The sequence below is a fragment of the Harpia harpyja genome, chromosome 4 (assembly GCF_026419915.1).
Source record: "Harpia harpyja isolate bHarHar1 chromosome 4, bHarHar1 primary haplotype, whole genome shotgun sequence".
Lineage (NCBI taxonomy): Eukaryota > Metazoa > Chordata > Aves > Accipitriformes > Accipitridae > Harpia > Harpia harpyja.
In genome coordinates this window covers 7,977,234-9,130,666 of record NC_068943.1, presented here as the reverse complement: position 1 = coordinate 9,130,666, position 1,153,433 = coordinate 7,977,234, and the positions used below count along the sequence as shown (strand labels likewise).

General features: G+C 37.9%; 1 protein-coding gene across 1 annotated transcript; it reads left to right on the top strand.

Annotated features, from left to right (window-relative positions):
- Positions 1-386,190: 386,190 nt before the first annotated feature.
- On the top strand, positions 386,191-1,118,776 carry GPC5 (glypican 5). Its single transcript, XM_052785786.1, is given in 10 exon segments — positions 386,191-386,346; positions 494,338-494,595; positions 494,598-494,782; positions 494,784-495,008; positions 519,249-519,382; positions 523,532-523,657; positions 623,851-623,971; positions 788,958-789,118; positions 885,997-886,004; positions 1,118,616-1,118,776. Coding segments are annotated over 10 exon segments (1,488 nt in total). The 5' UTR covers positions 386,191-386,237.
- The last annotated feature ends 34,657 nt before the right edge of the window (positions 1,118,777-1,153,433 follow it).

The window sequence follows — 1,153,433 nt, the reverse complement described above, 5'->3', positions numbered from 1 at the left end:
GGAACATGCAGACTTGTGAAAACAAAACAAAACCTTTCCATTTTAGCTACCCAAACTGCATAGAGCTTTTCTGACAAAGGAGTTTCAGCCAGTATCTCTCTAAACAGGGTCGGTGGAAACCTCCAACTTCTGGCCTTCTCTCTTGCCATAATTCCTATGGTTTAGCAAGCGCTGTTTACATCTGTTTCCTCTTTGCAGAGATTATTTCTAGAATTTTGCCTAGACCATAGTGTAAATTGTGAGGAACAAACAACATATGGATCAGCGGTGTACAGTTCAGATATGCCGAGTTCTTTGTGCCTTGAGTTTTTTTCTTGCCAGAAAACCTTGAGTCTTCCCAGCTTGCTAAAATAAATCATCTCCGTCTGTGCTATTGTGACTTGCCTCCCATTCCTCCTAAATAAAAAGCAGATTATAACATCAGGGACACTTCAGCTTCAAAAGCCAGGGAGATTAATGTCTGCACTGAAGAGTCTTGGCTAAGCAAAGGTGAGTGCTGAAAAAAGGGGATGTATGTGGCTGTTTGCAAATGGAAGGAGACTGAAATGGAATGTGGAAGCAGAAGTGGAAGTACAAATTAAACATGGTATTTGGAATTCTATTGACACTAATTTTCCTTTCGGTTATTGACACTGAACCAGCACAAAAAATCCATAAATCCAATTCAGTACCTGTAAGGAAGCCACATTCTGTGGGTTGTCAGTCCACAGTAATTAGGTGCAAAGTGGTGACATCAGCTACACTCCTTCTCTTGTAATTTAAGGGGAAAAAACCTATGAAATTCCATCCCATAGGTCATCAGTAGAGCTCTTTATATAAACAACTGAGACTTGCTCAATACTAACTCAAGTATTCATCTTTTTTTCTCATTTAATAAAGAGCTGCAAAATTATTCTCATTTCTCCATGTGTTGGAGAATTATTTTTCAAAATTATTTGCTAAATAGTATGGGTAAAGCAAATTAATCTCTGGAATTCTTCACAAATTATGCACGTTAAGTATTTGCAGTCAGTGGTACATGTTCTTGGTATCTGATGACCAATTACATTTAATTGTTTCTGCTTCTGGCACTTTGTCTTATTTAGGTGAAAAGTAAATACTAAACTGCATGAAAAATGGTATGTCCACATTAGAAAACAATTTTGTGCCATAGGAGAAGCTCTCTAGATCAAAATACCAAAGGTAAAGCAACAACATTGACAATATATGCAATGTTTTATATGCAATATGGCTTTTTCTTCCTCCAGATTAGATTTAGTCTGTTCCCCTGGATAAATGTCCCCACCATCTTTATGATTTGAAGATGTCCAAAAGGACAAATCATTGGTTCAAACATTTAGATCTGCCCCAGCAGTCTGAGTGCACCTGATGCATATCTGAGAGCACAGCTGCTGTTGTGGTTACCTCCGAAAATGATCAAGTTCTTGTGAATGAATATCACTTTCAAACTGAATCAATGTTCGGGGACGGCCAGAGGATTCACTTTGAAACCTCACTACTGCTCTTACCAAGCATGCTAATGTGGACACAGACAAATAACAGATGCTCTTCCTTTTATGTTAACAACTTTTGCCTATAAACGTAAGCTGTTACATTTAGAAATGTAATAACAAACCATATTAACAAATGTTAACAAAACATAACCGTTCCTTGGAACGCACTTTATTTATAGGAATCTTATTCTTAGGGACCGAAAGGGGTGTGGTCCAGGTTGAAGAGAAAAACCATGTGCAATTCAAACAAATATTCACAAATAATCTATTTTTGCAAGTTTCCATCAGTTTGTTGTTATTTTTTGGTTTGGTTTCTGGTTTTTTATATATAAATGTAATGTTTATATAAATGTAAAGGTAAGGCATACTAATACCTAATGTAACTTCTGCTAATTTAATGCAACTTCACATCTTGACAGACTTCTTATATTTTAAAATTCATAATTCCACTTGGTTTCTTTTAACCTGGAAATAATTGGGGCTGTCTTAAGAGTGTTGCTTAACTTTGTCTAAATAATACCTTAACCTATTATGATTACTACACCTAGCAGTCATCTAGTCAAAAATTGTAACTATGCCCTGAAAGATTAAATGAATTACCATCATAGAATACATTTCTTTTCAACTAGAGCCATGATTTATTGAGCTAGAGACACAGATGCATGCTTCTTTATGAGCTTCTCAACACTACTAATGAAATGACATTAGGAAAGCATCAATTACTTAATATAGCACAGAACATACAGAGTACATTAATTTTGTACCTCCTAAATTGCTTTTTATATCTAAATTAGCTTCTTCTATAAGTAGCACTCTAGTACCATTGTTCCAGTGATAATCTATAAATTAATGTATCACGCTGCAGCACTGAAGAAGTCCATAAATGCAAAATTTTCATCAATAAAAGTAGGATAAAAGATTGTTTGCATGACTTTCTAAAAAACAATATAAAATATAATGTGTTTTATTGTGACAGGGATAATGTAACTATTAAAGATATAGATGCACTTGAAAAACTAGTCAATAGGGAAGCTTCCTGAAAGTGTGTGTAAAATGCTTTACTGTATGAAGTTACATTCTTTTCTTTTTTTCACTTGTGTTTATGGGCTTGACCCTTTTATGATTGTTTTTCATTTTCTAGCCAGAAGTTTTGTATTAATGGAATGATCTTCTGATAAATAATGTTACATTTATGAGATGTTTCAGCTTAAGGTGAGAAACAATTGAGTTGTTAGTGATTTTAATGGCTGTGAAAATAATGTTGATTTAATTTAAAAACATGTATATTTAGAAGCAAGAAATACCTTGGACTTTAGAAATACTTATACCTAGGCTTCCTCCTATGCTGAACTGTGTTATGGCTCAAACCTTCCCACTGTCCTTTCCAAGTGCTGCCACCACTAACTTGCTGCCTCTAGAAGCAAGGGGGAAAGTGTTGTTAACGTGTATCTACCAAATTGTTTCACTCAGGATTTGGGTGTAAAATACATGACCTCAAAGGGAAGAAGCTGTTTCATGGGAAAGCATGGTATTTCCTCTGGAACAAAATGAGATTAAATAAATGCACTCTTACATCTTCCTCTGTGCAGTGCAGGGCTGTTTACAGATTACCAAAATTAACATATAGCCATAATTCTGTAATAAATCCACCAAAGACTTTTTTTATATATATATATATATATATTTTATTTTTATCAGCTCTCCTGCAAGTGATGTGGAGGAATCATTCTTCCATTGTTTTTGCCAGCTTCATGCTAGGTTTAACCTTGTTTAGCCTTAGTTCTGTGTCATATTTTGTTGCATCATCCCAGGTGCTCCTGCCTGCCAGGCTCTACTGCTGTAGGTGTAAAGCCTTGATGCTGTTAGGGAAGTGCATCCCTCCTAACTGAAGCCATGTAGAAGTCTGACAGTCAGTTTAAACTGTCATCATAGTCATTTCAGAAAGAGAGAGAGAGAGAGAACAAAGCAATTCTAATTCATCCTGTTTAACAGTAAGTGTCTCTGAGAGAAGACATGAATCAGCCTTTGGAAGAGCCCACTCCATAGACTTATTAAGGAAACCTAGATGATTTCATTAGATTAAATTCCTAGCTTTTACAAGGTTAAAATAAATGAGTTGGAACTCACTCTTTATACCAAAGCTATCATAACTTTCTCTATTCTTTATTCTAAATCCTTCCATGCCTCTTCATTATTTATTGGTTTCATTCTTAAAACTCTGTCTGCCTGTTAAGATATCTCAGTCTCTCTCCTTCATCAACTTTCTCCATTGTCCCCTCTCACCATTCAAACAGGTGATTAACAAATGCTGATTTTTGTTTCTAACAAAATGTCTTCCTCCTCTGTCCCTGGAAAAGTTTTCCAAATGCTGTAACAGCTAGTGTAGTTCTTCCTTGCAATTTCACGATCCGAAATAACTTTTACAATCTATTTATTGCAATTCCATAACTCTTCCTTCTGTAATTCATTTAATTCTTCATTAAACTGCTATTGGAACTGGAAAACATTGTGTCTTTCTGGTTTCAGGAGCTCTTCAATTTGACTCAGTGACCTGAATACCATTTTAATGTATTGTAGATAAGCGTGCAAAAACTATGTGTTTATTGAATAGCATTTTCCCTACAACATATTTAGAATAAATGGTGGCATAAATGCATTGAGAGCAGCTAATCTCAGAGGATGAAGTATGCATCCCTAATAAGCTCTTTACTCATGTTAAAGGAGAGTGAATGACAGGGAGTGCAAGATCTTATCTAAAGGGCAAAATACATTACAGTGCGTAATAATGCACATAACAGGTCTGCTCAGATATGAGCTATGGAAAAATGCAAGAAATCACTACAATAATATGCCTGAAGACAGAGCACTTATTCTAGTTATGGGTGAGTGTGCTGTTGAGATCAATTAGATCACATAACTCCTGCAGACAGTGAAAACAGCAGTAATAAAACCTAAAGCAAAGAACACATTGCACAGTGTGCTGACAAGGTCAAATTGATAGTAATGATGTTTGATGGCAGCACTGCAATAAGGTTGTCTAATACTGTATGCATCTGATATTGGTTTTCATTACCCATACCCTGGAGTACAGTCAGAAGCTCACTAAAATGATAGTGGTAACCCAAAGGGCAAAGGCAAATAAGACAGGCAGTTCAGTACTTTTGCATCCTGCAAACTACATGAAGCCAGACAAAATTGTACCTGATGCTAGATCGGCAAGGCTTACTACCACTGGGATCAAGTTGAGTTTATACTGCCTTTTATTCATTTTTAAACTGATGTAGTACTTTAAAGTGTATGCTTAGTGAGTTTATTAAGACAGTCCATCAGAGATGGTGATAGCTCTCTTCAGAACAAGTCTACAATCTACATTATAAGTATGTACTCTAAATCAGCCTGTAATGCATATCAGACACAAGATGTACTGTTGTTCTGGAAGCTCATGCTTCAAGTTAATACTGGGTGGACACTTAAAAGCTTGGGGTTGTTCCTAGTTTGAATAAACCCCAAATGTTTGGATGAGTGTCTAGTACTTTTGTAATACAGCTTCTTTGTCATTCTTTAAAAACAAAACCAAAACAAACAAAAAATTCCTGTGCCTTACATCTAATAACATACCTTCCACCACTCCCTGAAAGTCTTCAGTATCTTTTCTTCACTTCTTTCTTACAAAAGAAGTAATTTAAATGTAAGTAGCTTTAGTCTCTACTGAATAAGACACGCTCATAGACAGAAAGGTTAATGAAAACTAAAGGCTGTCCTTTGGAAGGGTATATCAAACATTGCAAAGAAATGCATCTGGGAAGTTACTTCTGGTCTTATCTGATGTCCTCGCAGCTGATGCAAAATGTGAATAGTTGAATAAAATTAAGCAGAGAAATTTTCCATGGGGTAGTTCTCTGGTTTATTTAGGTATTTAGAAAAATAGTGGATTTTGTAATGTGATCATGTACAATGCTTCCCCCCCCCAAAACAAACCCAACAACAAAGAAAACACTTGTCTGAAAATTTTGGGGTGACATTCAAAGCAGAGGTGAACATTTAGAAAATGGGAACTTGTGAACTTGGCTGCTCTTGACTTTCCTCCTCATTCCAACATTGACATGAACGCCGGCTCTTTCCCTAACTACGTGACATTTCCTGGGTGTTGTGATTCTTCTCTTTTGCAGTGTTAACTATTCAAGGAATCAAGCTGGCATAAAAGGATGTCAATAAACTTTGTCAATCAGCTATGTGCACGTACTCTGAATCTTCCTGCCTGTGCACATGACACTGCTTTGAATTTTTGCCTGGCTTCTCTGCCTGCCTGGCTTCTCTGACGCAGTTTAGAGGATTTTTTGTGGCTGTGGCTTCTTGTGCAGCTCTGAAGAGGCAGGAGAACAGGGGTGTCAGGTTGGGGGAAAGCCTCCTGTGAGGGAGGGGCTGGGTGCTGACCCCGATTCACACGTGGTGGAGGTGGGCAGGGACAACAGGGAAATGGTGCCCATGGCATTTGGATCACCCAGATGAGCCACCTCAGGTATTCAGTTGTTGCAGAAGGAAAATACAGCAGTCTGGCTCCTGCATGTTTCAAACCCTAATTGCATGTTTTAAATAAAGGCTTCTCTGTATCAGATGCATGATGCATATACACTGCAGGCTTCTGGAGAGTTGGGCTTTAAACCATGGCAAGCATATGCCACTTCTCTACTCAACAATGGCCTCATTTCTGCCCCTCAATGATCTCTTACTATGCAGCACTACCATGGCTGCAGCTGTAATGCCATCTTCTACCATCATATTCATAACTCTATTCCCATGAATCTCCTGTCGCTTGCCTCCTTCAAAAACTTACTTTAAAAAGTGTGTGGGCTCTCTCTCTTCAGTCATTACCTAATTGGGCAATTATATTCTGTTTGGAGAATCATTACTGGGTATACACATTCAGGAAGGCCAGTCTCATTGACGTTATGTTGCATGTTCTGGCTTAAACATGCTTGATGTGCTCTCTGAATACTGAGTAAGTTTGTATTTTGCCTGTTTATACCCTTTTTCATCCCAAAGGCCTGGGTTTCTTACAGAACTTGTTAGCAAGCAACAACAAAATCTTAGAAAATTCCATACTAACTTGTCCCTGTAAATAAGTGCCTAAGAATTCACTTTCACATCTGCAAACGTTCAGAAAAATTGATGTAAGTTAATAACCTTTCTTAAAAAGCATCCAAACTCATCAGTGCATAAAAAATCTTTAAAAAAAACTTAGCCCAATTTGTCAATATTATTTTTAACCTATGCATGATTTCTGTAGAAAATTATACATACTGCACTTTTTTATTACTAAGCATAACTTTTTTTCCCCTAGGTTTTATTTCTAAAAGGAGAAAAGCCACTTTTGTAATATGTGCCTTTCATTATTTTACTCCTTTTCAGCTTAACTGTAAATAGCCAGTCATTACCTACACAGATACATTTTGGAAGTTTGCTAATACCAGTTTATTATTGACAGAGTACTATCTTAACACCTTCTTGTACATACATTATGCACCTTCGATCAAACAAAAAGCCTAAAGAAGATTTGTCAGTACCTCAATTATTCTATACACTCTCCTTGTAACAGCAGGTATGATTATGACTAATGTAGCCTGCATCAAGACTTCCCTAAAATGCTGAGATTAAAAAGGAGAAACAAAACCACATTAATTATGTTGCAGCTCTGAGGTTTTGTGCTGAATAAGAAAACATATACATGTAAGCAGTATTACAATGGTTGTAATTAGTTCTGCAGTAAGAAATGTATTAAAATTTACTGTTCTTTATTAAAATCTACTTTTCTTTATCAGCTGGGAAACCCTTCTTTCTGGAGCATTGTATGTGCTTCTGTGAAGAACAGAACAAGAGAGACTCCTGCTGGCTCCAACTCTACAAAAATTAACAGTTTTTTACTAACTTTCATTTTTCCATTCTTTATGTATTTAGAATTACTCATTTGTTCTATAATACCCAAAGGCTCTGAAAATGAGTGAATGCACTAGACACTCTCCTGCAGCTAAGAAGAGCTGACTATTAGAATTCTTTTAAATTTCTGAGACAAAGAAGTAGAAGGAAGAAGGGCAGAACTTGAGGATACATATATACAGTAACATAAACTACCGCCTAGTAGCTTATGTGGTCCTAAAATGTCTGTAGTGAACTATGAGGCTACTTACTCAGTACATGCTGCTGTTAGTGTAGAAAGTGATTATTTGGTGCAAATATTTATATATGTGTATATATCCTATGCCAAAGTAAACCAAATCATCAAGAAGTGCACCATTCACAAAATTATTTTGTTAATTCTAGTCTCAGGCTAAATTCTAACTTATTGTGACAAAGTATTAGGTGTAACAGTGACATTATCACATACTGTTGTTTTCCTTACAGGATGTTTGCTTTATTCTGTGCACAGGATGATGGCCACTGCTCAGAGAATGAAGCAACAGCAGCTCAATATTCCCTTGTCCTCCTCCCGTAATATGTTCCTACGTACTATGCAAACCTGCACTGAATAAGGAAATATTCATTTCCTCTTGGGCTTTTTTATAGTGCTCACCTCTGTATCTGAGGGCTAGATCCTTAAAAGGATTTAAGGGATGGATAGACAAAGGTATTTAATATCCAAGTCCCAGTTAACGTTGTGGGAACTACACACTGCACAGAAATACTGCTGTGTCTTTGAGGCCTAGAGTTCAAGAGTGTGAATGTCCACTAGCACAGCCTGTACTGCACCACAGAGGCAGTGCAAAGACACCTATTCAAGCCCCAAATCCAGGCTGATATTTCTAAATAAAGGAGCTGTCCTGGTTTCAGCTGGGACACAGTTCATTTTCTTCCTAGTAGCTGGTACAGTGCTACGTTTTGGGTTCAGTATGAGAAGAATGTTGATAACACACTGATGGTTTCAGTTGTTGCTCAGTGTTTAGACTAAGTCAAGGATTTTTCAGCTTCTCATGCCCAGCCAGCAAGAAGGCTGGAGGGGCACAACAGTTCAGGAGGGGGCACAGCCAGGACAGCTGACCCAAACTGGCCAAAGGGGTATTCCATACCGTGGGATGTCATGCCCAGTGTATCAACTGGGAGCAAAGCCAGCCAGGGACTGCTGCTAGGGAACTGACTGGGCATCAGCCAGCAGGTGGTGAGCAATTGCATTGTGCATCACTTGTATATTCTAATTATTATTATTATTACCCCACTGGGTGGGGGGGAGAGAGCAAGTGGCTGTGTGGTCCTTAGTTGCAGCCTGAGGTTAAAAAACAACAGAAGCAGACTGCCATGCAAAGATGGTAGCTGCACTCTACAAAACACTGAAAATGGCAGTTCACCTGAGCTGCTAATTCCTGGTTCTCAGAAGGACAAGTGATCTCAGTAACTATTTCTTTTGGAGGTACTAAGTGTTCCTGCCCCTTGCTGGTTTTTGTACACTACAAGGAGATACTCCAATTCCAAAATTGAGATTTCCAAACCATTTGCTCAGCTGCCATTCAACCCTAGAGGTGCCTAACCTTCACTGCTACCATTTTTTGGGGGTGTCTAAGTATCTGCATCAAATTACTGTGTTTTGTCAACAGTGAACACACCTTGCCCGCTTCTCAGCCAATGCTGAAATTTAACATCAAGGATTTTACTGATTATGTCACCTAGGGTGAAAAACAGGGTTTCTCAGAGATGCTTAACCTCACAGAAAACATAGTTGGGAGAACAATAACATTTTCTTTTATTGAATAAATTAGTAGTTAGGAATTCTTCTGGGAAATGGAACATTGTCATTAAAAATGCTTCTCTTTAAGGGGACTTGAATGCACATTTTCAGAGCCATCCTGGCTCTCACTGATTGTCATGGTTTAACCCCAGCCAGCAACTAAGCCCCGCGCAGCCACTCACTCACTCCCCTCACAGTGGGATGAGGGAGAAAATTGGAAGAGTAAAAGTGAGAAAACTCATGGGCTGAGATAAAGACAGTTTAACAGGTAAAGCAGAAGCTGTGTGCAGAAGCAAAGCAAAACAAGGAATTCATTCACCACTTCGCATTGACAGGCAGGTGTTCAGCCATCTCCAGGAAAGCAAGGTCCATCACACGTAATGGTTACTGGGGGAGACAAATGCCATCACTCCGAACGTCCCCCCTTCCTCCTTCTTCCCCCAGCTTTATATGCTGAGCACACTGTCATATGGTGTGGGATATCCCTTGGGTCAGTTGGGGTCAGCTGTCCCAGCTGTGTCCCCTCCCAACTCCTTGTGCCCCCCCAGCCTGCTCGCTGGTGGGGTGAGAAGCAGAAAGGCCCTTGGCTCTGTGTAAGCCCTGCTCAGCAATAACTAAAACATCCCTGTGTTATCAATGCTGTCTTCAGCACAAATCCAAAACAGAGCACCATACCAGATACTATGAAGAAAATTAACTGTATCCCAGCCAAAACCAACACACTGATTTAAGATTACAGTTGTGAAGATGAAACATTTCTGAAAATAAATTTTATGTACTTCATCTTGAAAAATGCACCTCTACTACATTAAAGCAAAGGGAGAACCGTGAGTTGCTCAGTATCACATCAGATATTTATAAAAGGTTTTACCGCATAATCCATTTTGCAGAATATTTAAAGAACTTCCTCAAGTTCTGAGTCATCCTCTCTCTCTCCCTTCTTCCCTCCCTCTCTCCTTCATCTTTGATGCCTTTCCCATCTTATTCTAGGAACAGGACAGTGACCACACTATCACATACAAGCTACAGCCAAGAAGGCAGCAGTCAAAAAGGGAAGATGATATAACACCATGCAATTAATTAAATAAAGTTGGCATTAACACGCACAAGAGCACACGACTGCAAATGGCATGGTGCAAGAGGCACACCGCAAGACACGCTGTCAGGTGAGGAAAGGCTCAGCCAGTCTCCATGGTCACACACGTTAGCTCAGCATGGGACATCCCCGCCGGGCGACCCGAGAGCACCTCCAGGCTCCTCCAGGCTCCTCCGGCGGGGGCTGCCTGCACACGGGGACGGACCCAACCCCGCCGGGCTCTCGCTGGGGTGGAAACTGCGAGCCGCAAGGCAACAGGGAGCCTCCAGGCCGGTGGTCCAGCTCCCCAGGGTGACAGCAGTCCCCAGCACTGCCACCACATAGAGCCCAGCTGCCGCTAACGTCATCTGCTCTGCCAGCACCGGGGCTTGCCCGATGCAGGGAGGATGAATAGAAGAGAGCCCAGAGCAAGGCGAGTGTAGCGGGATACTCTGCACCAGGAGAAGAGATTTTGTCTCGCCTGTAGCTCATTGATCTGAACTGACGGTGAAGACAGGAGGCTGATTTTGTTTCAGGGTGCTGCTGCTGATGGGGTTTTTTTCCAGTTGTGTGAACCTGGTTAGTAATTTTGCTTTGTGGGTACAGCTGCATGTCACTTTACTACAATATATGCTTTCTGAATAATTATTGGCTGTTCTATTATTTAATATCGCCAGCTTTTTTAGCAATCAGTTAAGGTGTTAACTCACACTGCATCCATGGGCTAGGCTAATTTTCAGCTACTCGATAACAGTAAATTATTTAAAGCACTACAGAGGACCTGTGTTTTCTTACCACTTGACAACTTGCGAAACAGGAGCTGAGGACTTAGTAAGGCCGGGAACTTCCATAGCAAAAGCAGGAGATCACAAACATTTTCCTCTGAAGTCTGAAACAGCCAAGAATAAGGGTACTTGTGACAGACAGCTGTCACCTGCTTGAATACATTTATGTTGCCTTGCCCTTGGTGACACTGGAAGTGCAAATGGGCTCAGAGAACTCAAGTCTGTATTTAGGTTTTTAATGGTGTGCTATTTAGAACTTCAGCGTAGCCTTCAAAGCAGAGCTGAAGCTAAAAGTATGTTGCCACCTAAAAAGTTAGGTGGGACCTTGAGGTAAGAAGTTGAAAACACAGATTCAGGCTGGAAGAGGAATTCATCCTGCTCGAGGGAGGCAGGGACAGGACAGTGGCAGGGGAGAAATCCTCTCTTGCTCCTCTCTCATCATCAAAAGAGGAGATGAAGAGAGGTTCTAGGTTTTCCCTCAGTCATTTCACTCCTCATTTCCCAGAGGAAGGGCAGATTAATCTACTCAACACTATGAAGAAAAGGTTTTAGTGATATCAATATTACCATGAATACTTAAGAATTTGCAGCAGGAAACTCATACTCCATGAGCAGGTAGCAAGGAGCATGCTTGACTTTGCTAAGCCAGGTGTTAATAAAGAGCTAAGCAGAATTTACCTGTACACAAAAAATCATTAAAGCTTCAAAAGCACTGCTTACCTTTTCTCAGTCTATGAAATTTTCTGCAGTTGAGCAATGTAGACAGGTCCATTAAAGAAAGAAACAATTGATTTTTTATTTCATAAAAGATTTACAAAGCTCATTAATGTTGTATTATTTACAAATATATCACCACAGTTACAAACAGATGCTCTTGTAATGCTTTTTTACTTTTGCATGAGTGCAGGTAACAGCAAAAACTATTGTCAGTTGCTAAAGCTGTCTAAATGTAAAAATAAACCAGCACTAGGTCTCTTATATAAATGGGAACTATCATCTCCCATCTGAAAATTTCTAAAAAATTACAAAGAATGTAAACATTTTTCTATTGCAACTGCTGGCCCTGATCCTGAGGCTGTTAATCAGAACAAAAAGATTTTGAGATACTTTTTCTCAATTCAGCCTGGATGTAGCCAATAGCAGCTTTACTGTAATATGATGCTGCATGTGTTTATTAAACTTTGCCTTGCTCTGCATTAGAACTTTGCACTCATTAAAAGTAACAGTATGGCTTTTAAGTAGAGCTGTGAAAGCTAGGTAATAAATGTTATTGCTAAAGAAAACACAATGATGTATTTATTTCTGTGTTTGACCCAGAGGGATTGGCACAAGTTTTCAAATTAATGTTTTTAAAATAAATTCTAGCACCCCTTAGGTCACCATAAATTTAGCACTCCCTTGTTTCTGCTGAGAATATGCTAATTGCAGATTTCTTGCCGATGAGCTTCATATTGTATAATAAATATGTGAAAATTTCAGTGAAGCATCCTTTCTTTTCAGTAACTTGCATGCAGAGGACATTCCCTAAATATACAGGTTCAACTTTGTTATGAAAGAAAAAAATACACACTGGTTACAACTAAAAAGATATTATTTTGATTTACAATTTCTGGACAAAAAGGCATTCCAAACATTATTTTTAATGTGGTTGAAAAATATATAATTAGCAAAAGAATTAGATTCTCCTGCCTCAACTAACAGTGTGTTTGTCCACAAATAGTACGACTGACATTGTTAGGACAACTTGCAGGGAACAGTACTGCTGAAGATGACTAAGTGACACGATCTAGTCCAAACGTATTGTACTTCAATGATGATCCTCAAGTATTTTTATGCTGAAGCAAACTTTCCAAGTATATTAAGATAAGAATTTATTTTTAATAATTTTTTCTCATCCTAATTGCCAAGATGCTGCAAGTTCCATTCATGCATGGAAATCTTGGTAATACTGACGTGTTTTATTTTTAGAAGAGACTGTACTTCCTTCTGCATCTGCACATTCATGGCTCATCTTTTCAAATAAATAGGAAAACAAAAGATCTGTAGTGATCTTTTCCATTACATTTGAAACACAGCATTAGGGATTCTGGTCTGGAAGCAGTAACAGAAGATGAAATATGTGACAAAAAGATGTTGATAAAACTCAGACTTCACAAAAGCCGAAATATGCTTTGTGTCACATTTGAAAAATCAGCACAGATTAAATACAGGTTTTCAGTATGTGAGCATAAGTGCACACAAATCAAGACCAATAGTTCTGGTTTCATACAAATTGTTTCCCACCATAAACCTTCAAGTTTTGGTTGCAGTATGGGGAAAAAAAAACCCACCAAAAACAAAACCACAAAACCAAAAACCAGATTCCATTATCATTTGCACTATTTGTACAGTGCAACCTTTAAAACCAGGATATTAAAAAACCCGAACAAAACAACAACAAAAAAACCCAAAAGAGGACAGAATTATACCTTCTTGCTACTTATTTCACGGTATTGGTGTATACAGTTTTTTAAAAAGGCTGCTTGCATCCTGCTTCAGGTAAAGTGCTGTTTGATAAATGAGTTTAATACACAGATGTCTGCCTAGGAGAAAATTCTCCCTAAATTTCAGAGAGGCATTTGTGCTTAAAATCTGTTTATAACATTGTCTAAGCCAGGATGTGATCAGCTCTTGTACCATGGAAAAAGCAAACAGACTTCAGATTAGTCTTTACAACAAATTATTCATGAATTATAGAAACTAAATAAATGTAACTAAAGATGTTGATGCACTGAGAAACATCATGATACTTTTTTTTATAGGTTGTTTCAGGAAACAGATATACATACATATGTATGCAGAAGACAGTGTCTTCGTGGCAACCAACATACTAATCCAGCTCAATTCACAGGAGACAGTTTGTTTGGGGTGTTTTTAGTTTGGTTTGTTGTGAGCTTTTTTAATAGCGCAAGGCCCACTTCCTTCAAAGTAAAAACTTCTTCGTAGATAGAAACTACTCTTTTTCTCTTGTGTGTGCTATCATTTCAAGGGACAATCTGATGTCACGGTCATCTGAGAGTGATTGAATGAATGAGGATACTTGGAATTTGCCCAGATCTTGTTTTTCCAGAATTACCTATCACCTCCAGTAACAGTGCCATCCATTACTCTCTACATTTTTGCATCTTCATATCACAATTCGCATTAGAGACAGGTTCCACAAAACTTGCATTCTGTGATTTTTCCTTGTTAAAGACATTATTGTTTCATATAGCTCCTGCTCATATATTCTTACTGTAACTACCTACATCCAAAAATCAATCAAGATTTCACGTTTTTCAGGTCTTCTGCTGTACTTCAGCCATGACTATGAAGAAAAGGAAGCTATTTTAGCAGTAGTTCTTATACAAAAAAGCATATTGCTACAAAATCAGAATATCACATGCCTCTACTATTGCAAGCTAATAGGTGACAGGCATTGTTTGCAAAACAAACAGTAAGGGGAGTACAGAATCAGAGACTGTAAAAAGAACTGGACATTACATCTCTTGATATACCTAAAATAAAACTCTACAAAATATTAAAAAATACATTTGTAAACCATACATGAACTAGTGGACTTATTTTTAGGAACTCTGTAATTTAATATTTTAATGGCTGTTGACTTCCATGCATGTCAAACAAGTCCATGTTCGATATTTTCTCAATAATGACAATTTGTCTTTAACTGCCAGTAATTTTAAAATTTGGTTGATGTAAGGCTGACTGCAGTCTAAACAAAGTTATAAAGTAAAGCTTTACTGAGGCAGTACGAAAGACGAGCCACAACGTGCCTTCACGGCAACTCACCCAATCACCAACAGCAAACAGAGGATCACGAGTGATGCCATGGCTCAGGGCGACTGCCAGGGACCCTAGTAGGTGTCTGGGTCATCCGGCAGCAAGAGCCCGCCACACAAACGGCTTGCGAAGGTGAGAGTCCCACCACCCCTCGGCTCCACCGACGGCAGCGTGATCTGACAGAAGCGTACCTTACACGGATAACGTGGGCGGCATCCTGCCTTCGGGGTCGACGTCGGCCAAAGGGCAGGGTATCAGGAGGCAGGGTGTTGGCGGTCTGCCTACGCCGATGATGTCAGCCAAGGGGCAGGGTGTCACTTCCACCCCTTGATTCGCTCAAATCGTCACTTGACATGAACTTATAGGCGAGGGTTAGCTCTATCATACCCTAGATGAGGTTGGTGTTCTGAAACCTGCGGGGTACACGTTACAGAAGTGAAAGCTGGTGCCTCACAAGATGGGTACCAGCGGTGTCACATACCAAGGAACTCAAAAGTCTAGGTCTGGCATAACTGTAAATCCCAATGAAATATCCCTGAAAATGCATCTTCTGTGACTTTTTGTGGTTCTTAATGCCACTCTTTGGAAACGGAAACTTTTGAAAAACTTTGTAGCATGTCTTACCCGTCTCAATACACAGCTATGTAACGTGATCTGATTGAAAGACAACTGAAGTTAATTGATAAAATCCTGCTCGCTTCAGTGAATTTTGTATTGGTTCATATGATCATACATCCCTTTGATGAGCAGGAGAAAAATGCATCCAGTGTAAGTTATAGACATTTAAGATATTTAACTCTGACCTTCACAAAAAACAGGCAATTCATAATTTTAACTCTAAAATCTCAAATGTGGTAAACTCTTCAGTTTTTCATGACAAAAATAATAAAAATTTCTGTGCACAAAAAGAAATAAAGGATGTGAATCTCTTTAACTGACTTAATCAGTTGGTTTTTTACTGGAAACTGGTAATCACAGTTTCAAAATATTTTTCACTACAATCTTACATGAAATTCTCGGTATAAACACCTTTTTAGCTCCTACTTTAACTTAGCACTGCCTAACTTTTTAGTGATGCAGACAAAATAGACTTTGAATATGAATAGTTTGTGAGTTACTGCTGAAAATACCTATTAGAAATGAAAACTTTCTGTCTGCTGTTGTCATCTTAGTTATGTACATGCTACTTATATCCACCTTTCTTCAGAACTCTTAGGGATTTGGAAAAAAAAAAGTCTTTCTGCTTTTTTTTGCTACATTCTTTAAAGAATTCTTCAATGGGCTTCATCTTGCCTTACAGTCTTATCAATTGCTAGATGTCTTAATTACTTCAGCTCTCCTGATGTGATTACCCTCGGCATTTCTCCTTTTTCCCTGTGAAATTTATGTCTATTACTTAGAGCTATCCTCCATCACCCTTTTCAAACACTGAAGCAAATCCATTTTCTTTTAAGTGATATCTGACTCTTTTGACAATAAATTAGCTTTGCCATCTTTCATAGGGTGTGCTGTTTCTCCTGCTGACCCTTTGTTCCTCATATACTTGAAAATTTTCTTCTTAATCGTAGCCTGTTTTGTGATCTTCCTTCTACCTCCCCACCTTTGGTTTTCTCAACTTCTTTTACACTCAACTTCATTCTGTGGTCCTTTCTCTTCATTTTTGTACTTTGTGTTTTATACCACTTACATAGGTCTGTTTTACCCTTAATAATGTTTGTCTATATTAATCCTCCTTCATTACTGGTGTGGTTTCAGGTTTGTTGTTTGTTTGGTGTTGTTTTTAATTCTAGATAAATTGCACCTACATTGTCTATGTCGATATTCACATTTTCAAATCTTTCTTTTTCCTCATGATTTTAAACGGTTCTCCTTCCATGCTTAATTTGAAGACTGGACACCCAACCTAAGTTTTAGAGAGGGTATTCTTGCCTTTCATGTCTAATCAGAATCATTATTTTAGCAAAGGAGTAGCTTCATAGTTTAAGGTGCAATTGAGTTTCCTTCTTTCAAATTATTAGTTTATAACTGTGTTGAAAAAAAAGTTTAATGAATTTGATTAGTTTTCTTAAGATAGACAGGAACAGTGTAGCTACTGATACACAATTCCTCTGCATTCTGCTAAAGTTTTCCACTAAAGACAAAACCAATACAGGCACCATTTCAGAAAGTCCTTAAAATAAAAACAGCCATAGAAATACTAATACAACTGCTTTTACAAAATAAGCCTCTCTAACTTCAGGTATGTTACTAAGTTGAAATACTTCACTGAGGTAAGAATGGAGGTTAGTATGGAAAGTTCTGCCACTTTGTCACAAAATGTGGGCATTTGTGGGAGCCCTAGCTTCCCAGTGTTCTTTGTTTTGGTCTCATATGGCTAAATAGCAGGATGCTTTCTATGTCAGTCTTGAAGAGTAAAGGTGCCAATAAAAGAAGCATGCAGCCTTCAGTGGAATTAAAATGCCACCACTCGAAATATGGTTATGTAAGTATCAATTTATCTTTTAAAATTAACAGCACCTACAAGGTGCTACAGTTTCTGTGTACTTATTAGACATTAAATAATGACCGAGGCTGGAGAAAGCATATCACTAAAAGAATTAAAGAACATTAACTCTATCACTTCTGGATGGATTAAGTTTTTGTTCTGCTTAAAGCAAAAAGGCGTAACAAAAAGTTATTGTAATGCCAGAAATAGAAAACTGACAACTCTTCTTATCACTGCTATCTATGGGGTTTTTTCCCCCTTTTACACAGGAACATAAATGGGAATTAAATACATGCATTAACTTAGAGAATATATAATATTCTGATATATTCTATAGAATATCTTTAATTTAAACTATAATAAATCTTTTAATTAGAATAAAGATATTCAGTGTCTATTTCATTCACTTTGGAAATGAAGTAAACTAAATGGCATGGTTCTGAATAAGATTATAATTTAATGCAATTTAAATAGCCTGCTTTATAAAAAATTATAGTAAATTTCTTTAAGTTTCCCACTGTATAAAAGTTCTTAATAGTGATTTGATAATATGAGAAATGAGATTAGGTAAGAGATTTACGATTTGAGAGAGTTAGAGTGACTTTAGGGAATTATTCTTTTTTAGTATACCTTACATGACTTGTGACTATAGATGGAAAAATAGAGACAAGAGAAGAGTATCTAGATTTTTCTAATCCATAATGATAACCAGAAACTTAGAGTTATGTTAACATTTGGACAATGACTGTTGACCAGGCTTTCTGCAATAGTATTCTTGCTGTTGGTCTCTCGAGATTTGAAATCTTGTTCATAGAATCACAGAATCATAGAATCATTTAGGTTGGAAAAGACCTTCAAGATCATCAAGTCCAACCATCATCCATGCCCAACTAAACCATGTTCTAGAGTAAAGGAAAAAAAGTTCAAAGGAAAAGCAAACAAAAGCAAGTATGTTTCCACAGATCCCACAGGCTCATACTCTGAGATTTCACCAAAAAAAAGCAGCCTTATTTACATTATGCAGCTTTATGCATAATGCATAAAAGACCTTATCAGAGTGGAAATTCAGAAATAATAGCAGAAAAAAGGAAGCAGAAAATTTTCCCTCTCACCTAAGCACACCAACGACAAGGCTAAGAACTATTATACTTTTCCTTCATTATGCTGTCCCTGAAATTCTTGCATTTCTGACTCTGAAGTAGTTTGGAATCAAGAAAAAGCAGGCTTTACAATTTTGGCGGAAGTGGAGGAGGTAGGTTTAAATCAAGGAGCCCTACTGAAGCCAAGCTAAACCAAAAGGCCGTTTGGTCTGATATTTTATTCCAGAGACAGTAACAGTATGTTACCTCCTCAGCTGCAGGCAGAGACAGTTATTAATGGACTGTGCTGTGAGATGGGCTGAGGAAATGTGATCAACAAAAACTACTTATGCAGTTAGTGAAAGTACTGAAACTGAAATCATACTGGAGTTTTTGCCGAACACAAGCCAGAATGAAACTAGAAAAAAATATATGATTATGATTTCAGAATAATGTAAGAGCGTTCCTGTCGTACCTTCACTAAATACAGGAATATCTATTTTTTCAGTCACTTTGGCTCCTGATACCATTCAATACCACATTTCAGTAATAGTTGTGCCTGCTTACAGCTGAGGAACTAGCACTATCCAAGCAAGGCGGCAATACATGGCTGGGACAGAAATGCCTACCATATAATGAAACCATAGCCTTAAATGTTCAGACGTGCTTCTCTTCCTGGAGCTTCCTGTTGGCTGGCTGAAGTTACCCACTCACATATCCAGGTGGGCAGTCTGAGTCCCATTCCCCAAAGGTTCTTGCTTATTCCTCTTCATTACAGGGAGGGTTTCAGTGCTGAGCTTGGCACAGATCCTTACAGAGCCTTACAGCTCAGATGTGATGGTGCTGAACGCCTACCTCCTTGTTTTTGATAGGGAACACACTCTCTTATGTGTATTCAGAGAAAAAAAAAAAAAAAGAAAAACTTGTTATTATTTAAATCAGTATTTTTTATTATTTTGAATAGTGGACTGCCTAAGGGGACAGAAAGCAACTACTGACCTAAAGCTTATGTTCTAGTAGGTAATAAAGACTAAAGTAAGAAAATATGGTTTTCACCTCAGCTTTAAATACAATAAAAAACAGACAGAAGAAGAATAAAGCAAGCAGTATTATCTTTGGGTTATAGGTCTTACCCTGAAGTCCAGAATTGTCAGTATTGCTTTTGAATATAAACACGAAGAACATGTTACCACAAAGGTGACTTCAGTTTCTTTGCCACTGAGTCCTCAATTGCATTATCACAGCAAATGCAACGTGACTAAAACTGAAATTTATGATTTCTGATCTTTTCTCCAAAATAGAGTGACAAGTCAGTAATACAACACTTTCATCATACATACAAATACTTTCATCATTTGAGCATTGCTTACAGTATTTTGGCCAAAGATACTTTATGTCCGCCATGACCTGGATGCATGATTGAGTGATAAAATTGCAAGACAATCGTGTCCTTTAAACAAAGGGATTGAACAAGTTAAGAGATGAAAACTTCTATTTCATATGTCCTCCCTCTAGCTGTGGACTCTAATACGTTCCACAGTTAAATCTTAGCCCCACATAAGAAAATGAAAATAGTTTTATTGATGACATCAGGAGTAAGTCTGTCTCCAAATACGTGTTTCTTATTACAAATACATGGTCAAATAAAATCAGATTAAATGGAATATTGATATTCTTCAAATATTTACTTCATTTTACTCTTAGGGTCATTCCAATTATTTTAGGAAGATTTATTCTACTGTTTTGTTTTCTGTATACATAACTGCAATCACCTTTGTTTTCTAACCCACTGCAACACCTAGGGTGTCATCCAAAGTCCATGGAAACCATGAGGAGTCTTTCCAAGGAAATCTCCAGTTGAAGTTCTCTTAAGCTAATTCTTCAGAGTATGGCAACAATTCCCAAGAAGTTAAGATGTGAGGTATGGTAGTTATTCTATTTAGATCTTATGCACATTTGGAACTGCTACAATTTCTACTCCCACAAAACATCATAGTGTCTTCCTTTGTGTACAGATTAAAATGAACAAATCATCAATTCAATAACCTTGTTGCATATGTACAAGTCCTTGATTTTGATTTTGTAGAGATGTTTAACAGCTAATAATTGCCAGTTGATTATGTAAGAAAAACTTCAAGGAAGAAAAAATAGCCGATCCTCAACACTGGAAACTTAATCTAACTAATTTTCTGATAACTGAAAGATCATGCTGTGCTCAATTCAGAAACACTGAATCCACAATACTGTAGTAAATTATTGATATAATTGCATTTAAAAATTCTTCTGTTTAGAATTAGAATTGCAAGCTGTTTTCCTGTGTTACATTTAATAGCTTGATCCTGAAAATGCAGAATTCAGTAGTTCCACTGAATGTAATGAGAATGCAAATGTAAGTGAAGTTACTTGCCTGAATACATTTGCTGAATTGGTTCCTAACATCTCAATTTTCAGGGTAGAGTGTGTTCACTTAGATATGTGATATATTCTAATGGAAGTCATGCTACTAAATCTCTGTGAATCTCCTTGAAAATTAAGACATGGAAGAAAAGGTATTTGAAGCTTTTATTCATAATAGTACCATAGTTATTATGATGGATAAATGGCTTAAGCTATTTGACCTTTTTTATGAATAGACCTAAAGCTACTTTGTCCCTTTGCAATACAAGCAAAATGACTTTTTTTTTTTTGCAAAGAATGGGTTCTAAGTTTACCAGGAATATGTCTTTGTGTAGTGCAAATAATGTTCATATTATGTAATTCTACACTAAATTTTTTTTATGTGTTTGGGATTCATAAAGGTATATAATAAAGTCTGTAATTTATACAGGGCTCAGAATCTGGCATCTTGTTTAAATCAGTCCAATGTTTTTCATTATAAATCTAACAAATCTGAAGACAAAGCTTAAGGTAATGGCAAACCAATAGTCTTGCAAAGATACAGGAAAGCATTGCTTTGTCTAGACTTCCCTCTGGACTGCTCCTCTTTAAATAGTATTAGTCTGTGACTCCTGCTAAATAAATAATTAGTATTGAGGAAAAGTGGAGGGTTTTATGTCTTTTTTATGTTTGGAGTGGACTCGTACAATTCTTTGGCCTTCGAGGTTTGCCTGCCAAATAGATCAGCTCAACTCAGCAAAGAATCTGTTGGACATTATTTTATCATATTGTATCAAAATCCTTTTCCTGGTACCAACCTCATTTACTCTGAATAGTCTCAATGATGTTGAATCTATGGCAGCTGATGTATTTCTCTGGCATCAAACCCACCTGTTATTGAGTACATTTGGTGACTTGGATGTTTTGGATATTGAGACACAGACCTCAATAGCAATGAGGCTAATGACTTTTTTCAGTGTAGGTCTGGTAAACTGCATATTACTTCAGCAATATTGTCCATTTTTGCCATTTCCTTAACTACAACTCACTTGATATTATCAATCTTCTTATACCTACAACAACTCTTTGGCATTTATTTACACCACCATCCATACAAAAGCAAATTACAACTATCCTCAAAGGCATAGAAAATGTAAGTGCAGTAGTCACATTTTCAAATATATTGACCATATTTCAACTTTTACTCCTTTTTCTATTTTTATTATTTCCCTTTGGCTAACACAGTCCTACTGCTGTTGCTGCAGAAATCTCCTTTGTAGTTTTCACTGTCTCAACCAGATTACTTTTATTTCTCATTCATTTATGTGTCCTTATTCCCTTCTCATTTGAAATCTCCTATATGTTTTTATCTTTTCCTAGAACAACATAGGTCAAATTAAACTTACTCTAGAAGTATTTATTTTCCTCCAATAGCAATAAATTAGGCCTTGGGTGAGTCACTGAGGTATGGGTTCCCAGACTGTAGTTCTATTAATTATGTAAAATTAACCTTACCCTAGGTGTCTTTTCCTTACTATGATCAAAATTCTGCTATCTGTGCCATACCCATTCCATCGAGAAGGGGGTGGAACAACATTGATAGTCCAACTGAAATAAAAATACTTTCTTTGAAAAGAGCTATTCTGAATTCTTATAGTAAAATATAAATCTTTAAGTATTTTAAAATAACCAAATAATTACTTAATATACAGTGTTCTTTCACATAACCTATATATTACTTCACCCCCCAAAATTACCTAAAATATAGCCTGTATTACTGCAACTTTTCAAAAAACTTATTTAATTTAATGTTCATTACCTTTAATGTTTTTGCTTCTAAAATCCTGAGCTACTTGATTCAGCATACAATAAATCCTTGAAGCACAGTGAGGAAACAAAGTAGGAAAGCATTTTATTTAACAGTAGATAATTTTTTTTAAAAAAGTTTTATCTTGCTTGTTAAAGTATGATGAGAAGTTTTCTATTAACTAGGCTGGGAAGCCTTAGGGGCCACTGAAAGCTTTTTAATTGCATATTTAATTAGAAATGTGCTAGAGAGCTGGTGTTCAGCTTTTCTGAAGCTCATGGCTCCTGACAAAATGTCTGCTTTTAAGCCATTTTGTCTCTTGAAATGTTTTCTAAAAAGTGGGTTAAACAGAAGAAGCTTTAATTTTGGCTATTTTCACTTCAAAGGGATTTTACTGTTTTATCAATCTTACTGTAAAACCAAGGTGAAATGACACCTTCAAAAGTAAGCATTTTCAGTTAAAATAAGACCTCTAAAAGAACAAACTTTAAAGATTCTTACAATTTGTTGTTCTGCCTACCTCACCAGCAACAGTGGAAGATGAAAGAAGTAAAGAAGAGGGAGATTATGTCTGGCTACTACAGGTACAGAATTTGCAGAAGCAAACCGTCAGCCAGTTTATCCAGCAGCCAGTGGCTAGAGCTGAAGGGAAATAAATTCCTAAATATTTTCTTTATATTCTGGGTAGAACAATGTTGACAGGACTGCCTGCAACTGTCAGGGTTCCCAGCATTTGCTCTACACCTGGACAAAACATGACAAGCCCAGTATGTCTTCTGCCCAGTGCTCAGTCACACCGCTTTTACCAAAAAAGTTGTCTGACAGAAGTTTCCTTGAAATTTAGGTTGCCTCAGAAGTCTTAGCTTCCCCTGAGATAATTTAATGGATAAAGGAGGGCAGCCACAACAAAAGCTGACAGCACTCAACTCCTAGCATTGCAGGTATGAATACACATTAGCTATGGCTAGATAAAAATGCCTCTGAAACATAGGCTAAACCAGTAAAGTAAGCTGCTGATTTTTTAATGAAACACAATATTTGAATAAGTGCAGTCTTTTAGAGGAAGAATGGAAAGCTTTTTTGTTGTTTTACATGACAAGCCCTGTTTTCAAGGTAGCTTGCATTAAATAAAATATTAGAAATACATGGAAATTAGTTAATTAAAAGTGTGATTTTGTACACTGAAAAATAAATATACGCTGAAAGATAACTAAATAATTAAATTACATGTTATATTAGACAGTTCAGCTAAATGAAGAGAATGTGCAAATGTCTTTTGATACACACAAAAGAGAAAACCACCAAACTTGACATATTAGTGGTCACAAAGCTTTATAAGAACATGAAAGTGCTAATGCATTGCTGTCCTTATTTCACCTTCACTCAGTAACACAGCCAGAGACTTGAGATTCCCTGGACTATGTCTACTCAGATAACTTAAACTATGCCTTTCATGACTAGTAAAATCCAGCGAGTAGCACCCAGACCTTTTATTAACATGAGAACTGGAATTTTTCTTTTTCCTGAGTGAACCACAACTGTACTTTATTACAGTCCGTGTGTTTGATGATACAACACGGCAAATATATTTGAAGGGTTGGTAATAAAGTTTGTTAGAAATAACTCGATTTAAGGAAATAGGCTTGAATATCACCCAATCCAAACTTTCACGAGGCATTCTCATTTCATTTCTGTCATCCACTATTAATTATCAAACTTACCCAAAATGCAATCCTGTTAAAAATATTTCAACTTTACATTTAAATGCTCAAAGACTGGTCTTTGAGAGTAATAATACTTCTAATTATCTCCTGCTCTGCAACTTTACTACTTACTTATTTATTTATTTATTAATTTATAAGGGGGGAAGGTCTTTAATATGTGTTTACACACCAACTCCAACAGCAGAGACTAAGCAAATGCTGCAGACTTGGCTATGGAAAGGCGGTAACTCTGGTTGGTAGATGTATTTGCACAATAGCCAGAAGTGACATCTCTACTAATATTAGGTGCAAGAACGGCATTCATGTTTTTAATTATGACTTATACAAAATGAAGCTACAGATTTGACAGGGTTTTATGGAATTAGAGTAGGGTGATTTTGTTCATACCTTTTCTTATGGAATCAGAGTTGTATACATTCATTCATTGTTCCTCCATTCTTAAGATTAATACAAGTAGTATTGTGTAGAGTTCAGTCTTGTCACTTGCTACACAAAGCTGCAAAACACAGGTGTGAGGTGCGATGAGCTCCATTGTCATCAGTACTCCAGTGATGTGCAGTCCTGTGTTTCCACATCAAAACCAGAGCTGATTCTCTAGTAACTCTGTGTCTGGCATAGACAGAGTCCTGAAAGAAAGCTGGCTAGCTTAGCCTAAATCCTATTAAAAGACATGATGCAGCCTGGCAAGAAAAATTCTTTGAAGTAGTGGCTGATGGCTATGACTGCACCTTCTGCTGAAAGCATCTGCCAATGGAGTTCCAATGTTACGGACAGTCCTAAACTCTTACTAGGTTATTGTTGATCTTGGACACACAAATAGCCACAATGGCTGAAAAAACATGAACACCAAGTGGCCAAGAGTGACTCAATTTTTGCTGTAATGTCTTTCCTTTCTTTGTCATGTTCCCAGGCAAAGTTAAGCTTCTCTAATACTGTCTGAGTAGGATGACCCTTTTAATAACATGTTTGCATCTGTAGGGATCATTATATACTAGATATTACACAAAGAGAAATTTAAAGAAGGCCCAGGTGATTATATTTGGCTTAGAGTTAACTGAGAGAGAGCAAAAGAAATTGTCTTAGTGGCCCTTCAACCTAGGGACATCCAGTGCATCTACTGCAAACCCATTTGCAAAAATCCCCAAAGACTAGTGCAGTATCCACTGAAAAGGCACGTGCAATAAAGTTGAAGCTATCATCTGTCCTTATCCTTTTCATTAAAAGCTATAGCAAATGAGTTATCCCACAAGTGAAAAATCCACTGGGTATTTTGTTGCACCACAACAGCAGATTTAAGAATCAGACTCACTGTCTTTATCTCAAATATTTTTAATTTAGACTGACATTTTAGAGATGAACAATGGAGAATGAGATACAGTTGAAAGCACTACGAATAAATGATAATGTTTTACTCATTTCATATTAGTTCCATATTTTTAAGCTTTTTAGTAACCAAATTTGTTAACACATCTCTGCAGATATGCTTAGTTCATAAAACTTAAAATAAGAAATGTCTTAAATGGAGCACGATTGAAAAGCAGGCTGGCTGCTTGCCATACTGGTTTGGACTACTGACATATTTTACCCAGTGCTACAACATTCAGTTTTGCCAGTTACAGATGGACAAAACACTGTCCTTACTAAAAACCACTCTGCTTTCAAATAAGGCCTTGTTTATTTCCAAGATAAAAACTCACAAGTGGGGAAAAAATCAGCTTAAAGTATTGAATACAGATCTTTTAAGGCTTCCCAGATTAAGTCCTTCTCTTTAATTTAGAAAGAAATATTGTCTTAACATTGGGTGAGATCCTCAGACAAAATCTCTGCAATATCTTCCATGGCTTGTTCATCAAATTTAAGAGCACCCTATTTACATGTGTTGCTTTTATAGTAGGAAAGGCACAACCCTTTCAACCTATTAAACAGGCTGAGGACAATGTTTTCTGTTTTCATTTCTTCCCAACTGTTCTGGATAAAAGCAGGTGATGATATTTCCGTTTTGTGGGGTTTTTTCCCCTGCTGCCTCTGAAAAGAGATGAAGTCTTGCAATAATTTTTTTTTTTTCGGGGGGGGGCGGGGTGGAGCCATAAGGTTGCTTCAGAGCTTGTGGAGCATGCTTCTAGTTTTAAGAGGCTTCAGGGGAAAGATAGATGCCTTTGAATGCCTGCTCATTTTTCAAGGAATGACATCCTAACATTAGCAAATAAAAGACACTAAAGACATAGCTCACTTGTAGCTGGATGGAATCTACAGAGGCTTAGAGGACATAAAAAATATGTTAAGAGACAAGTGAAGAAGGATACTGCTATATGATATTTAGACATATGGAAAGAGATCTGAAATTAGATATGGAAGCCAAGAAAAATCTGAAAGGATTCAGCATAGGAGTTGAAGCAGAGTGGTATGTCACTCCACTGCATTTTCAAACAAAGATTTGGATTCTCGATGACAATTTCTATATTTTTCCTTTATTTTATTTTCTGACAGCACCCAGCTTTTGCCTCACAAAAAGAAAGGCAGTCTGCTTCACAGAATCTGCAAGAACTCAGCAAGAGTGGGAAGCCTTTTCTTTTCCAAGAACAGATGATTGTCTACACCTAACAAGGCACCTGCTCCTATCTCATGGTTTCTATAGAGTTCCCATTTTGCACAGACTGACAGCTTGTGGTATAAAAGGCAGCAGTATTCTCACAGTCAAGAGCTCAGCAGGAGTCTGGCAAGGTAACATACTATTGATTAGTTGATCGCAAGTCAGTAAGTGCCAGGGATGCTGCTTCACACAAAATGCCCAGCATTATCTTTTTGCAAAACAGCAGATCTTGAGTCAACAGGAGCTCACTTCCCCCACTACCGAATTCATCAGAATTGCTAGAGAAATGATAGCAAGCTGAACACATATGTTTATGTAAGTTGTGTGCATATCTTTGTATGTATGTGCATGTGTAGGTATCTCTATACATAGACCTATGCTTCAGGATATGTTGTACCTGGGGTTTTTTTTTCAAAGTCACTCCATTGATATCAAAGAGGCTGCTTGTAACCTAAGTGATCTTGTTGTCGAACCATGTCCTCTATGTCCCAAAATCACATCTGAATTCAGCAGATATTTGCAAGGAGGAATTCAGAGGAGCCAGCGATTTGCTTTTCTTCATCAGTGTGGAGTTTTGTTAGTGCTGGATTCCTAGCATCTTTGAGACAGTGAAGTGCAATACTTGAGTTTTAACTCATTTTGCATCTTCCCTATTTAATTAAAAGAGAAGCTACCTGATGCACCACAACAGACAATTTACAAAATGTAAATACTTTAATAAACTTAGTTGCAACTTTTGCAGTTGGAATGAAGGATTTCTGTTTTGCAGCGCCACGTTCATTTCTTCCTTCCATCCCTCTGGAGGTCTCAGATTTTGTCATTACAGCGCTGAATTTCAAATTTAGCAACCTTTTTCAGCTGTACAATCCCATCTTGATGATCCAATCTCATGAAAAAGTAGTAATATTTTCCTTTACACTCAGCAATTTTACTCTTTCCTTAGTGGATATTATGTACCAATAGATTGCTTTAAGTTATTACATATGTTTGTTGGTAGGAGATATGACTTTGTAATAGATCTTTTTTTTCTGGTGTGTTATTATTTAAAAACAGGAAAATTAATTTTAAACCTTAGGAAAGTGTTGGGTTAATAGACAGAAACTGATACTTGTGGTAGCATTCTAATGACTGTAATTTGACCACTATGGGCCTAAAATGTATTATATATAATTGCAATTATATATAATATGAAAGATAACTGTCATATGCATTGATTACTTTAATCCAAACCTGAATCATTTAAGATGAGAATCATTTAAGATTATTTTATTCATCTTTCACTTGCTAATTCTTTCTCCTTGCTTCTCATATCACGCCATTCCAAAGAATTAAATCAAAATTATGTATGTATACAAATTTCCCCAAACAGTATATACAAAGTATTTATTTGAGGGCAAAGAGTTTCTGGAGGGTTTCTTCATGAAGAACCAGCTGCTCAATATGAAAAATAAATACTGTCTATTTTTGTAGGAAATTCCAAACTAGCATCTAAAGCCTTGGGACACCTGTTTTTTTCCTGAACAGCCAAAAACTGCTGCAGATAATTCATGACCCCTAGATGGGCCTCAATAAGCAAGAAGACTACACAAAGAAACTGTCACCCTCAAACATATTAGCTGTGTAAGTATTTGACCTCTGAAATGTAGTTGAAAGGGAAACACCTTCCCCCTTTCCTGCTGTGACTGAAATTTCCAGAGCAAATGTTGCCCAAGTAGCTTAGCAGGACTAATTAAGGACAGTATAAAAGAACACAGCAAATTAATAATCTGAATTCTAGTAGCACTATGCAGGGTGCTGAATTGTGCTATGAAACGCTACACTTCAGGACTTTGATCCTGCCCGAGACTTCATACAGAGAGTAAAAAAAAAAAATATAATCGCACTTTGAAAAGGAATAAGAATGATTGCTTATGCAAAACAAGCCTATAAAATTTGCTACTGTGATAACTCTAGAAGCTGTGGTATATTCAGTAGCAAATTAATAGTGATATGGTCTTCAGACTCCTCTGAATGCACAGTGGGAAGCAACATCAATCACTTTTCCTGCTTTTTTCCACTCTCTCAGTTGACTCCAAAACATGAGTCTAATCCATTTATATCACAATTAATACTGGCCTTGCCTTAACTGTTACTCTTTTCTACTTGACATCCTCTGACTCCCACAAGCATATATTAAGATGCGTAAGAGAACAATAATTTGATTGCAAAAGAGACCACACAAATCTTCATATGGTCTATATATGAACAAGTCTACGGGAAACCGTATTTGTGATACATTGTTTATCTTAGATAAATCATAGAATAACAGAATGATAGAATGGTTTGGGTTGGAAGGTACCTTTAAAGATCATCTAGTCCAACCCCCCTGCCATGGGCAGGGACACCTTCTACTACACCAGGTTGCTCAAAGGCCCATCCAACCTGGCCTTGAACACTACCAGGGATGCGGCATCACAACTTCTCTGGGCAACCTGTTCCAGTACCTCACCACCCTCATAGATCAGAATTTCTTCCTTGCATCCAATCTGAATCTAGCTTTATTCAGTTTAAAACCGCTGCCTCTTGTCCTGTTACTATAGGCCTTGGTAAAAAGTCTCTCTCTGTCTTTCTTAAAAGGCCCCTATAGATATTGAAAGGCTACAGCAGAGGTCTGCCTGGGGCCTTCTCTTCTCCAGGCTAAACAACCTCAGCTATCTCAGCCTTTTCTCATAGGAGAGGTGCTCCAGCCCTCTGATCATTTTTGTAGCCCTCCTCTGTACCCGACCCAACAGGTCCATGTCTTCCCTGTGCTGAGGACCCCAGTGCTGGATGCAGTACTCCAGGTGGGGTCTCATGAGAGCAGAGGGGCAGAATCACCCCAGTCTGTGTTGATACCCAGGGCTGCCCTGACCCAGGTACAGGACCTTGCACTTGGCCTTGTTGAACTTCATGAGGTTCTCAGGGGTCTAATCCTCAAGCCTCTCAAGGTCCCTCTGGTTGGCATCCCTTCCCTCAAGTGTATCAACTGCACCAGTCAGCTTGGTGTCATCTGCAAACTTGCTGAAGGTGCACTCAATCCCATTACGTATGTCATTGATGAAGATATTGAAAAGTACTGGTCCCAGTACAGACCCTCAAGAAATACCACTCATTACTGGTTCCACTTGGACACTGAGGCATTGACTGTAACCCTTTGGACACGGCCATTCAGCCAATTCCTTATCAATCTAACAGTCCATCCATCAAAGCCATATGCCTCCAATTTAGAGGTAAGAATGTTGTGCGGAACCACATCATGGGCCTTTGAGAAGTCCAGGTAGATGACATCCAACATTGACAGATGCTGTCTGATTCAGCAGACAAGGGAAAATGAAAGGGAACATCATTTTATTCCTAAAACTATTTCTATGTCAGGTGGCAGATCTATAAATTAGAATTGGGTCATACCTGACAGCCAAGCAAAGAACTTATACCCAATTAAAAGAGATGGTGAAACAATTGTGCAGGGATTTTTTTTTTTTTTTAACACATCAGCAAATGGATCAGAGAAGAAGCACAGAATGGGAATCTAAGCTTGCCCATCAAGGTCTTTTGGATACCCTCTACACTGTCATGGTTTTCCTCAATTATTATTTTGGAGCAACAGGTCTTTTGCATTCCTGGCGTCATAGCAGTCCCCTTCTAACAAAAGGACTGGAGTCTCATCGTATATTACCTGTTGATGAGAAGACTTCTTAGGGAATGAAAATGTGTAGATTTTAATCCTATCAAGACTATTAGGAAAACCAGAGTTACTATCAACTGCTGTACTTCTGAATGGTATTTCAGAGCACAACCATACTTCAAAGACCTGGAAGGAGGACCTCTACTTTGTGGATCCCAAACACCCTCAGACAGAAGATATTTGTCCAGATATCCACCTATGTCTCAAAGTTTTCAACAGAAGTCTTCTCAGATGTAAAAAATGCTGCAGATGTGGGGGTTTTTTGACTCATCTAGAATCTTTCAGAATTTAAATCTAGGTGTTCAAAAACTATTTGGATTTTATCATATCTATCTATATATCTGTAATCTGTATTTGAAATCTTATTTTTATATTTTCTGTACTCTTTTTTAAGATATAGAAAATGAAAGGATTTCTATTTACTGTATCATCCACAGGTTACAGACTCCTGTAATGTGGATCCTGTGAGTAAAAAGTTATTGGTTTTATTGCCTCATTTTCTTTTGATTTAAGACTTAACACATACACTGATAATGATTTCATAATATCATGAGCAACGTCTAAGCATTTTCGAAGCTGAAATGTGAATGTTATGCAAAGGCCATATTAGCTCCTGTTAAAATTCAGCTATATTAACAGCAGTATTTAGACACTCGCTAAGAATTTTATTTCTAATCAAGCCTTAATTAATCCAGAAAGACTAGTCTGCAATGCATGCCTTCAGGACATTACACTATGAATTCAATCATGTTTTGTATGTCCAGAAGGGAAGAAACAAAATGTAGTATAACAGGGTACTACTTCACTAATCTAGAACTGGTTGCCATATAAAAAGAGAAGGCTGATTAAAATGCATATTTAAACTCCACAAATGCCACAAATATTTTAAATGTAAATAAAAGATTTTTTTTCCCTGCAAATATAAGGTTATTGGAGTGCACTCAATTTTGAAAGATGCTGGCTGTTTGCAGCAGGAGTCTGAGAAACCTCACTCCCTCTCGTGAAGTTCAGCGTGAACTGAAAGGTGTCAGAACCTCAAAGGAGCAAGCCAAAAGCAATTACTTAATATGAAATTTGTCCAGGTGCCTACCAGGGATGATGATGAGCGGGAAGATTTATTTTTACACTGTGGAAAGTGTGCTTTATGCTTTGCAGGCAGAATCAAGAAAAACTGTTTGCCCTGAAGATCTCACAGGTTACTTATAAAAAGCTTTCAGTATTGCACCTTCTGTGTAAGCCCTGAGGAGCAAAGGACTTTGAACATTAGGGAAGAGTCAGAAAATATATAAACCATGTCATCAAAAAGGGCAAGAACAGGAGTTTATATTGTAAATGCTAGAAACCCCTCCTATTCCAGGCTGGTAACAGAAATTGAACATAGGAGGCAAGAAATATAGAACCTGATATAAATCACAGAAAGATAAATAAAAAACTCTCATTTCTTTCCCTGAGCTTTGCACAAAGGCTACAGTTACCTGTTTAATCAGTGCGTTATTCCTTCTGTTAGACCCTCTGGAGAACTGGGAGCAGCTCCACATCTATCAATAGACAACTTCAAGTTCTCTTGATTGCTCACTATTTTTCTCAGTGCTCTGGAAATAAAAATGAATATGTCTGTCATCTTTCTTTACAAAATAACGTTTGGTACCTTTCCGATCGTTCCAGAATAAAAAACGAAGGACTTGGAGAGATAAGAATATATGAGCTTTCACACAAATTATATTAACCTGCATTACTAATGAGTAGAAAGACAACTTCAACATTCCTGAACTCATATGAAAATAGATTCACATTTTGGCTATATTAAGAAAGGTTAGTGCCTGTGAAGCTAGTTGAAGATTTTACTTTGCTCTAGAAAACTCTATTAAAAAAACCCAGACCTCCTTCTGAATTTTAAAGTCTTAAATGTTCTTTCTTTTCCACAGTTATACCATAATTTAAAAAAAATAATACATACATATTTTACTATATTTTTAAAATACTGTGGTATCTATAAGCATCTTCAATTTTTGGATTGAGTAAAAGGCATCCAACATTTTGCAAGGTATGTCTACTTGCAGTTTACTTTAGTCACAATTTGAATAAAAAGTTGAGATAACAGACATTATTTCAATCTGGATACAATTTTCATCAAAATAGTCTGAATAGTTAGACAGAGGATGACTCTTTTTTTTCTTCTGAATCTGAAATGAGGACATTTTAAAAGTTTTCTAGTTTTCCCCTAAATAAAACCTTGACAGCTGATTTCTGTACAAAGATAATGTCTTTGTAACTACCTCATATGATCAGTACTTTTTTGGTTCAGTGAGGGAATTGAAAAATAGTGTGAAACTTAAAACTAAAATTAAAGGACAAATACTTTACATCTAGATTTATATTGTCCCTCCACTAATTAGTGTTCTGAACAAAGAGGAAGACTAGTGTTTAATTTCTGTTTTAAGGCATTTTATAATATCAGCCCACTAAGCTTATGGCATTGTCTTGGTATCTCTTTTTTGCTTGTTTAAACTTTTCAAAGTTGAAGAACTGACATTCATCAACTTTATGTTTTAGATCAGAAGGAAAGTAACAGAAAACTGTTGATTCCAAAAGCCTTGAATATTTTATCCTGCTACCAGACAATGCCCGTGTGTTCATAATGATGGTAAGGAATTACCAATCAGTTAAGTAGAAGGAAAGAATTTTCAAACCATGAGACCTTTCCTACAGGAGAGATTTAACATCATTATTTTTGAAATATGACCTTCCCGGCAGCATTTGTAATTATACTTCCAAATTAGAACTAATACACTCTCAAAACCAGTCTCTCAGTTACTAAGCATATCAATTCCATTCCACAGAAAAAGTGAGCTTTCAATATAATGTTGGAAACTTTATACTACAGAGAAATACAGATATTCTTGATTCCTAAATAATAATAAGTATCATCTACTTTGTGAGGCACTGGAAATGAATATTAAATGCAGATTCATCTTGCTGTCAGACTTGAAAATAAGATGTAAAATGAAATAAACCAAAATTTACTAGTATTAGGAACATTTTTTACTCTTCTGCCTACATTAGTATAAGAAATAGTGAAATAAAATATCTATACTGTTCATAAGCTAGCATATACAGTTATTTGTTGCCAGACTTCTTTTTGCAGATAATTTAACTTATATTGTATTATACTTATGGTGTACAGCTGAATTCTGAATGATAAGTTAATTGAGACCTTATGCTAACAAAAGGATGGACAACACAGTGGGAAGGCAGTGGGATATTCTAGAGGTTGTTACTGAACCTCCTATCTCCTGTGGTAGTGGACCTTCAGAGTAGAGGAAGAACGGTTCAGGTTAATGAAAAAAAATCTGCTTTGAGACACTCAAGTGATGGATTACTCCAGAGTGAGAGAGTAAACATTTCTGAGGTGTGTGCAAACCACTTTCCAACTTCTTTATTTTTATTTCATATCATAAGATTTGGTTTGGTTCTAAACTTCTAGGAAAAGAACATCTCTCTAAGTTTTCTCAAACATTAACGCAATTCAGTTAGAGATTAGAGGTAAGAGATTTCATCTTCTATCTCTGAGGATGACCTGATGTTCAGCTTGCAAAAAGGTATTCATCTGAGTACCATGTACAGATTTTACACTCCTAATGGCACTCATCTAGCTTCCAAAGCATTTACCCCTCACACAAAGTCATGTGCACTCTAAACAATTGTATTCTGAACAAATGCATGTACAGCTTTCACATGTGGCCCCCAGAGCCATAGTCTGTGACTGAAAAAGAGAGATACACCTGGAAGGAGGACTCAAAACCTTTCCCACTAGCTGAGCCTTAATGGCTGGGACTATAGATCAGTATATCTGACCTCCTGCTCTCATTTTGATCCTATTATTCTTGTATTTGTATTTCTACAGTTACTCACCACAGAAAAAAGGCAGGAGACTATTTTGTAGCACACAAGACTAGTCTTTTAACTGCCAAGGGGCTTTCTTGGAGGACGGCAACAAATGATGTGGGGGTAGAATCAAGCTGTTACTCTTCCCAGGAAAACATTTTTACCAAGAGCCACACAGCAGTATTTCATCTGTCTTTGTATTGCATTGACAGCCAATGCAGCTGCTTTGCACTGAACTCACTGCTGCCCGCTGTGCATACATCTACATTTGAGTTTCAGTTTCCGTCAGGATTACTTTGAAGCAAATCTCCCAATTTCCTCCAGTTACTATACTTTGTTTCATATCACAGAAATGAGATCTTTTTGGAAATGAGACAAGAAAACACACTCCAGAAGGATACCTAATGTGGTATAGTTGCTAACAGACATTCAGTTCATGGGACCAGACAAGAGCTACTCCAAAATGAAATACCTGAACTGTGCAGTGGGGACATCAGGTCTTCAGCATCAACTGTTTTACTCCGCAGATCTACACCTATTCCACCACACTGCTTGCTAATGCAGACATAGCCTATGTGCATTAACCAGTCAGAGCAAGACTAATTAGTACTGCCATTTCAGAGACCTAGAAAAAACAGAGGTACTATTTTAGAGACTTGAGTCATGACAGAGTTTAAGCAGGACCCTAGGAGCTTGGCTAGGCAAACTGGTTAACTTTTGCACACGCTCAAATTCTTGGGTGATTAAGAAATTTTGAGTGGTTAGCATTTAGTGCTTAGCCTGGTTACATCTGTACTAGCAAATACAACAGAACAAGGATGTGGGTGCAGACACAGGTACAAAGTCACCTGTACTATTTCATCATTAGCATACTCACAACTTTTTGTCTGTGCAGGTTAAAACATCTCTTAGACAATGGGCATACATAGAAAAAGGGAAAATGAAGCCCAAAGACTCTTCCCAAAATTGTTGATGCCGTGTTCTGAGGGAAAAGTTCGCCTCTCTATAAAAGGTTTTGAAGAGACACGGTATCTTTCTCATGTAATACTGTTGTGATACACACCAATTCCTGTCCACATCAGCTGGGCTACTCCAGGATAATAGGCTGTGAGAGAAGTGGGAGAACTCTGCAAGCAGGGACCTATAAGAAAAGAGTTCATACAGACTGTGAATTCTTTACTAAATTCCAATATTTTATTCCTTATATCTGGAAGTAAATTATCTGATATCTATTGAGAAACTTCTATGATATTAAATACTTAGCAATGAGAAGAGTGAAAACCAAATCAACCTCCCAATACTGGTCAACTTAGCACTCTTAGCACAGAGTTAATATCTATCCAAAAGTTAGCTTTAAAGAATCAACCCAAGAAAATACTCAAAAGTGTTCTGGTGTCAAAAGTTTCACAAAGAAAATGATACTTGTATAAATGAGAATAAAAAAGAAGACAGAAAAGGGAAGTTTCCAGTTAGACAAAGATAAAAAGACAGTAGGAAACCTGAAAAAACATGAATGAATGTGAAAAAGAGCATTCTAGAAAAACATATGAAGCAATATAATAAATTCAGTTTCCAGAGCACGGCATTTATTTGGAATTCATGAGACATTAATAAGATCATTATTATCTAGTGCATACAATTTTCAAGTGCTTGTCTTATTTAGGACAAAGAATTCAAGCATGTTTTGGAAATAGGTTCTGTCCTCCATAATATTTCTTTTTTTAAAAATGGTCTCACAATGTCTACAGCCAATAAATGTAGAATTAGTGCATATAGTAATATGATACCAGAAGTATAGCCCTGAATGGAGACTTCTAAGCACTGTTTACTGTTGCTTATAGCTTTCAAAACAGACCACAAACCCTTTGAGCTAAATTTTTCCATGCTCATTTTCAACTTAAAGTTGATTTTTTTCAAAGTGAGGAAAATATGAGTTAGCTACTTTGGAGATACCTGAGCATGAAAATGTGTTTCTCATGCCTAAATATGACTTTCTTTGCACTCTGATGATTCAAAAATAGTTTCATTTTCAAACTTGGCATATAGCATGTACTGTCACCTACAGGAAGCATATGCTTTGAGAAACAGAATAGAAATTTAAAAAAAAATACATATAGAGAGAAAAAAATAATTTTTCTATGAACCATAGCCAGTTCCTGATTTTTTTACTGTTGTTCTCCTTCTGCATGGTGGGAACGATCCTGCTAAAATGTTTCTAACTATAAAATCCTATATTGGTGCAATTTTACTGTTTACCATGCACATATTTGGAAGTGAAGGAAGCAAAACAACCGCATCTGTAATTTCATATGTGCCAAAATGCAATAATGTTAACATATAAACCAAGAGAAAACAGTACATATACGCCAATAAACTAAGCTGTAACTTTCAGTGCGTTGCCTTATGTATACCATATTACACTGAAGTATTTTATTTTGTTGTGGGTATGTTAGACTTTATAAATCATTTTAATTATGAAACATCTCACAACAAGCAAACCTTTATTTTGAAGAATGGACTCATTATATAAATTATACAACTGATGTAACACTTGGACTTGATTACAATCAATAAGTCAAATTTTCATAAGGGGAACAGTCAGCTTCGAAAGTCACTGTGAAAATATTCTGATCAACCTAAGGATAAATCCGTACTATACAATAAAGTATGCTGAGGCATGCTGAACCAGGCTGGGGTGTGTCTCTGGCATCAGGTGGCACAACCAGATCTTGGCAGAGATTTTGGAAGCTGAATTAGCTTCATCACCTATGCTTGAGTCTCGGCCAAGAACAGGACTGCACTTGGCAGCAACATCATGCTCCCAGATGTTATGGTGACTGCTGTGTCATTGCTACTAGCTGAGAATGAAGGCTGTGGTCAAATGGAGCATGTACCACCACTCCATTACATAAACTGTTGGTTGAAAGACAAGAAAACAGAGAATATAAGTAAAAAGTTAGTTGTCACAGTGTAGGGAAGTCACCTAGACAGCTTCAAGGCTATTTTAATATATAGTTATAGATGCATACATATATTAAAATAGCTGTGTATATATAAATAAATTAAATTAGCTGTATTCTATATATGTGTTTGTATGTATAAAAACATCTGGAAAGGTGAGTAAAGAGTGGAAAGTTGGCTGATTTTATAAAGTTATTCAAGAGGTTAAGGACACCGCAGATTATGAAGGACGTCATGAGATGTTCTAAGGCAATAAAAAGGAAGATGAAGTTGACGGTAGATTAATGTAAAATGTAGCACATATGGAGAAACTATTCCAGTTTCATATATTTAAAGCTGGGCTTGGTGATCACCATTACTATTCAGAAGCAAAGCAGGGAGTTTCATAAAAACATGAGCTTAATGCTTGGTAGAATTCAAAAGAAAACAACTGAAGTATAAAGAATTATTAGGAGAGAAATAAGGAATATAACCAGAATATTATGCTACTGTGCAAACTCAGGGTCTGCCCACAGTTGTACAGTTCTTGTCCCCTCAACTCTGAAAAGGATACAGCAGAACTTGAAGAGTTTCAAAGGGCCACAAGAGCTAACTTAACCTAAGGGTATATTATAAAAAATTGTAAAATGAGTGTTTTTAAGAACATGGACTAGAACCAACTGTTCTCTGTCTTTTCCCATGTGAATTTTAGAACCATGAAATGAAGGGTGTGAACACTATATAAAACATAAAATTGGCTAGATGGAACCTTGATAAGTTAGTCTTTATTATATTTTGGTGTTCTTTGTGAACAGACACTTTAAACCTTCCTAGACTGACCCTCATTAACCTAGACAAAGCAGGTAGTTTACTTATAAAAAAGCAAATTGAGATTCTTTTTATCAAATGAATGCACTAGAATAAAAACAACAACAACAAAAAAGAATTGTTTATATTGCAGGTTTCTTTGGCAACGATCAAAGTTTAGTATGGTGATGGCTAGGGTTCCTGAGTATTGAAGGCAATATATTATTTAAGTCCACAAACTGCAAGGCTCTGAAAGGAGCTGCATTGCCATCATGTCACTCAAATGAACAAGGATATCAGTGCACATAGTCCTGAAATGGTGCAGAAGGTTTGGTAGTCATCACTAGGTACTATTTTCACTTGCCAATTTGTTTCCCATTTAATATTAATCATTTTGTGTGTATATTATACTGTAGAAGAATACTGTTCCTTTAATAGCATCCACAATATTCTCCACATTCATGTAGCAAAGGGAAAAAAAAAAGTTTTTAAAAGAAAGAAAAAGTGGCAGTATCTTTTTCCTAGATAAGAAGGCCTCAGATCCAGCCACACAGATACTCAAAAATATTTAGCCATACCTGGGCTTAACATTTCAATGCTCAAGTGATCTGAAAAACAATGTACAGAGCCAAATATAGGTGGAATATGGGTAACTAAATCTGTATTGTGACCCTCAAGTCCTCTTAAGAATATGAATCCTTGGGATGCTCAAATTCCTCAGGTACCCAAAATTCTGCTTATCTTTTTGCCTAAAGGCACTTTGAACTTAACAGTAATGATTTACTGCCTTCTAGATCAAGCCTATCTTCCACAAGAATCCACAAAAGCTTTTTTTTTTACTTTTTTCACTTTCAAGGGCAGAGGATTGAGAAGAGCACAGGCAAGAGGGTGTTCACTGATTACATTTATTGAATGAGCACCATAAAAAAAGCAGATTTAACTACCACTTTCGTGAGGAAGGAGGCCAGAAGAGTCGTCAACGTCCTTTAGATAAGGATTTAGTGCTTAGGACATTCATCCAGGACATGAGATATTCTTGTTTTAATTTCTCCTCTGTGTGAGGAGACTTAAAACCAGAGTTTCTATTTATGCACTTTACACTTCAAATACTCAATCAGCCCTCGGAGCTGAATCCAAACTCCAGATGTCCCAGAGGAAAGTCGTAAGCACTAAATTACAGCCCTTCTTTGCTCACTTCTTCTTTATCTCATCTCCTCTTCTCCAACAGTTAGTCCAGAATTGCTTCAGACCAAGTGGAAAAACTTCAGACAATACAGATGGGACTCCTCACACACTCACTCCTCATTCCTCAGCCTAACGCACTGTTACTTGGCTCTACATGTCCAGCCCACTGCTCTAGATGTAAAAAACCTGCAGCCCACAGGCTGGGCACTCACCAGGCAGTGCCGTGCTTCAGGACTTGCCTGACTTGTCTTGGGCTGAGAGAATTTTAGTTTATGCCCATTGCCTAAACTGTTTTAGCTTAAACTGTGTCTTAGATATGGTAAAAGCCCAGCAGTCACTGTATAGCAAACAAGAGCCCGGTTGTGCCAGGGGAGAGTGGGGGAGGCTGTTCTGCAGCTTTCACAGTTTAGCCAGCAGTTAACGAGAAGGAAACAGGCTATTTTAAGAAAATATATAAAAAGTCATCCAGGCAGACCCAAGATCGCAGTAGAATGGGCCCTCAGGCCCAGTACTGGACTCCTCCAGGCAAATACCTTTGGACACCGATGACTGGCTATGTTGGCCCACCTGTCTTCCTGAGGCAGTCTGGAAGACCACTGACCTTAGGATCCAGGGGGGCTTTGGAAGGGTGACCCTAATGCCAGAGAGAAAAGAAGATACAGTAGATTGTTCTCTCTAACAGTTTTAACTATATGAAGCTCTTATGTATTAATTTAGACTATGACTTGTTAGTATTACTCTGCCTGGACTACTATAACTGTTGACTTTTTTATTAGACTGCTAAAACATTAATAAGATTTACAATAAATTCTTGGCTGCCTATACATGGGGTGCTCGCTTTTTTCCATAATAAGATTTTGTTTATAACAAAAAGAATGATTAGTGTCCAATTTTTTAAAGAAAAAGTTTAAGCTTTTGCTTTGGAAGAAGGTCACAAGCTATAATGACAAGCAGAAGGAGATGCTAAATATCCAGTGCGAAAAACACCTAATCCAAAAAGAAGGACAGGATTTAAGACACACCCCGTCCTTATTACTTTGTCTTTGGATTCCCACATGAAGTTCTTGTTCAATTTCTGGCCTTTTGTCAGTCTAGCATTTCTTGTTCTTGTCAGAAACCTGTTCCAGCAGTCAGGCAACTAACACTTAACATTGTGATGCTCAGTATTACACTATTGACGTTGCTCTGGGGTTTGGACCTTTCTTTCACTTTCAAAAGTCACCTAAAGCTTACAAACCCATTCAAGTTGAAGAGAGTTTTAAGTTAGACATTTCAAAAGAATTTTAATGCATGAACATTCACATAGATTAAGTGCACCTGCAACAAAAATACTACATATTGAAGTTGTTCTGAAATTGGTAAGAATTAGACACTTAAATACCCAAATGGCACAAAATGGTCTTTTATTACCTAAGCAGTGGAAGCATCTAAACTACAGTGAAAATACTAAAGTATCTAAATCATGTAAACAAATTTGAATATTCCATTTGGTATATATTGTCATATATTATGCACTTAACAGTCCTCCATAAATTTGGAACAATCATTCAAAAACATTATTGCACAGATTGGTATACTATGTTAAATATAATTTCCTTTGTGAATCAATAGCTCTTACCCAGCTTGGAAAAATCAGGAAAGTATTTTGTGAATCCTCCTAGTTCCAGAGTCTAGACCCAAAAGAATTGTGTTTATTGACAAGTCATTGTTATTAATTACTTTTTTCTTTCTAATATTCTAGTTACTTAATCAGGATGCACAAAAAATACACAAGTGATTAAACATCATGCAAAATCTAAGTGGTGGCAAATCTAAATTATTAGGTTGCAGTCCATCTGTATGTTAGAAATTATTTACCTAGCCTAGACAATGAATATTGAACAGTGGCTTCAGAAAAAAAAATCGAAAGAATTTGCTAGAGATTTGTTGAGAAAATGGGCTAAGTTTGCTGTAAATATTAAAAACTGTTCAAACAGCCTTTGTTATGATCTCCTTTTTTACGGAATGTAAAAGAACTACTGAAAAGTAGTTCTGGTTTGGGGTTTTTTTTATTGACTTTTCAATACCCCAAAATTACACTTGGGAACATGTGTGGTCTGAAAAACAAACATGGTTCCAGAATTCTCATCAGGTCCTCTGCTACACAAACAAATGCAATTTAATTACCTCATTTTGTGATCTAAGATTAAAAGTTGCTGTTAATAAATGTCAATATAAAAAGAACATTCAGATACTTAACAAACATGTAAGTTAATTAACTATTAGTTCCCTTCTTAAGAAATTGCTTCTCAAAATCTGTTAGTAGCAGTTAATCCTGTTTTGCCAAAGTGAACAACTACAGCTTTTCAGCCAGAATGTCCCATTTTGTTTTGCGTATTTTATTCTACAAGGTTGAAACAAATAGCCAGTGATCACTAGAAACTTTATGCCAGTTTTATAATATGGTTGCATTAATTTTGTTTTCTCCAATAAACTTATTAGAGTTACTGCAACCAAGGGATTGGCAATTTGTTTTCATGAACATTTGGATTTTCCTTGCAAAAAAATAAAAAGACAGCAAAATCTGTTACACTGTCTAATAAACCACTTGATCTGTAGATTTTTGGCTCATACCCCTGTATAGCTTAGGTAAGAATCCCCAAATAGTTATTCATGTGAATATGAGGTTTGCATTATATAGCACTTAATTTTATTTATTCATTGCAAGTCTGACTATGGAATGACAAAATGATGTTTAACTTCCAGCAGAATTCTAAATGGTTTACAGCTATAGCTCTCCAAAATATTTTTAAAAGGCAAGCACCATAATCATTAATAATATTTAGAATCAATAGTGTTAAACCAGGCTATAGAAACTTAAATTCCTAAATTCAAATAAAGGTAATAGGTAGAATGCTGGGTCAAAGACAGTTTCAGACTAGATTACACAAGAATTCCTCAACAAAGCAAAGAATGCAAAAATTTCCATCACTTAATTTTTGTTTCCAAGACAATTTTCAAAGCCACTTTTACCTTTCTTTTGCAACATGTCCTGAAATACAAGACAGATTTTCAATATGGGTTGCATCATATTTTGATAGGGTACCTCCATAACCACATATGCTGCTGTTTCAACAGTGTGTAAAAAAAAAAAAGCATGAAAACATTGAATTAGTGTGATATTGAGAGAAGGTCTAAGCAAGTCATCTCACTACAGATTTCACAACTCATTTCTTTCCAGGTCCCGCCTCTGGCTCACTCCTTGACATGAGCAAATCACTAAAGGATGCTTTAAAAATGAAAGTCCAGATACATTGATTATTTCTAGAAATAAATACACAATGTAAGATGCTTAAAATTAAATCTGACAGCAATGAATTAAGTATTTCACCCTGTTATTCATATCTGAACACATCTGAAAGTAGCAAAAATTGTGATAAATGCTGGCATTGACCTTCCTATCTTTATATCCTCACCTGTGTAATGAAAAATATATGACCTACACAGCACAAAACAGATAGAAGAAATAATCAGTATAATTCTATATTGTACTTTGATCTTCCTTTGCATCTTTAAGGAGTCCTGCTAGCAGTTATGGAGATCATCTGTCATTCTGGCATAGAGCATGTCCCACTCTTAGAACAGAAAAATGTCACTAGGATAAATAGTGGAATATTCTAGTTTGCCACAACCTTGCAGAGAAGGTTGTTCTTCTGTTTCAGTCTCCATCATTTGCTCCCTTATAACACCAGTTGTCTACATGAACATCCAAGTAGACCTATTATTGAACAGACGGGATATTGCCATCTGTGGACGTTCATTTATGCAACCACATATTGAGTCACTTTTCTGTATTACTTCAGCAAGTCATAACTTTTGCCCAATGTATTGGTAAAAAATAAGATATACTTCCCCAATCCTTTTATCAATGATTATGTGAGAAACTGTAAGACTTGTTTAAAGTTAGTATCCTTTACTTCACTTGTTAGTTACAGTTAATAGTCTGGGAACGATTAAAAATGGAGAATTTGTTCCTGTGAAGATTTGGTCTAATTTCTTTCATAAGTTCATGTTCAAATATGAATTCATTGTTGTTTGAGTGAAAAATATATATTCAGGCATCCTAAAATCAAGTTCTGGTGAGCAGAGATATATCAATATAGTTGTAAGTTCAATGTTCAAAAAAGGCATATAAAATTCATCCTTGAAAACACTCACGTACTAAACTGAGCTTTCCTTAAGAACCTTATGTCTTCAGAAAAAAATTTAAGCATAATCAGTCAAAACATTTAACAACATTTACATAACTCTCATGTACGTGAACTGAATTTCAAGTTCTAAAAACAATGGCTGAGATTCGGTTCAAGATGAGACTCTTACATTTAAGCCTGTACGTGACAGTTATTATAGTCGTTGGAGATGATATCAACATAAACTGGTTACTGAAGCCTGAAGAGCACTTTAGTTCACCAAGCTGACTTGACTAACATTCAATTCCGTTGCCTAAATGGGCATGTAGTGCAGTCTGAGAGAGGGGCATTTGGGTTCCCAGGATGTCCACATGGGTCTGGAAGCTTAAACTGCCAGAAAAAAAGGAAACCCTTTTTTCTTCTGGAGCAGCAGCTGGAGTTCAGACGGGATACCCCATAGCACCTAAAATGAGATTAGGCTATGTCTTCATTAACAATTAGCGTGAATTAGTAAGAATGGATCTGTAGAGCAAAAATTCAGTGCTGAGGATCTGATGTCCCCATTATACACATTTCATGGGAAGATTTTTTCATTTGTGTGTTTGTAGACTGTCCACACTTCAAAAGGGACAGTTGAGAGGTTCACTTTAAATCCTGATCCTAACTAAAACTTTGGTATAGAAACACACTGTTTATCTACATGCGTGCAACTGAATTAAGCCCAAGGTGTCTACTTTAAGCGGAGGTGAATGACTCTCTAGAATCCACTACCTGTGTTGAATTTGGGCTTGGTTCTGTCGTCTATAGCTGGGTTTACAACGCTTCCAATGAACTTACAGCAGACCTACTAGATATTCTCCAGCCTTTTGAAACAGCAGCTGGAGACCAAATGGAATAACCTTGTGCGTATCACTTAGTCATAGACACCTGTGTTTAAGTGCCTGAAATGAGCTCTAGATCTTCACAAAGTACAAAAAGAATTCGAAGACCATATATACATGTAGACACTTCATTTTGATGTCTACCTTTGACACAAATATCATCTCTCTTTTCAGATGTTTAGATACATCATTCTTGTAATCTTTTAAGGATCTTTCAATATCAAAATGCTGTGAAATCTCATGTCCCATTGACACTAATATTTAATGCAAAATTATTTGCAGCATCAAGATATATTACCTGCCTGTGCATCTGTAGCTACATAAATTCTAAAAAATAGACAGAAATCTGAAAAAAGCACATGTAGTAGATTTTATTCAAGATTCTGAAATAACACTATAAATTTTGCTCTTTTTTTCACATTATCATAACCTATCTTAACGTCATAGTATCAGGTTGGATGAGGCTTTGAGCAACATGATCTAGTGAAAGTTGTCCCTCCTTATGGCAGGGGGGTTGGACTAGATGATCTTTAAAGGTCCCTTCCAACCCAAACCATTCTACAATTCCATGATTCTATGATCTTTTTTTGTATCATTTACAATATATGTAAATTACTTTTCAAAAGACTAGAGGGAATTGCATTATACCTTCTCAGACAGGATTTACTGTTAATATCATGTAGCAATATCCTTTAATTCCAATGTTAATTCCTATTATGCAAACATCTACCAAAGTGAGATGGAATAAATAATGTTTTGTGCACATTTTTTCTAACTGAATTACATTTCTCTATCATATTCATTCTACCTGGAGAGTAGACAAAGTAGACTGTCTACCTTTAGACAAATTGGCACACAGGAGATGTAAAGACTATAGAAAATATAACAGACATGAGTTTGATATATGATTACCCCTTGTTCTTCCCTTTCTTATCATGGACCCCCCTCTGTCTCACAGGTACTAAATACCCATGTTTTCATGTCATATATTAGACTGTTTGCATCTTATATTTAATAGAAAATACTTTATTTTTCAGACTTAGTGAAAAGACTCAGCTGAAATACATAACTGTTTTTTCCAGCTAAATCAATCATTTCTCCAAACTTTTATTCTCCTATACCTTTAGACTATCATGGCTACAAAGTTCTGCTAGTAACACATGAAGACCAGCAACTTGCCTCTAGTAGATCTTAATATGAGTAAGATAACACTAGGTTACTCCTTTACTGATGACTTGATTCTGGCAAGTTCATGATTAAAGTAAGGCCTTGGTAGTTCTTCTGCTGGACTTATTCACAAATACTGAATAACCCACCGCAGATGTAAAGGTCAAGGGCAGCCTTGGCTGCAGTGACTGTGACATTATGGAGCTAAAATCCAGAGAGAAGTGAGCAAATCAATTAGTAGAATCACAGTTATGGACTTCAGGAGAGTAGATTTCAGCTTGTCCAGCCAATCTGCTCATCAGGATACCCTGGGAGACCACCTTGGAAATCAATGAGGCCCAGGAAACTCATTTCACCTTCTCAAAGCATAAGAACAGCCCATTCCTATTGTAAGAAGACCAGCATGGACGGACAGGGAAGGCCTGCCTGAGCCCAAATGCAAAAGGAAGAGGTGAAAGCAGAGATGGACTACCCAGGAGGGATAGAGAGGCACTGTCCAGCCATGCAGGGAGAGCAACTCACTAGAAAGGACCTTTGCAGAGAAGGACTCGGGGGTCCTGTTGCATAACGAGTTAAACATTTTCCAGCAATGTGCCCTTACTGGAAAAGAAAGCCAACTGCCTCCTGGGCTGCATCAGGGAGAGTGCAACCTGCAGGCTGAGGAAAGTCATTTTTGCCATGTGCTGGTTTTGCCTGGGAAAGAGTTAATTTTTGTCATAGTAGCTGGTATGGGGCTATAGTTTGGATTTGTGCTGCAAACAGTGTTGATAAATATATTGGGTTTGTGTGGCAAGGATTTGGTACCTGGCGGGGGTTACGGGGGTGGCTTCAGTGAGAAAATGCTGGAAGCTTCCCATATGTCTGACAGAGCCAATGCCAGCTGGCTCCAAGACGGACCTGCTGCTGGCCAAGGCCGAGCCCATCAGCAATAGTGGTAGCGCCTCTGGGAGAACAAATTTAAGAAGGAAAAAAAAGTTGCGGGGCACACAAAAATGGCAGCCGGAGAGAGGAGTGAGAAAATGTGAGAGAAATGACTCTGCAGACCCCCAGGTTAGTGCAGAAGGAGGGGGAGGAGGTGCTCCAGGCACCGAAGCAGAGATTCCCCTGCAGCCCGTGGAGAAGACCATGGTGAGGCAGGCTGTCCCCCTGCAGCCCAGGGAGGTCCACGGGGGAGCACACATCCACCTGCAGCCCGGGGAGGACCCCACGCTGGAGCAGGGGGATGCGCCCTGAAGGAAACTGCAGCCTGTGAAGAGCCAATGCCGGAGCAGGCTCCTGGCAGGACCTGCGGATCTGTGGAGAGAGGAGCCCACGCTGGAGCAGGTTTTCTGGCAGGACTTGTGACCCTGTGGGGGACCCACGCTGGAGCAGTCTGTGCCTGAAGGACTGTACACCGTGGAAAGGACCCACGCTGGAGCAGTTCATGAAGAACTGCACCCCATGGGAAGGACCCACATTGGAGAAGTTTGTGGAGAACTGTCTCCCATGGGAGGGACCCCACGCTGGAGTAGGGGAAGAGTGTGATGAGTCCTGCCCCTGAAGAGGATGAAACTGCAGAGATAAAGTGTGATGAACTGATCATAACCCCCATCCCTGTCCCCCTGCACACCCTGGGGTTAGGTAGAGAATCCGGGAGTGAAGCTGTGCCTGGGAAGAAGAGAGGGGTGGAGGGAAGGTGTTTTGTGATTTGGTTTTATATCTTATTACACTACTCTGGTTGATTTGCAATAAATTAATTTTCCCCAAGTCGAGTCTGTTTTGCCCATGACGGTAACTGGTTGAGTGATCTCTCCCTGTCCTCATCTCAACCTATGGAGCCCTTTGTTATATTTTCTCTCCCCTGTCCAACTGAGGAGGGAGTGATAGAGCGGCTTTGGTGAGCACCTGGTGTCCAGCCAGGGTCAACCCATCACAATAATACAGAGATGGTTTAGTTATTGCTGAGCAGGGCTTACCCAGAGCCAAGGCCTTTTCTGCTTCTCACCCCAGCCCACCAGTGAGCAGGCTGGGGGGCACAAGGAGTTGAGAGGGGACACAGCTGGGACAGCTGACCCCAACTGACCAAGGGATATCCCACACCATAGGACGTCATGCTCAGCATATAAAGCTGGGGGAAGAAGGAGGATGGGGATGACATTCAGAGTGATGGCATTTGTCTTCCCCAGTAACCATTATGCGTGATGGACCTTGCTTTCCTGGGGATGCCTGAACACCTGCCTGTCAATGGGAAGTAGTGAATGAATTCCTTGTTTTGCTTTGCTTCTGCACACAGCTTCAGCTTTACCTATTAAAATGTCTTTATCTCAGCCCATGAGTTTTCTCACTTTTAAGCTTCTGATTTTCTCCCCCATCCTTCTGGGGGGGAGTGAACAAGCAGCTGCATGGGGCTTAGCTGCATACTGGGGTTAAACCATGACATTCCCTCTCTTTGGTTCTTGTGAGACCACACCTGGAGTGCTGTGTTCAGTTTTGAGCTGCCCAGAACCAGAGGCACAGACAAACTAGAGCACAGGGCCACCAAGATGGCCCTTGGGCTGGGGCACAGGATGTTGGAGAAGGGTCTGAGGGGTTGGTTTTTTCATCCTAGAGATGAAAATGGGAACTCTTACCGCTATCTACAATTACCTAACAAGAGATTAATGCAGAAGATTGAGTTAGACTATTACAGGTGCAAAATGGTAGGATAAAAGGCAACAGATGCAAGTTGTAACAAGGAAAATTTCAACTAGATAAAAGGAAAATGTTTTTCTCCATGAACACAGTCAAATAGTGCTACAGGTTGCCCAGAGAGGCTGCGGAATCTCCATCATTGAAGAGACTCAAAACTCCCCTTAAGACCATCGTGAGCAAACTGTTACAGTTGGGCTTCCTTTGATCAGGTATCTCCAGCGTTCCCTTCCAACATAAATAATTCTATACCTCTGCAGTAATTTTCCTCTGTGTTAACTTTTCTCAGGATATATGTAGATCACCCACATTTCACTGTGTTAAGACCAGCAAAAGTTGCCTTTTCATTACTTTATCAGACCAAGCTATACATTGGATGAATTACAAGAAAGTAAATTCAAACTATGTTTCTAATATGTGGCATTATTAGCCATTTTAAGTGAATGAGGAGGTAGATAAACTTGTCATCATTCTTGTGGAAATTGTTCTCATCATGTTTGTGGACAAATGGTGTACTTAACATGTCACTGTCTATGAGAAGAATGAAAGTATCAGAACTCAATATTTCTCAGAACCCATTATGATGCTAAGCAGAAATCAGAGGAGAAAATTTTTCTTGCAAAGAAATTCTTTTGCTGGCACAAACCTGATGGACGTGGCTTCTTAAGAATGCTAGAGGCAGCAGAGGTATTTTACACCACCATAATTTCCCAAGGCCACTTCAGCTATTCCTGAACTCTTGCTGGTATGTATACGGGAGTGACTATTAACTATCTGACAGTTTTATCCACTCTGTACTTGCAGACTTAAGCACATATACCTAATTAGCTCATATTGGGTGTTGGCCTACTTTAGTCACCCAAACTGTGACGTGCAACTTCTTGAATAATTTCAAGAACTGGTTTCCTTCATTTTAATTTGCATTTTACCCCGACTGCATTTTTTCATAATTACATAAACACATACACTCACACCAATCTCATCTGGGGCCAGGAACACAAGCAAAATTGAAAATTATGGTAAATATACTAACCAAAAGGGGAATTAGAACTTCTGAATGTTAATATAGAGCATCTGTGTTAAGAGTAATAGTACAGATAGGACAAGAGTCAATGCTTTTTTTTTTTTTTTTTTTTTTTTAATTTACAGCATGCTAACATCTCCTGTGTTTGGAAGTGGACTATGGATTTCATTTTTCAATATCATCTAAATAAGGTGTTCATTCCTTAGTACAGCTGAAATCAAGGTCCTACTATTTTACTTCAGTATATCCTTACCGTATATCCTTCAGTATATCCCCAGCTCCTAATGTCCCTAAGTATTAAAAAATATCCTGAAGATATGTATGAATAGGAAAACTGTTCAGAAAATTCTGAAGCACATAGTACAATATGTATTTCTTACATTGTCCAGTAGTCCTTTAAACTTTCTTACTTTAACAGTATTAACAATTAAACCAAAAACTTCCCAAAAATCAAAGTACTCAGCACATACGAATATGAGCAAAGGTCTATTTTTGCATAATGTACTTCGTTGCTCTAAGTCCAAGGCTTTTCATTATTCGGCATGTGATGTGTTATTTTATGCTAAAATAATATACAACAGCAGAATAAACTCTCAGCATCTTTGGGACAGTGAAGGAGTGTGAGGTACTTGTGGGGATTATTTTCTTTCAAATTGATTTAGACAAAACAGCCAAAGGATGAATGCAACATTAATAGATATGCATGATACAAATGCAAATTATTCTTAGGAAAAAGGGATTTGTTACTGTAGAAAGCATACCAAGTTACCAATTCCTCTACTATTCAGTGATGAAAAATTTGGAGAAACAATCCCAAGATTAGTATTCCATAAACAACACCATTGACAATTTAACAGAGAGTGCTGTGACTCCTCCTAGCTCCATTGACTGTTAGAACAAATTTCTGATTTCCCTTCATAGATAATTAAGAAGATACATAGATTCTACTGAAATTAAATTGGAGACCATAAATAAGTTTATGGAGAATAAATAAGTTTAGTTTCTTGGTTTTATCTTTGAAATGGAAAGTTTTAATCTGCTCTCACTCAATAGTAAAATAATGAACTTGGATCAATTGTTACCATCTTGGAACCTTGTACTATAGAAAAAAAAAGGATCTGTGTATATACGTTCATCTATTTGTGCAGAGAAAAAAGATACGGATAAATGCTATTTTTCCAAGAATGGCAAATTAGGAGTTTGAACTCCAGATGGTAATCTTCACTGGGCTAGATGTTGATTTCTCTACAAGATGATCTTATGGGTGATAATAATACAATGTAGTCCTATTTTCTGTGAATTTTCTTATTTTCTTCTTGGGTATCTTCACCAGTTTTGACAACAAAAATTACAGTAATTAGTTGGGACCAAATAAATACCCTTTGCACCTATTAAATCAGCTTTTTTTGATTTGTATTCAAATTACTGGAAGTGCGGAGATTTTCCCAAGGAGTATTTTGAGTATATAATTTGAATTTAGAATTTTGAACAGATAATTTCAGTCATAGAGCGGAACTACTTAATACAAATTAATGGCTTTTGCAATGTTTGCTTTTCTTTAGCTGGGAGTACTCCACTCCAGCATTGAATACAATGCCTTGTTTTATTCATAGGATTTTTTTTTTTTTAACTTCTACATTTCCATTCTCCATCTTCCCTGGTTTGCCTGAATGAATGCAATATACCTGTGGGTTAAATCTTAGGTCTTTCAAACATTCCAGATAGCAAAACATACCTCCACCTTAACGCAGATTAAAATTATATCAATCTCATCCTTCACCCTTATTCTGCTTTCTCTTTATATTCAAGTCTCTCATACTAATTTCCACAGATCTGTCCATAGTAAGAGTAACACCTAGGTGGGCAGGAGACATGACTTCCCCTTGTGCTGGCACAAGTTTGTAGGGCCAGCTCCATCAGCAGCCAAGGACTGTCTCAAGCCCCACCATTTTTTATTCTGTGACAGGCATATGTTTTCACTCTTGCTTTATGTAACAAAAAGATAAAGCAAGCATAGCTGTAAACAACTCTTGTCATCAAACCAAGATCACATCTGAAAAACATGAACAAACACAACTTTCTGGGAGGGAGTTATAATAACTATATGAATACAGTGGGATTCTCTTAGATTTTACCAGTTTTCCAAAATCAGTGGAGTCTGGGCAACTGGTATCTCCCTACAATAACAATGCTAGTTTTTTCTAATGATCATAGAATCATAAAAACATTTAGGGTGGATCATTTAGGATTTAGATCATCCAATCCAACCGTAAACCTAAGACTGCTAAGTCCACCACTAAACCATGTCCCTAAGTGCCACATCTTTTAAATACCTCCAGGGATGGTGACTCAACCACTTCCCTGGGCAGCCTGTTCCAATGCCTGATAACCCTTTCAGTGAAGAAGTTTTTCCTAATATCCAATCTAAACCTCCCCTAGTGCAACTTGAGGCCATTTCCTCTTGTCCTATCTCCAGCCCCCTGACAGAATAGACCAACACCCACCTCACTACAACCTCCTTTCAGGTAGTTGTAGAGCAATAAGGTCTCCCCTCAGCCTCCTTTTCTCCAGGCTAAACAGCCCCAGTTCCCTCAGCCGCTCCTCATAAGACTTGTGCTCTAGACCCTTCACCAGCTTCGTTGCCCTTCTCTGGACACGTTCCAGCACCTCAATGTCTTTCTTGTAGTGAGGAGGCCAAAACTGAACACAGTATTCAAGGTGCCTCTCTTAATGTGGACTCTTACAACATTATGTATCTATGCATAGCTTTACTCTTGTCTTTGGTAGAAGTGTGAAAGAGATCCTGATCACTATTTCTCATTAAAGACTTCACATTTTCACTTTCTGAAGCAGAAAGCGAATTAACTTTCCTGTATGCCTATAAATTCCAACTGGATCACTTCTATTTACAACCTATTGTCCAACTTCAGAGCTGTTATTACATCTATAATATGTAATACCAACATTATCCTTGAATGAGCAATATTCATCTTAGCCTATGTTAATGCAGATCATGACACAGCTGCTTAGTTCTACACCATGCTGAGTAAAAAGACCCCACTGTATGACTCACTTATCTCACAGGATGGGTATAATTAATTCCTACGTAGAAAGGATTTTGTGATTTTCAAAAAAATTACAGATTTCCAACTGTTTTAACAATAGTCAAAGTTCTTGAAATGTAATACAGAAGAGTAATTCACAAGGCTGAAAAATATATAATTTGAAAAAAGTGTTTGCATGATGACATGAATAAATCATAGGATTAACTGGGGAAAAAGAAAAGATTGGTAAGGTTCTACAAATTTACTTTTCAGTTTGCTCATATTTGATATTGATGAATGAATTACCTGAGATTTGAGCTTCCAGATGAATTTTTAACCAGACATTTAGGTACCAGCAAATACAATGGTGCCTGTGTGTATCAAGACCTGTTTTCCTTTTCTTTCAAATGAAAGTATTAGAGATATCATATTTATATATAATATTAGAGAAAGTATATTTATCCTAAAGAATGCAAAAATCTTGTCTGAAGTAATTTGTCAGGTTCTGCAGCTATTTAAAAACTCTACTGTGTAAATAAGTATATATGTAGTTTAATTCAGATGTTTTCAGCTATGTAAGCAAATAAGTTTGTGTATCTCTTTTCTCAGAGATTCTGTAATTTTTTCTTCAAACACATTAGCCATGACTCATATAAAAAAAAGATGCTTTTAGTCCTGTCTTGTCACTAATATAAATAGAAACAATTGATTTAATGTGAGCAAATGATAAGGCTAATGCTCAGCTCACTAAGTCTCCTGTTGTGGAACTGAGCCAAAATTAACATTTCTTTCTAAGGTTGCTGTGCCAGTTTTAAACATACAGTAAATACATGCTCTTCTCCTGAACAGAAAAGAGTTACAGTTGCTGCTATAGGATGACATTATCACCTCCTTCTGGCAGAATTTTGGCCCAACTCCAGCTACTAGGTATGTTCATATCTGTGTTTGGAGACTCAGAGAAGAAACAGTCTGAGGTTATCATACCTTGGTCATTTCCTTGAGTTTCTTCGAGATCCACTAGGTATCTCTCTCCAGAGATTACTGGGCAAAATATGGTGAACCACTGGATGTGAAGTTGGAAGATACTTTTTTCTCTGACCAGATGAATTGATATAAACAGAGAGTTTTCAGGACAATGATATAAATGTTTTCAGTTCTAATAACATTCTAGCTACATGAAAATAATTATTGAATTATTCAAAAGCTAAAGTTACCTTTTGGTTTAGTATTGTTCTTGGTATCATTTGCTCTTCCTTCAAGAACACAGACAAAAATATGGCAGGCCTGAAAACTGAAGAAAAATAAAAAGGTAACCACATATGAAATCAAAATATTGAGAACTGCAAATAATTCCAAAGATAACAAGTCCAAATAAACCTAGTCTCCAGATACTCCCAATTCTTTTTTTGTCATGATATAAGGGATTCAATTAATATCCCAGTAAAATCAACACACTTAATTGCAATCGTACCATACTCAGACTGAAAAAAGGAAGAAATGTTCATAGTTCTCAAACTTACGACTATCAGTTTTCAGTCTTTTTTTTTAATAACTTTTTAGTATATTTCTTCTTTATTGTCATTCACGGTAAGATTTATTTGGGTAGCATATGTTTCCAGATGAAAAGATAGTCTCAGATTTTTAGTATTAATTAAATTAGCCTTATGTGGTTCAGTGCTACCTAGTCTGACATCTTAAAACTGAGGCCAGACTTTGGGAACACCCTTTGGCATCATGATAACCAGGTCTGCAAGGCCTAGAAGTTGGACCATTAGGTACAAGGTACTTACATTTCACAAGTTTGAGTTGGACTATAACTTCTCTAAACGTGAAAGAGGACGTGGTCTACTGATTTGGGATTTGCCATATCCACTGGGTGAGAACTGTAACAAAATCACAGAATCACAGAATGGTTAAGGTTGGAAGGGACTTCTGGAAGTCATCTCGTCCAACCCCCACTGCTCAAGCAGGGCTACCTACAGCAAGTTTACCAGGACCATGTCCAGACAGCTTTTAAATATCGCCAAAGGTGGAGGCTCCACAACCTCTCTGGGTAGCCTGTGCCAGTGCTCAGTCACCCTCACAGTAGAAAAGTATTTCCTGATGTTCAGACAGAACCTCCTGTGTTTCAGATTATGCCCATTGCCTCTGGTCCTGTCATTGGACACCACTGAAAAGAGCCTGGCTGTATCTTCTTTATAACCTTCCTTCAGATATTTGTACTCATTGATGAGATTGCCCTTGAGCCCTCTCTTCTTCAGGCTAACAAGTCCCAGCTCTCTCAGCCTTTCCTAATAAGAGAGATCCTCCAGTCCCTTAGCCATCCTTGTGGCCCTTTGCTGGAATCTCTCCAGTATGTCCGTGTCTCTCTTGTACTGAGGAGCCTCAAACTGGACTCAGTACTTCAGGTATGGCCTCACCAGTGCGGAGGGGGGGTCAGAAATCACCTCTCTCATCCTGCTGGCAATATTTTGTCTAATGCAGTCAAAGACACCATTTGGCGCCTTTACAGCAAGGGCACATTGCTGGTTCATATTCAACTTGGTGTCCACCAGGACACCCAGGTCCTTTTCTGCAAAGCTGTTTTCTGTCTGGGCTTCCCTCAGAATACACTGGTGCATGGGGTTGTTCCTCCCCAGGTGCAGGACTTTGCATTTCCCTGTGTCAAACTTCATGAGTTTCCTGTCAGCCCATTACTGCAGCCTGTCAGGGTCCCTCTGGATGGCAGCACAACCATTTGGTGTATCAGCCACTCCTCCCCATTTTGTATCATCAACAAACTTGCTGAGGATAGACTCTGCCCCATCATCCAAATCTTTAATGAAGATGTCGAACAGGACCGGACACAGTATTGACCCCTGGGGTACAACACTAGTTACTGGCCGCCAGCTAGACTTTGTGCCACTGGTCACAACCCGCTGGGCCCAGTTGTTCAGTCAGTTTTCAGTACACCTCACTTTCTGCTCATCCAGCCCATACATCATCAGCTTCTCTATGAAGATGTTATGGGAGAGAGTGTTGAAAACATTAATGAAGTAAAGGTTCCTAAACCAGGTAAAAGTAGATACTAACAGATGTTGCAAAGATGTCTTTCATGGGCTTAGGTGCTTGTCTCAGAAATACATACAGGTATCTCTGCAAATGGGGATGTAACACCTGAAACTCAAATATAACGCCCAACCGTTTTGCACAGAATTTCAGCATTGCAATAGGTTCAACATTTTCCATACTAAACATAGTATCATCCTGAGAGACTTTGAAGGTACTCTTTAAGCAATGGAGCACCTTGAGTAAAAAATCTGTCCCTTCCCTCTTCCGTGCTACTCTGAAGCTGAAAAAAACCAAAACATGGAGGTCCAGTTGAAAAGTATGCATTTGTCAGGATATGAAAAAAACACTCATTCCTGAATTAGATGCTCTGGACTTTTTTTTTTTTTTTTTTTTAATGGAGAAGCCATTGTTCTACCATGTCATGTCTAGGGCATTCATCAGACTAATTCAGAGATGTGATTTCATCCTCTGTGGGCAGAAAAGAGACTTGAACTCTGACTCTCCTATTTCTTGGTTTGTAAGGAAAAAATGATATGGTATTATTCTCAGCATTTCCTCAGGCTTAGCTTTTAGGAAGGTTATATATAATTTGACCATGTCTATGAGCCTGTATCTCAGTGACAAATATAAGGAGAATACCTTCTGTCTTAAGTATGAATGGGCACAAGGTCAATCACATCACTGCTGGCAGGACTTTGCAGTTTTGCCCTTTACCAGTACTGTGTAGGATTGTACAAATGGTATTATTTTTGCAATACAGAAACTATTCAAGTATTTCAATGCATAGCAAAATATGTAACTTTTCATTTATTTAACTTGTTGAATATATAACTTATGTTTACATTTTATCTTCTCCAATTCATAATAGAAGAGAAATTGTGATAGAATAAGAAGCATAACGGAAAACACTGACTCATAAATATTACTTTTTTATTCTTCTCACTGCTGTAAAAAGAAAGTTGCAAAGTTATTTCATGACATAGAAATACAGAAATGATAAAAAAATCAGTCTGATGGTTCTGAAGTTAACAAAGTCATTTTAAACTGCCACAAAGTAACATTTTGTTTATTCATCAGCAGCAATCAAGTATTGAACATCAACTGCAGTATACCGATATGAGACTACAATAATAAATTGGTGAATAACACTATTTTAATAGAATATTATTAAGACTGTGTTTTATGAATGCACTAAAGACTCTGAAAAATAGAAGTTTATAAAGATGCCTAAATAAATATATACTGATACACAAAACACAGAATCAGTTAGCAAAATAGCATGCCATTTGTTTCAGAAAAGGTTATAAGATTGACAAAATAAGATAATAGAAATTTTGATACAGAATTCCAAAATAATATTATTGAGGAAAATTGTTAGGACTTCACATCTGAGATATGGAGATAGAGGGGTTAAGCATGCTTTAAAAAGCTGTCTATCATTTCAGTTCTGCTGTTGTTTCAGAAGTCATCAAAGCACTGATTGTTCTTCTAGCATTTTCTATCCTTCCTGTTCTTTTGCTTCAACTAAAACATAACTTTTAGTGCCTAAGTCTGGTTTTGGTCTGTATTTTTTTTATTACACTAATTTACCTTCCTTTTAGTTCTGAGAGCAGTCATGCCAGTTTTTACCACGAGAATGAACGTATGAGTAAGAATCCTGAACTAGACTCTCTAAATGCATTGAACTCCATTATTAGTTACTTTTAAAGTTAGTACTGCTATGGAATTTTATTTATGTTGTTATAAATATATATTGGCTAAGGGTGATCCTTTTCCTACTAAAATGAGTGGATGTTTCAGTAGATACAATATCAATCTCTGAAGGAATCCAACAGGCTGGATAGCCAGCCATAGCAAGCTGTAAGTCATGTATAAGATAATATGGTTTAGTGTTTTTTGAAAATTCCTAATTTGGTATTAATCCATATAATATGAATCACATAGTTAACACTGTTCCAGCTTACTCCACATCTGGCCCATCAAAATTTTAAATCCTGCCAAACCTTCTAAGTCTAACAACATCACTGAAGTGCTATGTAACTAGATTTGAAGTCCAAAATCATGCCCTCTCACTAACAAAATAGTACACATGCATCTACAGTGAAAGCTTTCTCACAGTGCTCTCCCTGCTAAATAAAGCCTTGGTCTCACTTATCCACACATATAATTAATTTTGTACACTCCAAGTAGTTCTACTGATGTCAATGATCCTATTTAAAGTTTGCATGCTTAAGGACATGAACAAGTCTTTGACTACGTCTATACAAGGTTTTAAACAGCACCCTCTACAATGATATCTGAGCCTTTCCCCCTTCCCTTAAGTATAAATATTTATACTCGGTGTCAGTGGTGGCATGTATACCTGCTTTCTAAACACCAGGCTGTGATCACAAGTCCATTTTGTATCTGCCCAGGGGGAGCAGCTGGCCCATGAAGCACCCTCACAGATACAACTGCTGTGACCTGTCCCTCTCTCAGGACTGGTGCGTGTTAAGAGGATAGCTCAAGTTCTTTTTAATTCAAGTAATGAAGGCTTGGCTGGTTGGTTCATCTTCCTCTGCCAAAAATCAATGTAGCTAAAAATAATTCAAAATTCATGGGTTTGCCTTGACTTTGAATCTCTGTTACTTTTCCTTTTGACAATTACAAACCCAGATTTGGCTATTTCTTGCCTTCTATTCTTTAACTTCTAAAACTGTGTGGGGCAGGCTAATCTTTCTCATCATATAAGCCAAAACCCAAAACCTGCATAGGACTGACAAGTGCAAGACCTATATTTTGGCTCTCTGTTGAAAAGTATGGAGGCTGAGAGAGGCTGGGCTATGTGTCCTGTTTGATCCCATCATAACTCCTTAGGTTAGGTTTTTGGTTATACCACAATAATTTGGAAAAAAGTTTTATTCTTTTAGCGAAAACCTTATACTTTCAGTTTTATATATTCCCTTCAGATACATTTTTGTTGTTATAATTGTAAAAATGAAAACATGCAGTGTGGTCTGTTTCTCTTAACCTTCCTAACACAATGCAAAACATGGTCCTTACATCAGTGAATAACCTGAAGCACTGTCAAATGTCTTTGTTATTATTTTAGCACACACAAATGAAACGTATTAGCTGGGAGTAAAAAGTCAAATGCTGGAGGATGAAAGCTGTTGCAGGGGTATGTTTTACCATGGTGTTAAATGAGAAGCAGGTGGAGAAAAACAGGCATCACAAGTGGCATGCAGAAGGCTGTTCTGGATAAAAGAGCAGTGTAAATGTGGTATTTGGGCCTGCTGAAAATTGAGGTCACTTAAATTTTTCTTCTCTGTTCAAAAAAATTTATATGCAAAAACAGAGTTGCTATTCTTGAAGTAATTCAGGTTTTGTTTGTGTGTATATATATCAGTTTTAAATTTTTTGCTTTATTTCACACAAAGTAATTTAAGGAGGGATCCCTTTTTGTCCTCTTTTTGCATTATAAATTGGTACTTACAAACAGTGAGAAAATCTCACTTCATATATTCTATGGACTGAATACAAACATGCTGTTTCTAAGAGGTATTTAATAATTGATGTTCTACAAGAGGCAAGAAACAATTCCTCTAATGATAGAAAGGTAATAGCAAAATAATTAACGCAAACCAAAGGATATCTACAGGTGTAGAGTTACTGCTTAAAAGCAGCGGACACCTTCTTTCAGCATCTTCTGATGCTACGTGCAATATTATGAGATCAAAGTGTCATGTTTCTTCCCTTGCTTTTCCGGTCAAGATGAGGCTCTGCAAATCCCTGTTCTAGGCAATATTTTGCCTCTGTCCTGAGCCGTGATCTTTGCCAGCTTGCTGCATTTCTGATTCCCTTATCATTCTTTTGAGTATTTTAATTTTTTTAATTAATGTAAAATCTTCAAAGAAAATAAGTGTCTCGTGTCTTTCCATAGTTCTTAGCAGTAATGCAACTGTTGTGCAATATTAAGTGAAATGCAGTGGAGACTCAGATAAGAGGAAGAAAATTAAGATTTAAGATGTCCATCTGCTTTTTACGTTAGTTTATTAGAGGTTTTAAAATAACATAGTAAAACCAAAACAGCAGTTCAGGGATCTTAGTCTCAGTTCCTTAGATTAGTTGCATCCAGGATCATTTATGTCTTTTCTCCCTAAACTGTTTTTTGGCTCCACAAGCTTCAACAGAAACGATGGATAAAGTTCCCCTGAAAATAATGTAAAGCCTAGTCATTACGGCACTTAAGTGGGTAAAGATTTCCCTTTTCTTCTGTGAGTTATGTAACTGCTAGCCAATTTATACCTCTACTTTTTTATGTTTTCAGTGGAACTTAGCTGACCTTCAGGTGGTCTGTCTACTTAAATTTGTTTCATAACAGAGCTAGAGGCAGGAAGCTAAAAGCACCTATCCACCTATCTCCTTAGAATACTTCCAAATACATGTGGAAGACAACAGTAAATCATGTAGTCAGAAGCCAAAAGAAATATTTATAACATTTTTGTATTACATTCAGTAACAACATCACTGGGGCTAAAAAAACTACTACAACTTGTAATTCTCACACGTATCTTGTTTTTATTGTATTACTTGCTCATAAATCTGAGTTGGTAGAGTTGGCAAGAATCCATTTTATAAGAAAAGGAAGAAGAAATTAGTCATGTGAAACACTGCTATTAAGCTCTGTAAAGACTATGAAACTCACACATCCTCCTGCGTGGAGATTCACACAAGTAGCCTAATTGTTGCATCATAAACTTGCACATGTTGAAATGTTAAAGGCAGCCTAATCTGAGAAGTCCTAGTTTTATAGAACTAGGAAGTATATGGAAAAGGCAGTAGAAGAGCTTAGAATAATTGTACAGGTCTTATTTTGTAGTTAATTTTTTCTATTTTGCTTATTTCTTTGTTTGGTTTTTAACAGAAGGCATATGTAAACCACTGTTTTTATTACATTGTTAATTATCATTTTGCTGCCTTTCTGCATCTTGTAAGCCTTCTCCCAAACTTCATTTTTGACACTAAGGAGAGCTCTGAAACCTGGATGCATATTTTCTTTGGGAACTCTTACGTAAGAACCAATATGAGATAACAATTTTAGAAGAGGTCCTTAGTGTCTGCCGAATGATGTTATTCTAGAAATAACATGCAAGGTAAAAGCACTTGACATACATACTTAATCAAGAATTAGAGCCTTGACAGAGTTTTACTATGCTCCTATAAAATTATTCTAATTCACAATGTAGAATGATCATCCTACAGTGGCTTAAAACATTTGTATTCAGTTAAGAGTGACTTCCAGCAATTCCCTGGTTTTTGCTCCCTCCATCCCTTAGCAGAAACTATTCGTTTTACATATTGAATATTACAAAATATTTCAGAAGATACATGTCACAAAACTGTTGTAAATGCTCAAAGTGTTAGGTTCTAGCCTTTTCCTTGCACATACATTTTACAGATTTCCTAAAAGGTCAGTTAACTACATTTGTGCTTCAAGTCTAGCCTACTCTTCACAGGGACCTGGCTGACCATATATGTCTCAGACTTTCCCTTCTCATTGAACTAGGTTTGACACATAGAAAAACACATACATATTTCCTAATATACATATATCTATACATAAACATTTAATTTAACTCTTCAATTTTAACTATGTCTTAACTATGTACCTATTTTTCTAATATACTTTTCCATATACCACATATACCATTGTTGCACTGGCAGTTTCATGTAAATGTAAACAGAAGTCTCCAAGTCAATATTTTTCACAAAATGCAGTTCATACTACAAAAAATAGCACTGAGTGCACAGCTATGATTTTAATACATTTTAATACATATACTTGATCTTCTTTCTGTTTTTCATTAAGCTTTAAAAAGAGTTTAAGTTCCTTGTGCAGCCCTGTTGGCCTAATGAACTTTAAAGCACAGACTGTGGATTCAAATCTTCTTTGGAATATACAGTTCCTTTTTTTTTTTTTAATATGGAATATTTTCCTTGTTCAATCATGCAAGAGGCAGCATGCTTAGGTGAGTAAACCAAGTGTCTATTGTGGCCCCAGTGACTACTCTTCTGTTAAACGGATGTCTGATGTTAAAGTTATCTATATCTGTGTCTTCGGGCAAGTGTTCGGACATCCTACAGGTTCCTAACATGGGACTAGCTATTATTTTCACTGATGTTGTCACTGATAGTACAAATTTGGGTAGGAGATGCTCTCAAGTATTCACTTTGAATTTTGACAGCATTCTAGTTACAGTGCTCAGGTTAGGAACCTTCTTAATTTTCAAGATTGGCTGAAACCTGAACATATCCTATACTTTGGCATTTCTCTTTCTGTTTGTACTTTCAATTGTTTTATTTTGGGGATAGGATTGTCCCTCATTATGTGTATATAAAACCAAGGCATAGTGGGACACCAAGTCTTGGTATAAATATTTTTAATTATAACAAGAAGATTTCAGATTAGCTGACATTAGGGGATCACTTCAGATGAATAATTGTTGGTATCTAGTGCCATTGAAGAGCTCTAAGATATAGTTTCACATCCAGGAGTCTGTTTGGAAAGATGCATGGTTCCTTTGGGTACTTTGTTATAACTGCCAGACTGCGCAGATGCTACCACAGTTGGCAGAACTGGCAAATACAACACAAGACTAGCCATCCATAGCACTAGACAACTATTCTTAAGCAACTGAATAAAAGCCCTTAGGTTCTCCCCTAAGTCAGACATAGGCACCTCCATCCCAAGATAGCTGTCTGTATAGGTCAATTTATTGACTTTTTAAGGATGGTAGTCTCTCTCTACATATTATTTAAAGAAGACCAAACAAATATTTTTTTTTTTCCTGAACTGCTAAAGAAAGTGAGATGAACTAACTGTAACAGATTTTCTACTAATGAAAATTAAAAAGCAAACCTATAAGGAAGGTTAGGAAAATTAATTTATGCCTACCACCCAGCTCCCAAACTAGATGTGAAGACTAAAGAAACATACGGCTAAGATGCCACTTTAAATTGCAGTTCTCTCTAGCAGTGACATTTTCTCCCCATCTACATAAATATTCAGATTTCACCTCTCAATGCATTCTGGCATATAAGGCCTATTTGGTCACTGAACTACTAAAGCAGTTAGAGGTTTCCAGAGAAGTGAAAGTCACAACAGTCACTCATGTTCACAACAAGCACTCGACTACCATGCTGAATCTGTTTTGATCTGTTTTGAGGCTGAAGGTAATGCAAAGAAGGAAAGTCTGTACTATAGCAACAGCCACATGTATCCTGACATGTACATGCGTGCCTTCTAAAACTTATATACTGTGCAAACTCTACTATATAAGAAGAGCTATTAGATGGCCTTTCAATGCTGGAGTCTACCTTTCTCATCTCTTAGTGCATTATTTCCCAAGGAAATTATTACTTAGAAGATATACTTTTATAAGGTTCTAAATCAATTTATCAAAATTTTAATGTGAGCAAAATCTAGTAAATTTCACATAATGCCAAATTACTTTTTAAAGCAAACTTTATGTGACTGCTTTATAACAATGTATAACTTTTTAATTGCTAATAAGAGTGTCTTAAGGAGTTGTAAAATACAAGGACGTAAATTGGTTGGCTCAATAAAATCAGCTGCAGACATTTTTCTACATTTTCTCATTAACAAATCAGGAAATATATTTAAATCAAGGTTCCAATAAAACTAGCAAATCCTCCTTCTCAGCTGAGGAAACTTATTATTGTCAGCAAAGAAACAGATCACCCAATCTGATATTGTTTTAGAAAGCATATTTTATTGATATTGTTTATTGATTTATGTAGACAAACACCACACATCAGATTAGGTCCTTATAGTAATACACCTATGTTACTCTTTGCAAATGGCAAAGACTGACTAAAGAAAAAGGCAATCAGTAATCCAGGCACAGAAACCAATACTAAGCAGTAATTGAAAATGATGTGTTTGCTTGGAAACTGCTGAGAACTCTGCTTTGTTTCAAATGAAGAGAAAAATAAAGTAGGCATTAAAATGGTAAAACATTTTCCTTCCTAGGTGCAACTGATCTTAGTTTTAAGAAACAACAGAGAACACTGAGTATGGTTCTGCAGCCTCAAAAATCTCTCAAGACAACCCACAAATATTAGAAGACTTATCCCAAGATTAGCTAGATAACATTAGACAATTCAGATGGAGTTATTAGGTTATGGATGCATAGACTTAGACTCAGATTAACAGTAATGAAATATGCCTACTAACAATAATGGCCCTTTCAGAAAAGAGTACATCTAATCAAGTATGTCACACACCATTGAGTTTTTGTTCAAGAGGCTTGCTGTTTAATAGCTGTTTGGTGGCATTTTGGAACTGGATGCAGTTATTAAACAATGTAAAAAGCTGATTTGTTTCCTGGCAGGAGGAGTTAGCCTTTTTACTCTCACTCAGATTCAAATAAAGTGACCCTCAAGTTAAATAACTACAGAGAAGGTAAAGCATACGCATGTGATAATGAAAAAAATGACAGCCTATTATTCACAATCTTGCAATCTTCTCTTGGAAGATTTTATTTTAAAAAATGCAGATATATTTCAAAGTACTCTAAATAAAATAAGGAGGATGGGGACAGAATCAAGAATATTGTCTGTAAAGAAAGTTTTGGTTTGGTTATTTTTCTTTTGTCTAATGAGAATATACTACAGCATAGCTCATAATAGTACATCGTAAGATATCATAATATGATAAAAGCTGTAAGATGGCAAGATGTCCCTGGCCTGGCACCTTTATTCAAGCAAAATCCCTCTGAAATCAGTTTACAGTGATATAGGAACAGCATTCATAAGAAGTATACAACTGTTTCATTACTGAATGCTTTCAGCAATTGTAAGATTTAATTTGATTTTTATTTAGCTTAACGATACCAGACTGGAGCCCAAAATCTAGATGCAATGAAGTCACTAAAACAATTAGCTTTTGCCAGAGATTCAGAAATAATGGAATCATTCCCAGTAGCTCTTTTATAAAATAATAATAAAAAATACCACAGATGTCTATGAAAATCTCATCACTTTTACTCAAGATAGTCTACAAAAGCAACTTATAAAGTTAGAGAGGGCATTCCTTAACTGCCACACAGCAGTCATTTATCACATTAATTTTTGTGAAACTTGGGATTCATCTGACCAAACAGGTACAGCTAAACAAATCATTGCAAACACATATCATTCTAATATGGATTTGAATCCAATGGCTAATTTAACATTCTAATCTAAATAGATGAGATTAATTTTGTGCAGGAAGGTCACATTCAGTTGCCTAACCTTAGGTATCTACTGCCACCTGAAATATACTAAGATGTTCCATCTCATCACCATCGGCTAATTCTAAAGGTTACAGCTTGTAAAGGACTTCTTTTGATATATGCCAGCCCTATGCAGAGACACATCCTAAAATGGCCCAAGACATCTATGTTTAGACAGCTGAGGTGAGCCCACAGCTCCTATTCATCAATACTGTTCACAAAACCTTTAAAATGCCTAGCTCAGGTTTTGCTGTCCACATTTGGTTAGATGACTTCCAGTCGCAGTGACTGAGTACATCTGATCCTGCTAAGGGCCAGGTCAAAAATGGACAGTTTGAATTGCCTCTGAAAACTCGCATATTTGATTTTGCCCTGAAATAGGCTAAGAAAATTCACAGAAGCCTAGATTCATTCTATCTAACTGTGTACACTTAACTAAAGTAGGTCCACCTGATCTTCCTGTGTATGCCAGGCTGTCTAAAGCCTAAACTGACAGGGATCAGTCTGGCCTCACCATAGATGGCTTGAAAGTACCTGACTGAAATTGTGTGGGAGGGTTTAGCACTCACTCCTGTGTAAATGTGGATGCTTATACAAGCTGCAGCTCAACTCAGAACAAGTTAATCATCCAACCATTAAAGTTTACCCCTGGTTTCTATGGATATACTTGTAAACTAAACAGGGACAGACCACTGCTTTTAGCACTGGTATGTAATTTCCATACTGTTAAATTCTTAGCATTGTCCTTCATCCAGTTTTAGCCTGTCCTAACTTGTGGTCTTGAACCAGTGCTCAGGCAAGACAAAGTGTGCATGCAACAGAGGTTATTCTCAATAGCTAGCCTGGTTATGGCCACCCTGTTTGGTCAACATAGACACAAGTTGTGCCCTACAACTTATTTTTAAGGTCAGAGGACTGTCTCTGGTCTGTTTTATTTACTAGTATAGGCATATTCTGCATGAATAGCACAGTTCCTGGCTCATTTCAGACCTTTATGACTACTTCTCTCAACAGGCAGTATGGACGAGACTATCAATTTATACTCCCTCCATCCTCTGTAGTCCTCTAACTATTCCGGCAGGTGTTGGGCTAAGGTACAGCTTCCCCTTACTGCAGACGCTCCCAAGTAACATGCAAGCACGATTGCGCTTATGCCTTAGGGTGTCCTGGGGGAAACCCATAGCCAAGTACCACAAAGACATTCAGACTTGGCCTTAGAGTTAGAGAACAGTGACAGGCTCTGTTCTACATAGCTGTCCATCCAAGTTTAGTTATCATTCATCTACACTGAATTATGTTGTTTCAAAGGTGTAGACTGCCACCTCAGTATGCTCATAAATCATTGTTATAAGCACCATAAAGAACTTGAGTCAGTGATTTTTTTTTCCATATTTCAAAACTAATATTTTGACACTAGTTTTCCTCCAGAATTTAAATGAGAAATCAAAATATCAAGATTATACAAAATTAGAGGTTTCAGAAAAATTCTATTGAACAATGTCATTCAATTCCATTTGATTTTTTGAATTTAAAAAAGCAAATTAATTTGAAATTAGGGAATGCTTCAGTCTTGAAGGAGTTGCACTGAGATATTTCATACATCCATTCTCTTTCATGTGTCAAACACTTTAGTTACGCTATGTCTATGATTACTGTAGCATTATGCATCTGTTCTCATTTGCATAAATCCTTATGCACCCATATGGAGAAAAATACAGTATGATAACCTACTACTGCTATTAGCCTCGTCGATAGCATTTACAGCATGGTATTTTTTTCCAAAGTGTTTTAATGGATGCCTCCAAATAAAATTCTGAGATAGTTGTGGCACAAAGGAGGCGATTCCACACAATGGCTTCTAGCAATCACCCCTTAAGTCCTGGTAACAAAAAATGCCAAGACTGCAGACTCAGAAGGCTCTGAATTAATTGCCATCAAAGCCTCAGATGTTTTTTGACAAAAAAACTGACACTGAAGAAGCCTGTTGAAGAGTAAGTGCTTATGGGATTTACAAGCATTCGTTTAGGGGAAGAAATCACAAAGGATAGGCTAGTTTGAAAGGACATTTAGAGCAACCCATGTGTGTTAGAAGAAACCAAGCGTACCATAACATCCCCTCTACGGCACAGTAACATTTCACATATAGGCTATTCTTAATTTTCTCAGTCCTTTCCCGGTTTGTATAATGCTTTTGGAAAATGTTTGGAATATTGTAATAGTAAAGGGGTAGAATCCTAAATGGTTTAGAGGTTTTATTTGTACTATCTTATGGGGAATATCATTTCGGTCCTTGTAAAGTATTTACATCATGAGGTATGCATCCAAGATTTCCCATGCAAGAAAGCAAGGTATTTCTAAACTTAACACCTCCATTTCAAAACATAAAGGAATAAAATTTAGTCAACCCACGAAATACATTTCTCACATTTTCAGCAAACTTTTACTGAAATATATTTTATGATTTACTCAAGAATTCCCATGTGACTTTCTACACTTTCCGAAATGCCAGCAGTGAATAAGCAATTTTAGCCACTTCAAATTCTATGCAATATGGAATTAGATATCAATTTACATAGAAAATCTGTTCCTTTTTAAAACATAAACCCGTTTGAAAAATAGTTTCTAGTTCTTGAGGGAAACAGTATCAATATGAAATCATCTGAATGGTTCAGAATACTTACAATATTGAATTCCTTTTATAATTATTTCAAAATAACAAGGGACACTTTCACAGTGAAATATATTGTTTGTCAAACTGCTATTTATCACAACAAAGGAAGTCACATTTGGAGAAAATCAAACATAACCTTATTAGTCTCATCAACCTGTCATTTTCTGTGGTACATACCTCAATTGTATATAAACACTGTTCTGTGAATCCACATAATGTGTAAATTAAAATGTTAAGTGGGTTAGCCAGTTTTAGGGTTTTGATATGTTTAGTAGGAATTCAACGTCAGCAAAATGTGAAATAATTTATAATAATTTTTAACTGTCAATTCTAATATTTTTATGTTTCCATTTAGGGATGTTACTGCCAAACTACAATTTCAAATGCAAGAGAATATATTATCTGATAAAAGTCACATTCGTTTAACAGATTACTTTAAGAAGCAATTTGGCACCAAATATTAATGCTGAATACTGGGTGAGCTCAGCAGTCACACTCTTAGGGATTTGATCCAATGTTCATCCCCATAAATGAAATATATAAATGAGCTTTTGAAGAACTTAATTAGAATACACCTGGGAAGAAGGAGATTTTTTTCCTATAAAACATAATATTCCAGGCTTTCTTATATCAAGTGGCAGCTAATAACACTCCCAGTTAGAAATACCAGTCTTGACTCTGCTTCAGTCTGAATTATATTTTTGTACCAAGCACAGTCCAGTAGCAATCCTATTATAACTCTATTCTTCTTTTCTAGGTCATGCCCAAAATTAACCACAGACACAGCTTCTTAGGATGCCTACACTGAATCCCTTACACATAGTGTTTAACTGTCAGCTCACTGTTGGAATCATTTTGGACTATCCTAAAGAGCTCTCTTCAAAACAAATACACCACAGAACAGCCCACTCCTCAGCAGTGTGGGTGCAAACCAGCATGTTGTCCTTTGGGTTTGGACCAAGGACCAGACCCCAGCCCTCCTTTATTTAGCAATATCATCATAACCATAGGATTCTGCTGTCTGAGACATACGCAGTGTCATGGTGTTTCAGCACATATCACCCACACCCTTAAGGAAGACTCAAGAATATTTATTTCTCTTGGCTTCATATCAGTGATTTTCATTTTTTATATAGAAAGTTGAAAATGGGATTTTCTGGTGGTGAGTTATAGCCAGAATCCAGACTGAAGAATACAAAGATGTTGGAACACAGTGCAAAGTCTAGGTGAATTATGTCAAGAAGCTTAGATTTTTTTTTCATCAGGCTTTCAATCATTTCCTGCCTCTTTGTGAATACAGTGTCTTTTTTCGAAATTGATAATTATTGATGTTTTCTGTTTGCTTTTCAAGATAAGTCTGGTTATCTTGTTAATGGCTGAATTCCACAAGTATTCTCTTCTTCAATTTCTGCTGAAATAAGGTGAAACTGTTAGGAAAGTAAAAGACTGTCAGCTTTTTTAAAAGTGATTGAAACTTCAATCTGACAGTCTTGGCAGTCCTAGCATTTTTTGTTATCAGGACTTAAGTGGTGATTGCTAGAAGCCAAACTACTTGATTTAGAATAATGGAGAATAAGTACTAATAGAAGTCAGGCATACATAGAATGATGTTTTAAATGAGTCAGCAGACTTCAAGGGCACCTAAAAAGTTGTTACTGCTAGATCTTTTTTTTCATACTGAAAACTACTTCATACCTATCCACCCCTCTTGTGATGAGATGTCATATTTTGCTACTGTTCTTTTCCAAATGAATCTTGCCTTCATGTCTGTTGCCCTTTTATTCCAATGAAATCATGTTGGATATTGATTAATACAAACCACCATGGAATTTAAAGTCTAAACAAAGACGACATTTGTGGGAGGTTTTGCCAAGACAAAATGTTAAACCATTTTGAATTTTTCAAACCCAAATGATAAGACCACACGTTGTGCTCCATTTTAAGTGACTCCGGTCATGTGATAAATGCCCTTTCACTGTAACGAAACATTTTTAAATTGTAGATAGAAACAATCTACTCAGGGATTTCGCTTATGGTCTGTGTTCATGGTGCTGTAAATGTTTAAAATGTAACAGACTAAGCAGCATGCAGGAATAAGGATAATCTTTGCTCAGGAATGCTGTAGAACAGCAAAAACTGCGTGAACAATTAACCAGAACAGGCATATAGGATTAAGGGTTTTCATTGCTATTGCATATATATACGCTTTCTATTACATCTATTCTACATTTAAAAAGATCCCTGTGAAACTCACTGCTCCTGGAAGAGCCTCTTAACAGGAAAAATACTAATGACTAGTACAATCAGCATTTGCTTCTGTGCATTCCTATCCATCAGCCTCCTTTGCAATAGTGAAAATAAGTAAACGGGAGATTTTGCAAGGGTTTTTTGCTCTTTAAGGCAGTCTTCCAGAAAGGTGTTTCAGGGAACTGTCAGTCTGACAGTGTTCTACTTTTTCTCATACTAAGCAGAAAAGCTTTATCCACAGAAGGAAAAGATACTAATAATATAAGCAAAAGAACTGAGAGGGACCATGGGCAAAATTCTCACAGATTATTAAGATAACTGTGACTGTGTTACTAAAAAGTGTATTAAATGTTTCCAGTTGTTTTTCTTTGTTGTTCCTACTTCACGTGTACCCGTGAGCAAGTGCACTGATACAGACACATGTAACAGAGGATGTTATTTTAGTTAAAAGTATTTTTTTTCTTTAGTAAAACTCCTATGTCCCAGCAGTATAGTATCATATTATATTCATTTCACCTGAACTGACATTTTTAATGAAAATTTGTTTGAGGTTTCCTTAACATATTACCTCCTTTTGTGATTTTATTGAAGAGGGAGTATTTCCTGCTTTTCTATTTAAAAACAAAGTATTATTAGGAGGAACAGGCAACACAGAATTTTCTTATGCCTACAGAAAAAGAAAAAATATAATGTTTTAATCTATCATGATATTTCTTTCTAGACCCCTTCTTCCTACATGCAATTGCACATTCTAAGCAAAACCACCTCCATGCGGCATAGATGTCCTACAGGAACACAGATGGGGATGAGAGGATTTTTGCCCTTATTCATACACTGCAGTTCAAATTAATTAATTAAGAATTAATTTAGGGTTGTCCTATGACCTGATCACAGTGCTCCCCTCCGATTTGTTAGTTTAGGAGTACACAAATGTAGAGCAGCATAACAGATGTCCTAGCTTTGTATAAAAGAACCTACCTACCATATATTGCTAACAGCATCAAGAGAATCTGTAGGGAAACGTCTGGACCATATGCTTGATGTTGCATATTAGGCAAGAACTGACCTTCTAGATAGAAAGATTCAAGCCAAAAGCCTGAGCAGTGTCCTTTTCATTTGCTTTAGTTACTTCACATTCAGTATACAATAAGCACACTAGAGGATTTAGAGCTGATGGCTGTCACATCTGAGAGGCAGTAATAGCTCTCATTACATCTGCCACTGCAACTAAAAATGCAGATTCATCTGACAAACCATCTAAATTTGGCTGAAGGATGGAAAGCAACTTGGCAGATCAGAAATTAAAAATACTGATTCTTCATTTTGTTACTCCAACTTTACACAAGTATCAGACTGAATTCAGCAAATGTACGCTTGCAGAAAATCATAAAACAGCAAGTCAGGCCTATATATTTTATTATGGTAAAAGAACTGAATCTCTTGAAATATACCCACGACCAAATACAAACAGGTCTTTTGCAGAAATGTCAACTGTTTTTTTAAACACTACCTTCTCCATTGTAATGTCACATAATCTGTAAAAGCAGTCTGCAGAAGTGTGGTTAAAAAGGCCTATACATTCCAAGTTGTCGTAATCTTAAGGATCCTACTGGGAAGAGTCAGGCTGATGGACAGTGATTGTAAAGACCCTTATTTCAGCTTGGTAAAGAGGTAATCACATGCTTTCCAAATGCTTCCAAAGAAACAAAATGGACTCAGGTGAATTAAAACCACCTTCTTTTAGAACATAAATAGAGCAAATAGAGACTAGTGATTTATCTCACTGAAAAATGTGCAGTCTATAGACTTTCAACTATGCATCTACAATCTGTCCATCTCATATTCAGTAATTTGTTGTCATGAATGAATGCTGCTTGATGGGTTGGGGGATGACAAAGGTACTTCTCCGTCTCTGGGTGAAGTATTTCTTAATGCACATGTAGAACATTAAGTTGCCTTTTACTTCCATCAGCCACTCTTTACACCTAGCAAAGGGAACACATTAACTGCAGAGCATTCCAATTTACAGATTTTATCTCAAACCACTGGAAGCACCAACTACATGTAAACCTCACGAATGAGGTTTAAAATGTATGCAAAACCCTCCCATCCTCCAACCTGATTTCAGAGAACTCCAGAGAAGAGGGCAACCCCGAAAAGGGAGTAGCTTGAGTGACAGGTGGGGTTGTGGAAACAAAATTAATGGAAAGGCCAACAGGTAGACCTTAGACATGGTTGCTTTGATTGTATTGCATCACTATGTTTGAATGGCATTCCTGTTAAAAAACCAGCTATAGCATCAGTGTTTGCAGTGTTAGCAGTGCACAGAAATCTAAGCCACATATCTCTACCTGAGTGTAGTAAGGTGAGTTGTCATCGAGCCTAAAGAAATATCTTATGGTATTGGCATGCAAAAGTCCAAGCAGCAAAGAAATCAGCAGCTTTTCTGTAAGTCTCCTTTAAACTAGGACAAAATGGAAGAAGTTGTGCTTGCGTGATGGGAGTTGTCACTTATTTTCCAAATTATTTTCCAATTCTGTGCATATTCTTTTAGATATAATATAAGAACACTTTTTAACTACATAAAAAATGTTAGTCCATATTTTTGAGTTTTCTAAGGGGGCTGAAAGTGTAGAGTTGATAGAGCCATGGCTAGAAGACATAGGAGCAGTATAAGGGATGGGCAGTGGCAGCTGCTAGTAGAACAAGGGTCTTCTGGTAGAAGATGTGTGCATGGGTACAGCTAACGAGCAATTTCCAGTAGAAGGTTTTCAAAACCTTAAAATGTAAATGATGGTTACTGCAGAAAGGGCAGGTCAACTAGATGGTCTATTGCTTGCCTTCACAGAGGAAAGACTATAAAACCATTATGATTATATACTAAGAATTAGTTATTATTACCCTGCTTTATTTATACCTCTGTTAGTGTTTTGTATATCCCTTGAATAAAAATATTATTTATTAAACTTTAAATCATGTCTGCACATGGGAGACTTAGTTATTTGAGTACCAAAAGCTTAATGCAATTATCCCAGGTTTGCTGATAGATGCTTGAGCTGGTGTTTTAGAAGCAAGCCCTTAAAATTTTATTCTAGCCCTTGTTGCTATCTGTCAAATCTTGGCAGGAGGGTTATACAATCCCTTTTTTAGAAAAAGGATTATATCAAATTACAAAATTAATCCAATTATCAGATTGATAATATCCTTTCTAAATTAATCCCTTAAGCTCCATAGAACAAATCTCGATTGCAGTAGTTCTGGTTAGCTTTCAGTCCTCAGAATAACAAAGTATTATCAATTCAGTGACATTTGATACAGGAAAGTTCCAGCCATGCAGCTGATGCAGGATGAATAAAGTCACCCCCATACTAAAGTGAATGTTGAGACTATGGCTTAAAGGTAGCCAGCCTGAACTATATTTTGATTAGGGTCAGAGGATAACCCGATTCCCAGCACTGAACTTTCCTACGTAGGACTTAGTATAGGTAATATTTAACTGACTGTCCTGGGTTCAGCTGGGATAGAGTTAATTTTCACAGGAACCTGGGAGATGGCACAGCCAGGACAGCTGACCTGAACTAGCCAAGGGGATATTCCATACCATGTGACATCATGCTCAGTATATAACTGAGGACCAGGCTGGGGGGAGCTCTCGGCTTTCGGTGGGGGAAGTGGCAGAGCATCGGGTTCCAGGTGGTGAGCAGTTGCACCATGCATCACTCATTCTGTACATTCTTTTATTACTACCGTTGCTGTTGCTGTTGTTGTAACTTCTCTTTTTGTGTTGTCCCAGTAAATTGTCCTTATCTCAACCCACGAGGTTCCGGTTTTTTTTTCTTTTCTCCTTTCTGATTCTCCTCCCCATCCCACTGGAGGGGGGCAGGGAGGAGTGAGCAAGTGACTGTGTTTCATGTCCCATCCGGGTTGCCAAAAAGGACTGTTGTGGTTTCAGCCCAGCCCATAACAAAGGACCACACAGCCGCTCTGTTGAAGGAGGCTCTCTTCTCACCTTACTAATTTCCCAGAAGAATACCTCATTATTAAAAAAGGTCTTCCCATTTCAGTCATTTGGGGTAAGAAACTGTATATATACATACAAAAATAGACTCAATGGGTAAATCAGCTGTCAGAGATGTCAGAAATTGGAAAGGTTATGGCATTATTTTTGTTTCCTTGAAAGCCTTAATTCAAAATCCAAAATTCAAGACTCAAAATTCAAAATTATTTTTAAAATGCAAGTTAGCAAAAAAAAAAAACGCAACCAGAGAAATACACCAGTTATGCATAAATTCTGCTACAAATAAAGACAGTCAGTCTTTTCACATATATATCTGTAATGTGCTTTTAATTCTCCTTCATTTTTGGAACCCAGCTTTTCAACTTTTAACAGTATGCTTGACATACAAAACCCAACAGAAATGTTATATACCAAGTAAGTCAGTGTGAAAAGCTTTTTTCCCCTAAAATTATATTTTCACAGCTTATGATTTATATACTTACATGCCTCAAAGGGACAAGATTCATGTCTGCTACATCTCTTGTAAAAATTTAATTGCAGTCTTCACATGATGGCTCTGGTGAAGTTTTTTCATGTCTCAAAACTTTACTTAAAAATAAATCTTCAGATTTCTCTTTCAGTATGTTTTATCAAAAATCTTTATGACTGTGATCCATGAAGCATAATAAACTTTCAATATTCCCAAAAGGGGAAATGCAAAATATGAATCTAAATTGCTAGCTTGATGAATATCTATTAATATAAAAACATTTAAAACCACAATGATGTTATACAGAAAAAGATATTTCCCTAGTGTATATGCTCAAATAAGGAAGACCGGACAAAAAAGTTATCTCACAAAGATGAGAATTGTGCACGGCTTTTGAATTAAATACAGTTTCCCTAATCTGCAGCAACCTAATAAAGTCTCTTGATGAAGCCTATTGCCAAGACAATCTCTTCTGTGCAAAGTCTGTAGGAAATAAGTTTAGGCTGGAAATAAGTGAAAGGATCTTCCTTCCTTTAGGAAGAAGCTTTGCCCTTTCCATTCTGCTATCCTTCTGTGCACATTTTAGTGGGCAGCTTTTGTCTTATCATTTTCTCCAGACCTCCATGACTTTAGAGGTCAAGCTGAAACACTTGTTAAATTAATTAGTACCACATAAAGAAGTTGCAGTCAGACTGAGAAGTAGCATAACAGTCAGTATGTAACCTAGTATCTGGGAAGAAAAGGAAGGAGCAGCCTTCCCTTTCTACCCCATCTCTGCTTCCAGCAATTTGTTTTCATCCTTCTGTGCAGCAGAAACGTAGTTCTGGCTGTAAGGATTTTGTGCATATTTACCCCTCTTTATAGATTCCTTTCACCCTATTTTTATCACCACATCTCTGTCTGAAGCTACCTGGCATACTTATTTTGTAATACATCTAAGTACAGAACAGGCTGGGTTTCTATCACTACACCAAGTCCAAGATGATTTCTTATAAATCTGGGAAATGTGCTTTCAGAATTTTTCTTATGTTCCTCAAAGGCATGCTTGGTCCCACTTTAATGAAATGAAAAAAAAAAAAGTAAAACCTTTATTTTAAACTGCTATGATTTGGACACTAGATAGATTTTAAGACACATTGTCAGAAATTATTTGCTTCACTGAATTTTACAAATCATGACTACCGTAGTTGTACCTTAAAATACATTTACCGACTTGAAAAATTTTGCTGGTTCAACAAATATTTCCTACTGCTAGTTAATTTAGTCTTTAAGAAGTTTTTAACTGTCTCCCCCTTTGCTACTACCTGCCACTGTATTATGCAGATACCTCTTGTGGTGATTAAATCATACATAGTTTCAAAGTGAAATACAAACAGAAATAGTTAAATGCAAGAACAAAAAAGGTAGCTGACATGTCAAAACTGCTACAAACTCTACCCATTAAAATGCAAGTCAGCAAACATTTAGAGGCAATCTAATAATTTTATATTATTAAATTGTTTTTCATAATTATACATATGTATAATTTGTATGCAAGCTGAATGTGGAGTAATATACATATAGCTGAGGCATAGTTACTGGCACAGAGTGGGAATTGGTGAAGAGTGCTGTAGAGTTCCCTTTCCACTGTTACCTCTTCCCTGAAGGATGCCACACACTTCATTCCACATGACAGAAAACGCTGTGACACTGCGTGATCCCCACAAATGCCAGGCCTGTCTACCTCTGGCCCTGGCCAATTCATCACTGAAATTCTTCATGAGGCTACCAAGAAATACTCTTTTAGATTTGATAACTAAGAAGATTTTTTAATTTTCCTTTTGTCAAAGATTAAAAACTTAACAGAAACTTCTCCAATTCCTGTACTAGAATTACGACTAGTTTCAATGGATTTATAAAGAGAAAAATGGAAGAAAATTTGAAAAAAACATGAAGTTATAAATAAAGATCCTTATACAGGATATATTTGGCACATCAATAATAACAGATAATAAATACTGACAATTGTCATTGAAATTATGTAAGACTGATTTTTGATCATCAATTTGCTTCTCAGATGCCTGTAAATGTAACTGTAAAATTCTCAGTCTAATTGGTTGGTCAATTTGAATTTGAGCTTTTCTTTCAGATGAATAGAAGTCCATACAATTTACAGTGGAAGAAACCAGAACTTTTTTTTTTTCCTCTTAGACCAAATATAATTAATACATTATTCAATCAAGTAATATATTTGGAAGATTTATGAAACGTAATAATTTTAAAAGCTTTAAAACAGTTATGAAAACTGTCAAAAATTATTGAACTGAACTGTGTGAAGTTAATGAGCCTTGATATGCTTTAAAATATGAAAAGCATATATTGCATAGTTATCCAAGAATAACTTGTATCTGCCATCATAGAAGACAACTGCATATATAAAGTTATGCATATAATGTCAAACCTATCTGAGAATAATTACAGCAGGAGCTTCTAGCACTAAAGACCTCCTAACATCATTTTTATCTCTGTAGGTTACAGTCATCATATTTTTCTCATTGATTTGTATATAGATGAGAAGACCAGTAATTATTAATTGTTAAGTATAGTGAGTCATATTCAGGCCTCTGTTTCGTTACATCTCTAGACACTCATTCAGGGCAGAGGATAGTCGTGTATGTCTGGAGTTAAGTCTACAGTGATACTTCACACTTTGGATAATTGTGTTAATAAAAACATAAAAAAAGGTAGATTAATAGGGGGTTTTATGAGTTTCATATTGTGTAGTGGAGCAACACTGATTTTACTAGGCTTAATAATTGCTCTATTTAGGACTCTTTTAACCATAAAGCCCTTTTTCTTCAATAAGCTGTGAGGTTCCCAGTCATTTTTAACTAAAAGGGTGTGTCTCCTATCATTTTTATCAATTCTGTCATTACTTTTTCAGTCAAGCATAAACAGTCCTGCATAAATTACATTTTAAATTATTAGAAGTTTTCTTTAGAGCAGTTCTATACACACTTCTATGTAATTTAAGGGCAACTAATTTTATTGAACTACAAATTCTTCACAGAAATATGAGGATTTTTTTTAATATTCTTTCTAAAGAACCTCTGTAGGTTTTTTGCTGGGTTTTTTGTTGTTTTTTTGGTTTTTGTTCTTTGTTTTTTTCAAAAGAACAGGACTCTCTTATTGTAGAAGACACCAAATAAGCACCTGCCTATTACATCAGGTATTGCTTCTACCTGGCAACGACAATTATGTTTGCTCAGGAGAGATGGAGAGAATTGCTGGACTATTGACTATTATGAACAGTCATGTAACAGTTACCATAGTCAGGACAAAACAACCTGTTATTGTCTTTAATTCAATTATGGTTTTTAATACCAGCTATTTGTCAGGACCAACAGACTGGGCCTTAAGGCTATTATTTTCACCCATGCTATTTTTATTTCAGGTGATTTGTAGCAATCATTTAAACTGACATCTCTTACATCTGAAGGCATGTAAAAACCAAGCTCTTCGTTGTTTTCAGATTGGAATAGTTGCACTTTCTCTTGATAATATTCAGGCACTTTTCTCAGAAAACCTACATCCATGTTCACAATCTTTCACAAGCAGAGCAGGGCTCTGAATATCAGCTTTCCTTGGTCCAGCTGAATAACTAGAAACATTACCTATAATAATTTTCAACTGCCACTAATATATGGGCCATAACTAGCTTTGGTTCCTTAAGGCATTCATATAGGAGAGATTCCTCTGATAACATGAAAAATAAACTCCTTAGCTTGAGAATGCTACTTTGGGCTCTGGGATTTACACTAAAGTGAAATTTCAGACAGTAGTCTCAAAAGCCAGGTGACTTGCACATGCTCACTGGCAGGTAACCAAGGGACTGGGATTTGGATAAATGAGGTGGGATTTGTTTCACCTAAATTTAAATATATTCAATATACATACCTACATGTGAGCTAGGCATCTAGATCTCCACTATAATTAGTAGAGATCACCAATACAGTCAGTGTAGTCTAGTCTAATGATAAAGTAGACCCCTCTCTAGACTCCATTACAGCCTCATAAGTAGACACATTTTAGATATTGTAAGGCAGGACTCACTTCTCTAAAAACTGATTCCTACTACATTTTCTGTACCTTATTACATCCTGTCTGGTCTCCAGCTGCCACCAAGAAAGCCACAGGTCTTCCTTAAGTTCTGTGTTCTATCTTTCAAACATCTGCAGGTGCCTCAGAAACTATTAGGGCATCAATAATGATACTAGACAGATAAGCTCAGGCAGGTGAATCCCTCATGAGGCTCTCTCGATATAAACTCTATTATTGTGGCTGAAAATCTCATTTCCATTCTCATGCTGTTTTAAATCATATATTAGAGCATGAGGAGTTCAGCCATACTCTTCCAGAGCAGAGGCTGACAACACCTACGTTCTGATGACAGATAGCAATGAAGGCTTATAAAAAGCTGCAGGAAGAAAACTATATGATGGAAAGGGTACTGAAGTAATGGTAGAGCCGATCTCAGTCTTCTTTGCAAGACATTTTGAAGGGACAGATTAGTCAAATGTCTCTGACAGTTACTGTAGGGGTGCAGAATTACTGCCTGGGCTTACATTAGATCAATTCTTGAAGTACATTCCTGTCTTTCAGCTGTATGTTGCTCAAATGGTAGTTGAGTAGACAGCAGAAATTAAGATTATGGATTTGGCTTTGTTTAGGTTTTTTTCTTTTTCTTTAGGCCAAAATGGAAAAGGCTTCATCAGATAGGATAGTTGACACTCCTGAATAACAAAACAAATATTCTAATGCTCTGAACATTTATAAAAAGGTGAATAAAATTTGATAAATTTTAAAAATATAAGTATACATATAAAACTTTACCATGATTCATTTATAAAATTATGGTAAGATCTACTATAAATCCTTACAATTTTTGAGAATCAACAGGGGCTGGTCTTAAAAAAAAAAAGAAAAACTCAGCAACAACAGATCTGTTGATAATGGTTATTTATACTCATCACTCCTGGAAAAGGACAAGATATTCACCGAATACTGATAGGTGAATTTTTGTTTCTTTATTTCAAACAGGTATTTGGGGCATATTTAGGGCATTATTTATTTGCCCATGCAAAAGAATTTAAGAAGACTACAGATAAGCCCTTCTTTTCTTAAATGTATTTTTAATTCAGGCTGGTATCAAGACTTCACAAATGATGTAAAACTTACTTGGCCTCTTAGAGGCTATATCAGCTAAATAAATTGCTTTCTTGTCCTTGCCTCAGGGTGCCCAGCCTCGTTTTGAACACCATTACAGTAAGCAAACACCAGCTACAAAACACAATGTTCTATTTTTAAATACGCATAAAATCAGCTTCCTTTTTTTGTTTCTGGTCTGGCCAGTAGAATAAAATTACTCTTTTCATCTAGAAAACCATTTATGGCTAAACATGCAAAATGCTTATAAAGGACTACTGATTTTATGATTTGAACATGGTTTCACCATACAAAAAGAAAAGGATGAATTTTCATTTTAAGTGCTCACATACATATGGAATCAATTAAGTAATGTTGAGCATCATTTTAGTCACAGGCCAATCTGAACTCCTGATCCAGTAATTGTGTCTGGGTTTCAAACTCTCAGTTGTAAGCTCTTCAGTGACCTCCTTCTTCTAGTATAGCCATCAAGCCACCCTCATCACAGCTGCTTAAAGAATTAGAAAGTAAACTATTAGGAGTGTGCAGGTCAAGATTCCTGTAAGGTTCTCACTACCACTACTGATTTTCTATAGCTGGAAAACAGCCAGCATAGTTTCCTTCTCTCATGTAGTTCCTCTCCTTTTTATGAAGAAAAATAGCTAAGTGCTTCAGTCTATCCTTGAAAAAAATGTGTTTCTATGTAGTCCCCTAATTTTCACTCAGATACTGAATGAACTCAATCCTGTCTTCACCACTGTAAACTGGGGAGAGGGGTGTCATGTTCTGTAATCACTTCTAGCTTAAGGTGCTTGATAGAGATCCTCTTTATCTTTACAGTCAGGCAGTATTAAATACTGTAACAGAACACGTACTTCTGCAGTATCCTTTCATCAGTGCCTTCTCTCTGATAGGAAGCTCTACCAGTTAAAAGTGTAATTCCCAGTAACATAGATACCACCAAATACCAGATAGCTGTATATATTGTTAAATGAATTCAAGCTCCAACAGATGCTTTGCCTTCATTTTGGCATTGGTTTTGTAAGAGGCATCTATCTGGCCTGAAAGTGAGTAAAGCAAACTTTTAAATAATTACAGAAATACCATTGAGTTTGCCTCCTCTTATGAGTCTATATGCTGATTTCATGCCTGTCAATAAACAGAAAGAAACTAGTTTTACAGAATTAGAAAACAAAGAATGTTACCTTCAGGAATTATATTTTTCACAAAATCTAGGTGAAGCAGTAGCCCTTTCTGATATTATATATATGCAAATTTGCATGGTTTCACATTTAGGTCTAGCTAGTGGATCTGATATTCCTCTCTCTGAATCAAAGAGATGGAGGCTGCCTTTACAGCTGCGACCGTAAAGTCTTTACTTTAAAAATCAGAGTTGGGAACACGTGAAATTTCTTTTCTGTTCTGTCTTCCAGTAGTGCATCCAAGAACCACTTTGGACAAAAAGCACTGTTTGTTTTTCAGTGAGAAACAGCAGAATTCACTGCCTGGATGTGAGAAGTTAACACATTGAACTTCTGATTAACACTGTAACCTTCTCTCCTTGTTACCCGTTCTGTAAATTCCCCCAACTTCCATCCTCCCTGGGAGTTCAGTTGCCTGTGTCCCAAAGATCCAAGGCTGAGCGCTAAACCAGCACAACTTTACCTTGACTCAGACTTCTGCAGAAATTGCTAAATTGTGTGGAGGAAGAGGTGTTAGAAAGTCTGTAGAAAGGTAAGAAAGGTAAAATCACCAACAGAAGTAGGACGGTTGAGATAGGAATCATTTCTATCTCAAGGATTCAAGAGGAAAAACATCAACATGGAAAGATACATAATTCTAAAGAAAAGAGAAAAAAAAACACAAACAGAACAACAAAACAACAGAGCACTGGTTAGCCATTCATCAGTGTCATCAGTTTTATCAGTGCCAAAAGATTTAGTGGAAGATGGCAAATCAGCAATGCTAAGCATCCATCTAGGGACAGTGGAACTGCTCTGGACTGATGCCTGCCTTGCCAGCAAAGTTTCCTGGCTGCCTTATCAGCAGTGATGAGCACAGAAATGCCTTAAATCCTATCTGGTTTTCTGTGTGCTAATGAATAAATAATTGATTTACATTTTTAAGCTGTCTGCACCCTCTTGCAGTGCACAGACAAAGATGCACTCAGCAATAAAGAAGAGAGCTGGCAGCTCTTTAAGGACATTTTTCTTAGAGTGCAAGAGCTCTTGATTCCCCTGTGTAAGAAGGCAGGCAAGGAAGGCAGGAGACCAGCAGGGCTCAGTAGGCACTTACTGGTCAGACTGAAGTGTAAGAAGGCAATGCACAGGCAGTGGAACCAGGGACATGTATCCTGGGAAGAATGTAGGAATGCTGCCCAGATGTGTAGGGTTGAGATCAGGAAAGCTAAAGCACACTTGGAACTGAATTTGGCAAGGGATACAAAGAATAAAAAGGGCTTCTACAAGTGCGTTGGCCAGAAAAGGAAGATTAAAGAAAATATACTCCCCCGATAAATAAGACAGCAGAACTAGTGACAACCAACATGGAGAAGACTGAGGTACTCAACAATTTCTTGGCCTCAGTTTTCACTGGTAATCACTCTTCCCATATCTCTCAAGTTCTTCAGTGCTGAAGGCAGGGACTGGGGGAACAAATACCCTACTATATTAATTGGAGATCAAGTTCGAGACCACCTGAGGAAACGGAACATACACAAGTCCATGGGACCCGAGAAGAAGCATCCAAGCATCCTGAGGGAATTGGCTGATGTAGTTGCTGAGTCACTCTCCATCGTATTTGAAAAGTCATGGCAATCAAAGACCCCAGTGACTGGAAAAAGGGAAACATCACACCCATTTTTAAAAAGAGTAAAATGAGGACCATGGGAACTACCAACCAGCCAGCCTCACCTCTCTGCCGAGTAAGATCATGGAGCAGATCCTCCTGGAAGACATGTCGAAACACATGGAATACAAGGAGGTCACTAGAGATGGCCAACACAACTTCGCCAAGGCCAAATCTAGTGGCCCTCTGCGATGGGGTGACTGCGTCAGTGGACAAGGGAAGAGCTACAGAAGTCACCTGCCTGGACTTCTGAAAGGCCTTTGATATGGTCACCCACAACATTCTTGCTGGTAAATTGAAGAGATATGGCTTAAATGGATGGATTGTTAGAATGGTAAGGAATAGGCTGGATGGCCATCTCTAAAGAGTTAAGAGTCAATGGCTTACTGTCCAAGTGGAAACTGGTAACGATGGGTGTCCCTCAAGGGTTCATACTGGGAGCAATACTATTTAATATCTTCATCGATGGCTTATGTAGTGGGATTGAGTGCACCCTCAGCAAGCTTGCAGATGACACCAAGCTGAGTGGTGCAGTTGATACACTTGAGGGAAGGGATGCCAACCAGAGGGACTTTGAGAGGCTTGAGGAATAGGGCCATGATAATCTCATGAAATACAATGTCACCAAGTGCAAGGTCCTGCACCTGGGTCAGAGCAATCCCCAGTATCAATACAGACTGGGGGATGAATGGATTGAGAGCCACCCTGCAGAGAAGGACTCAGGGATAATGGTGGATGAAAAGCTGGACATGAGCCAGCAATGTGCACTTGAAGCCCAGAAAGCCAATGTATCCTGGGCTGCATAAAAAGAAGCATGGCCAGCAAACCACTCTCCCTCCATCCCCCTTTACTCCACTCTGGCAAGACCCCACCTGGAGTACTGCATCCAGCTCTGGGGCCCTCAGTACAAGACAGACATGGACCTGTTGGAGTGGGTCCAGAAGAGGTCCACAAAAATGATCAGAGGGCTGAGAGAATTGGGGGGTTTGAGCCTGGAGAAGGCTCTGGGGACACTTTATTGTGGCCTTTTAATATCTAAAAGGGGCTTATAAGACAGACAGAAAGATACTTTTTACCAAGGCCTGCAGTGACAGGACAAGGGGCAATGGTTTTAAACTGAAAGAGGGTAGATTTAGATTGGATATAAGGAAGAAATTTTTTACGAGGGTGGTGAGACACTGGAACATGCTGCCCAGAGAAGCTGTGGATGCCCCATCACTGGAAGTGTTCAAGCTCAGTTTGGATGGGGCTTTGAGCAACCTGATCTCGTGAAAGATGTCCCTGCCCATTGGCAGGGGGTGTTCTTTTAAGGTCCTTGTCAACCCAAAGCATTCTATGATTTTATGCCCAAAAAGAATGACCTAAAAAGAGGTGATGACAACATTAACCCTTTTTCTCTTATTGTCTAAGCTAAATTCCTATAAAGCACTATGTTATCATAGCATGGAAACAACAGAGAAATATTATCAGAAAGAGAAACAACTTCTTACACACTTGTTACGCAGGCTCTGCTTTCTTACAGAGCTTCTGTCTGGACTCTTGTTCACTGACATTCTCCTTTCCAGCTACCATTTAAAAAAGAGCATCTCAAACTTTTGACCTCTCATCCCACCCTATTTCTGAGAAGCAGTTTACAATAAAACTACTTTTTTTCAGTCATCTTTTCTTGTTCTTTTGAAAAGGAGACAATGTCTCAAAATTCTCCTTCTGAAGAAAAATTAATTCTTTTTTCTTCTCTAGTTAAGTGACCTAAAGGCTCTGCAATTTTTTGACAAAAAGGAGGCTATAGGATGCTTTCTGGCTAGAGGAAGGAACTGTAGGTCTTGTAAACAGAAAAGTAAACCATCAATCAAAGAAAAAACTTTTTTTAAAAATGATTTCTTAATTTGTTATCGGATCAAAATTGGCTAGTAACTAAATCTGAAAAATTGTCATCTCTAAGGACAAACTGAAAGCAGAAAACAAAGTTAAGTGTAAAAACTTCAACCAAAATATCTATGAAGAAGCATTTCCAAGAATGTCCTTTATGGTTTGGGTTTTTCTCAGGGAAACTTGCATCCTCCCTGTAGCAAAAATGTTTTGGGAAAAAGACAAAAATGCAGCCCTGATTGCTGGATTGCTTACTGAAATGCCCATTGCTGTATGCTGTAGCCATGTTACAGCTCAGAGAACTAGTCTGTTGATAGGTAGTATCACCCTTACACCAGGCAATAATGTAAATTTTAGTTTCATATGCAGTACTATCCAGACACTCATGTAAAATGTGTTTCCTAAAATAATACTGTTGGTCATTTCTTCATTAAACTTCTTAACCCTTAGTGTAATGAGGATAATTATACTTCAGCTTAGTGAAGAAAAGAGAAAATGGAGCAGAAATATGAGAACAGGTAGAAACCAAACCCTTGGCAATAATAAGAAAGAAAGAAAGAAAAAAAAAAGCCTGTGGTATTCATTACGTGATATTGCTTGCAGTGTGGCAAACAGTACAAAGGTGGGAAAAAGATTCTACTGAGCCAAGCAGTGACCTCCAGTCCTAGTGGAAATAACTGATCTTCCTGCAGGTAATACCAGAAGTAACTCACTAAAAGCACATCCTTAGAGGAAGAGTATTTGCCAAAAAGAACAGTGAGGAAACATGGCTCTTAAACAGCATACCTTTCAATGTGACAAACTCAGCTGCCTTTCACGGAGCTAGGGAAGAGGGTCTCTGGGCACTGCAAATATTCCTTTCCTTCTCATGGCTTCCTCATTATAAACTTCCTAGGAGAACCACCAATATCTTATGAGCAAGGCCTTTTATCCTTTCCTTTATTCCATTTTATTCTCCATGTATTTCTCCAGGGAACCTGTAGAAGAACTAGTAAACTATACAAAAAAATTTGTGCTGCTTCTGACATTAGTGAGAAGAGTAGTGCCAGAGAAGACTGTAAGAACTTCACAGTACTTAGATTGAGGGATACTAATCAATTTCTTTAGACTTACATCTGGGAAGATCCAATATAATTAGGAAGCAAACATTCTGCTTTGTCATAGGGAAATTAATATATTGTTCACATGTAAAAACACACAGAGGAAAGACTTGCAAAAGGAAAAGACTATGTTGCAAAAGACAACATAGTTTTATATGGCTGACATTTTTGGACAGAAATTCTTCTTGTAGAGTTGGACATACAGTTTGAAACAAGAAAAAAACCTGTCCTTTTGCAGTTTTCTAAAAAAACCTCCCACAAGCCCACTCTTCCAGCAGTTGTTTATATAAGTAACTCTATAGCTATCTTCACCGTTGGCAGTTTGCTAAGATAATAAAGTGTCACCACAAACTCTTTGTTAAAAGGTACTCTGTATATTAAAACTAAAGTAATTATTTCACTGCCTTAGAAGTTTACTATTTCATTCATAGAATTAAGCACTTTTTTAAGCAGAGGACGTGCTTCATCTGTCTTTAGGCGGTAAAAGGCAACATAAGATTCAAACAGAATATTTCAATCTAATGGAACATCTGACACTGCATTACACTGGAATTCCTACGTAAATGTATACTTGTACTATCTGCTTTTGCATCGAACGCATTTTTCATGATCCACATCTCTAGCAAATACCAATAAAAAGATCTACAGTAGCAGTAATAATCTGATGTCCAAAGTCATTAGTCATTAGCCAACTGAGAGAAAGGAATGTAAAGTTCAATCATTACCTGGTTTATTCAATAGCATGTAAGTCACCAAGTAAAATATCTTTGTTCCAACTGCCCAAGTAACACTTGCAAAGCTGCAAGTTATCTACACTCTCCACAGCTTTTTGTCCACTCGAGAACAAATCTCTAGTTACAGTGTATGACATACCAGGAGATGAAACAGTGGACATGGAAGGGGGCTTATTGTTAGTACGGGGCTAGGGGGAAGGATTAGAAGATAAACTAGGAACCCAAGGAACATGATCATGGATCAACTGGACCAGATGTCATAAAGGTAGACTGAAGGAGTAGGCAGGAAGAAGACAAGGTTAAAGACAAGAGAATAATTATAGACATTGTAAGGGCCTGAAGATGCTAATATGTTTGTTTCTAGGGAACAAAGAACAGGAATCTGTAGGAAACTAGGTACAGTGGATTTTACTGACAATGAAACAATTCGCTTTCTGTTTAACACTACACTGCCTTACCATTTCTGAGATGTTATGGCAATTATTTCCTGATCTTTCTATGACAATGCACTGGCCACTCCTGGTAACTAGTAGTTTTATCAAATCAAATTCTTTTTATTGTTGCTTTTTATTGTTTAAATTATAACAGAATGCATACATCTGGATATTTACTGTACCAATTTATTCTATCCTGTATCTATGATGAATCATGTCTAATACTGAAGAGTATTTTGGAAAACATTTTACTGTAAACAGAAAATCACAATCATCAGAAAGATAAAACATCCACTATATCACCTAATGCATTGCACTGTTAATGTACCACTGATCTCTGCAAGATCTGACAGCATTTTGTTCAGAGCAGTACTAATAGTCCTGAGCAAATCAGTTTCTGTAACTGCCATAGAAAGTTAGCCAGAGGTTAAGATTTCTCTCTGTCACGAAATTTTATACTCTAATTTTTGCTGCCTTTTGTTTCGGTCCGTTATTCCTAATTAACCTTCATTTATCACCCTAAATCATTCCACTTTCTTCTTGGAGTTCAGTCTCCTGAATATTTGTAGTTGCTATGAAATCTAACTCTTTTCTTAAATATAACTCCTCAGAAGTCATTGTTTCTACTCCTCTGATAGTGATTGTTTTCTTGTACTCTGAACTCCAAATTGTCCTCTGTCCAATTGTCCAATTGGAAAGTGGTCCTAATGACCAAAAAGAAAAGAATATTTCAGCTGGAGAAGATAATCTTAGTTCTGTGTTAGAAATAGTCCAGCAAAGAGCCACCAGGATGACTAAGGGGCTGGCCTGTCTCTCATATGAAGAAATGCTGAGAGAGCTGAGTTTGCTTGAGAAGGGGGTTGAACCAGATGACCTCCAGAGATCCCTTCCAACCTCAACCATTCTGTGATTCTACATCTTTATAGAAGACCCAAAGCATGCTGTCCTTTTCCTAATACAAATATGCACATTACTTGTACAGACATTGAAGATTTTTTCATGTTTCTTTATTCCAAATTTTTCATTCTTATTTTCATACTGAATATCAGTGTTTTAGAACAGATAATTATGTCCTAATGTCTTGTTTTCTGGAAAAATCTTATGTTACTTTCATTTCTAATCTTCTGCATTTCTTTTAATTGTATTGCTGTTTCACTGACATTTGCAATGCTTCTTAAATTGTCATGAACAAGCTTTCATGAGCATGTTCTATTTCCTGTTTAAAATCCGAACTCTATTTCTCAGCAGTGAATCAGGGGAGATCTTAAAACATTCCTCCAAGAACTACCAACTGAGACTAAAGAAAGGGCAGGAGGCAATGAATTCCATGTCATCTTTTGCACATTCCTGATCTTTGGTTGTTCCAGGAACTGAATGCCAGTGTGCACACAAAGCAGCATTTAAACAATTTCTTTGGCAGCTACAAGAAATATCATCTTAATAGGAGATCCACAGCATGAGAGAAGAAGATGCTTCTCATCAGAGACATTTGCTACTTTCTTATTCTGTAAAATGTATATAGCTAGTTGACAGATCTGCCAGTTCTTTGTCTTCTCTCTCTAACCATTTTCTTGACATTTAGAATAGGGAAAATATCACACACTCTGTTTACCATGTATATATTTGAAAAATCCATAACTACTTGACATACAATGTTTTGCAAAGAGGCATTCATTCTTTGTGATTTGGATCTAGCTTCTATTTATTTTTATTTCTGTATTAATCTTCTCCACTAGCATATTGTTTAATTTTTTAAGAGTCTGCAGCTTGATATTACTTTTTATGTTCCTACTGATCTAAATTGGCCTCTGTTGTCCTTTTATCTCTTCAGACTTCTGAGATACATTTCAGTTAAGGCCTTTCCAGCTATTTCTAGAATCAAAGCTGAAGCCTCCTGGAAAATTTTGTAATGCATTCTATCTAAAATCAATTAAAATATTAATGTTTGGAGACTCCTACTTTGTTAAAAGTGTTTGGATAAAAATGATTTCTTTTCTTTCTAGTATTTTACTTGTTGTTCTTTCCCATATGTATTTGTCTGCTCTTTCTCTAGCTTGTAGAAATAAACATCTGTACCACCAGAAATAGGGGTGCTTTTTACTCCTTCATTCAGCTACTAACTCCACAACAGGAAAAGGCACAGATCCTTGCAGGCTCTTTCTGGACCCTAGTTACTACAAAAAGAAACTTGGACACATTTTCCAGAGGGTAACCATAATATGTTCCAAAAGACCCTTCATCTTCTTTTCAAGTCCATCTGTAAGTTGCCTGATACACACCACAATACATTTACTTGACACTGTGCCCATGTCTTCTTCCTGGACAGTATTTTACCCTTTCCTCTCCAGCTGACCATAAAAGATACCAACTTAGCTTTCAGCCATAGTTTTTTTCAGATCCAGCCTATCTTAACTGCCAGTTATTATTCTGTCTCACTCTCCCCTTTCCAATGATTTCACTCTCATCTCTTATCATTTTTAGTATACAGTTTTAGAGGGCTTCCCTTGACATTGCCTTCTTCAGAAGCATCAAAAGCAGCTCACAAACACAGGTATACTTAAGCTTTTTAAGGCATTGATAAAGCTTATTAGAAGAGATTTATAGTTATTTAAGAACTCTCTCAAAATAAAAACACAGTATTTATTATGTAAGACAGATTTGAGAACTGACTGCTATCTCCCAAATAGTCACCAGTGAGAAATCATCATCAATGGGTGGTTTCCCTGGGTTTTGAAGCAGTAAATACATTTTCGGTGTTGTCCAGGAAGAAAATACAGTAACAAAGAACTTTCTGATGCCAAAAGACTGATAGAAAGTTAAAGAGCAAAGAGAATGGAAAAGTCAGACTGAATGAATTTGAACAAATTTAGCTATTCAAACGAAATTCATTCTAGAAGATCACGTACAAGGCAATGTATTTAGGAACAACTAATGCAAAGTAATGGAGTATGTATTCTGGAAATCCCTAATTAGCTATGCAATTGAACATGAATTTCTAGGGCAATGCCATAGCCATGTGACTAAATGTAATTTATTTTAAAGCAGTGAGAAAGAGTACCAATTTTATCACTATACACATCACTGATGAGAGTACAGAAAAAATGTTCTGGAGTTGCCATTTTCAAAAATATGCTGAGAAACAGGAGAAGGTAGAAGAAGAATGGGAGGAAAGCTTTTTCTTGATAAATATAAGTCATTCTGTCTAGCATATTAAAAGGAAATCGGTAAGAAGTTTCCTTGCATTGTCCAAATGCATCCATGATCAGAAAACTAATACTAAAAAGTTTTTGCTCAAAATGCAAAAGGTAATAGTGAGTACAACAAACCAAAAGGGAAGCACAAGTAATCACTTTGATGATAATAATGAACATGAGAAGCCCTTTTTTTTCTATCTGCAAAATCATCATCAAGCTTTGTGTGCATATATATATTGTAAAGGAGAGTTTAATGGTTCCATGTTTCTCTTGGGAAAGCAGTGAGGTGTCTCTCTGGATGTTCACAATCAGCTGCTCTCATACTGAATGTGATGTATGAGGTTTAGCCTGAAGAATTAACAAAAGGGCAAAGCAGACAACAAACAAAGTAATCTGACAGCTCTTCACATCTGAGAGTATGGAATTAGACCATGCAGTTCTGAGTCACATCTTGATAGTAGTGTTTACTGCAAGTGAGGATTCGATTGTGCTTTGCCTATGTTGAGCTTGGACTGCCAAGTGGAGGGAATGATAAATACACAGGTATTTCAGTTCTGCTTTATTCTACACGTTCCATGATGAGTCTTCCATCTTCCCTCTATATTCACCTCCCATTATCTCTGACTGCAACACTATATGCTCTACATGCTTCTATATTTGAAGGCTCATATTGCTTTGATATTATTTTGATTTTTATCTTTCTCATTTACAGATTTCACTAAAATTTTTACTCTGTTTTCCATATCTTTTTGAAAATCTAGTCTATCAGCCTGGATGACTTACATACTGGCTCCCATTCTTGCAACCTCCCATCTCTCGCTGTATCTTTCTCCATCTGTCTTACATGATAACTCTTGTTCCATACAAAACAAAATAAAACAGAGATTGTGTTATGTGCCCAGAAAGCATATTAAGATACTTTTTTCTCTAAGTAATTTTGCACGGAACTTCAGTTTTTCTTCCAAACAGAAGAAACTACCATATTTCTAACACAGGCAACATATGATCACATGAAAAGATTTTTTTTTTAAAGAATACTAGCCCTAAAGATAGATTTATTCGTCTGCAGCCATGCTTATGGGTGGAGAATGGAACATGAAGAATGCACTTATTTCTGTTCTTTATTGCTATAACATAACAAGCAGTTGGAGGGCCTGCAAGTCAGACAACATTACTGGACATAGCTGTCTGGCGTATGTGAAAAAAATGGAAATCAGCAGCCAGAAGCAGTAACTAGCAGCTTAGTGCAAAAATGGCATTGTAAAGAGAATAACAGTGATGAACAAACACATTCATAACGCTCATCTACCAGTCACCTACATACAAAGTTGAACTACCATCCTTGTTAACATCCCAATTCAGAAGTTGAGGCATTTGTTTTTCCTTTTGTGTCAGGCATGTGCTCAATCCCTCGTGAAATCAGCAGCACTTAGAATTTGGTTATTGTGTTTTGCTAAATAAAGATGAAATTAAGAATATACTTAAAAAGATATGATTGAACTGAGGTCTAAGACTTAATTCACAAGATTATCCTAGTGTCTGAAGAGTCTCACTGAGTATGAAAAATGGTAGGCATTACTCTGATAATGGTAGAGTGTGTGCATGTCTCAATCGTCTCCATGTGTAAGTCAAACAGAAAAATTCATCTGAATGCTCTGAAGTGAAGAACTGCCAAAGAAGAAGAGATTGGATAAAGGGAAGACAAGAATTTTTCATGACAGAAGAAAAAGGGACACTGTAAAAGCAAAGCTGCCACTACATAAGTCAGCGGGGACTGACTTCGAGATCTGGGTCACAACCACATGTACAAAAAATATGGAATGGAATGCTCTCTTTCCTTAAGACTAATTTTTTTTTTTTTTAACTAGAGTATTTCATGTTAATCTCTTAGAGTGGGAAGTTTGGCTTACTCTCTGCCAAGACTATAAAAAAAAAAAAGGAAAGCTTTCATAATTTTCCATCTGAAAACATGTGAGGTCTTCAGTAAGTTTGAACAAAATGCAAAAGATGGATTCCCAAGTTAAGCACGTTTGGAAAGGCACTGAAGTGTTGTTCATGAATCCTAATGTGACTTGCCACATGTGTCCCAGTATTCTTGAGTTTAAATGTGATACCCTAGTTAAGTAGAATTCCCAGTTTTGCATGTCTCAGATGAGTACGCTATGCTTTATTATTACTGTTGCTTCCAAAAAGCAGTAATAATTGTTAGATTCTTCAAACTGTTGTCTTGCTGTAAATTAGAATTGGACAAGTAAAGGGGGAAGGAAAACTTCCTTCCAAACAAAACAAAACCCATGATTTTTCTCCTCCACTCCTATAGGTTTGATTTCAGAAAATACTCTAATGACAAAATTTCACTTGTAAAAATGTTTAGAAACAATGAATTCTTATGGGAAGCTTTTTGCAGGAATTGCATTTTAAATTAACATGAACATTATATGTGTCAGAAATGGTTTATGCTTAACCAGCCATTGCGCAAAACTATTTATCTGCTCAATCATAGCTATGAAATAGAAATTAAGCTTTGAAATATCACAATCAATGCAAAAAAGGTAAAACACAAAGAGGGGAGCGAGTCCCCAAAGTCATGCTCTGGCCTTAGATATGTTACATACGGAGAAAGAATCTGAAAACTAATTTCATCTATTATTTTTTGTGAATCCTTAGTGCAGCTCTATGCCTTTCTGCAGATGCAGCTCCATCTTGCTATGTTTTTTGTTGTTTGGGTTTTTTTCTAGTAAGGGAGCTAACAAATATATCAGCTACTAAGTTCTATGCTGAATCTGTCAGCTAATTAGAAATGCATGAAAATATAACCTAAATAAAGACAATGTGCACTGTGGGGCAAAGATGCCTGTTTTTACTGCCCTTCCAACTGTATGTTTTATATATTCGCAAAACTAGCTTTCAACTGCATCAGTATAGAACTCATGGTAATAAAAACTTTAGGGCTTACAAAATGTCATAAAAAACTCATGGACTACTTCTAGAAAAATCATGAATTATTTATGAAGCAACTTTCACAATTAGGTTTTCTGTCCTGCTTCCATTTGTATCATATGTCTCAGGGTCATCAATTTCAGTTTATTTTAACTTATGAATTATAATCTTTCACTTTTGCACTAGAAAGTAATAAACTTTGGGCACAGTGCCAAATAAAAGGAAGCCAACCATTTATGGCATATATGTAAGATAGGCTTATTAATTAAACATAGACATTTAAAAAGAGGAAAATTTTAAGTGTCCACAGCTTCAAGGCAGCATAAAATTTATGAGAGCTTTACTAAATTATTTATTCCAGTTTCATCTGATAATTAAAGTTGAATAAACAATTTGCAGCTAATCATATTTTTCCTAGCAAAATCATCATCTTGTATTTGAAAACTGAGTAACAATATGTGGGTTCACCTTGGATGCATGCCAGGTGCCCACCAAGCTGCTCTATCACTCCCCCTCCTCAGCAGGACAGAGGGAATAAAATAAGATAAAAAAAAAACTTGTGGGTTGAGATAACGGTAGTTTAACAAAGAAAAGCGAAGGCCATGTATGGAAGCAAAGGAAAACAAAAAGATTTATTCCCTACTTCCCATCAGCAGGCAATATCCAGTCACTTCCTCGGAAGCAGGGCCTCGGTATGAGTAGCAGTTGCTCCAGAAGACAAACACCTTAATAACAAATGCCCCCTCCTTTCCTCCTTTCTCTTAGCTTTTTTTGCTGAGCACCACGTCATATTGTATGGAGTATCTCTTTGGTCAGCTTGGGTCAACTGTTCTGCCTATGTCCCCTCCCAACCTCTTGCTCACCCCCTTTGGAGGGCAGGTTTAGAGAGACAGCCTTGATGGTGTGTGAGCACTGCTCAGCAGTAGCCAAAAGACTGGTGTGTTACCAACACCATTCTAACTACAAATATAAAGCACAGCACTATTAGGGCTGCTATGGGAAAAGTTAGCTCCATCCCTGCCAGACCCAGTACAGTTCCCTAATAAGAAAATATAAAAGGTTGTGTGCAAGCAACTTCCATCACATCAGCACATGAATAGAAATGGAAGAGTTTCTGTGGACTAAAATGCTAGTACCTCACATACTTTTGGACACATCAACCACAGTCCATCCTTATAGCCTAAACACACACTTCAAAAACTGTTGTTCTCTAGCAGAGCTGTAGCACCCACAAGTGCAGGAATATCCCCATCACACACAGGCCAAAGACTAAAAACAGATCTAGAAGGCACGTTCATCACTGAGATGTTAGCATCTCCATGTATGAGTGAGTTTTCAAGTTGTGGTTTTGAACCATCTGACAAAGGTTAGTGAAAGACTGGGGCATGACGGAAGCCTGAACTGGAGGAGAGACAGTGCTGCTCAGTGCTTGTGACCTGAAAGAACTCATCCACTCTGCAGTGGGAGAGGAAGGAGGGTTTCTGTTTGCGTTTTAGTATAGATGTGTATCTCAGATCATCTGCCTAGACTCCCCTTACGGAAAATAGGGAGCAATTACAAGTCCTATGGTACAACTCATCTCATTCTAAGGGGGACAACTGCATTTAGTCAGATGAACTATGTAACAGACACACATATTTCTCTCAGCTGAACAGAAACAGAGCTTAGGGCAGCCATCTCAACTGTAGATGTTTAAAGCCAAGCGAGATGAATCCTGCCTGGGGTCTTCACCTTCAGAATACACATGAACTCCTAAATTGTCCTTCAGGATCTGATCAAAATTCTTTTCTAATAATCCCCAGCAATTATGCAAACTGTAGCATATGGTAATGAATCATCAATTGCTGACTTCAGTTGAGTCACTGCGCATACAAACAACACACTGTTTTGCACTTCTGGAAAAAATCAATGCCTAAGATCTATTCAAACAATAAAACATTTTGGTAACAAAACAATGAAAATAAATTACTGAATAATGTGAATTTTACAGGATTTATATAAAACATTCCTGGTATGAGTTGGCTAAGGACAAACCCAGCTTGTCAGAATTCCATATAGGTTATCTAATATCATTGGCCAAAATATTTTTTGGACTCAAAACATTCTGACCTATCTGTCTCAGTGAGAAAATACCAGATTATACAGCACTGAAGAGAATGCAGAAGGAAGCTGAATTGTCTGGCTCAAACACTGAATTCTCTGACTTCTAGTTAATGTTGCAGTAATTTACCTAAATCAAGCTAGACACTGTAAAGCCATTATCAGAAATGGAAGAGAGGGAAAAGAAAAAAGCAGCCAGCAGTTAAAAACCTGTTACTAAGCTTAACGTAAGTCACCTTTCCTGCTGAACACAGGATTGAATTTCTCAAAGTAATAATGTATTCTTTAACAAGAAAAGCAAGCTAGACCTGGGAGGAATCACAGAATCATAGAATATCTCAAGTTGGAAGGGATCCATAAGGATCATCGAGTCCAACTCCCCGCTCCTCACAGGACTACCTAAAACTAAACCATATGGCTAAGAGCATCATCCAGATGCTCCTTGAACTCTGACAGGCTTGGTGCTGTGACCACTTCCCTGGGGAGCCTGTTCCAGTGGCCGACCACCCTCTCAGTGAAGAACCTTTTCCTAACGTCCAATCTGAACTTCCCCTGATGCAGCTTCATTCCATTTCCTCGTGTCCTATCACTGGTCACCAGAGAGAGGAGATCAGCACCTCCTCCTCCACTGCTGCGCCCCTTGAGGAAGTTGGAGACAGCAATGAGGTCACCCCTCAGCCTTCTCTTCTCCAAGATGAACAAGCCAAGTGACCTCAGCCGCTCCTCCTAAGTCTTGCCCTCAAGGCCTTTCACCATCTTGGTCACTCTCCTCTGGACACACTCTAATAGTTCAATGTCCCTCTTACACTGAGGTGCCCAAAACTGCACACAGTACTCAAGGTGGGGCTGCATCAGTGCAGTGTGGAGTGGGACAATCACCTCCCTCGACCCGCTAGCTAGGCTGTGCTTGGTGCACCCCAGCACACGGTTGGCGCTTTTGGCTGCCAGGGCACACTGTTGACTCGTATTCAACTTGCCATCAACCCAGACCCCCAGATCTCTTTCTGTGGGGCTGCTCTCCAGCCTCTCTTCCCCAGTTTGTACATATAACCAGGATCACCCCATCCCAGGTGCAGAATCTGGCACTTGCTCATGTTAAATTTCATATGGTTGGTGATTGCCCAGCTCTCTAGTCTATCCAGATCTCTCTGTAAGGCCTCTCTACCCCTGAGGGAGTCAACAGCTCCTACTAATTTAGTATCATTGGCAAACATACTTAATGTACATTCAATTCCTGCGTCCAGATCATTTATAAAGGAAAGGGAAATAAAAGGAATGGAAATAAAACTTCTTGCTTGACAAATATTATTTTTAAATGCCATGAAAAGTGAAACTTTTGGTCCTTTGGTTAGAGAAAACAAAAGAATGCAGTTAATTTTTAAATATAATTACCGGTGATGTTAATTGCCTTTAAAATAACATTAACTAGTTCATTTCTTTGGTTATTTCAGAATACATTTGCATGCACATACTATTTCAAATCAAAAGAGTTTACTATGACATTTTTTTAGTACTATGAAGGATGGAACAATCAATGCCAAAAGTTCTGTTTCAAACTAAGGTTACCTTCATATATTTACATGTTTACTGCTGTAATGAGAGAACCAAATACGATATAGAGTAGGCAAGCCACTCCTCCAGGGAACTCAGGCCAACACGAATATTCAGTTCCCAAGAAAAAAAATCTCAAAAATTGACTTGAACCAGACAGTAAAACTTCTTTCTTCTACTGTCTTAAATTAGTTTTTCACTTGGAAGCTTTTAGGCAACCAAAAAACTTTCCAGGAATAACATTGTTCCAAGCTTAATAACTTACTCATACACCCACTAAAACAGTTAACTATAATAGTGCTAAATGATGATGCCTGTTAGAACCATGTATTCTGACTACAGCTTGTCAAAGAACATTTTGAATAGTGTTAAACTGCAACGTCCTTTCAGTCTGAAGCATAAAAAGGGTTGCCTAGTCATAAAAATGGAGTAGTACATGTACATACTATGGTATTCCAGGGATCCGCATTAAAGTATAGATCCATCTCCATTATAAAAACCAGGTAGAAATATTTCCTAAATTTTACATGGAGATACAAACACTACAATCATGAACAAAGTTATCTTTTCTTTTTATATCTCCCCTCAGAATTACAAACTGTTTTTATCCTTCCACATTGATGAATCACTAGAACATACTACATCAAGTACAACCAGAAAATTCTTACAATTTGATCTGATTTTTTTTTTTTTTTTAAAGTTTGAGTTTCCTTCCACCCTGAATATTTCAGAGTGTGGAGCCCAGAAAATCAGGTGAGAAGTCTACACCATTTTGAAGTTTGTGAGAAGGTAGGGTCTGTCAACTTTACTTTGCTCTAACACTCTATTTGTTATCCACTGCAACTATGGAATCTGAAATCTACAAACTGCACAAATTTACTCTGCAATATTGTAACACCCTGTAATTACTTTAGACTATGTCATCAATGACTGCAGATCAGCTCTCCAAAATATTTTTTTTAAATCCTGGCAGGCACATGGAAGTTTGTTTGCAGTATAGCAGCTTAGGCTTTAGACAGGGTTTTCCAAAATCTGCATATTCAATCACTATTTCTTCACTCTCTTGATATACTGCCAAAATGTCTCTAAGACATCACTGAAGAATTCTAATGACACTGTCAACCTGTTCCATATAACTGACAGTTTTAACCTTTATGTTCTGAGAAACATTCAATGCTTCTTCCCATACCACTTCCCAGTAATATCTATTTCTGTGTTTCTGGATGATGTGTTTCAGCCAGCCTCCCGCATGCCAGGTTATTCAAAGCTGCAATATAACCCACCGTTAAAGAGAGAATTATATGACATAGATTTCACCATCTGGCATAGGAGCTTGATCTTTTTTAGATGTTCTAAAATTATTTGTCAACCAAGAATATTTCATTAGACAGCTGTTATGCAGTCATGATACTCTTCATTAAATGAAAGTATATAAAAATAGCACTAAAGTTCACGCTATACACACTTTAAGCACATCTGTACAATTGGGTACAAAGACATTTGCAATGACTCCAAAATACCCAATGCACGTGGCAACTTAGTCCTGTAAACACTACATTTGAATGGCAACGTGCTAAAGCCTGTAAGTCCAGTCTAGAGGGAAAGCTTACAAGAGTACAGCAAAATTTCATATTCACAACAACGATAAGTATGTTGATTTCAGGTAGGGGTTGATCCAGACATTACTGTACAATGCCATTAATACATACCAGCTTTTCACTCAGAAATTTTTCTACCATACTTCACTGTGTAGACATGTCTCCTGACATAATTCTGAGTTGACAGCAGAAAGTAAAGAGATAGTATGGTCTGAAACGCTTGTTAAGGTGAGGTCCTCGGGTCACATAAATAAAATAACCCCTTGGATTTCAACAGAGCTGTATCAGTTGAGTTCTGTCATTCACTGACTTAAAGAGCATATCTATTTGAGGGTTTATTTTAATTTGCATTACCATAAACGAGGGATGTTTTGCTTAGGAATCCAAAATTAGAAACATGTCATTGGTGCTTTTCAGTAGCACTACATGCTTTACTACAATACATTTTGGGGAATCACAGACTCCAAAAGTGGAATATGATAAATTGCTGAAAAGGTTTTTTGTGTGTTTTTAGAGATTTAAAAATAGATTGATATACAAGAAAAACAATGGCCTCTGGTAGCAAAGAATCCAGGGCCAGTTTTCAAAAAAATACAAATGCCTAAAGTCACAGAGAGATACCTGTTAGGATTGTTCAAGACAAACCTTGTAACTCCCAAAGACTGTACCAAAAACCTCAGTGAGTGTTCATCTGCTCTTGTAGGTACCTTAATTTCTTTACATCTGGCTAACAGTTCTTAAAAACTCCTCTGATGATGCCTATGCACATCATTCACAGACAAACTGTGACAGACAAAAAGTAGATTTTTTAAAAAGTATATCTAGATCTATTCTCTTAATTCATGAGAACTTAAGCTCCACAATAAAGAAAGTCAACAGATAGTCAAGTACCCTGCTGCTCCAGTGTCCTGACACTGCCAGACTGGTAGCTCTTCTCAGTAACTATGCAACAGTGACTCCTAGTTCTGAGTAATCAGAGAGGAGGATAAAAAAAAAAAAATTAAATGAACTGTTTAATGGGGGAAGGAGGGGAAGCTTCAGGCAAAAAAACTTGAGTGGGAAGTTGCTTTTGTTCCAGGAACCTGGCATTCTGATGAGCCACTGGTGCTTGAACAGCTCATGACTGATTGTGCACAGAAGCAGCCAACGCATTTGAACGATGAGCTGGCCATCTAGGAAGAAAATCTGAACAGATACACTCGGCTGCTTGACTGCAGTGCAAGGGCTCCTTCAGCTCACCAACTACGTACACTGTAAACGAATGGTACTAGATGCAAACAAATACGTGACAGGTTCTTATTACCACCTCTAACCTAGGCAATTTCTTCAGCTGGCAGATGGATTAATCCAATCAGTATATTTTATCTGAGCCTAAGATTGTGGAGACAAGAGCACGCTAACTGAATACATAAAATCAATCCTCACTGCAAATGTTAAATTATCAGGACAATTACCTACACTGTCATCTCGGTGTCAAATTATGTAATAAGTAAGTAGCCAGGAAAAGTGAAGGCAGGAATCGTTCAATTTTATCCTTCTTCTACCAGCATGCCTATCTTATTTCTACTAAATCATTTATATAATACTTTCTGGTTGTCTACAGAACGCTCAAGATATTTTTATGTATCGTTAAAGAATCTGATGACCTATATCCACATGTGATGGGGAAGTCCCATGGGCTCAGTTAAAACTCATGTCATTACTTTTTTTAACTCTACAAGGTACTTGAACTGAATCTGTTATGCTATTGCTTTTTTTACCATCGGGCATTTGACACGCTCAAGTGTATGAACGCAATCAGCTAAACGCTGCTTATTTTTTGACAGTCATTCTCTGACAGGACATAAATAGTATTTGCTGAACCAAAGAAACTAGTTACAAGTCATAGACTGTGCTTTAAAAACAGAGTAAGTATGGTTTCAGCTACACAGTTTTAGTGTAGACTAATTGTCTTTCTATAATCTGGAACCTTTAAAAAGAAAATTCTCAATGTCCATGCTGAGGTAATTAACGTGAGTAAGGGTTTCAGCATTTGGTCCTCAATCCAGATCATATTTCAAACTGTAAATTTTTGCTAATGGACTTCTCAGAATCCATTTGATGCAGAAAAGAAAAGAAAACATTGTGCAGGAGTCTGAACTCCTCCTTCTGGCAAAACGCCTTATGAACCTAATGAAAATACTGAGAAAAAAATGCAGTGATGGACCTTTTTAGCTACATACAGCAGAAAACAAAAACAATTCCTTTGAAAAATCTTATTGATATGGAAAAAATAATTCACAAAGCTAGTGTTCATAGCATGTCTACTTTCTATTGATAGAACTAATCTCATTTGTGCAGGAGGGTGGGGCAGGGATGGGTAATGCAATAGCCTACTTTTATTTTTGTAAACAAGCCACACTTTGTTCAGAGCTTGTTTTCCTTGGCTGAAACATGGCTTAGCCTAGTAACTAGTGTCATTAGACTATGTTTCTTTTCTCACTTTCAAATATTTTATCCAGCTCACCACAAGTTTTAAGACCCCAGAGAGACCTAAAACTTCTCAGAGCTTTTGCAAAAATAGATGCCTCAAACCAAACAGCACCTCAACAGGTAAGTTATTTGAAGTTGGTTTCTCTCAAAGAGAAGTTCATCTTTCAAGGTGAGCCAACATTTTAGAAACATGTCGAGTTCATCATCAAACTCAAATTCATAAATTCTCTAACATCTCTGTTAAACCAGGATAAATTCACTCGATTTTGATCTGAGACTTGCAAATATTTTTCTTGATATTTATTTCATCTTTTTTTCCATTTTGCAAAAATATGTTCTTTTTTCTGCTTACCTAATATACCTAAAATAGATATGATTGTTTTCATTGCATAAGTTTCAGAACTTCACTCTAACTGTACATCCTTGCTTTCCCTCAGCGTCATTGAAAATGTCAGAATTTATCTGGGATAATATTAGTCAACTAATACTTCAAGACCATAAAAGGGAAAACAAATTATTTTTTGTTGATGACTTTTCTTCCTCCTGAGGAAGAAATTAAGTTGAAACATTTAAGGAGGAAATTTATTCTTTTTCATGGCAATATAAGGGTACAAAGTAACATGACTAAAAATAAGTGATCTATTCTGCCCTAAATACAAGCACAGGGGAATCTGAACTAGAAGGTGGCATTGAAGAACAATTCTTTTCCGCATAAGAGGTCGAAGAGACAAAGGGACTGCATGCTTAAAACATATCCATGCAAGAAAAACCCTCAGCTGATCATCCTATGAAGAAGTCATCATCTTCAGTGTATATACAGGCAATCATATGAAATACAGTAAGTGGCTGGCTTTTTTTCTCTGGCAAAGCAACTGTGTCATACAAGAGCAATGGTTTTATTCCTCTAAAATAAGAGAGGAGTCAGTCTTGCTCAAGTAATCATGAAATCCTTCATTTAACCCACTCTGTTTCAGTGAAAGCTGTTAGCATTTCCCAGATGTGGAAGCCTTCATAGTAGGTCAAAGAAGGTCCATATATCCAAGACAACATGTTTGCAAAGATTGGAGTAACCCCATCCATCTGGTTAAACAATATTTGTGAAATGAATGTCTTCATACATATGAGATTTAGTATGTATTAGTTAACAGGATTTCATTTTTGTAATCATTTTGTGGCAAGCTGAATTCAAGAAAAATTATTTATTTTGAACAAAAGAAATAAATGATGACATTTCTCTCCTTCAGAGTAGAATAACCTACCCTTCAATCAGCATTATAGATTTTTAAAAAATGTCCTGAATAAATTCCAAGGAAAACCATGTTTTGTAACAGATCAGTCATGTACAAGAAAATACAGAAAAGTAAAGCAAGGGAGACCCCGTGTGGCCTGATTCTTGTCTAATAAAAACACCATTGAGAAGTTCTAATATTGATTATAATACACCATGGAAATAATTATATTTTCTATAAGAAAGTATGATAAATAGCACTCAATCCTAAATGCTTCATAAGATCAATATATAGATTTTTGGCATAAATCAGCATATATTGTTTTTACTCATGGAGTATATATAAATACATACTTCTCTTCAGTCTTTAAAAATTATAGTGCTCTCTCTCAGATAATTCATGTTCTAAAAATACTCATTGATGTTAACTGAAAATGAAACATCTCATTGCACTTCTAGGTTATGTTGATGACAAAATCAGTCATTTTTAGGTGGATTTTTAAATCAAACTGTCTTCTTAAGGCTGTAAGTTAAAATATTGCTCATTAAAAAAATCCAAATAAAACTTTATGCCTTTTCTAGACAAAGTTGTGTGTGAAATTTTGCTCTGATCCCATAATAAACATGGTTGTTGACAAAACTTCTCTTCACAAAATACTTATTAAGTGGGGGGGGGGGGGGAGTCATTCACCCATTCGCCTGACAACTTGGCTGGTAAAGCAGACTACCTACCAAAATTGCTTTTTTTTTTTTAATGTAACTTAAGAGAGTTTGCTGTAGAGAAGCAGATAACCCATAAGCATTTAGACAACCTCAGGCAGAAAGCAAGACCTCTGGAAGAGAATGAAGGGAAAGAGAAAGCAAAAAGATTAGAAAAAGACTGCCAGGCCCTCAAGATGAATTCATAAGCAATGGTGAAAGGGAATTCATGACTTTACAAGACGAGGAAGTATCTTATAGATAAAGGGTAATTATCATCCTATCTCAGTTAGGAGAAAAATTATAAAAGCCTCATGGCAGCGATAAATGCCTTAGCAGTGCTAGTTAAAGCTACAGCTGCTCTAGATTTCTGAGCAATGTGATCTTCTCATGGGGGAACGGGGGCACCAGAGGAATAAGCCACTCTGCTCTTTAGCTAAAATGGTCAGTCTCCCCATGTCTTTCCTCTGTGGTTTCATTGTAGTTAACTCAATACAGACACAGGAACAGCAAGTCAAAGGTGAGAGAGACCTTTTGCAAAGCACAAATCTCTTCTGACCAAGGTGCCACTCACTGCATTAACATTCCCCTCAACATAACTTGAAGCATTTGGGGTATTTTCAAAAGTAAAACACTTTAATAATTCATGGGGTGTCACATCCCAATTTCTCAGGACGACAACGACTCAGGTTTGCCGATTCCCAGGTCAGGATTAAGGTGAAACCACACCAGTGGTCCTTTAACTCACAAAACTCAACTTTTATTCACTCACAACAAAAATTAGCATGAAACTATGTCAGTAAACTGTGTAACATGTGCTAACCCTCCCTGCACAAACACACACTACAGGCCTTGCTTATCCGGGGATCCGTTCAGGGAGGAGCACGAGGCGAGCCCTCCCGTCGGGTCGGGAGGTTCAGAGCGGACCCCCTCGCTTTCCAGACTCCCTCTCGGAGAGGAGCCCGGCGGCGGCTGGATCCGCTCCCAGTCCCAGACCCGGTCAGCGGTTTGTGTCGAAAGGGATGAGGTGGGGGTTACGGGAGAGGAGAGAGAAGGAGGAAAAGCAACGAGAACGCTCTCACCGGCCCTGGCTCCAGCGCTGCTCCCCTCAGCCGATGCGGCCCGGCCCGGAGGGCGCGCACGCGGGGCTTCAGTTCGCGCCCTTTTATCCTCTCCTGGCCCCTCCTTCGGGCGGGCACTCGAGCTCATTAGGCTAATTAGGTGTGACGGGCGGTTTGGGCTTCCAGAACCTTCGGGAAAGGGGTCGGCGGGCCGTTTGGGGGGCGACGCCCCCTTCCAGGCAGACCTGAGGGCGGTTCGGTCTCTGGCCGCGGCCGGTGAGCTGCCCTGCTCGGCACGTCAGAGCAGCGGGTGCGGAGAGGGAGCTGTGCACCCTCCGGCACCGCACAGCACGGGCTGGTGATGGGGGCCGGTCGGGGCTGCTTTTCACCTGCGGTTCCTTGCTAGGCCGGGTTCATTGTTACGCAGAGTTCGTTCGTCCTTAGGCAGAACTTGCTCCACCACGATGTTTGAGGCATTAACTCTTCCAGTCTCTCACATGGGGCACTAGTAAAACAAACAAGCAAGCACCCCATGACTTGGTTTCTAAGGCAATTGTGCTAACTCTTGGACTCTTTCTTTGCTTTATGTAAGTATTGTGATGAGAAACTTGTTGCCACATAGGCCTGCAAAAGAAACACGTATATTTTAAACAGGCAGATCATCTGCTGTATTGTCATCACCAAAGTACTCGTTGTGCCCATAATCGTGCTATGACTCAGTCGCAAGGGGACTAGACTGGCTTGGAAGCGTAAGGCTAGATGGAAATGGAAAGATTGCCTGCTGGATTAATACATAAATTACTACGCTGTGAGAACCGGGTCTTTTGTTCAAGACTGTCTGTGTGAGACTTTTCTTCCCTCATCGTTAATGCCAGGGAGCTGCTCCGCTGCCACGCTCCAGCCCCCGTGAGCAGGCTGGCTGAGCCCAGCCCTAGGCCCTGTGGCACCCGGCCCGGGGCAGGTCTGCAGCTCTCGCAATGCTCAGAGCCTCGTTACAGGCAGCCGGGAACACACCACACATATGAGCTGGGAATTTATCGCTAGCCCAATTAATATTTTAACAATCTAACAGTCCACATTATCTAATTATTCCAGAAAGGCCCATTAATCATCCCCAAAAATCTGTTACAGAGAAAATCCTCCTTACATTCTACGCTCCTTTTTTTCTGGAGTTACGCTGCCCCATCCAGCGATTCTCTGGAGCATTTTCTGTTGACCATTTCAGCCTTCCTCAGGAAGGCCGGGGCCTGGGGACTTGGTCGTGTCACTGGTGCCCTGTGGTCGCTGCTGGGATGAGTGGGGCACCCGCAGCTGGTATGGCCCCCTTGACCAGGGCCCTGCTTGGGTCTCTGGGAATACGTTTATTCTCCATCCCTGCCATTTCCTTCTGGGGGCTGCTTGGGGGAGAGTGGCAAGTGCCCCTCCACCCCGTGACACAAAGGGCTGTTGCTCCACCCTGTTTGTCTGCTAGCAAGAGATAATTAGTCTGTCCTCCGTAAACTTCAGACTTTTTTTATGGCTGAGAATGCATATCTTTCTCCATAAGAGTCATGTCTTGCTTGTTTTCATGTAACTTACCTGGTTAGGACTGTAATTGCATTCACATAGGCATGTCGGTACTGGATCAGCCCAATAACCTACCTCCAGAAGTGACCCCTCATGGACTCCTATGAAGAGTAACAACTAGATAAACATGTGATGTGGTTCCCAGTACTCTGCCAGTCTCAGACTGTTTTCAGCTCTCAAACACCATCCATAGACTGAGCGTTGTCTGAGGCCTGTTAAAGCTTCTTCACAGTAACCCACATTTGATCAGTCCTTGAATACTTGTCCAGGCTTCTTGAATCTTGCAAACTTGAATCTGCAATACCCCTTGGCAGAATTCCACAGGCTACGGGCAGGTGCCATCCTTTAATACTTCTCTAGTTCTTGTCCTGGAAAAGACAAATTATCTTTTATCTACCCTCTTCATGCTACTCATTTCATAGTCCTTTGCCACATGCTTCCAAAACTGGGCCAGATTTTAAAATATTTAAGTAGATGGAAACTTTCTGGTTATTTAGAAACTGTTGTGCATGTAAGTCATGACACAGAAATGCCGCTAGATGACTTGCTGTATCTTGATATGTCTAAACACTTATAAAAATCTGCTCAAAAGGTGTAGAATGATGAAAAGCAAAAATGTATCTTACTACTATTATCAGTTCAGATTACTTTAAGCTATTATATAGAAAAAGGGTTTACATCAGCCTGGCTGAATTTACAATGTGGCCAAATGGTTGCTAGAATCAGAAAGAATTCTTCTCAGGAGAATGCTGATAGATACTACTTCCGAGCTTCGTTTCACTGTGGAAGCATGTTGGCTCCATATATAATTTATAAATTACATTGATTTGAAAATGAAACAGAATTGTGACCACTAGGTTCTGCCATGTCTTGGTTCTCATTGTCCCTGGCCCTTCCAATTTACCATGTTGTGTTTCAGACTTTATAAAGCGGACAAAAAGTACTAACGATATGAGGATAAATAAACATATAGGACAGAACTAATGCAAGCCACTCCTGAGACACAGACATATCCAAGTATATATATAATCTAAAGTTTTACAAGCAAAATAAAAAATGTATATGTGTTCCTGTATTTTCTAGTCAATATTTCTTCATCCTATTTATGCTTTTCTTCAATATGGGATCAACTCAATATGTTATGGAAAAACAACTTTTTACTTTCTGCATTTTCAGATCATCTGTGAAAAGGAGGTACCACCTTGAAATTTTAAGAAATTGCAAGGCAGAAGCTCTGTTTGTGCACAAAACATAATTCCAAAAGGAGCAAGACACAATTGTATTTCATAATGTAGCATACTGAGAAAGCTGAAAAATTGTTCTGTAGGAGAACAATATTACAGACCAACAAAACTAGTTATTGTAAGCTGCCTAGGAATTCTGATGACTGTGGTGCCATTATAAAATATAACTGATAGTATTGTTTTGGAGAGTAAGTGTTGTTTTCTTTTTTGAATTTAGTCTGGACAGATATTTAGATCTACACATTGCCAATGCTGAGCCAAGGCACTGAATTTAATATACCTTTCTTTTCAAGAGTTTTAATGGCTCTGTAGCCAGCATGTAACTCTCCCTGGGACTTCACATCTCTAGAATCTGTCTTTCGTGCTTGTATGGCCCTTCGTATGGCCTTTTTTATGGCCCTAAATTAAGAATGATCTCATATGACTATTCTTTGTTTTCTTGAGAGAAAAAAGGTAGTCCCAGGTACTACATTTTAAAGCTCCATGCACATTACCTGTGTAAGTCTCATTAACCTTTTTTCCCAGTAATTTTTTTTGTTGTTGTTGTTCACTGCTGTTAAGCCTTTAATACCATGCCAAAATACTAACATCATTTGCAGTAACAGACTTTAGTAATTACCACAAAATTCCACATTACTTAGCTAATTACACACTACGGTAGCCCATCCAGAAAACATTATTTTCTGAATGATATATGTAGATAAAACAATTTTTTAAAGTCTCTTTCAAGGAAACAATATGTAGATAGTGCCACTGTTTCTTATCCTTAATTCATTTTATAATCTTAATGGCGCTACAGTTTGAAAAAAATATACATACAAACTGTTAACACGTGAGTCACTTAGAGTGTTTATAACCAAGTATATAGAACAACTCCAGTGATATTTTCTTTTATCAGAAAGTACATAGACTTTTTTTTAAAAAGAAGTCACTAATTAAGCATTGATAATGTTTCACTTCCCTCTTTTTAGTTATCCTCATAAGGAAAGCAGAGTTTACTGCCCAAGGCATTTGATCTTCATACACTATGTCCTGTCCTATATATACAAAGCAACAGAATATAAAACAGAAGCTGAAGAAATCTGCAATGGCTGAATGAATTGATGGATGGTTAGCTATGCAGAAAACCTGTTGGACCCCCATGTGCAAAGAATGTGATGAATAGTGTAATGACCAGATGACAGCCAGTGACAAGCAGAGTATCCAGGGATCAATACTGGGGTCTGTTTTTTCAACATCTTTATCAGTGGACTGGACAATGTTATGGAGTGCAATATCAGGAAAGCTTTTAATGGCACTAAACTTGGTGGTCTGGCTGACACAACAAGTGGCAAAGTGTCACTTCAGAGGGACCTCAGAAAGTGGAGGACTGGGCCAACAGAAACCTCATGAGGTTCAAGAATCACACAATCATTTAAGTTGGAAGGGACCTCTTGAAATTATCTAGTCCAACTCCCCCATTCAGGCAGAGTCAGCTAGAGTACATCCTCTGCTGAGAAGAGTCTGGCTCCCTCATCTTCATTCCCTTCTGTCAGGTATTTATACTTATTGATAAGATCTCCCCCTGAGCCTTCCCTTCTCCAGGCTGAACAGTCCCAGCCTTCAGGCTCTCCTCATATGAAAGATGTTCTAGTCCCTTACCCATCTTTGTGACCTTGTGCTGGACTTGCTTCAGTAAGTCTGTATCTTTCTCCTACTAAGGCGTCCAGAACTGGACACAGTACTCCAGATGCAGTCTCACCAGTGCTGAGTAGAAAAGAAGGATTGCCTCCCCTGAACTGGTGGCAACACTCTTCTTAATGCAGTCCAGGACACTTCTGGCCTTCTTTGCTGTGAGAAAGGATTGCTGGCTCGTGTTCAGCTGCTGTCCACCAGAACCCCAAAGTTCTTCGCAGAGCTGCTTTCCAGACACTTGGCACTCAGTGGGTCCTGGTGCCTGCGGTTATTCACACCAGGTACAGAACTTTGCAATTCCCTTTGTTGAACTTCTTGAGATTCCTCTCATCCCATTTCTCCAGGCTGTCTAAGTCCCTCTGAATGGCAGCACAACCATCTGTCAGCGACTCCTCCCAGTTTTGTATCATCTGTGAGAACTTGCTGAGGGTGCACTCTGTCCCAGCATCCTGGTTGTTAATGAAGCTGTTAAACAGTATTGGCCCCAGTATCAGCCCCTGGGTTATATACACCACTAGTGACTTGCCTCCAGCTGGACTGTACGCTGCTGATCAAAATCAAGTCGCTCTGGTCATTCAGCCAGTTTTCAACCCACCTCACTGTGTACATATGTAACACAGTTTTTCAGCTTGTATTTGAGGACGTTGTGGCAGACAGTGCCACATGCTTTACCAAAGTCGAGGTAAACATCATCCGCTGCTGAATTTGATCCATATTCAAGAGGCATTTGAGAAACCTTTGAACAAAGCATTCTTTCATGGGTAAAAGTCTATCACAATTTGAATCTTAATATTATAATAACAGAAAAGTATAAGCAGCACATTTAAAGAAAAAAAAATAGACCGTTGCTGTATATATGTGAATTTATCATCAATTCGGGGTGTTTACAATGCCACCTATATTCAGAAACAGAACAAGTATATTTCTTTCTCTTCTTGTACATTGTTTATCCAGGTGTAGGTAACTTGTCAAAGGTCCAGCTCACTAAATTTCAGCAAAGACCACCAAAGTCTGTCCCCAATTCAGTAACATACTGTCGTGGTTTAACCCCAGCCAGCAACTAAACACCACGCAGCCGCTCACTCACTCCCCCCTACTCAGTGGGATGGGGGAGAAAATCGGGAAAAGAAGCAAAACCTGTGGGTTGAGATAAGAACGGTTTAATAGAACAGAAAAGAAGAAACTAATAATGATAATGATAACACTAATAAAATGACAGCAGCAATAATGAAAGGATTGGAATGTACAAATGATGCACAGTGCAATTGCTCACCACCCGCCGACCGACACCCAGCCAGTCCCTGAGCGGTGAATCCCTGCCCCCCCCCACTTCCCCTTTCCTAAACTGGATGGGACGTCACATGGTATGGAATACACCGTTGGCCAGTTTGGGTCAGGTGCCCTGGCTGTGTCCTGTGCCAACTTCTTGTGCCCCTCCAGCTTTCTCACTGGCTGGGCATGAGAAGCTGAAAAATCCTTGACATTAGTCTAAACACTACTGAGCAACAACTGAAAACATCAGTGTTATCAACATTCTTCACATACTGAACTCAAAACATAGCACTGTACCAGCTACTAGGAAGACAGTTAACTCTATCCCAGCTGAAACCAGGACACATACATGGGATAAGATTTCTGTGCAGACAGAAGCAGCTAAACACTGATTCCCACTGAAGCTGCAAACAGTGTGTAATTCATATAAAATTCACAGTTGCAGGAGGTTGTGAACTCTAAAAGCATATATGAATTCAAGTAAGGAATAAGTAGAAAAATTCATGAAAGAAAAATGCAAGTGGCTATTAGAAACAGTGGGCAAAATGCAAAATCTTGCTCAGGAAAACAAGAAACCTCTGACTTCCACAAGCTGGAAAGATATATGATGTGCAGGGTCAGTCTGTACATCTTCTGTTGGTTACAATATTTTTTTAATCATCCGCTACCATCTCCAGTAACGCCACTAATAGGTTGAATTTTAATCTTACTAGCATTCTGATTTTATGTTCTTATGCTTAATAGAAGAAAAAAAAAGCTTTGAATGATAGGAAAATGAATAGTCCTGCTGAATTCAGTAGGACTACTCAAATATTACAAGTTAAGAATGTGCGTAAATATTGTATTGGGTATGAGCTTTTTCTTGTGTTTGAAGTACAAGTATTTATTTGTTCAAAAGCTAGTATAAGGCAAAATTTTTGTAACATCAAAACTCTGTATCATAGAGACAGTGCTTCCTCTTACTTTTTTCACAGGGAAGTACTTCATTTGACTTTAAATGAATATGGTTGTAACTGCAGCTCAAATCACAAATTGACTATATCGTGTCTCTTGACAGTAAAAGAGTTTTTCAAGGACTGGTACTACAGATGGCTGAACTCTGAGTGGTTTGTGCTGCTGTGTTGTAGGAATTTTGGAAACAGTCATTACTTCCTGTTAACATTCTGTGACAACATTTCAGGCTGCCTTGAAGGTAAAGATTTCAGTTCTCAGGAGGTGATTTGGTTTCATTTACCAATTCATCTCCACATAATATTCCAGTTGAAGAGTCTGTTGTGAAAACAAGTCTCCATTTTATTACTGTAATGTGCAAGATTATATGCTAGTTAAGGTCAAATATTCTGTTGTTTAAAGAGAAAATTAAGAACAGTCAATGTCTTCTGTTCTATCAGCCATTAATAGATACCTGAAATCACCGTAGAGCTATATGGATTGATAAAAGAAGTGAAATCATTAAGTTGCAAGCAATGCAAGATTGCTTATAATCAGATTGAGAAATCAATGAAAAATAAAACTTTAGTGTGAAAACATAAGGAAAAAAATACTATACTTTCATTATAACTGTTCATTACTAAGGAAAAGAAAAAAGTAATTCTTACACATACTCCAGAAATTCTTAAGCTTTCTAATCCAATATGAGGAACTCCTTATCTAAACTTGCATATTAATGAACAGGACATAAATTAGACTTATCTTGCATATGAAACATGACTGGTCCAAGCTAGTGTCTGGGCCATACTAAGCCATTTTCCTCCTGAAATCAGGTGCAGTTTGGATTTTTTTTTTGTGATACATCTAAACAGGCTCTAATCTGTCATTTTCTACAGTTCCAGAATAGCTGGAATGGTACGTAAAGGAATGTTTTAAGATTTGGCAGAAATAAAATAGTTCAAAAATCCTAAAAAAGTATGTTATTTTGCAACTGTTTACAGGGTAAGGAACATTCCTCACCCTAGTTACTTTTTGTCCTAATATGGGGAAAAATCAAATCATAGATGAGAAAACCTACCCTTCACAGGTATTGCATATGTATATTTCTTTATTAACTCTTACAAACAGGTTCGTTCTTATTTTTTTCTATCTGCAATGCTCAGATGTATTCCAGCTGTATTGTTTTTCAAAATTATGCTAATATCTTCTAAGCAGTTCTGAGTTACAGGAACCTTCTGTAAGATTTGGCATACAGCTTATTAGCCTGTGCAGGACTGAGTGTTGTTTCTCAGTACAACCTTAAAAACAAAATTCTGTTAGAGATATGCAAGAAATATGCAAGTGTTTATTTACATCTTTAAATGGCTTTGCACCTTAATTGCCTTCTGCATACCTGCTTGTGCCTCTAACACATAGCTGTAAATATTTGCCTATTGTTTTTGAACAGGATTAATTATTAACAGAAAATCAGATTGCTACTTTACACTCTTCATGATAGGCACAGCTGGTACACAGTCCTACACTGTTTACAATTCTTCCTCTCTCTAGCCTCTCCAGGTCTAAATTAAGTTTTTGCTTGAAAGTGAATGTATTTGGGCTCCTCTCTCCTAGATTTATTTTTTACTGTATCACCTCAAAAAAAAAAGAAAAAATCCCAAAACAAAGCCTGCCAGAACTTTTAAGTTACTTCTCTAGCCAATAATTATATGCTAGGATGTTGTTTACTGTCATACAATTATAACTTCTATGGTTTTCCTTGACCTAGTAGGTCCCCTTTGTTTTTCCAGAAGAGTCAAAACATGAGAAAAAATTTTCAAAGGCATTATGAAATGGAATGTTACATGGGATTTTCATTTTAAGTATTTTTGGTTTGATCTCAGTGAGAGACACAAACTGCATTTCTTATTATATAGATACTAAATTAAAAATAAAAAAGAAAACTCATTGTAGCAAATATAAGAACACCTGTTTCTCGGCTGAATTCCTTACCTACTAGGTTATGCACAGGATTTTTCTTGTGTTCTCTCTTGGTCCCATCAATTTTGTATGCTCATCTACGAAAGGAGAAGTATAAACAGTCCTCAGTCTATTCTTGATGATCTTCTCAGCCTAAACAAGGAGGCTACAGGCATAACCTTGAATTCCCCTTTTTCCAATACGCAGGAGAAAGGAGCATTTTAACCAGACCTTGTATTTCATGCTCATATTGATACTACGGAATGAAAAGAATGGAGGCATGCACTGCCTTTTCTGAAAATGGAGAGAAAACTGTTCCTTTCTCTGCAAGAACAGTTGTTAAGTGTTCATCATCATAAAATGATTCCAGGTAGATTGTCCCAAATAACTTAAATGCCTATATCGCTCAGGAGAGGTATGATTTCAAACAAACCTGCATGCTTAGCATTTCTTCTTGGCTACCTCTAATCCATCTAATGTCTAGTATGTAATTTGGACAAGTCTGAGACAGAAAATCCTCCTCATGCACTGAATAAGGCACATAGGCAGCAGCATTTAGATCCTGGATTGTATTTTTGAGGTGTAGAAAGTGAAGCACTGATTTGCTGACTTGGTGGCATCAACTTTCTGTTTTGAATGGAACCCATGGTCTGTTATAACTTTTTAGCCAAATTTATTTGAATATGTTAAAGAAAAGAAAGACTACAATAGCAGTTTGCATTTTGATCAAATCATTGAATGAGATTGGAAAGAAATAAACAAAATGACATTTTAAGTTAATTTCAATGATTTTTCACTTCCAGCTATATAACCATTTAGCGGCAGTGCATTATGTAAATAATTTCCTCTGAAACTGAATTGCTGGTCTTCAATTTATATGACATAGAGCAAATCAGGATTAGATTATTCCAAATCCTGCTTTTACTTTTTTCTTATTTATTTGGGTTAAGTCATGTTAGCTAAAAAATTACAGTGGCCTCCATCTCACCATTTTTTATTTTGCTTTTGAGCATTTCTAGTTCCTTGCAGTTAATTAAGCAAAGCCATAATTATTTATGTTTGTGAGTCTCGTGCAGTTATTCTATAATACTTAGTAAACTGTTTTACAAATACAGAAATGTCTGCACTGTTAATAGCGTGGGTCAGGGAGCAAGTTTGATCACTAGAGCCCTTGTCATACACATAGCTGTTAGTCCTTGGCTGATTTAGGTCAGCTCTTTTGCCCCCCACGCAATAACTGAACATGCCTTGTGGAACTGTTCACCAAAGGAACTGCTCCAGACAAGCAACAGGGATAAGACTTCACCAGGGCTGCTCCTAAACTGTCCTCTCACACGGACTCAGCAGGCTTTCTGCCCTCAAACACTCTTACATGCTTTTATGTGCCACCCTACCCCCAGGATACGTAGCACATATTCTTTGTTTCACACTGCAGTGAGTTACAGTAAAGTCCTCATATTTTTTTCAATACTTGTAACTGAAAAAATACTGATAAATAATAATTAGGCCATTGGGCCATTTGGCACCTAGAAAAGACCTAGGGCTAACCGCTATGAAGTGTGAATGAAACTCATCTGCTGCATAGGGACCTAGAATTCAGTCTGGACCTTTTTGACTTTGAGGTCAGTAATTGATCCCTCTTTTATTTACCAGTGTAGATGTAGCCTTCTGTGTAATATGGTACATTGAGGTTAGAACAAAGTTTTCAAGCTGAATACCAACCTGGTTTTTGTGCTTGGGAGCAAACTTGAAAAAAACATCTTCCTGACAATTCTGTTGAGTAATTATTTGGATTACCTGCTCATCATAATCAAACACCGTAGCATAGAAGAATGCTTAATGGAATTGATGGTTACACACGCGCAGAAGGAACAGAACATCCAATAGCTCAGGACCAACAGCAAGTAGAGCTTCAAATCTTCTTCTGAATTTGGCATTAGCCACTTGGGAATCAGTAACATTTTCAGTTCAAATGAAACCAACATGATCCAGTGAAATTCAGTATGAAAGCTGAAGCCTAAATCTTACAAGTTATGCAGGCAGTTTCAAACAGATTTTTAAGATGTCCTATTCTACTTCTGGAAGTTTCCCAATTCTAACCAACTGTGTCTGATTGATTTGTTCTTGTGTTTTCCTTTTCCCTCTTTGACAACTTATGGTAGCCACTAGCCAAGGCATTCTCACCAGGGCCCAGTGATTTTTTTTTTTTTTTCCTACTGTAACCGTCTAGATAACTTTATTATGATTCCTGAAAAGTACTCATATGTACAACAAGAGCTCCATCAGTTTTCCGGCATACTGTTAGAGTAGTTGCACAATTCAAATTATATATTTGTATTTCTAAAATAAAAAAAAAATACACATCTTCATTTCAAATTGACCTAGTTCTTGAGGGGAACAAGGTAAGAGAAAGAAAAACCAAAACAAATTAAAACAAACAAACAAACCTTTCTGCTGGGTTAATTCCATGGAGTAATTCAAAGGGATTTGCCTTTTTCTTTAGTTGGTTCTGTATCTCTCCTTTTCAAAAAAGAAATATTTTCTTCCCCCTCTTCTTAGTTGAGTGAATTCAATCTGTTGAGTGAATAGCCAAAGTTTTTTTCAAGTTTTACAGTAACTTAGACAGTCTTGGAATAAGGCTTTGATTCTTTGTTTGATTCTATGATGTCGGTTGTTTTCTGCACTGCTTAATGCTACTAGGAAAAGAGAGGAAACTTTAATCACCAACTGAGATAGGTTTCTATCCAGCTGGATCTCAGATTGACCAGGGACACTGCCTATCAAAGACAAGACACAAAAATTTGTCCTGGAACTGTCAAAAATCTTCACATTTACAATCAGTCCTTGAGGGAGAAACCTTTTTTCTCTTTCTTTTTAAAATGTTTTCCTCTGGCCTTTCTTGTTAATATGTGTTCTCTGATCATAGCTGACTTTGGAAACTGATTTGTAAAAAAAGGAAAACATTCCTTTTTGAGTAGGCTAGGAACAGTTTGCTGTAACCTAACCCAGTTAACACTTCTACTATTGAAGAAATGACTAAGAGAAAAATATAAGTTTGTAACCTGGATATTTTGCTCTTATGGTAAGATTATATAGAAAGGAAGTTCATGGGGAGGGGTAATACTAATACCAGCTGATACAGAACAAATAGAAAATTCTTGTTGGGCAGATATTATATGATGTGATGGAGATAAAACAGACTACAGCACTGTCTTGACTCAGCACTGGTGAGGCTACACCTGAAGTACTGTGTTCTGTTCTGGGCTCCCCAGTACAAGAGAAGCATGGAGCTCCTGGGCACAGTCCAGTGAAGGGCCACAAAGATGATGAAGGGATTGGAGCATCTCTCCTATGAGGAAAGGCTGAGAGGGCTGGGACTCTTCAGCCTGGAGAAGAGAAGGCTCAGAGAGGATCTTGTCAGTGTATATAAACACCTGAAGGGAGAGTGCAAAGAGGACGGAACCAGGCTCTTTTTAGTGGTGGCAAGTGTCAGGACAAGAGGCGATGGGCACAAACTGAAACACAGGAGGTTCCCTTTGAACATCGGGAAACATTCTTTTACTGTGAGGGTGATTGAGCACCGGAATAAGTTGCCCAGAGAGGTTGTGGAGCCTCCATCCTTGGAGATACTCAAAAGCTGTCTAGACATGGTCCTGGGCAACTGGCCCTAGGTGGCCCTGCTTGAGCAGAGGGATTGGACCAGATGACCTCCAGAGGTCCCTTCCAACCTCAACCATTCTATGATTCTGTGATTCTGTTTACCTTTGATTTTTGCTATATTTTTAGCATTTATTTTACCTTTCCAGCAGTTCAGACATACAGACTGAGTTGAAAGTCTCTTTAAACCAGAGCTGACCAACTGTAGTAGTTCAGAAGTTAGATACAGCCATGGAAGAAAATTTATCTGGCCTCAAGGAATATGTGCTTCTCAGTTAGTAAATGTACTGCACACAGTTATAGCTCCCAAAAATGGGAATATAGAATTTCAGTGTATTATTAGCTATACCTTTTATTTCAAATGATTATGCCAAGAGATGCCAAAGAACTTAAAACCTCCAAAGTTAGGAGATATATAAAATAATATATATTTTCATTTACAATAAATTTATATAAAATTATGTGTTTATGATATAGTTATAAAATAATTCTGTTATTGAACAGAAGTTGGAACAAGGTGCTGCAGCTGAATATATGTGTGTATATACATACACCAGTTAAGGAATTGGAGATCATTCTCATGAGAGTGTTTAGAAGACAATGAATCAGGCAAGTTTTAAACTTTAAAACAAAACTTTACTAAATTCACTGATTAACAACACACTTCATGCTATTGGTTTGTTCTTACACATTATTAATCATCATCTCTACACAAGCAAAACTGTTAGTCTTTAACAATCCTATCCCAAATTACCTGTGAGTATGCAATACCATGGAGCTGATGTCATATAGTTAGTATTGATGGCTGTGGTCCATGGTTGGTCTTAGTAGCAGGAGTCAAGGTAATCAGACCTGAGAACTCTTTAATGAGATAATTTCAAATTGAAACAGGCTTGTCTTTTTTAATTTCCATCTTCCTCGAATCATGGTTAGTGTTTTACACTTCTCACCCTCGCTCCCTAAAAGGAGCATCTCAACTGCTTGTTGTACTGCTTGTCTTGCTTTCAGTTTTGCTGCTCATCCTTCTTGTGTTTTCAGCACGATGTCCTGAGTATTTACAGTCACCTGTGTTTATGCCATCTTCTGTATTGCAACTTTTGTAACTTGGATATCTCCCACATACAACTACACACTTCATTGTTTGCCTCTTTTGTGGTCACATTGCTCACATACTTATGTCAAATGCCTATGGAATTTGTTTGGGTATGGCAATATAGTGTTACAAAATGCGTAGCATTGGTGGCTGCACTATTTTAGTTTGGATGTATTTGTATTCAACACGAGCTAAATTATATACTGATTAACGGATTTGTAATTTATAGTTGTCAGATGTATCTGTTTTGGCTACAAAGGAACTCGTTAAAATTGAGACAACTTTATCTTCTAGATGAGACAAAACAATAGGTTGGACAGCAAAGCAATTCCTCCTGCCCACTGTGTCTTCTCAGGGTGGGTTCTTCTCATCAATACTCTCCTCAGTCCAGCAGTTTTTCATGGTTTCTTTAAGGCTGCCTAAACTCCACATACTCTTTTCCAGGTCACTGGATCTTTTTTTCATTGTTATGTTCAAGACACATTTCTTAGCTCTGGGTTTACTTCCTAATGCAAGCAGGCAAGTGGGCACTTTCAAGAGATGGCTGATCGCTGCTTCTGTTGCAGTCTTCTTCCCTGCTATCTTATTCATTACCTTTCAGCCTGTCCTGAATCCCTGGAGGTTCCCCAAGCCTAACATACACAATTGCTTTCAGCTGAACCAGAAGGGGGGTCAGTTAGCCAAAAATGGAGTTTCATAATCAAGCCAAGCAAAGTCTGTTCTTCTGTACTTTGCTATCTACCTCCCTTACGCTGTCACCAGCACTTACACAGTCATGAAATCCAGGAACTGACCCAGCTGAAACAGAGCCCTCCAAAAAGGAAAAAAAATTTAAAAAGATTTCTTTTCAGACATATCTGATTCAGGCTTGCAGGCACAGAAACATTAGTGCCCAAAGAAAGAGATCAGGAGCTAAAGAAGGAGAAGAGGAAAGAACCACTTCTTAGCAACATGGGTGCTAACCAGCCATGAAACAACACAGCTAGTGTTATTGTAGCCACAGTGGGACAAAACAGGCAGCCCTATTCTCTACCACCCAGTTAGTCCTGTTGTAAGAAAATGTGCTCTACAATGAGCATGTAATAAGCCACGAGCAGAGAATAAACCCATCCATCACCATACAAAAGACAATTTTATTACATTCCCAGACTCAAAAGAACTGTAGAGTCAGGTGTAGCGACATCCCAATACATACAGTCAGCTTCATTTTAGCAAGGTTTATTAGTTCTGCCTCAGTCCCAGATTTGTAGAGCTCAGACAGCTTCTTGCAGAGCAACTCAGCTGTTTCTCCTAAGCTCCACAGAGTCGGAAGTGCTCATTACATGGGACACTGGAAAAATACACAGAGCCAGCTCTTGCCTAGGACTGTGACTGACCTAATAAGCTTGCTCAGAACTTGGTGCTCTGGAGACCGTGGACAAGCACAGCTAACATTGAATCAGAGCTAATAAGCTGTGCAACTTTGAAACTGATGGTGTGTTTGGATCCGTTTCTGCCATTCTCCTTCATGCTATTCATTCTAGGAACACAGTGGAGTCATATCAGTGGCTTTTAGACCTGAGCTATCTCTGGAACTAATAAACTAATAAGGCATAATAAATGCGTAATGTGTTGCAGCTCCTTTATTAAACAGGGTAAGCACTCATTCCTGCCATTCCCAAATGCATACACATACAGTCCAAAATGCTACGAGCTTGTTTGGTTTGTACTCTTAACTGCTTCTGTGCCCCTCCATCGTACTCAGCAGTGCTTACAGCTGCAATAGCACAGTGCAAGGATACTGGAGATGATTCTTCATTGTAAAGTTTAGGTAAAGGAGGAATTATAGGCTCAGTGTCATGGTATATACAATTTCCAGTAACTACCATTTCTACTGTCTTCCTTTCCCTTTTCCTTACCTACAAGAGAGTGTTTCTTTCCATGTTTCCTCCCACGTTACCATTAGGTCTCCCACAGAGGAGGACAGAGAGGCAGATGGATTAATTGTCAAAGGAAGAAATATAAGTTTCAAGAAATGAAAAGGGGGAATAAATGTAACAAAAGAGGAGGCTGAGCTGCCAAATAATTGTATGCAGAGTGATAAACTCTGAAATTGGCATCTGACACAAGCATGAATATGCTAAAAAGACAGTATTGGATGAAAGTAACGGGGAAGTTAATCCCATATAATACCTAAATTTCAACTAACGCAAAAAGTCCTGATTAAGGTGATAATGCAATTAACAGCTATTATTAATTGCATGGCTTTTTTTTATTTTTGTCTGAATAGAAGTTTTTTAGAAGTTGCACTTACTGGTTGGACATAATCCTCTTTTCTTGGTTCTCAGAGATTATTTTTTTACTTTGATTTTCCCTAATCTTTCTTATTCCTTTTCAACCATCCTTGTTTTTATTTTAGAAATGCTTGGCTATGGCCTTTTTAACTTTGTCTTTTTTATTTTTTGTTCCATGTTTTCCTATACCAATTTCTTTCTTCCCTTCTTTCCAGTCACGTCTTCAGTTCATCTGTCACATCCCTTGTCCTAGTCTTCCTTCAATCTGTTGCTTAGAACTTCTTTTCCCCTACTCCTTTTCATACTGAAAAAGGTTTAGGAATGAACTAGAATGCCTGGAGACAAGGGCTTAGCATTACAGGTTAAAGAACAAGGTGTTGAAACTGATACAGACATCTAAAGTTACAGGCAGTTTGCCCTAAATTTCCAACCTAAACAATTCTATGATTCTGTCACTTCAGGACATGGTTTAGTGGGCATGGTTGACAGTTGGACTCGATGATCTTAAAGGTCTTTTCCAACCTAAAGGATTCTATGATTCTATGATTCTAAAACCAGGAGCCAAAAGTATGATATCTCAGCATTCAGTATGCTATGTGAAAAATCCCACATCTGGATCCTTAGGAACTGAGAGCAGCAACCTCCCTGAACTAGCCAGTAGGGGAGTATAAATGGAAAGAAGTTCTGTGAAAATGGCTGTATCACTGTTGTCTTTGCTGCCACTCCTGAGCCAGAGGAAGATCCAGACTCCTTATAGTATGTAAATATTCTGAGGACATATCATCTTCTCTTCTGCACTCATGGTTTGTCACCACAGAAGCCGGCTGACATGCACTTAGCATGTAGCCGGTGTAACTAACCGGTCAGGTAAGTTTCAAGGGTGAAATTCAGAAAACTGTGACTTAATGTAAACATACATACTCTAAATTAGCTGGAAAGTCTGTGCATAAGAACTAAGGTCGATGGGAGTGAACTTTACATTCAAACATGTCAGTGGCATTGTTTGGGACCTAGCAGCCCTGTCAAAAACATTCCCACTGCTTTCTGTGGGTTTTAAGTCAGGCCATATAAGAGTCAGTCTACCAAATCTACAGAAAAAGGCTAGAAGGAAAATGTTTATTCTCTATAAATGCATGTGTAGGAAAAAGAAATCTGGTATTTCAGAGTTCTTTGATTTAGAAGACAAAAGCAGAGCCAAATCCTCTGGCCAGCTGTCACTACTGAACTTGTTTGTCCCTGACATGAGTAATTTCCATCTTAATCAAACTTTGGAGTTGGTTCCAGCAGCAGGGTGGAAGTTGTTGGCGGGGGATGTGCTCACAGAACCACTTACTGAGAAAGGATATGAAGACTTAATGTAACAGGAAGACTAAGTACGTGACCATGCACTAGATTACACTATGTGAGCTCTGACTTCTGGGGTGGCAGAAAATATCACTGAATGGGAACACACCTGGGTCCAGAACTCAACGGATCCCTGGAGAACCACTAAATGCCAAGAAGGTGCTTTTCTTTTGGAAATAACTCATAGATAACATCAAATAATTCCCTGCAGTGTTCCCAATAGGATATATTGTATCCCTTTAGGTTATTGTATACTTCTCATTACAGATATCAAACAAAGAAGCAAGCCTAACTGAAAATTGCTAAATAGAAAATTGTATGCTATTTATAAACACCTGATTATGCTAAGTTTGTTATATAATTTTCCATTTTCAAAGACAGTACGGTAGAACATTTAAGTTTAAGAAGAATCAACATTAAGTTCAGAAAACAAGTGTTTCTCATTTAGCATAGTATTAACCATAACAAAAATATGAGGAAGTAGGAATATATAGGTAACAAAAATTATAGTACACAGTCTAGATCACTGAAGCAATCAAAAACAAGCTCAGGGAAAGAAAAAAAAAAAGATACCTATAGTAATTAATTTACACTGTTATGGTCAAGTTAGATAAAGATATCAGCCAGGCTAAAACACTGCCAGTGAGACTTACAAGGTGCTTAAGATGATGTAAAATGATGCCAGGGTCAATGGTATCTGGAGAAGATGTTAAATTGAGTAAAATGAGCCATGAAAGGACATTGTTAACAGCCTGAAGATGAAGAACGTTGCAAAGGTTTTCAAGGGCAATGTTGGCAGAGCACTCCCATTTTAAATTAGTGCTATTATCAGGAGATAGTAGGTATGGAAGTGAATCCCTAACTGTGTTGTAAAAACTTTTTTTCAGCACCTCTGTAGGAAAATTAATCAGTTCTGCTTAGTGATAAGTCTTGAAAATATTAAATAGATTATAACACTTAAATTTCAAAGGTTAATGTAACTGTAACTATAAATCTACAAGCTATTACCCCCACTAACAGGAAAACAAAAATTAGCACATTACAAAGTAAAGATAAGACATAATAGAGAGCAAATGATAACATCACATAGTAGAAATACAGGACAAACTTTATCCATCCATAAAATGGCTTGAAATAAATATTATAGAGTGCTGTTGCAAGGGAAAAAAATAGATTTACATTAGAAATGTAAAAAATGTCATAGTAAATGAATGTTTTAGCATTGCTAACAGCTTTTTGTGGATGATAAAAAATTTATATGGGATACAATCTATTTCCTAACAGTGATTGAAAACATAAAATCTGGTGTGTACGTTTTAGTTGTCACAGCAACATGAATGATGTTTCCACAAAAGCCACAATAACTACCAATATTCTTGCACAGTAGTTTAAAAGAAGATCAAGTAGCTCCATGCTAAGGACATAATCTGAGACATATCTTGATTCAAACGGGTTAAATTCTACCTGTGTTGTCTCTGTGAGTGTTTACAATTAGGAGCTTCCATTGGCTTAGAGCCCTCCCAGTGGAAAGATGAGGAACCAGGGATTTTATCACAATTTAAGCCACTTGAGCGGACTACACAGGGAACACGGTACTTGTACACAATCTAGGCACTTCAGTCAGGTGCTAGTATCTGGTGTCATAAGCCTTATCTCAGCTCTTCAGGACAGCATTACAATCTGAAAACATTATTTTTTACAGTGAGGACAATCATTTACTGGAACAACCTCGCCAAGGACATGGTAGGGTCCCCATCACTGGACATTTTCAAGATGCATTTGGAGATGGTGCTAGATAATCTCATCTAGGCTCTGTTTCCCACAAAAGGTTGGACCAGATAATCTTTTGAGGTCCCTTCCAACCAGGTACTGTATCTGAATTTTTTAAAAAACTTTAATGAAAGGTTGATATCTGGCTATCAGAAATCAGTTCTCCCAGTGTTAATTGATTCAGAAACTAAAACTCACTAGTGATTTTGAAAATCTTACTTCTTATGCTTATTTGGAAAACAATTGAACATAAATGTCTAGAAGAAAAGTCATCCAGAACTTTATCTACACACATAAGTCTGAAAAGACCTCAGTCTTTTCTTAGTTACATATTTTCACCTAGTGTTTTGAAGAAAATATGGGGTTTGATTGTTTTTTTTTCCTGAAACAAAGCTAATTACAGTTCGTAGAAAGAATTATTTAATATAAGTGTCATAGTGACCAAATCATAGTCAAAACTCTAGAAAACTTAGAAAATGTTATATGAGACAGTCAATACTAGCAGAGCAAAAGTTAGTATTTTAAGCATTTATAAACAGTAATCTGAAAAGAATATTAAATATAGCGTATTGTGGATTGACCTTGTCTGGCTGCCAGATCCCCACCCAGCTGCTCTCTCACTCTCCCTCCTCAACATGACAGGGAGAAAATAAGATGGAAATCTTGAGCATCGAGATTAAGACAGGGGGATCACTTACCTATTACCGTCATGGGCAAAACAGGGCAAAAATAATTTAATTTATTGCTAATTAAAATAGATTCGGATCATGAGAAACAAAGACAAATTAAAACATCACCTTCCCCCGATCCACCCCCTTCTTCCCAGGTTCAACTTCACTCTTTCATTCCTGACTGCTCTACCTCCTCCCCACAAATGGCGCAGGGGGTTGGGGAACGAGGGAGTTATGGTCAGTTCGTAGCAGTTTTTCGCCACCCTTCCTTCCCCCTCATGCTTTTCCCCTGCTCCAGCTTGGGCTCTCCACAGGCCACAGTTCCTTCAGGGTATATCCGCCTGCTCCAGCCCAGGGTCCTTCACAGGCTGCGGTGTGAATATCTGCTCCGCTGTGTTCCTGCAGAAGCATACCTCCTCCACAGGACTCTCACCACAGGCGACAGCGAAATAGCTGCTTCTCCATGGTCTTCTCCACCGACTGCAGGGGAATCTCTGCTCGGGCACCTGCAGCACCTCCTCTCCCTCCTTCTTCTCTGACCTGGGTGTTCGCGGGGCTGTTTCACATTTTTTTCCTCAACCCTCACTGCCTGCACAGAATTTTGCCCTTTGTTAAGTGCGTTTTCCCAGAGATGCCACCATCCTGGCTGATGGGCTCAGCTGTGCCCCTCAGTGGGTCTGTTTTGGAGCTGGCTGGAACTGTCTGTCCCCGGTACAGGGTAGCTGCTGGCCTCTTCTCACAGCGGCCACCCCTGCAGCCCCCTGTGACCAGCCCCTTGGCACGTTCACCCAATACAAGTGTCCAAATGGAACTAAGTATACCATGCGTTGCTGCTTTTTTTGTGTGGTACATTTGCATATGGATATGGATACAATCATAGTATTTGTATTCTTTCTTTATATTCTTATTTCACACCCATATGCAACTATTGAGTCTTTTTTTTATAGTCCACTTATTGGGTATAAAGATCCCATGCATGTAAGCCCAAAGCAAGAAATGTTGACGTTCAGATGTAAAATCTTCTCTTTATGACTGTGTTAACTGATATGAGGGGAAGACCCTGAGGAAGTGATGACCTTCAGTTCCTGCTCCTGCAGTCTCTACAGACAATGGGAATAAAAACAGTAATCTTGGAAGTTTTGTGTAAATAATTATTTACCATAATAATACATTTACATTATACACTTCCACACATAAGTGCTTTATATAACTCATACCTTGAGACATGATAAATCTGCTTTTACCAGATAAACATCAGCAGTGTTGGCTTTTCTTAGTGATGACTGGGTTTACAGGACATACCCACTTTGTTTAGACAGAAACAGCATTTAATATAGCTATCTATCACTGAATTCTCAGTCTTGCAAACTTTTATTCAGGTACCTAATTTTACTAGTGAAAAGAACGTTGTTAGATAATAAAGGTAAGTGCACATTAAAGTGGCTGCAAGACCAGGCCTGCCATACAGATTTTAACTTACAGTAGGTAGAAGTAAATACAGAATACATATGGTAAGTTTCTGGACTTTCTCAGAATCCATAATGTTTTACTTATGCTAGTTACAATAACAAGGAACTGTGAGATTAGAACAAGTGTTATGTTTCATCTCCACTGGCATTGTCCTTTGTGAGAAAACTTAATAGTGTTTTTGGTGAGTAAAGATTTAGTAATACTCATTTTATAATTTTGTTATCTCTGACTCTTTAATGTCGGAATCAATTTACCATTTGTCATGCTTTTTGTTCTGTCTTAATAAACTACATCTCAGTGAATATCCTCAGTTCCTTGTATCAAGCCAACAGAACAAGAAAAACATCAAATACGGGCCTTATAATAGAAATGCTGACAAACCATTAAATACAGCAATGCTGTTGGGCATCTCTCTTTTTCTTTTAGAGTTTCTCAGTAATAACTTGTCCTGTGCCAAACAGTATTACAATAGAAAATAAATCTATTCAATCTGAAATGTGTCCCTTTTGATTTCAAAAGAGAATTTGATATCAAGACTGCAAAGGAAGCAAATTAAACCAAAAGATAAAATCACGTCAAGGCAACTGGTTTGCTGTCCTTTCTACTTTTATACTATTTGATGTTACAGATAAGCCCAAAGCAATATTATAAATTGGAACAAACTAAGAGCTTTGCAGGTGTTTAGACTCTGGAGTAAGTGCGTCTCAACTGTCTCCAGTTATTTTATTTCACACTTTGAGATCTGAAAGACCTTTGGAGGTAGAAATTCATTATCCAAACCTTCCCTGAATCAGGCCGAGCCAGTAAAGATATCTGGTAGTAGAACAGAATGAATAGAAGTCAGAAAGGTCTGAACAATTTTGTTATTTCCTACTGGTCGTAGTCTCTTCAGCTGTCACTTCCTAACTGATAGATTTTGTGTATAACTTTGAACTCCTGTCCATAAAGTAATGATGTGCTGCACTTTGTGCTGTGTTCCACTTACGCTATGCCAGCCCCATTAGTCTGTCATCACTCCAGGTCTTCCTTGCCCTTTCCTATTCCCTACTATTGTTTCCAGATACAGCTCAAGCTGGAGTCCCTCCAGTCTGTGCATGCTAAGAAGTGCACAAAGCACAAAATTCTCCTGGGCACCCGTACAGAAGTACCAGGAGACCAAAAGACAAAGAAACAAACAAAACCTTTTTTTTTTCCTCTCTCTCATGAAGCCATGTAAAGAGTTAGTGTCAGGTTTTCATCTCTTAAACATGAAACACTAACGACAGAAACACCTAAAATAGTATGCAAACATTGTACCAAGTTTAATTAATTCTAGTGCACGTATAAAGGGAAACCTTGAAAACTGTGTTAGCGTGTGATTTGAAGGCATTATTCCTATTTCTGGAACACAGTTTATTATGATTTTTTTGACTGAGCCAGCAGAACTTCACTGACCTGAGCGACCTTCATTTCACTAATCTGAAGAATGATTTGAAAGAACCATTTATTTACCAAATGAATTTCTTTTCCTTCATAATGGTGACAAAAAGATAATAATTTTACACATGCAGGAGCAGTATTACAGCTTATACCTTTCTTGTGAACATGCATGTCCTCCTGTCCTTATCATGAACCATCCTACATTTAATATTTTTTTAAAGTCCAAGCTCCAGGAATTTTAAGGAAATTAAAGCTCTTCTGCATTCATTCACTTATTTATTTATTTATAATGGAATAGGTGCAAAGGAAATGCTGGGGCAGGGGAGAGCCCTCATGCATCTCAAATATTAGCAATTAAAAAAAAAATTGAAATCTCAGAAACTGGACACTTCTTAATACTCCTACTATTTGATACTTTCAATCATATAGTTAAATGCATCTCAAGTGTAAAATCAAAATTTGGGAGTATGTCTGGAAAGCAAAAACTATGGGCATGGGTTATCCAAATATTTAAAAATTATTTTTTGTATTTAGTGTAGCTTGACATGTGCAGTGTAAAGTTTCATATAAGTTTCATATGTATTACTGCCCATTGTTAGGATTATTCTTGAAACAATCTTGGTTGCTTCCTTAAGATACTTCAGAAATTAAAGATTACCTGTGACTCTTTAATGAAGGTTTGATTTTAATCATATTCACATACTATGTAAATTAGTTCTAAATTACTTAGTTTATTAATAACATATCTGGAGTTGCAAAATAAATGCCATTTAAATTTCATTAAACATGCTTACAGTTTTGAGCTTTTACAGAATATGCATATTTAATTATGTCACAGATTAACAGGTTGTTTTACTGGTTAAAACAATGTTTCTTGTTAGCTGATTTAAAGATTTGCAAATGTGGTACAGATGTAGGCACTTTTCTTCTCTCCAAGCTAATAGGAAAAAAAATCTATAAAGTTCATTTTTGTTTCAAAATGCAAATTAAGCTACACTAATTTCCCCCCTGAATTTCAATCTGTAATCATATGAAATTAATACTATGTTCCTTCATGCTTTTCTGAACTACATTTTCTGATGCAAACTTCTTTCTAGTGTGTGAATCAGCAGTTTCTATGTTGCATATTCTTTTGACTTTTAAGAATAAAATATTTAGTATTTAATTTTTTCAGACCCTCAGAATGTTTGAGTTGCATTTCAAGATTTGAAAATGAGGACAAATTATATGTCAATGATGTAATACATATAATTCAAAATGAAAAGTTAATTAATGTAATCTTCTGTTTACTTATTGTAATAATGGAAGGAGGTGATAACAGTAATTCTTCCTATTTCTATTGTAGTTTCTTTTTAAAACCTGAAAGTGATTGACAAATACTAAGGAAACCTTTTGATTATATTCCCATTTTCAAAAGCCAGAAAAGATGTAGAGAGAAGTTAAGAAATTTGTTTAATGCTTCACAGCCAACTAGTAGCAGAACTGGCAATAAAATGTCCAAGCACTTTAATCATTAGGTCATACAAATATTCCCCCCCCAAACAGGACAATTTCCCTCTGGTATATGCAGACAAAGCTGCACTTTACATATTTGAATCTGTTCCAGTAATAAACCTAAATATTTTTTATATTTTCCCTTAACCCTTATTCTGTCTGTAATGTGGAAGGTCTTAACCCTGCAAAGATTTTCACAAGGTTCTGCACAGCATGAACTACTGAGGGAAGTTACTGGAGCAGCTCACAAAGAATAAAGCTCAGCATATGCAAATCTTTTATAAACAAAGCCATCGTTTCAGTACCCCTATCTTCTTCTATGTGGTGCAAATGTCTTATTTGCTGCTTTTTATAAACAGGTCTTCAGAAAGTAGCTATATTATATTGAAATGGTAATTAAAATTTAATTAATTTCATTTAACTGGGAATTAAAGTGAAGAGTTTATTATACATATCTGCATTAAATCAAACGAGTTTGTCTTGATAAGTACTATTACAACACATGACTAATGAAGGCAGAATTAGAAGACAGAATGAAATGCTGGTTAAGTTTTATTTCCACTTCCAAAGCAAATGGAAGAGGCCTTATGAAGCTTTTGTATCTCCACTACTAATATTAGTGCAGAACTGATAAGTAGTATTCAGTTATTATTCTGGAGCAGGAAGGTGACAGAGTAAAGCAGCTTTTCTCCTATCTCACAAAATATGTCCCAGGCCCCAAATCCTCCTGTTTCTAAAAACTCTCCAGTCCCCTGATGTATACGTGATTCTGTACAGATGAAGGAAAGTTCAGTAAGGGCATGTCTGCCTAAAGCTCACTTAGTGTCAAACAGCTATTCAGTCTGCCTGCTTTTCCAGGTTAGCTAATCCTGTTAATTCCCCCTTTTTAGCTAAAAGTTAATTGTGTCACTCAGGCATGATCGGACCTGCTTGTGCTGAGGAGATGGATGCCTTCCTCTTGAAGACAAAAGCACTGAAATTCAGGGTTAGGAAAGCAGACATCTATTTTGCGGACTGTGTTTTGGAAAAATAGTCTCATGGTAAAAATGTTGTTCCACAATGTGCGAAAACCTGAGTTTTCCCCCTAAGTTTGAGAGTGTTTGCAGAATAGTGACCTGGAGCTCCCAACAGCACTCCTCTGAGTGCAATTTACATTAGATGAATATTGAATAAAGAGCAAAAACATTCTCAGGAGTGAAACAGAGACTTAGACCTCTTTGACCACCCAAATGACTGACCTATGTGCTACATAATAACTGTGCTCTTCCTTGCTGGTTTTGCCTTTTTTGTTTGTTTGTTTGTTTGGGGTTTTTTGATTCCATGATATCTGATTACAGCTGTCCTGGTTTCAGCTGAGATAGAGTTAATTTTCTTTCTAGTAGCCGGTATAGTGCTATGTTTTGGGTTCAGTATGAGAAGAATGTTGATAACACTGATGCTTTCAGTTGTTGCTCAGTAGTGTTTAGACTAAAGTCAAGGATTTTTCAGCTTCTGATGCCCAGCCAGCAAGAAGGCTGGAGGGGCACGAGAAGTTGGCACAGGACACAGCCAGGGCAGCTGACCCAAACTGGCCAAAGGGGTATTCCATACCATGTGATGACGTGTCTAGTATATAAACGGGGGGGAGTTGGCCTGGGAGGGATTGCTGCTCGGGAGCTAACTGGGCATTGGTCAGTGAGTGGTGAGCAATGGCATTGTGCATCACTTGTTTTGTATATTCCAATCCTTTTATTAATATTGTCATTTTATTATTGTTATTATTATCATTATTAGTTTCTTCCTTCCCCTTCTATTAAACTGTTCTTATCTCAACCCATGAGTTTTACCTTTTTCCTTCTGATTCTCTCCCCCATCCCACTGGGTGGGGGGGAAGTGAGTGAGCAGCTGTGTGGTGCTTAGTTGCTGGCTGGGGTTAAACCACGACAACAGCAAAGGCTTTGATTCAGTGTTGGGTTAAAAACAGCACAGAATTGATTTTTTCTGCTTTCAGGAGGAATGCTTCAATTAACTAGATTATTATGTGAAAGGTGGGCAGTGCTGCCACTATGCTGCTTTATTATATTGCCCTGTTTGAGATCCCTCTTCAGAAGACGACTCATCCTGTACGTGCCTACAGGACCATTCTGACATATCTATGTTCCCAGTAGTCAATGGAGACTGGATGTCTAAGGAACAATTACTCTGCTTTTAGAGGTACCTTCTTCCTTCCTTGGATGTTACAGGGAATTTAGGTGTTTATTTTAGGTAGAATGGATCACTCCCATTTGGGAACACCTCTGACATTTTAGTTAGGCAATGCGCAATGATTACTTCAAATAGTCACCTAAAACTGGATTCCAAGATTTCTTCAAGTTACAGCAGTATAGATCTTCTTATTCTGTGTTTACACCGAGAGATATACATGTTTAAAACTGCATTTTAACTAGAATCTCACTGTAATTATTGCTGCAAAATTACTGCTGCAAGATTTCAATGAGAACAGAGAGAAAGTACTTAAGCAAGCTAAAGAGTAATTGGGAGATCTATATCCAGACAGAATAGAATCAGTAGAAGAACTATTGAGCTGACTTTGGAAAATCTTTAGTTTTCATATTATTTAATGAAGTAAAACTAAAACTAAAATTCAAAGTGTTGCCCAATTAATTCGTGTTTAAAATGAATGTCATTTTAGAATTATTATTTTTTAAAAACATTTAATTTCTCCTCTTCCTTGGTAGTTTTGGCTATTGTTTTAGCTATTGATCACACCACACTAAAAATTCTTGGTGTGAAACTCCTATGTGAAACTAACCTAAATGTCAATAACCTGTATTTCTATCTTTGTACCTGTTTTGTGTGGTTGATATTGTTATGCATATTTTAGCTGCAAGGTGACAACATGCTCAGAAACAGCTGCTGTCCTTTTCAAAATGGAAGTTTTCTTTGCTAAACGGCTTTCTCTTTCAACTTTGTTCTTGTCAGTTCTATTTTCATTAGGGCAAGGTCAGTTAAAAAACCCCAAATGTATCCATCTAAACAGTTGCGAAATTCTTTCATAAAAAGATTCTGGAAAAAATTTTGAAAGGAAATCAGGGTTTTCTATTTAGATTTAACAGATTTAATTATTTCATATTTAACAAACTCATCAAGCCACTTAAGAAATTAGAGCCATGACTGTTAATATTAGTACAGCTTTAGATTCTATGCCTAAAAGTACTTTTCAAGCCACCAATAGAAAAAAGGGGTGCAATACAGCACATTATAAAGCAGTCTTTCAGTTCCTAATACTGCTAGTTTGCTGCAGATGCTACTTTTGAAATAAGTAATGTTAGAGCTGATTTTTTTATTATTACTATTTAAAAATGTGCAGCTAGTGTTCCTGTGAATTTTACAGCATTAGTAACTTTCTGTTTGTATTTTGTGTAGGGTATGCTGTTTTGCTTATTACTTAAATGTAAAAAGAAAACAGAAGTATTTTACATCAGTATGGATTAATTAATCTAATTACGTACATGCAAATACCAACAAAAACTATTTGCAACCAAACATTTCTTTTTCAAACTACTATTCAACAGCCATCATAAATGGACTTTCAAACTTACATAATTACAGGTATATCATTAGAATACTATATTCAACAAGTGCCAGGCCACAGAATTTTATATGCCTTAGACTTCATTTCTTGGACAGGCTATCAAACTAGTTATATTCCATTGGGAACTGATGATCAGAGTCAACACAAGTAAAATGGCCCTATAGAGTCAAAGACAGTTACTGTTTTCACTTCTGGAATTAATCTTGCTCAGCATTAAAATGCTTATGGCATGTGCCCTTAACCACTGACACAGAACCTTTGTGCAGGCTTATCACTTGGAAGTGTTAGATGAGAAGCAGGATGAGAATAGATTTCCTTGAAGGTAAGACATAGTGGTGTTTACTGAATATAAGCATATCAATTCTGAAAGGACAAAGCTGTGATCTAAAAATGGCATTAGAAGGAATCAGGGAAGAAAACTCATTTATAATATCTTTCTCAAAATGGGCAACCCTAAAGGGAAAGCTACAGAACGTGCATCTTCTTTGGCTTCTGTCACTTCATTCATTCAAAATAACCATAACAATCACACAATAAGGCACAGGAGAAATCCCTGCACCTGTGAATCTCTAGATGACGTAGTTGCTCTTATATTAGTCCTGCAAATTATGGTATAAGAGACAAAGCCAGAGTCTGGGCCAGGAGTTGGATGCAGTTGACCTCAATTTGTCTACAATGAGTGGGATATAAAATGATCCTTAACTGATCCCTGAAAATCATAAAGATAATATAAAATGTACATTTAGGTTGGGGGGGGGGGGGCTGTTTGTTTGCTTGTTTGTTTGTAAATCCAATTCTGTCCTAGTTACTGTATAGGCTCTAGCACTTTGACTACATTTGTTGTAACTAGTTTGGTACAAAGATTAAGATGTTATTTTTCATTTACACACATAGCTTCACAGCTTATTGGAAGTAGTCACTCGTTACTTCTCCAGCACAGATGCAGGTTTTACAATCACACCTGGGATACCATTCTCCAATATTACAGGGTATCCAGGCTGTGTCCTTCATATCCTTTTAAACATTTCTTTCCGCTCCTTGGTTTTCTCTCTTCATTCTAACACAAAATCTCAGTTAGCTCAAGGGACTGGTCCTGGAATATAGAATCATTTGTTTTCAAATGGCCTTCTTGCTGTTCAGTGATCTGTGTGAAACAAACCAGTGGCTGAAATTCAATTCCTGCAGCACAATTGCTCCACAAAAAGTAAAACTACCATCCATGTCGTCAGAGGGATTAGGCATACCCTTACAGCAAGTGTTAGCACTGAGATTATCTTTCCGTTAAGCAACTTGCAATACTATTTCCTCTTTGTATTACTCTCTAAATACACGGAGCACTATGGCCATCAATATTGCCAATCTGTCAACCTACAAAAGCACTATATTAGCTTTTTAATTATTATATGTTTGCTATGAATTATCAGATAGCCCCTGATCAACATTTGTATGCATGAAACCGAGGGAGAGCATAAAGAATGCCACCAGGCTCATTTCTATGTTTTTATTACCAAAATTACTTTTAGCATTATCCCTTGGGACACAAACTATTCTAAAGACAGAACCCAGGTCCCTCCTTCAGAGCCAGTTATAAGACTTCAGGAGCAGTGTAACTGCTGCAGCCCTTGTTGGAGTTTCAATAGGCTGTTCCTCTAGCACAGCCAAGTTTTCCAGTCTCCATCATGACACTGTGCCCTACGGACACTACCGGAGTGGTTCAGTCATCTAACCAGGGTTTTCTGATATTGCCCTCCAAAGGTCTTCATGCATTTGGCTGCTTAGCTAGCTGCTACTCTGGAAGGTTGTGGGGTCTCCTGTAGGTCCATGCCCTATCTGTCAGCTCCATGTGGATTCCTCGGATAACCTAGACATTTAGGATAGCATTCAAAATAACCATTTTTAAGTAGTAGAATCTCATCTCATCTGACTTTTCTTTTTCATTTGAAGTTTTTTTAAAGGTTTTGCAAAAGATTTTTATTTGGTGCTTCCTTTGCTATTGCTCTGCTTTTATGTTAATCTTGAAATGAGTTTTTTGCTGTGGGGTTCAGCTTGGTTTTCGTTTCTAAACAGCAAACAAAACCTTTTGAAAGTTAGGATAAAAAGGGACGAATACTGTGCTGGCATTATAATGTCAGAATTCCAGACATAATAATTGTCTTTAAATTTTTCTTTCTGCTTAGTTTTATATTAGCTGGTCTGCACACTTCCTGAAGGCTTGTATTACTTAATCTAGAAATGTATTAACAGTTCAAAGTTTATTTGTCTTCAGTGATGAAGTATATATTTTGAAGGCAATTTATCATATATGGGCTTAAAGATTTCTAGATTTTTTTGTTGATAGGCTACAGAGCATAAAACATGGAATGAAAAATTACTTCACTGTGACTTTTGAACTATTCTGTCAAAACACTTTATCACTCAGCTATTGGGACTAGCTTTGCTGCTGTGAATTAGCCCCTCCTTTCTCTCTTCTCCATCTTAAATTCTCATGATGTGAAAGGGTGAATGTTGCCACATTAGTCATCATCAAAGAAAGGATCAAAAGCTTAATGTAATATACAATGTGAGATACTTCAGGGTGCCAAGTGCTATTTTAGCAATGTTAAAAGGAAATAATTTTCTGTTGCTTAAGTACAGGATAGAAGCAATCCAGTAACTAGATAGCACGAGATAGCCTGAAAGCACATGTGTTTGACTTGTGTTCTTGCCAATTTCTGAACTTAGTTGTTGTGTTTGATAGCCACAAAATCATTTATATATCACTCATTAATTATATATCTATGTAACATGAGTTGGCTTTGGTTTTCTTTTCTTTTTTCTGATGATTCGCAATGCCATTAATGTAAGGAACACAGACACATTATTTTTCATACTCCTGTGAATATAACTGAAAGTCAGATATTGGAAGCTATATTGTCCATGGCCCAATTGTTTTAAATTACTTTCTCAGTTATGTTACTGCAAACTAAATACTGATACCCTATTGAATATGAAATCTTTTGGTTTTTACTAGCAGAATTACAAAAAAATACATGAGTTAATATGTTTGGAGAAATACAGCAGGAGTGTAACAAGCCTTCTGAGAAAACTGTCTACATTCTTTGATTCCAATTTTTAAGAAGTTTGAAGAATGCAGGGAGAATGTAATAACTTCTCTGTGTGTAGAAGTATTGGAGATCCAAATCTATAATAATTTTCCTTGTAGAATGCTTATTGAAGTCAATGTAGTTTTGAACCCTTATCAAAGCAAGATTAAGCCTCATTTCCTCTTTATGTTTTCTACTCTAGAATAATTTCCTTTTTCCTTATTTAGCACAAGTACTGAATTTAGCCATTTTAAAGGAAGACAAGTTAAAAGGTTTGGTTCCTGCAAAGGTTTGGTAAATGCAAATATAATTATATCTAAGTATCAGGATCCTTGTTTAGAAGTCTAGAAACAATCAGAGGAGTTATTCAGAACACTTCCTACAAATTGAAGCATTATGACTGCTGTGGGATAACAGCTTAATGGAGCACACATTCACACCACTTGCTAACAAGGACTGCCTGTCCCTAGGACTTAAGCCAGTCAATGAAGAGCAGCACTCCCAATGTCAGTGTCCTGGTTTCAGCTGGGATAGAGTTAATTTTCTTCCTAGTAGCTGGTATAGTGCTATGTTTCTGAGCTAGGTATGAGAAGAATGTTGATAAAACACTGATGTTTTCAGTCGTTGCTAAGTAATGTTTAGTCTAAAGTCAAGGAATTTTCAGCTTCTCATGCCCAGCCAGCGAGAAGGCTGGAGGGGCACGAGAAGTTGGCACAGGACACAGCCAGGACAGCTGACCCAAACTGGCCAACGGGGTATTCCATACCATGTGACGTCCCATCTAGTGTATAAACTGGAGGGGAGTGGGGGTGGGGTGGTCGCCGCCTGGGGACTAACAGGGCGTCGATCAGCGGGTGGTAAGCAATTGCACTGCGCATCATTTGTATATTCCAATCCTTTCATTATTACTGTTGTAATTTTATTAGTGTTATCATTATCATTATTAGTTTCTTCTTTTCTGTTCTATTATACTGTTCTTATCTCAACCCAGGAGTTTTACTTCTTCTCCCGATTTTCTCCCCCATCCCACTGGGTGGGGGGAGTGAGTGAGCGGCTGCGTGGTGCTTAGTTGCTGGCTGGGGTTAAACCACGACAGTCAGCAAAGCAGATTTTTCTAACAAACATAGTTGCTTTTAGTTAAAACAAATATTTCAAACCTTTAACATGATCAAAATGGTGGGGATGCTACACAACTCCAGTATAACTGTTTTCTCAAACAGAAGGCAGTGTCTTAGAAACCTGCTGCCTCCAGTGCTGTTGCATACTATCAGGTGACATCAACAGGACATGTGTTGATAACTTGTGCAGTAACCTGGAAAAGACAGGATATTGAGCCTTTTTGTGGAGGGTCTATAACTAAAATGCTCAATGAATTGGATAATATTACTTTCTATCATCCGATAAACTAATTTGGCTAAAGTATTAGTTCCTTGCTTACTGTGGGATACTGTGCAACCTTCTTGTATTTAGGATTTGTCATCTTTTCCTCTCCCTCTTCTGGGAGGAGGGATTTTTTTACTGATTTTTTTAAAGCTTCTCAGGAAGGCTGGGTGTACACCAGTAAAATAAAAAAGACTCAGACGTGGGCCTTAGCAATGACATACAATTGTCCACACTTTTGACTATTAGCACTGGCCATGGCATATTTTTAACCCACGCAGACTGACATTTTCCAGATTAAAACATGGGCAGGTTTGGGGTTATCTGTTAGAACTAATCCTGACAGGCAATCTGAATGCCCTCCCTATTTGGGGAGGGAAAGAAAATGTGAGCATGATGTATGTACGTGAGCTGAATGGGTATGGGTGCACCATGTCAGTTGGCCCCAGAATCAAAGAACGCTTCCTAGACCATATTAATAACTAGAATAAATTTAAATTTTGAGTACCACGTTACACATTATAAAGTATTATTTGTATTAATTTGAAAAGTAAAAGCAGTTGTTGCATAATCTATGATAAATTTCCATGTCACATTTTATCAATATTTGCATGCTAATTCTTTAAACTATTTAAAATCAGTTATAATGAAAGATAATGAATAAAAAGAACTACAGCTGCACCAGTGGTATTATTCCTGCAAATAAACTATTCAATCATTTCATCTCTTTGTTCTCTTAGGAATTTGTTTGCAAACAGATGCTGATTTCTATGAATGTATTCACAATACATTTACTGAAGAACTGAAATACACAATACATTTAATGCACACAATATATTTACTGAACAAGTGAAACAAAGTACAATTTATGTCTTGACTAGTGTGGTGTGCATTAGCACACAAAAATATGACTAGTGGTTTGTATTAAAACTAATCAAGGATATACTACAATGAAAAGAATCTCTGCATTAAAGAGGAGTGTCATTGTAGCAATGGTTTACTGCCCTTATGTTGTTTAACAGTATGCCGATACAAATGCAAATGCACTGATGTGTGTTATGAAAGCCATGTCCTTCTGCCCTTCAGTTAAACCTGTGATCCTGTTTCCAGTTTCTAACGATGAACTTGAGGTATCATTCATTTCAGAGTCTATGGGTGGAATTTAAAATCTTATTGTAGAAGGAATAAACTGAACAAAGTTTTCTGCATGTATCCTTTTGTGATAGTCTCTTTATTCTCTAATTGTCATGAAGCTTAAACTTGAATTTATAATGTGCAGGGTTGAACTCAAAAGCAGAAATTGAACATGAAAGGATGAAGGTTTCTCTTTTTTACTTGATAGAACTGATATTTGATGCCTCATTCTCTAAGGAACTAATGTGATACTCTGCTTGTACATCTTCAGTTAAAGTATTGCTGACCATTGAAAAAATTATTTTCTGATTCAGCTCTCCTAATTTCAATCCACTAATTGGGATAAATCAATAGAGAGAGATGGGCTTTTTCACAGGACAGCTCAGCCAAAGGGCATTCTTAATAAACCTATTTATGTTGGATTTCCCCATTATGAAAATGTTGCAGAAAATGGGATAGAAACCAATAGAATTCTGTATGATTTGGTAGTAAGAATATCCTTCTTTCACAAATTCTATGGATGCATTTAGAAAGCCATGCAAAAATAAAATGTCTATTACATTGTCTAATAGAGGAATCCTTCCAGCAAGTTCTAAATAGCATGCTATTTCACAAACCACTGTTTGCATGGCAAATAAAATTATGCCTGTATTACTTTCTCAACACTTCAAATCATCTTCTAGGAGGGTTTTATTAAGTTGGAAAGTTTACAGTAAGGAGTTCCTCCCGTCAGTATATCTAGCAAGAGAATCACTGTTTTCAGTGCCTGGATTTCCACAAATCGTTTGCACTTAAGCTGATGAGCAACTTCAGGAGGGACTTAGGACCTAGGGGATTAACTGTGACTGGAAACATGCATCTTCTCGCTTAAGTTTTTGTTTACTTTTCTGCAAGGCTTGTTAAGTAGCCCGAGTCTGCACTAATCCTTCAGTATCTACTTTTGACAATTCCTGTCAGGGAAAGGATAAGGATGAACTTAATCAGTGGTGTCACTGGCACCCCCCATGAATAACAATCTGTTGCTCCTCTGCTACTCTGTAGGGGAAATTGCTGAAAAACTTAACTGAGTCTGTACTAAGGAAGTTAAATGCTTTATAACCTGCATCAATTTTCCCATTTTAGGCACCAAGTTGTCCCTGTTGTTTTTCTGGCTTGATGAGATTCATAAATTCATGTACTTTTAATGAGACTGCAAACAAATTTTAGAAGCATTGGAGATTTTGACTAAAAAAAAAAAAATCATTTAGCCAGTCTTTGCTGACCAGAAGTTATTGTATAATCTTGCATTTAGGAAGAATTTTTACCTTACTTATATCTTATGTTTTCAAAGCAAATTCTACCATTTGTTTTCCCACATAGCATTTTCTTCACATATAAAAATGTACGCGGAGAAGCAAAACACATCTTTTCTTGAATCTAAAAATATATACCTCTTCAACAGTTGTGAGACTTTTTTACAAAAAAAAAATTCTGCAAGTAAATATTACACAATAGGAGTGAGGCAGTAGATAAAACAAGGACTCTTCAAAAAGAGATGATGGGGCAGCATACAGTAAAGAATGTTCATGTTCCACAGAAAACAGGGGTAGTAACAGTTTTGCAATCTATTCTATTTTACACTGAACTATGAAACAGAAACTATCACTCTGCTGAAGGAAAACCCACAGAGATCCAAGCAAGTGCCGAGGCTGAATAAAGTGTGAAGCTAGAATGAGGCTTAGTGCTGTAGTTCCATAAAACCTACATATATCTCCCCAGGATAGGCAATCTGTCAAACAGGCACTATCATGGAGACTGCATAAATATTACTAAGTTATATATAAATGAAAATAAACTATGGGTCCAGAATATCTGCATATCAGTTTGCATGGGGAGGACATAAGAATCTCTATAAGGATCTGAATTCTTGATGAGGTATTTCTTGATGAGTCTTTATAAAACTACATCAAACAACAGAATGTAGAATTAAAAGGAATTTACAGAATTCTCAGTTCAGAATTATTTTCCTGCAGAGGGGAGGCCAATTCCATAACGCAACCTACTTCTTATTTATAGCTGTTAATTTTCCCATTCTTTGTATTTCCACCATTGCGTTTGGAAGGGTGCTTTAAACTCGTGCTCTTCTCTCCATTACAGATCTCTTTTTACTCTTGCTCTTACTTTAACATTTGTCATGATGTTTAACTGACTGGGTTAATTCAAATACAAATCCCTTGGAAACAAAGCAGCAATAGAAAAAATGTTATATAATTGTTACTGATTTCACAGCCGATGTAACACATTTGAGGTAGGAGACCAAGGGGGTAACAGGAAGTATGGTGAAAACTGCTAATTGGCCTTAGATGTGGAGAACTCCCAAGAGCTTGGCCTGAAGCTACATGATTATTTATGCCACTGATGCCTTAAGCTGAAAATCTAATTTAGAAAACAATAAATATTCAAAAGAAAAGGTACAGGAAGGAAGCGGCTCCGCACATGGACACCTGACATCATTGTGTCCATGGCTCAGTCTGAGGCAGATCCCTTACACCTAGGGGACAAGCCACCAGGCAAATCTGGGACAGGCTCTTTGCTTCTCTGGTCTTCCTATTCCCTGTTCTACTCTCAATTACTTTGTTGTAGACATGTGTTATCAGACCTGCAATGAACCTGTCTGAAGGGCTGATAGTGGTTGTTAGACAAAGTGGTGCAGAGCGGCTTATGTCCACATTTCTCAGGCCCAGCCCTATTTAGAGCTGTCGTAAAGGTCCACAATGCATAGCACGTGATTGCATACATCAAGTAGGTTTTCAAACCAGTGTTCAAATAATGTAAGGGTTATGGCACAGCCCATCAGAGTGATGGTTTTACAACACATCACCACACATAGGTTCTGTTTTAGAGGGAACTTCATTTTTTTTGCCAAGAACAAGGCCAGAATTGAGGTGACATTTATGCAATGTGGATAATAAGGGGACAAGGGTCCAGAACAAACTGGGCAGCTGTGATTTCACTGTGAAGAGGTGTACTCAAATGGCTGAGGAGTTCGGACCTCTTAGTGGATCCTCTGCAACTTTCAGGAAAGTGACAAAGAAGGGAGAGATGATAGCGAGATGGTGCCAGGTACATAGCAATTCCACAATCACATGGAAAGGAGGATAAAAGTATTATGGCCAAATTTTCTGGAAGGTAAGGCATTATACTGTGCATTTGCTATATTTTCATTACTTCAAGACTACTTTCCTACTCTTCAGTAAAAATGTTTGTGTTCATACACAATTTCAATTTGCTTGTACCTGGAAGAAGTTTAGCCTGATAAGGATGCTTTTCCAGTTACGTATAATTTTCTTCAGCTTCTAAATAGGGGTCAAGATAGTATAGCTATTTGTCAAGAGGACCATAAAGCATATTGAGCCAGAGGAGCTTGCTGGTTGGCAACAAATGTATCCTTGGTTTTCAGTCTGATGGTAATCTTACACATGGTTAAAACTGGTATTTGCTTTTGTAGACACACACAGCCTGGCAACACACTGACAAACCGCTTGGAATATTCTGAGGCAAAGTGCTGTGGAACTACTTGACCTGGCACGATCAAACATTGTGAGGGCAGAAAAGGTGAGGTTCTCATGTAACTAATTCACTTCACATGGGACTCACAGATAGCATCTGGCCAGTTGGAAAGACTCCGTTAAATGGTAAGAAAGGGACAAGCTACTACAGTCCTAGTTTGAGAAAGGTAATAACAAAGTGTCTGGACAGTTCTGGCTGAGCACTTAAAAAAAAAAAGAAATTGAATAGAACTGGAAATCTCAACTGAGTGAAAAACTCAAATGGTGACATCTTCATAGGGAGGAAGATCTAAACTGAGTCAAGCAATATGCAGCACAGATAAATAAATCTGAAAGGTCAGCAGAACAGTGGCTTCCTCTTGTCACAAGATGTTCCAAGGAATGGATACTGCATGGACCTAACTTGCAGACAGTTGGACTGTGCAATATGGGCAATATAGCAGAAACAGCTAATTCTCAAGTGGTTTAATTGGATAGTGGAAGATCTCTTATATGATAATAACTGAATGAGAGATGCAACTGAACTGTTCTTGTGATAAAAACAGAGAGATTCAATTGAACTGTTCTCGTTTCCTTCAGCACTAAGAACTCTCCTGATTTGGGTGGACCTACTAACATTTTTGCTTCAAAAATTAAATCAAGTCTGAAAACAGGGTTTAAAAATCAAACTTCTGGACACCATTTTGCCAGACAGAAGAAAAAGCCATCAACTGGTAACAGCATGAAATAAATGAGTGAGAAGATCATGACAGAAAACCAAAACACATCACTTATTTCTAGAGCTGAGCAGTTGTGGGCACATTCATGGCAAAAAATTCTGCTAGCTAGTTTTTTCCACCCTGGTTATCTGGCAAAGACTTACTATGAAAAGATACACTGTCACTTAATCATAGAAATATGTCTTTCAGAATCAAAAATTAAGTATGCCCTTCCTTGCGCTATGTAGTGCACTATAGGAAAGATTTACGAATATATACTTGACTTGAAGAAATTTGTTTTGTACAGAAACAGTTTTAGGGTCCTAGTAATCCAGAAACTGCACAAATTGCATGATAGAACTACAGAGAAATTGCCTTTAACTCTAGTCTTGTTTTGTTGAAACTATGGCTGCTACAGTTTCATTGAAAATGTAACACCATATATAACAGCAATATGCCACACTTCAATAAGTGCTCTCTGTATAAAATTGAGAAACAGAAGGTGTATGACCTATCAAGTAAATACAGAAGAAACACATACATTATGCAGGAGTCACAAAGTATGTATAAAAAGATGCACCTGTGCCTCACAAGTTACTCAGCAACTCGTAAGGCTGTTGACAAATGTACGTAATCTACTAGAGTATCAAAAAATGCAATATTCATCCATTTGTGCATCCCAAGAGCAGTTGACAGTTGTCCTCGTTTGAGTGACACTTCTTCCACTTCTTTCTGAGAGAACTGAAAGAAAGTTCATGGCTAATCACATATTTTATCCATAGGTCTCTCTTCCAGAATAAATTTCTTGGTTGTTTAAGGAATTCACATAGGTGTGTCTGTGATGCTGCTCATACTCATCTTTTTTTTCTAGTCCGAGTCAAATATTAAAGCAAATGTTTCAATATTTACAATGACTTGAGGCCTTAGTAAGATACTATTAGGAACGTTAAGATTATGGTGATAGGAGGTGAGAGCCAGTCCAAAGACCTGCAAACGGTATGTACCTATGCTTTATATCAAGGGTTCATTTCCCTTTTTTCTGTTGATTTTTATATTTTATTCTTTAATTTCTGGCATGTGTACCTCCAACTAAATCTTATTGCTTTGGATAATTAACAGTGGAGTACATCTTTGGAAAGATAGTCAAGAGCTAGCCAATCCTTACATCACTTTTATTTAGTCACCTTATATAAACATTTCACCTTGTAGTGGAAATCTACCTTCCCCAGCAAATAAAAGTACTACATACTTTCCCTACGTTCTTTACTACCATTCCCACATTCTGCGGTAAGCATGGAAAATACATCATCAGTATCTCTGCCGTGTTCTCAGCAACTCAACAAATCTTTTTGCATAAGCCTCCCCATTATCTGTGCATTACACTTATGAAAAATGAACAGATAAACAGGTGTCTGCACTTTCAGGGGAAAAAAAAACCAGCAGAAACAGTGTTCTCTAATGAGGAATTAAGTTCTCATTTTTAATAGGACAAATGATGCATACTAACCTGAAATGTGTGATAACCAGGTGGCAACTAACCCTGTCAATCTGAGAGAAATACATGATGCATTTTAAAGCACAGCAAAAAATCTTATACATCATCCGTCAAAACTTACTTTTAATTTATTCAGTAGGAAGCCATGGTTAATAAAAACCAAATTATTTTTTAATATCCTACAGCTTTGAGATGTGCCTAAAGCCTCAGCAGAGGTATTCGCCTGATGATATAAAGTTCATGGTTTATTCAACCACAGCAGCTGTTGTAAACCCTAGGTTGTCATTTATTTTCCAGCTCTTGAAAAAGATTTATAATCTGATTTTAAATGCAACACATATTTAGCCCTCAGATCTGTAGCAAAACCAGTCACAGTGATACTTTACTAGACCCAGAAAAAGAAGGGGGAAAATATCTTCACGGTAATAAAGAAACACAGTGAAAGTAACTGTATTTTACTTTTTTTTCTTTTTAAACAACTCTTCTAAAATCTTCAGTAAAAAGAGAAAAGAAATCCTCATGTCTTCCTCTTTCCCTAGTTAGAATTACTTTTTTTGGCAACCTGGGGCAGGCAAATAAAATCAGAAAGTTCTAGACCATGCGATGATGTGATTATGCTTCTCATCATTTGATTGGATTGAATAAGGATATTGTTTTCTCCAAATAGCATGGGTCTAAATTTTTAAATTTTAGAAATTGGCACCAGATAGTGCCTTTTGTCTAAAAGATCCACACCCCAATTACTTATACCTACCAAAATGTCTCATGTTTCCTGAGAATTATATGCTATTTCCAGATGTTTTCCCAGCTGCTACAATTCCACAAATATATTAGAGGCAAATCCATGTCCATACTGCATGGGCCTCTAACTCCATACCTAAGCCACTTTCTGAACTATTTCTGGAGGTTTCCTGCCACTGTAACTGTTTCCTTGCTGTTAACAAGCCAGGTGTATGTTAATATTGTTATATATCTGACTCCAAACTAAACCCATCCTGTTCCGGCACGTACATGAGAGTTCTCCTTCTGCTATAGAATCAGTTTCATAGTGGCTTCTCCAGGAATTAGAACATATTGAGATATTATCAGAATGGTTTATTTTACTTATTGCTGTAAAGTACTGAAGAATATGTTTAACAAGGATTTTCTCTGTCCCTCTAAGCAATGGAGAGATGCCTTCAAAATCACAGTGATTCGGAATGCATATTGGCATTCATTAGAAAAATTGAAAAGGATTTCCATAATTTAAATAGATTTTTTCTCTTTTTAAGTAAGAATTAAACCTCCACCATCTTCTCTGATGCTTTTGGAAAATTTTAAAGGTATTTTAAGGAGTAAAGAATCATTCTCTAAGACCATTTTAAGAGGGCAGCCTTTCTCAAAACCAGAAGGAAAGATTTAGTTGGAGAAAAAAGGTGCCTTGTCTGAAATAAGAAATGTTTGTGCATGACTAATGTTATGGGTCAAAGTTTGGAAAAAGCAAAACAAGTAGCATACTGTAAGCAGTCATTACGGTACTTATGCGTATCCATCACTGTGTACTGCATGATGCATAATTTACCATTTTTGAAGTCTTGGCACTATGGTTTCAAAAGACAAGACACGCCAACTTAAAAATAATAGACTTTTATATATTTATTGACTGATTTATCGCATTAAGACATTCTGTTGAGTCTAAGTACATGAAAATGATAACAGGCACAAATAAGCTCCTTTTCACAGGAGGCGGTCTGTCCTCCTGAAACACTAGCCAACGTGCGGAAACAGCAGTGCTCTTACAGGTCGCTCTTCGCCTGGAAGCCCCTGCCCCGGTGACACCACAGCAGGGCCGGTCTCCAGCTCGCCAAAGCCCTGCCCTGCCTGGCCGCCCATGGCCCATGGCCCAGCCTGGCCCCGTCCCTGGGGAGGCAACCAAAACCCGGGGCCGGGGCTGCCCCGGTGCCCGTGGCTGCCCTGCTCCGGGCTGGGGTGGTGGGACGGGCCCTGGCTGCCAAGCCCCCGCCTGACGGAGCCGTGGGGACCCCCCACTGCTCCCAGCACCCCAGCAAGCAGCCGGCACACAAGGTACCTGACAGAATAATAATTATCCTGACAGAAGGTAATCTGTGTTTTAGACTACGGATTTTAACTACAAGATTCATAAGCCTGCAAAACAGAGCTAAATACGTGCAGAATTTTTGTGTTTGTATTTAAAAAGGATAAATGCCTAGAAAGGCATCATATCACAACTTCCCCGGAACATGCTTTTTGCTAATATAACTAGATATGCTACTATAGAAAAGCCGCATGAATACTGACAGTAACTGTCAAATTTAGTTTGGGTTCAGTAGCAAAAGACATGCATAAAATAAAAGTATTTTCACGCAAAGAATAAGAACATGCCATGTTTACCACAAGCTACAAATGTATAGTTTTCATCTATATCCCTAATCCCTTAACTCACTCTAAGCCAAACCTCAGATCCATCCATGCAAGTGACTAACCTTCCCGAGGCCAACAGAAAGTTGATACACAGCAAAACTTACTCTTCGGATATGCGCAGTCACACTTCTGCATCTTCCTGTGCACCCCTAGAAGTGCTGTGATTTAATTAATGCTCATTAATTGAGCATTTTTGGCTTCTGTGGAGCAGTAGCTCAATAAACAAATAAGTTACTGAGTTTTGTATTCATTTTCAAGAGGTAGAGGTTCAATAGGTTGAAAGAGTAATACACAGCATACATAATAATTTCTCACTATGATTCTAAATTGGATGATTGCATTTAAGCTTTTAAAAAGTTATTTAGGGCCTCTAGGTAAACTGCCCACTTTCCAAAGTCACTAGAGGTTCTAGTTATGTTGCAGCACTATGAAAATCAGATCACTAACTTAGGAGTTTGGATATGAATATACAAGCCAAAATAACAGAATGCACTCATGAAAAACTAGAATGTCACCTTCCTTTACCAGTTTAAAATAAGAAATATTTTCAGAAAGTTATTGAACTATTTTATCAACCATGAATGAGTTAGACAATCTGATGCTGTCTCCCCAGGTCATTCAATGAAGGAAGTTATGACCATTTTGGTTACACTATTTTCTTCAGCCTGTTAACAAATGTATATAAAATTTGCTGATTCAAATAAGTATGTAACACCATAGATTGTCTTTTGCTCTTTGGCTTTGGCTGCTTCACAAGTATTTGTCATCAAATTACTTTTTTATCCTCATTTGGATAAATTAAGCAGATTGTTTTACTGTCTGTCTGTACAAAGCAGGTTCTCTGGTGTCTAGAACTTCTTATAGCTTTTTCTGAATCCATATGTATTTTCAGTATTTTTCACATGTGTCGCCAGAATACATTCACCAGGGCTAGAAATAGTGTTAATGACACCTTCCTAGTGTTTTTTCTCCAATATTATCTGTTTGTACATTTATATGTTACTTAGAGCACCTGAATAAGGACCCTTTTTGAAATGTTTATTGACAATGTTAGCAATCCAACAGACAGGTTTCTATTTTGCAAATGTGATCATCATCATTCTTAGTCTGGATCTTAGAAATGTAGGTCAATTTCTGTGTTAAATCTCATCTTTAGAAGGTTGGATTAGGTAAACATAATGCTTCCAGCTTTCCTCTAAACCTCTGAGTGAAGACAACAGAGGAGACACAGGGACTTAGGATATGCTATGATGGAAGTACAAGTATCCCTCTAAGTATATAGCAAGAAGTAGTACATTTCCTGCTGTATGAAATAATTCAAATATGATACGGGGCTTCTACAGGGGATATTAATAAATCCTGTTCCAAAGATCACTTTGGCAAAGATGTCAGTATTGAAGTTATAAAACCGGGATTATCATCTATGTGTAATGCAGGATTAAACTTCTGATAACCTCAGTCCTTCAATTGACCACATGTGGAAGCCTACTACCTTCAGTAGATTTCAGTATATGCCCAGTATCAGAACCTAAAAGGTTAAAGTTAGCAGGAGCCATAATCAGTTGATGCTTTAGAGATGCAGCTAGTCCCCAGGTCCCTAAAGAGTCAAAGAAGTCTGTGTTTCATAGGTTTCCTATTCTCTTTCCTTCTGTACAGAATAATGAGGGAAGCAACAATCAAATCAGCCGCACTCTTCAGTAAAAAAGTAAGGTGTACTTTCTGATTGATTCTACTCTTATCACCTCCCAAAACAATTGTGGCCTTAAATGTTCTCCAAGTTTGAAATCAATATCAAAGCTTAGTGCACATAAGTATTAGTTCTTCTGTCTTGCTTGTCCAGTTTTGATTATATGACAGTAATGTACAAGACATCTTTTCTAGTGTCATAATCAGTACATGCATATAGCTGATTTTAGTGCTAACTTTTGCCTTTTTTTTTCCTCAGGAGGGCTATTCTGCTCTTTTCACACTTTTTTTCTAAAGCATTCTGCATTACCCTCTTATTGTAAACATTATCTCCCTCATTTTCTGATGAGTATTTTTTACACGTATTTTATGTCACTTTTCCCTGCAAACTTTTTTTTCTTTTTTTATTACCAAGTAACATGTTTACTTTCAAGATCCTATCTTTTTTTTCCTTCCTCTGAAGCTATAGATTCACTTTTTTGGGGGGGGGGTGGGGGGGGTGGAATTTCAGAATTACCATTTCCTGGCTGGAAGTGATTAGTAAATGCAAAAGAAAAAATAAAAACTTAAGTTAGCCTTTACATATCCACTCTGTTTTTTCCATTGATAGACAGATGTATTTTTGGTGTATTGATTTAAAATGAGTCTCCCTGTCGTGATCCATGTTAATCAGTATATAATTCCATTGTTTGTCTTCACTAAATTCTCACTGTCGTTTTTTTAGGATTGCTCTGCTTCATGAATACCACAAGATGATTCTTCCTATTTTTAAATTCTTTATTGTTATCAGTAGGCTTTCTTACTATTCAGCTTTTGATCCGTATGAATCCCACAAAACTTCAGGGACCTAGGGGGGTCCCTAGATTAAGGCTGTAAAGTTACTGAGTTTAGGGCTGCCTTTATAGCCAGTGGGGGGGCAGACAGGGAAGGAGAACTAAGATCAGTCCTGTTCATTTAAATCTGAATAGCCTATGTGTGTCTATGTCTCTTTCTGCTGACTGTGTGCACTGAGTTGACCTTGGCTGGATGCCAGGTGCCCACCAAAGCCACTCTATCACTCCCCTCCTCAACTGGACAGGGGGAGAAAAATACGACAAAAGGCTTGTGAGTTGAGATAAGGACAGGGAGATCGCTCACCAGTTACCATCACAGGCAAAACAGACTCAACTGAGGGAAATTAATTTAATTTATTGCCAATCAAATCAGAGTAGGCTAATGAGAAATAAAATAAAATCTTAAAACAACCCCACCCCTCCCTCCTTCCCAGCTCAACTCCACTCCCGGTTTTCTCTCCCTCCTCCCCCTCAGCAGCGCAGGGGGACGGGGAACGGGGGTTGGGGTCAGTTCATCACACGTTGTCTCTGCCGCTCCTTCCTCCTCAGGGAGAGGACTCCTCACTCTTCCTCTGCTCTGGCGTGGGGTCCCTCCCATGGGAGGCAGTCCTCCATGAACTTCTCCAGCGTGGGTCCTTCGCATGGGCTGCAGTCCTTCAGGCACAGACTGCTCCAGCGTGGGTCCCCCACAGGGTCACAAGTCCTGCCAGCAAACCTGCTCCAGTGTGGGTTTTCCCATGGAGTCATGGCCATCTTCGGGGGCATCCCCCTGCTCCGGCATGGGGTCCTTCCCGGGCTGCAGGTGGATATCTGCTCCACCATGGACCTCCTTGGGCTATAGGGGGACAGCCTGCCTCACCATGGTCTTCCCCACAGGCTGCAGGGGAATCTCTGCTCCGGCCCCTGGAGCACCTCCTCCCCCTCCTTCTGCACTGACCTGGGGGTCTGCAGGGCTGTTCCTCTCACATCTTCTCACTCCTATCTCTCTTCCAACTGCTGTTGTGCAGCAGTTTTTACCCTTTCTTAAATCTGTTCTCCCAGAGGCACTACCACCATCGCTGATGGGCTCAGCCTTGGCCAGTGGCAGGTCCGTCTTGGAGCCAGCTGGCACAGACATGGGGGAAGCTTCTAGCAGCTTCTCACAGAAGCCACCCCTGTAGCCCCCCCCCCCCCCCCCCCCAAACCTTGTCATGCAAACCCAATACACTAGGTAGGAAAAACATACAGTTTAACTAGAATGTTAATTTAGGTACATCATTTAAATGCTTGAGTTTAGATCGGCTAAAGGTTGGTCAACACAATTACTTTTAAGTGAAAATTGCGCTGATACTAGAATTGTTAGTGGCAAAACCAAAGAATGTTGGTATTTACTCCTAAATTGCATGGAAGACGAAAGTTATTGTCCTTGCATAGAAATTCACTTTTCAATCATTTTTACCAAAATATTCTGTTAGAATCATGATTCTCATTACCTGAAAGAAGTGATACTTAACATTCATCTAACTTATCATTAAAATCTTCTTTGATCTTCTGGAATAAAAAATTCTTAAATGCCATTAGGTATAGTATTTATAGTGAAATGTACACATATTACATTACTATGCCCAGGTATTGTTCCAGACATTATAGACCATGTAGAGAGGATTTATCCACAGTTACAATTGTAAATGTAAGAGAGAGCACCAGTCAGCTTTATTGCCACAGGCAAGATCTCTCTCTTTTTTTTTTTTTTCCTTCGTAATCAGTGCAAAGTAGCCAACTTACTTTCTTTCTTTTTAGATTGGTTACTGTCTTCCCATATCCGGTATCTGATACCTTTATGCTATACAAACTTCCATAACGTCGGTGAGGTTAAGGCTGGTTAACACCTGTAGAAATGAGAACAGAAACAAGACATGAAGACATAAAAGCCTTTCTAATTCATAGGATATTGGGGTGGGGAAGATATGTCCTTTTTTTTTTTATTTAATTAATCATTGACTCCTTAAAGCCAATGGTGATTTCAATATTTAATTATCATTATATTTCACAAATAGACAAACACTGATCTCAGCAAGAAAGATCCCACCTTTTCATCCCAACTTTTTTTTTTTTTTAAAATCACTCCTATGCATAAAACAAAGATTCTCTTCCATCATGTCTAGACTATCAAATAACTTCACTTTCTGGTTAATTTAAAATTCTGCTTCCTTGGATCGTCCCACTATTTTCTATGCTAAGGAGTGACTCACTGTCACCATCTCTTCCAGAGTGACATAAGTAGTTCCTTTTAGGGTGAAACAAAGCACAGTTCAAAGGACAACATACTCCAGAGACCATTCTCAAGAATAGGAATGGATGTGGACAGAAACTACAGCAGATCTGTATCCCTTCATCTCACAGCATCCTACAAGAGTGTAACAGATTTTGTATTCTGAAATGTCCATATCTATCCCTCGTGCCACACTTCTGTAGATACAATGCATACCTTCATATTATAGTTTCATATTATACAAACACAATTCTGTATAGGCCAAAAGATAATTTTACATTATTTCAAGCACTTTTAATAGAGGAAAATCATGAACACACACACACACACACACACATATTAATAATTATGACCTAAGGCCAGAAGGGCACAACACAGGGCCTAAGCAAGACCCAGGACCAAACACTGTGTAACACACATATGATGAATCTCTTCCAGACTGTGTTAGCCCTGTAGAGCAACTGGGTGGGACACACTGAACCAGTCAGTTTCCGGTAGTTAGAGTCGCCTCAGGTCATATCCAAGTTCCTTCTTCCCTTAGGAAATCCAATTAATTTAAGACTAAACGACTAACAAGGTAACCAAGTATTCCCTTCTGTTATTATTACATTGAATGGGGCAACAATGACTTTCACAAAAGTTAAAAAATACTTATAAAGAGTAATGAGTAGGAGAGAAGATATGCACTCTTCCAGATGAGATGCAAAAGCAAAACTCTTGATATTAGTATATTTATTTCCTTCAGACTTTGTGGATACAATTCAGCTCCAGATTGTAGACACCTAAAATTGAGTACCCATATATAGTCAGCTAAATACATCTTTAGATTTCATTCACTAGGTTGAGTAGGGACTTGATTTATTTCCATTCATGTGGGCATTTAGTGCCTGTTCATGTACTCTGGGGAATGAAAGACACAAGCATACGGCTGGCAGATGGCACACAGGACCAACAGAAGACCTGTGCTGTTCTGAAGGTATGGTTAGAGAATATTTAGGAGGATATCCTGGGGTACCTCAAAGGATATTGGATGCCTATGTTTGGGCAAGTGAATTAAGCCCGTGACTTCCAATGACTATAAGACCTTAGACACGTAACTGCGATATAAATGTTTGTGTACAGTCCTCTTAATTTGGTATCCTAATTTGGAGCTGAATGCCACTCTGGGCATCTACAGTCTGAATTTGATCTGAAACCCTTAGTGCTTGTTCCATTTGCATGAACATAGGCATCTAGATTAATTTCAGGCATCTAATGTATCCAAGACATCCACACAAGACTGGCAGGTATAGCGCCTGACCTAAGGGAGCGCAAAGCCTTTCTGGGCAAGCAGATAAACAAGGATGAGCAAAATGGCACCAGACACATGATTACCTCCATTGGCAGAATGAGATCTTATAAAAAGTGCCATAAGAACATTACTAATAACACCTGTCAGGATTCACCTAAGTTTTAGGCAGCTTAAGTTCAGTAAATGAATATTATACCAGGTGACTGTCATAGATTCTGTAACGTTTTTTACAGCAATGGCATTGTGCTAATTGAATTCTAATTCACTAAATTGCAACTTATATGCCTAAAACCCCTCTGGGCATTCTATTCAATACAACTGTTTTTCAGTTCCTTCCCTGAATTATTAAATAATTATCTTGCATACCTTATATAGTCAGCTGCAGATATCACATTACTCTAGGTTGAATTTCAGTAATCAACTACATTATTTCTACATAGTCTTTATGTATCTCAAAGGGATGCTGTGAAACATAATTAATGTGTTTGAAATATTTGGAAAAAATTCAAATGGGAACCAATGGAGAAAACTAGAAAAATTTAAAACTGGTTTTAAAACCATCTACAAGAAACCAGTGTAAATTCCATTTGCAACAAAGGTCCATGGTATACCACTTCTGAATTAAAGTGTTATGCTCTTTCCCAGCTTCTCCCATAACTTCCAATAATAACAAGTAGCAAAACTTTTCAATAATAGCAAAGAATCATTTTTAAAATTCAAATTTAATTTAAGTTATAAAATTTGAAGTTCAGCAATATTTAATACAAATGGAAGAGTGGTGATGACATTATCCAGGCAAAAATAAGATGTCAAAATAAATAGAAAATAATGAGGGTGAGGGGTAAATGTGCGTAATTAGAAATCCTTACCTTCTTGTGAGGTTTCAGAATATGTAAGGCTGTAAGAGTAAGGACAAAGTGAGATAGAAGCATTACTGTAAGAAATTGAAGTATTCCCTGACTACTCAAATGACAGTAAGAAATTCTTTCTCTTGTAATCCCTTGGATTTCAGAAGCCTACAGAATACTGTGGAGAAGTTAATACAGAGCACCAAAACCACACAAATAAATATACCACAGCACAGTGAAAACCAACAAGGGGTAAAAAGAGGTGAACTCTTAACTTGATGGTGGTCGACATCCATCCCTTTTCCACCGTTGCATTCCTTCTCTGCAGATTTGACTGTCCTTTGTTAGTCTGTTTACTTCCATTTTTTTCCTCTCTAATGTTTATACAAGTTGTTTCTCCTCTCTTAGGTTTTGTTCTGCACTCATTCTGCCCAGGCTTTCTGTCCAGTCCATACCACACAGTCTCTTAAGGGTTTTGCTCCAATATCCAGATTTATTTCCATGGATTTCTTCTCCTTTTGTTGATCTCTGTAGAGATAATATTGTCATGCAGAACAAGCAGTAATAATAGGAGGAAGCAATAGGAAATTTCACATTAAAAAAATGAAACTGTCTCATGTAACTTGATCTAGTCCTCCTCTCTGTGGCCTCAGTCTATACAGAAAGAAAAAAAAATCTCACCGCTGCAAAATGTCTGAGGGAAAATTAAGCACAACTAATACTTGATTATGTAACTCCTTTCATTAAGAATCTCATGTACATTATGTATTCTAATTTAAGCATATATATTTGCAAATAAATTAATCAGTACAGAAGAAAGTTTTAAGGAGTAGAAAATAAAACTTGCACTGCCATGGAGCCGTGAATAATACCAAGTATTCCCCAAAAAACTTCATATCTCTGTGTTTAAAACACACTGACAAGTTTTAGGCTTATTTATTATTTAAAACGACATTGATTTGAACTTACTGATGCTCTCAAAAGGAAATTTACTTTTCAGTAATCATCTTGGAAGTATTTTACTGTAACTGACAAAGTTATTGCTAGAATGTTGTATCTTGCTCTAAGACAACTTCTTTAACAGTCATCTTAAAAGCAGGTTTCCATGGCTTCCATTTTGCAAAAATAAAAGCAGCTAGTCAAATAGGATTCAAAGAACACTCTCTCTGAAAAATAATTGCTAACATGGAAAATTACTTTCAATAGTTCTAAGCTTCATACTGTCAATAAATTCACAAGTTTTCTCACATTTAAGTTTATATTTATTTGTTTTTTCTGTAGGCTAAAACCAAATGTCAAGAAAAATTAATGGGAAAAAATCAACTGGAAGATACAGATGGACAATGTCCATTGCAGTAAAAAGAAGTCATGTATGCATATCTGAGAGCAGATTTGGCTCACTGAAAAAAACCTGCCAACATTATGAATTTGCATGGACAATAAAAAGTAAAGCAGAAGCTCTCATTCCTTTTCCATATTCCACTCATTAAGGTAATATTCTAAGTAAGAGTGCAGAAGTGTGATGAAATTAGCATTTCACAGTAAATACCGTATTGTCATACGCTTCCCTAAACATCTGTTGCTGGTCAGTGCTAGAGAACTAGACAACCTAAACATTTGGTCTGAAACAGTAAAGTAATTCTATTGTTCTTATGGCTAAGTACTCAGAAGTCAAGAAGTGCAGTCTGTTTGTTGTGCCACCAACTTCATATGAGAGCGGTTGAAATGGAAGAGTACATTGGCAGATGTTATTATACAGGATTGATGAGGGAATTCAGGAGGAAAGTAAGGACCATTCAATTGCATTTAGAAGGCAAAGAGCATAGAACATTGTCTGTGAAGCTGGCCAGAATGGCTCAGATGAAAAAGTTGTCTGCTGTGTATTGCTTCTGCTGAAAATAGATGAATTCTGCTATGGCATGGAATTCTATTATGCCCAGACACAGACTATACAAACCAGATAGGATTATTTTAAAATGTGCTTTAATTTCTGTATGACTCTGACATTTCATCTACCTGTTCCTTACATTTTGCAATATTTAAGTACGGATCTGTTTACAGAGCTTTGGTGTACTTTTCCACAACATTATTCTCCTGCTCTATAGTTAACCTTTTGTTTAGTAATAGCAATTATAATTAAATTAGCATGCTGAACTATATAATATTTCATGCTAAGCCTGCAGCTGTTGACTTCATTTCAGTTTGAATATAGCCAAGGTACTGAAATAGATTCTCCCCCATATCATCTTATTAAAATAATTATAGGCATCTTTTAAAAAGTACAATCTTAATGAACTTAAATTAACTTTTAATTTGAACAACTGATTTTGTCATTAATATATTATAGTTGTTGTGGCTCACCATGAAACATCAAACATTTAAGGAATTAAATGTAATACAATTTTAATTAAAATTCCTACATAACAAAATGATATTCAATTGATTCTCCTTTAAAACGTTTGTTAAATACACTGGGTTTTGTCTAATCCTTTATAATTTCTTATTGTTCTTTCTTTTTCCCTTGTAGCCTTCTTGACACTTACCTTTTTCACAGAATTTTTCAAATGTCTGTTATTAAGACTGCGTCCCATAACTGTCCAGCAAGTTTATCTGCTGAGTATTCTGTTCTGCTGCATTAGGTAACAGTTCTTACTTCTTACAGGAGTCTTTAGTTCCAATCTGTTTTATTTTATATCATCTCAGCTGTCATTCACAGCTCCCGTCCTTCAGAGTCATCTGCCTCTACGTATATGTTTTTTCCCATTCTAGTTTTGTGAATGCTGGTTTGAATGAGCCCATTAATTCATTCTCAACTTTTTTAAATATAATTTTATGTACCACCTACAGGGGGATACTATAATCCCTTCAAGCATCGGTCTGGCTGTCACATAGCAGGAAACTAAGAATTGTGTAGGCTTACTGCTAATTACTAAATATGTATTCCCAAAATGGAACCTTCTTCTGGTGTGTAATAATGTTGTCAGCTTTCCAGTTCTCCAAGCCAATCCAAGTCATCCCACAGTTACCTACTTTGTTCTTCTTGCCATGACAAATTTCTTATATTTAAGCTTCTTGCTTAGCTGAACCTGCACTGAAACCAGTCCTCACTTACTGACATGAAGCATGGAATTCATCTGACTAAATAGCAAGAAACACATTTTGAGAGGGTGATTAATCTCATATTAGTATAGAAATCTGGAACAGGTTAGATGACTCATATTCTATTTCTCCCATTCAATACAAAGGGACAATACATGCTACTTGAATTACTTGAAAGTATTCCACTTTTTGGCTAATTCTACAATGGTATTTATCTGCTGGAAACTTTTCCACTGTGTGATAGGTTGACCACAGCCAGCAGCTAAGCACCCACACAGCTGCTCGCTCACTCCCCCCACACCTCCAGTGGGATGGGAGAGGGATAAGAGCCTACCTGTTCAGCAACAGCCAAAACACTGATGTGTTATAACACTGTTTTAGTCAGAAATCCAAAACACAGCACCACACTGGCTGCTCCAATGAAAGTTAACTTCATCCCAGCCAGACCCAGTACACACAGCCATCTCCAAAAAACCCCTACCTTTGGCCCTTTATCCAGTCACAGTAGTTTGAACTGTAGGGAAGGTGAAGGGAAATATTATCCTACAAATTAAATTTCTGTGTCTATAGAGAAAGCAGGGAACAGCTTTTGCCCTGTCTATTTCATGTTGTATGCCCTCTCCCATGGAGAATATCTTTGCTTGTGCCCTTCCCTCTACTAAGAAAAACTGCTTTTAAGCAAAGTAACTACTATTCTTATCTCCTCTACCCTTCCCTGCATCAAACATATCAAAGGCAGTAATGACCAGCCAGTTTTCATACCGAATACCAAAGCAAGCCTTTAGCCTTCAAACATAAACAGTCATTACAGAGTTCTTTTTAACCGGGCATGTTTTCCATATAAACTCGGCTATAAACCAGGTACAATTTTATAATTCAGTTATAAATCTTAGAAATTAAAAGCAGACCTAACAGCTGCCTATACATGAAACTTTTCAGACTTGTGCTTCCTCTCTCTGTCTACTAAGCACTCTTCTATGAAGGTGCTTACTAAAGCATCTCTGCTCCAGAAACAAATCCACAGCACTCCAAAATGATATTGCGCTCTACAGTATTTTTTCAGTACAAATGTATCCTACTTTGGGCATAGCAGTGCTAATTGCCTAAAACCAAACTGAGCTCTGTAATTCCCTTTTCTAGTGCTTCAAATCTTCAGTGGACTTGATGACCAGCCTAAAATCAACAAACCAAAAATGCCTTTCCAGTAGGTTTTCTATCTTTCTGCAAAAGTTTTCCCATTCTACCTTCTTTGGATGTAACTTATGCCCTTCTTTTTAAGATTTCTTTGGCTGTATTACTACATGCCTTACTTTTAGACATCTAGTTGTCTAGTGGAGTTTATTTGGTACATTCAGGCTAAACATTCAGGTTCCATATCCAGTACAGAAAAAGAGCTAATTAGTTAAGAAAGCAGCAAGACCCTGCATGCTGAGAGACTCACCTAGATGGGACGGTAGGGATGGAATTTATCTGCCTTATGCCCGAGCTATCCACCCATTATAATCACTGGACAGAAATAGATATGTTCAGAGACTAATTCACTTGTCCTGTCTCAGTTTTTTGTCTTATGAGGAGATTAATCACTCCCTAAAGATGACAATTTCTCTCTTTTGAATATAAAGGTTGACTAGAATGAGCAGCTAACTTTTAGACAGTGAATCAGAACAGAGGACTCTTGGGCTTAAGAATGCATCTTTCAGTATGCTCTGTCTATAACCAGAATTCTCAGCTTTAAGAGCAGGACAGTAATTGATATCTCAATCCTTTCTTCTAAAAGGTGACTTATTTCTTCCAAAATATTGCAGGAGCAGCTAGAAGTAAGATTTTAATTCCATTCCTTATTCTTGTCTTTTCATTTTTGTACACACACAAGCACACGTATATAGTGATCTTTGATTAAATATATAATCTACCATAAAAACAAGGACTTGAACCTGGAAATCACCCTCTAATTGCTTCATGAAAAGTAAAATAACCTTGCCAAGATGAATCACAATAGATTTATAAAAGAATATATTATGACTTAACAGGGTGTTCTACTGGATAAAGTAAGTTCAACCAACCATAGCCCAAACAGGAAACTGGACTCGAGGCTCTGCAATTTTAGGTCCAAGTATTCCTTTAGCTGTGGCACATTTTGTACCAAACAGACCAGTGGCCCAGAACAAAGCACAAATCTGAATGTGAAAAAGACTGTGTTGGATGCTTCTGTAGTTGTTCCTATTACTAGAGTCTCCACTTGTCTCTTTTCACTCTCTCTCTTTCATCAAAAGCCTGTTTTATTAGCATCTGAGAACACAGGACAGATCTGACTTGGCAGACAAGATATGCAAAGGAGCAGGCTGTAGATATTACAGTAGAGGCAGACCTATTCTGCAGTACTAGAAGTAAAATGTTCCTGGCACACGGAGATTCTGATATTGAAGATCTCTGTGGTCTGTGACAATAAACATTTTCAGAGTCAGTCAGCAGCTAATTGGGGTTGGGATGCAGAGTTAGCAGTTTTGGATTAGGAAAACATGTAGAGATAGATACTTAAATCTCATTCAAGTCCCCGTGTGGATCTAGCCAGTAGGCATTTTTTAGTATTTAACACATAGAGGCAATTGGCTTTGGTCTGTATTGACTAGCAGTTTATCCATTTCCATCTAAAATACTCCACAGAAGGACTAAATCCTTTTGAAGACAAGCACAGTAACCATTCTGCCAAATGTTGCCTGACAGCCAGGCTAGCCAGGGTCAGTTTCTGAGCACTCTTTCTAAAAACATTTAAACAACTCAAGCCTCCACCTAGACACCCAGGAAATCACCAACATGAGTACAAAGTCGTGTTAGCACGGAAAAGTTGATTGGGAATTACAGCTCACATAGCAAACACTTAAAGGAACTGGTTGAGTTTCTGGTTCAGTGCCATACTCTGCTTCAGCCCAAAAGGGGTTTTTGGAGCAGCTCCACATTCTCCCTGCCTTGATCCTTTCCCTCCTCTCTCAAGGGAGTCATTGCACCTGGACTATAAGGAGGGACTGGTGTTCACCTTTGCATTCAAAGACATCACTGGCAACCCTGCCCCTGCCCCAGCCAGGCCCATACAGTCTAGACACCGTATCACAGGACTTACATGTATCTCACTGAAAAATATGAACACACACTTTGAAATGCTTCGTCCTACCACTTTTGGTTAATCTATTCATTAATACATATTAAATATCAAAGAGATTCCTCCAGGTATACTATTAAATATTATTTAGAATTGTACAGTGGTCCTGTAGCTGCAGTGACTTGATGCAATTATTCTTGATTTACATCAGAATGACTGAAATTAAAGTCAGTCTAGGATACCAGAGGTTTTAAAAAGCCAGGAGGACAAAACCCTGTTATTGGCAAGTTCTTAAAAAATTAAATGAGCAACACTGTTTAGGGGAAATTCCCTTACAAGCTACTTTTAAGAATAATTATATAATACAGATAATTAGGACTGCTGTTTGTATAAATACTTGAGTTTGAAATAGCATTTCACACTAATTATCTGCAGTTCAAGCTAAGCACCATTATGGAAAAGAAACTTAGCTTTTTAGCCAGTATAAGTCATCATGGTCCATTAACCTCAGTACAGATAACTCTGTATAGATTGTCGGATTTATACCAGCTAAGAATTTTAATTTGTTTTTTCTTCCTTCCCTGGAATGGATTGGTCGTTACCTAGCATTGCCTTGTTTTCTCTCTGAAGATGAGTTGCACTCTACAATGAAATTATGCTGATAAAAAAGTGACATCAGATAGCCCTTGGGGAAATTGCTTTGTCATGTCACCCAGATTTAATTAGGAAAACTAGAAGAGGGGGAAAAAAAAAGCTTAGCTGACATTGAGTGCCATTCATGTATTTTGAAGATTAGAATTCCCTGTGACTTGGTTCTGAAAAATTAGGAAGTCGTCTTATAATTGATTATGATTGAGCTTTAAGAAAACATTTTATTTTTTCAATATAATTAACTGAATAATGAAAAAGATATGAATCAATTCCATGGTGAAAGTGTTTTTGCATCTCTCAGACTCTTTTTGTTTTGCAGTATGTTACCATTTCTGGGTTTTGGTTGTTTTGTCTCCCCCCTCCCCCCCCTTTTTTTTTTTATGATTTAGATAGTTCGTACTGCATCTACAGAAATAAGTCTTTAGTGTTCTTTTTTGCTCTTATGGAAACAGGATGCCACTGAGAACTTTGTTCCAGTTCATTTGCATATTTGCTTCATTTTCATTTCACGTAACAGCCTGATTGAAATCACATATTAGCACTGAAATTCAGTGTAGATAATTTTTTAGTGATGATAGCTATACACCAAAAAAAAAACCAACCAAAAACTTATACAATGATGGGCTCTGAACTGACTACTGCTATTCAGGGACAAGATCCCAAAAGTACAATGCATGGTTCCCTGGAAAGATCAGTCTAGTGTTCAGTAGCAATCAGAAATTCAACTGAATTTTAGGAGTTTCTATGAAAGATGACAAATAAATGACAAAGAAAAAAAATGCCCCTGCAAACTCGTGCTGCATGGCTCTTTAATGCTTTGTATAGCTCTTGTCTGTCCATTTAAAAAGGATGTAATAAAATAGAGAAATGTTCTGAGAGGAGCAAAGGGAACATCAAAGAAGAATTTGGGGGAACTTGGAACTAAGAATCTTTAGAATGGAAAAGTGAAAATCAGAGAGAGATGATGATGATGATGGTGGTGATGATAGTGATGATGGTGATGAAATCTGTGAAGTCATGAATGGCACAAAGAAGGTGAACAATGAGTGTCTGTTCATTGTTTTTACTTTTCAAGAGCTAGAGGCACCATTGACCTGACTGTGCTATGTTATGGTCTCGTGCAAAATCTGGAACCTTTCCACATACAAAAAAAAAGAAGAACACAGGAAGAAAAATTCAAAGAAAGTGGTCTTAATTTCTAACTTGTGTACTCTAGGCAGAAGTAATTTTCACAGCAGAGCCACTGTCCTAGTAAATAATGAAATTTGACATATTTGAGAGCTATACTTCTTGAGTTTGTTCAAACACCTGTGAAAGTCTGATTTTTCATAGGAGCCTATGGAATCCAGATCAGAGATTTCAGATGCTGCAGGGAATATGAAGATCTCCTACATTAGAATTAAATTTTGGTAGAAATTATTTGCAAGATCTTTCTTCTCTACAATCTGTTCCTCCATTTCTGAAGGAAATCATGTTGTTCTCTTTCAGTCAAACCTTGTGAACATAACAAATTTTCATATTACATGATTTGGCATAAGGTGCCAGAAGTTAGGACATACTAGAGAAACAGTAAGGGAAGGACATCCTGGAAGGGTAAATTCTGGAAAATAGATAATAGGATTGTAAGCATTTTGCCTACAAAAACTGCTTTTTCTTTTACTATTCCTTTACAAGCAGTACTCAGTGTCATGATTATGGTTCCCAGCTCAGTATTCCATGCTACTAGGCCAGATGCTGAGAAAATTCAGGTTTACTTAAATCACAATAATGTAGCAGTTTCATTTTCCAATACTAAAATAGTTTTTCAAGAATATATGTTTAATGTTATATGACTGCTATATGAACTGTGAGGCCTTTTAAGAAATACTTTTTTTTTTCATTTAAGTATTTTCAACGTGGAAAATTTAATGAAATAAGACTTACTAATCCAAGTCATTAAAGTGAACAGTTTCTGCCATAAACCACAGTAGCTGCTAGATGGGTAATGCAGTAACAGCCATTCTCTTGGCTTCAAAACTGCAAGCTGAACATTTTGCGGAGGGGCTTTATTACAGGAACTTTCTCATCATGTTCAAACACTGGCGTTTTTTTGTTTGTCAGAGTAAGTTGTCTGTGCTGGGTACCTCACAGACTTCACATAAATAAAGTTCCTAAAAAGCCAAATGGACATTTAATATAATATTATTTAAGAATATACCCTTCTAGTTTTTCAACATAAAATTTTTTAAATTCTGATGGGAATCAATTCTTTTAGCTAAGCTAAATATGACCATTTTACTTAGCTATTTCCTTTATTATCTTACAACTTTTTCTAGAGAAAAGACAATGAATTATCATGGATTGTATGTAAACAATGTGTATATAACCATTTATAAAATGTGGTGCATCAACTTTTTTAAAAACAGCACCCATATGCTTACAGGAGTTAGCCCCTTTTTTGTCACTACCAACGTTATGTAGCGAATAATTTCTGTTAGTTTTAAAACCTATGTGAATTTAGTAGCTTTGCAGTAGGATAATACTGCCTTGAGATTTGCTAAGGTAGGTGGCTGTTTTGTAAGCTTTTTGTAAGCTTGAAAATTTTGCTGATACTAGTCCATTCAGTGTGGCAGCCCCAGAGGCTTGTTTATGTGCTCAGATTCCAGGCTGTCCTCTCTATTTAAAAATGAAAGCAAATCAGAGATTTAGACATGTGCATAGCAAAGAGTCCTGTTCATTTGATGTACTTTTTGAAGCTAAATGCATAATTGGGAGGAATGAGCCATGGGTCAGTTTAACTAAATTTTATTAATCAGTCTTACAGGCTAAGCTGTGTTACGCAGTTTTGAAGAAGATAAGTTCTGCAAGTGTGTAAAGTTTCTTTGTGACTGAATGGAGGCATGCTGGTTTTCTGCTCTTCCCACATCCTTCATAGGTTTAAACGGTTTAGGCTGGTAACTTCAGTTTTGGGTAATCCAAGGGTCTGTCTCTTCTGCCAAATAAAATATGCTCAAGCCTGGAATGCTGATCCATACAGCATTTACAAACTGGATCAGTCGCTTGCTCTGTTGTGAGGTGCTCCAGTGACTCTCCAGCCTCCAGGTAGAGCACATTCAGGAGAACATTCATTCAAGGTGCTTCGAAAAGGGCACCTTGGAGAAGACTGGTCCAGTTCTGATTCCCTCTACCCTCAATAGCTCTCCAACGCTACTCCAAAAAGTTTTGTGCCTGCAGACAGCCTGTGTGCCTTAATGCCCTACCAGATAGAGATGTTTAGTAATTGAATCCAGCCCTTCTTAAGTTCAGGAGTGGATTTCAGCTCACTTAAATGTAGGTGGCTGTGTTTCTATTATACTCAGTGGAAATCTATTAAGTACCGTAGGTGGAATTCAGTGATATTTATCATACCCTAAGATAGACTTTCGTTATCTGAATTTTTCATTACCTGAATATCCCTCTGGACTCATGACTGTATTGATTAGGGGCTTATTACCATTTCCTAAATATGGGAGTCTAACACTGTATGAAATACTTGAAGATATCCAAAACATCTGCCTCGGGCTGACAGACATAAGATGGAACTTACAGGGAACCTATGCCTGCAGGTGGGCCCAGCTCAGTAGGGCCCATGGTTGGGCACGGGAGGGCTGTGGGGAGCTGGAGACCGGCCCTGCTACGGCATCACCACCCAGGAGGGGGTGATATGGGCTCCTGGGCCATGGGCAGGGTGGGAGAGCCCCAGTAGAAGCTGGGCTGGAACAGTGAGGACTGGTGGTGCCCTCAAATTCCTGACAAACTGAATCTTAATCATCAAGTGATGATGAATTGAATACCATGTTTCCAGTTAGGTAACAGTCATTGATGAGAACTTCCTAAATGTAAATTTTGGATGTGACAGTTACACACATTTGAATTTAGTTATTTACATTTTGCCCAAATGTAAATAAGAAATCAGTTTAAAAGCAGATCTCATGGAAAAAACTACAGAGTGAAAAGAGATAATAGTTCAAGTTTCTAATAGTACGAGATTCCCACCAAAAACAAGAGAAAGGAATCAGAACATGTTATTCAAGAAAGACTGACATGGCTAAGGAAGACAAACCAGGGGAACAAGACTTCAGACAGCTAAGTCTGAACAAAAATGCCAAAGCACAGAAGTCCTGATATTTGACCACATATAAATAACTGAAGTCTCAGTCTAAATTAGCTGTAAGGTGTATGCATTTCAGTCAGTAGAATTAAGGATATTAAAAAATAATCTAGAAAACAGTTATGTGATCCCCATATTAATATAATAGATTTTCACATAGACTGTTCAATGGAAAGTCAAAGAGATTTGCACGTGCCTAGACTCAGATGATAAAATTTTAAGATGCGTGTAGCCAAGATTTCCTACACATTTATTTTTCAAAAACATTACAATCACTAAAAATTTCAGAGGGACCAAAAAAGTAAGTTTCAGACAAATCTACCTGGAAGCTCCCTTATACGAATAAGTATCTTACTCAATGACAGACCCACAGTGTTAGTAGTTTTGCATTAACACATTATTCAAATTCTAAACACATTCTTGAGGTGTTGAACGAGTTATTCTGTGACAGCCAAAAAAATAAAGCTTATTCAGGCACCCACAGACATGACAGAGTTAAGCAAGAGGCAATGAATTGCAAATTTTACAGAAATACCCACTGTACATATCTGGAGATAATTTATGGTTTAGAGAATACATCAGATGAATTTGAAAGGATCTGGAAGCAATTTCTAAAACACACTTGAAGGGATTCACTTAATTCTAGATCCAACACTTAACTGCTAGCATATGGCTTAACAATTTGTGTAACATATACAGGTGCTGACTGTCAGAGATAAAGCAATTTTTTTATTCTTCATCCATTTATGACTTACCATTTCTTTTCAATGTGTACATGTAGAAGTGTTTAGCACAATCCAAAAAAGATACCAGTAAAAATTATGGCTCTTACCATGCCAAGACTTATTCATGGCAGTATTGGGTTAGTTGCTAGCTAGACAAAATGAATACTGAGAAACCTTACTTTATAAATTGGAAGTTTAAAAATATTGACTTCCATATGAACTGTTATGGCAGCTGTGATTATTCTAGCTTATTTCTAGCTACAACATCATGACTTTTATAAGGACCCTTTATTTCTGGAAATATTAGTGTAAATGTTAAAATTGAACATTTTCTGTGCCTCTTTCTGGTTGGGTTCATAGAGTGTCTATTTAATTTCATAATGCATGTTTTCCACTAATTCTGGTACACCTGAAGTGGATGTAAGATTGTATGTGTTATACATATTTGCTTTTCATTCAGTAATACTCTTTCATGTTACCTGAAGTCATTCTGACCTCTCAAAAACTCAGACAACAGACCTGGAAGAACTTATTTTCTTATTATAAGTAATGCTGTCAACTTGGAAAAAAAAAACCCAAAACTAATTTTAGCAGAATCATATTCAGGTACACTGTGTGCACAAAAGCACTGTGTATTTCTGTTATTGTGTCAGCAAGGACACAGTCTCTTCTCAGGGCTAGCAGGGGAGGGGAACTGCAGTTTGCCTTAGTATTGCTTGCTCTTCTGTCCATCTTTTCTGTTAAAACTGCACAGGTTCTTAAATATGTAAGATTACTTGTGCTTGCAGGAACGAACCTTTGTAAAATTCAGCTATAGTGCTTTCTTCAAGCCTTATTCAGTGAGTTGGAAGTTGTTTCAATGAATTACTCTAACTAAAATCCAGCTCTTGTCCAGGTGAGGACAAATGAAGTGTGGGAGGTCTCAACTACTTGGTTATTAGTCTCTATCAGAATCTGCCCTTTCATGTATTAACTCTTTTAATTTTAATGAAATTCATCAAACATAACCTATATTTTTCCTATAATTAATGTTAAACTATTAAATCTCACGTTCATTTTAAAAAGGCAAAATAAAGGAAGTAACAACTTAGTTTTCAGACCTTGGCTGTACCATGGAGATTTCATATTGTCAGTATTTTTACTTACCTTTCTCCTGTCTCTTTCATCAACCTGAGTATAGTCTCTTCTAATTTTATCAGATTACCAAGTGATAGATTTTTATACTGCAGAAAATTTCTTCTCAGAAACAGCATGAAGTTTAGCTGGGAGCAGAAGTTCAGGGTCTGTTATCTCTTTGATAAAGCCTTCCTTGATCTACTTAAAGTCACTCCTCCAAGTCTCTGTCCTGAGGTTAATATCTGCAAACCAAAAAACCCATTTCACTGAAATGATTTCTCTCTCAGTTCTGACTGCCTATAAATCCTCTTGTGGTACTAGTATTGATTAGCATGTCAATAAGTATTTTACCTGACTATCATTTACAGTCTAATTGCTGGTAATGGCATGTGAAAAGATATTACAGAACAGAATGGAATTTCTTTTATATTTAGACTTAGTTATGAGTATGAGATTTCTCATCAACTTGAGCCCCAAAGATTTCATGGGTGAAACCTTACACTGAAATCATTCAGCTAGCCAGTACAGTATGTCATTTCTAGTAGCATTTTCAGTCAGGACAGATGAATAATTGTGAGTGGGGTAGGTGGGTTGGGGTGTAGATACAGGATGCTAGCACAGAAACAAATAAATCTGAAATTCTTCAAGATGTAAAAACATGTAACCCCACCCCCACCCCCCCCAGGAATATGGATAGATATTACAGTGGTATCTCAAATCTGACCTCTGGAATTGATTTTCAAAATCTGAGTGGAGTTTAACACAGGTCTTGCTATGATTTGGCTTCTCTTTAGTAAGCTAATAGGAATAATTAATACATTCGGGTTTTTTCCCAGGTTTTACAGGATTTAAAGTATATTTCTTTCAGCACTTTTTCAAATTCCATGTTTACCATGTATCATATTTCCAGATGAGATTTTTCTTCACTGGTGACATTTTAAGAATTTGAAGGTCTCACAAGCTAGACTAGAGTTGTAGACCTGAAACTCACTGTCACAGAAATTGTTTGGTGATTGTCTCTAATGTTGATCAACAGTTAATAAAGACATTTAAACTAATATCTTTTATATCTTGTAACTACATAGTACAATTCATATACAGATTTCTGTAGATAAAGTGTACAAACATGATAAACTGGCAAACAAGTCTTCTCTTCCCCACCTTGATAACACATAGTATTCACAATGTATTAGAAATTTGTTGTAGCCCAGTCAATTACCAGGACTATTATCAACAATTTTTATCTGTAATCAGGATGGGAGATAGATCTACTTACTTATGCCTAACTAACTGACATTTACAGTGGAGTGATAATGTCACTTTTGAAAGATAAGAAGTAGTAGTGAATAATCTTTCATGAAAGCTGCCAGAGCTAATATTCATGTTTAATTACAAGAATCTGTAGGAAGAAGTTTTTAATCTGTGCATACCATGACACATGAATTTTCAAATCCAGATCTTATTCAGTGAAATAGTACATAAGACAAATACTTCTTTTTTTTTAAAAAATAGGGATGAGGTACCAGCCTCAAGAATTCTTTGTCATTGTTCTGACTACTTGCTAGTTGGATGAAACCAAAAAAGAAACTTGAAGCTGATGTTAGGTACAGTTTGATTCTAAACTCCTGGTGCATAAAGTGTAGAATAAAGTACTGCTTTATTTCTACTCAAGTTTGTCTGGTGCAAAGAGTAATTTCAGTACAAAATAGCAAAAAGTGATACCCTCCATTCCTTAATGTAGAAAAAAAATCTTAAAAAAAACCAGGTTGCAAACCATCTTTTCAGTGTACAGTACCCCATAGCAATCATTGAGCATCACTGCTTTCTTCTTTTAATAATCACCATGGACCATTTTGTGCGGAAGCAATGGAGCACACTGCTCTTAGAGATGTTTCCCAGTGCCTGATCTTAAACACAGGTTTTTAAATGTGTAGCTGGACACTGCAGAGTATGTCTAAACATCAAGATTTCCCAGGGAATTTGTAATCCAAATTAAAGGCAACCAGATTTTTTACTGTTTTCTTAAAGAAAAAAGAATATTTCTGGGGATTTCTTTCTTTCCTTTTAAACTGTCAGCTCTGGCAATTTATTCTAGTATATGAAGTTAAGATGGGTTAATTGTCTTATACATAACACTACCATTCTTTTTTACTTAATTTTTCCTCTTCTTGTAGCAGTAAACCCTCTGACCAAACTACATTCTAACATAACTATCTTGGGTTTACCACCACAGAACTGTGAGTGTATAGTGTTGACAAAAATCGCTGAGCACAATAAATGTTTCAAATTTTGCCAGCACCTTCAACATTTCCCTTCAGTTTCTTTTTTGACTCATAACCCAACTTCCTAGTCAGCAGCAAAATCCTAGCTTAATACCAAATTGCTTAGTTCAGTTGCGAATTAAACTGTGCTAACAGGTTCCTTTTTATGCAACACAATAAATATGGCTGACAATATTTTCAGGTTCAGCAAGTTCTCTTTGAAGGTGCTCCATGATCTTCTGCCTCCACTAGGTTTTAGTGTTTTCAGAAACATCATCACCACTGCAGGGTTATGCATGTTGTAGTCAGCCTTTTTTCTGCATCCATAAAAATAATTTTCCCATCCATTTATATCCACATGCCATAATATTCATTATATTTTGTGTAGTCTTGCAAGCAAAACTTCTTGAATAGCTCATGTAGTTAGAACTTGAAATGCTGCCTCTGCAACTGAAGTTAAGCCACTGAGAGTACGGTGGCTGTAAGTTTTTCAGCTTAGTAATATGTATAATGATAGAGATAGTGGCTTTGAAGTCCCCTCTTTGAACATTTGTGGATAGACATGCCACAACATAAACATATGCCTTAAAACATGAAAAAGCTCAAGTTGAAGGAAACACAATAATTTTACAAAAAGATGTTTGTTAGAAGCTATGTGATTTTTTTTTTACATTATCATTACTTAATGTGCTATTGCACATATGTATACATTCATAACAGTCTGCAGGCTCTTTGTTTAATTAAATTATTTTGGTGTACCTAATGGATCAGATAGATAGGCAATGCTTTATGATTTTATAGATTTTAAGTACAAAACACTCTTTGTGCAAAGGGAGAAAACCTTAGCCAATTGGCTAAAGATATGCTGATAAATCATCATCATCAGTGAAATGGATTATTCAGCCATCTGTGGGAGGTAATCTTAGAGTATTGCTCTGTGTTATAGCAAACATTTTTCAAATAGAGGGTTTTGCAAAGCCTTCAACGACAGCAATACCCCATTAAAGTTCTCTATGTTAGGTAATTTTTTTTCTTTAATGAAGCCCATCCAATCAATTGGCGCATTTTTAAAAGGTTTGAAGGAAAAGAAATTAAGGTTTCGAGGCAGATGTAGTACTTGCACTAAGCAAGCAACTATTAATGTCTATACTACAGTGCCACTAGCTTCACACTAGACTTAAAAGCAAATCTTTTAGATCTACCAGGAACTTATCTCTGAACTTCTTTTCTGTGAAACCTGAAGAAAACATGCTTTTCATGGCAAGCTCCAACTCCTTCTTTTATAAATGCTAAAGCACAGATGATTTGCAAAAAAAAAATTCATACAGAATAGATTAAATAAATTACTTGTGTACAGGACAGAAAAAATAAAGGGCTTAAAAAAAGCTCTCACAAATGTTCCATAACAATCAGAAAACCAGGAAAATAAGAAAAACATATTGATGATTTTTAATTTTACTCAAAGCAGATGATTAGTGGATAATTTTTAAATAAAAAATAATAGAAAGATATTGTTAGACAGCTATAACACTGACAAATGGTAAAATCTAAATGAAAAAATATCATCATTGATATCAAAATAGGACCATGAACATAGGTGCAAATTTTAGGTTTTTAATCTCTGTCAGAAACTAGAGTCTGGGATGCATTTCAACTCCAGACCGAGAGTGCCACAGTCAGGTTTTTAAAGGATGTAGCTGAACCCCACACTGGGAGTCTTCACTCAAGCACAGCTTTTGGGGGGGGGGGGTGTGTTTAGATTATAGGTGTACAATTTTGATTTGTACCCTTCTATACAGCTTTTCATAGGGTATGGCTACAGATCTGATTTAGTAAATGATTTGGTCTGTATCACAGAAACCCGTACTACTGCCTCTAGAAGTCTCCAGCTCAAATCCCCAGTGTCTGCCAAGATAAGGGCTGATATGTACAAAATTGTGCAATGAGCACATATATAAGCTTACATTTATGCTTTGGCTTTGCAAATTTATGTAAATTTTTGCAAATCTATTCTCTCAGCAAACTAAAGGTGAAACTGAAGGGAAACAATCTAATCTGGTACCTTTAACATCTGGAAAAGCATTCAAAAGGTTTTTCATCAACATACAGAATTTACAACATAGTTTTAATCCAGCAAAGTAATTTAAGAAGATAGTATTATTAGAGCAGAACCAGAATACTTACAGAAATGCTACCCATCCACACCTACAACTTCTTTGCACTGCTGAAACATAAGATTCCATGCAGCTTTACTACATCACACCAATATCCTACCTCACCGTCCTAAAACATTATTAAAAATACCTGCCAGCAACAATATCTCTTTCAGAATGGAGCATCCTCAGCTTGAATAAGGCCACTGATTTATTATGGTAATCTGTTACAGGCTGAGAGCAGTTAGTACATCTCAAGTCATTACATTTTATTTACTATGTGGTTTGAATTTTATTTTTGCATTTCTTACTAGCCATAAATTCATTCTGGAAGTTCACCAGAAGTAAAAAAATAGAGCATGGGTTAAAAGACATCTGTAGTTTATCTATATGGAATACATGAAAGGAAACATATACATAGTGTAATAGTAGTTGCAGTATTCTTGGCTAAGCATTCATCAAATTCAAGGAACATCAAGCTTTTAGCCACCCAAAAGATTACATAGAAAAAGTGGGACATACAGACTGCAAATTAATCTTACAATTTATTAAACATACTGAAGTATAATGGTCCTCTTACAAGACATACATATGACGCCAGATTTGGGTACCCTCATTTTCGTTACATAAATCTTCACTCCACAAAAGTCACTTAGTAGTGGTGTGTCGACCTATCAGACAATTATTCAGAATGTACCTACTCAGCATTAGCGAACCCTTGATAGATGCACATGTGCAGCAATGCAAACCCAAATTTCATAGATGTAGGAAACATGGAGTGGAGACACCATGCAATAGTATCAAACTTAATTTGATCCCTTGTAGCTGTGCTACCTGGGTAACAAAAGATTATCAGCATCACTCTGCAGGCTCTTCGCTCCATGTTGCACTTGTAACACGCATCCTGAGTACGTCCCAATATAATTATTCCAGGACGAGGTTTAGTGTTTGCAGTTGCAATGCTGGCAAAGCCTGATCATAATGTGACTTCATAGTATTAGCAAATAATAATAAAGAGAAACACACAGTTCACACAGGAGTTTGCCTTTTTTTCTCTCTACGTTTTGCATTATTTATATTAGATAAAATATGTTTCATTTCAGCAATATTCCCTTAGCCTAGGATAGACTACCTTCTCCTTAATATGCCAACTATTTTAGGTTATTGTTTCTTCACATGTGTGTAGAACTCAGGTGGAATGTGCTTGAGATTAAGACACCTAAATGTAAATACCCAGATAGGAATATCTACCTATAGGCACTCACAGCAATCAGTGGAGATCCGTGGTTCAATTCAGTTGTTCGGACAGGGACCCTTAGTCCCGCCTGGGATGCATTGGGGTGTCCGAGATGCCTGCACAAACCTGGCAGGTAAAGCAGATAGTTTACAGGGGTTCCCAGTCTTCTGGGTGGCAGCTGGAGGCCAGGTGAGGTACTTCATGCATCTCAAATGGCACCAAGTGCCATGCATAAGCAACTGAATCCCACCCTAAAAGCAGTAAAATGGAAACTGATAGAGGTGACCATCTTGAGAGAAAGGGTCCAAGGGAGCTGCATAAGCACAGGCCGTTAGCATCATCTAGAGTGCCCTCGGTTACCCTTCCTGACTCCTGGCTACTGCTGCAGATGAACACAAGCCGCCCATAGAAACTGTCGCACGAAATCCCCGTGCATATGTTTCAGATGTTGAGAAACCACGTGCATCCGCCTTGCTTTCACCGGGAGGAAACCTGTGTGGGCGGGCCAGAGAGGACCCTGGTACCATCCTAACGCTGGGGTGCCAGGGACAGTGAGGGGTCTGGGAGCCCTTAACTCACCCCGGCTGGCATGTGCAGCCTGGGTGCTAGTGGGGGAGCGCACAGAACCCCCACTGTCATCAGACGCATCCTCTGCAGCCTTTACCACGGTATGTACTGATAAACATAATATGTTATCTAGATTATGGATACAGCTTTTAGGGACTATTGCTATGAGAACATTCACAACACAATTCTAAAATGATCTCCACGCATTTATTTGGGAGAAAAAAATGTATATTTATTGGCAATCAGAATAAGACCTAAAGGATGATGCTGATCTCCTCTAAACACTTATATAACATGTATCATCTTTTTTTTTGTAAATTCACAGGGTGGACTACCTGAAGGGGGGTTGTAGTGAGGTGGGTGCTGGTCTGTTCTGTCAGGTGGCTGGAGATAGGATGAGAGGAAATGGCCTTAAGTTGCGGCAAGGGAGATTTAGGTTAGATATTAGGAAAAATTTTTTTACTGAGAGGGTTGTCAGGCATTGGAATAGGCTGCCCAGGGAAGTGGTTGAGTCACCATCCCTGGAGGTATTCAAAAAGCGAGTAGACGGAGTACTTCAGGACATGGTTTAGTGGGAGGGTTGATGGTTGGACTCGATGATCTTGAAGGTCTTTTCCAACCTAAATGATTCTATGATTCTATGACATTAAGGAATGACTGCAGTCCTCAATGATGCAGATAGCAGACTAAGCAACAGTTAAATTCCAGCTATGAAATGAAAGCATATGTGTAAGGAATCAAGCAGAATATAAGTAGCATGGTGTTCAAAGTTGTTAAGATTTTTATATACATGCAGGAACATGCTGACAATATGCTCAGAAACAATGAATTTTCTGTCTGACATAGATATTGTACAAGGTATATGTAATGGAAATATTGTTTAAAAAAATCACTTAGGAGTCTAAACATATAGACTGTGTAACAACAGAAGAGAGAAGACATGAAATAACAGATCACAAAAGGGATTCAATAGATTTTAGTAAACATATTTTTTTATTTAAATCTTGTTTTGAGCCCTTTACGAATAATACAAGATTAACTGAGAGTAACATAAACAACTGGAACAACTGACAAAATTGCAATTTTCCTTAACTGCCTCTCAGCAAAACAGAATTTTTCTTCAGTATTTTTTTTTTCCTGGAATAGAGTACATAAATCATAACATTCTATATTGCCATTAAGAATAAATGGCATAAAACCATAGTTTGGGGGAAAAAAAAAAAATGTGGTGTTTAAGCCCTATATATTTATTCTCTGTAAGATAGTGTCTTATTTTATGATAAAGACAAAATCTATTTCATCATTTCTAAGTTCCCAACATATGCTTTAAAAACAACAGAAAAACCTACCCTGTTCTTTCCGTGCAATCTAGAGAGAAACTTTTCACAGGCACAATTCAAAATCTGATTTACTGTGCTAAAAATTTTTTTTCTTTTTTTTTTGTAAATTTTAATTTGGTCTTGTGAATAAGAAAAATTTTCAGGGTTTTTTTCCTTGGTAGCTTTGAAAAATTGGTCAAAGGGCATTTGTTCTGCCTTGTAGCATTGGACTAAAGATTTTTTTTCCTAGCATTTGTCCAAAGAGAGGTGATCCTATGAAACTGTATGAAGTTTTGCAATACCATTTAAATCTCCAGTGATTTTCAGACACCGTCTAATATTCAAAATTTTGGAGGTCTATATTAGATTGTCTGCTGGGGAATTGATCTCCAAAGAACAATGTAGAATTATGCAGTTCTCCTTGAATTTTGTCATTGGTTCACACACAATGTTACACTTTACAAACCTCGGTCAAATAGATCTGCAAGCAAGCTGTAGTAAATGGAAATCACTGTGAATCTAACAGATAACGCACTGACACAAGAGAAAGAGGAGAGCATTTTTTTGCCTTTTTGTGCATTTTTTTGCCTCCTTATTTGGGGACTTAATCCAGCTCTTACTGAAACCTGTGGGAATTTTTCCATAGTCTTCTGAGACTTCGGAAGAAAGTTTATTATGCCTGCCTTTGGTATTATAGTATTCATAGCATGCTGGTATCCAGGACTCATATTTTCATAATTGCATGAAATCTAATTTCCCTCACTCCCTTTTGAAATCAGGGGAAATACCCACAAAATTAAATGTAGTTTCTTATGAGTAAGGACGTCAGAATCTTGTCCTTGATATTCTACAAGTTAAAAGCTCTAGTGGTTTTGTTGTTGTTGTTTTTTTCTATTATTGTTCTGTAAGTAAAATAGAAGATCATGTGATGGTCTTGTAAGTACACAGACAAGGATAAATAACCTATTCAAAATCTAAGAACAAGAAAATAAAGTGTAAAATTATAATCTATCTAGACTAGCTATTACCTACAGCCAATGTGAGCTTCACGAGAACAAATCTCTATTTAGTTCAGATTTATGAATTAAAAGATAATAGTTATTAACTTTTTTGTCCTCTGGTGCATCTCCTATTACGCTATAGAAATATTATTCTGCTAGAAATGCTATTTACCATTCAAGATTTGGGTAACTCAAATAATGAATTCTCAGAAGAAAATTATACAGTTCTTTTATGTGTATTAACTTTCTAAGATATGTTTAATCTCTCCTATTAGCACTACCTCTACTGAAGTTACAAAACAATGATTAGGAGTGGAGCATTTACCAATAACACAGACATGAGAAAGGAGCTAAAGCCAAGAAGGAAACCACTTTGGCATTTAAATTTCCCACAGTGATTGGATGTATGGCTCAGAAAAGCTAGGCCACTAATTTGTTCATCCATGCACTTTTATTTCCTTGTTAACTAATTGCCCTGAACAACTTTGCTACTGGTAAATGTTAATTACATAGTGATGGCTCCATAACTTACTTCTAGCAGTACACACAAATTTAAAATCCCTGCTCCCTCATGAATAGCTCCTGAATTCTTTTTTTTTTTTTTTCTTTTCATGAAAATGCATTGCCAGTCTAGTTCATTCTTCTTTACCTATAAATAAGACTGTAGTCCTGGGAGTTCAGTGTGCATTACTGAATTTTAGCCTAAACCAAATGCTCCACAAATATTATCTGGTTAATTTTCATAGTCTTTGCATTCTTCAGTGTGAAACAACAATAGAGGTTATCTTTGCCTTTATCTTTGAATACCCTTTCAGCCTGTCATGTTATTGTTCATGCTTATAAAGGAACTTAGGTATCTAAATGTTTTCTTAGGTTTAGCCCCTTAACCAGAATTTAAGCAAGGTTATAATGTGATCGTAGTGCGATTTAAATCCTCAGACCCCTAGCTAAACCTTCAGGTACCTAATTCTATATTAAAGATGCCCAAAACCCAGTCTTTTTTTCTCTGCAAGCCTGCAGTCTTCACATATATTTCTTTTGTAAGATCTGTTGTTCTCCACAAATTGAGTCTACTTCTAAGTTCCCCAAGAAGCTCAATCTGGAAGGTATTTTATGGAATCCAGCATGCTGTAGACAGTGTTTAAATTGCTTTACCGCTTCAGAAGACTGATGCTTCTGCCTCCCATTTCCTAGGAGCTTGCCCCAGCTATCAGGCATTCAGATTTAGTGGGATAGCTGATTCACTGTTCTGGTTTTGGCAGGGATAGAGTTAATTTTGTTCATAGTAGCTAGTACTGGGCTATGTTTTGGATTTGTGCTGGAAACAGTGTTGATAGCACAGGGATGTTTTTGTTACTGCTGAGCAGGGCTTACACGGAGCCAAGGGCTTTTCTGCTTCTCACCCCACCAGCGAGCAGGCTGGGGGGGCACAAGGAGTTGGGAAGGGACACAGCCGGGACAGCTGACCCCAACTGACCAGAAAGATATCCCATACTATATGACATCATGCTCAGCAATAAAAGCTGGGTAGGAAGAAGGAGAAAGGGGGAATCTGTCTTCCCAGCTGACTGTTACACATGATGGAGCCCTGCTTTCCTGGAGATGGCTGAACACCTGCCTGCTGATGGGAAGTGGTGAATGAATTCCTTGTTTTGTTTTGCTTGCTTGTGCAGCTTTTGCTTTCCCTGTTAAACTGTCTTTATCTCAACCCACGTGTGTTGTGTGTTTGCACTTTTAGCCTTCCAGTTCTCTTCCCCATCCCACTGGGGGAGAGTGAGTGAACAGCTCTGTGGGGCTTAGTTATCAGCTGGGGTTAAACCACAACATTGACTTTGTGTACAGGTGATGATTTATTGAGCTAAAAGGTGACTGAAATGAAATACAAGACTGCTACTTTCACCAATAATATGGGCTATGCATCTGTGTGGAAAACTGCATCTAGATTTCTGTCCCCTCCTCCAAGACTGTTGATGAAGCCTGTGAAGTGTTTAGGACTGGAGAGTTCAATCTGGTGCTTCTTGCTAAATGGGTAGCAGAGTAGTAACCGAAGGCCTTAGAGCCTCCAGAAAAGATGGAGCCCTCCATGAGGACAGTTGATTGCATGTGTCAGACTGTGTACCTGTTCTGTTATAGTTTATCTTAAACTTTTTTAAACTGAAAACACCAATTATTTATGGTTGATAGTAAATGACATCAGGAGGGAAGGTAGGGGGGGTGGCAGGAAAGATTATCCTACACAGTGCCAGAAACTGCAGTGGTGTCTTATAGGTGCCAGAAAGGAAAATCAGAAAGGGACAACACAAAATGCATCTGTTTTGCAGTAAGAAGTTACCTGGGATCTTGCTGAACACTTTTTTTCCACTTCAGAGAGCTGGCACACAACAAATGCTCATTTAGGTGCCCAGCAGACATTGGCACATCGATATTAGTAAACTAAGCAGAACAAGGAACCATTGTCTGGCCCTGAGGCCAAGTGGCGTGGCACAGCCACCTCTGCACAGCATAGCACTTGGCTACACATCTTTTCTAGGCCCTATGTTGTGCATTGCTGGCAAGGAGACCCGGTTGTTACTTATTATCTCTTTTTATCAGTTCAAAATCTCTGGAAAAAATTCTACAGCTGACTCTAGGATTACATGATGCATACATTGAAGATCTGTAGCGTAACATAAAAATATACGGGGGAGTTTGAGGATTCAAAGCCTGCTGAGATAGTGCTAGAGAACTAAACAGAGCAGAGGACCCAAACATGGAGCAGTGTTGTCCATAATGCCTTTTGGGAGTGTTCCTTGGCATCTACTCTCTTCGATTTGTGCTCAGACAAAATTTGAGAGAACCCTGTTTGGCACAGCCAAAACTGTACCAGTGATGACACTAAGAATTAAGTAGTCAAAACAATCACAGGTTAGTGCTGAAGACCATCTTCTGGCCCTGTTTTATTTTTTAACATAGACATAGTCAGCAAAGGTTTGGTTGAAGTCACAAAAAGAAGCTGGTAAGAGCTGCCCTATTCCAACTAGGAAAGACAATAAAGTTCTTATGCCAAAGCTAATACAATTCTTGCTGATCTAGTAAAGTTTTCAGGCTAAACCAAAGGCTTGGTACTATTCATGGGACATAACCAGACGGACAGATTGGATACAGACTCAGACCCACCCTCTATAAGCGTGGTAAACTGAGCCCATATAAATCCATGCAGCAGTGAAACAAAAGTAAGGTGCAAAAAGTTTTTCAGGGAGACTGTAAGGTCCATCTGGATTTAAAGTTACTGTGGGGATTGGCTGGATGTTCCCTTCACTACAAACCAAATGGACAGAAATTAATATATCTTCTATACAGGTTCTAACATGCAGTGTTTGAAAAGACAATAGATCTTTTGAGCTTTCAAAGCTATTAGGACCGACACAACAAATTCCAAAAGAGCTGATCTACAGATCTAATATATGTTGATTCATCACATGCTAGGCTGACAGCTGCGGTAGAAATGGCCTTTGAGTTTAGTTGCTCTGTTAGGTTTTTTAGGAGATGGGATATCTGATGACACATAGTATCATTACTAGATTTTACCCCTCTTAAAAGTGCATCCTTATTTTTCAAATGTTAATGTACAGATTCTGCATACTCTAAAAGCATTCTTTATCACTATTCAGGCCTTTATCACCAAATGCTTTTCCTTCTGCAGTAATTGTCCTTGAGATTTGAAAAAATTAAGTCTTTGCATTAGCCCAGCTTAAAGTAGTATGCAACGTTTTTTCCTCTTTATTTAGTGTTCCCAGAAGACTTCTCATTATTAACTTCTTACCTCAGACTTCTCTAGAATGTCTTCCTCTAACATCTCTCTGCTTTATCTCAGCTTGCTTTCCAACATTAGCAAGTAGCACATATGTCAATAACAGTTTGGCCATATTGACTAGAATGGCTTCCTTTCCAGCTGAGGAACACCACGGCTCTTTTGATTTATTCTTTATGTTTCTTTTATCCGCTTTCACAAATTACAACATTTGCTTTCTTTTGTCTATATTCATACACAGTTCCTCTAGACTGAATGTCGTCTTTGTATTTTTTCCTCCTCTGACAAGGAACTACCCATTTCGTTTTCATTTTCATCTACTTCATTAAGCACAACTAGTGTTGGCATTTAAAGTGCTAGCATACAGCAACAATTAATTATAAACAGTCAAGCTGCTTTGCCAAAGGACAGGAATTGCTCGGTTAAACCAGAGCAATAGCCTATGAGGGCAACCAGTACTGCACAAGCAGGTCACCTGCACTATTGCTTGAGATGGCTTGTATTAAATCAAAATGCTAGCATTTTGGAGCAATTTATTTGGCCTTCCACCTATTCTGCTATAACCTCAAAGAAGATGAAAACCATCCTATGGTAGGATATCCTACTATGCCTACCAATAACCAAGTGCTTAGAAGTACATCACATCCCCCAAAAATCAAAAAAGTCACTTCTATTTAATAAATACTGATATAAGCTGTAGCTTTTCACAGAAGCCATACATACTGTCTTTCAAAACATCCCTCCACCTCACCTTCTTCACTCTTTTATCATTCCAGATTCCTCATGAAGATGTTGAAGCCTGATCTGGTCCCATTTCTTCTAACCATCTTTCCTGTCCATTGACAGCAGTGCCTTCTTAAGATGGCATGGGGAAACTAAATTCCTCCCAAGAAAAGCAGTTTCCATTTGGCAGTAAGAGTGTGAAAACCTTCCCTCTATCTAGGAATAATCTTTTGTTGTTTCTTGCGTCTTATGAACTGCCACTGTTTTGTTCCATTGTTTTCCAAGGTTTAGAACTTAGGATCAATTCAGAACCTCTCCTGATCCAAAGGACACCTAAATGCAAAGTAATGAAGCACAATATAGAGAGCTAAACACAGGATCTGAAAGGCAGTGACTGTATTGGACCAAGGTCCAACAAAGTTCCTTATTTCCACACATTTCATCCAAAAGTTGAAATCCAAGTATATGGATTTGTGGCCCTGCTTGAGCAGGAGGGTTGGACCAAATTACCTCCAGAGGCCCCTTCCAACTTCAACCATACTGTGATTCTGTGATATACCTGGTTTTTGACTCTGGGTTTATGTGGCTTGACTATAAAAAAAGCTGTCTTAAACAAGAATCAGTGAAAGACAATGCTCTAGATGACACTGGATGACAAGAAATTGGGGGGTCTGGACTTTCAAAGCAAACAATACTTCAGAATAAATTTCTGGAACAGAGATGGATTTTCGCCTTGTCTTCCTTCTGTTGACAATAAATAACTGGTGAGACAGAATTTTACTGGAGTTTTTGAGTGGGCTTTCTGGCCAGCACATAAGATGCCTATTACAAGTGTCCTCTGTATTGGAAAGCTTTCTGAAAGTGACTGGATTCTTTAAAAATCCATTGTTAAGCTTTATGGGAATTTGAACTTGTATCCATCCAGTTCAATCAGTACCAGTGGGATGTCCCACAAAGCTTCCAAAGTATGTCATTCAACTGTGGTACGTTCTAAGAAGAAAACTGCAGCAGAAGGCATTTAAATCAATGCTGGTGTGGAAAAGGAGCAAGAGTTCAAATTATACTCAATATAATATGGCTAACATGGACTTGTTAAAGCATTTGTATGAGAGGTGGTTCCTCCACCTGGTTCCTCTTCTATCTCTCCAATCAAATTTTACCTAAACTAGAAATAAAGTGTAAGTTAGATTCATTGCTAGCAAAAAATAATCTGGGATACATGTAAATGCTGATAATTTCTGTGCCATTCCTACAAAGTCTGTAAAATAAAACAGTAAAAACTGCAGAACTTTAAATGTCTTAGTAATGGGTCTTCTCATTTTGAGTCCAACAAAATGTAAGAGTTTCAGGTTAAAATATCAGAATTGTGATTTTATTTTTTTCAGAATATTTTAACCATGCTGTTTCTCCTACACATAGAGATAGACTGTTTTTCTTTCCTTCCTTTTTTAACCAGATTATTTCTTTTCATTGTTTCTTCAGAGTATAAGGAAGATATAACTGTTAGAGCACGTATTGTGTTCAGACAAAATACATTCAGACTTTTCAGATAAGTGGCTTGCTTATATGTAGGGAAAAAAAGCAAGATTAAAAAAACCCAAGGGCAAGGAAAAGGAATGCATACCAAGTGGCCTTGCATCACACTGGAGAAAGAAGAAATCTCCAAAGCCTGCAGAGTGATATTTCAGAGGAGTAATAAAGCAAACAAGACTAGAGTGCACAATAGTAGAGTGCACAAATGGCACGAGTAGATACAAATAAAGAGAAATTAATGAAATGTTCTTCTAAAAGAGGCTGAATTGTAAGTACTATTCATATATCTACTTATCTCTGAAGAGAGCTTACTGGAAAGGAAAAGTAACAGTAGGGAATAAAGAGGGTAATATAAGAGCTGAGGCTGCTATAATAACTGTTCAGACAGTTAAGAGAAAAGGCTGTATAGGAAAAAAATGTGGGATTGGCCTGTTCTAGTGGTGGCAAAATTCTGAAAACAGTTGAAATTACTCTGAACCTTAGTCAGGGCTATTATGTACTAACACCAGAACATTACAGAGAAGACTTCTTAAATATTACAAAATGTTTTCAAAGTATTTACACTCATTTTTGAACAAACATGTATGCACTGACTATTACAAAGGAATGAACCAAGATTATAGTGTATAGATACATGCAACATAAATGCTCCTTCCTTCAGATGCGCTACGTTTCTAGGAGTCCACTTTTAAGAGGTACAGCTGCCATTTTGTGGGTAACAGGGATATAACATCTTAAAGAGAGTGTCGTGGTTTAACCCCAGCCAGCAACTAAACACCACGCAGCCGCTCACTCACTCCCCCCCACCCAGTGGGATGGGGGAGAAAATCAGGAAAAGAAGCAAAACCTGTGGGTTGAGATAAGAACGGTTTAATAGAACAGAAAAAGAAGAAACTAATAATGATAATGATAACACTAATAAAATGACAACAGAAATAATGAAAGGATTGGAATGTACAAATGATGCGCAGTGCAATTGCTCACCACCCGCCGACCGACACCCCGCCAGTCCCTGAGCGGCGAATCCCTGCCCCCACTTCCCCGTTCCTATACTGGATGGGACGTCACATGGTATGGAATACACCGTTGGCCAGTTTGGGTCAGGTGCCCTGGCTGTGTCCTGTGCCAACTTCTTGTGCCCCTCCAGCTTTCTCACTGGCTGGGCATGAGAAGCTGAAAAATCCTTGACATTAGTCTAAACACTACTGAGCAACAACTGAAAACATCAGTGTTATCAACTTTCTTCACATACTGAACTCAAAACATAGCACTGTACCAGCTACTAGGAAGACAGTTAACTCTATCCCAGCTGAAACCAGGACAGAGAGGATACAGAGAATAGGTCCATACAATATTACATGCATTTGCAGACTTGTTTGATCTCAGGCCTCGAGCATGCAATAAGGAAGAGGGTGGATGACTGAATACTTGCCCTCACCCCTTGTACCCGAGACCTTACCATTTGGAGAAGACAGACTTAGGTATGTCCATGCTTCCCAGTGGAGCCCTCTGCTTACGAGTGTCTACTGGTCTGTCCTTGTATCATCCCATCAGTGCTGGGATGTCTGCAAGTCACACAAGTTTTCATCTGGAAGAGCCTCCAGCACTATCAGATTTGTACAAAGGGGCATTTCATGCATGTGAGGACATACTACCTACAGTGATAAGTAGTAAAAGAGCAAGGGATGATCCTAAGCAAAGTGGCATCAACAGATTTGTATCCACGTTGTTTAGCTTTAGATCCCTGTAGACAAGTTTTATCTTGGATGGAGCCAGCCCAGCCTAGAGCCAGGGAGCAAGCTAATATTTAAGCAGCAAGGGCAGTCATGGGTCCTCTCCCTGACCACTCTTTAGTAACACACACATACTCTGTGGAGGGCAGATCAGAAAGGTAACTATTTGCCTTATTAACAGTTTATGGAGCTGAAGAACACTTGTAAACAATCTCTTTAATGTTTCAGCTGTGCTGTATCACAGTGCCTTTCTTTCCTTTTAAAACCACTGTCCCACAACAGCTGTTCTTTCTAGGATTAAGCCATGTGTTTTTCCTTCCTTTCAGTGTACACCAGTTTACAAGTCCAGTTTTTTCAGACCTGTATCATTTCAGTGATTTTGTAACTAGTAGAAAAGGAGACCACAGGATCTGTATTTGAAGATACTGAAAAATAAGTTGATTCAAACTAGAGGAAGCTGAAGAACTGGATCCCTACACTACCCCCATCAGAGCTGGGTAGTAACTCGCTACGGTATAGAATTACAGTGGCTTTGAAAATTTAAAGTGTCAATGAATAGCTGAAATATAAAACTCTTCACTATTTGATAGAAGGAAAGAAAGTGTAGAAACTGGCTTTGTTTTTATGAGCTTCATCCAGAATTTTAAATGGACAGAAAAGTTTTAACATAGGACAGCACTGAAGTAATCTACAAGCAGAGCATCGTTACCTGAAGGAATAAAGTTAACTATACTGTCAAGAGAGTGTCAGGCTTAATAAGTCAATAAGATCAGTATTTAAAGAGACAGTTTGCTTTAGTTATTCCTTGAAAAAGGCTTTTTAAATTTTACCTGCAATTCATCAATATCCTAGGCAAAACTACAGTTTGATCTCAAGTATTTTACCCAACAAAATATTGTCTCTGAACCAATACATTTTGTGTATGCAGTGCAAAGGGCAATTGTCTCCACTCTTTTCAGTTCCAGTTCTCTATAACACATGATTAATGATCTAAAGTACTGACCAAGATTCAGAATCTTGCTTTATAAATTCAACTTGAATATTTTAACATAATACTGTTTATATTCCAAGCACTCAATAAAAAAAGATTATTACCCATTATTACAAAGATAAGAGCTTACAAAATTATTTATTTTTCATGAGATATAACTGAAACTGTAGCCACAGTTCATCATTTCGCTGTAGATTGTAAGCAAAGCTTCCATTTTATTTACAACAATGATCCCATGAACTTCAAAGAGATTATTCTTTAATATAAAAGTATGCATAAGTGTAAGTATTTTTAGGATTGAGGACTGAGCCTGTGGGGTTTTTACAATGATTTTCCTTTTGTTTTTGTTTTATTCTTTGGTTAGTTGTGGCTACTAATCTGATGTTTTAGCAGGTATCTTTGCTAATCTTTTTTTTATATTTGCTAGCAGCAAATACATATATATAAAAAAGCAAGGTTCTATCTTGACAAGAAAGTAGAATTTCACAGTGTCCTAAAAATATCACGGATTTTACTAACTGTCTATGGAAAATATGAAAGAAAAAGAATTCAATTACATCTCTATCCCAAATGAAAGTTGGGGGAGGGGAAAAGAATGTCATACGCGTTATTAAACAGATTTCATCACTGCAGATTTAATGAAAGATGCACTACACTGAACCCTAGCATTTCATTACTTACAAAAACCCCCATATGCTTACATGAGGAAAATCAATGAGACTGAGACAGCCAATAATGCTGAAGCTTTAAAAGGTCTAGAGGAATAAAATTATTTTTGTTCATTTCAGTCATATATACATAATAATGACTTTTTGCCAATATTTTATTAATCTATGCTTAAAAAGAATTAATTTCCCAAAGTGATAAGGACAGTCATTTTTTTCTATCAAGAGTGAAAACGTAATAAAATGAGAAATACATAGACCAAAAAAGCAACAGAAACCTCAGCTAGTACTCAGAGAACACATTGCTGAAAAAAATATATCATTTTGTTGGCTGCAAAGCAGCTTGCTTGAACACAAAACTCAGTTAAGGATATCTGTGAGATTGGGGCTGGATGTGTTATATCTGTTGTGACACATCTCTGTCCTTTTTTTCCAAGACAGTATGTAGAACACACAGGTAGAAACTGTCTGTGTTGTTCCACACTCTTAAATTAATATTTGGTAAAATTCTTCGTATTTTAAATAAAACAAATCACTCTCCAGCTGAGGACTTGAAATTGCTCTTGTGCTCTATGCTTTAGCTGGCTGCTTCTGTAGTCGATAAGAAGTCCATAGCAAGTCCATAGAAGACAAATTTTTAGGATGTTAGAAAAAACTGTTGAAAATTATACCAGATAAAGGTCATGCCATGGAAACAATGTACAACTAAAATGTTGATGCTTAACAAAGACAAAATGCATTTATCAAGAGCAAGTAAATAACAGATGTTCAGAGAGATAACGGCAAGGTTATCATTAACATATAACAGTAATAGAGAGACATTTAATCTCTTTGCCTCTGTGCATAAGATATCTAGTCTGAATATTCTATATCAAACTTACTGAATGTACAACACTAATAAAAAAATAAAACCAACTAAGAAATCTGAAATGGTGACAAGACAAAAACAAGAGAGGTAAAATGTTTCAATTTAGTGACTTTCCAAACAGCAACATATGGAACAATGGTATAACGTTAGATTATGCTGGATTACATTTGATTGTGATTAAAAATTAAAAATCAAACATTTATACAGGAATGGTAAATGCATCACAATTTTATGTAGTTAGGGTAGAATATTAATATTTTAAAATTATTGAATTTGTGATTTTTGTGAAAGCACCTGGAAAATTGGGATGTAGAAATCAAATATTCAGGGTAGTTCCTGTAATGGCCATTATGCAGTGTAATGTAATCTATGTAATGGCATTTCATATCTAGAGAAATACATCCTCACAAAACATTTGTTCAATAACTTGAGAATAATACAGTATAAGAAAATGAAATCCAGACAATTGGAAGCTAGACTTCCTTTTGAATAAACTGATGATATTGGCAAAGAGTTTTAGCACTTCTAAATCTTATCTTGCCATGAGTTAATCAATACCATCAGGATTATTCTCACTAAAGCTTTATAAGCACCCTAGATCACTGAAAGTCTTAACCTACAGTGCTGGCTCCGGTACAACTTGTGTCAGAACAAGTGTGTAAGATTGCATTCTTCTTCAGCAACTTTGTTAAGCAGCTGTGGTTTTCTCACTCTTCTGATTCAAATCCAAGACACATTAAAAAACTAATGATATTAAAGTTGTTTTGATAAAGCATGCTTATGTCTTGATTGTTCAATCACTCTGTAGTTGTAGTGTTCCTTGGATTTCTCTAGCTATTCATTCTTGCACTTTCTCTTGATCCTATAATAGCTTTCCTTTACGTTTATGGAAGATTTTGCAATGATTTGATAACTATCATGACTGTCCACCCATTATGAAAAATAAATAATGGAAATAATCAATTGCTAATTGTATGGAAAATTTGGGTCCTTAATCTTTGACACCTCACCTGGAACAGGCAGTTAATACATAGACAATCTTTCCACCTACCAGTAAAGTCTTTCAGTTTACCTGCTACTTCATACATTAGACTGGCAATTTTTCTGCTTTTCTGTACTTAGGAATTAATAGTCACTTTCATTTTATATGATCTTGTTCCTTGACTAAAGGTTTATGTCTGTAAATATTATCCCTATTTTCAGACCCTCTGGATTCTTTGTTACACTTGATAACATCTGACTTCATAATCTGAAGAAAACTGCAGAAAGTTGTCAGGCAGGACATTCCTTCCTCCTTTGGGAACGTGGGAGAACAACCATGCTCCATTGAACTGATTCTATCAAAATTACACAGGGTTGTTTCCAGAGAGTAAATCAGTTGTAAGCTCCTCAACAATCCTAAAGCTTCCTCCAAGAGAAACCAGTATAGCAATTTGCCCCCATTTGATCTGCAGTTTCTGTAGCCAGACAATCCACTACCTTCCTGTTTCTGTATTTTATTCAATGAACTTGTGACTTTTTCCTCATTCTCACTTGCTTTGTCCTCTCATCTTCTGCCTTTGGGGCCTTACCAGTCTTGAATTCTGTTTTGCACAATGTTTCAGCTCAACTGAAGAGGTGGTTATTTCCATACTAATTTATAATCTGGTACTGAACACACTATCAGGGAAGATGTGTCTTCAAATACTTTCGCACTGAGGAGACCACTGAATTCAACTCTCCAGTTCTCACCTTCTCCAAATTTCTGACTAAATTAAGTAATCTGGATTATTATTAAAAAGCTAAGTAAGAACACTATCAGAAACCTGTCTTAAAAGAGGAGTCTGAAGTTATTACTCAGATTAGAAGAAATACGTTCTTGAGCACAACAAACGGTTCCAGACCTGAATCCAGTCTCACATGGCCCTTAACTCAGTGGTAGTTAGGTATCTAAGAGAGGAAGATGATTTCAAACATGCCTTTATCTTCACATTTTTATTGGCTGACATAGCAATCTGCTTTTTCTAACACTTGTACCAAAAGGTTGGGAAGGGTGCATCTGAATATCTATGTTCTTTACCGGCTCTGGGTCTTGAACTTTCTCTTTAAGATGAAGAGATCTATTCGTCCACTTTTTATTTTTTCTCATTATATCAAAAAGTTCTTTGAGGCATAAGCAGTTTCCTTAAAAAACACAAAGCCCAGTGAGAACCACAACATCTGTCAGTGCTTATACATGCTGTTATACACCATTTACTTAACATTAATTGTAACCAGTCCATGAGGCACAGTCGCTGACTGATGAAATTAATGGACAGTTGCTGGCTGATGCTAAGTGAAGCAGTATGATTCAGATATATCCATCCAACTACAACACTAATGAATCACAGGTCACAGCTGCATTGCTTCTACATGCTTAACAAAAATGTATTGTTAACAGGGCAACCAGGGAATGTAAGGGTTGGCTGCTTCTACTACCCACCTCTACATGAGGAACAGCCAGGGTACCTGAAGAGCAGTGAATTGGTCTCTTTCCTCCTTCCAAAAAAATCTCTTTTTAGCAATGGTACTTGAAGATAGACCGCTGAACTAATTTTCTGAGTCTGCATCTTCTCTCATCTCCTCCACTGGTCTCCGTTTGCACAGAGGACTGGCCATAATTTTGCTGGGGACAGTTCTCCACTTCTGCAGAGACGGGCTATGGCAGTGCAGCTAACTAAAACACTTTCTTTTGCTTCAGTATTTTTAACACTCAAGTCTGTTTCTTATGAAACAAATAACATCAAGACATGCCTATAGAGATTCTGACCAGTGGGCTAGAGGGCTTCACTTGCTTATTTTCAAGAGTAAGTGGCAGTCCTTTTTGCTTCTTTCCCCCATTAGCTTCCTTATGAGAGATTTCATGCTTGCCATCTTTAATAGGAAAATATTATTGCCATGTTTCATATTGTCCATTTCTTTTTTACCAATCTTAACTTTATTCAAAAGCAGGCGCTTTTCTACCACTTTTACCCTTCAAGCCAGCCTTGAAGGAAGTGACTTCCTGTGCTCTTGGTATTGAAATCACATAATCCAATTGCTACTTTACCAAGATCCTCTTAAAAGTAGTCAAGCTGCTGGCTCCTAGTACTTTTAGTGGAAGGCTGTTCTCTTTTCATAATTAGAATCTTCCTAATCTCCACTCTAAACATATTAAATGGAAATTTTCAACCCTGTTTCTGAGCCATTGTTTAAGTAGGTTTTCCTGCTCACCAGTATGTCTCATATATTTAGATAGCAGTCAGTCTTCTTTTCAATCTCTGCTAAACAAGATATGTTCTTTGAATGACTACTTCTTAGATGGACTTTCCATTCTCTTAGACTATTCTAGCAATCCTGCCCTACATCTTTTCCAGTAATTCTTCTTTCCTAAGGACTTGTGATGGCCTCGTACAGATACAGTTACATCCTGTGTTCTACACTTCCTCAAAAATATCAGTAATACAACAATTCCATTGGTAGTATTTTGCCCGACTATATCTGTCTCTCCTACAAATGTTACCTCATTCACATCTGGACTGACTACTTCTAGATTGTAGTAGAGGTGAGCTCTGTGTGCCCTGCAGTCTTGGGTTCCCAACTACAGGGATTGAAGAATAATTTGGCCCTAATCTGAACTTTGCAAGTAAACCAGTTCACAGTTGTGGAGTCAGTCTGATAATAAATCAGAATACATTTCAGCATATACCTATTTGAAGGTTATGGTAAATAATCTTGGGAGCGATAACAAATATCAAATGGTAAACCTATTTTTTCTTTTTTTCTGTTGAAAGTTGTGATCAAAAGATAAACCCGAAGCAAAAGTCTAAGTACATATCTTTCTTGCGTAGGACAACCCCCACTTCCTGAAAAGATCATATGGGATCACAGCATTATCTAGTCAAGTTCAATCAATCTTAACAATTGATACAGAAAGAGTTACCAGCATTACCTGTTTAATTTTTATCAGATATTTTTTGGAATTTCTATATGGAAGTTAAACCATTTCAGGAGAAAGTGTCATTAAATATAAACAAGTTTCAAATACATTTTAGGGTTTTGTTTTCAAAATCCAGTGAACACAGTTAAGGAAGTAATTATTTCTGCCTAACTATCTGTCTCCTGAGGATGAACAGTTGGTGGCATCGATTATTCAGTGAATTTCACATTTTTTTACCTGCAAAAAGATTCCTGGTCTTTCTGGAAGCAGTCTTGATGAATTGAGCAAGAAGCATGTACACTATAATTTTTCACTACATTATAATAAAGCGAATGTTTTCTAAATGTCACAGTTTAAATTTCATGGGGCATGAAATCTACTTTTGAAATGAAATTTAAAGCCCTTTTCCAAATAAGAAGTCTAATCTTACAGTCAAAAACACTTTATATTTCCTGACATTATTAACCTTGGAGGGCTGCCTGTAAGATGATAACACTATCTGACATATTAAAACTGAATTTGCTTTTATATAATTATGTTACAGAATATTTAAAATACATAAGGTTCCAAGAAAAATATTAATGTGCATTTAGCAGTATTTTAATTTACTAATAATAAATCTAACTGCCCTTCACTTTAACATGTTAATGTTAACACAAATACTAACAGATTACTTCTAAAGAAAACTATTTTTGGACTAATCATGGTGCTTAATGTCAAAAAAGATAACACTTTGCTTTAATCTCAAGGAAGCTCAATATTAAATATACTCACTATAGAACCTATAATACATGTTGCATCTTCTGTTTGCAAAGAAGAGAACAAAGATTTTTATCACATTCCAAATAGTTGTGATGGCTCTCACATTTATATAGCAATCCACAATTAATTTATTCATTATTGTGACATCTAAACCCAGGCTTTTTTAACAGTAATTTTAAAGGAAACATATAAACAGAACTGAAGATTTTCACAGGCTTCAACTCTTGAGTTTCTAAAACTCAAACTAGGAAAAAAATAATGAGAAACCCGTAAAACACACAAAAAAGCAGTATCTCTTTGGAGGCTATCAGGTCTTGATAAGAATAAAAAAATATTTTGCTTTTTCTTTATTTTTGCTTTTGAACATTAGACTTGGTGCTATTTCCATTTCAACAGTCTGTTGTATAAGCAGAACAGTAAGATAGACAGATGTATAAAAATAAAGATTACTTTTTATGTCAGCATAGCATTCTCCCTTGATGCAGAACAAATAGTGAAGACTTTGATCCCATGTTATTTAATATCTTACTTTACCATAAAGCAGCCATATATTCAAGGATAAAACAACTTGAGAAAATAAGCATGAAACATCAATTGTGTTCACAGATATTTTTTTTAGTGGAAAAGTATTGGAAAGTTACCAACTTTTCTCATAGGTATCAATAAAATGTACTTTCAGTTGCAGAAACCAGTTTTTTTAGTTGGAAAGGAGGAATAAGTCTGATGGTTTAGACACTAGGCTGAAATTTAGAAACCCTGGATTTATTTTCTGAATTCAGCACTCCTCTCTCTCTACTCATATACTTGTTAATTTGATCATAATCTGGTCTCCAGTGGATTCTTCCCAAGTGTCCCAGGAATTAGCCCTGGATCAGGTCCTTCATATTCCAGCTGAGAGAACTGTGCTTCCCTTGTCCCTTTAGACTTGCAAATCTTCTGTTTGCCATTTTTCACAGGTAATGCATATTCCACAGTTTTGTCCAGAATAAAGCTGCACTTAAACCAGTCCATTGGAAACAGGTGCAGCACCCAAAAAAGCTGCTATCACCGAATGGTTTGCACCTCAGGTGTATCTCTTACCTTGGGTGTTGTGGGATCCATCCCCATCAGAAATTGATAGCCCTCAGTAAAATCTTGTTGAGTTTCATTTCCCTCTCGAGCTAAGGGCAGAGGGCACATGCTAGCACCACGACACATCATGAGACTAAGTACACAGCAGCACAGGGAGCCTACACCTCACCTGGGATTCCCCTCGTGACCCCCAAAGTCACAGAGTTGTGTATGCAACGACATGAAAAACAATGAGATGCTTGGTCCTGCTACCCCATTTATCCTGTGATTTCATGCATGAGGCGATTTTTGAGATTTTATTCTGTAGCTGTGTGCTTTGACCCTCCTTTTTATGATGAAATTGAACGACAGATGTTTGGTGTTGAAGAAACAAATTCAGTGCCAGCACTATGGAGTTGCCGTGCTTTCGTGCAGCTGTGCCGTAGACCTCAGTGCAGCTGAGTGCTGGCTGTCCCCAAGTTCATAGAAAAGGGCATGGGGCAGTATGGGCAAACAGGAGAAAGCAGCAATGTCCTTTAACCTTGATCAAGGTCATTTTGGGGGGTTCCAACATATAACCATGAAATAGCTTCCTTGAGTTAGTATTGTCATGACAACTTATGTAATTTATACTGTTCTTGTTTTCTATGGCATTGCTCTCTTAAACTTCCAGTGTCTTATATGTAAGCATGCACGCACACAAACACACCTACCACAAAATATTCTTTTGAGATCGCCATTAAATGACAAGCACTTGAGCCACTGCCACTTGCAGGCACCCATTTGCAGTTACCAGCCCCACAAGAGCAGTGGTGAGAGCTCTCTGTGACAGCTCCTTATCCCCCTTCAGAAAAAAAAAAAAATTAACCACAGCATAAAGTCACCTTTATCAGCTGTTTAAACTCCACTGTATTTGACATGAAGTAGGCAAGGAGTGTTCACATGACCCCTTGTACCATCTGAAGTTTCTGGTGTCTTCAGATATCTAAGTCTAGCAGCATTCAAGGACAGGTTCAGCAGAACTAACTTCAGACTTGAAAAAGTTGCATTCACGTCTGATGCCAGAGGCATCCAGGCAATTCAAGGGATCTACCTTAAACACTCCTTCAGAATAAATCACGCTTAGGAGGTACATATTTTTCTTACTTGGCTGACAGGGGAGTCAGGCTGACTAGCTCATATTTAAGCATCTGACTTTCAGATGCTTAAATGAGGACAGATGAAGCCGATCCCATTCCTCTATGGCTTTAATTGGCACTATGAATTGCTACAACAGAAAACACCTAAGAAGTGTGTTTCTAAGAAACGTTACTTTCCTGCCATTAAGAATCATAGAGACAAGGCTGATAACATCCATTAAAGAAAAACATTTTATCCAATATCCTCCAAGATTTTTTATGTGAATCTGAGATTCAAAGCCTGTTATATGTGCAGACATAGGACATCCTTTTTAACTGCCAGATAAGGTAATAAAAGACAGCAAGGCATAGGGTAATGCATATCTGCCTGAATGCTGTAAAACCTGCAGGAAATGTGAAGTTGTTGAGACTGTGATACATGCCAAAAAAATGCATGTGGCATGCCACAGGATATCTGTAAAGTACAGTAGCCAAAAGTGTTTTGAAGGTGTCAGATCAAAGAAAGTACATTCCCATTTTATTGGAAGCATTTTCAAATTACAGTGCTGTCTCACTGTCATGAATATGAAGCTGTGACTTCCTTTGGTTTTCTATCTCACTTCATGCAGATTTTCTACAAAATGCTTGTGAGACATAAATGTTTTCTGAGTCTAGCCTATCACAGAAGCTCCTACTGAGCTTTCATGCAGAGTAAAAACAAGTATTCATTTGAGCAGCACTGACTTTTATCACATTTATTATCTGTTGTCTTTTCTGCTGCAATCAATAAGGCAAATGTCTATGCAAATGAAACATTTTCAGTGCTGAGCTGAGACATATATCTTGCAGGAGGTCACTGTACAAGCTTTATCCATCTGATATAGATTGCAGCATTATGCAGTTGCAAAGTAAGGTGTCTGTCAAACTCTCTTTCCCAGACCATGCTGTTGAATAAAGAAGTAAAATTAAAGCAACCCATACTTTGCCATAGTCCAGAAAATGATTTTAATTTAATCTCAGGAATAATAGATTACTTCTAACCTGGTGTAAAAATAATCACTATAAACTGCATTTGCTCATTTTCAGGGGCCTGGTGGAAATGAAAAGGGAAACAAAGGGAGATGAGTATTGCAAAGGAAGCAAATAAGCAGATCAACTTGAGGTTCCTTTAAATCTTCAGAGAGGACTTTCTGAGGAACAGAGAAAGGAAACATTTCTTGATTTATGTTTAATAGGATGTGGTTCCATTTCTCCTCTTATATTATGAGGAGTCAGAAAAAAAATGTACTTATATCTTCTATGATCAGTCTGTGATGAGGGATCTTGCTTTCATTAGACACAGTTTATATCTAAAATCCTAAGTTAGTACTGTTTCGTACTGTGCTTCTGAATATAAGTTACCCTATAGGTATTAGTATTACAGATTAAATCATTTTTTCCAGGTTCTTTGCAAACACAAAAGATCCAACAAAAGTCACTAATGTGCCAAATAACCAGACTAGGCTAGATCTTCCGCAGGGTCACTCAGTTCCAATTAATTCGTACCGTATCACTTGAGGATACGATCAGAATGTTTCATGGTGGGTTTTTTCCCAATATTTCTTGTTTCTCTCTATCATCTGATCAATAGTTTGACTGCTGAAAACTGTTAGATCTGGTACCAGTGGACTTTTATAAATAGTCAAACTAAAGTCATGTTACTGAATTACTGTATTTTAAAGTGAGTAAAATAGAAAACAAGCTAATAATTTTCCCCTATATTCCAGAACAATGCAGAAAAGACAGAACTAAAGCTCTACTAAAGCCTGACTTGCATTTTTGAAATCATGGCCTCAGTCAACTAAAATAATTAATTTTGTACTACCTAAAAGTCTCCCTCTCCTAATCAGGGCAGGCCTGCAGCTTTATACATTTTATGTCTGTTTATACTGAAAGGGAGGCATAGTCTGTTGCTGTGTGGTTTTGTAGAGCCTGGCAAAATGAGACTGTGAGCTCAGCTGGGGACTCCAAATGTTCTTGAAATGTTTTTCAACATATCGTTGATCGTAATCATTGATGACAATAATAACAGACAATAATTGATGCCAGTGGGATCTCTATACATATAAGAACTCAGCAAAGCATTACAACCCATTCTTGTAATTTGTAACTATAACAATGATAATGGTAATTAATAATAATATTAACAACAACATCTAACAGTAATAGTAACCAAAATGGTATCTCTAGGTGCCACACTTAAAGAAATTCTTTTTTCCGAGATGAATTCTTGTTTGCTGAGACTTAAAATAAAACTCTTTTTAAACTCCAAATAGTTGGACTTGATGCCTAAGAAGACTTGTGTGCCCTAAAGTCTGCAGCAGCTGCTTAAAATTTAATGGATGCAAATATCAAGAATTTAAGGGTCCCCTAACCGCTATTATCATAATTCACATGGCAGTTGAGGGAAATAAGCTGTCACCTGAAAACCCTTATAGAGCACCATTACAGCTTCCAAACTGAAGAATACTCTGCAGGCATGTATATGTAGCTCTTCTGACTTGTATTTTGCAACCAATTACATCTTGTGCCAAAAGAAAGTGAAGGCAGCTTCTCTCCAATATTGGGATTTCACTTAAGTGTGTTCCTTCCTTCTTGAATAAAGCCCAGAATTTAGAATGAATACATTTAAATTCTAGCTTTATATACCTGCCAAAAGCCCAGAAAGACTATCAGTTCCTAAGAGAGACTGCTGCTTCTCATAGTGATGATAAGCTTGGTATGAATGCATCAGCTAAAAGCACTATGTAAAAAAATTGGCTTCCCTTCTTCCCCTTCTCAGACTTTTCTTAGTGGATTGAACACCTGAAACCAGGGCTGAGTATTGTTTAACAATAGCCTTGATTAAAAAAAAAAGGTATTAATACATTTGGCTCAGATCCCTTCCACCTAACTTCAGGCTCCTAAATGTGAGTGGGTAATTGTTCCATGTTTCTTCTGTTGTCAGCAGAGAGGAATTTCCATAGGCCAATTCAGATTTTACTTGGGCTGAGTTGTCCTCTGGAAGTGTCTTTCTCTATTGACCATAGAGAGGTCATGCACCCCTGACACCCAAAAGTTAGTTGTCTAAATTCAGGCAGGCCAAATCTGGGTCTTAGTGAACATAGTTTATTGAATTGAAGCTTTAGTATGCCTACTTTTAAAAAAATAGGTATTTAGAATAACAAATTCACATACAGACAAGTAAAACCAAAAATTTTTTTAAAAATATCCCCCTGAATCCTTTGTGAATCTTAAGCATCATTTTGATAATTAAGGCCTGATTTCTGAAGAGAGTGAAAACAATCAGAAACCCAGGCCAGTCAATGGCAACTGGTGACATATCCTCTTTCTAGCCCAGACTGTGCACTTCTGTTTCTGTTCCTGCACTGTATCCGCTAACTCTTTAATTCAAAACATACAGAATGTTCCCAGAGCAATACCAGGGCTGGAGCCTTGTCTCACCTTTCCCAGCAGAAAGGTCTGACTACAAGACCACAGCGCTTCTTGTTTTATCTCTCAGTGGTCCATGGCCCATATTTTATTTCTGTCACTGGAATAGCTTCCATCAGGACAGGGAAAAAAATATCCCCATCTCATCCTTGCAGTACCTTATGTTTTCTACGACAGACTGAAGAATGCAAGAAGCTTACCAGTCTCTGCATCCACTACTCAATTTGTAGAACAGCACTTTTCTCTTGATGATTCTGAAAGTCTTCCCCGTCCTATCCCCATCTTTCCCCACCTCCTACACACACACACACAGGGTGAAGCAGTTTTATTGGTCACACAGCATTGGAAAGAGTTCTCTTTGAAGTCGATCCTTTTTTTCCTTCTTGTTAGTGTAACTTCTTCCATTTTTTCAAACAACTTTTGGATGAGCATATTTTGGTTTTCTTCATGATTTAAAAAAATAACACGTCTTTCTGAAAATACACAAGCAACAAGTATTATTCAGGCTCATGGTGAGGTCCTGGGACTTGGATTATATGTGACTTTCAGGTCGTGTCTAATATTGAATTCATTTCAATATGTAAGGGCAAGCCCACAGTCCACTGTGAACTGCAGAGGAAGCAAGGAGTTGGGCAGCTTGGGTTCACCTTGCCCTTAAATGTAAGTCAAAGACTATTTCTAGCTGCAATTTAGACACATACACAGAGTCTGCTGAATTGACTATACTAACTAGACATCACTCAGTGTAACTGTCCTGCCCAGCAGAACAGCAATGCATAATATGTCTGAAAAAAAACCAAAACAAAGTAAAACAAAAACAAAACCAAAAACCCTATGTAAACATCTGAAGCACTTTCCAAGACCTAATTCAGAATAATAGTCTAGGATGTTTTCAGCTTCACCAGATAATTATCTTCTTGCTTGAGGGATGACCATGAACGAAAATACGTTCAAGAATTTCAATACAGTGAGCAGAATTAAATTAGCATGACTGTGCAGAGTCAAAGCAGATGGACTAGATCTACAGGAATCTCAGTGTTTAATTTGAAATAAATTGCATAATTCCAATTTATTTTCACAATCTCAAATTAGTGCTGGCAGTAGCATTTTAATATATGAATACAAATGGAGACACAGTTAAACATAGGGCCTAAATGGCATCAGGCAAATAAAAAATGAGAAACAATTGCACAGTAATCCAAAGCAAAAGCAGCACAATGCAGATTTAAATAATGCACCACAATATTAATATGTATTTAAACAAGAAAAAATGCAGTCCAAGGACTAGATCAAATCCTTTCTCTTTGGGGGCAAGCGTTAATGCATTTGCTTTTGATCTGGTTGATTGCCAGAAATTTTCCCTGTCTGGGAGGCAACTAAAATCAGCAGACATTTTTTAAAATGTCATTAAATTTTTTGGCCTATACTGTGATTCATCATTACTGAAAAGTGCTAATGGCTGAAGACTACATTCTGTTAGCTTAGTAAGAGACTGGATTATATTTGAGTTTTAATGAAACCTAGAAATCATAATTCTAAAAGAAATAAGGTGTTACTCCTACCCTTTCTTAAGACAAATCTAAGGCCAGCTTCTTACAAGTCTCATAAAAGATGCTGAGATGGAAATCTAGACTACAATTATTATTTTATTTTCTTCTCAAGGCCATTTTATGGTTTACAAGAAAGGATCCAGCTATTCCACTATTGTTCATGGAAAAGTTTAAACTGTGAAAGTCCCATCACCCCAGTAAATAGTCGGCAGAGGTGCCAAGAAACAGAGATGAGAGGCAACTTCTCAGCCCAAGTGGCTCATGAAGGAAGGTTTAGCATTATTATAGACATCATTTCCACTGTGTGTTTTTTGATGGTTTTTTTTTTCCATTCTGTGGATGAATGAAAAGCCAGGATTGCAATGCCTTCTTGTAATTAAATTTAAAATATGCTTTAGAAGCTATAAATCCCTAATTCAGCCTTTACAGGACATAAAGACAATTTGACTTTCAAAATGTAACCCTTATTTTTCTTTATAGAAATTCACTTCTTGTTCCTTATTTTATATACTGATTGTAGACTATGAGAATGATTTTTGTTTTGTCTTTACAGTACCATGCATAATGGGAATACTGGGACTGTGATTCTTAGATTCTATGATAATACAAATAATTAGCTGTAAGAAAAACAGAAAACAAAAAACCAGATTCAGTTATTCCATTTTTCTTATGAGGGACAAACAAGAGATTTGTTGGTTTGTTCATTAGCTGAAGGAACATAATTAGATTGAGATTCCAGACTCCAAATGACCCTCTAATGGGAATAAGGCATACAAATCACAGATTGTATGATCACAGAATTTGCTATTCCTCTCTACCTGACATTGCAAAACATTGGTAATTGATGGACAAATGCATTCAACTAATATTAACTGTTATCAAGAATCAGACCAAATGGAATCATCTGTAATTTGGATAGAAAGAAGGTATGGTGAAGAGGAAAATCTATAAAAAGAGGGATAATATGCTCTTTTTAATTTATTTTTTAATGTAATTAGAGTAAAATACAAACCAGGTTTGGATAAGATCCAGCATCACTACTTTAACAGATTTTGTCCTCGGCTGCAAGAGAAGAATTCTCATCTATTCCATTCACAGTGGCAATTGTTACATAAAGTGGTCAGGCTGTTTCCTAAACAAGAGGAATTCATCATGCATACGTATTCCAGTATGTACCCTTGATTCCCAGCAACAGCAATCATACAAATGTGTATCACCCTTGGCTAATGTGACAATACAACCATCTGATCATCAAGGACAGAAGGAGTGATGAAAAAACAAAAAAAGAAAACAGGATGCATTTTCAAGATAACATACTTGCTTCCTGCAGTAGAATTTCAAGTAAGCCTTTGAAGAATATTGGCACAGCAAGACTGCAACAATTAATGCAATATAAATTGTATAGAGAACGGTATAGAAGTTCCTTCCAGTTCCCATTGTAATTCTACTGATTCCATTGCAAGCCTTATTAAATAAGATTCCACCATTTCTGTATTCACACACATGAGTTAAAATTTCTATAAATATGCTCTCATGAGACAATGGTGCTTTACCCTTTCGCAAAAGATGCAAATGTACAGAAAACACAGCTAATAAAAAAATAGAAGTCCTACCACAGGAAATAAAGAACCATCAGATCACTCTAATTACAAGACGTATTTCTTGGAGTGTGCCCTCTCTAGCACATATCACTATGTGTCTGTGCATCGCTTTAATTGCCAAAAGAAACTCTCTCTCACACACACTTGTCTCCTTGGGAGAAGCTGACAGTACAAATATGCAGTGGATGTTAATTATTCAATGCACTTCCATAAGGCACTCAGGTATTATGATGATAAGCACAGTGTAAGAGCACATATAAAAAATAATAGAACAACCTACACTGCAAGAGTCTGACAAACCTGGAATAAATTAAAAGCTGAAGCAGCAAGCAAACATTAATCTCTCTACTAGAAAAATGTTCTTTAACAGATTTCAAAAACCTAATGTCCATGCCTCTTTCCTGTCACTCATATTAACATTAACCCTTATTGTTTTTCAGGCTGATTCACTTTTTCTTGGTCTTTCAGAGTACATAAAAATTACGTGCCTTTGTGAAGTCATCTATGGCTCAACAAGACAGGTACAGTGTCTGCCATGTCTCCATAGCTGCCACTGAAAATACATGTGTAATACTTTAATTTGTTCTTTAAAATTCTGCAGCTGCGACTCTATTCTAAACAAGAGGTTCTGTATTGTTGCATAAAGCTACCAGAAGAAATTAAAGCAGGTTCAGACAGCATGCTAGATCTAGCATACTGCTTGTTGTATATGAAAGCAATGGTTCTTTTACAAAAACATTTTTGCTCTTACTTAACTCCAGGAAAATGAAAACATAAGAAACAAACAAGTTTGACTTCAAGGTTAATGCAGCAGGAATCATTTAATTCCAATCCATTCTCTTTCTAACCAGTGATTTATTTTTTATTATTATTTTTCAGCATTGTAACAGTTTAGTGGTGCTTAAAACAGAATTGTTTAGGAAGAAATAAGATTTTTAACATGCAGGTGCTCCTAAACACCGATACAGATTTTTAGAAAATAGGATAACCCTCCTGTTTAGATATCGACAAAATTATATTGCAAAGGAATACGTAGTCCACATCCGCCATCTACTGCAAGAAGAAAATACTGCAGGTCTTCTACTTGAACAAAATTTAAATTAAAAATGGTTACTAGATTGTCTTTACCATATAGACCTACTTCCAAAATCAAATCACAATTTATTCAAATACACATCAATAAAAATGGGATGACAGCATAGAGGTACTATAAAAAGATATGTAAGTCCATTGTTTAAAAAAACAGACCACATTTTCAATTTGTTGTAAATGTAAAAATGGGGATTCAAACAGCACAAAGAAAATGAGCTTATAATTTTAGAGTTTTTTGGCACTGCTGAGAGACAGTATGTGAGTAACCGCTATAAGCATCATAGTGAAAGTATGAACTATGAGACTTTTTCTTCGACGCTTGCATACTTCTCTTCATATATAAATATAATTCCAGCTTTAAACCTCATTAATATATCCAGCTTCCGGAAATAGTGGGCAAAGGTAACTTTAAGTTGTGGTGCGGTTTGGTTATTGGGCAGCCCCTATAGATATGTCCACACTCCAAGGAGAGGTTTCAAGCACTGATTTCCCTATCATCTATACCATAGTTTAGCTTTCTCCCTGGACCTGTGCTGGATCAGTCCAGCTACATATCTGCAGGTCTATAGGCTTTGAGGTCATGGATCTTTCTCTGACCATCCTATTTAGCAGCAGAGACCCAGTTTGTGTGAACTGAATGCAGTGGCACAGTCGTCAGCTTCTTTTACCGGGTTAGGCCAGTAATAACATCACCTGGGAAAGGAGAGGGTGTCAAAGAGGTGTTCGTGCTGTATTAGCAGAGCTTTCTTTAGAGCACAGGCAACATTTTAGTGCCTACCTAGGCAGATTTGGGCATGTGCCCTGTTGCATAACCATCAAGGGACCCAGATCCTGATCAGTGAAGAAGCTGCTGCAGTGGTCAGCTCCTCCTAAGGACCTCACTGTCAACTTTGGAGAAAACCAAGATGACTTTCTTAGGCTTCAAAAACCATTCTTTAGAATCCAATCTGAAGAAGAGCATTAAAATAAAATCAAGTCAACCTGGAATAATACTGTGACAAACCTTCACAGAGATATTACTTCAGTGCCTCTTCTCTGCAGCATTCAAAGGTAGACATCATCATCTTAGCACACAACAGAAATTTGAAAGCTACCCTTTGACAGACTAATGCCTGAAAAAAAAATCTGCTAGCTGAATTAAACTTATGCCACATTAGAGATATAAGATTTTTTTTTTAAATCACAGAAAATTCTTCTGTTTCTACCTGAGAATATAATATTTTGTATTTTCAAGGTATATATCTATCTATCTAAATGTATAAGACATTTCTTATGCACATAATAATTATAAGAGTTTTATATCATTCTTTTGTATGTGGACGTCTCATAAATGAGCCCTCTACCTTGAAAAAGACAATGTTTTTGAAAAAGAGCAACTTTTACAGAATGTGTTTCATTTGAAAAGTGTCAACTGCTTCAGGAACATATATAGAATATATATTTTTTTTTATATAAGCATCTAAGTTTTATGCTCCTTTTTTTCTTTTTTTAAAATATTGCTCAGAAGTGCTTTTAAATTGTGAACATACAATGTGCCAGTTGGGGGTATTACATCAAGCAAAATTTAGCCTGTTCTTTTCCTCTTCTGCTCTTGGTTAAAATTCATTTCCCACCCTCCAAGTCCAACTATCATGCTGGTCTCTTTTCAGGAGGCAATAAGACTTTCACTAAAATACCAGAATGAAAAAAAGTTACTTTCATTATTTACTTCAGTTCTCCTGGGAAGAAAAGAGACACCGAGGATTTTGCTTTTGCTAACACTATTGACAACAAGACAGATCAACGTGACAGGCTGCTTCCAGAGTTATCTGATGGGCGCTTCATCCTCCGAGGCACTTGTTTTTCACTCTTTCGGATCAGGGAGATGCTGCCACTCATTCCTAGCTCAGATACCCATCTTTTTCTCTTCCATGGAGACTGGAGAGCAGAGGGTGATGTGCACCACACATCACACTTTCATACAAAATCAGGACATGGCAGAAGCAGTCACCTGGACTCAAAAAGTAGTCTCAGGCCTGGCAGCTCATTGCTGTCCCACTTGCTGCTTCTTTTCAGGTACTCAGTGAGAATCCCAACCCCTCATACATACCACTGCACTCATTTCTGCTGAAAAAAAAGAGGTGAAGAAAAAAAAAGATCATACTAATGTAAAAAGGCCTATCTTTTGCTCAAAGACCCGATATGAGCAGAGTGTCTGAATTAATTCTGCATGACGAGAATCCCTCCCAAACATGACAGGAAGCTACATTACCCGAATAATGAGGATTCCAGCTGAGAGAAGTCAGGGCAACGCATGGACTAGTTAGTATATGCAAATACAATGCCTCATTTAATGTCTAGAACATACAGACAAGTCCAAGAAGGCTCAGTGTTAATCAAAGCACATTAGAAGATTTTGAGAATATTCGAAATCCAATCACATTTTACAACAAACAAACCCGTCCTAGAAATTCAGTTAAGTCTCTAGGGGTTTTATTGTATATTTCTGAGCAGCAGAACAAGTACAGCATGGTTTACAAAGATTTGCTACCCTTAAAATACAGAAGGCAGTGACCTGTATAACCACATATAAGGCTGCTATCCAACCTTTGCATTAAGAGGAATTCCCTTCTCTCTCCCTCTGGGGAAGGCGATTTGAATTGCAGATAGCATCACTCATCATAATGCAACACTGCTAACCACCTGTGTATTTCAGGTACTAGACACTAATTTCAACAGAAAACTACTCTACCAGAAGATGTAACATCTAAGAAACACCCCCTCAGTTTTCCTTAGCAGGAGTTTGTTTCTACCTGCTCTTTCAATTTTGGAAGAGCCCTTCCTTAACCGCCGTGCTACACCAAGAGGCATTGGGAACTTCAATACTTGTGGAGAGCGTTGCTTTGAAAACCACAGATGAATGGAGCCAAAACGCCCAGTCTCATGGGGTGGGGGCAGGGGGGGAGTGCCTTACTCTTCACAATTCAAGTGAAGAGTACATATGGGAGGAATTACCTATGCCCAAACTTTTGCCTGCCTTCACATACACAGAAACCAAAGACATTTGCCAGTTTAAAGTAAGTTTTTCACTGCCAGTGTACTGAGAAAATTAGACATCTGGTTTTTTTCCCCAAAAAATTATTCCCCCTAAAATAGTTAAAATTGTAAGACTACATACAGTAACTGTTTTATTTTTATTTACCACTATGAAGGACTCTTTGGTCTGAATACCACCTACCATTTCATTTTCTTATTTGCCAGTCTGCATGGTGAGTATACAAACACCTTTTCTCACATACAGTTGCAGTATCCCCCTAAGGCAGCCAACTAGCTGCATTAACTTTCTTAATTGAAGGAGTTAAACATGAAAAGGAAGAACAAGTTGATGTATTTCTCATTAAAAGAAGTGTGGTTTGCAGTTATTGCTACAATTGCCGAAGGGTTCAAAAGTATATAGTTATTTTTAAAAATATTACAAAACGCTATCTGATATATATTTAAGAAACATTCATGATGTCATAGAAACATAACCCTCATTGTAACTGTGGTAGGAGGTAGAGAGCAAAGTTGCTTCCATTGTTTATCTTCCAAATATTGATCCAAGGCTTGACTTCTCTATTTCTGACACAGAACTCAAGTTCGTATCTTATGTGCATGTATAAACCTTGTTACTAGTTTTGGCCCAGAGATCTATTCTTTATCACAAGAGGGCTAAATTTGGCCCAGTACTTTGCCGCAAATCATGGCAAATAACTTTTAGTATAACTAGTGAGCTTTTAGGCATCTCTTTCTTCAAAAAGATGGGGCTTTTTCTTCAAAATTGAACATAAAACAAGTTAGCAATGGAAGACAAAAATATATTACAAATAAATGATACTTTAAAAAAATTAATCAGGCTTCTGAAGCTTCCATCCCAGACTGACTTGTGGTTTTAATATGCCACTTAAATTAACCTACAATTGAGGAAACCGTAAGAAGTAGATCAACCCGCTGAGCGTTGTGGCCTCACAAAGACAGGACTATGTTATAAAAGGACTCTTTGCTAACAAATTACCAGGTCTCAGGGTTACCACTACAGAATGCAACAAAGACACAGATCCTTTGCAAATAAAAATGTCCATTGTTACAATCACAAAGAATGGACTAATTCCCTCCGCTCTCTTTTCTCTAATCCTTGGTCAGTGAAACATTCTTGCTCCTGGTTACAAGGGCAATATAGCAGAATCATTCACCTTATGTTGTACTATGAGGCTGTAAAAAAAGAAAGTAAAAAGCTAGATGCTTTACTCTATTTTCCACATCTATTGACAAAGCAAGCCACACAACCTTCTCACCTAGAATCCCTATGTGTATTTTATCATTCAGATTAAATGGATTATCCCAAGCAAAACACAGACACACATATGAATCATGGTTTCCCTCCTGCAAAAAAATAAAGCTGCTTTTTGCTGCTCCTGTGGAGCAAAATAGTGATTGAGTCAGTTAATCCATCCCCTTTAGGATGCCCTCTTCCCCAGGGACCGCATGGATGGCACACATCTACTGCAATTACTCCTATACTGCAAAACCATTCTCTTTTCCAGCAAGGATGGCACTACAGGGAGTACCCAGCTGATTATACACCCTCATTTCAGAACATGAAGACTCTCAAGGAGAAAGCGAGTCTTTGAAAGACTGCTAGACTCATCATCTGTGGTTTAGTAGCTCTGTTACAAAAGTCTGCATTGCTTTTAAATGAGAAATTTACCTAGAAAATTCACAGTACAGGAAAAACAAAATGCATTTTAAATACCATAGGACAGGTTTTCCTGAATTCCCCTGAATTTCATAGCACTCTCATCCATAAAACACGGACTTCAGACGCTACCCTCTGGGAGCCAGGGCCCTGTAAAACGGTCCTGCACTTACCAACCAGCAGAGGGGGCAGGACGAGAAAGGGACATTCAAATAGAGTGAAGGCAATTTGTCTGCACTTTCATTTTAGCGACAGCCCTGAAAAAGTTATTAAAAGAAGTTTTGAAAAGTAATTAGTCCCTACAACTAGTGGTTTCTTCTCTGTATACAGTTCTGATAAGTGTACAACTTCATATCAGTAGCATATACACTTCTTTCAATGGAAATGGAGACTAGAGGTGATGGATTCCACAGTAGATCCATAAATCTGCCACATAAATGAACCAACTTCGTAGTGGCACATTGAAAACAGGTAGGTAGTCATACACAGTCCTTTACATGCATTAAAACCTTTGAAGAATTATATTTCACTTGAAGTGATCTTTTTCAGGTGTTTCTACTTTAAAGATAAGAATTATGGCATGAAAAGTTATTAGTACTAAAATGAACAGAAAGATGATGTTGCTTGACAAGAAATACTGCATAAATGCTTCTGTCTTGGAATTAGTATTTCTAAAAGCTAACTTTTTGTCATTACTGATTAAATGTCAATGATGCAACACCTACGTGTTTTAGTCTGCCACAAAGACTATGGCCAGTGAACACAGCTGTAAAATGCTACACAAAAAGTTGGGGGGGGGGGGGGTTCTTTTATTTTACTGTGCAAATGCTTACACACAGAGCAAATGAGCAAGCGTAAAAAAACCACATGCAGCCTACAGCAATGGCTAGATACCACAAAAGAAATCATATTTATTACTATTACATACAGCACTACTACAGGGTGACCCCCGGCCTTGAGAACTGGTCCTTGTGTGCATTATGCTCTGCAGTTCCAACGCAGGACAGGGTTTGTCTCACCTAACCTGAGATGCCAACAGCAGGAGCTGTTCACTGCAGGCTCTGTGTATAGTCCAGGGAGACAAATTGGCAATTCTAGAGCACAATCCATCTGACTTATTTTAGACCTACAAATTAGGATAAAAGGAACTGCATCCTAGAAAGGGGCCTAGAGGGATTAGATCAGATGTAGAAGTCTGCCTTCGGTAAGTGAACCCCACCCACGCTGTCTGCTCCGGAGGGCCCGTCGTCTCGACAGACCAGGCAGGCAAAGGGCAAAAGCTGAAGCACTGGCAAACTATAGCAGTGCTCTTGTGGCTCACTGCTTTATACTCTGAACATGCTGGCTTTGGGGGGATTTTCTGTCCATAGTGTCCTTCTTATTTTTAATTAAAGGATTCCAACTTCGATGAGTGAATTTGTCCCAAATCCAAAAGTAAAGAAATAAAAAAACCCTAATAAACCAGTATTACCTCCCAAACTGACCTACTCTCTAAAGCTGTCTTCATGCTTCATCTAAGAGCCTCTGCCTAGAATTTTGCTCCAAGCTGGCTCATTTCCTGATCCAGCTGTACAGAAAGATTACAAATATGGTCACAATTTGTACTGTCATTACCCCTCCACAACCAGCACATTAAGGTTGCAATTTACCTGCTATTGTGAGACTCAGAACATTTCAGCCACTATTTTAGCAAACTGCCTTAATCATGAAAGTGATGGAGTGATAACAAATGAAAAAAGTCTTGGATTTGGGGATTCTGATGGTCATTTTGAACTCAGACTGAATTGCAGTATGATAGGCAGGGTTAGAGTGGGTGGAAGAATGATATCTATTCCTGTGATTGCAAAATATAAGAGCTGTTACCTATATTAAAGGGTTTTCTGAGGATCAGAAGTTATATTTGATGCTAACATTGAGCTAATAGTTTTGTTGGTTAAAACTCCCTGAGGCATCCAGACATACCCGGTTTTTAACAGGTATTCTCTGAAGGGAATAGAATAGCAGGGAGCATCCTGTGTAGTTTGCTGACTGCTTCATTTTTTTTTTTTTCCTACTGGTTTTAGAGGTTTATTTCATTTCAGACACTTTATTCCTTTCTAATAAGGCTATTTCAAAAGCAGTAGCTAATGTACTTATTAGAAGTAGGTGCTATTGCTGTAGGACTGCTTTTTTATGATAATACTAAGTAAAACAACATTCATCTGAGAGTAAAGCTGTTGCTTTCTATACAATCTCTAGCAGTGAAATCATTACTAGTATTTTTAACTACACAGAAAATATGTCTCTCTGCATACAGCATTTCACATTTAGTGTTCCTATGTTCATCACTTTGACTATGCAGAGGATAGAGAAGCTTTGGTCCAGTACTGAGAAAACAGATCATGTTAGAGTTCTTGCTGACATGGCACATACCTTATGGCAATCAGATTATTTTCTCGGGCTTCATGATTCTAGTACTGCGTTTCAATAGTATTCTAAAGCTGTACAATGGCATAAAACAGGTTAATTAAATATCAAGTCTCTGCGAAAGCAGCTCATGTGCTAAGATTCTGATTCACCAGTGAATTTTAACAGGTAGCTAACTTCAGGCACACACTCTTTAATTTTAGTGGGACTATTTGAGCATATTTGAAGTAATGTACCTCCTTTGGTACCGTAGTGAACTGGGACTTAAATTAATAAAAGGCTGTTATGCAACTGAATATACCAAGGTTATTATGTGTTCTTATAGAATTGGTAGGGGTTTTGAAGAAGGCAAATATTCTGCTCTCCCTAAGATCAGTTTGGTGGATGTTGCATCCACAGAGTGTAAGTGGACTATTATAGCTCTTCTAAAAAATCTGGAATTGGAGTTTTGCTCTAAGGATAGCAAAATCCTTCCATTGAATTTTCATGAGGAAAATTAAATTTTCAACAAGCTATATTCTTAAGGTGGCATGTAAGGAGATTTTAGCTTTAATGTACAGCACAGTCATATCTGTATGCATATCAGACAGATTTAACTTTACCAGAAACAGTTACTCATTTAAATTAGGGCAGTTACAATTTAGACATACATCTACAGACACATGCCACTAGGGCTTTCCTCAGACAATGCACCACGCACACTGATACAGTATACTCATACGGTCCAGTAGTTCACATATAAGCTCTTTTTTTTGTGATACTAATCATCCCACCGTTAACATGAATTATTTTGGTGCTGGTTTAGTATCAGAAAATCCTCACTGTAAGCATCAAAGAGTTAAGTTAGGTATTCATGGCTTCAAAAACCTGTAATCTTACTGTTTGAACTCCTTAGCAGGTCCTACAAAAGCATGTCAGGCTGACCCGTAGTAGTCAATTCTTATTGCCCTTAACTAAAAGGATTCCCTGCTGCAGAACAGTCCTGTGCTGCAATGGGAATGGCAGGAAACTGAAAACAGACTCTTTTATAACAACAGGAGCTTCGTTTCTAGTGCACGCATACTGTAAGAGCAGTCCTGGGTTTCCTACCAGCATGCCTGAGCCTAATTACACCTGCTGTAGTCCTGAATCACCAGCCAAAGGCCTGGAGTAGTACTTCAGTGCCTTGCTGAATTCAAAGAATAGCTGAGGTGGAGCCCGCAGACAGCTAATGTGCTCTAAGAACAACGCGGCAGTCGTTTCGTGGGGCGAACTGAGGGATTTCGAGGGACCTGCTGCAGAGACTACACATTGTTGAGGAGCAATAGGTACTGTTTTGTGTACTGCACTTCACTCTTGCACTTGCACTTGAAAACTAGGCTATTCAAACCCAAATAAAACACCAAGCCTCCTGGACTAAATTTTAACATTAGGGGGTTGGTTTGTTTATTTTTACTAGCTGCTGCATTTTTTTTCTGTATATACATCCATCATTTTTCTACTTTGGAAATAACAGAGTCTCTTTCCAGTTTTCCTTCTTTCTCCAGTTTCCTAGGTTTTCTTCATCTTTTGTGTGTTTGTTATGATTCCTAACACACTCACTGCTCTCAGCCTAGTTGCTGCTGCATGGCACAAGTGAAAATTGAGGGCAGCGTTCTGGTTTGCCCTCCAGAGCTATTTCTGTAGTCTGAAGCATCTGCTTCTTTTGCATTTCACCTTTCTTGTAATGCAAGGGTGGAAAGTCTCTGGCTCCTGGGCAACTTCTGACTCTTGAGACATTCTAGTCACAAGACTTGCTGCTGGCACAAGCAACTTATCTTGCTTGTGGAGGCCAGCACCCTCTGTGAGGCCAGGATCCCCATCTGGCCTGGCTTTAGAGGGGAGAGGGTCCCTTTCTTCATGTAGTCCTCGTCATCGCCGGTGTCCCCGCAGCTGCATTCAGCATCTGGTATGTGTTTTAAGGCTCTCAGTCAAATAAAAATATTTATCTAATTGTCAGGAAAGCTGCAAAATCCTACTCTACTGTGTCTTTTTTATAACTGCCTCTTGACCATATTCTAACATAGGTATTTTTTGTGCTAGATCAGATAAATGATTCATTTTGTCCACAGCTTCATTTACATGCTCTGTTAAACTTCTCAGTTCTTTGTTCTGGTAGAACCTTAGTTCTGCATAAAACACAACTGTAACTGTTGACTGAAATCTCTCTTCCACTGAATAAAATAACTGTTGAAAATGCAACAAAATAGAAATGCAGACCATAGTGAAAGTAACTGACAAGCTACGCATAATTCCTATTTTCGTATGATATTATAGACAAGTCGTAAGGTACTCCAGCCAGTACAGGACATTTTATGTCTCCAAGGCACAGAAAATGGATCAAATAGCATATTACATAAATTTTCAAGGGTTTTGCTGGGATGGCAGACTAATAAAATTAAACCTATATATTCTACAGAAAAAACAATGAAGGATTAAGGGGATCCTCATACAAGGACTTAAAAAATTGAGGGAAAAGGAATACTCTGGTTAGCTCACCCTAACCTGAAACAACTTCAAAATATAAACCTGCCTTTATGAACAATAGAACACTCAGCCATGCTTGACCACACTTTAAAAACTTATGCCGGGGTTTCTCTTTGGATAAAAAGTAAATGCATCACATTTTTAAGTTACCTTCCCCAGAAACTCAAACAGAAACCATGTTATAACCTCAGTGAGAAAGCAAGGTTCCCATTTTGTCTGTGCCTGTGAAATACTGCTCAATAAAAACACTTAAGACGAGAAGCTTGAGCAGTGGTGGTCTCATCACCTGAACTGCTTAACTGTTAGCTGCAGAGGTTGGGTTTAGACTGTGCCAGTCTAAACTGGGGCAGTGCCTGGGCATAGTACAGGAGACAGCACATGCCGTCTGCCATTCCCAATATGTAGTCTGAACTAGGCTGCACCAGCTTTGGCTCCCTTCACACTCCGTATCTTAGCAGGATTTGCCGAGCCTCAAGCATCCCTGCTGGCCCTCGTGCCACATTCCAGAGCTTGCAAAATATATTTTCAGATTTATGGTATGAAAATACCAACCCAGTGGGCTGCCCTCATATTGTTTCAAACTGGAAAAAAACCCCGATAAACAACAACAACAAAAACCCCACAAAATGATAACTATGTCCTAGGGACAAAAAAGCATGGCATGAAGCCCAGAAGAGACTCAGAGCCAAGCGAAGTTTGATTGCAGCCAAGATGTAACACTTGGCCTCAAAGCCAGAGAAAGGTCCCTTACCATGTTTTATTTAGCAATAGAGATGCAGTCATTGCATCTGTCTAGCCTATCGTCTTCTCCTCAACAGTAGCTAGTAGCAGATGTTAAGGGGAAATGTGTATGAAAAACTTCCACAGGCACATCTTTCCAAATTCTAGCAATCCTCTGGTTTAGGATTTCCAGGTTCAGATGTTGAATCCAGACCACTGTGCTTGACAGCTGAATTTGTTCAATGCTGGTTTTTGGACTAACACACACTTTTGGCTTCCAGAATGACCTGTCACAGATGAGCCCTACAATTTAATTTTTCTTTCTGTAGAAAAAAAAGTCTTTCTGCTTTTTTAAAATCCACTGTGCAATTATTTCAGTGGGAGACACCTTGGATTTTCTTTTCACTAAAGAGACTTTATCTACAAAGCTTCTTCTCTCTGAAACTCTTCCATGCCTTGGTCCATACTTCCTAATGTTTCTTATCTTCCCTGATTCTGTTGTGGGCCTTTTGTGTCTTTTTTAAAATCCTGTGGACTTTAACGGTATGCATTAATCAAGATGTGGGTGCATCGTGCGTGGATGCACCATAGCACAATGATGGTCTTTCCCAGTAAGTCTAATAATTCCTAACATTGCACTGTGATTTGATTGCTATCGAGCATTGTGTTGATGTTGTCAGAGAACTATCACAAAGTCTCCAAGATTTCTGCTGAGACGTAGTAAATAGATTACAGCTCAATTGTGTACCTATAGAAGGTGTATCAACAGACTATCACCTGCTTTTACGGTCCATTTTTAATAACCTGTGAAGCACATACCCAGGAAATTAATTATTAGGTTAAATATAGTATGAAGGTACAAGAAAATTATACACTTATCTGAAAAATATTTTCATCATGCTACTAACTTCATTGAACAAACAATACTTACCTACAAGAATAAAATGTACACTTTAGTTCATTAAATAGTTATACTTCTAACTCTTCCAAGTATATGATCCTGTGTTATGCTGATGTCTTAAAGCTGATTTTGCACTACTTGCAAGTTATGTAAATCAAGAGCAGAATAACTTAGGTAATATGACTGGTCAACACAATATACAAGCTTCTACTTACACAATACAACAGTGGCTATGGAGAAACACAATTCCCTATCATTAATAGCACAGCTGCAGCTGCACCTATTTATTTCTCTATATTACTCATAACAAAACAGTAGCATTTTCTGTCCCCTTTGCACTCATGCAAATGACTTCATAAGCAACAAGACAATGATGAAGCACTCCTTGTTCGACTCACTCTTGCTGTATGCCCCCAGGACTGTAAAAGACAAGCCTTTTGTCCCACATAACTTACTTTTAGATGGAAAAACCAACAATATATTAAAAAAATAAATATTAAATATTAAAGGAGATTGTGTGAAGCGAAGATTTTAATTTTAAACAGGTAGGAACAAAGAACTTTCCTGCCATGTAATCAGCATCCCCTGGCTACTACTTGTTTTTCTTTGACTTAGACATTTACATAAAAACACTAGTTCAAGAGCAAAAAAAATAACAAAGACATTCCATGTGGCAATGGTTTCCCAAATAGAGGACCAAAGAGGTCCCTATGGACCTATAGGGTGCATTCCTGACAGACAACAAACAGTACTATAAAGTGTATTTAAAGCAACAGAACAGAGAGAGCATCCAACTTTCATTCAAATCAAATTCATAATGTATTTAATTATTCATTAAATCTTTTCCTTATCAAACTCTATAACTCCCTGTTCTGAAACTGTAATTCAGATGTAAAATAAAAGGAAACTTTTTTTAAAAAAATCATAATTGAACTATAATTTTATTTCTCTTCTACTGAATTACATTCCATCGAGCAATAACTGTCTTTATCTGTACTTAATAACTCATTTTTCATATTATACAAGTGCTTTTAGGGCTTTTGTATTGTGTTTCTGGGGTTTGATTTCATTCATTTCTAATATAACCATTTTATAGAGTCTCCAAAGAATAATGCAGACAGGGAGTTGGCACAATAAAGTGCCTCACATTGAAAAGAGCTGATTTTTGGAGGGAGGGCCACTCTGTGAGATGTGAAAGTTATCATTATCCTTATAGGGTCAATTCAATTTAAAACTTCTAAAGTTAGTTATGCACTTTAAAAGGCATTCCAAAGAACAGAGGAAAGATTGTTTGGACCTTTCAGAAAATGTTGGTGTCATTGATATGAAAAAATACCCACACATTTTCATAGATTTGCTTCAGCACGTTACCCTTGTGTAAATAAAACTAATAACTTCTATTTAAGAGTAGGTAAATACTGAATAAGATCAGAAATCAGAGAAACAGCTTTCTATGATTTTCTAGTCAGCTTTACTGGAACTCAAGATATATAAAGGATCTAGGTAAAAAGAGTTGGTTTTAGCTCAGTCTTTCCCCACTCTTGCTTGTGTTATACAAATGGGCTTATTGTCAATTGGGACCACTACTTGCTCTTGCAATACAGTACATAGACTCATGAAGTATTTCTTAATATTTAAAAGAATGTTAAAAAAAGGGATCAAAGCATAGTGGAATTCAAGTCCTGAGGTCAACCCAGATGTGTCCAATAAATGCTAGGCTTTATTCTAGTTCACAGCCTAAGGAGAAACGCACTGCTTGTCCTCTTCTGAAGAGGCAGTCCCTGCATGCCTGAGTACACCAGTCACAGTCCTGCAGGTGGAGCAGAGCCTGGGCTGCTCCCAGGCTACGGACCGCAGGGGGAGAGTTGCAGGATCCTCGCTTTCATCTGTGCATCAGAAGCTGTATGTCATTTGGTATATAACATTTTTAGGTACACACCATTTGGATGAGGAGAATAGTTGCAATGTATTAAAATCCCATTTTTTTTTACTGACTTTAAGACATACTTTTTCTTGCTGTTTTAAACACTATGAATCTAATTAAAGCAGAATCATGACAATGATTTTAAGCTATGCAAAGCTTATAAGGTACATAAGAGGATATTTTCAGCCCAATGATGCTTAAAACTATGGCAGTGTAACACACTCCCCTGTTTTTATTGCCCACAACAAATGACAGGGTTTGGTTGGAAAACAAAAAATAAAATACTTCACAGAAGTGGTCTCTATGTATTTGGTGGATAGAGACCTAATCAGTGTGAAGCTTCCTGTTCTGCTATCGGCTGTGCCAGGGTTAATTTTCCTCCCAGTAGCTGGTATAGCGCTGTGTTTTGCATTTAGTATGAGAGTAATGTTGATAGCACATGGATGCTTTAGCTGTTGCTAAGTAGCGCTTATCCTAAGTCAAGGATTTTTCAGTTTCCCATCCCTGCCAGCGAGGAGGTGTACAAGAAGCTGGAAGGGAGCATGGCCAGGACAGCTGACCCGAACTAGCCAAAGGGATATTCCAAACCATAGAATGTCATGCTCAGGATATAAAGCTGGGGGAACAAGAAGGAAGGGGGGATGTTTGGAGTTACGGTGTTTGTCTTCCCAAGTCACCATTACGCATGCTGGAGCCCTGCTTTCCTGGAGATGGCTGAACACCTGCCTGCCAATGGGAAGTGGTGAATGAATTCTTTGTTTTGCTTTGCTTGTGCACGTGGCTTTTGCTTTATCTATTAAACTGTCTTTATCTCAACCCATGAGTTTTTTCACTTTTCCTCTTCTGATTCTCTCCCCCATCCCACTTGGGGGAGTGATCGAGTGGCTATGTGGTGCTTAGTTGCCAGCTGGGGTTAAACCACAACATTCCCCTATTACATTCAGCATGCCTGGAGCTTTTCAATCAGTCGAAAGTTAACAGTGAGTTTGTCACAATCTTGTGCCATGTAGTTAAGAATTAATACAAACCTTTAGCTTTGCTGTCAGGCTAAATTAAAGACCCTGCACCAATGCACGTTTAAACTTTTCATACAAAAAACATTTATACAATTTCTTCATAAAAGAAGAGAGACTGCCACCAGCATTCACCTTCCTCTTCCTTCTAAACATACGTATGCACAACCTTTGGGGATGGTAAATTATGTGCAGTCTGAGAGACGCAGGCTCAAACCTAAGACCAGGAAGAAATCGACTTTAGTTAGCTACTACCTGGTTATGTAAAAACAGACACCATATTCTTCCTATCTGCTGAATCAAGTACTAACTTTAACAGTTTTTCCCCAGGTGAAATGGTTAAATTATCTGACCCCCAGTTTGAAAATTTAATATTTACATACTGGCATCAGGCTTTTCAAGACATAGATTAATAGCAGAAAAAAACCTGCCCAGGCATAATTACTATATTAAAAGACAGCAGGTAGCAAGTTTTTGGAAGCATTTTTACTTAGAACACAGCAGAGGGTAAAATTAATTTCTCAATTATCTTAAGCCAACCTGTTATTATAGCACACTTCTGAGTCATGGGTACACTTATCAACCACATCAATTTTTCGCTAGATTTCTCCATGTTTTCAGTCCTAAAAATGTTAGCTAGACCTACTGGTGAGCATTAATCACAGTTAACATTGTGCACTTTTTCAAAGTATACTTTTTCAAAGCCAAACTGTATTACTCAGTAGTAGGAGTGCGAAAATGTATCAAAAGGGGGTTTTTGTTATTCCTTTTTCTCACCTCCTCCTTGTCTCTCCTCCCACTTCCCTCGCTCACCCTTCCCCTCCTTTCTCCAGGAAAGAATCACATGCAAAATTCCACAAGTTCTTAATTAAATGGAACTGTGGTTGATAGAAATGATTTAAAAATTTAATATTACCAAAAACTGACAGATAACTAAATACACCTACTTATGTATTTAGACATTTCTAAAGCTGATCAATTAATTTTTTCAGAACAAAACCCCACATCCCACAAGGCAAGATGGCTGACATAGTACTCAGTATGTTGGTGACTTATTCAGCACTTTGTTCATGGTAGCAGACCAATTTAGTATTCTGTACAAGTTCACGAGTATACTCAAAGCAGTAAACACTTGGCAAACTTACGTGTTGAACCACCCAGGAATCACCTTGCAATATCTAAAAAAGTAAAACATCTGAATTTGTCACTTTCTGTTTTAGACAAGCAGAGTCATGAAGATAATAGTTAAAGTAATCTGGCTCTGGCAATCTTTATCTATGGGAAACTCTCATTCAGTTCATTAGCAGCTATGTGACCAGTAAAAGCCACAAAAAGAGAGGGAAATAAACAAATCAGAGTATTTTCAGTCAGCCGCAGGCTACAGCGTTGTGACTTTGCCTAGGATTAAGATTTGCCAATGTTAGCTATGATAAAAACTCAACTTGCCTTTCATAACTATAACATTAAAGACTTTGCAATTTCCTAGTTATTAATAATGAAACTACCATTAACATCTTAAACAGAAAGACAGCAGAAGAGGAACAAATGCACCTCTGGAAGGAATTAACCACTTCGGAAGATGATTAAAGAAGTGGATGTGAAGCTTTTTATTAAAAACACTGAGACTGAACTTTCAATTAATGAAATACAGCTCATGGGTTTTGGCTTGGTTAATAAAGTCTGTAACTGAACAAATATGGTAGCAGTAAAGACAAAGCAGAGCTCAAAACCAGATTGCCAGTAGTAGAAATGGGACAAACACTCTGTATATTCATTTGGAAGTTTAGGGAAGTAAGACACCAGTAAAAGCCCTGAAAACAATTAGTACTTTCCATATTTTTCTTTTCCCTGATAATGTGTGAATGCCATCATCTTAGTGGCATATATTGATGAGAGGTAAAAGTAATTAAGATATTAAATCAGTTGTGTTATTGAACTTAAGTGGGTGAACTGAGTTCACCGTAATTCTGTGGCTGCTCCTGAACAGCTTGTGTGCTGCAGGCCCACGGGCAGGGTCCTGTACGATCTATGGCTCGTGTGCCTTACAACTACGGATGCAGCTCTACAGTCTCCGTTGTGGGGTGGCACAGATGTGTGTCCAGGTAGCCTGGCACAGGCTTGGCCAGGCCATGCCCAGAAATTTGCTGCTCTCAGCCAGTGCTTTCTATGTCTATGCCTAGAGCTGGCACTGGAAGACTCATAATTGCAATGAGGACTGCAAATGATTCAGCTTAGAGGGGAAATTCTGCTGCTGGTTTTTCCACTTGTCTTAGAGCAAAAATGTTAGCATTTCTTTAGCTTACCTTTAGCATGTATAATACAAAAGTTATTGCCATCCTTTAATAAAACACTTTGAGATCTACTAATGCAAGCAACTATAGAAGTGCATAATGATATTATGCAGGTTGTTTACCTGCACGTATTTCAGAGGCATCAATGAGGAGATAAAAGGCGCACAGCACTGAAAACAGTGTGCCAAAATTGTAGCCAAAGAGCCTTTGTTATTGCATGGCTTAGATTTCAACAGTCATGAAAATGATAATGGGAGGTCCAACAGTCTTTCAGCTGAACAGAGATATTAATATTTAACTTTTTTTACCTTGTGAAATTTTAGGCTTGAATACAGTATTTTTCTTCAGACTGTTGATGTGTGAATCTTCACAGTTAATCATTGTATGGTTACTTATACAAAGAAAAATCCCTGCTACTTCTGTTTCCGTAGAGTTCTTCCATACATAAACATGTGGATGCACACACACACCCCACAGAGAAAATCTTGTTACGGTACCAAACTCCATAAAAAAAAAAAAAAAACAAACAAACAAACAGGAGCTTTAAAATGGATATTAATTTTCATTCTTCAGGGCATATAATAATAACGAGGTTAGAGGAAAAACTTTTTCCCTTAGGCACACTGTATCTGATGACTGAAAGATTTCCTGCATCAAGTAACTGAGATGGGCCAGATTTAACAGCAGAATAATGACTATGGCACAGGTACAATTAAATATGACACTTCCTGTGATCCTGATCCCCCCATATGAGTAAGGAAGATCTAAATTTTGGTAGTTATGGGAAATAACTTTTCAGCTTTTTTTTTTTTTTGCACATCCCAAAGGGCAATTACGGACAGTAGAGCAGTAGTCTTGTCAAATAACCTCATTTGGAATACCAAAATTGTGTCCTGTGTTATGGATTTTGATACAAAACCCCCAAATCGCTTCATGGTCAGCATGTGACAGAAAGTGGCAATAAGATGTTATGAGCAAGTGAGAATAAGATGTTATGGATTCTATTTCACTGTTGCTCTTTATTGAAAGAAATGGTCACCTTAGCTCAATGTTATTTCTTACTTGTATTTGTAACACTCAGACATTCAACAAGCTCAACAATGACATGCTGCAGTGACAGTAGTTTGAGGAACAAGACTGTATCTTCATACTAATCTATGATTATCACTGAGAAGAAACTCTTAATTCTCAGAACACCTTTTTCTTTTCTTTTTTATACTTACTGGAGAGCAGGTATGTGGTTTAGACTACAACGGAGAAGTATTACTTCACTACACAACTGATCCCATAATTATTTTTAGGGTTCTTAAGATTAAATAAAGGAATTAAGGTAATAAACCATGTAAATGGGCATTAGAGAAATAAAACATTTTAAAAATCAGAAAAGAGACTGGAAACTAAATGAAATTAAGAATTGCTATCAAATATAACAAAAGACAGGTGTTCAGCAATTAAAAGGGATGATTGCTGTAACTGTGGCAGCTGAAAATGGTAAGAGAACAGCTGTTCCTTAATATTACTGCTATATTAGTTCTATATTAACAAAGAATACCTGTTTTTCATTTGCTTTCCTGAAAATATGACATTACACCTAACTCATAAAAGAAATTGGAAGCTAGCGATAATACTTTAATTAGCAGCTTCATAATACTATAAAACTGCAGAAGAAAAATAATTTCTGAACATTTGTGCACTGGTCTTAAGCATCAGTTGGGTGGCTACTGCATAGTTATTTATTAGACTGACTGAACATTAAACAATGCTTCTCAACTACAATTTCTAAAGAAATCATCATATTGTGGAGTAAACAAAAAAAAAAGTCTAAAAGTCTCCTAAAGAATCATCTGTTGACTTAATGAATGTGCTTTCTTCCCTCATTCTTTCTGGTCCAAGTAAGCCCTAATGATACAATATCTCACTTAGTATTAGTCTCTCTTTCCAGAAGACATTTTAATGACTGGCTATTTTACATTATTTATTTTCCAACTGGTGAAACACTTAGAAGAATTATATTGCCGCTCCAGCATTTCATAGTGCTAAACTTATAAGGATGATGCACATTTTATCAGGGTAGTTTGAGAGAGGTTGTCTAATGACCAATGCTGACATTATATACATCCAAACATACAACAGATACAGGGTTAGATTTTTTAGCCTTAGCTTATTTTTGCAAATGCCGCTTTGCACACACAGCTTGATTGAAAAGGCATTTTTATACTCTTGATTGACTACCCTACCACCAAATAACCTGACAGCAAGCTGAAGAGAAAGATTTCCCACTTCTGTAGAAAGGAGGCCTGATTTATGTCTACATCCAGAAGTCATATTGTAGATAATGTAGATATAGATCACACAGATTATGTCAAAACCCTCTTTAAAAAATAAGTGAAATGTAATGATGAAAAATACACACAAAATAAAATATTTACCTCAAACTTACCTGTACCTTATAAGAATTTTTTTTTTTCTTTTCTTAATCTAATTCTTCTCTGCCTTTGGTGTGTCTGCCCAGTCTGCTTTTAAAAAGTGTGTGAACTATACTGGCAGGATTGAACAGACTGAGAAAAGGCCGGTACAGTTCTGTGATAACATGATCTAACACCCAAACATTAAGTGAGAAAGTACGGACATCAACTGTTGATTGTATCAGTTGCTCCAAAGAGGCTTCAGGTGGGACCACGATGACCATCTATTGACTCTCCTCTGAGCTGGCTTTGCCAAAAGTACACCCCTAATCAGGACAGAGCTCCCTACCAAACCCTTGACAACCATTTACCCCCACACACTGGTACACAGTCACTATGTGTTCATGTCTTCACCACTGTTAAGCAGTGTTAGCATTATAAACTTTATTCCTTATACCAGTTCTGAACTCCCTTGACATGCCCTAACACTTATTATAGCAACTGGACCAGTTTTATGTTGTTTTTTTCAGTCTTGAGTCAGGATGCATTTTGAAGTTACCTTAGTTATCTACATAGTTATTTCATGCCATTTTGTGTATGATTGTTCACAAATTTAAGAGAATTATCAGAAAACTATGTCTGAATGTGTTTGTTTATTTTTATGCGATTGGAGTTTATCATATATGAACTAATTTGAGGAAAAAAATACCAAACTTTTTACAAAATATATTAAACATAAACGTTCAGAAGTAAAATATCCATATCTAGTCTTAGCCTGCTGAAGTGTATTTTAGCTAAACTGAGATTTCTGTCTTCGGTGTCATTTGTTAGATCTAGTACAGCACGTATGTGCCTAAAAATCAGAGATTACAACGCATAGCTTTTAGATGCCTCGGGGGTGATTTAAGCTTATATACCACGTGAAGAAAATATTGGGACACAGGAAATCACTCTTGTGTCAATGTTGAAGTGTTTTATTTTTTAATTTCCTGAAATGAAAGTTTCATTCTGAAAAAAATTGAACTGATGTTCAGTCAACAAATGGTACCAAACCATCAGCCTCTAATTTCACGTTTTGGATGGGAGATAAAAGACAATGATAAGATAATGGAAGACAAGGGAAATGCCAAAGACAGGTGTGAATAATCTAAGGCAGCAGATAAATTTGTCTAATGATTGAGGCAAAACTGTAAAGTGACGTGGCGCTCTCAGTCTGCTTAGATGAATGTGGTCAAACAAAACGCATAATAAAATTAAGAGGTCTTTTTGCTTTCAACAATTGATTTCACTAATTATTTAGAAATAACTGTTTAAAGCAAAGCAACAGTATATTGTTTATATCATAATTAGCAATGTAAATTGGGACATAATTTAAAAATTTAGAGATGCACAAGTTGTTCCAATAGAGTAAAAAGACTTTTGGTATGAAAAGTAACTTGGCACCGAGATTAAATAATTGTATTGTCTAAGACTTCTATCTTAATAGTGCAATTTGAAAAGAGAGATTAATATATTTCAGTGGTTCTAAACAAAGCATAAATGACAAAAATAGTATATTTACATGACCATGTCTGATGTGTTTGGCATTCTGTTCATGTAATTAATAACATATTGAGCTTAAAAGGCCTTTCATGCAGTGACTCCAGTGTACTTTGCAGTTATTAATAAAAACAGATTTCATGACACCATATGAACCAACAAGTATTCTGAGATGAGCTGTCCTTTCTACTGAATATGGATTTTGCTGGTTTTGTACCACTGACCTAAAAGGGGAGAAAATTTTACACTTTTGATTATCCATACCTGAGAAAACACAATTTATTCCTATTCAAACTGAGTGTCTATCACAGAATCAGGAATTAGTGTGAGTCCTTCCCAAACTATTTTTAAGACACTTCACAGTCTGAATGCAATGTGAACAAGGCTTTTTAGCAACTGTATTTCAGCATGGTGAGTTAAATGTTTTAATGATTTCATACTGTTACTTTCTCACAGTGTACACAATAAAAGTGAGTCTATGCCAGAATAATATTTATTTTGATTCACCAAGAGCCATTCACTTAACAGCAGGAGAGATGCCTATATGAGGTATTTGGAACAAAACTTACCTCTAGGGTTATGCTTTGTACGGGGAATATCTTAATTAATTTCCATTGCAATATTGAAATTTGAGAATGAGGTCATAGCCTGCTGTAGCAGGAAAGCCTTTAATTTGCACACTTCTGTTCTATTGAATAATCAAGGAAAGTTTAATTGAGCACTCTAGAGCCCTGGGTGTTCAGAGTTTCTATATACTTATATTGTGTTCTCTGTGCTGTGGTTTAACTCCACATAGTTATTTAGGAGCTTATTTAAGGCAATTAAAAACTACAGCTGGGGTTTTGTTGGACTGGCTGTGCTCAACCTGGTTGGGTAATTAGACTCAAATGGATACCATGCACCCACTTCAGCCTCAGACTAGCAATGCTTTATGTTTGAAACAGAAAAGCTTTTTTTTTTCCACTTAGAGTTTTTATTCTTACAAAGACCAAACAAATATAATGTGTGCTTTACACTAGAGTCATAAAAATTATTTCTTCACTGCTGATAGCAATTCACACTAAGGTGCCATTTTAAAAAGAACCCAAGGTAGCATACATTCAAAATATTTTGGCACCTCTTGGGATTTCTTAGTATTGGCCTAAATCCCATTTTAGATTCTTTGAAAAGCTTACTAGCTTCAGACCTCAATAACTTGAAATGTTAGCTGGGGCTCATAAAACCACAAAAGTGCCATTTACCTGTCAGCAGTTGCCTAGGTCTAAAAAGTAGGTCCTCAGGAGCCTGTCTCAGCTGCTGGGCATCCTCGGGGCTCTTGCATTACTTATGCAAACAGCTTCTGCAAAGCAGGTAGGCTGGCAGCTGAGCCTCTGCTTCCAGACATGCCCATAAATCCCCAGGCAACATCCTGTTCACGGCCATCAAGATTGGTTCACAACTATGCCCTGCAGGGATTTACGGACAATGTATTGTCCTACCTCAAGCAGCTGGGAGGCATAAAGAGTGAGGCACTCCAGGGACATCTGCGCTACTAGGTAGACAAGGGCCAGGGAGCCAGCTCAAGCGCCGGGCCCTTGAGCATCGAAACTACCCCTTCCTTTACTCCCCAGCCATGTTTTGTACCATCCCAACCAACTCCCTGAAGGATAAATCTGCAACATAGGGGTCTAGCCCTCACTAGCCTGGAGGCGATCGGGGCCACCCATCTTGTAAGGCCAGGGTCAATTTTTGACTCAACAGTGACTTGCCGTAGCCAGCGAGACCCTACCCGTTACACTGAGCTTCCTCATAGACACAGACAGGGAAAGCAGCGGGGTCCATGTCATCCTGTGACAACATTCAGAGGTTTAATTCCCACCTCTACCTGAGGACATGTAGAACATCCTCAGCCAACAAATACAGGATATTTTAAGGCAGAAATCCCTTCCTGAAATTCCTTCCTGAAATTGCTTAGTAGTGGAAGAAAAAATCATCCAGTAAGAAAAATGAAAAGGGAACACAAAACTGATTTGACCATCTTGTAGTCTGTCCTTGAGTTGACAAGCTTCAGCTGGAACACAGGAGACACCAGGTTTAAATCATGTCCCCCAGATACTGCATATTTTGTGTGAGGTGGAATAAATTCATCCAAGGAGATGCACTAAGAATAAGCTACCGCAAAACACCCTATAGCTTGGCAAATAGGGAGCAGTTTCGGAAGGCTGGAGTTAGGATTCAAGAACCTACCCCAAATCAGTCAAAATAAAGGCTGAAAAACAATTTTCTCATCTTCAGAACTGACCTTCTTAAATCCTGTTGTGCTGCTTCATTGAGGAAAAGCCTGAGGGACCTATCCTCCTCTTTAATATTTTCTGTTGATTAACTTACACATCCTCCTTCGCAGTATAAGGACTGCTGCTAAACTCATCCTCAGAGTCTGACTTTCCCCAGGCATACTCAGACACGTGTGTCTCGGAGATGTCAAATGGCAGAAAACCTGCTTGCAGCAATTCAACGCACTGCCATGCCTAACTATGCTGAGTACTGGAAGTAGTATAGGTATTTTTTTCCCCATTTGGATTCACACAGTAGACTTCACAGGGTTGGTTAGCCTGCACTAACTGCTGCAGCAATGTCACTATACTGCTTCATGATCTGAGCTCCTTTGCATCTTTCCGTAGTATTGTCATAAGATACGTAGAAATTTCTAAAAATAAATCACCACAATGTCTATATCAAATTTGGGCTTCTATCTTTAGTTTTTGGAAGAACATATATTTAGATCTATAAAAGATGTAGATACCTATGTATAGCTAAGCAAAGAGCCAAATATTCAAAGAGATGAGGAGGAGAAATATAGTAAGAGCAATAACAACAAAAAAAATCTACTCCTAATTGCAGATTTGATGTGTTCTGAAGAGAAATAAATATTGGGGGACTAGAAGAAAGAACAAGATAGTTGTAATAGTAGGACAGAAAGAATGAACCTCCTTGAAGAATACAGGAGAGAATGCATGGGAGTTCCCATAATTTTTTTTCCTGTGAAGTACTGTGGTTACAACTTGCATCAGAAAGAGAATTGGATATTACAGCTTATTTGCTTTATTGAAGAGGTTTAGGCTTTCTGCTTCATTTAGTTATTATTCATGATGCCAAACTCTGAAAGAAGAGAGCTCAAACTGATAATCCTATTATGCAAGAAAATATATGAGTAGTAAATGTCTCCAGTAAGGAAACTAGAAAGGAAAAACATTTTTTTTTAAATCTTTTTCAATGATTTCAAAGAAATATAAAGAATTTGTTTTCTTTCAAAGGCATAGAATTAGTCCAAGTTTATAGTGGTATAACTACAAATGTAATATTGCTTAATCCTTCTGCTTGATACTTTTTCTATCTTTACTTTAAGATGCATGTAAATTGCACCAGTTTTGCATTGTTTTTTTCCTCACAGGAAATCTAAGAAAATTCTGCTTATAGCCTTCATTTTCATGTTAACAAGTCAAAATTAAAAGAATTCTGAAGGGGGATTAAAAAGGATATGTATATATCTGCATGCACATTCATCGTGACTGACTTAGTTATGTTAATAGGGCAGAAGGTTGCAATAAAACTGAGGCAGCCCTAAAATCCTCCCAAACTGTTATCAGTAACAAAGTCATAGATCACTCAATTTCTTTATTAATTTCATGCTTCAGTAGCATCAGTTGTTTAAGAATTTACTGGACACAGTTGTGGAAGTGTAACTAGAAGTACACAGCCTCTTGGATTTAGAGATAACCAAAGAGAAGCCAATAAGAAACAAAAGAAAGTTTTCACAAAAGGAAATTTGACCTTCAGGCCAGCATATTTGTCATTCAGCAGTATAATAGAACAATGTGCATTTTTTAATTGGCTTGTGATTCCTTTCCAATTTCCTGAAATTACATTGATTGAGACAGTTAAGAATATAATCAAGTTTGCAATAGTAGCTGATAAATGACCTGTATTATTAATATATAACATTAGGATTAAAATCTTAATTAAATAGACACAATTAAAAGACAGTTCATGTATGCCCCAGCGTTCCACCAATAAAAAAGGAATTTATCAAATGTGCTCAATGAAGGAGAACTTGTTTTGAGAAAAGAAGATTAGTTCAAAACTTGATTGATACTCTGTACAGTTTAAATGTTAAGGTCTTGAAAGTGGATAGTGCAAAACCTTAGCAGATTCAAAGTCACTTTAACTACCATTCAGTTTACTTCTCATTCGTGCCTTTCCCCTACATGGTTTAATACCTTCATATTTTATTCCTGCTCAGCTTTGGCCTGTACTCAGAAATGAACTGCCCATTAAATAAACTTGGATTTTTTTTCATACTTAAGAAAAGCAAGCACTCTATGTATTCACACTCTTACATTGGTTCGGAATTCATTGATATGTATTATTTAGTACCTGATGGGGCAACTGGATTGATATGCTAAAAACTAAAGAGAAAGAAAGTGTAAGCCTTTCAATTTTGTAAAATAAAGTATTTAAGAATACTACTTCACAACAAAGCAGCTGACCTGTTCAGAACAGCAGTCAAAAATTCTTAAATGCCATATAATGACTGCTAGGTAGAAACCAAAGGAACAATGCAAAAGACAATGCCAGCATAATAACATCCTTCTGGTTTGCTACTCTTCACGTTGTGCTACAGTGAAGTTAGTCCCCACTCCTACCTCAGGCCTACTGCAACCATGGGTCTGAGTTCACATCCTATCCTTCCCTGTCAGTAGTGCTAACTTCAGCTGGAAAATACATAAGTGTGACAGTGAATTCAAAAGATTTAGTCTTTCACATTGGAGTTCAGCAACAACATAATTTTATGGTTTTTGAAGAAGCCGCAGAATTAAATCTTATCACCTGCTCTGTGCAAGTGGTCAGGCTAGCTGGATTGTTCTTATCAGGGTACATTTGCGACATCATTCATGGTGCAGAGGTCAGATTTTTTTTTATCACAGCTTTTCTTTCATTGGGTAAGAAGAATACTCTCAGCTGTCATGAGTCAAGTCCTGTACAAGTACAAGGTATTTCCAGACATGTTCACCAGAAAGCCAAACCAGCAAAAAGTCGCTAGCGTATCTTGAAGAGCTGTTACTTTACAGACTCGAGGGAGCAGAGGGCCAGGGAACAGTCACATCACAAAGTCATCAGCATATCCACTGCGGTGGGAGGTAACCTGTCCACACACAGCACTGCGTGCACTGTGTAGAAAGCAGTGCTGCCTGAGCTCTGAGCAGATCTGTGGTTATTCTCCCCAGTTTCCAAACACACAGGAGGTGGGTCAGGTCTGGTCCAGAAGACTATATTAACAGTAACTGTATATGCTCTGCCTCCTTGGTGTGATGGCAGCGTTGCTGATGTCAGGTTTTTGGTCATCTCAGAATAACCCTGCACTCTCACTAAACTCAGATCTGCCTTATACCTGCCCCCTATAAACTACGTCACTCTGCAGAATAACAAGGATGTCCTAAAAGGCTGTATCCTCATCGCTTATTTATAACTACTTTTTTTGGCTACCTAGGGAATACTTTAATGAACACTAGCTAATAAGGAGAATAACTCTGATGCATCTTCCCTCATCAACTGCTAATGTAAGAAATGCCACAATTAAAACCTACTGAATTAGATCAGTACTTATAAGAAGTTAGAATGATTTAACTGGAAGAAAGGTATATAACCAGGGGCCACATTTAAGAAAAAAATAAAGCTCTGGGTTGAATATATAGAACTCCTAGTTATGAAACTTGGATAACTGTGGAAAAGTGAATGAGGCAAAGCCCATGAATATTGGGAGCAATCCATATTTCTGCAGAGGTAATACAATCTCACAGTAGCAGACTTACTTTTGCTAAGATAGAAGAATTCTGCAAGCCATGAGGGAAAAATAATGGGCCCAAATATGTCAAAAATATGAAGAAAATAGATGCAAATGTCTTAGAAGTGTCTGAAACTCACTAGTTGAATAGTAGTTAAAAGTAATAAAATTAGAAAAGAAACTTCTGCATAAATGTGCTATAGCTAAGGGCTGTGCAAGAGTAGGAGACTATACTGCAATCTTCACATTTTGAAATATACATGATGACAAATTTACATTTTAAAAATATTCCCCAATCATGGGCTATAATTCCTGTTCTGTGCTTTGGTATAACATTAATGATTGCTAAGAAAGTCATAACCCAAGAGAGAGAGAGCATTTAATAAGCACATATTTCAGTTAGTATTGTCTCCTGAAAATGAGCAAGAAGAAGACCAGTCTTTAGGGAATGGCAAAATACAGTGCTCCCTGTGTTTTCTTGTGATGAGCAGTCATCAAAATTTAGATCTGTAATTGCACACATGTGACTGTGGGTGAATATACTGAATATATTCTTTGACAAAACTAGAAAATGTAATAAGGTTGCAATGTCAGAAACAGTTGCTAAGACAAAATGCAAACCTAAAATTTTAAGTACAAACATGGAAGTCCTAAAGGAAGTCTAGGAAGTATGATTAGAGTGATACCAAAGCATTTAAATCCCTTTATTCTAATAATTTCTTAGGGTGTTTCTTTCTGCTTCATCTGGGCAACTCAATATTTTATCTGACAAAATTTCCTGACATTTTCACACTACCTTTAGAGGACTTTGAAAAGGGGTAGCTCATCTAGATATGTCAGCACCTGGTCTTCTCAGGCAGTTTACACCAGATGAACCACAGAAACGCCAAACCATCAAGGTTTAAATGGCTTTGCTTTTTTTCCCCAAACACAAACAACTTCTTGGTGCTCCTGGGAAACGACTGATTTCCCCATTCCAATCTGTAGGTTCCTACACTTTTCAATTTATTTTGTAATGTCTGGGATTATTTGCCTATGCCAAATGCCTGTCTGATCAAATGTTGCCACAGGGCGAAGATGAGAAATTAGAGACCAGGATGCTGGAGTATATTGAGTTTGCATGACAAGGTTTTGGTAGCTGGGGGACTACAGCAGTGGCTTCTGTGAGAAGCTGCTAGAAGTTTCCCCCATGTGCGACAGAGCCAGTGCCAGCCAGCTCCAAGTCGGACCCGCCGCTGGCCACGGCCCAGCCCATCAGCAACAGTGGTAGCTCCTCTGAGATAACATAGTTATGAAGTGGGGAAAAACCTGCTGTGCAAGAGGAGCCAGAAGAGAGGCGTGAGAATACGTGAGAGAAACAGCCCTGCAGACCCCCAGGTCAGTGCAGAAGGAGGGGCAGGAGGTGCTCCAGGCGCCGGAGCAGAGATTCCCCTGCAGCCCGTGGGGAAGACCATGGTGAGGCAGGCTGTCCCCCTGCAGCCCAGACTGGTCCACGGGGGAGCAGATATCCACCTGCAGCCCAGGGAGGACCCCACGCCGGAGGATGCACCCAAAGGAGGCTGTGACCCTGTGGGAATCCCATGCTGGAGCAAGCTCCTGGCAGGACCTGTGGCCCTGTGGAGAGGAGACCACGCTGGAGCAGGTTTGCTGGCAGGACTTGTGACCCCACGGGGGACCCATGCTGGAGCAGTCTGTGCCTGAAGGACTGCAGCCCGTGGAAGGCACCCACACCAGAGCAGTTTGTGGAGGACTGTCTCCCGTGGGAGGGACTGCACACGGTAGCAGGGGAGCAGTGCGGAGTCCTCCCCCTGAGGAGGAAGAAGTGCCAGAGACAAGTATGACGGACTGACACCAACCCATATTTCCCGTCCCCCTGCGCTGCTTGGAGGGAGGAGGGAGAGAAATCAGCAGAGAAGTTGAGCCCAGGAAGGAGGGAGGGGTGGCTGGAAGGTGTTTTAAGATTTGGTTTTTATTTCTCATTACCCTACTCTGATTTGATTGGTAATAAATTAATTTCCCCAAGTCGAGTCTGTTTTGCCAGTGATGGTAGTTGGTGAATGATCTCTCCCTGTCCTTATCTCAACCCACGAGCCCTTCATTATATTTTCTCTTCCCTGTCCAGCTGAGGAGGGGAGTGATAGAGTGGCTTTGGTGGGCACCAGGCGTCCAGCTTCTGTATGGAAGAACAGAAGAGGAACAGTTAAGGGCCAGTCTCTGCAGCCTGCAGCCATGCGGTGTGGTACCTCTGTGATGGGTGCAAGGTGACTGGTTTCCAAGGGGCATAGTATGAAAGACTCACTTGACTTGTTCTATTGATCCACATGTGACTTTTTTGCCTATTAAAGAAATTCTCAAAATGAGTAAAACCTTAGTAAGCTGCTCTCTACAGTCCAGCCCTAAATTATGGTGATCCTCTGAATCTTTCAGTGCTTCCTACCCTCTCTGTGCAGTTTCAGTTGTGTTCTGCTCAGCAGGAGACCCATATTGGACTGGGCTTAAGGATGCACTTTGACTAGAAATACCAGAAAAGAAATCTAATAACAATCCCAGATCATGTCTGTAACAAAACTCAGAACAGATTTTTATTTAAAAATATTATAGCCAGGATCATCTGATTTCTACCTCTTCTCCTTAATTTCGAGGCATTTGCAAGATTTTTACTACAAGCAAAAAGAAAAGGCAGTGCATATGTGGTTGTTTTATGTGAGGTGTCAAGGTTTTGGCAACAGGGGGCTGCAGGCATGGCCTCTGTGAGAAGAGTTAGGGACTGGTCCGTGCCAGACACAGCTAGCTCTGTAACACACTCACTGCAGGACACAGCTAAGACCATCAGCCAGGCTTGTGGTGCCTCTATGATAACATATTTAAGAAAGGGCAAAAATGCTGCAAAGGCAGAGGAGGAGGGAAAAAAAACAAAAAGCGTGAAAAACATCAGAGGGAACACCAAGGTAGAGAAGAAGGAGCAGAGAAGAAGGAGGGGGAGGAGATGCTCCAGGCACCAGAGCAGAGATTCCCCTGCAGCCCACGCTGGAACAGGTATTTCTCCCATTGAGGAGCCCATGCTGGAGCAGTTGGATATTCCCTGCAGTCCATGTGAAGAGCCCACGCAGGAACAGTGGAAAAGTGTGATGAGGAAGGAGCAACACTACAATCCCCATTCACCACCCCCCCGCTCTGCTGTGGAGGAGGTAGAGAAGTTGGGAATGAAGTTGAGCTTGGGAAGAAGGAGGAAGGAAAATTGTTGGTTTAATGCTTGTCTTTTTGTTTCTCACTACCTAAATCTATTCTAATTGGCAATAAATTAAATTACTTTTTCCCAAGTCCAGTCTGTTTTGCCCACAACAGTAACTGGCAAATGATCCCCCTGTCTTTATCTTGACCCATGAGCTTTCTTGTCCTATTTTCTGCCCCTGCCCCACTGAAGAGAATGAGTGAGCAAGTGTCTGGGTGGGAGTGTGGCCTTTAGCCAAGGTCAGCCTACATGGTTGTTCAACATGGTAGGCATGACTCTCTGACTTTTCTACCCCAGTCTCCATCGTGCATAACAGTGAGACTGCAGAGAGAGATTGTTTGCCAGTGACTGACTCTGGAAGCAACCAGTCACTCTGCTGTCTTCTCCGCTGCTCCACCTGCCATGCTTGTTTTTAGAGCAGCCTTAGGACTCCTCCTTACTATATTCTCAGTGAGGTTGCCCACTAGCTACAAGTCTCCATAGAGAATCGAGTCAAGTTGACTGCTAATATTAAGCATAATTTTTAAAAGGCACTGCTTAGATGAGGTTTGCATCCCAGGTTTCACTTACAGAGAAGGTAGATTTTCTCTGGATTGCTTAAAATGGGGTAGAACACACTTACTATAATAGTGCAAAGGGAAGATAGCTGTATAAGCGTAAATAAGGTTTAGTGAGGAAATCTTCCATCTGGAAGAGGAGCTGCATGCTTGCACAACATTAATATACTTCTGTGATTCACGGAGTATAAAATTTTTAGCTTTTATGTTGTAATACGTAGTTTACTTATTTTAAAATGTTTAAGAAAGCAAAGATGATAAAGACTATCTTGTATAATATTGTATAGAAGAATGTATTTTTGCCACCACAAATACACCTAAACATCACAAAAACAATACAACATAATTCCTTTGATTTAGAGTGTCAAAAACCTGATTCATTAAGTGCATCTAATGTATGTCTCCTCTCAATTATTACTGCAATTATTTAAAGATTAAGGCTCCCTAAAGGTACACAATATGATAAACTACAATAATTTCTCTAAAATGTATGGTCTGAAGATATCCCACTGAACTACAGATAATGATTTACGGCTTGTTGGTAAGAGATGCAATTTAATTGCACTTTGAAACATTCCTAAAGCAGCAATCATCATGTCATAGAGTACCTGCAAAATGTCAAACTCTAATTATTTCCATGATGATGTTTTTCAGATTTGACTCCAGTAATCCTTCACTCTGAAGGGTTATCCACAAAAAATTAAACATCAAATAAATTATGCTCAGCTGTCATCTTTAGCATGTGCCATTTTGTCTAAGTTTTGCCAGAGTGTGAAAACAGGGAGGTGATCTGATCTGTTATGGAGCTAATCCTAATTACCTTCATACTTATGCAGCTTCAGTTAGTTTACAACACTATGCTTGGGAATTGATAGGTAGATACATAGATAGAAACTATATTTATTTCTGGAAAACAATAAACTAATTTTTAGCCCTGTGGTCAGATTCCAACCGGCTTTCCTGTATTTTGACACTTATGGGACTACACTGCTTTTAGTGGAATTAAAGTATACACTAGTGTATATCCAGTCAGAATGAAGTCTACCCTTCTCAATTTAATCAGGAAAAAAAATAAAAACCACCAAATCAGCTACTCTATGAAATTCCCATCCCCTTATGTCAAAGTCTAAGTTTGCAAATAAATGAATTCAGTCTATCCTCTTCAAGAAGATTCACTGGCTCTCTCCCAGTGCTTCTCTAACTGTTGTGGTGAAGCCTCTGATGCTTTTTTTCCCATTTGGAAGTGCCCCAGAGATTTCCCCTGTATCTCATAGTTACACTTTGATCTTTCCCTCACAAGAGGAGCTCTTCAGCCGGTGCTGCAGGTCCATGCTGTGATTATCTCTAGATACACTCCCCACTGCTGGTATCCACATAGAGATTGTTCTTGGCTGTCCTAGAGGCATGTTAGTCACACCAGTGCAATTCAAACAGGAGCCTGAGGGCAGATCTCTAGTTTGAAATTCAGTAACTGTGAGCCTGCATGAAGTTATTATTTGTTGCTATATTTATGTCACATACCTCCAAAAAATCTCTACTCATGGGCACATACCATAAAGTTAGAACACAAGAATAACAGCCCTGAAAGGCCTACAGTCAGAAGAAATGGGGGAAGACAGGAAATATTATCCGAAGGTCATCAATAAAAAACTGTGGAAGAAAAGTGCTAGGATTTCAGTAAAAGTAAGGGTATTTTGTGTCTCAGTAGTGCAGAGCAGTGCACATGGCTCTCAGATGAGTCACTGCCCCTGTACATACACTTTACCCAGGAGTGACTTAATCACAGATCTCAAAGGAACAGAGAATTAGTCCCCTTCTTTAAAACTAATGACAACTATGTGTAATTTGATTTTTAAACTATCTGAATATTACATGAAGAACTGGTGAAAATGCAGAGGTCTTTACTGTAGAGACGTAGGCTTATAACAGTTTATGCAAGCAGATCTCGAAAAAAATCCAGAGACAATTTACATTGTATTTCTCATTGCATGTAATACAGCTCGGTTGCAAAGGCTTTAAAGTTATTTTATGTGTAAAGATTTTGTAATCAAAGAAAGATAAGCAAATTAATTTCTTTGCAGGGCTTAATGCTTACATGCAACCTAAGGATTTTGAATGCATCTTTTGCATCATTTGTTAGTGCTCTACCACTGGGAAACTGTGAGGACACAAGGGAGGAGAAAGCATTTAACTAAGAGGTGGGATGACTCACCTGGGCCTTGCAGGTGAGAAGAGTAGAGAAAGTGTCCTGTTTCTGTATTCCACAGTGGTTTAGGCACTACACTGGTCCATAGTGAACTGCACAGCAATAGAAATGAAAAAGCACAGAGAATTTTACTGCTGGGTGCATATTGGGTATTCAAGGTGGTACGGATGTTAAACAGGAATTTGGAGAACCTACGTTTTGCACATAAATTGCCTAATTTTGTTTGTGATTCTTCCCCTTATTTCTTACTTATGGCACTGTACAAAGACCTGGTCTTACTTCATGTATGTTGATGTATAGGGAAAGAGAAAGCAAGTCCACATTCTCAGCTGTATTAAACAAATGGCTTCCTTATTACCCTTTTATTGATGAGCTACCATTGTAACCCTTAAAAGAAACAATTAAAAACAGTTTGAGGCAACAGAGGTATGTTTCAAGATAAGAGGATATGTCACTGAAAAGTGTCCTGTAATGTAAAATTAAGCTCTAGAATTTATGGCTGTTTTCTTCCTTGTGGTGTTTTTCAATACACTTTTATTACTGGCTCTAAATTATACTTTCACAGAAAAGGTCTCTCTTTAAACCTTTAGGTCAGAATTGTTCAGATCTTTTCACACTGAATCAGTCAGTTTTAAAGCTGGCAAAATCCTTGGCAGGCTTGTAAATCTTTCAAAAGATCTTATCCAATTACCCTTCATGGTCCACAGGCTTCTACGGCACGGCTCTTTCCTTCTCTGTGAGGAATTAAGTGCTCATGAAAGGTTAGGAACCAATGGACTTGAAAAGTAAGCCAGCACATTTTTCTACAGTTCAGATACTATGGCTATATCTATAGAGACAGTGTAGAGATCTATAAAGAAATTCAGTGATGGTGAAGAACATTGATGGTCCTTTGAGACCAGAAGAAGAGTAAGGCCAGAAATTTTTAGTTTATTTGTTTATAAAAGACAATCAGTTATGTTAAAACTGGAAACTTCTGCATATATATATCTAAGGTCTTAAATCTTGCCTAGGACCACAAAATGTATTATTTCATCTGTACCTATCATAAACCTTTGTCTTTGTTATATGTAATATATATACTTCTTCAGGAAAACTGGCAAGAGGTCATAGACATCCTAGGTTTTTTAATATGAAAAAGAATATAGTAAAGAATGATCTCCGAAGAAAGTACTTTTTTTAAATTATCATTTTATATACTTATTTAACACCTTTATTAACTAAGGGAATACAAAAGATAAATATTTACTAAGATGTTTGTTAATATCAGAAAGAATTTTAGATCTCAGCAGTTTTTAAACTGCAGTATTTATTCCAGTGACATATAAACTGCAATTACCAGGCTATAGCAGAAAGGGAAGATCACTAAATCAATTTCACACGTAGCATAAAAATATTATTTCATTTCACTCTGTTGGTCAGGATTACTAGAAAAATGCCCCTTCAAAAACATTACATGAGTAATAAAATCACAGTTGAGAACAAACGAGAAAATGCATGCTGTCTCTTTGAGGGACAACTTAAAAAAATTCTTTTCTTTGTAATGCAAAAAAATGAGGTTGCAGTGAGAGAAATCCAGCTGCATCTTGAACCTGTGTTAGTGACCTGTAACTAAACTTTGACATGCTGTGATTTCCCAAATTTATATGTATATACATATTAAAATATACATACTCATTTTGTTGCTGCATATATATATAATGTTCGTTTTTTTTCTGCTTCACAGTAAGAAGGACTTTTGTTTCTCAGTTGAAGATCTGAAGAATTACATAGCAATCAACTGCTACTCCAAGCCCTTTCTATGTCTGATTTTCAATGGTATCTTTTGTAATTATTCATTTATGTTGGTGCAAGACAGAAGGATCTTGAAAAGTGAAACTTCACCCAGTGGAACTAACTGAAAAGCAATCAAGACAAGCAGAATTTTGTCCTTGTTAGTTCGGTTGTTTCTAATACAATTCAGTTCTGAATAGGGAAATTAAGTTAAAAGGAATTTTCATATGCAGCTTTTAAAAAGCTGTCAATTTTACAGCTTGTGTGTTTCATTGTATTGTTACCTCAACAGAACTTGTACTTATTTCAAACAACAATGTGAAATGGAGGAAATAAAATAAAAGCTTAATATGACTCCAAAGTCTATAATTAGAGGGTTTATGTATATAAGGAAAACGCTGTTAGTTATTAAAAAAAAAATTATTGAGTTGGTGTGGGTTACTGCAGAGTTCAACCTTTCTGTGACTTTCATGTTTATAGATAAAAAAAAGTATTCCATTTAGTGAAATTTTGTCCAGTTCAGATTCCAGAGAGCTTGTCAATGTCATGTCTCCCAAGACTAAATTGTATTTATAAACTCATCTGTCAAATAAATAAAAGGTCACTGCTTGGTTTCCAGCAAGAAATTGCTTATTATTTAATAGGAAGTTTCCAGATCTAGTGGGAGAATAGTGCTTCATTCTGAAGAGACGAAAGTGCATTACTAATTCTGCTGCTCGTGGTTATTTCACAAAATTACAAATTATGACACAGAGCTAGAATGAAGCAGGCAAGTTCTTTTCTGCATGTTTTATTTACCAGTGCTGTACTTTACATTTTGAGTAGCCACCATAAGTTGCTGACAATGGCACGGAAGTTTTTTTGTATATGGTGTTTAACCATAACCTTAGAACTTTTCACCCTGACCAAACCAGGACGAGCACAAAATGGAATAAAGAAATCTGCATGGGAACACTAGACACAGATTATAAATTTGGTGCTCATCAGCTAGATGAGGTATCTGAAACTTCTGAATACAACTGCACTTCATTGAAATCACTTGCATAAAGATTTCACTTCAACTAGTGATGTATGTTACAGCAGGATCAAGAATTATGTGTATGATAAATGTAATCAAAGTCTGGTAGAATTTGGGGTGTGTTAAAGAAAAAGAAAATGAAGAAAAGTATTTTACTTTATCAGTTCAGAAAGGAACATAATTTTAAAGAAGGAACAAAAAAAGAAAAACTTCTCTAAAAATAATATATTGATGCTTTTACTCCTCCTTTATTTCCATCTTTTTTTTTATTAAAAAAGAAGAAAATCAGTACTAAGTGTGTTCTGTAAACATTTTCCCAACATTATTCATGGGTTTGATTTTTGACAGGTTATTTGAATGATGATTATTTAAGAGTAATGACTGAAGACCAAATAATCAGTTTGATCTTGACATTATTGCAATGTATAAAATTCATCCCATGTCCTTCATTTTGAAGGCCAGATATAACCACTTTTACCTCTCCTCTGACCAGAGCTCCTCAGTAATCAGTCAAACAACCTTGCCAGATACTCTCTATAACAGAAAGAAATACTTCCATGAATCTGAGATTGGGCCTCTTGATCTAGTAACCCATTTTACTGTCTTCCATCCTATTGACTCTCTTACTGCTTCTCCAGGTTTAAAATTTTAGCAGAACTTTACACCCTGAGGACTGGCTTGCTGAAATCAGATGTATTCAGTGGACATTTTTATCAGTGTTCTTTTCCCTACTAAGGTATCATGAAAGACAGTAGAAAAAGATGGCTATATGAAAAAAACTTTGCTGACTTCCTTAAATGTCTTTTCTTCCTCTTTTTTAAGTTTGGACTTGGTTCTCATGACAATGCGTCAGCTCAGTTTATTTGAAAAAAATCCTTAATTTATTCAGAAAATGAGGTAATATTTTGAAATATTTTCAGAAATATTCTTAAATTTATTTCTGTTATCTGAGGCTATGAATATTATAGTTGAAATCTAAAACATTATCACAGAGAAAATTATCAGAATGAAGTGAGCAACTGAATATTCTAGCCTATCTTTTTTTGTTTTCCATACTCTCAGACCCTGACTCAACAGATTTAAGTAAATACGGAAGTCTCAAGTGTAAAGAAAACTTTTGTTTACATCTTGTGTGTACAGTCATTCTAGTCTCCTTAAAAACTACCTATGTTAAGACATCTACAATGCTCAGTTATCTGACCTTGGCTATACAGATGGCAAGATTAAGTTATCATTTGCTAGATATGGTTTTGTGTAACAACAGCTTTTATTGTTATTTCATCTTTCCCTTGCCTCGATTGGTCATTGCATGAACATTTATTATACTACTTTTCTGGAATGGAAAAGGTCACACATCCTCAAATCACTAATGCTTGATGTAAAATCATAATGCTATTCCAAAGATTATATAGCCATGTCAGTCACAAAGATGGAAAGTGTCTGCTCTTACTGTTACCTTTTGCTAACACCACTTCCAAACATTTAGAGCCTCTTTTTTTATTCCACTGTGGGCTGACCATCATTGTTGATGAAAACATACAAACTGCCATGTCAAGCTACATGCAGGTATCTGTATGTCATGGGAAATGCTCCACATCTTGAAGGATTAGTCATTATGAAGAGGGCATGCACAAAACAAGCAGAAGCACACCTGGCCCAGCAAATGAGAGTTATTGCAGTTCCCAGTATAATTCAGAATGTTTTCTGAGCTAGTCCAACTTGTGAGTGGCTACTTGCAGCTCTAGAGGCGTTCAGTGATGGCTGGGTTTTTGGAAAACCTGTTTACATGATCCCTGGCCCAATGAAACAGCAGAGTGTCATTCCTGAATTATTTCTGCAGTGTGAACATTCACTGTGAAACTGAACTGAGATAATCAGGTTATTCACCAGAGACTGTTTAAGAGGTACAAAACTTTTTATTCACACCTTCTACAATTTCAAACTGAGCTTCTGTCATTTTTTATTGTCAAGTTTGAATTAAATTTAAGATTAAAGAACATTCCATGTTTTGCAAAAGTTATGACTGACTTCAGTAATTACTCTGTTGGTTTATATTGTTTCATTTCATCTGTCTTTTTGATTTATTAAACTGTGACTAGTACTAAATAGAGTAAAATTTATAAAATGTCAAACAGCTTTTAAATAATATCATCCAGGTAAGTTCAAGATCATTCATTTATTTAATTCTTAGTATTTCAGAAAAGCTGAGGTAATATACTTTTAATTTAAAAGTGTTAATTTCTTGTGAAATCCTGATTCTCTTCCTCATGCTTGTCAACATACACCATTTAGATTTCCCAGGATTCATTTGAGTAAAGACTAATACTCACTTCTATCTCACAGAATCACTCAATGGTTGAGGTTGGAAGGGACCTCTGGAGGTCATGCAATCTAATCCTCCTGCTCAAAGCAGGGTCAGCTAGAGCAAGTTGCCCAGGACTATGTCCAGTTGAGTTTTGAATATCTTCAAGGATGGAGGCTCCACGGACTCTCTGAGCAACCTGCTCCAGGGTTTCATGGTCCTCACAATGAAAGATTTTTCTTATGCTTAAATGAAATGTCATGTATTTCAATAACGGTGCATGGGGTTATTCTTCCCCAGGTGCAAAACTGCACATGCACTTCCCTTTGTTGGACTTCATGAGGTCCATGCCTGCCCATTTCTCCAGCCTGTCGAGTTTCCCTCTTAATGGCAGCACAACCATCTGGCGTACAAACCACTCCCCCTAGCTTTGTATCATCTGTGAGAACTTGCTGAGAGTATACTTGGTCCCATCATCCAGGTCATGAATGAAGATGTTAAACAGCATTGTCCCCAGTGTCAACCCCTAGGTTACGCCAATAGGAACTAGCCTCCAGCTGGACTTTGTGCCACTGATCATAACTCTCTGAGCCCAACAGTTCAGCCAGTTTTCAGTCCACTGTCCACTTATCTAGCCCATGCTTCATCAGTTTGTCAATGAAGAGGTTATGGGAGGCAGTGTTGAAATCCTTGCTAGAAGATAAAGATAAAAAACTTCTACTGCTCTCCCCTTACCCACCAAGACAATCAACACATCACAGAAGGCTACCAGGTTCATCAGGCATGGTTTTCTCTTCATAAATCCATGCTGGCTACTCCCAGTCACCTTCTTGTTCTTCACAAGTTTGGAAATGGTCTCCAGGATTAGTTGCTCCATCACCTTCCCAGGGATCAAGGTAAGGCTGATTGGCCTGTAGTTTCCCACATCCTTCCTCTCAGCCTTCTTGAAGAAAGAAGTGACATTTGCTCTCTCCCAGTCCTCAGGAAGCTCCCCGGCTTGCTGTGACCTTTCAAAGATAATTGAGAATGGCCTTGCAGTGACATCAGCCAGCTCCCTGATGGGCATATCCCATCAAGCCCCACAGACCTAAGTATGTACAGGTTGTATATATGTTCCCTAGCTTGATTCTTCTCCACCAAGGGTCAGTATTCCTTGCTCCAGACTCTCCCACATGTCTCGGGACTGGGATTGCTGAAGGCAAATCTCACCAGTAAAGACTGAGGCAAAGAAGGCAATGAATACTTTGGCCTTTTCCATGTCCTTTGTCACAAGATCCCTTGCTCCATGCAGCAGGAGGCCCACATTTTCCCTTAGTCTTCCTTTTGTTATTTATGTATCAATAGAAGCCTTTCTTGCTGCCATTCACATATCTCAGGAGATTTAACTCTAGATGGTCTTTGACTTCTCTTAGCCCTTCCCTGCATGCTTGGACAGCGTCTCAATATTCCTCCTGGGTCATCTGTCCTTATTTCCATCTCTTGTATGCTTCCTTCCTGCATTTGAGTTTTGTTCATCTGTGCAGACCTCCTGCTGCTTTTGCATGATTTCCTGCTTGGGGCATGGACTATTCTTGAGCTTAAAGGAGCTGATCCTTTGAGAAACAACCAGCTCTCCTGGACCCCTATTCTCTCCAGGGCCATTGTCCTGTGATTCTTTCAAGTAGATCCCTGAATAGGCTAAAGCTCTGCCCTTCTGAAGTCCCGGACTGTGATACTGCTATTTGCCTTTTTCCAACCTCTCATGGGGAACTCATAAGAACTCTTCTATTTCATGGTCACTGCCAAGGCTGCCCTTGACCTTCACCAGCCAGCTCTTGCTTGTTTGTTAGTATCAGGTCTGGCAAAGCACCTGCCCTCATCAGCTCCTTGATCATCTGTGTCAAGGAAGTCGTTGTCAATCCACTCCAGAAATCTCCTGCATTGCTTTTGCCCTGCTGTGTTTTCCTTCCAGCAGATATCAGTGAAATTCAAGTCCTCCATAAGGACCATGGCCTACAAACAGGAGACTTCCTCCAGTTGTCTGAAAAAGTCTTCAGCTACTTTTTCCTGATCAGGTGGTCGGTAGCAGACACCCACCACATCACCTGCAATGGTCTGCCCATTAATCCTCACCCCACTTTTTCAGGTTGATCCTTGTCTCTTACAAGCAGTCCCCAATCCTCAAAGAGGCTTCCATGGTCACAAAAAAAACCCAAATCCCTGTTGTTGACACCAGCTGCACAACCAGGTGAATGTGCAGGATCCATCCACTCCTCCACAAGCCTTCCCCCCTCACCAGAAAGACTGAGAAGAATACCAAACTTTCAATTAACAAATAAAGCACTACTAAAATGAAGGAAGCAGAGATTCTAATCTGAGTTGCAAAGCTGCAAATCTCATTTAAATAGAAATGCTTTTGAATTATGCTGTTGTAGATCAGAATCTGACCCCTGAGCTGTTAAATAAAACAAACCAAATAGAATTGCTATTTTCCTCTATTCTCAGTCCTTTGTTGTGAATTTTCTTCTTGGACTGTGAACTTGTTATTGATTTTTGTCTATCTGCACTACTCATTCAATAAGCTTATCACCAAGCTTGGACCTAAAAGATGCTCAAAGCAAATGAGAAAGTGCAGTATCTATTCTCCTTCAGTAATGACTGAATTCTCCTTTGTTTCAGAGGAGTCCTTGTAGAAAAAATTGGACTCTAGCAAAAAGTTGTAAGAAAGATAAACTCAAGCATTACATTCACCAGTATGAGCACATAGGAAGATCTGGTCAAAGGACAAAGGAAACAATTAGCATGGATATATCCTTGAAAACAATAGTTTGACAGTTAAGGTTTACTGGTTCTCCCAAAGGTTAAAAAGCTGGAAATGCAGGATTCTGTCTCAACATAAATAGGTAGATTCTTTATGTTATGAGATACATTTGAACCATCCCCTTACAACCTAAACCAGAAAAATCAAGGAAACACCAAGATCTCCTTACAGGCATCCTCTAGGATCACATGGTAGGGGAGATGATGTACTGTCTCCTACGAAAACAAAAACAAAAACAAAAAAAACCAAACCAACACATGGACAGTCCCTTAATTTTAGAAACTCCCCAAAACCTGCATGCATCCATGGGTCTTTTGCCTCCACACAGGCACTCATAAAACCCCCTGTGGTATTCTATGATTTAGACTTTTTTGGTTTTATGTAGAGTATTCCTAGGCGCTAGGTTTTCAATGTGTCACTGTATATTTCAAACAACATTAAAAGATACCCTTCCAAAATCCGTAATATCTTTAAAGATTTTGATAAATGTAAAATAGTATCAAAAGTATCAAGATGCTAAAATCTGTCTCTATGATCACTTTCAGATATTCGACAGCACCACAGAGAGTGAGGGATCTGTGTTACTTAAAAGGAAAATTATCTACGACTCAGTTTATCTATTTGAAAAAATGTGATTTGACTGAAAGGAGTTATAAAAAAAGAAACAAGCCAGAAATAAACCATGTCAGAGAGAAAAACCCAGAAGCCCGAGAAAGCCTAAAAGATGGAAAGGGTAAAAAATCCTTATTTGAGTTTTACTAGTAGGGCAATCAACTGATGTCTCCAAAGCCAGACATTAATGTTAGAAAGCAAGCAAGCAAGTAAACAAACAAAACCCCTACTAAGCAGTTAAAATTTCCAGCCCACAGGCAGGGAGAGGAGAAAATTTTGAGAGAGAGGTACTGATAAATATGGAGCAAGGAGCAGAGGGGTGGGAGCTACAAGCCACCTGAGACAGTGGGATTCACTTTGGCTTGGAGAGAGCTGAGGAGGTACAGATGAGATGCAAACATCTCTGAGATGGGTACACAGTGGGCATAACCCCATCTTGTCAGCTGTATTCCTTTGGGTGAATAAACAGTACATCCATTTAGAATGAAGTAATCTGAATCACTTTTAAGCAGCTCACAGGCTTCAGGAAAGAGGTGTCTTAAAGATTATAATTACTGTTAGGAGGCAGATATGGCCATTATGTGAGAAGATGGAGGAGGGCAATGATATTTTACGTTCTTTCTATGTAGTTCTGACAGGAGAGCAAAATTAGTGGGTTTGCAGAGATATGCTCCAGATTCAATTCACCTAGAAAAAGGTACACAATGAGATCTGAAACTTGGAGGAAGTGTTTGGTGGGACTAGGGAGAGGTCATACACTAAGTTTTCCTTACTAGTTACATTACCTGAACTAAAAAAATGTCTTATTTGTCTCTATTTCTAAAAAGTTTTAGAACTCTAAGAATCAGCTATTTGGTATGCTTGTGTTTTGGGTTTGTGTGGTGGGGTTTTTGGTAGCAAGGGAGGGTCCGCAGGGCCGGCTCCTGCTGGAAGCTGCTGGAAGCTTCCCCGGCTGGGAGCCGGACCCGCCTCTGGGAGAACAGATTCCAGAGGGGAAACCTGCCGGGAGTCGGGGGATCGGGATGGGAGAGGAACCCCTGTGCAGATCCCGAGGGCAGGGAGGAAGGAGGGGATGCCCCTGCAGCCCCTGGGGAGACCAGGCGGCAGGCTGTCCCCCCCCAGCCCACGGAGGGGAGCGGGGGAGCAGATGCCCACCTGCAGCCCGGGGAGAGAGGAGCCCACGCCGGAGCAGGGGGTGGAGGCCCCCCAAGATGGCCGCCGCTCCCTGGGGAAGCCCGCGCTGGGGCAGCCTGGGACTGAAGGACTGCGGCCTGCCGGAGGGACCCGCGCCAGGGAAGTTTGTGAGGAACTGCAGCCTGTGGGAAGGACTCACGGTGGAGAAGTTGGTGAAAAACTTCTGTAAGAATTTAGCTAGGATACTTTTGTGCTGGTCGATGACTTCCTTATGTGTAGACTGGAAATCTAAAGAGTTACAGATACACAACCCTTTCATTTCAGTACTGAACCTAATTTGCCAAGTCTATTGCCAAAAAAAGTGACTCAGGTAAACAGCTCTAGCAGGTACTGGTAGCACAGAAGGTTTAGGGTCTGATATTAACACTTTTTGAGGCCCAGAAACTCCAGATGAATAACATGGAAGATTAATGTTCAACATCTTTGGAAAAAAATGCTTTTATTGTAGCTAGCAAGGAAAATGCTGGTCTGCTTATTAGGAATTTGCAGCTTTCTCCTTGTCCAGGGATGCTCACACATGAATACAGATTTGTGCAGGATCCTTTAAACCCTCCAGAAAAAAACAGGGAAATGAAGCAGAGTCAGTATTTTTGTGATCCTACAAGCTTTCTGATGGCTATGCTTCTGAGTATATAATTAATTATTTGTAGTACTGTAGTGTCTAAAATCTCTTGAAGGGGTTATGAAAAAAGGAGTCTATTGTGTCAGGAACAGTCAAATTCAAAATAAAATACAGCTGCCACTCCAGAGACTTTTCTGCTATGACGATTAGATCAATAACCTTTAATCTACTTCTCTTACCTTTATAATTCTGTTCAAAACATAGGAAGAGGAATTATGTACTTACAGTACCAGAATTAAACCAGCTGAGCTAAAGTATCCTATGGCATGCCAATCATTTTCTCCCAACAAAGAAATAACCCTGGAGTGTCACCTGTGATCCAGGAAACTACTATCACAAAATGAGGCACTGAATATAATACATCACAGAGGACAGAAGGAGTCATCCAGAAAAGGGTACTTGAGATGATGACCTCACCAGAGGTCATCACCCTCACCTGTTCTGATGAACTTTCCTCCTCAACCCATTTTACCCTTGGATAACTTGTTTTATTCCCCACCGGACTTAAAAGAGATCCAGCTGGTGTTAAAAGAGAAACGTGAATTGTTCAGTTACTTGAAAATCCTGAAATGGCAATGGTCACGTTGGGTGTAAGGAGAATGAAAACTTTTTTTTACACTGACTACTTCAGTAGGACAAATTTTCACATTAAATCTTTTAAAATTCATCAACCAACAAAATACTAACACTATGAGTTACTTCTTTATATGATCTTTTCCAGATCACCTGAGATCTTCCCTGAACAGTACAATAAAATAGTCAACACAGTTGTCCTGGTTTCAGCTGGGATAGTTAATTTTCTTCTTAGTAGCTGGTACAGTGTGTTTTGGATTTAATGTGAGAATAATGTTGATAGCACATGGATGCTTTAGTTGTTGCTAAGTAGCGCTTATCCTAAGCTAAGGATTTTTCAGTTTCCCGTGCTCTGCTAGCAAGCAGGTGTACAAGAAGCTAGGAGAGAGCATGGCCAGGACTGCTGATCCCAACTGACCAAAAAGATAACCCATACCATATGATGTCATGCTCAGCATATAAAGCTGGGGGAAGAAGAAGGAAGGGGGGGACATTTGGAGTGATGGCATTTGTCTTCCCAAGTAACTGTTAGGCATGATGGAGCCCTGCTTTCCTGAAGATGGCTGAACACCTGCCTGCCAATGGGAAGAGGTGAACGAATTCTTTGTTTTGCTTTGCATGGGTACGCGGCTTTTGCTTTACCTATTAAACTGTCTTTATCCCAATCCATGAGTTGTCTCACTTTTACTCTTCTGATTCTCTCCCCCATCCCACCAGGGGGGGAGTGATCGAGTGGCTGTGTGGGGCTTAGTTGCTGGCTGGGGTTAAACCATGACAATAGTATATCCTCTTTCTCAGGACAAAACACAATTACATCTCAGATTATTTAATATTAATTATCTCTCCTAGCTATCTGTACATAATGAAGATAGTGGCATAGAACATGGTAATAGCATTTTACTTCTCCTGGATTTTTTACTTAGTCAGCTCTAAGGTTTTTCTTAGGTGAGCTGGAACCCTTTCAGAATCACAGGAATAAATAAATCCCATGATTTTCAAGAAGGCTATAAAAGTCATATGAACATTTCATTAAGATTGACAGGAGTCTTTTCACTGAGCTTAATGGAAAACAGATTAAGCAGAGGAGCAGGTTATGCAGATTTGCAAGATGGACCACACCCTTTCCACACACATAAAATATCACCGTGTTGAAGAAATTCGTCAAAACCAGAGGACATATGGTCTGGGAATGCATTTGACTTTCCAGAGGCAAGTGGGGGCAAAGACAGTTCATACGTGGCCAATTACAATCGTGACTTAAATCCATGGTTATCCCTTGCAGCATGATTTTGCTTGCCCATTATTCCTCTGATAATCTACCCTTAATTCCATTTATCTGAATACTTCAATGGTCCTTAAACATTTTGAATGATCAGAACTGGGCACTGGGAGATTCATGGATTTTAAGTCCATAAGTGATGACTGCCTACACCTTTGATCTTTCCTTAACTGTAGACCACTAATTTTCACCTACTTATTACTGATCTTAATAACCTGCCTTCATTGTATCACTTCCTTGGAAGTTCATTCTAGTATTCATTCACTCTTGCTATGAAAATCTTCTGCTTATCCTTTCCTTTGGATTTTCCTGATCATTTCCAATACGAAATCGCGGAGTATAGGCTATCTTCCTTCATGTGCCTGGGTGACCAGTGGCAATCACAGTATCCATGGCCAGCACTGCTGCACGTCTACTATCACCAATAATAAAAAGTAAAGTTCCATCTGAGTGTGTGGGCTGCTTCCAATACCAGCACTGCAGTCTTTTGGAGGGTTAACTGAAGCCAAAGGTAACTAATTTAACTCAATGAAATTGTATGTGTGCTCATTTCCTAGTGCTGAGCATCCTCACTAAGGCTATTTCACTGAACACAAGGCTACATTCAGGGTTTCTTGTGATCAGACCGGTTCTGGAGAGGTCAAACACTCTGCTGCAGTGTCAGCCTTTGAAATTGAAAGTGCAAGGGAAGCTGCAGGGAGTCCGGCCTCTCCTGCAGTGAAGAAGGCAAAACGGCCTTTGCTCTGTATGCGCTATCGTTTGATTATTGTTTCTTTTGTTCTCATGTTAGTGGGCCTGGTCCTACCCACCTTCCCAGAGACAAGTAGCTTGAAGTCAAAGAATTTTTTGCCTTTCAGGACCAAGAAGTTTGGGCATAGGCTTTCTTAGTGGAGTGAAAAACATGATCTTTCTTTGCAACAGTGATCAGTTTTCTGTATCAAAATGTAGTTTTATTTTATTTTCCTTGAGGATATCTTAAGACAGTATTTAAGGAAGAGGTAGAATGAGCAAAAAGGAACCAAAATTGTTTGGGTAATGTGTAGATTCATTACTTTCAGGAAAGCTATATGTTGCATAAAATGGAATGCATCTAAACATCATAAGTATACTGACATGTTAGGAAAGCTTTTTATTAAGCGTAATGACCCATGTGTGACAGTATTTGAACTCAGATCTATTTGTCATTAACTGGAGTTAAATTTCCTGTTACCTGTGTAACAACCAACAATAAACACTCATGAAGTGACAAGCCATTACACCACCTCTAACCTGATATTTTAGAAAGGGTAGCCCTACATGAAACTAGTAAAGTAAAAAATGGTAAAACATAGTAGTATGGATTATTAAAAGACAGTGATTCAAAAAACTTGTTGCAAAATTCCTGTTGATTTGCTGGAAATCCTGAAGAGTTTTACTACTTATGCTGAATTTCTAAAGAAGTCTATATTCCTCAGGAAAAAAAATGCACAGAGGGAAGGGAAGGTTATCTTAAAGTAGATTTGAAACTGTTTTATCTACAAAATGCAAAGTTTGCTTTGTGCCTGGAAACTAAGCACCAGTATGGTAGTTTTTGTGTTCCTAAATGTAGTGCAAAGAGATTGATACTAACATTAATGTAATTCAGAAGAGTCAACATGAATAAAAATGAGAATTAAAAAATGGAAATATATTCTCCCTAAACTCCCTAATAATATGTTTTTGCTTTTAAAATTCTGCTTTAGAAAAGATTAAGAGCATAATTCACCTCTGTATCTGAGCAGAACTCTGCAGAAAACAAGGCAGAAGGAAAAACAGAAATTTATAGCTCATCTATGGAGGGAGAGCCAGAGGCTAAAGACTATATTTTGGGACTCTCTTGGCCCTGGGACCTCTCTGGCACGCAGAAATAAGCAGAAGATGGGACACGCAAGGAAATAAACAAGGTAGAATCCCAGCCTCTTCTGTCTTTGCTCCCCCAAATGGGAAAGTTTCAAAGGTGGCCACAATCGCAAACCCTGTTTCCAAAATCAATGTGAGAGGATCACGCCACAGGGACCCCAAAAGTAATAGATTTTAATCTGAGTCAGATGTGAGCCAACAGCACATATTTGGAAACAGATAATTGCACCTGAAAAACACATTTGTTACATTTTTTTCAGCTGCCAAACCCTTAAAAAAATGACATTGCTTCTGACCTGAAGTAAAAGCATCTTGAAAGTGAGCTTGACCTTAGAATAACACAGAAGACCCAATTAGCAAGGTATAAGCAACCTGTTCTTACATGAAAATTTTAAAGTAAAATTTCTGTGCGTCAGTTCATCACCACATGTGCCCCTTTTACCAAATGAGAGAAGTAAGCATTTTCAGGAGGCGATACATCTAATTTTAAGACAGATATGTGAGATAGATGTACTGCCTTTTGGAGGTGATATTTTTTCTCTCCATTGATCACTAAGGTGACCTAGGATGAAGTAGATCATGTTTTGATGTCTGCTTTGTAGAAAAGTTAAGAAATGTTTCTCAAGTTAGGGTTTTGCCATTTCTTTCTGAAATAAAATGTTCCAGTCCCTCCAATCACAGAAGAGTCATGAGAAATATTTTTATTTAAGACTTATATTTCTCTTTCTTGGTGATATTTTTAAATGTCCATTTGCCCTTCAGGAATCAAATCACATAAATTACAAAAAATATAATGAAAATGCTTAAAAATAATTGAAAAAAAAAATCTTTCACCCAAAGACCACAATTTTCTCAGAAATATTAAAAAGCCTCTCCCCATAATTTTTTCCTCAAGCATATTAACAGTTGCAGAAAACTAACTGTGACAGAGTCCTAAGATATTGCATTTTTTTCCCTCTTTCGTTTGAGAAAACATAAAGGATTCTTATCATGATGCTGTGTCTTCATTTTCCAAAAAAAACTATGTAAAAAATAGCAAGTCCCTTTGAATAGATCATTCATTTACAACTATCATGGACTCACTAAAAAATCCATTTTTATCAAAAAGTATGAGTTCCAAAATAAGGAAATGTACAATATATACTACATGTATACATTTTTTTCCTTTAATTTATTTGCTAAAATGGTGGTGAAAAAGAGCCAAGGGATTTTTTTTTTTTTTTAATTCCATAAATTGCTGAATGAGCAACTGTGGAAACTAAGTTAATAACCTCAGCTGAGTTTCGCTTGTTAGTGTAATGTGGTTGTGTGGCCCTGTGTGGAATACAGTGGCTTTGACCATGTTTTAGTTTTTCCCCCTCTTGAGTCCATCATCTTATTCCACTCTGGGGTGAAATGAATATGAGGTTCAAAACACAATTTGTGATTTATTTTTGTTGTTGAAAATGACACTTTCAAATTCATCCTACTCCTTGTCTGAGACTGTTTCTTTTGAAACCCTAGAATCCGGTGCCAGAGCAAGTTACAGCAAATGGAAGCATCTGTCAGGAAGTTGGAGGAATTTTAGACCATCTTTTTCAAAACTAGTTTCTAGTGGTTGAATCTCACAGGCACTTCAAAGTCAGGTGAACTAAAAAGACACTTCCGGTAAACATAGTATAAACTTACCACAAACTGGGATCATGAAGACCTTTTCTGATACAGCTTTACACTTGAGATAGAAGTGTACTAAAACAAAACAAAACAAAAAACAAAACAAAACAAAAGCTATTTCCTGCCATTCGTTATATGAAGAACTTGAGGGCTTCATAGCAGAGGCAGACTACCAGACCTTACCCATTTCCTCTGTGGTGGTCACTTTTGTCCATGCTTGATGTCTCCATGTCAAAATGCCAGTGATGACAATGGGAAATCTTCATAAACAACATTTGAAATTTATGGTGTAAATGGTCCACTGATGTAAAGTCACAGCTATAGAGTAAGCAAAAAAGATGATGAGCATTTATAACAGCAGAAGAGCTGCTTCAAGTGAATATGCTGTCTTTCTTTAAAATGGCTTGATAACATGACTGAACCCTGTATTTCCTTAAATTTCTGAATGGATAGGTTTTCCTCTCATATAAGCAATCTATACAGGCCTTAAGGAAGAGAACTGGATCCTATCCAGACTCAAGTCTATATGGTAGGTCTTCGACATGGTTTGGGAGGCTTTAACTACTGAATAAATTTTTCTGATGAAATTATTTAGTTAATTTAGAAAACTAAAGAATGTAGCTAGTTGCTTTTATTTCTTGATTTAGAAGGCTCATTTCACTGTATTTAGTGCAGAAAAGAAGAGTACTTGCTATTCCTATAGGTGAAATATCCTGAGGAGAGAAAAATGTTAAATGCTTCTTTTTCCCTAAGAGAATGCAAAAAAGAAAAAAAAAGAAAAAAGATAAAAAGAAAGAAAAAAAGAAGTGTATGAGTTTGAAGAATTTTGTGCAGTTCTTGGGAGCTAATGTTTATATTCAAATACATTCAAATGACTGGAAATTTTCTTGGCATGACAAGAAAAATTTTCCTGGCATGCAAATATTGACAAAATGTGAAAAGAAAGACTATATTTAACGGAAGTCTGCCTTAGTTCTGCATACGCTACTGCAACTGTCCTTTACAATGATGCATTATTTATTGATATACTTTTCCTCTGAGAAACTTTGGTTTGGCACGTTCAATATAGTAGTCCAAAACTTTAAAATTTTTTTAGTTTGAAGATTTGTGTTCTCCATTCACTAGACACTTTTTTATGGAATTATGACAGACAGCATATGCAGCAGAGCTCTTAGCCTGACTAAGAGAAGGGAAGAAAAATATTATAAAATAGGGGAGTCAGGAGCAGGAAGGAAGGACCTTAATTCTTACTTTTTTCTTTCACCATGCATTCTACCTTTTTCTTAGCCAGAGACTAAATAGGGGCACATGGTGCAAACAATGAAATAGGTTGTCTTCCTCTTCCTAGAGTAATCAAAATTGAATGAAAATGTTAATACTAAATTTTAAATTTTAGCATTTAGACATAAAAGGTGTGATTTGTAAAAGGAAAATGACTTTGCAGGTTCAATTCATCCTAAAGTAGCCATTTAAAATGGGTCAGCTAAACAGAACCCAAAAAGTGTCAAAAGAATCATGGAATCACAGAATGGCTGAGATTGGCAGGCACTTCTGCAGGTCAGCTGGTCCAAACCCCATGCTCAAGCAGGGCCACCTAGATTCAGTTGCCCAGGACCAAGTCCAGATGTTTTTTTAATGTCTCCAAGGAGGGAGACTCCACAACCTTCCTAGGCAACCTGTGACAATGCTCGATCATCCTCACAGTAAAAAAGTGCTTCCTGACATTCAGAAGGAACCTCCTGTGTTTGAGTTTGTGCCCATTGCCTCTGGTCCTCACCACTGAGCAGAGCCTGGCCCCCTCCTCTTTGCACCCTCCCTTTAGGTATTTACATACATTGATGAGATCCCCCCGAGCCTTCTCTTCTCTAGGCTGAACAGTCCCAGCTCTCTCAGCCTTTCCTCATATGTGAGGTGCTCCAGTCACTTAATCATAAGCCTACTTTCTCTATTTCTCTACACTTATTCTTTAAGGATTCTAAGATTATTAACTCAGACATATACAATGGGGGCATGCACATTTAGTCAAACTCAAGAGCTGAAATGACCATACTTCTTAAGACAACATTGACTTGTTTATATAGTGCAACTATTCATTTCTGCTATATTCTTCAGACCTATTATATCATGTTTAACAGTGAAAGCTTTACTGGAGCCTTTGGCATATATAATGTACGGCTGTTCTAGCAGTTTATGTTTTGAAATGTGCTACCTTATTTCCTGGCTCTAGAGGATTTGCTTTCTCAATGTTACAAAAATGCTGTCTTTTTATATGATTCTTTTCTGATCACCACAAAGAATACTCAAATACTTTCTTCCAAAATACTAGTCTGTTCTGCATCAGTGGATGATCTACTCTCTCTGAAACTCACAGGCTGAGCCACAGACAAAAACCAACCAAGTAGCTTAACGTGACCACCGACCTTTCCAGAAGTTCCACTGTAATAACCTGGTAGTGAAGACAGTGTGAATCCTGATGTCAGCATTATAACATCTTTGGACTTCACAGTCTGTATAAAGCAGAAAGAAGCAACATACCAGTCTAATATAGAACCTCTCAGATTTAACTTTTTTTTTTTAAAAAAAGATAGATTAATAATATGAACATATTAGAAGAAAATAAATTGTGATCAAAGAACTTCAGAGATACAGGGAAATTAGGTTACGAGCAATTTGATATTAAATTTTAAAAATAAAAAAATCTAAGAATATTAAAGCTCAATCACACTGAGATCTAAACATTAATATTGTACCTTTTATTTTTTTGAATGGTTATTGTGTTTACATTATGAAAAATCAGATGAGTTGTGATGTGCTTTTGCCTCATGCCTCATTACACAGCTAAGATGTACACAAATCTGCACTACCTGATGCTCTGCCTGGTCTTGCCCTGATTACTTAAATGAAGATTTATTGAGGTAACTATGGTAAAAAAGACTAAGCTGCACTTCTGAAGCAGTCTTGCAATATATGACATTACAGGAGAAGGATCTCAGGGGTTTTTTTATGTGTGGTTTCTTTTAGTCCTGTAAAAAAAAGGGGGGGGGTAGAAAAGTGATAAAACAGTAATGTTTAAAATAAGAAATAAACGAATGTATAGAAATACACAATGCCTTAAAGTTTCCAGCAGCGCTGCAAAGGTACTGTCATGTAAGCAGTGCCATCTAATGGTTTTTTGGAGATCAGTTGGCGCAAGTAGCCACGAAAGTGACTTGAGCAGCATTCTCATGTTGCAGCAGAGCAGCTATCTGAATATTATTCGGAACATTAACAATACTTTTATAGGTAGAATCCTGCATTGTCATAATTTAGAGAAATAACATTTTCGATATAATCTTATCATTTCAGGCACTGTTCTTATTTTAATATGTAACATTTAAACTTGATTTCAACATGAAACAATCACACACCTATTTATTTGTTTTAAAACTAAACTGCAACCATTTCAATACTGAAACCATAAAATAAAAATACTTTTTAAAGCATCAAATAAAAATATTTTTTGATCTAGAAATAGAGAAATAGAAGGTCAGAATGGAAAATAGAGGAGGTATTGATAAAGCAGGGAGAAACCTCTGAATTATAGTGTTTTATCCCATTCTTAGCTAAATGTAAAAATTGAAACACAATAACTGAAGAACTCTTACTTCTTCCCTACTCCTCTCAATTTCTAGCTTCTTATTCTATCTTCCTTTAACCCTGAAATACATATAGGGGTGTTTTTACTTCAAGATTTTATTTCAAGTTGATTTTGGCTATGCAGCAATATTTTCAGTGTAGTGATCTTCACAGAATTTAATATTGAAAAATAACCTTTATATACAGCAAGAATTTCACAGCAGGAATATGTCTCTGTTGCACTAAGATGGCCTAGAATAAATAGAACAAGAAGCTTCCTATGGAGCTTTAAGCCACCCTATAGAACCTAGTATTCCTGCCACCTAATTCTCTAAAAATCTATAGGGATGATAACATACTCTTAAAGCATATTTTTTCCACAGGGGGAAAAAAACCCCAGAACTGTAGTCACAAAGAAAACCAAGGATGAGCACTGTAATAAAACTACAGGCCATGTTTTATGAAGCTATACACAAGATTCAGCCACAAAATAAGCTGGCTGTCTTTAGCCTACTCAACAAACATACCTTTTCAGACCCTGTAAAATATCTGTGAGCTTCTAATTAATAAAATTCCAAGCTATAACCTGTACAGTTCAGGTAATTCAGTGAATGTCTAATAACGATGTGTCTTCAATGCTACTGATACCTATGTTGCAATATCTAGAGGAACTTTCACGGCACTTAATAAATTGTAATTATGGATGACCTTGCTCTTGAGGGCTTGAGCTGTGCATGCATTGTGCATGCACTGTAAGACAAAATTCCATGATAGCATTTCTATTAAAGGAGGAGCGCCAGTGCTCTGCTCTCCTTACAATGCAGAACTGCCGCTAATGTTAGAGGAATATGAAAAAATATACACGTATTAAAAAAAAAAAAAAATTCAAAGGTAGTTCATATCTGCCATACCATAGAAATGAAGGTCTGGAAGATATTTCAAGAGACCAGAAAGTATAGAGGCAGACTCGTCTCTAAACTTATAGTATGAAAATTCAGTGAAGTACATTCCACAGTCTTACAGTGTTGCACCATTCTCAAACTTAGAATACTATTTCTTATACTAAATATAATGCTGTTTTTTCCTTCAAATTAAACTAGTGTCATACTCTTCTTCTCTATACTTACCTGTTAGATACAGGGAACAACTGCTCATTCCCTAATAATTACAGTCTTAAACACCTGAAAGATCAAATGGTGCAAATCAGGCTTTCCCCCGCCAAGTTCATGCTTTCCAAACATTTTAGTATTTTTTTATTTCTCTCCTCTGCATTCTGTCTAAACTGTCTATGTCTTCTTTAATATAGGGTGCCCGAAGCGGAAAGAGTACTCTGCCTGAGGCCTCTCCCATTCTGGGTAAAGTGTGGTAATGAATTCCTCCCCACGGTTCATGTGCAATGTTGCTGCTAATGCACCTCAGAGTGAGAACCGACTGTTTTGCAGCACGCGGTATGGACGACTCATTTTTAATTTGTGTTCAAGGAGGATTTCAAAATTATTTTCTCCAGTACTGCTGCCGATCCAGGTTTTCCTCAGGCTGGGCGCTCCCCCCAGGGCAGCGGCCTGGCCACCCAGGGGCCATCCCATCGCCCCAGCCAGGAGCAGGGCAGGCCGGGGGGGCAGCCGGGGCAGCCCCAGCCCCAGGCATCGGGCACCTCCCTGGGGACGGGGACGGGCCAAGGCCGGGCCGGGACGTCAAGTCCATCAAGGCTGGGTCAGGCTCGGGATCAGCAGGCGTAAGGTCAGGCGGAGGCACGGCAGCTCAGGCCCAGACCAAGGGCCTTGGCTCCAGCGCCGCTCCCGAGGGCGGGAAGGGGGAGCACCCCACCTCCCCCCAGCCTCACCCTGAGACAAGGGGAGTCAAAAGAATCTCAGTAGACATAATAAGGGGGGATGAAGGACGATGTTTAGCGCTTACATTGTTGAAATTAGCTGAGGCAAAGACAGTCTTTGATAAGAAGAGCTGGTCCCAAGGACCAGCCAATGAGGTAAAGACAGTTCCTGATAAGAAGCAGGAGCAGGCCCCAAGAGCCAGCTAAGACTGGTCTTGCGGCTTGGGTGAATACCAAGAAATCACTGAGCCTGCGCAAGAAAAAAGGTTACTAGCAGTGACGAAGAGGAGTCATCTATCTTCATCTCTGCGACCACCAGACGACCACCATAAAGAGGCAGTGCACAAGCGCAGTTGAGAGGAGACTATGGAAATGACCTCTCAGAGCTAATTTTAATATGGAGCGGGGATAGGTCATGCATATGTATAGGCGTATTGTGAATATGTAACACTTGACTGTATAAACTTGAGACAAACTGCCGAGTGCGGCGCGCACGACTTTGGTGGGACTACCCCCCGTGCGGCCCAGCACTGAATGAACATACCTACTTTACAATCTCACTGATTGTGGAGTCTGTTTTCCGCACGTCACCCAGCTCCTTCTCCTCCCGCCCTTCACCAGCAGTCTGGTTAAAGGCCATGGACCCATGTCGTGTCAGAGCTGGCCTCCTGCGCAGGCTGCCAAACCCCTTTCTGGGGGGGCAGGGAGCGCAGCCAGCCCCAGTGGCGGTGCTGATCAGAACTGGGGCCCAGGACGTGGTCGCCTGCAATCCCACCCAAAACTAACTCCCCCTCTGACCAGAAGTGACCAAAACCGCCTCTTTCTCTATGGTTTTGTGATCATGTTGTGCACTAACTCCATGGTAATTTCATCGCCATAATGAAATTCTGATTCATCACCATGACTCTGTTGTTTTTGTTGAGAAGAAACAAGATGACGAGCCTTGCTAGGTCGAGACAGGGCATTTCTTGTTTGCCCTCTATTGAGCAAGCAGGTTGTAGTCACAAAGAAAGAGGTTACCTTAGTTTGCAGTTAGAAATTCACAGAGTTTTGACCAGTTTATTAGGCTTCAGCCGCTCAGAGGTTGATGGCTCAGCAGACTGCTCTAGCATCTTGCTGGGAATTAAAATTTGACCAGCAGTTCTGTGACGAGTATACAGTCAGATGGACCTCAAGATAAAAAGTTCTCCCGAAGTAAGTGTTGCTAAGATTTGGGAGTGACTCAGCTGGGTGAGTCGTTTTGCCATCAGGCATCAGCTTCTCATGAGTCAAGCAAATAAATTGTAATGACGCATTTTGAAAACCCAGGCACTGGGCAACTACTGCATAGCTTATGATTTCATCATTGTCAATTATGGAAACAATATGAAGCACGAATTCAAAGAGACTAAATAGTAGTAAGTCAGTTAAGGTGAGTCAGTTAAATGACCAATACATCACTAATTCAGATACCTAAGAAGTGAAATCTGTTGTTTTGATGCCCAGATTCTTTACTCAAAACCCTGTAATTCTCCATCTCTCCACTGTTTTTTCTGGCATTCACCGTGACCTCTCCAACTTTTACTCCTCATTTTAAAATTTGTATCTCCTTTAGTCCTTCCACCTATATCAGTCCTATATCAAGACTTTGTTCCTTTTCCCTCTCTTTATTCTCATGGATTTTTATTCATCTCTGTTGTGGAAGCACTATTTGCCCTTGCCTGTACCACTTACACAAACAGAGATTATTTTATGAAGTCATATTCCCTGGAACCTCCATACACTTGCAATAAATATTTAATCTGAATTCTCCTTCAAAATAGGAAAATAAAACCTATAAATAAATGTTTCACACGATTTTCTGAGGGTCTTTTTCCCTTGGTAAAATGCTGTCCTGTAAGGCAGTCTTAAATATCCTGATTAATGCTGCCATCTAGCGTCCTTTGGAGAAATTAAAAACCACTTCATTCAAATATATGCAGGCTTCCAGCTCCCTGACCTATTTAAGACCTATTTAGCTTTTTCCTAGACTCAATTACTTCAGAGCAGACATCCAGTGAAGTGTGTAAGGAGCTAGCTCCAAAACTGTCATTTAACATTATATTCTGGTTTCATGGGATGAATTTAGGTTTTGTGCCAAATAGTGCACTTACTAGAAATATTTTGGGGGTTTTCTCCCATAAAGGAATATATAGAGACAAAATGAAAATAAAAGAAATCAACAATTTGCTATTTAACGAGTATATGAATATGTTTATCCTAACGTTTTGTATATTCTTCATTTTCTTGAATATCTATCTTTTCCACCATCAGTTTATACGAGAAAGGATATTTTCTTATAATCTGTGAAAAGAAATAAGATTGCAGCCAACTAAACACAATTGATTTCTGGGGTTTGAGACCAGACCTATTTCAAAAGCTATAAAATTATCGCAAGCATAAATTTTTATTTTAGAATAAATCTATGGCATGAGTGTTCCAACTTTTTCATGGTAAGAAATCTGTCTTAACAATTCATGAATCATATCCTTTTTCTCCCAGGATAACTTCATTCGTGTCTACAGCAAGTTAGAATACTGAACAAATATCTCTCTGGAGTCTTTCAGTGACATCTGCTTTTCTCCATTGATTTTTATAGGTAGTTAAACATTAGCTTTAAGAGGACTGGGTCCTAAAACTTGAAATGCCTTACTTCAACAGAATCCCTGTTAGACTGTTTTTACCACTGAGAGGCTCTGGCACAGATTAAGAGCATTTGCCTACCAACGAGTGCTGCACTGCTTGCAAATCTTTTATGTCAGTGCATGGGTTGGCAGGGAGATAATTTGGTGGACTGAAGAAAGATGGAAGTGCTGAACCTCTTCTTGGGCACAAACTGGCTGAGAGATCATAAAAAAAAATTACATCTCTGAATGAATATGAAAAGCCTGAGCAGAATCTACTCATTATCCTCCTAAAGAGGTTATAATTTGTGCATCCCAAAACTTTCTCGTCACTAAGAACATTATTGGTCTTCTGTCTATATTTCTGTGATGAGTTCCCTAGAAATCCAATCTTTACTCCAATTGCTGTATTAGTAAACAACATAGATATTACCAGTGCATCTGCTTGTCATCAAAAAGTCATCTTCCCTAATTCATACAGGTCTGGAATGGAAAGGGGATCTATTTTCTAAAAGCCTTGTTTCCATATACTTCTGTAATGTAAATTGAACAGTTCTATAGAATTATACTATGGGTTAACTTAGCTATAAGCCTAACTATTTTAGATGCTTTTAGACATAGACATAATACTGTGAATCATTATCACTGTGCTGAACAGCTCCTAGAAAATAAGGAGGTTAAAATAGTTCAGTGAATTTAATAACTAGGCTTTCATTCAGATATGTTGTTTTATTTCTTCCTTCCTGACAACCATCAAAATAAAACTAGCATTAGGAGCAATTCATAGAAAAGGCAGTGAGGAAATGGCTGTTCTATACCTAATTCCACCATTTTATCTACAGTGATGAGAATCAGCTGCCAAATGAGAAAATTGTGACGGGCTCAGACAGGGAACTGGATGAAAGTGGTGAAAAAGATCTCAACTATATAAAATCTAGAAAAACCTTTGATGTGATTACCACATTGAAAAGTTGTTCATTTAACCGAGGACACAGAGCTTAGTAGATGAATTAGGAAATTAGTGGAACTCGTTAAATAAATTCATAAATTAACTAAGGGGCCAAAGTGTAGGGGGCAAAAGGTTATGCAGAAAGGGAAGTTTCACCAGCCAGGTTGAAAATAGGTGAAAAATAGATTCTTCCAGAACATTCTTGAAATCGATTTTATTTAACATTTTGATTGTAGGAGCCTCACACTGGAAGTTGGGAGCTGTAAATGGAATCTGAACATGATGTAAAGTCTGGAGATATTCAATACTGGTATCAATAACAAAGGCTGGACTAGTGAAATGGAAAGAAGTACAGAAGACAGAAATGATAGATCATGCATTTAGAGACCCATACAGGAAAACTGATATTGCGAACTGAAAATTTAGCAGCCTAAAATGGCAGAGGAAGAAAAACAATTACAGTTCCCTGGATCCTATGAGTTGCCAGTGTAGTATAGCCAAAGCAAATTTAATCCTTTTTGGCTAAGAAACTATTAGTACTGCTGTCTTGCTGAGAATCTGAGTTACTGCACATAATTCTGATGAACCTGTTGAAGAAAGATGAACAACATTTCGAACAGATATAGAGGACACCGCATGGGCTTAAGAAGACAAAGAAAGAAGCCCAAAAGACCAGGCTTGCCTAGTTTAGTGAAACAAAGGCTGGGAAAGGATATAATTCATGGCCCTTTTCTTCCAGTGGGAAAGAAAGTGAACAATGAGAACTTAGGTAAGTGTCATTCCTTGTGATTAAAACCAGATATATACTGTCTATTCTGCTTTGTTATCTTCTACTGAAGAGAGAATTCAAGGGGCGAAGAAGAAGTAAAAGGCTAGTGATTTTGGCCTGACAGAATGATCCCTGAGCGATCATTCCACCCAGCATCACTTTAAAACTAATTGTAGCTTTTTTATAAAGCTATTTTTTGCACTGTACTACTAGGATCTTGGGGCTTTCACTCTTCAGCTGTGCCTACCATGAGCTGAATCACAATGTAAATGTCTAATTATATCAACTAATGTCACGCATTCAGATTGCAGATCTCTCAGCTAGTCACCTAAGGCTCCCTTTACAGTCAACAGAAAGAAGTGGGACTTACAGGCACAATTTATCTGCCTTTTCTTAAATTTGTGCTGCAACATTAGATAAACAGCATCCCAGAAGTGCATACTGAATGATTAGCTGAGAAATGGACTTCTAAAATATAGTAAGTGAGATGAATCTCACCCTATGTTTCTAACATACACACGTTAAAACAGAGGGTCTGTGGGGTACTGCACTCCCCAGGTATCACAGACTCAGGAGAAAATGAAAGCCCTTCTGTGATAGAGATGCAGCAAGAACTCAGAACAGCTGTGGTTTGAGCCATTTATTTAGTACATATTATAGTAAGAACTGCACATGCTATCTGCAGTTCTCACAGGATAAAAAAATAGCTCCAGAATGAATGCAAGGACTGAAATTATTTAGGGAGTCCTTTTATCATCATAAGCTATCATCATGAGAATACAACTGAAATGAGTTTATATGAATCAGCACATCCAAAGCAATGAATGTAGCTATGCATGCACTTTGGGACCGTATTATGCCTTTTATAATTTTTGTTTACAGCTTGGCATTCTGAAGCATCATATAAAATCAATGGCCTTCACCATTCGCTGTACAGGGCTCTGAAATGCCATGAAACACTATGATGAGCGAGAACGAATACTGCCCAATTAACTTCATTTATAGACACATTCTGTCCTTGCAAGCCCGTTACATACAGACCATGCTTTTGATATTTTCCTTCTTTTATGCACAGACTGCAAAGGGATGAACATTTTTCTGTGTTTGTAGCTGCGATCACAAATTATTTTAACCTCCTTTTGTTAGCTGTATGTAAACAACAATGCTAATGACTGTGGGTTGACAGACGAGCAAATAAATGAAAACTTTTCTCCGCTGTTTACAGTTGTTTAATCTACTCTAAGATGAATAAAAAAAAGACACTGAAAAATATAGTCAGTTAATAATCTAAGAACTATCCATAACTTGTAATTGTTCCTTTGTATATGCATATAGAATGTAGGTCACTGGAACTCTCATTTCACATTGTTTGTTGTGAAGTCAATAGAAAACAAAATAATCACAATTATCACTGTGAAATCAGCACATCCAACTACATACACCTGTAGATAAAAGTGATTAAGTCGATATCTCCCCATTATCTGTTTCAAGAATTTTGGGGGGTTGTAAAGCCAGATTTTCTGACACTTTGTTTTCTATTTTGAGTAGCACATGAATTTGCCATAGACAATTTATTTTTCTGAGTTAATTACTTGTAATGTCCAATGAACCTCAGAAAGAAAAGTCATGGTTTTGTGAACACAGTGACCACCCAAGTCACCTATGATACATTTAATTGAATAAAATCCCATAGCCTAATACATAAGGCAGCTATTATTAAAATGATACTTCTTGAATTTCAAATATCTTATTGCCTTTTATTGAATGAAGCACATCAAGATATACTACTTTATGCAGTTACAAAATATGATATGCCTTAGAGTGGTACATGACATCTGAAACTGAAAAAAGATCTTCAGCATCAAGTTTTTTATAATTTTTCAAAAAATGTGTTTCTGATAGACTAACAAAGTACCTTAGTGTTCAGCCATCAAAATAAAATATGTCCATGTGAGATACTACTGTACCGTTGTAGAGCAGTATATCTCCATATGCAATATGACCCAGGCATTTAATTCCTCTGAGATCAACAACAAGGTGCTTGTTTATGTCGGCTGAGGAGTTGATCTAATATATGGAAGTCATAAATGAAAATATTCAATTGTCTTATCTCTCTTACATTGTCTAGTTAACAATTACCTCTTATATTTAAAAAATAACAATTTTATTCCTTGCATTTCAGGAGATGAATGCTGTGAGGTTTTTTAAAAGAACATTTGTGGGAGAGCTGAATGGATCATACAGGGCTAGTAATGCCCTTTTTAAGTTCCCTAAAATCACCAGCTCGCTGGCTTCAAAAAACTTAAAGACCGGCTGTGCTTCTGATAGCAACCCAAATGGATTTACATGCACTTTTCTCCAGATTTCATGTTGATCTAAGATGTTGAATGACTGGTTTTGGTAGGGGTTTTGAGATTTTAAAGAGAAATAACATTCACCATAAAGTATTTGCTGATTACTGGGAAGAAATTTAGGAAAAATAATCCTTTACCTTGTAATTAAATTATTAAGGAGTAAATGATTCAAGATTCCGCTCATCACAGAAAATAAAAAAATGCAAAACTTACATTTTGATGTCCTGAACTGACTGTACTAAAGCTACTGATATACCTTAAATCCAGGAATTTTTCCCACATGTACTTTAAGTTTCGGTGTTATGATAATTAATAAACTGTAATTGATGTAAAATGTAATGTATTATCTAACTTTGATCACTACTCTGTTGCTTTTGTATGATTGCCCCAAGTTTTAATGGTAGGTCAATGTTAAAAAAACAAAAAAGAGAGAAAGGGAAGAAAACGAAATAAACCATGGATCAAGTCAGTTGCACTCATATTTCATATGAGATCAGAGCTGAATTCTAAGCAATTTCCTCTTTGATCTCCTCCTTTGCCCAGGTTACCCTGTCTAGAAACTACACAGCCAGGAACAAATACAGATCAGTGATGTGGCTGATCAAAGAGTATGGGCCATGAGTTTACACGATTATAAGAACTTGTGTGGACTTTTTTGGTACTTGGTTTGGAAAAGAGGAAAGACTTCCTTTTCTCAGCTTCTTTTCAGTTCTTATTTACATCTTGGAACAGTTGGAAATTATGTTTAACACAATCAACTACAACTATCCAATTCAAGCATTAAATTATTATGCTAGCCTTTCACACCTGGAAATGTGATTTTAAAGTCCTCTGAGATAAAACATGAAAATGAATTGGTAGATGGATCCAATGACTATTTTTAGCCACAATGCAAAAATGTCTATCTTTTTGGCATAACTGGGAGTTTTGTTATAGTAAGAGGAGCAGTAAATTGGTCTCCAAAACATGCTTTCAAATTTCTATTACACTTAGTATCTGTATAGAATTATGATAACATAAAATATTTACTCCATAGAAGCCAGGACCAGCTTTTCAGCAGCTCTCAATAGTGTAATTTTCCTGGTCTGCAGTTTAAAAAGGACAACTTAAAAAGAAAATGTGTTTCTTCTAATTCTCCCAGGACTTTAAACCAACTGCGGGGACTTTGCTCTTGGTACAGACACCAAGCATGAAACACTTCAGCTCCGAAGGGAAATGTTTCAGAAAGTTGTGAGAACACTGGGATACCATGGAAATTGTTCTATGACCTTCACAACAGTGGAGGCAAGTAACAGGTGCTGCAATTAAGGAGTCCAGTGGAAGCAGAGTGACAAAAATCAAACTGTGTATCCTTTTTGATCTCTGTACAGTCCTGATGCAGAGATAATAAGCATGTGGACCAAATGCTACCACTGTGATGTTGAGTTTCAGAAGAAACACCCATTATACATATTTGCAAGATAATTAACACTTTGGGTCACACTGCCACTATCAGCTCTGACTTTTAGATAACTATTTGGTCCTTTATCTTGTGTGTGATGCATTTTGTCCACTTCCATGAAAATGGATTTGTACATTGACAAATCTCTGCACATCAAAATCACACTTCTGTTTGTTTGTTGTTTTAGTTGTACTCTAAACAACATTAAGAGTTTAATTTTGCTTTTTAAAAGAATATATAAATTAGTTTCTGTTAAAAAACTGTGAGTCAGAAAAACTCTGACAAGTCAGAAAAAAATGAAAAAGAGTATGGAAAAGATGCAAATTCTAAGCAGCTGTTTCAACATCTACCTAAGAAATTATTAACATCCTTTACCTTCAAGTACCTCTTGTTCTGATGATTTTCATTAATTTTGATAATTAAGTGGTTTTTGATTGCTGAAAAATTTAAAATTGAACTCTATTTTTTTTTTTTAAATTCCATTTAAACTGAATCCTGGAATCACTCTGTCTCATGGTATTTTCTTTAACCAAATTTTTCATATTTTCTCTACTCCACTTCCTGGATTTTTTGGCACATGCAAAACAATAAAATCTATCCAGAGCTATTAGGCATATTTATTCTCCACATGATAACTGGGAAGTTAGTATCTCTCTTAATCACTTGATTCTGAGTACTGTTCAGCTATCTATCAAAACTAATACCTCTATTACTATCTAAACCTGACCCTGAGATCCCATAGCTGAGACTCTGTGCAGGCAGTGCCTGAACTGTAGTTTTACTAACAAGGATGATTTCAGATGTGATGAATACATGTGCCTTCATGCACAACTCAACAATTCTAGAAAATATGATCTCTTACTGGCATTTGTAAATATAAAAAAAAAAAAAAAGCATTTGCAAATACTTCTAAAACCATCTAGAGTCTTGATCTGACAAACAGATTTTTCACCAGCGATAATCCAGAATCTATTCCTAAATTTAATGTCAGGAAGACGAATCTACCTAAACTGATTTGAAATATGTAAACTTATGAAGTTACACCACTGATGTGATCGATTGCCCCGTTGTATGATTCAGTGTGTTTTCCCTCTGTCTCACTAGGTGGCATACTCAAGTGGCTCTGGTTTGAAAGGATCACCCTTTCAAAGGGTTAGAAGTGAGTTTCATGGTTACATAAAATATTGTTCAAATACCCAAATGTAAATGATTTTTTAAGACATCCACTTAAGCTGAACCAATTCATGAATACTCAGCCTCAGGTTACTGTGAATTATTTAACAGAGTAACTTCCCAAGACAGTTTATTACATCTGGTGGATTTTTGGCATGTGTCCACTTCACAAAATCCTGTGCAAAAGACACACTCTGTACTACATCTTACACAAACTAGTCAGTCTTACCCTTAAAATAAATAATCATACTTTCAGCATTTCATTAAGGGCTTTCAATCTCATATGCAGAAAGACTGGCCTTAATTACACTGAAAGAATAAAAATAACTGTGGCTACTCTCTTAGCTGGAGAAAAAAAAACAGCAAAACTTTTTTTTTTCCTATTACTATGTCAATTTTTAAAATCTTATTCAGGATTAAAAAACCTTGAACAGAAAACACATTCTGGACTTAAAACAAAGGAGGACTAATAAATTAGTTCCTTGCAAAGACTGTGGGTCTGAAGAGATGTTATTTTAGTGCTCCCATGCTCCCACTGCAGGCCTGCAACCATTATCTGATAAACAGGTTTTAAACTGAGGATTTTGTAAGTTGCAAATGTGCCCAAACTCCCATTATTGCTAATGGAAGCTACCTACACACTCTCTGGCTTTTTTTTTTTTAATTTCCTTGAAAAGTACATTATCTAAAGCACTTAGCACTGTGGTAGCTAATAGCAAACACGATTTAAACAGAGAAGCACTAATAATGTGTAAAAGGGATCTCAGTTTGTCTGCTCTACATGATTCCGTGCTTCCGCCGTCTTGTCTCATCTTTTTCTGTGATGCGAAACATTTTAATTTACACTGAATATATAAATGACCCAAAAAAGCAAAGTTACCATGAGAAATAGTTTATTGCTTGGTTGGGGAAAGTACTAAGATTTATGGCCATGGCTTGGATGTTTCCTGTTGCCGATTTTAAAATTGTGTAGCTCCACTGACAGCAGAAATTTATAGCATTATCAGTGAGATGGGAGCTTGACTCTGTTTGTTTAAGCAGAAAAGAATTGTCCTACCAGCCCCAGCCAGTGTGACCCAAGGAGCTCTATGCACATGGGGAATCTCCTGCTAGTAATACAGGGTGTTACCCAAAAATCTTCGTACACCTCGTGCAACTCTTTCTTCAGCCAAGCTGCATGACTAGAAGCGGATGAAAACCCTGTATCATTAACAGAAGAACATGGCAAAGTTTTCCTTGATCTTTTTATTTTATCCCAGAGAGAACAGGTTGGTGTGATATCTACATACCTCTAGACATACCAGCAGAGGAGACAGACTACTACATGACCTACAAGTAGCCATGCCTTCAAGGAACCACGTTTTTTCCAAAAAATTTAGGTGAATATACTTAGTTTACATGTTTGTATGTATCCTTCCTTCTAGTACACAATTTTACCTCTGATGTTCCCATTTTCTAAGGGCAGGTAGGGGTCAGCAATCCCTCCTCCCAAGGCCATGACTAATATCCCTCACATGGCTCAGCGGAGATGGTAGTTTTTATTGTATGGCATCTTTCCATGTAAATCTTTATAAGACCATCACACAAGCTGGTCTGGCAGGCTTATTTCCCCCCAAAGAACAATGCATATCTCTTTAAAGAAGCATGATGTATAAGAGTGGAAAAGAAAGAGGTACAGAGAAAAAAAGTTGTTTACTCAAAGGAATAGTGTATTCTTTTATAACATGCAAGCATGTGCTTTGATTCAAAGTGCAATGATTAAGCATGTATTGTTTAGTATAAATTATTTTCAAGTCATATTCCTGAAAAGTGCTCCTTTGCATCTTAACCCAAATGTAAGTGGATAATCTCAAGATATGCTAAGCTATTTACAAAGATAACTTCTCAGATGAGATGTTGTTGCTGCTGAAAATGAACCAGTATTAATTGCCTTGCCAGACTGTTCCCAACAAAACAAAACAAGCAAACAAAAAAAGGAGAAACTAAAAATCTTCTTTCAGGCATCTTTTTAGTACATCTCTGCTTGTTTGCAAAGAAAGATTACAGAGTCTCCTTTCTTCAAAGAGAGTAAACAATAGGAGGCCCTCTCTTTATTCAGAAACCCAAGTCTGGGTTTGCAGTGAGTTCTGTGCCTAAAAGAAGCGCTCTCTGTCTCTCTCTCAGCTTCCTCCTGGAGTGACACTCACACTGCTTCCCTCACTGTTGAGTTGTTTTCAGACCCACGTAAATATGCCCTGGCTTCATATTTGCTTACACATGGATATGGATGTGTGAGCACATGCATTGCTTTGCTCATTATAATTTAAATATTGCAGCTATCATCTCCATTTATGCAAAAGAAAATATCTTCAGCTACTTGGGCCAGCTTCTGTTCACAACTTGAGATGCTGACCTATGTCTGGGCACAAGAGTCCTAACATTTCACGCGCCAATAAAAAAAGCACTTAACTGCACCCTCAAGTAGCTTGAATAAAACAGAGATTAACAAGTTGTTCTATGCATGAGACTTGCTGCAACACCTTTTAACACCAAGATTTCCATCTTTATGTCTCTTCACAATATCTGTCTGAAGACATGTATTTAAAAAGTGTTTTTTTATTTTGCAACACGTATGAAATATACCTGTACATAATTCAGCCAGCATACAACAAAACAGCTGATCTAATTTTTGTTTAATTATAACATTAAAAGGAAAGGTGGTTTACTGGAAATGACAAAGATGTATTTTCTTAGGAAAAATCTGTTTTACTTTCCTTTGTATTCTTTATTACTTTTGTGGAATACCAGTAGAAAGAGGAAAGGTCACAAGGAGTTTTTTTATTATATTGTTTAGCTCTCACTTAATGTCTTAGTCTTTGCCAATGTTCTAGCTCTAGTCCTCTATTTTGATATTGATTTTGATTCAATATCAAAGGGTCTGAAAACATTTGAGTTTTCATATGATCTTCTATATCCCTTAGCTCAAATATAACTCACCTTCCAAAAAAATCTCTCTTCTAAATACTAAAACTCCTGTAGTGAAAAAAAAAGAAAGAAAGAAAGAAAAAAATATTTATGACAAGTAATTTTTTAAAAGTCATTTTTTAAAAAAGTTAAAAATTAGTCCGAACTATTCTGTTAAGAATACTTAGAATGGGAATGAGAGAGCAGGAGACATATTTACTTTTTGTTACATTCACCTTCACATGCTCAGGTCTCCTCTTCAGCATGTCCATGAAAGCCAGACACTTTCATGACCTCATTTCAGATCTTAGTACCTCTTCTTCTATTGCTCTACAGCTGAGAACTGTGGAAAATGGCTTAGAAGACACGGATGAGAATTGCTCTGTGACTAGAAGCAGCAATCTGGCAGTGAAAGAAAAAAGAAACACATAATTAGCAAGTAATGAAGAAGGAGATGGTAATCAGCAAGTTGTTTTTATCCCTTTGAGTCTTGCTGTGATGCGTGTATCTTGCATGTGATGCTGTATTGATTTTCCATTCTCAGCAAGCAAACTGCAATACAACACACATTTGTAATCTACCTACAGGTAATACTATACTTCCGGTGACACCCTGGGCTTCAGAAATTCTGGAAAGGTAAGTTCTCCATCTTGTCAGTGATGGAATCAGCCAAAATGCCTATGCTATATCAAGTGACAAGAGCCTTTCCTTACTGGAAGGCAAATTCATAGCAATCATCCCTTAAAATAAGGTGTCTGGCAAGGACTGAAATAACCACCTTTATTTCTATGACTACCACTGATGGTTTTGTATATCTATCGTACCCCTCTGTTAGGAAAATCTGACAGAGGACGAGCACAACTTTTATCCTTCAAACAAGTGTTGTCATTCAATTCTGAGAACTTAAAATAAGTAGCTGTCCTGCCTGTTGTTTGAAAATGCCATTAGTTGGCTTTAATTGCCTTTTTTGTTGTTCCTTCTCTGTTCTTAAAGATCAGTTAAGCCAAAAAAGTCAGTCTTACAGTTCATTCCGTTTCCAAGGTCCAGTAATTACCAGATATCTGGGCATGGTCCCCAGATTTGTGCCTGTACTATGTAGAATTACTCAGTGGTGCTAGGGAGAAGTCCATCTGGGCCTCAAACTGTTTAGATGCCAGTGCACCAAAGACTTTGCCTATATAGGCATATACATATGTTTTCACATGCTGCGGTCCCCTGTTAAACCAGAGCAGCCTTGGGGCTGGAGTCAGTGTGCCAGCTCACACTGAGATCATGCAGATCACACATGCTCTTAGAAGTTCAGCCTGCTATGGACATAGTCGTTCTTCTAAGAGTTTCCTAATGAAATATTAACAGAGTTAATAGATTATTACGAGAGTCAATGAAACCCTTCATGTTAAGCTATCAACCTGCTTCTCAAATACACTTTTCCCCATGGATTTCCTCTGACGTGTGCGTTTCTTTGGCTGTTCCTATCTAAAAGTTCTCATTATGCTATTTAATTTTTCAGTAGTACGTTTTGTTTATTTTATTTCTTATTGCTACTTAAAATACATTTTTCCTCTCTTTCACAACCTGGCACTGTTATTGGAGGACAAGGAAGTTCACAGAAAATGGGACAAAGTCAGTCAGATTAAAAAATATAAATAGATATTTAACAGAACATCTAGCAGTCAATACTGAATATATAAGTATAGTATTCAAGTCACTAAAGATTGTTGCATCAGTACAGGTAATTTTAGCATGTGAACATACAATCATTTAATCTAACTTTCAATGAAAATTTAAATTCTTCCCTTAACTTATCTGAGAATTGGAATTGGCCTATGGATAAAATTGTGATTAAGACTACCCTGTGTCTCTTGTCCTGTCAATTATTTCCTGTATCTTTGCATACATCATTACGTGTATACACAGAGAAACTTTCTTTTTTCTGTCTGTAAAATGGGAGAATTAATACCTTCTCATTTCATGTAGTACTGGGAATTTAGAACTACTTCTGTATTTTAAATTTGATTCAAGAATCACGGATTCTAGTAAAGTAAATTAAATTACTGTGAGTAGCCCATGTCAATGAGGTTCTTGAATTGCTGTCATCAGGCCTCTACTGATGACATACTTAGTTATATATACATAAAATGTGTCTCTCTATAAATAACAGGATGTACACAGATGACACAAAAGTAGTTAAAAAATCCAGCATCATATGCTGACTTCTCAGTGTTTTTACAATGTACTATTGTACTTGTTTTCTATAAATTTAGCTTAATTTTGTGAACTAACACCAGTAAGTTATAGTATTTTTTATATGCTGTTGAAAAACAACCATTAATTTAGTTACTGTAAGTAACTGTTGGATGTTCTATTCATCAAGAATGCCCATTATCCAAGATGCATTAGTTAATTTTACATAGACTAAATATGCTGTTGCTTCCTTTCCTATTAGCTAAATATACAGGATGTATGAGTTACTGGTTATTTAAAGGAATGAGCAATGCTGGAGAAGCTTGTGCAGTCTGGCTTCATTTTATGCACAGTTAATAAAACACGCAGTTCTTTAAAGTTGCTAGTTAGTTAAGTGTGGAGAGTCCAACTTCACTCTTATTGAGACAAGTACAAATAGCGGTTCTTTTGAATTGTTGTGAATGCACCGGTCTATGGTCCATTCAGGACGGTATGGAAAAAAATTAAAAATAATTTCTAAATTTTACTTGTTAGATTTTTTTTTTCTTTGGCAAAATTATACTGAAATCTTTCGTTATTAAGGTATTTTTAAAATAAAGTATTTTTTCTTAAATTTTGAAGATTTAAAGAAAAATATTATTTCAACAGAAGAAAAAACCAAAGTGCTTATTTAAAGAATGTCAATACATAACTTTTTTGTCTCTTTTTTTTTAATAGGAGCTCATGATTTCTTTTTACTTAATGTATCTCTAGAAAGCCCATACTTATTCATCATTGTCTAATTCTGAACATACAACATGGGATGCAACAACAGTGCAGTACCGGATACCATCCAGAATCCTCATTTCATTATTGTTACCTATTTTAATTAGCAAAAAACCTCCTAAACTTCTTTCTCTCCCTTTTTTTTTTTTTTAAATTACAGACTTATAATATTCTCCTATCTTTCAAGACTTTGACATATAAATTAATTTTGCTTTGTCTATAGAACATATATATGTAGATGACTAGCCTGCAGCTAATATAATGTATTCATTTACTGTAGAGCAGTCAAAGGTCCACATACATACACCAGCAGTGGTTTGGAGCATTACAGTAGTAAATTTAAATCTTCATAGAACAGGAAAAGAAAAGCATGATTCTTTAATATCCATGCAGCTTCTTTGAGAACATCTCTGGAAATTCCCTTCTCTGTGTCCAGGTCATTGTCCATGCCTCAGTTCCTTCAGCATTAAAAATAAAAAAATAGTTGCTGCCGTGCTACACTCAGCTGGAAGTTAAAAAGCCCAGTTTCTCATTTTCATCTCTACTACTGTATTATAATTTTATTCAATGCCTAAATATCTATCCAGAGGTTGTAAAGGTTTCCTTCTGAGTCAATGAGATGTGACTTCTATGTAATATAGCTGAACTGAAACCCCTTGTCCTCCTGGAGACAACGGCCAGCAGTAATCAGTTCCGGTGGTAACAGTGGTCTTCTGGTTGTGATTGACATGCCTCTCACCACATCCTTTAAAGTTTCCAGGTTATAAAATTACTTGGTTTTGAGGGTTCAGTTATGAAATTAAAGCAACAGTCTTCTTTTGTGTTTACTTAGTTTAGTTGGAGATGCTAACTAAGCTAGTTAGCTAACCAGCTAACTAAGGCTAAGACTGTTGTTAACATCTTCAGGATTAAGAGAATCCAACACTTTGCATATACATAAATATATAAGTATAGATATATAAAGTTAAAAAGCAATCTAAAGATTGTTGCAGTACCAATTGGGAGGACAGGCTTAACAAGACCAATTAAGTGTACTTACCTCTAATTTATTAAGGACAATGGAGAACAATGAATTACTGTTTTTTCAACTAATTCTAATTACAATAACTAGGGAAGGGGGCAGGGAGGAAAGAGATAAAGCTCTTCAAGGACAGAAAGGGGAGTATACGCAGATCTTATTGGCAAGTAAACATGTCAGAAACTAACTACAATAAAAAATCTGAAGCTCTAATTCTTTAATGAATAGGAACTTTTCAGCTGTAAAAAAATGATGGAAAACAATACCAAATTGGAAATGAGCTGATTTGTTCCATTACAGTCAGTAAACATAACAGCTAACAGTTTCCATAGAGCCATTAACTCATCAAATGCACAAACTATTCATCGAAGTACACAGTAGTCCAGTCAACAGTTGCAAACACTTCAGATCCACAATACTGGTAAACTACTATTGCTATGGAAACCTTAATTTGCATTCTCCATTTATTTTTATTTTAGGTTTACAATGTAAATAGCCTACAATATCATTTTCTATTGCACTTTCTCTCCACCACCCCCCAATTAACTTAAAAGGAAAACAAAAATATTGCCAAAAGGTGGTTTACCACAGCAAACTATGCAAGTTTCCATACACTTTTCTTTGACCTCTGCCCACAAAATATTAGTTTTTCTCTTCTTTATGGATTCAAGTCTCCCTCTTAAAATGCATGTATTTCTTCTACCTAAAATCAAAAAGGTAAGATTTAGAAAAAGGAGAGAATTGGGAGGTATTTCTTTAAATATAGAAGAATCACAGGCTCATGCACACAGAAGAAATTGCCAGCTGGATTACTAGCAGAGGCCAGAAAAAAACTGAAAAAGCTATTCCACCTAAAAGGTAGAAAGATGGGCATACTGGGAGTCCACAATCAGTGAAGAATGAAAATTTCTGAGTTTAGATTACCATAGATTTTGCCTATAATTTTGTTCAGGAATATTTTTGACGATTTTTTGTATTTCAACAGGATTTCAGATAAATTACCAGTAAAGCATAGTAGCTCCACCAGTATATGGCAGACCCAAATGTTCATACTAGATAAGTAAGTGTTTCCACTGTAAGATCCTCAAAGGAAAAACCTTGCTGTGCAGGTGGATAGAGTTAGAGACTGATGCTCCCAGGAAATGGTGGGTTTGGGTAGCGCACAGGTTGCCTGCACATACACTGGAAGTTCAGTGCTTCCAAGTGTGGATTTACCAGTCATGAAGAAAAGCACCTGTGCACTGCGTTCACGGTACCATACGCTGAACTAATGCCATCCGTAACTTCCAGATTTATTGCACATGATTTTATAAAGCATTCAGCACTGTTTCCATCTGGGAATTCTCACAGGAAACATTCTAGCCTTAGCCTGTGCCAAGCACTCTGTTGCACACATGCAAACCAAAATGTATCCAATTATGCTAATGTAGGGACAAACCCCAGCAGCTCTTCATGCTTCCTATTTCATTAATTAGGGCACGTTTCTGATGCCCTCTAAAATCCAAGCATAACGTAAGATGGTAAATCCTGATCACACAATTCGCTATAGCACAGTATCTTGCCCCTTACAGACAGCTTGAACCCAAAGCAAAACAAGAAAAAAAAAAAAAATCAGGTGTGTCTGGTCCGTGTTCCCAGCACTTTTGGTTTTGGCCTGAGGATAGACAAAGCTTGCTTTGGTGTCTCTGGCTTGGTCAGTGATACCTTTTGATTCAGAGTGAACTGGTTTCATTGCTTTCATGTTAACTAATCATTAATAAATGAAGAACAAGTAAATCTACCACCATTATAGAGCACTTAAATAAAATAATGGAATTAAATCTGAAAGTCTTATGTAAATCTTGCAGTCTTCTTACACTTGTAAGAAAAGGCTTATTTGTTCAGTTAAATCAGAGATATCACAACTGTGAAACTCTCATTTTATTGTGACATTTCGTTTTCCAGCCAAACCCAAGAAATTTACAACTTGTGAAAGAGAAATTAAAATATTTTCCAGATCTTCAGTATTTTTGCTTTCTTTATTCTCGTTAAAATTCACAGCCCAGTAAGAATTCAGTTCCACCTAACTGCCTGCTACTTCTTCTAATCATTTCACAAGTTTCCTTAACCTGGAATATCATAAACAGGAAATGCCTTGCCACTCTCAACTAAATCTGTTATCGTATCTGGAGGCAATGATGTTAGCTGATAATACATCAGAGCAGATGGCAGTTGGTGTTCAATGCAAACCACAGGTCAATGTGGTATACTGTTAGTAGCCATAATAAATCATTAAGAGGAACTACCTACGACACTTCCAGGATGTGTGTTAGCCCTACATGGAATTTTTGAATCACAATCCATAAATATCTTCTTAATTACATGCAAAGTGACATAATCATGTGCAATAATCTGTAGCTGTTTGGGTTTTAAGTAGAAATTACTGAAGGAACAGAAAAGAAGAGCCTTTCTGGTTTTTGCCGTTTTAACATTTCAGGCTGAAATGCTTGACTTGGGCAATTCATTTTAACTATTAAAATGAGTTCTTGACCTATGTGTGAAATGTACAGTCCATCTCTTAATTTCTGCATGAAAACTAATTAAATGCAAATTGATAAGCAAATTGCCAGTAATTCATATAAAAATCTTGTGTATAAGTTCTTCCAAAGCTGCCATCCCATTTCTGTTGGAATTAAAAGGGTCTTTTAACACCAGGAAAAGGCATTTCTAGGTCTAATATTGTAAGGCATGATGTTATTATAAAATAAAGCTTTATCTGAGGAATAGCAAACACTCGGTAGGTTCCTAGACTCTAAACATCTCAACTTTATAATAAACACAATGCAAAACCACCACTCTTCACCTAAATTAAAGGGCTTTCCAGACACATATCCTTGTGCTGTCTATTTAGCATTTGGTCTGTGTGATCCCACATGCGTACTGTAATCCAGTCTGGGTAGACTCCCTTTGCTCAGTGAGGGACATCCTGAATCTGCTTGACTCAAGGGGGCCAACAACCCTGTAACCACTTTGATAGATTTTGGCATGAGCTAAATATTGACTAAATACTTCTTATAGCCATTTTTTTAACGGATAGAGAAGTTTCATCACTTTGGATTAGTCAAAAAACTTTTGGCATACTACTTAGATAGTAGTTAATTATTATAGACACTTGTACTTCAGTTATATTCTGAGGTGCAGCCTCTGCTCACGGGGCAAGTAATCCACTCCCAACCATCCTGGTGGCCATCCTCTAGGTTTGCCCCAGTCTGACGATGCCTTTCTTGCTCTGAGTGAGGAACTGTATTCAGTAGTCTATTGTGGCCTGAAAAATGGAAGACAAAGGGGAATATTCAGTCTCCTGGCTACAGTCACTCCAGTACATTGTTAGCCTTCACTGCTGCCGGGGCACACTGCTTACATCTGTTTAGACACCTATCACTTCCAGAGCTCCATGATTTTCCCAAAGACCAAAGGAATGTCCTTCTGTCCCTCTAGTTCACCAGGTATTGTCCTTTTTTCTCTTCTGGAAGATGGGTGCAACATTTTCCATTCATCGGGCACCTTCCTCAGTCTCCACAACCTTTCAATTACCATTCAGTAAAAACATCCCAGATGTTGCAAAGCCACAAAACTCCCATGAAAGCATGTCTGGCTGACAGATGGGTGCTCCATCTCCTGCAGGAGGGAGTCTCTGACCTCTGTCACTCACCACTTCCTTCTGGAGCTTGTGCTCACAGAGTACTTTGAAAATCCTAGTCAGCATGTTAAAATTTCTAAGTAGAATTTTTTTTTTTTAAAGCATTGAGCTGTGGCTTCTATCTGTTGCTTTTGAAACTGAATTACAAAACCTACACTGACCATGAGAAAATGAGTTAGGTCAAAACTAAGAGCCCTTTGCAAATTCAAGTCTGTGTGCCAGCCTCTTTTACCACTTGAGTAAAATAGTTAGCAACTACTTCACAGAAATCACTACTATAATTTTGGTTTAAAAGTTTTAACTAATTCTCACTTCAATGATTTCACAGTAAAAAAGGAAAAATCTCATTTCCCTGCTGTTTGCCAAAGCCTATGTGCTGTGGCTAACTAATGTTTCTCCATGTGTTTCACTTTCAGGTCACATTGAGTCCACAATGACTAGCTATTCAGACTTCTCTCCTATCAGATTATTGTTACCTATGATGTGTTTTACTAAAAAGGCTCATAACTTCAATGTACCACAAATTTTTACTTTACGTTCTCTACAACTAGTGTTGAATGGCTTGACTTCAATGGTCTGTAGAATCAGCTCGATTTCTCTTTTGGAGAACATTGTATCAATCAAACACAAACACTTCATCTGCACAGGTTGTCCTAGTAAGATCTATGAGACTGTTCATATTATTAAAGGAATTTATCCACAGATCCTGGTATAAAATGAAAAACATCTATTTGATTGTATGCATTGAACTCAGTCACATTCTACAAATGCATAATCTAATATAAATGGGGCCTATTAATTACTTGGTTTTATTTATCTTTTTCCCTCAATTTTTTTTTATAGCTATCCATGACTATAAAATCTCTTAACAGATGCAATTCTGGTTTCCCCACTCAATGAATATGTATTCAGTCACACTATCTAAACCTTTCTAAACATCTAGGGTTATTCTTTATTTAAATTGTAGGATTTTCAAAATATAAAGTTCCTTCACTGTGTGCATACATAGGCCCTCACAAATGACTGCCTTAAAAATAGTCATTTTTTTCCTCTGCTCAGACAAATCTCTCTGAAAGTGAATTCATCCCACAGATAATGACAGGATATATTTTGTCTTCAGTTTTTACATTTATTGCTCTCTCTCAAAAATAGCATGATACAAATATATTTAAATTGGGAGCAAAGAGAATGTTCCTAAGAGAAACTAATCTTCTTGGCTCCATAAGGAAGCAATTGCACTGGGAAACAAAGTAAGAAAAAGAAGGAAAAAAAAACCCAAACAAAAAAACCCCACAAATTTCAGAACATTGAAGGTATAACATATAATACATTTCTTCTTGGTGACAGTGTCTCAAAAATATTAAAGCCATATATAACCAAAGAAGTAGACAGACTAAGAAGTATTCTGAAAAAAGAAACTTTGCTAGTTACAATTTTGCTACTTCTTAGCCTTCTCAAGACACCTAGAGGTATATCATCTGGAATACCTTGTAATCAATATATAGTGAGTTCAACTGTTTTTCCAAATTGAGATTGTTCCCATGACTCCTGGGATTTCCAGAGGTAGTCATAGTTCTAAGGTCACACTATAATACATAACTAGAGCTTATATGGTCTAGTTTCTTATTATTTTTCTTCATTTCATATTCTATTTAATGCTCGACCTTCAGATTGAGAATATAGTTCTAGGACTTACTCCATTCCTGCAGAGATCATCTCCTGCAAAATAAGAGAAAGCTTCAGAAAGGAAATGTATATTGGGTTAAATATTACCTAAAAGATTGTATATCCCATTAAACTGTTTATCAGCAAAATAGGTAAATTTCACCTGCTAAGAAATGGACTTCCAATTTTAAAACTTTCCCATTGGTCTTCATAACTCTCACAGCTACTGATAATTTCTTGTTACATGTACCAGTTTATCCAGATATTTATATTGCACTCTAAATTGATTGTGCATACACCATAAACAGTATGCTCCTTAGGCACTTTCCTGGAAATCATTATTACTTTTTTGCATCTCATTATTTTGTTATTCTGAACCCATACATTTGACCAAGATTTGCTTTAGCTTAATTTTCTTCAGATCTGAAGTACAGATTTGAAAAGGATAATGATGTAAAAACTACAGTTCTTCCATAACTGTATGGAATAAGGCTGAGCCTTGCCTTCAGTGATTTTGGTCTTATGTGACTCACAGAGACAAAAGACTCGCACAATGACTACAGCTAGTGACTGATCGAAGTCCCCTCGCAAAGACATAAATATGTTCTGTGTTCCTGCTTGCTCTAAAGATAATAAGTACAATAGGACTACTCATGTAGGTTAATGCAAGCATTTGCAGAGTTTCTTAGTGCTCTCTCATTGCATTAACCCTAACAGCATATTCCCTTCTTTTACGGCACTTATTTTCCTGCTCATTATTGTAACATTCAAATTGAATCTATGGAGCTTTTGAATTTGTTTGTATATAATTCAGCAAGCCTCTAAATTCTGTTGAACTATGTTGATGGGCTTTGCATCCCATCTTTTGCTCCCAGTCCCAACTAAATTTGGTATCATACAGAGTATATGGTTTTCCTAAAACATCCCTGTCCAATCAGTAAAAGCGAGATACAATGTCAGAAAAAAAGTACATTTTTAACTGCAGGGGTTTTGTTCCTTAGTCTGTAAGATGGGCTTAAACAAATAAATAGAAAGAACTTGTGCTGAAGAGCCTTTTCAATTTGCTTCAGTTTAGCTAAAGTGGCAGATGGCAGCTATCTCTGTTCTTCTCCCAGTCCTGCTCTCTGTATGGCTTCTCTCTGCTGTTCAAAGGAACTCCACACTCTATACAAATTATTTCAGAAAAAGGAATATTAAGGTGCTAGCTGAAAGAAGTGCTTTCATGAAGAGCAGGAAGCTGCTTTGAGGAGAAAAAACAAGCTCTTTGTTGATGGAACAGGACGGGGCAGGGGGCAGAGCAGCACGGGTTTGAGTGGCAACAGAATGCACCAGAATTTTAGTATCACCCTGAAGCACTTACTAGTATTTCTGACAAACTGCAATAATATTGAAATAAAAATTGATGCAAACATTTCTGAGTCTTTTGCTACATTAAGAACAATTGCTCACCTCACAAGATATTTTGGTGAAAAGAAAATTCAGCTTGTTCATTTCTTAGGACCAAATGTATATTAATTCTTTGTGAACGTTCATTTGATTAAAAAAAAAAAATCCATTCTGTGTGCTTCTTTAGTTCTCTTTAATTAGCATCATAAATCCAAATTTATGGCATGTCTTTCAAAGCAAATGTAAAATTCTGATATGAGTATGTAGTGGGTTGAAATACTAACTCCTCAGAATTTCTTTTAAGTAAAAACAGGTATTTCTGTAACTATAGTTTTTTTCAAGTATTACAGAACTTTTTACATAGATAGTTACATAAATTTTTCAATAGATAGCTTCTACATTATTATTTCTACCTATTTTTGGCCACTACAAAATAATTAAAGATTATATTTCCTACTGTTTCTTCACTTACTTACTGACAGTTTACTTCTGGCATATCTAAGGTTTTGAACATCATCCAGATTCCACTGGGCTGGGTGCTGTACATGCGCAATAATAAGAAATCCTGAACTACCATGCTTACACTAAATACAGGAAAAAGCTAAGAGGAGAATGGGAAAAGATTATTTTTAAGTTACAAAATAATATGGCTAAATACAAATTATGCAAAATGAATTGATGAAAGATTATGATTTTGAATTATTTTGAATTTTTCTAATTTTGAAACATAATACTTTGAAGGTTTTTTCCTTCCATGTTCGCTTCCACTTTTCCATTAGAAAGCTATGAGACAAGTTTAATAAAAATGAAATTACAGAACAAACCCAAAACACTTACTCTTTCCCTTTTTCCTCACTGAAAAATAAAAAGAAAATTATAACGTTCAAAGAAAACTGAAGGAGAAGATAAGAATGAGAAGTGGAAGGTAGAAGTGGGGTTTGAAAGAAATATTTTTAATCAATGTTCCAGAAGATAGAAAAGGGAGGTAAAAGCATGGAAAGAACATTTAAAATCTTCAGTTTGTCTCTGGTTACTTTTTCCCACAAATATAGCTTCTTCTCTAAGATGAAGAAAAATAACCATGAGACACAAGGAATCAAGAGAAAGACAAAGAAGCCCTGAAATTCTAAAAGGAAGTTATGATTTTAAAAATAAGTACATTTCTCTGTTTCAAAAATATTTTTTATTTTATCATTTAAAGCAAAAAACAATTCAAGATCAAAGTGCTGACTGCAATATTTTAATGTGATTTACCTTTCTTATTAAGTTTATACAACTACACTCATTCAATATCATTTATCTTTGCAACTGATCAGGACCTACGTACCTGAAGGAACAAACAGAACTGCTTTATTACTCAATTAGAAGAGTCAGAGGAAAAAAAAAAAGAAAAAAACCACCACGTTTATATCTCCTTTTATGTGCTTGTCTCCATATGAAATTTCTGAAGATGTAATTTTCAGGAATCACCTGATGAGAGGGATCAGATAAACAAATTCTGAAATATCAAAGCATCTTTTTTTTTTTTTTTAAAGAAGTTGTTTAAGGAAAATAAGCATGTGTTACCAGTATTTTAGTCCACAGCTTTGTCCATAGTGAAAATTCATCCTTGTTTTAACCTCAGCAATTAGCTAAACCTAAGGTTTTATAAGGGGTTTTTTCTATTAGGTAAACATAGTATTTTTGTGATACAGTATTCTTTATTTCTAAATTATCTAAATAATATCTTTTTTCTCTAAATATCAACAAATTAAAACAAACACTACCGCTTAGAATCCCAAATCTCATTTTTGCTGGCAGTCTAGTCTCCAATAGCTAAGCAGGGGGTTGGAGGTAAGGGCTTATGTGTCTGTCTCTGGGTCTTCCTTGATGTTTTCCATATGTAGGTAATTTTTCTAGTTTGCCATACATATAGCACCAGCAAATATTGGCACAGTGCCTCATTTGAATTTCTATCTTAAGGAAAACCCTTCCGACAACAGAATTTACTTCCACGTCTGGCAGCTGGTCTGTGTTTTGAATGCTGGTTCCTATTTTTACAGTTACCTGTTCCACGAACCAAGGTATTTACCTCTCACATTTATCCTGAATATATGGCAAAAGTTATGTCCATAAGCTTCAGAAACATTTCTATTGACCCTGGGGGCAAACATCCAGTTGTTGAAACATACATTTCAGGGTATGGTTTCGCAGCATGGCCTGAACTGAACAGCTTTCTCTTTCTCAAGGGAGAAACTTTTGCTTTTTGCTTCCATCTGCACTATCCCCCCCTCCTACTTACACCTTACTTAGAACAAGTGCTAGTGTTAATCTGATGACAAGATAAACTGAATCACCTCATTACAATGGAAAAAACCCCTAACTTTGCAGAAAAGAAAAAATAATGGGGGCTGCAGGGCAGGGGTTGGCCAGGTTAAAGAATTGAATCTGCAGCAATCACACAAAAGCTAAAGCCAGCACAAGGCAGGAGTAAATAATGCAGCTGATAGCAGAGACAAGTAGAAGAAGGAACCAAACAAAAGATGAACCAAACGAGCTGTTAAAAAGGGAAAGTTGGGGGTTTTTTTCATTTCTGTTTTCTTTTTCTGCTACTGCTAGACAGTAATTTGGCACAAATGTGAAGAGAAGTCCATACAAATTAAACTGAGCAGGTGTTGTCAACTCATATTTAGCTTTGAAGTCCATTGCTTCTACACCAGACTCAAGAAGGGCTTGTACGTTCTTCTTCCAACTATACAGGCTATTCTAAGAAAAGATATTACCTTTACCTACAAGCTGTCTTTTCTCAGTATAATGGACTACTTGGATTAGTGACTATGACAGGACTTTTAAGGCTGCCTGTAATATGCCAATGTATGGACAAGAGTTTAAAATTGTTAATTTTTGTTGATGCTGTCAGAGTTTCAGCTGAAGGCATTAAGTAAGACAGTGGCAGCTATGTCCTCCTTACCAGAGACAAAGCCTAGGAGTCAGATTTTTTAGGATTAGGGACCGTGGCAGTTTGTAGAGGCTAACCAGGTACTGCTTAGAACTTCCCTGAAATGATGCATGTTGCATTTCCAGTGTGTAAGAGAACTCCTGGCTGATTGCAGATTGTTAAAACTTCTGTAAGCAAGCTTCAATCCTACCTGAATTGTAGGAGAAGACATCTGGGGGTGACTAAGAAACAGGTGTAAAAAGGTTGAAGATGCAACTGAGGTATGGGGTATGTTACAGATGGGGAGCTAGCTGGGGAACTACAATTAAAAAAAAAGTGTGTCAAACAATTGCAGAAATCTTGGTTAGCTGACAAGACCTGCCAGTTGAGCTCACCACAAGGAAACTGTTGATACTTTTCATGGGAGTGTGTGAAAAAAACTGGCTCTTGGTGTCAGGCAAAAGAAACCGAGGGCTCTGCTCTCATTGACAGGGACATAAACCTCACTGCAAAGAAACACTGACAGTCTCAAGTCACCCCTGAAATTAACTATTTTAACAAACTATTCAACTTACCTATGTTGCCAAATTCATTTGATACATATTCTGTTCAGGAAAGTCCATGGAGAAGAGTGTGCCAGTGATGAATCCCATTGCTCTCCCTCTACGGTGTAAGGCCAAAAAAGTTCCAAGGTCCTGACTACAGGAATGCCAAAGGTCATTCTCGGAAATGCATGTTTGAGAAATGTTTCATAAATGGATTCTCAAAGCATCACAGAGACAAACTCAGGAGAACAGAAGGAAACCTCCAGGTTGTTGATCTGGGAGAACAAATAAAACAAGCCTTCTGTGACCCAGAGGGAGTGAAAGAAACAAAATGTTGCCAGATTCTGCACGTTTTTTTCACACGTGTAAAAAAGTTCTTTGCTCCATTTGATTCGGTCAATTCTATCCATGCTATTTCAAAACTGCAAAACTCATCACTATAGTCTCAGAATTGCATTATTTGCTCTTAGTTGAGCAAAAGATATATGCTGGGGCCAGTGTTAACAGAAACTGAACTCCTCAAGCTTACGAGAGAGCATTTTGGGTGACAGTTATATAGTCTTTCTGCTTGCCAAAGCAGTATTGTTTGCTATTAAATATCTACTACGTATTTGCCAAACCTACTTTTTAAAATACCAAGTATTTGAGTTTTTACTGCTTCCCTTGAAAGATTGTCCCACAGTCTGATACATTTAGCTGTCAAGAAGTAAAAGACTAATTCTGAGTATCTTCAGTTTCAGGCTGAATCTTTTGTACAATCTTTTCTGCCTACATTCATATTCAAGCCTACATTAGCTACTTTTTATCCTGAAAATTTGTTTCAGAGTTTTGCTATACTAGCATTGCAAGTCTTAAATAATACATGAGTAACCCACATCAGGGACCAACTGGAAGTAGTAAAGCTGGAACTGCTGACTGTTTCTAAATATTGTATAATCTTGAGAGAATGAGAGGAAACACATTTTCTTTCAAAGGCCTCTGCAGAGGGAGACCTCTTAGTATGTGTCAGATTACATCTCTGACATCCCTCTGAGTGAGCCTCAACACTGCTTAACTTCCTTCCAGAGCAGTATGTAGTTTGAAGTAGATGTTTACTTTTTTTGTCAAACTGTGTGCAGGGTTTTTTCATAAATTTCACTATAGTGTCTTTTTCAGTGTATTATATGTAATATATGTTGAGAGTTCGTTGGAAATGAAGTCCAGCCATCTTGAATGAATTGCTATTTCATATTTTATTTCTCTCAGTCTAAAAATACTAACCAAAATTTTATACATATATTCAACACGATCTTCTCTAAGTCATCCTTTCAATCATCCTTTAGACAGGTGAAATACACAGAACAATTTTTCTTTTTAGTTTTTGATCTATTTTAAATAACTCTTTTCATTCACTCTGTGCTTAGCTGTTTTGCCTTTTACAACTTGGCATCACCATTACTGCCTACTCGTAATCTGGTATTATGTCTTAAAACTTCACTGTTTTAATGGAATTTTTTTTTTTAGTACACGTATTTAAAAAGTAAACAAATTATTCTGTCATATGATCCTTTCAACAAGTCAGAAGAAGATCATCAGAAAGTAAAGGGATTGACCTGTACAATCTAATTTCTGTTTTGCCTTCACAGTTCATGGTTATGACAATCTGAAAAGATAATAAAAATAGAAGGCTACCTGAAACAGTACTGATAAAGTGCTCTGTCACGGCCAGCTCTTTGGAGACTTAGTGGCAAATTTCCGATTTGATAACGGCTAATATCTACAAATGAACACATTCCAATTGATCAGACCCCAAGTTTTGGTTCATTCAATTTTAGAAATAAGGGTCTGCCATGAAGTTCAGTTTTGGATTATCCAGAAGGAGCCGATCCAACCTCAGAGGATGCAAGGAGGTCTATCAGCTGATTAGCAGCTGACTCTGGTCATTGTTGGTTCAATAAAGTCAGTAAGTGAGGTTTTCGGTCCCTTTCTCAAAAGGTTCACCATTAAACTGCTCCTTGTTTAAAAACAATTATATCTTTTCTGTGGGTAGTGAGATATTTGTTCTCATACTTTAATTCAGCAACTTAAAGTTATTAAATTCATTTTGAAATACTTGAAATACTAACATTACATTAATCTTTTCAAGGATTTCTATCTTGTTCTAAATGCAGAGAAGATCATCTTATTACTCTTTTGTGACTAAGCTGAACTTGTACCTTCCGAAATCTGTGGGTTTGGACCTATATCTCAGTATTAAGTTTAACTGGAGGAAGCCTGAAGTATTCCTATAAAATAATCTGTCCTAGTACCCTGTGAACAATGGTAATTTAAATTCTTGCCAGTAACTGATATTAAGGTTAACCACCTCCTCAGGAATTGCATTAAGCCTGAGGTTGATAGATATAACCAAAACCAATTTGAGTAAAGTAATTTAACAGGCAGCAGATGATATGCACAGATGGGATTTCCCAATTGTATCACTTTGGGCATAGAGCTAGTGTTATGAAAAAAATAAATCATACCATTTCATAGATGCTTTCCATAGGAACTCCCCTAAAGAACACTGGAACTGACAAGATTTTTGTTTCAATACATTCAATCAATGCTTTTTAACCTGGAGGGGAGAGAAAGGTAGAGAACCCTTCCAAACAAATCAGCATTTAATCCAACTTAATTTATACCTTACTTTTGGACAGTAGTATGTCCAAACTACAGATAAGCAGAGAAAACATATTGATTTAGTTGCCGCCTTTGATTACTTTTTTCAATCAACTTGTTCACCCTTGCCTCACACACTAATGAGCAACTGTTCCACTTGAACTCCTAGAATATCATCTGTAAGTAAAATTATCATCTCAAATTACATAGTTTAGATATAACAATAGAAAAATTATGTTCAAAATACAAACCCATATTCTATTCTAGGTGTATAAGTACATATACAGAAAAGTATACAATTCTCATTGATTTTCAGTGTTCTTGTTATGTAAGGGTGTGAATGTAAATATGAACTGGGAATCTGTATCATCACAACCAAAATATAAAGGACATAAATAATTATGGTCCTTATTTAAATAAATACAATTGCTTACATGAGGTAGCAACAGAAGATCAGGGTCCCAATGTACATAGTATTCAGTAAATACAGAAGAAAACACACAGCATATCCCCATTCCCCAGAAGCAAAGATAAGAACCCTCCTCATAATTTCCCAATTTTGAGTATTTACAGTTTTGTCAGCAACAGTGTTTGTTTGTTTGTTTGTTTTTAAAATCACACATATAAGACAAGGATATTGACTATAATATTACAATATATCCTAACAGAAAGACACACACACATCCCTCCTCGTCTTGCTAGTTGAAACCTGCACGCTCCCAAAAACTTACAATCTGGGGCTTGTTCATACTGTAGGTTGTGCTTGACCCCACTCCAAGCCATAGTTGAAATTTACCTTCAAAACAGACTAATGTTTAGTCAGCAACAGGGGTTTTTTGTTTTTAAATCATTAACACACTCCAGTTTGCAATAATAATATTGAAAGATCATACCAAACCATGGGAAAACTAGTTTACCATTACCACCAGCCATCTATGGGCAGAAGTAGATTATTTATAACTTATTGACTGACTCGGATAAGGTTACATTACTGTACCTGATTGGACCTTAAAATTCTTCTGCAGAGTTGTATTTTCCCTCTATTTGAAGTAGACTCAAATATTGAGGTTGCCTTACATTATAAGTTATGCAATCACTCTTTAAGCATTCTAAAAACTTTACTATACTACCCTATGAGTTTGCTTTTCCACATCTTTCCCTACTATGTACAGCAGGACAAGTCTTTGAATTTTTCAGTGACAGAATATATTGAGCCTGATTTGCAACTGAATTTCCCAGTTTTATGACAACTGGGGCTTCACTGAAATCAATGAGATCCAATTGCAACTCAAAATTGTTCTTTGCTGGCACAGTGCCATTTGGAACAGGCAGGTATAGGCAGTAAATGACCTCTTTCTAGCTACGCTCACCTATGAGGGGAAACAATATGGGTAAATAACCCCCCCCCAGGGTACATAATTGTGAATTTGAACTGAAAATGATATGTGTTATGTTTTACACACTTGATTGTAAACTGCACCTGCTCAGGAACAAATGCAGTTCTGTTTAGTACAATGCCATGAGAATGGCAGGCTCTGGGAAAAACAAGTGGGTTAGACCCAACCTGGCTAAATCCACCCACATATTTGAGTCACTGTCTTAGCAGTTACAGCTAACTCTCTAGAACTCAAATTAAATCTCTCCCATTCTGATTCTCTTGCACGGAGCCAGAGGCTTCTTTTTTTAAAAGCCATAATATGCAGATTACCATTCAGTTTAATGACTAAAACAGAAATCTATCAAGTTAAACGTTGGTGTGTGGAGTGTGTAATTGGAATGTAATGTCTATAAACACTTCATTTTATCACATTGAACCTTATTATGTTTCAGGTATAAAATGGAGGGGAAATAGAAAAAGAGTTAAGTACAAAAGAAAAAAGGGATGAAAGTGATAATTGAACACAACAGAAGGACAATGAATTAGCAAATGCTCTCACTGTACTGTCTTCAAAACAAGAAAAGAAGACATGTTCATTTGAGTGAGGGGTTCATTTTGCACACCAAATGATGTTAGGGATATTCAGTAACCTTTTTGCGCAATGGCGTTGAAACTGGCACTAGTAATAGACAGTACTGCACTGTGCCATTGCAGCTGGGTATGAACCCGAGTGCTAGCTTTTTGAAAACCTAACAAAGCTTCTTTTGGACTCTTTACATTTCAGTTTAACTGAATTGAAGTACTGACACATTCCAGTTTATCTGCCATCCTTTCTGCCAATGCGTGAGCTTTAAAAATAATGGTTATTGCATTTTCCCTAGGTAGTCACTTAGAAAACATTAACATTTTCACTAATTTTAGTCTTTAATAACTACTGTATCAACCAAATACATTAAAATCAAGAACTGCTTTAAAAAAACACCCAAACAAAACCCACAGTGAAATTCTGTGTGTACCAAACTTGTAAAGAAACAAGGATGCTAGAAAATTTCCCTTCTCCTTTAGCTATATCATAAAGAATTTAATATACACAATTGAAAAATTGTTCTTCTGATCATTTTTCCCAAGGTAGTAATAAAAAAAATAACAAGATCTTTTTTTAAATAAGCTGTGGAAAAGATACACATTAAGGACAAGATTGCAAAACCCTTACTCACTCTGAATAGTAATGTTTGTCATAACTGGTTCCACTGTAGCCAAAGGGATTGCCTACGAAAAAAAAAGGCAGTTTTTATCTGAGGAAGAACAATCTAGATCTAGGAAAGTAATAAGATTATGTGACTGAAAAAAAATACACAGGTAAATACCATGGTAACATTTCTTGTTTTCTACAAACTGAATCATGAAAAGCTCTTTCTATAGACAACCAAAAAACATGGTGACCAAAACACACATTTAGAGAAAAACTTATATCCCATATACTTATCAAAGACAGCACAAACACTTTGTTTTGTTTTGTTGCATCACAACAGGAGCACCAAAGTGTAACTACTGGGGGGAGAGAGCAACCCAAACCACAGACACATGCTCTTAATCTTTTAGTCACAGCAGCCTCCACATGACATGTCTTACAAGCCAACTTATCTTCATTTTTAAAATGATGATGTCTAAGGCATTGCTCAAACACGACTCCCTCTTGGACTACTCTGTGTTTGGTGCATTCCTGTCAGTAAGATGCAATAACCAGAAGTCTGATGCTGAGTAGTGCCAACTCATTTCTTGCGTGGCAGACAGCTGTAATTCCTGGCTGCAGGTGTAAATGCAGAGTTCCCTGAAGTAGCTACATGGCTGGTAGTGACTTGAGGTAGTTGAACTATACCTGGCCCAGTAGATGCTTCTTACTTCCTCACTTTTTTTTCTTTTTATAATTTTTATAATTATTCTTGACTTTTTAAATGAGGTTTTCTAACACTTTGTGACTTGTTAGCATCTTCCTGTAACACCCTGCAGTTGAGAAATGCAGCCCTTGCTGATCTATGCTACAAACAGAAAAAGAAGAACCAGCCTAATAAATTCTAGCTGCTCACACAACTGTGTTGTCTTTCTGTCAGGATATCTTACACCATTTGTTCATAACAATCTCATAACATAGAAATTTTCATCGAGTTCCCTCTGGTTCCCTAATAACAGACTGAAACACCCCACCTTGCAGCAAGCCCAAATGATATGTGTATCAATGCCCAAAGATCTATTGATAGGGCAAGATTATTTTTTAGAAAGCGATCTCTGTTTTATTAGCTAATCACAGTTCCTGTAGCTTTCTTCTCAGCCATGCTGATTGTCAATCATTCACACAGTTCTTATAGACCCACGGGGTAGGCTCAGGATCCAATCAGTTCTTGTAAAGTCATGTTATATACTCAGATCAGTAGTGTTTATAGTCCTTTCCAGTGTTTGTGCAACTAATGGCAGCGCTACCACTGCTCTTAAATGTTCCCATTACGTCTCTTTACTAGATCACTGGCAATCCTTGAAAAAACATGAACTCTTCCAACTGTAAGAGAAGGTTGTTTGAAAGTCCAAATTTCTTTGGCCCCTTCAGTACCTCACACGGAGGAGTTGTTGGGTTTCTTTGCTCAAACTCATGGATTAGGAGTAGAGTGGCACACAGGGTATTCTTCTTGACTATATACTGGAAACTCAGTACTGGAAAGAAATGCAGCGTACCAGCCCTACCAACTTATGCCCTCTCCAAGAGAAGGGGCCAGCTCAACCATTCAAATCCTGCGGAGCCTTTTTAAGCACCATGACAGTGTAATGTCCATGTGATTGAAAAAAACCTAAACCCTAGTGATTTCTAGGTGACTATATGCCAAATCATCTTCCAAACAATTTTGTTTGCATGATCCTGTCTTTGGTAAGTTTTGATTTCTCTGAACACCATTCCTGCAGCCTGCAAGACAAAGCAGGAAAATTTGCAGTTCTGAAATTATAAGACAAGAATGGGTCTTTTCTGTACCTGAGTAAACACCTCTTTCAGCACTTTCTCCCTTTCTTGCTCAGAGCATTATAATTAGTGTCCCAACAAAGCTAACCTTATACTAGGTCTTTATGTATTTTTTAATCAGCAAACTATAGGTTTTTTCCAGTCTCTTCACGAGTTGCCCTTCTCATTATTTCTGTATTTAAAGATCTGTACTGAGATGCAGGTTTTCCCTGACCACAAACTTCCTCTCATGCAAACAATGAAAACAATGTTCCCCAGCTTTCAGAAGTGCTGAGAACTCTCTTTCATAGCATAATAAATTATATTAGGACAATTTAGAATTGTCTTATAAAAATCCATCATTCTTGCAACTGCTCTCAAACTATAAGTAATAATATTTGTTTCCAATACAAAAGGCTTCCTGAAACAGTCACAAAGAGTACTAGTAACAGTTAAATCCAAAACTGTTACCTTCATCTTTTAAAGGCATTGTCTTGCACCCACCTATGCAGTGGTTTTGCAACATGGACAAATGCACACAGTCCATTTCTGTAACAAGTTCTATGAACTTCTTCATATCTAGTGTGTCTGAGAGTCCTCTTGTGCTGCCCAACCTCAGTCTTCTGTTTTTTACTTTTTTTAATATGTATTAATGAAAAAGACCTTCTCATAGATGGTTCCTTTTCCTGAAGCAGTTTACACTTTGAGGATTAATTCCAGGTTAGAAAACTGTCTGTAATCAACAGTATGGTACTATACTGGGCCACTATTAGCAGTCCTTTTCCAAAAAGTGTAAAAATGCCATGATCCACTGGTTGCAACCAATGCTTGGGGTTTTTTCTTTTCTTTTCCTTTTTTTTTTTTTTTAAATAACTGCAGCTTGTAAAAACAGTCAGAAAGCCAACGAGTTTAACTTGTTCCCCATTTTAGACCTGTTAAGGCTTTGGCAATTTGGATTCCCAGAGATTCCTGACCAGAATTTCATTATTCCATGTATGGAACATATAATAGTTTCTGCTCTCCTGGACTCATTAGAGAAAGGTAGGGGAGTATATACTTCACCTTTTCAACAAAGAGGTGGTTTACTAAACTGTTAAGTTTAGGAGATAAGGAGGGAAAAGAAGGAAAGGAAGAAAGGCAGAATGAAAAAAGGAAGAAGGTAAGAAGGAAAAAAGAAAGAAGAAGAAGGAAAACAAGGAAGAAAAAGAAAGTAAAAGTGAAAGCATGAAAAAGAAGGAAAGAGAGAAAGAGGAGAGAGAAAAACAAAGAAGGAGAGACAGAGAGAAAGAAAGAAAGAGGGAAGGAGAAGAAAGAGAGAGAAAAAGAGAGAAAGAAGGAGAGAAAGAAAGAAAGAAAGAAAAAAGATATTTCCATATCTCTGAAAGGGAAACGAACCCTAGTTAAGAGGAGGGTCAGGCTGTCATTAATTGCACCCATGAAAATACTTTGAGGAGGAGATTGCCTGTAAGAGCTGGAATACTTGACCATGAGGAATACCATGAGGAAGGCAGTCATGCAAGAGGCCTGAAAGTAAGGAGGTAAGTCAAGTTACTGAAGCAGAGACTTTACATAACTTTAGTGTAACTAGATTAAATTAATATTTTGTTTAATTTCTTCCTTTATGTCTTTTATAAAGAAATGCTCTTTTTTTTTTTTTTTTTTTCTTATTTCCTTAGCCTGGTTTGGTTTAATCTAATTGGGTAATAACAAAACATTCTCCACTGAAAGGTGCAACAGAGGTATGAGTAAAAGTTCAGAGTGCACTGGCTCCCCAGCATGTCTTGCACTGTAGCCAAAGGATAAGAGTGGCATCTCAATTGAATAATATGGGCTGGGAGAACAGCAGGTACCATGGGCATTACAGGGGGCACAAGTATCTTCCAGTGACTGTGGCAGGGACTGGAGAATCTCCAGCACACAGTAAGATACTCAGACATCCCACTGAACCTTGAAGATCCCAGGGAAGACTGGAATACCGTTTATCATATCTGCTCAAATTTCCTTTCAAATATGAATTTTCAGGCAGACCATGCTCTATCTTTGCTCTTTCCACTTATGACCAATTGAATGGTTTTCTTTCATAGCTATTATTGACTAGCTCATTAATAAAGCAGGACCTAAAACCTCCAGTTTCTGCACTTGCCCAATATTTTTTAAGCTTTCCAAGATGTCATTACATATTCCTATCATTATCATTCAGCTATGAGAACCTAAATAAACAAATAATGACAGAAGGAATTTTCTGGGCCAGCCTCTGCTTCTCCAGTTTTTGCTGCTGTAGGATTTCTTAAAAACTGATAAAGTTCAGGTCTGGCTGACTCTATATTTTTAACAACCCTTTTTGTGGATATATTTTCATCACTTACCAACTCTCAACTATTATGTTTCCATTATCGCTACACTCCCTTGTTCCACAAATTGAATTTAACATGATTTGTCTACTCACTCAAAAAGCCAAAATCATTTTCTGTCACAGAGCTGTACTTTTAAGGTTTGAAGCTTAGCAAATTTCACAACTCAGAGTGACCTAATCTTATTTTTGATCAATTGCAAGTGCAAGTCCAGTTCTACCTAAATATTTAAAATTGATTCACTGCAAATTAAACCTGCTCCAGCAAGGTCTCAGTTTGCAAAAAATAGACAACAGTTGCAAAAAGCCCAATCCTATGCAAATTCTTTGGGTGGTCCAAAAGTAAAACCAAGCAGCAATTTTTCCACGAAGATCTATGAGTGTTTGATTTTTCAACTCTGACAGTCTTTCCTGCAGCTCATCTTTGTTAGCAATTTATCCAAAGTTTTTGTTGGAGGAAACCTTTCTAAATGGCAGTTAGGTTGGTGGCCACCTATTCTATCTGCCTGTTTCGCTCTGGAAGTTTTTCAGTTGTGCTTCCCTGGCCAGCTAGAGAAAATGCTTACAGTGAGCCAGAACTTTCAAGAGATTTTTCTCTTAAAGAAAATACATCTCCAATCTCACTGGGACACCAAGTTGAACAAGATACCTCATGAAGATGGGGAATCCATCCAATAGGACAGATGAAGCAAAGTGTAGAAAAGAGTTTTGCCTACAACATCTTTCCAGTCTTGCTCTCAATCTAGCAACTTTCAGTGGTTTTCATTGGTTGCAAAAAAACATACACACTTCATCTGAGGTCTTCATCCCTAGGAAAAGCCTCTTGACCACTGTCTTGACTTTGGCAACTCATCTGTTCCCTCCTTAGGGATCACCCTATGTGTTTTCTTTCATTCCTTCTTCCATAATACTGTACAGTAAAAGCTTCCCACCCAAGCCTACCCTGCCCTGTTGAGTGGCTCTTTGGGATGGTGCTCCCTGGCACACTACCCTGGGATTTGCCTTGACCCATTTTGCTCCAGCCTGGACAAGACAAACAGGGAAACTAGCCTTTCTGGCCACTCAGAGAAATTTCTTTGACAAAGCATGAAAAACATATCAGTAAACAAATAAAGTGGACGCTATTCATCATGCTGTTCCAGCAAAGACTTTATTGCATCTCTTTTTTTTTTTTTTGTCAGGGAGGGGAAGCAGAACTATCAGATTACCTTTAATTCCATTTGGTCTTTTTGCCCATTTTAGATTTCCCCAGGCATTTTTCCTGAAGCATTTATCCATTTTGGTTCAGCAGAACTTGCTTCCACATCTATTTTTTTAAAAGAATTCCAATCGGTGACACTTTTGTTATCCCTTCTGTGAGCTAAATAGGTAGAAAAAATTCACAAAACATAAACTGTTTCCATTCAGAAAAGAAACCAATGATAGAATCAGTCAATTCTTTGGTATAATCCTATTTTTTTCTAATAAAGGATGTACAAAGTCTTCCTCCCTTGAGTTGGAAAGTTGGAACTATTAGCATTCAACATAAACACTCTCTTTCTTTAGCTTTTCCTCAATGGCAGATACATTGTCAGGGGTTTTATGTTATGCTTTGTTACTTCCTTCTTTTATGCTTTTAGGGATTTTCTCTCTCTAAAGGTGCAATTCAGTGACACACATGAGCCAGTTGCTGCTACAGGAGATGGCTGTGGACACCCAGCCCTTCTCCTTGGCTTCTGCCTGCATACCCAACTGCGCAGCTCTTGTCCCTCTTCTGCCATGTCTCTGACTCTTCCTGGAAGTGCCCTCTTGGCTGATTTCAGCCTCTAAAAGAGCTGAAAACTCCCTCTTCTTCTTTATCGTGTTAATCTTCTGTTAATTTATCAAACAATCCGCTCAGCATGTCTGATGAGTGCTAGAGTGGATGCAGAGGGGGACCACAGGGATGGGGGTAGGGGGAGTAGAACCATCCCACTTTGGTGGCAGTTGGATATTACATTAGCCGTTTTGTTGATCTATATCTGTACACGTGCAGCTTTTCACTAGAACAATATTCACAATCTCTATACCTACTTACGTATATTTCTGTGAGATAACCTCACATTTGTGTCCGTTCTGGGTGCTGACATGCAGATATGTTTGAGCCGTGGGCTCTTTCTGTTTTATTATGGGGAGGTAATTATGAGGGATTTTAAAAGTCCCTTAAAATTAAGTCTTTCAAATGAAGGGCAAAGGCTTCACTCACACACCTCATTCAGTGCACATTATCATAAACAAAATTTGCTGTGCTCCAATTGATGAGGCCAATAGTAGGCATACATTATAAATCTTTGTTGATAACAACCCACCACCACCACCACCACCAAAGGCATTAAAAACATTAAAGCAGTACCCCAAAAAAAACATGGAAATAAATATACAATGCCAAAAAATGAATAACAGTGAAGACACAAAGTGGTATTTAGTGGCAATATAAAGGATGATTTGCAGAATTCTCTACTTGGCCACAATATGAGTTATAGTGCCTCTCCCATTTACTTCCATGGGGAATATTTTATCTCTGACCATGTTTTACAACCTATTCTGGTTTTGGATGTGGTCCCTTGTCTTTTATTCATTTTTGGACCATATTACTCCCTCCTTGTTGTTGTTATTTTCTTTGAATGCTATTGTTTTTCTTCTTCTGCCAGCTTTAGCTCTTGCTGGATGCTAAAATTTTACTGTTTGGTTCTTTCTAAAATACAGCATTTAGCTAATGTGTTTGTGCCAGACATAGGTGGGGAAAGCTAGCTGCAGGCTGCTTTTTTGTTCCCTGAACTCCTGACAAACCAAGGGCTCATCTGTGTGCTTTTGAGCTGTGTGGTGTTATGCCATTATTTATAAAAGCGATACACAAATAGAATTTTGGCACAGCATTTCATCCATTGCTTATACTGTTTCTGGTTCTTTTAATATTTTTACTGATTTACCTTGTCATGAACAGGATAACAGTGTAAAAATAAAGTAGATCTCAATAACTAGAAAGCCAACATTTATCTTGGGTTTTTGTTGCTGCTGTTGTTTTAAATTCTGTATTTTGTTTTCCTCATTTTTTGTCTCTTAAAAGCAGGTAGAATAGCTGGACTTGTTGCTAGCACTGCTTTCTTCTCCTTTAATAGGTGATATCTTTCATGACATAGATTTAGCAACTGAAGCACTGTGTCAGGAATACAGTCAAACATAGGAGGAATACAAGTTCCCTGTACACAAAGTAGAGAACAACAGGCAGATTTAAAGGGTGATTCAACCCATTCACAATTACTCTTGTCCTGAGAGATCTTTAATTCTCTTAATTGGATATTCAGGGAGATTTGAACAATTACACTCTCAATTAGGCACTTCTTTTAAAGTTAGCTGGGTCAATCTGTGTTTAAGCACTGTTAGAAACAAAATGCATCTTTGCCTGTTCCTTTGCTAATCAAAGTAAAACACTTCTTTTACAATTATGTGTTCAAATCTTGTCCAATGTTGGTCTGTTCTTCTTTACTGTCTCCTAAAAGAAAAATCCATTCCCAACATATGGAAGATGAAGTTTTCTTCATAATAGTCACATGCCAGGTAGTTTCTGTTCCATATTAGGAGCATGCTATTCCATTTTCTGTTAATTTAATTAGTTTCCATGATGTATAGAGTTTTAGCAATTCTGAATTTGTTTTCACTTTTACAGATTGATTGATAGTTACATATTTGGCAGAATATTTTGGCAGAACATTATCTGAGTAACACACTCGGTGCTTTGGAACACTATTCATGTAGCACTAACTTCAAAAAATTTCCATCTGTGGATTACAGAGTATTTCCTAAATATTAGTTAATTATGTCTCTTTATACCTCTGTAAAAAATTATTCCCATTTTACAGCTGAGGAAACTCAGGCCCAGATCATTACAAAAAACGTACAGAAACATATTCAAGTATTCTGACTTTTAAAATATGTGACTTTTAGAAATAACCGAGGTTTTTTTTTTTCCCTCCACTAAGCAAGAAGGCACCAATTGATAGCAACTCAATGAAAATAAATTGAACTATTCCAATGCATTTTATTTACTGTCTTTGTATGATGTTAGAATAATTTGTATCTTATTATCTGGCTCTTACTACTGGAAACAGAACCCCTTGGCAAATGATGTCTTAAAAAATATCTGAAGTTATAACATTTTCCATCACTCCTTCTAGGCAGTCCTAATGATCTGTCATATATAATTACCCTAGAAAAGTAAGAGTTGAGTATTAATCAATATCAGTAGAGAGACAGAAGCCCAAATGGGAAAACAGAGGAAGAGGTTGCTGTCTGACCCACTGGGTTTGTTCTTTTCTTTAAATTAGAAGTATATTGTCAGAATGTTTGACTGATTTATCTTCCTTTTAAATGTGCAAAAGGACATTATTCTGAAAGTTTTAACAGGTTTTTTCCACAGGGAGTTTTAGTAATATGATGAGAAGAACATACTGGCTGTGTGAAACTTTGAACTATGCCAGTGCAGACTAAAGACACAGTTACTTTAATCTAAACTAAATTGACTTTGCTGATGAGAAGGTCATCCTTCCCTCAGTCCGACTGTCTTCCTTGTGTATACACAAGGATTCAGGCATTGAGACAGCTCTGGGAACTGACAGCACTGGGGCCAACAACAAGCTCTTTCTGCGTGGTGCTAGGTCTCTGCCAGAACAGCTCCCTGATGTGGCAATGGTCTTGCAAACACCAGTACCAGCAAAAGCAAAGTGGTGGAAATTGCGGTGCAGGCAGGGGAGGACAGACACCACTTCTGGACGAGAAAGGCTAACTGCCATTTTCTCATTAAATATGTTAAAAAAAGGAATCATTCACAATTCAGTTTAATACTTGCACAAAGCAAACTTCAGATTTAAGCATCCAGAGTACACATACTTAGCATAAACTGGGCCATACTGCACCCTATGTACTTCTCTGGGTGGGGATAACCGTGTGTAATCCTCTGGCTCAGAAGCTGGTATCATCTGAAACAGTTCAGCTGTGAACAGTGTTGCCCTAGACTCTGGATTTCATGAAGACTCTGGTCAAATGCCAAAGACAAGTTAGTCCCCTTTTAAGTTCAGTGACTAGGTCGAATGAGCCTATACATAAAGTATAGAAAGACAGACCCTTTCCAAGCTGGTATTGCAGAAAGCTGTCTAGGATTTTAAGCACTGCTTTGAATCCATGGCTGAATATTGGTACAGGTCACAATCCTAACAGCAGCCACCTTCCATAGCATGTGCTCCTCAAAAGCTATGTGGAATTTTGCCAATTCCTGTGATTTCACCCATATGCTAGTATTGCACATAATGCTCCGGCATCCATTGTACTTTCTTTTTAAATGAGTCAGAGATGTTCCATACTTTCTACAAACTGCAACAGGTCCCTAAATATGTATAGATACTACATGAGATCTTTAAAAATATAGATAAGACTTTGTGAATTTCAAGAATGATACATTCCCTGTTATGTCAGAGGTGACACAAGAAAAAACAGTTCTTCAAAGGGAATCAACGGGATGAAATGATCAGAAAGGATTTTTTCAAGGGGAAAAAAGATAAGTTTCTCAGTGAATAACTGTATGGTAACTATTCTAGCACTAACATAAGATTTCTTAAGGAATAGTTCATAGAAGTAGTTTCTCTTCTGAATATGGAGTAAAGAACCAATTCTTTAATGAATTAATTCACTTTTGTACAACCTTTTGCAGCAAGGTAATACCACCGTTGTTATTTTCCTTGCCCTTTATCACATTTACTATCCCTCTTCAAGACAAGTGCTAAGTGAGTAGATACTGCTGTTTTAAAGCATTTTACATTCAAACTTGGCACAGATGGAAATGAGTTTAAAAGCTTCAAGGCAGTGGAGTATTATTTTCACAGCATCTAAGGGTCTGTCTTCATTAGAGAATTTTGCATATGAAAATATCTAACAAATTCAGTTGCCTTTTAGTGCAAACTCCAATTTATAAGAGGTTAGCAAGCATATATTATGAACTAGTACTATTCCAAGTAAAATAGTGTGACTTTATTTAATGTGGCAGGCATTATAACAACATTGCGAGACAGCTCTTCCTCAATTAAACTGCTGTAACTCTGCTGTAGCTTCATTACAGTCATAATAAAAAAGTCCTCATATGTATAGATCTTAGAGCAGTTACAGTTTTTTTTGACAACACATAGCAAGTCAGAGTAGGGCTGTTCAGAGCAGACATTGAGTGAGATTCACTTCACCTAAACTTAGTGTCTAAAACTAGTCAATAGAGAGAAATGGTCACTTTCTGGACAAATCTGTCCCAAATGTTTAATTTAGTATGAAATTACTTTTTGGATCTTCCTGGTTTTTCACAGTAACAATCAAAGAAGCCTGAGGTAGGCAGTTCTGACAATGGATGACTACCTCTTAGAAATCTAGTTTAGCCAGACAAATCCCGGCCATTCCTCCTATGTAGCCACCTCTGATTCATAGTTATATTTTAAATAATATATATTTTTATAATTACTGATTAACACTTTGGCATAATAATTCCCTGATCTAATCTTTCTAAGCAATATAAATGCCAACGATGGTGGTGGCAAAGACAGTTTGATGCTTCTGTTACACAGCTCACTAATTCCAGAGACAGAGAAAGGTGACAAGGTCTCAGTACTGATAGGAGAAGCCTGAGACTTGCAAGTTATCCTACAGGGCTGATCTAGCGGCTGGAGATCACCAAAGTGCAGCAGGTTTCCAAATACATTTCCCTTAGGCTATGAACAAAGAAAAGCTGTATCGTAAGAGCTGCACCACACCTGGGTATTTGTACCAGCCTAAATCCTGAAGAAAGCAGTCTCTTGAGTCACTGCAGGAAGAAATGGGACAGTGGGAAGAACAGGCATCTGGTAGTTATATGTCTCTATTCTAGACCAGGGGTTGGGCATTTCATTTATCCTAGTCCTTTTTACTCTCAAACTTGCTCTCCAATAACCTTACATCATGAGAAATATCTTCCAAATGTACCCTATGGCACAGAGGCCATGTATATGACATACCTGTACTACTACAGCCTTGTAGGTTCATACAAAGGGCTTCGCTACTCTGCCTTAAATGTGCATCTTTCTACACCATCAAGGGCAAGATTTTATTAAGGGCTACTTCGATGTTTACTTCCTACTAGCAGCAGCAAGAGAGAGCATAGCATTAACTCCTAATGGCAAGTATGGCATTGCTAATACATTACACTAGTTTTAAGGAGTTTAGAAAGGACAAGTATTGCATGAAGCATATTCAGACTGCTGACCAAACACCAACACCTTCTGCAGAAGATGCACCACTGCAGCAATGTCATACCCTGTCTCTTTCCATAACACATCAAGGATTTCACCACACAGCTCAGCTCCCGGGTTGCCTGCACTTGCAGTACTTTGTTGCTGGGCACCACAAACAGGCTCCAGAAGTCTGAGTACACCACAGTAACTCGTTATATTCAACATTTTCCGAAATTGCCACCATTCAAAGGAGGGGGTTTGCATTCTAACTAGCGAAGAGGGACCCTGGAGTTCTGCCTTTTTCCCTTCTTCCTGCACTAATGTCCCTGCTTCACCAGTGTTTTGTCCACAGAAGGATGTATAGATCCCCCTGTGCTATTTATGCTTTACCTGAAAAACTCAGCCTCTCCACTAGTCTTTTAACCTTCACGTTTTTATCTCAAAGAAACCAGCTAGCAAACTCCTCTACTGCACTCTTGACTCTCAGATATCTGCAGCTTTTATCTGTTTGCTACAGTGAAATCAGCTAGCGTTTTTTCTACTCTTTTCCTTGCTTGAGTCACCTTAAAATCTGTAGAGTCAACAGTCATGCCCTTTTCATCCTTTTGCCATCTCAAAGGAAATGCCCACAGCTTCTCCACTGTCAGTACCCACCAATGCCCAGCTGTCTTGATCTGTGCCTTCCCTTTCCGTATTTATTAGCCTCAGGTACCACCCATTCCTCCTAATCAGATCCAAAAGGCAAACAATACCAGTTCAACACAAGGGTTTTTTTAGACACATCCTTTTCAAGACGGCAAATATACAGTGATGAGAAATCTAGCCCTAAACCCATACGATTTTCCTGAGGCAAAGTATATGACTAACTTACATAAATTTGCAGACATGTTGCCATAAAACTGCCATTTCAGACACCTCTCCCTGCTCCCTCCCATTCTTTCTTATGGCCATACTTCACAGCTGGTTGACCTCCCCAGCTGCAGAGCTTATCGTCAGTGTCCTCATGATCATGCCACCAGATCACCTCTTCACTTAACAGAAGTAAGGGAAAAACGTTTCTTTAGAGTAATTCCTCAGAAATCCATACCAGAAGTTTCAGAGGAAGATAAATGGTGAATAAACCTTTTGGGCTGATTTACTGCTCTGTCAGATTCTGCTGAAAAGAGTGAAGGTGAAAATCCTCCAATAAAGTATCGGTATTTATCTTTCTTTTTATAGAGAAAAAAATCAAATGAACTCATGTATGGAAAAAAAGGGTATCTCAAGTGGGTTAGTATAGTTGAATTCAAGTAGTGTCTCAATTCATTTATTTTTCAGTAGGTTCACACAGTATTTTCTAAAAGCATACATATACATATATAAGCTCCAGATTTCTACATGCTGGTGCATTGCTATCATGAAACCCCTGAGTTTCAATTTAATGTTTTCAAGATAATACAGTCTATCTTTTTATTATAGTATGCTAGAACAGAAGAATAGCCAGGATTAAAATGCATGGACAAGGGGAAAATACAGTATTACTATTTTTCACTAAGATGCTTGGAAACATGTCTATTTTAATGCCCTGCTTATATCAACTGGTGTAAGAAAGATACTACCTCTCCTGATAGATTAGTTCTTGCTATATTCTTTAATCATCACATCTACAACAACATTGCTACCTCTAATCTATTGTACATCATTTTCCATATCAGTATTAATCACAGTTTTGGAATATTATTTTGGTTATATTGTATTTTAATTAGTGATCAAACCAGCAAATTTAGTGAGTCAATATGGAATTTTGAAGTCTTGATATGGAAATGTAAAAGCCCCATTTCTTACAGTAATATGGGTGAAAAATACTGATATACTTGGGAAATACTTATACAGGTTACCTAGATACAGAAGTCCATGTGACCATTGGTTATAGGTAAGTATTAAGTATTACATGTACTATAACGATGATTTTATTTAACTCATTTACTTCTTCCAATTTTATACCTATTTTCTTCATTATTTATTGTGTTACACCTATCAACCCTCAAAAAAAATTGAAGTGGAAAGAAAGGGTAATTTCACTTTAAATACCTTCTGGAGACTGTCAAATTCAATGTTTAAAAGTACTGCAAACAGATTGACAATATTTCTTGCAATATATTGCCATCTAGAGGAAAAAAATGTATGTTGCTACAAAATAAATATGAGGGTTTAGGTGTTATTTATAATTCCTGTGTTTTACTGTGAAAAACCTACATTGTGTTTTCCAGGCAAAGTGGTATGCCATATTCACAAAATCAGCTGGGCATAAATGCATAAGCACAAAACATGCAATAAAACATATGCATGCATATGTTGAATATAGTATGTGACCCAATCATATATATATATCAGCCAAACCAATGTTACTGGAATTTTCAGTCTGTTGCAACAAATAAAAAGGTTTCTAAATAATTCACTTTGTGCATCCAAAACCTGTAACTGAGTTTCTAATTAAGGCTAAGTACCACTCTTTTCAGACAGTGGCACCAAAAATATTAAACTTACTGATTAGATGAATGGAAATAAGTGAGATGCACTACAGGATAGCTGTGTAGCTACCTAGTTGATTGTACCTAGAAATAAATGGGATTTACAAGTCTAATACAAATAACTGAAGGTATTAGATATGAGTTCTGACTCTCATGTAACATATAATAGAAATATAAAGTATATAGTACTGAAGCCGTTTAGACACTGAATTCATTTGGACTGTCAAGGCCCCAAAACTAAATTATGTATTTAAGTACTTTGCTGAATCGGGACCTCTATTTTCAGCTGTTATTCTTGATCATAAATGTGGCTACCCTAAGTATATTTAGATATGAATTACTGGTAAAAGAATTATTCAGTTTCATTTACAATTCTTTTGTATTAAAGGTTTCTAGTTATTGTTTTAAAAGATTGAAAAATACTTTCAAGTATAACAGAACATGCTAGGAAAATAGCAAATTAGGTATAAAAGCCTCTAAACCATATGAGGTCAATTAGTGCAACCTCACTCACTTGTAGCAAACTCCATTGCCAGTACTCTTTATCTCAGATTCCTAAAGTGCAGTTAAATACAGGCTGATCTGTACATGTGAAGCACTGATCTTACTTTTTCAAAAAATGTGGCAAAAAATACCAGTACTAGCTATCTCAAAGAAGCAAGAATGTGAATTGCTTCTATATAAATAAAAATAAAATGCAGACACTAGCATTTAACCTCATGAGGCCCCACAAGGAGAAGTGCCAAGTCCAGCACCTGGGGAGGAACAACCCCAGGCACCAGTACAGGCTGGGGGCAACCAGCTGGAAAGCAGCTTGGCAGAAAAGGACCTGGGGGTCCTGCTGGACACCAAGTTGAACATGAGCCAGTGATGTGCCCTTGTTGCAGAGAGCGTTAATGGTATCCTGGGCTGCATTAGCAGGAGTGTTGCCAGCAATTGAGGGAGGTGATCCTTCCCCTCTATTCAGCACTGGTGAGGCCACACCTGGAGTACTGGGTCCAGTTCTGGGCTCCCCAGTACAAGAGAGATATGGACATACTGGAGAAAGACCAGCAAAGGTCCACAAGGATGACAAACGGACTGGAGCATCTCCCCTATGAGGAAAAGCTGAGAGAATTGGGACTGTTTATCCTGGAGAAGAGAAGGTTCAGGGGGATCTCACCAATGTGTACAAACACCTGAAGGGAGGGTGCAAAGAAGACGGAGCCAGGCTCTGCTCAGTGGAGCCCAGTGACAGGACCAGAGGCGATGGGCACAAACTGAAACACAGGAGGTTCCCTCTGAACATCAGGAAGCACTTTTCCACTGTGAAGGTGACCAAGCACTGGCACAGGTTGTCCAGAGAGGTTGTGGAGTCTCCGTCCTTGGAGATATTAAAAAAACCACCTGGACACAGTCCTGACAAACCTGCTGTAGGTGGCCCTGCTTGAGCAAGGGGTTTGGATGAGCTGACCTCCAGAGGTGCCTTCCAACCTCAGCCGTTCTGTGATTCTGTGATATGAACATGCATAGTTGGTATTCCACCACTTCAAGAAGGGAGAAATATATCTATTGACAACCAGTGCAGACAGTGAGGGAAACCTCAGCCTCCACTGCTTTTTATTATTGTCTTAGCATCTCTTTCAGAGGAGATGGAGAACTCACTAATTCTCACTTCTGGTTTCCTTCTGAGACATACCTTATAAATTTATTAAATTCTTTTTCACTGAGGCAAAGGAATACAAGCATATAATTTTATATTTTGTCAGGAAATAAAGAAAATCATGCATTCACAGCAAGGATTTTGGTTGGAGGTCATTTTGCTCCTGAAAAAGACAAAGTAATAAGAACTGATGTCTTTTATGTATTGCTTCCTTGCTTTTGAAGCTATTCAACTTCCAAAATTAAAAACCAGTCCTCAAAGAAGTGTGGATCTGGGTAGTTTAGCAGGAGACTAATTGAATGATTTGTGGATTAAAACACTCAGACTTTTTCAAAATAAAGGAAAACAAAAACTTTCCTTTGTTGACATGACTGCTGCATTTGGACTTTGGATGGCCTCTGGAAACTAAATTATTCCAGTTATGTTTTGTTAACTTTTCTTAAAGCTGTTATATTTATAAGATAGTCAGTAGTAACTTAGGTAATAATATAATAATAATGTCTGTAACAGAGACTTCATGAAATTTGTCAGTATGTGTTTGTATTAAATATTAATGTTAGTAATACAATAGAATTTAATCATAAGCATCTAATTGTATTCTGTTTTCACTTTTAATTAAAAGTCAGGTAAAATTAAACCTTACATTTAGTTGTCTAAAAATATCTCAAAAAATGACATTTAATGGGAGTTTTCAGTGAACAAAAATTGTAGCTAGTAGTATAGCTAGCTGAAAAAGGTGGGGAGGGAAATTAAAGCAAATAGAAAGTCTAAATTTTTATTGATCTCTTGTATTATTACTAAATCAAGTAAGTAATAAAGTAATTAAGTTTAAGACAGAAGACAGTAAATTATACACCTCAAGAAAACATCATCAGGAAGAAGACAAACAAAACTGGAAAACTTTTTTTTAAACAATATGCAGAGGCTTACTGGCTGGTGTTTAGTATGTATTTTAATACAAACCAGCAGCCTATGAGACTAACAAAAGGCACAATTTATCTGAAATAGTTTATTCTAATTGTTAGATTTTGTGTATATTTAGATATATTACATACAGCTTCTGTTACAGTTCTGTGGACATGAACGAACACAGTTCCCACCTAAACAAGAGGACAAAAAAAGGCACTTTTATAAACGGTTGATACTGGTTTGTTGTCTTGCCTACATGTGCTTTGGCATTGCTAGGAGCTAGCTTAAACATGCCCTGACAGCAGTTTTGAAAATACTGGAATGGCCACATTTTGAGATTCTTTCTAATTTTCCATAATGTTGTCACCTTGTTTAGAAAATACATATCATACACACATTTTATTTATTCCTGCGTTGTTATTACCATATAGAACTTACAGTTGTATCTAAACTGAAGCGCACTCGCGATGTGCTCTGCAGTCCTATCCTGCACCCTCCAGACCAGGATGCCTACTGGAAATCACTTCCAACCATGCGATTTTTTTCAGGGGCATCCAGAAGGATGTTAGGAAGTTAGGGGTGATGTACAAACAGTTCTTACTGTACGTGCCATCAATCCACTGAGACTTGTTAAACACAACACAGGATTTGTTTTGATTGCTGTAATTTGTTTGCATGAAGAGAAACATGAAGAAAATAAATGGTTTACATTCCAATACTGAGTGAATCTGAGATCAAAGATTGGCTAGTCTTGGCAATACCCATGAATTAATACCACTGCTGTTTCATAAAAACCAAACCACAGCCATTAAAAGCATCACCTTGCCAAGTTTAAGCAAACATTGTTTACAGAGCATATTCTGATGGTCAAAAACAAGTTTTTCAGAAGTTACTTTTGGCTGTAGTGATGTGGCTGTTCAGTCCTGAAACTAAGATGCTGTAACAGGATCTAACTAGGATAGATAGAGAATTAATTCTGAAAATCAGGGTCCTGCCTGCAGGCAAGCAACCAAACATATGGAAATAGATGAGGATAAGCAAAGGGTTTGAAAAACTGGTGCGTAGACAACTTGTACGTTCCTGAAAGCAAAGATGTATATAGCATGGGACTGAAGCACACTGAGAATAAGTGCAATGTAAGTTCCTTTACCTTGTACAGACCTCATCTCTAAACCTGTGTCATTTCACAAGGTCTCCAAAGGCACTTCTTATTTCCTCATCAGTTATTTTAGTGATTTGAAAGAATAAGACAGGTAGCATGCTTTATATATAAAAATAAGCAAACTCATTATATTCCATATATTTCTTCTTTTGTCATAAAAAAATCTGGATTAGCGTGGAGGTAATGATTTCTTTTTTTAAAAACTCAATGCAAAATAGAATAGTAATTAGCCATTTGATAATGAATAACTGGCTATCATATAGGGTGCCAGTGAAAGAAGTGACAGCCAAGCACTTCGAATATTTTTCTAACAGAAACTTTCTTTCCAAGAGTCTCAAGTAACTCACGAGGTATTATTCTCTCATAGTCCTACATGTCACTACAAGCAATCTTCCCCTTCTTGCTGTCCCTGCATAATTTTCTTCAAAGTGCTTCATTGCAACCTGTATTTTGATTCTTGGCTCCTTTTCTGTATCTTTCTCATATTTCCTGTGCCACCTTCTCTTTGCACTGTCACTCTTCCTCTGGGACTCTATTTGCTGTAAAATTCCACCTGCACTGCTGCCCTCACTGTGCACCTGTAATTAGGGACAGCCTGCTTCAAACTTACTGGAAACAATTGACTGTAGTAGCCATTTTTCCTAGTAGGAAACCAATTTCCTTCTCCTTTGAACTGGGGAAAAATGTGTCAGTTTTATGTGAAATCTCGTTTCAGTTCAATTGAAGACACTGCAAAGGTATTTGCTCTATTAAAGGCACACAGGAGAGACCCTGCCACTTCTTCTGATACTGCAATCAAGTTTAAAACAAAACAAAACCAAACCCCAAAGCCTACATAAAATCATGTCACTCATGGTAACACTGAAGCATTGCCCATTTTCCAGCTATATTTTACTATTTTGCCACCTGTTATCATTGTAAGTATAAGTATTGATTGCTTCAGAAAAAATCTTCCAAATTTCATAGTCAACATGAAAGGGCAAAGTAGAAATATCTTCTAGATAGACAAATACATTTAAAATTGCTGCTTATATTTTATTGGTGTTTTATTTAGTACTATGTTATTTTAACTGCAGTTTTTAAATTAACAGTGAAAAGTTGGTTTCAATACTAGAATTGAGCTCATCCTTATTGTTGCTTCCAAGTTAACCGACATTTTTGTGCACCATGAGAAGAAATGCAGGTGACAGAGGTCATCTTGAGTGAAAGAGAACATGGGAATAAATTGCCTGTCTTTAATAATCACATACAAAAAAACCCCATGTCCATGGCAGAGGTGAAAGAAAAAAAAAAACCAAACCAAAAAACCCCCAACAGATTAAAGGAGACCATACCAGAAATATCAGTTACCACCTTACTTTCAATGAAGTTTTAACACTTCATGGAAGCTCTTGAGCCCTTAAGGAAAATCTAATTTGCCACTTGTAACAGTTCAATCTAATCAGGCCTTCTTTGCCCATAGCTACAGTATCTGAGCATCTGGCCCTATTTTCAAGGAAAATTCAGTAAATAGTATGACAAATTAAAGAATTAATATTCCTTTTAGTGATAAGATAGCCAAAACCACTGAAGAATACTAACCTGTAAATTTTGTAGAAACATAACCTTAGTACAAAAGGTATCTCAGATTGTTATCCAGCACCCAGATTCCCTTTGCTGGGCAAGTGGTAGTGACTAGCCTTCAGCTTCTGTCCTTATTCCTTTTTGGTCAAAGTTGAAGCTGGGACATGCCAGAATGAACTCCTCATGTTGCATACTGCAGGTGTGGAGATTACGGTTCTGGGTGTCTCAGCAATTTATACAAACATATGGGAGGAAATGAAGAAGTGCTCTCGCATCTGGGTTTTTTTAGTTTGTTCGTTTGTTTGTTTGTTTCGGGCAGATCTCAGAATATATGCTTCTTTATGCCAAAATCCTGAAGTTTTAAGAGTATTAATATTTTACACATTCCTACATAATGCATAGCATGCACAGCTCAGAGAGAGCATGCAATCTAAAAAAGTTTGAATGCACCCATAATAGGGGGGAGGATATAGATCTTTCTTGTTCTGTACACTTCCTGCATATTCTTCAAAAACATTTTTTGCCTGAGAGAAATAAGCAAAATCAAAATCAACCTTTAAACTTATGGAGTGCTATAGTTTGAACATAGCTGCCATCCTGTAAGACAGCTGCAGTAGCAGTTACACTTCCTAATAGAATTGGAAAACTTCAGGGAAATTATAAAGGTCCCAATCTTAAATAACACATATTTCCTGGTTTGGAAAATAATCTACTTTTCTAATATTTTATTTCATTCCTAAGATGACTGACACCAAACTTTTCCAAATACTGAAAATCTGGGAGAGAAGAAGCAGGAGCAGAGCTGTTTCCAAAGTGAAACACTAATGCCCATGGCTCCTGGAGAGTCAGCATGGTTCTGCCATCATGGGGCCATAGGACAACTGGGATTGCACCAAAAAGGTCATTAAGTAGCGCTCCTTAACTGCTGTTTCTAGAATTCTGAGTCAAACTTAAAAGTCCTCTTATTCAGGATCCCAGATCAGTCCAGGTCTAAATAGTTGAGAGGCTACTTCAAAATCGCCAAAAAGCTAAAGAAGTCAAGTTTTACCTGTTAGATACCCTGGAGAAAAAACCCAAAAGTTCCAAATGGCAGGACATCTGTTATGCAACTATTTATCAAAGCAAAGTCAAATTTACTTTTATCTTGAGTATATTCAGATCAAGAGGTAGAACCCACCCCCTTTTTTCTTTTGGTTTCCTGTTATTGTTGCTGCAGCTGTATATTTCTTCTTCCATTTCACTTTGTGCTTTCAATAAAGAGCTAAGTTGTGACTCTTGGCTTAAAATTGTGTTAAAATTGTGAATGTTGGTTTTGAATTACTTTACTACCCGAAGATCGTTCTCAAAGTGACTCTTTCTTCTATAGAAAGGAGGTAAGAATATATATCTCTTCTACCTACATCATGTTCAGATTCTTGAAGTTCCAGGAATCTCTCTTGGATTTGAGAAATTGAATTTGAAGTGATTGATGAAAAAATAAGCTGATGATAAAATACTTGCGTCTCCTCAAAATATTTAAAACATCTTTCCTCGAAGTTTTCAGTTTATTACTAGAGCAAGTTAAAGCTTCCTTCTCGTGAGGATTTTTTCTGATCTTGCTGTAGAACCATGAAAATGTGGGTAGGTTGCTAATATCCATAGGAGATTGCTCTCATTTCCACTGCACTTTCCTGACAATTTTTCTGGAAGATAAAAAAGTTAGTTCTAAAGCAAAAAACCATGCATGTGTAATCTTCCTTGCTACACAGTTTTTCAAGGAAAATGGTTACATTTCCTTCTAGACTGTTCTTTTCTAACACAATGTAGATAATTTCACATTCTTCAGTATATAACAGACGACTAAAATGGCAAACAACTGAGAAACATTATTTTCTTCTTTCATAGAATAATTGAAAATACATCTCAGTTGTCACAGTTATAGCATACATCTGCAAGCACACACCCATGCACAAATACACATGTACATTATACAAAGGAGAACAGTTTTCACATTAAAAGTTTAATGACTGTAGAAAAAGATTTCTTTGTTATACTTTTTCCTGAGTTTTGTTTGTTTGTTTGTTTGTTTTGATTTGGTTTGGGTTTGGTTGGGGTTTTGGTTTTGGTTTTTTTTTTTGGGGGGGGGTGCTTTAATATCTTCTTTGAATATCATCATACCTGGAGTTTTTGTTTACTGTTCTCAAATTAAGTAGAAGTCATTTGCTGTTGAATGCTGTGGAATAAAGTATTCCAGGTTCATGACTGGTTGAAAATAATTTCAAAAGGAAATTAGTAGTACTTCTTAGGGGAAAAGTATTACTGTGTATTTCCTCAGTGATCAGGAACGTGGGATTTGGAAAAGCAGTAACATTTGGAGTCTAGCATAAAAAACATACCATCTCCTGTTTGGTTACAGCTGAGCACTCAAAATTTTTTTTTTTTTTTCATTCCTTCAACATCTGTGACTTTGTTTCCCTTCCAGATTATTCATCCAAGGGGAAAAATACAACTCTTTTAAAGTGTAATTACAGCTTGGTCTCCTACTTCAAATGCTATCAGGCATAATATGACTTCCCTTAAGGAGACAAACCCATTGAAGTCACCATCCCTCCTGTCACTTAACATTAGTCTGGGTCCACATTAGCAAGCATACTGTGAGAAGGAATCCTTTTCTATCTTAATATTTATTAAAATATTCTGAAATTCAAATTCCATGCATGTGAACCTCAAGTGCAATTCATATGATGAGGCTGTTCTGTATACTACCTGTGCAGCTAGGTGCATTTGTTAGGTGCATAAGTGGTACCTATAGCTGATATGGGTAAAGCTGACAGAGTTAAAAATACTGAGCCATGAGAGGGTCTAAGCAGGTTGTTCTCTGACAGGCAGCTGCCTCTGGATCATGTTCAAATTGCCTAGCCTAGGCTCTTAATTTTCCATTTGCAGGATATGAAGGGCAGCCATCTAAACCCAGCAACCTGATTCTTAGCAAACAAATTAGAAGCCTGTATTTTGAATATAATCAGTAGCAAAACCCCAACATAACTGGTTCTTGAAGAGGCTTTGGTTGAAATTTACCACCCACTATAACAAACTACATGTTTTCTGTTAACGTCAGAAGCTGGGATGACTGAGACATCTTTCTCCTTCCCTCACAAGCCATGTCTCCTGAATGTTTTTCTCCTACCTGTTGTTATACAAAACACTCATCAGTGTTAAAAAACATTAATTCAAACTCTTTACTAGTCTGCCAGTAAAGAAAACTCTACAGCCTCCTCCTAAGGCACCTCTGATGAGAGTAACTCAGTGTCTAAGTTAGGAGGTGGTCTCTCTCTGCTTACTGCAAGCCTCGGTGTCTCTGCAGAGGGACGGAGTGCTGCCACGCCGCACACCAAGTTTCCCAAAGCAGGGCAGCAGGAGATGTTAGGAGCAGAAGTGCAACCAAAAGAGGTCCCGACCCCAGGCTTCGCAGCACTTCTCTTTATTCGGGAGGCAAAAATCCTCCTCCCGGGGCGCGGTGTAGGAAAAGCAGGAGCATTGAGGGGGGAGATGCTCGTGGTTAGAGCAGCCACCTGGGAAACGGGGGACTTGCGATGCTGGCCAGCCTCTTTCAGAGGGGATGTCAACCAGTAACTTTGTTTTCCTGGAAGGTGCAAGTATGGAACGGCTGCTGGGTCACCCCCCCGGGAAACAGTACCATAAGCTCGAGAGAGCAAGCCAGCAAGAAACAGCCTCATTCTCCGGTCTCTGTGAGAAAGCGGAAGCCCTGGTGTCCGTTCACAATAACTGAAAAGAGCGAGTAGCTTGGTAAGAAAAACGTGATAGCTGGCAGCGATGGTAGCTGGTGTGAGAAACGTAAGCCAGGGTTATTGGGGGGCAGAGGGCAGATGGCGGTTGTGATTACAGAGCTCCAGGAGCTGGAGTAGAGGGTGAGTTTTGGGTTCTCGAGTGGTGATGGGGTACTGCTTTGCACAGAAAAAAAGGTGTTAAAAGAAGCTGTGCCCCCACGGACAGTGAGAGCTGTGTTTCCTCCCCCATTCTGAAGCTTGAGAAAGGTCTATAAGCTCTTTCACACCACACCAGCAGCTTGCATGGGAAGACAAGAAATGATGATGAGCCTTTACTCCAGTCATTCGCAAGGGTTTACGAAAAAGGGGGGAAGCATAACCCTAAATCAGTAAGTATACACAAACTAGATCCCGACCAAAATTACAAATTTTGCTTACTTTCTCAAAAACTACCTTTTCCCTAAATTGTATACATAGATTTCTGGATTAAAAAGAGATTTAAATAAGTGTAGGCAGTAGGGCAAATCTGTGGCTTCCCTATTACAGAGGAATAAGGTATCACAAAACACCTCCTACTTGCCTGCTGGGAGAATGAGAATATGTGAGGCAATCTTCCCCTTTCCCATGCATGTGGGCAGAGGGTGGGTTGGCAAGGGGAAAAAAAAATAGGAGAAAGACTGATTGGTACGCTACTGAAAAGGCAAGGTAGACTAAACAGGACCAAAAAACCAATTAGACCAAAGGTAAAGATAGACCACTCTGCCCAGTGTATAATAGGAAGAACCGAAATAATCCGTTGGACGATTCTTATCAGACAGTTACCAGAAGCTTTATTTAAAACCTGAGTTTGTTAAATAAAACAAAAAAGTTCCATTTATCTAAGAATGATAAATGAGTTAAAAATTGTTTATCCAGCCACTCCAAAAATAAAAATTTGTAATAAGCAATACACCACATGGACAAAATTACTGCAACGAACTTCCTTAAAAATCATGTTGGTGTCCAAAATTAATGTTAATTTGGGTAAAGTACTACAGCGTAACACCAACGTTAGGCAGGATTTGTGTTGACTGATTTATGCCATCTGTTCACGACTCATATGTCACTCGCTCTAGCTTTCAAGTAGGGAAAACAAAAACAAAACTTGCTCTTCCCAATCTCAATTAAGGTATTTAGTGAGCTTTAGTTGAATTTCCAACATTTACTGGACTGTTTCTTTGAAAAACAGCACTGATACCGTAATGTTCAGTTACACTTAAGCAAAAAGCACACTCTGCAAGATACCAATCTTTTATAGAGAACCAAGGGGTAAGTATTGTAATTAGCAAATGTTTTGCTAACAGCTAGAAATGTACATCCACTCGTAGACTTGTTGGCACATAAACTGCTTTTTTCCCCTACATCTGGTATCCATAAAAAAAGGGACCTAGCAACCAAACTTTACATATAGCACGTTAAAGAGGCAGTACCCAATAAATTACTGCCCTCTTTAAATAATGAGGGAGCTTTTTCCTGAGACAAATAGACAGAAGAATCGATAGACCGGTGCTTGTTCGAAGTTAGATACCAATCCGCTCTTAGATTTTCATTTTGCTGGCGGCAGTTTGGGTCCGGGACTATCGACAATCACGATCTGCAGACAAAAGTCCCTTCTGGCTCAATTCCTCTCATACCATTTAACTCCCCCGATTCCCTTCGCGCCCTTTCTTCTGAGAACGGCCCGGCTCCCCCTCAGCCAGTCGCCCACCGGGGCCGGGGGGGGGGGGGGGAACCAGCCGTTACCGCGTCCCGTAAAGGGCACTTCCACCCTCACCCCCCCCACCAGCACCCCCCCAAGGGCCGAGCCGAGCCCACCGGCCGCCCCGGCCTCTCCCCCGGCACTCCCGAGGCCGCCGCCCGCCGCCGGCTCGGCGGGGCCCGCCGGCGGCGGCGGCGGCGGCGGCGGCGATTCGGGGCCCGTCCCGCCCGCGCTCCCGCCGCGGCCGCTAGGGGGCAGCAAGGGGCGCGGCGGCGGGCGGGGCGGGGCGGGAGGCGGGCGGGAACGCCGCTTGGGCGGCGCGGAGCCGAGGCACCGTCGCCCGCCGTCGGTGCTGGCGTCCGCCCGTCAGGGCCGAGGAAGGGGTGTCCCGGGAGGGGGAGAGCTGGGGGGAGCTGTGGCGAGCGGAAAGCGGCGGCGAGGCGGGCGGCGGGCGGCGGGCAGCGCTTCCCAGCCGCGCTTTCCCGGCGGGGGAGAGCCCTGGGAAGCCAAAAGCCAGTCAGCCGTCGGCTGCGCCAGGAAGAGCCCGTGCAGTCTGTGGCTGCGCTGCTGGCTGATGCGCGCCCGGTCCCCGTGTCACGCTACTTTCTGTTTCGAGAACAAAGAACTCTTACTTTCGAAGAGCGATCGCTTAAATGTTTCCCGTCTGGAAATGCTGCCCGAGTAATTAGTCGTTCCTTGTTAGGTCACGGGCCAGAAAGCTGCCAAGAATGGTGGGGCCGACAGAGACCTCCTGGGGCTCTCTCTGGGGAAGGACCCAAGATGGCGTCGCCCCATGGCCCCCACCGGTCTGTCAGCAACCGGCCTGGGCCGGGCCTGCAGGAGAGTGCCGGGCTTACGGCAGGTGCCATGGCCAACGACAGCCCAGAGCGTGTTTTCATGGGCCAGCTATGTACCGGGCTCCATTATGAGGCGGATGGCCGGCGGTTTGAGGGAAGTTACCGTTCCCCTCTGCTCGACACTGGTAGGCAAGAGCTGGCATAGGACAGGCAGTGTTGGGGGGCCCCCCAGTTACAGGAGAAACTGGTCCAGTGACGGGTGACCGAGATGGCCGGGGCCTAAAACATACCCTACAAAAAAGGGATTGAGGGACTGGGCTTTTGTGGTCCTGGGAAGAGGAGGCTATGGAGGGACCTAGTCATTGCTTGTAACTACTCGAAGGGCCATTACGAAGATGGCAATAGTGCCAGATGATGTAAAGAGTGGGCAAATACTACACGTTTAATCTTGGGAGGTTCAGTTTGGACATTAGGGGAAAAAAAGTCAGGAGGGTTGTTCAAGACTAGAAGAAGTTGCCAGCAACATCAAGGAATCTGTCCTTGGAGGGTTTCAGACATCAAAGCTGACCTGGGCGTGGGGTAACAATCCCGTTTCAAGTAATGGTGTTTAGCAGTGGCAGTTAACAAAGTAGGGTGTTTTTATCAAATCATTACTGATTGATAAGTAATGGTCAATACATGAAAAGAGCATCCAGGTTTGCTGCATTTTAGCCAAGAAAATAGGTGCTTTTTTGTAAGATCCAAAAGTGCCGGAGTTCATTATTGGAGTAACAAAGATTTCATCTGAAATCTCTTCACTAGTCATGGACTAAATATACACTTCAAGGTATTAATAAAAAAACCCAAACCCAAAAAACCTTATAAATTAAAACTACAACTCAATATCTTTTTTCTCATTCTTCAGAAAACTCATCTACATAAGTGACTTAACACAGCTTATGATATGTTTCTTCAACATCAAGATACCTCCTGAAATTTTTTCAGGATCAGTGTCTCTGTGTCAATTGGAATGACTGGAAGTAACTCATCCTACATTGGCTCTGGTGCTACATAACTTTTATTATTGCATTCTACATCACCTCTGTGCTCTGAGCCCTCAGCTGGCTTCCATCAGGAGTGCCATGGCTTAGACTGTTAACTTCACCCACGGAAGATCATGAATATCAAGTTTTCCTTAGGAAGTCGATACTACCTACACAACCTCTTTTTCAATATGTAAGATAACTAAGCGAGAAACATGTACTAACACGCTTCTAAGAGGTGAAGAAGAATGGCCTAAAGGAATTCCTTACCCATGGATGTGATGCCCATTCTCAAGCCTCTCTGAAAGCAAAGTGGTAATAGAAAAAAGTAGTATGTCTGAATGACATTTTTCTTCACCTTAATGACCTTAATACTGTTCTACAGCCCGTACCAAAGCACCAAAAAAATGCATGCAGATTTTATTCAAGCACTACTAGTGGTGGTAAGTATTTTTGAGGGAAGACAAAACCTTTCATGCCACCAACATAAATGGAGATATATGGGGAATATCTGAGAGCACAGAGTAGCATCAGAGAACGGCAGAGGGTTGGAAGAGTTGTAGTTCCATCCACACAGCCTCTGCAGTGAGCCAGGGTGAGGTTCTTCCCTTGCGGGTGGTCAGGTCCATCCCCCTCAAACCTTTAGAAGCCTTGGTAAAAACTATCAGTCTTACTTCCCTCTTGTGCTAAGTGTAGACAGTGCACTTGCTAGCAACAAGCCTGGCACAGCAACACACAGGAGTGAGATGTGAACACCAGAGCAGGTGTGTACTGTCCTCCACGGGTATTTCACCATCTGTTGCCAACGTCACAGAGACAGGCATACAGCAGCTCAAGCTAAACACGAAAAAGCGAGCACAGGAAAAAGTTATCAAGCCCTTTACAGGATAAAGGCCATTTTTCATGTTTTCCAACATAAAACAACTGAATGTTCTCATTTTGTTAGTGTTGTGATAGCGAATAACCAGTACTGCTTGTGCTTTGTACAGGTTTGTTTTATCCACACCTCTGGTGTGAATATGCATTTGCATGTGCATGTGCATGCGTGCACAAGTAGGCTACAAAGTTTTCTGCTAACAGCTGTATAGTGTTACACCTAAGAAACATTAGAGTCACCAGTAGAGTGAACTGTCCCCCAAACTGTTTCTGGCTTTGTTTCAGAAGAAACCGGGCATTTTTCTTCCAGAAGAAAGCCCATAAATGAGCTAACGTTTACATTGTGTGAATGATAAGGAGATGAGTGCTCAGGAGTGAACTAGGGAGGCATGCCTTTTGATACTGTGGACGTGCCTTTTGAGATTTAGATTTACACAAGCATCCAAAAGCAAATTTAAATAAGGATTAATGGTTTATATGGATTTTTTTTTTCAGCTTTTCAGAATGGTAAGGAAATACCAACACGTGAATGATCAAGTCAACACATAACTTTTATAACGGAGAATAGAGTTGAATGCTTCTGGAATTAAACACAGCTGACCTGTAAGTAGCTTCAGACGGGTGCTTTTGATGACATTTGGGTAGAGATCACTTTGCCAGTTACACCAAATGGCAATTTTTGCTATTAATAATGTTGGATTTACTTTTTTTAGATGAGAGTGTGTTTTTGAAGCAAGTCTATAAACAGAGTGGTTTTATTTTAGAAATGTTTCAGTGGTTACTTAATAATTGCAACATTCAGTCATACATTAAACTTTGAACAGCTTTCTGATAATCAAAGGGTTATTCTTCATATTTCAGAATGTGCCAAAGGCCTCATGTTTAAAGTTTAAGAAATTAAACAAATACCACCTTACGGGTTTACTAAGAGACAATATATACATATAAAGATGGAATAAAATAGCTTTAATGAGAAGTGTAATGCTGGATCTCTTCAGAATATAAAGAGAATATAAATAATTTTTAAATGGTAGAAATAATTTTACAGACTGTACTATGTATTAAGACAGGAAAGTGATGCTTGGGAAAATTAACCAAAGAGTCCTTATTCAGTATGTGGACAAAGTGGTAATTAAGGAAGGAATTTTAGAAAAAGACGTATTTGGAGAAATTGTTTCAGCTAAATTTAACATTGCATTGTTAATTGTGCAAATAAAACAAAGCTAAACCCCCCACTTTATCCTAGCCGCATAGAGAGCATGATTAGACTCCATACATTACATGCATTACTTTCAAAACAGCTGGAAATAGTACCAGCTCCCATTGCTTTTAAAAATTAAAACTGGAAGACAAACTATTCTTTCCATGAATAGGTTACTTTGCATGTTAAATTAATCTCTGAATTAATAAATTCAGGTTTCATTTGAAACCTTTATAAAGGTTTCAAATTTTTTACACTTAAAACTTTCTGGTATACACAACCAATGAAGCTTCGTTCCGTAGTGATTTTTAGGGTAAAATTCCTCTCAGCAGATTTTAGGCATCAGTCATGTAAACAACTGCATCTGAGCTAGTCATCCTAGGCTCTCCTTGTAATCAAGGGAGAGAAGAACTTTTGGGGTACAATTCATCTGGCCAGCTTTAGGTTTCTTTATTAATGTGTGATATATTACACATTCTATTGTTTCTTTCCACTGATTGCAAAAGAAATGACTGGCACACATCTACCCTTTGTCAGCCAGCCATCCTTTAGAGATTTGCCTTGTATTTAAATATAATCAGTAGAGTAGATTTTGCATGCATTACTAGAAAGCTAGATTTATTGGATTATGTATTTTGACATGTAACAGTTTCACCATCATTTGAGTTAAGTCTACCAGAGCCTAAATTACTGTGAAAATACACCAGCATTAATTTTATCTACAGTACGTTGGATTACTGAATATTAGCCTTTTTTTTTTTTTTTTAATTTGGCTTGGGTTGGGTTTTTTTCCTCTGTAATTTTCAATAGTTGTTCTGAAATATTTACAGATACTATAAAGTCATTTCTATGGGTGTCTGTATGTCTCAAATGGAAATCTTCATCACTTCAAGAAAATGAATGCATGAATGAAAACCAAAATTAATTCATACAGAAATAGCTGAACAGGAAGATCTGTGTATGTAATTGGAACTGTGCTATATGAACTAGCATTTGAGTGTGTGTTGTACTAAATATTGAGTTTGGGAAGGACATAGTGTATGTAACAGGAGCATTTTCCAAAGCTGCTTTTACCTGGGGCTCCTCTGTGCTTGGAAGATGTCGTCACTACCTCAAAAACATACGTATAAAAACAGTACAGGACTCAGTCTGTAATTTTAAGGTATATCTGATCAGTATAACTGACAGACATATCAGTTTACAGAATTTTACCTCATAACTTTATCTTGTAGGCAAAGCTAGAAAATACAAGCAAAGTTACCGCAGGCTGTTGAGGTAAAGAAGGGTTATATTTATTTATTACAGCTTTTGTGAGGAGTCAGCATCAACTTGTACATCAGTGAAATACAATTCCCTGTAGAAAAAGAAGCCTGAAAATTAAAAATGTAACAGAAGATTTCATTTTGTGTAAATGTGAAGTTGTATTAAGGCATCTACTTCACCAAAACATAAAACCCCCCCCAAATCCTAGTAAAATGCTCACTGACTTAAAAAAAAAAAAAGCAGTGGTTAATGTCACCTGACTTTCTAACACAACTAATTTTAAACAGATCGTATAGACCTATTTCCGTTTCTACAGCAGTATGGAGGGAAGAGAGAAATCTTCAGTAAAGTGAATCTAACTTTACAAATTAAACATCCATCGGCCTGATGACCAGGGAAACTCTCAGAGGCAGTTGGACTCGATGCTCATTGTAGGTCCCTTCCAGCTGAAATATTCTATGCTATTCTCACATTATTCCCTTTTCTGCTGTCTCCTCACTGCTATTTCCATGTCTGAGGTTCTGACTGCATTGTCTTGCTCTGCTCTTCCGTTTTATCCATTTTTACATCAGGATTATTTCAACAAAATCTCAGGCCCAGGCTTCCAGGCACAAAAGGTTCAGGTGAGCATTCATCTTCTGAATGATTTTTTCTGGACCTTCAAATTTTTAGGAGACTCACTAATCATGTTCAGGTATCTGCTAGTTGGCATGAGAAGCTGTTTCAGTCTTTGTTTTACAATACATCCATTCTGTTAATATTTCCCCTGGTGGAAAAACCTGCAATATTGGGTGATAATAGACTGAAATCTACTATAAAGATAGTCATAGCAGGCGTGGAGTGATCCATCAGATGTCAATCTGAAACAATGGTTAATACATTATTAATATTTTCATAGATAAATAAATATATCTTCTCAAGGCTGAACCTTTAATTTCCCACCCTTGCAGCTCTAAAATTTTCACTAGCACTGTCATCTTCAAGTGACATCTTTATCAAAATATTGCCAATAGAAACTTTCAAAAAACTATTATTTAACTTACTAGCTTTCCTATTTTTAGAAAGTAAAATTATAGAACTGACAAAGTATGTGCAGTGACTGTTGCTATGTCTGTTTGGAAAAGTCATTTCATTTTGGCTGGCTTTGCACCCACTTACTTCACTTACTCTAAAATTTCTGTCTTTCTTAAACAAATGGTTGTCCAGAAACCAAAACCCACATGGATCAGTTTTACTCCACTTCAGACTGCTTGAAATTTACACAGTGGCACTAGTAAATAGTTTTGGCTGAGGAACTGACAGCCTAATAGCATATGTATCTGTTAAGGATGCTTGAACTCATTAGAGAAAGTATTGTGTATATGACATTACAGACAAAACTTTCCCAACCAAAACCGAATACTGGTTGAATTATTTGTTAGCTGCTCCTTTCCAATGGGTAAAAGAGAGATCCCAGATATTAAAGATTGAAAAAGCTACTGAATCCTTATATAAACGTTGAGTAAGATGAAATCCTGCTTTGTGAGTTAGAATCTCAGCCTTCAAACAGTGTTGACAGTGGCAACTCATCTGAACCAGATTCTTTAGAAACCCGTGATGAGCTAAAACTCTTAATTCTTGGTTTCCAGCCCAAAACTGCACAACTGAAATCACAGTGTAGAAAACATAGATTCACTTCCGAACAAGTGTGTTGTTCTGTGTATTTCATTACTTCTTTCCTAAAGTATAGAATTTGATGAATGCAGCCACTTGTGAATACTTCAAAATATTTTAGGTATTGTGACATACAATAGCTAAGATACATAATATGTTGTACATCATTAACCAAAGTAATTGATTATTCTGAATATCTTAAGAATATAGCTATCTATAATGTAATATAGTTTAATATGTGGGTTTTTTCATCAATACCACTAATTAACAAAGCTGGTCTTTTTTATATGTTTTAAGTGGGACTTTCTACATAACTCCACTGCTGCTCTTTTTTGAGGTTGGTTTTGGGTTTATGTTGGAAATAGTGACTCTGTGTTAAAGGTTGCTGTTTCCCTCTATTTTTTTCTAGTATGCCTTTAGAGGAAGGAGATGGAGGTAAAAACAGGCTTGGAAGGAACCCTAAAATATTCAGGGGGGGAAGTGGATGGTATTGACATTTTTCTTTTAGCTCTACTTCTCAGCTCCTAGTATGGAGAAGTTCTATTACACAACAGATACAAATGCTGTAATAACTTAAGGAAATTAAGGAGCCAGAATTGTTAAAAATGCTATCCCCTGAATCATGCCTGGACCCTGCTGCTATGTCTATAGTACTAATGAACAGGGTGAGGGCATAGAGCAGATGCTCAAGTGCTACCAGCATATGATCTTTTGTACAATATGTGATTTGCTAGCACATAAGTGCCTGTGCTTTTGGTCCTTGCTAACTAACGCTCTGTTGGACAATGTTTAGGTGCTGTCTAGGAAATACCACTGGACAGACACTGTTCTCTGCTAGGCAGCAAGCAAGAGACCATCCTGTGTGGGAATGAGAAATTCTTTTAGCTTTATGGGCGTGTTTGCCAGTGCCATCAGGGCCAGCAGACCAGCCCTTGTCCTTTTTATTTGTTCATATAGATGTAGCCTCAGGGTTTGCCCTAGATGATTGGTAGCCAGAGGATAACCAAATAAAAGAGCATCGCTTTAATGGGAGTGCTTGTGACCTGTTTGTTATCTGAGATTCTGCTTAAGGTTGCAGACAAGCCTAAAGGAGGAAGTTTGTCCTAGCAAAGGAGAAGGATAAACTGTTCCCTGAAAGAATTGGAAACAAAGTTACAAAAGCCATAAAAAAAAAAGTAAAGGCAAATTTAGAGTATGCCTTAAAATAACTCTTTAAAGTCTGCTTATGGCTGTCCATAAGGATTTCCTAATGTGTATGTTAGCCATAAAAACTGAGGAAACAATTCAGCTACAGCCCATCCCAGATTATTGCCTTTTGGAATCAGTTCAAAGCTTCCCCAGGGACGGGAAAACACTACCATTTCTCCCAAGCCTCCACAGTGCTGCAGCCTTGAGCAATTTTATTTCCCTTTGGTACAAATGTATCCTCTCTTTCTTTTCTTTTTTTCATCTGCTATTATTCTCAGTCTGACTTATCCTGCTGTTCAGAGCAAATTCATCAAGTAGACCTCATCCTACTTTCAGGGAGGTTGTTTAATTTCTACTGTATTATTTATTTGGACGATGCTTCTAACTTAAATGATCTTCTAGTTAACAAGATGTTTTCAAAACTCCTATAATGTTTTGTGAATGTATAGCTAAAGAAGTATTTTTTTATATATGTATGTGTGTGTATGTATATATATACACACCCCAAACTGACATTCTTAAACTTTCATTTAAATCTTCATAGCCTAAACTATGAAGGTGTGCAAAGCAAGGGCCCTTCTTGAATATACCACAGCTTCTTCCCTACTCATCCAAACGGCTCTAATTTCTGTCATCCAATGAGGAAGCTGCTGGATTACACATCTGAATCCACTAGCTGGGAAATGTTCCTAGGTTCCTCAATTTAGACAAGTTCTTAATGTTAATAATACAAATTATGTTATTAATATGGGTGAAAAATTGGATGTTTTAGAACGTTTTGTCTCCTCCTGGATACCTTTTGTCATTTTTTGATCTTCTGCCTTTGTGGGAACAGATGGTAAAAAAATGACAGTATAAACATTAATTTTAATACTAAATATTAAACTTTAATAGCTCTAATGATGTTAATGTTCTTCACTGAGCACCAGAACTAATGAAATCTGAAAGAGAAATCAGTTCACTTTTATTAGACACCTGAGTTTGTCGAAGCAATCTTTCTAACACAAGTGCTTAAGTTTCCTGGATAGTCAATAGTAAGAGTGTTTCACGTAAAGGCCTCAGGGGGGTGATTCTGCCTGCTTCAGTTTAACAAGCAAAGTTAAGCTAATTGGATTTCCTTATGGCATCTTCAACAAAAACCCTAGCCTTTCTCATTGACTGTACAAGGAATTCAGGTGCCCTGAGAGTAGTTCAGTAGTTTACAGGATGGGATTAATCATACCTAATTTAAACTGTTTAAAAGCTGATTGTCTAGTCTAAGCTTATTGCTTACATTTCAACTATGATCAACAGCAGAGGCAAGTCTTTCTGAGGATAATTCATCTCATCCTCTGGAGATGCCCGTTCGCTCCACCGACTAGAGATATCCTACTCTCCAATAAAAGATTGTCAGGGAATGAGCTCAGATACTGGATACCTACTTACTCACACTACTTAATTGCTTACCGTCTCCCTGGAAGTGCCTTGGATTGTTACAACTTGTTTTCTCCCAGCCAAATCCACTGTATAAGATGCAGATGCAATTAATGATATTAAAGTTGTTCAGTGAGCACCGGAATCAACTAAAATCTGAAGCAGAACTCTGTCCATCTTTATCAGACACTTTACACCTCATAAGTTTCATGTGTTTGTAGAAGGAGTCCTTCTCAGACAAGTACCTCAGTTTCCTGGAGAGCCAACAGTGCTATTAGTCCCTGCTATTCAGTGCTACTCACTTTCAGGGCTGGGAGCTTGTCCCTAGCCCTGTATCTTTGGGCACTACAGACATAGCCTATATGACTAGTTTGGGGTAAATAACTAACTTTCAAATAGCTAGTGCTGGTGAGGTAACTTATCTAAGCTGTAGGTGGAAATAAGATGTCTAAGTCAGGTAAATTGAATTCTCTTACTGACAAGTTTGTACCTGGCAGTGAATTGGGAGCCCTTAGCAAAGTTGTTTGTTTTGTCTAGCTTGTTTTTTTCCCAGTGGTACATACATCTCCAGTCAGACACCTCTTTCCCCTCTGCATTCGCTGGCATTTATGATGGGCTGAGCTCATGCTGAATCCTTTCTTTTATTTAGATTAATATGGTCTTCTCTTCCCAAGTACCTGTTTTTATGAAAACTGTAAGAACTTACATATTTTTGATGCTTCCAGCTCTCTGTCAGAAGTGACTGACATTAAGCAGTAAGTGACTGGAATTAAGTTAGTAGCATATACACTACCATACCCACACAGTGAGTGTTGCCACAGGAGTCTTGTTTCATTAGGGGATCATGTGAAAACTTTTTACTAATAACCAGAAAAGGCAATGGCAATGTAATGTCCTGCTAAGTATTGCAACTCTTTTATTGTGGTGGTATAAATATCGTTGTTCGTTTGGGAATTTTTAAAAAATGTTATAGATGTAACTATTAAGTGACAATAGTCAAGAACCTATGGCCTTCTGTTGGGAACGATGACCTTTTTTCTGGCATTATCTCTTTATTGATAGCTGGTTTCAGATATTTGTGAAGAAATAAGTGTTCTTTCAGGATGCGTCCAGCTTTTATGAGAATGGATGCACAGCTGGCCTGATAAAAATTTATTATCTTGTATTGTGCTTGCTTACTAATACCGGTACTTTTATAAACTGGTTTATTAGGAAAGAATTGAAGAAGAAAATTTATTGGAATAATAAAGCATGTTAAACATACAGAAAGGTATCAGACATTATATAATAGAGTTTTCCAATAGCTATCATCATCCACCTCCACCCTTAGAGTCACAGGACTGGTCATTCTGAAGGTTTTCTACATATATTCGTTTAGATTGAGTGTTCACAAACTATTACAAGCGAGAGCCCAACAGGGTGATAATAGACTCAAACAGCAGTAAATTTTTTCCAAGAGTTACAGCAAAATGAAAGCTTCATAAGTATAGTTGTTTCACAAAACACACAAAAGCCCTGAAATGTGCTTTTCTCCCAGCTTATCATGCTGTGAGCTTACTTGACTCTCTCTGAGACCTTTCAACTTCAACTAGTGTCATTTTTACCATTTCATAAGACCAAAGGCCAAAAATATTGTAACCGGCTGGAAGAAGCAATATCCTAACATAAACAAAATGGAAAAGAATTTTTTTTGTTTCCATTCCTTCCCATAAAACTTCTGTCTAAAACAATTCATTTTAAATTCTCTTACCTTCAGTTTCATGGTTTCTTCTATGCTGTCCTTTATGTCTGGAAGAATGAATATATATCACTGAAATGTTTCTTTCAAACAAACTTTTATGCTTATCAGCAGAAATCTGTGTTATAATCAAATTTAAAATAAGATGCACACCAATTTTAAACTTGGTCTTTAAACTGGACAGCTGGGAAATTTTCTGTTTGGACTGCGTTATCTGTCTAATTGAACTGCTTTCTGAGCAATGCAGATTGTGGTGAAAGGTGCCCTCTAGCAAGATGGCATTTCTAATTGACTCATCTGAACTGTAGCATTATTGCCGTCTTTCATTTGATTGGGTCATGGTGAGTACATCATGATGCTTATGATCTTTAGGGAGGGTGGATCACCTTCCTAAATTTAGGATGTTATGAATTATGGGCTACAAAAGCGTCATTTACATACAACCAACCAACTGAATTTCTTCCTGACATGGTCTGTTACTACAAAGACATTAGAGATGCTATCTTAAGTCACATGTGCAAATTGCCTGGAGACTATAATCAGGTTGAATAATCAGGTGGCATGGCAAATTTGGACTGTTGTAGGGTACATTGAGTCCACCGTCTTTGTTTTCAACTCTAATATTTTTTATTTACTAAGAAAATAAAATCTCCTTTCTCTTCACTTGCATTTAAATTCAGTTCATCTAGAAAAGTGGGTATACAGTTGCACTGAACCCTTGTCAGTTATGTGCAAGCATCAGATATAGGATAAAACCTTGTAATTGGGGCTCTTACAAGCATTATTATACTGCATCTGCTCTTATTTCAGAGCCTTGAATAAAGATAGAATGAAGTCTGTGTTGCTAATGGTTTGTGGCTCATTTGCTACTTCTCCCTTTCCAAAATATTGCTTGCATATTTTGTAGTCCATGATTATGCAGAAACAAAACCACAGATGTTTATATTACTGAGGTTTCCCTCTTCTAACTGCATACTCTCTTAAGCACGTCCTGTGAAAAATCCATGTCTTATCCATTCATTTCATAATCATGTCCAAGATCTTCTGGAAGCAGCATTTTGTGGTCTTTTTGTGATTCTTCTCAATCTCTTTGCCTTCCATTCTTCATTTCTTTCTTTCCTTCATGTCTCCTTCTCTCTCATTGGCATGTCGGACTGCTGGCAGCACTGTCAAGGCATCCATCCTGTTCTGTTGCTGTGCTTCAGATTCATTATACAATCACTGGAGTGATTATCCAGTGGCGTAACCTTGGCTTGATATTCCTCACAATGTCAAACTAGTCCCCAGTGGCACAGTCATACTAATGGTAGATACTTTGGAACAAAAAGTTTTATTGTCATTCTCCAAAAACACAATATGAAGACATATGAAATTTGTTTTTGCCTTCCATCTAACCAACATATTTCTGGAGGGAAAGGGGTTTGGGAAGGGTAACTAACGGGAGTCTAATTCCTGAGGATGGAATTAACATGGTCCAATGGTAGCAGTCTAAATCTGTAGCTGGCCTATACTAGTCATCCAGGCTTGTCAGTGTAGAGAAACAAGAACATCTAAGGGTGCTGCATGCCAGTTATCCTAAACAGCTATCTTAGAAGACAAGAGTCTCCATTTGAAAGACCATGCATCACTGACTATAAAGGGAACTAGCTTATAATTCTAGTTGCATCTGCAACCTTAAAACAATGTTCTGCTTCAAGAATCAGTGGAGGAAAGGCTAATTACTCCAGATAAGGTCTATGAGTCTTGGGGGAAAAAAAAATAACAGGAAGGGATTTCAAGTTACAATGACAGTAAAAGGAAGCTTGCTTTATCAAATAATTTCGGAACTCATGGATCTCTTAGTGAGTTAAGAAAGCATATTTTATCACTGTCTAGAAACTGCCTAGAGTGAGAATAATGATAGAGCAACTGCTATGCTGACAAGAGGCTGTTGCATTATTCAAAGGGCTTGAGAGAATACTGAGTGTATTTAACCACACTTTTCTTGTAATTTATTGTTTGCTAAGGACGTAGCCATATACTCTTAAACATTTATATAAATATTGTTGTTCTGTATAAATATTGTTGTTCTTTCTTTTAAAGTGCTATTGTTCTCTTCAGTTACAGAATAGTCTTGAAATACATTTTTCTTTCTCTAGCCTGAGCAGCATAGCTGAAAGACAGAAATGAAAGGAAGTAGAAGTGGGGGTGAGAGGACAAGCTTGTTGGTACCACAGCTATCTTCATCTGATGTTAAGATTGCAGGTGCGCAACATGCCTAATTTTTTGTAATACTGCCCATGATAATTATAAAGAAAATATCTTCTTTTTATGAGAATGAGGTTCCAAGCCCTTGCCATTTTTTTCAGTCTGAACAATTTCTACCCAGAATCATTCAAGTTACAAAGCTACATATTTCCTTGCTTTAAGCTGCTCACATCAACGTTCTCCACAACTGACCATAAAACTAACAATGGTAGGGAACCAGAAGATAATTATTTCTGCCTCTGTTCCTTTCTGGTAACATACCTTGAGCATCTTTATCTCCTTTCTACAGAAACATCCTGTCTGTGTAGTCCTAGACTGAAAGTGCAGAGGTATACTTTGACACGATTCAATATTCCTCTTCGAACTTTTAAAGCTGTAGTTTTCTCACTGCAGTTTGAGCCTCTTCAAAATTCTTCTACATCCAGACAGTAAGTACACTGATGTTGAAGTAATAATCCCATTGTTTCAAACTTCAGAGACACAAAACCTGAAGAAAGATTCAGATCACATATAGTATACTATAGGCCAAAGCATAAAAGCGTGTTGTTCAACAGGTGTGTAGGAGTTTGAGGATCCATGATGTATCAGTTATTGTGAGTGCTGACATACAGCATTAACCTTTTGGGAACAAAGTGTGATCAAAGGTACTTGTGGTTTGCAGGGCTGAAAGCTACTTTTGTTAGATTAGATCTTGGTGGCTGATACACAGATATATGAACATATGCTATTTTGAGTGGAAAACAGAACAAAACATCTTGCCAGTATGTCGTAAATACATCTCATGTAGCTTTATGTATCTACAATATCTAAACTTGAGCTAGTCAGGGTAGACTTTCTTTATAGTTAAGGGAAAGGAAAAGCCACTTTTAGGAATTTTTATTGACTTTAAAAAGTCCACTCAAGAAGAAACTGTTCTTCTCTACTGTGTAAAAACACTGCCTAGATGACTAGATCAGGTGTAGACACCTACAGTTTACATATATGTATTTAAGGTGAATTCCAGCAACAGTGTTGGAGCTGACTTCACCTGTGGCCAACAAAGGTCTCGACTTATCTTATATTGGCTGACCACCTGATAGTAACTAAACACTGGAATTGTTTCTTAGTTAGTGACTGATGAGGAAATGGGTTGGATTTCACATTAACTCTTTGGTTATTTTTTGGTGCAGGAAACATTTAACAGTTCTTTTCTTTTTTTGTCTAGTTTGCAGTATGAACATGAGAAGACAGTCCTTGTTAAAAAACAACAAACCCAGCATGTATACAGCAAATTAACTTCCCAAGAATATTAGAAGTTAGAGATAAACTGAAAACTTAAGATGAATTCTGCACAGGGTGGAAACATATCAGGACAAAAAATGTTGGAATTCACCAAAAATTCAGTATGTATTAATGGCCACAAAAGGGACCATTCTGTAAAAACCCCAGACTATAGTACTTCTAAATTTGTGCAGTAGGATAAAAATACAAGCAGTATAGCATTCATTCAGTATTCAAGATCCACATCCAAAAAGTAACTTTACGTGGCAAAACTTAACACCTTCTTATCTAACTATTAAATGTGTGAAATGGAATTGAATGCACTAAGCTACGCTCCCTTGGTGTTGATCAGCATGACATAGACTCCTATGCATGAGCTAAACTATCTCGTACACTGAGGGGACATTCTGATTACAGAAGTGGAAGTATTTCATGCCAGCACTATTCAGTTACATGATGGTTCCTTTCTTTTTTTTTTTTCTCTCTAGAAAGCTGAGGATTAGATTCTTACTAGACTTAAGGACACAAGTCTCTCACTCTGTAGTCACTGGTATAATCACTTAGCATTAGCAAAAGGCAGGAACCAGCAACCGCACTGAATGATAGAAATCACGCTTGCAATGATTTCTGTTAAATGTAGTGTCAACCATGTAAGTATTCTTCTGGGATGTAGGTGTGGAGACACTTTGTTTATGAGTCTTAAATGTCTGTAGACAAGATAGGTGACTAAATTATTTGCTCTGAACTTCAGTATTTTCAGGCTTCAGAACTTCAGCTACAGGAGCACATCTGGCAGCAAAATGAAGATGCACTTTTGGACCTCACCTTTATCTCTGACAGTGCTTGCAAGAACTCTGTTTTATTATGTCTTATTCCAAGCTGATAAAGATAGGATCTTCGTGTTGGACATCCAGATTCCTTTCTGTGAAGCTTGGCCCCAAGAGGCCCCACATTGCCTTTTGTACCAAACAAAAATGTAACATGCCAAAAACTAACATTAACATAATACATGATACGGATACTTATAACCAAGTCGACACTAACCATGCTAACACTGTGGGAAAGTAGTCATTCTTAAGAGCCCTCCAGAATTCCAGCCTTGCTGTAGCCTGGAGATGTTAAGCTGTGGTGTACTGAGGCTGTGCAGTCCCACATGCTCTGAAGCTTTAAGGGTTAATTTATTTCATTTGTCCACTTATTTATCCACAAGTGGAGATGACTCTGGCATTCTTATTTTCAGTTTATGTTGAACAAATGTCAAGAGAAGACAATACATGCTTTGTAAGTGCCATTCCACAACTTATATGCTAAATATGGACTACAATCTGTTTTGCCATCAGTTTTTAGCAAGCACTTTAGTAATGATCACATCGTATTAGATAAGGTAAATGTGGACTCATACTTGCATATCTAAACTCATATTTCAAATCAAAGAAAGAAAATTCACAATCATTAAATCACAATCAGTGTCAAGCATCTATAAAAACAGATCAGATGTGCAATCACCTATTTAGTTTCTAGCTGAGCTACTGCTTGAAAACGAGTCTAGAACAAGTCTAGAACAAGTAAAATAGCCAGGTTTCTATTCTATTTTTAAAAAATGTAGAAATATATATATGCTTTGAGAGCATTTTTCCTCTGTCATCCACATGGATTCTTTCACCTCATTTCACTTGTATGTGGCCTTTACATTCTGTATTTATAACTATGAATAAACAATGTTCATATTCTCAGGGTACAGCAAAGCATTTGCTAGCTCTTCTTTGGCAATAGTGGTAATTGTTTTCTGGTTAATGTCAGTTAATAGCACATGCCCCTCCATAAATAAAGAAATAGAAAGAGTTACATGCATAAAATAAAAACAAAATTTCCTCTCTATTTGAGCTTGCTCAGGTATTAATATTGATGCATAAGCCATGCATTCTATTTCATCCATACAAAAAGGAGAAGGTTTCTAAACATTCCTGGAGTCATCCAACAGCAACTTAGAAAACTTCACACATTTTCATATTATATCAGCATTTGGGCATCTAAATTATGCCTTCAGTTTCTCAGCTTTTCCTAGCTGAAGATGTGAATCTTGCTATTTGCCTTTTCTTGTCATTGGATATCTTTGCACAGAAACAAGATCTGGTTGCCAGTCAGGATACCTATATCAATATAACTAATTTTGCTGCATAGGTTAACATGGTAAGTATTTATATGTAGCAGCCAGTATCTGATGGCATACAATGCTTGAAGTGCTTGAGAGTTATTTTTTTTATTCTCTGTCCATTTCCAGCTAGGTATGTGTAAGGACAGAGTGTTCAAGCAGGCTATCCAGCATGTCTGGGAAGCTCAGTCCTTAATGGCAGTCTCCAGTATCATAATCAGCAGCCTTCTCCTGTTTTTCCTTTTTCAGGCTTTATAAGTTTTGATCTATTATCAAACTAGATATGCATATCTATCTGTCAATTAAATCATCATTTATAAGAGATGAGAGATCAATACCAAATAAAAGATACACTCACAAAGATGAAACATCAATCAAAACCTGAAATCATACTGAAAGCCCAAATTGTTAAAAAATCAAAATACAGAATCAAAATACAGCCCCACCAAACCAAACAAAAACAGTGATGCAAAGTAATAAGAAGTAATATTATTTTCTTATTTACATTCAGTTTTACAGCATATAGGGCTTCAAGTTTTATTCTGCATCCAGGAAGATGAAAAGTTTTAAAAAAGGAAGTTGAATTATCATATGATTGAAGAGGCACCTAAAAAAACTCCCACAAAAATTGTCTGTATTTGGTGAGACATGGAATTAAATAATGAGGTAGCACACTATACAAATGTCAAATTCAGCTCTACTTAGCAGCAATTCATAATTGGAGAACAGCTAATTCTCAAAACCACAGACTGAGAGCATGGTGAATTCAGAGAAAAGACATAAGTAAGCTCATACAGCCACTTCCACACATTTCAAGGAAGTAAGTAAACCAGAGATTATTATGTAAATGAAGATGCAAGAACAAGGAAGGTAAATCTTAAAATTCCCTTAAAAATGTGGGAAATTAAAAAATATATTTGAAAATTTAATGTTGAAAACCCTGAAAAGTACAGAATTGTTCATACTAAAAAATTGCAGGATTTCAAAATAAACAAGATGAACATACCAGGAAGGTAGTGGCATCAACAAAAAGGGCTAAAGGTGTTGAGACAGTAGATGCTTTTTGTAGATGTAAGGAAAGATGACAAAAATAACAGGACTGTAATAGATAATTCTGTTTACCGACTTTTAAGGTCAGGAGCTTGTTTTTAACCTCCAAGCTTGCAATGAATGTAGCACTTATTTGTTCTGCAGAAGATTTGTTATAAAACAATGGGGAAGCAGATGCGGGTTTTGAACTCAAGCAGAATATCAAGGCAGAATGTCAGGAAAATAGGCTGTTTGTAAAGGTCAAAACATTTGAATTAACAAGACAAAAATATGTTTAACTATTTGAATATTAATATCATTTATAGAAATTTATATGTATTTATAAATTTGGAAGGAAAAAACCCACCATTAGTACTTTCTAGAGTATAATGACATTAAAGCCAACCCTATCATAATGTAATGTCTGGTGTCTTTAAATCTAAACATATACACGCATATGCACATAGATAATTTCCTGAACAGACTATACTTTGGGATTTGGTTTCCATAAAGCTACAGCATGGCCATTTGAAAAAATTCCATCCATGTATCATCTTTGTTCCAGAGAAGAACAGTAGAGATTAATGTCCTAGTGTATGTAAAAGACTACGTTTGTTGTTAATTTTAATTGTATATATTTGTGTTAGAGACCTGTAAATGCTGCCATTCTGGATCATTTGGCACATCTAGCCCAGTCTATTTGCCTTCAATAGCTGACAACAGATGTTGTTACATCTTGTAACAGATGTTGTATTTCCTGTACATTAAAGTACAAGTGGTGCTGAAGAAATCATCGAAACAGAAAGAGAAGGTGGAATCCACCATTCCCACAGATCATTTCTGGAGATCCACAGGTCTGGATAACAGCACATGCCAAGAAAACTAGTTAGCTTTCTGTTGTGGATCTCTTTACAACAGACTCTGTAGCTCAGTTCTGGCCTGACATTCTCATCTTGGTGTCCTATCTGATCACCTCTGCTGTTTTCGTTTTGTTGTCCCATAGTGCGGGATTTTTGATAGGATCATCCTATCTCATTGTTTTACCATATTCTAACCAGAAGCAAGGATTTACAAATGTAATGAAACTCATCGGACAATCCGGGTTAATTAATTTATTGACCTACTGCTGAGGTTGGAAGTTTTGGGCTGGGTTTTTTGGTGTTTCGGTTTTTGTTGGGTTTTTTTTTGCTTTCATACGTATAAAGACAAATAATTAAATGCTGGTTTTTTTAAAAAAGAATCTGTAATTAAGTGGGAAATTTCTAGAAGACAGATTTCAACGGAGTTTTCCAAAGAGCTGTCTCCTTATTCCTCCTCTCTCCCCAGATCAGCATATTGGAAGTATACATTTGTTCTGTAGTAATGAGAAGTTAATTTACAGTTTCTTCACTCCTTATTTGGAGAAATCCGTATGAAGAGAGGAAACTATTTTTGGTCTAGGAACATATGGAAAGAAATGGGAGAACTCACATCTCACATTAACCATGGTCTTCTAAATCAGAATAAAGACAAAGATATTAAAGATGAACTAACTGAACATCTTTGTATCTTTTGAAAGTATAGTTAAGTATCATCATGTTTCTCCCATTGTTCTCTGTAGTTCTCCTTATTATTGTGATTACATCTACAATGTTCTTATTCTCTTCTATTGCCTACAGAAGTTGATTCCTCAGTTTGGTAGAGCATAAGGACTTGGGTTGTAATTCACTTTATATTGTCAATATCAGTTTGACTACACCCTTTTCTGCATTCTGCAAGGAATTTGTTTTTATCTTCAGTCTTGCATTTGTTGGATCAAGTTGCTAGCTACCATAAGGTGTCAAAAGTCTACTAAATTTATGCTATTGATAAATCTGTCCCATGGTTACTGGCCAGAAAAAGCTATTGAGAAGAGTCAGTGTTATATTAAATATTTTGCTTAGTACTGGGCTGTGGAAAAAGATAGAGTAGTGCAACTTTTTTTGGTAAAGCAGTATCTTAAAATGGTTTAGATTACAAAATGGAAAAAAAAAATCAATCATTTGTACATATTGTACAAACTCATTATTTCACACTGCTTATGCTTCTTATTCACGAGAGTTTGAGCCTGCAGTTCTCAGTTCAGAGGTCCTAAAAAACTTCTTCCTCACAGTAATAAAAAGTAAACCTTTTTGCAGTTGCCACAATGGCATAGGTACATTTCAAAACCCAAATATATTCAGTTCATCCTACACAAAACACAAGAGTTTAAGTTCAGATTACTTTTAGCTGTTAATATTGCTTGTCTGCTCACCGGATAAACTTACTGGAGGAAGTTGAATGGTGTAACTGACCAAAGCTGAAATCGTTTTGTTAAAATAAAGGGTATGGATAATTTTCCATGCTGCATTCATCAGAGAAAAATGAGACAATCTCTAAAGAAATATTCAGCTTTCTAACCACAATTATCACTGCAGATTTCTTGTAATCAATATCATTTTATCAATAGCATATGCATATGGGCATTGTGAAAATAAATTTGTATATTTTTCATTATGCCATTGCATCAAAACATCATTTTCAGTCTTCGAGACTGAAAGACACAATAAGATATGCTGATCATATCAGTGTGCAAATACAGCTATATGATAAATATTCTAATGACATTTCTGAACTTTGTAATAACAAAGTAAGATGCTGTGGTCAAAATGTTGTGCTTGGATTTCTGATTTATTTTTATTTGGGCACACAGGGAGGCAATGAGTGCATTTACACCCCAGCGTGAGCAATCAGGAGCAGGATGCTTACCATCTTGCAAGTTACTGGTGCTCAGCACTTCTGAAAAAAAAAAAAAAAAGAAAAAATGCTTTGCAAGTCTGTCCACAGGGTACTACAATGCAGCGTGATGCTACGATACCTAAAGTAGCTGTTAGTGAGCTTAGTTTGTGTGCCAGAAACAGTATTACCGTGTTCATTATGCTTGGGATAATTATAGGGCTGAAAAGTCTTTTTAAGGGAAAAACCTAGAGAGTATGATGCAGATGGAAGGAGAAAAGATGAAGGAATAAAATAAAATGAGAAAATATTTTGAGGATAAGTAGAGAAAGTTTATATTTGAGACTTTTCTTGAAAATGTTTTCACTGAAACACTTTTTATCTTACAAGGTGGAAGAAGTTTTGCTCATTTTGATTCATGGTTTTTTAAAAAAAAAGAGGAGGAGGCCGGGATATTTTTTGACAATTAGCATTTGATCAGAGCTGAAAATATAGAATATAATATCATTTGCTCATGTAGGGAAATAGTGCAGCTGAGGTCAAATATAGCTTTACCATTGCTCCAAAAGGAACATGACTAAGCTTAATTAATACGTAATTCTACAAAACGTTTTTTTAAAGGTATATCTAACAGTCATAACCGTTATGTGTCTTAATGACTACAGTAATTTCGTAGAGAAGGATGAGAAATTTCTTTCTCTTCTTAAAAATTCTATTTTTACCTCTGCATTTGTCTTGTACTTGTTCCATTTAAATCACAATATTAGGTTAAAGTATTTAAAATTGTTTGGCACATCAGCCAAATTATTTAGCACATTTTTAATTTTCAGTGTATCACTCCATGACAAAAACAAAAATGCCAGATTTCTTCCCTGTCTAATGTGTACAGTTTTTTTCATTTTAATAATTCTGAGTGATCATAGTCTACTTACTGAACTTAACACTATTGTCAGATTTTTTTTCATTGTAAAAATGACCAAACAACTAAGTGAAACTGCAACAGCTCATTCATTTTCTTTCTACATGCACACATGTATAATTATTGATTATTATTGGCTTCAATTTTTAACTTGCCAGTTAAGATTAACAGTTATAACACATTGTTGTGCAAGTCTCTAACTTTATTCATGTGCTTTCTTTCGTTTAAGGAAATTCATCACTTGAAATATATGTAGTTAAATTTTCCTAAATAAAAAGATGAGGATAGCAAATGTAATTGGTTGCATAAAAGTTTGGGGTTTTTTTTAATCTTAAGGTAGTGGCTTCTGACTGTTGAACTATATGAAACTATGCTGTTGGTTTATGTCTCTGAAGAAGTAAGCAGCTTTTACAAATCAAACTCAGCTCTGTCCCTTTTAACAGCTCTGTTGATGATGAAAATAAAATTGGGAAAAATATACCACAACCTCTCACAGACACTCTTTTTTTTCTTCAGATTTCACGAATAAGGATTATATCAAACAGATCTTGTTAATCAATAGAGTAGATATGGCACAGATTATATGCAAGGAGCAGATCCACTGAATAAGCAGTCTGTTTCTACAGTCATACTTCACACTATAAAATAGGTTGGCCAAATTCAATCCTACTGTGAGAAGAAGAACTCCCTAAGTGTCAGTGGAGTTTTGCTTTCTTCCACTAAAACAAACTTTGAGGTCCCTCATTGTCTTTGAAGGCACGCATAACATATTAAAAAGCAAAATTTTAAGCCTATGTTAAAAAGATACGATTTGCCATAGAATTTGAAGGAGTCTCTTAAAGCAAACCAGTTAACAGTATGTTTGAATAAATCAAATTATCTTTTAAATTTATTAAGTCCTATTAGAGCATTTAATAAAAAGATCTCTGTCCTCTGAATATGGAAGTTGTGATTTCTGAATTTTTAATTTTCAAATAATATTTGTTGGATCTTTCAACACAGCATTTGTTCATGGCATTATTATATCTGTATTTTCATTCACTCAGTACATTCATATTTATAATTGTTCCTATACTTTCCTTTTTTCAGATAAATTATGAGATTAAAAAAATGTGGGTTTATTTTGTTCTGAAAAACCAATAAGATCCAGATTCAACTTTTTTCATATTTACTCTGCTAATAAACACCATATGTAAAGGGCGTGAAAGTGACTTGTAGTATCTGAAAGCTCGCGGAACGTGACGTTTGTTTTGCTGTAGTTCAATATTTTAAGTTCCACGTTACAACTTGGCACAGCTCTTGAGCACACATACTATATTCAGTTAAGATGAATCTCTGTTCATGAAGGAATCTGGACTAGCTTCAGAGCAGCTGACTGCAGACTGTACTTGCAAAAATGTAACTGAGCTACAACAGTGATGTGCACAACTGGAGAAGGGTTTGTTGACAAAAAGGTGATAGAATTTGCCTAAATGTAGTTGAAAACACATCTTTATTTGCTTCTGATACATACGCATCTATCCGCACAAGTAGAGCGCGTGTCTAAATTACCTGTCACAAACGGTGGTCAAACTCATTAATCAAAGGTGCTGACACAGAACCATTTTTTCTTCTTTTTCCCCACTCTGCTACTGGAACGTTAGCTGACCAGATAGCTCTTGTCCAAGCCTCCATCTCTGGCAGACATTGAATTATCTTTTCTACTGAAGCAATATGAATCAGAGAAAAGGAGACATGGGGAATGGCGAGGTGTGCGTTGTCAGCACAGTGACAGCATCTAGTCCTGTATCTCACTTCTAAACCTCTCAGTGGTTTCCCTACCACTTTGAGTAGGAGGAAAGAAGAGGAGGCAAGGAACAGTCATAGAATTAGGCAAAAAGGTGTCTACTCTATGCTTACTGAGGGCTGTGGGCTAGTCAAGAATACCTGCCAAGGAGCAGAGCACTCCTCAAGTCAGGTGAACTGACCGATATTGACAACTTGCTGTTAGTAACATCTAGTGAAAATCACCATTAGAAAAATGAAAAAAATGTTTAGTTTAATGCCTGAAGCCATCTAAAATGGGAGTTAAGCAATTCAGACGAATTTCCTCTTATGAAAGGCCCTATCATCCTTCTCTTCTAGAACCAGTGTATTCAACCGAGCTCGTAACAGTCATAAATTCTCACAACTGCTGACCTGACAAAGGATATTCAGCTACGTGCACACTGATGTCACCAAGAACCATTAGTCTCACTGACACAAAGCTACTGAGAAATCTAAAATTTTGGCCAAATATTCTACAGTAGACTAGGGCAAGCTGAATGCTTATGGCATCGCTACCATTTTTCACTGGTGTGTACATGCATCCACACATATGTTTATTTTAGTATAGTATTTTAAGCACAGTCCCACAGTGAAGGGTAGAGCCACTGTGGTCTTCAATATACACGTATGAACAACCATCCACTTGAATTTACTGAGCAACTTTTCTCACTACCAAGAGAGAGTGCTGTTTAAGAGTCTGCATGCGGCTAGCCCAGCTGCGCAGGTGATGTTGAAAAGAATGAAATTACTATATTTTGCTGTGATAAATAAAGGTGGTTGAGCTAAAGCTCCATTAAAAGGAGAGGAAATAAATACCTGAAGTTTGTTCCTACCTTGACCAATGTCTTAAAATCATTTAAAATGAGAATACAGCTGTATGTATATCCTTTTCATCTATATCCTTCTCGCAGTTCCTCACCTCAGAAGAAGGGACGGTTGCATCACAGGGCTTTGTAGGACCTGAGGATGGCACTGGAGAGGACAAGAAGGACTGAGTGTTTGCAGAAGTGCAAAATAAGGGCAGGGGGTGACAGGATGGAGATCACACAGCTCACAGAGGCTGGAGACGGCTTCATTCTCCCCTGGGATGAGGACACCCTGGGTCCACCCAGCTCCAGATGCATCCCTGAGCAGGGGTTGTCAAAGGATGTCTCAGATGTGTAACAGTCATTGCCTGTAGAGAGGCAGACAATAAGTGGAAGTGTAACGTTTATTACTGCACATCGTCCGTGAACAGATGTTTCTCAAGTCATCTCAGTCCATTGTGCAGCCCAAATATTCAGGCCTCTGGCTGGACAGCAGGGTTTTGTTTGGTCAACAAAGTTACCAAACGCTTCCAAAAACATTAGCATCGGCTCCTCTGAGGCATGACTTTGGTCCTGGTGCCACGGTGGTGCCTTACTCATTGACTAATTTCAGGGTCAAAGGCCACCAACGGAGCAGGGGTCTCAGAAGAAGACCTGAAGTACAATTTAACATTAGGCCTGCAGATTCAGGGGACAGCCAGAGGTGTAAAATTCTTAAATACAAATATCAAGAGTTTATAGATATTATTCTGAAGAATATCTATAATAATATCTACAGGTGTTATTGTAACATTCAAAAGGTCCCACTGTGCCTTGGTATTCAGCTGTTGCCCTCACATGAACGTATAAAGTCTCAAATGCCCAGGTTTTTCACCACTCATAATTTTCTCTTCATTACACAATAATTCCCTCTTCCATACTAATTCTCTCTCTCCCATAGTCTATTAATCATCATATTCCCACATCCCTACAGTACCTACGTTGTCCCAGTCCTTCCATCTACCATTTTCATCCGTTTCCACTCCTTCATTGTTCATCTTCACTCTCTAATTAATTCAGGAGATGGGTAGCTGTAAGAAGCATTTGCGTTAGCTAACCCAGGTACAGGAATCCCTAAAAGATAACCATGTCTCTATAACCACATGTATTTCAGTAATTGTTCTTGGACATCTGTGAAGGTATATTACATAATTTTATGCATTAATGCACCAGGATTCATTCCTATACAACAGTAGAAAAACTATCCCACGGAGTGTGGAGAGGGGATTTTGGGGAAGGGTACAACAGCCATTTTGCTGTCTCTTTCCTGGCATGTTCTTTTATTCAGCCTCAATAAAGCACTGCAAGGCTTGAAACCATGCTCTTAGTCATTTTGAATGTTCGCAAAGCAGAAAAAAAAGTACATGCTTGTTGCATGGATGCAAAGGGAACAGAAGGCAAGAATTACATCTACTGGTACCTAGAAAGGCTAAAGTATGTAGGGATTTATTGGACATTTGTAAAAACGGTGTTGGAGCACAACTTCATCCTGGGGAGATCCTGTCCCTATCGCTCTCAAGTTTTTCTTCCCCCTTTTTCCAGAGCCTCTTCTTTAGCATCATTTTCTTACTTTCCAAATCCCTTCTTTTTAAAGACCACTCTTACGCCTGTGCTTTCCCCCCCCCCCCATGTTTTTCATATCTGATTTGCTCAGAAGTAAATCCTGTGGCTTCTCCTGTTTTCCAGCTGTTCAGTGCTTTTCATGCTACCTCCCTCTAGACTGCATTTAAGAGAGCACAGGGAAGATACTTAGGAACTGAGAAAAGGAAAGGCAGTGAACGGCTTGAAACAGTAAGCAGTGAGAGTTTCAACAGCCAAGAAAGTAAAACTGTGAGAGGGAGGACAGAATAGTTGAAGATGAAGCAGCTTATCTTCAGCCCTTCTTCTCCCAGCAACACATTCGCTTCCTATAGCTGAGTCTGGATGGCGCGAACAGCAACACCTCTCCAGATTATTTCGGAGTAGCCCAACATCCTAAACGAGAAGGAGTATTTCCAGTTTCTTATTAGCATTCTCAAGAAACCTAAGGCACACCTTGCAGCAAAACCTGGCTCCATAAAAATCACAGAAGTAAACGCTTTTGGCCAGCTTAGAGGGAGGGGGGTAAGAGTCCTCCCCCCTGTACCCAGCCACTCCAGCACTCCAGAGCGTGCAAATCTTGAGCCGCAGAGGAGGACAGAGGTAAGGGAAACACTGCTGCAAATGGAACACTCTCCCATTATAAACGTTCCTTCTCTCCATGCTGCTTCAGCTGTTAAATTTTCATCTCTCCGCAGATGCTGAAAAATACCCACGAATTAGAGACTTCCATACCTCAAATGAAACTAACATATAAAGGGGAGCATTTTCACAAGTGAAATGAATAGGTAGAGTCTGCGCAAACACTGATCTCCAGATAGGATAACATCATAAACACTGGGAAATAAAATTAATGGTTGAATGGTAACAGTACTGAACTCCCAAGAATAATAATCAGATATAGATGTTTAACTGCCTGTGACTGAGGACTCCTGTATCTTGTTATAACTCACCTCCCTACAGAGTACATGCCTCCTTCTAAATATAAATATTTGAAATTATGATTCATGTGTACTTGAGTATGAAAAAATGTGCAGGAATTAAAGGCTTGATTCTAAAAAAATGGTATGACTGGAAAGTGTATTTTAATCCTAAAAACAGAGAAGGCTCTTTACACCATTTTTGTTTGCCGTTTTGTCAATTTTATTTAGTGTTCTTGAAACTATAACTGGAATAGTAAGAATTAGCTCTGAAAAATCAGTAATTCCAAAATGTTTTTACTTTAGACAAGTTATTTTTTTAATTTTAATTTTAACTGGCTCCTGCATTAGCAGTGATAGGTAAATATAAAAAGGTATTTGGGGGATTTTTCATCCTGTTTTCTTCCTTGGCTGAAATCTACTAAATCTGTCGCCTCTGCTACAGACAAACAGTTTGTAAAGTTTTGAAATAATAATGCAAATTAAAAAAAAAGGAGAATTTTTAAAGTTGGGAGTAAAATACCAAACCAGAGCACCTCCTGTTGGTCTGTCACTATTCAGTTATTTTTTGAGAGACAAATGACCCTAAAATCACCAAAAAGAATGCTGCAAACTGTTGGTTTGTTTTTTTTTTTTTAAATAACCCTCAGTCTCTTTAGGAACTGCAAATGGACAAGGAGCTGGCATTGCTACTGTACGTCTCATTAGATAATGACGTTTGTTTAACAAACTTATAAAAGTTTTAGTTTTACTTCAGATAATGTTTTTTTTTTCCTTTTCTTTTTAGGGGCAGCTTGCTAAATTAGCTATTTCCTAAGATTTCTTAGTAGTGTGTATTATGTAACATACACATTAGCTGTGACCTTGAGTCATGTATAAAAGATACCGATTTATTCCATATTCTTTATACGGATTAAAACAGAGAAAACTGGACTAAGTTAAAAGCGTCAGCCTTGGCTTTGAAAGAGCTAACTTCTGGTCATTATTATGTCAGATTCTTCATCTGTTACATGGGAACAGTAATAGCCATGTCACACTGTGTTGTGAAGGTAAGCATTATGATAAATGTGATGTACTCAGCTACTGTAGTAAAGGAAAATAAGCACTCCATAAAGGACAGACAGATGAGTTAGTGCATGTTAAAGGAGAGTGACCTTAGGGCCTTCATTTCTGAGTATTTTCTGCAAGATATGGAACCGTATTTACTGTTTAACACACTTCCACTTTAAGGGAATTCACAGTTGTGTCAGTTTTCCTTTTAGGAAACCTGTTTGCATTCAGCAGATTCTACTCCAAAGCTACATTCAAAGAAAGCGATCTGTAGAACCCACTGGAGCTATGAAACACAAAATACAGTGAGCTGCGTGCTCGTGGACGATGCCCAGGGGCTTTACGAAGACCATTCCACTGGTTTCAGTGGGAGCCAGATTGGATCCTATGGGCATAACCATTTGGATCAGTGAAACAATGCGTTTCATTTGCTTCATCAATGGCACGTTTCTTCTAGATGTGGTGAGAGGAACACAGACATCTAGGTCCTGAATCCAGTATTTCCCCTCTGTTGCAAATGAATAAAATCACTGAAAAAAATTCTGTCTTGTATTCTTTCTCGCTTAGGCTTTTGTTGGCCTTTTTCAGCCAATGGACAGTTTGGTATAATGTGACGTTACTTTCCCTATCACTTCATTTACTCTAGGTTCTGAGGAGATTAGATACTTGCCCAGCTTTGCAAAAGCGATTTAGAATCTTTGGACATAGGAGAAGGATTGAAATCTTACCTGTTCCATCAGCAGGACTATTGCCACCAACTTTGGTAAGGCCTGGAGTTCATCCAAAGCAGTATAAACAAAAATATGCTTATATTTGGATCTTATTAATTATCTTTTGTTGGCCTTTTTGCCAGAAGGTACAGGAGAACAGAAAAAAAAAAAAAAGGCAGAAAGAAAAAAAGGAAAAATAAAAAAATGAAGGGGTTGGGAGGGGTCAATAGGGTTAAGGAGAGGGAAAGGAGCCTCAGCTGCAAGGAAGAACAATTTCAATATTACTAAAGCACAATACAACTACGTTTTGCATTACTGTGGTTTTAAAAAGCAGCTATGGTTTATCAGTTGAAATGGTCCTTTATCGAAGATCATATTGTAAAACAAATTTTTGCGTGTATCAGTAAATATATACCTAAAAGCCAAAAAAAAGCCCCCAAAATAAAGGGTGTGGATAAAAACAACTCAACAGTCAACTTCTGTGACATTTGGCATCACATATAAGTGCTAAAAAAAAAAAAAAAAAAATTAAAAAAAATACTCTCTGGTTTATTCCTTTCTGAAGGCTCAAATACAGCAAAGCTGCCTAAAAGATAATGTTGTAGCTTTAATGGAATTATGAACTTAGGAACAACTAGTGTCCTATTCCAAAACACTACAAAACAAGACAAACTGAGAACTGGCATACTTTTTCTGCTATATACCGAAGGTAACTAGAATAACTGATAAAAACAAAACCCCTGTTGCCCGCAGAAATCATTGGAATGATACGACAACAAACAAAACCTCAAAGTGCTTTGGAAGTGGCAAATTCAGGCTACAATTTTACCGGTCTCTTTATTTGGAAGACAAAGCGATTTCTCCTTTTATAACAACATGAGGAACTGTAGAAACGTCGATCTGTAAAATATCACTGTTGTGCAAAATACACATAACTAAAGGCACTTTCACACTTTAAAATACATACTAAATTAAGTCTTTGTAAAAGAAGCATCTATCTCATGGAAAAGTATGTTGACCTCCAACTATATCATTTTTCTCTCTGTTCCAAGTCCAGAAAACTGCGGCGAAAGTGATGATGACACAGGGCCACTGGAAAACCTAGTCATTTTTTTCGCCCACGTCCCTTAAACACTTCTTCCCCCTCCCCGCCCCATCTACGCAGCTTCGCTACAAAGAGCATCCCGCGGGTCCACGGCTCCTGCCACTTTTTGCTCCCGCAGCCCCACGCCGCCCAGCTTCTGCCCTCCCCGGCCTCGGGTCCCCGCCCGCGCCCGCGGAAGCCGCACCTCACGGTGCCTCCGGGACGGGCACATCTGCTCGGGGAAAACCGCCCGGCGGCACCGGCCAGACCCCGCTGCAGACCCCGCCTGGGAACCGCCGGCCGCGGGTGGGACTGCCGGCCAGAAGCGGCGGCCCGGGATGCGGCCGCTCAGCTTCCCGCCCGCACCCCGGCGACCCGCGTTTCCCCTCCCCGGCTCTCGGCCGGGCGCAAGTGCGGGAGTTTTCCCTCGGACAAGTGCAGCCGCCCGCGGGACCACCCCTTCCACTCCGCCGCTCCGCGTGGGGCCGGGGACGCGGGTGGGTGGGACGGGCGCGGCGGCAACTCGGCGGGGCGGCAGCGGCCCGGCTCGGTCCCGCCCGCCCGCGGCCAGGCCTGCCCCCAGCCCCAGCCCCAGCCCCCGCCCCGGCCCTCCCGGGGCCACCATGTGCATCCCCCACCCCGCTCCTGCCCTCCCCTCCCCTTCCCCACCGCCCTGCGCAGGCAGGATGCGCGCGGCACCGCCATCCCCCAGCGGGAGCCCCGGCGCGGCGCGGCAGGGCACCGCGCTCCCCCGCCCCCCCCCCCCCCCCCCCGCCGCGGCCCGGGCCCGGGCCCCGGCGGAACGGCGGAGACAAAGTTGGCGGCGGAGGTGCCCGGGCGGCTCGGCTCGGCGCGGCGCGGCGCAGGCCGGGCGGCTGGCTCGGTGCATGCCTGGTGTGTGGATGAATCGCAGCAGGCGGCGGGCGGGGGCGGGGGGCCGCGGCCGGCGATTGGGCGGCGCGGCGCTCGGAAGCACTTTGTTTTCTATTCTAATGAGGGCGGAGCGGGGCTTGTGGATATTTACGTTGAGGCGGGAGCCGCCGCCCTTCATTCACCCACATGGTCCCCGAGCCCGGCCGCCGCTGCCGCCGGGACCTGCCTTCGCGCCACTTCCCTCCCCCCCCCTCCCCCCCCCCCGCCTCCATCCGCCCCGCCGGGGAGCGGCGCGGCTCCCCTCGGCCGAGCTCGCCTCGCCCCGCCGCGCCGGGGGCCGCGGGAAGGAGGAGAAGGAGGAGGAGGAGGGAAGATGGTGGCGGCGGCGGCCGCCGCTGGCTGGTGAGTGTCGCTGCCGCGCGCGTGTCGCTGACAGGAAACCTGTTGTGAGGCGCCGGCGGCCGCCGGGCCCGGGGAGGCGGCGGCGGGGGGGGGGGGGGGGGGGCGGCGGAGAGCGGAGCGGAGGCAGCGGTAGCGGCGCGGGGGGTGCTGGCGGGCGGCTGTGAGTGGCCGGGGCGGCGGGAAGGGGGGTGTGGGTGGGCGGCGGGCGAGGCGGAGGGGGGGGGGGAGAGAGCGGGAGCAGGGCGCATGGCAGCGGCCGCCGCGGCGGCGGCGCCTCCCGAGCTCGCAGACGGGGCGGGAGGGGCCGGAATGAGGGAGATTTGAAAAAGCGTGCGCGCCGCTCGCTGCTGCAGTGAGTCCCGCCGCCCCCCTTCTCGCCCCCACCCCACCCCACTCCACCCCACGCACACACCCCCCCGCCCAACGCGGTCCGGGCCCGGGGAGCGCCCGGCGGCGGCGGCCGAGCTGGCGGGGCGGGCAGGGCGGCGCGCGCGGCACAATGGCAGCGGCCGGGGGCCGGGAGCGGGCGGGTCTGCCTGCCCCCGCGGCCCGCGGGGGAAGAAGGCCCGTCCGGGAAAGTTTGCGGCGTGCCCGGCGCGGCTGCGGGGGGGGTGGGTGGTGGTGTGGTGTGGGGGGGGGGGAGTTGGCGGCACCAGAACAAAGCCGCACGTGGGGCAGAGGCCGCGGCAGCGCGGGGGCTCCGCTCGCCGCCCACGCCCAGCTCGGGGAACGGCAGCGGCGGTAAAAGAGGCGGCGGCGGGCGGGGAGGGAGGGAGGGAGGGCGGGCGCGGGGTGGTTGGGGGGGGGGGGGGGGCTCTCGGGGAGTTCCCGGCGGAGGCGCTTTGTGTTCCGCCGCCCCCCGGGGGAGGGGGCGCGGGGCCCCGGGGGGGGGGGGGGCAGCGCCGCGGGTTGCGAGCGCGTCCCGGGGCCCTCCGCGTGGGCTTTTGTTCGCAGGAGGGGCGGGGGCGGCGGGCCCTCCTCTCCCTCCCCACACCTCCCCCCCCCACCCTTTCCCCGGCCGGGGCGCGGGCTCTCCGCCTCTCCCGGGCAAGGGGGGCGGCGGGCGGGCCCCGCGCCGCCGCCCGGGAGCCGCGGGCTTCATTACGAAATCGTGCGCGGCGGCAGCTGCGGGGGCCTCGGCGGCGCCATGTTGCTGGGGGGGGGGGGGGGGAAGGAGGCGGGGGACATGGCGGCGGCTGCGTGCTGGGGCCGATTGTTCCCTGTTAGGCCCGGAGCCGCGTGTGGGCAGCGGCGGCCCGGAGAGCCGCTTCCCCTCCCCTTCCCGGCCCGGGCGGCCCCCGGGAGCGGGCGGGCCCGGCCCTTGCCCCTCCGCCCGGGCTGCGGGGCTCGGCGGGCCCGGCCGGGCGGTTGGGGGCGGCGGGCGCGGGGCGGAGGGGGGGGGGGGGGGGGGGCGTCACGCCGTAGCCGGGCTGTGACCTCCGCGCTGCCGGCGGTGGCGCCCCCTGGCGGGCGCGGGGCGCGCGGCCGCCCCTGTGTTCTCGCAGGAGCACGTGCTGCGCGGTGAGGGGAGCGGGCCCGGCCCGGGCAGGGGCCTGCGGGCCCGGCGGCGGCCGAGCGGGCCAGGCCGAGGTGCCGAAGCGGGAGAGCCCGGGGAGGGGTGGTGTTTCTCGGGGAAGGGGCGAGCCCGCGCGTGGGGTGCCGCACGGGGCGGTTTCTCGCCGCCTGAGGTAGGTGTGGGGGGGGGGGGTACCACCGGAGCGTTTCGCGCCCTCCCCGGGGGTGGAGTGGGGATGGGGAGCCCTGGCGTTCGGGAACTTGCTCGGTGACTTTGTTCGCTCTCCTCAGCAACAAAAAGCAAATAACTTGGTGGGTGGTTTTTTTCTTCTTTTTTTTTTTTTTTTTTTTTTTTTCAGTATCGACACGTGCAGCAGGAAATAATGAAGCTTTCTGTGGATGTTGCAGTAGTGTGTTTGTGGAGGAAGTTACTTTTTACGGAAAACGGTAAGTTGGTTTTTTATAGTGATTTGTTTTTAAAAATGTAGAGGCAGAACCAGTGCTTTTGAGGCTGAGCCTGAGACTTCGGTTAGGAGCACTAAATTCCAAAGAGTTCCTTGGGATTGGAGGCACGTGTAGCAGTCCACAATTTCACGCATTTAGAGGAGAATAATGCGAGTTTTTCAAGCGCTCGTTTGTCCAACTAAAGCAGCTGGATAGGGAGAGTGTCTTAAAAATGTTTAAATTTGATATCTGGGATTTTTTTTTTTCTTCCTTTGAGACAAGCCTCTTTTTTAGTCTAACAAAAGTTACAGTTTTCTTGTAGTTTTGAAGTATTACATTAAGCTTGCTATAAACGCCAGGCGAGAGAGACTTAACGTGATCCTTCAAGTCCGTATTCCTGTTAAAGGAGGAATAAAATGTACTTTCAAATTTTGAACATAGCGCTGTCCTGCTTTACTAAACCTTGGGCCTGTAATAAGTACCCGTAATTTGGTTGTGGTAGTATATTTTACAGCCGTCATTGGAACCTGCTTTTTGTTGCTAGGTAGGCCAATCTAAATGCAATTGTAGGAATTGTATTTTGAGGCAGCGTGTCTGTGGCAGTAGCAGCAAACGTTCTGACCTGCCAGCAAAGCGAGTAACTGGAAAACTTAAGAGAGCACCTGGCATGTCATAAGGTGCTTTCTGGACTTTAGAAAGCTGATGGTATCTGTTCAGTATAACTTTTAAATTCCTAATCACGTAGAATTGGGCATAAACTTTGTTTAAATACTTAATTGGCCCTTATCCTTTTTTCTACTGAGGAGAGGCGGTGGGAGTTCTTACCCTATTTCAGATTGGTCTTTGAAAACTGTCAGTTATTTTTGTCTCCACAAGTTGTGATGGTGTTCTGAGAATGGCAGTTGACTCACTCTCACAATTGGGCTTTTCTACTGTCAATCAGCATTGATTTTGATGCTCTTAGTATTGCGTGTGAGAGTCCTGGATTGGGCTAATGCACTGCTTCAGCTTACTCTGAAGGAGGTCTTTAGCCCAGAAACACAGTGTGAATGTTTGTTCCAAAGCTTGGTTGTCAAAGGTGTGCAATTCAAAACCTGATCAAATACTCACTTTGTTCTTTTCTTTCAGCAGGTACAAGGTAGACAACATATCTTGAATTACTAAAAACGCTGGTTGCGTCAGAGTAATGTCAAAGTGCTTACAGTGCAGGTAGTGATATATAGAACCTACTGCAGTGAAGGCACTTGTAGCATTATGTTGACAACTGCCTCAGGAGATCTTGCAGGACTTCACAGACTGGCAAGGTACAGTGTGGTGGTGTCAAGTGCTTTTTGTACTAAGGTGCATCTAGTGCAGATAGTGAAGTAGATTAGCATCTACTGCCCTAAGTGCTCCTTCTGGCATAAGAAGTTAATGTCTTCATCCAGTCGCTCAGGTTAAGACTGTAGATGTTCCAGTAGTTTTCTGCTTTGCAGTCTTCTGTTAGTTTTGCATAGTTGCACTACAAGAAGAGTGTAGTTGTGCAAATCTATGCAAAACTGATGGTGGCCTGTTATAATCTACATCAAGGAGTTTGAATGCTTTCTGCTGGTTATGGGATATTTTGTGGCCTTCCTTGTTGTAACAGCAGTCTAGTGAATGACAGCTCCTGTAGCACTAAAGTGCTTATAGTGCAGGTAGTGTTTACTAATCTACTGCATTATAAGCACTTAAAGTACTGCTAGCTGTAGAACTACATATTCAACATGCCTTACAATTTATTTGTTGTTTAATTGAACACTGTTCTCTGGTTAGTTTTGCAGGTTTGCATCCAGCTGTATGATACTCTGCTGTGCAAATCCATGCAAAACTGACTGTGGCAGTGACAAGTCAGTCAGTGAGTGTGGAAAAATTGTACCCCTTTCTACACAGGTTGGGATCAGTTGCAATGCTGTGTGTGTCTGTGGTATTGCACTTGTCCCGGCCTGTTGAGGTTGGTGGGGATAGAGGCTGAAACACCTTCGTAGCTTTAAGGAATTTCTCCTTCACTGATCCAGAAAACTTAAGATTTTTTTTTTTTTTAAAGTTTCTTCTTGAAAAAATGTCATGTAATTTTCTATGTAACCAGACTTTTCATTTTCTGTATCTGGCTTATTGTTTGTATGTACTGGATTTGTTGCTGACTACATGTATTTACTGAAATCCTTGAGTGTGGATTTTTTTTTTTTTTTAAGGCTATTATTAGCTTTCTATTAAACTGAGGTGGATACTTGTTTACAGTTTCTTCATGAATTTGTTGGGAAGAAGTGGATCTTAGGTATCAGAAAATCTGGATGAAAGTTCTAACCTGTTCAATGTAAACTTGCTTCTCAAATTCAAATTACATGAAGGAGTCGGCAGCTTTCTTCTGTAATGGTTTTCATTATATTGAAACTCTGTATGTTCTAATTGGTAATAGAGTGTATTTTTAGCCTTAGTTCTTCCATCCAGAATTTGTCAAATTCAGGAGTAATAATTGCGGTTGCAGGCAGGGCTTTAATCATTCCTCAGCTATGGAATCTTAATACTAGTTAGGCGTCCACTTGTGGAGTATCTGCATTCATGGTGAGTGTAACAGCGGTCAACTCGTAACCTTTGGAGTGAATCACTTAGCATGTGATGCATAGCAATGACGTAAAGCATCTCTTGAGCTACCTGAAGAACTTATCTGGGGGAAAACTCATCCATATAACTGCTTCAAAAAAGCTGAGATTTGTTGGGGAAGATGTGGTAACTGGCTCCGCAAGGAAGTGTCAGTGTAAAAATCTGTAAGTGGAGCGTTCAGCACATCTCGTTTTTTGAATGAGCTGCGTGTTAGTAAACTACACTTGTAGCTCAACCGTTAATGGTTTTATTTCTGAAAACGGGCTTCCGGAGGACTAATGCTGTAAATTCAAAGTACTCAATTTGTCATTTATAGCTGCCAGACTCTATATAGTAATAATCTAAAGTTCCTTTGTGGTAGGAAAATTAAGACTATTTGGGTCAATGCTGCCCTTGCTGTTCTTACTTCAAATTAAAATGGAATACTAAGCTAAATGGGTCGTTGTTCCTAAGAGCGTTGGGACACTGTTTTCCAGAGTCAGTGTATATTGCATTGCTGCCTCAGAACATTGCTCTGTCCTCTGGCAAGAGGTTGAAAATTCTTAGATGGCTTTGGCATCTCTTAAGTTTCACTTTTCTGAAGTAGACAAGCCAACTTAGGCTTTTACTATGTGCTACTCGATTTCTGCCCCCTTTCGTATCCCTATTTCTTCAGAACGTGTTGCTCAGATAAGTTTCTTATCCAAGATACTCTTTTCCCAAGCTTAAAATTTTCTCTTTAGTCTTGCTGATTAGAGGAAACTTGTGTCAGTGAAGTCAGCAGATGAAGACGCATGTCTCGTCCCGATTTCTGTACGATAAGTTTCTGCAGTAATCTGCTGGTGATGGCAGGTTTAACTCCTTTTTGAGCGTAAAAGCAATATTCTTAAAAGTTGAAATGCAGGAGGCATTTTAATATGTGATCATGTTTATACTGCCATGTAAGCATCACATTTTGAAATGCCTGAAGATGTATATTGCAGTTAGACAGTGAAGCTTGTTAAAACTGAGTGCTTGCAGAAGCAGTTTTTATGCCCATGGACCCTTAAATTGTCCATCAGGTATGTTGAAGTGTACCTAGTTCTAATACTTTTGTCACATACTTTGTTTCCACACATTTGTTAGTGTTTCCATCATTTAATCTTTTAATTTTCCCGGACTCCAAAAAATACTTCTCCGTGGTGCAAGTCTGTGAGGAATATTTTTGGAACTGTCATACAGCATTTCAAGCGATGTGGTAAGCTATGCTTTAGTCAAGGGGCAATTACAACAATGCCTGCGTAAACTGTAATATCAGTCTTATTTGCATGCTTTCAATACAACTTTCGCTTATTAATTATATAACTTGAGTTACCAAAAGTTTCGAGTTAATTACGCACGCTCTTTTTTGAAAGTATCTGTAATACTTCTATGCTGTTTCAACTCGTTCTAATGTATCAGTAGCTTTCTCACGAGTATGTAATAAGTGAATATAGTCTTGCTTTGTACATCAAGTTCTGTGTAAATGACTTTTAATAGTCACTTCGGTATCTCCTAAGAAATGATTGTTAATCCTGTGTATGTTAGTTTCAGTGTAGCTGACACATTGAATTCTAGGTCATGGAAGACGGTAGGGAGAGAAGTAATGCTGCTAAGTTCAGCTGGTTTTACTGAAATAAGCTGAGCCTTGTCGCTGTTTCTGTAGAAGGTTGAGTGGAGTGGTTAGGTAGCTGAAACAAGTGCCAGTTTAAAAATACTGCAGAAATACCAAGAAGTGTTTTCTGCAGGTGTGTTCAGCTGAGTCTATTAAAACACTGTCATGTGGATGAGAAGCTTATTTCTTTCTACTGGCTTTGATACAGGTAATTTTCAAGTGAACTGCTATGAATTCGTCTGAGCCACATGAACTTCTGTGAGCCTAGCACTTACGAAGATAAGCCTGCATGGATTTTTAGGAATTGTCTAAAATTAATTTTTTTTTTCCATGTGTATTATGCAGGAAGAGCATAACTTAGTCTTGTCTTTCTAAACAAAAAGCAAGAAATTCCAAGCAGTATTAATACTTGCCTGAAGTTCTAGTATAGCACAGTTGGCCTTATAAGGAAAACCTTGTCTTGTTAACCATAGAAAACTTCTCTCTCTACCCTCTTAGTATCTGAAAGCATGCTGGGAAATTAAGCAGTTGTTTTTCACTAATTTGTCACTGGATGATACTGAAAAACCAGCTCAGTTCTTTAGAATTGACATTTGTGTGTTGACTTAGAATATCAAAGCAACTAGTGAGATGACTGTCAGGAGCAGACATTTTGAGTAATAGCTGGTTTATAGGTATTAAATGAACATAGGACTAGAAGGGGACATCCCCTGCTGTGGCGGCACAGAGTTGTATCTCTCCTGCATAGCTGACATACTATCATGAGAAAATGAATGTAACACTCCATGTTCTGCTTTTCACTAATTCTCATCTTTAAAATACATTATACAAAGTCTTACTTGCAAAGACCCACAGGTTTCTTCAGATCTGGGACTTGGCTTACAGGGTTTGTTTCCACACCACCTTTCTCCTCCCCATCCACCCCCCATGACTAGTCTAGAATTCATTCCCCGAAGCCGCCTTCTCTCTAAATGTTTGGGTTTAGTAGCTTCAGATGAATAGGCAAATGGCAGTCAGTATATAAAACACAGAAATGTCATGGATACCGGAGATAAAGCAACTGATCATGAAGCAGTGGACTGCATTGTGTTGTGACTCTTCATCATATCCTTGCTATTAAGTCTACAGTTTTTTTCCTCAAAGAGTCTGAATTTCTGGTCATTCGTTTTCCTATTCGCCTTTTTGGATGATGTCTAAATGAGAAGATGCTGGGGCAGGGGGGGATTCTTCTCTACAGCATTTACTACATCCTATTCATCTTGATGGATTATCTGCTGCACTTGTGTCTCTTATATCTGTGTAGTGGTGTTAACCTGCATCTGTCTTCCCTCGTTTGGTATGGTCAGCAGGAGAAGAATTGAGGCTGGTACCTGTTAACATGGTGCATGAGAATTGTCAGTCTGGAATTGGTGAGGCTAGACATGCGTTCCCACCCTGGCATTGTTGTGTGCTACCAGTTCTGAAGCTTCTCGTTTTGGAAGGTAGTTTGAAACAGGGCAAACAAAGTGTTGCATACATTGAGTGAAGTTGGGTTTTTAACAGAGGATTTAATACAAGGCTGTTAATGGCTACAGCCAGTAGGATTTGTGGCTGGAGGGGGACTGACTAGTGGCCCCATGAGTGGAGGCTGAGAGTTGTAATACAGATGTCTTGGTTATTTTAGATTTTCCACCTTTCTAAGAAAAAAAAAAACCCCACAGCATTCATTCCTACTGTTAAATAAAACTTAATTTTGCGTAGTTTCCCCAAAATGATTTAATGGATGAACAATTCTGTGAATTCGGTGTCATTTTGGGCTCACTTGTTGGTTTTGGGGGCTTTTTTTGTTTGTTTGGTTGGGGTTTTTTTTGTTTCTTGGGGTGGGTTTTTTTCATTACACTTAACTCACTAGGGTGACATGACATGAGTAATTCAAGTTTGTGTCCAAATACAGAATGCTTGGTTACAAGCTGACTTCAGGCTCCTTAGGAACTGGATTGGGTTCTTTAAATCGATAATAAACCATACAGACAAAGCTGTAAATGCAAGTAGCTGTAATTTGGGTAGCCTTAGATGTCTTTTTGTGACTTGGAAGAGATTAGCACTGCTGTTCATCACTAGAAGGACTGATTCCTTCAAGCATCACAGACTGTACCAGGTTTAGGCACACACTGCGGCCAAGAGAAGGAATCTCCCTAGTTAAACAAAAAAAAAAAAAATTCTTAATGGCTCTTGCGTGTGGCCAGCATGCTTTGTATGGAACAGGATTTTTACACGTTTGGTGAACAGAGCTAGCTGAGACTATTAACAGAAGAAATGCTTATTTTGGTAATGGGCGTTATGTGCGTATCTGGGATTCAGACTGGTTTGGATTACTGTCAGCTGGGCTAGCTGAGTAATGCTACCTATTAATGTATAGTCTGAAGTCCTAATGGAGTAATGTTTGAAAAGACAAAAAGTAGTCTTTGACAAATGCTTGAGTGCTAGCCTTTGTATATTGTAGTCACTGGAAAATATGTCTGCTCTTGTGAGTTTGGTTGAAGAGGTGCATGTTGGGGAATCTGACCTGCAGATAAGTGGTGGCTGGTCGTGTCTCACTTGCGGTAGAAATATTTGGGCCTGTTTCCTGCTGTAAAAAGTGTGATATTCCCTGGGAGATGGGAGGCGATCAAGGATGCAATTAAAGGTAGGGAAGATGAAAACAAGAATGGATGGGAAAAAGAGTAGAAAGCTCAGTTAAGGCAGGAGGCTAGCATAACTATGGTTACTTAATCTGTATTTTCTATGCCTTGTACACTGCTGTGACTGACAAGAATGTTAGAACAACTGTCCTGCTGTGGGGCATGTCAGCAGTTTGGATAGAAATGGTCTGGATTTTAACAATGGATAAGGCATTGTACAACAATAAGAAATCCTTTGGGTGACATGTGGGTATCTGGAATCTTTTAGATTCTATAACATCTTTTAAGTGCGTTTATGGCAGTGCTTTTTTCCTGCTATAGAACAAATTAACTAGTTCCTGCTTAGTGTACTTGATGCAGAAGGAAAGCTGCTTCTACTGTTGTACAGGATGGCACTTTCTAGTCACTTCTCTAGTTCTTTAACTGTCCTTGCTGCAGAGATGTAAAATATGAGCACTTAGGAAGTATTGAGTCACTAGTTGTTTTGAGATGTGTGTATCTTTCTTTCTTTTTCTCTTCCCCCCCCCCCCCCATGCTACTTTGGCAAAGGCCCATGTTCTATGTGGGAAATCAGCCTTAACTCCATAGTTTCTGAATATTACAGTAATACTTGGAAAGCTTGTACATACTTTGAAATAGAAAATCTTTATGTCTTAAACCCTGTAAACCTCTGTGGGCTTAATTTTGGGGGTTTTGTTTTGTTTTGTTGGGTTTTTTTTACTTTCCCAGTTGTTTTCCGAAGACCAAAGAAAGCTGTGTCTTAAAGAGAGGCTTCTTTTAAGTATCTCATTTTCTACAGTCAGATTCTAGAAATTGGCACTATTAGGTGGCCAATCAGATTTTTCTTATTATTCAGTAAAAACATTGAAATGAAAGGTTTCATAATGAAACAAGAATGGCTTAAGGACAACTTTAACTGCATAAGAGAGTATCTATGTGTGTGATAAGCTCTGCTAATGCATTTTTAATTTAGGTAAAATCTTAATTCTCACCTAGCAAAAGCTTTTAAAAAACATGCTGATTGAACAGTAATTGATACCTAGATTTTATGATTGGAAGTTACTATATGTGGGGTGGAGCTGTGTGATTGCGTTATGTAAATAGTTCTTGGTACAATGTAGTATGAGTGAGTTACTACAGTTCTGAGATGTAGTTTTTTTCATTTGCATCAATATCAGACGCATAAAAGCAAGTCATGAGTATATATCCGTGTGTCTATCAAAACAACTCTTGCGCTGCAAGTCATGAATGTCTTAAAATTACATTATGCTTATGTTCTCAAGGTCTGTGGCAGGAAATAGCATTTTGTAAGAAGTGCCCCCTTTCAGCCATCACATAGAAATTCTGCAAACCCCTGTTGCAGTATGATAATGCACAGGGTGATTAACTTTCAGGAGCAAGTTGGGCCCTTTGAACTGCTCAGTTCATAATCTGGTTCCAGTCTGAAGGTCATACAGCTGTTTTTTAACATTATTCTGTGCGTCACCAAATACATGCTCCTTGTATTTGTTAGCATCTTCTAGTAGAGATGTAGCCCTGATCTTGCAATAACAGCTAGCTGGTGTTTCTCAAAGTGTTGGACTGGATTTCTGTGCGAGTGTGCTGTAAGAACTGGTTAGGTGTTAGAAAGCCCGAATGTGCTTACTGACATAATTGCAAGAGTGAGTGTACAGAGTATTTTGGAGCTGTCATGATTAAGAAACATACTAGAGGTCCTTGGAGTATTTTCAACAGTCAGCCGGTAGGCTTGGAACACCTCTGACTTTGTGGGAAAATAGGACTGGAGATGCTGGAAAAAATGTGGCTCTTAATTCTGCTTTGGTCTCTGTGCTTTAGTATCTGGGTGCCTGGAGAAGTAGTCAGGGAAGTAGTTCTTTCCTGTTCTCCCCATTCACATGTCTCTGTTTGCAGAAACTCAGTGATCCCAGGTGAAATCAAATGGTTGAATTAGGAGTAGATCCTAGCTGGCAGCATTTGAGAGGCTGCTTTAGCAGGATAGTGAAAGCAGGTTTTGCTCAGGGAGACTGCGTGAGCCATCTGTAATACGGGTTATCCACGGAGATCAGTGCTAACAAAAGTGAGCATGTTCTTTGTCTGGCCAGGTCTGAGTCAGCTCCTGTTTGAAACTGTATTCTGAATTAGGATGTTTCTTTTTACCTTTATTTCCTAGCAACTTAAGTCTAAGGATTGTACCAGTCACTTTGACAACAGATGTTCACTTGTTGGTATCTACTATTTAAGTTATTTTTGTCCCTTTTAAAGGTTTGTTTATTAAATTCAGCCAATAATTAAACACCCAGTTGGTAGAAAGATGCAGTTGTACATGGATTCAAATATGTACTGAAAGATGCAGTTGTACATGGATTCAAATAGGTATTGCACTTGGAATTTGGAGGAGAAAAATACATTTATTCATATCGTATTTGTCTGACTAAAGCATTTCTAAACATGAGAGGAGGTTGGGATGGATGGAGGTTAAAACTTAGGGCTAGAGTAGGGGAGGAAAGGCGAGAAAAATAATTACTAGAAGAAAACCCTGTATGTTGGGGAGGCTAGAACTACACTTTCTCCAAGAAAGTGTCGAGGTAGACTCTGCTTGGAGTGATAAGCACAGCAACAGTTGTATATATTGCTTTGTTTGTTTTGTAGTTTTTGGGGTTTTTTCCAGACCAGTGAGAGAGGTGAAAAAAGCCTGTAGAGCTTTGTCTGCTGGACTAATGGACTGTTCTCAGTTCTTACTTGTATCCTAACATGGCTATCGAGTATGCCCAAAAGTATTTTGACTTTTTCTAATTTGACTTTTCCATTCTGCTCTGGTGATGTATTATACATAGGGAGGCTTAGTGGTTTGGGGGGGTCATCTGGTTTTGGGGGAGGGGGTTGGCAGGTTGGCACTTGGAGGGAGTGTTATGGTTTTGAACTATTCCATGAAGAGGGTAAGCGAAGAGTTCCCCTTCCTTGTGACATGAGTGGGTTGTAGTTTCTTGGATACTGAGAATCCTTATAGGTCACTACTTCAAATTGGTGGGTTTCAAAATTTTTTCACAGAAGTAAAAAACTTTTGATTTCACAATTTTTCACTCTGAGAATGGAGAGTAGTGGTTAAAAAGGAAACAAAGCCTTGGAGAACATTCTGTGGTATTTTGTGATGGTGTGTTGTAAGACTGTTCTGGATTCCAGCTGAAGATGCCTGTACTCTTGTATTAACACTACTTTCTCTTTCTCCCCAAATCGTAAAGTTGTTTCCTGGCAGCATAACCTAGTATATCAAAAAGTAAGGCTTCTCACACTGATTAGATGCTTCTCTGGCTTACTTTCATGTAGCAGTTGTCAAAATAGCATGTCTGGACACAGCCTGGAATCTGAGCTCTACCCTTCATCTACTGGTATAATTCCCACCCAGACTTGAGCAGCATCGCTGGCCTTGACAGACATACTTCATGCTCTGACATGTGAGTGGTTACCTGGGGAAATAGTTTGTGGGAGCTGTGAACAGCACTGTATATACTGAGGCATTCGGTATTGGCAGCTGGGTAAATGGTGTCCGTATCTTGGAGCCACATTCAGGTATCTGCAACCATGTGGAGTTGGACTTGAAAATTATTTGCTCCATCTATGCATATGTGTAGTTCCATGTGGTAAGTGCTTCTCTAGTACTAAATTAGAATTCGGTCTAAAATGTGTATTGATTTGTAGGCCTGTTCCCCTTTGGGGATAGGGAAGGTATAGTACATTGGGGATCACCTACTTCTAGAAATCTGCAAATTTCTAGGACGTTTAAATTAGGTTACATTCCACCTTATAGTCTTTTATAAGAAGCATGGGGAGCCAGCAAGAACGTAAGCATATTCTTAACAGACATTGCAGAAACAAAAGAACTGTCTAGCATTCAAGAAAAATTTGAGGGACGTGCTTTATTCATAAAACATATGGACTATGTATTTCTGAGTTCTGCTAGTGATAAGCTGAGTCTTCCCTCCACAGCCTGAAGGAGCTTGGACATCTTCCCCTTCCCTCTCCTTTATAAAGAAGTTAACTGCAAGGGAGCCTTTGCCAAAGAATCTAAACAACAAATGGGTAAAAAGGCTGTTTGCTAGTGATCATCTAGAGAGTTGTGATAAAGCACAGTGGAACAAAACCTAGATCGAAGTTGTATGAAAATGTGTATCTATTTCTTCCCTGTCTGCTGAGAGATAGGGAGCAAAGGAAATGACTGAGAGGTAGATGCTGTAGGGGGGCTACCAAAGTAGTGTTAAGGCTACTTGAGCAGTCTCTCAGCCAGAGACTCCATGCAGAGCCACATTTTTGGGGGGTGGGGAGGGGGAAGAGGAAGCAGGGGGGATAGTAAAGGTCCCTCCTTGGTAAAGACTAGGTTTTGTTTGGTTATAGCAAGTCACCTTAACATGCTGAAAGAAGAAAAGCTATAAACGTTAAGTGAAATTAAGCTGGGAATTAAAATAACTGTCCCTTTGTCCCTATTCAGGTTTGTGGTTTTGGTTTTGTTTTGTGTTTGGGGTTTGTTTTTTTTGTTTTTTTTTTTTTATATTGGCCTCAGGCAACGAGCAACAGTGAGAAACCTGTTAAGTTTTCCTTTGTGCCCAAACCAGAAAATTCCAGATCAATCACCCTTATAACCATTGTTGTAATACCTTTTGTTATGACCTCCACCAGATGGTACTCCCACACCATGATTCTGGATTGGGTCAAGGTACTGCTGTGGCAGAAGCATTCCTTGGGATTAAGTGATCCTTGCCATTGTGATGAGACCAGCCCCGTGCTTGGAAGCGTGGCCTTTCAAAGTTTCCTGCTCACCCAGGTTGCCTTGAATTTCTTGTTTGTGGGTATCTGTTTTTAACCTTATGTCCAAGTTCACTGGTATTCAGAGAAATAAAGGCAGCACTTTGATATGCTGGGACTTGAGCTGGTGTGCAGTGTGCTCAAGATCCCGGAGTGCCACTTCATAGGGCAGCAACACCACCTTGTGTTTGACTGGCAAGGCAGGGCATGTGTGGTGTTCTTTCATGTGGTAGCTGTAACCTGTAGAACTGGTGCATTAATCAGTAGTTGAATCTCCCGTATGATTTGAACACCCTGTCAGGGCCGCAGCTAGCTGCTTCACTCTTCTGTTTGCTAGTGAGAGATCTGTCTCTCTTTTTACTCACTGGGAGCATCCTCATCTATTGGCTTCTTATGGCCCCAATAAAATCAGAACTTCCCTGGTGTCTGGGTCTCCGGTGTGCTCCTGATTTATAGTTGGGAAGTTTGTGTGTGCCTTATTCTGAGAGTCTCATGAATGGTAAGGACATAGGCATTGATAATCCTGATTGACCTGGTTGGTCTGTTGCAGTATCGGGGTTATGTTTGCCTTTTGCTAAGAGTTCTCAGATTCCTCAGATCTTCCAACAACTCCGAAAGTGCAGCATTTGTACCAGTCTTCCTTGACTTTGTTATGTTTAAAAGTTTTCTAGTCCACCGTGATGCTAGTATAAAAGGACACTTTGTGCCTAAAATACCAGAATAATAAGCATACTTCTTGGGCAAATGTGGAGGAAATCTAAGGACCAGTACTTTTTTTGTGTGCAAGTGCGATGGAATGTTGTAGCACCGTCTTAACAATAAAAGTGAGTTACAAGGGAAGGAAAAAAAAAAGGGAACTTGGAGGGAATGTGTTAAGCAGGGGATTGTTGATAAAGAGGAGTACCTGTCACATTTCTTACTTTGCTGAACAAGACCTAGCAAAATGTACATAAGGTCTTCAGACCTAGAAGTGATGCTCAGATTCCTTCATTTATGCAGCCTAATATGCAGGTAAAATCACAATTGACTGGTGTCTATCTAACATGTTGCTTCCAACCTGAGTACCGTTGGAGCTTCCAGTCTTCCCAACTAATATGTCCAGGGATACCAGAAACGAACTCAGAGATACTTAGCTGTGATCTGACACATTAAACACTCAGAATTTGGTAAAACAGGTGCTTTTTTGATACCTAGTTCCAAAACCACACTCTGATTCATGAAGATGAACCTAAAAAGATGCGAACAGCATTCGTTGCAATAGACCTACTTTTATGTAATGAAACTCAATCACTTCTAAGCTGATGAATCCTTTTGATTAAATGTTTGATGGATAGCTTTTACTTTACAGCTGCCAAATTGTCACATTCCAGTCACAGGTTGTCCAGGACTTTGAGCAGGTGGTTTTGTGTTCATGTATAGAAGTTGCACAACAATATGACTAACGGGAGTCAAGTTTGTAGATTGGAAGGTCCTTTATCCATTTTGTGGAGGTATGGACTGTTTAATTTTTTTTGGTAAAGGGATATATCTCTTTAGGATTCTAGGATTGCAGTTGAAGGGTGTATGTAGAGAATCTTCTTTCTGACTCGCTGCTGTGTTTGGTTTTTTGTTTTGTTTGTTTTTAAGATGCTGGGTATCTCATTTTTAAATTCAAAGACAACTTTGGAAGTTCACCTCCAGTTAAGTTCAAGTGAGGTAAATTATTGGACCTAGGCACTGCAAATATTTCATACTGTATTTTTGTTCTTATACCACAACCATGCTTCTCCAGAGTCAGAATTTAGCATTGCAAGAAGTGCTAATGTTGTTCCCCTTAAGTATAGTTATTCATCCCACTGTTCATGTATAGATAATTAAGAACCTTTTGTAGCATTTTTTAGTAATATTAAAATGTTAGTTTAAACTTGCTGTATGATAGAGTTTTTATAACTATTGTGGATTCCAGAGAACATTTTGGGGAGGCATTTAATAAAGCTACAGATATTTGCAATTTCTCTGATTTTTTTTTTTAAATTTCTCTGATTTCCCCTGACTTTTTTCAGGGCTAGCCTTTCCCTGAGCACACAAGGTCAAAAAAGTAACTGTGCTCACAAATGACGTTACACCTTTGTCCTTGAGGGGGCTTAGAAATGTTATAAACAAACTGGGAGTTTTCCTACTTTATTCAAACTTCAGGAAATGTTCTTTCTTCACAGCTGCTTCTTGTTTCCCTAGTCTACACTTCTTCTCTCTTACAATATGTATATATGTCTCTGTATAGGTACATATATTTGTCATGTGTAAATATATGTGTATGGGAATGCTACTAATATGCAAAAGCTAGTATATATTTATGTCCACACAATGTGATGTAAGGCAAAGAAGAGGTTGGTTAGTAAAATGACTTCCTGCGTAATATCTGCTACAAATGATTGGGAAACAGAAGGAATCACTGTGGCTTGACAAAACACGAGCATTTTATGTGTATTCCCTCATTCTCATTGGTGGTGTCTATGAAACTAAATTCTTCCAAAGAAAACCTGTTTGGGGGGGGGAAGAAACTGGTTTTTTGCTTGAATGCATTTTCTGATGACTGAAGTCAGCTGTGGACAGTGCAGGTGCTGAACCTGGAAGCACATAAGGTTTTCTCCTCTTTTTGAAATCCTGAAATTCTGGCTTTTTTGCCTTAGCTGGATTGCAAACATGGAAAGATGTCCAAGTGTGTTGGGAGTGGTGGGGTGTGCAATTGGACAAAACTGGGGGGGGGTGGGGGTGTGTGTGACATGGAATCCATTAAGGGATGTTTAAAGAAAGTGTGAGCAGTAATTGAAGTAGTTCTGAAGTCACAGATAGTTGGAAGGATATGGAGGAGAAATGTTCTTTTCTTCCCTAGGGATCTGCTATTGCAGTTGGGATACAGAGTGAACAGAGCTGTAGTATGACCTTGCCACAGCCCTTCTGATATGCTCATGGGGGAGTCTTGTTTCTCCATCAAGGAATTAGGTGGTCATGCGATAGTAACAGAGCTAGGATGGCTTAAATATCAAAAGAAAGGTTTGTGTCATGAAGCTTCTCATAGCTGATCTAATAAGGTGTTTCTTCTCGCTGTGGAGTCTGCCTCAGTTGTATTTATAATAATTTTCTTAGATGCTTGAGCTATTACTTCATAGTGCTGAGTGCAGCATTGTGTTAAGATGAAGTAAAACTGATCTGGTTTGTAAGAAGTTCTGGGTTTCTCCTAGTTGAGCTGTATGGTTGACTTACCTAGTAGCTTGCTTCTGCAGTTTATTCATTGTCATGTCTGCTACCCTAAGACTGCAGTGCTGCAATATAAACTCAGCTTGTTCCAAGATGCTTTGCAAACTCAATTTAGCAGTAGATACTGTTGTACACTGGTTAAAATTCTCAATAAACTTCAAAGATCACATTGTCCAGGTGTTCCTTCACTTGTGCTGATTGAATTCAGGTGAAAACAGAATAGTTCAGTTGGAAGGGACCTACAGTGATCATCTAGTCCAACTGCCTGACCACTTCAAAAAATCAAAGCATGTTGGTAAGGGCATTGTCCAGATGCCTCTTGAACACTGACAGGCTTGGGGCATGGACCACCTATCTCGGAAGCCTGTTCCAGTGTTTGACCACCCTCTTGGTAAAGAAGTGCTTCCTCATGTCCAGTATAAACTTCCCCTGGTGCAGCTTTGAACTGTTCCCAGGCGTCCTGTCACTGGGTACCAGGGAGAAGAGCTCAGCACCTCCCTCTCCACGTCCCCTCCTCAGGAAGCTGTAGAGAGCAACGAGGTCGCCCCTCAGCCTCCTCTTCTCCAAACGAGACAAGCCCACAGTCCTTAGCCGCTCCTCACAGGACATTCCTTCCAGCCCTGTCACCAGCTTGGTTGCCCTCCTCTGGACGCATTCAAGGACCTCAACATTCTTCTTAAATTGTGGGGCCCAGAACTGCACACAGTACTCGGTGAGGCTGCACCAACACTGAATACAGCGGGATAATCACCTCTTCTGACCGGCTGGTTATGTTGTGTTTGATGCACCCCCAGGATGGGGTTTGCCCTCTTGGCTGCCAGGGCACACTGCTGACTCACGCTGAGCCTGCTGTCCCCCAGCACCCCCAGATCCCTTTCTGCAGGGCTGCTCACCAGCCACTCCTCTCCCAATTTATAGTGGATGCAGAATCTGTTATTTGGACTTGTTAAATTTCATGCCATTGACGATTGCCCAGTGCTCCAATCTATCTAGATCCCTCTGCAAGGCACCTTGTCCCTCGAAAGAGTCAGCAGCACTTCCCAGTTTGGTATCATCAGCAAACTTGCTAGTGGTCCATTCAACTCCACTCTACAGAATGGCAGAGCCTGGAACAGCTGAGACATTCAGCTGCCTCAACTGAGTTGGTACAGCTCAGTAACAGAAATACATGGTTAAAGTAGGCACTGTGAGGAACTGAAATAAGGGGTATGAATACATATCTGGATTTGAAGATAAAAGTTCAATATAAACTTAACAATTGCCAACAATTTTCTTGATTTTTAGAGGTATACTTTGAGCAGAACATGTAGGTTTTTTTACCAGTGTGCTCTGAAGTGACTGTTTCCATTTTGCTGATTAATTTATTAATTAACTGCCATTAAGTATTTGAGACATATGGCTATAATTGTTTGCAGTGATAAATGTGTAAAATTCTTTATAAAAGGCTTGTATAAACTTGTTTTTATGAACTGGTGCACAAGAAACTGCATCTGCTGTATACCTCTGTCAATAACTGTCTTTAATTTGAGCATCTAATTGAAAGGATAACTGGAAGAGCTTCTAGAGTTTTAAGTTCATGTCATCTTTAGAGGTATCAATATAATTCTGAGATAAATTTACATAGTTTTAATCAAATACGAATTTTTCAGAATTTTAATAGGATAAATGTGATAATACTATGTCTTGAGTAATGAAGGAAACTCAGTGGTGACAGAACTTACTTTGCACATTGTGTTTTGTATAAACTACTCTGAAATAGAAGTTAGGTAGCTGTTGCCATGTTTGAACAGTTGGTGGCTCCAATGCTTTGCAGCTGTCACTATACATAATGCCAAAACAAGTTAATTCTGACTAGTTCAATACAGCTAAAACTGAAACTTAAAATCAGAATCGGGAACTTAGTAAATAGCCAAACACTTCCAACTTGCATCTTAAGCCACTATGTAAATACCCTTCTTAGTTCTTAAATAAGTGTAAACTCCACTATTTGTGTCTGGCTTAAGGTAAAATGTAAGGGGCTTCTTTGCAAAGTGCCAGCTCAGAATCAGTAGCAATATTCTTAAAACCAGCATAGCTGACAGAGCATTCCTGCTCCATATTGCAGGATTATACAGGCAACACTGGTGACAGCTCTCCTGACCAAAAAAAGGCCGGGGGGAGGAATAGTGAAAGAATCCATTTCTGGAAAAGAGGCAGAGGTGAGTGAATACCCTGTAGACAATCTTTAAACTGAGACAAAACTGCTTACGTACTTAAAAAGGAAGTGCTTTTGTTTAGACTTGGAAATAAAGGATTTAGTGGGCAGTGGAGTTTGATAGAGCGAGATTATAACTTCTTAACAGAAGAGCAGGTGCTGATTAGCTGTCTCATCAGTCATTGCAGGAATATTAAATAAACACAAGACTTGAATAGGATGGACAACTCTGTAGAAAGTTTCAGTCCTAGAAGTCTGGAGAAAGCCTTGGATAAATGTGTAGAAATGAGACTAGAAACTTCTAGCGATGACCTCTTCCAACTTTTTGGCCTCAGAAAATATGGAGAGATGGAACATTCCTCCCTGAGTTTTCCATTTTCTAGGGAAAAGGAAAATGCACTTTTTTTTTTTCATTATTGGAAAACTACAGTTTGTTTGTTTTAAGTGAAATATGTATATTACGCCATCCTGAACTACAATAGGTACCCTATGCTCCTGTTTTCCTTCGTGCCTTGTTTCTCATCTGGATTGTATTGCTATGCTTCATTCTTGAAACTTCTGTAGCTTATGGTGGGAGCAGTGCTGCAGGACAAAATCATTGGGAACACAGCCTTGCAGGTACAGCTTAGCCCTCCAAATTAGAGTGACGTAGAGAGCAGCTTGAGAAGCCACAGGCCAATGAAATCATGTAGTGACCCAAAGTTACATGTGAGTGCAGTCTGTGTGTAGCATTTTGTTTCTGTAGAGTTGAATCTTATGTGCTGATGAAGTTCTGTTTGGGAGTGAAAAAAGGGGAGAGAGGGTGTGAGGAGCCTTTGCAATGTGCAAACAAAATTCCTTACCAAAACCCTTCATTTTTGTTTCCTTCTGTCTCTTGGAGGAGACGAGCAAAAATAGCCCTGCTGATCAGAATTTGTATGTCAGTTTTGATTACTATATAGCATTGTACTATTTTAGCAATGTTTCAGTAAACAATATATTCTACCAAAGTGAAGCCAAAAAAATGTATCGTTCCAATACCTACCCTCACGTGCTGCTTTTTCTTTTAAAATTAAGATTTTTTTTTTTTTTTAACATTTTATACTAAAGTCATCTAAGAGTTGCATTTGAAGACAAGGCTGGAATGTAGTTAGAGGTACAGTATTTACTGGAGAACTGCCTTAGCTTGTCTTCTAAGCCTATAAAATACTTTCAAAATATGTTTTGATCATTTTTTGCCTAGTTATTCTTTATATTATTTTAAGGTATTAAGTGTTCATAAATTCTACTGAAACAATGTAGTACTAAGTGCTAAGATTAAACTTACATGCTTGTGTTGTCCTTACAGTGCTCTGGAACAGTCAGTGGATAACAGCAGGCTAACCTCTTGAAGTATTTACATGCTGCAATGTCCAATTCTTGTTCCTACAGTGGACTTCTAAGTCCCTCACATGTAATATGTAGTTTCCATGAAATGCATGTTAATGCTATTGGCAAGACAGGAAAAACGTACAATTTGGAGATCCTCATCCAGGATATGTCTTGAGCTAAGACTAGTCAGCTCACTAATGGCAAGCAGTTTGGTTCCAGTTTGTAAAAGACTTTGTTCCTATCTTAAGAATAAACGTGGTTTCTTTGGGTGGCAGTAAGATGTGGTATGAAAACTGGTGGTGTCCAAGTATCTTCTTGAGCACCCTCCCTTTTTTAAGTGAGGACCTGGGCCTAACTGTTTCCATACATTAGTTTCATTTATCTCTTTAATACAAAGTGGGAAGTAAACTTGAAGTACAGCGTCACGAGTAGTTCAGGGGCAGCAGAATTAATGAAATGTTGTTGTGTGGTGATTGGCTTTGGTATCCAAAGTAATGCAATTTCCATTTGAAGCCTTTTCTGTAACTGAGACATTTCTGATATCTCATACCTATAACACCAGAGAAATGCCCATTAACAAGTTATTATGGGCAGATAGGCATTAACATCATTACACAGTGTGATTTTTTAATTATTTTTTTAAAATGAAACGTGAAGTTGGAAATTGACTTTTTGTATTGTGAATTTCATTACCAAGTTCATAAAGGTTTTGTGTGCTGATGGAAATTGCATCTTGCTAAATATAGAATGATCTATAAAAAAAGCATGTGATGCAGTTAGGGAGGAGGTTCAACAGCCTTTCAATAGAAAGGTATGGCTGTATTTTTTGTATTTTTAATGCAGAAAGAGATCAGTGCTAGCACTTTAAGATGAAATACTTAGTTATATGTAGAGAGAGATTGGAGCCCAGTACTCCTTCCTTCCAGTACCCCAACTTGGTAGGCTGAGGTTCTGCTCTCCCCCAGAACAGTTGCTGCAGCTACTACAACGCATGTTGGGATAACCTCAGAGGCTTTATTGCGTAGCCCTATCACTTTAAAAATGCATTAATATCTCACATGTTCACCTGGGAGAGGTGTGGAAAGTTTGAATCTGTGTCAAGCAGAGACAGCCAGTCACTTGCATCTTGAATGTGTGAATGGTATTAAAGAAAATTAAGGTGTCTGCAGTCATTTTCTTTGATACTCATTTACATAAGATGTGACCAAATTACTGCCTTTTGGTCTGAATTCAAGATTTGGTAGGCATTCTTCCACTTAAGCTTGTTGACTCAGGTGGGACCTAATGGTGAGGTAGGTCACCTCCTCAGCACTGGCAGCATGTAGCTACTAATGATCTAAAAATAAGTGCCTGGGAGTCATTACTGATGGAAACTTAAGCCCTTACTGACTTTTAGGAGTGCCTAGGTTTGCCCTGATTCTTAAATTACTAAATTCTGGATTTAGTGCCAGTGAAGCATGCACCTATAACTGCCTGGATTACATTGCATGGATTGGGAACTAGGACTCAGTGGAGAGAAGTTAGGAAGAAATAAAGAGTTGATCCCTAAGGGCAAAACTCAGAGCAGAATTAGATTTGAGAGCTGTGGCAGGATCATTTTCAGTTCTGTTCTATGGACAATAAACCACACTTCGAAAAATAGGAGGGCTGAAGGAAAAAACACCAACAAGGGTTGTACCTCTCTGGGTAAGGTTTTTCTGTGAGGACCAAAATAATACCATGGGCAAACACAGTGTCTTCAGACTTCACTGTTTGGGGTAGCTGTATGTGAAGAGCTGCAGGAACGCAAAGGAAGAAAGAACATAGACACCTTTTATCTTTGAATATCAGTTTGTAATACTGTATATGACTAGAATTGGCATGCTACTGTAAGATAGGGTCTGGAGTTCTGAAGGATGCTGCAACTTGGGTTTTATTGTCTTATGGGAATGTCCCGAGAGGCCCATTTTTGCACTTTTTTACTGTTGTTCTAAGTGGAATGAATGTAACTCCAGCTTGTTACCTTGGAGCTTGTATAGGTAAGATTGACACATATAATTGCAAGGCAAAACTGAGATATTTCTGAAATTTACAGTTGTTCAGAACTTAGTGAATCAATAAAGATTACTTGGGGGGGGGGGGGCACGCTGCATCCTTTTGGATGTCTTGGTGTCCCCCTACCTGCTTGGGGAAAAAAGACAGAAAGCTAAAATCTGGTACACTATAAACACTTTGTTAGTCCAGCTGCAGGAAACTGAAGCATCAAGTATGTTCTGTTTAGGTGCAAGTCATGTAGTTTATACCTCTTAGGAATAGTTTTTAATGTGTCTTACCCACCAACAAAAGCTGAGAAACTGGGCATCAACTACAGAGTTAGAGTAAATGCTTGCCAAGTTGCAAGGGCATGAGGAATAGTAAGAGAAGCTGCAAGTGATACCATTTACAGTAGGAGTGTCTATACATGTGCATATTGACTTACCTGCTAACTTGCTAAGGTGGTGCCTGGTGGTCTTGTTGAACAAATAGTTTCTGATTGCAGGTTCTCTTGGGGAATTGTTCTGATAAAGTAAAAAATATTGTGAACATCAGATGTGGGCTAACGGAAATCAGTTCACATCTCTAGGCATGATGAAACTTGAATTTGAGTTTATAAAACGTGAAGAACTGTCCCTTTGTGGCATGTAGGGAAAAGATGTGCCCCCCTGTGTATTCTGTGTTTAGAGATGACCAAAATTGCGTTCACCTTTGTTGATGCTTCAAAGAAGAATATTTAAATATTGGCAGGAGTCTGGCTTTTTTTAATACTGATGATGCTAAACTGAAACTGATGTTGAGCATAGATTTCTTTCATATTAGGATCAGGTTGCAAAACCATACTTCTGATTACAGAACAGATTCTTTCTCTGTGTTACATGCTAGTATTTTGTAGAAGTTGCTACTTTGCTGCAGTCTTCTCTACTTGGCATTCCCTCTTCAGTGTTCTTTCTGATAATGCCTTAATTGTAGAGGCCCGAGTTAACTATCCTGAAAGGAAGACAAGTGATATTAATGAAAAGAAAACAAGAGATTAAGAATGTTCACCCTGGAATATCTGAGGAAGTCTCCATGGAAACAGTGTACCTAGCAGTGAGTATAAGTACTTTTCAAAGAAAATTGCAGAATCATAGAATGATTTGGGTTGGAAGGGACCTTAAAGATCATCTTGTTCCAACCCCCCTGCCATGGGCAGGGACACCTTCCACCAGACCAGGTTGCTCAAAGCCCCATCCAGCCTGGCCTTGAACACTGCCAGGGATGGGGCAGCCACAACCCCTCTAGGCAGCCTATTCCAGTGCCTCACCACCCTCACAGGGAAGAAATGGCTGACCGCTGAGCTATGCTTGAAGTATAAATTACTTTCATAAAGGTTTTATTTAGTATATGTGCAGTTACATTCAGGGTACAGTACTCCGAAGTGAATGCTTGAATTTAGAACTACTGTAAAGAACTGAAGCTCTTTCTCTGCAGGCAGGATGCAATGTCTGCATTTTTAAAACCTTTTCCCTTTCACTTTTTAAGGGAAAAGGCAGTAATGCAGAGCCTTGAGCAACGGAACTCGGGGTGGGGGGACGGGACACGACACCCTTCCCCTGCATGGCGGGGGGGCGGCTCTCCCCCGGTCTGTCCCCAAGCCGCGGGAACACTGCCGGAGCCGGTGGCGGAGCCTGGCCCCGCGTTTCCCGCGGGCGACTCGGGGCGGGGCAGGGGGCGGGGCACAGGCAGGGGGCGGGGCGGGTCCTGCCCATAACCCCCGGGCGCAGTCCCTGTTGGGCGGCGTAGCAGGCAGGGGTGGCGGGCGGTAACAGTTCTTTCGGGTCTGGCAGCGGTTTGCTGACTTCACCGGGAAGGTGAAGAACGTGTGAGGAGTTACCGAGAGGCAGGGAATGGGGGCGCAAGGGATGCTAGGGCCATAATGCACTGGGGGAAGCAGCAACTGAAGTTTCGTTTGGAATGTACAACAGTAGTAGAGTAGCACTTGTTATGCACTTGGGGGCGGGAGTAGGCAGTGCTGATGGTCTCTGATACTCTGGCCTGCCACTACTCCCCCAGCGTTCTCTCTCTCGTGTGTCCCTACCTGAGGTCTTGGCTGACAATTCTTTGTAATTGCAAGCACGAAACAAAATACTATTTTTTCATTAAGATTTCATAAAGATTTCCAGTTAAAATTCATAATTCATTTTTTTTAAAGTGGAAAAAAAAAAAAGCTGTGAGAATTTATCTCCAAACCAGGTCAAACTTTTGTAATGCTAGTATCAACTCTTTCAGTGCTGCAGTTAATAGACCCTCAGGTGAGTTAAACTTAAGAGTTGTGTGTGAAGTTTTACTGGCCTCACTGTAAGTTTACAGGGTCATTGATAACAGAGTGTGACAGCGTTATGAATCCAAATGCTGCGTAGCTTTTAGTCCTAGTTTACTAGCTTAATTATCTCAGCCTAAAATAAGAGGACACTTTTTTTTTTACTTACCATAGTAACTATGGAATAGTTCTGTATAACTGAAGAAAAAGTTGGTGGGTTGTTTTTTTTGGGGGGGGGGGTAGTTTGTTTATTTGGTTTGTTTTGTTTTCCCTGTGTTGTTGCTGTAACTTCAAGGACCTCCATTTGAGTGCTAGGATCCCCACTCTGTTCAAAGTTGTATAAAAAGCAAAAGGATAGTATCAGAACCAAGAGCTTACAGAGAGCATCTATTGGACCAGAAGTAGATGGGTAGAATTTGCCACTGGGACATGATGTAAACATACTAATCAACACAATAGTCCATGTTCTTAATGAAAAACTTCCTTAATTGCTGTGATACATAAAAAAAAAATTATAAAATATAAAAGTAATTGTTAAAAGACTCACAGTAAAGAAAGCTTTGAAGAATGACTTAGAAGAATGAGGCAGCTTAATGGATGTTTGAACTACTTTCAGATATATGAGACAAAATAAGAGATAGTGTGGAAGTATTTGATCATTTCAGAAGTTGGAGATGGAGACAGGTGCTGTAGTCCTCTGGAAATGGAAACCCCACTTTGCATCCTGGGAAGGGAACATTAAAAGGATATGCAATCAAAGCCAAGTGGCTTGTGTTTGACATGATAAAGAATGTGAGAAAAGTGGATGTGGTCAAAGCGACAGGTCAGAAAGGATTATTTTTGTGGTAGCTCTCTGAAAGGGTACAGACAGGGAGGGTGGCACAGCCATATAAAGCATTTTCAGTAGTTAAAACATGACAGTCCAAAGGAGAACGTCATCTATGTAGATGAGCAAGAAACTTAGTGCTGTGTGCCAAAAATAATAGAAAGTTTCATTTCAGCTTGATGTGATTCAGAGGGATAAGTTGAAGGTGTAACCTCCTCCGGCATTGTGCCAGTGTTTCAGGTTATATAGCGGTATTGTTCATGATTAAGAAAAGGAAGCAAAGGGAGAATTTGTAGAAGTGTAGTCATCTTGAGCTGACAGCTAGATATCCATGAGGAGCCACCAAGGGCACACGTTAAGGCTTTGGTCAAGAACAGAGACAGGTCTGTAGCCAATGTTAATGTTCTCTCATCAAGTTCATATATATATTTTCTCATGTTAAAATGAGAGAAGTCCCTTTCTTCTGCATATGGTTGCAAATATGCAGAAACTTTTTCCAGAATATTTGATTTGTGAAACCTGTTATCTAAAATATACATTTCAACATTAAAATCAGGGAAGCTTTGAAGCATGAAACCTGCAAGAAAATTAAATTCAGTCTTGTAATTAAGCCAAGGTTAATGATTTCCTTCACAGTCCCTATGCTAAAGTTATTAAACCCCCTGCCCCAAACCAACCCTCTAAGTCCCCCAACAAACAAACCACCAAACAAACAAAACCCCACCCCACCTTTTGGACTAAACTAGAACCTTCCTCATCTTGAAAGAGCTAGTTAAAACATATATATTCAATTTCTTAACAAGAAGCTTCCTTTTCCCTTAGCCTGTAGAATTGGAAGGTAGAGGATTCTCTGAATTGCTACTAGTGGAAGATAGGAGGAAGTACGGATTCAAATTAAAGCCGTGGGGTTCTAGAGTTTTTTCCAACATCATTTGTTGCTGTTGGCAAACTTCAGTATAGTTGTGAGGTAAACAAGAAACTTTGTTGTTTTTTTTTTTAAAGTAGGGATACTTGTCTGTATTTTTTAGCCTGCAAGAATTTTTCCCTGTCTCCTAATACTTGATTTTCCTATCTTTATTGTGAGCGCTGCACGTCTTGTCCTAGGTGTTGAGGTTGGCATTTCATGATTCCCAGAACCTCCTCTATCATCTTCCACTTGCTGAGTAAGATCCTGTGTTCTCTGGCTCCTGTATTCGGGTTGTTTTCCCCAGCGATATTTTTCAATATTTAAAAATAAGCATTCTGTTTAAGAAAGAGTGTTTTACTGACTGACAAGGGGTTCACTGCCTACTACCAGCTTCCACACAAGGTATTGCATTTTTTATTATTTCTATTTTTATTTTTTATCTAAACCAAATCTTTTTATTTGTGGTGGGACTCCCTGTTCTGTTTTCCTCTCTTATTCCTCATGAAGGGCCTAAAATGGCTTTTGCTGTAGTTGGCTTTATCAAGAAGGTTGTAACCTGTCATCTGTGTTCACTCTTCATACATCAACAATGTAAGAACAGTAGAACAAAGGACATTTCATATACTGTGTGTTGGAACTTTCTGATGGGAGGAAGTTGCCAAGTCCATGAGTATAGATGATTCAAAAAAAGGAAATACTAGTCCTCCCTGCTGCTTATGAACTGTCACTTAGTAGACTGCATAATGTTAATGTAATGCCATTCTTTTATTGCTTTGCTCAGCAGTGAAAGGGTTGATCTCTAGTGCAAGTTTTAATAACTTTTGTGTCAATTTGTTACCTGTATTTGAATGGATGCATAGAATAATTCACACTTAGAACTGTTTTTGCAATCTTGTGTTGAAATTGCTCCACAGATTTATTTTAAAGTGAAAGTTGGGATAGACTAATACTGTACAGTGCTGAATGATCACTGGCAGCTTCAAAACGGACTAAGAACAATTTCCAGGTATAAGGGGTAAGGTGTGACATTTAAATTTGTCCATGGAGGGGATTCTTAACTCTGGCATCAAGGAAGCTATTCAAGAGATTACCTGATGAGTCCCAGCTGCCTCCTTGGCTGCTCTGACAGATACCGTTGGACTTTGGCTTGTAGACATGAGAGGGTTTTGTAAACTGGTCCTCTGTCACTTTTGCCTAAGAAAACCGAAACTTTTGAAGACACCTTGAAGACAGCTGAATTCTTGGAGACTTTTGTCAGAAAAGCCAAAGTTTGGCATTTGAATTGCGCATGTCGGTGCCAGTTTGTAAGCCTAGTGCGAATAGTTCCTAAAAGCACTACAAATTGTTTTAAGCCTCTCCTTTTTTCCCCTGCTTTTTGGGGGGTTATTGCTTGCACACCAACGCGTTGCTTCCTTTCCCTGCAGGTTTCTCCCCCACCACCCCGGCTGTACGTGGGGTCTCCTCCCCTCCCCAAACGGGCCGTGCCCACTCCCCGAGCCCCGACGGGGCGGCGTGAAGGCACGGCCACGCCGGCGGTGGGCAGCGCCCTCCCGCTGCCGCCCCCGGCGGCGGGGGGGGCCCCCTCCTCGTCACGGGGGGAGCCGCCGGGGGAGGGTCCCGGCGGGGGGCGGCGGGCGGCGCTGGCCGCCTCCCCCCGCGGCGGCGGCGGCTCGGGGGGGGGGGGACGCCGGGGCCGCGCTCCCCGCGGCTGCTGGCGGCGGCCGGCGGGCCGTGGCGGGGAAGAGCCTCGGCGTCCTCAGCCTCGGCGTCCTGCTCCTGCCCGCCGGCTCGGGGGGTGCGGAGCCGCCGCCGAGCTGCGAGGCCGTCCGGAAAGTTTGGTGTGGTTTTTGTTTTTTTTTTTTTTCCAGCTGAGGCAGCTCGGCCCCCTCAGAGGCATCCCGGGGGCCCCGCGGGCAGGTAGGGGATAACGGGCGGGGGCCGGGGGACCGGGGGCCGGGGGCCGCCCTGCCTGGGTGCGGGGACGGCGGGTGTGAATCCGGTGCCGTGGCGGCGGGGCTGCACCGCCGCCGGGCGCCCGGCGTCAGCCCCGGCCCCCGTCCTTGCGGCCGGGCGGCCCCGGCTCCGTCGCGACATCGGGGGTCGGGGGGTCCTTCTCGTGGCGGGGGGGGGGGGGCAGGCCTGGCTCCTTACTCAAGGGCGAAAATGCTCTTCTCGGGGCGCGGGCTCTGCCGAGAGCGGAGCCCCCCGACACCTGCCTGAAATCCCCTCGTGGCCGCTGCCGCGCCGCCTCGCCTGCGGCTTGAGCTGGGGGGTCGGTCAGGCGGCTCCGCGCCGTCCGTGGGCAGGCGGGGGTACGTCGGTGCCAGAGCACAGAGCCGCCGAACTGCGTCCTGCACCGGCGGAGTTGCTCTAGTGTGAAATGAGAACGATGGACACCACTGCGAGTGGTGGATCTGCACGTTTTCTCTACTGGATGTCTGCCTGTGGCTGTAACGGAGTAAAATTCCCGAGAAAGTAGTGTCTTCATGGCAATCTGAGTACCTCCTAGCATTGATATCAACAATGAAACTTTTTTTTAAGCGGATACCAAATGACATTGCAAAGCATGTCTGTAATAAGACGTACCTGCTTAGATTTGGCGTCTGTTTCCAGCCTCCTGAGAATCTCAGTTGATTTCAGTGGTGCTAATCACAAAATTAAAATGCAGGTATTTTCATGGTCAGGGATATAGGGTTGGAAAATACTTTCCCCCCCCCCCCATATCTGTAAAGTGTGTTCATGTTTAGATGATGAGTTAACTAGTAAATGGGAGTCAATGCTTTCCTGACAGAAAATGACTTCTCAGTGCAACAAAAGCTGAATTAACATCCCCCCTCACTTGAAAATATCAATAGCCTCTTCCTTTTTTTAAGATAATCTGTGTAGTTTTTATTAACTCTGCAAGTTGAGATAAGGCATACTATGTTTATTCTGAAAGGAATCACTTCAAAATACAGCTTTTTAATGACTCAGTTTAAGCATAAAATATAATCCTAAACTTAACACAAAACTGCAGTGTGCAGTTTACAAATCAGAGTACTATATTTAGGTTACCGGTACATTTGACAACTTGCATTGTCTTCTTACATTGTCCTTAGCTAAATATTTTATTATTGTCTTCATTATAAAGAAAATAAACACTTTAATTGGAAAGCCTGATTAGATAGGTACTGTGCAAATGAAGATGTCTGGAAAGTGAAATCTGAGTCAAAGCCCTGTCAGTGATTTAATATTTTTGTGCTGATTATTTGTGTGAATAACACATAATATGTATGAATGATATGTAATCAGTTTATCTATGTTCTCATTCTATAGTGTAGCATAACTACTATGCTTTCTCTGCCATTATCATTTATGTTGATACCATACATTCACTTGTATACTAGGGATAGGAAGGAAACATGTTGCCTCAAGAGGAAAGAACTAGGTCCCTCATGTATGTTTCTTCTGCCCTGCTCGCTGATTTCCTTTCTTCCCTTGTAATATTTTTGTAACACCACTCTCTTTTTTTTCTTTTGACTTTTCTGTATTTCCTGTTCCTGAAGAAAAAGCCGGTTTTTAATTCTAAGAGTAATAAAAGAATTCCTTTCTCTGCTGCTGCCCTGCAAGCAGCAGTCAGCTGGAGGTGTGATACAGCTGTGTGGTCAGCAGCCTTTCACTCTTTGAAAGAATTGCATTGCTGTGGGCAGCCTGGAAAACACCAGCCCTCAAGGAGCCGAGCACAAGGGTCAGAGTTACTGCTCTGAGTAGCTTTGATCTCAGAGGTACGCGAAACAAATAATTGCGAACAGTAAAATCTATTCAGAATTGGAGATGACAAGAAAATGGGGATTAAATGAGTATTTTCGAAGATTTAGGTGTGATTAAAGGTATTCGTAGGCTGAGAACATAATGTGAAAAGGAAAGAAATGTCACTTTTGCTACTGATCTTCTATATTAAGCCTTCTTTTGAGGCAAGAAGCGAAAAATATTTTAAAACCTTTTCTGATGGCACTTAGAAATGTGTTTGTGTGTAGTACACACACACACACACACACACATAAACACTTTCTCTAGGTGTCCGCTTGTGAAAATAGGTGTCAAACCTGCCTTTATAAGTCTTAATTTGATTGCTTAAATGTAGGTATCTGGCACCATTGAGTTTCCCTAGAGTCTCTGGAATATCCCCATGGGGCGAACAGATGCGAGGCCTCTGAGAGACTTGCATCCTCCTGGAGCAGCAGCGGGCAGCGGGCGGGATGGGATGCCTTTGGCATCTCAGATGCTCCCTGTGAGCAACTGCACTGCACAGTCAGCGCAGCCAGTGGCATCTAGGAGCTACTCAGCTATCAAATGTTAGGTGTCGACTTCAGAGCCAGCTATGTAGGTTCTTTGCCTCTGTTGTGTTGCCTATGTTTCTCTGTTTTACTGGTACCTTAGACCTAGCTTGGATAAGGACACCTTCATTTAAATGTCTCAAGCTGAACCACACCTTTTATGTGGAGAAGGATTACTAACTGAAAAAGAGTGGGAATGTTAGTTGGTGTATGGATTGTATACAGTAGAAGGCTACCTCTACAGTCAACAAAATTATAGGGGAGAAGTTGGCTTATATTGGCCTTGTTTTCATTGCATATATTAAAATAAAAGACTGTAGTATTCACAGTTTTATTTTTTCCTTTTCTTAGTGGTAATAAAAACTAAGCAGCCTTGTATCAGTAAATCATGCAAATTGTAATTCTGTTTCATTTGGGGGCTGCCATGTATCTATATTTTGAATATATGTTAGCTCAAAAAACTGTTCATTATTTTATATAACTAGTTTTGCAGCGATTGTATGTAGTTCATGTATCTTTAAAGGAGCAAAAATATCTCTATCATATGCAAAAATGCCAGATATATGCATGAAGGTGATCTCGAGGGATATGGGAGGCACAAATTTGTGTTATCATTCACATAACACAGGACATCATGGTGTTGAAATTGGCAACTAATACTAAAGATAAATGAATATCTTTAGCAAAACCAAGATTTTTATTCCTATCCCCCCAGCAATGAAGAAACTTGACTAACTGTGCTCAATCTTTTGTAGCAGTGATTTGCAAACTATAGTACAGACTTATGCTCAGCCGCATCACATGCTACATTGAAACATCACTTTCCTACTGATTTTAAATGTTAGTTGCAAAAATACTTTGGTTTTTCCTGTCTGGTTCTGTGTGACAGGTGTGGTGGTGTTGGGACTGTACAGAAGAACCTCAATATTTAAAAATCCTAGATGACCCTTTTCATTGTATGGAGAATCAAACAATATGCAAAGCATGAATTAAGTATAAAAAGGCTTCAAAGGTTTGGTTTTTTTTAATTTTATTTTTGTGTATAGCTATGACTTGGATTATTTAAAAAAATAATTGTTGTCTGCAAAATACTTTTTTTTACATATTTATATTTCCTATGCTCAATTTCTGGTATTGTAACCTAAACAACTTCCTTGAAGAATTCCACTCTTTTACCCCATATATGCTAGTAAAGCTAGAGCTTTTAGCGGATTTCAGTTGCTCATTTTTCAGATGGATTAAATGGGAGCTCTCAACTCTCCTTTTTCTCTTGGTTGCAAATAAGATTTCTTCTGTGATTTCCTTCTCTCAGAATCTGTAGAACAGCACAATAGGATGGACAGTAAACCAGTCACCCTTGCCTTCTTGACAAAGGGCTTCCAGTAGTACGTCAGTGAACAAACTGTCAGGCTTCTGTTTGCACCAAAAAGCTGAATTCCACGGCTTACTGAAAAATGTTATGTTCGCTGGAACTGTAGAATCAAACAGTTCCTGATGAAGTGGGGAAAAAAATTGCTAGAGATATTTTTCGAAACTCAGTCAGTTTGGGATTTTTTGTGTGTGTGTGGCCCCCCCCCCCCCCCCCCCCCCCCCGAATCAATCAATCTAGGCTTCTTTTCAGCAACCTTTGGGAGGTCATGTATGCAGTTGTGAGACCAAGAAGCATAATAAAGAGTGAAGACCCTGTGATTAGTATACATTTTATTGCAAAGGCTTTTTGATAGAGAATCGTTATGCATATGAAATTGAATAAATGAGGCAAGCTATGCTTGAAGGATGAGATAATCTCAGAAAAAGTTGGTGTGTAATACTCTTTTGTTAGTCCAAGTTAAAAATATTCTTGCTATTCAGCTTAAAGTAACAAAAGAAGTCAGTTTAAAATCCAGATCAGATTACTTTGATGCAACTCCGAGGTCATCTTTGAATTTTAATTTGGGTTTCTAGTATGAGTTACATTCAGGTAATTTGGATTTTGGTTCTATTTGAAGTCAAATCAAGAATTTTTTTTCTTTTTGGTGTGTGCAGGCAGGGGCACTTCTAGTTACGTTATTTGTCTAACTGACATTCAGATCTCTGGACAAGGATTTAGGCAGAGATGGAAAGTGAGTTGCTCTGTCATATCAGTTACTGATGTTCATTATATCACATCTGTTTTTGTAAAGACTGTTGTCTACAACATAATTTTTTGTGTGTGTGAACATCCACTGTTGGTTCCTGAATGCAAGGAGTATTTCACCTCTGGATCCACAAAATGATCACTGTGAAACAATTCTTAGAACATTTTGAGATTAAAACCAACAAAAAACGGGCTCAACTATGTAGCAGCTTCTCCATCTCTACCTCCTGTATTTCAGCTTCTCTAGTAAGTCAGCAGTGCTCAGTCACCTTAGGCTGGGATGACCTGAAAGGCGGTGGCCGTACTGCTAAATAGAGGACAGGGGACCAACTCCTGGTTCTTCTGCGGAGTGGAATAGATTGGCTCATGTCTACGTTGCTTAAGGTTGGTATGCTGTAGAAGGGACTGACTGTCCTCACTAGATGGGGTTTGCCCTTGAGTCTTCTCTAGATCCAATATGATGCTCTTGTAATGCCAAGGCACTGTGGATTTTTAGGGTTCTCTTCCCCCGCAATTCAAGCAGTCTTAAAAATAGGAAGGCTTTTTGCAGGCAGTGAGCGTAGTGTAACATGAATGCACATTTTGTGCGTTTTTCAGACTCTGGATTTGATCTCATGAAAGTATTTGTCTAAGTAGACAGGCAGAAATTTACCACACATCTGGTATTTTCTCTTCCTGGCAATTAACATCCTCATCCTGTCAGCACTTGTTTATCTGAAGGTACTGAAAATATGGATTTGTATGGCTGAGACCATGAATGAAAGTTTGAAATCAGTTCCAGATCTTCTAGAAATAGGTAAACCTATACCTCAAAATAAGTACATTTTATTCTTGCTGAACTGTCTTTTCTACGCCTTCCTGTAGATTGTTTTCAGTTGTAAAACCTTTCCTATACTATAACTGTTTATGTTAATATATATTCATTACAGGCTAAGTTATTTCACTTCTTGCTGTCTTGTGATCTCGTCTAAAAATAGATTGCAGTGTAGAGCCTCCAGGATTTGGTACTGAAAAGAGCCAATATTCCTTATTGGAGCAGAAAATGTTTTCTCACTATATTTCAAAATAATTGGTTATTGGCAAAACAATTCTTGTGGAAGGTAGGAAGATTTTTAGATGTGAAAATACAGAAAATAAGTGTGTGGTTTTTTAACATTGGTTGTACTGAAATGGAACAACCTGTTTCACTTGCTGGTTTACATACCCTCTTCTGAAACATTATCTGTAAGCTGTTGCTTGTTCTGTAGCAATATAAACAGCTACAAAGCCACTCTGTGGATTTTGAGCAACCACTCCATTTTTAGTTAGTTGGGTTCTTTTGCATGTTGTATTTGGTTACTTTTTCCTGACCATTGAAAGCAGCTGTGCTTAATGAGCTGGAACAGAAGTAGGTCAATAAAATGTACTTTATATGTATGTGATTAGCAGTCTTAAAGTATAAAACAAAGTTCCCTTAGGGTTGGGAATGATGTCAGTGTTAAAAAGATGCTGCTTAAAAAAAAATATTTACCATAAAATCAAGGGAATAAAAGAATATTGGAGTCAGCTGAAACCATAAACAAATATTCATTATTATTTTAGAGTTTTGCTAAAAGTCTAAATATCTTCTTGAAGCTATTCTAAAGCCCATAATAAGCCTAGATAAAATTTCATATCAGCTCCTGCTTTACAAGAGGGAAAGTGCAGAAGGTTTGAAAGCTAAGTAGTGCCTAACATTTGTTTAAAATATTAAGCAGAGTTTGGGTAATAGAGCTAATCTTTAGGTTATTTAATTTTAATACTAAACAAGTATTATGCATGTCTGTGCCTATATACGTATGGAACTGCATGCGAGCAGATGCTGTGTATATTATTTGTTAATAACTAAAATGTAGTAGTTGAAAGGTCATACATATTGGAAAAATGACACAGGTTTTGTGCAAGATCTGCTTTTCTGAATCTCGTAGGAAAAAGGAGGTCATTGCTTGTAAGAAATAAAGCTAGTTTACTTGTGAAAGAGACACATATCAAGCCAGTAGTAGAATGAGGAATAGTACTCAAGTTCTAATTTTTGCTTGGCTTGACAGCTCAGCTACACACTTCTGATTGTGGAATTATGGTTTATTATACAACAATGCCATTACCTAAAATGATGCTATATGCAAAACAATGTTATTTGCATTTGAGGCAACTTGATAATAACATTTTGCAAAGTTTTCTCTCTTAAATCTTCAGTTCCAAGCAGACAGAGGACATTTATATGTAGTTACTGTCTGCTAAGATTTGGAGGGTAAGGTAGGTCATCTTATATACATGCTAGTGAGGTGGTTTTTCACTGTTTTTAAATACTTCACAAAACAAAACAAACCCCTCCCCAAACTGAACATAGCTATATTCTTCACTGGGAATAGTTGAAAGTCTCCTGCTGGCATTTGGGCCCATATACAAGCTGTGTTGAAGTTTGAAGATTGAGCAGTTGTATTAGGGAGACTTCTGTAAGGCACAAAATTGTATAATGTCTTTCTAATAAGTCACTTATTAGAAAACTGTAAGATTCTAGTGATGTAAAGAAGCAAAATATATCTAGCTGGGAGTTTTCCTTTTTTAGCCTTTTCAGAGTTATTTTTATTTCTTAAATTATTTGGTATCTAGACCGTGTAATAAGTTTACTGAAGAGCTTAGTAGTCATCCACTGTAGTAATGTCTGGAGTAGTGTGAATTGTAAAGATTATGTCATGTTGTAGAAGGCAAGCTTTCCAAACCTCATTTCCAAACCTAGAAATAATTCTGGACATGTAGAAGTCTAACACTGAATTATCAGACCTGCTATACAGGTAACAAAGTAAGACCAACTGGCCTGCAATTCCCTCAATTACATGCTTGCTTTTTTGAAGATAGGTGCAACGTTTACTTTTTCTCAATCACTGGGGACTTGCACTGGGTCAACAGCCTTTAAAAAATAATACGGAGTAGTCTCACAATGACTTCAAACAGCTCTATCAGCACCTTTGGATACATCTCACCTGGTCCCATTGGCTTGTATGGGCCAAGATTTCACAAGAGATCCCACACTCAATCCTCTTCCACTACTGCTGGTTCCTCTCCTACTTAACCCTTGTCTCTAGGCACAGAGGCCTGGGCTTGTTGGTGAATACTGAGGTAAGGAAGGGAGTGAGTACCTCAGCCTTATCTACATCCATGGGCACTACATCACCCACCCCTTACAGTAGCAGGCCCACTGTTCCTGGTTTAATCTTCTGTTGTTCACATAGTGGTAAAAGCTCTTGCTCTTGATATGTCTTGCCATTTTCAACTTCAGTCGAGCTTTGGCTTTCCTAACACCATTCCTCCACACCTGGGTAACATTTCTATATTGTCCCTTATAACCTGCCCATGTCTCCACCTCCCATTTACATCCTTTTTGCAGTGAAGCTTAGTAATGAGTTCCCTGTTTACCCTAGCCTGTCCCTTTATATGTCTACCCACTGGAGTGTCAGGATGGACTGTCTGCTTGGACAAAGGATGGTCCTTAAAGACCTGCCAACTCTCCTGAGCAACCTTACTCTTCAGTGCTGGATCCCAGAGGATCCCATTTGCCAGTTCCCTGAATAAGCAGGTCTGCTCACCTGAAGTCCAGGATCTGTACTCTGCTGCTCTCCTTCTTCACACCCCTTGGGATCTTGTTCTGCACTATTTCATGGGCACTACAGCGAAGGCTGCTGTTGATTACCCTCCCCACGACTAGGTCATCCTTTTCTGTTAGTGTCAATCCAGAAGAGTGCTATACCTGTTTGGCCCATCTAGCTTCTGTGATAAGAACTTGTCCCCACTCCCCTCCAGAAATCTCCAGGTTTGCTTGCATCCCCCTGTGTTCTACTTCCAGCAATTGTGAGGTTTAAAGTTTCTCATAAGAACGAGGATCTTGCTTTAAAGCAGACTCAATCCACTTCCTTATCCTGACCTTCCACTGTATCAAATTCATACCACAATGTCATCCTCACTGGGCTCTTCTTTGGTCCTGGGTCGCCACACGCCATCAACCAGCCTGTCTGCTCCATACCTTCAACCTGCTCCTCTACATGAAGAGCAACCTCCCTTCTTCCCTCCTCATCTTTCCTGGCAAGCCTGTATCCATCTGTTGCTGCACAGTGGCCACTGAAGTTCCTTCATGATATCTCAGTTATTCCAGCTGTGTCTGGTTCTTTTGGGCATGTGCAGAGCTCCAGCTTTGCCTGTTTGTTTCCTAGTGTTAAGGATGTTATAGGAACTGCAAAATCCAGCAGATGCTGGTGCTGGAAATTCCTCCTGGCGCCTGAAGCCCATCTGGGTGCACGCTGAGAGTTCTCTAGTGAAATTCACTGATGAAAACACCCCCTACCTCTCCAAATCACAAGTACACCCACGTTCATGGATCCCTTGAATGTCAGCATTGTGGCCTCCCAGTCTAATATCCATGACTGAGTCCCCTTAACTGCTGTGCCAATCTCCTCCTCCTCTCCTCTCCATCAAGTTAGTCCAGCTTGACGTTTGCTAGCAAACAGATGTGTGCACTCACACATTTGTCTCACAAGCTCCTCCACAGCTGCAGATCCCTTGAATATTAGCATGGGCTCTCCATTTCCCTAGTACCTGTGCCTGGACTCTGGGCCTGCTTACCCACCACTGGCTTAGACACTGAGTCTTTGCAGAGGCAGGCCTCCTCCTACTCAATGGCTATTCCATTTTGAAATTTGTTAGTGAATTACACATAAACACACAGAGGATTAAATTCACCAGGGAAATACAAACACATCGAGGTCTTTGCTGTTTCTGGCATTTAGACCTCTCACACCTAAGCATGCACATAGTCCCTGGTCTCTCCAGTTGCTGGTATGTAGATCTTGCAGCACTTGCGAAAAGGACAGAGAGTGAAATTATACATAAAGTTAGTTAAGAGAAAAGGGTTTATTAAGAAGATAGGATAGACTGCGGTGCTCAGGTGCAGCACTTATTGAAGCAAGTGTACTAACTGGCCTCGCTTACGTGTGACCAACCCCTGTTATCTCCCCTTTCCCTCTATTTTTGCATGCCTGTTTCTCCTCTCATTCTACTTTCTCCCCACCTTTGGCTCTTACTCTGAACATCCCTTAAGAAGTTTTGTACAGTCCCACAAGCCTCTTATGCTACCGCATAATAAATTTCCCACAGTCCCAAGTATCCAACAATACTCGTGTGAGTCTTGTTTTCCCCTTCCTCATCAGTTACAATGTTCAGGCAGACCCTCTCTTAAAGGCTTTGAGTTCCTTTGCAGCCCATCAGTCAGTGGCTGACAAGTTCTGGTCTTTGTTACTGTTCCTGTTATCACCTGCTTCTTAGTGTTTGTGTTTAATTCGTCATTTTTCTTGTTGCTTGCCATTTCTTTTATACTGAATAGTCCGTAACCAGGCAACTTAATGGGCCAGATGCCATTACATTCAGTGAAGCCTCACGTGTGGGCTGTGTACATTTGTGTACCTGCGCTGGAGGAGGGCCCCCTTTCAACCTGCTTTATCCTTCCTGCTCTCTCACACCCGTATCTGAGCCACATGCACTTACCACTGCTGATCTCCCTTCCCATGCTTACTTGCAAACTGTTACCAACACCCCCTGGCATGCTGATTTCAAAGCCCTCCTTGCCAGGTGGGCCAGCCTCTTGGTGAAGGTGCTCTTACTCCACTTTGTCAAACAGATCCCGCCTTTCACAACCAATCCACCTTCCTTAAAGAGGGACCCATGGTCATAAAAGCCAAAGCGCTGTGTGTGATACTTAAAGGGAAAAACTGCTCAGTACAAATAGTCTAAGACAAATCAGGATGGAAGTGGTTTACTGGTTTGTTGAAGACACCTGACAATCAGTTAATTATACATTCAGGGTCAAGATCAGTAATACAAGAGATAAACACAGTACTAGACACAAAATGTTAATAAACACCTGCAAACTTCTAAGCACTTTTCTTTAACTAAATCCAAAACTTTCCAGTCCTCTCTCCCTACCATGGTTATATGCGACCCCCCCACTGGCTGTGCAGGCTCTGAGGTTTTGGTGCACCATCCTGGTACTAACAGCTGCTGCTGTCACAGATGACAGAATGGCTGAGGTGGGAAGGTGCCTCTGGAGATCCTCTAAGAGAGCCCCCTGCTCAAAGCAGAGTCAGCTCCATCAGCTTGCTCAGGACCACGTCCAGTTGGGTTTGGAGCATCTCTGGGGATGGAGACTCTGTGACCTCTCAGGGCACCCTGTTCTAGCGTTAGACCATCCTCATGGTAAATTTTTTTTTTTCTGAAGTGGCTGCTTTGCCGTGGGTGGTGAATGGTTTATCGCATATTTAAATTAATAAATAGGTTACAGGAAAAGCAATAAACAAAATTAGTATTAAATAATCATAAACTGCACTAACTTAAATTACAACACATCACATATTGCCTAAATTGTGCTTTGCTTGTTCTCTTTTAGGTAAAATTTGAGAAAAATTGTAGTTTCAAGAAATCTGTACCTTTTAATTAAAAGAAAAAAACCCAACTCTAAAAGTTTATTAACTAATCTGATTCAGCCCTGTAAAATGTGAATGCTTTTATGTTGTCAGTAAAACAAAATGGTGTGTGTTACAAGTGAGGGTAGCATAAGGAAAACATGGTATTCTTGGTTTTCTCGTCTTACTCTGCACTAGGAACAGAATTGAGTTAAACGTAATTAGCTTACTGTGATAAATGTTTTCTCAAATGAAGGTCAAAAAGAAGAAAAATCAGTTTTGATCAGGAAATCTAGAGCCTAAACCCAATCAGGAGGAACGGTTTAACATTTTATGTTTTCAGGGAAGTGGTTCAGGGCAAAAGCCTGGTATCTCTGTGTGTATTTAATATCACTGACTTTAAATCAATGCTAGAAGCTAAACAACTATAGCACTTTCCCCTGTTTAACATCAGTGAATTAATCTTCACTACAATAACAACTAAACCAAAGCATATAGTAGTCCTGAAACTACACAAGGAGAGAGGGGAAGTAGAGAGGCTGTGTGAAAATTGCATGGCAGGACGCTGTAGTTCTGTTCATCCACTGGCTGGTGTCTGCCCCAGCTTCCTCGTAGCCTGACTGGGTAAATCGACCTACCCCTGTGCTGGAGGGGGACTTCCAAGTGCCTGGAGCTTGGTATGGAGCTGAAACATGGCCAGCATGCATGCGAGGACTCTGTAGCTGGGAAGTGCTGTTGCATCCCACAGCTAAGATGTGCCCAAGCCCAGAGAGAACCCAGACCAATAATTACCTAACAGAATTTGTACTTCCTGAAGGAATCACAAATGAAATTATCATGAGATAATAATGGTGGTGCTGACAAGGTTAAAATTCAAGAGCCCCTTTTCTCTACTGATGTGTTCTGATTACTGCGCATTGTCCTTCTGCACACAACTCAAAGCAGAACAAAAAAAGCAGGGGAAGATCACAAGTTATGAATTAACAGCTTCAAGTGAGCACTTTGCATACTTTGAAGGGTTGCTTCATTAGTTGGGTTTTGTGTTGTCTGTCTTGACTTGTGGCTGCTGCCATCCTTTTCCCTAAGGGGCAGCAAGCCAAAAATTTTACTCTGGCTCTTCAGTAATAGTTGAAGCAATTTAGCTAGCTGCCAATCTCGTATAGCTGATTCCCCCCACACATACACACACGCACACACACAAAAAAACCCCACTGAAGAGAAAAAAATCAGACGATGTTTACAGATGTCATGAACAACAACAAAAAAAGGCATTGTCCATGCTGCATTTGAATCAAACTTATTCCAGCTACTTAAAATCTTGCTTCTTCATTTAATAAACCAATGGCATATGTCATAGAGAAAGTCAGAATAGTTGTTTGTAATACTTTGTATACCATGGAAACACTTCTGTCATGCTCTAAAAAACATACACTTGATATTTCAGACCGGTATTTAAGATCATAGACCTAGTATAGTCAATAAAGACCATGATCAATCTCTGTGTATGTGCCCCTAGAGAACAGCTGGAAAATGTAAGTTCTTGTTGATGACACCAATACAAAAGTGTCTGTTTTGGGTTTGTGTGGCGGGGTTTTGGTAGCGGGGTAGGGGCCGCAGGGCCGGCTCCTGCTGGAAGCTGCTGGAAGCTTCCCCGGCTGGGAGCCAGACCCGTCTCTGGGAGAACAGATTCCAGAGGGGAAACCTGCCGGGAGTCGGGGGATCGGGATGGGAGAGGAACCCCTGTGCAGATCCCGAGGGCAGGGAGGAAGGAGGGGATGCCCCTGCAGCCCGTGGGGAGACCAGGCGGCAGGCTGTCCCCCCCCAGCCCACGGAGGGGAGCGGGGGAGCAGATGCCCACCTGCAGCCCGGGGAGAGAGGAGCCCACGCCGGAGCAGGGGGTGGATGCCCCCCAAGATGGCCGCCGCTCCCTGGGGAAGCCCGCGCTGGGGCAGCCTGGGACTGAAGGACTGCGGCCTGCCGGAGGGACCCGCGCCGGGGCAGTTTGTGAGGAACTGCAGCCCGCGGGAAGGACTCACGCTGGAGAAGTCCGTGGAGGACTGTCTCCTGTGCGAAGGAGTCACGTTGGAGAAGTTCGTGGAGGACTGTCTCCTGTGGGAAGGACTCACGCTGGAGAAGTTTGTGGAGGGCTGTCTCCCGCGGGAGGGACCCCCCGGCGGAGCAGGGGAGGAGTGCGGAGTCCTCCTCCCCCTGAGGAGGAAGGAGCGGCAGAGACAAGGTATGACGGACTGACCCCAACCCCCATTCCCCGTCCCCCTGCGCCGCCGGGGGGAGGAGGGAGAGAGAACCGGGAGTGGGGCTGAGCCGGGACGGAGGGAGGGCTGGGGGAAGGTGTGCTAAGGTGTGGGTTTACTTCTCATCATCCTCATTTTGGTTTGTTTGGTAGTAAATTGATTTTGTTTCTTTCCCAATTTGAGTCTGTCTTTTGCCCGTGACCATAAGTGGTGAGTGATCCCTCCCTGTCCTTGTCTCGACCCACGAGCGTTTCTTTGTATTTTCTCCTCATCCCACTGGGGCCGGGGGGGGTGGGAAGTGAGCAAGCGGCTTTGTGTTGCCAGCTGGGCTTAATCCACAACAGTGTCTAATTTTAATTTTTTTAATTATCTTTCTGATTCTTAATGCTTTTCACTTAAGCTATACTAAAATAGCTAATGTAGCCCTGAAAAAGAGACTTTAGTGTACTCATTATGTTCCACCTGCAAATTAACAGTCGAACCTTGAAAGTTTTTTCTGCTTTTAAGGCTTTCTATGCTTTATTAATTCATTAATTCTGTTTGTGGCCTTAAAAATGTATTCCATATTGATGTGATAACTTTTTTGTCTTAGTTAATCTCTGGAAAATATGTATATTGAACATTCCATCACTGCAGAGAAGCAAGTTGTGAAAAGTGTAGTGGAGTGTGTGAGTCTTCAGTGTGACATTGCATAGTTCTGTTTTCTTCATAATCATGCTTTCAGCTCATGAAGAACACAAGTCCTAATGTAGACAATGCTTAGTAAAATTAATCTGGATTAATTTATCCTCCTCTTTGTCACTTAATTCTAGTTCAAACTACTGCTGTGTTTCTTATTCTGACAGATTCGTTGGGCTCTTATTATTGTAATTAAAATTTTCTGAGGTTAAGAAGAAAATAAGGATGGTTATGCATATTAAAAAGTATGAAATCAAGAAATATGAAAAATATTGAGAATTGTGCTAGAAGATGAGTATTTGTATTTTTATATAAATATATAGTTATATTAAATATTAATGAAAGAGAGGTCTTCAAATGAGTGGATTGGGGTTCTCAGGCTGCTTTGTGAGATTGGAAGTGAGAAGAGCATGTTGAGAATGATTGCTTCCAGCATCTGGTAGGATAAAAGGGTTTGGAAGCCAAAGTCATGAAGCATCTCAGCGCTAATGGTAAACTGAAGGAGTACACTTCAAGAAGAGTAGAGAGGCTTTTTTTAGAACAGTGCAGGAGCGAGGGGTTATCTTCTGGATATGTAGAAATGGAATTTGTTTAGCGTTTTTGTCCCCGTAAAACTGATGCAGCTTTGAGGGAAAGACAAGCTCGGGGTTGTTCTGAGTTAGCTTGTGTGTCAGTCTCTTAAGTAAGTGCTGAGTTTGTTTCTTGACAAAGATGGGCTTTGGGCAAGGTCAGACATGAATTTAACATGTATCATATAGTAAAATTTCTAATAGCCCTAGAGGTTTCAGCAACATAGGAGTTCATAATTTAATCCAGATGTTAGTGTGATTAGATGAATTGATGAAATGATGAATTTGTGCCTACCTGTTCAGCTTCTATTTCTTGAGGCCATATTATATGACAAAAATATTCTCTTAATAGGATATTTCCATTATAGAGTTCCAATTTACCTGTACTTAAATTAATGGATATATTAGTTACCAAATGTAAGTTTGACCAGCAGCGTTAATAATGATGTACCAGACACTTCAAAATTCATGCATGTGGGTTAAAAAAATGTCTTAGATTTGTAATATCACAAGTGACCTCCACGCCCCCTGCACTCTTTCTTCGTAAGTCATTCTAGCTAGAGATGTCTTTATGAAGATAAAAGACTTTCCTGGAACAGCAGAATTGCAGTTTTAAGAAAAAAGTACCGCAAAGAATTGTAAAATTGCTTGGTTTGTCAACGTGAGACCAATAGATAAACACTAATAGATCGGGTTATATGACTAATTCTTTCTTTCTGAACTCTCTGCTGATTTGTTTGAAGGTTAGTAAAGAGAAATCATATGCACAAATAATTAAAAAAAATAACCAGAGAATCTATTTTTTAAATAAGCAAACATAAATAAAACCTTCCCTTTTCAGAAAAGAACCTAAAGAACATATATAGGGGAATAAAGAATAAAGTAAGTCTGAAATTCGTATGGCATTGAAATGTGTCCAAACAACTTAATAACATGGTTCCTGTCTTTTACAGTGTCTGCTACATGACTAGATAGCTGCCTGCCATTTTGCAACAGTAGTGGGTTGTTTTTTGTTACAAGCGGAAGATAATATTCAGTAATCAAAAAGGAGAAAAGGCTCTTGTAATGCAATATTGTGAATATTGCTATCAGTATAAACATTTTTTCTCTTGATGTTTGTGAGGTGTATTGCTGCTGGCATGCTACAGACTATAACTTGGCTTGTCTCGTACTGTGATATTCTTTGTGTGATAAACTCTTTGAGAATAAAAAAAAATAAAATGGGAGAGAGAGAACTGCGCATCATACCTGTGGGTAGACCCTTCTGGTACGATGAGTAAATATTGCTGCAGGCTTATTTGTCATTCCTTTAATTTGTTTGTAGGTGGGTGGTATATTAGTCCAGTTTGTTGCTTGCTGTTTTAACAGTATGTTATTTTAAAATTCTCATTTACTGTCATTAATATTTAAATTAATTAGTATTCAGTATGAGAGCAAATGTATCTAATAACGAGCAAGAGAATTTAAAAGAATTTATAGAAACTTGCAGTGTCTTATTTCCTTAAACAACATCAACTTAGACATGTTTTGCATTAGAGTTACTATACCCGAAGTTGCATGTGTTTCATAAACATGCAGCATAACTCACTCCTGAAACAGATAGTATTAACATAGCTTTAATCCTTACATTTCTTGATTTGAGTCATGCAACACTAATCTGTTCTCTTGACCCATTCCCTTGAATAACCTGCTGTCTCTTTCCAGAACCAAAGTTTCCTGAAGCCATCACCACTGCCCTGATAAAGAGATTTAACTTTTAAACAAGTGTCGTGAGAGCTACAGCTATAGGTTGCAGAAAAACAAACTTTCATGTAGTTCAAGTTCCAGCTTTGCCTGTTTTAAATCCTAGATGTGGCCAGCCTTAAGCACAAGCATGTGAAGTGGTTGCTTGGGGTCCCACGGCTTGGTCCATTCCTGCTGCTGCTGCTCCTTGCCCACTTTTTACTGAGTTTTAGTTGCAGGGAGGCCTGTGCCCAGAGCAGCTAATCTGAATTATATTGCTCTTGTGTGATGTAGCAATTTCTATGTCTGCTTTGTTTTATCCTGGGCTGCGATTTGGACTATTGCAAGGCATGCCATTATTTTGTGAGGAAAAGTGGGATGAGAGGAGAGGAGTCTTCAGTATTTTGCGGGTGGGGTTGTGGTGTCTAGGACTGGGAATGTGGGAATGCTGTAGGAAGGTAGGGATTGTCAGCAGTGCAGTGGCTCAGTTTGGAGAGCTGGTATGGACTGGGAGGTTGGTGTCAGTGGGGTCAAAGGATTGAAATCTGGCTTGGGGAAGCATGGGGCGTGCAGTGGGGATGGAGGAGAGGGAGGCTGTATATAGATAGTTACATGGATTCTGAGGTTATAGAGCACTGGTGAACTGTGTTTTTAATAAAAATTATTTTAAGATGCTCATTAGTGTTGCTTGCAGGCAAGCAACTTTGTTAAAGGCTGGCTCTGACACTAAGCACTTTCTTTGGCATGCATAACATAAATACTAGAGTAGCTAATAAATAGGTAATTTAATAGACCACCTTATTTTTGCAGCTTTTCTTCATTCTTTGGCTGAATTGGAATGTTGGAGGATGGAATATTAAAGTTTTCACATGGCAAGAGATTTGTAAAGGCAGCCTGCCAGGAGACATTACTTTGTAAACTGTAAAAATGTGCATACTGAAGAACATGGAAATTCTATTTTTAAATAAATGATGAGGATAAATAGCCTTCAAAAACATCAGGCTGTATGAGGAAAAAGATATCTTGTAGCAATAGTATAACACTTAAATAAAATTTCTTAATACTCACAGAAGTTCAGTGATTCATACCTGCATTAGAATAGAGTTTGAACTTTCTGTTGTGATAGTGAAGGTGTTCAGCTTCCTGGACTGTGGCTTGTAGGTGTACTAATTGCTGTGTGTTAAACTGCTACTGGAAACCACTTCAAAGAGGTTTGTTTACAGGGATGTCACTTGCCTTAGTTCATTTTCACATCGAGAGGTTACGTTCCTACTTTTGCATGCTACCATGAAGGCAATCTTAGATTTGTGAATTCTGTATGGTAGTAGGACTTCTTAAAGTATTTACTGTTTAACATAATGATATTTACTGCTGCTTATGGCTGTGAAATGGACTTACTTCAAGGCACACATTTTTACCATGGGCAGTAAACCGTTCTTGTGTATACGGAGTCAAACTTTTGTCTTTGTAAATATAGAATTATATCAATTTCTGAGCAGCACTCCTCACTAAAATGAATTAGTTTTGCCTGAAAACTTACATCATATGACTTAAAGCATGAAGCAGAAAAAGATCCCTTAAAAATTAAGAGAAATTCTGTAGTATTTAATACTGAAGGTTCAAGTGTATCCTCCTTCTGCACCTGCTTTTGGATGGAGGGACCAGGAATTGTGATCATAGAAACCACTGATGCCAGAACAAAATGTTCAGCAAATCTGAGACCATATTATCTGCAATTAGCAAGGGAAATTTGTTTATTTGTCATGGGAATCAAATTACTTCTGGGTAGTATTGTAGAGACGAGTGTTCATTCAGGGCTTGGGATAACTCCCTTTTTTTATGGTCCATATCATTTACCAATTTCATTCTGGTCTCGTGCTTTTCTAAACGTAATTTGTAAGGAATCTTCTGGATCTTTTCTACCTAAGTATGACACAGCGGGTTCCTGCTTCAGGACTGGGATTACCCTATGTAAATAATAACATTTTTTCCCACTGTGTAGCCAAAGTGAAGTTCCAGGGCCGGGAATCGCTTCGTTAAGATGGCTTCAACCAACACATGGATAAAGGGACATGAGTTTGATATAATGAATTCAAACATTTTGTCATTCTTCCAGAATGCTTCGATCCAGCCCCCAGTAGCTTAACTTTTCTTTCTTAGCTTTCTGGAATATATTATTTAACTCTCCTAATTTACATAAGATAACTAATGGAGTATTTAGGGTGCAAAATGTGTAAGGCCTGCCTTTCCCCATAACTATATTCATACTATCTTAGAATGATTTATAAGAGAAAAATAGTGGGGCAAAAAAAAAGATTTAAAATGAATGTTCAATCTTGTAGGTTTAGTGATAGGGAAATAAAAGGTTAAGTACAAAGAGGTGGTGTAAGAGCTGAAAGTGAGTATAGAGACAAGGGCAATGTGGATTTAAGTTTTGACTTTTTAATTTCTTACTGTTTTTCTTCTGATCATGTTCTTCCCTTTTTACCTGTTATGAAGAAAGAGTGATGCATATACACACAACCACAGAATTAGAATTTAGTCCACAGAGCAGATAAAAAAAGTTTTTCACTATGTTTGCTAGAAATCTTGTGATATCTGTCAGTGAAACAGCATATCTGAGAACAGAATTTGGATTGGACCGTTAAATTTTGTTTTAATATAATTTAAATTCTCATATCTTTCATGAAGTGTTTGTTTCCTCATTTTAGAAAGCATTGTTTAGATACAGTGTAAAAAAGATTTTAAATACCACATGATAACAGAGAAGGTGAATAAGGTATTTTCATGCTTGATTATGCTCCAGTTATAAAAAAAATATGAAACAGGCAGCTGTTATAACAGTACTGAATTGCCCCTCTTGAATTTCAGCATGCCTAAAATTTGAAAAGGTACTCCTTTCTAGGAACATTTCCTGACTTGTTAGTGAAGTAGTGAATTGGCATGACAGATACATGGGAATGTTAGACATTAGAGAAGGACACAGTAAGAGAGATGAGACTAGAACTTAGGACTGCTCCATATAAAAGTTAGCATGAGAGTATTCATTATAAACCTATCAGGAATGGGCTTTCCACTGGTGTGTTTGTAATATTTAGCAGTAGTTAGCGCTTTCCAGTCCAGGATTTACAGAAGAGCAAGAGTGCTGGCCCAGCAGTTCAGTATGCTAGATAATCATAGAATCATAGCATGGTGTGGGTTGGAATGGACCTTTAAAGGTCATCTGGTCCACCCCCCCTGCAATAAGCAGGGACATCTTCAACTAGGTCAGGTTGCTCCAAGCCCCCTCCAACCTGACCTTGAGTGTTTCCAGGGATGGGGTATATACCATCTGTACAATGCATAGTCAGTGTATTCTACCAACATTAGTTAGCAATATTCACAGCTGGAATAAGATTACAGTGTCAGGGTAATTACATGACATTAATTAACTGTAATAACAGAACTTTAGATAGCAACCCCTTCTATTTTTTGTTTAACAAGACCAGATGTCTTTAAAGCCTTGGGTATTTCTTTTCTGTGTTTATACCTGTGGGGAAAAAAAAAAAAAAAGAAATGTTTTCTATGTATTTGTGTGTTGTGTACTTCTGTTTTGTAGTAATCAATAATCAGTGTAATTGTCTCTTTATCTAGGGGTTGATATCCAGGTTTATACTTCTAAAAATCCAACATGGTGTACCAAAAAGATGGAAGAAAGATACCAGACTGCAACAAAGCAAGATCTACAGCAAGTGCTTCAAACATCAAGTGCTACATTAAAATTTTTAATAACTCATAATGCAGCTGCTTTTCAAGGTAAGGCTTTCTGCTTTTTCTTTCCAAACTTGTTCATACTTTTCTTGATTTTCATCTTTGATTAGTTTATGCATGTAATAAAAGTTATCTGTTAATTTTTCGTTTCTTCCTATGCTTTTATGCTTTCAAAGAAGGATTATTAAATCATGCAGGTGATTAGAAACTGCACTGCTTTTGGAATTTGTGACTTTTAAAAAATGATATTTGAGAAAAGTAAAAAACTGTTCTAGTAAGATGCTTTGATTTGAATTGTAAACGTGTAACTTGGCGTTCCTCTTGAACTTCTTTAATTTGGATGATACTAACATGCAAAATTATTGCCTGGAGTGCTACAAAAGAGAGATTTTGTTATTCCAGTATTTCTGCCCACCGTGTTCTTTGTCTTGTTCTAATAGAAATACGTGGGTAGTTTGTTTTCGAGGTTCATTTTTGGGATCTAGTTTTGTAAGCTTTTGATTCTCAAAAAAAAATTTCTGAGCTTCTAAAAATACTTTAAAAAAAAAATTGGAGGTTGAGTGACAGTTGCTCCAATGCACAATAGGAAGCTATCTGATAAATTAGTAGTTATTTGGGCTGGTGGTGGGATTGCCTTTTAGCAATTACCCTGCATGCTATTCAGTTTTCTCTGAATTAATAAGGCATAAGTTAATGTTGAAATTGGCTAGGAGCTGGGAAGATGTGAGAAATAGCGGCAGTATGAGGTTGTATGTGATAGAAGGGGATAGAGCGTTTACCTGTGTTGAGGACAAAGCCCTACAGTCTTGTCATTTGTCTATTAATGTGTACTTGTGGCCTTAACGACCGCTTGATTGGACAGGGTAAGATGGTAACTTTGTGCAGGCTTAGGAAGTTGTGCTTCTGGTGACTCTCTTGTTTTTAACCTGTGAAGCTAAAATGATTAGTAGAACAAAAACAACTGCCTGGGGCCATAAAATGGGCAGCAAAGTCGACTCTGGGGTCCTAAAGCCTTCCCTTTTTGAAATTTAGGCACTGGCGCAAAGAAAGGAGCCTGCCCCTGTAGCCTAGTGATGATATGTCCTCCCTATAGAGGGATGGTTTCAGGACTGCTTGAGAATTACAGTTTTTCGTTTTTTTGGTGAAATATGTGTGAGCAGTTCTTGTTGCAGGAATGCAAGCCATCCTTCCCAAATATGTAGCCTAACACTAATTACTTCTCCCACTGGCTTTCTTTCATCATTTGCTTTTACACAAATATTTGTCAAAGCATATACTTTAAAGTATAGATATATTATATACCTTATACACTTAATGTATTTTTGAAGTACATGCTTTCGTACTCTTTAATTTCCTTTTATGTAAAGAAGTATAATTGAGAGAGAATATTCTGTGGATTATGGTATTATTTAGATTTAAAGCCTTGCTTAACCTTGAAGTATTTATTTGTGGAAAAACATGCTGTTGAACATGCCACTCATTTTTGAAGAATTGCTACTGTTGCTAACTAAAATTCAAGCTAGATGATTTCAGGTTCAGAGAGCATGATAAGATGCTGCTGCTATTTTTGGGGTTTTGAACTCTAGGAACATAGTAAGACATTATACCTGATCTGAATTCAGTTTTGACCCTGCTTTGAGCAAGAGTTTGGACTGGAGACCTCCTGAAAGTCCTTTCCAATCTGAATTACTGTATGACAGGGTGTCCATCTCAGTGTTCACCAAATCTGTAGGCATTCCCTTTATGTTTAGCTGAGGTTGGGCTGTGCAGCTAGGAGTGCGATTACCTCTTCTGCTACTTTGGCAACTGGACAGACATCTCAGCAGTTAAGGCAGAAAGCGTGAAGGGGATTGTTGGGGTGTGTGCAGAGGGGAGCAGGTGTCATGGACTTTGCCATTGTTGTCACTTGCCTCTTTTCAAAGTCTGTTGAGGTTGGATGCCTTGGCCTAAAAGAGGTGGACTGGATCCAAACAGAACAAATAGCTAATGTTTTCTTTCAGTTTCTTACATACTCAGTAGAAAGAGGTAGGCAGTTAAAGTAAGTAATCTGTATCTGCCTCTGGAGGTATTCGGAGGTGTGTTTTCTCTCTGTATTAAATACAGTCTAGAGATCCTGAGTACTTTAGGATGAATGTGTTAGTGAAATGAGGCATCTGTCTGCCTGTCTACCTATTAACTGTATGTATCTATAAACTGTATCTTTATATGAGAGTAAATGTACATATCTTTGTCGCCTTCTAATGTTTGTTAAAATCCTGTGGTTCTGTATTGTGGTAAGTGCTGCCTGCTGATAGTAACTCTATTGACAATTTTCAAATGTTGCAAAAATCCCACATCCCTTAGGACATGTCAAGCTACATAGGGCAAATTGTACCACTTGTGTACTGCTTCCTAGCAAGTACTGTTACAGTTTTTTTGCTTATATTTTCCTTACATTTCAGGGTGTTTCAGAGTGTGTATTTTCTTTTTCACTGTGAATCTTGTTTCTTTTTAATACCTATGAGGAGTGGTGAGGGAACAGAAGGATAGGTGAGAGTGAAGTTAAGTAAGATACTAATCTGGTAAGTGGGAGAGATATTACGGAGAGCAAGAAATCATTCTTTCTTTGGGAGAGGTGACTAGAGAACTTAAGCTGTATAATTGTGTTTCAAGACAGTTATTTTGATAAGATAACGTTCTTGCACATATCTGCATTTTTAGCATTTATTATGTTAACTGAGAAAAAGATTATGAATGCTGTACAGGGATTGCTGTAACATGTCCATTCTAGTGGTAAGATAAAACCATGCTTTTTAAACCTTTATTTTATATACTGTAGACCTATATATATGCACACATGCACACACACGCTCCTTTTCCACAGTTCTTGGATGTTACTCAAAGTTCACACTGACCCTTGTCTATACCTCCAAACAAAAGAGGAACAAGTGCCACCAGGGTCAGCCCTTGTATAGTCACAATGCAGTGCCAGTTTTTGTGTAGGGAAAAAAAAAATTCCCTACGGTTTCTAACAACTGGGAGAGGAATTAAATAGTCATCTAAGAATCTGGTGATTTGGAGTGGGATGGAGCTCTGTGCAACAGAATAGCAGATCATATGTTGCTTCACCGTTTTTCCATGCAGAGAGCTCATAACCCTTTAAAAAGTGGCAATGCATGACATAGAACAAGACAGCAGCTTGTCTGATTGAATGGGAAATTCAGAGATAATAATTAGGTTGTAGAGTCTGAAAGTAAATGGACTTTTCTTTGTGCTGCTATATTTGGCAACTCTAGTACTGTACAGTTGATTTAACTATTGAATCATTTATGAATGTGGCAATCTGTCACCAAAACAGTGGACTTGGCAAGTGTGTCTCTGTAAGAAAGAGGTAATAAACCACGTTCTTCAATACAGCATTTCCTGACATTTTTCCTACTGTGTAGGAAAATTCTAATGCCTTTGTGATCAAAGTTCTGGAGTAAATTGAATCAGGTTTTTCTGATGCAGTTTCATGTTCTTCTGTGAAATTATCACTACACAATAGATATATGTCCACTTTATCCTAGACCAGAATTAAGTGATGTCAAACTCAATATTGTTTGAGGTCACAGTAAAATTACTACATTTAAATATGATAACGTTCTAGTCAGTAGCTAAAATAAATTGTGTGAACTAGACAACGTGTTGAAATCTGAGCTGCTTTCTCTGGTAGCATGGTAAGCCATAAGAAATAATGGAATATCTGCTCATCTTTGTAAAACTAAGTCTGCCCTGGCACTGATTCAATTGTTTTCCATTTGTGAAGTTTTCTGAAGAATGATTTGAAGATTAGAAAACTTCCAGCAAGAGCTGCTGTATCTCATGGTTTCAAATGATATATTGCCCTCTAGATCATTTGCAATGCGAAGAACTACTTTGAAGTTCCAACATTTTCTTCTTTCTCGGCTCCATAATCCTTTATTTTTTAAGTGTGATACAAATAAGCTAAAATCCAAATACCTGTGAATCCCAACTTCTATTAATTAAATGAAACTGAACGATTCTATTGAAAGTCAAAAAAGTGGACTGGCTAAGAGACCTGATTGTCACTCTGTTGTTATATTGAGGGATGAAGGTCTCAAAAATATCTCTGGTTCACCAGAGTTATGCTCTTCATTCTCTGTTGCTCTGCAGACCTTACCCACAGCTACAATTGTGTTCCCTGATGGACTGAGGAAGTAGGGAATTTTAGTAATACAGGGAGTTGATTATACCCACTGGTTGGTGGAAGGAGCAAAGCTGTTACACAAACTTTATTAACTTCAGAAATTATCTATTCAGATGGTATTTTGATTCCCTATATTTATAACTTAGAATTCCTTGTATATATAACTTAGAATTGGACCCAGTATGTCTATATATAAATAAAACACAGCATTAAGGGGCTGTTGTAAGTGCAGAAATCTGGAGTTTTAGATTAATACTTAAAATTTCATTATTAATCCTGAGTTTTATTTCTGTATTGCAGGCAAGTCTTTTATCATTCTAGAGGGATTTACTTCTATTGTATTTCATTCTTATCTTTTAGATACTTATTTACATACATGTATGCTGTGCTACAGGCATTCCTGGGGTATACATACACAGGGATTTAATGGGCTTCTGTAATAACAGTTTTCACCACATCAGTCTTTTCTTAAGTTGTACTTCTTCAGCATGCGCTTGTGCTCATGGATTCTTGCCTCAGCCTATGTTTGTTTACCATCACTTAATTATTTCTTCTAGTTGCAGTAATACCTGAGTTACAATTAAGCTGATGTAGGCACACTGTTCAGACTTACACACTTGGTGAATACTAAGATTTTTTCATAATCATATTTTTGTTAGTACCCAGCTAACTAGTATTTTGGTTTACGTCTGTATAACACAGTAATCAGTGTAGACATATGCTAATTTAGAATTTTTATACTTTATGTAGTGCTCATACATTAGAAAAAATCTGAGAGATACAAATTTAAAGCATCATTCCCTTGGGAGCAGTGGCTATAGAAAGTTTGCATTTTCACAGAACTGCGGATGCCTGCTTCCTGCTTATTCTGAGAATTTTGGGAAGCTAATTGCTGGCAAAATGTAGGAGTTTGAAAGAAAAGTGAACTCCAACAGAAGGCGGCAGTATAAAGTTGGTGGTTTCAAACAAATGTTTAGTGTTGTTTCAAAGACAGCATTTTCTGTAGCCTTTCAAATTTCCAAGATTTCCAAGTACATGTGGAAAAGTGTTCACTTAGAATTTTTATTCTGTTAAGAAAATGTAAAAAAAAAAAACCAAACAAAAAACAACCTCAGCAAGTCAAGCCTTGTTGAAAGACAGAACTCAAAATAATCTTGACAAGTTGGAGACAAAGTCTGAAAAACATGTTCAGTAGGAACAAATGCAAGATGCTAGGTTTAATTGGGGAGAAACAGTGGAAGACATAACAAGATGGGCGATAACTTGCAATGGATCTGTTCTGTAGGAAAGATTCTGGGAGTAATGATGGATCAAAAGCTGACAAAAGTTAGCAGTTTCATGCTGTTGTAAGACAGGCAACTGTCGTAGGATTCTTAAACGGAAAGACAGCAGAGATTTGTGAACTCAAACTTTTCTGTTTTGCACTGCTGAAGTGGAGAACTGTGTTCAGTTTTGGGTAGTTTACTTGAAGACAGACATGGAACAACTGGAAAAAAGAGAAAAAATATACTCTGAAATCTAAACATGTAACTTAAAAAAATGGATAACCCTAGTTCCTTTAAAATGAGAAACCTAGGGAAGAATTATGCTATTTCTTCAAAAAAATAGGTGACAACTACGTAGAAGAAGGTAGTTATCTGTTCTCTGTCACATAGTAGATAACCAATGGTTTCATACTATAGCAAAGAAAATGTAGGCTCAATGTGAGGAAATATTTTCCAGTGACAACATTAAAATGCTTTTGATTAAACTTTTGGGGGGTTTCCATGTCCACTGGTCTTAGAAACAAGCTGGACAAGACAACAGCTGCCAAGAATTATGTTGTAGATATGACTGATTCTGCTTTGGGGGCCAGGGTTTAGACTAGACGGCTCAACAGACTTTTCTCAGCCTCACGACAGGTTTAAAATGTGATTTACAAAGAATGGTTAAAGGAACTGAATGTTTTAACTAGTTTTAAGCTTTATCTGTGGGTACTATGCTCTAACAAAAAAAGGGTTTATTCATTAATTTCTCTCCAAGAAGATAACACAGTTCTCTACTATAACATAATGGGATGGACTGCTTCAGTCATAAAGATGCTTGCAGAATGGGTTTAAATTTAGAATACTATATTTCAGTATTAAAAGAACATGAATTTGTTCAAAACTTTGTACACAATTTTTTTTTAATTATTTATTATTCTTAGAATGGAACTTTTGTGTATAGAGCTATTAAATCTATACACTGCCACTTGACTAGATACTTAGTAATTTTGCTATTATGAACTGCATATTCCATGTTGGAAATTCAAGGAATTTTGCCATTTTGACAATATAGACAGTCTTATTTTTACCTCAGTATTTTTTTTTTCAAATTGCATCTCAGTGAACCTGGCATACTGCTTAGGAAAAATCGAATCATGTACTGCATTTTCGAAGGCTTTGTGAGAGGTAAAACCAATTTTCTTTCCCAGCAAAAATAGACTAAAATTGTCTGGTTTTAGGTGGAATTTTTGAAGATAGATAAGTTACATCTAAAGCAGGGAAATCCAATTGCATTTTAAGTGACTTTTTAAATTAGAAAACCATCCTGTCAAAACAGCAAAAAGGAAGAGTGAGGGAGGGTAGAATTGCATCAAATTAGAATTAATCAAATACACATTAAAATACATTATTACAAAATTTAACAAACCAAATACTGACTTTTCCTGTGAACAACTACACCTGTACTTGAAAAAGTACATGATATGTAATAAAGAGAGAATTAAACTAGGAAATCTGCAAAAAAGAACTGTACAGTAAACATAAACCTGGGTGGAGAATTTTGCTCCTGTGTGAGAAAATCTGAATTTACTGCTAGACACCTTAGGGCCTGTCAGATGTCACTAGAAACCTATGGTTAGACAACTGAACTGAGCCCAATACCACCCTTGACTGTAATGAAAGCTTGGACACTTAGTTAAATTTCAAATATTTAGATACCTACACTGAGGTGTCTGAAGCTGTGCCCCAATATGTATATTGTATACACCAAAGTAACAGCACTCAGAAGTTCTCTACTCTCCCAAACCTTACAGCCACCCTAATGTAGCTCAAGGGTGAGTGAGGTCTGGGAGCACAAGCAGGTTATTGAGCAATAAGCTAATATTTGAGTTTCCAGCCTGTCAACTACTTGGAGGTGATTGCTTTTTTCCTGAAGTAAATGAAAGCTGGCTTACTGCTCGGAGAGAACCGTTTCCCTCCTGCCAGAGAGGTAGAAACGTGCAAGTAGATTCTGTGCACGTAATGTGAAATCTATTGTTCACCCCTTTGCTCATCAAGTGGCACTTTGCTTACATGCAAAATAGGAAGCGATTATCTACTTTTCTTTCTGTTCTTCTGGAATGAAGCAGAAAGGTATGTCTGTGTCATGTAATGAAGTAGATGGCATAGTGAGTGAAAAGCTTTTACTAATATTGAACAGGTCATCAGCAGGCGTAGGTAACTACTTGAATCTTAAAAGAGCTATTGATAAAAGTAGTGTCAATTTTTAATAAATCTGCAAATCTCAGCTTGTATTAAGGGCTTGAACGTAGGTCTGTGCAGACTAGAGGAGTAGCATGATAGAGATCTGCTGATCCTGGAGTTCCAGAAGAGAACGGTTTATATTCAGTATTTAAGTGCATTTAAAATGCATATGCATAGCAGGTCACACTACAGAATGCTACACATTCACTGTAGGTCAGCTGCATAGCCATTTAGCACGTGTACAGTAGCCATTTATGTAGGATTTTTGGATAGTGTCTAAAAATACAGCAGATTACTGAGGAGAGTTGGCTGTTTTCTGGGTTATTTATTTTGCAGTGTATAACTCTTAGACTTCACTGTTGCAGCTCTTCTGGTCTGTATAACTGCTTAATATTAATTGGGACAGAAGCAAAGTGAAAAATCAGCTGTGTAGTTCAGTGGTTAGGGTACTCATCTGCCATAAAGGAAGGTTGCATGCTGCAGCTCCAGTGAGTATTTTTAATTATTTGTATAATCTATAAATATAGTATGCACTGGCATAGTTTCACCTGCCAGGCCTGAATCACTTTAGAACAAGTGTTTTTTGACGCATGTATGAACTCTGGGCTGGATATACTTCCAATTGTCCGTATCTCATCAGTTTTGTTGCCCTTTTCAATGGATCCTCTATGGTCACCAGGACTTTAAAAAGAAGGAATTATGTGCTGAATGGGAGCCAAATTAACTAACTTCTCTTAAAGAATAGAGAGAGATGCATCTAAATTCCAATGGGTGTTCCCCTCCACTACCACCACTGTGATTGATAGCCATGGGCTGGTTGCTTGTTTTGAATGAGATGAACTTGTACAAAGTATAGGATAGATGTTCTGCAGGATCAGGCTTATTACATCACTAAGAAAATTTCTTTCAAATCAAGTTAATGTGTTATCTTTATACTGGAGTGTAACATGTCTTTGTTCTGTGCTTGTGTAAAATGCATTATCTATGTATAAACATTTATTTATTGTTAGATGTCTAAAAATAATGAAATATTTGAAGTATTCTTTGTTCTTTATGTTGTGCCTACAAGGTCTTTGTGATGTGTGAGATGGGATAACATAGTTACAATTTGCAAGGTTTGTAGATGTACAGAATGGGACTAGAAATTTTAAGTTATAGCATGGCTTTGCATTGTGCTCCCATTATGTCATGACAATTAAGGAGTTTGTAAAGCTAATTTTCTTGCTTCTGCCTAACACAGTTTTAACCTCATGTTATTTTAAACAAATTGCTGGTAATGTAAAATATCTGATTATCACCAATGAGTATTTAGTTTTGTCACTCCTGATATGTTACTTAAAAGCTGCAAGCAAGAATCCTGTAAGCAAAGTAAGGCCTAGTTCAACCATATTAAAATTCTATGTACATTTTAATTTGCTTTCTGCTGTGTGACTGTGTTATACTGAAGCTATTACCTGGCTCAGTGGTCCCCACAGACAATTTCCCTTTCTCATTCTGATTTTATTGTCAGCATACTACAGGAAACTGCAAATTCAATTTTGATCAGTCCCATGAGGGACTTGATTCTTCATGACTTATTGTTGTTGTTTTAAAAATAAATTGAAATAGCCATCTAATTTAAGGGTTTCCTTCAGAGGATTAAAATCTGTAATTTCTTTTATGCAAGGGCTTTTCCTTTATTGTGTTATTAGGTAGACGCTAATATTTAAGGAAATTTCGTAGTCATTACCCCCTTAGGAAAGATTTAGTTCTTCATTTAATATTTCCATTCTATATTTAATTGTTCGTTAAGCTGGCTTTTTTCTTTCTTTTACACCTGGTGATCATAAACCTGCTGTTTTCTTTTAAAGATAATGTTTTCTTGAGTATTTATTATAATTTAAGATTTAAATATAGCCCTTCCTGCACTCACTGCACTTAGTCCTTACTGTGAAACAGATTAATGACCCATTTGGTTTAAAGAACTTTAATTTTGCTTCCCCTTTCTGTGCTGTGTTACTGTGAGACAAAATAGCCAAGAACATGGAAGATGAAATAGTGCGAAGTTAGAAGGGGACCTTGAGGAGAAGAGAAGGTAACTGCATAAGAACAAAACAGGTTAGTGATATAGTGCGGTGTGACCCTCCCAGAGGCAAAGGTGTTAACAATAAATCATTGGGATGAGATTCAGGGCTTGATTCAGCTGCACAACAGGCATCTATCTAGTGCTGTTTCAGCTGTCATACGGTGTCCTCTCCGTCCTCCAGGCCTACCTCTACCGAGAGGTGCTGGTCCTGTTTGTCCTCTGTCGTATCTGCTGGTCCCATGGAGGATGTCCTACATAACCTCAAGAAAAGCAAATGACACTGTATTTTGGGCAAAAGATTCACGTTCACTCTTTCAGACTGTAGATGTCCACATCTAGTGTCTACATGTGAGGTAGGGGAATTTGGTCCCATAATGGTCAAAGGAAATAAGATCAAATATGTCTATTTTAAATGGAGTTAAGTAACTCCAATGACCACCTATATTAACAGTTTTTACTTACATAAACTGTATATAGTATATATTTATATTTTAAAAGTAAGGGACTAAGTTATATTAAAGCCTTAGACAATGTCACCATCACAGAGCAGTCACTGGAAAAGATAAAAAAAATTGCAATTCAAATTGCTGCTCTTGAGGAATGTCACTGGTTTTGATTAGATACAGAACAGACAAGGTAGTAGGGTGAAAAAAAATCATGATCGTAGGTTTGTTCTTGCTTCTAACCACAGATTTGCTTCCCCGGCTGAAATAGTTCTTTGATAACTCAGCTTCCCTCCCTGCAGTTGCTATGGTACCTAATGGAGCTGGAACAGGAGCATACTGTCAAGCAGATTTGGGAAGATGCACCAAGGCTCAAGCTTTTTGCATATCTTCTTAAAACTCAGCTCCTCTTATAAGTGCTCCTGATTGGTTTTATACTAGTGGCATAAATAGTTAAAAATATCCGTGTCAATTACAGATCTTTAAAAAATATCCAAGCATCAGCTTATGTCTGTGTACCGATCAAGGCAATCAACTGGGGAATGGATTAAAAAAACCAAATAAACAAACCGGAAATTAATAAATCCTAAAAAGCCAAACCTTAGAGAAGTAATGACAGAAGTATAGAATTAGGGCATTAGGAAGAAAGAAGAAGAGAGAAAGGGGGAAATAGGTGTGGCCTTTTTCATTTCTTCTTCTTTATAGAACTTTACACCCTCAATTCCCTCACCTGCATAGTGTACAACCAGAGCAACAGTCCTTTCTTGAGACTACAACCTAAAATGACTCTTAAGTATCAGAAAGGAAGGGGGAAGTCAAAGACAGTATTAAGAATTCAGCGTATCCAATTAATCAGTTGGTTGTTGTAGAGAATCCGGAAGGTGTCTTTTCTGCTCTTCAAATGAGGACACTACTGCTTATATAACCTGAAAAAAAAGAAAATCAGATTGTGTTTTAGAGACTATGATTCCTCTCTTCTCTGCATCATCTAGCTTTAGATTTCAGTGAAACACAGCTAGAAGCTGTAAGTAGTTCCCAACTTGGTCCATTTATGTGCAAGTGTCTTCTGTAACACTGAAAGAAGGCCAACCGTGGCATCTTCTCACTGTTTATGTTGAGAATTCAGAAAAAGTGATAGTTTTTTGACTTACCATTTGAAAATGTAAAATCTCATACAGTGCGAGAACAGCATTACAGCATTTTCCTGAAAAGTTAAAATGAAAAATCTTAAGAGTAAGAAAAGTCTATTTGATGTTCTAGCAAAATGAAGCAAGAAAAACATTCTAAATAGGGCATGTCAAGTTTAATTCAAAGTATAAGTAGTTTCTTAAAAAAAGCTGCTAACCTGCTTCTGTTTCCATAATAATAGAGGAAAAAGTAGAAGTGGTTACTCCGACTCAAAACTTTAGAGGTTGTACAAATTCAGGGGAAAAACGTGCTGTTTTGCTCTACAGCGCTACATATAGATTTTCCATTACCTTAAACTTCAGAAGTCATCGCTATCTGTTTAATGAGATGCAGAGTTAGTGGCATTCTTTTGCTGTCAGTTTGTATACAGTTTCACAGAGCAAATACTCAGTTGCTTGAAGGACTCAGCATATGAATCCAGTCAATGTGAGCTATTAAGTAAATCTACACTGGTAAATGCATCTTTTAAGCAAGGTCGTCTCTGGTCATGAGGAGGTACCCAGCTTGGTTGAGGTGTGTATGCAATATCCAGGCATAAGCAGTATCTAGGCCAGTGCTTCCACAGCAGAGTAACCACATCCATATGCGTATCGTTGAGCTGTACAATTTGCTGCCTTTATGCTCTGTAACGTGATTATTTTCACAGGTTTTCTTTTTTGCTTGAGTATGTCAAGAAATAATGATGGTAACCCATCAGAGTAGTGTTTTTAGAGCATGGCATCAAATGTATGTGTTGCAGGCCCTTAGGCGTGGTGTTGGCGCTTGAGTGGCAAGGCTGCTGCAACAGTGATAATGAACTGTACAGGCTGGAGGGAAGCCTATGTCATCTATACTGCTTTTTAGTCCCAGGTCCCTGGAGTGAAGTGGGGTTTTGTTTCAGTGGGCACAAGTTGGCGCACATCAATCTTAGGAGCAAGCTGGCATTTAGACAATACAGATGATCAGGGTAGATGGCAGTGAACCGGGGAGCTAACTTGCTTGGCCTTGTATACATAGCTATACTCTGATTAGTCTTCCAGAAAACTTTTGACAAAGTCAACAAAGGTATTTAGTAGACAAGATAAACAGGATAAAAGATAAAGTCCTTGTATGACTAACGGGGCGGGGGGGGGGAGAAGTTAACAAAAAAGTATGGGAAGAAATGGTTGATTCTTACAGTGGAGGGAGGTCATCAAAGCATTCTTCAAGGGTGTGTGCTGTTCAACATAGAGCAAAAAAAAAAAAACCTGGAAGAAGGAACAAAAAGTAAAGCAATTCTGATGATCATAAGTTATACAGGGTTATATAGAATAGAGCCAAATACAAAAAGTTGCAGAAAGGCTTTACAAGACTGGCTAAACAGGATTTAAAATGGCAAACAAAATCAAATAAAATTACATGTCATTTGATATATATGGGGAAAATAAATTCTGGTTCTTGTATAAAATGATAGTCTCTGACTTGACCAGTAGTAAGATCTTGTGATTGCAATAGGTAATTCTGTGAAAAATGCAGCTTGATGCTCTGTAGCGGTTAAAAAAGTAAATAGCATATTAGGAACTGTTAGAAAAAGAACAGAGAGCAAAGCAGGAACCATTGTATGTTGTTACAGAAATCCATGTTCTGCATTTTGAATACCATGTGCAGTAGACTACTGACAGAGGCTTAGGAATCCCTTGTCATTGAAGCTGTCTAACTTCTGAACAGAGAAAAAGCTCAACATCATCTGTCAGGAAAGTAACAGTTGTCGTTTATCCATTCTTGGGGAAGAATGAGAGATTTGATGGCTTCTCAGAGTTGCTTCAATCTGTATTTTGTTCTGGGATTTTATTTTTATAGCTTATCAGTAGCTACAATATTCTGGGTACTAAAGAGGTCTTTGATAACTGAAGCTGTAACAACACCCAGTGTCTGGGAGCTAAGCCAGATGGACTCAGATGAGAAATAAGCTATAAATTTTAATAGTCAAGGTGATTAGCCACTGGAACAGGCTATCTATGGCGATGATAGAGTATCAACCCCATCTCAAGTTCTTCAGGTTTTGAAGATGTGCTGTAACCAAATGGCAGACACTGCCTTATTTTGTAAAGAAATATTTTGCAAGTCCAAGGTGTGTTACAGCAGTCAGATTCTACAATCCTACTCTAATCTGAAAAATGGTGAATATGAACGTACGAAGGCATTCATCGTAGTACAGTCTGGCACTAGAATCATTCCTTGGAAGATGAATAATGTCAATTTAATCAGAAAACTGAATCACACGCATTCCCCTACAGTTTTCTTCCTCATGCAGAGAGTTAATGGAAGACCACTGAGTTGTTAAAGTTCTCCAAGCAGTTTTACAACAAAGTGGGATTTAGTGTGGTATGTGTATTATGAAATTCTTCTCAAGTATAAATATCACATCAAGTGTTTGTGGTTGCTTTGGATTCTCTTTGCATGCTTTATACATTTTCTAAGGACCTTAGGACCCATGCATTTTTGTATCTGTACTGAATCCTTTCTGGATTGCTAGGCTTAGGGGTATGAAGTCATGTTACATGTTTAAGTCTTGAAGTCATTTCACTTATTTCTTTAAACATCACAGACCTGTACACCACTGACATGATTGCTCTGTGCTGTCAGTTTTTGTATAATTATTCATTAAGGCTTTTTTTAAAAACAGATAATGGCCAAAATTTCTTCCATGTCTCTTTGCACTCTTCACCATGATTCATACTGTCTAATTGAATTTGGCTCCAGCTTTTAAGAAAATAGTATTTGGAGCCTGAGATCCATCAATGGAACTTCAAACCATTAAGTTATACAACAAAACAGGATTTCAAAGACTTTGGCAAATATTTTATTTTTTGGTCACAAATGGAGAAAGGTTGTGCATGCAACTACTTTATTTCTTACCAACCTAAGATACTTTCAGCGTCTTGAAATCTTGCAACACCGTTATTTCACCATGAAGACGCAATCCCTGCCCTGCCCCCCGAGTCCTGTTCAGGTTATCAAATGAAAACCATAGCATAATACAGGGAAAGAATAACTTTGGAAGCAAGCTGCCATGATTTATTATTACTTGTTAAATGACTCTTTACCCTACATAAAAAAATATTTTGCCACGTTTCTTTAGCGGGCTAAAACTTACAGTTTACCTGCATATTAAATGAAACCAGGTTATATTTTATTGGTGATTCTCCAGTGAATATTATTTTGACCTCTTGTTTGTTTTCGCTTTCCATTTTATCTTTTGTGATTCATGACTCTTACTATGGTAAGTGTATAGGATTGAGAAAATGCCTAGCTGAAGGAGGTAAACAAATGCTAGGATGACAAACTATGACTTTTATATCATATAAAGTATCATTAACATTCTACTTTTTGCTGGATTTTATTATATAAAACAAGTTAGGCAAAAGTTTGTAGATAGAGATAATTTCTCTTATGATCTGTATTGAGTGGATAAACATTCAATTATGTTTTTTTAGCTCTTCTCTATCTATAAATCCCAGGTTTATCTGTGTCATTAGGTCACCAGAGTTATAAGAACAGTATAATATTAGGTAACATACTTTAGGTACATGAAAATTAATCCAAAGAGAAAATCCTTGTACTCAATGCTGTCTCAATTAAGTTCTACTTCAGGAGTTTTTGAAAGAGTGTTTTTACTTTGTCTGCTCCCAGATCTATTTCCACCAGCAGTATCTAGTTGCCCTGTGAAGACCAAGGCCTGTTCTAATCTAGTTGTTCTTATTAACATAGTAAAGTTATGCCTCTGAGGACTTTTGAGAAATGCATTAAGTGAAAGGACTAGTATTTTTACTTGTGATTTACGTTTTTGTCTTGTCACTGTGATAAGCTTTCAAAAATTAGATGTAGCAGCTGCTTCTAAGTATTTACCTGTTGAGAGCACAGTGGTAAAAATCTTCCCTGATGCTTTAATTATGCTACTTTTATGCAAACACATTGTCCCTTTCCATTCAGGGAGGGAAAAGGTGCCTACCTCGAAATGGACAGCAGGGGGACTTGGGCTCTGTTCTCTGTACTATTTATGTTTTTTTTTATTTTAAACAGGCAGTGGATTCAAAACAACAGTAGAATCTGGAATGCTTCTAACACTGACACGGCATCCTTGTTCTGTGTCTTTGAAGCAGGGAGTAAACCAGTAGGTCTCTCTGCCCTTAACTGTGTTTTTGATAATTAAGCTAGAGCTAGGTTTCTCCTGCCTGTTCTCCTTCCCGCCCTGAGAATCTTGCATCCCAGGCCAGAGGGTGACTGGCTGAGCTTTCACAGTACTGGAAGGTGTTTTCTCCCACACTGCTTGATAGGCCAAAGGAGGAGCCCCATTTGGCTCTTTCCAGATTAAAAGAAGAGAATTTGCGTGTTTCCAGTTGGAATCCAACTTGATGTTTGGATTTGTATGTAGCAGTGTATATACATTATGGTTTCATTTATTTATCTATTTATTTGTTATAAGCTTAATACAGCAACAGGGTTTTTTTAGTAATTTTTAAGTAGTTTGATTGGAAACCTGATAATTATTCTTTTAAAATTATACCATGTCAGAACAATAGTTATCTTTCAATAAAGTGTTACGACTGGACCACAGTGTTCAATCCTTAGTAATACCATAGTTTTCCTACATGTACTGAGAAGTTATTTAGTCACTCAGGGGGAATACAGTCTGCGTAAGGCCTACCTAAACTTTGATTTAAGTAACTAAAAGTGTAGCTGGGTTCTGGACAGTGATACAGACCAACTACTTTCCAACACTACCTCAGTATGTGGGATGTGGGTGCCTAAACTGAATAGGTATGTCTGTTCTTGGATGTATTTCTGCTTAGGGAGAAGAGAAGGAAGTAAAGCTGCGTTGTTAGAATAGAGGACAGGAGAACTCAGAACGTCTGCTCTGTAGTCTTGTGTGGGTGCATTGACATTAACAGTTTAGGTTGAATTAAGAGACCTCTTTTGAAGGGAATCTCCCAGCTGTCCTCATGGACTCTGCTTTGGTTTGTATCACTCAGCAGCTGCACAGTTCACAAGCTCAGCTCCTTACAGATGAATCTAAACTGAAGGGTGCCTTTCAGAATTACATCTCATTTTCCCCAGCTGCTAGTAGGCATGGGATCTTTGGAACTAGAATTTGTCTGAAATAAAGTCCTCCAAAATTCAAGTAGTGTGAATACTGGATCATCTGCACCAACTGTTTCACTCTGTAGATCCATTCCTATTACATCACAGAGTTTGCTAATGTACATAGCCTATGTGATCTTGTGTAGAGTAGCCTCATCCAGCAAGGAATTGGCCATCCTTATTACCATTTTTGTAAGTGAGATCATGTAGCATTTCTGGGGATCAAATTCTTAAAGGGTTCTCATATTAATTCATCAAAACATCTTTAAGACTGATGATATCTGCCTTTATGTTCATGTATATTATATCATGATGGTAAGATGCCAGAAAGCCATTTAAGACATCTTCTAGTACTTCAGAGATGGCTTTAAAGCAGATCAAGCAGGTCATGTGTTTTGCAGTGACCCTTTCACAATAATAAGTTTTGTGCATTACAGAAATGTAATAATCTCTTTGGGTAAAATGATTGCTACTCAGATAATAAGAGAAAAAAATACATTATATTTAAATGTAAAATGAGAAGGATGTATATTTCAGCAAGAATGTGGTGAAGTAAGTAGTTTTCACAAAACTACTTTTGCACAGAATCTTGGGATATTCAATAACTGCTAGTGGCCAGGATGCTGATTTCAAATCTTCTCCTTTTCACAAATTAGGATAGTGTCTTGTAATAAAAATAGAGTTACATGAAGGGATAAGGCCCTGGAGGGAAGGAAGCAAGCCAGCCCAAGAAAGCTGGTTGATATTCAAGGATCACCTCCTCCCAGCTCAGGAGCAGTTCATCCCAAGAAGCAGGAAGTCAGGCAAAAATGCCAGGACACCTATGTGGATGAACAGGGTGTTTCTGGTAATATTCAAACACACCAAGGAAGTATACAGAAGGTGGAAGCAAGGATGAGTAACCTGGGAAGACTAAAGAGAAGCTGATAAGTATGGGCTAGATGAGCAGCCAGTGAGGTGGATTGAAAACTGGTTGAGCATCCAGGCTCAGAGGGTGGTGATCAGTGGCATGAAGTCTAGCTGGAGGCCATTAACTAGTGATGTACTCCAGGGATCAATACTGGGTCCAGTCCTGCTCAGCATCTTCATTAATGATCTGGATGATGGTGCAGAGTTTACCCTTACCAATTTGTTGATGACATAGAACTGGGATGAGTGGCTGATACATGAGAGGATTTTGCTGCCCTTCAGAGGGACCTGGACAGGCTGCAGAAATGGGCTGGTGGGAATCTCATGAAGTTCAACAGAGGCAAATGCCAAGTCCTGCACCTGGGGAAGAGTTATCCCATGCACCAGGACATGTTGGTGGCCAACTGGCTGGAAAGCAGCTTTGCGGAAAAGGTCCTAAGGGTCCTGGTAGATACCAAGTTGAACATGAACCAATGATGAGCCCTTGCGGCAAAGACCACCCAGCAGCCTCCTGGGCTGCATTAGGAGGAGTGTTGCTGGCAGGTTGAGGGAGGCTGTCTTTCCCCTTTACTCGGCACTGGTGAACCCACACCTGGAGTTGTATCTAGTTCTGGGCTCCCCAGTACAGGAGAGATACAGAGCTACTGGAGAAGGTCCAGTGAAGGGCCACAAAGATGACTAATGGACTGGAGCGTCTCTCCCATGAGGAAAGGCTGTGAGAGCCTCGACTGTTTAGCCTAGATTGAGCCATAGCTAATATTGCTGTGTTGTTTTAAGCTTTTAAGGGTTCAGAACTGGAAGAGGTGAATCTTTCTATAACATCATTGGTGATTACACAAAATCTGACTGCTAGCATACCTAAACATAGGGGTGGGGTACAGATGACTCGATAAAGGTCTCTTGTAACTCTCCCTCTGTAGCCCTCTTGGTTACCTCCTCTGCTTGTCCATCTTTTGGCAGGCTGTGTGCCAGGGACTGTCTGCTATGGTGCACCTGTGCATAGTCTTGGCTCTGACTTCTAAGGAGGTTCCCTGTACTGGTAGCTACCTCCTGTAGTGTGCCACTGCCATTGCTGCCCTGGCTCTAGTAGTCCCCTGCACAGTTCCTTTCCATCCTGTCTGCCAAGTCTGCCTGAAGTGCCAGATGCATGCTGGCATGCCATGAAGCCAGGGCTCCTGATCTCTAGTGTTCCCTAGGCATTCGTGAAACAGGAAACCAAACACAGGCTTGTTCTGCCCTGCTAAGATTGCAAGCCCAGGAAGAAACTTCTTGTACTGTCTGGTGTCTCCTAACCCAGCTGAGATAGACCCACTGTGTGACCTCCTCTGTAGGTCTTAAGTTGCTTCATCTTGCATTACGTAGTTTGAGTCCAAAAGGGACAGAAACCCCTTAGCTGGGGTTCCCTTCAGAATAGACATGCCTTTTAAACATAATGAAGAGACTGGAGGGTATTTATTTATTTACATGCCTGAGAAGCATGTATCTTTCAAGCACTATAATAGTTTGACTGGTGAAACACAGCCAGACATACACAAGTTGGTCCATCTTTACAGCTGAGCCATCTTCTGGTAGTCTTTAGTAATGAAGGATTTGCAAAAGCTAGCTGTTCAGCTTGGAATGGATTTTAATGATAAGTGAAGTTACTGTCTTCATTAAAAAAGAAAGTCAGAAATTGGCTGTAGTAGTGCTGGAAGAGTCAAGCTGTCCTATTGGATTGCCTTTTGAGTGCAGATTTTTTCTTAGCATGACACTGTATGTGCAAGACTCCTTAAGAGCAGATCATCATATCCCTCGTCCAGACACTAGTTCTTCAGAACAGACCTACGACTAAGTATGGATTGGGCTTAGCTCAGCATAAAACAAAGGAATTTTGTAAAAGGAAATTCATGAGAGAATCTAAGTATCATAAGCTTCAGAAACCACAGGACAGAGACCCATAGCAGCCGTCATTTGGGGAGAACACAGCTGTGACAGTGGTTTACTATATAAAAGGTGTTAAGGAAAGGCCTGTGGGGCCTATGGGCAGGTAGACACATGACAAGGAAGGTTACTGTGTGAGATGGTCATAGGAACTGTAAGATGTCTTCGAGGGGAACAGAGCACTTATCCCTTAATTTGGGATTTGGAAATTTTTTTTTTTTTTAAATCAATACTTATGTATACTTTAATAGTTTTGTTGCTTTTTGTCTGAGTGATGTGTGCGAAGAGTTAATCCAGTTCTCTTGGTTTTAATACCTCTTCAGGAAAATGGGCAATGTTTAGGTGTTAAATATTTTAACAATATGGAGATCCGGATCTATTCTATTGCTGCTTTTTTTTCTGTCTATGTACAGCACAGGTATCATATTCTTCCTTGCCTAAGGAAGCCACAGACAACTGGCTTGGCTAAGGACAAAGCCGGGGCCCTGCAAATAGGAGAGCTTGACCAATGAGCTAAAAAGTGATTGAAAGGCTTGTTGCTAAGCTGGCGGGAGAAATGTGTTCTTCAGGGAAGAAGATTGAACTTCATTCCCAAATATTGTCCTCAGAAGCTCCAGCATATCAAAGTTCAGGACAATGCTGCAGTGTGTGTACAGACTTTTTGTTTTAGTAATTTTCCTTTGCTTCTATGGATAAGGGTTTTTTTGTTTGTTTTTGTTTTTTTAAGAAGAGATTGTGGTCTGTCTGCACCATCTTGATGCTAATTTCAGAAAATAAATCTATTGCAAAGATAAACCCTGTTATATTGCCAAGGAAACACAGGTGGTAGTCACTCTCAGGTTAGAGAGAATCCTTGATAATGCCTTTGATAAATGTGCTGAGTTCCTCAGCAGAAAAAATGAGGAGGAGCAAAGACATACCCAGTCACGAAAAGGTAACAGTTCATAGCCAGCTCACAGAGCACGAGGAGTCCTTGTTCTTTTTTTACTTATTTTCATTTTTTTATATCCATCATACTTCTTTAAGTTGAATACTTCATTCTCTTGCTCATGCATGTATATTTCCTTTCTGATTTATGTGGTGTTCCTTTTTATGTGCATAACTTCCTTTTCTAGGTCTATTTTTATTTTGGTTCTTTTTAGTTAATACTTTCATTTGACTCTGAGATTAAAATCAGTAGTATGAAAAGCAAAGGTGTTCTGTTCCTGTGTATTAGACAAATTAAGCAGTTTTTGTGATTTGGTTTCCTAAGTGCAAACATCTAATACTACATTTGGTAACCTGAAACCTCTTACCTGGCCTCAAGGGCTCTTCTGGAGAACTGCAGATCTCCTGTGGATCCTGTGTGACGTCTTACTGGCTATCACAGGTACTCTGGGGCTCTTCCAGTGGCACTGTATGTTTGTGGTTGGGTAGCTGAATCCCATTCAAATTGCTTTTAAGCAGATCTTATTGACAGTAGTGTTGATGGCAGTGGAACTGGTGGACAATAGCATTTTTAACACTGCTATTTAGGAATTAGCTGAACACAATGAGGCTGGGAGAATGAGCTATTCTTTACTTGGCAGGCATGAAAAGCTTAGTATATGTCTATAGTTAACTGGAATGCATGTGGGAATCTGGCTTCCCAAGGAAGAACAAGTAAGATATATGATATAGTGGCATCCTTTTAGGGTCTTTGCTGAAGTTACATGGTTGTTCTGCCATGTTAAGATGCCAGCAGTCAAAGGCCCATAATTACTGGAAAGTATCTTGATTCCTGCAAAGAGAGATTTGATGTCAGAGGTAAAATTGCACAGATGGGCTAATACTTAGGTATTTTTTTGAATTTTTCCTTTTCCAGGTATTGTGGCTCATTAAAATACCTAGGAGCCAGATTCAAATCCTGTCAAGGGGAGTGTTGGACAATGCCTTGACGTGGATCAAGACTTGAAACATGAATTCTGTTTGACATGTCATATGTAGTGATAGAATCAAATGGTCTTAATGTTTAGTGTTAAGGTATCAGAAACTCAAAATAGCATAATAAGTGTACATTCATTGTTTCAGTATACTTTTTTCTAACTAGGCACCATTTTGTTTCATCATTTAGATTGTTCTGATGGCAGTACTTATGGTTGCCTTTTCCTACATCTTTTCCCAAAGAGGTTTAGAAGTCAAAAGAAATAGCATTTTCTTAGGTGCCTCTGAAACTCTAAAGAAAATAAAGAGCTTTCTTTTTAGGCAGTGAGAGCATTTCAGTCAAAACTAACTTGATCAAACATAACAGATGACCGAGATTTTAACTGTGCTTTCAAAAGACAGCTTTGTTGATAATGTGAAAGTTAAGCAATTAGTGTGCTTTCCAGACTTCTCAGCTGTTATTCACAAGGAAAGTATTGTGAGACATTCTACTCTTGGACTTTGACCCTTTCCTTCGCACTTAGAAATACATGAAAGTGAAAACCAATGTTCTCTGTTCTTTATAAATTTTTCGCTTAAAGCTCTCTTAAGAATAACCATGAAAGATTGCCTGTAATGGTTTATAAATACAGTTTCTCTAATACTTCTCTTTCGAGAAGAATAAAGAAAACCATTGTGGTTACATTTACTTCAAAAGTTGAAACCGTTTGCGTTGAATGCCTGCAGTATCAGTCTGACTGAAAAGCAGTTTGAGGAACATTTTATAGCTAAACAGTTTTTCCTACTGTAGCTGTGAACCTACAAGCCCAATAATCCAGCAAATTTCAGTTTATGTTGTCTGTTCTGGTACAGAAAAAGGAGGAGTTTTTGCAACATACATGATTATGTTCAGGTTATATCTTTTTTCTTTTTTATAAATTCTCATAGAAAGAATAGGTATTTGTCCCACCCTCCCGTTCATACATTGAACATGTGAAGACTTTGAAGTCCAGGATTTATAATGTTTCAGCTGAGAGGTGGTAAGTGGAGGGTGCACCTCACTGAAATTAATTTGATAGCATGGTGATTTGGCATTGATTCACTCAAGACAGCTGAGTGATAGAGCCACTGAGATAATCAATTCATCTGTTGAGTATGTGCTGAAAGGTTTTCTGAGACAAGTCATCTGAATTTGCCATTGAAAGGTGCCTATTTCTTACTGTTGTCCGCTCACACTTAGCGATTATAAGTTTTAGAAAATTTCCTGGAAATAATTCTGTCATAAATTAGGCACTTAAACTCCCAGTGTAGTGTGCGGAGAGAAAGGATAATGCAGTGCACTAAAATCAGACTCCTGGAGATACTTTCTCCATTAACAACAGAAACAACCTAGGGCCACGAGACTCCTTATTGTCTGTACTTAAGTGGAGTGCATTTGAGTGGCTGGACTAAGTCCACAAAGTTATCAAAATCCAGCTTCCTTCCACTTAATTTGGACACCTAAGTTAGGAGACTAGCTTTCCTGGGCTCCTTTGTAGTCAACAGTGAGGGAAAGGTACTTGCAGAGGAAGATCAGCCTGCTTCTTCATCTCCTACCTCAGTGCCTCAATTGGTACCTGAAGTTAGACAATGTGAATTGAGGTATCAAGTCCCATTGATTTCAGTAGGCATTGGATTGCCATTGTGAATTTGGGTATTAAGAGGCATATTCACTGTCTTTAAATATTTTGGTTCCTAACATCTATGTTCAGACTCCTTGTGCAAATAGAGGTTCAGCTGATTCAGTTAGGAATCTGCTTCTCCCTGTTGGCTTTGTGGGGTGCCCTACAATCCTGACTTCCTTATTTAACATAGGTTCCTACATTAAGTCAGTATGAGTTTCATCCTGTTGTGAGAATGGCTTTTATTTTCAGTTTCCATGCTTGCATATAATACCTCCTTACCTTGTAATTATCTGTGGTACTGGAAGGATAAAACACATTGAAAGGCTTCTGAGCCACCTGAGTATTGGAAATGTCTTTTAACAAAAGTAGCTAGTTTTGTCTTGTTTGACTTGCTCCACTTCATTTTCATTGATTTGTATCAGAAACATTTATGCTGAGGAATAGTATTCTGTTGAAACAGGATGGGATAGCTTTGTCTGGCAATTTTCATTTAAGTACCAGTTTTGATCACAGGTATTCATAAAGCTCTTTTTAATTTTATTTATTTTTAGCGTCGATAAGAACTTTAAGGTTTTCCTGTTGCTTGCTTCATACTCCAGCCTCTTTGACAGCACGTGCTGTGTCCTCTACTCTTTGTAGTAACCTGTCGTGGTTTAACCCTAGCTGGCAACTAAGCTCCACACAGCTGCTCATTTGCTCCCCCCAAGTGGGATGGGGAAGAGTAAAAGTCACGAAACTCATGGGCTGAGATAAAGACAGTTTAATAGGTAAAGCAAAAGCAGCGTGCACAAGCAAAGCAAACCAAGGAATTAATTCACCACTTCCCACAGGCAGGCAGGTGTTCAGCCATCTCCAGGAAAGCAGGGCTCCATCACACGTAATGGTGGCTTGGGAAGACAAATGCCATCACTCTGAACGTCCCCCCTTCCTCCTCCTTCCCCCAGCTTTATATGCTGAGCATGATGTCATATGGTGTGGGATATCCCTTGGGTCAGTTGGGGTCAGCTGTCCCAGCTGTGTCCCCTCCCAACTCCTTGTGCCCCCCAGCCTGCTTGCTGGTGGGATGGGGGGAGAAGCAGAAAAGGCCTGGGCTCTGGGTAAGCCCTGCTCAGCAGTAACAAAAACATCCCTGTATTATCAACACTGTTTTCAGCACAAATCCAAAACACAGCCCCATACTAGTTACTCTGAAGAAAATTAACTCTATCCCAGCCAAAACCAGCACATAGCACAAGCACTTTTGTGGCTGCTTTGTGAACTAGAGTGGGAAACTAATGCTGGATAATTTTTCCTTCTGTATTATATTTAAATTGGATACTTTCCCTCATCTGCTTCATGGAGCAGCTGCACAAACAGTTGTGTGTCTGTCTGGTACTGGAGCCAAAGACTTGTGAAACCATAGCCTAAGTCAGTGCTTTTGAGCTACTTCCAGTGCTTATAATTAAAAGGCAGCTATGATTACAGGTCTGTCATAACTTCTGTTTTCGCAATCTTCCTTATTAGAATAGATACTTGCATTCATCCCAAGATGTAATTATTAATTACATCTGTTTTACTGTAAATCAAATGGGCTACTTTAAGTTCAGGGAAGGGAAGCAGTAGGGTAGTCTTCCCACTTCAAGTGCTTTGTATAACTAATGCTAAAATGTATTTAATTAAAAAGGTTGATATCGTTTTTCCATAGTATCATTCATATTGAATATTTATAATCAAGTAAATGCATCAGAACTGTATTCTACTTCATAAGGATTTGTTTGAAAATTTGTTGCATGAGTTCTGTACAGTGCAGACTGAAAATATAGTAGTATTTAATTATTATATCAACTTCTCTCAAGACAATAGAGAAGAACAATTCTAGTATAAAATGTGAGTGATCCACAACTTAGATCTGTAAGTTACTGTAGAATTTCTGACCTGAACTTTGAAATTCAGAAGAACTTAAACTGGGAATAAATGCTAAGGTGTCTTGAAGTTACTGTGATGGAAGATGTGACTAATATTTCATTTAAAGTATTTCTTCCATCCCTCAGAATCGCATCCATCTGAAGAAAATAAAATTCTGAAGTTTAGCATCTATCTCAGCTTAAAGGTAATAAAGATCTGGTTTATCCAATATAAATAGTCAGATTTACGGTCATAAGTAATAATTCAGAAGGCAGTTATGAATTAAAGGAAAAAGGAAAATGTTTCCTTACTCTTGTAGCTGACCAGCAAAATCTCGGAAGTGGGAGTTAATCTCTAAGTTAATATATATTTAGAAATTAGTCCAAGTACCAGCAGTTCTTTGCTTTGACTTTATTTCTGTTTTATACATTTCTTTTCTTTTAAGTCTTTCCCATCCAGCTCTTAGTTCACATATATTCCAGACATTCAGTGCTGGGAACTTTTGGACAGCAGAAGCTTTTGAATAGATACATGTTAAGTATCTTCTCTTTTTGCATCAGGATATAAAAGAGTTCTTGTATGTTTATTTTATCAGTAAATAAGGATCCATATCTTGTCCTTAGTCAAGGTAGAATCAGAGAATCAGAGAATGTCTTGGGTTGGAAGGGTCCCATTAAGGATCATCGAGTCCAACTGGGACTCAGCCGGGAAGTTCTTCCTGGCCCCTGGGAAGACTTAGAATCATTAAGTTTGGAAAAGACCTCTAAGACATCAAGTCCAACTGTCAACCCAACACCACCATGACCACTAAACCATGTCCTGAAGTGCCACATCTACGTGTTTTTTGAACACCTCCAGGGATGGTGACTCCACCACTTCCCTGGGCAGCCTGTTCCAATGCCTGACAACCCTTTCAGTAAAGAAATTTTTTCTAATATCCAATCTAAACCTCCGTGCTGCAACTTGAGGCTGTTTCCTCTTATCCTGTCACTAGTTACTTGATAGAAGAGACCAGCACCCACCTCGTTACAACCTCCTTTCAGGCAGTTGTAGCGAGCGATAGGGTCTCCCCTCAGCCTCCTTTTCTCCAGACTAAACAACCCCAGTTCCCTATTGTATGATGTGACTACCTCTCAGCAGATTTGTAATAATCCTTGGTAATATTGTACCCTGAATCTGCTTGGCTTTAGTGTCATTGCTTTTGTAAGATTGTATTTCTTGTAAATGAGGAGTTTGAAATACGTCGTGTTGTTTTTGGTTTGTTTCCCCCCCCCCCCCCAGGGGATCAAGTATCCCACAAAATGTGGTGTAGGCAAGCCTTTTTCTAGAGAGATTTTAAAATTGAGGGAAACAGATAGGCAGATGTTTGTATTAGCTGCTGTCATAAACATCCTTTTTTATCCAGATGTGACAGGTCCTTCTAGATGTCTGTTGTCCCAACCAAGAACAGTCTCTGGAGCTTGCAAATGCATCAGCTGTCAGCTCTTTGCAAACAAAACTGTAGCAATTGAATAAAATGGGAAATCTGCAGGCTTTCAAACAAAAAGAAGCATAATTTATCTACAGAGCACAAGAGTAGATTTATGTTGACAGTTCTCAGTAAGAGAGAGCTGCAACTCAGACACACGCTCACATGTGGTCACAGAGATGTGACATCATACTGTCTATGGCCATGCCTTCAGCACCTGGGTGCTCTCACCCCGCGTAAAAATGCTATGATCTTAGGCTCTTATTTATCCTCTCTAGCTTTCGTTTGAGCTGCATCTGTACTGATAAATAACACATAGCCTGGGAGGAAGATTGAAACTATTATTTACCTGTGTTGCCTGAGCATTAGTATTTTCTCTGGTAATGTTTTAACTTGTGCCATGTTATGCTCTCTGAAAACGTTCATCACGGAGACTAATCCCTAAAGACCATTTGGATGTGACTGTGGTATGTTTGGCTGTCTTCACCCTACATGGACCTCAGACATTACTGTCATAACACATTATGCTCTGTTATGTGCTATGAAAAGGTACTGCAACTGGCTGTGACACACCTTCAGACACTTTTGAACAGAAAATGAAATTTAAGTGCTGATGCCGTAGGGTTCACCAGCTAGTTGGTGGGCAGAGCCTGTGCTTCAGAGGTGGTACAGGCCCCCCAAAAGCTGACCTGCTCTCCGGGATGTCTCTCTTCCTTCATTGGTGCAGGGGCAGTCTGAAGTGGCTATGGTCTTCATTTAGGCACCCCAACCCCAATTTAATGTGAGATCAACTCAGTCTGAATTTTTTTATATCTGAACTTGCTGAGCTTTATGAAGAGCTTCCCCTGGGTATATAAAAAGTGGAAGAGCGAGTGATACTGGCACATGTTTCATGTCTATACTTTCACTCTATCATGTGTAAAAGCTTTCTGGTTGTCTATAGAGGTCTGTACTTGAGGTATTGACTAAAGAGGAAAAAGTATCTTACCGTGAATATCGGTTTTTTAGAATGACAGCTGGAACTTGTCAAACACATTAGGTTGACTTTAACATCAATTTCCAAGATTCCCCTCCCCCCTCCCCCCCCCCCCCCAAAAAAAAAAGGCTCAGTTCCAGTCATCTATGCTAGAGGTGAGCTGAGATGCCTGTTTCTCCCCATTGGTTCTGCAGGGTCTAAAATGTCTAGCTCAAATGTAGCTGTCTACTGTAGAGGCATCTAAAACCAAATGAAAGGGATCACATATGATAGATCTGAGCATAACTTTTTGTCATTACATTGGAAGTATTGTGGCTAGTGAGAGAACAAAAAATATCTGTGGTGGATAATATGGATTTGCACTTGCAGTTACTATGATGATAAATAACTTAGCAGTACACCTGGGAACAGTTGCATGGTATTTGCCTTTATCTTTGTAGATCAAATCAAAGGGACTTTACCCTGAAACAGTGATAGGTGGAGTCTCATAAATTAATAAATATCCAATTCATGGCAATATCTGTGCTCCTAAAACTATAAACAGGTTGCAAGTTTTGCTAAACATAAAGGAGTGGTGCTAGATAGAACAACAACAACAAAAAAATCAGCAGCAGACATTAGAAATCATGAGGACCTAGAAATTGCTTATACACTATGGCGATGAGTATGAATAGATAGAGAACCCAACCCAATTTTTTTATCCTTACTGCATTTTGTGGCTGGCATATTTTAAAGTATTCCTTTAAATATTTTATTGTTAGGTCAGGATAATCTGGTTTCCTGCAGTTACTACATACTTTCTTTTTCCACTTACTCACAATCACACCTAAACAGATGCATTATGTTTTTTATTTCTGTTAAAGTTGTTTTTTCACCTAGTCAGTTAGCTATATGTGACTTTTAGTAATGCACATTAAAAATGTGGAATCTAGAATACTAACCTTAGTCTTGCTGTGTAGTATGCAACTTCACTCACACTGCAGAAATTGATTTTAGAGCTGCCTTTCAAATCACAAATTATTCCTAGAATAGTTAAAAATATACAGAATCTCTTTTTACTGTGTTAAAATCCTATGTATTAAAATACATGAGCCAATGTTCAGGGAATGAAATACCAGCATAAGAGAAAAGCAACATTAAAAGAAATATTATGAGGTGGATTAAATGTAATAAGAATGAGGAAGCAAATTTCCATTTTCTGTTGTAGTAACTGCAAGTGTTCGCTCCCTTACAACTGTAGTGTTAATGTACAACTTCTGGACTGTGAATTTGAAAGGACATGCATGCTAAATGGGGTCAAGCCTACAAGGCTGAATTATTTGTCTTGTGCCCATTACTATTTCTACAGAAATCCAGATGTTTTAAGACACGTATTGACACTTCTCCCTCTGTCAGTTTGAATGTCTTGCTCCACTATAGTACTAATGCATAACTCTGTGGCATGTAGCTAGTTTGTACTTTTTGATGACCAGCTCTAAGTTTTGGAGAGTCGCCATCACTTTCACCAGCTGCATGTGAGAAAAGTATATTATTCTCCCACAGACCTGTTCATAAAATTCCTTACTTGTAGTTTTTGACAGCTGGGGCCCTGTCTGAACTGTGGTAAAATCTTTGGCTAAGATGTATCAGTAAATCATCTAGTCAAACATTATGTTTTTACATCTATATTGAGTTTAATAAGTAAAATTTAGCTAAAACTGTTTCCCAGAGAGGTATCTAATTTTGGTTTGAAATTGTCAGGAGGAGAAGATCAACCTATTGTTTTCTTTGATAACTTGATCCAGTAGGTAATCACACTGCGTGTGAACATCTTTTCTGTTAGATTAAAGAGCCCTTTAATATCCACCTTTTTCTCCATATGAATGCAGTTATGTCATTCTCAAGAATAGTTTCAGTAAGCTAAGCAAGTCTCTAAGTGCCTTACTGTAAAACATTTTATCTAATCATCAAATAGTTGTATTGGTGTAATTTATGTATGATTTTATGATACAAATCACCATAGTGCCATATACAGAAGTTAAATTTCTCTGTACTTCTACTGCATTCTTATTAATATGTATTTGTATATACCTGGGCTTTTTCCTGAACATGCCTGTGATATTTGTTACCATATCTTGTATTGCAACTTTTCCTTCCATGATTAGCTGAGAGTGATGAGGGGTGACTGCACTTCTTCCTCCACAGTGTCACCTATGGTGTTTTTGTCCCAAAGACTTAAAGCTTTCACCTACTGCTCAGTGGAGCTTTTGGAGAACTTACAAGGAACAATACCTGCAGTGTACAGATAATGTTACTCTGATCCTGAAAATATGCACAGTAGAGCTGACACAAACAAAAAGTCAAGGGCAGAAAGTTGAAAACCCAACCCAGCTAAGTTGCATACAAATAAAATTATCATCCTAAGTCCAATAAACTGCATTTTTTCCTATAACCAGAAGTATTAAGCCCCCTGAAAACACAGAGACTGTATGGGTTTATGGAGGACTGGTTGTGAGCTTTGTGCATTCAGGGTGAATGCAATATGGGATGACGGTGTCCTTTCACTGCCATTAGGGGCAATAATTCCCATTGTCCCTTCCTGACGTGAGACATGAAGTGCCCTTGCAATCCATCCATCTTCTTCCAATGGCAAGAGAATGAGGAGAATTCCCCATGGTAGGTGAGAGGTGAAGAAACACTGCTTGGTTTTTACATTTCATGGAGGCAATGGAGAATAATATAGACTAGGGATCTTGTGAGAAATCAAGTTGGAAGTCAAGAATTTTGAAATAAGGACAAATACGGAGTGCAAGGAAGGGTAGCCCTGGTGAGAGGCTACACAGGCAGTTGCACAACTTTTACATAGAAGCCAGCTCATGTCATATATATATGTGGGCTCAGTGTGTAGGCAAAGCAAGCTTAGATTGCTCTGCGGGGTCCTGTGTGGACGTATCCTGAAAGGAGGTTGTAGTGAGGTAGGTACTGGTCTCTTCTATCAAGTAACTAGTGATAGGATGAGAGGAAATGGCCTCAAGTTGTGCTGGGGAGGTTTAGATTGGATATTAGAAAAAATTTCTTTACTGAAAGGGTTGTCAGGCATTGGAACAGGCTGCCCAGGGAAGTGGTGGAGTCACCATCCCTGGAGGTATTTAAAAGACCTGTAGATGTGGCACTTCAGGACATGGTTTAGTGGTCATGGTGGTGTTGGGTTGACGGTTGGACTCTATGATCTTAAAGGTCTTTTCCAACCTAAACGATTCTATGATTCTATGATCCTTTGACTCATATTCATTCCTCCCAACTCTAGTCATGCAAATTATGAGTATAAACACAGTGGCTTTACTTGTTCAGTCCACGGAGAGGAGTAGATGGGGCTGTTAGCACTGCGGGCAAATGACTAGTCCGTGTTCTGAGGTTGAGGTAATCGAACAGGCTGTTAGAAACTACTGGGTGTGACATGATAAATAGGCATTTGTGACAAATGACAGTGTGTGAAGCTGACAGGAATTGCAAAGGAGGAATGGTTGGATTTCTTAGGTAGGTAAGGGGGAGGTATGTGAGAAACGGCTGAATGTCACAGGTAATTGGAGGGGAGCACTGAAGACCATTAGGGGAGCAGAGTCCTGCCAGGCTGGCAGTACATAGGGAACTGTACCAGTTGCAACCACCTAGGTAATGGTATCAGATGTTCCAAATTTGGGCATGGATGTCGCAAAACAGGGACCAAAGGGGAAGAGCTAGGGATGGGTTGTGTATGTGAGAGGAGACTGGGGTGGAGAAAGGGGAGGCTCAAGAATGGTGAAAAGGAGGGCAAAGGAATGGCAGAAGGGATAAGAAGCCGTACAATTCATGTCGTGGATGGTGGCCGGTGGCCAACAGCACCTGTCAGACAGCCCTGCGCCAGGTCACTGCGGACAGAGCAGGACAGTAAACCCAAACCCTTGTTCTGACCATGCCACAAGTCAAACTTATGTGGGATGGAGGACTGGATCAGGGGAGCATCCTGTGTTTAGTTTTTATTTCTCACAAGTCTTTCTTAATGTTTGCAGGCTTTTTATTGATAATTCCTTTCTGCAGATTTGGCACGCTGAATTCTGATTTATTCGATGACTGAAAGTGGTCTGCCTCTGTGAACAATTATGCATCTGTTGGTCTTGCATACTAATATGTTCCCAAAACCTCTCCTTTTTAGATCTCTGTTACAAGTTTTTCTCCAAAGAATACACTCTATCTGCATCTAAGACATTCATCTAATTCCCGTTCATTTACACTTTGTTTTACTGAAATGAAAGCGTAGCCTTTGCCCTTAACTATTGCTCATCTTCTTTTTAACAGTCTGAATGAAAGGCATTTATGTATACATCATAGTAAATTAAGAAGCCTTTCTTTTAGTATGAATGTCTTCTATTTATTAATTTTGAAAGCTATTCTAATTCCTTTGGGAAAATGTGATCTTTTATTTTTATTACTGTCTTGCTAGATCCCTTTATCTTCTGACAGCTTAAATCTCCAAGGAGAATATTGCATAACAAAGTAATATTTGTCTGTAAAACATTCTCATAGTCATTTCCTTCTGGAGTTTCTGATATTCTATATTTATTTGTCAGATGCAGGATGATTTAGAAACAATTTGGATCATAAGCTAGTTGATATCTCGGGTAACATACTTACGTGTGTATGTGCGTTTTTTTAATTTATTCTACATTTTTAGGTTATTTATAGTAACCTAATTGCTTGTACCACAGGAGTCCTATTCACACAAAGAATAATGGTTTTGTAAGGATCATACTTTAAATGGTGTATGTATGTTTTTGCTTTGCATGTCTGGGGAGAATTCCTTAGGTATTCGAAGCCATAGACCATTTATCTTTACAAAGGTTCATGAATACTTGTTAATAACTAAAAAAATGTTTCTCTGGCATCTTGCATCTTTTCTTTCTTCTCAAATATTATGCTAAAAGTGACTGTCGTTTGGCTGTTCGTGGAGATTTATTTCATTTATCAGTTAACAGAAATTTCAGAGAATAGCTAATAATTATGAAAGCCAAACAGGAGGGAAGAATCTAATGTTACATAGGATATATATGTACAGGATGTATGTTGAAGTAGGTCTTGCTTGGATTTGGGTAGGCATATATCCTGTGTGTATGTATTTTGTTGGCTTTGATTGCACAGTGTTGGCAGTTGATATTAAAGGTTGCTTACTATCAGACACACGAATCCTAACTCTTTACCTCAGATCTTCCCTGTAAGATAGACCCTTCAGTTTTCAGTGTATTTCTATTTTTTGTTCTGTCCCTTTCAACCCATAATGATTAAACAAAGTATGTTTTAGCTCAAAGTTTCATTGTTTAGAGATCAGGTCAGTTGTTTCCACAGAGGAGTAATGAGGCCATTTTCAAAATCTTTATTATTTTTAGAAAACAGTTTTCCCAAGTTGATAGTCAAATTTGCACAGTGAAAGAAAGCAGTGCTTTAAGATGAGCTGATACTGGCAATTGGGAGTTAGCTTGTTAGCTCAAAATTCGTCTAAGTTTGTCCTATTTTTTATAGGTTAAAAGGCATTCATTCATATGAAAATATCTTACTATGAGTGTTCGTATTTATAACAGAAGATATAAACATAAAAGGTGCTGCATGTTAATGGAAGTCTGCTCAATGAAGTCTGACAAGTTACATTTATTGCAATATTTTCCAGTTACTGTGGTAATGAATTTGGACCGAGAGACAGGATTTCTGAAACCAGTGATAGTGTGACCAAGCTGTTGTTAACATAAGACAGAAAGTAACGTAGCTTTCCAGAAAATATTGCAGAGGAATGAGGGTGGTGGGGAGGCAGCAGATTGTAGTTGAAAATAATATGAAATTTGGTAAAAAATATGAGGACTTTTAGGTGTGGAATCAGAAGAAAGGGGAACTTTGTTTTCCTATTAGGGTTTAATCAAGAGAAGCTTGAGGGGCTATAAGGATATCAATGTCAGAACTGAAAACTCTAGTTGATTGCTGTTTTCAGTCTTCAACACACTTGTCTTCTGTTGGAAATCCACTACAGTATTTTTCAGTGATTTATAGGATACTCCTGTTCTGGAAATCTGGCTGCTATCACCAGTTAATGAAAGTATGATCAAGTGCTGATACATATTTTAGAACCACATAAAATAACATGTAAGAAACAATTCTCCATGTCTTTGTACTGAATCAAGTACTGTGATTTTCTGACAAAACTACAGCTGAGACTCTGTTAATATAAAAGATGGAGGAAACATTGAAATTTAAAATGACGTGAGGTTTCTCAGTATAAAATACCATTGTATTTATAGATTGATTTGCGATTTCAACCTTTTAGTTTGAAAAGAAGTTAGTCTGTTCTTTTAATATGGGAGCACAGGTTATAGCTGCCCTGAGGGAATTAATTAAGGGCAACTTATGTAACTAGCCTTGTATCAAGCAGTATATGGAGTTACCAGTGCAATGCAGGACACTTTCAAGAAACAAACACTTCACATCAAAGTGTTAAGAGAATCCTGGATATTTTCATACAAATGCTTAACACTGTGCTATTACAATGAGTAGCACATACTAGCACTGTGCTGCTACATTTTAATATTTTATTGCTTCCCTAGACTGTTGTTTTTGTGGGTTGGTTTTTTTTTTTGTAGTTTTTTTGTTTGGTTGGGGTTTTATTACAAATAAATACAAGAAGAATGTGTGTGCTTGAATTTTGTGTTGTAACGTTTTATGTAATTTTATGAAGGGTACATATAAGAACATGTTGGCTTCATAATAGGCTTTTACTCACACTTTTGGTATTCAGCTTGTTTTGTATGCCACCAGGGCTAATACAATTTCTGTTACATAGGGAATCAGGTATCATACTACTGAGCCTGTAAAGTTTTCTGTGTATTTAGGAGCTTCCACAATCTTTTCCATTCAGCTTAGGGTTTGCAGATACTTTTCATCTGAAAAAGGATTTACTGGGCAAATTAGTAGATGCTGTAAAGAACAGAATTAGTGAATATGTAGATGGGTAACGTGGGGGCAAAGTCAACATGGATTTGTAAAGAGAGGTCATTCTTCACATTTACTGCAGTTTTTGGAAGCAATCAGCAGCTAACCGGATAAAGGAGATACAGTGGATATAATCTACTTGGATCTCCAGAAGACTTTTGACAAATAGTCATAAGATGCAGGTTCTTGTATGGATAAATAATTGGCTAACAGATAAGGAATGGGGGATAAAAATAAATACTCCATTCTCAGAGTGGAAGGAGGTCACCGGTGGAGTTCTAGATGGATATGTTTTGGGATACAGTTCATCATATTTCTGAGTAATCTGGAAAGGGGATAGCAAAATGACAAGGTTTGCTTATGATACTAAATGTTTCAGGGTAGTAAAAATAAGGACCAGCTGTGCGGGGCTGCAGAGGTATCTTTTGAGAGGTAGAGCAGCTGCAAGTTAGAAGGCCAGATGACACACAGTGTAAGCTTAATGGCATTATGGAAAAACAAAAAAATGTATTTTATGTAAAAAACAGTGACTCCAAGCTGTTTCCACTCGGTGCTGAGATATTGGATTTATGATAGTTCTATGAGTATGTCAGTTTAATGCCCCATAGAAGTCAAAAAACCAGAGTGCTCAGAAAGGGGGGAAAACAACCCAAAACAAACCAAAGAAGAAAACAGAGCATTAGGATACTAAAGCAGAAAGCCACAGTAGGCTTGTGTTTTGAAAAACCTTTCAGCTCTTTTCTTATCCATCTCAAAATGGATACTGTAGACTGTAGAATTGGAGAGGTTCAGAGAGAGAAACGAGGTAGTCACAGATGTGGAAAGGCATCTGTATGAGGAATGACAAAGTAGTTCTGGAATAGTCCTTAATAACAACTCTCTGGCCTACGGAAGTGGATTAACAAGGAAGAATACGATAGAGATGTCTGAAATCCTGAGTGGCATGGAGAGAATAAACAGAGATCAATTTTTCACTCTCTCCTCCAATACAAGAACTAGGGAGCAGCAAATTAACTTCTTAGAAGGTGGTTCTTCTCACAACACATAAACTGTGACACTAATGGCATCAGGATGGAGTGGCTGCAAAAATTTTACATCAGTTCAGTTCCATAGGGTAGGTCACTAGTAAATGCAAAGTTGCCACCTCTGGCTAAGGAATACTTCCAGTTTCAAATGGTTGGAAACTGGGAAGGTACTCTGTAGAATCACTGCCCTATTTTATGAGTTTCAGTAGGTATCTGTTCCACCACTTCAGACAGGATATTGGTATAGCCGGATCTTTGTTCTGATCCTGTCCATATAGTATTATGAGCTGATGCAATTATTTCCTTTATTTGATATGGATCATAAAATTACATAAACTTTAAGTAGATTAAGGGTAAGATTAATGGCATTGTACTTTTAAACTCAACTGTTTAAAGAGTGGAAAATAAAAATCCTAAACTATGATACTTTGACAGAGTTCTTTCTTACAGCAAATCATTAATAGGTACTTTTTTTATTTAGTCCTTTTGAATAAAAATTTAGTTGTCATAAGGTACAGAAGAAAAATTTGAATATTCATTATATAATTCTTTATACACTGTAAAAAAACCCCTTTCCCTCAGGGTTTTGTAACTATTATATCCGACAGAATAACTTTTAGTTAGTAGCACCATTACCTTTCCTCCAAAAGCCAGATATTTTTCCTTTCTATCTTGAAAGACAAGCATCCAAAATCTTGTAAACTCCAGCCGAGTCTAGTCTCTTCTAGTAACAAGGTATGTAACAACTTGCACTGGCATCTTGCCAGTTGTTTGTCAAAAAGAATCTGTGAGAAATTTCAGTAAATTATAATCACAATCTGGAGGATTTGTTAATATTTAGTTTGAGTGGGTATTGATAAATACTTCTGGATTTTCCTATTGAAATATTGGTTGAAGTATGACTTGTCAAAAAACTCAAATTTGTTTGTGGAGTCAGACCAAATACTATGTGCAGCCCCTACTTGCAAATCAAGTTCTGCAGTGCCTAATGGTTTTACTCTGGTCCTTAGAGAAGAATCTTAAATGCAGATTGCTTTAGGGAGTTGAGAAGGTTAATTTTGAAAGTGTGTGTGGTAATTTGGGACTGCCCCATATTTTTTGTTACATGGGTATAAAATACCAAAAAATATGAGGGGTGTATCTGATCCCCTGCCCCTTCAAAGTGTCATTGATAAAGTGAAAGTAGCAAGGAGATAATCTCAGTTTAGTGAGATGCAGTTTAGACTTCTTTATTGACAGCAGAAACCTTAATCTTTTTTAATAAAAAGCATCACTATTCTTTTTAAAGAAAAACAAACAGAAGTAATGAGGGGAGGAAGACCTCATATTCTGCTTTATGATTGAGTGCCCTAACCTTAGGCAGGTTCTCCCAAGGATCTCCCTTGTATTTGTACTTTCTGTTCTGTGAAGCTCTTGTTCTTGTTCTGAAGCTCCATCCAAAAAGGTGAAGGGACTTTTCACTTCCCCCCCCTTCGCTTTTTCTTTGCCTCTCCGAATGTTACGGGTAAGAAATTAACATAGGTTTTGTCATCAGCTTCCCTGGAAAAAGATTTTACCTGCTATATCGAATATAATGTGGTTTTCTAATAGACCCGTAAAAAAAACAAAAAGCAGTGGCTTCTTAAGCTGGAGCTACTATGTTTTCCTTATGATTATTAGCTTACACATTGAAATACAGTAATTTTAAATATCAATACTATGAACTAATTTTTTACTGATAGTTTTAACAAGGATAACTTGTTTTCATAATCATTTAGAATTTGTTTGGATCCATATCCTTGACTTAAGTAATTGTAAAGTGGGTAGTCTGATACAGATCTCATATATTTTTCTTGCAAAACAGAACATAATAAAGAAAGAACTCCATTAGTTTGTTACTGGGAAAGGATAATATAGTCTAAGGTGAAGGATCATTTTTGTCAGCACAGCTTTATAGGAAGGATCACATGCCAGATGTTGAACTTAGACATCTTGGTGATCTGGACAATGTCCTTTAAAGGTCATAAAACTCTTTCTTGGAAAACCAGGAGAGTCTAATGATTCTATTCAGTCTCTACATCAGCAGCAAGGGGAGCATTTCAACAAAGTTTGGGTTTTTTTCTCTGTAAAACAGCACTTTCCAGAGCATAAAGCAGAGTCAAGAGGCTCCCCACCAACATCTTTATATGAGTATCTTAAGATGGAAGAACGTTTTAGCAGCAAATGTGCAAAAAAGGGAAGGAAGACAGAAGTGTTGCATTTTTATTAGTAAATTAGATAGTCCACAACCCCTTCAGTTATGATAGAAAAAGACTGCAGCCAACCAGGCTGTTACGAGATTAAATGGAATCAAGATGCCATTTATGTTCCTCTGAGTGGAAAAATCATTATTTTCCCGTATCACACTTGTGAGAACCACACTGAAAAATGAATTTAATTTTCTTTCAGTTTAAGTGTTCTGATGTTTGCTACATGCTAATTGGGAAATTTCAGTGTAAGTTAAAATTGAACTTTGTTTCTTTAAAACAGGAGGTAATCAGGCAAAATATTTATGATTTCAAAACATATATAATTTTTAAAGGATACATTTTAGAAATTTAGAATTAAATTTATCTTCTTTAATGTTGCTGTATGCAATTGAGGAATAATTTCATGAATTCACATTGAAGTCAATCACATGTACACTTACAATAATTTATACTTCATATATTTTGCTAAAGATTTTAAAACCAGAATATGGTAGTCATAGGTCATGTTACAAAGATTTTTTGCTTTACAAGGATTGTGTGGAGTACTTACTAAGTACATATGACATTAATGTATTTTTTAATCATAAATACTTAAAAGTACACTTCAAAAAATTTCAAAGGATTGTTGTGGTGAATGATACTTTCTCTTGCATTTTTGTGTTAATTTGCAGTGTTGTAGCTGCTCATAACTGTTAAGCCAGATAATATTGTGAACTGACAAGATTCTGTTCTGTAACAAAATCTGTCAAAGCATGTCTCCTCTCTTTATTATGTCAGAGGTCAGTAGATGCTTATGAATGAAAAAACCCAAGATAGCAAATTAGAATGCATTTGGATTGTTAATGGCATGCTTTGATATATTTATCCTTATTTCCCTATCTATTATTCACTAAATGAATTATGTTCGGTCTTACCAACTATATCGTGTGTGTGTCCTGTGAATAACTGATTTTCTTGGGTAGGATACACGTGTTTTTTTTCTCTTAGTGGTCAGTAGCGACCTGTTTCCTTTTTGGTGTATTTCAGTTATTTATTTAAAGTTAGCTCTATGTTTTAAGCTGCAGACTTCTCTGAAATGAGAATTAGAAATACAATGCATTGTTTCCCAAATAAGAAATGACCAGTCACCCCAAATTTAATTTGTTTACACATTAAAAATTCTCCTTTTCCTTGAAAATTAAGAATTTGAAGATAGAAGCTTCTTACTTTCTTAAGCGTGAGGACTTAATGCCACGCTGCTTCTTCCTTGAACAAGGTAGAGGTTTTGTACACTGGTACAGCCACCACTAGTGACATTTTAAGGCTCAGTTTGATTCAGAATTTCAGAAAGTGTTTTTTTGGTGATGGAGAGGAAGTGGCAAATACTTACGGCAAGTAAGTGGAGATACCCAATACAAAGTTCTGACTAAGGCACCAAAACCCCACAGAAGATGGGAACTCCATAATATTCCTGTGTTCAGGATTTTCCAGCATTTACTCAAGATAAGTTACGTTTTCCAGGTTGCGCAGCAAAAGAACTCATCAGTGTTAATACAATACTAGATCATTAAATATGAAATCATTGTACAGTTCAGAGGTTTACACCTAGCCCCACCGTTTGTGTGGGGTCTTAGTCACTTACTGCTGTTCCTGTGAATCACCCTTCCGAAGTCGGGGACCTAACTTTTAAATATTGGGTGGTCTAAGTTAAAGATGCTAAAGCAGTTTCTCTGGATTCATCATCATTGTGTGTTTACTAATGGTTTTCCACTTGTCAGTCTTAACTTGTGCTCCATCCAAGTCCCAGCTAAGAACTTTAAGTCTATGAAAATGAAAGCTGTGTTTTTATTAATTAATCAACCAGAGAGTATCAAGGCAGATGCCTGTGTTCTGGAATTGTCTATGTTGTTTAATTGTCAGAACAGTCCCTTGGTTGCTGGTTAGCCGTGCCATCTAGCACAATAGCAAAAACTTCCTGTGTATAGTTCTGCAGTTAGTATGGGTCAAGAACATCTACCGTTGGCAGTCAGCATGCTGGTTTGGAGTGGATGTAGGTCAGTCCATGTAAATTCTCTTTAGTCACAAAGGACAGTCACAGCCCTGTTTAATTTATTAGTAGAGATGAAGCTGAAGTGTCACAGATATCTGTAGACTTGGAAGTTCTGGAAATTACTCTTGCACCACTTTGATCAAATCTGTTCATAGTCTGCTTTTAATAAAACACTATTATACCAGCACAAAATAATTAAAATTCTTAGAAAGTGTAACTACTAGCATTTGCATTTGGGGTTTGTTAGGGTTTTTTTTTTGAACCGCAAGAGGTTTGAAGCTGTATTTGAATATTGTGCTGAACTGTGCTTTCTTCTTGCCTGTGATATCTAAAGCAAAAAGCGGGATTTTTTATGTGGGATTTTTTATCAGGAGCTGCATCTGATTAGCAATTGTGCTAATGTGAATTTCAGATGAGGTCTTGTCTTTTTTGCCTTTGCTCTCTTGAGTCGCTGTGGTAGAAATAGACTACAATGATGAAATGCTTTAGTTTTAATCTTCCCTGTAAGAACGAAATGATCAAATGGCTACCAAGCAACATCTTGGTCAATTGAATAAGTCTCCTAGACTTTGCAAAAGACGGTGCTGAGCAAACGTGAAGGGTTCACAGAGGCATTTAATAGCAAACTACTTGCAGAACTGTTTGTTATTGTTTGAGTGCAATGGTAAATGCAACAGTAGTTTAACAAGATTTGATGGCAAGGTACACTTGGGAGTGTTTACTGCATAGAGGACAAGGTCAGACAAAATTGTCAGGGAGACTCTCCCTTTGAGTCCTGAGGTTCAGAAAGGACCCCCCTGCTTTCTGAACTTCTTCCTGAGAGGACTGTAGGTGCGGCTGGATCCAATCCTACTCCCAGACTGGGTCAGCGGTTTATGTCTAAAGGATTACATATGCACAATCAATCTTTTATATCACTTAGCTAAGATTCCAAAGTTTAGCATGGTATTAATCACTTACTGAGAATCTGTTGTGGCAAGGAATCTCTCAGCCTTGAGGAGTAACCTTGAGAGGCATCCCTACTCAAGGGGAGATCCTGGCATGCAGCCCGCTGCTGCGCAGGAGAGCACAACGGGCCCTGGGCTGTCCACTATAAAGTAAAATGATTGACTTATAGTCATTTTGCATACCAGCAAGCTGTCTGGCTCACCATTCCTCACAGCCCTTGGCTACCACGTTGCCATCCATCCCCCAAAGCCCGGAGTAAGCTGGATACAGCCATCACAACCCCCACTAGTGGTTATGGCTTAAGTGGAGATGGGGGGGAGCGCACTGCTGCACACTGCTGAAGTGTAGCGGTCAGATGCTTTGTATTTCATAAAGGCTTTTAAAACACTAGTCAATCCAAAGGTGAGCCTGACATTGTTCAGAAAAGATTTGTGAAATACCATGTGATAAACCATAGCTCGGAGTTGCAGTAACGTCAGTGGAATCCTCCTATCATTCATTTCTAACATGCAAGTGATTAAGTCTTAAACTTAATCCTAATGAAAAAGTAGTTCATTAGCAATGGCGATACATTATAACAGCTTCAGAAGTGAAGAACCAGTCATGGCTGAGAAAAGTAGGGGAACAATCAGCTCATTTTTTCTGGTAAGTTCTTGGAAGTCCAGTAATTTCTATTTATGTAATTAATACATCTTTAAATATTAAATTATTTATAACGGTTTAATTATTTCTCAGTAATTAAATGATGGCTTAGTTGATTCTTGAGCCTCTTGGGAGGCTAGAATCTGTCTAATGGTAGACTCTGCAGTCTTTGCCAAAGAGCTAGAAAAACAGAAAACTTGCATTGCGCTGGGAGTATGGAAAAACAAATGTGAGAAATACTTTGGCTTTCCATCATCTCTGCAGTGTGTCTACAAAGAAAGCATGTAGCAGTGTGTAGTAAGACTTCTAAACTTCAGCATATATAGGATCTGTAATGGTTGCTTTTGCAGATACTCTGTTTTCCATTGAAGTTAGCTGAAATATTGGACATGACTCAAGTAGGATGAAGTTACACATTTTATTTATAATCAAAGGATGTGATCTCTGAAACAAGAATAAAGAAAAACATGGAACTGAAAGTATTTGCACTCACATGAGGGAATGTTAATAGATTCTCCAGGTGTATAATAGCAAGAACATATACTTTAGGCATTCTTGAAAATAGTTAGACACTTTTATAGCCTGTAAGACTTACATGATGTGGCTTTTCTGTTTATTAGCTTCTTTATAACATACTTGTGGCATATATATATTGCATAATTGTAGCATCTCAACATTTTATCAGAACTCACTTATTTTAATATTTCTATATAATTTACAATTAATATTGAAGCATAATACTCAGAAAATACAGTCTAACCAACTAGAATAAAGTGTAACCAAATAGAGTGAAGTTCATAAAACAATATTTACACTCACAAATTGATCTTAATTATTTCAGTTGATAAAAAGTGACTGGACAAGGAGATTTTCATAAAGATTATTTTCATAAGATATGTTTACACTGTTAAAAAAAATCTGCTGATAAAGCAAATAAAAATTTGCCAATGATAAAAAACCAAAGAAAATAAGTTTCCTTCTTTAACTTGGGATGCAATTAGAAGGAAAAAAGTGTGAATAAAATTAGTTTGATCAGGTATCGTGACCTCAGTCCTTGACTGCCTGTCAATACTACATGCAGAAAGTGATGACTTAAAATGTCTTGCTTGTTTACTTTGTACTTGAGATATTGAGACAATGTGTTACTGTCATCTGCAGAGAGTAATCTCTACCTGATTGATCTCTTGTCTTATTTCTGCACGTCTTTGACAATGTTTGAAGCAGAGATAACTCTGCACTGTTAAACACTGTAGAGAAAACATGGAACTTTGCAGGAGAGAATGTCGGGTACCTGAATTATATCTATTTCACCTCTCAACCCTGAACCACCAATTTATTTGTAAACTTTGTGATTAGTAGCAAAACTTGGACATAGGTGATATCGGATAAATGTGATTCATTGTATTGTAAATTAAATTCCTAAAATTGATGATTTAGATTACCTAGTTGTATATACTTCATCATAACATGGTTATTGTTGTATATGCAACATAAAATCTCTCATAGGTTACCAGTAGTAAATACAACTCCTAAGAGATGATGTTTCACAAGTTATTTTGTGAGGTGTTGCTGTAGTTGTCATTGTCTTTACACAGGCAGAGTCATGTTGTTTTTTTCTTTTTCCCCTTCCTATCATCTTACAAAGAATCATTTCTCTCTTAAACTGGAAGAAAGGCAGTTTCAGTTCATGTTACAGCCTCATTCATATCACTTCTAAGAACTTCCAAGTTCTTATTGCAATCTTATGTCAGATTATACCACGGAACAAGAAGCAGAAAAAAATATGAAACAAAGACAGACATCTGTGTGTTTTATGAAAAGTAATGAGATACAATTCCATTGAAGAGTATGTAAGCATTCAGATACATGTAAAACATTTTGGAAGCATTTTGATATTACTAAAGGATCTATTAATCTAAAGGATTTACACAGGGAGCTTTGAAAAGCCAGGGGTAATCTAGTGTTAATAGCGGCAATATACTTGGCAACAAATTTCACCTAGTAATTCTTGCATTGACACTTGTAGATTTTTTTTTTATCTCTAGCATGTCTTATAAAAAGATTTCCTTTCTTAAATGAAAAACTTCAAATGATGAAGGATTCATCATATTCTTTAGTTAAGTTACTTCAGTGATTAATATCCTCAGTACAGAAAAATGTGTACCTTATTTCTGGTATAATGTAGCCTAGTATTAGCTTCCATTCGGTCAGTCTTGGTTTTTGCTGCTCACTGTCAAGCATCTCTTATCCATGTAGGTCAGGGTAAGAGATTTCCTAGGCATGTTTTTGCCTGGAAAATCTCTGCAGGCACTTTTGAAGATTCTGTACTTTTACCACCATTTTCAGGTGTTTGGAATTCTGTTACATGTACATTATACCTGAGGAAATAAACTATTGTTAATGTAGTGGTAATGAGTGTACTTAGTCTGTAACGAGTTACTGTGGCAACTTATTGCAAATGTCCTGCAACCATGACCCTTGTACACTCCTTAAATCTGGGGAATTCAGGAGGCATAGGAGTCACTATTCATGTGCAGCTAAAGCTGTAAAAATATGGAAAACCCTATGGAAATGCATTACTCATGGTCATGTAATCTATTGACTTCTCTTCCTTAATTTGGGCTGAACTTCTTATATATCTCAGTATAAAGCATGGGTTATAGATTTGATTCGATCTTGTTGCTGTTTTCTGAATCCTTTCTAACTTTCTTGCATTCTCCTTAAAAAGATGGCACAGGATTTTAATACTGGTTTCACTGGTTTTGTATATGGGTGCATCAATTCTGACTTGATATGCTCCCAAGGACTGGGTTATCCTTTATGATTGCACTGTGATAAAAGCAATCTTAGCTCAGCCGTCTGTATGCCAATATTCCTAGGTCACTCAGTATTGGTTTAGTTCAAGATACTGCATTACTTGTCTTATATTCCTCTGGCCCTGCATTTGACAGATACATTTTGTCTTAGGCTGTGCAAGTAACTGCATATTACCAAAAGATCCAGATCTAGCTGTATGATTGACCTCACCACATCATTATTTGTATCTCCACCAATTTTATGTCATCTGCAAATCATATCAGCAATGATTTTATCTTTTGTTCTAATAAATGGTTAGTCACAACATAGGATCTTAGAGAACCTAGTTAATCTTAGTGATCTAACAGGGATATTTACTTGATTTTTACTTCAAACAGTGCTTGTTCTTGTCTTAATTATTCATGCAAAGATTTTAGGTTCTCGTCTCATTTACCTTTATCAACTAAAAGATCTTGTGATCTCATTATTAAAAAATAGCAAACTTGCCAAGAAGACCTATTTTCCACAAAGTCAAGCTTCTTGGAATTAATTGTGCTTTTATTCTGCACCTTTTAAGAACATTCTGATTTCATTTTTCCAGAAATACTACATCAGTTTGCCTGTAATCAGATCAGGGTAGTGTAAGTTATGTGGATGAGCTCTTGATCTTTTTTTTTTTTTTTTTAATAATTATTATCACATATTTTTTTCCAGTCTTCCAGAAATTCTGCAGAATTAAATATTTTTTAAAGATCCAATTTATTTGTTCTAGAGGCAATTTGTAATAGCCTTGGATGAACACTATGTAGTTCTGTTCATTTAATAAAATGCAATACTGGCTAGTCAGCATAGTTATTGTATAGAACAAAATGTTTTTATCACAATATGGTTTCATTTTCTATTTCTGTAACAAATTTTCCTTTTTCTGTCAGTTTTCTTGAAGGTTCTCAATACTTTTCCTTAACTGATGAATGTAAACCAGTTTGGTGTTGCTCTCACAGGGTGGTCAGTCCCTCACAAACAGGTCTGAGTTATTTTGTACTTTGTGTGGAATTTAATTTTGTCCAAATTTAGGTATCAATGATTTGGAGGTCCACATCTAAGCTGGATGTCCAGATTTCATTTAAAGTCACTAGAGAGAAGAGGCACTTGCACAGCAACATGTTTCGCCATATCCTTTAGGAGGAGATGAATTGTGCTTTAAAATGCCAAGTTCTCCATATCCATTCTGGAAGTAGAGACTAGTATGGTTAGTTCAGATGTAGATATTTGTATCAGGGCAGATGAATCCTACTATGTCTCACGGTTTCTATATTTCTGGAAAAGGCTCTTTTTGGACCTATGGAATCATGAGAACTTTCCAATGATCAAATCATTTAACCTGTTTAAGAACGGAGTGAGTTGTCTTCTGGAGGTATCTCTTTCCCTTTATTTACTATAAAATAAATGTGTATGGCCTATTTAGATTAAAACAACTTTATTGTATATTAAACTAGGTGAGATGAAACTGTGCAGCTGATTTCCATCAAGGATAGACGTAGTTTGTACTTTTTTTGCTTAAGAGAGAGCCAATTCAAATGCCTGGAATGAAGGTGGTTCTTTCTTGAAAACCTCAAAATCCAACTCTGTTCAATTAAAATCAGTCTAGTGGTAAAATGTAGCACACCACACCAAGTCATCAAGATCCAGAGGTGTCAGAATGAGGAGAAATAAGTCAACAGCACTCTGCAAGTTGCTACCATAGTTCATGTTGTGGAGCTTCAAGGGATATCACTCTCCTCGCTGATGTTTAAACTAGGGGACTGCTATTTCCTCTAATAAAATACTTTTTCTTACCCTCTTTTTACTTTAAAATACTCAAAGGTAAAAAGAAAAAGTTGGAAGAAATCATCTGAGAGAGTAGAAGCTGGCAGAATATCATTACAAGTAACTGTAACAAGTAATTTTGATCTACCTTGGTTGCAAGATAATTACATGGTTGCCACAGAGAGGAGAACCACACAGTTTGACTTATCCAGCATACATGAAAAGATATTCAGATGTCGGGGATGTAGAAGATGCAGCGGATACTGCATAGGATTCAGTACCAAAAATAGAGACAGTGCCATTTTAGAGGCCCCTATAGTACCCTGTCTGACCGCTAGCTGTGACTTCAGAGGGGTCTTCCAGGCACTGTGTCATACCTGCCAGTCTCATGTGGAATTCGCTCCTAAAACAGCTTCTGTTGTCACTCAGTGCTTTAGAGAACTGGACATACCCTCTTGGGACGCTATATTAGAGAACCATTTTCTGTTCCTCAGGACAGAATCAAATCCAGCTGAAACAAAATAAAGCCAGAGGTTGGCATGTAAATATATAGCATGCCAGATTTCATTTGCAGGTGCTATAGTTATGCCTGTTGTATCAGTCTTTCCAGCCACAGTAAGCAGAACTACTTAAGTGGTGGCCTTCTATTAAGGATCTTTTTGTTATGTTTTATAGATTGCTTATAGGTAGGGAATGAAAGTGTCCATTGATTACATTACTTTACAAGGTGATATTGACAAAATTTAGAATAAAAATTACTCTTACTGTCTCCCACTGTCCATGATAGATTCATTTGATAGGTCATTCTATAGCCTGTCCTTCTGTGAGGTTTCTAGGACCGAGCTTTTGCAAAAACATTTTATTGACAAAACTATTATTTCTGGGAGGATGTTAATTTGTTTGGTACCATGGACAGAAATTTCTTTGCCAATCAAGGCTGTCATGCAGAAAAATGTCATTGACCAGAATAACTCACTTTTCAATCTGGAAATCTCCAAAGAGTTAAGCAGGATCTGGGCTGGATGCTGTCACTGATGTCAAAGATACATAAATGCTTTTTGCACTTGAAACAGGCCAGGCTTGTCATTAAGTACTGATAAATTTCTTCCTGTGTGCTATTTACCCCTATAGTTTGAACAACGCCTGGCTTTATTTATTAGAGGATTTAAGTGTGTGTCTTGGAGGTATAATGATCTTAATGGCTTAGTAAAAGTAAACATTTCTCATTAAATGACTCAGTATCTTCTTCTCTGTTAAAAACATTAAGTATTCTCTGTTCAAAATCTGGTATTATATATGATATAAATCATCATCTCTGTTATGATCTGTGGAAAGATTCTGTGTTATAGTGTGAAGAGGGAAAATATGAACAGCACATTGGCAGTATGCAGTAGCCATGAAATTTAACCACTGAGTGTTTAAGTGATATTCAGCTCACTGTATTTCTTTAATCAGATGTGAGATATGTTGACTGCAGTGGCAGTGTGGCATGTCTAGATTTAAAAAAAATGAAGCAAGTACTGCTTTTTGCATCTTACAGGTAGCTTTATCTGCTTGGTAATGTAATACTTGAGGTAGGAGTCTAGTTAGAATTTAGAAACTGGCTTTTCTCAGGACATTTTCATTTTTGATCAGCCCGCAAATGATGTTCTGAGTCATCCTTATTAGTAAATCTACTAGAAATACACAAAATGCAAATTTGCAACATATAAAAAAAATTTGGGAAGCAGGTAATTTCGGGAGAGAAATTTGCAAGTTCTTGGCTTTCACTTCCACATCTGTCAATGTTTTATCTGACACCAGTGATGTTTTATCTTTTCTAATGGTATTGAAGTTTTTGAAAGGATTCTTACAATCTGTGTACATATCAGATTGCACCTTTGCCTGAAATCTTGATATAAATTGTCATGAGGTTCATAGCTTTTAATATTTCTTGTGATATTCCTTGTATCATTTCACAGTTTTCTTAGCTGGCAGCAACCAAAGATTACAGGCACTTAAGGCTGATATACCCTACACAAAAGTTCACATAGATGAGAAAATGCTAAAAACTAACCTAATTAAAAAAATGGTTCCTGAATTTCATCTGAAATGTTTCATTCTGTATGTTATTTCTGAAGGTACACTCTTGATGTCGACAGAAGTTATTTGTCCTGGTAATTTCTAGATTTTTGTGATACAAGGTCAAAGGATCCACACTGTTCAATAGTTCATGCTCTGTTTTTTAGCTAAAGGTTGACATTTTGAAGGTGAGGTCATCTTACTGCAGATTGTGGAAGCACCAGTTACAGTGTAACTTAGTTTGCTTGCTCTTGAGCATCTTCCCTCAAGCAGATTTGCTCTCCCAGAACTCAAGCATTACACTTTGCACTCAAGTGAGATTTGAGTTGAAAGTGTAAGAAATCGTTAAAGCAATCCAAAATGTGCAGTTCAGGCAGCTGCAGCCTTAATTTATCATCCTTATGGGTACTGTGCAGCTATAGCCTATAGATAACTTACCTTTTCTTAATATATGTTGAAGAAGGAAAAATGATCACCTCTTGTATCACAGTGTGACTCCTCTGTTCGTGTTTGTCAAAGTCCATCACTCCAGGGCTTCGAATAATAAAATAAGGGACACTTATAAGTGGTCTGTTCTTTATACTTTCACACAGGTGCGTGAGGTTGTTATGAAGAGACAGTGCTATTCAGAAAACTGTGATTGCGTTATTTAGAATCCACATGAGAAGGTAAATACTAATTTGTCAGAACAGTGACTCCCTATAGGCATAATTAGTGTTGAGATCACAGTAAATCAATTGCTGTCAGTTACTGACAAAGATAATTGGTCTCAACTGGAAGCTCAGGGGAAAGGGTTACTGTATTTACATGCTCTTGTTGTACTTGGTGTTAAAGAGACCCCTCATTAACTTAAGAAACATCAAGGACTCTGTCTTCACCTGGTAGCTATTTAAACAGAAGTAATGATAGTAAAGCTTTGGCTTAGAACCTGGCTCATGCAGTTCTTTAGAAAAACAACTTGCATTAGGAAACTTAAATATGGGGGAGTTAACTAAGTTTACTTCTCACTTGGCAAGAATTATTCAACAAAATTATTTTTTAATTCATGTTGGTTGTCTTATTCTCTTATTTGTGTCATAAACAGGTTTTTCAGTGCTATATGAAAGAAAACATACGAGGATTTAGTTTGTAGAAGATAAAAGTTTTCAAATGAATTAAAAATCAAGTAACTAAGGGAATTTATGCTGTTTCGTGTCACTCTTATCTGACTACAATTCATTCTTGAGTAGCAAAAACAAACTTTGAAATCAATGAGATTTTTCAGCAGTGAGTGCAGGAAAATAGTGATATCTTATAGGACTTTGATGTTAATTTGTTGTACAAAATATCTGGGAAGTTCTTTGATCCACTTAAAAAAAAAACAAATACAGTTAGGAGCACTGAATGTCACACAAATATTAGTGCTCTCATTTCCTTCCCTTGTGCTTTTTCTTCTTTGTTCTAGATGGTTTCTGAATTTTGTGAGGTGGGAGTTTTAGGAAATCCAAATAAAACAAAAGCTCTGCGTATAGCAGATGATTAAAATGAGGAAAAAAACCAACCTAGGAATCTCATTTTGTTTTACTCCTCATTCCTTTATTCATTGTGATTGAGAACAAAAAAAAAAGGAAGAGAAACAAGAAAGATTTCAACCAAAAGTAGCAAAATATTACAAATTTGAAAGATGGAGTCATAATCCTTATTTGGTGAAAACATACAGTTAAAATTACTTTAAAACCACTTAATTTTTGTGATCCTCAAAACTTTCAGTGTCTGGACAAATACTTAATCTTCAGTTGGGTTGTAGGGCCACTGTACATCTGTGATTTTAAATTAGGCTGTATCTTCAGAATTTCCTTGTTGTTAGAGGTAGCACATGTATTGAACTTTGGATTTGGATTTTAGATTTGGCTTTCTTATTTGGCTTTGGAGAAATGATTTATGAATATGACCATCTCAAGCATGAATTAAAATTTAAAAATCGTTTGTTAACATGTAGTGGTATTTTTTAGTAGTTTGATTACCTTGGGATAGTATTAGTTTGTTATAGTGTCTCTTATCTTGATTATAAACATGTTGTGTTGCAAAACTTTGAGAAAAATCAATTTTCCTAAGCTCTTTCCCTGAATTTTTAGAGATCATTATGGGTTAATAGGGGTTGATTCAGATTTGTGGAAGGGATTCTATTTGCTTTTTAAGAAACTAAAGAGGAAAAAAGGTTACAACTATTTTGACCTTTTTTACCATCAGTCTGTATAAGCCCAGGTTTGTTACATATCTTTCCTTCTTATGTTACAGAATAAATAATGATAGTAAAAAACCTGATTGCTTTGTATCAGGTAAGGGTGAACCTCCTGGAACATGATTGCAGATTGCTTACGTCTTGAGAGCAGCTGAGATACCAGCTTGGGGAGTCTTCCAGGATACAGGGAAGAACAGGGAAGACCAAGCTGAGGAGGTATTTAGGAAGCAATGAGTATACAGAGAGGGTAGGAAGCAAGAAGCAGGTATTTGGCCAGGCTAAAAAAATGACGAAAGACTTTTCTTGAAGAGCTGTTGTGGCAGCAGACCTGTCTTACCAATTCTTTCTTGCTGTTCTGTCTCACTGAAGAGTTAGTCTATTTCAAAAAGTACACTGTTGTAGTGAAACAGAGGTATTGAGATTCAAAGCCTTTCAGTACCTTTGGGGTGTTCGCTGTATGGAAAAAGTACTGGCAAACCAGTCTCAAAACTCTTGCTAACTGTGGGTCATCTCGCTTCCCTGGAAGCCAGGTGTAATCTGTCTGCTGGCATACTAGGCTCTATTTTATCCCACATAAGTTCACCTGTTGATCTATAAAAGTAAAATTCCTCATCACATAAAAGAGGTTTACACCATATTATTGCAGAATTGGCTGCAAATATTGTGTTGTCCTTACTAAATTTTCACTGTTCACAGTTATTCACAAAGTTCTATATTCAATACTAAATGGAAGTGCAATAATGCCAGTATCTTATTTTATCCAGGTTGTAGCCTTTATATTTTTATGTTTTGTGGCTTCCTTATTTTCAATTTCAATTCTCACTGTTTGCCTTTTGATATTTTCTGTCACTCTTAGGGAAGCTAAGAGTTAATCAGGTTCTCTTACACATATCTATGGCTTTGAGAAGCTATTGTGTGCAGTCTGACCTGTGTAGTAAGGACTTTTACAGGTATGATATGTTTTTATAAAATGAAATACATCCAAATGTTCAAATCTTTGTTACCTTCTTTATACAGTTTGTATACATATCTTTAGGATATGCTAGAAAAGAACCTGGTATTTGCCTACTGTTCTTTTTCTGCTAATGCTGAATTATTGAACTGCTGATTCTCATTCTTTGGATAGTAAAATGGACCTGAACCCCTTCAAGTCCTGTGAGGCCATGCAGCACACAGCTTGAGGTTTTAATTAATAAAGTAACCTCGTGGAAGAGGGAAAAAAAGGTCACCAAAAAAATACAGTTTAGAATACCATTTGTCTAATTTAAGATGCTAAGCTAGGCATTGTCTCACTTCAAGTTTAGGTTACTCAGCCTTGGGGGTAGGGATAATCCAGTCTGCTGTGCAAAACTGTATATTTCTTGTATAATACTATGTTATGGAGTTAATGGGGTTAACAGAGTTAATGGAGACAGTGGCCTCAGGCAAACAGTCCAATCTGCCTAATTTAGGTTCTTTCTTCAGCTCAAAATACCAAGTCTGTCTGAGTGTTCAGGGTCCAGAAAGATTCATTCTCCTTCAGTTTGCATACAAGTTGAAACCTCCTTCTGACATCAAAAACATTATGCAAAATTTAGGTAATGGCTGTTACCTATCCTGCTGCAGATGACGCAAATTTTGGGGGTTTCCCTAGGGATCCTAGGTGGAGTTTGGATGCCTGTCTACCTAAACATGTATTGAAATGCCATTCTAGGCAGGAGAAAAGTGCAAAACTCTCAGAAATAAGCAAATGCAGCAGATTGTAATTAAATGGCAAAAGAGCTTGCAGAACAAAGATGCCACTGCATGAATAGGCACTCACAAAGTTAGGCAGACCCAGAAAGTAGCGGATGTATCATGTTGTAAAATATTTTTGCTAACTCTGTAGAAACATAAAGAGGATTTACATAAACTTGTTACCATATCCATTTTCTACCATTAAGTCACAGAAAAATTTTCATTTAAAAAATGGATGAATCCATATATGGTAGGCTTTTTGCTTTCATTTCAGGTCTGGTCACTTGGCCAATATGAGCAATAGTTAGTATTCATGGCCATCCTTTTAGTAAGTGGCAACTTTTTAGTTTCCAAAGACAACAGTACCATGGAAAACAACATCCCTCACACTCTTTTTGCCTTCGATCATCCTTTCCAATTTTCCAAATATTAAAAGTGCATCTAGAAGCAAACAATAAGTTTTATTACCTAGAGAACTGATGAATGGGTATAATGAGAACAAGCTACAGTTTTCTTTTTTGTTATTCAGACTGATCTGCAGTTATCTGTGGCAGCAATCACTCTTCATAATCAGTTGGCTGACAAAGCTGTAATGATAAGGTTTATAGTGCCAGTACTTGCATTTCTTGTACCTTGCCTAAAGCTAAATGTAAGAGAGAAAAGCCATGCTTATATTCTGAGGATCTATGTAAAGAATTTCACTTCCTTGCACTTTCAGATGTGTACTTTTGAAAGATTTTGATAATAATTCTTGCTATATTTAGTAATACTGCTCACTTTTTATTTTTCAGTATGCAACGTGATTACACAGTGTATATTGTTTTAACTTACAAAAAGTACACTTCAAAAGTCTGTGATGACAAAAGGCTTTCGATTTGCTGCATTGTAAAAAATAATGGGTTAGGCAGCAATACAAATACTGTTCTCTCAGAGCTTAGTACAAGCTCATAGGTTTACTTGTTGGTGATTAATAACCATAATATGTTTATATCACTTTCTTGCTGACCTCAGGCCCCAGTGAAGCCGAAGGATGTCAGGTTTTGTGAATAATGCCACTGGAAGACATTAATACAAAGTTTCCTTAATCCTAGAAACTGAAAACATCTGCTTCAGTTCTCTAGCATGTTGTGTATGTGTTCAACATCAAGGCAGCTTTCAAAGAATCAGCTGATTTTGCTCCCAGCGGTGGGTTTTGCTTCAGCCAGTGGGAAATTATTTCAGAAGGATTTAGATGGTGCAGGAATAATTGGCTTAATAAGAAAAAATAAGTGAAAAGTTAAAAAAGTCAAGTAGTTTTCCACTACATTCATGCATCGCTTCTTACATCAACTGTTTGTTAATAGGCAAGTGTTATACCTTATTTTGTTCTACTTCCTGCTAACTTAATGGCGGCAATAAAGAAGACAATCAAATGGATTACACCATAGTTGGCTTCTCAGTTATTACAATATCATAATTTTAATAATAATGTTACTGGTACACATTCTGTAGTATTTTCATGATCATTAATTTCACAATAAGGAAGACTTTCACATTTCAGTTTCCCCTATCATTCTAAAAATGAAAAGTACATAATTATTTACATTTTACAGAAAATTAGTCTTAAAATTTTTCAAAACTGAAAAAAACCCCAGATTATAATAAAAATATAATGTTGTAGAATAAAATCTTGAAAATACAGTGTGCTTGTGAGGCAGAGAGATACTACAGGCAGAAGTATACTAGCGAGAATATTACTACAGATAATAAGGAGTGTAGGAGCAGCTTTTTAAATTGGGGAGAAATTTCTGCTTCCCTTGTAGAAATATGTCTTTCTTGTAAAAACTTTTTCAAACAAAAATCTCCAGAGAGAGATTCCTCCTGTCTGAATTTAGAAGTTAATTCTTTAAGAAGACCACCAGCATAGTATATTAATCAATTTCTAAGTATATGAGAATACAGAAGATATATTTTCTGCATTTATTCCAATTGGTAATTTCAGGCCTCTGCATCATCCAAAATTATTAAGTAGTATTGCTGTTTATTTAAAAATGTTCATGTCTCTGGTCTTGTTCATCAGAAATTCTTAAATAGAGAAAACTGAAGAGATAATTCTAATTTTTTTCAGGATCGTATTGAAACTTTTGTAGAGCTGGGAAGCCACAGTCAGTATCTGAACTGATGCGCCTGTCCATGGCTTCTTTTTTGCCTGCATGTTAGTGCTTTCTTCCAGTGGCAGCCAGGTAGTGGCAGTGAGGACAACCATGGAGTGCACACCCAGATCTCATCACAACATGCACCTAGGACACAGCCATGATGCATGTCCCTGCGGAGCTGGAGACACTCTTGAGCTTACCCCTTACCCACAGTTTGCCCGTAACTGTAGAGACTGATACCACTGCCTTCCAAACAGCATCTTCTCGGTTTGCACAGTAGACCATGCGCTACAAACATGTATGTATTTGAAGAACAGTTTTACTGAGTTCAGTAATTCAATATATTCTATATTAGCATACACAGGGGTGGGTGTACGTGCACGTATATATAGTTTATGCTCCTCAGATACTCTTTTACTGATACAATACTTTGAAATAGAAAATCATTTTTGCATCCAAGTTGAGATGTGTTTGCACTGTAGTGTCAGTTATACTGAATAATGAGTTCATTTCTGCGTGTTTATTTCTGGAAATTTGCAGAGTTCTTCAGAAAATTATTCTCTCCTCTGTGGATACCAAGCCTTGTGGCCTGTTTGTGGAATATGTAAGTGTCTTGCTTTGTGGGAAGTAAATAGCTTTTTCCAGTCATAAATGAATAAGATACTTACATGCAGATGTTTCTGCAGATAGTTATGTCTGGCTTTTGGTATTAATTGAACCTTCCATTTAAAAGTCGGTGTATTTTGTGAGTGAAAACAATGGAGAAGTTTTGTTTCAAAGTAACTTCCTAGAACTGTTAGTGTCAGTGGACAATGTACATACCGCTGCCTGCTGCTTATTACACAAGTAGCATGCAATGTTGTTTGTTGTCTGGAGTCACTGTAAGAGTAATTTTCGGTGGGTGAGCATGCACTACAGTTTTTAGATGGTGTGACAGCTGTGGTTCCTTGTGTCACTTGCTTTATCTTTCCTTTTGTGAAAAATAAGTACTTCATTAATATCTATAATGCACAAAATTATGGAAATGCAACTTCGAAAAAATTCATAGGAAACAAGACTGTTTGTGTAAGAATGTGCATGTGTATCCATAGTACATGTACCTGTCACTCATATATATTACTGTATTTTGGCAACCTTGTGTGGGGCTGTTTTCTGTTTCCATTGACCCGGAATGTCATAAGAGGAGCTCAAAGCTTAACCAGGCCTGTTAATTTTGTTTGCTGTGTGCTAGGTTCACACTAGTTCATATAAGGAAATCAGGTGGCCACAAACCACACAAAAACAAAGAAAAGAGTGAACCTTGCTTCCCTTTCAGAGCTGTTGTCAGATGTATTCTCTACTTAGTGCTCTACCATTGTCTGTAAGCAACTGCTGTAAAGAATGGGTTGAAATGGAATATACTCTGAAGGCAAATTCACTTTTGAAGCTGATTTCCTGGGCAGGTAGTTGACCTTTCTGTAACAGACTCTTCTCCTTAGTTGACTCACAAATGTTTTAAGTCTGTTATCTTACTGAAAAGCGCAGAGTGATAGGAACTATTGTTTAAGGAGAGTTGATTCTAATATGAAATTAAATAAAGTGACAGCAGAATGTAAAATGCAAGTAATGTAATGGATAAAACATAACACACACATTTGAACATTTAGGTAATTATGAATTTCCTATCAAAACTAAGTTATTGTACTTCTCATCATACCAGCCTTTAGGTTCTTCTCCCTTTTCAATAAGTTTTGTTTTTTTTTTTACTTTGGCATTGTTTTCACCCTATATTCATTAACAGCATTTCTTGATTGCTATGTGCACCATATCCTTACAGCTTTGATTTTGAATACCCGCAAACAAATATGATAGACACATATTACCTCACAAAACCTTAGCAGTATCATGCTCAGGAGCTCATCAGTGACACAGCAAGGGATGTGCATCAGTTTTCTACTTCTTGTATCATGTACAATTTAATTTCTTATGCAGCATTCATTGTAATGATTCACAGTCTTTTTAATTAATTTTGTTTAACCTTTCAGTGACAGCAGTTACGAAATATCTTCATATCCCATTCCCTGATCCTGCAGTGGATGAGATACACAATGGGAGGACTCAAAACAGTCACACAGAGCATAAATTTAGTTCCACACGTGCAAATACTTTATTTTAGGTGTAAATGCCTAAAGTTTATTTAAATACACAGATTAATGTTACACTACAGAAAATTCTGTGATAGCAGAATTTTCTGGTTCTTTATGTTTTCTCGTAGGAGTCTGAAATACAACATTCCCCAAGATTCACATTGATTCCAGCTTGCCTGAACATTGTTTATTCGGGACTTGGGCACCTGCAGTGCTCCTAAATTCCAACCAGCCTTTCAATCTGTCTCCTTTCCAACATTCTGTACCTTAAGAAATTCATTAGGTGCTTTCAGATTTTGGCTGAAAATCACTTGTTAGCTCAAATTTAGTCTGTAACTGAAGAAGTGCCTATTCTAGGAAAGGAAAACACTTGCTTTGTTCCATAGTGGATGAGTTCTACAAACAGCTAGAAGCAACCTCACATATACAGGCCCTGGTCCTCATGGGGGACTTCAACCAGCCCAGTATTGTCTGGAAGGACAACGCAGCAGGGCTTATGAAATCTAGGAGGTTCCTGAAGAGAACTGATGACAACTTCCTGACACAAGTGATAGGGAAGCCAATGAGGAGGGGTGCTCTACTGGACCTCATACGCACAAACAAGGAAGGGCTTGTTGGGGATGTGAAGGCTAAAGGCAACTTTGGCTGCAGTGTTCATGAGATGGTGGAGTTGAGGATCCTGAGAGGAGGGAGCAAGGCAAAAAGCAAGATCACAAGTCTGGACTTCAGGAGAAGAGACTTTGGTCTCTGCAGGGATCTTCATGAAAGAGTCCCATAGGATAAGGCCCTGGAAAGCAGAGGCGCCAAGAAAGCTAGCTGATATTCAAGGACCACCTCCAAGTTTAAGAGTGGTCCATCCCCTCCGGGCAGGAAGTCAGGCAAAAATGCTAGGAGGCCTGCATGGCTGAACAAGGAGTCCCTGGCAAAACTCACATCTAAGAAGGAAGTATACAGAAGGTGGAAGCAGGGAGACGTGACCCAGGAGGAGTACAGAGTTGCTGTCCAGTCTTACAGGGCTGGAGTTAGGAAAGCCAAAGCCCACCTGAAGTTGAATCTGTGGAAGGATGTCAAAGGCAACAATAAAGGAATCTATGAATACGTAAACAGCAAAATGATGACTAGGGAAAACCTCTACCTGCTGCTGAGTGGGCAGCGGTCTTGGTGACACAGGACATGGAATATGATGAGGTATTCAATTCCTCCTTCTTCTCAGTCTTTACCAATAAGACCAGCCTTCAGAAATCTGAGGACCCAGAGACCAGGGGGAAGGTCTGGAGCTAGGAACTTACCCTTGGTGGAAGAGCAGATCAGATTAGAGAATACTTAAACAAATTGGACATACAAAAGTCCATGGGCCCTGATGGGATGCATCCATGAGTGCTGAAGGAGATGACTGATGTAATTTTGAGGCCACTCGTGATCATCTGAATGATCATGGAGATTGGGAGAGGTGCTTGAGGAAAAGAGAAAAGCAAATAACACTCCTATCCTCATAAAGGGCAAGGAGGAGGATGCAGAGATCTACAGGCTGATCAGCCTCACTTCCATCCCTGGGAAGGTGATGGAACAAGTAGTCCTGGAAACCATTTCCAGGCACATTAAGGACAAGAAGGGAGTAGACAGCTTGAATTCACCAAGGGGAAGTTATTCTTGACCAACCAGATAACCCTCTATGATGAAATGGCTGGCTTGTTAGATGAGGGGAGAGCTGTGGGTACTGTCTACCTGGATTTCAGTTAGGCCTTTGACACTGTCTCCCATAAGATCCTCATAGAGAAGCTGATGAGGTATGGGCTGGATGAGCAGGCAGTGAGGAGGGTTGAAAACTGGTTGAACATCTGGGCCCAGAGGGTGGTGATCAGTGGCATGAAGTCTAGTTGGAAGGCAGTAACTGGCGGTGTACCCCAGGGGTCAATGGTCTAGTCGTGCTCAACATCTTCATTAATGATCTGGATGATGGTGCAGAGTTTACCCTTACCAATTTTGTAAGTGGTGGCACCTCTGCACTACAGGTGGGGTTCTTTGCTTTCTTGGAGTGACCATAGGCAAGGGACGGATACCCACACAGTATTGGGTTCACCTGGGAAACTGTATTTCCACAAAATAGAATACCATTGGGGTAGTGGTTCTCACTTTTGGTAAGAAGTTGTGTAGAACGAATCCTGAGGAACGGCATATCCCAGATATGTCTGGTTTGGAAATTTCTGCTTAATTTATTGCAGAAGGAGAAGGTGGACATTTGAAATGCTGTAAAAAACAGTAAGTTGTATCCTAGTTAAAAAGTACAAGAACTTTGGAATTTCCATGTATTGTTCACATAGCTCTTTTAGTAACATGGATTATGTTTTTCATGAAGATTTCTATTTAATATGACAGCTAATCATCTTGGCAAAAGGAGAAATAGTATGTTTAATTTCTGATTTAATGAGGTAAATAGAGATGAGCTACATTTGTCGCTAGTTTGGGAGCATTTGTGTGACTTTTTTTAGGCCTTTCTTTGTAGTGAATAATAGTAACAAAAAAACCCCCAAACCCTCAGAAGAGGCCACCAATGATACTGTGGATTTATGACTATACTTTGAGATCTTTTGGCTTTTGCAGGCTTGGTCCTGCAGGTGTCTGAACTCAGAAAGGAGAGAGCCTCTTGGTGTAAGTTGAGAGCTGCACACTTGGAGCCTCTCCTGGTAGAGCTCTGCAGAGTCTGACACTTAGTTCAAACTCTTCAAAGCATTTTATCTCCTCAATTATGACAGCTAAACAACCAAAGATAATAATGAGGTACACATTACCTTATATGACTTTGGAAATGTTTAGAAGAGCTTACAATATAAAAATGACATAGTACTTTGGGTTTGCAAAGATTACGGGCATGGCACACCAAGCATTTAACTGTGTGCTTAAATCCATTCCGAGGCAGTAATATACATAAGCTTATATTTAAATGCTCAGTTGAACCTTAATCTTGCCAACTCAATGACCTTAGCACACTAATGTAAGAGTTAATGCAAGCAAGACAGGTAGTAGAGCTAATGCAACTGAACAGTGTTACAGGAGGTTTCCAGGTGCAGCTTGGAGTGTTGGCGGTCTTCAGCTGTGATTCTGCTCTCTGTAATGTCTGCAAACATAGTTAATGAGTCCCCTTTGTCTGGTGTCTCTCAGTCATTTTAAAGTGAAATTGTTCAAGAAAAACAAAGAGCACCAAATTTTTAACTATTGTTTGCCAAATGGGTGGGCTTTTAACACCAGCTGAAGTCCAGCTTGGCAGTACTTAAAGGGAGGCTACAAAGAGGACAGAGGCTCTGTTCACAAGAAGCCACATGGAGGAGACAAGGGTCAGTGGCTCCAAGTTGCACTGGGAGAGGTTTCATCTCAATATAAGAAAGAAAATCTTTATGGTGAGAACAATCAATCACTGGAACAACCTCTTCAGGGATGTGACAGAGTCCCCATCATTGGAAGTTTTCAAGATGCAATTGGACAGGGTGCTAGATAATCTTATCTAGGCTCCCTTTCCCACAAAAAGTTGAAACAGATGATCTTTCGAGATCCCTTCCAACCTGGGCTGTTCTATGATGATGTGTCTTATTCAGTTCTTCTCTTTGTTTTCTGCTGTTTTATTTGACCTCATCCAAGTCACCATCTTAAGCACAGTGAACTAAATTAAAAATGACTGTATCATCAAACAAGACATGATATTTTCAGTGTTTTCTGAAATATATACAGTTCCTTTCAGGATTTCCAGGATGATAAATGGTAGAGCTTCAGAGATTTCTTTCCTGAGGCTGAAATTAAGAACCCTTCCCCTTTTTCTTTTCTAAAGCATTGGCTATTTAATGGAACTGAAAATAGCATAATTAAAGATTTTAAAATACATTGTTAGGCACTATTTTGCATGTTTTTGCTTTTGATATTTTTGAAATATCTTGAGGTTCAGATGCTGATCATCATGTATATTTGCCTGAATTAGAAACATTATTTTGTGTGTATGTATGACTTGATTTATTTCATTTATGCTAAAAAGAAAAATCTATATTTTCCCTCCATCTCCCAGCAAACCATAAGCAGGTAAAAATATACTTTGTGTATGTTGTAACCTTTAACTTAAATCGCTTTTGTTTGCTAAGTTCTTTATCTTTTTTATGACCAATCATTAACAATACAATGAACTTAAACTGGAAATGAGAATTGCAAAATTCAAAATTTTACACTGTTGCCAAAAAAAGAGAAAGAACTTTCTAGGTATGGATTGCTGCTAACTAGATTTCGTTCCAGTCTGAATGGAAAAAATTACTGTGTTGATAAAATACTTTTATGTTAAGCAGTCAGAAAAGAAATCATGAAGCCAGAGGCAGACATCTGTGGAGTGCTTGGGCATTTTACATGAATCTTTGGATAGAATGTAACCCAGAGTTTTAGTTTTCTCCCTTTCAGCTTAGTGCCCTTGAGACAAAGCCAAAGTCAGATTTCCTTTTTCTTCCTCCCCTTTGGTGCAATGATCATTCCATTTCTGCCTTTGTCTCCAGTGTCAAAAGGAAGGTTGATGAATCATCTGAATCAGTATAATGTATGTTAGGGCAGCTAGGGGTTGTTAGGTTTGCAGGTTCAACCAGTAGTGAAGCTGAGCATGTATCCCAGGAACACACGCATGTAGGGATGCATGCAGAGAGGACGCTGACATGGCTGGTCACAGGCTGCCACAGAAGGTCACTACTGCAGCACACACACGACACTCTCCGGGTTCACAAGCACATGCACATTCATGGATCCTCTGAGTACTGGCATGGCCCCTCTGGCCGCCCAGCACCTCTGCCTCGACCCCACTCCCTCTTAGCTGCCCAACGGGTCCCCAACTCGCCAGCTGGTCCAGCTTGGTGCTCACTGAAAACACGCAGCACTCACACACTCGTCCCACAGGCACCCCACACTTGTGGGTCTCCCCAAATACCAGCATGGACCCTCCACCCGTGATACCCCTGCCGGGACCTGAGGCACCTCCACACTCACTGATGAGTCCAGCTTGAAGTTTGCCAGCGAATACACATGCACACCCCATGCGCACCTGGTTTGGGGAGATACAAACACTCACACTCTACCAGCAGCTGGCACCAGGCACACGGGCTGTGACCCGTGGTCCCACGCCAGCCACCAGCTCTGAGCCCCTCATTCACCTCACTCACCCCAGTACCCCCAGAAGCTAATTTTTGGCACAGACAGTTTGTGGTGGCTGGAGGATAAAACCCCCAGTGGCTCCAGTAGCTGATGCTGAGACCCCACTGGCTCTGGTAGCTGACACCATAGGTCAGGGGCACCCGCACCCCTGGTCTGACTCCAGTAGCTGACGCCAGATTTCACTTGCACACACTCAGGTCTCACCGGCAGCTGGCACCGAGTCCTTGCAGCACACATACACACACACAGGGGATGGGGAGTGAGATTACACAGAGAGTTAAGAAAAGATTTAATAAGAAGACAGGACAGATCAGGTGCAAGCATCAGCCAGACAAGCATATTGACCAGCTCTGATTAACATGCAATCGGCGCCTTTCATACACCTTTCTGCCTACCCCCCCTCTCTGTTCCCCCCTGCTCCCCCTTCCCCTGCACACTGCCTCATCAGTTGGCACAGTCTCACCGACCCCCTCCAACATGCAGGACCCTCAGGTTTGCATCCTCATCTGTTGCAAAGTTGTGGTTTGCCTGCAGTTTCTTGATAGCCCATCAGTTAGTGTGACTGACCAGGTTTGTTTCTGGTTATTGTTTGTTAACACTACTTGGCCAGGTTTTATGTTTCTGTTTTGTCTCCTTCCCTTTCATTATCCTCCCAATTGAAAACATTCTCACACTCCACATATCCTTATCAGTTCATACCACTGACCAAGTTTATTCTTATCATGACCTCCCTTATCATGTGTTGGTCAGGTCTTTATGGCTTCTTTGACCAGATACTCTCAAAGGAGCAGACACCCTCCTTCCATGTACCCTGACAAGGGCATCCACCTGAGATGGAGAATTTGTGTTCAAACTTTATCAAGTTGAAGATCTAGATTACAGCTGTTTTCCTTTCTAGGAAAATGATCTAAAAACTTGGTGGTTAAGCAAAACTGTCTAACTTGCATCACTTTGCAGGAGATGTAGGTAGTTGCAGTGAAGACTGTGAATAACGGGGGTTCTTTCAGTCTTTTAGGCAGGAGGAGGATGTCATTTGATTTGACATTAGATTACTTTGGAGTGCAAGAGGGAAACGGCCAACTGTGTTCTTGGTTCAAGATGCTTCTGACCTAGGGTATGCAAATATGAAACGATGGCTCTCCAGAAAACTGTCAGGACAGCCGAGGAAGTGTGTGAAGGAGTGTCTGAACCTGGAAGATTAGGCAGTGCTGGAAAATAAATAAAAGAGCTCATTATGACTAAAACAACTATTGGATCACATCAAACTACATATTTCTCTGAGACTCCCATGCTTCTGGTGCTGCGTGGACACGTATTAAGGGAAGTCTCAGTCATAAAAAGTTCACAGTTTAAGTAAATGAGAAAGAGGAGCAGAGCTCAAGCAGTAAAATTATGTCCTTTAAGTCCCACAGGTCATCAGTGGCAGATTAAAGAACAAAACCAGTCTTCTTCTGAATTTCGATCTAGTGTCCATTACTTATATTTCATTACATATATGGTATTATTGTTATTCTATTCTACACCTCATATTCTTAATGGATGATGCAATATAGCATGAAATGCAGTAGAGGTTCCCCCTAGCGATACTGAGTCATTTACTTCTTTTGAAATGTTGTTGCATACATATTAAAAAGTGATGTTTTAATAGCAGCATAGTTTGGTGTTTTGCATGTCTTTGTGGTAGGATTTTTACTAATCTTTGCTGTCAAAGCTTGGATTATACCTGTCATGCTTCATGTAGATCAGCAAAGACATTCTTGTAATATTGCAGAATCCCTAAGCATTTCTTTGCATCTTTTGAACTGCACTGGGCTGGGATTTTTAGTTCTTTTGTTCTTCAGATTTTCTATTGAGCATGGAATTCCTTGAGTAAGCAAAGACTTTTGTCTAATACCCGGGGGTAGTAGGAAAATTCACATCATTGTGATTAACCATGAGAATTTCCAGTAATAGTTTGTGACTATGTCATTAGAAAAAAAGTCTTACTTTGAAAATGTTGATGTTAGTAACTTGTAAAGAGCAAGCTTGTTATCAGGTTGTCCTTTACATCCCAGTACAGCATGCATCAGTGTTTCACTGCAGGGGAACGTGTATGGCTGCCTAGTCCTGTCTTCTGCAAGACAGCAGATGCTCACCTTCTGAAACTGCAAAGATGTGGAAATTCAGAATATTTATGGTTACTATCAAAGTATATATAACAAAAGATTCTTAAACCAGGTATGAATAGCTAGACCGTAAACTAGACTGTAATGTCGCTGACTGCTCTAGACTGTGGTAGGCCATTTGCATTTGACAAATGAGCAATATACTGTGACCATAAAAATAATTAGCTGTTAGCTTGTTTGGCGTTTTATTTTTAATATGTAAGTGAATTGCTGAAGGTAAAATTTTATGGAGTTTTCATTACAGAAATATGAAGGAGGAATAGAATTAGTTGTCAGTTGCTGGTAACATTTTGGGTGTTTGTGTTACAAAATATTATCCCTTTTTAGCTGTTAACTTGTCATCAATCATGAAATACCAGTAAGCTAGTATTGGAACTGAAATTAAAGTATATATGTGAATGAGTTCCAAAAAACACTCAAAGTGATAAATAATGTCCAGACTGCCCTCGAGAGCCAAAATTACATCGAGCCCTCTACCCTGTCTGTGTTCCTGTGTGCTTGGGAAAAGAATATGAGAAACAACATTATTTGCAGGTCCTTCCCATACTCTAGCCTCACACCATCTGGCAAATGAGCCAAAGGCAGCATCCAGAGATTTCCACTGGTGGATGTATTCTCCCTGATTTGTCTAACTACTTTTGGAACTCATTTTTACTTTTGGTCTTCATAGCATCCTGTAAGAATGAGATATAATTATGGACTGTATGAAAAGCACTTGCCTCTGTTTGTTTAATTATGCTCTGTGGGGCACCTCAAGAGGAAGTGTTACCCTCATGTCTGTGTTAGAAGTTAGGAAGACTCATTCTCTGTTCATCTTCCTCATGATTTTATATATCTTGGTTCATTCCCACCCTCCTCTCGTTTCTCTTCTCCAGATCGAAGAGTTACGGTCTGTTTAATCACTGTGGAGGAGCTAGTCCATACTTGGTCATTATTTCCCTCCTCTCTACCTTTTCCAGTCCTACCGTTTTCTTCTGGATATGTGATGATTAGGGCTGTGTACGGTATTCATTATTTGCAGTAGTTTGTGCCTAATCGTTTATGCTGTGAAAGATGGTATTAGTTGTTTCCTTATTTTTCTCTTTCACAGTAATTCTTAATATCCCATGTTTGACAATTGCCAAGAAACTAGTTGACATTTTTGGCAAATGATTCACAATGATGCCAAGGTTTCTTCTTGATGGGTAATAGTTAATTTAAAGTCCATCAGTGTGTTTATTGCCCTATATGCGTGCATTTGCCACTTGAGTAAGTGCCATTAAGATTTTGAGATCATTCTGAAACTCTTTTGTATCAGTCATGGTTTTGTTTTTTGAGTGAGGCCCAGGGACCTGGACTATGCCATGGCACGTATCTGTAGAGGCTGCAGCTACGTGCATTTCTAAGTTCACTGAGCTCACACGGTGCTTAGTCCTGCCAGTCGGGCACAGGCAGAGCCTGCTGCAGTAAGGGCAAACTCTCTGCCATAATGGGGCTGGAAGGAGGGGTGGAAAGAGCGTTAGCTTGGAGTCACAGGAGTAAACCAGCCTGAATCAAACTCTGAGTGATCCAGACCATTAGAATAATTTTATTTTGAGGTGGTTTTATTTGTCTTGCTTTTCTAGAGAGAAAGAATGATTCTTTGCATCTCTGGAAAAGCAGTATCAACATTTTGTTTCATGACGGAAAAGTGTAAGAGCATGGCTAATTTATGCTGTACAGATATACTAGTAATGTAAGATTCCTACCAATATATGTACTGTAATCTCTTGTTTACATTCATAATTTCATCTTTTCTTTTCTACAGCTACATAAATCTCTCGGCCATAATTCATTCTTTGTGCTATTATTTATTCTGTGTGTTTTTTACCTTTTTGTCTCATCTTCACACCTGTTTGAATCCTGTCCAAATGCCATCCTTTATGCATCCTTTCAGTGCCAGTCCTATCCTTCTGCTACACAGCTATATTACACTGTTTTTGTAGCTCCTTATGACAGCAGCCTGCTTATTGGTTAGAAAATGTTAATTTTTGTGTTCTTCTTCTGGTGTAGGACATTAAGTTGTTTCTGTTAATGGTTATTCCTGTATCTTCCCACTAAAATTACCTCATGCCTTTGAAGAAAATTTTAAACAAGGTGCATAAAATAAATCTCGTAACAGAAATGAGACGATAGTGCCATCAAAAATACATCCTTAATGCTTGCACCGTAAAAGACAAAATAGGGCTTTGAAGCCCCTCCAGGATGACACAGGATACAGTGAGTCCTCCCATCTCCTCCTGCCTGTGCAAAGGCACTGCAGCTCCAGGGCATTGCTGACTCTGGAGCTGAATCTGTCCCAGTAGAATAGACCGAGCACAGTAATTCTGTATGCCAAGAATTATCAGTGAATATCAGTATGTATTTAGGTAGTTCTTATCTCTCACAGAGATTTCACAGGTTAAACTCCACACAGAATTGAAGTATGTTACCATTCCAAAATCTGTATAAGAATGATACTAAGAATATTTAATAGTTTGTGTAAGAATGATGATAAAAATATTAAATACAGCACAAAGCTAGATTTTAAAAAGAACAAAGGGCTGGGTAATTGGGGCCTATGGACAAAAACATCGAAGAAATGTACAGTTTATTCTCATCCTATATAAGACAGTAGGCAGAGGAATCAAATTTCTAAAATGTTTAAAATTAATGCTTTGTTGTAGTGATAGAGTCAGCCCTAGAGTTCAGTAAATGAGTTAAATGCAGCAGAAAAAAATCCAAAATCAGCTAACCTATTATTTATTGACAGTACTTGTTTCCTTTTAAAGATTACTGCATTGGCAAAGGTGACGAATCTAAGCAGGAAGTATTCCTACTTAACCTCAAAACACAGACTAGAGTTAGCACTGATGATAACATTCATCTAAACTCAGTGTATTTTTTCTGATTCTTACATGACACATAAGCTCTATGAGCAAAGGCAAAGCTTTCTCATCTCTTTTTGTTGTTAATTTTGTAATTGTAACTATAGGTAGGCTGAAAATACTGAAAAAAAAAAAAAAGATTTCTTACATTAAAAAGAAAACTGGATCTCATAGTACACCTGTGGATGCTGTGGGATCATTGGGACTATCTGATGGCATCATCTGGTCCTGACATATTAATGTGGATTTAGGATAGTTGCTACTCTGCTATTTTTTTTTTTAAGTGTCAGTTCTTAGAAGAGGTTAACAATGAAATGCTGGTCTCACTGAAGTCAACTTTCTAGTCCAAATTTAAGGCTAAGATTTCATGCAACACTTTCCCTTCCCTTTTAAATTATATAGGCTCTGTCTGTCAATTAGAAGGCAGCTTGTGTTTTCTATGATGATGTTATGATAGTCATGTTTATAGAAATTAGAATTGTTACTTCTGGTAGGATTATGTTTTAGTAGAACTGTTATTTTTGAAGCTGTATGTGAAACTTTTATATGCCTATTTCTGCACATAAAATCTCATGTTCTTTTTTGCCATTTTCTGTTCAAGGTTTACACGGCAGTATGCATAAATGCTTTATATCAGGTGGGTGCAATTATCAGGGCACAGTGAAGGCTAGCTTCTCCTTACTGCACTTGCAGTTCAATGCTGCAAGTTTTTTTCCAGAGAGAAAATAGAAAATAGTGATTTTATTGTCTTGCAAGCTTCTGCAAGTATCTCTTAAAAGGAAGGAAAAAAAATTTAATCTTGCATGAAGAGGTGGGCTCTGTGCCCAAAATATTCCAGATGTAAGAATACACTTCAAAGAATGACTATTGTGTAAACTATGTCTTAATTCCTGGAATCAGCATACATTTAAACCTGCAGAGTTGAAATCTGCATTAATTTCATGTTGCTTTTCATCACTTACATCCTTTATTGTACCTGTAAGTTATTTAAAATCATTATGATTTCACATTTTATTTGTTAAAAGGTGATGCTCATTTATTTAGAGCTTTCTTAAAGAATGGATTGATAATTGGATCAGAAAAGAAGCTGCAGTAACTGAAAGTTGATCAAAACTGAACAACAAAACTGCAAGTTTGTTGATTCAGTGTCACATTTCTCAGCCCATCTTACTGTTTTTGTAATTCCACAGTCCCCAAATTATCTTTTTGCACATAGGCCTTTCAGCCATCTGTATCTGCTGCTTTCAGCTGCCCAGGTTGCAGCTATTTCAGAAGGTACCTTGCTGGGTGACCAGCAAGTGGATAACAGGGGTAGACACTGAATGTGTAGAGCAATAAAGCAATTACTGCATATGCAGTCTTTCACCCTTTTATATAATATGTAAACATGAGACTGTGCAAAAAGAAAGCAAGAGACATTTGCTTACTCCAGTCAGTTCTCCGGGTACCTTTGAATAGACACAGGGTCCTTTAAAATTCAGGGAAAATGTAAGGATAGCGAAACTTGAGAGCAGATTAGTGTCAACCAGAGCAGTTAGACTCAATAAATTTTTACAAGAATATCAAGGGAAAATGAAGGACTTGAGAGAAAGTAAGCCTATTAATAAATGAGAAGGTAGATTAAATTAATGATTAATGACTCTAAGTAGCCAAGTGCCTAAGTGATTTTAAAAAAAATCAATCGTGGGGAAAAAAAAAGAAAAAGGAGAGTCATGAGCAAACAGAAGCGAGTTGGCGCATTGCAATCTACCCCAAGTCTCAGGCGAGACACAGTTGTACAATCCTGAGTGAAAAGCAGGTACTGAATCAGGAGGCCGAGATCCACAGTCTGGCCTTGGCTTACTGTTTGTTCTCAAACCACGCAGTTTATCTGCCGCTGCACACTGTTTCAGCTACACTGATTTGCACGTTCTGCAGCAAGGAGTGACAGCTGATGAGGAATTGCTGCCTCTGTGGCAGCTGACTGTTTGATACCTGTGTTTGGTTGATCAGGTGTACTCCTTCACTGCTTTTCTCTTTTACAGCCTGCGTTATGGTCTGGCCCTTAGCAAATAAGAGGAGTAAATGGCAGCTGGACTTAAACCAAGTCAGACAAAAAGAAATTTGCAAATTGTATAAATATGAATGCACCCTGTGAATTTAAAACAGTTTATTACAACTGTAATTTATTCTAAAATATAAAAAAACTGTGAAGGCATGGGAGGATTAAGCCAGAAAGCTAAGGTGGCATTGATCTTCAGAAAGAGAAGGGGGTGGGAGGGAAATGATCTTCATAAATCCTGTTCTGTCAGTCTAAATTAAATCCTCAAGGGTGAGAAGAATACCCTTAGAAACAAATAGTAAATTAAAGAGTAGTAGGAAACTAGTTTAGAAAAAAATGCACATGCACTAAGTAGAATGATATTTCAAGTAATGAGTCACATTCCCAGAATGTTGCTACCGTCAGTGATGAAAAAATAAAAGAATGAAGGGGGGATAGATGCAATGTATGTAGAGTCCTTTTACCTCTTGGATTGCAATTTGTGCTATTGGTAATTGTCTTCAGAGCCTGCAGCAGTCTATAACGAAATAACCAGAAGGTATCTCTCACCCTGTATTCACTCAAAGCTGTTCTTTTTAATACAAGTTAGTTTTGCATTCATGTATGTATATATACTTATAATATAGGTTAGCACTGTATATTTGCAGTATTTGTCTTTTTCCCTCCGCATGTGTATGTATGTGTATTTATGTTTTTTTTTCCTCTCAAAGTATTTCTCAGGCTGTGCAGTTGGAATGGGACAGTCAGACTAACAATGTTAATCAGAGGTAATAAATAACCTATTCATTTAGTAAGGAGGAACACAGGATAAGACAAATGGGTTTATTTTAAATCAACTTTTATTTTACATATTTAATAATATTTAGGTTTAGGGTATGCTAGGATATAAACAATGCAATGGGACTGAGAGAGGTTATTTTGGAAAGAGAAAAAAAACCCCAAACCGAAAGAAAATCTCAAACTCAGCCAAGAATGAGAACAGTTTTATTGGAATTGGCATAGGGACTGTGCTTCTCCTTCAACATTAACTTCTCTACAGTTACGCCATGTGGTTTGGTGCTTTAAAAAACTTAAACCTACATTTCTTTCTATAATATTTTCATTAATCTTGAAAAATATTTATTGAAATGGACACCACTTTTCTAGCAAATAATGCAGAAGGATGTCACTTTGCAGATTTCGTTAATATTGAGGAATATTTCTAGGAATGGTAAATATCCAGGAACTTCAAGTATCTGTCTGAATTTTCCAGAAATGCTTACCGTGCCAAGTTTTACAAGAATACACTGCTAGTTTTCTATTTAAGGCAAGCCAAGCATATGACACACTGGGCAAACCACTAGCTGCAGTAACTAGGCAGTCACTTAAGGTTCAGTCCTACAATATGACTAGCAGGGTTTTTCTTTCTGTTTCATCTTCAAATAGCAAAGGCAAAAGTAGAAATTATACCTATTGTCAAGTCTGTAGTTGTTTCCTCTTTAACAGATTCTGGTTACTCCCTTCTTCACTTTCTCTGGGAAGTGCTCTGATAACCAACAGCAAGGCGCATGCTGATGAAGCTAACAGTATTACAGGCTTAACCTCACTTCAAAGTACAACATTATATACTTGCTACATACACTATTATACATATGTACCAAATGACTGAAAAGCCTTCAGGCACTTGGTTCTTCTTACCTTTCCTGATTACTATCAGTTTGCTGCATCTGTAGTTGCTTCTGAATTTTACTTGTGGGCTTAGGGTCGTTACCTTAAGGTAATATGCATTCACAGTAATTTAAAAATCAAAACAGACAGCAAGCAGCAGGAGTTAAAATAAACAGCCTTTGTGTTTAATGTACTTAAAACACTTTTTTTTTTTTTCTTCAGACTGCTGCAATTAGATAATTACCTATTAAAAGAGCACAATGAAGTAACTTGAGAAGGAATATATCAGTTGGTTTCCAGACTGAAAATTGCTTTTAAACATTCTTCTGGAGAGACTTGCTGCTTATGGCTTGGACGGGCATACTCTTCGCTGGGTAAAAAATGGGCTGGATGGCCGAGCCCAGAGGGTTGTGGAGAATGGATTTAAATCCAGTTGGCGGCTGGTCACAAGTGGTGTTCCCCAGGGCTCAGTTTTGGGACCGGTTCTGTTTAATATCTTTATCAATGATCTGGACGAGGGGATTGAGTGCACCCTCAGTAAGTTTGCAGATGACACCAAGTTGGGCAGGAGTGTTGATCTGCTCGAGGGCAGGAAGGCTCTACAGAGGGATGTGGACAGGCTGGATCGATGGGCCGAGGCCAATCGTATGAGGTTCAACAAGGCCGAGTGCCGGGTCCTGCACTTGGGTCACAGCAACCCCACGCAGCGCTACAGGCTTGGGGAAGAGTGGCTGGAAAGCTGCCCGGTGGAAAAGGACCTGGGGGTGCTGGTTGACAGCCGGCTGGATATGAGCCAGCAGCGTGCCCAGGTGGCCAAGAAGGCCAATGGCATCCTGGCCTGTATCAGGAACAGTGTGGCCAGCAGGAGCAGGGAGGTGGTTGTTCCCCTGTACTGGGCACTGGTGAGGCCGCACCTCGAGTCCTGTGTTCAGTTTTGGGCCCCTCACTCCAGGAAAGACATGGAGGTGCTGGAGCGTGTCCAGAGAAGGGCAGCCAAGCTGGTGAGGGGCCTGGAGCACAAGTCTGATGAGGAGTGGCTGAGGGAACTGGGGTTGTTTAGCCTGGAGAAAAGGAGGCTGAGGGGAGACCTTATCGCTCTCTACAACTACCTGAAAGGAGGTTGTAGCGAGGTGGGTGTTGGTCTCTTCTCCCAAGTAACTAGTGATAGGACAAGAGGAAACAGCTTCAAGTTGTGCCAGGGGAAGTTTAAATTGGATGTTAGGAAAAATATCTTCACTGAAAGGGTTGTCAAGCCTTGGAACAGGCTGCCCAGGGAAGTGGTTGAGTCACCATCCCTGGAGGTATTTAAAAGACATGCAGATGTGGCACTTACGGAAATGGTTTAGTGGTGGACTTGGCAGTGTTAGGTTAACAGTTGGACTCAATGATCTTAAAGGTCTTGTCCAACCTAAATAGTTCTATGATTCATTTTTTTCTCTAGATAAAAAAATATATAAAACCCAGTGGTCCCTGAAAACAAGCATCCTGGGATACCAGGATAAGGAATAGCTTATGCAGATATTCTGCAAACAGCAGCCTGGCCACTTCTTGTGGTTTAAGCCCAGCCAGCAACAAAGCACCACGCAGCCGCTCGCTCACTCCCCTCCCTCTGGCCCCGGTGGGATGAGGAGGAGAAAATATAAAGAACGGCTCGTGGGTCGAGACAAGGACAGGGAGGGATCACTCACTGATTATGGTCATGGGCAAAAGACAGACTCGACTTGGGGAAGGAACAAAATCAATTTAATTTACTACCAATCAAATCAAAACGAAGATAATGAGAAGTAAACCCCAACCTTAGCACACCTTCCCCCCAGCCCTCCCTCCGTCCGGCTCAGCCCCACTCCCGGTTCTCTCTCCCTCCTCCCCCCGGCGGCGCAGGGGGACGGGGAATGGGGGTTGGGGTCAGTCCGTCATACCTTGTCTCTGCCGCTCCTTCCTCCTCAGGGGGAGGAGGACTCCGCACTCCTCCCCTGCTCCGCCGGGGGGTCCCTCCCGCGGGAGACAGCCCTCCACAAACTTCTCCAGCGTGAGTCCTTCCCACAGGAGACAGTCCTCCACGAACTTCTCCAACGTGACTCCTTCGCACAGGAGACAGTCCTCCACGGACTTCTCCAGCGTGAGTCCTTCCCGCGGGCTGCAGTTCCTCACAAACTGCCCCGGCGCGGGTCCCTCCGGCAGGCCGCAGTCCTTCAGTCCCAGGCTGCCCCAGCGCGGGCTTCCCCAGGGAGCGGCGGCCATCTTGGGGGGCATCCACCCCCTGCTGCGGCGTGGGCTCCTCTCTCCCCGGGCTGCAGGTGGGCATCTGCTCCCCCGCTCCCCTCCGTGGGCTGGGGGGGGACAGCCTGCCGCCTGGTCTCCCCACGGGCTGCAGGGGCATCCCCTCCTTCCTCCCTGCCCTCGGGATCTGCACAGGGGTTCCTCTCCCATCCCGATCCCCCGACTCCCGGCAGGTTTCCCCTCTGGAATCTGTTCTCCCAGAGGCGGGTCCGGCTCCCAGCCGGGGAAGCTTCCAGCAGCTTCCAGCAGGAGCCGGCCCTGCGGACCCTCCCTTGCTACCAAAAACCCCGCCACACAAACACAATGCATCACTGAAGGTTAGTATTATGGACATAAACACTAATGGATTAAAACTTTTCCCACGACTATGGTTGTTGTACTACTGCGTTGTTGTACCAGGTGTCTTCTAGGAAAAAAGTACGTAACTTAGATTAACTGTTGTATTACAGTTCTCAAAAAGAAAAAGCAGAACTTCCTAATACTATGAGACTTACTCAAAACACCTATGATAAAACTGAGAGCAGCAATTTTTTTGAGCTTTTGCTATGTTGTTGGGTTACAACCATCGAACCATCAGGCTTTATATGCAAGCTGAGATATGTATTCATATCACTGCTGTCATATAACTCATAGCTTCTCAGATTGAAACTGCAGAAAAAATAGCAAATACGTGTAATCTTATCACAGAGCCTGAGAAAACTGCAAGACGTAGCAAGAGTTAATTTACTTGCTAGGATCTTTATTCTCCTGCAAATCCCTTACCTAAAGGAAGCAGAAGAATTCAGAGGAGGATTCGGTCTGTGTCGTTTAGGCCCATAGTTAGCCCCTAAATTTTAGGTGCAGCCTCCTTATTGTACTTGTCACCAGTGAGGGAACCTGTCACTAAATTAGGTATAAAGGGCATCAACCATTGAATAGAAAAAGGTAATTCTGGTTCAGTTGTCTTGCACTGATTTAATCAGGAATAATTTGTTTGACTTTAGATGTTACTTTACATTAATATAACTGGGACAGAGTCTGATTCTTTATCATTTGATTAGTATTTCTTTTATTTCTGCTGCCAGTGTTCTCTAGATGTTTTTGTACAAATGACCTTTACATTTTGGGGGACACGAGAGAGATTAAATTACCCCTTTTTGCCTTTTCAAATGCCATAGCATCTAATTAAATGTACGTTGTCATCACGTGTACCATCCGTTTACAAAGGGGAGCAATTTGATCCTGCAAAATCAACTCTGATTTAGAAAAGGAAGCTATATTTCCTTCAAAATAATTCTGAATGAAGTTATGTTATGTAACGATTTAAAATAAATATAGTGTCTAGTATATGTAAATATGTAATGTATAGATGTATTTATTATTTGTAAAGATAGTTTTTTTTAGAATAAATAGTGTTTAAAATGGAAGTGGATAGTTTCTATAGATAGTCTTTTGAAATTTAATTAATATTCCTCTGAAATTAAAACTTCTTTTTATGTATCAACTGTACAAATCTTGTTTTCTGCATATCATAACACATATAGGATGCATATGCTGTACGTGAGAACCAAAAAGATATATAGCATACACATGCTATAATTGGAATATTGTTAAAACACCTAATAGGGCTAATAAACAAAGTAAGTTAATTGTAATAGGACGTGGTAACTACATCATAATATCAGCATCTTCATAAAGCCAGTGTTTTCACTGTAACTGAGAACATTTTCCAAGTAATTATTTTTTTACATCAAAGTTTTGTCTTAAATATCTTAAGTGCATTTTCCTTTATCAATTGAGTTTACATAGCTAAAAATCCATTAACTCCATTCAGAGGAACACATAAAGTCTATGAGGACTTCAGTGAGGATTCAAAAAGAAGCATAGAACTAAGTGTTTTATGTATTTAGATTATATACTGCACAATATTTAGGCAATGAACTGTATCTAACATATATTTAATATTGCTTTGCATGATGAGACTCTTATTCTGATTGGGATGAATGAGTACTGTTGTAATAAAATGAAGTAAGATTTACTTAGGTAGTACAAAACTATCACTGAGATAAATTTTGAATGAGAAAGATGAACTATGTTTCATCTTGAATGATAATATCAAAGAATAAAATAAATTGATAGAAATAAGAAGAGATAAGAAACCATTTTTTTTAAAAAATTGCACTTCAGTGATCTTACTATTCAGTCATAGCTGTCAAGGCTTGAAGTTTATATTTTTTTAACCACCTTTAGCATGTTCCTGTTAAATTAAAAACTTTCATGTATGTCAGATAGATCCCTGTTCATTTATGTAGTAAGTAAGCTGATTCTTATGGAGCTACATAAGTCATGTTTTTCTCTAAAACAACCCAGAGAAACTAATAAAAGTTTTGGATTAATGGTTTTGCTTAATTTCTGTGCGAAAGCAAAAATCTCATTATAATAATGTTATTGAGTTTATTATGAAGCTATTAAACTGCATTATCTTACTACAGGTGGTTCCTTAGAGGTAGTGTATACAAAACCATCAGTAAGTCAGTAGCTGTTTTATTTGCTGCATGTTACTGGAATTTAAAATGAAAAAGTGAAGAATCTTTCCTGTATCACTTTGATTTCTGTTTATATGTTGGTTTGGTAAAATCTCTTCCTTACAAGACTTTGTTATGATTCAGATATGGTGCAAGAGGACGCTGTATAATTTTGCTGTAACATTACAGTCAACATCAGAAGACAGATCTTTAGAAATCAAGTTGTGAAAATTGACGTGATAAGTTATACTAATCACTAAAGATAATGCCTTTTCAATATATAATTTCGTAACAGGTTTACCTGTAGAGATTGCTCTGTAGACAACAAACCAATTTTATTTGCCATCGTAATTCAAGAAGCGAACAATTCTGAGTTTATGCATGATACATGTGCTGTATAAATTTTGTGGAATCCCAGTTTCTGCTAGACACTTCATAAAACATACAGAAATTCAAGGGACCCATTTGTGCACTGAAAGATAAACCAGGGTCTCTTTTACTTGCTTAAACATCTGAGTCTTTCTAGACCTAAGACCGACTTAATTATTTCATGAGAAAATATATGTCAGCCAAAGTGACTAGAAGATGTAAAAACCCCTGCATGCTAAAGCAGAATGAAAATAATTTCATTTTCTTAAGTAAAATCACTTATTTTAAATTTTGGCTTTTCAGCATATGATTTAGGTTGCCGTAGCCTTTTTGGTAGCAGCTTGAAAGAGTGCAAATAAATGTGGGGAGATACAGGTGGATGTAAGGGTGCATTTGTATGTATGTATTTGAATTTTGTCCTAGCTCTATATTGGAGAGAGTTCAGATTCTAAATCTGAAGCCCTAGCTGAGTAGTATGTAACACCTAAGAGACAAATACACAGTCAATATATGTTGAAGAAAAAGGGCTGCAACAATTGTATACCCTGGAAAGACAAAGAGCTAAAGGTAACACAACCTAAACAACAGAGGTTCTTAAACTTTTTCATAAAAAGATAGCTACCAAATGGACTTGAGAAGTATATTCACATGCAGAAGACAAGAATCTGATCCTGTGCTTGGAATTATACATTAATTTTGCATCTTTTAAGCTCCTAATCATGCAATCATCTCATGCAAAGAACTCCACTAAGTTAATGATATTGCTCAAGAGTTTTCAGGATTGGGACCCTAATCAGCATTTTCCTGCTTTCTCACTCTTGCAGCATGTGTGCAGCTAATTGGTGTTTTGACTGAGTCAACAAAAGAACGGTAACACCAATGAATCAAAGGAAATTGTTCTCATTAGAATGTAAAGCTAGAGAAGTACTGCTTTCCAGAACAAATATTATCCTCAAAAAATATTCTCATTAAATCAAATTGCCCTTTGTGGCATAATAAAATTCGTGTGAAGAGAAACATCTGGCAGAATCATATAACCTACTGTAGTGTAACATTTGGAATGAATTAATTTATTTTTTTTTGTCATAAACTGCTTCTCCACGTTTTATCCAGATTTAAATGTATCAGTGTGTTGCTTTATGTCATTTTATCATACTCAACTTGTATTTCCTTTAAAGTAATTTTATGCTGCACATAACAAACCCTGGAAGATGGGATATGTTGGAATTAAAGAAAGTTCAGACAAGGTTTGCAGACCTTCCTTTGTGTACAGTAGCACATTTCATCACTAAGTGTTTTACAAGGCTTCCAACATGTGGAGGCACTAAAGTGCAGGTGTCCCAGTGCTGAGAAGAAAGTTTGCCTTACAGTAAGCAATAGGAAAAATTATGTTCAGGAACTTAATCTAGAATTTCTCCATTTTACCCTTCATGTTTATATTATAAGTAGTTCCCACTCCTTTTACAGTCAATGGAAGAAATGAGGCATATTCCAGACTTATTCCACTGGAACTGTGCTGGATGCCACTGTAAAAAAAATCTAGAATTAGTACCTGAAATACACATCTACACTGCAGATGTCTATCTTTGCTTAGATTAATCGCACCATGAGTGGTATGCTTTGAATTTGATGAAGAGATGAGATAAAGAGGTGACTTTGATTTTTAACATTGTGAAATGTGCTCAGAAAGGTCACAGATTTTCATCATGTGCCTAGAGTTGCTGGCCACTTAAAAATATTTAGTTCCTACAGATTTTAAAGATACCAGAACATATGCTGAGTAGGTATCTGAAGCATTTATACTCAACAATAATATGGAATGTAAATAATGTAGAATAATACAGACGCCAGTGAGATGCCAGATTAACTGACTGAATTTTATACCTAATCTCAGTGTTTCATACCTGAGCCTGCAATCATCAGGCTACCCACTTCAGAAGCAGGAGAGTAGGACACATATTGCTTATCCATCTCTGCTGTATGAGCCAGTGGTTTTGTAAATTAAGCACTGGTTCATGACACTAAGTACTGAGAGAAAAAAATGATCTGTATTTAAAAGAAAGAATGATGGGTTGAGACAGAGGAGAAATATCCAGAAAGATTTAAATTCAAAATAATCTGGAAAGCCAAACAGAGCAACGCTTTCTGGACCCCTCTGCCCTGTCCATATCCAAGGACAAGAAATGTTAGCTTTATCTGTTAAATGGAGGTAAAGAGGAATTACTCAGAACAAAAGCACTGCAAGCTAATAGGTTGTCTCAGTAAGAAAAATACATTATGCATAGCGAAGCCTTTCACACAAGGACAGTATTTATAACATGTAAATGAAAGAGTTGACATAACCAGCGTATATATAAAGGCATTCCTCAACACAAAATTAATTTCAGTTCTGTGATATCCTTGAATATGTTTTTTAGTCTGCACCTCTTAACTTTTTTTTTTCCTAGAATAGCCTGTTTTAAAACTGAAGCCACTGCTCAAAATACATGAACATAAAAATTAAGATGCACAAAAACATTTTCTTAACTACGTTTTATGAAAGTTCATGTGCTCATCATATTGGTGGTGGTTTAGTTCAGAGTGTGTGTACAGTAATATTTTCAAATGTTGTAGAAGTTATACTTACAAAGCTATTTTTTGAGAGGAAGGAAGGGGAGTAAAGTAACAGCATTACATTATATGAAGTAGAACTCTTCATCTATTGTATTTTCTAACAATCAAAGTCAGATCAGACACCCCACCATTTACCTTCTCAATTAAATTGGTCATCTATTTTCAAGTATGTTAAAAAACCCCCACTTTCCTTGTGAACAAATCTTCAAAAACCATAGAAGTTTCTCAGCATTCAAAAGATTCATATAATAAAACATTTCTTCAAAATAATCATATATGCCCAGATTCTAAATTACTTTTCATCTGATAAATGCCTTTCATTTGCTGCAGCTAGCAAAGAAGGAAGTGAATGTATATTTTCTCGTAGTTGCTGTCTATCAGGGTGCTCTGGGCTCTTCAGCCAGCCATGCAAGAAAATGAGTAAGCATGATGTTGATAAAGCAGCCGTGATGCAAGAATTTAAGGGTAAAAGAACCTCCACTAATCAACTCATATAGTGAAGACATACTTCCAGTTATAATGTCATAATGTTTTTCAAGGACATGCCAGTAGATTGAATCCTAATACTTTTTTTTTTCTTTTTTTTTGGTGAACATAAAGATGAGTTTAATGCATGAAATTTTGTGCACTTTACACTTTAAAAATGATTTTGAAGTATATTCTTGGAAGAAAATTTAGTCTTCTGATAATATTCCTCAATGTGACACATACATACTACACATTCAGTGTACACAGAAGATAAAAGCAGTGTTAACGTCTGGTCCAAAGTCCATTTAAGTCTGCAGAAAGAATTCCATTACCTTGATTGGGCTTCAGGGACAGAGCCCTCTCCACATATGTTTGTAATCTGACTAGCTAGCATATACAAACCCTATTCAAATCATTCTTCCTAGGAACATGAGTAATTTCTCTAGGAATTTGTGCAGGGTTTTTTTTTTGATTCATGATAGTTTGACCTTAATCATCCCAGTAATCATCCCACTCCCCATCTTAGGAGACCTAAGGAGTATTTTGAAGTAACTAAAGTAGTGTGAATACTTTGCTGTTGGCATCTTTGGTAATTGTAAATGCTTCTAGCAGCATCTGGCTTTATATTCAAGCATAGTATGTCAACTAGTGGAATTACATGTGAGTCTGAAAAAGTTTGAGGCGAAAACAGATACTGCTTTTTCAGTAATAGAGCTATTTTAAAGCTAATTTTGTTATGCTTTGAGTATTACTTCTGAAGCAAATTTAAGTATTTGAGACATTTAAAAAGTTAATTATGTTCTTAATCATTTGTTGGATTATGTTTACTGTTACTATATTTGTTATGTCTTGGCATCAAGAACATGACTGCATGACAGAGAGGGATGAGGAAAGGAGAGTACGTATTTAAAGGATCTTTCAATATGAAAAAAATCTGCATATGATATTGAAAATGCTGTCTGAAAACAGCACCTATGCTTTATGATTTGCCTGTTGTAGAGAAGGTCTAGAAATACTATTTTGTGAATTCAAGATGTTTTCTTTAAAATGCCTGAGATAGAGCAGTAGTTTCAGATGAGAGATGTTATATTATCTTGGGTAAAGTACAGAGGAAGTAATAAATAGGATATGTCTGGTAAAGTGATTTAACTAAATATTGCAATGGACTTTCATAAACAATTCTGATAATTGCTTTGGGGTTTTCTCACAAGAGTGAGAAACAGGTGTAGATGTATAGAAATCTAGCTTTACAAAGTGGTTGCCACCCGTTGATTAACTGTTTGCATACACGACTGATTCTGCAAGGCACAGCAGAGCAGTACTTCCAAATGACAGTAATAAAACAAACGACATAATGTTATTAGTTAATGAGAGAAATTTCAATCCAGTATTGTAATAACAAATGCACGAGGGAGCACTGGCAGCTGCTGTTGGAATGCAAACCAGAACAGCTTCTGAAGCACGATCTGCTTACCATCATTGGGTTTTCTGGGTGATATGCAGAAGTTATGTTACACTCTTAAGGTATTGCAGGGATTCCTTTATTGGCCATGTGAGTGAAAATGAACTGTATTAATATGATGAAGAATAGTAGTAACGTTTTACAAATCAGCTTCTGTCATATGAATTGTAGGTATCCGAGTCTGAAGACAGTCACTTGTTTGTGCGAGATTGGCCTCCTTATTTAATCAAGACCTAGGAGCCACTTGTGGGCATGGAATTACACATAATAACCAGACTAAGTTCATATAAAAATAGGAACATAATAATACATTTAACTTAAGGAAAAAAAGCGATCCTTGACCGTGTACTCAAGACCACAAGAATCTTAGTGATATTTAATTTTTATGACAACCACAAAAATTTACCTATTTAATTCTAGTGTGAATCCGTCCATTTTTAGGCACATAGCTTAACTACTAACGTACATGAATGGTTCTGAATAACATTTTTTAAAGTGGTTTTACAGTGTAAAGAGCTGGGATTCAGCTCAGTTATAGATGTTTTCAGTGTAGGTTCCTACAGTTGAGGTAATAATTTGTATAGTTGGGGAGGGAAATGGGCATCTGCAGGTCGTGACTGATCTATTCCATATTAGCTGTACATTTTAGAGTGGGAGGATTCATACAGGAGTATATTTCAGTATATTTCTCTCCATAAAGAGAGGCTATACGGCTAACCCATATCTTGATGTTTACATTGAAGATATTAGGGGGGGGAGAAATAGTCCTCATAAGTTAAAAGTTAAGCACAGAAGCTTTTGAAATTGAGGCATGCCTCTGAGAGTGAAACTTGGAGTCCTGTATGAGGTAAAGCTACCATATTCCCTATTAAAAAAAGAAAAGGGAAAAAAAAAGGGAGGAATGTGGAAGGGAGGTAGAAGCTTGCACAGTAGTTTTATGCCAGCTCGAGGGGGAGTTGTGTGTATTTGTGATCCCTCTTCATACCAAGGTCCTGGATACAGATGGTTAGAGGGAGGAGGAAGTCTTATAAACTCATTATTCTGCTGACCCAGAGCCTTTCACATACCAAATCACAATTCTTCTGCCCAGAAATGAATTATCACTACAGCTGCTCTAGAGCCTTGAAGACTTCTCAATGCAGAGGTTCACTAAGCCTCATGTAAGTCTCCCTGTCCTGCTAGCTCTAAAGCCTACGTTTCTCTAAACCAAAGCCCCACAACTCTTCTTAATCCCCTCTCTGTCAGACTACCCCAAATTCCATGCTGTCTGAGACTCCAGCTCTCCCAAACCTTATCCACACTGAGGGCCCCAGTATGTTCTGTCCTGAGACCTTATCCCATTTTCTTGTGAGCCCTCTAAATGCATCACAGGGCTTCCCCATTTCTCCAAATCCATGCCCTGCCTCTGCTGATTGCTTGCGCCGGGACCATAGCAGGGCTGCTCAGCTCCTCCTGACCCTTGTGCTGCCAGCATCCATGTCTGCGTGCCCATGCGCCGCTGACAGCTGCTGTACTCCCCCAATGTTGCAGCCATTGGGAAAAATCATCCCTAGATTTGGTTCTTCCAGCTGAAATTTTGGGGCAGGTAAGGAATACAGAACCATTAGGGAGAGACAGCAAAACATCTGGGTGACCCGTGATCCAGTCAGCCCCATAATTATCTCCACATGGTAAGTGACATGAATAAAAGAGAGAACCATCAAACATTAGCAGTCAAAAATTCTTTCTCATTTCTTCACCCAAACATTACTTGCATTCACTTAACTGAGACTCTTGTTGTACCTGAAAATAATAAAAACTTCATTGCCACCTAACACAAATCTTTAAACAAGAAACACAAGTCTTTTAACAAGAGGCTATGAACTGCTATCTTTTAGACAGAGAAGTGTTTCATCCTTTTTTTTTTTTAAATTTGTAACACTTCTGAAGACTTCATCAGCAGGAGCAGTAAAGGTCCCTTGCAATTTGTTGAGATCTCATTCCATTACAGAAAAGCACTTTTCAGTATTTTGGTGAGGGGAACAGTTTCACTGGAAAATGCTGATCCAGTGGCAGTTTACACATTCCACAGGCACATACCTGTTGAAGAAAAACTTTCAACATAAAACCCAGCAAGTGTCCTTCTTGAGTTAACCTGTTTCTTGTCTCATTTTCTACAAGCCTACTGCAGTTTCTAGGGACTTTGACTTTTGGATCTTGTAACTAATTTGCTCCCTCTTTAGTATTGACCTGTCTTCCAAGCTCCTCCCTGTCCTATGATTATCCATGCTGAACAGTTCATTTATCAGACATCCTGGCTATCGGACTGCTGAGCTCAGGTAGACCTTGGTGCTGTATTTGCTGGGCCATTTGCTAGCCCACCCATCAACCTCAGCTTGTCATCTCCTTTGTCTTTGTGACCAAGTCAGCATTTCCTCCTAACATTTCCTTCCCATCTCTACATGATCTTGTGGATCACCAGACTTCTCTCCTGGTTTGTCACGAGGCTACTGAGCACCCCAACTAGCCCAAGAAGTCAGAAAACTGTAAATTCTGGGAAACAAAGGCAGCATTATGTTTTCAAGATACAATCTCTTGAAATTTTGTAGGTTACAGAAAACAATAGGCAAGACTAGGCAGCTTTTGTCTAGCTTGTTTTTTAAAATCGCCCTGATGGATACTCTGCGCCCTCATAAGGCAATCTGTTCCAGACCATGTCTATCACTTCTAGTAAGCTTTTCTTTATGTGTAAATTAATCTCCCTTTCCACTGTTAAGGCTTATTATTACTTGTACTACCCACAATGGACATGAAGAATAGTTTATTCTGTTCCTCTTTGCAGTTACCTTTTATCATGTTTTTCCTCAGTTTTAGGCTGGATTCAGCTTACATTACTTACATTTTTCATTGCAAGTCGTATTTATATCATCATCTCTGATGATTTTTGTTGTTGTGCCCTCTATTCCTTCTAGACAATCCACATACTTTGGGAATTCTGGTACCAAAATCAAATGTAATATTCCAGGGAAAGGTGTCTTAAAGCCACCTACAGCAGAAAGATTATTTACATATTTTATAGGCGATGCTCTCTTCTTTATACACCAATAGCATAGTCTTTTTCTTTCCTGCGGACAGTTATTCTAGAGCCTGGATTTGTGCTGTGGACTACTTCTGCCTGAGTGTAATATTTTTCACTTCTCTTTGGGGAAATTCATCCTCTTTTTACAGAACATCTATCCAATATGCAGTGGTCATTTTGAATTTTAGTTGTGTCAGCAAGAATGCTTACAGCTATCCACAGCTTGGCAACACCTTCAGATTTCATAATTTCACACTTCTTAAAACTTTCTTTTTATCATACTGCTCATTAGGGAAAACATTGATTAGGCCAACAGTAGATCCACAGGAATCTCAAATCAGTATATTCTTGTTTAACAGGGAACCATCTCTCTGAATATAGTTTTCCAACTGGTTTTGCATATAAGAGTAACTTAATTTAGACCATTTTTAGTCAGCTTATGAGAACATTATGTTGGTATCAGAAGCTTCACTAAAGCTTTTTTTGCCTACTAAACAAGTACAATCTTGTTTTACTCTCTCTCTCTCTTACACACACCCCCACACCTACACTCCCACACCCCACTTAGAGAAATTGTTTTTGAAAAACTGTTTTGTCTCTTAGTCATCATCCCTTTTGCTGAGGCTTGCAGTCTTTTTGTTTGCTAATATATACCAGTATTTTTCTAGAAATGGCAAGTAGTCTGACTGATATACAGTTTTCCAGATCTTTTTGCTTTCCTTTTTTTAAGGGTAGACAGGTAACTTGTTTGATTTTTTTTCCAGTCTTCCAGAATCCCATTCATCATCTATGAGTTTTTTAAGTGCTTCTGAAATTGCTTCAGCAAATCCTCTGTACTCCCTGAATTTCATCATGTCTGGATGATTTAAAGCCAAATAACTTATGTTTGTATTCTCTAACCTGTTTCCTTTTTTCTATCTTAAATGCTTTTTTGTTTGTGTTAATTACATTATCTGCCTGATTGCATCTAACCTTTTTAGTGAAGACTGAAGCAGTAAATCCATTAAACATTTAGGTTTTTTGTTAGTGCCATGACTTGATAGCTTTTTTCCCTGTTGAGTAGTGGATCAGCTTTTTCCTTTGTCTTCCTCTTGCAACTAATGTACTTACTGATCTTTTTCTTTGTTTGCCTTGCATGTTCCTTGCTGGTTGTTTCACATTTTGTGCCTTCACTTTTCTCAGTGCGCCTTTCCATATTCGTGGTAGTTCTGTTATTATTTTGTTCTTCATTTCTCTCCTTAGTGATTTGAAGAGTACTCATTCTCTGTACATACTCTTCTTGTGGCTGAAGTAATGACTTTGTGATTTTACAAAGTTGGTCTTGCACAGTTTCTATCTTTCTTCTGTGCTAGATAATTTATAGTCACATTTTAAATAGAATTTCTTTAAGGAAGTTCTTCATTGAATTTTTTCCCAGGGGATCTTACTTGTCATTTCTGAGTTTCCTGAAGTATTTTTTTTTTAATATCTTTTGTATTTATTTTATTGTTCTTCTTCCTTCCCATCCTAAGATTGAAAATGCCATGATTCTCTGGACACTCACCTAAATCTCTTATCATCTGCCTTCTTTTGTAAGGTCTAGGTCTTTTTGCTTTCTTTTCTGTGTAACAAATCACTATCAGTCCATCTGAAGAGATTGTTGGGATAGTCTGCATTTCACTATATTCCTTTCCCCCCAAAATACTTAGTTAGTTAGAGATCAGAATTATCTCTGTTTTATGTTTCAGGCAATATTTCTTAGATGCTTGTAAGAATTACCGTTATCTATTCAGTCTTCCTGGGTTGGCACTAGTGTAATAGCCTCCCTTCCTTTCCTCATTGTTATAGAAGATAACAGATAACAGAATAAGCAGTCAATAACAGAAAACATGGTAGTGACATAGGACAAGTCATGTATTTTTATCTATTTTTTTAATATGAAAACAAAGATGTAATATTAATGATGTTTCAGAAATGTCATGGCTTTGTATAGTTGTAAGAGTAGCTAGACTATTTATGGCACTTAATGTATGAAACATGCTGATCAAATATTAAATAATCCTCACAGCCTCCTTCTCATGCAAGTAAGTATATTATCCTAACATCACAAAGGAATAGAAATGGAGGGGATTACAGGATTTCGCCAAGTCTTCACAGCTGGTCAACCTCTGGTCAGTTTGTCATTCCTGGAACTTGAAGCTTCCCAGTTCCCAATACTATTCAGTGATCCAAACTACCCTGCATTATTGCGGGAAATATTAACTATTTTACTTCTATTTCCATATCCTCAATTCTCAATCCTAAGTAACATGTCATACATTTCAGTCTTGTCTCAGAAGACGGCTTTCCACTATAACTTAACTATATTGCAGTACTATGAAACAGATTCTGTACAATACCCTGTTATAACAGCATATATGATAAGAGTACCTACTTGGTTTTTATGGAGTCTTCTAGTATTTCTATTACTGAAACATGTAGAAAAACTTTACTTGAAAACTACGCCAGTTTTGCATAATCCAGAAGCCTCCTTGTGTTGTTGGAGGGTTTTTTTTACAAAGTACTATTAATTGCTGTTAACACAAATAAGGATCTAATAGATCCAGTCTTAGACTGGATAGCTTTTAATGACATAAGCAGTCTAACCTGTTCACTCAGTGAAATACACAGTTCAAAGTGCCATTTCATCACTCACTATGCCGTAACTATGACTGACAAGTGACTTGTATACTGTATGGTTTATTACCACACAGCAGGAAAACTGTAATTTTTGCTCAGATTTTAGTACTTCACATTCAGTGAAAGTAAAGCTTCTAAGTCTGTAAATAATTTTTGAAGCATTGGATCATGAAGCTTAGTCCAGAGAAGCAATTAAACACCACTCATGGTAGTTAAACACCAGCCTCCATGGGTTCAGGCTTCTTTCCCATATTAAGATCTGACACCCAGATTTCAGTGTGATGCGTGACAGCCTGGTGAAGCATATATTCTGTGTCAATGCGTAAACTGGCAGACATTCTTGAAACAAGTGCATCAATAGGCTTAATGTGTACAGCTGATAACTGACTTTCATGTGATGCCAGGAAGAAGTCAAATTGTATTGAACAGTAACGTTTTTGGATGACTCATTCACAAACTTATCTTTGATAGTGAATACCAGAAACTGGAGAAAATTTGATTTTATACATTCAGAAATGTAATCTGAAAACCTGCCATTTAGCTGGTACCTAACTCTATAGTTGCTGCAGTTCCTAAATTCCTGATGGTGCTCAAAAAGTGTACTTCCATAAAAATTGAGAAACACTTCAATTTCTAATGTTTTAAAAGCTTTTAACCTAACTGTAGAGGCATACAAAAATTAGGGGTCCCCATGCCAAAACCCCTTGGATCCTGGTTCTCACAGAGTGTGCAGGATTAGGCTCACTACGAAATGCTGTAGCAGTCCTGGCTTTTCTTGGAGGCTCCTGCAGAACCGATAGTCTTATTTGGTGTACTAATTGATAACACTGAACAGAATACAGGAGATCCAGGTATACTTGCTTTCTACCTGAAGGAATTAGATAAGTTTCTTTCACTATTTTAGACTCAATTTAGCATGAAAATGCAGGCCGAAACTCGGGCAGCTTTGAAAACTTTTCAAACTCCATTCTCCAAAACAGATTTCTTTCCTGCCTGCTAAATAAAAGAACAACACTGTTCTCACTATTAATCCAAATAATTGATTTCCTTCAGATAAGCATACTTAACACATTATTTGAAAAAGCGGTAGTTTTTCTTGTCAGCATTTGATCCAGAATCTCTCTGGCTAGTATCCCATGCTCAGTTTTTCATTCCTGGGAAGATGTAATCACCAAGTTCCACTAGCACACAACATGAATGAATTTCCTGTGTGTTTCACAGTCAAGGATCAGACCACAGTACAGCACAACAAAAAAGATCAAGGGCTAGTAACATCAATAAACAATGACTTCTTTATCACTATGAACAGTATGAGATTTCCAAGCTCATTCTCCCCTCTGGCCTTTGAGATCAAAGATCAACAAATGATTATGTGATAAAGCAGAAGTAGATGATCCAACCCAGCAGTGGCTTGCATCATTTTTCTCAGAGGAACTTAGAAACGGTTACTGGGTAATTTCTCTTTCAGTCTGAAAACCATTATCTGTGGAGCATTAGTGGAACCAGGCTATTTATTCTGTCCCATGCCATACAGGAGGCCACTGTGTGAGATGGATGCCACAACCTTGGCTACACTTACACATTAACAATACATTATGTTGTGTCTTATTTTCAACTGATGCACATAACTAACCGTCAGAATATCTTCGGGAGATTAGCTTCTAAATAATAAATAGTCTCCCTCAAGCAAGAAAAGGAAAAGGAAATACTCTGAAGAATTAGGCGAGCTGTTTTCTCCATCTTCCACTGAAGGTAGAGATCTCTGCTGTCTGAAGTGTTAGTAAAACTCACAGTCTTCTTCGGATTCTTGCCAAGTTAGAAAGACCAGATAGCATTGGTTTACAAAAAGGTTTTCTTTTACCTTCAGCATGCTAGGATGCTGCTTAGAAATCTGTCTGTATAGCTGGCTCACCTTAGTACACAAGCATTCTTGAAAAGTTGAAGTGTTATTATTTAATAATAGGTGGCTTCCTACCTTCAGGTCTTGCTCTCCTGGATGTTTCGATCATGGGCCTTGTTAGGGAAATGAATTGAAGTTTATTTTCTGGGACAGGGAATTGCTGCATACCTGGATTTTATCCCAATACAGATTCAGGAAATGAGCCGGTCATGCAGCCAGACCCAGGAAAAAATAATTCTGGAGTCCTAATGCACATGGAGATAAAGACACTCAGAATACTTAATTGTAGGTGGATTTTTTTAGAAGTTAAGATATAGTTCAGAAAGTCATTTCAAAGTGGACTGGAATGGAAATAATTTTTTGCTAGAAAAGGTACCTTAAGTAAAGTCAGCACAGTACAAACTGTTTTTTTACTGCAGTATTTCTTTTCCAGTTATCTGGTTTTGTGGGATGAATCAGAAAAAATCATATTAATACGCTAGAGTATTCTTTAGGAAAAATATATTGAAATAACAGTGTGCTGCATCCTTGCTTTGGGAATGGAAAATGAGTATTATTAAATTCTTAAATGGGTGATAACTAATCTGTATATCAAGCAACACACATTCATTAAAATCAAAAATAAATATATTACTGGTAGATATATACTAAATAACTACAAAACACTAAACCAGCTAGGATATGTTTAATAGTATATCACTTAGTTGGATACATTTAATAGGATATCCGTAAGAGCTTCCTCTGCCCTTTCTCCAATGCTAACCAGCATTTCAGTGTTTCACTGACTAAATCGTCTGTGGTAGCATATCTTATTAGTGCCAGACAAAATCAGTACAGCAAGCAGGAGCAGATTTTACCAGTTGGGTTTTTTTCCCCTTGTGATTCCTGAGTTTTGGGGAATCTTTGCTGAAAATAATTAATTTATGTAATGGGTTAGACCTTTTAGGCTTCATCAGGAATTAGCATATAATCAGGTGAGAGGCAAATTTACATTTCATAATTGTGTTTACATTTCATGACTGTGTTAGTCATTTGCACTTGAAGGCCCTTGCAAAATTAATTTAACACCCAGAAGTTCCCAAACAGCAGAGAATCTTACGGTAAAATATTTTTCCTTTCTTTTTTTTTTTTTTCCATACTTTAATTCAAAGAAAATATCTTTGTGGCAATTGAAGACCCATGAGATAGGTAAACTCAGTACTAAATTCACCTAGCACTAAACCTGATTGAATTTGCAGATCCTATGACTGGGATTAATCTCTTCTAATTTTAGCCACCTATAAAGTAGCTAAAAGAGTACCTAATCTATTGCCTCATTTAGGCTCAGCATAGTTCATGAAGAAAGAAAAGGAACTCCGGAGTGCAATTCATCCCATCCAAAGGTGGATGGCTGCCATAATCAGGATGAATTGCCCTTCAAAGTTGTTTGTCTGAGTGGGAATTATGGCTTGCACAGTTAAAGCATCTTTTTAATTAATCAGTAAACTTAGGTTTGCCTCAGGGATAAAACATGAGGAGGTGCCTATCTGAACTCACTGATTATCCAGATAGCTAGGGTGGGTGAAGGATTTGACTTTTAGATGGCTAAAATAAGGTGAAATGAATCCTGCTTTATGCTTTGAAAAGATGACACTTTGGCAAGAATTGTCTCATTATTATGATGCTTCAAATTACCATTCTTAAACATATAGAAAGGAGAAGATACTATCCGCTTTATTCCCCCCCCATCTCAGAACATCATTAAGGAAAAATACATGCATCGTTCTCTTACATAGCTATATAAACTAAGCCATCCAGGAGAAATTTAAAAACAGTACTTATTTATTTACTTATTATTGAAGAGTATAGATTTGGTGGGATTGTAGCAGCAAGTTATTAATGATGCATAAAGTACTGCATCAACAGTTAAAAGGCAGAATAAAGCCAGAATTTTGAAATTTTTAAATTGTGTTATTATTTATTGTAGATTTAGAAAAGCTAAAACCAGTAAAGCCCAAGAAGCAGGGAACATTCTGCTGGAAAGAAGATAAAAGAAAAAAAATACAGTTTTTCTTTTGTATAGATTTTTTTTTTGCCTTTTTTCATTATTCCTCTGAGTCCTTTTTTGTATGTGCCATCTATAAAGACATATGACTGTAATATGAGTGTTCACAGACCTGTGTCTGCTCAGTGGAATGGTTTATGTTACGGTGCATTTTTCCACAAAAAAATAGTTATGGGTGTCATCTTTCCTCATGTAGATGAAAGTTTCCTAAGCCCCATATTTCTAGTTGATGCATAATGGTTCTTACAATGCTACTTTCTTCCATGGTTCCTAAATGACCAATGATTATTGCTCATGCCATACAGAAAGTCAGTTAATTTATGCAGCTGAACCAAACCATGCAGAAAGATGTCAAGTGAAGAAAAAAACTTGAAAAAAATCTTCACAATAGGAATAAGTCAGAGAATCTAAGAAACAGTTGTTTAAAGAATGTTCTGATACTCAGCTTCAGATAAGTAATGGTCATTGCAGCTTCAGAAGCACGCTTCAGTGCTATTCATTGTACACGTGCTCTGCTCCTGAGCCTCCTAGCATGTGACTAGTCATGTATTTATTATAGAACAGCATTAAGGTATATTAAGGTATATTAATTTGCATTATCTACCAGCTAGAGGAGAAAGGGATCCCTTCCATTTCAAGTAAAATGGCAGCTTTCTGAGGGCAATTTCCCATCCTCAAGGAGAGTCCTTCATCAGCAGTCACGCTAGTTTGAGGAGTCTTCCTGAACCATTGATAACAGTACACAGGAGTCCTAAGAAAGAGCAAGATGATCCTGTATCTCTGCTGTAAATGTCATCCCCCTAAGGCCCACAAATAAAGAGAGAGAGGAAATTAGTTCTCACAACAGAACATTCTTGTAATATTTAATATGCACAAACTTCCAATACGAACTTCTGGTCACAGAAGCGAATAGCAGGGCACTTCTAGGAGTCTTGGGAGACTGAGAAGTTCCCTGGCCGTTCACCTTCCTCTTGTTTTCACAGTACATTGTTAATTTGGAAACATATCGTTCCTGTGTGCATGGGATATGAGAAGGGACTATTTTGTTGTTTTCTAGACAGATGATTTTCATGGTCATGGAGAAAGCTTCTACATCTTTTGAATATCCTGTGTTCAGAGCAAGTCTGTGTTCAACAGCTGCAGTTATCACTCATCCTTTAGGTTTAAAGTAGGACAAATTTACAGGGCTTTCTTGTAAGAAAGGCATACCATTGGAACTGAAATGGAAGTTTTCTTTCCTTGGATGGTCATAGCAGATCAGTGTTCTTGTTCTCCTTCCCCCACCCTGTTCTCCGTGGACTGCAGTCTGGACAAGAGTTGTGGTCACGTCCATTTTGTCACTGCTAGGCAAGTGGCTGGTTCAGGAAATAGGTTAATACGTGATCTTCTTGTGAAATTGGATTTGGCAGGGGATTAAAAGGCGTCTGCTAAATTGAGTGGAGAATGGGGCTGCTACTGTCAATCTTTAGTAGACAGCACACAACTTTCATTGCTTTTCTCTCCTGTATCTCTTTTATCTCTTTGATCTCTATTAGTAGAGGCTGAGGGAGCCCCGTCAGCAGTTCTGGAACCCAGTATAAAATTCAGAAGTGAGACAAAAGGTGCACAAGAGGCAGAGAACATTACAGCACTGTCTTCCAGATTACAGAAGGAAGGTTGCCCAGAACCAGACATGTTAGCTATATCAGCATTGCTAACTCCACAGGTCTAGGGAGGCATTATCAGACTGCAGGCCAAGTAATACAGTGTGGCACATGTCCACAGTACTTAGGGATAGCTCCTTCTAGAGCAGACCACATCCTTTTCATGTACCACTTGGCTGTTTATGCATTCTTGATTTTACATGACCTTTTTTTTTAATGCATTTTTTCAGTCTGCAATAATACGAATGATGCATTGCACCCACCAAAATGAACCCAACGTGCTATGCTATATGCCCAAGGGTGTCAGAAGAATGAAGGGAATGGGAAGCTTTCTGGAGCAATATTGGAAGAGTGTGGAGAGTGCTGAAGCTTACACAGGTTCAGCTATACTGTTTTTTCAGAGTGGTCCCTGTGGTAGACCTATCTATAGAACCATACAGGTTATCTTGGAAAGAACTAGTTGGAGCGATCTGAAACAAATCTGTGAGTGAGCTATTAGTTATGGGTCCAGTGGTTAATATGCATATATAAAAGGAGATGCACACACATTTATCTTGTGTGACTATTAGGTCAATATTAAACTAACTGTAGACATCAAAAAGAAATGGGACATCACTTCCAACTTGCAGAGGTATATTTTTCAGCTTCTCTACAGGTTGTATATTTTCTTTAAGAGTTCATTACTTTCACCAGAAATTTGTTCTATGTTATAGACTGCATTCATGCAGTTGAAGTTAGATGAATACCTCATTTTAAAAACATACCTAGTTGCAAGAAAATAATCTCTGGACAAACAAATCTCTGGAGGAGACAGAGTTTGATCTCATTTTCTACAGTGGAAATTCAGATACAGCTGTTACAGGTCAATAATATGGAAGCTGTAAGTAAATTTGTAACTAAGAAACCCAAGCTATACAAGTGAAATAGCAAAACTAATGATGATTGGTATAATAGAGTGGATTGTTGAGCTTGTCACCATCAGCTCCCTCAATAGAAAATTAAGTGAGAGGCACTTTTTTGGCATGATTCATCTCCCCATAAATATTTTGGCATGATTCATCTTCCCATAAACATCTAAAATAGGTCAGATGAATCATGCCTTAAACATCCCCATAACTTTTTAGTGTTGAAAAAAAGAGAATATGGTATTCAGCTGAGGTGGTAGCTGAGATGAATCAGCACCTTGTATACTTGTGTGATAAGTGTGATAAGCTGATGTGCTCTTTTGCTGCTTTCTTCCTTGTGGGTTTTGGGTTTGGCATTGTCATTGTTTAGTAAACATCACTGCTTTCATCAGTATTCACATGCATAAGTTCAAGGTTATATATGAACTGAACAGTATAAATTGGAAGGCTCCATAATGAGCCTTATACTTTGTATTCCAGAGGTAAAATGTGTATCAATAGGTGACATCACAGTATATGTTACTCTAGGAGTATAGTAATGTAAATCAGATTCTCATACGGAGTCATGAAAAAATGCAGAAAAGGGCAAAATGTTCTCCCATATCCTACGAGGTTCCACTGGAAACAGTTAATTCTGCTCAAGCCCAGCTGTCACCAGTGCTGATAAGACTGTTAAGAGATAACGGACCTCTTGGCACAGCTATGGAGCAGCATTGGTAAGATGTAAAGGTTGTTCACTTCAGAATTGTTTTCCACAGCGTTTTCACTGATGGATTTGTTCTGTCAATATACCCATTCAGAAGTGCACTAGTAGTTGTCTTTGGATTTGTAGAGGTAGCAAAAGACTGAAAAGGGTGAATGTTTTTTGTTTGTTTGTTTAACAGAAAAAGGGGAAGCTAGAGCATTTTAGACTGCTTAGTTATTGGGAATAAAAAGCTGAAATATTTAGAAGCCAAATACAAGAGCATATCAAGTTGATAAGTAACAATGCAACTGTGTTTACTGGGGACAAGTTGGGTCAAACTAATCTAATTTCCCTGTATGGAAATGGAAACAAAATGTGGGTATGTGAGAAACACAGATGTTAAGTCACTTGTCTTTCCTAAGTCTTTTTACCCTATTCAACATGCCATTCTCATAAGTAAGTAAGGAATTGTTTTGATAAAATTACCCCTAAACAGATGTAAAACTTTTTGGAAACCTGTATTTGATTGGTTAGCAAGCGTTCATGGTCAGAATAGAAAGACACTTGGGTTGTGGTTCTTGGGCAAGTACAGCCACCATTTTCACTACTGTGTTGAATGGTGAAATAATCAGTGTGCTCTCAACAAGTGAGGGAGGGCAATAAGAGCTCATGCACAGGCTGGAAAATAGACCTAGAATTCAAAATAGCTGGATGCCATTCAATGGGGACGTATGCAGATTCTGCATTTAGGTAGGAATAAGATGAGTTGAAGATTGGAGAAATACAGGCTCAGCAGTTGTTTGTTGAAATGATGTAGAGAGCTTAGTGGTTCCCAAAGTGAACATGAGTTAGAGAAGCGATGCTATTCCAAAATAGGTTAACAAAATATTTTTGAAGTACCTAGTCAGGCAAAACTATATATGAATTTGGAACTCCTAACATATACCTTGTCCACTTAAGCACATCATTTGGGCAATTTAGACTTCCCTTTGGAAGTCTTCAGGATTAAGTTCAGCTACATAGAGGCAGAATGGACCCCCTTTATGAATGAAAGAAGTGGGATTGTTCATTTTAATAAAAAGAACAGAAAAGAAATTTGTAACAGTTTTCAGGAGTAGAATTCGTCACCTAGCTTCTCCGAACTAATCACCCTCTTTCTCTGTATAAATAGAGGAGAAAAGCAGTGTGATTCATCTTATTTCCATGTGGACACCTAAACTAGGTCAGATGAATCATGCCATCATCCTCCCTACTGATTAGCTGAGAGGTAGACTCATCTGCTTTGGAGATGCATTTGGTCTTTGGAGATGTCTACAATCAGGTGGGGAGGATCTAATCTGAAATACCTAAAAGGAGGAAGAAGCAAATAATTTGTTCTCACTGATGAGAGCAAATAAGAGTATGGGGAAGTACTGGAACAATTTTATTGGAGGTTATGGCCTCTCTATTACTGTACATTTTTTAAGAATAGGTTAGGTTAGATAAATATGTTAAAATATGAGATCGTAAATCTAGTTGAACCTGCCCTGGGTTCAAAGGATGGATTAGAGGACATCTCAAGTTCCTCCTAGCCCTGTGCTTCTGTGTGGTTTCTTTATTTAGCGAGAGATATTCCAGTCCTACATAAGCTAGGATACACAGCTGTAAAGGGAACAGGGAGGTAACTATCCAGTTTTGAGTGATGCAAGAGATGCATACCCCTTGTCACATTGCATGGTGGGGCAGATCACATGATGGGGTGGAAATCACAGTGGGGTTTTAGTTTGGAAGAGACACATATTTCCAGCAGCTACTATCTCAAGCTCCTTCCTGGAAAGTATTGCTTACCTTGAGAATGTGTGACTTGGCAGTGCTGAAGCAACAGTTGCAAAACAGGGCTTAGCAGAGCATCGACAAAGAGTGGTAGGGTGAAAGGCTATTGGCACCCTCAGTAAAGCTAGTAGATAATGTACTGGTTATACTCATGAGCTCTCTGAAAGTAAAAGAATTTAGCATTTAAGAAGACAAATTATCTTTTATATATTTGGAAAGAATTTGCTGAAGGTTAAAGAGCATTAAGATATAAAGCTTAAGGGAATAATTTAATGAAGCCATATTTATGTAATTACTCATACTACAATAAACATAACTGATTTATGTTTAAATCTAACATCTATTGTTCTTTGGTCCATTGAGTGTGCTCTAACGAAGCATTAATAGTCATCAAAAAACATCTTGACAAAATCAGAAAATAATAGGTGAGATAATCTCATGAAAAAAATTGGATTACTGTTAAAGAAGAGGATTTCAAAAATCTTCAGACTAGACCGCATCTTGACAACATACATAGACTATAGAAAGAAATCCAGATTATATAAAGAAATACAGGTTTTGACTTCTTGTTCATTGGTGCCATGAGGCCAGAGAGCTGAACTGAAAAATCAGATGGAATTTCCCCTTGGCCAAGGCCATTCTACCTGATACAAGCAACAAGTGCAGTAGCACCCCCAGAAAGTATAGGGAGAAACATCACTCTGCTAGGTGTTCTGGTTTTAGGGGTTTTTTTGTTGTTTTTTCTTTCCCCGACAGATATGCTCAGTGGGGGTATACTCAGCAGTCTTAACTGACTACATGTGAACCTTAACAATAAACAATATGTAATGTGTTTTTACCTTTTTCATGGTAAAAGCCATTCTGTTAAAAGAGCTTGAACATCACGGAGCGTATCCAGAACTTTTACCTCAAGAGCTTCTGTTGCAGGCTTAAATAAATGCACAAAAACCTCTAAGAGTGTTAGTGGGGAGCAAGCAGAATGCAAGCAAAGGGGATTCATCTGTTTTTGTCCTTCAGCTTTGTCTGCATTCAAAAGTGTGTATGACTTGGAAGTGGAGCTAAAGGCAAGTTTCTCATAGGAGACTCCCTTCTGAAGGGAACAGAAGGCCCAATACGCAGACCGGACCCATTTCTCAGGGAAGTCTGCTGCCTCCCTAGGGCCTGGGATAAAGATGTGAAGAGAAAGCTTCCTATCCTGGTACGGCCCTCAGATTATTATCCATTATTGATTTTTCAGGTCGGCAGTGATGAAGTTGCAACAAGAAGTCCGAGGGCAATTACGAGAGACTTCAGGGCCTTGGGACGACTGGTTAAGGGATCAGGAGCACAGGTAGTGTTCTGCTGTATCCTTCCAGTTGCAGGGAATGAAGAGGGAAGAAACAGGAAGAGCCAGCAGATCAATACCCGGCTGTGAGCCTGGTGTCATCGGCAGAATTTTGGAGTTTTTCATCATGGGCTGGTTTACATGGCACCAGGCCTGCTGGCAACAGACGGGGTACTCCTGTCTCAAAGGGGGAAAAGGATCTTTGCACAGGAGTTAGCAGGGCTCATTGAAAGAGCTTTAAACTAGATTTGAAGGGGGAAAGGGATAAAACCAGGCTCACTAGAGAGAAGCCTGAGGGCAGCCTGCCAATGTTTGAGGGACGGTGTGCTAGCGAGGTTCTTCGGTCTGCTGTCTCAGTGGAGACGGGATGGAGTTCCGTGCAGCAGCAAAGATGCAAGGGTTATTGATGTGTTAGAAACCACAGAAGCGCCTGAGAAGGGTCACATAGGAATTAGGGTTTCTGCCCCAAAAAAGGTGGTGGGATCAATAGTTCAACTGAAGTGCATCTACCCCAGTGCACGCAGCATGGGCAACAAACAGGAGGAGCTGGAAGCTGTTGTGCAGCAGGAAAATTATGACATAGTTGCCATCTCAGAAACATGGTGGGATGACTCACACAACTGGAGTGCTGCAATGGATGTCTATAAACTCTTCAGAAGGGATAGGCAAGGAAGGAGAGGGAGTGGAGTAGCTCAGTATGTTAGTGAGTGTTTTGACTGGCTAGAGCTTGACGATAGTGATGATAAGGTTGAGTGTTTATGGGTAAGAATCAGTGGGAAGGCCAACAAGGCAGATATCATGGTGGGAGTCTGTTATAGACCACCCAACCAGGATGAAGAGGCAGATGAAATATTCTATAAGTAGCTGGGAGAAGTCTCACAATTGCTAGCCCTTGTTCTCGTGGGGGACTCCAACTTACCAGATGTCTGCTGGAAATACAGTACAGTGGAGAGAAAACAGTCTAGGAGGTTCCTGGAGTGTGTGGAAGAAAACTTCCTGACACAGCTGGTGAGTGAGCCAACTAGGGAAGGCGCCCTGCTTGATCTGTTGTTTGCGAACAGAGAAGGACTTGTGGTGATGTGATGGTTGGAGGCCATCTGGGGCATAGCAATCATGAAATGACAGAGTTTTCAATTCTTGGAGAATTCAGCAGAACTGCTGCCTTGGACTTCCAGAGGGCAGATTTTGGCCTGTTTAGGAGACTGATTGACAGAGTCCCTTGGGAGGCAGTCCTGAAGGGCAAAGGAGTCCAGGAAGGCTGGACATTCTTCAAGAAGGGAATCTTAAAGGCGCAGGAGCAGGCCATCCCCATGTGCTGAAAGATGAGCTGGTGGGGAAGGAGACGGGCCTCGCTGAACAGACAGCTTTGGCTGGAACTCAGGAAATAACAGTTTATGACCTTTGGAAGAGTACTACAAGGATGCCGTGTGGTTATGCATGGAGAAAATTAGAAGGGCCAAAGCCCAACTAGAATTTCATCTGGCTACTGCTGTAAAAGGCAATAAAAAATGTTTCTATAAATCCATTAGCAGCAAAAGGAGGGCAAAGGAGAATCTCCATCCTCTGTTGGATGCAGGGGGAAACATAGCAACAAAGGCTGAGGAAAAGGCTGAGGTACTTAATGCGTTCTTTGCCTCAGTCTTTAATAGTAAGACTAGTTGTTCTCAGGGTACCCAGCCCCTTGAGCTGGAAGACGGGCACGAGGAGCAGAATGAAACCCCCATAATCCAAGGGGAAATGGTTAGTGACCTGCTACACCACTTCAACACACCCAAGTCTGTGGGGCTGGATGGGATCCACCCAAGGGTACTGAGGGAGCTGGTGGAAGTGCTCGCCAAGCCGTTTGCATCATTTATCAGCAGTCCTGGTTAACTGGGGAGGTCCCAGTTGACTGGAGGTTAGCCAACATGATGGTCATCTACAAGAAGGGCTGGAAGGAGGATCCGGGGAACTACAGGCCTGTCAGCCTGACCTCAGTACCAGGGAATGTTATGGAGCAGATCATCTTGAGTGCCATCACGCAACATGTACAGGACAACCAGGTGATCAGGCCCAGTCAGCATGGGTTTGTGAAAGGCAGGTCCTGCTTGACTGACCTGATCTCCTTCTGTGACAAGGTGACTCGCTTAGTGGATGAGGGAAAGGCTGTGGATGTTGTCTACCTGAACTGTAGTAAAGCCTCTGAAACCATTTCCCACAGCATTCTCCTGGAGAAACTGGCTGCTCATGGCTTGGACGGGCGTACTGTTTGCTGGGTAAAAAAACTGGCTGGATGGCCGAGCCCAAAGAGTTGTGGTGAATGGAGTTAAATCCAGTTGGCAGCTGGTCACAAGTGGTGTTCCCCAGAGCTCAGTTTTGGGACCGGTTCTGTTTAATATCTTTATCAATGATCTGGACGAGGGGATTGAGTGCACCCTCAGTAAGTTTGCAGATGACACCAAGTTGGGCAGGAGTGTTGATCTGCTCGAGGGCAGGAAGGCTCTACAGAGGGATGTGGACAGGCTGGATCGATGGGCCGAGGCCAATCGTATGAGGTTCAACAAGGCCGAGTGCCGGGTCCTGCACTTGGGTCACAGCAACCCCACGCAGCGCTACAGGCTTGGGGAAGAGTGGCTGGAAAGCTGCCCGGTGGAAAAGGACCTGGGGGTGCTGGTCGACAGCCGGCTGGATATGAGCAGCAGTGTGCCCAGGTGGCCAAGAAGGCCAATGGCATCCTGGCCTGTATGAGAAACAGTGTGGCCAGCAGGAGCAGGGAGGTGATTGTTCCCCTGTACTGGGCACTGGTGAGGCTGCACCTCGAGTCCTGTGTTCAGTTTTGGGGCCCTCGCTATAGGAAAGACATTGAGGTGCTGGAGCGTGTCCAGAGAAGGGCAGCCAAGCTGGTGAAGGGTCTAGTGCACAAGTGTTATGAGAGGTGGCTGAGGGAACTTGGGTTGTTTAGCCTGGAGAAAAGGAGGCTGAGGGGAGACCCTATCGCTCTCTACAACTACCTGAAAGGAGGCTGTAGCGAGGTGGGTGTTGGTCTCTTCTCCCAAGTAACAAGCGATAAGACGAGAGGGAACGGCCTCAAGTTGGTTGTGCCAGGAAAAATTTCTTCTCTGAAAGGGTCGTCAAGCCTTGGAACAGGCTGCCCAGGGAAGTGGTTGAGTCACCATCCCTGGAGGTATTTAAAAGACGTGTGGATGTGGCTCTTAGGGACATGGTTTAGTGGTGGACTTGGCAGCGTTAGGTTAATGGTTGGACTCAATGATCTTAAAGGTCTTTTCCAATCTCAATGATTCTATGATTCTAGGTGCCAAAGCTGCTAGCGACAATGGATAATTTAACATGTATTGTTTATTTATTTCTTAGTTTCTAAAGAATGGGTTATGAGTTGGTGTAGAAATGAATTGTATTAAAATCAGGAGTCATAGTGTCTAAGAAAGGGTGAGTCAGAGCGGACTATTCCGATCCATATCAATATTTGATTTTAATATGTTATAATCAAAAGCAGCCACACAGAATATTCTGTACAACTGTCATAAAAAAGTCCTTCTAGAAACAATTTCTCTTTCCTGAGACTTCGTCAGTGTTGAAATGTCTTCTGGATTTCACTTAAATTTGATAAGTTTATATATTAAAACTGTATGTCTTTTCCTAACCAGTTTGGAGAACTGGATTTTTATGTTGTTGTTGACTGGTGCTATTTTCCTCATGTAATTGGGAAAGAGCGTATTTGTCAGCCTGATTATCCACCTCCGGAGAGTTTCTATCTTGTCAAGTTAGAAATGGTACATTTATTAATGTATCTGAAACTTGGAAGTGCATACTTCAGATTCATTCCTTTTCACAGCATTGTTCAAACTAAGTACTGAAATATATGGCATAAACCAAAATACTTTTGCATCACCTACATGAAGCAGAATTTTGCACATATCACTAATCACTAATAGTGATTAGATCACTGATCACTAATATACCAGAGCTATGCGGAGGGACATAGAGTGTTTCTTCCTGATATCCACTAGTTATAGAGGAACATAGAACTAACTTCAGTCGAATACAGATGCAGTCATAACTTAATTGTTCCTGAATCTTCCGTGGAAAACATGGATGTTTGTTTAAGAAATGCAGCCTCGAAGGATATTGTTTTCCTCTCTTTTTTTCTCAATAAAAGTGAAGTGAAGCAAAGCAAAGTGAAGTGAAAGATAATAAATGCATCTAATCCCTTACCAAACTCTTTGGAAGCTCTCTGAAACCCATGACATGTAGTCATATGTTAAGTAAAGAAACTGCTCACATTTCTTTGACTGATGTGACGATTTTTGGTGTGGAATTCCTCAGACTATCAGATGCAGGAATTCCTGATGCAGGGAACCTCAACCAACACCTAGAAGAAAGCTATCAAATTAAATATTCTGTGATAAAAAATGAATATATTTACTTGTTTGATGTGCAAGAGATATTGATCCGTAGTGTTACATCTGCTAGAACCTGATTATCATTTCACTTTAACCTTTATAAATCAAAACCGAGCTCACTGAAGTTGAGTATTGCCAGCATAAAACTGGGATAATTAAAAGAAAACCAAAACAGGTTCTAAACTTTCAAATATAAAGACAAAAGCTTCACCTGATGTCAACCATCATCATAGCTTTATGGAAATGTTCCTGAGGTTGTTCTTTCTCTTTATATGTAATTCCTCTGTGATTTCCTGATAATTACTTTTTATAAAGCTGGCATGTAAAGTTGTCATGCTCAGGCAACCCTCTGGAACCCAAGTATATACTTTATTTCATTCTAAGAAAAACATGTTCCCAGTTGTGCAGAAGGAAAGAGGATTTGCATAAATATATTAGAAATCTGTCATTTATCTACCATTGAGACCCCTTTGTAGAAGCATGATCATCTCAGTTCTTTATTCGTATAAATTGCAGTATCATGTTATGTTTGATGACACACTCTCTTAATACCAGTTTCTTACAAAAATCTTAGGGATTCACCCTGACTAAATGCAGATCTTAGTATATCTGAACAATTTGTTCTAATGTTCCTTTATAGTCAATGGAGAGGAACAAGCACTTCCAGAGAGCAGTTAATCTCAACCAAAAGTCGTCATCTAAAGTCAAGAGAGATGACTCATGCCTTAGAAGTGCTTGTTTCTCTCACCTGACTTTTAGGGAGCTTCAGGTGACTAGCTCACATACATACATTTGAAGTTATGTGAAATGAATTTTACCCTTCTAATCAATTAATTTTCTGACCCTCCTATCTCAACATCATCCTGCTATAAATTCCAAAATTCTCTTTTTAAAAAATACCCTTTTCATACACCTGAGATGACTTGCCTTCCTTATTTATTATGGCAAATGTGTAAAAATGCAAATCATAAATCATTATCAGTTTAATGTCCTTTTGCAAACCATGCACAACATTTTACGTCAAAAGATTTTCAAACAACTTAATTATATGATACCAGTTTTAAAGCTGTGGTCCCCTGGAATGTTCTGCTTGCAACTCTGAGTGTATTTTATTCTAAGGTGGTAAGCAATATATTCAGAGTTTAGAAATACTTTCCTCCAACGAGAAAGTATTGCCTGTGAAATACATAACAATGCAAAATCAGAGCAGCATCTAAGAGGAGAAAAGGTTTTGGTAGGGCTCTATTTATTGCTAGTTGTTTCTCCTCCTAGCACCATACAAAACAATCTGCTGTTGTTGCTTCCAAAATGGCAAGATGAATGGTCCCATAGTCATCACTATTAAAAGGATAAGAACAGACTGGGAAAAAAAAAAAAAAAAAGAACAATTTTGGGAGAAAGGTGGAATCACTGATTATAACTAGATAAAATAATAACCATGTGTTATTCATTCATTTGATTATTATTCATTCATTCATTCATATGACAGTCTTTCAATATTAAAATATCATCTATCAAGGTATGATTAAATAATTTACATTTCAGTTACAACTTAGGAGTATGTTAAATAGCAGATTCTAAGGCTAGGTGTAATAAAATCAACAGTAGTAAGTTTCACTGAAAAGTTAAAAAAAGAATTTTATGAATCATCATTGGTGATGATTTTCATTAAGTTTTAAAAATTAATGAAGCTCCAGAGAACTGGAAAAAGGATAATTTTATTCCAACATTTTATAAAAAACAAATACAAGACTTTGAGATCATCATGTCAGATCAGCTGAACATGAGTCCTGTTGCAGTGCTGGGCCTGTTCTTGAATGTATAAATAGAAAGATGGAGAAGGAAAAGAAAAAAACCCTGAATTTGTTGATTTAGAAAGCAAATTCTACATGGCAAAATAGTCAGGATTACTATGAAAAGATTAACACTGGTTAATGATATTAAGTACATTATAAAATAAGAATGAGACGTACAATTATCCATTCAGACTAGCAAAAAGATGTAGCACAGTCATGAGTGAAATTCATCTCACCTGGCTTTGGGACATGTTTTTCTAGGTTCTTCAGCATATTAAATGTTCAAATAAAAGTTAAATTAATTTTTACATTGGTTAAATTGGCAATGAGTTTCTTACGAGTCCTCACAATTTCATTATGGGCAAAAAGGAGAGCACACCTTACATATGGATCCGAGAGAATTTGCTGTTTCTCTGATTAATGTTTTAACAGCCTTTCAAAGCGCAACAGTTCTTTTTAGTATAATTGCAGTGACGCTAATGCTTATAGCCCACATTCTCTATGATTGCTAATTCCTATTAATACACCAATTAAAACTGTCATACACCAGCTTCCTAGTGCCTTTGCTTTTCTCTGGTGCTATAGTCATGCCTCCTGTGCATTGCTCAGATGAATCATCAGTCCTGAGCTCTCCAGTGGGAGGAGTCTGATGCTGCTGATGGAGGTTTCTTCCATGATGGTCTTGGGCCTTCTCAGGGTTAATTTTGTTTGTTTCAATCCTGTATTTGCTAATGGGGCACACTCTTACCTACCCTCTGGGACCTTGTGCTTAGTTACAACATGATTACTTCATTTTTTTTCAGTCCCCATGTAGTATGTTAAAGAGAGTTATGCAATTTCACAAAGCTAAAAAAACAACAACAACAAAACCACAGTTAAAAAAAAATTACAATATAGCTAAACCAAACTCAGAATCGCAGGATATGCAAGAAACTCCTGACATCTGAGTATCTGAGTAGTTTGCCATTGAACACAGGACAACTTAGGCAATGGCCAGCCAATTCTAATTCAGGTTTTTCATATTTTCTTTTTCAAAGAGAGCTAAAATAAATTCAAGACGAAACAAGACCTGATGAATTCTGAAGTCTGTTGTGAGCAGTTACAGCTGTAAAGCCTGCAGTGTATCACTAACACTTGGCAACACTTAGCCCAAAGTTGGTTGGGCTACAGGTTTAATCTATTCTACCTGTTTTCTTACTGACTTCAGTGGTGAGTCTATAATCTATGAAATGGATTAATTTGAAATATGTGTTAATGAGGAGCAGGTTTAGTGAATCTCAAATATCTTTTTCTGGCACTTATCCTTTTGATCTCTCTCTCATATAACCTTCACAGGCAATGCCCTAATGAGTTCATTCCTTATAATTCATTTATATGTCTTGAAGACTTTATTCTACCAGCTCATTCTTCTGATACGATAAATGATTAGGGGATTTTGCAGTATATCTGGCACTGTGTACTACTTTGTAGTTAGGAATAGCTACACTGAATTTCCCACCTATACGTATTTCCCTGTTTGATATATTTTAAACAAAGATATTATGTATGTAATACTGGGCGGATTAATTTTTTTCCATAATTATTCTTTTCCATAATTTTTGAATGCCTTTTGTTTGCTAGGCTGTAGACTGTACCTGAGACATTCCCCTTGACTCCCAATAAGACAATGTATGTAAGATACACTTGGTTGGACTATAAATCTTTCGTAGAGTGAGTTTGATGCTTCTGGATTATTTGCATTGCCCACAAACAGAAGGAAAACATATGAGATCACCGAGCATTAATGGCAGCTGGCAACAGGCTAATACTTCCCCATAGGATTTTTCAAGTCATAATAAATCCGTAATATTATTAGGTTTTTCAGCTTTTGCTTGGATTTAGTTTATCTGGATTCCTGTATATTATGGGCTGATACTTAGGGTAATGGAAGCTCAACAGTTATGGATCCCCTCTGGACTGTGAAAGGCATTCTTGCTAAATACTATGTCCATAGTTCAAGGATGGATTTTAATCTGTCTGGTTATAATTTATTGAGTTCTATATGTTACCCTGACTAAGTGTGAATAAATTTGTAATATGTAATGTAGGCTGGTGAATTACTACCAAATTATAAGACTTCACAACTTGTTGGCCCACTACTAATACAGGGTTTTTAATTTATTAGACTATCTTAGATAATTAGATACATTGTGGTATCTTTATAATTTAGAACCACCCATGGCTCTCAGGAACAGAAAGGTTAAGCAAAGTGAATGAAAGATTGCAAATCTTTTAAAGCAATGACCTGGCAGTTATTTTACGTCACTTTGTGATCACTTTTTAAATACACTGTTATCAAAAACGTATGTATATGTATGTACTGATATGAAGAATCAGCTGAATAAATCCAATACATCGAACAAAAAAGTGCCCATCTACATTTTTTTCCTAGCCTTGTGTTTTATTCTTTCTTAGCAAAACCAGGAAGAGAGATATTCCTGGTCTTTCAAAAAAATAATGGGTTAATATATTGACAGCCCTGATTTTTGACTTAGGAGTGTACAAATCATAATTTTAAGTGTAACCAAAGAAAAATAAAGTTGTCATGCCACCCATGGTAAACGATAGACATTATTCACAGTAGTGATGCAGAAGCTATCTGTAGGATATTGTATAGCGGTTACTACAAAGATCTCATAAAAGGTGGAGATAAGAGGCACTGAGCCTGCAGATTAAAAAATCATTTAATAGTAATAAAAAGAGCTTGTCTGGCTCATCTTCGTTGTATTTAAAATGTCTTTTATATGTATTGGATTTATACTGATTGAAAACTCACCACTTCTTTTTTGTGACTGAATAATTAAGACTGATGAAGTTCGTCTGGGCTGACAGACTTAAAAGATAGAGAAACACATTGTTAAATCTGTGATACGCTTGCAGCGTTGATCCAGCATAACTTGATTTGTCATTGAAGTCTCTGAAAGTGTTGTAAATGACATAGATTACCATCGTAAGTGTTCACAGGAACTGTTCAATATTGAAAGTAAACATAGGTCTGCTTTGCTGTCTGTCGTTCTTCAAGCTGTCTGAGAGCAAAACAAACTTCTGGAATAGCTTTGGTGGTTATAAAGTAGGAAACGTGCCAGTGGAATAAACCTGATTAACAAATTTTCTAAGAAATCCTAAAATGACCGTTAAACAGCATGATGCAGAATTGTTAAACACAAGTGACCAGTATTACCATATGCTGTTTAGGAAAGCAAAAACAGTCAATAAATCATGCAGTTGCTTATTGCATTCATTCATCTGTGGGTTGCTGGGGCAGTAGCAATGTAGTTCAGTCTTGAAGGTTTGTTATTGTTTAGACCACATTGTAAAAATCTATTGATTATCCATGTGCAGCATGATTTATTCTTTCATCTGATATTTGTGCTCTTGGTAATGGGATACTGAGCTGTGGATTGTAACAGACATTTTAGATCACATACTTTATGGTTTTCACCTAGGAAAAAGTAATAATAAAAACTTGAGAAGGGCCATAAAAACCTTATTCATATTGTTCTAAAGAGATTATTATAATATCATTATTTTACTAACATTACCTACTTTAACAAATTTCATCTGAAGCATTGGCAAAATTTGTGTAAAAGACTGAATCTGCAGTTACAAAACCAGCCATTTTCCTAGGAGGCTTTAATATTCTTTACACGTTATTATTTTAAACCATCTAAACCAAGAATCATTTTGACTTAAATTTTTGTCTTTGCTATTCTGGCTGCTCCAAGCTTTTATATGAAGGGTTCTTGAGTTAGCGATAGCTGGGTATCTAGAATTCGGTTCAGTTACCTAGGCACAGCCATCTAGTACCATTTTAAATGCAAAACATCCACGCACAGCCTGGAGATGTGATACAGGACCTGCAGGATACCCATGCCTTTCCGGACAGGCAGATAAATGGCATCTACAATTGAAAAAGGTATTAAACACTTTTAGGCAGCTAAATAAAGCCTCCATAGTAGGGTTGTACATTCTTTGCATTCCTTGTTCCCTCCAATAAAAATGAGATGTAATGTACAGTAGAATATTTAGGGCTGTAATTTAGCTGTCCATTCATATGTGCCTCCACATGAGCTAGATGTCCAAACTGCCTTTATAGCTGGTGGAGATCTCATCCTTGGTCCAGTTGCCTTAAAGCGGGCATTTTTATCAATCTGATATGCCCTATCTGATATGCTGTGTCTCATCTGTTGCTCCAGAAGGACATGGGTCTCCCATACGCATGTCCACACCTACAAACGTGGGGTGGTGCACGGGTGTCTCAGGTACGATCTGGCATGAGGTGCTGAGGTTGAGAAAAGTCACAGAGGCAGTGGTGATGCAGGCAGCTGTGGTCTACAGAGTTACTCAGCTGGCACTTTGGTGTGTCAACTTGCGGGATAAACTGAAGAGGCTTTGCTGTATTGAATAGGTCTCCATTGGTGGGAGCCTAGCTCCAGGCAGGGTCCTGACTTCAGGAGTCTGACTTTTAAAACAAATCAAATTCTTTGCTGAATCACTGTGATATTTGGCATGTATGAATGATTATAGCGAAATTCAGTTTAGGAGAGATGCACATATGTATGTGGACAGTACTGAAAAAAAAAGACAAATGGGATGCACTTTCCTACTCTTTACTGTGGGCAGTCAACACTTTTTTTCTTACTTACGTGAATGTTAGAGGAATGGAAAAGAGAGAAATAGTAAAATCAGTCTTAAAGGTGGTGTGAAATAGGAAACTAAGAGTTAATAGATAACAGCAGAGGAATAGAGGTAATGACTCTGATTTATAAGCGTGTATCTAATTTTTATTGGAGAAAGCAAAGTATACATAGAAAGTATAAGCAGATTAGTTTAATATGTCTTCTCTGTGATCTTTTCAAAAAGTGCAGTTTGAAACCCACTGAAGTCAGTGAGAATCATTCCACTAACCTGAACAAGCTTTTTATCAGAATATGAGACATTTATTCTTATGCACAGACATATATTAAAGATGTGATAGCCAGTCTTGGTTATTATATTAAAATTATTCTGAGTTTTCTACTGTTCAGTCCGTGACTTAACATCAGACTTCAGATTGCTTCAGTAATTGCCTGACATAGTTTGACACTATTTGGTTCTGCCTATTTTTAACATCACTGTTTGGACAGTATTAACTGTACTTCTTGGTTTTGCTCACTTTATTTCTATAGAGTCCCATTAAAAAAAAAAGTGTAAAAAAAAAAAACATGAAAACTTGTAAAGCTTGAATGAATAAAAGAAAGTTACTGAGTCATAGCCATCCAGTGGATAAAATGGGTTAATACTTGTAATGTGTGTTTCTATGTATTTTTAATCTCAACTCTAAGGTAAGTTCCCTTTTGCTCTATATATTGCTCCTTTGCCTTCCCTGAAGTGCAAGCTTCTCAGGCAGACCTAGGAAATTCCTCAATGCAAACACTCTTTCTGTTTTGAAAACCAGCATTTTTCCTTACCTGCAAATCATAGATCAAGTCAGGAGAGAATACTTCTCCAGTATACTTTAAGTGTTTTATTAAAAACTACTCAGTGTACTTAAGGATTGCCACCTAACACTTGAAACGAATTGTAAATTTATCCATTCAGGCTTTACCAGTTATGCAGATCTTGAGGCTTAGAGAGGGTGTATCCATCACAGTGCTCAGCAGAGCAATTCCGCACATTCCAGCACTTTGCTTGACCATAGCAATTGCCAGACCAAACAGCATTGTTCTCATGTGTGTTTGGTACCTCTCTTTCCTTCGGAAGACAAGAAGACAAAACTGTTTGATCTTTTAAAAGTTAAGTTTTAATGGAAGGGAAGAGTTGTTTAAATTGTTTAATGTTACTTTTGCCCATCCATTTAGGGTGGTAAGAGGAAAGAATTGAAGTGGAGTGACTGAGAGCATTTAGCTTTCTATTGCAACTTGCAGAATGAGTCATGAGATGAGACAGCTAACGTATGTATATACATAGACAGATACAGTAAGGCTTTATTGTATTTTGTAACTTAATAACTCAGCTTACAATCAACTTCCTTTTATATTTTTGTAGACTGTGTTTAATATATCCTGCCAAGAAAACATACGGATTATTAATTGTGTTGTAACATTACTTGTAAGGTGTTTTACTATATACAAAAGACAGTTGTCACAGTTTGTGAGAAGTTTGTCTCTTTATAAATTCTAATGCAAAAATGCATTCAGGATAAATTTAGTTCTGATGTAATTGTTTTAAGTTCTTGCTCTAATTTCGTATTTTTTAAACCTTAAAAATAATGAATTTTTTTTATTTATTACAGAAACCTTTGAAATGCTTATCAGACTGGCTGAGAATTACACAAGCACACTTCTCTGCAATGCATATAGAAACATGGCTGCTGAGGCTCCTACATGTGTTCCGGAGTTTTTCACAGATGTTGGACTCTTCATATTTGGCACAGACGTTAGCACAGAGAAATTTGTCAAGAGATTTTCCGACACCCTGTTCCCAGTAGTCTACAACCATGTGATTAACCCTGGTCTGACTGATATTTCACTGGAATATGCGGAGTGCCTCCGAACGGTAATGTTTCCAAAAAGGCCATAGGACAAATGGGAAGATCACTGTTACCCAGCCGAACTTTCTTGCAGGCTCTGAATTTGGGGATTGAAGTGATCAATACAACAGATCATCTGCATTTCTCTAAAGACTGCGGCAGAGCTTTACTGAGAATGCGGTACTGCCCTCATTGCCAAGGGCTGACTTCTAGGTAAGCCCTGTATGGGCTACTGCCTCAACGTCATCCGAGGCTGCTTAGCTGACATGGCAGAAGTTGATCTTCATTGGCGAGGATATATTCAGTCACTGGAGGAGCTCTCAAGTGCCATGAGTGGAACATACGACACTGAGCACATGCTTCTAAACTTCCATTCACTTCTTAATGACGCTCTCGTATAGGCTCACATCAATGGACCAGGATTGTCTGAGCAGGTAAGAAGCTGTTTTTATCCACGCTCGGTGCAAACATGACACTAAGGAAAGTAACACTGATAACTGTTTCTTGTTTGGCCATTTTTGTTGTGATGAATGCGTTGGTATCTGGGTTCAGCTTTATTCGACAATGCATTTTTCCAGCGCTACCAGTTTTTATTTGAATCATGCACATGACCTGCTAATTTCCCATATTCTATTCACAAGTTTAACATCAAGTGGAGATTCAACATTTTGGCAGTGTTTACAGTAAAGGCTTTTCAAAATGAAAAGAATTCTTGTGTGGAAATTATCTTTTCCCATTTCCCATGAAACCACAGCTTTTTTCAGAATTTCGCTGAGTGAAAATTTTTGTTGCACAATCCAATGGAAAATTCTATTCCTTCACCCTTCTTATTTAGAAGTTAACATTTTCAGTAGATGCACTGAATAGGTTTAGGTTTAACTTTAAAACTGCGTCTGTTAAGTTCTGCTGAACAAGGGTGAACAGTGGAAAGTGTCATTAAGTTTGGAAGCTTAAAATATTAACAGGAAGACAGTAAATTATCTGCTGAAAAACTGATTCCACAAATATTCTATAAAACCAGAATAATACCCTAACATTTGTGTAAATGAGAGTGTTAAATCTCAGTGATAATATTTGTTTGCAGATTGGAAACTTGTTATATGGCATACTGAGAATAATTTTTAGGAGTACAAAAAAATGTTTTTCGTGAACATAAAAAAATTAATTGCTTTATTGTTATATGCACATAATGATAAATTTAAGCAATCCTTCTTTTAGGTACCATTGGCCTGTCTTAAAGAACCTATGACTTCGCATATATTATTTGCGTAATTTTGCAGGTTTCAGATAAAGTAGCACAGTTCATTTGTAACATGAACTAAGTCCTTCCTTACATATACTTGAGAGAAGAAACAAGTTATGTGAGAGCTATGTTAGCTGTGAATGCATGAAGTGAAGAATTTAAGATACTGTTAGGGAAAATACACATTATTTAGCTACGCATTAGAAAGAAAGTATATCTGCAAATTTATGAAGGTTATGTGAGTAGCAAAATTTTAATTCTTCCTACGTTATATGTAATACACAATACATTTTGTAATTGTATTTTCCTCTCTACTTGTACATGCAGACTTCACTGACAGTGACATATTCTGTGTTTAATGCTGGATTGGATATCTTGGTCTGGGGAGATGCCTTTAGTTTTACAGTATACACAGGTCTAAACAGGGTGTCTGGGTGTCAGTGGTGTGGCATCAGCTGAGGTGCAGTAATACGTCTAGGACTACCACAGCCTGCCTCTTTATGTGACTAGCTGAAGTTGAAGCAGTGTCTTCTGCTAAGCAGCTGATATGACCTCTGACAACAAACAACTTGACCTAATATAATAAATAGAGGATTCTTCCTTTCTTACTAAGCCCTACAGTCTGTTAAAATGGGTTCTTCATCGTGCTTGTAGTCAGTGAGTAACAGGGAAATTGCCCATTTCTATGAATCTCCCATTTCTATGAATTTATGCCAGCCAGCTACATTCAGCCAGAATCTCCTGCTGCTGAACTTCCTTGAGAAAAACTGATTTTTTTTAAAAGGTTTTTCGCTAACAGTTTGGCTCAAAAGTGGCTCACTGATGTCTGTCTAATTCCTAATATGTTTCAGAGCTACAGCTGCCTTTTAGGGATATTCCCTGTTCCTTTTCAGATTCTTTAGGGATCTTTTTTGCCTACAATCTTCAGGAACAAGCTAGAATGAGAAAGTAAAGGCTCAAGGGAAGGACTTCTGTTTTCTGTTTCATCCTGGGTCATTTAGTTTGGAAAGGTTTAGACTTGGATTTTCAACAGTGAACCATCATTGGCCCAGACTTAAAAGTCTCTCAGCACACTTATGTTTTCAAAATGAAGGTTTTTAGTCTCCAAAATAGTATATTTCACTCAATTTTAGTAGAAAATTAAATGGTTGAAAAGCCCTCCACCCAGCGTTTCGGCTTAATGAAAATTTCAGATTGATCCAAACTAAAATGCTTTATTTTGATATTCCTGAAAACTCTATGCCTTCCTTCTCCCCTTCCATTATGGGATGTAAGGAATAGTAAAATCTCTTATGTAATGATATTTTGTGCCAATGTGTTTGTTTGAAGATCAAGTGTTTACTTCTGTTATGTTAAGATCTTCTCATATAGAATCACTTCCAAACTTTAAATATTTCATTTTTCACTCAATCTGCATTAGATGTATGCATTTAGACATATCTTTCACTTAATCTCTATGTTATAATTGACCAGTCCTTTCTTTCTTTGGTCTATTATTTGGTCAAATAAGACTATGATCCATTGATCCCTTGAAACATGGTGATCTAGTCAGTCAGTTCTGATTTGCTCAGTATGGCTTGAGTATATTTCGTATTTGCCCATAGATTAGGTATCAAGACCTAATTCTGACATGTAATAAATACAGTCTTTCAGCTTTAAGAGGCAGAGGACATGAATTCTGTTGAAATTGGCTCATTAATATTTATTTATTTTATCTTCAGAGTGACTCATGAACCATTTCAAATTTTGATAAGCAATTAATGCATCAGTGATTCTAACAGACACAGAAAATATGATTATGAGCCAGAAAATAATGGCTCACTTAGGCACGCAGCAGTGTCCACAGTTTTAAAAGTGAATTTGATCACAGTAAGTACTGTTATAAGTTTTAAAGAAGGAGACAGAGAAAAAAAAATCTTTAAATGTTTGGAAGTATGATATATGCATATGCAAATGTTAATATGAGAATCAAGAGAGTATCCTGCTTAGTGATACATGTATTTGTACAGCTCTTTATCTAATCATGTGTACGTTCGTGTAAATAACTATATGTAAAGGATTTTTTTCTCACATGTTGCATGGATGTCTATATTTAAATCTAACGTATATTCATACTTTAAGCTCTGCGTGGTGTGGAAAGACCACTAATGCCTATATAACATAGCTTCTTTTTACAAAACTCTTCTTTTCCAGTAATTTACACCTTGCTCCTGTTTCTGCTTGGGTCAGCAGAGCAGTGCCACGCTGTCTCCAGCTGGAATTTTTGTTTCCCTTTGTTCTTCCTGTTTCAAATTCACACCTTTAATTCCTGCCTCCCACAGCTCCACTGACTGACAAGTGCGTGCAGCATCTGTTCATCATCTCTATACCTGGACGTTATTCTATCTTATTCTGCAGAATCTAGCGGAGTTGTGTGGGTTGTGCAACTATTGGGATATATATAGATGTTCACATATATATATATTGACATATATTTAATGATAGTTCTGTTCTATGTTCCTGAAGTCTATGTATGTCCATTTATGCACTGTTTATGCTCAGTGCATAGTGGACCCTATGCTTTTTAGCTGGTAGGAGTTGGAACAAATTTTTTAGCAGACTTACGTGTGTATGCTCATGCAGATACAACGTAATAGAGGTTTAAGAGAGCTGCACCATACAAAACAAGAACAGTATTCATTATTAAGATAATCTGAAAAAGATGACGTGTAGTTCTTAAGCACTGGATAACAGGTAAAAATGTGTATTGCTACAAAGGACCTTGTGGATTCATCCTATGCTTCTCTTTGTGCTCAGCCTGAGTTGCCCCATGCCGGTCACTGAGCTTGCATATAGCCAGGGGAATCCCCGTTGAGGCTAATGAATGCACAAGAACTTTGTAACGCATTTAAGCCCCATTTAAGGAAAAACAAACAAACAAAAAGCCTATGGAAACTTGTTTACAAGTTGTAATAAATTGTTTCATGTTACCTCCATTCTGTTATGCTAGCCACTGTCAATGTTAAGAAAGAAGCACAAAGATGTTAGCAAGATTTACAGAGTTTTGGTGTGGTTGCATCCTACAAACCCCAGAAAAAGAGCGTGTTTCTGTTCCCTTTATGCGTGGGTTAATGGCACAGCCCCATGCCATGGAAGGGCAAGTTTCTGTGTCACTCACAGTGTGGTTCAACGGCAGTTTAAGCCAGTCTCACCATGGGTTGCCCAAGTCCTGCTCTGGCATCATCCTCAGCTGTGTGTTTCCACCCTTTTCCCTGTGTGCGTGCTGCTTCGGCCGCTGAATGTCAAGCTGGTTGAGGGAGCTGTCTGTAAGAGAGAGTCTCTCTCAGCCATGGTATTGTTTCGGTGTGTGGAGACTTGTGCTGTCATGCGCTGGGTAACGCAGCAGCTGAGAGGTCCATCAGAGTGGAGCAGAGGACCTGAGAGGAGTTGAAATGGGTCCGAGGCAAGAGCTGAAGGAATAGGGGAAAGGAACAGGACAGAAGAGAAAGAGAGAACTTACAAAGCTTTATAATTAAATCTTTCCTCCAAACTTTACATTAAACTGTTGTTCTTGATTCCCAAAAGATTAATGGTGTTTGGGATTCCTATTGAATGAAAGAGATGAAAAGGAATATTGATCAGTTGTTCATTATGTATTCTGGGCAGTGATGATTTGGGGATCTGAAGGAAAATGAAGTATGTGACCATGATATGAAAAGCTATATATGCATATAAAAATGTGGGAATCAGAAGCACAACAGAAAAAATTAAAATCACACAGACAAATTCTGGCATTTCCTAATTTTGAAAGTGAGGAATTTGTGCTATGTGTTTGGTATTTTTGTATGTAATATAAGCCTACAAAAATTTGGAATGGGATTTTCAAAAGCACTATGTTTTCACTGTGTTGTAACTGATGTGGACTTTCACTGTATCAGTTTTCCAAACAGTTGGAGATAATGAAAATGTCAAAATTCTGGAAGTTCTCAAGTCCTTTCACTGATCTTAGACTAATCCTGAAAGAAGATCTAAGTTATCTGTCTTCTAAAAAATATGCATAATTATATTGTATTAAAAGAGACTTTTGTGTTGCTTTTCTAAAATCTGTCGTCAATACTAGAAAAAAAGCAAGATCTTTCTTGTGTCATAGAATGCTAGCAGGAAGAAGAATTTAATAGACTGTATTTAGAGCTTTATTTCCTTATTGATTATTTTTGCTTGAAATGACTAGCTATAAACACTTAAACAGTCAGAACTGCTGTCATACAGTGATGTTTTAAATTTAATATTGCCATGAAGAGACATATTCACAAACATTATAAATAGAATATTTGTGGTTTTTTTCTATTCCTTCTAGGGTCTGTTTTATGTAGCTACCTTTTATTGGGGTCTTTCCAGCGAAAAGTCACACAGCCTTATTCCGTGCCATTCCAGAAAATGGAAGTGCTGTAGAAGTGCACTAAACCAATTAATTTTTTAGATTTAAAAAAGGAATGGAAAGGTGATGAAAAACATCTTTTGATAATCCCAAATACATACAAAACATACACCTGCAAGCTGTAGTGTAATTGCAGTTTTTATTTTTGGAAAGGAGTAAGCTTGATTGTCAACAGAAGACCAGATTAACAGCATTTCTAATTGTGGGAAGTGCTGTGCCTGGGTATTTGGTAACTTTCATAGCTTTACAGGTTAAGGCACTTAAAGAGATGCAAGAGATGAGCATCCTTTGAAGTAACTATCCTGTGAACCCACTTCCTTAGTATCTAAAATCTAATTTATTTACTTACATGATTATATGCCTATAAAAACAACAGCTTTATGCCTACTGCTTCATAGCTACTGCATTTTGGTTGCTTGCGTAGAGTGCATTAGTCAATCCTGTGAAGTAAGTTAACAAGCTATTTGAACTTATATTAAAAAATAATTAATTTTGTCACTATTTTTAAGAAATTTTAATATTAGAAAATGCCTGTTACAAACCCTTTATATAAATCAGGTCATGAAAGAGATCTGAAATTAATCACTTTAAAGTTGTAGCTGTCACAGAGAGCTGTACTCAGCACACCTGAAATGGACTTCCGTCTCTATTCTATGCATATAAAAATACACAGTACAGTGTTAACCAAAAATGGTTATTGATTTGATAACAATCAGAGATATAATTACAGTATTTTTCTGTAAGGGAAATATTAGGCTGTACTTCCAAGTGTTATTTATAACGTCCACCCCTGATTTTGCTTGAAAAACTTATGAGTTATCCAGCTAATAAAAATTGAGGAAAACAGAAGAATGGAAGAAAAAAATAAGCATTTCCGTTAAAACTGGAAATTCAGGAAAATGGAGTAAATGAGGAAAATAAGAAACATTTCCCCTAAAACAATTCAGCCTGTCTAAACAATGTCATACAAATGTCTTCTAATGTTATTTCAATGTGTTTCAGTCCACCCAACAACATGTACACAGAAGGGACATACATTCATTATCAAATGTAGTGACTATTTTGCCACTAGCTTATCTTCTTTTGCCTCATTACTGGAGGAACCTTTCATTATTTTTTGATTTTGAGGACTGTGAATGCTGCGTACCCTTTAGCAAAATGGGTAGTGGCTTTAACCTCTAATTTTGCTTCTTTGGATTTTGTATTCTTGCTTCATAGTCTTAGCATTATTCACGCGACTCTGACTTTTGGACTTTGAAACTTTTAAAAGGAAATAATGGATGTTTACTCTCACCACCTTAGTTTTCTCATGACTTCAACCTAAAATGATGCATTCAAGATGTTATTTTTAAAATAAATATTAAAACAATATTTTATAAAAGGGGAGGTTCAGACTTGATATTAGGAAGCATTTCTTTACCGAGAGGGTGGTCAAACACTGGAACAGGTTTCCTAGAGAGGTGATCCGTGCCCCAAGCCTGTCAGTGTTTAAGAGGCATTTGGACAATGCCGTTAAAAACATGCTTTAACTTTTGGTCAGAGCTGAAGCGTTCAGGCAGTTGGGTTAGATGATCGTTGTAGGTCCCTTCCAACTGAAATATTCTATTCTATTCTATTCTTCTATTCTGTTCTGTTCTGTTCTATTCTATTCTAAATGTTTTTATGAAATGGCATAGACTGAAAATCAAAACCCTGGTTAAAAAGAAACAAAATCTCTACACGTAAGAAGAATTAATTATGTGAAAACATAATTTCACAGCCTAATTTACTGTATATACTAGAGTAAAACTAGCAATTGTTATAGAAAAGCCTAGTAACTTATTATTTTACGAATTAAGCAGATTACACAGCATTGTCTAATTTATGACTGCTTTGGTTTATTATCCATATTGTTTATATTTAACCTGCACAGTAAATTTCTCTATTGCAAACATTCTAGGTATGCTTCATCTGATTGGATATAGCTAAGTTTAGACGAATATCTAGCTGGCTCTTCCAGATAGCTGACTGCATTTGTCTGTCTCCCTTCATAAGAGCCCTGTTTAACACAAGGCTCCAGGTGCACATGGCATGGTGAGAAAAGAGAAGCACTGTCAGTGCTGCAGGCAGAGTTTCGTGCCTTAGGATGGCCCCAGTATGGACGGCTGACCTAGCTCTGCTAGCTCCTCCCAAACTTTGGTCTTATTGCCACTAGCAGTCAGGAAAGCAGCAGGGAGACAGCCTGATTAACAGTGCCTTTACTTTTGGCATCAAACAGCCAAACCACTCTGTGTATGTGTAAGTATGGATGTATGCCCATGTCGTGTGTATGGTCAATTACTGGCTTGCAGTTTCTCACTAGGAAAGAAAAGGATGATTATCTCTGAAATAAGATGCAGAGGGATGGGGAGAAAGGGAGTGTGAGTAAGAGCGAGGGAAGTGGATTGGGGTCCTGGGTAAGATGTGCAGGTCCCCCACACTCTTATCGACCCTCTACTCTTCACAGCCTTAGGTTACAACAGTGGCACAAGAGCCAGGGCACTGCCAGGTTTCACTGTCAACAACATCCCATAGCTTATCAAGAACGCAGTGTACAGTGCAGGTGGTTGTAGCTGTTTTAAGCACCTCACTGACATCAACCAAGCAGAATCCGTCACTGGCAAGAAGTCTCTGTCGCCATAGGCGAGGGCAGGAAGGCTGGGCAGTTGGTAACAGGAGGTCAGCAGAGTACCCAGCACCAGGATCCCACTGCCAGGCCAGAGCACACTGCTTCCATGGGGGGATGATGTAGACACTGCTCGTTTTCAGAGAAGAGCCCCCACCAAGGACAGACCACAGTCTCCTAGGGCAGAGACCACCTGTGATGTGAAAGATACAGTAGCTCAGATGTGTTGCATCTTCTTCTTTAGCTGTTCCTCTCATTTTTCAGATTATATGTGATACAGACTACTTCTTCACTTGGCTTTTGACCTGTCTCTTCACCTGTGCTGTTTCCTTTAAAAGCAGACACCTGTTTGTTTTCATGCCTTGTTTCCACGGCAAAGTGTGTGACACTGTTCTCTTGTCATCCAGCATACCAGCTCTTGAGTAGCATTCTGCTGCTGCTGCCAGGGCTCTGCTACAGGATCTGTTAGGACTGCAAGGGACAAATGTCCTTGTTGAGCCTGTCCCTGTTCACCCTTTCTTACTCATTCTGCCTGGGCTGTTTTCACCTTCTTCCTCTAGGCATAATGCTTCCTTTTCTTGCTGGAAACAAGTGTGCAGAATGCTGTAAGCACTGAAAATGTCATTGATGCTTTCCAGAGCATTTTTCAGGGCACTGCCAGACTGATGCAGCCAGTGTCATTCTGTTCTGGGGATGTCAAAAGCCTTCATTTCTATGGTGATGAGGGGGCAAGGTCATAATTTCATTTTTCAATGGGCAAAGAGGGTGAAAAATCTCAGCTGGAGGGAATACAACACTACAGGCTTGGGGAAGAGTGGCTGGAAAGCTGCCTGGCAGAAAAGGACCTGGGGGTATTGGTTGAGAGCCGGCTGAATATGAGCCAGCAGTGTGCCCAGGTGGCCAAGAAGGCCAACGGCATCCTGGCCTGTATCAGAAATGGTGTGGCCAGCAGGAGCAGGGAGGTGATTGTTCCCCTGTACTGGGCACTGGTGAGGCTGCACCTCGAGTCCTGTGTTCAGTTTTGGGGCCCTCGCTATAGGAAAGACATTGAGGTGCTGGAGCGTGTCCAGAGAAGGGCAGCCAAGCTGGTGAAGGGTCTAGTGCACAAGTGTTATGAGAGGTGGCTGAGGGAACTTGGGTTGTTTAGCCTGGAGAAAAGGAGGCTGAGGGGAGACCCTATCGCTCTCTACAACTACCTGAAAGGAGGTTGTAGCGAGGTGGGTGTTGGTCTCTTCTCCCAAGTAACAAGCGTTAGGACGAGAGGAAACAGCCTCAAGTTGTGCCAGGGGAGGTTGAGATTGGATATTAGGAAAAATTTCTTCACTGAAAGGGTTGTCAAGCCTTGGAACTTGCTGCCCAGGAAAGTGGTTGAGTCACCATCCCTGGAGGTATTTAAAAGACGTGTGGATGTGGCTCTTAGGGACATGGTTTAGTGGTGGACTTGGCAGTGTTAGGTTAATGGTTGGACTCAATGATCTTAAAGGTCTTTTCCAATCTCAATGATTCTATGATTCTATGAATAGATGGAGTCTCCTATGGGAAGACTTTCTGCAAAAACTGGGGGAAAACATGAGAGGACTTGTGGATAGAGGACACTGTCCTGTTGATGGTAGTCAAGATAAGTGTGCTGCCTGTCAATCTTTTCTTGCTTCAGATGTTGATTTGGAAGAGACACACGTCATGGGGGAATTATAAGCACCCTGGTATCAGCTGGAAGAACAGCACAGCAGTGAACAAGCAATCTAGGAGATTTCTGGAGTGCATTGGCAACAACTTCCTGGCATAGGTGCTAACGAAGAAGAGCGCTCTGCTGGACTTGATACTCACAAACAAGGAGGAATGTGTCAAGGATGTGAAAGTCAGGAGCAGCCTTGAGATCCTAAGAGTTCAATATCCTAAGAGGAGAAAGCAGTGCAAAAAGGAGGACCACACCCCTGGATTTCAGAAGACTGGATTTCAGAAGACCAGATTTCAACCTCTTCAGAGATCTGCTTGGGAGAATCCCATGGAATATGGCCACGGAGAGTAGAGGGATCCAGGAGAGCTGGTGGATATTCAAGGATCACCTCCTCCAGGCTCAAGAGAGCTCTATCCTGACAAGTAGGAAATCAAGCAGAGGCATCAGGAGTCCTGCATGGTATAAAGCAAAGAGCTCTTGACTGAATTTATAAAAAGGGAGTGTTTTAAGATGTGGAAGCAGGGGCAGATGACCCAAGAGCAGTATAGAGTTGGTGTCCAATATTGTAGGGATAGGGTTTGAAAAGCCAAGGCTGACCTGGAGTTGAATCTGGCAAGTGATAGGAAAAGCAGCAAGAAAGAATTCTACAAGTACATAAACAGCAAAAGTAAGACAAGGGAAAATGTGTGCCTGCTGCTGAATGGGGCACGGGAACTGGTGACACAGGATACAGAAAAAGCTGAGGTATTCAATGCCTTCTTTGCCCTAGTCTTTACTAGGAAGACTGGCCTTCAGAAATTAAGGATCCAGAGACCAGGGGAAAGGTCTGGATCAATGAAGACTTACACTCAGTGGAGAACAGGTTAGGGCACTAATCTTAGAGCACTTAAACAAACTGGACATACATAAGTTCATGGGGCCTGACAAGTAGCACCCACAAGTGCTGAGGCAGCTGGGTGATGTCATTATGAGGCCACGCTCAATTATCTTTGAACGGTCTTGGCAACTGGGAGAGGTTCCTGAAGACTGGAAAAAAGCAAATGTCTCCCCTATCTTCAAAAAGAGTAAGAAGGAGGATCCAGGAAACTACAGGTCAGTCAGCCTCACCTCGATCCTTGGGAAGGTGGTGGAACTTCCAAACAGATGGACAAGAAGATGATTGGGAGTAATCAGAAAGGATTTACAAAGGGGAAACCATGCTTAACCAACTTGATATCCTTGATAGGGCAGCCAACTTGATAGGATATGGGTAGAGCAATGGATGATGTTTACCTTGACTTTACTAAAGCCTGTGAGAGTTTGTGCTGACAAAGTGCACTGTGAGGAAGACTGAAAACTGGATGAGTGGCTGGGCCCAGAGGATTGTGCTCAGTGGCACAAAATACAGTTGGAGGCAAGTCACTAGTGCTGTACCTCAGGGGCTGATACTGGGGCAAATACTGTTTAATGTCTTCATCAGTGGCCTGGGTGATGGGACAGAGTGCACCCTCAGCAAGTTAGTAGACAATACAAAACTGGGAGGAGCAGCTGTTACACCAAATGGTTGTGCCATTCAGAGGGACCTCGGCAGGCTGAAGAACTGGCCTGAGGAATCTCATGAAGTTCAACAAAGGGAGATGAAAATCCTGCACCTGGGGAGGAATAACCCCATGCACAAGTACGTGCTGGGGGCTGATTGACTGGAAAGCAGCTTTGGAAGAAAGGACTTGGGCGTCCTGGTGGACACCGAGTTGAACATGAGAAATGCCCCTGCACACCAAAGAAGGCCAACAGCCTCCTGGGCTGCATTAGGCAGGGTGTTACCAGCAGTCTGAGGGAGGTGATCCTATCCTTCTGCTCAGCATCTGGAGTGCTGTGTCCAGTTCTGGGCTCCTCAGTATGAGAAAGGTATGGACTGACTGAAGTGAGTCCAGCCACAAAGATGATTATGGGACTGGAGCATCTCTCATATAAGGAGAGGCTGACAGAGCTGGGACTGTTCAGCCTGGAGAAGAGACTTGGGGAATCTCATTAATGTGAATAAATACCTGATAGGAGACAACAAAGAGGAAGGAGCCAAGCTCTTTTCAGTGGTGCCCACTGACAGGACAAGAGGCAATGGGCAGAAATTAAAAACCATGAAATTCCATGGAGCAGGTTGCCCAGAGAGGTGGTGGAGTTTCCATCCTTGGAAATATGCAAAAACCAACTAGACATGAACCTGGACAACCAACTGTAGCTGACCCTGTTTGAATAGGGATATTGGATTATATGACCTCAAGAAGTCGCTCCCAACTTAAAACAATTCTGTGAATCTGTGAAATTACTTAGAAGGTGGGTGCATCAGGGGAATATTCTTGCCAAGGAGCCAGCCATCTTTGAATAGGTAGCTGTGGTGGGATAGGACCCACATATGGGCATCACGGACAAGGCAGGAACCTATCATGTTCATCATGTTCTTCTTCTAGTGCAGGATGTGGGCACTGGCTTCATCTCATGGCTGATGAACGTTGCCATGCAAGGTGCTCACTACCATGGTATGCTGTTAAAACTGAACCTGCACAAGACAGTGCTCATTGTCTATTTCACAGATCTTTGGTCAAAGCAAAAGTGAAGGAATTGGTCCTTATACAATCTCAGAGCCTCAGTGAAATTCGCCAGGACAGGATGATAAAAATTGAGGCCAACAGAGTGATAGCCCAAAGGTTCTCAAAGGAGTTGGTTGCAAAGCTATATATCAACAGTAGGTACTTCTGTTCTCAAGAGAAGTGGAGGTATTGATGATATACTGTGGAGGGAAAATGAGCCTTGGTTTAGAGATTGCATAGATACTACTTAAATTTGGTGTTGTGGGAAAATTAATTACATTGTTCCTATCACCAAACTATCTAACTGGCCTTGTACTCCTTTAACTTTCAGCAAATGTGTATTCCCATTACTAATTTTTAAAAGACAAACCCCAAGTGAGCAACATGCCATATAGTTCTTTCATACTTTTGTAAAAAAAAGTAAAAAATTAAATACGTAATTTTCAGCAAAGCAGACTTTGGAATAAAATTGTGGATTTCTGCCTGAAGCTTTTGGCATATGTCTCTGCCATCATTACTTTGCTGAATTTATATTACTTGATAAATTGATGAATTTAAATTCCTTCACAAGATTGATATAAACTGATTTGTGGAAACTGCTGAACCGTAATTGGATTTAAAGTCCTCGTCTTATACATGTCTGTATTCTAGTATCATTGTGTTCTAAAGGAAGGTTTGATATCTAACCTAACATAGCACACAGTTAAACACTATCACCTTCCATTTCTCTCCATTCACAGATATGCATCCAGCTGTAGCTGTGAAAAACTGTGGTGCTTGTATAATAAAGTATGGCATATTTTCATACATCAGTCATTTTTTTTTTTTTTTAATGTAGCATGGAGTAAGTGTACTGCAGTCATGACCTCCATCTAATTCAGATTCCTGTAGCGTTATATTTCACTTCACCATTGTTTCAGAGTGGAATAGCTCCTTGCTGCTGTCAAAAGGTTTTCTTCTGAGGCTAAACTGGGCTTTTTTCATCAGAAAAGAGAATGGAGAACTTTGAAAACAAAGCAAAAATCAACAAAGCAAGTGTTTATGGCTTGTTTGTAACTAATGAAAGTTGTTTTTATTAAATAGTAGGCTTTCTTCCTACCTAAACATACCTAGTGGTTTGACAACTCTTACCCTCTTTTCTGTTTTGATCCATCCTTGCTATGTATATTACTGAGATCTGAAGTATTACTCTTATTTCTGTAGTCTTGTCCTCTATACCACACACTATATACCACCGCTATAAATGCCCATGCCGTTTTACAGATTTTGTAACTAAAATTGGTGTTTTCCAAATAACAACAAAATCTCTGCTACAATATTTAACATAAAAATAGTGGTAACCACGTCCCAGAGTATCTCTTGTATGTTGGAATGAATCCTTGTTGTAAGCTCCGTGCTGCAGAATTCTGCTCAAAATCGGTGTCCTTTTCCAGTGCAATGGGTCTGCTTGCTTCTAATGTGTAGAAAAAGGGCTTCAAATTATGCACAGAGTATTAGCAAAGGCAATAATACATCCGTAGATGTGCACACATTTTGGAAAAATGTATGTTAGTGTATGATCTACTCCTTTCACTTATCAGGGCATTACTTCTCAAGTGCAAATTGGAAAGAAAAAATAAAATTGATAAACATTGCTGGCATACACTTGCTAATATTCTGTCAGTGTCTTTATTTTAAGGTTTATGATACACTGGCAGGTGTGTGCCAAACACTGGAAGCACTCATTTCTCTCAAGAGCTTCTTAAATATAATAGCAGAACATGAAGCCATGAAATCATGTCTGTCTAAATAAAATCAATTGCTACATTCCTCAGCTTCTCAGCATCTGAGTATATGGTGGCACAGCTCTTGGTACGTGTTTCAAGATACATCATTTTCAATTCCTGTTCTTGCGGCCAATTTTCCTTTCATTTATGGAAATGAGAGCGGGCATCTTTCTCACCTTTGGTGAGAAGTGGTTCAAATCCGGTGTCAAGTTCATATCTCACACTTTTCTGAAAAGTGCTTTTTTTCAATTCATTTGCCAAATTCCCCTGGTTTTCAATTTTTTTCAGTTCATTTGCCAAGGTTCCTCCCCTGCAACTCCCACAGCGGCGTTACTTGTTGTACGGGGTGCGGGCGCCCGGGTGCCGGTGGGGGCTCTGCAGGAGAGGAGCGGCCGGGGCTGCCCCGTGCCGGACACGACCGGTTCCAGCCGGCTCCAACCCACCCACTCCAGGGCACCGCTCAGACCCGCAGACAAGGTGGTGGTGCCTCGAGGAAAACGTATTTAAGAAAGCGCAAAAATGATGCACGGCAGTGAGGAGCGAGGAAAAAAGGTGAGAGAACCAGCCCTGCAGACCCCCAGGTCAGTGCAGAAGGAGGGGCAGGAGGTGCTCCAGGCGCCGGAGCAGAGATTCCCCTGCAGCCCATGGGGAAGACCATGGTGAGGCAGGCTGTCCCCCTGCAGCCGATGCAGTAGACCATGGTGGAGCAGATCTGCGCGCTGCAGCCCATGGAGAACCTCATGCTGGAGCAGGGGAAAAGCGTGAGGAGCAAGGAGTGGCAGAGATGCAGTGTTGCGGACTGATCACAACCCCCCTTCCCTGTCCCCCTTGCAGCACTTGGGGGGCTGAGGGGAGGCAGAGGAGTTGGGAGTGAAGGAATGAAGCTGAGCCTGGGATGAAGGAGGGTGCTAGGGGGAAGATGTTTTTGGTTTTATCTTTGTTTCTCACCATTCTACTCTATTTTTAATTGGCAATAAATTAAATTCATCTTCCCCAAGTTGAGGCTGTTTTACCCATGACAGTAATTGGTGAGTGATCTCCTTGTCTTTATCTCGACCCACAAGCTTTTTCATCTTATTTTCTCCCCCTGTCCTGTTGAGGAGGGGGAGTGAGAGAGCGGCTGGGTGGGGGTCTCGCAGCCAGCCAAGGTCCACCCACCACGCTTACCAACACACACACACAGCTTTGGCAAGCAATGCTGAGTAGTGCAGGTTTGCGTAAGGTATGTTTAATATAGACTGCCAAGTAAATATTGTAGGAACATATCATGGCATGCATTATGCATTCCTGTTTAATGTGTTTAGAGCAAATCCACTTCACAATTTGAAATTACTTGAATCTTTTATTAAATCTCTCAGTTTGCTGCACTTCCTTCTTAAGATTGAGAACTATTTTATCAGGAATGCATAGGATCTTTAATATACCTCCCTTTTTTTCTTTTTTAACAGAAGGTTAGGCAAAATTTGGGCAAAATGCACAGATCCAAAATGGCCTTCCTCTTTCCATTGACTGCATAAGGGCTCAGAGTCTGAAAAATGTGGAGTAAGCAGTCTGGGCTGCCATCACGTTCTGGTTTTAGTTGACATGCTAGACATCTAACTCTGCTTTGGCACCATGGCAGGCTTGTCTGAATGTGTCCACTGGGGAGCTGAACTGAAGGTAAGGAAGGTGCTCCAAGAGGCTGAAAATGCTGCTCAAGATTCTGATTCTTTGTATTTACAGAAGGATAAGAAAGGAGGCTTTTTACTCTTTCCCCAAAGCCAAGTAAGAGGCATGAATAAGTGTAAAGGAAGAAGTCAACTGAGAATCCTTTCTGTAGGCTGTGTATGTGTTTTCTTTCTTCTCTGCTCTTCCTTTTTCATTGTGAAACAGAATAACTGTTCACAAAGAGAGCTACTCAGCTGAGCAGACTTCTGGTGTCTCAGCCTTTAAATCACTACCAACCCTTTGTACTGGAAGCGAAAAACTTCGTGAGGGCAAATTCAGAGATTTTGAAGCAAATTAATTTTTCAGACTATTTTGGTCCTTGAAATATGAACATGTATAAATGAGTGAGTGTCTTCTACATCACAAAAGATCTTCAAAGAAAACTGGTTTGTCCAGGTTCAAATACGAGGGTGAGGAGACACTGAAACACTTAATATACAGATAAAGGAAGCAAAACCACATATCTCATAAGATGTAGTTTGGAATGGGGGAGAAACACCTAGGTTCTCTGAAATGCTGACTAACTAGATAGTGGTTTTTTCCCCTCATATTTTTTTCCAGATAGTTTTTGATTCTTTATTATCATGAAGAGGTGACCCTCCAGTTATTTAAAGAGTTGTTGACACTGTCTTATGCTAAATGAAATAATGCATTATGACTGTTACTGTAAGTGTGCATGATTTTACTGACTTACATACTTTTGTTGCAGATCTTACAAAACTGTTCTCCTCTTCACAATTTTGGAACATAAATTGCAGCCTGCCACAAAGTGTAAACACATCGTGCAGATATGCTGACGCAGCCAACTTGTTTTGGTTTCACAGATTCTTCATGTATTGTAAGTTGTAATACGTTTTTTGTTTTAAGTGAGTAACATGCCTGATAAAGGTTATAGAGCCCCATTTCTGCTTACTTTGACAGTCACATTCCTACTGAATTTCTTTTGGGTTACACAGGTGACCCTGGATAGACTTAGATTTAAAGAACAATTCTGCTTGTATAGGCATAATGTTAGCCCTCTACGTCAGAGCTGTACTTGCAGGGCACACAGAAGTAGGGAGCAATAAAGTGTATTTTAACCACTAGAGAGCATAGATAAATCAGTCAAACTACACACAGGCAGCTGATCTTTGGAAAGGACTACTGCCAGTTTTATATAATTACTTTTCAGAGGAGAACCACAGAGTGTTTTCACTGAGCATAAATGAAACACCTTGGCATACACTGAAGCAGACTTGGATTGGGAAAGCTGGCAGCCTCTCACAAGAAGCAGTTTTGTTGAACTGCCTTTGAAGAGTTTGAACTGGCAGTGCTGTATTCTGGCTGCAGGGTAGCTTGGCTGAGAACATTAGGATTTCCCCTGACATTAAGCCATTAAAAAAAAAACCCAACATTTCCTTCCCTCCCACCCCCATTCAGAAGGAGAAGCTATTTTTACTGCCAGACTTGCTGAGTGTTAGTCCCTCATGAAAGGAGCAGCAGAATTAAAACCATTTAAGGTTTTAGTAATTAAAGAGCAGAAGACACAAATTAAAAGTATATTAAGTAACTCATATTTAATGGGCTACTGGATTTTACTTTACAATCAGAACATGCAAAATTGTGAAGGAAATCGGAGATAATTAAAAACTGACGAGATATGAGAACAGTCTCAAGAACTTGGGCTGGAGCACTGGTTTTGGTAGATGGAGTGGTAGGAGGAGGATACGAGTCTTAGTCACATGAAAGTTGTGGACTGTGGCTCCCAGAATCCAACAGCTTGGACAGCAGTCTTTTGCAAAACTGTATAAAAAAATCGCTGATTAAAAAAACCTGGTTTGCAAACTCTTAGCTTTTTTGTCTCTTCCTTGGTCCTCTGTCTTGACTGTAGATTTCCCCAGAAAGGTGTACAGCAATGGCACTGATGCCATGCAAGTGCCAAACAGAGTGGAATAATTAGTTCAGTTATCTCCAAGTTGTACTATTATTTATATTTCACAGAAAGTGATCTTCCTTTTTTTTGCAACATGTAATCCTCTCAGTTCTTTCACTTCCAACTCTATCTCACTTAAAAGATTATAAATATACTTTTTCATGTATCACCTGAGCTTTTAATTACAATTTTGAATAAAATTGCATTGAAATTATCATTATTTGGCAAGTCCATTTAAGATTTGTCTTGCAGGTGATTATAAATTGAGTGTTTACTAATTTGTGCAAGCATTATTCTAAGTATCAGCTTTACTCTGTAATTCTTTAGGCTGTTGTTCACAATGTTTTCCCCTTTCAGGTTGTCTTGGACTGCTCTTGGAAGTTTTGTAAAATGATTAAACCTATGTATGAAACTTATAAAATAGCCGCTGTAGCTCCAGAGCTTGCTTAGAGTTCTGGGTGCCTAAGACATATTGCTAAGAGTCCTGAGGCTACAGTGGAGAAAAAGAGACAACTAGTCACAGATAAAGAAGACAAAATTTACAAAGAAAACCAAGGAAATAATACACGATTTCTGCATGATTGTCCTGTGGTGTAAACACTGGTGGTACTCCACCGTACTTTGCTAAGACAATCTCATTAATGTCTTTTTCCTGTTCTGAAGGAAAACCAGCCTGTTTTACCAAATGCTTGCTCTCCTTGTTTTCAAGAACTTGGATTTTGTTTCAGTAGGGAATACTTGAATCTTCCATGCACACGTGCACACTCTCACATATCAAAATACATTTTTCTTTGCAACAGAAGTTTGATATCAAATATGCAACTGTTAACAAGCAGCAAACGATAAAAGCCTGCTTAAGTGCTTGGAAATACTGAAATACTGGTGCTCCCTCTTGTGGTTTAACGAGAAGAAGACAAACCAGTGAAACCAGTGCTAAGTGTGTGGGTATATTGGCTCCTGCAGCAGGAGCTCAGCTGGACACTATTACAGGTTGAAAGGAGAAGCTAATCTTACTTTGAGAAATCTTCATTTTCACCTGCTTACATGGTCAGAAAGTGCCACACCCCTGTGTTGCCTGGTGACAGAGGAGCCATCCTCTCCTGTGCTGCTCGCAGAGGCTGGCTGGCAGGTTGAGGTGCAAAGAGTATACTGTATTGGTCTTCTTTTTCTCTTTTGTCTGACACACAGCCACCTTACCTGAAAGTATTACACATCCACTTGCAAGGATTAAATCTGAATCAAGGAAACGTCATAAACATGTAATGCATTGTTTTTCTGGATGAATATTTTGGGTAGTTTGATTAGTAATCTGTTGCTGGAAATGCTTGTGACTCATCAAGAATCTGTTTCTCAAAGAAAGTATTCGCTTGTGTATTCCTAGAACATAAAATAAAATTAACTTAACCACATTTTTTTGGTAACAAATGTATTTTCGGCCCATCCATCCCTGCCATCTCATTTTAGCTTTGCTTTAGTTATTAGACTTCAGCTGTCTGTTTGCTCATGAGTGTTTGAGGGATTTAACTGTAAAAGATGATGGCAAATTTGATAGCTAGAACTGAAAGCCACCAGACTAATCACTAAGTAAAACACGCATTAAATAAAAGCAGTTTTAAATGTCTGCATGGACTATGGCCACACTGATGGCTTACAGGTCTGAGAGACTGTGTCAGTCCAGTGAATACTTGACATGTACCCCATTTACAGGAAATCCTGGATATATATGTATCAGAAACTTACAGTGTTTGCTAAACTTACCAAAACAAGCATGAAACTGTTAAACATAAAAGAAAGAGCAATTTTCAGACTCTGATTCTGGTTCCCAGCTAGAGCTGAGTGTAAGCCCCAGAGGTTTTGTATCCAGAGAAGTGTTTTCTTCCCTGTTGCTCTGTGCACAGCAGTAAGAACAAGTGAAACAGACTACAGACACACCGCAAGACTCAAAGATGCTCATCTTTTCATTGTATGTCACAACAGCCTATGGCCCAAAGTGGAGCAGAGAGTCTTGGGATTCTTGAGACTTATTTCTGGCACAGTGGCAGTGTTTAAAGATTATGGCATAGCTAATCACCGAGACTTGGCGTATCTAGTTTGAAGTGCATCACAGGACTGTGCCTTCAGTTTGCTTCAGACATTTGATGTAAAATCATTTCAGTGGAAATGCTGAGGTCAGAAAGAACCATTTCTATAGTGGAAAAAAAAACCCCAAAGAATGTGACTGATTTCTCCTATTGAGCACGTGAACTTAAGAGGACAGTATCCCACTATTATTGGTATGATGCTCACATCATTGTCCAGTCCTGTGTAAACGTAAAGGTTTATGATGCGCCGGTTTTCCAAACTGTAAGTAACCATAAGTAGACGTTCTACGGAATTGCACCAAGCAAAATCAAACTGCCATAAAGTTCATGTGTGGCACTAATTGCAATTTAACTGCATGGTTATTACAAGAGCTTTTAATTAACCTAGTCATCATACTGTGGCGTACAAATTGTGTATAATAACAGCATGCTGAGTATAATGACAATAGGTTTGTCTGAACTGTGAAAGTCGGGAGTTTTATAATTTTCTGAGGTTTCTTTTTATGCCCTTAAATATTGTGCAGTATTTAAGAACATTTGACCAAAAGAAAAAAAACCTAACGAACCAACAGAAAAACCCCTAGTAAGTTGCTGAGGCTTGTCTGTTTTAAAATCTTACAGCAGTCTTCAGTTCTTCCTGAAATTCAGTGAGATGTGTAATTCTCTCCTGAATAATATTTTCGATGATTTTTCGGTCTCACTTTTGTCAGTGTATTTTCGGTCCCCTTTGAGAATAATTTTTATACACTCTTTCAGGATTTTGTGTTTGAAGCCAAGAAAAACGCTCAGTTTGAGGAAACATTCAGTGGGAATACCCTTTCAGTGAAGCTGGAAGATAGTAAGAGTACCTTCTGGTCGGATATTGCTGGAAAATGGTCATTTGTTAGATCATTAGTTTAGTGAGACCATTCCCCTTCTCTCAAAGCTATGATTCCAGTCTGTGTCTCTCAAGATGACACCTCTCTGGTGGTGATAGCACTGACCAAATTTTTACCTGGAAGGTTAATTTCGCAGCCCAAAACCTAAACATAAAGAAACAATGTAGCTAGTGGAAATAGTTGTAGTCCTTCAGAAAACATGGGAAACACAACAAAGTGGCATTGCACTTACACCATGTACTCATTCCTGCAGATGTAAAGAATGCATTAAAAAAAAAAGCAGAAATTATTATGGAAAATGTATTTATCTGGTTTTTAGACCATCATCAGCTGTGTCTTGGGAAATGAGATACTGACGTTTTGATTTTAAATTATTTGGCTCACAGACACAACAGGCACCTGAAGGCAAGATCAGAGTATATGACCTTTTCTTGTGCACAAGTTTACTGAAGAAACCATAGGACAATGAAGACTGGGCCATGCGAAAGTACATTTGGCATGCATATACAGTTAATGGTGGAAACGACATAAAAGTGACAGCCACTAGTGAACAGTTATCAAAAGACGGATTGGGTTCAGCTGGGTGAGTGATGCAAGTGTGATGTACCAAACACAAAAAGAAGAACCAACACCACACAAAGCCAGTCGGTCAGTCAGTGGTCCCAGGGTTTAAATATCAGAGATACGAGAAAGGTAACAGAGGTGATGACATCATCACTGTACATGCTGAAGTAGCTCATCCTGCAGAAACAATGTCTGAAGAAGTAAGTGACTTTGCTAAAGATTGGTGAGCTAACTTTCAGCTGTGAGAGCTGTTGCTGCCATTAACTGTGTGATTACTGTCATGCAGTTCTTTGTGGGAATGGCAGAGGTGTACATGGTGCTGTACAAACTCTTTTTATCATTTAACTAATGCTTTTTTTCAGAATTTTCCAAAAATAGCTTTTGGGAAAAAAAATCAGTTTTTAAAAAGACATTTCAGATAATGATTGGATTTTTATGGTATTTACATATATAAAGTCTACCCAAGATTAATTTTTTAAGAAAGATTTTATATTTGAAACTAAGATTTATTTTTAAATGTATCGGTGAATGCAAATTTCCTGGTATTGGACAATGCATTTCTTGAGACATTCACTCAAAAGAGAATAAACAGAGAGAAAGGTCATTAGACCTTTTTTGAAGCAATTGTATAATACATATAAAACAAATACCTGTATTCCAAGACACTATGACTGTAAAAATTACTGATTTTCTTTATTTGTTCATTTTAGTCAGAGTAAAATATAATGAGATTTTATTCTAAATTCAAGAAATATAGATAGCTGTGGATTCTCCTGCCTTTCTAGTGAAGCTGAATGCATATGTTTTTTCAGTTTACTATACCTGGAGCCAATTTTTTTTTTTCTTTCTTTTTTTCCCTGACCCAAAGCACTGGTACTCATCTGCTTAGGGTCTGTATTGGCCAGTGAGTCATCTCCACCATGTTTCTCTTCCCCTCACAGGCTCCCACCCTGCAGTCAGTCTCTGAGAGTGCCTGGACAGCTGAGTTGTCACTTTCAGATACGCAAGGCACCTAAGACCTACAACAACCTACACACCTAACCCATGCCTGTCATGAGACAGTGCCTCCTTCCCTAACATCTGGATCTGACTCTTGCTGTCTGTTAAACCCTTATTTTTATTCTTGGTAAGACAAAGAGGTGTTGAAGAGTGTATGGCAAGCTGGGACAGAGGCAACCCAAACCATCAGTTGCTTTGTCATAAAAGCTGATCGTAAGCGTAATGCTTCCCATGTCACATCAGTGAGCATAAGAGATCATGAGCAAAGTGAGACAAGTAAAAGGACAAAAGCATATTTTGTCTCTGGTAGATCTTTATTATATTGGTGTAGAGTGGCTGATGGGATAGACTGCTGCATAGGCTGGTGAAATGCAGCACTGAAGGAGCAGACTCGCACAAGGATGGATGAAGCCTAGAAAGAGTGTAGAGACTGACAGGGGGGAAATGGGAGTCCAGTTAAGCTGATGGAGAGCATGGGATAATGTGCTCTGAAGAAGAGCTAATGGGGAAATAGTGGAAGAAGTGTGAGCGAGGTTTGAAAATGAATTTGAGGACAAGAACAAATGTAGTAAGATGCTGTCCAAGGAGACACTGCCTCTGATAAGAAATGGTGAGGTGAATACTTCAAGACATGTTTAAAGTGTATCCCATTAAGTCCCTTAAAGGACATTAGCTGTATGTCCAGGGATAATTACCTTGCAGGTAAATTCATGCATCTTGTTTGAAGGGGCTTCAAACTATAATTTGGATGCCTAAATTAACACATGTGAATTGCAGCCAAAAAGGACTATTCACTTTAAACTTTACCCTCACTTTCAATTAATACGGTGAATGCTTATTGATACGTAGTAACGATGCCGATTCTTTCTTCTTTTGACTGGCGTAAGCCAGCACATTCAATGAGTCTTTCATTATCAACACTTACACCACGCATAACAACAAAGAAACTCATCAACATTAGATATGTTCATTTTATTTTAGATTTTAAATGTATTTCTTAACTAACACTACATCAGTTCTTAGTTGGAAAGGTGGTCCCTAAGACTTGCACTTTAATATCTGTGATGGTAACTTGAAACGTGAGATTTATTTCCTTTCTCTGTTCTTGCATTTGGGGGTATAAAATGCAACAGGAAACAGTAATCCTTGTTGTATAACCTATGCACCCTTTCCTCTGTCTCATGGTAGCATTTTGAGTATGTTTCTGCTTCAAAAATTGGATCCCTGTCTTAGAGCCAACAGTGATCTCCTCTCCCCCTTTTTCTTTTAAAAAAGTTGATTACCTGTTGAAACCGAGTTTTCATAAATCACATACAGTATTAGTTTTTCAGTAGTGCATGCGTGCTAGCTTACACAAGATATCTGCTGTTCAGTCTGCTTAATATGTTGTCTGATGTGATCCCAGCATGAAGTATCTCTTATTTAATATGTATGTAAAAATATGTATGGCCCTAATTATTTTTATTCAGTGACTAAGAATAATGAGCTGTGAACATGAATTCATATCTTCTATCATACAAAATGCTCAGTAGCACATTTTACAAGGAAGAAAATGGGAGTTCATGTGAATTTGTATCTATTGACATCTAGATCAGAAAGCCAGACATAAAAAATCCCTTGATATTTTCAACATCTGTGGTCCGAATCATTAAACTTACATCTTGGATCATTAAATTTACATCTTGCAAAGTTGTAATGCAAGTTTCCACCATGCTAACTGTTCACTATATGCTCTGGGTAACTGTGCTGAACATGCCATAATAATTCATCAGCCCTGAAAGAAATCACAAAGTTCAATGCATATTAAAAATGTGATCAGGCTGTATTACAGAAAAAATGGAAATAGGCTGCTGTTCACAACACTTCATATTCTCGGGGGTTACTGTTACTGTCTGCATAACAATACACTTTCCTTACAGGAAGAAAAAAGCCACAATCAATAAAATACATGTAGTGACTTGCATATACACCTGGTATTGCTTTAAAAGGAGTGATTTTGTTTCATTTTTTTTCTACTATAAAATGACTAATTATGTGTTTACTGCATTCATTATGTATATAGTGTTGAGAAGTATGATAGTTAATGATACTTTTCTTAGCTTAATGTCCACAGAACTTTCCTTCTTACTAAAATGGACTTAAACTGAATTGTGAGGTACATAATAATTTTTGTTTACATGTGTTCTTTTCTTCTTCTTCTGGCTTTTTTTCCTTTTAGGTGAACAAGGTATGTGGTCCTCCTGTGAGGAAGCCTACACAGTCTCCAGGTCGCTCCTTTGATCAGAACAAAGATAATCAAGGGTTGAAGATGTTCTCAAGAGACAGTGAAGAAACCCTTGCCAACAGAAGAAAGTAAGAAAGGTATTAGTTTTACACTCAGAAAGAAAGAATGAAGTAAGCCATTAATTTTACAACAGAACAGATTATATTCAATGCAATGGCATGCATTACTAGAGAATAAATAAAGGCTGCAAAGAATGAAGCATTTCAGCAACGCAATCTGCTCAGTTACATTTTGGAAAGAATAATTTCATGGCTAGATTTTATTTTCTGAAATAATGTACATATGACCAGAGGCATTTGGTGTGGTTTAGAGTACTTAAAAAAATGGATAACATTGGTAGAATATGAACGTTAGCTCTATCTTTATGAGTAAATTTTCAAATTACATTTAACTTGCATATCAGCAGACATTACTAAATCTGTCAAAAAGTGATTGTGACTTTTATCGGAAGACTATTTGTACAAATTGATCAGACAGAAGAAAATGAATGACTGTTCTTACATACCTTTCTACTGTAAAAAATGAGACAACTAAGCATTTGGGGCTAAATCTTGAAGTCCTTGTTCAAGCAAGTCCAGCTGAGTTATTTTCTCTGGCTCTTTTGCCAGTATACAGTGAATTGAGGTGACTGCAAGGACTTGGAGATTTGATTTATACCTGGCTCAGCATTACAGGGTAAAATTTGCCTAACTGCGTATGAGCTAGGCGTTTAAGCTGCCACTGTAGTCTATGGAGAGGAGGACTCAATTCAGCTGCCCACACAACTACAAGCACCCAGTGCCACTTGAGGATACCCTCGGGTATCCCAGCTGATCTGCTGCTGCCAAGAAGGATGCAGGTGTCCTGTAAATTGTATTGTGTATTCCAGACTTCTGCAGATATCCTGGATAGCTGAGGGCATCTCAAAGGCCAGTCTGTCTTTAGACAAATTAATCAAGCATTTAATGACCATATGGAGTAATAGCACTGTAAGGAGTAAGGATAGTATTACAGTTGAGACTAAAGGCCCTATTATGCAAATAAAGTACAAAGTTAAAATTAGAAATTTCATTTCTATCACAGTATTTGCTAAAATACAGAGTGGTTTTCTTTGTTCTCTGTTTCCTCTCATTTCACTTCGAAGTGTAGAAGGAAACTGAAGTGAGAGAATTGCAGGGAATAGTTGCTCACTTCTGATGTCTGGAGAAGAAAAAGTGCCTCTGAACTTCAAAGACAGACCATTCTTGTTAGTGCAAGGTCCTTCATGTTCCAAATAGTGGAGAAAAAACAAAACAAAACCAAACACAGGATTTAGAGAACATTGTGAGAATGGAAAGAGCTGCAAAACGCAAGTTTGCTTTAGCCAGCACAGAAGTTCATCAGGCAATACCCATTATACAGCAACATTTTCTCTGTGTTATGTAGCTAAGCAAGTTCTTGATGTTTTCTGATTGCTAGCACTCTGCAAACATGAAACCGAATTGTAAAATTTCACTTAATCCAGGACTGTTCCATGTTTCAAAATAAGTGGTGTCTGGATTGACCTCAGGTAGATTGCCCAGAAGACCTGAAGGGGCTCGAGAGGCAGTGGGCAGCACGAAGCAATGTTTTTTTACCATGACTTCCACCGGCCTGAGGTGATGGAAACTCTTCATGGCGTGAAACAGGTGCTGCACCAAAAAGGGGGAGCGGGGAGAAAGCTTGAGATCCACTGACACAGATTTCAGTTTAACAACTTCATAGTTGATATCATCTTCATTGGCTGCCTCCTGGATCACCTCCTTCCTTATTAGTCACAATCGCTTTATATTTCACTTTGTATTCCCATGGCAACTGTAACAATTCCTCACATGGAAGAGCCACTTCAGCAAAGGTTTGCAGCCTGCTTTTAAGGAAGTGCTGTTCTCTGAGTCTAACTCCACTTTATTTACCTCCCATGTACTTCTGGCAGCAGGTTGCTGGCAGCAACTTTCACAGGCTTCAGCAGAAAAGCATAGGCTTCTCCCAAACTGTGTAGACTTGATCATTGACAGTTATCTCAGGGAAAACAAATGAACAAAATGATTCCATTAAATGTGTGACTCCTAAGAGTTCCCTGATTTCCTAAGATTTTTCAAATGCATCTCCAGATGAAAGTTTACATTTTACAGTACGTGGTGGACTACATCTGCCTGAACTTTTCCTAAATTATTTTTACCATCAGACCTAAGCTGGTATTTTCTAGTACTATGTGATACAAGAAGAAAAGGAAATTTCTCTGTGCTTTTGACACCAAAAATTGTCAGATGAATTTAAAAAAATTCTAAGCAGAACCTTCGATAGTAACATACAAACTTGAAAGTATATAATGCTTTTTCCTCCAGAACTTAACATTGCAGACAGCTTTTAGCATGGAGAACAAAATTGTAAAAAAAATGAACATTTTATGATGAACACAATAAACAGATAAGAAGTATCTGCAGCTTCCACTGACTGTAATTGCACATTTGTGCTCAGCTGCCTATAATTACATGCTATCTGGTCCAGAAGATGATGATGTGAAAATTGACATTCATACCATCTGCCCTTCTAACTAGTTTGGTCAGACATCAACAGGGGCTGAAATCAGTTATTAGTTCTGTATTAACTTTAGCTTTGCCTCAGGATGTATTTACTAATAAACTGAATGACCTTTCTGTTAGAATGCGGTTTGTCACAAGATATTAGGGCAGCTGTATTTATTTCAGTTTCTGTGTTACACATGGATTGATTCTGCAGAAGAAGAAATTCCAACTATTTACTATGAGAGGACTCTCTAAACACTAGTTTTCATCCAGAATGTAAAGCCAAAGCATAGACAAAATCAAAATCAATCCCACTCAATGGGAAATGGAGGAAAATTGCAAACATACTGCACACACTGGATGCAATTTTGGGGATGGAGAAATACAAGATACAACTATTTATGGCTGGCAGAGTGTGGATGAACCATATTTACATATTTAAAATATATCGTGCCTAGGCAATTTTATGATGCATAGTCAAAATTGACCCTACCTGAGATTTTCAGAACTGCAGTTTTACACTTAGTAGGGCACTCATATCACATTTAATAGGCATAGTAAATCTAAATCACTGTGGTTCGTGTAAAATATTTGCCCTACAATTACAAGAAAGAACATCTGGCTTTTTAAATGACAGGACTGTATATAATCACTCATGTTTTAATTTGGAGTAAACAATATTAATTTAATTCCTTATGCCATTTTAGGCCTACATTGACTAAATATAGGGAAATGTATAGAATATTTCTGGCATTTTTTTCACAACTCCAGACACCATACAAGAAGTTAACATAAAGTGAAGCTTGCGGGCTTGCAGAGCAGTGAGTACAGCATTTGCTGGTGCCTTTCTTTGTGCCTGCAGGTCATAGATAACTCAGTATAGTGTGATGTTCTAAACCAGAATGAGTAAATATTTTAATTTTTCACAGCAGGAGTGAGTCTCCCAGGAAGAGATTTTCAATACAATTTATAAACATAAATATCACAATCCAGTTAAAAACATACTAACTAAAAATTCATTCATTTGTTTTGATTTAAGTACAAAAACTTATCATTAGCTCTGGGCATCTTGACAATTATTTAAAATAGCAATACATAATTTATAACCTACCAGCACAGCACATGATAAAAGTGATGTCATTTTTCAGACAGTTATTTAAGTATCCACTAAATATTTAACACCTACCTCTTAAACCCATCTTAACTAAATCTTGAGTTGCTCCATAACTCTAACAAATATTCTTTGTAGTATTTGTAACACTATGTAGGAGACTAGTTGATAGCACTTTTGAAAAACAGATGATTTATTCATAGACACCTATTTTTGTATTTGCTACGTGCTTTTTTTGGAACATTTTTTAGTATATTTGTACAAGTGTAGCATTGCAAACTGCATCACAACTCTGCAAGAAAATTTCAGGTTGGAGGAAAATAATTCCTGTTCCAGAGCATGAGTAAAGTGGTTTTGTTCACTTTGACCAATAAGAGTATCAGCTTTGTAAACTACTGACATGTATCTGAGAGAATCAAACTTATCTAACAGGAAATTGACAAATTGATTTAAAAAATCATTGGAACCAATGGAGAGTAATAGAATAAGCACATTCTTTATCTTCTTGTAGAAACACACAACGGCAGTACTGCTTAATGTTATTGATTGACACTGTCAATTATTTCCCGTGTTCCCCTGTGCAGAGAATTTATCAGCCACCTCCGGCTCTACGGAGCCTTTTACGGCGGCCTGGCTGATCAGCTGTGCAGTAATGAGTTGGCAGCTGCCAATGGACTCCCGTGTTGGAACGGAGAAGATGTTGTAAGAAGGTACCTTTGTGACTCACTTTTGTCTTTCCTTTTGTATTTCGTGTTTCTCTAAAGGAGCTTCCAGCTCAAGTACATTGTTTCCCTAGATATGTGTCAAGGTTAGTTGGAAAAACAAAGCAGGGTGGGTTTCCTTCTCTCAGGCTTCACCTGTAAACAGCAAAAAAAATCTGCCTGTGTCTCTGTTTTGAGAAAAACAAAGAATTCTGCTGTTCTTCAGACATTTTTCCTTCAAATTTATGGCACCTAAACCTATACTGGAAAAGAAGCTAAATTGGCATTTACAAAATACAGTTGGAGAAAAAGAATATGGATTTTTGTTTGAGCTTGATCTTTATGAAATGCTCCTTTTAATACAGGGTAGGTGATAACAGACTCAAGCTATTTGCTTAAAACTTTCTCTGAGTCTGAAGAATGAAGTAATCTCTTAATATATATGGTGTCTCAGGAGAGAGCTAAAAGTTAAAACATGAAGATAAAACATTTTAGAGGTGAAACACATGTATTTTTTTATGTATGCAGCATCTTGGGAGACATCATTCAGCAGCAATGGCAAAGAAGAGATAATAATGAACTGCTATGCTCCTGGATGTGTATCTCTGGAATCAATGTATTTCACAGCTTACAAAATACTAGCATTTGTGGATGTCAGAATGATTGTCAGAGAGCTGATCTCTATGGTTTTGCTTTATTGCTCTCATCACCAGAACAAGTATTTCTCTGAGCAGGAAGTCCTTGTGATGACAGAGAGCAAAATATTAAAAGGTTCATTGCAATTACTTTTTTATAAAGATCATGGTGTTAATACAGCGTTTATTAGTAGGTAATATCAAAGGTCATTTCAAAGAAGGTGGCTAAAGGCTGTGAAGTGAGTCAAAGTGGGAGATAGCTGGTACCACATAGAAGGAACAGTGACAGCCTGCACCCTCAGGTGTCTCTAAAAAGGTTAGGTGGCAGCTGTAATTTATTGATCAATGATACCTAAGGAAACTTAATGGATACCCTTTCAGCAAACAGCTACAGGCCTACTTTTCTTTATCTTCTTGGGTAGTCCAATGCTTTGGCAGCACTAAGGCCCAATGAGTGGTTAATTCCCTTGATAGTCTCATTGGGAACCTTTGTCTTAAGCTTTCAACAATCTTCTCAAGATGACGTGTTCCTTCTTTAGATATCTATATTTGAGATTTAATATCAACTTTACCTCCTGGCTTTTGTTTTGCTGCCCCTCCCCAAATAAGTTATACTATTCCTACCAAATGTTTCAGTAACAATTTGAAGTAAGCATCCTGTAATTACAGATTTCCTAAGAACAAGGTACTTGTATCATTACTTCTGTCTGTTTACAGTCTTACTATTAATATGTTATATCTTTTCAAACCTATATTATTATATTATATGGTACTATTATATTTTAGTTATTATTATTAACATTATAACATTATTAATGTGTTATATCTTCTCAAACCTATATTATTATATGGTATTATTATATTTTAGTTATATTATTATACTGTTACTATGTTTATACTATAGCACTATACTGTTTGATTTTGATTGATTAGACACTAAAGTCCTTACACAGAAATGAGACATTCTACTAAATCCTAGACCATAGTGTTTTTTAAAAGTAATTTAATTTGACTAAAAATATTTAATTAATGCAATTTATTTATTTGTGGATCAACCTAAAGATATAACTGGTGACAAAAGCACTATATCTTAAAAGTAAGACCACTTTGATATTAGTTTAACTTATAAATTTCCTTACTAAAATATTTTGTTTTCATATGTATGTTAATATATATATTTATATTTTTGGTCAGTAAATTTTAGTGTTAACTTCCTGAAAGAGCTGAAGTGTAGATAATATTTAGAAGTACAGACAGCTGATTAAAAGCAGAAGAGCAGGATGCTCTGAGTTGCTCTAGGTTATCAACTGGAGCTGAGACCTGCGGATTAGTTCCTACATCTCAGTACCTTTACTTGTACACGAAATATGTTGTGGTACATATTCTCCTGCTTCAGTAGCTATATGAAGGTGCTCACGTTTGTCCTCTTCCTCCTCTTCATTTTGCCTCGTTACTCAGTTAAAATGTCCTTTGTTCAATTTTATTTGTTTATATTTGTTCTTTTGTAACTGAAGGGGAAAAAAATCTTTCCTGCGCTTTGACTGAGATCAGGGGTTTTTTTACTATTATTATTATTATTATTACAGAACTGTTAATCTAGGGAAAAATGGGCACTCTCTTCTTTTTGTGCTTAGGCACATATGTGTGCCTGCTATGAAAACAAGGCACATGTGACACAAGCATGCAGGAGAGGGGCACATGCATTGGGTGTGCAATGCCTGGAGATTTCTCTTGGTTATGGAAAGTCAAAGTCAGCCTCAGAAACACAGTCAAACAAACAAATTCTACAAATTCAGAAACAAGGAAGTTGTGTTTGAGCAAGAAAGGCTCCTGTTCTGCACCACAAATTATGCTGGGAAATGACATTTGAAATGGATCAATGAATCAATCAACTAGCGAAGAGATCTGATGGGAGATGAGCAGCATCAGAAGTGATTGTGTTTGGGGATATCGTGAAGGGAAATTAAGACATCAGGCTTTAGGAATGTGGACTGGAGGCAGTGAGCCTAACCATTGTGCAGGCAAACCAGATTAGAAGGAACTAGTAACATGCAAAAACCAGGGTAAGCCATTCAAAATGATCTTGATGAAACTCAGCCTGAGCCCAGTTTTAGCATTTTCAGGAAAGCTGTGGCATACTTGTAGAGTGTTCCCAGAAGTATTATGAGATCAATCGAGAATCTAGGAAACTCAGCTTACAAAAAAGGAGTCAAGGAATTAGATTTCTTTAACCTGGAAAAGAAAAACTGTTAAGAGAAAATGTAAAGTGCAAACAGGCTGTTGCTAGGGGGAAGAAAAGTGTCTGTTACCTGCTTCCATAATGGCTAGGACACATAGCAAACATTTAAAATATATTCTGATTAAATATTAGGGAGAGTTTTCTAGTGGCAAGGATAATAAGGGACAAAACCAGGTAGTTTTGGGGTCCAGCGTTTGCCTGAAGGAGGATGTTTAAGAACAGGCAAGACAAGGCACTGAGAAATGATGCAGCAAAAGCTGATTTTTCCTTGGAGATATGGAGATAAATTGGATAACCTCTTAAAATCTCCTCCAGCTCTCTGATTCTGAATCTAGGATTATCTAAATCCTGTGTTGCTCAACTTCTGTTGCCATGATGCCAGGATACTGTGACATTTTAGAAGCAATAATGACTGGAGCAGGCATCATCGTTTTTCTCTGTAAATACTGAAGAACACCTGAACCTGTACACTCACTCTCTTTTTTTCTTCTTTTTTTCTCCCCCCCCCTGCCCCGTAATAAATAAAGATATTGGTGAATTCATCTGTGCAGTGTTCCTGGCACAGATGGGGGAAAGTCTGTATGTTCAAATTAGTTAAAGATAAATAGATTTTATCTGGTTTGAGATTCTTCATAATTTCCGTCTGGTTTTGCCTTCTATTTAAAAATCATGTGCCATAGCTGGTAATGACTGCAATTTTGGGCCTGACATGGGAAAGCAATATCATAAGCTACATAATCCTGGTGTGAGTGTATCAGGACCTGAAGAGATTGCTGAGACTGTTTACTGTATCTGTGTTTCAAGCTGCAAGTAGCAATAAGCCCTGGAGACAGAAGATAGATATGTGTTAAAAAAATCTTTGCAGTTCTTCTTTCTCCTTTTCCGTACATTTTTTCTAAAGGAAGTAGTTCAAGGTTTTAACAGCTATAATATCATAGCTCAGATAAATCTTACAGCCTTTGCTGTTTCTAATACCATCTAAGAGATTATCAAGCCTGGATGGGAAAAGGTCAGAAAAAGAAAAAGAGGGTATTATTGAAATGAAAGCTTACTTAACAGTTGACATTTCATATGCTTGAGCTGTTTCTTTTTTTGGTTTAAGCCTTTTTTTTTTTTTTTTTTCCCCCAAATCGTAATGTCATGGCAGTATGGCACTTGATTCTGAAACTAGAAATTGTTCTGAATCTAGCCTGTCACACAGTGCATGCTCATGCTTTTATCAAAAACTGAGACCAGAATCCCCAAATTCCTGTATTCATGTCAGGCAAGATTGGTAGCGGGCAGGACTTGCAGGAGCAAGACTACTCTTGCAAGGTCCACATCACTGCAGAATGAGGGAGGGGACGTCTCAGAGGAGTCTTCAGCCCTTCCACTGAGTGCCACGATGAAGTACCTGGAGTTTAGTGTTACAGGATTCATTAGGTTCAATGGAAAAAGAGGAATTGCAATTAATAAGTCATGCACTACCAAAGCATATGAGAAGAACTGCATGCATCAGTTTGGACTTTCAGTGGATCTTAGCATTAAAGCTAAAATAACTGGAGTTGTGCAAATAGACTGAGATTGTTCTCATTCATGAACATAAAGTGGTTTAACTGACATGTATACAGTTTTGGTACTCCAGAGTGCCTGGCTAGAATTTGAAGAGAGATGGATTAAAAATCCACAGAGGAGTGATTCCACTGAAATAAAAATAGATATGAGAGAAGAAAATAGTAAAATTATGTGTGTTGAAGGATTCAGGAGTAATGGAGATTATTAAAAACAGCTAATCAAGTTTGGAAGGAAGAGTTTCATATCTAAAGTATCCAAATTAAGAGGAATTAAACAGCATGATTGATTTTAATTGCTAAGCAAGTTGTTAGAAAGTGATTATAATAAGCATCTATCATCAAATAAATGCTTAGCTTTAGCACAGCTCTTAGGCTGGGGAAAGGAATTTTCTCTTTTGATTCTTAAATATTCTGAAACAAGAGTACCATCCTGAATCTGTTCTTAGCCAACAAGAGAAGATAAATGGTGATATAAGGAGATCTAATGAATTCCTTTTAGTTTTCTTCTATTTGAGCTAGTCATCACGTTAGAATGAAGCAGAATGTAAACTGCCATCAAAGGCACCACTTGCCACCTATGGAAAAGATTTGCCTGAGCAACTTGACTCTTACTGCTTTGCCTAATACACTATTGCCAACAAGGACCAGTGACAGATGTGTAGAGAAAAAAACAATTGTAAATATCTGCTTCCTCACAATCTGCAAATTTGGAAATGCCTGACCCAGAGATGTGAATGTTCAGTCTTCCCATGAACTCATAAAATCTTAGCACCAATAGCGTTCCACAGCAAGCTAACCAGAACTTTTCAGATACCAAAACACTGAGTCAACTTAAGAGGTAAATGGTGGATAAAGATATTTTTAGGCTGAATGTTTTGTAAGGAAAATGAAAATTAAATAAATTGTTAAATCCAAATGCCTGAAATCTGAAGTATTTTTCTTTTGAATTGCTGCCGCCCCTTTAAGGATGCTTGGAAGTGAAGTCACCTGGACTGTAATGAAAAATCAGGTCATCTGGTCTATAAGAACATGGGGCTCCAAAGGTCCTCCCTGAATTCAGGAGGATTTTTTCATTACAATTTATACATTTTCATTTGAAAAACTACTGACATCAGGATATGTTTGATGACCAATGAGCAACACCATTAATTTTACCACTGCCTGCCCCCCCCCCCCCCCAGTCACAAATCATTTCTTATTGATCCTACTTGACTTGTTAGAAGAATGAGAGGGGCTTATGATAAATTTTTCTGTGTCAACGTAGAAAACAAAAGGCATTTCTACTTCTGGCATCAACATGTAATTGAATAACAAAAAATAATTATATTATTCTAGTTGCTGGTTTTCTGGAGGCAACTTTTTGTTGTCTTTTCTTTTGATAAACCTTAAACATTATTTTTAGGTTAGCTTAATGAATTTGGGGATTCTAGTGGAGAATACAATCTGAACTATTCATTCCAGAGAAAGACAAAAATTAGAAGAAAGAAGGATACTGGCTTGATGATAGATTATATAAAAACTAGGTAGTTTATATGAGAGCTGAAATTCAGATCCCTGTGTCAGATGGTTTTAGGAGATCCAAGTCTGACATCAGGGGAGAAAAAGAAATAGTATATGATCCCTTTGTTTATATTAGTTGCGGGGTTTGTTCTCTGTTTTATCATGAGATATAAAAATAAAATAATTCCTGCTTTCATAGTGGTAATATCAGTTCTCAATATATACTTAGATAAACCCCATGACTCTTGAGGATGGAATTTATTTAATTATGTAAAAGCAGCAAAATATGTATTGCATTTGACTACCTGAAAATAAATGATCTATTTTTCCTTTTGTTTGCTTGAGCAAATATATAATTTTCTGGAGTGTTTCTCCTAGAAACATTCGAGTCATTTGTCATGCACAGCAGGGGTTATAATAGAAGGGTTGTAACACCAGGTGAATTAATTTTTATTAAGCTGGTACTGATTTACAAAATGTATTGACTTTTAAATTGAAAAACATTAGAGCCACGTTAAATAAATAATATAAAGTCACAGAAGGCTGTTGAAAGATAGGCATGAGAAAGACCAGTGACCAAGGATATTCCAAGAGTTTGAATTATGGCATCATCATACCTTCATTTTGGAGTGTTCTGTTCTTTCATTTTATACAGTCATAGAAAAATACACTTACTCCAGGATTTAGTATTAGTGATGACTCTTAGAGGTTTTCCTAGGGAATTCAGGACTACTTTACCATAGTTTATGACATGAAACAATAGAGGCAAAAAAAAAAAATCTATCATCTCCTTTTTGTATAATACGGTTTCATATTAATACCAAGGAAAACTCATACAAGAGGCTTTGCTGCATAGTTCAAAAATAAGCCCAACATAAAATAAATAACTGTGAATCATAGCGGGTTATACTAGACAGAAGATTTGTGTATTTGTGCCTCACTGAAGTTCTTATAAAAGAAATGTGATCTAACTGAATTCAACTTCGATATACAGGATATCTTTCAAATAATAAGTTCAGTAATATTTTACAATGAGGCCCCTCTCACACAGTGATGTTCTGCAACATTTTATATTTCTAAAAACAAATTATTTATCACCTTTAGCCATGGCAATTTAATACAACAGCTCTCAATGAATTTTTTAAACAATATTTTGGGTTGTGAAATACCTTCTATGGGGTACTCTTTCACTGTAATGTTCACAGCAGTCCTCTATAAACACTGCAGGCTTACCAGTCCAGACAGCAAACTTCTGTGTGCTAATGTTCAGCACCGCAGCATTCACAGATATTCCTTTCAACCTTTGTATTGCTATGTTACGTCTGCCAAAGACTTTCTCTTGACAGCTATAGGTCAGATTTTCATTGAGCATCCTGCACCAGCTGTGAAAATACGCTACTGAAACTTAGATTATGATGGGGTTTTTGTTTTTTACGTTTTCACAGCTGACTTAGATACTCAAGCAGGGTGATTTGAGAGATCTGGAAATTGGTTGGGAGTCTTATGTGAAAACCACTGATGTTTCCTGTGTGTCTAATGGCAAAAGTTCGCAGTAAGTTTTTCTCTATTTCAGAAAAAATTTGCTTTATATAGTCCTATTTTGGTGAATATTCTGTAGATTTTTATGTATACAGCTTGATTTTGTTAATGTTGTTTATGTAATACAGATGATAAAAAATTGGTATTTGTAAGTTTTATTAATGTATTCAAAGAATGAGTTCACTCATTAGTTTTTCTAGAAATAAATATTATTCTTTCCAATTATGTGAAATTCTTCTTGCTGCTTTTGTAGTCAAAAGAATCATTAGATCCTCTCTAATGAAGTAAAACTAATCTGCCATTCACAACTGGGAGTCTACGAGCATGTACTTCAAAATACCGTATCTTCTGTTCTTTAATAAAAGTTAAGGTTTCTTATCTTCCTTAGCAGCTCGGCTTCTTCTTTTATTCCTTTAGAATTATATGAAGAGAGGCACAAGTTGTCTTATATTCATTAAAATGACGATTTTGTTCTAACTGTTTCTATTCTAACACTGCATTCTTAGGGCCAAAGTTTTTTAGCACTCACCCACATGTGGGCACTCAGGAAAATTAAGCTGAATTAATGAAGACTGTGAATTTAGAAATCAGTGACATTAGCTCATTTTTTCCTCAGTTCATTGAATGAATAAACCAAACTGAAGCTACTTTAATTTAGAAAGAATTTTAATTATTAAAGCATAGTATCCCACACAGAAGTTTAATCGTGTTTTGCTAGCCCATGTAATGCATTTGCATCTTTAATATGTTCCAAGTGATGTTTTGAGTTTAGCCATGTAGGCAAGCACATACCTGCTAGGAGTGCTTCAGTGACAACTATCTCTGAAAAAAGACTGAAGCAAAAACTAACGAAAAGGACATGAACACACTTATATGTGCCTTGCTGCAGGCTTAGTAAATGACACAGTCAAGCACTAGTGTGAATAGTCATGTCCAAATCTGAAAGGTTTTCATGTTCAGGTACTGCCTAAGATTTCATGAGAAGTTATTATGAAGGAACAGATCAAAGCAGCAGAATTAAATTGTTACATTCATGCAACAGGAGACTGTTCAGATTATTCCCAAATACATACTTGCTACCTATGAGGCAGAGAAAGAAAATATGAAGCATAAAACACAGTCCAAACTCACAATGAACTGTTTTCCTTCCACAATAAAAGAGATCTCTCTGCTGCTTGTAATAGGCAGGAGTACCGGCAGACCTTCCTTCATACTGTTAGGAATCATGATGTATATTTGAGAAAAATCCCATGACTATGGATGGAGGGATTGCACTATAGCATACTGCTGTGTAATAATATGTAGCTTTTCCTCCTAAGGAGTGTGAGGTGTGAATCTCTGTCACGTTAATTTTTAAACACATTTATGTCTTATGTTAATAAGAGCTTGCTGTGCTAAAAGTTGTGGTATTATTCATCTCTTTTTCAGTAAAGAGAGAAATGGACCCCTGTAGGATGCAATTCATTTAATCTTTAAATGGTTGGATAGAACTTCCTAGAAGGACTTGTTTCTGCCCCTTGGCTGTAAAGGGCATCAGTCTAAAGGTAGTGGTAGAATTTATGTTATCTAAGTTTAAAATATCTAAAAGCAAACTAATACGAAACATCTATGCTGAGATTAAAAACCAAAATACCCTAAACACTAAGTGTTAAACCTGGGAGATTGATCCAGAACCATTATGTCTAAGTGTTTGGGATAATTCACCAGAAAATTAGGTACGCATGTTGATCCATATTCTGAAAGTAATGATGTCATATAGCAGTGTTGATCAATTTCTGCTAGCGCTGATCTTCTGCTCAAAGTGATGTATGAAAGTAACTGGGGTAACCAGTATAAAGAATTGTGCAGGACCAAGCACCACTCTAGCTCTTTCTCAGTACCTTTGATCAAAGATGGAACATATTCCTGAATAAGGTATAAAACTTTCTGTTTTGCATAGTTTCTTAAAGTTGTTTCATTTTAAGGGTTAGATAAAATTGGGAATGGATTTGGAGAGAGTTAGGGTGTTTATGGAAAGAATATGAAATTTTTTTTCATTTTCCCTCTGTTTCCAAAGCCTATTTTTCACTGCAGGAGAGGTTATGGCATCTAGAACTCCAGGTTTTAAGTCTCCAGTTCTTATAAAGTGCTATAAAAACTGGTGTGTTTGTGTCCTTTTTCCAAATATGATGACAACAGTATTTGAGAGAAGCTTATGTTCCTGTACACGAGTACGTTCCTACTAATCCTTCTTTTAATATGTCTTACTTTCATATCCTGATGTCTTTAAAACCTCTGAATCACACATAAGTACAACAATAATAGAGGAAGCAATAAGCCTATGCTATGTTACAGTCTAATAAAACTGCTTTTTTTTTTTGTTGTTTAATGAAATACTTCTGGAATCTACAAAGATAGCATGGCAGATAGCTAATATTATTGCCTTCAGTTCAAACATCAAAGCAACATGTTCTATTCTATTTAGGGAAGAAAAATATATTATCAGTGCATCTTGAAATCCTTGTACAGAAGCTGTTTAAAATAAATAAAAATAATTAAAAAAATCCTAACAAACAATGTTTTTGATATAAGGATGTTTCATTTTCCATTGAAAAGTATTAAACATGGTCAGTTAACATGCTGCAGTTCTGAACGGTAGAAGAGCAGTACTGAATGGTACAGTGGTTCTAGACAGCAGCTAATGGAAAGAGACTGCATAAATCATTGCAGTTATTTTTTGAGCAAAAGCCTCCTGTATTTGCAGATTATCACTATATTTTCTTCAGTTCCTTGAACAGGAATCCCAAGATAAGGGCAACTGGCTCTTGACTGAATATATTTCTAGCACAGGAAAGATTTGACTATGGTCCAAACCAATGAAAACTCATTCTGTAGTACTGCCCTTCAGCCTTTTGACAGCACAGACTGTATTCACAGAGATCTTGGCAGTAATCATTTAATTTCAAATCCATATTTTTATATCTAGGGAATTAGTTTTTCAAAGGAGAATTTTTTACCAGCCAGTTCAAGAGCTGATAGCTAGACTCTGCCCCCTCTTCTGTACTTTTATTTCCTTAGTAAAGGAGTGTATTTGCAGAAAAAAATGTTGAGTCAAACAGCCTGAAGTTGTTTATTTGCTTAGACACCTGTGAAAAATAATTTGGCTCATGTCTCAGTTAATGCTGTTGATTCTCCTGGATTCTTACGTTGATAATGCCATATTTGAGTATACAAGGAAGACTTCATTTTGGGGGTGGGATTCAACTGACATCTTCAGCTCTGCAAAACTTAGGCATCTAATCTGGACTTCTTGAGTCCGTATAGTCAATGGAGAGAGACACATCCTACGAAGTGCTAGTGGACTGGCTGTTTCTAAAGGTTGTGATCGCTTGGAGCAAGCAGCACAGAGCAGCTGTGTAGCTTAGATGATCTGAATCTTGCCCTCAAAGATGTGTAGGTCTGATGGAAAAAGATTTGCCCCCAAAGAGAACAAGTAGAGGCAATTCAAAGCATATTTCATGGCTATCAGAAAGAAAGTACAGAAATGGGTCACTTCTACCTTGTGCCTCAGGGAGCTGTAGTTAGAGGTGCACCAATGTGCACCGTCCTTAGGTAAATGTCACCAGAAGATGACCGCTGAAGGTAAAAGAAAAACAAGTTTTCTGAACATCAGCTGAAGCTCATTGAATTGCTTTTTGCTGCTTCCTTCTTTCAGATTCCTCTAGGCTTTGAACTCCTCTGGAGAGGGAGCCTATGTGGCAGATGCTTCAACACTGCCATTGGAACAGTTCGCAGTGTGATAGATACAGCACATACGATGAGTCAAACAGATGCACATGACAAGAAGAACTCTTGTCTCAGCTGTGTACACAAGTTGTAGTGGAATACATGAAGAGAAGCCATATGTAAAAAGATCTTACAGTTGTTCAGATGAGCAGTTTTCTCTAATACTTCCATCACCTCCAGAAAGATTTAAACTATTTGGGATTTGCATTGCCTCCCCCCCCCCCCCCCCCTTTCTGTAAACATGAAATAGACCTTGAATAGATAAGTTTATCATTTTGTGGCAAGAGAACAAATTCTTTCTCTAGGGACAGACCAACTCATGTCCTAGGAAATCTCATATTCTGATAAATAGGCAGTGTAATAAGTTCATTTTTCTCATATGTGTATATAAAATAATTCTGAGCTTATGCATTTGAACTTGTGTGCATCTGGGGGTAATGCTACTTTACCTTCACCTGTCTGCCTGCAATGAAGAGGTACAGATACATACTGTAGTCAGATTTATTTTTTTCTGTCAGTTAGGTGTTGAACACAACTAAATTCACTGTTGTGAGGAGCTTTTTGGAAGATGTGAAGGTAGATGAATTCCCTAACTGTATTAATTTTGGGGGAGGTAAACTTGGGGGATAAATGAAACCCATCAGCTGAAATCTGCTGAGATGATAGGACAAAAGTGGAGATTTCACTCTGAAGTTAGCTTCCATTTGGGGAAGCTAAGCCTGAGGACAGACATTGTCAAATGAATAGATCCCAGCTATGGGAAATTGTATTAAAAGTCTTGAGGTCAGCTGGTAGTTGAGGGGAACACCTGGAAAGCAAGCCAGATTTCCAGTAAGGAATGATATTTTTATTACCCACATCTGTCTCAAAATATCATTGCTGTTCTGTAAAAATCTGCATTTGGTAAAATTAAAATACTTTTTTGCTTTCACCTTAGTATTTGTAGTGAGTTCAAACTAACTATAATACCTTGATAACATCAGAAAATTTGGGAGAGAAACTTTCTGCTGCAAATTTTTTTTCCAAACAAAAAAAAATTTCAGTACCAATATCATCACAATTAAAATAACCCATGATGAATCCACATTAAAAAAGCATGTTAAAACTAGCCACCCTGGGGCATGTTTTTCATCACCAAAAAAAAAAAAAAAAAGGGACATCATGATAATAGTGACAATAATATGTCCTTCTGTGACTGTGGTTTTCTGTTTAAATGAGACCACTTTCCTGGAACATTTGGAGATCTAACTCCAAAACAGATCTCCAGCACACAAGCTTAAAAAAGTGAATAGGCAATAGTCCTTCACAGTTACCAACAATAAATGATGTCTGGCCAGCCAACTAAAAAAGGAAGGTACTTAGCCACATAGTGTGTAATTAAATCAGAGAATCTCTGTCCCAGGATGTTGTGGAAGTCAACAGTGTATCTTCGTTCAAAGAATGGCTAGACAAAATCATGGAGTAATTCATCAAGGACTCTTGATAAAGTTACACCATAGCTCTGCTTTCTATAAATTGCCAGAAACTGGGGGACTGTACCCAAGGAAGAGAAGGGAGAAAGTGTAGCTGTGTATTTTTATTCCAAGTCCCTGCGGGCTAACCTTAGAGAGTGGTTGCTTAGAGAGTGCAGCTTCTTGAGTGGAGACATTTCTCCATTTGAAATTCTTCTCTGTGATACTAGACTGGATATTTCTGAACCATTTTCTTCTTAGAAAAAGAAAAAAAGATTGTTGGGCACTCGAATGTAAAACAGCTGTAACCTAACAATCACTCACACTTGTGCATTCACTTCAAGGCGTGTGTACTGTGGATCCACAATGTCCTGCTTTGCAGCAGTCCTTCAGAACTAGGAAGTGAGAGCCAGAAGTTAGAGCAGAAATGTTTTGAAGTTTTATGGGCTTCCCCACTGTGACAAAAAGATAGAACTTTTTTCTTCTTAATTTCATACAGTATGAAGAGCTCAATCTTATACATTATTTCCTGTTATTTCTTTGGAGGAAAATACTGTGTGATTTTTTTCTTTTTCTCCCTCTAATCTGTCATCCTCCTCTCATTTTTTTGTAACATTTTTTAGTTTACCTCATATTGGCACAGCTCTCTCATGCAGTATTTTTCACATCTTTTTCCCATTGATTTCCATATTATTGTCTCTACTTTGTATTCCACTTCAAGCCTTTCTTCTTTGCACTGTATTTCTTTATTTTCACTTCATTGGAGTCATATTAATCATGCTACAACAATGACAAAGTGGACTTCGTAATTTTATTATTCCTGGTTTTTCTTCTGATAGCCACAGAATAACTTTAGAAAACAAAGTGAGTCTGTTTGCAAGTATTTTGGAAAGGAGTCCTTCTTGTTCTACGAGATTTTGACAGGTGAAGTGCATTCTGTGTTTTAAACCAATCAGAGACGTAGTGTTTGAGGTTTTTTCCCTGTTTGCGTCTTGCATTTTCTTACTATAAATTCAAGTGACTATTAAAATCATTCATTCTAAAAAAACCTGCAGAACTGTAACAATGATGCATGTGAGAAACCATTTGTCAGAAGTCAGCATTACTTTCAAACACTTCAATGGCAACTATAGTTCACATTTCATAACCCTGTTATGATTGAAGAGAAACAAACAAAAAATGGGATTGGGGGGGGGGGGGGGGCTATGTCAATACTCATTTGAACTGCATCCAATCTGATTAGGCCATAATCTGTCACCTTTGTTCAAAGTTTCTTTTTTTCCACGTATTCATAGCATTGCCAAGCGCAACATCAAGAGAAGCAAAAACTTTTTTTGGTGGCCCTCCGGAGAGAGCAGTTCTTTCTGTTGCTGCATCCTGGGTTGCCACCCAGTGGAGAAGACTGTAAATTCTCATTGTCGCAGGCCCAAAAAGAGAAGCCTTGTTACCGACCTTATTCTGCAAGGAAATATCTGTGGGTGGTCTTTTGTGAAAATGCTGCTTGCTTTTGTTGTTTTCCATTGCTTTAATTTAGATTTAAAAGGTGAACTAGCAATAGCACGGAATCCTCAGGTAAAGAAAGGCCTCTGGGGTTTGCCTCTTTTCTCTAGAGATTTACTGGCTTTGACCAGTGTGTTACATGCTATGTAACAGCCTAATGAAACAATGCAGCTCTATCTATATTAATATAAAAACTGATTAATATGGCAGTGGATCAGAGCTGTGATTTGCAACAGTGTCTTGAACTCTACAAAAAGGTTACATTATTCTCAACTTCTTGTAAATTATGCCATGTGCTATTACAGTCTCTTCTAACACAAACTTCATTTGGCCTTAGCTATGTTTAAACAAGCAACTCAGAGCTTTGAGGAAAAAAAAAACCCAAACCACCCAAAACTAGTTTCCAGTACATATTACTGAATTATCTGACTCATTCTCCACTTATTTCATCTAAATGTTTGAAATTGCTGTACAAAGCTAATGCAGGCAAGTGTTGGCAGCCACTAGTTTTTAAGTGGTGTGTCATGAGGAAATACTTGGAGTATTTAAGGGAAGGAGGACACTAGAGAAGGGTGAATAAGAGTGCAGAAAAAAGCAAGGGCACTGATCACTCTACGGAACAGAGAAATGGAAGGCAGTGACCAGTAACTTCCATATCAGAAGCAATTTCTGAGTAGTCATCATTCTGCCCTGCTCCACGAGCCCAAGGGTGTCCAGAGCAGACCAAACACAAATGGAAGAAGATAGTGGCTAAATCCTCTTTCCTTTGGAAGTCTGTAGTAGGCCATTGCCATGACGAAAGCCAAATTACTAAGCACAATCTCAAGGAGTTCTTTCTTTCTTTAGGAAGATTAAAAGCAACAGAAACTCAAAATATTTTCAAATTTTCCCTCACATTTTCAGCTGAAAAGAAGCCTCCTTATCTAGTCTATTACCTGTATTTCCATTTTTCAAATTCTTCCCCCAAGCCTTTGTCAGGAGAGAGGAAGAGAAGAGGGCAAGGCCGATGCTGCCTGTAATAGCTCATGTAGTTTTCCAAACTTGTCATGAGAGGTTCTGCTTCTTTAAAGTCCTCTTCACATTAGCATACCTCTTACTGATGGACCCAGGTTGTAGCAGATAAGGTAGAAACCTTGGAGGATATAAGCCCTATGCCTCAGTACTTTTCTGATTGTTTGCAGTGTGAACCAAACAAATGCATACTGCTATTTATCCTTTTCACAGTAAAAACACGCATGAACTGCTGCAGTTCAGGATTCCAAAGGGAAAAAAAGATAATATTTTTTTATACTATTTTTTCACCTTGTGTGTAGAACTTCTGTTGTTACTCAGGGCTCAGAAACAGAGAAAAGCCTGGGTTGGGAAGGGACCTCTGGAATTACTGGTCCAAACATCAGTAAGAAGTCAGGGCCATAGATTAGGTTATTCAGAAATCTGTCAAGCTGAGTCTTTTAAGATTTTCAGTGACAGAAATTTTACCAGTGTTCTGGGCAACCTCTTCCAGTGTTTAATTATCACAGGGTGCATGTTTTTTTCGTATAGCCAGACAGCATTTCCCTTGAGCAACTTTTACACGTTGCCTCTTGTTCTGTCACTGTGCATCCTTGTGAAAAGAGCATCCCCTCCTTCTCTGTACCTATGTTTTAGGTGCTTTATGAAGGGTGTGGTGAGATCCTCCCTAAGCCTGGTCTTTCCCAGGCTGAACACAGTTCATTCAGCCTTTCTTCATATGTCAGGTTCTCCAGCTCTCTAAAACATCTTGGTGGCATGTTAATGGATTCACTTTGCTTTTCAGGCCTGTAAAGGCCCATGTGTTGCCATGACATTTGCAATTATGGGTTTGGTTTGTGTTTTCTTTTTTTTCCTTAAATCTGTCTTGAGTGTAGTTTGGGAAAGGTAACAAAAGCACACTCTGAAATCCACTCCTCACCTTTAATATGACCTCTGTCACACTTTGGACATAGATCTGGGTATTTTTCTAAGACCAGTCATTATATTAATCTATTTTAATAATTGCCAGAACTAGTTACATCCTTATTCAGCCTTCAGACTATTTTTATTCATATATATTCTTTAAGATTGCAATACAGCATAAAGTTGTGGGATTTGGGCTTATTTTTTTTGTTTTGTTTTTCCTCTGTATGCTTATAATCATAGCTGTGTAAAGTATGGCCAGATATTATTAATGTTTGATATACAAATGTATATAGTAAATGATTAGTAGGATGCAACTGAGAAATTAAACAGTCAACAGCTAAGATGTGGGAGACTTCTCAGAGAAGAAAAAAAATCCCACCCGTTTTAAATCCTTAGTATATGTGCAGAAACTGGAGAGGAATTCTTTCCTCCTAAATTGTGGATGTGTTACTGACCTGCTTTCTACTTGAAGAAGCAGATACAGATGCATCTATATTAGCATTTTAATTTGGATCAGGAGTGTGCTTTTGACACAGATCTCTCAATCATCTCCAGTTACTTCAGTTCATGTTATGGAGCAGTCCTGGGGCAAATAAACAGGATTCCTTTCAGATGAAGCTCAATGGTAAGGTGTGCCTGAAGATTGCACCTAACATACCCTAACTACTAATGGGCATTCAGTCTCTTGGGATTAGAGTAGGTCTAATTAAGTATTCTCTCCCCTCCAAATATCTATATTGTATATATTGGGCCCTAAGCACCAAGTTTTTACAGAAACAAATTTCTGTAAATTTGTGGTTACAGAATTTAACTACTTGCTGATGTTGGACATAACTTGGCTTGTTATGGCTCACCATAGGGAACTGTGCATGTGTGTGGGAGGAAGGGAGGCTGTTAGGAAAACCAGTGTACAAAACCTGGCAAACCCAGGCACATGAGGGCAATTGTCTGGATTTCCTTAAAAAAAAAAAGGGAGGGGGAATGTATGTCCTAAATATATTTGTATTCAGAATATTTCCTGTTATTCTAAGACTCATTATTTAAATGGGTTATATATAACAATTAACATCCTTTTTTAAAAAGAATCTTACTGATACTGGTATTGAAAAGGGAATTGTTAAATTACGTGCTTGATATAAAGGCTTGTGATTGTTTAAAATAATTATGTTTATAGCAACACAAACCTTTTAATGAGGCATGATGAACTGGGACATCTACTTCAATGGAGGAAAATAAAGTGAAACACTTTTCCTCCAAATAGAATACATGATCTGTTGTTTCAGTGGGACAATCATCATGTACAAGCCACTGTACTGGGACGTTTTTCAGCCTTAATTGCCCTGTCAGTTACAATTAGAGGTGTTAATGTAACTGTGAAATGCTACAAATTACTTGTGGCTTTTGCTCCTTGGCATTCTCAGCCTGTCTTGCACAAAAAGATATCAGAATGACTGAGATTTCTTGCTGAGTCTGTTATTAAGGTTTGCTTGTTATACTCCCTGGGTACAGTTGTTCACTCAGTGTGGATTCAGTATTATGGGTGTAAAGATGCCTGCAGCAGAATGGTTTAATCCTTTAAAGTAAGGGGGAGAATCTTCATGTATTAGGCATTTTTTTCTGAAATAGCTTTGGCTATAATAACAATTCGTATAGCTGTACTGGTTAAAAAAATTACTGTTTTTACCAAAGTTGTTATTAGTATGAAAACCTATGATTTTCACAATATTATGGGTGCTTACTGATCTATAGTTATTTGTCATTATTTTTTCTGTTATAATAAAGGAGTTAATGTTTTTCAAAATCCTGCCACTGTGGTGATCTAGAACAAAGGGATCGTCTTAGCAGAATGACAGAGAAATTTTTGACTGTTGGAGGAAACATGAACTTAAAAGTGGGGCAGTGAGGATACTGATTTGCTAGTCCTTTCATTTCAGTAAGCAGTATCAAAAGGTTACCTGGTCCAACACTAATAAATAAAGCAAAGGAGGCAAATTGAATGAATGGGTGAACGCTATGATACTATACTCCGTGATAGAGAGAGAAAAAGATGAAATGCGGGAGATTCACAGAAGGGTGGCCAAACGCTCCCAGCTGTGCAGTAGGTTAGATTTGATTTTCTTCCACTACTGAAAAGCTACCAAGTGTAGTCGTTCAGTGGACTAATGGACTGACTTTGTCTTGTTTTGAAACAGCTGCTCTGCATTTTTGCAGTCTTGGAGATTGCATTGCTTTTTGAAAGGGCAAATGTCTCTGACAGTGGATTAAACTCCCTAGTGTTTGCTTCAGAGCTGGAAAAAAACTCAGACTGTGGGATGGTTTTACCCCATTCCCTGAAATCTTGGAACACTGAGTAAATTGTACACAGTGAGGGGCCCTTCAGTATAATCACCAAGTGATGGATGACTAGGTGAAGTGACAGATCACCTGTTTGTTCAGTTTTTAAGTATATATACTGCTTAGTAAAGCAATCTAAAATATCAGTCATCATTATTGGTTGTTTCTTCGGATTAACAACCGATTACTGAAACCCATCATTTCTAAGGCAACATTTTAAATGGTATTAATCCAGATGAAGTAGTTTCTCCTTAATATCTTTTTGTTCTTTTATTTGTGCAGTACAAGTATCCTGCTAAAATAAATGTAAATTTAATGACTGTAAAGCCTGAGTGTTAAGATCTTTTCTTTCAGCCTATGCTTAGAAGGGGAGATGTCAGGATTTGAAAATATTTTGAAAATAGGAAAAAAGAAATGAATCATTAGCCTTCAAAGACATGAATGGTTTTCAAAGCAGCTTTTTTTTGTAAACTTTGAAGGCAAGCACGTGTTTGTATGTTAGGGAAGTTTTTATCTTACATCATTTTTCTTAGCCAAACAAGTGAGCAATTGCTAAAATTATGTAATTGTTAGGAATTGTAAAGACAAAATTGTTTACAATTATTTAAGCTATGAGAAGTAATGATCCTTTTGTAAAATTAGTAACTACTAAGACTTTATTTTTTGCATAATGACAAGTATACATTATTTTAGAGATGGTGTGGCACTGAGTTACGTACCTATGTTCTTTGTGTGCCTGCTGACACACCTGAGGTAGGAAAAAAAAAATTCTGTAAACTGAAAGCATTAATATATTCACCAAGTAGACTAAAAAGATTGTATCACTGGTGTGTGACATAGTATATAAACGAAATCTAACACGATGCTTACCAACAAAAACCTTATTAGATGTATATGTTGTTCCCATATATGTGTGTTTGAGTGTGTGTGTCAACTTAGCATAGTAGTAAAGACCAAGTAGCAAATTTGTCTGACCTACAATATGTAGGAATTAAAATTGCCTAACATTGTAACTTTTTATATCACAACAGTTTGATTTTCAGTATTTCTTAGCTACAGAAAGTGTTTTGAGGGCTAGACTGTAACACTAACAGTATTGCCATAAGTATACTTTATGAAATATTTTTCTTGCTGAAGGGAAGGCTTGCTGGCCTATGGGAGAAAAAGAAAGCAGAACCTTTTTCTGTTCTAAAATGTCTTGGGGGTGAAGCTTTCATGTTTGCTAGTCTAGGACATTACATCTCTAGTCTAGTCAGAGAAGTAGACTTACGAGTCTAAAAAAGCTATATTTTAATATTGCCACAACATGGTTATTTATGTGCTTCAGCTCCTGGTCTGCAAACACTGGGAATATCAGAGCATGGTTTTAGCCTGTGCTTTAAGCATCTGACTTTGGGCTTTTTCCTAAGCTAATCTTCTTAGTCTTCCTAAATAGCAAATAGAACTGGACAGACTCTGCAGGAAGGTGATTGGGAAGCTCTGAGTTAAGCTTCTTCTCTAAGCAGCTCTTTTGAAGAAGCACCTACCTTTCTCCCATGATAACATAGGAAGCCTTGCTCAAATCCTTCCGATTCATCTTTCTTGCAGGCTTCCTTTCCCTTGACTTTGTCATCTGCTTAAACTCAGACCATGAAAAGGCATTTTGGAAGGTAAATGCAGTCAGAGGGATACTGCTGAAATCAAAGGGAACTGCTTATGTGTGTAAGCACACAAAAAAAGTTCTTGCAGAGCTGGGGTGTTAGATAATGAAGCCTTTGAGGAAGAAGCTCTCTGTTTGGCAGAGTTATTTGTTAAATAAATAGTAACCAGCAGGCTCTACTTTTGCAATCAATAACTGTAGTATTTCTTTTCATGTTTGTGTTTAGATAAAAATGTGTTTATGCTGAAGCTCTTGCAAAGATTGACTGAAACTTTAAAAGCCACATAATCACTCAAATATTTCACAGGTGCTTTTCACCAGAGGATGACAGTTTTACTTTTGTGTAAAGGGTCTTATGATAAACCAAGAAAGAACTATGCTACTGTATTTCATAGATACGGCTGTACAGAATATTCAACTACATTGCCACATCAAGGTGCATATACATAAAGACATTATTTCTGTTTATTTAACACTACTGTTTCAGGTACTGAACAGTTACGCTTGACCTGTTTCTGATCTCTAGAGCAGAAGGTGATTAACTGCAGCTTTTGCTCCCCTTCTTGCTTGTAGGTATCTAGAAGGCTATAAAAAGGCTTATTCGAGGGAAAGAAAGAAGGTCAGGCACTCAATCACACTGTAAGAGCTGGGATTACTGTCAAACTGGAAAATCTTTTCTATAAAATATTTTTTTTTCTGTTACAGTTTTTTCTATTATATAAAATTAGCATAGGTTCTATGCCTTTTTTTTTTTTCTTTTGAATCTGTAATTCAACTATTAACCTGCTGACAGAAAGAGCAGGTTAAGCTGTGGAAGACTAATGGCACCCTGAAACCGTATGGCCTACCCAGTAGTTGGGTTGCATGTTGACAGAGGAGATCGGAAAGAAAATCTAAGTCATAGTGAAATAGGAAATTTACTAGGACCTGTACTGCAACTCATATTCATTTCTCAAAGGTATCACATCTATGTAGATCAGTTAACAACTGTTGGTCATGGTGCTAATCAAATAGGTAATATGGAATAGGAAGGTCTTTAGTCCTAATTATTACACTGTGAGCCATCCTTTCTTTAATCCTGCCTCACCTCTCTCTTCAGATGGGAATTTCATAGCTGATATCTTCTTACATTAGTTTGCAAATACTGCATTCTTCACACATAAGGTGGCATCTCCCAAACATCAGGCTTTATCTGATGTAGCTACTTTTTTTTTTCCCAGCATTTTTACATCTTCACGTTGTCCACACTTTGGGTATTTGTGTAGGATCCCTAATGGCTCATGGACTGGAGAACAACACTAAAATTTTTAAATGATCGTGGCATACTGGAGAAAATATCTGAAAAAAAAGGATGAAATTTGACAGGGGAAAGTCCAATGAACTATAGGTAGACAGAAATAAGTGCCGTGCACTTACTGGGTGAACTGATTAGGTAGTAGCTCTCCAACAAAAGGTAAATAAGTCATGCTAGATCACAGTCAGAATATATTCCAAGAGAGACATGCTGTTGGGAAAGTGGCAAGCATGTATTGCAGTATGCCAAACAGTTGTGTATTTTCAACTCTAGTCAGCATTAAGAAAGGTTCAGTCAGAACAGTGTGGCCAGCCAGGGTAAGCAGGGCATGAAAAGAGCGAGTTCCTACTGAGATCTGTAAGATGTGGTGTTCACACAACAATGTCAGGTTGTGGCAAGCTCACAGAATTCTGGGTCTGTTTAGTAGTTAGCTTTTTTGTGTCATTTTCTTATGATGTTGGCACCATAGATACTGACAAGTGAAGTTGCTATAAGGAAAACGGAGGAGAATTACTGTGGGAAAGATACAGAAAGAAGTAACACTGGTTAAGTAGGAGATAAATAATGATAGTTATGTCTGAGAAAAAAGTGGCGATTTATGGAGGCTTCACATATCTTAGTTCCATGTAATTTATTCTGGGAGCAGTCCATTTACTCCACAGTAAATTAAGTATCTCTGTAATAGAATTAATAGGTATAATGGCACTCTATGTAAAGGCAGACGTCTTCTCAAAGTTCTCTGATATGCTAAACATTAAAGGTGGAAATTGCTGTATTTTGGTATTCAGTTATTATTCCACAGGCATTTGCAGAGGTCAGAAAAGTCTTTATCTGATTTAGGATAAAAATCATTGTTATTTCTTCACATTTTCTTTGCAAAAGAAAAAGCCAGCAGGAATCCTGCACTGTCAGCGATTCTTGGGGAACAGAACAAGAAGTCCTTTGGAGTCAGCCATGACTCAGGGATTTCACAGGTATATAGCAGGTGAGTACCCTGGGGTCATCACACAGTCATAGGACGGTTGAAGGGGCCTCTGGAGAACACCTAGTCCAGTCCTCTGCTCAGAGCAGGGTCACCTAGAGCTGGTTGTTCAGGGCTGTGTTTTGTCCAGTTTTTAATATCTCCAAGGATGGAGACTCCACAACCTCTCTGGGCAGCCTGCCTTCAGATATTTATATACATTCCTCCCAGTTCTATCAACAGACTTCTTAGGGGTGCATTCTACCTCATTGTTATGAACATTAATAAGGTTGTTAAACCGTATGGGTCCCAGTTTTGACCCCTGGATGTGCACCACTAGTGACTGCTCTCCTCCTGGACTTCTGCCACTGATAACAACCCTTTGAGCCAGTTCACAGTTTTCAATTCACCTGACTTACCTAGCCAATACCTCTTCAGTTTGTCAGTGAGAATGCTACAGGAGACAGTGTCAAAAGCCTTGCTAAAGTAGGGATGAACAGAATCCACTGCTTTCCCCTCATCCACTAAGCCAGTCATCCTATCATAGAAGGCTAGTGGACTTCTGTGTATGTCCATTTTGTTTAAATGTTCCCTAATCTGGTCCTTCTTCACTGAGGGTAAGTCTTCCTTGCTTCCTTGCTAGATTTTTCCATGGGCCTCAAGGATCTGGGATTGCAGAACACCAGTTTTACGGGTAAAGATCAAGGTGAAGATGGCATTGAGTACTTCGACTTTTTGCATGTCCTTTGTTACCAGGTCTCCCATCCCATTCAGCAGCAGTCCCACGTTTTCCCTAGGCTTTCTTTTGCTTCTGATACACCTGTAGAAGCTTTTCTTGTTGCCCTTCGTGACTCTCCACATTCAACTCCAGGTGGGTTTTGACTCTTACCCCCATCCCTGCACCCCTTCTCTGTATTCGTCCTTGGTGACCTGACCCTGCTTCCACCTTCTATAGACTTTCTTCTCACGTTCGATTGCAGTCACATGCTCCTTGTTCATCCATGTAGGCCTCCTGCCACCTCTGCTTGATTTCCTGAACAAGGAGATGGACTGTTCTTGAGCTTGGAGGAGGTGATCCTGGAAAATCAACCAGCTTTTCTGGACCTGTCCTTTCCCCGGAACTGTCTCCCATGACAATTGTCCAAGCAGATCTGTGAACAGGCCAAAGTCTGCTCTCTCTTCATTTCTCCCAAGTTAAACAGAGCTCTGGAGATTAACAGAAAGTATGTTTTAAGCTACTTTGTAATCTTTCAGGTGCTATACATGGGAGCTGAGCTTCAGACATTGCTACACAGCTTGCAGGATGTTGAGTCTGTGTCCTGTTTCTTCTTGTGCCACAATCAACCCCACTTTTGAATTGTGGTTATATACCTCATGTCCATTCCTGGTTTTGAACAGTGTGTCCGTACAGAAGCAACCATCTTCACTTAGTCAGTGTGTTGCTCTGCTAAACTAATGAAGCTCTCTAAGGATATACCTTCACTGCTCAAAGGAGTGCAATGCAGAAGGTTCCCAAGCTTGTGCCTAGTCAAGCTGGCATGTCCACCCTGCACTGTATGGAGATGCCAATCCCTGGCAGAAATATAGCTTAATATAGCACTTCTTAAATTAAGTCATGCCTACCAATGTTCTTTTCGCTGTTGGATATGAAGATCATATTGTCATGGCTGCAGTATTTGGTAGCTTACTGTGACTGTGTGATCAAGTACGCTTGACAGGGACCTAAAAGAATTCCTGTTAAATACATGAACCTAATCTTGGGAAAAATGCAGTGTAATGGTACAGAGCCCCATTACTCAATTTCTGACTCCTACTCTGCTGATATTAATCACCTGTGACAATCTCTGGTAGAAACATCTGACACACAATGCAGGCAAATTAGAATAAAATTAATGTTTACATTTCCATTATGAAATTGTATTTATGTGGCATAAGCTGATTGAGATTATCTAAAATATACCTGTTTGGCTTTCTGTCAAAACAATTTTAGAGCGCTTTAAAGATTTTTCTTTGTGTTGTAGATTAAATATCCATTCCAGGACTCGAATACCATTAATTTCTTACAAGCTGTTTAATTACAACGCACATTAGTTTCACAAGAAGAGTAATTACTTTTTATTGTATTAATACACTTGTCATATGTAAAATCAAGATTTGAGTTTTTTTCTAAAAGCATAACCTCTGTATTTTCTAAGCTGCGAAGGAGACTTGGAAGTGATTAAAGTGATAAAAGATCCACAAGTTAGGATTTTTGTCCTTAAGAAGATCAAACTCTTTCTGTTAAAATCCTATTCTAATTGCTCTTGCTGTCACAGAAAGCAACATGAGTTTTTCTCAGCACCTTTACTAGTAGTTAGATGACATACATATGATTAATTTGACTTTTGGAATTACTGTTCGTGGTAAAAATATTAAAAGATGAAGCATCTTTGAAGGCAGATGAAATAAACACAAAAATTATGGAATCTAAATGTCAGTCTCCTTGGGAAAGAAATGCTAAAAATACTAACTCGTGAAGATGCAATTAAACTCTTGAAGTGGTTCTAAGTATTTTCTATGTGGTTGCAGGGAGTGAGGTTCACAGAGTAGTAAAATATTACCTGAAAAATTGCTAGCAGTGGGAAATTATGCCCAAATCACATGCTTGAGAATATTAATATTGAAGTTGGTGATCTGTCAATCTGTGGGCAACAGCTTTTATTTAAAACATTCTGTCTGAGATACTAAAATGTGCTCAAAAGATTCCGATTAAAATATTTGTTTGTCTGATATCTTTAGGTTTTGAAAATTTCAAGATCCTTTGTTTACTCTGTATGTTTTATGAATTTAAGACCTTTTTGTGCTGAATTGCAGTACATTGCATTTTGTATTTTGCTATTATTATTTAAGTTTTCAGCTACAGGTTTGCTTCATTCTAGAAGGAAATACCAAATTACAAAAGCCAGCCAAGCAAATATTAAGTCATAAAACCTTGTTCTTAAACTCATTTTCTGTATCTTCTTCCCACTCCTCTTGCCTACTGAATCTATCCCTTTACCTAGAGAAAAATAAATTTTCGTATGTACTAATATTTCCTGACCATTTTCCCCAAAATGCTAATCAAATCATGAAGTGCGGACAAGAAAAAATCAAAATAATATCAAATACCTGCAAATTATCAACCTGTACAATGTACTTGTATTCAGGTGTATATGAACATTGGGAAAGTGTATAAAACTGTTGTGAAACAGTTACCTGTTTATAGCTGAAATAGCCAAGGATGTAAATTTAATTATTTATGCATAAAAGCAATTCTTTATGCATTTATACCTGTATGTAAATTATTTACGTATTATTTATGGTTAAGCTTGTAACTCTCAAACATGCAGAATGGGGACCTATACTGGGTTCCATAAATTATTAGATTAGCTGTGGTTTAAATCCATCAGTCAAACAAACAGGTTAATAAAAATGCCTCCCAGATTCACTTGTAAATATCAGCTGTTTCCTACCTCCCTGACAATACCATAAACCCCCAATGCAGCTACTGATGTTGTGCAGCGGTCACACAGCTGCAAAGCTATGTTATATCAATCGGCAATAATTCAGGCTCAAGTCACTGAAGTTTTTTGGATGTGGCATCACATAACTTTGTCTAAATTATGTTTACATGTACAACCTTTAATTATGCTTACAGAAACCTCCATAGCTCTGCTGAATATCTTACCAGACACTATTTGTTTTGAAAAAGTTTGGTACAAAACAAGCTGTTCCAAATAGCCTGAGGAGAACCAGAAAGCATATATAACGTCCAGCACCCCTGGTTGGCTGCCAAAATCCTGGGAGTAGGGTGATGTGTACAACACGATGCCATGGCCTGATGAAATTCCAGGCCAGTTAAAGCAGTCCAGCATCTGCGGATCTGCTCGGTGGGTCAGCTGTGGTCAAGCTTAGCTTCAGTTACTGGATGGAAATGTGCAGTGGAAAAAGGGACCATTTGAGTTGGAGCAGAACACGGGTTGTACGGGAAAATTACAGAGTGGGAGTCAGAGCAAAGACAGAACTGGAGACTATTGTCATGTTGCAGCAGGCAGGAAAAAGAGCACATACGTAGATTTTCACTACTGCTCAGGTAGGGGTACAAAAGATGAAAGATACCATAAGACAAATTATTAAAAGGAAAGATGGACCAACTGTATGGAATGGGGAAAGAAGAGGAAAGGAAATTAATTTGAAAAAGGCCCAGAAAGTCAGCCTCTGTGCTGAAGACCATTGTAGAGTGGCAGCAATTCTTTAGATCAGTTTATTTTTCTAAATACAGCATCCTTTCATGGTTTTAACTAGCCTGCTGCATGTGAAACAAGGGGCCACATCCGTATTTTTAAAACTACAGAAGACTCTGAGAAATTAAGTCAACTTGCCAACATCTTGTGGAGTTATGCATACATAAACTATATATCATTGTTTCCCAGGGAGTATCAGAGAAGAAAGAAATGCAGAAAATGCAGAGGCCATTGAGCAAATTTCGTGACTGAACAGTCAGTGATGTCTACAACGTACAGCCAACCAAATAATTACACTTTTCCTTAAATATTTGTGTGAGATAATATTTCATAACGACTATTTTATTTCTTCCTGTACTCAGACAAAGATTCCTAAAAAGTAGGAACAAATGTCCCAGTATATATTTAAGCATTCATTTCGTACATTAAAGCTTTTATATTAGCCAGGTCCGTGAAAGCAGAATTGTGCATTACCTTGAAAAATGAGGGACTTTTTGTTTCTTTACTGACTTCAGTCCTATTAATGTTTTTATCAGGCTGTATCTTTCAGAAGTAGCCTTTTGACAGTCATCTCAGCATTTTAAGTGCCTGTCTGCTTTGCTTGGTAGCATTCACTTTTGCCCTAGAACTTCGTGAATCATTGAAGATGACCATTCAATTAGCTTTTAAAAACATATATTGTCAGAAGTTTTTAAGAACATAAATAGTTAGTGATTCTGACTATTTTACCTAAATGCAGCAAGACACCTTCCGTACAGTAATTTAAAATGCGATGGATTAATATACTTCTGTGGATTTGCAGAGATTGGTTCTTTCAAAAGGTGTGGAACATCTAATTCTTTCCACAGTACATTCAATTTTTGTCTTTTCTGGGTGTTCTGTCCTAAGCATAAATTTTTATGAAAATCATAACTTCTTTTTTTCCTTGTGTTATTATTTTTTACTTGTAACCTGAAAGGCACCACCATGTGAATATTAATTCTTGTAATACACTACATGTGTGGTAGATGTGGGAAATGTCAGTGCTGAACATACGATGTGCAGCTGTCCCAGTGAAATTGGGTCCGACTTCAGCCCTGAATGCTACATTCCATCTTAGCTGGGTTTGTTTCGATTTGAACCAGTCTTTGATGATATCAGGGAGATGATGATAGGAGGGAAAAGGAAAGGATGCATTTCAGAAAATGAAAAATTCATTTAATGATTTGTGGCTCATTTATGTTCATTTTCCTACAGTATCCTCTAATGTTTCTTTTATATCTGAAATAACATGCTAATGACTGTGCCGTAAGCTACAGTATGGAATTCTCAAGTGTGCAATCTCAGAAAAGTCCATCTTTTTCCCTTCTCTCTATAATGGAATAAATTCCCAAGAGAATTGGGAGAGGGTGCTCAGAACCAGTCTGTGCTTTCAGTAACATTACCTCCAAGGTGCCTTTATTAGTAACATAGTGCAGTCATGCATTTTAAAGACTAGTTTACCATTGATCAGTATTTTTATTGTATGTTTTCAAGCAATTCTATATTCTTGCACCTGTCATTCTGATATCCAAATACCAAGCAATATTGCATACTGCTAGCTCAAAGTATAAGTAGCATTTTCATCTTTTCTTCTGTCATGAGAAACAGGCAGCGGTTGTGACTGCAGTTTGCTAAGTTGCACTTTTTAAAATAGCGGCATTGCTCTTAGGGGTGAAAGCTGGCTTGAGGTTGTTTAAGGATGTAGAGTTAGGCGATTCTCAAAGAGTCTTTTGTGGATGAAGACGTGAGGCAGTAAGCCTTTCAGTGACCATTGAGATTTCTGGGCCCTCCCTTTACGTGGGAAGAGAGCTCACTAGTTTACTGAGAAAAGTTGCGTTTTGCTGTGATATCCTCTAATGTCTGGATCTTTTATAGAAGCATGGCAAGTAGATCTGTTCAGTGAGAGTTCAGTGTTAGCATCCCAGTAAAGGAAGAAACAGCAGGTACTGTCAGTGAGATTCATGGAAATTTTGATACAGGAATGCCTGAAAACTGAGTAACTTCCTCAGGTTTTTTTTTCAGTGTATTCACTATTTATAAGGTAATAGCAATGAAAAAAAATAAACTATGCAAAAAGAAAACAAGTTTATTAAAAAACAATCAGAGAATCCTTTAATAGTGTATTATGTTAGTACTAAGTCATCTTTTTTCCTGTCCTTTTGTCCCAGCTGATGAAATCAGGTGTTCAAAACTACAGGAACCTGGCATCCTCTAGGTACATACCTTTTACTTACTGTCTGATGGAAGTTATAAACTGTCATTCCAAGTAGTAGATTTTTCAGAGTCGATTGTTTTGCATTTAAGTAAAGGCTTAAAACGGCATTATCTGAGTTTTGTCAAACAGAACGGTTGGCCAATATTACTGCTTTATGGTTTTTATACCACTTGAAGCAATATAGGAGACAGGTAAAAGCTTGGTATAACTTGTCCTCATGTATTGTTTTCCCCCTTGCTGCTTGGCAAAGCTTGTTTTCTTTTGTTTCTCTCACTGTTATGCACCCCTCTGAGTCAATATAGAAACTCTTCATTGTCCTATGGGTTCCTGAGTTACAATATTTTTGATGGTATGATATGGGATAGTATGATAATATGAAAGGAAGTGCATCTTGCATGGTGCTTATAATTAGAATTTTCACAGGCTTCAGTTGAAAAATACCTCTAATCCACATGTTATGCTGAATCATGACACTCTCAGGATCATTCCTAAAACTGCTATCGGTTAGCTGTGACTGTGGTTTACTTCTGAGTTGAAGGGCGCTATCCATATGCAATAGATGATTCTTAATGAAATGAAAATGTTTAATGTCAACCCATAGTTAATGCATCATGAGATTTGTCATAATGTTACATATTTCATAAAAGAGTATTTGGGACACGCCTTTGATGTAATTGAATGGGATTTCCTACGAACATCTTCACTGATGTGTTTTGTAGTGAAGGTCCCTTCCCACACATCCATTAATAACGAACATGCCCACATGCATGTCTGTATGGAAATATAATAGTAATGGTGAATATTTCAGGAAGAGTTAAAAATAAATGTATCGACACTTAAAATGAGGTTGTAGGGTTTAATTTGAAAGGAGTGTGTGGGGAAAAGTTAATCATCATCAGTTGGACCAAGCTGTAAATAATACACTGAGAAAGAGTATACTGTTTAGTAGGGCTCCACTGCAGACTGCAGGTTGATTAAATATTACTGTGTTCTTTTGAGTGAGCTGAACCAAACTCTACTGACTATTGACTAGAGACCTGGTTCAGCTGAGTAAAAAATATAGGTACCACATACCAGTTGAGATACCAAGGGTATCTGAAATATTGCACGGGGCTGGCAGGTACAGAATCATACAAATACTGGTTGGAAAGGACCTGTAGGGATTGCCTAGTGCAATTCCTCAGCTCTAGGTGACACAAACCTGTGAGAGACCCAGGCCTTTTTGGACTGGCAGCTGGAGGCCACAGATGATACCATCAAAGGGCACCAGATGCCTCCGTTCAACCTTCTGAATCAAACCCTAGATTTTCATTTACTGTAGTGGGAGTGTAGATACCTACCTCCTGGGCAGACACCAGCACTTGTGTGTCTGCAGTCTGGAACTGAATCCCTTCGCGCTGTTTGAAGTTGGCAGTGTTGGAAACAGACAGGGAATTGGGATTGTAGCCAGGCTACAGCTGTGGTAGGACAATGGGAAAAACAAAGACTCCAAGTGAATTTTGAGAAATCTTAATATGCCTTGTGTTAAGAACAATGTTCTAAGCAAAACGATAAAAAATTTATTTGTGACTTTTTATGGTTTCATGGGCATATAAGAAGATAAATTGATGACAAGGAATAGTTCTGCAGTAGCAGAACACTAATCAAGATAACCTACTAGTCTTCATTATTTTCTATTATATCGCTTTTTTATTTTTCTTTTCAGCTATCCATCCTTTCTCTTAGAATAAAATATATTGTTTGAATATTAAGTGATACCTGTGTTCATGTCTTCAAAGTTGCTTGCACAATAAATGCACTAAATAGTTTTTGCCTCAAAGGCTGTCAAAAACCAGAAGAAAATAATTCACTGGACAAAGATAAGTGTTGGAGATGTACTGCTATTATTACTTTAGATAGTAGCCAGTTCAGATTCTGTTATATTGGGGATCTCTGAAAATTGCTTTGTAGTTAGGTTATTTACCTTCTGGTTTTCAAGTACCGGTCAGTTTTATGCTAACATTTTTAGAATATCTTTCCTGATCATATTAGTATCTGGAATAATTTTCCTACTTCTTCGACTGTCCATCCCAAAATGTATGTTAGTTTTTTTGTTTATTATATAGTTCCTTACAGAAACACTCAAGAATTACAGTATTGTACTTGTGAAAAACTAAGTTAGATATTATTTGATGGTTTCCAACAGTTCTGTTGTGGTGATGTACTTGGTGTATTAACATTCTGCTGTAGCACAGCAGAAAATTTAATATTTTGCTTACTACTGAAACAACAGCAAAGAGTTTCATTAGAAATTTTTATAGAAATCTTAAATACATAGCAGCTAGAATATTTTCTCTACTTAGAATGTTGTGCATACTAAAATTGATCAGGACCCAAGATGTAATTAGACAAATTCTAGAAGATAAATCCTTTGAGTTATAATAAATATTTAGAAGCAGCTTTGGGCTTACAGGTCCCCTGAGCTGAAAGCAGACAAAAATGTTGCGGGCAAACTGATCACGTCTGTGCTCCGTGGTCTTAATTCTTCCCCAGTGTTTTGGGTTTGTGTGGCGGGGTTTTGGTAGCGGGGTAGGGGCCGCAGGGCCGGCTCCTGCTGGAAGCTGCTGGAAGCTTCCCCGGCTGGGAGCCGGACCCGCCTCTGGGAGAACAGATTCCAGAGGGGAAACCTGCCGGGAGTCGGGGGATCGGGATGGGAGAGGAACCCCTGTGCAGATCCCGAGGGCAGGGAGGAAGGAGGGGATGCCCCTGCAGCCCGTGGGGAGACCAGGCGGCAGGCTGTCCCCCCCCAGCCCACGGAGGGGAGCGGGGGAGCAGATGCCCACCTGCAGCCCGGGGAGAGAGGAGCCCACGCCGCAGCAGGGGGTGGATGCCCCCCAAGATGGCCGCCGCTCCCTGGGGAAGCCCGCGCTGGGGCAGCCTGGGACTGAAGGACTGCGGCCTGCCGGAGGGACCCGCGCCGGGGCAGTTTGTGAGGAACTGCAGCCCGCGGGAAGGACTCACGCTGGAGAAGTCCGTGGAGGACTGTCTCCTGTGCGAAGGAGTCACGTTGGAGAAGTTCGTGGAGGACTGTCTCCTGTGGGAAGGACTCACGCTGGAGAAGTCCGTGGAGGACTGTCTCCCGCGGGAGGGACCCCCCGGCGGAGCAGGGGAGGAGTGCGGAGTCCTCCTCCCCCTGAGGAGGAAGGAGCGGCAGAGACAAGGTATGACGGACTGACCCCAACCCCCATTCCCCGTCCCCCTGCGCCGCCGGGGGGAGGAGGGAGAGAGAACCGGGAGTGGGGCTGAGCCGGACGGAGGGAGGGCTGGGGGAAGGTGTGCTAAGGTTGGGGTTTACTTCTCATTATCTTCGTTTTGATTTGATTGGTAGTAAATGAAATTGATTTTGTTTCTTCCCCAAGTCGAGTCTGTCTTTTGCCCGTGACCATAAGTGGTGAGTGATCCCTCCCTGTCCTTGTCTCGACCCACGAGCGTTTCTTTGTATTTTCTCCTCCTCATCCCACCGGGGCCTGGGTGGGAGGAGTGAGCGAGCGGCTTCATGATGCTTTGTTGCCAGCTGGGCTTAAACCAGGACACCTAGTCATCTGTTTAAGGCCACTGTTGGACACAGGATGCTGGGCTACACCTTTAACCAAATAGCTGTTCTTATACTCTTACATTATTTTAGGAAACTGTTTTTTTTTTTAAATCAGTTTTCCATTTTTATCTACATATTAGGTATTTCTTGGTAGTCTTAGCCCTGCTTCTGAAAAGTTTTATATTTATTTCTGAGTTTGTGGATGTAAGCTACTGTGTTATACAGCTTAGTGGGTACCTTGGAGAAGGTGTCATAAAACACTGATACATGTTTTATCGGTTTTTCTAGTATTTGGAAAAGCATTCTCTTATTTGTTTGCTGTAGTAGAGAGAATTCTATACCAAATGATTTTAAATAATATGTTAAAATTTCTGAAGATTGAAGTCCTCTGTGGTGTTCATAAATTGCTACTTCTGTCTCTCTGAAAGATCTCAATGTTTTCTCTTTCAGAAACCAGCCAACACTCTAGAGGGTGTATAGCCTATAGCCAAGCTTTGTATGAGTCTGTGCAGGCATTAAGCATGTTGTTGGTCTTTATAATTTTTATCACAGAAAAGCCGTAACACCCCTCAGTCACAACGTGACCCCAGGGAAATCCTCCCCCACTGACTCAGGGTGACGGGTGTCCCCCTGACCCATGGGGCTGAAGCACTCCAGGGATAGCCCTGGGAGGGCTGGGGCAGGGGCTCATCTCTCTGACCAGGTTATTGGGGCTCCCTTGCCTGGCCTTGCCCCTCTGTGCTCCTTCATGTTGGTAGAAACGACCCTTTAATTGTATAACCTACCCTGAACTGTGGAACTTTTTCTTGATTTTTTTTTGGTAAGTTTATACTGCTGTGCTCTACAAACATAATTAATAGGTTGTAGGATTTTTGTTTTATCTCCTTTTCGTCTCTGAAAATAGCAGGGCTGGGGTCTTTATCTATAATTGTATAATGCTTGCAGCACTTAGAATCAGTGCCCTTTTTAGCTTCAGAAATTTCAGCCCTATTTCTTCTGCCTCACAAGGAGAGTGCCCTAATCAGCAGGCTGGAGATTTGCTAGGTTACAGATGAGGTCCATCCTTGTGTTGGAACTGTACAAAAAAAAGAAAGAAAACCAGGTTTCTGAGGAGTGGGGAGACCAAGACTGTGATATTTTGGTTTTTTGTTTGTTTGTTTATTTGCTTTAACAGGTGATTGGTGGTCATGGAAACAGGCATTCTGGAGTCGTCTTCTCTTGCTCAGCTGTTTTTCTCTCTTGCTTATTCTTCTGACCTCAGATGCATTAATATCACTCTGCATGGGGCATGCTCTGCGTAACTGGGTAGCTTAGGGGCTTTGATGTTCCTGTATTGACCTTCTGGCTCTTTGTGGAAGCAAAGCACTGCTGAGGCAGTTCTGGTCAGAGAAGCATGCCACTAGTTATCTTTGAGGTCAAATGCCATATTACAGGTATTTTATTACAGCCTCAGAGAGGACCTCCCACATAATGCCACTACCACCCCCCCAAAAAAACCCCACCGAAACAAACAAAACAAGCCCTGAAAAGGAGCTAATGTTGTTAAGCAGCAGAATAAAAGAATCTCTTGGAAGTGAAAAGACATCCTTCAAAAAAGCACTTTTTGGTGGTAGTGTTGGTGGGGTTTTGTTTGGGTTTCTTTATATCTACTTTCAATATCTACTTTGGATATGAGATTCACTTTCCTAAATATAGGCATCCAGTGTGCCATTTTAGATGCCAAAGGTATCTTGCTTGGCTTCTAGGTGCTGCTCAGGTGTTTGATCACTTCTGTGTCATGTTTGCCAGCCCCATGGAAATATCTCAGATAGATACCCTATGGCATCCGGAATGGCTTCACAGATACTTACGTTTTGGCAACTGAATTCCACTCTAGGTATCAATTCCAGGTTAAAAAGCACCCTCTAAATCCCCTGACTATTAAGAAAGCCTAGACAACCAATTTACATATAGATATTCAAATTGTAGACATGTGGATTTGGTCAGATGAATCCTACCAATCTGTTTTTAAAACAACCATTCTAATAATTCCTGACTTTCTAACTGTTGTGAGTAAAATGGAGGGCTGAACTAAATTCTGATATAAATGGGTAGAGCTCTACTGAATTTTGGGGCTTTTTCATAGATTCTGGCTTGTTTCAGAGTCTCATTTTCTGTTACTCAACTGGAGCATTCAATAAAACATAACTTTCAGTGATATTGTACATATGGAAGTCCAATAAACAAGTATCCGTTTTGTTACTGTGTGTGAATCATACCACTTTAATTTTTTTGTTTCATGTATAAAGATAATGTATGTTAAATAATAGAAAGATGTAAGGCTAATATTCAGAAGCTGGTTAATGATATTACATGGTGTGTTCTGAAATCAGCTTTGAAGTGTATTCAGTCTTTTACTAATACCGGCTTTACATTTCCAAAAGTTAATACGGAGAAGCTCAAGACTTCTAGATGGCAGAAGGAAAACTATTAATACTTTTGTTTTATCTTATCCTTTATATGTTAAATAATCTAAAAATGGAAGGGTGGTGTTGTGTTTTAAATAACCTCTTGTTACTGAAATCTCATCTTAAAATTAAAAACTTATACCATAATAACATTAGGACACTTCAGGGCATTTTTAGTGAAATGTTAAAGTGCTTTGGTTGGTTGAAGACAGCTGTTTTGTTACTTTATGTCTCTGAATCTACCCAAGGCATATATAAATGAGCTAGCAAAACATGCCTTGGGGCGTCCTAAAAATTTATAGATGGCATATTAAAATATTGTTGGGGGAGCAAAATGATTATTGATACTCAATCCAGACATTGCTCCAAAATTCATGTTTCTTCACAGTCCAACCTGTGTTGTTGATCAGTGCTGATGGGGAGATATTTACTCTATAGGAAACAGATGGGACAGGGCATGTATGTGATAAGAAACATTAATCTAGGCATACTTTCTTCTCTAGGTAATGTGATCTGCAGCATGAGAAATAACTGATATGATTTGCCCTTATATGAGCTCCCTCTTTTGTCCAATTTCCAGAAACTTTATGTGTTTTATGTAATACCTAATATAGCTGAGGTGACTACAGGTATAGAAAATACAGTATTTATTTTAGAGTTGATTATATTTTTACTTTGAGGGAATCAGGAGAAATAGAAGCTACATGTATCCTGTGCTGTGCATTTTGAACTCTACAAGATTATTTTTATTGGTGAAAATAGTTATTTAATACAGTGCAATTGAAAACAGGAAGTAAGATGCAGAATTCCAATTAATTTCATTTTGTCACTTTAAATCCACATTCTGCCTATGAAAATGGAGCCTTCAGTAAAGGAGTTTGTGAACACTTTGATGGAAAAAAGTTAGGATTGAAATTCAAAAGACACTTTCAAAAGTAAATATAAATAAAAGAAATGCACAACATGAGTAACAGGAGGAAGTCAAGTTTCCATTTGCCTTTACTCACAGTAAGAGACTGATTTTCAACAATTTTTGATACCTTCAGCTCCAGGTAAAGCCAGTGCAAGTCTCATATGATTGCACTGCAGCACTGCAAACAGGACCTTGGAAGTCTGGTGGTCAAGTTCTCAAAATATGAGTTTTATCCATGATCAGATAATTTTAAAGTCAACTCGAGTTAAACCTCTAGGGGGATTTGAAGTCAGATGAATGCACAGCAGGGAGAAAATGGCAGAGACTGAGAAGAATCTGAAGTAACTAATAAAGTAAGAGCTAGAGATTTTAAAAGCAAGGGAGGAAAAGGAAGATCACAAAGGCGACAAGAAGTCCAAAGAAACCACTGTCTGTCATGCAGTGAAACAGGGATGAGCTGAAACTTTTAAGAGTTAAACGTATGAGACAGGAGAATAGCACTGTGAAATAAACGTAGAGGAGAAAAGGTAATCTGTCAAACAGATCAAACATTAAATTACCTGAGTGGCATACTTTTTTGCTATTTGGAAAAAATACATCTCTACATTCACTAGAAGACAGAGAATAAATATGCCTATTTGCTCAAATACATCCTTCCTCTGGCCTTACTTGTGTCCCCAAGCATATACAGACATCTCAGCCTTGCTAATTCTGCTGAAAATATTTTCCACTATTCAAGCAAGGTTGTCATTTCTATCCCCCTGCCAGCTGGCCCTCTGCTGATATATTGAAATAACCTGTCATCTGAATGACAGCTGGCAGTAAGAGGACGTCTGGTGATGGAGTTGATTACTAAGCTTCATTGACAGAAATAAGTGTTTTTGCTCAGTCTTTCTCCAGCCTCCCTTCCGGGCAGGAGAATAAAGATAAATATTCATTGACAGACTTTGAGTTTAATGAGAATACTCAGCCATGTGGATTTTTTTTTCCTTTCTTCTCTCTTTTTTTTTTATTGGGATGATTTTTGGGCACAGCCTCTAAATGCTTTAGAGATTTCCTTCTCTGATGCCATTTTTATGCTATTATAACATATATATGCTATATTATATGCTAGTATAATATAGTCAAGGTTATCTCTTCTTTTTCAGTACATTACCTAGATTTTTTCCCTGTCTCTGAAACACAGAAACAAAGCCTGAATTGATACTTTTTTCAAGCTTTCACACAAAAACAAATGTTTAATTATACAAACTAAAATACAGGGTATATTCACAGCCTTTGAAAGTATGAAGTGACAATGGGAGATAAAAGGAAATGATCCACTCTGCCACTGAAAGATACTCCCCAAAAGATGCAAGCAGAGAGCTTATAAAGAAGGGTATGGCTGCAATTATCAGTGGAGCTTTAGAAATGTTAGAAACTCTGTTTTCAGTTACTTCAGCAGCTGATCTTGGATATGTAAATCCACAGATACACAGATAATAATAATTTAAAACTCAGCAAACCTATGTGTTTCCTTGGCTAAATATCATGCTGGCAACCATTACATCAAAGAATACTAGTGCGTAACTTTGAGGATTTTCTTCTTCTAAAGCAACGTCCGGTATATTTCTTTTTAAAACCATTTCTCTTTCTCTCACGTGCTTCTCTTCAAAAAAAACACCCCACATTCTTTCTTTTAGTAATACTAGATTTTCCTAAAAGCCTTTCTAAAACTAAAGTGTTCAAGCAAATTCTTCCAAATGAGGCAGGTGGGAGATAGCCCTACGCCCCTTAAATCAGGATGGTGTCCAGAGGGAGTCAGACCATCACAAGGAGCATGCTGCATCACAGAGGATAAACAGTTCTTGAAAAAGCTTAACTCTAAGGCAGTCTTTGTGGCATCATATAAACTGAAGTGAAATGTAGTCCATGACTGTGTTCTTGTAGTCTGTTTTTGTACAGCACATAATTGTGATGACTAAAATTTTCTTAGGTATTTTTTATAATGAAATTAAAAAGTTTGTACACATTTAATGGGTTAATGTTTTAGGATCTTGGATGTCATTCTGGGAATTCAATACAACATAATCATAAGAACAGCAGAAAAAGAGACGGCATTTTGTTACAATGCTCCAGCTAACGGCATTTTCAGTGATTGAGAGGACGTCAACAGGTTCAGTAACAACAACTAAACCCAAAATACCCAAAGCGCTCTCAGAATGAACAGACTGACTTAGAAAACCAATGTTATTTCTTATAGTCTCTTTTATATACAGTCATTTCAGACGCTTGATGACTGGAAGGAGTGTATATTTTGTGTTGCTGGTGTGCCTTTAAAAGGGACATTTGAAGCTGTAATTCAGGCCCAGTTTTTAATTGACTGGTATCAATGGCAGAACTAAATGTGAACAAAAAAGGTATCTCAACATTAATGCACTTATATTTATAGTTGTAAAAATATTATCCCTAGTATCAAAGACTTTAATATGGAAGAATTCTGTTATATTTTAAGAGAGACAGAAGGCAAAATTTACTGTTGTTTTGTGTAATTCATTATTGTGCAAAAATTTAACACTATAAATGACAAAAAATAAATTTGCTTTGTAATATTATTTACATGTTAATAAATGATATTAAAAGTTATTAATTAAAAATATGATTGACTAATAAATGTGGAAGGAACTATAATCCAGAAGAATGGATATAGGGTTATGTCAGAAAAGCCCTGGTCTTAATCTTCATGTAGCATTAATTCATCGTACAGCCTTTTGCAAGTCATTTTGCCTTTCTCTGTTTCCCTGAATAAGAGTAGTAACACCTACCTATCTGCCTTATGGGAGTGTAATGAATATCAATTAAATCATGCTTGTAAACTATTCTGATAAAGTATCATCGCTGTTTTAGTTATCGTGAAGATAATCAAAACTGGGTGACCGAAATTTTACAGAAGGTTGTCAACTGATATAAGACAAGACAGGATAAAATTTGTCATTGGATCCTTAACTTCATACCCTTGTCAGACTTTGCAAGCAGACTCAGGATAATGTGTGGTATTTCTTATCTAGACATAGCAAGCTGAATAAAGAACAGATTGTCAGCCTAATATATATCACAGTAGCCCCAGGGCAGAGCACATCTTTATGGTCAATTTACGAATGCCTGAAAGGTTTAACTAGGAATAAAATAATGCATACTGGCAACCCTAACTGTATTGTAATTTCCCAGTTTAAAATTTTTCTTGCTTGGATGAATCAGTTCGGCAGTGGTAGCACAGAATTAACTGTATTCCTAAACTCTCAGAACATTCATCACTTTTGCAGTTAACAACAGTGAAGGAACTTTTAATGCATTTATTCTAATAGTTCATTTCAATAAGTACTTACACTGAATGAACAATGGATCTGTATTGTCTCCCAATGCCCTCAGGGAATATTAGAATCTAGATCTGCGGTCCAACTTTAAATTAAACAAGCTTGTGCACACACATAGATACTACAACAAATAACCTGAATGGATTTACCTTTAAGCTTGTCAAAGAAATAACTCACCATAAGAAAATAATTGTTTGTGAATTTAATGATCAATGACATGTAATTCAAAGTAATATATTTATCTCACTTAGCAGATTGTTCCGGCAGGAAAAGCAATCATGTTTTACAGTGTTTAAAATATCCACAGTTTCTCTCCTTTTCAGTCCATGAATTTGCCTAAAAAATGAAAAGCTGTTCTACTGGGCAGACGTATCTTTTGTCTTTGTCAATACTATATTAATTGTATTTACTTATTTATTGTGGTATGGTGTTTTATAAAAAAGCCATCATCTTACAGGATATAAAAAGACATTAAGCTTCCTGAAGTTAATATTGTTAAGTTCCTGACGTTAATATTGGAAAAAAGCCCATTAGTAGATTGCATTAGACTGTAATCTTTCCTGGTGGGAGAGGAGGCTGTGGACAAGGCTGTTGATGCCTAACTGGGGAGTGCATGCACGTAGCAACTGGAAAATCATTGGAAATTCTCTCTCCTTCAACATATTCTCACATTGGCCACATTGTGGAGCTACAACTAAATGAGTCAGACACTTTGAAGCGCCCTGCCAGGTTCATGGAACAGCAGTATGTGAGGCAAAGCATTAGATAATGTGTAGTGTGTGCAAATGCATTTTAATTTTTTTATGAAATACCTTTTTTCTTTAAAATCATATCATAATATAAACACCTTCTACTATTTTAAGACTGAGATAAAACAATCTCTGGAAAAATAAGATGCACCTCGACTTTCCTCCTGACTCCTGCAGCTGTAGTTTGAGGGTAAGGCATCTTACCATAAGCAAGCAGTATTACAGTACCAGAAGAAATCTTCTTGTTGTCATCAGCTTATGCCCAGAGAAAGAGAATTAACAGTCTCTGCATTAATTACAATAGTTACTGAAATTGCAGTTACTGTTTTTACTCAAACATTCGGTCATATTTTTAGAGAGGAATTAGGAAATTTTCCTAGATAATGTCTTAGGTAATTTTACAGAATTGTTTGCTTTTAAATGTTATTTTTACTGCATTTCAATATATGTGCATTACTGATTTTCGTAGGGTGTACCTGAGGTCTTTAAACATCTGCTTCAGCTTTCAATAAAAACCACTTCAACCTAAGAAGCCCTGGCTCAGTGGCCACATTGTTGGTTGAAGTGGTAGCAGCTTGGAGAAACTGAGGTCTTTTAAGAAATGCCAGGTGTGTGTTTGTTTTCAGAGGATTCTGGGGTTTGATCTGGGGGTGAAAAAATGATTTTTGACTTATCAAACAGGTTTTCTGAGGTATTTGCTATGAAAAGTCATTTCTCCCCAGGCTGACTACTTCAAAGCAGCCTGTTCCCTAAGCAAGCCCAGTTTGGCTTGAAGTGGATGGTTTTGTAAACATCCCAAAGTATACAGGTTATATATGTTCTGTTGAAATAAATAACTAGGGTTTGGGGTTTTGGTTTGGTTTTTTTTCCATTTGTTTTGTTGGGTTTTTTTTCTCTCTCTCTGATAGGGCATAGTAGCTTCTTTTTGCTTTTTTTCTGTCGTCTTCATTTCAAGAGTCAGAAGTGAGCAAAGTGGTTAAATTTTGTGAAAACGAAGGGGAGAGCTCTTGCTGCACTGACTGTGACACAGAGGCAGCTGTAGGAAAGCTTGTGCTGCTTATTTAAGTCATATAGCAGAAAGGGAGATTTAGGAAGGGTTTTGGAGTGATCTCTCTGGCCACTTCTCTTCTAACCCTTGCCTTGCCCATGCAACTATTCGTGAAGTTACTAAAAGATTCATGTTTGAAATGACACTTTAGACCAGACTGAAGCATGTCATGTGGAGTTGAGTTTTCCCTCTCTGTTGGATTCCTTCCTAAATCTGGCTACTTTGTAAATATTGTATATAATGCACATACCTACTTAGAACTGAAAGCGTTAGTTTTGATTTTGTTTGTGATTTGTCATTTCCTTTTCAAAATGATCCACAATATTAGTATCAGAAAGCTTGACTCATGTTAGTTTTGAATATAGCTTTTTCTATGCACAGTTTAGGTTATATAATACAAGGCCCTTTTCTTAAGCATATTCAAGTCTTGCTCTGTAGGTTAATAAACTAAAAATTTAGAAATCATCATAATTTAAAAATCGTCATGACAAATCAGTCCACAGGCACACGGAAATTCATGTAATTTTAGTGTAATTTTTCTGAGCAGTACATGGGGAATTTTAAATATACAACACAGTACGTATGCAAGTATGGCAGCTAATTCCCTTTGTGTCTGCAGGCTGAAAATATAGCTCCGTTTTTAAAGACTAGTCTGTGGAACAGCTAAATATTTGCAGTTCGGGAGGCATTTACACTGCATGACACAGAATGCCATCCATGTTGGTACGTTTACTCTTCAGTCCTGACAGGGTCTTAAATGTTTAATGTGAGAGGTATTTCTTCCGCCCTTAAAAAAAAAATCACTTTCCCTCCTCTGCCAATTCCTTTAATAGCAACAACCTCCTGAGCATTGGGAAGGACTTTTTAACTTGAAATACATATACAGTATTTGTAAACTTGACTTTTAGTTATCTCCAGGAAAAAAAAAAAGCTTTTTTTTTTATTGGTGGTGTTTTTCTTTTTACTTAGATGCTTCTGTTATGATTCCACTGACAACCCTGTCACTTTCTGCAGCTCCAAGAAGAGCCTTCTGCCTTTGAAATTTTCATTATCTTTTGTCTGGCTGCCAAGATACCTGTCACTGTAGTCTGGTGATGCAATAGCAGTATCTTGTACTGCCAGCCCAGAGACTCCAGATCAGAGGGAGAGAAGCTCCAGAACAGAGCAAGGGTATCAGCATTCTTCATTTTTAAGTATATTTTCACTGGCTGATTGGTTGCAGGGGCTAGTGGCAGAGCAGGGACTCACAGCTTACTGCTGGCATAGAGTTAGCTACCAGAAAAACCCCAAACCCAAACCCCCAAAGCCCACTGGTTTTAACAGTGACTGAAACCATTTTTACTCTGTCAGAGGTGAAAGGAAGGAAAAAGTGGAAGGCATGGTGCCTGATACTGGGGATGGACACAGTATGTAGCATTGAATTAGGCATGTATTTAACTACATTCTTGAAATGGATGAATGAAAAACACTGATGGTGTTACTGATGACTATATCTGTATTATATTCAAGGACATGACTGCAATTCACTGTCCAGTATATGTTTGTATATATACTGAACTGGTTTAAAACTAGGTAGTGTGGAGTCCATCACATGTTGGACTTATGTAGGAACCTGGTGAACAGTCAAGATCCTGGCTGCAAAAAAACACTACAACTGCGTTCCTGTCAGGATTTCGGTCATCTGAGTCTGTACAAGCTGTAGACATGTCTGTGATTACACTAAGTGGTAGCATTAGATTAGATGGTTGTTTGCAGAAAAGCATCACGTGCAGCTTGCCCTCCACATTATGCCATTAAACACGAGTTACTTCAGAGTACTTTGTCATTCAGAGGAAGTACAACCACTGTTCAGAGCAGTGCTACGTCCCTGCTTGAAAAGGAGAGCACGAGGCGTAGCAGAGGAAATGATGTGTGCAGTCATAGTGCTTTCATCTGTACGTTATAAGGTGTAATGCTATTGATAATAATTGCCTTGCATATGGTATATACAGTGCAAACTTGGAGAAATTACTATTAGTAAGGACACTATCAGTAAGTTCATTTTTGGTTTTCTGTATTTTTAAAACCTTTTTATTTTTTAGTTTTAGAAGGTCCTCTCCAAAGATTGCCAGTCCAGGGTTTGTGTATGTCCCTTTTCAAAACACAGGGAAAAGCAGGTACAAAACAAACTTGATCAAGTCAGCAGCTTTTTGCTTTCCGTCCAGCCAGATGGTACTCATTAGCAGTGAACGGACTTAAAAAATTCCCCACTGCATCCCTTCTTTTTCCCAATAGAATTTCCACCCCAGTGCTGGCTTGAGAAGATGGGCTGTGCAGCCTTTTTGAAAGATTATGGGGTGTGTTAGATCCAGGAATAAAGGGATAATTTCAAAGGGAAGGGGATCACACATATGAAGCTGCCTTGGTAGCCACCTCTTTTACATACACAGGGAATCTTTCACCCCGATTGCTTATCATAGCAGTGCTACTTAAAGTGAGGACAAGAGCAGTCTGTCAAGTGAATTGCCAGACATTAGCGAACTTATAGATCAAAAATGAAATTATATGCTCTAACCAAAATCCAGATAATTTATGTCTAAATACTCTTGTAGAAGCTGACATGCACCTCCCCTGCTGTTAGTTTTCTTTTTTATTTATTCACAGTGATTGCTCATTTGGTATTTAAAATTCATAAACAAATGAGTTTAAGTTATTGTTCTGTCCTATACCACTCACTCAGTTCCACATCCAGATGAACTATGCTTCTATACATAAAAGTTCCCAGTTAGAACAGACTGAGCTGGTATCCATTCCCAAGTGTCCTGCTTCCCTGTTGGCAATTCCCTATGCAGTCAGACAGGAGAAGGTGGGTAAAGCAAAATAATCTTTTGAAGTTTTTCACTGGAGCTTCTGAGAAATTAGGAGCTTCTGGCCAAGCAGAACATCTGGTCACATAAGCAATATATATTTTTATATGTATATATATGTATTTATTTTTTATATGTGTATATAAAATAAATAGTGTTCAGGAATGTACCTGGGCATTGGAAAACAATCATCTATCCTGTTGAGTTGTTAGAGCAGTCCCTGGAAGAGTTTTGATTTATGTCAGCTGGCACTTTCCCAAACAATTCCCAGGCATAATTTGGGAGTTAGAAGGTTCTAGGCACTGTTCCCAATAAGCAATATGCTGCAGTCACCCTGTTTTTTGAAGGCTTAGAGATCTCAGTAGCATAGGCAAGGGCTGTTCCACACCTGTTTATCTTGGTGTCAGGGAATGTTCATAGCTCACAAATGTCAATTTAATGTAATACAGATAGATCAGGTATACTGGAGAGTGAATTGAAATGTTCAGGCTCTGTGTGCGGTGGATACTCACCATTTCAGAGTAATTATCTTTCCTTCAATTGTCCATCTCCCAAACTCACGTTGTCTTTGCCGGAGAGTTTAGCATTCAGTTTTCTCATTTTTTCATTAAAGCAAATGATTACAGTGTATCCTAAATTGAATAAATCTAAATAGATGAATTCTAAATTAGATCCTAAATTGAGACATGGCAACACCATGTGGTAACAGCATCCCTGGTGTCAGTATTAGAAAACACAAAATCTTTTTTTCTCCTTTCATTAGTGATACAGAGAATACAATTGCATGATAACAAACTGATGTAGTATGTTTAGAATAACGGGCTCCTTTTGCTCGGGATGTTTTTACATTGCACCCATATTTTCAGCTTCTAAGCTATATTTGTACCAGCAAAGTAACTGTCCACATCTGGAATTTGCTGGAAAATGCCATGATTGCTATCCTGGGGCATGTTCCTGGACTTCCTTTGGGAGTGAGCAGGCAGGGGAGTAAGAGAGTGGACAATGTGCCCATTTATCTTACCTTGTAAACATTTGCAATTCAGACAAATACTGAACTGCATTTGAGAACTCACCAGTGTTTGTGGCTTGCACAGTCAGTCGAAGTATAGTTAGGCATTCATTTATCCAGTAGCTGGTTTGTCTTCGCAGCATTTCAGTAAGAGAAAGGCAATATTGCTGCCACTCTACAGATGGAAAACAGAAATATCAAGAAATGAAGAAGTTTTGCCAAAACCATATAGCTGTGCTATACCTGCCAACATGCTTCTGGAATTAAAACGTGAGTTTAAAGGAATGTGTCTGGTATACCAATTCTCTTCTTCAGTTACAAGATCCTCCACCCTCCATCCAAACACTAAGTTCTAACTAACTCTCCTGCTCAAGCCTTGACTGCACCTTTGTTAGCACACCTTGCAATACAACTTTAGTGGGTGTAATGCATCACAGGTGCTTGGTGCAGATTCTGTGCAATGGAGGCACACAGCTGAGCCTTAGATTTCTTGTTCTATTCCTTGATCAAATATTGAGTTTCAGCTCCAGTTTCCTGTTTGTTTTCTCCCTAAATTCTTTCTTTACTGTTTTTAATGGACTAAACAAACTATTTACAGCTTCCCATAAACTCTGTGCTGCAGTGACCTCTATATCCAGCTGAGACGGCTTCAGATTAGTGATACCCAGGTAGACTTTTGTTTCTTCTGATGCATCTTCATTCATAATAGTTTCCTGCTTCCAAACAATGTTCCCTCTGGATGATCCATTCTCCTAATCTATCTTTTGGGAACAAAACTGTCAGTCCTTCTGGCTGGCTAGCAGTCATTCCCATATCTAGGTTGTGGTCCTCAGCACAGAAGAAGCCCAGCTGTTTCATCTTTGGGTGACTTTTATTTGGACATCAGTCACAGTGGAACGTCTTCTTCAGAGTTATCTTTTCGTAACACAGAGGCAGCATGAATTTTCCAGTTTGTATTGAGGTATATCATCACGAAAAGGACTCGATGCAAATATACTTCTCCATTTTCATTGCAATGTAACTTGAACAGATGTTTAAAGTGAAATTTATGTTTAAAGTTCAGATATTGAAGATCTCTAAGATGAAGCAAAGTGTTTTCCCTGGCTAGCAGGTGAACACCCAAGACAGACTCGGCATTCTGGTGTCACTGTGTTGGTGCCTGTTCCTGGCCTGATGGCACTGGCATCTTCCCAATCACTTCCTAACAGTAGGATGCCTGAAAGAGTCAAACATCTTATGCACTAATACTTACTAAATTCAAATCAGGGGATTAAAAATCTACAGAAAAAAAACCTAACAAGTATTTATCTCTGATTTTAGAAGTCAGATTCATCTGACATTAGACGTCTACCATAAAGAAATTACACAAGGAGACTAGTTCATATACAAGTGCCGCTGGAAAGATATAGGATATCCTATACTGCATATATACTTAAAAATATCATATGCCAGTTTACTGTAGTGCTGAAATTTCTAGCATTATTAGTTTTACATTATTGGGACAAGGCTTGGGACACTTTTGGTCTGTGCCATGCATGAGTGTCCCAGGTCACAGCTGGACATACTTCTGATAATTTGGAGTTAGCAAGGGTGGAAAGGACAATTCAGAATAGTGAGTCTGCATATAGCCACTTGTGTCTTGGAGCTCAAGGTGGCTTCATCATACAGATCTGACTGGTTCCATGCTGGAGGAACTATCTTATTAGTGGGAACAATTGTCCTATTAGTGCTACCCAGGCACACTTACTGTTCTTGTATGGATACAATTCTGCAGTACTGTTCGAGGTACCTATTTTAGATGTCTACCTTAAGGTAAGTTAAATTGAACCTTAAAATATGCTACAGATATTTAAATACTTTGCTGATTTCAGGTCATATGTATCATCTTTAAAAATAGTATGAATGCACACTATATGGTATATAATGTCCTTGCATTTATTAAGAACAAAGTATTTAATTCCTAAATTTAGCCTGAAATACATAATATAAAAGTAGATTATGAACTTCTATTTCATGGATTCAATTGTGTTGCATGTGTTTTGGAGGGCAGTTAGTATAGTGGCTCTTTATAGTCATGCTAATATTTCCTCAGAGTATTTTAGACACACCCATTAACACTGATTCAGACAGATTTAATATTCCTCTGAATGGTTTTAGATGACTTTCAGACATTGGTATTTACATATTTTTTACAAACGTTATTCAATCTATATGACAACCAGCTTCAAGACATTATTAAATCATATTTGTTGAAGACTGGAAAATAGCTGGTGCAAAAGCTATACTTATGTCAGTAATCTCTTTAAGAATTTAAAATTTAATTGAATGTTTACAGTAAAATGATCCTATATAATAATATGGTTGTGAGAAGTCCAACTGTGGAAATATCCGTCTTCCATTCAAATGTATAAATATTTTGATTTGGATAGAGTATGCTGGTTATGATCAGTTTGTAGCAACCGTATGAATCTATGGGTATTTAGAGATTTGGAATTATGAAATTGTAGACTTTTTCAGTTAATCACATCTTCTTTTTTTTGTATCATATGTTTTTCTGTCATCTTAGTTGTTTTGCTGTATCTTTTTGTTTCATTAGTAAATTAAATATCAAACAAATCTGAATAGGAAATTTTCTAAGTGACCTTTCATAATTTACTAACTGAGGAATTTTCTGCCTAAAAAAGAGATGATTCTTGTAATGTGATTTAACACATTAGATTTAAATATTGCATAGCAACTCTAATCATTTGAATTTCAGAAAACACAACTGCCTCTGTTCTTCTGATCACAAGGACAGTTTGACCAATAGAAATGTCAGTTTGCAATCTGAGTCTGCCCAGTACAGTAACTTCAACCTTCACTTTATCCAGGTCACAAGATTATGTTGCACTTCTGTTTCTAAACAAAGGCTACCTTCTTTTCAAGTTCAGTCTAAGTTTCTTAGATTCTTTTATTTTTCACAGACTTTATTGTGCAAATGGACACATCAGTGCTCTGTTCTTAATATTGCTCCTTACCAAGATTTTGTCTGACTTGTCCAAGTACATAATCATTTCTGTATGTTTTTTAATGAACTGGCTAGCCAGTGCCTTTTGGGGACAGTTTTTCTTTTCTGAATGCACAGTTAATGAAACTGGTCACTTCACATTTGTGCTTGTCCTGGTTTCAGCTGGAATTATGTTAATTTTCTTCTTAGTACCCGGTACAGTGCTGTGTTTTGGATTTAGGATGAGAATAATGTTGATAACGCACTGATGTTTTAGTTGTTGCTAAACAGTGTTTCTGCTAAGTCAAGGACTTTTCAGCTTTTCATACCACCCTGCCAGCCAAGGCTGGGAGTGCACAGGAAACTGGGGGAGGGGGTGGCGCACAGCCAGGACAGCTGACCCAAATAAGCCAAAGGGCTATTCCATACCATGTGACGTCATGCCCAGTATATAAACTGGAGGGAATTGGCCTGGGGACACCATGGCTAGGGGATTGGCTGGGCATCAGTCAGCGGGTGGTGAGCAATTGTATTCTGTGTCACTTGTTTTGTATATTCTATTATTATTATTATTATTATTATTATTATTATTATTATTATTATTATTATTATTTTCCCTTCTTTTTCTGTCCTATTAAACTGTCTTTGTCTCAACCCACGAGTTTTTTTCCCAATTCTCTCTCCCATCCCACTGTGGAGGGAGAGTGAGCGAGCAGCTGCATGGTGCTTAATTGCCAGCTGGGGTTAAACCACAACAGTGCTATAGTAAATTTTTACACATGCACGCATCCGCTGAGTCTCTCTGTCTCTCTCAGCAAATATATCCCAGTTGCTTTAAATCATACGAGCTGTAGATCTGGCGGCTATGTTTACATCTTCGTTCACAATATAATGTGAAAAAAAAAAAGGAAGATTATATATGCTAGTACCCTTTTCTTGTGTAATATATATTCCAATTACATACATACGTCTACACAAAAAGCTTCACCAAAACCTATCCAAACTAGGAAAATTTAACTCTTTTCTTTGCTCTGCCATAGGAAACAAAACAGCCTATTTCATAGCTCAATCATTTAGCAATTATAAAAGAGGGATGTATTAAGAAAGCACACACTTCATAATAGTATGATATAAAGAAATGAGATTATTTGTTTAATAACTGTCTGAATATTGACTTTTCCATATACATGGACTTGAAGACGAAGGGTGCAGGAATTTTTTCCTTTCCACCAATTTCAGCAAAATATTAGTTTTCATGATCACCACTGTGGTGCGTTAGGCCCGGCTAGACTCCAGGTGCCCACCAAAGCCATTCTATCACTCCCCCCCACTCAGGTGGACAAGGGAGAGGAAATATAAAAAAGGGCTTGTGGGTCGAGATAAGGACAGGGAGACATCACTCAACCAACCAATTACCGTCATGGGCAAAACAGACTCACCTTGGGGAAAATTAATTTATTGCCAGTCAACCAGAGTAGGGTAATGTCCTGGTTTCAGCTGGGATAGAGTTAACTGTCTTCCTAGTAGCTGGTACAGTGCTATGTTTTGAGTTCAGAGCGAAGAATGTTGATAACACTGATGTTTTCAGTTGTTGCTCAGTAGTGTTTAGACTAATGTCAAGGATTTTTCAGCTTCTCATGCCCAGCCAGTGAGAAAGCTGGAGGGGCACAAGAAGTTGGCACAGGACACAGCCAGGGCACCTGACCCAAACTGGCCAACGGTGTATTCCATACCATGTGACGTCCCATCCAGTACAGAAACGGGGAAGTGGGGGGCAGGGATTCGCCGCTCGGGGGACTGGCTGGGTGTCGGTCGGCGGGTGGTGAGCAATTGCACTGCGTATCATTTGTACATTCCAATCCTTTCATTATTGCTGTTGTCATTTTATTAGTGTTATCATTATCATTATTAGTTTCTTCTTTTCTGTTCTATTAAACCGTTCTTATCTCAACCCACGGGTTTTGCTTCTTCTCCCGATTTTCTCCCCCATCCCACTGGGTGGGGGGGAGTGAGTGAGCGGCTGCATGGTGTTTAGTTGCTGGCTGGGGTTAAACCACGACAGGTAATGAGAAATAAAACCAAATCTCAAAACACCTTCCCTCCACCCCTCCCTTCTTCCCGGGCACAGCTTCACTCCTGGATTCTCTACCTACCCCTCGCCAGCGGTGGAGGGGGACGGGGAATGGGGTTTATGGTCAGTTCATCACATGTTGTCTCTGCTGCTTCATCCTCCTCAGGGGCAGGACTCATCACACTCTTCCCCTACTCCAGTGTGGGGTCCCTCCCATGGGAGACAGTCCTCCATGAACTTCTCCAACGTGGGTCCTTCCCACAGGCTGCAGTTCTTCACAAACTGCTCCAGCGTGGGTCCTTTCCATGGGCTGCAGTCCTTCAGGCACAGACTGCTCCAGCGTGGGCCCCCCACGGGGTCACAAGTCCTGCCAGCAAACCTGCTCCAGCGTGGGCTCCTCTCTCCACAGATCTGCAGGTCCTGCCAGGAGCCTGCTCCAGCGCGGGCTTCCCACGGGGTCACAGCCTCCTTTGGGCATGCCCCTGCTCTGGCGTGGGGTCCTCCCCGGGCTGCAGGTGGATATCTGCTCCACCGTGGACCTCCCTGGGCTGCAGGGGGACAGCTTGCCTCACCATGGTCTTCCCCCACGGGCTGCAGGGGAATCTCTGCTCCGGCACCTGGAGCACCTCCTGCCCCTCCTTCTTCACTGACCTGGGGGTCTGCAGGGCTGTTTCTCTCACGTATTCTCACTCCTCTCTTCGTCTGCCGTTTCTGTGAGTCCCGTAACTTTTTTTCCTTCTTAAATCTGTTCTCCCAGAGGCACTACCACCATCGCTGATGGGCTCGGCCTGGGCTGGCGGCGGGTCCATCTTAGAGCCAGCTGGCATTGGCTCTGTTGGACATAGGGGAAGATTCTAGCAGCTTCTCACAGAAGACACCCCTATAACCCCCCCACCTACCAAAACCTTGCCACACAAACCCAATACAACCACACTACAAGGAAATACAGGGCAAGGGTGGAACAGCTAGTGCCTCTAGCAGTGCTAAGGCCTAGATAGCGCCTACTTCAGTTTGAAGCTGTACGTACCAATGCTTTGTGTTACGTAAAGTGTACTTAAAGAAAAATGTTACCTTCACCTGCTTATTAGTTTTGGACATTTGAGTCTCTATTTCCCTGTACTCTCTTTTCAAATCCTTTTTACTGAAGAACATTCTTGGTCTGTCTCTCAGATTCCATCCTTACAGCTCCCTCCATCATGAATGAAATTTATAAGAGCCTCTAATGATTCCTGAAAATGCACATCCTTGCAAAGCCAATCTGTGAGTGAAATCCTAACCCCTCACCCAAGTCTACATAGCCCTTCTGTCTGTCTGGAAAAACAGTATAAAATAAGGCTTCAGCTTTGGAGCCACTTTGGCAAACCAACTTAAGAAGCATAGGATTGGAGCAGGCGACTTTGATCACTGTACACTTTTTTGTCAGCAGCAACTGTGCTACAGTAGTCCTTTCATAAACTTAATAAGTTCTAGTCTAAAATTAATTAGTCCTTTTTCCTGCATTTTGTGTTCAGAATACTATTATGAACAATGTTTTATGGGTTAATAGCATCTTGATTTCCCTTAATTTTTTTTTCATTATCCAGTTTATAATAATTTTTTCTTTTGCCAACATTTTCCTTTTGCTGAAATAATTCTCTCTTTCTAAAGAGAGGGCTATAACATCCTATAGGATGTTTACTCCTTCCGTTTTAGATTGTTGCTGAGATGTAAAAAAAAATCCTTCCTTGTGTATGTTTTGATTTGGTGACACTGAACCTCACTTCATCATCCTGGCAGCCATACTCTAGCACTCATCTGACTGGAATTCATCTCTCCAAGATGGTGATGATGTTAGGGACTGTACACATTTTTCCAGAGAAGGACTTTTCATGATGACATTTTTTTGCCTCCTGTCTAATATATCCGAGTTTTGTTTGCCTTTCTTTGTGATCCCTTTGTCTAATTTTCTTGTGCTCAGCTAAGGTATTCACGTTTTTCTTTTATTTCCAGCCAATGAGTTCTCAGCTTATATGAGTTGCTTATTTTCTCATACCTCTTAAATCCAGCAATATTTTCAATTTCAGTGTTCTCTAGTCTCTTTCCTTCTCTCCTTTATTCCTTTTGCTTTCCTCCCCCCGCTCCCTTTTTTTTTCCTTTTTTTTTTTTACTTCTTTCACAGTTGATGGTTTGCTTCTTTTGTGTTTCATGTTAACTCCCTTTTGGCTAATCCCGTTCTTCCTAACAGCACATGTACGTGTATAACTATACAGTATCTGCGTCTTGCCAATCACCAAACTTTTACGTTTACCAGGATCTCACTAAGTAGTGGTGTCAGAGACGGGAACGGACTCTTACCTATTTGAGTTATCTAACATAATGGAAAGTTCATCTAGGCTTTAGATGTTCTTAAAATATCAGTAGAAATCTTCTAGTCAAACTGGTGGCTCACTTCTTGCTTGTTTTTATTGTTCTATATATTTAAAGGAGAAATTTAAATAAACCGTTCTTAAATTTCCATGTATTTCCAATGTAAAACATCTAACAATCGAGTATATAGCTGGAGTTTTCCTTTCTTCATAAGCTACAAAGCAGATACTTTATCAAAGTATGTATCTGTGGATTTCTGCTTTGAGTAGGAGTCAGCTGTATCATTTATCATTGTTAAACCCAACCTAGAGTCTCCCAGAATGGGATGAACTGTTTCATGAATTTAGGTTAGTTCAGGTGATTAGGATTTTAAATTTTTTCTTCTAGCTTTTAACCTGCTGATATTAATACTGGACTTAATAATCAGGAATCCCACACTAAGATGTGTGCTGTTACACTACAGCTTCTCACAGTAATGTCTGTATGTTCAGAATACATACCAAGAAACCAGCTGTTCTATAGAGTTGCCTAACTAGAAGTGTTAGTAGAAATGAAAGCATCTCAGTAACAGATAAAATGTGAATGACACACATAACAGTTAAAAATTATGTAATGGTTTCCCTAAACATAGAAGAGGGTCATTTGGTTCAGTTTTATATATAGTATGATCCATAGACTTTGTGATATATTAAGACTAGTTTGAGGTGTTTGTAAGCCATAGTGATTACATGACCTAGGAAATGGTACTGAAATTAGGTTGTGTTTTCCAGATATTTTCACTTTTTTTTATTAACGCTTGGATTCTGATGATTTTGTCTTGCAACTGCACTGTTAAGCAGTAGAATAAGGCATATTAAGTAAATTGTGAATTAATTATGCGTGGATAAAGTATATAAAAGCATGTACAGCTTACAGAGATTGGGTATACAAACGACTTCAATACACAGAAAAAATAATGTTTCATCACAAATCCCATGTAAGAATCATGGAGTAATTTAGATTGAAAGGACATCCAGGGGTCCACACCCTGCTCTGACCAGGGACAGCTTGTGTCAGGTGTTTCAAGGTCATGTCCATTTGAATTCTGAGCATCTCTGAGGGCAGAGGGTCCACAGCCTCTTTAAGCAACCCATTCCTGTGGCTGATGAAATTCCTTCTGAATTTTTTGTGGAATTTCCTTCATTTTACCTTGTGCCTGTTGCCTCGTGTCCTATCACTATGCAGTTCTCAGAAGAAGCTGGCTCTGTCTTCTCTACACCCTCCCATTAGGTAGCTGTAGACAGCAATAAGATCCCCTCAAGCTGCCTCTTTGCCAGACTGAACAGGCGCACCTCCTCAGACTGTACTTGTATGTCTTGTGTGTCAGCTCCTGACCATCTTGGAGATCCTGTACTGGTCTTGCTGCAGTATGTGTGCGTCTTTCTTGTGCTGGACACAGCGCTCTACATGTGGTCTCACAAGTGCTGAACAGAAACAGTCGATCACTTCCCTTGCTGTGTGGGCTCCAGTCTTGCTGATACAGCCTGAGATGCTGTTGGCCTTCCTTGCTGCAAGGGCACACTGCTGACTGATTGATCTTGGTGTCCACCAGGACTCCCAGGTCCTTTTCTGCAGAGTTGTTTTCCAGCGCATCAGCCCCCGTCCTGTACTGAGGCATGGGGTTATTCCTCCTGGGAGCAGGACTTTGCATTTGCCTTTTTTGAACTTCAAGGGATTCCTGCTGGCCCATTTCTCCAGTCTGTAGGGATGCCTCTGAATTGCAGCCCTGCTTTCCAGTAGATTGACTGACTGCTTTTCCACAATTTGATGTCACCCACAAACTTGCTGAAAGTGCATTTCCTTTAACTGTTAAGGTCATTAATAAAGCCATTAAACAGCATCAGCCCCACCATTGACTCCACTGAAGTGGTTTCCAATTAAACTTTGTTCTACTGATCACAACTCAGTAAGCCTAGTGATCCAGCCAATTTCACACCCACCTTACAGTCCATTTACCCAAACCATATCTCACCAATTTGGCTCTAAGGATACTATGAGAGGCCATTTCAAAGTCCTTGCTAAAGTCAAGTTATACAACGTTCACTGTTCTCCCCTCTTCCACAGAGTCATCATCACAGACGACTGCCAGGAGCGTCAGGCTCGATTTGCCTTCCGTATACCTGTGCTGCCTGTTCTCAGTGCTGCTGGTCCATTCTCATGTTTCTACCCATACAGATAAAGAGGTTGTGAATATAATGACTTCGAAAGGTTTGACTTTGTAAGCAGCTCATATCATGATTAGTAATAAAGAATGTTAAATTTATTTACCTAGTTTTATTTAAGAAAGTACAACCTCAGAGCAAGGAGAACACTGCAGTTAACATTCATGCAGTCAGGTTTCCAATATCTCAGCTAGAACCTCCCTCTTTCATCAGACGTACAAGAGACAGTATATTTCAAATGCCAGTTTCACTAAAAATGCAAATAAAGAATATCTGTTGAGAATGAACTAGTGACTGTGTCTGGATTCAGGATGATATTTCCAGAAATAAACAGTTGCAGTTTTTGTAGTGCAAAATGTATCTTGAACAAAATGTTAGTGACAGGTGAGATAACAGAATTGCCTAGGGGACATCATGAAAGCTAAGAGAAAGAAAAAAAGCAAGCCATAAAACAAAATCCAAACCAGATTGGACTGCATTTGTTTAATCTTAAAATAGAGATAAGTGAGTGGAAGAGGAACCTTTCAAAGGTTGGGATGATCTGTGAATGTAAAGGCAATGCAGGGCTGTGCCCGAGGGTATGCATTACAGCACTAGTCTTTTGTTGGCATTTGTCAGGTAAAACTGTGTTGTTGGGATAATCTCAAGTAAGACACAGTGTGCTGAAATGATTTATATGATGTAGCAGAACACTTCACTCCTCAGAAGGGTTTGGTCAGTCTGTCGGAATCAAACAAAATGGATTATCTGTGCACAAGTGAACAGTTTGTCTTGTGCAGCAAAATTAGAGGGAGTAATTTGGTTTTCAGAGGAAGGGAGGGGGAGTATTATGAGACTGAAAAACTATTTCAGAGCCTGATTCAGTTTCTGCTGAACTGGTGAGAGCCTTTTATTTGATTTCAGTCAAGGGGGTTCTGATCTCCAGTGGCTAAGCTATTAGTATTCCAGTCATAGTCAGTGAAATAAACATATTAATTAATATCCAGGAGAGAAACTTCACAGATTAAATTGGATGCATTTAGGAATGCTTTTACACATGTCTGTAGATGGCATCAGTGTACTGTACGCAAGGCAAAAATAATTAATTATGCTGATAAATCTTTCTTTCCTGACTTCTGTTACCAGGTATCAACCTGGAGAGTTGAGCAAGTGCTCTAGCATCTAGGATAGCAATTTTCTGAAATAGAATGCAAGGCAACAGGAAAAGTAATGCATTCTTTTTTTTGTTACAGATAACCATGGGCTCCCTCCATGCTGTTGGTGTCAGCATTTTTCATAAACATCGTCTAGCAGGCAGTCAGAGAGAAAAGTTTAACGTTTATTGATTTTTCTCCTGTTGGGTTATAATAGCAAATTCTTCCTGGACTCTGATTTACAAAAGCAGAAGGTGGACTTCTCGTTCTAAACTAGAATCTATACAAATATGTTTATAGAATCAAAAGAAAGAAGAAATGCTGTTTGTGCTCTTCCTACCCTCCCAAAAGTGAATACTTTTTACAACAAGTAAAATATCAGTGAAGAGTATTTTCAAATGAAGCTTTTAAGAGTAGAGATTATGTCGAGGTGGGGCCGGTATTACCCCCCTAAGTGGGCTCTGGGCATTAGTCTTTTCCAGTGGCAGCTGTGAAATCTCCTATAGAGCACATAGTACAGTTTACCACCAAGTGGGAATTAGTGACCTGTCAGGATCTGCACTTTTGATGTGCAGTGCAACAGCAAAAAGATTTGCAAGCTTTAAAATAGGCTGAAACATGCCACTTAACCTCTTAAGGTCATTGAACATATGACCCCTAAAACTGTGACTTTAAAAAGTATGCACAAATGTGCAGCTTATCTTAAATAAATCTCACAGTATGGAAGCTGTACTGTGAGATGTACAGACCGGTTTTTCTTAAAGAGAGGACAGATACTGCAAAATACAGGAAGAAATAATCAGTCTTTTTGTATTAATCGGATTATTTGGAGAGTCTTCTTAAACAATCCTGTAAGCTTTTCAGAGCAGGATCCACAATATCGTCATTATTCTGTATTAGACCGAACACAGTTAAAGCACAAAATTAATAGTTAAGATCTAGGCCCTTTGCAGACTAGTATAGCAAGGATTTCCACTCAGAATGGTAACAGTAAGGAGCCAAGAGGCACTGGAGAAATACTCTTGAGCTCCATGCCTGCACTGCAGACTGCCACCTCACCTTGGGAAGGAAGAGCAGATAGCCGTATGGACCTGTGTCATACTACTTTTTCCCAGGACTAAGGATAGGTCTTGGTCCAGTTTATTTACCAGTAGAGGGATAGTCAAGATGACTGGGATTCCCATATGCTCTCAACTGCATCAAGGAGCACATAGTTTTCTCTTAAATCTTTTAAAGACATTCAGTAAATCTAGTTGCCATAATAAAGGTGAAGTCTAAAGGGTAGAAAAGTAGGTATCTCTAGTTGTGCTAAACTCTTATATTTGGGCAACTTAATCAAACCCCAACTAGCCAGACATAAGAACACAGACCTAGAAAAGGTCTGCTGAACCTCACCTGTGCCTTGCCACAAAAAGCAAAATCACATAATCGCAGCTGCATGTTTATCAAGCTCTGTGCTGTGAGTGGTTAGGCTGTGTAATCTCTCCAGTCTCTTGAAAAGGTATTTTTTTCATTTTCTCATTCAAGTTACTTCCAGGAATTTGTCCTCAGCAAATCAAAAGTATGTTAAAACACAGTATTACTGATGCTCATTTCAGTGATCAGAAACACTGATATTTATAGGTTTTCCTGCCTTCTGTGCCTTTAGCTTTTTTAGTTACTCACCATTTTGATTAATTTCCTCTGCAGATGTGGACTTTATTATTTCTTTTCAATAATAAATACTCAATGTTGTAACGTGGCTTAAGTCATAAATGTGACCTTAGTTTATGTGGCATCAGTCTTTCTGAGTAGGTTAAGGTGACATTTTTTTGCTGTTTCAGGTGGTGATTTTTAAAATAGCTCCCTCAAGTAGTAAACCCATAACCTTTACTAGGTTTACCTGTTCTAAGTGAACTGGATTGTGTCCATTCCTTTTTCTGTACTAGGGCTGAACAACATTGTCTAGTGCCAGAATTTTCCATTTATACTTTCATAAAGCTTTTACCATCCTGAAATGTGTGAATTGCTTGGGCAACTTTAATCTGCTCTTGCTTTTCCCTTACCTGGCAGTTAACATAAGGGTATAGTAGAAGGTAAATTAATTCCTAATAGTCAGCACTTGCTGATTGAAGTGAGGTAGTGTAGACTCTATTTATGTTTTTCATTGTACCTTGCAGATGTTCAGATGCTTTAGGAGTTTTTGAGAACAAATATCATACCACTTTCTGTTGAATACTGTAAATATACCTGCTCAGTGTAGTGTCAACAAATGCCCAGTGGCTTATACAGAACACCAGCTGTGCTATATAAATTTGTAATAAGTAGTTTGGGGACAGAGATTGCTGCAATCTTTACAGAAAAAAAACAGAGAACTTCCATATGATCTCTACACACACTCCAGCATAATGGATACACAAGTATTTCAGTCACAAGTTTCAGAACATCAGAAGAAAAAAAAAAGGGGGGTCAGTTTCTTTTACATTTTGTTTTTACATTTTGTCACAGCCTTAGCCTGCTTGCAGCTACCAAAATACTGTTGTCCTAGAAGCTGTCTACTTTATTCAATACCCTCAGGATTTTAAGAATGTCACCCTTACAGAGGGCCTTCAGTCACACCTGCCAGCCTGGCAATCTCATAGGGGATTTCCCAATATGTTACTTTCACATTTTCCATAGAGCACTCTCATGCTCAGGTTTCTATTTAGCAGCTTTATTCACATCACACACTTCTCTGTATCCTGAGATAAAGGACTGTTTTCACAGGAAAGTAGCCAAGGTCATAGATCTTCTTTTCCTTGCTAATAAAGGGAATAGAATACACTCAACACAACAAACTAGGTTAGCTAAATAGAAAGAATTTGCTGTAATGAGTGGACTAGATTTTCATTTGGTATAAACTGGCAATGTGGGTTCACAGCAGCACAGAAACTGGCCCAAGTATTGCAAAACTCTCTCAAATGTAGTTCCAGATTGCTAATGACACAGTGGGATTAATAAAATAGCTGCACTAACTAGGATCGCTGGACTGACATGTCTAATTTTGCCCCAGTCATTCATTCTGCAAAGATCATTTTCTTAGAACATCCTTTGGCTTGGTCACTCTTTCTCGGTCTTCCGCCTTCACGTCAGGTCCACTTGCTCCATCACATCTCAGATGATACATGTATTCATTAGTGCTGATGTGGAACTTTATAGCAAAACTGAATATGCTGATTCCAGCAGAATGTCAGAATATTTAAATAAAGCATATCTGGCAAGCCGCTTGAAATACCAAAAGTGCCGAGTTCTACCTCTGTTAGTATGGCCATGGTTGGTCTTTTTCTGTGACCGTACCAATACCTTGCTGATGGCCCATCTGTGCCGCATCCTGATTAAGCCTTGTGAGAAGAACCAATGCACCAATTCCCTCAAAAATAAAACCTGGGGATGTTACTCAGATAGGCACAACAGTGCACTCAATTGCTTGAGTGATCTGAGTAACCCGTGCCCTGGACACACTATAGCAGGTAGGTGTAGGCACATCCTTCTGTACTGCCTGTGGTGGCTCTAAGAAAGCCTGACTCTTAGATTGATATGCAGTCTCAGAGTAAAACAAAAGAAAATGTGACTTAGGATTGTGGGGACATGCATCTCATTCACTGTTTAAAACTGTAGTGGTTCTGCTGCCATCCACTGTTCTTTCGGGTTGTAAGGAAGGCAAAGGGAAACAGCATTTAATGTTGTTAGTGTCTTCATTGCTCATGCTTTAAAATCCATATTTCTGTTGTATGGATTTGGGGTGTTTTCTTTAGCTCTATCTCCAGCAGTTTGCAATATCGCTGACATGAGTGTGTATGGCTTATGAAAAAAGTGTGAGTGGATCTCAAAAGTGAATAGTATGACTATTTGAGTGTGTGTCATTAGCAGTGAATGGACTGTCTTGGCAATGTAGAAAATAGATTCTGTGTTTAGGTACGTTGTTTCAATAAGGCTTTGTGATGAGTTCAAGTTTTATCATAGCAATGACAGGAGAAAACCTATTTTTTCATCTATTACTATAAAGTGAATATTTTTTTCTACTTTCTGACCAGTTTTACTTTGATATATGGAAGCAGGTCCAAAGGTATGAAAACAATGCTGAGCAGATGGTGTCGCAATGACTTAGTGAAAAGAAAAATTTTGCATGTTCATGTTTTACACAGCAATATGTGTACTATATAATGGATTCCTCCCGCCCCTCCCGCCACCACTTCAGGTTGCCATTAAAAAAACCTTTGGGACATTAGTGATGAAAAAGATCTGGATCAATCTCACCGCACGTGTTTCAGCTCTTTCAGGCTTTTCCACAGTTTTGAAAATTCAGCCAATTGAAACCTGTAGTAAAATGTAAAAGTATGTAAGTGGATTAAATTAGCGAATTTTCTATTGAAAAGTGGCTGAGTCTACTACAGTATAAATTTTCAAAGGCAGCTTCTTTTAAGCATTCCTGGTCATTTTCCAAACTAGGACTTAAGGTTGTGTGTCACTTAGGCATGCCTGAAAATTACTCTTGGATTTGCATGTCTTCTAATTCTGTTTTTACAAAACTTTCTTTTCTAGCTTTTGCTCTCTTCATTCAATCATCAGGTCTCTAGGGAATAAGGAACATGCACAAATGCATGGACATGCATATAAGTTGATAGGTGCTGTGATTTAGAAAGGAGACGAAAGTTGCGGCCTATCAGCAACAAAAGAATTACTTAATCATTCGCAATTATTTATTTATTTTTTATATTTTTTATGTGTAACCTCTGTAGCTCACGTGATTATTCTTAACGCTCAGCATCATCTTTCAGAAATAAGTTTTTCTTTCAATCTTCAGATGTTGAGCTCAACTGATTTAATAAAATATGATGAGGTAGCAATAATCCAAAGAAATTTCTCAAGTGCAGTGGACGGGTTTAGATATACTGTGGTTAGTATGATCTATTATCAAGCTGTTGGTTTGGTTTTTTTTTTCCCTGTGGTATTTGCTAAAGGACAGGATCAAGTATAATAAAATCTGTGTTAATGGTAGGTACTGATGAAATGTTGTTACATTTTGAAAAGAAAAGAAGCTTTACAGGTATTCCTATCAGGAATGCACTCATCCTTCAAACATCTTCCCTGGCACGAACAGCTTTTTAATTTAATCAAAACCTGCACATTTACCAGTGGAAAAGGTTACTGTACATCATATAAATTAAAGGCCATCTAGAAACTTGTTTAAGAATGAACTTTGGTACTAAGTTTATATAGGATTTTGAAAATTAATTATTTCAGCTGACATTAATGTTTCAGCTATATGTAAATTATGCATTAGAATGTAACTGCAGAACAGGGAGAGATCAACTCTTCAATTTTGGCTGAACATAAATTACATTTACACTCACTGAAAGTCTCCTTAACCCTGCCAGTAATGTGTAAATGGCCTTTGGTATAAATGAGAAACAAGCTCACTATAGAATTTTGTCATAAGGAAGTCAAAGCTTTGCTTCTTTTTGTTTGATTTTAGGACCTTAAAGATAAATATTTCAAATGAGGAACTGAGTGTACAAACACTGCTACTTGTTCAGGGGGTATTTTACTTCAACATACTAAAGATATTTAAAATATAACATTTAAATGTTGTCTTACAGTGATAACTAAGTCTTTTCGCTTTCCCTTTCCCCCTTGTTAATTTATGAATTTTAACATTATTATGGAAAGAGTATTTAAGGTAGTCTTTCTCTTTTAAGAACCTCATCATATACTATGCAGCACTCAGAAAGTGTTTATTTTGCAAGTGAGAAGGCCAAACTGACTAATACAGTACTGCATTAGAATATGTAATGATGGAGTTAGTTGCAACTTCATGTGTAGCCTATCAAGTGGTTATTGAAATCCATCAGGAGTTATTTTTCTTACCCAATTTTAATGGAAGAGAAGGCATCTTTTTGTTCTTACAAAGATTAGAACAATTTAAAGTATGGCTTTTCCCAAGTTTGTGCCCTAAAGACCGCACTGTTTTGTTTCTTTTTTCAATGATAAGAACTTATAGATTGGTAAATGGAAGAGTACGTTATGAGGCACTTTCAGTGTAAGACAAAATTTGCTGAAAGGTATTTGTTACATAAATCCAAGAGAAGGAGTGCGTCCATTGGCCTATCAGGTAGAAAGACTCAGAGAATTCATCTTAATAACTGCAGTCCACATATCATAATAGAGTAAATATATTAATTTATGACAAGCCTAAATGTTTCAGAGAATTTATGTCAGATTTATATGTAAACAAGAATATGCTGTACTGATAACAATTTTAAATGGCTTTCCTAGGAGACTTTAGTTTGGCCAACTCTTCTATTTAATGTAACTCAGAAGACTTAAAATCAGATATTCACCATGCTGTGTATTGCATTTTACAAATATATAGTATCTAAGATGAACAAGTAAAAACATCATTCAAAATATTGATAAGACAAAGTTTGTGGACAGAAGTAATACGTTCTATTAAATCAAATTATAAACACCTGAAAAAGTAGACATTTTTTGAGGCTACAGATCTGAAATGGTTGAATAGAAGTTGTGATCTCGTCCAGGGAACAAACATGGCTGGTACTCATCTGGCTGTCTTGGCCTTAACCACACTACCACCGTAATATGAGAGATAATATAATTTTTTTCAGGAGTGTTCACTACCAAACTGGTAGAAATGTTCTCCTAATTATTATTATAGAGAGAAAAAAAAGTACTCAGTGTTAAATCTTCAGTGACCTCCCATTATTAAAAAGACGTATTTTAATAGCCTGTTGTTCTTAAGAATTGCCTGTCTTGTAAAGTAGTCAGAAATACTCAGGAGTACAATTTTTTTTCTCCAAAATGTCAAGAAAATTCATGATATTTTGCTTATTTACTGGATACTTGTCTATCTATCTATCAATCTATCTATGCATCTATAATAAAAGCCAAAGAATCATTCCACAAAGATATTTCTGTGGCTTTCCATCTAAGATTATTGTATTTTTTATTTAAAAATTCCTTCCATATTCTGGTCTTCTTTCTGGTTCTCAGAATAAAATCATTCTTCTGTCAATTATCACAAGCACTTTTTCATTCCAGTTTTTGATCTGGTGGGAATGTTTTTAAACATTTGGACACAAATGCAACAACTGCAGGTCAAAGAACTGCAGATACTTAAAGCAGGTGCAGACATCAGGCTGCTTTTAAGTAGAATACAAACACATTTTTTGTATCATGGCTACTTTTCTAAGAAAAATGAGCAATAAGGAATTCATCATCTGCCAGCAAAATATTTCAATTTTTCAATGTATGGTGAACGCTAGGTTTGTGGAATGTGGTTATGCATACAGAATTATCCATTCAGGTAGTCTGAAACAACATATAGATGGGGCTTCTCAAAGGAGCAGATGAATTAAGATACTCGCTGACAGGATTGTTACTACACTTCTGATAATAAAAATAGATCTTTAGTGCAGAGTTGGAAAATACATGTTTTTTGAAATCACAGATTAGGGTGTAGAATTCAATGTATCTTGTCATAAATTGAACGCAAACCACATCTAGCCATGCCTTGCAATACGTGGAGATAGGGTTCTGCAGCAGCAAACATAATAGGTAAAGGAAAATGTGTTATATTTAGCAAAGAGGACTTCGGAATTAAGGTGGAGAATTCAACGTATACGTTATACTCTGCTTTACGTGTCATGGAATTTAATTCATTAGTGCTGCCTAAATGCTTTTGGATCCTGCATCAAAAAAGCAGATTTGACGCTTAAGCAATGTAGTTAATGCTGCCTAAATTAGAAGCCTATGCTCACCTTTATTTTTTTGCCAGAAAGTGAAGTGCCTCTGAGAGCCTTTAAAAAGTAATTCAGAGAACCTGAGGTGGGAGCTTTTTTCTCCTGACTGTGTGTAAGGAAGCCTGGGATCTGTGGGACAATTCAAGGCTTCTTTTCTCTCAGTGAAGAGCCAAGTGGCACTAGACCTACAGACCAGCAATAATGATGAGCTTAAGACAGCTAAGCATTTAACCCTGAGGTAATGAACAGGGTGCATATATTTCATATTTAACAGATGTGGCCACCAGATACCTATGGTACTTTATGGAGAAGGATATACAAATAAGAGATGAAATGGGAGATGTTTAACTATGGCACATTGAGATGAACAGCATGAATTGCACCTATGGTGTTACTGCTCAAGGCTGTGGAATGCTTATATTTATGGACAATTTAATTAATCAGTTGGGAAATGAGAGTTTTTCACGTGAGCATAATAGTCTATAGAATCCTTTGTTGAACTGATTAAATATATATATACACACATATATATTCTCTCTCTCTCTCTCTCTATATATATAAAGAAGAAAAACTGTATATTAGATTCTTTGGCTTGAGGTTTCCTGTCATCTGCTCTTTGGTTTTTAGTACACAGTGGTATGCTTGCTATCTTCCACATGGCCCTAAATAAGGAAACTTATGAGTGGGATGCTATTTGATATGACACTTAATTTAGGTATCTATATACATGTCTACAGTTAAGTTCAGTACCTGAACTTCTGTTGTAGCCAATGAATCATCAGCTTGGTCAGTGGTACCTGGAGAATGATCCAGCTGGTCAGACACCTGAGGCTCTACTGAGTTGTCCAAAGAGAGGCATTTAGCACCTTTGAGTTAGTGTTTCCTGCCAAGCCTCTACCCTTATGGGTACAGGTTAGGTTCTGGGTCACATTTGCCAGCCCCATGTAGATGCGTTGGATACACTAGGTCTCAGATAATGCTCAATCCTTGTATTTACACAAGTGAATAAAGTTCCCTTTGTCTATAACATAGCCTACATGTAGACAATTAAGTTTAGGTATCCTGATCTCAGGCTGAATCCCAGCCTTGTGACAAACAAGTTACATTTCGAGCCGAGCCTGATCCCTAAAAGTGGTGGGATTACACATATACGGTGGAGCAGTCGGTACTGACAATGGATAAACAGGCATATCCTGGAGTGCACACACAGGACTGATTGCGGAGTCTGTAATGGTAATAGTTTCTTGCAGACCATACAGAGCTGGAAAAATCGGCACCTTGGATTTTAGGTTTTATTAGCAATTCAACAAACAGTTTTGTTAAAAATAATCAATAGATCACTCAGAGAAATATTTATCACACAGTAATTAACTTTCATTTATTCAGCAGAAACAAGGTATAAAAATACCCTTAAGAAGTTTTTCATTAAAAAAAAGAAAATTGAAACACTGGTGGTCAAGTAAGACTTCAGGTTCTAACTATGAGGAATTTTTTGAGAATCTAGTGAGAATAGAACTGTCTCAGAAAAGCCTCATTTTCCTAAATAGTAAACATCATTTATTTATATTGATGCCTCATTTTTCTGTCTGCTGAGGCCATGATTCTGCTTTCTTTAAGGGGACATGTTGCTCTTGAGTAAGACTGTCTTGACTTTAATTTGAACCAAATGTAATATAAATTTAAGAATTAAAAGCTATATCTGTATTTAAAAGCTGTTAATGTATTTATTTTAATAAATTCATTTTTATCCCTGTAGTAAACGTACAGCTGAAATTTAAATTCGTGGGGTTTTTTTCCATAATGCAGAACAACTGTGTTGGGTTTTGATGACCACAGTTTCTACATGAAAGTGGAGAGATAAACACCATATTACATTTGATTACAAGAATTATATTTGTGATGGAGAAAAATTTCTTTTTGGATGCGGGAAAATATGCCAAGACCAATGTGACTACGTAGCCTGTATAAACAGAATGATTTACTATACCACTGTATGTATTCACAGAAAAGATTTAATTTCTAAGTATAAAATGATGAACACATCATTTATAATGAGTTTGCATTGTAAGGAGTTATAATTAATTCATGTATATTTTATCTCTATAAATACGCATATCATGGCTTATGGAAAGTACTATGCAACAGGTGATTACTAAGTCAAATATTCTCTACAAGATTTTTTTCATTTCAAAATACCACCCTTTTATTGAAAATGGCAACCTTGTTGAGGAACCCACCAATTTTTCCAAAATTCAATTAAAAGTGCTAAAGATGTTTTTATTAATAACAAAAAAATGATGTTTTGTAATTTGTGGAAAGAAATAGTTCTAATTTTATTTGACTTCATATTTAGAATTGGAAAACTGAATTTCACATTAATTCTTACAAATTAGATGGAGCAAAATGGAACAAAGCATATAATGGCCTTACTTTCATTTCATTATCTGTAGCATCCTGATTTTCAGTTGGCTGTTCAAACATTGTGATGATGTTATTTGCAGCCTGGAGTATGATAAACTCTACTGTACTTAATGGTGTGTCTGTAGAATATAAATCTTAGATTTATTTTTTATGTACAGTATTGTGCAGGACTTTCTTACAGTTGTGTTCTAGTATGTGCAGAAAAACAAAAACATAATGATTGTTCCACAAACTTATTTTTTACAAGTCATATGCTATATAATGAATACCCTTTTTAAACTCTAGGTAGAATCTGAGGTGAGAAAAGATAATAATCAGAAAGATGCAACTCTTTGTTTATTCAGTTTTGACTGTTTTTTGCAAGGATGATGAGGATGATATTTTAGGCAGAAGGTATTTTTATGCATATAAAAAAAGTGATGATAGAACTATCACTGAAGATTCTTGGAAAAAAGTAGGTTTATTAAAAGCAGAATAACGCAAAAGGTTTGCAAAGCAAAGGCCATTAGCAGAATGTGGGGCCCTAAGTTTTAGGAATATAATCGAGAAAAACCAAGTTCAGGGAGATCATTCAACTACAAAGGAATGTAAAGAAAACCTGAGGGGAGAGGGCTGAAAATGGATCATCTAGGCAGGAAGCGACAGTTGTGCTCTATGACCATCTCTTTTTCCCATGTGGTCAGAAATTCAGAAGGAGTTCCAAAGGCTGTTCATGTGATATCTCACGTAATGAATAGGTCAGAGAAGGACAGAAGAAGCCTTTACAATTCTGCACTTCATTGTAGTCAATGCACCATCAAAGACGCCTGATGAAAGATGGAAAGTTTCAATTGTTCTCTAAAGACTGAAAAAGGTCTCTGCAGGCATTTGAAATGAATAGAACTGGGGGAAATTATAAGTCTGCTAAAGAGAAGATTGCAAACTCAAAGTCCTTCCTAAGGAACAGTTCAAAATATGATTTGACCCTGCAGGATATAAATATTCTCTTTTCTGTTCCATCTCCTACCTAGCTAATTATGTATTACCTTGCAGTTTGACATGGCAGAAGGAAAAACCTATTGTGATTTTCTAAAATGCATATGAAGAGAATATGAACATGAAGCAGGGAGGCTGTATCCTTCTTTATATAATCTAGTAATACTGCATTCCTTTTTCAATACCCAGACATCAAAAGATATGACCAGTGTACAGAGAATTCAATTTAGTTTTGACTAATTGGATGTGATAACAAACTTTTGTATTGAAAGATAAAAGAGATTTTTTTCAATATATTGCAAGGAATATAAAGGCAATGAAAGTAAGAAATGAAATATATTCCTATTGAGAGAGATCTCCTGTTATAATTTATAACAAAATGGAGGAATTTCATCAAGTAAGATACTGTTAACTATGGTCAAAATGGTAGAAGAAACTATATAAAAAGAGTGTTCTTGCATTAAGTAGGAAATATACTGAATGTTATGATAGGCCTATTATGTTACATTTTCTTTCATTCTGTTTTTTCTTCTTAAGCATAATTTTGTGTTTTGGCATTATAAGGTAATTTATTTCAATTTAGGTAAATCCAGAAAACCTCTTTCAAATGATGTTTATCAAGACAGACCTGGTATAATTCTTTGTGATCTTCACTGTAAAACAGGTGGCCGTTCAGTTTTCTGCTGGAGCACTGAATGCAGAATAAAACGAGACAAAAACCCAAATACCTGCATAACCAATAGAGCATCGTTTCTTTTAAGCACACATGATTTCTTCTGAGTATCTAAAGGGAAAGCATGTGATAAATGTCATTAGGGTAAGGATGTACTGAAGAGTTGCTTTGCAAATGAAGCATTTAAAGATATAGATACTACCTTTAGTTCTGGCAATATTCCAAGCAGTTGTTTCAGCTCTTAAAGATTTTATTGCCAGTTGGATTCATTTTGTTAATCTTTCAAGTACTGGAAATGAAAAGCAGATGAATCCATGATGTGCCCAATTATCTACTGCCTTAAATAGCTCTATTAGTTGAAATAATAGCAAGAATACTTGATGGCTGTTCTGTTGAAGCTGTTGCTTTATGAGGAAAAGATGGCACACTGGGACAACTTGTCTTTCCCAAATGAGTCTCCCAAACTTTAATGTGGGGCTAGAGCAGTATTCAGTTGATACGGCTTTTGCATAGTGAAGAGGATAACATGGCCTTTTTGAATTATGGTGGATGACACTATGGTAATTGGACAAAAAAAAATCAAGATTTTTAGATAAAATTTTAAACTTCTGTATCATTCATAGAAATCCATTCTGCCACGTTTCCCATGTGAAATTCAGCTACAGATAATGTTGCCATGCTCATGTTGGCAACTCCTATGACTTCACAGTGGCAAAAAACCAATGCCAAATTAGCCCCCTTATAGTCTTCAGTACTATACTGGCTATCAGATTGGAAATTATTATGGAAATTACCAAACAAGCATCATGGAAACTGAAATTCTTAAAGGCTGGCACTCTTTTTCAAAAATGTTTGTCAGCTGATGAGCCTGCAAAATTCAGATTATCACCCTTATTCTGTAAAATGGCAAAATAACAGAAGGAGAAGCAGCTGGAAGAGGAGGAACAACAGCAGGAGGGATCATAAAAGCACCAGTTTGGGGGTGATTTACACCCTCCTCACTGGCTCCAACATACTAGTAATTGCAGAGGGGACTTGAAAGGAGAACATGAGCATGAGAAGAGCAACGTGAAGCATTAAGCCATGACCATATGTAGAAATGTTTTGAACTGATAGGTGTTACAGAAACATATTTCTATAATGATCCTCTTGGGTGCCTATTCTTAGACATATCTTTCTGCAACATACCTTAACTGTTCTTAGCTTGCATGGTAAGGTTGGGATATATGCAAATGAAACCTTGCTGTAATTAGAAGTCATAATTATTTGGGGCAAGAAGATCTCAACAATTCATGATTAATTTCGGAACATGATGAATCTGTATTTACTCTGTAGCCTGTTAAGTCTGGAAATGGAATTTTCCTTGCAGTAGGATGTACTGTCCTTTCGGCTTAAAAATAAATGATTTGCAGGGTGGTGGGATTGCTTTTGCATGTGAAGGTACTTTTTCTAACCTAGCGTCTGTTTTACTTTAGTTGTATTTAAACATGCATTACAAGATGCAGGTTGTAGTAAGACCTTTCTACCTTGATTGAGTATACTGAAATATAATGAAGACATGTTTTCTCAGCCAGTGTTGGCTTTTAGGGACACTGCCACCTGGGAGAGCTGTGAGAATGTGTCTAAGTGGCTCTAGTGATGTTCACTTCTACTTGGGTTTGTCATGCTCACAGAAGAACCTGCATTAAAAAGCATTATCTTAGCTTCAACGTCATCCAGTATATGCAGGCTTTATATGAGCTTGGTCTCAGCATCTGTAACACCTCTAAGGACCTTGTGTCTAAAGTTTATGTCAAAATTTTACTGCTCAGACCATAGCATCAGCCTAACTGCAATGTCCAGGATCCTGCAAAAACCTGTAGTGCCAGTCTGTACCTACTTGGTGATTTTAACAATGATTATGATGATAATAATAGGTAAATTACAGTAGATAATTGGTAATTGAAAATTAATAAATAATAATATGAGGCTGAACTGGACAAAGAAACAATTTTGCTGAGGAGGCAAAATTCACAGGCTGTCAGGAAGAGTTGATGAGGCGTATAAAAATGCTAAAAAGTTTCCTCATAATGCTACCACCTCATCAGCCCACAGGAGACCTATACTGTAAATAACCAATTGCACTGTATTTCAGCCTAAAATATCTCTAATATCTGGGTCTGAGGTAAGCACCTTATCACTACCCTCTTTTTTCTAATCCTCATTCCTGTCTTAAAGAAGAAATCTGGTGTATTATTGTATATGCTACCCTCCGGACTCTTAACAGAAGAATTTCCTCTTGGTTTTACCTTTATTTCTTTATGAAAGACACTGTCTGTCTCTTCTGCACTACTTTCCACCGCGTTTAAAGTTCACCCAGATGTCTGCCCAAAACCACACCACTCAGAGCAGCCACAGGGGCACTCCATAATAATGCAGATGTTTGAGCTTCTCACACTCTGCTGGTCCTTGCGTGCTCTGCAGTATGACTAAGAAAAAGTCAGCTATACTTACGGATTACGCTGTATCTCACAGCCTTCCACTTCTGGAGTATGTAAGGTGCTAAGCAGGAGGAGGAGGAGAAGAATGATGAGAAGATGAAAGATGGGAAGACTGTTTGGACTCTGCGTATGGTGCAAGGACAGGATCCCACATTGCGGGAGAAAGCATGTCAGGTATTTGAGAGAAAAATCCTATAGCAAGCAGTCGGCTTAGCTAATTGGAAAAGGCTGGCAGTGTATTTGTTCACATGGCCTGAAGTCAAATAATTTTCTGGCACACTGCTAAAGGACAGGATTTAATGGGCCTTTAGATAACATGCAAATATGATTTAATTATTACAAACATAAAGAAAAGAAAGAAGACTGGAAAGCAAAAGCACGCAGACAAAATGTGGTTTTTTCTAGCCTGAAATATTTATCTGAAAGTAATAAAGAAGAAAATAATACAATTAGGCTAGAAAGGTGTAGGAGTATCTGCCTTTCTTGGCAGCCAGTGCTTGCTTCTAACATGGGATGCAGAGGCAGCAGGTAAAAAATGAACCAGATTCACTCAGCAGTAGATCTATGCTTGGACACTAGCAATTTTTTCTGCCTTCTATATGGATTTAGAGACAGAGGTGGAATATGCACTATCTGGAGCAGTCTGGTAGACATACTTTAAAAAAAAAAAAAAAATTAGAAAAAACTAAGAAACAGTCACTGTCAAGTCTGTTTCCAGGCACTGAAGAAGGGGCTTACAAAGTCTTTTATCTAGAGTGGGCTGAGTGAGGAATCACTCTTCACAAGCTGCAGAACAGAGCAGTTCCTGTGGATATAGATTGTGGGCATGGCACAAGTGATAGAGGAAAGTGAAGGAATATGCAGTTTTTGACTGAAAATTAGGCAGGATTAAGGCCAAACTGAATAACAGCGCCTAATGGATCATGGATGTATTCCATCCATGCAAGACCTGCTTTTGTGTTTGAAACCAAAACATATATAAAACAAGAACAACAACAATTGTGGGGCTGTTGCTCTTCAGTTTTTCAGCTTTTTCAGCTCGGGAAATGAGGAGTCCTGAATGCCTGACCACGATACAGTACTTTATCAAACAGAAAACCCATCTCAGAGCTAGGCTTGCTTCTTTACCTGTTTAACTGCTCTATACAAATATCCTGTGCATGTCTGTCTTGTCCTGAGTGTCATGTGCAACCTCCCTGGGTATAAAAGGGCCTGTCTGGCATAAATGTGAAAAGAAAAAGGCAGATGGGTGATTTGCAAACCACTGGCTGACTAACTTAGGGGTGACTTTTCTGGACCCAAGTGAAACATTCAATTTCATTGTATCCTTCCGAATGATGTTTGTACTTTATAATTATTTATATTCTATTTTTTATTATATATGCTACTTTGCATGTAACATATTTAAAACAAGTTTTAACCAATGAAAAGAGACTCCTTGCTTCAGTAAGTTTTATCTTCATTGGTAAAAGAGTACATAAAAGAGAAAATGAGATAGATCACATTCTTGGATTTACCAGACCAGTCTTGGTGTTTTACCTTACTGTAGTGCTGGGGACTTGCAGTGAACCCATTAGTTACAGCTAAGATCCAAGACCAGGCATGTGCTTGAAAATTAGTGAGCTTCTCATTTAGTCTGAATTTGAAATAACGTTGGATGATACTTCAGATACTGTGTCCTATATTTTTTTACAATCACTTTAACGTTTCCACCTTTTATCTTTAACTTTTTTCTTTACCGACCAGTATGTTTTATCATGACTCAAAAATAATTAAACTTGTAGTAAATTTAAATGGAGAAAATTATGTATTATTTGTTTATACCTCAATTATATATTGTGGTTTGGCTCAGCAGGAGTGAATGTACCACGTAGAACTTTGTTGCGTGGTTTGGAACTGTGTGTTCCCAGTGTGTTCCATGAGTCAGAATAAACTACAATACAGCTCAGACATAATCTTCTTTTTTTCACAGCAACAACTGATAGAGAAGGCTATTTTTGCTTGAGAATTTAACTGACATATGTCTCTGAGCAATGGGAGTGGATTTTTTTTTTCTCCTTGCTGACTTGAAGTTAATTACTGGCATAGCAACATGCATGAATTGACTGTGACAGCCAATAATGTCTTCAACAGCTAATGAATGAACAGAAGAGTTTAGCTGGGTATGTTTTTAAAGGGTCTTCCATGGCATTTAAGTGCCTTTTTACAAAATAAAATTTTCCTTGAAATATTAATTTTCTCTTTTGTTTTTTTTGTAATGTCTGTGCTCTTCAGCCTACAGTATTCTATGGATTTTTTATATTAAATATTTTATGTTATATGAGTTTTTTAATTTTCTGAAATACATCTCAAATGGTCAGTATTTAGCTGATCCATGTTGGAGTCAAACACATTAAGACATTCAAAGGCCTGTACTGTAGAGAGTTGTTTCTAGGTCATAATGTTTTATTGTGTACAATCACAAAATGTGGTGTGGTTGGCAACCCCTGCATTGGTTTTTGAAATTACTGTGCTACCAGTATGTTCCAATCAATGAGAACCTCTGAGCCATGAACTTTTATTGATTTGTATTCTCCTGGGTAACATGAATGGCCTTCCTTAAGTCTTCCAATTTCACTGTCATGATTTTTTTTTTCTGAAAACATAGCTGAAAAGAATGACAGGTTTATTTATGCAGTTGCTTTGTTGTCCAGCTCTTCCAGAGCCTGAAACAAAAGTGCTACAATAGGAATAGAAATGCAATGGTAACCATATTTTTGATTTCGAGACCATTGGTTAGGACACCTATGCAGTAGTGTCTGACTTCTGGGAATATGCAATATCACATTAAACCTGTTCAGCCTTTTTTGACACGTTTAATTTTTCATTCTTTGAATTTCAATATAATGTTTTTATTACTTTAAACTGAAGAGGTGACAAAACAAAATTCTAGTCATCCTACTGCATTGTTTTTATTAAAGATATTTGAAGAGCAGATTTCAGCTTCACAGCTCAATCCTAGTCAATAATGTCAGAGAACAAGGGAACCATGTCTGTCTGCCGTGGTTCTGATGCACAGGACTCAGTGAAGCAACCTTCCAAGATCCCATTTGCTAGACATCATTACAATACTGTAGTGGCAGCTCTGTGAGGAGTAAAATTTAACCAGAAATACCATCTGGATTGTGTCTGAATCAGAACGATGGAAGTCTCTTCAAATAAATATTTGGTTCATGTTGAGCAGAAAAGAAGCTGATTAAATTGATTATTTTTTCATTGAGAAAGATCTCATAGCTACTAAAACTTAATTATTTTAGATATTTTCAGTCCTGGAGTCTGGCTGATAAGGAAATACTGGAAGAGAAATGGAGTGAATTAGCTTCCAGAGAGCTCTGTGCTTCACAGGTCTGTCCATGTGTATGCAGCTGCACTGCTTCAGAGATTCACGCTGATTCTTTTAAAAGAAAGCTGGAGATAGCTACACGTATAAATAGATGTATCCAGCAGGACTTGGTGAAGGTCACAGAAAGTTTGTGACAGAGCGGGGAATTAAACTAGCCATTCTCTTAATTCCAGATCAGGTCTATAATCATGAACTGCCTTTGCTTCCAGGTATCCAGTCAGTCCCTGCCTCTGCCAGAGATTTTCTGCATCACAAGTTGGTTAATAAATTTGGCTCTGATCCACAGAAGGATTTATGTGCACATGTAAGAAACTGTGATCATCAAAATACCTACCTTGGCACCAACAGTCATCAGAAAATTTAACTGGGAACCAAAAGTTCTGCTTCTGTGCATAGGCAAAATTATCTTAGGCAATTTCAAGCTGAACAGCTACATGATTATCTCATGTCAAATCCGAACAATGATCATTAAATTAGGTTTTCTTCTCACTAAATCCCCTGTGGGCCCTATCTGAAGGCATGTTCTCAACACACCTATCAAACACTTTCTGGATGAGATCCACACCTAACATAATAGTGATAGCCAGTTTTATTTTTAAAAAAGTGGTAACTGCCACTTGCTCTGTTAATTTTCTTAAGTAATTGTTCCATAGCTCAGCACTGTAATGAAATCCCATTTCTAGTTTGGGAATAAAACTTACGGTATTTTCCCCATTTATTTTTGCTTTATGCTGTATATAAGAGAACAAAGACCCAGTTTGCACTGAATTATTTAAGGTGCTCTAAATGGTTTGCTGAAACACATTATGACAGTAATGCTCAGTCTGAAAATTACGTGCTATAAGATGTATAAGGCAGCATATATACATAAGCCTAAAGAGATATATGTATCAACAAATAGACAGTTTCTGTGGCTGAATATTAACAAGCCTGAAGAGAATGTAATAAAAATATAACAAATTTTTAATTATCTATAACTGAAGACTTGAAATAATGCCACAGATAAATATATCTTTCTGTAGCATTTGGAGAAGAGAAATTTGGAATTTTCTTCATTGCTGCCATGTTTTGTCAAGTCTTTTAATACCATTTCCCAGTACAAATTACAGCTGTTCTCATTTTCATGTCTGTCTTTGGCTTTTGAGTTCTTATACAGACCAGCTTTGCTTCCGTTACTATTAAAGTTTATATTTTAGACTTTATTTTAGAATAAAAATTTAAAATATAAATTTTTCTTTTATTTTTACTTGTTTGGTAACCATATTGTTAAATCCAATATACATTTTAGAGTTCATCATACCACAGAAGAAAAATGTATTACTGCATCTTTATTCTCATTAGCATTTTAGCTAAATTATTTGCTTCTCATTTCAAATAGCTTTTAAGAATATTTTTAATTGAAAACACAAATCTAACTAGAAAAGGTTTTACATCTATTTCTTCCTCTTTCAGTCTTTTTTCAAGGGTTTATTTAAACAAGAATGTTCTGTTTATATATCTGTTTTCCTACCTAATAGTCACAGCCTGCTCATAGACCTAGTGCAATTTTTAGAAACACATGAACGTACAGAGCCAAGTTCCTTTAAACCTTATAACTGATTCAGCCAAGCGAGTAAGGAGTTCTGCTACATCTTCGTTATGTGAAAGTGTATAGAAGTGGAGTGGCATATATGTGATGTAACATATGGTGTTGGCATGAACTACAGTGGTCGTACTGACAGTAGATAGAATTAAAAATTCAGGAGCCTTGGGCAATCATTCATTGGTCTGTAAATTACATGATACTGTGATGAATTTTTTCCCTGCATAATATATGGTTGCACTTTCTGTCCTCCCTTGAATCTTCCTATTAGAATAAGTTATTTTGAGAGCCAGAAGTGATTGCTGAAGTGCAACTCCTGTACTGATAGTAATGTCTGTCTTTTTTATCATAACGTGGGATAACACTTCCATTTTCTTTAATGTGATTAATATAGTTACATATTCTACAGTGTGTATGTATATTGGGCACCATTTGCTCACAGAACTGTCAGGAAAATGTCTATTACTTGGTAGGGGTAAGCCCCAGATTAGAAAAAGAGGCTTGTTTTCTCAATTTTTTTTTTTTTACTGTTTACTAAAAGATAATTGCCCACATAACATCATAAGCTCTACCAGTTTACGTGGCATATAGGGAGACACCCATTTGGAAAAATGCTGCTCAAAATGTGATTATGCCATATTCTTTCCTAAATGACCATACTGTGTTGATCAAACCCAGCTACGTGTAGTCCCTGAAATCCTATTAGCCACCATGCTACTTGAAATCCAGTGACCTGAATCCTGAACATCTCATTTGGCCCTCCTTCATCAAATATTAATTAAAAGACTCGCCTGTCGCCTAAACAAGGAGCCTATGTGTCCTGCTGCCTCCCTGTGTTCAGTGGTGTCAGAGTCTGATACTGTCCAACCAGGTTCTTTTAGATATTCCACAGGTGGAGGGTTTAATGTTCAATATCAGATTTACTTCTTTGAAGATATTTGGCATTACGTGGGATTTTGATTTGACAAAGTGATACAGCAATATAGTGAAATCACAAAACAAGCATTATATAGTGATTGCAATATACAGCTGAACCACAATACAAACATGATTCCCATTACTGGTCCCTATACGCTCACCATCATGACACTGGGTGTCCCCAGTCACTGGGAAGGAGTATATAGGTAAAAGCCAACTCAAGCCTGTTTCTCTCTTCAAGGTTCCTTTCATTAATTGTCCAGGTTTTATACTTTTATGTTGGGTTGAATCATGTATATATTTCCCTCTCACCCCGCGCTGGTCTGGCTAGCTCAGGAAGACATTACTAATTATCTCATGGAAGGCTGTTCTATGCAACTTGCAGACGTGCTGGTACAGCCGTATATCTGCAACAAAGGTTACCCTCCAGTCCCCTGTGTGTTAAGTTCAGCTTTCTCTACGGTGACTGGTGGTCATTCCTTACCTTCTTCCCTGAGCTCATCTTTCTCACCTGTCTCCTCTGAGTCTTCTTCCATTGCGGGGGGGTGTTGGTCATCACAAGTGGAGAGAGAGGCACTTACTTAGAAAAGCTGAAACAGACTTACATGGGATAATTTTCCCTTCAAAGTTGCCTCTGTCTCTTCACTGACTACAGAGGGACTCTCGGGCAACTGGGCATATAGCGTTAGCACTTTCAACCAATTACTTAGTAAGGCAGAATTAACCCAGGCCTATGTACCTCCAGATAATGACCTCCCACTGGAGAGCTAATAGCTGATAATGCCAGTTTTTTAAGCAGATCAAAAGTCTTTTCTTACTCTATATTATAATCACTGTTTGACTGCTTTATTCTACACTTTGTTCTGTTAACAGTACATTATAGCAGACTAACCCAAGAAATGGTGTGTAAAATCCCACTTTGGGGATTTGATCAGTTGCCATATTTTTAGTTTGTTAGAGATATGTGTCTGTTCTTGAATATATATGTGCATTCCCCGAGTATGTACATGTTTACTGTATGTGTGGGTATTGGACAATTTGTGTGTATGCTAGATGGTGAAAATGTCATAGGATTACATCACAAGATATCACAAGCTTCACTGTAGGAAGTTTGTGAGAAACAGAAGGAATTTTAATATCTCTCTGCATTTAAATAGATGCATATTTTATTTGGTACCTTTCCTGGGATTATGCACTTAAATAGTAGTCAAAATCTGCTGGCATTTTTTTGCCTACTAAGTATGAAGAAGTTGATTGGCATAAACTTACATAATTTTGCTCTAAACATAAGGAACTCTATTTAACTGGATGTCGATAGTATAAAATCTGCAAGTGTTACAATCAGTGGAAAAAGAACACAGTTGATTGTTTATGATGTTCTTTCATACCACATTTTTTAAAACTTCTGTATTTTGACTTTTTGACTTCATGCTTACATAAAGAAAAAAAAATCTTGTGCCATTTTTTCCCACTACCCAAACATATATAGTGGCAAACCAACAGAGAATAGGAAAACTGCCTCTTTGTATGTAACAGAAGTGGCAGCATCAATAGAATTAATATTGATGAAGTTCTTAACTGATTCTGATTAGGTTAGCTGGAACTAAGAACTTTTGCTGCATTCATGTCTTATCAGTCACTCAAATTATTGTAAAATGTCACAGGTTTCTTACTGCAGAAATCCAAAGTCATGAGTTAACATTATTTTGAGTGTCAAGCTGTTACCTTCCATCAAAAAAACAATGCACAGCAACAAACAAAACCTTCTCAAGTCCTGTTATTTATGCTTACATACAAAATCTTGTTTTCTCCTGTAATGTGGCTTGACAAAATGGGTTGTCATGATGGTATAAATATAATTTCTAATAACTGCCTATGTCATATTCTCTCTCCTGCAAATTTTTCATTTTTCAAACATGTCTAAACCATATAAGTATGAAATTAGGGAATTACATTCTTCTGATATACACACACCATTCAACTGTATTTTTTGTCGAATCTATATAAAATGTTGTCTAATTGAAGTCCATTATTATTTTAACTTAAGTGGCTTCTAAAATGTCCACTTGTGAAGTAGTCCTGATATCAGGTCCACACATTCTAATGAATAAGCATTTTTATCTTTGTACCTCATCCCCAGTTAACATAGCCTCTCTGGGTAAAAAAAAGCTGTATGTATAATTCTTATATCAAGTAGACGCTTTCCAGTTTCCTAGATCTCACTGGGACTTAATTTTTCCTTCTTGCATTTCTGTAAAGTTAGAAGTCTTATTATGTCAACAAAGGTCTCTTGATATGTGCCATATTTATTCAAACGTTAGCCACAGATGTTTTCAGAGATCTTGCCCTTCAACACCTGACTGTGCCAAATTTGATCATTTTATGAAGTACAGGGAATCTGGCTTATTGCAAGTCACAGCATATCTTTCTGGCCTTTTGCAGACAAACCTACACTCACTTTACTTGTGCTCAGAGCTGGGTAAAGGCCAGCAAGCTTCAATCTGAAGGCTGTGCATCTTTGTTAGCACGGTGCTGTACACTCATTAGGATCACCGTATTAGCTTAAGCTCACAACTCTCAGATCAAGGCTGGCTGGCACCCATCCAACTTAGAGCACAGGCAAAAATGTATGCAAGACCCAGAGGGTAATACTGAAAATTAGAGAAGTTCTCATGTGAAGGTTACACAGATATTGAAAAAAAAAAAAACCCAAACCCAAAAAACCCCAAACAACAAATCCAAGGGTTAAATTTATGTCTAATTTATGTCAAATTGTTATTTGAGTGCAATCTTTATTTAAATAATAAGTAAAAATCAACTATCAAGTTCAATATAGATGTTAGAAACTGCTGAATACATTAATGTTAGAATTAGTTTACAATTATGGTTAAACATGTTAGGTTTTCCCACCGTACTTCAGGGATTTATAATACTAAGTTTTTGTAATACCGAGAATAACTAGAATGACCTGCATGGAGTCATATCATATAATCAGGATATATCAGCTCCTCTTTATTTCAATATTTGTCTAAGATGTCCAAAACAATGATATTACAAAAATAATCCTATTTGCAATCGAGGTCTGCATTTTCCACTATCTGCCTGGAGAGAGGCCTTTTTGAATAGACCCACTGAAAGATCAGGACCATAAATTGAAAATTCCTTTGAATGAAGAGCATAAGATTGGGTCTTGATTATGTCAGAAAATATAGATTGTATTAATACTGCTCTCTGTGAATGCTGCAAGCCGAAAAAATTATTCATTGCCATTTGGTGACTCACTCCTATTCTGAAAACAAAGTGGCAAAATCAATGACCTGAATAATGAGTATTTCTGAGATGTGTCCTGAATACTTTGACCCAAGTGTTCTTTCTATGACTTTTTCACTGTGTTCTTTCTACATCGGTTGAAAAGATGCATCCTAATGAAAAATACATCCCAACGCTCACTCAAGATTATGTAGGAAGTGGCCAAAAAGGTTGATGTAATAGACCTCGTTGCTATAATACTCACAATAATGGGCACGTTAGAATTTTGCCTTATTGTCTTGTGTGTAGAGCTCAGCAGTTCAGATGAAACTGCTGCTTCCAAGCCTTGTTAGAGTGTTTACAGCAGACTCAGGGCAGGATTGGCAGCATCAAATCACAAACAGGAACTCCGCAACTTTTCCAGAACCTTTTCCAGTGCTTCACAGTACTTGTGATAAAGTTTCCCTAATAACTCTTGTTGGTGTTTTAGGCTTTCATTTACTTCAAAGTAAAATGTCTTTTGTATAATTAGTCGAATCAGGCTTTATGCTATAAGGAAGATGCTCAAGAAAAAAAAAAAAAAGTATTTCTTCCTTTGTATGTAAATATTTTTAAATGGTCTGAATACTGTTGTTTCAACAGGTATTTTATTGGAAGACTGCAGTCTCCGAAGGAAAATATAAATTCAGTGGAGGAAACCCCAAAGTCTGAAGAATGGCTTTAAGATAGTGGGACTCAAAAACCGTAAGTGCCATTGGGCTTATGGCCAGCAATTGGTCACAAACCTCTATTATTTAACAAGATATGACAATAAACTGCCCTTTGGGTATAAGAAAAGGTGAAAAATCTTAAAGTTCTTAAAAATTATTCAGACCATGCCCAGGAATAGTGTAGCAGCAGTCTGGTAAAGAGCAATGCCAGTGTGATTTTTATTGAGGAGCAAAATCTGATCTGGAAAGTGAAAGCCTTCCATGAGCTTTCAGGTCTACAAATAGGAATTTTGGGGACAATGTGGGATTTTTCCTCAGCTACTACTAAGAACTAAAATAAGAGAATACTGCTATCCTGAATTTTGGCTGTCTTTAGAGTGGCAAGCATTACCATGCTCTTCAGAGAAAATGAGAACATATCTCAGAAAAATTTCAAGGCTATGCCAGTGAGGCTGTGCAGTAAACACGCATATACTGAAAGAAGACCAGGTGGCCTGAAATAAACAAAAAATACTTATTTCCAGGTATGAAATGCAGAAAAAACTCATGAGCAGGAATGAGGAGAATGTGTTTTTAGAAAAGTAGAATTAGCCATATGGGACAAATAAACAAAAGACTGAACAGACCTAGTAGTTACAATTCAGATCTCCATGAAGCATATGCAAAAGTATTAAAATGAAGTAATAACCAGAGGCTTTGGGGAACTTTTGGAGGAAAAAATACAGAATTCAAAGTGATGTTCTTCTGAGGGACAAAAGTTTTCCTTATGAGGGAGTTCTGGAATCCCTCTTTTAGAGAATGAATCAGAAATGAGACTTCCTTATCTCATATTTGCATTCTGAAAATTACTGCATCAATATTATGAAGTTTTCTAAAGATCTGCTAGTTACTCTGAAGGTTATTTGGTAGATTTATTCACAGTGAGAACCTTAAATACAAGCAGAAAATATGCACTGTTAACTTATTTTTTTGAAAAAAGTATTTAGGGCCTTGAGACAGGGACCACATTAATAGCACACAAATGTAGGTATTTTCCCAAAAGTATGCACCCTGCAGTTCTGAGAACAAGCCTGAGATTAAGGGAATCCAGGGGTTCTGAAAAGAAATATGATTTGAATATGATTATTTCTGTCTAGTGAATTTATTCTAATTCCTTCTGTGTAGATTCTGGTTAGATCCTCAGTATATTCATAAAGCAAAGTGAGAATTATGAATCAGTGATGCTTTTGGGTTCAGAGGTTTTTTTCATCTTTTATATATAGAACTTGCTGTCAGTCTTTACTACCACTAGGAAAACTGCTTTCAGGTTGGATGGATTGAATCAAACCTCATGTCTGCTTTGCTGGAGGGCTTAAGGTAGTGTTTGACAGCATATAGGAGAGTTTAAGATAATTCAGGGAGAATTTAAGAGTTATGCTTAACACTGAGCTTCAAGTATTTGAATGTCTGATTGAACTGCAGCCAAAGAACTTAATTCGTCCACAGAGTCTGGCCCACTCAATGGCCAACATTGAAAGTGTAACAGAGAGCTGGCACTATTAATTTTCTGCTCTGTGCAACCTTTTCACCAAGATCTTTATGCATCTCAGTTACTGTTCTTAATCACAGAATTACAAACTAGCTGATATGCTAATATATGATTGTTATTAGCAGTAGGTAAGTATGAACAAAAGCTGTCTGATGAAATAGTTTTTTATAGGAGAAAGATGGTTTGTCAGAAATGAAACATTCATAGACTCCTAATTTTTTCCTTTGTGGTCTTGTCCCTTGGAAATCCTGTTGCCCTGACCAGCTTTCTGCTCTCTCTTCTGATTTGTGGGGCTCTGGGTTGTTCTTAGTACCTGTGTGGTTTGACAGGCCATTTCTCTATGCCATTGACCTCCCAGATACAGAGGTAGTCACTTTACTCTGGCAAGGATGCCACTCTACAAAACAAATCATTCAGCTGTAGGTAGGTCCTCATCTCTGGAACTTGCCTGGCAGTTTACTAGAAAGCAAAGTTCCTAGGCTGTTTAGCATCCCATTCTATTATTTAAGAAAATTATTTTCTGCTCAAATCCACTGAGCAGAATAAACTGTAAAGTGATCTACTTTGTGAATGGCTGTTCAATTTTCTGACTGTCTTAATTAATAACAAAGTAGCCAAATAGTCGGTAGTAGGCCCAGAATTTTCAGGAAAAAATCTTTTTTTAATAAAATAAACAGCCTACATTTTTTTATAGTCTTCTAATCTGAAATAGAATTTACGACATAAAAACATAATTTTTCTGCCGATGGGGAATCTCAGTTACCACATGGTTGCAATGACTGGTCTGAAGATTACTGATCAGTAATGAAGAAATGTATATGTGAGTAACACTGTGAAAAATGTAATACACAATTCAACATCAAGTATTGAAAAAAGAGTAACTATACATTCATATAATTACAGAACGGTTGATGTTGGCAGGCATCTCTGGAGGTCATCTGGTCCAACTCCCCCTGCTCAAGCAGGGCCACCCAGAGCAGGTTGCCCACGACCATGTCCAGACAGCTTTTGAATATCTCTAAGGATGGAGACTCCACAGCCTCCCTGGGCAACCTGTGCCAGTGCTTGGTCACCCTCACAGTAAAAAAGTGTTTCCCGATGTTTAAAGGGAACCTCCTGTGTTTCAGTTTGTGCCCATTGCCTCTTGTCCTGACACTTGGCACCACTGAAAAGAGCCTGGCTCCTTCCTCTCTGCATATTCCCTTCAGGTATTTACATACATTGATAAGATTCCCCCTGAGCCTTCTCTTCCCAAGGCTAAACAGTCCCAACTCTCTCAGCCTTTCCTCATAGGAGAGATTCTCCAGTCCATCATCTTTGTGCCCTTCTGTGGACTCTCTCCAGTATGTCCATGTCTCGCTTGTTGTACTGGGGAGCCCAGAATTGAACCCAGTACTCCAGGTGTGGCCTCACCAGTGCTGAGCGGAGGGGAAGGATGACCTCCCTCGACCTGCTGGCAACACCTAATGCAACCCAATTTGCAGCAAGAGTATGTTGCTGTTTCATGTTCAAGTTGGTGTCAGCCCCCGGGTTCTTTTCAGGGAAGCTGCAGATACATTATCTTGTGTTAAGAAATACTTGCTAACAAAAAGGGATGTATTCCTAAATAATTGTATATTCTAGACAGATTCTGAAGTGTTACTGAAAATACTGATGGTCAATTCAGTTTCTTACAAGATACTGAATATCTGCCTTACGGTTTATTGTTCACCTCAGTGGATTCTACAGACAGCTGATTTAGTCACATCAGACTTTGAGTAAAATGAAGATCGAATGCTCCTTGAGATTATTATCACTTAGATTCATAGACAAATTATATTATGTTCATTTTAAGCACTATAAATATAATACAAAATTTACATTCTAAATTGGGGCTGCATGTGTATTATTTGAAATGGGTCTAAAGTGGCACTTATAAAAATTCTAGAGTAATAAGGTCATCTCCTTTAGCAATCTCATTTTTTAATATCAAAACAATTGCTTCGGAGCCATATATTACTGCTGACCCATATGTTGGCCTCTGAGCCAACAAACATATGGAACTACTTATCTCATTTTATAAGCTAGAGACTTGGAGGGGCAGCAAGGATATTTGCCAGGAACGCAAACTAAGTATGGATATATTTGTGCTCTGATAACTTGAATACCTTATATTAAGGACTCAAAATTCTACTTTTCTTTTCCTTTCATTTTTACTCTTTAGATCCAAATCCATAATGATGAAATGTACTATCCTGGTTTTCAAAAATCTCCATGAACTTAACTTTGTCTTGCTTCTTTGATGCAGCCTGATCATTCAGAGCTACTCTGTTTTCTTCCTCAGTTTCTAGTCCAACCCTCCATACATCAGAAGGTTGCATGGCTCTTCATGCTGCTCCATCTATTTATTACTTGCCTGTATATGGCACTTCCTCTTTAAACTGTTTGCCAAGTCTGTTTCATCCTTGGCTATTAAAAACCTATTTCAGGGATAAGAGTGTGGAACAGCTGAATTCCAGCTCAAGCACCAACCTCTCTGGGCTTCACAATTCGAAAGATATGGCTGTTTCATATGCAATATGCAATCTGTTAAGTGTTATCAGAGCACATGTAACTGATTAGGATGCATTTATGAAAAAAAAAACCACAATAGAATACTGAAGGAGGGTTTGGTGCTGTTATAAAGGTAGTTTCCTGCTTCCTTTAATTCAGCAGTTAGAAACATGCCACCAGAGTAGGGAGTATGGATCATTTCTAATGCCTATGTGTTCAGGGCCACTGGTTGTCTCAAAATCCACAGGGATATAGGCCATTGCAGCCATCAGAAAAGGCAGTTCTCAGTCTGTCCCACTGGTATTTCTTCAGTTTGTATGGAGTAATTTGAGATTCATGAGTTGAAAAAACATTGCAGGAATGACCGTGGTCCTCTAGCCTAATGATTAGGATGGCTTGCTAGGAAGTAGATGTCAAAGTCACAGTTTTTGCTGTCATGAATATTTTATCATTTTATCCAGTAACTGTAAAACAAAGAATATGTACCTTTGTATAAAGATAAGGGAATTTTTATCTTTTTCCATTTCCTCCGTGGCTATTAACAACAAACCACAGTCCTTTTTCTCTCTGGCCAAATTAGTCTATAAATGAATGACCTACTGATGTGACTGACTGACTAACACTCTGTCAACAGAGAGGACAGTTTCCTGTATCCACTCTTTCTTGTCTTACAGCATGGAATAAATCTGAGGCACATCAGTCACCTGAATAATTATGTTTAATCATCTCAGTTGCAATGAAGTAAATTCCACAGAATCAATAGAATTTATATAAAACAGCCTAGTGAAGAGAAATATTTTTAGGCAGCTAGAAGATTGTGTGTATTGATAAAGACAAAATAATGTTTAGCTCAAGAAAGTTATTAACTCCTGTTTACCAAAACTGACTGTGCTAGCCATTGTGAATCCCTTTCTTATACTGATCTCTCTCCAGAGATTTTGCATAAGAAATTAGGCTGTGGTTTTCCTGACATCAGCCAATGACCTAAAACATAAGACTAAAATGTCACTGCAACATTCTTGTTGTGTTGAAGACTTAGTTTCCAGGTGCTTGTTCAATGTTAAATCAGGAATATGTAGAGACACAAGTGAAACCTTACTTTCCCAAGACCCATGATACTGAAGCATGTTTTTTTTCTCTCAGTGAAAGTCCTCATTATTGCAATGTTTTTAAAATCCAGCCATTTTTCATAAATATTCTGATCATTTCATTAGGGTCTATGGTACAGGACAGAGATACTTACGTTTGGCTCAGTATGTAGATCATAACAGAAATGTACATGTCTGTATATATATCTATGTATATACATACACATACAAATATATAACTATACATAGGAATTATATATTTTTTTGCAACACAAGATTCATTTAATATTTTCAGACATGTAATACTTGCTGCAGGGTGCTGTTTCCCTGAAGAACGTTTTTGGAAACACTTTGACCCCATTTTCTTGTCTTCTTTTGACAGCTTTTCCCATAGGGAAGATAGCCTGTTTGACTTACATTATCCTTGAACCCCTTGTTACTTACTTGACATTAATTTCTGTAACCAAGGCAATATCACAAGTGAAGTTAAAAATCAAATCTCTGAGAATAGCCTCGCCTAGATTGATTCTCCCTTCAGACTGCATACTAAGCAGTCACACAGAGCTTCCAAACTTAGAACAGACAATAGACTTCCTCTCCTTCCAATCCCAAAGGAAGAAAGTGGAACCCTTTTCTTAGGAAGAGCTTTAGCTTCCAGCAGTCCATTATAATGTGTATAAATTTCTCATAAGTTTTGTCCTTCAATTTTTCAGGTTTTATTGAATATTTCCCTAATGAAATACTTTGAGCTTCTTTAGGAACAAAAAGGAAGACAAAAGCTTGTCATTAGCTGCACTGTTTTCTAGAATGCACTGAACTGCATGTTCCAGAAAAAAAGCGAAGTTCTTTGACATCGTACTGATGCTAAGGTATACAGTTCACATTACTGCAATAGCTAGACACATCATAATATTTAAGTCTTCTCTTTTCATGCTATCTTCCATGATACAGATAAGTAAGAATTACAATGACTACAAATGGAAAACTGAAAACCAGAGGGAATAATAGTCTTTCTGCAGGAAGCTTATGACTTCAGCAATGAGTACCCCAGGGCTAATGCAATCTCATTTCAGTTTAGTTATTTAAAAGTTCAGTATTGTGTCTAGACTAGTAGTCTAGGAGGCATGTCCAACGGAGATGGCAAGTCATCATTTCATCCTACAGCAGGTGCTGTATTTCCCTCAAGAGGCCCTTCTCTCTGTTTTCTTTCTTTTGCTCTACTCTGTAGGGCAAGCTTAGCCAATAGATGCTTAGGCAATAGATGCCTTATTTTTAAATAGCTGAAGATAGGTAAGTGGAATACAATTGATAATCATTTTGTAATCTTCCTTCTTTTTATGGGCGCATTCTCAGGGGAAAACTATGTCACATTTGTCTAAAGTCTCTATTTTATTAGGATTTGGGTGAATGGGGAGAAGGAAAAACTGAGTCACTGCCACATTTTCATTGTTATTTTGTCACAATAGGGCAAAACAAAGAACTATTACAGAGATTCATGTGACAATAAAACGGAGCCAATTATTTTCATTAGGACTTGGAAATATGATCTTCCCTATCCTCCTGTAAAAAATATTTTTACTACTGTTGTTCCGTGAACCTTTATCCACTGAAGAGAAAATAAATGCATTTACATCCACTCATTTATATCTAAAGGAAAATAATAATTCAATGTGATAAGTGAAATTTGTGAAAAGAAGACACAAAAAGGGGTGGTTGGGAAGAAAGGGAAAACCAAAAATTTATTAAAGCTCTTAAGCCTCCAATAAAATCCTGATCTTTAAAGAATTTAACATTAGCTGTGGAGGCTTTCTTAGCTCATATATTTATTGGTTGTACCCACAAAGGGTAAAGAATGAGTTCATCTTTTTAAAGAAACATTAAAAGATGGTGCTACATCATACAGCAATGCAAGAACCACTGGGCTGAAATGTTGCAGAAAACACTGAAGCATTTCCAAATGTGTTTTTATCCCTTCTTATGTCCCTGTACCGTGGTGTGCTTTGCATATAGTGTTTACATTATTCCTATTCTGTCTGATATTAAAATGTCCATCTAAAATATGCTTTTGTGGTACTGATATGATTTTGTCTAACAAAATTTGAAATGAAGGATACATGTCTTAATAGGCCAGTTCAAATACCTTCCTAGTGGCTTCACAGATAACCCTTCAGCCTTCTCCAGATACTTCAGTTGATTACTCTGCTACAAGTGGTGTCTGAAATTAGAGCTCTTCATGCATATGCCACTGTCTTTGAATATGACTTTATTTAAAGCCCGTATTCTTTGTGACTTGTCCTGAAATACTTTAAAAATTACCCATCATGCCTGTCATAGAGGGTAAAAAGCATCAAAGGTTAAGGCAACTATATTTACCTTGGTATAAGGCTGGTTCAGGACCAGTACAGAATGAAACCTTTACTCAACTGCAGTTGGTAAAATACGGCATTCTAGAAAGTGCTTAATTTCCCATAAAGATTAAGTAACACTGGCACATAACTGGCTTTATACTGTAATGCTTATTTCTATTATTTAATAAAATACAGCATGCTGTAGAGCTTCTGATCCATAACTCTGTATTTGTTCTTCACATGAGCTATTCACTGTGCTCTGAGAAGAGGCAATGCAGGTATTTTGCAAATCAGGTAATACACATGCATCCAGCAAAGGTGCTGTGAATAATAAAGCTGTGAAATAAGAAAACAGTTACGGGTTGCTAGCTGAACAAACTTCTAGTTGCTGAGAAAACTCTTTTTCAGTAAAATGCCTGATATCTTTTGTATAAAAATGAAACCAACCCAAATTGTATAGTAATACAGCTGGGGACTGATTTTCCTCCCACACAGATGTACATGAAATAAGCATGCTTTGGTAAGTGTAAAACTGGATGCACCCTATATCTCCTCAAGATAATGTTATATTCTCTAGGATTTAACAGTACTGAAAATGGGAACAGATTAGATGAAAGAGTTTTATTTGTGAAGAACCCCACCCTGCCAAAACAACAACCAAAAGCCCCACCACCCCACACAATATTAAGCACATAGGTGTCATAAAACATTTAAGGCGAAAAGCATCACGCGTCGGATACATGTCATTGATTCCTAGTTTGCAGCATCGTCATTCATGCACATTCAGATAAATAAGGAAGATACAATGAATCCAAAGCCACAGAGATGGATTGGCCACTTACATTGATTTATTATTAATCTACCAATCTTTTGCTAACTCTAAGTGTACTCTGACAACAGAAAGGGCTAGTAAAAAGCAGCTTCACTGCCACAGGGAGTTTCACTGTTTAGAATAAACAGGAAAAGATCTATCGAGTGGCTCATGTCAGTGAATTTGCTGAACTAGCATTTCAGTCTTGGCATTGCACAGCAACTTAGCTTGATTCCTTCATTTGACCTTTATTTGCTGAATGACCTTCTCTTCTTTTGTCAATAATCATATTCAGGTTTATTATCTGCTTGATAGTCCTTCACCATAACTTAACTGTCATTTTGTGCTAATTTTCCATAAATTACCTCAGAAAAAACAAACCACTCAATAACAAAGAATGGCTTGTGAGAGTGCACCTTTGACATGATTTGTAGTGGCGTAGTCCCCATGTGGCTGTGAGATAAATATTAATTGTGCCAGCACTGTTTCAGGTATCAGTCCCAAAATTATCAGGTGCATTCCAAGTCCCTAGAGAATACATTGTTTTGTGTGCTGAAGCATTACATTGGACAAAATGTGAAATGTCAGACTTCTGTCTCCACGGTTTGGTGTCCTACATAAAGCCATAGCTACGTGACCCTTTTGCCATTTCCAAGATGAGATATTTTAGTGTCCTATAGGGGAAGCAGGTTTCTCAGTTTTAATTAGGCTTGACAGCTTTGTGTTTCCAAGTTGTTTGAATTGTTTTTCCAAGATAATTCCTTTTGTTTTGCCTGCTATTTGCTGTAAACATTTATGTGCTTGTTTATGATAATTAATATCTCTCATTTCCTTGCGCCATTAAATGAAGGTACAGTAGAATTAAGGTTGTAAGAAGATTTCAAGAATACTACAAGAAGGAGATACAGTTGTCCTTATTTGTCTAGATTTAGTGTGCTTGCCTATGTCTGCTGTTTAGTTATTTTCTAATGTAATAAGAATTTATTTTCTCAATTTTAAACATGTGACTTACCCAAGACACCTAGTTTAAATGAAATATCTGTCTCAAAGCTCCTCTTCAGTTCTTTTCTCTTCAACGGAGCTTGCAATTACTAGAACACATTTATTTGTTAAAGTGCATTGCAGATTGATAGTAGCTGCATCTCTGATGCTTTTTCTTTTGCCTCCATGGAGAATTTGGACATTGTTAGAGTGAGGAATTCCCCCCACTAGTGTGTGTGTGTGATGCTCTGCAGAGTTTAAGTTCTGTTTGGTAGAACAGAGCTGTTGTCTGGGGTGTTCTGTCTCACTCTTTGTGGCATTCTTCTTGCATCACATATAAGAATAGTGTCTCTGGAATTCAGCAACATACTGCTGAGATACATACACATAGATAACTGTTAACAGTGGTTACCATTAACTGACAAGAAGACTAATTTCCATGGTATCCTTCAAGTGAGAATTCTTCAAAAGTTCTTGAACTTTTGAAACAGTGTAATGATTAAGTTTTGAAGCAAAACAAAAAAAACTTCTCCGATGTTGATAACATGATATAGAAGTTTTCTTTACAGTAGGAAATAACAGCATTTACAGGGAAATGTATTTAAGCTTTGATAACATTTGGGAAGAATTGTTCTAGAATTCTTTAAGTTAATGTGGACTACTTCATTCAGATGATGTCCAAGAAAAACAAAAAGGAAAATCAGCAGGAAAAGATAGTATTTTAAAAACATTTTGTATAACTTTAACTTGAAATAGAGTACCTCACAACTGTGCTACTGATCAATCTTTAAGTGTGATCAGAATTTATTTGCTGTGGTAGAGGAAAGCTTCAAAACATGAATTTTCAGCATGTGGATTATAGCATTTCTTCTGAAGAAGAACATTGATCTTTAGTAGTTTTCACTTCAGTAGAAGTTGCATTCTTTGCAAAAAGGATAGTCTTACTTAACAGACACACATCCTGTACTGAGTTTCAGATGCTTAGTAAAACAATCCTTCTAAATAAGTGTTCCATACATAGCAACTGGAGAAGTTTGGTGCTTTTGGAAGTCTCCAGAGGGAGACCTGTCTGCCTAATGAAGCCTTTGGGACATCTAGTTATTCCTTTAGCACTTCTTATTGCTAGTTAAGAACCTATTTTTGGAAGACACAGCTAACATCAAAACTATGATGAACTGGCTTCCAACCACTATATATAAAATCCTCTTAAAAATTTTGGTGTTCAAATTAAGATCATGAAAGATTGTTGGAGGTTTTTTTGAGCTTTAGAAGAGCAATTGTAGGATTAGAACATAATGGAAATTATTGAGATGATAGATTTTGTGCTGTACAAAATAACAAAGGTCGGGGTCACACTTGGAAATTCATTAAAAGAGATATTCCAAAAGGCTCTGTAATAGTTACTTTATTACATACTCAGTGTGATTTGTCTTATTCCCATGAACCTTGTTCCAAATAAGCAAGTTTTTAATGAAATACCTGTTTTAAAAGGAGTATTGCAAAGACACGTCTCTTAGTTTTCAAGTGTAGAAAAGCCCAAAGGCTGACCTGCTATTTTTTCCTTTAACAAGGCAGGCCTGGTCAATGATCAAAAATAATCTTTTATTAGACATGTTTTAGCCTAAATGATTACAGGAACGTATTTTTGTCTGAAGCACAAATAACATACCTTTTACTCAGTTGTTTTCCACACTTAACATTTTCTGTAAATTTAACAAGTATATATGCAATCAGTTTTTTCAAATATATACCAAATTACAGATCTAAAAATAAATTTTCATTGAAAAATTCAAAGACATTTTGTTTCCTTTTAAAATAAATGTTGATCAATTAAAAAGTATTGAAAATGTCTAGGAAAAATGGAATCTGTCCTAGAATTACTACAAATACTGTCTCTGATAATTAGGTGTCAAATATTTTTGACAAGTTTTCTGAAGCTAACTTTACAATATCTACTCTCAAAAAACTTTGTAAGACTAGACAAAAACAACAAACACACCTGTTCAAGCGCTAAGCATTTTTTATGATTGCAGTGATTCTTTGATTTGTTCAGCTTTGTTAATTAAAATTTGCATCACTAAACACTCTTACTCATTTGTTGCTACACATGTTTACTTTTTACTAGTATTCAGGTAATTGTTAATTTCTCAATTAACAGTTACCCAGAATTTTGAAATGTCCAGCAGTGACGAAGATGCTAGCAATAGCAGGTGTAAAACAGCAATTATCAGCAATCGTAAAGCAAGCAAGCAAGCTGAGAAGGAGTTATTAAAAATCATATCCCAAGTTTGAAATAAAACAAAATGTAGCGGGCACACTGTGCTATCTTACCATTCTTAAACACAGTGAGACTATATAAATACAGGTGCTTGCTTGTAACTTGTAAGTGCCAGCAGCCTAAGCTGTGAAGTAATTTAGAATTCAATTAACATGAGAAGCTGAACAAAACAAATCCCTTAGCAATGCCAGTACATGAATGCCTAGTTTTCCAAACTAGAACATACAAACAAGAAAATCCAGTTTGTGAAGGAGGAGCGTATTGCAAAAGTTGCATCTTGGTTACTGTATCAATGCCAGTTAAAGAAGATGAATACAGGAGAACAAACACAGTAAATAAATAGATTAATTTAAAAATTAAGTTATTTGGTCTCTTGTATATTATATTCTCTCTCTCTGGAGCTTCCAAAAGAACCCACAGGAAGTAAACACCTAGTTTCAATCTATTTCCCTAGGATTTCAGTGCTTGCTTCAAACAGTCAGCTGATGAAAATCAGCATTTCTTCATTTATACCAAATTAGTTTCAAATGCAGAAAATTAAGTCAATGGAGAGATTTCTCCATTGTTACCAGATGAGGAGTTAGTGGTTGTTGTCTGCTTGCTCTCATGGAGATTACTGTAATGCGACCCATAAGGATTTCATTTGAGATGAAATATTGCGAATGGAGGTGAGAATCCTATTACCACAAAATGACGAAAAGGCAGTGTCTCTACAGCTGCAGCATCTCTACAGCTGCGGCAGCTTTGAACCACTGGAACCTCCTACAGCAGTGTGACTGCCTGACACACAGGAGTATTTCAGAGGTAAGGCAATGCACCCCGGTGATTAAGCCCTTCACAACCAGCGCGGTTGTCTCATTATCATGACCCTGTAACTTGACAACTTAACATAGAGATTCCTGAGTAACTCTTGATAAAGTCTAATTGAGCCAAGCACTGAAAAGCCCAGGAAGGCGGTGGTAGAAGGTGATGGTAGCAGCTGGCAGAGAGACGTCAGGATGGGTGAACAGCTAAGCTTGCTAAAGTGCAGCACGTCACCAGGTTTCTTGGGAGAGGCTTGACTGCTAAAATGCTCAGGATTGTTCTGGAGAATAGCATTTGCTGTGATAATACACCTTTTGTTACTTTAATCTCCCACTTGTAACATGTTCCAAGTGCCTAAAAGAAGCTCAACATCACTTCTTCCAAGCAGTGGAAGAAGCGGCAAATTTGAATCCCACTCAGTATCCTCAGTTGTTCTTTTTCTGGATTTGCTTGCCTGCTGTGCTAGTGAACCTGAAAACGTTAAAGGCAAAGTTAGTCCCTCTGTCTTTCACTTCTTACTTTCAGCATCATCAGGAAGAGGGCAGTTCTTACCTGTTTGTCTGTACAGTGTTTCGGTATATATAAACATATATATATAAACTTACATAAATATATATATAAATGGATTTTATTATTAAAAACTGTTATTGATGTTAATTTTTTATTTGCCAGTAACTGAAGGAGGTGACTATCTTGACCTGTGACTACATTTTTGTCTGCAGAAATTCTCAGGATTATGAGGACGTGCAGAAACATAATTTTCTAGAAATGTACGTAGAGACTTCCTAAGTTCTCTGACAGTCTGATCTATGATGAAAGGAAACTTCACGTCTGTAGTGGCTCTGAGTTAATTTGTTTTTATTCAAAGCAATCATTTTCACTAAAAAGACAATAAGACACCATGGTGTTTGATGATGTGCAGTTCCCCTGCAAACCTGTCGTTGGTGGCATGTCAGCCAATAATGATAAGTAGCAGCAAATTTAAAGAGTAACAGGTCTGAAACAAAACACTACTAGTACTGGGAGTTGAGCTCTGGAGAAGTTTGGATCTAGATCAAAACTTTATGGCTCAGACCCATTTTTAACATTGATTTCTTACTCTATTTCAGCTATTCTATGTTGATGTTGCTCTACAAAGCTAGTGTGAAGGAATGGAAAATCATGATCAGTTGTTGACAATAAATATGATGTATCAGTATTTGTTGTCATCACAATATAATACAGATTATTTGTGTTGGAGGGATATAGAGGTACAGATCTGCCTTAAGCACCATGTCCAAAATGGCTGCTTCTTACAAGAATTAATATATTCATTACTTCTAATAGCTTTTCCAACTCCATTTTGGAAAACATGCATGTTTTTCCAAGAAATCAGGGATAGCCAATAGAGCATGATCTTCTCTTTTAACAGAGATATTAATACAATCAAATGTAAAACCACCGACAGTATTTATAGGTACAATAGAGAGTAATAGGAAATTTATATGAATATTCATGTATTGAGCTCAGAAAATGGGCACCTTGTTATTCATCACTTTAAAACATGTTTATAGAATACAAATACATTGGTGCTTGTTTTTTTTCCTAGTGTTGATGAAAATGAATAGTACTTGGGGACCAAGTCTGCCTATTAAAGTGATGTGATACATTACCATGCTTGTACAGAAATGAGCACAGATGGCGGGTCTATTACTTCTCTAGCAAGAAATTAGTCATTTTTTTTTTTCCTCAGGATTCAAATTCAAGCAACACTTGCTCAAGTCAGCCTACCTCTGTGGGGATCCTTAAAATGTTTTTTCCATTACTTGTACATTAGGAGTAAAAGAAACAGAAAGTGATTAATGCTGTATTAAAACTTTATAATGAATGAAGTCTCTCAAACCAAGAGTCTGAGATTTTATATTTTTCCCTCAACTCAAGGGAAACATATTTTGCATGTAAATGTAAGTCTGCAGGGATGAAGTTTTGTGTACCATGCTCATATTCCCAATAGCCCATTCAGCTCTGACAGATCATTTAGTTCACATTAGAATGTTTGAAGATGTTAGATTTATAGACATTTGTTAATTAAACACAATGATATGTGGAAAATAAAACAACATACAATAAGTTTATAATTTTTGTATGCAAAAGATATCAATTCAAGCAGCAAGAGAGCAAATTAAACAAAAAGAGATTGACTTCCATAATCTTACTTTTCTGATAAGGATCAATAAAGCAATACTTCATAAGGCTCTATCAATGCCTTATACACCTGAAGAAAGAAAAAGTGTTTTCAGCCTGCCTTGTGATTTCTCAGAGCCTGTAATTACAAAAGACTCAAAGTTAAATGATAGTTTTTAATGTCAATTGATCAAAGCTAGATCACCTTGCACTGAAAACAAATTTAATATGGGTTAGAATTTCTAATAACAGGAAAATGCAAACATATGCATTTATTTACCTTAGTATGTTGAGTGTATTCACATTTGGGGGCTCTATATTGAGACCACCATCATTTAGCAATGCAACATCATATGAAAAATGTTGTTCATCATTTATGCTGTGAACTGGTACACAAAGACAGTGTTGTGAAATTTGGATGCCAGGTGCCCACCAAGCCACTCTATCACTCCCCCTCCTCAACTGGACAGGGGGAGAAAAATAGGATAAAAGGCTCATGTGTCAGGATAACAACAGGGAGATCACTCAGCAGTTACCTTCTCGGGCAAAACAGACTCGACTTGGGGAATTAATTTGATTTATTACCAATCAAATCAGAGTAGGATAATGAGAAATAAACCCAAATCTTAAAAAACCTTCCCCCCACCCCTCCCTTCTTCCCAGGCTCAACTTCACTCCTGGCTTTCCCTACCTCCTCCCCCTGAGTGGCACAGAGGGATGGGGAATGGGGGTTGTGGTCAGTTCATTACGCATGGTCTCTGCCACTCCTTCCTCCTCACACTCTTTCCCTGCTCCAGCGTGGGGTACCTCCCACAGGAGACAGCCCTCCACAAACTTCTCCGACATGAGTCCTTCCCATGGGCTGCAGTTCTTCACAGACTGCTCCAGCGTGGGTCCCCCACGGGGTCACAAGTCCTGCCAGCAAACCTGCTCCAGCGTGGGCTCCTCTCTCCACAGATCCGCAGGTCCTGCCAGGAGCCTGCTCCAGCGCGGGCTTCCCACGGGGTCACAGCCTCCTTCGGGCATCCCCCTGCTGCGGCGTGGGGTCCTCCCCGGGCTGCAGGTGGAGATCTGCTCCCCCGTGGACCTCCCTGGGCTGCAGGGGGACAGCCTGCCTCACCATGGTCTTCCCCATGGGCTGCAGGGGAATCTCTGCTCCGGCGCCTGGAGCACCTGCCCCTCCTTCTTCACTGGCCTTGGGGTCTGCAGGGCTGTTTCTCTCACATGTTCTCTCTCCTCTCTCCGGCTGCAGTTTCTGTGCCGCAGCAACTTTTTTTCCCCTTCTTAAATCTGTTTTCCCGGAGGTACTACCACTGTCACTGATGGGCTCGGCCTTGGCCAGCAGCAGGTCCGTCTTACAGCTGGCTGGCATTGGCTCTGTTCGACATGGGGGAAGCTTCTAGAAGCTTCTCACATAAGGCACCCCTGTAGCCCCTCCACTACCAAAACCTTGTCATGCAAATCCAATACGTTTGGGGAAAACCATTCTTCCAAATGGGATTGCACTCTTTTTGTTCCATCCAAATGAATCTTAATTTTTGTCATTTAACTCTTTATTTTCCATATGAATGTGGTAAACATCTAGAAGACCTAAGAATAAACCAGAAGCCTTTGAAATGAGTAGTGATTATACCAGTCCTGGACCCAAAGTTTTTTCTATGAATGTAATCTTCTGTGTTATTTGGGGTCTGCTGGGGCCAGTAACAGACAAAAATGTTAGGAGGATGGGCTGAAATGTGTCAGTTGTCACAGAACAGGTTTTGAACTGGTTTGGGGACAGCAGTGCATTTTTGAAGATTTTAGGTAGAGAAGTGCTCTGTTCTGGTTGGGAATGTTGTTGTGGAGGGTGAGGAGGCCCGCAGGCAGCGGTAGGCAGGGGGAATCAGAAATTCACTTCTTCTGTCAGACCTGGAAAGGATCATGCCGGCTGCGGGTGAGAGAAAGGTCGGGAATGAGAAAGAAGGTAGACAGAAAGGTGCTAAACAGCTCAGAGCAAGTAAGGACAAGTAATATGGAGGTTGTTACTACCAATACCTAATGATCTAATAGTCGTTCAGTGCTAACAGACTTAAAGTTGTGGTGTTATCAAGCACTAGTGGGCTGCTTGTCATTGCTTCGATGCACGTCACCTCTGCTTCAGCTTCTTATCCTTCCCCACTCTCAACTGGAAAAAGCAAACCCCACCTCCGAGCAGTCAGCAAGGATGCAGTTTGGGTAACTAATGCGAGTAGGTTCTTTGACAGGTAAGTGACTGAGTGGATTTCCTTCCTGAAAGGAAGAAAAAGTAGCCTGGTAGTGACAGTAAAAGAAGAAAATGCTTACCAAACTTTCATTTTCTTTACAAAGCTGCGAGGGCAGGCAGAAGAATGGACAGGGGTATTCCCAGACTAGAGCATGCCCACTCACACTGTACATCTGTTTTCTGTGCAGCAATGTTTTTCTCACCAAAGTGAGCAAAAGAGGTGAAGGTTAAGTGATATTTGCTATAGGCAGTATTACTGGGTAAGAATATCTGGACTTTGTATAAGAATTGCCTTAATCATGAGAACTGAGAGAACATTCAAAGGGATTATGGACAAGCTTCTGGGATAACTTGAAGCTTCCAACCCAAAATGGCAAAGAGCTGTTGGGCCACACAGGGTTGACAATTTTGAAAATGTGTAAATCAGAAAAAAGGGTATATTTTTCACGTGAGAAAGGAGAATCAATCATTGCCTAGAAAGAAATTTTAATATTAGATAATAGACCTCCTCTACATGGGGAGGGTATGTATTTTACCTTTGAGAGAATATGAAAAGAATGTGGATGCCACATCCCTGGCAGTGTTCAAGGCCAGGTTGGATGGGGCTTTGAGCAACATGGTCTAGTGGAAGGTGTCCCTGCCCGTGGCAGGGGGCTTGGACTAGATGATCTCTAAAGGTCCCTTCCAACCCAAACCATTCTGTGATTCTATAACAGAACGACTAGAAGTGGGAGTGAGACAACCAAATTAATTGCTAACACTTTTTACTGGTAAGTAAATCCAATTATTCCTTATGAACCACAGCTGAAGAGGAATTTAGAGGATGACAGCTCTAAAGAGGTTGGGGAACACAACTGAAACTCCTAATATCTGGTCCACTGACAAGACAGTATTACTTTCCCAGCTACTTTCCCTCACGTGAAAGAAAGGATTTAGTACTACGGTAAATACCAGCTGTGCAAGGGCGTGGATTTCGTTGTGGAAATAGCTGAAAAAGAAATGATGGTCAGCTTTGAACGAGTCATTGCCAGATGATTCCCAGATGAGCTAAATTAATAAAATTGTAGCCTAGGCAAGTCTCAACTTGTGTATGGTTTATTTCTTCCTGCATGGTTAGACAACGGAGTATCATCGATTGAATTAAAAAAAGAGAAAGAGTAATCTTTTTCACATAGTTATGTAGTTCACTGGCAAATGTGTAATAGTTGGGCTTGCAGCATTTGGAAAAAGGTGTTAATTGAAGACTTCTGAGTGACAGAAAGTGAGAACATAGGTTTCACATGCTGTGAAACAGAAAATGAGAGCAGTGTGTAGAAAGGATAGCAATAACCTTTAAGATTTTTTTTTTTAATAGAGTTACAGTATGAAGAGAAATTGCTGTGTTGCATTAAACCAGTGTGTTAAGTTAAACCAGTTGTCCATCTGGTGAGTGCAGTGTTGTTCAGCTGGAAAGGGAAAGGAAGGAATGAATTCTATATTGAATTATCTATTTTGATTTAGACAAATGACTGTGAAAGAAGGATTTTTGAGGAAAGCCTTGGAGAATGTTTCTAGGTTTGGGGGTTTTTTTATCCTTAGAAGCTACCAGAAGATTTGTTGACCCTCCTCAAATTGCTATGTTAAACATTCCCTCAAGTCTAGCAGGCAGGCTGCAGATTTTGTACACACCCCTGTAAAAAGCTTTACTCCATAACTACAAGCTAGCAAATTGCCCCATCACTACAAAACAGCACAAAAAGCTGTCTGCTATAAACCAAAATACCACTTTGTGAAGAATATGAGCCATTCATATATTCAATGTATTCAACAGTGCTATGAAGATTTTTTTTAAACTCATTTCAACTACCATGTTCCAGTGAACTACATTAAGTACATTAAGCCTTGCTGTCCTGATTGTGCAGCATTAACATCCATTCCAAGTAATAGTATGGCTAGTGAATCAGCAAAGGGTTCCATAATGGCTTTTAGTAATGAGCTTATTATTTTTAGTATTTACCTTTAGCTGATACAGTGTGTCCTGAATATTGGATACAGCTGACTATTTTCTCAAATGAAGAATGAATAAAGCTGAAATCTTTAACTTGTGACTAATCCTAGGTGATCATTGCTGTGATATCTTGATGCATAATTGAATTTAAATTTGATATTATATCTGCTTCCAGTGGACTTGATTGCTTGCAGGAGAAGTAGAGAGTACACTTGGCCTAAATAGCACATGCAGAGCTGTATGTAGAAGGTCTAGAATTTTAGTATTTACTGTGTGAAACCGAATGCTTTAAAGGACTTAAGTGATGAAAGACTGCTGGATCCTTAAAAGTTTGGGACCTTAGAAGTCTGGGAAAATTTTGCTGAGCCTTAGAATTAGTTCACTTTTGAAGTATTTTGCAGAACATGTAGTCCAAAAAGTGTTGTCTTGTAATGCCTGAAGGAGCTACTAATTTTTGTCACACACATAGAAGGCAAATTGCGCTCTCTGGGGCCTATGGAAAACAGAGTAATTTTATATGACAGGGTTAATTCATACCTATGAGCATGGCCAATGTAATTTTAGGAATGGCATCTGCGTCTTTGTATGCTTCCTTAGGAATATCCTCAGTCTCACTTGAGGTGATATTTAAGCAAAGGTCAAAACCAAAATATTGTTGTTATGTGGCAACCTTGTTTTAATGAACAGCGTTCATTGTTTAGCATACATGGAAGGTTTTCTGCAGAGCTAAGAGGACCTGCAATGTTTTTAATAAAACAGATTATGCAAAATTTGAATATGCTCTGTTGTCTATGCTCATATGCAGATCTAATAGGCAGGAATTAGGCATTTCTTTACTCCATTCCTGATAGGGTTCTTTCCTTTCTTTTTCTTACAGCATAACAGCTGGCAAAATATTTTCGAGACAGAGATATATAGAGCTATCCTCTTGTACGGTATGCAGATGAAACCTAACATATGGAGGGTATTTGCACAATATACAGTATCTGTGATGAGAAGGTAGATATTCAGTTTTTCTTGCACAATTTGAGTATTACATATAACATGGGAAGAAGAATGAAGAATTACATCTTAATAAGCCACAGAATTCTGCTAGGTGTTTAATTTTAGTCTCTGTATTTTGAGTTTTGATATATTAGAAACAATGTTCTACTTACTACAGCAGTTCTTTCTTGAACAACCATATATCTGGTTTCTATTGGTTCTTTTTTACATATCTATCTATTAAGTAAATTTTTTACCTACTCTGTACTTATATCAGTTACATAATGCTAAATAATTTATGCACAACTTGGCTGTTGTCCTGCAATATTCTGTCTGCATGTGCATCCACAAAAATACTAAGAAACTTCAGGTGTAGTTCTGAACATAGTGTGTGTAGAATCTGAAATTTGTTTTTTAAAAACTTGAAATGTCATACATTTAGGCAATCACCATGTAGTTTGTATTTAGCAAAACCAAATTGGAGGACATTCTTTGCATACACAAAAAACCCCATGCATAGAGCTGAATGTTTCTTGTTTCAAACTGTAGATAACTCTTTTTCTTTTTAAAGTTTGTAGTAAAATTAAAGCTGTAATAAATAATACAACTTTGTGGAATGTAGTAATTACATTATGCTGTATTTTTTTTCTGTGAAAAATATGTGCACAAAATTAATGCATCTCATTAAAGTGGAATGTTGGTGCCATGAGAGTTAATACGAACGAGAAGATGACTCTCTGAGAGTAGAATAACTTACTAAAGTGTGTGTGTTTGTGTATTAAACTAGCTATACTCATCATGTGGTTGGCAGTGGAATCAAAGCTCAGTCTGCAAATCCAGAAGTAAAAGTGAAGGGAGCAGATCCTGTAATAAGTCAAATTATTGACAAGCTGAAACATGTTATTCAGGTAAGCTGCTTTTACCTATAGATACAGTATAGTACTAAAGACTACTCTAGTAGTGAAAGTATTAATTTACTGTACATTAAAAGTTAGTTGTTCATTCAAGTTACTGCTCAGTGCACGTCAAGAGCAAAACACTACTTGGTCTCTGTCTCACTTCAGTTATTAAAAATGATTTAATTAAAAGGTTTGCATATGGTAGATAAGTGTAGGAGGTCTGACTCTGGCAGCTGGGCCATCTGTACCTGTGAGTACCACAGCTCAGCATTGCAGTAAGCGTACAGAAACACAAACAGTATAATTTAGGGATATAAACTGGGAGCATATGTTTAAAACACAATAAAACATAATTTCCCTCTACTAAATCTAGGTTCTTTCTTAACTAGTCTTGCTGCAGGGTTTTTTGTTTAGATGCCAGATAGAAAAACTAGGAAGTTGGAACAAGAATAGCATGCTTGCTGAAGGAGTTGGTGTTCATTACCTGATGTACATATCTGTCAGTCGCTAAATTTAAGGCTATGCACAGATAGCCAGAACTACAGGACAAAAACCTGATTCTACTGAAACCAACCGTTATTTTGCTGACAACAAAATGTTTGTTTAAACATATAAGTTTCCACTGATCTGAAGACTCAGTGGTAAGAAATGTTCTATTGGCATTTCTTGTCAGTGACCCATCTAACCCAGTATCCTGTCATCTGTAAAAGGAGAGGCTACTTAGGGAGGGCATGCAAGCTTGGCACCTTTATGATCTCCACTCCACTTCTCTACCTTGTTCCCCAAACATGAGAATTAGAGATATTAGACAGCTCTTCCTTGCCTAGTACATTTAGTTCCATCTAAGGACTTGCTTTTATTTTGTTTCTCCATCTTCTTGGCAGCTTTTAAATACAGTTTCCCAAACGGTTTCTGGAGTTGAAATATTACTGATAGCTTAATGATAAACTCTCTTGGTTCTTATTTCTCTATTTGTGAAAAATAACTCTTCTCTGACAACAAAGGAAAGAGTGGTGAAATAGAAAAAAAACCCCAAAATTTCTTTTCTGTAAGTAGGGTTGTTTTCTGGGAGAAGTGGCATCCAGATATAAACTCAAAGGCAATCATTATTCCTTCCTCCTTAAAAGAAGTATCTTTCATAGCCTTCCAGTTTCATCATGCTTTTGTCTCTATTAAAATGGTGATTACAATGGTGAGAAAATGAATACAATTTTCCTTCCAAAGAGATGCTATGACTTAATTAAGAACTACAAATTACTGTGCAAAGAAAAACATTGCAAATTTTACTGGGTTAGTCTCAAGGTCTTTCATCTATCAGGAATGCCCTCCTTCTTTGATATTAAATCTGCACTGTATAGTTTATTGTGTTGTTTTCCTCTAGAGACTAGGAATTGTGTCGTTTCCTCCTCAAGTGAGGATCTAAAAGAGTGGAATAGAACAATTCCATTATAAGGTATTTCATTTTGAGAGCTTATTTGCCCTTGTCCCAAAAGACTAGAGTGGGTCTTGGGGAGAAGGACATATAATTTACATACTGCAAGTCTTACTAGCCTCCAAATATGTTATCTTTCTATGGGATAGTTTCCTTTCTTGCAGCTCTGAGTATGGAAATAGGGTCGGGGATAAAGAGAACATCAAATTCCTTAGAGACCCAACATATAACTGCTTTTCCTCAGATAAAAGGGCTGAAGAAACTGCAGAAAAAGCTTTCTTCTCTACCATTTACTGCTTGGGAAAGGAGGATGGGGAGCGTAAATTAGAGATACACATACAAAAGATCACCTTTTCATCCTTTGTGATATCAAAAGGATGAATCACGTATTAAGCTTATGACAGACAGATTAAATAAGGGGAGCTTAATGGATTGTGGTGTTGCCTCGGAGATAGACGGAGTCAAACTGAAGTCTAGCACTCTATTCAAGCAGTATTACTGCACTGTAAAAGTTTAAATAGCCAATTTAGTAGAAAAGAAATTGTATTTGTCCTGTTTTACAGATTTCAGGAATGATTAGTTCTGAAAAAGTTTATATACTTTAATGTAGCTTTAAGGTGACACAGATTGGCAGGGTGATATATAACTTGCTATTTATGGAGGCAACAAGTACATTTTTGTTATTTAGTTGTGCTTTGTATGTAGCCATTTGCTCTCTGTATTAGGAGGAAGGAAATGAGTGGTAATTCAGGTTTATATGACTTTTCACATCAGCTTTTAAACATTTCAAGATGCAGGATATCAAAGTAACATTTCTCTCTGTCTCCTGATGTCATGATATGGTATGGTCCTTCCTTCTCAACACACAGAGCTCTGACTGTGATCAGTGGTAAGTATAGCCTGATTTTCTTTTGCTTGTACAGCCTGTCATGGTTCCACAGCCTTCAGGACTGAACAGTCTCTACCACTTTGTAAATATCAGTATGTGGCAAAGAATCAGAACTTTGTTTCTGGTACTTTTCACAGTAAAAATGGTGACGTGCACTGACATGTAATTTAATCAGTGATAACCTGTGGCATTTGTTTGCAGCAGGGGTAGAATTCAGTTCTTTAATCGGACACCTGCATTTAGATGTTTAAGCTTCCCTTATATGTAGATCTAGTCCATGGACCTTAGAGAGCTGTTCATGTGGCCATATGTAAATGTGTGCTTCAGGATAAGAACAGTAGTTCTTTAGTCTTGCACAATATAAAAGGAGTTTGGATACATTGCCCACATACTGGCATCTACACTGTAGACACTGCAGTTAGGTGTCTGGTCTGAAGGATTTAATCCTTGTGTCATGTTTCTGAGCCCTTTTCAAGAGGTTGTCAGTTTGAACACACGAACTAGAAATGTATCATTTTCTAAAGAGAAATATTTAGCATATACAAATATTTTTATATACATATACATACATTTGGGGAGCTTTTAATAAAAATCTCATTTTATGATTATATATATTATTTTCTAATAGTTAAAAAAAAGATGATTAAACTACAGAAGGACTAATTTGAAGAGGATAGCCAGTTTTGCATTTAGAATACATCACTTAAATCAGATTGAAAAATATACCCTGATTGCATTTTGTCCTTCCAGACCAGAAAAAGTAATACTCTCTAGTAAATCCAGGGTAGAAAAACTGTGTTAGAAAGCTTCAGTGTTTTCTGAAACCTTCTTTCTTCTTTGTCATCAAAGCAGATGACCCCTTTTCTCATCGATTACACTAACTTTCCCTTCTTACTTTCAAGAATCCCAGCACGAGGGCAAGAAGGAAGTGAATATTCCAAGATGTAAAGGGAGAGCCCATTTAAGGGAGGGTCCAGTGAGCTCTCAGAAAATCAGACTGTACATATTTATTGTACAAATGACAAATACTATCAAATAGCAAAAGAAGAACAGCTATCTTAAAGATCCCTTCCTGCTCATCTTTAACGTGTACGTAAGAAAACAGATCAAAGACCATTCTGCCCTGCATGCAGAAGAGAACAGATGTCTCCTAGTATCTCCTCTTTTCTTGCAAGGTAGATATACAAGTACATAAAAATCCCAAGCAAAGAATCGGCTTTAAAATATGTAAACATACAATGTTTAAACATACTCTGTTTTCTAGGTTCTATTCTATTCAAAACTTTAAACCACTGATATCAAACTTGTTGCAAAAGTGACAGTATCTCTTCCTGGCAGGCTGTGGTTTCTGGACACTTCTCCTTTGTGAATGGCTCACAGTAATCCTCCTTCTCTTTCTGTAAATAGTGGATTTACCAAAAATCAATAGAACTTTTTGATTCCATTGGACCCTGACTGCTATAATCTGTGCTCTGGACTCCACAGGTTTGTATTCACAGCAACAAAGAGCAATTAGAGGAACTAACATGAACTCTGCTGAACGAGTCAGTGCTAAAAATGGCTTGACAGAGTCACCTTCTTTTATAAAATCCTTACTTGTACATACTGGTGTTTTGGAGAGCTTTAAATGATGGGCTCTTCATTCATTTATCTTCACAGTAGGCAAATAATGGGTTCAGTGCATAGTCTCTTATGTACTGCAGTCTGCAACTATCACTCTAATAGGCAATCATGATAAGCAAAGTCAGTTGCATATGGCAGCAATAATAATTGTAATTATTTTTCTTTCTTCCCCTATAATTTAAAAACACGATTAATTTATCTTTCCTGCAAGTGCAAATACTGAGATTATGAAGTAAGTGTGATAGTTTGGTGCTGTGATTACAGGCAATTGGACCTTGGTCATTTCAATGTATTTCTTCTTTCAGAAGACAATCTCAAAAAGATACTGCTTTTGAAAATAATAGACATTACTTGGAGCTCGTATTTACAGGTGAAATAAAGACCTCCTAATTTTAGGAAATCCTGCCACAGTAGAAAATACCCCATGTCTGTCTGTCTGAGTTAGGCAGACCAAATCTCCCTCTGGAGATCTCCAGAGGCACCTGCCACTCTATTGACTATACTGGAAATTAAAATGCTTCTATTAGGGTAAAAGATTTCCTATTTCGAAGTGCAGCAAAAGATGTGCCTCAACTTATTTGGAAGGGATCCCATCTTATACTGCTATACTACTGGACTGCTAGCTGATATACATGGAACGATATTTGCTTTCTCTGCAAAGGGCTGATAACTGTCACTAATGGAAGTGAGGCCTACATCCTTTAAGTGAACAGAGGCCACTACTACTTCATAAGACATTAAATGTAGGTGGCAATCTAATTTTTCCTTTACTACTGGTCATTATTATAGTGTGGTAAGCACTGTGTTTCACTGTGCCTTCATTTACCCATTTACCTAGCTCAAAAAGGTTACAAAAATAGTGGGGTGAGGTTTTGTTTTGACACTGATTTGTCATACTAACAACTAAACTTTACAGCTGTGTTTTTTAAAGCTTTTATCAATGTACCACAACACAGGCAAAGTAATAAATGTTTTTATAAGAGCTGTTCAAGTACATACTGGGAATGGTGATGGAATGCATTACCTGAGTCCTCATCTGCACATACAAAGAACCATGTTTTTAAATTATTCGTATGCAAGATGTGGCACTTGCAGTTGTGTTTCCCTTTGATCACTCATATCAAGTTTGTGCCCTGGTAATCTAATAGGTAAAATCCCTCTGCCTCTTCAGAGTAGTTCAAACTGCTGTATAAATTTAACAAATTATACATTCTGATGACTCTGTTGATGACTGAAATGCAGTTATTTTTCATAGAATGAGTGAATTCGCAAGAGTACAACATTTAACAGTCTCATATGTGTTGGGCCTTAATTTGATACACTCTTCAGTAACACACTGGTGGAGACTCACTTTCAAAATGTTTTTCTTTCCTTTCTCTTCTTAAATGTTTTTTTTGTTGATATATTGTATCCTGCACTTTGCACCATTCAATAACAGGTCTCCCATAGAGGTAATTGGGAAGTAAAATTTCAGTGCACTTTGTGCAACAGCCATTCAACATTCACTGGTGTTAGAATTGGTTTCAGCTGTGTTTGGTCCTAAACTGCCTATTTATTATTTTTGTTGCAGTAGGAAAGACTGCCTCACAATTTTTGTTTTGTTTTTCATATTACAAATGCATATCTAAATGTTAATTTGGCTTTAGATTTCATTTTTACTGCCTTTTTCACTTTTTAGTTTCTTCCCAAGTTAGAACAATCCTGCAGGTACAGAATAGCTCAGTATCTTGATTATGTTAATTTTTTCCCCAGTGATTTGTTGGCTCTCCCTTTCATATTTGATGTGTTGGCTCCTTCTTTTGTTTTATTTCTGGAATTAATACAATGTTCCTGTCTTTTTGAAATCAATCTCTTGGACAAATTCCATCTTTGGCAAGGCATGATAGCAGAGTATTAGAGTGACGTGTCATATTAGGATATTCCTACTTGACAGAGAAGCCTATTTCATATTTGTTGTGTGAGCAGTTCCTGTCTTTTGGCACATCTACAGAGAGCTGGCTTACACACTGTATTGTCTTCAGCTCCCTCTGACTGCTATCTGGTGCCGAAGATATGTTAAATACTTGAGTATTACCATTGCATGTAAGATATCGGCATAATTTCTGTAAAGATATTAAACAGCTAGAAATCAGATGGGAAATTATTTTCTGAGTTTCACACTCCTTTTAAAATACACTTCAACTTCTAACCTCAAAAATACACATTAGAGTGCAGGATTGCTGATGCTTTTGTATCTCATGAGAGTGAAAAGGGTTTCTTCGCAGTTCTGTGATGATAGTGAAGGTATATGCCCTTTTCGTTGCTCACAAAGGTGGTCTTTCTGTATTTATAAGTCAAACCACTAAAAGTTATATGAACATTCTGAGATGATCATATGTCCTGGAAAATTATGTGTAAACTCAAACCTACATATGGTTTACAGGTGGAAGGCAGAGCAGGAAAAAGTGATAAGGAGAGCATGAAGTTGAGCCCGTGCGTCTCCAAGTGTTGTGATGCTGAGGGTGTAAATTTAGAACAGGTCACCAGCCACATGGTCCTTTTTGTCAGTAATTTAAATGAAAACTCAATAATCTTTTTCCTGGTTTGTTTTGTTTTTTTTCACTAACTAGCTTACCAAAGTTATTAAAAGCTAATCAGAGTCCCATTCATTTAGCTCAAATGATCCTCATTTTTGTGTAGTATCTTGTTAGATAGGATTTGTGCTTAAATGAAGAGTTTTTGATTTTTCTTAATGTGAATAACAAAAGGAAAGGAGTGTACATTGTACGAAGCTTTCTGGAACTAAGTTTAAGGTTCAAATTTGTGTAAAATACTAAATGATGAGCTAATTAAAAAAAAATTAAAATCCCTAACATTTGTATTTTTGCAATTTTTTTTTTATTCCTTTGCTTATAAAGCACTGCACAGTACACAGTGAGAAAACATACTCATTGATGCAAAAGAGAGATACCATCAATTCTTACCCATTTAGTGCAGACAACAGTGGCACAGAAAACAAGACAGCCTTTTCTAGCTACTTAGGTGGATAGTGACACTAACCAAAGTATTCATTATGGTGCAGATGCTCTCTACAAAAGCCTATTTTGCACCTAAATTGCTTGCTGCTATAGCTGGTAAAAACTGCTTGTGTTAGGGTTTCTTAGCAAAACAGGAACATTGTTCTATCTTCTCATTTTTAAGTACAATATTAAGTGAAGGAGAGGTTTGAGATTTTGCAAGAGTTATAGTTATGACAAACAATATGATCTGAGGCACAGATTTTGTGATGCTTACTTTAGAAAATCTGATCTACTTTACTATTTTCAAAACTGTGGAAAGAAAATTATTTTTTCCTATTTATAATTTATGCTCCTTGACTCTCTTAAAAATGGATTTTTATTTTATTTTTTAATACTTTATTTCAAACTTCCCACAACTTTGGCATTAGATCTCAAAGAAAACAAGTGGTTTTGTCCCCCAACCCCATGGATGTAGCAGCAGTTCTGAAAGTGAAAAGGAGCTTCTGATGCCCTTAATTCCCAATCCCAACTTAAAAAAGGAAGGAAATACATATATTAATATATAATAGGACAGACTAGAGAGTTCAAGAGGGCTTCAGGGCCCTGATGCAGTAGTCACAATGGTGTTTACTTAACCTCTCATTAACTTTGGTGGGCTCCGCAGAAGCACAGGGGTCAGTCTGTGAAGGCTGGACATTTTTGCTTTCTTCTATAATTTCATCAGAGAATAGAAAACCCCTTCTTTTTGTAGTGAGGTAGTACCCCATTAGTTGCATAGACGGATGCAACATATTGCATAATGTGTGACAGTGGATACGTTGCCAGATTTTTAACTAGTTTGGAAGGATCTCTCATCTGAAATGGGCTTGGGATTTGGGGGGGGGGCATGTGTGCTTTTTCAGTGTTACAAAAAAAGGCAAAAGCTCCTTAAATTTATTGTCTATTTCAGTTGTATTAAAGGGAGAGGAAGCTGTCAATGCCTAATTTCATCTTTTAATTGGATAACTTATTTAACCTCTGTGATGTCTTGTGAGGAGGGAGAAGAAAACTGGTATAGGAAATGCACTTAATTTTGAGTGAATTCCAGTTTAACAACTGGCTTGTCTCTGAAATACTTTCAGTAGAGATTGTTTTAGGGAGCGGTATTGCGGATTACTTTTGCTGTTGGCCTTTCCATTTAGAGAATTAATTCTTGTGCAATGGCAACCATGCCACTTAGCATATAATCAACTAGAAATGAGTTTAGGAATTCAGCTTGCAAGTGTCCTGCCTAATGGGATCTGGATTTGTGTAAAGTCTTTCTTCTTATGATTGAAGAACCATACACTCTTTTTATCATGTGGAACAATAATTGGACTTTGTAGAGATGCATACAAGCCTCAGCTACTTGCAGTACAAACAACATTATTCATTCTGTCTTTTGTATTCACAGGTCAGGTTGACAATGAACCAAAATGCAAGTGATGTGTCTATAATAGACAATAAAACAGGAAGGACATATCCTACTAATAGATTTATTTTTTTAAATGATATTAGTATTCACTGGTATTTATCACATTAGAAATGAGAAGACTATTACTAATCTGATTAGACTTTAATACAGTACAGTGAATCTTACTTAAACTATTAAGTTTAGGAGCTGCCCTAGCTCATTTAGCTACAATCTGCTAACTACACTGGAATACACACATGTCCAGTATTGTGAAAGGTGAGTATCTGTTTTAGTATGAGATTGTAGTCATACTGGCTTGTGCTGTTCTTGTACAGCAGTAGAACTGCTATTTAGTTAGTTTCTCTACAAAACGTATTTTCAGTGGGTTGTAGTTAGCTATAAAATATTTTTATCCTAAATGTCTTCTGAAATATTAAGCTAGTTTGTTTTCCAAATATTTTATATGCAGCTTTGAATAAGCTTGATTACTATTAAAAAGGTTGGCTTAATCATATGAAGAGAGTTGTATAAGAATTCATCAGTCTTTACATTTGATGTGTTTTTCCAGATTTCACTGTAAATTACCTTCACAGAAGTGATTGTGGAGGAAGCTGCATTAATTGAAGCTGTTATTTGCATCCAAGCAAATACCGTTTGTGGGGGTTGACCTTGGCTGGCTGCCAGATGCCCACCAAGCTGCTCTCTCACTCCACCTCCTCAACAGGACAGGAGGAGAAAATAAGATGAAAAAGCTCATCGGCTGAGATAAAGACAGGGAGATGGCTTACCAATTACTGTCAAGGGCAAAACCGACTCAAATTGGGGAAAATTAATCTAATTTCTTGCCAATTAAAAGTAGAGTAGGATGGTGACAAACAAAGAAAAAACTAGAAACATTTTTCCCCTCAGGTCCTCACCCCACACCCCTTCTTCCCAGGCTCAACTTCACTCCTACATTCCCAACTCTTCTACCTCCTCACCCTGAGTGGTGCAAGGGGGGTGAGGGATGGAGGTTGTGGTCAGTCCATAATACTTCATCTCTGCCGCTCCTTCCTCCTCACACTTTTCCCTGCTCCAGCATGGGTCTTTCCCATTGGCTGCAGTCTTCCAGAAACAGACTGCTTCTGTGTGGGCTCCTCTCCACCGGCCACAGTCCCTGCCAGGAGCCTGCCCTGGTGTGGGCTTTCCACAGGATGCAGCTTCCTTCAGGGATGTGAGAGACTGGACGGAGTTAATGCCTCAAACACTTGTCATGATGCACAGAGACCGGGGCCTGGCTTTTGTGGTTGAGGGAAGGAATGCAACTGGCTTGCAAGGGCAACACCACATGTGAGGGACTGAAAGAGTTAATGTCTCCAACGTTGGTGGGGGGCAAGTTCTGCATAACGAACCTGCATCACAATGATGAATGGCAGGTGAAGAAGCCAATCAGCAACAGGGTGTGGAGGTGCTGGAGGTGGCGCAGTTCCCTGTTCTGACATGCTGAGCGGGGCAGCTCGCCGTGTGTGGGCAAAGACCAAACAAGGGTCATGTCTGCAGGGAAGGGAAAGTTATTCCCCAAATAACCCCCAAGCCCACTGACCCATTTCCCAAAGGTTCTGAAAGCTCAAACTGTGCATGACACGTAATTAGCCTAATGAGTTCGAGCGCCTGCCCGAAGGAGGGGCCAGGAGAGGATAAATTACACGAACTGAAGCCCCGCGTGTATGTGCCCTCCAGGATGGGACACCTCGGCTGAGGGGAGCAGCGCTGGAGCCAGGGCCGGTGAGAGCGTTCTCGTTGCTTTTCCTCCTTCTCTCTCCTCTCCCGTAACCCCCACCTCATCCCTTTCGACACAAACCGCTGACCGGGTCTGGGACACGGAGCGGATCCAGCCGCCGCCGGGCTCCTCTCCGAGAGGGAGTCTGGAAAGCGAGGGGGTCCGCTCTGAACCTCCCGACCCGACGGGAGGGCTCGCCTCGTTCTCCTCCCTGAACTGATGTATATGTGGTTACCGCGGGTTACACGGGCTACTGCGGTGGTTTCGCGCCAGTTCGTGCTGTGAGAAGCCCCGCCACCTGCTGTTACACCTCCCGCGTTCAGGCTGCCTCTGCCATGAATAAAACCGCCAACTGATCGTTGATGTTGCTTCACCTTAATTCGGCCCGAGGGAATTCCGAACTGACCACAACTCCCTGGTCTGTCCAGCACGGGTTGTGACAAGGGCACACTCCCCTGCTCCAGCGTGGGGTCCTCGACAGGCTGCAGCGCGTATATCTGCTCCGCTGTGGTCCTCCCTGGGCTGCAGGAGGACAACCTGTGTCACCATGGTCTTCCCCGGGGGCTGCAGGGGAATTTCTGCTCTGGTGCATGGACACACCTTCCCTGCCACTCTGCTCCTTCTCCAGTCCTGATGTCTGCGGGGCTGTTTCTCTCGCATTTTTCTCCCTGCTCTCACAGCTGCTACCCAGTGTTTTCTACCCTTTCTTAAATACGTTTTCCCTGAGGCGCCACCATCTTGCCTGAGGGGCTCAGCTGTGCCCTGTGGTGGGTCAGTCAGAGCCGGCTGGAACCGGCCATGTCCGGCACGGGGCAGCCCCGGCCGCTCCTCACAGAGGCCACCCTGCAGCCTCTCTGCCAGCACCTGGGCACCTGCACCCAATGCGCCATTATAATACCTACTTCTGAAATCGATATGCTTATTAGGAAAAGTTTCTTCACTGCGAGGGTGGTCGGTCACTGGAACAGGATCCCCAGGGAAGTGGTCTCGGCACCAAGCCTGTCAGTTCAAGGAGGTTCTGGATGATGCTTTTAGTTGTATGGTTTAGTTTTAGGTAGTCCTGCGAGGAGCAGGGAGTTGCACTCGATGATCCTTATGGCTCCCTTCCAACTTGAGAGATTCTGTGATTCTATTACATTAATAAAAGATAGAGGAATGTTCTGAAACTGACACTGAACAACGTATTTGGTAAAAAGGGAAGAGAAATGTGGACTTTGATATCAAATGAGACTCTAAAAGATTTAAGTAAAGCAGGAGATCAACTCTAGTCAGAAGTGAAAATCAAATTAGTGGTTCTAACTTATGAAATCTGATAGATATCACAAAACCATCCCATAGTTTGCTTCATTGACAGCCTCTTCTGAGTAGAGGCTCAGCAATTAAATATCACATCAGGATGGAAGGTATCAAAAATTTAAGCAGCAGCTTACTGTTCCTGTTAGTACTAATTAATGACAGATATAGTCTGTCAGTATCATAAGAAGATTAACAAAATATTTTGTATGCAAGCAAACTCATTAAAAAAAGGAGTGGAGCAGTAACTGGAATTACAGTAGGAACCATTAAGATCTAAGTGGCATTTAGATGGTCTTATAGTACTGGTTTCACCAGTACTGCGGAAATTACTACGTGAACAGTTCCTCTAAGCTGATACATTAAGCAAATAAGCGAGATGACTGTAGTGTGCATACATTTGTATGTTAGTGCTAGCTGATCGGTACATTCCCCATGTTAGTTTACTGGCTGTAGATTCTGTGCACCTTCAGAGATCAGTTCAAAGATAATCATGTTTCTGTAGGTGTTGACAAAATGGAAATGCATTGCCTCTTGTCAGTCCAAGTGTCACAGCTGAGGAAGACACTACTGTGTGAACTCATACTTTATTAACACCAGGTAATACACATGGAACACTTGTCATAAATGCTATGGGGTGGTGGGTTGACCCTGGCTGGACACCAGGTGCCCACCAAAGCCGTTCTATCACTCCCCCCCCCCGCTCAGCTGGACAGGGGAGAGAAAATATAACAAAGGGCTCGTGGGTCGAGATAAGGACAGGCAAGATCACTTCCCAATTACCGTCACAGGCAAAACCGACTTAACTTGGGGAAAATTAACTTATTACCAATCAACCAGAGTAGGGTAATGAGAAATAAAACCAAATCTCAAAACACCTTCCCTCCACCCCTCCCTTCTTCCTAGGCACAGCTTCACTCCCGGATTCTCTACCTACCCCTCCCCCCCCCCAGTGGCACAGGGGGACAGGGATGGGGGTTACGATCAGTTCATCAGACGTTGTCTCTGCAGTTTCATCCTCTTCAGGGGCAGGACTCCTCACGCTCTTCCCCTGCTCCAGCGTGGGGTACCTCCCATGGGAGACTGTCCTCCATGAACTGCTCCAGCATGGGTCCCTTCCACGGGCTGCAGTCCTTCAGGAGCACACTGCTCCAGCGTGGGTCCCCCACAGGGTCACAAGTCCTGCCAGAAAACCTGTTCCATGGGCTCCTCTCTCCACAGATCCGCAGGTCCTGCCAGGAGCCTGCTCCAGTGCGGGCTTCCCACGGGGTCACAGCCTCCTTCGGGCATCCCCCTGCTCCGGCGTGGGGTCCTCCCTGGGCTGCAGGTGGATATCTGCTCCCCCGTGGACCTCCCTGGGCTGCAGGGGGACAGCCTGCCTCACCATGGTCTTCCCCACAGGCTGCAGGGGAATCTCTGCTCCGGTGCCTGGAGCACCTCCTCCCCCTCTTTCTTCACTGACTTTGGTGTCTGCAGGGTTTTCTCTTACATTTTTCACTCCTCTCTCCAGCTGCCATTTCTGGGTGCCCCGCAACTTTTTTTCCTTCTTAAATACGTTATCACAGAGGCGCTACCACTATCACTGATGGGCTCGGCCTTGGCCGGCAGCGGGTCTGTCTTAGAGCCGGCAGGCATTGGCTCTGTTCGACGTGGGGGAAGATTCTAGCAGCTTCTCACAGAAGACACCCCTATAACCCCCTCCGCTACCAAAACCTTGCCACACAAACCCAATACATATGGCCATGAAAACAAGCTGTCATCAACTACAAAACCAGAAGCGTTAGAAAACAGGCTTTATCATCAGTGATCATAAGACCATTTCTTAGAACATGTGCAACACTCACTGTGCAAAATTATGACGTCTAAAACAAAACAGGTACCACAGTAGCACAAAACACTGCAAAAAGGAAATGCAACAGTATTTCAGTGGCATGCAGTTAACTACTAAGAGAAAAAAGTTTATGTCCACAGACTTTCTGGACTGAAAAGTGATACATCCTTTTTGAGACTATTGAATGTTTCCTATTTGAGACAGGCTATTTCCTTTAGTCTCAGTCCTGGGAAATCCTCCGAGTCAGTGGCCTGTGGACAGCAATACAGAGCAAGTTGTTTGCTGCAGGCATCATCATAATTTGTTCTCTTTGTCAGGCTGTACAATAAGCAATGTATTCTGCAGGCACAAGAAATATCAGTCTGGAAAACAATCTGTTGCTCTGAAATCTTATAAACAGGAATCCCATGTTATCTATGAGGGCTATTTGTTGCCTAAAGAACTCATCTGCCTAGTCTTTTGCTCTCTGTAAGTGTAGGAAGTTGTAGAAAACAGCAGCATAGAATGGCGCGTTAAACGGCTTCACACTCCTGTAGTGTGCATGTGAAATCTATCTGGGTAACACAACCCATATTTGAAACTGTACCATATATTTTAAGAGCACAAATTTTGCTCAGCGTTACCCTGGTGGTGTCCTGAGGGAGTCAGCCAGGAAGCGGTTGAAGAACCAAAGGGGAAGTATATCATTTGCATGAGACCTCAGTGAAACTGTTCAGCACTATGGATTAAAAAGAAGTGTCAGAAACAAGCTGTGCTATGCAATTTTGAATTTAGTTTTTGTTTCAAGAGATAATATAAGTGAATACCAATGGGTCCTGCCAGAGTATGGTTATTTGTTAGGTTTGTGGTTAGATTTGTTAAGCTTGCTAGGTTCTCTCCAGAAAGAGAAATATTACACTGCTCTGTATTTAACAGACTGATACATTTTGAAAAAAACCCCAAAGAAAGCAAAAAAAAAATCCTGATAAATATGCTGATTCTAAATTCCTTCTAAAATAAACACATAATAAAAAAAAAGCATTCATAGAAGAAAACTTGTCAAGATTCATTACATATATAACAAATCATAACTTTGATAGTAATGTGATTGAAAAGACATTTATATATCTCTTTACAAGGCAGGTTAGTTACTACTTCTGAAAAATCTTTTTCAAATTTTGTCTTTAAAATGTATAACCAAACCAATCTTGATACACTTTATTAAACAGATGGTACAGTCTCATTTAAATTTACTTCAATGCATTCATTTCTTTAAATGACTTTCCAAGACCTTGCATCCTAAAAGTAATATTATCTTATTTGTTGGCTTAAAACCAGCACACTTGCCAGTTCCTTAACACTCATAAATTTTCCAGTCTTTTGCTCTTCTTCACACTTGTCTGTTTCTGATGGGCCTTATCTTTAAGAGCAGACAGATGGAAGTTTTGGGGAAGATCTAGACATTCTGCTGTCAAGGACCCACCCTAAGTTGTTTGCAAAGTTAATTATCTCCATCCCTGTAGGTCATACTTTGTAGAGAAAATGGAGAGACCTCTTTCTCCTTCCTACTCTGGAGCTGGTGATAATTGTAGGAAGTGCTGTTCTGGTAATGAAACACTGATGAGACATCCCTGCTTCCTCTTTTTCCTGGGCTTTTTTTGTCTTGGGGACTGGTTCAGCTTGATCTGTAAACTGCATCACTGCACTGACATAAACAGCTGTAGGAGAAAAAAAACAAACAACAAACAATTAACTGGAACTGTAAAAAGAGCCCTAAACCAATCCTGTTATCTATAATTTCTTAAACACAATATGTAGGCCCTGGGTTTTCACATATCATAATGTTTTGATTAGAAGCTTCTCTTCTTGTAACTTGCTTGTCACTTCAATTGAACAAAATTGTTAAAAGTAATCACCATCCATATCTAGTGTTACTTGACATCTGATTACGGTATAAATCTACTCTTAGGTACACTGGCCCATAATTCAGGCTGTGCAAATCACAAAAGCAATTTTGTGGGGACTAAAGGCTTTTACTGATAGAAGTGCAGTAAGTTAATTTTAGTTACAAGTCTTTCTTTCCTTTCTTTTCTGCCTGTTGATGTGATGTATATTTGCAATGGAAAGAGAAGTGTCCTACCCTTCTTCCATATTCCTTACAGTACTATTTTCCCAGGTCCAGTCTCCCCTTATTAGCTTCTTGGTTTTGTTTCCTGGCCCTCCCCAGTTCCTCTTCCTGTCTTCTTAAAGAATCCCATGGTTTTTACCTCATTCCATAAAAATATTTCACTGTCATACACAACATTTCTTTTAATGGATTTCTGCCCTTCTGTGTTTCCCATTGGTATGCAGGTCTGGGACAATGACAGCCCGGCTCAAACACAGAAATGTTGCTTCTCAGTCAGTCATGACTGTAACAAAAAGAACTAGTTTTAAATATCTGAGTTAAGGTCTTACTGTTAGCTAGTAACTATTCATACAGGAAGGTAGGAGAGAAAGTGTATTATAGCCTCTGTGAAAACTTTTGCTTTGACTGTGGTGAGAGATAGGGAGGCATTTTAAAGCACAAATAATGAATGACTATGGTAAAACCACAGTGATAAGGTTGAAAGAGGTTACAAAGTTCAAATTCTGTTACCTTAAACTGTAATTTCCTTCTTAACTTAGCTGCTTTGCCCTGACTCTACCTTGCAACAGAACTATTTACTCAGGTCTACGCTAAATTTGTTCTGTTCGAGCTTTAATGTCAAAGCACACAGATCTGTGCAAACACAAAATTGCAGCACAGTATGTCAATAAATATAACATTACTTTGTAATGAGAATATGCAAACTTCTATATCAGACCTGTATCACAGTAAGGCTACTGTTCATAACACTAGCCATCATTACTTTCTTTATTTTTTCATCCCCTAATTTAACACCCTTGTAATATGCAGAGATCTAACAATCTGCTTTCCAAGTAAGTCCCATACTGATTTTGAACAGTTAGATATCATCATAACCCTGGACCGTGACATTCAATACTGTCGTGGAAGCACTTCAGGAAGTGCTTTTCTTTATTATAAAAATTTGATCCATTCCATCTGTTCTTCTCCACTTTCCCTTTGACTATTGCTATCCTCTGTCTTATCCTTCACTAGACGTCCTCTAAACCTCTGCACCTCTCTGCCACAGTTCAACACTTTGTATCTAGTACATACTTTATCGTAACTGTCGGGTTTTCCCCATTCTTCTGTTTAAGAACTCCTTTACAACCTTTTTGAAGCCTTGTTTGAAGTGCTAGCCATCTGGTTCCCTTACAGTTCAGCTGCAGTTAGTCCCTCCTGTAACAGCTCCCTTAACTTCTGAAGTGTCTCCTGTTCTTGATTAATCTGAATGTTTTTGACTTGCACTCTTTCTTCAATTGTAGATTAAAGCTTTACCTCTGTACTTCTGGTTTTGGCCCTATGTGTGATACTGAAAGTATGTCAGTAAATGCTACTGTGGAGGGGTTGGTCTTCAGTTTTCTTCCTAACAGCTTAAATGTTGTCTCCAGAGCCTTTTTTTTTAATTTTAATCTACATGTACCATTAATACTCGTTCCTCTCCAGCAATTTTTAGATATCTTATCTAGACAACTCACAGGGTTCACCACAGCCAGGTAACAGTGTGATTTCTTCTCTGGCATCACACACTGAACTATTTGCCCACCATTTCAGCCTACCTCTAGTCCTTGTAGGAATCTCTTTTTCCAGGGAGAGGATGACTGCAAGAGGATGAAGAGGATCTATCATTGGGATTACTTTTCCCCTCAATAGCTTACTGTTGTTCTGGTTGATTTCTGGTGTTGCTAGCTCAGAGATGAGATTGCTATATCCAGGTGTTCGCCGTGGGCTTCCTATGAAAGCGTGCTCCTCAGCAACACTGGAGATGAATGTTCAAAGAGTACTGTTGATAAACCACTGTGTCTTCCTGAAATTCTTTAGTTCAACAACCTGGTCTCAAGAGTCAAGACTTGGTCTCTTAGGGCTATGGGCTGCTTATGCACTGCATACCCATCTGGTGCCTGCCCCAAAGCAGGTAATCACATAGATGTATGATGGATACTAAATGCAGTTCACTGGGAACTCTACTCCATCTTGCTGGGGTTCTGCCTGCGGGCATGAATGGCTTAATGTACTTCTGTGTCTGATTGATTCAATTGACTTCTCTTTATGTGACCAGCCTCTGAGTTTATAGAGAGAGAATGTTTTTGCTGAAATCTGTTTGCCCAGTTCGCGGGCTCTGGAAGTGCTGGAGCACTTCTTACTCAAGGAATTAAGAAAGTAGGTTCTTTTCCTGCCTTTACATTTCTGGCAGCTTATCAGAGGAGGATCAATCTGAACAGCTAGCTCTCATCTATCCTCTTTATTTAAAACGTTCAGCTTTCCTTAAAAGTCCTTTCAATCTTGTTAACTCTGTTATGGTCAAGGAGATATGAAGCCTGTAATCAGGAAGAGATATGGCTCATACTGTGCAAGACTGGTGAGGGGCTATGCAGATATTGGAATCACCTGGGAATTTCAGGAATATTATTTTCTTGACCATTACTTTTATGAAGTGGGCCACTATGGCTAGGAGCAATCAACCTCTCTTGGAATCCTTGATATGTTTGCAGTGAAGAATATGCACTTACTGAACCTTTTCAGAGTACTACCAGATAAGCCAGAATATGGACCACAAAATTCTTAAGATGCTTTTGGAGACAGTCCACATTTTTGTTCACACACAGAATTCCATGTATTTAGTCAAAGCGGCTAAGATCAGAGTGAACTTAGGGTGTTCAAATCTATTAAGCATCTCCTATGAGAAGTTCAGTAGCTACAGACTATAGCTGGAAAAATGCTAGGAATGTCCAGTCACGATACTCTTAATTCCAGTATCACAATGCAAAAAAAAATAGCATTGCTTATCTAGGTATCACTGGAATGCTGGAAAAAAAAAAAGATAAAACTGGCGAAAGCCTTGATTGCCAAGGATCAGTTAGTTACTACATATAATATTAAGATCGCATTTGTTATTGCTTAGATTGCTTATACTGGCATTCTGTGCAGAATGCCACTCATGTTTGTTTGATTTTCTTTCATCCCTTTTAAGGAAGTCTTGTTTGAGGAAGTTGCTAAGATCAGAGTGTAAAGTTAGAATTTAGCTGGTGAAGTGCAGACATCTCCTTTTAGATAGTTTCCAGAACATACTATAATAATCAAGGAACAGACTTGCCTCCTTTGGCAGTTCTAGGGCACTGGGTTGCTCAGATTTTAAAGTGTCTGTTTCTCTTGGATGACTATAGTTAAACTGTGCAGATGCTGCAAACAGACATTTCTATTTTTGGTGTCTAGAATTAAGTAAGGTTAAACCTAATGTAATAGTTTGATATATCTTGAGGGCATATATGTGAAGAAGTCACCCCAAAAGACTTCAGTTGTAAGAAAATTATTTTCATACACATCAGTAAAAAGATTTGTATATTCCGATATAGGAGGACATCTCTTCAGTTAGAAGCATTTGGGAGACAGAAGTTTTATCAAGAAATGATGGTGTATGAAAACCTAGCAAAAAATAAAAATGACAGTTTGGGGGAATTTTGAAGAAGCTTTTATCTGGAAGTTTTAAAAAGAGAAAAAGTATTGGTTTTAAATGACACTTCTAATTGAAAAGATTGTTTTAACTTCATCTAAGTTAATTTTGCTGTCCTTTGTCTAAATGAGCCTGAAAATATTTTGAGAAAATGGGAGAGGCCTGTTTTAGGAGCAGAATTCATTGGAGTGTGTATATTTTGTGGATTCTGATTACAGTAGTGAAATTTAAAGGCTATGTCTTGTAATACTTTAAAGAATGTTTTAGACAATTTTTCTGATATTAAAAAAATGAGTCTGTTTACAGGGACCAGCACCACAAATTACAGGAAATTATTTTCGTTACTATATATTATTTCTAGAATTTATAACTAAAAACTCATTTGATTACTTTCAAGGCTATTGTCCATAAGACATTCTGGAATTGTAGGTCAACATGGAATGTCATCTGTAGACCCTGAGATTGTTCTTTACTTCTGTACTTCTATATTGTACAGGAATGGGTGGCTCAGGTGTAAGGCTTAATTTTATAAAATTCTTTTTAATGCTGCTCAACTTCTTTCTCTTTTCCCCTTCCTCTCCCTCTCCCTCTCTCTTTTGTTTGGCAATGCATTTAAAATAATAAGTTTTGAGCACCACAATAATTATTTTTGAGTCTTACCTTTATTGCTTTCTAACTTGTGTGACAGTTCCATTATTCAGGGTGTGAAATATGCAAGTTCCTTCAGGATAGGAAAATACTATATTGGTATTGTGTGTATTTCTAGAAAAAAAAAATTACATGAATAGCTATCATTACTTCGATATTGAAAGCAAAGTTGTAGCCTGGGCTCAAACCATCTTGAGTCATTTAAATCGATTGCTGAGACTTTCCCTGTAACAAAGGGAAAAAAGGCACCTCTAGAGGCAATTCGGACTTGAGATGGTCTGAATCATACTCTAGAATGTCTCATTTTTCTATTTTGGCATCCCAGAATGACCACAGTCCAAACTGAGATATCTTTCTTGGATATATTTGGCCAAAGACACAGAATCTCATTCATTGTGGGCAATACCAAATTCTGTTTGCATCTGTTCATGTGGACCTTAGGCAGCTATCTTTCAAGACCAGATTGACCACTTTTCAGCACCACAAAAATCCTGTAGGTTCTTAGAACCTATTAGCAGCTCCCCAGACATGTAAACTTCATTAAAAACTGGTTTCTTGGGAGTAATTCGAGTGTACTTAATTAACTCAGGGTATATTTTCATGACACAAAACTTTAGCAGAAATCCCAGTCTTAAGGATCCCATCTGCCAGATATGTCAGTGCTCTTTTCCTCATTCTTGTTTGCAGAGTCTTTTGTATAGCTGGTTTGGGGTGATTTGGAGGGACAAATAGGCAGGAGAGGATTGCTTTTACCAAGCTCTGATCTGCTATGCAGTATGGGACCCCACTTATCTCAGGACTGCTGAGATAGGAAAACTTTTTTTTTTTTTAACCAATAATGTTGCATATGCATCCTGTGATTGCACTGAATTAATTACAAATAAGAGGAAGACTAGGGTTGAGATCACATTAGATAACTTTTGCTAACAAATTGGTCATTACAGTGCTTGCCCAGGAAATGTAAAACCTCAGTTCTTGGTGATTGTAAAGCTGGGAAAGAATGAAGCCCAAAGTCATTCTGTAAAGAGCTTGGGATTCTATAAGTCCCAAATGGAATTGATGGAAAGATTTAGTTATTAAAAAAAAAAATCATAATATTTATAACAACAAAAGTTTACAATAGCAATCCCGTAATGTATTTATTTATTTAGAGTGGGATGTCATCTGTTTTTTAAGAAAGAATACTTTAATTATGGACAAAGAATAAGCAAAGAGAAAATGTTGTGTCACTCTACTAAGGTTTTTGTACAGTCTAAACCCTATTCACCTAAAAAGATGGCACATCAATGGGCTCTCCTTTACTAGAAGGAATGTAAATGTAGTCCTGCATGCTTTGCTGGCAGTGACATCAGGTGATAATTTCCCATGTTACTGACGTGCTTTAGTCACCTTAAAAAGCTTTTTGACATTTTAAATGAACATACTGTCAAAAAAGATAGAAATCATTCCTACACAAAAGCTCTGTAGCTAATATTTTCTTTTTCAAAGGACAAACTGAAAAAATTAGGGATATGAAAGGAATTCTGCGGAGAAGTTAATGATTTTGAGTACAAAATGTATCTGAATTGTAGAAACTGTCTCTTATTTAAATGCCAAGAAACAAGAGGAAAAAATAAAATAACAAAGTGGGTTCCAAATCAAAATTGATAAATAAAAATGCAAAAGCCTGGAAATAAGGGACCTGATGGAAGACTGTTGTTAGAAAGTGCAGGGATTACATGGAATTGCCAAAAGTCAAGCTGACTTAAACTTGCGGAGAATAGTAAAACAAATAGTAACAAAAATCTTCAGCAAGATTAGTAAAAAGCCACTTTGAGAGAACTGAGCTTCAGTACATCCATTTCCACTAACAAAGGTGATGTTGAATAAGGAACCTGAAGGGGAATGAATTATGGGAATGAGGTCATGGAAATAAAATGTAGATGAACAAGATGAAATAAAAAATGTTAAGCCTCAGTTCAGGCTTCTGTATACCTAAAAGATGGACTGCAACACCATGAATCAATTTAGGGAAAAATGGGGATGAAGGGAGAAAACAGAAAACATGGTAAGAGACAACATGAGTTTACAGAGGGCCTATCACGACAGAGCAATATCATATCTTGTCAATATTCCACACAAACAACATGTAGAATCTTTGCTTGAAGGAGTGTTGTAGAATAATTTCTGGGTGTCAGTAAGGTCGTCACTAAAATGTTACATGAATTAAGTTTGGCCTAGTTGGAAAGATAGAGATTATAGAGTTTGTAGTTAAGAAATTAACTTAAAAAGAAAAAAAAAGAAAAAAAAGTCTGCTATCTGTGTTTAAAGAGGAGTTATTAGGCTGGAGGAGGATTACTCGGAGAGTTTCCTAGAGGTTGGCACTGCAGCCAATATTAAATGATCTTGGCTTAAAAAGGTGGTGTTTTACAAATTTGGAAATGACATGATGTGACAATCAGAAAAAAGTCAGATCATGTAGAAACAAGTAAGGGCTGCAATAATAGAAATAGGATGAAATATAAAAATGTGAAATGAGAGCTTGTGCATAAGGGACAGCCTTCCAGTTAGAATTAAGAAATTCTATGAGGTTGAAGCACATCAGCTGGAGGCAACTGAGGAAGATAAGACCTGGATCTGGTAACTGATCAAAAGATAAATTTGAACCACCTACATTCCCCGGTAATTTGGATTCGTAGAAGGCTTATTATTTTTGCCACAGCTGTAGATACAGGGACAGATTCTTATCACGCATTCATCTTCTTCACAGTTATTTTCTATATAATATTTAAAAATGATGACATACGCATTCAGGGAAGGATGGGACTTCACTGCTTTTTTTAAAGCTACTTGAAGTTTAAATATTCTTTTAGAATTACAAACCATATAAAAATAAAATTTACTAAATTTTCTCTGCAAATTCCATGTGCTATTCCTTATAGCTTTTTATTTCTATACCTTATTTTATAAAAGCTTGAATAGTATTATTATTAATATAGTAGTATATTTCAGTGTGACTGGTGAACATTTGGGTAAACATATTAACATTATTTCATGAACTCAGCTGCACTACAGAATTGCTTTCAACATTTCCTAATTGTTTTTCAGATTCTGTGTTTAATTTTAGCATTTCCTATTATTACAATGAAGAGGTGGTAGTGTAAATTTATATTTTCAGTTATTTCTGCTTCACTTAAATATTTAAATATTTCCAATCCATATATAAATATTAAACCGTTTTGTTCTATTCTGAAGTTGGTTATGATAGCCTGCTTCCTGAGAATAAGGGATTGCAAAGCTTTTATCTGCTTTTCCAGTATTAACAATGAAAAAAATGTTCATGTTCATTTTATTTTTTTTGAAACTCAGGAAATGATGATTGTGTTATTTTCAGGAGCTTTTCATGAAACCAAGAAGATAATAATGGCTGGGACTTAGAGAAAAATCAATACTACTTTAAAAATGGCTGTAATAGTATCTTCCACATTCTATTGAATGCTTTTGAGATGCTGTTGATGAACTGATTTTATTTCAGAGTTTATTGCCTTGACAGAAGCAATAATCCTACTATTAGTAAATTCAGTAAAACTAAAAGGCTCAAATTATTCCCCAAACTCCACACACACCTCTAAAATATATAAAAAGTTTTTATTAAAATTGAGTATCTGCTGACTCTTGAATAGGTGTGTAGATTTATTTTAACCATTTTCTGCTCTATTGATATTTCCACATGTACTTTCACAATTACATAGGTAAGAAAAGGTAGAATTGAACCATAAGGAACTTCTTCTCCCTCCATTGAACTTTTCATGGGAAAGAATTGCAATCAGAAATATCTCATGAAAGCTTTTTGTGAACATTTAATTTCTTTTGCTATCCTGATGGCCATGAATATTTTAAACTGTAGGAGTGGTGAAATTTGAGCCATGTTTCTTGTAAAAGTCTTGTATGTGATGTGAGACTTGGCAAAATGAAAAAGAAAAAAATTCATCTTGCTTTTGAGCCATGTCTTGGTAAGTCAGTATATAATTTTCCCTAGCTGAATACTGTCTAAAGCCTTCAAAATAAAAATCCTCTTTTTTCTTTGTAGAAATAAAATGATCATCCAAGGGGAAAAAAAAGAAAAATCTGTTAAACTCCCAAGGTACTTTCCAACACTTAATTGTTTGGTTAAGCAGTTTTGAGATACAAAAAAAGTGCAAACAGACTTTGAGTAAGAAGTTTAAGTATTTATCTCTTGTGTCTTTTTCATTCACATCAGACTCAGTCAAAGGTTTGTCTTTCCCCTTATTAAGTATAAAGCTTAATAACAATAGAAAGGATTAATTACAGTATCTACTTCATTTGCTGTGGCATTCAATGATTGTTATATTTTTCAATGGATTATGCCTAATGTAAATCTGGATTTAATTTTTTTTTTCAAAAGCTTGTATAACTGCTAATTATGAATTTACTTATACAGAAAAAAATATTGAAACTGCAATTCTGAAATAATTGTTTTGAATGATGAATTTCTCAACTGTTGGAAGTTATTTCAAATATTATTGTGAACACTACAATGAAAAATAATTAGTTGTAATCTTTGTTTTGATTTAGTAGAAATTATTCCTTAGGCATAGGTTTATACATCATCAAGTATCAGCATTTATGAATGTTAACTATTCTTACCAAAAATATTTTCTCTTTTTACGTTTTTTCAAACTGCTGGTAAATTTTCTTGTTGATAAAAAATGCATGAACTTCATTCAGAAATCCCTTTGCCACTGAGGGTTTCCAAACTACTGGTTTGTAAAATCAGCATAGCTTAAAACGACTGGTTTTGCAGGCTATTCTCAAGAAGACTCCTAAATCTGAAATAAGAGAAATGAAAAACTTTTTCTTCTGTAATATATATTTTTTTTTAATAAGTGCTGACCATCTTGCACATATTGTCACCTGTGTTGGAATAAAAATTACTCAGGTGGAGTAATCCATCACACTCCCTTTATCATATTTTTTTTCTTGAGTAATAATAGTTGATTTGATATTTAACACAAGTCAGTTATTATTAGAAAATTCAGTTAGTATAATTATTGTTTTTTATTTTAAAAATGCGAATATGAACCCATTATTTATGAAAAGGCATGCAGTTTCTTGCTTCTTTATCACGATTAGTTGTCTACTGTCAAGAACAAATTCAGTGTTTGTCTTTAATTTCTGATTTTAATGGAAGTTTGAATTAAAGTGTATTCAGTAAGACAACATAATGTGTGTGTGATAAAAAGAGGCAATAAAGGACAGTGTTCTTAACACAATCTGGAAGATGGGAAATTATGAGTTCCTAATTGTTTGTAGAATTTGGTTTATTGTCTGTCTGCAAAGTTTTGATCTCTTTTGCCATATATTTTCATTTAAGCTTAGTTCTGTAAGTACCATCATTTAGCTTAAATTTATATGGTGTTTAATCTGTAATGATTTATATTAACACTTCTTTCTCCTTCCTTTGTTTTGTTTGTTGTTCTGAGATACTGTTTTTCGTATTCAGTCTCTTTGGATTGTGAATTATGTCTTTCTGCAGTTTGAATTTCTGTTGGGGCTTTTGGTGTGGATGGTATTATAATTTGGAAAACAGTTACTCCATTAACATAAAAGTAAAGGAGGTGATGACAATGTTGACTAGAAAATAGATAAACCTTGATTTTCCTCCCCTGCTATATATTTAAGGTAAGCATGTACATACTGATGAGATAGATAACTCAGAAAAGTTATGAGAAAGGAAAACTACCAGTCAATAGCTAAAAATGTACTCTTACATACATACCACAGCCATCCCTCAAATGGTATTGCAACAGCACAGCAATATGCACAATCCTAGTGGAACTCAGACTAAAAACATTGGAGCCTGAAGACAAGTTGTCCCAGAATCACAGAGTGGCTGAGGTTGGAAGGAACCTCTGGAGATCATATGGCCCAACGCCCCTACTCAAGCAGGGTCACCCAGAGCAAGTTGCCCAGGACTATGTCCAAACAGCTTTGGAATACCTCCAAGATGAAGACTCCACAACCTCCCTGGGCAACCTGTGCCAGGTGCTGAATCACCCTCACAGTCAAAAAGTGTTTCCTGACATTCAGAGGGAACCTCCTGTGTTTCAGTTTGTGCCCATTGCCTCTTGACCTGTCACTGGGCACCACTGAGAAGAGCCTGGCTCCCTCTTCTTTGCACCCTCTCTTCAGGTATTTGTACACATTAATGAGATTCCCCTGAGCTTTCTCTAGGCTAAACGGTCTCTCAGTCTCTCTCCTTATACGAAAGATGTCCAGTCAGTTACCTTAGTGGCCCTTTGGTGGATTCTCTCCAATAGCTCCCTCTCTCTTTTGTACTGTAGTGCCCAGAACTGGACCGAGTACTCCAGGTGTCACCTCACCAGTGTTGAATAGAGGGGAAGGATCACCTCTCTTGACCTGCTAGCAACACTTCTCCTAAAGCAGCCCAAGAGACTGTTGGTGTCTTTGCCATATGGGCACATCGCTGGCTCGTGTTCAACTTGGTGTCCAGCAGGACCCCCAGGTCCTTTTCCACCAAGCTGCTTTCCAGCTGGGCGGCCCCCAGCCTGTACTGGTGCCTGGGGTTGCTCCTCCCCAGGTGCCAGACTTTGCATTTCCCTTTGCTGAACTTCATGAGGTTCCTCTCAGCCCATTTCTCCCAGCCTGTTGAGGTCCCTCTGGATGGCAGCAAAACCCTCCAGCGTATCAGTCTCTCCTCCCAGTTTTGTGTCATCAGCAAACTTGTGAGAGTACACACTGCACCATCATCCAAATCGTTAATGAAGGAGTTAAGCAGGATTGTATCCACTATTGATCCCTGAGATACACCACTAGTTATTGGCCTCCAACTAGACTTTGTGCCACTGATCCTTACCCTTTGTGCCTGGCTGTTCAGCCAGTTTTCAGTCCTCTTCAATTGTCATTGATTATACAGTCCTCTGACAGTGTGGTTCTCCTGCTATTATAATGAAGTCCTTCTGTTTAAGTGTAAAATGTTCTCACCAAAAATCATTGCATTTTTAATTTTCTATTGCTTTTCTTAGTTTTTTTTGTTTGGTTTTTTTTGACTGTAGCTGTCACACATGTTTTGGACCAGGGTATTGCTGTGAGTTCATAGGTTCATACAGTCAAGTCTTGGCAGCATGTTTAATTGCACTGTACTATTAGGAATGCATCCACGTGTTTAGACAATAAACAACATGTACTTGAACACTAAATGTAACTCATTTAAAATGTATATAAAAATATTTTGGAAATGGTGAATATAGATATTGCACCTTCAGAGAGGTCAGTCTTTAAACTCTAAAATGAATAACTGTTCATAACAATTGCAGCTCCACTTCTCCAGTCCATTGCACTCCTGTCTCTCCAAGAAGAAAAAAACAAACAAACAAAAAAAAAGAAGTATCCAATTTCCAGTGAATTAGTAATAGAAAATACTGAGAAGTGTCCTCAAGAAGTGTTTAGTAAAACAGTTGTCTCTGCAATACACTATCAAACATGAAGTGGGGAAACAAAATGCATGTCCAAGTGTTTATAGCACAGTTCTTTCCTAGAAATATCCAGATAAAATCAAATTGTTATCTTAAAAAGACCTTTATTACAGTGGTCACAGAGAACAGTCTGTTGCTGTATTGTTAGCAAGAAAAAAATTAGAATAAAATGAACAGTAGAAAATAAACAAGATAATGAAGCTACGGTTAAAAGATCTTTGAAAGTATCCAGTCTGAAAAATCATAAATTCAATAATTCATGCTCCCAAATTTTCATAAATTGTACATCTGCTTCAGCAGAAGAAGGGAATTTGATTCTCGTCGTGCCATTTTTCTATTATTTTTAGCACTGTTTTTTATGCTTTTTTTGATAATACATCTGAAAGCACCCAAAATGTAGGTTTCATTTTGCACATGTTGTTAATGGGAAACTAAGCTATAGTGAATACTGAGGTGGTATCCAAGTTAACCAAGATATCGTCATCGGTGGCAGCTTCCAGAGTAGTCTGCAAGGGTAAGGCCATGACGTTCCCAGTACAGCCTGCCTTCTGTGGAGTGCTGCACAGCATAAAGTCATGGGGAACACAGGTGACAGAATATTGAAAGGTGGGAAAAAGGATGCCTGTCCAAACAGCGTGCTTGACAGTTTACCAGCAATACTCTTTGATCTAGAGTTTGGAAGATCCCCTAGACTTTGGTTTCTCAGCTGTCCTAATGACAGTTTGACAGAATAGCAGAGCTCTGCAGGTACTTGGCAAGAAACCTGTTGGACCTGTAACCGACTCCTCTGCCTCACCCACCAGCTCTCTATAACTTTTGTATTGCCATTCGTAATGCAGTCTATACATAAATTTTTCCAACTAGCTTAGATGACTGAAACAAGAGTAGAATAAAGCACACCATGATCTTCATATTGTTCTTGTCTTTTGGGGGAAAGCAGTTAAAATAATTTTGTTGTTTGGTATACATCTCTATTCCAGTGCATTTGGAAACAAAGAATGTTCTACCGTTTATCTTAGTGTTTTATAATAATTAATACTGTCTTTAACGCTACCCTGTAAAAACCCAAATGTATTCAAGCTTTTTTAAGACAACTCTCTGAAGATCTCTTCCTGGTTTTTTATAAGCATCTGCAAATGATTCTCTTGTTTTAACCCAGAACCTCTTCTAAATAGGCCAGCTGTGGTGCCAAATATGAGGGATGATAAATTTGGCAATTATCTGACATGTTCAAGGGAAAAAGGAACCATTTTCATTTTTGCATGTGTGATTGCCTACAGGAATATGTTCTTTTGGGTGCAAAGAACTACACAGGGTTCTTTCTGTCTCTTCCTTACAATTTTCTCATGGTACTTTGGTGAGAGTGCCGTTGATGACTTTTCGCTCTTTGGAACACAGGAAACGGCGATCACGTCATCCAGAAAAGTCTCATGCCAGTGTTTCTTTGTGCTTGTTTATGAATCTGACTGTATATCTAACTAGTTTCATTAGATTGTTCTATTACATATCCAGCTGACCTGGAAGGCAGCAGCCAACATAAACAAGTTGACTTCCTCCCAGCTGCCTAACCATGACCTTTTTAATAGAATGTAGTAAACAAAACTTGTAGTAGCTATAGAGCAATCTGGAAAAGCAAAACACCCCCCCCCCCCCCGTCGTGGTTTAACCCCAGCCAGCAACTAAGCACCACGCAGCCGCTCACTCACTTCCCCCCCACCCAGTGGGATGGGGGAGAAAATCGGGAAAAAGAAGCAAAACCCGCGGGTTGAGATAAGAACGGTTTAATAGAACAGAAAAGAAGGAAACTAATAATGAAAGGATTGGAATGTACAAATTATGCGCAGTGCAATTGCTCACCACCCGCCGACCGACACCCAGCTAGTCCCCCGAGCGGCGATTCCCCACCCCCACTTCCCAGTTCCTATACTGGATGTGACGTCACACGGTACGGAATACCCCGTTGGCCAGTTTGGGTCAGCTGCCCTGGCTGTGTCCTGTGCCAACTTCTTGTGCCCCTCCAGCTTTCTCGCTGGCTGGGCATGAGAAGCTGAAAAATCCTTGACATTAGTCTAAACACTACTTAGCAACAACTGAAAACATCAGTGTGTTATCAACATTCTTCACATACTGAACTCAAAACATAGCACCATACCAGCTACTAGGAAGACAGTTAACTCTATCCCAGCTGAAACTAGGACACCCCCGCAAGGACATACTTGCTGCATTCATCACAACAACTGAATAATTATTCTCATCCGACTTTCTTATTTTACTCTTGTGTCTGATCTCCATTACAATATAGACATATTTGTTGTTTTCTGTGTGTGATGTAGGCTGTTTGCCAGGATCAGGTTTTATGTTCAGATGCTCTGATGTCACAGTATCACAGCGCAAGATCATGAACATGTACTTTACTGTTTTTCTTAAACTATGTTGTCTTAAAGATGACTAATTTCTAAAAGGGACTAGCTGTTCATCACCAGTTAAGTCAATTCCAGGAAACAGATGAAATATCAATTTGAAAGCCATGAGTTTATGAATTATTACAATATGTGCTATTATTAACAAAGTCTTACGATGCAAAACTATTCCATGATTGTTATATTCTCTTTCATTTAAACTAGTTATCTCACAGATACTTATGGGAAAAAATATATGGTAGTATATACAAGCATAAAAAAATTCTAGTTAATGTTTGCTTCTGTAAAGGTTATCTTCTTATCAAGTTATTTCTTTTTACCAAGTTGTGTATGTATGTACACTTAAATGCATACATGCATACGTAAGAATATTTATCTATAGATACGTACTCATATATACATACTATACAATCTGTCTGCTTCTGTGGCTAGAGATCTATAGCTATGGCTGAATTGTCCTCTGCTTGAAGGTAGCAGATAACAGGGGCCTCTTACATCTTTTCACTAAAGGAAAAGAAATCAGCATTATTTGGAGTTTTATATATGCTGCTGTCCTGTAATAGTGCCAGTCCAATACCATAAAAGCAAATTTGTTTTCAGGAATTTTGGTACAAAACTGGTATCCGCTTTCTATAGTTCAACTTCTCCTTAATAATTATTTTTAATCAGGGAAGACAGAGAGAAAACTCTTTGGCTACCTGTTCAGCTCAGTATCCAGTAACCTCTGTTTCAACCACAGCTTTACTTAGGAAACCTAATAATATTTTGCACCTTGCCAAGATAGCATTTATCTACATTGGGGAAAAAAAAAGAAACTCAAAGGCCAGTAGGGAATAACTTTATATAGTGATTCTTGTCAAACCAGTACTATGTACACTGGAAGTGTGTTGCTTGCTAGAATGCCTGTCACAGATGCCTCAATACGTGTCTTTATGTATTGCCTCCTAAACCATTCTTTCTCTCTCTGAAGGCTGGTTTCTGAAATAGTTGTCTCTTTTCTGAGGTGCTTTGCCTGGAATGGAAAATGTTTCCATTTCTGCATGTTTACTGTATAGGTTCCTGCACACTTTCTTAGATTGAGTTTGATTGTTGCATTTAATTTCAGGAAGGCCTTAATTCTTGCTAGATGACCTCACTTCTCAGTCACTCCCAGTTACAGTCGTTTAATCATTCACCTCAGTGCAAACAGTCCATCAGGTCTTTAACAACAGAACAATGACACAAAAAAATGGAAATCCATATTATGAAAGAGGTCCTAAATCAACCCTTACTGATTAATTCCCCCTTTATTCACAAAGCCTAACTCATCCTGACTGAATCAATCAAAAAGCTATTACCTTCATACTTGCAAGTGTTACTTTCAAAATCAATAAAAACCGAGTTCATTTTTAAGATGCAATATATTACCAAAATAAAAGTTCCCATTTACTTGGGCTAGAGATTTATCAAAAACTGTTGTAGTTGGTAAAATCCTGTTTGTTGGCCCTGTATAGTTTTTAGTGTTTTGTAATTTTCAACTTTGTCCATTTTTTTCAGTTTCATTTACATCAATAGCTGGATTACTACTAGTTTTGTGAATGTGTTTTTTCTGCTTCTATACATGAAAGAGTTTTCTTTATGATTTCACAGGAATTCTTTCTACCGAATATACCATGTTTTCGATCTGTTTTTAAAAAGGCCACAGTAAAAGTGGTCCAAATTTGAGGAATGATGGGTAAAGATAGGACCCACCTGGCAAAGCAGAGCAAAAGCATCTTTGCCAACAGGCTGACAAACCTGGTGAGGAGAGCTTTAAACTACGCCCAGTGTTGGAGGGAAATTACAACCCAGTTAAGTGTGGAAGCAGTGGACAGGGATGGAGAGCAAAGGGTGCAAGGTGACAAGAACAAGAGATGCTCCAGGAACAATAAAACAGGGCAAAAGAAAGCCCTCCTGAAATACACACGAATGCATGCAGCCTTGGAAACAAGCAGGAAGAACTAAAGCTCCACATGCAGATGCTGAATTGTGACATTATTGATGCTGCAGTAACTGAGATGTGGTGGGACAGCTTGCATAACATGAGTGCTGCGATGCATTGATACAGGCTCTTCAAGAAGGGCAGGCAGGGAATAAGTGGAGGAGAGGTTGCCCTTTATGTTAAGGAGCAGCTCGGAGGTATGTAGCTCTTGTATACAGCAGACAACAGGCTGGTTGAGAGCTTGTGGTAACCTGGAATTAGAGCAGAGGTCAGTGAGTGTGACATTGTGGTAGGAAATTGTTCCAGATCACCTGATCAGAGTCAGGAAGCCCACAAATTCTCATTTAAATAACTAGAGAAAGTCTCTGTATCACAGACCCTGGTTCTTACAGGAGAGTTTAAACTCCCTTCCAGCTGCTGGAAGGGCAACACTGCAAAATGCAAGCAAGACTTCCAGAGGGTGCCAGGGATAGCTTCTTGGTACAGGTACCAAATGGGACAGCTAGGGGATGGCTCACAGCTGGAAATGATATTCAGTAACAAGAACTTCCTAGGGATATGGCAGGCAGCAGTAGCTTTGGCTGCCGTCACCATGAGATCATGGGGTTCAGGATCCTGAAGGGAGTAGGGAAGGACAGTAGCAGAGTACGAACTTTGGACTTCAGTTGAACGGACTTTTGTTTATTCAGGAAACTGTTAGGTAGGATCCCATGGGAGACAGCTCTCAAGGCCAAAGGAGATCAGGAAAGATAACAGGTTTTTAAGGACAGGATACTCAGGAAAACAAGTAGACATATCAGGAAAACAAGTAGACATATCAGGAGACTGGTTTGGCTAAACTGGGAACTCATCAGAGCTCCAGTGCAGAAAGGCAGCATACCAGGGGTGGAAACAGGGACAGCTGCAAAGGAGAAATTTACCTAGACATGTCCTTGGGACCCTATAGGCTGCAACCAAAAGTGTTGAGAAAGTTGGCTGATGTCCCTGAAAGGCTGCTCTCTATCATCTTTGGAACATCATGGTGATTTGGGCAGGTACCCCGTGACTGGAAAAAAGAAAAGCCAAAAGGTCAACCCAAGGAACTACAGGCTCATCAGGTTCACTTCATTCCCTGGGAGAGTCATGAAGTTGTCTTACCAGAAATAAATCATACCTTACCAACCTGATTTCCTTCTGTGATAAAATGACTGCATTTTCAGACAAGGGGAGAGAAGTGGATGTAATTTACCTCAACTTTAGCAGGGTGTTCAACACTGACTCCCATAATACTTTTGTATCCAGCTTGGGACAATATGGTCTGGAATGGTTAGGTACCAGAGGAGACTTCATAGTTATTGAGCTGAGCTTAAATGCGACAAATATGTCAAAAAATACTTAAAGTGAATTGGGAAAAAAAAAAGAAACAAAATGTTTAGAAGTTAGCCTTACAAAAGTTGAAAATTAAAGTTTTCATTTTTAGTTTACAGAAGTCCTGTTTATTTTTTCTCGACTGTTGATAACAAAAAAGATAGCAAAATACAAGAACATCCTGAGGAGAAGCTTAATATTTTTACCAAGTTTAATCTAAGTTCAGGATCCTAACTCTTTTATCCTTAACTCACTTGTCACATTCTAAAAAAATCCACAGATATATGCCATTAATCATGAAAGCAGACTTGTCTTCTGTTTTTCTATCTTGTCATGGCTGGAACACCTCTCCTATGAGGAAAGGCTGAGAGTTGGGGTTGTTCAGCCTGAAGAAGAGAAGGCTCCAGGGAGACCTGGTTGCGGCCTTTCAATACTTAAAGGGGGCTTACAAGAAAGATGAAGAGAGACGTTTTCGCAGGGCCTGTAGTGACAGGACAAGGCGCAATGGTTTTAAACTTAAAGAAGGTAGATTTAGATTGGAGTTAAAGATGACATTTTTTACAAGGAGGTGGTCAGACACTGGAACAGGTTGCCCAGAGAAGTTGTGATGCCCCATCCCTGGCAGTGTTCAAGGCCAGGCTGGATGGGGCTTTGAGCAACCTGGTCTAGTGGAAGGTGTCTCTGCCCATGGCAGGGGGGTTGGAACTACCTGATCTTTAAAGGTCCCTTCCAATCCAAACCATTTTAAGATTCCATGATTCTATTCTAGCCATTGGTATTTTCTCCACTGAAAATATCAGAAGAAACAAAAAATAATTTGATAGCTCAACAGCAATAGAATTTGTTATAAGACAATGGTTTCATTGATTTGAGGTCAAAAAAAAGATGTTGGGTTTAGAGATATGTCAGTCTGTCCCTCTGGTGAGTTTGACTTGTAATACCACAGTGTATTAGAGCATTTCTCAGGTGAGACACTGTACTGCAGATGTCTGTGTCCTAAATTCATGCATACATGTGTGTCGTGGTTTAACCCCAGCCAGCAACTAAACACCACGCAGCTGCTCACTCTCTCTCCCCCCCACCCAGTGGGATGGGGGAGAAAATTGGGAAAAGAAGCAAAACCCGTGGGTTGAGATAAGAACGGTTTAATAGAACAGAAAAGAAGAAACTAATAATGATAATGATAACACTAATAAAATGACAACAGTAATAATGATTGGAATGTACAAATGATGCGCAGTGCAATTGCTCACCACCCGCCGGCTGACACCCCGCCAGTCCCCCAGCGGCGATTCCCCGCCCCCACTTCCCAGTTCCTATACTAGATGTGACGTCACATGGTATGGAATACCCCGTTGGCCAGTTTGGGTCAGGTGCCCTGGCTGTGTCCTGTGCCAACTTCTTGTGCCCCTCCAGCCTTCTCGCTGGCTGGGCATGAGAAGCTGAAAATCCTTGACTTTAGTCTAAACACTACTTAGCAACAACTGAAAACATCAACGTTATCAACATTCTTCGCATACTGAACTCAAAACACAGCACCGTACCAGCTACTAGGAAAACAGTTAACTCTATCCCAGCTGAAACCAGGACAATGTGGCGTAGCATATTACATGATCTGATATGCATGACCTATTATGATTTTGTGAAAAAATAAGATGCTATGTTCAGTAGAAAATTGTATGCATCATTTAAACTTCATATTCTGCAACCTTATTATTGCTTAACAAGAATATATCTTATTTATTATGCTTCATTAAAAGTAAAAAAGCTAAAAATTAAAAATAAAATCCAGGATATTTTTGTATTATCTTACTGCTGGATTTACTTGCAGTGTTTAGAGAGAATTTCTTTTCACAGTATTAGGAAAAGCAGATTATTTAGTCTCATATAAGAGTATATGTGGACAAGCATCCCAGAGGAGAATGTGAGGAGAAGCTTCTCATTGCTGGCCTCATGTCTTCTTTCTGTTCGGCTTAGACAAGGTGTTATTGACTATTTTCTCCTATTCCACCAAATACATATAGGTAATTACTGTCCTCATAGGTCTATATTGCACTTAAAGTCAGAATACTCTAGACTACACTGACCTTATTACATGTTGCTATTTAAGAAAGCTGTTTTCTGCATTATATTGTGTTAATTATTTTTAGAGTAAAGATAATCTCTTAGCTGTTTCAGGGAATGCATATACATTTTCTCTTTGCCTGCTGTGAGCACTTAAGGTTTTATTCACACAGCTTACAAATGGCCACAAAATGTCAGTTTCAAATCAAATGAAGTTCCACTCCCTGGGATGTAAATAGATCATTTCCGCTGTGCTCTTAGGCCTTTCTCATTTGAGGAACGAGAAATACAGTCAAGCATCCAAAATTAGTTTTCCTGCAGTGCACTATGAAAAGAAAGCACAATTAATATATCCTACACATTTTGCAAAAAAATCTTGGTGACTGTGGTGAGTGATTTCAATGTGTGTTTTAAAATGAAAAGCCTAAAATAATGGAAACTATAGGATTTTTAATTTCCTTTTTTTAAAGGCTGTAACTTCTCAAGTGAGGAACTGCAGATGTTTTTGAGAATGAAGACACAAATTTTATCTATCTTGTTACCTCTCAAACAAAAATAAAAAATGTATAGGATGCTTTAAGAGTGTGCTAACTTTCTTGGGTCTCAAGCAGGGAGGAACAGTATAGAATTCACTAATGGTTTCTGCTTCTTGTACATTAATGCAGCCAGTGAGATTTTCACAAAGACTCACATCAAAAAGCCTGGAAAACTGAGATTCAGTATCCTTTGACCAGTTATAAAAGAAAATTTTTAGAAGCCATTTCATTTAATGACAGTACTAATTCTTTTGTAGTTGATTGTTAATAGCTGCCTTTAACTGTAATTCTGAAATGTATGGCCTTACCAAAGCTTCAGGAATCACTTTGTGCAATTATGTGGACTTTGTGGCTGCTTGTTTTCCTTTTTCTGCACAGAAGTGAGCAAAAAGCATACAATGAAAGTATAGTTATTACTGTTGCCTTTTCTCCTTTGTTGGGAACTGGATTGTGTTTCTCCTATCTCTACCCTGATGGAATCTTAGGGCTCTTAAAAGAAAATAGCTGCTGTGTAGTACTCAGGACCCAGTATCCTTGAACTGTCCTGTGGGTTTATCTAGAATGACTGAAAAAGATAGAGTATGACAAATGGGTTCTTAACAGGTAAGGTTTACAACCTTACACACAGAAGTATTTTGAGGAAGGGGGGGGAAGAAACAGCATAGCTTCCTTGAGGATGCACACATTCTCAAACCAAATTATCTCAAAGTATATCCACAAACTAGGAGTGGCTTTAAGGTTAGAGAACAATCCTGTAATTTCAAACTTAAGCTCATCACACTTCTTTCCTTCTATTTTCTTTAACAGTACAACGTATTTTTTTATACATATGTGTGTATATATACATATATGTATATAAGTATATATACACATACATATACTTGCATCCCTACCTACCTCATCAAAACTCTTTTATTTTAAATGGCAATGATTTATGTTACTATCATGTTAAATCAGTAAACCACAGAAATTACAGCATTATCAACATCATTAATATCCTTTAGACTTGCTTCCAGACCCAGCCTTTCTCCAGAAGTGTAATCCTATAAAGCTGAAATGTGAAGGCCTTAATTCTCAGTCAATAAAACTTTCATTAAAATCAGTAGGGGTCTGCCCAGTACAAACTGATAAGAACCTAAGAATTTTTTGAACTGTGCTAGGAGTATTTGCATGATCAGAGCTTTGTGCAAATAGATGCAAAGTTAATTCCTTATTTATTGGTTAGTGAAATGAAGGTATGTATGAAAGAATACTTTTTTGCTTTTTTGTCTTAAGATTTTCAATTTCATTTTCATTTTGTATTCTCAGTTGTAATTGTAATTAAAAAGAAAATGCTTTTATTTTTCAGAGTCAATATGTTATGTTCAAATATAGATGAATCCCAGGAGCAATAACAGCATTATACATGAGCTGCTATCTTATGCATCCAAATGGCTTTATATAGCTTATGGGATATAGAAACCATGTAGGGGAGAAACAAAGTTGTAACATAGGAACAAGCATACATGATGTTGATGACACAGCTCACTGTGGTGTTAAAGGAGGAAGTGACAGAAATATACACCAGATGTTCCTTTGCTTTGCAAGGGCACAAATGAATCCCATGCTGCAGCAATTATTCTGTCACCTAGCTGCACTCCTGAATACAATTGATGAGCAAGACCATGCCTTTTAGGTTTTTTAAACACTTTAGGAAACTGCTGTTCAGGTAAACAAAACTATCTATTCCTTCTACTGAGTTGTTGTGGTTTAGCCCCAGTCAGTAACTAAGCACCACGCAGCTGCTTGCTCACTTCCCCCCCACCCAGTGGGATGGGGGAGAGAATCGGGGGGAAAAAAAAGGTAAAACCCGCGGGTTGAGATAAGAACAGTTTAGTAGGACAGAAAGGAAGAAAATGATAATAACAACAATAACGAAATGACAATAATAATAATAAAAGAATTGGACTATACAGAACAAGTGATGCACAATGCAGTTGCTCACCACTCGCTGACCGATGTCCAGTTAATTCCCGAGTAGTGATCCCCCCTGACCAACTCCCCCCAGTTTATATTCTGGGCATGATGACACATGGTCTGGAATACCCCTTCTTGCTGGCTGGGCACCAGAAGCTGAAAAATCCTTGACTTAGTGTAAACACTACTTAGCAACAACTGAAAACATCAGTGTGTTATCAACATTCTTCTCATAATAAATCCAAACCATAACATTATACCAGCTACTCGAAAGACAATTAACTCTATCCCAGCTGAAACCAGGCCATGAGTGAAAAGCATGTCTGATTTCCAAACTCCAGGCAGCTCAGAAGACAGATTTTTTACTTAGCTTTGCATCTGTATATTTTTTACTGAATAGTTCCTTTTCTGCATTGGTATGGTAGATTTGTAAAGTTACCAGTATTATTATTGCTTTTGTAATTTTTCACATTAGAATTAAAAAAGATGAAAGTGAAGAATAAAAGGACAACATTTTGCTTTTTTTTCACCTTGTGAAAAAATGAATGATATTTTGTGGCATGATGGTGCTAAGCATGGAGTAATGCTTTATTGGAGGGGGTTCGGGGAGTAATCTTCTGCAAGGTGCTTTAAGAGGGAATGTGATAGCAGAATAATTATGGGATACTGGCAAGGAGGTATTGTGGGTAATGCACAGCCCTCCAGAAAGTATTTGAATTAATAAAAGTATTTGAAGTATTTTGAAGTCCTATTCAGTGCCTCAGAAGGGGGGGGGGGGGGGGAGAAAGAAAAAGAAAAAATATTGCTGCCTTCAACTATGGGAAAACCAAGCAGGAAGTACTTTACCACTCACTTTCCAAAAATGGGAATATTTGAAGGGGTTTTCTTTTTTTAAATCATTTAGCTCAGTAAGATTTGTGAAGCGTAATAACCTCTGTATGCTCCAGTTTACTGAGGTTTTCTGCAACAGCCACTGTCAGATGGTAGAATTTATTACCTTTCTTTGGAATGTCAGCATTTGAGTGAAATGTTGTTATTTTAAAAATGCATTGCTAGAGCTGGTGCATGAGGCAGTACCCTTCCATGTTATTTTAGTTATATATAAACAATATGATCCCTCACACAGTGGGTTATTGCAGATGTTCAAAACATTTACTATGCTTTAAAGAGAAAACATCTCCAAAAGTTTCACTGCAAAATTTCTCCGTGAGAAATTTTTCTTTCATGAGAATGTTTTTCTCTGAGAAATGTTTTTTTCAGTAGCCCTTCAATTTTCTGTAACTCATTTTTAAAACAGGCTTTGTATATTACAGATCTCCAAAAGGACAATGGTTCAAATCCCCAAATTGAATTCCTTAATCAAAGTGATTCTTTAAAAAAAAAAAAAGCAGAAAACTACCTAAGAAATTATGTTTTCCACAGTAATATGTGGTGCCAATAGAAAAAAAAAAAATCCATACAACCAAACCAAAAGCATTTTGGGGCACATAGCCTTCATGAAACAATTAAAAGGAGACCCCTATACAGAGTAAAGTTTGGCCAGAATTTGAGAGGAATGTATGTATTATGTTTATGGAATAAATACGGCTTTTCCCTAAGGAAGCATTTACTTTAAGGTACTCCTTTTTAAAAAAGGAGTATTAAAGTCTTGTATGTATGTGTGTCTGAACCAGCTTATGAATCGGCTAACGGCTTTCAACTAACAAACAGAGATCCTTTTGTCTTAGGTAGTGGAGTTGCTTCCAGCATGCTAAACCCAAGTTTTCTAGTTTTAAATAGACACATCCAACATCCTTGTCTATTATATATTCAGTATAATAGCATTATATTGAATACACAAAATCACATCTATCTGCTTTTATTGCAAGAGGGTGGGGAAGGGCAAGTACGAGTAAAGAGTATCTCTTCTAGGGTAAGTGAAATCAATTCTTGTGACCAAAGCTTTGAAATAGAGCAAACTCTTGCAGAATCTGAATTTCAAGCTCATCAGGAGTGGATTTATTTGTGCTCTCATCCCCTGCCTCGTCATTGGCACGTATCAGTGTGGTTCTTCTCCTGCTACATGGGACTTAGGCATGGCTGCTAGTAGTGCAGGTGTTCAGAAATTAAATTAAAGTTCTAGATTTACAACTGTCTGTCTCTACTGGTGTTGCTCCAGTGAGGATGGCAGTTTTTCTTCCCTATCCACAAGACATTATACAGGAATTTACTCCACTGGAAGGGAACTGGAGTCCTCACATCTGCTTCTCCATTTATTCTGAAGTTCATTGAGTAGCACTGAGCAGAACATTCCCTACAGGTTTGCCTGTACACTAAAGGCATCTATGTTTACATCTGCATTCACACTCAAGGCAGCAGAAACATAGGCAGCACTTGACTCACATTTTGGAGATTTTTTTATTATTATTTTTAAATAGAAAGTGTAGAGTTTAATGGAGTTATTCATGCTTATTTAGGAAAGCTACCTTTTCCTTCCAAGCTTCCTGGAAGACTTCTTATCAGATATTCAATTTCATTGCAATTTAGTCATATCAAATTCCGAATGGCCTTTTGGTGAATTCTAAGAGGTGCAAATTAACATTAAATAGAGACTTCACTAACATTATTGCTATCCTTTTATTTTCTTGTCTCCATGACTAATTCTGAGAAAAAAGAAAGTGACTTCCCAGATGAATTGAAACTTGTATTCTAAGCATTCTGATACTGAATTGATGGCACTCAGATCTAGTCTTCTTCAGAGCGCTAGTCTGAAAACAAAGAAAGGCTGACTGTATTTACTAGTTAGCATTTACTAAAGTAATCTACAGGTCTACCTTTTACTTCTTGATCAGAAATGGCTTGAGTTGCATACCTTCAAAAATGACTGCAAAGTGTGTTTACCTGAAGATTTTCCAGAGTAGGGAGGAGGGAGAAGGAAGAATAGAGGGGTAGGGATTTTGGTAAGAGATCTATGGTTGAGGATATAATTTTCTTGGCTAAGCCAAGTGCTATATTTACAATTAATGTCAAGAATGCTTCTGAATGTTTTAGAAGATAACGGTGCTCTTCAGTAAATTGAAATATGAACAATTCACACACAATTTTTTTCTCTGTGCATCTGTTTTTTTGTTCGGGAGTCTACTGGCTTAACACAAATACTTACGTAGGTTTGAAAACTTTGTAATAATTCCCACTCAAGAAAGAATACTTATTTATTTTGCACAAGGTCTACCTCCTAGATTTTTTATACCTCTAGTTGTTTTGTCTTTCCAAGTTTCTTGTTTATTATGACTATTTTATACCTCCCACTACATTTTTTCAGTCAGCATTTTTCAACATGTAGAAGAAAAATAGGAAGTTATCTGATATTATACAGTGATAAGCATGTATGTCACCTGTGTAAGAAGAACTGGGCAAAAATCAGAGCTGATTTAGAGAACAATGTTGTTTTCCTGTTTCTGTGTCTGCCTATTGCTGGGGAAATGTTTTAATCTAAGAAAAAATATTAGAGATAGACTGTATTAAATTTATTTTCATTCTGGGGTTCTTTTGAAAGACAGCACTGTAGCAGAGGAATTTAATTCCTAAGAGGAATTAAACAGTCCCTGAGGTTTATTGTATTAAGTAGAGGAAACGCCATCATGCATGTTTTCCTTCCTATCCCAATGCTGTGCTGGTTAACTTTAGTCTTTAAAATACTAGGTCCTGGCGTGGTTTAGTGATGCTGCCTGAACAAAGACTGCTCATTGTATTGGGTCTGCCTGAGATGGAGTTAATTCTCCCCACAGCAGTCCTCGTAGTGCTGTGCTCTGTATTGGTAGCTAGACAGGTGCTGATAACACACCAGTGTTTTGGCTACTGCTGAGCAGGGCTCCCACAGCATCAAGGCTGTCTCTCCAACATTTCCCCCTCACCAGTAGGCTGGGGGTGGGCAAGATCTTGGGAGGGGACGTAGCCAGGACAGCTGACCCAAACTGACCAAAGGGATATTCTATACCATATGACGTCCACTCAGCAATAAAAGTTAAGAGAAAGGAGGAGAAAGGGGGGGACATTCATTATTACAATGTTTGTCCTCTGCAGCAACCGCTATGTGTACTGAAGCCCTGCTTCCCGGGAAGTGGCCAGACATCACCTGCGGATGGGAAGTAGAGAAGAAAATCTTTTATTTTCCTTTGCTTTTGTATGCAACTTTTGCTTTCACTTTGTTAAACTGTCCTTATCTCGACCCATGAGCCTTTTGTTATATTTTCTCTCCCCTGTCCAGCTGACGAGGGGGAGTGATAGAGCAGCTTTGGTGGGCACCTGGCGTCCAGCCAAGGTCAACCCACCATGGTCCTTTTTGGCGCCCAACGTGGGGCTCGAGGAATTCGAGATAAGGATAGTAATTGGGAGAGGTTATGGCCAAAACATGCACTGAACACAGCTAGAGAGTGAAGAATGGAATGACTGTGGGGAATTGATGTTGTTGTAATTGTGGTGAAGGGACAAGGGGTGGTTTGTGCGTAAATTGTCCACTTTTTGTCAGTGTTGACATGATGTTGTTTGGATTTTGGTGTGGAGAATTCTTTTTTGTTGATGTGAGTGAAATTTGTGAAAACTGAAGATTGTGTGATGAATATGGATTTTAGTGATAATTCTTAAATATGTGATGCACAGAGGCAAGTGGTGGAATGTATTGGGATTGCATGGCAAGGTTTTGGTAGCGGGGGGCTACAGGGGTGGCTTCTGTGAGAAGCTGCTAGAAGCTTCCCCTATGTCTGATAGAGCCAATGGCAGCCGGCTGTAAGACGGACCTGCTGCTGGCCAAGGCCGAGCCCATCAGTGACAGTGGTAGCGCCTCTGGGAGAACAAATTTAGGAAAGGAAAAAAAAAGTTGATGCACAACAGAAACTGCAGCCAGAGAGAGTGGGAATGTGTGAGGGAAACAGCCCTGCAGACCCCCAGGTCAGTGAAGAAGGAGGGGCAGGAGGTACTCCAGGCGCCGGAGCAGAGATTCCCCTGCAGCCCGTGGGGAAGACCATGGTGAGGCAGGCTGTCCCCCTGCAGCCCAGGGAGGTCCACGGGGGAGCAGATATCCACCTGTGGCCCGTGGAGGACCCCACACCAGAGCAGGTGGGTGCCCGAAGGAGGCTGTGACCCCGTGGGAAGCCCACGCTGGAGCAGACTCCTGGCAGGACCTGTGGCCCTGTGGAGAGAGGAGCCCACGCTGGAGCAGGTTTTCTGGCAGGACTTGTGACCCCGCGGGGGACCCGTGCTGGAGCAGTTCATGGAGAACTGTATCCTGTGGGAAGGACCCATGCCAGAGAAGTTCATGGAGGACCATCTCCCACGGGAGGGACCCCCCGGCGGAGCAGGGGAGGAGTGCGGAGTCCTCCTCCCCCTGAGGAGGAAGGAGCGGCAGAGACAAGGTATGACGGACTGACCCCAACCCCCATTCCCCGTCCCCCTGCGCCGCCGGGGGGAGGAGGGAGAGAAAGTTGAGCCCAGGAAGAAGGGAGGGGTGGGAGGAAGGTGTTTTAAGGTTTGGTTTTATTTCTCATTGCCCTACTCTGGTTTGATTGGCAAGAAATTAAGTTAATTTTCCCCAAGTCAAGTCTGTTTTGCCTGTGACGGTAATTGGTTGAGTGATCTCTCTCCCAGTCCTCATCTCAACCCATGAGCCTTTTTTGTGATATTTTCTCTCACCTGTCTAGCTGAGTGGGGGGACTGATAGAGTGGCTGCATGGTGCTTAGTTGCTGGCTGGGGTTAAACCACAACATCATTCATTTGCAATCGTTTTGTGTCCTTTAGGAAATGTTACTCTAATGAATTAATATACTAGTTTCTATTATCAATGTTATGTCACATTTACTATCTATAAACCAGATCTGAATTTATGTTAAGAGCCAGCAAAGTCTTGGTCACTCTTTATTTATTTAAAAAAATGAGGTTTGGCCATAAAATGGTGTTTGTCACTCCTGCAAAGAATAGCGTCTGATTGTCTTGGCTCTTGTTATAAGCCCGCGCAGAAGAATTATGGAATATGCAACAAGTAGATGTATTCTTAGATAGTCATATGTTTCTACCAATGAATTAGCAGAAGCAAAAACACACATTTGTTTTGTCCATAGGGGCTTTTAGCCAAAGTAAATGAATCAGAGTTTTAATTCACTTGGGTTCAAATTCATTTAGGCTTGTCATATTGAACAAAGAAAACCATCAGCCATAAAGGAGCAGTCAGGCATGATATTAAACAGCTGAACTTGTCAAAATAATCAGCATGCAATTATGAAGTTGCACTCAGTATATCACTGCTTTACAGTTATTGCTATTGTGTTTGATTTTTACGTGCTTTAGAGAAATTGATGTAGGGTGTTGGGTTTTTTCTTTTTTTTTTTTCTTTCTTTATTTGTACAATCATCATGGAAGGCAACCTTTACTTAGTTTTTGTCCACTGAGCTAGGGTATTGTTAACTGTTTTAAAGTTGTCCTGTTTGAATAGTTGCCATTTTTCCTCAAAGGCACACTAATGGAAAGATGCTCTTTTGTTACTTATTGATAGCTATGGCCAGTAGATAAGGTATTTACAACCAGTTGTTCTGAGCTTTGTATTTGCTTGTCATAAAGCCGTATTACTCTGCTGAATTTTCCAACCAACGAAAAGTACATCTTACATGTGCATGTGCAATCAAAATGAACACTTTATTCTATGCAGCTGTATGAAAGAGAATTCAGTTCTAGGTCATTTATTACTATTCTTTTTTTATCTCAGTGCCCTGTTAAAACCTTAATATTAGAGTTTTCTTTTTAGTACCATACTGAGTATTTCATAAGCAGACAACTAGTAAGCTACTTCATGAATGGTAAACGGCTTCACTACAGTTCCAGACCATGTATTTTCCTGTCAATACTGTTTACAGCATGGTGTGCTCTGCCTCATCAGAAGAAAGGAGGACAGCTTATGTAATATTAATAAGCAACTCATTTATAGATAGGAAGTTGGTAATCTTTGAATATTAATTGGAATAATTCTAAAGGAACGGTTATAAAACAGACACAGAAAGAAGACGCCTTCCTCCGAGTGTTGAATAGCACATTATTTTTGGACTATGAATTATTTACATGGAATTGCTGCTTAGATCCAGGAATCTTTTATCTTTCAGTCCTTGCTTTAAACCCAATCAACAAAATGACATCTAACTTCACATTTCCCCTAGAGGTTGACAGTCATGAAAGCACAGCCATTTTTAGGCAGATGTTTGCAGTTGATAAGATGCATTAAAGTATGGACCATTAGCCGAACTGTTGTGTAAGTAAGTCGTCAAGGATTCAGGTTGTTTAACAAATTGATATCTATGCAGAAAACAAAAGACAGAGAAGGTCTATGGAATGCTGCAGTAGTTCTTACTGACAGTCTTTGAGATCAACAAGAAGTGCTACACTGGGCAGAGTAGAAACAGAATGACAATGCAGCATGTTTCAAAACAAGCTTGAAACTGAATGAAATAGATCATTTATTAAAGTAATATATCCCCTCACTACAACTCCCAAATATGCTGAAACAGATTTTTTTCTGCCTAGTCTCATCTATTGCTGTCATATTTAAATGAATTAAAGTGTAACTTAAGCTTTGCAGAGAAGCCCATCCTAAAACTATCATGTGATGCTTGTATGTGTGTGCTGCATGCAGTTTACAACTATGCAGGAAGAACTGCACAACCTCCCAAAAAAGTCTGACCTAAAGATGAAATATTACAAATGGAAAGCCGAGTAGTAATAACTAAATAACTGAATGGAGGAGAAAAAAAGAAGCGGGGGGAACAGAGGGTCTGGAAAAATGTAAAAGATGAAGACAGGCTGAGAGAGTTGGGGTTGTTCAGCCTGGAGAAGAGAAGGCTCCGGGGAGACCTTCTAGCAGCCTGCCAGTACCTAAAGGGGGCCTACAGGAAAGATGGGGAGGGACTCTTCATGAGGGAGTGTAGTGATAGGACAAGGGGTAACGGTTTTAAACTGAAAGAAGGTAGATTTAGATTAGATGTAAGAAGTAGTTCTTCCCTGTGAGGGTGGTGAGGCACTGGCACAGGTTGCCCAGAGAGGCTGTGGCTGCCCCATCCCTGGCAGTGTTCAAGGCCAGGCTGGATGGGGCTTTGAGCAACCTGGTCTGGTGGAAGGTGTCCCTGCCCATGGCAGGGGGGTTGGACTAGATGATCTCTAAAGGTGCCTTCCAACCCAAACCATTCTATGATTCTATGAATAGAAATGAAGAAGGCTCACTGAAAGGGAGATAAAGTGTGGCGAGACTCAACAGAAGATCTAAGGGAAATATGAGGTAAATGCTATTAAGTATTTAATGGGGCAAGACAGACAAGAAGAAAGAACACTGAAAAAAAAGGAAGACAATATATGCCTCAGAAAAAGAAAGAAAGAAAAGAAGGAAGGGATGAGACCGAAAAGAGAAACTGTGTAAGACAGGTAGGGAAAAAAAGGAATAGTTAATGTTAGTGTGTGTGCATATGCCTATGGAGATGAGAAATTTCCTAGTAAAAAGCAGACTGTGCATATATACACATAGATGTCACTTCATGATGTCGACTATGACTAAGTTTTTCATGTCCTCATGTGTCCTAGTTTCAGCTGGGATAGAGTTAACTGTCTTCCTAGTAGCTGGTACAGTGCTATGTTTTGAGTTCAGTATGTGAAGAATGTTGTTAACACACTGATGGTTTCAGTTGTTGCTAAGTAGTGTTTAGTCTAAAGTCAAGGATTTTTCAGCTTCTCATGCCCAGCCAGCGAGAAAGCTGGAGGGGCACAAGAAGTTGGCACAGGACACAGCCAGGGCACCTGACCCAAACTGGCCAACGGGGTATTCCATACCATGTGACGTCACATCTAGTATAGGAACTGGGAAGTGGGGGTGGGGATTTGCCGCTGGGGGGACTGGCTGGGTGTCGGTCAGCGGGTGGTGAGCAATTGCACTGCGCATCATTTGTACATTCCAATCCTTTCATTATTACTGTTGTCATTTTATTAGTGTTATCATTATAATTATTAGTTTCTTCTTTTCTGTTCTATTAAACCGTTCTTATCTCAACCCGCGGGTTTTGCTTCTTTTTCCCGATTTTCTCCCCCATCCCACTGGGTGGGGGGGAGAGTGAGTAGCTGCGTGGTGCTTAGTTGCTGGCTGGGGTTAAACCACGACATCATGCAATTGTCCGATAGACCTCAAAAGATAAATTTGTTCTGCCAAATGTTTTGACAGATCAAGTTATTTTCCCATCCTAGCATTTTTATATTAGCAATCTTCAAGTATAGTTCCAAGTTGATATGTGTATGTAAATAAATATTTTCAGTAAGAACCTACCTTTGTAAAGAATGGGACTGGTTAGGAGCTTTAAAAAAAAAAAAAAAGAAACAACCTCAAATTTGGACAGCAGATCAAATGGAAATTATTCCTTTGCAGTTGTATATTAGTGTGTTCATTATGGTAGTCATGCTAAGCTCAGCAATATCAACCCAAAGTTTCCTGTTTATTCCTCTAGGCTTTGGATTGGAACCTGTGTCTGGTAAATAATACATGTTAGCTCTGGACTTATTCTTGTCTTATCTTTTAATACTGTATAGTTTTTCTTCCTTGTCTTTTTGCTACTAGAATCCATTACTGTAGATAAGGGGATAGATGTATTACATTTGTTAAACATTCATTAATGCTGACAACATTCATTAAAAACACTTTAAATTTTACTGCTACTTTCAGCAGGAGTAGAATGGGACCCCTTATACTATTACTATGAAGACTTTGTTTACCGTAATAGAAAAATGTTTTTGAAAGGACATCTACTTAGCAGGTCGCTTCATTCTAACTTAGAGTCAAAACAAACTAACACTACAGTGTAAACATTAGGAGAAAAGCACAGGCAGGTATGAGGGTGGGAAAAATGTTCAATTCAGGGTTGCATAACAGTGTTATGTCATTTCCTTTTTTCCTTCCTGTCTTTTCAAATCTGGACTATTCCTACCGATGCAAATGTGTAAGTTTCACCCAAGCCTATGTTCCCCTCCTCTCCACATTTTTTTTTTCCTATGTGCTATGGTAAAGCTTCTTTAGGCTGCCTCTAGCTGCCTGCCTGCCTGCCTCAATATCTCTTCTGAGGGAATTCTTTCTCAGTTAAAAATGATACTCAGGTTTTATACCCTTCACATTGTTCCAGTCCATAAAAGTTTATCGGTCACGCAATCTAGTTAAAGACATCTGCTGTGTTAGCTGATTTTCTCCTAGCTCCCAGATTTCACTGAAAAAGGTTTTCACTGATGTCAAAGGCAAAACTCCTATTAACCTCAGTCATAGAACACTCCATTCTAAATAATTGTGTTAATGAGTAATTAAATGGTTGTGGAAAGTTTTCTATACATTTTTAAAGATTTTTAATGTAACTGTCTGGTTAAAAGTAATTTGCTAACTCAAATAGCTCTCAAATAAATGGTCACACCTGACAGCTAATTTCTATAGCAAGCATCTTAAGGAAGTGCACAGAGGAACTTTCTGTCTAAAATATCATTCTTCTGGAAAATTTCAAAAGAAAATTAAATAATGGCAGAATCAGATGCAGAGTAATGTAGTTGTGAATGCAATTCATAAAAACTGCCTTGGAGCAAATAATATGCAAGCCTATATGTCAACATTAATTTTATTTGTATTAAAAAAAAAAAACCAAACAAAAACCCGAAACCTTACACAAGTTCTAGTATATTTTCCTACAGACTTCAAGATCAGTGACTGAGCATTTCGTTGTGTAACTGACAAGGGCTGTACACTAGAGGCTATATATCAGGAATTAATTGTCACTTTGCAAGCAAACGAGATAACAGTCAGGCTTGCACAAAAATTACAGTGTCTTAAAAAAATAAATGATTCCTTGGAAAGCATAAATGAACTGATAATCAGGCAGCTAGACATTAGCGTGAAGAAATAAGCTCCTTGAAACATCTTTGTACACCCGAAGAGAATTTTAATAAGATATTACAAGCTTCAGTAACAGAAAATCAACCACCAAAAGAATGGAATCTGCCCGAGTGATCATCCTAATCCTAACAATGTCTAGAGGAAAGCTGTGGGGATTCCTCACAACTTTTCTTGTCCCTTCCTTTAAATACCTAATTGAAAAGAGAGTAAGTTGCTTAGCTATACCAGAGCAAGACCATTTTCAAGTTTCCATTCATTGGAGTTTTTATTACTCCAGCAAAAAGTCATAAGCATTGCTAATAGCAGATGTGTCAGAAGAAAGGTAGAAATCTGACAGCAGATAAAAGAAAACTTACTTTAAGATTTGCAATGTCATCATGTAAACCAGCTTAGAAATCAGTGTGATTCCATGACTGCTGGAACTATTATGGGCCAGATTTAGCCTCACTGAGGCTGAATATAAACTTTTTCCCTGATTTGACAGAAGCTGTAAGAAGATCTTCTATACAGTTAGTTGACTGATCCAATAGCAGCCTTTCCCTCAAGCCCAGGACGGTGTCACCTCCTAGAATAAAGGCATATGATGGCATGCATGGAAGAAAGTTTTCTTTGACCATTTTTTTGTGGAGCTCAGCATTTCCCAGAAAGGAAAAGGAGGCCTGAAGAAAAGGAGAGAAAAGGCGATAAGACTGCAATATAGAGAAAGCTAAGGAAGAAAGATTTTGGACCAAGTGTTGCCTGAAAGAAATTTGACACTGAGTATAGAAAGTGTCTCCTTTGAGTTCTGTTGTGTCCAGGGGAAGAGAGATATGTATATTCTTTGTAAATAAACAGGTTTGCATAGGAACTGTTTGACCCCCCACAGCCCCAGAGTTTGAGTAACTGAGTAGATCAAAAAGGGCAGTACTGATAACAACTGTAGGATTCAGTTTCCGTGGAGACATTGCATGAGCTTGTACATTGCCGAACCAAAATGAAAGGCAAAATGGAGGATGGAGAATTCAAGTATGTCCCAGAAAATTTAAAATAAGACTTTAAGTTAGCTGACGGCCTCACAGAAGGAATTAAAACAAAGTCTGGATATTTTCCAAGAAGGCGGCAGTAACTCCAGACAAACTCGTTCTTCACACAATTTAAAAGGTCATTTCCCCCATCTCTTCTGCTATATCTTTCTCCAGAAGTTGTCCAAATGAAACCAGAGTTGCCAGAAGCAAGTATGTGCCAGCTACTCCCAGTTTGTGGCTTGCTACATTTATTTAAAGTAAAATCTGTAGCACGGGAAATGAATGTGCCAGGCTGTGAACTTGAATGCCTCAGCAACCAGCACACACTCTTGGACTGTCTGTAAATTAGGAATGGTAATCTCTTGCATAAGAACGGACGAAGCCCGGGGGAGAAGTTATTCCAATCAGTCAAATCAAACCTTGCCAGGGAGCATTCTAGAAGGTAACTTACAGTCAGAGATGAAGTCTTTGTTGAGGCAGCAGTTATAAAATTCTAGTCACTTAAGGACTGCAACATTGCTCCAACAATGTCAGTGAGGAGGCCAGGGTATCTGTAGCAGGGACTTACAGAACTGAGAAATCACTGGGAGAAGAAATCCTAGAGGCAAAGGTCAACACCGAAGTCAGTTTTAGGATGAGAAATTGAGTCAGATCAAGTAAATGGGTAAGAAGGATGTACTGTTTACAGCAATTTGTTATCCTTGTAGTCTCAAAAAGAAGAGCTTGGCCAAACCCCCTAACTTTTGAGAAAAAAAGAACATAAAATGTTTGAAGTAAGTTATATTGATAAAGACCAAAGCTGATACAATGAGGGTTTCATGTTCCATGAAGCAAATTTTTAGTGTTGGACCTTACCCTGAGAAAACAGACTGAGCTATCTTGTCCATATACAGGTTCTTGATATATGATCTGGAGCTAACCAGCAGTCTAAGTTCCCTAACCCACTGATGACTGGTAGAAAAAAAGGCAGGAAAAAAGAATCCTGAATTGGGAGACCTTAATTTCTCATATAACCTGATACTAATGAGGACTTACTAGCTATAGACAGCTAAACTCAACTTGGATATGCAGCTAAAGATAAGCAAAAAAATATCAAGAGTGCTATAAACTTTTTGTTGCACACTGAACCAGCAAGGAAGCAGTGATGAGTGAAGAAGATGGAAACTAATGCCCAAGAATGTCGTAGATACAGCTGTAAGTCCAATATGGAAGATGGGGATTCTGAAGCCACTTACATTGTGATAAGGAAAAGCAATGCATTTAATTTGTGAAATAAAGGAAGTAGGCATTAATCCAAATATTAAGATAAACAGTTCAGTGGACTGAAAATTCAGCAGTTCAGTTGATATTTTAAAGAGGATTCCAAAAAAACCAGGATCGTTGCAAGTACAAGTTCCGCTCAGTTAGCAGAGCTTAATGAGAGTTTCTTTCGTGCTGAAAAAAAAAAAACAAAAAACAAAAAAACCAAAACCCAAACAAACAAAAAAAAAATGGAGAAGTCAAAGGGGCAACTTTGGTGCTTACAGAGTAAGTTTCAGAGCTCTTCTTTTCATCAAAAAGGTTAAGGAGCAATAAAGGCAATTTTGCTTTTCAGTATGTAAAATATTGCTGGCACTGGTTCAAATATATGTCATTTGAATAGTTATACTGCAAAAAGAAGGGATTAAGGCATCACAAACTATATCACCCATTTGTAGTCAACATAAAAAATGACTGAGGAAGTTTTGCTTGCCCAAAAATTAAAAAATACTTTTCATGTTGGACCTTTAACTTTTCCATAAGAAATCTGGATAGTTGAAATAGCTGTAGACAAAGTAAAAATTGCCCCTGAGTTTTGGCTGATGATTTGAACCAAAGAAGTGCTTAGCAAAAAGCGAGTACATTCTAACCAAAGGAGAAGGTGGTATTTTCACAAGTCCTTTAGATTGCCTGTAACCAACAATGGGATTCACTTCCAGATTCAGACATTATAAATGTGGCTAGCTACACCTCAGGTTTCTACATGTACCCACATATACTCAGTGAAATAGCTTTGTCAGCTACAATGGGCAGGATTTGGTTACCTGAAAATACTATCATCTAGTGAGGTTTCAAATGCCCTCTTTAAGTGGTTTCTGCATGGAGCTCAGACACCTTGCAAGTGCAGAACCTAGAGGAGATTCTTGTCTTTCTGTAGGGGCAGCTGGAGCCTGGATAACCTATAGAACCTAGGAGGACAGTAAACACTTAAGTTCAGGCTTAGAGCTGAGGGTGAGTTGAGCTCTATGTCCCTAGAGTTCAATACATGTTACTGCATATAGGTGTCTGCTGCCATCTGAAATGCCTGGCCCTTAGCTACCACAACAGAAGTTCATGCATAGGTCACACATCCCACAGCATGTCTGCCAGACCGGGGTAGATGTTTTGGATATCCTAGGACACCCTTGGATAGCCTAAGGAGTCTAAACAACTCAGATGCTTTTTCAGTAACTTCCATTGTAACAGTGCACAAATTAACAGTAAATAAATAATCACCTAAATTATTATAGCTTGTCTTCTTTTCTGAGAAGCTAAGGTAAACCTGGCCTTTATGTTAAACTTTTATTTCCTCCAACATATTCTTAAACATATTCTGAATTCTATTATCTCGGTAATACTGAGCATCGCTACCTAATCTAAATATACACCCAGCAACCTTTTTTAGAATTAATAAAACAATACACAGGGCTGGGGTTTTTTTTGTATCAGTAGAAAGGTATCTCTTTAAATTAAAAAAAAAAAAAAAAGGAGCTTCCAAGTCCTTTGTAGACTCTGCTTCTGCTTTTATATGATCAAATACTGAATTAGAAAAAACATATTAAACTCTAATTGTTAGTGCAATTTATAGATAAATCTAGCCCTTGCATACAAAAGTACAGTTTTGGACCCAAAGTCAAAATACTTCAATTATTCATTCTAATTCCATTTTGCAGCTGAAAGTGAGGCACAGAGCTGGCAATTAAAAGACTCAAAATATACCTAACCAGAAATAAAAATTTACTAGTTAGTTTGTTTTCATTGTCATAAATAAATGAATCACAAATTGCATTAATAATGAAAAAAATGAATGAGGCTTCTGAAATTAAGTTTTAATAATCTAAAATGCTTATTATACTGCTTCTTTTTTATGTTAGATTTTGTAAAATCTAATAATGAGGGTTTTTTTAATGGATGTTTGGGGAAACAGATGAACTTAATCCTGTTCTGCTGTTTTTAAATAAATACTCAAAGCACACCTAAAGCTTAGATGTTTAAAGTTATAAAATCTACAATTGAAGGCTGCCTTTTAAAAATCCTTTAAATAAAAAGTTGCTGTAATGTTAATTTATACCTGTCACATAGAAGAATTTTGTTCTTAACTTACCCAAGCTTCCCAGCTGTATAAGATTAATGGCTGCCTCATGTAGTGTGTACAATATAATTCCCAAATATAAATAGCTAAAACCCCACTTCTGTATGTCCAAATCACACTGCAAAGAATTAGAGTAAAACTAGTAGAAGTAACTGATTTACTTAATGGAATAAAAAATATATAATTTTTGTAGTGACTTTAAGTCAGTCTTGTCTATGGTTATGATTACTTAATTACCTATAGTGAATATTTCTGCATCCCAAATATGTTATTAATGTGCTAAGAGAACACTCAGGCTAAGTGTGAATAGTATCACTGATGTTGCTTTCTAAGGCTCTAAATAGTGCTAGTTCGACAGTGTCTCAGTTTCATATAATAGAGTATGTTCTGGGATTGTAACCTGAATGTAAGTTTTTCTCCTCGCCTCCCAAACCCTGACTCAAGGACAGTACTTGATAATGGAAGAGCTTCATTGTGTCCCCAAATCTTTTGGTCTAGATGATGGAGAGGGGAGAGGAGAAGTGTGAGGGGAAATCAGGGTATGCCATGGAATTCAAATGCCTCCTTGCAATTCAAATACTTAGACAGTGAAGCAACAATTCTGCTGCTCACACGCAGACTTCCAGAATGAGTGACCGTATCTCAGACACCTGCATGTGGCTGGCAGATATGATGTGGGACCTACAGGTGTCATACAGGAGCAACAACTGGAGGCCATGCAGGATAGACTTTGCCATCTCAGATGACACTAAATCAATACCTGCGGTCAAGCGAATTGAGCCCCTTGTCAGCACACCAACAGTGTCTAGAGAACCAGCTGATCACATGTCAGTGTCTGGTTTTACAGGGACACAAATAGCTCTGTAGACTCTATTGATTGTATTTACTGGATCTTCATTGACTGTAATGATAGTTTAGATTCCTGTGACACATGCATTTTTAGCTAGATCTGAATTCTTGCGTAAGTGAATTTCCTCGTGGATGATGGAGTGATGAAGGATATTGCTCTAGCCAGGGAAGGTTTTGGCTTCTCATGTCATTCTCCATCTTTTGCTCCATGCTGTAGCACAAGCAGGGCTTCTTTTTAATATGGAGTTTTAGAAATTCTCAGCGGCACCCAAAATCTTTTGGATTAAGTTGAGCATCTTCAAAAATTCTCATTTCTGACCTGGGAATGTGAATGGTTCTGTGTCAGGGAACTGGGAGATGCAGGTAAATAGTTCCTTTCATCTCCTCCTTCCTCTCACTTTGCCTAGGAAAAAAAGAGAAAATTTTTGTGTATTAATTTGCAGCTAAGGTTTTTTGGTTTGGGTTTTTTGTTTCTTTCTTTCTTTCTTTGAATGATGTAGTGACCTAAGCAATAGTATATGCAAATACCACCCCCCAAACAGAACCAAAGCATTAAATTCATCTTAAGAAGCTGCAAAAAGGTGAGTTATTAGGCCATTAGCCTTAAAACACATGTCCTTATGTATTACTGCTACAAGTAATCTGTGAGTGAAAATGAATTGCAGTCTTTTCACCAGCTAAATTTGTTTTATTCACTACTAATAGGAACAAACCCCCCAAACCATGCCCTGATGTGTCTTGGTTTCAGTAATATTAAAGAAACAATTAATTTAAGCCAGTGTCTCACTTTTATATTGCATAATTATTACAAAAAAATGCAGGTATGCATATATTCTCAGGAAGTAGGCCATACCCACAGAACAGGTGACTATGCCTTTGCAAGTGTTACCCCTGGAAAATGTTTAGCGGTCTTAGATTACGATAAGTGCAGGCAGGTTTAATGCCATCCTTGAATAAACAAAAGTGTGTACAGGAGAGACAGGGAACAGTATTTTTCATTTAAATGTGTCATTAAGGAGACCAATACTACAATGCAGAGCTGAAGTCAGCATTTGAAAGGGGTGTGGAAAAGTACAGAAGAATACAGAGAAAGTTATTATGTTTAGAAAAGACAACCCTCAGTTAGAACTTGTTATTTAACCATATTAAGCTTGTTATTTAAAAAAAGCAAATATGAGGATGATTTGGGAATTCTTTTCCTGGTTTATGTTCATTTTCAGAACGAAAATCTGGAAATTCAGCTTTAGTCTGGAATTTATGAAAAATAAGGATGAGAGAAAGGAGCCAGACAGGTTTGAGGGGAAAATAATGTTTACTAGTAAAGGTGTTTGACCAATGCAATAAAGTGAAGATTAATTCTTTATACTATGAGATCAGGAAGTCACCAGTAAATGCCTTTCTGCACTGTATACTTCAGTCACATCAAAGTTAGTGGGTTTATTCCAAGCTCAAGTGATTGAATCTTAAAAGCCTGGTTAAATCAATTTTTTAACTACAAACATATACATTATGACACTATAACTATTGGTTGCCAAAACTGCAGAAATGGTAGTGTGAAATAACTTCTCCAAAGAGATATGCTCTATCTTGTTTTTACTGGAGTTTCCTTTCCTTGCACTTTCGTTCTCTCAGCAGTCTTGGCTCATTATCCAAGAACTTTCATTGTCCTATTGAAAAATCATTCAGATTTCTTAATTTTTAAGTGGTACAGTTAATTTTGAGGTCAGTGATCCTTGAGTTGGAGCTCACCCATACAGCTTTCTACATTCAGTGCAGGAACCAAAAATGTAGGGTGTGAAAGGTTAATCTAAAAGCCTAGGCAGAGGGGATCACTAAGAGAGCTATCATCTGAGCTATAAGTCAGTGTTGTTTTATTCCAAAATCTTTTTACAGCCTTTTTCTTGTTTTGCAAACTGTTTATCATACTTAATTTAAAATATAAACCATGTCTCACACACACACCCCACCCCCAGAAAGCAGATCACGGCACTTTACAAAATGAAGTTAACATCGGCAGTACCTCCGAGATTTTTTTAGCAATTCTTTTTCTGGCAATTTCAAAGTTCAGTATTGCTTTGCCTATAATCATCATAGTATGTACATTTTTCAAGGTCTGTCTTTCTTTTCCCCTTTCTCTTTCAAGTAATCTTTTTTAAACTGATTAGGGTGTGTCCCATCCCTCCCTTACCTCATGGCTGCTTTATTTTGTAATGTTTCACCTATTTTCTTTACAGATTAGTATGAAAAAAAGTACTTCTCTCAAACACCCCTACTGACAAATCCCACCCTTCTAACATTCACTTCTCTCTGGCATTACAGTTTAGTCACATATTTTCAGTTTCTCTTCTATGTAATACATGAGCTTGCACTTAATACTTGGATAGGTGGGCCAGAATGAGTGTCTTTCAAAACTACTGGCCTCTCAAATTCTTGCAAGTCTGCAAAAATGCGCAAGAATTCAGACTTGAAAATTGTTGAAAAAATAGAAGCTGAAAAAAGTAACAAGAATACACTGATAGAAATACTTAAACTTGCAAAAATAATTAAGTAGATGGAGCTGTGTTTTCCCCAGGGGGCACTGAAAACATAAGAAACCATAAATCTTAGAAACAGCTTTGGAAAATCCAAGGCGCAGGCAACTTTACAAGACACCACCTGTGTATTCAGCAAGCATGAAAGATTTAATTTGATCAGATCAAAAAGCACAATGAGGATGACACATGGGAATGCCCTTGGGAGTTCACTCTATTTGGCTACAAGGGAACAGGGTCTTCATTAAAGTTAACATTTCCACAGCTAACTGCACACTACAACAAAATCAGTAACTGAGCTCTGACACACAGCTAGAAGTTTCATTTTGCTAAACTTGTCACATTGAACCATTTCATTTTTCTAATGGTTCTCCTGCTTTTTGAAAAAACTAAGGGAAGAGGTAAATAAAAGAGAGGAAAACTCCAGGTTTATGGTGTCTGTCATGTTTTGAAAAACTTTGTAAAGATTTTTTTGGTAATCTCTCATTTATCCAGTATATCAACTGATTGGTTTTAATATAACGGAAGTGTAAAGACCTTTGCAATTATAAATCCTTTTTCTTTTTTCCTTGAACATGCTATTTTTTTTGTACTTTGGTTTTTCAAAAGGAAGCAATTTTCTGGGAAAAGAAAGAAAATAATTCTTAAGGAAATCTTCCTTTTTCTGTCACAGCCATCAAGTTACTTTCCACATACAAAGATGAAGAACAGTTTCACATCCCTTTTTCTGTCATGCATAAAAGGCAAAATCTTCCAAATTTTCATTGCTTAATCAAATTCAGCTTACAGTTAACCAACTACAACAGAACCCCAGAAGAATAGAATCTATAGTACTGATAGGTTAAATTCTCTAGGCAATTGATATTCTTAGAGCTAGGACATTTATCAGCAACTAAAATTATACCCTTTTTTCCCTCCTCTATCATTTTAGTCATGATTGACTTTACCTAATTTTTTTATGTTGTTTTATTGAACCACAGTTTTGAGTTTCCTCTGGGCTTCATAGAATGAGTGCATGCTTAAAGAGTCAAATGAAAAGGAACACATCACTTTCCTTTGCTATTACTCCATACATTTTATTCATTCTTGCTGTCCTAACTATGTATATAGTTATCTTAATCAGGTGGTTTCAGCCTGCAGTACATAAAAACAATGAGAGGGATCAAAAATTATTAAAATCAATGCATCTCTGTACTCTATACAAGCAATAAATTTTTGTTCGTTTTTTATTAGAAGTATGAAATTGCTGGAAAACAGTTAAATTTCTTATGCTCTACACCAGATTTAATGGAAATAGTCTTGTTGATTTTACTAAGATCTAGACCGGGGCCATTGGGAATATATGAACATGAGTACTGTGTTTGTGTAACATGTATTCTGAACTTAATAGAAAGTTTTATTGTGTATTATACCATCTGTCAGCTCTTATTTATCCATGCAAGTATTACAGGGAAATTATTCCCTTCCATGTTATAACCATGGGGAATTTCTAGTTGTAAAATAAGTAGGTTTTTTTTTTTTTAAGTAAATCGAAACAGAATATCATAGTGCTTTATTTTAAATTACAGTGATTTAATAAACATCCCTTGGTGATCTAGCACAAAAGACATATCTGAAAGTTTCCCTTCTTATTCACTGTGATGCAATATAAAACGAAAAGTAAATGCAGCAATTTCTTTTGACTCGTACCTTCATTTTTGTACGTTATCTGATAGGGTGACTTGTGGCATACAGATCAAGCACCCCTTAGAGGAGGTCTCAGCTTTATTATGGCATACAGATGAACCATATCATAAAACTCAGTATGGCTATCCTGGGTCAGACCAAAAGGTCTGTGAAGTCCCATATCCCATCTCCAATATTAGTTAAAACAAATGCCTAAAGAAGAGCAAGAAAAAAAGAAAATACTTTTCCTTAACACACATTCAACTGCAGGGACATTTTTACATATTCGATAACCATTAGGTTCTATTAACTGGTCAAGTTTCCCCTCTAAATCCATATAACTTTTAGCATTCACAGCACCATATATCAAGTAGCTCTACAGTTCTGTGCTTCATTCCACAAAGGGCCCCTTTTGCTTGTTACACAACTGGGTCCAGCTAACTTCATTTGATGTTCCTGATTATTGCTTTGGAAGAGATGATGAATAGTCAGTTTCAAGCCACCACGTCTATGCCAGTCATTTTTTAAATCTCTATTGTATCACCTCCCCTGACAGTATCTCTCTTCCTTGTTGAAAATGTCTCCTTAAGTATTTGCTCATAGTACAAAAGTCTTTGCATGCTTTTGATCATGCCACTGCCCCCTCGAAATGTCTTCCAGTTCTTTTTCTTTCTTCTTTTTTCTTTTTCTTTTCTTTTTCTTTTTTCTTTTCTTTTTTCCTTTTCCTTTTTCTTTTCCTTTTTCTTTTCCTTTTCCTTTTTCTTTTTGCTTTTTCTGAGTAGGAGTGACCAGAATGCACACAGGACTAAATTTGTTTGTGACTCATGAATTTTGAAGTGGTGAACAGTGTTCTCTAATGCTCTTTGTGTCATTTTTTTTGATTCTTTCGTAATAACTTCTACCATTTGGTATAAATTTTTTATTTATACTACTTATTGATCTGATATTTTGATGGAACTAGCTGTCATAAGCCTATTATCCTAAATTGGTAGCAATTGTATCAAAACCTATTGTCCTAGATATCAAGTTAAAATTCTGTTTTCCACAATATGAACCAATTCACATTTGTCTACATTAAAGTCCACCAGTTATTTTATTGGCAAACCACTCATAAGACACTTCTGCAGGTCATCACAGTTGAGCCTTGACCTTATTATTCTGAGTAACTTTATAATATGAACAATCCTTCATTCTTCACTGCCCATACCCTTTTCAGGGTATGTATTCATGAAGACATTGAAAAACATAACTGTAATTTAGGTTGGCAGGGTCCTCCAGAGGTCAACTCCTTCAACTGCCTGCTCAAGGCATGTTTAATTAGACTGGGTTGCTCAGGGTAACATCCACTGGAGTCTTGAATACCTACAGGGATGGAGATACCACAACCTCTCCAGGCAACCTGTGCCAGTATTTAACCACCCTAACAGCAATTTTTTTTTCTTTGTATCTAATCAAAACTTCATATGTTTCAACTTCTGTCCATACGCTCTTGACCTATCACCATTAACCCCCAAGAAGAGTCTAGTTCCATTGCCTCCGTATCCTCTGATCAGGTAATTGTAAACGTATCATGGTTTAACCCCGGCTGGCAACTAAGCACCATACAGCCGCTGGTTCACTCCCCCTCAGTGGGATGGGGGAGAAAGTCAAAAGGGCAAAAGTGAGAAAACTCATGGGTCAAGATAAAGACAGTTTAATAGGTAAAGCAAAAGCTGCACACGCATGCAAAGGAAAACAAGGAATTCATTCACCACTTCCCATCGGCAGGCAGGTGTTCAGCCATCTCCAGGAAAGCAGGGCTCCATCACACCTAACGGTGACTTGGGAAGACAAACACCATCACTCTGAACGTGTCCCCCCCCCTTCCTTCTTCTTCCCCCGGCTTTATACGCTGAGCATGATGTCATATGGTGTGGGATATCCCTTGGGTCAGTTGGGGTCAGCTGTCCCAGCTGTGTCCCCTCCCAACTCCTTGTGCCCCCCAGCAAACTCACTGGTGGGGTGGGGTGAGAAGCAAAAAAGGCCTTGAGGCTGTGTAAGCCTTGCTCAGCAATAGCTAAAACATCCCTGTATTACCAACAGTGTTTTTAGCACAAATCCAAAACATAGCCCCATACCAGCTACTATGAAGAAAATTAACTCTATCCCAGCCAAAACCAGCACAAAACAACAGTAAGGTCTTCCCTGAGCCTTCTTTTCTCTGAGCTGAAGTCTCCCATGGAATGTCATGTGATCCAGCTCCCTGACCATGTTGGTGGCACTCTGCTGAGCCAATATATCCAGGTCCTTCTTGTTCTGGAGAGTCCAAAACTGGGCGCAGCACTCTAGATGTAGTCTTACAAGTGCCAAATAAATGTGAACTATTAGTTTCCTGGACCTACTGACATTCTCACTAACACAGCCCGGGATGCATTTGGCCTTCTTTGTTGCAAGGGTGCACTGTTGACTCATGTTCAGCTTGTCCACCAGGACGCCCAGGTCCTTTTCTGCAAAGCTACCTCCTAGGGTCTACCACGAGCCTGCACCGTTCCATGTCATTATTCCATTCCATTTGCAAGTACTTGCACTTGCTCTTGTTGAACCCCATGAGGCTTCCATCAGCCCATTCCTCCAGCCTATTGAGGCCTTTCTGAATAGCAGCTCTGCCCTCCAACCTACTGATTGCTGTCTGCAGTTTGGTGTCAGCAATCTTGCCGAGAATGCCCTCTGTTCTGTCATCCAGGTCATTAGTAGAGGCATTAAGCAGTAATGGTCCCGGTATTAAGCCCTGAAGAACCCACTGGTTACTGGCCAGCAGCTGGACTTTGCACCACAGGTCACAATTCTTTGAGCCTGGTAGTCCAGCCAATTTTCTGCCCATTTATTGTCCACTTATCCAGCGTGTATCTCACCCATTTGATGATAAGGAGGCTGTGGCAGACTGTGTTGAAAATCTTGCTAACCTCAAGGTATAAAATATCTACTGTACTCCCCTTGTCTATAGTGGCAGTCACCTTGACATAGGAGGCTTTGAGACTGGTCAGGCATGATTTGTTCTTGGTAAACCTGTGCTGGCTCTTCCCAATCACCATGTCTTTAATGTGTTTCAAAATGATTTCTCGGAGGATTTGGTCTGTAAGTTTCTCAGGGACTGTGGTGAAGCTTATGCAGTTCCCTAGATCTTCCTTCAACATCTTTTCTTCACTCTTCAGGGACTTCCATCAATTGCCAAGACCCCTCAAACATGACAGAGGGCAGCCTTGCAGTGGCATCAGCCCCTTCAACACCCTCAGGTGCACCCTATCTCATTCCATGGACTTCTATAAATCCAAGCAGGTTAAGTGATCTCTTACTTTTCTTCCTGTACTGTGGGTACTGCTTCATTCCCGCAGCCTCACGGACCTGGGATACCCAAGAAGAAAGTCTTCCCAGTGAAAACTGAGGCAAAAAAGGCATTCGGTATCTCAGCCTTTACCTGTAACTTGTCACTAGCTTCCATGCTGCACTGAATGATGAAAGGCTGAAGAAGAGTGGGCCCCTTTGCTACCAATGTATTTATAGAAATCTTTTTTACTGCCCTCCACCTCCCTTGCTATTTTGAACTGCAGCTGAACTTTGGCTTTGATGACTCCATTCCTACATTGCAGGAAATATATCTGCATTCCTCCCAAGCAGCCTGTTCCTACTTCCACCTTTTTGTGTTTGAGCTCAGTCAGGAATTCCATGTTTATCCATTCTGGTCCTCTGTCATGCTTGCTCAACTTTCTACACATTAAAATGGACTGTTCTTGTGCTCTGCAGAAGTTATCCTTGAAGATTAGCCAGCTCTCCTGAGCCCTTTTGCCTTCTGGGACAGTTTCCCACAGGATTCTGCCAAACAGGCCATTGAAGGGGCTAAAATTTGCTCTTCTGATGTCCAGGGTTGTAATTCTGCTGTTTTGTCTTTCTCATTCCTCTCAGGATCTTAAACTCCACAGTCTCATGGTTTCTGCAGCCTAGGTTGCCCTTTCACCTTCACATCTTCCATCAATTTTTCCTTGTTTGTGGTTAGCAGGTCCAAAAAAGCATCTTCCCTGGTCAGTTCATTGATTTCCTGCATCAATAAATTGTCTTCAATACATTCCAAAAGCTTCCTGGATTGCTCGTACCCAGTCATATTGCCTTTTCAGCAGATATCATGGTAGTTAAAAGTCACCCATGAGTATTAAGGTCTGTGACTGTGAGGCTTTCTCCAGCTATCCAAAGCAGGCTTCATCTGCCTTCTCTTCTTGATCAGGATGCCTGTTTCAGATACTTACTACAACATCAGCTGTACTCATCTGTTCTTGAAGCCTCACCCACCTCTCATCAACTGCTTCATCCCAAAGCAAAGCTACATGCATTCAGGTCACTCCTTTGTATAAAGTACAAACTTTCCTCTCTACCTACCCACCCTGTCTTTCATAAGGAGTTGGTACCCCACCATTGCAGTACTCCAGTCATGAGTTCTCCTACCATGTCTCTGTAGTCCCAGTGAAGTGATAACTCTGCAGATCTACATGAACTTCTAATTCCTCTTGTGTATTTGCCATGTTACCTGCATTGTTGTACAGCCAATTGAGATGGGCCAAATTGTGCTGCTTTTACAGGAAAACCATCACGTTGTCATCCCATCCCCCCCCCCCCCCCCCCCAGTCTGTGCTGCACCTTATACTCTCACTTATCTTCAGGTTATGGTAACCCTCCCCGGTCCACCTAGTTTAAAGCCTTCCTCACTAAGTTGCTGAGCCTAGTTTGTATAGAATAGAATAGAATAGAATAGAATAGAATAGAATAGAATAGAATAGAACAGAATAGTTCCAGCTGGAAGGGACCTATAACAATCAACTAGTCCAACTGCCTGACTACTGCAGGGCTGACCAAAAGTTAAAGCATGTTTTTAAGGGCGTTATCCAAATGCCTCTTCAACACTGACAAGCTTGAGTCATGGACTACCTCTCTAGGAAGCCTGTTCCAGTGTTTGACCACCCTCTTGGTAAAGAAATGCTTCCTAATGTCCAGTCTGAACCTCCCCTGACACAGTTTTGAACCGTTCCCACATATCCTATCGCTGGGTACCAGGGAGAAGAGCTCAGCACCTCCCACTCCACGTCCCCTCCTCAGGAAGCTGTAGAGAGCAATGAGGTCGCCCCTCAGCCTCCTCTTCTCCAAACTAGACAAGCCCAAAGTCCTTAGCCGCTCCTCACAGGACATTCCTTCCAGCCCTGTCACCAGCTTGGTTGCCCTCCTCTGGACGCATTCAAGGACCTCAAGATCCTTCTTAAATTGTGACGCCCAGAACTACACACAGTACTCAAGGTGAGGCCACGCAATGCTGAATACAGCGGGATAATTGCTTCTTTTGAGCATCTGGTCATACCATATTTGACACATCCCAAGATGGGGTTTGCCCTCTTGGCTGTTTTTCATTCTTTCAGGTGTAACCCACCCCTGCTCAGTAACCCTTCTTCCTCAAAGCAGATCCCACAGTCACAAAAGCCAAAGCCCTGCCTGCAACACCGACCACATAGCCAGGTGCTGACCAGTTGGATTAGTCCATCTCTGCTTGAGCCTTTCCTGCCTCAGTGGGAGTTTTAAGGAGAACACCACGTGGCCCCACATCTTTTCACCCTAGAGCTCTGCAGACACTCTTGATATGCTCCAGGTTATCCCTGGCAATATGATTGGTGCCTGTGATAAGCAAGAGGCAACTGTCCAAGAGGCTGACAAGCCTTGCAGAGGGACAGCAAGGGGCTTCACAGATCTTGGCCCTAACCAACAAATCTCCAAAGACGTCAGGTCTGGTTAGCAGATTGGTGCCTCGATCCCCTCTGCAGGAGGAAGCCTCCATTAATTACTGCTCACCTTTTCTCTTTCATGCAGACACGAGGTTTGTCAGCATTGGCTGGCTCTGATGCCTCCCCTGACAGGTCTTGTTTGTCCTCACCAGTGGTTGGGGCACTCAACCTATTCTGTAGCTGATTTGCAGGTGGAGCAGGAACCTCCCTCCTGTTGCCAGAAGTCACAAGTTTCCAGCCTTCCCCATCTTGACCTTCCACTACCTGTGTGGCCAAGGTCTCCAGCTGTCTGCCTTTCCTTCCCTCCTTCCTTCTTTACTTGCTTGCTAAATTTGTGTGGCTCAGGGTCTTGCCTCTGCAGACTTTCTGGAAGGACCTTGTAAATCTTCTCTACAGTTTTCTTCGTGGTGTGTGGCCTGCTTATCTCTTCAGAACCTTCATTGGACAGCTTAGCATCTCAACTGGAGCATGGCTCTCATCAGAGAGACCACTGCTGCCTCCCAGCCCCAGGAATAAGCCCCAGGTCCTCTGTACCATCCCAGACCAAGGCAGTGGCCACCTCCCCCTGGAGCTCCAACTGGGCTGAGGGCCATGCCATGCAGTGGGTGCTGGAGCAGCCTGGGGAAGCCACACACAGTGAGGGTGAGTGGCGGTGGCTCAAACTCTGCCAACAGCCAAACCCACCAGGCACAGCCGCCATTATTATTCCATTACTGCTGATTTCCTTAAAAGCCTTTGGTGGGGGACTCGGTCAACAGCTTTTGGGAAACAAAGAGCACTACGTGCTCTTTGAAGAGACCGCTATCGAATTGGTAAGATGAGACTTCCATTTAAGAAAGCCAAATTGACTCATCTCCTGTAGATGGATTTTTATCCGGGTATCCACTTATTCTATTCTGTTTTATATTTTCCATGGGCTGGAGAGAAATCAGGATTACAGATTCCTGTTCTTGGATCATTGCAGAGGGCTTTTTTAAACACTGGCATTAAATTTGCCATTCCCAGTCCTCAGGTACCAAAGCTGTTGTAGGTAACAGATCACATGAGATTGTTGTTATTTCAACCACATTATCTTTTAATTCTTTTAGATCTCTTAGGTAAATACTATCTGGTGCTGGCAGTTTATGACTATGCCCTGAAAGTACCTCTTTTTCTCCAAAGCCAACTTTGATGTCTAGCTGAGATACGAACAGATAATCCATCCTAGTATTTTTAACACATTTTTCCTATCTAATGTAAATATAAAATATTGTTACATGCAAACTACACTTTCAGCTGTGTAGTTATATTTGCATTTTCAAAGCTCTCTAGAAATGGTCCCAGTCATTAACATAGTTGCAAGATTAAATGAGTGTAACTTGAAGAGCAATGAGATATTTCAACACTAATATGCACACAGTCTCTAGGACTTCGTGGAGATCATCCTTTACCCTTACTATACTAAAAATTCAGAAATAGACCTCAAAATGCACACAGAAAGTCTGTGTATTTGAGAAAAAGAGGTGAAATAAAGAGGGTGGGGTTTTTACTTTGTTTTTTTAAGAAGGTATCTGATGTGTAACTAAAGCTTGTGATTATTTATTTATTGATTTTTGCAGCAATATTCTTCAGTAATAAAAATGGTCTACAATATATCAGCACTAACAATCTGTATTAAATGAACACAGCATAAACACATCAAATAAGGAAAAGAACAGCTGATAACTTATCATAAAGAAGCAGGTTTAAACTGCTGAAACTGAATTCTGAAGAAACTCATTCTAGCTCTGTTTTTGCTGTCCAGGTTATACTTTCTATCTAATATAGAGCAGTTGATTCTGGCATAGACAGAAAAAGTGTCTGTTGTTGACATTTTAAGGACTGTAAGAATGGAGGAAAAAAAAAGTCAGAAAAGTGGCAGAAACCCCACTGATGAACAGTACAGGTAGAACATTGTACTCTGTAATTTGATTCTCTTCCTAATACTCGGGTGTTTGCTGTCATGGAAACATTTATAACCCTGTTTTAAATAACCAAATAAGAACTACCGAAGAAACATGTCAAAACAATATTTGGGTGTTCCTTGGAGAACTATGATCATGTGACTCTATAACGCTTGAATCAGATCAGTCTCAGATAATTTGTTGTTGTCCAATGCCCTAATAATAGTTGTGTTTTATTAACTAAGCTTTATTACTGGCTATACACAAGGGAGGAGAATTCAAAATGAGTCTTAATTTCCTCTCCTTTGTACTTGTATGGGAATCAAGATGCAGGATATAAACCTTCTATTTATGATGAGTAAATATCTTGCATTATGCGTGCTATTGAATGCATTTACCTATGAGTAAGATCAAAAGGAAAGAGGAATGGAAAAGAGAATGACTAGGAGGAAATTGGTCAGTATTTTATGTGCATATAACAAGCAATAATACAGTCTTTACTGTTAAATCAATTAGCATTTGAAACAAGAAAATCATGCTTAGTTTTAACTCATTTAAACAGCAGATTCAGAAATGACTGCTGTACAACTCCTCCCTTGAGTATGTTAATCAGTAAGAAACAAGAGTCATGCTTGTTCTAGCATAATAAATATTTGTGTGTGTATGTTAATGTGTGGAGGATGTGCTTCAGCTGCTGAAGTACAAAGTACCTTCCCTCCCACCCCAAATATTACACCTGATCATTACAGCATTGTTAGGAGAAATGTATATTTAAAGCCATAAGATGAAAAAAAGTGACTCAACAGTTTCCAAAGGTTGGAGGAGTTCTTCAATCACTTAACTTCTGGATTTAGGATAAAAATGGGCAATGGAGTTTCATACAAGCAATCATCCTGTGCTACCAATTTGCTCTGAATGAAAGTAATGTTTCCTTTTGTTTTGTGAAATAAAAGGCTTAACCAAAATCCAGCTAAGGGCTTTGGGTTGAAATTTTCAAGTAGGAAAAGAATGCCTTCTGGGAGCCTTGGGAAATATGCCTTTGTTCAAAGACAGGACTAAAGATGAGCAAGAGGTCAGGGTGAGTGAGCCACAGGGTTTCAAGATAAGAAATTATGTTCTTTGGTGTTGAAAGTATAGAACAAGGATCCTATATTATGGAGGTGTCTTCTTGGCCATGTCATGGACTCTCATTTTAATTTTTTGTAAGATGATTATAATACATATGCAGTAAGAAACTGAATTAAATCAATGTGGCAGCCTTAATTCTGTTTGACTTTGCAACAGTAACATTTAAATAAGGTTTCTAATGTATAATGTTATATACAATACCAGCTATAAGAGCAGGTGAAATACCTGATTTCTAACTTTAGAGAAGAGCTAGGTAGTAAATATGCTAATTTGTAAATGCAAAATATTTATTAAACTCTGCAATGGAGCCAGTCTTGAAAGAACTGATGAACTGGCAGGAGTGATGCATTGAATTCTTTTAACGTTTTCCCAAGGAGTCTGGAAATTTGCCAGGAAAAAAGCACGTATTAATTCCTATATAAAAAATAGCCTAAAATGTATTTGCTTATGTATATTGCAACAGCAGGTTCACTGTGCTCTGCAAATGTATTATTAGAAAACACAAGCTTCACTTGAAAGTGTTGACATAAATTATATGGAGGCCCAGAACTGGCTGTCATTTTTCACTGGAACTTTTTGAAATTAAAAATAACTGTTTCCAAAATGAACTCTTCAGGTCTGAGATTTTGGTTTTTGTCTTCTGCGTTTTATGTTAAAATACCACTTGGTGTAGAACAGTTCTTGTTCTATAGAAAGCCAAAGCCAGTGATTGGAGGCTATAGTAATGAAATAAAAAGACTCTCCAATTCAGTATATTTTGTATTGTAGAATGATATGGCGCATACTGATGGAGGTGCCCTTGGCAAGTGTGTATTGTGTCTGAGATATTAGACTATTGGAATTCAATCCTTGTTCCACCCACAAATTAATTTTATTTTAAATTGGCCTCATCTCACTCATAAAAAGTTATTGTTTTAATGGGCTGAACATATCCATTACAAGTATAACATTTATTACAGAGTATCAAGTGGATTTAAAGTATAATTAACTTTAAGTGAATTTGATAATTAGGATAACTTTAAATTCAAATTACATTTTTACAAATAGCATGATTTGCCACCATTGATTTCAGCAGCAGAAAACATCCCATTTTCAAGGGTTTTTTACTTACTTTTGGGCTAGTATCACAGTAGACTGCAGAACACTCAGTGTTTCATGTCTTTGGTTAGTGAAGACATTGGGGTTGCATCAGAATTGAATATGATCCAAAAAATTTAATGGAAAAATGCTTACGTGCTAATAAAGTCACAGTATCATAATAGTCATGTCAGACAGAGACATCATCATTGTCTATCAGGGAATGTTCAGCACTGCATGTTCATAAACACAAACTAAAGTGCGGTAAGCTGTAATAAAGCTTGCTTGCTTAAAATACTCTCAGTAGAGACTTCAATCAATCAGCTCTTATCTCTCCTGAGAGTAAGTTCTTTTCCAACCAGCATGACTGTCTGTGTATACAAAATGTTTTCTGAAGTGGTGATTGTGAAATGCAGGATGGTTGCTGTAATTGCCTCATTGTTCAACCTATGTCACAAAATTATGCTAATCATGCACCACAGGTGCTTCTGTGCATATCATGTGTGCACAACACATTGGTGCTTCATTCTTTCCTTTGACATATGACATTGAATATATTTCTGTGCTGGCACTATTAGAGCAGCTCAGGTAGGGGACTAGCAATGTATTGCATAAAGGCAGACTGATGAAACTTTTTGTAATGCAAAAGTCATTTGGAATAACACAATAACACAGTGACTAGAAGACACTGCTGAAATGATAATATGTTCATTTGAGTTTAGGGCCAGGATAGCGATTTGGTGATGCTGTTTCATATCAGTCCGTCCCTCTGGTTTTGTCAGAAAAGGAAGGTGTATAGGTAATAGCTGGTTGTTTTCCAGGAATTCCTAGTTGCAGCAACAGCGTCTAGGGAATTATTACTGGGTGCTGTAAATCTGAAGACTTTTAGCTGCTCAGGTTGATGCTGGGCTGAGCTGCCTTCAGGTAGCCTCAGAATTTATGGGAACATAAACCTACCTTATACCCATTTATTCCCTCAGCCATGCTGAGTAGAATAAGTCACTCTTGCTTTTCTGGTTCCCCCCCATATCATTCTCTACACTGTGGCACAGTAGAATCCAGGCTGTATGGGCTACAACAGAACAAAATATAGTAAAGAAGTGAAGTACTACTGTCTGTTGTCTCTCTCAGTTATTGAGGAGAATAGTCCAGAATATTTGACAGTGTCCTGGATTATTCATAGTATCTTCTTGCGCACGTAGTTTGGAAGTTCTGGTCTTTTGTACTTACGGTTTTGCTATATGTCTTTTGTGGATCACAGGGAAAGACTAGATACTCCTACAGCACCTTCTGGATTTAATCTCTCCTGCATTCTCATAGTTTCAGAGAACTAGTGACATTTGCTCAGGACAGACTCAGCTCGGATATAAGTGGGCACAGCTGTACGACTGTGTGGCTCTGCCTAGGACAGGTAATGTTTGAACACCAGAACAGTGAGTGGTTATGTACTATAGGGTCTTCACCCCCAACTTTTGACAGTAAGGTTGTAGTTGACCCCTTCCTGTCTCACATTTCTAAGCAAAACCGGAGCAGGATTCTCCTCCACTAAGTTTAGCAGCTCATTTTGTGACACAGAATCCTGTTTTTTACGTTGAGGACTTAAGGTTAGGTGTACACACTCTACTCCGGAACAATATGTCTCTTGAACCTTCTATTTCTACTGGTCCATACAGATTCAACTAGGTGTAGAGAAGTTGGCTGTGTTACTTAACATTTAGACTACTGAAACGACTGAAATCCAATAATATTATTAGTAATTCTTCATGCAGAACAAATGTATGTTAGGCAATGCTAAAAAAGGAAATATATCTTCTCATGAGTTATTTCACTAACTTACTGGTAGTCATCTCTCAACAGCACCTGGGAGTTCTATCGACATTTCACATCATTTTAAACTCTGATCTATCAGCCACCACATTTTGACTGCCACCTAAAAATTCCTTACCAGAAAAAAAGGGGTTTTTTCCTGTTCCCTCCTACCCCTGTGAAAATCTTGCTTTTGGGAATTCCAATCCTGTTTCTGAGTAGCTGCTCTGGGTCCAGTGTATTAATTTCTAGTCTGCTATAAAGTTTTAACTTCTGAAATAAAAAGTGCACATGCATCATTTAAGGTGTTAATTTACTAGGCTTTTCATAAACTTTGGATTAGTTAACTATTTGTATCATTCAAACTATAACTAAAGTATAACTTTGTGTGGATTAGGTTACAACAATTTCATTTTATGAAGAGGAGTTGAATAGTACTGTTTAATGAAGTATTAACAATTCAGCTTATCTTATTAACTTTCTTCTGAAGGATATAAATGCATTAAGGTATTTTTATACTTAAAATGCTGGACTACTTTAAGCAAATGTACATATACAGAATTCCTGTTTAAGTCTTTCTATCACTCAGTAAATATAATTTCTGCAAGACTTTCATTTCTGTAACTGTCTCACTTTTAGAATCACAGAATCATAGAATCATTTAGGTTGGAAAAGACCTTCAAGATCATTGAGTCCAACCATCAACCCTGCCTACTACACCATGTTCTGAAGTGCCTTGTCTACGCACTTTTTGAATACCTCCAGAGATGGTGACTCAATCACTTCCGTGGGCAGCCTGTTCCAATGTCTGACAACCCTTTCAGTAAAGAAATTTTTCCTAATATCCAATCTAAACCTCCCCTAGCGCAACTTGAGGCCATTTCCTCTTGCCCTATGGCTTGTTACTTGGGAGAAGAGACCAACCCCCACCTCACTACAGCCTCCTTTCAGGCAGTTGTAGAGAGCGATAAGGTCTCCCCTCAGCCTCCTTTTCTTCAGGATAAACAACCCCAGTTCCCTCAGCCGCTCCTCATAAGACTTGTGCTTTTGTGTGTACTCTTTCTGTTTTTCTGTCCAACACAAGGAGAAAACCAAGGCCCCTTCTCCTATAATCAAGTTGTTAATGGGTTCACAGTTATAGTCAACAGTAATCAATGAACCAAAAGTGTTTAAGTCTCTTTTTTGCCCTTTTATGCCTTGACTCCCTGCTATCCCTCACTTCTACCTGAAATCAATGATACATTTTCCATTGATTTACTATAACAGGGAAAAGATCTAGCTGCCTGTTAACAAAATGTGGCATATTGAAACTGGTGAGGTGAATGAACTGGTTAAAGAGACACTATCCAAAAAACCTCTTTACTTTTCTCTAAGGTTTTTAAAAGAAAAATAGTTTTATTGTCATAGTTCTATGCCTGTATTATATTTTTAATTAAATATTTAATGATTTTTTCCATGTTCCTGAATTAAGAAACAACACTTTTGGGGAAAAAATTGATCTTGCTGTTCTTATCTGGAATCTGATTTGAGCTCACTGAAGTTAGTTAAGTTTTTCCTGTTAGCTTGAATGGTTTCAGATTCATCAGATTTATGGAGTTTCTGGAGGTTGTTAAGAATCTCATAAATACCAGAAGGAGTATACGAAGGAAGAGGGAGATAAATATCCATCTTGATTTGCCTAAATTAAGAAAGTCCCAGCTTAGCACTCATTGCAAGCCGCAGTGTATCTAATTGTCCTCAATCAGGTGAGCCTAAAATTGGAAGGCAATGACATGATTAAGTAGCATCTTCATTAAAAGCTGTCATTGTTTGGCTTACAGAGAAACAATTGAGGTTAGGTTTGCATGTGTATTTCTTATCTTTGTATTTTTAAGGTGAATTAAGAAATACTACTGTCATTGAAAATTTAAAGGGAATGATTAGTGGATAAAGTGGTTGAATGCAATGTGCAGTGAATAAAACATTACATTACTTAACATAAATATTGCAATGCTTAATTGGGCTGATTTTTCACTTTTATCAATAAAAAGAACTCGTAAATTCATAGTCTACAATACCACAATTAATTTTCAATAATTTCTTTCCATTCATTTTAAAAAAAAAAAAAAAGGTTAAAAACACTCCTGAAAAAGTGTAGTGGTTTAACAAATTCTTTTACATTCTGTCTATTGAAAGTGCACATTCTCTTTTCCAATAAACATATTTTATCACTTATTATGCTGGCTATGAAGATTTGTTTGTCCTCGTAGCATAATGATCTTGACCATTTACTTAATGGTAAGGAGACTTCCTTTGAGAATATATTTTTATTATTGCATGACCACTTCTTAGTCTCTGTCCACAGTCAATACAATACAGAAATTGTGCCTGAGTATGGATTGTTTACTACAATTACAATTTTTATGGATCTGTGATGTTTTTATCCCCATCATTGCTTTACCAAACTTTCCCCCACACCTCTGCAAAAGAATAAAAAAAAAAGGTGGAGAAAAGAATGGTTTGGGGGTTTTTATATGTGAAAAGTAACAATTTGTAGATTCATTTTGAATGCTTTTCATTTTGTTTTGTATACAAAGTCAAAAGTTTGAGTACTTGTCTGATATTTTAATGATGACAGAGTACTGTAATATGACCACTTTGTTTATATGTATTATTTTCACTGCCTTTTTTTTTTTTTTGTAGCTGATATAGTTTTGGAGAAATTACTATGTGGGCTTCTTATAATAATGACAATATTTTCAAAGCAGAAATTCTGCATCAAACTGCATCATTTTATTTAAGTCTTTGGTAACCTTCACAAAAAGCGAAAACTGAACCGACATTGCCAAAACTAGTTGTAAATCACCTTTTTACAATAATGCCTATCAAATCAAATTGCCCAAGTAGCTCTGCATATAAAACGGTGTGCAGAAAAATCAGAATACACTGATACAGTCACTAGTATTTTAATTATTCCATTTATAAATCTGATATAAAACAACATTGTAATAAGCCATCTCACTGTTTCTTAAAAATGCGATGTTCCTAAGAATAAATTTTAGTTCTCTACCTTCTGACCTGGATTCCTGATGAACACAATATTATTTTGATCTTCACTTTAGTATGGATGCTAATTAATAAAAAAACACACTGTCAATGCCACCATATAAAGTGGTAACCAGAGGTATAAGTTTCACATAGAAGTTATCTCCTTTCCTTTTTGCCATTAATTGTTCTGATAAATAGTTGGGGGTTTTTTTACTTGTAAAATAAATATTACTTCAGTCGGAGTGCTTCTTTAAATTGCAAACATGAACAAAATGATTGAACTCTGTTTAAAGTAATTATATAACACTTGTTAAATCACAAAATTAATTATATTATTAAATCTCTTTACCCACAGCATCTCACAGTGTATGTTATCAATTATACAGAATACAAACTAATGAAAAATATACATTAGGGGGGATTTATATCCTATAACTTAATATGTCTAAAAATCAAATACTTGAGCTAGCGCCTCTCAGCTTCTTCTATAACAAATGGAAGAAATGGGAGACTTCTATAAGAGTATGTTCTGATAGTGGTGGAACATCTGCCTTAAAGAGGTGAATTACCACCTGCAGATTCATATTTCTTTCCATTGTCTACAAACAATGGGAATGAAAGTAGAAAGAGAGAGTTAGGTAAGTTAGGATGAATAACAATATTGTTATCCACTTGTGATGATTTATTTTTTTAGCAAAGTTTGGTAATTTCAAGAGCAAATAAGACAACATAGGCATGAAACATTAAAGTGATTAACTGGTTGGGGTTGAAAGGATTTGTTGCCATGAGATAGTCTTTACTTACATCTTGTGTCAAGTCATTGTTTATTTATTTATTTATATTTTTAAAGCCACTCGCTTGCTGAGTGAAAGCAAGTTGTCTTAGCAAGAGCTTCTGACTACTGCTGAAAGCTGAATAGATAGGCTTTGAGGTGATTGAATCTAGCTCCTGTCTGCCAAATGTAGGAATTTCTATTTCTCTGGTAAAAACTTGGAGTGAAAAGAGAGAAAAAAAAAGGAAGCAGCTTGGGAAAGAGAGGAAATTAACAGGTTCTTAAAAAAACTGAATGAAAAACTAAGATACAAAGTTAACAATGGGCTATGTTTAATATGTACCTCTGTTGCCCTTGTGACTCTTGCTGTTGATTTTAAGGTAGTGGGTAATATAGCACATGGAAAGAATTCCATCTTCCTTAATCTGTCTTCATGCTAAAGAAATATAGACATAGCAGAGAGATAAAAAAGCGATGAGGGGCTTGGCAGAATAATCTGCAGATCACGCAAATGGCAAGCATCAGTAAACACATGTAGTACCTTATGTGGTATTGAAGTGAAACTGAGGCCAGAAACTAGTATCTTTTTCCTTATTATTTCCTGAGGGCCTGATCTAGTAGGAATGCTAAAAATACAACTAACAGACAAAAGGAAAAAAAAAATACAGATTTTTCCATCACTTTTAAAGATGAAGGGCATTGCCCATATTATCATAACTATAAAAGGGCTTCACAGACCAGTGAAGAGGGACGTCATCAGTTCAGTTTTTCCTCTGCCTGAAGAGGTTCAAAACCACCTATCTCATCAATTAATAGATTTAGAGAAAGTCTTATGGTTAGGACTGAGAGAGATCTCTGTCTATACTGTTTGAAGTGTCTTACTGTCCCACAAGTAATATAAAATGAGTAAGTGAGCAAAAGAGGGCATCTTTCTCTATCCTGATGTTTGTACCTAGAAACAGGATAGGGCTTGGTTCCTGTCCCAATTTCATTGTCATTTGGTTTAGATGAAGGATCCTTTTGATAATATCATGACTACTCCATTAACCTAATCTGGTATTTTGAAATCTATTCAAAACATCTAACTCTTAGTTGGATGGTGGCATCTATATCTAGCTCCAAATTATATATGCAGTGTAATGCATCTGAAGTGGAAATAATGAATTTTGAGAAGAAAAGTAAAACATTCTTCAAAGTTTACAGTTAGCTCAGTATTTTTAGTGGTTTAAATAGCATATTCAGTCATGCCTAAGATACAACTTAAGAAACGAAGCAAAAAACACCCTGAGCAAGATCCTCTGTCCACAACTAAACCCAAGCATTATCCAAATGATTAGTTATAATATCCCATGCTTGCAAGTAATTCTTCTTGATGCATTAAAACAGCTTAAAAAATCTTAAAATATTTCAGGCCTAGAAAGGGTATCACAGGTTCTCATACCAATATCAACACCTCACAATTGTGAGAATTTCCTTTTACATCTGCAGAAGTTGGTGCTGACTTGTGTGAGCATAGCCCCAGGCTATGGAAATAAAAAATGAGAATATAAGAATTGGCACATTTTGTTGCATTTGCGGAACAGAAGAGTATTGTGCAAGACATGGCAGGCACTGAAAAGCTTGCAGATGAGTAGGTCTATAGGGCAGATAAGGTATCAAGCCAAGGATAATTCCTGGTCCTGGAGTGAGTTGTAGCCAGTCTGCTCTAGAGGAGTCTAGCAACGGTTAGTATGGAAGCAGTTTGTACCAAATGAACTGCAAAGAGGAGATACTTCTATAGAGGTCACAAGGAAAATACAGATGGAGCCAAAGAAGCTAAAAATCAGTGCAAACCAAAATCAAAATTAGTATTTCTTTAAACAAAGTAGGTTTTATAAAGAAGTTCTGAAGTTCTGCTAAACCTAATACTTCAGGGATTTCAGATTACCTTTAATGATATTAAGGAATCATTAAAGAGGAGGGATTTGCTTCTCACACGTTAGGTAGTGGACAAACTTAAAGAGAGTTTACGAGACTACATAGGTCTATCCTGTAAATGTAAATACTGTTCATCATTATTGAATGAGTTGAAGAACTGGAGTTGTTTTTTATGTAATAGTAATCTGAAGTTGTGAAAGATGTGCCATGTGAGATTAATGTTCAACATGTTTGACTGAAAACATGCTTAGAACTCTGTCACTCCATGACGCCTTATTTTTTTCTTCCAAAAATTTCTTAAGCAGAATACTGAGGTGTGGACTGTAGGGGGGGCAATTACACTATGCCACAACTTTATATAGTGTTCAGTAGACATGTTTTGCCAGTCATTTCATGAAAGGTTGTGAAAGTAATACCTACACTTTATCCAAAAAAAAAAAAAAAGAAAAAAAAGAAAAAAGAACTGCATGTACACAATATGAACAAGCCTTTCTGCTCTTTATAAATACCTGTTGGCAGTAAAGGGAAAATTGGAAAAGATTATCTGTCCTCTTGCTGCTATGAGTGAGTGTATTTTCATTAAGGACCTTCACAGATCAGTTTCTCAATTCTATTAAAAAAAGTTTAAATTACCTTTTGAGGCAGACTGATCCATTATGCAAGACACTTGTTCATAGGGAAACAAACTGCAGCATTCTACATGGGATTTTCAGGCATAAAAAGAACCTTGCAATGTACATGACTGCAGGTTTTTGCAGGTTTATGTTATATTAGTACATCTGTCTTCATGTATTTCACAGATCTTAGATATGAACCAATGCTTTGTGATTTCTAAATATTCACTTCTTGGAGAAATTGAACAGAACCCCAAACTTATTAAGAGAAAAAAAGCATATAACAGCAAAGATCTCTTAGTTGATCTCTACATAAGTTTCTTACTCAGGTTGCATTTCTTCCCCCAAAGCTTTATAGGTCAATAAGGTCTTGTTCTAAATGAAATAGAAATTTGGTATATACTTTAATGAGACTACAGTTTGGATCTATGTGAGGCATTTAGTGAGGGTGAGAAACCAGCAAGCTCAACATTCCTCTAAATGAAGATTTAGATCTAATTTAGGATTTAAAGGAATCCTAAAGAGAAGAAAATTAGAACCTTCCTTCCTCCTGCACTGACTTCGCTGCAGAGAACCACTGCTTGATGAGTCAGCACAGATTTATTTCTCTCGAGTTGATAATCTTTCTTCTTATGTTGTAATAAGTTCTGCACACCTTGTTGTCTACATTCCCCTTTGTTCTAGCCAAACTCTTAAGTTAGCTAGATGCTTCATTATAATCGGGAAGGTTTTCACCTGCATGCACAACCTTCATTCTCTGTTCCTGCTTCACCTGGTCCTGGGCAGGAAATTCCCCAAACCACTGCAGTATTAACTCTTTAGCAAGCAAATCATGTCTGGCCTCTACAAAGCTGTCTTAAAGTTTTGTTTTTCTAGCAGCAAATGCTAAAGTATAAATTCATCATTTTTATACTTTATTGCTTTATGAAAGCAAATAGGGAGAAAAAGGAAACGGAAGCCCATAACACCTTTCCCTCCTAAGAGAGGGAAAAAAAGCTCCACATAATTATCACACAGGATTTCTTTTTCCTGAGTCTCAATACACAGCTAAAACACTTTCCTCTGAGATATCAGCATAAGAACTTTAATGCTGTATTGCTTTGTTTGAATAGATGATTGATAGATTTTAGGATGACAAAAGAATGATTTAGTATAAGCTTTTTATTATTATGTCATGCCAGGCTGAAATGAATGGTAGATAGGTTAATAAATACCTTTAAAACCTGAGTGGTTTATTCTATGGAAATCTTATTTTATCAGTAGTTTTCTTTGTCTTGAATGATGATTATGCATATGAATATATGAACCCATATAAATGATCATACATGCACATAAATATGAGTGTATCTGAGAATACACATATGTATGTCTTGCCTGAGAAAACATTTATAAATAAGCTGTATTAAATTGGCAGTGACTTCACTGCCATCTGTTAAGTATTTATAGACTGTATCACACATCAACTTTTTCTTGTTTTTTTATGAGACTGATGTGAAGCTAACAGACCCATAGTTGCCTTGGTCAACCAATTTCCCTTTTAAAGTGTTGGGGAGAACATTAGCTTGTCCAAATTCCCCAGACTCTACACTGTAATCTGAAATTTATTAAAGAAACAACATCAGTCATCCAGACTGCTCCTTGATACATAATTTTAATGTTCTTCCCTGCAAGTTAGTCTGATTAGCTTGCATATATATTTTGACTTATCTACTACAGCCTTTCAGTTTGCACTATGGTGAAATTCAATGCCCATACTTTATCATTTAAAAATAAGATCTAAAATGGATTTAAAACATTTAACAGCTGTCATTTAACATCATTTTATTTAGTGATGGGATAGAAAGTATTTTCTTATCACTTACGGTGGAATATTTCACCTAGCTTTGTTCCAAACACAGAAATATTCTTATACTGTTTTGACATGCTGTATTATGACTGATTGATGGATTGGCCATCTGTGTCAACTTTAGGTCATATATCAGTGCTAGAATATTTCTTATTTCCAATGTAGTGTAGTACTTATTAGCCTTCATATTTGCCTTAGAAGTTTCATGAATACATTTAGTTTCCTTTAGCAATTTCTTGTATTTCCCAGTTGTCTCTGTATACACAAGGCTGTCAGCTTCTGCATTTTTCCATTGGTGATATATGTTGTCGGCGGTTCCTTGTCATTAGGTCAAAACTGAATGCAGCTTCTGGAAAAGTGTTTATTGCGTATTTTTCTGGTCATGTTTTCCCTGCAGAAATCCTAGAGAACAAATATTTGTTCCTATCAATATTTTGATAACTCTTACCAGGCTTCCACAAAAGCAGAGTATTGGAATGCATGGGTAACTTGCATGCCAAAGGAGCCTGCAGAATAGCTGGATGTAGGATCAGTGTTAAAAATTGTGTGTTTAAAGAGAAGTGTAGCAATTAATCTTCCCTGGTCTACTAAGCCATCACTATTCCATGTTTCCATAGTTTCTCTTCAATTGTGATACCCTGATTATTTTTGTAGAAACAGGTAAGATAAAATCAAACATTATTATTGTTATTTATTACATTTAAAACTGTTGTGGTTGTGGAAAGTATATGCAATCAATAGTGAACTATAAACAAAAATTAATCATGATCTCATAACCAATGATAAATTCTATTTCCAATATAGACAAATGTGTATATTCCCAAGTAACAGTCTGCACACAGTTTTAATGAGAGATGATAAAATTAGATACTTATTCCAGATAGCACTTGGCTCTCAAAGAAGTTCCACTGAAACAGAGGGACAAAGAGATACAGAAGGTTGCTACTCAGTTGTGATCACACATATTACAATCTTGCTTTCTGTTTTGATTTGCTCATTTGTATGAAAGAAATAATTTTAAAATACTATTTTGTGAAACCTGTAAAAACATTGAAAGAATTTTTTTTTAATTGTCATCTAATGTCATGAGGTTATATATTGTATATGTAAGGAAATTTAAAGTGAATGTGATAAGCAGACATGAATCATAGATATTAAAAGTGATAAGTAGACATGAATCATAGATATTAAAGTCAAGATTTAATTTAATTGAATGTCTAATATTTCAGATCAGGAAAAAGAAGCAGCAAAAAATTTCTGGGTCCTGTCACGCTAGCCCTTTGTGCATTGAACTTGTATTGAAATAAAGGGATGCCTAGCATGAGAGTTTGAAAAATCACCAGAAGCTCTAGCTGTTAAGAATAGCATACACTGTTATTACTTCTTTATTTGGGTATTCATCCCATTGATTAGTGATGGATTTCTGCAATTAGGCTAACTGGATTATTTTTAACAAGTGAAAGACTAAGCATATTTGTTATATTATTAGTTCAACAGCGAGAAAGCCTTATATTGTGCAAGAATTAGGTTGTTATTGTTCTTTCTGTTTGAAATCATAGTTGTCCCATAAGTGATGGAGAACAAAGCGGTTTAAAGTAGGTTAGCAAACAGAATGGGAAATGGACAGGACAAGTAAAGAATTTAAAATATTTCTGGAATATTACCAAATGCATTTGAGACAACGTGGAGCATATCAGCAGAGGAGGGAAAAAAAAAAAAGCACAGAAATAGCAGTGGGTATAAAACAAAGAGGCAATAGATTTTCATGCATTTTCTTGCAAATGAAGTCTTATGTTCTGCACAGTGATGTCTTCCATTGGGATTGATCTAGTTGCCTTATGTCCTGGTTTCAGCTGGGATAGAGTTAACTGTCTTCCTAGTAGCTGGTACAATGCTATGTTTTGAGTTCAGTATGCGAAGAATGTTGATAACACTGATGTTTTCAGTTGTTGCTCAGTAGTGTTTAGACTAAAGTCAAGGATTTTTCAGCTTCTCATGCCCAGCCAGCGAGAAAGCTGGAGGGGCACAAGAAGTTGGCACAGGACACGGCCAGGGCAGCTGACCCAAACTGGCCAACGGTGTATTCCATACCGTGTGACGTCCCATCTAGTATAGGAACTGGGAAGGGGGGGCGGGGAATCGCCACTGGGGGACTGGCGGGGTGTCGGTCGGCGGGTGGTGAGCAATTGCACTGCGCATCATTTGTACATTCCAATCCTTTCATTATTACTGTTGTCATTTTATTAGTGTTATCATTATAATTATTAGTTTCTTCTTTTCTGTTCTATTAAACCGTTCTTATCTCAACCTGCAGGTTTTGCTTCTTTTTCCTGATTTTCTCCCCCATCCCACTGGGTGGGGGGGGAGTGAGTGAGCGGCTGCGTGGTGTTTAGTTGCTGGCTGGGGTTAAACCACGACACCTTAGCATAAAACATCCAGTGTCAACTGGGGTTTTCTATTGGCTTCCAGCTCTTTCTACAATAGGTTGCAAGCTTCATTTTCCTATTGTGTCATAGCTTCCAGCTCAAGGTGTATGTTTTGGATACCCTGGGGCTTCTCAAATAGTACTGGACACTTAGTTTGGATAGCTGAGCCCAGAATACTGAACTCAACAACACTACAGGTTTATACCTTTTTTAGATATGTTTTATGAAAGATTTTATTCAAACAAGATTAAAAAAAAAAAAAATCAAGGACATGAACCATCACATTATATAGAAACAATACTGATGGGGGCAGTTCAGAACGCAGTTGTGACCTGCAAAAAATGAATTGTATAAATCATGAAACAATCTTTAGCTGCAAAGGTCAGTCTAGGCCAGAGTAAATATAGCAGTGAAAGGCTAGCCAAAGAGGGCAAGACAAAGAAGTATGCTATATTGTCCTTACAAGTAACTGGAAATGAATTAGCTCCATTCAAAAGGAATGAGTTTTTAAGGTGAATTGGAAGGATTTGATTTTACTTGTTAGCTTATTTTCATAAGATTACAGAAGATAATATACAGAAAGTCAACAGCAACAAAAAATTAAAAGAAAATTTTTACTGTAGTTAGTGAAAACTAAGATGGTCGTGAGGTCTGTATATACACCTGAGATCGAAACTTTCTGCAGCAAGTGATATCAGAGCTATCCAAGTCAGATATCAATACAGAAAATTTCCCATTGCCCAGTCTTTTCTCTCTCTCTGTCTATTTACACTGCAGTTTGTTGTTATTCTTGGGGTCAGAAAATTTTGAGAGCTGAATGCTGACAAATTAAGTCTTCAACACTGTGTTTTAATAAAAGTCGTATTATCTTTCTCCCCTTCTATTTTATATAGGTATGTGAAATCATTTAAAAGGTTTTATTTTAAAAGAGTTAATTCCATGCTTACAAGTATCTGACACAGTCCACTTACTTGTCATTTGTTCTTTTGAGGTAAAGCTGATGAACCATATGGGCTAGAAGAGCAAAACAGCCAGTCCCAGAAGGTGGGGATTAGTGGCACAAAGTCTAGTTGGAGGCCAGTAACTAGTGGTGTACACTAGGGGTCAGTGCTGGATCCAGTCCTGCTCAACAACCTAATTAATGATCCAGATGATGGGGCAGAGTGTACCCTCAGCAAGTTTGCTGATGACACAAAGCTGGGAAGCATGGGTGATACACCTGAGGGGTTTGCTGGTGTCCAGAGGGACTTCAATAGGCTGGAGAAACAGGCTGGGAGGAACCTCGTTAAGTTCAACAAGGGGAAGTGCAAGTCCTGCACCTGGGAAGGGACAACCCCAGGCACCAGTACAGGCTGGAAAGCAGCTTGGCAGAAAAGGACCCAGGGGTTCTGGTGGACACCAAGTTGAACATGAGCCAGTGATGTGCTCCAGTGGCAAAGATGGCTAATGGTATCCTGGGCTGCATTAGGAGGAGTGTTGCCAGCAGGTTGAGGGAGGTGATCCTTCCCCTCTGCTCAGCACTGGTGAGGTAACACCTGGAGTACTGGGTCCAGTTCTGGGCTCCCCAGTACAAGAGAGACAGGGACATACTGGAGGCAGTCCAGCGAAGGGCCATGAAGATGATGATGAAGGGACTGGATCACCTTTCCTGTGAGGAAAGGCTGAGATAGGTGGGACTGTTCAGCCTGGAGAAGAGAAGGCCTGGGGGGATCTCATCAATGTGTACAAATATTTGAAGGGAGGGTGCGAAGAAGAGGGAGCCAGGCTCCTTTCATTGGTGCCCAGTGACAGGACCAGAGGTGATGGGCACAAACTGAAACACAGGAGGTTCCCTCTGAACCTCAGGAAACACTTTCGTACTTTGAGGGTGACCAAGCGCTGGAATAGGTTGCCCAGAGACGATGTGGAGTCTCCATCTTTGGAGATATTCAAAAGCCATCTGGACATGGGCCTGGGCAACCTACTCTAGGTGACTCTGCTTGAGCAAGGGGGTGGACCAGCTTACTTCCAGAGGTGCCTTCCGACCTCAAACATTCTGTGATTCTATGAAAATGATGACTTTCTGCATTACAACTTGAACTCTGAAACTCTGATATTCTAACTCTAACTTGCTTTCACTTTATCCAATAGCAAGAGGATGCTCCATAGCAATACTTGCTTGTCACTGACACTTGAGACCTTTCCTTCCTAAAAAAGTAGAGTGTTCTACACTTTTATAAAGTGTACTTTCTTTATTCCAACATTGCTTGTGTCTTAATAATGGTCTGTGAACTTTTTTCATTACACTTTCTATAATGGTATTCACCAACATCTTTCACAACTTGCATGGTTTTTATCTAATCCCATAATCTGAGAAAGAATGACATGTTTAGTAAAGTGTGATTGCCAGATGCTTCAAAGTCTACAGGCGTTATGCTTCTAAACCAGTTAGGTGCTTCAGAAAACAACACATTCTTCCTTATAATAGTGGAAGGCTAGTTTGGCGAAGATACTAAAATAGTTTTTCTTTGAAGTATGTATTTTATTCTTTACAATCTTTCCAGTGCAATTGTCAACAGTTTAGATAAATGGAAAACAATATTTTAAGTCAAAGCAATTAAAATGGTTCTTATATACAAACCTAGTATGCTTTTTGCCATGTCAGTGTATTTTCATGAATCCACAGTTAATGAAACCATATCCATAAGGTCCAATTGTTAACCCCAGTCATAACAGCACAACTACTATACAGGGCCACTCCAGAGGTAAAGCCTCTTCTGTGATACGTTTGCCCAGTCAGTACTACACCTTCTTCAGCTGTAGCTAGCTCATCTCCTTGCGTCAGGACCAGTTCTGCTTGCCGTTCTAACCTCTGAGAAGAACAATTTTTTTTTGTGAAGCAAACAGTAACATCTGTGCAGTGTTGCTCTAAGATCTCTGAGCTAGCTGGTAGTTCTGTATAGCATAGGGCTGCGCAGAGTCCCATAGAAGTAGTAGATTAAGTGTCCAAATCAGAGTAGGTAATAGCTTTCTCCCTAATATTAATATCGTCAGCTAATAGCATGCAAAGTAACTTGAGTCAGCAAAGCTTATATTAAAAAAAGTAACAGATAAACCCAGAGTGGCATTTTTAATCTATAAATTTACTTAGATTCATCTTTAGTGGGACTTGTTCCAGTAGGAATTTTGAAAGCAAGGAATGACTAGAAATTATGAGTACATGTATGTGTCCCCATCCCAAATACATGCACTGGGTCAGAGAGGGAGAAAAAGGTTCTACCACCCAGAAGTTAGATCATTTACATAGCCAACATGGAAATCAGCTACATCTCCCTTTTCCAGATGAGGCAGGGAACACCAAAGAGAAATGAAATAGAGCTCAATGACTTTGGGACTGGGATATTTTTCTGGAGATGGAAAATGCTGGTTCTTGATTCAGATAAAACAGGCCATATCAAAACAGGAATTTTGAAAGAAAAGATTCATTTTCTTGTGGTTTGGGAGGGGAATCCTGAGCTGATGCTGCAACTCCTAAATTTTACATCATTGGACCTTAAGCAAAATATATATCCTGTGGATACTTAGGTGCCTCAGAATAAATTCTGTTATATGCAGCACAGAGACAGAAGTGCCTCAAACTACCTAGAGCAGAATATGTGGGCTGACAGTACTGTGGTTTCAGTGTAGTCTTTCTCACAGCCTGGGGAACCATATTTATGGGTTGAAAGTCTGCCCTGGAGATAATGCTTATTCTGTCTTTCAAGTCAAGAAAGAGAAATGGTCCTTCCCTTCTTCTAAAAGACAACTCGTCCTCTGTGGAGGTCTCCTGTGGGGTTCTGTAGGCAAAGTTATTTAATCCTGTGGATCACAAGATGCATTGCAACCTGCAAAGATGAAAAGGTACATTTAGCCTATCTGCATTTTAATCATATGCATTTCAATAGAATTGCTCATCTTCGCATACCCTGGCATGCAAACGCTAGTATGTGTCTGTGCTTCTACAGTCATGAATATTAATTATTTTGTCCAGGGAAATGTGTATTCTCCTCAGAGCTGGCAGTTAATAAATAATTCTCAAAGCTTCTTTATATCTTGAGTCCTAGATTTCTTCCAGAATTTCATGAAAAAGAAAATCCTGAAATGGAAAGGTCTTCCTGAGAAGTATTCTTTGCACCCTGCACGACTAACTTTGCAACAAGTTGGTATCGTAAGTTCCGGAAAAGTAATTAAACTGTACATGAACTACCAAAAATTCATGATACTTCCCTGGCAATTTTTGTATACTTTTCTATAGCAACTGCCAAGTACTATGGGAAATAAGATCCCTAAACAAAAGTAAAGTCGATGCATATATGCCTGACCTGAAAATGAATGATGATGGATGTCAGCACATGGCTGTAACTGTATCTGAAATATACTATGACTTGCAATATGTATTTCACTTTTCTGATATAAACCAGTTAACTCACTGACATTTCACAAGACTGAACATTGTACTATGAGTAATAGTTTTTCATAAATCTTGGCTGGGTTCTGCTAAGTAGCCATTGGATAGCTTCCAGCCATCTGCCTAGCATCTCAGCTTCAATGAAGGCACAATTCAGCATGATTGTGGGAGAATAACTACTCAAGACTCAAAGTATTAAATATTTTGAATATTGGGGGAGGTGGGGAGTTTGGAAACTTTTAGTAAAGCAAATATCTTTCTGTGAACAAGATGATATTTTGGTATCAGAGAAACAAATCAAGTCTTTCTCTTTTCCTGTTTGGAATCCCACTGGTGTTCTTCAAGTGAAGACTTTTTTTCAAGTTCATAATTGTGGAAAAGCTAGTTACATATAGTGTATTAAAGATGCTCTACAATATTCTTATTACCTACTAGGGTTAAATTCTAAAGTAATAGCAGTCCTCTAATTTTATTAAACTGGCCTAGTATTTTAAAATATATCTCATGGGAGCGGGCTAGAGCTTAGCCTGTTGTGATGGGAGATTTAATTTGCAGAGAAAATGAAGCCTATTCTTAAAAAGCATTAAAACGTATTCAGTCTTGCTGCTAACTTTGTTTGATGAAACCATTCTCAGAATTATTAACCTGAAAGACAGTGAGTGAGCAGTGCCACTCAGTATCCTGGTTGCTGAGGAAAAAGATCCTTGATGTTGATGCAAGGTAAAGGAAAAAGTGCGCTCCACAGTTTGCTTTCTTAGTTGGTGTGCTTTGGTTTTGCATGCTTTTTTCTGTGTAACGAATGTAAAAAAAAAAAAGTTGCTTTGTTTTTAGTAGCATATATATTTCTGGCACTAAGAATTTCCCCTAAAAAATAAAACTTCCAGCAACTGAACACTTTATTACTAAACAAGAGCAAAAGGAAAATGACTGCCTTGAGAGTACTGTTTCCAGACATTGCAAGAAACTGAGCCTGGCAGCAGCAGGAGTGGGAGGCCAGAATAGAAGATGTGGTACCAGTAAGGCAAAGATAATTTTTGGCCAGTCAGCCAAATTCTCTTCAGAGTTCATTCTGCTCTGATTCAGTGAAAATTGCTCAAATGAGACGGTTGTTAGTCTGATCATCTGTGTTAAGAAACTCTTTTCAGCAGGAAGATATGTCTTGATTGTAATCTGTTGTTTTGGGTTTTTGTTTGTTTGTTTCATTTAAATATCTGGATTAACACTTTAGCTGCTTTATTGCCTTTTTATTCAAAGAATGACAGGTAGCTGAAGTTGGAATGAGCCACTGGAATCATCTAGTGTAACATCCCTGCTTAAAGCAGAGCCAACTAGAACAGGTTGCTCAAAACTTTGTCCAGTTGGGTTTAGAATATCTACAAGGATGGAGACTCCAAACTTGTCTGGGTAACCTGTTCCAGTCTTTGATCACTGTCACTGTTAAATGGTTTTTCTTATACTTAGATGGAATTTACTGAATTTCAGTTTGTGCTTGTTGCCTCTCATCTGTCACTGGGTGGTACCAAGAAATGTCTGGCACCATCTTCTTTACTCACCCCCATCAGATATTTATATACGTTGATAAGTTACTCCAGAGGCTGAGAACAATAAGCTTTGAATGTGCTAGGCATTTCTGTGTTTTCTAGGCTATAGGGCTTGCTGCCATAAAAACAATTTTATAAGTTCACTGGCCAACATGTTTGATCATTTTTTTTAAATCTATGAACAAATAATTTAAAAAATACAGGTGATACAACAAGTTAAAATTAAAATTTCTATAATATTTTCAAAATTAAACACATTAATTTCAGATTTTTTTAAGTGAAATTACTCCAGTTTTTTAAAGTTTTAAAAATAAATTTTTTGTTTGTCCTGAAATGAATTGTTTGTCATCTTTACAGTTTTCGGAATTCTGAACATAGAGAGATTCAATTACTACATTCTCTCCACTCCATACCAGGCAAAAAAACACAAAAAGTATTAAAATCTGAATCCTTACTTGCTTTATTAAAAGCAAATCATACAATGATCGTCACATTCCTGGAAATCAGAAGAAAAAGAGAAAGTTAACCAAAGTTTGGGCTTTCTTATACCAGTAGGGAAACACATTGCAAATGTAGGAGATATTATTATTATTATTATTATTATTATTATTATTATTATTATTATTATTATTATTATTTTACAGAAAATGCTCTTTTACAGTTCCAGTAAGTGTCACAACCATGTTCAATGGATGTAGAAAGAGTGACAGACTGAAGTGTATTACAGACATTTGAGGCTAGAGGAGAGAGACTCCATGCAAGGAACAGTAATCAGAAGACTCACACAGTGATGCAGGGAGAAGACCAAGCTGAGGCAGAAATCCAACAAAGCTGTGCAGAATCACTAACGTGTACCTATCCTGGATGTTTCTGTATCTAGATACATTGACTGTACTTCTTTGCATTATTTGTTAACTTTGCCTATGGCATTTTCAGTAGACTTTTTTTTTCCCCAATTATTACTTTATCAGACTGTTTTAAGATTCCAGTGAGGCCTCTACCACAAGTTTCTATTTTAATTTTCTGTGCTTATAAAAGATTAGATTCAAAAAAGAATTTTAACATCAAAACACCTAACCTTTATATATCATGCTGCTAGAAATTTCAGGTCAGTGATTGCAAGCCTACAAAATATGGGAAATATAAGTAGGAAATATAAGTAAGTGGGAAAGATACGCATCTAAGAATGGGAGCTGCTGAATCAGGTCTGTAGGTGAAACCGTGTAGCTATGTATACCAACTTAAAGCTAGGTGTCTGAGAATCTGTTCAAGATTAGATAATTTAAATTGTAATAAATTTATTGTAGCAAATATATGTGCAGTACCAAGCAAATCCCACCCCTGTCCATCTTTTCTACAAGGCTCAAACTTATAACCTGTCTGTCTTCTATATTGCAGCCATGTGGAAGAGACATGTTTTTAAGAAACAAGCTGTGGTTTTGTTGTAGTTTCAGACCAAATGATAGTGCGGAGACTAAATGGATTCAGATATCCAAACACTTTCATCACAGATATACACAGTTTTACAAATTACACGACTTTCCTGTTCTCTGTGACAGAATGTGAAGTCCAGGAGAGACTTATGGGTCAGCACAGGGGTTTCGGATGTGCCATGCATCCCCCTTTGACTTCTTTGTGTTCTCCTCTCAAGCATCTCTGGAAGTCAAAGAGATGGTCCTGACCCTATTGCAGGGCTGTAGGGTCCCTGAGGTTTTCTCCCTGAGCAACTCTGGACACTGTCCATGCTGGGATGGTGTAGAGAATACCCAAATCTTGACTGGCCCATTCAGATTCACTGGATGCCCAACAAGTGACTGGTGCTGGCGTTCAGTCTTTGTGTCTCAAAGGATCTCAACAGTCACAACTTCCACACTGTTTCAAAGGTTTATGTTTAAGTTACATCTCTGCTTACCTACTCCCTAATCTTATAGGGTCAATTAAAGCCTATCCACATAGGCTAAGACTGCTTTCAACTAGGCCTAACTTATGCTAACTGCTACAAGTTTCCATACCAATTAATTCAATAATGTCAATCATTAGTGTTGGTAAGAACTTAGGACATAATTCATCTCAGTTAGCGTTAAAAACCTAAAAATTAATCATCTAAGTTGTCTTTTCAATAGCTGCTTCTCTTCACTGACCACAGAATGAGACTGGTTCAGATATAGATAACATTTAAGTCACACAAATCCCACTTTCAGGCATCCCTTAAGCTTAAGGGAGAACTCTGAGGTTTTCAGCTAGTATCAAATATTAGGTTTCTAAGGAAACAGCTGGATTTTTTTGTTCTCTGCAGAAAACCAAAACCACAGAAATAGCATTTTCCTTTTAAATTCCATTGTTTTCCCTCCTATTTTAAAGCATATGTTTTATATAATTTGCCATGTCTTTATATATTCAGGTGTTGATTTGTTTCTCAAAGTCCGTTCATGTGGTCATCCAATGCTCTCCCAAAACATTTTGCCATACAATTAGTTCCTAAGTCAGTCATCTGTTTACACGCTGCTCTCTCCTAAAGGTACTAGCTTTCTGACAGTTTAGGACAGTAACAAAACAAACATAATAATACCATAATTTGTCATTTATACACATGCACACATTTGTCGTAACCTACAAAAAAGAAGAGTATGATAAAGCACATGAACTTTCTAACCGCTGTGACCAGCACTCACCCTGTGCCATTACCGGTAGATATTCTTTCTCCTGAAGTCTTTTTCAAAGCTCTTAAGTGGGAGATATTTAAAACATTTTTCTTCTCTGGATGGAGGTATTGATGGCTTACGCATAAGAACTTTCATGCCATCCCAGAACCTCATTTACTGTATTCCCCTGGGCATAATTCACATTGTGGTATTCAACAAGGACCTTCTCTAATTCTGCAGTAGTGCCATATTTTTGCACATTAAAAAAGTGTTAGTCATTTATTTAAACAGTTTAAGACTGAAAATGTCTGGGCTTATGTTATATTGCAAGTGCATGATTTGATATTGAATTCTTACCTTACTTCATAAGATTTAACCTTATGCCTTGTGCATATATTATGAATTTGCTGCAACAGAAGAGAAGTTAATGTCTTTATATATTTGAAGTCTGTGGGTGTAAAAAGTACAACTGCACACATTAGCATTTAATTTCCTCCAAATGTCTGCCAGTTAAAGATCCCTGAGGATTTTGTTTAATTTGTAAGTGAAAGCTGGAAGCCATTCTGCTTTCTCTGTGTCTGTCCTCCACACCAGAGTTCAATTAAACATCTCCCCTATGGTTTTCTTCACCTGCAAAAACAAAGCAAATGTACTAACAGAAAAAGGACCTGCATCTGAATTAGACAGGTGCATGTCGGTTTGGTGGATATATATGCAAGTGGGTAGCCAAGCTGTCATTCCTCACCCTTGCCTCCAGTGAAAATAAATCTCCTCTATTTACTTTCACTCATTGAATCATGCAAAACAACATTTTTCTGTTGATTAGAACAGCTAAATCTTTCTTCTTTGAGTGTTGGAAGGTCATGGTCAATTTTTTTTTCCTTTTGTATTTGTCAAACACTTTCTTAATCAACATAAAAACATTTTCAGCATGGAAGTACAGCACTTTCACAGATTAGCCTTTTGTATCCACAGATGTTGAGACACAAGTGAAAGTTGTTGTGACAAACAATGAAAAAAGAAAACAAAAAATATGTACCACAAACCCAGAGATGTTTTAACAGTGTCAAAAATTATGATGAAAATGGAGCAAGAAAAGATATATGTACTTTTAAATTAATTTAAAAGAGCTTTATTATATAACAGCAAATTACAATTTTGCAGGTAAGAAAGCTTCTTCAGCTAAAAAATAATTCATTCAGCCAATAAGAAATAAAAATAAAACCCATAAAATTATCAAAAATATATCTGTATGAACTGGTTTGCCATATAGCACTGGCAGTCTCCCAATCCACAAAATGATAGAGAATTGCTTACTATTCTGTGTTGTCCTCTGATGGTACTACTATCACACCCAGCATTTTGAAGTTTGAGTTCAAAAGCTCTGTATGTATGTACAAGAGCAGAAGTGTGTGTGTAGATATATAAAAAGAACAAAAGGGAGAAATTAGTGTAAATCGTGAGTTGGAAAATGTCGTTAGTGAGGTTAAAGATAACCTTCAGAAATACGGAGTCAATATGATGAGGGGTGGGGACACTGAAACAGTGAGTAGAAAAAAGAGAATTATATTAATATCATATTTTTGTACTGAAAGAAGAGGGTGAATTGATAACATTGCACCAGTATTTTTCAAAACATAAATTAGGTGCTGTAGGCAACTGTCCTGATACTGAGTCTGGACAAAGACTTGAAAGACTGAAAACAGATCTAGAAAATTAAAAAAAAAAAAAAAAAAATCTGGTTTGAATTATTTATAAGAATGAGTAGGGTTTGAGTAGAAAGAGGTCTTCAAAAGGATCTTGGCATACTTTAGGAGACTAATATCACTGTTGGAAAAGGTTATTATGTTACATATGCCAAACAGTGGATTTAGGTGCTAGGTTAGAATGGTGATATTATCTTTCAAAAAAGTTGTCAGCGGTGTGGCTCAAACAAAGAGTGTTTCCCAGATTCTTGGAGATGACATGGTATCCAAAGTATATTGAGGTAAAATACCAGGAATCCAAGGCTAGGAGCACATTTTTGTTCTGCTGATTGATCACTTCTCATTGTTCAATGGGTACTGTACAGTGCGCAGTCTTATTGTCCCCAACCCTTCCTCAGACACAGCTGCTTTTCTTTTGGGTATCATAATCGCAATCAAATTCTTATTTGGTTTCAAAGAAGAGGAAAAGATGCCATCTCTCAGCTTTTTTATTTGCCAGCAAATAAGTGTTCCAAAAAATCTTAGCGTCACTGTTTTTTCGTTTGTTATATCCCTGCAGAGTCAGATAACCCAGTGCCAAGTGATTTGGTCTCCCTACCAGTTTTGCTTGACATTTTTATGTCTGATGGAGATTTATCATCACGTTTGCTAACCACCCTTGACTAAGGGGCAGGTGATCTCTTTCTTCCCCTCAGGTCCAAAGGATGAAAGGATCTCATGCAGAGTCCGTCGCAGCTTCTTTTGTGATATTTTCTACAGCAACGCATTAGGACAGTTCAGAGCGTGGTGTAATCAACTCTAGCTTAACTGTATCTCTGACCTCAGTGTGAGCACCTTTCAGGATTGTGTTCTTTCCTCATTAACAATGCCCCTGACAACTTCCTGGGTTTTATACATTATAATCGTCCTTGCTAACTGAGGTGCATGTTAGCAATCAGCATTGGATACATCTCCAAAGCATGACCTGTTTGTATCTGAGAAATGGAACGAGACTTTCATACAAATGATGTATGTCCTCAATAGACATACAAACTAAGTAAGTGGCACAAATTCACCTGCTTATATCCCTTACTTTTTTAAAAAAGACAAAAACCCACAAAAAACAAATAATTAGGTTTGAATGCTACTATGGACAATATGAAACACTGTTTAACAGAAGAAATTTATTATCAAAAACTACATCCTATATTCTGTAATATATAATAGATATACACTGGGAAGTAGGGCAAGATCATCCAGAATGTAGATGGAGGTCTGCATAGTCACAGAACCAGGATCATGGAATGTTATCCAGAGCATGCACAACTCAGTTTTAACAGGGGAGATAGGAGGAGGACATGATTTCAACTGGCTGGCCTGCTACATATGTTCCTGAGGAGAAATTATATGTAACTTTTACCTCTAAGCCTGGCAAAATTACCTGTATGGTTTTTTTATCCACATCTGCATCCAAACAAACTGGCACGTTAAATCCCATATTTGCAGACACCAGTTGTTACTATGGCACTTGGGCAGGCTGTGTTATTTGCGTTTAAGCTGTCAATCTTAAGTCTGACTTCTCTTGCCATTTCAGTTCTTGACAAAGTTGCTTTGTAGCATAGTTATTTTTGAAAAAGAAAACAGAAACACCTCCATTTGCCATCCCCTTAGAAATCACCTCAGATTAACAATGTTGGATTCCCTATGTCTACATGTAGCCTCAACTACATAAGTGACAGCAATAGACAGCAGGCTATCCTCTGCATACTTTTAAGACTTAAGCTTTGCTAAATGATTTCACAGTTAATGAGTGAGCTGGCAAGGAGAGGAATGGTTATAGTCAGGAATCCTGGTTTGAGTTAGATTTCTGGAGGGGAAGCAGGGTCTCTGAAACAGCAATGTGGGAAGAGGAAGCCAGCAGTTGAACGGCTGCAAGTACATTGCAGGACTGAGAGCAAACGCATCGTATCAGCTGATGGCTGCAACAAAGGCTAGAGATGCTCTAGCTCCATTTTACTCAGGGCAGTCTGTACCTAGAAGTGATCAGGGCCTCAAATGATTCTAGTCGTCAGACTACAGCAGATCTTAGAAATTTGAACATGGTCTTTAGAATGTCAAGAGGTAAACACTCTTTGAACAGCTTTTTTTGTTTTTTTACCTCACTTCACAGAAAAGAACAGACATCCTGTAGAGTGAAACTCATCTTTTAGGAACCATGCAGGTTTTTGACAAAGAAATATGCAGGCAAAGTGGCTGAAAAACTTTTTTTCTTTTCTTTTTTTTTTTTTTGAAAGAGAAGGAGCAGCAAGGTCCCAATGGAGCAGTATGCTTCTTTTTCTTTTCCATCGTTTGAAAAATGATTCAGATACTTGCTGTTCTTTCCTTGCCAACTTCCTTTTTTCTGTCCTTACACACCAAGCTGTCATTTATACAATGGGAAAATGAGGACATCCTCAGCTGTGGAAAGAGGGGAAGTATAAAGAAAGGCCAAGGAGAAGGTGTGATGCTGTACAAAATGTAGCATTTTATATATCAATGAAGAAACTGCAAAATGAATTGGTAGGGAAGTGCAGAAGAAAATAATACATTATTCATTCTGATGTGGTACAAGTACAGTTAACTGAAAATTAGAAGGCAGTTAAGTATTCATGATTTAAACTTTAAAATACCTGATGATTTGTAAGACTTATTGTGATAGTCTGAGATTGAACTCAGGCATTTTTTATGATTTACATTGACAATATCAATTCTAGTCTGTGGATTTTTAGCCTGAAGGATTAACATTTGCCAAAGTTATGAACACTAGAAAAACATCATATAAAATCAAACACAATGTGTAAGAGGTGGTAAGGCCAAAACTCTGATTATATTTGTGTATGTGTAATGCAGATATCTAAACAGAAAAACTTGTTTGCTTGTGGGAATATGTAATAAATACTATCTATGCCTATGACATACATATGCATTTTCCTAATGTCTTGAAGATCACTCATTCTGTCCAGCTAAATGACAAACATAAGTTTTACACTGTGGACACATCTACTTATTTTCCTTTGGACATCCTTAATAAACAAAATTACAGTAAATAAGTTTTTGTTTGCTGGCAGGTTAATGAAATTTAAAAGAAGCTAAATTGGATTATTGAATTGATATACAAATGCCACACCAGGTAAATAAGAATGGGAGGATTTTTGTTTCTTTTTTTACTGTATGAAACATTAATATGTTATACGTAACAAATGTTATACTAGAATTGAGTCCAAAACTTCCACTACTAAAAAGGGAAAGTTTGAGACAAGTGTAGCACATTTCTGATGAGCTAACTATACACTTTTGGATTTCCCATAGTCCTTTATTTTGACACATAATGTAAGCACTCAGAATAAATTCACCTTGCCTAAGTTTGCCAGTTGGAAATTTCTGTGTATAGTACAAGCTAGTCATCTAGGCACAGCAGTAATTAGTGGTGAGAGACAGGCATCCTCAGGAGACTATTCATTTTGTTCTAGTATAGATATGGTGAACTGCCTTTGGAGGAGCCTTCTTTTTTCAACTGAGACGATGAAAAAATATTAGGAGGCATGGCTGATACACTGGATGTTTGTGCTGCCATTCAGGAGGACCTCGAAAGGCTGGAGAAATGGACTGATGGAGCCCTCATGAAGTTCAACAAGGGGAAAGACAAATTCCTTCACCTGGTGAAGAATAACCCCATACACCAGTGCATGCTGGGGGAAGGCCTTCTGGAAAGCAGATAGGCAGAAAAGGACCTCAGCGTGTTGGTGGACACAAGTTGAACATAAGCCAACAATGTGCCCTTTCAGCAAAGGCCAAAACGCCTCCTGGGCTGCATTAGGAAGAGCATTGCCAGCAGGTCAAGGGAGGTGATCCTTCCCATCTAGACAGCATGGGTGGCACCACATCTGGAGTGCTGTATCCTATGTCCATTTCTGGACTTTCCAGTACAAGAGAAATATGGACATACCAGAGCAAGTCCAGAGCAAAAGGCCATGAAGGTGATGAAGGGATTGGAAAATCTGTCATATGAATAGAAGATGAGAGAGATGGGACTGTTCAGCTTGGAGAAGACAAGGCCCAGGGAGATCTTCTCAGTAAGTACAGATACTTGATGTGGGGTACTAAAAAGTCAGACTCTTAGTGACTGAACAATAGGCAATGCGCACAGAGTCAAATACGGGAAGTTTTATTTAAACATAAGAAAAAAGGTTTTGCTGTGAGAATTGTTGAACACTGTAACAGACTGTCCAGAAAGGTTATGGATTGGTAGCCTTGGTATTTTTTCCTGAGGTGGGTCGGTATCCTTGGAAGTATTCAAAACCTAACTGGGTAAGATACTGAGCAACCTGCCCTAGCTGACCCTACTTTTAGAAGGGGGGGACATTCCCAGAGGCCCCTTCCTGAACAATTCTGTGAAACCTCTGCAAGCAGCCAAAATTAAACACTTGCTAGTACCTAACATGCAATGAGATAAATTTCTCCCTTAAAGGCTAAGTTGTTAAATTTACTTAACAGAAGTTTATTAATAAGTAAAGAAAATCATATATAATTTACATAAAACTATACAAAATCTGTATATAAATTTTTCTACTTTTACATTATATAAATTTTATTTCTTAAATAGATTAAATACTTTTCCCAATTTTTCCTATTTCTTTGGAGAACCATGTGATGTTTCATTACAGCTTGTCTTTGAGTGAAAGCTTGTGTCTGGGCCAAGAGTTTTGCAGCAATTGTAACATGACCAAAATTGGCAGGATTTCTTGCTGCTTCTCCAAAGTTGTTATGAGTGGAGAATTCCCTGAACTTTCTTGGCTCTTATTTGAATAGGAGAGAGATTCGTGTGAGAGTTTATATGCCTGCAGTAAATAACCCTATTCAGCTTTCAGAAAGCCATGTAGGCTAGGCTTTTGTGGCATTGGTATGTGTACAACTTGTCAAGGCATATTTCATCTTGTCTTTACTTCTGACAAAACAGAATACATGATAAGATCTCAACAGCACGAGTCATGTCATAATGAAAGGTTTTCTACCTTCCTCAGTTTGGCCAAAATATAAAAATGGAAAATCTTTACACTCTTAATGGACACTTCTAGAAAAATTATTCTGTAAGGTATTTAGAAAATTGTTTTTCATGGATAACTTTTACATATTATATAGTATTCTTTATCTGCCAAGTTTCAAATCAGTAATTATAGGTGTCAACAAACATTTATACCTACTTGGAAACATTTTACTGCTGTCAACGAGAAACAACAGACTTCCTCTTTCAAGTTCCAATTCAGTATTTTTCATATGACTCTATGTAGATAACTATAGTGATAAATTCATGCCTATGTTCATCTCCACAGAAAAAAAAAAAAAAGAGGCTTTTTATGGCTCAGTGGTTCATTACAATCACAGTTAATCAAAAACCAAAAACAGAGATGTAGATATTTAGAAAGGACAGGGGCTGGCTTGTTAGACAATCTGTAGCATATAGAGTTCTGTTATTCAACTTACTGTTACCTACTCAGAGAATTAATTTGTATTAACAGCGTAGAATTTCTGTTTGTCTAAAAATCCCATACAAACTTACCAAACACTAAAAATCAGTCTAGGACATCCTTCAGAGATCACTTTAATTTTACTATCGTAGTTCTAAGTAAATAGTCTCATAAACATTAATATATTGTCTTTTGCTTTTTTGCTTGTAGTATACTTGTAGTATATATGAAGTTCCATCTTGATGCACACTGCCTTTACAAAGACTTCTTAAATATACAACATATAGGGCATATGTTGCAGAAATAGCAAGGGGAAAATCAGAAGTTCCTATTTACATAGATCCGGTTGCCCCTCAGCATTCTGAATTTATGCAAAGGATTTCTAGCTCAGACTCTCAGATAAATACTGTGAAGTCCTCTGCTGGAGCGTTGCGACAATATTATGACTGTAAAGTATGTCTCAAAACCAGTACTCCGTTCATTAACATACAATGTAAGAAAGAAGTGGGGCTGTTTGGTCTACAAATGAAAAGAAGGTGAAGGAGAAATATAAGAATTTGCAGGTCTGTAAAAAGATTATTGTAAAGAGGTAGGAAAATATTTGTTCTTGATTGCCATGATGGATAAGACAAGAAATAATAAGCTGTGATTCCTATGAGGAAGGTTCATATTACACATTAGGAAAAACTTCATGGTGAAGATAATGAAGTTCTCAAAAAAGTCTGACTGCAAGAGTTGTATCTCTTTATGACTAAAGAACCAGCACTGCTAAACTCCATGTATATCATACTGTAGTGTCATTATTCCCAACACATAGATCTTCATAGGAGACTGGTTTGTTATAAATTGGAACAGTATTAAAAAGCCTCCTTTAATATATATTGACATTTTATATGAAAAATTTAATGCATTTTTGAAGACAATTATGTTTTTCAGAAGAAAATTCCTAAAAATAAAACTATCTGGAACTTATGTGGAATTTACATTAGAATAACTTAATAATGTCATATTATTTTAGATTAAAAATAGAACTTGCATTCTTGAACTATATAGTCTGCAAAAGATAGTTAGCTGTAAAACATGTAAAAAAAAATGAATTGTAATATGCAACAAATATATCTACTGGCTTGTTGTCATCATGGTGATCACCTCGCACTGGTCTCCACATTTTCAAGTTCCTCCTTGCACTCCATCCTTTTTCTGGATAAATATGGTCTCTTTTCCCTTACAGTAATTCCTTTCAGGGTGAGGAAGTAAGGGCAGAAATAACCTGCTGACTGGGTACCACTGATATCTCACTGAGAATGATTACTTATTTAATTTAGAGGACATGATGTCTGACATAAATACAGAACTACAGCTCCTATAATGCAGAAAAGCTGGTATATCTCCCATAATTTATTACTGATTTTCACCTCTGTGTATGAGACAAGAGGAAGCATCATATATTTGTGACGTTATATTTTGGCTTCTATTCTGCCTCATGAATTTTTATATTTGGAATTCTTTATCATCTTGAAGATAGTGAAATTTTATTTCACAAGCAAAATGTTCATATTTCCAACTTACTTATTGCAAATTTAAGTAGATAGAACAGAACACATAAAAACCTGAGTTTTGCTTGCTATCTTATTTATCAGTTATAATTCTCCAGTAAAATTTTCTCAGCCCAGAAAATGATTTTGCTTTCTTGAAACTCTCCTTTTAACCAGGGAAATTAAATATGGTCTGATCTAGTGCCTACTGAATTCACTAGTCAATAAAGTCATCAGCTATTTAATAACCATTTGATATAGTTGAAAAATTTTCTATGTAGTATTGGTGAAAAAAAAAGTTGCTACCAACACAGATCCTGAGTGGGGCTAATATGAAATATTTGTCATAGAACTGAGTTACTAAATATGTAAATCCTTGACTATATAACTAAAGTGTTAAAATATCAGGATTATGGAATAGCTATAGAATCTGAAATTGAGGGAGTTTAATCCTGTCTAACTACAGTTTTATATGATGGAATTGTTTCCTGTTTCAGCAGTTTAAATCAATTTTACCTTAATTTTTTAGGAAGTATAAGGAACAAATCAGATTATTTGCTGCTAGTCATTGTGTGGCTTCTGGTAAAGTCTTAAAAGATCAGTGGAGGTGAAACTGCCTTTGAAAGTTCCAAGATTAGGCATCACAAGAGTAATAAACCTCTCCACTGCTTAAAGAAAAGGCATTCTTTGAAGTTATTAGAAAGCACTTAAAACTGTACATCCTTTCCTGTATTTTATCCATTTAAGGTCCCAGCATAACTAACTGCAAGATCAACCTAAGAGACAAATTTAATAATAATTACAAAATTCAGTTGTTTTCTTTGGTTTGTGTGGGAGAAAAAAGATTGAGATATTTCTTGATCTTGATTTGCTCTACAGATTTACTCGTGCTCCTTACAGTCCTGGTCTTTTGAACATCACCCTAGTCTTCCTTTGAAAGGAAACCCAGATGTGTAGGAGAAAGCTGTGTAGCCCAATGTCTTCCAAAGCACTGCCTTTGGGAACAAAACTCCCAGGAGCACCATGGAGCAGAGAATCTACTTGCCCTGTGGTGTAGACTCTCTTGCTTAGGTTTTGTGAATACCTAAAAAAAAGAAAAATAGATTTCTGCTTTGACTCATTTGACCAAGTTGAACGTGAGCCAGTGATGTGCCCTTGTAGCAAAGAAGGCTTAGTTTAATAGTTTTACACTCAAACACATAATACTTTAAAAATCTTACATCCTTCCTACATTAATTAAATTAGCTGATTCAAATTTTCAATAAATTTTTCAAACAATGGTAATATTCTTTGTGTTTTTCAATCAAAATGTGAAGCATTTCCAAACTCTAAAGGAGACATATGCAGCTAGTTCTATACTAAATTATAGAAAAAAAAGGCTTGCTCTTCTGACTATTTGGTAACAATTATTTTTATAACATACGAACATATTATGCATTGTTAAAAAAAAAAGTACTTGCATATAGAAAGACAATTTTTAACCATTAATAATAATACTAAATATTAAATACTAAATGCTCTTCTGTTTCTATATGTTTACCCAAAGAACAGTTGCATATTTTATCCATAATTAAAAAAAATAATTTTCTTGAAAAAAGATTATTTTTTTCCTTTTCCTTATGAGTAAACATTGAATTTTAAACAGCCCAGATGTCCCTGTATCTCAAAGAAGGAAAACTCAGTTTTTCTTCCACGTACAAAACCAGAATCAGCTGAATCTTGAATGCCTAGGCAACACACACTTGCTTTACCTTTGAATGTTAGGAAATAATCACTGCTGGGTTTTTGTTGTTTGGTTTTTGGTTTTTTTTCCCCCATCCAGAGTTGAATAATAGTCCAAAATTGCTAAGGAGATCTGCTGATATCTAATTAAATGCAATATAGTTAAATGATTTCTTCACATTTATTTTAATTTCTCTTCCGAGTACACAGGAAATTTATTCCCAACAATTACAACTGACCGAGTGATTCTCTGGATTAGTGCATCTTTTTTGTTTTTATTTTTTAGGTATAATTATTATATGAACATAGTATGAGAAGAAGATAGAAGCTTATAAGGTAATCAGCACACAGTTAAAGTAATTTGGGTAATCCCTAAGCATTGCTTTCTTTTGTGAGGTGGTATATTTACACAATTTTTTTTTAAAAATAAAGATTTTCTTTCATCTTTTTCCCTGGGCAGCAAGAAAACATACAGCCATTAGAGGAAAAAATGCTGACGATGAAATGTATTCAGCCCAATGCATTTGTTAAAACTGTGATCTGCTGGTAAAGTTTTACAAAATACAAACCACGACCTGAAATTGCCACCTCTATTGTGTGCTTGGCTTTGGGATGTTGCAGGTTTTTTGGTGTGCTCTGCGGTCAACTGCAAGTTTTGTACGGTTGGTTTATTTATTATGCTGAATTCATTTAGTGATCCCACAAACCTATAGCACGGTTCTGACTCATTGGTTATGAATAGATCTGAGGGGAGGAACACATTCTTCTTGTAAAAGAAGTGTTAATGGCAGTGCTACAAATACTAATGGAACTATTTATGGTGAACCTTTTCCTGTTCTCTGCCTTCCCTCACCCAAGTCAATTAATGAACTGATGAGACATCTCAGTAAGTTACAGGGGTGGCCCTTTTTTCCTTAGAACAAGCCATGCTGGTTCTACCTGAAAAAAAACAATACTTCTCTGCTAGAGAGGGGATTGTTAGATGATATGTGCTTATATACATAGAGAATGAAATTATACAGCTTTTAAGGAATCATGAACATCAAAGACATTAACATCATGCACATTCATTATCTGCAGAGTTAAGGCTTTATACAAAAAGGTGAGGTTTTAATGGTTGAATTATTTGTTTGAAATTCAGGAAACAAGGGTTACCAAAGTTAAAATTCACATTGACAAAGGCCCAAAGACACTAAATGTAACTTAGCTACAGTTTAGACACCTAAATCGAGGCATTTTGCTCCTCAAATCCATGCCTAAATGTAGTTCTTTTTAATGTATTCTAAAACTATATAGATTTTGAATGGGCTGGATCCTCACAGTAAATGCTACGATATGCTATTCTGATAACAATGCTTAAAACAATGCATGTCAAAGTACCTGGACCCCACAAAAGGATATCACTTTAGATAGACCTTTCTTCAACTTTTCTCTGTGGCTGATTTCTGTGGCACAGAATGTCTTTGGTGATTGCCAACCTCTACAGTAAACTGAGAGTCTAATGCATAACTAGGTAGCAGTCATGGAATTCAGTACACCAATGCTTAACACTATGGATCTGGCATCTAGGCCAGGATGATTGATTTTTCATTTGTACTTACTGACATGAGTACTCCCCCATTATTGTCCTATTCCAGTAAATGTTTCGCTGCTTACAGTATCTCACTGGGTCTAAATTTAGGATTTTTGAAATGTAGATAGTAGTTCTTTTTTCTGTTCTTTTCCTTTGTTGCATACACAATATTTTATGCTCTTTGAGGGAGGAACTTTACAGAGTATGTATTTTATTTTTAGGTCTGTAACATAATAGATTTCCAGTTTTGATATTTGAGGTCTAGCTTTGGAAAAAAATTTTAATTTAAAATCTGACTTTGTTTCATCTCTTTGTACCTTTGGTATTTATTGCAATGACTGGGTGCTAAATGGTTGGTTGAGGTTTCTGCATTATACTTGTATCTGAGTTTGTGATTAAAGGAAGCTGGAAATATCATCAAACTTACCACACAGATGGTAAGTTAGCATTCTTAAGAATACCTGTTATATACCGTGGGATGCTGTAGAGTAAGCCTTTTTAATACCACCACTTTAAAGGGGCACAGATGCAATTAAAACATCACTGAGCACTGAACACCATGCGCTCCAATGGTGAAAATAAAAGTCTGTGTTTTGTAGTGTTTCCTACCAGACTGGTCTCTGCCACTTTCTGTAATGTTTCACAGATAGCTAGGCCACTTTCTGCACTGTGGTATGGTTTTCTTCTTAGTGAACTTTGATAACTTTGTTATCAATTTTAGTAACACCAATAAGAGTTCAGAGTATGCTTTAGAAAGAGCCCGCCTGTTGTATATGTTTTCAATAACAGTTTTATTTATTTTTCTGAGTGTAAAAACAAACAGAAGCAGATTATTATCTAGTTGCAAGATGGTACTTCAGAGTGTGTTTTATGTTGCTGTTAATGAATAACTGAAGCTTGAAGGTCACTGACCCTGTGTCTCATCTGGCAATCAAGAATTGTAATAAAGACCTTTTAAACTATGCACTGTTATGCTTCTTGTGTAAGTCTTAAGTCCCAAGACTAATTTTTTTTCTTTGTAATCTAATAGAAACTGATTTCCTTTTAAAGTGGGTTGGTTTTTTATTTTATTAGACTGGACTTTAAAGACAAGGAAACAAAGCACTCAGTTATGCACAAGTCTGAAATGCGTTTTACATGTTGTATTTTTTCTTCCACAGTATCACAGTCTTTAAGAGAAAAAAAATAGGCTTCTGCTATAAATTCTACTCGTATGCTGAGGCCTCTAAAAGAAGCATGCTGTGTAGAAGAGGTCTCTGCAGAAAACTGAAATATCCTGAGGTCAAAGCATGCATTGTTAGAAGATAGGGTGTGATTCATTGACATTTCTATGAGATAGATTTATAGGCATATCATTCTGTCTTTGAGTTTACAGGGACTGCTACAATTCATAGAGAAAAAAACCAAAACAAAAAGCATGAAGTTGCCAATTCTGAGAGCAAAAGAGGGACCTTGCACATTGTATAAATGTCTTTTTTAAAAAAATAGACTCTTTGTTCCCTCTAGTCATGAAGAAGGGAGTTATACTTCCTTCCCCAGCCTCGTTTACCTTCGGGAATTGATAATGGTGATTTCAGGTCTGTTTGTAGCAGGACGCCTTGAAGTCTTTTGCAGAAACTACCACTCAAATCCTTAAAACACATATTTTATACTTAGGAACTTGTGGATTTCTCCCCCCAGTTTCCTTTCAGATTACTTCAATAAATTTAAAATATTAAAATCTAAAATAAAACTAGGTTTCTGCCTTTTACTGATAAACTCACGGTTTCATTTTACTTTAGAACAATGCAGAGGAGTGCAATTTTGCTGTTGATCTACAGCTGCAGCATGTTGAATGGTGGGAGTGATGGCAAAAACTCCTTTAAATGTTTAGTTTCACAAGCCATTGGTAGCAGGAAGTGATATATGCATTGCACAGGAATAAGAGCCCAAATTTTTTTGTTACACAGCAAGTCAGTGAAAAAAAAAAAAAAAAAAAGCTGTTGTTAAAGGCCATCTATAGATGTAGCCGGAACTAGGGAAGCAACACACATTTTGTGGAAATGTATTATCCACTTATGAAATTGCACACCTTCATTAGTAAGCACAAAATCAAAAGATGTGTTGAATAAAACTTTTTCTAACTCTCTGAAGACATAAGATGCATTTCTGTTGTTTTGCTAGCATAAAAACCACACTCTTTGATGGAAAGTGCTGGAGAAGGGCTGGAAATATTTTTCTTCAGTGAATTTCCAAGCCAATAATTTAAAAACATCTAATCCGATAAATGAAGATACTTTACCTAATTTTGCTGTTTCTTGTAGATGTAAACTAAAATTCTAAAGGACTGCCATTTTTTTATATACAGAACTTTTCTAAGAGGAAAGTTGAACTAGATTGAGTTGGCTCTCTTTGGAGTGATAACATTGAATATAATTTGGATATGATTTTTTTCAGATTAGAGAGATTCAGGGATTAGATAATAGCTGAAGTCTCATTTTGAACAACTGTGCAGTTTGGGATTTGGTATGTACACTGTGTGAATGGAAATGGCTAAAAGTACCACTCATAACTGAATTTTGCTGTAGTCCGGAGTGCATACACTGTATTAGTATGGAGACATAAGTAAAACACCCAAAATCTGTAACCTGGATTATTTTTAGTTCTTCAAGTTATTTTTTTTTTCCATAGATTCTTTTCCATTTGTCTGTTTGATCTCCCAATTTTCTGTAATTGCAGAAAAGTATAGATATGACAGGAGACACACACTTGTACTAAGGGAAGATTTTCACTAAAATCTAAGAAGTGGCTGAGAAGCACAGGCCCTGTTGACTTTCAGTGGGACTTAAATTCCCATAGTCTGATATTGAAAACTCCATGTAATTCTATTTTTTGTAAGTTTGTCAAAATTATTAATTTTAGAGTAAAAAGGCAAAACCAGTTAGTGGCTTTCAACGTCTTGATGTAGAACACCAGAGGTAGATGTTCTTTATTCCCAAAGAAGCTATGATCTGGCCTTTTGTTCAATACATTTTTTAGCTCTAGTCAAAAGGGGGACACTGTTTTTGAAGACTCTTGTTATTTCTTCAATATACACAGAACTAAATATCTTCAAGTACTATTTCTTTTGGAGAGACTTATACTTGAAAATTTGCTAGGGGTACTTGAGGGTCTCTTCTCCTAATCATTTTAAGAGCACCTCTGTGCTATGTTTATTTCTTCCTTATATTTTTTCCTACATGTATTTTTGTGCAAATAGATCCTTCCTGCAAGTGAAAGGGATACATTATTTTTCATGTTGTCTAACACTGCTAGGTTTTGATAAACTCTTTAGTGTACTAACTTGGAAAAATCTCTCTTTTGCCTCTGAATAAATGCAATTACTTTTAATTGTGAAATATCTTTTTAATATATTTTACATGACATTTGCTAATTTATTAATTAAAACTGTGGAGTCTGAGTCCCAGCTGTCTTTAGCTAAGGGGTTGTTGTAGCTAACTGCTTCACTGCACAAATTGTTTTTAAGGGAAATGTTTTGTTATGATTTATTAGTGGTTTACTATCACTTAAGGGGAGACACAAACATTTTGTGGCCTAACAAGCAAACTGAGATTTCTATGGTGGGTTTTTTGTTGTTTTTATTTTCCAAATAGAGACTTCAATCAAGACACCAGACAGGAGAATTCTGCAGTAGAAATAAGTGTCAGTTTATCCTCAAACATACAGCTGAAGTGTAAGGTCTGTTTGGCCTATGAAGTATCTTACAGGCTAGCTTTTACCTCCTCGGCCTTCTCCATGATGGCCTCTGACTATTTTCCATCTCAACACAGATGTGAAGCCCATGGTGATTACGAGTACCAGCGTGTAGTAATTTAAACCGAACTTAAGCCACTAGGAAACCTGCAAGAGTAGAGCACAGCACTGTAGTGAAGTTAGAAAATAATTAGCAAGGAGACGAGTAAGAATTCAGAAGCTTAACTGTGACATTTCTCTCTGGCCCCCAGCAAACCAATTGCTGCTCTGTAATGTCATCCTGCTTTTAGCTTTGTGATTAAGGAATTTTACATTTTTCATATGTATAGGCTGATATTGTAGAACAGATTTGAAGGCTATGGGTTATAGGAGGTCATTTAAAATTATGCCATAAGTAACTAGCTTTCATCCTGAAAAGTCACATCCTCAATTGCTAGGTACTTCTCTAGGTTTTCCTTTTTTTCTACTTTTTGAAAAGAGAGTTGAAATATTGGTCTGAAGTTTGGCACTACAAAAATAAAACTTATTTTAAATAAATCACTATTAATGGCTAGTAATCAAATAAGTGCTATATACTATTTAGCTCTTAAGCCTAGTGTTCCTATTTTTAAGTGTAGACATGTGACCACACCTGTAAATGCCAATTACATCACTATAGTTCACCTTGTGTAGAGTCAATGAAGTCAGGAGAATCTGCCTATTAAATTGGCAGGGTTTAACTAAGAGCTTTGTAAGTAAATATATCAGTTAACTTCTGTAACCTACTTTGATATATCACAATCAAATTACAGTGTTTTCCAAATAAAGCTTATCTGATATAAATAGCTCCAACTACTTCATCAGAAGGACTGTGATTCCCCAATGACTGCTATAACATTTTAATTGCTATGTCCATTCACACTGAACTATGCGTACCATTTTGTTCATTATGAATATGTCTCTGGTAGAAATCATTTTTGTACACTAATGCAGATTAAAACTGTCTTTCAACTTAAATAATTCAGCATCACTCTCTTCTAATCTCATTTTCAGTGTTCCAGAAACCATAATGCAAAATATGTGGTTCAGTGTTTTTATAAACTTTTACACTAACGCTTTGTGGTAGTAAAAGGTCAATTAGAAGGGAGAAGTTGATGGAAATGATCTGTTGTGAGATGCTTGATTTAATTTCTTTTGATAAACTTCTAAAATTTCTATGTCCCATATATATTACACAAAGACTGAAAGCCAGAACAGATGTATAACTTCTTTATTTGCAAGTAAATCTCTCCCGTATGTACTCATTTAAAGCATTGCAGGTCTTTCATATGTGAACTCTACTCCATTCCCTGTTGATAGCCAAGTTTACAAAAATTGCATCTTTTTGACAGTAACAGAAACTTCAGTATTATTAATTACATAATATTTGCTCAATCTTTGACTATACAACTGTAATTATTGTTTCTGTGTGAAAATATAGGCTAGGAAGGTGTCATGCAGATCACTGAGTTCTGATGCCCACAGTCCACAACCACACAACAGATGCCTGGGTTAGAAGGATCTCACAGAGCATCCATTCCACCCTCCCTGGGACCCCAATACCGTATTAGAAGTGAATGTTTTCTTCCCTAAAACTCTGAGGAGAGTAGCACTATTAAATCATTAAAAACAAAAATCTGTTATCCAACAGCTGGAAGTGGGCTGGGTTTCTTATGATTGACTGAAAGTTTCTGTCATTTCAGGAAACATACTTACTTATTAGATCTTCTGATGCTTGTCTTCCTTATCGTTAATTAAATAATACAAATCATACAGCTTTATGTTATACAGAAGTATTAGTGCAAACTTATACTCCAACGGTATGAATAGGTGGCTTTAACAGCATGGAGCCTGCCTTGCAGCTCTGCACAGAATAGGGAAGATATTTAACTAAGGCATCCTAATTTGAGAAAGCTTTGATCGTTTTGTTTTAGTTTTTATCCACATGTGTTCAAACATAAAAAAGCAATGTGTGCACAAATATATGGATGAACACGGGGACTGCCTTATTTCTCTTTAAAGTGTTGGTTGTTTGTTTTTTTTCTTCATTGTTGGTAAGGAATTTAATAAAAGCTTAGTAGAAATTTCTGGTTTCCAGTGTTTCTAAGTATGTGAGTGCATGATTTTGTTGCAAAGTTTTTTATGATCTACAATACACAGTATGTTTAATACTGTGCTTTGAAGTTTAGGCAACAGCTGGGAACTTCTGTCATTTATTGTCTTTTTCTTCACTTGACATCATTATCAGAAGTTAGGAGATGGAATTTGTTGCTAAATACAATACTAACATATTGAATGCTCTGAAATGAGACTTCATAAAACAGAAATTGTGTCTTTTGTTTATATTATGTAATATTTTATGATTATCTTCTTCAGATAGAACTGAAGAAGAACTTCACAAAAATTGCCTCTATTTTTAACCAAGCCTATATGAAAATGCCTGAAATTGAAACACAATCTGTATAAGGTCATTCTCTGTTTTATTTTCTGTCTCCAAGCGTCCAGTCAGTTACCACACTCGGTATAATTTTGTGCTTTATGGAGATAAACTGATTCACTTTTGGTTATACAAAATAGTTCATCATTTGGTGCACTGTTCACACTAATACTTTACATTTCAATTTTACTGACATTATTTTGTCCACGGATTATTGGGGTGTACAAGATTGTAATTTGTACCTAATAACATTGAGTATTAAATACTCTAATACAATAGAGTATTAAAAGTGAGTGCAATTTTCGTTGCAAACTTGTTCTGACAAAATGTGAAAACATGAAAGTCAGTTTTGTGAATATTTATGAATTTGACCAAACTTATGATTTTGAAAAAAGGGAGTAAAAATAGTTTGATAGTTTCAAAATTAAAGGTTCTAATTTCTCAGTTTGAAGTGACTTTTATTTTACAGTTTTAGTTAATTTATTTTATTAATTCTAATTAAACCCACAGACAACTCAAAATTTTGTGGACGATTCCAGTTTTTCCATACAATAGATTTCAAAGAACTCTGCATACTTTTTTTCAGTTTTTTTTTATTTAGCAGTTTTTAAAGCATTTTCACTTAATTTCCAAATCACCCCACATTAAAAATGTTACTCAGCTCTATCATACTTATTTCCACATAAAATTTGTTTCACAAGTAAACTTCTTATTCAGAGAAGTTACTGTCTGAAGATCTGATTCATTGGACTTGTCTGCACAGTAGCACATGCACTGACTTCAGATGAGAGCTATGTGTGAACTGTTTGAAGGCAATGCCTGCTGATATAGACATTTCACCATACAAGAAGATATACTTGGATGCAAAAACGTATTTGGTGTTGGTATGTTGGATGAAAAGATCTTTGAGAGAACTTCTGGAAGAAATCAGTTTAAGAAGGGATTTGAGAGCTTTTTGTTTATATTTTACAACAAAATCTTGCTGAAGTCATCTGTGGAAAATCTAATTTTATCATAAAAGAGCAGGAAGGAGGGTAGTATTCTAAACATCTTGTTATTGCTGTTATTAACAAGGTCCAGCATTCAAAAAACCCGAGCAAAAGCAGTCAGCAGAGGATAAAAGGTTGTCTGCCTTCCACCATCATTACAAGTATTATCTTGTCAACAGAGCTTAGAGGTCTTCCAGTGTCCATAACAGTCTCTGTTACAAGCTTAGTCAATAAAATAAGCAACACATACTTGAGCTTATTAGTATCACTATGATTGATGTCACTGCGATTAAATTTCATATCATTTTCAGTAGACTGCATGGATTTTCACTGTTGAAATTTGTATTTGGCTCTTCTTCAGGCTTGTAATGAGATGCCAATGTCTAACCACATTTTCCTACACCTCTTGGATACGTATCCTTACTAATTACTATTTAAAAATACGTGACTAGTGCTTTCTTACCCCACCTTTCATTGGGCTGTCAGGTTTTAAGTTGGTATCAAGTGAGACGGCTTCCGAAAGAAACAATTTTTCCTCTCCCCTGCCCAGCGCAGCTGCATCTTTTGCATCCGCAGGCACATTCATCTGACCACGTGGTGAACTGGATCAGGCACCTGATGCAAGTTAAAACTGACATATTTGGAAGGTTTCTTTTAGCAGTAGTTAATTTTCAGATTCACCTCCCTGCCTGGCTGCACAAGGTCTGTGAGGGCAAAAAAAAGTGGTAAAGTCAGGGACAAGGCAGAGGCAAGACGGCATCTTTTAGTAGCAGTGCAAGATGATGATGATGATTACAGTGTTTGTGATACTGGTATCAGTGTGAAAATCTACAAAGTCTGTATTAATTTCACCTCCTTTCCTCTTGTGTTTTACTGAATAGACAATTATATCAATTTGTGTAGGCACACAGTGAGCTGCAAAATCAACAGCGAGTAGGTGGAGCACGTGGCCGAAGGCAGAGAGGAAGGGACGGGGTGGGAGCAGGGCTTCCTAAATCTTCTTTCTTTCATAGGAACAAACTGTTAGCTCAGATGTATCTTGTACCTTTCTTATTTTGAGTCTCGGAGGAAGAGAAGCTGAAAGGCTGTCAGAGCAGCACCATGACCCTGCCTGCGTGCCCTCCTGTTTCCCTGGCTCTGGAGCTAATGATCGCAGGGTTGCGAAGAGAATAAATTCAGCTGATTAAACCCTCATCCCCACCCCCCAGAAAAAAAGGTTTCTGTCAGTGTGGGCCAGCTGCTCGGAGTGGCAGGGTCCCCCATGGGGTGCCAGGGCCTGTCCCACCACCCCAGCCCTGAGAAGGGCAGCCACGGGCACTGGGAAGCCCCGGGCTTTGGTTGCCTCCCTAAAGCTGCCATAAGATCTCAAAAACCAGGAAAGGAAAAAATAAGGTGAATAGTTATCAATGCCTGGGTTTTTTTATAATAAAATGATAATAATTTTAATAATGACACAGAAGAAAATGGGGTTTGTTTGTTGGTTCTGCAGTCCTTTGTATGAATCTACTTTGTCACCTGGTATCCTAAAGTCATTTCAGTATATACTTGCACTTGTGACATGATTAACTCTTCCCATAGGCAAGAAAAAACACATGGTATTTTCTTCCATTTAAATCAGAGTTTTATCACACTTGGTGTTTGGTCTCAGTATGACCTAAAAGGAATTTCAGGTTTGACATTGTACCACCACTATCAGGGAAATTCATGTTTCTGTCAGTTGTGCAAAAAGAAATCATTTCTCGTTTTCCCCATGTATTTGAAAAGTAGATGAAAACAAGGCACACTAAATCAAAAATCAAACTGTTCTGATACTAATTATGAAATAGCTAAGCTTGGTGTTGTTACCAAAAAAGCCAGACAAAGAAACTCTCTAAGACTCGATTTTGGAGTTTTAGAAACCAGGCATTCTTTATTGCAGTGCTGGGTTCATGCAGTTCGCTCCACCTATGGTGCACACCGTTACCTACAACAAGCAGAAATTTATATTATTCCAGTCATACATATTCATATTATCATTTACATAGTGTCCACCCTTTGGTCATGAGCAGTGGGTCATCTCTTTCTGCTAGTTAACTGGCCTTGGCAAGTTTTAATTACAAAAACTCAGCAGAACTCAAAGCTTATCATCAGGGCGCAAGGCACATCAGGCCCAAGGCCTCCTGTCTGTTGGTGCCTTTAGCGCATACCATTGACAAAGGTCAAGGTTTTTCTTGTCTAATTAGTACATACCAAAATTTTGAAGTTTTCAAGCAAGCAAAAGTTTGTTAGTACAGCAATGCAGTAAAATTTTCCTTCTTCTGCCTTTGTTCAAGGCATCAGTGTAATTTATAGAATTGATCCTGTAGATTTTATTCTGTGCTGAATAAAACCAGCCATACACCTTGAAGCTACCCAGTATGAAACCAAACTGTCCCATCTAAGTTGAGTTTTAAAAAGCTCAGTAATCATAACTCAGAGATATAATTAGTACAATTATTTATAAAGAACAGATAACAATTTTTAAAGAGTTATTTGAAAACCTAAGTGCTTTCACTTCATAGAATGGCCAGTATCTTTGTTTCATACATGTGACTGATGATAGGCATATCTGTATGCACTATGGTGAGATAGTGTCTTTCTATATGACTCTTAATTACATCTATTTACAGGCACTAGTTGCAAGCAAACAAAAAAATCATCTGTTAATGGTGATTAAATTCCAGTGCAGAAGTTTTGTCAGCTTTGTAAAAAGAAGCAAATGATTTATCAGTTCCTTGCCATCTACAGCTTCAGAGTTTTTGACAGAATGAGTTTTTATATATTGTGTCTGTTTAAGATTTTTATTGAATTCATACATACAGGTTACATACAGGATCCTGGTGAAGAGAACCTCCTGCTTTGGGGATATCATTTCTCTGAGAAATGGGTGATAAATAATAACTACAGAAAGCACAGAGTAGACTGCAGTATATAGGGTCTGTGATCATAACTACCGGCACAATCATGGGCCCTTGCATATTTGAGATTAGATGTGGTCCGGTTTTAGTATAAAAAGTGCAATAAACCCGTTTTGAAAATGTCAGGCCAAATCATCTCTGCCAATGATTAAACACCATTTACTTTGCAAATAACTAGAAACAGAATTATAATATTTATTCTAGACAGCATCGTTTGAAACTCCATAAAAAGGAAGAAGAACTAGCAATATGTTCAGAAGAGCTAGCTATACTGGGAGAGAAAGAGTGTGACAGAGAAAGAAAGATAGAGTTGTATATGATGATACATGTTTTTTCTTTTTTCTGATAAGTCATCACATCTAAGGGACTGCGTGGGTTCAGACTTAGCTGAAGTTCTGTATATGGGGCTGTTTTGGGTCTGTGTGGTGGGATTTTGGTAGGTAGCAAGGGAGGGTCCGCAGGGCCGGCTCCTGCTGGAAGCTGCTGGAAGCTTCCCCGGCTGGGAGCCGGACCCGCCTCTGGGAGAACAGATTCCAGAGGGGAAACCTGCCGGGAGTCGGGGGATCGGGATGGGAGAGGAACCCCTGTGCAGATCCCGAGGGCAGGGAGGAAGGAGGGGATGCCCCTGCAGCCCGTGGGGAGACCAGGCGGCAGGCTGTCCCCCCCCAGCCCACGGAGGGGAGCGGGGAAGCAGATGCCCACCTGCAGCCCGGGGAGAGAGGAGCCCACGCCAGGGTTTTACTTCCCACTATCCTTGTCCTGGTTTGATCGGTAGTAAATCAAATTGATTTGGTTTTTTTCCTCCAAGTTGAGTCTGGTTTTTGCCCATGACCATAATTGGCGAGTGATCCCTCCCTGTCCTTGTCTTGACCCACAAATGCTTCTTTATATTTTCTCCTCCTCACCCCACCGGGGCCGGGGCAGGGGGAGTGAGTGAGCGGTTTCATGGTGCTTTGTTGCCGGCTGGGCTTAATCCACAACAGGGGCTTGTCCATCAGTCTTTCCTGTAGATTTTCAGGTTAAGTGGCTAAAGGTTTGAGAATATTTACTACAAGTTGGATCACTTTCTGCTTTACTTTTTGATGTGGGGCTCAAGTCATTCACCCTACATCTAGTTTAGTTTTCTTCCCTGGCTCCAGTCTGGAGTGGCTATTTAATTTCCAAATTGCGGGCACAGAGGAGAACTTCACTCAACAGTGCCATGGCAGGGAGCAACTACTGAGGTCCAGACAGGATCAAGGCACTGTTTTCTACAGAGTGAAATCTCATGCTTCCCCAGGCTTCGTGACATGGGTGATTTCCTGGCATCTGGAAGCTCAGCCCTGATGGCCACTGTCCAAGGGACAAGATATTCCAATTCCAATCTATAAAAAGTTGATGGCTGCAGAAAAAAAAAAAATCTAAAAAATTGCTATTTGGTATAGCTTTGTATATATGCTATATCAACCTTTATCAGGCCTTTGACTGTAAAATCATTGCCCAAGACCTACCAAGGCCTAGAAACATCTGGGATGTAAGTGAAATATCACAGGAGACGCAGGGGCAAGATGAATGGATGGATGGATACTATCCCTCACCTCAGTTCAGCAGTCGGGCTGATGTATCATGTGCCTGATGCAGATAGGCAGACTGTGCCTTTTTCCCCCTCCCTCCCTTTCTTTTTTTTTTTCCCAGCCAGACTGGCTGATCCTATAAGTCAATGACAGATTAACTAGTGCCTTAATTTTAAGCTACACTAGCCTTTTAGAATGGTTTATTGTAAATCAATTTACATTTTGATATTATGTGCTGTGCTGTCTTTTTCTTCTTTGGAAACTTGTGTGACTCATTCCTTTCTCTCCCTGCAGTTATATTTCTCTGCATAGATAGGCAGCCTTCTTGGAAGGCATGAGCCCTCAGGGGCTCACAGCTACATATGTGCATAGATAGAAGAAGTAAGCAGCAACAGAGAAGTGCTGGTCTCCTGTCTTGAGGGTTTTCTGATTTGGAATGTTGCCCTTTGACCAACATTTCTCGTATCAGACTGGTCTGAAATCCAAGTCCAATCTGACTGAGTCAACCTCTGGGTGCAGTGGGGAGGCCAAAATGCTATTGACCTTTTCCCCTTGAGAGGTTTTGAGGGTTTGGGGAGAGGGCCCAGCTTTCATTGCACATGGAAGGGGATATGCGTGACCTCACATCGTCTACCTGTATGCATGCACGTGTGTGCATTGATTTAAAAAAAAAAAAAAAGCTATCTGTTTGGTAGATGTAGCGACCTGCTGTATTAACCTGGTTTTGTTGCCTGGGTTTTTTTTTGGTGTGGATGGGAAAAGCAGAGCGGACTTCCTGTTCTAAGGAAGCATGGCAGAGGATAAAGTTTCAGGGGCATTGATGTCAGCTGCAGTGGTGCTGCCTCCAGACTACTTATGCACATTCATATGTTTCATGATGTCATTCATTTGTCCTCCTTCCTGAATACCAGGGAGCTGGCAGCAGTTGCCCCAGGCTTTATGAAGCTGAACTAGGTATTTTGATTTCATGCACATGGTATTGTTCGCCAGTCTTCCCTCAGAAATAAAGCGAAGTATAATAAGCCATGGTAATCCTCATGGTTTTAAGGATGCAGGTGTGCTAAGCGTCCCTAAGAGTCCTTCAGCATTTAGTCAGTTGTCTGAATGTTATATATCCATCTTTAGCTTCACAGGACTTCAGTCTTGGCTGCAAACTGCAAGTATCCAGGCATGGGTGTATGGCCCAAACCAGCAGGAGGGTACTGTTCACTGTGTGCACTGGCACTCTGATAACATGGAGGCTGATAATTTTTGAGGGAAGTGGAAGCTGACATGTTTCTGTTGGAAGACCTAAGAGCTGAAGGAAACCAGGTATCTTGAACCTGGTAGTAGATTGTGTCCATGAGTGCCCTACTGCCTACTTAAGAGTTGAGGAGTTCAGCTTAGACAAAGGCCTGCCTGATGCTGTGGATGTGATTGATGCAAACCATACAAGTCTGACATCACAAAGAACAGTCTTTTTAGACTTTGACTAACACCAGGCCCAGGCTGAATTTTGTCACCTCAGGTGGCTGTCCTGGCCCACTAAGAATCTAAGTCTGATGGATTGCAACAGTGGGGAACATTTTCTCAATAGGCAGGGTTCTTGGAAAGTGGATGTTTGTGCTGGTTTTGACTGGAATAGAGTTAATTTTCTTCATAGTAGCTGGTATGGGGCTGTGTTTTGGATTTGTGCTGAAAATAGTGTTGATAATGCAGAGATGTTTTAGTTATCGCTGAGCAGGGCTTACACAGAGTCAAGGACTTTTCTGCTTCTCACCCCACCCCACCAGTGAGTTTGCTGGGGGGCACAAGGAGTTGGGAGGGGACACAGCTGGGACAGCTGACCCCAACTGACCATCCATACCCCATCCAGTCCATATGATGTCATGCTCAGCATATCAAGCTGGGGAAAGAAGAAGGAAGGGGAGGACATTCAGAGTGATCACGTTTGTCTTCCCAAGTCACCGTTATGCGTGATGGAGCCCTGCTTTCCTGGAGATGGCTGAACACCTGCCTGCCCATGGGAAGTGGTGAATGAATTCCTTGTTTTCCTTTGCATGCGTGTGCAGCTTTTGCTTTACCTATTAAACTGTCTTTATCTCGACCCATGAATTTTCTCACTTTTACCCTTCTGACTTTCTCCCCCATCCCACCATGGAGGAGTGAGCAAATGGCTGTGTGGTGCTTAGCTGCTGGCTGAGGTTAAACCATGACAATGTTAATGCTGAAGAGTGTGTACTGGCTTTTAGAAAAGGACCCTGAATGTTGCCATCCCTAAATTAAAGCCCTGCAATTGCTACTATTCTCAGAATAGTAGCACAGGGTAATATCCTACATGCAGGTACAGATGTCCCTTGTGCCAAATCTCCTGTCAAGAACAGAGGGAATTCCTGACAGACAGGATAGTACTCAGCTGTGCAAAAGGGAAACTCTGCTCTCTCTTGGGTAAGGCTTGGGATATACCTGTCATGGGTTGAGCAGATGGATGTGTGGTAGGACAGTGGAGGTGGGAGTCTAGACATCAAGGTCTAGCATGTTTGGGAAGATAATGATGTGTGAAAATGGGATGGATGGTGTGGTGTTCTAGATGGAGCTCAGATGTGATTTTGAAAGGAAAAGAGGAGGCTAAGTATTTCAGAAGGAAAAAAGTAGAGCTTTATGTAAGTCTTGGTTATGGCCTAACATTTTCTAATATTGGCCCTGATTGCCATGGTCATTTTTCCATTTATGTGGCCCAGAGCAGTGTTTCTGCAGGAATCTATGATTATATATCAGCAGGAGAGAGTGTAACCTTTCCTTTTCTCAAGAGCACAGAGGGAAAAAAAAGTGTAAAAAGTTCAGATTTGCCTCTGTAAACTTATTTTATCTGAATGGGACCTATTTATGTCAAGAAAATGCTATGTATTTTGGGGAGCAGAGATTTAAAAACCCTGTTGTGATAGAAAGAACAAACTGTATCAATAACAAAAAGTTACTTGCTTCAAGCATAAATCATTTTAAGATCATTAATTGTTCTTTACAAATAATTGTAGCCATGTTGTGTTTATTTGAAATGATTACATGGTGGTGGTTTTTTTTTTTTTAAATCAGATCTGCAGTTTCATTTTACTTCAGATTGAGAGGATGCAATCAAAAATATAATACCTAGTCTCAGTTTCATGTTAATGATGATCCAGCAAATTGAGGCATTTTACTCTGTTGTTCAATTGTGTTTTGTGGTTTAACTGCAAAGCCTTATTTGAAATTATAATCATTTGAAAGCTTTCTTCAGGATTTAGGTCTTTGCCAGTAATCTTGACTTGATGAATTGATAATCAGTGGTTAAAACAAATATCCTGAGCTCTAAGATTATTTAAAGCTATTCATATATCTCTATCTATTCATTTAATTTTATGCACAGTGAACTGGTAAGAAAGGTGTGCACAGAACATCAGAAGAAAATACTTTTTATGAGAATAAGTAAGAGGAGCTGAGAGGGGCGAGCATGACTGTAATTTACTGAATAACAATCTTGGGAGAAAATCTGTTCCTCTGCAGTTCTGGTAATGTGAATCGGAGTTATTTACATGTATTAGGAGGCTGGTTTTCCCCAAAGAGATCATACATTTTGTATCAGTTTCTGCTTAAATAGGCATCTTAGAATAGTTCTTTCTCCTTATTTAGATACAGGAAGGCAGAGAGGAAAATTAATTTCAGATGGCTTTAAGCAAATGTTAGAAAGGTTAACATTCACAGACTTCCAAATATCTTTTGGGCAGCTGACATTTTCAAATACTAAGCTTTTTCCTTTAGCTGAATTACAGTGCTGGGCAGAAAGCAATGGATGTGTGAAATGAAATATGCCATTCAAATACAGAAAAGAAGGGAAAAACTGCTTGTAACTATTACAGAGAATAAAAGGTAAAATTGAAAGCCTCTGCTACAAGCTGAGTGTTCTGTTTGAGGCATTTCATGTGGACTTGATATATTTTATGTATGAGAAATGCTTGGAAACTTTTTTTTCTCACCAAAATATCTCCAAGAGTAATTTATTTTCAGATGAGGAAATTGCCTATTCAAATGAGAGAAAGATGTGGTTTAAATTCCACAAAACCACATTGCAAGCTGAACCTGAACAGCAGGCAGTGTTACTAACTGGACTAACATGTCTGAGTACCACTTTAGATTCAAGACGGAGTCAAGCTGTTAACTTTTTTGCTTTAAAACTGATATGCCTGTAGCATTGTCATGGTTTAACCCCAGCCAGCAACTAAGCACCACGCAGCCGCTCGCTCACTCCACCCCACAACCCTCCAGTGGGATGGGGGACAAAATCGGGAAAAGAAGTAAAACTCGTGGGTTGAGATAAGAATGGTTTAATAGAACAGAAACGAAGAAACTAATAATGATAATGACAACACTAATAAAATGACAACAGTAATAATAAAAGGATTAGAATATACAAGCGATGCACAATGCAATTGCTCACCACCCGCCAATCGACACCCAGTTAGTCCCCGAGCAGCGATCCCACCACCCCCACTCCCCCCAGTTTATATACTAGATGTGACATCACACAGTATGGAATACCCCATTGGCCAGTTTGGGTCAGCTGTCCTGGCTGTGTCCCCTCCCAGCCTCTTGTGCCCCTCCAGCCTTCTTGCTGGCTGGGCATGAGAAGCTGAGAAATCCTTGACTTTAGACTAAACATTACTTAGCAACAACTGAAACCATCAGTGTGTTATCAACATTCTTCTCATACCTAACTCAAAAACATAACACTGTACCAGCTACTAGGAAGACAACTAACTCTCTCCCAGCTGAAACCAGGACAAGCATGCATCCCTATAGTATGGAAACTGAGTATGCATCACCAACATGCATATATGTATATGAAAGATACATATGATTATTGTTGGAATAAAAAAAAAAAGAAAAGATATTTCTGACTACAGTACAGATACATGCCAATCATTGACCTAATTAAATATGTGATAAAATTTCCTAGCAGTGCTGCATCAAAATATTTTGAATTAATGCATTTGTACCATTTGTACCATGAGTCCAATGTACCTTTGCAACAGAAAATAGGTTTTGCCTAGAGAAATGTGAATATACAAACGTTGGTGCCTCCAGTAACATGGATTTGCTAATCAGTCATGAACATTTTTGCAGCCTCCTAAGAAACTGGAGCCTGTGTAGTGACACTGTGTCTACCAATGCTCTTAATAACTTCCGGACCTTGTAGCCTTCTTCAGCCACATTTAACAAAAGAATAGATGTCACTCAGCAATGGGACCTTGCAATGATTTTGACTAACTTTATTCATGTACCAAAAAGGAAGGGAGGGAGCTAGTAGTACTGAAGCTAGAGGAACTACTGCTAGACGAAACTGAAGGTACTGTAGGGAGGATTTGGTGATGAACGTCTGCTAAATTATGACAAGCAGGGGATGTGGATGTAGGGAGAGCTTGACATTACTCTTATTGGATGGGGAACTGCCAGAATTGCAATGAGGTTGTTGTAAGGATAGGGCAGAGGTGAGATCTTGTTTTATTTTGATGAAAACAGGCAGAGGGAGCCTATGCGAAGGTGGACATAAGTCCATGGCAAACCAGGTTTAACCACAGTTTTATGGTTAGTGGGACAATTCAGGAGTCTTTAATTCATAAGATAGCAATAAAAACAACAGCAGCAATATCGATAGCAGTAAAATTTCCATCATTAAGATACTGCCTTCTGTAAACAAAATAAAGACGAGTTTCTCTCCTACATTCATGAATTTGGCTGTAATGGACATGTCAAATCTAAGAACCATGGGCAGTTCATAAGGACCATAAGATAAACAGCTTGGCGTTTTATTTCAGGAATGATTAGTCCTTGTTTTAAACATCACTGCATAAAAACGTACCTGCAGCCCTTGCAGCAAGAACATGTATCAAGTATCTTCTTGGCCAGAACTACTACGCTACCAAAGTGACCTTTTCATGTGTTTACTCACCCTGTTCTTTAAATTCTTTTCTGAGCAGTAAAAGCAGTTCCAAGAGGAGAATGAGGAGCACTGTACACATAGGATGTGGTATCAGCATCACAGCCTGAGAGTGGGTGGGTGCTTTGGTTACGTATCTGAAAGAATGGTTGTGATTCCTGGTGATAGAATCCACTGTGGTTACTTAAACTCTGGAAAAAATAATGGGATTTCACACTCCTCCATTTTTCTCTACACATTTCTTCTTTGAGCTGTGCCCTCTGCCAATGGACATCTCCATGCTTAGTGTCTAAGATACCTAATTATTATCCTGAGCTCTATACAGAGCCCAGTTATCCAACTTGGTATTGATTCTGCTGGAGGTGTAGAGACCTTTGTTTGATTTGGCCCGGTATGTCTTTTCCAGAACTCCATTTCCAGTAAAATCAGAAGAACGCTGTGAGAAGAATATTGTTTTCTATAAATTCACAAATGCTTCCTATTTGTTTTTATATGAACCTGTTTTGACCGTTAAGCTTATGAGGCCAGAGACGAGTTCCTTCCTTCCTTGTTACATGTATCAAAATGTAAGATAAATCATGGTGCCTATAGGTGTAAGTGCAATACAATTAATAGCTGTCCAGGCTTAATCTTCATTAGTTTATATATCCCTTCTTTTTATGGCTGATAGTGATTCAGTGTTTGTGTGTTGACTTCTCTGAGATTAAAAAAATCCAGCTTTTGCCTGTGATTTGACAGTATGTCAGCTAGTATTTACTCTTCACACTTTCTTCTCAACAGTGCTAACAGAAAGGATAAGATTTGATAAATACTTTTGTTTAATAAACCATGTATTTCATATAAAAGCTGAAGAATACTGTCTGTATAAAAGCTGAGGAATACTTTAAAACCCCTGTCTTCTAAGTTATTTAAGTACATAACTCACAGCAATGGATTTAAACACAGACTTAAATATTTTGTTGAATTATGCTCTAAATATAAGAGAACATATGTCTGGTTCTTGGGAACAGGAGCATTGAAGAGTGACATCAGGCTAGACTTAGAAATCGAGTGCTAACTGTCTGAACAGCATAGCTCAGTGAAAACAATGTACATGTAACATCAAAGCAGGGTTGTGTGACAAAAGCCTCTGCGGCTGTTGTTGGGGATTGAACAGGAGAAATCATTCTTCAGAATATTTTGGTCCTATGGCAAACGTAGACTTTTTATAACTTACTGAACCTGAAATACAGAAGAATAAAATGTCCAGGATGATAGTGAAAGTTACTGCCCATTAATCTACTCTTCAGTAAAAAATAACCAAGGTAAATTTTGAACATTAAAACATTTTCTTATTCTGTACTGGAATAAAACCAAATCCTTTCATGGGATTTGTTTTTAGTAACATGACGTAGAATGTTTGACTTGCAACCAGTTATCCTAATTATTAGAGCACTCGGCTGAAGGTGGGCTGGTCACCTTCCTGTCTGTGCTTTGCTCATCTCAGAGAAGCCTGGAACCTCAGTCCACATTCTACCTAAACACCATAGTTATCAGCTCATTGACTGTCATAATTCTTATTTTTACGTTCCACAGTGAGACCTGAATAACTTAATTGTTTTAAATTATACATTTGTTTTCAATTTTTAAAAAGTTACTTTGATACAAAAATGAAAAAGAGGAGTTGCCAGTCAGGTGTCTACAACTGTCATGTTCTTTGTTGGCTCAGTTGCCTATTACGGCTATAATTTCATTTCTGGTCTCTGTTGATGTTGAAATAGGGTATGGTGCAGAGGTCTATTCTTCCATTTTGGGGAATCAGATTTATGTCAGATGGTGGAGACATGAGGCAATTGAACTCTATTTCTGATAAAACAGTGCTGCTGCATAATGAAACTGACATATTTAAATTCTTCATTTTGCTTGATGTTCTTGGTCTTCTAAATATGTTTGGGGTTTTTTTGGTCTTTTAATAAAAAATACCTTTTCCTGTTGAAATGTATATTGAAGGAAAAATCTGAGGTTAGGAAACAGCAGTGGAATCAGACATGAAGTAACAAAGAAATGAGGGAAGGATTAGATAATCTAAAATGGAAACTTTCTGATGTAGTTAGAGATCTCTGGACACAGTTCACACAGGATCTTACCTATTTTTTGTGATATCTTTAGAGATCCTCGAGAGTGTGTGTGTGTATGTGTGAGATATGTATATTAATTTTATGGGTTTAGATTATTTTGTTGTAAAATTCTTCTTTTTATAGCTGAAATAGTGATTTGTGTAAAATTTATTTAGGTGTAAGAATGCACAGGCAGGATCTTATAAGAGAATGCTGTGAGAAATATCTTCAGAAAAAAAGCATTGTCATTGGATGCATTTCTTACCTACGCTTAAACCAGTTCAAGTAAAGAAGTTCTATCCTGACTGCAACACCTCTGAGTCCCAAATCTCATCTGATCAAAAGCATCAATACTATTTCAGAAACAGTTGTGCTGTTAATTTTGTGTATTGTTGTATCTAGCCATTGACAGGAAGCCAGAAATTCCTCTTTCTGAAAGAAAGTTTAGAGCAAGGTGGCCATAGCTATCTGTTGAAATGCCTGATGAAAAAAATCACTGTTCTCCAGCCCTGCTACCCAGGTTTATTTATGCAAATGAGTACGTGCAGTGAGGGCCTGAAGCAGGCATATGAACACTGAAAGCCAACTGCCAATTTGTTTGTTTTCATATGATTTTTTACCAAAAGTTTATATTGTTTATTATAAAGACAGCTACTATCATGTGCAACATATCAATGATGTTATAAAGTCTTAATAAACACATATCCTTTACAGTGAATGAAATTTGTGACTATAAGCTTTGCCTCTAAAGCACCTAAGAAAAACTGTCTTTGAAATTTTTAGGAAGAGTGATAACAGCTACAGATATGCAAACATTGATATGAAAAAAAGAAGTATTTAAAGTATAATAAAGGGGAAGGAAAGGACAAATAGGAAATAAAACAAAGCTGAATGAGAAAATGGGGGATGGAAAGAAGGAAGGGGAGCCGCATGGGGGATAAAAATAAAAATAAACCTAGAAAAATACAAATGGTAGGAAAAGAGAAGAAAAGCAAATGATACCTACGACTTAGAAATATGTACCACTAGTCTGATCTGTTTGGGACAACTGTCGCTTTCTGATTGATGCTTTGAGAGAGGAGTACAAAAAATAGAAAGGAAAGAAAATAAAATAATTTTAGTGTCTGAATGGAGTGTGTATATACCATTTTACAGGTTGAGAGCAAAAGGAAGCAGTAAGGACAAGACAGTTTATGGACTCAGATTTTTTCCTGTGTAAGTAAATGCAGATTTAGTAACTACTGGGGACTTAACAGTGGGGGCACAAGCTGTACTTGTAATGCTAATTAAGATAGAGAAGAAGGCAAGGAACAGTACAGTTCTGTGAAGTTCTCTGGTAGAACAGGTTGCATTATTTTAGCAGTCATTTTGTCCCAGTAGCTAAGGTTGGTTATGAGTTTTGTGGTAAGTCTTACATATTGGTTATAAAATTCAAGGATATGAAAGTGCTTAGTGATGGGGGAAGTCTTAAGTTTTGAGCTTAAGTGTCTGAGGCTTGAAGGCAGGGAGTTGTCAATTTTTCTTCCAGTCCAACAGTTACATTTTTTTTATTTTCTTGAAATCTTCCTTTCCCTCTTTCCTTTTGCAGATCTATTTGTTTGCTTGGATTTCCTGAGCTACAGTGACCTTACTTAATGCCTCAGAGCATCCTCTACATTCCGTGGTACTTGTACTTTGTCAGACCTGTTCTACCTATCTGTAGTACTTGAAAACATTATAATAAGGAGACATGGGGCTTGACTTTGCTGTACTTGTTTCTAAAATTCTTTCTGAGATCAGTGAAAACTGATGCACAGAAAATGCAGTCTCGGAGACAAAAGGACTTTCACTCTGCACTTGCTTTAAAGCTGTTTCGCTGTTGCCATAACTATGCTAAGATTATGGAAACTGGATACATGTTCTCTTATGCTGGCAAGAATGCACTGTCACTGCATATATGAGATCAGTCAGTAATTGTAAAGTATATTCTGCATAGTTTTAGGACCAGACTTACTGTTTTTTACACTTTCTGTTCAGCATATCTCTGTATTTCACAGCCTTTCACAAGGCTTTTTCCTGTGCAATAACTGCTAGAATGTGCTTATAGCTTAGCAGGATACTATCACTTTTCAAATCTTTCCCCTGCATTTTATTGCTACCTTTGCCGATGACACTGCAAGCATGCTGAAATTTTACTAGACTAAGGGAACAAGAGTTCTCTTTGGAATAGGTTTTTATTTCTTGAAATATATATTGTATCAAATTAATAAAGTCTTGTCTGACAAGAATCCTCTAGATGAGGCTAGTAAGGAATCGACATACAGTGAATATACTCTCTTATTTAATTTTGAGTTGTAGTGCATTATTAAAACAAATTTAACTCTTAATTGACTAAACATCTGATACAGGATTTCTTCTTGTCATGTTTTACTTCATTTGCTTTTCATAGTTTTATATTTCAGTTGAACTATTATAGCAAGTTTCTACTATCTAAGTCCTTTCTTGCTTCTTGCCATTTCTATTCTGTCTGAAGTATTGCATGTGTATATGTTATCTATAATAATTTGGGGAGACTAGAACAGTTGAGACACTAAGAACCAAGCATGACCTGTAAGTTTTATTTTTTTAAAAAGGCTGCAATACACAAAACCAGAAAACAGTATTTTAGAAGCAGCAATGACTTCAAATTGATTTCCTTTAAGAATATCCAAGATCATTTTATTCCATTAGAATTTGTACTTTCACACTTTTGCTTGTCATTAAAAATTGTTCTGATGTTTGCCAGGTGGGATGTGAATGGCATCAGTTACTGGGCTATAACATTAGGATGCCTGGAGTGTCATGACTTCCCCAAACTTTGAATTGCCACAAAGTATATATGCCTGAAGTGCTCTGTGTATGTGTGTGTGAATCAAATTTATCTGTGAGAGGAAAAAAAGAACAAAAGACATTAATCACCTGAGTGGGAGCGTTACCCTTTTTGCTTTAGAACATAGACTGTTGATTAAGTGGCTATACTAGCTGCCATTCAAGTCAATAAATAATATTTTGGGGTAATTGCTGCTTAGGGATAGGCTACAGACCCTAATAATTCTAGTCTTGATGTAATATTGTAACTTCATTTTACACAGTCTGCAGCTCCATTCTTTTTTAAGTTATTACAGAAAGACATTGTTATGTGTTCTAATGTATTGTTGACCAAATGCTATTGGAAGGTCTATTTCAACTCTCACCAAAGAAAATATCTTTGCTCCTGGTCTAAGGCTATAAAAAAATGTCTCCTATGGTCACATTTTTTGTATGATTGTCCCTTGTACAAAAAAAGCTTAACACTTCAGAATTCTATAAGCACAGGTGATCATTTCTGTCATTTAGTTTAGCATTAAAAGTTGGGAATTGACAGATTTCTTTGCTTTTGTATATGCAATTGCTAGCACTCTCTTAGGTTACTGACCTAGATAGTATCATGTTTTTAATTTTGTCAGTGAGCTTGCCCTCATGTTGACCCCAGGTTTGTGCGATTAGAGATTATATGTGACAGTAATTCACTCATTTTCTTTTGGATATTTCAGCACTGCTCAGATTTTATTTTTCTGCCTTAATTGATTTCCAGTAGGTGGCATCCCTGCCTAATAAAGCTCTGTGAGCCTTTTCTAGTCGGAGTGGTTTTATATTTCATTCAAGAGAAAATGGTATTTCAGTACCAACCCAAATTACTAATTAAAAGTATTAAAATATTTTACTTGAATTACAACTTCTCATCCTATTTTTTATTTCTCTTCCCGCTAGACTCCCACAGTTTTTTTGAACAAAGAAATATTTTTAAGAAAACCTCGTAAACCTCCTGGATTTGTAAAACCAGATCTTCCCATTTTCAAAGAATACTCTTGCTTTCACTTCACAATTTCTAGATGTTATGCAGATATCAGACACTAAATTTAATGGAAAAAGGAAAACAATCAACAGAGGTAAATATTTTAATTTCTAATTTGAAATTAGAGTTATAGAAGGAATAAAATGCATTAGTTCATTAGGCTGGCTAAAGATTCTGATTATTTCTACACATTTAATTTTGTCCGTAAGAACTTTTTATCAATAATATAGGCACAGTTCTATGACCATCATAGGTGTGTTACTAGTGTATAGTGCAGACATGTCCTCTGAACACTCCCACTTCCTTCCCCTAACACCTGTGCTGTTAGATTGCTCTTTCCCCAGCTGATTAGTTGACCATGGTCGCACACAACTAAACTTTCCCTTCTGCTTTTTGAAATGGTTGTTAGTCATTGATTTCTAAAGACATGTACAGAAATGTTGGACTCCAGTCCCCTTATCAAATTTGTCTGGAATTCACTAATGCTTTTAAAAATTACTAGGGTTGTACTGGCAGACAGGCAATGAAACAACACAATCTTCTTTTTTTTCTTCCAGGACAACAAATTTCTAGCACCCCTGTCTTTGGGGAAAAGTTGAAATATGTGAATACAGTTCCCCCCCAAAACACTTACAAACTGTTATTTTCAGTATTCTGGATTGGGTTAGTCTGGTCCAGGCATGATTATCAGGAACAGCATCCTGATTAGATTTTGAAATTCTGGGAAATGAGAGGAACATATGGCACCACTGATTTATAAATCTTTTATAAAAGCTAATGGTTCGGCCACCCTACAACCTTCCCAGCCTATTTTAGCCCTGAAATGGTATTACAGGAAACATACCCATATGATCCCACTGCCTATGTGGAGAAGCTCACCTTAGTTGCAGGGTAGGTCCTTTAATAATGCAGATATCAGTGATTTACAATTGCCTTTGTGGAGGTCCTAAATTTAAATCTGTAAGATTCAGCAATCTCAGAGTAATAACTGGCTGTCTGGAGGTGCTGACTTCTGGCTGTGGGATTATGTACCTTCCCATAGATGATTACAGCTATCAGTGACGAGGATGTAGGCAGGAAGTTAAATGGATGGAGATGGTACCAATTTGAAGGAGTGCTAGGAAAAACTGGTGGCATGGGGTTAAACTCCTACTTGGGGACTGTAAAGTGGAGGCATGGTTAGGGTCCTAGTGCAGGAATCGGAGTGTAGGGTGTGAAGGTTATGGTTTCCTCTTGTATGGGAGAAGGAACCAATCTGGGACCCATATGCTCTGTACCTCTGAGTAACAAGAGCTGTGAGCACCAGTGTTACCTAGGAAGACTGTAATATTTACTGTGGGTTTATAATTTAGAGGAAAACTTGGAAGCATGCAGCATTAAAATTATTTAATCTAGCAAGCTTTGTTTTTATAACTTTTCTGATTACTTCATGGTTTGGCATCAGAAGTTTTTGACATGCTGAAATTTAATCCTTGCAGTTTCAGTTTTGCTAACAAAGCAGAACAAGCCAAATGATTGTAAAAGCTGCAGGTTACTTTATAAAAGCTATTCTAAAATCAACTATTTCAACTGTTATTCATGGAATAAGAGGAAGTTCTCAAGAACTCTGGTAGTATTAGACCTATCTGTTTCTTGTCCTGAATCAAGACTAATGCAGCAAAGATGTCACAGGGAGTAAGATCTGGAATACAACTTGAAGAAAAGACTTCAAAGAGTGTTATTATACTCCTATATGCATATTCCCATACACAGTGTGCTGTGCAGCTACCTTGCAAATTATGAGCACTTAGAAGATAAATTACTGTTAAATAATGAAAATCCATCCTCAAATGCATGCAAAGTATTGAGTGTAATTAGGAATAGTGGTGGCACTGGTCAGAGACAAGCTAAAATACGGAAGTAAAAAGGAAAAAAAAAGGGAACACCAGATATTGTATTATAAATGTAATGCAATAGCTAGCAGAAAAGGCATAGTAATTTTGTCTAGTGCTCTTATGTGACAGTGATTCCATTTGAAAATCAGTCAGATGGCAAAATGTAAAGTGAATATGATAATGCAGAGATTGATTACATTGTTCAGAGCAAAAAGATGTAAGCAGGAGAACCTCACTGAATAATCTTCTGACTTTTTCTCCTCCCTTTCCTCCAACTGGAATGGATTTTGGCTTCCATTTTGTATTTTATATTTTATTTTTATCGTTTTGTTCAAGAGAAGCAGTAAGAACAATTCATTCATTTAGAAGTGCAGAAGCTGTGATCCTGCTGGGGAAAGGTTCCAGACCTCAGCTCCTGCTCACTTGGAGCACTGGCTGATTGATTGCTCTTCAAAGTATCTATATAATGGTGTTAGTTTTCTGGTAGTACAGCAGACTAAATCAATTAAAATTCACAGGAGTGCTATCTGTTGCACAAGGCAGTTTTCTGCATAAACTGAATTAACAGACCAGATCTGCACTTCCATGTCTTTGAAGATACTGGTAGTAAAATAATAATAATTAAACAAAAAAATCTACTTAGTTTGATACAGAAAAAAGTTATGGAACTGCTTAATGCATCATTTTAGATTTCTTAAGATGTTAGACTTACTGGTCTTCTAAACGGTGAGCAACATATGATTATATTAAGCTTTTTATTGAGCTATACTTTACAGCCTTGAAGAACCTCAAAGAACAAATGTACAACCAGAGACATTGTCAGAAGTTCAGTCTTTTAATCATAGGGTTTATTTGAAATTTAAAATGAGCTGTAATATATGAAAATAAAATCCTGATGTATGGTTACTTGGCAGATCCCTGAACAAAATCCACGTATGATGAAGACTAAATTTGTAATCTGCTAATGAAAAATAGAAACTATTCTCTCCTGAAATTGAATATGTATGCAATTTCAAGCAGGATATCTGGAAGAAGTAGTTAGGTTGCTAAAGTAAATACATGTTCAACGTAATTTCTGAATATACCTTGCTAGAGTATTGGCATGTAGATGGTTATAAGCACAAATGTACTCCACTGAAACCAAGTCTGAGTGTATTGTTATTGTGCACAAACAGCAGCAGTATCACCTGTGTTAAGTCAGAGTCTTGTGTCTAAAAGCAGAATAAAATTAAGGCTATAGCTGTGTTTATGTGCTGGAGCTGGCAGAGGCAGGACAGATCTTTGTCACCAGATGATTCCAAATAAATTTATTTTCCATTGAAAGGTTTTCCTTCATCTGTAGCATGATCTCAACATCAGATATCACCCATTTTCATCCCCAAGGATGGAGGCTGTATGGTTGGTGTTAATGCCTAAGTCCAGGAAATCAGAATTGTTCCCACGTTATGTAGTCTTGGTATAGCCTAAATGTCTGTCGACTGTGTTGAGGAGATAACATAAATAAAACAGTTTTGTGCTCTTCAGCTTGCTTATCTGATAAAGTATAGGTCAAAATTCTCTAAGCGATTAAAAAAACAGAGTTACAGGGTTCAACTGCCGAGATGGCACATCGTGCCATTTCTTAAAGATGAGTATATATGACATGTAGATGTGCTTTAATCTTTGCATATAAACAAGCATCTGAAACACCCAGCTGGAATACCTGTGCAACCTTCTTTAGTAGCTGTCATTGAATAATCGTAACTTTGTCAGTGGTTTCTGTCACTGTTTATTCTTGTTAGTTGTCGCTCCAGTAGTTTCAATAGGAGGACATGCCTCAGAGCGTACTCCAATACTTAACACTTCCATTTCACAGAGATTACTTCGCCGTTCTTTGATATCAGAAGTGTGTGCTTTTTGTCAATAGCATAGGGATGAGTGGCAGTCCCTCAGCTTTCCTTGATCCCCCTGAGAAGCTCCTCAGCAATCTGGTACCGCCAGATGTCCTGGTCCCTGGAGCCATCCAGGGCTGCTCCTCAGCAAATGGCCAAGCAGGGAATCTGACAAGATGGCTCAGGCTCTGCAGTTCAGCCTCCCATGTGTCACTTCTACATCAGCTGGTCACTAGTATCACAACATGGTGTGTGTGTCTCTCCATTCCCTACATTCAGCTCCAGCTGCTCCACCACTGGGGACATCCCCTTAGTGGAAACTCTTCTGCACAGTTTGAGACAGAGCTACTGATATTTCCAAACTTCACAGGTGTACTAAGAAACCTTCATGTCTGATATGGATTTCACAAGGTGGCACCTGTCTGATTAACTTCCATCTGTTGCTTTCTTCACCTCCAGCTCCTGCTTGCTACTTGGTTCCCTGTTTGGGAAGAAGTAAGAGGATCTAGTGATATGTTACCATATTTGTACATTTTGCATTAATCCCTGGCCTCAGTTTGTTACCTACTCCACTGTTCTGAGCTTGTAGGTAGAGGAGTCAACAGAAAATTTTCTTCCCAGTTGCTGCTCTCCCTTTTTTTTAGATTAAAAAGTAAAAAAAACCCAAACCCACAACAGTTAGCTCAGCATGCAAATCACGCCTGATCAAGATAATATTTGTGGTGATTATGGAACTCAGTTAAATACTAATGGATCTACCTCAAAGCTTTTTGCACTTTCTCTCAGCTGATTTAAAATTGTACATAGCACTGTATTTTTAAAGAGAATACTTTCAAAGCTCTAATGACAGCACTGGGCGTAAAGACACTGTCCTTTTTTTCTTTCACTCCGTGGGTGAGAGATGTTGGCTTTAAAGGCTGCTGCAGTTCCATTATGGCAGATGCCAACAAGGGCTTTTAATAAGGCAACTTTGCAAATGAGTTTGTTCTTGAACTTTCCGAGACAGGACTTCTGTGCGTGCAGCATGCTTTCCCTGGTTAGATCACTGGTTGCATAATTATAGTGTGTTTACCTTGATGCCAGCAAGATGCTCAGTTATGTGTAGCTTTAGAAAACACACACAGTCTCTTTAATGTTTTGAATGGATAAAGGGTCCAAAACAGTCTAACTAGCTACTGTTACTCCCAGGCTTGTGGACTGAAACAGCTAAATCAGTGACAGTGATATTTTAGGCTATTGAAAGTCTTCTACGTATTCTTTCTATCTCTTCTCCTTGCCAACCTACATTTTTAATTGAATTGATCTAATTGTCATTATTACTTTCACCTAAGAAAGTACCCTATTCAGAAAAAGAAGAGAGTAAATCCTCAAATTCCCCAAAGCTGAGAGAGAATAAAAATGAAGATTCTGATTACCACGACTAATACTACTTAAACAGTAGTAGTCCCTAAATTTTTACTTGGTCATTTCTAATTGTACAACAAAGGCAATAATTTCAAATCTACAGATGTGACTAAGACACATAATTAATGCATTAGGTCAAAAGGAGGAGCACAAATTTATAACTAAAATAACAAAAATGAAAACACTCTAAATGCATCACCTGCTCACTGACCCAATGTTTTGTAGGTTGTACATCAGAAGTGAGCGTTACAGATAAATGTGAAGATTTTAAAGAATGCTTGCATACATAGTGATGGAGGGAAAATGCTGAAGTGTTGTGTTTTCTCCAAGTTACAGTTCTTGATTCTGTTTTTCCTGTATTCATCTTATAAATTGTTATGAAGCAGTATGTGATGAAAACAGAAAAAGAGAAAAAAATTAAGTCTATGTTTAAATATATGAAGTTTTAACGTTTGGATGAATTTACTGGTTTACAGCATTACTCTGTTTGATGGGAGTTAATTTTGATAAGGAAAGTTTCATGTGGCACTTTGTGCTGGTCCAAAAACTGATGCCAGATTAATATTTCTTTCAAATTGAATACTGAAATGCAGAATTTGAGCCAGATTCAATTTTTTTGTTGTATCATAATCTTCTGGACTTTTCAAAGTTTACATATCCCATATGGCAAACCATTATTAGGGGTTTGCTTGCATTCCTGTACTTGATCACACTAAATGAGACTCTGTTCAAAGTGTATGTTTGTAATACCTAGGAGAGAACCTGTTAGAGCGTAACTACTAACACAGGTCCAGAAACACTTTTCTTTTCCTATAGTCTAAAAATCAGTAATTATTGCAAGCTAAATGTTAAATATATTTATTAAGCTAATTTACAGAGTTCTCATTACCGAAAGCCACTACAGGTGCCAAGCATAAAATACTCCAGTCTTTTACCTAGACCCAGTAGCAAAGCTGGTGACACAGAACATTTCTGGCTCTTCGTATCCATCTGGCAGTGAAGTAAATCAGATAAACTGCTCATGGATCAATTCTTTCAAACTGGAATAATTTAAAGCATGGCATGACTCTAAAAGTAGCATTTTAAAATGTCAGTAGAGGCCAGTTCGTATATTTAATCAGAAAATAAGAAAGAAATTCAGAATAGATTATATTCTCTAGCATGGTTCTGCACACAATTTATTTCAATGCTTAAATAATGTCATTTTCAAATCCCTTTTATTTGATTTTCATATCTTGTTACGTCCTTTAATGTTTTTGAATCTCTGAGAAAAGCTATAAGATGACTATTTATTAATAGCTTAACTGTTTTTCTTGATCTTACTATATTATGAAATTTACAGAATGTATTAGCTCACTTTTAATAGGATATTTACCTTGTATGCTACAAATGAATGGAATATTATCACAAAGCAGTGTGTAACCATGGCCTTATAAATAACTTTCTAAATTATCTTTCCACTTTCTTAGAGAGAAAATACTGATTAAATGGTTGCACTTCTTCCATATCTTGCATTTAAAGAATTTTTAGGCCCCTATTTCTTCAATGGCTGTAAATCTGTGTAGTTAAACTCAGGGGATAACAGCAATTTACACTTACTGAGAATCAGGTTCAATATGTTTAGGCTATTCATTGCTCTAACTGATTATTCAGTGGTAGAAAATGTTCAACACACTCATTTAATCCTGAAAGCATTTGAATTATCTCATTGACTTTGATGGAAATATTGAAAAAGCTAAGCATGTAGATAGGTGTTTTGCTATAGTAGAGTGTGTATTCAGCCCCTTTAAAATCAAGCCATTTTAAAAGAACTATCAAGTGGATGTTTTTTCCTGGACTTATTCCCTTTTCTGCCTGGAAGGAGAGTAGGGTTTTGCTTTTCGGTTGTGTGGTAACTACAGCAAAATATCATAGTAGATGATTTCTTTAAGTTAAGGACTCTAGCTATGACTTCTGTGCTAAGTTCTGCATAAGCTACTAGCTACTGCATTTGTACCTAAATGCTCTATGGCCCAAGTTATATTAAGAATTAAAGCTCACAGCACAAATGAATTTTAATAGAAACACTTTATCTCAGGTGGTCATTTCACTGTGTGGTTTCTGTCAAAAATGAAATTGGGTCATGTCTTTTTCATAAAAAACTGTTATGCACCAAAACTGTTAGTTTTAGGTGGCTATCTCTTTTCTCAGTGTAAATGGGTTCTTGGTACTACACAGAAATGTGGCCGTCTTTCTATCACTGAGGGCCCCATTATGCATCATTAAAGACAATGGAAGCTTTGTTGTGGAATCCAGAATATCATTCATTTGGATTGTTTTGGAAAAAGGCAGGAGTTTGTTTCTACTTTTTTTTTCTCTTTTCATTAGTAATACTACTAGTCCCACTGATAACTACTACTCTAATGTTACAGACAAGATATTTGGGAAAATATTTTCATTTGTACATGCCATACACGCTTTAGTAGAAGCATGACCATATTTCCTGTCTTGCATGTCAGGTACTGCCACCCAGCAGTAGACCTGTTTGAAAGGTCTGCTTGAACTTAAAACAGTAGTTTATCATGAATGGTAGCAGCATGTTCTGTCTGCATTTTTAATATTACTATCAATATCAGAGGTTATCCTCTACCTTTAAAAGATCTTTGGCCAGCCCTTACAGGTACAACCACAGTGGATATAAAAGCTTAGACTGCAAAGGTTTTGTTTTTATACTGAAATGTTTTTCGTTCTGTTAGTTGCTGTATGTGATATGTATCTGTGAAGATAGTGAGTAACAGCAAACCAAAGGATGCCAAAATCAGGTTTTGAATATTTCCATCCATATTGCTAGCTTTTAATCTGGTTGAAGCACATTCACATTGTACTTAGGAAGAGTAAAGCTTAGGATTTCAGCTAGTGGATCAGCTGTAGTGTGCTTTGCCTTGCAGCCAAATGCCTGAATCATCCAGAAGAAGGAGCCTACAGAAAGGAGTGCGTGAACCTTCATTATTCCCAATGCAGGGGAAGGCAGAAGTTGTTAATTCCTGGTTATTGTACCATGACAATTATTTCTAGATGAGAGAAAGAATTCTTGTAGGGATTTTTTTTTTCTTCTTTGTTGTATTATGTTAAATCATGACATGTATGTGGGAAAATAAAATATGATTATTTTTTAGTATGACTAGTCAGAAATTTGTTAGAATAATACCACTGAATCTAACTCTGTTTAAAAATTGCAAGCAACTTAACCTTTACCCTGTTAACTTCTTCTGGCCTTTAATTCAGACTTTTTGTGTAATGTAGGTGTCCTAAGAGATAAATGAACAATGCTTTCTTAAAAACATTTCTGCTAATTAATGCAGTTGTGACTGTTGTACAGTAATGAGATTGAATGTTTTTTTTTAAACTTGAGTTTAAACTGGAGATGGACAAATTAATATGATGAAATATGTAAAGGATTCAAATAATGGAATTCCTAAGATCTGATCTTTTATTTCAGTTTTCTCAAGACATAATGTCTCTAGTGTAAATTATTCCTAGAATTCACAAATGTTACGGTTATGCATCTCAAGGTATATTGCTGAAAGACAACTGCCTCTGGTCTAATCTGTCTTCATCCCTCCCACTCAGCTTTGGTTCTTAATCCAAATGCTCAAAAGCTATTTCAAATACAAATGTTCTTACTGAGTCACTTCTATGCAAATGTTTGCCTTGTATTTGTCCCCCCATGTGCTTATAATTCAAATGTCTAAGGCTCAGTAAGGTGCTTATACACAATGATATCTATGTCATCAGATGCTGTATGCATTTGCAGAAACACAGCATAGCAAGCCTGTTTATATCCCCAGGATGGGAACCAGAATGTGATGTTACTCAGAAATAAGCTAGTTACACTGACAACCTTAAAATATTAAAATATATGGAAATATAGCATCATCTTTATTCTAGCCCTAAATCAGAGCAGTTCCTCTGCCTTTCAAAGTTTCTCTCTTCTACTTTTTTTTTTTATTCACCACAAACTAATATAATATTAATTAATCTTCTGTGTAGGATTATCTATTCTGTTGTTTCCCCCCAGATGGCTATTCCTTTAGTGCCAAATGATTAAGAACACCAGAAATGTCCTTTCCATTTAGACCAGTGGTTCACTGAGTCCAGTACTCTACCTCTTACAGTAGCAATAGGAGATGCTATTTAGGGAGAATGTGGTTTTGGTCATCGTCTGTGCTCCATTTCTGCTATACTCTGCCAGCATCCACAATAGTTGTATTAGAGCTGTTAGAAGATACGTTCCTGCCTGTGCCTTTTGATATGGGCATGTTGTCCATTTCAGGTCACCCATGAATTTGTTGAATTCCTCTATGAAACTTATTATATTGTTCACCTTCATCATCTCCTATGGCAAAAAGTTCTACAAATTAACTTCTTGCTCTGCGCAAAGTACTTTCTCTAATCTGTCTTAAATTATCTATTATTCGTTCCTTCAACTGCATTCTTGTGCAACTTTAATGTTGCAGAATTTGGTGGATAACATCTTTGCATTCAGCATATCCACCATTCTTATGTTTCTGTCGCCTCAGCCACATCTCTGTCTGTCACCTTAACGCATCTCAGTCACACCGCTGCTCACCTGCTCTGCTTGCAAATTGTACAGTGCTGGCTTATTCAAGCTGTGTCTTGATGGGGCAGTCACTCCATCCTTTTTATCCCTTATTTGCCCTTATCTGTACCTTCCCCTGCCTCTAATTTTTTTCCTAGAGATATGGAGACTAGAACTGCACACATGCAAGATGCCAGAGTGCCAAAATTAGATATGGCAACAAAATGGCACCTTGGTCTCAAGACCCTTTCTGATGGTACTTGAAATATCAGAATTTTGCTGACTTTTTTGAGAGAGCAAATTTTCAAGCACTGTCAAAATTAACTTCAAAATCTTCTTGAATTGCAACTGCAAGTTCTGAGCATCATGTAGGCATGATTTAGATGATTTTTCTCTAGTGATGTTACTTTCTTTTACCTATATTGAATCATCTGGCATTCACTCAGTCTTGTAAAGTCTTTCTGGAATGCCTTGCCATTGACACTGCATTTGAATGCCAGAAAGAGCTTATTATTATCTACAGAACTGGAAATTAAGTAGCTGTTCCATTATTTGTTTTTCTAGGAATTGACTGAATGAAAAAAAAGAAAACAAAAAATTTACAATTTTTCTGCAGTAAGATGATACCTGCAAAGTCTTATGCTTTGATAAAGCAATATGATTCTGAAGTACATAAATGCTGAATACTGTTGAGTTTTACATGCTGGCAGATCTCAGATACATGTTTCTAGCTTTATATTTCGGGCATGAGTATATGCTCCCAATGAATTTTCATTGCACTTCTTAGAGTTTTAATTTTGAAAGGACCATATTCTTTAGTGGTTTTCACAAGAATTGTTGTAGCTAGGTTTTGATTACGTTTTCCTTCAGAAATCCTTTCTAAAGAAATTTTTTCCTTAGGCACTTCATATTATGCCTGCTGGGTACAGTAAAAGATAAGGCAATGCTGATTGTAAATCCTAACAGGGTGTACAGTCATCTCAGGTCAGTTTTCTTAAAGACTGGATAGCAGCTGTGTTCTTCACATAAACCGTTCATGATCTGTAGAAACTGAGAAGTCCAAAGATATTTTTTCTTACTAAAAAAAAATATACCACAATATGTCATGTATACCATCTACCATCTAAGAGTGTGCTGCCTAATGAAGACCAAACTCTGTTCATCTCACATGGATGGCCTCTCAATGACTGTTCTTGTACTCAGCTGTCTACTACACCGTACTGATTTATTATGAAGGCTGTCTGTGAGGACTGTTAAACATAACAAATATATGTGTAAATGCCATTTGCATGAATGTACTTTTTATATGCGTAAAACCCGATCTTTCACCAATACATAGTCCAAGATTACTTCACTCTAGGGAGTGCTTTGTTTAGGTAGTTCTGCTATTCACCTCTCTGGCTCCTTGGCTCTCTGCAGACCTTCAGCAGTGCCTCAGCAGGCTTTGCACCATCAGGCACCACCACAATCACATGCCACAGCCAGGAAGTTGCCACACATGTTTGCTCTTTAATGTGTAAAACCCACAAATCTGATGGGCTGGCACAGCTCCCTCATGTTATTCTGGACACTGACGTAAAAAAACTCCCATGAAAGAATTGTTATATCTTAGGGTCAGGGCTTGCTTAAAGCAATATGAAGCTCAGAGGAGTGATTGGTTCTTTGTCCTCATTTAACTAGCAGTGCCAAGGTCATAGACATAGCTCTTTTTCAGATAATTTTTCAGTCAGTTCCCTTTCCATGGAAGATTCCTTCTCTGCTTTTTCACGTGTCCTGTGGGAAGCCACGCCTCAGAGTAAACTCAAGTAAAGAAGTGCTCTCAGTCTTTTCAGTCACATTAAAGTAGGGTAGGAAGGGAAAGAGTTGCAGCTGAGATGCTGGCAAGGCAAGTTATCTCATGCGAGTTGCCCACATTATACTGCACTGTCTGTGCCACGTGCTTCCCAGAACCAGGTCAGTTCAGAATGGGGTGAGAAATTAATTCTGACTGCCTTGACAAACAGCCTGTGCCCTCTTCTCATGCCTCTGGCCTTACACAATCACTTTAACTGGAGATTCCTAAAGTGTGGATAAACCAGGAAATAGTAAAAGTAGCAGTGGTGGAGGTTAAGTTAAAAATTTGTATCTGCACTAAACCATAATGTTAATTGCCAGGTCAGTTTGCCAGGGTGTTTATTCAGAATGTGTCTGAGTGATTAGGTAGTTGTTTCTGTCGTCAACATATGAATACTTGTGTGTTCACTTTGAAATGCGCATACATGTACATCATGAGAGTTTTTGGTTGCTTACAGTGGTTTTTTTTCTGTCACCCTTGCCCTCTTGAGCACTAGCAGACATGTAGAAAAAAAACCTTAATATCTTGGAAGGCAATTCAGAATATCCAGAACTCTGGAACAGTAACCATAGAGCCTGCTCTTATATTTTAAGTGTTTGCCTGTTTGCCTCTGCACTCAGGAGGCAAATTGCCATTGGAACATATGTTTCTCCTCTAAATGTTTTTTTCAGTAGTAACATCACCAGTGGTCCATACTTTTTCCTTAACTGAAACAGATGGTTTAAAGGTCCTGGCATTAGCTGCACTGATTAAAATTAATAAATAAATACATTCTACTCTGCTGATTTCTTTGGCTTCATGCCTATAGGCAATAATGGCTGATTAGGAAGTATTTCACTGAGAACAATATGAATCATGAATTCTAAACTGAGTTGTGCTGTGGCTTACTTAGAGCTCAAACAATGAATTTGAAAGTGAAAAATCTTATTTGAAAGTGAAAAAGAAAATACCAGCTTTCACCGTTATTTCCTCATGTTTTGCATAAACAAGTTTCACATAACTCAATTTTCAACTCTTCTCCAAGGAGGCTGTTGCACATTTTTAATATAATGTATGTCTCTCTCTGATTCCTCTCCTATTTATTGAATTTTATTTCTGACAATTACTTCTAGTCTGAGTTCTGCATACTAAATCATTCAATTGCTTTTACAGAGGATGGATTTAAAACAATTATGCTCTTCTACTTAAAACTTTCACTCTGTCAGACTACCCCTATTTCACACTTTTGGGGTTTGATTCACAAGCCTCTGTAATCAGATAAAGTCTTTTGATTGATTTTAACAGGCTTTGTATCAAGCGTTTTGCTTTTAATTTTTTAGCAATAGATCCTCAATGAGACTAAGTATTGCAATAAAGTGTCAAAATTTACAGTACAGTTGCTACTCAATTTTACCACATCCCCTTTTCTATGAATTTGAGGTTTGAAACTTTGGGCAGTCTAATCCTGGGTATCAACACTTATGTGACAATTACTATCTTAGTCATCTGTTTGTCAGTATTATTTTTGTAATATGGGATTCATGGTGATACATGAAATATCACCCCGCTAGATCGGATGGCTGTATCCATGCTAGGAAATTGCACAGGGACATCCTAAGCACTCGCATGAGATCAACTGCACTGTTTAAATGTTAAAACGCTCTTTGGAAGTTATGGCCCTTGCCAACTGATACAGTCTGGAGGATAATGTCCAAAAGAGCAGCATTCGGGGGGAAGAGAGGGTGATTACGGCTGAGAACTGAGCAATGGCCACAGGTCATTTATTAAATGGTGTGGACATCCTTGTGTGCAGTCTTCAGAATACAAGTAAATTACACAAGTAAATCCTCGCAAGATGCTGACTTGGGTGAAAGTTCCTAAAACCAGAAGTGAAATAAGTATCAAGACAACACCTATTTCCCAGTCTTCCAAAAATTTTTTGCTACATCACAAAAGTTATTCACATTTTATTGGTTTCAGCAAAAATCCATTTCATAGATTCCATGGCAGTCTTTGAAAGTGTTATGCTTATTATCTGTACCAGCGTTAAAATGAATCCTCAGTGTGTAGAGTATTTAATATACCATTGATACAGCTACAATTCAGCTTTGTCAATATGTGGTGAAGTTTTTTTTTGTTTTTACAGTAATAAATAGTATAATTGCTTAGTATCAGTGATCAACCACTAACTTTTCATAGAATTCTATACAGGCTGTCACTGTCTATATTTTCTACTTTTGTCTCATACAAAAATATGATAATTCACTTTCATGCCCTACATTCAAAGCAGGGAAAATAAAGTGGCTCTGAATTTGGCTGCAGTCTTTAACGGTTTCCCATGATTTCCTGAAAGAGTAAAATTAGTCCTGTATTTACTGTTTTTGTTGAATCTCTCAGCATGCTGATTGTTTTTCAGAAAGACTTTGAAGTGAGCATGGGTCTCTTTCAGGAAAAATGAAATTATGGTATAAAGTTTAAATGTGAAGTTAAAGATTTTTTTGGTAACATCTAAGAATTGTTTGATGTTAATGTATTTCATTTGATTTTGGGGGGTTTATGAACTATGAAACTGCCTGGCAGGAATGCAGCCAGCTGTTTTGTCTTCTGTTTTGTTTGCCAAGAGTTTATTCTGTTGTTAAATCAGACTCCTGGAATAAACACAGTATCCCAAAGGGGTATTTGCAAGGGTCAGGCCAAGGTTCTCTGTATGTTTTGTTCTAGTAGCATGTCACACTGATATGTTTGGCTTAGTTTTTATAATCCTCATGTTGCAGGAAGAAAAATCTGAATAGCATGATAGTAATTTGCCATGGAGATATTACCAAAGCAAACTGATGGTATTTTAAAGCTAGATAATTACCTAGAAATAACTGAATAAAATTAAAATATATGTTCTCTCAGGTTTTGGGCTGCATTTGCCCTTGAAGTAGTACTATCACCATTGAAAGAATTATTCCGCTGATGTATTTGGCTGCTATTTAGGTTTTTTCTTTCTGTTTGCTTAATGTTTTCTTCAGTTTTGTTTTGAATTATGGGATTAACAATTCAGAGCTAATATGCTAGACACATTTCTGTTAATCCATTCATGTCTGGGAACATTTTGTTGTCCTTACTGATGAAAGGTGGCTCTGATGTCACTCTGCAACTTTGGGGATGTAAGTAAAGGTCCTTTCTCTATCTCTTGTGCTTGAAAGTAAAGGTACATAATTTTTGTGTCTTTTCCTCAGTTGTCCACATCTACTGCTGACTCTGAGGCTATTAGTGTGCATTTATTACTGCTTCTAGAGCACTCTCTAGCAATCATTTAATGAAGCAGCCAAACAAACTGCTGTGTAATCTGTTAATATCAGCATTTACAATGTAATTAAGATAAAGTGTTTGAAAATGAATATCTTATAGTTTTATGTCTAATTAGTTTCTGCCATTTACCACAAAACATTTAAAACTGTAATAGCTAAACAGAATAATTAAAATCATAAAATGAGGCCCCAGTGGCTAAACTACATAGGTGAAATTTTGTACTCCTAGACCATCTATTGCTCTGAGGTCTCTTGATAGAAAATATGTCTGCTGTAATATCTGGCTTTTATTTTGATATTCCTGACTTACGCTACTTGCAAGTTGTGAATCCAAGAAAAATCATCTGGTAAAAGAAAATAAGATAGTGACTCAGTTAAATAATAGAAGTAGTAAAAGTGTGAAAGCAGATGATTTGTGTTGTGCCAGAATAAATTGTATCTCAAAATCTGGTGCGCTACTGCAAGCTGCATTCTTTGCCACATTTCTGATTACCCTGTTGGAGCTGAGTATTTGAAACTGCCCCAAATGAACAATTTTTCTGCATATTTTACCATGTGTATCCTCATCATCATCTTCTGTGACTACAATGGGAGAGTAAAGGCTTTTTGTTTAAACACAGTAAAAGATGGCAAAACAAATATTTGTTCCTTCCAAATTGTACCTGTTTCTGGAAGACAGGAAAGATTTGAATAACTGCACTATCATATCATTCTCCTCCCTCTCTTTCTTTCCTCCTCCCCCAGCCAGTATTACAAAACCACCCTCTACCAACAGGGATGGCTTCTGTAAAAATATACAAATACCTATTTCATGGCTACTTTTGTTGTTATTACAAATGGGTGTACACTCGGTGCTATCTTAAGGCTTTTAAAAGCGCGTCTGTGTTAGTGTTTAAATTTGTATCAGGAGTCCATTTAGTTGTCACCACTGAATGTGTAGAGCAGTCTCGGAACGTACAAACTTCATTCCTCTTACATGAAATCTAACTGGAAGATGCACTCCTGGAGCAAATCGAATGTAATGCAGCCACAAATGGGAATTCAGTCCAAGGGACTACACCGGAGTTTCTCAAAAGTAGGAAATTAAATGTTTGAAGAGTGAGGAGCAGGTCATCAGCACCAACTGCTTTGCTGTTTAGGTCTGTTTCTGTTGATCCACAGAACTTGCTAATGTAGATGCAGCCTTACAGCAGCAACTATAATCAAAGCTGCGGACTTAAGGCAGGCTCAAATACAGGATCGATTGCTATATGCCAACTGAACCACTTACTGTACACGGTGATTATCAGCATACACATTCTTAATCCTTGACAAGAGTGAGATAATGTGTTAGTATAGCCTTTAGTGATAGAAAGCTAACCTAATTCAAGAAATATTGTATCAGCTAAAATAATTCACATAGACACTTACCATGGATTTGCTGATGCTTAGGGTGGGATTCATCTCAATTCAGCATATTTCAATTGTTGTGAGATGGAGGCCTTAATTACAGCAGCAGTTACCATTTAAGAGAAACAGATGCAATCTCTTCATTTGCTGCAGCTCATGGTCTTGCTACTGCTATAATGTTTGTAATGGGGATACAAATCTAAAACATTCAGGTATTATCACTTTGCTGATCTGAATATGATAACTGCTCACAGTATGTTGTTTTGTTTTGTTTGGTTTTTTTTTCTCTATTATTGTGTCTGTGATAATAAGGGTAAACTTCAAGAAACTGTTTTTTGTTTATGTTCTTATTTAGCAGGAAGTGAGCTGACATTAACTCTACCTAAGGAAAATGGGACTTAATAGTGCCTATTTTTACCGTATTGATGAACTTGAACTGAAGGAAGCTCATGGGCATATTAAAGAGGTCTTGTGTTAATATTGAAAGCTGGAGAGGTAGATTGTAGTTTTCAAATCTAAAAAATGCTTAGAAAGAGTTCTGAAGGGACAAAGTTGACAGGAGAGACACTCTGGCTATATGTACTCTAACAAAATTAACATGCTTGAGTTTGTTCTCTAGTGCTGAGGCTAACTGCCATGGAACAGCTTGATTTCATCCAGATACTTTTGCTCTCCCCAAAACAGGGAGACTACACCCAAACTGACAACTGGGATTCGGTTTCTGAGTGTCCTAACTTCTGAATGAACCCCAGGGTTGATTCAACCTCTTACCAAAGAGGGTACTCAGTGATTGTCATGAGCCAAAACCATATTAGCAGTTACAATATACAGACGATTGCATTCTAATGCTCAAGATGATTGTCTCCTGGGTTGCTAAAGATGCATGCTATGGATGAGTATGAGCAGAGATGTAACCTTAGTGTTCCATTGTTTGCTTCTACTAGGCACGGGAGTCAGGCCAGGAGGGCTGTGGGGTGCAACATACAGTACATCTTCCCTGCATCTTAGAAGAAGCTACTGGGATTAGAGTCCTGGTTTACGAGCAGTATCTTTCAGAGCTTGTGACAGTTTATAAAGTCAACATTTATTAGAATTCATTGTGTGGTGATAATGTGCTTTGAATTATTTTTTTTTAAAGTTACTGTGACCATTTTTACATATGTGCTTTATATTTATTATTTATTAGGTGATATTTTTCCAATAAATGAAGCATTCATAAATAGCAATATGAAAGATGTTATGTCATTTGAAATGGAATAAATGTGCAGAGGGGAAAAAAAAAATATCGTATTTTGTCAGGTCTGCTCTGTGAAATATATTTTCTACATATGTCCCTAAGTTTGAAAACATGCCATGCCATTTGTACATTTATAGGCATCTAGAGAGTAATTTTTCTCAATACCTTACTATGAGTAAGGGAAAGTACTATATTTTAGGCCTTCTATTGTTTTATAAAAAACAATTCCTAAATCATATGTTAACGTAACCATTATTATGATGTTGGTGTTATTTATTTCTCATTTATTTGTTCAAGAAACATAGTCTGGTTATTTATGTAAGTGGTGGATGAAGTAGAGATATGATTAAGAAGCATCTTAGTTGAATGGCTGATGAAAAGTTTAGGCTTCTTCTCATTGCAGACTTGATCTTTATATGGAGGAACCATTTTTTCTATGTCAGGATCCAAAGCGATCCGTTCTTCATGTTTGCGTAACCAAAGGACTCCCCAAAGCAGAAACAATGCCAAGTTACAGTATATTAAATTAATTTTTATGTGCAGTAATATAGATCAGTGCCTGAACTGAACTGTGGACACTGACAAAACTATAGGACTAGAAAGACTGTGCTGAACAACACGGCTTTACATCTCAATATATTATTTCATAATTAACTAGACAGCAAAAGCAAATGAAAAGCCTCTGGAGCCCTTGGTAATTATTTTGTTCATCATTTTCTTGAATTAGAAACTGAATATGTATTTCAGTCAGGGATAGTGGAGTGAATTTGTACATTTGACTGTGTGATCTCTAAATCTCTAAATTTTATCCAACCAGGGCTTTGTTTGATCACACCAGTAACTATTATTTAATGACATTTTTATTGTACATATGCCATTAAGTATAAAAGAACTAACTACTTAATACATTGATAACTGCATTTTATTTTTCTCTGTTGTTAACTTATGATTTAACCATCAAACATATAAAATATATTTAGAGAACTACTTACAGTTAATTGACAGTCAAAGCTTTTAGGAACTGATGTGAGCACACCAGAAGTTTAGGAAACATTTACCTTAAGCTGCATCTGTTAAATCCCTGTGTAGGAGGAAAGGGAAGGAATCTATAGTAAATGTTAGGAACCCAACTGTGAGGCAAATTGTCCAATTTGTAGATAGAAGAATAAGTATATAGCCACTGTGCACAGAAGTAGAATGCAGAGTAGACTTTCTTGTATATTATTACATCTTCAAAATGTCACAATGCATTTTGATGCTTAAAGAAATTGCTTGGACTGTTTAGGAATCATGTAGCAGAACCTGTGAGTGTATCCTCTCACATACGTTATCTCGAAACCAGTGTAATACACTTGGGGAGAAGATTGCATTCCTAGAGCAACAAAGGGAAAGCGGTCTGTCCTTAAAACAAAGACTTAAGTCTGCCTTACTTTGGAACATCTGCCATAAATGTTCCACCTAAAGGATGCCCTCCAGCTGTAATTAATACAAAGAAAAGTAAAAAGTAAAACTTACAGAATGCTTCTTCCAAAAGATGATAGGGCAGGATCATGAAGCTCTGAGAAGGGAAGTAGAGGATCATAAAAGTAAAAGTCAGGAAGGGCAAAACCTAAACTTTTAGAAGCAAGTAAAACTTGAGATCTTTTGCTTTTGTTCCAATGATGTGCTAATTCTGGAACTCTGCCTGTATTTCCTCAAGGAATGTGAAGATCTAGGTATGGATTAGACCTGTCTCTTTCATTTGAATCCTATCATCCTCTACTTGCAATAATGAGAGCTCAGTTTCATTAATGGGGGCAGAGGAGGGCAAGTTGATAATGAAATCCTACCACACAAAGAAATCTGTAATTTTTTTCTTTTATACAAACTGCAAACAGTTGGCCTTTTAATGAAGTCACACCCTCACAGAAAATTTGTACAAATAAAGCTAAGTTTAGAGAACTAATTTTTCTTAGGTAAGGGAGAAATCTGCCTGGCTGCATATGTCAAGAATATTTTGCAAACAACAAGAGAAAGGAGGGTTGGAAGAAGCAGCCCATTAAACACCTAACTTGGACAGCTATAACTTGGCCTACAGACCCAGAAACACAGTTATGATATTATTACAATAATAAGCAACTTTTTTTCTTTATTTCTGGAAAGTATATCTAGACTAATATTTCAAGATGTTATGTGAATCTTTGAAATGTTTGAACAAATTCATGCTGAATACCTGCAGGTATATCCTTCTTATATTTGTTTGGTAAGACTCTGTCTGGAAAACTTATTGGAAAGAAAATGATTTTTACATGCCATATCTTCCTTTCTTTTCCATTGTATTATGTTGAGTCACACAGCTGATTTGGTCCATTCATCAAAGAGTCTCTCAAGCTATCCAACTAAGGAAAATGAGCTTGGAGTTTACTTATTTTATAGCCCTGAATCATTAGCAACACTGTAAACTTACTTATTTGGCACTAAAGGAAAGATCTGAATTTAATATCGTTATGCATGTACCAACTATCTGATCTTATGATTAGCTGAGTTTTAAGCAGAGATTTTACTTTAAAATTTATAGTGAAATGACTTGTGAAGTTGGTCCAAATCTATGCGTAGATAATAACTGACAACAACGCTATATCTTTGGGCAATAATATAATATCTTTGCTAGAAATAAGTGCTAGAACTCTTACTTGGCATCGTCCTGTTGAAAAGTCATAGGTCAAGGTTTAATTTCAATTCAGTCATACAGAGGTGTTTTTTTTCCCATCATTAGCAGCTCGTTTTTAGTGAAGAATCGATTATATGGATGTTATATAGTATGGAATATAGACAAAAATCAGGAAATTCTCATTAACAAACTACGCAATATATGATTGTTTCAGGTTAAAAAGAGCTATGAAAAGTTTAATTTCACATAAGTAAGGCTGAAATGTAGGCTGAAACACAAACATGTCCTTGGGACGGTGTAGTAAATATAATCTACTTTGCCAATATTTACATTTTAATTAGTAAGGTAATGGGTCTTCTCAAAATGGTATACCAAATCAATTATTAATTCTAAGTCTTAATTGGCCAGATAGTAACCCTAATTTATGTTGACTTAGTGATCTGTACCAGATAGTGGATAATCTAGATTTTGCTTGGGAAGTAGGAAGAAAATGGTAAGCGTATGTTCTAGAGGAAAAGAGAAGCTTTTAGAACTCTAGCACTAATTTATGCTATATGTTTCACTGTTCTTTATACAAAGAGGGGATAATGATTCCTCTCACACTCAGTGATAATACAACAAAAGCGACGGTTTATATCAAAGCTGGTTTAAAACAATAGAAGTATATTGAAGCACATGGGTGGCTAGTCAACATATAGCCATTGACATATGACAGACTTGCTAGCAGTTTGTATGAACTCTTCAGAAATACAGTTTTGTATATACATTTCATTTTGAGGTTCAGGCCTTGAGTCCTTGCTTATTTGTGTATATTAGTTGGGGAAAAAAAGGGAAAAAAATACTTTTGAATTTGAATCTCAACATCAAGTATGGAAAGTAATTGCTCTGTTGAATGAAGTCTGAAAAAATCTCTAGAGGTCAAGCCAGGGGGAAGGTAATGTGCCTCACTGTCCCAATCCAATGTTGGGGAAGGTTTTGATATGATCCCAAGAGCGAGGTTAAGACACAAATGAGGTCAAATGCCGTATACCCAAAAGAGCTTTTATTTTCAAAAGTAGAAAATAGTAGCAATAGGATAGAATGGAAGAAAAGGCAGAAATCAAGCAAGCAGTTGGGATAGAGTTGCAAGGATAGTCACCACCATGGATCCAGCGGCGTCCCGTTGGTCCTCAGTCTTCAATTCTTTGGTGATGGGTGCACACCACGGCTTGTCTCCATGGTTTTTTATAGGGCATAGTCTGATGATGCATAAACATACGTACTGTTCATGCACTGTTCACACGCTGCAGGTTTGTCTATCACATGACCTTTGCGTGATCAATACCAGAAACCAGTATCTTATCTCAAAGACTACAGTTTCCATGAGAATGGTAGTCTCCACAGTCTTTGCTGGCTCCAGCCTGTCCCCTCCCCTGGATGCCTCAGTGGCCTGGTAATCGTCCTTTTGGACAGAGGGGTGCCCTGCTTAAACAAGCCATCTCTGGGATAAGTGGCTCATCACAGCAAACAATCCTTGAGACAAATGGCTTGAGATGATAGTCCAGTCTCTCACAACAAACAATGTTGGAGACAAATAGCTCGAGATAACAATTCAGTCTCTCACACTCACAAAGAATGGCCATTTTTCTGATGTTGACTTTGTACTGTCATCTTATATTCGCTGATGTACACAGGGCTTTAACAGAATGGTAGAACTTGCACAGCCTGCTGACCAGATACATGTACCTGCTGTGATCGTAGCCATTCTTCAGGGTTCTGTTCATCTTCCCCTCACCCTGAAAAAAATGAAATAGAAGGTGAGAATCTAAATAAAATTTTCTTTCCGTTATTCACTTTCTGTTTGCCTCAGAAGCATCCAGGCCACATTGACACTTCAAACTTTCTCAAGTTTCCAAAATGAAGTTTTGTGCTTTTGTGAAGTTGCCCTACCCTGAAGAACTTTGTGGCTACCACAAAGCTTTGCTAATGCAAAGACAGAAATAAGACATCTCTTTGCATAATTGTCCTGGAAAGCTCATTTTAGCAAGCATTCTCAAAGACTGCTGAACACACATGGACTGAGAGTGAGGTGTCCTAAAAAATGTGAATGCGACTGCCTTATGTTAGGGGTTGTCAAATCTGCTGCAACATCATGTCCCCAGGTCCAGCCAGTACCAAGGCTGAGCATGTATTCCCAATACGCAAATACGAGCGTATACACACAACAGGGATATATGCAACCTATCAACACAGATAGAAAGCACAGTGCTCACGTAAACACAAACAGCACCAATTGCCTGATCTGTTCACTTCTCTGGTCAGGATGAAAGCCTATTAATGGAAAATACATATATATGTGTGTGTGTATATATATATATGTACAATGTCCCTCCGATAACTGGCCTTTGGACACCTAGCCTGTCCACTAACCGACCCTGGATCTTTGGTCTCCCCAGTTGCTGGCACTTGGGCATGCTACCCCACCCCCAGGCTCACAGCCCCACTCCTGCTGATGTTACACGTGCCCTGCGCCCACACACATCACCAGACACACGGACTAGGGATCCGTTCAGTAACTACCCTTAGACACTCATCATCTACCCACCAGCCTCAGATCCTCTGGTCTCTAGTGGCCTCACACACCAACAGGAACATGGAAATAGCTTCCTGGTCCCTCCGCCAGCCATCCCACAGACCCTCTGCTCTCTCCAGTATCCAGCCCAAACTTAGGTCTGCTTCAATATCTGGCTCCCAGGCCTTTTATCTGACTCTTGAACTAGGCCAGTGCAGTGATCACACACTGACATAGGGACCCACACAATACCAATGCACTCCAGTCCCTCCAGTTGCTAGCACCGTGGGCACATGGACCTGTGTGACCAATGGTCCCCACATCAGCAGCTGGCACTCAGACCGTCATACACGCACATACGCACAGACTATAGAGTCTTTCACCCTAAATAGTAGTTAGAGGTGGAGTTGAATGAGAAGGCAGGGCAGGCTGTGCAGGTCACATGTAGGACGTGGCCAGACAAGTGTACAGATGAGACCTGTTTGCAAATGACGGGTCCTTTTCATCCCTTTATCCTTTATTTTCCCACGCTTTTTCCTCCCCGGACCTCCTTGATCTCTCCCTTTCCCCATCTTTGGTTCTTCCCCTAACCATCCCATATTAAGTCTTGTACAATCCCCAAATGCTCTTCCTCTGCATCCCATAACGTCCCACATCCCCTAGGAAGTAACCCCTTCAGTCTGTGAACTGATCCACGGAGATCTCCCCCACTGAGTCAGGGTGACAGCTGTCCCCCCAGTCCATGGGGCTGAGGCTTTTATGGGAGGGCTGGGACAGGGGCTTGCCTCTAACTGGCTTATTTGGGTTCCCCTCCAGCCATTTCGTGTGTGTGCTCCTTCGTATTGGTGGACACGAGCATTTAATCACATATTCTGAACACTATAGCCTTTAAAATCAATCTGAGAGAAGCTGAGAGAAGCTGCTACTTTTTCCCTTCTTTCCCCTTAAATAACAGTTTGATGATTAAAGTACTATCCTGCAAGGTGAGAGATCCTAGTTCAGTTTCTCCCAGTGAGAGTGCCTCTACGTCAAAGCTACAGGATCTTTGAGGAGGAAGAACTTTTTATTTATCCTTCAGTGATTGTAACTTTCAGATCTTTAACTATGAGGTTACAAATCTGTGATTTCTCTTCAGCACTTTAGGCCCATAAAATATTAAGAATTCATTTTTCACTGATGCATTTTTGTAAGAATAGCTTGAGAACACACCTTCCTTTTTCTTGATGAAACTAGACTACAGCATAAGAATTAGGACAATAGAAGAAAATGTGGGTATGAATCACTGTGGACAAGGAAAGGGCTTCAGTCTGAATTTCTAATTTTTTGCATGAAACCCTAATAATTAAGGTATTGTATAAAAGAAAATGAGCGATATCTGTACTTCTGTTGACAGAATTTTAAGGAAGGGTGAGACATATAAATTCTTAATTTCTGAGCCACATCTTCTTCCCTAATGCTGTAATTGTACCAATAGTCTTTGCCTCTTGGGGACATTATGGGGATTATTTTTCTCCCAAGCTGGAGCACAACTACTAGTAGTGCCCAGTACTGCACTATACGGTACCAACCCACATTAGAACTGCTTTGTTTTCTTTGCAATTTATAGAGTAGTATAGCCCAGCCCTGGATGCAAAAGAACACTAATATAAAACAAAAAATCAAATTTTTCTTTATCTGATAGATTGGAGATCTGTTAGTATTAGTTTATAAACGCAACTGTATTTTACTAACATATATACTACGTGTATCCAAATAGTGTATTATTGAAATGATTGTATGCAAAATTCCTGACTTGAACATCATCTAGGATTATAATTTATTAAACATTCAATTTTTAAAAAATATAAAGAGAAATGGGAACACTGAACTCTAGAAACTAAACCTCAGACTTAACATTTTTATATATTTTGATTTGTATTTTATCAAAGACATTCTGTATTCTTCTGCATTATTACTTGATCTCTTAATGAGTCTCATTTCCACATAAATTAACGTTACAGAACCATGCAGAAATGAATGCATTGCAATAACGAAAACCTTGTCAGGTTAAGTGCAATATATAAATTCTGCTAACATTTGAAACAAAATTCAAACTCCATCTGTCATATATTATCCCCAGAGCAGCTAGGACATGCACATATATAATTGGATTATGATAAATTGAAAAACGCAGAAAGTGCTTTACAAAAAGTCTTATGATACTTCTTTGAGGCTTTAACAATGATTGCTTAATTTTGTATTAAAGTCTTTAATGCTAGAAAGTCATACTTCCAATAAAATGAAAACTATAGAAATGCATTGAATAGGAGTTTCTAGTATTTTCCCAATTAGATGCTCTATGTGAGAGAAAATATAATACAATAAACATGGCTCATCTCAAAGGAATTCAAGGGGTTTTATGTTTCATAAAAGCTTTAGCATGCTGACTCATCTATTTCTCAGGTTTAGTTGTTGGCATACTTTGTATGACATATTTCTGATACAAGGAAAAGAATTCAAAGCTTACTGTTGTGCTAAAGAAATGCATAAAACTCACCATAAAAATCTATATTAATTGTAAGGAAAAAGAATAAAACAAATTCTTTCGTAATTTACTCTCGGTTAGAACTTTTAAAATATTTTTTCTCTACCTTTGAGAGAGTAGGGAGACTACCATCAAATGGCTGACATTTACTTTCTTCCCTTCCTTTCTGATTGATCCCTTCACCAGACTTTCAAGGAAGAAATTATCACACACCCTTGAAAGGGCTTAGTATTCGTGGTTATAGTTTTTCCAGTTAAATGCTAAGGTTTCTCATTTTCACTTTGTTCTTTCAAATGGTCACTCCCTCCCTTCATTTTCTGAAGGAGAGTAATTTTTGCCAGAATGAGCTTTTAGTGCAAGAATTTTGGGGAAAAAAATCAACCCTCTTTGGAATATGTAGTGCCAGCTAATACCCTTCCAAAATCAGTAATGCATATGTCCATGCATTCTTAAATGATTTATTTTAGGATGAGGTCAGTCTTCTGAAGATGCTTGTTTCTTTCCATTGACTGTAGAGTTTCTAGTGACTCTGAAAGGTCACTAGTACCACTTAGCTAGCCTGCAGATGTCTAAATTGAGTAGACAAATCCTACAGTGAAAAAGAAAAAAAACTTAATTCATGCACAAATGCTTGTTTTTTTCAAAACTGAGAATATGAGCGGGGAGTCTGACTTTTGACTTCAATAAACATCTTTCAGTTAACTTTAGGCTGAGATGAATTACTCACTGGATATGCTTGTCTTTCTGCAGAGACAGATGCCTAAGTTTAGATTGCTAAAGCTACATGAAGTGACTCCCACCCTAACACTTGAAAAGAAACATAAGCAGTTTTTGTGGTTTGTGTGACCCCTCAGCCTTCATCTTATTCATTAGTTTAAGCCTACCCTAGGACATCTTTGAAAAGCTCAGGTAATTGAATCAATTTTCTATATGGTATTTTTTGTAAATGCTGCCTATTTTCTAGTTGTTTTGTGGGGGCTTTTAATAACCAAGTTTTTCATTATATGTGATTTAAACCAGGATTTCTGTTGTTCTATAAAAGAGGAGCATGTGCACTAGATTCACATGTCAATGAATGGTGTTGCTGGATTGATCCTGGTTTTCTGCACTGTTCTTGGAAATTTGAAGGTTTCTATTGATACATCCTATGTAGGTGATCAGTGAAGATGGGTGATTATGAATAAACAGCACAATGGCAATATTTAAGAACTGTGAGCACATGGGCTAACACAGTACAATGTACTGCTAAAAAGGACTCTGATTTCCAAAGTAATCAAAACTGCCTATAAAGTTATTATAATGGAAATGCTAAGTTTGCATGTGCATATAAAAGGATTCAGAAAAGACAGACTAATATACCTGGAATTTTTGTGTGTGCTAGCTATAGGAGTACATGTGACCTTATAAATATTTATGCAGGTTTCAAAGCCATCTGTCAACAACTAAAGTATATGTCACATTTAATAACATAGTCTGCATAGATTAGGATTACTATAATTAGACTATTGCGCACATACTACAGCTGCAAAATGGATGAGCCAGGCTTTCTCAGGAATTTCAAAAAAAAGCTTCTTCTATTTGATAATATTCTGCGTGGTATTTGATTGCATCTGAATAAGTAATGTTGCAGAGAAATAGCATAGGCAGCTACTTGAACTTGAAGCTAGCTTTTCTGAGGAAAGTTACAATCTTATCACACATACAAAGACCCAATGGGATCTAAAGAATAGTTCTATCAAACCATTCTGAGAAGGTTCTGATTGTAAATGGTCCACTTCTTTATGCACCAAGAAAGCTGTTCTCAACTAATATGTGTCCCCTCTTCCACCACTTCCATACTTCAAGGATACCTTAATTCTCTTGAAGATTTTGAAAAACAGGCATGATGCATTTTGACAAGACTAGGCAATAGCAACTATTTTAAGAATAGCTTGGAGGCAAAGAGGATTTAAAAATACAGCCCTTCATACATGATAAGTCTCAATTTATGCAAAGCAGCCTTACTACACAGAGAATATAACCAGAGGAATATAGTTATATAGAAGTCATGAAAATAAATTGCAACTCAAGGACAGGGACAGGGGGTAAATTGTGTGGCAGAAAGGCCTTTTTTTAACCTCACTGAGAATTTGCTTGCCTTCTGAAGAGTGCCAGCACACAATCTCAGCTACTGGAAAACTTTCAGTGTAAGGCTTAAGTGGGGCATAAATGATGTACTAGAGTTTGTACTAGCTTTCTGTCTGAAGGATATATGCTGGAAATGAAAAGATATACTGGACCTTAAGAAAAACTTGGTAAACAATGCAGAAGACTCTGGATGTATGTTTTTGCTGTGGTGTTTTGTGGCAAACACTTGTTGTTAGATTGGTCCACACAAAGTCACAGATAAGGATGCTTTTGTAATTGATACTTGATCTCACTAATGTAAGGAGATTCCTGCTTTTTAATTATTTTAAGGTCCTCTGTATTGGGGGAGGGGGAACTATTTTTGCTTAGAGAATCCCTCCTCACCAAAACTGTGCTATAAACAACATTGTTATGGTCCATTGTGAGATAAATGACTAGTTAAGGGTTTAGTTTCATAGTAATTGATTTCTGTATTAAATTTTTTAGGTGTCTACTCCCACGTCATCTTCTAGATCAATTTTAAATGCTCTGATCTAAGGAAAAAGTACATGTGCAGCTGCTGAAGAGGGAAATGTATTTTTAACATTTACATTTTGTTAAGTATGAGGGACAATTTTTAATTTGTATTATCTACAGAATAATGGCTAATGCAAAAGTAAAGGCTTCCTTCTACTTTCTTCTTGTATTTAACTTGGTTTCAAATGTTTCTGGGAGTGTACTAGTTTTATAAAGATATACTAAGTTTGAAGTATATTTTTTTTCTTGCTGAAAGACTTTTACCTTTTGTTTAGAAACCTGTAAAATTTTGTCATAATAGGATGCAATATCATAGTTTGTTGTAAATAATTTAATGATAACTGTACATAAGAGTCTCTTGGTTCTCTGAGTGCATGAATCACTCATGGTAACACCTTTTGTTATCTGTATATGCCTCAGTTTTATTGGAGATAGCTGAAGTCTACATAAAGAATTATTCTGTAATCCCTCTTCTAGACCTAGAGACTATAAACGTTGATGATTTACATACAGGTAGATTAGAAAAAAAATCCGTATTCCTGATTAAGTGCAGGCCACAAGTCTTTTGTGGACCTACCATCCTAGAGCAGTTATTAGTTGGTAGACCTAGAGTCTCTTGGAAGCATATGCTGTCATTTGCATGAGATTTCTGAAATGCTGAGAATGCCACGAACACGGCTGCTGGCCCAGCTGACTGTTGGTCTGAGCTGCTCACTTCCACTCTTCTGCTGTGGAGGTCAGTGCTGTATATGCATATCAAGTCTACTTTTCATATGCTACTTGCTGTTGTAACTTATTTCCAGTATGCATTACCCGGGGCTAAAAGCAAGATGTTTTTGTCTCCTTGAGGAATGAAAAGATTTACTATGTCCTGTTTGTCAATAATTTGTTGATTATTCCCTGTTAAGTGCTAGGCACCAATGATAATCGTTCCTATCATCTCTTACTGATTGTACTGATAAACCATGGGTGAATTATTTCACAATGTCATCATCAGTTCTCAGAGAACAGGCTTTATAACCATTCATTAACTTCATAACTGAACTACATCACACAGAATACCTGTCAGAATAACTCATCTGCATACAGCCTGCAAATTAGTATAATACTAGATTGGCATGATATGTGAACAGAAACAGACTTATTTACTTCCTTCTGACTCTTTTATTTCCTGCTGCAATATTATTTTAGTCCTTTTCAGAAAAAATAATTGAAGAGATACAAAGTGGACATGACTGCCTTGTGAGATCCTTATATTTGAGACAGGACAATGGAGTCCTTCCCTATAGTATGTCGCAGGAGGAGCTAGCACTCCTCATATTATGTTTTGTTAACAGTCATTGTCCCAATGAGTTTGTCCAAATTCTAACATCAAACTTTCAGATGAGTGATCTTTTTTTTTTGTTATTGGACAATCAGCTTCCATTTCATTTAAACAAAAGTATTATTTCCCTTGCTTCTTGATTTCCTATTTCTTCACAAAAATCTGGATGTGGTATCTCTGAAAATGTCATAAAAATGTAGAAAGAACTTGTACTTCAGTGGCAAAAATTAATTCTGTAACTGCTTCCTTAATATATCTGTACTGTCTTCCGGGCTATATTTTTATTTTCCAAGCTCTAAGTAGCTTCATCACTACTGTGTGTTAAACACACACAGTGCCTCAGCTGAATGGAACATACTTTTGATCTGTCACAAGAGCTTATTCAATTTATAAAATGGTGTATGTGAGGCTCAATTATCATGTCAAAATAGATAGAAAAGAATTTCTTTCTTGAGCTGTATACAATAATTAAAAAGGATTTTAAAAAGTTAGTCAGTAACCTAAATTAAGGTGTAAAGACCTCAAGCTGACCAAAATTCAGTCAGTTCTTTGTCTGAGGGGAATTGAATAATTCTATTGCCCTGAATTTGTTTGTTCATTTTTCATACAACCAAATAATGGTACAGATAAAACAGAGGCTTGAGGTTTTTTTGCTTTAAGGCAACATTCTGTGCTGTGTGCCACAATGAGGAAAGTCTAATTGAAAGCTTAGTCAGCTTACAGGGCTTTCATGGAATTTTTAAAGCCAGGAGCAAAAGAATTGCATCTTAGCAGTAGGTTTGGATGTCTTTGACTCCCCAGGTCAAATGACTAGAACTGATTTCCAGCTGAATCAGCTGTGGCTAGCTTTTGACATAATTGTACAGCAAAACTGCATTCCTTTTGAGATGCCTTAATTGCTGTGCACCCCTTCTCAACAGTGTTAAATTTTAGGATTCATGTAGCCATATATCTACTCAGATCTGAACTGGTCTTTCTTACCAATAGAGAGAAATAGGTGGTTCTGGGATGCAATCCACCTTGTCCTATAGATAAGCCTAAAGCAAGTCAGAGGAAGGGCTTTAAAGATTCCTGTTTCTTTCTGCTGTCCAGAAGATATCAGGATGAGTAGTTCAGATGTAAATATCTATAATTCATCGATGTGAATCTTATCCAACTGTCAGGAAGCTCTTTTGATTCCTAAACTTGTATTTGAATGATATAGCAGAAACAGTTAGAGGCACAGTTACTAACATTCAAACATCTCCTTAAATGCAATATTAGCCCTGCTGTCAGCTTGGTCTTCATGGATTTTACACAGCAGCTATTGCTTTTCCTCACTCACTCCAGAGTCTGCTCACATGAAGGCTGGAAATGTTATCAAGTGAAAGAAGAAAGTAGCTTTATCATGCTGCTGGTGGATAAGAGAAAGCAGTGTGTGGGTCATCACTGGTGAGTCACCTCCACCGACCATCCACTGAATTCCATTCACTGAAATCAGTTCTTTGGATAAATCACCGATTTATCCACTCACAGTAGGGTAGCAATAGGAAATGTAATGTACCTCTAACAATCTGGTAATAATTTTGCTCATGATGGCACCACTGATTATTGTAATGCAGCTTTTTCTGTAACGTCTTCTGAATGGCCCTCCAGATGAAATGTCAAGTAACATGTTATTCTTATAAACTGAAAAACATTCCAGAAGGTGTTGATATTTTTAAAATTCTTCCTTTAACTGGCTTAATATCATGCCCTTTCAACTGCAGGTCTGTGAAGTATAAGGAGAAATCAAACCCTGAAATTGTCTGAAATTTTCATTATCTGTCATGATGTTTAATTCACTTCAGCTGTAACTTTAGTCTTAATGTTTTCACTGATACTGAGAGGAAACTAGGGTTTACAGATCGTTAACTCTTCTTAACTAACAATCCATGTCATAAAAGCAAGGGAACTTCTACTTCTGTAGATATAAGCTCAGAATTGCCACAGATTGGAAATGCACAGATGGACAAGTGTTCTAGTATAGCTAATTTGCAGTAGAACTCAATCCTAGCTTATTTTTCAGTAGCAATTTTATATAAACATGCTTGTTGAAGCATTAAATACATATTTTATACTTTTAAGAATAAAATAAACATTTATTGTTTTGCAACTCTCATGATTTTTATTTCTAAGAAACAGCCAGACTAATAACTGGTTGATACTGTTATTGGTACAAACCCGTGCATGATAATGAGCTAATGTTCATGTACTCATGTCCATATACATGAATTCTTGCAGGCTGGTGAATTCTTTTCCATTCCTCAGCTTCCTTGGTATGCTTTGGTTTCTTCTCTTATTTGAAAAACTGTCCTGTGTGATGATGGTCATCAGACTAATTAAAACTGGCTGAGTTCAATATATGTGATTGTGATTAATTCTCCATGTGGTTTCATAAGTTCTAGGTGTTAGCACTGCAAATGTTTGGTTTGAAACTTTTTTCAGAAAATTTAATTCTTAAGTTTTAATCAGCATTTTTTCTCACAAATAATTTGATCTTTGTTCTTGCCAGTAGTACCTTTATATAGAGAGAGAACATACATACAAAGAAATAATTAAATTTTCCATTTTATAGCTCTAACATCTAGTTAATGGTTGGGATCCCATTGTGCTTTTGTCCACTTGGCCTAGTTGTACTAGGAGCTGTGTTGTCACCAAAGAAACAAACAAAAAATGTAATGTCTAGCTAAAAGAATTAAGAATTCACTTGGAAAACTTTTTTTTGTAATTATTTCTTTTCTATAAATCTCAACTTAGACACCTGCCTTTGCTCATTTGAATAACTCCCTGCTTTCTATTGGCTCTGTTGACTAGGATTATGTTTCGATTGCATGTACACAGATGCCTTCAGCCATTCCAGCTGCTCAGTGTCCCTTGGCCTCCAGCTGCTGCTCCAGAAGGTCTTCTGCAAATTCTCTGTCACACCTCTCCACCCATGTAGTGCCCAGGTACTCTAGGCCATCTCAAATGGCACTAGATAACCATGTCCAGAAAATTGAATCAAACCTCTAACATGCAAATTACTACTAAGGACCTTAGACACCTTACTTACAGAAAAACACCTAAATTTTTTGACATCTACACTGAGGTGTATGAATCTGGAGCCAAAAGCCACCCCAAAACCTGGGTAAGCTTGTTCAAATGAGCTTTATCTGATCACAGTATGCCATGTTACTTAAATCAATCCTTTTATTTATTCTCAATTGTTCGTTAAACCACTTGATAGTAAGCTATCTAGTGTTTCACATAGTCTGTTCTGGAAAGACAGAATTTCAGCTTCTGAAGAAGAATGTTATTTCAGTCTACTGTTATGACTGAAGAAAATGGCCTAATATGTCATAACTATTAGTATGCACCCTTGCCAAGGGAGAAGGGTCTAGAAATGCACATGAGGGTAAGGTAAAGGATAAAATTATTTGCAAATTATCTGAAAAATTATTTGTAATGTCTAGTAGACAGGGTTATACCAATAACCTTCAAAGGAATACGATGAAACAGATGACTAGAAAAGAACAGTGAAATGAAAAATCCAGGGAGATCCACGGCTCTAAAGAACAGATATTGAAGATGCTCATACTATAGCTTTAGAAATATTTTAAATGAAATTTTGCTGGTGATGGGTTTTTTTTCCTGAAATTTATATGTTTCTCTTTCATTATTATTATCATCTATTTCTGCTTGCAGCTATGCTGTCTTCATGGATGGGTGAAACAGGCAAAGAACATTAGTCTCTAAACATTAATCATAGATAATGTGACTTTGTTCTGTTATTTCAACTACCTAGAGAGAAAGAAGAGCACAAGCTATTATTCTGGGGTTTAATTTTGCTCTCATTTATTATCTTAGAAATGCCTGACTCGTTTACTTAATTTTCTGAGGATGATTTAAATCTACAGTGAGATGTTAGCAAGACATGCATTTTTTTAAAGCAAAAAATACATAAATATTTTTAAAATCAAGTTGATAGCGTGCATAACTGTGCTAGCAGGGCTTGCACCAAGGGACAAGATCCAAGCTTTTGTTCCTGTATTCACTTGGAACCAGTAATAACTGGAAAGAAGAATAATCGCTCATCACAGAACTTATGTGAGAACCTGAATTGAGGGGTTTTAGCTGTAAAATACACCCCCAGATATAAAGAAAGATTTTTTTTATAGCAGAGAAGACTTTGTCTTTAATGATGTAACAAATTCGGAAAAGGATATTTGTTGAGGGACAATTACATTTAGGAGCTGTATCTGTATTGCTAAATAAGAAGAGGATCAAGGAGAGCACACACTGCTTCATGTCCCAGTTCTTACAATTAGCCTCTTTAATAAGTGATTTACCTTTAGGAGAACTGGTGACGTGCGGAAAACAGACTCCACAATCAATGAGATTGTAAAGTAGGTATGTTTATTCAGCGCTGGGCCGCACGGGGGGTAGTCCCACCAAAGTCGTGCGTGCCGCACTCGGCAGTTTGTCTCAAGTTTATACAGTCAAGTGTTACATATTCACAATACACCTATACATATGCATGACCTATCCCCGCTCCATATTAAAATTAGCTCCGAGAGGTCATTTCCATAGTCTCCTCTCAACTGCGCTTGCACAGTGCCTCTTTATGGTGGTCGTCTGGTGGTCGCAGAGATGAAGATAGATGACTCCTCTTTGTCACCGCTAGTAACCTTTTTTCTTGCGCAGGCTCAGTGATTGCTTGGTATTCACCCAAGCTGCAGGACCAGTCTTAGCTGGCTCTTGGGGCCTGCTCCTGCTTCTTATCAGGAACTGTCTTTACCTCATTGGCTGGTCCTTGGGACTAGCTCTTCTTATCAAAGACTGTCTTTGCCTCAGCTAATTTCAACAATGTAAGCGCTAAACATCATCCTTCATCCCCCCTTATTATGTCTACTGAGATTCTTTTGACTCCCCTTGTCTCACTGGTTGGAATAATCCAAACCAGAAGTAAATTACAAAGATTGAGAAATGTTGACATTTGGTATCTATTGCTCTAGCTCATTCCCCGGTTCTCTTTTATTCAGCATTGTAGACATCCCCAAAAGTTGTATCTATTGTATTAAATAAAATTAGTCAGGGACTGCAAGTGTCCTACTTCCCAGAGCAGAATAACTATATCCAAGGTGCCTGTTGGGAACAGTCCCTAGACTATGCTAAGGCTCAAATTGCAGTCAAGCATATTTGTGGAGAGTGCTGGTAGGATCAGTTCAAATCTGTGATGACCAGGAAGCATGTTAATGATGGAACAAAATGGACAGTGTATCCTTGTGCTTGGGCTTACAGCCTGGCTTTGTTGAACTGTACCTTTAGTGAGAATTATTAGTCATTTCTACCTAATTCAGTAGTTAGCTTTCTGTGAAAGTTTTGTTTGCTTACTGAATGGTTTTGAATGCTACATAAATAACTACTGAGAAGAAATGCCTGGATTTTGTAGTAGTAGTATAATAAGCTGGAGTAATTCCTATTTCTATTATTCAAGCAGCAACTGTTTTGATCATGAGGTAGTAAAGGTATATCAAGAAAGCACAAAGGGTAAGTTAGAGCTGTGTGGTGCAGTGCTGGCTCACAGCCACCTTACTGATTCTTGCTCGTGTTCAGTAAGCAGAATGAATGTCTGTTTCTTTCTGTGTTCTGATGAGTTGGCTTAGACTGGAGAGAAATGTTGTGTTACTTCCACCAGAATTTCAGGCTGCTGTTTGGTTGGTGATTTTATGGAGTTGAATGAGTCTGCAGGCTTGAAACGTAGAGTTTTAGCCCAGGATTTTGGGCAGAAAACAGTGGGTTTGACATAGCAGTGTATGCATTGCTTGTACTTTCTGCATCATCTCAGGGATGTAAATGCTATAGCTGATTAGAAATTTCATTCTTTCTTTGAAAATTTCATTGAAAAAGCAAAAAATAAGAAAGGAGCTGATGTACTTCACCCAAAGCTACAGCTTTTTATTTAAAAAAACCCACAGGTCACTATCATGAGGGACTGAGAGAGTTGTAATACTACTTATCTAAATACCAGTCTCCAATATAAGCTGGACTTCTAATTCAGAATGCACATTTTTGTTAAGGATCTTTTGCGTTATTGGAAATGAAACCCTGCAGTAGATTCTGGCCTACAGAGGTATGAGTAGTTTTTTAATGAGATCACTAAAGAGAAATGCTGTATTTTTAAGTCTTCAGGTATGTAATGCTAAGCAGAGGAATAAACTTTAGTATCCTTTATTTCTCTCATTTGAAAGAGTTCAAAATAGTCATACTTCTGGAAATAATTCTTCTAAGTTTGATTTGATTAGGTAAATTGGATTCACTGCTGGGCTCCTTTGGGATTCCCTCCACAAGTACTTAAGATATGCAAATAAATGAAAGAGAGGAAATATTATGACTAAGCTTAGTTAGTGCATTGACTGCAACAGAGTATCATCAAGATATTTTTATTAAAAAAAAAAATTCATAGAAAATCAATGTTACCCCTGAAGGTATATGATGTGTAAGATAAGTAAATAGAATACTAGATTTTTTTTGAAAGAGAACCAATATCACATCAGTTTCAATGGTGTAAACATAAGTTCCCTTACCTGTCAGTGTTCATCACTCATGAGAGATGAAATCACTTGTAACTTCCTGCAAACACAGGAAAGTAAAAAAGAATCCAGTCTTCTCATTTAAACCAGATTTACTTACATGAATTCATAGATTTTTGAGAGCCAGAAGGGATCATTTTTGTTATTTAGTCTAACCTCGTGCATACCCTGTCCTTGAACCTCTGAATTAATTCATGCTTTAAGACCAAAAACTTTGATCCAGAACATATATATATACACACACACACATATTTCTTAAGAACCTGACCAGACCTGTTAATAAATTATTTTGATATAGAACAACCTTTGTGGTTTTTTTAAATGTATGGTATAGATAATATCATATTTATTTGTTTGATTCACTTTGAATGTGTAAATAAAAGTTTTTTATTAACTTATTATTTTCATATGCTTTGGCCTGATACACAAATCCATCAAATCTGTGTTTGCCATGTAGCCACTTACAAGGCTGGTTAAATAAATTCCAGAGGTGGGGGTTTTTTTGGTGCACTAAAGGGTGAGCTCCTTGGTTAAAAACAGAAGTATTTTTTTGTTCCATTTTAACCACTGTAATAGAACTCACTTCTGTGCCATCCTTTCTGAACAAAAGAAACAAGAACTGGATTTATGAGTAATATAACATCCCTAATCTGACTTAGTATTCCTATTTCTGTCCCCAAAGATATCCCATTAAAATCTTTGGCTAGAACACTACTCTTGATAATTCATAGTCTGCTGGCTATCCAGGACACCCACAATTATTTTACAGAACAGAATATTTTGTCTTCAAATATGCATGTAATATAATATTTAGACTTGCAAATTTACATTTGTCTGTATTTTATTATAGTATGTGTTTAAAAATTCATTCAATTGCCTGGCTTACCAGATGAGGTATTTTCTTAGACAGTTTGTCGCTTCTCTTTGTTATTTAGTAGTTCTCCATTTCTTGTAGCAGTGAAAGGTTTATCATTACCATTTTGTGTTTTATACTGCTTCCCAGGTCATTGATAAAAATCTTAAATAATCTCAAAAAATTACCAGACCCTATAGGACTGTATAACAACCATACATTCTTAGTGATAATTTTCCTAATTATGCTTACACTCTCAGATTTGTCAGGAAGCTTCAAATACCCTTATAGATGCCTCTGTAGCTGCTGTAAGCAGTTTGTTTTCTTACTGAAATGTTATATAGTACCAAGTCATATATTTACATAACCCTGTAAGTACTTTATTACAACAATATAACTTCTGTCATACAAACCTGCATTTTCATTCTAAAAGATGAAATTTCACAAAATTTATTAATGGTACTTTTTGCTATTATAACTTTTTTCAGAATTGCTGTTTGTGTCAAAGAAAGTGTTCCACTAAGCCATCAGTGAAAATCCCAAGGGGCTTTTAGGCAATTGGGCAGTGAAAGATCTAAGCTGGAGGCCCAGCTTCCAAAAGATACATAGGCAAGGTGTGAAGTTGAAGGTTCCCAAGGACCTTTCAGTTGACTTGCACACAAATCATTCACCTGTGCATATGTACCACAGTAGTGGTAAGAAAACACAAATTTTCTGTGAAAATAAAATGCCACCAGCAGAGGACATGTTTTTGATATCAAAATCTTAGTTTAATGAACTTTCACCAAAATTAAGAGAAAGATCCAGCAAATCTAGCCTGGAATATTGGCGTGTGTACTGCAGACTCACAACACTGGTGACCTAACCGTTGCCATAACTCAGTCAAACTAACATGGTTGCCAATAATATTTGCTGCTATTTTCATTGAAATAGAAAGACAATGATGCATGATTAAACTCACAGTATTTTTCTTTTTTAAAGACAGAAATTTGATAGAATGGAAAACCTTTTGGGACACCTAAAAGAAAAAGAGATTATTTTAGCCTGCAATATAAAGGGAAGAACATTTATTGTAGTAGTTTTTTGGAGGACACAGTATACAGCTAGTAATCTTGCTTATTGAGCTGGAAGACCCAGCAAGTGTATACAACAAAATTCCCCAGTTATAACCTATGTTTCTTTTCCTCTTAAATAATAGCTTTATAAAAATCATGGCACAACAGAATAATAATTTTAAATACCTTTTATCTTTATTTCTAAAGTGAATCAAGCTAGCTTTGAAGAAGTACGTGGATTATATAAATTTAATAAAGAATTTATATTCAATCTAAGCCATGCTTAGTAGCGTACCAGCACTGGGATTTGTGAACTTATATGGAGACAACATTTCTTCTTGTACAATTAAGGAGACTGAAGAGAATAACAAAACCCAAATTACAAAGGAGCTTGTTCATTCCTCAACCTCTACTCTTTCAAGTACAGCAAAAAGTTTGGAAAAAGTTGAAGAACAATTTTTCAATGTTGAACCTACATTTAAAGCAATTTATTGGGATCATCAGATTTCAGATTTCTAGTCATAAGTCAATAATGCACAATAAGTAGAAAGGGAAAAAAAAAGAGGAAAGAGAACTTTGGACTAAAATTTAGAGAAGGAGAAAAATATAAAGACCTTATTAAGGCAATATATTTTTAAGACTGAGACACAGATACAGAATGTGAAGGGCTATGCATGTTCTCAGGCTGAAAAAATGTGTGTGTGTATATATATATATACACACACTATACTATGGAAACTTTAGCAGCAACTTGTGTTTGAAAAAATGTCATGCTGGAGGTTCATTCCCACATTTATGCCACAGAGCTCAGGGATACTTTATCCTATCATACCATATGATAGTACCCTATCATACAGCTGGCTTTGGAGTTGTGTCATGATTTGAATTGCACCAAAAAAATAAAAAAGTGTCCTGTTCAACTAAATGTAGTTCATTAGACTGTCTGTGTTTTGTTTCCATAAATACTATGTTGGCAGCAGTATGGCATGGACCACACAATGAGAAGGGAGCAGGGCAGCTATACAAAAGAACTTTTTTTCTCTTAGCTAGGTAGTTTGTCTTTCAGGTAACATATAACTGTCTAATAAAACTTTTGAATCAAAAGTGCTGCGTAAATTGGTTCTACTGATTCAGTGGTGAATGGCATTCTCCTGTTCTTATACAGTGTTGCTTGTGGCATTTATAAAGCTACAGAGATTTATCTGAGTGATGGCTTTGTAGTGGTGATTAAAATATTTTTTTCTGGGCACTGTACAGCACTTAACAGATCAAGTAGTCCAGGAAGTGACTCCATACTCTGTAAATGAACTGAGTATATTGTCCAAAAAATATGAACCCAGTATCTTGCTTGAACAACACATTTCTGAAGGTATAAAACAATTGAGTCTGTTTCAGACTAATTAGTAGCTACTTTCAGGAGAAAAAACATCTGATTATTAAATTATAGAATCTGAGCCAGCAGAGTTTTGGCCAGTGTAAAGAAGTCTTGCTAGAATGAAGGAAGTGCAATGCATGCGCCTGTACCAGCTGATATTTTGGACTAGATAAAGTTATAAGAATTCTTAACATTTCTAAGAACCTGTTTCATTAGAGATTATGAAGTTTATATGTATCTGACATGTAAACTGAACTGAATCTGGATGGGGCAGAGGGCACATTGTGTATGTATGTCCTACCACAGTATTTAAAAAGCTGGATGACAACATTTGTACATTTGATAAATGAGAGAGATTAACATTATTCAGGTGATTGCTCAGCTCTGCTCAACAGAACAGAGAAATGAGTTAAACTTTAAGAACTCTACCTGTTGTCTTGTAGACCATGCTGGCATCATTGGCCATGTCTATAGTGATAAATAAAAAGGAGCCAGAGAACAAGCTTCTGTACTGGACCAAAATCACCTACACTGCATAGGCCGGTATCAGCTATCCCTTTGCTTTGTTTTAGGTCACCCTTATTAGTTCTCCCAAAACAATGCCTGGATGTGATTTGGGAAATAGTTGTCTCCAGGCTAGCACTGGCTCCAACTGTAGTAGCTTGGTCTGCTGCTCCCTGGTCAGGAATTTGATATGGTCCCAACACATTTTTTTCCTTCAGCTTCTACCAGATGCCCATACGACACATCCAGAGCACATGACAAGTATGTTTTGGATTCACCAATATAGAGCTGCAGCACAGCTCTCATACTATTCAAGATATTTTAAACTGAAAAATTCACACAAGAAAATAATTGTATCTTAAGGCCATGTGGACACCACAGGGGTCTGGAAAAGATCCAGGGCCAGTTGCTATGTAGCATGGATGCTGTCTGTCTGCTCTAAAGGGGATTAGCCTGAGGGAGTAAGGACACGAGCCAGCAATGCGCGCTTGCAGCCCAGAAAGCCAACTGTATCCCGGGCTGCACAAAAGAATTGTGACCAGCAGGTTGAGGGAGGTGATTCTGCTCCCCTCTTGTGAGAGCCCACCTGCAGTACTGCGTTCAGCTCTGGGGTCCTCCGAATGGGAAAGACATGGACCTGTTGGAGAGGGTCTAGAGGAGGGCCACCAAAACGATCAGAGGGCTGGAACACCTCTCCTATGAGGACAGGCTGAGAGAGTTGGGGTTGTTCAGCCTGGAGAAGAGAAGGCTCTGGGGAGACCTCATGCAGCCTTTCAGTACTTAAAAGGGGCTTATAAGAAAGATGAGGACAGACTATAGTAGGGCCTATTGCAAAAGGACAAGGGGTAAAGGTTTTAAACTAAAGGAGGGTAGATTCAGACTAGATATAAGGAAGAAATTCTTTTACAATGAGGGTGGTGAAACGCTGGAAAAAGTTTCCCAGAGAGGCTGTAGATGCTCCATCCTTGGAAACATTGAAGGTCAGGTTGGACGAGGCTCTGAGCAACCTGATCTAGTTGAAGATGTCCCTGCCCATGGCGGGGGGGGTTGGACTAGATGACCTTTAAATGTCCCTTCCAACCCAAACTATTCTATGATTCTATGTCCCTATCCATTCCACCTGGCCTCTGGGCCAGGAATTGGTGCCTGATCTTTCTTTATGTAGGAATAAAGACACAGACATTTTATATTTTTTTTAAATTAAAAATGAAGTATACATCTCCAGATACCACTCTTTTAAAGATAATTACTAGAGAAACATATATGAAATTTTTGGTACTCACCGAAGTTCTCCATCTGTACTGCTAACTTGCATACCATACCTTGTATTCAGCTGTTGCAGGGCAAATAATTTCCTAAATATGATAAATGGGATCTGCAACAAACAGGCAGTGGTGGAGTTGTAGATGAACATACCAGTGGAGATTGTGATGACGAAGTTGGTTGCGAAGGATCAGGAAGTGGAGAAGTCAAAAGAGTCCTGAAAATTAGACTGTAAGTCCATGATTCTGTTTCCTTCATGCATGTAAATAGTGAATTGGCATATTTTTCACTAATACATACCACTGAATTATCTTGGAAAAGGTATGGAAAAGTTGTCTGTGCAACGTTTCCAAGATTTACAGGAATAGGACTACAATTACAGGATTTCTATGAGCATGGTTGAATATGAGTATCAGTTTCATCATAACACATTAACACATATTTGGCATAATGTAGACTGACCTCAACACAATATTTTAGTTAAATGAAAGGTGTTACAATGACATGTCCCTGTGAGTTAGTACTTTAACATAAAAGATTTGGCAGTTAAGCAGAGAAATTGTTTTAATTTTTCATGGAACTGTGGCGACATAAAAGGTTTAGTTGTGGTAGCTGAATTTCATAGAGAACTGTTGGAACCAATGTACTGTAGCACTCAGCATCGATGCCATTATTACTTCTTGCACATCTTTCTGCTTTTGTTACAGTTTTGGGTTTTGGGGGTTTTATTTGTTTGGGGTTTTGTTTTTCTTTTCTGAAACACATTTGTATCAATTTTCTTCAAAAAATCATTTGTGCACTTCAGTAGCATGGAACCGGAAGCATGAGCAATAGTATTGAAGCACAAGTAAGGTAACTACTTCTCTGAATCAGGACATTATTCTGCATCTCTTATTTCTCTTTGCAGTGTAGAAATATAGGCAGAAATGATGGGAATAGATGCCTGGTATGATCAAAATTACATTTCTGCATTTTGCATTTTTCTTTTTCTGCTTTTTGCATTATTATGCATTTTGCATTGCAAAATTCAGTACTAATAGGTAGGAAGTCAAGGTTGGTGTCAGTCGCTGAGTTTACCTATATTTACTGAATTTGAGTGTGCTCCATGTTTCCAAGCTTAAGTGAGAACCCCAGGTCCTTCTTGACTTGACAGTGAAAAGGCAATTTAGAAATGTGGCCATACAGAAACTGTAGTATATGCTTGCACAGTTCTGATTTGAACAACTGGAGAAATGACACTGAGCATTCTGGGGCATGCCTTAGCAGGTCAGTTTGGAATCAGCCTAAGATGCTGTTGCACTGCTACCTAGTCTATACATTTTCAAGTCCTGCTATAGCTTCTCTAGATGGGATTTTAAAAAATCTGCAAAAAGGTTTGGAAACTTACTTCCTGAGAGTGCCTTTCAAGATTTAACTTTGAAAAAAGAAGTTAGAGATCAAATATTTAAAAACAGATGTACTTTGGAATACTGGATATATTATATCTATTTGATAATGACATTCTATGGTATCAGAAGACTGTAAAATAGTCTTAAAATATGACTAGGGCTATTAAGAAAGTATTAAATGACAAAAGAATTGCAAGAATAGTACATTTTCTTTCGCCCTCGTCTAGTGCATTAGAATTTTCTTCATATTGATATATTTAGTGTAATCTTTTCAAAACGTTAAAAATATAATTAGCCTTCATATTCTCTTTATACTACATGTAATATAAATCTCTAGAATTATAAACTATGTATTAGGCATACTGAAGTTTGCATGTAGTGCTGTTTCATTTGAACTTTTTCTAAGATATTATAGAACAAAAATATGAGTCCATACTGTTCAATATTAAGAGTTGTGCATATATATTGAGTTATTAGTACCTTCAATGAGCCATTGTGATTTTACGGATTTATACTGGCATGCATTTATTATTTGGAATGCACCTTAAAATGTGTCTTGAATGTATACCAGAAGAAGTCCTAGACAACACTACTTTGTTCTGGGGTATCATACATGCTTACTGACGTGGACTTTCTGTCCAGTAGAACTGTTAAAATGTTCCATTTAGTATTAATTTTGTTATAATATAGGTCAAGAAAATATTTTTCTTCATAAATCACTTAAGCGTATATTTAAGATAAATGGAACAGGAGCTTGAACAATTCTTCTTTTGCATCATTGTGATATATGAGTAGGACTTTGGGAATTAAAAGTGAAATTGAAAGTGAAAAAAGTAAATATATTTTAGTAAGCAAACAAACTATCTTCTCAAGATTTATGATTTTACATGAGCAACTAGAATAAAAAAATGAAAAGATAAACAACATCATGATTTAAGCTGGTAGAATTTTCTTACCTTCAGATGACTGGTATCAATTTCAAGCTAAGTCAGATCCTAAACTCCTTGGTTTTAAACTGAAAAGCTAGATTTACTCTGGTGATACTGCTTACTGCTTTTTGAAAAGCACAGCTGAACTTCAGCTAAGCCTAGAGGTTGACTACAGAATGTTTGATCCTCGGTGTTAACTTGTTAGTACTAGTGCTTTTTTGTGTGTCCTAATTTTTTTTTAGTCACATCAAAATAGCTAGAAATGTCTGAGTACTCTTCTGTATTTAGATATGGTTTGCATTTTGTTATATATGTCATGGGAGACCAACCAAACTTGATTTGTTATATAGAAATTTATATTTGTAGTCCTAAATAAACTGATACGAAAAAGAAAAAACCCCACACTTGCAGTGTAAGCAAGATCAACAAGTTAGATTTGTTCAAATCCAACCCTTCACAAGCTTCTGATCTGCAAATGCTTGTGATCTTACTCAGAAGTCAAGCTCAAGAATTGCTGTACATCTGTACAATATTACTTTGTTTCTTCTGCTGTATAACAGACTATTCTTCAGGTTTTCCACACTTACATGCTGCTTCTGTGCATTATAAAACACTAGTTTGTAAGTGTAACATGACCACATTTTTAAACTGAAAACCAAACCTCAGCTGCAGTAGAACTGGAGGGGTAGAGACACAATGGGTTGAGTTGGCCAATGTCCACATAGCAACTTAGGAATCATGGCAGAATTAAAATGACATACGTTAAAAATATCAGTAGCACAGTGTTTCATTGCTGTTGACTTTCAGTTTGTGAAAAACAGTAAGAGAACCATAAAGACAGAAGGTAGAAATAAGGTGAGGCAAAGAAAATGTAAATGTGGGTCATAATCCTCTTTATAGTACAGAGAAATAGTCTTCCATCTATATTGATAAATGGGTGACAAACATATAAAAAACACAAATGACACCAGGATTGAACTGAAGCACCAAATAGTTTGAATGTGAGTATGAACTCAACCTTTACTGTTGCAGTTTTAAACACATACTTGCTACAGTCATTTTGTCTAAGAAGAACTTTTAAGTAAAAAGCACTTTCAAGAAGTTTTACTAAGCTCTAGAAACCAGATACTTACTTTCTTGTCTTAGGTAAGCATTGTTATAGGACTTTACAATGCATTTATGATTTTTGAAGCTCAAAAAAGAATTATGATTTATACAATGGGTAAGTTATTTAATAATGATTTCCTTTTAATGTGTCACATTAAAATGGGTGAAAAAAGATTATTTGTGGGGTTTAGTAACACACACATTTTAACTGTATCCATTATGCACACGATTAATTCATTTTACTTTATACTTTTTTGATACATGGAGACATACAGACGGTATTATTTTTCCCTCACCAAAGAAGTTTTTTACAGTCTTTTTCTTCTGGGCAACTTTGCGTTCTCTCATAATCAGCCAGGAAAGAAAGGGGGATTACTACCTATTTTGTACTATAATAGAGTCTGGAAGTCCTAGCCAAAGCCCAGGCTCCTTTTTGTTAGCTATTCCAGACATTTTCACCAAGGAAATGATCCTGTCTGCAACAAATTCATAATCTTAATAAGCTAATAAAGTATGATACAGAAGTAGCCCTTTTAAGTACATTGCTTTGTATAAAAATAAAGTATAAAGACACATCCACCTTTTTTTTGACACCATGTCATTGCCTTCTGAACATGTGTATGATCCCCAGACCTGGAAGAAACAGAGGGGAAGGGAGGAGATATGTTTCTGCCTAGACAAACCTCTAGCAATTTTATGTGAACACATAGCCTCTGAAGTCAAAGATGACTTATTTCTGAACTCAGAGCTACAGATGTGAGAATTGTCTTCATTTAGTGTTGGAGACTGACAAATGTGTGGTGACAGGGTTTAGGCTTTGGAAGGCCAATGAAAAGATTTGGTATTTATGACAGAAAAGTGATAGCCCTAGCATTACACTAGTGCTTAAAATATGTTGTATTTTGAAAAATTCTGGTTTTCATATCAAACAGTCAATCCTTACGTTACATTCAGTGTTTCAAAGCCCTACAATTGCGCTGACTGCTTTGGTCTTCGTAAGTACTTTTAAAATATAGCAAATTGGTGCAGTTATTTGAAGGAATGGTACTAGAAAGGGTAGTGTACTTTAAATGTATAAAATAAACAGTAGTATAAAGTCTTGACACTTCATTTGCTAGTTTTATTCTACTCTAACCCAGGAGCTCCCACAGGACTATTTCATGCGTCACAATGAATTACCTCCTCAAAAAACCCTGCAGAATGGCAGAGGTAATAACAACAAATACTTATCACCTATATATTGATTTGAATCTGTTTTCAAATAGCTCTGTGAGGAAGGGCTAATCCTGATATCACTCCTCTGAGCCACTCAATACCATCTATCAAAATTCTCATAAGACTTTTAACAAGACCAACAATTTTCTGAAAAGTGGTCTACCACTGCTTTGTCTTTCTTTTCTCATTTTAACATGCAATGCAGGTGTTTCTTTACTACAGCCAGAGATCTCCTAGTTCAGGGCTCATATATGGAGAAATATCAGGGATGTCTTTGTGCTTAAGGTATATACAGGCAAGCCTTGTCTCTCACTTGCTAGATTTTTCTCTCACCTGATATTCATCCTGTCTGAGGAAAAAAGTCTCCAAAATGTTTTATTGGTAGGACTACTTAATCTGTAGATTATTATTTTCTTGTTCAGCCTCTGCAATAGAGGTAATATAACTTGGAAGAGGCTTTATGTTGTGATCTCTCTATTAAAAGAGGGTACTATGATTCAAATAAACCAGTCTGTGTCTCTTATCTGATGTTATACTGCATTCTCAGGTCTCAAACATCCTTTCTCCTCTTTCTGCTCCTTCACCCACTTCAGTAGAGTTGCTTTTTTCTTTTTTTCAAATCTGATTCTGATGGCATCTTCTGTGACCAAAACTACTTCAAGCTGGCAATAAAATCTCTGTTATGATGTTCGCCATCTGTTATATTGTTTTAAACTCTTATCTGCATTCTGTGTTACCACAGTAAAGGAAGAGATCCCTTATGTCGGAGTAGGATTTCAGGCTTTATTTTGTTTACATGCAACACTATTCTTCCTAATCCCCCATTGTTAATGTAAAGTGTTCTTATTCAGGTGTCTTTGGAAGGGCTACATGTCTTCACTGTTTATAAGTTCACTCAGTTCAGAACATTAAAAATGAATTAAAAAAATAGTTCTTGCTGTGAACCCCAAACTTGGTCTAAAAATTGCACTAACTTTTAATACTTGCTTTTATACTCAGATTTTATATTGTGTTTTGTGGAATAGGTATGATCAATAATTTCTTGTTTAGCTAGAAGAACTGACATTTAATGATGGTGCTTGATATATTTTAATGGAATCGAATGCAGACTTTTTTAACCTTACAAAATTCTCCAGAAACAGACTGTGTGTATTCCCCATCTCATAATTCTGTCTATAGTTGGTGGTTTGTCTTTGAGCAAACATGTCTGAAAGATGCTTGTGGAGAAGGAGCAGAAAATAAGGCATCTTACAGAACAAGCCACCCCATTTTGAAATGCAAGAAGAGTGCCTTGCCCCACTCTAGCACCTGCTATGACTTCTGCACTAATTCCAGGCAAAAACATGTTTTCACACAGGTGTTTTTACCCTCCGTGTTTCATAGGAGTACCATTCAGAATTAATTTTATAGTCCACAGCAGGAGACTTGATGTATTATTCACTGTCAGGACTGTTTGAGCAAGGACTGTATCTGTAATTGGCTTTCTGGTCCTCTGTAATTACTTCCACGCTTTTTGGCCTAAAATTAGGTGAAACAAGTAGATGGTGTATTACTTCATACATATACATACATTTGTTCAGTATGTAACTTGTTGGTTCAAACAGCACAAAAGTGCCTACATATCTGGAAGATCAATCAGAAGAATTTGGGGTTTTTTTACCCTCTCTATCCAAGGAAACATCCTGAAGGATGCTTCTGCTGGTGAAAAGGAAAAGTTAGAAGGAAGTGAATGCATCCACGGAGAGGAGTAAGCTTTCCTTCCTCCCATGTTAATTGGAGCCCCAGTATTCTCCAGGCTGATAAATTACCCTTTTATTACTCCATTACCACATAAAATGACTATCTCCTCCAGGATGCCAACTTTATTCCTATGTATAGCCAATTAGTCTAGAGGTAGTTTAGATGATACACAAGCTCCATCATACCTTGACCACACAATACCATATTCTGCATTTCTCTGATTATTCCAAAAAGGAGCTCCTGAAGAGCTGTAATCTTCACAGGAGAACCCAGATCAGAAAAGGACGTACCGGAGTATATCCTCTGTGCTTAAGTTTGGGAGGCATAAAGCAGTAGGCACCAGGTTTTTTTGAAAGTTGCTAAAAACTGAGAAATAATAAGTTGGAATTTGTTCAACAGGCAGCTGGTGGACTCTAACACTTTTGCAAGAGTGGCACTGGCTACTTCCCTTCTGCTGCTGTGGCAGTAAGAAAGCATTTAGGCCATTCTCTATCCAGATAAATAGCTATGTCCTGGTTTCGGCTGGGATAGAGTTAGTTGTCTTCCTAGTAGCTGGTACAGTGCTATGTCTTGGATTCAATATGAGAAGAATGTTGATAACACACTGATGTTTTCAGTTGTTGCTCAGTAGTGTTTAGACTAAGTCAAGGATTTTTCAGCTTCTCATGCCCAGCCAGCGAGAAAGCTGGAGGGGCACAAGAAGTTGGCACAGGACACAGCCAGGGCAGCTGACCCAAACTGGCCAACGGGGTATTCCATACCGTGGGACGTCATGCCCAGTATATAAACTGGGGGGAGTGGGGGTGGGGGGATCGCTGCTCGGGAACTAACTGGGCATTGGTTGGTGGGTGGTGAGCAGTTTCATTGTACATCACTTGTATATTCCAATCCTATTATTATTATTATTATTATTATTATTGTCATTTTAATATTGTTATTATTACCATTATTAGTCTCTTCCCTTCTGTTCTATTAAACTGTTCTTATCTCAACCCACAAGTTTTACTTTTTTTTTCTGATTCTCTCCCCCATCCCGCTGGGCGGGGAGGTAGTGAGTAAGCGGCTGCATGGTGCTTAGTTGCTGGCTGGGGTTAAACCACGACAAGCTATAACATCTATTATCATTCCTTTTCCTCAGGAAATATAAAAGAATGAATAAGAAAGCAATATACATTGGTACTTTGCTGGAAAGTTTGTTTCTTTACTGGTAACCATGAGTGCTAATATTTATACATTGGTTTAATGAAAGAATACATGCAGTAAAAGGCTCCAATTTTCTGGTAACTTCAAAATTAGTGGTATTATTATAAGTTAATTCCCATCAAAATATAACCTCATGTTATTAATGCAGGTCATTTGTAATAATTACACTGCTCTGATGTGCTGTGTTTTAGACCAGTGAGTATGCTTTTTAAATGCATTTTGATAACTTAAAACCTTTGAAGAATAATTGTGCTTCTTTGTTTGTGTTTGTGGTAAGCTCTGTCATAACAATCTTCATGTGGAGAGTAACATGTTAATACCAGGCAATGCACTGTCGAAAAGTACAAAATTTTATATTAGCTGACTTTATTTCTGCCTTTGTGTGAATTCCCTCAGCAAATTTTATGTAACCCTTTCCCTTATTTGTTTCTGAATTAACAGTCCAACCTGACAGTACAGCTTCAATCCATTACTCAGGTTAAATTCATCACTCAAGAAGTACAAATGTTGACTCCTGACAAATGATTGTATTCAAGAGAGAGAGTTGATACTCTTTAAATAGGAAACAACTAAAACTTGAAAAGTCATTATTTGTTTTTTCCAATGCATAATATGAATATACAGGTCACACCTTTTTGCAAAATAAGATACAAGGAAGTTGTCTTGTAACTTTTCTCAGTTTTTACATGGCATTTCAAAGAGAATTGCTTTGTTTTTTCTCTCACTGCTTCAGGTCATTATACATCCAGCAACTTTACCTGTGCAAACTTCATAGGCTGGTAAAGGTCTATGCATAGGAGTGCACAAGTGATTTGGGGTTTTTTTTGTGGAAATCATTGGAACTTGTGTATCACTGTGGCTTTGTTTATGCTTCAGTAATTTAGATCATTATGTATTTCTGTGCCAACACTTCATCATGCATACAGAAAAATCTTTGAACTTCATATGTGTTGACAATATGTATCGTCTTGCTGAAAGAAAATACTGATTTATTGAAATGCAAATTTTCCACAGGAAAGTACTGATTACAATAAATCTTTCTCTTCGAAAGATTTTCAGTTCCCCAAAAGAGGAGGGAAAGAGAGACAAGAGCTCAGATTATGACCGCCTTCCTGTGAGAAGGAAGAGTGAGATACCCCTAGCCTCCCAATTAATATTATCCTATGAGAACACTATTGATGTTTTATGTGGTATCATCAAAGTTGTGTGATTTGCTAATCCAATCCCCTCAAATGAGCCAGTGGAAAATGGGTTAAGGTTAGTCCTTCAAAAAGCAGCAGATTATGCCCAAATACGTTGTCTCCTATCTTTATCTATTATAAGTCTGTCTCTCTCTGGTCCAAAGACTCTTCAGTTATTTGGATAGAGTAGGAAAAACTAGAGGGATAATAATCAGGCTAAGTCTCTAGAGCTGTGGTTAAAGCCATCCAGCTTTGGGGGGAAAACAGAATAACCACCTTACTAGTGTCTGACCTGAATTTAGGTCTTTGTTTTCTTAAAACAACTTTTAAAAGGTTTATGTTTCATCCCATTAACAGATAAGAACTTTCAAAATTTCATCAAAGGAAAAGCAAATATTGTGTCCAACTCTTAAAAAAAGAAGTGCACTTTTATGTATTTTTTTCATACAAAACATTAAAATTCCTTATCTACTCTAGATTAAGTTATGTACTATTTACTTTTGCATGTGCATCTGAGATATGCAAAACCAAGTCAAAATACACTGCTTGTTTATGCAAAGTCTGGCTAACTGGAAAATAATAAGGCTAATATATGTTACCTTTTAAATGAGTTCTGATCAAGTTCTTTCTGAAGTCAGTAGGCATCATTTCACTGACTTCATAGGAGCTTGTGTTTTCCAGAGGGACCACGTAATGACTTTAGTAGGAGTTACAGAGTTCTAATTATATTTTAAAAGGAATTACCTTATAATAATACCACTAATTCCGAAGTTACTAGAAAATTGGAGCCTTTTACTGCATGTATTATTTCATTGAACCAATGTCTAATATTATAATTACATTTCTAATAATTTCTTATTATTAATCAATTATAATTCAATCAATATTTTAATTATTTTAATGTGTTGTTTGAAATGTGCTTTATAATAATGTATTGACAATCTGAAGATAAGATTTTTTTATAACTCATGATCAGTGTGTTCGAACCACATTTACTGTTCTATCAAATCCTTCCATGAATTCAGTGGAAGAGAATTTACATTGTTTTCCTGTATACAAAATAAAAATGAGCATGAGTTTTACCACAAAAATATGTTTCTTTCAAGCAAACGTGTTTAAAACAATCCCTTTCTCTAAGTGGTGATGTCTAATCCTCAAAAAGCTATGAGTTTTTGCTTCAAATAATCATCCAAAAGTTAAGATATTTTTGAAAAACAGACCTTCTGAAGAGTCACTTTCATCTCCAGTTGGCCTCTTATGTGATTTTATTATCTCTAAGAGATCTTTCTTTAACTCATAATTTTGAATTTTCTAAGTCTGTCACAAGTGAATTGATTTTTAAACTCTTGTTCATGTTTTGGAAAGGCTGGGTTTGGAGACAAAATTAGCAAAGATCTGAATATTTGCTTTGGAATTTTGGCCTGCTCTGTATTTTTATTCCATATTTTAATATAATTTTATTGGGGGAAGTGGGGAGTGGCATCCCACAGTTGATATCACATTTCTCATACTGTCTGTGATAGCTTTTATTATCCACTTTTGGTGATTCTTTTACTCTTCCAGTGTATTTCCACTGTACTGACATAAACCCTCAAAGAAAATGTAAGAAAGAGGGGGGTTTTTTTGGTAGAAATTGACTCTACTTATTACTTTGAGGGAAAGAAAATAAAAAGGCAACCTTTATGCAGTTTGAAAGGATTATCATATTCTAGTAACAATTCCCTAAAATGATCAGATTAGCTACTTCAATGTTATGGTAAAAACTCTACCTTTTTACCACCCAAAATCTAAACATGAATGTTGGAAAATAGCTATACACTACTGTTCATTTCTTTATTTTCCTCAGAATGTAATCTTACTTTAATAACAATTGATACAGGGACAGAATTTTTCTTCATGTTAGCTATTTATAATGAAAACATCTGTGCTTGCACTAAGAAATTTAGACTTCTTTATAGTCACTGTAAACAAATAAACATGTATCACTGGAAATGAATAAACATGAGGGCACAATTCCTTAGGCCTATATCAAGCATCTCTGTTAAGATGAGAATTGTGCCCTACAACCCTTATTTCTCTCAACCAGTTGTAAAAGGACTCAAGCTTCAGTAGCTTAAGTACAGATATCTATAGTTAGACAAGACCTTACCTAAGTTAGCTTCTTTTGCTTTCACTGTGGGTTTGATTTCATTTTTTTCATTTCATTGAAACCTTATTTTTAGGTAAGGGTTAACTATTATTCAATGTACTTTACAGTCTTATTGTCAAGATCACTAATGATTTGTTAAAACATAAAATAGAGGGGCTACTTGCAAGTACAGCTAATAAGGCTTGTAAAATGGAATTCATGTTGTCTGAAAAGTCTCGTTTGCTAGGAGAATAAATCTTTCCTTTTTTCCATCATCTATGATGGAGAAAATAGTTACTGGTGCAAAAGGTTGTGGGAGTGGCTATGAATCCCATGGTGTGTTTGGTTATCAAACTGTCTTAGTACCTGGTTTATCTGTTTCTTTTTTTAGATTGGGAACACAGAAAAACAGATGTTAAAACTACAACAAACCAAAACTTTCATGACTATTATGTTAAAAAGGAATTATTTCACTGAATTGAAAAGGAACTGTAAAACACTTTTTTAATCAGGTTATGAAAGAATCTGCTTCTTTTTCAAAGTTGTGAATCACATCAGACTTTTATCTTTCAATCTATTTTTTTAAACAGATTGTAACGATAACAAATGTCACACTTCTGTATACTCAAAGGTAGTTTATAATCAAAGGTAGTTCCTCTGCCTGTCATGTGTCTCCAGTCTTCATTATATTCTTTAAAAAAATCAGTGTGTGATCTCCTGAGAGTTCCGTTTGCAACTTGTGCTAAGACTTAAATTAGATTAATTTCATATTTGCGTCTTCCACTATTAATGATTATAACTCCAATGCCTTGAATAATCTGCTGCTTGGTAATTCATGTTCAGACCATTTTTTAACTTTTATTTAAAAGAGAATCAATTAATTTCTGTTTGTTACAGAAACTTAGCACTATGGTTTTTTCCTAGAAATAATGTATATGGGAGGTGTGACTATGCAAGACCTAGTTCTTAAAATCTGCAAAACATGTGTGAATATAAAAAAAAATAAATCAGAAAAAGTTTCCCAAGAAGGGTGAATCTATTCTAAAATGCTCAATTATGACCTATGTTCTCTGAAGCAATGTATCTGCAAGGCAGCAACTGAGTTTCCTTTTCTTTTGTTGTTCTAAAGGGAAGTGGTTAGACATCTATAATTCCAATCTGGCCTATGAATGTGATGCCTCTTTTCTACAATTAGTCTGCTAATAGGCACAAGTACTGTTTTTTACTTTCTAGGAAGAAATGTATGGAAAAGATTTCAGGACATGGTTTAGTAGGCATGGTGGTGTTGGGTTGATGGCTGGACTCGATGATCTTAAAGGTCTTTTCCAACCTAAATGATTCTATGATTCTGTGATTCTATGGTTCCAAGATAGTGCAAGGGAAAAAGTATTCTTTGTACCCTGATCCTCTTGGAAGGATTCCCCTCTAGATCAGACACCTAATTGTAGGGGCGGGACTCAGTTGCCTGGACATGCTATCATTTTAGCAGATCATTTCAGGAGTCTGTTTCAGTACATGGTCACTAGTATCTTTTGACTGTATGAACTGTGTTTCCAGTGACTATAGCAGGAGCTAGCTCACATTAAACCTTGTAGATACCTATATTTAGGTAAGTGAATCTGGAGATAAATTCCACTCTTTGTGTTTTCAGAGGTTGGCTGACTAGAACAACTGTCTGCCAGATGTTGGCCAGCAGCAGTGAGATTAACAGTGAGATTAACTCATGCATAACATGAGTAATTTTGTTACTTGGAGCCCCATTAAGCAGATTGTGCTCAAGGCCAGATGTGCTTAAGGAAGGGAAAATCTCCTGCTTCATTGTGATTTACCCAGTTGCAGAAACAGAGGGTTATGCCACAGCTCAAGAGACACAGACTTCATCAAAGGCATCTTTTGTAGCACCATATAGTCACTAGTATTTTTCATGTCAAATCCATTATGTCTCTGAAACATGGATCTTTTCTCCCATTTGGCTTCCTTTCTTAAGTATATGTTGTATGCAGTCATCCCAGGTAACTGCTTTTATAGCACAAGGTTAAACTAAAGGCCCCCTGAGTAGCTGGTACATCTCTTATTCAGACATATGATCTGGGCTTGTTATGAACATTGTGATCATGGACAGATCAGGATGTATGAGAAATAGGCAGAAATGTCCTTGTTCACTAACTTTATTGTATCCGTTCCACCATTTTTCATTTTTTTTCAATGTTTATAGACTTAAATAGAAATGCTGATTTGGGTGAGACTCCATCTCCAAGGCCAAAGGGTGGATCCCGTGACCAGCTTTAGGATGTGAGAAACACAGTTCAGGACACTTACACAGGTGATAGTGATGTAGAAAGTATAACACCCTTAAGAGGGTGTTACGGATTGCAACAGTGACATTTGGAAAATATGTCAGTTGTTAGACAGAGTGGAGACAGCTGGCTGTTAAAAAATACTATTTCTGACATACCAAGAAGCAAAATCAGAATATGACAGTTTTTCTTAAAGGAAGAAGCTACGTATGAGCTAAGTATCTGCAAAATAACCACTTAGTACATATTGTTTCAATACCTTACATAGATAAATTCAGTCATTAGTAAAAAAAAAGAAGGAACTATTAATTAAGGTGAAGGTTTCCTAATCAAATTGTTCAGCAAAAGGTAGTTATAGACAAAAATATTGATCATAAACTGTGAATTGCAGAAGTACTCAAAATTTATTAAACCAATTATTGTTTGCTAAATGTTGGCTAGTTAAAAGTGCACATCGTGGATTTTATATTCAATAATTAAATGTGGGTGCTCATATATTTAAATGAAGATAATAAGGAACTTGAATAGGTTTCCAGTTTACAATGTGCTAGTCTCTGGTAGCTCCAAGACTTAAACACACCTTAAATATAGGCAAACTAAGAGCACCAACTATTGTATGCAAATTGATTTAGTTGAGAAGGTAGCCTCTGCTGCCCGCCTTGCCCATCCTCTGGAGCTCTATCTTCTCTAGCCAGTATAGTTGAATGACATATGATGCTTGACCTCCACTGTAACTGTTTGGAGACCAACACTTTAAGGCAAACTGAATGTGCTTCTGTTATATGTTAATATAGATGTGGTGGGTTGATTTGGCTAGTTACCAGATACCCACCCAGCTGATCTCTCTTTCCCCCTCCTCAACAAATGATAAAGAAAATATGATAAGATGAAAAATTTCATGTGTTGAGATAAAAACAGGGAGATCACTTACCAATTATCATTACGAGTGAAAAAAGACTAAGCCTGGGGAAAATTAATTTAATTTCTTGCCAACTAGAGTAAGATGGTTAGAAACAAACACCTTCCACCCGTCACCCACCTTTTTTCACTCAACTTCACTCTTCATTCCCAGCTCCTTTACCTCCTCCCACCACCGAGTGGTGCAGGGGTGACAGGGAATGGGGGTTGCAGTCAATTCATAACAGCTCCTCTCTGCTGCTCCTTCCTCCTCACATTTTCTTCCCTGCTCCAGCACAGGCTCCTCTCCACAAGCTGCAGCTTCCTTCAGGGCACATCCACCTGCTCCAGCGTGGAGTCCTCCACAGGCCGCGGTGTGGTTATCATCAGCTCCAGTGTGGTGCTCTGCATGGGCTGCAATGAGACAACCTGCTCCGTTGTAGTCCTCTCCATGGGCTGCAGGGGAGTTTTTGCTCTGGCACCTGGAGCACCTCCTCCCTCTCCTTCTTCTCTCATCTTGGTGTTCACAGGGTTGTTTCTCTCACTTTTTTTTTTTTTTTCCCCTCACTCCTCACACTGCCAGCCAGCATTTTGCCCTTTCTTAAATACATTTTCCCCGAGGCACCACCACCTTGACTGATGGGGCTTAGCTGTGTCCTGAGGTGGGTCCACTGGATCCAACTGGAACTGTGTCTGGCACAAAGCAGCCCCAGTCTCTCCTCACAGAGATCTCCCCGGCGGCCCCCCGCTGCTGGCACCTGGCCACATAAACACAGTGCAATAGCACACTGGGCACTGGTGTGTCAGGTATCACAGGGGACTCCTCTGTCCTTACCAAGGGGGAATAACTTTTGGAAGTGGGGCCAAGCAGACAGGTTGAGGAAGTTCTCAGCTCAGCTTAATTACTTGCTGCTTAATCCAGCCCTGGTCATGAGCCAGCACTCTGGACAGCCCGGTGGGCTCAACTGTGAGTCTACTGCTGTACTCACACTGCAGAAAGGGCAAAATTTGGAAGGTTTAGCCTGTCAGATGGAAAAAACTGTTAGTTTTTTTACAGCTCTGTTTGCAGTAAGTTAACAAGTGTGCTGCTCCATGAATTCTTGTTTTAATTTAATTTTATCAGATTTTTCAAAGTAAAAATCAGAGATAATGTCTTGCCTGTAGATCTGCTTAGGTACAGTCAGGACTTCAGCAGTTCTAGATCCTATGCAAAGTATTTTTGATAGATTCGGGACTAGTTCTTTTGAGACAGTTACCAACTACCAAAATCCCCGCAGCTTCACATTGTGAAAAATGGTCCCAGGATTGACACATTTGTTAACAACTTCTGCAGAAAAAGGAAAAATTCAATACATGATAGAAATAAATGGCAACTTCTCATGACCTGGACCAGTCATGGCCCAGGACTGAGCTGCCAGTGATCGCACTTCAAGGGTCTTGTCAGTGGACTGAGGAAGTTGCTGCTTCTGCTTCTCAAGATTCACTTCTTCTTTGAAAGCACCAAGCAAGATGTGTGATGTATAATGTCATAGCATATATCATAAAAAAGGAAAATGTAATATATAATTAAAGAGATTGTGATAAAATCTGTGAACTCAGTAACATTTTTATGAAGTTATAAAGTAGTTTTCTAGTAAAATATCAAATATAATATTCAGTTCATTAACAACTCTCATTATCTCCAAATCCATAAACATTAATTCATTTTACTGTGCAGCAATCTCTACAAAATGTAAGTCATAAAACGTAAAAGTGTTTAAAGAGATGGATTCAAAAAGAGAATAATCAGATTTTTCTTCTCTTCTAGTCAGTCCTATCTATTGCCTTTTTCCCTCCTTTTTTATTGCTCCTCCTTTTTATAATTAACTACCATTTGTCATCTTATGTCAACTGATACGATTATGTGTCATTATTTAGGATACTAATATCCCTAGAAGCAGTTGCTTCACACATAAACTCTCATGCCCAAATGGCCACTTACCAAAGAACTAGATTTTAATTTCTCATCATTCATTACAAGTTTCAATTGATCTAAACAGAATAATTGAAGAACAGCAGGTGCTTTTTATTTCAGTTCTTTAAGCTTGTTTCTTAACTTACCCTTTTAATAGCAATGTTCTTTCACAGTGAGAAGCAATTAATTCTTCCGTATGCCAGAAGATGCCACTGTAGCACTCGCTGACAAACAGCCAAAACTGAGGGCAGGGGAGAAGGGTATGAATATTATCAGGTACAGCATCTGACTGATTGCTCCCGAGCAGGTATTACTGTGAGTATCCTAAAAGTACAGGGTCTTAATTTGGTAAGAGAATGAGATTCTGCAATATTTTTTATTTTTACAAAGAAGAAGTTAAAGCATCTAGATATTGAGAATTAAAGGAAATAGTTACTTTATGGCATAATTTCATTAACTGAAATCCTAGTACAGTATTTGCCAGCTTGGATATTTATGTGCTACAACACTGTAACAAACATCAATATGAGTACATCTTCTTTCTCCGAAGGGTTTTTCTAGAAAGGACTTCCCCACTGTTTAGTATACTGTATAAATCACTTAAAAAAATAGTCTCCTTAGGTTACTATTTCATTTTCTTCTACATCCAGTTAATCGCAGAGAGGTTTGATATCATCTACTGCAGTGTCATGGTTCTTTTTTTTTCTTTCTTTCTTTTTCGTTAAAAAAATGCTGGTAGTGAGCAGTCCGTCACTAGCTTTAGAAACTAGGCTTTTCCCCAGGCAATAAAGAAACAGGGCAGCCAAAAAATACTCCCTCAAAAGGTCTGTCTAAAAAAATGGTTTGTATTTTTATTTTAGGAACGATTTGAACATTTTACCTCTTGACAGCTATGCTACTTGCTGGTAACAGGGGAGAAGAGGGAGGAAGGTTACTGTGGAGCCCCATTGATGGTCAAAAAAGCTCAAATTGGTAATCTATAAAGAAATACAATAGGTGGAAGCACTTTAAAAGCAATTCCTTTGAACAGGCTCTCAATTAATTGTTTATCATCAGAGATAGGTTGCTGCCTACATAAGAAAGCAAGCAAATAATTCAAAGTGTGTGTGCATGTATGTTTTCCAATGGGACACTGCAATCCACTGTCAAATGTGAGTGTCACCAAATGGACGACCAGAATGAGTTTTTGAAATTTAAGCTGTGCAGGGTTTTCTGCTACAAAATGTGGGAAAAAAAATTATTAATCACAAGCAATGAACAATGCAAATTCTATGCCATATGTATTATCAGTGAAAAAAAATTTTTTTTCAGTTGTTACATACAGACTTCATGTCTTGAGGTCAAACAGGTTTATCAGCTAACATTTAGAGCTTATGCTACTTCTGCCTGATGAGAAGCAGGCCCAGCTTAACTCTGTGTGGGGATGGGGGAAAGAGGAAGGATTTTTCAGTCAGTCATAGAATTATAGAATATCCTTAGTTGGAAGAGACCCATGAGGATGGTCAAGTCCAACTCCTGACTCCACACAGGGCAACCTAAAAGTTAAAACACGTATCTAAGAGCCTGGTCCAAATGCTTCTTGAACACCGACAGTCTTGAGGCCATGACCACTTCCATGGGGAGCTTGTTCCAGTGCTTGAACACCCTCTTCACTTCTGTCAGTGAAGAGCTTTTTCCTAATATCCAATCTGAACTTCCCCTGATGCAGTTTTAAGGTATTCCCTTGCATCCTGTCGCTGGACACCAGAAAGGAGAGCTCAGCACCTCCCTCTCTGTTCCACCTCGTGAGGAAGTTGTGGACAGCAATGAAGTCACCCCTCAGTCTCTTCTTCTCTAAGCTGAACAAACCTAGTATCCTCATATCCTCAGCTGCTCCTCATAAGTCATGTCCTCTAGTCCTTTCACCATCTTCGTTGTCCTCCTTTGGACACATTCTAATATTTTTATATCCTTCTTATATTCTGGAGCCCAAAACTGCACACAGTACTTGAAGTGAGGCTGCCTCAATGAGGAGTACAGTGGGACAATCACTTCTTTAGACCAGTTAGCTATACCGCAGTTAATGCACCCCAGGATACAGTTGGCCTTTTTGGTTGCCAGGGCACATTGTGGACTCATTTGAGCTTACTAGCAACAAAAATTCCCAGATCCCTTTCTTCAGGGCTGCACTCCCGCCTCTTGTTCCTGAGTCAATAGGTCCATCCAGGAATACACCATCCCAGGTGCAGAATCTGGCATTTATCCTTGTTAAATTTCATATAATTGGTGATTGCCCAGCACTTTATTCTACCAAGACCTCTCTGTAAGGCCTTTCTACCCTCGAGGGAATCAATGGCTCCTCCTAATTTATCAGCAGCAGCAAACTTACTTTGTGTGCACTCAACTCCCGTGTCCAGGTAATTGATAAAAACATTGAAAGAACTGGCCCTAAAATTGAGCCCTAGGGAACACCACTAGTGAGTGGCCGTCAGCCAGGTGTTATCCCATTTACTACAACTCTTTGAGCCCAACCCTTCAGCCGGTTGTTCACCCATCATGTTGTGTGCATGTCTAGCTGTATGCTGGACATTTTATCCACAAGGACATTGTAAGAGACAGTATCAAAAGCTTTACTAAAATCCCCAAAAGAGCATGTCCACTGCCTTCCCTTTGTCCACTAGTCAAAAGTGATGATAAGTGTTTCCACATGCTGCACATCTATTCAGCCTGTTCAGTGTGCTTAGTAGGTCCACTGTTAGAAATGCCTTTCAACTCCTTAACTGCAATAACAGAATTTGTCATCAGAATTCAGAACTTACCATGTGGAATAAAAGCCTGGTCTCTGTGCCATGGTCTTGAAAGGCACATTGAGCACAGCCAGGTGGTGGGGAAATTGGGGATGCCTTTTACACCACTGAAATTTACGCCTTTTTAGCTATCTTCATGAAACACTAGCTGATCACTCTGTCCTTTCTTTCAAATTAGTGAAGGACTATGTAGGGAGGAACCAGAAAGGATATTCAATCAAGTGACAGGATATTGAACAATAGATTACTATGAGACACAACTACAATTCACATATTATCTGCCTATTATAATTTTGATTAAATATTCTTATATAAAATGCTTTTGCTGGAACAGTCAAATGACTTAAATACACTTATGAAATCGGTCTAATAGCAAACGGTCTTATATTATGGCAGTTCTATAGACTGAAAGTTAGCCTTCTTACCAGACTCACCATAAAAATGTTATATAGTAATTACACATTGAGTCTTTTTGTTTTGCTTACTATCATTGTAACTCTTTTTTCATTACTTCTCCATAGCATCTCATGTTTGCATCTTTTGGTTTTGTGAATACTAAACATACCCCCTAAAGCTAAGGCTATAAAATACACTTATATTTTTAAGTTATATTTATATAATTAAAAGGCAAATTTATGGCTTAAATGCACCAGCAGAAATTTTTTGATGCACAAAACTTCTTTGCATTTTGGCAAAGAATGTAAAGTAAATAAATCGTGTAGCCCATCTGTTTCAAACACAGGGTCTTCTTACCAGTAACTAAAAAAAAAATAATAATCTGAAAATTAGGATTTATTCTACCTTATATACCGCTAAAAATGTCTGTGAATAAAGATATATTTGGAAATAGAATCCCCCAAAACCTAATTTTGATACTAGCAAACACCTAACACAATTTCTATCATAGCCCATGGGTTCCATGTTTACTGGTGTTCAGTGACCCATGTATTATTCAGAAGTGTCAAATATTAGGTTTGTATGAGTCAGAGTACTGTGTGGCTGAGGCATTTAGTATGCAATAGAGAATTTTTGATGACTCATAGGTAGGGCAAGTGATATGGCTAGTGAATATTATGTCACTGTGCACATCAATTTTGCAATGATAAACTGCTTATTTCTGTGTTTACTGCATTGGTTTCATCTTTATGCTTATCTATAAAAAACGTATAATGGACCCAAAATCATTTGTGATGAAGCGTGTAGTCACAGCTGTGCCCATTTCTCAGTCTTTTCTCATTTTGGAAAACGACACTAGTAAATAATGTGTGAAAATGTTGAAAGTAATTAAACACTTTGATGGACCACCCCTGAATATTCCTTTTAATGAAATTATCTACATTTCACTATGAAGTGGGTTGGCCTTGGCTGAATGCCAGGTGCCCACCAAAGCCACCCTATCGCTCCCCCTCCTCAGCTGGACAGGGAAGAGAAAATATAACAAAAGGCTCGTGGGTCGAGATAAGGACAGGGAGAGATCACTCACTAATTACCATCATGGGCAAAACAGACTCAGCTTGAAGAAATTAGTTTAATTTATTACCAATCAAATCAAAGTAGGATAATGAGAAATAAAACCAAATCTTGAAAAACCTTCCCCCCACCCCTTCCTTCTTCCTGGGCTCAACTTCACTCCTGATTTCCCTACCTCCTCCCCATGAGTGGCGCAGGGGGATGGGGAATGGGGTTTGCAGTCAGGTCATCATATGCCATCTGTGCCCCTCCTTCCTCCTCACACTCTTGCCCTGCTCCGGTGTGGGGTCCTTCCCACGGGCTGCAGTTCTCCACGAACTGCTCCAGCATGGGTGCCTTCCATGGGCTGCAGTCCTTCAGGCACAGACTGCTCCAGCGTGGGTCCCCCGCGGGGCCACAGGTCCTGCCAGGAGCCTGCTCCAGCGCGGGCTTCCCACGGGGTCACAGCCTCCTTCGGGCACCCAGCTGCTCTGGTGTGGGGTCCTCCACGGGCCACAGGTGGATATCTGCTCCCCCGTGGACCTCCCTGGGCTGCAGGGGGACAGCCTGCCTCACCATGGTCTTCCCCACGGGCTGCAGGGGAATCTCTGCTCCGGCACCTGGAGCACCTCCTGCCCCTCCTTCTGCACTGACCTGGGGGTCTGCAGGGCTTTCTCCTACATGTTCTCACTCCTCTCTCCAGCTGCTGTTTCTGTGTGCCCTGCAACTTTTTTTCCTTCTTAAATCTGTTCTCCCAGAGGCGCTACCACTATCTCTGATGGGCTCGGCCTTGGCCAGTGGCGGGTCCATCTTGGAGCCGGCTGGCATTGGCTTTATCGGACATGGGGGAAGCTTCTAGCAGCTTCTTACAGAAACCACCCCTGTAGCCCACCCACTACCAAAACATTGTCACACAAACCCAATACACACTAATATTTTATTAAATTATAACAGAGATACAAAGCAGAAAGCAAGAGAACATACATGTACTTTTAGTTCATTTTGCAATTTGAGTGGGAGTGTTTTCTCTCACATATTTTGATAATTTTTAAAGGTCACTGGGAAAAAAAAGAAGTCAAAACTGAGATTGAAAGCAGAACATCTGAAGACCCAAGTAGTGAGGCTAAGGTGGTTAAAATTAAAAGAAGAAAAAAAAATTGCCTTATTTTATCAAGCCTTTTTTGTTTCTTATTCCAGTGTATACCTATTGCCTCATGAAAGGTAATATAGATGTGGGAAACAGGAAGCAGATTATCATTGCAACCCTTTTAACTGCCAAGAGGTCTGTTTTTGAACAAATGATTACCTCAATCTAATCACAGTTACCAAAGGCAAAGAGTAATAAAAATGAATAGTTTTTCTGCACGTTCTTTTTTTCAACCTTTTAATTCTCAATAGCCACAATGGTGAGACATTTTACAACTAAACCAGTAATTTATGTTCAGGACGCCTACTGAAGTATTAACATATTATACTCTCTGAAGAAGAGTTTTTCAACACATCAATACAAGAATCCTACAAAGAGAAAGGGGCATATAGCATATTTTATTAAGGTTGTGTGTGGTCAATATATCATGGCATTATGTAGGGAAGCATACTGTTTTTTCAGGCTGTGGTCCTTCTCATTTTTTTTCACTTTTGGTTTACAAAAGGTTTAATTTTCACCAAGAATGTATTTTTCCTTGGAACTTTTCTTTTCGTTGAAAGATATCCTATTAACACGTATTTAGACTGTATCCAGTCTTTGTAATCCAGGAATTAACTAAAGCAAGATTAAAAATTGTAAATATCAACAAAGTGATTGATTAGTATATTTAGTATACTAGCAGATTTAGCAATTAGTAGGTCATGTGATCCTCAGTATTGAGAATGATTATTCTGATATTAAAATATGAAAAAAAAAGTTTTCTCCTGTTATCTATTCTTGCTCGTAATGTGAATCTTTTTTTTTTTTTCTTATGATGTAAAACTGGAAAATCTGTCTTGCAATCTTTGACATGTCAATTTTCATTATATTATCTGTGCTTCATTCCTCACTGGGACCTAAGTATTTAGTGAGACTTCAGGTTTGTGTTAGTTCATTTTCACAAGGAAGATAAACTGATACTGAAATCAACTGGTTTTTTTTATTAATGGAATTATGTGTCTCATTGTTTTCCTGAGTATAGTAAGAAGTAAATAGCAGATTTGTTTGTTTGTTTTGTTTGTAATTCAGAACATCTGCTAAAAAGTACTCTATCCCTTGGTTCTTTTTCTGGAGCGTATTAGCAGTATTTTTTCTCACCATATCCTTTGTTTTCCTACTGCCTTCTTTGACTGTTCTTAGCACAGAACATTTCAGTTTCACTCATCTATCTGAAGCCAGCTACTAGCTCTCCTTTGGACATAATCTCACTGCTGTTACGTTTGGAATAAGGAGTCCCTCATGCTTCTTTAACAAGGTTTCACTGAATATACATTGCAAAAATTAACAGTTCAAAATCAAATTTCTAATAGGTTTGAATTTCCTCCTGAGTATTTTAATGCATTTTGTTTCTTTTTATTCCACTTTTATTGTTTTAAGCTGTTAAATTTTCCAAATTTTCTCCACAACTATAAGCAATACCAAAAATGTATTAAAGGACGTTTTCATGTAAACCCATGACTCATGGAGCTCTGCTTTTACAAGGGCAGCAAATATCCAGAAACTGTGATAAATTAAGATAGCTGACACAACTTTAGCTACGCTAATCCTTTCAACAGATTTCAGACTTCGGGATCATAGAGAAGTATAGTCCTTGTCATAACCCTTACTGTATTTATTCCCATTCCCAAGCTTTCTCCTACAATGGGTGAGAGTAAGGCCAAGAAAGGAGGAAGGGGATATTACATACTGTGGTACTTACCATGCATTCATTTGTGGGCAACAAGGCCCATTCCTAAGCCAAAGAGACCATCTCCAGCTTCAGTAATTATTGGTTTTAAAAGTTAAGTTATATTGATCCTATTGATGAATTCAATGACTATAGAACACACACATCTGCTGTCTTCCTTCATGTAACCTGTGTAAACAAAATACCACGTTTCTGCCAAGAGTTCAAGAACCGAAGAAATAGCAAATGGATTGCTGCTCCTTTTTTTCATACTTTTCTGAGGCAATGAAGAGCGAAAAAGCAGTCAGAGGCCTGACTATGTTTTTGTAAAAATGACCAGTTCTTGTATTTTTCTTTTGTTAGTATTCGGCTGTGAGAAATACAGTATGGAGAATGAACATAGTTAGCTTGCTTGGCCTGAGTACACTTATTTGTATAAAAAGCAATTAAATTAATTTTTTAGCACATTTAATATCAAATATTGATTTCTCTGCTAGATCCATTCCAACTACCAGGTTTTGATTCTTTAACTATAAGGCCCAATAAAAATATAAATAAATAAACTACCAAATATTTAATTGAATAAACTGTATTTATTGGAATTATTTTATTGTTTACATTGAAATTTATGTCCTATTTATGGTAGTGTTTTTGCAGCATATATACAATAGCATACACTGACTAACTACACACACCCTTCTTTTTGCTTTATATAGCTTAGTTAAACACACAGACAACGCCTTGGTTTTTTCAAATGAAATAGACCTACACTGAACAGGAGTGTATTTTGTAAGGGAAGGCAGTCAAAGACTGAAAACAAGAGTTGCCTTTTTTGTACTGTAAAAATTATGTAGATTAGTTTTGATCATCTAAGAATGCATGGTGTCTGAAGAAGCTATATGAGAGGAAACTGACTAAAAATAGATAAAAGATAATTCTGTTCTACTAGCTGATTATTGAAAGGAAAACTTGCTATGATTTTATCTTCTACAAAGGTTTCTGTATCATGGTTATCACCACAGGGTCACTAGTCATCTTAAGCAACATGACTAATTGTTACATCATATTTGTTTTCCCCTTCTCTTCTCATTGAAGAAGTATGTGTGCACTGGAATTCTTAATTCGCTACAAACCAAGGTCAGAGAATTACATATTACATCTGAAGTGCAAGAAGCTGTGCTTCTGATGCCCTTTATCTGGCTTGGCTAAGGACATGCCTCTATGCAAATGCATGTAACGTGGAATAAACAAGAGGAGTTAGAGGCGTGCGCACGCTTGCAGGGCTATGATCTTACTGGCATCATGGAGACGTGGTGGGATGGCTTCTATGACTGGAGTGTTGGAATGGAAGAATACAGGCTCTTCAGGAAAGATAGGCAGGGGAGATGATGAGTGGGTGTCACCCTCTATGTCAATGACCAGCTGGAGCGCATGGAGCGCCTGGGGATGGGTGAGGAGCCGGCCGAGAGCCTATGAGTCAGGATTAAAGGGAGGGCAAGGACAGGTGACATTGTAGTGGGGGTCTGCTACAGGCCACCTGACCGGGAAGACCAAGAGGTTGAGGCCCGCTATAGACAGATAGGAGCAGCCTCACATTCACGAGCCCTGGTCCTCATGGGGGACTTCAACCACCCTGATATCTGTTGAAGGGATAACACAGCAGGGCATAAGCAATCCAGGAGGTTCCTGGAATGCACTGATGATAACTTCCTCTTCCAACTGATAGAGGAGCCAATGAGAAGAGGTGCTATGCTGGACCTTGTTCTCACCAACAAGGAGGGGCTGGTGCAGAATGTAAAGTTCAAGGGCAGCCTTCACTGCAGTGACCATGAAATGGTGGAGTTCAAGTTCCTTAGAGCAGTAAGGAGGGCACACAGCAAGCTCGTTACCCTGGACTTCAAGAGAGCAGACTTTGGCCTCTTCAGGGGTCTGCTTGGTGGAGTACCATGGGGTAGAGTCCTGGAGGGAAGAGGGGCCCAAGAAAGGTGGTTAATATTCAAGGATCACCTCCTCCAAGCTCAGGAGGGATGCATCCCAACAAAGAGGAAGTCAGGCAAAAACATCAGGAGGCCTGCATGGATGAACAAGGAGCTCTTGGACAAACTCAAACTCAAAAAGGAAGCCTACAGAGGGTGGAAGCAAGGACAGATAACCTGGAAGGAATATAGAGAAATTGTCCAAGCAGCCAGGGGTCGGGTTAGGAAAGCTAAAGCCTTGATAGAATTGAATCTGGCCAGGGATGTCAAGGGCAATAAGAAAAGCTTGTATAGGTATGTTGGTGATAAAAGGAAGACTAGGGAAAATGTGGGCCCTCTCTGGAAGGAAACAGAAGACATGGTTACCCGGGACATGGAGAAGGCTGAGGTACTCAATGACTTTTTTTCCTCAGTCTTCACCAGCAAGTGCTCCAGCCACACCGCCCAAGTTGCAAAAGGCAAAGGCAGGGACTGGGAGAATGAAGAACCGCCAACTGTAGGAGAAGATCAGGTTTGAGACAATCTAAGGAACCTGAAGGTGCACAAGTCCATGGGACCTGATGACATGCATTCATGGGTCCTGAGGGAACTGGCGGATGAAGTGGCTGAGCCACTATCGATCGTATTTGTGAAGTCATGGCAGTTGGGACATTCCCACTGACTGGAAAAGGGGAAACATAACCCCCATTTTTAAAAAGGGAAAAAAGGAAGACCCGGGGAACTACAGGCCAGTCAATCTCACCTCTGCGCCCAGCAAGATCATGGAGCAGATCCTCCTGGGAACTATGCTAAAGCACATGGGAAATAAGGACATGATTGATGACAGCCAACATGGCTTCACTAAGTGCAAATCATGCCAGACAAATTTGGTGGTCTTTTGCAATGGGGTTACAGCGTTGGTGGATAAGGGAAGAGCAACTGACATCATCTGCCTGCACTTGTGCAAAGGATTTGACACTGTTCTGCATGACATCCTTGTCTCTAAATTGGAGACGCATGGATCTGATGGCTTAGTGGATAAGGAATTGGCTGGATGATCACACTCAAAGAGTTGCAGTCAATGGCTCGATGTCCAAGTGGAAACCAGTGATATTCCTCAGGGGTCGGTATTGGGACCAGCGCTGTTTAACATCTTTGTCAGCGACATGGACAGTGGGATTGATTGCACCCTCAGCAAGTTTGCCAACGCCACCAAGCTGTGTGGTGCAGTCAACATGCTGGAGGGAAGGGATGCCATCCTGAGGCACCTTGACAAGCTTGAGAGGTGGGCCTGTGTGAACCTCATGATGTTCAACAAGGCCAAATGCAAGGTCCTGCACATGGTTTGGGGCAATCCCAAGCAGAAATACAGGCTGGGTGATGAGTGGATTGAAAGCAACCCTGCAGAGAAGGACTTGGGGATATTAGTGGATGAAAAACTGAATATGAGCCAGCAATATGCACTCGCAGCCCAGAAGGCCAATCACATTCTGGGCTGCATCAAAAGAAGTGTGGCCAGCAGGTCGAGGGAGGTGATTCTGCCCCTCTACTCTGCTCTCATGAAACCCCACCTTGGGTACTGTGTTCAGCTCTGGGGCCCCCAACATAAGAAAGAAATGGACCTGTTGGACTGGGTCCAGAGGAGGGCCATGAAGATGATCAAGGATCTGGTACACTTCCCCTGTGAGAACAGGGTGAGAGAGTTGAGTTGTTCAGCCTGGAGAAGAGGAGGCTCTGGGGAGACCTTATAGCAGCCTTCCAGTACTTAAAGGGGGCCTACAAGAAAGATGAGGAGTGACTCTTTATGAGTGAGTGTAGTAATAGGAGAAGGAATAATGGTTTTAAACTGAAAGAGGGTAGATTTAGACTGGATATTAGGAAAAACTTCCTTACTGTGAGGGTGGTGAGACACTGGAAAGGGCTGCCTAGAGAAGCTGTGGATGCCCCATCCCTGGAAGTGTTCAAGGCCAGGTTGGATGGGGCTTTGAGCAACCTGGTCTAGTGGAAGGTGTCCCTGCCCATGGCAGGGGGGTTGGAACTAGATGGTCTTTAAGGTCCCTTCCAACCAAAACCATTCTATGATTCTACAATTCTATGATGCCAGTAAGACCTATGCTACTGAGGGATCAAACTAGAACTGCGTATTTCCCTCTAACAATTCTCTCCCCTGACCAGAATAAAAAAAGTTACCTTTTATACTGGTTTTGGCTGGGATACAGTTAATTTTCTTCATAGTAGCTTTTACGGGGCTGTTTTGGATTTGTGACCAAATCAATATTGATAGCACACCCATGTTTTAGCTATTGCTGAGCAGCACTTGCACAGCGTCAAGGCATTTTCTGTTTCTCACCCTGCCCCACCAGCAAGTAGGCTGGGGATACACAATAGGCTGGGAGGCAGTACAGCTTGGACAGCTGACCCCAACTGACCAGAGGGATATCCCATACCATATGAAGTTGTGCTCAGTGATAAAATCTGGGGGGGAGGTGAAGAAGGAGGAAGCGGGGATATTCGTAGTTATGGCATTTGTCTTCCCAAGTAACTGTCATGTGTGATGGAGCCCTGCTTTCCTGGAGATGGCTGAACACCTGCCTGCCTACGGGAAGCAGTGAATGAATTCCTTGGTTTGCTTTGCTTGAGCACACAGCTTTTGCTTTCCCTGTTAAACTGTCTTTATCTCAAGCCATGAGTTTTGGCAGTTCTGCTCTTTCCATTCTCTCCCCGGTCCCACCGGGGGGGAGTGAGCAAGTGGCTGTGTGGGGCTGTGTCTGCTGGCCAGGGTTAGACCACAACACCTGTATAAAATTTTAGCTATTTACTCCCTTAGTGAATATAATGATCTTCACTTATCTTCCACAGTTAGCTACAATGTTTATATGGATAATTTGAAAGCTCAAAGATTGATAGGAATGAATGCATGGTTTGTAATTTTGCTCTGGGTTGCAATTAAAGAGAACTTTTCAATGGAAGTATGTGCTTAGTGCAATTCTCTCAGTTGAAGATAAAAGTATACTTATCCCAGTGTATGTATGCAGTGCTTAAAATAAAAATATTTGAAGTATACTAAGGCATGTTCTCCATCACCTCTTCACAGGACCAAAAAAAGCCCAGTGAATAGTTTAGCTTCCAAACAGAAGATACCCATATGTTTTTAAACTCTCCCATAGCAGAAAGATGATCAGAGAAAAATCGCATTCAGATGACATCATTAGAAATGAGAATGGGTAAAAATGGATATGAGGAAATACTAAGGCCACACAATATTTTATTTCAGTGAAATGACTGTTCCTGCCAGTGAATTTCCTACTCAAATCCAAACCCAACCAAATCCCTCAAATGCAGTGTGGTATGTACTTGACTAACGTACATAATTAAAGAAATACAGTCTTGAATAATACATTTTAGATTTATTTTTATCTTTTTTGAGCAGATCTGGAGAGATTTCCAAATCTTCACTTGCACAAGTGTTATCATTCATTGCCTATAAAATTAAGAGCTGATATTTCCTTGGTGAATAATTGAAATAAAATGCCTATGAAGGAAAATGCAGAAACAGAAGAAGTTAAATTAAGTAAGTGGTGGATTTTTTTAACCAAATCAGTGTACATATTTTCCTTTAGTGAAATTTATAAGCCACAATTGGGTTTTAGGAGCTTGACACATTATCACTTCCCAGCTGAGTCTCAGCAGGTATTTGTCAGTGTAGTCTCTAAGCCCTTCCCAATTACAAGATACTACAACTTGTTTTGAACCTAGACTAGTTTCAGAAACATTATTCCTCTGACTCATCATCTTTTATAAATCAAGAAGAAATCTTCCATGTGGATATGCTACCAATAAGGAATGGTTCCAAAGACCAGAGATTCTGGCTTTTCAGGAGGAATCTTTGCTTTTTCTAGAGAATGCAATAACTTTTCTCTGCCCCACCCCATAAGACAGTGTCTTCAGAAGTTAATCAACCAGCATTATCAGGTCTCTTAGCCTTTCCTTTTTTATTTATTTTATTTGTTTGGGCATTTTCAGTCCATTTATTTAACACAGGATGTGCAACACAGCTCTGGTGCAAGTGAGGCAATGTACTTCAATGTTGTGAACAACATTCTAGTCAGAACATAGGCTATTGCTATGGACTCTATGGAGCTCACCATCTCATCTTTAATTCCAGTATCTGTGAATGTAGTCATGTTGGTCCTTCAGAGACTGTTGTGCATGCATACAGGAACACATTCAAAATAAAAATGAAATAAAATGTACTGCCTTCTCTGTTACCCCTTTGTTTTCTTTCAAGTACAGTAAATCAGTACAAATCTTGTACTCCCACGGTATTGAATCATATTTTCTACTTTAAACTTCTATGAATCACCTAATGCTTCAAAATCTTTCATCCTTTATATTATCTTACTCTGCCTTATCCTTAATAAATTACTCTATTTTCCAGACTTTTCCTTATCTACCTTCCTTGTCGATAACCTCCTTTTCTATGTCCCAGCTTACTCTTAACAAAATAGCGCTTATTCTTAAATCCAATTGAAAGACTTCTCCTGAATCTAAGTCCCCATATCTTTGTTTCATGGTGACTGGCATGCTTCTGGCATTCTGCCATTTTTGTTTTGCTAAAGCATGGCTAGTTAGAGAATCCTAGGAAGGAAAGAAGCCTTTACAGATTAATCAGAAGTAAGAGATAAAGGAATGGAACCACTGCTAAAAACCCTATCTTTCAAATATCCTTGATTAGATAAACTAAATTATAACACTCTAGAAAAAACATATAGTGAACTTCAGTAGCAGGATTTTATTTCTGTAATTTTTGGAAAGTGAAGATATAGCATTTTTGTACCTGCTCATGGTGCTAAACAGTTAAAAAACATGCAGATGATGCTTTCACAAGAGCATCCAGAAAGTGTATTTGGTAACAAAGCGGGTTTAAAAGATTTTTTTTCCTCTATACCAGAACTTTCAAGATTAATATCTTGAATATTTAGTAGATGTGGGATTGAATACATGTTTGTATGATAGTAAAATCCTCTTGCCCATCACCAAGCCCAAAGAGTATTAGACAGATAGATCAGTTTGAGAGGCAGTGATCTCCTAAATATAATTGCATAGGTGAAAATTAATTAAGTTTATCTTATTTTTATACATTCTTATATAGCTTTATCCCTACAGAAATTCTATTATCTATCCATATGACAAAGGTCTTCAAATAAATGATGTTATTGAAGTCCTGAATTATATCCCAGACTATACAGTGCCACTAACATATTTTTCTAAAGTGATCAAACTCCAGAGAAAAAAAAACGTATGTTGATGATCATATCAAGAAGTATGAAAACTTATTTTTAGAATGAAACAATTACTTGAGCCTGGATAATCTGAAAGGATTTATGAAAGCCATATGGATATGAAACAACTCACATTATTTGAAAAGAAACATCATTACTTTTCAAAATTGTAATCAGACATAATAGTCCTATTATACCTTATGACTTGAAGAGCATTATATACTCAATCTTTCTTTCTCTTTCTTTTTTTTTAATTGAGCATAAGAATTCCATCAGAAGAAAACTGGAAATTAAATAATGATTAAATAAATTCTTTTAAATTATAAAATATATAAACTAGTACATACAAATCTATAAATAAACATAAATTTAGTTATGTAAGTATTTTATATTTGGATATCAGAAACACAAAACCATAAATGGGGAAATTTTCATATTTTTATTTTAGGTTTTTACCTTCTTCTGTTTTTAGGTGCTATGGATTACATTATAGAAATGTGATGTGACAAACAGTACCCTTGTTTTTGTGCAAGACTTTATAAATTCTATGTTTTATTCTTAAACCTAAAGACACAGCTCAAGAAAAATTTTTAGTAGGCTTTTTGAAGAAAGGGTCATATTTTGTTTGTATTTGTTTCTATTTTGCCTGGAGTATAGCATAATGGGTTTTAGCTACAGGTGCTAGTGCAAAAGGAAAGATTATATAACAGCAGACAGAAAAATACGACAAACTGAAGTCAGTGACAGAAGTATATATTTTCATTTGCAAAGTTTGGTATAAATAGATTGCTTGTCATTTGGAGTCATGCTGATCTGTAGACTTAGTAGACTTAAGGACCCTGATGTAACCTGCATTTTGCAAACATTAAAAAAAACCCCCTTAATTCTGATTTTTCTGAGGTTGCTATGAACCCATATAATTTAAATATGAATAAGATGGAGCATTTGCCATAGAGTGTTTTGGTGTCTGAAAGGGGAGATCTTGACCTAATCTGCTACATTTAATATCTAAGAGTGTTCAGCTTGTAAAATTCTTTTCTTTTTATCCTTTAAAAGTGTAAATGGATAGGTTATCCAATCACTGGTATAATAATTGTCTCAGATTCTGTTATAGAGAGTTTTCTATTTGCTGCTTAATATCTGTCAAGATTCTTTTCTAAAATCCTTGTCTTTGAACAAACTGGCTACATTTTTTTAAATTTTTACCAAGCTCTTAAAGCACCATTAACTTGCAAAGAAACCAAAATAATGTAAATATATTTCAAAATCTACTTTTCATGTAAAAGAAATATTTCTGAATAAAATAAAAATAAATCCTTCCTAGAACAGAATTTTCTGGCTGTCGAATAGCTTAGTATTTGCCACTGTATTGCATTGTTCTTACTGATGGCGCTTCCATTTTTTAGCTGCTGTCATTCCTGTCAATAATGAGTGGGTTGCCTAAAATTTGAAATAAGAAAAAAATGGGTTTACTGATTAGAGACTCATGTAGACTTGTCCAGACAGTGTGTTCAAAGAAACCAGTGTTACATACTGTCATTGCCTTGAACCCTGAGCCTTCTTGCCTTCCTTCTATTTTCTCTCCATCCCATGGGAAGGGGGAGTGAGTAAGAGTCTTGGAGGGTGTTTGGCTGTTGGCTGAGGTCAACCCACCACATATACATTGACAGATATTTATACCTATACACACTAGTTATAAATACTACACATTTAATCTCTAAAATCCAATCCAATGACATTTCTAATCAATTCTTCTTGCCTACTACTTAGCTTGTAAGGCCCTTTCTCTCACAAGAAGAATTCTGACCTACTTTGCATGAGCTCAACACATTCTTATTGCATGATATTTTTGTATTAATAATGAAGCACAGGTTATTAAAGAGTGACTTAAGATCCTACCTAATGTTATGCTATGTCTTTGGCTACAGGGAAAAGATAATTTTCTTGCAGTTTTTATTTGGCTTACAAAGGAAATAAGGCCATGTGTTATGTCACTCTTGACACCTGTGGAGCTGCAGGAGATAACACTTTAAGGTACTATGCCTTTATGAATGCCTACAATATGGAGAAAGACCTTTTCCCTGTGTTGTAGAAATAACGTCCAAAGTTGCAATGCATCACACTATAAACAGTCCAAAGTATTTATACTCAGAGATAAATTTGATTTTTTTCATTTACCAACCTTTTTATTAATCCTTTTTCCAAATATATAACTGAAATACATGCTCCAAATTTTATTATTAGCCAGTTTATGTATAATTAACCTTCAGTTCAAGTGTGAAAGATGTACAAACCTCTTTTTTATTCTTTTCATGTTCAAACAATGAATATAAGTGATATAAAGTGGGATTTGTCTCACTCTAAAAGTTATTTCTTAAATCTAGAGTAATCTATATTCACTTTATAGTCTATCAAGAAAATTGGATAACTCCAAGTAAAGTTTTCTTGATCAAAACTTATGTAGTTAAGAAAACCAGGATGAATTTCTCTCCATATGTAGCTATTTTTCTATGATGACAAGACAGAGATTCTAGATCACTCAGAAAACTAGAAGATATCTAAATATATTCACATGAAAATCCATCCTCAAGAATAAACCTGATTTACAAAAAATAACTTAGGCACTTTAAGCAAATTTCTCTTGATTCTTAAATGCTCAAGTTTTTGGTTTTCTTCATGGAAATTAGGATTCTTACAGACTACATCTTCAGAGATAATTATGTGCCTAATCGTTATTTACTTTTCAGGAAAGGAATCTAATTTATTTCTGAAAGCTTTTTTGTGAATTAACAGGTACTGTACAGCAAAATAATAGAAAGCACAGGAAATAATATATTTTAATTTCTGATGAACCAAAGGAATCTAATAAAAGTTTAACCTGTGAAAAGGTTGAGTTTGACTGATAAACACAGATTATAGATATGTAACATAGAAATTCATTTTTAGAAAAGACTTGGGAGATTTGGACTTCCAAATGTATGATGAAGTTAGCAGTACATATGACTGTTTTGGGTTTTTTTTTGTCAAAGGGGTTGATGTTGGTGAAAACTACCTGCTTTAAATGCACTGTCTACTGTGTCAGTGGAGACAGTACAGCTAATAACAACCTATGTGTTTTGGCCAAAGACAATTCTTGGTTTTTAAAAATAATGACTCTAATACCTTGCATGCAATGCATTACATAACTATGCACATGACTTTTTTTTTTAGAAAATGTTTGTATATTTATTTTACTGAACTATGATAGTGGGCATGCTTGCCAAGTTTTCATTACCAACATCTGAGAAGTCCTTTGAGAACTCACTGTTTATGTAAATTTTCTTAGCAACACTGGAGAGCTGAATCTCTAGTACATTCATGAGGAAATTTCTAAGAACATAAGTAAACAGATGGAAGATTATTAATATCTCAAGATTGTATCATGTAATATAATAATTACTGCATGTCATTTTCTTCATACTTTTAGTATAATTTTTCATGACTAGTTTCACAGTCTAAAGATGCATATATTCTGTCTGTTCCAGTAAGTACAACTGTTACAAGAACCTAATCAATCAAATCCATTCTGTTCTATTTCTTATTCTGGACAATGCCAGTCCATGCTCAGAATAAGAAATGATCACATAATTGATTGAAAAAGAGATTTCTAACTTAACAAGAAACATAGTCTTTACTTCTTTGCAAGGATAAACTAGGCATTAATATTACAAATGGAGAAAAATGTTTTCAACCACTGAGGGGCTCCTACAGACTTGACCTGTCAATTGCCTGCAGACTATTTACTATCTAAAACAGTTCCTCAAAGAAAACATCTGTCTCATACGTAAGAGTTAGGATGCCCAATGGAAACAGTAAAAAGAAACATGCCTTCTTTAGTAACATGAATTGATTGAACTGTGAAAGAAATAATCTTTTAAAATGTGTTTATTTTTCCATAGGATTTAATTTACTTTCATGTATTTTTTAACTTAGTTTTTGTTGAATGCAAAACTTAGCCTGTAGTGAAATTGTTTCTCCAGTTACATAGACATGATTAACTTCTACTGTCTCGAAAAATTTTTGTATTAAGTTTTGCAAAGCAGCAATATATTATTTTTCTATTTAGAAATTTCTTTCCTATTGAAATATCTATCTAAATGCAAAATCTCAGACCATAATTTCATACTATGACATTAGGAGACAAAGAACATTTATAGGTGTCATTTACACTGTAGTCAGATTTCTTTAGCTGTTGCTCTGTAACCAGCAATTGGACTCTGTGTTTAGAATCAGAGCGGGTTTTTTGGATAGAAGCTTAATTTTTATTGTAGTTTCAAATGTTTGCTACAGTGTCTTTTTCTGGATGGATGCAACTTACTCTTTCATAAACCATTGCTCTGAGGATATTGTTCTAAGTCTAAGTCTTGGCACCTTCCTCGAGTGTTCTGTTTTAAAGTGAGGTATTCACTTAGGTGCTCTTTAACACCCAAGCACTTAACAGAAGTCCTCCAGCCCCACCTCCTTGGGGCTGGTCACAGAATTTCTCGATGATCCTATCAAATGAATAAAGGCATGAAGCCCCTCATCCCTTCTGAGGAAGTCTATAGCATTGTTAGGGGTCAGAACAACTTCAGTGACCTGTAACCCACAGGAATCTGACTAGTTTTTGTGTGAGGAATGTGAGGAGAGTGGAGATTATGGCTTTGCTCGGTTTATTGTGGAGTGAAGAACTCTCATTTTTAACTAGCCAAAAATTAACCTGGGAATCTTGTTCCTTTGTCCTGAATATTTTCTAGTCACCTGTAAGAAAAAAACTTATCAACTTAAATATATATATGTATTTTTTTCCTTTGGAACTTCAGTGTTTCTTCATGAAACTTTGTTTGGATTTGTTGATATGATTCCACCTGTATTGCTATTCTCAAAACTTTTTATAGCTCACCAATTTTCTGTATATTATTGTAAGGAGAAGTTTGATAACATTTAATAAAGTTCTAAAAATCTGATCACATTTTAAGTATATTAATCTAAGGGTCTGTTCAACTGAACTGAAATGCCCATGCTCTCCAATAGTGTCCTATTGTAGATGTATTTATTACTAGAAACTTTAATGCTCTGTAGAAAAGTCAAGAAACTATATGGAGCACAGGACTTCTAGCTTGTCACCTGCTTAGTGCAGTGCTTTATCTTCTGTATTCTTATATTAGGATTTGCTCTGTTCTGATGCCTCTGGTTTTGGCTGGATCCAGCTATGCTTTGCAACAAATTTGTAAACAACTTTGATGTGTCTGTGCCTTGCATATGTACTCTCGCTGCACTCCAGCGGCATTGGTCTCTCTATATTCATTCTTTCCATTTTGTAGCCAAGTGCACCTGCTGCCAAGAGCTCTCACAACTGTCTTGTCGTGCTGTCATCTTTCCTGCTACTTGTAGTGACTGCCTTAACTCTTCAGTGGAAAAAGGAATATTTAATATTATGGTAGCTTAACACTTCTGGACACAATGATCTGAGGCACAATACACATTTACTGGTTGCTATAATAGATTTTAGTTGCTCTCTTCAGGGTTACTACTTAAGCACTGAACAACAAAGTGAACTATTTTCTTTGTATTAAGTTAGTATCATCTACATACTGTAACACTAATAATTATAAGTAGCTAGATAGTAACAAGATTTCTTTCAGCCCCAAATGCATTTGTTGTAACCAGAGAAGATAGTCTAAGGTGAATTAGTAATCATTAATCCAGGATTTCTAAACTGTCTGGAGACATCCAGCTGCTGTGGGAAAAAGGAAGATTTCTTTTGCTCTAGTAGCTCTTCTACTGTAGTAGCTCTGCTGAGATGGAAAACTTGGCAATTTGCCTTATTTTGTTATTACTAAATACATAACTCTGCTCGTTCCTTGTGGATGTGTGCCCTGTACTCAGTATGCTTGCTTAGTATCACTCCAAAGCTCAATGCTTCACAAAACGGCATCTTTGCTGTCACTTATAAATTCTGTCATTAGATTTTTTTTAATGCTATTTTTCTTTGTTTCTTTTGGTGGAGTTGGTTGTGAGCTGATTCACATACTATCAGATGCAGGTAGCAACTGCACTGTGAAGAGACTGACCTTTGGCAATGGACAACACAAAGGGTGAAAATTAAATTACCTTTTCCTTTCTCAGTCTTATAAATCTAATGTTATTAGTAGCAAAGGAAATGACATCCACTTTAAAAATATGACATTTATCCTGGTAGTGTCCTTTTAACTTTGTATTTTATGACTTTTTTTTGTCTGTATTTCTAGCAGAAAGAAAGTCTTGTGGCCTTTCTTTTGGGTGATTTTTGAACAGTTAGTTTAATGCAATAGTTCAAATGGAAACTTATAAAGTAGCCTGAAATTAAGAATTACTCTAAGCAATGTCCCTTCTTCAACATTTGTGAGGTGCTTAAAATATTCTTTGCTCTTATACAATGCATAAATAAACTAAAAGGAGCCAGTTTGTAATTGTGAAGCCCCTTATTTCTTTGGGGACAGTGCAATGTAAAACTAGTTGAGGATGCAATGACTAGTGTGTTGTGATATGGCATCTCAACAGAAGTGAGTGTCCTACACACAGGATATGGGACTTTGAACTGTGGGCAAAAAAAAGCTTGGAGCTCATCTGAAGTCCAGCAGCAGGCACAGGTCTGTGGTAGCAAGTGCTTAAATAAGAGCTACAGACTCACTGGGCTTTCACATTAACAGGAGGACAGAGGTGCATCACTCTGAAAGAAGCTCCCCAGAGCTACTGACCGCAACAGAGAAGTTACTATGCATTTTGCTCTGGCGAATTGTGTTCTTTGCCACAGAAAAGGTCCTTTAATAGTTGTCAGAGAGTATGGAATAGGACCAGACCCTTTCTCTTCACCTCCTGCCCAGTGGAAGCCTTCTAGTGCAGCCAAGGCATCCACTTCTCAGACTCAGTGAGTGTTCAAGGCCATATCTAACTCCTTTTAAGGTAATTATTGACTTTATTTATGCTGAGTTCTCATCTGTGTTTTGGTGTATGGTACAGTTATGATATGATGAAGCTTTAGCAGCTCTGTGAGGAGCAGTATGGCAAAACAATAGTATTAATTTTGAAAAGACATTATTCCTTCTATAAAGCATTACATCTTTATCTCTGCCTTTACTTAGTGTTATTAATCATATTTTATGGATAATTGACCAAAATATACAATTGACACTTAAAGCTGTTATGGTCAGCCTTGAAAAAATACCCTTTGAACACATGGGCATTTATTAATAGGCTAAAAATCACTGCAGAATGTTGCTGACATGAAGCTGGGGACATGTGTAGAGGACTATGGACAACTTAAAATACTTCTGAAAATTTTGAAATACCATCAGTCTGTCATGATGAACCTGTTTTCATTAAAAACCAGGACAACCATAAAAAGGCACACTAAAGCTTAACGTATTTCTTAGTTTTCAAAGAGTAAAATAATTTTTAGACTACCATACTTATCTGAACTCCTTTCCTTTCAAAACTTGAAACTGAATGAACACATTTGTCTTGATACTTGAATTACTGTTTTCATGATTGCTCTTTGGTATGCCGAGCTTCAGTCTGAAGCACATGTTTACCATAGAGTTATGAACCCGTGAAACCAAGGGTTGCAGTAAAACTGCTGATGCAACGTTAACCAAACTACAGCAGTGTGAACAATTTCATTATAATTTTATTCATGATGAAAATCCTTTAAAGGAATTCCTAAGACATTTGTAAAGGTAGCAGACCAAGGACTGTGGGCCAAGGCTATGAACTTAATTCTCTTGCAAACTGCAGCAACACCTTTGCTTAAATGATTATTTTCCTTATATTGTTTCCTTATAATTATTTTTCCTAATCATTAACCTTCTTGTATGTTTTGACCATAAATAAATTGTTATCCTATATAATGAGATTTCTTAGAAGTCTTTACATCTGCTTGCTTGGTCAGAATACCACAAGATGTCTGTCTGTAGTTCTTGCCTTTATGGGACATAAGAAAAATACTTTTTATAGATGGTACCTTGGCTAACTTAAGGCATGTTGTCATGGTAGGAAAGGCTATTTTAACATGAGACATGCATTTATATCATCCTGGATGACATATTATCAAAACTTGACTGATCTTTTAATTTGGACAAGGGTGAAGCTACCTAACAGAGAGGCGGTGATTTGTATTCTCAATGCCTAAATAAAAGAGGCTATACTATCCCATCACCATGCATGCTCAGTATTTCAGAATTATGTTAATTACTTTATTAAGTTACAGAGTTAATAACCTGTTTGGATTCTAGAGCGTGGTACATGCTAGTTATACATTGCCAGTTGTTTACAACCCTAGTTTTGTCCTAACTACTCTGCTTTTCTCTCCCACATGTTTTGCTGGTTTTCTTCTGGTTTCTGGAAGGCACGCTGTTGTATTAATCAATATGTACTCATTCCAAATAGGTACTCTAAAGGCAAATAAAACTAAAATTAGAAAGAAAAGAAAAATGAGAACAGTGCCAGGAGGGAGTTCTGGAGGGAACTGTGTGGTCAGTAAGGTGTCTGAGTGGGAGAAGTAAAGAAAGGTGAGGGGAAATGAGCCATAAAGTTGAAAATCTGTTTGATGCTGGGTGGGAGATTTTGGATATACTATTAATCAGTCTTGGAAGTAGAAACAGAATTAATTTCCTTTAATTTTTCCATGTTTCTATTCCTGAAAGCATGAGGTTTGGGAAACCTCATTGCTGGCAGATGATTTGAGCTTGTTGTGATATATATGATCAGTCACAGGACTGGTACAAAGCATTCCTCTCAGTAATACTTCATTACTGTTTCTGTCCACATATTTCAAAGTACAGTCCAAAGGACCAAAGGACACTGATGATCAGAGCAACACAAAGACATAGGTATGTAGAAAAAGGTACATATAAGACAGAGGCAATTCACATCTGCTTAGTGACTCTCCTCACAGGTTTTAAAATTTACTTTTCTCCCCAATTTCTGCATAGTTTCTCCAAAGATAATTTTTGCCTTTACTCATCCTTCCCCTTGCCAGGATTTTAATTTTATTACTGAAATAGTACTATGTTACAGTACAACTTAGGCCACTTCGCACTTGTTTGTAGTTCATTAACCTATGCAAAAGTATTTTAGGTATAGTTTGTTTAACTTAATTTCAAAAGAAAAAGTATAGTAATAGATTGCAGAAAGAATAACAGCTTTTTTTCTGGGGAAACACATATATGTCATTGGAATAACTATCAGCTCTTCTTCTTTGTATTACTTCCTCAGAAATAGATTAATTAATCTTAAAAAAACCCAGCTCTCTTACTGCTGCGGCAAACCTTTACTGGTGAAGTCAGGGACACCATATATATAGGCATAACGTGCTCATGCTTAAAGGGACAAGATGGATCTAGATTAAGGTAGCAATAACCCTGTGCCTATTTTGATGACTTTGTCCAAGGGAAGGAGGACAAAGTGTTTGCGGTTCAAAAAAGAGACATACACTTTCTGCATAAGCAGCTAAACACATGGGAGGATTGGTGACTGGTTGATGTTACTATGATCACAGTTTCTCAGCCCTGTATGGCTTTCATAAATCTTTCCACCAGGTCTTTGATCCAGCTAATTCTTCCTTCTCATTTCCTTGAGTAGAACAGCTTGAACCAAGACCCTGCCTCTGTGCCTACGCCATTTGAGCAGCTCTGTACTGGGAAACTGAACTGAAAAATGTCACTATCATCTGTTGGGCAGGTTTCAGAGAAGGGCAAGTTTTGGAGAAGAATAATAGGCTTTTGGGAGGAAGTGGATGTCAGGAGAGGGTAAGAGAATCACATGCCTTGGAGGTGCAGGAGGAGGCGGAACAGGTCCTGGGAACAGGGCAGCCTGGGACAAGACCTCCCATAGCCTGGGCGCTGGCTAGTACCTCTAAAACATCTCGCAGCCACATGATATTCCACTTGCCTCGAGCAATGCTTAACAGAAAGGAGGAAGCACAATCAGTAGAAGCTACATGGGATGGCAGAGCTCTTAGAAAGGAGATGCAAAAATAAACAAGCAAGAGAAACAAGCATAGAAAAATAAAAACCAGAAACAGACACCTAGAGAAAGAATATAAATAATGAGCAGTGAGAATAAAATGAACAAATGCAGAGGCTATAAAAAGAAAGAAATAGGTCTCTAAAGAAGGTCAGAGATTCAAGCAGGTGTGAGAATCCAATTTGCATTTTGAAAAAAAATTGCTTTGTATGTTTGAGACCCCAGTTTGTCCATGCAGATGAGGAAATCGCATACTCAAGAGTGTGTTTATATGATAACGACTGATTTGCATGCAGTAACAGTGATTCTGAACATATACCAGGTGGCCTACAGTTGTGATTATAGGCAATATTTTACCTATATTACTAGCTGGATGATGCACTAACTCTTGGGGTTTTCTGAACACTTTCTTCTTGTGCAAGAGGAAATTATTTCATACATCATGTTTTTGAACTGTATTATACAAATCTCCCTCAGTTAGATATAATTATTGTGATTGTTTGGAAAACAGAGCTGGACCAAGGTGAGTAAAGGAAATTGAAGTAAAAGAAAAAGTGATTTGAGGTTAGCTTTTCTTAGTTAGGCTTCTTTGTGCTTCTTCATTGTCATTTTATTCATTGAAGAAGCATTTGCCCTTAAACATGCCAGTCGTCTTGCTCCTCACAGGCACAGATTCCACTTCTTCAGTCACACCACTGAACTCAGTAAGTACACCCTCCAGTTTACAGTGGTTCCAGAAATGCTGCCCTTCAACACCATCTCGCATTTAAATGTGGTTTAGTATGTTGTTATACATTATGCATGTTTTTATATCAGATGTAACTGGAGACAAAAACCATAATAGAGTCCCAAACACTAATAGGCTAATTTAAACAGAGACAACAAAACCCCCAAAACAAAGCAAAACAAAAGCAGTAACATAAAGGAAAAGTAAGTAAGAGAAGGCAAGAATAAGGGAATTTTAGGTCACCTAGGTTCACAGACTTGCTGTTTGCAGATATCTCGGGTTGCAAGGTATATTTTGTTCTGCCTTTTAACTATAATCATGAAGAAATATGAATGAAATCAGGACCACAGACAATTTGGTAGAGTATTTATAGTTTCAAAGGTCCCCACAGTGCTCTTGATGCACACTTACAATGCTTTACTTGTTCTCCTAAAAAATCTTACAGAAAGCATTTTGAATAATTTTTTAATACTGTAATATTTCAGTAAGAAACTGTGTACTGCAGAAGCAGATAAGATAAAAGGAAATGAAAGTTACTGAACACTGAAAATATTTACAGTGGATGGGGTATCAAGTTATTTCATTTGCTATTTCTCTATTGATGTGATGTATTAAGCAAATTCACTTTGTTCAGTGTCTCAAATGTCTCATTTTCAGTGTACGATGAGGAGTTATATTTTCTTTTCATGAAATAAATCCCAGTATAATTTTCCAGTTTCTAATTTTTCCCATCACATGGTCCATGGTTTTATACTATCCTGTCTCCCTGCCCCCAACAACTCCCCCCACAAAAACTCAAATGAAAACAAGCAATCAAAAAAACCCAACCCATCTGTAAATGGGTTTATTGTATGAGCTGATAATTTTAATATATGCCAGTAATGGACATAATTATACTTTCTTGGATTTAAAAATAAATTTAAACAGCAATACCTTTGACAAGGATTGAGTTGAAAGTATCAAATGAATTAGACATGACAAAAATACATAGTTCTAAATTGTCTTGCCTGTCTCCATGCCGATGTGGGAATGTTTCTTAAAGTATATATTAAATGATAAATCCTGTTTAGCTTTAATAATTTTAGTAGTATAATTCCTACTCCTTCTCTTCAGGGATCACAGCGTAGCACAGGAAATCTCTTAGGACCTAATTCTGCCAGTCTTACCCTGAAAAGACATTTAATCCACCATAATCCCATGGAAATCATTTTAAGGATTTGCAGAGGAAGGTGTTACTCAAAATGAAAAATCTGTCCTATACAAACAAGTTACAACTGCTGTTTTTAACTTTCTAAACAATTTGTTGCTTTTAATGTATACTCTTAATTCAGAACATGTTGGGGGAAGAGGAGGAAGACAGTTTATTAACCTCAATTATTTACAAATCTCCACAGTTTTCACTTTGGCAAATTGTAGGTAATCAAGGTTATGTAGTAATTCCTGTTATAAATCATTGTTCTCACCTGCTTATAGCTTTGCCAAACATTTTACTTCTCTGATTAAGGTTTATTTTTTCTGTGTGTGGAAATTTGAAAGAAAAAGAAACATCTCAGTCATTTCCAAGACAGTGAAAAAATAAGAATTTTTGTTTCCCTCATTTATTCCTTAAAGATGTCTTTAAAGATTCTCCACAATTTGGAACAGCTCATGTGTTGATTATCAGCAGATTCTGTTTGTCAACCCATCCAGATCAGACCTATTTAAAACCTTAAACCCTTAACACCTGTTGAGTCCCTAACAAGTAAATTTCAACACAGTAGTGGGAGTTTCCTGGTGGTCTACTGTTAAGATATATGTAGGTGCAAAGCTAATTTTCCACATGGAACATGGTGCAACTTGAGTAGAAATACTTATAAATTTTGATCTAGGCAAATACTTGTTGGACTAGAAGCAGGAGACTGGAACAGGATACAAGGTAAGAAAATTATATTTTAATTTCTCCCTTTTACTATTCATCAAGAGCTCATCTTCTTTCATTTAAGGGGGTAGGCAAGTAGCAGTGTCCCATTTTATAAATTTTTGGTGCTAGCAGAAAGCCATTTTTGGCAGTATAGGACTAGAGCCCTATTTCTAATGTAGGAGAGGCATTTCTCATTTTTTTTTTTTAGCCACAGTACCTTTGAAATGAAAATGCTTGTTCAGGATTTTCTAGAGTATGAATTGATTATATTCCTTTTTAGAGCCAAATAAACCTCATTGACTAATTCTGATTTCTAGCAAAGTTTCTAGTTTTAGAACATCAATAAATTTACATATGAGGTACAGAAAGGAAGATATCCTTAGGTAATGACCCTGTTTCACCAATTAAATTACAGAACACATTTTCACTTCTACTTCATCGATGTTGGACACAATGAAGAGGAGATATAAAAAAAGCAAGAGTCATTATTTTTCTGAAGTTATTTCTTTCTTTTTCTGATGTTGTGAAGTTCTGTGGGCTTCCTGAAGGAAACAAACATGTTAAATGTTTATTTAATTCAGCTGACATTTTGATTCTAAAAGCCACACAACCTACTTTCTTTTTTCAGGCTTGAGTCTTTGCTTCAGGTTTTCCTCAGTATGGTGTCTAATTACTTTTAAATGACTACAATGATTTCCCTCGAGAGCATTGTGGACTGTACCTCATATTTATCTGTTTCTATCGAAATGTGTGCAGCATTACACTTTACCTATATATTCATTCCTGTATTGCACTACTCTAATGTGAGAAGTTTCCCCAGATACCCCCATAGAATTTAACGTCTATGTCTGTTTTAAACACATAGCAGAGATTGTGAGCTTTTCTTAAGTATGAAACTTGATCAAAAACAATGGCTATTCTCATTTTCACTACTTGAATTGCTAGACCATCATAATTTAATGTTTCATTTCAGAGGCTTTCTTGTTGAAGCCTTAATATCCATGAATCAAATCCTACACTATTTCCTCACACAAATAACAGCTGAAGTCATTAGTGGAAGAGAGACCACCAGACTGAAAAGAAAGACCAGAAGGCCAGCAAGTTAGACGGTTAAAAATAACCATCAAAAACCAGCATAACTGCCTGTGACAAATTATTAGAATGGAGCTCAGATTCTGGCCTTCTCGTTGCCCCAAATTAAAGGAGCTTGGTAAGAATTTTTGGCTGTAAAACTGAAAGAGGTAAGTTTAAGGCAGTCCTGCGCCTGCATTTCCAGAGTGCTAAAGCAGTGCAATGCTGGCTTTATGTGTCTGTTTTTCCCTTCCTATGAACTATATTTTCTCATTTTGTCATTTTCAGTCAGAGGGCTGTCAAAATAGGTTTTAATTAAATTAAAACAATTTAAATCTAATCACATATGTTCTTTTGAATATCTATGATTTAATTACACGTGTTCTTTATATAGATTACTTGTACCCCATCTTTTTAAAGAAGTAGGTGGCATTGACCATACCTTGGTCATTGCATATTACTTTTTCTTCCAGGGCATCCAGACTTCAGGCAGATCTTGCAGCCTTCCTTCAAATGTAGGGAGGAAAAAAAAGTAACCCAGTTGTTACTTGAACAGATTGGGTGGATGGGGGGAAGAAAAACCCCAGTGTTTCTGAATAACTATTCCAAGTTATTTTTTTTTCCCCAAAATATCTTGGGCCCAGATGATAACCTGCTTAAGTGCTGTCATCCAGACTTAATGAAAGCTTACCTCTGTAGGCATAGTTTTATTGCAACCATAATGATCTAAGGGTATAAGAAAGACAGATTTGTGGGTAGATATAATGTCTTTAATTAGATCTATTTTGGAAGTTATGAATTAGTTTGCATGTGGATGATAACATAAAAGCAAGGACTTGGCTTGTGACCTACTGTGTTTCCAAGGAGTAGTAGTTTCAGATTTGTTGACGCTAATATGTAGCCAGACCTTGATACTGTCTTACCTGATGAGGACAGAAGGTTTCCTTCTTCACATATCCATGGTAACACAGGGTCCCATCTTACTACTAGTTGTGTGTGGTTTGGTTTTTTTTTTTTTCCTCTGGAGTTTGAGTGCCTGTCTTGCATTCAGATAATTGAGGGAGCAAACTGAGGTCAACATGCTGAACCTGTGAGCCTAGTGAAGACTTTATTTCGCTTAATGGTTCACTCGTGATGGATCAGCGCCCATCCAGAAGTCATGTGGTTATTGCATTTTCTGTCACAGAACCAGCTAATTGCCTCAAATGTGTCTATATAGCTTGCTAGTCTACCACTGAAAAAGGCCAGTCATTGCTGCTGTTGATTTTATTTCAGATCTCGCAGACTTTGGGAATTTTCTTAGTCTCTCTCTCTGCTGAGGGTACATGAGAAAATCAGTTTCATTTGAAGTGAGGGGGAGAGGAAATAAAGCTTCTAACTGTTATCAGGAGAAGCTAAAATAAATAATTAAATCTGTAAGTAGTAGAAGATAACTAAAAAAAGAAACATTATATCATTCAAATTTAAAGATTTTTAAATACTTGCATGATAATTTGATCAATTAAATTGTTCATTGATAGTGGGCTTCATTCAGTAATAGGATGACCTGTCCCTGCTGCTGTAATGAAAAAAAAATTAAGTTAATCTATTTCCACTTTTACATGTGAAGAGTGCCCAGGAGCAAACAAGTTGCAATGATGTACTTATTAACTCCTTTCTGATCCAGTTACTTCCTTTATAATATATTGTATATAAAAAAGAAATTAAAATAATTGAATTGAGATTTGCAAAGTCAAGCACCTGGAAGTTAGGAAATTGGAGGTGAGCCTTAATTCTGGTCCTATTTGCTTGAATGAGCTTGAATGTGCTGGGATCCTGTGGAAACTCATAAGGTGGCAACTTACTACCCTGTGCTGCATAGCTTTTATAATGTAGATTTTTAGAGCAATTTCTTAACATTTATTCTTTCAGGAAAAAAGTAAACATTTCCTATGTGTAATTTAAAAGTCCCCTTACCCCATTCCCCACCCCCCCCCGCCATTACTTTTCACATATATAACAGTAATATGTTGTTTTATTGGAAATGCAAGTTGAATCCCTAAACCATGATGTATTTTGTATTGCTTGGCATACAGGTAGCTTTTTCTATTAGTACAGGGACCAGGAAAAAAAGATGGCAATTTAACTGCTTACATCTTAGTAGAAGCTCATAACATCATGGAGGAAAAGGCATCTCTGTAACAGGGGATCTTTATGCAAAACAGAAGACTTTCATAGTAGCGATGTGAGATGTGGGTCTAAATAGAAGGCTCATGGTTAGTTCCCCAAGCAACATTGCAGAAAACTGAGGAAAATGTTACTGTGTTCTTTTTTGCTACTTTCTAGAAAGAAACTGCAAAATGAGCTCCATCATTAGACTGAAAAAGAGACGGGGGGAAAAAGGCACAGCCTCTATTATGGTATTAAATGAGAAGAAAAGAAACATCTTTTGTTCTTATTCCTGCGCGTAGATATACCTGAAAACATTTGTTTGATTTCTCTGGAGTGCTTCTTAGAAGTAAAATTCTTAGTTCGTACAAACAGCAAGAATTTTAGATTATTTATTTCTTGACTTTTACCCTATTTACCTACATTAAGTGTATACTTTGGGAAGAAAGGGGTAGGAAAGCTGACGCTACATGTCTGTATGTGTCTAACTTGGATACCTTAATTACCAACCCTAATTTCTTGTAATGTTGATGGGGCTTTCAGGTGATTCCAGCTGTGCCTCTTCATTATCTTTTTTTGGTGTCTCTTTCATCCTGTGAATCTCTGTCCCACCCCAGCTACCTCTCCCTGCCCCTGCACCACTTCTGTGCTAGCATGGGCATTTCTGCAGCTGTGCGGAGATCGAGATTGGGAAACTGACTCATCTGAAATGAAAACTGTGCAAACCCATGTTTTTTCTATGCAGTCACATGAACAGCTTTTCCAGGTGAACACACTTCACCCAAGTAAATTGGAGTAAGGGCTGACTATTTAAACTAGCACTGAATGTAAACCTATGTTTTTGGAGCACCCAGAATATATCTAGAGAATTCTGAATTCCTAGATTTGTAAAGTTAAAATGTGCCAATATCATAAGTGTTCATTATTAGCACTCACTTTTATTGTGTACTTCATTGTTCTTGATTGATATCACTTCTAGAGGCTTGGTTAAAAAATACTGTTGTTTTAGACACAGAAATTCTGAATTATTTGTATTTTTACTAACTCCCAATATGGTAGAATGCCTAAAACTTCATTTCAGAAATGGAAAAATTGGTAATTTGTCTTAAACCAAGATCAACATTTTGTTTAGTGTTACATATACATCTTTAAACTCCTTAAACACTCTTTTGTTAAATGTTCAGAAAATGTTAATTTATAAAATCTCTGGTTACAAAAAGCTATTTTCCACTACATTTCAAGTTTATTACATTAGTTTTCATCACTGATTTTTAAATTAATTCATCTTAATTGTAGAAGATCGGGTACACTAATTCTTATCTTTTCATTAACTGGCAACACTAAAATTTTCAGCGTCTGGTATATAGTTTATTCTCTGTGATAATGGTATGATGTGAATATTCCTTTTCTGTAAGGATGTTTTACTGAATAGTCTGTTAAATTGTCTTGCTTCTGTCTAATTCAAATGTATTGAGAATGTTTAAAACTGTATTACTTGTGATTTTTCATGGTACTTCTATATCAATGCAGCCAGCATAACAAATATAATTATCCCTGAGCTTTAAACATTCTCATTTCTGTACTCTAATTTTATGATTACTTAAAAATAAAAAAGCATAACTCTTCAATGATTGTTTCAAGTAACTTAGAAACAATAAGGTATTATGAGGAATGATAATACGGCATATCATATCTTGCTCATTCAAGTTTGAATTACTTTGCTGTTATTAACCAAAATTATGTTGTGCAAAGAAGCAAAAATAATAAAGAAAATAATACTGTACGTACTGGAAAAGAAATTGAAATTAGCAACTCAGAATGCTAAATGGCATTAACAGTTTATCACTATTTACCTGTGAGAGAGAGATTAGAATATTTATCAATCCAAACACCACTGAAGCTGTGTTTTGTTTTATGAATTGTTGCATTTGGAATAGATAGTTATATGTGAGACCATAGAAAACCTAATCTAGTTCTTAGAAATGTCCATTTCAAATGCATATACTTTTATCTATCTTGATACTGTATTGAGCAACTTTCTGTAACTTCCAGAATGTAGAGAACTTGAGCTCAATGTTTCATATATTGCAAATAAAAATGTACGGCAACAGAGAAGGAAACAAGTAAAAGGAAAAGAGTTCAGTATGCTTGTTACTGTAATTTTCAATATGCTTATTACTAGAATACATGCATTTTTTTCTGGTTATACTAATTTTTGAAAAATATTAAAAAAGGTAATAAAAGAGCCCCAGCTTTTTCTAGATTGTAGTCTTGACGTTGCAGTTGGCCCTGTATAAGCAAACTTCTTTCAAAGGATAACTTCTCATGAAATGGACTGAAGTTTTGAAATTATATATTCTCTGGAGCTTCTTTGGCAGCATGAAACTGTACCTTTCAAAAATAATCTGCTCTGTGTTGATGCAGCAAACTAATAAAAGCAAATAAAAGTGTGACTAGTTCTGTTTATGAAGGCATATGGCAACCCTTATTTTTTTAATTTAACAAAACTTGCGGTGAGGTTCATATATAAATAAAAACTTAATTCCAGGAAAATATGAACAGTTGAGCAGAAATAAAACACGGAACAGCTTAGATTTATAAAATCTGATAAAGTATTATCTATATTGAAAATGTGGAAATGAGAACTATATCCCTTCTTCCCTCCATGATTCATATACATTTATAAGTTCCTGGATAAATGATGAGTATATAACTTCTAATAACTGCTTACCTATTAATAAAACAGACATGCTGTGCAAGTTGAAATCAGGATAATTTATTTTCCATCACACTAAATATTCTTGCACATTTCAGTTAAATTAGTGAGGTATATTAGCACTTGAATACTGGAAAACGGAAGATAGATAAGCAAAAGCTAGAAAATAAAAAGAGGCTGCTAAGATTAAATGCAACAAAATTCTTGGTACATATTTCTGTCCACCTGTGATATGATGATGATTTTGTTTAAAGAACAAGCAAAACCTTCATATTGGATAGTACCTATGCCAGCATTAAATGTCTTCACTACTATGATTCCATAGCATTTTCAGCTCCAGTTCTGCAGCCTGACTTGTTTGCCAGATGTCAATGGCTATTTAGGCACAGAGGAGTGTGCTAGAGGAATAAGGTAGGCCAGTGAAATTTCAGGATTACGATCTGTATTTAAAGGTTTGTATATGTGCTTTATAGACCTTAATAAAACTGCACCACCATTAATGTCTGTTCTTGAAAAAGCATGAAAAGCATTAACGATGATGCTTCCAGGAGATTTACAGAGGTACTTAACATCAACCTGGTTTATCTCTCCTTACTTGAAAAAAAAAGTATAGCTGTGAGATTTGTTGTGATTAAGCCATATAGAGGCCAGCATAAACAATTGTGTATTAATATTTTTTTATTTAGTAGAAGTGACTTGACTTCATGTATGGAAGTGACAGCTCAATATTTTTGGTATGTTAGCAATGCCAGAGGAACCTTGGAATATTCTAATAATTTGGAGTTTAGATGTTCAACAATTTATGTGATCTAAATATGAAATTGGGGTAGACCTCTGTTTTGTAATATGATATTTTGTAGATTGTGGCTATTTATATATTGCATTGCTTTTTTTTAATTTGTATCTGAAAGCAATTTAATGATTTTTTTTGAGTGGGGAGACCTAAAGAGAATGTGTTGTCTTGTGATTTATAAAGTTGAACAAATTGTATTTTGCTTGAAAGGAACAAGAGTTAAGCTCTTATCTTATAAGCAGGGTTTGCATTTTAGAGCCGTCTATTTTTCAGAGAAGGTGCAAAGCATCAGGAAAGCTGACAGTTCCCGACAGTCTTCCTATCTGTTTTCAAGAGTTGTCCTTTCCTCTTCTCCTGCAGGACAGACATTTTTATCTTGCAAATGACACATCTGTTGGGAAAAATCCTGGAACATCTTAAAAGAGAGAACCCCAGGTTATTCTCCCTAAACACAAACATAAGCTCTGAAATTATATGGATTCAGGGAGTATATCTACGTTTCTAAAAGAGGCCTGGGAAGCAAGCAATTGCTGTACTCTCCAGTACCCCATCCAGGCCCAGTTTGGGCAGGGGCTGTGCTGAGCCTCCCTTAGGCAGTGTGAGCAGAGGAGAGCGGAGGCAAGTTTAGCTCCTGGCTGCAGTGCAGCCTACCCAGTTGCTCAGTGCTATGCCTGTGGGCTTTGCACCTTGAAATGTCCCTACAAGCATTCACCCCCATCCTCAGTTTCATGCTATGAGAAAGCTGTGCCCATAGGCTTCAGCAGAGCCCTCAAATTATTTCTTGTCCATTTTAACAAACAAACAAAAAAAGCATAGAGAAAGTTCTAATTATATGATAAATCTGAGGGGGACACATAGGACAGGCAGGATCGAGTATAACTGGACATGGCCCAGTTAGGCCATTTATTTGGCCTCAGAGTTAGAAAATGGACCGTGTATGTCTGTGTTTCATCTAGCAATAGAAGCACAGCCAGTAAGGTGGGTAAGGCTTTTGCGGTACCTCACCGTCGGGGTAGGCCAGCTGGGCAGGTGAGCAGTAGTGACCTCAGGTGCCCTGAGGTGAGTCTGAGCAGATAAACTGAATCAAGAAGTATGTTACAGAATTTAGAACTGGAAGACTATTGTTTCTTGGGGGGGAAAACATTTGGTATGAAAATATTGAACATCATGGAAGTATTAGGAGGGAAATGTGGCAGTGAAAATAAGGGTGAAAATAAATGAGAAACAGGTAGAATTTAGAAACAATTCATCCTGCAAGATTTGGCTTTGTTTTTAATACACATCTATTAAAAAAAAAAAATTATTCTCATTATTTTCTTTATAACCATCACAGGTCTGCTTTATATGTTTTGAAAACAAATTCAAGTTTTCGTATTTATCTAGTGGAATAGTACACTATGATAGAATAAGGGATTTACTCATTCTTATGTTATTGATATTGCAAAATGTAGTAGAGCGCATAATGGGAGGAAGAATATCAAGCATATATTATATCCAGCATCTTCTTTCAGCATGCATTTTATCTAAGTCAGTTTGTTCATTACTTCATACTCCTTTTAATAGGGATTTTATTATAGCAGCTCGAATGTTTATTGGGAGTACTTGCTTTAATAGAAAAAGGGCAAATGTTAATAATGCAGGTAGAATTCAAGGGCTGCAAGAAATTACTTCTGTTGTAAAGCAAAGAACAAACTCCTTTTAATCTCATCTGTAATGGAAGACGTTGAAGTGGTTCATGTTCTTTGGAGTTGGAAGTTCATTACCTATACCATTCAACATGTGTTCCTTAAATAATATCTCACATTGGAATTCATTGTCAATTAGGTTTCACAATGTCTGACTACCACAGCCAGGTATCCAGCGTGTGTTCAGTGTTGGAGGAACACAAATTATTTCCTTTTCCTTTTCAGTGTTAAGGGCCTATCGGCCTCCATCACTCAAAGACTTTCCCAAGTTACCGGATACATATGGTAAATTGTCAGGTCTGACCTCTCCAGGATCTTATCCGAAGTATCCCAGGATTTTTTGTAACATGAAATTAGAGCCCAACAGCTTAACTAAAATTTAATATGAAACTTGACTTCATATTATGTTTAGCCACAGCAATGTTGGAAAACTGAGGATACAAAAGAGGATTGAGCTCTGCTATGTGCCTACCTATTGCACATCTTTTGATAAAATGATAGGTAATCTTGTCATGTTACTATATGTGACACTGTCCAGATATTCTGAGGATGCTCTTCATACTTAAGCAAGCATACTTAAAAAAAAGTGTAAGCTACAGATCTGCAGGTGACTGCTACAGAAGCTCTAAAGTAACAGGATTGAGTAAACCACATCCCTGCTTTACTATATTTGGTGTATAGCACCATTCCTCACCTTTACCTCATTCAGTCTGATACACACTCCTTAACTCTTGTGACCCAGTTGAGACGTCTATTGAAGAATGAATTGGACCCTAGCAATACCTGTTTCTGCCCATGGACTGTACAGGGGACTATCACAGAAATGTCTACATTGTAATATGGCCATAGTTGCTTAGATGAAGCATTTTCAAAATGATGACATAAAAAAATGAGAATGCTCTTCCACCTATTTTTAATCACAATAGAGTGAGCCAGTTCTTTCCCCAAAGGAGCAATTTAGAAAAGTTTTTCACTCAAAAGCTAGCTAAGGGCTGTAAGTTACTGAGGGCAGGAGCTTGAAAGTTACATGTGATGCAGACAAGCAGTGACATTACCAGGTGCCTTTGTGGTCTAGGCCTTAATGGAAATGCAAAATGAGTTTGCAGATATACTGCATTCTTTCTACCTGAAGGGCAATTTGTAAAGGAAGGACAATAAATAAAGTAGGAGTCTGAGGAAAAAGGCACAAGAGTCTATTGAGGTTCTTGAAGATAAGAGGAGACAAATTTGAGGAGTCAAATTCCAGCTCTAACAAAGTCAATGGCAACATTCCCATCTACTTCACTGGGAGTCAGGATTTTCCCCAGAAATAAGAGCTGAATATGAATAAAGGAAAAAATCTCCTGGTTTGTGATACAGCATCTTATTTTTATGTACAATCTTCTTCCACAGGGAAGGGCTTTAGAAACTTCATATGATAAACAGTTCATGTTTCTCTGAAATGCAAGTGCATCAAAGATGAAAGGTATAAAGTTTTCAACATAGCAATCCAACAATGCATAACTGTTTACTACAGAAAACACACAGTTATTTCAATGACCAAACTACTTGAATCATAATTTGGTGGGGCAAACCAAAACTATTTTGAGAACAGTGTCAATGTCCTTAATAAACACAAGTGATCTCCTTTGAAAGACTGGTCTTGAAATAGTTCATGATCTAATGCTATAATTCACATTGCTGTAACAGCAGATTCAGAGAGAAAAGAGTCGACTGAATGTCAACATATCTTCCTTTATCATGTATTTTCTGCAAAAGATGTGATTCAACTTTTTTGCTTTATTTATAGTTCAGAGCCATTTTGTACCTGGAGTTCCTGGAGCCAGTAAGACAATAGAGTTGTGTCACTTAAGAGAATTTTGTTTACTGGTGGTGTTTGCTTCACCTATATATATATATATATATATGTATATATCTCCTTCAGACTGGATGTATCCTCATGTGTGTATGTACCAAGATATATATATTTTTTTCTATTTAGATGGGGGAAAATGTTGTCCTCATTTTTTTGTTGGAAGTTTTCCAACTGATGCATTGGGGAAAAAAACCCCAAACCCATAGGCTGATGTATGTCAGCAGTTTCCCCTGTTCCTTTCCTTCCTCACTGAAAAAAATAAGAAAGATACAAATAGCAGAATATGAAGCTTATATGAACAAGCAATTGGTAATCTGGGATATGAAGCTTATTTTTACAGAATTAGTCTGTGAGTTTTAAAAGACAATAAAAAAAATTAGTAAAAAAATCCCCCATGATTGGCAAGATCTCTACTGCAGCCTAAAAAATTATTTTAAACTGTGACTAGATAAATAATGAAAAGTCTATGGTAGAGACTTTATCAAATATTTAATGAATGGTAATATAACTGAATGCATCTTTGAAAGTCAGCAATACTGTGTGATTCTTAATGAATCAACATGTTGCTGCTGATCATTGTGTGCAATATATAACTGATTCTTTATTAAATATAGAAGTCACCCAAAGTTGCTTAGATACAGTATATTTTGGGTAGGAAAAACCTGGTTTTGAAATACACTTGGAAAAAGACTCAACAGCATAGCTTTCAGTACCTTTACAGAACTATAAACCAGATGACCAACTTCAAGCAGGGCTTTGGAAAGTACTAAAATTATGCCAAGGAGGATACATGTTTGATTTCAAGGTCTTTTTAGGGAATATCTGATTGCACAGCTAACTCCAACCAAAATAAAATGGGAAGCTTTGACTAAATAAGACTCACTACCTGAGAAAACTGACTGTAGTTTAGTTCTCTAAGCTACTCACTGCAATACGAATGTCTATACTTTAAATAAACTAGATTATTTTGTAATCTATAGACATAAATATGCAATTTAGAGAATGATCCATCTGACCTATTTAATATCTTAAGAGAAAGACAAAGTTTTAGCAAATTACTCGGAAACAAAGATCTAAAATTCTTACATATTGTGTGATATGGGGCAAATTACTTGGACCCTTAGTTTTTCTTCTACAAAATATAACATACATCACTACTTGCCACTTAGCCTTTTTGTAAAATGTGCTATGTATTACTACTGTACCATTAAATACTCTAGCAAAGTATGGGTTTGTTATTAGGATAAGTAGTTAAAAGACAACTGTTTACTATTATGTTGGATTTATATTTATTGTCTGTTCACCCTACTTTGTCAATGCTTTTTGTATGGTCTTTTGTAGAAAACATTTAGCTTACAACACTGTTCAGCTATGCCTCCATTCAGCTATAATGCCAGTGTCCATGACCTGAATAAGGAAGACCAATTTATGATTAAAATAGTCAGACCACCCCCTATTTCCCATGCCATTGATCTGTTCATTACAAAGTATGTTTTTCACATGTGCAGCTCCACAAACTACTGTAATTTAATTAAAAGCTACTAGATGCCTTATCTTTCAGATTTTGTAATTTACTATTATTACTAATTGGTACTTTTGGATTAAAAAAATGTTTTCTCAGCTTAGTTACTGCTCACAAAGTTATTTGTGATTGCACTTTTACATATAGGTACATAAATATTTGTTATGTATTCTGAAATTTTGAATATAGCTGTCTGAGAAAAGTTACAAAGGAATAAATGGCTTATCATATTCAAGGTTAGCTAATTAATTTAAAAGGAATTGTTATGGTTGATCTTCTTTGATTGTAGCTGCACTGTATCCAGTGTTGCGGAAAAGCTCCTGAAGATGTGGGCTATAAAAGTTAAGATGTTATTGAACTTCCACATTCTTCCACTCAGTGAACTGTTAAAACTCAAAGAACTGGTAAAGATAGAACGGCAACCAACCGCTGAGCATTGTGGCATTGCCTACCCTTTTGCAATTTCAGATAAAAGTGGTATCAGCTTCAGAGAAAATCACGCCTGCTTCCTTGATGGTCTGTGGTTCTGTTATCATGGCTGCAGCTATGATTAAAGGCTGTTGTTCTGGAATTGTATGGCAGCTGAATGGTTCTGTTTTGTAAATTTTGTCTGTAACTGAACTATTTGAAAGACTTCATTGCAGATGGCCCAATTTTTTTGTCAACACCAAAATAAACTGAAATTTAAATTTGTTTCTGAATAAGTATTAATAAAATTGGTAGATGGAACACTTCTGACAAACACCTTTTAAGAAAACAGTAACATTGAGGTTATAAATTTATAAATTCCTCATTTAACTATAGTTTACTCAAAATATAATTATATAAATTTTAAATATTTATCCAAAATACTGTTTCAGAATTGAAGATATAATTTTGTTTTTCTTTTCTACAGAGCTAAATTATTACTACATTCCTTATCTTCAGTGGGAGACAGCTTGTTTAATGTTTAAAATTATATATAAATTAAAACATTGAAACCATTCTAAGTTTTTATGCATGACTTCTGACTTTGAAGAGTAAACTTACTATTTTAAAGAAAAAAGATGTAACTGATATTTTTCCAAAAGCTTTTAATCGGAAATATGTTTTCACTGTATTTAAATACTTGAGTCTAATTTTCTGAAGGAGGAAATAGCAAAAATGACAGAAAATTTTTTTTTTCTTCAATAAAGCCAGAAGTATTTGCATCATATGCAACCATATAGACCTTCATAGCCATTTTACTGAACAAGAGTCAGTTAGCTGGATTTTTTTTTTTTTAAATTGTATTTGACAGGATGTTGTGTATTCCAAATGTATGTTTATACAGATTATGCCAGAATGACACTTTTAAATATTAATTAGCTGTTCAAACATGTTGTATATCAAAGCACATCTGGTCTGTGGCAAAATGTGAAAAGAAATGGCACATCACCTTTTAAGATAGGTTGATAGGGTCACATAGATCAGCTTGTTCCTATCTCCACTCAGGGAGTTTCATCACCATCTCGCTTTTTTTGACATAATTTGCATTTTAGGAGGCATTATAACGTATGCTGACATGCCAAAATTTTCTTAACAAACAGTTGTTATCTGAGTGGTGCAATAGAGCTTCAGGACTGGAGTATCTGAAACTTTTTTCTTCTTGTCCCCAGGGGGTTTAAGCTTGCATCCTCATGAGAGTCTGACAGTTCTCAAGCTAGGGACTCCACAGGCACATGGTGGCTTTCTGTTAAAGTCACGCCATTGCACAGCCAGCAATGTTAGGCAGAAGGGGCAAAACTGACATCAAGAAACAGAAGTCCTGACAGTTCAGCTGGATAAAGTAAGTGTTCCATGGGAGAAGGAAGAGCTAGGGGTTTGTTTCTTTTCCCATGATGACTTCTTCGTCTTGTCCATCCAAAAGCTCCCCAACGCAGCACATAAAAGCAGATGTATACACCTTTGTTGTAGATCAGATGAACCACATACTTATTGTCTGAGAGGTTAGCTGAAGGTGAACTCTTGGACTCTAGACTACTGAATTTTACATAAACCCATTTCCAGTTTAAGATCATGATGTTTAGGTCCCTCAGAGCCAAACAAATTCCCATAATCCATTCACTTCCTTAGGTCTTGAGTAAGTTTCAGGACAAGTAAAACTTTTAAGTGAACTCAGATTTTCATGTAAAGTGGAATTGCTGTTTTGCAGGGATTTTTCAACTCTGGAAATCCTCATAAGATATAAAACTAGAAATTGCATGAAACATAGGTAAAGGCATATCTGAAATAGGACTGCTACTACATAAATTCTTTTGAGAAAAGTAGTAAATGATCATGCAGTTTTTGAGGTAATATCTTCCAAGATGATATGACACTAGCCGATATATTTCAGATAATGCCTTTATTATCTAAGAATCAAAATTAGGTGCCAAGATACTAGAAATAAAATACTGCCTTTAAATAAACATTTCTTTTTAATTGAGATTATTTTATATGCAATGCTAAGGAATTAATACAAATTAATACGAATTATTCTGAACATTTATGGAGATTATACCATTTTCGTTGTGGTAATAGCTGGAAATAGAGACAGCAAGAGTGTCAGTGGCAAAGAAAAAAATGAAAGAACAATAGTTTCCTTTACAAGATTCAGTAATAATAGCACATACCAGAAAAGCTTCAGAATCTGGTAGCTAATTTGCTACTACATTAATACTCTGTCCAACATTAGAAAATGGAGTTTTAGGATTAGTCTATATTTTATCTGATTATAGTAAATTTTATGTATAATGTTAAGGTTTGTGCCAAAACTTTATTAAATCAGATTTGTGTTATGACTTACATGTATTTTTCTGCTTCCTGAGTGCATTAAAGTTCTGCTACAGTAAGTGTTGATGCGTAACTTTTAGAAATTCTTCTGTCTGTAAAAGATGAACAATGATGCCTGTGAAGAACAAACTGAAGTTTGTACTGATTCCTATGCAATGTCCTTCCATAAATCTGTGAAAACATTTCATATATGATTGAAAAGAATGGCTACCTACCTGAATAAATAATTCCTAAAACCTTTGAAAATGCTGTTCTTAATACTTTTCCTTCATTATGCCTGTCTTCCTCTTTTCTATAGTATTCCAATTTTCTTTTCAATGTTTTCTAAGAAAGATTAGCCAGAATTCATGTTTTCTGAAAGTAAGATCAGTTATCAGTCAAGTAATTGAATAAGTTGTGCCACAAGTAAAACTCCAGATTGTAGACATCTACAATGAAATAACTAAATGTAGGGCCTTGATTCAGTTGTCCCAAGAAAATCAGGTAGTGCCCACACATAAGTGTCTCCGTGTGGGCAACTGAACTGAGCTCTGGGGTTTCACTCACCATACCAGTTATTATACCTAACTCACCTACAGACAGTTATGACGTGGTTCAGTTGCTGTAATTTTGGTGTTTAATGCATTTTGAAATTCAATTGATTTTCTTGGAGTATCTCCTTCTGCTGGTCCAGAAGTACGCAGACCTCTTGTAAGACTTCTGCAATCTATGCCAACCCCAATGGAGGTTTTGGATACTCCTGGCTTCTCAAACGACACTTGGTGCTTTTGTCGATGTATAAGTTAGGTTTATAAACTTTTATCAAAGTCAGTGGAGTTCAAGGGCTCGGTCCACTCTCCAGCTTGGAGTGGGCTTCACCATTAAAGCCAGTGTTATAGCCTACATGTTGAAGCCTACTCCTGCTTATCATCTTTTCTAAAAAAATTCAGTCTGTGCCATGAACAAGCAGTAAATCTGATTAATTATCCTTGGGGCAGCAACCTCCCTACAAGCATGCATTTTATTTCCTGAGAGGTTTCTCTAGCCTTCCACCATCATATGCCTGAACCTTTAGCTGACATTAGAGGCAAAGAGGAGCACTAAGCAGCTGGGAGCAGGCTGTTGACCACTGAGTGGTTCATATGGTCTATATGTCATTCATATGAAGGACTATAAAAGAAGCCCCCCCTACCCCCCACCATGTGTATGCACAGGACCCCACATAAGATGCACGCTGCTAATTTACGGTTTTCTTCTTTGAGCCTGCCTTTCTGCAAAGACTAAATTATTTCCTTAAGTATCTGACCTCATCATTCTTTCTGTTTCTGAAAAGTACTGCACTGAGTAGCAAAAAACAGTATTTCTGTGTATCTAAAAGGTTTTGCCAAAAGCAACATATTTTGGGAGGGTATAATATAATCATATAAATACTTCGTCTGATTAGCATTAAAAAGATGTTTGGAACAATAGCAATTTCTCAATTCAGGTGAAATCTTTGAGAACTGGTAATGATGAACTAGTTAATAGCCCAGTAGTTTTATTAGTTGTACATAACTTGTGCCACATATGCTTACAAATAGAAAGAGAAAGTAGTATTCAGACTAAGAAATCACAATTATGGTGGTATAAGAAGTCCTCTTTGAGGAAGGTTGTTTCTGATTATTAGAAAATTGAACACACTGCAATACAGCTGGGTATAAAAGCTACTTATAATTTTGGTACTATATGGAACTGCTTTAATTCAATAGTCACTGTTCTCAATGACAGTACTTTTTTTTTTTTAGTGAATAAGCTCCCTTTTTTAAAAAGTAAGTTATTCTTAGGGCACTTTTTAAATGGCTGCAAATTGCATTTACAGTATGACACTCAGATGATTCATATGTTATATTTTCTGCTTATATTAACTGAATGTTTTGAAATGGGTGTTCCTGGTGAGAAAGGTGAAAGAAAAACCCATTTACACTACTAGGCAGAACTTCAGAGCTCCTTTCACTGCTAAGAAACTGAAGAACACCATGAGTTTTTTTAAGGTATTAGTATTTTTTTCTTTTCCCACAAGGAATAATATTTTGATGGCTGGTAGTAACGTTAAAGGAATCTTTTGACTCCTAATATGGTGAATGTTCCAAAACCAGTCTATGTACTTCTTGAACAAAAATATTTAATATTCCAGATTATTTGCCACTTACCTTGGGGTTAATGATTTGTTGTTTGGGTTTTTTTTTTTTCCCCTTAGATGTTTGGTTTGAAGAATTATGGTTGAAATGTATATTTTTTCTTCTCACTTTTTGCTTCTACTCAAGCAACTAACTTGCAGTATATCACAGCTGTCATTATAATGAGAGAAAACATCATGATGCAGCAGAACTTAGTCAATTCAATTATATAGAAGATGCAGTGAAATTATTTTTGATAGAAATGCACCTGCTGAGGCTGCCTGCTAGGCTAGTCCACAATTAGATACTGTGTAAAAGTTATTAAAAAGTTCATTTAGACAATTTATGTCTCAAGTGTGGCAGGGGACGGAATGGTCCAAACTTCGGAGAAATGTTTATTTCAAAAATAAAGGTAGATTATGCAGCCTTGTCCTAGCAAAGGTAAACTGAAGACACACACTGTCTTTAAAAAAAATTCAAAGGTCTAAAAGATTTCATGGATGGATGGGATCAAGCTACCAGTGAACTATATAGCCTTGGTCCATAGGTCTAAGAACAACACAAAAAAGATGAGGAATTCTTAAAGAAAAAAAAACCCAGACAGTTCAAATATCAGATTCTCTCTAATTAGCACTCCACTGACATTGGATTCTTTGGTAAAAATAACACAATAACAAAATGCAAAAGAAGCTTACTATAGAAAATGCCCTGGAAAAATGAGTGAAGGCATAATCTGCCTTCTATGAAAAGCCAAACTGCTTGTATTTTGGAGACAACTTCTCCACCCCAGTACTACCAGGTAGAACAATTTATTTCACTGTGTGAATGACGTTCTGATGCAAAGCTCACTGTTCCTGGTTGATTGTGTCACATCCAGGAACTGAGGCAACAGCTTGTTGTGCTAACATGAAGCAAAACATTTCCATAAAAATATTTATACTCAGTTTATCACATGGTGTCCATTCACTTTCCCAAGAAGGTAATAAATCAGTTCTGGAGCTTAGAACTTCCTGCCATTTTTCTCATAAATGAGAGCTATTGCTATAGTAATATGACAATTTTGTGCAGTTCATATTTTGAGTTTAATAACAGCTGATTGTTTTAACCATTAGTTGGTAAAACCATCCTCTTATATTGTTCCATCTATGGAGATTTTGTTTAAGTAGTGGTTCTCAGCAGTGTGTAAAAGATACACAAACCATTTTCTCTAGCATGGTATTGGCAACTGTATGTTTTAAGTGAGTGTGAGTATTGTCACTGTAAAAAATGACTTGTACATTTGGGAGTTGTTTTAAGTTTTCAAGAGCATTTGTCCATGAAAGATATATCAGGAAAATCTTCTTAGTGTTGAGGAATGACAATTCACTTCTTAAAGCTGGACAGCAGATGGCCAACATGTCATTGGTATTAGTCCTCTATAAAAGCATCTAGAAAAATCTTGTAAAAATTAAATACACAGGGTTCTTCAGTAACGTCTCCAAAATTATTATATTAGCAACCAAAGAAGGTTTTCATAGAAGACTTTCTAAATGACCTCTTTTCATCAAGTATATTGAACAAATTAATATATACATATAAATTAACATATTTTTAGGTATACATTTAGAAAACATATTCTCTGTATGTTGTTTACATAAGAATAATTTCAATGTGATACCTAAAAGAAGGCACCTGATAACTCATATTAATATGTTGTCTGCAGAAACCGTAGACTCTTGTGGTATGTAGAGAAGTCAAGATATTAAAAAAAATATATTCTTGGATTGATTTATTTAGAGAATCTGACTTTGAGTATGTGAGTGGAAGATGGAGTCTGGGTTCATAAACTCTGTTCTGAATGGCTTCCCAGAAGAATTTTGGTTCCATTTCAAATCAAACATGGCAAGTATTTGAACACCATCTTTTTTAATTTTTTTTTTCCCAGCTGTTGGCACAAAGTGATGCTAGTCTTACAAAAACTAATGAACTTTTGAGATATTTGTCTTTGGGGGCTGCAATTATATAAGAAAGTATCACGATTTTTGGCATCTTAGAATGCTTCTCTGACACGTGATATGTTTCAGCCACTAGCCGAGATTTGCAGTTAATTCATATCTGCAAAATATCATGGTGGCCCATTTTCATATATACATTTTATCAAATATCTTCATCTGTAATTGAAAATGAGAAATATCCATCTTCTGCTTAGCTTAACATTCTTTAGCCTTGTTTTTTAACAAATATAAAGGTGTACATAACTGAAAAGAAGATTCAGTAATGCTACCAGTAGGCAGGAAAGCCCTATTTCCATACCGAAAAAACCAGTGGCATTTCTGTTTGTGTATCATAGAATCATTTAGGTTTGAAAAGACCCTTAAGGTCATCGACTCCAACTGTTAACCTAACACTGCCAAGTCCACCACTAAACCATGTCCCTGAGTGCCACATCTACACATCTTTTAAATACCTCCAGAGATGGTGACTCAACCACTTCCCTGGGCAGCCTGTTCCAATGCTTGACAACCCTTTTGGTGAAGAAATTTTTCCTAATATCTAATCTAAACCTCCCCTGGTGCAACTTGAGGCCATTTCCTATCTCATCCTATCTTGTCCTGTAGTATATATGGAAGATATTTGAATAATTATTTGTGTATATAGAGTTCAAAATTATTCCTTCAAAATAATGAAGGAGTCTCAAACTGGCCAGTGAAAATAATTATGTAAATACTGTTAATGATTAAATCATAGTTTATTCAATAACATGAATAAATCAAATAAATTTCATGGCTTTTTATAGCACAATATACGCCCTTGTATTCATGAATAATTAATGTAAGCAACAACAACAACAACAATGACAAAAATAACAAACAAAGACAAATAAACCCATAATATATGTTGGTTAACTCCTGAAAAGGTTAAGAACATCAAATTTTCAAATATCATGACCTGACTTTAATGACCCAGTAATAGGCTGACATTTGCAGTACCATTTTTATGTAATAACACATCACATGCAAAGATCAGCAAGTGCAATGTAACTGCCTATCTCAAAGGAGAAAAATAAGTAATAATGGTACAAGAGAGGTTAATAACAGGTACAGGTCCAGCCTGGCTTTTATCAGTCTCTTTAGAAAATGAACTGGGAATTGCTGTCAACTTGATTGGAAAATGGAGAGGAGAAATAGATACATATGGGAGACATCCGTCAGAGTGGAGAAGACTGGTCTGTGTGAAGGTTGTTTGCAAGGTTACCTGCTCTGACGCAATGGAAAGCTGGAATTTGCATCTCAAAGCTTTGTTCCTTTCTCAACATAGTGTCACATAAATTGTCCGCCCTGGGGTTTTAATTTCACAGATGTCTAAGCTCATTTAGAAATTAAAGTGCAATAATCTGTGATCCACACTGTATCTCATCATTCTGATTTTTCTAGGCAAATGTTACATGGTGATTGTTTTGTTTACACATCAGAATTGTACTCAAAGTTAGGGGTTGATTTTTTTTTTGTTTAGTACATCTGTGCATTTATGTGAAGGTTAGAACATTGTCTATTTTTTCCTCTAAAGTTTCTGTTTTATTTTTGTGGAGGAACTTCTGATTTTTTTTTTTTTTTAATATTCTTATAATCTGTGGTCTTTTATAATCCCTAATCATTATAGTTGGATGACAGATGCTTTGTAAAGATTTTAATTATCTCCCTTTTTTTGTTAACAGAGATATTATCCCCTAAGGTACTGGCTCTCAGTGAAAAAAAGAAATCCATTTTACCGTTCAGGAGGCTTTTCAGCAGTTTAATTGTTGTGTGAATCGTAGTAAAATAGTGTATTATTGGTTGACTAGAGGAAATTATTTGATTAATTTTAGTTGTACATTGTTTTTTTAGATTTACATAAAAATATAAACTTCCTTATTTCAGATCATGATTGGTAGGACTGAAGATAGAAACAAGCAAGCAATTCATCAGCAAAACTTGAGCCAAGGTTAGCATGCAAGGATGTGGTTGCAACCTCCCCAAATTAGGGACATAATTAAAAAAAAATAAAAAAATAAAATAAACAAGATATTTATAGTCTTTATTCATGGGTGCCCCAGCCTGCAAAAGTCCAAGGAAATAAATATTCTTTGGAAATTTCCTTTGTAAGTCTCTTGATTTTGCCTTTGTGAATTATGTGCAACAGTTCTGGAGCTCCAGAAACTGTCCTGTCAAACAGGAGCCTTGCTACAGTAAAGCTAGTGTTCGGTTTGAACAACCCTCTCTCTTGCAGCTGTAGCAACATTTCGTGGAGCAGACATGACCTCTCCAGTAACCTGTTCTGCCATTCAAACTTCATAACCTGAAATTACATCCCCAAAACATAATACATATTGTGAAACTCCATTACAGTGCTCAATTAGCACGCTTCAGTTTCTGAAGGGCATATGTTACGGATTCTTGTATTGCAGAGTTGCACAAACAGATCTGATAAATGTACCACTCCGGGTCACCCTTTAATGTTTTCCTAGACACCAAAGGCCCTTCACATGTTTTTATATAGTCTTAAAAATAATAGAAAACAAAAAATTCCACTATTATCTATAAGTATCATAATTAGCCCCATTAAACTGTGCCTGAATTAATTTCCTTTTTTTTCTCCTGTCTATATTGTTTGTTGATGGCTGGCCAGACAATCTTATTAGATCAACAGAATTGCATTAAAATACAACACTGATTCAAAGCAACAGTGAGGAGCATTGTCTTTACTGCTTGCTGATTTACAGTTAAAAAAGATAAGGAAAGGGTGAAAAAAAAAAAAGGGATGTTCTGACTGAAATTTTTATAGTTTTGTTATTGCTAGTAAATTGTCTACTCTATTCTCGCATATCTGCAAATACAGTTTGCTTAATAAAACCTTTCCTTAAGAAACAACAGTGCGTAGTAACTACACACCTTATGGTACAATTATCATGAAATATACCATATCAGAGGCAAATTGCCCCCAAGCCAGTTTATTCAGGCACCCCATGATTTCCCCAGTACAAAGACCTGGAAGTTCTGCAGTTTCAGTCTCTACAGTGTAGCTGCTGGCAGAGTAAGAGAGTAATAATAGAAGTGCTCCTCTACCTTTTATGGTCAGTAATTTTCAAAGCAGTATCTAACTACCACTGAGAGTAGTATTCATCTCATTTATCTGCAGTCATCTGTATCTGATCTAATTACCCTTTAATATCTTTGCTAAGGAAAGAAATAGGCATTCCTAGGGCACATCTTGTTCTGATATAGACATCTAGGGCTGAACTCAGTTGCCTAAATTCAAGGACTGAAAGCCATTTGAGGTGCTCTAAGACATCCAAAACCTGGGGATTGGCAGATGTTTGAAACTGCTTTCCTGACGTTTGAAAAAAAAACCAGATATTTTAGGTTCTTCAACAGATTTTTTCACTTCTGGCACATCAGCAGAAGGCCATGTGCTATACCCTAGCCCAGATGTCACTAGACACGTTTAGGCACTTTAATTGAGTCCCTGGAATTGAGGTGAGTCGTTTCCTAGATGAGCCCATTTCTCTCCATTGTCTGTGGAAGCAGCCTTTGGAGTTAGCTTGGATGTATATTTGATCTAATGAATCCTCCCTAGAAGCTGCAAAATGGCTTTCCTTAACACTGCTGGACTTCATGTTAACCTGGAGTTTGTAAATCCCCAGTTATAGGCCTTGTATTCCTCAGTTACCTTTGCATTTGTCCCTGACAGTTGAGCTGGACTGTAAGAGTACAGGTGGCTGGACTACATGGGAACCTGACAAAAACCAAGTACTAGAAAACTTCTGTAGTTATTAAGTTGTGATGTGGATGTTCAGCAGGATAGTGACAGGATCTTATTAATCTTAATCTTATTAATCTTATTCAATGTAAAAAAAAAAAAAAAAGTTTGAGGCCCCAACGTGATAATAACTGCATTAAAGACTTTATTTTGAGCACCTCACTTTTTCCTTGACTGTACTGAGAGCTGTAAGACTCCTCAGAGCACAGTATTGTGTTGAAAAGGCTTTTAATAAACATTGCAGCAATGGCTTCTGCAAGACGTAGTGCTCTGAACTGCTACTGGAATTAGTGAAAGAAAGGGTTTCTCGGTGCTGTGAGAAATGAGCTTAACTTACCACAGGATCCTCCTACAAACTGAAGGATCATTCTTCTGTTTTCTTCCAAAAGATTTATTGCATTTGAAGACAGGAGGTTCTCTAGGCATTAATGAAATATTGAATAGGATTTTTGGGTACCTTGGGTTTTTCATTTATTCTGAATATAATAGTGAAATCTATAGTAAACTGAGTAATTCATTCACCACTTCCCATGGGCAGGCAGGTGTTCAGCCATCTCCAGGAAAGCAGGGCTCCATCACACCTAACGGTGACTTGGGAAGACAAACGCCATCACTCCCAACATCCCCCCCTCTTCCTTCTTCTTCCCCCAGCTTTATATGCTGAGCATGATGTCATATGGTGTGGGATATCCCTTGGGTCAGTTGGGGTCAGCTGTCCCAGCTGTGTCCCCTCCCAACTCCTTGTGCCCCCCAGCCTGCTCGCTGGTGGGGTGGGCTGAGAAGCAGAAAAGGCCTTGGCTCTGGGTAAGCCCTGCTCAGCAGTAACAAAAACATCCCTGTATTAATTATCAACACTGTTTTCAGCACAAATCCAAAACATAGACCCATGCTAGCTACTCTGAAGAAAATTAACTCTATCCCAGCCCAAACCAGTACATGTAAAAATAGAAAGATTGGATTACCTGTATAGCATGGCAGAGTACTGAGAATGTGCTTCCATTCTCATCGATTTCATGAAGAACCGGGTAAAGATATAACACAGCATGTTGGAATATATGTATTTATATATTTTATTCAGTAATTGAATAAGCTGAAATTGCTGTGACAGAAATGTACATGCTATGGCACAGAGGTTAAAACATATGCATTCACTTTATATAACTGATGGTTGAAGGAAAAAGTTGCTAGGCTGCTCATGGAGCAGAATAATGATTGATTTTCATATTCCTGAAGATTTACTGAAATAAATGTAAAAAAAATTCTTTTGAAAACAGAAATACACACACAAATATATAAATATACATATGTGCTATATATATGTGCTTTGAGACTAGATTACTAGGATAGCATTTGTCTATGTCTGCAGTATATAAAACTTGCATAAACTAATGAAGACTTTCTCTTCAAACAGAAGCATTCCCCTGTATCAGTGTATATATATGTACAGTGTATGTACATTCCTCTGTATATACAGTGCATGTATATGTATCAGGTCTTGTCCCCACACACAAGACCCCACAGAGATCCCAATAGCATGGCAAGTTTTTCCCAGTTAGTTAATAGCAGTTCTTCATTAGTAAGGACAACAAGCATCGAAAGTGTTAATTATAATTATCTCCATTGCTTATGCTTTACTCCTTCCCAGTCTCCAGATTTAAATTAACAAAAAGCACAAAAAATTTCTCCAAGTACATTACGCAAGTTGGCAATATTCCCTTCTTTTCACACACTCTAATAGAGGTCTCTGCAAAAATACATTTTAAATGATGCCTATCAGCACTTCAAAGCCATCTATTGCATGGTAGACTTAAGTTTAACTTAATCAATGTTTGATGTAATGAAAATCTCTTGACAGAAGTTGATATGCTTAGAAATAAGTCTCTGATGCTTCATTATGTATTCACAGAAAGGTGAAATTTGTGGTGATTATCCACACTTCTGAAATATGTCTCATTGGATTAACAGCTATAATTAGCATTCACGTTTATGAAAGTCAGCTTAATACTATTACTTTCCCTACCACAGGTAATATTCTTATTGTTAATAATGTTTTTATTTCATGAGCAAAAATAAAGAAAATACTATTATTGTGCAGAATAGCATTTCCTGTACTTAATTATCACTTATTTAAAAAGCCAAGCTTTTCTATCAGTCCAAAAGCCTTTGCTGATCTAAATTAACTGTATATACAGAACACATTTTTTCCCCAACACCGCCCCTAAAAAGTTAGGGAAACAATTTCAAAGAGCTACTTCCTATGCCAAAGAGACACTAGAAGTAGGGATAGTCACAGTAAATTTCCATAACTAAATCTGGAAGTGTGTACTTCACATTATTTTAACTAACAAAAGAAACTCCAGACATGATAAACTTCAAGTAGTGAGTACTGAAGAGCATAGGTCAAATGTCTGTGTAATGCATTCAGGAAACATGAAGTGATATAACGTTAGCTCACCATGGTTTGGATTCAGTGTTATTGAACCATGCGTCTAGTAAAGATATTTTGAAGGTATGGATCTATAATTTTGGTGGTTTACATATGCAAATGCTAATTTGTTTTTTGCTTGGTTTGCTTTAGTTTTAGAGCCTGGAAGTTTCTTGCTGAACTGAAAAGGTTTAATAAGTTTCCCAACAGACAGACAGTGTTGTCTTACAACTGCTCCATTGAGAAGGTCACAGATGGGGTAGGAGCTCCTTTTTGTGTTGCAATGATATCTATGAAGCTTCACAGTCTCTACTCATTATTTCTATGTTACTACACTAAATGAAGTTAAAGCTCAGGACAGGGCACTGTTACGTGACACTCCATGATTTGAATTGCTGGCACGGGGATGGCACAATTTTGGCCTGAAACAACTAATACTCTGGGCATGCTTTGTATGTTAGCACAAATGCAGGGTAAGTCTGAAAAGGCCATCTGCAGGTAAGTATTTTTGGGAGAAGGGAGAAGAATTTCACTGTGTGTAGGTGAGCTGTGCCATGCCTGCTCTAATCAGAACCAGTCTCTGTGTATTTACTCTGAAATGTATAAGTAGGGAATCAGTTAGAGACACTGGGGGCAGTCAAAGACTACCTTATATTCTCCTCACAATGCATTGGTTTTGTAACGCAAGTTTGCATCCACCACCTATAGTGGAAGATTGTACCAGAATTTTTTTGCTTTGCTAGAAGCATTTGATTCCCAAATTATTGTCAGTTACTAATCAGTTACTAATAAGAAAACTGATTTTTAGCTTAACTAGATTTTTGCCTTTAATTTTTTTTATCCACTACCTGTGTTTATAGAAAACAATATTTTATATAAGCCTGTCTTTTACCTGACTAAAGGAGTCAAACTCTTTTTATCTCTTTACTTAAAATAATTCTTTAATTCCCTCCTCAGAGAAGTACCTTTTCTGTACTAAGTCCAATCTGAAGTAATAACTTTTATACTTCAAAATGTGATTTTACAGAAGCCCTGTAGAACTATACTAAAAATACTTCCTGTGATGCATCCGGAATAATACTTGCTATTCTCCACCTTTGCCTTATCTTGATGGTTCATAGTCATCTTGCAATTAGCTAATACATACAATATTTCTTTATTGTTTCTTTTCAGTCCCTAAGTATTTCAGTCAGTCTATACTATTGATGATTTTCATCCAATTACTATTATTCAGTTACGAGAAACATCCAGTTATTCCTGTGAGATATTCCAATCCTTCTCCATACTGATGAGAATGTCATCAGCAGATCTCACGAGTACAGTCCTGGTCTTTGTGCCAAGGTCATTTAATAAAAAATGTTTAATGTCTTCAATCCTAAGAACGATTGCTGAGAAACTTAAGCAAACACTTCCCTATGGGCAAAGCTTTGCATACATACGGTACCCAGTTGTCTTCTTGGTGTGTTGTCTACTTGTTTAGACAGATCAGATGAAAAGAAGAAGAAAACTGGTATGCACTCATATTTCCAATAAGCCACTGATAATGGATTTTTAATTAACTCCAGCTGTAGAATAAAAATTTGAGGTGATAGTAAAGATGTACTTTAAAGAATATTTTTCAGTATCACAACCTCACTGTATCAGAGAGAAGGTGAAAACACAGAGAAATGCTGGGGTGCCGCATGTGCGCATTTCTACCTCTGTTCAAGTGTAACAGAGAACCAGATCAGATGCACAGCACTTAATTGCTATCACAAATATGTTCTGCTTTTATGAAGTTTACAAAGGGTTAGTATTAGCTATACTCATTTCAGTGTGAAAAGAATTTATTGTATTTTTCCAGGGGTCTCATCAAACAGGTTTGTATTTGAATCTACACACTGGTAATGCTTCATAAACCTTTGAACTTTTTAAATCATATTGGACACTGTACCAAAGTGTTTCCTAAAATAAGGTGAATTACACCTATTATGGTACTTCTAGATTAATCTCTCTTTTGAGGTACTTTCATGAAAACTCTATTAGAACAGTTTTTTCTAGTTCCCCTATAGGCGTTCCTCTTCTAGCAGATCTCATTCCTAATACAACTTTATAATATTGTATCAGTGATTAAGAGCTGTTTGTTTAATTGTTTAAAATATTTCAGTTTGGCCCTTTTTTGTCAGCGATATAAAGGCCAGAGCATTTGTCACTTCCCACAGGAGTTTTTGCAGGATTTTGGTGTGTCATTTGGCTCAGTGGGCTTCCTGCTATTTATCTTTTTTAATACATCCTGTATTGTTCTGTTTGCAAGTCAGATATCACTCAATTGCAGTGTGTGTTTGCCTACGAATTTATTAATCCCTGTTTAACGTAATTGTCACCATATAAGGATATATCTCTAATACATAAGCTGTTTCAAAGTCAGCACCAAAAAAGGCAGTCTTGAAAGAGTAAAGCTTTAAGTAGCAGTTATGAAACAACATACTTGGGACAATGTTTATCACTTTAACTCAAACTCTAAAAATGCCATTGCTCTGTGAACAGAAAAGATTTATGGAGTCCTTAATCATACTGAATTGAGAAATACTTCTCTCCTCCTTCTCTGTAAGGCATTTCTGGACCCCCTGGAATGCCAGTGTTCACCAAGGTGCATTTAGATTACGCATTAAAGTTACCATATGGAAAACTCAGCTCTCGTGATCTCTGTGAATGGCTTGTGTTACTCATCTCATTAGAAGCAAACAACTCCAAGATGGCTGAGTTGTGAAAACAGTGGTATTTGAAGATGAGGCACAGAGGATTAGTTTCAGATTATAGTTTTAGGGAGAGTTAAAGTGGGATCTGAATTTCAGTGCCTGATTCTTGCTATCACTTGTTTAATTTTAATGCCTTCATAATATGTGACTGTAGCCTAAGGAGTAGCTTTCAGTTTTGTATTTTCTATCATTTGGAACCCATTAATATAATACACTAGATAATTAGATGACCATGTCATATAACAGTTTCTTTTTGCACTGCATATGTTCATTCAGTTATTTTAACTGAGCTGCTGGAAATATATTCATTATATAGTCACATTAATCTCAGTACAATAAAAATATGATAAAGCAATCTTTGTGTAAATCTGTATGGTATTTTTCAATTCCAGAGTCCAAAATGTCCTGTTTTCAGCATTTCTGGGGTATCTTTCTTAGCACATTAATTTGTATATTTTTGCTGTCTTTAAGAATGCTTCCTCGATGGTTTTGTTTTCTGTCAAATGTTATTTATTTCATATACCCTTGTAAGTATCCAGTAACTTAATGGCATGACAAATTATATTAGCTGCCCTTTATTATCAGTTATTTCTAAATGCCTATTAAGTAGTAATGACTATATGATTTTGTATTCTCCCAGTACTGCTTTAGGAGTTGCAGAAATCATACTCCTGTCAGGCATTGTTGGCTATTGAAGACACTTGACCTGCTTGACTTCAAACGATCATTGAACTTGGAAATCAGTGAACTCCTAAACCAGTGCATGATAAGAATATATATAGGTTTTTTTCATTTTATGTACAGCTTATTCATTAAAGTCTATGAAGACTTTTTTTCTATTAAAATGTACAATGACATTTACAGAAAGCATGAACTGAATGTCCTCTTTTTATTTTTTTTTTTCTTTCTTTTGCTGTTGCTTTCTGGTACAGAACAAGTTATGGTGAAATTGACTTTCTGTCAGCTTAATAAATATTCATGTATTGCATGCAGCCAAGCATCACCCTACATGATCCGACTTTAAAGGTAAAGTCATTTTTCACGAAGGTCACAATTTATTTATTGTTCATGCATTCTTTCATCTTTGGAGAGGAGTCATTATGTAAATATTGAGCACATCCATGAATTGATAAAAAAATGTTGTAGGTTCTCTGCTTACAAGTTTAAACTGGTAAAATCCATAAAGCTGCCAGCAATATAGTGAGGCAATTTTTTTTCATTTTAGAATCATAGAATCATAGAATCATTTCGGTTGGAAAAGACCTTCAAGATCATCAAGTCCAACCATTAACCACGCCCCCTAAACCATGCCCTGGAGTACCCTGTCCACTCGCTTTTTGAATACCTCCAGGGATGGTGACTCAACCACTTCCCTGGGCAGCCCATTCCAATGTTTGACAACCCTCTCAGTAAAAAAATTTTTCCTAATATCTAACCTAAATCTCCCTTGCCTCAACTTGAGGCCATTTCCTCTTGTCCTATCTCCAGCCACCTGACAGAAGAGACCAACACCCACCTCACTACAACCCCCTTTCAGGTAGTTGTAGAGAGCGATAAGGTCTCCCCTCAGCCTCCTCTTTTCTAGACTGAACAACCCCAGATCCCTCAGCCGCTCCTCATCAGACTTGTGCTCCAGGCCCCTCACCAACTTGGTTGCCCTTCTCTGGACACGCTCCAGCACCTCCATGTCTCTCCTGTAGTGAGGGGCCCAAAACTGAACACAGGACTCGAGGTGCGGCCTCACCAGTGCCGAGTACAGGGGAACAACCACCTCCCTGCTCCTGCTGGCCACACTGTTCCTGATACAGGCCAGGATGCGATTGGCCTTCTTGGCCACCTGGGCACACTGCTGGCTCATATCCAGCCGGCTGTCAACCAGCACGCCCAGGTCTTTCTCTGCCAGGCAGCTTTCCAGCCACTCTTCCCCAAGCCTGTAGCGCTGCGTGGGGTTGCCGTGACCGAAGTGCAGGACCCGGCACTTGGCCTTGTTGAACTTCATACAATTGGCCTCAGCCCATCGATCCATTTTCTGTAGTGACTGATACTTTTTAATATTTTTTTAACATGGAATGATTCAATTTCATTAAATGAGTCTATGGAGACATCTAATGATGTGCTTATTTAAGTATATTCTTTAACAATTATGTTTAGTATCTGTAGATTTGCCCCAATGTAAAAGTGGTCTGAAATCTAACTTGGATCAACATTATTCAGTTGTCAATATAATAATACTTTCAAGTCTGATGCAGTTATAAATTCACAAATTTTGGAACAGTTTCAGAAACAAAATCTTTGTTAGGCCTTCAAACTGAATGCAAGCCAAACGTATTCCAGGTTCTAAAAGGCAAGGTTCATCCCCCTTTGCACTCTCTCTAGATCTGATAAAGTCTAAGTGATAGAAGGAAAAGGACTATGACAGAAGGCGTTTGTGATATGTTTTGTAATTTAATTTTTCAAGTGTCTTCATTAATCCATATCAGAATTAATCAAAATCAAATTAATCCAGAAAGCCAGAAACAAACTTCAAATTGGAATATAACAGCAGTGTTGCTTTTGGCTGGCAGCCTTTAAATAAAATTTCCTGCAAGCTTCTATTAAAAATGACCATTATGGTTTAAATTTCTTGTTTTGAATTAATCATAGAGTATCAGTATTCCAGGATAAATGCAAACATATGTAAAATGGTTTGAGAAGGATGAAGAACCTGATTTGTCCATGCTGAGATGAGTCAAGCTATTTGCATTCATTTACTACTTTTGGGCAAAGAATTATAAGTTGTCTTAACATCTTTTCACAGAAAACACGGCGATATTCCTCTCTATTTTCTGCACACTGAATGCAGTAATCTTGCTTCTTTGGTTTCAAATCCAGCTCAGTTTTCAAGTGCAGCTCAGTTTATCATAAAATGCTTGTTAATGGGCAACTGATATTGCCTAGCAGACAAGAAGCTTACTGAAAAGTGTGTTGCAAGAGAAAGCAGAGTTTTCAACTAAAACTTGTTTTCTCGCTATACTTTGGTTTAGTAGTTTTAAGAATTTTTTAAAAATTCTTCTACTATAGAGTAGTTAGTATTTAAGACTTTTCCTTAAAAAGTAGTGTTCCTTGAAGTCCCATTTTGTAACCAAACAGGACCTTCCCACAGTTTAGAGATGCATTATCACCACTGCAGGAACTTCCTGGAAATAGCCATAAGCAGTTGCCTTAGAAAGAATAATTTACGCTATATCTGGGCCTCACATCTCTGTCTTTGAATGGTATGTGCCTACTCTGGACCCAAGCCAAACAGATAGAAGATTGCTTCCACCCACACGTGCAAACTAGAAGGGTGCAGCAGCTGCAGAGTAGCCTGTGCCTTTGGAAGTTGTTAGAATGCTATTAACAATATCCAACACAGAACAGTGAGCTGCTGAAACTAGTTTATTAGAAATTGTGAGGAGGGTGACAGAAGTGTTTGCAGCTCCTCTCCAGGGACTTGAGTCAGCAAATCATATACAACCCTTATTCCTTGCCTTAGTGTAAGTATTTGAGCCCTTTCAGAGGAGGAGAGCAATATTTTATTTTAAAACAGACTCTCAAAAGAGTAGGTGAGGCAAACGGTGCTGGAAGCACCCATGTTTGCACAGCAGGCACTAGAGACATGAGAGACCAAAGTCCCAAGTGCTGCCTCCTCCAACTCTCAGGAGAACGTGCTAGCCTCACTCTTTTGCCCTTCCTATTCTGCCTTCATTAGTTTTAACTAGACTTTCCTCTCAGGCCCAGGAAACTCAGCATTTTCCAACTAGATGTAAGTTTGCCAGGTATTCCCAGCCAGTTCATTATTACAATGCTTCTTATACTGACCACTGTCTGGTTTTCCTTCTGTAAGAAATAGGAATGCACTATTTACAACAGAGCTCAAGTTGCAAATGTTTCATAAAACCTTGATTTTCATGTCATACTTAGAGCTTATTAAATGCCAAGAGACATGATTTAATAACTTCTTAATATTTTTAGGGTTTTTTTTCCTTAGTTACTACAGTAAAAATAAATGGTCCACAGTAATTTAGTTAGGCAGACTTTTTCCTGTAATCATTGCTCACTGAACCTCATAGTTTATCAGCACAGGAAAAAAATGATTGAAAAAGATTTGGCTATAATGTCTTATTTTGATTGGTTTAAACCTAGTTTCTGACTTTCTCTATGTGCAGTTAGACTGTAGAAGTAAGAGAGGGAAAAGACATTACAATTAATCCTTCATTTACCAGTAAAAATTGGTATCGATTCAATTTCCCCCCAGTATTCCATCAGTCTACTTTGTAATACTTCACACAATGCAACCATTTGTTGTCATACTGCATTGCAAATTCATGTATTATTTTTCATTCATGTATATTGTATCTTAGCATATATAGCCTTACTATAGCTTCAGGTTTTTTCCTTCAGTACTTATTCTAACTTTGAAAAATTTAAGAGCTTAATGTCTTCTGCTTTTATTCTCTTCTCATATCGAGAGGATTTTTATAACCAATATTTGAACTTGTTAAACCTTATTATAGCTTGCTTTCCTCATTAGAACTCTTAATGTAGCAAGGCATGACTTTCATAATCTGTTTACTTGCAGCTAACTTCACCTTGCCAGAAAGAGCAAAAGCAAGTCCTGTAATGAAGTCTCAGAAATTCAACCAAAATCCTCAGACTTTGGACATTGTTGAACTTCATGGAATTGGGCTTCATACTGAACATCTGTGGAAGAACAAGGGAGAAGAACATTTCTCGTTTGTTAGTTTGGAGACAGAAAATATCAAACACAGAGAAAAAAAGGTGTGTTTATGCGAGAGAAACAGAACATACAGAGTTAAATAATGCTTGAACAAATAAACCAGTTTAGATGCAAATTCAGAGTAAATCATTATAATAAAATCTGGGGTAGTGATACATTTATAAACAGTTTTGTTTTCTTTAAATAGTGCCTGTAAAAAAAAAAAAACAACAAACCAAACCCACCATGTAGAAGTTGAAGTACAGGGTTTCCTAAATATATAACATTAAAATATTTTTTAACATAAACTTCATTCAGTCTGAACTCTAAGCATTTTCAGCTTGCCAACTAAATGGCTGATAAATGTTTCTTCTCAATGCCCTTACTGCTTTTTTAGTGTCTAATTGACTTTTATTTTATGTTCCAAATAATGAAATAGCACATTAAATGTGGGGAAAAGAATGGCAGAACTTCTTAAATCACAATTTCTTTTGCATGAGGTGCAGTTCCCCTGTGAGTTAAGACCAAATACAGAGTAAATAAATCAAAGACCTTATTTCCTCAGTTAAAATTGCAAGATAGCCATTAATGGTACTCTTAAATTGTCATCGTAAATAAATTAGTTTCTCTTCTCATTTACCAATCTTTCCACATCTTTATAGACATCATAGCAATTATCAGTGCCCTGCATATAGCTAATAAAGATTCTCCTTGTTTTTCTACTTTTTCAAACCCCAGGAACACATATAAATCTATAGTGCTTGTCTGGCCTTAAAATAATGACTTTCTCATGTTCCGAATATATCTAGCTACAAAATGAGTTATTAGGCATCACCCTTTCTAAGATGAATATCCATGTGTTAAAAAGTCATCCTATCTGCCCCTTGATGTTCTGCTGCCCAGCCCAGAGAAACACACCGGCATCGTTTTACTTACCCTCCCAGATTCTCTCACATTAATTTGAGTTACAGTTCTTCTCTAGTAGATGAAAACACACAGCTTTCATTCCAACCTAATTAGCTGTATTCTGCTCTTCAGCAGAAAAGCGTTCCTCCAAGACAAGACTGCATAGAGTGAATGAACTTGATTACACCTGGATTAGAGTCAGAATCATTTAGACTTTCCTTTGCTGAGACTCAAAGCAATTCCTTCCAGGTAGGAGGGAATGCTGATATGTCATGATGTTATTTTCCTTCTCCAAACTTTTAAAGACCATCTTTTCTAATACAGTGAACAATTTAGCAATTTCTTTTTCTATAGAAGAGGAAATACTATTGATATACAAAACCCACAAATATATAAATAGGCTTACCTCTGAGGATTCACTAAGTATGTTACTTGTAATTTAGCACATTTTGGTTGCCCTAAATCTTTGTAGATATGCTTTCTGGAATACAGGTAAATTTTGTAGATGTGGTTTTCCTAGCTAATTTTCTTTCTTTAGTATTTCCTCCATATTACCTTTAAATTGTATTGCATGTGTTAGTTTAGTTATTGAAAAGACTGTGGAAATGTACTCTTTACTTGAATACATTCTTTTTCCCTCATAAGTATTTTATTAGGGTCTTAATGAGTTCCAGCTTGAGTGCTGTAAGAAGCTTTTTCTTATATATTGACCCTTGACACACACAAAACCACATTGTCTTGAATCTCTCTTTAATCAGAGGAGAGGCCTCCTCATCCAGTCATTCGCCAAATAATTGTATGTGATCAGCAGCCAAATTAGCCTGAAGCCAGTGTATTAGACAGATGCTCTTAAATGTTTGGCCCTCATCAAAGAACTAGTTGCTCTAGAGACTGCCACTCACACATGCACACACATACACACACGCACAAGCCCCAAACCGGCCAAAAAACAATTTTAAGTGTTGAAACTGAAATGAGAAATCTAACTTGTGGGATGCTTGTTCTGCTTGTTTACAGGAAGGACGGACTAAATCTGGTTCCCTTAAACCTGCCTACCTTGTACACTGGGTAGCTAAATTTCCATTCGGTCCCAGCCACCACTTCAGTCTTTTTACTTTCCAGCAGCACCCAACCCTTTAAGCACCCAGATCAGAAGGGACTTACCTCATTGCCCTGAAAGTGTCCCAGAAACCAACTTTCAAACACTACCTGGGAGCGCAGATGTAATCTAATCCTCTTCAGTCCAGGTTCAGGTAAAGGTCCCCAGTGGGCCACCAAAATGTCTGCTGCAGTACTTACAGCAGAGACACCCTGACAAGAGCCCAAGTCTTGAGTTGCTGGAGTATGAATAAGCACAAAGACCAATTGAAATCAGCAATTTCCTTCTCCTAGGATAGTGTCACCTCCACATTCCAAGGAGCAAAGACTGGAGTCCTAGTTCTGTGCATTCCCTGTGGTAAAAAACCACAGATCCTTTTTGCTTGGTCTCCTTCTGGTCCCTTGGCTGGCCATATCAACAAAAGGAGTGGCAAGTGCCCCATACGAGGAGTCTCTTCAGAGGTCAGTTTTAGCTTCATGAGGCTAAGGAGGACCTGGTGGCCCACTTAGAGTGAATGTGTCAACAGCTGTGCAAATGTTGTAGAGAGGGAACATTGCTGCCCTCTCCTCTTTCTAAAGGAACCAGCCCTGATTATTGGTTACTGACCCTCAGTTAAAGGTTTAAATCTTGAGTAAAGTAGGACATTTTTACTGTTACTTGGTCAATACTATGGTTAATAGATAGAGGGAGATTCCTAGCTTAAATTGACTGCGTTGTCATCTAGAGATCTTTGGAAAAGGCTATTTCTCTTTATTGATTGTACAGAAAATTTAGGTAGCAAGATTTCTTATGCTCTGAAGGGAACAACATCTGTAATTTAGACACATTTTTAGTTACGTTACGTTCTTGACTTGTTGAGAATAAATCCAGGCATGTGTGAGACCATGCTCTTTGCTCTTTTTCTTTTTTTGTGATAGCTTATTGCTGGTGCACTAATTTATATCCCTATTTAATATGTTAGTGTTTGCTAAAACCATTTGCACTGTTATATTCATATACTGTACCTCAGCTAGGAGATGGTTGCTGAGAGGCAGTGGGGAACTTTTTCTGAAAATGTCTCTCCTCTTCAAGTGTATGAGCTCTCCTAGTTCATGTGAAGGCAAGGCTGACTTACTGGTTTAAATTAATGCACTTGTTTTCATCCTGATACAGAATATAGAAATACTTAGGCAGTTATTTACCTCCTCTAGGTTGAGAGACTCTCAGCGCAGAGGGACCAGGTTCTCAGCCTCTCAGCTGTCATGACTGTAGGAGTGCTTTTTATGTTTCCCAGGGAGGTCAAGCAGGGCTAACCTAAATGCTCATTTGCTGTAGTTTGTTTTGCCCTGACATGGGCTGCAGCATTCAAATATACAGTTTTCAAATTTCTGCTGGGGTAGAATAAATGCAGCTGCAAATTGGACTTTACTAATCACTCATAGGACTAGAGCTTTGGTTTTCTCTGACTTTGCTGAAGTTTTAGCCTTCTGTACTAAAGCAATGTACTTTTAGGTGCAAGGTGTTATTTAACATTTTAGTTTGGGTCAGGAATGCACTTTTAAAACGTATCTCCTGATTGCCCCAGCCACTGCTCTTTTTTTTCTCATGGTTGAGCTGTCTTCCAATACAAAAACTGGATTCCTTTCAGAAGAAATCAAATTGGATGATACTCTCCAAGAGCACACCTAATACACTCCAGCAGCTAGAAGGAAAACAGGGCAAACCATACCTAATCCAAAATAAAACACTCTGAAATGTGTATAATGTGAACTTTGGATACATACTACCAATTCCACAAATCTACACTCTAGACATCCCACTTCTAATGGGCTAAGGTCTTTGCTAATGAAGATACTGCCTTAAAATATTTTCCTGGGTTTGAAAGTCTGCTAAACTGACAATGTAAATATGACCCAGGGCAATCACCTGTATCACTACAGACTGGGGGATGAATGGATTGAGAGCAGCCCTGCGGAGGACATTGGTAGATGAAAAGCCAGATATGAGCCAGCAATGTGCGCTCGCAGCCCAGAAAGCCAACCGTATCCTGGGCTGCATCAAAAGAAGTGTGGCCAGCAGGTCAATGGAGGTGATTCTGCCCCTCTACTCTGCTCTGGTGAGTCCCCACCTGCAGTACTGCCTCCAGCTCTGGGGTCCCCAGTGGAAGAAAGACATGGACTTGTTGGAGCTGGTCCAGAGGAGGGCTATAAAGATAATCAGGGGGCTGGAACTCTCCTGTGAGGAAAGGCTGAGAGAGTTGGGGTTGTTCAGGCTGGAGAAGGCTCTGGGGAGACCTGATTGTGGCATTTCAATATATAAAGGAGGCTTATAAGAAAGACAGAAAAACTTTTTCCTACGGCCTGTAGTTACGGGACAAGTGGTAACAGTTTTAAACCGAAAGAGGGTAGATTTAGATATACGGAAGAAATTTTTTATGATGAGGATGGTGAGACCGTGGAAGAGGTTGCCCAGAGAGGTTGTGGCTGCCCCATCCCTGGCAGTGTTCAAGGCCAGGCTGGATGGGGCTTTGAGCAACCTGGTCTAGTGGAAAGTGTCCCTGCCCGTGGCAGGGGGGTTGGAACTAGGTGACCTTTAAGGTCCATTCCAACCCAAACCATTCCATGATTCTATGACTGTATGATTCTATGACCTTATATATGGGAACACCTTAAGTCAGGATATGTGGTCTTAAAAGCCACCTGGCAATCACAATAGTTTAGCTAACAAAGGGCTCCACGCCTTTCTTGTTTTCTTGCTATCAGTACCCAAGCTGTTTTATTATTATGTGAGTTAACACTAAGACACAGCTATCCCCTCTACTATTGCAATGTATCTCGTACACTCAGAGAAAATCCGTGGTAATACATGGTGATTTCAGGTGACCACTTTCTGTTTTTCTTTTATTAGTATAACACCATATGAGCAACTGTGCAGTAAACGACACTTAAATCCCACTAGTAGATTACTAGTGACTGGAGATGGAGAGCAAATATGGTTTGTGGGTGTTTGTTTTATCACCACATAGCTTACAATCCACACCCAACTAAATGATAATTACTCATAAGTAATATAACTTAAGATAATTTAGCACGAAGGGCTGAAATCAGTGAATTATGTCTGCTTAAAGTATTTGTAGTTACCTTTAGGAGCTTCTGAGATAAGCAAGCAGATTTCTTATTTTCACAGTTTTTAAAAACAAAGATAGAAGCATTATGTAAAGAAAAAAATTGTGCAAAATAGCTATTAAAGTACTCAAGTGCCTATTTTTCTTTTATAGTAATAAATTGCTCAATGCTCACTGTAATTCCCTAGCTAATTCTCTAGTGCAACAGTTATTTCTTGAAACCACATTTTATGTTAGTTTCACTGTACTCTTTCAAATCCTCATGTTTCCCATAATACTATTTCCTGTGCCTTATATATTTTCATGAAAATTCTGTTGAGTTCAATATTTTTTTTAGGACACTAATTGTTATTTTTACACTTGTTTATAAAACATTTTAAAACTAAGTATTACTCTTCACATTTCACTTCTATATTTAGTGGGAAGTGAAACAATGAAGCATAATTTACTGACCAGGTATTCTGCATAGATTAATTTCAAAAGTTGGAACAGAAATCTGCAATCCACTGGAAAGACAATGCCTCTTATTTCAAAAGAACAACATTTATTGAGTTACATTTATTTACTGGGAAACCCAGGTGACATTTTAAAATTCCATGATTGTGTATTTGAACTACATAAGAGGCCCATATATTTGATAAGTATTATTAATTGCAGTACAGCTATAGCATTTGTACTTTCTGCCCATTTTACAAAATCGTAACTTAATCTAGTATTATTCAGATTCTCTTCATACAACTTTTAAGATGGCATGCAAGTCAAGGTTAATGTGCAGCAGGGAGATGCTGCTCTGTCTTTCCACATTAGCTTCCTCCCACATAATCATGCACATTTTAAAAAGGAAAATGAAACAGTGATTTCAGTGAAACTGCAACTAATAAATTTGAACTAGCTACACAAATACATATATAAACATACTCAATATTGGGGAGTTTTCAATGGTTGGCAGCACTCTTGTTTTTATTTTGGAGAAGTAAATATAATTTCTGTACTACTTTTTAGTAATATTTAGCAGCTTGCATAGCCTTAGAAATTATTTATTAGACATAAAAATTGATATTGCAGGTAGAAGTCATAGACTGATTGTCAAAGTTACTATAATCAACAGATCCACATTTTATTATATATGTGCTACTTGAAGGAACCGAGTTACTTGAAAAAATGGTAGTAAGAACCAGTAATTCCTAATGGCTTAAAATATGGGTTACTGCTTGAAAAAATAGAATTGCTTCTTGACATTTTTGTTTGGAAAACTTCCTGTTTTATTAAAAGAAACTGAAATGTTCCATTTTTAACCAGCTTTAATAAAGAATTCTCATTGTGGCGAAGCATATCTCTGCATGTGCAACTTCAGTGAAAAAAACCTAGGCAGTGTTACTGCACCTTTGCAAAGAACAAACAGCACTTTCCACAGGGTCAGCATACTTAAAGACAGGTTATATTTTGGAAATTGCACCCCATATTGTAAAAAAATATATCTGGAGCTTATAATATTATATTTGGGTCTTTCGTGGTCCCTTTTTGTTATTTCTCTTATTCATTTAGAAATAGGATATTTAAATTTCAGACTCTTATAGAAGGGGTAAGTTTCATGAGAAGTGGTGTTACTTTGAAAGGCCTTTTCTGTTCCTACATCATCTTTTTTTTCTCTGAATCTTTTTAGATTAGAACTTTAGACTCATCCGAACTAACACCCCCCCCCCCAAACTCATGAGGCAGTATTATGAGGTGAATGCCTGATCATTTTCATTGCTTAATTCTTAGGTTTATGATGTTATTTTGGACATCTGCAGTTGGCTCTCTGTAGGTGAGGCTAGTTGCAAGGGCTAGCTCTGAGACCTTTGGACACAAGCCAGCCCATGCCCCTTTGTCTAAGGGCCACAGACACTTACAGACATAGCTACAATAGACCATGCCTCCCTTTTCTGGTTTTTTACTGTTGCCCTTTATATGGTTAATTCTTACAACCTTTAGGATTTGTTTTCACTAGTCTACAACATGCAATCTTTTGTACATCTTCACTTTGTTTTTTTCTGTTCAGTCCTATATATTTTTTCTTAGAACCTTACTTTGTGGAAGAATTAACTTAATAAAGTACCGTTAAGTGGTGCTCTCTCTTTCTCTGCTCCTACACATGCCCTGCTGTAGAAATATTCCTGTTGTGTGTTATGCTTTTGGTATCTCATAAATGACTCTCTCATGGGAGAAAACACAATATTTGCCTTTTTCAGCTTTATAGTAACAGAGGACTCCCAAGAGTCAATTCTGCACTTCTGTGTTGAGCTAGGTGCTCTTACACAAGAATGTTTAGATATATATGTGCATGTGAGTATTTTTATATAAATATAACAACAGGGAGATTTCCCAGGTCTTTGACTCTAGCTTCTTCCTTTTAGAAGACACACAAACCTTAGAATCCTCCAAAAGTCTGAATGGAAGAATAGTATTTGATTTCCACTACTGCTAGAATTCTACACAAAAATGATACTCACACACTAAAAAGAAATATTCAATTAAAAAAACAAATATAAGTGAAGTAATAGTTGTCTTTATTAATGAGATGGAGAAGTTTATTTGTGACCTTTTATATAGGTTTGTTAGCCAAACAGTCATTTACAAAGCAGTCAAAATTCTTTCCTTTTCAAAATTGTAAACTGTTTAGATATTAAAAAATTAATTGGGACTCACTTCTGGGTACCCTTCTGTGGTTTGTTTCCCATGTCATATGGGTTTTGGACCTGTGGACAGTGTTGCTTATTTCACTAACTCTTTTGGCTTGGTTTTATTTAAGTTGTGTTTCTGTTTGAAGACTGCCCTGTGGTATGTGATTTGAGTAATGATCCAGTCTCAACAGGTGGACAGAGAGATCCGCAACCTCAGAGTGTAAGGGTATTGTGCAATGTAAGGATATCTGGTTTGCAAGGCTAGCTTGTGAATGGTTTTTCAGTACAAACAACCAGGGCAGGAGGCATGAGAATGAATGAATTAAGCAGCCACATACATAAACTCCAAGAAGCAGGAGATAACAGAGACACTACAAAAGACCAGAGCTCTGAGATCACTGCCTGATGGGCCTTTGAAGGAGTCACCCAAAGCCTCGAGGAGGTTTAACCACAACTTTGTCACTGGTAAAAAGGGGGAAGAATGAATACAATGGGTCTCATGGGAAAAGGCAAATTTATCCTAGGACATTTGAAGGGGCTTGCTGGACTGAACAAAACTTATTGTGGGATGCTTAAGGGAAAGCCCAAAGGCAAGGTAAAGGAGAGGTCAAGGCAGATTGAGGACAACAAAAGTGGGAGGAGAGAGGATAAAGGTGGCCAGGTGCATGTAAAAAACCTGCTGATTGTACTGTTTTCTGGCCAAGCCCTAGGCCTGATCACCACAGTCTGCCTTCTTATTAAATTCTATTCCTAACTTTTTTCCTAGGCATGATACTAGCAAACTTCAAGCCAGAGTAGCTGTTAAGTAGGCTAAGAGGTCTGTGCTGTTATCATGGTTTTAGCAAATGAGCAGTGAAGCACACAGTATGCTTCTTGAGTGAGATATCATTATCTCTTCAAAATAATTATGATAATTATCTCTTGGAAGGAAGAGTCTTAAAATTGTTTCTAACTTGGGCAGCGATCAAGATGACTTTGTATGTATGCCTTAATTCTTTACTACACTGAAGTCCCATTTACCCCATTTTAATATCCGTAAGAGAATCAGACCTCTCATGTCTAGAACTGTTTCACAAGAACATCAGTTCCTTTTCTGCTTCTTCTGATTCCCTTCCTTTATACTATCGAAGTCCATGTAAGATGCTGGTGTCTGGCTCTAGCTGTGAAAAATGCAAAATGAAGTTGCAACCTTATATTAAGTTCAACATACTGAACGTAACCGGGAAAATGGAGAACCAAGGAGTGGCATCGCAACCCTCATGGTACAGAGGTAGATGCACAAGGGAGAGAAAAGAGGGATATTTCTGAAATGGTGGCTCAGTTGGATTTAGCCTCTGAACTTGCAACTGCAGGTATGTGAAACTCACTACTGTATTCAGACAGCTATGCTCTCTGTTACCATTTCTGACTCCACTCTTTTTTGTTGAAAAGGCAACCTTATGGTCCTGACACTGCCAAAATGTTGTGTAGTAACTTTGTGGCTAGGGCAGATTTTCAAGAGTGGAGACCTGAGTTTTGGCTCTCCTTAGCCTAAATTCTGACTGAGCCAGCAACTCCTGCTATAGGTTAGGGTGGAGTGGGTGGGAGCTGCCTCTCTGTTTCCTGTGGAAGCCAAACCTCTGCATCCAGGAATTTCAGATTCACAAAATCCTGGGGAAAGCTTCATGAGGCAACATGTTTCTGCAGCTGGTAATTAGGACTCTTAGCTGTGCCTGACAAGACCTTATGCTTTCACCACTACTCCTTTGTTTGTGCATTTTAAGTAAGTTTAATGGTAAAGAAAAGATCAGTCTATAAACCCCTAAAATAATTCAGAGTCATAAATTTAGAACCACGATCCCTGTTTGACACTTTTGGATAATGTTAATGAAAAATAAAAAGATAAAAGCGTAGTGCAAAGATAGAACAATTTAGACATTGCAATAATTATCAGCTCGCTCTGGATGAATTATGATAGCATATCTCATTAACATCCAGTACACTTCAGCATAATACTAGGCTAAAGAATGCAGTACATCTTAAGCTGAACTCCAGAAGGGATAAATACATGTGATACATTATCAAGCACAGCAAGAGAAAGTTAGCAAGGTAAAAATAGTAATTGCGTCTATGCAAAAAGACAGGCAATGAGTCATTTTCTAAGCTTTACAATTAGAGATAGTTTGCAAAATCACACTTCTTACTTCACTTGTACAGTTTGTCCTACCAGCCAAAATAAAATGCCTAAGGAAACATGTAAACTATTTCATGAAGAAAGTATTGCTCTGAAGAATTCTCTTTGCTATTTCATTCCTTTTTATTGTGGTAACCTCAGGGTCTTTTGACTTATGCATCAATAAATATTTCAAATCTTTAAGGTTAAAAAGAACCCATCACCTGCACATTTTGGTTTTTAAAATGGTAATTTTGAATTGAATTGAAAATACTTTTTTTGATACTGTGAAATTGTAGAGGTAAAAGGAACATTGCTTTTTTTGAAAATAATTTATCCTTTTTTACTGTTGAAGTACCTGATGAACATCACAGGCTGGATGTAGCCACAAAGATGATGGAAAGCTTTGCAGCAATCCCCTGCTTATAATCCTAAGCATGGCAAGAAAAAGAAGAGTGCAAGACTGCTGGTCTTTTTGCCACCTTCCTTCCTCATCTTCAGTCCTGCAGCAGATCCCCTGGTTCTTTAGTCTCCCTCTCTTATAGGCACCACCAATAGAAGCAGTCCTGAAAACTTTCCTCAAGCCTAGGCAATGATCATGCACACTGCATTTGTCAGCCAATATCTTACAACACCGATTTTCTTGGCTGACAGTGCTTAATGCACTTAGTGTTCCACTTGTAAGTGTCCTGCTAAGCTCTTTTACATAGGCCATGAAATCGCTCAACTACATTCTTAAGACTAAGCATGAGACTAAGTGCGACTCAGTCTTTGGGAGAGCACAGCTCACTACTTCCATTTTCTTCTTTCTGGAACTGGAAACAGGACCTCTGCCAGTCCCCGAGGAATCCCTAACGAACCCCCCCCAGCTGGGCTTCCTTCCTGGCAGCATGAAGTACATTGCCATGGCCAGACCCAGTCCAAAGGCTTTTTTCAAGTCTTTTGGGCTTTGGGTTTTTTTGGTAACAGAAATTTACCAAACCATACCATTCTCTACAGTTGGCCATTGTGGGCACTACTTTTCACTAAAGTAAAAAATGTTGGCACACATGTATTGTTGTTCACTGCCTGTGGAAGGAGAAGAAGGATACTTTGTAACCTGCCTCTTCAAAAAGTACATTTTTCTCAGGTCTGCAAGGCCACCCAAAGGACTGGGAAAAGGATCACGGAGATGATCAACAATGCACAGGTGAATGTGGGTGAATCTTTTCCGCTAGAGTTTCATACTGAGATGTGATGCTACTAGTCATTGCTTAAGGGAGTAGAACAATGACAAGACAAAAAGCAGATTCAGAAAGTGATTTTTTTATGTACTATTCTTTTGCAAATTTGTCAGAGTTGGTTCTGGGAGTTTCTGTTGAGATTTAGCAAAAGCATTTGCTGTGCGACACATTCCCCCTTATTGCACACAGAGGGAAAATTGCAAAGTTGTGTATTGTCTTTCAGCAGAATGAACAAACTTGTGACAATGATGAGGATTTAATAGAGTGCTGAGACCATGTGTCTTTTGCCAAATAATAGGATGTATCTCTCCTCTGATTTTTATGAATAAAGAGGAAAATGGGAATGAGATAACAACAGGAATGCCTAGGAGGTTGAATACATATCAAGTATTTCTTACAGTTACTTCCTAGTTGTTCCTAGAAAGTTATCTTCTTATGAATGAAAAGTATATTGTGTGCAATTTAATTATCCACTAGAAAGAATAATGATATACTTTTTTTTTTTTTTTAATAAAAGGAACTACATAGTCTTTATTTTGAAATCTGTAAACCTAATTTCAGAAACAGGGCAATACTGGGGTACAAGAACTTCAGTATGCTATTTTATTTAATTTACGGTATGTGTGTGCTCTGACATAATATTTAAATCAAAGGGATTAAATAAGAGGAGGCAAAACACTTGAAAAAATGGTCAAGGTATTTTTAGTTCTAAAGTGAAAGTAAAGTAGAATTCATAGTAACACTAGACTGCAAGTACAAAGGGAACTCATCTTTCTAGAACAAACCTGAAAATTAACAGTGTATTTCTACATTGATTGTTATAGAGTGGATTGACAGATGACATTAAGGTCAAATAGTAAATTTGAATATATACCTAAATAGCAGACATCCAGAAAGTATACAAAAATAATCATAAAACATACAAGTAAACACTTTTGTTACAAATCATGGAGTTATTTTTATATATATTTTTATATACATATGCATGTATATACATATATGTATATATGTGTACTATAAGACTTTAAGAATGCTGGACATATAATAATGTACTATCATTCAATTTATTATAAACTATAAATGTTAAAGTCAAAATCAAATTAATCTGCAATAGCCTGTAGTTATGGAAACATTCTGAAAGATTAAGAAACAGAAGCGAAATATTTTTTAAGCCATTTTTTAAAATACATTTTAAAATTATTTTAAAAATTAAGACAAAAGAGTTTACATAAAATATGATTTCAGTTCTTTGTTAAATTATCCATGTTTTCCTATCAGACCTTACCAAAAGGAAACCCCCCAAAAGCACAGAGAAATGTGGACGGTCCTGTTTGTTATTTGTCCTTTAGACACTTACATCTCAGTACAAGTTTCACAGGAGTTTTGCATGCTTTATAGGACAAGAAGCTATGATCTCACCAGAAGATTTTACATGAAATTTTAGAAATGACAGTATCAAAAGGAGCAATAGATAGTGAGAAAGGGATACTTTGTAATTAATTTTAAAAATAAGATCTTCCCACTTTTTTTTTTTTTGTACCATACACTGTAAGTGAGCATTTGGAAGATATGTGAACTTTGAAAAAGTAATGTGTTGGTTAACAAATATGAGAGACAATTAGCAGGAGAAGGTAAGAAGGTCTAAATCTGGGAGGTGGAAACAGTAGAGAGTGGAGCAAGCTAGAGTATGTACAATTACATGTAGAATTCTTGCATAATAAAGCTACGCATTTTAAATTTGACTCAGACCGTAATTGATTACTATTTCAGCTTTGATCCATCTTGTATACAGTACCTTATCATATAGAAACAGCATATGTCATAAATGAAATAAGTCTCTCAGTGGGAAAACACCAGGCGTCTTCCTGTAATGTTTATTTTAAGGAGACTAAAATTAATTGTTCTCTTGGGTAAATTAGATCACCATATTTTCACAGAAGAGTTCAAGTGTACAGTCAAGTAGTAGGTACAGTTAGGAATAACACATATGATAATAAGCAGGTGTATGATAATCTGGTCATCTGTTTCCAAGAGAAAAATATTATTTATTTACAAAATATCTAAAATTAGATTAGAAGATCTTTTGGATTATTGTGGTTTAGGAGAATTAGAATCCTTGGGTGATCCAAGAGGCCAGTAATTGGAGAACATGCTGCCACTATCTGTAGGGATCTCCGTGAAATCCAGTCCAGGTCAGCAGTGGATAGGAATGTAAATTTATGTGAAAGGAAAATGAACTTTAACCTTCATTTCTTGAACTGTAATATAAAACACGTTTCTTTAGGAGCTCTTACAAAATGAGTGAATAGTCAGCCCTTTTATGCACAGATGCTTGAGAGTTATGACCCACCCAACCTTTCCTCCGAGCCCAGCAGCAACCACTCTTTTGACCTTTGTGGAGTACTACTTTACTGTGGAGCAAGTAATGTGGCCTGTTAAAAGGTGATTTGTAGAGAAAAACATTTGTTTTGCAGGACCAGCAGTGTACATATTTGAGGGGGTTTAGGGCAGTCTAGCTCCAGTGTGGTTCTGTGGACTGAATGATGGTTACCTGTTGGAGTGCAGTAGGTGCACTCCTGGAATGACTCTTCCAGTTCAATTTCATCCAACTGAACCAAAGCCAAGAAAAAGGGGATGACTGGAAAATTCCCTTCAAAAGTCATTCTGGGTTTGAAAAAAAAAAAAGCTAATTGTAATCTATCCTTCAGGTATCTATGGTATCATCTCACCTTTTATCTCACAGTGAAAAGAGAAGGAAAAACTGCAGTCTAATGGAGATACGCTGGAAGTCAGAACTTTTCTGCTAACCCTTGACTCAAAGGGGTAGGAAGACTATCCAATTTCTGACAAAATCTAATTGTAAAAATGGACAGACCTGAATGAGGAAGAATTCCAAATGCATTTTCTGATATAAGCACCATGTTTTCTCGACACACCTACCTTTATAGGAATCTTGATGGACTGAGATAGGGCTGGGTATAACAAGGAGATCAGCTGAGTAGAGAGAAATAACTGAATACAAACAGAATTTTTTCCACTTCTTAGACTGGTCAGTTTTATCACAGAATCATAGAATGGTCAAGGTTGGAAGGGACCTCTGGATGTCCAGCCTGCCTGCTCAAGCAGGGTCACCTAGAGCCAGTTGCCCAGGACCATGTCCAGACAGCTTTTGAGTATCTCCAAGGATGGAGACTCCACAACCTCCCTGGGCAACCTGTGCCAGTGCTTGATCACCTTCACAGTGAAAAAGTGTTTCCTGACGTTTAGAGGGAACCTCCTGTGTTTCAGTTTGTGCCCATTGCCTCTTTACCTGTCACTGGGCACCACTGAAAAGAGGCTGGCTCCCTCTTCTTTACACCCTCCCTTCAGAAATATGTACGTATTGATGAGATTCCCCTGAGCCTCCTCTTCTCTGGGCTGAACAGTCCCATATCTCTCAGCCTTTTCTTGTGGGAGAGATGCTCCAGTCCATCATCTCCAGGGCCCTTCACCGCAGTCTCTCCAATATATCCATGTCTCTCTTGTTGTACTGGGGAACCCAGAACTGGTTCCAGCACTCCAGGTGTGGCCTCACCAGTGCTGAGCAGAGGGGAAGGATGACCTCCCTCAACCTGCTGGCAACACTCCTCCTAACGCAGCCCTAGATACTGTCAGCCGCCTTTGTGACAAGGGCACATTCCTGGCTCATGTTCAACTTGGTGACCACCAGAACCCCTGGGTCCTTTTTTGCAAAGCTACATTGCAGCTGGTCAGCCCTAACAATATACTGGTGTTGTTCCTCCCTAGGTGCAGGATTTTGGACTCCCCCTTGTTGAACTTCATGATTTTCTGTCAACCTATTACTCCAGGCTGTTGAGTTCCTTCTGGATGGCAACACAACCCTCTGGTGTATCAGTCACTCCTCCCAGTTTTGCATCATCAGCAAACTTGCTGACAGTACACTCTGCCCTATCATCTAGATCATTAACAGAGATGTTGAACAGGATTGGACCCAGTATTGACTCCTTGGGTATACAACTAGTTACTGGCCTACCATGATCACCACCCTCTGGACCCATCTGTCGGCCATTTTCGGTCCACCTCACTGTCTGCTCATCCAGCCCATGCTACATCAGCTTGTCTATGAGGATTTTATGGGAGACTATCAAAAACCTTACTGAAGTCAAAGCAGACAATATCCACTGCTGTCCCCTTGTCTATGAAGCAAGTAACTTCATCATAGAAGGTTATCAGTTTGGTCAAACATGATTTTCTGTTGGTGAATCCATGCTGACTACTCCTAATGATTTTCTTGTCCTTCGTATGCCTGGAAATGGCTTCCAGGATGAATTGCTCCATCACCTTCCCAAGGATGAAGGTGGGGCTTAGCAGCCTTCTTACTGACTTCATTCTCTGTTTGAAATAGGAAAACAGTGAGTTTATTCACCTTACTTTTTTTTTTTAACCATTGCACAATGGACAAGAACCCAGTAATCAACTTTTGAGACTTGATATAATCAGAAACTGAAGCACAGGCATCCAGATTTCCAGGCACTTATATAACTGCCAGATTTTTTTTGTTCAGGTGCACTTCTCAGGAATAGTGGCAAGTATTTCATAGGTAATGCTGAATAAGTTAATTGCCTTAATACATATGCCTAGTGAACAGAATTCCATTAAAAAAAATGTGCCAAGGTGAAGAATCCATCATTTTGTGAACTGACTTAGCATATTGAATTAGCATTAAATATTACTTTCTAAACAGGTTTTTAAGGGGGGCTAAATTTGGAATTAAAATGGTATTCTGTGATTAAGTTTAGGACCCACTGTAGAGTCATATATGGAAATAAAAAAAAAAGCATTATTGGTATGTCAGCCCTCTTTCCCATTTTACTTATTACTCTTGTAGGTAACTGTTAGTCTTTAACAGTAGGTCTCCAAATTTTCCAGCATTATACTTTTCAAGTACATTGTTTAGTTTAAATAAAGTAAAAATCACCAGGATGGTAAAATTGAACTTTTCTTGTCTCTAAACTGGATAATATAAAAGTAGCTAGGAGAAAACACTTCATATCATACAGCTCACCGATGTCCAATAACATAGAGGATATATTCTGAGTTTATTGAGTTAGGCGATAAAACTTGTAACTCATTGCAACAGAGGGAATATTTTTATTCATCTTGTTTGAATCTGATCAGCAGAATATCTGCCAGATATTGAAAGAATTGTTTTTAAAATAGCAGAAATAAAACACTGTCTAATCCTTAAGGTGCTGTAAAAAGACTTCTGAATGCATCTGTAAATGTTCTGGACACATAATACAGAGGGGATTACTTTTTTCTACAGCCTAATAAAAAAGAGAAAAGAAATAGAATGAAATGAGGAAGAAACAGGTGAGGTAGTAAAATGAAGACACGCAAAATTATTTTCTTATCACTGGTGAAAGCACTGGAATCCCAAAGAATAGCAGTATTATTGTGTAACAACAATGCATTTTGATTCCACGTGTATTTTATATATACATTTTCAAAAACAGAATCTACTTCAAAATGCTCTCCTTTGGTAATTTGTAATTTTTAATACTTATTTGAATATGTTGATAAATGAGGAAAGGCTTACCAAGGACGTATTTTATTACCTGAAAGTTATATATTTGCTGCAACTTATTACTGTTAAAAGTAGTTTTTCTAAAGCAAGTAAGCAAGCAACTTTAAAAAAATAAAAACATTAGCGAGGGAAAAAGAGAATTAAATTTAATAGAATAAAGTGTGCATAATCTCTAACTTTTTAGTGTTTTTAGTATTTTCTTAATAAGGTAGCAAATATGTGTAAGTCAGTCAATCATTCCTTTTTTCCACTGGTGAAAAGTTCTGATATGAATCCATCAGCATATGAAATTAAATACAAGAATATATTGACTTTTTAAAACTGTTGTCTATCTAGCTATATAAAATGAAAAATTTGCTTATGCGTATCTAGAAAAAAGAAATATTAAAAGAAAAAAAAGCACAATTTGAGCTTAGTGGGTGAAAGTAATGAGAGGAAAATTGCTTTATAGTATTTTCCTGGTTTTGAAGTCTCTTTGGATAGACTACTCAATAATAAAAAATGAAATAGAGCATGCACATTTTTTTCTTCTGCAGACTTAATCTTCCCTATTTCTTTTGCTAGTGTGTTTCTCGTATTTATAACTATTTTCTCTTAATAAGCTTCCATCTTATGCTGTCTGATTTTTTCTGTTAAAAACTCATATTATGCTTTTGTTGAACAAATTAAATATTCATATTACAGCTGCATGAAGTTTTGCAGAAAGAATAAAAAAGCTCCGTATGCAGAAATGATGTTTGGTACTTAAAAATTATAAATCAGAGATGGAAAATTCCTAAATTTGATGGTTGATGATTTTATGAACATTTATCAGAAAGCAATTTTTTTAACATTAAGTGATCTTTCTTCTATATCTAAAGTTTATATACAGAACTTTGTGCCAAATTTATTTCTGTATGATTTCACTCTAGTAATACTATGAATTTGACTTCATATTTCCTAGCAGATGATTGACAGATGAATAGATTCTGACTAGCTCTGCTACTTTTGTTTTTTTCACTCTTTCATGTAAAGCAACTTCAGCTTTCTTAATGCTTCCAGATTAATCATACTGTTATTAAGGATGGAGATGATACTGCCCTGAAAGATTATGTCAGAATCTTTTCAACATAGGGAAGATCAAGATTCTGATTTAAACTTTGTAACTTGGGCATATTTTTATTCAAGTGTGAATTTGTTGATATAATATATACAAAAATGTGTTTCATGTCACATTGCCTCCTATAAATTCAAGTGTTTACAGCACAAAATCAGAACTGCAAAACTTTTTGTTCCAGAGCATTAGAAGAAGTTCTGTGAAAAAAAGATCTTCTAAAAAAGAAGCATTTCTGCAAACTCAGTGTCCGAATCTAGCAAAATACCAATTAAAGTACTAAAAGATCTCTGGGCTAGAGGCTATACTCTGCCCTCTGTCTACAGAGAGAAGGACATAGCTGCTACTGATACTGTGATACAAATAATAAAATTAACAGTTGGCCAGCTTTGCAAAAGCTTTTTTTTCCTTTTTTTTTTTCTTTTCTAAATGCTCAAATAAAATGCACACAGTGGTACTCAAAAGCACACTGAATCACCTGTCATGAATAAAGGGGGAAGCTGAATGCTCTTTGTTATGGATCTAATACTTAACTAATAATCTCAGGGACAGGCAGCCAGTCTCAACTACTTGTGTAGCCTCCCTGTATAAACAATGAGAAGAATGGACAAATCTTGGGACAGGATGAATTGATCTCTCAATTGCCTCTCTCTTGTTATTGGGGAGATTATCACCAAAAGTTTATACAAATAGAGCTGAATTCATTAGTTTTGTTAAAGTACCTAACAAATAGCAGGTACTTAACACGTTGAAAATTAAAGTACTTACAGGGAATGATTTCTCTGATGCCTGTATTATCAGGGGTTTTTTTCTATTTAGTGCTTGTTGCATTTGTGTTGTCTTAACAAACAACTGGGAGTAAATACTGCTTTGTTCTCAGGGGATACTTAAAGTAGCCCCAGTCTGTATGTTCAGAAGTTCCCTATCAGAAGTATCTCAACAGTAGTCCATTCAAAACAGGCCAGGAAATTTACCTCATTATCTGTCCTCAATACAACAAGATGCTATGCAAGAAGTGAGAACGGTGTCATAATAGGTTAGGATCATGTAACTCAGATGGGCCCAGCTGTTACTGGGGGTTGTTGACTTACTACTCTTGCATTTCATGGTCTTATAACTATGCAGAATAAATACTATTTTTACAATTGGTTAGTTACAGAAAAATACCCAAATTATTGTAACAAGAAGTCTTGCACCACATGATTGTACAAAGCTAAGCTAAAGCTAAAACAAATTGGGCAATAGTCATCTCCAGTTGTTCTCCAAGCAGACCAAAAATATCCCACCCAAAGCCCAGGAAGTCTTGAGGGCTGCTGGCAATGAGAAGGCTGCATTTTGAGCCCATCGGGCTGCAGAGTCTGACATTATCAGAAGGCTGGGTTATGTTTTGTACTTGGCTTCTGGCTCTGAAGTCAGAGCAATGGAAAAAGTCACATTACATTTTTCCAACTGTTTAATCACTTGTAATTTTACAGTTCTTAACTTTTTGAAGCACAAAATCATACAAAATACTGTTTAAAATTTCTCCTCTGTTATGTTATCTCCTGTAAGATTTTACATATGAAAAGTAATGAATAGATTTTTTTTTTTTTTTGTAAACTCTGCTTTTTGGCTTATCTATGAAGGAAAATATATTTGTTTATTTCAGTAAAATGATGGTCTGGTAGGCAACTCCATTCCCTTCCCACCTCCCCCTCCATCTGATGAAAAGGGCAGAGTGTTGAAATACCACTCAGACATCTCTTGCCAATTGATGCTTTACTAACATTTTGATCAATATGTCTGCCTCTTCATCCCAGGAGCCATAGAAGGTAGGAAATTGCTAATTGGTGATGCAGTTCAGAAGATCACATGAAATTCTCTACCATAGGAAAATGAGCACTTTGTGTTTCACTACTGCTGTGAGATTTGCTTGAGATTTGCCTTCTCAAACTAAACTGCAAAAGGCTTTTTTTTGTTTATTTCTTTTTGCAGATAGAAGTTTTTTTCATGTGATTGTCCTTGTTTTCTATTGTTTGATACAAGGAAAAGCTTGTTTCTCTGGTAGCTCTGCTGTTTGATAAGCTGGGCACTTTTCTGACACTGAAGCTCCATGGATACACATTAATCCATAGATCTTAATTTACAGGCATTTTCTTAGAAGTGCTGTTGATGTTTATTTGTTATTGACACAACATAGCTGCTTTAGTTATAAACAATTAATGTTGTAAGTGCTCAAGTGCTGCACAAATTCATTGAAGATATTTCCTTCTCTTAGACCTCAAATTTTCCTTTAACAATGTTTTCATACATAAGCCCTAAGTAGACTAATATTTCATTATTGCACTGTACTTAATATAAACTTCACTTTTTAAAATTAAATTTGGGGATATTTGGTGACCTGAAATATTGCCATGAAAATTAGATTATATGATTGAATAAGCAATGCATTAATTATAATGAAATATTAACATATACCAAAATCCAGTAGAAGCCTTGTTGTTCCTTAATTTCAGATCATATTTCAGCAGACTTTAAATGACATTTCTGAGATTTCCTTAAAATCAGCTCTGAAAATGAAAACTGTAGAGCAGCCTGCCCAATTTTATCTGGTTTTGTAGAGAGATAATCAGATTGTCAGATGATCTGAATACTTCATTGTCGCTGAGTTAAAAAAAGGCTTTACTGTGTTAAAGAAATTGATTCAGTTACTTCTCCAGTGCTTACTGATAGCTCTGTCTCAGCGCATAGCAGTTACAAATCAGTTCTGAACTAGAAACACTGGGCCAAATCTGGATCTCTTTTACTGTGCAAGTAATGCAGGGGCTTCTGTAGGCTAGGTAAAATCAATAGAAATTGACCTTTACCTGCAAATGTTTTACCCAGATTCCTATGTGCAGAGTGGATCAGACCAGGGAATCTTGTACGAAGATTTAACTTTCATTAATGTTATGAATGTTGTCCCTCTTTACATTGCCATGTGGTCTAGCTTCTAGATGGATGCCACACTACATAAGCTTCAACTGATTTTTTTTGCCTAGCTATGTTTCTCTTGTACACAGTGGTTCTCCATAGCCCCCACACAAATATTGACTTCATATTCTCTCATCTTGCCTAGATATTTTCTTAAGTATGATAAGTCTCCATAGCCCCCACACAAATATAGCATTTAATCTAATTTTTTACTCTTGATGTTTTGTTCTACTGCCTGGAATTCTAAATAGATAGTAAATCTTTCATTAACTAGAACAATTTTTCATTAATAAAGAACCCCAATTATATAAAAGTATACAATTTTGATATTTCCTTTTGCGTTACACTCAGCTGACTATTTGAAGAAATTAGATTAGCTAATGTGAGTTAAAAAAGGAATCAGTCTTGGTTATGTTAACTTATTGGGCAGATTTTTTTTTTTTTGAAACCATGCCCTGAAGAATCAAAAGAAAGTTAGTTCAAATTTCCTAGAGATTGAGTGATGATGGGAGGTGTTTTAATGACAGTCTTTGTCTTCAAAAATCTAGTACAGAAGTTATTTACATGGACAAGCTTTTAACATTCAAGTTCCAATTCAAGATAATATTAAACTGGGACTTCAATACTGAGCATGTGTATGTGTAAAATTAAGTACTTAAATATGAGTCATACAATGAAGCGCCTTACATGCCTACATCTATGCCTACACCTATACCTAGAGACCTAGGCCTATTTTACCCTAGAAAATGACATGACAAGTTCCTTTTTCACTGTTCTATTTAAAAATTATAATAAAGGGGAACTGATTTAATGTTTCTTAGGTAACTGAAAGGTAACATCAGTGTAGGTATTAATTGATGCAAATTTCTTGGAATACTGCAACACTGATACTGCTTACTTTTTCTCAAAGCCAAAGGAGGAAAGCACAGATTGTTATTGACTTGGGGAAGAAGAAAACTGACCCATGCCAAGAACATTTTACTATTGGTACTTGTTAGATGTCAACTGTGCATTCTGGAAGATAAAGCAATCCCCTAGGTGCTAAGTACATACCAGTATGATTTTGTATAACCATATTTCAAAATTACTTGGAGACCATCATTGGTTTTAGTATTTTCACATCATGAAACACCACCTCAGAAGCGAGGCACCAGAAGTATTAGAGGCTTTGTCTGCAGGGCAAACCTGGATAGCTAGTTTAGAACAGGTGGTTAAATTTGGACAGAAATCCCATCATGTGCTGCTCAGGTATTTCAGCATGTTCTTCCTTGAGTTCTGTTGCACTCTTACGCTCAGATGTCAATGGGTAAAATTCCTTTCACTGTCTGCTTCATTCCTTTCACAGTCATATAGGCTTGGTCTGTAGTCATAGGGAAGAAATAGACCCTTTCAGAGGACGATTCCTCCCAACTATTTTAGATGTTTATCTTCAGATGGGATGAATCACCCTCTGGAGGTGTTTCTCTGTCTTTCTATTAAAAAAAAAGAGCCAAATAATAGGTTTAAGTAGGTTACTAATTCTTCAGCAGCTAAATATATTTGTGATTCATTCCAACCAAGGTGAAATAGGCCTGGATAAGGGTCAGTATCTAAAATCTGTATGCAACCTTGGTGTTACCTGTAGATGGAAAGATTCCTTGGGCCACCGCATGACAGCTGGGAGTCAAAATGGACTCACAGACTATATCCTGGAAAAAAAAAGTGAATGTTAAAAAAAAATCATACCTATCAACAAATGCTTTCTTTAGAGTTCTGGTAATGATTAAAACATATAACTTTTGCCAGCTTCATCAGGTGTAAAGATGAAGGTGGCATCTTTCTGTTAGGATCTGACTATAAAATCCTTGCTAAGTAGCAGAAACTTTTGTTTTCAAAATTACTATATTTAATTGTAAATTATATTGTGTCACAGATACTTATAGCAATACTGTCTGATTCCTTTTGATTTCCAATTTCTCAATTTATCACAACAGTTTTATATCAGTCTTAAAAATTTATAGTCACCGGTTATTTCTTGACATATATCAAAAAATAGCAAAGCTGTAGTTTCATGACCCAGGCCTCTTCATTGCTGCATTTATATACCTTTGAGTATTTACTTTATGCACATTGCTTTTAGGACAACTTCTCCTGTAAATTGCATGTTTATTTTTTATCATGTAGTTTTAACTTGAAATAAGAAAATTTATATCTTGACAGTTCTCTATGTAGCAGTGAGAATATTGGAATATGTAAATACACCTTTAAAATACACAATTAAACCTAGTTATGTTGTTATATTGAATATATATTTATCATATTTAAAAGTGACATTTTGCAAAAAACTCAAGTTCATTAATCCAGATAGTTTTGCCAAGTGATCATTAATCACATTTGCCGTAGATGCACATCTGAGAGCTTTGTCACAAAACTAAGCTGTGAGATAGATGGTGAGCTGGAATCACACCGCCACCTTCACCAGGAAATTAAGATACAAACCCATGACACTTATAAATAAGGAATAAAGAATTATTTAATTTAAAATAATTCACGGAGGTTGACGGAGTGCTTACCAAGGAAACAAATGTGAAAGGCACATGGAAGGGACAGAAATGTAAGCTACACTCTGAAAGCCCTAATTGTGTGAATTATATAGGTAGACATATACTACAGACAGACTGAATTTTACTGAGATCCTACTGAGTTAGGAATAGCCTCCTTCAGCTACACCTACTTTTCCCACTGAATCTACAAGGAACCTACGGCAAATGCTAACATGATGACTTACCTTTTAGACAGCTAAAGTTATCCAAGATAAGTACCATCAAAGATAAGTAACATACAAGGTTTTCTGGAGATGAAAGAAACCAATAAATGTGTTCATATTTCACTCAGTTATATAAATAATGACTTTCCCTTCCCACTTCAGCTTCCTCTTCACTATCCTTGCTCAATTTTTAAATCTCCTAGAATGTCTCAAACTAAATGTTGATTAATGGCTCTGCAAAGTGTGTGTTGTTTTTTTCTTCACATCCACCCTTGAAATGGAGCAGCATAGATTTGCTCAACAAACTCTTGTCTCTCATCTTTAACCAGACAAAAAACCAAGATAACTTGGAGTAGTGTCATGAAAATCCTATGTCCAGAGACATGGAATTTGCACCATGAGACAAGGGTATAAAGGTTGCTAGATAAATTGATTGATTCCTTAACATTTTTCATTCTCATTATGGTCTTTATAACAGGTCTTTTTAACAAGGCTTCTTTTTGAATATAGTACTCAAGCTATTACACTCACAAGGGCAAATAAAGGTTGTGGTTTTCTCTTTTCTTATTGCAATCATTTCTTGTCAGGAGAACAGATTATTGTGGTACCATTTGTCAATCTAACCATAATCTTAGCTCTGGGATAAAATTCAGAGTTCTTAAAGTCTGAACAGAAGGATCTGAAGTTTTCTGATAACAGTACGTTTCTCTCCAGAGAATCTAACTCTTTTTCTTTCCAGTTATCTCACTCCTGTTTGCAATGGGAGCAATTATGTAATTCTGACCACCATAGCCACACTCAGACAATGACCTGGAATTAAAAGAACCAATTTATCTTTTAAAATGTAATATTGAGTATTATTCTTGTTGTGGCTTAACCCCAGCCAGCAACTAAGCACCATACAGCCGCTCACTCACCTCCCTCACAGTGGGATGGGGGAGAGAATCTGAAGGGTAAAAGTGAGAAAACTCGTGGGCTGAGATAAAGACAGTTTAATAGGTAAAGCAAAAGCCACACATGCAAGCAAAGCAAAACAAAGAATTCACTCACCACTTCCCATGGGCAGGCAGGTGTTCAGCCATCTCCAGGAAAGCAGGGCTCCATCACACATAACTTAGGAAGACAAACGCCATCACTCCAAACATCCCCCGCTTCCTTCTTCTTCCCCCAGCTTTATATGCTGAGCATGATGTCATATGGTGTGGGACATCCCTTGGGTCAGTTGGGGTCAGCTGTCCCAGCTGTGTCCCCTCCCAACTCCTTGTGCCCCCCAGCCTGCTCGCTGGTGGGGTGGGCTGAGAAGCAGAAAAGGCCTTGGCTCTGGGTAAGCCCTGCTCAGCAGTAACAAAAACATCCCTGTATTAATTATCAACACTGTTTTCAGCACAAATCCAAAACATAGACCCATACTAGCTACTCTGAAGAAAATTAACTCTATCCCAGCCAAAACCAGCACAATTCTTTTGGCGTACTCATCAAAAACTGATGATATATATGGCAGGTGCAGGTTTCTTCTCTTTCTCTCTTCCCCAGCTCACTTAGCTAATTTACTCATTAAAAAATGATCATCTTATCATTTTACCTCTGCTTATATGGATGTCTTAAACTAATCAGGAAATGTCACTGCTAGGACAGCTTAGCGTTCATTTCTCTCTCTCCTTTTCCCCTTTTTTTCAAATTTCTCTAGTGAAAGCACCAGTAAAACACATATTTTATGTAGACTGCATTTGATATGGACTGGAAAAGAATTAGAGATACATCTTGCCTTCTGGCAGAGTACATACTACCAAGTTTTTTTCTGAAAAGTTCCACAGTTCACTTGCCTGTATCAAAAATTAGTTAAATTTCTTACTTGGTAAAAGCTGGGGGAAAAAAAGGAAAAAAAAAAAAGAAAAAAAGATTATGTGGGTGGGATTTAACTCCAGAATTTAGATGTCAAAATTTGTCTGAGCTTCTGTGTACTAGATCTGGCTGGGATGGAGTTAATTTTCTTCATAGCAGCCCGTATGATACCGTGTTTTACATTTGTGACTAAAACAGTGTTGATAACAGACCGATGTTTTATCTGTGGCTGCACAGTGCCTGCACAGCTCCAAGGCCTTCTCTGTTTCTCACACTGCCCTCAGCGAGCAGGCTGGGGGGCACAAGGAATTGGGAGGGGACACAGCTGGGACAGCTGACCCCAACTGACCCAAGGGACATCCCACACCATATGACGTCATGCTCAGCAATAAAAGCTGGGGGCAATCTTTCCAAGGTAGCAGTTGCTCAGAGATCAGCTGGGCGTTGATGTGTTGGTGGGAGGTGGTGAGTAATTGCCTTTGTATCACTTGTTTGGTTTTCTTCTTTCTTTCTTTCTTTCTTTCACTTACTAAACTGTCTGCATCTCAACCCATTAATTTTTCTTGATTTTGCTCTTCTGATTCTCTTCCACTTTCTGCTGGGGACAAGGGGACTGAGCAAGCTGTTGGCCGGGGTCAACCCACCCCATCCTGCTATAGTCAATAAAGATCAACAGTGTGGGGTGGGATTTAGTTACCTAAATGTGGCATTTGAGATGCCTAAGGTATTCTGCCTAGACCATGCTGGCTCTCCAGAAGGATACAGGCATGCCATCCCTCTGCTGTCATATCTACCACAACCTGCTCTCCTTACCCATTCCCTCTCTTCCTAGGGGTTTTTTTGGTGGAGCCTAAGAAGATATTACCAGATGGGCACAGCGGAGTTTGGAGAGCTGCTCCACCCCTAAAACAGGTCGCCTGAATCTGGAGTCTTTGGAATCCATTGAGCCAATAAGCCTGGATACTGTGGTCCAGTGCCACATATTAGACATGAAAAAGAAGCTATGGTGATGGTCAAGCATGTAAAATTACACTATGTGCCTATATTTAAGAAACAGAATAGATCCCCAGATATCCTTTGACTGTGATAGCTGCATAGATAGAGTATAGTCAACCTCAGGTCACTTAGATGTTGCCAGCACAGAATGGAATCTAACCTTGTACATAATCAGCATTCATCTGGGCCAAAGAATAGGCTTTGTATTGCTTTTTATTATTTAATTTTAAGGAGCTAACAGCTAGAATTACCTATAAGGTTTGAAATCTACTTTGCTAAGGCCTCTACAAGGAGAAACATGATAGCACTCTTTCTTCATTGCATGCAGATAGATGACAATATATACAGCATAATAAATTGGAGAAAAAACCTGCAGAGGATGACATGATAGCTACATATATTTTATCTACATAATCTATGTCTGTTCTGTGGGCCATAGAGTGATATTAAATTAATACATTAGATTTTACTACTAAGATTCAAAATGGAAGAATATCCAAAGCATCTGCCCTTTGTTTAACCATGCATTGAAATCTTTTACTTTAATGCAGCTGAACAAAATGAAACCTCTTTAAAAAGACAGATGAGAAGCATTCACATTGGTAACAGGTGAAGGGGTTATAATGGAAAAGTAAAATTTGCTGGACTGCTTCATGACCTTTTCCTAGAGAAAGTCCACACTAAATGTATAGGCAGGAGAATATAATAACAGGAAATTTTATCAGAGGACGTGAGGAAGTGGGCAGAGGAAATAAACTCAGTAATTAAATGATCACAATAACAAAGCTGAATAAAGAAGTGGGTAGAAAAGTGGCCATGGCAGAGTTAACTCATATCTTCAAGACAAATAAACCAAGCAGGGGTGAGACAGTAGGAGCCTATTTTTGTCACATAGTAGTCCAATCTGTACATGGGTGGTGTGATATCAACATCCCAGACCCCCTTTAGCTCTTTGAGGTCTAAAAGCATCCAGACCTAGTTAAGACATGGATATGTAATTTATTAAAAAATACACTGAAGAAGACAAGATGAAAAATGAAATTAATTTATTAAAAAGGGCACAGGATTTTAACCCAGATTACCCAGAAAGGAGGAGGAAGAGGTTTTTACTGGTGATGTGAAGCAGAAGAAATGTTAAAGCTCAGATGAAAAGTGAAAAAGTATGACAGATTAGATAACAGAAACTGAAGTCAGCCGTAAAGCACATGAGCATGTGGTGAATGTACAGGGAAACAATGAAATTACACAATGATTTTTTTTTTTTTTTAATGAAGAGCAGCAACTAAGAAGTTAACAATTGCATATACACAAGAGTGGACTAGGCAAGCAAATTACCATGTAGATCAGTTGTGGAAACAGAGGCAAGAGAACGGGAGACAGCAATTATGTCTCTGTTACTATCCAAATGACTAAGTAGATGGGATCCCAGACACTCTTCCCTGTGGACTCATATGGAGTCTGTTCACAGACTGGACTTTGAGGTACTGGATTGTGGGTAAGACCCTGCTTTCTAGGCAAGAGAAATCAACAGGAATTAACTCATGAGCTGGATGTCATAGAGAAAAATGTGATTCATTTTCAAGATGAAGACAAGAGCAAAAAACAAGATGGCACTGAAACGATGTCTGCTCATTTGGAATGCCTTCTTTTTGCTAGGCTTACAAAAATTTAGAAGCATTTTTTTTCTGAAGAAAAATTAAGCAGAATTCATTATCTTTTCCCTCCAAAATGTAATTACTGACTTTCTAGAACATAGACTTCATCTGTGGAGGGACAAAGTATATATTATTAAAAATGCTTTAATTTGGTCAACATATAGTATTTTATGGTCTATAATTCTGTGTTCAGTATGCATAACTTTTGACCTTTGAAAATGTAGCTAATAACATGTTCACAAAACCTCTTGCAATAATTCAAACATTTTTGAGCCATTCGTTTCTTTGCTGTGTCCATGTGTGCACTGATAAGTGTTAAAGTGTCTTGTTATAAGGATAGCACTCGGATTTCATTCTCTGAAGTGTGTGAACAGATAGAAGCTGCATTATAGTGCTACTACTGACATTTCAATACAGAGCCAAGGCCACCAACACTTACAGCTACTGCTGTTCTATTAAATATTTGTCAGCGAATGAGACTGAGGATTGCTTCTTTCATATTTCTTGTACATGCCGAGCTACACCAGAGATGAAATGTCAGGTAAAAATCAGCACATACCCTTTTTCTGATAGCGAAACTCTTAGCTCGCATACAGAGACTGTGGCCTTTCAAGAATATGCTATTGCAACGCGCACTGTGATCCTTTAATTGAAAAGCAGTGTAGGTAGATAATTGTGCAGATTAGAGACATACCCATGATGTGTGCCAATTATGCATGAAAAAAAATGGAGACTTTGTATGATGAGGGGGATAAAATCAGTCTGATATAATCATAGTAGAGACAAACTTTCCCCATAACTCCCACATGAAATTAGAACTTGTAACTTTTAAGTGACGCAGTGGGGGCTGGTTTATTGCTAATGCTTTTGAATAGGCCCTGCAGGGCTTGTTCACTTTTAGGTTCTTGGTAAGTACTTTGAACATAAATGGAGCTTAAATGAACTGGCATGATAGACTCTCATTTCTGTAACACCTGTAAAATTTCCACTATAGTCATCCCCTGCCCTGTCTCATCCTCTTGATAGTCCTGTGTGTGACAGTATAAAATTCAGAGACAGGATTTATTTGTTTATTTATTTTAAAATCTGGGGGAAGGGAAGTACAGGAGTTTCAGGAAAAAAAGTCTTAAAAAAAAAAAGTTATTTAAAAGTAGTAACTATAATCTGCTTAATGTACTGATAGCCTTCTAGTGAATAGCTCTGCTTTCACCAGCATAGAGCATTTCAGCTAATCCCAAGTCCAATTATCAATGCAGTCAGCCATAAAAATCAAATACCAATACAGTTAAGTGTGTCTGTGGCATTGATGATTTGTGCCACTACTGATATTGAAGGGGTTAGACATAAGTTATTATTTTAATTATTTTTAAATTTTTAATTTTTTTTTTTTTAAATAACCTTTCCTCTTTCTATCGCCCATTCAAAGAAAGAAGTATGGTTTTTTTTCTCCTTTGTCTTAGGGGAAGAAGACTGAGTTTTAGTGTCTGTTCTGTCAGGGAAGGAGAGTGAGAAGGAATCTGAGAGTCTCACTGGGGTGACTGAGGAAGAAGCTGTGTGTGAGATGATAGGTTTTGGGGGAAATGGAACTCTGGAAAAAACAAGAGATTTGTTATGTTTCTCTTTGGCACAGTTTTAAGTGGGTAGTTCTCTGGGTAGATGGGGAAAGAAAGTTTTTTCCTCCTAACCTTATGCTGTAATTTTGGGGGGGAAATTGGAGAATTTTCAGATGCCAAGAACTATAAATTTTAGAATTCTCTGAATTTTCCTTTATCATTAACCATAGGGAACCTCAGATATGGGCTTCATGCAGCTTTGGGAATGTTCCTATCCTGTGCTTCAAACTTCTTTAGAGTGCCTATTACATAGTATGATATAGTATATTTTTCTTCAGATGACTCTCGTTTGCTAAAGCAAAAAGGAGGCCATAGACAGATAGAGCACCCTTAAGGTTAATGCTCATTCAGCACTACAGAGTATTAAAAAATTGTTATGTTATTAATATGGTAACTTCATAATTTGTAATAATATAATATACAGTGCATGATGTAAGTTGCTGACATAAACACAACCTCTGTAACTGGGAACTAAGGCAATGGCTGAATGATTACAAATAATGAGCGCTAATTTGAAAAAACCCCCTATCACTTAAATGAATGTTATTTTCCATGTTAAAAGACTTTTAGAAATAAATTAAAATATTTTTGTGTGGATCTAAACCAGTTAAAATCTGGTCTTACATTATAAGCTTTGAAATCTAACTAAATGTGAATAATATTTATACTACAATGTAATTCAAGTGACTACTGTGTATGCCTATCAACAAGTTATCTACCCTTTCTTCATAGAAAAAGAGAAAATTAGGCATTCAGAAGTAAAATTGTGTCAGTTATGTAGGCTCAGTTTCATCTCAGCTAACTTCAGTACTTAACTGAAGTACAAAGATGGGAACCTATTTGCCTCCCAATCAATGAAGAAATTATATACCTCTAGGCTTTAAGGGGCCTGACACATCTGGAAGTGCTATTTCTTCCCCCTGAAAATAGCAGGAGTGTTCAGGATCTTAGAGTTTTAAACTCACAATCCATTTAAACTTGCATAAGCCAATAGTTATATCAAAAGAAAAGAAGACGGGCATCCCCTAGTCTTCCTGGTTGCTCACTCCTGCCCCACACTGCCCCACACTTTGCACCCGCATTGGCACACCAAAGGACATCCAGCAGCACTGGGTCCCAGCCGGAGCTTGCCACTGCAAGACGAAGGGCACTGCGACGTTGCATTTTCAGATAATACCCTGACTGTACTGGATTTCAGTACTCAGCATTAGAAATATCAAACTTTGTAATATAGACTAAACCACAGCAGAACCTGCTGGGAAAAAAAAAAAAAAATCATTTAGATATGCTGTGTGTGTATGCAGTGGACACTGTTGGTAACTCCTCTATGAAAATCCTCACTGAATCATCACCAAACAAATTTTATGCAACTGCAATTTCTCAAGTAACAGCAGGCTTTTCAACTTTTATCTGGACATTCTGTTTTGTCTTTATAACAATACACAAGATCTTACCACCTATGTGTAGGATGGGCATTTACTCCCACATTTATTTATGCTAGTCACCCATTTTTTTACATATGGAGAAAAATATCTGGAAAGAGCAAACAGCGATATACAAAATTCACTAAACTTAGTAAATTTTAATGAATACAAAACCTTATTTTCTGTCCTGTGCTTTGCAAGGTCCCTTATGAAGCACAGTGGGAAGAACTGAAAAACAAAATAAAAAGGTTGTCTTTTGTTTTCAATATTCAGTCTGTGTAAAAATTCAATAGTAAGTTAAGATGTTCTTCTTATTATTTATTTTAAATATTTGTATGTATTTCTTACAGTTTATTCAAATTAATTGTTCTGGCTTTGTTCTTCTACTATACACATGTACACACAGCTTCTTGTGGTATTTTACAGTTATAAGTGGATGAGCTATTAAATGAATAGATGGCAAAAAAGTACTAAACAGACATGCAATTTTTAGGTTAACAGCCACCTTAAAACTGAGTGCAGGCTGAAAACATTATACTCCTGATATAGAAAGAAATATATGCTGTTCTTTACATACATGAATAATTCCCCCAGATTTTGTGCATGAAGATACCATGGCCTACATGCACATCTGTGATTCAAGATTTCGATGAGTTTGCTACTGCTATTATTTCAGGCACTGCCACACACATGCAAGTACACACACCCACCCCTATCGAAGACCAAAACTGACAGGACCAATATCACATTTATTTTTTTACTTAAAAATGTAAATTGCAATATATATTCTCTTATATAACAGCATTTTATTCTGTTTTAGCATATTTTACTTTCATTTTATGAACTTACAAACTACAACCATTAAACATCTGTGATTAAAACCTATTTTCCAGAGGACCATGATAGTTATCAGGTCCTCTTCACATAAATTGTTTATTACTCATTTCCTTCAGAGGTAGTTGTTTGAAATGAATAGACACAATGAATTACTGCCTAGCAGGGAAAAAAATTGTCATATAGTGCACCACACTGTTTTGGACACAGGCATTCATTTAAACAGACATTATAAGATTTTAATGTGTCTTCTGAGAACCAAAGGGATATGTGTTAGTAGGTAGAAGCAGAATAGCTGTACATTTGTTAAAAACTGATTATCATATTACTAGGCAGTGAACTAAACATTTTTTAGATATTTTTAATTACTTCATAAATTATGTCTAGGATATTTACCTTGTTTTCAGTATTTAAGGAGCAAAACTTTTCAAAATTAAGGGCAATTTCAACTGTACAATATGTAGATGAGAAAAATGCACTCAAAACTTCTGCTTGTACTAATTCCCAGTAAGGTCCAAGTATGTGATAGTTTAAAAGCTGTTCCACCCCAACCCCCTCTTGTTCTGTTCTCAGTGGTTTTTTTCCATTATACTCATTGCTGTGACAACGTACGGTGTAATAACCCTAGATTTAAATGCGCCTTCTTTCATACTGATAGTCATGTGGCTGTGGTGCAACAGGAACATCTTCAGGGTGAAAAATCTAAACAGAAGCATAATAAATACCAAAGTGGAAAAAAGAACCTCACATAATGTGGTTTGGACTATCATTCTTCTCTTCTATCAGAATCATGGAACGGTTCAGTTTAGAAGGACCTTAGGAGCTCTCCAGTCCAACCTTCTGCTTAAAGCAGGGCCAGCCACCCGGTCAGACAAGGATGCTCAGGGCTTTGTCCTTGACATTCAGATGAAGGCAAAAGGTCTAAGGCTCTCTACAGTCACTAAAGAAAGGTAGGCCAATTAATTTATTGTCCAATATTTGGTGGGATTAACCACAAACATTGGCTCACTACAAATTATCAGTTTAAAGTACTAGTGGAGTAGTTTTCGTGCTGTAAATTAATCTACTTGCTTAAAAAACCACTCATCTGTGAAGGTAAAACCTGCTTCTACAGTTCCAGGGAATCTCACAAAAAATATTTACTCTTTAAATTTTTTTTTCTATATGGAAAAAAAGTTGAATGCTTTAAAAAATATATCAATGCTTTAAAAAGAAATCTTGAAGAGACAGTTGAGACCTTTTTGAACAAGTTTTCTCATTTACTTTTCAAATAGTTTGAAAATTAGATAAATATTTTGCTGTTTTATTGAGCCACATCACATCTCAGTGTTCTGTTTTATTCTGTATCATTCTGTTTGATCTCATCAAACTGCAGCAGTGTTCAAAGTTATAATGATGTATAGCAGAATTACTGTAGTCTCTCAGGACCAGTCATGGAGATGAAAAATTGACTTCCCACTCGCATACCATAACCAATCAAATTTTAATTAGAATTGTTTTAAATTAATTGACTTCCAGTAACATCTTTAAAATCTCATTTTAAATTAAAAAAATCTCATGTATCTGTGTCATAGCTCTGTGAATTAAAGATGGTCTTGTACTGTAGTCACAAATAGTACTTTCAAAACACAATGCAAGCTCTATTTTTACCATCTTCTTTTCTACTGCCACAGGTAGAAAGAAGTATTTCTGTGAAAATGCTCATTAGTCTGAATGCAGTGAAAAAGATCCTGTGGGAAATTGTTTTTGAACTGTAACACATCTATTGTCAGGAATCACACATTCACAATTTATCTTTGATAAATAAATATTTATTTCATTCAGATAAGTAGGCCTGTCAAACTGCCATTCTTAGGGGTAGCGATTCTGAAAATTGGCTTATGCACATACAAGTTCACTGGAGACTGCTTGTTCTTTTTTTCCATTACACTACTAAAAATAACAATGTTTGACATTGCTATTGACATTTGTGCATTGAGATTTTTATGTTACCCTGGCAGGATAAAAGAGCTGACACACATCTGTTGCTGGAATCTAGTCTTAGCTTTTCTCACAATGTGAAATGGGCAAAATGACTAGAAAAGCCATTTTTACAATAATAAAGAGAAGAGAGGAGGTTCTTATTATCACCTTGAAGAGCCTGAGTACTAAAGTAACACCAAAACATTTTTTAGCTGAAATAAAAATATCCATATTATGTTTAGGAAAAAAATTAAACATATATATATTTACATGTCTAGAGAGTATATTACACGAGGGAAAAATAACAAAAATATTCAAAGCAAGCATCCTGTTTACCCAAGTGAAGCTTACTCAGAATAGAATTTTCAATGTTTTGACCTACATCAAGTTTTATTTACACTAGACAGGACTGAATGTGGGTCAAAAAGTCACAGGGTGTGCTCTGATGTTTTATTTTCTGTAATACTCCAGTGAATTTTCATCTCCTGGAATGTGCTTTTAATGCATTTTTGACAACTGATTTTGGGTTGGTAGGTTCTTTAGGGATGGGTGTGAAATGTTGAGATATACATTTTGTTCTTCTCCACCAGAAGGGTTTGATTCACAAAATGCTAGTTTGTGCATACTGGACTGCAATGTTAACTGCCAATGTGAGATATTACTTATAGTTCAGTAGAAAATGTCCCATTTTCAACTTTGATGGTGAAACAAATACATGCCTTATAGAAACAATTGTGTTATCACAGTATGCCAGTATCCTACATTTCTTTTTTAAAATAATAATTCTGACCCTCATTTTCATATATTTTTTATCTTTTCTAAACCAAAGAGTTACAAAATTCACTTGCAAATAACTTCTGGCCAGTCTAGTTACATCTGAATTTTTTTAAGATCAGTATACAACTAAAGTATGAGGGAGCACTCAAACAAGGTATGGAGAAAAGCATGAGTATTGAAGTGAACACTTTTATTAATAATACAAAATTATTCTCACAGTTGAGAGAGGCAGAAGGACCACACAGCGCTAAGTGACTGGTAATATTACTCAGGAATTAGATCTTAAGATTTTGATAGGTAGTTCTGTAAAACTAGCAGTGCTTAGTAGGAATGAACATGAAAGTAAGCCAAATGCTAAGAATAATTTGGAAGTGAATGGAGAACAAAGCAGAAAATACCCTTAAAGGTGTTGTGTAAACCCATCGAATGACTGACGAGTGTAGTTAGGGAACTTCTCCCCACCCTCCCATTGCAAAAGGTCTAGATAAGGTTCATGAAGGTAGCTAGGCAATCAAAGCTATGGTGTGCCTTCTGCACAGGCGATCAGTAAATACACTAGAATATAGGGAGGAAGGAAAGAGAGAGATGAAAGAAGACTGAAATAGGTCTCTCTCTAAAATCATGAGTGGCATTAAAAATAGGAGAAGGGCATAACTGTTTATTACACTCATACATATAATTTAAATTAACTACTAACTACTAACAGTAATGAACGTATTAACACTTAACTGTGTTTGACTAAATCATACATTCCAAGAAGGCTTGAGGTTGTAATCTGAAAACTTCAAGGAGTGGAGAATCTACCAGTTAGTTACATTAATAATAGCTAAACGCCTACACTGTAAAAATGATGTTTCTGCCTCCTATATGAAAAGATCTTTTACCACCTGTTACTTTCCCGGTATTAAAGTACAAATGCATTATAATCAGGCAGGAAAAATTACCATGACATCAAATATGGAAAGATAGCTCATAATGCTGGAGGTGTTATGTACTTAAGTATTCAATTAACAATTGGTATATGAGTCCTCATTAAAAATGTCTTTTTATTTAAATGTTACACAAAGTAATCTTAAACTTTCAAAGATTCTGTCATCATGTTTCTATTTCTTTTAATTTCTCTTGCTTATTCTCTGTGGATTCCTTGTAAAAATTACATTTTCTTTGTATATATGCTATAAATGTGTTGTATTCATACTTATAAGATTCATATGTACTACATTCTTTCCTTTCCCTTTTTTATCTTTATTACCAATCAACCACAGATCATAAAATTAATAAAATTTCAGTCCTAGGTACTTCATTTAATAAAGTCCTCTTTTAGTTCTGGACTCAGACAGAAACCGGGACAAGAGGCAACCTGGAGACTGAAATTGCTTTGAATTTCCAAAATTGTGATTGTATTTCTTTGTAGTACAACAAAGGAATATAAAGCAAGACCACTACTGATTTGAACATACACTGTACATAACATATTCTGCCATACTGCAGGCAGGCTTGTAAGCGCTAAATTGAAACATAGTTTTCTTCTTTTAGCAGAAGCATATCTGAGATGAAATGTGTGGCTGACCTATAGTAAAAGAAAGCATTTCTCAGAGGAAAAACATGCTATGTTTGCCTTAAAGTTAATTCCTTTACTCTTCTTTTTCAAGTATCTTATGACAGCTATTTTGTAGTTCATGCTTTCATCTGTGATGCAAACATGCTATAAACAATCAGCTTTAAAGACTCAAGTGATAAATACAAATCTTGCTGACATAGCTACCCAAGTGATAAATTTATTTTAGCTGATAAAGTAGTTCATTTGTAAAAGATCACTTCCCTTGACTTCTTAGCAAGCTCCAAAGAAGTCCCAGCCTAGATATTACCATTTGCACAAATAATGCATAGTCCTAGGCTGTCAAAGCCTTGGTAGACCCAACTTGTACTAATAACAGAAGAGCTGATGGGCCAGCTTTAATTGCTGAAAGAAAGAGAGATCAGTGACTAATGTTTTTATTTAGATTTTTTTTCTTCTTTGATGATTTTCTGTCAGTTTCATGCAGGAACAGAAAAGTTCTGAAGTAGCTCTACCACAGTGATTTCAGGGCTTTGTCGGATTGTTTTATTTCTAGAGAAGACTGAACCATCATCAGAGAGAAAACAGTGTGCCACGTGTGTTAAACACCTACAGAAAGCAACTAGCATTACTAACTAGAGTAATGCCATTTGCCATGGCTATCTATGAACCATATTAGTTCTTGAATTATTGCCTGTAAGTGCCTATTTGTTCTTTTACTTCACTGTTTCTCATGTACTACATTTCTCTAATAGACACAGTGCATTTTTCTAGCCTTTCAGTGTTTCAGACTTTGTCATCACAAATGTGAAGTACAAATGATATAGGCACCAAACCCAACCTTTGCCTCATTCATATATCCTCATTCCATATATTAAGGATGTCAACACTTTTGTCAAATGATTATCCCTTCAGAAAGAAAATGTGAAACAAAATCATAATAGTTAGAAAATTTATAAAGTGGATAACAATGTGAGAAACAAGACAAATAGAAATTCAGGAATCTCCAGGTAACTTCATGAGTTAATGGACAGGAAACTGACCTTTGACAAAGTCATGTTTCAGCTCAGGCTCAAGGATATTAAAACCTGAGAGAATTTTAACAAAAGTCTACTTCCTGTACTCATGGCTGGTTTAATACAGGAAATGTTTTTCAAGAATTCAATACACAGCTTTTTCATTCAGTCTAAATCGATGAAAAGAGAGCACCTTAAGATACTCATCTTAAGACCTTAATAACAAAGAGCCTGGACATTTCTAAATAAGGCTGTCTAATGATTTACAACGCTCAGAGCCAAAAAAAGCGTCAACACAAAAGTCAAGAATAATCTCAACAACGAGATTCTGCTTACTATATAGCCCCTAACTGATAACTGTGACTGATAGGTAGATGAAGGGATTTGTAAGAAGAACATAAAAACTTTCATTCATTAAACTTTCTGCACATATGCTTTTATATACAGAAATATTATCCTCTGGTGTTGTCAAGACTGGAATTTTGCTGTGGTTCAGCCAATAATTAAAGTCACTAGAAAGATCTGACTTTCAGTCAGACATTACAAGACTTAGTACTTCACTACAACTAAGAAGGTCTGGCCTCTGAAGGCTTGGGATATCTAGATAAATTACTTCGGACTTACCCAATAGTTCTGTGTAAGCTGGTACCATAATTTATTCTTTGGAAACATGACGGATAAACCAGGAGCTCAAGTACCTAATGCTTGGAAGAGTTCTTTTACTTTTCTGATATGACTTTATGCTTACTCCTACTACTTGTGTGTGCCATGTGACTCACACTCCAGCTTTGTGTTTCTCTTTGTTGGTTGAGACTGCTTTTATACCCTACGATTTCTGGGGCTTGAAGTGAAATGTTTGTAAATAGGGAAGTTCCTATTTCAGGAAACTATATTGCAGTGTAACACTGATCTTTCTTACATGGAAAAAAAGGCAAAATATGAGTTCGAAGTCTGAGAATCATTCCTGTCCAAACATGTATAGTAGACATGAAGGATAATCTTCAACTGGCCAAACATATGTGTCTACAAAGTAGTCTTTTACCCATGAGCTAATCATCTGGACACTCTTTACAGGCAATGAAAAGAAACAGATTCAATGGGGCATGATTCATCTGCTTCTAAAGCAGACTTAAAACTCTGACGGTAGATGTATGAGAGGTATCTTAATCAAGCTTATTACAGGAAATTGCCTAGTACACTTTAATACTGTAAGATAACTACAATTAAATTACTGTAATTGCTGGAGAATATGTCAAGCTTCTTGCCAAGAGCTATTAGACTTGAAATGATCTTAAATTTAGCAGCAGTCCAGTTGTTTTAAGGGTTGAAAGAGCCATTCTCCTGCTCAGTGTCTTTCCTAAGTTTTTTCTGAGGCAGTTTTAGAGCTTACTCTATGTAAGCCTGTATTCAAAGGGCTGATCCTGCATCCTTAGCAATCATCATTTAGTTTTGTGGTGTGCAATAGCACCTGTTCAGCTAGATGGACTAAGACACACATTTTGTTCCCCAGAAAAATTAGAATCTAAAATTGTTCAAAGTCAGGTCATAGAATCATAGAATAACTCAAGTTGGAAGGGACCCATGAAGTTGATCAAGTCCAACTCCCTGCTCCTCGCAGGACTACCTAAAACTAAACCATATGACTAAGAGCATCATCCAGATGCTCCTTGAACTCTGACAGGCTTGGTGCTGTGACCACTTCCCTGGGGAGCCTGTTCCAGTGGCCGACCACCCTCTCAGTGAAGAACCTTTTCGTAACGTCCAATCTGAACTTCCCCTGATGCAGCTTCATTCCATTTCCTCATGTCCTATCGCTGGTCACCAGAGAGAGATCAGCACCTCCTCCTCCGCTGCCCCCCTTGAGGAAGTTGTAGACTGCAATGAGGTCGCCCCTCAGCCTTCTCTTCTCCAAGATGAACAAACCAAGTGACCTCAGCCGCTCCTCCTAAGTCTTGCCCTTGAGGCCTTTCACCGTCTTTGTCGTCCTCTGGACACACTCTATAGTTTGATGTCCTTCTTATATTGAGGCACTCAAAACTGCACATAGTACTTGAGGTGGGGCCGCACCAGTGCAATGTGGAGTGGGACAATCACCTCCCTCGACCGGCTAGCTAGGCTGTGTGTGCTTGGTGCACCCCAGCACACGGTTGGCCCTTTTGGCTGCCAGGGCACACTGTTGACTCATATTCAACTTGCCATCAACCCAGACCCCCACATCTCTTTCTGTGGGGCTGCTCTCCAGCCTCTCGTCCCCCGGTTTGTATGTATAACCAGGATTACCCCATCCCAGGTGCAGAATCTGGCATATCGTCTTGTTAAATTTCATATGGTTGATTGCCCAGCTCTCTAGTCTATCCAGATCTCTCTGTAAGGCCTCTCTACCGTTGAAGGAGTCCACAGCTCCTCCTAATTCAGTATTATCAGCAAATTTACTTAATGTACATTCTATTCCTGTGTCCAGATCCTTTATAAAAACATTGAAGAGCACTGGCCTTATAAGTTGAGCTCTGGGGGACCCCACTGGTGACTGGCTGCCAGCCTGATGGAACCCCATTTACTAGAACTCTTTGAGCCCAACACGTCAGCCAATTGCTCACCCAAACTATTATGGACATGTCTAGCTGTGTGCTGGACATTTTGTCCAGGAGGATACTGTAAGAGACAGTATCAAAAGCTTTGCTAAAATCCAAGAACACCACATCTACTGGCTTCCCTTGGTCAGCTAGATGGATGACCTTGTCATTAAGGGAAATTAAGTTAGTTAAGCAGGACTTTCCCCTTGTGAACCCGTGCTGGCTATGACCAATGACTGCACTGTCTCTCAAGTGTTTTTCAATAACTCCCAGAATAACCTTCTCCATAATTTTACCAGGCACTAAAATGAGACTGACAGGCCTGTAATTATCAGGGTCTTCCTTTTTACCCTTCTTGAAAACTGGGACAACATTTGCCAGCTTCCAGTCAACTGGAACATCTCCAGAGTCTCAAGAACATTAAAAAATAATGGAGAGAGGTCCCGTGATGACATTGGCCAGCTCTTTCAGTACACTGGGATGAATCCCATTGGGCCCCATAGACTCACACACACCCAGCTGGAGCAGCAACTGTTGAACAAGTTCAGGGTTGGCTGGGAGTTCATCGTCCCCCAGTCAGGGTCTTCCAACACAGGACCCTGGGGCTCCCAGGGCCCATCATCGGTGTTAAAGACAGAGGCAAAGAAGGCATTATATGTGAAAGCAGGGAGGCTATCAAGGGAACATAGTCATTTATGTCTGATTTACATATATGAGCTGAGAATTCAAAATTTACTGGTCGAAATTTTCTGGTGGGAAAAGGAAAGGGTTTTAGCATTCCTTCTGATCATTAGCACTGGTCAGTGATGATCTCCTGTACCATATGCCGTATAAAAAAAATGTGGAGTTGGAGAGGGTCTTCTTCAGTCTTTTCTCATATAGGGCCCCCATTCTCCTTTGGAAAGTAGGCTTTTGCTACAATGAAGTCAAGATATAAAAGGTATTTTAAGAATGGGATTGTGCAATGACTGATGATGAAATTACTGGGATTTTTTTGAGGTGCTGAATGTAGTTTAGATTCAAGCCAATTGATCTTCTCATGAAGCTCACAGATCTTCACCTTTACTACGCATATCAGTTGTTTAGCTGCTTCCTCTCTCTAAAAGCACTGCCTATCAGATATCTCACTCTGTGAATATCATGCTGCAAACTATAAAACATTACAGAAAGTTTCTTAATAGAGGAGAGGATAATTCTGTCCTTTTTTTGTTCTCAGATTTCTTTTTTCTCATACCAGTATGTCAGTCTGACGTAACCCGACTGTAAGTGTTTTCTCTTTCTTGACCCTTCCTGGTTACTTCTGTCAGAATCCTGCATGTGTCTGCATGCTGCTTGTTCTCACTGGCATTGCAGGACTAGACTGTGATCATAAGTGGTTATAACAAAAATTAAAACACTGAGGAAGGAGCCGAGCAGTCATCACAGTGTTTCTGTAACAAGACAGATATGTGCAAATAAATATATAATCCTGATTTAATTAACTCATATAGAGGAGAAAAAGGATTAAATAGTGTCAGCCAATCAGTAACTGTAGTAATGAACTGAATTTTAAAAATTATCTTTCTTACTAACATAGCTGCCAACTAACTTTCTGCCAGAGACACGTGGTGCTGTTGTGTTTTCTATAGGTACGTCTGTTTTCTTAGCTGACTCATTAGTAAAAAGTCAACTGTTCTTTTGGTCTCATAAAATTCCAGCTTTTTCCATCTCATAACATCTTTGGCTCAGAAAAGTTAATCTTACTTTGGTGTAAAACCCCTTTTGTTTATCTGTATAAAAATGGGTTTCAGGACAAAATCTGTATCTTGGCAGCTACACATGTTTAAGTTTTGTGTGGTCTGTTTTTAGAATACTTAAAAAAGAAAATTTTAAGACTGTTATTTTTCTATTTTCTTTGGGAAAAAAAAAAGTTGGTTTTTTTTCTCCTTCTATCCTTCTAAGATAATTTGTAGCTCCTATTTATTTATTCAAGTAGTGCCCGATCCTGTACTCCTTATACAGCAAAATGTCTACTGACTGTACAAGACTTTAGTCGAGTGAGGACTGTAGTTCTGGTACTCACAGAATTTACAAGCTGTTTGACATTGTCTTATAATAATTAAATTACAGTGTTGGCTTTTTTATAAACACGATCAATCTCTTTCAAAATGTAATGGGTTTGGTGTGGGGGAGGGGTTACAAGGTGGATGTGCTTTCACTTCATGATTAATTGGTGTCATTAGTGGTTAACTGCCCTGATTAAATATCTGTTTAAATACTTCATTTTAGAGCTGGAATATCTTTTATTTTTATATACCAGTCTAGTACCTGTTTGACTTGCTCAATTCACAATATTATAGCTTACATTTACACGTTACTTTAAATTGACAGTCTTTAGTACAAAAGTCATTTTTGGAGGGTACACTAAAAATTAATCTAAATTTTAAAACAAGGCTGTTTGTGCATCATGATACTTAGAGTACCAACTCATGTCATCTCACTTGAGGCACGATATGGAAGCAACCTATGCCTATCTGTACATTCCTTGTGCTTCTGAACCCTTTGAAAGGGTGTTGATTTTAAAAAGAGTCTCTCTCAGTAACACCTGTCTCTCAGTAACAATAATTCAGATACCTTATCTCCTCAAACAGTCACCTAAATCATATATCTAGAACTAGGAAGAATTAATCTGGATCTAGTGCCTAATGACATATAATCCTTATTCTGTGGGATTCAGCACCAGACTGAGATACGTAAATATTTTGACAGCATTTCAAAGTATTCATGATTCTTCCAAAGGTGCCTGTTCCATCAAAGGGTATCTATTCATGACCATTGTATAGAGTTTGATCTTAGCTCAGTGCTGAATTTTTAATTATTTAATCTTGGCTATGGCCAAATGCTGTGAGATTTTTTGATTCCTTTCACACCAAAAAGGGCAAAGTTGTAAAGTGATTTTAGGGACCAGTATTGAATCTCTTTTGAAAAGTAATCACTGGTGCAAAGCAGCCTCTTCTACAGGATTTAAATACCTGAGCAGCACTTCTAAGTCAAAAGGCACAGATTAAGGAGCTCAAAAATAATGGATGCTGAAAATCTCTAAGGGAAAAAAAAAAAAAAATCCTCCTCTATTAAATTACAAACTGTTTGGAAAATAGACAAGCACTGAAAAGAAGCCTGAAGTTTTGGAAAGACTAGGAATACAGATGGGATTTTGATAGGCATGGATTTACAAACATATGAGATGATCAGGGTCACTAGGGAGAGAAGGTTATAAAACCAAGTGAAAGGCATTAGAACATGAGTTTGTACACAATGAACCAACAAAAGGAGAGAATGAGAAAGACTGAAAGTTGGAGGAGGCTCCTGTCCCTTTCACAAAATACATGACTGTTAATGAACTTTCCAGGTCCATTGCAAGCTTAAATTACACAGTTACATTAAAGTGTATTGTAATTCATGTTGACTTCTGACTGATCATTACAGAAAATGCTTATGATCACTCCAGCCAGAGAAAGAATAAAAATGTAAAAAAGAAACAATGCAAAATGTCAATTATTGAATATTAAACCAACTATTTATGTCAGCTAAAATAAAATAATTTGTTTATTCAGCTTTGAACATGGGGTGACAGGAAGAGTGTGAAAGGTTGTGTTTTTGTCCAGAATATCCTCAGGCTATGTGAATTTTTTTTCTTCATAATCTTTTAGTCATATCTCTTCATAATGGGAAAAAAGCTAGAATACACTAGATACATTTTACTGTGGCAAGAAACACACATTATCAATCCCTATCATCTGATTATCTTTTCACATTGAAAGTTGCTTATAAATGCAGTAGAAGTGAAAGAGGTTAACTTGGTATATATCTCTAGGTGAAACAACACATATTTCAAGCAGGATATGCATTTTCTAATCAACATCCTGAAAGTGAGCTACCAAATAAACCAACTGCTGAACAGCAAGTGCTATCTAAGCAACATGAAATATTTTTTGAGTCAGTTCCTTGCTACATATTTCTGTGGTGAAGCCTAACATGAAGGACAGGGGACACTACAAACACATCGAACAAAAATGGCAATGTTGTTCTGAAATGCACTAAAGGATAGTTATGCATATAAATTGTTGTGATTAATTCAGTTTCTGAAATCGATACAATTGCTCCCTCCTGAAACACTAGAGGTCAAGGGAATTGTATTTACTAAAGTAAATTGAAGACAATTTTCTTTTTCTATGAGGGAAAAACTTCCATTAGCTAAACACAAAGTAGAGGGGAGCAATAGTTTTCCTTGGTGGGGAAAGATCCTGATAAACCATGTGGGTCTTGCAGAACTTTAGCTGTTATAAGCTTCCTCATCTGTGTATCTTCCTGGTTTATTATTCACATTTTTATACAGTCTGGTAAAGTGTTATTGTTTTTTCAGATAAAATGTTCTGTAAATCTCTGAAAGGTTGGAGAGTTGTCTGCCTGTCATTTAGGTACTGTGTACACTCAGCTATTCTTCATTAATGTTCTTTTGACAACTTACTCCTTCTGAAAAAAACGTATCTATTCTGGCAGTATGTTGTGGCCCAAGAGTGCACCAAACAGGAGCATACAGGAGTTCTCTTTATGTTGGGGATGTATTGGGGCAGGTTTTGTTAGCACTTACCCTTATCCAAAGTGTATATTACCTATCTTTCAGAATGTGTCTCTTCTGATACCAGAAAGTATCAAAATGTATATTTCATTGTATTGTTCTTTTTCCTCAATTCCCAAGGAACTTACTTATAAAATGGTGTGTCATGATCCTTGAGGTATCGGTTCTAGGAGCTCTGCAGTTATTTTATTTTTCTATAACCATGAAATTATTTTCAGCGTGAACATGCTCTGTTTCATACTTATTTCAAAAAGACTATCTCTTCTCTCAAGGAAGAATGAATGTACTTAGACCCAAATGAAAAGAAATGAAATAATTTGATTTTTTGAAGTATACAATATACTTTACATCTTAAATACATATTATTTTTATTAATCTTATCTTCCAAGACACCATTTCATTCTTACTGTCTCTTATATACTGTAACATCTATCTATTTTTGTATTAATTCACACCTCAAGGTTCCTGTCTCCAACAGGGCCAAATGCAATCCTTATTTAATCCCTATATAGGTTAAAATTCCATGGGCTTTGATGAGAATTTTGGTTTGACTATTATTAAATGACTTTTTCCTAGTGGAATTCTTCCTGTACTGGAAAACAAAACCAAACAAAACACAGTAAACCCCCCCCCCCCAAAACAAAAAACAAATAATCTTGGAGTCAGGGGTCTTCATTTATACTCTTCTAATGTTGCTTTGGCTGCTGTTTCTAGAAGAGTTCAGTATTATTTGCTTGTACTTCCAATCTTAACCTTACATTTGTCTTTTTAAACCATGCATATAACTTTAAGCTAAGATAGCCTGGCCCTCTTTCAAAGAACCAATGCTTGAAAATACCTTATTCAGGAACCCAGACAAAATCAGAGATTGAGTGTTACTGGATTTCATCAGGCTAAAGTGTGCTAAGATAGGGATTTATATGGGGAATCCGTACTGTGGAGAGTAGAAGAATGCTAGGTGGGAAAGACAGCTCTTGAATAAATCAATCCCAAATAAATAAATCTTGAGTAAATAAATCCCTCTGATAATCAGATATAAAATAACCCACACTGCTGTTGAATTACTTTTTATTATTGATAACTTGGGAGGCAAATGCATGAGGAGATTATGGTCTAAAAATAATTCTGAAAGATCTTAACATATTTGGATTTTATCTGAACAAATGTAAAACAATAGAAAGCAATTCCACAATCTGAACCTGGATTTTTTTGTGTTATATTTTGCTTCAGTCCCCAGAGCCTGGTCATAGCAGTGGAGAGGGGAAAGTACGAAAATAAAAATTGCGATTGCCTGCTCTATATGACTGAGGAGTTGGAGATCAGCTGTGCTACCCAGAATCCCACTACTCTCCCTGGTCTCTGCTGCCAGAGCACATTTGCCTACCAGCACAAAAATTAACAGCTGATTTTTAGCTCTTGCTAACATGGTCTTCTGCTTCAGTGCTGAGGGAGAAGTTGGGCAAACAGGGTGACAAATATTACTGCAAGAGGTAACCCTTCAAGCAGAAGGCCCCATTTTTCAGGACTTTTTTTAAAGTTTATTTAACTTAACAGAACTTCTTTCTTTTCTATTATTTGTCCATGAAGTGCACTGGTGATAATTGCCTCTTTCTTGTCCAAGTAGCTTACGTAAGTGTAGCATGGCAGGAGACAGAAGGAAAAGGAAATTGGTTATTAAAGTGAGTATGGGATGAAGTAGTCCTCCAGTACCAAGACAGGGAATCATTCCAATACCTACAGTGAGCTGGTGAAAGGGATTTTGAGGACAGATAAGCTGAAGGAGATGAACATTCCCAATGCTCTGGAGTCCCCTAGAAGCACATATATGGCAGAATCTATGCTTTCCCATTTTAATGCCTTCCATATTATGGAATTCTGGAACTTCATAATTTTTTTTTGTTTGTGAATTTTCTGCAGATTCTTTCTTAAAATCAAAGAATCATAGAATGGTTTGGGTTGGAAGGGACTTTTAAGGTCATCTAGTCCAACCCCCTGCAATGAGCAGGGACGTCTTCAACTAGATCAGGTTGCTCAGAGCCCTGTCCAACCTGACCTTAAATGTTTCCAGGGATGAGGTATCTACTACCTCTCTCTTTTGCCTTGGAGGTGTTGCCAAGGCTAAGTCAGCCTAGACCCTGCATCAAAACCACTTCCATGAACAAAAAAAGACGGGTCATTGTCATAGGAGACTCCCTTCTTAAGGGAACAGAAGGCCCAATATGCAGACCAGACCCATTTCTTAGGGAAGTCTGCTACCTCCCTAGGTTAAAGATGTGAAGAGAAAGCTTCCTACCCTGGTACGGCCCTCAGATTATTATCCGTTATTGATTTTTCAGGTAGGCAGCGATGAAGTTGCAACAAGAAGTCCGAGGGCAGTCAAGAGAGACTTCAGGGCCTTGGGACAACTGGTTAAGGAGCACAAGTAGTGTTCTCCTGTATACTTCCAGTTGCAGGGAATGATGAGGGAAAAAACAGGAAGAGCCAGCAGATCAATACCTGGCTCCGAGCCTGGTGTCACCGACAGAATTTTGGGGTTTTTGATTATGCGCTGGTTTACACGGCACCAGGCCTGCTGGCAACAGACAGGGTACTCCTGTCTCAAAGGGGGAAAAAGATCTTTGCACAGGAGTTAGCAGGGCTCATTGAAAGAGCTTTAAAGTAGATTTGAAGGGGGAAAGGGATAAAACCAGGCTCACTAGAGAGAAGCCTGAGGGCAGCCTGCCAACGTTTGAGGGACGGTGTGCTAGCGAGGTCCTTCAGTCTGCCATCCCAGTGGAGACAGGGGATGGAGTTCCATGCAGCAGCAAAGATGCAAGGGTTATTGATGTGTTAGAAACCACAGAAGCGCCTGAGAAGGGTCACATAGGAATTAGGGTTTCTGCCCCAAAAAAGGTGGTGGGATCAATAGTTCAACTGAAGTGCATCTACCCCAGTGCACGCAGCACGGGCAACAAACAGGAGGAGCTGGAAGCTGTTGTGCAGCAGGAAAATTATGACATAGTTGCCATCTCAGAAACATGGTGGGATGACTCACACAACTGGAGTGCTGCAATGGATGTCGATAAACTCTTCAGAAGGGATAGGCAAGGAAGGAGAGGGAGTGGAGTAGCTCAGTTTGTTAGTGAGTGTTTTGACTGGCTAGAGCTTGACGATAGTGATGATAAGGTTGAGTGTTTATGGGTAAGAATCAGTGGGAAGGCCAACAAGGCAGATATCATGGTGGGAGTCTGTTATAGACCACCCAACCAGGATGAAGAGGCAGATGAAATATTCTATAAGTAGCTGGGAGAAGTCTCACAATTGCTAGCCCTTGTTCTCGTGGGGGACTCCAACTTACCAGATGTCTGCTGGAAATACAATAGTGTCATGGTTTAACCCCAGCCAGCAACTAAGCACCACACAGCGGCTCACTCGCTCCCCCCGGTTGGGATGGGGGAGAGAATCAGAAGAGTAAAAGTGAGAAAACTCATGGTTTGAGATGAAGACAGTTTAATAGGTAAAGTAAAAGCTGCCTGCAAAAGTAAAGCAAAACAAGGCATTCATTCATTACTTCCTGTTGGCAAGCAGGTGTTCAGCCATCTCCAGGAAAGCAGTGCTCCATCATGCATAACAGTTACTTGGCCATCTATTATAACAGTCTTTCTGGGCAGGAGGGATGTTGTGAAGTCGCTTCCCCTTACCCCTGCTCCAGCTTGGACTTATTCACAGACTGCAGTCCCTTAGGGGACCAAACCAGCACAAGCAGAGAGGAAACAATCTAGGAGGTTCCTGGAGTGTGTGGAAGAAAACTTCCTGACACAGCTGGTGAGTGAGCCAACTAGGGAAGGTGCCCCGCTTGACCTGTTGTTTGTGAACAGAGAAGGACTTGTGGTGATGTGATGGTTGGAGGCCATCTTGGGCATAGCAATCATGAAATGACAGAGTTTTCAATTCTTGGAGAAGGAGGGGGGTCAGCAGAACTGCTACCTTGGACTTCCAGAGGGCAGATTTTGGCCTGTTTAGGAGACTGTTTGACAGAGTCCCTTGGGAGGCAGTCCTGAAGGGGAAAGGAGTCCAGGAGGGCTGGACATTCTTCAAGAAGGAAATATTAAAAGCGCAGGAGCAGACTGTCCCTATGTGCCAAAAGATGAGCCAGCGGGGAAGAAGACCAGCCTGGCTGAACAGAGAGCTTTGGCTGGAACTCAGGGAAAAGAATAGAGTTTGTGTCCTTCGGAAGAAAGGGCAGGCAACTCAGGAGGACTACAAGGATGTCATGAGGTTATGGAGAGAGAAAATCAGAAGGGCCAAAGCCCAGCTAGAACTTAATCTAGCTACTGCCATAAAAGACAACAAAAAATGTTTCTATAAATACATTAGCAACAAAAGAAGGGCTAAGGAGAATCTCCATCCTTTATTGGATGTGGGGGGAAACATAGTGACAAGGGCTGAGGAAAAGGCTGAGGTACTTAATGCCTTCTTTGCTTCAGTCTTTAATAGTAAGACCAGTTGTTCTCTGGGTACCCAGCCCCTTGAGCTGGAAGACGGGCACGAGGAGCAGAAAGAAGCCCCATAATCCAAGAGGAAATGGTTAGTGACCTGCTACACCACTTATACACACACAGGTCTATGGGGCCAGCTGGGATCCACCCAAGGGTACTGAGGGAGCTGATGGAAGTGCTAATCAAGCCACTTTCCGTCATTTATCAGCAGTCCTGGTTAACCAGGGAGGTCCCAGTTGACTGGAGGTTAGCCAATGTGATGCCCATCTACAAGAAGGGCCGGAAGGAGGATCTGGGGAACTACAGGCCTGTCAGCCTGACCTCAGTGCTGGGGAAAATTATGGAGCAGATCATCTTGTGTGCCATCACACAACATGTACAGGACAACCAGGTGATCAGGCCCAGTCAGCATGGGTTTGTGAAAGGCAGGTCCTGCTTGACTAACCTGATCTCCTTCTGTGACAAGGTGACTCGCTTAGTGGATGAGGGAAAGGCTGTGGATGTTGTCTACCTAGACTTTAGTAAAGCCTTTGACACCATTTCCCACAGCATTCTCCTGGAGAAACTGGCTGCTCATGGCTTGGACGGGTGTACTGTTTGCTGGGTAAAAAACTGGCTGGATGGCCGAGCCCAAAGAGTTGTGGTGAATGGAGTTAAATCCCGTTGGTGGCCGGTCACAAGTGGTGTCCCCCAGGGCTCAGTTTTGGGGCCAGTTCTGTTTAATATCTTTATTGATGATCTGGATGAGAGGATCAAGTGCACCCTCAGTAAGTTTGCAGACAACACCAAGTTGGGCAGGAGTGTTGATCTGCTTGAGGGTAGGAAGGCTGTACAGAGGGATCTGGACAGGCTGGATCGATGGGCCGAGGCCAATTGTATGAGGTTCAACAAGGCCGAGTGCCGGGTCCTGCACTTGGGTCACAGCAACCCCACGCAGCGCTACAGGCTTGGGGAAGAGTGGCTGGAAAGCTGCCCATCGGAAAAGGACCTGGGGGTGCTGGTCGACAGCCGGCTGGATATGAGCCAGCAGTGTGCCCAGGTGGCCAAGAAGGCCAATCGCATCCTGGCCTATATCAGAAATGGTGTGGCCAGCAGGAGCAGGGAGGTGGTTGTTCCCCTGTACTGGGCACTGGTGAGGCCGCACCTCGAGTCCTGTGTTCAGTTTTGGGCCCCTCACTCCAGGAAAGACATGGAGGTGCTGGAGCGTGTCCAGAGAAGGGCAACCAAGCTGGTGAAGGGTCTAGAGCACAAGTCTTACGAGAGGCGGCTGAGGGAACTGGGGCTGTTCAGCCTGGAGAAAAGGAGGCTGAGGGGAGACCTTATCGCTCTCTACAACTACCTGAAAGGGGGTTGTAGTGAGGTGAGTATTGGTCTCTTCTCCCAAGTAACAAGCAATAGGATGAGAGGAAACAGCCTCAAGTTGCAGCAGTTGAGGTTTTGACTGGATATTAGGAAAAATTTCTTCCTTGAAAGGGTTGTCAAGCACTGGAACAGGCTGCCCAGGGAAGTGGTTGAGTCACCATCCCTGGAGGTATCTAAAAGACGTGCAGATGTGGCACTTAGGGACATGGTTTAGTGGTGGACTTGGCAGTGTTAGGTTAACAGTTGGACTTCATCATCTTAAGGGTCTTTTCCAACCTAGACAATTCTATGATTCGACAAAAAGTCATGTAACTGGTGATACATAAGGAAGCACATACTGTACAAAATATACTTGCTAATGCTTGAAGCACAATATTATTACTAGACAAAGAAAAAACAAGCAACCAAACAAAACACCTGCGGTGTATGATAACCATTCAATTTCTGAAATAAAAACACCTCAGGATAAATATTTAAAACACAAATAATTTTTCAAGCTGTTGTTCAGAGGATACAATGTGTCAAACGTTAAGAATTAAAGTAAAATCTGAAAGTAATTTACATGTGTTATTGTTGCTACGTGCTAACAACGGAGACATTATATTTTCTTTCAGAGTCATTTGTTTGATGCTATTTCCGCTATTTGCTTTTGAAGTGTCTCGTCTAAAGTGAGTACTCATCACTATAAGGCTATTTGCTATATCCAAGGTCAAATCTAGAAATAGGTCTTTGCAAGATTTTTCTTAATGTCTGAAAATCTCTCCTTTTTGTATCAGCCAGACAAATTTCTATGTTCGTCTTTATACCAGTCAAACCATTTTCATCCTTCCTATATGTGTGTTTCTTCATGCATTCCTTCCTGCTCTTTTCTTCCTTCCCTCATGGTCTCCCTCAGGTCAGTGCCCTAAGTGCTTCAGGATTCTCCACTTTTCACTTAAGCGGTGTCCTTTTTCTTATGATTTTGGTGACTTGCATCTGATACATGCTGTGTAACCTGGAAATCAGTGCCCATTTAATCCTACCTCAAATATGTCCCAGTTCTCACCAAGGAATTGATGTTAGATGTGGAGACGAAGGCAGGAAAGTTAAGAAGAATAAATGTATAGAAATTAAAATTACCACTGCTAACACAGAAATAAAACTAAAAAAGTGATATGCACTAAAATTCAGTTTTCTCTAGAAAACTGAATTATATCTTACTGACTATTCTGAAATAACTGACATTTGAAACCAAAAGCAGTTTGAATATAATTATTTTAAAATCTGGAGTATTATCATATGTCTGAAGAATAGCAAATGCTTAAGAAGTCAGGAAAAGCAATCCAGGCAATCTCACTAGGCTGTCCTCTATAAGATTTAGATTACATTGGGAAGAAAAGAATAATCAAAGACCTGGAAAATAAAAATAAAATAAAATACTGCATTGGTTTACAAATATAAATAATGCCAGAATAATCTAATATTTTTCTTTTTTATATCAGCTGACTCTCCAAAACAAGAAAATACAGCAAACATTATCATCTGGATTTTAGCAACACATTTTATTGGTGCCACATGAGATTTCATATCTCAAGGTGAAAAAATGAGGATTAATTCAAATATTATAAAATTGGTAATGAGCTGAGAAAATGAGTGATAGCAACTGGTCCATCAAGATAAATAAGGAGCTGGAAAGTTAACAGTAGGGTTTCTTAGGATTACCCTTGGGATTAATCTTTCTTAATATTTTCAGTAAGAATTTAAACACAAGGTAGAGGAAAACTGAAGAAATTCACTGTTGGCTAAGGTGGAAGCACCATTTATATATAAGACAATAGGAATATCACTATCCTTGAGGATTGGAACAGTGACAATGTCATGAAACCTGATGATATTGAACACAGAACTAAGACATATCTATAAGGAAGATGGTTTGCTATAAACTGAGACTTTGTCAGGTGGAAATGAAAAAATCAGACACAGATTTGTTATGATGATTAATCTGAGACATATGACCAATGTGATGCATTTGATGAAAAGCAAAGTGCAATCTTAAAGTTATTAGATGAAGCATCTCTATTAAAAACTTCCAACACTGTGGTACAAGGCATTGTACTCATAAGACATCATCTAGAGTCCTATGTGTACTTCCGGTCATTCACATTCAAAAAAGGTTAATTTAAGAAGGAACAGATGCAAAAATGGTTCTTATCACAATCAGGAGAATGGAAAGCATTTTATTTTATAAAAGGAGAATAAAAGAATTTAATTTACTTAACCTACCAAAATTAAGGTTAGGAGGAGATATAGTTACATTACAAAGACATTGGGGGAGTAAACACTGGGGAGACAGGAAGATGTTAAGCTAAAGGATGGTGTTGAATGAAAACAAGCATTTATCACTGGTAATGAATAAATTTAGTCCGCAATTTTAGGAGAAGGTTTGTCAGTGATGTGTAAGCAAAATTCCAGTATATCCTTGCAATAGAAACAGTAGCAACTGGAAATCTAATTCATTGTCATGTATGACCTGGCAAATTTTTGATGGGGGCACCTGTAAGACAACAGGACTGGGTTCAGCAGTCCATGAGATCATTTAAAATCCTATAATCCTGATAAACATGTAGAAAAATTACCCCTTTCTATTAAATTTTATATTTCCTTAGAAGTGTAGCATAATAAATATTGATGTTAATAGCACCACAATGATTTCATCACAATTCAGATACTGGAAGATAAAACCTTTGCTGAGTGTAATGTTGTGTTTTGAACCAAATAATGACTATTTTAATCTTTTATAAAAGCTTCTTTGATTTCTTGTTCTAAGAATACAGTAAACCTTAATACTTATTTTATAGTATTCCAGTAGGTCTGTAGCCCTTGCCTTGTCATCATTTAAATTAACATGGATTATGCTAAAATGTTCTTAATACATACTGTTTACAGGAATTAAAGTTTTCAGAGTGAAAGGTTAATTTTTAAATAACTGAGATTATTGTTATGAGCCATGTAAACTGATTTTCCTAGATAAACTGCCAAGGTTGTTTTTCGGAGGCTACATCAAAAAACTACATTGTTAGTAAACTGTAAATGAAAAATAATTACATGTATGCTATGCTGTGGAAAAATAATCTGGTAGTCATTACTCTGTAGGCTGAGCATATTGGAGAGGATAAATGAATTTGTTAAATAAGTTATCACTTAGCAGAAAAAGATATATTCACCTATTCAAAGCAAATCTATACTAATATTAAACCCATTTACAGTCAAACTATTCTGGAAAGACATTGCTCTAACTAAATTTTTTCGTTATGGAAACTGAACATTTCTAAGTGACTTTTGCTGCTGCTTTGTTTCCTTACTTAAACAGATAGATTTGTTTTGTATGAAAAAAAAAGAGGGTCAGTTATTTGCTTTTGTCAAAACAAAATTACCTATTTCTGGTGATGAAGGGGTTACTTAAAAACATACCATACTCAATAGTTCCCTATTACTTGACATTCATAAGAGCCTGTTCATCCTACCTAACTTTCAACACTGAAGTGGCCACCTATTATAGGAGGTCAGTCTCCTTCTGTGCTATTCTTATTTGACAAAAGGATAATTAAGCTTGCTTAAAGTTGGAATTACCTTACTCATTCTTTCCTTTGACAATTAAGTGGCAAAAAAATATATGGGAAAAACTCACTTTAAGCGTTGATTCAACAGAATGCTTAAGTACATCCCCAAATGCTTTACCGAATAAAGCCCAGATGCCTGAAGTTATTTGGAACCCTAAATGCCCTTGAAATCCCTGGGAATTGCACAGTCACCTTCCTTTATGGAGCTCTGCCTTATGACAGAACTTGCAAAAAGATAAAATATTTTAACATAGGGCTGAAGTGCCTTAAAATTATGGGGCTCCTGAATGTAACAGATCTATAAAGCTCCTTAACATAGATGGGTTAAGAGAGTTGGTGAATGAACATCTTTTACATAAAGAATGAAGGCTGCAGGTACACCAGGGCAGATCCTGTGTATTTCTTGATAGTATTTAGACACCTGAAAAATACCAAGTCTTTGAAGATGCAATCCTTAGAGCTGAAAGCACAGATTTTAAAACATTTTGATGGCCCACTTTTACAGTCAATTAAGCTTTTTTTAAACTTTTTTGTAGTCAATATGCTTTTGAGAATGCATCCTAATATACTTTTTAGAATATAATTTAAAATAAAAGGCACAATGTTTCGTAAACCTACTTAGAAATCTTTATCCAAGAGACAAGGAATCTGTTACCCAATCACAATTTAATGAACTTATTTCATAATTTACTTGGTAGTGACATGCAGAAAGCATAACACAAGTGAGAATACCATTTATAAAATCAGTTTAGAGGTGTGCGCTCATGGCTCATATAGGAAAGGTGATAGCTGGAAGCAGCTGGCTTTTATCAGATGCAATATTATTTTTAATTACATCTAAGTAGTTAAATTATTTACTGGTTTCTAAGAATTGGTGAGTCATAGGAAAAAAACTCAAAGTAGTAATTAAATAAGGTACAAAACTAACCCAGATTCCAAGTGTTGAAGACAGGCATAATTGTATATTCCATACATGGAAAGCCTGAAAAGACAATTCGGACTTTCTATAAAACAGTATCTTGAAAGCTGATTGAACAGTAAATGAAGTATATCTAAATACTGATGTAAGGTAACACTAGATGTATTACTGATAGGGTATGTGGTGCCCCAGCAGTACCTTAGTAAAGAAAATATCCATCAACCAGCTGACCATTCAATATTTTGGTCAGGCTTTTGTCCCAAAATAAATATTTTTCCTTTAGTAGGTGAAATGCAACATTATATCCACATGTAGTAGACTAAAGAAATCAGTTTTACAGTATGAAGTGGCAAGGTGAAATAAGTGCCATATCTTCATATCATGCCTGTGAACAGTGGACATATTTTTAATGGGAGCAATTATACTCAGATTTGCCTTAAAGAGGGAAAACTACCCTCTTTATATTTTTCCTTCTTGTTCCTCCCACTGGAGTATTTCAGTATCTGCACAGGCCCAGAATGAGGCAAAAAAAGTGAGACTTGACAACTGATGGATGCTTTCTGTTTATATTATTCAGTCTTGGGAGTCCAACATACTGACTGCTCTACGCCACTGAAAATGTACTACTCAGGAGATTGTCATAGATATTTGGTTATTCCTGTGGCAATGCCCAGAAAAAGCCAGGTGGGACTGAATTTCCAGTTTACATCCTAAGGGACATGCTCCCCCAGCTTAGGCTGTGGTCAGATTACTGCTGACTGTTTTGTTAATACATTTTAATAACATCTTCTGATTACCACTGTTTCTGAAAGCACAGTTACCAAACGTGGGTTTCCTACTGGTCTACTGAGTTACAAATAAAATGCATTATTTAAATTACCTTAGTAGTGCTCTGATCATCCCTTAGACTTACTCTAAACTACAAACACAACACCCATCCCATTGATAATATTCTAAAAATAATTTTCTATCAAGAATTACCGACAAATTCATGGGGCTTCCAGACCAAATTTGAGCTATAAGCCATATCTTCTTGGATGACTTGCATCTGTGTATCTTGAATTATAACACAGTGAAGTGTCCCCATGGTTGTGGTGGATTGACCCTGGCTGGATGCCAGATGCCCACCAAAGCTGTTCTATCACTCCTTCCCCCACAGCCGGACAGGGGAGAGAAAATTTAACAAAGGGCTCGTGGGTCAAGATAAGGACAGCAGAGATCAGTCACCAATTACCATCACAGGCAAAACAGACTCGACGTGGGGAAAATTAATTCAATTTATTGCCAATCAACCAAAGTAGGGTAATGAGAAATAAAACCAAATCTCAAAACACCTTCCCTCCACCCCTCCCTTCCTCCTGGGCACAACTTCACTCCCAGATTCTCTAACTACACCCCCTCAGTGGCACAGGAGGACGGGGAATGGGGTTTACGGTCAGTTCATCATGTTATTTCTGCCGCTTCATCCTCTTCAGGGGCAGGACTCATCACACTCTTCCCCTACTCCAGCGTGGGGTCCCTCCCATGGGAGACAGTCCTCCATGAACTTCTCCAACGTGGGTCCTTCCCACGGGCTGCAGTCCTTCAGGCACAGACTGCTCCAGTGTGGGTCCCCCATGGGGTCACAAGTCCTGCCAGAAAACCTGCTCCAGCGTGGGCTCCTCTCTCCACAGATCTGCAGGTCCTGCCAGGAGCCTGCTCCAGCGCGGGCTTCCCACGGGGTCACAGCCTCCTTCGGGCATGCCCCTGCTCTGGCGTGGGGTCCTCCCCGGGCTGCAGGTGGATATCTGCTCCACCGTGGACCTCCCTGGGCTGCAGGGGGACAGCCTGCCTCACCATGGTCTTCCCCACGGGCTGCAGGGGAATCTCTGCTCCGGCGCCTGGAGCACCTCCTGCCCCTCCTTCTGCACTGACCTGGGGGTCTGCGGGGCTGTTTCTCTCACATGTTCTCACTCCTCTCTCCAGCTGCCGTTTCTGTGCCTCCCGCAACTTTTTTTCCTTCTTAAATATGTTATCACAGAGGAGCTACCACCATCGCTGATGGGCTCAGCCTTGGCCGGCGGCAGGTCCATCTTAGAGCCGGCTGGTATTGGTTCTATCAGACATAGGGGAAGCTTCCAGCAGCTTCTCACTGAAGCCACCCCTATACCCCTCCGCCCCCAAAATCTTGCCACACAAACCCAATACAATGGTCCTAGCTGCTCACCATGGAAAGGATTTTTTCAATATTGCCTGCCAGATGGACCCAAGTCATGAAATACAAGGCATTTCTTATTCTCACAGAAAGATAATGAAATCTAGAAACCCAATGTTGCTCTGAAAGTGCATTCTTTAAAGGGTGTCTCTTTTTTATTTTTGTTGAAATAGATTTGAACTATGAAGTTATCTACATTACATGATAGATGCAGTTTGGAGGACCATCTTTCTTAAAGCTATTTTGTGAAGCGGTATAATCTTTTGGACAGAATAAAAAGAATGTTAGTTCTCAGTTTATAAACAGAAGAAATATTTAAAGCATTGTACATAATGTATAAAAAAGTTGAAATAGCTAAAAACTAGCTTTAATTTTTTCTCTAAAATAAAGTGCTTTTTTGCTACCAAGTAGTACAGTCCAAAAGCTGTATTTCTATTCAGTACCAAGATACATATTACTCTGCAAAATCGCAGTGAAGTGGAAAAACATGAGGATGTTGCTGTCAGATCAGACATATCTATTTTTACAGATAGGGATAGAATTAATCTGTCCTAATTTAGGTATCCAAAAGTTAGATGTCAAAATCTGAGTCCTCAAAAATGTCTTTACTTGCTCAATAGAAAGATACAGCCATTTCCAGAATAAATTCATTCCAAGGTGGGTCAGATGAACAATCTACTGCAGATTCTTCTCCATTGAATGTAAAAGTGGACATTATTAACTTGTTCAGACTTCAACATCTAATTACTAGATATCTAATAGCTGGCACATTCCTAGTAAATAAAATTGTAATTTTTCCATTAAAAAACACATAAACTTTAAACACGGAAGAAAATAACAGAAGACTGTATTGCAAGTGTGATTTCTTGTATTTCTTCTCCTTAATAAAGAACTTGTCTTAACAGTCTAGCAACACAGATCCTTGGATCTAATGCAACCACAGGAAGATAGGTATGAAAGATTTTGAGAAGTAAGAGCACTGATGACTCTACTAAAGGGCCGATCCATTAAAATGCTTTCTCCTCTTTCTATTAGAAGTCATATTGTGCTACACACACTCCAGATAATTAGATATGTTGCATTAATATCACACAGCAATACTGAAAGTATTTTTACTTGGACCTAACCTCTAAGGAAAGATGAAAACATCTGCATTAACTTCCTTTATAGTAAAGAAAATGTTCTGTGTTTCAAGTTGTGGAAACTCTTGATGAGCTGTAAATAAGGTTACATAATTATCACTTCATGCCGTACAGTGTTGCTTGAAATGGCAACTAAAAAGGGAGTCTGCAAGGAAATTTATAAGGATAGTCTTACCAGGAAGGCATTGGGCTGGGACTTAGAGCCTTTGGTTCAGTTCCAGGGTCTGATGCAGCCTTAACTGTGTGGTCTTTGGCCACATCTGTAGAAATGGAGATGATACTTTCCTGTCTCCATGGGATTTTGTAATAATAAATGGACTAATGTTTGTGAAACATGGAAATACTGCATTGATGGTGGTCACGTAAAGTACTAAATAGAATGTCAGTTTGTTAGAAAATGATTCAGCTCTAATCAAAATAAATATCTACATGAAGCCCAGGAAGTAAAAAAATTAAAATGTTTTGTGTATGGTCTAAAGAATATAGACAACATAGATGGAGTTAATTTGGGTTTATATTGTTATCACAGAGTCTATAGCTACAACAATCTTTTGTTATATCTACTCCAGAGAAAAACATCTGCCTTTGTTTTGCATAACTATCAACTTGTTAACAATCAAGCTCCTTATCTGACCTAGCTATTTGAGCACAGGAATAGAAACCTGGTATTTCTTTAAAAGGGTAAAAACAAAGGATCCTAATGAGAATTAAAGTGTTTCTTCACCTTATACATATGTTATACATAAAACTTGGGGGGGCGATACTTGCTTAAGCTTATTGCTACAAAAGGCAGTGAACAGAGACTCTTTTAAGGACTGAACATTTGAGAGGGGTAAATATTTTATGCAAAAGGTGTAGCACTGAGATGCATTTTTGGCAAAGATATACTCCTAACATAATGATGCTTGCTACACATTTCAAGTAAAGTTGTTCCTTTCCCATGACAAAGGCCTGAACAGCACAGAGGGAAATTACCCCATGTTTCTGTAAAAGCAAATATACCAAACTTCTCACAAAGAAAATACATGCAATTTTCTTTTCCATGAGCATCAGAAACACTGAAGCCTATTTCCTACAATTCTGTGTCTTGTGGTTAATTGCAGTTTCTGACTGAAGTTTTCATTGCTGGCTGAAGTATTTATAAGGTGTCTCTGGCTGTGTCTAGATGACATCTGGTCCAGCAGCCAGGAGGGCTTCCAAGATTGCAGACATGGGTTCCTCCTCTGCCTCTACCAGGACTATCCTTTCTTCACTCTGTTATCCACACAGATGAAATCTTGTTCTGCATCCCAAAGAGCTTCCATCATGAATGACCAGGGAATCAGAATTCCAGGAGTATGTGCCAGGGTGCATCAAAGGTCAACTGAGATATATCCTAAAGTGTGAACTCGTGAATAAGGTATTTGTGCATGCCTCAGCTTCTCTATCAGACAGGGCAGCTGTAGGCTCTTCCTCCTGTCTCCATTTGCTACTTTCACAAAACACGTAAACAATGCCTTTTTAAAAACTTTTTCAACATTCTTTTGTTGAAGCTAGGATAGGATTAAAAATTTACAATTAAAAGCATCGTGTACACACACGTGTACAACATAACTGCATGAACCTAGTTTCTGTATGACACCAGCCTGCAAAGCTGGATGGTGAATGAAAAAAACCAGAATATGTATCACTGTGATCACTGACCTTACTTTTTCTACTAACCCCGACATTTGTGGGGTGGAAAACTCCACATATAGGTCTAAAAATCTTCTGTAACCAAAAACCTCCATGTAACTCCATCCAGAAAACTGGTCATGCAACTGAGCAATACAAAGAAATGTAGTTCAACGGAACATGCAAAGTCAAGGAACTTACTGTATGAGCAAAGTATGGGTATATAGTTATCTGCATCAGAGAAAGTTCCTGCAGGAAGTATTGAGTCTAGTGACAGATTTTAATTACACTTATTTAAAAAAATAAACTCAAAAATCATCTTCTGTGAAATGGTTCAGATTAAATTCTTCACTGTCTCATTGATGGATAAAATTGATTTTAGGCTTTGTAACACAAAGACTACAAAAGAAACACTTGATTATGTTTAAATTACAGATGCTTATGATATTGACTGTAGTGGCGGAGTGCATATTCTGGATATTTACTGGATTTCACCGTTTATTACTTAGATGCAGATCTTTCGATTTAAAAGGACAACTGTGATTTCTAAATCAAATGCTCAGATAAATAGGAGTGAATGCTTCTGGCAAATAGTGCTAGAGTAATGCAATTCCATGCAAGATGGACAGAGTGTTTAAAAGCAGATATTGACATTGTTGAAACTATAGCAGTCTCATATGTTTGTCATGGAGGCCTACCAATGAGACAAGAACTCCCTGCTGGTTCATAATTTCTTAGAAGGAGTATTCCTTGTGTCAATACAGGACATTTATTTATTTATTTATTTGACAAGAATTCTCAAAGATAGGCAAATTAAATGATATCACATAAAATGTGAACCTTCTTCGCCATGATATTCCAACTCTAGAAATTATTAATGATAAACTCTTGTAAGTGCTTGTGGGCAAAAGAAGATTAGGAGTAAGCTCTCTGAGAAGGTGCACGTCTGGAGTTCCACATATGAATTCTGCTGGTTTGGCTCTAGTCCTGATATTTAACTCCCTCCCTGGTAAATGCAGTTAGGTTTTATTACTATCAAAGCGAGATTTTGACAGGAGTATTTGAGCCTACAACCAGGATTTGGTCCACATAATTTAAAGCAGAATATAAACTGGAAGAATAACATAAGAGTTCAAAAGTGAGATGTGAAAAGTGTTCTTCATTCTCCTAATCTAAAGAACATTGCCAAATTCTAATCAATTTTAGTGGAAAGCGAGGTAGTGAAATATACCTAACACATTAAACATTGCACTAAAGTGCTTTAACACTGTTTTCAGTGTTAATGTTGCTCTTTCTGCTTAGGGGAACAGGAGGTAAAATCTATGGCAGGAAAGGTATTTTATTTCTCCTCAGAAAACCATTAAAGTCCTTTCCCCACAAATGAAGAAAGTGAAAACGGAAAGGAAATTTGTCAATTCCCATGAAAATAAGGAAAATATTTCTTTACCTGGACTGGACAATACATTGTCACAGCCCAGTTCTCACCAAATTTTTGTGGAGTTGACCTTGAGAAAGACAGGAAATGTGTTTGTATAGGTCATGATGGATTCATTTCTCTCAAAGGGCAGTACAAAGGCTGAGTTAGGGAAAGCATGGTAAATTGAAGTCCTAACCAATATGATAGAAAGCCCCTATGATTATACTGTTTGTTGCCAAGAGTAGGAAGAATGTGCCAGGGCCATATATTTTAGAGGATGCGTCTCCACCTAGAATTATAATCTGACTGTCCAGCTTCTTTTGCATTGTTTTCTTAATGAATTCACACAACCTGTGTGGTACGAAGACCAAGTATAGTTAAGCCTCAGTAAATTCCAATTCTATTCATGGGATATGATTTTTTTGGCCTTGTTAATGGCTCCCCCAACAAAAGCTATAAACATTTCCAGCTTTTTTAACAGTTCTGCCGGTGATACTCATATCTGCAAATGAATTCCTCTCGCCCTTTCTATAATATTCCCCTCAATATTTTTGTTTAAACTCACCTATTGATAGTGAGTGGAAAGCATGTGGAAGCTTTTTTAAAGACTGATCTTAGATGATATTTTGGATCAAATCTGCAATCACAAATATGTACATTAAAGTTCTATATGTACCCCATCCATAAACACTGCCACACTGCATCACCTTTGCAGGCAAGTAAAATATTATCACCACCTAAAAATGCATAGTTCTTATTAGAAAGGACCATAAACAGTACTTCAATACAGAATCTGAACCATACACAAAGCTTCCATTTAGGTTACAAGAATCTAGGCTCAGACTCAGTGCAGACCTGTACAGATGTCACCTAAATTTGAAAACAAACTCATTACTTCTTTGCTTTGCTTCAGAATCTAGGGAAAGATTAACTTGTCAGATTAAAAGATCTTCAGATTTAGGTGTCTACATGTAAACCAGATGCCTAAATCAATGGGGTTCTACAGTTTGATGCAGTAGCCTCAATTTAGGCATCTCGTTCCGTTTGAGATATCTTAAGGTAACCTCTTAGACCTTAGGTTGACCTAAGGTAACCTCAGGTCCTCACCTCAGAAAAGCTCAGATTCCCCCATAGGTCCTCCTCAAACTTGGCAGCCTTATGTGACTGTCTTGAGAACCCACAGACATCTCAAATATCACTATATTTAGGCAACAGCCATTGATGTAGAACAGGAATATGACATCTGGGCAACCCATTGACGACTAAGTTTAGGGTCTGAATCAGCAGGTTTTCCACTCATATGCCTTGCATGTTGCGTATGCTAAGAATGCCTAATAAAGATTGGCAGGATCAGGTTCCCCAAAATGTTGCAGTTCCTGCTTTTTTTCCCTAAAGGCGGCCAGGTGATGTGATGTTGCTCCTCTTTTATATAGTACCCTAGTGGTCAGAGTGATAGAAAAGAGAAAAGAAGAGCTTCCTGCTTCAGCACTGTCTTCAGTATGTAGAAACCTGTGTCTCCTACTTCCTACCAGTATGCCCTGACCTCCAATTGATAGTGGGGCACTCCTCATCCATCCTCTTTAAGATATAACACAGAATGAAACATTGACTTGACCAAAGAGTTTTAATATTGCAGTTAGGGAGCTCATCTGGCACCTATTCCAGATATAACAATTTATATTGCTAATAATGAATGGGTAAAACACCCTTTCTACCTTTTCTTTTGAAAGAAAATGTCCATAGCTGCAGGAAACTGTGTGTTACTGATGTGTATTAGGCATTCTTAAGAGAGAGAGGCAGACTAACATGTAAGGTGATATTCATTGACCAAATTTACAGTGTAGGTATTCACATCAAAGTCAGCTACCTGAAGTTTTCTTTGCAGTCAACAAGAGGAAATAGGTTGGTCTAAGGCATAATTAAATAGATATTTATAAATAGATGCTGATAGATAAGTCATCCCCACAATGACATCCAGTCTACCTAATTTTAGAAATCTGAGTTAGGAAAATAAAACCTCCCTCTGGAAGATTTAAAGGGAAGCCATTAGGCTGATTGTGCAAGGAATGTGAAAACTTGCTGTAATAATTGTCTTCATTAGGACCCTAAAATCAAGGCACAACTTAGGCAGTATTCTACTCCTCATTGCTGCATCTTAATGGAACCCACTTAGATGGGAAATAAATATTGAGACTTTTAAATTGGGACAGCTCAGGGCACTTTTAGAAGCATAACTACAAGTTTCTTAGGAAATTCAGTGAAATGGGAAGGTATTTCGTAAATAGAGTTTTTCATGTAAGAAATGTTTTAGATATGGTTTTGGACTTTAGGACTTAATTCTCTCTAAGGCTTTTATTATCTATTGCTTTACTCTCTCAATACACTACAGAGGGAGTTTACCGCCTAATGCAGCATTCTAGATTCTATCCCAGTGGCTGACTGCCTAAAATATAAGAAGTTGATTTTAGGTGTTGATGTCCTTGACTGGCTGTATTTCCAATATGAAGAGAGTGATATGAAAAGTGTCAACCACTGAGGAAAAAAAAATGAGACTTACATACAAGTGAAAACAGGATGCTCATACAAAGTACAGCTTTGTAATTTTTATTATCACAGTATGTAGGGTGTTCTGTCCTCTGAAAATATGAATAAGGATGTCAGTTTCTTCCTCTGGCAGTCACTCATGAGTTTGATGATAAAACAGTGACTGTTTATATATAAGGTCATTTTGGATGGTTCCTTGAAAGACTCAGTTTCTTGCAAGGATAACAAGACTGGCAATAAAATACAGTTGCCATGCCAGTCTGTTTCTATCATTGTATGCCTTATATGTATATACTTGTACAATAATCTGAACCCTACATAATTTCTCTGCCTATTGTATTTTAATAACCATTGTAAACTGGAGCTACAGTGTAGATTTGAGGCTGTTATTGCCACAGGTTGTCTATTTCTGTAATACAATGTGCCATATGGAGCAGCTGATGCTCAATTAATATTTACTGCTATGTATTTTGCCACCTCCCGCCCACTTGTAGATTGCTAAAGCAAGTCTTCACTTGCATCATTTTATTCTGCAAATACTGCGTCTTGTTTTCCAAAATGCCCACCACAGTCTTACAAAAGTGAGGAAAGAGTCCATTTCCCCAACTCACAAGTGTATTAAAATAATAAATGGGAATCCTTTTGGTTTTGGATCATGTTTGCAATTTTTTTCTTCAAGTAATTTTTCAGTGAGGAGGCTCTTTGTAGTAGCTGATCTCTTCTGTAAAGGGTCCTAGACATTAGATCCACCCATTTTTCTCTTAATTCTCAGTATGGAGCACTGACTTGATAAATTAATTTTGCCTCGTTGTTGGCCGGTAATTCCTTCTGTACCCTTGAGGATATATCCTTTGTGGTGGCAAGAATGAAAATTGCAAGCTTCCAGAACAGCCAGACCTAAACATCTGTCCAAGTAACACAGGAAATTATCCATCTCCTCTTGTTTCTAGTAGTGCTGGGTAAATTCCTGAGATGAATTTTCCCTCTAACACCTGGAGTGCATTTGTAACATTAGATATGGCTCTGTTCCAACAGTACAACTACATCATCCTAGAGAAGTTCATGCAGCTAATGTAACTGCTTCTGATAATAAAAAATGCCTTCACGTTTTTATTGGAACCATTTGTGTACACAACATTCAATTCTGTTGATGTTCAGATTAACTGTACCATTATTTAGAGCCTTGGAAATGTTTCCTTCACACTGTGTAATAACCTTTTGGTTGATTTGGCCTCAATGGAAGATTTAGCCCAAAGTGTATACTTGGAAAAGATAATATCTGTGCCTGTAAAAACCTTGCAGAATAACTTTGAGAAAAGGCAATTAAATAATGCAGAACATTTGTGGCTATGTAAACTCTGTGAGGGATTCCTGATAGAATCAGGACCTTTGTGACTTAATATTAATGGCAATATATGGTCTTTAACCAGCAATTTCATGAAAGACTCAGAGTATGAGTCTCAATAAAGAGGAAACATTTCAAAGGAGCATTCATCCAAGCAATTAGAATGTTAAAAGACTGTTTAGTTAGAGAAATAAGGAATAATTTAAATATCATAGTAGGAAGACAGATTATTATTCATCTTCACAAAAATGATGACTTACAAAGAACATCAGATCCTCCTGACAAACCAACTCATGAGTGGGTGTCTAACTTATTAAGAAACTGATTCGTGCCTTTTAATATATGGAGAAAATTTGAAAATGTACTAGCTTTTAAGCTTACTTCACTTAATTACAGAACATATGAAATCAAAATTCATATTAAGAAATGGAATAGGTGACTGTTTTTGTCTCATGGAATTTACACTGGTACTCAATGCTAAGAGGAGTTAAATTTTAGTATACCACAAAGAACTTTGCCCCCATCATTTAACATGACATTTATATAAAATGTGGCTTTTTAGAGCTATAGTTCAATCTAGTAGTTCCCTTATCCTAATTTAGATTTCAACAGAACAGATTCCGAGATGGTAGTGCCTATTACCCAAAATCTCAGTCTTGCAACATTTTACACAAATTATTAGCTTCAAGCATATAACTACTCATGTTGCATATAAATACACAGATGTGTGTATGTCGGATCAAGACCTGAATCAGTGCAGTAGGCCAGATTCTGAGTTATGACTTGGCACACAGTATATTTGCATATAATATATATTGTAGGTAAATTTATGTTCATAAATACATGTCCGTAGCTAGAATTTTCTCAGCTAGTTGAAGAAAAGCATATTCTAGAATCAGGACTATCTGGCATCTCTTTCCCTCCTTTGCTGTTTAATTCAGTCCTGTTTACAAAGAATGGAAGACTTAGATGGGCCTATAAAATAGGAATTTCTAAAATGAGGATCCAGGATTAGATTTATACTCCTCAAGAAAGTGTTCAAATCAGGGTGTAGCAGATGAGATTCAGCTGTTTAAGTGTCTCTAGTACCATTTTTAGTGCCTTAGTGTATGGGCACGACTTCTCTAGGTCCTATGTCATGTGTGCTGCCTGTGACTATCTCAGATACCATATATCACTTCAAACTATACTAGACAACTATGATTAGCTGGCTGAACTGAGCTCACTATTACATGTAGGCACTTACACTGTGGACGTGTAAATTAAAGCAAGGCAAATCCCACCCATAGTTATAGCAAACTTAAAAGACAGACAATAAGGAACAATCACCTCAATTTGGCTGTGTGTGATCTTCAGCAAGAGCCACCCATGTTACATATGCTTATCCTACCTAGATGTTTATACAATGTATATTGCTCATGTCCAGATGGTAAGAAAGTAATATTCAGTGCAAGAGCCACTTATCCCTGAAACAGGCAAAATAAAGTCGTGCTTCCATGGGTCAATCTAGTGGCTTGCTACTGCCAACAGCAGGGGTTCTTGTTCCTCCTCTCTTTCCCTGTTCCTCCTTCCACATCCCCTTCTGGCTGTGCAGTTTCACCTCTTCCTCCATGCCAAGTACATCCAGACACTGCCAAGATTTGATCAAAGTTACTAATTCATCTGAAACCAATCCAGTTTTGACTCTACAAATTAGTTTTTCATTGATTTAGTGTACTGAACAAATTCACAGAGGAGTCCAAAAAAGAGTCAGATATAGCAGCTGAAGTGGAGAAGGAAAGGAAAGAAAAAAGGAAAGAAAAAAGGAGAGGAAAGGAAAGGAGAGAAAAGGAAAAGGAAAAGGAAAAGGGAAAGGGAAAGGGAAAGGAAAAGGAAAAGGAAAAGGAAAAGGAAAAGGAAAAGGAAAAGGAAAAGGAAAAGAAGGAAAGGACAAGCTGAAACTCCTTGTTTCAGTAAAGGTGAGATTTTGAGGTGTGGTTTTATTTAACACAGAGACCTGATTCTTAGCAAGGATACGTGGTTCCCTGGAACCACAAAGGAGAGATTTTGCTTTTCCCTTCCTCTCTCCCCATTTTCACTTTCTCATTATGAACACATTATGACCTGATCTAGTTTTCTACAGTTTTAGTAAGTTAAATCAGCCCAGTGAAGGGTCTGACAAGGACCTGTGAAAGGTAAAGAAGGAAAAATATTGCTTGGCAGGAAGCAAGGGGGAGAATGCAGAATGGGAGAGGGAAGGATGAGGACCAGAAAAAAGGAAGGAGCTAGGTTCAAGAAGGAGGAACAGGGTCTCCTCTTTTGGCATTGATAACCCATGTGTCTGGATCAGATGCACATGAAATCATAGACTTGTCTTGTCTCAACCTATTTTGTGGAACTTAGTCTTCAATGGCAAAGTAGAAAGAGAGAAATGAGATTTTTTACAACTTATTGAGGATACGTTAATTAGTCACTACATTAGAGGAGATGTTATCTAATGTAACAAAGAGATATCCCTAAGCGAGTGAAATAATGCTTACTTTAATTAAGAAGACTAAGCAAACTGTCACCTGGATATGGAGGAAATAAAAGTTTCAGGAAGAAAGATTAAATTTGGCAGGACCCTTGGAGGATTTCAAAAGGGAGATTGGTTACCACAATTCAGCAAGAAAATCTAGTTAACGCAAAGTGTGCAGAAATAGGGAATACCTCAAAGCTGTGAAAACGGGCAGAAAGTCAGATGGGTAAGGGGGAGACAGGTCAATTTTATTACTCTTCCATTTTTTAATTTATGCCTTCCATATATATTTGTAACACTGGTGCATTTTAGATGTGGATAATTACTTTTATTTACATTTGCTATTAATTTAGTCTGAATTAGGAATAGCTTTACTGTAATTACATAACAGCATTTCTAATGCAAGAATCTGACAAATCTATAAATTATGCTTCTTGGACATTCTACCAAGCAAATGAAGTATAGGTTACTTAAACAAGTAAATTTAACAAGAAACTAGTAACTTTATCTAGTAGAGTTTCCATAGAAATCAGACAGTTCTCAAAGAGTATTCCCCCATTCCCCTTTCATTGGCCAGTTGGATAGCTGCCATTATACAAATCTGGAGAAATAACTAAGAAAACAGAGTGGCATGTAGGGAGATGTTGTGTTGCACATTTGAAATCAAAAGGTCCTCGAGCATTTTGCTACAGACTTTATTTTTCTTTCTCAAATTTAGAGGAGAAATAGAACATAGAGTATGGAAATTCCAGGATGAAGATCAATATGCAGGAGAAGATTGTCATTCAGCTTAGTGCTCAATATTTATTATACCACAGCTCAGATGCTGTCTTGACCTCTGAAGAGAGGTCTTCCATTTCTCAGGTATCTGACATCCTGATTTTGCTATGAAAAATCTATAAATTATACCAAATTCCCAAGAACAACACTCCACCCATTGTGAGAGAAGCCGACAACCTTAAGATCATTATTCTTTTTCATTAACTGCAACAAGATATATCTGCACAGGACTTTATTACATGGATACATACACCGTAGGTGGATTACAGGATATCTAACGCATGTCTTTTACTTCCTGAAACCATTTTCTGTTACAAATATTGAATTATATTCAAGATCTGTGCCATGGACCAAGCCAATGGTATCTGAGAGTTCCACGCTGAAAACCAGGGCTGATACTTCCACAAATCTGACACTCAGAAAACTTTCAAAAAGGGAAATAATTTCTGCTGAGTATAAAACTTTCAGACATTCTGGAATTAACACCTAGTGGAGCTAGGAGTCGTCACAAACCCTGCCACCCCTTCCTGAAAATGAAAGTCACCTGCTTCCTAGCATGACTTCTCCAGTGTAGAAGTGTGTTTGACTGCTAATTTTAGAGCAAAACAAAACTAGAAAAATTCAAAATGAAACAGCATGTATGTTGTCCTTAAAGAGAGGATGAGAGAACACATCATGAAATATGTATTTGTGACAGGTCTTAGTACCATTGCTTAGAATACTATTGGACACACTCTGATACAATGAAAAATAATATAAAGTAGGAATTTATACAGTACAGAAAAACTGTTGTTTTATTACTGCTCAATAAGTATTATTTTTTACAATCAGTGGCCACATGTTTAAAACTTAAGATTGATGAACTTACATGAAAATCAGTTTATTATCCACAACATTTCCTTCAAGCTCTAAATCCAGTCTAAATAAATACTTGCAATACTTTCTGACAATTCCGTACCTAATAGTTGCTTGCAAAATCTATTTTACACATGTAAAGAAATGAACAATGCTTGCAGGGTTTTTTTGGAGAAATTAACATTTGTGGTTAAGACTATAATTTGACTTCACACAGGGAAATAGGTTAAAACTGAAAACACTTCTACCTGTTAGGGAAGTAGTGGTATGTTTATTTTTATTCCTTTTTATTCTTTGATTTTTTTATTTTATTCATTTCCTGATTAAATTCTTCACCAATTATGATTTGTACACTGCACCAAGAGCCAATGTTTTTACAAGTTATAGGTGAGCCCAGTATATTAAAAAGACATTTAAGTTGTTCATTTACATCATAGAAAAAAATTGCTTATCTCTTCGTAGTCAAACCTTGCATCAGGGGATACCTGAAATCTCCAGAACTCTATTTGGAAGCTGAAAGGGTGAACTCATCCTCTTTTGTAATTTCACAATCCAGCTAATTTTTTTTTTTTTATCATTTTATAATATATTATAATTTGTTGGGTTGTGGGTTTGTTGGGTTTTTTTTTGGGGGGGTGTTCATGTTATGGGTCACTTCAGCTAAATTTTTTAAATATTTTAACTTTTATTTTGACCTAAAAATGTTATGTAGCATTCCTCCTATTTTTTAATTTTGCTTAAAAATTTTTCACATTAGTTGTAGCTTTTTCTTCAAGTTATAAAAAAGCATTTTCCCATGTTTAAAAATGCTTTAGCCTCAGTAATTAAAGCCTATACTGCTTCTTAAAGTGACTGAAACTAAAAAGCAAGAACCACTTTGTGCTCTTGGCCTGATCCTTGGACTGTTTATTCTTTTTATTCTAAACAGTCACTTGATAAAAAGCAGAAATAACTGAAAGCACAAGAAATTTAACACAGTGCTGCATTTTTCTAGATGAGTTACTTAAATATTACATTACTAAGCCTGTGTTTCCACAGCAGCCTAGACCAATGTAAATACTAGCTGCTGCAGTCCCATCCTCTGCCGCATCTCTCATTCCTGTGTTCCACCTCCTTTCTTGAGCTGGCTTTGGGGTTTGCTGGGCCCTTCATTCACCTGTTCTGTGTTCAATGCCACAAAAACCCCTATTTGACTCTCAGGAGGAACTAACAATGACTGAATGGTGTACCAAGAAAGATGCATCAACCCACAGTCGAGATTTGGGTTAGTGCAAAATTACTACAGCTGGCAGCTATGCACTCATAGCCTGCATCAGGCTCTTACTTCCTGATTTTTCTTCTCTCCCCTTGAAATTTTTGACTTTACAGGGATCTAAATTCAGCCCCAAAGGGTGATCTTCTATGTCATTAAAAAGAATTATCTGAATCTCCCCGAACTGAGGTGAGAATTTAGCCTAGGTTTTCCTCTTGCCAGTGGCTACTTTTAGTCTATTTTGTCATCTAAAAGACTGATGATTTCTCTTCTTTCCCCACCAAGTTTTTAAATGACAAGGGCTGTGCCTTGTGCTGCGCTCTGTGCTGTCAGGTTTGCTAAGCCTGTTCAGAGAATGCTAAGTGGACTATGTCCCTTTAGAGACTTATATCTCTACCCATAGTTTTGGCCTGAACATCACTGCGGCTCGCATGAGAGCACCTCTCTTCTAGACATTACGGAGCTTATTTATTTAAATGCCTGATGCTCAAGTTTTGCTGCCAAATGAAATTGGCACCAGTTGGACATAATCTCCTCCAGGTCTATGTGAAACCAGACAGTAAATTTTCTGAGTATCTCTCTGACTTAGGTACCTAATTCAGCCTAAGTATCCGAGACTTGCCTACGGTTTCTCAGGGCAAACAAACAATGGTCCTGGATTTGGGACGGGCTGCGTTTGCTGCTCAAGAGACCCTCTGGAGTGAGAGCCATCGGCTGTGTGAATGCTTTGCACAGTGCTGCTCTGCACTCTGGCTGAAAGCGTTGGTCTAAACCAGTTGATCCTTTGCTTTCACGTGTCATCCAGGCACAGTTTTGGGGGGGAAATTGTAGCAAAGATTATACCAAATTACTTCATTAAAAACTTTATTAAAGGCTTAAAGTGAACACACTGGAATTACTGAATACATAAATATTTGAATGACCAATAGTTTCCTGTTCCATTGGTGTAGGTACAGAATAATTGCATAGGATACCAGTACGAGATGACCCCTTACTAGCATAATGTTGACACTGCAATTGATATTTTTGTACAGTTTGCTTTCAATCTCCTCTCTAATGTCTCTTTCTATACTTTTTACAGTTTGGGCCACAAGTTTGCTTTGTTTTGATTTTAGCTGATTTTGGTTTTAATCTACAATCCATATAAATAAAAGAAAAAGAAAGCCTTCTGAGACAATTTTATTGAATTATCCCAATGATTGTATTTAGTGACTTAAGGAAATTAAATGGTGGTTTATACAGCAGGATATAAAACATAGTGTTGTTGAGCAGACAACTTCATTTCATTCTAATGAGATAGCCTGCTGTATCGCTGATATTTATTTTACCATTTTATTGTGACATACCATAACAACCATAAAAGCTCACTGAGTTGCTCATGTTAGCGAAATGGCACAGAGAGAAGAGTACCAGAAAGATTAATCCATGGCAAAAAACCCCACACAATAATAGATATTTAAAACCACACACACAAATACACACACGTGTATTTTTACATGTATATATAGCTATATACACACACATGCATATACACATTAGCATGAAAAACTGTAGTTGTAATGCTCATTGCATCTGAACTCTGCCTGAACTGCTTCTGCCTGGTTCTTAGTGTTTGAGGACAAAGTAACTGCTCAGAGTGTATTGGGTTTGCCTTTGAAATAATACCACAAAACTGTTGACAAAAGGCTCACCTAACAGCAGAGCTGAGATTAGGTGCTGAGGGTTATTGTCTTCCCCTAGTCTCAAAGCTATGTGAAATGTCAGTTAATTGAAAATGGTAATTGTTCCACATAACAACATCAACTGTTTCATTCCAGGAAATGTGCTGCTCTTAAATTAATAGCCATCGATCCAGAGGTATTTCATGATTCTCCTCCATCCTTTTCTCAAATTATCCAGCTATCAGTCCTTGGGAGAAAACCTATTTCACCATTTTTATTGACCATTCTTTACTGAGTGACCTGGCTTCCTGTTCAGATAGACTAAAATAGGTCTATCCATCTGAATGTATGTCAAGCAGACTGAGCCACCTAACTTTCAAAACACTTGCTGCTTCTTACTATAAATACTCAAAATGAAAACAGTTAAGTAATAGTACAGAGCAGTTACATGGTTATTACTGATTAATACGATGAACTAGTCTCTCACACTGGTAAATTGCTTTTGTGATAGCAAAAATTGTTAAAGTTTCTTTCAGTAGTGCACTTCAGTCAAATCTGTTTGATTTCTTATGAAGGAATTTAGGGTATCTGTTTGCCAAAGGAATATATTATTATTACAACCTATTTAAGTAACAAATGGCAATATGTCAATTATTGCATAGAGAACAATTGCAAAAGCTTTTGCATTACTTAGCTGTTATTTTGAAAGCTTGATAGAGAAATTAAGTGGTGCAGAGGTATTCTTTTGTTCCACTGTAGAGACAGTTTGCCTTCCTTGTGTATTGATAAAGTGGTCATGAAAAAAATCCAAATATATCATTTACATAAGCTGTTGAAAACATTTATAGAGATACAACTCATAATATTTTTTGTGGGTTTAGTTTTGTAAATTATCAGTCTAATCAGTTTAACATTTAATTTTACAATCAATTGTAAATTCTATCAATCTAAGCAATTTTTGGAATCATATTATTTTGGGGAGTACTAAATAATAAGGCTTAAATTTTTTCAAAGCTTACTTCTCCGTTTGAACTTGGAACAGTTTCATCTTCACTGATACATTAAAAACTGTTGTCTATTTATTCATAATGTTTAAATCCCAGAGTGAAATTTATATGAAAAAAGAATGATGAAAAAAGCAGACAGAAATATAAAGCTTTTAAATAAATGTATATTAATATCTGGTTGTGCAGTGGCCTAGAAAATGCCTCCTTTAATCTCAGACGAAAACACTCTACATTTCTGTGTTCAAGGGCTTTTACTTAGAGGGGGTTGCAATTTAATGTAAACTCCAACAATTGCCAACAGGAAAGAAACAGAAGTCTTGTATAATATACCTTTCTATTTCTTTCAAAAATAATATTTTGGTTGCAAAGAGCTTCTATGTGTGATCTTAAGTTGCTGTATTTTTGTCTTCTCTCATATTTATTAATAGACACTTTTGTATTAGAAATAGAAGAGAGAAATCTGATTAAAGCTTCTAGGACTACTACAGTATAAAATCAATTGAAATTACATTGTAACATAACATACATAATGAATTCAGCTGTTATATACCAAGTTTAATGCTCAATCTGGTTTACAGTTAATCTAATCAAAAGGTAAGGGAGCCAGGGAATATTTTAAGAAAAAATTTACAGCGGCTCAGAGGGGACGGAAAAGATCCCCAGGCATATGGTGCTAAGTAAACGAAAGTGAAAATTACTGTTGTGAAGAATCATAAAGGAGTCAACAGAACCAGTCACAAAAGGTGGGCACCTTTTTGCATCATTTATGCCTGTAGCAGTGAGCACGTGCACAGTTCATCCCATTTCTTGTCATTTTATACATACTTTCTCCTTGAGCAAATTTCAGCTGCACGGTTACAAAGTCAGTGTGAGTCAGATATAACTGAATGAAGAAAGTGGTTCAGTGGTTATGCGAAGCAGGGCAGTTTTGAATTGGTTATGGAGGCAAAAGTTCCGTTTCAAAATCAGAAGTTATCTCTTCTATTTCTTTTTTCAGATTCTGTGTCAGCTATTTGTCTCCATGATCTATCTGACTCTGTTTCAAAATCTAAGCTTGCCCATGTTTCATTCTTTTTTTGGCTAAAAAATAAAAAAAAGTGTTGTTTCAAATTATTAAAACGTCAGCATCATCCCTTGTGTGTTACTTTAAGTTTAAGTTATTCCATCAGGTTGCCAGTTTATTAAGAGCTTTTGGAAATTTGAACCACTTACGCAAATTTGTACAGCCTTGGGACTCGATTCAGATTATCTGAAAATATTTGAATATGTAAGCACAGCTCTAAGTGTGTTGCTCTCATTAATAAGCCTTGAAGATCAAAGCCATTTCCAGCCTTTGGAGCTTTATCTCTTTAAAGCTTATATTAGCAGCTAAAGGATGTCTTTCTCAAACTGTTTTCACGTTAAAATAACATAAAAATAACATTAATTATAGAGATGGAGATTACAGATGTAGATAACAGCTAAACATTGAAAGTGCTAAGCAAATCTACAAGATAGCAGTAATGACTTAATTAAAACAAAATGCATCTGTATTGAAGCACAGCAATAATGAAAAAGTGGCAATCCACAGCAAATAGTAACAAAAACATGAACCATTCAGCCAAAATATGTAAGAGTAGCATGTAATAGATTGGCTCAGGTAAGTATAATTTATGCCAACCTTAAACATTAGCATTCTAACGGCTGCCAGAAATTTAGAATATGTTGCCTTTTGAGTGCCAGGTAGTTTAGAGGGTAACTACCAATTACCCTAAAACTGAGTCATATCAGAAATGACTTAATGTTTTATTTCCTCCCATGGCCAGGCTGGCTCTGATACCTTTGCAATAGACTTCATTAACTCTGCTCCCTGATTTGATGGGAAGCTGCCCTTTCCCAGTTATCAAATGGACTGAAATGACCTCAACAGGGATCATTGCAAAGTCGGTGCCAAGAAGCAGAGTTACATCGCAGCCTGTTCACACCGGGTGATATTCTGCCTGGTGCATATGGCCCACACTTGGCCCATGCACTACTTACCTCCTGTTCAGGTCTGTTTTGAAGAAACCCTTTTATGTCTTATTCTGTATGCTATGAAAATTCAACCGTTGGTAATTTATATGCAACAATATTAGTGTTTCAAAAAATACATGAAATTCCTGTAACAAAGGTTAAATGGAGCAGCATTTTCTCTCCATGGTGTGGAGGGGATAAAAAGCAGTCTCCTCTTGTTAACTATTTCTACATAGTGTTTAGATGGAAAAATGGCACAGAAAAATTCTCACTGGAGGTACAAACAACAATACATGCAGTTATTATAATGATCATAACTACCACTTTTGCTGCCCTGCTCCTGTCGCAAGCCATGATTCAAGAAAGTACATAATAATCCTAAAAAACATCTTTTTTTTGGGAAAAATTACATAGCACGTGCTTAGTTTTACACATGCACTTAGCTCCCTGTTAGTGTCAAAGAGAAGGAGTAATAGCCTGAATCTCTGAATCATGGTTGCAGAAGGCTTCTGCTGCATCAGAACACACTGTATGTTGTCTGTGAGCAAACTGAGCATCCATTTCATGTCCCATGTTGATGTTGGTTAAGTAGAATGGATAGACTGTAGAAACATCCAACATTGTTTTTATATAAACATTACTATAATCACTTGAAATCATAGAAATTAAATTAAGATTTGGGGTTTACTGTTGGTGGAACTTGCACCACTTTGATAATACTCTGTAGTTGTTTAATAATAAGAGAGATGAAAGAGGGGCTTTAATTTACATGTAGTGTACATGTTACATTTATTTGCATTAATTAGGAGACCCATATTGAATATTACTATTAATATAGAAATCTGTATTGACCAAGATTTTTTTTAACTGAAAAAACTACACACTGTATCCAACTCACAAATTATCACTATAATGCTAATTAATATCTTTCCTTCCCTAAAATATTTCGATATTTTCATCTGAGAAAAAAAAAATTGTTGTTGCTTATGTATGTGTCTGCCTATCCAGGTTCTCATACTGTGCTCTGATATTATTAAAAATCATCTTTATGTGGAAATATCTAATTACCTTTACAAAAGATAATGTAATTTGCTTTCCCTGCTATAAAAATCTTCACATTTTTATTTGCAAAATTCTGCTCTGGAAAATGTCAGTTTAAAATTACAGAAAATTTGTTTCATGTAATACAGGAGTTATTTTATGAAAAGAAAAAAGAAAAGAAAAGAAAAGAAAAGAAAAGAAAAGAAAAGAAAAGAAAAGAAAAGAAAAGAAAAGAAAAGAAAAGAAAAGAAAAGAAAAGAAAAGAAAAGAAAAGAAAAGAAAAGAAAAAAAGAACTTCTGATACTTAATTTTTTATAAAGGTTGATCCTGTAGTCATTATCTAGAGACATACAGAGTTACTTGTAAATTCGAGAAAAGCTCCATATGACTTCACTGAGTGAATGAAAATGAAGTTAAGATCACAATCTAGTGGAAAGAGTGCAGATGCAGCCTGGACAACTAGGTCTGAGTTCAGAGAAATAGAAGAGGAAATTATAAGGAAATATGAAAACCAAGAAGAATATTTTGAATTCTGTCTGCAGATGGATGAGAAGGCAATGAAATTAGCTTTGTTGAACATGTGCCAAAAAATAATGAGAATCAATGGTAGCACCCATCAATTCTGAGAGGCTGAATATGCAAAACATGCAGCATCACCAGTGGCACTGAGAGCACCCTCTCTGGAAGTCACCTACTCTCAAGTAAACTTTAGTTTTCCATCAGTCTTTATTGTTCAGCGCAATTACTTTGCCAGGGTATCTGAACTGCATGTTCTTTTTCATACTAAGGAAAACGGTCCAATTTTCCTACCTTTTTATATTCGGAGAGTCGTCTTTTTGAGAGAATTAGGTTTATGCTGCAGTATACTCTGATGGAATATTAAGTAGATTCCATTCAATGCCTACTTCAGAGTTACTTCATTTTGAAAATATCACTGTGGCATAAGTTAATTAAATTACATAAATTTCAGTCAGTGATGGAAGAAGTAATATTTGATATAAATAGCTGTAAGTTTTTACTGAACTCCCTATTAGAAAAAAAAAAGTGTGGTGATATATCATCAATGTAATTAACAGTCTTTTTATAAGTCTAGGGGGAAGACATATCAAAAGTAGGTTAGCTGTTCCTGGGTTGGTAAGCAGGATCATTGTTGTTTCTTCTTTCCACGCCTGTAGGGCAGAACTCATTCATAAGTCAGACAGGAAAATTTAATGATGTACAATCTGATATTAATTGTGCATACACTCATGGGTCACAGCAAAGAGTTTGTCAGAGGTGGCAGTTTGCCGCAGGTGTTTAATGTCACATGATTCATAGTAATGACTTGAAGCTCCCAAGTATCTGCATCTAAAAATAATTCTGCTCTGTGCATGTGCCCTCCAGAGCAGAGTGGCTATCTGTCAGCACAAGACAGTGGGTAGCAATTGACTCTTGTTAGCACCATCTATGAGCCATTTCTCAAGGATAAAAAAGTGATAATGAATGACTTCATCATTAGAAATCACGTTCTTTACACTGGGTTAATTTTTAATATTTTTCCTTGCTAGCAATATGAAAAACTAGCAACTATCTTTATCATTAAATTGCAAAAGGCCCCATAGGCCAGACTTTAGAAACAGCAGCAATTTTTTTAAGCTTCTTTGGCCATATTTTCAAAGAGAGAAGCTCCCTTCTTTTTCTCATTTATTCCCTTAATTAAAACTGGAGGCTTTTCTTTGGGCTTCAATACACATCATGCACAAAGAAAACGATGGGATGAGGGACACTGGCGATTTTGCCTAGTTGACAGTGCCAAGCACATTTGAAAATCCAGTCCTCTGAGATTTCACAGTTGACCTAAAACCCTCATGACAACTGTCTTGCTTGTAAAATTTCTAGTGCAACTTCTCACTTCCAATTCTGCTTAGAATTGAGAAGACCTGTAACACAAAGCTGAAAAAAAAATGGTAGAAAGAGGTTAAATGTCTACTAATATGAAAAATATCAATCCTTCATTATTTTTTAAACTGGAACCATAGAAAACATATTCTTATTTCACATGAGCTAGCTTGCTCAGCCCAGCACAGAGCACAGAATAATTTACTGAATGTATTCTAAGATCCCATTTTCTAATTTATCATTTTAAATTGAAAAGAGACTTCTGAGCATACAATAAATTTGAAATCATAACTTTGTATTCAGAAACAACACAACTAAGTTTAAAAACATGTCAAATGACAGAAGGCTTTTCAGGGTGAGAGTTTCTAAACTGCAGCAATGGTTAACCAGATTTCAGTGATGTGTCTATCTAGGGCAGACAAAGACCCCTTGGTGTTCAAACCATATAAAGAGGATACGTCCCAGCACCTACCTCTGTCCTGCCAACGCTGGCAAGTGGAAACACAGTAGAACTGCTGCATCTGGCAATCAGACTTAGCATCTGCAAAAGTACAACAAACCCAGAAGACCCTATAGCAAGACTGCATATCATATTTGCGGTGAGGTTGCATGTCAGTGCCCCTGAAGCACATGAGGTACCTTCTCCAGCTGAGCACCATGTCCATTCACTTGAGGTTATTGGAAACCTGCTTGCCTCTTTTCCAATGGAAACCTAGACATCTGGACATCCTCTGGGCATCTAGAAATCTGGAAGATCTCTGCCCAAAGATCAATGCATAAAGCTGACATTCATTAAGACAGGGAAGGTACTCAGGGCTAGATTCAGACACTCAAATTTAGGTGTAAGAAATTGAATCTCACTGCAGGTGTCTCAGTCACAAGACTTGCATATGTAGGCTCCAGTCAATGGGAAAGGAAAGAAATGCCACCAAAAGGTGATTTGGAAGTCTGGCTTAAATACCCTGAATTGCTCTGTTCTGACTCTCTTGAGCAATGTTTTAGTAGTTACTATAGTAAGAATAAAGAGAAAGATTATTGACAACAGGAAGCTGCCTTTCTCTGGCTGGGAAGGAAAAATATAAGTTGAATATTGTACCACAAGGCGCTTTCAAGCAGAACAGACAAACAGATGCATGCTTAAAATGAAAGCATGAATTCATGCTACTCCTTGTACAGTGCACGTAATTTAGAAAAGTTTCATCTTTCAGCTACCTCAATAGTTAATTGCAAGTGATACACCACTCCAGAGATTTTAGGTGGACTAAATTATTCCCTGGAGGGGTGACTGGCTATAGAGGAAAACCTTCGTAATTAAGATTCTGAATTGGACACTTCAGTTAAGAAGATTGCACACAAGCTAAGGAGATTTAAAAAAAAAAAAAAGTATAAAACATTACAGCTAAGAGAAGGCATTAATACTGTACATGAAAAAATACATATCAATTGGAAATCTTTTCATCCTGATGGAAAGGTTTTTTTCCTAATATAAGCATAATGCATATATTTTAGAGATCTCTCAGGCTGCCAAAAGTTTTGAAATTATATCTGTATGTATACCAGATTTTTCATCTGATTTGTAAAATACTTGTTACTGGTTATTCTAGGCATTCTCTCCTACCACTGTGAGTTGGGTCACACAGACCATGAAATCAGTCTTAAAAGGGTTATGGTCTGAGAGAGAGTGGAAAGGTAAATAAGTACTACTTGGTCTTTGCTAGTGAAGGTGATGACATGAAACATGTTACTTACAGATTTTGACAAATTTTTTATATGTAAATATATATATGTATTTAAGAAAGGGTCTTTTTTGATGTGAAACCAAATGTGACCTTTAAAAAAAAAGAGGGGAGGTGGGAGAAATGATTAATAGTCTTAATGAATATGTAGAACAGGAGAGCTGGAAAGGTTACAAGATAAATCATTTTTCTGCCTGTAAATGCAAATAGTTCTTCATACAGTTGGTTATGCAACACTGATGCAGGAAAATTTGCAAATATTTTCACAAATCCTATCCAAAAGCCACAAAATGCCAACACATACTGTCGGTCAGTAAACAGATTAGAAGACACAGAGGGCAGTGTGCAATTACAAGCCAAGGAAAGAGCCAGAAGGCAACTGAACACTCTTAGCTGCTGTTAGGATAGAGAGCAGGCAGAACAGAGCCAAGGAACTGAAGAAAAATGATAGGCTAATGTATTAGAGATCTGTGGATAAAAATCTTGACAAAGTCTGCTTTCACAGCTACTACGTGTTAAAATGTGCCCCAGTCACAGGACTGCTAGTCTGTTGCTGTTGGAGAACTTGCTCCTTTTTATAAAATCTTGAAAATTGTGTGAAAGTGAAAGCCGCCTTTGTTCGGTGAAACACTTTAGGTAGGTTTTGATCAGTATAATCTAGTGAAATGAACTAACATATTTTGCCTGGATCTACTTTTGTTCTAACACTGTTTGTAATGTTTTTATACAGGCTTTGCAGATGTGCTAGTAATCTAATATCAAAACAGAAGCAAAAAATTGTATAGACCTGTTGTACCATCGAAATGTATATAAAGCATTAGTGGCTACATTAGTATCTGGAGAAGTGTATGACAATTTTAAAAATATTCTGAAGGAGGCAGGAAATAGTCTTTTAAGGCACATTGTAAACCCTGTGATCTTGTCGTAGCCTTCTGCAAGCACAAAATATGGAAAAGGTTTAAAGATAATTTTGTAGATTGTCTTTTAAGGGTGCACACATTTGAATAATTTAATTTGGGACATACTGGGTACAGAAATTTCTTCACTAGAAATGAGCTATATCTTCCATTAATATACTGATTTTTTTAAGAATCAACTTACTCTGCTTGTATAGTTCTAGCTACAAGTGTAGTTCAGTGCACCTGCATTTAACAGTTGGGTGAGAAGCAGATTGCTCTAGAAGATCATTCATGTTGACTAAGTGTAGTGTTTAACCTGACATGACTGTTCTCAGAAGTCTTGCAGACAGTTTTTCTTTCTAAGAGGCGGTTCTACAGTCACCTAGTCTATCATTTACAAAGAGTTGGAAGGAAGTATGTAAGCCTACTTTGGGTGCAGCAAAATCAGCTGGCAAGGAAATATTACCTGGATGCAGGTGTCTACTGGTAGGAAAATCAAAGACAGAAACCAGAAGGCACCATAATCTAGACTTCTAACAGATGCTTGTAACAGATCCATTCATGGCTTTGATCATGTTTGGTACATCCTTACCCAGCCTACCTCTTTGAGTGGTCAGACTACTATTTCATCCTTATACATTTGCCTAAAACAATCAGGTTAGCCTGACTAAAAATCCTAATAAAAATTGAATAGAAAACTTAAATGTTTACATAATTTTTTTTGTTTCTTAAAATTTGCATTCCATTTCCCTTGTGGTGAATTTTTCCACATGACCAAAGCAAAGTAATGTGAATTCTTCATTGGATCAAACTGTCCTTTCATGTAAAAGGAGCAAATATATATTCACAGGCAATTTATAGTGTTATGAAACTCTTTTCTCATCAAAATGAAAGAGCTGTATGAATAATAAACACCTCAAACTTGATATTCCTATTTGATAACAGTTTTGACTTCACAGTTACTGACCATGGCTTTTAGTGTCAATCTTCAAACCCCACATTTGTAGAGATATGTGAAAGCTGCTTCATGGAATAGCATGCACATGGACAGAACAGTTTAGTCTTTGGATGTCCTGATAAGGAGGTTACATTGCTGTGATGGTGCACTGGCTTTTGGAACCACTTCACCTCATAATCATTTTGCAGAAGAAATAGATGGTTAAAACATTATACTTGTAGTACCTACCTACACTCCATTAATTATTGTATTACGTGTTACTAACTTACCCTGCAGATAGAGCACTTAAGTTTGCACTTCATAGTGACTATGTGGAGGAGTTATAAAAGTCACAATTATATGACATAAGAACTAAATGAGGAATAACATTTTCTATTATTATTTCTCCTTACATAAACACACAGTAAAGTCTCAAACGTAATTCATGGAGAGTGCCCTGAAAGAAAACACTGATTTCTATAGCTGAGGGAAAGTTACAGTAAGGAAAAGAAGTTTTTTGTTATACACTCTCTGTTTTATGGCTTAATGTAACAGTTTACTAATGGTTGCACAAAATCTTGGAAATGTCAGTTTAATAAAAAAAGTTTTGCAGACTGTGGGCAATGCTGAAAAAATTCTGAAAGCCTAGAAAACTTTCCATTATAATTCTTTAAAATAATTTTCTAATTAGTTAACAGAACTGGAACAGATTTTAGTGGATGTTAAATATTTAGTTTGATAAAATCAAACCATACTGCTTTAAAAATTCTCTACCCATTGCAGATATTGTAAGCAGCTGTTCATCTTGTCATTAAGCATCCAGAGGTTTGGCTACAATGCATTTGCAAAGTCTTCAAGAAGAAAATGAATCTGCAATGATCCTCTATTGTGATGACAAGTGGCAATACTATTCGCACTAAAGTGAGCTTTTACAGTTTGTGAAGGATTTATTATGCTTGGCTGAACTGACATGGATAAAGTAGGAATCAGTCTGAATTTTAGCTGATACCTGAACTGGATCATCTGCTTTTCTTTCTTAGATTAACTCAGATAAGATTTTCTACTCTCTACCTATTGTTAATGGTCTGTATTTGTTGTAGAATCTATGTTTTGTGCTTGCTACCATTACATGTTTTAAATGGCTACGCAGCAGATTTGCCAGCTGAGATCTGAGGTTTCAAATTTGCTGACATCGTGGTTTAAAAAATATTGGATAAGCCCTCATGTGTGTAGCAGGGCACTAATAGGAAGTCTTAGAATATATGTCTTTCCACTCTGGATCTGTATATGAGTGTATGTCCTGGGGCACAAGGAGCAGGAAATCCCTTGAATGCTGGCAGATTTCCCACGTGTTTTACATTGTGCCAGATGGAGAGCAAACTCACTGTACTTCCTTCCTGAAGCAGGCAGAGAGGAAGGGGCTAATAATGATCATATAAATGAATGCCATTTCTGCTTGAAACATTTTCTAGAGAGCACTACAGACAAGCAACAACCTGGTATAACTGACTGCCGTCTGTAATTTAAAGAAATTAATACATCATAAAGTAGACCTGTCTTCCTTTCTAAAACTGAATAAGGAGGTCACTGATTTAATTTTCTCTAATGAAGTCTGTGACAGGTACTTCTGACAGAGAGCTAGTAATATTATGAAACTCAAATATTAACATTTAAGAGGTTAGCCTAAATCACTGTCTTTTTTTCTTTTCTTAAAGCAGGGATCTGTTTTTGTATGTTGTTTTTAAGCAATTGGGAGAAAAAGTAGTCTCTGAAGCTATAGGATCCACTACCATTTATGTCCATTTTAGCAGGATAAATTTAAGGTAGGCATTTCACTATTCAGTGAATCAGGCATTTATTTCACTCGCTTTTTCTCAGCACCTTAGAGTTCTTGTTTCCTCCACCATTCCTAGATACCCTTTCCCAGCTTCATTGAACCAGTACAAATGTGGGGGGTTTCTGCTGTCACATGATGAGGGAATCTAACCATTTTTTCCCTCCAGATACACTTTTAAACTAAATCACTTCAGTTACCTGATACTGATTCACTGTATAGCATGTTGTCACAAATAGTAATGCCTATCAAGCTGAGGTAACCTCTCAAGTGCAGTAATAGAAGAAACCAAATGTGAAACTGTGGCTGCAGTTTTCCTGTCCAGAGATAACACAGTTGATTTTCTGTAGTGCTTTTAGATCTAATGATGAAAAGCTCTTTGAATTGCAAGGTATCTACAGAAGATTATCAGAAATTAATTGTCAGATTTTGTGTTACATTCAAGGTGTTCTGTCTGTAATGAAAATCTGAAACAGCATACTTTATTGTTATTATTATTATTATTATTTATTATTATTATTATTATTAAAATTCAGGAGCTGAGGCTTTTAAGAAAATGTGAATATTTCCATAGTCACATTATCATTGTCTGAGTTATAGTCACTGGATAGGTATCAAATGTCAAGCATATTCATTGCCAGCAGCTTCGAAGTTATTATTTATTGATTATTGAGATTGTAACTAGCTAGCCACGAGGTAGTCAACTTCAGGTAGAGAGCTCAAGGAAATATGTCTCCACTGCTGCCCTGCTTGATTAGGGATTAAACAAAATCATGATCAAGATCCTGGGATCATGATACTACCACGTCAGATGAGGCAGGGACACTGCCCACTGTGCTCTTCCAGAATCTCTCAGCAGTTCTGTGGTCCATGTTGCACCTTTCACACACAGAGTTTTTGAATACTGTGTGTGTGTTTTGCATCAGACTTTTAATGTAAACAGAACGTGCTCTGAATTGTCTTCTCTGCCAATTGCACCCTGCACACTGTGCCAGTTTTGTTGTTCAGCTTGTGTCAGCCTGTGTAAGACTCAGCTAATGGGTCAGAGATTGCAACCAGTTATTCTTAGAGCTGATCATCCCAATTCCAGAGTAATATTTGAGTAGAATGTTCCATAAGCAATTAATATTTTTTAATTTAGTTTCAGCTTATTTTCTATGCCTTCATGTACTTCCTTAGAATACGTCTTACTCCAGAGATCCCTCCTGTGCCTTGCAATCTCGTATTGAGAATATACAGCCCCTGTTAGAATCATGAACCATGTAGGACAGTGCTTATTTCAGGACTAAACTCATGGATGAATGGATTAATGCTGGGCAAGTAGGGCCAAGCATCTCAATACCTTTTGTCAGTTGGGACCTCATTATCTTTTCTGAAGATGCAAGACCTGTTTCAGAGTTCTGATTTACTTTTTAATTTTATTCCTGATTGCACATACCGTTTACCTATATTCACCTTTTCGTGTGTGTGTGTGATCCTACTGACTTTGAGAATTCCATATTTGGGACAAGTTCTGTCACATTAAAGGGCACAAAAAATTGTCATAAAAGGGTAATGTGCCTGATACATATATCATACATCTGCACATATATACATAGACTTATCTGCTACGTATCCCATGACTGGCAGGCATACAGCTTCATGATGATTTCCATAACAAACAGAACTAAATGGATATTTTCTGAGACAGCTTTCAGGAGAAAATCTATTTGCTAAGTCCAAAATGTTTTCTTTTTATTTCTACATTTTATTACCATATTTACTTCCACGGATTTTATAATAAACCTCTGAAGTCTTTCTTGGTTACATTCTTGCCTAACTACCCTAGAGCCAGAGACTCACCATCTTTTTAGGCTTGGGCAGTGTCTGGTTACTGCAAGTCCCTGATTTGTGCAACCCCAAAATTTTGGACCTGTGACTTTAGGGCAGACCACCTAGCAAGATAATTTTGGATAAGTATGCCAGATGAACTGCTTATAAGATGCCAGAAGGAAATATGTCTAATACAGCCAGGAATACCAGAGCATTTTTTGTCATGGAGATGGGAACTTGAAGTACTTGACAGAATTAAGCCTGGCTCTGGGTTCTGTCACAGGGAGCTTGGACATCAAGACTTTTCTCTGATTTTCAGCATATTATGGGAGGTGGTTTGTATGCTCTCTGTATGGGTATAGTTCTGCAACAGTAAGGAAACTGGCCATGAATTATATGGAAAATGCTTTAGTCAAGTAATGCTAATTAGTGTTAATTTGTGTACAAACATGTAAGTATGATTATGACCAGAAATCACTGAAAAGGTAGAAGGAAAGTAGCAAGAACTTTGTTTTGACCTACAAGGTCTGTATATAATGCAATTCTTGGAGTGAAGAAGCAGAATGTCTTCACTAAATTGAGCAAGATTAGAGGATGGACAGCTCTTTGTAAAAACAGATTAACAGGGCAGTAGCAAACATCTTCACATTATCAGTATTGCCTTGAGAATGGAAAAGAACAAATAGCACTCTGTGAATTTGAAATTGCTTTCCTAATGTTACTTTCCAAACATACCTGTTTATCTGTTGACTGTAGGAATTACCACCACACTACTTAATAGCAAAGGCTGACCTGTTGATTTATTTGAGGGATTAAGGCCTGTGTTACCATGTCTTTTGCCAAAAGGACGAGGTAGAGGAGTAGAGGAAAGACTTGCCATCCTCAAAGTCATAACGAAGTAATCTCAAAAGTACTATAGTCATTGCCATAATAGTTATTGTGGTCCAAGTTTAAAGGAAAAAAATTATCCTTCCAGGATTGGCAGTCCATTCAGAATTCAGGACTTGTTCCCCTCTCTAATTTTGATTGCCAGGCTATCTATTTGTTTGCTCTAGGGCGGTATATTTAGAAGAATTTTCAATGTATGAAGAAGTGAAAACTTGGTCTTACATATGTGGCCTCAGCAAAAATCTCTAATTCCCAGTATGATGAGGGAAAATGCCTTTTTTGAAGTCATAAGAATATGAGGCCCTGAGGGTTTATGTATAGCAAAATAGAATCATAGAATCATAGAATCATTTTGGTTGGAAAAGACCTTCAAGATCATCAAGTCCAACCATTAACCATGCCCCCTAAACCATGCCCTGGAGTACCCTGTCCACTCGCTTTTTGAATACCTCCAGGGATGGTGACTCAACCACTTCCCTGGGCAGCCCATTCCAATGTTTGACAACCCTCTCAGTAAAAAAATTTTTCCTAATATCTAACCTAAATCTCCCTTGCCGCAACTTGAGGCCATTTCCTCTTGTCCTATCTCCAGACACCTGACAGAAGAGACCAACACCCACCTCACTACAACCCCCCTTCAGGCAGTTGTAGAGAGCGATAAGGTCTCCCCTCAGCCTCCTCTTTTCTAGACTGAACAACCCCAGTTCCCTCAGCTGCTCCTCATAAGACTTGTGCTCCAGGCCCCTCACCAACTTGGTTGCCCTTCTCTGGACACGCTCAAGCAGCTCAATGTCTTTCCTGTAGTGAGGGGCAAATAGTGTACCCACATGTAGTATTTAGGATCCTGGAGTGGAATCCATGAAACCACATACGTTTCCCAAAATCCTTACCCAGGAAGACTCATAGTAACTAGTTAACTCTAGCACCTAATGACTTTTTAGTACAGAGAGGCACAGGTATGGCACATGGTCTGCACCTACACTTTGAGGAGGCAGTATATAAGACAGATCCAGTCCAAAAATAGGTATATACATTACTCCAAGTCTGTGTGTGCATATAGATCAATCAGACTGACCTTAATAGGTCACTACTGTGGCTATCACCTGCAAGAGTGCAGCTACAGGGTTTTCTGACTGAAGCTAGCTTGTCTTCTACCAGTTTGGGCAGCTATCATCTTAAGAGAGCTTGACCCATACTCATGTACTTCAGATAATCCCTTCAGATATTGACAGCTGGTTCTCTACATTCACTACATGGCCACAGAGGAGGAGGACCTCGTGCACAAGGCAAACTGCCTCTACTTCTCACCTTCTATATTACCACTCTTTCTGGGGGATTGAAAGGTCTGGGTCCAATGCCTTCTTCAACCCAAACACATGCAATTCCTTCCTCTCCAGCTGGAATACATGCTGGGACAGATGCACAGCTCAGGTTGAAGCTGGGCCATATTGCACGGCCAAGAACGACAAGGTCTGGACCACGGTCAAAAGTAGGAAAGCATAAATATAACATTGTAGACAGGTCTTCTGGGCATAGCAGGAGCAAGAAAAGGTCCTGTGTTGTGACTGGTTCTTTTAATCCATTTATGAATTTTATCTGGTGACTCTTTTGTGCAAACTATGTAAGCAATTTGACACAGTAGGAATTGAGACACCTGCAAAAACTCAAACAAAATGTAAGGTGAAGGAGTCTGGATCACATTTTTAAGTGTTAAATTTCGCATAAGTTGCACTTCATGATTTTAACACGGTTTTGGATCTAGCCCTAAAATTCTTCTGAGGAAAATTGTGCTCAGAAATTATTTTTAAGTTATTCATGACTTTCTGAGTACTATTCCCCTCTTTTTTTCCTCCCTCCACCACATATGCTTCTTAATTAGGGCTCTTCCTTCTAGAAATTACAAGCTCCATTTGGTTTTGTCTAGGGTTTGGATTTTTAAGGGAAAAAGTAAATGTCCAAAGTTATTATTCAGTAATGTATACAGAAGTGTTTTGTAATTTGGTGTTGCTGCATTTTTTTAACAAAAATTCTTGTTGTTCCTTGAAAGTTACTGTAATACCTTTGGTACATATAATTTAAAGGCCTCGAGTCACCAAAGATTTATTGTCATGATTAATTTTAAACATCTGCTTAGCTCATTGATTTTTATGAGGTTACTTGTGCTCAAAGTTAAGCATGTGAATATTTTATGTAAGAACAAGACCATGACTTACTACAGCCTAACAGGGTTAAATAATAAAAAAGTTTAAAGTATAACAACAGTTGTAAGACCCACATTATAAGAGCCACAGAACATTAGGTTACCATACTATTTGAAGTACTTGGAAATAATATTACTTCTTTAGAAGTGAAAAAGCTGTATTTCCACTATTTACAAAGTTAAATAAGAAATTAAAATATAAGTATAAATGTATAAACTATGAGTGTTAAAATTTTGAAGATAATGCATACAAACAAATGGGGTTATCAGATGATCCTAAGAACTCAAGAATTTATCCAACATTCTTTAGGTCAAGATAAGGTTTGTTGTAATACATATATATATATGCACATACATAGACATGTCATAAAAGAAGAGAAGCAGAAAAGGCCTTGGGTCTGGGTAAGCCCTGCTCAGAAGTAACAAAAACATCCCTGTGTTATCAACACTGTTTTCAGCACAAATCCAAAACATAGCTCCAAACCAGCTACTATGAAGAAAATTAACTTTATCCCAGCCAAAACTAGTGCAACACTAAATCTAGGAATCTGTCAGTGCATGCTACTTTAAGAGAGCAGACATGCTTATACTCAAAGTATGCCATAAAATATAAAGTCTCAATAGGACTATGACGCACAAAGAGAGGTGATTCCATCAACACAAATTTGACAGTCAGACAACTACCTCGTCCTGTTTCTTCTCTTCTGTAGTATTTCAATTTGAAGCTCATTTGTTCCTTCTGCAGCTTCAGATGGTGAGCATCCAAAGAGATGTCAGAGGGGCACCACGAGAGCTGGTGCCTGTCCTGCGATTCCCAGTGGCACAGCCCCAGCTGGGGCTGGATGCGGCTCTCCACAACACATGGATAGGCAATCCTGTTGTCCCCAAGCGCCGTGATAGCACATCACATGCCCAGGTGTGTGCCCATCTCCCGTAGACTGCCTTCAGCAGCCTGCAGCCTGTCCATGCGGCAGCTGGGTGTTGGAGACAGCAGCGGGGAGACGGAGCCCTCCCCTTTCCAGCTGCTCGTGGCACTTCTCTGTGAAGAGGGCACGAAGTCAGGCCGATCTAAGAAATGGTCCCAACCTGAGCTTTGTGACCAGGAGGACCAGCTATGTCCACAAGCAGCGCATGTCCACAGCACCACGGGGGACCTCAGGGACGGCCAGGCCCTCCCCAGCGAGCACTGTCCCGCGGGGCCTGAGCTCAGCGGGCAAAGCTGGGGCCAGTAACGCGGCCGCTGACAGCCCCCAACACTGGCCCACCATAGGGGGAGACAGTGCCAGAGAGGAGCATGGAGACGAGCCATGGTGCTGGTCCAGGAAGGAGATGACCTCCCCACAGCACCAGGCCCAGGACTGGCTGGGGGCAGCACAGGGGGGAGGCTGGGCACGGGCACTCCCATGGGCCAGCATAGAGCCCAGCAGAACCAAACGGGGGTCTGGGGACCCTGGTCAAGGGGTCCCAGGTGAGGCCCGTCAGGGACAGCGAGCCTGGGTGGTACCTTCGGGGCCCTGAGACTACGTGTGTCCTCCGTATGTTTCCACGGAGCTCCCCAGGCCCCAGAACCAGAGGGGAACGAGGCAGATACACCTGCCCCTGGAGGGAGCGCCTGCGTCCTCCCGCCTGCCATCACGTGGCTCAGCTGCACGCTGAAATGAAATGCAAACATGTAGCAAGAGCGCGACACTGCCAAGGGCTTGCAGTTCGCAGAAGTGACACAAACAGAGAGCAAGAGAAAGGAACGATAGTGTATGGCTAGTGGCAGGTAACTAATGGTGTGTTGCTTTCATCCCCTCACCCACGTTATTTCTTCATTTGTTGCTTGGATGAATGTACCTAGGAGTGGGTCTTCATTTCCATAGGAAGTCTGTTGAATTTTTAGGGGGATGAAGTAGTCTAGTATATTCCTGGAGATTTTAAAGGGTGTTTTCTTAGTTGCTGTCTGTTGGATTCACATTCATTGCTGTATTATTTGGTATACATAAATTTCTCTTCGATCCTAGAAGCACGAGGTCAGCAGAGCTGATTATTTTGTACTGTATCAGGGTATGGATTTGTTTCTAAGTTTGGTTCTTCTGGTAGCAAAACTACAAACTTCCAGATGTTTTGTCAAACTCACAATTTCTTTTGGCATGGTTGTGTGTCAGCCAAGTACTGCCCTTCTCCCTTTCATAACTGAAGTGTCAAAAGGTGTTGTTGCCAAACTACGTTTGCCTTTACTTGAGTGGGGGAAGACTTTCAAGAATAACTAATTGAAAGCACAAGAAAATAAATAATTTAGACGACAAGCTGAGGCTTTAAGATGAAAGTTTTTCTTTTTAAAAAAGACAGGCTATATTGTCCAAAAGTAAAAATGATCCGTATTTCTTTATTTTATTGATGATATATTTAAAGACAACTTAAAATGTTTTCTAAAGCATTGCTAAAAGAAGATTTATTCTTGTTTTTAGAAATAGCTCACGTGTGAAAGTTCTTTGGAGAATGAATCTTGTGTTCTTCCTTGCCCATTATATCACAATATTGGTGGAAGTGTTTAACTAAACGGTAATAAAACCTGCAATTGTATCTGCAAATTTTAGAACAGCAGGTCAGTTGCCCAGACACTCATTGATAGAAAGTTTGCTGAAAGAAAATTAATTTATTGGTATCTTTTACAGAAGGTAATGCTCATATGGGGAATCTAATCTCCTGAACAGGACGTTCAGCTGCTGTCTGGATGTGACAGCAGTCTCCATTGCAAGGGTCTCCGTAACCAGATTTTTAGCTTGACTGAATGATTCTCCAAACCTGTGTTTTGCTGAATTCTTATAATCTAGCTGGTCAGAGGTCCTACATGATCGCTCCAGGATATATGTGATCCATTTCTATTGCATATCTGAAACTACATAAAAAACATGTCAATTATCTCAGCTGTGCACAAAAGACTGTCCTAAATGAACATTTTCTGCAGGAAAAAAATCTACTGACTGTTTAGAAATATCTTAGCCATGTGTAGCTGGACCTGTCTGGGAGAGTCCCTGTGACTGCCTGACACTGCACCCAGGATGTTTATCAGTACATCTGTCCATACAAACGGTGCCTATCAATTGATCCAGGTCTATCAGGAACTTCGTAGAGGAAGGATATGATGCCAGGACTGTCTGAAATTCCCACCTGAAGAGGTCCTGTGACAATGAGTCAAATGCATTGTTTTGAAACCAGACAGCAGCTCAGTCAACCACCTTATCTCACATCAGTCCCTTGTCTCGTCTTTGCTGATGACTAATGTGAAGTTCATGAACCACTGAGGGAATTGATGACTGAGTGTGCTGGGTATGTGCACAGGCACAGCCCTGACACCCTGCTGCTCCCCAAATGTAACTTGAATTTCCTCATTATACAACAATTATAACTTCCATTCCATAAGTTTTGCTAGAGAGTCAGCCTGTTTACCAGTGGCAATCATTTTTCAAAGAGACTGATTTTTTAATGTAAATGAGATAAAAAGGTTATCCCCATGTAAATATATTCATTCGCTTTTTGAAAGCTGAATATCTGGCAGTATTTAAACATTAATGTCTTTCAAGCCATGCTTAACACCATTTTTTCCTGTTGCTTAATAGGCATGTGCAATCTACTCCCAGGTGAAATAATGAGCTACAGTCAGAGTTACAGCAGTTTGAGGGATATCCTTCCACTTCATTGAGTTAATTTTTCTCAACTCTAGGAAAGTCATTCCTGACAGATTTTGTTAAATCTGTTCTTAAGGGCTGCCAATCTTGAGTCTCTACAATTTAGCGCAGTAACCTATTTAGTTCTTAGAAGCCCTTCTGATAGAAAATCTTTCTTAAAGTTTAGCCTAAATTTTTCTTGCTTTATTTTAAGTCTGATAGTTTTTGTCTTCTCCACTATGGACATTGAGAACAGATGCTTTTTACATACATTAAGACTGCTAACATGTCTTCTGTTTTCTCTTCAGGCTGTAACAACTCTGCTTACTAAAAGTCTCTTACTAAACCATAGGAGCTAGAACTCTGTCATCCTTACGGCTTTTTTCTGGATTTTCCCAAATCATACCACATCTTGGATCTGCAAATATCATGAACATGCTATCTTTACAATAAAGGACATGTATTTTGAGAATAGAAAGCAGATTTCTACAAGGTTAAATTGCTAATATGAAACTCAAGTGAAAAACTTATGGAGTTTCACATACAGAATTATCATAAAACATATGGACAGAAATAGCGTTAACTGCCGAATCCAGCTTTGAGTCTGAGTTTCATTTGGTATGAGAGAAATTCAGGGAGCATCATCCTGTAGTCACGGATTCAGCAAAGTTATGTAATCATGTACATCCAAAGTACTGTGGGAAATAAGCTTATTTTTCATTAAGTAATCGGACTGAACTGGTTCAGAAAGAAATAGGTCAATGACTCCAGGGTTCTATATTCTCACGGATCCCAACCTAACTTGTTTCTTCTCGTATCTTCACCATCCTTGCCAACACAAAGCTTGCACACCACCTTTCATCATTCTCCAAAAGCCAGTTGCTGGTTGCACGTTCTGATTTAGAATTGAGTTCCTACATGGCAAGTATAGAAGGAATGCAAGTTACATGAAAAGATTTGCACTGTGCCCTTTTCCTGTGCACTTTCTCCCCATTGTTTGGGATCACAAAAGCAGCAGCACCTTGCATAGCAATGGTGTCAGGCATATAGTTCATTGCATGAAACTCTTACACATACTTAACTCTTCCATGTGAGAGACTGGAAGAGTTAATGCCTCAAACATCGTGGTGGGGCAAGTTCTGCCCAAGGACGAAAGAACTCTGCGTAACAATGAACCCGGCCTAGCAAGGAACCGCAGGCAAAAAGCAGCCCCGACCGGCCCCCATCACCAGCCCGTGCCGTGCGGTGCCGGAGGGTGCGCAGCTCCCTCTCCGCACCCGCTGCTCTGACGTGCCGAGCGGGGCAGCTCACCGGCCGCGGCCAGAGACCGAACCGCCCTCAGGTCTGCCCGGAAGGGGACGTCGCCCCCCAAACGGCCCGCCGACCCCTTTCCCGAAGGTTCTGGAAGCCCAAACCGCCCGTCACACCTAATTAGCCTAATGAGCTCGAGTGCCCGCCCGAAGGAGGGGCCAGGAGAGGATAAAAGGGCGCGAACTGAAGCCCCGCGTGCGCGCGCCCTCTGGGCCGGGCCGCATCGGCTGAGGGGAGCAGCGCTGGAGCCAGGGCCGGTGAGAGCGTTCTCGTTGCTTTTCCTCCTTCTCTCTCCTCTCCCGTAACCCCCACCTCATCCCTTTCGACACAAACCGCTGACCGGGTCTGGGACTGGGAGCGGATCCAGCCGCCGCCGGGCTCCTCTCCGAGAGGGAGTCTGGAAAGCGAGGGGGTCCGCTCTGAACCTCCCGACCCGACGGGAGGGCTCGCCTCGTTCTCCTCCCTGAACTGATGTATATGTGGTTACCGCGGGTTACACGGGCTACTGCGGTGGTTTCGCGCCAGTTCGTGCTGTGAGAAGCCCCGCCACCTGCTGTTACACCTCCCGCGTTCAGGCTGCCTCTGCCATGAATAAAACCGCCAACTGATCGTTGATGTTGCTTCACCTTAATTCGGCCCGAGGGAATTCCGAACTGACCACAACTCCCTGGTCTGTCCAGCACGGGTTGTGACAGTCCACGTAGCAAGTTCTTAAACTACCTTTTGTTACATTTTGAGAGGCAGTCTAGGGAAGGATCAATTTATACTTGCCCTGTGCCTTATATTCTGCACTTATATTTTGCAACTGACCAAAGAAGGATTTTTGTTCTGATCCAGTGTCATGGTTCTTGTATCATTATGTAACATGTTTGTTGTAATGATCACTTTATTTTGTCTCATTAATTTCTCCATAGCAAAAATTAGAACCTTTATCTGTTGCATTCCTTAACATCTTCTTGTCTTCCTTTCTATCACTAAATCCCTTTCCTCATTCTTTGCTATGTTTTGTCTTTACCAACTGATCATATTCTGCACTTTCAGTTTTTCCCACTACCTCTCCTCTGTTTTGTTTCATAGAAAGGAAAAGAAAGACAAGGATACAGAAAACCGTTGCCACTTTTTGTTTGGGCTGCTGTGTTTATGTAATATTCTTATTGTCCTTATTCTTCATCTGTTTATGTTTCTCATGTGTTTTTGGGACAGTGACTGTGCTTGGTTTGTGTCCTGGTTTCAGCTGGGATAGAGTTAACTGTCTTCCTAGTAGCTGGTACAGTGCTATGTTTTGAGTTCAGAGCGAAGAATGTTGATAACACTGATGTTTTCAGTTGTTGCTCAGTAGTGTTTAGACTAATGTCAAGGATTTTTCAGCTTCTCATGCCCAGCCAGTGAGAAAGCTGGAGGGGCACAAGAAGTTGGCACAGGACACAGCCAGGGCACCTGACCCAAACTGGCCAACGGTGTATTCCATACCATGTGACGTCCCATCCAGTACAGAAACGGGGAAGTGGGGGGCAGGGATTCGCCGCTCGGGGGACTGGCTGGGTGTCGGTCGGCGGGTGGTGAGCAATTGCACTGCGTATCATTTGTACATTCCAATCCTTTCATTATTGCTGTTGTCATTTTATTAGTGTTATCATTATCATTATTAGTTTCTTCTTTTCTGTTCTATTAAACCGTTCTTATCTCAACCCACGGGTTTTGCTTCTTCTCCCGATTTTCTCCCCCATCCCACTGGGTGGGGGGGAGTGAGTGAGCGGCTGCGTGGTGTTTAGTTGCTGGCTGGGGTTAAACCACGACAGTTTGCTAATGCTGTTGATGTTTATAACAACATGCCTGAAGTTTTACTTTCCCTACTGCAGTTTCTGTATTAGCAAAACCACACTAATAAAAAACCCACGCTTGCACTGCCCTTTCTGCCTGGTATGTCACTGAGATTCCACTCAGATGACACTTAGAAAAAGCATTGTTAAAATGTGTAAAATTCAGCAGGAACCAGTAATAATGAGGTTAATATGGTTTATTTCTCAGATTATGGTATCTTTATTATTGTGCTGTCAGTGTTGGGATTATTTCTTGTTCATGTGTTCAGCCAATCTACTAAGATGATTTTGAGTAACTTAGAATATTTTGTGAATGTGTAAAATTAGATGAGAATGTGTGCTCTTTATGGTTTTTTATAATTAGCTGCTGCCAGTATAATGTCCCTCATTTTATCTAAAAGTTCGTCCTTGAACAAATTCCAGGCATCTTCTGTTCTCATTGTGCTTTGTGATGATCTTTGCCTTTTCATTGATTCAGCACTTACCTTTGAGCCTTACTTTTCAAATATGTTGAATTTGCCTTTTATCAGCTTAAAAATGTGGATCTCATGCATATTTACATTGCAAGCTGTGACAGCTCTGGAAGAGGTCAGTTGTGTCAACTGCTCTATACATCCACAAGAAACTCTATTATCTGTTGAACAGACACAGCTTTACAATGTGTAAAACTAAGCATATTTTTCTAATAATATTACCTCCTTATTTTGAAACGAATAGTTTGGGGGTTTAGTTAGAGTTTTCAATAAGATTGCTCTCAAATTAATACTAAAAAGAAACAAAAGTAAAGTTTGAATGACAAACCTTTGTCTCATTGTAGTTTTGTGGCTGTCACCAAGACAGTGTTGGTTTTAAAATTATAGCTGTGACTTCTTTGTCATTGTACTATAAGTTTTTCTGATTATGGGATGAGAAGGGCAAAGAATTTTGAAAAAAAAAAATCAGGCATTACCAGTGTTGGTTGATAAATCTGTTGAATCAGATATTTCATATGTTAGAACCTATTAAAAACTCTTCTTTGCAGTATAAGGAGGACAAAATATTTGCTTGTCTTTACTTTGAATTTTATTTCTACTTTTATGTACCTGGAATAAGTCTGTTATCTCATTTAAAAAACAGGCATCTGTTGATGTTGATCAACACTTGTGTCAATTATTGGTGAGATTGGCTTTTGGCTTGAACTGAATTTAAAGCTCGTGGGGAGAGTTGGGGCAAAGGAAAAATTAGACTAGTATAGTAGGTGAACCCAACCCTGACCTTTGACTTTTAAGAGTTGCATGAAAGAGGAAGAGATGAGGCTAGAACAGCTGAAAAGCTACAAAGAGGAGAAACAAGGCAAGGTTTTACAAAAATACATAGTAAAGCTAACTCCTGGTGGGAACTGTTGTCTTTGTTTTAGATGAACCCTACCCTATCCATAGACATGTTCTTAAAGCAATTGCAGAGTACCGCCTGCACTGCTTCCTTTGACTTGACTTAAAGCTTAGTTACTGTAATTTATATTTGCTTTGGCACTCCTGTTGCTGCTACTTTGCTGGTTCCTGTAATCACTCTGAGTGATATTAGTCTTTTACTCTAATATACATTTCTATCTCTTTCACAGTGGCAAAATCTTTGTTATATTACAAAGGAAGTTATACAACAATATTTTTGGAGCCTTATGGTGCTCTGATGATGACAGGCTGAAATTACCCAGAAGTAGGCTTTAACATCCAATCAAACAGAAGCTCCAGCTCTTCCCAATGCTGAAAAAAAATATTTAGAAAATAGGAGTAACTGTAATTTATCACTGCCCTGGTTTTGGCTGGGATAGAGTTAATTTTCTTCTTTGTAGTTGGTACAGAGTGTTTTGGATTTAATGTGAGGATAATTTTGAGAACAAACTGATGTTTTAGTTGTTGCTAAATAGCGCTTATCCTAACTTAAGGACTTTTCAGTTTCCTGTGCTCTGCCAGCGAGGAGGTATACAAGAAGCCTGGGAGGGAGCATGGCCAGGACAGCTGACCTGAACTAGCCAAAGCGATATTCCATATGATAGAACATCATGTCCAGTATATAAACTGGGGGGAGTTGGCTGGGAGGGGCAGATCGCTGCTCAGGCATTGGTAAGTGGGTGGTGAGCAATTGCATTGTGCATCACTTTTCTTGGGGTTTATTTTTATTATTTCATGTTATTTTATTTTATTTCTTTTCACTACTATTACTATTATTGTTAGTATTACATTTTATTTATTACAGGAGAATACATTAAGATTCAGGAAAGATTTCTATGGATATTAAGACTGTTACAATTAATAACACTTATAAGGGAGTATATGAATTTAATATTTTGGGCATTATGCCAGCATTTAACTATTAGAAACCATAATGTTCTCTAATATAGGAAGGAAATTATTATTCTTCTTCAAAATGAGATGTTTGAAAGGACAGCATAGGAATCATCAGATATTATTTCTTGTGTCACAGACCTTAAATTTTTGGAAAATTCTCATCATTATGTCTTAAATTTCTTGGGGGGGGGGGGGAAGAGAGAATAAAGGTGTTTTACCCATACTTTAGACTAAAAAGATTGTTGTGTTTTGAAATGCATTTTCTCTCCTCAGGTTTCCTTTTGGAACTTTCTTGTTCCAGGAGATGCTAAGAAACAAGGTAACTGGAACTGAATGAAAGCTCTTTACCCAGGACCCATCAGAGCGCTAGGTCACCTCTTCCGCAGTCATTCATATTCTCACAGTTTTATCAGAGATTCTTACAGTGACAGGAAAAGCATTTAAACTGATACAAAACTCAGCAAGAAATACATCAGTTTCTTGTTCCTGTTACATATCTCCCAAGGCTTCTTTCTGTTGTGTTCTGACCTTTTCAGCTTGCTTTAATTAATAAAAAATAACTAGTCTTGTTTTTTTTCTCCTGTCATTATGTTCATTCCTACTAAACCATAGGATGCAGGGTTTAATATGTGTAGGAAAAACCAAAAGTATTTAAAACAAAACAAACAAAAATTATTCCAACATCCCTCATAATTCTGTATATTTTAGAAAAAAATAGTTGCACAGATTTAGAGACTCATTTGAGATACTTTAAACATTTTTTCATATTGAGGAGCATCACCTTTGGTTAAAGAATGTCAGTGAAATGACCACTGAAGTAAACATGGTTTTCACTATCAGTAAGAGTATAAAAATCTCCTCATTTACACATCTGGCAGTTGTTTTTAAACTACTTGGTACACTTAATCAACATAAACAAAGACTAAAAAGCTACAAAAAAGGTTAAATTTTAATTTTTAAGGAAGTGATTCTGAATGGTCAGAAAGCGATGGGATGCTGTTATTGAGAATCATATATGCACACTGCACTGTAAAAATGATATAAACAGTGAGCCAAGTGCAGCTTAAGAAGGTCACTTGAAAGTCACTTCTTTAGTTCTGTAATATTTATATAAACACTTCCACTAAACTACCTGCTTTAGAAAAAAAAAGTTATCTTTTTGTTTCTATGTTAGGAGAAAAGTGGAAATGGTATTGAAAACTTTGTAGATCTCTAATAAGGGCTCCATTTGACCACTGCATCTTTTCGCTCTGTTTCTTTCTATATATGTCATTTGTATTTTTTCATTTTTCTGGGCACTGTGAAATTAATACTTCAATGTGAATTATTTCTCTGTTGGAGTTTCCACATTATGACTGCAGTGAATATTGTTGCTTGTAGCAAAGACTCTATCACAAGGCAAAGGAGTTTTATTTCTTTTTGTGTGTGTCAATTGAAACAATTTATTTGATGATTTTCAGAGTGAAAGAAAAAGCTAAAGAAAAAGAGGCTAATAAAAGTCAATACCTCCCCTTTGAGCAGTGTCAATCAATTTAAGTGAAATAGATTCCTTGTTTGTTCGATAAGAAAAGTACTTTGTGTCACAAATGACCTGGACAATTCTTGGGTGTTCTCATTATCAAGAAATACCTGGTGTTTTGGTCATGTATTACCTATTTAATTGGTAATGGTATATTTGTATTAAGCTATCTGTTTCTGTTAGACAATTTAGAAGAAAATGTAATTTTATTAAATTATGTTATTCTGCAAGATAAGTAGAAGTTCCCATGATAAAAAATGTTATGGTAAGTCTAGAATTCATTTGGCATCAAAACAGCATGTTAAATTGAAAGTATATAGTAGATGCTTAATGAACTCAGCGAAGACATAGGATTGAAATTTTTAGAATTCTTTGTTCTATCCAAAGGTAGATTCTATTATATTCTTACTCTCTCTTATCTGGCTCCTATTTTAGTGGTAATTGTAGTAGTAAAAAATAAATAGGGAAATGTAAAATTACATTTCCTTTAAAGATCTTTTTCATTTAAATGCTATCAAACATTCAGCTTATATATTGAATCCAGCTTTCTTGAAAATACTCATCATGTAAGTCACATTGAGCCTTAAAAAAAAGTAGAAATATCAGTTTTTAATAAATTAGTCTAATGAGTAATTTATGTTTAGGTAACTAATCTGCATCTAGGTACCTAACAAAACTTTTTTTTAACATAACATATAGTTACTATATAGTTAGCACATCATGCTACAATGGGCTTAAATCAGGGAATGCTAAGGACTACTCTGAACTTTCATAACAGGCTTGTTTTTTCTGGGTTTTGACTTAATAATTTTTCATAATTTTGTGATTTCAATTTCCAGTATTTAAATATAGGCTTAGTTTTTCCCCTCTTTACTTTGCTGACCAATAAAAACATACAACCTCAATGCAAAACTGTGTTAGAAAAAGTTCCTCTGAGATATCTAATGAGATTTTTTGTTTTTAAGGGTATTTAGGATGGGTTTTAGTCCTTATTCATACCAGTCTTCTTGAGGGAGTCAGATGTTAAAAACCTGCACCTTATTTTTCACCCCTACCATAAATATTGTACAGTACACACACTACAAAACACAGCTTGACTATAATTTGGTCCCTTGTTGATGACAGGCTCCAAACAGTTTGCTTCTGCCTACAACTCTTTGGCAAATTACCCTCTTCCTACATAGCTGACTGCTCTGCTAAATATTGTATTACTAATACTGGGGTGGGCGTAGAGAGGAAATAAATGTCTGGTAAAATTTCCTTATAGAAAGTTGAAATAGGATAGCATGCCTGCTTTCAGGAATGCATAACTTTTATCTATGGGCAATTGCAGACACTATTTGAATTATCAAAAATATCTGTGCCTGTTAGTGAAGCACTAAAAAATGTATTCTTAGATGACTTGACACTTTATCTTCCCTTCTTGTGGTGCTGCATGAAGGATGTTGTATTCTGGACTACTTAATTACTGTTGGCCTTCTGCTTTATTGTTCCTACACATTAGAGACAGGGAAAGACAACTGACCTACACAAACTTTTTTTACAGACCAAAATTAGATTAAATATCTCCAACTTCAAAGTGTTACTGGGAAGCTTGGCATTCTTAATCCACAAGGGCCCAGCTGCTTTTCTTATGGTCACACCTATAAACAATAGAAGTAGGTTAATGAGAAATTCTTATTTTCTCAAGCAGTCCCGATTTAAGGAAAATGCCAAGGTGACATTTCTAACTCGTCTTTCTCTTTACCATTGACAATGCCTTACAAAAAATTCTACTCTGTCATTAGCTTCTTCACTGAGAAATATGGATGTAGTTTGCCACATATGTGCTATAAGTTTTAATTTGTATGTTTCTCCATAGGTCATAACTGAAAATGGTATTTGATCCCTCCATATGTTAAATGAATGTTCTAGATGTTACCTTTTTTTGATTCAGCTGAAATATCCTACAGTGGGTTCAACATTTGTAGAAAATGAGTGTCCAACCACTATTAATTCATTTAGTACAACTTGTGATGAATTCATTTGGTATTACTGTAATTGTTGTAAGTACTTTGATAGGATTTCCAGAGTAATTCAGTATTAATTAAGTGGATCCCTGTTGTTGAGAAGCCCCTGATACACTGAGTATTTCAGTATATTGGAAAACATCAAAATCTTCCTCAGAGGGAACAAATCCCTTATTGTTCAGAAAAATAACTGTGCAGAAAGGGAAATAAAGAAGTCAGTGCAGAGTAATCCTTCTCTATGCTCTGCTTCAGACTCTCAGGCAGTTCTTTCGAGTAGGCATTACATTCTTTACTTGTGGTGACAGTAAGGTGGTCTTCATGGCTGAATTATAGAAAGTGCATCTAGTTGAATGCTGTTGCCATAGGGTGTGCTGATAAAACTACTAGGTCTTACTGGCAGATAAAGGACCTTTAAATGAAAATGGGAATAGCGGGATCAGGTCTTTTATTCAGTAAATTGTACAAGTGACTATTATTTTGTCATTTTAATGTCAAACACAGGAAATACATTTTTCTTTTCAAGTTGTTGAACTATATGATAATGCACACCATGCTTTTCACAACCAGAAAGACAGAAGTTTACTGGCAGTCTAGCAAAAGTCAGAATTAAACTTGAAATAATTCAACTGTTGTTTGAAAAATGGTGACCTGCAACTGAGTAGACAAATAAGGAACCATAGAAGGGAGAGGGATAGGGGAGGGATACTCTTGCACTGTTATTGTGAGTTATATGAGTATTTTAAGGAGCTATTAATATGCAGAACCAAAGCCCTGTCTTTATTCTAGTTTTCTGTAGGGGAAAAAGCCCAAACTAAACAAACAAAAACCTGCCACTCTGTGCAGAACTGAGGAGAGAGGAGAGAGAAAGTGCCTTTCCAATAGTCTGTACCTACATTTCCCAGGGAACTGAGACATGTTTTGCTTAAAGAGAAAAATCTCTTTAAGTCAGCTTCTTGTGGCTATTGTACTAGCATGTCTTGAACATTCTTCCAAAGCAAACCCCAAAACATGGCACACCATCAAACTTAAATTTCTGTTTTAATATTTAGTATTGGTTTTTTCAACTGTATGCTTTCATTCACTACTTTAACTTTTGTAACAAGGGAGTAATAACATGTTGCTCTGTTACATTGACTCCATTTTACAACATAAAATGACAAGCAATTGAGTATATAAAATGAAGTGATTCAGTTAATATTGGAAATTGAAGGGTGACCCTGAAACCTGCCATAAAAAATAAAATACCTTTGTTCTGTTCCTCTTGTTAAGACACTTGTGACATGGCTTCTAAAAGAATGAGTTGCAGAATAATACTTACAATTTCTCTGGCTGGAACTTGAGTATAAAGTAGGCATTATTTCAAAATATCTGAGGGTATCATTATGCTCTGCTTAAAGAAAATAAGCAAACTGCTTGACAAAGGAGAGACAGTATAGTGCAAAATGATGTGGACAAAAGTCAAGGATTTTCCAGGAACTATTAATTAAGAAACTGATGAGAAATCAAGAAAAGGATCCAGGAGGCAAGTCACATATCTCTGAATGCATCTGAGATGCATGGGAGTAATGAGGAAAATATTGAGGGCAACTGCAGTGAAGACAAATGCAGGTGGATGACAATATACCCTTCTCAAGCTGATAATAGAGATAGAAAATATTGGAGGATTAGGGAAAGATTGTAGAACAAATAAATCAGAAAAATAAAGTGTGTTTTCTGGGCAAAGAGTGCATTACCTACCACTGATGAGAATAGGGGATAATGGCAAATGGACTCAGGAGCTGAGAGTTCATGGAGTAATAGTAAGCAAAAATAAGAATTTGAATATTTTACAAGTACTTGAAGAGATTGCATGCTAGGCAACTGTTTGTGGTTTTTTCTTAAAGGGACATTTCTATAATCAGACAATTACAATTTAGTGAAGAATGCTGGCAAGGAGTAGCTACTCCTTATTCTTTGTTGAGCTGGCTTCCACCCAGGGAGTCTAAAAAGACACATGGTAAAGCCTCTCCATTTGATTGAGTTTAAAGCCTCCCTTTTGCAACTATTACACTATTTCTCTTCTATCTCTCCTTAAGAAAACATTGCATGACCCTGGGTGGTATATAAGAGTGCTATAAATCATGGAGGTGAATAAGGAATATTATCACTATATCATACAATATGAGAACCTGGAAGGATCTAAAGAAATTCTTGGGTAATAGGTTTAAAATAAGTAACTTTAATACTTTTTCACTCAGCACAAGATATTACACCTTCCAAAAAAGGCAAGAAAGGATTCAACAAGTTCATGGAGGAATGGTCTATCTGTGGCCATCAGACATCACATTTCAGATACAAGTTCCAGCTATAAACGTCCCACACTGTTGATTTCTGGAAGTGGAAGAGCAAAGCCAGCCCTATACACATCCTGGTTTATATTCTTCCATACATGCAAGTTATGGTCTGCTATTAGAAGTGCTGTACTTTACTGTGCCTGCTCTTATGGCTTTAGACTCTTAACTTGCTAAAGCTTAGGTAGCACAGAATCTGAGAAATAATTTATTTTGGAAATAACCAATCCTTATTTTCCACATGACATTTTTCTGGTACAACTTTTTTTTCTACTACAGGAAGTTTTTCTCATTAATTTCTGATTTAATTCTTTTCCTGTTTTGACTGAAAATGAGCTCTGTTTCAGCAGTGACTGATCTCATGTTTAAACCCTTTTTATTAATAGTTGTGTTTGTGTGTCTGGAATCATTCTCAGCACATGGTTTTAGGAAGGAAAAGCCTAATGTCTTTCACAAGTAATAACTGAAATCTCTAAAAGAAGAGCCAAATCAGAGCAAGCTATAAAACACAGGCAGAAGCAGGCTTCATAAAGTAATATTTATAGTTCTAATATTAAAAGAATTTATAGCATAGAGTTCCTATCATTCCTAGGAAGATTTAAATGTACATTTGCAAATATTCCAAGGACTGTGAAATACTTAGCTACTCAGTAGAGGTTATTCCTGTCTTATGAGTTACCATGTAGTGATTTAAATTTATAAAAAAGTGTTTCTGAAGGATTCATGTTAAGGGTAATAATGATTTTTGTATCCAGATCTCTTCTGGAAATATGGATGAATGGCTTTCTTAAAACAACAGCAACAACAAAACAGAAACCCACCACATACATTATATTTTCTGGGTTCAGATTGTCTTTATGTAACCAGTAAGTAAAATGATTTTCCCTTGGTATCAAAAAATCAAATTTATGTACTCTGAAAGTGCCTGGACTGTATATCCTATAATATAAATGAAGAATTAGATAAGGCTCAGCAAAATGTTTCTCACACTAAACCCATGGTCATGCAAAGCTAAAGTCAAGAGAGTGAAAAAAGTCTAACCGAGCATTTCATTTTACAGCTATATTGCTAAACTGGTACAGAGAGAATATTTTTCTTCTAAAAGAATATCTCATTGTTTTACCTCATCCTTTCATTATCTTGTAGAAAGATCAGTTTCAACAGAAATCTTAGCTGGAAAATAAGGCACTTGACTGTACATTTTCAAAATACTTTAAGAGAACTACATGTTCCCAAGCAACATCTATTTCCCTAAACTTTTTTACATTAAACAACTATTCATAATACCTTTCATTATGCCAAAAAGATGAATGGTTATCTTAATAATAATTCAAGGAGCCAAAAAAAAAAAAAATACAGCAGCATTCTATGAAAGGTGAAGCAAAATCGCACAGAATATGATTGGGAATGGTATCGTAATTTATGCACATACAAACTCTTGAATTTTCGGATGATGACTTTTACTTTTGTTACTGCATTGTCCTTGAAAGCTAAAAGCCAGTGTATTTTTTTATGATGTTATGTTTGTAAATGTCTAGCAAGATAACAATGTATTTCGAGTTATTTTCTGAATTCAAAAGAGTGTTAGATATCTGAACACAAAAAAAAAGTATTTAGGCAGGGAACAGACATAAAATTTACATTAACTTTCTCTTCACCATCTCATGATGAGGAGTATTACAAGCTTCTGGCTGAATTATATGTGTTCTGCTTTTCCTTCATAACAATAACTAGCAAAATACTAAATCCTTACTAGCAGTATTGGATGGAGATTCTCTGGTATCTCAAGTTGTGGACTTGAGATGTACATTGAGCTCAGGAATGGTTTTGGGTCCCAGTGCATTATGTAACTGAGAAATATAGGGTAAAAATCTATCTGTAGATTTCTTTCAGCAGTCTAGTCCTTTTTTAGGAAAAGTCACGTACATGTGCATGACCAGTATTTAAAAAAATAGTGCTGGGAATACCACAAATGTCAGTGCTTGCCTTCCTTGGAACTCTGTCTACCCATCTGTAAGGCAGGATCAGGAATGTGTATTATGAGAAACATAGCTCTGAGAAGCCAGTAGACCTCGAAACACTGTGGTATTCTTTCCAAGGGATGGGCTTCACAAGGTGACTTCCTCTGACCTGTAGAGGATGATCTGAAAGGAAATAAAAGTGGTTTAGATAGATCTTTAAAATTAATACTTGGCCAGAAGGCCAGACTGGCTACCCCAGTTCATATAATTTTGTATTGGGTGTGGGTGGCAAGGTTTTGGTAACTGGTGGGCTGCAGAGTGGTTTCTGTGAGACCAGGGGCTGCCCCATGCCAGACACAGTTGCTTCCAGCTGGCCTCACAACAGACCCACTGCAGGACACAGCTGAGACCATCAGCCAAATGTGTGTGCCTCTGTGAAAACATATTTAAGAAACAGAAAAAATGCCAGATGTAGAGCAGAGCGAGGGGTGTAAAAAGGGAGAAATCGCAGTGTGAACCCCAAGGTCAGAGAAGGAGCTGGGGGAGGAGGTGCTCCAGGTGCCAGAGCAGAGATTCCCCTGCAGCCTGTGGAGAACACGGTGAAACAGTTCATCCCTCTGCAACCCATGTAGAACCATGCTGGAGCAGATATCCACACTGCGGCCAGTGGACAACCCCACACCAGAACACCTGGATATTTCCTGAAGGACTTCAGCCCCTGCAGAGCCCACTCAGGAGCAGGGGAAAAGCGTGATGAGGAAGGAGCAGCAGAGAGGAGCTGCTATGGACTGATTGTGATCCCATCTCCCTGTGCTGCTTGAGGCAGGGAGAGGTAGAGGAGTTGGGAATGAAGGAGTGAAGTTGAATCTGGGAAAAAGGAGGGGGGAAGGTGGTGTTCTAAATTTTGCCTTCTTGCTATCCAAATCTATTTTAATTGCCAATAAATTCCATTAATTTTCATAGAATCATAGAATGGTTTTGGTTAGAAGGGGCCTTTAAATATCATATAGTTCCAACCCCCCTGCAATGGGCAGGGACATCTTTCACTAGACCAGGTTGCTCAAAGCCCCATCCAACCTGGCCTTGGAACACCTCCAATGATGGGGCATCCACCTGTTCTAGTGTCCCACCATCTTCATCATAAAAATATCTTCCTTATGTCTAACGTAAATCTACCCTCTTTCAGTTTAAAACCGTTGCCCCTTGTCCAGTCACTACAGGCCTTGGTAAAAAGTCTCTCTGTCTTTCTTATATTAAGTATTGAAAGGCCACAGTAAGGTGTCCCTGGAGCCTTCTCTTCTCCAGGCTGGACAACCGCAACTCTCTCAGTCTTTCTTCAGAGGAGAAGTGTTCCAGCTATCTGATAATTTTCATGGACCTTTACTCAAGTGAAGTCTGTTTTGCTCATGACAGTAATTGGTGAGTGATTTCCCTTTGTTTATCTCAACCCACAAGCTTTTTCATCCTATTTTCTCCCTCTGTCCTTTTGAGGAGGGGGAGTGAAAGAGCATCTGGGTGAGTGTCCGGCATGCTTCTGTCTATCAGGATGTTAAAGCTAACAAACTTCCAGTGCTGGGTTCCCCCACTTTTCTATTTATTCTGTGTAACATAGCCTTATTACTTATAAGCACAGATGAATCACTATAGTAGCTTCAGCCCCAGTCTAAAGTACAGCTGGAAATCACAAGGGGAAAAAAAAAAAAAAGGAAAGCAAAACCCCCTAACAATAAAAAGGTTAAAGTCCCCATTGTAAGGTAAATTTTAAACATTGTTCCCTCTGGATGAGATCTACACATTTTCTGCCAGTGTTCTTTCCAGGTTCTTCTACCACCACCCCTGCAGTTAATGCAGACTAGCATTATATTTCTGCCAGCAAAGGATTAGGTTGGTAAATCAACATGTTTTATTTGAAAGCAGAGGCCATCCAGGGACACAGAGACGGATAACAGAACCTATTTTTTATTAGGGCACTTTTAGGTTTAGCCTTCAGTAAGAACCTTATTTAAATAGAAAGATTTTTGGTTGCTCCCTATGGGAGTCATAAGCTGCCTGTAAATCGACAGTTTTCCAAATGAGAATACGTGGGAACTTAAGAACAACTGAAGCACTTTGCTACAAAAGATGCAGAATACTCCTTTTATACTTTCTTTGAAGTTTAAAACTGCAAATTAAACATGAAAAATTAATAAAACTCACACTGCAAGAAAAATGATAGTAAGTGAAACATAAAATTTCATTCTAGTTTAAATAATTTGATTGCTGGTTTAATAAAATTCCTTCCTCACCAGCTGTGTTTCAACCAATGTGAATTAGACAGCTTGGTAAGCTATACTGTAACATGTATTTCTTTCTGCTTGTAGGCATTTTTTTTTGCTTCACTATGTATATGCCAGAGGCAGGAGGATGCGAAGGGGAAGGATGTATGGGCAACGGCTAAAGGCAAAGACATTTGCTAGCCTGCCAAATTATCAGCAGCAAGGCTAACACATGGGACCATGGGCACATCAACATATGCCTGAAAGCCTCAAAGCACTAATTCAACTCTGTCCAAAATTTTCTGCCTTCTCTGTCCTGTAAGAACAGCACATTCTTTCTGCAGTGTTGACCTCATTCCAGACAGCAAGACTGCAGCCTGCAGGAGGAGTTAATCTCATCCTTTCCTTGCTCCCCAATTCTTCACCTGATCCATGCTGTATCACTGAATTACTTTTCATGTTGTCACAGCAGTTAGCATGTGGCCACACCTTTTCTAGTCCTACCTTCAACATTCTGCCAGCAGTGTTCTACATTAAACATTAAAGCATTCCGACGTGATTTAGAGGAGGGTTTACATGCTATGGATCTAATGTTAGAAAGGCTATAGGTGGCTGTTACTATGGTTTCACACTCTCCTTTCACTGCCAAAGCCATTATAATGGTACTGCACTGCACTGATTTTTACCCATCTGTCTCTTCCTGTAACACGCTCAAGAATTACTACTCACCTGAAGTTGTAATAATTCTGACTACATATCACCAAAAAGGCAAGACTGATTTTCTTGGTTGCCACTTTTCATATATAAGGTTACATCTTTTATGTGCAGAAGGATCAAAGGGAAAGCCTAGTGCCAAAACAGACTCAAAAGCAGATCCCGACTGCCCATCCCTCTTAACTACAAATAAAGAAACAAAATAAAGTGTCTCCCCAACACTGAGGAAATTAGGTTCTGGATCTGAAACTGAAATGTGAGACTTAAGTCCATTTCACCCTGTTCTAAGTGTTAGGGATGGGGAGATAGCTTCTTGTTTATTGGAGGGAGTATTTGGGAAATTCCTTCAGTTGTGTCAGGAGTACTCAATTCTATCTGAATTGGCTGTATTTGAGAAAAGAACTCTAAAGAAGAAAATCTATACCGTATCACCTTTTTTATATTGCTTAATTACAGCCTATAGCCATATAAGTATTTCAGCTACATAAGCCTTTAAAAATACCCTTTCTTAGGTGGATATTTGTCAGCCAACAATTTTCTATTTCTCCTTGTTTCCATCTCCATTGTCCCTTTCCAGTCTATTAGAACATCAGTAGATGTGTTCATTGACATGCTATTTGAATTGCTATTCCTAAGCAACATCTACAGTTATGAGAAAAGGCCAGATGAGTAATGTGATTTTCTAGTTGCTATGTGAAAAGCAACCACTTAAAATCAGGTGGATATTTCTGGCTGCAGCTCAGTCCTTATTGATGTATGCTTCCTTTTAAGTATGGTTAAATTACTAACCCTGGAATCTATAATAATGAGCAAAATGTTGTGAAATAGAGAATTTTTACATAATTAATGTCTCGTCTAGCAGTTCTGTAACACATTAATCTCTGAATAACCTTCAATTCATACCATAACATGGATGTTAATGGTAGAAATTAGAGCTGAAAATACCTATTTGGTCTTCTATTTCATGTAGTCACTTGATTGTTCCCTAACGAATATTTTCCGGTGCTTTGTCTCATCTAGATTTAAACGTACTTAGCAATAAAACTTCTACTACTTCCCTTTGGAGACTATGTCACCATGTAATAGATTTCACTATTGGGAATCTTTACCCTATTGAATCATGGTAAGCTATTTCACCTTCTCAGAAACAGGAAAGAGGTAAAACATAACAAAAGCAAAAATATTTATTGGCCAGAAGCTAGCAAGAGAGTTCACTACAAACCAGGGATGTTACTTCTCTTAAAAGCTCATTCCTTCTATGATGCTATTTTAATTTTCTGTAATGTGAAATCTGCCATTGCATATTTCATCACATTTTCCTGAGGTAAAGGCAAATACTGCCTGTTCCCTTTGACTGTGTCATTTAGCTCTCATTTAGCATTTCTTCTTTGTAGTTCCAAGATTGTCTTGCCCTTGAAAATTAACTGCTGAATTATCCACACAACCATCAAATTTCTTTATCAGATTTATTAAAAACAGAGAAAATGGATTTAAGACATAAGGAGACTTGTTAAGTGTATCGAGATATCATAACCTTAACGAGGCATTATCTTCTTAGCCCCCAAGGAGGGAACAAACTTCCATAAGCAGCAGAACAAGTTCTGGCTCTGACTGACCTGTGACCTGCAAAGGAGGGTTTATGAAGATAGGCTATTTTTCAAATTAATAGGTCAGGGGCTAACATGAGGTTAGTGGTTACACACATTATTAGACCACTGGCTAGAAAATACCAAACTGACTCACATACACGTACAGTCATCCATTCTTAACGTGTTCCTGGCATACAGTGTGTAGAATATTTTGACTGGTGCTAGGATTCAAGAAAATACATATTCTGGGATGTAAAATAGCCTAGTCGCTGTCAAACTACATAATATAAGGCTACATGAAGAGAACAGAGTCAGGTAAAGGGCAATGAAGGAAACAATAAAACTGTATTTGGGTTTATGTGTAATAAGGCTTTACTAGCAAGTTAAGAGAGTTACAGAGAAGAAATACATAGCATTTGCAGGGAAAGACACACACACACACCCCCCCACCCACGTCCCCCCACCCCTCTCCATGCACCATCCTGGACAATTGCCCTAGCAGGTCGAAAGGCCCTTGAGGAATGAAGGGCTCCGGGAGCAGGCAGAGAGAAGGAGAGCTGCTGCTCCTGGAGCAGGCCAGGAAAGCAGGCAGCTCCCTGGCTACTCCAATGACCTCACACCAATTCTGCAGAAACAGTTCCTGTGATGACTACTTCTTCTTCCTCCCCACCCCCATTCCAAATCCTGTCATTTTATACAATGTTTCTGCTTCTAGGCAGTTTTAGGCTTTAGCCTCTGCACCCTAGACTATGCACCAGATAATGAGGATGTTACTTTTCCAGGCAGGTGCCTTATCCTGTTGCTCAGCTGTTTTTTCTTGCTTACCTGCTGCTTTTCTTTAGTATGCCGAAAGCAGTCTTTTCCCTGCTGTCACGGTTGTACTTCTTCAATAACCAGTAATTAATTGGCCATCTGTGTGTTGTTTATAGGTCTCGGTCCTCTGTTTTCAACTGTATTTTCAAGGCACTTGCTATTATCCCATGCTTAAACTCTACATCATAACGAGAGACACCTGGTACCAAGCTCCAGTTCATACAGCAAGTTCTCGTAACAAGTTGATAACACGCTTAAAAGGTCAGGACAGAGTCTTTGCACAGTTGGCATAAGCTTTCGTTTGCATTTTTACTGGGCCACTGTATAGTGTCCCTGTTCTTTATAATAGCACTTCTTTTTTGTTGGATATGTAGATGGTACAGGGTGAGGGGAAAATGGAGAAGAAAAAAACTAAGTCACCTTCACTACCAGTGAGTGCATACCTATTTGCAAAATTTAAGCAGATGCTGCATCAACTTGTCTAATCAGGTCAAAATATTTCTGGTCAAAAGAACTTTACCTCTGCTCTTGGAGAAGGCAGTTTCTTCAGGCTGAAGTTTTTCTATTCTACGCAAGTCCTGTACCTTGATTAAGAAATTAAGAAAGAGAAACTGGTATCTCAGAAAAATGTACAGTTTGCATTTTCAGCTTTCAAGAAATTAACAGCCCTTTGTTCTCCCATTATAGTGAAATTTTGTATTTAAGTGAAGATCAGACTATGGAACAGAAGCTTTTGTGGCTTATGCTTTTTCATAAAGCTAATTTATTTATTTTTCTTCCTTGGTGGTTAAATGGAAAATAAACTTACAGCATACCAAATAATTGTGCTCCAGCCTTGATATTTTTGTAGCTGTCAATCCAAACTCCTTGACATAATGCTATGCATGTCACTGAAGTTACAGCGAAGGTAAAAGTGCATGTTTTCTTTTCCTACTCAACAATTATGTTAAGATACAAAATATATAAATATAGCTATGGAATATAATTCCAAAACCATCAATTTCTTTATTTTATAATCAAGCTGACAAAAGTTTCCTCTAGAAATCTGATTATAGGTAGTTCTGGTAACTTCAGCTGCTTCAGTGTGCTGCTAAATGCAGCAGGAAAAATTCTGACATATTTAAATTACCTTTCCAGTGAATGTTTAAATAATTAAATTAATCTTTTAAAATGTCACATCTGTTGGAGAATTTTGTTGTTAGCTTCACCAGTTACATTTCCAATGTATTTGGATGTTTGTGACACTTTAATTCACTGAATAATGTTTTTGTCAATACAGCCAAACTGCTAGTAGAGATTCTGAAAATATGATAAACGTGATTTGCCTTTTCAGATTTTCTTTATTAGGCTTTAATAAGTGTGTTACTATTTTTAAAAGGCTATCTAAGTAATTCTGTAAATTGATTCCATCTATACGGTTACTTGTAAAATCCAGACAAGCTGGTTAGAAGCAACCGGACCTGACTTGTACCAGCTGGTGACTTATTTTTTCCAGGAGACAGAATTAAATAAGTATGCTGCAGAACTAAATAAATATGGATGAATCAGGTGTTTCTTTGTATGGACATATTTACTATAACTTTTAGGGGAATTTATTTAAAAAAAAAAATGTAGGCTGCTGTAAAAGCAAACAAGAATTTGTCATGTGGTAGGATATGACTTATGTCTGTTATCTGAGGAAGACAGATATAATCTATACAGTACAAACCAGTATAGACAGTGAGAGTTTAGTTGCGGCCTTGAAGGTCTAACACTGTTCTCAAACCAAAAGAGAATTATTTAACACATTAACCTAGTAGCTGTGCAGGACTGCTAGAAGATGTCACAGTCTGAGGGCACCAGGCATACCAGATTTTAATAGAGTGTTAGATGTGGATAGGACATGGTTCCATGGGAGTGAGATTGGCCGTGCTTTTTAAGCAGAGTGAAATTATGTGCTATGTCTGCAGAGGCACAATCACTAGGCTTTATGATCATGTATAAACTACCATTATAACTGCTCAATTCTAGACTGTTCTGACAAAATTGGATGTGTTGCATAACTAGGTCACCAGAACAATCTTTGATGTAGACCTGCTAATTTTCTCTCTGATTCAAAACACCAAAACAGTTTTAGCATATTTTGTTCCTGACTAGCTTTTACAGTCAATTTGAATAAGACAACACTGACTGATGTCTTCTGGTTTCCAAGAAGTACCTCTAGGCCTTCCAAATACATGGTATGTCTTCATGCCCTATCTCCGGTGTATCATTCATGTCCTCTGTTTCATGCTGTAAAGCCCAGCTTGGCAGGCTTCAGCACACTGTTCCCAGAGTAACCATAGAATCATAGAATCATTTATGTTGGAAAAGACCTTCAAGATCATTGAGTCCAACCATCAACGATGCACACTAAACCATCTCCTGAAGTGCCTTGTCTATGCGCTTTTTGAATACCTCCAGAGATGGTGACTCAACCACTTCCCTGGGTAGACTGTTCCAATGCCTGATAACCTTTCAGTAAAGAAATTTTTCCTAATATCCAACCTAAACCTCCCTTGCTGCAACTTGAGGCCATTTCCTCTTGTCCTATCTCCAGCCCCCTGACAGAAGAGACCAGCACCCACCTCACTACAACCTCCTTTCAGGTAGTTGTAGAGAGCGATAAGGTCTCCCCTCAGCCTCCTTTTCTCCAGACTAAACAACCCCAGTTCCCTCAGCCGCCTCTCATAAGACTTGTGCACTAGACCCTTCACCAACTTGGCTGCCCTTCTCTGGACACGCTCCAGCACCTCCATGTCTTTCCTGGAGTGAGGGGCCCAAAACTGAACACAGGACTCGAGGTGCGGCCTCACCAGTGCCCAGTACAGGGGAACAACCACCTCCCTGCTCCTGCTGGCCACACCATTTCTGATACAGGCCAGGATGCGATTGGCCTTCTTGGCCACCTGGGCACACTGCTGGCTCATATCCAGCCAGCTGTCGACCAGCACCCCCAGGTCCTTTTCCGACGGGCAGCTTTCCAGCCACTCTTCCCCAAGCCTGTAGCGCTGCGTGGGGTTGCTGTGACCCAAGTGCAGGACCCGGCACTCGGCCTTGTTGAACCTCATACGATTGGCCTCGGCCCATCGATCCAGCCTGTCCAGATCCCTCTGTAGAGCCTTCCTACCCTCAAGCAGATCAACCCTGCCTCCCAACTTAGTGTCATCTGCAAACTTACTGAGGGTGCGCTTGATCCCCTCATCTGGATCATCGATAAAGATATTAAACAGAACTGGCCCCAATACTGAGCCCTGAGGAACACCACTTGTGACCTGCTGCCAACTGGATTTAACTCCATTCACCACAACTCTTTGGGCTCGTCCATCCAGCCAGTTTTTTACCCAGGGAAGAGTATACTTTTCTAAGCCATGAGCTGCCAGCTTCTCGAGGAGTATGCCATGAGAGACAGTGTCAAAGGTCTTACTGAAGTCCAGGTAGACAACATGCACAGCCTTTCCCTCATCCACTAGGCAGGTCACCTAGTCATAGAAGGAGATCAGGTTGGTCAAGCAGGACCTGCCTTTCATGAACCCACGATGACCGGGCCTGATCCCCTGGTTGCCCTGCACGTGCCATGTGAGCGCACTCAAGATGAACTGTTCCATAATCTTTCCTGGCACCGAGGTCAGGCTGACAGGCCTGTAGTTCCCCAGCTCCTCCCTCCGACCCTTCTTGTAAATGGGTGTCACATTGGCAAGCCTCCAGTCCTCTGGGACCTCCCCCGTTGACCAGGATCGCTGATAAATGATGGAGAGTGGCTTGGCAAGCACCTCCACCAGCTCCCTCAGGACTCTTGGATGGATCCCATCTGGTCCCATAGATTTCTGAGTGTCCAGATGGCGTAGTAGGTCACTAACTATTTCCTCCTGGATTATGGGGGGTATATTCTGCCCTTTGTCCTTGCCTTCCCGTACCCTGAGGATAACTGGTCTTACTATTAAAGACTGAGGCAAAGAAGGCATTAAGTACCTCAGCCTTTTCCTCATGTCTGGTGGTAATGTTCCCTTCTGTATCCATTAAAGGACAGATATTCTCCTTGGCTTTCTTTTTATTGTTAACATATTTGTAAAAATATTTTTTGTTGTCTCTTACAATAGTGGTGAGACTGAGTTCTAGCTGAGCTTTTGCCTTTCTAATTTCCTCTCTGCATGACCTATCAAGATCCCTGTACTCCTGCTGAGTTGCCTGCCCTTTCTTCCAGAGATGATAAACTCTCCTTTTTTTCTGGAGTCTTAGCAGAAGATCCCTGTTCAGCTAGGCCGGTCATCTTCCTCGGCGTTTTGTCTTGCGGTGCATGGGAATAGCCTGGTCCTGAGCCATTAAGATTTCCTTCTTAAAGAATGTCCATCCTTCCTGGACCCCTTTGCCCTTCAGGACTGTCTCCCAACGGACTTTCTCAACCAGTGTCCTGAAAAGGCTAGTCTGCCCTCTGGAAGTGCATAGTGGTGGTTTTGCTGACCACCTTCCTTGCCTCACCAAAGATTGAGAATTCTATCATTTCATGGTCACTAAGCCCAAGACAGCCTCCGACCATCACACCTCCCAGCAGTCCTTCCCTGTTCGTAAACAGTAGGTCTAGCAAGGCTCCTCCCCTGGTAGGCTCACCTACCAGCTGTGTCAGGAATTTATCTTCCCCACACTCCAGGAACCTCCTAGACTGCTTACTCTCTGCCGTATTGTATTTCCAGCAGACATGTGGAAAGTTGAAGTCCCCCACAAGAACAAGGGCACACGATTCTGAGACTACTGCCATCTGCTTGTAGAATGATTCATCTGTGTCTTCAACCTGGTTGGGTGGTCTATAACAGAATCCCAGCACAATATCTGCCTTGTTGGCCTTCCCTGTCATCCTTACCCATAAGCACTCCACCTTGTCATCACAGTCATGTAGCTCTGTATAATCAAAACACTCCCTAACATAGAGAGCCACCCCACCACCTCTCCTTCCTTGCCTATCCCTTCTGAAGAGCTTATAGCCATCCATTGCAGCACTCCAGTCATGGGAGCCATCCCACCATGTTTCTGTGATGGCGACTAAGTCATATCTATCCTGCTGCACAATGGCTTCCAGCTCCTCCTGTTTATTGCCCGTGCTGCGTGCACTGGCATAGATGCACTTGAGCTGGGCTATCGATTCCACCCCCAACATTGGCATGCTGTCCCTAGGCTCATCTCTGGTGAGCCTAGTTTTATCCCCTTGCCCCATCAAACCTAGTTTAAAGCCCTCTCTATGAGCCCCACCATCTCATGAGCGAGGATCTTTTTCCCCCTTTGACAGAGGAGAACAGAGCATTTGGAGAAGTACACAAAATAATTATTGTATCTTGAGCCCACAAGAGACCCCGGGGAAGTGCTGTGCAACAGAGAAATACCTAGTCCTGAACAGGGTGATAAGATGTGTTCTGGAAGGTTAAGCTTGTGTACTGACAACTACTTGTAGCATAGATGAGGTACAGAAGCTGCAACCATCCAGAGGAGTGCTCTAGTGAGCATGTAGTTCTGCATACTGTGGCCCTGCTAGTCTCTTTTCATCCTCTAAAGCAGGTCATAAGAGCAGAGGCTCTCTAGAACTTAATGGCTATGTTTCATAATGTAGCAGGGGACCAAAATATCTTAAACTACTACTTATAAAAATTCCTTCCTGATTTTCTTGCTAGTGTAAAAAAAAAAAATGAAAAGAACAGAAACCTGATTCTTGTGGTTTAAGACCAAATCACAGTGTGGATACTAAATGGACTTGGATACCAAAATGCTTTAACCACAGACATATGCAATATTATGAATTACACCATGTCCCTGTTCCATGGGAGAGATGATGCAGTCAGGAGAGAAGTCAGGCAGGTTAGCACAACAGTCCCAGCCATGTGATGTGCATTTCTGGGGCTGGGCCACAGGGACTGCTGGGGTGTTGGAGAGGAGGTCCCAAATCCTGGTGCAGGTTCATGGGTTCTCATCAGAGTCTCACGGGTTCTCCTTTTTCTGGGTCCCCTCTGGAGACTCTTCCTCTGGCGTCTCTGAGTATTCTTAAGTGTCCTCATTTATAGGGTTGGGTAGAGAATATCTTATTGATGATTAGTCTTACCAAATTGCATTGTCTTTTTCCCAATTTGCTGTCACTGTTGTTGGCACTTGCAGTCTGCTTGTTCTGGACACTCCAGGACGTGTTCGCACATGATGATCAGCAGGTTGGTTTTTGTAGTTTGGCTATCTTATCTCCTTTAGCTCACAAAACCAAGATTCTGTTGTTTGGGATAGATGTTTGATCATATTTTGTTTACATCTACTATACCAAAAAGTTGGTACACTACTTTATGCTAACAGTTAGGTTAACTAGGCTAAATTCATGCTGACTGCTACACCGTTTCACTCCACTATGAGGTCTGAGATATAACACTGGATAGAAGGGGAAAAGAGAGTTTGTTTCTGTATGAAAAATTTTGAAGACAACCTTTTCTTTTATTCTTTTCTTTTTCTGTAACAAATATATGTATAGCTCTCCATGAGTTGTGTTCCCACTCTGTCTTCTGCCCACAAACCATTGACAGTTCTCTCAATAAATAGAAAGATTTGTTGTAAATAAATCTGTCCATGAAATACTCACTGAATGCAAAGCTTTCTGACATTCAGAGCTCTATTTGTTGTGGAATGTATTATTGAAGGTACCATTGCATATCTCAATGAGACATGTTCCCAGTCCTTTAATACTCCAGCTGTTAATGCACTTTATGATCAGATGTCAATAAAATGTGAAATTGAACAGCTTTTATTTTAATGTTTAAAGAATTAACCTTTATAACCCATGCTTCTTCACTAGTTCCACAGCATTTGAAATGTACTTTTTATCATCAACTTTAATTAGGCAAGACATTGCTTTGGACCCTCTTCATTTACCTGTGTAACACATCTAGGATGGAAGACTCATATCTTGGTCTCAAGAACTTTGTATGCACTAACATTAAAAAAACAGAAAAGTTTATGAAACTGTGTAAGAAAGCATACCTTTCCCATTGACTTAAATGAATTGTCAAAATTAAAAAGAGTATGCTGATATTAACTCATGTATATTAGATTTGAAAACAGAAATTTTCTCACAGAACTAGTATTTAGCAATTGTAAGAAGGATATTTACCAGTTTTGAACAATTATCTAATATGTCTGCTTTTAATAGCAAGGAATTGAACTTGGGTATGCAGGAGGTCTTTACTATGCACATAAATACCCTTAATATAAATGGCTTTTCCACAACTGTTCAATCTGCTATAAAAAATACATAACTTTAGTTAAATTGATCAGGTAAATCTCTTGCATTTTTTTCCCCATTTGCACTCTCTGATACCACTTTATGATCTAAACTGTGATACTTCAGTGGGAAATGTTCTCATTGTGCCATTATACTAAATTTAATATGCTCTTTATTAGAGTATAAACAGACCGTTTAACTTAGTCTAGAACTTTGATGGTATCTCTTTTTTTTTTCCCTCACTTGAACACATGGTTCATGATGTCTTCTTTTTACAGTTCAAGATATGTAAAACTGTATGGAAAAATAATTGAAGCATGGAAAAAAATTTCAGTGTGGCCTGTGTATGGTTTGTGAAAAATGTAGTACCTACCAATCCCAAGCAGAAACATTTCTGCAAATAGACTCCATGTTCAATTTCATCCCAGTGGTATGAGGTATCCCTTCTGGACTATTGGGAGTTAATAAAATGTAGCCATTAGCATGAAATAGCTGGAACTAAAGAACAGTCCAAGCAGAGTTATGATTTAATCTTCCTGAAAGCTAGAAGATTTTCTATTCATCATTTCTATACTTATGTGAAATTTGACAGCATTACTTGCTAAATCAATGGGAATTACAGTACCAGGGCAAAAGTGGTATAGCTGGACTGAGCAGTAAATATTTTGTTTCCTTCAGTTTTTGTGAGATGAAACTCCAGTTATTTATTCTAAAAACAAAACAACAGCAAAACATTTAAAAATCCACATTTCCCCAAGTGCTAGTTCTAATATATTTCAATGTTATTTCTATTCAAATACTGATTTCCAGAGACCAGTCACCCAAGTTTAAAGATAAATATTAAACGAACTTTTATATTCAGCATCCTTAAACCAAGATTTCTCCCATTCAGAATAAACTTCAATTTTTTTTTTTTTAAAGAGGAAACCTTCAGAACAGATTTTGAATGCCTGAAGATGAGCAGAAAGGAAAGAGTAAAGATTGTTTCCTCTCTCTGAAAAAAAGATGAAGAAAGGTAAAAGTATGATTGCAATAATAGATCTCATACTTAATATAAATCCCAGCAGTTACAAATTTTTTTTTTTCCTTTCAGAAGAAAGTGTCTTCATGCAAACACACAAATTCTACCATGTGTATTGTAGCATACGATGGAAGGCAGTCATGAGTGGCATCTCTGAGGTGTCGGTATTGGGACAGTACTGTTTAACAACTTTGCCGGGGACATGGACAGTGGGATTGAGTGCACCCTTAGCAGGTTTGCAGATGACGCCAAGCTGAGTGGTGTGGTTGATACTCTAGAAGGAAGGGATGCCATCTAGATGGACCTTGGCAGGCTAGAGAGGTGGGCCCATGCGAATCTCATGAAGTTCAACAAGGCCAAGTGCAAGGTCCTGTACCTGTGTTGGGGCAATCCCAGACATGAATACAGGCTAGGTGATGAGTGGATTGAAAGCAGCCTTGAGGAGAAGGACTTGGGGGTATTGATGGATGAAAAACTGAATATGAGCTGGCAATGTGCACTCACAGCCCAGAAAGCCAACCGTATCCTGGGCTGTGTCAAAAGAAGTGTGGCCAGCAGGTCGAGGGAGGCGATTCTGCCCCTCTACGCTGATCTCATGAGACCCCACCTGGAGTACTGTGTTCAGCTCTGGGGCCCCCACCTTAAGAAAGACGTGGACCTGTTGGAGTGGGTCCAGAGGAGGGGTATAAAGATAATCAGGGGCTGGAGCACCTCTCCTATGAAGACAGGCTGAGAGAGTTGGGGTTGTTCAGCCTGGAGAAGAGAAGGCTCCAGGGAGACCTTATAGCGGCCTTCCAGTACCTAAAGGGGGCCTACAGGAAAGATGGGGAGTGACTCTTTATGAGGGAGTGTAGTGACAGGACAAGGCATAACAGTTTTAAACTGAAAGAGGGTAGATTTAGATTGGACAAAAGGAAGATATTTTTTACAATGAAGATGGTGGAACACTGAAACAGGTGGATGCCCTATGATTGGAAGTGTTCAAGGCCAGGTTGGATGGGGCTTTGAGTAACCTGATCTAGTGAAAGTTGGCCCTGCCCATGGCAGAGGGGTTGCAACTAGCTGATCTTTAAGGTCCCTTCCAACCCAAACCATTCTATGATCTATGATCTAGGCACACTTCCACCATAAAATGCTCTATGCTCTGGAAGCAGATGGAGCGTGGCAATTAGGATGTCATCTTACAGTCTCAAACAGGGGTGTTAAGCAGCACTGGCTATGTTATCAGAGGCGAATTCTCAGCTGTCAATTTTCAGAAGTTCTGGTGCTGATGTCTCTAACTGGTCAGGCTTGGAACCATCTTTGAGCTTTAAATGAGGTTGAACCATTTCTGATGTAGATACTACCAAGGATGCCATTACATGCAAAGTCCATCACTTGTCAGGGGAAAACAGAGGAATAATATTAGATACTGAGCTCTTGGAGAACCCAGTGAAATACCTCTATAATTTCAACTTTGATTAATACTGATACCACCTGTCTTTACAATGGTAATGCTGTCCTGGCTGAAACTGGCCATTGTGCCTAAAGACAGGACGATCTGTGTTATGTTATGCCTGCCTTATCTTTTTTCTTCTGTCATCTTTCCATTTGCAAAGACAGTAATATACTTCAAAAACAGGGTCAGGGATAGATGACAAGCCATCACATCTGTACAAATTTACCATTGCTTTGTTACAATATTCACATAAAATTTAGAGTAGTGGGGAAGAATAAAGAATGTACTGTAATATGGATGAAGTTATATATTCTCTACTTAGTGTATTCATTCTGAGCAGCAGCTACTCCTTCAAAATTCTGAATGCTTTGTCATTTAGGTGCTCATGGAAGAATACATAAAGAAATGGGAGCAGTTGGTTATTTTTGCACAATCATAAGAAAATAAGTACTTTTTTCTGTTGTTTTGGTTTTGGGGGTTGTTGTTTTTTTTTTTCCAAAAAATATTCAACATTTAATCTCATAAAGTCACATTCCATGGTTTTCATTCAGATACTCATCTTTCTTTTCAATTAATATATTTAATTCCATTTTATCTTTATACAATCTGAAAATTTTGAAACTTTCTTCCATGAAAGGTTATACTGTGAAGAGCTCAATAACATTTGCGTGCAAAACATTAACTGAAACTTGACACATATTGGAGTGTTTTCTCAGTATGTAATTGAATAGAACGTAGTATTACAGTTGCTATTTCAAAGTGATCATACCCTGCACTGTTGCCATCTAAAACTGCCTCTAAACCCAATAGGCAGGAATGTCCTTTGAGCTAGTAGTCTTCATCATTTATCGTGACTAAACATTTAGATAAAGATTTTAAGCAACTACAATTCACTTTCTTCTGTAGTTTAAGACCCCTAGTGATTTCTTGGCAATTTTTGTGTGTGCTCTCTGAAGTTTTTTTTCCAGATCCTTCATTAGCTTCAGAAATTATAATGTGTGTTTTAGATTAAATTATATGGCATGTAATTTATTGCAGATACATAGCAAATATTGTACATAAATGGGTAGCTTTTATAACCTTGACATAAAAGTACATTTCATGCTGGGTTTTTCACTTGTTTTCTCTAACAGTTTCTATCATTTGCATGCAGTTTGGGGTTTTTAATATAAACACTTAAAGAGCATCCTGATAACCTTTGTGTTGATAATGCCTATCTGATAGGGTCTAAATTTTATTAGTGTAATCTTTCTGCTGAGTTTAAGATTGACTCTGAATTTCATATCATATTTATTTTGTATCCCTGTTGATTCTATAAATAGCATTAGAATCCCTATAGCCATGCAAGATGTGAGTTTTAGTTTTGTTAAAAATGTGACAAAGTTTACTTCTGTCACAGTGTAGGGAAATAACACTAAGGACCAAATGCATTTTCATAATAGTAGATGTGTACATTTGTGTGCAAAAGTACACAATGAGAAGAAACTCATTACACTTTTAAACTTTGCAGAAAATTAAGACTATAAAACAATGTAGGACACAAAACCTCTTCAGCTTTCATGTTCTGCACTAGTAACTGTTTAAAAGAACTTCAGTCACATTGTGTTGCTGCTCACACACTATTCAGGAGTCATATATATTTAAAAATACTTTCGTCGTCTTCTTGGTGATGAAAATAGTTTGTCTGATTCTTGCAAAAAGGAATTACCTACTGGATTGTATTAATTTATCTGCAGACATGTCAGAAGCTGAATATTTATGATGGATTTCAACATAGTTCCCTGAGGAAAAACTGCTTTGCAAAGCATCAGGCATCAGGCTGAATATGCATGTAAGGTGGATTTTCTATTCCTTAAAAAGTGTCTTCTGATACATAAAATTCCCTAGCTGTGAAGAATATGTCACAGGTTTATCAACAAGTGAGCTTGTTCCTTCATCATTGGTCTTAGGATGCTTATTAAGTAATTCTAAGGTTTGAGTACTATTTTAACTCACCAAGCAGCTAAGGTCATTAGCAAATTAGTTGAAATACCTTGGCTTTAGCCTTGTGTATGCATCTTTTGAAGAAAGCTTTGTCTGCAGTACCATGTTTTCCTCCAAATTCTTTATTTGCCAGTGTGCTTACGGGCAGTTTGAGCTATAACACTGTTTGGTTTTTTTTCCAGTAAGTTGTGAAAGTCCTTGTCCAACTGTTTGAATGAATCACTAGAAGTGCATAAGAGGACAGTGATCAGATATATAATACTTACCTGTGTTTATACTGAATGGGGCATAAACTGCAACACAATTGAGATGTAATCTGAAAGAATTCCCTAAATTTAAAACACTTCTGAAACCAGGCCAGCAATTTTCTGTGTAGATTAAGGGAAAAGGAAAAAGGCTGGAGGGAAAGCAGGAGGTTCTTGCCATGGTAGGGTCTCTGATTTAGGAAGAGCTTTAGGATGACCAAGCAGCACACAATAGGGCAGAAGTCACTGAGGCTTGTAAGACCAATGATTTGCTTTCCAGGCTTGCTCCTCACCTCTACTGTAAGCTATGCCCTCTCTAAAAGGACATTTGGTCCTCTGGGAAAAGACTGAGGGGCCTTTAAGCTGCACATACCACTGTCATTTTCTGGAAGCTACAGAAACAATGTGATTTACAGGCCAGTGGGGCTTAGGCAGACCTTTGGCCTTAAAAACGTTTGATCACAACACTTCAGTATTTTGTGGCTAGGACATATTTCATCATCGTGCTCCTGTTTTCCTGGCACTAGGGAAGGAGGCTGGCAAAGCAGGTTATATGTCATCTTCTGTGCCTCGTTCATGAATGGAATGCTCTTCCTGAACCTGCCTATTACAACTCAATAGCCCAAAAGCACTCTGGCCACATGGTTCAAAGTAATCATGCTAAGACTTGGTCCTAGGAGCCTCTGGTAGAACAAATGTGCCATTTTGCTAATTAGCAAAATACTTGGCAATTGAATTTGTAGGTGTCTGTAACAATGAAAAAGAAATACAATTTACAGACTCACTGGATTCTTGGATGTATTAGGGTTTTGGGTTTTTTATTTGAAATTATTTTTGCTCAAGTGAATCTCAAGACTACATGCATAGAATGAACTAAATTCACATTGAGACTAAGAGCAACAATACATCTCCCACATGGATCTCTAAATTATTGAACACAGAGAAGAATGTTTTGCAACTTTGATTAGGGAATTGTTAATCAGGCCCATAATAGTATGTAGGTCAAAACCCAATTAAAAGAGTCTGACTAGAATTTATGATTAGGCAACCATTAAAAACACTGCTTATTAAAGAAAATAAAAAGATGGAATAGATCCATAAATATGAATTCTTTTTTTCTGTGCTCTGGATACAGTATGACAGTTTGAACAGCAATAAAGCAGTTAAGTTAGCGATCAATTACTAACTTGAGGAACAGAGAAATAGTTTGGCTGATGAAAAGCTTATTCAGCCCTTGACAAATACTTGGCTGTCACAATAGTTTATTTGAAATACCATTGTAGCAACCCCAGCTCTGGCTTTTATTTTTTTATCTTCCAAACAAATAAACTATGTATGGTGTTTTTAGTCAGGCTTTGAAGTTCAATCTGTTCTGGCAAGGCACCGGTACTTCACAAATAGTAAAAATACAATTCCTGCTGTTACTTATCCTGCAGAACCATTTTCTTATCAGAAAGGCTTGCAAAACAAATGAGCAGTTGGATCTCTGTTAACTGTAAAGTTTTGTAAAACTGCACCATTGTGACAATAAAGGAACAGAGCAACAACTCCAACACTTCAAAATGCACAAAAATTCCAAAGAAGAAATTATATATCTCATCTGTTTTTTGATCAACAAAGAAAAGTGACTAGCATATCTCTTCATACCATCTTCACTTTTATCTCCAATGAGAATAAACATAATTTTACTCTATTAGGACCTTGTTGCAAATAAGGCTTTGTCAGTCAAACGTGCCTATGTATGCATAAAGCACTTAGAATTCTATCTTTGAAATTTAGTAAACACAATGCATTTCACTTAAAATACTTTTTTTTTCTTCAACCAAAGTTTTTTTTTAAAAATAATCAAGGAGAAAAGTAATGTTTGATATTAGGTGAAGGATGTTAAAGATGAAACATTCTCTTAAACTACAAACTGAAATTGAGTTTCAGGTAAATCCAGATTAAGGAATCCCAGATGGAAGGGGGACACTGAAGAGATTGTCATGCATGAAGTATACTCATTTTAACAGGATTACCAATAATGATATGCTCAAGCCGTGAAGAGAAAACTTCAGAGGAAACCAAGGGAATCAAGTGGGTGTTGGAAGAATTACAGGATGCAATGTGTGTCTCGTCTCCTTCCAGTGTAGTATGTTTATTCTTTCATAAAAATCCAATAAGGAAGGGTGGCAATGTTGTCTCCTGATAGATCCATTGTGACAGTAATATATGAAACTTCAAGAAAGGTTCTGTGTTTTACAGAAATAAATATGCTAACAGGAAAAGAAATATTACGAAAAGGGGGGAAAGAAGTGCACATCTGTTGAGCTTTTAAAATTTGACTTGATAAGCTATGCTATTTCTGTTACTGATTTTTAATGGATACCTATACATTTATTCTCAAAACAGAAACCTGAGATATTATGAATATACATGTTCATATCTGAAATAGTTTGGGGACCAAATCAAACCTTCAGAAGAAGGTTGCTTCAACTGAATTAATTAGGAGGAATTGGTAGCACTATTTTTGGACATGGCTCTACAAACACCTTCACAAGATCTGAAATCAGTGCAGCACAAGTGTTTTAATTTGCATTATAAACAGGGTGGACACAAGCATGATACAAATGGTGCTGCTTTGTCAAGAATAGAGTAGACTGGAAGCTAAAGGAGAGGATCAACAGCATTTGAGCATAGATAAGGCCCATGAGCTTTTTTCTGGCCTTGAAGTCAGAGGGAAAACAGACTTGCCATGTTCTCCCTTCATAGCATCTAGCCCTGGGCCTCCTCTGGCCCTGAAAAGCAACAATTATCTTTTGTGTGTATTGTCATTTCTAAGGTAGTATGAAGACTGTCCTGTAGCTCATCACAATGAGATTTTTCACAGCATGAAAGTGAGGGTAGGCATGTGCAGGATGTCCTGGATATGGCATGAGACATGCTGGAACAGCTGAAGGTGCAAAGCCTGCTATAATAGCGTTGGAAGACTGGCAAGGGTGACAGGATGCCAATTTGAACAAAACTCCCCATAGATAGCAACTTCTTCCAAGTAGTTTCCCTTGAACTGTGCCTGAGCATTGCCCAGAAGCATGTTGACCAGAAGGGCCAGGACTCAGCCGGGAACTTTGACAGAGAGTCAGTATGGGCAATCCCTGCTTGAGGTTCTTCCTTTTCTATGTATAAGTACAGACATGACTAAAGGGGCTAGGGCTAACCTCAAGCAGCTAATTACCCAGGCTCCTCCTTTGATTAAAGAAGAAACAGTTTAGAACTTTTACAATAGGTTTCTATTCCAAATCTCCAGAAGTGGCTTTTACCATTGACTGTAAGAAATATATCTGCATATATTTTTCCACCTCTCTGAAGTGCCCTCAAGACATATGTAAATAATAAATATAAAAAACAACATTATGATATTAACAAACTTAAATTAATTTAACTTTGCAGTAACAATCAGATGAGATAGGTAGGTTTTATAATATTCCCTGTTTTACCACGAGGGAAGCAGGGCCATATTTACATTTTCAGCTAGTTCAGCCATCGAGACTAACAGGCCGTTTCAAGGAAACAGTTGATTTTTTATACCATGTTTCAAAAACCCTGTCTATTGTCACTACAACTATGATGCCTAGGACAATTCTGAATAGGAGATGGCCCAAGTTACTAGGCATGGTCTTGAATTTGGGCGTGATGATTGAAGCATTTTATGTAAATCCAAGTAAGATGTGTAGAAATAGAATATGCTCCACGTAATTTAAAGATTATAGATGTCTGTGTGTATTTGAGAAGCTCCTGGTATTTGGTTTCTTTTTTAAACACTAAATAATGCTATATAAGCTTGAAAATAGGCAGTTTTCATTTTAATGTTCTCCTGTGGTGACTATGAACTTTCCTTTTATGTCCTTCCAGAGACACAGCTGGAGGCCATGTGGACACCCCAGGGCATCTAAAATGGCACTCAAAACCTATTCTTAGGCAACTGAACCCACTCTTGGATTCATTTTATTCACAATTAGAATTTTACAGGAGGTGCCAAACAGACTACAGCAAGCACCAGCTCAGAAAATGAGCTATATCTCTCTATTGATCCTTTTTCATGTACATGCATTTTCCAAGGGAAATGTTTTGGTTGCAGCCTCTTGGCCATGTATATAGTTTTCCAAACCAGATTATGGCTGCCTTTGGCCTCCTAATAAAATGAGAGCTGTCAAATCACACAGAACTCTATTGCTTTTCATTTCATAATATTAACAGCAGAAATATTTTTGCTCCCTGAATTCTTTACCATACCATTCATTTCTGCCTTAACTTAGTTTATTCTTTTTACTATTTCCTCCACCAGCTTTCTCAACAACTGCATTTTTTTGGTCATTAGCTATGGCTTTTTACCTGTAAATATCCACAAATTACCTTCCTGCTTTTACTATCCAGTTTTAAAAGTCAGCTTGAAGTTTTGCTACAACAGTCCTGGAAAATATGTGTAACTATTTCAGAAATATTTATAATCTCTTTTGTAGGTATTATACTACCTATTTAGACAGCATGGTCTGAATAGATATATAGGTAGTGTGACCTCTAACTGCCACAGTATGCATAGGCTAAAAGGAAGGACATGGAGAATAGAACACCTGATTCAGTGGGGCCAAATTTTTTAATTCTCAGTAAAGATACATGCATGCCTGTTGATTCAGTGAGTTACTAGTCAGAAAAAATATCAAGCTAAGGCACAAGCTATTCAACTTAATGTGTCTTCAGTGAAGTAAGCCATGAGAAAAATTCTGTTTCCTTACCATACACTTATTCTTAAAAAAGAAACTTACAATTAAAAATTAACCTTGACAAATCAACAGGTATAATTTGTTTTATATTAAAAATAGAGGATATAATACCTACAACATTTCTGTTGTGATAAATTAGATGCAGAAAAATTTGATTTAAAATTTAACTATCTATAGCTATTTATGCTTTAATTTTCAGGGATAAATGTTACTATAGAGACAATACCACTCTTAAAGCAATTTAATTTACGGATCATATTCATATCTCTTCTGAAGTCTGCCTGTAGCAAGCCTGCATGCTCAGTCAGCTCCATCAAATGGTGCACATTGAACCTACCTTATGCTGCTAGGTCCCTCATCTAGAAACAGAGGAGAGAGATGGGCCCTTTCACTTCTTAGGCCACTATGTATGGTGGTATCTAAATTTGTTAATGTAGAAAGGATGGAACTGAGCCAGAAATTTTCTCTGGTGCCCATGAGTGAGCCCAGAGAAACACTGCCTATTACGCTTGCCTCTGGTACATGCTTAGAAAATTCATATTTTTGAATGTAGCATATGCACATGTACAAACCCAAAAGGTCAAGTATGCATCTGGCAAATGGCAGTGATGTAAATTTAGCAGCTTGGATCCATCTAAATAATATGTATCTTGGGGATACTTTGTAAAAAAAAAAAAAAAAAAAAAAAGTCCTTTCTGCTCAGTGTTATGCAAACTCCCAAGTCACAGTATGGTAGTATTCTACGGACTCTTAAGCCTTGCATTTTCTGAGTTAGAAAAGCAAATAGGCACCTGTAAGGCTTGAAATAAGTGCAGAGGTATTATGAAATAAAATTTTGTTTTAATAACAATGAAAGAAGCACAGGTAAGATCAAGTCACAGTGCTCCCTATCTGCTTTAATGCAGTTATTTGTACCTATCCAAAAGCTGCTATTTGTCAGAGTATACTTAAAACCAACATGCTGTTAAAGTAATGATTCTGATTCTGGTGGACGCATGGTATGCTTTATGTATGCTTTAATAATACACACACTGGAGCAAACTATAGTGCTACAAATATACTGTGAACAGTTATGATCCTTGTCTGAAGCTGGTAGGATCTGGCACAAATCCCAGCTGCAGGCAACCCATGTGGAACCAGGATTTTAACCATTTAAACAGGAGTAAGAACTACTTCCTATTTGTAGCATTGCAAAGTTAATACTGATATGTAATTGGCTATTACAGAAGTACACTTACATCTTCATCCATATTGAGTCATTCTCCTTATGTGTTCTTTGTTTTTGGATTTGAGGTACACATCCTTGCAGCATCGTTATGCCACTCGCACCTATACATACACATAGTTATAATTTTTTTGCAATTTTATTAGATATACATACCCTCATGCACACCAACAAATACAAGAGTGCCTATGAGCCATGGCACATACATTTACAAGGTGCAAAACTATGAGGAAGCCACATATCCTTAGAAAAACTGTATTGTGTAAGACCAGAGAAACAAAGTAGAAATTGTTTTGTAGATGTAATTTTGCACACCATCCCCCAGATTGCTTAACTAACTAATCATTTTTGCTTTTCAATATATATTAAAAATCTGCTAATTACTGTCTAAATAAAATAGTAACACTTAGGATAATTAGCTTGAAGCTCTCAGTTTTTTAAGTGCTGAAGATGTGCTAATATTATTCTTGTATTCTGTTTCTTGCCTTTTTTTTTAACAAGAAAATGGTCACCACTTGCATATAATAACCATAGGATTTTATTTCTGTATCATGTACCTCTAACAGACCAAAAAGCAGAGCATCCTGCTCACTGTAGCCTGAAGTATACACACATTTGATCTCTCTCCAGTCATAGCTGTCAGTGGCAGATGATGTCTGTCTGGTTTAGATGCAGTTGCTTAAATTCATTCATGTTTTTAGAGTCTGTGGGTTAGGTTTCTAGCTGCAGTGTCAGCAGAGTGGGGCCCTGCCATGAGACATGTGTGATATCTGCCAGCTTTGGGCAGAGGTTTTGGGTACTATGGGGTTAGCCGCCTGTGTTTAGCTGCATGAATCTCACTTCTGTCACCAAAAGTGTTTCCCTGTTTAGCCAGAAACCAAAACAGCCTGCGTCCAAAGAATTTCATAGAAGTCAGCTACAGTGTTCCCAGTTTGTTAATTTACACATAAATATAGTTTTTCTTCAAAAGGAATCAAGCTTATGACCCTGAGCTTGTAGGCATATTTTATTTACTTTTAAGTGTTCTTCAGTGAAATCATACTGTCTTGAAAGGTTTTGTCTGGCAATTTAGTCTTTCTCTATTTCTGAAAGATTCCTTTATAAAGCTTTGTTGCTTTCATGGAAAACAAAAAGGAAGAATGTTTTCACCTCAAGCCATCTTTATGCAAATTAAACTGACAGTAACTCATCTTTGCTTTAATAAAATGCTAGATCAAGGCTGTTCAATGTCCAGCCCTCATGTAGCCACATCTAATCTGCACAGTGTTTCAAAGGGACCCACTGATAGCAAGATGAGAATCCCGTGCTGATGTGCTTGAGAAGCAGAGGAGGGGCAGCCTCTTGTTGAGAAAAAGGGAATTTTGTTGAGTGCAGGAAAGTTCATAAAGTCCACTGAGGCACAGCCCCTGCAGAGGCGGTACTCCCAGGACTCCAGGTTCCATGACAGCTAAATGCCTTCCTGAGAGAATGCTCCTGGACATCCAGCCTTCAACCACTCTCTCCTCTTGCTGCAAATTTAGCTCTGGACAACCATATTTTAAGAGATTGTGATCGTACTTTTTCAAACATGAAACATATTTGATTTTCAAAGAGGGAGGGAAATCAGATGATCTTTTGTCATTGTATCTGGTATCACAGCAGACTATTCCACTTGCTTGCTTAAAAATCACAGAAACAGAATCACAGAATGGTTGAGGTTGGAAAGGACCTGGAGGTCATCTGGACCAACCCTCCTGCTCAAGCAGGCCACTCCTCCCAGTTTGGTGTCATCAGCAAACTTGCAGAGGGCATACTCTGCCCCATCATCCAGATCATTACTGAAGATCTTAAACAGGACTGGACCCAGTATTGACCCCTGGTGTACACCACTAGTAACTGGTGTCCAACTAGACTTTGCACCACCAGTCATCACCCTCTGGGCCCAGCCATTAAGCCAGTTTTCAATCCATCTCACAGTCTACTCATCCAGCTTATACATGAACAGCTTCTTTATGAGGATCTTATCAGAGACAGTGTCAAAGGCCTAACTGAAGTCCTGGTGAACAGTATCCACTGCTCTCCCCTCATCTACCAAGACAATCACTTCGTCATACAAGTTTATTAAGTTGGTCAAACATGACTTCCACTTGGTGAATCCATACTGATTAATCCTGATGATTTTCCTGTTCTTAATGTGCCTGGAAATGGTTTCCAGGATTAGCTGTTCTATCACCTTACTTGAAATCTCAGTGAGGCTGACCAGCCTGTAGTTCCCTGACTCCTTCTTGCCCTTCTTGAAGACAGGGGGTGACATTTACTTTCCTCCAGTCTTTGGGCAAAAAATATCATTGGATCTGGACCTAAAGAAATATGTGCTCTGTATGGCCTTCAATGAATAGAATATAATTCTGGGTGCAGTACACTCAGACACTAAAATACTATAAAGCTTAATGTTTTGTAGGCATCACTTTTATCATAAGTGAAATTTTTCTTTGGTGTGCTAATTTGCATTTCAATGCTTCTCTTGTCCCTATATTTCCAAATTATTGTCAGATTTCTTTTGCAAGCAATTCTGTGTGTCACTGGATGCATTACCAGAAATCCTGAAAATAAATACATTTAGAGAGTGCTGTAGTGTCTTAGTATCTATGAAACGTATACTGTATTTAAGTGTTTTTTTGTTTAAAACCATATAAAGAACAGAGCAAATATACAGTCCTTGCACAGTACAAGCCAAGACTTTTCCTTGCAAACATCTGCATATGTGTTTAGCAAAACTTGCATGAAAACAAATATTAATCAACTACTCAGGATTAATTTTAAGGGTAAATTAGAAGATTCCTTTCTGAAAAAGTAGGTTCTGAAACAGTCTTCTCATCAAATTAGCAGAGACTACAAAGCCAGTTGGTTTTTAAGATTCTAGATGCTCTTCAGATTGACTAAGGTAATTGCGCAGGCGTGTAAAGTACAGAACTCAGTGACTCAGGACATGTCCTCTGTTCTTATTTACCTAGATGGCAAATAGATTTATCTTTGGATGTCAGTGTTTGCAGGATCAGAGATTAAATAGTTATTGGAGAGTTCATTTTATAGGAAGCCTGCTGTCTTTAACTTCAAACATAAATTGACAAATTTGTTCTTGCTTGTCTATGTAGAGATTGTCTCTCTATTATTTGTAAAAATTTTCAACCTGTTCCCAAAAAGAAAGTATATAAAAGGTTAATATAATACTTATTTTTAGCTTCACATTCCTATGAAAAAATGGCAATTTGACTGTATTCATTGTGATTTGAAACCAGATAAATAATGAATAGTTCAAGTGATAATTACCTTATTTCAATATTTACAGAAAACTGGCACTTCATCATCATCAAAGCACATTGAGAATTGTCTTATCTACACAAGTGCCTGGTTTCTATAAATATTGAAATTTGGTAATTATCTCTAGCACTATTTCTTCCTTATCTGCTTTTCAGAATTGAGCAAATAGAAATATCGTTTAGTCATTAACATTTTCCAAATACGTATCCGGTTTCTTTTTAATGAGAGTGCATAAGGAAAGCAAGTTGCAAAATAAGGGCAATGAAATGGAATGAAATATCTTTGTATCAGAGGCATCCAAAAGAATGAGTTAAGACCATGTTATTCAAATATCTGGATTTAGCCTGAGTCCATTCCTAAAAGGAAAGGCCACTTCACTAACAATAAGAGAGTCTAACTGCCAAAAAGAAGCCGTTGGCATATATGCATCATGAAATGAAAACCTCTGGTTTTTTCTCTCTAACACATATTTGAGCCAGGCTGTGCAGTGCCATACAGCTTTCTTCACTGGGTCAGGAAACAATATAACATTTCCCCAGGTTGTTATCCCTTGTAAGTCTATCTGGAAGATGGTAAACAGGACTAGACTAAATCTGTCTGTGTGTTGCAATTGTGTTTTTCCCTGATGTTAGTCTATGATCATGCTGATCTGTACCTCAGATAATCAAGAAGAATTAATCCGTAATAGAAACTGTATGGAGATCTTTTAAACTCTCATCCTCCATAACATACTGTGAAAACCCAGGTAATGGGACATGGTGAAAGGAATTTTGTATGGATTTTAGGGAACTGTCCATACCCTGGAGATAGGGCACGGGTTACTCCACATAGGTATCAGCTTCAGTTTTGTTGCATTCAAAGAAAGGAGGTATCAGTAGATCCATTCAGTGTCCTAACTTGAAAATCTCTTGTTTTGTCAATGTGTTTGGGCATGCTTTGGAGTCTAGCTCTAGTTTGGAGGAATCTTTAGCTATGTCTGTACTAGTATATAAATCAGGGCCTGTGAACAGGCTCAAGCATTGTCCAGTGTTTGTCCACATAAATTGTTTGCCTGCTCCCCAACAGGTTTGGCCCGTGCCAGCTTGCACGCTCCCGCACATGCTGAGGCAACACATGTAAAGAATGCTCCTGAGAGTGATTTAGATTATCTTCTTATCTTATTTACTATTTACTTACTCTCCACACTCACTTGTCTTCCTCTTAAACTAGATGCATCGATCACTAAAATTTTTAATAAGACTGGTTGGATGGGATTCACATCATCTAGCCTGAGATGTCAAGAGACTTTGTTATCTTAGCATGGTATGAACTGTGACCGGAAGTTGTTTTTCACTGAATATAGTTGGAATCAAAACAATTAATTCATATATAGATGTCAATGATGTATATTATGTCTATAATATATATTTTTAGGGTGGATGTGATGAATCGCACCCTTCACTATTTCCTTAGCTTCTCCTTTTATACTCTTAAGTCCCATTATGGTACGTACAGTCCTTAGAGGTGAACAATCTGCATATGCTTCAAATAATTCCTGATCATCTGCATTAAAGAGGAGCTCAGTCAATCCAAACTTTTCAAATGCTTCCTTCCCTAAAAAAGAATCACTTGAAATAAAAGAAGTATCTGATTTTTTTTCTTACCACCTTCCACCACACAGATATTATAAAAAGGGCTGTAATGTAGTCACAGCAGTGCCTGATGCTATAGGAGTTCAGCATGAAATTATGTGATAATTAAGACCCTACAAAATAACATTAATTCCCCTCCTTCTCTAGGATTCAAGTAGCTACAGACCTAGCTAAGACAAATGTGCATTTTTGGCATTTATTATATCTTCCTGTTGGAAAGAGCAATATAAGTAAAAACCCCATTATTCATAACTCAGAGACACATAGCCAGTCCAGGCTGTCTAAAGAGATACAAAAGTATGGAATTATTTTCCCAAATTGCTGTCATAGTGAAAACAAATGAGAAGTCCTTATGCAAATATTGTACTGGTGAAACTGGTAATAAAATTCTTGGGCACCCCTTTGCTGTCATTTAATTTTCAGTCTTCTACTGAGGGAAGGCGGAAAGGAAAGTTACTTCCCTGATTATTCAATATATTACAGAAGATAAATACTAGTGTCAGTCCCTATGCACTTTTCAGAGGGCAACAGGAAAGCTATGAACCCCCTACAGTTTCTTCAATGGCCTTTGAGGTAGGAAGAAGGAAATCAGGAAGACCTAATTTTGACCGAATATATGGAGAACAAGATCAGAGGTGCAGTTTATTAAAGGGAACTAGAAGTACAGAACACAAAGGGTGCTCATCCTATGAGTAAATCCTGTTATTAAAAATTACTTAAATATATAAAACCAGTAATATACCAGGTATAGGTTATGGCAGTTTAACAAGAAACAGGGCTGAAAGTACCAGCACAGTGAAAAAAATATATTTTACATATGTGCGATACCCCTTTTTTCTGCCACGTTGGCTGAAATGTTCCTTTTTTTTTTAAAATAAATCTGTGACTGCTATTCTATAAAACAGCAACAACAACTTTCTCATAATGTATAAACCTCCCTTCCATTCCTTCAGTCTTCTTTGCCTTATTGTGGCCTTTATCTTACAGTCCCAGAAACAAGCATAAAAAGTACTCCAGACAGAAAGTAGAAGGTGGGAAATAACAGGAAAAAGCAACTCACAAGGTAATGTTATATCTTACAGGCAACAAACATAAGGTATGCTACCTTTTGGTAGCATAATGTGTAATGGTTGTCCGTCCCTATGCTCCTGCAAGTCCCTCAGTCTTAATTCTGAGATGCTTGTGTCGGTTAGAGGCAAGCAGCCGCTCTGGCAGGCAAGCCTCTTTGTCTGCAGAGCCTCGTAAGTGGGGCCTCGCAAACAGCATTTCAATACTTCAGGGGCTTGGTCAGAACAAAGATCTATCTATTTCCCATGGCAGGCAACCATATCATAGAAATTTAGTCCTGAAGCATTTGCACGGCATCCAGTTCCTGAAAATCTGCATCCACCGTAATCCACGAAACACTTCTCTAGTCCTACTAATATACAATATCTGTAGTAAAGAGGTGTAAAAGCCATAAATTGTAATGTGCCATAAAAAGAGACAGGAACTTGGGGGTATATTCAGCAAAGTCACCTAATAAAATGTGACATATTCCAGATTTCTGTATCATTTTCCAAGGTTCTCAAGGCAGCTTTACAATTATTGTAGGTTTATTACTTTGGCAAGGGAAGAGGGTATGTCCAAATAAAGAACATTGCAAACATTCTGTATTTTTATAAGGAATCAGAAGGAGATATTCTAGAGTATCTTGAGATCAGAATCTCAAAATTTATCATCATTCTATGTATCCTTCAAATGTGGAAAATTGGATTCATTCCATGAAAATTATGACAGAAAAATTATTTGTTTTCAGATTACAACTGCATTATCTTCCTTGTTATAAATAATTCAAAAAGGTGTTCTAAGTTTCATATTTCATAGATTTTTAAAATAAGGAGTATTAGTTCCAAGTAATCATGCCATTTTAAAATGTTATACAAGAAACAATCTTGCTTTAACTGTAGAATATAATAGACTTAAATCAGAAATACATTTCTCAAAGTGTCTTAAAGGATTGTCTGTCAACAACTTATGAAAAGTTAATACATTTATAAACATGCATAACTTATAACAGATTTACAGAAAGGAATAATTTTAACATATTAACTACTGCTAATGCATTCTCTTTATTTAAAAGAAGCTTATTTCGTTATAAATGTCTTACTGAATTATGAGCTGGCTTTTATATCTGTCTTTATTTCATTTTGAATGTGTTATGGTTTATTCTAACCTGCCAGCAACCACTACAACTCTCCTTACTTCCTTTTCAGAAAACGCCATTTTCATTACACATAGCTTCTAAATATATTTAAAGTATTTACAATGAATTTTGAAATATGAAAATACATTTTATGTTATCACAGTGGAATTTTGTGTGAACCGTAAGTGCACTGTAGATGTTTAGAATTATAGTTTTTAGGTTTTTGTCTATTTTTACATTTATTTGCAAATGTTTACTCATTACTAGTAGTGTAACTAACTGCTGTATGAAGAACTGGCTGAAGGGCAGAGCTCAAAGGGTTGTAGTGAATGGGGCTACATCTGGCTGGTGACTGGTCACCAGCGGTGTTCCTCAGGGCTCAATTCTAGGGCCAGTCCTGTCCAATATTTGTATCAATGATCTGGATGCAGGAGTCGAATGCACCATTAGCAAGTTTGCTGACAATACCAAACTGGGAGGTGCAGTTGACTCTCTTGAGGGACAAGATGCCTTGCAGAGGGATCTAGAAAGATTGGGGCACTGGACAATCATCAATGGCATGAAATTTAACACATCCAAATGCTGGATTCTGCACCTGGGACAGAGTGATTCTGGGCACAAGTATAAATTGGGAGAGGAGTGGCTGGTGAGCAGCCCTGCAGAAAGGGATCTGGGGGTGCTGGGCGACAGCAGGCTCAGCGTGAGTCAGCAGTGTGCCCTGGCAGCCAAGAGGGCAAACCCCATCCTGGGGGGCATCAAACACAACATAACCAGCCGGTCAGACGAGGTGATTATCCCGCTGTATTCAGTGTTGGTGCAGCCTCACCGAGTACTGTGTGCAGTTCTGGGCCCCACAATTTAAGAAGAATGTTGAGGTCCTTGAATGCGTCCAGAGGAGGGCAACCAAGCTGGTGACAGGGCTGGAAGGAATGTCCTGTGAGGAGCGGCTGAGGACTGTGGGCTTGTCTCGTTTGGAGAAGAGGAGGCTGAGGGGCGACCTCGTTGCTCTCTACAGCTTCCTGAGGAGGGGACGTGGAGAGGGAGGTGCTGAGCTCTTCTCCCTGGTACCCCAGTGACAGGATATGTGGGAACGGTTCAAAACTGTGTCGGGGGAGGTTCAGACTGGACGTTAGGAAGCATTTCTTTACCAAGAGGGTGGTCAAACACTGGAACAGACTTCCTAGAGAGGGGGTCGATGCCCCAAGCCTGTCAGTGTTTAAGAGGCTTTTGGACAATGCCCTTAATAACATGCTTTAACTTGGTCAGCCATGAATGAGTCAAGCAGTTGGACTAGGTGATTGGTCCCTTCCAGCTGGAACTATTCTGTTCTATTCTATTCTATTCTATTCTATTCTATTCTATTCTATTCTAATGAAAATATAGTTGATATTGTTGATGGAGTGTAGAGACTGATCACCTCATCCTTAGGGAAACACACAGGATGTCATTAAGTTGCTTAAACACTTGAGATGCTTTCATGCATGCTGCCAGGCCTCCAGCTGTGAGTCCAGAAGAATACAGTTCTGTTGTAGGTCTAGTATAATATCAGTCATCTCTGAGCAAATGCTTTTTGGCACTTCAAATGGCATGAGATGCTTTTGCTTATGTATCTGAAGAAAACTCCCATTGGTTGAATCATTCCCTTACTCCTCATGGAGGTATTCATTGAGTCTCTGTTGACTATAATGGTAATTTAGGCAAGTACAGCTCCCATGTAAACATCTGCACTTTTAGTGTTAGGGCAGGTTGAACCTCATGCCCACTGCTTGCCACTGAGTCATTTTTCTAAGAATGTACTCTCCCATGTCACCTACACTTGAAGTTAGAAGGTGTTTGATTTCTTTGTCCCATGGACACTATGTTATCATCAATCTCCCAAATTCCTACAACACAATGTAGGTGACTGAAAAATTTGGCTGGGTAATAGTAATTACCTACATTAGAGCACAAGCTTTTATCCTTAAAGCAGTCCTATAGGAATAAAGTGATTTGAAGATAACCTTAGGTGAAACATTTCACCAAAGATAGTTCAGAAGGGAGAGAAAAGATGAGTTTTATTGGTTTATTTTCAATAAATGCCTTCACTGTCTTCATTCTTTGTTGGTAGCTGTCCTGTTAGATTTTGTAGGTTTTGGCATCACTGGGGCAATTGATACTAGGACATCAAACAAGATTACCCAAAGGTTAAGTTAGCACAAGAGCTTGTTTCCAACAGCAACTAAAAGTAAATGCCCAGAGAAAAAACAGAACAGCATATGGTAATACTTCTTCTAGCCTACAAGACTACCTGAGGCAGAAATGGTTTGTATGGATTTTTCTGACATGAATTTGTCTAGTCTTCCTACAAGCCCATTTACATTTTTACCATCCACAGCACTCCTTGTCAAGGTGATGCACAGTCTACCTGCAACTGTGTTTTGAACCTGGCAGCTGACAGCTTCATTTGATGCCTACTAGTTCCTCTGCTGTCAAGGGGCAGAGAACAATAGATCAGTTCTCTACATGGTCTATCATTTCCACCTCAGTCATTTCTTCTTCAAGCAGAAGAGTCCCACACTACTTATTTATTCCTTGTACAGACACTGTTTCATACTTTTCATATTCTTTTTTGTCCTTCTCTTAACCTTATCCAGTTCCTCTATATCCTTTTGTTTTCTGGGGACCTACACCACACACAGTAAGCAAAATGATTTCTACAGCTTTATAGTGATATTCTCCATTTTAGTCTGTGTTTCATTTCTAATAACTCAGTAGTTACTATTACTGAGATTCACGTAATATCTTCATTATTTTCTCTGCTATAACTTAAAGATCTTTCCTCTGATTGATAGTGGTTGACTCACAGCTCAGAGTGGAAGATGAACATCACTATATATTTATCTACTCTGCATTTTGTTAGCTATTTTCATCCCCAATCCCATAAGATCCTTTGGTGGATCCTTCATAATTGGCCCTGGTCTTTGGACTTCAGATGGCTTACTATCATCAGCAATATTTTCACTTTGCTTTTCACCTCTTTTCTAGGTCATACTCACCCTCTTTGCTAGGTCATTTATGAATATGTTGAATGATATGGGGCCCAGCACAGACTCTTATGAAACTTCACTGATAGCCAGTGAACTGGCCATTTACTGCTACTTGCTGATTCTCTTTTATAACCATCTTTAAATACTTGCAAAGACCTGTTACTCTGTAGTTTACGTAATAACCTTTGGTCATAGACATAGTCGGCCGGATCTCCTTCAGCACTTGCTTGTTATAACCGCAGAAAGTTAGTCAGTCATGACAATAGAGGACTGAAACTGTGTGGCTATCCACCTCCAAGATGTGAGGCTAGGTGATATAAGTGCCTCCTTGGCCCAGAGCTCTGTGAAACTCCGAAGACAGCTGCCATCTGAGAATGAATAAGAATGTGAAGCGCATGAACATAAGGGATTCAGTCACTGAGGCTTGAGAAAGGGAGGATCGTATTTATAAACTAACAAGCTCATAGAAGTATTACAACCAGTACATTTTATTATTAAAATGCAATAAAATCATACTGAATCTTCACATTTTTTCCCCACATGTCCCAGTAGGCATTCCACAGAATGAATACAAGAACAGCTAAGAATCAAGTATAATTCTGGCTGCAATAAATAAGATCAACAAGCAGCCCTAAGGGTAGCTCCAGCACAGCAGCTTACCATCTTTTTTATTAGTTATATAAACAGCCTCAAGATATTTTGTCATATGATATCCCCATGGCATCTTTAAAAAAACCCAAAACCTTTTAATCTGCCTGTAAAAGCTTGTAATGTGTAGCTCAGCCTTGCAGCCCTTTGCTTTATCTCCATGTACAGCAAAGGCTAATTTGTCCCCTTTAAGCCTTTCACTGCAACCTGATGCTCTCTTAATCACCCCCTGAAACTCTGCTCTGTTTATCCTCTTTTACAGAGACAGGTGCAAGGGATTTTATTAATGCAATACCTTCTTAAGTGGTTTAGTTTTATCCTTTACTATTGATCCAATGGTTTAAATCCATTAAGAGGGTGTGAACAGACACTTTATTCTTTGCTTAATAGAATCCACTCTAGAAAAGATGGGTCATAGTATTCTGTCCTCTTCTACACCTTTATTTTTTTCTGTAAAACCTGAGACCAATAGGAGATTGCAGAACATCTAGTTGCCATGTAATTTTGGCTGACACGATTGTTTGTCTGTTAATCTTTAAGTGATTTATTCAGATCTTTTAAATTCATTTCATTATATTACATTTTTATAATAATTTTAATATTCTAAGTATGACTACATACTCAAAACCTGCAGAACTTTTCATATGGGCTATATGTTACCCTGGATCCTTATGTTTCCAGACAGTAATGCAACAGTGATAACATTTACAGTAAACCTGTGAGAGTACTTTTCAAATACATAGCATGCTCTATATGAGGATATTAAGCATAATCTGGATGATGGGGCAGAGTGCACCTTCAGCAAGTTTGCTGATGACACCAAAGTGGGAGGAGTGGCTGATATGCCAGAGGGTCATGCTGCCAGCCAGAGGGACCTTGACAGGCTGGAGAAATGGGCCAACAGGAACCTCATGAAGTTGAACAAGGAGAGGTGCCAAGTCCTGCACCTGGGGAGGAACAACCCCAGGCACCAGTACAGGCTGGGGGCAACCAGCTGGAAAGCAGCTTGGCAGAAAAGGACCTGGGGGTCCTGCTGGACACCAAGTTGAACATGAGCCAGTGATGTGCCCTTGTTGCAGAGTGTTAATGGTATCCTGGGCTGCATTAGGAGGAGTGTTGCCAGCAGGTCAAGGGAGGTGATCCTTCCCCTCTGCTCAGCACTGGTGAGGCCACACCTGGAGTACTGTGTGCAGTTTGGGGCTCTCCAGTACAAGCAAGGCATGGATATACTGGAGAGACTGCAGTGAAGGGCCATAGAGGTGATGAAGGGTCAGGAGCATCTCACGTATGAGGAAAGACTGAGAGATCTGGGACTGTTTACCCTGGAGAAGAGAAGGCTCAGGGAAGTCTCATCAATGTGTACAAATACCTGAAGGGAGGATGCAAAGAGGACACAGCCAGGCTCTTCTCAGTGGTGCCCAGTGGCAGGACCAGAGGCAATGGGCACAAACTGAAACACAGGAGGTTCCCTCTGAACATCAGGAAACACTTTTTGACTGTGAGAGTGACCGAGCACTGGCACAGGTTGCCCAAGGAGGTTGTGGAGTCTCCATCCTTGGAGATACTCAAAATCCATCTGGACATGGTCTTGGGCAACCATCTCTAAGTGGCCTTGCTTGAGCAGGGGGGTTGGACTGGATGACCTCCAGAGGTCCCCTCCAACCTTAACTTTTTTTCGATTCTGTGATTCTGTGAAAGAATTAATGAAAATTCAGTCTTAGGTAATCTGAACTAATCATTTTTTGGAGAAAGCTCAGAGGTCCCATTTGTTCAAGATAATACTGAATTTTGTCAGTCTGGGAAGTCTTTAATGCATACTTTCCACATGAGTTATGATACATAGCAGAGTCAATCCAAACTTAGTGTGTACTGCCCTAGAAAGAAATGCAACGATAGCTTCCTGCCATGAGCATTTTAGCAGCTAAAGTAAACAAGCATAGTAAGAGATGGCAGTAAACAAGACAGGAGTAATTTTTCTTTGACTTTTTAATACCAATAAATAAAAGTAATGAGGTTTTGAGTAGTATTTAAGCACTTGCATGTTTAGCCATGGAAAACACGAGGTCTTTATGACAATGGCAGTGGAACCAGCAAAGCACACTGTCTCCCTTAACATGACCTCAGGGATGCAGGCTGGTTTACCTCCTTCCTTGATGATTTTTTAAACACTTGTTCCAGCATGACTGTCAAAGAATGATGCATGTATATGTGTAAAGGAAGAGTTTTTAGAACAGTCCAGGCTGTTCTAATGAAAAGCAATATTCAATAGCGGCAAAGAAAAATACTAGTGTGCTATTTACACATTCAGTGGAGATGTATGGGGGTGTGTGGTTGCTTGCATAGCAGAGATACATCTATTAAAGTTAAAACAGTCTGCATACATAGCAGTAGGGAAATAGTTGTACCATGAAACATGTATGGTTTAAAAGCTATCTATTTTTTTTAAGATATAAACTCGCTGCGTAGAGGGGAAAATCTTGTTCTTTACCCAAGTTGCATATTTATCTAAGTTTTCCAGGAGTTTTAAAATTCTGTTTGTTCTATAAGGAATTTAATGTCCTCCAGGTTACATTACTCAGAAAAAAACATAGTTTTTCTACTGAAAGAGTAGTACTCCCTTCCTGTAGGACAAGAGGAAGTTTGCAGTCTCTTGCACTTTAGCACATGCTCTCAATGAGGTTATTATGCTGCTATTGGCTCTGCGACAGACTGAAACCTGGATAAGCATGAAATACTCCACTTTAACTTGGGTTGTGGAGCTAGATTTCTGAAAGATAATTTGGTAGTAGTTTATATCCCTGCTGTCTGCAGGAGCTCTGTTCTTTCTTTAAAATCCTCTCAACATCTTGCAGTCTTACACATGAAATAGCCATATATTTATACAGGTGTTCTCAATACCAGAGTACAGAATGGCCTACAAGTACAGACAGAAGCAGCTGAGTAAGATGACAGACAGAGATATTATAGATATGTTCTTCTTCCCCCTCTCCCCTTCCATCTTCTCACCTTGCAGTCTGGTGAATGTCAGCATGAGCTGACGACACACAAGTGACACATACAAATTGCCATGGAGTCTATCACGTGCCAGCTGACTGCAGCTTGTGCCAGCTCTCACTGAAGGCAGCAGAAAGACTCCTTCCAGCCTATTTCTCTTTGAAGTCTGGATTTTCTGTCCTGTGAGGATTCACGTACTTTAAGAAAAGTCCAAAAAGTTCCACAAGAATGTCTTACGAGGACACTGCAAATCTGGGTCATTAATAGACACAGAATAAAATGCAGAGGCTTATGCACAGAGCAGCTAGTGAAAAGGATTAAGGAGGAAGTGCAGCTTTTTTTTTTTTCTCTCAACGTACTTCTTCTCAGGTTTCCACTTCTTACTCTTGCAGTATTTTTGTAGGGTGCTGACAACGCAGTGCCGGTACAACTATATGAAATCTTTTTTTGCTAATGCAGGAGACAAGCATTGTGTCAGCTCTTTTTTATCAGGTGTCAAGGGTATTTGGTTGTGCTCCCAACTATTGGAATTGGAGGGGTTACTGCCTAGTGTAATTGCAGCCTTCCTCCATTCTGTTACTGCTGCCAGTTTCTACTGAGCCAAATCAATCCTGACAGCTGGCCAGATGCTTCTTGTGCCAGTCAGCAGGACTCTGGTCTCAAAAGAGCATCTGGTTATAAGGAAATTTTGCAGCAAACTATAGAGCCAATCTTGTTTTCTAAAAATACCGTCATAAACACTGAAGAAAAGGTATTTAGTGACTTCACTAATACACCCTTTTTTTTTAAAGTGGGGGTGAGCACTTTTTCACTACAAATTCTGTTTATGTAGGGTTACTGGAGACTTGTACAAAGCTTGTTTTAGTAGATAAACTGTATATATCATATCTTTATTACAGTCTGTGCAGCCCACAGACTCAAGAGCAGCTGCTTAGAGTGTAAGCCAACAGCACAAAATAGATTTTTCCTAGTATTTGTTTAGTGAGGTCACAACATTCATTTTAATTTGGAAGGTCTTTGGGGCATGGACTCTTTAGCTGCCTTAAACACTTTTTTCTACTACAATATAATTAGCAAATAATAGTTTTTCTTTTTTTTTTACTGATCAAAGCAGAACAGTACAACACTTCATAGAATACATCACTGTTCTCATGCAGTTTCTTTAGATAAATCTGGACTTGTTTTCTTACAGTTTATTTTCACTTTGCTCAGAAAACATTTTAAGGGAACAATGAAGAATGGGTCAGGAAAAAGGAATTCTCCTTGTTCAATACTACCTTCACTGCCTCTGCTTGATGAAGTAGAGTGCTTATATATTTCTGAACACAGTAAAAATGCTAAGTATGGATAGGCTGCCTGTTTTTCATTTAATCTTTTTCTTTCCTCAATGGAAATGACTGGGATTGTGATCTGAAAATATCTCTATTCATCCAAGGAGTGAAGAAGAGGGAATAGAAGTTCCATGCTTGACAAAAGCTACTGATGTAGTCACAATAAAGGCTATTTGTTTTTCCTATTGTATTGGTCCATATGTAAGTATATATACTTTGGACATCTCTGCATACGCTGAAACATATTCACATATGTTTCTTGCAAAACTGGAAAGCAAGTACAACTGGTGAACCCTGCTAAGCTCCCAGAGAGGCCTCCCACTGCCTGCTTGTATTCAATTGTTCTAATAATACCAATAAAATGGCTTGTTTTGCTGTCATTTTCTGTCATGAAAACAAGGTGATATTGTCTATATGTAAATTCCGGCATCTGAATTCCACATGCTGGATGTAGTTATTTCTTCTTTGCAAAGAATATTTCTATTGGGGAAAATATGATGCCACAAAGTCAGAGTATTTCTGGTGCAATTTGTTTATTGACTTAACATGATACTTCTGTCAATAAAGGTATTTACAAATTGCAGCCTCCTTCCTATGGGATCTTCAGGTTTTCAGCTTTTCCCTCTGTTGGACTTTCTCATTTTGGCAGTATAAAAACATCCTTTAGAGTCATTATACCAAAGAAACTCCCATACAGTTTATATACATGATGCACTTCAGGTCCAAGTAGTGGGGAGAGAAAAGGGGTAAAACAGGGAATTAAAACTCCTGGCTTCTCACTGTTCTTAGAAAGAAGTGCAAGTGCTGCTGGATAAAAATAGGACTTTTGTCATCACCTTAGTCCTAAGTTTTCTCAACTTATTTTTACCATATTCAAAGGCAGTTGACATATGTCCTCATTTCTTTTCCCTTTTGTCACAGGGCTTATACTAAGAGCATATGTTAAGTGAAAGTTTTTGAGGTTTGTATTGTGTTGTAAGTGCTGTCTTGTATTAAATTTTGTGTTACTAAACAGTGGATTCGCCACACACATTGTTTTTTCCAAATAATGGAGTGTCCTGATTTGCAAAGTTTAAATATATCTTGCATTTACATCACTTTGGAAATAAGGGCACAGGAGTAAAGATCCTATTCATTTAACTTCGCCTTTATTTCTCCATTTTCATTTTGCAACTGAAAGGCTGGAAATTTTACATCTGTTTACCAATGACCACACACCATTTAACATGATAACACCAGCCAAATGAATCTCTCTTAAGTGTAGCGCTGTTACGTATGTCAGAACTGAGCAGCAGTTATTATTACCCTTAGTTTAAAGGTAGTGAAATTAGCTCCTGGGGATAAATTCCTGTTAAGCACCAATTAGTGTATAGCTCTTTTCTTTGCCATTGCCAGCGCAATCTAGTGTGACCAGTGGACAGTGATTCGGGAGACCTAAACATCAGCCCAGCCTTTCTACCTATTGTGCTGGGAAATAGTAATTAACCTCTTTGCATTCCCTCTCTTTTTCGGCAAAGTGATTCTGAGCTTTTATCAAAAAAGCTCCATATGAGCTGTGTATCCTCATTATTAAGTTACCAGGAGCTATCTCTGTTTAAACATTTTGCCCACAATGCGTGTTCTTGTTTGTTTCTTCTGTGCCCCAACTCTGCGCTACCCTCTCTGTTTCATGGGTGGGTTCCCTGCCCATCCCAGGAATAATCTATTCACATTCTTTAGGTCAGGGCCAGCAGCACCAAGAGCAGCACCAGCTGATTGAAGAGGCTGGAATTTGCTGCTGTGGAGACCCAGTTGAGGAAAAAATCCTAGTGGTTTGATGCCACTCAGAGCTGGAGGAATATCTAGATGAATAGACTAACAGGTAAACCAGCACAGGGAAAAAAGAGCACCTGTTACTGATCCTGCACTTGAGGAGGCTAGGAAGTATGGACAGACTGCTAGGAATGCTAGGCCAGCACCTGAGAAAGCAAGCAGTGTTTGGGAGGACAGCTTGCAGCCTTGAAGAAATCTGAGGAATCCTGAGTAAGATGATGAGCAGGTTTCAGTACTATTGTAACCAGCTGAGTGAGTATGACTGACGTATCTTTCCACCTTCTTAACCATTTTCCAGCTCTCTTCTCATGATCTCCACTAATCATAGCCATTTTGCAGAGTGCGTTCAGTGAGGTGGCTGGGCTTTCTGCGTGTATTTCTGTCTCTGTTTTCCCCAGGGCTGTCTGAATCTGGCAGAGCATCATGCTTTCTGCCTCCCTTGTTCAGCCAACTGGCCTGAGGGTGGAGGCAGGTTTCTCTGCAGCTATCACAATTGCTTTGTACAGCAGCAGACAGGCTTGCTAATTTTCTTTCTACTTGTGCCTTTGCCTGCTTTCTAGAAGTTCAGTAACGATCTCTGCTCCACATAGCACTGTCAACAATAAAGTAGCATGCACAGAGCGTTGCTGAGGATTAGGACATCTGTTACTGCTGTGCATTTTTTTAGCATCTGCATAAAACTTCCTACCTATGGATATCACCTATACTTTGTACTACAAAACAAAGTGAAGTGACTGACAGAAAGACCTAGAACAATCCTCCGGCAAATCACAGTAAAAAAGAAAACACACAAATAACCAAAGAACACTAAAAACCAGCTTTTCCTTTTTGCTGGGCAAAGGACTTTCCTGGATAACATAACTTGAGGTATGAATTACCAGTATGCTGTCTCTTGAGATGAGTCACTATGTATAATGCAAAGTTTAACTTGCTCATCTTGCTGTTCATTTCCCTAAAAGTGAGGTTTACTTAGAAAATCAGCTTATTTCAACTTGGCTCCCAATTGGATGGCTGGTGAAAATATAGAAATGTTGGAACACACATGTTTGTGAACAGTAAATTTTATTTTAGTTTTTTTTCAAAGGCAAATCCAAATTCTACTAAGTGCTTGTTGGCATATCATGATCATTATTTCTGTATTCTTGTTTTGAGTTACACATCACAAGAGAGTTTAAAATGAAAGAACAATAAAGATATTTTATTATTGGTAAATATAGCATTTAAAAGCAGCTGTCTGTTCAACTGACAAGTGAAATATTTTTGAAATACATGATTTCATATAGAAAACTTTTTTGTCTATACGTCTTGAACAAGTTTTATATTCACTCCTTATGTTATTTCATGAGCTTTATGCTATATATACAGTCATTAATTAACCTCTAATATTGATTTTAATTCTGCCTGAAGATGAAAGAAATCTTGTAGAAAATATTGTGGAAAATATGGCTAAAACATAGATGAATCGGGAGAAGCTAAATGAGTATAAATAATTTTTTAAAATAAATCAACTGTTTCCAGTTGATTTCTGTGCTTAATAAACTTATAAAATTTAAACACATGTTTTATAAAACTAATTAGTTACAGTCTTACTTACTTCTGTATATATCATTTTGTATTAGCATGAATGTCTTGGTTGTTTTTAATCTCAACATTTAATTTAGCTTTAAAATGAAATAAGACTTGTTGGCCAAAAAAAGTTGCAAGAACATAAAACTATGTGACTCGAAGTCTCACCTCCAATGTACACAAAATATTCCACTGAAATTAATGCTGATTGACTGCCACAGATGAGAAGGTTTGTCCTTCTGTAACTGAGGGAAAGAAAATGCTGAGCATAGAGCGGATTGCTGGTGGGCATCCAAATTCTTGTTATTGAATCTCTTTTCTCTATGTCTTGCTGGTTTATGTCCACCTCTCTTTTTTTTTTAACTGAAGATTTTCTTAGGATGTGGCTTCTCAGAAGGGTAGTCAATTGTGGGACTGAAAAAAAAAATTCAACCCTGAAACTGTCAACGCAATCATATGGCTGTAATCACATTGCTGAAGTGATCGTTAAGCACCGTAGCCCCAATAAAAGCAGGATCTAGCAGAGCACAGGGATGCAAAGCTATTATTGTGCTACGATTAATGCAGAGAAATGGGCACCTCTAAAAAGTGGTTCACTTGTGTATGGCCGCCATGAGCTTACCAACAGCAAACAGTAAGAACGGGAGCATGTCTGACTGGTGGCTGCCCTGGGGTCTTCTCGATGCCTGCAGCCATCCGTCCGGGGCCCATGGAGCTGAAGACAAGGCTTCAGCTTATCTGATGGAGACAGAAGTGAAAACCTCTCCTCGTGCCAAACTGCTGTGGTGAGAGCATTGATTCAGGAAGAGGAGGCTGGACGTTCAAGTCCCCCAGAGGGATGCTGCAACCGCTGGCGGGGTGGCAGCTGAGTTGCACGTGGTGAAGAATTCAAAAGGTACGGAGGCAAAAAGGGAGAATAAGAGCAGTGGTCAGACAGTATTTACTCTGCAGCACCTACAAGTCAAGCTGTGTTTCTTCCCATGATACTACATCTATTCTGGACCCTAGCTTATTTCTCTTTTTGCTACTTTTTTGTGAGGTATGTAAGGAAAAATAGCTTCAGCCCAGCTCACTGAAGCAAATTCAAAAGCAGAAACGCTTTGAATTTTATGTCTCTATTTTAGCAAATGTTTTCAGACATGTTTCTGCCAATGACCTATTTCATATAAATCAAGCAGGAAGTGAGTTTCCAATTCATATTCAGATATGTTAAGACACCAGATCTCAGGATTTATATTCATCTCATCAGAGAACAGAAATATTCCATGAGACCTATCTTATCTATCCAAAATAACTTAGAAACTTGCTGAAATTCCCACAAATGACAGAGCAAGAATTATATTCTAAATTCTTTGGGTAATGATTTCTGATCATTTATATCTTAAAAAAATTACAGATTATTCATTTAGCAAAATGGTGACATTTGCTGAATACGTTTTGGGAATTGCTCATCTGTCCTAACTTAATATGCCATTTGATTGAAGTCACATGTTCCCAGACTGCTAAAACAAGAACTTCATTGTTAGGAAAAGGAAACCTAGCAAACCACACATTTTTAATACAATCTCTTGCTAAATTTTTTCTGCAAGTACATTTTGCTTTGAAGAATAAAATTTTACAGGTTTCCAGAGGTTGTTGATTTATGCTGCAATTCATTTCACCTAACTTTAGATGTCTAGATTGGTCACCCTAAGCTTCTACAGCCAGTGGGAAGGGCAATTTCAAGGCATCTAAGGCATCTAACCTATCTCATGCATACTTCTCAAAATGAGATGAACTGTCTTGGGAGACACTTTTCTCTACATTGAGATAAAGGCCTCTATAAGCCTAGACAAATTGACTCAGATATCTAACTTGTAGACACCTCAGTTAAATTTGATTCTCAGATGCAGTTTAAGTGCATTCCTGTGGAATTAATGAAAGAATTTTTTTTCTGAAGCAGAAAGGCTAAACATGGTCTCAGTTCTTTGAGAAGGCAAGAGTAGGATAAGTAATATTCATGCTGTGTTTGATTCTCCTTCCCTTTCCCTATCCCCATAATAGATAAGATGATAAACTTATTTTCCTTGCCCGGTCTTCTAGGAGAGTTCATCTACATTCAAATGTAAGATCGGTTTTCATACTGCTGCAATAGAGATAGCTCCTGCAGCATGGCTTTCATAAAGCTTGAAGAGAAGCTGGGCCATTCAGGAGTGCCAGGTAGGAGGACAAATGTATAGTCCAAAGGCTACATATATTCATCCCTAAATCATAGGAGAGACTATGTTTTAGTTAAGATAAATTTACACTTCAGGCCTTTTATCTTCTCTGTGAGTTCCTGCTGTGCAGGAAAATAGAAGCTGAGTTCCAGTTCAATGAGTTTTCTTCCATTATGTCTGGATTGTCATTAAAGTCGTATTAAAAGATTCAATATAGCATCATAAGGCTAACTAAAACCATTGTTTGACTTTATTAGTGTTTAGTCCTCATTTTATTTCTTATAGCCTTTTCTACTGTAATTGAAGAAGTAATGAACATTAGGAAATAAATTTACATGATTGACTCCTTTTCTCATGGAAAAGGAATGGAGCTTTTCTTCAAGGATCTCCTGCTGCCTTTGAACACTGAGTACTATCACTACTGAGCTTCTTAAAGTTTCTGAAATAACCATGATCTCTGAATTGAAACAAATCCGCCTCCAAGCAATTGGAAGTCCTTGTTCATGTCGATACTGTATCTATTTATTGCAAGTTCAATTAAGAGACAAAATTAGATAAGACAAGACTCAATTTCCTGTTTTCCAAAAGTTTAATATATTCCAAGACCATAAGGGTAAATGGCAGCCTTTAATTCCAGAGCGTGTTTTCCAGCAACTCTGCTGCTGCACACCTACTGCAGATAGATTTATGTTCCAATTTGAAATAGTGACAGAGGCTGATTTTTTACAGACATAATTAAAGAAAGGGTTCACTAAGGTTTGTAAATCCACAGACACTTCACAGTGTATAACTTTATTTTTTCAACAGTAGCTAACCCAAATTATGCAACAATATTTTATGGAACGGGATCTGTTGACCCACACTGGACTTAGATTTTATGAAAAGTGCAGCAATGTCATGAGATTTTAGGAAGTAGTCATTATGCTTTGTAATATTAAATCATCTTTCTGGATATGATTCTTCCATTGTTCTGTTTTCTGTGACTCAGCCAGTGGCTATATAGGTAGCTATGTCCATTGCTAGTAAAATGAACAACATAATACCGCATTACTCTGAGTTTATGCAGATGTACCCTTGCTGCTGTCAATGAAATTACATCAATATAAATTTGGTTTATCACCAGCATGAATTATGCTCACATTTGTAATTTAGATCTTATGAGATACTATTCATAGTTGAAAATGCATTATCTCCTATTAATGGTAAGCTTCTGTGTATATGTATTGAACTCACTTTAGCAGTACTTAAGATTCACTGAATACTCTCTAAAGTTTTGTTTGTCTGCTTGTTTTAAATTTTAATATTTAACATCACTAGACTTATTTTTATAGACTCGTTATAGTGGGATAGTAATTGTTTGTGCTGAGGAGTATATGAAAAGATTAATGGGTTGTGACTTAGTACCTGCTGAGGCTTCAAGCAAAATCATTTATGCATTCTTAACACACTTATCTTTGAATTTACTCCCCAGCAAAAACTATTATCTAAGGTGAAAGCATTCATTGACTTGTAATGGTAATAATGCTATCTGGATTTCCAGGTAATATTATGCATATTATTGGTGTTGAGGATAAGATAAAGGCAGCAAAAAATCAAAATGTGTTGAGGCTAACCATAGAGGTCAATGTGAAAGAGACAGTCTTATACAAATACATCAGTGGCAAATGAATTACTGGGGAGAAAGTAGATCTATCAAAAGGATAAAATAGTGCAGGCAATGAAACAAATGGTAATTTAAAAATAGCTGACATTGTTTTCATTTGAAAATTCTCTTCAGAAAAGAAGTAATATGAATAATTAGCAAGGGAAAAAAACCCTGTAAAGGTAAGGTTGAACAAGTGCAAATCAGCCAGCTGAGGTGCTGTGCTTCCCAAGATTTTAATGGATCCATTTGATAGGTAGAAGAGATTTTCAAAGGTGTGAAGGACAAATGGTGTCCTACTCTCTGCAAGTCAGTGGTAGTCAAGAACCCAATGACTGCATATTTTGGTATACTTACTAACCGGAGACACCAGTTAGGTCTTTTCACCCTAGAGAAGAGTAGGGTCGGGAGGATCTTATGACAGTTTTCCAGTACTTAGAGAGTAGCTACAAAGAGGACGGAGACTCTCTCTCCACAGGAAACCATATGGAGAGTACAAGGGGCAACGGGTACAAGTTGCACAGGAAGAAGTTTCATCTTGATATAATATGGAAATTTTTTACAGTGAGAACAATCACTGCAACAGCTTCCCCAGGGATGTGGTGAAGTCCCATCACCGGAGGTTTTCGAGACAAACTGGACAGGATGCTAAATAATCTCACATAGGTCCCCTTTTCCATGAAAGGTTGGACCAGATGATCTTTCAAGGGCCCTTCCAACCTGGGCTGTTCTATGATTCTATTTCTCAGGAGTCATGGATAATGAGGAGCAGTAGCAGCAAACTAAATGCAAACCTAAGTAGTCTTCTTTTTCCTTTTTCTTTTTAAAAAGAGGAAGAAATGAACATGGTGGGCAGAGTCCCACACATGTGACTTCCATTCCAGCAATACTAGAACCAATGCTCTAGGGCGAGAATCACAAACAGCTCCAAGATAGTAAAGTCCTGGTAAGCAAGCAGCATGGAATTATAAAGAGTCATTTCGTTTTGCAAACTATGTTCATTTCTTATACAGGTTTTGTAGATAAAGCCTTCTTATTTTATAAAATTATGGTGACCAGCAAAGGTCATAGCTGAAACAAAACAAAAAATTCAGTCACACAAGAAGGATGAGGTGTGAGGTGAGAAATGTCTTCTTTTATGTATGGCATACTAGCTTGTTTTCATGTATCTTTTAATAAATTAGCTTTCATCAGTTGAATAGGTGTGACCAGCATCTTATCACTGATTGCAGTGCATGTGGTGGGTATCCACATCTTGCTCTCAAGAGAGTATTTTATTTACCTGTCCCTCCCATGCCTTGTGGTAGCAGTATGCACACACCACATTTATAGCACTGCTCTGGATTTGAGTCTAGCAGGGGATTTTTCTGAGGGGAGAAGATGAATTGTCACACAAATCATCTCCTATCACACCCAAAGGCCTCATTCTGAATAGATCCAGAAACTAATGCAACCCTCAAGATACATTAATGATGTATTGTCTTCTTACTCTCAGGATGTTCACAACCTCTCCACTGAAATAGTTGTCCTAGCAATCAGGGTCTGGGTCCAAATGACACTGCTGAGAACAAGACAAATGTTCTCAGTAGCATCTTCTGAAAAGCAAGATCTCGATCCATGGCAATCCACCTTCCTGCAGGTCTCTGGAGTGCACGCTTCCAGAAAGTATCTATAGAAATATTTAGAAAGATACAAAGGATTCCAAGGGAGGAAATATTTAAGTTTTTTGGATTGTTTAACTTAGGAGAAGCAGAAAAACTTGATAGACGTGTGAACTATACAGCAGGTACATTTTAGGTTATATGACAGTCTTTACTGTGTTACCCTTTCTCATGGCATTAAAACAATAGCTGATAATGTCCAATCTAACTGAGGAGAGGGGGTTTTAACACGAGTGTAACTACTTCAAATTATGTAAGATGCATCTCTTCCATTTCTGCAAATGTTTCTTTCAGGAAAGCTGGGAGTATGTGATGTACAAGGGACATACAGTTAGCCTGACACATTGAGATGCACTTGAGCAATTGCTTATGAGCTGCACAGATGGCCAGAACCTATATGGTATGCTTTATGTGTTCTGGATGCATTGCACTGATTGCATATGCTCAGCGGTCTGTTATTCAGAACATTTCAATGCTTGGCCGCTGATCAAAGTTGCACTACTGCTCAGGCCAGGTCAATTGGTGTTCAGAAATCCTGGAGGAGTGTTCTGCTCTCATTGGTCTTAAAAGAAGGGTTAAGCCAACCTGCCTGCCTTTCCCTCGTAGGTAGCGTGGCATGGGTTTGCCCAATAAGAACCTGTGGAATCTATCACTTCAAGTCATAAGGGTGTGGAGGCCAAGTGTTTTTGAAGATTCAAACAAATGTGTATGTTAACCATTGTCACATGGACTCATTTCACTTTATTTTACATACTAGATACTGACATTATTATATCGATATCTCTACAGGGAAATGCAAGAGGATACTCAGAATTGTGCCCTAGAGAGATGTATCTCTCTCAGTGACCACAAGAGTACTCTAAGACAACTCTAGACTCCAAAAGTCATTCACTTAGCTAAGTACTGAAAGTGATGATGGTGAATCTGATAAGATATAAATAATAAAATCCTTTGTAATTAAAGTATAAAAGCTTGATTTTTGAAAAAAGAAATATTGAGCAAAGAAAAGAACCTTTGTTCTCTGTGTAATACAGGAATAAACAGAGAATATTCCATATGCAAGCATATGTGTTTCTTTTTTATGTTGCTCTAAGTCTCTTAGAAATGGCCTCAGTTGGACTTATCTAGGTGAATTACTCCTACCCCTGTAGAAGTTTGGGGGTAAATGTAGTCTAAAATAATGAATATTGTTCGTCAGTTGACTCGGTAAATTTGTTCCTGATTTATTTATAGCAAATAGAGAATGAGAATTAAAGTACCTAACACTATAATTGAACTCAAGTCCTTTTCAAAATCCCAGTGAGAAAAACACCGCTGTAACTTTTATCTATTGTGATATAATCTTTTATTATATCTGTGCTCCACTTCACAGTTCTTTATTAACTCCCTGTACCACTATTTGCTGTTCGAAATTACTTCAGGTGCCTTTCTGAATACAAGTATCCTGGCTCTAATGAAAAAAAAAAAAGTCAAAGGAGGTTGTTTTTGTAAGGCACTGTAAAGAAAGATACTGAGGCAACCAGCACATCAAAGATATTGTTATAGAGATACAAATCACTCAAAACAAGCATTTAAATATTCCCAAATTAAGAATGAGGCTGACTCCTAAAATAAGGAAATTAAGGAAAAAAATATGTGAAAACATTTTCATTACTTGTGATTGTCCCCATTTTGAGTTCATTAGCATTTTAATAATAAAACTGCATTTCAATTATTATTTTTTTCCTTCTTAAGTCTAAAGAACACTTGATTTTGAAGGCTAGTGATTAAAGGAATTATGAGTTTTGTCATAAGGGCCAATTCTTCAACTGCTCCTGTAATTACAAGACAGAAAGCTTGGCCATGGTAATTTTCATAAAGGTCAGAGTAATTCGCAGCCTAAGAGCACTGGCATTACCCTAATGCTTTACTGGATATCTTCACTTACACTTCATGAAATCAGCATTGTTCCAAAAGTCACTGGTCGTCTTTCCCTTTCTGTTGTACCATGCAGAATGCTTACAAAGGGCAAGTTAAAGGACTAATTTAAAAAGCTAAAGATACAATAAAAGTAGAGTTTAGTTCTGCCTTGTTCTGAGGCAGATTTTGCCTCACCTAGCCTTAATTTAAAAGCTGGTCATCTGTTCTAACCTGATATGTGATTCCCATCCTCTATCCTAGACATCTTATTTAACACTTTACAGTCATTCAGCTATATTTTAAGAAACAAAAGGATTTGGTGTTTTGAGCATCTTCTTTTGCTGAATCACTTATCCCAGGCTAGTTTGATCAAATACATTTTTGATCTGATTTACATCAGTTCTCCCCTTCTACCCAGCTCCCTGGATAGGGATGTTCCAGAGCTGAATTTTCATGGCAGTACCTACTGGCACTTCTGTCTTTTGCCTACATGTAGAGGAACAGTAAAGTTATTTCCATCTATGTTTTCTGTGTATGATGTGAAGCATAATTTGAAACCTCAGAAGGTTATTCATTGTTTTTAGGATCCGATCCTGCATGGAGCTGTGCATGCCTTACAAACAGATTACTCCTTTAACGCCTATTGCCAGTGGCGCTTAGGATGTTTGACATCTGATAGGAAACACTTAGCTTTTTACAGATGGGGAAGGAAGGCTGCATATAATAATATCCCATAGGACAATTCTTAATTGCCATCTCTACTTTTATGTCTTTACTGAATATGTATAAATCCCTGTGCATAGATAAATCTATTAAAAGGTGACCTGCTAAGTTTTTAATTTAAAAAATAAAATTCTGCTGTCCCCCACTCTCCCCTTTTTATGATCCTCAACTAAGAGAAAATAATGCACCTGGGATTAGAAATATCATAATTACCTTTTAAATACAAAATTAACACCTGAATAGATTGAAAACCGAACAGCTCCTTATAAAAGCTCAAGTGAATGACTACATAAATATCTCAGTCTAAGGCCAGCACTGGGAAAAAGAACATAAAATCACGTGGTTATATATTTAGAACACAAAAATTATCAATTTATCTATACTGCAGTATCTTGTGATCTCAACACTGAGAATATCTGAGATGATAAATTCACAGAAGCTGTATCCTTTTGGGGCGGTCTTGCTCAAAATATCAGAAAACAAACAGTGGAAAAAAGATTTCTTGGCACCATTAAGCTTTTGATCTATCCTTGCAATGTATTTCTATTCTTTACATGCTGTTCTGTGCTCTAAGTACTGTTTATGTGTTTAGCATTTGTTACCAAATAAACCAGAGAGCTTTTGGAACATAGACCAGAAAACAGGTATTTTTTTTTAACTGGGACATAGAAGCAAATCTGCACTTATTTATTACATCCCTGCATTTGTGCATATGGTGTTTATTTTTGTACAGTCTTTCAGCTTTAGTGAAAGGCTAAGAATCATCTTATTTGAGTCTTCATCTTGGCCTAGACTTGTTCATACCAAAAAGTAGGGGACTTGAACCTGCTTGGGATGAGGGAGACCTGGAGCACAGGTTATCCCACTTGTAGATTAGAGCTAAACGTTACTACTCTTTGTTTCTTCTCCTCCTCAGACACATTTATTATGCCTCTTTGATAATTGATAAAGCATCTTAGAGACCTGTCTTTAGTGATCTGTACTGGTCAGGCCAGTCAAATACAGGTATTGTGTAGACCGAATGGCTGCCTTGAAGCAGATGCTGAAAGCTAGCTTGAAATGCTTTTGCTTACTGTCACATAGACAACTGAACGAACATTTCTCCGTAGCTCAGATAACTACCAGTAGAAAAGGGAAAACTTTGTTGTTTAATTCCCTTGTCTTTATATTCCATATGGCTCACAGTATTTTGTCTCGTTTCAGTGAAACGTTAGAGTCTCTTTCTCTGCCTGCCTTTTTTTTTACTGTATACTGCATGAGACCAAACTTATCTCCAGCCAAATAAAAAGAGACAACGTTTCAAGATACTAGAATCTGGGTGGAATCTACCAGTTTACTTGGCAAATATATTACGCTGGTGGAAGCCCGGGTGACAGCGAGCTGCTGGGTGTGTGCGCGCGCATGTTTTATGAGAGAGGAAAGGGAGGCGGCCAAGTAGCAGGATCCTGGCTTGCTTCCATGGTAAAGCAGGAGGTAATTCTGGTACTGTCCAACTGATTTGCTCAAGGTGTTTGCTGGAAATGGCTGCTGTCTTACCCATATATTGCATAGCGTGAACATTTACCGTGTGTATTTGTCAGAAAGATTATTCTGGGTTTTCACAGTGCAGCATGAGTTCTTTCCTAAAACAACTGTCCTAGGTCTCCAAAGCAGATGGTGCCATTTTATTCAAAGTTTTGTTTGTGGACTCTCACTAATTTTGTTTTGTGTCAAGTAATAAATATTATTTCAAACCAGATATTTGAAAAGGGGAGGTAAAAAAATCCACATCGAAATGTTGTAAGTCAGTGTAACTAAAATCATTTGTGCCAGGAAAATGATGAGATAAAAAAATCTGCAGTATTGTAGGCATAATTTGATCCTCTTCCTGGATCCAAAACAACTGAGAGCAAATTCAGTTAATGTTCTCATTCTCTTTTTGCTTTCTTAATGTATTTCAAAGAATTCATGCTAAAACCACAAGTGATGAGGTGGCCTGTTCTGAATGTCATGCAAATTAGGCAGGGGTTGGATACGTATTGGTAAGTTTCTGTAGAGGAAATTCCTTAGTTGTTGTGAATGTTTCTAATGGAAGCAGTGACTGATTAAAAGAAGTAAAATGAAGTTTCAAGAAGAACCATGACTTAGTTAAGGGTTTGAAAGAAATGAATATAGAACAAAGAAATAAAATGGCTTAATGCATCTAGCTTTTCCAGATGCTAATTAAAAGTGGATATAAAATATGTATAATACAGGTATTTGAAACAACTGAAAGTACAGTTCTGCAACAGTTTAAGATGGTTTAAAGTGGTGCTGCTGCAATTGCTTCTTCCCTCCTGTACTTGTTTGTGTAGTTCTGACTGTCCTTTACAGTAGCTGATGCTCTTCTGTCCTTACTTGTGGTTATTTCAGAGAACTAAAACACAAGCAAGCTAATCTCTCTAGGTGGCAAAAACCCACACTCTGAAAGGCCAGAATGATAAACAAAGTGTTGGGAAGGAGGAAGACTATCCTGGAATAATCTAATGAAATAAATTATGGTTTAGTTTTAAATTTAAAACACCTAGGATTATGTAATGACACAGATTATCTTCAGGAAGTCTCTTCATCCAGGATACGTTAAACTTTTAACTAGAGAAAGTAAACATGATATGGAGAAAAATCCCACATTGGTTGTGAAAAAAAATCATGATTTGTCACCATTTTTATTAACTTTTATTATTTGAAAAGGTAAAAAATAATAAGCAAGATTTAGATATTTCCCACCACTAGAAAACTGGTGGAGGAATTGAAAGTGGAAAGAAGTGTTCTATCATTCAGTTCTAAAAATTGTCATTAACTTTAACTTTTCTGTTAGTAATAAAGAAAAAATTTTAAATAAAAGCCTGAGGGAAAAAGCTTAAAAAACATCCTGCAATAATATCCACCACAGAGCCAGTTGCATCGATTATTAATTATTATAACTGTTATTATTTGCCGTCATATAGAGATTCATTTAATTAAGTCTCCCCAGTTGCATGCATTAATATATTTATTTCGTGTGACCAGCTTGCACCTTTTTCTTATTAGTAGAAATGTAATACAGCTTTGAGTATTTAAAGCATTCAGTGAAAACTAGTCATGGAGTTGAATGAAGTTATTCTGGATATATACTGATATAACGGATTGCCAATGAACACAGGGAGCTTGGAATTCAGCCACTAAAATCCATCTGCAGAGCATTAATTTAGTTCCTAAAGGGGAAACCTGGGAAATCCTACCGAGAGGGAGTCAGATGATTCTGTGTGAATGAGAACAACTGAGAAGTGACTGATTGTGCTGTCCTTGAAAGGAAGGACTTACAGGTCTAATATACAGCTTTGAGATAGCAAGAATTAGGAGTTGTTCTTGTGAATGAAATTTGAACGTTTCTTTAGCTGCAGTTGCATGCAGGGAACCACTGGCAAGCTGAGATAATTTAGATGTTTGTAAATAAAAGACTTACTATTTCTAGCTGTTCTTCTTCTGTCCCTATTCCTTTGGCTACCTAAGTACCTTCAGGGCTGTGCCACTGTTGACTTCTCCCTGCTGCCGTGCACCAGGCACCTTCAAGAGTACCTCGGGCAGGGCTGCGGCACCAGCCTCCTGGTAGATTCCCAGCAGGAGCTCTTTGGGATGGTAGTGTGTGCATATTATAGACTAGGGCAGCGCTTGTGCAGAGCCCTCATTTCTCTTAAGACTCGGGAAATTGGAAAGGAATAAGCCATTAATTTGCGTCATTCATTTCACTTTCCCAGAATCTCCAGGCACCATTTGTTTTACTCCAGATACCTTCACGTGCCTGTTGTTTGCATGACAGAGGGAAGTGTCTGGGTTTTAGTTTTAGCTCGTTCCTTTGGTCTCTAATATTTTATTTAGGCTACATCAACAGCCTCAGAAAATGACCCAGTAAGAAACAAAGTATATCACATGTTGAGTAAATATTTTCTTCAATAGATTTCAGGCGGATCTGTCAACAATACATGCTTAACTCATTCTACCCAAAACTCAGCAGCAGTAATGAAGAGCAGCTAGATACCATGACTTCTGACCAAAATATGTTCTGATATGATCATATTCAGATTCTTAATTGTGGCTTTTGAATATTCCACCTTACTGCTACTGAGAGGTATGAAACATTAGTCATCAAGGCTGATGCAAAAACTAGTGAACAAATTTTATAATGCACATTATCATATACATTTTGAGAGAGTGACTAGGTTTTATTAACAATAAATTAGCTTGAGCTGTTATTAAATAGTTCTCTTGGGCACAACACTTATAATGCCATATGTTATTTCTTTGTGCCCCTCTTCCTCTCAACGTTTTTAATTAAGGGTGCATGGGTGAAAGCAGTGAAGTGTCATTAATTTAATTAATAGATTGAAAGGCCACATGACCGTGAATTAACATGAATTACTCTATGGAGACAACATCATTTTTTTGAGGAAATAAACATTTCAATGACCTCTAGTCACCTAAGTAAAATGAGCAGAAATAATCAACAACCAGGACTCACTAATTAACAGATTAGGAAATTTAAATACATTTTAAAACAATGTTTAAACCTGACTTTCTTCTAAAGTAGGTACTTCAGGGTATGGAGATTTGAAGACATCTGTCATTTCATTTCAGTTGTCATTTACTATTCACCAATGTATTTGCAAAGGAGAAGGAAAGATTGCTTTGTAGTTGGGCTAGTAGAACAGAAATCAAGATATCTGTAGGAATTTTTGTTTTATTTTTCCTGCTATTAAGGTGTGAGACCCAACAAGAGATTTTTCTGCACTTTAGGTTTCACATCTAAAAAACGAGGATGTTCATTCATAAGCAGGTTTATTAAGCACATACTAATGAAGAATGCTGTGCATATGGGAAACAATGAGCACTTTTTCGCATATAAACAAGGGCTAGAGCCAAAAGTTGCCATTTTTAAAGACAGTACTTGAAGGATTTTCAGAAACTCCAAGACACCTCTTTCTAGTGCACTAGTTGATACCAGCATTTGGCCACCTAAAGAATAGCTAGTTTTATTTATTTTTTTCTAAAATTTAGATGTTGTGTAAAAATGTGGCTGCAGAAAAACAGACAATTTTTTGTAACAGATGAATATACACTAAGCAGTAAAGTGGACTTGTTTAATACTTCATTAAAAAGAAGACATTTTTGCAGCTAATCAGCAGAAAATTATAATTATAATTAGGATGTCCTGAAGGATGAATTATGTATTTGCCTTCTCTTTATCTGATTTTTTAAATAAATAGTTTTATGGGGTTTGAACTGTTCTGTTGTATATCTGTGACATTTATCATGGATTTTGAGAGAGGTGAATGGATACACTGTTATCTAAATATTTGCACATCAGTTTTCTGTGCATCTGGTCACTTTACAACATGGGAATATGTCTGAATGTCATGGTTTAACCCCAACCAGTAACTGAGCACCACGCAGCCGCTCACTCCCTCCCCCTCACCCAGTGGGATGGGGAGAGAGAATAAAAAAAAAAAAGTAAAACTCACGGGCTGAGATAAGGATGGTTTAATAGAACAGAAGGGAAGAAAAGAATAATGATAATAATAACAATAATGAAATGACAATAATAATAATAAAAGGATTGGAATATACAAAACAAGTGTTGCACAATGCAATTGCTCACCACCCGCCGACCAATGCCCAGTTAGTTCCCAAGCAGCAATTCCCCCCCTGGCCAACTCCCCCCAGTTTATATACTGGGCATGACATCCCATGGTATGGAATACCCCGTTGGCCATGTTGGGTCAGCTGTCCTGTCTGTGTCCCCTCCCAACTTCTTGTGCCCCTCCAGCCTTCTTGCTGGCTGGGCATGAGAAGCTGAAAAATCCTTGGCTTAGTCTAAACACTGCTTAGCAACAACTGAAAACATCAGTGTGTTATCAACATTATTCTCATACTGAACTCAAAACATGGCACTACACCAGCTACTAGAAAGAAAATTATCCCAGCTGAAACCAGGAAACTGAAGTAATACAAATGCAACAGGCATGAGATTTATATGGATATAACAAGTATACCTGGGTCTTGTCCCAGAAACAGAGAGCAGTCATATATCTAATTACACAACAGTAAGAAAGCAACTTTTCAGAAGTGTGTTAAAGTAAGTCTTCTCAATTTGTCTTACTACTTGAAGTACCTTCAATGTTTGAATCAGCTTTTAACCGAATGCATGTGGTCTTGATGCAAGTATGTTTTGGGGGTTTTTTGTTCACAAAATGCTACCAGAGTCACTTGTAGACCACTTACAGATGTATACAACTGAAGTTAAATCTGCATCTGAAAACCACGCAGAAAGTATATTTATGAAAAAATACACTTGCTCTGCTACTAGCAGTGTTTTACATGCAAAGAACTGTTGCACCAATCCTGCAACATTTTCTGTGTCTTCCCATTTTTTTCCCAGTACAGTTCAGGGTACTGTATTTTGCCCATAAAACATTTTATCGTTTGACTTCTTGGTATCTTAGAGACCTGTTCTGTCTCTTTGCTTTATATCAGTAGTTGAGATCAGCTGGGACATTTAAACTGACAGCCTCTATATTTAATTTAAATGACATGGGGCTGGTGACACATTCTCCTTAGAGCAAAGCCATAGATTTCTACAATTTACTTCTGTTGTTACATTAGAGTTAATTTTAGGCAGACTTCATTCACCAGCTATATTTAAATAGAGCAGGTTGCTTAGGAAGATTTCTAATGGACTAGGGAATTCTTTTGCGTCATTTTCCTTTCTCACTGCTAATCTATATTGTTATGAGACATGTCTTCAGGAAGTTTTGCTGTATTTGTGCCTACACTTTTTTTTCTCCTCCATTGGGAAAAAAGCAGCTATACCGGGAACTTGCCAGGACAGCAAGAACGGCCTCCTGGGTGGGTGCACAGAGCATTTTTTTTTTTTGAGACCTTTGCTGAATGGAAAACAGTAGTAAAAAGTATTTTATCATTTTAACTGTATAGAATAACTCAAAATATTCTCTGCAGTAGGCACAGAGTATGCCTCACAAAAATGAACCCATCACTTCTATTTTGATCAGACTTCCTTATCTATAACACATTTTATCCTCTCTTGTACCTTCCATTAGGCTTTGGAATATATGAAGCTCACCAGTGTGTGAAATGTTCTTCATGATACCCACTGAGCTATTTTAGTTATACTATTCAACTTTCAGCTAAAATACAAGAAGCAGACGTGTTACAAAGGATTTTGGAAATTCTCTGTGCAGTCCACCTCTTATCACTGTCTGCAGGATGTCTGTTGGGCTGTCACCGCCCAAATCCCATTAAAGTAAATGAGGATGATGTGATCAAAACCTCACAGATATAAAAGTTTACCCCTGCCTGCCTGTATATCTGACCTGCAGTTTAGGGCATGACTATATGCCTTATGAGTAAGTCGTTAAAACAAACAGTAATTACCTTATCTTCTCTCTCCACTTGTGTAAGGCAACTCAGTTCCACTTGGTGTTATTTAATGTAATGAATCCCTACATGAGCTCTGTTTTTTATTGCTAAACAAGGTCAAATGTATTAATATTAATTCCCCTGTATTGGGTCTGGCTGGGATGGAGTTAATTCTCCCCACAGCAGTCCTCGTAGTGCTGTGCTCTGTATTGGTAGCTAGACAGGTGCTGATAACACACCAGTGTTTTGGCTACTGCTGAGCAGGGCTCCCACAGCATCAAGGCTGTCTCTCCAACATTCCCCCCCCACGGGCAGGCTGGGGGTGGGCAAGATCTTGGGAGGGGACGTAGCCAGGACAGCTGACCCAAACTGACCAAAGGGATATTCTATGCCATATGACGTCCACTCAGCAATAAAAGCTAAGAAAAAGGAGGAGAAAGGGGGGGACATTCATTATTACAATGTTTGTCCTCTGCAGCAACCGCTATGTGTACTGAAGCACTACTTCCCGGCAAGTGGCCCAACATCACCTGCTGACGGGAAGTGGAGAATAAAATCTCTTGTTTTCCTTTGCTTTCACATGTGACCTTTGCTTTTGCTTTATTAAACTGCCTTTATCTTAACCCATGAGTCTTTTTTTCCATCTTATTCTCTGCTCCGCCTGTCCTGCTGAAGAGGGGAGTGACAAAGCGGCTTGGTGGGCACCTGACGTCCAGCCAAGGTCAACCCACCACATCCTCCCTGCACTTAAAAGACTTTGACACTGTAATTCCTTAACAATTAAATGGGAAAAAAGTTGGGTTGGACCGAAACTGAAGTTTACAATTCTGTCTGAAGATCTAGCAAGTCATTGGAGACACAGAATATCAACAGATACTTCAAAAACTTCAACTAGTAACTAAGTTGGCTGATTTATTTTTTTTAATTAGTTTTTGGTTTCTTTTGACATAATTCATTCGGTCCCTCCATTTTAACTGTTACAGTGGTTACCTACATTATAAACTTCCACCTGCCTTTGTTCCCTCAGAGAAGATTACAAATTCCTGCTGATTCATGGAAAAAGTAGAATTCCTGTAGAATTCCTTTCAAGTTAAACTGGATCTTCCCTCTTAAGTATCTTCTGCTCTCCAATAATCCGTTTTCTCTCCTGGTTTCCCAGCTGTTCTGGTAGAGTTTGGTAGGCAACATAAGAGGTGGAACAACAGGGGGAGAAACAATGATGATTTTTGCTGTGCTGGTGGCATGGTTGAAAATTATGGAAACTAAAATCAGGAAGCTTGAGGGATTGTGTAAAAAATAAGTCTACATATCTGTATGTGTGTATACATACATATGTGATCATTTCAAAGAAATCTGGAGATTATGTTTTCTAACATCTCAGAAAAAAATTGTATATATACTATATAAAAACCACATGTGTTTATTTTATATGATAATTTTATAATGAATAATATATAATACATAAAGTATAAAATGCAGTTAATAAAAGATACACATATATAGCCTAATGACTACATTTTAAATCACAAATCAACTTGCCAGTGGAAAAAATTGATTTGTTTTGTTAAATATCCAGTGTAACACAAAGTTATAGTTTTTTGAATTATAGGTCAGATAGTACTGAAATTGTGCCACAATAATCCATATGGACTTCAAGTACAGTTACATGAATATCTGCATGTATTTCTCCTCCGAAAGACAGTAGAAGGTTTACTGGAAAGTTGCAACACAGTCACAGTACTCTAGTGGTTAAAAAGCTATTTCTAATTTCTTATTTAAACCTGTATCTTATGCATAGTCCAGTTTTCCTTATGTTCTTCAACTAAAGTAAATCTTATCTGAAGTGTTTACCTCTTTTGCATTCCAAAACATCTATAGACAGCAAATATACCTCATCTTTTTTTGTTAGTCTAGATAAACTAAATTATTTTTGTCCATTTAAAGACATTTCTCATTCAGACTTCCAGTCTTCTGTATCATCCAAGTTGTCTTTCTCTGTACCTATACTAGTCTAAAGGTATTTGTCTATAGCACAAGTAGCTATCAGTGTATTAGCATGGCTGCAAAGTGCATATAAGCACTACATACAGCACTATGATTTTCACTTGAAGTAATAACGTCTCCTTCTGCAGCCAATGGAGAGAAACAATCAAAATAAGTTCTAAATCACTCAGAGCTGCCTGTCTCTCTACTGTGACAATAGAGTGGTCTTAGTGCAAATACAGTGCTAATATTAGGCACATTCATTGGATTTATAAAGTTAGGCAATTCAGGAGATGAGTACTTACACTTTGGGTACTGAAAACCGAATCTTGCAGGCCTAAGCAGGCAAGCTTCTCAAAACTCAGGTTTTAGTGAGGTTGCAGATGGACAAAAACCATCTTGCTCCTATGTCAGGCTGCAAGTTGCATCTTAGATGAAAAAAAATGCCAGAAAATGCACTGTACATCTTTTAAGGTTAATTTTGCTGTTTCCCACCCAGCCCTACGTTTGTTTGATTAAAAAAAAAAAAAATTGTTACATGGGACATTTTAAATTTGTTGTTATTCTGAACAGTAAGGCAGGATAAGAAATTTCTCAAAATGAAGGAAAAAGCATCATTAATGAATAATGCAAAATCTAACCATATTTCTATGCTGGAATAATGGGTCTATTTTCTCTGCAGGGTTTCAACTTTCCTTTGAGAGAATGTATTGCTATATCAAGCACAGTGCTAGAAGTTATGATTCCCAGGATAACACCTTTGCTTTTCATTTATTGTTTAAACTACAACAAGGTTTCTAAGCTGTTTTCTTCTTAGACTCCGTTCTAATACAAATTATTATATTCTAATTAACCATATTTTCCAGGCAATGTGAGAAGTAAGAAAATGTGTGGTATTTCAGTATTTTGCTTGAGAGTAGAATAAAGACTCCAGGACTTATCACCAAATAAATTCTGTGATTCTATAGTATATAATAATGTAAGTCAACTTGCAAATAAATTCTTTGGGAACCTCCAAAGCAGTTCCAGCCCTAAATCATTAGACTTACTGTCATAAAGTCCATTTCATTCATCATAGTTTGTAAAACAAGAAGATAGCAAACCTGAGCTAGCTCAGCAGCATTCTGATGACAATCACTAATGGGTTGACTCTAGCTCAGAAAGGGGTTGACTCCTAGAAGATAAATGAGTCTCCAGAAAGAAAAAATGAGCATTAGTGACACTCCCTAAACCAATATGATTGTCTGACCTATGCAACACAACAGGCATTGTTCTTCAAGAAAATTTGCTGTCCACTGCCACCTCCCAGTGTAGAAAGCTTTAGAGAATAATAATGAAGTGTATTTTAGGACACAATTCTTAACTCTGCCAGTGGGATTCATTACCAGCAACATGAAAATCAGATAACTGAAATGAGTTTAAAACTGTGGAAGTAGAGTAAAGCTGTCATTGAACCTCAAGGTTGTCTGAACTTGCTGACGATAGGTATTCTACAAGAACTTTAATGTTTCCAAGTGTCTACTGCTAAGCCTGTTCTGAGTACCTTGGGAAAAAAAAAAAAACAACAAAACAAACCCACACAACAGCAACAGAAACAAAAGAAACCAAGAGTACAGTTTTGTATTCAGTAAAAGTAGCAACACGGTCTAGTTAACATACATTCAGCATCATAAAAACGCTAGGCCATCTGAAGCAGTTACCACCCAAGCTGCTTCCCCCAACACGCACACTAAGTGAGTGTTGCCCTTGTGGTGGGGACAACAAAACTGCAGATGAAAATGCAATCTCACAGCAGCCTACGTAAACTTGCATCAGGTTTTGTCCTTGCTGCAGGATTTCCTACTTCCTGGAGAGAAGAGGAACCATCATACTTTGGAGTGACCACTTCTCATGCCCGGGTTCAGCCTGACGTCAATGAATGTTAAACACCCAAAGTCTCACACCTTCTGGGATACAAGGAATTATAACTACTTTACTCAAGAGAAATAGGCACAATAGGCACACACCTACATATCCAATACGGAAAGATTGACCTCATGGTGCTTTCCCAAGGTTATGTACAAAATCTATGGCAGAATCTGGGACAGAACAAAGGAACTGGAATCTTGACTCATTTTAAAACAGTGGCAAAGATCAATTGTCTTTAATAGGATTATTATTAGTATTTCATAATGGATGTCCTTCAGTTCAGTCCTGGGCCTCGGTTTTAGACTGTATATGACATAATATATAAAATCATTATGCAAAAAGGAAAAGGCAGTATACCCAGACATAAAATGAAATTACCAGTCTGGAAGTCCTCCCAAAGCCAATGTGGAAATGCCAAGGTTGTCAAAACCTGCTGATGGGTTATTAAGAAATCTTTCATCTTTTATTTCCATGCCAGCATTACTGAGTGTCTTCTAAGTATCTGGGGAAACCACAAACACATGCAGTACAATTTCATATACCGTAAGAGTGACAAAGAGTACCTACTGCATTAAATTAACTGTGAAAGCATGTTTTTGCAGATTTTCTAGATGTTACCTAGTACCGCCTTGAATGTCAGTTTCTTAGAAATTATTAATTACACCCTATGCTAAATTGTCATCTAATGCCAAGAAAAAAATGTTAAATTGGACTGTATGAATTATTTATCATCTCCAATTCAATATGAACAGTTCTAGTTGAGTGTTAAGCACTTTTGAATAGTATCATGGAAGGTGAATACTTTTCTGACAATAGAATACTAGAAACTGTGAGCTGACATTTATAAAATACAGGTCCTAAAGAATCAAGATGATATACTTCAGGAGAAGAAACAAACGTATAACTAAAGATACACTTTGTTAATAGGGTCATATGAATATTTGCATAACATATTTCAGATCAAATCCATTCGTAAGGGATTAAGACTCAAAAATATTGTTAGAAATCTCTTAATACATAATGTCTCTCCACTCTTCCAACAACTTTTTCAATTGTGTCTTCAGAGTTAATGTACGTAGCCTGTTTTGCATGTACCCTTTAGAAGACTAATCTCTTCCTTCTGTGAATATTCCTAGAGCAATTGTTGCTACTGCTCTGATTTGGTAGCGTTTTGCCTGTACTTTGCTGAGGATGCATATGCTGGAGGAGAAAAATGGTGAAGTGGGCTGCTGCTCTTTACATTTGTGCATTGTTACAGTAGCTACATTTCCCAAAGTTAAATGTTTAATGTCACTTAATGAAGGTACTAATTGGATAAAACATTTTTGTCACAGGACTACTCTATAAACTTTCACATTTCATACTGCACACTTCACAAGCTCCTTTGCCGATTCAGATAGATTCAGGTCTCACAGATCTCACTTTCCAGACTGCTAATGTAATAGTAAGTGTTGGCATGGGAGGAAAAGTTAAAAAAAACCCCCACAACTCAAAAAAAAAGAGAAAGTAAGCCACTGTTGTCAAAATCCAGTTACTAAGTGAGAAATGGAATTTAAAAATCCCATGGTGACCTGGTGACCTGATGACCTGAAAAGCCTATGGTGACCTGATGTCCTGAAGGCTTGAAATTTCCTATCCAAACTAAGGTTATGCAACTTGCTTTCTTAAACATATTTTAATATGTTTAGTTTATTTTAGCTTATATTTGAAATGAATATTAATTAATGTTTAGCACATTATTGTATACTATTATTGTATAGGAAAAACATTAGATGTCCTTAATTCACCATAGTAAATACTGTACCAGAGAAGCTGCTTTACATACTGTTTAGAAAGTGACTGGTCTCCAGCTGACCTTCGAGTCTGCCAGCTGGGAGGAAAAACTATGGAGAAATGGAAGGGTACAACAACAACCATATGAAGCATGACAAGAATCTTTAGTCCTGGAGAAAGTAACAGTGTCCCCCTAATGCTTGTGTTCTTTCTCTGTCATACTATGCATTACTCAGGTTCTGAAGTTTTCAACATTTTTCCTGCTAGTTAGTTAGTAGTTGTCTTTTAATTCTCTATTAGTTTATTACAAAGTTGATCATAAGTATTAGTGTGATAGAGTTCTTCCTTTGCATCTCCAGATACCATGTCCAGCACATGATCACTGCTTAATACTGAGTAATGAAACTTTGTTGTGAACCTTAAATTTAAAATAATATCTTCACATATGTTAGGAGTAGGCAGGAAACCAAGAGGTCCTGTAAATCATCACTTTCCACGAAAAGATCAACAATCAGCTATTCCCAACATCTAATTTTCTGGTAGAAAAATCTGGAGATATGGGGGAGGTATATGCAAAGAAATTTGGGCTTTTATCTTTTTTTTTTTTTTTTTTCTCACTTAAAGAATTGACACAAATCTGTAGTGCCTTCAGCTTCCTCATGGATGCATGCACCTGTACTACTAAGTAAAAGAGAGTCAGGGAGTCAACTTGAGCACTGAATGCTTGATTGTACTTGCGGTTTAACTCTTAGCTCTTAGCTCGCTCTCTATCTTTATTTTGGACTGCTCTGACTTAGCTCTTGGAACAAAAATTTGTTATAGAACAAAACAGGTCTAAGCAGTGTAGGTAGAAGATAGTCGTATGGATGGGTCAAGCCTGTTGCACTTGACTCCAAGCCCCAGGACTGATGTCTGGCCCCTTTTTTATTTAGTGGGCCAGACATAATCACCCTCTCTACCTAGATTTCAAGAAGTGCAGTACCAACTTGAAACCAACACTTTGAAGGCTAGATGACCTTAGTCACCTATTCATCTTACAGAGACAAGCATCTGCAGAAGGCAATATATTCACTTACTAAAGAATCTTACCTGAAGATAGATCTGTGGTTAAAAGCTGTCTATCTCTAATTTAGTGCCTAAAACAAGATGGGACAAATTTAGTGCCTAAAATGAGATGGGACAGCCATACAATGTATATGCTTATACACAAAATTTAGCAGTAGTGCTAGTGCTTCAAAGAAGCTCAGGTTGTAAGGGAGAGAAGGAAGGAGTCAAACCGGCTAGGTCTTTAAAATAAAAATTAAAAAAAAAAAAAATTACTTCAAAATTATGATCATGAAGATTCACTTGATTCTATTTTATCATAATTTTTCCATTGTCTGCTTAATGGAGTTGTAGTTTGTGAAAAGCTTCCTAAAATATTTTTAATGAATCACAAAACAGACACATAGAATGAGGGACTGTCATTCAGACGATAACCAGGCACTGCATGATGTATACTGGCAAGTTACTGAATCTGTTTTAGGTGATTGTCTGAGACCAGGGTTATGCAGCATAGACTAATAGCACATCTGCTATGGTTTATAGCTATATGGATAAATATTTATCTACAGCTAAATTCTGTTACACTCTGAAACTTGAACAGTGTGGAAGTAAGAGTTCTATGTTAAAAGAAAAGTGCCAGAAAATACATTAAGGAGTAAATTTATAGTTATTTTTTGCTTTAAAAGGTCAAGGGTTTAAAACAGTAGTCGTATATGAAACAAAAACATTATGGTATTTCAAGTATATCCTGAAAATAGAGACATGTATACAGCGATCTTTACATGATAATACAGCAGTCCTGGTAGAATTTCTGTACAAAAGGGTAATAAAAGTATTCAGTTAAGAAGGAATCTGGAAGTTCCAGAATCGTGGGAATTGAGTGCAATATCCTGCACCTACTATTATGCAAGAGTGGTTCAGAATGGTAGAGTAGCTTCCTATAAAAAAATGGAAAAAATTTACCTGCATCTTCACAATGTTTACTTTCTTTATGGAGGATATTTTATTGATAGGTGTATGCAGAAGCTTGATGCAGCTGTCTGTATGTAAGCATCTGGTATTACTGGAGATACTGTAGAGAAGACGAGACAGCTGCATAAGTTTATCAGCTATGACACAGGATCTGTAGGAGAACCTACCACCACCAGAGGACCATCTAGGGCCTGGCAGGCTGTCACTGGGAATCTCACTGGTTAACCATTGCCTCTACGTGGGCACCTGAATTGAGCCCAGGGTTATGCCATTAAATAACAATACAATAATGAAAAGCAAAACTTAGTGGGGGCAGTTTAGTTTCCTGAATAAAGGTGTTATACATTTTTAGGTATTGAGAGTTCTCCCACCTAGCTTCCATCTCTAGAAAACCATAGGTCTCCTATAGCTCTTAGCTCAGATCTGTAGTAGATATCTGAACAGCCTCCTCAGATGTCCTAAGTCAGTAGGCAGCTATGCTTGCACAACTGAATACAACCCCTAAAACCCTGTAGTCATAGTATGATTTGATGCCAGATCATCTCTGATGGCTCTTATTTCTACTCCCTCTTTTTTTCAGGTGGTCAATTACTTATCTGTGTCCATGAGCTTTCTTTTCTGAACTTAGATGTCTCTCCAAGAAGAACTGGAGGTGATACATAAATATCCCAACCACTACAAAGGTTTTAAATCTTTCTGTGATTCAAGAATAAAAATAATTGTATCAAAGACAACAAAAATTAGAAAAGTTTAAAAAAGCACCAAATTTATCTAGAGAGCTTTTCTATTTCATTATCCAAAGGATTTTTTATAAGTATGCTGATAAGAAAAAGACACAGAGATGTGTGTTTCCCATATCAAATAGTGCTTGTTATTCTGTTCTTGAGGCTGCCCCAGCAACCAGTGACCTGTGTGAGAACCTGTGCTGACAAGCTCCACAGGTATCCAAGCTTAATGTAGCTCTGGAGTGCTTTTAATAGATAAGCATACTCTATCTGCTCTGGCAAAGAAAAATAGGGCAGGCAATCAGGCAACCATCTTCCCTAACCTGAGTGGAATACTTAACATAAGTCAAGGGTAAAGAAAACAATCTTCTCAGAACAATGCCTTAAAATGCCATTGAAAGAAGATCACCTGTGTTTATACACATATGTATATATGTGTGTGTGTATATATGCATGCATTTATAGCAATAGGAATACAAGATAAGAGATGGCTCATTTGTTTGCTTAAATATATTACTTGACAAAGCAGAAGCCCTTTCTACATAATAGCCTAGATATCATACCTAATAAAATGGCAAGAAAATTTCATATAAAACCAGAAAAAGGTAGTGACAAAATAGTGGTGACCCGTGAGAAAATGAAGTTTTCCTTTGTCATTCTAGTTGTCTAAAAATGAAAATTCTAATGCTACTGCATAAGATAGCACACAAAAAAATACTCATAAGATTTTATTTTTTTTATCACATTTTCCCTTTTATTGAGTTTTATTCCCTTTTTATTGCCAATAACAATCTATAGTAAGATGATTCTGGTGTAATACTGTGTATTGCAAATTCCCTGCTACTGAATTGCTTTTTTCTTTCTGTTGATTTATACACAGATACATCTGAAAACAGAATACAACAGACTTTTTCTTAATTTGTTAGACTTTTTATTATTAGTATTATAAGATTTAAGACCTAAGTTCTAAAGATTTACCTGTTCATCTTTGAAATTTGCCATGACTGTTTCAAACAAGTTTCTCTAGAGAATAAATTCTACTATCATGAATTTAAAAGACCAGAAGACAGCTTATTAGTTTATGGTTACAGAAGCTTTAATCACTTTTCAAGTACAAGATATCCTGGAAATTAGAAAAAAAATCATAGAATCATAGCATAGTTTGGGTTGGAAGGGACCTTAAAGATCGTGTAGTTCCAACCCCCCTGCCACGGGCAGGGACACCTTCCACCAGACCAGGTTGCTCAAAGCCCCATCCAGCCTGGCCTTGAACACTGCCAGGGATGGGGCAGCCACAGCCTCTCTGGGCAACCTGTTCCAGTGCCTCACCACCCTCACAGTGAAGAACTTCCTTACATCTAATCTAAATCTACTCTCTTTCAGTTTAAAGCCATTACCCCTTGTCCTATCACTACATGCCCCTGTAAAAAGTCCCTCTCCAGCTTTCTTGTAGGCCCCCTTTAGGTACTGGAAGGCTGCTATAAGGTCTCCCTGGAGCCTCCTCTTCTCCAGGCTGAACAACCTCAACTCTCAGCCTGTCTTCATAGGAGAGGTGCTCCAGCCCCCTGATCATCTTTGTGGCCCTCCTCTGGACTTGCTCCAACAGGTCCATGTCCTTCTTCTGTTGGGGGCCCCAGAGCTGAACACAGTACTCCAGGTGGGGTGTTACGAGAGCAGAGTAGAGGGGGAGAATCACCTCCCTCGACCTGCTGGTCATGCTTCTTTTGATGCAGCCCAGGATACGGTTGGCTTTCTGGGCTGCAAGTGCGCATTGGCCAGGTCATGTTGAGCTTCTCATCAACCAACAGCCCCGAGTCCTTCTCCTCAGGGCTGCTCTCAATCCACTCATCGCCCAGCATGTATTAATGTTTGGGATTGCCCCAACCCGTGTGCAGGACCTTGCACTTGGCCTTGTTGAACTTCATGAGGTTCACACAGGCCCACCTCTCTAGCCTGTCAGTGTCCCTCTGGATGGCATCTCTTCCCTCCAGCGTGTTGACTGCGCCACAGAGCTTGGCAGCGTTGGCAAACTTGCTGAGGGTACACTCAATCCTACTGTCCATGCCACCAACGAAGATGTTAAAACAGTACTGGTCCCAATACTGACCCCTGAGGAATGCCACTCATTACTGGTTTCCACTCAACATCGAGCTGTTGACTACAATTCTTTGAATGCAACTGTCCAGCCAATTTCTTATCCACTGAGTGGTCCATCTGTCAAATGCATGTCTCTCCAATTTAGAGACAAGGATGTCATGCAGGACAGCGTCAAATCCTTTGCACAAGTGCAGGTAGATGACGTCAGTTGCTCTTCCCTTATCCACCAACACTGTAACCCCATTGCAGAAGGCCACCAGATTTGTCTGGCATGATTTGCACTTAGTGAAGCCATGTTGGCTGTCACCAATCACCTCCTTACCTCCCATGTGCTTTAGCATATTTCCCAGGAGGATCTGCTCCATGATCTTGCTGGGCACAGAGGTGAGATTGACTGGCCTGTAGTTCCCTGGGTCTTTGGTTTTTTCCCTTTTTAAAAATGGGGGTTATGTTTCCCCTTTTCCAGTCACTGGGAACTTCCCTGGACTGGATAGTGGCTTAGCAACTTCATCCACCAGTTCCTTCAGCACCCATGGATGCACCTCATCAGGTCCTGTGGACTTGTGGACCTTCAGATGCTTTGTATGGTCTCAAACCTGATCTTCTCCTACAGTTGGCAGTTCTTTATTCTCCCAGTCCCTCCCTCTGGATTCTGCGACTTGCGTGGTATGGCTGGAGCACTTGCCAGTGAAGACTGAGGCAAAAAAAGTCATTGAGTACCTCAGCCTTCTCCATGTCCCAGATAACCAGGTCTCCCATTTCCTTCTGGAGAGGGCCCAATATTTACTTGGACCAATGGAGTTTGGAGTACCAATAAGCTGATAAAAAGACAGAGAGGGACGAGAAGTTGTTTGGGTGTTCCCATTCTCTCTGAACTGTCATCTCATATGACATGATCCATATCTTAGTAACATCAGTGTGAATGTAAGATGAATAATTCTGTGGAAATGGATACTGGCACCCAGTCAAGTTTTTGAAGTGTTACTGAAGGAAAATTGTATAGGGAGAGAAAAAAAGAATTATTGACAGAGAAAGAAGGCATCCAGGAAAGAAGAATTAAGTCAGAGCCCTAATGAAATACACCTTATGATATAGAGGAAGACTTCCCAAATATTCAACATTCCTGATCCCAAATATCTAAAAATCATGAGATTTAAGAGCTAGGAAAAGGCTTCTTCTTGTGAGGTGGGGCCTACTTATGTCTTCAGAGCTGTAAAGATTACGCACTAGACTTCATCTTTAATGAAATCTGAAATATTTACATAATCATCTCTTTCAAGAGCTAGATATTTATGTAAAACATTAGCTATTAAGAGATTTATGACAAAAGCATGAGAGCTGACAATGCTGTTTGTGCAAGTTTGTTAAAACCAATGAACAAAAGGAAAATTATATGTATGAGTTGCTAGGGTCCTTTTGCTACTGTAACATGAAAATCAAGTGGTATAGAACAGTGTTCCTTAAACTCACCGTCACTCACGCTTATTTATTACCACTTTAGAAGCTATCATAGTAAAACAATGTGTGCTATCACAACCAGAGATGTAAGAAAAAGAGGTGTGAATAGCATTTGGTTAAAAAAAATTAAGTGTTTTTTAATTTAAGTATTACATTTCTCTCTGACATTTGCTTTTATGATCCACCCAATATTTTAGACTCCTTTTTAGTGCTACATTCAGTGAAACATATTCTGAGATGATAAAACAAGGATAGGTTAAATATTGATAAGTAAAAGCAAGTCTGAAGCCTGCATCTGTGAAGAGCAAAAGATGTGTTTAATGTAATGCTCTTTAGTTGTCTCATTAAAGCAGTGATGAAATTCACACTCCGCTGAAATCAGACAGAGCTTTGCCATTCTTTTCCATGATGCCAGCATTTCACTTACTTACAAATTCAACACCCGCTGTATTTCAGACAGGGTGCGTTGGCTCAGCTTTTCCAGTCTAATGTATAACATACAGTGGTCATAAATTCAGATTATCCTTGTATACATTTAGGTTTTTTAAAGATATGGGCTTAAGAACTTTATCTATTTCTAAAGACATTCTAGCACAGTACAAATTCCACACCATATGAGATGAAAAATGTGGGAGGGCTAGCATAACTTGCTGCAAAAATAAGATGCAGTATAAACCAGGAACAAAAATTACCAAAAATATAACATTAAAGTAATTAATTTTTTAAGCCAGAGAATACTTTTTCTGTTTTTCTTTACCAGCATCATTTCCTGTTCCTTTTTCAGTGGCAGAAAGAAAAGGAAGAAACAGGGAAAAGGAGAGTAGGAATCTAGGAGGAAAAAATACAAAAAGAAAAAAGATTACAATATTCAAAATAAATAGATAAGTAAAGAAATAATTCATACTTTGAAGAAATTAAATTTTAAAAATTAAAAAGAAATACCCGAACCACACGCAAACTCTCTTACTTGTCTTTAAGCTATAGCTCTGAGGTACATCTAGACACTCAGACACCACTCTATTGTCCACCAAAATGTGCTGGTACGCAATTTGTTATACAGTAAAATCCAACAGTAAAAATATTCTCCTCATGGTTTTCTTTCCAGGACATATATTTCAAGCACAGAAATCTTGAAAGGTAATCATTGTTCTTGGGTGAGACTTTCAAGGAGTTGTCATGTCTTCTTATTCACTTGTCACTGGAAGCAAGGTCTGGTAGCAAATCCCATGCTGGTACTGTGCTGTTTTCCAGGAGAGCAGTCACACTGTGTTTAAAACAGAGTGTATACACTCTCGGTAAATATCCTACAAAATTTCTATCGGTAAAAGCCCTGAAATATTTCAAGAGCTCGTTTGCTTATGAGCACAGTGTCTGCAGGAATGATGGAAGTTTATGTGGCTGGTTGTAAGGGGAGGGAAAGGTGCCATCAGTTTGCTCCATGAGAGGTTTATTCAGCCAGCTTATTTCCACTGCATGCGTTACCAGGCTGTCTATCTCCCTGCCTGGAGTATGGTTAGTTTTAAGCTGTCCCTTGTTACCTATCTTTTCCTATAACAGTTTAATCTTAGGTCATCCAGAGGTCAAAATAATGTATATGTTCCTGAGATAAGGCTATAAGCCATATGGATGAAACAATATGCTAGTTCATGATTATGGAAAAGCACAGTATACTTTCTTCCTCTTATTCTTTCTTTCAGCTTTAATGAAGGTGAGCTAGATTGGTAAGAGCTACATTTTAGGCTTCTCCTTGGGGAAATAAGTGTAAAAGTGAGATTTTATGCATGAACAAAGGGATTCATCTAAAATCAACTAAGCAAATTTTTTCCCTGACTTACATGGCAGTCAAATACTCATGGTTAAGTGTGATGTCTTAGTGTTTTTATAACATGTGATCTTAAGGATTTAAAATTCTCAATGTAAAAAATGTGTAGTTATTAGCAAACCCCATAGTATATGAAAAAAAAAAAGAAAATGGTATGATTTTCTTAGATGATTCTGTAAACTATAAGTAAAGAAAGAGAAAATACCATTTTATTTCCACATGAGTTTAAAGTTATTGATGTAATCTGTGGGGCAGAACTGATCCTGGATTTACATCCTCTTTTGGTGTGTCTTTCCTTAAGTCAGGCAACTTTATTCTGACATGATGTAAAAAAAGCTGGCTGTCACTACCAATTCATCTTTCAACTACATTGTATAGCACCTTCAAATTCTTTTTTGAAGTTCTTTCTCTGCTGGGCCATACTTGAACAGATATTGTCATTCATCTTGCTGACATTACTGTCCTTTTTGATAAAATGCAATGCATCCTACTTTGGACGGTGAAACCAATATAAAGCACATTTTGCCACCATTGCACCCTGGCATTTGAAATTACACATTCCAAGTCACATTGTGTAAGCCCATTATGTTCAGAAACAGAAATCTTTTTTTTTTTTTTTTTTGTCTAGAGGAACTATCCAGAAACTGGTTAGATCACATGCATTGCTCAGTTAGTTCAGTCTTAACCATAATAACAACATTTACTTTCTTGTCAATAAATTTGTCATGGTTTAACCCCAGCCAGCAACTAAGCACCACGCAGCCAGTGGGATGGGGAGAGAATCGGGAAAAGAAGTAAAACTCGTGGGTTGAGATAAGAATGGTTTAATAGAACAGAAAACAGGAAACTAATAGTGATAATGATAACACTAATAAAATGACAATAGTAATAATAAAAGGATTAGAATGTACAAGAGATGCACAGTGCAACTGCTCATCACCCGCCAATTGACACCCAGTTATTCGCCGAGCGGCGATCCCCCCACTCTCCCCAGTTTATATACTAGATGTGACATCACACGGTATGGAATATGCCGTTGGCCAGTTTGGGTCAGCTGCCCTGGCTGTGTCTTGTGCCAACTTCTTGTGCCCCTCCAGCTTTCTTGCTGGCTGGGCATGAGAAGCTGAAAAATCCTTGACTTTAGACTAAACACTACTTAGCAACAACTGAAAACATTGGTGTGTTACCAACATTCTTCTCATATCTAACTCAAAAACATAGCACTGTACCAGCTACTAGGAAGACAATTAACTCTATCCCAGCTGAAACCAGGACAAAACTCCTTGCAAACAGTCAAGTTACTCACTTGGAGTACATGATTGGTTGACCTCTGATAGTTGTGGAAGAAAAATCTATCAACACAAAGATATCACTTATGCTTGAGGAAGTTCTTGAACTGTAGATTGTTTAAAGCTGGGAAAATAGCCTGAAAAGTATCACACTTTCCATATTTTTCTCTAATCTACAAGCCATTATTAGATGAAAGGTCCCACGCTGCATGAACTTTGGTCTGACCTACTTCACTCATGTTGTTTGCTGAGTGATTTGTTCTGTTTTCAAGCTTCTGTTCCTTTATTATTTAGTTATTAATGTAGTGTCGGGGGCGGGGGCGGAGCAGGAATTAGAGTCAGTCCAGGAAGAGTAAATTTAAACTTAAACTGCACATATTAAAATGTACACCGAACAACGAAAGTGTCAACACAGTTGACCACGCACAGGAATGTGGTGCTATTTGACATTCCTTAAGGCATCCAGGACCCCACAGGGGGCTGGCAGTTATGCTATAGGAGGCCTGTGTCCTTCTGGAGTTGCAGCCCAGGGTCAGGAAGGATAGACCAGCGTAGCCCAAACAGCACTAGGCATCTTTGGTTAGGCAATGCAGCGGAGCCTATGGTATCTTCATGTTGGTACAGCACGTCCTTTTGCTCATTTATCACAATGAATTGGAGCTTTGCTCTGCAATCTGCCACTAAGCAGTTTCTACCTGAAGCCACGTCTCGCAAGTTTAAATGTTTTTCTGGGGTTTTTTTTTAGCTTCGTTAATTTACTATTACTCTTCCCTACAACTTCACCTCAGTTGTATCCTTCTATTATCATGTCCCCAGGTTATTTCAACAAGAGTACTGCATGTTGCTATTTTATTCTCCATGACAAGTGCAAAGTCCTACAGTCCTGAAAACAGGTTCATTTTTGCCTGCAGGCATTTCAAATAAAGACCATCTTTGCTGGAGCTGTGTATTTGTCTTAGAGGAGACTGCACTGATCACGGAATCAATAATAAATTTTTACTGACTATTTTTGCATCTGTTAAAAGATAAGAGCTCTGACATTATTATGCTGCCAAAGCTAAGCACAGTTTTAGAGACTTTTGATAGCCTCAGATATTTCTGTACTAAGACTCTTGCAATGCACACATCTTTACAGAGAGGAACTTCAGCATATTGTGTAAATGTTTTGTATAGCTAACTTTATTCCCCTGAAGAGAAAGTGAACTCCATTACAAATCTGATATGCAGGATTCTGCATTGCTTTTTACTTTCATGTCAAATTTCCCCATGGTTTCCTTTACTACTTTATTGGTTTTAATTGTCTTTTCACTTAGCTCAAAACACCATGAGCATTACAACAGACAGCATCTTTTAGTGACAGTGTTGTTTTCAGTTTTGCTTGAATAAAAAGGTGGCATTTATGTTCTGTTGAAAGAAAAAGGCCAGAGGATAAAAGGAAGTTTTGTTTGCTTGTTTGCTTTGTTTATATTTGCTAGAGTCCATTCTGGGATGCAAAATACAGAACACAGTGGTGGAGACTGCACTAACACTATGTGGTGCATTATGAAAACCTTTTATCACATTGAGAAATAAAGGCAGGAGATTGTGTCGCAGTTTAACAGACATAAAACAGTCAGCCATCTCACTGTGGTTGAGGGAATAGACTTTATAAGAGCAAGTTCTTCCAGGTCTGTGTGCCTTGCTCTCTGCTGGAATGCCTTGAGCACTAGGAAGAAGAATTCATCCTGCAGAGAAGCCTGACACCCTTTTGTGACTCTCCTGTGGACTAAGGAAAAATACTACATCATGAGCTGATTCCCTTTTTCTTTTACCTCCTTTTGTAGAATCTTCTTTTCTTTCAGCAAGCAAGCAATAATGTAGTGTGCTAAGACACTGCCATTTGAAATATCTGCTGCACAACCAAACAGGGTGGGAGCATATAATCCTGTTTACTTACCCTCTGCTGCTTATATATGGGTAAGGTCAATGATGAGTCAGACTTGGGCATAGTTCTATTTAAATCCTGTTTTCTAATGCAAGCTTACTTAATTCTTGGTTGAAAGACAAGCCAAAATTCTGTCTTTTCAGGGCTTATCAGAAGCATTACATGAAGTTAACCTCCAGGGCTATTCTCCATAAAACTCTGATAAGCACATTTTAATAGTTCTTAGTCAGCTAGAGTAAGACAGTCACAGAGAAAAGCACCGTACTGTTTCTCAATAAATTAATGTTCACTGTAAATCAATAGCATTGAAAACACTAAAAAAGACTAGTGTATGGAATTCACTAGTTCCGCTTTAAAAGGAGGTACAGTCCTCTTTGAGAAAGGATTAGACACAAAGTTTATTGGTATTTTTATTCACACTCTAACTGCTTTTATTGGTTGAGTGTAGTGCACCACTGCATGCTGTCAAATGGTTAAAGAAGGAACAGCTGTTTATATTTACATCTTGTTCAAAAAAATCTGCTGTTCTTCTGATGCATTATTTTCTAAAAATTCTACTTTCCAGCTATCAGTACTCTGGGAAGAAGGGTTATCTTTTGGTTTCAAATCATTTGAAAAGCTTTGCTAGAGAATTTGACAAGTCATAGATATATGCTATCTACTCCATATTTGATTCAAAGTCATGTTAAAACTGCAGCAAGTTCATCATCTGAGTTTTAGTGCCTTTTGACAGAGAATGTCCAAACTTTTTTTTTCTTTTTTGCATGAAGAATGTCCTGCCCTTTTTCTTGCTAGGTTTGAATTAATAATTACCTGATTATTCAGGAGTTTCATGAACCACTGGAATATCTGCCATTTTGTGGGAACAGTAGTCCATTGACTAGGAGTTTTCCATTTTATTAATTTAAATTATCTTTGTCACAAGATTATCCTTTCTTTTTCCATTATTGCAAGTTTTGTTATGAATGTACCATTCTATTTCATCTAGAAATTACAATTTGAGAGCTTTGCAAGCAACTCAACGGTAAAATTTCTCTTGAGACAAAGTTTGGCTTCCAAAGACTGTATCAGCACAGGGAATTGTATTCAAATTAAAACACAGCAGTAGCTTTAGTTTCTAATGACTAATGGCAAACTAAAAAGCTGAATAGAGAACAATGGGAACATACAGGAACTGTTAACCTGACAGCATACAATAATCACGGATTAGGTTTTCAGAAACTTTGAGAATGAAGACAGCCCTCATTAAAGAATCGTTCTGATGTTAGAGACATTGTGTCATATGAAAGTTAGGTATTTATTTTCATGAAAGGTGAGATTGTCATGATTATGGAATCTGGAGCATTAAGGAGATAACAAATATCAGCCTCTTGATATTTGGACATAGTGTTGCTATCCCTAGAAGAGGGGTTGTATGTGATCATGTTCCTCATCCTACCTTTAGGTTACCAACTTGCTCATTTCAGAGTGAAAGTACTCGTTAAATATGAGGCATAAGGGATAAGAGTTTATACACTTCCCTGGGATTAATTTTTTTTTGTCATGAATCTGTAATATTGCCCAAACTGTTGTAACATTACAGATGAGCAGAGATAAAGGATTAACTGTGTAAAGTATTGCTTTCCTCTAATAATTGGCTTTTAGTGTTGAAGCCATATTGATTTTCTTCTTAGTATTTAAGTAATGTCCCCCCCTTTTTTTTCTGTGATACTATATGAACATTTCTCTGCAGTATCTGTTTGACACAGTATTCTTGTGTTATATTCTATAGAGTGTTTGTGGTTTGCTGCTGCTGTATCAGTACAGGAGATTCAGTTACAGAACTATTGCATGCATAGCTGAACTAAAAGTATATTAAGTGTAGAATATCTGACTCAGTTTCATACTGTAACATCTAAAAAATGAAAAAAAAAGGAAAAAACTTTTGCTATTACATGGGTATCATCAATGATGTATAAACAAGGAATTTGGTGCATAAAAATGGTTCATAACACAAACAAGGTTTATGGTAGTACATAAAGTAGGAACATAAACATAAATGCAAGATGGTGCAAAAAAACAAGGATGTGAAAGTACATTACCTTTGATTTTAAAATCAAGTAATTCTTGTTTGTTGGGAAGAAACATCAGCCATGATGTACACTGCGTAATAGAGTGCAATACAACAACAGCTGAGCTAACAGAGACGTGATTAAAGTTGTTAGGCTCAGTGTTACACCAGGTAGACCTAGCAGCATGCACCTTAAATGCGTGCTGGCTGTACCAGCCTACTGCTGCACCCTGGCAAACACACTGAATTCATTAGTACCTGGGCACTACACCAGGCTACTACGGTGTTAATGAGTATGTTGCATGTACAGCTTATACTTGGATGAAAGCTGGCTTGCATAGCAGCAGTTTGGGGTTTACATAGCCAGTTTTATACTTCCAGTCTGGGTTGTCTTTCTCTACTTTTTGCCAGTAAGACTATAAACAGATTGGTCCAAACTGAAGCGTCATGTGAAAGCTTTGCACCGAGCCTCAGTGCAAAATTACTGTGAGGTCAGAGGATCTTGTCCTTAAGGAACTGTTTGTCCTAAAAGGGCATAAATACTAAGTTGCGGCAGATGTTTTCAGCTACCAAAGTAGATGTAGTCCAAAGAAAGGGATTTTTTAGGTACTTTCCGAGCAATTGCCATCTGTGAAGTAGACAAGTAATAGAATTTGGTCTCCAAATTCAGTTCAGCCAAGAAACATGTAAGGCCAACCCTCTACTGCAGCTCTGTTGCAGAAATACTACAAAGTAGAGCATTTATATAATACGAGCATGGATTCACTATCAGGAGTTTCATTTGCTTATGTTTCAGTTTATATATCTATGTATTTATTTCAACAATCAATCACTTTTAGAGAAAAAAAATCCTAAAACAGAGAAGTAGGAAAATGGAACATTATTAATGTTGAAGTAAAACAGTGTTTGTATAATAAACATAACAAAATTGAGTCAGTGAAATAGAGGAATTGGTAGATTTAAAACAGAAGCAAAAGTAAGGCTTCCTGCTCTGGTTTCTGCCTGTAATAAGTACAGTTAAAGCAATTTTGTATTAAGAGATTTTTCCAGTTTAAATTCAGGCAGAAAGGAAGATCCATCAGTTGTTCTTACAAAGCAAGAAATAAATACAGCATTTGTATCCCCAGTCATGGGCTGTGGTGTTGCTGTAGGTACCACCTCCTGGTTAATTATGTGAGAGGACTCACTCTTTCTGAAAAGAAAGCGGCTTTTCATTAAAAGAACCAGCAGTGCAAATACAAGCAGCTTCTCACTATGTTTGCAGTCTGCTTTCTGTTGTGCTTGCTCCAAAAGCATTGCTCCTATGATTTGGGAGGCTTCCAGTGGGCTGTTATTGACTGCTTTCTGCAAACCCTGTCATCCTCCAAAGAAGGAAGAAAAGGTCATTACATCCAATCTCTAACACACGTTCTGGTATCTTTCCTACAAGGGGGAAACTATTATAGCCAAAGCACTTTGGTATTTTCCTTTGTGTTCGTAATGAGGGCTAGCGGAGCCCTCTAAAGGGGGTCTCTGCTCCCCTAGCACCCAGCCAGCTCTGTGAGACTGCACAACACTCCGAGCCTCAGCGCTGTCGTGGATGTTGGAGGACATCCTAATGCTCCACAGCTGCCCTCAGATGGGCTAGACAGGCTTTCAGGCCAGGGTACTGGGATGCGAAGGTAGCTTAAAATCAGTTGTGCCCTGAAATGAAAAAGGGATGAGGCTCAAGCAATGAAAAGCGTAAAACAGGGAGGCTGAGGTTGACAGAGCTGCCTTCCACTCCCCTAAGGCCTCCAGGGTGCTGGATCTGCTGAGAGATGTGACAAAACACGTGAACCAAAAGTGGCCACTTCATCACCAGCATCCTTCCCCCTCCGAAACTTATTCCTCAAAGACAGGATGTTGTGGTGGATGGATCTTTGGTCTAACCCTACTATTGCCATCATTGAATCATTTTCTGAATGCAGACATGAGAATGTAAGAGCTTCTACAGCAGTTCCACTGAGTTCATAGCCTTGCCCATCTAATCCAGTAACTCACCTCTTAAAAGGGGCCCCTATGCAACGTTTATGTAAATGTAAGGGAGCAGAATGTACAGTGATGCTTGCCTGCATGAAATACTCCTCACTTCTGGTGATGTGAAGCAGAGTCCAATGTTGTTTCTTAATATTTAATAGCTGCTAATGTGTTTTTCTTCCATGAGTTTAATAATTTCTTAACATCCTGGAATGATGGGTGCAATGGTTTAATTATGTATACTTAAAAAAAAAAAAAGTCCAGTACCCCAAAAAATCACATTGACCCCACTTCTTGCACCGTAAATAACTGAATAAGCATTTCCAATTTCATTTCTCATATAGGTGATTCTGTTTCACATTCTTCTCCAGCTCTCTTTCAATGAGTTCTAGTATATTTAATTTCTCCTTACACAGAAATCATTGTATAGAATTCTTCAATAAAACTTGTTTACTTTCTCTGTATCTCTTCTAGTTCTACTCTACTCTTCACAAAGGGGAATCAGAAGGCCATATATTCAAGTCCATCTATTCAAGTCCGTATATTCAAGCACATTATGATATAAGGATGCTTTCAGCTTTTTTTTCTGTTCATTGTCTAATAGTTCTTAAAATTTGCTTTTTTTAAACAATGAACATTGAATCAAAATGTTTATAGAACTACCTTTAGTAAATTATAGCTCTCATCCCTCTGTGGCAATCGCTGTTTAGAATCAGTCATTGTTTATAGTTTGGCTTGTTTTCCTATGTGTACTAATTTGCACGAATCAACACTGAATTTCATTTACCACTTTATTGCCTATTCAGTCAATATTTTGACATCTTTCTGCACATCTTCACAGTAATTTTTTACTTTTACTATCCTGAATAATTTAAGATTATCAGCAAATTTTTTTCTCACTACCTACCTTCTCTTTCAGATAATTAATGAGTATGCTCAACAACACATACTAGGATAAAGAGGGACCTAATTTGAATGCGTTCTATTGGGAAAAAAGACTGCTTATTTTATGGTTTGTTTCCTAATTTTTTATCTGTTGTGACTGACATAATAAGGTTTTTTGTATTTGTTTTGGTTTGTGGGGTTTTTTAATAGCCTTTCTAGGATACCCTAAAATTTCTCATTGAAAATTTTAAACATATGATGTCAGTCTTTGTTTATATGATTTTTTATGCAAGATCTTTTCCTTCTGGAAAAGCTTTGTTGACTTATCCCTGTTCAAACATAGGTTTTACTGTGATTTTTATTAGTAAGCTAGAAGAGTATTCAGCTGTACTGATTTGTAACTGTGAATCATCTCTGGTTAAAAAAAGTGGAGTTAATTTATCACCTTCCATTCTTCTAATCCCAATGGTCATCTAAAGGTTTAGGTTACACACTGCAATCAATAAGTGGATTAACATTCTGAGGTCCCAGCTATTTGTTAGTGTTCATTTTGTCAATTTTTCCTAAAATTTTTCTCCTGATTCTTCAGTTTGGCCAACTTCTGTGTTTACTCATAAGAGAGATGGAGGTGTGGGTGTTTACCTTATTTCTGTCATGGTGAACATCAATGTAATGCATTCACTTAGCTTCTCAGCTACTGCCCTTTTTTCTCTGAGCATTAGTTTTACATCTTAATCATCTATTGGGTCTCCAGACCCCAATTCCTGGTTTTGATGTTCTTTGAAGGATTAATTACTGTATGTGGAAAATTCAAATTCTAAGCTTCAGGCTTTTAACAAGATATTCCTCAAAAGTCATTTTTGGCTTGCCTTACTTTGTGGGGTTTTTTTAACTTGTCGTAGTTTTCTTTACATAATTATTTCCATGAACTCATGAAGAATCTAGCAACTAGCTCAGATGTAGATACCCACCCTCTAGAGATAAGATGCAGCTCCAATTGTGGGCACCTAAATGTAGGTTCCAACCTGTGAGTGAGATAACTAAATGCCTTTGTAGTTAATGGTTGTCTAATTAATATAAGCACTAGAACGGAGTGAGTTAGTCAGCTTACCAAATTCCCCCCAGATCTGGGGAAGCTGCAGAACCTTTGAGATGCCCAGCTTGATTCAATAGCTCACATAACATCCAGTGTGGATCTAAATCCCACCACAGATACTTGGCTCCAAATAATATGTCCTCATGTTCTGCGATACAGCTGTTTTGTCCATGCAAGGTCCTTCTGTTATAGCAATTTTCAAGACAGCTGAACCCTCAATTTTCAAGATAAAATGTTGGACAATAATAGTTAATAATTATGTGGCATTCAAGTCTTTATTCCAATGGGTCTCAACTGGTTTAAAATATATATATTTTGAGTTATCCAGTTTCAAGACTATTGTTTTCTAAAATAATACAGCAATCCTGTAATATAGGTATTTCTTTCAAAAATTGCTCATCAAATGGAGCAATGAAGGATGGTAACTTAAGCAAAGGTCATTTAAGATAGATATCCACTAGCACAACTACTGAATACAAGATTGTTTGAAGCTGTGATTTACTTACTGACAAAATAATTCCTGAACACCATTAATACGTATAGGTAGTCATGCACCCTAGGAGAGTATTACTACTAATTTCTCTGTACTTGTACTAGTTGTCTCATAGCCTTAAGTGGTGGAATGTGTTCAATGCTTGCAGTGAAGTGAAGATTGAATTTGTGTAGATACAGTCAGTGTACTTCTCTTCTAAGCAAATGTTAACCTTTGCCTGATAAGCTCATGTTTGCTTAGTAAGCACTAAACTATTGGGGAAAAATCATCTCAATGAGGAGGGAACAAGCTAAGAGGGGTGGAATATTCTGTTCCCATGAAACTGGCAAATCAAACAGAAAAGAAGAAAGATACATGAGGAAAAACAACCAAACACATTTTTGAATTGTAAGACCAGTGAAGTACTGGACTAGGTGGCTGGGAAGGTTGCATAGCCTCCGTCATTAGGAAGCAGGCTAGGCAAGTCTGTCAGGAATGATTTAAGGATATCTGAGCCTACTGTGGGGAGAAGGGATGGACTATATGATTACTTGCATTTCCTACCAACTAATTTTTTTCTGATTCTGATATAACTTTTAGTCACCACCAGTAAGCTCTACTTTTTTATGATAAAAGTAGAATTATCACCTTAAGATAAACAATTTCATAGCATGCTAACAGGGACCATGTGCATGTCACTGCTTCTACTTTTATCTGTAAGATAGCTGTGATTATGTCAGGTCTTCTATTTGTTTTGAAGTTCAATTTTTTAGCATTTCTTTCAGACTGCGTACACCAAGCTTTTAGAGACTCTTGTTCTGTGCATGTATTAAGCAAACCAAACAAGAGTTTTATCACACAGCTGGAAATTCAGAGGCTCATTTCAGTTTTGCATGTTTTGCAGTATTTGCTCACAATAATAGACTGTAGACTCCTGGACTGTTTCCACAGAAAAGGCAATCCAAAATCTGGTTCAGTTCATTTTGCTGAGGGCTGAGTCGTCACTCAGATAAAACATTTACCAAAGTTAAACCCTTGCCATGATCAGCAGTCCAGAAGTGTTTTACTTTGCATTTCTCCCTCCGTTTCTAAGATATCTACACAAGACTGGCAAAAATGACACGAGCCATGGGAGTTCTGCACCCTTTGGAATCAGCAGCTGCAAAGCCAGGGAGGATGTCTTAGGGCATCTCAAATCATTAGACATCTGTGGTTAGGCATCAATTATCTGACAATAACTGACACATGCCCTTCAGGTCTTCATTTTACCATAAAGTTGGTAAACAGCAGTCAAATGGCAAATTCAACAGCTGATAGAAGATCACTCACTGATTTTTGCTTTTCTTGCTTCACGCTATCACACTCCTTGCGCTAACAGTTTTTGCCTTGTTGGAAGTGCTTTTGCAATTTTTACAAACAAATCTTGTTCTCTGCCACTTATGTTCTTCTTTCTTGACTTGTTCTTTATTTGTGGCCAGATGCATTTTAATGCAGAAGCTCTCCTTAAGTATCCAAATATCCATAGTCATTTGCAAGGTGCAATCCACTTTCACAATAGGTCTGTGGTGATTTGCTTATTAATAATATGCAGACATAAATAAATTCATATTCCCTGTAACTAGCCCACACACTAAGAGTTTACAGGACTTCCCAGTATGTGAGGGCACAAGCAGAAATGCTCTTATGCCTCTAGCTGAAATAGCTTATGAAATTATCCCTCGCAGCTGCTTGTTACCAGCCTCACAGCTGAGATGCCATAACTGATCATGTTAATTTCCAGTCCATTTCTGTGCAAAGTGAAATAGATTAGTTTAATCTACTACTGAAGCTGTTTTAAACAGATTTACTTCTTTGCATTGAAATGGAGGAGGTTTTTTCCAGTGAAACAGCTGTGAATCAAATAGTTATTGTTACATGGAAAGAAGTAAAACTAAGAGGAGCGGAGACATTTGTGTAAATGGTACACTTCAAACTGAGATTTAGTCAAAAAAGTAATAAAACTTTTGCTTTAGGATAAAACCCCTCTGATTTCTTATATTGTTTGCCACACACTCTGTATTGTCTAAACCACGTTTTCTGTTTGATTAAATAAGTTGTTCATTTTATTAAGCCAAAATTAACTATGATTAGTTCTCTGAAATGCTCCTAACCCCAGCAGTTCCTTAACACAACTGACATTTGCAAAGTCACAGAATAATTACATCAGACATTTTTTCAGAGCTGTAAAAAATTGCCTGAACAACTAGCCATCAATTGCCTTGAAAACATGTAGCAGAACAAATAAATCCTCAGGGAAGAAGCTGATCACTATTGTTCCACATTTCTCTTATTTTTCCTTCCCCTCAGCCTGGCTTGAATTATGTTTCCTATGCTGAGGCTATATATTCAATTGCTAAGCTTCTCCATCTAAGATCAAGGAGGTTAAGGGAACTGATTTTGCTGCTTTCATTCTTCCTGGCCTATTTCATATGCTCAGCAACTTCCCTTTGGAAGCTGAAATTCAAATGTTTTCTGTGGAGGAGGCAGCAGGGGTTGCATATATCCTTCATCATCTTAAAGACTCTCTGTACCTGTGTACATTTATATTCACAAGCATGAACACACACGGCATGGCAGCAGAGATAGCACCGTTGGGCACTGTGCAGGTCTGGATCTATATAACATCTAACATAATTTGTATTGTGAAGTACTATGGACTCCAGCGTGAGCATCTCTCATGCACCACAGATCCTCCTCTGTCTGTTCTTCACCAAACATAACCAACACCATTAAAATAAACCAGTTTTTACCAGTTACCAGCTCCCAGATGAAAAATTCAAGCAGCTGATTCTGAAGGCAAACAGAGCAGAGGCTATGTCAAGCGCAGAAGATACTTGGATATGCTTGCAGCTACAGCTGGGTGCTTCATGGCCACAATTAATTAGGTTGGGAGGGCTTCTGGGTTCCTCTCTGAGAGACATCAGCAGTTAGAAGAGTGCACTACATCCAGTTGCTCAAAGCCGAGCAGGCTGTGACCTGCCCTCAGATATATGTGTTTTACCATCTGGGCTAAGACAATGCAACATACCTGGGCATGAAATCATCAGCCTGTAGGAAACTCCAGCTGGTTCACAATTTATGGCACATCCTCTCACCAAATGAATCGGCAACTGCAAACACACCCATTTCTTTCACCTATCTTTGCTTTCTCAGAATATTGAAATATGACGGAGGGTGAGTCAGGTAAGCAGTAACTCCTAGATCTCCGGGAGAGACACTACGCCTGATGAACTAGATTTTGGGGAACCTACTGTGACTGATCGTGGATAGAGCTTAAGTGACAAAGTTGTCTTTGTGGATGCAAAGCTGTGGGTTTCAGTCTATATATTAGTGATCTGACAGTATTTCTGAGAAGCTGGGAATTTTACAAGAGCACTGGGTCCAATAGGCTGTGATCTGCATAAATATATGGCATGTATATGCTTAGGATCTTGAGCATTTCTTTCTCTGAAATTTTATTTCTCAATTTCATATTTATATGAACAAAAGAAAATTTTTCATGTTCACTAGAACTGTCTAGCAGGGGAATAATAGCAGTAAAAGTGAGTGGTTAAGGTTATCTAATCACTGGTTTAATCATGATATGGAACAGCTAGGTGAAAAGGGCTTATTGGAGCTCCCTTACCTTTCCCTTTCCTCTTTGCTTTTTTACTTTTCTAAAGGCTTGGAATAGAAAATAAAGATGTTAGATTGAGACTAAGCCTAATAAAATGCTTTTTTTTTTTTTTTTTTTTAAGTGGAACTGCTTTGAGCATTGCTGGGCCTTGCCTCCTAATGACCGTTGGCAGATAGATTACAAAGACAACACTAATATATTAAAGTATAAGGGATATAAATACCTTCCTTTGAAGTTTATATCAATGGCCTCAGGAACGGGCAAGCAAAAGGTTTTTCTGAGCACAGCTATTTTTCTCCTCTAATCTAGTTTTTCTGACTTCTAGGTTGCATCTGCTCTGTGCTAGCCCAAGAATAAAGAGAAACTGTCCCTAAAATCAAGCATCCACTTTCGATACACCTTTGAATAAAAGCACCCCAACCATTGTATTCTGTTTCTCTGGCTTGTAAAAGATTCTGTGATGGAGCTTTGATCTTGAAATTTTACTTTCCCAATCTGTCTGTCTACTTTCATTCTAAAATCAAATGCAGTTATCAGGCAAGTCCAAGGCTGCTTTTCATCTTGGATATAGAAAAGAGCTCAATCTGCATCTAAAAGCAGGCTCAAACCATACAGTTTATTCCCATTATAGAGACAGATACTGAATTATGCAACAAGTTCCCAGTGAGCAATTACATTTTAATCACTGTAAAGATTTTTTCTGCAAAGACACTCCTATAGATGATTTATTTCAAAAGATAGGAATTGTGCCCATATAGCTTAACTGGGAAAGTGTTCAGCTTCCCCAGACAAATTTCCTGGCAGGCAGAATGTTTGAGGCGACCAGTAACTAATATTTAAACCACTTTTTTTTTTATTTCTTTTTTTTTTACAGTAAATCTTTAACACCGCATGACCTATAGTAGCTAAGTCTCAGTCTGCAGTTCTATTTGGTCACTCACTGCTTTCTTTCTTGGATTAGAAACTCCTTGAATTATTTTTACTTTTCTTAAATGGATTGTGGTGTTTACAGTAGTTGCCTTCTGTGCTGCTAAATTGAATAACCATATAGTACTTCAAAGAATGGCTGAAAATAGAAGTATATTATAGAATAATGTTCCACTGCAGTTAATGTTAAAATGAAAGTTTTACTCTAGGTAAATAGATGTGATATTGTTCAGAATTAGTGATTTACTTACCATCATACATAAGATATAAATGGTGTAAGCTAAGATTTAAATTAAAAAAATACATTAAAGATGCTTATAAACTACATCCATTTATTTAGATTCTGGCTTCAGATAAATTTCAAACTGTGCTGCCACAGTGCTACCAGGAACATTTGGTACATTCGGCACGGAAAAACATAAAAGAGATGAGTGCATTAAAAAAGAGTTGAGAACACTTTTGTCGGCCTTTCCACTGAGAATTTGAGCATAGTTTATAATGTTATTTGTATTTCCCAAGTAAATAGAAATCCCCACATTCAGTTGCCTGCACAGTCACTGAAACTCAAAAGCTTTTTTTGGTTTTGGTTGGAAAAAATTACAGACCGTGGTAAGAAACATGCCAGATGAAGCAGGTTTTTTGCATAGAATTTGTTTTTATAGCAAGTAGCAGCAAGCTTGGCTGTGATTGCTTAATCCACCTCTGGCATTTTCACCAGCACAAAGGAGCAAGTCCTGAAATGGCAAATGCCAATCCACTTAGGGGTTTACAGAGCAAACCCCAAAATTTCAGCTACACTCAGAAAACCACTGTCCAGTGAGTGTTGCTCATGGAATGTAGATTTCTGCCAGGCTGCTGCAGCCTGCACCACCCCAAGGCTGCAGAGAGACTCTGTGAAGTACTTCTTAGCTGCCATAGGTTGTAAAACCAGTTGACTGAATCCATGCATATAGCTATTTAAATAAATAAATAAATGCTTAACATGGATCAGTGTTATACATTGCATAACTATGCAGTTTTCATCACAAGAGGATTCAAGACTTACATTTTACAACCTGCAACCAATTTTATTAAACTCTAAAATGTAAATGAAAGAAGAAATTTTGTAACCAGGACTGCAGGATGTCTACTGATCTTCTCTAAAAGCTCAATATTTCTAGTGGGTTTGTACGGGGGGCGGGGGGGGGGGAGAAGAAAAGCTTTGATTTTGCAATGCCTAGCTGTAAACAAAACGCACACTAGGACACTGGGGAAATCACTAAATCACTTAGCACAGCTTGTTCCAATTCTTTGTATTCTGGAAAAGGTAGGTAGAAAGTGCAACATAATAGTTATTATTTTAGCATTTCTTTCTAAAATAATCAATCTCAGTATATAATTTTCAAGAATACTATATTAATATTCAGTAATAACTAGAATTTAATTACACACAGGTGTACAATAACTTCAGGAAAAGATACTTTTAGCAGTACATGTTGACCTTGGTCCTTTCAAACCAATACACTTGGCCATCTGTTAGCCAAAGTCTTCACATTTTCTTGATCTTTAGAAAACTTCAATATCTTAAAGAACTACTCAGGAGTAAAGATAATTCTTTCAGTAATCTATATTATCCACACTCACAATTTTAATGTGTCAAAAAAATTAACTATTTTTCTTCAAACCCCAACTGCTGACACAGTAATCTGAGAATCTCATCTTTTATCTGTTTTTTTTTCAAATACACTTACAGCTGTCATGATTATGAAAAAAAACACCTAATGTATAAAGCTAGTGTAATTTAACAACTCAGAAATGAGATGGCAGCCTACACAGAGACCTCAAATTTATTTATGTCATTCCTTGACTATTTAAAGACAATGTTATCATTTTTGTGCCAGATTCCCTATTTTTTGAGTGCTTGAGGTTGTCAATATGAAGCTGCAATAAAGCTGTGATTAAAGATTTTCCTGATGAGACCCATAATATTTGGTGTGCCAAATAAAAATAAGCAAAACAAACAAAGAAACATTAGGAGCTAGAAGTGTAAACGAAGCAGGGAAATTGAAGCTAATGCACTCAGATGTTTAGCAGGGTCTGCTACAAACAGAAGTGTTGAAATTCTAAATAGTACTTTTTTCTCCTATTTCCTTAAACTACTTCTCTCACACTTATTTATCCACTCATTTTCTACTGTTTTGAGACACAAACTCTATGCTAGCTGAAAAATACAATCTTGTCTGGATATTTTTTCTTTCCTCTTCTATAGTCAACTTCTCCATCTTACTTTTTTAGAGCCTCCATTTTTGACCCTTATATGTAGCTTACACTACCATGGCAATTTTCCTTCCTAGTCCTTGTCAGAAAAGCTATTCCTTCACTTAATGCAAATTTGTCAGCATACCTAGTGTACTTAGTGAGTATTAGCTCCAGACTTTGAAGATACAAAGTGGTATGTAAAGGCTTAGTGCACCGTGTTATGCAGTCAGATTCCATTTGAATCAGGTACCCTCTGTATTTATAGTATAATTAAAAGGTGCTTGGGTCCTTGAAATAACTGAAGCATGTTTCATTTTCCACTATCCTAATTAGGATATGTTATATTATTATCAGTGGGATATTCTATTTCACTGAAATGCTAGGAAACCTCAAGAGTGAAGTCAACACAAAGCTTTGTATTAGCATAAAGCTCTGATATAGGGTTATATTGCTAATGGTACAGGTATATCAGCTTCTCATTATGCTTTCATAATATGAGACTTTTAAACGGTCAATAATAACGGGTAAAATACTAGCTGCTTTATGATTAATGGAAATTTTACTATTGGTTATATAGGGGCAGGATTTCATCTCAAATGTTTTGCTGTGGAAAACGAACTGATGAAGATAATGAACAGTTTGGTTTATTTATAAAATACATGTCCATGACAAGTGCGTATCAGATTAGTAAATATGAGGGTTGCAATCAGAAGGACAACCCTAGTAGGTACAGCAATGATGTTACTTTATTGTATGAAGAGTACAAGGATGTTACCTCAGAAGCTACAAATTTAGATTAGCTAGAATGACTATGTCACTAGACACAGCAGCTTTTGATTAACACTTAAAACTCATGAGAATAACTGTATGGATTTCATTTAAAACACAACCCCTCCCCCCCTAAACAGTCAAAACTCCAAGGTACGTAAAAATATCTTTTCAATCCCATAGAGAGATATAAAACTGGTGTGGGAATAACTTGTAATAAGAGATAGAGTAACCATTAAAATTAATTTACTTACAAAATTCCATTGTGAATTTCCCTTTTTATGTTAAAGTTAAGTGCCTTTACTCTTTGGTCATCATCTTAGAATGAAGCAGAACATAGCATAATTTTCTCAACCACTGCCAAGACCTTAGATGAAGCTCTTTACTCAAGAAAAAATGTAGGAGTTATACATTCAAAATTCAAAAACTGTGTACGGAAAGGTCATGAAAATAAACATAACCATGAAAAGTTGCTATTCTTTTTTAAAAATTGAAAACAACATTTTCCAAATTAATTTTCCAACTATTCCCAGCCCTGAAAATAATAGAAAGAAATCTGTCAATTAATTGATTCACCTACCTTAAAACTCTAAAGCATTGTTTTCTCATAACTGGAAAGGTTTAAAAAATGCATGCTTTTAAAATACTTTGTTAGAGGACTTCTGCTGGGCCAGCATTTTGGCACCCTGATGACACAGAATTATTTTCCAACACTAGATACTGTTTGAGGGAATCTGAGATGGCTTATTTCTTATACATTTTCCTTTTTTAATATTGCTGAGTTTGTGAGCAGTTTGGATTCCAAGGCCACTCTCTAACTTCCAAAATTCACTTCTGTGCTTTCATTATGAGATTAGCAAGAAATTTACAGATTGCTACTGATGCAACTATGCATCACAAATAACATTAAGGTAATGAATCACTGAGTTTACAGTAATATTTGTTTTCTGATACTCTTGCGATTTTGTTTCTTTCACTTAATCAGGAAATAATCTGCTCAGGTCACCTAGAAATGATTGTGTTTTCTAGTGGAGTAAGGAGAATGAATATCATGTTTCCCATTGCTGTTCGAAATCTCTTTTACATTCTAATGGGAATGGAAAATGCACAACAGTACCTGGAGCAAGGGCCAGGACCTGGTGCTGTCCTTCCCCAAATAACACGTCTTAATCATCAGGTGACAGAATCAGGCTCCTTATTTATGGTCACCCATCCATCCTGGGCTGAAATGATGCCTGCCTGGAATAAGAAAAGGAAAGCATTCAGGCTCTGCGCATGCAGCTCAATGCGCTCTCAGTGACCACGAATACAAATTCTCTCAACCTGAAAGAAGGTGGGGCAGAACACAGATTTTCGGTTCCTAGAGTGCTCACCTGAACAGATTTGTCTGAGGGTACTTGTAACAACTGATTTAGATATTTTTAATGGTGACGTCTGAAAAATAAATAGTCTGACTTGCCTTCTACAGCTCTGAATTTACTCTGTCTGTTTCACAAGCTGGCTGAACTTAAACCGGGTCTGGTTCATGCTCCACACACATGAACAGCATGCTGTAGCAGAGTGGATATTCTTTACGGAGAGGCAAGGTGCATTAGGTCAGGGGCAGGGTAAATGCAACTGTATGACTTCTGAGCTGGGCCGTGGTTGTTCAGCTCAAACTGCAGAGAGAGAAACTTGTGTCCATCCTAACGCATCTGTAGCGGAGGCAAATGCGTCCAAAGTCTGCCTGTACTAGTCTTGGGCAGAATATGATATTCGAAATGTCACCTCTAGAGTTTTGGGATGAAATTCTTCCCTTAGTGGGAATTAATATACGATATCCATGGCTTCACTTAAACTTTTAAAAATAAGGGATTTGGGAAAGGATAAATGGGATTCATGTCAAATGGTGTGAATAATTTCAATCAGAAATCATGAGAGTTGAACTTTAAAATGGGGACAAAAGTACTGAAATAGTTCAGATTTCCCTACAGTGTGAAAAACTAGGTATGTGTAACTGACATAAGGTAGAATCACGCAGAGAATTATTGTTACATAAAAATTGTCAAGACAGAAAGTGCTGTGCTATAACCTCACACAGGAGTCTGCTTTGGGTCCAGTACCATTTTCATTAACAGCTTTTTGGGGTGAAACACAGGAGAGTAATCTAATTCAAAGAGGAAAAAAGCTGAGAGAAAATGCAAATACTTTTGAAGCAAATGCTTTTGATGGCAGAACTTTAGAAAAGTATTATCTGGGTAAGCTGGAGGAATTGCTAATGTGGTTGAACCTAGATTCAATTACAATTTTATAACATTCACTTTTCTCATAAGGGAAAAACAAACCCAGGAAAACTTCATTGCAGAGTAAGTCAGGAAGCAAGGAATGATTATAAATAATCTGATTTTTTTCTTCCTTCACTCATATTTAATAAACATTTGCTGTAATTGTGATCAGGATTTCATTTTTTGAATAGCACTTTACAGTGAAGTACTATGTAGACAATGGATACCACAAGAGCAAAATCAGGCTCTGAGACAATGCATGCAATACCCACCATTTCTAAAGCAACATTCATTTTACACTGTTGCTCTCTTTAAAATAAAACATGCATCCACGTATAACAATATCATAGATTTTGCCTAAAAGATAGATCATATTTTTTTGTTTTCACCTTTCAAACACTAAAAATCTGCAGAAAATTTTGAGGTACTATAACTATACTGACACCTCTAAGACTAATCTTGCTGAATTGTGTTAGAAGTAGCAAAATACTCATTATATTTTAATAGAACACCCTGCCTAACTTTTAGAAATTTCATATAGGTTTTTTCAAAACAGAAAAAAGAGTCAACCTTGTACACTTAGTACTGTACTAGAGAAAGATATATTTATAGCTAATAACATAACCCTTTTTATAAACCGGTGGCAAAACCTTTGTATTACAATGTCAGTGATTACAAATTCTTAACTACGGCATTGCAAACATTCCTTTAATTTACTGTAGCAGTAAACACCTGATCAATAAAAGCTCATTAAAAAAAAACCCAAACAACAACCACAAAAAAACCAACAAAAAAGACCAGTTTAATCGGGAAATCTGCGTGTTTTAAATAGCCAGTTGAAGGTCTTGTCCATCAATGTCTATTTCAATTCTGAGGGCACCATTGACAAGCAGCTCTGTGCTCCACTAAGAGACACTGGTGTGTGAACTGATTTGGAGGTCACCTGTCATTTTAAGAACACGATCAATACAATCCCGAAACGGTCCTCAGATTCATTTAATAAGTGAGAAAGGAATAGGTCAGTGATGCCCCAGTGAGTTGCCTGTTATTTTGTGAAAGGCTTTATTTTTTTATCAGTGTAAATCAGGTTCTCTTTGTGCTTTTAAAAATAATGGCATTTGCATTTTTTCACACTGAGAAATTCCCTAGAGAAGGTATATTACCACATTCATTAATAAAGTAAGGGTGAGACTTCCCATATTTTCACGTTCATGAACTTGTTTAACTTCTGAAGGAAAAACAAGCCCTTTTACTGATTGCTAAATGGTTTGTCAATCTTACACCAGAGAAAATAACATGAAATGAATATTAGGAGGCAATGAGAACTTAAATGGTATTTCCGATTTTATGTTTGAAATCACTAACCTCTAAAAGTTACAGTTAGTGTTTAAAATAAAAAAGACAATATCTTGCTTGACATATTGTCAAAAACATTGTTTTCTGTTAAATGTACCTGATAAAAATACTATTTTTTTCAGCTGAAAAAGTTAATTGAAGCCCTTTGCAATGAAATATTTTTATTGCTGCTTTGTGACAAGAGGAAATAGAAGTTGACACAACAGTGATGAAAAGTGGCTTTCTACCCGTGATGCCTAACCGTTGATTGCTCTGTGTATTTTTGCCTACAGGTGGAGATTTTAAAATTGCATGTGTTTTCTTGGAAACACAGAGACGATTTGGGGGAGTACTGTTAGAAAATAGCAGCAGCAGGTCGCCAGGCCTCACTGGGGGCCGTGTCTCAGCAGGGACAGCAGCCTCGAGCGGTGGCATCAGCAGCAGAGGTGGTCCCAGGGGAGGACAAGTGAGAGTCTTCCCTTCCCACTGGCTCTGGGGGGTTCAGCAGGATCCAGGCATAAGGGAATAAGGAATAAGGGGAGAAACCAAAGGAAGGGGGAGCCCAGCCTGCGCAGCTCCAAAATGCTGGAAGATGCTCGCAGCAGCTGGGCACAGTGTGGTCTCCTTCCTTCTTCCTCACCTTGCCCCTTTCAAATACAAATGAACCAAAGCTCATGTGCCCGCAATTTTGGCAGATGCCAATACACCTCACTCACAGCTAGCCAGTAGAAACAGCCTGCCTTCCAGCTTGAATGCAGCTATCTCCTCTTAAATCTGACGAGATTTCTCCTCAGCAACTTTTTAGTAAAGTCCGATCTTGTACGCAACCATCATCCCTCATCTCCTGTGGCACTTGCTCCCAACAGTTTGACCACCCTGGACTCCCGCTTGCTGGACACTTTCCTGGACTGCCTGCCGCGTATCAAAGGTGGGAATTCCCTGTGGCACGTTGTCGGACCTCCCCTTTGTTCTGCAGAGATGGCCGTTTAACGCTGTGGAAGAAAAGATGGTGCGCTCAGCGTGTCTGCCACCAGCGCTGACTTTCCCGGCCTCTGTCCCTCGGACCATAGGTCTTCAGTCCCAGTGACAAGTGCTGGAGCAGCTCACGTGCCCTCAGCAGTGGCTTCATCCCGATGTTTTCTAAGGGCTTTTGCTCAGCCTGCCCTGGGATGGCAGCGCCTATGGAGGGGCTGGCAGAGCCATTCCCTTTCAGGGAGCCCAGCGCATGGCCACCTCGGTTGGTGAAGATGTCCCCTGCGTGCACGGGAGATTACGGACCCAAATGCTAAGGGCTACTGACTTTGACTCAGGACTACTGTTGCACTTCTTTCTAAGCCACTTCGTGGTGTCTGGGGGGGTATTGGAGGGCTGTAAGATCTTAGGGCTGGTACTTCCATTCTGATTTCCTTAGCTTTTCCAGATGCATCTTTTTGTTCCTCTTTTCTGCGTTGCAGCAGCATGTGCTACCTGGCTCAGGGGTTGCTTCAGATGTGCATGTACTGGGAAGGGTAGCTTGGCATCCTTGTAACTCGCTGGATTCTCTTCATATCCCATAGGCTTTGCTGTTCCTTTGCTGTTCATGTAAGCCAGAACTTCTCTACTATGTAACATTAATGAGCATTTGTCCTAAATATGATCAGAGACTGTCTTCAATAGCTGGTAATGAAGCAGCACCTCTTCTTCATTGTTCTACAGAGTGATCTTCAATCCCTGCACATCTTTTGATCACCTGTGAAGTTTTATACCCTTTCTCGGCTTCCAGGTACACTTTGATAATTTTTAATAGGTGAAGTAGTGTTTCTTCTTACATTTCCCAGATAATCATCTACAAAAGATGGTGATAGGAGCCTTGGGATACTTCTCCTGGCCTATGCCCAACTCTTCTCTCTTGCAGCCTATGCTCCTTTTATCAATTTCCATTTAAGTTGCAATTCAAATAAAAACAGATTCCAAAGAAAAAATAAACCTTCATATTTACTGAAAATTCTTTTATTTTAAAAACTTTACTAAGTTACCTATCCATACATACTTGCAAGTAGTTCCATTACGAAAGCAGAATATGGTTGCCTTGGAAAAGAAACTGGTGCTCTGAACCCAATACCCAGGCTTCTGTACTCGAGATGGGACACAAAGAGTTGCCCCATGGGGTAACTTTGCCTTGCTGCGCCAACTTATTCGGGACCACAGACCAAGAAAGACGAGACAGACTCATGGCCAGGGACTAAAACTGTACAGTGTTGAACAAAAAGAACAACTCAAATTGCGGCATTTTATAGTGGATACAGTAGTATGTCTTCTTTTGTATCCATGTCAGTAAACGCGTGAGACTCCATATGGCAACCCACACAGCTGACTCACTGGTCTCATTTAATACTGAGCCATATTGCAAGCAGGTGCTGGCATTCAAAACTTTTGTCCACATGCAGCAATATGTGGTTTGGTTAGAATATTCAATAGTAGCTGTACTTCAAAAACCTTCCATATTTTAAAATGTTGTTTGTGTGTGTTAGTTTTGTCCCCTTTTACTTTCACATAAATTAACCTGCTATTTTAGTAGGAAGAAAAGAAAATCAATCTAGTGGGGGTTTTTAAAGTTTCTTCTGAAACTACTGATACTGGTAGTAATTTGGCTTTCACAAGAAGAAAAAGGAATAGAATATGTAAACTGACAGTTCAAGTGAGACTTTCTGATTCGCACAGCATTGGCAAGAATATATTGCTTTATGCTTGTAGATCCCCTCAGATTGTGCAGGTTTTTTTCTTTGTTTACTAGATAGGCAAAGCTGAAAGCCATATTCATTTTCTGAATAGATAGATTTCTTGCAGGTTCAGCTGGAAACTTTCTTATCTTGGAAAGCCTTTATCAATTTCAAGAGCTGTTCATATTGCTAAAGTAGGAATCTCTCTTCAGGTGACTAAAATGGCAATATTCTGTTTGTTATTAAGGAAATGAATGTGATTTATACTGACATTTTTGTGCTTGCTACATTTCTGTGTCGTAAAAGTACAAGTATTTTAACTGACAAAATAGCTGTAGCCATTTGCTTTTTCTGTACAAAATAAAATCTATAGACACATTTTCACCACAAAAGTCTTCTCTTCTCAGCTAGTGGTTTTCCCAGGTAAAAAGGCAGGACGAAAAAGAGTAAGTGTTCCCTAAAGAGGGGCAATTGCACCAGGAGCAGCATAGCAATACCTCAACCTCAGACCTATCTACTTAAATGTACTTGAGCCAGACAGAATTCTAAAGATATAGTAAAGCTGTGTAACAGCCAAAATAGCTGTTCAGGGAGGCAGAAGCGAGAGGGAGGAAAGGGAGAAAAAAAACCCCAAATGTCATTGTTGTGGATTTCGCTGCAGTGGTAGTTCTCATGACTCTTACCCTCAATATTAGCATTCTAAAATATCCAGGAAGGCCCACCTCTAATGCTCTCGCACCCATCTCTACCTCGTTTTTTTCTCCTTTTCCCAGCATCTGAAGTATACTGACAAATTACACAGTTAATAGTGCTTTCTGGATAGCCGATGAGCCTTCCTCAGAACACTTGCAAATCTATTCATGAATTCCTTATCCGTGATTCATGGAAGTAAACTCTTGCTCAAAATCTGAATACTTTATTCATAAATAAAATGATATGAGATGGAGAGAAAATAATTTGGTTTGGTTTATTAAAACTCCAGGTGGCACAGTGTAGCCGTCTACAAATACATTTCACAAGTTTGTCACACAACGTAATGTGTGCTGTATGCATGAGAGAGAGATTGTTATTCTAAAAACAGCATGGGTTAATTCAGCGTGGATTTTCTGGTGTGAAGCATGGGGATTTATTATTGTTATGGAAACCTGAAGCCTCTTCATCTAGCCATAGTCCTAGCTAGACTCATCCTTGCTTTGGCTGCACCTAGACTACAGTGGGATCATATCCGAGTTAAGTGCCATGGTGCCTCACATCCCATAGAGCTCTTTATCGGAAGAGGATAGCTGCACCCAAACTGCTATCAGGAACAGGTAACTTGAGCTTCCCCTGCACCTAGCCATTCCTGAGGCACAGCTAGTTTCATGGGCCAAAGCTATGGCAGGGCACCTACCAATAATAATGGAAGATTTATCAATAATTTATAATTTCCCAGCAATCAAGGGTTTACCAGTAAATAATGATGACTATGGACAGTCCCACCGCCGTACTCAAGCCCACACACCGGTTCTGCTTTCTGCACCGGTGGGAGGGAGGACTCCGCCGCAGAGCTGATGCAGCTCGCCGGGGGCTGGTAGGTCAGGTGCTCCCTGGGGAGCCTGAGAGCCCCTTTTGCCCAGGTCCTTAACAGCTAAAAGCAATGCTCAGTTGGTGAAATTACACCAGTGCCTCTTGCTTTTTGCTGCCTAAATATCATACAACAGGGAGGATCTGAAGAACTTCCTCGGTACAATAATTTTTTCTGATAATAGTGTTGTTTTAGCTGTGATAATATAAACATAAATGCAAGAGAGGCTGTAGGGAGAATATCTATTATTATACCAGCTGCTACAGTTAAAAAAAATAGCCAGAACACAGAAGCTGCCCTCGGTCAGTGGGTTTTAGTTATTTCACAGAATCCTTGTGAATCTGGACATGCAAACAACATCACCTGTCCATTATATTAATTTCAAGTTATAATAACTAATGTAAAAGGGAAAATGTTCAAAATTTTTCCTTGACAAAAAGAGGGTTTTAAATTATATTCTTCAGTTTGAAAATCCTACTGAAACACCCTCCCTCCCAAAATAAACAAAGCAGAAAACACCTGTCTTGAAATAAACCCAATATGAGTAATCCCAGATTAAAATGCTTCTTTTGTTGTTTGTTTTGAAAAAGGTCAAAGGGGCTGGTAACCAAAAGCAATACTGAAAATGGAAAAGAATCTTGCAGTTACCAAGTAAAATATCATTTTCAGGGCCTTTTAGTGGTTTTTTCCACGCTCTTTTAATACTGTGCTCACTTTAATTCTGCTCTTGACCTGTTGTGTCTTTTTAAACCGTGTTGTGCTTTGCATCTCGTGTGTGACATCCAGCACTATGTGAACATTTCCCAACTTCCCAAAGCAATTTCCACTTTAAGCATATTTCATGAACATTAATGTTATTTTGCAAAACTACTTTAATGTTTTGTCTTTGATTTTCAAGGCAAGTTTTTTTTTCTTTTACAGTTTTTTCTTCGCCGCTTTTAAGCTCTAATGAAGTATCACCCTAGCATTTTTTTTTTTTAATTGGAGACTTAATAGATTGGCAAAAGGATCAGAAGTACTCATTTTATACATTTTCTAAAAAGCTTACTCCTTTGTGGTGCTGACTTACTAATTAAACTGGGATTGTTCTCTACTTTTCTGGAAGCTCATTTGAGGGGTACTGAGAAACAAACAATCTTAGCACAAGTAAAATGGGTCACCAGACCATTGCAAATTCCTCCATTTGGGCTTTATCTGTTATGTGTTGAAAATTTCTAGTGATCTGTGGAGTAGCTTGATTTTCCACTGCAACTGACGATGCTCCACATTTTGCTGGACTGATCATTTCTTTGTGAGTCTCTGCTACTCTCACTGCACAGCATTAATGACATTCTGGCTGGGGATTTGAATTTACATTTGCCAACTATTTTCTACTAACAAGATATTTCTAGGCTGTTTATAACTTGCCAAACATATCTATTTAGAAAAGAAAGGAAGAGCTAAGTTCCTAAGTCTAACAGCTTAAGATGATTCATATACTTCCTGAATATAAATCAATGCTTTGGACAAGAGAGGATGGGCTTCAACACACACTGGCAGTCAGACAATGAAACAAAGCAGATGTCCAATGACAGTTTGCATGTAGCCTGGCAGCTTATGGCACATATTTTGCTTTTAGCAAAATAAAATATAAATTCATAAATGGAATTAAAAAAAAGGAAATGAACAAAAGAGTGTTCTGTGCATATATATGCATTTATTCCTAGGTTTGTGTAGATTACATAAAATAAGTCTTTCTGTGAATATGAACCAGGGAACTCATTTTGCTCTTCTATTTGTCCAGCCTCATTGTTTTGAAAAACAATGGCATTATACATTATTAAATACATTTCAGACACAAGCGTCTGAGTGTATTCACACATGATCAAAATACAGTAATAGGGTGCGATTGCTTCAGGAAATATATATTCAGGTAAATTCTTCCAGCAGTGTTCAAGAAGATATAGTTTCATCAAAATCTCTAGTAGGAATATTGTATAAACTATTGTGACTTTCATATCTGGCATTAATGTACCTGAAAATGTTATACTTTAGGTTGAATCAGCTTCTGCTGAAAGACATTTGCAGTGCGAAAATATAACATAAATCCACGATAGATGCTTATTTTTCTCCCATTATGTAACAATATAAAAATCCCATGTTTCTATTTGCAGTTTGTAATTTTTAATGCTAAGACAAATAGGGATACAAGTGCTAATACTAATGCATTTAAAGTAGGAACAAGTGATATGTATGTGAATATACTATTATGCATGTTACACTGTATCCTTATTATTCATGTACTGATGCATTATCAGGACAGATTATAGAAATCTCCTTGAGATGGCTCAAACAAGACGTGATACACTTCCAGTATTTTTTTGGCATATGGGATGACATCTGCAAAGAAAATCCCTAATAACCAAATAAGCATAGTCCTCCCTCATGGATATACAGCTTAGGTCCGGGAACAGAAAGGTCTTTTCTCATCATATGAAGATAAATCAGAAGAAAACCCAAATCAAGCAGTAACTAGTGCATTCATAACACTTTACTATAGGGATTTCACTTAGGATTGCAGTCACGTTAGATTTTTAGATAGGCAATGGAGAAACAAAATGCACTGTTGCCTAAAACATTTTTTTACAGCATCTTAATTTGCTCTGGTGAGGTCTTTACTACCTCCCATTAACTATAAATGGAGCCGTGGTGACTACATTCTTGCCTTAGGGATCTATGTTATGTGACACAAATAGGTGGAATGAATCAGATCAAAATAGTCAAGTACATGAAACAGGTAGCATATGTTGAGATTTCTGGGAATATGACGTATATAAAGCACTTATACATCACTTTTGGGGAGCATCAAAAGCAGAGAGGCAAGCAAATGAGTCCATGGGGTCATACAAGGTTTTGGCAAGTGCTAGAGAATAAGGCAGAGACCAGAGCAGTAGGATAAAAGTGTCACAAGAGTGAATTTGTCCAGTGAATACTGCAGTGCCAGAGCAAGTATTAAAATGGTGGAATTGACGTCAATATGTGAGGAAGAAAAGCAAATATCAAAATGCTGCAGAACGTGCCTGAACACCTGAGGAAATGTTTAGTATGATTACTTTAGTTAATTTTGAAATGGGGAGAAGTTATAAATTTGGAGAGGACACACAGCCCACATTGATAGAAGAATCTGTAACAGAAGACTCCTTCACAACTGTAGTCAGGAAGGAGCTGGCGGGAACCTTCAGGGGAGATGCCAGCAGTGACTGGCAAGCGATTGCATGCTCTAACCTTTTAGCACTGTCCTCAGTGGTCAGTAAATGTAAATAGCAAAGGCAGCTCTTCAAGTCCCCTGTTAAGGAAATGATACCTAGGATTGAGCTTCCTACACAAGTGGTGTATTTATAGAAATGTTTCTATCAGTACAATTTGAAGACTATATTGTGTAAATCAATTAGGCAAAGAGCATTACTCGCAATATAACATACCTACTTCAACATCACTTTTTCTTTGTGAATTAACAGCTCCGGGATACAATGTGCAATTAAGAATACTATGAGTGGATTCACTTTGAGATTGTGAAGAGTTAACTCCCTCTGTTGACTTTGGGTATGATTTCTTTTTTCATTTGCCTAGTATTGATTGGGTTGGTATTTGGTTTTTGTGCTTTCAGAAATTTTGCTGTTTGCATTAAAGCCGGCAATATTTTCCTCCTCCTCGCGTTGCCTACACTCCCCCACCCCCAGCAAGAGGCTGATTAAGAAAGCACTGTTTACAGGGTACATAGGTATAAATCTTCTACCTTTAGGGAATTATCCTCAGGAAAACAAGTAGAATACATAAAAGTGTTCTACATAAATGAGTCACCACTAAAAATAAGCTGTTAAACATTTTTTTTAGAAGTTCTGAGTCCACTCTTTCCTGCTGCCAACCTGTATTTCAAATATGAACATTGGAAACAACAATCTTTGGGAAGTGTTGACTTTCCCCTAGTTACATTCATTAAGCTGATACCGAGACATATGTGCTGTCAATGGCAAGAATCTTGCCCCAAATCTGACCCTTTTGCCTTTGCCAGAAGCTTCGGGTATCAGATGCTTTAGCACTGCAGGCTGCCTAAAAAGCTGATCTCTGTTTCCCATGGCACGGTCCTTTGCTTTTGCTGCGGCTGCCAAGGGCAGTACACAAGTGTCTTGATGGGTGTCTTGGTGGACTGGAAGGATTGGGGGCCTAGGCTGAGCTTAAAGGAGCCCCTGGGCTACGGACAGAGGTCTCAGGGGAGGCTTGGTGCCCTCAGGGACCCAATGCCCTTTTTCCCTGCCATGAACATCCTCAGTCTTCACAGCATCTTCCCAGCCTGGCCAAACGCCTCTCCAAATCTGCCTGATTCCTTTCAGCCATCCTTCACTGTTGCCCACCTCCTTCAGCTCTACGCCTGGTCTGTGGCCACAGATTTATACTTTGTTTCCAAGAAGAGGAGAAAAAAGCTTATTTTGCCTTCAAGCTGGGGAAAGCAAAACTCAATTTTGTCTCACGGTGCTGAAAAGAAGCTTTGTACTGGCTTTGAAATTAAAAGTAATTGATCTGAATCTTGAGTAATCACTTCAAGATTTAGTTTAAAATAAACAGGTTTCAGCAGACTAGACACAAGAGTAAAGGATGAAAGGTTAAAAAAAAAGGATAATTCATCCTGATTGAACAAAACATCTATAATTTTTAAATAACATGGGTAGACAGGTTAAAGCTCTTTCTTGGCTGTTTCAGATGCCATTTGACTGTTAAATGATGAAAACAAGTTTGAGGGATATCAAATTTTCCAAAGGATCATTTGTTACTTAAAAATACGTAAGCAGGCTTTCCTGAAACATTGGGGTAAAGCTCTTCACATTCTGAGCAATTTTCTGCAGCAAAAACACTATGTCACTGAAGGAAAAATCTCAGCTTCCAAAATATATTTATGGTCTCACTTTTACAATGTCGAGGTTTAATGATCCTAGATTAAATTAATCATTTTATACAATCTGACCTAACAGTTCTTTCAAAGGTTCTGCTAGTGTGGAAAGGATATCCTGGGACTGAAATCCAAAGAAATCAATAGAGAAATGACAAATAATTTCAAAGGGGCAAACACTTCCTCTTAGGAGTCAGTCTTTTTGGAAGGTTTTATGACTTATTTTGTGGGAGCAAATATTGATTGCTTAAACAGCGCTAACCCACAGAGTTCTCTGTTATCTCAAAAATGTTCTATGATTTTGAGAGCCATGTGAAAAAAAGCTGAAAATTCTAGTAGAGTAGGAGAACTAGCAGTATAATAATGCTGGCTTAGGTCTCAGTAAATGTAGCCTGATTCAGCTAAATTGAGTTAACAGCAGCTGTGAACTTTTCTGGAATTATTCTGTGCTTACGCTTGTGTAATCGAGAGCAGGATTTAAACCTCGGTTGTGCAGCACCCTGAGTGTTAGCAACACTTGAGACTACCCACCTGGCATCTCTCTGCCGTATCTGCCTACAAGGAGGTTACATCTGGTTTTTAAATGGAACTAGGGGTGAGACTTACACTATACCCATTGTTCTGCCCTTCCCACCTTTCCACAAGTGAGGAAACTTTTCCATGGTATTAAGTCAGTTTATCCGGACACCTCATTGCCAATAATCCAATGTCCTTGCACTTTAAAGGTTTACTTTGCTAAGCAACCTTCTTTAGTGTTGAGGTATATATAGAAATCTAACAGGTTTTTTCCTATAAATATCACTAGATAAGCTTTTTTTCCTATTCAATTATAATACCCATTAGCTTTTTCAGTCTTTCCCCATTAACTGTCACCTGCAAACTCTTCACTTTATTGTTCATCCTTAGGTCCTTATGAGATGTTATTTCAAAACAGTTTCATTCCTGTGAGCTTAATATTATATGGGTGAATATAGTATACCTCCAGTGGTAGGGAACTTCTGGAGGGATAACAGGATACTGCTGTATTTCTGTATTTGCATCTATGTTTTGTGTGCATGCCATGTTAAGCACATCTTTAAACAGAAATGAATAACAATTCAGATTTTGCAAGTGATGCTCTTAAAAAGGAAAAAGTCTGTACTATCTAAATCAAGTTTAATTGGATGGTTAAAGCATTAAACAGTTAGGGTGAGATCCACAAAGAAAGGCTGGGTCTGTGACATTGATAAGAGATTCACCTCACCCACCTTCAGTCTTCTAACATTAGTAACCTCAGCCTACACTGATAAGCCATTGATTATAGAAAAAATCGAGATGGAGCTACAGGGTGATTCATGCCACTTACCTAATGTGCCACCTAAGGATGCTTCTTTCTTTTCTTGTCTGTCCTGGGTTATGTTCATGGCTCATACTTAAATGTGTAACTTTTATGCAGCTGAAAGTGATCTGGGGGCTGTGCTAAATATCAGGCCTTTTAGCATCTGGCTCCTCTTAGGCCCATTTTAGGCACCAGGGTACCTAATAAAAGGAATGGGAGGAATTACGCTTTTTCTAGTAGACTTGCAGCAGCTAGGTTGCTGCAAGATGAACAGCAAATGACAGCAGCAAGAACAATGACGAGAGGGATGTGTTTCCTGATACAGGCACCAGAACTTAAGTCACATGTACGTTTACTGCCAAAAGCTTTCACCCCTTCAGCTGGTTTGGGGCTTCTGTTTAAAAGGTGGGCAATGGCAAGGTCTTAAAAGCATTAGTAGCAGTGCCTCTGTATACTAACCTGGAGGGATGAGCACTGAATGGGAGTCCAGGAGGCCATTCCATCTTCTACCTGTGGGAGTCAAAAAGACATGTCCTCGAAGTTTTTTAGCATTTGTCTGCTGACGTTATATAAGAATGCACAGAGGGAAATGGTTCAGAGGAGCAGATGGAGAGGTGAGGGATTAGCAGTAAGGACAATAAGCCACTGTAGGAAGACTTCCCTTCTCCCATTGCAATATTAGCATTATATCCAATGGCTACTGGAAACGGAGTCTGGGTTACATGCCTTTTTTCCCCCAAGTAACTGACATTGGAATCCAGGAAAATATTGTTGGCAGTTGGACTAGATGATCATTGTAGGTCCTTTTTAACTGAAATAGTCTATTCTATTCTATTCAAGAAATGCTTATTTCTTATTGCATTCTTGGAGTATGTCTATGACATCATGTTTATAGAATCATAGAATCAAATGGTTTGGGTTGAAAGGAACCTTTAAAGATCATCTAGTCCAAACCCCCTGCCACGGGCAGGGACATCTTTCACTAGACCAGGTTGCTCAAAGCCCCATGGAGCCTGGCCTTGAACACTTCCAGGGACAGGGCATCCACAACCTCTCTGGGCAACCTTTTCCAGTGCCTCACCACCCTCACCATAAAAACTTTCATCCTTATGTCCGATTTAAATCTACCCTCCTTCAGTTTAAACCATTTCCTCTTGTCCTGTCACTACAGGCCTTGGTAAAAAGTCTCTCTCCATCATTCTTATAAGCCCTCTTTAAGTATTGAAAGACTGCAGTAAGGTCTCCTGAGACCCTTCTCTTCTCCAGGCTGAGCTACCCCAACTACCTCAGCCTTTCCGCATAGGAGAGGTGTTCCAGCCCTCTGATCATTTTTTCATGGCCCTCCTCTGGACCCATTCTAAAAGGTTGATGTCTTTCTTGTACTGGGGACCCCAGGACTAGATGCAGTAAGCATTTAAGTTCAAATCAAACCTTACTTTTGGGTCAGTTGCACTGCCTATATCTGGTGTGGTTCAGGTCTTTTGGTGAGGATACTGAGGTACGAGGTGGACTGTCTAATGCTCTGTCTTTAAGTGTTGTCAGGACACAACTGTATTCCACCAGCTGTCTCTGAAAATTGAAGCCTGAATTTAAAAATGGTTACCAAAAACACTCTGTAGTGCTATATAGTGCCACAGCTTTAGTGTTTTTCTGCTATGGAACCTGCTTTCCCTGTCCTATGGGGCTGGAAGACAGTAGACAGCCCTCAGAGCTGCATTTGCCGGTGAACCTTAGAGGTGAATGAGGCTTCTATGGAAGGAACGCACAGAAGCACCTGACCACTGGGTGGATGGACCTGGTTTCAAATCTTGACACGGATTCAGAGGCTTTCCAATTACTGATGTGTCAGAAATAGAGCAAGGACTGGGATGGGAGGAGAATAAGGGGATAAGGATCTTCACTGTGGTCCCGAAAAACAACTAGGGAAAATTTAGTGGTGTGCTTTTTTATGTCCTCACCTTCTCAAATAGGTTTGCAGAAAAATTTAAATGGTTCTGACTGATTATTTCCAAGTTACACTATCAAATGCTTACAGCTGTTGCAGCTGATCAGTGAAGCCCTAACAAAGATGAAATGACAGAATTCTCCATTTTCTTGTTAATAGGGAAACTGAACAGTAGAGAGCAGATCTATATCTCTAGCTCATTTTTTCTTTGTCTTTTTTTTTTTTTTACTTTACATCAAGAACAGGCTTTTAATAGTAATTCTCCCTTTGTTTATTGAGTATATCATTGTCTCTACCAGTGAGAAGATTTTAAAAACCCCACATCATTAACTGAATTCCTATAGGTGTCAGCACCCTGTGATGTGTGAATGCTGAGCTGCAAAATGCATCCCATGAGCAGCAGAAAAGTACACTTTTTCAGGTACCTTTGCCCTTGTTACCCACCTTGTTCAGATTCATGTTTCTTGCGCTGTGAGACTGGGCTCCCTGGGGCAGGCATTGACCCCTTGCTAGCAAAGCATAAGCGAGCCATTCCTTGAAAATGAAGTGAAAGGAGTATCTTTTTCCTTTCTTGTGGGATCACTTTTACTTAGGAGGAAGCAAACACAGAAGTATCTATGTTCTTTGAATCAAAAAAAAAAAATTGTAGTTCTGTGCTTGCCAACTCTTAAACAGAAACAGACTAAAAACAAGAAGAAAAATTAAACTGTTCTCCTCACATGTTTTTTAACAATCTCCCAAAATAAGCCATTCATTTTGGTATTTTTACCAGCAGAACTCCCAGCAGTCTTCTAAAAAACGCTTATGGCTAGGGTGCAGCTTCTCACATTTTTTCATTACCGCAGAGACAAGTCTAGGCCCCGTACAAAGTCTGAGAAATCCTGTGTCATCAGACAAGGTAGGTTATCACCAATTGCAAAGTGTAACATTTTCATCCTGTTCTTTCTGTGATGGCAGTTTTCCCCAGAAAGCCTTTTTGAAAGCATTAAATTCTCATTTGGATATGCCTAGGCAGGAAGGTAAGGAATTTTACCTTCCCTGCCAGTATCCTTTCCCAGTCTGTGCAGCATTTGAAACCAGCAAAATAGGGTAGGACACAGCTCTGGTAAGCTGCAGATGGGAGCTCTGTGAAAATGTACTAGCAACGATGCTGGCCAATGAGGGTCAGCTCATTATAGCATCTTCATCTGGGAGTGTAGCGCTGGGCTATAGGCATGATGCCCTTAGATCCCTACCAAAGTGCCATGGAGCAGGCCAGGGAATCAGGGAATAAAGACCAGGGAATAATCAGGCTCTGTTCCTTCTGCCCTTTGTTTTAATCCAACAGCAAATGGCTTCCTTGTGCCTTTCCTTGTGCCAAAGTTTGACTGGAAAAAACAAAAAGCCTCAGTAAAGTCTCTCTGAAGTATAGCTGCATCAGTAATGGTGCAGTTTCCTCACTACCTATGCCTCTGCTTAGAGTCACCACCTAGCTTTACAGTGTCTTTCATGTGTTCTCTAAAAATTACGGATTGTTTTTAGCAAAATGTTGCTTTGAGTTGCAAACAGCTTCCCTTTCTCTGTTACTACTGATGTTACCTTCAGTGTTGCATGAATAGTTAAGCAAAAGACTGAAGGCACACTCCTGCTCTTTCTTCCAGCTGCTTCTGAGCGCTAACTAGCATTGCAGCTAACGGTGTACATGGACATCAAGTGCTATGACATGTGATGTCTTTGAATCTTCAGGAATATTAATGCAGCTGGGAAAAATGGCACATAGGACCTCATCATTGACAGCATATGCCATTGCATTGTACGATAAAATAATTCGGATTTCAGTGTCATGGAAGGAAGTTCTTTCAGGCCTTTAGCCAAAGCTTCTGCAGTTAAATGAGTTTATGGGAAGTCTGTCTTCTGTATTTTTACTTATCTGTCCTGGTTTAACCCCAGCCGGGAACTAAACACCACGTAGCTGCTCACTCACTCCCCCCCACCCAGTGGGATGGGGGAGAAAATCAGGAAAAGAAGTAAAACTCGTGGGTTGACATAAGAACGGTTTAATAGAACGGAAAAGAAGAAACTAATAATGATAATGACAACACTAATAAAATGACAACAGTAATAATAAAAGGATTGGAATGTACAAATGATGCGCAGTGCAATTGCTCACCACCCGCTGATCGACACCCAGCTAGTCCCCGAGCGGCGATTCCCCGCCCCCACTCCCCCCAGTTTATATACTGGGCATGACGTCCCATGGTATGGAATACCCCGTTGGCCAGTTTGGGTCAGGTGCCCTGGCTGTGTCCTGTGCCAATTTCTTGTGCCCCTCCAGCTTTCTTGCTGGCTGGGGATGAGAAGCTGAAAAATCCTTGACTTTAGTCTAAACACTACTTAGCAACAACTGAAAACATCAGTGTTATCAACATTCTTCTCATACTGAACTCAAAACATAGCACTGTACCAGCTACTAGGAAGACAATTAACTCTATCCCAGCTGAAACGAGTACATTTTCTTAGAGTATCTCTAATATAAATGGTAGTTTATCCTTGGGTGCCGATATCAGTGTAGTGTCAGTAGTAATTATTGGTATTCTTTAATTCCAGTACTCTGCACAACAGAACTTTTTCACTGCTAAGAAAAGCAAAAGTAACACTTACTTTGAATTACATCTCAGTACTGATTCACACAATATGTTTATTTGAAAGTATTTTATAGAGAAAAATCCAGTCAGTTGCAAGTGAAAACTGAATATGAAGTGAATTAAAGTGGTGTAAGCACTCTGTACTGCTAAATTGCTTTTAATTCAAAGAGACAGGCAGTACTTTCAATTAATCTTTACCATATCAAATAATGGTGAAATTTAGAATTCCATTAAATACCTCCAGAAAACATGAATTTCCAGAAATACTGAACTCTGCCACTCTGTAATTGGCCACAGTATAGATATGGACAGAAACTAGTACTCTCCAATTAAACATCCATTACATTTTAATGCATCCTGTGGATAGAGGGAGAGCAGTGTTGTCGTACTTTATTTTAGAAGAGCTTTGGAAGTTATCACATGATAGTCTTATAAACAATCAAGGGAAATACTGTCCAGATTAAACAACTGTAATATGAACATGAATCTGGAGGAAAACTATTTTAGGAAAGAATTAACTGTGGCTTATTGTCAGAGTGAAAAGATGTTTATTGTGGGATATCACAAAAGTCTATCTAAGGCTTGGCAAAATTTTTCACTCATGACAGTGCAAGAAAGAGCATCTTTATTAAATTTTCAGATGTTATGAAAGTCTAGGTCTGCAAGTACTTTGGAAGATAAGATAAAATTTTAAAAAAAATGATCTGTTGTAGTAATATGGTTAAGTAAAACATAACTCAGTAGGAAGAAAGGATTGTACTTAGGCAGGGACAAGCTATGATAAAAATGCAGAATGGGAAATAACAGGTTCTGCAGAAAAGGACCTGAGGGTTATTATGGGCTGCAAAATGAACGTTTGCCAACATTTATTGCAGTATTGTGAAGAAACAGCTTCTCTTTTGGGACATACAAACCACAGTGGCATACGAGCTATTGTTTAAAAGAGTTTTCACCTTCTTTCCTTCCCTTCCAATTCTTTAGGTTGAGCACTGATCCAAAGAAAAATAGAATAATTCAGATTGGAAGGGATCTGTAGTCAAACCTCCTGCTCAAATCAGAGTCTCTGCAGTACTCCACTTTTTACCGGCCTCCAGGTAGGGTGTGACTCATTAGCCCAATCATCCAGATGTTTTTTTGTCCACCTGGCCTTCCACTATTCCAAGTCCAATGTGGTGCATGTGGTGGAATGGGGAACGAGCCGGACAGGGCATGGGAGTATTGAAAATTGTCCAAAAGGAACAAACAAGCTTTAGAAAACATGACCTATGGAAAAAAATGAAAACATTTGGGCTGCAGAGGCAGAGAAGGAAAGCCTGGAAGGTGCTGTGATAACAACCTTCAAATATATTATGGTACCTCACAGAAGAATTGTAGCAAAATTAGTGTAAACAAACTCAAAGCAAGGTCTTCTAGAAAAGGAAGGTGATTTTTTTTTTTCCCCACAAAGTATGTAAATAGATTGATTTTCACCTTCATACTCTTCATAGATTTCATTCACTTAACATACTCACATGCTCCAAGTGGTCTGTTCAGCATCACTTGTGCACAAGACAGAGAACAAGGGACAAGTCCTTGTCCTGTCTCTGTTTTTCTCTGATTGGTGGCAACAAACTATTTTTTTGACAGATCTTTCATGCACTCTAGGAGTCAGCAGGTGGGTGGTTAACCAGCTTAACTCAGCTTCCCTAAATCTTAGGCCACTTTGCTGCCCATTTTAGGTTTTTCTTTCATTGGTGTACTGACTTTTTCTGATGAGGTCAAAAGAAAAGGACTGATATATATGATATACTGCAACCTTGTTGGCATCCTCCTGGTGTATGTAAGTTCTTCACTGACGAGACATCTGTTATCAATACAGGCCACTCTTACAACCCTCTGATGTGCAGTTTTGTTTGGTGCTTTCAAACACATATTTCCATTCATACTTCATTCATAACAACCTCCAGATTTCTCTGCAAAAATCTCTACAGCAGGTAATAATAAAGTTACGTTTATGCTTACTGTGGATGGAACAAGAGTTGATGGGCTTTAAGTTGCAGCAGGAAGAGTTAAAATATACATCAGAAAAAAAACCCAAAACTTTTTCTAAAAAGCCAGCCCTAATCTAGATCGCTAGTGAGGTTAGAATCATAGAATCATAGAATCATTTCGGTTGGAAAAGACCTTCAAGATCATCGAGTCCAACCATTAACCATGCCCCCTAAGCCATGCCCTGGAGTACCCTGTCCACTCGCTTTTTGAATACCTCCAGGGATGGTGACTCAACCACTTCCCTGGGCAGCCCATTCCAATGTTTGACAACCCTCTCAGTAAAAAAATTTTTCCTAATATCTAACCTAAATCTCCCTTGCCGCAACTTGAGGCCATTTCCTCTTGTCCTACCTCCAGACACCTGACAGAAGAGACCAACACCCACCTCACTACAACCCCCCTTCAGGCAGTTGTAGAGAGCGATAAGGTCTCCCCTCAGCCTCCTCTTTTCTAGACTGAACAACCCCAGATCCCTCAGCTGCTCCTCATAAGACTTGTGCTCAAGGCCCCTCACCAACTTGGTTGTACAACTCCATCACTGGAGAGCCTAAAAACCAGTTGTTATAGGATTGTCCCTGGCTGGCAGCTAAGCCCCTACCCAGTTGCTCACTCACTCCCCCCACAGTGGGATAGGGGAGGGAGTCAAAAGGGCAACAGTGAGAATAACTTGTGAGTCAAGGTAAAGACAGTTTAATAAGTGAAGGAAAAATAAGAGGGAAAAAAACCCAAAACACCTCACAAACCAAGTGTTGCAAGGGCAATCACTCACCACCTCCCACCAGCAGACCGATGCCCAGCTGGTCTCTGAGCAATGGCTACTTCAGAAATACTCCCTGCCCCACACCCACCCAGTTTTATTGCTGAGCACAACACCATACAGTGTGGGATATCCCTTGGGTCAGTTGGGGTCAGCTGTCCTGGCTGTGTCCCCTACCAGCCTCTTGCCCACTGCCAGCCTACTCACTGGAGGGCAGACTGAGCAGTGGAGAAAGCCTCGATGCTGTGCAGGCACTAGTCAGCAATAGCCAAAATTTTTGATAAAAATTAGGCGGGTTTATTAGTTGCTCTTTTGTCAGAAGGAAAGTCTTTATCTTAATACTATGATAAATTGTCCAGTGGTGACACGTGGAGTAAAATACTATTCCAGAAACAATGACTCATTTTGAAAAAAAGAAAGATCGAAAAAACCAGCAAACGACTATTGCTTTTCATTGATATGGGAGATAAAGTATAAGTAATTTTATATGTCCCTGAGCAGAAGCAAACAGTACAATTCAGAATTCCTTCTAATGGCATGTCTGTACCTCTGTGCATTCTGCAGGCAGTATTGACATATATCTGGGAAAGGTAGGGAAGAAGTCCCCTCTATGCATCTGATATGTGATGATAATTACCCAATGCTTGTTTAAGTGTACATTTTTTTTTTTAGGTTTAGTCATTTTTTGTAACTTTTGGGGAATAATTAAATTTAAATCTGTTCTAAATATTTTATCCATTGTGCGTGTTTACTTTCAGACAGTTCTATTTTATGAGAGAGGTTCAGACTGTTAATGTTTCTAAAATGTCCTAACTCCACATACTGAATAGGACAATCAATACAGCATACAGAAAAAAATAATAGGCAGTATAATCTAAAATTAGGTCTTTCTTCCCTTAACAAGTTAAGTAAATCTATTTTTAAATTGGGGACATTTAGATTATTTAAATATTTCTGACACATATCAAAGAACAGTAAGTTTACCACCCTCTGTATTAATTTGGCACATACGTACATGCCATCAGATTTCACTGATTACTTTCATCTCCAAAATCTGTTTTCTATGATTAACATCCAGATCTTTATGTAAACTAACATATGACAGAATAATTAATGTAATTTCATCTATAACTTGCTGTATTTTGCCTATTTATATTTTGCAGTGAAAAAAATGAAAGCAATTTCACATACACTCTGCTAAGCCTTGTTGTAAATTAAAGCTTTCTATTTCCTTTGGAATTCATCTCCAGCTCATTTTAGGTCCACTCTTCTGTTGACTTAGTAGGTGGTCTGTTACCAGGAACCAACACACAAAGGAATTAAATCACTAGATATCATTATTTAAATGCAACTTACTTATTTTAAAGGTCAAAAGATTGTGTGCTATAGCCTAATTGTCAGCTACACCAATAATACATCTGGATGTTAGGAGCCATGTTCTTTAACTCTAAATTTCCTGTTATTTTATTTTGGACTTGCTATTGTCTAGAGGAAATTCCGTTTAGCTATTTTTTCTACATTGCTTCTCCTTTTTTTGAAATCTATTTTTCCATAAAGTGACTTTCACAAAGAAAGAAACTTTAAGCCTCTCTGAAAATGTTTGATTCCTTGAAAGCTAAAGTAACCCAAGTTCCCTGTGGATCTAAAAGTGCACTTAATTAGTTCAACCACATAATTTCTCAAAGAAAATCATTATTCCAGTAGTGTAAATGAAGGCCAACTTGCAATTCGCTAAGATTTTCTATCTCAGACTTTCACAGTTACATCTTCTTGCAATTTTTTTCTTTGCATGGGCTTGTAGACCTTGCTGAATTAAAAACTGCACGTAGTTTAAATAACTATGGGCAAAAATAGATGTAAAAAGGATTGTGACTTCCTTTGTGTACAATACTTTCTAAAATATTTGCCACATGCAATCATGTGAGATATAGTTCAAATCACTTATCATGTAGGGTCAGTCACAGACCCTGTTAACATTTCTCCTTTAGGGCACAGAAGGCCATAGAAACCATTGCATATAGTTGGGAACTTCTGAAATACAATTTATGAAAAAATGAAATGATCACATAATAGGTCCCTTAGTGTGAATTTAAATACAGTTGTCTTATTTCTCCCAATCACAAATTCCCAAGTTTCTTGAGTGAACAATCTGTGGCTTATGAGAGTATTCTTAGTAGCAGTCTGAGAAATTAGTTCCCTTATGTCAGGTTTTTAGGATTTTAACTCATTCTTTGCACTTTAAAACTTGTTGGAAATGTGAAGTTTTCTCTGTTACTATCAAATATGCCCGTGATGATTACAAAAATGTGAGTATTCACAGACAATGGCAGCCTATTTAACAGATGATCAGATTTATCACTGTAGCATACATATTAGTACATAGAACCTAGTGTACATATTGGTGTTGTAATACAGTAACTGCATTGATATTTTTCATCTCCATTCCAGTGGACATCAGTGGGTTAGGCAATTTATGAGAAAAGAATAAAAATATGTTGTTTCCCCAAAGAGTTTGTTCTTTATACTTCTAGAGATAAAGCTATAACTTTTCTTGGTGCACACTTTTCTGAGAATCCATGCATTATTTACAGGAAATACCTTGTCTTTGTACTGCATCATGATGCTGTTGTTATTAAAAACCGCCTGCCCTTGTGGGGAGAGAGGATTACAGCAGCAGAATTCATAGGATCTTCATCTGAACTGGTTGCTTCACAGAAAACACAGTGGGGTTTTGTATGAACACTAAGATTGACCTAACCACCTGAAGCTCATGGTACGATCAGCCATAGAGGATAGTTAGAACATAAATGTGAAAATAAGCACAAGGAAAGAACAAAAGTAAGAGAGAAAAGGATAATAAACCTGTGATACGTTCTGGTACCCTGGGGTAGCTTGGAGCTTTGCTTGAGGAGTGTTTTAAACAATTTCTGAAAAAAATCCCCACTCAGTTACTTCTGTATTAGTAAATAAAACATGATAGGTCCTAATTAGAAGATGAATGTCAAGGCATTTTAAAGTCAGATGGGTAAACTCCTCCTCCTTTTCACCCCAAGAAGAGAAAGGTATTATTCATCCCGCCTGTTGAGAACAGCCTGTGATGTATTCTCTTCTTCAAATGACTCCTAGGCTCCATCTGGAAAAGTGGATCAAAATCATGCCAGGGAGTGTGCTAGCCATTACTGAGGACAGATAGCCATATGTCAGTGATCAAACCTGTGCTCTTGGTCTGTGTAAATTGTTGCTATAAATGGAGCTTGCAGGAACATGTAAAGAAAGTGTTGCAAATAGCTGTGAGGTAAAGACACAAAAGTTTTCAGTACAGAGATAACTTATGAGACAGAATGGGGAAAATAATCTGTTTCAGATAGTAGACTTAGTTGTACCTTGATATACTGCATGTGTTCATGCCTTCATATAAAGTAGATAAACAATTCAAGGCACTGCCTGGAGTAAGTCCTTTATTTTAACAACCTCCAACCCTTTCAGGAGGAACACTTTGTTTCATACAGCACACATTTAAAACTTTTTCTTCTCTACTGATCTCACCTGAATTTCATTGGATTGCTTGATAATCTTTTTTTTTTTCTTTTTTTTTTCTATGCTGGCTTGATCTTAGCTCCTAACAATACACAACACACTATGTTCCCAGAGAACAACATCAGGGCATCTATGTTCCTACACTAAGACAGTTCAGGGTCCCTCAACCTCATCTCCTTTACCTATAATCTGTCTCCACTGGCCAATAGTAGCTGCTTAGGTAAGGATTTACAAAAACAACAAGAATACAATGATCATTGATCATTTCCTGGAATGTTTTCCTAGTTCTTGTGAGTCTGCAACTCAGGGATTTCTTGAGCCAGAAGTAGTTGCTTTTGGTATTTAGCAAAACATTAATACACTTCCATTTGGATGTCTCCATGCAACTGCTTAGATGTGAGCTACATGTCTAAGCTTTAATTATAGTTAATGGACTGACATATAGTTAATGAACTGTCTAGTCAAGACAGTCAATAGAACCTCAAGAGAGATTCAGTTCATGCTAAAGTAAACATCCAGGGTTCAGATGCATGAATGCCTGGTGTCATTTAAAGTACCCAAGTTTCTCTCACCAGCTCCGGTCAAGAAAGGAAAGGTCTCTTTCAGGTTTAACATCCACCTGCAAGTTTCTAGGGTGTCTGAAATGATACTAAATGTCAAAGTTAAAGCAAATAAGATGAGCCTTTTGTATTTAATAGATCCAGCTGGACTTTCCTGCAGCAGGTTTACCCAGCTGCTTCTTGAATTTCAGTAATACATCAAGTCCACAACATCTTGTGGCAAGGTGTTCCACACAGCTCATGTATGTTTTGTGTGAGGACATGCTTCCTTTTCTTTTTTCTGTTTCTCTTTCATCTTACTATGTTTTGCATCTAACAATTCCTCACTTCATTTCATTCTCTCTAATACTTTTTTTAGCAGGAAGATTGAACAATCATTTTCTATTCAATTAATCATGAATTTGTAGACCGCCTTATTATCTAGTGACCTCTCCAGCTACCAGGACTCCATGGTGGTGACCACATCTAGAATATCCCAGACATAATTTTTGATAAACTTTGAAACACATCTTGCAGGTTCAATTACAACTTCCCAAACAACTTAGTGGCCCAAAAACTCTGCTCATTCAGTCTTGGCCAATTTCCATCTGCTTGATTTTTGAGGCTTTATTCTATTGCCAAATTCTAACTGTCTTGGGATCCTTTACTTTTTGAGACAGTCTTCTACATTGTCTCATGCACTGTCTACTGTCTGTCTTGAATGAGGTAACTTTCCTTTTAAGCACACATTTAAGTGCTTTTCTGAAATGATGCCCAAACTGCTAGTGTTCTCAACCAGCCTGCTTTCTTTTTCTAATTTTATTCTAATATTTTATTATGTCAATAAAATCATCATTATAATCACAAATACTAAAGCTAGAAAGACATTTTTAATGAAACTGGAAATCATTTAAAACTCAGTTTTGACTAAGATATGGGCTAGCTACTGGGCATAGTTTAAACAAAAAATTTGGAGCCCATGCATCTTTTGTGGAAAATCAAACTAAGCAAAACATTTTCTCCTGCCTCTTTAAAGGAGGATATATTTTGAAAACAAGTCATTGACTTTCCTAAAAACGAAAAAAATCTGGCGAGAAAAACTTAATGAAATTAACCCAGGCAAGTCATTAGGCACTCTCTTGAAGCCTTGTATTCAGATAGTTAGAAAACTTAAAGCAAAAGTTGAACTTTAAAACCATAGAATCTGTGATTAGGAGGGAGAAGAAAGGTTTAAGACTCAGAAAATCATACCTGCCAAGTTTTGTACAGATCTAGGAAGAATTCATGTTGATGGTCCTTTGGGTGCCTATAGCTCAAACTCTAAAAATATTTTTAGAATAGACTATTTCAGTTGGAAGGGACCTACAACACTCACCTAGTCCACCTGACCAATTCAGGGCTGACTGAAAGTTAAAGCATGTTATTAAGGGCATTGTCCAAATGTCTCTTAAACACTGACAGGCTTGGGGCATTGACCACCTCTCTAGGAAGTCTGTTCCAGTGTTTGACCACCCTCTTGGTAAAGAAATGCTTCCTAATGTCCAGTCTGAACCTCCCCCGACACAGTTTTGAACTGTTCCCACAAATCCTGTCACTGGGTACCGGGGAGAAGAGCTCAGCACCTCCCTCTCCACGTCCCCTCCTCAGGAAGCTGTGGAGAGCAACGAGGTCGCCCCTCAGCCTCCTCTTCTCCAAACTAGACAAGCCCAAAGTCCTTAGCCGCTCCTCACAGGACATTCCTTCCAGCCCTGTCACCAGCTTGGTTGCCCTCCTCTGGACGCATTCGAGTACCTCAACATCCTTCTTAAATTGTGGGGCCCAGAACTGCACACCGTACTCGAGGTGAGGCCACGCCAATACAGCGGGATAATCACCTCTTCTGGTTGGCCGGTCATACTGTGTTTGATGCACCCCAGGATGGGGTTTGCCCTTTTGGCAGCCAGGGCACAAGTTTTCTATTTTGTGTCAGCCTGATTGCATTCATGTCCTTGTACACAGATTTAAAAAAAAATACTTAAAGAAATACATAATAAGAATAGAATATTTTTCAAATGAAAAATACTTTATGTAATTATGAAAGTGTGTTGCCTAAAGCAAAAACCAAATGAAACATACAGCGTAAATGACATATATATACACATATGTATATAAGTATATACATATATACATGTACATACATACATATATATACACATTGTATTGGGTTTGCGTGGCAAGGTTTTGGTAGTTGGGGAGCTACAGGGGTGGATTCTGTGAGAAGCTGCTAGAAGCTTCCCCCATGTCTGACAGAGCCAATGCCAGCCGGCTCCAAGTCAGACCTGCTGCTGGCCAAGGCTGAGTCTATCAGTGACTGTGGTAGTGCCTCTGGGAGAACAGATTTAAGAGGGGGGAAAAAAGTTACTGCGTGACAGAAAGTGGAGCCAGAGAGAGGAGTGAGAACATGTAGGAGAAACAGCCCTGCAGACCCCCAGGTCAGTGCAGAAGGAGGGGCAGGAGGTGCTCCAGGCGCCAGAGCAGAGATTCCCCTGCAGCCCGTGGGGAAGACCATGGTGAGGCAGGCTGTCCCCCTGCAGCCCAGGGAGGTCCACGGTGGAGCAGATCTCCACCTGCAGCCCAGGGAGGAGCCCACGCCGGAGCAGGGGGATGCCCGAAGGAGGCTGTGACCCCGTGGGAAGCCCGCGCTGGAGCAGTCTGTGCCTGAAGGACTGCAGCCTGTGGAAGGGACCCATGCTGGAGCAGTTCGTGAAGAACTGTCTTCTGTGGGAGGAACCCCACGGTGGAGCAGGGGAAAAGTGCGGAGTCCTCCCCCTGAGGAGGAAGGAGCAGCAGAGGCAACGTGTGATGAACTGTTTGTAACCCCCATTCCCCAGCCCTCTGTGCTGCTAGGGGGGTAGGTAGAGAATTCAGGACTGAAGCTGTGCCTGGGAAGGAGGGAGGGGTGGGAGGAAGGTGTTTCAAGATTTGGTTTTATTTCTTATTACCCTGCTCTGGTTTGACTGGTAATAAATTAATTTTCCCCAAGTCAAGTCAGTTTTGCCTGTGACAGTAATTGGTGAGTGATCTCTCCCTGTCCTTATCTTGACCCACGAGCGTTTTGTTATATTTTCTCTCCCCTGTCCAGCTGAGGAGGGGGAGGGAGTGGTCAGCTGCATGGTGCTTAGTTGCTGGCTGGGGTTAAGCCATAACACACATAGATAAGTAGGTAAGTAGATACAAAAATATCTGATTGCCAAGAGAGACAGAGAGGCTTTGTTTATTAAATCTGGGTATTTTTTCATTCACCTTTCTCTGTAGCATAAAAATTTGGAGAATTCTAAGGGCCCTTCACAAGAAGTAGTGTTTACCATGAAGAGGCAGAAAACACAGCTACACCTAACTTCTTAGAGATGTATCTTGGTTGGCATTTTGTACCAAAACATTTCAGAAAAAAAGTACAGCAGAGTGTAATGAATAGATCCTCTAGTCTGGAATGAGATATTCTCTTGACTAATGCTTAATATATTTCTCACCTAACATTCTGTTTGTGGTAGCACTGAAATCAATAGAAACATTTTTCTTTCACATAAATGTCTAAATTTGCCTGGAGAAATGTACTTGTCTTGAACTGTAAATATTTTGTTTTAAATTTCCACATGCAAATTGGATTCTTCTGATGAGTAAAATTAATTGAGAGTAAATGTAATTTTCATTTGTCTAACAAAAGATTAAAAAATAATAAGTCATAGAAGCTTTGCACAGCTGCAAAATATTCATTACTATATATAAAAACCTATCTTCAATGTCCATTTTGAATATTTTTTTCATAGATGACACAGAATTGTGATTAGCCATATTTTTGAAGAGCACCCTCACTAAATGAGCAGAGAATGTTGACAGCAACAGCTTGAAGTATTTGATAAATAGTAGAGGTTCCTCCACTCAAGAATATGACTGGGGCAGAATGAGAAGTATTGGAGACTCTCAGAACAGAAAAGATTGGTTCAAAAAATAACGTACTTTTCCAAAATACTAACCAAATATTCTAACCACAAAGCACATAAAAAGTTTAAATTAGGAGTTCTTCCAGTCTCCTATTTCTCCTATAGCCTCCTATTTCATCTCCTGAATAATAAAACAATAACAAGAAGAAAACCCACACAAACTTAAGGAAGCTTTCATTATGAGTACACAAGTTTCCTTCTCTGAAAGTGCTGTGTACTTTTTATTCTCACCAGAGATGAAGTTATATTATTGAGAGCAATGCATCAAACTACACTAAATCTTTGAACACTTATTATTACTGTTCTGTGAATGTGGACTAGAGTATAGAGAAAGAAGTTTTGTGCAGCATTATTTTTTTTCCAATTCCCCATCTGGGACAATCTTTATCTTTTTTCATTCCTGTAGCCTTAGAAATGGGGCAAAGTATGACTCTATCATTCTAAAGCAATGGAAAAGAAAACTGCATTGATTAACTCACTTCAGTGGCTGATAATGAAAGAAGATGCTTTTGCGATTCTGGGGTTTGTGTTGAGGGTCTAGGCTTGTGTCGTGGTTTAACCCCAGCCAGCAACTAAACACCACGCAGCTGCTCACTCACTCGTCCCCGCACCCAGTCGGATGGGGAAGAGAATCGAAAACAAGTAAAACTCGTGGGTCGAGATAAGAAGAGTTTAATAATTGAAATAAAAAATATAATAATAATAACAACAACAACAACAACGAGTAATGAAAAGATAACAAAAAGAATGAAATATAAAAGAAAGGCAGGTGATGTACAATGCAATTGCTCACCACCTGCTGACTGATGCTCAGCCAGTCCCCGAGCAGCCATCTGCCCCTCCCAGCCAACTGCCCCCTATGCCCCATTTATATACTGGGCATGCTGTCCCATGGTACGGAATATCCCTTCAGCCAGTTTGGGTCAGCTGCCCTGGCTGTGTCCCCTCCCAACTTCTTGTGCCCCTCCAGCCTTCTTGCTGGCTGGGCATGAGAAGCTGAAAAATCCTTGGCTTAATCTAAACATTACTTAGCAACAACTGAAAACATCAGTGTGTTATCAACATTATTCTCATACTAAATCCAAAACACAACACTATACCAGCCACTAGGAAGAAAATTAACTCTGTCACAGATGAAACCAGGACAGCTTGTGAATATTGTCATCACATCTATCTACTGCTGCCGTGTGGTTTATTTCTGTTTTTCTAAATCTCTGCATTAAAATATGTTTTAGATTCCAGCACATCTACTTACATTTAATATCTGCTTGGTTTAAAAAGTCATCAATTTTTACTGGAATTTTTTCAGATTATGAACGTACTCAGAAACAGTGAGACAATGAGAATTAGTCCTTGTCATTTCATTTTGATTTTTAAGATGTCATGGCCAAGGTAATCTGTTGCTCTATGGGGTTTAGCTGCAACAGTATTGCTCATGTTGACTGTTTCACCACTCTGTTCCTGAGGGAAATGCAATTGTAATCTAGTTTCTTCCAACCATGCTGATATTTCAGCCTGTGACTTCCTTACAGGACAGGCTGACCAGTTAGGAAGATGAAAAATTATTACTTCTCTTTCTGGAACAATATCATTCAGTGTGACAGAGGAAATGATAGTTCTCACATGAGAAGTTACTTTTTTCTATATTAGGGCAGGCATCACAACAACTTTTGAAGAGCAATGTAAAAACAATACCACAATTAAAATGGGCATGAAAAATATTCCTTAATTTTCTGAAATACACACATCCAAACCTTTTTATTTATTTATTTAAGAAATTAAGTAATCCTCAAGCTGTAATGAATAGCAGAAACAAGGTGATTTATTTATAGAAACCTGTTATTGGTGATCATTTTATGGGCGATATAGGCCTATCATGCCTATTACTTTCTGAGAAAAGTGGTTTAAGATTTTCCATGTTGCCTTGGTTGTGATAAAGTTATTCTCCATGGTAAATGCTATTGTTATGAATAAAAACATGATAGAAACTGTATTAGTGGAGCTTTTGTAATGGTTTAGAAGAGACAGGAATTGGAAGAAAAATAGCTTACAGATTAAGGCTCTGTATGGGCTGATGGATGCTAGGCTTCAAGTCCCTGTTGTATTTGGGGCAGATAATTGAACTTGGGTTTCCCTCTTTTCAAGTAATCCACCTATCTATATTTATCCTGGCATTTATGTCTTTGCTACTTTTTGCGGGGAAAAAACACCCAAAGCATAGAATCATAGAATCACAGAATCATTTAGGTTGGAAAAGACCTTTAAGGTCATCAAGTTCAACCATTAAACTAACACTGCCAAGTCCACCACTAAACCATGTCCCTAAGTGCCACATCTACAAGGCTTTTAAATACCTCCAGGGATGGTGACTCAACCACTTCCCTGGGCAGCCTGTTCCAATGCTTGACAACCCTTTCAGGGAAGAAATTTTTCCTAATATCCAGTCAAAACCTCAACTGCTGCAACTTGAGGCTGTTTTCTCTCATCTTATCACCTGTTGCTTGGGAGAAGAGACTGACCCCCACCTCACTACACCCTCCTTTCAGGTAGTTGTAGAGCGATAAGGTCTCCCCTCAGCCTCCTTTTCTCCAGGCCAAACAGCCCCAGTTCCCTCAGCCGCCTCTCATAAGACTTGTGCTCCAGGCCCCTCACCAACTTGGTTGCCCTTCTCTGGACACGCTCCAGCACCTCCATGTCTTTCCTGGAGTGAGGGGCCCAAAACTGAACACAGGACTCGAGGTGCGGCCTCACCAGTGCCCAGTACAGGGGAACCATCACCTCCCTGCTCCTGCTGGCCACACTGTTTCTCATACAAGCCCGGCTGCCGTTGGCCTTCTTGGCCACCTGGGCACACTGCTGGCCTATATTCAGCCAGATGTTGACCAGCAGCCCCAGGTCCTTTCCCGCTGGGCAGCTTTCCAGCCACTCTTCCCCAAGCCTGTAGCGCTGCGTGGGGTTGTTGTGACCCAAGTGCAGGACCCGGCACTCGGCCTTGTTGAACCTCATACAATTGGCCTCGGCCCATCGATCCAGCCTGTCCAGATCCCCAAAACCTTTATATTTCTTTCATGGCACAGGAAGAAAACAGTGTTAAACTTGGAATTTTTTTAAACAAAAGAATAATCTGGTTGTAAAGATTGCCCTACATTTTTTTCCACCTTGAGCATATAGCCAGATTTTTAAAGGCATTTAGATGCCTAAACTCTATTATGCCTGTAGGGGAGAGTTACTGCGTATTTTATAAACCTATTCTTAGATTTCTTTTCTCCTAAAGTAACGGACTCAGTTGGATAGCTATGAGCAATTATTCCTCACTGAGTGTAGAAAAAGGCTCTCGTCCAATTTCTGCAGTTTGCAGAGAGTGTCCAATCCATGCTTCCTGTCACTATTAAAGGCATACTCAAACTGGGTGCAGTTTTTTCAGGCAGATTGGTGTCATTGATTGTCACCTTGTAATGGTATACAGGAGACTGTTACAAAAGGCACATAGCAGAGGAGCAGATTTATTCTAAGTGCTATAAAGGAACTTCCAAATTCCAAATCTGATCCAACATCTAAGTCTTTAGGATTCTTCATACTTTTCATGCACATCTGACAAACTAGTCTGATCAGTACTACTGCAAATATACTTTTTCTTGGTTTTCTAAGCGTGCTTAATTATTAAAAATAAACTTGAATTAGTTTGTTAACAATGAAAATTCTAGAAGCACTTTTGTGGTAAACTGTATATACAACTGGTTACTTATTCAGGATAGGTAATATTACTCATCCTTGCAGTAATGGATAATTGTAACTGAATTTGAGCAGAGAGAAAAAAAGTACTATGTGAATTTGAACTTTAAAAACTCTTTGGCTAGATAATAAAGCTTTGTCTATACCCATGAACTAAATGTGTATTGGACTCTTACATAGCCCTAAAGCCAACTGGCATGGAAAATTCAAACCCTCTTCCCTCCAAGACAAGGTGGTCATATCCAAATGACTATTTTCTTCCATGTCTCTGCTTCATACTACCTTAACAGCCTGTGACTGGAAGTGGGTTTGGAGAGTTCTGGTGAGCTCAGGGCAAAAATTGCCAGGGGCCATTCTGACGATATAGAATTGCAAATGATCTCTTTTCAGCAGCTCTAAACACTCCCTCGCAGTGCTTAATTAGTAACAAAGGTGTAATAAAAGATCCAAATCAATTCTGTAGAAACAGCTTTGATTCTTACATTTTATTTTTTTAACTGATTCACTTTTCGGTCAGATAATAATGCTCTAACACATTTTTGCTCTTATGCTTCTTTGCAATTTTTTAATCTAAAAAAACAACTGGAAGAAACCACCCCAGAATAAAAAGAAATCCCATAGTTTTTTTCCCTCATTTTCCATATCGCTACTGACATTGACGACAAGTGGGTCTCGAAGTTTCAGACGTACTGCAAAAACTGCCATTTGAACTAAAAGGTAGCAACATGAGAAGGAAATCAACAAATTCTCTACAACTGCAGTTAAACAATCCCACTGTCTCTCCAATTCCTTTCTAGTGCTGGGTTTGGTACTCATTTAACCCAATGGTGTTTCATTTTGTTTGATCTCTCATTTCAATCATTTCCAGTCGGTTTCAAAAATTAACACTTTTAATGTACTTCTCTTTCAGTTTCCACCTTGTTCCCACTCCTTCACCTTTTCATTTCTAGCTTCATGTCAGAATCAATTTGCCCCGCCAGCTGATCTACTCCCTTTCATCAGTTCCACTCTATCACTCTGCTCAGATACTTTCTTCATTCACAAGTCTGATTTTCCTGTCAGTCCCACCACCTCCCTCCCTTGTCACTTTCTTCTTTTGAACTGAATGCCGTTTTCCAGGCAAACAATTTCCAGCCTTCCCCATATTTCCTTCACGTTCCAAGTTCTTCCTTCTGCTTCCCTAGTTTCACAGTTTTGGTATTAGTTAATGCCTTTAACCAGTGAATTCTCTTCTCAGCAAGATATTTGTTTCCACTGTATTTGAATCAGATTATTTCTCTGCCACAAATCAGTGCTGTCTGATGCCACCACTGTTATAGAGGGAAGACCACTTTTGTTTTCACTGATGGTGCTCAGACCGTGGTATGAATTCCAGCTCAACAAAGTACACCTAAGAATAGTAGTTTGGGAAAAATCTGTAGAGGGATGTTTTGAACTTGCATCTGTGTTAAGCAGGAAGCATGGTCAGTTAGCTTGCAGTAATGGTGTGGGTGGAGTTTAGTTATAACAAGGAGAACCTGAAGAGAATGGATTCTTCAGAAATGTTAAGTGACAAAATCAACTTTCTAATACAAAAGCGTACTCAAAATTATGTAATTGGGCATAGTTATAGATTTGCAGTGGGGGAAAAAAAGACGTTGCAGGTCACTAAAAGTGCATTTTTTCAACCAATGGAACTCCTTCAAAAGGAAAATTGACTGATGATCCCACAAGAGAAGGTATAAATGTAAAAGGTGTTAGTGTCTAGGAATTAATGTATATTTTCTTTAGTCTTTCTTTCAGATATGGTTGAATCATTCTGACTGAACATTTCAAAATAAATAATTGATTTGGAATTCATTCTGCAGATGATACTCAGAGATTTTCGAGTCTAAATAACTCAGTTTTGGTAAGAATGAAGCTTGTCATCATTAATGGAAGGTCCAGAAAGCCTTAATTACAGGGGATGTTGCCCACACCAGTGAACATCTGATGGCAGAAAATATTAAGCTCTTTTCAAGACTTATATTACTATTCAGGAATTATTCAGGATACACACTCTTATTTGATATGTATGCAAGAAAGATACTTTTACTCAGTTTTAATAACTATGTGAGATTTACTTCTCAATAAAGGAATTCTGTTAAACTTGAGATGTCATATACTTAAAATCAGCACACAATTCTAGAAAAATAGTGCAGAGACGGTAGAAAATGAAATCACTTTTACCCCCTGCAGAGATTAAATTTACAGGAAATATTGAAGAAAATACTATAAACACAGGTTTGACCTGTATATAGAAGTAATTGGAGCAGAAATAAAACGAGACTCTCAGATGTTCACTTTGCTCCTAATAGTCTTACTATCCACTGTTCTTGATGCACACAATGTTTTTGCATGCACTATAGAGGGAGAAAGCAGGAAGTAAATCAGTAACTGTAATATATGCATCACAATGTATTTCAAAAAAAAAGAAGAAACAGATGTTTCTTGTGCAGGTATAAAATTCAAAAGGATTATAAAACTATCAAAGAACGTGTAATGAAGTGTAGATTAAAGAGCGCAGTCTTGTCGTTACAACATGTGTTCTGAACTTTCATGAGATAGGATTGTATAACACTAGACATGTACTCATGAAAACAAGAAGATTGAAAGCACCTGCAAAAGAAGTGTTCTCTTTATGTTCTGAAAAGTACAACTGGCAGAAGGGGATGAATGCAGCATTAATGTGCCATATGAGTTGTAGAGTTGGACTGATGCATAAGCATCCATTATCCAGTTCTTTGCAACTGAAAGTCATTTTGAATGAAGGTCATTATGACCAAGGTACAGATCTCAATAGTTCTTGGAATTTCTTTGGTAGAAACAGTGCCAATTCCATCATATATCAGTTTCTTTTGATAAGCACTAAAAGGCAAGGACTCATTTCACATATCTCATTCTTTTCCAAACCTTTTGGGTAGGATTAATTTCAATTACAGATGGAAGGATCTGCCAGTCCTTGATTATCGTGCCTAAACACATGCCTTCATGTACTTCTGTGCTAACTAAACACAATGTAACTGTCTAGAAAAAAATTAGATTTACTTAGCAGGTTATGTGTATTGGGATGAAATCCAGGTGGTAGCAACATATGTACATCAGAATGTCATTTTTCATTTTATCATGATCACACACCATATACACAGGAAGATGCAACAAAACCTGAGTTTCTAACTAATATCAGTGCCTTGTCCAAACTTACATGATCATATCTTTAACTATTTTATGTGTGATTTACAGCAACTGATCATAAACAGTAGAGATAGAAAAATAATATATAAATACATTGCAATCCAAAAATGAGAAAAATATGAGCTAAAAAGGAATGAAAGAGAATAACTTTGTTATCTATGAAACACCAGAAATTCAGAGTCCTCTTGTACACACTTCCATATGGATACAAGTGAATATATTCGAATTATGACACCATCTGTGAAATGAAGAAAAATAAGAACCTGCCTTAACTCTTTCAGACAACCAGCGTATTATTTTCTCTCATGACTTCATGGGTGCTTCATCAACATCCATCATCATCTCATTTATGAAAGCCAAGGACAGCAGGCAGTCAGATAATCAACAGAACTGCACATTCTCCCAGACAGATACTGGATCTGATTGATAGTCAGACTTAGAAGACATTTAGAAATTGCTTCTGATAAACGTTCATTCAGGTATTCATCTGGATGAGGCATCTCTTCATTTCAATTTAATTGTCATTCAGTAAAATTGCTTTGTCCACAGGCAAAGAGCAAGCCCAGTTATAAACTAATCATGTCAAAGAGCAGGAATATCTGTGATACCCATAAACATTGGTAACTAGAGATGGACCATGCAGAAAATGCATGTTAAATACAAATGTTGTCATTATGCCAATTCAAACCAATTTTGGTTAACACCAGAGTTGAAGACAACTAGAGGGGGATCCTTCTATGCCTATACTGATAGGTACGTAGCACCTTCCAAGGTATACAAGGTTATCCAAGAGTTACAACACGGGTCTTACAGGAAGTCACCATTCTTCTAGACTGACAATAAGTAGCTAAGCAGGATACCTGACCGTGCCTGAAATAGCCCTTAGTATCTCTATGTAGGCAACTGAATCACATAGTGTGTGTCTACATTCAGGAGATGAATGTTGCTGCTATTTTACCTATCAAGTGATGCCACAACTGGGATGCACAGAACACCACAAACACCCTAGGTACTTGTTCATGCCCCAGGGGAATTCATCCCTTACCCTAGTTTCTCCCCTGCTGTGTGGTTCTACATCCCAGGTACTTTCTATGGTATTATGCGAAAGGCCTCCCTCTGTAGCTTGCTGGTCTATGCATCAAGGCCTCTATTGCAAAAGCACATGAGGAACGTGGGAATCCGTATTCTGTTCAGTTCCATTCTGAGATCCATTCAGAATCCATGTCCCATCAGCTCCATCACCATTCCTTCTAACCGCAATAGGCTGCTTGGAAAATTTAAGGTGATGCTTATGAAATTAGAAATCTCACTCGGGAAATGGCAGAGAGTGAGTGCACAAGTAGATGTACTAGAAAAAAAAGAAAAAGAAAAAAAAAAACCCCAAACCAACAAAACACCTAGCAATGAATGGCAGGGAAACTAAGTACAGCTGGAGCAGATATAAAAGCATGTATAAATCTAAAGCATGTAGCATGTCCAGGTTCAAATGGATGAATCACCAAGAGGATTGCTTAAAAGCACTAAGTCTAGTATCTTTGTTCAGGAATTTCAAGAGCTGAAAGCTTCCACTGCTAGAGAGGTCTGGCAGAAAGGTACATGGTACTCTGGCATTGAGATATGAGAACAGCCAGACTGGTAGCAAAAGCTTGAAATTATTTCTGAAGATACTATTAATCTAAAATATTTTCATCCCAAACCAGCTCCACTTGGCAATTATTTCCCTTTGCTCTGAACTATTATTTCCCTTTGTTCAGCCCCAGATGTGCTCACAAGCATGTATTTGCTTGAATGAGGCTTTCCTTCTTATCTAGGTACTTTGCTTTAGTTCTGCATATGCTGACACTTCATTTCTTCTTATTACATTGACTGACCAGCGTGAACTTTCCATACTGCCTCTACAAGTCTGAGAGATGATAAAAAAAATCTCTCATGCACTTGAGAAGAAATGCTTCAAGGCTCTGTTTTCTCGTCTGGATTCTTTGGCTACCAATAAATTCAGCAGTAATCAGGAACATTGCTGGGTAGTGAAATTCGGAGATCGGCATTGGTAAATTGTTTGAACTGTACCCAAAATATGTTTAGCCTGTACCAAACTTTTCCAGTAAATTCACAGGTACTGGGTTGGGTGTGCTGTGCTGGAAATGCAGGAATTACCTGTGTCATGGAAGAGACCTGTGGGCATGGGAGGCTGAATCCATTCTTGCTCCCTAGAAATTATGTAGATAGTGCTGGGCTTCTTTGCAGCTGAACGTATCTTCCAGCTGAATATCATAAAGCTTCAATTTCTTTTTTTTGTTCTGTTCAAGGACGTTCTGTTGGAAGTTTGTCCACCTTAGCCTGCAATGCCTGCAGTTTATTTAGAAATTGCTTTAAAAAACAGTGGACCGTAGCCAAGGCTCCAAGGCAACTCTACCATGCAGACATCCCTTTATTATTGACTGTCAAGGTGCCTTCAATGCCCAGGGTTTCTAGGCACAATTGATCCCATCATTCGGGCTATCTTCGAAGGTCTGAAGCTTTGAACCCGTCAGCTGTTCAGCTGTCTCCCTAGTTCGTGCAGGTTTTGTAGTGTGGATGGACTCCTGTCCCAGTTATCAAGCTGGCACAGGCAGCAGGCAGCACTCGGGCTGTTCCTGCTCTTCCCGGCTACCCAGCTCCCAGCACTCCAGTCTGATTCTACCTGTACAGAGGTGCTCGGCAGCGAGCTCACAGGTAGCTTATCGGTTTCTGTCTGTAAGTATTTGAAAGCCTATCTTCCTCAAGAAAACAAAAACAAAACCCCAAACAAACAAAAATGCAGCGTTTTTTTAAGCTGAAAAATTATGAAATTTGTATTTCAGTTGGAGGGGGGTTTACATCCCATTTCACTTAGTATTGAAGCAAATGTAAAAAACTTTCCCAAAATATATTTATCTTTCAGCCAGGTATATAAGTTGCCTAATGTACATGTATACTCCCAGAAGGCAAGGTATACATAGATTTATACAATTACCTGGGTTAAATATCAGAAATCCCTCTTGCCCCCAGAATTTTTCTCCAGATGCTGTGACATAATTATATTCAGCTGAAAGTATCCATAGTTGTCCTGTTGGCTAAATTGGTTTATTCTGTACTTTGAAATCATTGAATGTTATTCCTGTTTCTTCCTCTGTGTGAATCCTTGATTTTATATTATTCCGTGCCAGAAGCAAATGGAAATAGATGCGCTGAACACATGGATATGAAGCACTTTGCCCAGTAATAATTGCTTCATGACAGTTTTCTATTCTTCCAGTTCTTCTCCCTTTGGGACAGTTTAGTGGTTTGGATAGCATTAGTAAGAGAGAGGCAAAGTACTGTCTCAAGCTAGATATTAATACTGCAGACTTGATAAAATCTAAGCATTTTTGAAACAATGGTTCTCTGAATAATTAAGTGGATTCTGAAAACCTCCAAACATTACTGATTTTTACTACACTTCACATTTTTTAACAGATCACAAAAGAATTCCAGTCTTGGAGAGAAGTCAGCTTTGTACTGCTATTGAAAATATTTAGAGAGCAGCAGATATTCAGGGCAACAGTTCTTTTTAAAACACTACTTTTCAACATTGTCAATTCATAAATAATTACATAAATGTTACATATAAACAAAAGTTTTCTTAAAAGTAACTTTTTAGCTTTTATTGGCATCTAACAGAAGTATTGTAGTCAGGAAATTCTCTTGTTTAGATTTCAACACAAGACAAAAAACAATCACTCAGTCTCTAAATAAATAAATAAATAAATAAATAAATAAGTACCAGCTGTTAATAATTCTTACACATCAGCTAGTCATTGCTGTGTAAACCAAAAATAAATTTTGGCAGGGAACTATGAAATCTATTTAATAAAGAAAAATTTTAAAAAAACTTACTTGGAAAAAAAAAGTTTTCTGTTTCACTAAGCTGTATTTTGGCAGCTTCACAGCAAGTCTGTTTGTCTAGAAAGCTGAAGAGAATTCTTCAAGTGTCATGTTTGCTCTAGGTTTAGGTCTTGATATTAATCTCATTCTGTAGATGAAGTGATTTTAAAAAAAATTTTTACAAATAACACTGAAATGCTTCTGTAAAGTTTCCATCAGCAGTATTTGTCTTACAATTTGGCATGGAAAGGAGAACTTGGTTCAAGTTTCATCAGGTAATGTGAGGAATTCATTATCCCTAATAGATTTAAATTACTCAAATCTAATACAGTGAAGCATTATATGTTACATTATGGTATTTCTTAATTACAGTGAATCCACAATGAAAGGTGTTAATTTTAACGTTATTTTGGTTTACTAAAAATTCTTTCCAAAACAAAGAGTACTTCAAGAAAAGTGTCCGTCTCATTATATTTTAGGATACCTTACATCTATATTTTTTAATTGAACTATTTCTCTTAGTAACTTTTTTGGTGTCTGTTAAGAACAGACACAGAACATTACTTCTGCAATACTGAAATACAGCAACGTACGTATGGAGATGTCTCAGGCTGAGACCTATAACAACACGGCGCACATATTGTTCTATGTATTAGAAGAAGATAAATCAGAATAGATGTTATGATGTTTTGCAGTACCATATTTTAAGGTGGAGAGTAACTGTTTCTATGGATATAGAAAAATAGTAAAATATTTCATGCTTAAATAATTTATAACAACAATACTTAGATGTTGACTTTCTAGCTTGTTTTATGGTGAAAAGATTATATATTGCTTTTTTTTTCTTTGTTTACAGAGCTTATAAGAATGTTAATCCAATAAATACAGATACATAGAAACCTGTACTGTGCACAGAAAGGGCTCCATAATTAAGACTTTTAAATGTTAATATTTCAGTAGTTACAGAAAGGTAGATATTGAATGTATATATCCTGGCACAAAAATATATCTGCTACTGATATATCTTTGACTAAATGTGTGCATTAAAAAAATTATAAATTTACTGTATTTCTGCCCCATGGCAAATTTACAGTTTTGCTCAGGGAAGGAATGTCAGTGCACCTCACCAGAGAGTGATTATGTATTTCTCTTAAGAGGAAGCTTTGCTAAAATATCAGCATTTTCACACTTAATGCTTGGAGGCAGCCAGTGTTATCACTGACCTTGTAAATCCAGTCTTGCCGTCACTGGTAGACTCAAAAGTGGATATAATGAATCTTATGATAGACTTACTGGCACATGCTCTGCTTTCCTTCACTTTCTGTGGATGCAGAGTGACCACTTGGCTCTGTTTTCTGGGGTTTCAGTCTCTTGAATGTCATGCAAAAATGTTAGAGGCAGTATGTCCATAAATGCCTGTACAGTTTCTCTATGGGGACAGTGTTGTAGGAGGTAGCCATAATTAAACCTAGTGATGGGAACATGAGCAAACTGGGTAATCACGCAAATCTTGCACCATTCCCACATATAACGCCCTTAATATTAATGTTGACATTATATAAACGTTATATAAACTTGACAATTGTGGGCTTTTTTCTTTTTTTCCTTTTTTTTCTTTTTTTCTTTTTTTTTTTTTAATAAGGAAGATGGCTCCTTCTTTCTCCTGCAAAATATCTCGAAATATGTCTCAGAACTCTTAAATAATTACGTATTTAGAATAATGAAACTCCTTAAGCCAAATGATCACCTCTAGTTGCATTTCAGTTTGAGCCAAATATTTCAGAAAACCTGGGCCAGATTCTAAATCACACTGTTATGCTGAGACCACAGTATAATGGAAAAGATATTTTAAAAAATAATAATAATAAATCACATCATACCTTCTGTTATACAAGCTGAAAGTTTGGTCTAGGAGATGCAGATTTGGGCAGACTTTTTTCTCCCTTCATACTCACTCCACAGGGCAAAAATACTAAGCACAGCCTAGCTGTAGTTTTAATACTGTTATTGAACATTTAGACCACGAACTATTTTAAAATATGCCTTTAAAAATAGAGAAAGATATAGAACAGTTACACAATAGGCATGGAGGAAGGCTACTCATATTTAATCATCTGTTTCTCAGGTTCTTAGCACCAATAAAGAACCCACAGAAATCACCTACACTCCCAGAGGTACAATATCTTTCTGGGGAAAGTATTTGTATGGAGGAACACTTTGAAAAATGTCATCTGAATACAAAGCATTGGGAAGAGACTAGGTACAGAATTTCTAGTGCCTAGGTTGTGCTTGTGGATTTGGCTATGACAGTGCTGAGGGCAGTGCTTCAGGTAAGTGTCTGTCCGCATTCAGCCCTGTTTTCAGGAATTTATCTCTTTAGAACTTATGAATTCATTTTGACACAAAAGTGCTCCTGACATAAATAGTGTTTCATTATAGGAAATATGTTAAATTATTTTTAATTTTGCCTGGCTTTGAAAGATGATCATCATTTGCAAATTATAAAAGTTCAACAAAATATGGTGAAGTGAGTAAATGTAAGAAATTTATGGTAAACATTGAGTATTTAAAATGTCTGCATTTCTTTCAATTTTAAAAAAGAAAATTGTTTCAAAGTACTCCAAGAATTAAAAATCAGCTCCATGAGTCTGCTCAAGACAAGCTCATCAGGTCAGGCTATCCTGTTTGTGAGCGCTTATATCTGATTTCATATAGTTAGAGACTTTTCAGCTGGAGAGATAATGTGGAAGTCTGGCTAATAAGTATTAATTCCAGTTCAAGACGATTTCAGTCTACACATAGATTAACAGGTCTACAGCCAAAAGGATTCCATTTTGATCATTTAGTCTGATGTTGTGCATAACGCAGGCCACCGAATTTCACCAGCTTCACACTGTATTAAGATATCCATACACATTCCAGATGTGTCATCTAAAAATATGCTTGGGAATGTATAGTTATTTAGGTCTGTGTGTCTTCACTTTCCTGCTTACAATTTCTTTTCATGACAAATTTGAATGAGATTGACTAACTGTCCCTAACATCCTATTTTGGGTGTTGCAGTTCAAGTGTAAAACAATACGCAGTTTGAAATACTACACAGTCAAAATAGAATGCATCTATAATACTTTTTTCTCGAATTTTCTATGTGCCAGATTAAAAAAAAAATCTGTTTTACTGATGCATTTTAAAAGAATGCTGTGGTTGCAATTCACTGAATATAGAAATGAAAGAATTTTTTTTTTTACATTCAGAATTAAATCAGTCCTTAAAGTTCCAATTTTGTAACAATGCCTAATCGTACTTCCTTAGGATTTTGATTGATATAAGGTGTGAAATATATCAGTTATACATTGCCTATTCATAAATCAGACCACCTGTGTGGAGAAAACTTTTGTATCATCACCTTTATTTATGCTTTCACAGCCCATATGCAGAGAAAGCCACTAAAAATACTTTGCATCTGGCGGGTTGATCACTGTGACAATAAAAGGATTAAACAGCAAGATATCTCTCTGCTTTCAGTAATCTCTAGCAATACAGAAGATCTATTTTGTTCATTATGCATACATCATTCAATGTTTTCAAGCATTATGACTGCCACACCTTTCTTTTTTTGTCTTTGAAAAGCGACTGCATTATTACTAAATTTGTGACAAATAATGTTTTGTGGGAAGCAAAAAACATCACCGAGAATGCAGAAAACTTACATAATTTGCTTAAAACAGTCAATCTTTCAGACATGATTTTTCCCAAGAAAATTCTTTTTAATGCCATTTAGTACATAATTTTTTTCTATCATATTGTTAATAATTTTTTTTCATAAACCAAAAATTGTAAAAGGGATGTAATTCTTGATTATGCTGAAAATAATCGTGAGGTTTTTTGTTTTCTTTTGTTTACAACAACTTTCTGCTTAATAGTAGTATATATAAACCAGTGTTTGTAGAAGTTACATAGTCTTGGCTGATCTCAATTCCTTATATCTTAATATGAAATTCAAGGTTTGGATTGAAGAAATGAATAGGTTCCCATGGAAAAGACTGGGATTAATCAAGCAAGAAGCATTATATTATTTGCAATATTTTCATCTGCCTTTAATCTCAACCAAAGATATATTACACTATAAATCAGATCTAGACTGAGTAGTTTAAAGAGAGACTTGGGGAATAGAAAGACTACAGCATGGGATGATTGGATCAAGTGGCAAGTGCACATTTCAGTGATAATATCAACACACATTTGGCTAAACAGACATGCTATTGAAATCATCTTTTGTTATGCATAAATCTGAGGAATTTCAGTGGTTTTGCTCAAATGGATTAATATCTTCTGATAGGATTTTGTTCTCCTGCCCATTTGGTGGAATCAGCAAGTCAGTGTAAGACTCTGGAAGGCAGAGGGTCATGCCCAGGTCCCTGTTAGAGGAGCTGGCTGCATTCACTTGCTACATTCCTACACTGAGGTCATCTCCAGATATGGTCCTCTCTAGTAGCTAATGCTGTTATTCTTTCTCCCACACACCCAGTCTATTTAGCATGGAACAGAGCCACACAGAAAGTGCTCCATTCTGTTCCCATAAAGGAAGAGTTATGCATCCCTGAAATTCCTAGCATGTTTTATAGATGCAATGGATAATTTAGAACTGAAAATAAAAACCCGGCCATTCACTTAAAAGAAAGGCCTTGACTAGTCCCTTTTCCTCTTTCAAAGCTGCGTAGTCCCAATACAGCCACCCTGCTGTGAGGCTGACACCTAGAACAGTGGGAGAGGGTGCTTGGGCTTCACTTCCTCAGGAGAACATGGACAGGAGATATTTGGGGGCAAGCAAGGGAGGAGAGACACCCACTGACAAGTTCTTAGGAAGAGTTAACAGAGAATAGCTTTCAGAAGGATGGCTGGAAATAGTTCTTAGTCTCCCTCCTCCTACCCCCAGACTTTCCTGGAAAGAGATATTGACTCACCACATATTGGCAGCAGACAAGTATCTCGAAGACCTCCATTTCTTTGGGAGGACTGTGTTCTTCAGACTCCTCTGTTGAATGTTGGCTAGGAACATAGGTGCAGTCCAGGAACAGCTGGATACAGGATATCTCCTTCATATATATATATTTGAAGAATTAAAACCAGCATGTAAGAAGTTCTTCATAATGACTGACTACTGTATTTCTGTCCCCAGATGCTTTCTCACTTTCCTCCCAGTATGTTTATCTGGAGGACAAAGTTCACAGCAATATATATAGATGAGTGGACCACAGTCATTCACAGGCAGACTGTATTCTAGAAAAACGAGTTGGGGATAATCCCCAGAGAGTGCCCTACCAGCTTCTGGCATGTACTGCCAATGCCAGCAGGAACTCCCTGGGGCTGGCTCTAACAACGTGCCTCTATTCTAAAGCCCATAGCTGGTACTGCAGCAGGAGACGGCTGAGATGGGTGCATGCAACAGGAGGAATGAAGGGAGACTTGTGCTGTGGAGGGACACTACCAGTCACTCGTCCAAACTGTGTGCCTGTGCCATGCTCAGAGGAACAAGAGGAACAAGAACCTTTCACAGTGTTAGGCAGCCCTCTGGAAAATGGATGAGGTCTTGTGGTGTTCCTTGGGAGCTGGGCGTGCTGAGAAACTTACAGAAATTAAGAACTACTTTCAGACAGTTGCTACAGAGGTATAACGATGTTCCCTATTCTAAGCCTTAATGGCTTTGACCAGCCTCACCTGTGGTTTCCACCTATGACTTCTTGGCCATGGACCCAAGAGCCCCATTTCAGCTCAGTTCTGCACACCTAGGCCTTCCCTGAGCTATTCTGTTAATATAATTATCTCCAGTCCTGTCTCTCGGGTGGCCCCAGGCCAATGCTGAAGGAAACCTCTTCTCCAGTCCTGTCTCTGGGCCCATTTCCTGCTGTTGTTCCTGACTGGTCCTCCTGGATGGACCTGGCTCTGATTCAATACCTCACCTTCCCTGGGCATCACTTGACAGTCAACAGAACCTGTTACCACTGTCACCAACGCAGGCCGGCTCAGTTGCTGCAGGACTGCACCGCACCAGCAAAAGCATGGCCTGTGCTAGGGTCACCCTCAGTGCCCAGGCAGACAGAGCAGCAACCCCTGGGAGAATTCATTTCACCTCTCAACCTTCTGTAACCCTGCTTCCAAACTCAGAGCTGTGTTGCTTGACAGCTTTCTTGGCAGAATGAGGAGACACCATCTTGATCTGATGTCCAGGAGGGTGTTGGATTTTGATACTCTTCTCCTGCTACACACATTGAGCATCTCTGCTGCTCCCTAATTCCCTGATGACTGTGGAAACTGCTGGAGCATGACCCGAGTGTACTGAAGAACACGTCCTGGGACTGTGTGGAGAAGGAGCATGACATGATATGACTCATCCATGAGCCTGAAGGAAAGAGAGGGCACACAGGAGGAGGGCAGACCACAAGGGAGGAAAGACATGTCATGACTACCACTTAAGCTTACATGACATTCCCAGACTTATAGTTTTATTGACTTATTAAAAACCTAGAGTCTGCCTTTTCAGCAGTTTAGTTCATCTGCTTATTCTGCTGAACTATTTTTGGAGAATTTCCTTTGTCGTTTAACTTACATTAGCTTTTGAATGCATTCATTCATTCTGCTCCAGTTCTGCCTTTTTAGTTGCGTAAGAAATTCCACCTTTTCATGGCCAATTTCTAGTTTGTGTAACTTCAGTGTTGGTCTTCTTACACTGGTTGTAGGTTTTGATGGTATTAGTTCAGTAGTCTACTTTTCTTAATGTCTCCATTGCTGCCTTACCTTAAGGCGTGACCTCATCTGCCAATTTTGCCATAAGCCTTTAAAAGATATTTATTACTGGTAAAATAAAAATAAACCCAGCTTGGATATAGTTCCCCAAATCAAATGCTTTAAAGCATACAAGAAGTTATTTTAACATTGAGTGTGTAAGAGACGATCTAAGTAAATAGCTCACTTTTTCCTAAGATGTAGACCTTTTTCACTGCATAGTGAACACTTTTTTTTTTAACTTTAGGACCCAGGCACTCTAATCCTTCGCTCTATACACATGCTAATTTCCTTCAGAGCTCCCATTTGGAGTCCCTCAAAAGGGAAAGGCCTAATTCTAAGGCCCAGTTGTCCTGAGAAGATAGCTTGCATCAGGACTGACTGTACTGCTAGAAATAGATATGATTTGCACCAGGTTTTGCTTTCTCCATCCTGAACAATCACTCAAACCTATGCCCGTGACTTCATGGCTTCTAATCTCCATAAAATCGCAAATCCCTGGTGTCAGGCTGAAAAACAAACCTCTGGTGGTCTGCAAAGCAGTCCTCATCATTCAGCTGCCTTTTTCTGGAAGAGGACTATGTAAAAACAAAAAAGTTTCAGGGCACCAAGAGCTATCATATGCTTTAAACTGTCTCATATCCAGGCTCTACTCCACTGGAAGGATTCCCCTCTCTACTAATTCCCAAGAAATGACAGCTGTGCTAAGGTAGGCACCTCAACTTCACAAAACTCTAGGAAACATACATGAAGGACAGGGATGTGAATTACTGTTCTCATGTCTGGCATACATTCATAAGCTTTTGGGTACAGGCTTCTTGCAAAGCTTTCTCTTTCTTGCTGCACTGCCTGTGGGATCTGAGTCCAACCTGCCTTCTCTTCATCTAAAAGAAGAAAAAGGTGAGTAGTGTTTTCTGCCAAGGCCACTCTGTTATCATCTCCCCTTTTCCTGCCAAATGCTGATGCTTCAACAGAGAACAGGGGTATGGTGGAGGAGGTGGTCTTCGTCTCTTGACACTTAGTTAGGCTCAAGAAGTGTATTCATGCTTAAAGGACAGTGAATGGTCAGGATAAGAACTTGGTAGCTTAAAACAAAAAGAAAGCTCACAGAATGACTCCACAGTGTACCCCCTCAGTTCCCATGACTCACCCATGCATGTAAAATTAGTGTCTTTAACATTTTCACATGGCTCTTCACTGACCATGGTACAACTCAACTTACCATGCCCCACTGGAAGTAGCTCTAAAGCCAAAATTAGTACCCCCCAACCAAAAAAAAGTGCAAATGTATGGTGCTTTTAACTTACAGGTCCACACAATTACTTTAAATAGAGGTCACCTTTCTCTTTTGTCTTCTCTTTGGTTTCCAACCCTCATTCATTGTTTACTCAATTCTTTCTCTCTTGGATCAATATCTTCAGGCTAAAAACCTAAACTGTGAAAGTTCAGCTGTTTCTTATCCATCTACACTCCTGTTCTCTTTGAAGAGCTACAATGTGACCAAAAACCTGTTTTGAAAATATATCTAAATTATGAAATTAACCAAAAATAGCAGTTCAGTTTCCTTCTTATGCTTAAGTTAGTTAAGTTAAATTAGATGGGCCTTCCCCTTCAGTTAGAAGTAAGGAGCAGACACGGCTTATGTATTTTTAAGAAGAAACTGTTGAAACCATATAGGTTTTCTTTTTATTTTGGCTTCCTTCATATCCACACTACAGATCTGAAAACAAAGAAATCATCTTTTTCCCCTCAATCTTTCCTTTTCTTTTTCCCCCATGTTATCTTGAAACCCATTATTACCTTACTTGCTTTTTTTGTTACAAGCCTGGAGACTGATATTTTGCTTTTGTTAGAAACCACTTTCCCCCAGTCGGTCGACCAGAGCCAATCGAGTCAATGGTCAGCCGTGTTAGGCTGTGGGAGCATGAAGGGGAGAGCTTTATTTTCTGTTCAGGGAGAGATGCTTGGGTGACAAACAGAAGCAGCGCTATTTGTGTGTTGCTGATTGGGAACAATATATATTTGCATGAAACCTGCATATTGATATGAATTCTGCAAGATGAGCTTTCCTAGGGAGAGGTAGAACTGCTACAGGTACCAGGTTTAGTCTTTGAATTGCTTGATGGTTATCTCTGAACTCAAAGAATGCACTTATTTTGATGTTTAACTGTGAATTTTTAGTGACTTCAGATCAAAGATCTTGTACTTATGGGATGCACTGGGACACAAGACTTCCTATGGCATTTCATAACACTAAACACATTGAGGGTTGCAGATCAATATTCGTCAGCAAGCACCACAGTGTTTATCACAGACGTTCATCTAGCCTGAAAGAAATTGAAATGCTCTGCCAGAAAGGACTGTCTCTGAAATGAAAATCAGAGAGCAAAACTTTCTCTGAAAAATTATATTTTTAAACCTCATAATCTGATTGGAAAATGCATTTCTAAGAAGACATGAGGAACTAGATTCTTTTGAGTCATATGCTTTTGATACATTTTCAACATAATAGCTGAGCTAAAACTTAGGCAACCAAAAGTTGTCCCAGAAAGGAAGAGAAATCAGCAACTGAATAGAATCTCTGTGTTGCATTCTTATTTATAAGGAGAAAAGCTGTGCTTTTGTTTACAGGGAAGGAATGGAGACAAGGATGTCTACCTTCCTTATTGGTCTACACTTCCTTTTTTGTCAGTAATCCAGTCTTTGTTGTGTGTTCAGGTCAGATATCAACAGTGGATTATACGTTTTTCTCAGTCTGTTTCTGGGTGCTTTACAATGTTATGGTTAGCTGACAGCTTAAGTCCTTTCCCAGATTATAACAGCATGATCCTTCTTCCTCTTGCCAGCACTTATCTGATCCCACCGTGGGGTGGTTCTAAAAGTAAGCTCAAGCTGCAGTGAAACTAACTCAGCAAGAAAAATCACAGATCTGATCGTTCACCTCTGGAAACAGGTTTTTGCACATGCTAGAGCATGGCAACAAGTGGGTTTCTAGCCCCCACCCGGCAGACATGATGAGGAAATGACTGCAAGCAGTTCTGCCTTAAATCAGCTTAAATTGTGGAAATATGTCATTAAATATGCTTTACAGCAAAAATTAAGAAGGACAGTTTAATGTATCAGTGTTTGGGGGGGATTAAGCTGATTTACAGGCTATGTTTCTTTTAACAGAAAGTGAATTGACTGGAATTCTAGGTGGACTGACCGGCAAAAAATTACCAAACTTACTTCATCATCTTAACAATGGGAATTGGTTTAGTTCAGATTTCTCTTCTGGAAAAGACTGATTTTATACTTTCATTTTGAAAACAGCATCTAGACAAACAATAAAATAATGAACTGCTATAGTGAAATTGGGCCATAAATCTTGGCAATATGAATGCTTTAAAAAAAATTGAAAAATATTTCATTTTCTTAATGGGCCTAATTGGTAACATTCTGCCTCAATCCAAGTTCACACATTACTTTCAGTTCAAATTCATCTCTCTCTTCTAGATGGTAGTTTTGTATAAATCAGAATTGTTGATTATAAATCTCCTACAGCAAATTGAAAAAAAGATTACAAAATAATCACGTGGGTAAATCGTTTCAAAGGACAGTAATTTATATGGGACATCTGACTCATAGGAAGAAATCAGATGAAAATTCAAAGAATGAAGAATTTGCTTACTTTTACCCAGTCTGATTTATGGGACATTAGCCCTATTATAATTTTGTATTGATTACAAAACCTTTGCATAGGTTAATGATAAAGGTTAAAAGTTCCTCAATAGTGAAAAGGATTGAAAAGATGGATTTCTTCATTTAAAACAGGCATTATTGACAATGCTGATTCCAGCACCCTAGAGCATTGAAGTTAGAATGAACATGTCATCTAATGAACATGGATTTAGAAGCTATTGCGTGAGAAACCGATAAGAATAGAACTAATGAAGGTTACTGTGGTTCTCTCTACCTCAGACAAAAAATACAGTTATGTTTTAGTCTCTGTATGCAAAATAAAACCAAGACATCTAATCTTTTAGACATCTAATACTTTGCTATATGCTAAAACTGACCTACAAGGAAAAAAGTATACATTAACCATTTCAACAAATAATGTTATCTCTTTCTGATTCTTAAGAATGTGAAATAAATGGAAATGTTTTGGTTTGTGACACCATTTGTTTGTCTTACATTAACTCATAAAAGCTTTGTTTTTTAAATGGAAATACTGAGTTCATTAGTGTATAATGTGAAACAAATGCCACTGTCAATTTTCAAATACTAGACTAGAGACTTAATGTCTGCTGCTCTTGTAGTTAAAATGACTTGCCAGACTTATGTTAAGATCATTGGTTGCACTCTATTTCTCATATATACAGATTTCATAAAATATGTGCAGTTAAACTTGATATGTAGGATTCATGTCCTAATATATGGTTAACCATGCAAAATTCTCTTAGCTGATGCCATTAGGCAGACTTCTTAATTGCTTTCTAACAATAACAGTAATACTATTCCTTTGTTTGTAGGTGAGATTATTTGCATCTTGATATTCCCTGTGCATTTATATTTGCTATTTGTGTTGATTTGTGTATTATTACAATGATCATTAGAATATATGAAGTCAAAAAGGAGGATTTGGGATCAAATTATTTCCTCCAAATAAGTACCAATTACCTATTCCAGAAACTTTCTTCATAACAGTATCTATGTTTAGTGCATAGACAGAGAATAAAAACTGACAACAGCTCAGTACACCGTGTTTCAAAGAGTTCTAATGTGCTATGGCATACTACATTATATGGACAGTTACATAGTTTTCCCTCGGGAAACTGGTGAAAACTGTCACTTAAGAACAGAGCAGATAAAGCACAAGAAAGTTACTCTGAGAGATAAATTTAATGGTGGCTTGATTATCACCACACTTCACATACGGACACAAAACCAGTCATTGATGATCTCCCTTTGTGGAGGCAAGCTAAATGTAAATTTGCAGTTGGCTTGGCTCTTAAGTGAGCAACATCTCCCTGTTTCACGTCACCTTGTGGCATATAGGTCAGGTTCAGTCCTTTGGTACTCATACTCAAGGTCCTTCCTGGGATCTGATACAGGTTTCCTGAGCTGCTTTTCTTCGGAACAGCCATGAAAACCCACATGATTGCATTTCACTGAAAGAAATGACTGGCCAGTTCCAGAGGTGAGACTCATAAGGACATAAAGATTTTGCTGCTAGAATTTATATCACAGTACAGAACCTTCCTATGATACTAAGCAATTCTCCAAATTTAAGTGATTTCTCTGGCTATGTCTATGTTGTCAAGTAACTTAGCTTGTGAGTTGTCCCGTGGTTTCAGTTCCCATTATCCACATTGCAAAAACGTTAGTTCACTCCGTGGCTCAGCTTTAAGGAAAACCATCTCCGTCCCTCCAAAACAAACCTCAGATTCCGTGGATAATTCATTCCAAGGACTGCTTCCAAAAGGCAACAGAAACCAGACGGCCAAAGGCTTGGATTTCTCTGCCCTACAAAGTCCCTCAACAGCAGGCTTTTTATTTTCAAAACACTTTCCCATGCCTGGATATCATATCCCAGAGCCTGTAATGTGCTCCTTCAGTTTCATGTTATAAAAACACCACCTGTGGGTTGCAGCACAGCCCTCATAGTTTTTTTCAGGCACTTTGAACTAAAAACAAACAAACAAAATGATAACTGGGTCTTTGAGCCAAGGAGACCACTGTGTGTGCCTTAAAAGAGATGCAGAGCATTGTACTGTGTAGTGGAGATGTGTTTAGCAGTTTCTTCTACGTATTGCTATCTCTGAGTACTCTAGACATAAGCCACTCAACACCACTTTGCCTGAAGGATCTCCTTCTGGGATGTGTATTTAGCTATGTAAATATAGCTGCAATGACTCTTTGGGTACTTTAGCAGGAAACTTTTTCATGAGGTACTGGCTTCTCAGAGATGTTTGCACACATCGAACGTTCGCTATTTTCATGGCAATATGGCAGCCCTTCATCCTGCCCTTCAACACCAGATGGTGAAACCAAAAACACTTAAAGGCAGGGGTTTAAATATAAAAGTGAAAATATAAGACTACAGGTGAAACAAATATGAACTCAGTCAATACCTCACCTTTTTTTTTTTTTTTTTAGTTTTCCTATCTAGATTTTCTAAAATGTAATCCATTTGCCAGAGCTAAATGATTCGGTATTTAGTTTTGTTTTTCCACCAAAGATATAAAGCATAATGACAGGGAATATTTTGGAAAATATTCACTGGTCACTCAGTGGTCAACCTGTTATGTGACTAAGTGTAGGATTTATCTGTCCAAATATCTACATCGGAGTACTCCATCTCCTTCTGCTTTTACTTATTTCTCTACTTCACTGTAATGAGAACAGCAGTAGCTAACTGATGCAGGGCAGGATTCAGTTGTCTAAACAGAAGTGCCAAAAGTCACTGGAGATGCTCTAGGGTGTCCAAGACATCCTTAAAAGGTTTTATATGAATCAGGCTTCTTTTGGATGGGCAGCTGTGTGCTAAGTGTGACACCGCCGTCCCCTGCATCTAAAATGTCTGTAGACAGCTATGTTTAACCAACTGAACCCTAGCTGTAGATATAGAATGTACAGATATAAAAAACTAAGTGGAATTAATCACACCTTACGTATCGTCTGTTACTATCTTCTAAAGCTAACTACTTCAGCATCAGCATAATGCTACTTTATGCTGCATTTGGGATGGTGCTCACACTTAAGCTTATCACTTCTGACACAAACTGACCCATATAACCACTATAGCAAAGCAGATGAAATTCTGCTTTGCCAAAATATGAGCTCATCTGTGATTTTAAAAAAGCTGTACTGAATTGTTTTTAATGGATGTATTTTAAGGACTCTGGCCTTCATAGTTAAAAATGATCTCATACAACTGAGAAGGTGTAAGCACATTTTCAGTTTGGTTTTTTTTTTTTTTTGGCTTTTCATTGCTTTTGCTTTGGTTTCTTCTTGCATAAGGCAAAGTGGCTGTAGAAAAAGTAGCATTAATTTATGAGAATTATGAGAATCATTCACTGTACTTTATAAGGATAATAAATATGTATCCCTATGCTCCAAGGCACACATTAATCACTGAATGACAAAAGCTAGGTGTCCCAATGGACTGATTATTTAAATTTTTCACTATATCTTATTGTTTCTCCCACCTCAAAAGCATCAGGCAATGGTCACAGGCAGACTCAAATAGTGAAACAGAAACATTACTGTTTTGGCAAAATCTATTCATTTTGGTTGTGAACCTTCTTTTTCAACTTACCTTTACTGACAAGCTATTAGAATTGACAAAACCAGACACAATAATTTATTGCACCCAAATTAAGATTTTAGACCTCACAGAAAGACATGAGGGGATAGGAGTCAAAATCACTTTACAACATAAAATTTTAGCATCAGTGAAGCCTGTTTTCTGTGTTAATTCATTAATTTAATTGATAGGGCAGCCATTACACGTATGTTTAGGTAACAATAGGTTCCACAATGCAAAAGCCTTTATTCATTCTAAATGAATAATGTTGACTCTTCTGTTCTTTTCTCATGAACCTTGTAGCAAATGGAACTTCACTGAAAGACAAGTTTAAAGTATTAAGAAATTCAGCTGAGTAACCTGATTTATAATTTAGATATGGCAAATCAATGTGCAATGCTAGATAATTTATTTTTCTTTAAAATTAAAGCCTAAAAATGCCAAAAGCTTCATTGGAAAAATGCTTGAAAATTTTGACATTCCTTTAGCCTCTGTGGATCAGCTGTTACTTTCTCCTTCACGAAATGAAAACTAAACAAAATAAAGAAGAGATACATTTTTCACTAAGTTGATTCCTGGCTTAATTCACAGCAGAAATATCTCTTATATCACTGTTCATGTCTTCAAAAGTGATGTAGTCAAAGAATGGCAAAGCAATGGAGGTTCCTTCCCTCTCTACTACTTGTTAGTGAAATCCAGTGGGGTTTTTTTGTTTGCTTGTTTGTTCATGACTAATGCTGAATTGTGAAACATTTAATACTTACAGAATCAGAGAATCACAGAATTGTTGAGGTTGGAAGGCACCTCTGAGATCATCCGTTACAATCCCCCTGCTCTTTTCTGTTTCACTTACTGTGCAATGGAGAGGGGAAAAGTTGTACTACATCATAAAAACACACAGTTTTCCTGAAAAGGGTGAATACATGCACTGCTATATCTGTACTATAAGAAAGGCATATGTTCAAGCATGATATAGCATATGCTTTCCTTTTAGGGACATCCCTTAGCTTTTGCAAGTATAGGTGCACTCATAAAAACATGAAAATGGCCTCAGGAAATTAGTCCTTTGCCTGGTACTGTTCATAATATAGTTCTTCTTGGACATCTTTTTCTCCCCTCATTGAGACTTCATGGCCAACATCACATGAACCTCACATAGAAGAGTCTTTGAATAATAGAAGTAGTCTGTTGTTTCTACTTTTCTTTCTAAGCACTGGATACTCATAAGTATTTTGTGATGCTTTTAAGATTAATGGTTTAATCACAGTAGCTGGGGAATGATCTGACATACATACACTGAATATTTTTTTCTCACAGATAGCTACTGTTCTGTAAAGGAATATATATGTTACTTAAAGTAGGAAATGCAAGTTTTCACAGCAACCACTACATATAAACTGAAGCATGTCTGAGGTATTTAAACACAGCTCTGTGATCTAGTTAGTATAACTATGTTTTGAAACATTTTCATCATATTATGTAGTTAGGAATAAACCTGGCAAAAAATAGCAAAAGAATGGGAGGAGACATCCATTAGAAGCTTTAAAAGTTCCAGATGGAGAAAAATTGGCCAATTAAAAAAAAAAAGGTTTGGTAACTAATGTGTCATTTTAATTTATGGAATGACAATGCAAAGTAAATATTTTTTTTCTCTTCTTTTTGTTAAAATCAGTTAATGCACTTTTTAAAAGTTTAACTGCATGAAGTCATTATCGAGACCTCATTATTGTGAATTGCAGGAATCAAACTAATATTATGTCTTCCTTCATACTACAAAAATATGTTGATATTAGTCACTGTTGGTGTTTACTTGACACAGTAAGGAGATTGTCCTAGCTCTAACTAGCTGCAAATTCCTGAACCCATTGCTCTGATATCACTGTCCCTTCATTCCTCTTAATCATTATGCTATTCTTTTTGCGTTTGCCTACAAATTCTCCAGTTTGCTTTATCAGTTGCATCCAAATTTATCTTCTACTTCCCCAAAATATTATTGCTCCTTACTGACATCTATAAATTCATGACCAACATGCCTACATGTCATCCTTTTCCAGGTATCACATTAGAGTAAATTTTATTTCCAACTTCATATTTAAACATTCATCTACAGCACATCAGGTTTTTGGTCTATTCATCTGACCATTATGTATTTCTTTAACCTCTCATAAAGCTTCTTCATGATCTTTCTTGTGCATTTTGGGACAGAACCAGTTATCAGTGCTTTTCTTCACAGCTCGTGTGTTATAAGATACCAAAATTTAGCTTACACATAATGATTAAAATAATTATTTGCCTTTCTAAGAAGAATTTTGCATACAACTTTACAGGAGTGTTGTCTTGTAAAAGTCACATTCCGCATTTTTTTCCTATCATCTGAAACACTGTCGCATCCTTACTCAAATTCTTCCTCATATTTGAGACTCCTAGAAAATACTTGTGCCATAAAAGCTGTATTTTGAATCTTCCAGAACATCATAAGAATAATACACAGAGAGAAATCCAGTTCTTCCTCCTCTGTAAATCTTTGACAGGATTTATATCCAATGGGATTCCACAGCAGCTCATTTGGCAGTTTCATTTTCCCTTGAAGACCCATGTTAGTTCTGATATATGTTACTCAGCCAATACAAGATAATACAGCAAGGTGTTTGAGGTTAGACTACACAAACACTTTCTGGTTTGGTTTCAAACTAGGCCATTATTAGAGGATGTTCCATTGAACATGTTTAAAATGCTTTAAGTCCCAGCATGGCCCTTGGTAGGCAAGCATCTACTGCTCAAAAATCATAGCCCATTTTTGTAATATTTTGACAATCTCAGTAGAAAAGCTCCATGTCAAATGAAAATCTTCCATGACTCTAAGTTTGACTGTTCAAATCAAGGTTAATGACTCTTGCCAAATATTGGAAGGAAATGGTATTGCTGCTGTAGCTATTCTGGAGAACATAACAGGTCAGTTCTCAAGGCTGTCAGTACTATTACCTCTCACAAGCTTTAAATATCTTTAGAAGATGTTTAAAAGCTTTAGAAATACTCTGCAGCTGTTATACTATAATGAGATGCTGTAATATTTATCACAATGTTTGGTGAAATTTTTTTACTGATTAATTTTTTCTAAACTAGAGCAGGACAATACTTTAAATTGCAGCCACTGCATTTCACAGCTGATGCTGGGGACAGGTATGTGATACTTGGCAGCTTTGCTTTATATAGGTTCATGCAAACATTATATTTGGATTTTAACTTCCAAGCAATTTATCTTCTGCTCTGCTGCAATTCTAGCTTTTCTTCAGAAGAAAGACTCTGAATCTCAGCTGAAACTTCTGAATTTTACCATTTTCCAGTCAAAATATTAGCTCTAGTATGATTTTGATACTAAACTAGACATTTATCAGAGATCATTTGAAATATTTGGGAAACTTAAATGCCTTTTCTATAACATAATTCCAGCTTCTAGCATGTGAGGAAACTAAAACCAAACAAGTTTGCTTTTGGTTTTGGTCTGTTCTGCTACAAATGTTTGGATAGCTCTCATTGCAAGTTTGCTGTGAACTACAAAAGTTAAATTCATTTAGAAGAAAGGATCACTTCCATTACTGATTATGATATATGAAGGGTGACATAAATGTTTAAATCCTGATGCATAATGGACAACAGAACCTACTTATTTAAATAGAAAGTATAGCTTTAGGTGTAGGAATTACATTTAAAGTTATACTTATTAGAACTACCTAAAAAAAAGCATAGCATTCTGGGAAAAAAAAGCCAGTTCTGTTAAAATAGGCTATTTTTTAGGAGTGTTTTTCTGTTCAGTGATTTTTTCACAGGATCATGTCTAAACATATTTTTTGAACTTCTCATGTCAATAAAGTCAAAGTCGTGGCATAGACCTATGAGACTGAATAGGTGAAAGGTTTGCTGTATGTTTACACTGCAATCCTAACACTATATTCATTTAACATCAGAGATTATATTAAATACTTTATGGCATTTTGATTGATCAAAGGAAAATATGTTGGTAGGTTTGAATATTTTTTTAAAACACTCTTTTCATAGGAACTTCCAAAGTCTGCAGTTTTCATTTGAGGCTGGAAAGAAAAGAAAAAGAAAAAAAAAAGAGCTAACATTTTCCATAAAATGAAATCTTTTTTTTTCCTATTTTCCATAATATTGTCAATGAAGTTTTCACCAGAACTTAAACATGACTCTCCAGTCAGTGATTAATATCTAGTCACATTGCCTTCAGATTCAGATCACATAACTGTAAGATCTAGGAATATTTTTCTTCTTATAATACCTATCTTTTATAATAAGTGATATCCTGGATATTTAAGATAATGCCACATCTTTCACTACTGTGATAGTGTATCTGTAAATACACTGGGAAAAATATCCTTCATTATACCTATAGCACTTGGTGAACTGCTTTGTTGTGTAGGTTAGAGTTGAATTTTTCACTGTCAGTTGAAATGAGTCTTTTTAAATATGGGAAAACCTCACTAATGCTCTGGAGAAATGACCCAAAGCATTTCGTTGTTGTTGTTCTACTTACAAAACTTCCCTGAAAAAAACACCTCGATATACCCCCTTTGATGATCCACCAAACATCCATTCAGTCAAATGTTGAGTGACTGATCTTTTTCTAGACAGGTTACTGAATGTGCATGATAAGAAGTTGTATTCCCTCCTTCTCAACATCTATTGTCACTCTTCCTCCTTGTACGTCCACTTGCATTGTAGTCATAGAGCTAATTTTCACAAATTCCGGGCAAGAGCACTGGATCAATAAATCCACACAAAATAGCAGTATATCCTGCTATCTAAGTACAGCAGCAAAGAAGACAAATTCATTCTAGCAGGTTTTCAGACAACATGATTGACTCTAGCTGCCTCTTCCCTTAATGCATTTTTTTCAAAGCTAGGAAGGAGAAGGAAGGAGATTTGAGTACATACAGCAAGTTCACAAAGAGCAGCTTTCAAGCTGCTTTTAGAGAAAAGAGTATTTTTAACACAAGCACCAAAAAAATTGTTCCTTTTAAAAATGAGGATTCTCTGTAGCTTCTGTTAAACCAGCTTAACAAAGAGGATAACACCATGACTAAAATATTTATACTTCATCAGAGTCCCTTTGAATAATAATAAAAAAAGAAAGAATCACTAGTTTATTCATCTTTCCTAATGATACAGAGAGGAAAGAAGTATCTAAACAATGAATAATAATGCAGAAACTCAGACTGTAAAATCAATGTCAGCTCAGTAGAGCTGAGCTGCTTTCTAATGCTGCTGTTCCAACAGTAGAGTTTACCTTCTGAATTATATATGTATTGACCTAATTACATAAATATTGACTTTGCTTTATATGAAGCCTTTTTCAGTCTCAGTGTAATTACAATGTCAATATTTGTTGCATGTAATAACACTGAATTTAGACTTGTTAATTTTGATTGATAGTGGCATGCCACAAGTTATTATATGGGATAAGACAGTTAGTCTAGAAGTATGCATAGCAAATATAAGCAGCTGACAATGCTACCAAATCTGAATGTGTCTCCAAGACCTTCTGTTTCCGATTGTTTAACCAGGCAGGAGAAATATAATGGGTGATTACATCTTTGTTCCATACAAAGCACTGTTTTGAGTTGGAGAAATATTTACCCTCATCCAAAAAAGTACAAATATTCAGCCAGGAACTCAGTAAAAGAGTTCCTGTTTAAAGTTAGCTTTACCATATTGCCTTACAATGTTGTAAATTCTGTTTAAATTGTGCCAAAATGGAGGTTTTATACAGCTTTGCTGCATACCTTCCATCAGGTATACATTATTTTGGAATGATATTGGGACCCAGACACAAACCATTTCACATTAAATTATTTCCCTTTTTCTTCAAATCCAAGAAAGATGTGAGCAGTGGACTTTTAGGTACTGGTGGGACTTGCAAAACTGTTCATTTCAGTCTGCAAATGTTTGTTGAGATATACTTCTACAAGAACAACTTTGTTCAGAGCTGGCAGACCTCTGAACTACTTTCAACGATGAATAGCCATATAGTACAGTGTATGTTTCTAGATGCAATTATAAAGGATTTTGAATTTGGCAGTAACATGAGAATTAGAAACTAAACTGTGACAGTCTGTGTGCTGAGGATATTTAAATTTGTTCTAGCTATAACATGTTGCCAGTAGTGACAAGGCATGCATCATACTGTATTTTCTTATTTGTCTCAGCAGGGATGCCAGACAAGACGAACCTCAGTGACGTAAAGCAAATCCATCAAACCAACGATGGCAGCACTTTAGACACAACTGGAGCAGGATGTACAACAATGGCTGATTAGATGACATTTATGCTGATTAGTTTGGTAACACTATTTCTCAGTCTTTGGTAACTGTTTAGCTCTGGCTTGATATGCGTCTCATTGTCATCTGTTTATCCCCACTCACAAGCCTGGAATAAGGGATCTGGTGGATATAGCAATGTTTATGATAGCTTGTATAATATCAGCCTCTCTGATCTTAGGCCTGAATATTAACAAAGTTGTTTGTGTAATATTTTTCCTGTGGTTTTTTTTAACACCTGTATAGTCACGCAAAATCATGTTTCCTTTTATAATATTCTGTGTTAAAAATAAGTTGATTATGATACTATTTCTCTTAAAAGCAATTTGGAAAAAGGATATCACAGAATCACTGACTCATGGAGGGGCCCCTGGAGATAATCTAGACCAACCCTGTGCTCAGAGAAGAGTCAACTAGAGCAAGCTGCCCAAGGCCAAGTCCTGTTGGTTTTTGAACATCTCCAGGGATGGTGTCTCCACAGCCTCTCTGGGCAACCTGTTCCAGTGCTTGAACACTTATAGCAAAAAAGTTTTTTCTTACATTTAAATGTTATCTATTGTATTTCAGTTTGCATGTACTGGTGCATGGAGTTATTCCTGCCCAGGTGGAGGACTTGGCATTTGCCTTTCTTGGACTTAATGAGGCTCCTATCAAGTCATTTCTTCAGTCTGTCAGGGTCTCTCTGAATTGCAGAACTCCCTGGTGTATCAGCTACTCCTCCCATTTTTGTATCTTCTGTGAGAACTTGCTGAGAGTGCACTCTGTTGCATCATTCAGGACATTAATGAAGAAATCAAACAGTATCAATCCCTGGGGTAAACCAGGAGTAACTGATCTCCATGTGGACTTTGTGCTGCTATTCACAACCCTACATATAACTGATTGCAACTGATGGAACAGTTGCTCAGCGCTTTATGAGTTTTGTATTTAAAGTCCTGCCTTCTGGGACGTGATCCCCGTAAAACAGAAATTGTTGAATTTGACCTTCTGTCTTTCTTCAAAAAGGAAAAAAGTCCACAGTGTAAACTCAGCTAATTTTAGTAGCAATTACTTTTCATAGTTCAGATAAACTACATATTAGATACTGTACATGTTTACGCAAATATACATATAACTGCATTTTATCTAGAGATAACAGCAAGGTTAGGATGCAATGTTGGATTAAGGTACCTTAATCTATATGTCTACATACAGATATTTACATATGTGCTCTATATGTATTACATATGTGCTCTATATCTCTAAGCTGTCACTGCAGTCACTGGAAATACAGGGTAACATTCAACTGCTAAAATACCAGCAACAAGTGCCAGTTAAGATGCTGTAAAAAACCCCAGCTGGTGTCCAGCTACTGCTCTGAAGGGCCTTAGGTCCTTCTGCGGGCAAGGGACAGGAGCCCTTTGTCAACACAGTCAATGAAGCCCAGTGCATTATTCAGCTCATATGAAGACAGACACCTAAGAAAGCAACTCAGTTGCCCAAAAGTAAGTGTCTGGTGCCACCTAAGACTTCTTGGAGTATTCAAGACATCCTCATGGGGACTGGCATATATGATGCAGGACTTATGGGAAATTCCAGAGGCATCCTTAAAGGGGAGCCATCCGGAGTGGCAGCTGGTAGCTAAGTGGGATATCCTTGTGTATCTCAAATAGATCTACATATGCATATGTAGGCCCATGAATCATACACCAAGTCTCCATCACTAATATCAGGAGCTTATAGACCTAGTTGAAGTGATGACACATGAATGCAAATCTGAATCACAACAGGAATCCCAGCTCAAGTTCTTATGCTTTATAAGATGAGGCAAGCTAAAGTGTTCCATAGTACTAATGGTATGTTATATATTACTGTTATAAGATTTTATTATCCTGCCATGACTAATTCCCATGTCATTTTAACCAGAAAGTATTTAAGAGTATTTTGTAGTTATTTTGCCTATACAGTCCTTTACAAGAGAAAAAAATAAACAGTACAGTATTGTATGCACTCGTACTGTACCTAGAACTATTCCTAGACTGTAAAAAAGCTAATTTTATATGAGACTAATGTAAAGAAACATATGTAAATATTTTTATTCCCAAACGCATGCATTAGTCATTAATGCACACAGTATAGCATACCAGTAAACAGATAGAAAATTTAAAAAGGCAAGCGAACATTTCTAAGAGCAATTCCATGCCCAGATAAACATCATTAATAGGCATGTGTACCAGTGTGTACATTTTACTTGACCTCTTTTTTCTTTTGCAGGTTTTGGAAACCAGTCTTTCAAATTCACTTGTCCTCTTGTCTCAGCATACACTCAAATTATGACATCAGTAGTTCAGGGAAAGAAAATCTGATTTCATTCTTATACTTTTTCATGCCAGCTCAAACCAGTAATCAATCTAGTCTGGCAAAACTTTTTTTTAACAATGACCAGTATCAGTCACTTCAAGGAAAACAGATTAAAGCTTTGAATAGGAGATTCAGAATTGGAGAAAAAATGCTACCAATACTCATTACTTAGAATTTTATTTATATCCTGAAGTACTTTGTTTCCATTCCTCACTTCTGTGTGTTGTTCAAGACCTTACTGATGGCACCAGGTAGTCAAGGAGGTAATAGTTTATTCTATAGCACCTTGGAAACACAAGCCCCATTTTCAAATAATGATAATAATTAGGTCCTAAGGCCTCTTCAGGTATATGTTAATTACTAGTCTGTGTTACTCTTCAGTTTTTTCATGGGCTTTTCCTCTTATCTTCTACACTGCACCTACACAAAATCATTTCTAAGATTCCTTCTGGAGTGGAAAATTAGGTCTCTCCTTCCCAGACACATATCAACAAACTAGTGGCAATATAAATACAATAGTGGCAGGTCTGGAGACCCCTCAGTGGCCCCTCGGCCATGAGACCTCATTCACCCTCCTGTCCTATCTATCTCTAGGCATCACCACGCACTCCACGTCATTGCTTAGACTCATACATATGCCAGGCATCACAGTTCTTTCATCATATCTACCATGCCATAAGGAAATATTCTTCTTTCTTGAAGAACTATAAAAAATCATTAAAATGGCTCAGAGCAAGGAGAAAGAAGCCAAGCTGTTTGGCAATCTGTCTCAAGGTTACCTTGCAAGGGAAGTACCCTTGTAAGAAACTGTGGGAACATGGCAGGATGTTGAAGTGTAGCTCCAAGTTTGGCAACTGGAAAAAAAAAAACTTGTAATGTTGCCTGTGTTAAAGCCAACTATGAAATGAGGAATAGCACTGAGCAGAAAAATGCAGAGTATATTAGAGAAGCCAGGAGGAGAAAAAGAAAAAAAGGCTAAACTGGAGATCATGACAATACAGTGTAAAAACAACTGTATCCACATAAAACGGTGGACCTTATGCAGTATGTATGTGAGCCACTTGGCATCAATTGCTTTGGGATGCAGAAGCTTTTCCCAACAGCCGGTCACGTAGGCAGTACAGGGCTGCCACTGAGCTCCCCAGGTGACCTGAGAAATGGCACCTAGGTCTTGGTTGCTCTGAGTACTTTAATTTGCTTTTGCTGAGACACTTTTAACAGTCTAAAACTTCTCTGTATCTCCCAAAACCTTTGGTGAATGAGATTTTTGTTTTGTTTTGCTTTCTTTTAGATAAACTTCTCATGCATTACAGCTGATATGGTTTAAAGTAGGAATGTTTTACTCAACATGTACCATTTTTCAGATAGACACTCATTCAAATGCTGTTTATACTAAAATTGCAATGGATGTCACTATTAAAGTTGTGTAACTGGTCTCAGTACAATTTTAAAAAAGCAGCAACTGTAGGGTAAGAGAGCTTTGTAGGGAACAATTTCTTAGAGGACAGTGTAGTTACTTGTAAAACTATAGCCATGTAACAGGTTATCTTTGTCTTTCTTTCTATAGATAGATAGATACACATATACATCATTTGTTTCTCTACACCTCTGTTTTTATACATTTACTAAGATCATATTCTTGGTCAGATTATAACAGGGTTTAGATTAACCTATCAAAGATTTCAGATTAACCTTAATATTTCCATAGCATCTTCTCAGGACCGTGAATTAAAATAAGCGGTTGAAGCTATCTCTGCTTAGGGTTTTTTTTTTTTAAGTTCAGTTCTACTCTGAAATAATTGTGTAAACAGGAATCTTATTCAGCAAATGATGCTTTTTTCTATGTGCTCTGATTCACAATGATTATAATAGGAATAAAAAAAATGTTGTTTCTAACTGCTTTAGACTAAAAAGCTAATGTAGCTCTACTAAAACCCAGATTCTCCTCTTGCAAGTCTCAGCAAATTATTAATAAAGTTCTAACTCCTAATTCTTTCTTCCTGGCGATGCATGAACAAAAAATCTGGCTTGACAGATTTTGCCAGACAAAATTTGCATGTCTGGCAGTTGGAAACTTTATCTTTTACTTTATTTTGGAACTTATAAATGTGAAATGCTAGAGACAATATACCTGGTACCCCGTGAAGCTCTTTTACCAGCTCACACTGAAGAGGAATAACACGCTGAGCGTCTGTGGTTGGGATGACTCAGTCGATGCATCTCATCACCCCTTACAGCACAGAGGGCTGTGCAAAGATCACCTGCTGTGCGTGCCTAATTTCGGTGTCACAACTAAGTCTCTCCAGGTTTGTCAGGCAGCCTAAATCAATTGGTAGTCTCTTGAATTTAAGTCACATGGAGATTTTTCTCAGTGGCAGTTTCTGATTTTCCTCCTTCTCTCAATGTCGCTCTCTTTCCCATTTGTGCTGGTACAAGAGTTTACAGGACCATGCAGTGAAACTGCCCCAGGTATTTCTGACCCAAAGGATCTCCTTGATCCAGTTCACCTTGCAAGGTGAACGTTCCTAACATTGTGTCCACTTGCAATAAATGTGTGACTAAACTGCCATGAGCACTATGGCCGCCCCGTCCATTGTACCAGTGCTGTTGTCTGTGGTGAAACTATGCAACCTGTAGCCTTGAAGCTGACTAAAAAGAGTTATGGGAGTGTTTACTTCTTTTTAATTTTGGGGAGAAAGCCAGGGAGAGACACCATTTTTGGTGAATAAAGCCTGTACGTCAGCTAACCCTTTCTAAAATCAGAACTAAGCGGCTCTGGAAGAGACAAGTAGAGAAGTTGCTGCAGGAGCAAGCAGAGGTGAAGGCAGCACAGGCCTGTCTAGCCAAACATGACCTGGGAAAGTCCTGGGCCGGAGGGGAACTGAGTTAGTTACTGCTACAGAATTTACTTAGTGACAACAGCTCACATCTAATGAACCATTAACACTGATCGTGCTAGCAAAAGAGGGTACGAGCAGTTGAGGCTGTTATCACCCATGAGACCTCTCTGCTCAGTGGGAAGATGGGCACTGTTGAAGCTGAGAACGGTAAGAGAGCCCTGTAAACCACCTCTTTCAGTGGCAGCGACTGGACCCCTTTCCTTCATGGATGGACTTTGCTAAGAGGAACAGCTGGAGTACTAGGCTGGTCAATAAACTGAAATGGACTGGGAGAGTAATGAGTGCCTTCCTTAGCCACCATGCATGACTTTGCAAGCATACTTTGAAGTCCAAGGTTTGCCAAACTGGTAGGTTATTTACGCTTTGTTTCTACCTTGACCTTGTTAAAGTCCTACTTAAGTAAACTCTTTTTATGTAACTTACTGCTCTCTAGCAGGCAAATGTTGTTCACTGGGCACACAGACAGTCAAATGAGCTTTCCATTCTCCTGGGTGGGTGTTTACCTGCACTTGCCTGTGAGTTTAATGAAGAGTGTTATAAATTGAATCTGGGCCTTTTTGCTTGGAATCTGTTTCTGCCAGGATTAATATTGCTATAAACAACATGAGTGCTTAAACCATTTCCTCCTATTTCACCACTAAATTTTATTCTCAGCCCAGTTTCCAAAGTATCCTCCTCGGTTAGTTTTGCATTTGGATGACCATCTTTGCTTCTTTTGCTTACGAAACCTCATATATGACAGCTTTTGGTGTACAAATCACCATTCAGTACTCACACAAATGCTTTCTGATGTGTTTTTCTTAGACATTTTTTTCTCCTTCCAGCAATAATGGATGCCACACATACAGAGATGAAACACATCTAATCCCAGGGATTTGCTGCATTAAGAATGAAGCCTTTCAGACACCACATGCATGACAGCAGAAGGTACAAAGGCTAACAACACTATCAATAAAGAGCAAGAGAAAGAATTCCAGATTGCTTTAGTCTGTTTTCATGCCAAATTTTAAAATTAAGATGAAGATAAGAAAAGTTTGGAAAATAAACATACTGTATTGAGAAAATTCTGATTTAACTCTACAAAATCTTTTCATTTTTTGAGAAAATTTGAGTGTGAAAACAAGGCTCCTCCAATAACAGTGTTGTACGAGTTATTTATGACAAAGCTGTAAATCACACAAAAGCCATCTACTTCTATGTTTCTGGAAAATTACTGGAATTTCAGATCATACTATTTGAGAGTTTATAATCCCATGAATATACTTGCTAATTTGACCAATGTGTAATAATGTAAAAATGAACAATGAAGAAAACAGACCATGTCAAATTCTGTGGTTTACCAAGGAAATGCAGATGATATTTGCTTTTGTCTACTGAGATTTTCTCTTCAGTTTTCTGTTAATTTAATATAAAAGCTTGAAGCCAAATTCACTGATTGTCACTTAATAAAATCAAAGCCAAAACAAAACAAAACAAAGACCAAAAAAAAAAAAAGAAAAGAAAAAATAGGGAGAACATTACATTAGTCCAATAGTTAGAAATCTGTGATGGAAGTTCTGAGAAATTTCATTCCTATTCCCTGAGTGGTTTATGTATTTTAAATGTATTGTTCCCAGATAAAGTAATGAGACAGTCCAGAGAGAAGACAGTAAGCTTTCAGACTGTCTGCGAGTAAAGCTCACTGTCTGTGAGCTCTGATGGTCAAGCAGCTTTTTTGTTATGTCCCTTCTCAAAGATGTTGTTGTCCCCCTAGTGTCCGCTCCCAAGTTGCCACAGTTTACAGCCTAGCAATTTGCAGAAACACATTAGGGTCTAAATTGCTGTGGCAAGGACAAACACTCATATCACTGCTGAAAAGGCAGCAGTCTCCAGGAGAGAAGAGCCAAGACCAGTAACAGTTTCCCTGGTCCTGGTGGAAACTCTCTGCTAATGGGAATCAGAATTCTGAGTGCTGAAATTCTAGCCAAGTACCACTTTCGGTAGAAGTGAGAAAAATAAAATTGTGTGCTAACTTACATTAGTATATATAAACATGCATCTATACATAAACAGACATGTACTAATATATCAGCTAAGGATCACCAACACAATCTTTTTTTTTCTTTTTTTTTTTAATTTATTTTTTTTAACAGATGTGGTTTCTTTTCCTTTAAGTCATAAGAGGATTTTGGAAAAACTTCTTTCTGTATTTAAAAAAAAAAAGGCAACATACAACTGACTGAACAGTCAGGAAAGACAGACAACACAAACGTTTACTTTCACATTTTGATCTCTAAAGAAATAAGCATACTTCATAACTATCTCTATCAGGTGTCCATGTACCAATCTTCGATGAGAAATACTGGGTATCTGTGCACTAAAACATCTGGTTTCAAAGACCATAATTTGACTCTGAAAAAGATCCAATGTCATCAATATCCATTGTTCTTATTTTTCCCAGTTAAACTTAAACTACACTGGGCCAAAGAAGTAATTAACATGAAAACAATGTTACCTTAAATGTTTTCTAAATCCCTGCATAACTATAAACTCCGTCTAGTTCTCTGGCAATACAGATAAAAGCACAGAGGTATAACCACTGACAAGTATGGATATTGTTCATCCCCACAACTGCATAATCATTTTGTTGTCTCTCTCAAATTATACCCTATTGTTCCTCTTGCATGCTGATTTTATTTAATATTTTGTTATTTGTCAATTTTAGCATTTTATTTCTAACCTGACTGTTGATTTGCAGAGCAGATCTGTTTCTTTCTAGGTTTGTTCATGGCCTACTGAAGGGGAATCACAATGTTATTCAGGTCTGTAGACACTACTTCAAAAATTTGTGCTTAAAAATTATTAATATGAAGGAAGGCCAATCCAGATATCAGGTACAGGATATTATTGCTGGTATGCAAAATTCAGCCTTTGCTTCCAGACACACACTTTTCATTTGGCATCTGTTGGTAATTTTAACAGACTTCAGACCAGAAATTAGAAGAATCCACTAAATTCATAAAACTGTGAATTTCTTCATTAGATTTCCTGAAAAGGCAAGTGGGAAAAACAACAAAACCCAAACTTCATGCTTTTCAGATAGGTCTGGATATGTTTAGGGAAGTAATTATGTGATTTGTATTGCCTGAGATAGTGGGCAACTGCATTTCATGAGTCAGGAGGGCCCTCCCAGTTCTGTGTTCGTAACTGCTTTTCACTCCATGATGCAGCCTCCATTTTGCAATTTCTGATTCTCCTACAATGACTGCCACAAGATATTTTATTACTCATAAGTGTTAAAAAAACCCATCATTAAATAGGTATTGAACCCTTGAAGGCAGATTAAGTAAGGCTGAGGAATTCCAATGAGTTCAGACACTTTTCAGTCTCAGAAGGAAAATAACATTTATTCATCCACTGCTAAGTGGCTAGATAGGTTACACTCTCCATATATCCATCATACATATCTTTGTAGGCAGCAATGTTTGGCATTTCTGTTTATATACACTATCTATCTTCTTCATCACAGTTGTCTTTTCCACTTTCCCTCTACTTTTATTTATTAGGGTGATAAGACATATCTTATCAGAGACCCTACCATACAGAAGGACAAATTTACTTCTATGATATGCCAGCCTTTTCCAGGGAATTTAGCCCAATTATCACAGGAGCTAGATAAGCCAAGGAACTGATAAGGTGCTTATGAGATGTTTCAGTTTTAGACTGGTTCTACAATTTTAGGCAAACTGACAGGAACACTGTTTGCTTTATTTGCTAGCTTTTTGCTGGAGTATATTGAAGAACACTGCAGTTTTAGGTGTGTTGTGACTAGTACATTTGATTGGCAGTTTCAGCAAAGAGGCTGAGGTTTGAACAAGCAGAAGCTGAACTGCACCAACCTCTAGCACTGATTCTTCCAAAATAAAGCTGAAGACAATGCTTTGACAGGGCAATGTCAGGAAGCCTGCAGTGCTGTGGCGGGTGTTGTTTGTTCAGTGTGTAGATAAAAGATGTTAGATTCTTGCACTGTCACTCTGACACATTTCAGGAACAAAAATGGCTTGTAGAAAAGACCCATAAATCTATCAAATGTTAAGGCAAAATTAAATCTACATTTCATCAAGGTTAGTAATTATCATTTCTCAAACATTGCTAGATGGTTTAAATAAAATGTTCTTGAGGATTTGTGATCTACGGCGCGTTGTATTGAAATAGCTTTACATCAAAGCTTGACACTGGCTTTTCACCAAATGATATCTTTGCTTTATGACGTATGAACATAGAGTCTCTCAAATTGTGAGGTTAAAAACAAAACTCTTGCTTGCAGACCTAGCTCTGCCCTTTATTTCTCTACCCTTCAGGCTGTATCTCATTTATTCAAAAAGAAGCTTCAAAACAGTGAGTCTCTGAATGAAATTGAATTTTCCAAATTCAAATATCCCATCTAAATGTTGCCCTACCCTTTATGACACAGTAAGTACATTGTGAGATGTTACATTCTCTCTTTCATAGCAAGAATCAAACAACTCGAAATAGAAAATCCATAGCACAGTGTAAACAATGGCCAGTTTCTTGTGCAGAGAATCTCTACTAGATAAAAATTCCTAAAAGACTCCATCTTATCCCCTCCAAAAGAAGAAACTGTCAGAGGTTCGGTCCTTGGTGCCATACTAGTACACGGCCCAGGTTTAGATGATGAAAAGTCTTTTTTAGGAAATTACTCCAATCAAGCATCCAGGAGGCCACACAGAATGTTATAGCAGATTTTTTTCCACAAATTGAAAATGGTTGTACCAATAACTTGCAACACCTTCTATAAAGACCTATTAATTTCAGGAAGTATGAAGTTACTAAAATGTTACCTGTGGGATCTGGGATTTTACTTAACTGATTAAGTCTTTAGAGCTAAGTATGTAATACTTGGTGGTTCCTCCTGTGGAAAGATTGAAAATGTGTTATTTGTGCCTCTGTGCTGGAAATCACATTTAATCCCTAACACTGTGTGTAGTCAATACTCAGGATTTGTACCATACCTCCTGATCTGTTTTATATTTCATGTTTTAATTAAAACTTTGAAAGTGTGCTAAGGCTTGTCTCTATCTTTGCATGTTAATTTACATTTATGTTAGGACATTGTGAATGAGTGCCCATTTTAGAATGTCAGAATATTCCCCTACTCCCAGCTACAACTAAAAGGTTTTTTCAAAATAAAAATAACTTTAAAAAACTTTATCCACTGCTTCATTTGAAAATAACTTTATAAATAACTTACAGTTATCATTGTAATAACTTACAGGATCATTGTAAAAAGTTTCTAGCTTCCAGGCCTATGTGCACTAGATCATACTACTCTAAATCTTTCTAGATATTATTAAATCCGGCCTTCCTCCAATGCACAAGGTGCGGCCCAGCTCACTTCGAACCTTCTGTCTGTTCTGTCAGCAGTGATACAAACTGTCAAAGGCATATAAGTTTCCACCAGCACATCTGAAGAATGAATGAGTGAAAGATCCATAGTCACAAATAAGAAATGACAGCTGATAGGTTTTTTCTGTCTTCTCTTCTTTTTCTCAAAGAGATAGCAGTACCTTAGCTAACAGTGAAGTTAAGACAACTGTTAATTTTGAGTTCCAAGGGGAAAAAAATATCTCAGCCTCTAGCATTGAAGAAATGCCTCATTCTATGATAATGAACTCAAAAAAGATGGGGCAGGGGAACTATGTAAGAGGTTTTAATTCTCCTGGCTAATCTTCATCATAAAAAACGGAAACAACCATGAATGAAAGTAAGTCTGTGTATCTCCAACTGCATGCAGCAGGAGACTTGTACGAACTGCAGCATGTCACATTCACAAGCAAATCACTAAGACTATACCAGAAGAGATAAGCATAGATCTAGGCATTCTTCTAATGTGTTTTCTCCAGTTGCTAAGTCTTAATTTAAAAGATGCAATCATAATACAGAAGGAATTATCTGATAAATGTAAGACACTAAACACAGATACTGATATTCTACTGTAACCTTAAGGACTCACCTGTTGCACTTCTGCAAGTGCTGACAGCTATAAGTTCCCAGATAAAGGAAACAATGATTTATTCTGAATAACACTTCTTCCCCAAGACTATACAGAAAAAGTAGCATCATTTGAGATCAAATTACATATTTTGTCATTGATTCTAGAAGTAACAGCAGTCCCTGCTTCCCTTGCAGGGAACTTCTAGTGTAGAGATTCAAGCCTTTGTCATCTGTTCTGTCAAAAAACATCAGCAAGAAAACAAACCTGACTAAAATCTATGAGGTTTTCATCAAAAAACTAAGTAGTATATTGAAATCTATTAGTATTCTAGAAGATGAGTACCATTCACTGGACAAAAACTTTGATCTATTGAACAAGAACTTTGAGAAATCAATTCTAAAAGGAAAAGTCATAATTCTTTTCCACCAAATATCAAAAAAAGTGGTTTGGACTTTTTTTAGGATGCATGTATACTCAAAGGAAGCATACAGTTCACAGAAAACTACCACAATAAACCTTGTATTTTGAAATCTTTGAATGAATACCTAGTCAAAGACGTTGCTGGGAATGTAAAATAAGTTGAGCTTCTAGGCAGAAGTGATAGAAGTTATCTCACCTAAGCTTAGTCTTCTAAAAGTGTTTGGTCCAAGCCTGTCCAGACACTCGCTTAGTCATCTGTGAGACATTTGCAGTACATCTCCTTTTAATATAAGCTTCTATGACAGTAAAAATGAATTGCCCTCTGGAGATGCATGTCTTCCTCAACTCTCTGTAAAAAGAGCTTAGGTGACTAGATTACATAAGGTACCTAAGTTTTTAGATAGCAAATAACAAGACTCATCCCCACCTCAGGTGTCCAGCAAGAGTGAGAGAAGCAACATCGCCTTAATCAGCACTTTCCTTCGACTAAAGGAATTCTAAATACAGTTATGATTATGAAAATCTTTATTAGAAGCTTGATTATTATTATGTAAGGAAATTAAATTGATGTTAAATACACAGATTAAAAATTTTGATGCCTTTCCAAGGTCTAGAGACTAAATAAAAAGCATAGGCTTAACTTTATCTATCAATACAGTTATTTTTCTGATGTGTTGAATTCAAGCAACCAACACTACAGCTATATCAGCCCCGTTGGAGGAATGTACTGGCAATAGGGCGTTGGATTGTTTATATTCATAGGGCTATGATTAGACCAGGCAAAGAAAAAAATTCTTAGAGAGCAGAAAGTATCATAACCTGGCCTTCCAGCTAACAATTAGCATTGCTACAAATTCAATTTGACAGGAGCACACATAAATTCAGCTTTTTGCCACTAGCTGTAAACTTCAAAAACAACAAAGTCATTTCCAAGGGATATTAATGAAGATGGTCTGGACCTAAAAGGAAAGGTTGGTGCATTTTAGATCTTTGCTAATGAAATTAATGAACAAAGCCATAACGTCTAATGGATTAAATATTACATTAGCAGTCCATTTCCAAAGGACTGATGAGTTCCTTGCTTGTTTCAGATGATATTTAAAACTGACAAGTGAGACTGGCTAACAGTCTGAAGATCTGAACGTCTCTGATTTTGTTTACCAAAACACAATATAAAAAGCATCACAACCACCACCACCACCACCACCAAAACAGCAATAAGAAAAGGCTTTTGTTGGTAAAGTTCTGCTTGAAGGCAAGACTACAGAGTAATGTTATCTCAGGATATGACTCAGTATCACAGATGCCTTATACAAAGGCTAATTAGCCTGTTGCTAGTACTGAAAACACAATTTGCCAGTGGCAAAACTAACAGTAAGTCTGTATTACCACTAATTTGCTGGTTATTTTTCTTCATTCACTCGCTCATAAATTCCAACAGTGTTGCTTCTAGGGAAATATCAATTGCTATGAAAAAGGCATGTAAATATGTCATAACTCTAAGTGCTTTTGTGACATGATTATTAATATTTGCAATTCACATATAACACTGAAGATATGAAATTTAAACTTTTCTAAAATGTCGAGTCAAGGAAATCTGTTTGCTTGGATTTAGAAATGAACAGTAAAGAGGACTAAATGGCAATAAACAATCCAAGATTGTTGTAATATCTTCAAGTGGTTTCTAGTTTAGTTGCTTGAGAGAAAAAAGAGCTAATGGCTTGCCAACTTGTAAACACAACAGTTTTCCTGAAAATACTGCTATACAAATATCCTCTAATAATGCTCAAAGGGTAAATAAAATATTTATTTCTGTGGGGCGTATTTTTGTCAACTATTATTATCTTTATTGATGAAGAAGCCCTTTTAAAAAAGAATATAAAAGTTAATGGCAGGAAGTTTTGACTCTATTGAACAATTGTTGTTTTACTATGACAGAGTAGAAGTGAGCAAAGAAAGCCTTGTAGTTATTGCATTAGTTTGTGTTTTATCTCCAGAAAGATGTCCCTGAACACAGTCAAGACCAGCTTGGATAGCAAACATGATGTGAATTAAATGATACCTAGTCAAGTATAGATTTTTTATCAAAACAGCTTGTTTTAAGTGTAAATTTAGAGAAATATATCTGCCAAAAAAGTACACTTGACAATGTGGTTTTTTCCTTACCATAAAAGTTACCATATCTCCAGGAAATTTTCTTTGTAACATGTATTAACAGTTGTTGACAAATGAAAGAGAGGTGGGGGAGGGGGCAGGAGGAGGGGTGGGAAGGAGAAAATGAGAGGGAGGGAGAAGGAGAGAGAGGAAGATTGAGAGAAAGATGGGGCAGAGAGGGAAAGAGGGAAAAGGAGGGATGGAGGGGGAGAAAGAGAAGAGAAAAAAAAGAAAAATGAAAAGAAAAAGACAGGAAAAGAGAGAGAAAAAGAAAAAGAGAGAGAAAAAGAAAAAGGAAAAGAAAAAGGAAAGGAAAAAGAAAAGAAAAATAAAAAAGGAAAAGGAAAAGAAAAGGAAGAAGGAAAAGGAAAAGGAAGAAGGAAAAGGAAAAGGAAAAGGAAAGGGAGGAAGGAAGGAAGGAAAGAAAGAAAAGAAAGAAAGGAAAGAAAAAGAAAGAAGGAAGGAAGGAAAGAAAGAAGGAAGGAAGGAAAGAAAGAAGGAAGGAAGGAAAGAAAGAAAAGAAAGGAAGAAAGAAAAAGAAAGAAAGAAAAAGAAAAATAAAGAAAGGAAGAAAAAGAAAGGAAGAAAAGGAGAAAGAAAGAAAGAAAGGACATTTCTCTTGACCATCTATTTCAGAACTCTGGATATTGTTCATATAAACATGCCACTCTCTGGATTTTGCTAAGATTTTGCCTTGGTGGTATTATGGACAATAAATTCCATTGGTTGTTAGTGCATTTGATTAAAATAATTATTTCCTTGACTTTAAAGCTAATGACATTTTACAGGCAACAGTAACTTTTTTTTCTTTACATTTTTAGACTGTCAGAGAAGGGAGTTAAACCTCCATTTTCCTTTTTCTGCTGCCTTCGCAGGCGGGATAATGCTCTTAATGAGCATGTGCTGGCATCTTTTTAAGTATTTCCCTTTTGTATCTTCACTGGCTGGCTAATGTTGCAAGTTGTCAAGTAACATGGCACTGAGAGAAAATGTCATAATAAAAAAGGCATTTAAATAATACAAAATAAGGTCTAGCAGTTTGTAGAGAGAGGGTAAGACTATATTTAATATTTTTGAGGATTAATTTAGCATGTGTATTGCAGTTCATATTCCAAACTCCTGTAAAGAGCCACTATGAAATCCTTTAGTTTGCTAATGAAAGGGAAGCACAAAACTCTGCCAGAAATCAGTGCCATAAAAGCATTTATCCCTGGGTGATAGGCAAAAAACAACTATATTCACTTATTTTCAAGTAAAATAAAAATTTCTGTTGAGTTGCCCAACACTTTAAACAACATGTGCTTTGCCTATTTTCCATTTACTTGAATAATGGCTTTTAAAATCTTTGTAAATCTTTTTGTCTGGATTTCCTGCACAGAATATTCTTATACAAGCAAGCTATGTTAGATAACATGATGAATCTTATAAATGCCCTCCATTGCTTGTAACCAAGATGTCTAGAGATTCCTCTAAACAGCAGGCTAAATAGAGCTCACTGGTTTGATTGAAAGTATACTGGGGCAAAATGAACTACCTGGAAATGCATCACAAGTGACACTAGTGAAAAATACTGCTGAAAGCACTTCTTTCTCCTGGGTGGCATTAATTTTTCCACTAGTGCTGGTCAGCACACTTCAGTACATTCACCCATAGAGCTGTGCTTCTTGGAAGAGCCAAGCTGCCATATGGCATATTAAAGATCTTGCTAATAAATCTGGCTAATGAGACTTTTCCTTCAAGCTGTTTGTTTGTTTGTTTGTTTTGTAATACAGTTTTCTGGTTTTGCAAACACCTGGGCCTGACAATGGGGACAATGTACATTTTGCAAAGAGATTCTGAATCTCTATTATCTGCATCATTGACTTTCAGAGTTAGGAACTATATTTTTCTGCTGATACATATCTGTCTTTATGAGATCCTGAAAAAATTAAACATAAAACGAAATATAGTATTGGCAAGCAATGAAGGTGCATAGTGTTTGCTTGCTTTTCTTCCTCTTTTGTTTTAAATTTTTTCTCTTTCAAGTGTCATTCAGAAGGAAAATTTGCATTCTGGTTATAAAGACAGAAGTTAAAAGCAAGTGGCAAGTTAAAAAGAAAAGGATTATTATACAGGATATACACTAAGTCTTTATCAAAACTAAACAGATATCATACTTAGGATTTCCAGGACAGCTGCCCTTTCATATAACATCTGAAAAATCTTTTTTTTAATATGACTTCCAATTTGTCATATATTCAAATGATGTGCATGCACCTGTTTCATAAAAGCTAAATGGCCTCTAGGCAGTCATATAATGTCCATCTTATGTGGAAAAACTATAGCTCAACACCTTTGTTGCTACAAGTAAACCTTTATTTCTTTGGGATTTAAAAAATAAATGCTAACAATACAATATGTAAAATGAACACTATGTGATTTTATTCTTTAACAGAAAACACAAATCAAGCACAGTAAATCAAATAAAATTGATTTTCAAATAATAATGAAATACAAAAGTCTCAGGTAGTAAGAATTCATGGGTCTGATACAAACACTACGACATGCTTGTATACCTTTCTGTTCATAGATTTCCCTACACTCTGGTTCTGGGTGTCTCTATTACACTAAAAGGAAATCTCTATTCCCTGGCTTTTCTTTTATTCACCTATCAGAATACAGCAAGGTATGTATTTCTGCAGATATTTCTCAATTTCTGATGCACAAACACAAAACCCTCTAGTTTTGTTGTTGTTGTTGTTCCTTTTTCTCTGTAAGGCTTCCTTACTGAAAGATTTCAAGCTGTGTGACACTATCTTTTGTGCTTACCTCTATTTGCAGCCATACCAGTTGTTCCTGGTAACTATCCACCCGTCACACATGTGCTCCCTCATGTAGTTCTGCTACTGTTGAATAAAGCATAACACAAAATATTTTTGTTAAATATGTTGTTCAGAATACACGAACTTCTAGCATTTGCTTTGTTGTTTGATTTCTGTTTTATCATTTGCCTCATTTGTTCTTTTCTCTTTTCCTTTCCCTACTTGTTCAACATGATAAAACGTGATCTGCTCTCTCCCTGTCCCCACTGGCAGTGAGGCTTCTTGAGTGCCTCAAGCCCATGTGGGACAGTGCTATGCTGAGACTGCCAACCTCCCCCATGTCTGTAACTGCATACTCCCACTGCCTCCTGCATTTCAGCTAGCCATGCAGTGAGGCAGATCAATCTGTCAATCCTGCTGGAAATTTATCCAGCAAAAATCAGCATTTGTTTTCAGTCTCGGTGCCACTTGCTCTAGCAGCAGCTGCTTGCAGGAGCACCACTTCAGATCAAGAAATGCACAGTATCCCCATCTTAGAAGTGGCTGTAGCTTGAAAATTAGGGTGATGAGGACATTCTCCCAGATCTTAAAAGATGTGAAATTGACCCCTCTTGGCCTGTAGAGGCATCTTTTGAGGTCTGAAATGCTGCCACTAAAATTGTCTTCTATTTTATCATTCAGAACTTGTTTTCTACCTTTCTGCAATCTGGTCACTGACACCCCTAATTTAATTTCACATTCACCCTCTTTAAAGCACTCTATAGCTCCTCCTCTGCTATCTCTTATTTTGTTTCTTTCTATTAACAGTAGAGAATCTTCCTCCTGACAAAATCTGCCACGCACTTTCTATTAAATAACCCTCTGCGTTGCAAGAGCAAGCTGATAATCATCTGCTATATGACCTCTTTCTTTGTCAAATTGCTCCCTCAACCCCACTTACACTGTGAGAACTGTCCTCACTGCTAAGTACATTGTTAAGGGTTTCCATTGTCCATTACTTGCATTCATTGCAATGAATGTACCTTAATGTTGTATACGGCAGTACTGTAATGAACGCATTTTTTGCATTTCTTGGCTTTCTCCATGGTCACTGAAATCAATACTTTTTTTTATTTTTTCCTCCAGGGATTTCAGTGCTTCAATAGGCTTTGAATTAGGACCCTGTATTGAATTTTCATGAACAGCGACTTTGTCTTTTGGCTATGACATTTGCACTCAATGTGCTTTTAAACGCTGGGCATGTCACCAGTGTAGTAGGGGTAGGTCATCTCAACAGAAGAGGAGGAAAGGGAACGATTCTCTCCACATTTTGAATGAAACCCTGTTAAAGAAATGACTGAATCTCCAAGAGGTTTGTAAAGGTCTTAGAATATGAAAAAGTGCTGCATGGTTAGTAAGAATGATTGATACTAAAATTTAATATCAGACAAGTTAACAGCAGCCACTTTAGAAGAGAACAGTTTCTGTAAGAGTTAAGCATCTTCTTGATATACCAGCCTGGTACCACTGGGCCTTTTCAGCTGCTCATTGAAGTGATGCTATTATTTTAAGTGTTGGTACTGATGGTATTACTGTAAGTGCTACTGTTTGTAACATTACACCATGAAAAAGAGACGTGTTCATCAGGAGAAGACTGAAAAGAGAAAAAAACAGGAAAGGGAAAGAATAGTTATTTAGTGAAAATGTTAATAAATATTCAATAACTAAATAATTACTTGAGTGATGTATTCATCATCATGATTTTAGCTATAACAATTTCTGCTTACATCATCTAGAATTGTCTACAAAATACACAGGAGTGTGCCTGGTATCTATTACTAGCATATGCCCATCAATTTTTAATATTTATAAATTATTTTAAGTGCATTTTTGGGAAAGGTTTAATTTATATTATGGTTTTGCTTGTTTTCATACACACATTTCAACAAGGCTTGGACTGGCACCTGGTAAACCTTCCTTCCTTGAAACCTTTCTTACTAGAAAAAGTGATTTTATTTGATGTTTTGTCGGAATACAACTTAAAGTAAGCCTGTACTTAACTTCAGAACAATTTAAGATTAGGCTTAAGCATTACGTCAATACTATAAGACAGTTTCTTCCTCGTTTACAACAGCAATCATTTATTTAAGTTGAGTGTAAAGTAAAATTTCCTGTACCGTGTGTGCCTATAAGAAATCTCTAGTGAATATGATTGTTTATCCAAATCATGGTGTTTTCCTTGACCATTTTATTTTCCATTCTTTTGGAACATTATAGTGGAGCAATTTTCCTGGAGAGAGATCTAGTTAACATTTTATGAGACAGACAACTTTCAGAATTCCTTTTGAGCTTTGCTAAATTGAACACGTGAAAGTAAAGTTGTCAAGTGTAAGAGGAGTGGAGCATTTTGCTAGTCTGGTTTGGCGAATGAAATCACATGGTGCTGTCCTGGGAAAACTGATTTTAGGCACTGTGAAGTGCATCATTATTATCCAGTCTGATTGATCAAGGGGAGTATTCATTTCATCTAGATCAAGTAAAACCACAACCAAATTATTCTGTACACAGTCAGGTTCATGCTGTCTATCTAATCTAAACCAATCTAATACACTTCTCCATTTTGTTACAAAAAGTAGACTGGTTCCAGCAACTCAGAAGTAGTAAGTGGATGCTAAATAACTCAATGATTGTCAGGCTATATGAGCAGAAGAAAATGAAATAATAAAAAAGAAACACAACTTTTAAATCTTGCAAGTTGCATGGAAGGAAGGACACATTTCATTTGATTTTATTTGAAATAGTGCTGGTATCAGATAAATTAGATATACCTTCTGCCAAACTGTTCACTCAGTTTTGGAAGCAGATGGAATATTTTTATATTGTCAGACCGACGAGGTGAGAAATAGTCCACTTGGGCTATTTGTAAACAACTCTAATTCATTCCATTATTTTATTAGACAACTGTCAAGAGACTTAACATGTCATGTGATTTGTTTTTGGATGTGAAGAGGAAATTTCTGAGCTCCTGGAATTCTGAAACGAGAGACAATTGATGTGTTTTTACAAAATTTTGTTTCATATATTCTTTAGATTCATTGGCAAGAAAGATGTATGTATTCCGCCATGTAGAATGCTCTATCTTTCATGCTTCACAACAAATTCTAATTTTCATTTATATTATTTAAAACAAGGTTAAAATGTGATGATGTCAGTGAGAAAACTTCACCTGTGTGGCACCTGCACATGCATTTTTCTGAACTCTGTTTAAAACTCTAGTTTTAAACTAAAAGGGTAGAATGGAAATAAAACATTATCAATTGTTATATATTGACTCTGTCCTCAGCTATGTATGAAAGACAGCATGATTCATGCTCAAAGAAGCTTGCAATCAATGAGCTAAACCACATCGTGACCAGAGCCAGTTTCTGAAGAAAGAGAACACCTCTATAGGTCAGTGTGAGATTTGATCCCAGACTTTCATCCACCTACAGCAAGAACAGTATTTGAACCATTTTATTGGATTATGCAGCTTTTGCTTTTTGCGTCAGTAACTGATACTGCTACACACTACAAGGGATCAGGAACACAACCTCACTTCTTGCACCTCTTTAGGGTTCATCATGGATATTCCACATAAATAGACAATGCTGACCCTCAGCCAGTGTTGTTTAGTTCTGCATTCTGACACAGAGATTATAATATCCCAACTGACAGACTAATAATAAAACAATCACAGAAATAAATTCTACTGGAAAGTAATTATCCTGTTTTCAGAACAAGGTTTAAATAAGTAGTAAATGAGGTATAGGGCACATGCTGAAGAACAGTGAGAGTAAGATAAATTATCAAATGGTCATTAGAGTTCTGTGGAAGGTTTGTTTCTGTTGCAGTTATACAATATTATCATGACTATGACAGCTGAGAGGAAGTGGCAAGCATGGTGAAACCTTCATAGGTGCCTATCCACAGTGCTGGCATAAACACCTTCATAAAAATGAGTTTCCTAGCCTAACTCATTAATTTTCTCTGAAAATATAGCCAATAAAGAAGGATTAAGAGATAGCAATGAACGTTATAAGATTGGAGAAGTCATTCAAGAAGTTTGAGGAGATTACCCTTTCTCCCAAACTTTAGTTCTATTCCACACCATCTGCCATCTCTACTACTGAAGCCAAGCCATAGTGGAGTCAGGAGTGCAAGATTTATGAGTAAAGGATAAAATCCAGATCCACAAAGCAACTGATTCTCACCAAGTATCTTGGTTCTGCCCCCAAGGTTGCTACATATTTTATAGTAGACAGTCACTGAATACAATACAGTTATACCTCAGAAGCAAAGACCAAACCTCTGCCTGCCATGCATTTTCAAGCCCATAATCCCATTTCTCCAAATACTTTCAAGATCTAGTACCTGAACACGAGGATTTGGTGATTTTTAGTGGGATTTTGGATTGGAATTTGGGCATTAAATGCAACTTTTAAATTCCTATATTTCACTTTAAGCATCTTTGTGAGTGGTAAATTTTCTGAATAATAGAAAACTCCCTGTATGATCCAGCAGTTAAAATATATACCTCAATGTAGAGGACCAAATGATGACCCACAAGCAGCTTTAATTCTAACCATTTGTATCTTGTTGAGTTCTTGGTTTTGTAACTTCAGCATTCTTTTAACACAAACATGTAAAATATTTAAAGTATGTATTTTTGAGTGGTAAATAAAAATAAAATTACTAGAATTTTTTTTTAAAAAAAGGCAAAATCGTTACAGGAAATAAATCCAAGAGGGATTTATTTGATAATCCCACTTTATAAATAAAGGATGGGTCTCTTTTATCCATCCATCGTATTATCAATTCTCTCATTAGGTAGGAATATAAGACAGCGATATTCCAGTCCCCTGCTACTGCAGGCAATTTGCTAGCATGGTGGTTCAAAAGGGAGCTTCCTAAATAGATTATTTCTTCACAAAGATTAGGGAAAGTGTACTCAATGAAGCAGAGAGATATAGCAAACACTGATGGTGGCAAAAAGAAGGAAAGGATTTAGACCTTCTAAGGGGGCTTAAAGCAAAAATGCTTGGGAGATTTCTGATGGTGGTTATAGGTGAAATTAGTAACATAACTTACATTTATGAAAACAGGTAGGAATAAACATACACTTTCTTATGGATATTTAAGGAAAAGAGGGCTTATTTATGCTCTCCTGCTTGGTCTGGAATATTGATAAAAGAGTTCTCCTGTTTCCACTGTGAGGAAGATGATGTAGGTTTGACAGGGGATGGATGGGAAGGGGCCAGGAGCCAACCTTATAAATGCTAGAAGGTGCAGCTGATACAATGTTTAAAGAAAGTTAACTAGTCCAGGAAAGGACAACCTCATTTATTCTTACCCAAAACATGTGGGAAAACTGAGAAGAACAGTACACAGTACTTTATTCCAGGTAGATGGTAAAGATAAAGTCTATAAACAAAAAGCTTACTTGAACAATTAGTTCATGATTAGTCAAGATTAGTCAAGAATAACTGGGTAGCTGATTTTATTTAGTTGTGATTATAGATGCTACCTTCTCCCAACATTGACCGCTGGTTGTGATCCATACACGTAATTAACTTGGTTCATCTAAGGATGCCCTTTAATATACCTCATCCCCTACAACTTATCTCAAAACAAAAAAAAACAAATAAACAAAAAGCCAAAAACCAACACAAAAGCAAGTTTATATAACCTATGCAAAAATACCCCAAATTAAGTAGTTCTACAAAAGCCAACCAAAGATAAACATGGCTTATAACATATATTGTTTAAAGATTGACAGTCTTTCCACATTTAACATTTCATTTAATCAAGATGAATACATAAATGACTTCTTGGTTTATTTACATTTTCTTGGTCTTCTGGCATGACATGACTATTGTTAGATGTAGGGCTTCTATTAAAGAACTTTTTCATCAGGTTTATCATTCTGAACTTGCTGCTGCAACTTCTAGCACTACCAGTGAACAGCAAAATTGAGAACGATACAGCTCATAGGTTTTGCCCTTTATCAGCCTCATGCTAATTAGTGCAACACAGATATTATTTGCATTACTTCAAAAGTAAAAAGTTGCTTCCTGTGGGATTAAATCACTATTAGACATTTCTTACTCTATTATGTGTGAGTCAACACAGCATTCAAAACAGGGATTGTACAAACTTCATTTGTGATAATAAACTTAATGAGCAGCACTGAAAAATGTCTAAAGAACTGAATTATGATGACATAGTATTTGCCAAATAGAGTTTTGTATTTTTTTGTGTATTGTTTCGTTAAAGACACACTAGCTCTTTTGGCATGCAATTGAAAATGAAAATAGCAATATGCATTTTAAACATCTGCCATGCTGGGCAATCACTGGAAGGGAAACAATCTCCAAAACAGATATAAGATGTAAAATTAGAACACTCAAACTGGTTCCTTATGAAATAAGATGGTTGTAGTGTTTTTTTATGTTTTCTGTTGCTGAACCAGTAAAATTCCCCAGTTTTAGTGTGCATCATTGACAGGGAAAGGGAGGAGGGATCAATATACAAGACCTATTTCATTAAGAGATATAATTATAATAGCCCAATTTAGTATCAGAGGGAATGGTTGAAAATGGTGGTACACCAACCAAAGTGAATGGCACCTAACTTAGTCATTACATGCAAGCACAGCAGAAAACAAAGAAGTCTTATAAGGCTTCATACCTACAGACTGGGTTTTGCCTGATACCCACCAACCCTTGTGGACCCAAACCTGAGGGAGATCCTCTTTATTTACTAGCTTCCATGTCTGAGAAATTTAGCATATAGAAGACACTGTTCTGAAGAGCTCCTCTAAAAGAAACTTACCCCAGGAAAGAAACACAACACAAACTTAAAAGTGAAACCAAAGACTTCATAGGAAAGAGATTTCCCTGAAAAGAAACATACCATCTTTTGCCCTAAGTGTATCTGAGACTTCTGTATGGGTGTAAGACTTATGACAAAAGATGTACAGGAGACTCTTGCCCTTCCAAAGTGGCATTTAAGAGCACGGAGATACTCCAGAGAATTACAAAAATTTGAACTAAACTCCTAAATGTAAAATTATGTAGATGGGGGAAAAAGACACAGAGGCAAGCTATATTAATTCTGCTTTGGACTACAAGAGTTTCTATAATCTCTCTGGAAAATAATAATGGATGTCGAGAAGATGAGAAAAAATAGGATAGATATGCCCCATATTTCAGAATTCATACTGAAACTATTTAAAGTTGAAAATTTCAAAATATTTTTGCTTCTATTTTTTGTAAATTGGAACATACTTTTTTTTAAAAAAATTAATGTTTGGTTTGCAACATACTTTTTTTGTTGTTTATCATGTTTGACAGTCTTTCTTCTATCACTTCATTTTCTGTTTTGGTATTTATCACCACACTTTCACTTTCCTCATCTTTTTCTTCCCATTTCTGTCAGTCTGCTCTCTATACACATAAGCACATCATCACCTATTTACTCTGAATGAAATAGCCAGCGTGGTGGGCCTTGGGCATGTCAATAATTCATATTGCACAGCAAAAAAGATTTGAGAAATACTTGTGATCTCTGTAAATCATCTTGAAAACTGATTATATCTAGGATGATAGAGATCAAAATGATCTGTGAAACACTGCATATGGGGATGGAAAGGTGAGAAGACAGTTTTCCTAGTATGAAGGACAAATACATATTTATTTATTTATTTATTTTGTAGAAATGCTGGTTCAACTTCACCTGATAAGGCTTTTTTCAATCACATCCCATGACCAATATTCTACTATTTCTAAAATAAATTATCCAGTTAAAAAAAAAAAGTAATATGAAGGACAATTTCAGACTACATTGGTCACCTGGGATTTTGTTGCTGGATAGGTACATCTTCATTTTTTCTATTTGTGTTAGCTTTGCTCCACAGAACTTTGACAAGGCTGTACATGAAGACTCAGCGTCTCCTGTTTGATGCCATATGTTTCTGAAAACTATTTATTTGTTTTCCTTCATTTGTTAAATCCTTTAGGCAATTTGCTTAAAACAAATTGGTCAGTGTCATATAAAATGTGCTGATAAAGAATCCTTGCATGGGATACACACAAGGTAGTCCTCTTCTACCGAAACATAGGAGAAGGTTGTAGCAGATATTCAATGGGGAAAACTCTAAAGAAGTAGTTGTGAGTTAACAGAGCTGTGATCTGTGTGATCTATAATGATGTTCTACAAAAGCCAGAAAGAATATGTGTTATGATGTAACAATCACCGTTGACACTATTGATGGTAATCGCAAAAGAAAAGCTAAAAGCTAAACAGAATGTTGCAATAATTTGGAAAGTTTCTTCTCTGATTCAAGGTTGAGTTCATCTGGCAAATGTCCCTTGTTATTTGTATTGTAAATACCTCTGCCTGTGTTATAGTGATAAAGGCCTTGAACTGCAAATTTTTCCTTTCTTTCATCACCAAATTCCATCTGTGTCAAGCAAATAGAGGCCATATCTACACTGCTGCACAAGACAGTTTTTCTGTGGTTCCTACATCTTGGTGAATGCCCAAGACACATCCCAGCCACACATTAGGACAAGTTATCAGCATGTAATAGCCCTTTCCTGTACTCTCAGTTACACAAGAGGGGACCTTTGGAGCACAGAAGCCATCACTTCTGTTAAATGAGTACAGGTCTAGGATACGAGGCCCAGGAATACATCAACAACAAGGCTAGTGACAGCCGTAAAAAGCTAAAGGCAAGGACCAATGCTGAAAAAAACACACGGCTTTCTTTTTTTTTCAGGTTTTCTACATAGACTCTTTGAGTCTATTGTAAGACAGAGTGAGAGCAGGAGCTCTTCAGAATCCCAAATTTAATTACCTTCCATCTGAAAATAAACAAGAAATAGATATAGGGTGACAAAGAGCAAAAGTTCATCTACGCTACAATGCAGTCAACAACTGTGGGCCAAGGGTTCTCTAGGTAATAAACTGATAATTTAGACAGACTGTGTCAAGAATATCTGTGGTATTTCTGCAGTGCAAATTTTTCTAGTGAAGGTCTCCCAGATGCACAAAAATGGAAAAAATTCAGATGCTTTTTGTCAAGTAAGAAACTATTTCAAAAAGGACTCACTGTATGAATGTCATACCTGTATCACTAATTCCGCTGTAATGTGGTTAGCTGAAAAAAAATTGTGTCCTAGTCCAAATTTGTCCTATTCAATGAAGTACAGTAGTCATCCTTTTTGACCTAATATTTATCAGCTCTTTAACAAATATCAGCTGCCTCAAAACTGCTCTTACTTTTTTGTTCTCATATTCCTTGGATTTTATAGTATTTATATAGAAAAAAATTGTAATTTCTCCCCACTGCGGGAATCATGGCATGAAGTTCCTGCTTGTGCCTAACTTATTTTAGATTATTTTGAGATTATCTTTTTATCCTTAAAAATAATCATGGTATTCCAAACATCACTTGTGGTTTAACCCTGGTAGGCAGCTAAACCCCATAAAGCCACTTGCCTACAGCAGGATGTGGAAGAGAATCAAAGGGTAAAAGTGAGAAAATTCATGGGTTGAGATAAAGACAGTTTAACAGGGAAAGCAAAAGCTGTGTGCACAAGTAATGCAAAATAAAGAATTCATTCACCACTTCCCATGGGCAGGCAGGTGTTCAGCCATCTCCAGGAAAGCAGGGCTCCATCACGTGTAACTTAGGAAGACAAATGCCATCACTCCGAACATCCCCCGCTTCCTTCTTCTTCCCCCAGCTTTATATGCTGAGCATGACGTCATATGGTGTGGGATATCCCTTGGGTCAGTCGGGGTCAGCTGTCCCAGCTGTGTCCCCTCCCAACTCCTTGTGCCCCCCAGCCTGCTCGCTGGTGGGGTGGGCTGAGAAGCAGAAAAGGCCTTGGCTCTGGGTAAGCCCTGCTCAGCAACAGCTAAAACATCCCTGAATTATCAACACTGTTTTCAGCACAAATCCAAAACATAGCCCCATACAAGCTACTGTGAAGAAAATTAACTCTAGCCCAACTCTATGGGCCAACACCAGTACACCACTGTATAGTAGTTAAAGATAAGCCCTCACTCTTCAGTTGGGACAGCTACAATGCTGCATTAGCAGAATACAATTTTTGCAATCTACACCGTGCTTAGGAACTGTTGCTATAGTCTACCAGGAGCCGAGTATATCAGACCATATACAACCTATTAACTTCTTGGTCCATCTTCAAACCTGGTTAGGGGAAATGTTTACAAGAATATGTTGTATTGCTCTGCTGCAGCCTGAGCTGTTTTGAAAGAGCTATTGCCTGTTTTGTTGCTGCATTGTGCTGCTAGGACAGGTGGAAGAGGAAGATGAAAACAAGTGAGTTATAAATCACTTCTAATTGAGCCTGATCTTTGAAAATGACATGTAAAAAGGTTGTGAACATACAGAATGTTTAAATCTTGTTTGAAAAAACAAATAGGTAATGAAAAAAATTTAAAAGGGGGAAGTGAATATTTTAACTATTTTAAAAGATTATGTCCATAACTCTTGACAAGGTAAGTGTTTGAAAGAATCGTTCTGAAATGGCATGAGAAACATCATAACAGAAATTTATTTTTCAAATAACCATAGTACGAGGCTTTTTTATAAGGAGGGTCTCCCGAACAAAACCTACAGTCTTATTTTCTGCTGTGAATAAACATCCTTTTCACTGCTATACCACTGATAATCTAAGGGTTTTTTTCATGTCGTTAACATATGTAGAAGTATTTAGAAAATCCTGACATGAATTTTGCAGCCAAAATTAATGAAGCTGACTTTTTCATTCTTGGCTTTTGTTGAAATAATAATAAAAGTTATACCCAGCAATCTTAATACCTCAATTTATAAGTTTTTGCTTTCCAGAACATCAACCCATTTTTTGGCCCACATAAGTATATGGAAACTGAGCTACACTGTCTCAGTATAATGCAATTCTGGGAAGTCATCCAAATCTGGGAATGCTGTTTTATGATCAGCACATCAAAAATGGATAGATAACTCATCTCACAGTCAACTAAGAAAAGCATACAACCAAGGAGTTTGAAGCTGAGATTTTGTATTTTATAAAAATGATGCAAGACACTTTCTTGTTTCCTTACTAAGTGTGCCAGAGTTTGTACTCTTTGAAAGACCCTTTTCCATTTACAGTTGTTTTATTAACAGGCAATACAGTTCAAATAGTCTTTTATGCAGCCAAGATTTCTTCTATGCAAATATTAAAGATTTGCAGACAGAACCACAACACAGAGTGGTGTTGTCTACTGTTTAAAATCTACCATAGCAAAGCTGCAATTAAACAATGTCTCGTTACTTGCAAAATCTTTCCAATCTAACAGTCTTTCTGCTTCAGTAGTTTACTGGTTTCCTTACCCTGGAATGTGAAGGTTGTTTGAAAAGAAACAGACAGACAATTTGTCTTTGCAGGAGGAGTAGATTAGGGAAACAGTTTAGAAAGGATGAACTCTGGAAGTAGCAGAGCTGAGTGTCTAAAATAATATTGGAAATTGCTTTCCAGTGCTGTTTATGTTCTCTGGCTTCAAGAACATGCAGTGCGGGATGATGAGTGTCAGCTAATAAACATGACAGCTCCAAGAGGGAGTCATGAAATGACAGCAAAAACACCTGGTAAGTATAGCAGTACCCAGAAATCCCAGAACTTCAAAATCACAGATTTGTAACAGCTGAGGAAGGTAGCAAGATATTAAATGCGCAGCCATTCTTTCACAGGTCTGTAGCAGGTTACTTGCCATGGGAAATAACCTGCAAGTCAGGTTTTCTTGCTGTTGGGCTTTCAGCCTTTGTGCTTTTGAGGCTTGTAGGATACCCAGAACACAGTCCCATATTTCAGGTTACATTACCATTTACGGAGCCTTTATCAACAAATCACCCTAAAAAATATAGTTAGTTTTAGGTACAATGCACACTGATTGGCAATGGTTCTCTTAAAATCTTCTCCTTAACCTTTCAAGCTATTTCTTGCAACTAAATGGGTCATTTCAAGAGCAAGGTTCATTATATCAGGTAGAAGAAAAAGCTTATTTAATCTTCTCAAGTACAATCTGCTCTGTGCAGATCACCCCAAACGCTGTCAAAAGCTGAAATGCACCGCACAATTTTTATTATTTTTGGTAGAGATTGAATGACAAAATCCAGGCTTAATTACAGAAAATAAAATCCTCCAGAACTGTAAGGGAGCAAATGTCACAGGTCATCTCTACCCAAATATTTTGGAACAATAGGTTGAGCATAATAAACACACACAAATAATCCAAAACCCAATAACCTCTAATAAAGATAAAATCTGAAGTAATTCTTTGGAGAAGTTTAACAGAATAAAAAAGAACAAACCAGTTGGATGAGCTTGATACAAAACATCCTTCACTCCTTGTCATGGAGTTTAAATTAAATTCAAATCAATTTCAGATCTCCTCTGCCCATCCCATTCTGTGCGGAATTTTGAACCTGAGGCTAAAACTGATGAAACTAGTAATTTGTAGAACAGCTTGCCTTACCTTTAAGAAGGCTTGTGCATATCAAAACAATAAAAAGAAATAGGGCTAGGGCCAGAGGCAGACAGGCGAAAAGAGGCAGTGGGGCAAAAAGCTGTGTACTTCACTGTTCTTCAGCAATGCTGGTTTTATATTAAATTTCATCTCCCAGGAATAAAGGTCATTCAAAATATTGAAATGATGGACAGGTAATAAGAAACTGTGCCAGCTGAAAGGGCAATATGACTGGAACAAAAGAGGTGAAGTGGGGCAAGGCAGGGAAATGGAAATGGAAATGGAAATGGAAATGGGAAGGGAAATGGAAATGGGAAGTGAAGGGAAGGGAAGGGAAGATGTTTTTTCTAAAGGGAGAACATCTATTGCTTTCTAATTCTACTTTGGTTGAATTCTGCACATAACAAGGTACATCTAATGAAGTCATTTCATGTACTATCTGAGACTATACAAGATACTCTGACCTCATTAGAGAGGAAAAATCATGAATTAGGCATCTGTATGGTGAATTACAAGGTTGAAGAAAACTGTGGCAGATGCTACACAGCATAACACGGATGGAATATCATTTTAGCAATATAATTAAAACTGCAGATATTATAGTCAAATTGAAAGCTAAGTATGCCAGTTAGAATTTGAAAGGGACAGAAGGAAGCTGAACCTGAAGACTTTATTTGCACATTAATTTCTGAGTAGTTATCTATACACTGCAGGGGGTGTGCATGAATACAGGATTCGGAATCCTGTGTTATGAATCATTGCATGTCCTGATAAGCAAGGTAGAGATGGGGACTAATTATTATTTATAAATACATATGTCTTTTTTAGTAATAACAGAAGTAATAGAATGTATATATTAGTGAAAATATAGGTTGCCATGTGGAAGATATATACATCACTAAAGATAAATGACAATGAAGGTTACAGTACAGAAGGAAAACATGACAAGGAAGGTGTATCTCAGAAATATACTGCAGAATGAGATAAGCAAGATAGCAAGTGAACGGAATATATTAATGGTAAAGAATATAACTGACGTCCCAGCTGCTATTTTACATCAAAACTCCTTCTCTCCCAATGTCTTCCAAACTTGTCTTTATCAAACACTCATATGTACAGTTTCAAGATGCTGAAAGAGGAGTTTCAAACTTTTCTTCTGGAAAGAACTTCAAGATATCGAGATACAATTACAGTAGTCCAGTCTATTAACTTGTGTAAATTAGTCAATGTTCCTGAAAAACAAAACAATTTTGTTGTGTGCTGTGTACTTTGCTGTTCTTCAGGAATGTTGTTTTTACATTAAATTTTATCTCCCAGAAATAAATGTCATTCAAAATACTGAAATGATGGACAGGTAATGAGAAACTGTTCCATTTGAAAGAGCAATATGACTAAAGCAAAATAGATAGGGCCTCTTTTGGCAATTTTGTTGATTTACAGTACCTGAGAATCTGACCCAGGATAGAAATTTTTGTTTCCTTTTGTTTGCATTTACTTGTGCTATGAAGAAGAAAGCATGGCAAGCATAAGGAAAAAAAAAAATTACAGCTCATCCAGAATCCTGTTTTCTCCAGATGTTGCTCAGAAATGCAGAAGAAAAACAGAAAGAAATGGTTTGTTAGCAATGAGGAAATAATTTACAAACAAAAGAGCCAAAACTGCCATTCCTATGTAACCCTGCTGCAGAAGTTTGGCCTGGGTACCAACTTCTGGGTAATCTGAGATTGAACAATAACTTCAGAAATACAGAAATAAACATCAAAGTATACTTGAGGCCACAGTGTTAATCATGTTACCAATCTCATTTATATTTGTCTGTTGAAAAGATTTAATGGGAGTGAAGTTATTATATTCTAAGAGACATGTTTTAGGGATTAGAGTCAAAAGCAGCTGAGTTTGCTCAAAATCACTACAAAATTTTTTGGGTTTCTCTGACAGCAGTTGGATTCAATGGGTATACTGTTCCCATGCCTTGGAAAGCATTACAATAACTAGTGCTAGCAGACAGAAGGAAATGTGGCTGCAGGCAGAAAAGGCGGCTGAATCACCTTTCTCAGTAGGAGCACTGTCCTAGTTCAGCATAAGCTAGTTGCAAAACCAACAAGTAGGGAGAACTATCTTCTGACACTGCTTAAATTTGTCTATCAACTATGGAAGGTATGTAAAAAGATCTAATTCAGGTTTTACACAAGATTACCTGAGCTAAATTTGGGGTTCAATGCCAAAATCAAGGCTTAAAACCATGGTTTGCAACCAAATTGAATTTTTCCGCTTTCTGCCCAGTTTGTCTTCTCCTCCACCCCATGTTAGTGATCTACTCAGATAACAATTCAGAGAGCATTCACAGCCCTGAAAAGGAAAGGGTTTAAGACATATTCTTCTCATCAGTATTTCCTATTAATTAGTTTGGGCTATACATTTAGCACTCTGGCTGCTGTAGATTTCAGTGCAGTTCATTGGTAAAAATACTCCTCATTTAAAAGCTCTTTCTTTCTGCTCATAAGAATGGGCCAAGGTGATGAAAACTTAATGTAGCCCATTTTATGTTCCTAGGTTAGGTACTGCTATATTTGAAAAGTAGATGTTAGTGTAAGCCATGGTAATTCTGGCAATCTAACTCTGATGCTTAGGTTCCCCATAGAGTCAATATGAAGAAAAAATAGCATTGGTGGTTGATTTTTTGGGGAGCCTAAGCACCTAAGTTAGACTGCTTAAATGGAATGACCCGGGTAAACACCTCTAAGAAATTTAAACTCAGAAACCGTAGAAGCTATGAAAACCACAAACTGAAATAATGCATTTTGGTAAAAATAGTTTGCTCACTTCTTTATGGTTGGAAAAGAGATTCTTTCATATCACTTAGTAGTTAAAGCATCAGTGAGGGATGTGTTATTCCTTCATCAAGGACTGCATCTTGCTCTCTTCCTGATGCTGCAAGTTTTATATTTTGGGATATACAGTTATGCTGCTTCAATGCATGGCATGTAAGTGACACTCTGTTGATTCTGTAGCTCTACAGGCTGCTAGTCATGTCATCACCTGAGAAAACCTACACTGCAGTTGACTTGAGCACTTCTTAAAATGCCCGCGGCAACAAGAGAATCTTTAAGGCAGACCAGGCTATGTCTGAAGAGGAGACAGTCTGTGTTGTTGCATAGGGCTGAACCTTCTACATTTGGCTTCAGTCCAGTCAGAATTAATTTGCCTGGATCTAGCCTACCGGAATTAATCTATTCGGTGCTGAAGCAACTGACAAGTCAGAATTCTTCTGTTAATCTGGAGTTGCTCTGAACCTTTTTTGAGATCTCCAGCAATTCGCAGGGAATCTGATTTGTATTATTTATCTTTTGAGAAACTGGAAGGATGGGCAAAAGAGTAGTCAAAGTCACATTTTGGCCTCATATTTCTACAATACATTGCTTTCCTTACCCAGTGCAACAGGAGGGGAAATAAAATGAAAATCTACCATGTCTCTGAAGCATACTTTTTATATTGAAGATAGAATCACAGATTCATACAGGTCAGAAGAAACTTCCAGAGGTCATCTAGTCCAACCTCCTACTCAGTGTACATCCAGCAGGTTGCTCAAGGCCATGTCCAGCTGATTTTTAAATATCTCTGAAGATGCAGATTCCACAGCCTCTCTGGGCAGCATACTACAGTGCTTGACCACCTTTATGGCTTTTTTTTTTTTTTTCTTATATAGAAGGATTTTATTTCATTTCTCTATCCTGTGTTCCAACTTGTGTCTGTTACCTCTCTCTTTCTACTCTGCACCTCTGAGAAGTTTGGCTCTGTCTTCTCTACATTCTCACATTAGTTGCTTGTAGGGAGCAATAAGATCCCCCTTAGCCTCTCTTCTCCAGGGTAAACAAGCCCCATCCTTTCAACATTTCTTCATAGGGCATGTGGATCAACCCTTCAGCGATCTTGGTGTTCCCCGGCTGATCTCAATCCAAAATGTCTTTCCTTATGCCAGCTCTATGAACAGAATCTGGTATGCACCATTCTATGTATGCATCTGCAGTTCTCTTAATTCAAGTAGAAAAAAAAATATTCAGTCTTTTCATTTGCATCCTGCATTGTTTGCCAGAAAGATACTCTGTTCACCGCTAACAGAACAGAGGTCACAGATGCTTGATTATTATACAATTATACAATCAACAAATGTACCAGAAAACTCTTGGAACAATTGCCTTACAAAGTATTTTGAACAAATTGTGATGAATTAGTAACCTCTCTTAATACTGTATACTTTTAATCCTCCAGTTGCTAGGTATATAGAGCAGAATATATTATTCCCTACATACTTACATATATGAACAACTTTAATTTGCATTTTCCTTTATTTCCAGTGCAAGTAAGCTAGAATAGTTCAGACTCCTTGGAGCCAGAGTTTAATGAAGGGCTATAGCTTAGGCTACTTTGTTCATTAATTCTAAATTTAGCCCTGGTATTAAACTAAACACTGAAGCAATGGATTTTTTTATAACATCATGTCTTAACTCTTACAAAATAAATTATTTGTACCAGTTTACTCAGAATGTAAAACAGAGAACAACTAAAAAAGGCTCCTTTTTATAAGTGAGAATTTATTTTAATGACCATATTTTTTTTAAATCAAGACTCTATTCCCATTTTGTAAGATTACTGTATTGTGAATGCTTGGCATATTTAATGAGTTATGGGACTTCTTAAATTATAGAATGGAATCATACAATCACAGAATGATTTGGGTTGGAAGGGACCTTAAAGGTGATCTAGTTCAACCCACCTGCCATGGGCAGAGACATCTTTCAGTAGATCAGGTTGCTCAAAGCCCCATCCAACCCGACCTTGAGCACTTCCAGGGATGGGGCATCCACAATTTCTCTGGGCAACCTGTGCCAGCCTTCACCACCCTCATCGTAAAAAATTTCATCCTTATGTCCAATTTAAACCTATCTTCTTTCAGTTTAAACCATTTCCTCTTGTCACTAGAGGCCTTGGTAAAAAGCCTCTCTCTGTCTTTCTTATAATCCCTCTTTAGATATTGAAAGGCCGCAATAAGGTCTCCTGGGACCCTTCTCTTCTCCAGGCTGAGCTACCCCAACTATCTCAGCCTTTCCGCATAGGAGAGGTGTTCCAGCCCTCTGATCATTTTTGTCGCCCTCTCTGGACCTGCTCTAACAAGTCCATGTCTTTCTTGCACTGGGGACCCCAGAACTGGATGCAGTACTCCAGGTGGGGTCTCATGAGAGCAGAGTAGAATGGGAGAATCAACTGCTGGTTATGCTTCTTTGGATGCAGCCCAGGATATGATTGGCTTCTGGGCTGCAAGTGCACATTACTGACTCATATCCAATTTTTTGTCCACCAATATCCCCAAGTCCTTCTCCACAGAGTTATCGCAATGAATTAATCCCCCAGTCTCTACTGATATTGGGGATTGCCCAGACCCAGGTGCAGGACTTGGCCTTGTTGAACTTCATGAGGTTTATATGGGCCCATTCCTCAAACCTTTCAAGTTCCCTCTGGTTGGCATCCCTTCCCTCGAGCGTATCAGCTGCACTGCTCAGCT